Consider the following 1,153,433-nt stretch of genomic DNA (forward strand, 5'->3'; position numbering starts at 1 on the left):
TATTCAATCAGTAACAACTTCCTGGAATTCCAATCCTCTTGTCTAAAAACCTTAGTTTTAGGCTGTAAGACAAGAAAGACCCAAAGTCACATATTTCAAATCACACACAGGCATGTTTGGCATCACCAACGGTGTAATGATATGTAAGGTAAATGCAAGTAAATGCAAGTTTGTGGAGGAAATACAAGTGGAGCTCAAAATCAAACATTGGAAGGACTTCCCCAGGGAGATAACACCTAAGTTCAAACCCTAAAACTTATACACTTGTTGGTTTTGTGCCCCAGGCCAGTTCCTAGTTACTTTAAACTTTCCTCACCCATGAAATGGGAATAATATCTACCTTACCTGGTTGTAATAAGACTAAGGAGACAGCCATGTACCCAGTGTCGAGGCCCTGGAATTAGTCAGTCTAGATTTGAACGCCAACTCTACTACTGTATGTCCTCAGGCAGTTTACTTTACAACTGTTTATTGGATTCCTCACCATTTTACATTCGTAAAATGTAAATAAGTAATAATATCAATCTAATAGGATTGATATGAGGGATGCCTGGGTGGCTCAGTCAGTTAAGCATCTGCCTTTGGCTCAGGTCATGATCCTGGGGTCTTAGGATCGAGCCCCGAATCAGGCTCCCTGCTCCTCGGGGGACCTGCTTCTCCCTCTCCCCCTGCCTGTCGCTCCCCCTGCTTGTGCTCGCTCTCTCTCTCTCTCTGTCAAATAAATAAATAAAATATTTAAAAATAAATAAATAAATAATGGGGTTGATATGAGAGTTAAATGTGATAATCCATGGAAATCATTACATTCCATTGTAAGCATTCAATATATGTTAGCTGCTATTATTAAAAGGTTTTTTTCAGTCTATGTATTGAAATCCTGCTAAGTAATCTGTGTATAAATCCTGCTAAGTAAATAGTAAAATTATAAGCAGAATCCTTGTCATTTACAATCCTTTATTTTATTATTCATAATTTACAGTAAATTCCATCTAGTAAGTGAATTAAGCAGGAAAGATGAAGGTAAAACTCCAAAGGTACCAAACTGTCAAAGCAGAACAAAGTCTACCATCTTTCCATCCATTATGGGTTGAATTGAGCCCACTCCAAAATTTACATGTTGAAGTCCTAATCCCCGTTACCTCAGAATGTGACCTTATTTGGAAACAGGGTCATTGCAGATACAATTAATTAAGTGAAGAATGAGGTCATACTGGATTAGGGTGGGGCCAGAATCCAATAAGACTGGCATCTATAAAACACTAGGACCTTTGGTGACAGACGCACACAGGGAGAGAGATGTGAAGATGAGGGCAGAAATGGGGTGATACTTCTACAAGTTGAGGAATGGCAAAGATTGCCAGCAAACCACCAGCAGCCAGTGGGGAGGTCTTAAACAGATTCTTCCTCACAGCCCTCAGAAGGAAACAACCCTTCCGACATCTTATTTCAGACGCCCAGCCTCTCAAACTGTGAGATAATAAATTTCACTTAGACCACTCAATTTGCGGTACTGTGTTATGACAGCCCTAGCAACTAATATACCATCTGACTGATAGAAAGCACAAGCGGGGGCAGGAGCAGAGGGTGAGGGAGAAGCAGATTCTCCGCTGAGCAGGGAGCTGACGTAGGGCTCAATCCCAGAACCCCAAGATCATGACCTGAACCAAAGGAAGCCTAACTGACTGAGCCATCCAGGTGCCCCAGATTTTGTTTCTTTCAAGTCAGAACATAGATCTTAACAATAAATATAACAATTCATAGCAACACATGTAACTATTCTTGAGATATATACTTAAATTTTAGTCTAAATCACATAATCGGTCATATACCAAATTTTCTTTTCTACTTCTTTTGTATAAATCACCTTTTGATCCATATTATAGGTTCCCTGAGGAAATCATATATTCATTTTATTCATTCCACAGGTATTTATTGAAAGCCCAAATAAATTAAAAAGGAAAACAAAAACACAGATTCCTGACCTCTAAGAATTCACAACCTATGAGTCAAGTCATAAGCACGTAAATAACTGATGAAAAGTTTGCTGGGACACGTATTCCCCAGGTACAAGACCAAACCACACCTTAATCCCATAGCAGTCGATGGCAAAGTGTTCTCTCAGAAAAATTATGTGTTTTCCCATGGGCCAGCTGCCTCCTTCTTTGGTCCTGATATTTAGTTCACTTCTCCCAACTTCAGCACAAGCTGACATTGGAAGTTGGTCCACTGCCATGATGATGAACCTTTCCCCCCAGAAAAACAGATGGAAGGCACTCCCACAGGCAGGAATATGAAGCTATGTAGTTGAGTCCTGTTTGGAGAAGCCTCCCTAAGGCCCATGATTCTGATATTTTCTGACTTTGCCCACAAAACAGGAATGCCTCAGCCAGGGAAGACTGCAAACCTGTCCTTTTGGGTTCCAGGATCGCAGCAGAAGCTTAGCCAAAACAGAATGACATCAAGAAGGCTTAAGATGGATGGATGAATGGATAGATAGAGAGATAGATAGATAGATAGATAGATAGATAGATAGACAGATTAAAAAAAAAAGGCTTACGAATGCAGAATTCCATGGTGGTTTGGAGAGAGTGGTAAAAGAGGCACACGAGTTGAGGGTCATAATCCAAAGGGACTTTAGCCTTATTGAAAAATTCAGTTTTTAAAAACAGATTTTCCTGGGACTCTCAGCCCATTCTAGCATTAATTCAAGACACAGGAGGTGAGCCATTTGCAACCAGTCTTCTCATTTTTGTAGATTTTCTGTCACACTCACCATTGATGTTATTAGGAAAAGGAGGCCTGGTGAATCTAAATCCCTAGGCTAGGATTACATCACTGGATCGTCTGACTCCAAGGCCCATCTCACTTCTCACAGGGCTTGAGAGTGAGCTTACACACAAAGGCACTACTACCTAACTGATGGTTTACAGTTTATGGCTTCTGTTTACAGACAAACCAGTCCTCCTATTTTTTAAAGACAAAACAAAACAAAAACAATTTAGGTTCAACCACAGGTGTGGTTAAGGGGCCAAATCACTCTTTAATCTGAAGGTAAATACATGAGTAGATTTTTCTCTGCTCAACCTGCAAAACCTATTCATTACATGTGTGGGAGTGCATGTACTGGCAAGCATGTTTTCTAAGCATGAGGACTTAATACAAAAACAAACAAAATAAAAACCCATTGTAACCCAGGTATCATGGGAAAGGACTCTTAGGATACAGTGAGATTGCCATACAGCAATGATTTCAATGTAGTCTATGTCACCAGAGGTAGCTGAGGGAGACAGGCAAGGGCTAGACTGGGCCTCCATGCAGCTCATGGCACTTTCCAACATATCCTGGCTTCTGCTTACTCTAAAAAAAAAATCCTTGGCAAGGGGGATTCCTCTCATGGTCTTTGCTTTGCTGGGTTTTTACTGACCAAAGAAGTCACTGTCCAGTGGCATCAAGAAATTCTGTTTCTAGGCCATAAATAAATGCCCAACTCCTATAGTTCATGGGTGTATGAGAGCCCAAGAAGCCTGGAATCGATCCAACCCATTTTAACTAGCAAGAAACTACCTAGTAATACCTTGTTTGTATTTCTTGGAGGAGGGACACCAGAAACACTTATTTCATTCTACACAATAATTCACCACAATCAGAGGGAGCACAGCAAGGGCAACACCATCTCCCAGCTGCTGATTACATCAAAGGCTTGCAGCACAAATTCAATTTTATGATGTTAATCTCAGCCTGCCACTCAGAAATTTTCTCTGAGGGATATGATTTTTCTCTGGATTTCATTTTAAGAATGATTTTTTTTTCATCCGCAATCAATAAAGATATGTTTTCATCAAAAGACTCTATCTTGGTAGAATTCAATTGGCTATTTCAATCCCTTTTGGTGACACGATATTAATTAAAATAGTTTATGTTGCACTTCAACTAGAAAAAGAGGCAGTGAAAATAGCAGCTACTCAGAACACATGTTCTATACACATCAACATAGAGGGCAGAAAATAATTTTCTCTTTCTCCAGGCGACACACATTAGCTATTCAAGAGATTTGCACTAACTTGGTTTATCTCTGTGATCTCACTGAAAAAAAAAATTAAAGCTCTTCCTGTTTGCATTTTTTGTTCAAAAGGAAACCAAAATGACATGAAAATGTTTCTTCACATGCTCACCTTTCATTACCTCAAGAAGTAGAAAAATAAGTGTCTGTGTGCTCATGTGGCATGATGGGTTATTAGGAATCAAAGTCACTGTTTCTCCTAACTAAAAACAAATACATAAATAAAAATATAAATAAATACAATGCTATGAACACTTATTTTTATTTCCAATTTCTAAATAATGATCACAACTGAGTATATGGTATTTCTCAAAGACCAACATACAGAATTAGCATCAAGGTTTTCACATTTAAAAAAGAGGAGAAAATTATGAAGTGGGTTATAGAAAATAAATGAATTGTTTTGACAGTAGTTTTGCAAGTGGCAGTTAGTTCACTTAACAAATATTTATGAAACACCTATTGGTCGCCACTTGAGACTGGGAGGAAAGCTTTTACTTCTGGCCCGCCATGTGGACAGACCATGGAACCTCTATCACCACAGAGTGAGTAGGGCTGAGGCCTGGTTCCCACCAAGCATATGGAGTGCAGAGGGGAGGCTAAAAGTTAACCCCGTCTGGGGAAGGAATCCAGGAAGGCTTTTCAAAGGGAAGTTCAATTACTGAAATATTCAGCTAGTAATTTACATCCATAGTTTAAAAAAAATGTTTAAAAAGGTAACTTAGTATCTAACCAGCTGTCTATAAACCAAATCTTCTCACCTTCATACTCTTGAAATCACCAACCCTTTATATTTCTTAACGTAAGAAGATGGTACTAAAGAAAGTGGGGTACTGATACTCCAAGGCGTCTACGGATTTCATAGGACTTTGGGTAGATCTCACCCAGTAGTCCATTTCTTCAAAGATCTTTATCTGTGATGCTCCTAATCTGGATGTTCAAAAGAGAGAATCCAGACAGAAAAGCATCAAATTGAGGAAGAGAGTGAAATTTATAGAAATCCAAGTCCCTATTTTACGAATTAAAAACAACAAAAAGGTAAGCTGACTTGGTTAAAAGCAGGGAGTAGACTAGAGTTCGGATTTGTTTAGACACTTGAACACTAATGATAAGGCCTAGACAAATTACATTGTTCACCAAAGAGTGTATATAAATGTGTATGTATACAAATGCTGGAAAAACATTGGTTAAAAAAAAGAAAAAGCACCCATCAGCATCAGCAGCACTATGGGATTTATTAAAATGCACACTCCTGGGCCTTGCGATGAATGTAATACATCAGAATCTCTAAGGCATAGGATCCAGAAATTCGAATTTTTTTCTAAGATTTTATTTATTTATTTCAGAGAGAGAGCGCGAGAGCACACATGAGCAGGAGGAAGGGGTGGGGGAGAGGAAGAGGCAGACTCTCCGCTGAGCAGAGAGCCCCATGTGGGGCTGGATCCCAGAACACTGGGATCATGACCTAAGCCAAAGGCTGACCTTAACCAACTAAGCCACCCAGAAATTCAAATTTTAACTAGCTCTCCAACATGTTCTTATTATACTTGAGGTTAGGGATCTTGAATCAAACTCAGCATTCCACATGCACAGCACAGATAATGAAATACTGAAATTAACGATGAAATTAAAGTAGTATTTGCTAAATGAATGACCGAAACAATTCCCTCAAAAAATTCTTACTCAGGGCCTAGTCTGCTTGGCCTAATGAGAATGCCAATCCCTGGCCTGATGTAGGCCTTCCATAGTAAACAGGCCTGGTCTGTGCCTGGCAACTGTTTTTCCCAAAATGACTGAAACTTGAAAGTAGTTAAATTCTTTTGTTGTCTAAATGGCTTGTGGAAATTTTCCTTGCTTTGCATGGCTTTGCAACAAAAGAGCCTGAGGTCTAAATGGGTTCACTCTAGATATTCAATTGTTCAGCAAATTTGTACAACGTTTGCAAGAGGGATAACTCATGCATGATCAAGTTGAATTCTGAGGCAAAGTCTACCAAATTTAAAAGGATTTTAAAGCTAACAATACCAAGGAAAAGTCACAAGAGGATAAAATCCTATAAAGAATTCCTCTCAAAATGTTCAGTTTGCATTTTGGTACTCCTAAATAAATAACCAATTTTCAATATCCCCTCCCCATATAAATTTTTGTTAAGATGCATTGGAATAGCTCAGACAGAAACAATGAGCCTCAAGGAAGGCCTAAATAAAATGCAGGGTCAGAGATCCTATCCTGCGAATGTAGGAATGCTAACCTTTGCCAGCAAAGAACTCTCAATGTGGGCAGAACTCCTTCTACAGAGTCTGACCCTAAAACTAGGCTAGCAACCCAGCCTTGGTGTGATGAAGTAAAGCCTTCAGTGGCTGGGGAATGAGGTAGTTAGTGGTAGTGGAAATACATAGAACTTCATACTTTATTCTGAACAGTAAGCACAGTTAGGACATGCGTGAAAGTCATAAATCCCATCCACACTCAAGGCTAGATTAGTGTTTTCTGTACTCATGGGAAGGAGATGGTAGACAGAACCACAGTGATTGATTGTCACCTGTACATCAGACAGCCTGTGTTTTATATGCAACTAAGTCTTCCAACAAAGTTGTAAGGTAGACACCCCGTAGGAGAGACTTGAAGATTAAATCAGTGTCCAGTAGTGTAAAATAATATATGATCCTCATTTTTCATTTGAGGAAACTAAAGCTCAGAGAGGAAAAATAATTTACCAATGTCCTGTAGCCAGGAAAGGATGGGGCAACACGGGAACAGTGTGCCATGATTTGTGTTTGTCACGCTCTCTCACCCTGTCCTACTTTCAAACACAATTTTCCCTTGCTCCAGAAAGCTCTTTCTCAGCATTTCTACCTGGCAAACTTGTACAAAACTGGAATCTTCTGAACTGGAACTAAATTTTAACTCCTTTGAGCATCCCCTGGCTGATATTTAGCACCCCTCTTCCCCCAGCATTCCCTTTTCTACCTTTATCAGACCAGTTATTACTCTCCTATAATTATTGCTGTTTGTTACCCTAAACTGTATTATGAATACTTGGAAGGCAGAAACCTATCTTTTTTTCCCCACTCATTCTGCTTGGTCAAAAAATGTCAAAGGGGAAGTCAAAGAATTAATGTATTAGTTATGAATGAATGTGATAAGGCTTTAAGAGTTGTCTCTCTTTTCTCCCTTTGTTCCCCCAGACAAGTCAGTGTGTAAATGATCATCTTGTACAACTCTTGAGGTCTGTACAAAAAGCAAAAGGCAGATGTACAAAATATCCTTGACTATAGATGTTCATTCTAATTTCTATCAAAGCAGCCTAAAATCTAATCAGTTTTCTGGGCCCTCACAGCTCACCACTGACTCAGAGGAAACATACAGTCAATTAACCATGAGGCTGACTGGTTCAATTAATTACAACTTCTTCACCCTATACTTCCTTACTTGTTAAACACCCATGTGTAGGACTTTATATTTTTCCAGGTTAAATTTCATCTCGTTAAAAGAAAAAGAGGAGGGGAAGTCAGTGTTGAAAGAAAAAAGAGTTCCTATCATTTATTGACTTTTAAATTGTAGACACTTTGCTACTTCTATGATATGCATCACTTAATTTGCTCTTCATAAGGACCCAGGCCTTATTATTATCTTTATTCTAAACATGAAGAAAATGAGGCTTGGAGAACAGAAATAGCTTGCTCAAGACCAGAGCTAGGAAATAAAGACAGATCCATCAGTGTCCAAAACCCATGCCCTTAACCACTATACCACATGCTCAAGTGCAGCGGGCAGGGATGGTGCCTAGTAGGTTAGGACACTTTCTGGAAATGTAAGCAAACTCTAGAAGAGATACTCCTCTAGAGCAGTGATTCCTTGCTCTAGAAATGAGGATCTGCCTTATATAGAAGAGTTCAGAGACCTGAATGTCCTTTAAGACCAAAGACAATCTTATTTTGAAGATAACAATGATACACATAAGGGGTTTGATGAGACCCCAGAGTTAATTTGGGGGTCTGCCAGGACTTAAGAGATGATCTGGTACTAGAACTCAGTGCACAGGTTCTTTTATTCCTGATCCCCATCTCATTTCCCAGCCTCCAATTTAGTCTAGGGCAGAACTGAATCTAAAAATGTTAACAACTGGGAAATGACAACTATACATTCAAAACAGGGCTCCAGAGATGTCCTTTATAATGCACTGATGAAATCATTAACCAGAGATGCCATATATTTGAGTAACATTATTAAATAACAGAAAGAAGAGTGAGTTGTCAAGCCATGAAGATAGCTGAATGCAGCAATCTCAAAACCTTGAAATGTTTGTAATACCATTATTTTCAAGGTTTCATGAAGTTGTTTCATAACCTAAATACACTTCTATTCCAGTCGGCCTCTGTAAACTGGAACTTCAAATTTCTAAAGTATTCACACCATTGGATAGATTGTTTAATGTAAGATTTTACACGCAGGGAGAGACAGCTGCTTTTTATTGATAAAATAATTATAATTTAAAAATATCTTTCCCAAAAGGAGGTAAAAATATTGGAACTCAACACAGAGTCCCAATTTTTGTGGTTTGAAAAAATAATCATCACTTTACTACATCTCTTCAGGCACAGTTTCCTTTTCTCCTCCAGCCGTTTGTATTCTTTACAGAAAACACTACTGGTGCATTTTAATACTGAAGGAACTAGAGGGCAAAGAAACAAGGAGTCACAAGACCAAATTAACCACAAGTCCTTGCATGACAAAGGTGGCTGCTTTCTTCTCCCCTGGTCTTTAAGTGGAAAGAATTAAGGATTGAGTAGAGTTAGTGAGTTGTGTTTTGGGGGCACAGGCTAAAGGGTGGGGAGGCTGGGAATGGTACGTGGGGATGAGGAGGGAAAGAGGATGAAAGAACAAGTTTCTAACCCGTTCTTCAGGTAAAAATATTCCTAACAGGTGACCTAGTCCCCAAAAGGTGACCTTGAACTCATTTAGAATAAAACGGGGAGGGGAAGGCCACGCTGCTGTACAACAGTGTTCTGTTTGCATTTAGGTAACTTTAGAAATGCACACAAAAATGCTGTAATGAACGAGGAGGACGGAATGAGGAAGCACCCGTCCCTAAAGGGAGTATTCCTACTACTTCAAATTTTCCAGATTTTTGTCAGGGCAGATATCTCCCCCCAGCCCCCCAGCCCCGTGCCCCTTTATTTTCCTGCCCCTTGTTCAACTCTACAAGTGGCAATCTTGCACCTGCAGTCTTTCTTACTGGCTCAGCCTTAGGTGCACCGCAAGGAAGTTTTCGCCAGATCCCCCGCTCCCCACAGCGTCCAAGGGGTCTTTCCGGCGCTGGCCCGCGTCCACAGGCTTTTCCCAGACACTAGGCTAGTTTTCTTAAATTGCTCCAACCAACTCCTGTTCCATAGAAGTCCGACTTCCGAGTCGCAAGAAACTCTTCTCAGTGATGAATGGTGGGCCCCTACAGGTCTCTGGGAGCAGACGTCTCTCTCCCAGGACCACTTGTAAGAAGCCCTCACCAACCTTCCCCTCCCGCTCCCCTACACACACACACACACACACACACACACACACACACACACACACACACACATCCGAAAGGACCAATTTGACAGATGCGTGGCTTCGGTCACTACTGATGCGCCATCTGGACAAAAGTTTGAACAGAAAATTTTCCACGTGCAAGAACTTGGAGCAAAAGAAGAGGTTTCAGTAACTACTACGCGCGCTCACCTTTTTTCCCAGCCCCTCAGGATCCAAGCTCAGGTCGCGCGTACTCTTAGGGCGGGAAGCCTAGCGGCAGCACAACCCCACAACAATCACAGACCCACCGCCTAGGACAGGGGAGCCTGAGCCGAGCCCAGGGGACGCCCAACCTACCCGAACCGCCGGGTGACGAAGCCGCAGGTGTCACGACAGCCAGGGTGCCCAGACGCGAAACAGCGGGGCGGCCCTTGGGGACTGCCCGGCCCCGCCCCGGCCCCGCCCCGACCCCGCCCCGGCCCGGCCCCCAGCCCGGGCCCTCGGCCCCGCTCCCGCCGAGCCCCGGCTCCCTCCGGCCGCAGCTGCCCCGCCAGCTCCCCGCTCCCGCCTAGTTAGTCCCGCCGCCTCTCCCCAAATCGCTGGTGGCGGCGGCTGGAACAGGCCCGTCCGCAGCCTCCGACGTGCCCTGTCCTTCCAGGGCTGGAGGGAGTTCAGTTGAAGTGAAGTGAGGAAAATCAAGGTAGGTCACGTGGCGTGGACCCTGGGCCCCTGCCCTGGCCGGGACTGGGAGCCGCAAGACCTTTGAGGAGGTTGAGGAAGTCCGCTCCAGATCTCATCCTCCCAGCCCGGGAGAGTGACAGTCCAGGTGTAGAGAATAGATGAAAAATTCACTTTTTCATTGAAAACCAGCAGTCAAACATGAAACCAGCGTTCAAACCTGCTGTGAGTGGACCAAGGACCACAACTGACTAGCTGGTTTAGAAAAATGGGAGGGACGTTTTGTTTTTCTGAGGTTTCGTGTTAATTCTGAGGTTTCTTAGATTTTACTTACGAAATCCTGTGGGCAACTTAGCCTTGGATTCTAAGACTCCTGGAAGCAGGTCCACACTCCCTTTTCACTGATACCTGGCTTCCCAAGAACTAAGACTATTTTGGTCAGGCCCCATGAGACCACAAGTTGTAGGGCTCCTCTGAGGGCCGACTGCACATATCCTGGATCTTCCTGTGTGAAGCCCCTGTGACTGGGACGGTCCTCTCCCACCTCCATCATCTTCTGCGCCTGGTTACTTCCTAGTCTTAGTTCATCCGGAGTGTCAGTTCCCGCAGGCAGGTTAGGTGTTCCTGCTTTTCCCTCCCAAGACGCCTCACTTCCTCTGTCATAACGCTTGTCACAACTTACTGGGATTGTTTGTTGCGTTGGCCTCCCCTGCTTGACTGTAAACCCAATAAAGGTGGGGACAGTGAAGGTGGTAGAGTTAATATATAATTAAGTAACGAAAGTCAGACAGAGAAATACTGTATGCTTTCACTTATATGTGGAATCTAACAAACAAACGAACAGACAAAACAAAACAGGCTCATAGATACAGGAAACTGTTGGTTACCAGAGCACGGAGGGATTAGGTGTTGAAAGAAATAGACGAAGGGGATTAAAAGGTACAAACTTGCAGTTGTAAAATAAATAAGCCCTGGATGAAATGTGCAGCACAGAGGATACAGTCAATAATATTGTAACAACGGGGTAAGGTGCAGTTGGTGATTACAGTTGCGGGCATCATTTTGTAATGTATAAAAATATCAAATCACTATGATGTACACCTGAAACTAATAAGATACTAATATGGCACTTCTACTTTAATTAGTTTTTTAAATTAAAATTGTTTAAAATAAATAAATATTGTGGGCTGATGACATGCATGTAGGAGTTGAATGTTAAGGTGCCCTCAGACCCCAGTTCTTTAATAAACTTCTCTTGCCTATCCTTACCTTCTAAGTCTACAGGATTTTACTTCAGAGTTAATATCCCCATCCCTGTCACTATCCACGAGTCTTTATTTTATCTCTTGAACAGAACCTCCTTCAGTCTTCATAGAGTGTGCAGGTGTGGTTCCTCTTATCAGCTCTGCTGTAACTAGCTCAAGATTTTAAAGGCCCTCAACCGTGCTAAGTCTCAAATCAGGGCCCTTGATATTTTTAGGACCTATAAAAATGAGGGAAAAAGGAAAAAATAACTTTAAAGTTGAAGAAAGTTTTAATAATATATAATATTACTTTATTGGTCTTTACGCCAATGTAGTCATTGACAGTGTTGAACTTTCCAAAACCTGTAATCCTGCGAAACAGTAAAAGTACCCTTCCCACTTCTTTATTTTCCAGAAAATGGGAAACGGTTTACTGCAAAGACTCTTCCTTTCCCAATGACTTTTAAGACAAGGCTGGACACAGGTCCTCCAAATTCCCATTCTTCGCATTGTAAGTGATTCACTAAACTGTTTGTGCTCACTAACCAATCTGGACAAACTACTTACTACCTTGACTCGATCAAGCTTTGGTTAGGCCTCTCTTTTTCTCCCAGGCCCTAAACTTTGACCTGCTCTCAGCCTGAACCAGCATAAAATCCTGCTTAACAGCTGAAAATATGCTGACTTCTGGATAAAACTCTCTTTTTCACTACAAGATCATGCCACTCTGGCTCATCCCACTTCCCTACTTTCTGTTCTTTCCAGCATTATTTATGCCTCCCTTAGGAGAACAAAAAAGACATTTTAAACCTAACTTTTGAAAGGCTTGCCAATCTAAGGATTAAAGCATTCTACCTATTGCAGTTGTCCCTTATAACATCATTTTGGATGAAGTCTCCTTACCTCAGTCTAATTTTTTATTTGATCTTGTAAAATATAATTTTTAATATTGTTTATGAAGAAAGGGGTCCTGAAAATAAAAGTACCCTTCCTCAGGTTTCTGTCTGTAGAATGGAGAAGTTGGATTAGATAGACCAAGATCTTTTTTGGCTCCAAAACTAATGAGTGCAAAAGCTGAATTTCCAAAAAAAAGTAAGTCAGACCTTATGGAATTGGCAGGAAGAGCAATCTGGCAGCTGAGAGCCAAACTGAGGACTTGAGGTGTTTTCTTTGGCTAGCCTGGTATTATTGCTGTTTCGTTTGTGTTTAACTGAATTTGAATGTCTCAGTCCTCGCCACTCCCTATAGTCTTCACATTTTTATTGCCTGTTTGACCACAAGAAATATTTAAATTTGTGTCCCTAGGAGATTTTTGTGCCCTCAGAAAAGTGAGAATTAACAAAATTCCCTTTCCTTCCACCACATCGATAAGGATAGCCAGGCACTGATGTCTGTTAATCTTTATACTATAGGATTCAGGTGTTTGAATGAAAGGATAAATATTTCATTTACAGTTGAAATGTGTTTCTTTGGTGATAAGATGCTATCCAGTGCAACACTCTCATTTTTAAGCGCTGAAAGATTTTTACTAGATAAAATGAATAACCCTGGTGGGTGTGTGGTAATTTAACTTCAGATCAGAATAGATTCTCTGACATATTAAAATACGAATATGAATAGAAGGAATGTGTAAAGAAATTGGTTTGGCTAATTCTGTGAAATAATAAAATATACCTTGTAATGGCTTTAATGCGTGTCCAAAACTTATATGACACTCCTCTCTTTGGGATCCTAATTACCTTCCCCTTGAGTTTTGGCTGTATTTAGTGACTGGCTTCTAGCAAATAGAATGTGGTAGGAATGATGGAGAGTAAATGTTAAATGCGCATCACAAAATGACATTGTGATTTTCACCTAACTCTCACTATCCCTTGGATCATTCTCTCTGGAAGAAGCCAGCTAACATGTTGTTAGGATATTCGCAACCCTATAGAAAGGTCCATGTGGTTAGGGACTAAGGTCTTCCACAAACAGCCATTGAAGAGCTGAAGCCATTTTTAGAGTTGGCATCTTTAGATCAGGCATTTTTAGAGTTGTGGGTTTTTTTTTTTTTTTTCATTATAATGTCTTATAGATCTTCCCAAACTCTTTTGATAGCCTATGTGGACATTTGTCTTTCTTCTTACCTGTCCAGTATTTGCTGCTGTTTCCTGTGTTTAGAGAATCCTACCCTCGTTATGAGGCAGAGCCTGTGTCTTTCTGAAGAAGCTGTAAAACAGGGCCATTGCATACCGTTTGGTTCTCCGTTATACACTGGCACGGACACATGCTGCCGGCTGGGCCAGGCAGATTCAGCGGCCCAGACAAGATACATCCTGATGTAGGAGGTGGCAACAGTGCGGGGGCTTCTTGTAGCAGCATCCAGTGACCAGCCATGGAGGTACCAAGGTCTGTGCCCGGTGCTGGTGGCAGTGATGCCTCCATAGGAAAGTGCTGCAGGATGATTTTGGATTTTGTCATGACTGCATAATATCTAACCTTAGTTTTTCATTTTCCGAGAGAGAGCTAATATCCTTTTACAAAATCCTTTCCTGCGTGGATTACCAGTTATTGCTTTCTTTTACACACAGTGAAAAACCCGGACTGATGCAGGCAGATACTATCTCTATTTTATAGATGAGAACGTTGAGGAGCAAAGTTGTTAAATGGTATGTCATTAGATATAAGAAGTTGTATAAAAAGGGGTGCCTGGGTGGCTCAGTCATTAGGCATCTGCCTTCGGCTCAGGTCATGATCCCAGGGTCCTGGGATCGAGCCCCACATCGGGCTCCCTGCTCTGCGGGGAGTCTGCTTCTCCCTCTCCTACTCCCCCCTGCTTGTGTTCCCTCTCTCGCTGTGTCTCTCTCTGTCAAATAAATAAATAAAACCTTTATTTATCAATGAAATAAATTGATTAGTACAGATTGAGTTAAGGGAACAAACATTTAAATTTAGCATTTAAAAGATAAAGGGCTTAGATGCTAAAAAAAAATGTTTTTCTTTAAACCACATGAAAAGCTGGCTCTCTGCCCTCACTCAACATTATAGCGTTGAACCCCTAATTGCTACAAAATGGACCATGTTCTTCCAAATTTCCTTGATATTGTACAGATACTTCTTGTAAATACTTTTCTCTGTCCATCCCTGCCTTCCACAAATTTCAATCAATTTGCCTCTTGTTACTTCAAAACCCAAATTTAGTGATGATTCATCTTTGCAGCCTCATCTGAGCACTCAGGAAGAGGTAATTCTTCCCACCCACTTTTAATGCTGTCCCAGGGTTCTGTTTCTGTCCATGATAAAATTCTTATTAAGCTTGTTTACCTGTCTGAACAATCCAACCCCATCCAAACAAAAGAAAAAGAATGACTCCAGACTCTGCCCAAATAATAGAAGAGTCCTGAAAAATAAGGGGTTTAGGACAAAATCTACTTATTGAACAGGATCCCAGTGCTTTAATGTCATCAGGGGTAACAATGGTGACAGCTAGGGGTATAACATCATGCAGGACACTAGAGACATTTTCTCAAAATAAAATTGAATGATTCTAGAAAAAGACTGCAAGAAAATGACGTGTGCAAGTTTCTCAGGTAAATCAGTGAGTACCCATCTGACTGTGAATGTCACTACTTCACAAATCCAACTCTGATGCAGAGTGTCCACTTAGATTTAGTATCCTTCACTTTTTAATGAAAAACAAAGGATCGTCAGAGTTTTATAGAAAGCCTCTAACATGAAAGAGATTAAAACATACCAATTGGAAAAGGGAAAAGGAAGAAAGAGACAATTCAGGGAACAGAATGAAATTTCAAATAAAATATTCTCAGGGAGAGGAGGAATTGAATCCATTAAGGAAGACTGAGATATTATATTTATTTATTTAATTAATTTATTTTTAAAGATTTATTTATTTGAGAGAGAGAAAGAACACAAGTGGAGGGAGGGGCAGAGGGAGCGGGAGAGAGAGAATCCTTAGGCAGACTCCCCACTGAGTGTGGACTCTGACATGCCCAGGACCCTGGGATCATGACCTGAGCTGAAGGCAGACACTTAACCGACTGAGCCACCCAGGTACCCCCGTTGCTTTTTAAATTCTCTCTTTATCACTACTTTTTGCCATTTTAATTACTGTGTGGCTTGGTGTGGATCTCCTTCGGTTGATTTTGTTGGGGGCTGTCTGTGCCTCCTGGATCTAGATCTCTGTTTCCTTCCCCAGATTCAGGAAGTTTTCAGCTATTATTTCTTCGGATAAGTTTTCTTCTACCTTTTCTCTCTCTTCTCCTTCTGGGAACACTATAATGCAAATATGTTATGCTTGATGGTGTCACTGATTTCTCTAGGTCTATTTTCATTTTTTTTTAAATTTTTTTCTTCCTTCTGTTCAGCTTGTTGGTTTTCCATGACTTTGTCCTCCAGGACCTGTCTGTTCTTCTGCTTCCTCTAGTCTACTATTTATTCCATGTCTAATTTTTTTTCCAAATTTTTATTTAAATTCTAGTTAGTTAACATATAGTATTATACTGGTTTCAGGAGTAGAATTTAATGGTTCATCACTTACATATAACACACAGTGCTCATCATAACAAGTGCCCTCCTTAATACCCATCACCTATTTAGCCCATCCCCTATCCACCCTCCTCCATCAACCCTCAGTTTGTTCTCTATCATCATAACAACTACCATTTTAATAATATTTTCACATTTCAAAAGGCTTAACCTCATATGTAGATTAAGTTATATTTATTTATCTGGCTTAAGCTATCAGAAAAAGAAAATAAGATTGTCCTGTTCCTTTGTGTGTTCTATTAACAACCCTGCAAATTGTGGTAATGATCTGATTTTTAATTTGAGTTCTTTATCTCTGATTGGTTCTTTTTATGTTTTCTCTCTCTTTTTGAGGGTCTCAGTGAAGTCCTCCACTCTTTTCTCCAGCCCGGTGAGTATCTTTATGACCATTACTTATCAGACATATTACACTTCTTCATTTCATTTAGCTGTCTTGCTGTGATTTTTGTCCTCTTCTTTGATTTGGGACATATTTGTCTGTCTCCTCATTTTGTCTAACTCTGGGGGTCTGTTTCTATGTACTAGAAAAGTCAGCTATGTCTCCTGCTCTTGAAAGTGGTGGCCTTATGAAGAAGAGATCCTATAGTGCCCTACAGTGCAATGTCCCCTGTTCACCAGACCCTGGTACTTCAGGGGTGTCCTGTATGTGTGATGTGTGCACCTTGCTGTTGTCGCTGACCTGTTTTTGCCTTCAGTCCAGTTATCTGCAGTAGCTCTCTATATATGTTGTGATCAGGGTTTGGTGCCTGTGTTGTTAGTTGGCTAGTCTGAGGATACGTTGGGCAGGAGTTGAGTCAGACCAGGTGTTTATCAAAGGTCCCATGGTATTGGAGTATAGGGTGCTCTCCCTGTATTGTCCCTTGAGAAGCTTTTGTTGGTGGGCAGAGCCTATAGTCAGACCAGATGTCTTCCCCCTGCTGGGGCCTCAGTTGGACTGGTATGTGTGGTTATCTTTCTCTCTTTCTGGGGCAGGAGTCACTTTGGAGTGGTGCTGGCCCCTTCAGGGCTACTTGCACACTGCCAGGCTTGTGACACCAATTTGGATGGGCTTTGGCTAAGGACATATTGGAGGCGCAGGTCCACTGGAGAGTGCAGGGATGGGACATGTGTTAGCAGATTTGTGCAGGTCTGTTGTGGGAGGAGATCTGGAGCTGCTTTAGAAAACTCCCGCTACAGGGATGAAGAGGGTGAGTTTGCTGTAGAGCAGGGGGATTAGGATCCTGTTGCAGGATGCCTGCAAGGTCCATGCTGGTCTGCTGTGTTAGGGGACCTACAGTCCCCCTGACTGAGGCTTGCTGTGTTGGATGCGGAGGGACATGCCGTTAGCAATTTCGGTGGATGGTATTGGTGTTGAGCTTGTCCCTGTGTCTAGGCTCAGAGGTGGGGGAGGGAAATGGAATTGACCAGCTCCTTTGTTCCAAGAGAAGTATCCTAAAGATCCTTGCCCCTCCAAAACATGTTCTGAGATTAGAAAACAAATCTCTCTATACATCTATACGACATTTGTCAAACTGTTGCTTCAGCGCTTTATCTCAGTAGGGCTATTTATTGTGCTGTCTCTTTAAGAGCAAGGACTCAGATTCCTATCAGTTTCTAGCCTCTGGACTGCCAAGCCAACTGATTTTTAAAGTTCTAGTTGTTAAGCTTTGCTGATTGTAAGAACTTGCAAAATTAGGCCCCTCTGGTTTCAAAGCCAAATGTTATGGGGCTTCGTCTTCCCCGTGCAGGTTCCCCATGCCTGGGGTGCTTGCTGTGAGTATCTCTCTCCTTTCTTCATGTCTGCAGTGTCCTTACCTCCTGTGGATAGTCCCACAGCTCCATTTAGTTCCTGAAAGCACACCTCTGTACTTCCTATCCTCTTTGATGTGGCCTCTTCTCTACATTTTGTTGTAGAAAGTCTGTTCTGCCAGTCTTCAGGTTGTTTAATGGGTTATTTGCAGTGATGTGGGTGTTATCTAGTTGTATCCATAAGATAGGTGAGCTTAGGATCTTCCTAGTTTGTCATCTTCTCCAGAAGTCCTAAAATGTATACATTTTAATAGAAAGGTTGAAAAACAAAGTTAAGTCAGTATTTCTGAAAGTAAATGAAAAAGGTAAAGGAATTGACAGTGGGAAAGAAAAAAAAAAAACAACTAGAAGTTAATCCAGGAGTTCCAACACATTACCAATCATTCTGAGAAGAAAGAATAGTGAAAAACATAAAATGAGACTGAGAGATCCAAGAAATAACAGAAGAAAATCTAACAGAAACAAAGGACATACATCTTAGATGGAAAAGCCTCCTGTGTGCCCAGGAAAATAAAAATAAAATCCTGTATGCAAATATTTGTTGCAGTTTTAGTCATAAGTAGAAATAACTCAGATGTCCTTCAAATAGTATATACAAACTCTGGTATAGCCATATGTACATACCTCTGGGGAAAGACTTAGTATTGTAAAAATTCTCCCAAATTACAGTATTGATGTAATCCCAATCAAATTTGCATGAATATTTCCATACAAATTGGCAAACTGGTTCTAAAAATTATATGAAAAGACAAAGGAACTAGGATTCAACAATTTTGAAAAAGAACAAATTTAGAAGACTCAGATTCTCTGATTTCAAAACTTATCAAACTACAGTAGCACACTATACTGTAGTAGTAGTGGTGAAAAGAAAGAGACATCAGTGAAATGAAGTAGAGGGTACAGAAACGGAACTGCACATACACGGTCAATTGATTTTTTTTTTTTTAAGGTACAAGGCAACTAAATGGAGAAAGTGTAGTCTTTTCATCAAATGGTCCTGGAAGTATTGTCATCCCTATGTTAAATGAATAAATGAATGAATGAGGAGCGAATAGATAAATAGGTAAGTGAGTGAACCTTAACCATGCCTTGCACTTCATACAAAAATTAAGTCAGAAATTATATCTAAACTTAAAACACAAAACTATAAATCTTGAAGAAAATATAGGGGAGAAATCTTTGCAGTCTTGGATTAGCAAAGGTTTCTAGATATGACACCAAAAGCATGATCCCTAAAAGAAAAAAAAAAAAAAGATGGAACAATTGGATATCATCAAAATTAAGAACTTCTGGTCTATGATGAACACTACTAAGAGAAAATAAACAAAAGTCACAGATTGGGAACAATTATCTTCAAATTATATATCTGATGGAGGACTTGTATCTAGAATATAAAATGAACTCTCCAAATAGTAATAAGTAAACTAACAACTGAAAAAAATGCCAAAAGATCTGGCCACATTGCCAAAAGAAAAGAAATTACAGATGGCAAATGAATACATGAAACATATACCTGACAGCAGTGTTATTAAGAAAATGAAAATTAAGCCACGATGGGATATCACTAAAACCCTATCAAAATAATAAAATTAAAAAAAAGGAAATTGACATTGCTAAATGCTGGTGAAGGTACAGAGAATGTGCGATTCTCCTCTGAAATTCTCTGTGTTGCTGGTGGGATTGTCAAATGGTGCAGAGCTTTGGAAAATCAGTGTCTTACAAAGTTAAACACTTACTTTCTTTATGATGTAACAGTCCTACTCCCTGACATTCAGCAGGGGTGAGAGTTCTGCTGCCCAACAGCTTTGACCTTCACATCTCCACACTGCAGTTCTAAACTGTTAGCGGCTGTACTTGGCAGTGTCCACAATATACTTTTAATAAATTAATTTTCAGCAGAAATTTCTAGAATGTGTTTCTGTCATTCACAGCTAAACCCAGCAATGGATAATAAGAATATAGCATTTACTATTGACATTTCACATGCATTCTTTTACTAGATTATAATCCCCCATACCCAGACTTCGTGTTCTGAGAACCGTGGTAACACCTGCAATGGCAAAAATTTGTAGGGACTGAAACATTGGGAAGGGAAGTCTGGGACTTACAATTTTTATGCTATTCAGCTAAGACTCTAACTATAAGAATTACAGAATTTTAACCATTATCAGGTCCAATATATTTTAACTAGGAAAATGAAAACTTTAAAAAGTTAAGGGACTCCCTCAAGGTTGTCCATTTGTTATGTTAGAGCTGGGCTCACATATCGACATTAGTTCAGTGGTCTTTCCACCACCTCACATCATTTCTCCAAAGATTTAGATCATGCCAGTAACTTCTTGCTCATTCCTCATATCAAGCACTTAATGTTTGGGGAAAAAATGTGTTAAAAAAAGAACATCGAATAGATAGCCTACTTATTGACTGTGGTGTGTGTGTGTGTGTGTGTGTGTGTGTGTGTGTGCGCGCGCGCGCACGCGCGCGCATGTGCATGCTTTTCTGAACTGGAAATGAGACTGAAGATCCTTGGGTGACTTTTAAAGAAGTTACAAACCTATGAAACTAGAAGCTTAAAAAAATGATGGCAGCTTCTTGATTATAGTAATGACATGAGAAACCTTTAATATCATATTTTAGATGAAAAGGTAATGTTTAGACAGGTTATTTTTCTAACACTTGATTTCAAGGTCAAATATATTTCTTCTTCCTGTTTTAGAAGTGCCTACATTGAAAGCAAAATGAGAAAAGACAAGTAAATATATTTTTATGATAGAATTCTTGATGTTAAAAAAGATAGATATTGAAGCAATTTGAAGTTCTTACTATAGCAGTGACCAAACCTAGTTATTTTCCATGGTGTAAATGCTTCATGCAAAAGCAGAATAATTACCTGAGACAGTATTATAAAATGAATGACCCAGATGCGGTTTGGATTTTGCAGTTTTCTTGTGTATTCTCAGCTGTCTATATAAATGATTGCAACATTTTGTACTTAATCATCAGCAAATGGAAGTTTCCAGAAGAAAAACAGTCCCATAGATTTTAGCACACTCTGACATGAAGGAAAGGTTAATTCACAGAACTTAATTATGTTAACATCCCAGAAAGGGTCAAGGAACAGAGTAATCTATGGTTGGTATCCTAGTACTTTGTATGTTATTCTGAGAAAATTCATAAACTAGAACTGAACTCCAGTTTATAACAACAATACCTTATGTTTGGATAGTGCTTCTTTAACAAACTTTCACATATATATATTTTTTAATGTTCCATTTTGTTATGTAATGCTTTTATTTTTTTGTTCATCTTTAGTTATTTTATATGAGTATAGTTGGTGTACAATGTTACATTAGTTTCAGGTGTACAACCTCGTGATTCCACAACTCTGTATGTTAATGCTTTGCTCATCACAATTGTAGCTACCATCTGTCACCATACAATGCTATTATAATATCATTGACTATATTCCCTATGTTGTGCCTTTTATTCCCATGACTTTTTCATTCCATAGCTGGAAGCCTGTATCTCCCACTCCCCTTCACCCATTTTGCCCATCCCTCCACCCTTTTCCTTCTGGCAACTATCAGGACTGATTCTGCTTTTTGTTTGTTTATGCATTTGTTTTGCTCTTTAGATTCCACATATGAGTGAAAACATACAGTATTTGTCTTTCTCAGTCTGATTTGTTTCACTTAGCATAATACCCCCTGGGTCCATCCATGTTGTCACAGATAGCAAGATCTCATTCTTTTCTAACACCATGCACAAAAACTCAAAATGGATTAAAGACCTAAATGTGAGCTCTGAAACCATAAAAATCCTAGAAGAGAACACAGGCAGTAATTTTTTTGACATCGGCTGTAGTAACATTTTTCTAGATATTTCCAAAGGCAAGAGAAACAAAAGCAAAAAATAAACTGTTGGGACTACATCAGAATAAAAAGCTTTTGCACATAAAAGAAACCATCAACAAAACAAAAAGGCAACTTACTGAACTGGAGAAGGTATTTGTAAATGATATATCACATGTCTATTTTAACTGATACGATGTAAGGAGACATACAAATAACAGAGAAAGAAAATCATTTACTTTTCACTTTGCACTTGGAAATTCTGCATAATGTCATTTTGAAGTGAATCCTAGTTGTCATCCTAAGCATTTGTTTCCTTTAGATTATCTTTCATGTCTTGCTCCCTTTAATTGAATCCAGCTCAATCCGTGGATGATACGAACTTCCCTCAGTTCTTAACTTTCCATCCTCAGAAATAATCCAGACCACTTCCCATTTGCCTGCTTTTATCTGTTGACCCATCCTTTCACTCTCTGGTTCTTCAGTCTTCTCTACTTCCACCATGATGCTCTGTTTGGTTCTAAGTGTCTCCTCCACTCTACTGTTTACCTCCTTGTCCCCTTTATTTCTCCTTCCAGTGGAATGCATCTGCTCCTGAAGGGTGCAGGGGAGGAGGGATGGATTTAAAATGGGGGAAAGAAACATGGTGATGTATACTCCTTCTGTGGGATTTAATACCTCATCTTCCTAACTCTAAAGTTAATGCTTAGTCCATTGATTTATAGGCTTTCTCTTCTGTTAAAATGCATTGCTGTCATCAATTTAGAACTCCCAAAATAACATTAATGAACATCTCAAATCTCCTTGGTTACACAAAGGGACACTGCCCCAAATGGTTAACTAACAGGTCTGGCTGCTGACAAACTTGTCAAGTGGGAAAAGTTGGAGAGCCTGACCCTTTGGGAGCTTTCAGTCAGTTTATTTGTTCAGCTGTCATTTCAACTTGTTACCTCCAGAGAGCAAATTATTCCTAATTTCCCCCCTCCTAAATCTCATTTTATCGGAAAGGGCATTGTGACCCAGTTTATCAAATTAACCTCTGCTGATGGGTCAGTGGTGCTGATGGGTTATCCCATGTCGTTGTGCATTCAAGTACACAATCAGGAAATGTTTAGGCTCTTATTATTCACTCAATAAATATGTAGTTAACATCTATTATATTTTAGGTTCTGGGGTGGGGGAAGCAATGAATAATCCGTAAGACCTTGGTGCTGTGTTGTAGACTTCAATACATTTTTTCAAACGGACAGTGTGAACACCTAGGAAGAATATCTTCCCAGTCAACTTCTTGATTCTAGTGCTTCTTTTTTCTTTCTCCCCTAGTAGTTGCTCTCTCTCTATTTTTATTAATTCCCCATTATGTGTCGTAGGAAAGGCCAGAGGTATTGAAGTTTTTTGTATCCCTTAGCATGGATTAAGGTATTTTTAGCTTGTACACTAATTGATCACTGTGCTTACTACCTTTATCTCTCTTCCTTAGAGGGAAATATTTTAATTCCCAAAACCTTATCAAGATCTTCCCAATTTAGGCTATATTCATTGCTGATTAGTCCTTTCTTCTCCACTCATTTCCAGATAACAGCTAAGCCTCACTTAAGACAATGTGTGTCTCTCAGGGATCTCATGTATGTGCAAGAGTTCTAAAATGTCATTTAATAACCCAGATTAAGAATGTATTGATGAAATTTCAGATATCCTAACAGGGCCAAATAATGAGAAAGATTCACATTCAGAAAAGGAATCCAGTTGGCTGAACCTCCTAAGACCTTTCCTGGAAACAAATAAAAGTAATGGCTGTAAAAGACTAGCGAAGTTAAGAAGTCTGTGCTTCTTTTGTAGGATGATAGCACAGCAAAGGACCTGGAAAGATCCTAAAGCAGCAGTAGTTCTCTGCTGGGGGCAGTACTGCCACTTGGGGGCATTTTTGGTTGTGACCCCCAATGCCTGGGGTTGCTTCTGGCATTTAGTGCCAGGAGCCCAGAATGCCCACAGCACATTGCTTACCACAGAAGTATAAGCAATGCTGTTAGTTCATTTCTTTGTCTATGGGAAGGAAACACATGGTGGAATAGTTTCCCCAAGGTCATATGCCCAGTTAGTGTCACAGCTCGAGACAGCTTGGAACTCCATTCCAGGATTTTTCTTACTAGACCAACTTGTGTACATGACTGCTCCTTATCCAGCCAAAGGAAAATTTTCCCGTTCAGAAGAGTGTAATCTCATTCTCCTCAGATGTATTCCTCACATTCTAAATCCTTTGGGATGATTTTCAGTGACGTTTCAAAAACTACATAAGAAAACCAGTCTCATTCTGTAGTAGTAACTTTTTAAAATATATTTTTGGAGAGGGGGAGGGAAGTTATATTGTTTATTCTCTCAAAAATGCTTTTATTAAAACTTGATCATTTGCTTTTTTCTCTGCTTAGTCCAAGTAACTTTTGACCACTTTAGGAAATCAAACTTATCTTCAAATGTATATATGATGTGTTGTTTTTAAGCATTGAAAGGAATGAACATGCAGTTCTCATTCAACATATGGCATTCATTGCAAGTGTAGCATGTCCCAGATGTTGTGTTAGGTGCAGGAGATACACTGTGAGAAGAAAAGAAAAGCATGACTCCTCCCTTAGACATGTGAGAAGGTGAATCCAATAGAGTGGTTATAGTGACATTATGGGATGCTATATGAATGTTGAGAAAGGGCACTTAAATCCCAATGTTGGCAGTCAGATAGGCCTTTTGGAGGGTTGATGTCCCAGTTGAGAATTGAGGGGTAGCAGGTGATAATCAGATAGGTGGTAGTTAAGAAGGAGGTGGGGGTAAGAAGAATAGGAGATGGAAATCTAGACAAAGAATAGCATCTGAAAGCTTGGGTTAAACAGGGAAATGTGTTGCAACTGTAGAAAAGCAAATAGCTTACTTTGGCAGAAACATAGATAAGCTTGTCTGTCAGTTGAGAAATGGAATGGAAGGGATAAAGAGGCAAAGATGAGACTGGATGAGACAGATAAGCCAGGCCAAGGAATTTGGGTTCTATTTTGAGGGAAATCAGTAACCATTGAATAGTTTTAAGAAGAGAATCGGTAATTACAAAAATAGAATTTTCAATACATCATTAGCTTCTAAAAGGCAGAGCTTCATAGGATACACTCTTAGATGCAGTATATTCTTGTTGACATTCTTGTTGAAATCATCTCCGCTACTCCCATCGATGTTGTAAAACATGTTTCTGGTCCTGGAGTGAGTTTCGCACAGATCCTATCCTGCTCTCAGTGACAAGCCCCTGTGCCCAACTAATAACTCCTAGTTAGTGCTCATCATTGCTGGGGACAGATGTTGTTGTAGTATAGAATGAGGAGATGTTAGTTCAGAGTGTACAAGGACAGTGTCAAAGAGGGAGGATGGCATTATCATACACACAACACAATTAAATGTTAATGAAAAAATGGCACTCTTCCTGTCATTACCAGGCTTTTGTTTTGCAAAGATAATCTATTAGACCAAATGGTGGAAGATATATAACATTACTTCTATCTGAATGAATGTTGGAGATGTAATTAACAATGTTTTTTTTAAACAATGTGTTTTCACAAACTGCTAAGGGACAGGTAGGCAAAAAGAGTCCACTGTATATAAATGCAGTAATTACAGAGGTATTTTGATTGTTAACCAAAGAATGTTTTTTTATATGTAACAATAGTAGCACTTTATTGACTTTTTTCTACATTAAATTAAAGCCCCAACCTTACTCACATGTTTACTCTGTAGAAGTTGTTGAATTTCGTGTGCTGATATACAAGCGAAAATTCAGTTTGAGCCTCAATAAAATAGAAGTAAAACATTCTTCAGAAGATTGACTATGAAAAAAAGTAATAAACGTGCTAGGAGTGAAAGAATAAAGGTTTTCTCAAGATAGAAGACCTTTGTACTCACTTAAAATCAGATGGCAAGAAGACAGGTGGCAAGAGATTAAAGATACTGGAGAAGGGAAAAGAAATGGGACATTTGTTTTTTTCTGAGACAACATGAAGGAATGAAAGGAAATAAATTGAGATACGAGAACATAGAGGCAAATGGGTGAGTAACAGAAAATCATTGTTTATTCATACCTCTGTTTTCTTAAAGAATTTGATTTTGAGGCGGCTTATAAAAAAGGACACAGGAATAATAAGTTAACAAACAGGAAAAAAAACTGAGGACTCAGAAAGGAGGAAGAAGCAAATATGATATCATGAGGTCTAATATAGTTTGAGTGATGGAGTATCAAATTTGGCTCCGAAGTTTTTGGCAGTTGAGGAAAAGGGGAAAAGTGATATGTTTCCAGTTATCTCTTGCTGTGTAACAAGCCACCTTACACCAGTGACTTATAACATTAACAGTTATTTATGATTAACTCTTATAGTTCTGTGAGTTGCTTGTAGTTCAGCAGGGACTTTCTGGCTCTTGGTCTTTCATGCAGTTGTAGTCAGTGGCTAGGGTTTGAATCATCTGAAGACTTGTTCATTCACATATCTGGTGCCTGGGCTGGGAAGACTCAAACAGATGGGCTAGAATGGCTAAGGCTCCTCAGGTGTCTTCATCTCCACATGGTCTCTCTAGCATGGCAGCTTCAGGGTACTTCCAAAGGTACATGGTCCAAAAAGAGGCAGGCAGAAGCTGTATTCCCTTTATGACCTAGCTTTGGAAGTCACTCAGCATTACTTTCTCTGCAGTTCTTTAGAAGCAAGCATCTAAAGTTGATCCATGCTCAAGTAGAGGGGAATTAGACTTACCTTTGTGAAGAGAAGAAATGCCAAATAATTTTTAGCATGTTTTAAAATTACCACATGACGCAACAGATTTCTCATTGTCAAAAAGGCAGCAGTATGTCAATTATCCAAGTTCACACCTGACGTTGTCAGTCTGTTTTAGACATAGTAAGGGGGAAGATCACCAATGGTAAGAGTAGAGATCAACAAAGTAACATTAAGGAGAAGGGTGTGTGTTTGGAATTTCTCTACATAGAAGCATGTGACCCTAGCACAGTACAGTCTTGCTTCTCAAACATGGTCTAGGACCCGTAGCATCTGCACACCTAGAGCTTGTTTGAAATGCAGAATCTTGGCCCCTACCTCAGACCTACTGAATCAGAATTGCATCATAACAAGACCACAGGGGATTCCTATGTAGAATAAAGTTTGAAAAGCACTGCTCAAGAGGTTGAGTAGAATTGTTGGGTCATGGGGAGGAACAGATTATTCCTGTATACACACTTAGAGTTGTCTATGCGTCCTCCTTAATGGGACAGTAACAGCATATGAGCGGGATAAAAAAATACTAAATAGAAATCATACGAGTTTGAGAATTCCACACATTCATTGACCAGTATGTCTAGGATGGATGTTAGGTATCTGGGTGGAACTGAAATGGGAATAAGGGGAATAAGGGAAGAGGGGTGTAGTTATGGAGGAGGAAAGCTGAAATAAGGCTAGGGAGCTGATGTTGCAGAATTATAAATAATGGTATTTAAATAAATGGCAGCCAGAAAGGGAAAATACCGTTAGTTTTCAGAGTGCACTGAAATTGTGTTAGGTGGAATGTTAGTTGAAACAAAGTAGGTTATTGACTGAGACATAACCGTTGTTTTACAGAAACATCTTAAGTAATGACATTTATTATTCTGATAAACATCCTATATATAGTTAAGGGCAGACAACCAGCAGAATGGTATAAAATATTAGCAAATTTCAGTCCATCATCACCGATATTTCAAACTGTGTTTTGTATTAAGAGTGTAGAGCTTGCAGAATGTAGAGATCCTTGGAAAAATGGCTGATACCAATTCTGGGCCAGGAAATGCATAAAATGTGTCTGGAATATCTTGGCATATTGAAGGACAAGAGGTTATTAAAGACAAGTGGGTTCATGTCTAATGGACACCAGAGCCAATTTGTAGAGCGTTGCACTTGCCAAAGATGGGATAATATTAGCAACAAAAAGAATAATAATGATAATGGATTGAGACACATCAAATATATTAAAATCCATTAGTTCTTAATGATACTTGCACACAAAAACTCTCATTTGTCACCTTTGAATATGCTATGGAACCAACACTTTATTCTGAAAACTGGTAAATGAAGTGAAACAATGAAGCATTTATATCACATTTCTTGTACAAATAGTATTTAAAGGTGCCAAATAGTTAATTAGGGAAAGACTTTCCTAAAAGAATTTCAGCGAATAAATATGGAAGCGATGGCAGAATTAGAATATCACCATTGAACTCCTAATGAAATAATGGATTTAGGCCATGATCATCAGTGGCTATTAAAACTATTCAGTGAATTGCTTATGGGGAGCTTTGTAATGGTGGAGCTGGCTGATACTGCAAACCCACTGCCCAGTCTTAATGTCCCAAAATGAGAAACAACTAGGTATGATGTCTCCTAATGGACTACACAACACTGCTATAAAATGGTCATGCCATAGATCTGGGCTGAATCTGATCAAGCCTTTAGCTTCCCAGAAAATATAAGAGCCAGAAGAATGTATGAAAAGTCCCCAGAGGGAGACAATCAGCAAAGTTTAGAAGGTGGAAATCTACTTTCTTCAACAAATAAATTATGAGGGAAGAAAAACTGTGAGGGAAAACTTACAGATTAGAATATATGTAAGAGAGACTTTTGGGGTTTCCGTTCTGACAAGCAGAGAGCTGGAAAATCATCACTTCCATTCTTACAACAAGACAAAAATGCTGAAAAAAGACCCATTAGAGAACTGAGGTTACAGGGCAACTGCCACCCCCAAATCTGGAGAAAGAGGTGGATACAGAGATTCTTAGCCAGGATCAGCTTACATGGAGCAGAAACCACTGGAGCCATAAAAAGGTAAAAGCACTTAAATGGTAATTTTGATGAATTCCTGGAGGCTTATTGTGGACAAGGTCAAGAGTGAGAAACTACCATTGTCCCAATTTCCTTAAAATTGTCCCCAAACTTTGGGGGTTTTACTTCCAGAAATCTACCAGGTTTTCTAGGTATAGATCTGAGAAAAAAAAAAAAATTTAGATAGGAAGAGGGAAAATTAATGATTCTGAATTATGCCCATGGGAAAAGTAACCATTTGAAATACTCCCAGAGTAGACTCCATGACAAACAGCTGTCCTTAATATAAGTGAAAATACTTTATCAGACCCGCATTTGACCCAGGGACCAGGCAATAAGCCAATGTTAGCTCCTCTGGCTTTCTTTTCTCACCTAAAAGGAGAAAAAAGAGACTAAGAAACATTTATGAAGGTCACAGCCCAGGGACATGTATTCTAAAAAGATCCTAAAAGGACTAAAAACCTGAGATATAATCATAGGATTATAGAACACTGTCCCTTCCCATACCTTACCATCACATCAACAGGGCATCAGTATAGGAACAGTGGATTACAGATGAGAAAGCTGGAAGACACAGACTCAATTTAAGAAATTGCATTTAAAGAACCACTGCCCCCCACAAAAAAAAGAGAAGAGGGGAACTTAGAAGACATGAGAAGAAACCAAAGCCTTTGTCACTTATAGCAAACTTTCAGCACAATCCCCTCCTTGCTAGATCAACATAAAATCTCACACTACAGGGGTGCCTGGGTGGCTCAGTCGTTGAGCATCTGCCTTCGGCTCAGATCCTGATCCCAGGGTCCTGGGATCGAGCCCTGCATCGTCTCCCTGCTCTGCAGGAGGCCTGATTCTCCCTCTCCCACTCCCCCTGCTTGTGTTCCCCTCTCACTGTGTATCTCTCTGTCAAATAAATAAAATCTTTAAAAAACAAAACAAAACAAAAAAACCCTCACACTACAGGCCTGTTAATTTCAATTCCCATTTCTCAGTATATCATGACCTGCTTTCAACCAGAAATTGCAAGGTATTCTAAAAGGCAAGAAAAAGCACAGTCTGAGGAAACAAAGCAAGCATCAGAACCAGGCTCCAATATGGCACAGATTTTAGAAATATCAGGGAATTCAAAATAACTATGGTTCATTGATTAATATATGAAGTGGTCCAGTGGAAGCAGAAGATAGGATGAAAGAAAAGTAATGTAAGTAGAGAGGTAGAAACTCTAAGTAAAAATTGAAAGGGAATGTTAGAAATCAAAAACACTGAGAGAAATGAAGAATACCCTTCATGGGCTCATCAGACTGGACATGGCCAAGGAAAGAATCAGTGAGCTTGAAGATAAATCAGTAAAATTTCCCAAATTGAAATGCAAAGAAGAAAAGAATAATAAAAGAACAAAATTTCCAAGAACTATGGGACAATTACAAGTGATATAACACAGGCGTAATTGGAATACTAAAACAAGAGATAAAAGAGCAGAAGAAATATTTGAAGTAATGGCTGAGGTTTTTTTGAAATTAATGACAAAACAAACCACTGCAGATCCAAGGAAACGTAGAGAACACTAAGCAGGATACACACACATACACACACACACACACACACACACACACACACATGACCTATCATATCAAGTGGCATAAAATCAAAGATGAGAAAAATTTGAAAGAGGAAAACAAAACACCTTACCACTAAATAAATGATAAGAATTACAGTGGCATAAACCAGAAACCATACAAGCAAAAAGAGATTGGAGTAAAATATTTAACATGTTGAATACTTAAATAATTTAAGTGTGTTTTATGGTCTAGAACATGACCTATATACTTAAATACTTAAAATACTATATTCAACAAATTTTTCCTTCAAAAATGAAAGAGAAATAAGTACTTTCTTAGAAAACTAAAAACTGGGGAAATTTATCAACAACACACCTGCCCTGCAAGAATTGTTAAAGAAGTCCTTCAGAGGAAAGAAAAATGATATAGATCAGAAACTCGGATCTACATGAAGAGCTGGTACAACGGAGAAAGAATAATTGAAAATAAAGTAATAATTTTTTTCTTATTCTTAATTGATATAACAATTAATTGTTCAACATAATAATTGTAACATTAGATGATTATGGCAAATGGATTAGTAAAATGAATAACAGCAATGTTATAAGGCATGGGACGGAGGACTCAGGAATACTCTTATATGGTACCTGCACAACCTGTGAAGTGGCATGGTGTTATCTGAAAAGTAAACTTAGATGAGCTGCAAATATTGTACACTGTAGGGGAACCACAAAAAAGGGGAAAAAGTAGTGTAATTTATTTGTTAACAAAGAGCAAAATGAAATCATGTGAAATGCTCAATTAAAAACAGAGAAGGCAGAAAAATATTTTTAAAAAAGGAGCATAGAACAAATGTAATATATAGAAAACGGTTAAAAACATGACATATATTAATTCACCTATATCAATAGTCACTTAAATTTGAATGTTTTTAATACACCAATTAAATGACAGAGATTTATGGTGGATAAAAGCACAAGGCCCATGTTGTCTCCAAGAAACTCACTTCAATTAAAGAGACACAGATAAGTTAAAGATAAAGAACATGAAAGGACATACTTGATAACACTAATCAAAAGAAAGATGGAGTAGTTATTGTTAATTTCAGACAATCCAGACTTAAGAACAAGGAAAATTACCAGGAATAAAGAGGACATTACATAATGATAAATCATTCAGTTCTCTAAGAAGACATAATAATACTTAACATGTTTGCTTCTTATAACAGAACATCAAAATATGTAAAGCAAAACTGATGTAATTACAAGGAAATATAGATGTCCATAATTATGTTTGGAAACTTCAACATCCCATTTTCAGCAATTGATAGATCCAATAGGCAGAAAATCAATAAGGATATAATTGAACTAAACAGCGCCCTCAATCAACTGCATCCAATTGATATTTATAGAATGTTTACTCCCATAACAGCATTATACATGTTCTCAAGCTGTTAGAACATCCACTGAAATAGGTCATGTTCTAGACCATGTGTCTAAAACACACCTTAAATTTTTAAACAATAGAAATAATCCAAGTTATGTTCTCAGACCAAATGGAATCAAACTGGAAATTAATCAAAGCAATACAAATATAGGTTAAACAACACATTTCTAAATAAATAACATATTGAAGACGTGTCTTAGAGATATTAAAATGTTTTAAACTAAATGAAAATGAAAATATATCTTATCAAAATTTGTGGAAAAGCAATGCCTAGAAAGAAATTTATAGCACTGAATGCAAATATTTTTGAAAATAAGATACATCTAAAATCAATTTAAACTTCCACATTAGGAAGATACAGAAAGAAGAATAATATAAGCCTAATGCAAGTAGAAGACAAGAAATAATAAAAGTTAAAGGAGATATCAAGTTGAAATTGAAAACAGTGCCTTAATAAAGAAAATTCTTGTAAACAAAATAAAAGCTGATTCTTTGAAAAGAGCAATAAAATTGATAAACCTCTATCCAGACAGAGTAACCAAGAAAAGAGAGATGATGCAAATTACTAATATCAGAATGAAAGAGGGGTATCACTACCGATATCATGGACATTACATGGATAATAAACAAATATTATGAACAGCTCTATGCCCACAATTTTGATAACATAGATGAAATTGACCAATTACTTGAAAGGTACTGTAGGGGAGGAAAAAGATTTACTCATTTTAGGTTCTCAACTATAACAAAACACAGATTAAGAAGAGAAAAGGCAGTAAGTTTTTTCACACATATGCCTCATATTTACAGGGGAAAAACTCAGAGATGAGTAACTTAAAGAAGTGGTTTATATAGCTTTGACTTAAATAACATCTTAACCAAATAACAATACATCTTCAGAGGAGTGATAAGACAAAGGAAAATAGTTTTAGGTTTCCAATGGTGGCAAACTGTGGGAAGGTAAAAATATAAGGGGAAACTAATGGAGTAGGAGTTTTCTTCTGACTCCTATGGTACCATTTGCTTTACATATTTTGATGTTCTGTTATAAGAAGAGTCTAGGTTCATCTTCAAAAAAAGCAAATATATACCCTGCCTTTAGGGAGGAAAAAAAAGAACATAGAGCTTTTCCTATGTTTACTGCTTCTTACTTGCCTTCAGCTCAAAATAATGTTTATGTCAAAGAGGCATGTTTTAGGGTGAAATATTCTGATTTTCTTCAATATAAACTACCAAAATGCTTACAAAGACAAATAGATAATCTACAGAGGCCTATATTAAAAAAATTGTATCAAGAATTTATAACCTTCAAAAAAGAAAGCTCCAGGCCCAGTTGGTTTCACTGAATTCTGCCAACTGTTTAAGGGAGAAATGATAACAAGTCTCTACATTCTCTTTTAGAAATAAGCAGCGGAAGGTTTATTTAGTTTATTCTAAATTTACTTAGTTTATTCTAAAGGACAGCATTATCCTGATATCAAAACCATATAATGGCATTACAAAAAGAAGATTGCAGACCAATATCTCTCATAAACATAGATGCAAAAATTCTCAACAAAGTATTAGCAAATTGGATCTAACGATGTTTAAAAAGAATTGTATACCATAACTAAGCAGGATGTATTCTAGTTATTTAAGGCCAACTCAACATTCAAATTTCAGTTAATGCAGTCCACCACATCAGTAGGCAAAGGAGGAGAAATGTTATGGTTCAGAAGACATATTTGACAAAATCTTATACCCATTCATGATAAAACTCCTTCAACAGAGGTTGTTGGTAAAGAACATCTAAAAAACCTACAATTAACATCACACTTATTGGTGAGAAACTGAATACTTTCCCCTAAAATTAGTAATAAGGCAAGCATGTCTCTTCTCACCAGTCCTGTTCAACTTTGTGCTGGAAGTCATAACAAGTACAATAAGAAAAAAAAAAAAAGGAAATAAGCACTATACAGATTGGAAGGAAGGAATAAAACAGTTTTGGTTTGCAGATGATATAATTGTCTGCCTAAAAAGTCACAATGCATCAACAACAACAACAAAGAAAATCCTGGAACTAAGTGATTATAGCAAGGTCATGGGACATAAGGCTAATCATAAAAGTCAGTTGCTGTCCTATATACCAGCAACAAATAGGTGGAATTTGAAATTAAAAACAGAGTGCTGTTTCCATTAGCACCAAAATAAATAAATAAAATGAAGTACTTGACATACAAATAATAAAATATGTATAAGATCTAAATGAGAAAAACTACAAAACTCTTAAGAAAGAAATCAGGGCTGCCTGGGTGGCTCAGTCAGTTAAGTGTCTGCCTTCAACTCAGGTCATGATCTTAGGGTCCTGGGATGGAGTCCTGCATCGGGCTCTTCCTGCTCAGTGGGAAGCCTGCTTCTCCCTCGGCCTGCTCTGCCTGCCACTCCCCCTGTTTGTGCTCCTGCGCTTTCTGTCTCTCTGACAATTAAAAAAAAATAAAAAATAATCAAAGATCGAAATAAATGGAGAGATATTTCATGTTTATGAATAAGAAGACTTAATATTATTAAGATGTCAGTTCTCAACTTGATCTATAGATTCAATTTAATCCCAACTAAAGTATTAGTACATTATTTTGTGGACATTGGCAAAATGGTTCTAAAGTTTATATTGAAGAGACAAAGACCCAGAATAGCCAATACAATACTAAAGAAGAACAAAATTGGAGAATTGACATTATCCAACTTCAGGACTTATTATAAACCTGCAATAATCAAGACTATGTGTAGTATTAGTGAAGCATAAATAAATATACCAATGGATGAGTATAGAGAGCCAAGAAGTAGACCCACACGAATGTTGTCAGCTGATCTTTTACAAAGGGGCAAAGACAGTTCAAGGGATAAAGGGTAATCTTTTCAACAAATAGTACTGGGACAAGTGGACGTTCACATGCAAAATAATCTGGACACAGACCTTGCGTGTTTCAACAAAATGGATCATAGACCTAAATGTAAAACATAAAACTAGAAAATGTCTGGATAATTTTTCTCCTCAAATCCCATAAACCTTGCCTAATCATGATTAAAACTTAATTTCGAATAGAGGGTCATCCTGCAATATCTGACCAGTACTCCTCAAAATTGGCAAAATTGTAAAAACAAGAATTGTAAAAACAAGCTGAGAAACTCACAGCTAAGAGGAGCAATTTTTGTTAAGTGTTGCCTTTTATTTATATGTGTTACTGCAAAAAACCAATTATTTCTCCTAATGGAACTGTTTCTGTGATTTCAATTTGGACTTGACTTTTATTCTTAAGTATAGGTCACGTGTTTCTGTTTCTTTGTATGTCTACCAAGTTTTTTTTTAATTTGTTTAATTTATTTTTTATTTTATTATGTTACGTTAATCACCATACTTTACATCATTAGTTTTGGATGTAGTGTTCCATGATTCATTGTTTGTGCATAACACCCAGTGCTCCACGCAGAACGTGCCCTCTTTAATACCCATCACCAGGCTAACCCATCCCCCACCCCCCTCCCCTCTAGAACCCTCAGTTTGTTTCTCAGAGTCCATCGTCTCTCATGGTTCGTCTCCCCCTCCGATTTCCCCCCCTTCATTTTTCCCTTCCTACTATCTTCTTCTTTTTTTTTTTTTATCATATAATGTATTATTTGTTTCAGACGTACAGGTCTGTGATTCATCAGTCTCACACAATTCACAGTGCTCACCATAGCACATACCCTCCCCAATGTCCATCACCCAGCCACCCCATCCCTCCCACCCCCACCACTCCAGCAACCTTCAATTTGTTTCCTGAGATTAAGAATTCCTCGTATCAGTGAGGTCATATGATACATGTCTTTCTCTGGTATGTCTACCAAGTTTTGACTGGATACCTTCTATAGTAGACATGTGGAAGAGTGACTTTTATTCTAGTCAACACTTACCTTGGCTCCATACTCAAACTCATATTCTTTCCCCTCTGTAGTCAGTAGCTGACATTTCCCTCAGATCAGTGATTTTCAGACTCTGGGGTTTTGTTTTGTTTTAGGGGAGTTTTTTGTTTTTAACTAGTTCCATTGTGGTCTCCCTGTGAATGTTAGTTTAGTGGTTGGCCAACACTTCAGGTCAATATTGGATGCATATTTGGGGACTCATTCCCAATGTGGTTCTTCCCTTCCAACCTCTCTTCTGTAGTTTTCTGTTTGCTCCTCAGGCCCTGAACTCTGACCTCCTACCCTTCAGAGCAGTAAGGCTTTGGCATTCTGCTGCCTTAAACTGCTGTGCAGGTTGGGAATTGTCCTCAGGCAAGAAGCTACAAATTCCCCATTGTCACCAGGTGCAATTCCTGTTTTACCAGAGTAGATTTTCTTCCAGTTTCTACCTGATTTTGGTTGTTCTCCAGTGTCTCCAAATGGATTTTCTTCTTAAATAATTTTGTTCAAATTTTAGAACTTTAATTTGTGGACCATTTGGTCTATCCAAGCTACTCTACCATTATCAGATCGAAGAGCCAGTCCATGAACTCCTTTTGGAGGTTCAGCAAAGTTTAGCTAACTTTAAAATGAGAACTCTGCCCTATTTCTTGCTCATTTTTATTCCATAAGCATTTATTTAGTGCTAAGTACCAGGAACTTTTCTGAGTTCTTTGCAAATACTAACTTATTTGTTTCTTACAGACAAGCCCTATGGAAACTGCTATTATTATTATTCCCATTTGCCAACAGAAAAACTGAAGTAAAGAGAGATTGTTTCTTGCCAATGTTTGCACATCTGGTAAATGGGCTAATTGCTGAACCCAGTCTACTATTTAGCCAGAGCTCATTCTTCTTCTCTATTAAAAAAACCAAAGGTTGATGCAGGGATTCTGAATGCCCCTCAAATCATGCCATCATGCTGCCCTTTATAATTTGTGGGAGTAAATAAAATAGAAGCCTATATCAAGATATCCTCATTGTAGGGCTGGCTCTCGCATTAATTTTACACATGACTTTGATATATCATGTCTTTTTTCTCTCAGCCCCAGGTTTCTTATCTATAAAGTGGAGTGGTAGTAAATTTAACTCTAGCAGTGTATTCCAAAAGATCAGAAGACAGTGTCATCCACCTGACACCAGAACCTGCACGTTATACTACTCTGGAGTACACCATAGATGGAGAACTTCTGTGGCATGAAGGTGAAGGTCATTGGTTTTGAGAATTCTGAAGCATTGTAATGTCACGATGATAAAAGGCATATTGACCTGGATTTTTTTTTTTTAAATATTTTATTTAATCCATTTGACACGCAGAGAGAGAGCACAAGCAGGGGGAGTGGCAGGCAGAGGGAGAGGGAGAAGCAGGCTCCCCACTAACTAGGGAGCCTGACATGGGCTTGATCCCAGGACTCTGGGATCCTGACCTGAGCCAAAGGCAGACGCTTAACTGACTGAGCCACCCAGGTGTCTCTTGACCTGGATTTTGTAATTGCCTATTAATTGTCTACATTCCCCCACTAGAAGGAAAATGCCATTGGAGAGAAGAACCTGTCTCTTACGTGTCATACTGAATGCCTAGAAAGTGCCTGGAAAGCATATATCAATAATAGGTGCTCCATAAGTATTTATGGAAAGAAGTAAGGAAGAAAGGAACTACAAAGGGTCTATCAGAATTAGAAAAGATCTGTTTTAGGCATTACCCTCATTTTATCAAATGTATTTTAAGATCCTTAAGTGTATGTGACTTTCTTTTCTTTTCCCCTCAGTTGTTCTGGCATTGTTTGTAATTGGTGTTTAATAAATAATTATTGATTGTTTGAAGAGTGTCAGAAAAATTAATGAAAGACTTTGAAATGGCACTCATTCCAGTTGTCTCTGCCTTTCAATATATTTGGCTGTTTTACAACTCAATGAATTATATAAAATTAATAGTAGTACAAATGATTTTGTCCATAGAAATGAAAATTAGTTGTGTCTGGTGGAATGTAATTAACTGTTGATCCATTTTATTTTGGCATTCCTTATCTGACTATACACATATGTTTTTTGAATTCTTCTTTGAACAGGTTTTAAGAACTTACTGGTTTTCTCATTAATTAATGAATTAAGTAAGATCTTTGACACAGGATCATTTTACATCTGTATGAGTCATAATTATACCCTCTTTTAGCAACTATCCTTTAACAAGACAAAACACACAATTTCCTTTTTTTTTTTTTTTTATTCATAGCCACATTTCTTCTTAGAAATGAGCACTAATAGTTTGTGGTATCTCTAGATTCAATCATTCAGTTATGAGGACCCACCTTGAATAGTTTGTGTTTGGGGTTAAGCATTGTGTTTCTGCCTAGTTGAGGTACAACTTCCTTTTTAAATTTCAACCCTTCCACAACTTTTAAAGAAGTGGGGAGACAGGTAGAAATTTGCGCTACCTTGCTAAACATGTTAGGACTCTGTCCACCAGATGTCACCCTTACATCTTAGGAGCCATAGAAAACAAAAGAGCTAACTTTCCTTTTGTAAGTAGGTTATTTTGATAGTGCATATATAAACTGGTGGTATTTAATTTCTTAATATACTGAGGACTGAGATGGGCAGGATTGGAGGCAAAACTCAGGTCTTCATGTTTCTCCACATTCCTGCTTACCTGACAGACACTTTTCCATATAACGTTGCAAATTTTTCTATCACTACTTAGTTATGATACACCCTTTTATAAAAGTACTCTCCTAATAATTAAAATATGGTTATTTACAAATAAGCCTAAAAAGCATGGTTATTTTCTGGATCATGTAATAGTCCTCTTAATTCTAGAGTGGTATCTATCCATTAGACGTCATCCATAGTGACAGTCTTTGAGGATTATGACAAAGACTGTCTTCTGGAGCAAATGTTAGTCAAACTTCTCTGAGCCATCTTTTCAACTAGGCTTGTCCTGGGGCCTTGTATTTGCCCCATCTAGCCCATTTGTATTAAGAATCCTGCAAACTCGGGGCACCTGGGTGGCTCAGTCGGTTAAGTATCTGCCTTCGGCACAGGTCATGACCCAGGGTCCTGGGATTGAGTCCCCCATCGGGCTCCTTGCTCAGCAGGGAGCCTACTTCTCCCTCTGCCTGCTGCTCCCCCTGCTTGTGCTCTCTCTTTCTCTTTCTCTCTCTCTCTGACAAATAAATAAAATCCTTAAAAAAAAAGAAAAGAATCCTGCAAACTCAGTAAACTATCGAGAATCCCCCAAATCTGATCACCTTGACTTGCCTTCAGCAAGAATCCTGTTGGTTGGTTTAGCAAAAATCCCTCTACCCGTGATGCCTCCTCTTAGTAATTTTTTATCCACTGACACCTCACTCTGTTCCCTTGCTATAAATTTCCAGTTTTCTTTGCTATATTTGGAATTGAGCCCAGTCTCTCTCTCATTTTGTTATAGTCTTGACACCTATTACAGTAGTGCTGAATAAAGTCTTGTTAAAATGTATATTTTAACAAGTATGTGTGCTCTGTAGTGGGAAACTAAGATGGACCTTCCTCATCAGATGTTTTCCATCATTTTCCAAAAGTTGCATTTCAGTATTTTAATTTTTTACATTAATTTTCTGGCTTTTCAAGGCAAATGATACCAAAGATAAACTAATCCATTTATTTATTAGAATTCATTTATTAGGAAAAAAGGAAGTACACATGGACAGAGAACCAAAACTTTTTTTTTTTTAAAGATTTATTTATTTGACAGAGAGTGACACAGCGAGAGAGGGAACACAAGCAGGGGGAGTGGGAGAGGGAGAAGCAGGCTTCCCGCCGAGCAGGGAGCCCGATGCGGGGCTTGATCCCAGGACCCTGGGATCATGACCTGAGCCGAAGGCAGACGCTTAACGACTGAGCCACCCAGGCCCCCCAAGAACCAAAACTTCTATAGCATTTACTCTATGTCAGGAACTTTACGTGTGTAAGTTATATGTTAGTTAAATTCTCTTGAGTTTTTTGAGATTTGCTTAAGATGTTAGAAAACCCCGTGCCATGCACAGTAAGGAATACCACCTGTCTGAGGATTCTTGATGGGGGAGGGTCCAGGGTGTCTCACATTTCTTTTCTCACCTCTGGCTCTACCCCCCTCAGTTCTTTTTTTTTTTTTAAGTTTTTATTTAAGTTACACTTAGTTAACATGCAGTATAATATTAGTTTCAGGTGTACAGTTTAATGATTCAACACTTACATACAAAACCCGGTGCTCCTGAATTCTCGATCTTACTTGTATTTTTCTTTCTGTGATTATTCTTCTCTATGCTTTCTGAAGACCCAGTATGGAACACAAAACGTTTTCTTTTATTTCCCTTCAAATGCTAGTCATACAGAGATTCAGAAAGTTTAATAATTTGCTTAAAATACATTGATGGCACAGAGACATATCTTCAAGGTTGTCTGCCTTCAAAACCAGAGCGATTTCTATTTACTTTTCTTTCTGAAATATCTGCCAACTACATATGGTGGGCAGGGAAACCAATAACATAAAATGGATTTGACTTACTGTGAGATAGGAAGCCACATGAAATGATGAAAATTTACGTGTGTGTGTGTGTGTGTGTGTGTGTGTGTGTGTGTGTGTGTGTGTGTTTATTTTAAGTAGGCTCCATGCTCAGCTTGTAGCCCCACATGGGGCTTGAACTCACGACTCTGAGATCAGGACCTGAGCTGAGATCAAGAGTCAGATGCTTAACCTACTGAGCCACCCAAGCACCCCATATAAATTTTTGTTTCAAAGGGAAACTTCTATTGTTTAAAGCAGTGATTCTTATATAAGTATCCATTAATTGATGTGGTTATTCTTACCATAGGTTTTGTAATAGTTAATTGTATATGAAATAATCTAACCTTGAAACATGTGCAAAAAAATTCTGTAGTCCCTAATTCTCTTAAGAATTGGTCACCTCTCGGGGTGCCTGGGTGGCTCGGTCGTTAAGCGTCTGCCTTTGGCTCAGGTCATGATCCCAGGGTCCTGGGATCGAGCCCCTTATCAGGCTGCCTGCTCGGCGGGAAGCCTGCTTCTCCCTCCCCCACTCCCCCTGCTTGTGTTCCTGCTCTCGCTGTCTCTCTCTCTCTGTCAAATAAATAAATAAAAATCTTAAAAAAAAAAAAAAGAATTTGTCACCTCTCTACCAATGACTATACCAGAGTGGGCCACTAGGTGTCATTCTGGCACAGAAATGATCTAAAAATGCCCTGGAAACAAGTGAGCTCACTTTCAAGGTAGGAAGATGCTCTATTTTGCCTTTTCAAGTACATGAATTTTGTGTCCACTCAGCCCTGGATATCCATCTGCACTAGGGAAAGATTAAAATTATTTCACTGAAGTAAAATTATTTTACTGCCAAAAGAAATGTAATAAATAGCTTTTGATATCCAAAGTAGGGTTAGTCCTAACAGACTTAATAATAAAGAAAAATCTCTTTTAGAGTAAGTAACAAAAAGACAATATAATAGGGAGTAAACCTAACAAGAATGTGCAGAACCCATGTGAGAAAAACTTCATGGCAGTCTTGAAAGACAGAACAATAGACTTGAGCAAATTAAAAGTCTTCCCTTCTTTATGGATAGGATGTGTCAATGACATGTAGATGTCAGTTCTCCTCAAGTTAGCACTTACATTTAGTGCTATCCCCATTGAAATACCACAAGTATTTCTGGAGAAAGAGAAATTGATTCTAAGGTTCATATAAGAAAATAAGCTTGCAAGAATAGTTGTGAAAGTCCTGTTTAAACAAAATGAGGGAAAAAAAAATGGGTCTAGCCCCACCAGATATTAAAACATACCACAAAGTCTCTGTAATTAAAACAGCATGGTATTGGTGGATAGTAGAGACTAGTGAAGAGAATGTCAAGTCTAGAAATATACCAAAGTGTATGTAGAAGTATATTGTATATTACATGTGGCTGCTCAAATCCCTGGGGGGAAAGATGGGCTTTTAATAAATGACAGTGTGGCAACTTGAAAGTCATTGGATCACCCTATGTCATACAAAGAACGAACTCCAAATGGATCAAAGGTATCAATGTAAAAATATCATATAGGTTAGAAGGAAAGTATCAGTTAGAATAAAATATGAGAAGAAAACTACCCTGAAGTGCTCATCTATTAATATGAAACAAAACATACACATGGTTGTTACTTATTCCAGCCTTACTTCTAAGCACAAAAGATTGGAAAGAACCTTAATGCCCATCCACAGGAGAGTGACTAAATAAAGTACGGCACATCCACACAATGGAGTTATTTGTGGCCAAAAAATAAAATGAGGAAGGTATCTAGAAATGGAAGATCTCTGATATGGAGTGTTTCCAGACATATTTTTAGTTGGAAAAAGAAGTATAAAAGAGTATTTATAGCATACTAACTGTTGTATAAGCAAGGAAGGGATATAAAAATAAATACACCTATTTTTTGTTGGAGGAGGAGGAGGAGGAATAATAATACAGGAATTATAAACTAGAAACTCATGAAAAATGGTTACCTAAATGGGAAGAGGGGAACAGGATGAAACTTCTCTTTGTTTCCCCCCCTTTTTAAAAATATAGTTTTGGACTGACCAAAGTTTTACAAAACAATTGCTCTGGCCTCTGAAAATATTAATGTCATAAAAGACAAAAACAGTTGGGGAACTATTCTAGCTTAAAGAAAACTAAAGAACTTTTTTTTTTTAAAAAGCGCACGAATTATAAAGAAAAGCTGTTCACTTTTGATGTTTGCACTTCAATGAAACTTTAACCTTAAAAGTTGTAAGTCGTCTATGATGCTTTCAGAGAACACTATGAAAGAGCATCCGTAACCTTTCTCTGTCCCACCTCATTTTGCGGATATCATCAGTACTGTATTATTATTAGAAGGCAGGGAAAATGATCCTCCAATATGCAAAAGAAGGGGAAAAAAGCTTGCTATTGCTGTGAGATGCATCGTGTCCTCTTTTCAAATTTGATCTCAAATCTTTGAAATTCAGTAGATTAACCTAGTTTTTAGAAGGCGGTTTGCTTCCTTTAAACATAAAAATCATGTTGGAATTGTTGCTTAAATTCAGAAAGGAGGTGTCCGGGTTGTAGGAAACAACACGTTAGTTACTTCAACGAAAGTGCCTGCGGAAATTTTTGACTTTCCTCAAGTGAAAAAAAATGTATTTCTGTGTAAAGTTGGAAGTTAAAATCCATTACTGGAAAATAATTTGAGCGTATATTATTTGTTTGTTAAACTGCAGATGGTATTACCTGATATTTTTGCCTCTGACTTGAGGTAAGGACAAACTTATTAGATGATATTTGTGGAAGAATATTGCTCTTTTAGGAGAGCATGAGAAATCAATGTCTTAAATACTCCTGTATAATCCCTCACCATCATAAGATAGATCATTTTTAGTTTCTAATCCATCAAATTAAATTTAAGAAAAATTTGGTTCTTAATTAATCATATTAGGATCCAGAAAGGAAAACCATTAAGTCCACTGAAGAGTTCAAATTATATATTAATATTTATTGTGGTAAATTTCAAACATGTACACAAGTAAGGGGAATAATATGATGAATAATAATTTTCCACCCATGTCTAATGTTTTATCTATACTGACCTCCATGTCCCCTCCTCTGAATTTTTTGAAGCAAATCACAGACATCATTTAAGATTAGATTATATATTATTAGGATCTTTATAGCTATTCCTATTATTATAAAATGGATACATCTAAGATACTAGCATTAGTAGACGTCAACACATAAAGTAATACATTATGTTTCTACAGGTCTTTAGTTTATCAAACTCTACTAGAACCTTGTGGCATATGTCACATGAACTTGACAGCTTCCCATAACCTAGTTTTTTTTTTAACAAAAATTTTTTTTTTAAGATTTTATTTATTTACTTAATTGACAGAGAGAGAGAGAGAGAGAGACAGTGAGAGAGGGAACACAAGCAGGGGGAGTGGGAGAGGGAGAAGCAGGCTTCCCGCTGAGCAGGGAGCCCGATGCGGGGCTCGATCCCAAGACCCTGAGATCATGACCTGACCTGAAGGCAGTCGCTTAACCAACTGAGCCACCCAGGTGCCCAGTTTTTTTTTTTTTTAATGAGATCTTTTTCTGTAACAACAAATAGGATTTGTTTTATTGTATAATAAAATGTGAATTTTGGAATGTCTGCAATAGTTTTATGAACAAATATTTTACAAATGATCAATGTGTGATATTTCAAAGTCATGCATGAGGGGCACCTCTCATGCTCTCTCTCTCTCTCTCTCTCATTCTCTCTCTCAAATAAATAAATAAAGTCTTGAAAAAAAAAGTCATGCATGATTAAAGGATCTGTTCAAAATATAAGATAGACGAATGGATTTTAACACAATAGAGTATGAGAAGTTCAGTGATATGGCTTCATATTCTACATTGTAACTAGCCTAAAAAACTGCCATCTATTGAGTTTTGATATAGTGTCAAAGAAGAATATTTATAATCATCTAAAAGACTATTAAAATACTACTCCCTCTTCCAACTCCATATCTGTGTGAGGCCGGATTTTCTTTATATACTTCAGCCAAACAGCATATTAAAATAGATTGAATGCAGAAGCAGATGTGACAATTGAATTGTCTTCTGCTAAGCCTGATATTAAAGGGTTTTCAAAATTGTAAAACAATGTCACAGTTTTTTACCATTTTTTGAAAATATAATTTTTAAAAAACGTTTTTCACTGTTAAGATGTATTGATTTATTATTATTTTAAAGTAAATAACAAATATTTTTTAAACTCTTAGGTTATTTCCTTATTAAGGTAAGTGTTGATAGTGATAACCCATATCCACAAAAGTTCTTTGTGGTCCTCAATTGTTTTTAGTTGTAGAGGATTCTTGAGACCAAAAAGATTTAGAATCGCTTATCTAGCTTATCTCATTCAAGAGAATGGAAGGAAATGGGTACAGGCATACTTGGTTTTATTTTGCTTTGCTTTATTGTATTTTGCAGATATTGCGTTTTTTACAAATTGAAGGTTTGTGGAAACTCTGCATTGAACAAGTCTGTCGGTGCCATTTTTCCAACAGCTTTTGCTCATGTTGTGTCTCTATGTCACATTTCAGTAGGTTTCCTAATATTTCACACTTTTTCATTATTATTATTGTATTTGTTATGGTAATCTGTAATCAGAAATCTATTTTAATTGATTTAAAGCACAATGAACCATGCCCGTATAAGATGGCAAGCTTGATCGATAAGTGTTTTTTGTGTTCTGACTGCTCTACCAACTGGCTATTCCCGTTTCTCTCCCTCTCCATGGGCATCCCTCTTCCCTGAGACACAATATTGAAACTGGGCCAGTTGATAACCCTACAGTGGCCTCTAAGTGTTCAAGTGGAAGAAGAGCTACATGTCTCTCACTTTAAATTACACGCTAGAAATGATTAAGCTTAGCGAGGAAGGAATGTTGAAAGCTGAGATAGGGCAAAAGCTGGGCCTTTGCATCAAACGGTTTGCCAAGTTGTGAATGCAAAGGAAGAGTTCTTGAAGGAAATTACAAGTGCTACTCAGTGAACACATAAATGATAAGAAAGCCAACGTTGCTGATAGAAAGTTTTAGCGGTCTGGATAGAAGATCAAACAAGTCATATATCCTCTCAAGCCAAAGCTTAATTCAGAGCAAAGCCCTAACTGTCCTCAATTTTATGAAGGCTGAGAGAGGTGAGAAAGCTGCAGGAGAAAAATTTGAAGCTAGAAGAGGTTGGTTTATGAGGTTTAAGAAAAGAAGCCATCTCCATAACATAAAAGTGCAAGATGAAGCAGCATGTGCTGATGTAGAAGCTACAGCAAGTTATCCAGGAGAGCTAGCTAAGATAACTAATGAAGGTGGCTACACTAAACAACAGATTTTCATTGTAGATGAAACAGCTTTATGTTGGATGAAGATGCCATCTGGGACTTCTGTAGCTGGAGAGAAGTCAATGCCTGGCTTCAAGGCTTCAGAGGACAGGCTGACTCTCTTGTTAGGGGCTAATGCAGCTGGTGACTTCAGTTGAAGCCAGTGCTCACTTACCATTCTGAAAATCCTAGGGCCCTTATGAATCATGCTAAATCTCCTCTGCCTGTGCTCTGTCAGTGGAACAACCAAACCTGGATGACTACACATCTGTTTACATGGTTTACTGAATATTTTAAGCTCACTGTTGTCACTGACTGCACTGAAATTTATATATATAAATATATATATTCAAATATATCTCAAATATATATATTTCAATATATATTTCAAATACATACATATATATATGTATATATTTCAAAATAATACAGCTCACTGACAGTGCATCTGGTCACCCAAGAACTCTGATGAACTGTACAATGTGGTTAATGTTTTCATGCCTGCTAACACAACATCCATCCTGCAGCCCATGGATCATGTAAAAATTTTGACTTGTAAGTCTCATTATTTAAGAAATACATTTCAAAAAGCTATAGCTGCCATAAATGGTGCTTCCTTTGGTGGATCTTGGCAAAGTAAACTGAAAACTCTCTAGAAAGTATTCACCATTCTAGATGTCATTGGGAACATCTATGACTCATGGGAAGAGGTAAAAATATCAACATGAACAGGACTTTGAAGGAAGTTGATTGTAACCCTCATGAGTGACTTTGAAGTGGTCAAGACTTAAGTGGAGGAAGTAATGACGGATTTGGAGGAAACAGCAAGAGAACTAGAATTACAAATGGAGCCAGAAGATGTGACCAAATTGCTGCAAGCTTATGATAAAACTTTAATGGATAAGGAGCTCTTACTTATGGCTGAACAAAGAAAGTGGTTTCTTGAGATGGCACCTACTCCTGGTAAAGGTGCTGTGAAGATTGTTGAAATGACAGCAAAGGATTTAGAATATTACATAAACTTAGTTGATAAGACAGCAGCAGGGTTTGATGGAATTGATTCCAATTTTGAAAGAAGTTCTACTGTGTGTAAAATGTTATCAAACAGCGCCATGTGCTACAGAGAAATTGTTCATGAAAGGAAAAGTCAATCCACATAGAGAAGTTCATTTTTGTCTTACTTTAAGAAATTGCTATAGCCATCCTGATCTTCAGCAACCACGCCCTAATCAGTCAGCAACCATCAGCATTGAGGCAGGACCTTCGAGCAGCCAAAAGATTATGACTCTCTGAAAGCTCACGTATTTTCAAATATGGCTCTATTTTTTTCTTTTTCCAGTTTTTATTTAGACTCCAGTTAGTTAAAAAAATAATAAATAAATAAATGCCAGTTAGTTAACATACAGTGTAATATTAGTTTCAGGTATAGAATTTAGTGATTCATCATTTACATACAATACCCAGTGCCCATCAGAACAAGCGCCCTCCTTAATACCCATCACACATTTAACCCATCCCCCCCATCCTCCTCTCCTCCAGCAGCTCTCAGTTTGTTCTCTGTTGTTAAGAGTCTGCTTTCTGGTTTGCCTCTCTTTTTTTTTTTCCTCCCCTATGTTCACTTATTTTATTTCTTAAATTCCACATATCAGGGAAATCATATGGTATTTGTCTTTCTCTGACTTATTTCACTTAGCATAGTACTCTCTAGCTCCACCCATGCCATTGCAAATAGCAAGATTTCATTCTCTTTTATGGCTGAATAATATTCAAATGTGTATATATACTATATCTTCTTATTCCAGTGAATGGACATCTGGGCTCTTTCCATAATTTGGCTATTGTAGATAATGCTGCTGTACACATTGGGATGCATGTATCCCTTCAAATTAATATTTTTGTATCCTTTGGTTAATTACCTAGTAGTGTAATTGTTGGATTGTGGGGTAGTTCTATTTTTTATCTTTCTGAGGGACCTCCATACTGTTTTCCAGAGTGGCTGCACCAGTTTGCATTCTTGATTTAAAAAAAAAAAATCCTGTTTGGGCAGCACGTGGGTGGGTCAGTCGGTTAATCATCCAACTCTTGGTTTCGGCTCAGGTCATGATCTCAGGGTCGTGAGACTGAGTCCCACCTGGGGCTCTGTGCTGGATGTGGAGCCTGCTTAAGATTCCCTCCCTCCCTTTCCCTCTTCCCCTCCCCTCCCTAAAAAAAAAAAGCCTGTTTGGAATAGGAATTCAACTTGGTTGGTTGCATTTCGGGGCCAGGAAGACAAATAAAAGACCCAGATAGTACTTTTATTTCCTTCCATTTCTCACCATAATTTATGGGCTACAGATTGAATTTGACCTGCCTTGGAATTAATTTTTTTTTTCATTCTTCCCATTAGGAAAACCTTGCTGACTCTTATCCAAGGTTGTCACTTAACTAAAAAATATTCTCCTCCATAACTTAGACACAAAGAAACTTTTATATTTTAAAATTTTTTTATATTTTAAATTCAGACACAGCTTGGTGTTTTGGCCTCCTTTCTCATCATAATTGGAAAAATACATAGAATATGAAAGGAAAACAATATGACTGAAACAACCATAGATAGAATTAGAAATTACCTATTTAGAAATTAAGACATTTCTACTTGGAATTAAGACATTTCTACTTGTTACTATTTATGTATACAAAATTAATTAAAGATGAAAGAGTCTCTTCCCAGCTAGACTCTGAGCACCTTTGAAACAGTAGCTCTTATTCTGTTTGGTTAGCCCATTGCCTACTCAGCAAGTGAAACACAGAAAGTACTTAATTCCTATTTGTTTAATTGTAGAATAAAATTGACTTTCTTTAAAATGTACTTTTCCTCTAATTTAAAAACCTTTATTCTGCTCTATAATTTATCTCATTATATAGCAGAGATACTAATTACCATTTTACATAATGTATTAATTGGGGAAAAAAATAAGGATCGCTATCTCATCAGGATTGATGCATTGCAAATCCACAGAATTTCCTTGTAGATAATCCACCTTTTCTAACAGTTTTTAATTGTTTTCCCTTTATCATTTGGTAAGAACAGGAGGATTTTTGTTATTAATTTTAATTAAGGAAGATGGTTACTTTAAATGGTAAACAGGTATTGTTGGGGAAATATAAACACAATCTCCTCCAACCCAGAAATCCTCTTCACAAAGTTAGTTGAAAAAGAAGATACTTTACCATTGAATAAGCATTAAAACAGAATGTGATTGCACACCTTAGGTGATCAACTAAGAGATTGCAAAGATGGGAAACCTGCCCCCACACCCCGCTTTTATATAGCCAAGCAGACACAACCCATTACATACATGTTCTTAGAATAAACAATAATCCTCAAGTAGGAGAACTTGACAACGCAGTTTGTCACACACAGTTCATCCTAACCTTACTTGGAAATTGGGGTGACCATCTGTGATATCTACTTAACCTTATCCAGAGGAAAACCAAACTTTTCATGTCTTTATGACAAGAGGTAGTTTTGCAAGGTGAAGCAAGGTGCATAGGGAAGTTACCCTCCTACAGAAACTGGGAGATAGTGGTGCTATCTTCCTTGATTTTTACATTTCAAACAGATGGCTCCCAAGTCCTGGAGAAATTAATTTCTCTTTTTTTCCCTCCCTTTACAAAATCATTCTTTATATTTATTTAAAATTTTTTCGCATTGCTGGTATGAGCCACCAAAAGGCATGGTTCAGATAGTCATGTTAGTAAATGGGTTGGAAAAAGCTTTCTTCTCTTCTTCTTGTGATGTTGCACTCTTGTGGTTTTCCTCTTGTGTCACTGGCTACCACTTCTTGGTCTCCTTACAGGCTACGTTTCCTCCACTTGACCCCTGAATGAAGGAGAGTCTGAATAGAGTCAAACATTCTCTCTCTTTGTTCACTATCACTCCATAGGTGGTTTCTTCTCATCCCATGGATTTAATACCATCTGATATTGATGAATCTAAGTTTATATCTCCAGCTCTTATACCTCCTATTAGTTCCAAAGTTTTATACCTAATAGCTTACTTGAAAGCTTGACTAAATAGCTGAAAAGCAGCCCAGACTTTACATATAGAAGTGGAATCTTGATGTCTCCCTTCCTTCAGCCTTAATTCAATAAATGACACCATTATTCATTCAACTGGTCAAGCAAAACACAAAACAAAACAAAGACCTAAGAGTCATTCCACTGACTTACATGGTTTATCCTAAGTTTTGTTAATTCTGCTTCTAAAATGCATTTCATATCCACTTCCTCTCTCAATTCTTATTGCCACCAACCCCAGTCCATGTATCACCCTTTCTCAGGAAAGAATGAGAAACTGGTTTAACCTCTTCTCCCATGTATCAGCCACCGTGATCTTTTGAATCTGAATCTTAATACTTTGGTAATTTTATGATAAACCTTTAAGAGCTTTCCATTGCACTTAAGTTAATTCTTTTTTTTTTTTTTTAGTTTTTATTTAAATTCCAGTTAGCATACAATGTAATATTAGTTGTGGGTGTACAATATAGTGATTCAACATTTCCATACTACACTTGCTGCTCACCACAAGTGCACTCCTTAATCCCCATTACCTATTTAACCCATAGCCCCAACCAGTTCCCCTCTGGTAACCATCAGTTTATTCTCAATAGTTATGTATCTGTTTCTTGGTTTGCCTCTCTTTTCCTTTTTTTCACCTTTATCCTTTGTCAGAGAAAGATAAATACCATATGATTTCACACATATGTGGAATTTAAGAAACAAAACAAATTAAAATTCTTTATTGGGATGTTCTTCATACTTTTTATTCAAGTGCCCTTGGGTATTTAAAAGTGGACAGCTAAGAATAAATATTGGAGAAAATTTCCTTGCATTATTAAAAACAATAAACATTTTAAAATAAAAAGTTACAAGTTCTAAGTATATTTAACTACTTAGTTATTAAATATAACAAGCAAAATTATTTTGTAAAATCATCCCTTAGTGAGATAACACATGGGAATTCTCTTCAATTAGATCATATTTCTGTGGATTGTAACATTTTTTTACAGCTAGAATAAGATAGGGTTCAAGATCCAGCATTACTTCCATTCTTATTGTATACTTTAGGATTTTTTTGCATAGCCAAATTTCAATTGTATAGGTCATCCTGATACACGTTAATAAGTGTGACTGAGAGATGTACCCTTAAGCCATTATATATGGCTACATTTGTAATTTCATTTCATGGTTAAAACTATTAATTTATAATTATGCATTTGATGGAACAAGCACATCCTATCAACATCTGAGAGGGAGGAATCCATCCTAATTGACCAAAGCTGGTTTTCTATATTCAGAACATGTAATTTGGGAACATTTTGTTCTATGCCCATACTTAAGTGGATATTAAGAGAGCAATTTAATCAACTCTGCACAAATTAACAGCAAAGAGACAGTATTAGTCATTATTAAGTGTGTGCTTATAAAATGTATACTATTTACAGGAGAGTCTATAACATATTCCTGTTAATTTAACCTAATATATGAATTGCAAGAATATATAAAATACTGGATAAGTGGCTGAGTGACAGCAAGTGGGAGGCTTTCAACCAAGTGAAGTAAATATGGCTTTGTAGTAATCAGTGATCTTTTGGCAAAAGTTAGTGAGATGTCTTTTCCAACTCTGAATAAATATTAAGAAAATATTTTTAAACCTCTATCTTATTTCCAATATATGTATATTTTTCTTTATAATGTAATGTTGATTGAAGTAAACTTTTAAAAAAAAATCTTTGACCTTGGGGTGCCTGGGTGACTCAGTCAGTTAAGTGTCCCACTCTTAGTTTCGGCTCAGGTTATGATCTCAGGGCTGTGGGATCAGTCCCCCGTCAGCCTTGGTATGCTTGGGTTTCTCTCTCTTCCTCTGTCCCTTCCCTCACTTGCACCCTCGCTATCTCTGTCTCTCTCTGTATCTCTAAAATAAATAGCTAAATCTTAAAAAAAATCTTTGACCTCTTCCTTAAGATCATGCAAAACATGCAGCTGAGACACTGGATGGTAGCAGATATCGCTTCGGCTATACTAGCAGATTCACCCCAGATTATGGCCTTCCTTAGATCTGGATCTAAACTACATCAAAAACTAATGATGTAATGTATGGTGATTAACATAACATAAAAAAAAAAAAAGGCGGGGGGAAGCCAAAGGAATAAAATACCATATCTTTGACAGTATGTGTATAGTAGGAACACAGATTTTAGTGTTTAATTGACTAGGTTCAAATCTCAAGTGTGCTGCCAACTAACTATATGATTCTGGGAGTGTTACTTTACTTGTCTGTGCCTCAGTTTCTTTATTTGTAAAATAGAGGTGATGTTAACAGTAACTATGCTCTAGGTTTGCTATGAAATAAAATGAACAGTTCAGAAAAACCTGATTCCAGGAAGTATTCATTAAGTATTAGCTGATATCATCCAAGACAACCACTTTTGATGATTTGCTATTATGCTTTTTTCTCATGTATTTTCAATGTTTTTTATAATAATAATAAATGTATGTGTGTATGTGTATCCTGCTTTTCTTTTGAAATTAATTTTTAATAATTTTTTATGACTACAAAATTGTTACACACTCTTTGTAACAAAAAATAAAAACCCTGCAGATAACTCATTGACTCAAATATTGCTCTGATCATGAGAGCCATTAAAAATGCTTTTTCTAGAGTATCTTAGAACACTGATATAAACAGCTGAGGACAGCCCTCCTCATCTGTGAGAAAGCATAATATAACTGAAAATTGGATGCTTATCCTAAGGGAAATTAGACATCCTTCCCCACAATGTGTCTTCAGAGGGTACTTATAATGGGATCCTTATGCTGGCTGCCTCAGTGATGGATATGTGACCTAAAACCACTGTCTCCAAGGGAAACAGTCCCATTTACCACTCATCACCAGTTGCTATCTTGTTTCTCTCAGGATAGCGTTCCCAGAAGACTTCTTCAGCGGGAAAGAAGCTCTAACATATTAGGGAACAGAAATATCAGAAGATTCCTACCTTAGTCAGCTCAGGTGCTGTAACAAAATACCACAGGCTGGGTGGCTTCAACAGCAGAAATTTACTTTTCACAGTTCTGGGGGCTGGAAGTCCAAGATCAGGGTTGTTGACAGATTAGGTTTGTGGTGAGAGTTCTCTTCCTGGCTGGCAGATGGCCACCTTTTTGCTGTGTCTTCACATGGTAAAGAAATAGAGAGAAACAGAGAGACAGAGGGACACAGAGAGATATCTCTTCAAAGGCTATATTCCTATCTGATTAGGGCTATACCATTATGATCTTGTTTAACCTTATCTCCAAATATAGTTATATTGGGGGTTAGGGCTTCAACATATGAATTTTGGGAGGATAGGAGTTCAATTCATAGTAGCTCCCATGTACTGTGCAGGTGAAGAGGAATTCAGGGAATGTCAATCCTGCATTCTGAATGTGCATTTTCTTTGCACTATCATGTGACAGAAAAGGACTTCTCTGTTTTGTTTAATATCTATCATCATCATGAAAACATTTAATGAACATCTTCCTGTGTGCTAGGAAGCACACAGTATGCTGTGTCCTGGGGCTTGAACTGTTCTTCAGAAAATCCATTGCCTCCATTTGTAAACTCATGCTGTGTTTCAGGTCTCTTGATGGCTTTTACCTCATTCATTTGGCCAAACTTACCTCTCACATAATATTCCAGTATGAAAAACACACTGTACTTCATTTCTTCATTCTACAAATGCTTCTGAGTGCTAATCACATGCTGGGTATGTTGTAGGGATTGTGGAAACAGAAGCAATGTAACCTAAGTTTCTGCTTTCATGGATTTTAAAGCCAATATGGAGTTCAAACAATGAACAAACAAAATAACATGCTATCAGTTAGTAACCCTTATTGTGAAGAAATAATAATAATGATAGGAGGCAAGAGAGCAATTTAGATGAATATATGTGCTATTTTGGATAAGGTGGTTAAAGAAGCTTTCTTGGATCATGTGGGCATTTGAATAGGGACTTGAATAATTGAAGGAGGAAGTTGTGTGACTATTTAGGGAAAGGGCATTTCAGGCAGAGGGTGGAGCAAGTGCAAAGTTGTTGAAGTGGGAACATGCTTGAGGTATTTGCGAAATAGTAAGCTGACCAAAGGGGATGAGTAAAGTAAACTAGGGAAAAGAAAAATTGAGGAATTTAATTGAAGAGATAACCAGGGGCCAGAGCATGTGAGATTGGGAGCGGAGCATGGTAAGCATTTGATTTTCAAGTAGATAGAAAACCCTTGGAGTAGGGGAGGGAGATTGGTGGCTGTGTTGAGAATAAGAGGTGGCAGGCCAAGTGTGGAGAGAAGAGGTACTCTTGCTTTAGCGGTTGTCCAGTCTAGAAGACCCATCTCTGCCTCACTGGTATGCATCACTGCGTTCCTGCTTCCTCATCTCTACTCTCAACTCATTCAGCATCATTCCACTTCTCTCCACCTAATCATTCGTTTGTGATGCTCAGTTCATCTCACTGACTAATTTCATTCATGTTCAGCATGTTTTACATTTTATTTAATATTGCAGGTGACTTCTTTTCACATCTTTCAAGTACTTTAATGTTCCTGGTTTCTGCCAACTAAATCCACTAATTTTGAGAATGATTTCCTAAATTTGTATTATTCTATCTTACTGAAATAATGTTATTCTTACTTGGAGATTTCTGACTACAAAGTCTTATCTAAATGGAATGCACAAGAGAATCCAGAAAAATAAGCCTCTGGTCTGCCAGAAAAGTTGCCCCAAATCCATGCCCTAAGGTTTGCATGTTTTCCTCCTACAGTTTCATGTCCACAAATGACCGTTAGAAGAGATATATAATAAATGTCCCTGGCATACTGTGGCAGGAAGTGTCCCTCCTTTGTTTCTGGGGATCCCGCTTATTATCTCACTGAGTGTGAAGGAGAATTTGTTTTTCCCCAGCTGACAGGATAGACTACTTAGCTCCCTCAACATGATGTAGGGTAAAGTCAGTGCCATATATCTAAACCACTCCATCAGTAGGAAGTCGTTGGGATACCCAAAGGAACTGAATAGGACATTTTGACCAGAAGGAGGAAGGATGTACCTGACATTTTTTTAAAGTTTAGAAGTGAGAGGTCCTAGGAGGGCTATAGTTGACAGATTAAGAAGAATTTCTAGCTTTTAAGTGTTCTTTTCTTTTCCTCCACTTCCATTTCTTTCCACTGTCCACCTTCCACTTTGTCTAACTCATTTCTATCTCTCTACCTGGGGGAAAAGAGGGTAGATTTTGTATATCAGTCTATCTAATCAGTTTATTATTTAAGAACTAGAGAGAAATTTCTGGAAATAATGAAAAAATAAGACAAAATGCATAGAAGTGTCTCAGGAATGCCTGCTAACTCATTAGTCTTTGTAATGGTGACTGCATAATACATTTATTTAACTTTAGCATCTATTTTTTATGTTGAAGAGTTGGTACCTGAATTAATCAAGAATAATGAGCTGGCCCTGAAAATAATGAGAGGTGTCTAAACAACTATGGCATAGGTTTTCAATGAATGCCTCCTGAAATGAATTCAATTTCAATACTAATCTGTCCCATTGAATGAATTATATAAATGATGAGAAAGACAACTTGTAAATCCAGCTCATAATTATGACAGCTGTGAAAACATAGGAAGGCCCTTGGTAGACTACTTAAAGAGAGTGAAATGGATGTTTTACTCAGTTTTCCAAGAGGCTGTTCAAAACAAAAGATTCATGGCAGCCATACTCTCAGTTTCGAAGGTGAAAAAAACACTTTACTTATATAAAAATCCAGTAGAAACAGAAAGAAGAAAAGGAAATCTGCATGTAGATGAGGGCAACAGTAAACAGTGAAGGAGAGTAAGTCAGAGTTACATCAAATTGGGTACCTACAACATCCAGCCTCATTAGCTGGGGAAGCCCCACGAAGACAGCTAGGTTGGAGTCCTTATTGGGAGACCTGGGCAGTGTCCTCCCTTCGAGTGAGACTTCCAACTGACCATTCCCATAAGGGCCATATTTATAGGGCAAATGATGGGGGTCTGAACTTAAACATTTGTTTGCCTATCTGCAGTTTGGAGCAAGCTGCATTCCTATATTATTATGTCTTTTTACATATTAAAGCCTGGGCTGGGTATGCTTGCATCTCCCCCCAGATTCTGGCTGGGGGCCAGCCCAACCTGGAGCAAGAGGAGATGCAAGGCAAAATTTACTGCTCTTAGCATCCAGACCAGAAGGGCCACTTCTGACCCGGAGGCCAGCTGTCAACTAACCAGGCTCCCAAGGTCACTTATGTTGCAGAAGTCTCACAAACAACATTCTTTAGCCTGCCTGCATATGTGCAGGTCTATATGGGCAGTTATGCAGGACGAATCACAGAAACCTCCATCCATACAATACAGAGGCCCCTAAACTTGGAGACATCTGGCTTGAAACTTGCTACTACCAGTTACCAGTTTTACATGAGGCATAATTTTCCTAAGTATTTTCTTATCTATAAAATGGTAATAATGATTGATACCCCTCTTAGACTTTGACAAGAAAGTTCCCTGGCCTAGGCCCCACCCAGTTCCTTTTCTGACTGTGCCCCTCCACAAGGTGTGAAGAGTTAGCAGGGCCAAGGAGAAATGAGTCTGTAGTGCCCCAACTCTGTCCCACAGCCCAGCCCGGAGCATTGAGGCCTCTAGATTTTCAGGCTTGTGGGGCTCTGAGCCTCCCTAAGATGACCAAGGAGGGGCTGCTTTAGAGGTGGAAGGGGTATGTTCTACTGGGGATCCACAATGTGCATTTCAGATGTCTTGTGCAGGGTAAGTGGAGTCTGAGGTAAGAAAAGTGGGGTGCACCTGAGATGGGTACCCTAGTTGGTAAAAAAAAAAAAACCCCAAGGAGTAAGAATATGAAAATGGAACCTGGAATTTTAGTTATGAAGCATGTTTTTTAAGGTAGGGGATAGACTGTATTGTATTTAGTGTGTTGTTAGCTTGATTCAGTATTATTTTTAAAGATTATTTATAATTTGAGAGTTGCAGATTCACGTGAAGATGTAAGAAATAATACAGAGGGGTCTCTTGTACACCTTGCCTAGTTTCCCCCAAAGGTAACATTTTGCAAAACATAGCATAATATCACAACCAAGATATTGACATTTATATGATCCAAAGATTATATTCTGATTTCCCCAGTTTTACTTGTACTCATTGTTATGTATGTGTGTATTAGGTTCTATACATTTTATCACCTACCTAGGTCCATGTATTTGCTACCACAGTCAAGACACTTTTCATACCACAAGGACTCCTTGTGGATTTATTACTTTTAAAATATATAGACAGAATGTCCTACCAAATGAGGGGAAGTAGTGTTGAAATTAAATGTTTGGTCTAGGCTAAATTAAGAATAAAGTAATAGAACACTTCTGAAAGGGAGAATGCTTCCTGAGACAAAATGCTATTAACCCCATCATTCCATTAGGACAGGTTTTTCTCCCACCTACACTTAGAGATGGGATTGTGGGAGGGTTGTACTTGAAACCGCTGCCTCTGATTCTTAGGACAGGCTGTTTCTCTGTTCCTTATTGCTTAACACTCCACATCTACATATTGTTTGCTCAACACTCCTTTTGTTCTTTATTGCTCAATACTCTGTGTCCATGAACACAGGAAAGCTGACATGTATAAGCCCCATGTAAATATGAGTATTTACAGCAAAGCTCTTGGGCTTCCTGGGAGCTATGATTTCTATAGAGTTTATAGAAGGGTTGAGGGCCATCTTGCTAATCTTATTAGGACCTGTAAACTTCTCAGGCTTACATTTTACCCTGGATATAGACTTCTTGGACAACTCATAAGGCATAACTAATAAGGCTAACTCATGTTCTACCGGGGCCATTAAACAAGGCAGAAAGGAAGTTTATTACCTGTTAATAGTGGGAGTTACTGTTGAAAGTGTAGAAAAGGAGAAAACACTAGGAGAGGAAGAGATAAAAGTAAGACTCTTATGGGACATAATCAAGTGGAGTTAGGTTATGTCAGGACTCAGGTTTGGAACAGTTCCACCCTGAACTCCCTGTAGCTTGTCCCAGAGGTTCTGTGGTCTACCCTGGAATCCCTGTAATGGTTGGCAGGAGCCCCCCTCCGTCAGATACAGCCTGTTGGATAGCTGACAGGCTGACTCATTCTTCAAGCTCTTCTTTTCCAGTCCTTTGGCTTCTAAGTCTTTGCATTTTCGGCAGTTGGTTGACTCCTAGCAGGAGCCAAGACCTAATCTGGGAATGAAGCCAGGACCCAGGGCATCCAAAAGGCAAAAATTGGCTGTGAAAATAAACCTAGCACTTCCTTGGGGACTCTGGTATGTTAACAGTGTTATAGAAGCAAACCTGTTATTTATTTTGGGGTCTGAATTTATGCACACACACACACACACACACACACACAAATTTATATATATATATATGAAATCAAAAGTTTAAGAAAGATAATTTCTGATCTTCTAGGGAAGGAGCTCAATAGATAATGACTTAAATTATGAAATCAAGAAGTAGCAGCACTGTGAGTTATAAATAGGGCCTCCTCTAAGGTATGTAGGATACAGGATAATACTTTCAAGTGCCTTTTTTTACACAAATAATTCATTTTAAAATGTGTGATAAAGTTCGTGCGCCCATGGAAAATATCCGGATTTGATTAATTACAGATGTAGAGAAGAGATATTTACATTTAGCATTGTGTTCTTTATTGTCAACCGTGACATCCTTGCCTGATCTTATATCTCCCCAACCCCCTGAGAAAAAAGATAGCAAGGCTATTGCTACTCACAATGCAATATTTCCTCAGAATCTGTTTGTATTGAAATAATATAGATCTTGCTCTACAGTTCCCTAATTCCACTTATTTAATGGTGGTTAAACCGTTACTTTCTGTGAACACTGGTTTCCAACGACTCTGAAAAGCTGCCGGTGTGTTGCACTGATAATGATCACAAATGCAAATCTTACCTAAAGTACCCAGGAGTATGTGAATGAAAAGTAGTTTTCTGGTTTTGTTAAATTTACAGTTCAGAATTTCATAATATAAATGTGTAACAACATCCTTCCAACTGTCTTTTCTGAAATGCTTTAAACTATAATGCCCCTGTTCCTAGGATGTGCTCTATTTTGATGTTGGCCACATCTCTACTTTCTATCCACCATCACCAGCAAAAGGTAAATAAGGGGAGTTGCATGGAGGACAAAGAATAGTCCCATTCATAAAAGGACTGTCTGTCTCTTGTCTAGCACAGCTGAAGCCTGACCCTGGAGCTTGATATCTCTTCATCCACTGGAGACAATTAGAGAAAATGGATGAGAGGGGCCTATTGGTAGTATGGAGTGATAGTGTCAGGAAGTCTGGAGGAGATGGCACGGCAGTCCTGCCGTGCCTGACAGTGGACAGCACCAGTGGCGAGGGTATCCAGGCTAAAGAATCCCTCCCATCACCACCAACACCACACATCCCATATTTGGGTGCTATCTTCCTGAAGTGGTAGGATAATTGGAACATGGATGGCTGAGATCCCTGGCACAGACCTATATATGCGGCTCTAGGCTGATGGTCAACAGTGGAAAGTTGGTAGTCCAGGGTCTGAACTCATCCTGTGTCTGAGATAAATGAAAGAGTCACCCCAAATCAGCAAGTAAGCACCATCCCGATGGTTCAGTCTTCTAAGATCCCAAGAAAGAAATACTTGTGTTGTCCAGCAGGAGTGATCTGATGTCAGGTCACTGTCCTGGAACTTGACCCATGCCTGGTCTAATGGTGCTAGTGGTCAGAAACTTGAAGAAGAAACAGTTAAAAAATGCAAATATTCTTTATTTCTCATTTATACTTAGAGAAGAGCTAGGGAGGAAGAAAGGTAGGGTCAAGGGATCACTGTTTTTCATAACAAATCTTGTATCAGTATATTACTTTTTAAGTTCTATACATGGATTACTTCAAAAATAAAAATTAGGAAGAATATATAAAAACAAAATAAAATTGAGTTATAGTATGTTGGCTTTTTTATAGTCTTCCTTTTCTATCTAATGATGTATCTCGAACATTTCCCCATATTCTTATAAAATATGACTTGATGATTTAATTGTATTCTACCATACAGATGTGCCATAACTGACTTAACAGTCTTCTTATTTTGGATATTTAAGTGATTTCCAGTTTGTCTTTGTGGAATGGAAATCAGCAGGAATTTAGCACTTCCACATTCGGTGTCAGATGGACTTGCTAAAAATGACTTCATTCTGTCTGTTGCTTCCAGCCCTTGCTGTGTCTGGAAACTTGCTGTATCAACCCTCTCCCCTTTTTCCATTAAGGGCACAGACCTTACTATACGGCAGTGTAGCTAAGAGTGTGACTGCAGCAAGGCCAGGTGGACCTGGATTCAAATCATAAACCTCCCATTTTTCAGCTCTCAAAGACTCAGTTATCTTGTATTTAAAATAGGGTTACTATAAGGATTACATGAGACATTGTATCTAAAATTGTGGAGCCTACTTAGTTGATAATAGTATTATCTTTTACTGACTCCTCTCTGACACCTCTTTATTGAGTGTTTTAATGTGTTAGACATTGTGATAGGTGCTGAAGATGCAAAGATGGGAGAAATGAGGGAGCCCTGGCCTGTAGCTTTTACAGTGTTGCATTATAGAAAATCATCAAACGATCATGTTTTAAAAAATTCAAATTGCTGTCATGCCAGATGCCGAGAGAGAGAGAGGGACCTGGTGCAATGGGTACCTGTCAGAGGGGATATGATGTAGTCAGAAAGAGGCCTTGTGTTCTCACGGGGGTATCAGCCTTTGCCCTGTGATTCTGGACAAGAAGAGGGAGATTGGCATCCACCAGAAGACACAATAGTTGGTTTAAGATTTTTTTTTTTTTTTTTTTTTTGGTCTTCACTCTCACCTGAACAGAAACTCTATGAATGTGACTCTGCAATGAAACACTGCAGCCTGGGATCTGCAGGACATGTCTCACTCTTTCCTGCCCATTGTGCATGGCCTTTGGTCATCTTTCCAGTTAGCCTTTGCACATGCCTCCAGGATGGACCATTGTTAATGTGCTTCTTTGACGAAGGCCTGTCGTCCTCCAACTTCTTCACTGTGCCACCCTGGCAGTCTTTGTATCGCCAGGGCTTAGCTGGGTACCTGACACACAGTAGTTTCTCACAACATGCAGAGCAGATGGACTTAAATCTAATATAATATTTCAGGGCAGGAAAGACGACACCTGCCCAGGAAGATGTAGGGAGGAAGGAAGAGACTTTCTGGTCCCTGAATATACTAGAGCCCTAAGACAGTTCAGTGTGAAAAGGAGTGGGAGGAAAATATAAAGAGGCAGTGCTAGAAAGGTTCAGTGAAAAGGTGGGGGGGGTTCCCCAGATAGGAAGATGTGAGGTACCTAGGGAAGAAAGGATGCGCAATATTTTCTGCAATAGGAGTATCCGTTTATGGCTGTGCCAGGAGCAGGGAGAGGCTGGGGTGAGGCTGTTAGGTAGATCAGAAGACGGTAACACTGGGAAAGTAGTTGGAGCTGAGTTCTGAAATGCCTTCTGTCATTAATATTAGAAACAAATTTTTTTAAAAAAATGACACAGGCTGGAAAAAAGCAGAGAGCTTTAAAAAGATAGAATTTAAGTACTGCTAATTACCTGACAGCACAGAAAAATAACACAGAGCAAAACAAATCCTCCCAACGGTGACTAGCATGCTTAAGGATCTTGAACTTCACAAGCCCCTCAGGAACTAAAACTCCCAGGATCTGATATCCTTGTTCCTGACCTTGTAATCCCGAAGTTAATATCATCTTCAGTGTGTGAAGGTAAAGGGATCTTTAGACCTGAGAAATATTGCATCTTATTATTTATTTAAATTCGTGGTTAGTTTTTGCATCTTTATTTTTAAAAATATGTAAACAATAAGGTTTTGTAACTTCATGAATAAATTCCTCATATTAACACATTTCTTCATACACCAAGAGCTTCGAAAGTTTATTTGTATAAACTTTAAAGTTTATGCAAGAAAGTAAGAAATCTATTACTGGAATAAATAGGGGCTTAATATGCTTGCTTCCATTCCCTGGTCTATGGATTGCATGTGTTATGTGTACATATTCCTGTGTGTAGAATTGTGGTTCCCAGGAACTCATTTCATTACCTGTCATCCTAATTTCTAGAAACACACATTTGGGTTTATATTGGCTGGGCTGTGAGGCTGCTCGCTATCTAATTCTGCTCCCTTCTCTGAGGATTCAGAATTTAAGACCTTGGCCAGAACAGGTTTTTACCAACCAGTGGACAGTTATAGAGATTTTGCCGTCAAACATTCTGGTTTGGTGTCAAGCCTGAAAAAAAAAAGGTGTATGAATCAGAGTCCTAGAAAACAGAAGACACAATTCAAATTAGGATTATTTGACAAGGGTTTATTTACAAGGGCCTAATTACAAAAATTCAAAGGACTGAAAGTCATATAAGAATTTCTGAGAGCTGAGTAAGTCCTTTCATGCCCAGCTTTGCATATCATTGTCTATTTGGAACGTAAAATGCAATGAACCTGTGTGCATATATCAATTATCTTACCTACAATTAAAATGAATCAAGGAGTGGAAAATAAAAGACTAAAGAAAACCTATCATAGCAGTCAGAATGTGTTGAAACCAAATCGTGGTTCTTTAGAATACTTTGCCTTACGTGGGAGGGAGCACAGTTCTGGAGAAAAGTAGCAAGTTCTTTCTGCTTACATGCACATTTGTCTGCTGCTGGAATGTACCAATGGCATCTTCATTCTCTGTTTCCAGCTCAGCTCTGTCTGCCTTATTGATTGGCTGCCCACCAAACCAGGAGCTGATATGCCTTATTGAAAAACCCAGTTGTTCACAATAAGTTTTTAGTAGTTTACTAAGTGGTATAAACATTTAATCTTAAACAGCACTATAGTGCCTGCCCTGCCACTTCAAATTAACCTCATTCTTGTTCTCAGTCCTGAGTCTGGGCTTTTCCTTGGCTGAAGTGAATGCTATCGTTTTAGCTGCCCTGTTTTACAAAAAAGGTGCCAGGCAGCACCAACTAGCACACAGCATTAGGAGACCGTGGGAGAGGGAGGTGACAGTCTCTCCTGAAAGTTTTAACGTTTTGCTTTTATAAAAGCAAATTTATTTGTTTAATGTTACTGGGTTTTGTGTAAAATGTGAGGTAGGGATCTGATTTCACTTTTTTTTTTTACCTATATGAAAATTTCCCCCAGCACCGTTTGTCGAAGAGCCCACCCTTTCCCCACTGATTTGCAATGCCACTTTGTTAGAGATCCCTTTTCTTTATATGTGCTGGTAAGATTCTGAGCTCTGGATTCTGTTCTACTGGTCGTTTTGTTTTATTTCTAAATCAATGCATTCCTATCAACTCTCTAAAGTAACTTGGCTTAATAAACCTTGCTATTTTATTTTGTTAGCTAATGTTTCCTCCTTTAATCATCAGGTTTTTGTAATATTCTTTCATTTTTTGTTGTTCTGAGAAAATTATTAAATTGGGTTATATTTTTTCCAGAAAAAAATGGTTTTAGGATTTTCAGTGGAATTACATAAATTTATAGCTCAATTTGGAAAGATCAATATCTTTAAATAGTATCTTCTTATTATAAGCATGATATATTTATCCATCATTTATCTTCTTCAATACTTTCAAAAGTTTTATGATTTTCTTCATAAAATTGTCCACATATGTCAATCATTCATTTACTTACTATTTTTTTTAGAAGGCTTACTTTTCAAGCCAACAAATTTGCTAGCATACTTGTATCATTCTTGATTTTAAAGAAATATGGGCTTTTTTTTTTTAATCATTACTAGTGATGTTTGCTGTAGGTTTTTTTAGGTATGTTTTTGTTAGGTTAAGTAAAGTTCCCTTTTAGACTTAATTTTTACTATGAATAGATGTTAAATGTTATTGAATGCTTTAACTCATCTGTTGAGATGGCTATACGGTTTTCTTCATCATTTGGAAAATTATGCTAACAACTGATTTTCTAATATTAAACCATTCTAACATCTCTAATTGCATCTAAGTTGATTGTGATGAACTTTTATATATATTTATGTTTGTCTTGATATTTTATTTCAGATTATATGCATTATTTTGTGAGAGGGATTAGCCTATACTTTTTCATTCTCATGCTGTTCTTGTCTGATTTAGGTCAAGATTTTGCTATCCCCATAAAATAATTTAATAAAGATTTGCTCGTTCTTTGTTCTTTGGAAAAGTTTATAAAAACATTTGAACGTTTGGTATAAATTACTAGTAAGTAATTTTATAGGAACTTTAAAGTTTGTCTAGGTTTTCAGATTCATTGGCATAGTAATTAACAACATCCTCTTGTTATCTTTGAAATGTGATTATATCTCTGCTATGACTTTTTTTATTTTAAATTTTTTATTGTTATGTTAATCACCATACATTACATCATTAGTTCTTGATGTAGTGTTCCATGATTCATTGTTTGTGCATAACACCCAGTGCTCCACGCAGAACGTGCCCTCTTTAATACCCATCACCAGGCTAACCCATCCCCCCACCCCCTCCCCTCTAGAACCCTCAGTTTGTTTTTCAGAGTCCATCGTCTCTCATGGTTCGTCTCCCCCTCCGACTTACTCCCCTTCATTTTTCCTCTCCTGCTATCTTCTTCTTTTTCTTTTTTCTTAACATATGTTGCATTATTTGTTTCAGAAGTACAGATCTGTGATTCAAAAGTCTTGCACAATTCACAGTGCTCACCATAGCACATACCCTCCCCAATGTCTATCACCCAGCCACACCATCCCTCCCACCCCCCACCACTCCAGCAACACTCAGTTTGTTTCCTGAGATTAAGAATTCCTCATATCAGTGAGGTCATATGATACATGTCTTTCTCTGATTGACTTATTTCACTCAGCATAACACCCTCCAGTTCCATCCATGTTGTTGCGAATGGCAAGATCTCATTCCTTTTTATGGCTGCATAATATTCCATTGTGTATATATACCACATCTTCTTTATCCATTCATCTGTCAATGGACATCTTGGCTCTTTCCACAGTTTGGCTATTGTGGACATTGCTGCTATAAACATTGGGGTGCACGTACCCCTTATGACGTTTTTTGATTCCAAGTATTTTATATGTGTCCTCTTTTTTTCCATGATTCTTAAAATATGTATGATATGTATATGCATGTCTCTATGGGCATGTATATATGTGTACATGTGTGTGTACGTGTGTGTGTGTGTGTGTGTGTGTGTGTGTGTGGTTTCTGTGTGGGGGGGTATGTGTTCTTTTACTGTGAAAAACCTGGCTCCCAACAATACCACATTTACCTATTTGTTCAATTCTATAATACAACTAAAGTAATATTAGAACTGCTTCCCTATACTCTCTAGTGACAATTTTTATTAGTAAGAATGCTTTTGTTCCTAAAGATGGTTTTGTCTGGGGGCACCTGTGTGGCTCTGTCGGTTAAGCATCTGCCTTCGGCTCAAGTCATGATCCCAGGGTCCTGGGATCGAGTCCCGCATTGGGCTCCCTGCTCAGCGGGGAGTCTGCTTCTCCCTCTCCCTTTGCCCCTTCACCCCCGCTCATGCTCTTTCCCTCTCTCTCAAATAAATAAATGAAATCTTAAAAAAAGATGGTTTTGTCTGACAAAATATAGCTTTACCAGCTTTTATCCTTTTTTTCCTCCCCTTTCAATATCTTTATGTTTTAGCTTTGACTCCCGTAAACAGCTTGTGAATTTTATCTACTGTGACAGTCTCTGTTTTGAACCTGTTATTTTAGCTCATTTACATTAATTATGATTATTGTGGGTATTTGGGCTTATTTCTAATATCTTATATGGTGCTTATCGTGGTTCCTATTTGTTCTCTTTTTTTCCCCTTCACTTCCCCCACTCCTATCTCGCCTTCATTGAATTGATATACTTTTTGCTCTTCTTGTTTGGAAGTTATATATATTATGTTTGTTTTATATTGTTTTTTTAAAGGTTGCTAGTCAAATTTTGATATACATATATAGTTTAATAATGTCTAATATTAATTAATAATTCTATATGAGAACTTTAGAACACTCTAATCAACAGCTTCTCATTCTAAAATGTTATTGCTAGCAAGTATTTTATTTCTGCCTTGTCTTTTACTGTTTCCTCCCATCCATCAAGACTCATATCTCTATGTTTATGAAAATTTCAAGTGCTTCCTGTGATTTGTTACTTGCAACCATATGAGCTTTTAAAGGATGAAAGAGCCACTTGTCCAACTTCACAATTGGGTATCTCTGCTAAGATCCCACTCCCTCAACACTATGTAAAAAACAGTAATTGATATTATTTTTATTATTAGGCATACATAATTGTTTTTGCATAATGAGATTATATATATTTGAATGCATGTTCAATATTTTAGCTATAAGGATACCAACTATATGCCTGAGAACTTTTCCTCTTATTCTAAATTTCAGAGAATTCTCTCATTAGAATTTCAGTTCCCCCAAAGAAAGATAATGTGCTGAACTAAGTAGTTTATTGATAGCTTGATGTGAAGGAGTTTATCAGTATTCTATGGAAAGACACAAAGTGAGATCTGCTTCTAGCCAAGTGAACTCTAGATCTAGAGTCACACTGGGACAGAGCATGGAGAAAAGAAAGCCTGGCATAGAAACCCGTGAGACTTGAACAGCCACAACCCAAGGTACTAGACACCAGAGGTGGAACCTGAAGACAGGGTTCAAAATGGTGATGAGCAGCAAATGGTTAACATAACCTCATTCTGCCCTGTTGTCTAGGTCTATGACACTTCTGTGATTCTTCCATCAGCTTTATGGGTCCCCTTTTGGCTATGAATCAAGGCACTGAGGAAGTGTCAGTGTGAGCCCTTGAGGCTGGGATGGGAGGGCAAAGAGGAACAGATTTGAATGAGCAGGATCCATAATCTGTGAGCAGAGTAGAGTAGGGAGCATAGCCTGGCCCAGCAAAACATATTTCTAGATGCCAGTATTCCAGTGTGATAATCTTTTTTTTTTAAAGATTTTATTTATTTATTCATGAGAGACAGAGAGAGAGAAAGAGAGAGAGAGAGAGAAGCAGAGGGAGAAGCAGACTCCCTGCTGAGTAGGGAGCCCGATGTGGGACTCGATCCCAGGACCCTGGGATCATGACCTGAGCCGAAGGCAGACGCTTAACCATCTGAGCCACCCAGGCACCCACCAGTGTGATAATCTTAAGTGTCAGATTCAGAGGGTCGGTCCAGGCTCAAGCCATCAGAAGTGTGCAAGAAGTCCAGGAGCTCAGGTGTTGGTGAAAACAAAGTACAGGTGGTCTCTTAAACAGCGATGGTTTGCTTTCCTTTGGCTTTTTTGGAACACCTAGTGCATGCCAAGTAATTCATATATATTATCTCTAATGTTCTCAAGAATCTTGGAAAATTAGGGTATTCCAATCCCTATTCTACATGAAGAAACTGAGATTAAAAGCTTATTTAGAGTTGATCATTTTACATCTATCCATCAGCAGAACTAGGGTTTAAATACTAGTTTTCACTTTAGCATCTGCTTTTTCCACTACAGCCTCCCTGCCACCATCCCTCAATGAAATGAAGTCCTGTTCTTTTCAACTGGGTCTTGACTCCAACCATGGTTATACTGAAAAATACACATTTTTCTTTCTTTAAAATATATTGTGGATGGATTTTCTTATTCTGCACTCATTTCACATCCTATTTCTCAAGACATTTTTATTATGCATAAATCTGGAGGCAACTAATAAACATTTAAAAAGTCAGGTGAAAAAATAAGATAGCTGAGAACCAATATGTGGAAAGATTACCTACTGTATTCAATTAAAAAAAGTTTATAGTACATGTGACATGGGTACTCTCCACAAGATGCCCTAGGAATAGATTCGTGATTTTGGTTTGGGGAAAATTATTTTCTTAATAAGATCTGTGGTCTTCTTTAATAGGAATGAGCACTGGAAGATTGTCACAGGTCTTATGTAGATTTGCACCACTTGCCAGAGACAGTAAATAAGATTGTCACTGCAGCTGATTAATTTTCAGGACAAAATTTGCATCTCCTCTCTTCAGGGATATTGTTGCCATGGTGACGTTATGACATCAAGCTTTGCACAGAGGGTTGCTGTTTCTTACTTGTAGACTTTGGCTTGTGCTATGTAGGAAGAATTTCTGGCCATTTGGGGAAATTTTTTATATATGTCAAAGCCAGGGTAAGGGTAGAGAAATGTCCATTAGGTTGTGGACTCAGTGACTGTCATAATACCTCTTTCTATTTTGATGTCCATTGTAATATTCTGAATGAACATAAGTGAGAACATCAAATCATATACTTGTATTTGCATAAATTTAAGCTTCCAGTAAGGTGTTTTTCTTTTACACTCTGGAAAATGTAGTCTCATTTGTAGGTGGATTAGAATCACTGCACACTGGAAAGAATATTGACTTTAGGGTGGGAAATAGAAATTGAAGTCCAGTATTACTTTTTACTATGTGACTTTTAATTTAATCCCCCTGAATTTTGTTTTGTTCATTTATAAAGTGTGAATAATTTCTGTTGTTGAGAAGATAAAAAACCACTTTCCAGGTACAAAGTATCATCATAGGTGAATTTTCTGACAACAAGCACCCTGATTTACTGTGGGGAAAACTATTCTATGCTATTCTCAATCCATGATGTTCAGATGAGACTGACAATTTCCTCAGCCCTTGATGAGACTGTGACTCAGAACTGGCCAATTATAGTACTCTATCTACTTGGTCATAGTAAACGATTCAGGATGGACTCATGACAGAAGCCAAGCCATTGAGAATCCTTCTTGAAACTTCTGTTTATCAAGAGAACTATGCTCTGTTTCAGGCATAGTTGCTTAGCTGGTAGGATATAAGCCTGAGCTGATAGACATCTCTGTTACCAGTTGGGGATATTCAGTCTAAAAATGAAGTTGACATAGAAAAATAGCTGAGAGAGAAGATGGCACATTTTGACCACTTGAACTCAGTAACATCTACTCCTTAACTTTTCAAAAATTAATATGAAGTGACTTATTGCTTAAGCCAATTTGAGTTGGGTTTCTCTTGCTTGAAACTGAAGAAATTCCGAATACCAGAATCATCAATCTACTCATACCTATATACAGGTTATTTTTAATTTAAAATTTTGCTAAATACCTAGAATTTTGCTCATAACTAGCATGGTCAGAGATCAGCCATCTCTGACTCTTATGTCCTATCCCTTTAGATGTTTCTCAGTTGAATTTTTATTTTATTTTTGCTATTTTAATATTTCTAATTTAGAGAAATGAATTGGGTCAGTTATTTGGTAAATATAACCTTTTTTTTTTGCTGTGTTTGTATTTTACTGATTTTTTTTTTTTACAATAAGTAATGAAACAATGGGACTAGTGATATTGTTCATGGAGAGACCAGTGGGCGAGAAGAGGAAACCTGATGTCAAGGTTATACATATTTGGAGAAAGAAGAGACCATAATGGAGAATGAAAATGAAGGCAAAGTGTATAGTCTCAGAGTCAAGAGAGGAAATGAAAGAGTTCAGGAATGAGTTAAAAGTCTGCATATTTAAATATAACACAGCAATCTTTGCATTTGAGAAAGTTACTTAATTTTCACATTTATAAAAAGAGAGTTTTAGTATTTACCTTATAGAATTGTGTGGAAATTAAATGAGATAGTATTCTAGATTGCTCACAAAGCCAGGCATATTCATATATTAGTATGTTGATAGTTATTTGCTTTTAGATGCTTTTAGGAAGTTTTAAAGAATGGCATTTTTTTGTAAATGTACAGAGTGTACTGTATAGGATGGGTAACTTATATTGTTTACATCCTAATCCAGTTCATTTTCAGAAATAATGTTTCCAGGAATTCTAAATTCTTTTAGGAAGAGCCTTTAGTTATGCCTTGATGATATATAATATCCAGACTGAAAGAGAGTCAGGAACATCTCAGAACATCTTATCAAGAGAACAAGGCTCCGCGACTGTGAATACATGAACTAACTCCAGAGAAGTCCAATCTCATAGGGTAGGGCCCAACTATAGAGCTGAGGGTTGAGAATAGTAGTACTGGAAAGACCCAGGCAGAGCCATTGTCCTAGCCTACGGGGACTTGAGTGCCATAATGTTAGGACCAAAGTAAATGCCTAAGGAAGGCGTACCTGAACCCAAAGTAAAAAAAGAATACTCAGCTGAAGAGACCTCATATTAAAACTTTTGAACTGCTTAATTTTCCAGTGACCAAGCTCAAGACTGGTCTTAGAATTTGGAGCAGAGTTGGATTTGCAGGATTTTAACTTTTCAGCAGTTATCAATTTGTGTCGAGAACTATGGAAGATGTCAAATGAACCTGGCTAGCAAAAAGAGAAAGATCATAGTGCAGGAAGTAGGCAAGGGATTTCATTGGCTAATTTTCTACTTTTTCTCTGGAGGAAGGCATCGAGAAATTGACTTAAAGACAGTGACTACCCAATGGTACAAATGGCAAGGATGAAATAATAAGGTTAAACATGGACCACATGGTAAGGTAGACATGTGTTTTCTTTGCCTGCTCCGTATCTCTTGCTTTCCTAATCCATGTGGTTTGAGTGAGTCTGAACCTCCAGTGAAAGAAGTAAACATAATTAAAGTTGGGCCAATCAAAGCACTTCATAACCTTAAACTAATTGATTGAGTATGGGCACGTGACAGTTTATCTAAGTTGTCGTATTAATGGTCATAAATTTGTTTATAATTTATCTCTCTTTCAGTGTCTGTAGGATCTCTAGTGATGTTTTCTCATTTCATCCCTGATGATAATTTGTGTTCTCTCCCCCAATCTCTCTCTGTCTCTCTCTGTTTCTCTCTGTCTCTCTCCCTCCCTCCCTCTTTCCTTCATCCCTCTCTCTCTCCCTCCTTATCCCCTCACCCCATTCCTTTTTATTGATCAGTCTAGTTAGAGGTTTTTAACCATCTTTGGACTGATTTTCTCTATTATGTTTCTTGTTTCTGTTCCACTGGTTTCTGTTCTTATGTTTACTTTTTTTCCTTCTTTTTACCTTGAGTTTATTTTGTTCTTCTTTTACTATCTTCTTCAAGTGGAAGCTTTAGTTATTCTTTTCAGTTCATGACTTTGCCCCCCAAATTATATTATGTTGGGCTTTCATTTTCATTTGTTTAAAATATTTTCTTCTGGTACTCATTTGTGATTGAAAGTGGAAACCAAGTTAGCTGCTTTATGGGCAGTTAAGGGTGAAATAGAGAAAAGAGTATTATATATCTGAGTAAATTTTTGGAAAACTCATTAGAACTTTAAAGGAGTCTTTTAGAGAGAGGAAAGCAAACCATAATTCTCTTAAGAATAGAGAACAAACTGAGGGTTGATGGAGGGAAGAGTGGGGGATGGGCTAAATGGGTGATGTATATTAAGGAGGGCACTTATGATGAACACTGGGTGTTGTATGTAAGTGATGAATCACTAAATTCTATCCTGAAACCAATATTACACTGTATGTTAACTAACTAGAATTTAATAAAGATTTAAAAAAATAAATAAGGGGCAATCTTTTAATACCTGATTTGCCCTACAACCCAGTGGTTTAGCATATAAGGGAAAGGTAAGAATATTTGACTCAGATGAACACACATATCAAGCACATCCAGGCTCATGAACCTTGATTTCTGCTTATATGCTGTAATTTGGCTTATGCCTCCAGCTCCCTCAGATATGTGTATTTGGTAGGAGCTACTTGCCTGGAGTCATTTCCAGAAAATTAATTCCCCATCATGGTCATGCAGCAAGGGATATTTGAGTTACAGCAACTTAAAGTTTTATTAGACCAAGCAATTTTGAATTTTAGATGGGAGGCTTTAAACTGAGGAACACCTTTAAATCCTAAATGATTTACTTTGATGTTGCTTTTACAGTTACTGTCATAGCAGTGTTGTTAGGAGGAATTTGAACTAATCTGCATTAAAAGATGAGCTATTTTCTATTTTACTTGCTTGAGGGTCAAAGAAGACCGGAAATAACATAGAAGAGGGAAAAAGGAAGCTAGAATAGAGGATGAAATAGCATGGTGGGAGTCTGGAGTCCAGGTTGTAGATTTTTAAAAATCAGGAGCAGTGATAAGAAGGAAGGAAGAGGGAAGGAATAAGGAGGGAGGAGGTATTTGAGAAAGAAAGCTCCCAGATACTGAGTATTAAGTTATTTGTGTTTCTGTGATGTAAATACTTCCAATATCTCAAATCCTTAGTAGAGATTGCTAGACAGGAAAGTAAATGAATGAGTAAATTTTGCAGAAATTAAGGAAGCGTATTGGTTTCCACATCTGCATTGGCACCAGGCAGAACAGAAGTAGCATACATTGAGATGGAAACCGAGCTAAAATTAGGAGTAGAAACCCGGAGTCAGATTTGGGAATGTAAACTCCTGGGAATTTTCAGAAATCTGAGAGAAGACATTAAACTTTTCAAACTCCATGGAAGAGAGATCCAGCAGAATACTATTGTAGATTTATTGAGCAGAATGACCCTAAGTGACCTCTGTGTTAACCTCGGGGCCCTGTGCTGCCAAACACCAGTAATACTCTCACTGAGCAGCAATTATTAACCTACTGCTGCTGGCAATGGCTGTCTGCTGGGGAAAACTATGCCAAGAAAAGGTTCCATTTCTTCCTCAGCTTTTGGTAGAGGACTAGGAGGAAGATTAGGTGGAAAAATGGAACAATTTCATTTAAATGTTATATGATAAACCAGCTTTTTGGGGTGACATGTTATCAGGCTGAAAGTACATGGCATGAAGGTTTTATTGAACTTATTTAAAATAATGAATGCAGTTATTTTTTAAAACAACTTAATCACCCAGAATTTATTTCATTCCCAAAGGCAGTTCATAAATTAAGATTTACACTTAACATGCTGCTTTCTTAATTTGGAACATGTTAGTATAAGAAAATGACACACATTATTTTGGGGCTTCTAACTTAGCTCTTAAAGAAATGCTATTTTTATGCTTTATATGAATGTTATATATCATATTTTCATGTTTAATTTCTTCATTTTTTGATACGCACATCTGACATATTGGTGGTTATATGGAAATAAGATGAGGCAATATATTATCTAGTATCCTGTCAATCAGAACTCTCTTTTATAGCATGATTACATAGTGAAAATTAAAGATAACAATGTAAATAAAACACTATAAGATTTTGATATGTGATTTGAATCATCTTCTTAAGGATATTATTAAATTAAATTATGCTTGGGGGCGCCTGGGTGGCTCAGTCGTTAAGCGTCTGCCTTCAGCTCAGGTCATGATCCCAGGGTCCTGGGATCAAGCCCTGCATCGGGCTCCCTGCTCTGCGGGAAGCCTGCTTTCTCCCTCTCCCACTCCCCCCTGCTTGTGTTCCCTCTCTCGCTGTGTCTCTCTCTGTCAAATAAATAAATAAAATCTTTAAAAAAATAAATAAATTATGTTTGATTTCATCTTAGTATTTTGATACGACTGATAAAATTTTCAATGATAAAAACAACACAGTTGTATATTATCCGTTGTCTCATTTTTTCCTCATGAGATTTGGAAACACGTTCAGAAAAATAATGCTTGTCTGTGGCATAAGGGCTGATGCACTACCTCTTGAATTCTACAAGTGTAAGTATGCATAGAGCTGACATTCATGATTTATTTTAATCCTCAAAAGAATTGATATATTGGTTTGAATAAGTACCCAGCACAGCTCAGTCAGAGTTTATGATTCAAACTGTAATTTTATGCCATAGATATATTTTATTTAAGATTGAAATATTGTAAGAAGTTCTTATATGCATTTAGAAGTATCTGTTGGTACTGTTGTTTAATATTTGAAGTCTGCTAAATTTAAATATTGAAAATTATTAACTTTGATTTTTTCTTTTTCTTTGTCTTTTGTAAATGAGTATATACTACTCATAGAACAATAAAGCTAGTTAACATGCATTCACCAAAGCAGTTAATAAGCACAGAAAAACAATAACAATGACAACAAAAAGAACTCTAGGTACTCTTTATAATATTTTAATGTTATTTTAAAAATTTGCATATTTAGGGGTGGTTCAGTCCGTTAAATGTTGGACTCTTAGTTTCAGCTCAGGTCATGATCTCAGGGTCCTGAGTTCAAGCCCCGAGTTGGGCTCCACAGTGGGAGTGGAGCCTACTTAAAAAAAATGAATATTTAAACATTAATATGGGTGTATGGTATGAAGGAATTAATTTGTACAGTTATTGATTTCATTTGCCAAATAATTATTTTCTTTTTTCAGTTCAAACTTAACATATCACCCTGACTGCCTCACAAAATCAGATTGCAAACACAAATAGATGTTCTGAGTGGTTGTTTCCATATTTTTAAATTTCACAGACTGGTGAAATTAAAAGGAAAACAAATGAAAAGATTGGCTCAGGTTTGTTAGTATTTTCTATTGCCAATGACAGTGTTAAACAAAAGAAAACAAAATTATTTATAATTACCATTATTTCATAAAAGAGAGGATATAATAAACAACTCCTCCCCTAAAAAAGGAAAGAAAAAGAATGGTTATAACCTCATACAGAAGAAGTCTTTGAGAAGAACAGTTTATAAAACAAATTCTCTCATATTTATTTTTCATTTTTCATGCGATGAACTTCTAACCTCATATTCGGAAAAGTTTATCTAAATGGTATCAAGGGAACATATTTCTCGGCTGTTACCCAAACCCTTTTTTTATCTCCCTGGCCAGATTCTTGGCTCCATGCCTCATTCCTGATACCTGTTTGTGTTGTCTTTCCATTGCATAATCCTTTTAATTCCACTTCTGGCTTTGCAGACCTAAGTCTTCTGTAAATGTTTCGGGCCATGCACACTCCCTAGGTTTTATCATTCTCTCTTGCTTTAGGGTAAGAAATCCCTGTGCTACCCTCCTGCCCTTTGGAATTCCCATCCTAGCTGTGCTAGTCTCAGCTTTGATAAAAAAATTCAGATGTATTTTCCCCAACCTAAATCAAATTTCAGTTCTGCTAGTTATAGCAGCACAATGCATCTCCTCTTCCTGGATATTAATTGTTCCTTGTTCCAGTGACATTTAAAATAAGAACATATTTTGTTCAGTTGTATAATATAGTTGTCTTAAACTTTGCAAATGTTTTTTTTTAATAATTATTATTTTTTTTTCTTTTTAGAGAGGAGAGGAGGTGGGGAGGGGTAGAAAGAGAGTGAGAGAAAGAATGGAGTAGCCCCACAATGTGGGGCTCGATCTCATGAAACTGACACCATGACCTGAGCTGAAAGTAAGAATTGGTGCTTAACCGATGAAGTCGCCCAGGCGCCCCTATAATGTTGTTTTTTTTTTTAAAGACAATTTACTGGGGTGAGATTCACATGTTGATATGTTTTAAATGATAGATTTTTAAAGATTTTATTTATTTATTTATTTATTTGGCAGAGAGCGCAAGAGAACACAGCAGGGGAAATGGCAGAGGGAGAGGGAGAAGCAGGCTCCCCGCTGAGCAGGGAGCCTGATGCAGGACTCGATCCCGGGACCCCAGGATCATGACCTGAGCCGAAGCAGACACTTAACTGACTGAGCCCCCAGGCGCCCCTTAAGTGATATTTTAAAGGTTGTTTGTACGACCTGAAATTTTCAAAATTTCAAAATAAAGAAGGGTGTTTTGAGGATCCTCCAGCAGGTAGCTTAGAGGTGAAGGGAACCATAGCAGTCATGTTCCACCCATAATGCAGAGTAACGATGTTTGAATTAAATGGTCATCCAACCTGTATTTGGACACTTCAAGTCAGGAAGAGGTCATTGCCATATAAGTTATCTCATTCCATTGTTGAGCACCATCATTGGAAATTTCTCTCTGAAAATGACCTGAAATCTGCAACTCTGTGTCTTTTTTCTAATAATAGCCCTTTAGCTATTTGGAGATAGCTATCAATTCCCTTTAGGAGTCTTTGCTTCGCTAGGTTAAATATTCTTAGTCCTTTCAACCATTCACTTTTTATACATGTTTTTTGGACCTTAATCTTTTAGACTGAATTTTCCTAAATAAATTCACCATTTTCAAAGTGTTTGGAGTCATGTCAGCTCCTAGAGCTGGTCACCATGTTCCTGAAAAAATCAGAAAACAGCATTGTTGACTATTTCTTTTGGATCAGTTGGACGAAAGTATTCCTATTAATACAGCGTAAGACTGGGTTAGATCTTCAAAAGTGTTCACATGAATTTTGTCATAAAAAAAAAAATCCCAAGATTTCATCTTTGCTGCTGAAATAGGTTCTTTCTATCCAGTTTTTGTTTGAATTTCTGAGCCAAAATGTAGGGCTTCAGACTTTGTTAAAATTAACATTGCCAATATATTTTAGCACACACTGTAAGATGGAAATGCTTTACATTATTTAAAGAAAGATCACATTAAATCTTATTTTATTATTTATAATATATGTATTTCTCCATTTCCTCTTATTTTCACATTCAGCTCAGCTTTTTTAAAAAATAAATCTGTGTCAGTGATAAACAACAAGGTGAATCTGCTCAAGGACTATATTTTTGAGACTTCTCATCAAGTTTATACTGTCATTAATTCACATTAATTTGGATATAACTTTCTAAAAGCCCACGAATCCAATTAAATATATTTTATTATTCAGTCCACGTTTTATTCAAGGACATAATTGGAAATTAATTGGAAACTTTATTGCTTACTTTCTAAAAGATAATAGTATCTGAATAGCTGTCTCAAACATAAAATGACTCAGTTTAATAGTTTTGTACGTACTAGTTTTGTTCTCTTGGAGTTTATTGCACTTTTTTTTCCGTTAAAGTAAAAATATAGGGGCACCTGGGTGTGGTAGTCGGTTAAGCGGCTGACCCTTGGTTTTGGCTCAGGTTGTGATTTCAGGGTCATGAGATCGAGCCCCACATAGGGCTCCATGCTCAGTGGGGAGTCTGCTTAAGATTCTCTCCCCCTCTACCATCCCACCCCCTGCACTCTCTCTCGTCCTCTCTGTAAATAAATAAATCTTTAAAAAAATAAAAATACAGAGTCTTTCTAAGAAATGTGTTTGTGAGCATTGATCCTTCAGAAAGGAGAGCCCGAGGTAGGAATTAAAGTGTGGCACAGGCATATGTGTGGTAGGATAAAGGAAATAAAAGAAGTGAGGCAAGGAAATATTGGAACAGAGTGAGTGGAACAGAGACAGTAGGTTGCTCAGTGGGCATGTTTGCTTAACATTCAGCACTTCCCAGAAGATTGTAAAGAGGAATCCCACCTCAGATTAGTCCATGGAAGAGAGTTAAAAAGGGGGAAATATATCTGCTTCGCTCTGTGCTGTGTCCTGCTTTGCATCAGTCAAGGTTCACCCACACTAACTCCCCACATTCCCCCAGCTCAGTTGTCTTGTCCTTCCAGCTTCGTTCTTGCCTGGTATATCTGTGCCTGCCCATACGTGGTTAGGGGGCATCAAATCTCAAACCTGAAATTAAGCTGGATGTATTAGTCTGCTCAGGTTGCCATAACAAAATACCATAGTCTAGGTGGCCTAAACAACTGATTTCTCATAGTTTTGGAGTCTGGGAAGTCCAAGATCAGAGTGCCAACGTGGTCAAGTTCTGGTGCAAGATCTCTTGCTGGCATACAGATAGCTAGCTACCTTCTTGCTGTGTCCTCACATGGCAGAGGGAGAGAGACAGACAGAAAGCTCTTTGATAGATCCCACCCTCAGGGTTTCAATATATGGATTTTGATGGGACACAATTCAGTCTATAGCATCCACCCCCTAAAATTCATGTCCTTCTCACATGAAAAATACGTTCAGTCCATCTCAACAGCCCCAATACATTTTTAAATTTTATTTTATTAAGATTTTTTATTTGTTTATTTGAGAGAGAGAGCACAGTGAGCGAGAGAAAACACGAATTGGGGGAGGGGCAAAGGGAGAGGGAGAAGCAGACTCTCCACTGAGCAGGGAGCCCTATGTGGGGCTCAGTCCCAGGACCCCAGGATCATGACCTGAGCCGAAGGCCGATGCTTAACTGACTGAGCCACCCAGGCACCCCAGCCCCAGTACTTACCCCCACCTTCATTTTTCCCTTCCTGCAATTTTCTTCTTCTTTTTTTTAAACAATTAATGTATTATTTGTTTCAGAGGTACAGGTCTGTGATTCAACAGTCTTACACAATTCACAGCGCTCACCATAGCACATACCCTCCCCAGTGTCTATCACCCAGCCACCCCGTCCTATCATCAAGTCTAAAGTCTGGAGTCCAGAGTCTTATCTAAACATCATTTAAAGCAGATATGGGTGAAATTCAAGATTCATCCTGAGGCAATATTCTTCTCTGTGAACCTGTGAAACCAGACCAGTGATGTGCTTTCAAAATACAATGGTATTCCCATTCTAAAAGGTAGAAATAGGAAGGAAGAAAGGGGTGACAGGCCCCAAGCAAGTCTAAAACCTAGCGAGGCAGGGGCACCTGTGTGGCTCAGTTAGTTAAACATCTGCCTTTGGCTCAGGTCATGATCCCAGGATCCTGGGATTGAGCCCTGCATTGGGCTCCCTGCTCCGGGAGGAGCCTGCTTCTCCTTCTCCCTCTGCCACTCCCCCACTTGTGCTCTCTTGTGCCCTCTCTCTGTCAAATAAATAAATTAAACAAACAAACAAACTTAGCAAGGCAAATTACATTAGATCTTCAGGTAGGGGAAAATCCTCTGGTTTGATGCTCTGCCTTTTACATCCATGAGGGTGGCTGCATACCTACCGCACCATCACCCCCATGACCCTTTGGGGCAGCCCTGTCCCTTTTGGTCAATATTGGGCAGGAAACAATAGAAATAAAATACATTGTAATCATGTAAGTTAATATAATCTTTCTAGAGAGCAACTTTGTGATGCAAATCAAAAGCCATAAAATTTGGCATGTCTTTGGAGCAGTGATTCCAAGTTTAGCTATTTATTTATTACTTATTTGTAAAGATTTTATTTACTTATTTGACAGAGAGAGACACAGCGAGAGAGGGAACACAAGCAGGGGAAGTGGGAGAGGGAAAAGCAGGCTTCCCGTGGAGCAGGGAGCCCGATGCAGGGCTCGATCCCAGGACCCTGGGATCATGACTTGAGCCGAAGACAGACGCTTAACGATTGAGCCACCCAGGCACCCCCCGAAAAAAGCTTAGCTATTTATAATAATAATATTTCTATACTTGCACAAAATATTTCAATACAAGAATGTTTATCACAATTCATATATTATTTTTAAAAATATTTTATTATTTATTTATTTGAGAGAGCGAGTGCGTGCATACATGCGAGCTGTTGGGGGGTGCAGGGAGAAAGAGAGAGAATCTCAAGCAGAGTCCCTGCTGAGCATGGAACCGAATGAGGAGCTCTATCCCATGACCATGAAATCATGACCTGAGCCGAAACCAAGAGTTCGTTGCTCAACTGAGCCACCTAGAGGCCCTCACAATTTGCATATTATAATGAAACATGTAGAAACCCCAAATGTCAACATACAGTGTCTCAATAGCCTAATATGCAAAGAAATGACAACATCATATTCAGACCATTTCATGTCACATTAGAAATCCAAGGTATAATAAATAAATGAAGCAGGTTACCAAACAACATGTGAATTGTAGATGCTGTGTGTGCCATAGCCATGTACCTTCACCCTCACTATTTCAATGTATGCTTGCCATACTTCCAGTTGGCAGCATCTACTTCTGTGTGCCTGAGTTTTTTTTGTTGTTGTTGTTGTTCATGTGCTTAGCAGGCCAGGAGTGCTAAAGAATAATGTTTCTGAATGAGCAGTAATTGATAGAGTTCGTGTCTGAACAGCCCAGGTCATTCACTCTTTTGTTGAGATGACTTAACAGTGCTGCATGCTGCAGAGTTCCTCATTGGGATCACCTCCAGGGATCCACAGAGTTGCCTTCCCAGGTAATGTACCCTCTATTGGCTGCTTTCTCTTCCCTCACTTTTCTACTCCTACCCATGTTTCCTGATATCATCTCTCAAGTGAACAATTAACACTTAAATCCTTGTCTCAAGGTCTTCTAGGGACATCAACCTAAAACACCGATTCAAACAATTTCAATTAAAAATAATATGTATATGTATATATGTATATATATTATATATAAAACTGACTGGAAATATGTACATTGAATTAGCAATATTGGTTATGAGTGGGGTTGGTGAGATTATAGATGGACATTTTCTTCCTTTTTACCTAGTTACGTTATCTTTAATGAACCTGGAAGGAGTAAAAAGTAATAAGAGTTATTTTAAACAGGAAAAAACAACAAATGCTTTTTCTCTTGTTCAGTCTTTCTGAATCCCATTCTCATTTCAGTCCCTTCAAAGGAAAGCTACTTAATATGAGTTCCATTGATTTATAGTGCAAGGGCTTATTGTGTAATTATATAATGGCTTTTAGTCAAAAGAATATTAAACTAACAGGCCTCAAGCAGTTCCTGTAGCAAGTGAATTTCAGTTTTAAACTTCCAGTATTCTCTCTGCCTTGGCCACATATTTAAATATTTCAGAGCTAAGAAATTCTGTTTTTCACCAGAAGAAGATTGACCTGGATAAGTGAATAGTATTTTCAGAATTGCAGGTATAGATATGCCTGAAAAATACCCTCTCCCTAGATTATGTTATTTTAAAATAATCCTGATTCCTTTTAGATGAAAAGATATCAGACCTCAAGATTTCAGACGTGTTCATTTTCAAAAAAGCTTAAAGGACAGTTATGCTTATCATACAATTCTATTTGTAGAGTTAGAGAGAAAAATAAATTCTTTAGACAAATCTTTAAGTCTTTGAAATGAGTAGTGTAGTGAGTGGTAATGGACATTGAACCAAGAGTTAAGAGACCTGAATTCATAGACTTAGACCAGCTAGTAACCTGTTTGTTCAGCTGTGGATTTGATAAACTTCAAGCAGAGAGAAAACAATGAGCAAATTGAAGGAATGAATTCATTAATTTCTACTGGGAACAGACAAGTTACATAAGTAAAGTGATCTAATTTGGACCATTTTTTTTTTTTTTTAATGTTTGATGAAGACATGAGTACTAAGAAATATTTCTTTACCCTAAGAAAAGCAATGGTTGCAGGTGTGACTGATGAATAGTAAATGCACTTGGCCTCAGCTATAAAGGGCATATGGGAAGTGTGGTCTGTGGGTAATTGTATTAGTTTGCTAGGGCTACCAAAAATATCACAGAATGGGTGGCTTAAACAACAGAAACTCTTTTCTTCCAATATTGCAGACTGGAAGTCCAAGATCAAGGCTTCTGCAGGTGTGGTTTCTCCTGAGGCTGCTCTCCTGGTCTTACAGATGACCACCTTCTCACTGTGTCCTCTCATGGCCTTTTCTTTGTACATACACTCCTGGTTTCTCTTCTTCTTATAAGGCTACCAGTCCTATTGGATTAGGGCCCTACTCTAAGAGGCTCATTTTAACTTAATCATCTCTCCAAAGGCCTTATCTGCAAGTAGGGCTACATTCTGAGGTACTAACAGTTGGGACTTCAACTCATGAATTTTGGGGGGCACTATTAGGTCTGTAACAGTCATGTAGGTAGGAAGGTGGAAGAATGATGAAAGCTCAGATTTGGGGACCACTGAACTCCATAAATCTATTTTGAATCTCAAGCTATATTTTTCTTGATATAGCTTTGAAAATCTGTTTCTAAAATTATATTTCTATTTATATATTTATTTTATTTTGATAAATACAGAAAATTGCTAAAAATTGGCTCCACGTAAGTTGATTATGAAACATTCACATACAAAAAAATTGATTACATATTAAGGCAAAAGAAAATTATCAACAAATCCCCCAAAGTGGAAATCCTGAAACTACAGCAATAGAACAAGAAATCAGTGACTAAAATATGGTAAAAACAAAACCAACAAAGTAAAGGAAGACAGTAAAGTAACAGCAAAGAAATCTTTTTTTTTCTTTTTAAGATTTTATTTATTTGTTTATTCGAGAGAGAGAGTGGGGGAGAGGGACAAACAGACTCACTGAGTGCAGAGTCTAATGGTGGGTTCCATCCCACGACCCTAGATCATAACCTGAGCTGGAATCAAGAGTTGGATGCTTAACCAATTGAGTCACCCAGGTGCCCTGAAATCATTTTTAAAAAGAAACTCTTCTAAAAACTCGGGTTAAAGAGGCAAGTAAAAAAACTATGTGGTAGACAGGGGTACTAATGAAAACTTTTCAATTATTCTTCTTGAGTACTCTGAAATGATGTTGGTAAATGTTATGTTATTAAATAAATTAATGTTTATAAATAAATAGCAGTAAAAAATAAAACATATTAAAACTTTATATTTTTTGAAAACAAAAAAATTTCTTCAAGATGTATGTGTTATACCTTCCACTTCAGAAGGCAGATAAGTTGCAATACTAAAGAAATAAGAATAAAAGAATTAATGACTGTAAGAACATAAATTAATCAAATGGAAAGGAAAATATTTGTCTTCAGAGCTATTTTTTCTTTTTTTTAGAACTATTTCTGAAACTATTTCTTTTAAAAGACCATCTAGACAACCCAAATATAAAACAATTATGAAGAGGTATTTTCTCAGCTAATGAAGAAATTTAACCATTTTAAATGAATACTAACTATACATTTATATCAACAAATTTAAAAATATAGATCAAATGAATAACTCTCCTGAAAAAAAATTAGCAATTCGGACTCAAGAATAGTTGGGAACTATAACTAAAGGGACTATAAAGAATAGTTAGAAACTATAAATCAGAGCTCTCTCCCCTCTTCATCCCCAGCCCATAGGTATCAGATCCAAATGTTTGGGCAAAGTCCAATTCAACTTTTAAGGCACAAAAAATTGGGATACTAAAGCTATTGCAAAACATAAAGGTATACAAATTAGTAATTCATACTATGAAAATGGTATGTTACTAGTTCCAAAAATGTTGGAGGATAACACCAAAAAATAAATTTGCAGACTTATCCCATATGTGAACATAGAAAAAAAATATTAAAAATAGCCATCTAATATAGTCTAGCACACTATTAGAACAACACTTTGCCATATTTCAGAAGTACAAAGATGGCTCAGCATTTGGAAATCTATTTGATTCACAAGATCAATAATTAAGGAGAGAAAGTATATGATTTTTTTTTAAAGATTTTTATTTATTAGAGAGAGAATGAGAATGAGAGGGGGGAGGATCAGAGGGAGAAGCAGACTCCCTGCTGAGCAGGGAGCCCGGTGCGGGACTCGATCCCAGGACCCTGAGATCATGACCTGAACTGAAGGCAGATGCTTAACCGACTGAGCCACCCAGGTGCCCAAGAGTATATGATTGATGCTAGAAAGGTCATTTGATGAAGTTTAACATCCATTTCTGAGCAACTTCTTTAGTAACTAATAAATCAAAGAAAATATGCTTAATTTTAAGTTTTTTTTTTTTAATCAGTAAACAGCAGAAATCATACTCATTGAGAAACAGAGGAATTTCTATAAACTTAGGAAAAAGACAAAGATGCCCACTCATTACTATTATTTAACATCAAGCTGGAGATCAAAGGATATGAACAAAGGGGCAGTTACAGAAGGACATACCAATGAACAATAAACATGAGAAGACACGCTCATCTGTAGTAATAATAGGAATGAAAACTAAAACTACAATAAAATATGATTTTTACTTATCGGATAAAACAATGCTTGATTTTGATACAACTGCCCTCATTACATAAGCCCTTATGTGCCTTCCTTAATGCCCCCACTTCTCTGTGGATTAATGAAAATCACTTTACAACTATTCTTCACTAATTCCAAAACCTCAAGGCATCCACTGAAAGTCAATGACTTTTCTCTTCTGAAAAAAACTGCAGACAGGAGAGATCTGAGTAGTTGAGGGAGGTGTGGGATGTAGTAGAGGGAGAGCTTTGGTCCTGTGGATGGTGGTGGTTTTTTTCTAAACTGTCTAAGAATAAATACACCTTGCTATTGTAAGGATTGATTTCCTTCCTGCCCATTAACATGACTTGAATCCTATTTCCTGTAAAATAATAACCCTTACATTATTTTGCTAAGGTGCAGTCTTTTCTTCCTTGTTCAAGGTTATATTACAAACCTTTATCACATTAATCTATCTATGAATAGAAAATGGCCAACTTGCTGCTCTCTAATCCCCAGAAATCTCCATTGATCACCTGACTGGATTTGCAGCAGGCAGGGAAGGGTGGAGGATATTTTAATGCATTCTCACCTCACTAGCAATTGAGAAAAAAATTGTATTACATGATTGCCTTGATCAACAAAAAAATGCAGCCAGAGGCCATTTGGACTGCTGGTCTACAGTTCTTAATAACAAAAGGACTAATTTAAATGAAAAGAGGTTGGGATGCCTGAGTGGCTCAGTCAGTTAGTGGCTTCCTCCCGCTCATGACCCCAGGGTCCTGGGATTGAGCCCCACCTAGGGCTCCCTGCTCTGCGGTGAGTCGGCTTCTCCCTCTGCCTTCCACTCCCCCTACAAGTGCTCACTCTTTCTCTCTGTCAAAATAAATAAATAAAATCTTAAAAAAAAATAAATGAAGAGAGGAGGTGTAGTGATTCATCTAAGACTCTGAGTTATCTTTCCTGGATCTGGAGGCTGAATGCTGGGCTTATTTTGTTAATTGTGCTGCAGGGGTCAGAAGAAGGATGCTCAGGGAGACGTTATAGCTTGTGCAGCCTGCCCCAGCAGGGTCCTTCCCTCTGCCTAATGTATAAGTTATTCTTGCTTGGGAAAGTGCTCTGTCCACAAAAAGTCATATACCCTTTGTTGTTAAAACCACAGGCAGTTAGGATTGTTGATTTTTTCTTTTGGCCAAACCATAAAGAGCTAAAAATGACCCATATAGTCCGGAGGGATGAAAATAAGATAAATTCTAAGTTATAGACTCAATTCCATTACTCAGGGATGTAGAAAAAGTGATGTTTTCTATAGAGACTTTACTGAGACCCAGATTTAACAACAAGAATAATAATAAGGAGAGAAAGCTAACTGATAGCCCAACAAAATGGATCAGAGCTAGAGATCTTGGCTCAGAGTTTGGGGTTTGAAAAGTATAAATATTTAGGGCAGTGGTTGACCAACGGTTTCTGCAGTCACAGAGAACCACCACACGGGGGCAGCAAGCCTTTGCAATCATGAAGTGGCCAGCTCCACTTCTTTCTAGGTTGTGAGTCTCAGGTGAGTTACCACATAAGTCATGAGCTACCAAAAAGCAATTGTTCATACACTGGTATAAACATGCATGATTTTGTTTTCTTGTGAGGATATTTCATGAGTAGAAGAAAATCATTAATATTTTCTTCCATGTCATGCATTGCTTTATAAAAAGTCGAATCCAAAAAGACTGTTGTAAGCTTACTCATTTTTATCTCAGTATTAGGATATATTTCCCCTCCCCCCTGAAAACAGTTCATTAAGCATATTTGGGGGTTCCTGTAGCTTTGTTCCAAATATGTTAACTAATTCCCTCAGTATCCTTGTTACATGGAGATCAAATCTTTTGGGTTCCTCATTATCCTTACATAATACAGTTTTATCCAAATCCTTCTCTTTCAGTAAAACATTGGAGATATTTTATGTCTTAAGTTCACCAAGTCTCACCCACTAGAAATTATTTTTTCCTACTTTCCTCCTCATTCAAGCAGCTATTTTCTATCTTTACAACATTGACATACATTGAATATTGTTGGCTGCTAACTGTCCCCTGATGTTCATTCTCCCTTTTCTATCATGACACAACTCTTGCATTTTCGCTGTACTGTACATACTGTTCCTTTTCACCCTTCTTTCTTCTTTTTTTCCGACTAGCTGGAATGGAAAGGTCATGGGCCACGTGCATAAGCACATCATCTCACTGATGGCAGAGCAACGAGATTGAAGAACCTTGACCATCCAGCTTGCTTTCCTAGGACTGCTTATACCTGGATCTAAGAAAATACACTCTATCTTATTTAAGCCACTGTGGTTTGGGGGCTTCTCTTATACCATGTGAGCCTATATCCTAACTAATACAAGCATCTAATATGTGCCAGGTGATAGTGGAGCACATTGTGTGCATTGTCATATTTAATCCTCATAACCACTCTGTAAGGCAGGTCTTATCATTATTGCCATTTTACAAATGAGTACCTCAAGGGATAGGGACTTAAGAGGTTTGGCCAAAGTCATACAGCTAATAGGTGGGAAAACTAAAGCCTTTGCTCTGAACCACCATGCCATACATCTACTCAAGGATGACTCCATCCCTTCCCTCATTTCTCACATCTAATTAAGACCAAGTCCCGCTAGTCACTCTTGACACTAGTGTTGAAGTCTATTCATTTCTTCCCAGCTCTACTACTACAAGCCATTCCTGTTCTTCCCAGGTGGTTTCCCAGTTGCCAGTCATTTTCTCCTTAATTCGTTCTCATTTAACGTCCAAAGTTATCTGCCCCCAAGATAGATTTGATTGCTTGAATTCTTTGTCAAATCCTTTTACAAAGGCCTTCATTTATGTTATGGCTCCTGGAATGTCTTTTTTTTTTCTTTCTTTCTTTTTTTCTTTTTTATTACTATGTCTTTTTAAAATTTTTATTTAAATTTTAGTTAACATACAGCACAATATTGGTGTCAGGAGTAGAATTCAGTGATTCATCACTTGCATATAACAATCCAGTGCTCATCAAAACAAGTGTCCTCCTTAATACCCATCACACATTTAACCCATCCCCCACCCACCTCCCTCCATCAACCCTCAGCTTGTTCTCTATTGTTGATTCTCTTGTGGTTTGTTTGCCTCTCTCCATCCGCCTCCCCCCACTTCCAATACGTTCATCTATTTTGTTTCTTAAATTCCACATATGAGTGAAATCATATGTTATTTGTTTTTCTCTGATTGACTTCTTTCACTTAGCATAATACATTCTAGCTCCAGCCACATCGTTACAAGTGGCAAGATTTCATTCTTTTTGGTGGCTGAGTAATATTCCTGGAATGTCTTTTTGACCTCCTTATTTTTGCCCCACTTCCTCTGCCAACCCCCACCCCTTCCTTTCTCTAATCCCTACTAATACTAATTTACTTAACATGCTCATGCCATGTTCAGCCATGTTTATTCTTGCCTTGGAGTTTTTGCATGTGCCTGGGATATTAATTCTTGATTTCCCCTGACTGACTCCTTCTTCTCCCTCAGGTTCAGCTTATGTTTGAATTTTGGAAAACATTCTCTAAGTCTTCCATAACTAATCGCTAATCACTTCCATAACAACCCCTGGTCCTTTGTATCAGATGTAACATTCTGCTTTATGTCTTTTTTTTTTTAAAGATTTTATTTATTTGAGAGAGAGAATGAGAGAGAGAGAGAGCATGAGAGGGGGGAGGGTCAGAGGGAGAAGCAGACTCCCTGCTGAGCAGGGAGCCCGATGCGGGACTCGATCCCAGGACTCCAGGATCATGACCTGAGCCGAAGGCAGTCGCTTAACCAACTGAGCCACGCAGGCGCCCAGAGCTTTATGTCTTTGATATATTCCTGACAGGTCTATGATCTCCTTGACGGCAAATCGATTTTGTTTATTGCTATATCCAGTTGAGATCACAGGACCTCACACAAAGTGGGCCTTTAATAAATATATTCTGAATGACTGAATAAATGGATGAAATTGGGAGGTGGCAGCAGATGTCCATGAGTCTCCCTAGGTCTGAGCCTGTGGCCTTGGTTTAGGTTTGAAATTATGAATTCTGGAAATTGAAAACATTGATTTTGTGTGGTTCCCTCTTCACCTAGCATCTTGATTAAACCCAGCACTTAAAATGGCCTATCCCAACATCAACCTATTAGGAGAGTGATTATTATGAAGGTGAGTACTTATGCTTTAACTCTTCAACTTGTAATTATGCATCCCGTTACCCCCCAAGAAATATATGAAGGGAAATATTCCTCTGCTACTGGTTTCTAGAGCTGGAGGTGTTGGAAATGTCCACACAGTGGGTGTGTGAAGTGGATGAAGCCAAAAATCTTCAAGAGAACCCACAGAGCAACTATTATGATGTTTACAATGACCTCTGATCTAAGCTTCAGGAAATCTGGCTCACTGTTCATGTTTCTGGACTCACAGTCAGATGTCCTAGAGAGGCATGTGTCTTCTATATTTCTGCACCAATATTCGGTACGTTCCACCATACTACACCAGCTTCATTCTCAGAGCAGGGAGAACTAGTGGTGATGATAACAGCATCTTTGGATCTTTGGGAGGAAGTTGTGGGGTAGGGCGTGAAGATTTTATGAGTTGGAAAGGAGAAATAACTCTAGACCACATTGATCTCTTCATATTTTCTCTTAAAATGACTACCATTCAGTTTTCTCTCTTTCTTTTCTTTCTTTCTTTCTTTCTTTCTTTCTTTCTTTCTTTCTTTCTTTCTTTCTTTCTTTCTTTCTTTCTTTCTTTCTTTCCTTCCTTCCTTCCTTCCTTCCTTCCTTCCTTCCTTCCTTCCTTCCTCCTCCCTCCTCCCTCCCTCCCTCCCTCCCTCCCTCCCTTCCTCCCTCCTTCCCTCCCTTCCTTCCTTCTTTCCTCCTTCCTTCCTTCTTCCTTCTTTCCTTCCTTCCTTCCTTCCTTCCTTCCTTCCTTCCTTCCTTCCTTCCAATACAAGATGGGGGGGTGGTAGTAATGGACAATGGTAATCATGATCTAAGTTCAAGAACTTCAAATCAAGTTAGTTATGCTTTATTGTTACTCCCTAGAGATGATTGCCAACATCTTTAAATTCTGCCTGTCAAATACCATTGCTGTCAATCCCTTATATTTCCATTTCGGTAATCATCACACAGGTGTAAGTCCCAGTGACTGTGAGTCATCAGAATTATTTTAACAGCTTTTTCTCTAGGCTCCATGTCTCTAAGCTCTGCATCTTTAATCTATCATATGCACTACAGCTCAATTAATCCTCATGAAGGTGTGTACTGACTGGTCCCAAATCTTGAATGTTCTCTATGACCAGTTTATCTTCAGGATAAATTTCAAGTGCTAGTAATTCAAGATTCTCACAATCTGGCCTCAATTTACATTTGCAATATAACATCTCATTGTTCCTCTAGGCTGATTGTACCTATAACTGACCTTGTTGGGGGCACACACACCTTGTGGAGGAGAAATCATATTATTTTCTCTAGTCACTTTCTTCAGCAAGCTAAAGCTCTTTAAATGACAAGTTCATCAGGTTCCATGGCTTTTTGGTCAGTCTAGTTCTTTAAAAGCCTCCTCTAGTACAATTTTTAAATTCTAGTTTTATCTCCTCCCTTCCATTTAATAGGCTTCATCTGTGTCCCAGAGATCTTCAGGATGGTAGGCTTGCTATTGCCCTCCTCTTTCTCTTCCTTGCCTGGTTCTAGATCCTTTGGTGTGTTAAGGAGGAGGAAGAAAGACACGGGAAGTCCCTTTTATCTTTGTGGTCATTGTAATCTTCTTTCTGGGCTTGTCCCCGTTTCTCTACTGTCAACTTGTGATCAGAGCTTTTTGTGTTTTCCTTACCAAATTGTGGGCTTCTGAGCTGCTCTACAACCACATCCCTTTCTTATCCCCACACCCACTTTGTCCTTTTCCCAGTTCAAAGAGGTTCAGAAGGCAAATCATTTAGTAGTATGTACCAATATACTTCTAATAACAAGATAAAAGATCAGTTACCCTTATGTGCTAAGTAAATCTCTTGGAGGCCACCTCACTTGGCTTTGGGGAAGGACTGAGCTCCCCCTCCCCCTTTCATGAAAAGGAGAGGGGATGATAATATGAAACTCTTGCCCTGGCAGATGACTTACATTTTTGACATTTCCTCCACTCCCCTTACCCCCAATATTGTACATTCCTCTGCTTGTGTAGATTGGATAGGAGAGTTGTCATGGGGTGATCGTTTTAGGGTAGATAAGGTAGCTTAGTTGCCACTAAAAAGCCTTAAAGGGATGTCTGACCTTTCAGGGGTTTTCAGAATGTGCTTGTTGTCAACTGTTGGTCCTTAGCTTTAAGTTCTGGGAAACTAGGAAAAGTGTGACTGACTGTTCTTATAGATTCCTAAATAGGTGTATTTCTTACAATTAAAATAGTAGCTAGATTTTACTGTGCATTTAAAAGGCTAGGCATTGTACAAAATACTTTGCTATGTTATCTCACTTAATCCTCTGACAGCCTAATGAAGAATGCATTATTAGTATTGTTCTCATTTTATAGATGAAGCACTTGAGGTCTAAATAAGTTATACAACTTTTCTAAGGTCATACATGCAAGAAGTGGCAGTACCAGGACAAGCCCAGGTCTGTCTGATTTCTGTGCCCACACTCTTAACCTCTGTGACATATTGTCTCCAAATATACCATGCACTATGCCTTTATCCATATTGTTGAAATTAGACTTTAGAGATTATCCAATTAGATATTTCCATCATGCAGATAAGAACCTTCACCTAGAGAGGATAGATGACTTTGTCAAGGTCACACATCAGAACTTTCTCTTCTGAAATACTTCCTTTACTATCCTATATATCCAAACCTTGTATAGCCTTCAATACCTAGCTCAAATCCCACTGCACCCCCCCTCGCAAAGCCTTTTCTGTCCAGCCCAGCCCTCAGTGTTCTCATGTTCCTCTGAAACTTATACCATGTTCTGCTGGTACCACTTATTTGGTACTTCCACATAGACTGTCTTGGTGTTTCTTTAATTCTGATGTGACTAATTTTAAAAATCATTTCATGTGCACATGACTTTCTCCCTCATATAGATTTTAAATACTGTGAGCAGTACTTTAGAAAATATTCTCTCAGATTGCATTTTCCATTCAGTTTGTTGAAAATGTGTTGAGCGCCTAACAAGGTTAACATCATGTACCTGGAGATGAGTAAGAAATTCTCTAATCTTAAAGAACTTTCTGCTTTGTAAGGAACATAATTTAAATGCACACGTTATTATTTTTAAAAGAACAAGTAATATAAATGCCAAAGCTATGAAACTTGAAAGGACAGATTATATCTGGTTTGAGAGGATTTGGGAGGCTTCGTAGAGGAAGCAGATTAAAGATCAGCCTTAAAGGTGAAGATGGGTTTATGAGCATTGAAGGCCAAGGAAAAGCAAAGGGAAAGAAATGGTGCTTAGGGAAAAGTCTCACTTTGGCCTCCCTTGCTCTGTGGAGACCCAGCAGGTTGACTATGGACTACAGACTTACTTTGTTTGGACAGTACAATATTTCTTTTCCAATTATAATCTGAATGTCTTTAGGTGGGTCATGCCTACTCTTATTCTCTGTGGTTTTCGAACAGGCCTGCCTAGCCCCTGAAGGCTTTTGAGTGAGAAGGTGGCAGGAGGTTGCTGGTAAGATGGCCGGAGGGCCAATGTTATGTCAGGGTAGAGATTTTCAAACAAGTCATTGGGAGAGACTAGAGTTTTGGGAAGAGAGAGTAATGTGATTGAAGCTGCATTTGAAATGGTGGATCTGGCAGTGGTATGTATGATTGAGCAGAAAGAAATGGGGTTCAAAAAAAATCAACATTCACTGTGTTCCCTTGCAACCTGTGGCACAAGGAGTTCTACCTCTCCAACAGTTCTTGTGGTCTGTGTCACAGTTTGGCCCTGTCCTGTGTTCCCTAGTGTTTTCTGTTGCAGCATTCTTTACTCAAGCACTGGAGATCTGGGGTTGTATCTTGTATTTTTGTGTGTCACACCATGCTGACCCAGGACAGGCAGTCCATGGACAGTTGTTTGGAGATTCAGTATTACTTCTCTGGAGACAACAGTAATGAGGGAGGGACATTAATTGATATGTTGTATCAATTTAAATTATTAAAGAAGTTCTCTCAAATACCTGAGCACAGAGTGTGTGTTCTAAAATGTTTTTGTTTGTTCCAGTCCCACATAATGACCTTTTATACTAAATAATCTTTCCTGTTCAAGATAAAATATCTTTCTTTTTTGAGTCTGACATACATGATATGATCTGAATTATTCATGATTGTTTTGGCTCATGTTGCATTTTGAAGTGTCATACGCAGAGACATTTTGACATAATGTGGTGCTAAACTCACTCATTAATACACTGGAGTCTTTCCCTAATTCAGTGGAAAATTAAAACCTATAACCTCAAGTCCAAAAACTTCTGTTGAGTCTTAGGCAGGCACCTTCTCACTTGAGTCCTTCTCAAAATCAAACCTTCCTATTTCAGTATTGTAATTAAGAGTAAAAGCTCAAAGTACTAACTCAGTGGTATGTTGATCTCTGTTGGAAAACTGGAAGGACTCACAGTACAGTTGTCCCATATTATCTACCACACCATAAAACTAGAATGTGACGTTATTAAGAAAATGCAATAGACATGGATTGGTTTCTTCCATAAAAAGCCTCAAGTTTCATAGTGCTCACCCAGCACCTGGTCTTGGAAACCAAATAAGAAGGGCAGGAATTGCTGTTGGGGCCAGAAGTTTTTGTTCCAATTTTTATAACACTACTTTGGACAAGTATCTCCAAGTTTATGTTTTTCACAAAATAATGGGCAACAAGTTATAACTTCCTGTTCCCCTCTGTTTCATCCTAGAAGTATTTTTATTGTATCTGTAGACGTTTTTGTGATTATAGAAACAATATGCTAATTGTAAAAACAAAACCACAGGCGTGAATGGGATAGAGTAGGCTTTCTATGATTCCTGTTCCCAGAGACAAACACTGCCAACTGTTTCGCTTTTTGATGTCAAATAAGATAGGCAGCTAGATAAGTGGGATTCTTGGTGCTTAAAGCAAAAGAGTAAATAATGGTGTTTCTGTAAGTCCAACTTTGCCATATTCTTTAGGAATCACTGAGGCAATTTATTTCATATTTGTATTTTATCTTGCTCTAAGGTCCAACAAATTCCATGGTGGATGTTTCTTAACTCCATGACTGGGCGGGGGTGGGGCAGGTGATTGCACCTGGGTGGCTCAGTTGGTTGTGTCTGCCTTCAGCTCAGGTCATGTTCCCAGGGTCCTGGGATCGAGTCCCACATTGGGCTCCCTGCTCAGCGGGGAGTTGGCTTCACCGTCTTCCTCTGCCCCTTCCACTCCTTCTCCGCTCTTGCGTGTGAGCTCTCATTCTCTCTCTCATGCAAAAAAACAAAAAACCAAAAAAACTTGCATCTGTTAAACTCTTCTATGCTACAATTTAAATCAGTGGCTGAGTTAACCTGGTGGATAACTTACTGGATCCTAGAGATTCTGGAAGTGGTTTCCCTGGGTAATTTAGGAAGTTGTCAAGGTAAGATCCCTCTGGGATCATATAGTAACATGCCAAAAGTCCAGCTTAGAAAAGTCATTTTAAGATAATTATCCAACTTGATTAGATGAATCATGCAAATGTTTCAGTGGTCCACAGGTAGTTTGTAGCAGAGCTAGAAGAGGCTTCCATTCTCCTTTTACCTTACTCTTACCATTGTGTCCTGTGCCATCAATCCATTCCATCCAGTGTAGTTCTGAAATCAGTTAAGTAAAAAATGTAAGTGCCCTGTTGCATTGCTGAAAAACTACTATTTTATTCACGGAATCAGCCAATAAATAATGAATCTATGGAGCAATTAATGTACTTATGCAAACCATTTGATATCTGGAGCAGTGATATTCTTTTGAAAATTTGTAATATTATGTGCTCTTTGACTTTCATTTTAAAATAATTTTTGCTTTTTTTTTTAAAGATTTATTTATTTGACAGAGAGAGACACAGTGAGAGAGGGAACACAAGCAGGGGGAGTGGGAGAGGGAGAAGCAGGCTTCCCGCTGAGCAGGGAGCCCGATGAGCTGAAGGCAGACGCTTAACGACTGAGCCAACCACGCACCCCCCCCCCTTTGGTATTTTGTATTTTTGTAATTTTTGCTTTTGAACAATTAAATCAAACCTGGAGATGGTTCTCATTGAAAAATGTCACCTCCAAACTCTATAAAGAAGACATGCCTTGTACATTTTGATTGCCTTATAAAAGTATATTGAAAAGTAAAAAAAGAAAAGAAAAATAGCAAAGAAAATATTCCTCCATGATTTTAAATAGGTTTCATTTTTCTCATTTTTTAAAAAATTTATTTATTTTTTAATTCTAGTATAATTAACACACAGTGTTAGTTTCAGGTGTACAGTATAGTAATTCAACAATTCTGTACATTACTCAGGGCTTATCACGAGGAGTGTGCTCTTAATCCCCTTCACCTATTTCACCCATCCCCCCACCCACCTCCCGTCTAATAACCATGTTTGTTCTCATATTTAAGAATGTGTTTTTTTGTTTGTCTCTTTTTTCTTTGTTTTTTTTCCTTAAATTCCACATATGAGTGAAATCCTATGGTATTTGCCTTTCTCTGAGTTATTGCACTTAGCATCAGATCCATCCATGTTGTTGCAAATGGCAAGATTTCATTCTTTTTTATGGCTGAGTAATATTCTTTTGTATAAATCTATACCACATCTTCTTTATCCATTCATCTATGGATGGACACTTGAGTTGCTTCCATGTCTTGGCTATTGCAAATAATGCTGCAATACATATAGGGGTGCATATATCTTTTTGAATTAGAGTTTTCACTTTCTTTGGGTAAATACCCAGTAACGGAATTACTGGGTTATAGGGTAGCTTTATTTTTAATGTTTTGAGGAAACTTCATACTGTTTTCCACAGTGGCTGCACCAGTTTGCATTCCCACCAAGAGTGCACAAGGGTTCCTTTTTTCCCACATCCTTGCCAACACTTGTTGTTTCTTCTGTTTTTGATCATAGTTTTTCTGACACGGGTGAGATGATACCTCATTGCTGTTTTGACTTGCATTTCCCTGATGATGAGTGATGTTGAGCGTCTTTTCATGTGTCTATTAGCCATTTGTATTTCTTCTTTGGAGAAATGTCTGTTCCATGTCCTTTGCCCATTTTTAATTGTATTAATTTTTATTAAAAGAATGTGTGGAAATAGCATTGATGTTAATGGTAATTTATAGACTCTGAGTAAATCAGGAACTTTGTTCTTGTAGCTCTTTTAAGTATACCTGTGACTTTTTTGAAGTAAATCCTGATTTTTTTTTTAAATAAAAAAGATACATTCAGGTCATCTAACCTAATGTATAAAGTATGACAAAAATTTTAAATTTCTTATGCTGTGTGTGCATGTGTAATTTTTCTTCTACATTTGCTTTTAGACAACACATTTTATCAAAGATGACTGGTATTTTTGCTCAAACCATGCAGTTACTCTACAAAACTCTGTGATGTAAACAAGTACTGTGCCCATTTTACAGATGGGAAGGTAACCTTTCAATATTGAATTGCTAGAAAGAGGTGAGGCTGGAATGAAAATTCAGTCTCCTTTGAGAGATTTTCCAGTGTTTTCCCTGCTACACTTTCTTTTCTTTCTTTCTTTCTTTCTTTTTTTTTTTTTTTTTTTGCTTGTCTTTTTCAGTTTTGGTACAGCCACCCAAGGAAATAACCAGGAGCAAAGCCAAGAACAAAAAGAGTTTGCAAATGTCATAATGAGAGCTCTGGATGAACAGTGATTTTACTCAGATCTGAGAATTAGAAAGCTGGCTGAAAAACTCTATTATAAAGATTGAAGAAACTAGATGGCAAATCATTATTCATTCAGAGTGAACTTTATTGACCAATTAAATTTCAAAGAAGTTAATTTGTGTTGCAGCAGCACCTTTGCAACTGTTTTCTGAAGAACTGAAGAAATAGCCTAATAAAGTTGAAGCTGCATGTTTGGTTTCCAGAGAGAATTGTGGGCAGTGCCCTAGAGGACACCTGCAGGTCAGCATTTTGGTGACAGCATGAGCTTCCATGAGGTCAGCTGGGGGCTCTCCTGGGACCAAATCCTGATCTATGATTAGGATAACCCACTCTACTCCTGAAATGAGATTTCTAACGGGAATTAACCACAGCTGCTGCTTCCTCTCTTTAAAAGCAAGCTGCTTTGTCATCCTTCCTTTACTGAAATGATCACAAAAAAGGGGGGGCGGGGTTGAGAATTTTCTGCTTATGACATTGCAGCAGACAATAGACAAAATAAGATGTAGGCAATTGCTCACTGTCCCCTCCCAACACCAATGCTTCTTACTCCCCTTAGAGATTACTCCAGTGTGTTTTAGGATAACAATGGCTTAGGTTTAATGTTCATGAATAAAACAAGGAGCCTGTGAGTGAGAGTCTGAATTTGGAAGGTAATAAAGAAACATATCAAGAGAGAAAAGAAACCTGGGGCTGAATTGGAAGCGGAATATGAAAGAAGCAATCTTTCTTCTGTTATAGCCCCAAGTAATGTTGGCCCTGTCAGATACATCACAGCTCTTAAGTCACACTTTCGCAGAGTCTGAGGCAAAGCGAGGAATAAGCCCATCCTTTAAGGGCTGCGTTAACTTCTCTTAGCCAGTTGGAGACGTTGTGTGTGTATGTGTTTGTGTGTATGTGCGTGCAAATTCACAACTAATTGGTTTTGTTTGTTTTGCTCTGTGAAGGGGGAGAAGTGATACTTATTAAGTACTTCCGTTCTTTTGAGCCTCAAAGTAGTCAGGCCAGTTGGAGAGATTGCTGCTTACCCAAGTTTGTATGGTTAGGGAATGTTAGAATTGAAAATCGTGTCCAAGTCTGTGCCAATATGTCCCATCCCTACCCCATTGTCAAAGTGGTCATTTTAAATATCTGAAAATTAAAAAGTTTCCTCTTATACGGGGATCATAATTTCTGATTTGAAACATTTGAAATGAAATCTTTGTAAATTATGAAGAAGTTTTGCTCAGTCATCCATCACTTTCAGCCACTTTAAGCCAGATTAGCACGAAGGGGAAATAATGTAGCGGATCGAGGGGCTGCCAACTTCTTCGACCTCTTCTCTGTTCCCAGTTTAATTATACGGCAGTGGGCATCTGACTCAAACCGCCAAATGGAGCTTTTAACCACCTGACTAGAACTTCTGTAGTCAGCTTTTTCTGGTCATGGAAATCGTGAGGTTTGAAAGTTGATTTTGTCACTTGTATTCGGAGTTCTGATCAGTACATTCATTTGTTTAAAGAGTATTCAGAAGGCGTATGTTCCCAAAAATCTTTCAGTAGCTTCCAACAAGTAGATTATTATTCCTATATTCATTACATAAAATCATAAAGGACCCTGTTAAGATATGAATATTATTGAGAAGGACTGTATATCAAGCCTCTAACCTCTGTGATCTCTTTAACACGTATGATCTTTCTGATATCTACTCAGCAACCTCATCGAGTCTTGATAGAAGAATTAGCACAGGTCAATTTCAAAGGGAAAGAAAGGCCAGAAACAAACATCATAGGAGGTGGGGGTAAGACACCTTCGGTGTGGGCCGTGCGCTGCGGCAGCCGAGGGACACTGGCCATGGTAGCCTTGCGGCCCTCGAGGAGGGCTTTTCTCCCTCCACTCTGCCGTGCCTTCGCTGGCCCCGGCTGTCAGCTCGCCCCTGAGCGCGGCGCGGAGCGGAGCGGCGCGGAGCGGAGCGCAGGGATGCGGCGTCCAGCCGGGTCTCAGGATTCTGCACTCCAAGAAAATCTTGCCATGATTGGATAGGACTCCCAGATAAACATTCAAACCTTCGACCCGTTTACTTTTACGTCCCCGAAAACGAATCACCGTTGGAACAAAAGCTAAGACAATTAAGAAACACAAGAATGGAACCAACAGTTCTGGGCAAACCAGAATTTGACATTTCGTAAGGAAAAAGAAGAATTTATTCACTCAAGGCTAAAAGCTAAAGGCCTGGAACTGAGAGCCGGATCAGGTCAAAAAGCAACATTAGATGCAGAAGAAATGGCTGACTTTTACAAGGAATTTTTACGTAAAAATTTTCTGAAGCACATGTATTATAAGAGAGACTGGTACAAGTGTAATTTTGCCATCACCTTCTTCATGGGAAAAGTGGCCCTGGAGAGAGTTTGGAACAAGCTTAGACCAAAACCAAAGAGCCCACCCTGACCCGCCCACCCTGACCCTCCCACCACTGCTGTCGGAGTTTTCTGAGAGAAGCGGCTGCTCTGGGAATCCATTTTACAAGGGCTCTAAAAACCTGTGAGTGAACTGAGTCCCACACCTACTTTATGGGGGCCCCTCGGCTTATGTCAGCACAGGGTGGACCGGGAGAATGGGAATCCTGGTGAGCTGTGGGCCATGTGACTCTGTCCTGACTGTGGATTCCGAGCTGGCCCTGGGTCATGGACATGATGTTAAATAAAACACAAGCACTGTGAGAAAAAAAAAAAAAAAAAGACACCTTTGGTGTGAAGATACCCAGAATGTGCATAATGGTGGGAAGTTAACCTCTAGAAAAGGGTATAAATAGTTCTTAGCGCTAAGGGTTATATGAAGATAAATTGGGATAATGCATTTTAAGGTACTGAATATGGTGCCTAGTTATTATTTTATGGTCAGCGAATGTCAGCTGTTACTATTACAATAAAATACTAAAATATTTAACATAATCGAATATGTTTTTAACTTATGAACTACAAAATCTTCCATTGTCACATAGCTATTTTATCTTTATTATGCAGTTCTATGTAAAAATATGGTATTATATTTCAGATTTGCAAGTCTGGAAATTATTTTTTTCTATGGTACTTTTGTTTATAATAGTTTTGTATATACCTAAGGTTATCATATTATAATTCATTATTCCTGTGACCCAGAGTCATTACTTCTGCCTGTGTTCATGTGTTTATGTACAATAAATTTTATATGTCAGACCTATTATATGTCTCATGACAGGGAATCAGAATTATTCATATTGACAAGACTTGATGATTTGTATTGCCCTTTGAGAAAAGACACATCAACACTTTTTTTCACATTTCTACACTTTTCCACCATTTGCTAATATAACAGAGTTAATTGGGGCATAATTTATATTTGTTGAAAGTGGATTTGGTGATGGTGGGCCATTCTTTTCCTAAAATTTTGTCTAATCAGTATGTCCAAGAAACAGTTTTGGTGGAGAGGTGAGTGTAACATTCCTAAGGTCCTGATTTGTGTATTGGTATGATCTTTACAAAGGCTATTAAGCATTGAATAGTTTGGACAACCTATTCTCTATTCTCTACTGATGATGATATGACCTTTTTTTTTTTTTTTTTTTAGTATACAGCTCTGGGCTCTGGTTCTCTTTTTTCATTACCCAGAGAATCTGTGAAGAGCTATGTATCTATAGTATCTTAGAAAACCTGTATTATAGGAAGAGATGTAATGGAGAACTAGCAATTGACTTGTTTTAAACTTAAAATGATGCAAGTTTATTATCTTACCGTAGGTGAATGCCGGCCTTAGGAAAGAGCAAGGCAGATGCTGGTGGATCTGGGTTGCAGACTTTAACTTTGGGAGACTCAAAAATGAGGAATTTGTTTCTTTTCACTTCTAACATCAAATATTGTCACTGTTTGCTTTGAAATACTTCCCCATGGTATCAGTCATAGTCTGCAAGGGCTGACAAGTAGAGCATATTTCTCAGTTTTTGGGGTGGAGTCAAGCAAAACTCTTAAAAGATAACTGTCTTTTTTTCCCATGAGATTCAAGAGTTTAATTTTCTTAAACCAAAAAGAGAGAGCCAACTGCCAGTTCGACTCTATCATATGCCCTTTCATAGAGCTGTTGGTAAAGCAATTAAATGCATAAATGACAGAAATGATAGATATTGGTTCTGTTATTGCTATTTCATGCAGACAGAGTATATTTCCCCAAGATTAGATTTTTATGACAACTTTTTTTTTTTAGTCATAATACAGAACTGTTATTTGTCAAAGAAGTTGTATTTGTTTTTGGCTGTTGGTGAAATCTCAGAGGAAAAATTTCCAGCTCCATTTTACTTTTAAGAAGTACATAAACCTGAAGAGTAAAGTTTTTTTTCTTTCAAAATAGGTTTTGTTTTGGCTTTGAAAACCTCAGACTTCCACAGAGCATTATAGTGTTTGAAATAAGCATATAAAATATTTCAGGGTATTGGTATTTATCTTTTTTCATAATTCTGGGCAAAAATTCCTAGGGAAAGTCTGAGGATAGGCTTTTTTTATCTTCTCTCTGCTGTTTTCAGTTTTCCAAGTTGCCTCGATGCTGAGGTCTGGGGGAAATGCTTCAGGTCCTGTGCACAGCCGAGTCTATCTAGGTGTGCACAAGACCAGCTGGGATCCTCATTGTTGTTACAGTGGTTAACACAAGAGATGCGCAGAGTGCTTCAGACTGGAAAGGATTGTCCAAATCAGCTATATAATCCTGTCATTTTTCAAATGGGAAACTGAGGCACAGGGAGATGAAGGGACCTGTCAACATCATCTGATCAGCTAGGGATCCAGACAGACTGACTCTTCATTTAGCGATTTTTCTCAGTAATTTCCCAGGATCCTTTTTGACTTCACTCTTGATTTGTTCTGCTCCAGTCCGTTCCAACTGGCCCCTGATCTTGACCTGACTGCTATTTTAGCTTCAATCCTGCCCTCTGGCTGTATTGATTGGCTAAGATTTCCCCACGAGGAATCTTGGCATTCTCTCAGTGGTTGGGACTTGGACTTACTTGTCCAGAGGCTTTAGTTCCTGGAGACCTTGGGAAGGACTCCTTCTCCACCTGCTGGCCTTTACTGCCCCTGCTGCTGCTGCCCCATATCACACAGCTTATTCAGGTACTGCTTTCTGCCAGGCATTGTGCTTGGCACGTCACAAAACAAGTTCATGTCCTCCACACAACGGCTCTTTAAGGTGGGTATTTGATCACCTTGCAGTTGAGGAATCAAAGCTCAGGAATCAAATCACATCCCCATGATCTTAACAGCAGTAAGTGCAGACAGAGATTAAAACCCAGGAGTGTCCAAATCCCATTCTCTTTTCATGACACCCCTCAGTTCCAGTCTGAAATGCTTAAAGCTCAGATTTTGAGTAACAAATTGTTGTAAAGTGGCCCTGCTTGGGGGACTCTGGCTCCCATTAATCTGCTCTGTAAAACATCTTTAACTGTGTACTGACTCAGGAGCCTTCTCTGTGCAGGCTTGTCTGATGGTAGGACTTCCCAGCTTTCTGCTCTTAGAGCTGTTTTCCATATTCTGCCTTGTTTTATGTTCTGGATGTGGGAATGGGAATGGTTTAATGTCACTCTGGGCTGAAACAGTAACTTCCCGATTGAAACTTCAGCTGAAAACAGACCTTCCAAATGGCAAGATCATAGAATGCCCTGATATGTTTGATGTAACACTATTGAACATTTCCACCTGCTTTCCGACCTCTCACTTCTGCCGTTTAAGGGACAAATTCCTTTTTTTAACCATTTCACATTCACTATCACGAAGGCATCGTGGCCAGAAAGGGTCTGTAGCAGGATTGATTCCAACAGCTGCCAAAGGACATCAGCTGCCTTAGCAAGTTGAATTTACCTAGTTTGCCCTGCCTTGTTGCAGCTGCTTGGATTTAAAGAGAAGACCCTCGTGACAGCCTTACATTCAGTATTTCCTGGCAGGATATATCACTGCAGGAATGGAAAGGAGGGGAAAATATTCATTGAGTGCTTATTATGTGCATAAAAATATGTTAGAAATTTTCATATGTGTTACCTCAATTGATCCCCACAATAAGTATATGAAGTATGGAATTTATTCTCATTTTAAAGAGACATTAAATGGCTTACTTGAGATCACACTATTAGAAATGGATACTATTGGCATTTGAATCTAGGTGAGACTGACTTTATGTATATTGCCAGGCTACCTCTAATACTCCAGAAGCCTGGGGGCCCAGGCCCCCATCATCCCGTCTACTATTACTCTCACTCTATGTGGGTTAGACAGGGACCCTGGCTTCAGAAATGCTAACAAGAATCTTCACTAATCTTTGAAATTTTTATCTCCATTTATCAAAGAATGGTGATTTACATCCTTACACAGAGACTAAATTATAAATCTGTAGTTTTCATTTTCCCTACCCCACTCAGTGACTGAACAGTTTTCGGTAAAGAATAATACTCCTTGTTGCGGTGTGCCCCTGGTAGGTATGGGAGGGTGACATATTTTGGCCTTGGCAAAGATCCAGCACATCCTTCCACCTGGTGGTTTGATGAAAAACCAAGGTAATATTTGTTTTATCTATGCATTGACTCCCTAATGGAGAAAAATCCAGCTGACTTGAGCAGCTGACTAATTCTTTTTCTGGAATGATAACTGCAAACCTGAACTTGAAAAGAAAGTGAATCCATTCCTAACCATCGTACACTCATTTGCGTGCTCCTTCTTTCTCACCCCCTCCTTGTCTCTCCTGCTTTCATCTCCTCCGGCTAGCTCTACCCAACTCAACCACACCTTGGCCCCACACATGGCCAGTATGCACTGATTCTTCTTTTTAAAAGACATTCCTTACTGTGAAGCTGAAGATAGATTATTTATTTTTATTTTATTTTTGTAATTCAGGTCACCTTTCTAAACTTGAATTTCTTTTTTTCTGAAAAACGAGACTAATCTGGAAATATTTTAGGATTCAATATGTTTGCCAATCTGTTAAAATGAATGAATCTTAATGAGCATTTTTTTATTTATCCTGCATAAGGTTTTAGCAATGGGCCTCCCCAGCTACAGGTGACTTCCTCTGTCCAGCACTGTGAGGCAGAGATTTGTTGCCATTTCTCTCAGGTTCTATCAGCAGAGAGCCTCCTTCTTTCCACCTCCTCCCCATGACATCCCGTTCTCTCTACAGTTTTCTTATTTGTTTCTCAGTCACCACTAGTTCTCTCTGCCTCTGCCTTAAGGGGCTTACCAAAGGCAGGGGTTTCTGTCCCCGAATTTCCTCTGACTCCCCAACTAAGACAGGTCCTGTCCATACTTGTTACAGATTTCATCAGACCATATTCAATTCAACAAATGTTTGTCTAGTGTCAATCATGTGCAAGCCTATGATGGTTGCTATGTTTCCATTCTAAGGATACAACCTCACCAGGGAACACGTTTCATAGAAAGAAAAACCTGGAGTCCCTTTTCGAAAGACCTCTGTATTTTTCTCAATATTCAAATAAAAAAAGATTTTAAAAAATAAGCTTTTTTCTGTATTTATAAGAATCTTGATAAGAAAAAATATATATGACACGTTACTTAAAAGCTTCCAAAAGGGAGAAATAATATACTTATCTACTGGGTTCTGTATCTTATACATTGTTTTCAAGAGTATCCATGTCTTACTCATGAGGATTAGAATTTTAAAACCTTCACTTTTGTTTAAGGAATTTGATAAGTTATGGAAAAAAATGGGATTAGATAATTGAGGTTACTTATGAATTATGAAAGTATTTATTAATATATTTTATGCTCATTAAAATAACACAGTAAAGGCAGCCTATTAAATAAAGAGAAAGTCAATAATAGTTTATATATCTTAAATTAGTAGTAATGGGTAATATATCATTCCTTGCTCAAAGAAACTCATTTTAGGATTTTACTCCTCCAAGTTTTAATGAGATACCTATTAATTTATTTAGTGTTTTTGTGTATTATGTGGGCTTATCCTCCCAAATTGGTATTTGTTCCAAAAGAAATTAGAGTGGAAATGTTGATTTGTGCCTTTTAGGTCCCCACAGTGATTGCAAAAACACAAAATAATTAATGGATGAGATGAAACAAATAAATAAAGCATCAGGGATTCTTTAGCGTAGCTAAGGAAACATTTCTCATCCCTGATAGGTTATTCCTCTTAGTTCTTTTTATGACCACTTTAGGTCAAAGCACTTCCTAGAGTCTCCTCTTCCATAAGACCTTTCTTTTTCTACTAAAAGACCCTTAAATACAGCTTTAAGGCTCAGTGTTATTTTCTCTCAGATTTCTTTATGTCTCATTGGAATTATTACAGCTCCCTCACCCTTCCAGCTGGATGTCACTTCTTGCATGAAAACATTCTTGAACTTGGAAATTTGGAAATTTCCTTTTTGGAATTCCACTCATTCTAACTTCTGGTACAATTACTTTCGTAGTTACCTTATTCATCTTCATTATATTGTAAGCTTGTCAAGCTCTATATTCCCTCATCTTTATTTACCCAGCAGCATCTATCAGGGATCCTGCTGAGAATGGCTACTTAACAAACATTACCTGAAATGAATTATTGAGTTACTGTTTGGTACCATTGTGTGAGCAGTGCAAAGTTAATATTTATTGTTCAGAAAAGAATGACCAAGGCATGCCCTTTGTCTAATGTGTGATTGTTTCTTTTCAACTTCATAATGTGTTAGATTGAACCATATTAAATTGCTATTTTGTAGTTCAAACTTGACAAAAGTTGAAAATATTGACAATTTCATATACTTCAGTTTACATTATTAATATATTTTCAAATGTTTCACAGGCATTGGTATAACTCTTGGGCACTCAGATAGCAACCATTAATTTTTCAGATTCCAAGGAGGTTTTTATCGTATGGAATCTAATTTGTGAGGATTCAAACTACTCTCTCTGAATACTCTTCCTTTTTTTCATTTAGCTTTTTTTTTTCAAACAAGCTCTCTCTCTTTATAGTGATTAAGATAATTCTCAAAATTTCAGAAGCATTTGGAATTTTATGTGACTAGAATGGAATTTTATGTGAACTCCTATTTTTATTGTTTAGAAAATGTATTTGAGAAGAATGGATTTGTTGTCATTCAGTTATGGGTTCCCCCCCTTTTTTTTTTTTCCTACAATAGAGACTTATTTGGGAAAAATTATATGAGTATCCAATTCAACATGCAATCCATGTTAACAATCTTAAGATTCATATATCAAAAACTGAACTGGTAACCTGCTCCTCCCCAAAACCTTCCTCGTGTCAACTAATGGCAACTTCATCATTCTAGCTGAACAGGCCAAAAAGCATGGGATCACCACTAGGTCCCATTGTTTTCATACTCCACATCCGATTAATCAGAAATTCCTTTCTGAGTCTACCTTCACTTCCACTTCTCCCACCGTGACTCAGACACTGTTACTTCTTATCTGCACTACTACAGTGACCTCCAAAAACCTCTCCTTGCTTCTATTCTTTTTCTTTCATTTTCTATTCTCAAAAATTAGTCAAAGTAACACTTCTAAAACATAAGTCAGATCATCTTACTCATCTGCTCAAAACCTTACTATGGTTCTCCATTTCACTCAGAGAGAAAGCTAGAGTCCTTGTGATGATCTACGAGGCTCTACATGATCTGCCTCCTCCCCCTAACACCACCCCATCACCTCTCTGACTCAGCCACTTAACCTTCTTGCTGTCACTTGAACATGCTAGGCATTCTTGCATTAAGAGCAAAAATCCAAACAAGTGCAATGCTCATAATGCTCAATAAATATTTATTGAATTAAATTGAACTGAAGTTAGCTCACAATTGGTAGCTATTATGATAAGATTTAGAATTTGGGATTATCATTCTTTTTTTTTTTTAAAGATTTTATTTATTTGACAGAGAGAGAGACAGCGAGAGAGGGAACACAAGCAGGGGGAGTGGGAGAGGGAGAAGCAGGCTTCCCACGGAGCAGGGAGCCCGATGTGGGGCTGGATCCCAGGACCCTGGGATTATGACCTGAGCTGAAGGCAGATGCTTAACAACTGAGCCACCCAGGCGCCCCTACCATTCTTCTTTTGCTTGAGTTATATCTCATAGCATCCACCAATACACAAGTTCCTTTCCTCTTTCAGGTATCTTTTTTTCTTTCTTTCTTTTTTTTTCTATTTGGTAATGTGGGCTTGGGAGAATTTCCATGGTATATTTTGGAGATAAATACGATTTGGAACAGCATAAGTATCTTCATTATTCGAATTATGGACAAGCATAGATTTTCTAATTCTATGAAATGATTTGGCATAGTTGCCCATGATCAAAGCAGAGATTTATAAGGATGGATTTATTTACAGTTGTCTCCAGGATACCATCTGCCTAATTTAAATTTAGTGGTGAGTGAAAAAGATATATTATTAGATAAGTGCATAGTTACAGGCTTTGATTTTTGTAATTCATTCATAAACATGATAGTATTGGCAAATTGCCTGAATGGTAAGACCTTTATTTTGATGATAAATTATAACACCACTTAGAAAAATTTGTGAAAGGTTTTCTAAGTTTTTTGAGATGACTTTTCATAGCAATAAGTAATTTTGTTTTTTAAAAGGAACTGTAGAGCATCTTGGCTTCTCTGCTGGCCAGTGTAAAACTATACATTTATTTTTGCCTATGCTTGCAGTAATTCACCTGGAACATTGGGTTTCTTAATTTATGAAGTTAGTGTTCCCTAAGGACAATGTGAGTAATATGCAGAAATGCATTGCTTAAAAAGTTTTTATAGTATTGACCAATAATTTGTTCATAATAACTATGTTTTAATTATTAGTATATCTTCCAATTAAGGTAAACAAATTAATTTTTTTATTAAAAATTTTCATTTACAGCCTAAAAGGTTTTGTTTGTTTGTTATAAAACAATTTCTATAAGGTTTGAGCAAGATTTCTATACTTAAGAATATCACCAGTGACTAAAATACTTGGTAAACAAATTTTGAACTTATAAAAAAATTTGTCAGTAAACACATCTAATTCTACATTTTCTTATTTTTAGAAGATTTGATATTTTGCAGGCTTTAAGAAACTGTGAGGATCTAATGATTTTTGAGAAAAGTGAAAATATAGGCACTAATCTTATTTAAGTGTATGCATACATGCCAAGATTTTAAAATTACAACAACAACAAAAAAGTTGGCATGTTGATTTAAATGTATTCCAAATGAGCTTTAAGAACCCCCTTTAGGAATTGTGTTGAAAAAAAAAATAACGAAAATTGATAATGCTCAGATGGAACAATGCCCTCTATTGTAAGTGAATGATCAACTTCTGGTTGTAACTTTGACATATAAAAAGCTTGGAAGTCATCACTCCTATGGTCACAAGAGAAAAACTAGAACACAGTGAAAATAAATGACTATTTTTGGATCCATCAGATAATTTGGTTTACAGGGCAAACCACACTCAAATCTGTAGGTACAGCTGAAAACAGAAAATCACAGAAGCAACCAGCTTATCTGGAGCAGAAGACGCTAGAACCATAAACTTGTATCTTTCCAGTTTCTCCTGGTGAAGATCCCAGAAAAATGCTCCCTTGTTTCCGGCAGAATGAAGGGGAAAAGTAACCATTTTGAAATATTCCCAGAAGTAAGAAACACTTGTGAAGGTCACAGCCCAAGGACACAGGGCCATTAAAAGTCTGAGATTGAATTATAAGATTATAGAAAACCTTTCCTCCCCAGCACCTTACCACTGCATCAGTAGGGCTCCAATATAATAGCAGTGAATTACAACTGAGAGCTGCAAGGTGCAGATGCTGTTTAAAAAGGAGTTCTTAGGGAAACAAAATCAACAGAAGAGACAAAAAGCCACCGGAGGAAACAGAAGCCTCTGGCACCTAAACCCAGACCAACTCCTATCCAGATTAACATGAAACATCACTGTCTTAGTCTTCTTGGGCTACCATAACAAAATACCTTAGACTGAGTGACTTAAACAACAAAAAATTGATTTCCTCACAGTTCTGGAGGCTGGGAAGTTAAGATCAGAGTGCCCGCATGGTCCATGGTTAGTTTCTGGTGAGAGTTCTTTTCTTGGCCTGTAGAGCGCTGCCTTATTGCTATACTCTCATATGACCTTTCCTCTGTGTGCGTAGAGGTGGGGATAGGGGGAGAGAGAGAGAAGGAGGGCAAGAGGGAGAGGGACAGAGAGAGAGCGAGATCTCATCTTGCAAGGACACCAGTCCTCATTCCTATCAGATTAAGACCTTACCCTATGACCTCATTTAACACTAATTACCTCCCGAAAGCCCCTGTTCCCAAATACAGTCAGATTGGAGGTTAGAGTTTCAACATCTAAATTTCAGGGGTCACAATTTAGTATATAGCAGTCATGATAAAAGCATATTTATATTATATTCTGTTACCCAATGCATTATATTCAACAAAAAACGTCAAGGCATGCTAAAAGGCAAGAAACCTCACAGACTGAAGAGACAAAGCAAGTATCAAAACCAAACTCAGATATGACACAGATTTTGGAATTATCAAATAGGGAATTTGAAATAATTATTATTAGTATGTCAAAGCTTCTAATGGAAAAAATAAACAATACACAAGAACAATTAAGTAATGTAAGCAGAGAATTGGGAACTCTCAGAAAGAACCAAAAGGAAATGCTAGAAATTAAAAGCTGTAAAGGAAATTCAAATGTCTTTGATGAGCTCATAGGTAGACTGGACAAGGTCAAGGAAAAAATCAGTGAACTTGAAGGTATGTGAATAGAAACCTACAGAACTAAAATGTAAAGAGAAAAGAAAAGTCCAGAACAGAACATCCAAGAACTGAGGACAAGAGACCAAATATAACAAATGATATTCCCATTGCTCTTATGGCTTAGGAAATTCTGAAGGTTTTGGAAGTTGTGAGCCATAAAAAGTGGATGAAGAGCAAAACAAATAAATCACAATATCATGAAAAATACACAGATTGAGGAGGAAGAAATAAAACTGTTTTTGTTTGCAGATGACAAGATTGTCTATGAAGAACCTCACACAACTAACAAAAACAAAGCTTTCTTGAACCAAATAGCAAATATCACAGTATCACAGGATATAAGGTTGATATACAAAAGCCAATTGCTTTTCTATATGCCAGCAATGTTAAAAATATACCATTTATCTAAGCACCAAAAAAAAATCGACATAGTTAGCTATAAATCTAATAAAATATGTAAAAGGATCCATATGTGGAAAAAACTCAAAGTTCTGATGAAAGAAATCAAAGAAAATCCAAGTAAATGGATAGATTTTTCATTTTCAGGTATTGGAAGACTCAATGTTGTTCAGATGTCAGTTCTTCCCAACTTGATCTATAGATTCAGCACGATCCCAATCAAAATCCTCGAAAAGCTGTTTTGTGGATATTGACAAACTGATATTAAATTTTTATGAAAAGATGAAAGGCCCAAAATAGCCAACAAATGACTGAGGAAGAATGAAGTGGGAAGACTGATCAATTACCTGGTTTCAAGACTTACTATAGAGGCACAGTAATCAAGACAGTATAGTATTGAGAAAACAGTGGACACAAAGATCAATAGGAGACAATATATGAGAAAATTTAGTTGACCTTGAGTTCGGTCACTCAAACTGATGAGTTTTTAGATACAACACCGAAAGCACAATCCATGAAAGAAAAATATTAATAAGTTGAACATTATTAAAATTAAAAACTTAATTAAAGACACTATTAACAAACTGAAATAATGTTACAGACTAGGATAAAATATGTGTAATACATACATCTTATGAAGAAGTTGTGTCCAAAATATATAAAGAATTTCTAAAACTCAAAATAATAATTAAAAAAAAACAACCCACACACTTAAAGAAAGATCTAAAAAGATCTCAATAGACACCTCACCAAGGAAGATACACAGATAAGAAATAAGCATACAAAAAGACTTATCAACATCATTTGTCATTCAAGAATGTAAATTAAAACAACGAGGTATCGCTAAGCGCCATTAGAATGGCTAAATTCCCAAAACTTATGCTAGCAATGATGGAGACCAACAGGAACTCTCATTCATTGCCAGTAGGAATGTAAAAATGGTACAGCTTCTTTAGAAGACAAGCGGTTTCTTACAAAGCTAAACATAGTCATGCCATATGACCCAGTAACTGTGCTCCTAAGTACTTATCCAACTGAGTTGAAAACTTATATACACACAAAAACCTACAGGCAAATGTTTATAGCAGCTTTATTAATAATTACCAAAAATTGGAAATAATAAAGATATCCTTCAATTAAGTGAATGGATAAAGAAATTCTGCTATATCTGTACAATAAAATTTTATTTAGCAATAACAACTGATAAGCTATCAAGTCATGGAAAGATGTGTATAAACCTTTAATGCAATTCTAAGTGAAATAAGCTAATTTTAAAAGGCTATATACTCTAAGATTCCAAGTATATGACATTCTGAAAAGGAAAAAATCTATAGAGAAAAAGATCGGTGGCCACCAAGAGTTCAGGAAGAGAGAGAGAGAGGGATGAATAGGTGAAGTTAGATTTTTTTTTTAAACCATAAAACTATTTATATGTGATGCTGTAATAGTGGAGTCATGAGATTATGCATCTGTCAAAACCCATAGACCTTTATAACACAAAGAGTGCACCTTAATATATAGGCAAATTATTTTTATTAAAAAATAATTTAGAAGGTTATGGGATTTCAAGAAGCAATATAGACAGTGACAAAAGAATAGATATGTACCATAAACATATGAAATCATATCTCTAATGGGGATCAGGGGAAAGGTGCTGATACACGTAAATTGGGTAATTAGTGGAGTCTAACACCAAAGACACAAGGAAAAACACGTAAGAACTGTAGTCTCATCAATAAGGTTTTTCCCATCAATGCAGGTTAACAAATATGATACTGTTCTACCTGTATATTGGAATTGAATGATTATGTGAATGAATGATGGGTGGGGGGAGGCAAATTTCTCACTGTTGGGTTGGCAATTTATAGATAATTAAAGAGAGGAGGCTAGAATGATCCATATGGCAATGGATAAGAGTTGGAGACATTAGTAAGAATTCATGTTTAGATGGTTATGTGTGGAAGTAGTTCTAGATCTGTGTATATACATCTATCTCCTTGCTGTCAGCAGAGAGGGTCTAAAAACAGAAATGACACCCTAGTACTAATTAGTACATCTAACACCCAATCTTGATTTCTAATACCATTCAGATAGAAATACTTGATATTTTCTAATATCAAAACTCCTTAGAGAAAGAGCTATTTCTAGGGGAAAGACATATTCAAGATGAGCTTGGAGCTCATCTTTGTAGTTTTAGAAAGTTAGGGAGTGCTGAAACACACACAAACAGAAAATAACAAACCCAAACCCACAATGATAAGGGTATGGCAAAGGGGCACAGGAACCAACTGAAAGGGCTTCTAATCGCCAAAGCTAGAAAAAATTGACAACAAAATAAAGTAATATTTGATTATAACCTGAAGTATAACGCAAGTATCTATGAGTTTATACTGATATAAGTAAATAAATGGGAGGGAGGAGACAAATCTCTCATGTAGAAATTTTATAAATAATTTATGAAGATACTCCATTCTAAAGGAGAGGCAGTGTAATTCTCTATTCCTTAGTATGGCTGTGCAAAGTAGTCACATTCTCTCAAAAAATACAGTATCTTAAAGACATTGGGGAGGGTATGTGCTATGGTGAGCGCTGTGAATTGTGTAAGACTGTTGAATCACAGACCTGTACCTCTGGAACAAATAATACATTCTATGTTAAAAAAAAAAAAAGAAGAAGATCATAGGAAGGGAAAAATGAAGGGGGGGGAATCAGAGGGGGAGATGAACCATGAGAGACTATGGACTCTGAGAAACAAACTGAGGGTTCTAGAGGGGAGAGGTGGGGGGATAGGTTAGCCTGGTGATGGGTATTAAAGAGGGCATGTTCTGTGTGGAGCACTGGATGTTATACGCAAACAATGAATCATGGAACACTACATCAAAAACTAATGATGTAATGTATGGTGATTAACATAACATAATAAACAAACAAACAAAAAAACAAAAGAAAACAAAAAGTGAAGGGGAGTGACCTTACAGTGGAGAAAACTAATAAACACTGTTTGAGCCAGATGATCAAGGTCAACATCACCAGTCATAAATCAGGTTGAGAGTATGTACCCTTGCTATGATGTGATGAAATTGACACTGTACCTCAGATTTTCCTCCTTAAACCCATAACTCTAGTCTAATCATGAGAAAAACATGAGACAAATTGCAGTATGGGAACTCTGTTCTATCTTCTTAATTTTCTAAATTCTAAAACTGTTCTAAAAAAGTTTAACACTTGACTACATTAAAAAATATCCAATATTATCTACATCCTTATAATTCTTTATTATTTATTATGTTTATTTTTCACTCTCTTCCGCACAGCATTATATTAATAATGATAATGCTTCCAAATTAAATATATATAATTATCCAGTGAGCTTTTTCATGAACAAAGCTTTTTTTTCTCTCTCTTTTTGTTTTTTGTTTTGTTTTGTTTTGTTTTAGAGAGAGAAAGAGAAGGGGGGAGGGAGAGAGAGAATCTTAAGCAGGCTCCACACCCAACATGGGCTGTCGCAGGGCTCAATCTCATGACCCTGAGATCGTGACCTGAGCTGAAACCAAGAGTTGGATGCTTAACTGACTGAGCCACCCAGGCACCCCAAAGCTTTATTCTGTTATTAGGATTATTTCTTTAAGATATTTTCTTAGAAATGAAATGATCAAGTCAATAGGTAATAGTCTTTGTCTTTTGAAAGACAGGTTGTAGAAGGTTTAGGCTTGATATGATACCATTTAAATCTTGGATGAAGTAATTGGATATTCATAAATTGACAAAATAAAAACATTTTCTGTAAAATATATTTTAGAATGCTTCTGTAAACATAATCAAAATAATCCCAGCCTAAGTAAACTGAATATCTAACTAGTAATACATATAATCCCTAGTAGATGAGTTTGAATTCTCCAGCTGTCCATGAGATTAGAATGTGTACAAATAGTTGAAGAGTGAATACTGCTCTTTGTGTTTTTTTAGGAGTTTCTTAGGAGTTACAGATGAGAAGGATTTACTTATCTCTGGATTCATTTTATTATTAATATTTCCACTAGTTTTATTATGTCTACTCCAAAATCCTAAAAGGTTTGAGAAATCAATGTTCTTTGATGAGCATTGAAAGCATAAACTAAAACTAATGTTATTCTATTGTTTAATCTTAATGCCTTTAACAAAGATAGGTTCTTGTAAGATGCAAAGACATTAAGAACATCTGAGTCTGAAGGTGAGGTTGAGGCCATTTAGTTCAGTGTTATTCAACTTTTAGCATTTCTCAGAGGTTCTTGCAGATATCTTCTGCAAAAATTTGATTTTTACTTAAAAATACATCTGAAGAGGCACCTGGGTGGCTCAGTTGTTAGGCGTCTGCCTTCGGCTCAGGTCATGATCCCAGGGTTCTGGGATCAAGCCCTGCATTGGGCTCCCTGTTCTGCGGGAAGCCTGCTTTCTCCTCCCACTCCCCCTGCTTGTGTTCCTTCCCTCACTGTGTCTCTCTACTGTCAAAAAATAAATAAAATCGTAAAAAAAAAAAAACTGAAACAAATTAAAATGATAATAAGTAAATAAAAGCACCACATGAATCTAAATGTGTTAATGTCACATGTGACACATTAGTGATCATCATCAAGTTAATTTGAGCTGCCAATGTAATATACTTTTGTGGAGTTCCAAGAACAACACCCCATTCATCTACAGGAATATATTGGAATATCTTATAAAGTTGTAGATTGAAGAACACGTTATCATTGTTTCATTTTGTGTTTGATTTTTAACTTGTGATAAAAGTGAGAAATATACCACTAGAACCTGTATGTGCCAAACCTAATTAAGTGACAGTCTCGATCTACTAGTGAATTGTGTTTTAATCTTTCATTGTAGTTTTAACACTTACTCTTAGGTTGGTTGCTACTTTGCTCTTCTGGTTCAGTTTAGTAGATTTCTCTGATCTTTCACGGATTGTTTGTTTTTCAAAGGTATCATTTATATGAATCAGTATTTTACTCTTAATGCTGGATACCAGTATGAATATTGTTTTGCAATATTCAATATTATTATTATTACAATAGTACTTTGGATCCTGAAGTAGACATACATTTGTCCTCAAAGCAATCCTCTCATGAGATCATGACCCAAGCCAAAACCAAGAGTAGGATGCTCAACTGACTGAGCCACCAGTTGCCCCAAGATAACAAAAGGCAACTGACATTTAATCTCATTGTCAGGAAAACAAGGGAAAATGGTGGTGAGGATTATGGATAACTGCAGTCACATAATTCACCTGAGGAGGGCAGCCATACTGCATGTCCAGGGGCCTATTACTGTATTAAAATGGAGTCCCAGTGTTCATTGAACTTCTGTTTTACATTTTTTTCAAGAAGAACCAGAAATGCTTATCTTTTATGTTAAATCATGCAATTTTTAAATGTTCAACATATCTGAGGCCCAAATCTGCAATCTTTATTTTGTACTTTTGCAATGCCAACTCAGAAAATGTCCAATGTTGTTAATTAACTGAGTTCCAGGAGTCTGTACTTTTATTTTACCCACTTTGTCTTCATTTTTATTTTCACTTAGAAACTATTCTTTTTTTCCTCCTCTCCAATACTAGTCTTAACAATTTACCAAAGATTTTAACAAAATATTTGATATGTACTTTCTGATGATGAAAATAATATATACATCTCTGTAGAAAACTTGGAAAATACTGAAAAATATTTACAAAAATATAAGAATAATTCTGTATATTGCTATCATTTTATTCATTTTCTCTTTATAGTCTATGACATATTTAATTAACATAATAACGTCATTGGATTTATTTTTCATAAAAGAAATTCTCCATGAAATTAAAAATTCTTGGTAAACATTATTTAAATGTCTACATAGATTTGTATTGCTTGGACATACCATGATTAATTAATTTAATTAATAATTTAATATATTTATAATTAGTTAATTATAACTAATTGGTTTACTTGTAGAGCCACATTTCTATCATTAGACAATTAGGTTGTTTCCAGTTTTGCAGTGAACACTTTGGTACATAAACTATCTATATTTTGAATTATTTTATTGGAAATAAAGTCAATAGATTCAAATATATGAATATTTTTAGGTCAAATAGATTTCCAAAAACATTTTGCCAATGCTGCCAGCAATTTGAGAGTGTATATTTTACTGTATCCAGAACATTTGGATAATCTCATTAAAAAAAATCTTAAGGTAATTGATGATTCTATGTCTTTACCCTCTCCTCAGGTCTTCTCTTTTGCAACTGACTTATTTCAGGGGATAACCTTTATTCCTATTTAAAAAGAAAATTGAATGTTCTTATCCCTCTACTAAAGTTACCCATACTCATTTTTATTCCTTTCCACTTGCCTCAATGAAAGAAATTCTTTTTGTTTTGGCTAATACTTCCACTTGTGCCTTATCACTCATTTCTTCCTCTGTCCTCCAAGACCAGACTTTCACAGCCATACCTCTACCTTCAGTGTTTTCAGTATCTTCCTCTCTTGGGTTCTTTCCTCATAACTTATAACAATACTTGAATTTGTTTTATTTAAAAAGTCTTTCTTCATCCTTGTTTCTACTTCCAGTTGCACTCTTATTTCTCTTCTTTCCTTTACAGCCAAGTTTCTTTGCATGGTCTTAACTCCCTACCTTTAATTTCTCCACTTCTAAGATTTTCCTGAGCACCAACGTCCTTACTTTTCTGGAACAAGTCTTGCTCAGATCACCAGTGATCTACTATATGTAAATTCCATCTAGGTGTACTTTTCTAGAGCTAAGAGACAGATTGAAGGAAGTTGGAGCTGAATTTTGACCTCAACAGGATGACCAGTTGTGTCCAAGGATTAGCAGAAATGGGGGAGAAAGAAGACTGATATGGTTAGAAAGTGCACTGAAGAAAGTAATAATGTTATCAGGTAGTGACTAAAACACAAGGACCTAACATGAGTAGTTTTGGGGCAGCAGAAACCTAACATAGTAGCAGAAAGACTAATTAGGGTGAGGAGACCACTGCAGTGACAGGGGACAAGGAGATAGCTGAGATTAACAAGTCTGATTTATCTATTCATTTATTTAATTAACTCATATTAAACACTTAATACATGCTAAGCACAGGGAATATAGTGTTTCAAGGGGTAGATAATTCATTTTCAATATCAGCAGAAGCAAGAAATTTGTAGTTATAGAAGCCAATGCAGAAACAGTTTGGTCAAGGGTCTTCAGGGGACTTAGTCACTGCATAGTGACTGGGGCATAAATGAATCCCAGTATCATCAACAACAGAGAAGGGAACTGAAACCCATTTTGGAATAATATAAGGTATGGAGGAAGGAAAGAATGATGTTAAAGGAAGTAAGGGATTATAGGAAAGATAGAGGGAAAAACAGAGGCAGTGGACATTTCAAAGGTGGTAGTGATAGGCTGGAATGCTGAGACATTTATTCCAATAAAAGTTCCTTTGGAAAATGTCAGTGGAAATCAACAGTCAATCTGAAGTTTTATTCTGTTAGAAATAAAAACAAGATAATGCAGGTACAATCATTTGTTTGCTTTAAAAGTATTCTCTTAATACAGGGGATAAAGTCTTCATAAAATAATCAAATAAGTTATGTTGATAGATATTAGTTTCCATTTTGGAGCTGTAAAGCTAATGCAGACTGCATGACATGAGATCATCTCAGATTTCAAGATTTCTTTGACCCCAACAGATGTAACACATTAGAATATTATAGTGTAAATAAGAGTCCAACATATTGTTCTACATCACAAGGTTTCTTTTTTTTTTTTAAAGATTTTATTTATTTATTTGAGAGAGAGAATAAGATAGAGAGAGAGCATGAGACAGGTGAGGGTCAGAGGGAGAAGCAGACTCCCTGCTGAGCAGGGAGCCTGATGCGGGACTTGATCCCAGGACTCCAGGATCATGACCTGAGCCGAAGGCAGTCACTTAACCAACTGAGCCACCCAGGTGCCCCATCATCACAAGGTTTCTTGATAGAGCCTATCGAAATAAATCAAAAGCATATTCATCAAATGTCACTTGAAATATTTCAGAGTATAATCTCTCAAGAGAAAATAATTTCCATTCTAATTAAGTTTCCTGAATTTGAAATCCAGCCAGAGCAAGACAAATCCAATCAGAGTCTTCATTAATATGAGATTGTAATGATATCTCCATATGGAAGTGGATGGCTGCAAGGCTGACCAGATACTCTGCCTTCTTCAATCCCATCGCCCCCAGCTATATCAATAGGGTGGAAGTTCCCACCAATCTCCAGGCTATCCACAATGATCAGACCAGGTACACTGCTGTCTGGTGACTTTGTTCTGTAGCCTGAGAGCAGGCTTAGGGAAGCAGGCAGTAGGCATGATCTGGTATTGGGAAACTGGAAGTTGAGGGGCTATGTTGAAGTCTAGGGCAGGCAGGAAGTCATATGAGCATCCTAATTATCTGTGAATGAGAAGGGATTTAGTGACTGAAGACCTCTCTGAGAGCTGCTTTGGTGGTTGTGGGTAGTGAAAAAAGATAATGAAGTTTCAATGTGATATAGGGAATGGTTAGTATTTAGACCTTGGAAGCACATAAGAAAGGAAGGATAATGTGAAGTAGAGATGACCTTGTACAGTGATATAAAAGGTCAGAAAAACCCTTGAAACTCAGTGGGTCTTTAACATGAATATCCACATACCTAATAACTTTTAATTGATTGGCTAACTGATTGATTGGTTTGCTTGGCCAAATTCAAGCCTTAGAATTATTTTAAATCTTGAAGGTTCAATAGGAAGACCTTTGTCTGGGGCAAACTGAACTTTTCCTGCTGAAATGGTAGACCATGCTTGCTTCTGTTTCCAGTTTGAAATAGTGCCATATTTATCAAATAACACTTTTAGGCATCATTTAAGGAATTTTGGGATCTTTTCTTCTTTATAAATGAAGAAACATTTAATATATCCAAAAGAACTTATACAAATAAATGCACATTGTAAAGCATAATAAATTGGAATACAAATATAATGAAAAATCTCGTTTTAATTTTTATCCATATGAATTGTCATCTTACAAAATATAAATGCAAGTGCAAGACTATATCTTCATGTAAATATTTTCAATAAAAATGAATAAAACATCCTTTCAGCATTTGCTGGATTAACTCTAATAACCCTAAATTATTTTATTTGCTTTCAGGTCATTAGGGACATTGCCTCATTACTTTCACAAGATAACATTCTATTTTGCAGAATTGAAAATGTATTCAGACAATAGGTTACTCTGAACTTTATAGGAGAATCTTAAAATTTTTGAAATCTCAGGTTCTTATTTCTTATTATTTTTTATTTTTTTACTTATTTTATTTAAATTCAATTATTTAACACATAGTACATCATTAGTTTCAGATGTAGAGTTCAGTAGTTCATCAGTTGCATATAATACCCAGTGCTCATTACATCATGTGGCCTCTTTAATGCCCATCACTAAGTTACCACATCCGCCTCCACCACCCCTCCAACAATCCTGTTTGTTTTCTGTAGTTAAGAGTCTTTTATGGTTTGTCTCCCTCCCTGATTTCGACTTATTTTATTTTTCCCTCCCTTCCCTGTGATCCTGTTTTGTTCCTTAAATTCTTTTTTTTTAAAGATTTTATTTATTTTTTTATTTATTCATGAGAGACAGAGAGAGAGAGAGAGGCAGAGGGAGAAGCAGGCTCCCAAGGAGCAGGGAGCCCGATGTGGGACTTGATCCCAGGACCCTGAGATCAGGACCTGAGCCGAAGGCAGACACTTAACCATCTGAACCACCCAGGCGCCCCTGTTCCTTAAATTCTACATATGAGTGATCAGATGATAATTGTCCTTCTATGATTGATTTATTTCACTCAACATAATTCCCTCCAGTTCCATCCATGTTGATGTAAATTATAAGATTTCATCCTTTTTTTGTTGGCTGAGTAATATTCCATTGTACATATGAACCACATCTTCTTTATCCATTCATCTGTTGATGGACATCTGGGCTCTTTCCATAGTTTGGCTATTGTGGACATTGCTGCTCTAAACATTGGGTTGCAGGTGACCCTTTGGGTCACTACATTTGTATCTTTGGGGTAAATATCCAGTAGTGCAATTGCTGCATTGTAGGGTAGCTCTATTTTCAACTTTTTGAGGATTCTCCGTACTGTTTTCCAGAGTGGCTGTACCAGCTTGCATTCCCACCAACAGTGTAAAAGGGTTCCCCTTACTCTACATCCTTGCCAACACTTGTTGTTTCCTGACTTGTTCATTTTAGCCATTCTGACTTGTGTGAGGCAGTGTCTCACTGTGGTTTCGATTTGTATTTCCCTAATGCCAGGTGATGTGGAGCCTTTTTTCATGTGTCTGTGGCCAATTGTATGTCTTCTTTGGAGAAATGTCTGTTCATGTCTTCTGCTCATTTCTTGACTAGATTTTTTGTTTTTTTTTGGGGGGGGGTGTTGAGTTTGATAAGTTCATTATAGATCTTGGATACCAGCCAAGTATCTGACATATCTGATATGTCATTTGCAAATATCTTTGCCCATTCCGTAGGTTGCCTTTTATTTTTGTTGACTGTTTCCTTTGCTGTGAAGATGCTTTTTATCTTGATGAAGCCCCAAAAGTTCATTTTTGCTTTTGTTTTTCTTGCCTTTGGAGACATGTCTAGCAAGAAGTTTCTGTGTCCGAGGTGAAAGTGGTTGTTGTCTGCATTCTCCTCTAAGGTTTTGATGGATTCCTATCTCACATTTAGGTCTTTCATCCATTTTGAGTTTATTTTTGTGTATGGTGTAAGAGAATGGTCCAGTCCCATTCTTCTGCATGTAGCTGTCCAATTTTCCTAGCACCATTCATTGAAGAGACTGTCTTTTTTCCATTGGATATTCTTTCCTGCTTTGTCGAAAATTAGTTGACCATAGAGTTGAGGGTCCATTTCTGGGCTCTCGATTCTGTTCATTGATTTATGTGTCTGGTTTTATACCAGTACCATGCTGTCTTGATGGTCACAGCTTTGTAATATAACTTGAAGTGAGGCATTGTGATTCTCCCAGCTTTGGTTTTCTTTCTCAGCATTCCTCCAGCTATTTGGGATCTTTTCCGGTTCCATACATATTTTAGGATTGTTTGTTCCAGCTCTGTGAAAAATGTTGATGGTATTTTGATAGGGATTGCATTAAATGTGTAGATTGCTGTGGGTAGCATAGACATTTTAACAATTTTATTCTTCTAATCCATGAGCATGGGATGTTTTTCTCTTTGTGTCTTCCTCAATTTCTTTCATAAGTGTTCTGTAGCTTTTAGGGTACAGATCCTTTACCTCTTTGGTTAGGTGTATTCCTAGGTATCCTATGGTTTTGGGTGCAATTGTAAATGGGGTCAATTCCTTAATTTCTCTTTCTTCTGTCTGATTGTTAGTGTATAGAAATGCAACTGATTTCTGTGCATTGATTTTGTATCCTGCCATATTGCTGAATTGCTGTATGAGTTCTAGCAAGTTCGGAGTGGAGTCTTTTGGGTTTTCCATATAGAGTATCATGTCATCTGCCAGGAGTGAGACTTTGACTTCTTTGTTGCCAATTTGAATGCCTTTTATTTCTTTTTGCTCTCTGATTGCTGAGGCTATTTTTGCTCTCTGATTGCTGAGGCTAGGACTTCTAGTACTGTGTTGAACAACAGCAGTGAGAATGGGCATCCCTGTTGTGTTCCTGACTTTAAAGGTAAAGCTCTCAGTTTTTCCCCGTTGAGAATGATATTCACTGTGGCCTTTTTGTAGATGGCTTTTATGGTATTGAGGTATGTTCCCTCTATCCCCATACTGTGGAGAGTTTTAATCAAGAAAGGATGCTATATTTTGTCAAATGCTTTTTCTGCATCAATTGAGAGGATCATATGGTTCTTGTCCTTTCTTTTATTAATGTGATCTATCACGTTGATTGATTTGTGAATGTTGAACCACCATTGCATCCCAGGAATAAATCCCACTTGGTCATGGTGAATAATCCTTTTAATGTACTGTTGGATTCTATTGGCTAGTATCTGGGTATTTTGACATCCATGTTCATCAGGGATACTGGTCTGTAATTCTCCTTTTTGATGGGGTCTTTGGTTTTGGGATCAAGGTAATGCTGGCCTCATAGAACGAGTTTGGAAGTTTTCCTTCCATTTCTATTTTTTGAAATAGCTTTAGTAGAATAGGTATTATTTCTTCTTTAAATGTTTGGTAGGATTCCCCTGGGAAGCCATTTGGCCCAGGACTCTTATTTTTTGGAAGGTTTTTTTTTTTTTTTTTGGTTTTGTTTTGTTCTGTTTTTTGATTACTGCTTTAATTTCCTTGCTGTTTATTGATCTCTTCAGGTTTTCTGTTTCTTCCTGTTTTAATTTTGGTAGTTTCTAACTTTCCAGGCATGCATCTATTTCTTCCAGATTGCCTAATTTGTTGGCATATAGTTGCTCATAATAAGTTCTTAAAATTGTATTTCCTGGGTGTTGGTCATGATCTCTCCCCTTTCATTTATGATTTTATTAATTTGGGCCCTTTCTCTTTTCTTTTGGATAAATCTGGCTAGAGTTTTATCTATCTTACTAATTCTTTCAAAGAACCAGCTTCTAGTTTCATTGAACTGTCCTACTGTTTTTTTTGTTTCAATTTCACTGATTTCTGCCCTAATCTTTATTATTTCTCTTCTACTGCTTGGCTTAGGCTTTATTTGTTGTTCTTTCTCCAGCTCTTGTGTATTTGAGATTTTTCTAATTTTTTGAGAGAGGCTTATATTGCAATGTACTTCCCTCTTAGGACTGCCTTTGTTGTATCCCAAAGGTTTTGAACAGATGTGTTTTCATTTTCATTAGTTTCCATGTAGTTTTTAAACTCTTCTTTAATTTTCTGGTTGACCCCTTCATTCTTTAGTAGGATGCTCTTTAACTTCCAATTGTTTGCATTCTTTCCAAATTTCCTCTCATGATTGAATTCAAGTTTCAAAGCATTGTGATCTGAAAATATGTAGGGAATGATCCCAATCTTTTGGAATCTGTTGAGACCTGATTTATGACTCAGTATGTGATCTATTCTGGAGAATATTCCATGTGCATTCTGTTGCTTTAGGATGGAATGCTCTAGTATATCTGTGAAGTCCATCTAGTCCAGTGCGTCATTCAAATTTCTTGTTTCCTTTTTGGTCTTCTGCTTAGATGATCTGTCCATTGTTGTGAGTGGGGTGTTAAAGTCCCCTACTATTATTGTATTATTGTCAATGTATTTCTTTAATTTTGTTAGTAATTGGTTTATATAATTGGCTGCTCCCAAGGTAGGGGCATAAACATTTATGATTGTTAGATCTTCTTGTTGGACAGACCCTTTAAGTATGATATAGTGTCCCTCTTCATCTCTTATTACAATCTTTGGTTTAAAATCTGTCTGATTTAAGGATTGCTACCTCTGCTTTCTTTTGATGTCCACTCACCACAGCTTATTGAGGGGTCTGCAGTCTTTCTGACTTTCTCCCTCTTTCTGACTTTGCTCCCTGAACTGGGCTTCCCCCACTTCCCAGCCCTGTGCCCCCCGACCCCAGTCCCCCAGTTCAGGGCTCTGAACCTTGCTTCTGCCAAATTCACTCACTCCAAATGTGCGGATTGTTTCTATACTCCTCTGATCCTTTTCCTACTTGTTCAAAATAGTTGAAGGTTGATCTAATTGTACTCAAAGGACAAGGCAAGTCCAGGGTCTCTCTACTACTCTGCCAGCTTGGAACCTCCTCAAAGTGTTTTCTCAGGTTCTTATTCTTAAAGCAAATGTCCTTCTCACCTACTTTAGATCAGATCATTGAGAAAAGATCCTATGTTTTCATGGTTATGAACATCAACTTTGGAGTCAGTTTATAATCAGGTTTATACCCTAGTTCTACTATTTATTAGTCATGATACCTTGGGCACATTACTTAACCTTTACGATGTCTCATTTTGTTCAGGTAGTTTTATAATAATGCTTCCAACCTATAAGTGTTGCTGTGAGGATTAATGAAATCAGGAAAACATTAGAACAGTAACTTACATAGTAAGAGTTAAATATTCTTATAAAAAATCTCTGTAAGGGAAATAGATATCCCAAGAACTGAGGTATGCCCAGAGTGGAAATCATAAGAGAAATAATTCATATTTGTTGGACAATGAATGTATGGCACATGGAACTCCCTGCTTCAGGGTAGAGATTTTAAAAACAGAGGGCATGCTGCTACCCTTGACACACATTAAGCAGATTGAAACTGCAAATATTCTAACACATGTAAGTATCCACTGTCCTAAGCTCTTACTAGAATGAAATGTTTAGAGGCTGGGAGAGTCCTGGGAGACCACTGAAAATCTCTATAATGGATTTATATAAATAGTCCTATTACTGTTCCAGGGCTGTCAGTCTCAGGAACAGTATGAGACAACACCATCTACCTTGCTGCATCTGAATTTCCCACAAAATTCTGATTTCAATATTCACTTTAACAACATCTGTTTAGGTGGCATCTGATGATTCTTCTGGCAAGTATTCTCCATTCTTCTAGTAATGACCTCCTCCCTTCTGCTTGGCATGTAGATGAACTAGTCAGTCAAGACGTCCCATTCTTCTCTTGCCAAGGGTTCAACCAGGACCCCCTGGATCAGCATGTATTTCTGACTTAGTTACGAATAAAAACCTAGAGCATAAATTTAGAGCCCTCTGGAATTTTGCCATGGTCCTCAGACCTGAGTAAAATGAGTTGCTGCTGCAATTACTAGCATTCTGCTGTCCAGTACAAAGGGGAGGGATTTCTTCTCCCTCCTCTCTAGCCCCACTTCGTGGTTGTTCCCCCATGTGCCAGCCTCAGACTGGGGTGGGTCCAAGGGAGCAGCATTAGAGACTGCAGAGAGTCCAGGCCAACTCCTCTAAAGGTTGTTCAGGTCTGGGCCTGAGTCCTAGGGCCCGGGTCAGCTCACTTCACCAATCAGTGCTCCCAGGGCACTTTTCACACAAACACTACCTAATTAGATAAGATATTTTACAAGCTGAAAAGTCTGTGGGGATATTGCTTTTTCAGACACACTGGGGAGAAAATCAGTGTGTGTGTGTGTGTGTGTGTGTGTTTTAATACCTTGCTTTCCTCCTAGGCCAAATCAACTCACCCATGACCCACGTCATAAGTTCTGTCTGAAAGCCCCATCTATCTGCTTCCCACAAAACAGGCGCCCTTTTTGATGGGGACTTTTCTGAGTATCTTTAGCAAAACAGCATTTAAATTTACATACAACTGTGAATTTAAGAGTTATACCATCTTTCCGTTAGAACTACACCACTAGTACTATAGTTTATCAGAGTTAGAATTTAAAACATTGAAAATATTTAATAAAGCCAAAGGATACTGGGGGGCGGAGCAAGATGGTGGAGGAGTAGGAGACCTAGATTTCGTCTGGTCTCAGGAATTCAGCTGAATGGGGATCAAACCATTCTGAACACCTATGAACTCAACAGGAGATCGAAGAGGAGAGTAGCAACAACTATCTGAACAGAGAAGCGACCACTTACTGGAAGGTAGGACGTGCGGAGAAGTGAATCCGAGGCGATATTCGGGAGGATAGACGGCGGGGGAGGGGCCTCCGCCGGCCGCTTCTGGCAAGTGCTAGAGCCGCGGAGCACAAAATCGGACCTTTTAGAAGTCGGCTCCGCTGAGGGACGTCGCTCCAGTGGCTAAGCGGGGGTGGAACCCTCGCGGGACAGTGGGGTCTCAGGACCCTTGGGGTCACAGAAAGACCGGGGGAGCCTGAGTGCACCAGAGCTCCCAGGTATCGGAGCGGGGAAGCCGGCTGCAGAGACGGACTGGAGCCACGGGCTCTCAGCTCGGGGTTGCCATAAACTGTGATCCGCGGCCCAGTCGGGCCACTGCTCCTGCAGCAGGGACCCAACAACCGGCAAATCCGGGGAGACTCCCCTTCCTTCCCAGGGAGGAGCGGCGCGGGAACGCACCGCAGGGATCTGCTGGGTTTGGAGACTCCACACAGGATCGGGTGCCAGAGATACAAACGCTCGGTCACAGGCCGGGTGAGCACAGAGAGCAGCCGGAGACCAGGGACAAGGGAGTGACTGCTTTTCTCTGGGGGCGCACTGAGGAGCGGGGCCCCGAGTTCTCAGCTCCTCCGGGTGGAGATTGGGAGGCCACCATTTTTGCCCTGGTCCTCCAAGGCTGTACAGAGAGCTTGCAGGGAACAAAACCTCCTGAGATCAAACCTGAGCAGCTTGCTTAGCCCGGTCCGACAAGGGCAGGGCAATTCAGCCTCCGGCAAAGACATTTGGAAACCACAGCAACAGGCCCCTCCCCCAGAAGATCAGCAAGAACAGCCAGCAAGCCAAGACCAAGTTTACCGATCAAGGAGAACGGGAGAACTCCAGCGCTAGGGGAATACTGCACATAGAATTCATGGCTTTTTTTTACCATGATTCATTAGTTCATCAAAGTTAATTTTTGTTAACTGTTTTTTTTTCTTTTTCTTTTTCCCTTTTTCAACCAACATCTTATCAATCTCTTTTAAAAAAAAAAAAAAACATTTTTTATTTTTCATTTTTAGAGTCATATTTTATCCCTTCATAGTAGTTACCCTTATTTTTGGCATATATATATAAGTTGTTCTCTCTTTAAAATTTTGAGATACAGTTTCTTCTAACAGATAAAAATATACCCTAAATCACTAGTGTATGGTTCTGTTCTAGTCTCCTGCCTGATCACATTCTCTCCCTTTTTTCTTTTTTTTTTTTAAATCTTCTTTCTTTTTTCAAACAACTTCTTATCAAGTCCGTTTATAAAATCTTTTATAATTTTCATCTTTACAGTCATCTTCTATCCCTTCATTGTATCAACCCTTATTTTGTACATATATGTCTTTCTTCCTTTAAAATTTTAGGAGGCACTTTTTTCTAACAGACCAAAATACGCCCAAAATCTAGTGTGTGGCACTGATCTATGCACTAGCCTGATCATATTTGATCACATTCTGCTTTTTTTGTATTGTTCTGTTTTTGTTTTTATCTTTCTTTTCTTTTCTTTTTTTCTCTTTCTTTTTTCTTTCTTTCCCTTTCTTTTCCCCTGGTTTCAGGTCTTTTCTGATTTGTATACAGTATATTTGCTGGGGACGTTGTAAACCTGTTAGCATTTTGTTCTCTCATTCATCTATTCTCCTCTGGACAAAATGACAAGACGAAAAAAATCACCTCAGCAAAAAGAACAAGAGGTAGTACCGTCAGCCAGGGACCTACTCAATACGGACATTAGTACGATGTCGGACCTAGAGTTCAGAATCATGACTTTAAAGATACTAGCTGGGCTTGAAAAAAGCGTGGAAGTTATTAGAGAAACCCTTTCTGGAGAAATAAAAGAACTAAAATCTAACCAAGTCGAAATCAAAAAGGCTATTGATGAGGTGCAATCAAAAATGGGGGCACTAACTGCTAGGATAAATGAGGCAGAAGAGAGAATCAGTGATATAGAAGACCAAATGATGGAAAATAAAGAGGCTGAGAAAAAGAGGGAGAAACAACTACAGGATCACGAGGGCAGAATTCGAGAGATAAGTGATTCGATAAGACGAAACAACATTAGAATAATTGGGATCCCAGAAGAAGAAGAAAGAGAGAGAGGGGCAGAAGGTATATTGGAGCAAATAATAGCAGAGAACTTCCCTAGTGTGAGGAAGGAAACAGGCATCAAAATCCAGGAGGCACAGAGAACCCCTCTCAAAATCAATAAAAATAGGTCAACACCCCGACATCTAATAGTAAAACTTACAAGTCTCAGAGACAAAGAGAAAATCCTGAAAGCAGCTCGGGAGAAGAGATATGTAACCTATAATGCTAAAAATATTAGATTGGCAACAGACCTATCCACAGAGACCTGGCAGGCCAGAAAGGACTGGCAAGATATCTTCAGAGCACTAAATGAGAAAAATATGCAGCCAAGAATAGTATATCCAGCTAGGCTGTCATTGAAAATAGAAGGAGAGATAAAAAGCTTCCAGAACAAACAAAAACTAAAGGAATTTGCAAACATGAAACCAGCCCACCAAGAAATATTGAAAGGGGTCCTCTAAGCAAAGAGAGAGCCTAAAAGCACCAAAGATCAGAAAGGAACACAGACAACATACAGTAACAGTCACCTTACAGGCAATACAATGGCACTAAATTCATACCTTTCAATAGTTACCCTGAATGTAAATGGGCTCAATGCCCCAATCAAAAGACACAGGCTATCAGATTGGATTAAAAAACAAGACCCATCCCTATGCTGTCTGCAAGAGATTCAATTTAGACCCAAAGACACCCCCAGATTGAAAGTGAGGGGGTGGAATACCATTTACCATGCTAATGGACAACAAAAGAAAGCTGGGGTGGCAATCCTTATATCAGACAAACTAGATTTTAAAACAAAGACTGTAATAAGAGATGAGGAAGGACACTATATCCTACTTAAAGGGTCTATCGAACAAGAAGATCTAACAATTGTAAATATCTATGCCCCGAACATGGGAGCAGCCAATTATATAAGGCAATTAATAACAAAAGCAAAGAAACACATTGACAACAATACAATAATAGTGGGGGACTTTAACACCCCCCTGACTGAAATGGACAGATCATCTAAGCAAAAGATCAACAAGGAAATAAAGACTTTAAATGACACACTGGACCAAATGGACGTCACAGGCATATTCAGAACATTCCATCCCAAAGCAACGGAATACACATTCTTCTCTAGTGCCCATGGAACATTCTCCAGAATTGATCACATCCTAGGTCACAAATCAGGTCTCAACCAGTACCAAAAGATTGAGATGATTCCCTGCATATTTTCAGACCACAATGCTTTGAAACTAGAACTCAGTCACAAGAGGAAAGTCGGAAAGAACTCAAATACATGGAGGCTAAAGAGCATCCTACTAAAGAATGAATGGGTCAACCAGGAAATTAAAGAAGAATTTAGAAAATTCATGGAAACCAATGAAAATGAAAACACAACTGTCCAAAATCTTTGGGATACAGCAAAGGCAGTCCTGAGAGGAAAGTATATAGCAATACAAGCCTTTCTCAAGAAACAAGAAAGGTCTCAAATACACAATCTAACCCTACACCTAAAGGAGCTGGAGAAAGAACAGCAAATAAAGCCTAAACCCAGCAGGAGAAGAGAAATAATAAAGATCAGAGCAGAAATCAATGAAATAGAAACCAAAAGAACAGTAGAACAGATCCACGAAACTAGGAGCTGGTTCTTTGAAAGAATTAACAAGATTGATAAACCCCTGGCCAGACTTATCAAAAAGAAATGACCCAAATCAACAAAATCATGAATGAAAGAGGAGAGATCACAACAAACACCAAAGAAATACAAACAATTATAAGAACATATTATGAGGAACTATATGCCAGCAAATTAGATAACCTGGAAGAAATGGGTGCATTCCTAGAGATGTATCAACTACCAAAACTGAACCAGGAAGAAATAGAAAACTTGAACAGACCTATAACCACTAAGGAAATTGAAGCAGTCATCAAAAATCTCCCAGGAAACAAAAGCCCAGGGCCAGATGGCTTCCCAGGGGAATTCTATTAGACATTTAAAGAAGAATTAATACCTATTCTCCTGAAACTGTTCCAAAAAATAGAAATGGAAGGAAAACTTCCAAATTCATTTTGTGAGGCCACCATTACCTTGATCCCAAAACCAGACAAAGATCCCATCAAAAAGGAGAATTACAGACCAATATCCTTGATGAACATGGATGCAAAAATTCTCACCAAAATACTAGCCAATAGGATCCAACAGTACATTAAAAGGATTATTCACCACGACCAAGTGGGATTTATCCCTGGGCTGCAAGGATGGTTCAACATCCGCAAATCAATCAACGTGATACAATACATTAACAAAAGAAAGAACAAGAATCATATGATCCTCTCAATAGATGCAGAAAAAGCATTTGACAAAGTACAGCATCCTTTCTTGATCAAAACTCTTCAGAGTATAGGGATAGAGGGTACATACCTCAATATCATAAAAGCCATCTACGAAAAACCTACAGCGAATATCATTCTCAATGGGGAAAGGCTGAGAGCTTTTCCCCTAAGGTCAGGAACGTGGCAGGGATGTCCACTCTCACCACTGCTATTCAACATAGTATTAGAAGTCCTAGCCCCAGCAATCAGACAACAAAAAGAAATCAAAGGCATCCAAATCGGCAAAGAGGAAGTCAAACTCTCACTCTTTGCAGATGATATGACACTTTATGTGGAAAACCCAAAAGACTCCACCCCAAAACTGCTAGACCTCATACAGGAATTCAGTCAAGTAGCAGGCTATAAAATCAATGCACAGAAATCAGTGGCATTCCTATACACCAACAACAAGACAGAAGAGAGACAAATCAAGGAGTCGATCCCATTCACAATTGCACCCAAAACCATAAGGTACCTAGGAATAAATTTAACCAAAGAGGCAAAGGATCTGTACTCAGAAAACTATAAAATACTCAGGAAAGAAATTGAAGAAGACACAAAGAAATGGAAAAAAGTTCCATGCTCATGGATTGGAAGAACCAACATTGTGAAGATGTCAATGCTACCTAGAGCAATCTACACATTAAATGCAATCCCCATCAAAATACCATCCACTTTTTTCAAAGAAATGGAACAAATAATCCTAAAATTTGTATGGAACCAGAAGAGACCCCGAATAGCCAGAGGAATATTGAAAAAGAAAAGCAAAGCTGGCGGCATCACAATTCCGGACTTCCAGCTCTATTACAAAGCTGTCATCATCAAGACAGTATGGTTCTGGCACAAAAACAGACACAGAGATCAATGGAACAGAATCGAGAGCCCAGAAATGGACCCTCAACTCTATGGTCAACTTATCTTTGACAAAGCAGGAAAGAATGTCCAGTGGAAAAATGACAGTCTCTTCAACAAATGGTGTTGGGAAAATTGGACAGCCACATGCAGAAGAATGAAACTGGACCATTTCCTTACACCACACACAAAAATAGACTCCAAATGGTTGAAAGACCTAAACGTGAGACAGGAGTCCATCCAAATCCTAAAGGAGAACACAGGTAGCAACCTCTTCGACCTCCGCCGCAGCAACTTCTTCCTAGAAACATCACCAAAGGCACAGGAAGCCAGGGCAAAAATGAACTATTGGGACTTCATCAAGATAAAAAGCTTTTGCACAGCAAAAGAAACAGTCCACAAAACCAAAAGACAACCGACAGAATGGGAGAAAATATTTGCAAATGACATATCAGATAAAGGGCTAGTATCCAAAATGTATAAAGAACTTATCAAACTCCACACCCAAAGAACAAATAATCCAATCAAGAAATGGGCAGAAGACATGAACAGACATTTTTTCAAAGAAGACATCCAAATGGCCAACAGGCACATGAAAAAGTGCTCAACATCGCTCGGCATCAGGGAAATCCAAATCAAAACCTCAATGAGATACCACCGCACACCCATCAGAATGGCTAAAATTAACAAGTCAGGGAACGACAGATGTTGGCGGGGATGTGGAGAAAGGGGAACCCTCCTACACCGTTGGTGGGAATGCAAGCTGGTGCAACCCCTCTGGAAAACAGTATGGAGGTTCCTCAAACAGTTGAAATTAGAGCTACCATTCGATCCAGCAATTGCACTACTGGGTATTTACCCCAAAGATACAAATGTAGGGACCCGAAGGGGTACGTGCACCCCAATGTTTATAGCAGCAATGTCCACAAAAGCCAAACTGTGGAAAGAGCCAAGATGTCCATCGACAGATGAATGGATAAAGAAGAGGTGGTATATATACACAATGGAATATTATTCAGCCATCAAAAGGAATGAGATCTTGCCATTTGCAACGACGTGGATGGAACTGGAGGGTGTTATGCTGAGTGAAATAAGTCAATCAGAGAAAGACATGTATCATATGACCTCACTGATATGAGGAATTCTTAATCTCAGGAACAAACTGAGGGTTGCTGGAGTGGTCGGGGGTGGGAGGGATGTGGTGGCTGGGTGATAGACATTGGGGAAGATATGTGCTACGGTGAGCGCTGTGAATTGTGTAAGACTGTTGAATCACAGATCTGTACTTCTGAAACAAATAACGCAACATATTTTAAGAAAAAAGAAAAAGAAGAAGATAGCAGGAGAGGAAGAATGAAGGGGAGTAAGTCAGAGGGGAGACGAACCAGGAGAGATGATGGACTCTGAAAAACAAACTGAGGTTTCTAGAGGGGAGGCGGGTGGGGGGATGGGTTGGCCTGGTGATGGGTATTAAGGAGGGCACATTCTGCAAGGAGCACTGGGTGTTATGAACAAACAATGAATCATGGAACACTACACCAAAACAAATGATGTAATATATGGTGATTAACATAACAATAAAAAATTAAAAAAAAAAGCCAAAGGATACTGACTTTCAATTTATTCTGTAAATATAATTTTGAACACATTCTTGGCATCAGTCTCTGTGCTGAAATTAGGGCAGGCAGGGTGGCAGGGCAGAGTGAGTGATTAATATAATAGAGTTTCTACCCCAAGGAGCTCATACTCATGCAGGGAGTCCAATCCATGCATGATTAGCTATAATACAGAGGATCCCTTTAATGTTTGCTTCATCCTACTAGGTTTTATAAAAGGAATACAATAACCATGTGTAGAGAAGACAGTGTCTTGGATATTGTAAAGGCCTAAGGAGAAACTGTGAGACAAATGCAAATCCTATTCCGAATTCCAGTAGTATAAATGAAAATTAGGGGAAAACAACACTATATTTATCAAACATCTGGAGAGGAAATAATTTTTATGTCAAGTAAAAGAAAAAAGCAGATCATAAATGAAAACATTTACAAATGGAACTACTTAACATGATTTTTAAAATATTTCAAATATATGAAAAATTTTATTTTTTATTTTTTTATTAAGATTTTATTTATTTATTTGAGAGAGATAGAGAGAGAGCATGCCTGAGCAGGGGTGAGGGGCAGAGGCAAAGGGAGAAGCAGGACTTCCCACTGAACAGGGAGCCCTGTTGTGGACTTAATCCCCGAAGGCAGACACCTAACTGACTAAGCCACCCAGGTGCCCTTTTTTAAGTTTTTTTTTTTTTTTAAGATTTTATTTATTTGTTTGAGAGAGAGGGAGAGAGAACAAACATGAAAAATTTTAAACCACCAAAATAAAAATACAGACTACAGACTGAGAAAATAATGTAGCAATTATGATCAACAAAGAATTAACAGTTTTTATTTTATTATTTTAAAGATTTTATTTATTTATTTGAGAGAAGAAAATGAGGGAGAGAGAAAGAGAAGGAGCAGGGGTGGGGGCAGAGGGAGAGGGAGACGTAGACTCCCCGCCGAGCAGGAAGCCTGATGCTGATACGGGGCTCAATCTCGGGACTCCAGGATCCTGACCTGAGCTGAAGGCAGACGCTTAATGACTGAGCCACCCGGGCACCCCAAGATACAAGTCGTTTTATTTTTTTAATTTATTTTTATTTTATTTTATTATGTTATGTTAATCACCATACATTACATCATTAGTTTTTTTTAAGATTTTATTTATTTATTTGAGAGAGAGAGAGAGAATGAGAGAGAGAGAGCACGAGAGGGAAGAGGGTGAGAGGGAGAAGCAGACTCCCTGCCGAGCAGGGAGCCCAATGTGGGACTCGATCCCGGGACTCCAGGATCATGACCTGAGCCGAAGGCAGTCGCTTAACCAACTGAGCCACCCAGGTGCCCCACATCATTAGTTTTTGATGTAGTGTTCCATGACTCATTGTTTGTGTATAACACCCAGTGCTCCATTCAATATGTGCCCTCTTTAATACCCATCACCAGGCTAACCCATCTATTCATGTGACTAAAGGTACATATATGAAAAAATACAGTTGGAATGCTGCTCATTGTTCTTTATCCCAGTTTTCTAATTTGTAAAATGGAGAAAAAGAAGTGTATTACTTTCAATATTCGTTCATTATTTAATTTATTTTTCCAAGTTTTCTCTTTTCCCCAAATTTCTGTTACGGTATTGCTTATGCTTTTGAAATGCAAATATGTAAAATAAGTCTTCAAAGTAAATAAAACAAAAGCCACTTATAGTAAACATAGATTATTATAAAAGAGGGGGAAGTGTAGCAGGAAAGTCTGAGATCAGGACTAGTCACAGTTCAGGGGATGGTAATAGAAGAGCTGGCAGTCCAGGGCAGGGACCACCAATACAACTTAAGGCATTAGCCATGCCTGGGTTTGAAGCATAGGCTAGGAGGAGCTAGCTGTAAGAATGTGACCCAAGTCAGGGCTGGTGGCAAGGTGTTCAGGTCAGTTGAGGGTGGTACAACATGATTTATCCGAGAAGGACATCCTGAACAATGAGATTCCTACTTGTGATTTATCTCTTCCATAGCTGCATTTTCCATGAAATATTCTGCATCCCCAGTGAAGTTTCTTTCTGCACTTGAATCTAAACAGTAGGCTGTACAGTAATGGAAGCATGGGGGTAAATTAGTACTGGGGAAGGCACCACAGAGAGAACAGGAAAGACCAAGACTTGTAAGATAAAACTGAGATCTATCAGTAGTCAAAGAGCTGGGTAGTAGAGCTGCCTGCATTGCACAATACTCAGAAACCATGCAGTGTTGTGAACAGTGTGCTCCTATTTCAGAATTACTGGAGTGGCTTTCTAAAAATGCAGGTTACTGTGGTCCCAATAGTTTATTTTTGCTTTTGTTTCCCTTGCCTCAGGAAACATATCTAGAAAAATGTTGCTATGGCTGATGTCAAAGAAATTACTGCCTGTGTTAACATTTCTTTAAATGAGGTTTTATGGTTTTAGGTCTCACACGTAGGTCTTAATCCATTTTGGGTTTATTTCTGTGTATGGTGTAAGAAAGTGGTCTAGTTTCATTCTTTTGCATGTTGCTGTCCAGTTTTCCCAGCACCATTTATTGAAGAGACTGTCTTTTCCCCATCGTATATTCTTGTCTCCTTTGTCATAGATTGATTGACCATATAAGTGTGGAGAAAAAGGAACCCTCATGCTCTGTTGGTATAGCCACTGAGGAAAACAGTATGGAGGTTCCTCAAAAAATTAAAATTGAAATGCCATATGATCTAGTCATTCCACTACTGGGTATTTACCCAAAGAAAACAAAAATGCTATTTAGAAAATATATATGCACCCCTGTTTATTGTAGCATTATTTACAATAGCCAAGACATGGAAGGAAACCAAATGTCCATCTATAGATGAATGGTTAAAGAAGAGGTGGTATATATGATAAAGAAGAGCTGGTAATCCGTGTCTAATATATATATATTTTTACTTTGAAGCCATATACATATATACATACATATAAATAATGAGATCTTGCCATTTGTGTCAACATGGGTAGACCTAGAGAGTGTTATGCTAAGTGAAATAAGTTAGACGAAAACCATGCTATATGATTTTGCTTATATGTGGATTCTAAAAAACAAAACAAATGAATAAACAAACAGAAAAGCAGAATCAGAACCTATAAATACACAGAGCAAACTGATGATTGCCAGAGGGGAGGAGGATGGGTGGTTGGGTATAGGTGAAGGGGAGCGGGCGATACAAGCTTGCAGTTATGGAATGAATAACTCACAGGAATAAAAGGTACAGCGCAGGGAATATAATCAATGGTATTGTAATGGCATTGTATGGTGACAGATGGTAGCTCCATTGTGGTGAGCATAGCATAAGGTATAGAGTTGTTGAATCACTATATTATGCACCTGAAACTAATGTAACTTTGTGTGTCAACTATACTCAAGAAACAGAAAAAAAAAAAAAGGAAAAAAGAATCTAAATAAGTTAAAAGAAATAAAAGCAGATTGGGAACCTCATCCAGAACCACTGAATCCCAGTCCAAAGATATGCATTTTATGCATATTTTCAACATGATTCTCATGCACTTTATAGTTTGAGAACCCTTCAAATATCAGCATATTTAAGAATCATCAAGAAACTGAGGCACTGTGCTTGGGGTACTGTCAAGTTATCTGCATTTTTAGCAAGCATCTTGGGGCTTTGAGGCAGGTGGTTCACATATTGGATTTAGGGAAACGGTGTTACAGGTTGTTTGAATAAAGTTAAAAATTGGCAGGAAAAAAAAGAAGCACATGACCTGACTCTGATAGATAGATCCTAAGCACAGCATCAGAATGGCATCTAATTCCTTGTTTGTTTGCTTGTTTGATACTCTAGTCCTGGTGAATTCAATATTTAAATAAACACAATATGAAAACTTTGTGAGAGAATCTTGTCCTTTCCTATTCCTGCACCATCCTTACTGGTTATCATGTAGGTTGTGAACATGCAAAGGAGTGACTTTTGTGAGCTCACTTCTTGAATGTGAGAAGTGATTTCACCCAATTGAGCCTCCCGGAACTCTCACTGGTGGCTGCAGCTAATGCCTGAGTTAGTCGAGGTGTCAAACACCCCCCTTCCATCTGGCTATGCCTGTAAGACTGGAAATTAGAGTAAAGTGGGAAGGTACTAGGCTCCCAGAGTTCAATAAATACAAAGAAGAAAGAAAAAAGAAAGTTGAGTTCTCTCACGTCTCTGGAGGGAACTTGTACAAGTGAGTATATCGGTTCTGAGCTATATGTGGACCTTGATTGTCATTTGTTTGAAGGCAGGCTTGCTGGTGATGGAGATTCAGGGCAACCTGCATCCCAAGACTCTCACAGGGAAAACTTTGGATTTAAAGAAATGTAACAAAGTGGTAATTCAGACTGTGGACAGAAATGTGACATGGGGGAGGGGAGGCGGTGGGGGTGGGTAGGCCTCTTTCCTACACTCCTCAACACACATGAACGTTCATACACATTTTAGTTGTTCTGTTATTCTTTCTCTAGAAGACAGGAAAGCAGATACAAAGTAGATACAAAGTGGAACCAGTCTTTTTGGCCTAGGACAATAGGATGTGGGGCTATATAAACTTTTTGGCTACTTTCACTGATTTTGTTTGAGAAATTTTATTTTTAAATTATTTGTTAGCTACTTTCATTGATTTTGCTTGAGAAGTAGTTTTGTTCTGTTTTAGTCTTTGATTACCATTTCCTATTTGGTCCTTCCTAAATTTTTAGTAACTTAAAATACGGTCATCTGTCTTAGAGGGAATAGAAGGAACGGCAGCGTTTTCCTAAAATATCGTTTAGCTTCACATGTTCCAGGGAAGTAAGACCTTCGAGGGGCTTGGGCGTGCTGGTTGCAGCAGGATCAAAAGAAGAGAACCCAGAAAGGGAAGTGAGATGAGAAGAAAAAGTTGCGGATGCTTTTTATAAGAAATGCTCCCTCCGCCTCCAGCAAGAGGCTCCTGCCAGAATTTTATTTGCTGAAAACTTGGATGGCTTTTAAATTCTGTTTTAATAAGGTTGATTGATTATCTACTTTTAATCCTAATTCATTGTTTTTATGCTTGTTTTTTGTTTGTTTTTGCTTAACAAAGCCACTCAATTGCAGAAGCAATAGGGACTCACATCCGTGGTGTACTGAGGCCCTGTGTGTGCTCCCCTCCCTCCTTGGCCCCCAGGCTGCAACTGCAAGGGAGGAGCAGGTATTTGGCCTCAGGCCCAGTTGCTTTCCTTCTGCTGTCAACAAGTGTTTTCTTCTCTCCTCAGATGATTTTATTTTCTTACCCTGTTGTCTCAAGTCGCACTAATTAACAGTCTTTTTGGTGAAGGCCGAGGTGAAAATAACCTCTCAACCTTCAACCTTTCATAGCTTGTAAATGATCTTCCCTCCCCCTCAGAGGAGCATCAGTCTGTGACATTGATATTTTTGTCCCTGTCTAGTGAGCCTTTTCAGTGTCGGTTCCCTGCTGTGACAGCCACGTCGATGCTGAGCCTAGGGACTGTCCCAGTCCTCACAGCTGATATTACAGGCTGTCTGGGCCTTCTGGAGACAGCACACTCCCATTGCCTGGTGACGGCTGGACCCACAAGGGACTCGAAAACTGGCTGTTTTCCAAACCAAAGACTAGTAGTAAAGTAAGGATCATCAGCCAGATGCTTCTTCCTGCAAGTGCCTGTCATCGGAGAGCCTCTAGCCCACATACCATGGAATTTATCTGGTAGTATAAATTATGCGCTTGTGAATTCGGGGCATTATGTAATGCTTTAGAGAACTTTTTAGAAAGATGGGGACACTAGGGACTTTTCTACAGTCACAATATATGTGCTTCCCTGACTCTGCAGGAGAGAGAGGTTAACAGTGGGATGTCTTTTCTTCTCCAAACTTGGTTCGTTTCTGATCATACGTGGAGGTATAAGCAGCTCTATGATTCATGTGAATTTAATAATATAGAATTGAAGCAGGCATTTTCTAACTTGATACTTTTTCCCTAAAGTTTTGCAATTCTCTCATTTTCATGGTAACATAGTGTAATGGTTAAACGTGTGGGCTCTGGGTTCAGTTCCTGGCTTGGACACTTACTGGCTCTGTGAACTTGCATAGGTTATGTAAGCTTTATGGTGTCTCAGTGCCTTTTGTTAAAAAGTGGGGGGCTAATAATTATGCCTGATCCACGGAGTTGTGAGGATAAAATGGAGTAGAACGGTTGGCATCCTCAGAGACCGGTCTGGCGCATCACAAACAAACATACTGGCATGCCTATCAGAAGAGCCTGTTTTCCTAGGAGACGGGTGCATGCCTCAGTGAATCAGTGCTCTTAGGGTACAGCTTCCCAGGTTGGATAATGAATTAACTCCCTGATTGGAATCAGAGAGTGATTCTCAAAGGATGGATCCTTGTAGCTGCTTGGGTGCTGATTTCTAAACAAAATGTAAATGTGCTCATTTACATTCCAGGCCAGCCCGTGTCCATCTCTAATACCATCATGTGATTGGAGGCACACTGTAATATTCCAAGAAGCTGACACGATCTTCTGTTGAAACAGTGTTAATTTCAGATTCTAGCCGAGTGTACTCAATAATTGTAAATCCCAGAGTTTCTAAGAGTAAGACTAGATGTCTGTGGGTACTCAATCTTTATTCAAAGGCATAACCCAGTTGTCCTTTATACTAGAAAAGATGCCACATATAACATGATACAGTGTTCTCAAGAATCTAAAATTTTGGTTAAAAATAGTCTACAGCCAGCCTCTGAGTAGTACTATATGTATACTTTTAAATGATTATCTTGATACAAATAATATTGCAAAAAATAAAATTATTCATTATAATCTTACCACCCTTATCTTATTATATGGTTATAGGATTATATGACACTCCCATATCACATTGCTTTTCTTTTCCATGTTCTTTTTTAATCTTTATACATATACATATGCTTTGTATATTAGAATATAATGTATAATTTTGTATTTCATTCTTACCCATTTAGCCCTGTTAAGCATTTTTTCCTTTTATAACAAAATCCTTATAATTATCCATTTTAATGTATAGATAGATAGCATTCTGCTGGATAAGTGTATTGTGTTTTACCATTATCTTCTTTTGGGGTACTAAGGTTATTTTTGTATTATTGTTAACATAACCCTCCAGCATATTTGTGCATAACCTCCTTCCTTTTCTCTGGGATTTTTTTTCTCTAGCCATCAATTTACAAAGTAATAACATATGCATGATTATTATCTAGATTGTCTTATTCTTATAAGCTATTAGCTTCTTCATGTATAAGGCCCTTTCAGAACAGACTCCAGACATTGAGTTGAAGGAGGATATGAAACATGGAGACTGAGTGTGGATGAGGTCTTCTCGGGGAGAGCCATTTGTTGTCTCTCAAAAAAAAAAAAAGTATTTTACGTGTTCCAGGCACTCTGTTAGGCCCTGAGGATATTATGAGCAAAAAGACATGGTCTTTGTCCCCTTAGAGATTGAATCTAGTGAGGGAGTCATCTTTAATTAAATAATTGCATAAATAGATAACAAATCACACTGCTAACAATAGCTGCAACAATAAAATGTGTGTATGCTTTGAGGGTTTTATTATGGCAAGAACTAAGGGTAATTTTCTGAAGAAGTAATATTTGAGCTTTGTTGTGAAAGATGAATAGAAATTAAATTAGGGGGCCAGGGTGTTTTCTGGGTAGTGGGTAGAGCATTTGACCACAGAACGCCGTGGCAGGAGGGAAAAGGATCACTGGAGATAGGAAATGCTATACCAGGGTAGCTGGAGCACAGATACTAAAGTGTCCTCTGTTTTCTGGAACAAGAAGCTGCATTGCTCTAGAATATTTACTCTGAGTGAGAATGGGGGAATGGATTGATTGCTTTTATTACTTCTTTATTCTGCAAACCTTTCATTGCTGCTGTAAAAACTGGTTCTAATATTGGTAAAAGCCTTCAAAATTGCTTGGTGGTCTCTATATGCTTATTAAAAATAATATCCCATTTATAATCTATAAGAAAAAAGTTGTCATATCATTTATATAGCTCCTTTTAAGAAAGGAAATTTACATCTGTGACTTTATGTTAATAAAAAGCATTTCATTTCAAGCTGACTTCTGAGCCAAGCAAAGCAAATATAAATATTCTGGTTGATATCAAAGTTAGACGAATCTCTGTAGAGATTATATATTGCATGTGAAAGGAAGTCAAATTGCTTAAATATCTATTTATTATTCTCATAGCTCTCCAATCTAATAACTTCTTCAGTGGTGTATCAACTTTCTAAATGTCAGGACGAATTATGGCTATTTATGACTTAAACTTTCTCTGAGCTATAAAAAACTCAAAATGCCTGCACTTTCACTCTGGCATGTAGGCAGTGATGGGTGGACTTTGTTGTGCTTTGGGTCCATACAGATGGATAGATATGCATAATGGTGCGCTATGACCACCTTCCATCTTCATGGCGCTTTACATTTTCTAAAGCATTTTAATATCTCTTACTATATTAAAAATCCAGTTTTAGAACTGGAATGGACTTTAAGCATTAGTTTAAAGGTGTTTTTAACAAAAAGCGATGGGCTTAGAGAACTGTGTTCAAATTGGAGCTCTGTGATCTACCAGCTAAGTAGCTTTGGGCAAGTCACGTAAACTCTGTCACACAGTTGCCTCATTTCTACACTGGGGTTAACTAGTACCAAATGTGCAAGACTGGCTTGAGCGATAATTGAGGTCATAAATGAGAAAGGTTCCCAGGAGATGTTTAACCTATATAAATACTTTTAGCAATACAGCACATGGTCACACACAAACTAATATAGGCAAACGTATTAGGATACAGTTCCCAGCCAAGTATTACTGGCTCAGTTTTACAGGTGATGAAATGGAATCAGATGGGGACAAGCCGCTTATTCAAGACGACTTATCAAGAATGAATCACAACGAAATGAATGTCTCCTGCCTGACTCTTGGCCTGTCATATTTACCTCCATTCTCCTTCACCTTTGGAATTTTTTCCCTGCCTTATGTTCTCTTCTTTGGGGATCTATTCCTTTTCATATTAGGCAGAAAATAAATAGCAACAGGGATGGGTTTTATTAACATGACCCTCTGACTTCAAACTAGCATTGTTACATCTTACAAAAGACATCTCAGACCATAAACTAATGACTTATAATGGTAGGGAATGCAAAATTGCAGAAAGAAATTAAGCTGGAGATTGTAGTGACTAGCTGTATGATTTTTAAATAAGACACTTAACCTTTCTATGCCTTATGAAAAAAATTATATTGGACTGGGATATAGCTATGAAATTTTCTGCCCTTAATATTTTGAGAGTCCATGCACAGAAGTAATAATTAAAATGCCCATTACTTATCAGAGCAGTTATCAGCTGTGAAATGCTTAAGGTGGATTCCTGTAGTATTTCCTAAGCCATTATATACATTGTACTAGAGGTTTCTTCTATTAAAATATTTCAACACTAAGTTGGTAAGGACTTCCCCTGGGACTTGATGTAGTCATTTTGTATTTATATGTTTGTGAACCACAGCAGGAATAAAACACTACCTTTTGCATTCCTTGTTTACTGAACTACAACTAAACTTACAAGAACCAGATCAAATGACATAATTTTTGTGATGCCTTCCCGTTCGCCCAAGTAGAAACAATCACACTCAAAGCACATAGTTATACCATCCATCAGGAAGCAGAGTGATCATTTGTTTGTATGTCTGTCTCCTATGTAAGACTCATGTATTTTCCGAATCTATAGTAGAGCCTGGCACATAATAGATGCTCGATAATTATTTACCAGATGATAGAAGATTCTGAAAAAAATTTAATAAGTCTCCATGTGTCCATCATTGAGTGTACTAAACAGAACAAGTTTCAGATTATTCTAGGATTCCCTTCCTTGCATATTTGATACTATGTGATGTTTATGGTAAAAACAACAATGAAGAGGGTTGTGACAAATCAAGTAACCAACAGCCCTGAGGACTTGCAGCAACTTCCCTTGTGACCCTTGATTGATACTCTGAGGTGACTGTGCAACCCTATGTGTCACATCTTCCTTCAGTATCAGCTGTCCTTACAGAGCTCACATTGTTTATTTGTTTTCTGGTACAAACTATTAAAAGGTGGAGCTGCAGAGAATAGGATGTGGTTGGAAAGAGATGAGCACACAAAAGGCCCGGGGCATACTGAAGGAGAGTGTGGTTCTTCCTTGGAGTGGAAATTTCACCCTGAAAGTCTTCTTTTAGTTTGTAAGTGCTCCACCAGCTACTTGTCAGGAACACTCCAGCCAAGGCTACCAGATTTGGGGAACTAGCGCTAGAGTTAATTTACAGCAGACTGGCAACCAATTGTAGTTTGGCTGCTGAATGGATTATTCCTGGTAACAGTAAAGTTTATTCGGGAGAGGTAGCAATGTGTAATTCAGTGCCAATAGACTGGATTTGTTTCCAAGTCTGCCATTTACCAGCTGGATGACCTTGCAGAAGCCATGTCATCTGAGACTCAGCTTCTCATTTGTCAAAGGGATTAATGACCCTTTTCCTGCTCTTTCATAGAAGTGTTGTGAGTCTCAATTTAGAAAATAAATGTTTAGGAAATGTAAGATGTTATTATTTACCTCTTTGGTTTATATTTTACTTTCATGAATTAAGAAAATAATGACAGACTGCACTATATTATTAGCTTGTGGTTAGGGGTAAATTTTAGCTTGGGATAATTTGGGCAATCACACTGGTTTATGATATTGTGCAAATTTAGAAGACTTGGTGCGCCATGCATACAGGTTTTTAGTCGGAAAATTAAAAAGCAGAAGATCTCCTTTCCTAATCCCAAAGAAATTCTTTGTTTCTTTTGACTAAATCATAGGCTTTTAAACACTGAATCATCTGAGTATACCACAATCTACATATGTTGTCCTTAAGCACAAATAAACTCTGTTGATTTCAAAAATTAATGTTTCCCCTTGAAGATGGAATGTTTATAAACCGTGTTGATGGTCTATGGCTATCTGTGTTTGCAAGCCTGCTTATCACCAAGAATCCCAAGGTGAGATGGGAATTAGCTATCAGGAGAAAATTGTGCTTTCACAGCTCTTCTAGGCCAAATATTGAATCAGAGTACTGTCAATGGTTTTTATAAAGAGAAAGTAGCACTTCGTCTCATGGAGAATGTCCCAGAACAAAGAGAATTTGTTTGCATTATTCTGCTTTTTTTCAATGGAGAGGATAAATGTCACTCAGTGATTCGACTGGGTATTCATGGACTTTTATAGCAATTACATTAGATTCTTATTTCAGATAGTCTCAAAGGGTAGATTTTTTTCCAAAAAAATAACATAAACTACATCATATTATATCTTTAATTTTTTTGTAACATAAAAACACTGTAAATTTATGAAGAGGAGACAAAAACAAGATACTTTCGTTTGGGGCCTGTCAAGATTTCAAACCCCAAAGGGTCTGTGTGTGGTAATACAGCCTCTCTTCTCCCCAGGGGAGAGGCTTGCTTTCCTGTGGCTAAATTGGAAGGACTTCTGAAGTAAGGAAAAAAGTCGTGTTAGAGCTTTAGTATAAAGCTCCTTAGTCAAGGCGGACAGAAGGGTTTTTGCATTTTAAATTCTGGTGTTTCTTAAACTCCTTGGAAAGGTAGGCTAGTCCTTTTGTTTAGATTTTAAACATACAGCTCTCCTGGTAAAATTGCACGCTCTGGGAGTCTGCCTGCCTCATTTAACTTGTAGTGTCAGGAGAAACAATCCCCAGTGAAAATGTAAACACCAGACTATTATTTACCAGTGACACTGTCTCTGAGCCTAATCTTCAGGTGTCTCCAAAGCTATTTTTTAAAGAAAGATCTTCCTTGTTTAGATCTGATGAAAAATTTCCATGCCTGACCAGATGCTTTGTTTCTGTGACCATTCTTGCCTGGGTCTGTAATATATGAAATGACAGTGCAGACCAGGCCTCCTTATCTGGCTTCAAGGACTTGGTGCCCTTGGATAAGAACCATGGATTTTGGTATCATCCTCATGTGAACACAAAGTATTTTAAATGAAACCCATCTGGGAATTTCTAAGACATATTTGTGAGAAATGAATGCATTTGACCAGGAACAATACTATTCTTGTTGATTAAAATAAGATAGTTTAGTTGTCTGTTTTTGATAGGAGTGTGTGAATCTCACATTAAAGCAGAGGTATTTTGTGAAGGAGGTAGAGGGGACGGTATCATTAATTTCCCAGTGTAACTAGGACAAAATGATCATCTGGAAGGTAGAGACTGATTGTAAGGGGTAGTGGGGGATGGGGTAACATAAGATTTGGAATTGCAAGCCCAGGGAATCCACGTAACTCCTGAGATGTCAGTTTTATCAGCATATCAGTAGTAAAGTAGGGATATAAAAATATATATATCTGCATATATTTTGTGTTTTATTCTCTGGATCAAAATAAAATGATATAATGTGTTTCAAAGTGTTCCATGAATATTAGAGTGGTAAGATATTATTATTATTATTATTAGTACTGCCACTACTATTAATACTGTTTAAACCCAAAATACAATTGAGTCAAGTTGAAGATCTAATTGGCTTTATTAAGTGATTGAGCAGCATCCCATCTAGCAAGTAGAGGGGAACTCCCAGGAATTGTACAAAATGGGAGGTTTTTATAGGAAGGAGGGTGGGGCAAAAACTTCATTAGGAAAAGAAAAGGCTGCTTTCCCTTAGGGGGTAAGGGAAAGGGTCTTATCATGCTGATTACTTCATTTTTCTTTGGGGGATGGAGAGGGCCTGTATGGCAGATTACTTCACTGGCTCTATTAAAACTACATTTCTGGGAGAGGTTGAAACCCCAGTTAGATTATATATTAAGCCCCTGTTTGCGAACTCTGCCTAAGTGGCTCTAAGTGGCTTTGGACCTGAGGTTTCTTCTTCTTCCTCCTCCCCTTTTGTTTTCTCTTGTCTAGATCAACCAAACTGACTCCACAGAATCACCCTTCAATATAGCAGTTGCTCACTAAACTCAGTACACGTGGATGACGCTCTACTGGGAAAGTATTCTCAGAAGCAATGAATCTATGTCTAGATTATCAACACACTGTGGGCAGGAGCCATCTATTCTTCCTCTATCTTAGACCTTATATATTTTTCTGAGCCTTGCACAAAGCAGGGATGCTACATTCTTTTGTTTTTTACATATTTTTTTTATATTTCGTTTTTATTTTTTGAGTTGAAATTAACATACAATGTTATATTAATTTCAGGTATACAACATATTGATTCAGCAATTCTGTACATTACTCAGTGTTCACGATAAGTATAGACATCTGTCACCATTTGTTATTAGAATATTATTGATTATATTCTCTATGGTGCACTTTTCATCTCTGACTTATTTATTTCATGACTGGAACTTTGTATCTCTTAATACCCTTTATCTAATTCACCCATCCTCCATCCAACTCCCCTTTGGCAACCATCAATTTGTTCTTCGTATTCAAGAATTTGTTTCTTTGTTTGTTTTGTTTTTTCTAGATTCCACATATAAATGAAGTCACCTGGTATTTGTCTTCGTCTATCTGACTTATTTTACTTCGTATAATACCCTCCAAATTGATCTATGTTGCAAATGGCAAGATCCCATTCTTTTTTATGGCTGAGTAATATTCCATTACATATGCATGCCATGTCTTCTTTATTTCATTCATCTATCAATGGACACATAGATTGTCTCCATATCTTGACTATTGTAAATAATACTGCAGTAAACAGGGATGCATGTAACTTTTCAAATTAGGGTTTTGATTTTATTTGGGTAAATATCTAGTAGTGGAATTACTGGATTGCATAGTATTTCTTTTTTTTTTAAATTTTTTATTGTCATGTTAATCACCATACATTATATCTTTAGTTTTTGATGTAGTGTTCCATGATTCATTGTTTGTGCATAACACCCAGTGCTCCACGCAGAATGTGCCCTCTTTAATACCCATCACCAGGCTAATCCATCCCCCCACCCTCCTCCCCTCTAGAACCCTCAGTTTGTTGTTCAGAGTCCATAGTCTCTCATGGTTCATCTCCACCTCCGATTTCCCCCCTTCATTCTTCCCCTCTTGCTATCTTCTTCTTCTTTTTTTTTTTAACATATATTATTTGTTTCAGAGGTACAGATCTATGATTCAACAGTCTTGCACAATTCACAGCACTCACCATAGCACATACCCTCCCCTATGTCTATCACCCAGCCACCCCAACCCTCCCAACCCCCACCACTCCAGTAACCCTCAGTTTGTTTCCTGAGATTAAGAATTCCTCATATCAGTGAGGTCATATGATACATGTCTTTCTCTGATTGACTTATTTCACTCAGCATAACACCCTCCAGTTCCATCTACGTCGTTGCAAATGGCAAGAGCTCATTCCTTTTGATGGCTGCATAATATTCCATCATATATATATACCACATCTTCTTTATCCATTCATCTGTTGATGGACATCTTGGCTGTTTCCACAGTTTGGCTTTTGTGGACATTGCTGCTATAAACATCAGGGTGCACGTACCCCTTCGGATCCCTACATTTGTATCTTTGGGGTAAATACCCAGTAGTGCAATTGCTGGGTTGTAGGGTAGCTCTATTTTCAACTTTTTGAGGAACCTCCGTACTGTTTTCCAGAGTGGCTGCACCAGCTTGCATTCCCACCAACAGTGTAGGAGGGTTCCCCTTTCTCTGCATCCCCGCCAACATCTGTCACTGTTAATTTTAGCCATTCTGACTGGTGTGAGGTGATATCTCACTGAGTTTTGATTTGGATTTCCCTGATGCCGAGCAATGTTGAGCACTTTTTCATGTGTCCATAGACCATTTGGATGTCTTCTTTGGAAAAATGTCTGTTCATGTCTTCCGTGCATTTCTTGATTGGATCATTTGTTTTTTGGGTGTTGAGTTTAAGAAGTTCTTTATAGATTTTAGATACTAGCCCCTAATCTGATATGTCATTTGCAAATATCTTCTCCCATTCTGTTGGTTGTCTTTTGATTTTGTGGACTGTTTCTTTTGCTGTGCAAAAGCTTCTTATCTTGATGAGGTCCCAATAGTTCATTTTTGCCCTTGCTTCCCTTGCCTTTGGCGATGTTTCTACGCAGAAGTTGCTGTGGCTGAGGTCGAAGAGGTTGCTGCCTGTGTTCTCCTTTAGGATGTTGAGGGACTCCTGTCTCATGTTTAGGTCTTTCAACCATTTGGAGTCTATTTTTGTGTATGGCATAAGGAAGTGGTCCAGTTTCATTCTTCTGCATGTGGCTGTCCCATTTTCCCACCATTTGTTGAAGAGACTGTCTTTTTTCCATTGGACATTCTTTCCTGCTTTGTTGAAGATTAGTTGACCATAGAGTGGAGGGTCCATTTCTGGGCTCTCTATTCTGTTCCACTGATCAATGTGTCTGTTTTTGTGTCAGTAATCTACTGTCTTGATGATGACAACTTTGTAATAGAGCTGGAAGTCTGGAATTGTGATGCCACCAGCTTTGCTTTTCTTTTTCAACATTCCTCTGGATATTCGGGGTCTTTTCTGGTTCCATACAAATTTTAGGATTATTTGTTCCATTTCTTTGAAAAAAGTGGATGGTATTCTGATAGGGATTGCATTGAATGTGTAGATTGCTCTAGGTAGGATTGACATCTTCACAATATTTGTTCTTCCAATCCATGAGCATGGAACGTTTTTCCATTTCTTCGTGTCTTCCTCAATTACTTTCATGAGTAGTTTATAGTTTTCTGAGTACAGATCCTTTGCCTTTTTGGTTAGATTTATTCCTAGGTATCTTATGGTTTTGGGTGCAATTGTAAATGGGATCGACTCCTTAATTTGTCTCTCTTCTGTCTTGTTGTTGGTGTATAGGAATGCCACTGACTTCTGTGCATTGATTTTATATTCTGCTACTTTACTGAATTCCTGTATGAGTTCTAGAAGTTTTGGGGTGGAGTCTTTTGGGTTTTCCACATAAAGTGACATATCATCTGCAAACAGTGAGACTTTGACTTCTTTGCTGATTTGGATGCCTTTGATGTCTTTTTGTTATCTGATTTCTGTGGCTAGGACTTCTAATACTCTGTTGAATAGCAGTGGTGATAGTGGACATCCCTGCCATGTTCCTGACCTTAGGGGGAAAGCTCTCAGCTTTTCCCCATTGAGAATGATGTTCGCTGTGGCTTTTTCATAGATAGCTTTTATGATATTGAGGTATGTTCCCTCTATCCCTATACTCTGAAGAGTTTTGATCAAGAAAGGATGCTGTATTTTGTCAAATGCTTTTTCTGCATCTATTGAGAGGATCGTATGATTCTTGTTCTTTCTTTTGTTAATGTATTGTATCATTGATTGATTTGCAGATGTTGAATCAACCTTGCAGCCCAGGGATAAATCCCACTTGGTCGTGGTGAATAATCCTTTTAATGTACTGTTGGATCCTATTGGCTAGTATTTTGGTGAGAATTTTTGCATCCATGTTCATCAAGGATATTGGTCTGTAATTCTCCTTTTTGATGGGGTCTTTGTCTGGATTGGGGATCAAGGTAATGGTGGCCTCATAAAACGAATTTGGAAGTTTTCCTTCCATTTCTATTTTTTGGAACAGTTTCAGAAGAATAGGTATTAAATCTTCTTTAAATGTTTGGTAGAATTCCCCTGGGAAGCCATCTGGCCTGGGCTTTTGTTTGTTGGGAGATTTTTGATGACTGCTTCAATTTCCGTAGCAGTTATAGGTCCGTTCAGGTTTTCTCTTTCTTCCTGGTTCAGTTTTGGTAGTTGGTACATCTCTAGGAATGCATCCATTTCTTCCAGGTTATCTAATTTGCTGGCTTATAGTTGCTCATAATATGTTCTTATAATTGTTTGTGTTTCTTTGGTGTTGGTTGTGATTTCTCCTCTTTCATTCATGATTTTGTTTATTTGGGTCATTTCTCTTTTCTTTTTGATAAGTCTGGCCAGGGCTTTATCAATCTTGTTAATTCTTTCATAGAACCAGCTCCTAATTTCATTGATCTGTTCTACTGTTCTTTTGGTTTCTATTTCATTGATTTCTGCTCTGATCTTTATTATTTTTCTTCTGCTGGGTTTAGGCTTTATTTACTGTTTCTCCAGCACCTTTAGGTGTAGGGTTAGGTTGTGTATTTGAGACCTTTCTTGTTTCTTGAGAAAGGCTTGTATTGCTCTATACTTTCCTCTCAGGACTGCCTTTGCTGTATCCCAAAGATTTTGAACAGTTGTGTTTTCATTTTCATTGGTTTCCATGAATTTTTTTTAATTCTTCTTTAATTTCCTGGTTGACACATTCATTCTTTAGTAGGATGCTCTTTAGCCTCCATGTATTTGAGTTCTTTCTGACTTTCCTCTTGTGATTGAGTTCTAGTTTCAAAGCATTGTGGTCTGAAAATATGCAGGGAATGATCCCAGTATTTTGGTACTGGTTGAGACCTGATTTGTGACCTAGGATGTGATCTATTCTGGAGAATGTTCCACGGGCACTAGAGAAGAATGTGTATTCCGTTGCTTTGGGATGGAATGTTCTGAATATGTCTGTGACGTCCATTTGGTCCAGTGTGTCATTTAAAGTCTTTATTTCCTTGTTGATCTTTTGCTTAGATGATCTGTCCATTTCAGTCAGGGGGATGTTAAAGTCCCCCACTATTATGTATTGTTGTTGATGTGTTTCTTTGCTTTTGTTATTAATTGGCTTATATAATTGGCTGCTCCCATGTTAGGGGCATAGATATTTACAATTGTTAGATCTTGTTGGATAGACCCTTTAAGTAGGATATAGCGTCCTTCCTCATCTCTTATTACAGTCTTTTTTGTCTGATATAAGGATTGCCACCCCAGCTTTCTTTTGGTGTCCATTAGCATGGTAAATGGTTTTCCACCCCCTCACTTTCAATCTGGAGGTGTCTTTGGGTCTAAAATGAGTCTCTTGTAGACAGCATATCGTTGGGTCTTGTGTTTTTTTTTTTTTTTTAATGCAATCTGATAGCCTGTGTCTTTTGATTGGGGCATTTAGCCCATTTACATTCAGGGTAAGTATTGAAAGATATGAATTTAGTGCCATTGTATTGCCTGTAAGGTGACTGTTACTCTGTATTGTCTGTGTTCCTTTCTGGTCTATGTTGCTTTTAGGCTCTCTCTTTGATTAGAGGACCTCTTTCAATATTTCTTGTAGGGCTGCTTTCATGTTTGCAAATTCCTTTAGTTTTTGTTTGTCCTGGAAGCTTTTTATCTCTCCTTCTATTTTCAGTGACAGCCTAGCTGGATATAGTATTCTTGGCTGCATATTTTTCTCATTTAGTGCTCTGAATATATCATGCCAGTCTTTTCTGGCCTGCCGGGGTCTCTGTGGATAGGTCTGTTGCCAATCTAATGTTTCTACCATTGTAGGTTACAGATCTCTTCTCCCCAGCTGCTTTCAGGATTTTCTCTTTGTCTCTGAGACTCGTAAGTTTTACTATTAGATGTCGGGGTGTTGACCTGTTTTTATTGATTTTGACAGGGGTTCTCTGTGCCTTCTGGATTTTGATGCCCGTTTCCTTCCCCAAATTAGGGAAGTTCTCTGCTATAATTTGCTCCAATATACCTTCTGCCCCTCCCTCTTTCTTCTGGGATCACAATTTTCTAATGTTTCATCTTATGGTATCGCTTGTCTTTCTAATTCTGCCCTCGTGATCCAGTAGTTGTTTATCTCTCTTTTCTCAGCTTCTTTATTTTCCATCATTTGGTATTCTCTATCACTAATTCTCTCTTCTTCCTCATTTATCCTAGCAGTTAGTGCCCCCATTTTTGATTGCACCTCATTAATAGCCTTTTTGATTTCGACTTGCTTAGATTTTAGTTCTTTTATTTCTCCAGAAAGTGTTTCTCTAATATCTTCCATGCTTTTTTCAAGCCCAGCTAGTATCTTTAAAATCATCACTCTGAACTCTAGTTCTGACATCGTACTAATGTCTGTATTGAGTAGGTCCCTGGCAGTCGGTACTGCCTCTTGTTCTTTTTGTTGAGGTGATTTTTTCTGTCTTGTCATTTTGTCCAGAGGAGAAGAGATGAATGAGAGAACAAAATGTTAACAGGGTAACAACATTCCCAGAAAATATACTCTGAACAAATCAGAAAAGACCTGAAACCAGGGAAAAAGAAAGGGAAAGAAAGAAAAAAGAACAAGAAAAAAAAAAAAGAAAAAGATAAAAACAAACAAAAACAGAACAAAACAAAACAAAACAAAAACAGAATATGATCAAATATGATCAGGCTGGGACATAGATCAGTGCCACACACTAGATTTTGGGTGTTCTGTTAGAAGAAAGTGCCTCCCAAAATTTTAAAGAAAGAAAAACTTATATATGTACAAAAATAAGGGTTAATATGTTCAAGGGATGGAATGTGGAATTTAACTTCTGGGGAATGTGAGGCATGAACAGGTTAGGTAACATTCCCGAGATTACACAGCTAGTATGTGATGGAATGAAGATTCCACCCAGCCTCTGGATTCCACATTCTTGACCACTCCACTGTGCTACCACTCAGGATTAATTGCATGTTTTAGAAAGATCACCCTGGCTACTGGGCAGGGAATGGGTTGGGGAGGAGGCAGGGCTATAGGTAGGGAGACCAGTTGGGTATAGGTGCAAAGTCCAGGCAAAAAACGGTGTATTAGTGAGGTAGGAGGGGGGAAATGGATGGGTTCAAAGGGTGTGTTTAAAAGTAGACTTGATAGTAATTAATGTGTGCTGACTGTGGAGTATAAAGAAGTTAAGGGTCTCCGCTTTTAGGGTAGGTGGTAATTAAGTTAACAAAACAGGAAGTACTGGATTAAGAATGGGAGGAAAGGGTAATTGTTCATATGCATTTTGAAGCAGCTGGAATATGTAGGTGGTCATGTACAGAAGGCAGATGGTTATATAGAGCTAGAATTCAAACAAAAGTTTTAAGTCTGAAATTGCGATTTAGAAGTCATCATTGGAAACTGTAGGTATATACATGATTGCCCAGGGATATTATAAACAGATTCTTTCTGATTTGATCTGGTTTGGAGATGCACATATTTAAGTTTGCCCTTTTTGGCATGAAGTGAGAAGAGCAAATGGTTGGAATAGAACTCTAGGGAGAGCCAGCCATCATGATCTCTTCAAGAATGATTGAATAAGCCAAATCATATTAGTGTATTCTGCCAGCTATTAGTTGAAATAGACTTTTATAAGTGCTCAACTAGAGTTTGACAACTACAAAAATAATAATTTATATAAAAAAAAAAGAAGGGATAAAACCTGTCTACATGTTGAGCATTTCAGCACAGAGGTATTCTGTCTACAGTGACTATTCAAAATCTGTTTAGATTCCCATGGAAAGACACTTGATTTTAACTGCTTTTAGCTTTGTTGGGAGAAAGTGTCATTGTAGGCTCTTGCAGTTGGGATCTATGGTAAGTAGTTTTCCAGAGGCTGGATAGGAAACAATCTCAGAGGCACTGCTGCTTCCACAGAGTACTGGGAGGTCTCATTTCCTATTTTACCCATCGTATAAGTAATCTTGATGTACAAGAGATAATTTATGGCAGTGGAAGAACCAATTTCAGGAAGGGGCCAAGCCTTTCATTTTCTCTTTGGGAAGATTTTATATTGACTTTCAGCCAAAAGAAAGGAATGAAGATTACATTATGGCAGGAGTCATTGAAGAAAAGGATCATATTTAGTGTTCACTAAGATGTTTTATAGAGAATTTACCTCCTTGTGCCACGTTATTTTGAAATGCCATTTAGTAAAAATGATGTTGCCAGAGACTTAATGAATGTATCTACCCTAAATAGTTTTAAAGCACTTAATACTGAAATTAAGAGTGAATAGAAAATATGTGATATTTAGATATGTATTTAACTGTATAAAGGATCAGCTTAGACCTAAAGGATTTTTTTAGGTGCATGTATTGGGGACCGGTTACATTAAATTTGGGCTTTGCTCTTGTGGTGACTACTTAAGAGTAAAACTTCTGAGCATTTGAATATTTCAAGTTTACCGAATTTGATTATAAACACTTTAGGGACAGACTGTCTCCATTATAATAAAAGTCATGTTATCTGGCACTGTACCCACTGGAAAGTTATAGAAACCAGCATTTTCCAAGTATAGCTCTTTATTCTAAAAAATGGTTTCAACAGTACAGTTAAAGGAAGCAGTGTAGAATTTCTATGAGAACAGTATCAAAAAGAAAAAAAAATGAGATGTTAATAGTGACAAAAGAGGAGGACTGTGATGTCATTGGTTTTAGTTATCTAATACTATGGAACAAGCCACCCAAAACAGGAAATTAAAACAATGGTTTCTTTAAGATTTGGTAAAATTCTTTTTTTTTAAAGATTTTTTTTATTTATTTTTCGGAGAGAGAGAGCAAGAGCATGCACAAGCAGGGGGAGTGGCAGAGGGAGAAGCATCCTCCTCACTGAGCAAGTCTGCCTGATGCAGGACTTGATCTCAGGAGACTGGAATCATGACCTGAACCGAAGGCAGACACTTAACCCACTGAGCCACCCAGGTGTCCCAAGGTTTGGTAAAATTCTCCAGGGAAACCATTTGGGTGGGCCTGGAGTGTTTTTCCAGGAATTGGTATATTTCATTAAAGTCGTCAAATTTAGGGTTAAGCCTCTGCCTTCAGCTAGGGTCATGATATCTAGGTCCTGAGATAGAGCCCTGCATGGAGCCTCACTTTGGGCTCCCTGCTCAATGGGGAAGACCGCTCCTCCCTCTCCTTCCTACTTGTGCTCTCTCTCACTATCTCTGTCTCTCTCTCAAATAAATCAAAATAAAATTAAATCTTTAAAAGAGTTGTCAAATTTATGGTGAAAAGTTGTTCATAGTATACTGTAATTACTTTTTTGTCTGTAGAGTCTATGATGATATCCCCTCTTTTGTTCCTAATGTTAGTAATTTGTGTCTTCTCTCTTAGTTTGTCAGTCTTGCTTGAAGTTTGTCAATTTTACTGATATTTTTAAAGGACACTTCATTGCACTGATTTTTCTCTGTTGTTTTCCTGTTTTCAATTTTTTTTTTTATTCTACTCTTCTATTTCCATCTTTTTGCTGGCTTCGGGTTTATTTTGCTCTTCATATTCTAGGTTCATGAAGTGAGAGCTTAAATTATTGATTTGAACCTTCTTTTTGATTGTATGTGTTTAGTGCTTTAAATTCCTTTGTCAACACTACTATAGTGTTTTTACTCAGCTCAGTGTACTTTTTAAATTTCCTTTGCGATTTCTTCTTTGACCCACTAACTATTTAGAAGCATGTGGTTTAGTCTCCAAGTGTTTGGAAATTTTCCTGTTATCTTTCTGTTATTGATTTCTAGCTTTGATTCGTTGTGGATAGAAAATACACAGAAATGATTTCAATTCTTTTAAATTTGTTGAGGTTTACTCTTCTGCCCGTAATATAGCCAATTTTGGTATATGTTTTGTGGATGCCTGAAAGAAAATGTGTTTTCTACTGTTATTGGAGGATTGTTCTACAAATGTCGACTAAGTTCTGTTGGTTGTTACTATTATTGAATTCCTCTGTATCTTTGCTAATATTTTACTTAGTTGCTCTATCCATTGTTGATAGAGGGTTGATGAAAGTTTTCAACTATAAATGTGAATTTGTCTACTTCTGCTTTCAATTTTATCAGTTGTGTGACATATTATACAGATCTGTATCTGGTGTAAGTACATTTAGTATTGGTATATCTTCCTGGTGGATTGACCCTTTTGCGTTTATGTAATGTCCCTTTTATTTTTTTATTTTTTATTTTTATTTTTACCTTTTTTAAAGATTTTATTTATTCATTTGAGACACAGAGATAGAGAGAGAGAGAGAGAGAGCATGAGCAGGGGGAGAGGCAGAGGGAGAAGGAGAAGCAGGCTCCCTGCTGAGCCAGGAGCCTGATGTGGGGCTCGATCCCAGGACCCTGGGATCATGACCTGAGCCGAAGGCAGACGCTTAACCATCTGAGCCACCCAGGCGCCCTGTAATGTCCCTTTTAGTGTCTGATAATTTTCACTGCTCTAAAGTCAATAGTCTTATCTGATATTAATATAGTCACTCCTGCTTTCTTTTAATTAGTGTGTATGCATTATCTTTGTTTATCCTTTTACTTTCAACATGCCTATATTGTTATATTTGAAGTGAATTTCTTATAGACAGCATATAATAGGATCGTGCTTTACATAGTCTGTCAATATCTGTCTTCTAATTGACATATTTAGATGATTCACATTTAATATAATTATTTGTATTTAAATATAATAAATATGAAATGGCTTATCCTAAGATGGTTCTAGGCTTCCTAATTGTTGTTGTTGTTGTTTCATACAGTTCAAAAAAGAAAAAGAATTATTTTATTATTTTCATAATTTAATTTATTTGGCTCAGTTTTTAAAAAGTCTTTAGCACAGAGCTTAGCAGGTTGTAATAAAAGTTCTAACTTAGTATATTTGGATTGTGGGCAAATAAATGGAATAGCAATCTTTTCTCTTGTTCTCTATATTTGCAAATGTAAATAGAAAAGTTGGCCCCAACCCTCCAGTGATGATTTATGTGCAGTCAGTCAACAACAATCCATATGCCCTGCTGTGGAAACTTTAATTTATGCTCTGATGACTTCTGGGATTGTATATCGCCTTAGACTTGCAAAAAAACCAAAATGCAGTAATGAGGTAGATAGAGGATTTTAAACTCTAAGCTCCATTAAGGTAGAGTTGTATCTTTTTTGTTCACCACTTTATACTTAAAGCAGAGTATAGTATGGTGCCGTAGAAAACATTTGGTTAATATTTGTCAAATGAATGAATTGATAAATGAAATAGAGAACTGATTTATTAATCCTCAGCTCAAGAACAGTCCTCATTTGTTAGAATATCCTTTCTTGAGTTTTATTTTATTTTTTAAATTTTATTTTAATTCCAGTATAGTTAACATACATGTTATATTAGTTTTAGGTATACAATATAGTGATCAACAATTTTATACATTATTCAGTGGTTATCATAAGTGAACTTTTATTCTATTTTTTATTTTTATTTTAAAGATTTTTTAAATTTATTTGACAGAGAGAGAGAGCGAGAGCAGGAACACAAGCAGGGGGAGTGGAAGAGGGAGAAGCAGGCTTCCCGTGGAGTAGGGAGTCCGATGTGGGGCTAGATCCCAGGACCCTGGGACATGACCTGAGCCAAAGGCAGACACTTAACTTCTGAGCCACCCAGGCACCCCAATAAGTGTACTTTAATACTCTTCACCTGTCTTCACCCATCTCCCCTCTGGTAACCATCAGTTTGTTCTCTATAGTTGAGTGTTTTTTGGTTTGTCTCATATTTCCTTTGTTCATTTGTTTTGTTTCTTAATTTCACATTTAAATGAAGTCATAGGGTATAGTCTTTCTCTGACTGGCTTATTTCAGTTCGCATTATACCCTTTAGATCCATCCATGTTGTTGCAAATAACAAGATTTCATTCTTTTTTTATGACTAATATTCCATTATATATATACTATACCTTCTTTATCCCTTCATCCATTGGCGACATTTGGGTTGCTCCCATAATTTGACTGTTGTATACAATGCTGCAATGAACATAAGGGTGCATCTATCTTTTCAAACTAGTGTTTTCCTATTCTTTAGGTAAATATCCAGTAGTGGAATTAGTGGATCATATGGTAATACTATTTTGGATATTCTGAGGATCCTCCATACTGTTTTCTACAATGACTGCACCAGCTTGCATTCCTACCAGCAGTGCATGGGGATTCCTTTTTCTCCGTGTTCTCACCAACACTTGTTCTTGTATTTTTTTATTTTAGCCATTCTGACAGGTGTGATATACCTTTTATTGGGTATATCATTTGCAAATATCTCCTTCCGTTCAGTAGATTGTCTTTTAGTTTTGTTGATTGTTTCCCTAACTGTGCAGATGCTTTTTATTTTGATGTAGTCCCAATAAATTATTTGTCCCAATAAATTATTTGCCTTTATTTCCGTTGCCTCAGGAGACATATCTAGAAAAATGTTGCTATAGCCAATATCAGAGAAATCACTGCCTATGCTTTCTTATGGGATGTTTATGGTTTCAGGTCTCACATTTAGGTCTTTAACCCCTTCTGAGTTTATTTTTGTGAATGGTATAAGAAAGTGGTATAGTTTCATTCTTTTGCATGTAGCTGTCCAGCTTTCCTAACACCGTTTGTTAAAGAGATGGTTTTTTTCCTATTGCATATTCTTGCCTCCTTTATTGAAGATTAATTGACCATATAATTATGGGTTAATTTCTGGGCTTTCTATTCTCTTCTATTGATTATGTGTCTATTTTTATGTCGGATCATACTGTTTTGATTACTATGCTTTCATAGTATATCTTGATATCTGGGATTGTGATGCCTCCAGTTTTTTTTAAATTTATTTTTATTTAAATTCAATTAATTAACATATATTGTATTATTGGTTTCAGAGGTAGAGTTCAGTGATTCGTTAGTCTTATATAGTACCCAGTGCTCATTTCATCATGTGCCTTCCTTAATGTCCATCACCCAGTTACCCCATTCCCCGCCCCACCTCCCCTCCAGCAACCCTCAGTTTGTTTCCTATGATTAAGAGTCTCTTATGGTTTGTCTCCCTCTCTGATTTTGCCTTGTTTTATTTTTTCCTCTCTTCCCCAATGTTCCTTTGTTTTGTTTCTTAAATTCTACATTATGAGTGGGTGGGATGCCTCCAGTTTTGTTCTTCTTTTTCAAGATTGCTTTGGCTATTTGGAGTCTTTAGTGGTTCCATATACAAATTTTAGGATTATTTGTTCTAGTTCTGTGAAAAACACTGTTTTTGATAGGGATTGCATTAAAATCTGTATATTGCTTTGGGTAGTATGGGCATTTTATTTTTTATTTTTTAAAGATTTTATTTATTTATTTATTTGACAGAGAGAGACACAGCAAGAGAGGGAACACAAGCAGGGGGAGGGGGAGAGGGGGAAGCAGGCTTCCCGCTGAGCAGGGAGCCTGATGTGGGGCTCGATCCCAGGACGCTGGGATCACGACCCGAGCTGAAGGCAGACGCCCAACAACTGAGCCACCCAGGCTCCCCAGTATGGGCATTTTAAAAATATTTGTTCTTTTGTTCCTTGAGCATGGACTATCTTTCAATTTGTTTGTGTTGTCTTCAATTTCTTTCGTCAGTGTTTTATTGTTTTCAGAGCATAGGTCTTTCACCTCCTTGGTTAAGTTTATTCCTAGGTATTGTATTATTTTTGGACTGTTTTCTTATTTTTATTTCTGCTACTTCATTATTAGTATATAGAAATAGAACAGATTTCTGTATATTGATTTTGTATCCTGCAACCTTACTGAATTCATTGATCTGTTCTAGATTTTTAAAATTGTTTTAAAATTTTATTTTATTTTATTTTAAAAAAGATTTTATTTATTTATTTGAGAGAGCGAGAGAGAGAGCATGCATGCAGAGAGAGCATAAGCAGGGGGGAGGGGCAGAGGGAGAGGGAGAAGCAGGCTCCACACTGAGCAGGGAGCCCTACATGGGACTTGATCCTAGGACCCTGGGATCATGACCTGAGCTGAAGGCAGATGCTTAACTGATTTAGCCACCCAGTCGCCCTTTTCTAGTAGTTTTTTGGTGGAGTCTTAGTATACTGTTATCTACAAATAGTGAAAGTTTTATTTCTTCCTTACCAATTTGGATGCCTTTTATTTCTTTTTCTTATCTGTATTGTAATGACTAGGACTTTCAAAACTGTGTTGAATAAAAGTGGTGAGGGTGGACATCCTTGTCTCGTTCCTAATCTTAGGGGAAAAGCTCTCAGTTTTTCACCATTGAGTATGATGTTAGCTGTGGGTTTTTCATATATGGGCTTTATTATGTTGAGTTATGTCCCCTTTAAGCCTACTTTGTTAATGGTTTTTATTGTGAAAGATGTTTTACTTTATCAACTGCTTTTTCTGCATCTGTTGAAATGATTGTATGGTTTTTATCCTTATTGATGTGATGTATTACACTGATTGAATTGCAAACTTTGAACCACATTGCATCCCAGAAATAAATCCCATTTGATTGTGGTGAATTTTTTTGTTTTAATATATTGTTGGATTCAGGTTGCTAATATTTTGTTGAGGATTTTTGCATCTATGTTCATCAGAGTTATTGGCCTATAGTTCTGTTGTTTGTAGAGTCCTTTATCTGGTATTTGTATTAAGATAATGCTGGCCTCATACAATTAATTTGGGAGCTTTTCTTCCTCTTCTATTTTTGTTATACTTTGGGAACATTAGGTATATACTCTTTTCTAACTGTTGGGTAAAATTCCCCTGCAAAGCTGTATGGTCCTGGACTTTTATTTGTTGGGAGTTTTTGATGACTGATTCAATTTCATTGCTGGTAATCAGTCTGTTCAAATTTTCTATTTCTTCCTGATTCAGTTTTGGAAGGTTGTATGTTTCTAGAAATTTAGCCATTTCTTCTAGGTTGTCCAGTTTGTTGGCATGTATCTTTTCATAATATTCTAATTCTTTGTATTTCTGTGGTGTTGGTTATTAATTTCTCTTCTTTCATTTCTGATTGTGTTTGAGTTCTCGCTCTCTCTTTTTATGATGAGTCTGGCTAAAGGTTTATCAATTTTGTTGAAATTTTCAAAGACCTAGTTCCTGGTTTCATTGATCTGTTCTATTTTGTTTTATTAATATTATTTAGTTTCCATTTCATTTATTTCTGCTCTAATCTTTATTATTTCTTTCCTTCTACTGATTTTGAGTTTTGTTTGTTCTTCTTTTCCTAGCTCCTTTAGATATAGGATAGGTTGTTTATTTGAGATTTTTCTTGCTTCTTCAGGTAGGCCTTTATTGCTATAACTTTTCCTCTTAGGACAGTTTTTGCTGCATCCCAAAGATTTTGGACTGTTGTGTTTTCATTTTCATTTGTCTCCATGTATTTTTTGATTTCCTCTTTCATTTCTTGGTTGACCCATTCATTCTTTAGTAGCATGTTATTTAACTTCCATGTATTTGTGTTTTTTCCAGATTTTTTCTTGTGGTTGATTTCTAGTTTCATAGTGTTGTGGTCAGAAGAGATGCATGCTATGACTTTGATCTTTTTTAATTTGTTGAGATTTATTTTGCAGCCTAACATATGATCTATTCTGGAGAATGCTCCATGTGCACTTGAAAAGAATGTGTATTCTGCTGTTTTATGATGGAATGTTCTGAATATATCTGTTATATCCATCTGGTCCAGTATGTCATTCAAAGCCATTGTTTCCTTGTTGATTTCCTATCTGAGTTATCTATCCATTGATATAATTGGGGTGTTAAAGTCTCCTACTATTACTGTATTACTATCAGTTACTTCCTTTATGTTTGCTAATAACTGCTTTATGTATTTGGATGCTCACTTATTGGGTGCAGACATATTTACAATTGTTATATCTTCTTTTTGGATTATTCCTTTATGATTTTAGAGTGTACTTCTTTGTCTCTTGTTACAGTCTTTGTTTTATTTTTTTTAATTTAATTATTTATTTTGGAGAGAGAGAGCACAAGAGACAGTGTGTGCAAGTGGGGAGAGGGGCAGAGGGAATCTCAAGCAGACTCCTCACTGAGTGTGGAGCCTGATGCGGGGCTTAAATCCCACACGAGATCATGACATGGGCTGAAATCATACGTCAGATGCTTAACTGACCAAACCTCCCAGGCACCCCTACAGTCTTTGTTTTAAAGTCTATTTTGTCCACTATAAGTATTGCTACCCCAGCTTTCTTTTCACTTCCATTTGCATGATAAATGTTTTTTTATCTCTTCACTTTCAATCTGGTTGTGTGTTTAGGTCTGAAACGCGTCTCTTGGAGCCAGCATATAGGTGGGTCTTGTCTTTTATCCATCCTGTCACCCTCTGTCTTTTGAGTAGAGGATTTGGTCCATTTATATCCAAAGTAATTATTGATAGGTATGTACTTATTGCCATTTTGTTACTTGTTTTATGATTGTTTTTGTAGTTCCCTCCTTCTCTCAACGTTTGGTGGCTTTCTTTAGTGATATACTTGGATTCCTTTTTTCTTTATTTTTTTGCATATCTATTACTGGTTTTTGATTTATTGTTGCCAATCACTTTATATATAACATCTTATGCATATAGCAGTCCATATTAATTTGATGGTCACTTAAGTTTGAACACATGCTTACTCCTCTCCCTCCTGCATTTTAGGTGTATGGAGTCATACTTTATATTCCTTTATTTTGTGAATCCCTTGACTGATTTTTATAGATACTACTTAATTTTATTGCTTTTGTGCTTCCTACTTACCTTACTCCTGCTTATGGTCCTTCCTTTCCACTCAAAGAATCCCCTTTAACATTTCTTATAGGGCTGGTTTAGCAGTCATGCATTCATTTAACTTATGTTTGTCTGGGAAAGTCTATGTATCCTTTTATTCTAAATAATATCCCTCCTGGATAGAGTATTCCTGGTTGCAGGGTAATTGTTTGTTTGTTTAATTTTAGCACTTTAAATATGTCATGACAGTCTCTTCTGGCATGTAAAATTTCTTCTAAAAAGTCAGCTTATAGCCTTATGAGGTTTCCCTCATATGTAACAGTTTTCTTTTCTTTTGTTGCTTTTAAACTCTGTCTTTATCACTACTTTTTGCCATTTTAATTACTACATGTCTTTGTGTGGAGTTCCTTGTGTTGATTTTGTGGGGGCTGTCTGTGCCTCCTGGATCTGGATTTCTGTTTCCTTCTCCAGATTTGAAAATTTTTCAGCTATTATTTCCTCTTTTTTTTTTTAAGATTTTATTTATTTATTTGAGAGAGAGAGTGAGAAAAAGAGCACATGAGCAGGGGCAGAGGGAGAGGCAGGCTCCCTTGCTGAGCAAGGAGCCCAATGTAGGGCTCGATCCCAGGACCCTAGGATCATGACCTGAGCCGAAGGCAGATGCTTAACAGACTGAGCCACCCAGGGGCCCTTATTTTCATTTTTATTACTATTTTTTTCTCTTTCCTTTTCAGGTTGTTTGCTTTCCACCACTCTGTCTTCCAGGTCAGTGATCTGTTCTTTTGCTTCCTCTAGCTTACTATTTATTTCACTTAGTAAATTTTTAATTTCAGTTACTGAGTTATTGTTGTTGTTTTTAATCTCTGGTTCTTTTTCATTTTTTTTTTTGAGACTCTCACTGAGTTCTTCCACTCTCTTCTCATATCCAGTGAGTATCTTTATGACCATTACTTTAAGATCTCTATCAGACATATTATTTATCTACATTTTGTTTAGCTCTCCTGTGATTTTCCTGTTCTTTCATTTGGGACATACTCTTCTGTCTCCTCATTTTATCTAATTCTATGTTTCTATGTGTTAGGAAACTCAGCTATGTCCCCTGTTCTTGAAAGTAGTGGCATTATGAAGAAAAGGTTCTGTAGGGCTTTGCAGTGCAATGTCCCATTTTACCAGACCCTGGTGCTTCAGGGGTGTCTTTTATGTGTTTTGTGTATGCCCTACTGTTGTGGCTGAGCCATTTTTGCCTTCAGTCATATGCAAAGTCTTTGCCAGTTGTGGGCAGGATTTTGTCCCTGTGTTGCCAGTGGGCCAGTCTGGGGCCACCGTGGGCTTGAATTAAGTCATACCAGACATTTTCCAGAGATGCAGTAGTTCTGAATTACAGGGTGCTTTCCCTGAGTTGCCGCCTGAGAAGCTTTCATCGGTGGATGGGGCCTAGAGTCAGATCAGATGTCAGCCCCTAGCTCACTGATAGAACTGCAGTTGTATTGGTATGTATGGTTATCTTCCCCTCTCCCCAGGGCAGGAGTCATTTTGGAGTGGTGCTGGCCCTTATAGGGGCTGCTTGCACTTTGACTGGCTTGTAGCACTGCTTTGGATGGGCTCTGGCCAAGGGCATATTAGAGAGTTTGTTTGTAGGAGACACCAGGAATGGATGCACAGTGCCAACAAAGTCCCTGCTGGTCTGCTTTGAGAGGGGACCTGTAGCCATCTGAGAAGACTCCTGCTGGCAGGGTTGGAGGGGTTAGATCTGCAGTACTGTATGGGTGTGGGGTGCACTGTTAACAAGCTGGTGGAGAGTGTTGATGTTGAGCTGGTTCCCACTCTTGTCTGTGTTTCTATGCTGGGGAGTGTGGGAGGGAAATGGTGCCATCCAGCTCTTTTGTTCTTAGAGGAGTCTCCTGAAGAATCTTGCCCCTCCAGCATGCACTCTGAGATTAGTAAATAAATCTCCTTTCCATATGCCCCAGGCATTTTTCAAACTGATGCTTCTATGTTGTATCTCAGTAGGGCTATTTATTGTGCTGTCCTCTTTAAGGGATGGGACTCCACTCTCCCAGTTCTCTCAGAGCTAAGCCCACTGATTTTTAAAGTTCCATGTGTTAAGCCTCACTGACTTTTAGGCTTCTTTGGTTTTCAAAGCCAAATGTTATGTGTATTTGTCTTCCCCATGTGGGTTTCCTGTGCCTGAGGTGGCTGGTGGGATTTGCTGCTCTCCTCTCTCTTCACTCCTAGGTTCCTTCCTCTCATGGACAGTCTCTTGGGTCTCTTTGGCTCTGGACTGCATCTTTGTCCTTTCTACCCTCTTTGATGTGGCCTCTTCTCTACATTTAGCTGTGGAGAGTCTCCTCTCCCAGTGTTCAGGTCATTTTCTGGGTTATTTACACTGATGTGGGGTGTTACCTCTTTGTATCCAAAGGACAGAGTGAGTTTAGGATCCTCCAATTCTTCCATCTTCCCAGGAAGTCTAGAATACCCCTTCTTGCATCTTCTCCTGTCCACACCAAATCCCTGTCCTCCAAGACATAACTTAAAGTTTAAGTCCTTCACGTTTCCTGAATCCTCTTTCCAACACGAGCAGTCTGTCCCTTTCTTTAAATTCAATAGTCCTTTATAATGACACTGATCATGTTCTGCCTCTTTTTAGAGATACTTACTCACATGTCTTAATATCTTTACAGTTCTCTTTATTTCCTGAAAGGGGCATCTATATCTTCTCGATCTTGTCAGCACAGCCCTTAATACAGTGTTTTGTACTCACCAGAGGCCCTTGTTGAATGTCTACTGCAGAAGACTGAGTACATGAGGTGGTTGTTGCTATTGTCTGGAAGTCCTTCCATGATGATGGTGAAGGATTGGCAAGGTTGGAAGATGACCCTTCAGGTTTCACTGCAGAGAAACAGATGGGCAGAAAAAACATCTAGAACCAAAACTCATGCATGGTATCAAAATGACTTTGTGTTTAGAACTATATTATGACATAAATTTTGGAAAGTGACCATATTTTCTGAATAAAAAGTTTAACTTTGTCAGGAGTATTGATTTGCTGTGTAATTCAGTAGTGAAACTAGGTAAATATATTCTAAAGGTAAATGAGTAAGAATTGAAATTAATAAAAAGTAGGCTAAGGATATAGCTCAAAACCAAGATCTTGATTTAAAACATTCCCCATCTCAAAAACTATCCAGATAAAAGAACTACTTAGACTTTCTAACAATAATTTTTGTTTGTTTAATCTTTTTATTTTTAATTTTTTAAAGTACCAGTTTACTGAATATTATTTTTTGAAGGTGGTTCTCATGGAGACTTTAAAGACAGAAGAAAAAAAAAGATACTGCTTTCAGAAGAAAATACTGTATTGAGAAAGCCTTACCACAGGGAAGAGCTTTTATAAGGGCCAAAGACCAACAGAAATTTACTTATTACATTCCAGCAGCCTAGGACCAGGGTCCTTATATTTTTTGAGCTCTTAAATTAGAAATAAAGGAGGGAAACTGGAAATGACTCTAGAAGGATGTGTAGAAATTAGCCAGATGAAAAAATAGACTTTCAAGTAGAGGAAATTGGGGGAGTGAAGCCATATAGTGGATTCAGAGTATGATGTATAGAGGGAGCTTAGGATGAAGTAAAAGGCAAGGAAATAGTAAGAAGACTAGACATAGTCAGAGCCTTAGATATTATGCTTAAAGAGCTTGGAATTTATTCTTTATATGGGATAAACTGCTAAAGGTATTTCCCGTTAATCCATTCACAACTGTTTGTCATACTAGGCACTATTTTAAGCATTGGGGTGATGGCATTGGGCAAGACACAGTGCCTTTCCTCAAGGGATTTATAGTTGAGGGGTACAGAGAAATGGATAGGCAATTGAAATATAATAAATGCTTTATCTTTGGCTGCAGTAGGGAGGCTTGGCACCTTTTAAGAAGTTAAGAATATTTTAGATTGCTTACTCTTGGTGCTGTTTGGAGATGGCTTTAGGCTGACAAAATGTGAGATTCTTACCTTATTTAGGTAAAGTACCCACTGCTATTAGCAAATACTTAGTTAATGCCCTAAATCCTAGGCCACTTCTTACTTACTGGAAGGGAGATTGGCTTGTGTTTTTTTTTTTTTAAATGCACTTGACAAAAATTATTCATTGAGGTACCAGAAAATCCATGCAACCTTTTTTCGTTTTATGTTGTGTTTGTCTGTTGTTTTAAGAGAGAAATAAGAAAAAGCTGCAGGTCATTTAAGGTAATTTGTGGAGAATAATTTCTCAAAGATGTGTCTAATTATGATCTGGAGCACATAGTCATTTTTATTTCTCTTTCCCCATAGCACTCTGTATAGCCCTTTATTAGTATTTGCTATGTACAGTACTATATTTACTGTACTCTTCTGATTACTTATCCCAGGATTGGAAGTTTGTGAGCACTCCAGGACTCTAAACTGAGTCCTAAGCAGATCACTTGGAATATCAAAGAGCTACTTTCCTCAAAGCATCATCCCAGGATCATTTGAGGGGCATGAAAAGATGCAGATTCTTGGAGCTCTGCTGCAGACTTACCTAATGAGATTTTTATTAGGAGGGTTTGGGAATTTGCATTTTAAATATAGTTCTCAGAAGATTTTTAGACAGATAATAAAATGTTGATGGTTGAGCTGATATTTAAGCACTTACTCTCTTTGAGGGAAGAAGTTATCTTATAATAAATTTGGGTTTAACTAAAATTATGTTTCACCTTAAAAATCTCCACTGTCTATTTTTGTTCTTTTTCATATTTTTGGAACTGGTATCCTCAATGTCAGAAACACATGCAGGAAGAAGATAAATGTTATTATACAGAAATTTTTCTAAAAAAAATCTCTGACACTCTTACCACTCATATCAGTACGTATTGGGGGAAAAAAATCACATTAACCCCAGTTAGGCAATTGTAAATCATCTCTATGGCAGCTTCTAAACTTAAAATATAAAGAAAGGGCTGATGATCAGATATTGAGAGACCACCATGTGGCACATACCTTATATTTATGAATTTGTTTTTCACATCAGCCATGTAAAGTAGACAATTTTATTTCCATCTTATAGACAAGAAATTGACACATTGAGAGGTCAAGTAATTTTCCCAGAGAATATCTTTGTTGTTGTTGTTGTTTTTACTTCATTGTATTAAATAAGTTGTAATTTTTCCATTTTGCTTTTTTTTCCTTTGCCTGTTTAAAAAGTATCACCAATGACAAAAAGAGAAGCTAACAAATATTTTTGCCTCTGTAGGATTTGATATTAAAGGGTTAATTTGATGCTAGCCTTTTCTGATATAAATCTGCAGTATCCTAATTTTGTAGTACTTTCTCATCTTTGGCAATAGAAGACAATAGTTGGGAAATCAAAGGTTTCAGCTGACACTCTCAGTTTTTATGTTTAAATCTGGATTACAGTCAGTAGATTTACTTCTAGCATCTGTCCATATTGGTCCTAATGGTTCTGTCAGATAGGAAACTGATTGGAGAAGGTCACAATCATTCTATACTTGGGACCTAACACAGCAACTGAATAACAGCCAGTGATTATGTATTTTTCTCTTAGCTGAGAGAGCAAGCTCAGGGTTAGCATTAGGCTACAACACTTTGTTATGCTTGGTGAGGCATGTTTGTGTTCAAAGGGGTTTTTAGGAAAACAGCAAAGGCAAGAATATTCCCTTCATAAACATATTCCCAAAAGTTTTAGATCTTTATGTTACAACATTTTTAATATATTGCAAAGAGAAGTATAATAATCTGATGGAAAGACCCCTGGGATTTACTCCATTTTCTAATACGCATTGTGAGAGGAATATGGGAAGAGTTTTCTCTGAATCTCTTTCCTAAACTATAAAATATGGGCAGTGGATTGGATAATTTCTAAAGTCTCTTTTGTGAAGCTCTATATAATGATGGTTTGTATATGTCTGTAACAATGTGAAAATTTATTACTTTTCTCTTAATGCCAGTTCAACTCAATGTAACTCAGTAAACTGACATTAATGGATGACTTGGCGCAAGAAATGTCCTGTCAAGGAGTCAACATACAAGCTGAATTGCGAGGACTGTATTCCAACTTGACTCAAGTCAAGGTTTTACCCTGATTTCACATCTGTCTTATCTATAGCAGCTTCCTATTGTATTTAACATAGTAATGTGAATAATCAAGCCATTTTTGTGATGCCCACTGAGTGGCTTGACCATATACCCAGGTTTGACAGGGACAGACCTTATTTAACTCTATTACAGATTCATTAAAACCCATTAACTATTGTAGTGACCCCTTCCCACTTCCAAATTATCCTGGTTTGAGTAATAAATTATGTGGTCACCCTTTTCCTCACAACATCTTTCTAAAGTCTGTATTGGTCTCCTAATTCCACAGATCAGGAATTTGTAGATGGCTTTGAGAGATTAAGCAATTTGCTTAAACTAGCAAGTAGTAAAGTCAGGATGAAAATTCAGTTCTGTCTGATGCCAAAACCAGTGTTCTTAACCACTGTCCTTCAAGGATTACTTTTCCTACCAAATGCTAGGGAAAATTACTTAAAACATAATGCTGAAAGGGGTATTACATCCCTTATTTTTATTTCTTTAAGTGTAAATAACCTTCACTCCTGGGACATTTGTCCTTATGTTAAATCCATCTTGTTGCAAGTTCAAGTGATTCCTTTGGCTCTGTCCCAGAAGAGCTGTAAATCAGCTGGACAAGAGGATTTTGTCTTTGTTCAAGGTGTATTTATCCCTTAAGCCTCAATAAATGGAAAACTTTGGCTGCAAAGAATAAAGGATAGAGGTCACACAGAATGATATGCCTCTTTGGGTCTCATATCTACTGTAGGACCATATGGGATCTTGGGCACTGTTGAGGCTTGTAGTGTTAGGCTAAGGTGATATTCTGAAGGCAAATGATAGAGTAGACCATTCCTTGAGCAGTCATTGTCCTGAGAAGAAAAGAATAATCTTTTCTAGAGAATATGGTTTCTGAAGACCTTGGACACATGGCCTGCAGAAGCATGGTCATTGCCCTTAAGTTATGCAGATTTGAACCAAAGCAGGAGCTTCATAAGGTAGTTAAAAAGTAAATTAGTTAGTGGTGGTTAAGATGATGATGATAGTGTTACTTGTTAGGACATATTATTTTGATTTTATGAAAAAGGAAATAAGTTGTATGAATTTATGACTTACTTGCCCAATGTCACACAAAAATAAATAAGCTATATCTAGAAGTCAGGACACTAAGTCATTCTCCCATTCATTCTCTCTTCCCTCATCAATCCACCTTCCCACTCATCAATTTGTTTATATCATCAGTTATTATCAAACACTTATTGAATATCAACTTTGTGCTAGGCTTGTGCTAAGCTTGTGCTAGGCTAGTGGTTCTAAATTCTGATGTCTACTTAACATCTTGGGATCTTTCAAAAATACTGATTTCTGCTTGGCTGCCAACCTAGACATTCTGATTTAATTGGTGGGCTGTAACCTGGGCATCAGGATTATTAAAAGCTTCCCAGGTAATTCTAATGTGTAACCAAATTAGAATCCACTGTGCAAGGCACTTGGTTAGGAGCTAGGAATAAAAGATGACCTAGGCAAACTGATACCCTTAAAAAAAAATGTGATGAAATAAGGGATTCAAAGCACATCCTTCTTATTCCACATTTACAGAGAAGCCATTAAAGCACAGGGACCAATGATGTTCATAATATTCAGGGCATATATAATAAAAATTATGAAATTTTACAATCTCTTAGAATGTCTGTTTTTGTTTTTGTTTTGATAGGTTTGGTGAAGAACATAGCAAAATGAAAATCAGAATGCTGAAGTGCCTTGTATTTATGTGAAGTGCAAAAGGTGAAATTTGTTACTTCTATGTTTAAAACATTAAGTAAAATAGATATGAATAGAGCAAATTGTTACTGAATTAACACCTCACAACAGCTGCTTTCAAGGGGTAATTTAGGCTTCTTTTTATATTGTACTTCAGACTTCCATGTGATGAGAGGATTTTGAAATGCATTTTAAGAATTCTTCTTTTCCTCATGTTCACATGGTTAAATGATCAGAGATTACATTTTATCTCTATGTGGAAAGCCTCTATTAATTTGATGCAAAGCAGGCACTCTTGAATCCTGAGGGAAATGAGAAATTGATGGCTTTCCTTCTAAGAGCATGATGGGTAGTCAGGAGCTAGGCTGTGCGTGCTCCAGGGGCTTCCCCTTAGGAGGACCCCAAAAGTCAAGGCACATTAGCAATGAATCTCCAGCTTCTGTCCAGCTCAACCCTGAGGAATCTTTAGACCCTGGCATATTTCTGGAATAGCAGTTATGGCATCACCCAGGAGTATCATAGGACAAGCAAAATAAAGATTCTCCTTTTTGGACTTGGCTAAAACTTAAAAAGTTTGCTCTAAAAATGGATGCATTACAAATTGGGGGCAGTTGCTCTGTGGCAGGGACTGGAAGCGATGACTCAGAGTCAGAACAGATACATAGATATAATCTACTTGCTAACACTTTAGTTATTGAGTTTGCCTGTGGAATCATAGGATTGAGAGGGCTATGGAAAGATCTTAGGGTTTTCTGGTTTCCTGCCAAATTGCCTTGAAGCCATTTAAGAATGATAGATTTCCCTACCACAAATCTCTCCTTGCTCTTGTATCTCCTGGAAGCAGTGTCACAGCAGAATCCAGAGCTTCTTGTTAACTAGCCAGCAGCTGCCATATGCAATTGGGTGTGAACAGATACGTGCTGTGACCCTAAAGCAATGCACACCAGCCAGGAAGGTACACATGACTCTGAGCTTCAAATAGAAGAGGCATAGGAAGGGGCAACTTTTCTTTTGTCCACCATTGTTTCCTTTCTTTCTCATTCATCATTTCTTACCAATTTTTAAAAGAGCCTAAATTTCTTGTAGCGATGGGTTGTAGGAAGAATAACTACTCTGTGCCTGTCATTTTATATATGCCATCTTATTTAACTCAAATAACCTGTCAGAAGCTGTCATCATTATCCCCTTAGCGAGTCTGGGTAAGATGTTTCTCTGCTGCATTCCCATACTATACTCTATGTCTAAATCTATTTTGACACAATGTTTTAATTGTCTATTTGTCTCAATAGACAGTGTGCTTCTTGAGGGTAGAGGCAGTGTTTCTCTTTGAACTATGGCTGCTTAGCATAATGATTTCAAATAATAAGTGTTTAGATAATTATAAATTTATTTTAAATTAGTGACTGATATGCACAAAGTTTTAATGGAATGAATAAAGAAAACTTAAGTCCACAAAGGTTCAAAAGTAGTTTGCACAATATTACACATAGTCACAAATTGATCAACCTGGGATTCAGACCCCAAAGCTCCAACTTCAGGGAAGGATTTTCCTGCTATCATAGGTCTTTTTAGATGAAGATATGAAATCCAAAACAGGTGTCACCATACATTTTCACAACTTGTTATTGATTGAGCTTTCTGGGTATTGTCTTCTAACTTCAGTGAAATGAAGTTATGCTTCAAATGGAAGTTATGAGTTACATTTGTTTATTACAGAAATATAACCTTATTTTATTTATTTTTTAAAATTTATGTTGGAGGGAGAGAGAGCGAGAGAGAGAAAGCGAGAGAAAGCATGAGCAGGAGGATGGGCAGAGGGAGAAACAGACTCTCTGCTGAGTGTGGAGCCCAACATGGGGCTTGATCTCAGGACCCTGAGATTTTGACTTGAGCCAAAAATCAAGAGTCAAGCCACTTAACCAACTGAGCCACACAGGTGGCCCCCAAAATATAACTTTAAATGGCTCCTAGGACAAGCTTACGAACGAATAGTCAGATTTCTCTCAATGTTTTGGTTTATGTTTATGGGATAAGGCATTCTCACTTTCTCAAACCTAAGGGAGAAAATTTCTAAAAATTACAAAATGCTATGGCTAAGTTTTTATTTTAAAAACTTATAATAAGTGACTTCTTCTAACCTTACATGGAGTGTCAGTGTACTATCATTTTGTTACTTTAAGGCTCATATAATTTATGGTTATACCAAAGTCAAGGTGAAAAGTCAATGCTATGGTCAAAAAGGTCAAGAAATCAGCATTTTTTCACAGTCCACTTATAATACTAAGATGCGCTGGCTAGGACATTTTGAAATTAAACTTCTTGATTCTACTTCTGACATTTTGGCAAATTCATGCAGAGAATTGGAGCATATATGTTCAGTCACAGAAGCAACAAAATATGGTACCATTAAGTGCAAGATAATTTCAGTTAGATATATATTTTGAGTGTTAATTATCTAGATAATATCTTCAAATATCTACAGTATTTCTCCTGTGTAGGCAGAGATTCTCAACTGCTCTCTGAAGACTTCTTTTTATACAATGGAATCAAAGTTACAATTTTTTTTTTAAGAGTCATATATATCAAACTTAGGGAAAAAGTCATTATGGGAAAAGAGAAAGCTAGAAATAATCTTTAATACTGAACATGCTGAATTAAGGAATACAAAATTATAAGAGACAAGGTTAGTAAGATACATGTTTTTTCAGTTGTTGTATTCCTGTTATTTCATTAGAATGAAAGGAACTAGGAAATGAGAAAAATTGAAACTGTTCCAGCTAAAATTATGTGGGTAATTAGAGCAATCTACATTTGGCTGAAATACAATCAAAGTGACAGGGCTGTTGAAATTCCATCTCCAAAACATTAAAATACAGTTAGAGTATTCTCTTCAGAAATTAGGGGCAGGCACGATGTGGTAGGGTATAAGTAGATGGTGGCAGAAACTCAAGAATACATGGAAGGTACAGTGAATGGAGAGAGAGAGAGAGAGAGAGAAAAGCAGTTGGTACTAAAAATCCTGAGGCTTCATACATGCACAGTCAGCTAGGTGGTCTGGCAATATACTAACCACCTACCTGCCCCATCCTGCTGCCTCTTGTGCTGGTCATTTTAATTAGCTTTCTTCCATTTAAGAATATTAAGGGATGGAGGGGCACCTGGGTGGCTCAGTTGGTTAAGCGACTGCCTTCGGCTCGGGTCATGATCCCAGAGTCCTGGGATCGAGTCCCACATTGGGCTCCTGGCTGAGCGGGGAGCCTGCTTCTCCGACCCTCTCCCCTCTCATGCTGTTTCTCTCTGTCTCTGTCTCATAAATAAATAAATAAAATCTTAAAAAGAAAGAATATTAAGGGATGGAGTGTTCACACAACAAATACGTATTTATTGCCTACAACGTGGACATTAGGCTAGGTGCTCAGAATGCTCACTGATCAAAAACAGAAATACACCATCTTGCTCCAGATTCCTATTCTTAGCTATCATGTGATCCTGTCTTAGATGGGGTTTGTCTACAAGACAAAACAAAACAGAGGGCAAAGAAGTTTAGGGTACTAGCAAGGATGTTATTGAAATGATAGGTCTTGGAATTTAAGCTGCATAAGTTGGCAATTGAAATAAAAGGGGGAAACTGTGGATTGGAATAAAATTGGGGGCTCAAAGGGTTGGGTAGTTCACTGAGTTTGCAGATTGGTCACACTGGGGAAAGTTGAATGAGAAAACTAAACAAAACTTTGAGCTGAGAATGATTGTGTAGTTAGAAGAAGTATGGGTGATGACAATGTCGTATGGTCCAGAGAATGAATGGTAGAAGTAAAATAGAGGAAAAGATTATCAGAGTTGAGCAGGTCATGGAATGAGAGGCAGCATCGTTGCCTGGGTTATTAATGGTACTGGTAAAGTTACATTGCATAGCATGCTTGTGTGCATGTGTGTATATGTGTGTGTGTAAAATATGGACACCCTTCATCTCTATAAAGTAGTTTAGGAGCTGCTAGGTACTACCCATAAGGCTCAAAACAATCTGCCTTCACAGGAGTATTTTATCACTAAAATAAGTGTCAAAATATATATACTATTAGTACATGTGTATTAATTATGACAACACATACTCTGAAATTCTCATATACGCAAGGTGGGAATTTACAGAAATGGGCATGTTCTCAAAGTTATGTTTTTAAAGGGAGAAGTTCCTTTGTTAGTTAATACTTTGTTTATTAAACTTTAATTATAATCTATTTATTTATTTATTTTAAAGATTTTATTTATTTATTTGACAGAGAGACAGCGAAAAAGGGAACACAAGTAAGGGGAGTGGGAGAGGGAGAAGCAGGCCTCCTGCTGAGCAGGGAGCCTGATGCGGGGCTCAATCCCAGGACCCTGGGACCATGACCTGAGCCGAAGGCAGCCACTTAACTGACTGAGCCACCCTGCACCCTAAACTTTAAGTATAATTTAAAAAATCCTCACAACACTGTGAATGTACTAAATGTAGTTAGTTGTAAATTTTGTTATGTGTATTGTACCACAATTTAAAAGAATCTTTCCCACTCCAAGGAAATCATTTTATTTTACAGCCCAGTGATTCTGACTAGCTTGATATAAATACCAATTCCTTTCTGTGGTTATTGTTCAACATTCAATTATAGCATATTAAATGAGTAATGGAAAAAGAAGAATTTGGCCTTATTTTAAATTTTGTTCAAGTCAGCCCACATTTATTGAACTTCCTAGTAGGTGCCAGAAACTGTGCTAAGGCCTGTGTGGAAAGCAGTAGCAAACATTCAATAGTCCCTGGAGCTCATAGTCTAATGGGAAAGAAAGAAGCATCAGTAAACAGATCTCATAGGAAAGAAACTATGGTCAAAGATTACAACACAGACTCAGTTTGTTTTGATGGGTGGAGAAGGAGACTGTGGGTGATCTTGTTCCTTATTTTCAGAGCATTTACAAAGCAGTAGTTGGACAGTGCTAAGTTAGGTTTCCCAAATAAATTAGTTGGAACGTGCAGATTTACAGAGCTGCTGCTTAAAGAGAGCTGATGTGCTGTGTGGAATTTTTGCATAAGGTTTGTCATTCAGTCCCCTTTCACCACCCTAGTAATAACAATGTTTAATGGATTGGGGTTAAATTTCTAGAATCAGAACCACCTCGAACTTGGACAGCTCTTAGAGACACATTGCAATGTCCTTTCTCCCCAAAAGTTCACTCTAAATTTCAAATGCATTCAGCCTCAGGGTTCCACGTGACTGCCTAATTTGGAGAATTTTTTTTGTCTCCTAATTTCCTTTGCTGCCAAGATCAGAGTGAAATGAATACCTATGTTCACTGTTCTCACCTGATCTTGAAGCCTTTGTGCTGCCTTACTTTCAGAGACTGAGTTCATAATCGGGGAAATCGGAATGCATCTAATGCAGATGCCTCAACTTACTGATGAGGAAACAGAGCTCTTGACTTGCTCAAACTTGTCCAGTCTTTTGATGAGTAATAAGACTGGCTTTTTGATCCCCATCACAGGCTCCTCCTGCTGCCCCTGCCTTGTGTCTTCTTTCTTACCCTGTTGGTGTTCATGCTGGTGACCATCTTCATTTCACTTGCCTATACCTTGCAGCTTCCCCACAGTTTTGTAAGGCTGAGGGTACACCTTTGGATTTCAGGGCTCAAACAAAGGCTTTCTAACCTAGTGTAATAAATGATCATATGCAGTGTTACTTGGGAGAGATTTCATGGCAATGCTTTGTGGGTTAAGTCTTAACAACAGAAAACAGACTAAGCTGCAGTATTAATGTAGAAACTCAGTATGGTGTACATGATCCATGTTGATCAGAATAAATCTTATAGCCAAGTTTTTCATGAAGTGACTTTCCATTTACATTTTCTATAGACTTTATTGCAACATCTGAACTGGTTATCACTGTATAAAATTAAATTGAAGAAGCCCATCTTTACATGGGCTTATTTTAGAAGAGAAAGAATTATGACATTTTAATAAATGTAGTGAAGTGGCTAGAAGGCAGATTTAAAACTCCCTGGATAAGCATTATCTACCTCCACCACTCACCTTTTTTATTTTTTTACATCTTATACTTACAAAGAACATTGGGATCCCTCCCTTACCCTGGGTAACTGCAGGTACTAAGGAGATGAACTATCCCTAAGTAGTTGTACCATTTTCACCCATTTCATAAAGTTATTAAAGGGCTATTTGCATTTGAGTAGAATTAGATCTGGGTTGAGATGCCCACTCTGCCATTTGCATCTTAGGCAGATAAATAACCTAAGCCTTAGTTTCCTTATCTTTGTAATGGGGTAAAAACTACCTTAGAGGGTGGTTGTGAGAACTGTATAAGATCCTATAGTACACTGCCATGTGTGGAGCCTACCACATTATATCTCTTCTCTCTAAATGGTGGCTTGGGTTTTACAGGATTGCAAGAATAGCACCAGAGTGTCCATATTCTTTTGTGTTCAAAGTTTGACTAACCTTCTTAGTCCACTAGCGTACCACTTAAGAAAAGCTTTTCTACATAAGAGGCCTTAGAGCTATACATTGGAAGTAAAAATAAACTGTGACAAAAATACAACTCTTATTTGAAATAACCACGAGCATGTATCCATTCAATGTGGAGTAAGGATGTGGTTTGGAAATGACTCCAATTGCTAGCTCAATAGTAATTAGCCACCTCTACAATTTAGATCCTAGAGTAGATTATTTTTGGATGGTGGTGCATAATTTGTCCAGTTTTATCATTTTCATGGTCAATCCTTTCATGTCCATTTTAACTAATCCTAATGGCAAATCAAGTTTGTCCAAATTCCATGTGATAGGTACTCTCACCCTTTGTGCAGCCAACTACTCACCCTCTTCCCAACTTTGCATATCCCCACACATCTCCCGAGTTTTCATTTGTTTTCAGTGTAATGAAAACCTTACTACCACAATAAGGTTAGTTAACACTTCCATCTTCTCACACAATTACCATTTCCATGTATGTGTGTGTGTGTGTGTGTGTGTGTGTGTGTGTGTGCGCACGCATGTGTGTGTTGATAGCATTTAAGGTCTACTCTCTTAACAACTTTCAATATATAATATGGTACTGTTAATTACAGTCACCAGAACTTAATTATCTTATAGTTGGAAGTTTGTACCCTTTGACCAATATCTCCCCATTTTCCTGACCTCTAGGCCCCAGCAATCACCATTCTCTCTATTTCTGAGGTCAGCTTTTTTAGTTTCCACATGTAAGTGGTATTTCCAAGTTTTATGCATTATATAACAGGCAAAGAAAACAATGCAGTTATTTTAAATTATCCTTCGTGATGGGTAAATTATAAAATTACAGAAAAAAGTTCAAAACTCTGTGTGTGTGTGTGTGTGTGTGTGTGTGTGTGTGTGTGTGTAGAACATATAGAACAAAATTCACCATGTGAGTGACTGCCTACTTTCTGACTGCCCTCGGGTCTTCTGCCTTCCCCTTTTCTTTATCCCTGAGGTTTTGTTGCAGCCAACGGTCACTGAACGATTCCCCGGAGCTCTCTGAGGCACTCCACACAAAGGAGCCTGGCTAAGCAGAGGGATACCTGTCCCTGCCAAATCCTGCCCACTCACTCAACACCTGGCCATGAATCCCCTGAGGCTTTGGTGCCATTCTTCCTCCCCCAGAGGAGTCTACTCCAGCAGGCTGTGCCTCTGAATCATTTGTCCTCAGTGAATTGACCTGTTTGCTGAGAGTTGCTACAATTCCAGTTCTTTTGTGTGAGAAACACGGCCCTGACTTCTTCATAATGAAGGGTGAATACATAAATGAACATGGGGATGCTTTTATCACTGGGGCCTCAGGGAAATAGCACACAGTTGTTAAGAGCAAGGTTAGAAACTGCATTTGAATCCTGATTTTGATACTGTGTGACATATCTAAGCCTTCATTTCCCTAATAGTAAAACAGAGAAGAAAATGAGGTTACTGGAAATATTAAATTGGTTAATGTATGTAAGTACCTCACACGAGAAACCATTTTTATAATTGGGTAATGTTACTGTTATAGCAAAACAGGTGTCCCTGAAAACCTTGTAACTAGCATCCTATTCACTGCAAACATATGAGGTAATGCTCGTTATACAAATATGTAGCATAGCAGAATAAACTGTATTTCCAATGATGCATCAGCAAGAGGAATCTACAAATCAACCTCAAAGTGTCAAGCATTTGGGGGTAAGTAAGAAAGCACAGAAATTACAAACTCCCCTCCTACTCTTCATTTATTCCTCTTTCTTATTTTCAATGCCTTTACTTATTTCTTCACTTCTGTTTCTATTATCATACTTGAGGAGTAATCTGTGATTCCTGCTTGTATTTTGTCTAAATTCTGGTATCTAGCTAATATCTCACAATGCTAAGCATTTTGCTGGATTAAGGAATATTATTTTCCATAGTAACAATTTTAATAAGGATCAGACAAATAAATGTATGGATCATTATATGAGAAATGAAACAGGAAGCACAGATTAAAAGCTACTAATTTGCTAATACTTTTAGATATTGCTCTTTAAAAATACTTATGATATTTGAGCAAATATTTTGATATATTCACCATTTCATTATAAATACATGATTTATTTCAAATATGTGATTTGATATTTTTAATTTTATTTTCCAGTGTATGTGTATGTTTGAGTGTGAGTTGATTACACTCTGAGCCCATTGCAATTTTTTGTAGAGCATGTGTCTGATGGATTCTTTGAGCGCCAATGGAGACCGTAGCAGGCTTAGTGACCATTATCTGCCTCAAGAAGCAGACAAACCTATAAGATGCTGACTGCTCCATTTCTGTGTTTCAGCATTCATCAGGTAACTGGCTGCAAAAAAGAATACTGCATTATGAAAGAGAGGAGAGGAATGGATTGGAGCAAGGTTTTTAGTGTCTTTTTTTTTTTTTTTTTTGTCCAGACATAAAATGGAATCACAGAGGTGAGCTTTTGCTCTAATTAATTCTTCCTTTGGTTAGAATATCAGCCTTCTCTTCTCCACCGCCCTCATCAGAACCGCCTGAAGAGAATAACTAATAAGCGTTCATCTGCCATCTTTTGTAAATGACAAAATTCTGACTGCCTAGAAATCACAGGTAGCAAGTTATCACCATCTGCAGAAAAAGGCATCATAAAGCCTTTTGTATAGTTCTTTCTGACACCTGATTTTTCACATTGGCCTATGGAGATCAGAAGGCTGATGTTGCTGTCCTAATTCTAAATAGACGGAGGGTAGGTTGTGTTTTAAATGACCTCACAGAAGGGTTCTAGCATTGCCGAGAATGCTTTTGAAACACAAATTAGATACGCCAGCAGAGGGCGAGCATTAGCCGTGAGAAAGGCTCAGATTAACCTCAGTTCATAGAGAAAAACACTCCCTACATGCACTCGCGCACGTGTAATTAATTATTTGGGGGATTTTAAAAATTTAAAAATTTAGTTTTATTCCCTCTGTTATATGAAGACCCTCAACTGCTGTCTTTATAGTTTACCAAAATTATACCCAGACTTTTGTTGTAAAAATGCTTCCTGTTTGGGGGAAGGCAGCCTGGCATAACAAAATGCACCGAGTTTTGAGTTAAATCAAACCTGTTTATGTTTGAACCTCTGGGAGCTGTGTGACCTGAAGCAAATTCTGTGACTTTCTGAACTTCAGTTTCCTCATTAGAGAAATGGGGATGATAAGGGTATTTACCTCTTCTGTTGTTGAGATACATATATGAAATAATACATGTAAAGGATTTAGCTCTATCAGCTATGTGGTAAAATCCTGGTCTTCTATATCACTAGCAATGGGCACAGATTCTGGGAAAGAGTAGACACACCAAAATAGGAATAATACCCTTTGAGAAGCCCTGCTAGCAGTAGATTTGGAAAGGCTTATTTTATGGAAAGGATGAGTCTGCAGAACTGAAGGATGGACCAAATGCTCAAGGAAGTCTGATGTATATTTCAGTTAGCAGAGGTGACTCTACACAAGAGTACTGAGCCAATGACTGAAGTTCATGGTTCACAAACCTAAAATGACTAAGAAACTGTCAGGGGAATTGAGTGCTGCACATGGAAATGGAAATAAAACAGGCTGGATGATTTTATATCCAGAAACATAATTTACAGTTAAGCAATTGTGTCGGGACAGAGGGATTTTCTGCATCTATTTTAGCACCCGAGCCCTTTCTGGCAGGATTCAGGGAAGAACATATCTTTTGGAGTTTGGCAAATCACAAACAGGCCCATCTGTTGTGGAAGGAAATAGTCTTTACCCATTGCTCTTTTATAGTTTGGAGTCTTGACAGATGAAAGATGTGAGCTTGGGAACCAAAAATGGGTTACAATTGCGGGAAATAAAATCAGAAAGGACCAACATGTTTATGGAGTCCAATGAACACCGAGACGTCTCCCGGGAAAGACTGTATCTACCTCTTCATCCTGAACTATGTATTCAGGGGACCACTAAATCCAACAGCTTGATAAAAAGAGTTTGGAAACAAATTGGCAGTTTTGCAGGGACGTTCATCTTCTCGCTGAAAAGAGAAATTGAAAAGGGTTGATCTGTCTCCCTAAATCCGGAATACTCTGTGGAAGTAGTATTTTAAGTCTAAGAATTATATTTAGTGCAAACACTATTTTTACAGCTATTTTACAGAGCTATCCCAACGGTATCTATGAAAAGTAGATAAAAATGATCTTTCTTCAAATAATTACTGAGTACCATTCCATATTTTTCTACACTCTGAGACATGTAATGCATCTCACTCAGGCAAAATAAATTCTGAAGTGATGCTTAGGTATTCTTCTGAGGTATTTAAATACACATCTAAATAAAACAGGCCTGAGGACTTACCTGAGCTAGAAATTACAGATGATATATATAGGAAATGTCATATTTTTCTAAAACTAACGTTTTAGAAATAGCATCTCATCTAGGGTCAGCACCTGGTGAAGATTTAACGAGCAACAAACAAATTTACCACCCTTTGGGTCCTCAGGGGCTCTGACAGCACAGCTTAAAGCCATGTTGTCAGCCACAATCACACATGTGTGTTATGTGCTAAGGTGACTTCTGAATTTCCATACTTTCTATGAAGGTAGCACCTTGGAAAAAGACATCCCCACCCCACCCCCAGTGGGGGTGGGGGCATTTGTCATTTACAAGTACTGTTGTCATAATATAAGTTGTCCTCAAGATTTTTTAAATAGTGCTTCAGGATCCTGAAAAGTCATGTTTTGTAGTGTTTAGAAATGGTCTGCGACATTTTTAAGGCAGACATAGTTTTGATTATGTTCAGCCTCCAGACACACATCTTTTAAGCAAGAAAATTCGATTGTGCAAAAAAGGAATGCTAATGATCTTATATATTTTCTCTCTGATTATGCTAATAAACCCCAAGTAATTGTGATTTATAAAAGGATAGGGATTTTTGGCCCATTATACTCACACAGGAAAAATGGCCCCAAATAAACTTGTTCCTTTGCAATCTGATCATTAGGCATAAGATGGCTTAAACAATGTTTTTTTTTTAATTTTTATATTTTATTTTTTTTAAAGATTTTATTTATGTGACAGAGACACAGCGAGAGAGGGAACACAAGCAGGGGGAGCGGGAGAGGGAGAAGCAGGCTTCCTGCTGAGCAGGGAGCCCGATGTGGGGCTCGATCCCAGGACCCCGGGATCATGACCTGAGCCGAAGGCAGACACTTAACGACTGAGCCACCCAGGTGCCCCTAAACAATGTTTTATTATGTAAAAATTTAAACATAATAAGTAGGCAGATCACAATGAACTCCCATGTGCCTATCAACTGGCTTCATTGATTATTAACCTAAGACCAATCTTTCATCTATACCCCATCCGTTCCTTCCCAGCCTAATTTGAAGCAAACTTCAGGTATTATATCATTTCACCCTTAAATATTTCAAGATACATCTTTAAAATATTTAAAATCTTTTTAGCATAGCCTTCCATACCGCTGCTTTATAAATTAGAAATAATTCTCTAACATTATTGAATATCCATTTGAATGTTTAAATTCTCAATTATCTCAAAGGTTTTGTCTTTCATTCTCTTTTTCCTCTTCTTCCCTCCTCCTTTTTCTCCCTATTAATTAGAATCCAACTAAAATCTAAATATTGAATGTATTTGTTGTCTTTTAAATGTGCTTTAATCAATATATAGGTTCTCCCCCTCTTTTTCTTCTTTTGAAATTTATTGGTTAAAGAAACTGTTGAAGCGTTACTTGTTTTATAGAGTTCTCACATTCCAGATTTTGTTGATCAGATCCCTGTGGCATAGTTGACACATTCTAAGATAAATATTTTCTATAAATCAGTAGTTGAATCTACTCGCTTGATTAGGCTCAGGTTCAACCATCTTTGCTAGGATTATTTCATAAGTGGTTGCGTATACCTTTCCATAAGAAGACCCATGATATCAGATTGTCTCTCTTTTGTGATGTTAACAATTGATGCTCAATACTACCAATTTTTTTATGCCATGTCTCCATTCATTTTGATTGTTTAAATTTCTTTTTATAGTGTATTTATCAGGGTAAGATCACAAGAATAATATTCCTTGAGTTTTTGTATGTTTAAATAACTTTGTACTTAAAAAATACAGTATTATATTAGTTTCAGGTGTATAATATAGTGATTCAACAGTTCTGTACATTACCCAGTGGTCATGATAATAAATGTACCTTTACTCCCCTTCACCTATTTCATCCATCCCCCCTACCCACCTCCCCTCTGGTAACCCCCAGTTTGTTTTCTGTATTTAAGAGTCTGTTTTTTTACTTGTCTCTTTTCTTTGTTTGTTTCTTAAATTCCACATATGAGTGAAATCATATGGTATTTGTCTTTCTCTGAACTATTGCACTTATAGCATTATGCCCTCTAGATCCATCCATGTTGATGCAAATGGAAAGATTGCATTTTTTATGGTTCAGTAATATTCCATTATATATATAGATATAGATAAATATATACACATATTCCATTATATTCTTTTTATGGTTCAGTAATATTCCATTACACACACACACACACACACACACCACCTCTTCTTTATCCATTCATCTATCAGTAGACACTTGGGTTGCTTCCATAATTTGGCTATTGTAAATAATGCTGTAATAAACACAGGGGTGCATATATCTTTTTGAAATAGTATTTTCATATTCTTTGGGTAAATACTCAGTAGTGGAATTATCATGCTCAGTATGATAATTATATTCTTAATTTTCTGAGGAACCTCCATCCTGTTTTCCACAGTGGCTGCGTCAGCTTGCATTCCCACCAAAAATTATGAGAGTTCCTTTTTCTCCACATCCTCACCAACACTTGTTGTTTCTTGTGTTTTTGATTTTAGCCATTCTGACAGGTGTGAGGTGTTATCTCATTGTGGTTTTGATTTGCATTTCCTTGATGATTGGTGATATTGAGCATCTTTTCATGAGCCTGTTGACCATCTGTATGTCTTCTTTGGAGAAATGTCTATTCATGACTTCTGTCCATTTTTAATTGGATTATTTGTTTTTGTGTATGTTGAGTTGTATAAATTCTTTATATATTTTGAATGTTAACCCTTATTTTCTCCCGTTTGGTAGGTTGTCCTTTTTGCTGTTTTTTTTTTTTTTTTTTCTGTGCAAAAGCTTTTTATTTTGGCGTAGTCCCAATAGTTTAATTTTGCTTTTGTTTCCCTTGGCAAAGAAGACATATCTAGGAAAATGATTCTATGGCTAATGTCAAAAAGACTACTACCTATGTTTTCTTCCAGGAATTTTATGATTTCAGTCTCACATTTAGATCTTTAATCAATTTTGAGTTTATTTTCTATATGGTGTAAGAAAGTGGTTCTGCTTCATTCTTTTGCATGTAACTGTTCAATTTTCCCAACATCATTTGTTGAAGAGACTGTCTTTTTCCAATTGTGTAAGCAAATTTCCAAGAATTTGCCTCCTTTATCATAGATTAACTGACTATCGAAGTGTGGGTGTATTGCTGGGCTCTCTATTCTATTCTGTTGATCTGTGTGTCTATTTTTGTGCCAGTACCCCACTGTTTTGATTACTACAGATTTGTGGTATATCTTGAAATCTGGGATCGTGATATCTCCAATTCTGTCTTTTTCAAGATAGCTTTGGCTATTCAGGGACTTATGTGGTTCCATACAAATTTTAGGATTATTTGTTTTAGTTCTGTGAAAAATGCTTTTGGTATTTGGATTGAGAGTGCATTAAATCTGTTGGTTGCTTTGGGTAGTATGACATTTTAACAGTATTTTTTCTCCCAACTCATGAGCATGGAATATCTCTCCATTTGTTTATGTTGTCTTTAATTTCTTTTATCAAGACCTTTGTACTCGTTATCCTTCAAAGTCATTTTATCTGAATATCAAATTCATGGCTTTTATTTTCTTTCCTTAAGTATTTTAATTTTGTTAGTCCATTGCTTTCTGACAAATGTATCAAAAATTTTAAAAACAATCTTTTTTTTCTTATAAGTAACTTGGTATTTTTGTCTGGATGTGCAAATTATTTGCTAGAATATCTGCTGGTATTGATTTTTATGGATTAATTTTTCCAGGTATGCAATATGCCCTCTCAAAACAACATATTTCAATTTTTTTGTTGTTTTAAATTTTAAGAAATTTTTCTTCATTTACATTTTTATTTTTTTTCTTCAGGTTCTCCTATTACATGTATATTAGATTTTCTTTGCCTAGCTTCTATAGTTTTAATTTTATCTTACATTATTTTTACTATTTTATATATTTTTTACTTAGAAAAAGTAAAAATTGTATTTCTCTTAAAGTAATATCAATTGTGTTTATGCACTTGTTCTTTAATTTCTGAAATAATTTTGCTTTATTTCTAATTTTTTCTGACTTCTATAACCTTATTTATGGTTTTTCTAATTAGAATATGTTACTCTTTCATATCTTATATCATTATCTTAAGGTTTTTTAGCTCCTTTGATATGTTAGCCTACTGCTTTTTTATTTTTTAATTTTTATTTATTTTTAGGTTACTTTTAAAAATCCGTTTTGTGGGTTTGTTTTTATGTTCTATTTTTACTTTCCGGAGGGATGTTATTCTGCTTCATATACACATTTTTTTATTTTGTTTTGTAACAACTTTGGGAGTTGTATTCCTTTTCTACTCATTTTTTCACAAAATTAGTTTTCAAGAACATAGATTTTTGCAGTCATTGTGAGTTGAAGAATGCAGTTGCTGTTCTCAAATGACCAACTGCTTTCAAGGGAGTGCCTTTGTTCTTTTTTGTTTCTCCTGTTCTCAAGTCTTTTATATTTCTTGTTGCTTCCTTCTCTTTCCTCTCATACAAAAGCTGATACCAGGAGCATCTTATAGCTGTTTATTTTGAGATGAATATATTTTGTCAACTGTTCCGTCTGTTGGTTGTTTGTGGGATTTTGGTCTTGCTATCTAGTTAGTGTTTTCAGTGCTATTCCCTTGAACTAGTCTTGAAGGACAGCTCATCATGAAGATTAAGGTGGAGGTAGGAGGGAAAGAAGAAACAAATTATATTAAATGCTTTTACTTTAATGAAGTATTTGCCTTTCTTGAAGATAAATAACTATTTTTGGCACAAGCCAGTATGTTGAAATTGGTTTTGTGGTTTCATGTATATAGTAATATATGGAAGAGTATTCATTGTGATGAGTTATTTAAAGACAATCTATTAGTAGATTAGTAGATTCTATAAAGTCTTTGTTCTTAAATAGGTAGTTTCATTTTTTTTTCCTGTGACCTCTATATCTCAAAATATTTTGCATATTTAACTTGGAGAAACTTCTGAGAACCAATAAACGTACCTGGATTTTGATTTGTACATGCATTCTGTGCACAATGGGGAATGTCTCTGATGGTAAATGGGATTGTTTTCATGCCTTTGGAAACTTGGCTTTGGATACTAAGAGGAAAAATATCCTTACACTCTGGACCAGAGAGGAATGTGACCAGCTCACTACAAAGCAGAGGGTTATTTAGAGAGGAGTTAAGAGACAGTATTAAACCATATTATAAAAGCTCATTTGTTTTTTTTTAATATTTTATTTATTTGACAGAGAGATAGAGAGAACAAGTAGGCAGAGTGGCAGGGAGAGGGAGAGGGAGAAACAGGCTCCCTGCTGAGCAAGGACCCTATGTGGGACTCGATCCCAGGGCCCTGGATCATGACCTGAGCCGAAGGCAGCAATTTAACCATCTGAGCCACACAGGTGTCCCTAAAAGCTCATTTCTCTAGGCAGCCCCAGTGGGTTCTGATTATTCCTGTATGAACTGGTTCCTCACCTAATTTTAAAATTTAGCTCATAGTTGCCTTTAGTGAATTAGGCAGGGGCCCTTGATACTGGAAGGCTTCTATCAATCCAAGAGTAAGACACTAGTAAGAACAGGAAACTTGGAAGATACCAAGCACTTATCAGGATAAGGAAGAGCCTAAGGAAAACGGTATGAGGAAGCAGAGACATTCAGGACATTGAGTAACAAAGGAAAGAAGGTTTCAGTACAATCACTGAAACTCTGTGGGAGGAGATTTTGGAATCAAAGCCTATCAACCAACAGTAGCTTGTGGAAGCCATTGATAGCAAGAAGAAGCACCAGAAAAAATGCTGGGCTAAGGAAAGATCTTAAGTCCCAAGGTCTCAGAAGATCCCATATTTGAATTTCTCTGTAAGAAAAGAAGTCAGTCTTGTTTTTCTATATAATCTGGAATTGGGAGAAGATCTGAATTTCTTATCTCTTTGAGCTTTCTAGCAAGAGTCAAAAACTGGTGGCCAGTAGGCAAAGAACCCATAGTTTTTTTTGTTTGTTTTGGGTTTTTTTGCACTTTGTTTTTACATGAAGATTATCTTAAAAATCTCAAGAATTTACACAAAGTTCCAGATTTCTGTCCTATTTTGAAAACTAAGCAGATTTCATTGTTTGGTGCTCCTGTCATTAGGCAGCTCTCCCTTTTATATAGGCCTTCTGCTCTGTGGTGTCTTATAGTCCCTATGTCTTTGAATTTTATCAGTCAACTGACTCAAACCATTGACATGACCTTCTTGACTGTTAGAAGTATTTGTGTTTGCAACCTATGTCTTGCAGGAGAAAGAGAATAATTATATTCCTTGGATTGAGTTTGCCATCCAGAAACCCTAGAATTGTAGAGATCTCACTCAGATCCACATATTATTATGGTAGAAGGTAGAGCCAAAGGAAAGTGCCTGCAAGCTGATAAAGAAGAAGTGAAGAGTCAGAGCAGAATAACTGATCATTGGAAACAAGCCTAAAAGAGACGACAGCAGGGAGGGAAACCACCTGAGAAATCTGAGGCACCCCAGTACAGCCCCTGTTCATGCTTATAAGGAGCTTGAGTTGGAGGCAGTTCCAGCATTCTGTTCTTTACTTTGAGCAAGACCTCGATAAACTATTTTCTGAATGTTAATACATAGTTTTACATAATACCCCCTTCACATAGCAGTATTTTTAAAAATTGTAAAAACCCATAACATAAAATTTATTATCTTAATCGTTTTGAATTATATAGTTCAGTAGTGTTAAGTATATTCATAATGTTATACAACAGATATTTAGAACTTTATCTCATAAAACTGAAACTCTATACAACTTCTCAGTTCTCTTCCTCCAGCCCCCAGTAATTACTGTTCTAATATTTTACAATTTTTCAAAGTGATTTGACTACTTTAGGTATCTCATATAAGTGGCATCTTAACAGTATTTGTCTTTTTATGACTGGCTTATTTCACTTAGCATAATGTCCACTAGGTTTATCCATGTTATAGCATGTGTCAGGATTTCCTTACTTTTTAAGGTTGAATAATAGTCTATTGTATGTGTATACTACATTACCTTTATCTGTTTATCCATTGATGAGCTTTTGGGTTGCTTCTACCTCTTGGCTATTACGAATATACTGCAATGAACATGGGTGCACAAGTATATCATTGAGATCTTGTTTTCAATACTTTTGGATTTATATCCAAACATTGGATTGCTGGGTTTTTGGTAATTCTATTTTAAATTTTTTGAGGAAACTCTCTACTGGTTTTGAGGAAACTGCATAGTGGCTGCATCGTTTTACATTCCCGCAGTGCAGAAGAGTTACAAGAGTTACAATTTCTCCATATCCTTGTTAACATTTGTTATTTTATTTTATTTATTTGTTTTTTGGATAGTGGCCATCCTAATAAATGTGAGGTGATGTCTTATTGTGTTTTGCTTTATGTTTCTCTAGTGATTAGTGACATTGAGTATATTTTTATATGTTTGCCATTTGTATGTTTCATATATTTGCCATTTTTATATGTTGGCCATTTGTGTATCTTTTTTTTATTTTATTATGTTATGTTAATCACCATACATTACATCATTAGTTTTTCATGTAGTGTTCCATGATTCATTGTTAGCGTGTAACACCCAGTGCTCCATTCAGTACATGCCCTCTTTAATACCCATCACCAGGCTACCCCATCCCCCCACCTGCCTCCCCTCTAGAACACTCAGTTTGTTTCCTAGAGCCCATAGTCTCTCATGGTTCAGAGAAAGACATGTATCATATGATCTCACTGATATGAGGAATTCTTAATCTCAGGAAACAAACTGAGAGTTGCTGGAGTGGTGGGGGGGTGGGAGGGATGCGGTGGCTGGATGATAGACATTGGGGAGGGTATGTGCTATGGTGAGTTCTGTGAATTGTGTAAGACTGTTGAATCACAGACCTGTACCTCTGAAACAAATAATACATTATATGTTAAAAAAAGATGAAGACATTTGTATATCCTCTTGGAGAAATATCTATTTAAGTCCTTTGCCCATTTTTAAATTGAGTTATTTATTTTTGGTTGCTGAGTTGTAGGAGTTCTTTATATATTCTGAATATTAACCCCTTATCAGATAAACACATATACCAATGGAATAGAATAGAGAGGTTAGAAGTAAACTCACGTATATGGTCAAATGATCTTTGACAACAGTGCCAAGACAACAAGAGAAACAACAGTCTCTTCAACAAATGGTGTTGGGAAAACTAGATATCCACATGTAAAAGAATGAAATTGGACTTTACCTTACACCATATACAAAAATTAATTAAAAGTGGATTAAAGGCCTTAAATATGAAACCTGAAATTATAAAACTCCTAGAAGAAAACATAGGGGAAAAAATTCAGGACATTGGATTTGGCAATGCTTTCTTGGATATGACATCTAAATCATAGGCAACAAAAGCAAAAATAGACCACTGAAACTACATCACACTTACAAATGTCTGCACATCAAAATAAACAAAAGTGAAAATGCAACATACAGAATGGGAGACAATATTTGCAGGTAGCCATATTTTTAATATAGGATGGTCTATTAGTGCAAAAAAGTCTCTACTAGCTGCTGGAATTATAAGGGTTTTTCAGAGGACAATGTTTTTAAGCTGAATACCTTTCTGGAATTCTTGAAAGATGCTTATTTTTCTTTCAAGGTATATATTTGGGAACTGGCAAAAAATTCATTTGCATGAAGAAAACTTTTATTATCTCCCTTTTAATTCTTATATGATGCTATCAGATAATGCTTTCTTCTACCCCTTCCAGAGGTATAGCATTTCCTCCTTCAAGCATCTATAAAAAATGAATAATGATAATGATGATAACTAGTAACAATAAGCTGATACTCTGTCAAGCCCTTTATAGTTTTCATGTGTTTAAAACAAACACATGAATGGGTAGGTGGTCTTTATTTCACCTCATTTTATAGATGCCCCATAAATCAAAATTACCAACTGCACCTAAGTGCTATGATGTCAGAATCATCCTAAAAAAACTATGGGTTCATTGCTTTCACTTTTTCTCCCTCCAAGTGACATAGTTGATTGATTTACAACATAGCCTTGGTTACTTACAGAGTCTTTTCTCAATAGAATAGCCAAAGTAACCAAAGAGTTGCAGAAGAAGAAATTTAAAAAGGGCAAAGACATGGAAAGTGAAGGGCTCTAAAGACAAACTTCGTGTAGTTCATGGTTGACCTAGAGCCAACGCTTCTGATGATAGTTACCAGAGGGTCTTTTTCCCTGGCTACAAACCAGAAAGCAGGGTTTTGTTTTTGCTTTTTCCCTTCCAGGCTCTGCAGAGTGTGTTTTTCTGGAGAAAAACAACTAGGAAAGTAAGCAGAATATGAAATGCCATGAAAAAGAAGGATATGATGTCCAATCATATTAAATAAAATGCTCTAAGTGAATCTATTTTTGATACAAGAATTTTGGACCATTTCAAAGAAATAAGGTGTTGACTTGCTTCATGGTTTGTAAATACCCTAGACAGTTACTAATTTAGGTGGAAAAGATTGTTAGTATGAATCATAAATCATTGCTTATAACCAGAAACTGGGTAATTAAAATTGTTTTAATATCAAATATGGTTTTAAGACTGTTAGACAAAGGGCATATCTTCATGAATTTTGAACTTGTGCAGTTTCTGGTCAATAATGATTCTTACCCAGTCATCATGGAGCTTCAAGTGAGGTCATTTTCATTGCTCTTGGAATCATCAGCACATATTGAATAACTCTTGAAATACTTGCAAGTAATATTGTGATTCATTATTATACTCCTTAATTTTCACAAGAGAGGAAAAGAAATCATTGCTGTTCTTGGAAGGAAGGGGAATCCAAAAATCATTTGTTTATCACTGTGTACATAAATCTTTTATCTGAGACATTTCTTCTAATATTGGGCAAGATAGTTCAATTTATATAAGACTATTGTCAAGCATATAAAATGTCTAGTGGGCATAAAACATTTAGCAAGCAAATATAAACCATTAAAATATTTTTTGCTTTTGTCAAACCAAGTTGAAATATGCATTTCAGAATCCAGAAAGAATAGAAAAGGAAAAATGGAGCATAATGTTTGAACACATAGTACATACAAACACAGGAAACTGAGGCTCAGGGAGTTTACATAACTCATATATGACCATACAGAGAGAAAGCAGCAGAGCTATGAATCAAAGATAGGGTCTTTGGCATTATTTGGTATTGATATATTTTTAAAAAATTCTTATTAAAAATAAGAATTTTCCTGAAAAGTTACCATGATGAATGGGGGTCAGGTTAGAAATAGTAGAAAATAATGACAAGGATATCTGGTAAGAAGTTTGGTAATATATTAATTATTACTAAATAATGATTATTGAATACCTACTACGTGTCAGGTATATACTAAATTGCTTTACGCAGACTTTGTCATTTGATTCACTAGCAAGAAGATAAATAAGAATTATTTTTATACCATTTTACAGATGAAGTAACTAAGGCTTAGAGCATAAAGAAACTTTACCAAAGATAGAAAGATAATTCATGCTAGGACAAAGCTTGGAAACTAGGCACCTGGTTTCCAGAGGATAGGCTTTTCAGTGCTGTGCTTATCATTAAATCATAGTTCCCTGAATGAACAAAAGTTGAAGGAATAAGGGAATGGAAATCATTTTACTTAATATTGTCCAAATGTTGTATCTTTCTAGCAGTTAGAATCCCCTTAAAAAAAAAAAAACCTTTATCTGATGATTTGCTTGAGTACAGTGCTGACATGAATTTTACAGAAGCAAAGAAGAGAATAACAGAATGGGGCTTTATAGATGCTTCACACCAAACAGCATTCAACATTACATGATGGTTACCCAAAGTCTACCCAAGTAGACATATTCTAAAACAGCATCTGCTTAAGTAATTCACTCTTTATTAGAATTTTTAAAAGATTACACATCTGGCCATTGATTATGGTATTTAAATAAATACCTGTCAACTATGTGGTGGAACCAGTTTTGAAGTAGAAGTTGAATGTCTGATTTCTTGTCTAGTCTCCACCCCTTACCAGTTCTGTAGTCAGGTAAGTCATGCAGCCTTTTGGAGTGTCTGTTTCATCGTTTTAGTATGGGGCAATCACAAGATCATTATAGTATCTTGCAGGTTTTTAAAGATAAGTATCAAATGAGAACATGTATATAAAAACACTGTGTAAGAGGGTTAAACTTTAGACATTATTGTGTTACTGGCTTACCACCATTGGAATATGTAGTTAGGTGGATTGTTCTGGCACACATTTGTGAGACAGCTGGTGAGAACCAAGGGTGCCATTTGGACCAGAAAAGGAACAAAGCTAATTGGCTACACAGGGATTCAACCCATGTCCTTAGCCTCATTAGCTGTGTGCTCTACTAACTAAACACACTGTTACTCACTCAACCTACCTTTCATGAGTCTGGCTTTCGACTGGGCATTGGTGATATAAAGACGAATGAACCATGGGCTCTGTCCTCAAGGACACCACAGTCTAGCACAGAAAGGCTTAGGTAAACGAGTAAATTAATAGTTAACGTACCTTATACTAAACTAACACTACCATAGAGATTTATAAAAGTGCTAAGATCACACAAAGAGAACTACCAGTACTGACTAGGGAAGTGTGACATTATCCTCTTGTTCCTGAATTTGTTGAACCTAAAACTTTTACATCTTTTTTTTTCTAAGTTTTATTTTAGTTCTGGTTAGTTAACGTACAGTGTTATATTAGTTTCAGTATACAATATACTGATTCAACAATTCCATACATCACCTAGTGCTCATCATGACAAGTGTGCTCCTTAATCCCCATCACCTATTTCACCCCTTCCCCCACCCACCTGCCCTCTGGTAACCATTATTTTCTCTGTAGTTAAGAGTCTGTTTCTTGGTTTGTCTTTCTCTTTTTTCTCCCTTTGCTAGTTTATTTGTTTCTTAAATTCCACAAGTGAAATCAAATGGTATTTGTCTTTCTCTGACTTTTCTCCCTTAGCATTATACTCTAGCTCCATCCATATCATTGCAAATGGCAAGATTTCATTCTTTTATTATGACTGAATAATATCCCAGTGTGTGTGTGTGTGTGTGTGTGTGTGTGTGTGTGTGTGTATGTGTATCTCACATCTTCTTTATCTGTTCATCAATCACCAGATACTTGGGCTGCTTCCATAGCCTGGCTATTGTAAATAATGCTGCTATAAACATAGGAGTGCATGTATCCCTTTGAATTAGTAAAACTTTACATCATAAGACACTTAAGTACCCTTTAATCCACAAGTTGAAGATTATTTCTCATTTGGAAATTCTAATGGTATATATATGTATTTTTTAACAACGAATATTTATTATTAGCTGGGTGTTGGTGCTCCAGGGTTTCTCAGGTGGTTTCATTCAGCAGGGGCTGTCGTCCTTTCAAACCTTGAATGTGGGTAGAAGGTCAGCTTCTAAAATGGCTTTTTCACATGACTGTTGGTAGGAAGTCTCAGTTCCTATCTGGCTATGGGGAGGGGAACTTAGTTACTTGCTCTGGGGGTTCCTTCTAGACTGCTTGAGTGTCCTCGTGACATGACAGCTAACTTTCCTCAGAGTGAGCAAACCAAAAGAGAGTGGGCAAAGAGGAAGCTGCAGTACTTTGCATGACGTAGTCTCCAGAGTTACATACTGTTACTTCCTTTCAAAGGTACACTTTTTACATGACTCATAATTTAATGGAAAACTTCAAGAACAGAGCTTAGTGTATGCTTTACTACCATGAAATCAACACTTTGCCAATCTTTTCAAATTCCATATGATAGTTTATTCCCAAATACTTGTTCCCCTATACCTTATTCAGTTATACAAAACTAGAAACAACAACTTGCTATTTTTGATGTAATCATGTTTTTGTCTTTGATTATCTTGACAATCATCCATTTCACCAATACATATAAACGGATACAGGGAGCCAATGACTCTTCAGTTTTTTGTTTTTTGTTTTTTTTAAATAGTGAGGTCCAGTGATTGGTTACCAGTTGCCTAAAATAAGGAGCAAAGTTTTCTAGAAAGCTGAAAATACAATTCAATACATATAAGGTTAATTTCTGCTTTTTCAAGAATTCTATTGCTAAAAGCCAAATGCACAAGCAGTAACAGTATTATACAAAAACAGTCCTTTTACTTGATCATTTTGGTTTAGTTAGGCTTTACTACCAATAAAAAATGGCCAGTGACCCAGACACTTGCTCTTCTCCCCCCTAAACCAATGAGACAAATGATCTGGCCCACCTTATGTCTTGGGATATGGGAGATGAATGGTATCCTAGAGGTTTATTCCTCCTGAAATTACTGCTGAAAGATTTAAAGGAGAAATTATCTTGTCATAATCAATCTGTGAGTAAGGTTTGGGGCATGTACATACCTCTAGAGGTGTAAGTATATAAATGGAAATCACTCATTTCCTATCCTGTTTTGTTTTATGTTGCTAATTCAAGAATTTGAAAAGTTCTTTGCAAAAATGGAATGTGTCTTATTAATAAGAATATGTAGAACTCTAACGTATTGCTGCATTCTTATGATTGTGATTATATATTATTCAAATCAGGAACATAGCAGGTGGAAATTCTGTTAGGGATTTTGGTGTCCTTGCAGGTCAATAAAGTCATAAAGCTCTGTCACTCTCTCCAGTAGTGACATATTTTATTAGCTGCCGGTGTCCCTCAGATCCATGATTCCTGCCACTTTCAGAGATGTAAATAGTTTCTATTTTGAAATATATAACCAGAATCCTGATGATTATAGCTAAGCAGTGCATTTATCAGAACACACACACTGACTTTGGAGCATTCATAAAACATTTGTTCTTAAAAACAGAGACTGATGATCACCACCCTGTTATTTCCTCAGTGAAAGTATTTGAATTAGAGCAATACATACACATCTCTTTTCATCACAGTACAAACACGTTCTGAGAATCACACAGGAATAGGATCGTCTTACCTGTATTTCCTTGTATAGGCTTTCACATTTAAACCACTGATATTATATCCTAATTTACTGAGGACTCACCTCCATTGCACTGTTCTGGGTGCTGGGGACTCTCTGCTGAGCATAGCTCCAGCACTTTGTCCTGTGCATTGCACACTAAAAAAAGAAGAACAAGCCTCTGTAAATAGGTGTTCTTCCCTCTGTGTATTAAAAGGCATTCTTCAAAACTGTGTACGGCCTAGGCTGAATTTTTTTGCATAAAAAATCCAGTTTTACCCTCTCATCTACTTTTAGGTCTGACAGTTTTCTTGTGCTGCTCTTGAGTGCTTACAGCCGGGGGCAGCAGAGCTTTGTCCTGCTTACCACTCGGGTGCTGTTGAAGGCAGGGATCACACTGCCCCAGTGTGAGCCCCTGATGCAGCTCATTAGACCTTGAGCAGCTGCTCAAGTCCATTAACAGTCACTTGAGCAGCAGGTTGAGGAAGTTGTGCTGGCTGTGAGCTAAAGGTGGGGCTGAGAGCTGGGAATGGATGGTGGTGGTGGTGGGGTGCTCAGCTATTGGCACCTGGCCCATGCATTGTGTTAAATTGGGGAGAATTATTTTTAATCATAGAGATAACTATTTATTGGTTGTCACAGATAGTGGGTGGAATGTGCTTTGCCACAAGTTTTTGCCAAAAATGCTCTATCAGGCTTAGCTGTTCATTTTGCTGTCAGCGTATATATTAAATGTTTAGGTAAGGTAGAGTCAATTCCAAAGTTGGTCAAGGCATATTCATCCCTACATGTACTGAAAAATGCCACACAAATCTATGTATGTGTTTCTTCCACTGTTTGATCTCAACTAATAATAGTTGACTCTTCTTCAGTCCTGGAAACATTCATCTATTTTCTAAAAGACGAGGAAAAGTAGATAGAAGAAAGCCAACAGACCAGATGCAGCCTAAAATCTATAAATTATTCCAGGACTTGAGCTTCTTTAAGCTCTATTTTAAGATCCAGTACTTTTTTTGTTTGTTTCAACAGGAGGGTTAGAGGATAGAAAATGCTTTATTGATGGAAAGTGGGAGCTGTTACTCCCTCCACCTCCTCGACTCAGCAAAACTAAAAAAGAAAGCAAGCCCATCCGACTCCTAGCCAGATATTTAGAACGTTAACATCAAATGGAAAGACAGTGATTTCTAAGTGAGAAGCAAAACCTTTGTATCACAATAAGTTTTCCAGCATTTCCCACTTTGATTTGTGTATGTTGTCTTTAATTCAATTTTTTTTTTCAAGAATCACCTTCAAATGGCTTTCCACACATTACAAAGAAGAAAACCATCTGGGATGAGATACCAGCATCTCCTCTCTCCAAATAAAAGGGGTCCTGTTAGCTGCCTCTCAGTGGCTATTTGGGAATTGTACTGTGTGCAGTGTACTTTTCATGATTCCACGCACAGCCAGCTACATTCAAACCAGTAATTATTAAATTATCTATGTTATCAAAGAGGTTGCACACACGGCTAGTGACACTGGCCGTACAATTGTCTCCCTGGTCATTACTCCGAGATAAAGAAAAAAAAATTAGGCTGAGGGGTTCGGGCATCCAGGCGTTTTCCCCAGCGATGAAGCTGCGTCCCACAGTTAGTTGTCAGTGCGGTGGTGACGCCGGCCACACCTGGCAGCCGGTGCATCTCCCGTGAGCAGGGGCTGTGTGGCTCAGCCTGGAAGAGCTGCGCTGTGCAGCAGCCGGGGTAGCAGCAGAGGGAGCCGAGGCGCTCTGGGCAGAGGAGGCTGGGGGATCGCAGTGTCTGTGCTGCATTCCCCAAAGCAGCCGCCGCGGTGGCCCGCGCTGTGTGAAGTTCCCTGCACGCACTCAGCCGCGACGCTCCTCGCCCTCAATTGAGGAACCTTGGCGCTCGTCAACGCACGGGAGACAACCGATTTTGCTTTCTTAGACAGGGATGAGAAATGAGCTGCCGAAGGAATTTGGCAATGAGGAGAGTGAAAGGCAGTCTCACGCCAGCAGCTAAGTTGTAAAATTGCTTTGGAGGCTGCTGCCTGGGGAGCACGATAGAATTGACAAGAACAGACACCGTTGTAGACCAAAGGCATGCCTGATTGCACTTGAGTCGGATCGCTGGGATGCAGCCTCCTCTCCTGCTATAACTATTTGTGGCTGAATAAAGGAAAGGAGACTGGAAACAGGATTCCAAGTGGTATTCCTGAAAGGAAAACACACACAGTCCAAAAGGAGGGGAGAAACAGCCCAGCTGGTGTGTACCTTTTTTTTTTTTTTTAAAGGCGAATCCCTCAGGTATGTTCTCTTTTCCCTGTATGCGCTGCCTCATCTGCATGTGATTTTGTGTCTGCATTTTCTTGTTTCTTTTTGTTTGCACTTTGAATCACAGCCATGGGGGTTCTCCTGGTGTAGTAGATGCCTTTGTAAATGTTCACCTCTTCGGTGTCTCTAACATGGGTGGCTCTATGTAGGATGAGGGACTTCTCAATCACTGCTTTATTTTAGATGCAGAATGATGAATGATTGCTTAGTTTCCACTCAACTTTCAGGGGGATATTGGCTCATGGACAACCAAGGCTGGGGTAAAAGCCTGGGATATTTCCTAATCCCTTGGGCTTTGGGGGCAAAATTAGAGCCAAACAGAAAAGTTGAGGGCTTCTAAGAAGGGGTTAAAAGCCAAAATGCCATAGACTAGCACTGTGTCACTCAAGTGTTTTTCCAGCTCAGCATCAGTCTGGAGCAAATTGAGCTTTACTAGTGGTTCTGCATTTCCAGCTCTTGATCAGTCCTTCAAGATGAAGATCCTGCAGATTCACGTTTAGGAGATGAATTGCTTAAACTGTGTACTTGGTTCTGTGTTACAATTGTTCTGTGGTGCTGAAGGAGGCAGTCTAAAGAAATCCTTTTGCTCCAACAGCTCGAGTAAACCCTAACTTCTGCAATTACATCATCGATATACTTGTATAATAAAGAGAAAGACAGATATGGCAACAATAGTAATGTTGGCTGCCTTTAGTACCTTAGGCTGAAATGACAAAGCTTAAAGTCAATTTTCCTTATTAGGCTTTAAAGAGAAAAAGGAAGGAGGTGGGTGTATAACACACATAAAAATGAGCTTTTGGAAATACTCTGCATTTCTTTAGAAAGCTAAGACTATAAGTTTATCTCATTTTTGAATTAATAGTAAATATGCTTTTAAAAATCTTGCTGTCTTTTACACTTCAATACATTATTTTCATAAAAGTGGGTACAACTGGCAATAAATAAAACATACATGTATTTAAATTCAATGAGCTTTACTGGAGGGGAGAAATAAGAGAACGAGAAAGTTTGCTACATTTCTGTATATATCAAAATATAGATTTTTAAGTGTTAATACAAAGAGTTAATGCTAAAGCTCTAGAACCTGACTTTAAATTATTGTTGGTACTATTTTCTTATGATTTAAAAGTCTAAATGGAGTAGAAGTAAATGAAATTTAAATTGTAACTTATGCATACTGTTAAGTAAATCACTATCCTGCTCTTTTAAAACCAAAACCTCATTTTTGCCAAATGTTAGCAATCCAGAGAACTAAATTGGGCCATACAAAAAAAAAAAAAAAAAGGAAAGTGGGTAAATCAGGTATTTCAAAATTCCACACATTACTATAATAACAACAATATCAAAATATGGTAAGTAGCTATAAGCAATTCCTGGGTAAGAAGTGATTTGGAAGGTGGGCAAAAAGTTGAGTTTACATTCATTAGTAGGGTGTGGAAAAAATTGTGCATTTCTTCTATGTTGACATCTTATATGAAAAGTGTTACAATATCATAGATGAAACACTGTAGCAATGATGCTACAGTTATTTTACTGAATCCATTAAATGGTCACTTTTCAAACTAATGAATAAACTGAGCTGAGATAGTTTAAAAGACCATTTGAAACTCTTATAATCAAAGTTGCCTGTTCAGACCACAATGGAATTCTGTGAAGAGTATAACTTCAGTAGAATTGTGAACTTGGATTTGAAGGTGAATAAGCAGGTATGGGCTTATTTCCTAGCATGATTGTTGTCAGGCTTCCATTATAGAGATCTTTGGAAAGTTCTTCCAGAAATTGTCATCACCACGTGCTACATAAAATGTGAGGTAAACATGTTGGATAAACCTAGAGAATTCACTTACCATGTGCTTATTGTTAACAAGGTAAACCGTTTCCCTTCCTTGGCCATCTAACACCTTTCTGTGGTTGCTAGTCTTTAAATATGAAGCAGTGAAGTATGTGGTACCCAGACCTACTTACTTAAGAGCCCACGGATCATTGTAAACAGATGACAACTGTGGTGATTCCCCTTTCAAAGACAAATTATTCAAAGTGTGTGTGTGTGTGTGTGTGTGTGTGTGTGTGTGTGTGTAAGAGTCACTTTAGAATGGAATGTTATTTGTGTCTTTGCTGATATAGGGCAAATCTATGATTTTGAATATCAGTAAATATGGTATGATAATATCTTTTTCCCAATGCTCCATGCACTTTCAGTTCTATTGACCTATTCAGCTAATGCAATGTGAAGTCCCTACCATAAGTTTTCTGAGCCATTATGCCACCTGTACATTTTCTTCCACTTTTAATACCATCAGCTTCTGTTCTTCATTCTTTCCATCCCACCCATAGTCTTTACTATAGAAGGACTTCCCCCAGATTTTTTGAAACATGGAGATTTTGTTCCCACCTGAGAAAAATATGCCTGCTTTTCACCTGGAAATTTTTGGAATTTTAAATACAAACCACATTTGTTTCTAACACACTCTTACAGATAAAAAGCCACTTTCTAACTGACTTACGGTTTATATGTAATATCAACTTATTTGAAAATACCTTTAAGATAATACCACTCAAGCAATAATTGCCAAGTCAAGAAATTAAATTTGCATCATTTGTTGTAATTTTTATCATTACAAATCCTTTCTGGATCTTAAGTGTTCTGTGCTTATGTGGCTAAGCTTCAGTTTCCTTCCAGCTTAAAAAAGGGGAGTATTTATTAATAGCCCTCTCAGTTTATAGCTTTTGAGCATGCAGAAGATGGAGGACTCAGTTCTATGATATCTGGAGAGATAACAGATGCCTCAGCAGTGTTTGTTCCACTTGTAGTATTTGAAGGCATAGTCAGGACAGATGGTCTTCTAACCTCTAGATTAAAAGTCCTCCAGAAGAGAAGTAGAAATGAAAACTCACTGAATCATTTCTCCTTCTCTTGTGAAAATGGTTGCGATCCAAGAGGCATAAATGTTTCCTATCTCTTGCATATCCTCATTCTATAGTTTAGCCTTAGCGTATAGAAAATATTATAATCTTGATGGGGGAAATATTTTATATTATTTTTCCTCTATACTGAGTTAAAATATTTTTCAGAATAAATACTGGTTATCAAGCTATAAACTCAAAATTATGAGTAATATTCAAGATTTTCAAAGTAGTTTTTTTTTAAAGATTTATTTATTTATTTTGAGAGAGTGAGAATGAGAGAGAGAGTACATGAGGGGGGGAGGGTTAGAGGGAGAAGCAGGCCCCTCGCTGAGCAGGGAGCCCGATGCGGGACTCGATCCCGGGACTCCAGGATCATGACCTGAGCCGAAGGCAGTCGCTTAACCGACTGAGCCACCCAGGTGCCCTCAAAGTAGTTTTAAAAGTGATCAGAGAAGATATGTTTTCCTCTAAAATATTTTCTTGTCTCCCTTAGACTTTTACAACTTCCCCTTCAGCCTGTCTCTATTCTCAACAGCCAGTCTCCCTCGGTCCAAGTCTCATGTTCAAGGTAAAATATACTCTTTTTCTGAGCATTCTGGCTTTTGAGAATCTCAGTGCAATATGTCTTCTTGATAGACAAAAAAAAAGTATTTTGAATGAAAATATGTTGCTTCATGTGTTTCATAAGTTGAAATAAGGTACTCCGGAAGTAGCTTTTCTAGGCACGTTAAAGCTAAGGGAAAAAAAAAGCAAAAGAGTAGCTTTCAGATAGAGATGGAAGAACTGATGACTTGGGCAAAATCACTGAGGTGTGTTTCTGAGCAGGGACGCTGTTGGTCTGATTCTAGAAACACTGGAGAAAGAACGTCCATGTTTTAAATCATGTCTTTGTTAAGTGGCACATAACTGAAACAGATTTAAAAAAAAAAACCTAAACAATTGCTTCATTAGAACCATTTAGTAAAAATTGCCAATCAGATAAAAATAAAGAATTAATGCATGCATTGCAACCAGAATCCCATGCTTTTGGCTTTCTAGTAGAAAATACTATAGTTAGTCGAATCCTGGTTCATTTTCCAACTGACTGGGTAAACTGGGGCTGTCGTTTTCTAAGCATTGGTTTTCTCATCTCTAAAAGACTTTTATGCTCATGAAGACTCAGTTCGCAGACTCAGAAATTCTATAAAATCTGCATAATGCAGACTCCATGGAGTTGCCTCTGTTTGAAAGGTAGCCACCGAATTAGTTGATTCTGGTTTGTTCTTCTGAGGCTAGAGGTTTATAAATCTCAGTTCCTGCCTGAGAAACTGAAGAAGCGGTGTTAATCCTTTTAGGACTCTTACAAAATTTGTCAGCTTGTTTTCCTTCACATAACAGGGCAATGATAAGTATTGGCTTAATCATTTCCATGAAACTGCATATTTTGTATACAGCCCTATAGTTAGTTGTGAGTCATAAAATATTTGCTGCAACTTCTAGTTACTTCTTGGAAAGTGATTGATAAGATTAGAAGATCATGCTAAATTACCGAATAAATCATCACAATGTTACTGGACAGTAGGTGAAGAACATCTTTTTTTTTATAGTAAATAAGACATAAATAAAGCTTGATAAATAAATACCAAAAATTACAATAAATGCATACCTCAGTTGCTGTTTTCCTCTATTTAGCTTTGAGTAGGGGCATTCTTTTAATCCTCTGTCTATTCTTTGTTCTGATGAACTGAATTTCTTTAGTGGCCTATAATACCTCATTAAGGGGATTTGCATTCTGTGTCTCACCAAAGTGAGGAGATTCAAACCTTCTTCTAGTTTCCCCAAAACTGCTTCTTTTCCTGATTTCCTGTCTCCTAGGCTCAAATCTTGTCATTTATTTGTACTGCCTTGTTCTTCCTCATGACCCATATTCAATTACCAAATCTTGTTTTCTCTTTGATACATCATTTCCAGCCATGCCTTCTTTCCTCCTCCTATTGTGTGCCACCTTAGTTCAAGTTCTTATCTCTTTATGAGTAAAATACTGCTTCGATCTTCCAATTGTTCTATCTTTATGAGCCTCTCCTCCAAGCATCTGTTCTGCATACTACTGCCACATTCATCGTCCAAAAAAATGCCTTGATCATGGCACATGTCACTCTGTCTTCAAGAACTTTAAAGGACACCACATTGTATATAAGATCTTAAACTACTTAGGGCGAAAAAGAAAAAAACAACTCTTTTACAACCAGATTCCAGACTGCCTTTCCAGCTTTACTTTCTTTCAGTTCCTTAACCAGTCTCTGACCTGATTAAACAGATTACTCAGTTTCCAAATACTGAAATTTTACACAATTCTATAGTACTGAATTATTTGCAGAATTCATTTGTTAAGGCATCATATACTTTCCTATGAGATTTCTCTTTTGGTCTCGACCTACAGTTTAGACATTTATTATTCCACATAATGTTAAAAAATGTTTTAGCAATACTATAAACCAATTAAGTACATGATCTGAGTAAACTTTGGCAAGTTACTCAAAATTTCTGTGTCTTAACTTCTCAATCAGAAAATAATGGTACCATGAAGAGCATTGCTTCAAAGAGTTTTTGTGAGAATTAAATAAAATAATATAAAGTGCCTAAAGAATACTAGCTATCATTAATTATAGTTATGTTCATATTCATCACTACTTTATGTATAGAAGGCAAGTGCTCAGTAAATCTGTTTATTTTTATATTTAATGTGAACTCTCTAATATTATTAGTTATTAGAGGAGAGACTAGTAAGGGAAGGAGAGAGACTAGTATACAAAGTAAGAAATAACAAAAAAAAAAATGTCAGAAGGAAAAACATAAGCCTCTACTGTGACCTAAGACAGCAATTACCTTAGCGACTACATTTAGAACAAATTGGAATAGCTTTGAACACCCTATTTTTGATGAAATCAAAGGCCCTGAAATTCCAATATTCTTATGTGTGTTTTTCATAGAATTATGAAGCAGCAAATCTTAATGACTTTCAGTATTACAGCTGATAGGGATTTTGTGCAGGGTCTGCCACTGCAGAATGCTTCTGGGAACAAGCAGAGAGATTACAGTATGCCCAGGGACCCCTGATTTATTCTCATTCTTCAGGAGGCCTTCAATAGCACTACAGCAATTGTCAGGATCTAGTGCCCATGTAGCTCATGAACAGAACCACTAAAAGGAAGAAGTGTAGCTTCAAGAGAGGTGAAAGATGAATAGTTAATAACAGGGGAGATGCCTGCCTGACTTTACCTAGGTCAGAACCATGTCACATTATAGATCCATGTCAATTTGGTCTGGTGTATGTCTTCCCGTTCTTTGGTGTTTCTAGTAACAATAGTTCCCTCATGAGCTCTGGGTCCCATATCCTCCCTCCCTTTGATCTAAATCTTCCCTGATAATCTAGAATGTGGTCTGTGACTTCCCTACTTACAACTGCAGCACATCCAACTTGTGTCCACTTTATTGGTTTTATCATCCTGGTTCCTGCTTTGTGGTTCTAGTTTCCAAAGGATTCAGCAATAGCCACGATTATGGAATGAAATCCAGGGAATTTCCAAAGGTGTTTTTTCAGTTTTCAAAAGGAATTCTTAGAGCATCTGTTAATTCTGACATAGGAGGCAATATGGTTAATTATAGACAGGTGCTTTCATTTGCAGTATTTCATTTTGGAGGAAAATTTCCCAGAAAACAGTGAATGAGGAGTCTGAGCAAAAATCTGCCTTCATTCCTTGATTGAACTTGAAATCTTTAAATTTCTCAGTAATGATGGTAAGGAAAGAGGCTGCCTATTAGAGGCAAAGTATGGTGAACTCTAGAACCAACTGAAAGAAAACTTGAGCCTAACTTTGTAAGTGTTCTTTGTGAGTTCCAGTGTTCCTTGTTAATTTTCTCTTAATGTACTTGACACTATAAGCCTTGATGAATTTCTCTTAGTTGATTCCATTTGCCTGCACTTCAGATACTATTTGCTGATTGTTCGAAAGATACTGAAAGATACTATTTGCTGATTGTTATGTTTGGAATATAGAGCTTCCTTCCCCGAGAATGAAGATATTTCTTAGAATGCGGAAAATTTGATAAAGTTCACAAGATGTGAAACAAATTTCAAATGTTAAATTAGAATTATAAAACTCTAGGTAGGGTTTTTTAAAAAAAATTATAGGAGCACCAAGAAGATACATATCATAGTAGTTACAGTTTCTGGATGTCTGTTTTTTCAACTATTTCTCAGTTAATCCACATATTGTCTCCATTTTTATTGTGAACTCAGTCTCTTAGTTTGGTTACCAGAAACTCGTAGAAGACAACTTACTGTACTACTTAATACTAGTTGGAAATGGACCAAAAAGTAAAGCCTGTTCATATTTTTATGCACATAAATTTGTTACTATATGTCTGTAAATATTAATGAATGAAAAAACCAAGCAATTTGAAATCTTATGGAGAGATACTATGAATTCTTATTTATGAAGAATTAAAACATCAGTGAACAATTAACTAATTTGTGACAGTAACTTTGCAACAAGAATAAATGTAATAGATATTTGTAGGTGATGATACTACTTAAAGATTAAGATGTCATCTTATGTCTGCAATACTGTACAATGATATATTTTCATTATGACGGCCTGGAAGATTCCAAGGCTTCCCCTTAGCACTTTTCATGTTATAAAATATTAAGTTATGCTTAGCATAATCGGTCTTTATTTAATATTTTCTAATTATTTGGCAAGTAGATATTTAGGATAAGTAGGCATTTCATATTTAAATAACACAATGTTAATGAGGAGAGGTGGCTGGGTAATTAGAATTCTAATTTGTTTTGAGACATAGTAGAAATAACCTTTGGAAAGTAAGTTAACTCTTATATGGATTGATTATTAGTGATAAGGGAAATATTCTGTACCAAGATCACAGACTGGCTCCTAACATATCATATTGTAAGAGGAAAACACTTGGTCTAAAGAGGAATGAAAAAGGAATTAATGTTATGCAAAATCCATCTCTCTACCCAGAAAAGCAATTCAAAGCCAGAACTCTACTGGAGGGAAACTTGAATATCAGCTCTATGCATGAAAGCAGTACATTTTTAATATTTCTGAATATTAGCAGGTTTATATTAATTATATTTTATTTAGATCACTACTGAAATTCATCTGAAGGTCCTGAGGCCTCAGCAAATGGCTACATAAGGTGGGGCCAAAGTGTCACAAACAATAGGAGAAAATCAATCTTGGATTTGAAACATGTCTGCAAAATTCATGTTTCAGAAATCCCAGCGTGCCAAAATGACTGTGTTTATATTTTCTGTTCTTGCTGTATGCCTTAGGCTGCCTGAGGAACATCTCCTGTACCATTCTGACTGGGAGGTGTATATCCTGCTTCTTGAGCTGCTGCCTTTGTCCTAATTAGACAAGCTATAAAACATTTGGAGTCTAGGGGACTCCTTCTGGGTTAATTACAGAGCTGTAAGCAGCTTTTGCAGGAGAAGTGAAGCAAGTTCAATTTTAGACAAGATGTGTCTGTGTGGCTTTAATGTGTGGTTGCCTGTGCAGAGGCCAAAAGGTTTGGCTTTCCTGATGCCTGTCTCCCTCACCGTCTCGTCTGGTGTTAACTGGTAGCGCCTGCACCCGTCTTCTTTGCTATTCTTCCCTAGATTGTGAGGTCTGTGAGAGCAAGAGATGTGCCATTGTTCTCACTGCCAAACTGGTGGAATGCTTACATATATTAGTTGAAGAGAAAAAAAAAAACCTGGTGAATTAAAATGATTCTGATAGATACAATACAACAAATTCCTATGTTTGGCATTATTAATAAAATATAATGCTTAAAAGAGTTTTTATTGATATTTTAAAGAAGACGGAATGGTAGAGACTATGATTATTGGTCAGAGAGTATTCCAGGCAGAGGGAATCCTTGTGGGGCAAAAGGAAATAAAGTTGTGAGTGGAGAGCAGGAAGCTGTTTTTGTTGACATTTAAGAAGCCTTTGGGGACTTCGCTAGGCTCTATAGGAAGAATGAGGGAAAGAATAAAAAAGGACACCTGCCATCAAAAGCTCTTGTATCTATTGGGAGAAGGAAACATGAACACAAATTATTATATAAGAGGATTAAGGGGGGGGTTGCCAAAGTAGTGAATGTGAATGTGGGCTGAATATGAACTATAAATGGAAGGAATGAATTATAATATTCCACATTGCAACAGTGATGGTCTGGGGAAGAGGAAATGAAAGTACATTCTCTTTAAGCAGCGAGGTAAAGACATGTCTTGGGAGAGCAGAGAATATATAGTGAGGCGGAGGGCTGTTGGTAGGTCTGAATTTTACAGGGTATGCATCAAGGAGTCATTTTTTGATGGAAATAATTGGAAGGAAAATACTATTATTTATTGAAATTGCTTGTTTAAATAACTTTCTCTGTTTCTATTGATCTTACAGAGGGCAGAAACTATTGCTGTTTGCTCACCATTGTATCCCCCAAACCTAGTATATAAGTCACACCTACCTGGTGCTCAATAAATATTGTTCGGCAAATGAATAAAATATTGATACATCCATACTGTCAGTATTTTTTAAAGTTTTTAAATTCAAATTCAAATGTATAGCTAGATAGATTCCTCCTGAATATAACTTTCATTTCATCTTCACTAGTAACCTAGTCTGCGTAGATCACTGTGGAGGAACCAGGGTTACACAGAACTGTCTTTCAAAGGTGGGGCTTAGGATGTGAGGGCAATCTGGCTGCGACATCTGTCACCCCATTGATCGCCAGGGTTGATTCTGCTGATCTGGAGGGCTAGGCGGGTGTCCTCTTCCTCCCTCACCGCTTCACGTGCGTCCCTCCCGAAGCTGCGCGCTCGGTCGAAGAGGACGACCTTCCCCGATAGAGGAGAGGACCGTTCTTCGGTCAAGGGTATACGAGTAGCTGCGCCCCCCTGCTAGAACCTCCAAACAAGCTCTCAAAGGTGGGGCTTACAGCCTTACTGGGGAGAGAAAACATAGAAACATAACAGGCTTGGTGTAAATGAGAACATTACAGAGTAAATTGAGCTGTTTCTCTAATGTCAGCATATGGTTCAATATTCTGGATGTTAAATAAATACATCCCTCCAAATTGTGATCAGATATTTCTCAGCTGAACACTATGGCTCAATTTGCATTTATCCAATAAGGCAAGGTTATATAAACTCAATTACAATCTTGGAAAACTGTCAACAAATTCTGATTAGTAAGTACTGCTTAATTGTTAAAAAAAATATTAAGCCATCTCTCTTGGTTTCTGCCTGAAATAACAGCCTCGTAGAAGATTCAGAGATAAAAATAGAAAAGACAAAGAAATGAAACATTAGTCCAAACAATTCCTAAAGACACCAAGGCAAGACAAAGGCCTTAAATTAAAACCGTAATTCCTTACGCCATTAAATCTATAGGTTTCTTCTTTGGCTAATATAGGATCTTGTGTTTTGCTTACTATGCCATGTAGAACCTGTTTTGTTTTGTTGTTTTTTTTTTCCTTTGCTATTACAAACACAGCCAAATACAAACCAGAGGGAAAATTCCTTCTGATTATGTGTTCAGGTATTTCTTAATTTATACATCATCTGTGTTTCCAAAATATCAGCAAGCTAATATCAATGTTAAATTCCTTAGAGGACTGGCTTTTTATTTTCTGGAAAACTTGCTAAATACTTTTGTAAAGCAAGTATCACTCCATTGAGTTACCTATTTTTTTGAATGTAAACTTGCTTATACTGATTCATAATTGAATTTTTTTTTTAAAAAACAATGGACAACATGATCATTCTGTCTTTCACAGTTAAAAAGCCCTCTCCTAGGTGCTGACATGTAACACTGCAATAGGCCTGCATCTCAGTTGTGGCACTGTCATTATATGGAAATCAGAGGAAGAATTGGGCTGAAAAGTCTGATTATATTCCCATTTCTTTCAGTGATCCTGTCTACTATCCCTAAGCAGGATAATGAGGTAAGGGTTACTTCCATGGGGGAGAGCTTGTAAAGGGAGAATAGGCCAGCTTGCCCAAAAGGTAAATAAACCATGAAAACTATGAGTATCTGTTTCCTCACTTTAACAGAATTTCCCATCCTGGAGTGTGTGTGTGTGTGTGTGTGTGTGTGTGTGTGTGTGTGTGTGTGTAGACTCTTCTCCCTATTAAAACACACGTTTTGTGTCTCATTCCCTACTTATTTGGAACTCTTTAAATTATTTCAAATATGCAGATAATTATCCCACGTAGCCACAAGGTCATCTATGAAAGAGAGACCATAAATAAAGAATAAACGATTACAACACTTTCAAGAGAATGCAGCAAATGATTAGGAAGATTGAATGCAGAACAGGAGTGTAGGGGACTGTCTTGCTCTCTGCTGGCCAAAAAACTGGTGACACAATTCTAGCTTCAATAGGCTTATTCATATCTGTGTATAAAGGACATAGTAGAATCATACCTAAGTGTTATATGATAAATTTTTTAAATCTTTTATTTTTTAAAAAGTTTGAGTAGCAGTAGATGTGAACATTCTTCCTACCTCATACTCCCTTCCAAACATTATACATTTTCTTTGCAGTTTCATTTATTGTGTAAGTGGATTTAATTTTTACTGCTAGTAAAGTTTGAACCTATAGAGAATGAAAAAAAATAGTTTAAAGAAAAATAAGCTAGGTGCGTTAGAAGTAGGAAAGAAGTTTTTGTTTATGTGGTAAGATTTCAGGGCCAAGAAGTTCTCACGTTTGGAAATAGCAAAAATAACTCTATTTTTCTCCCCCTCAGAATACTGATGCTTTAACATTCTTCCAAATATCCCAGAAAAGTAAATAAGTTAGGCTGCACTAGTTATTAACATCTACAGCCATCAGGTTCTTTCCTGAAAGTTGTGGTAGGTAAGGTAAGACCCGAGTAATTGGACACCTGAGGCAGAGAAAGGAATCCTTAGGTGGAACACAAAAGATGAACAGAGAACAGGCCAGGTTGTTGGGAACAAAATTTATTTACTTCACAAACTTTGTTTTATAAGGGTTAAGCGTTTCTGTGCCCCTCAGCTACAAGTCTCAGAGCAACTAGCTGAGAGCGTCATTAGATGCTAGGAAACCTTTGATTTATAACTGCTGTGCTCATCCTCCCAACCCCACTCCCTTCTGGGAACCACCAATTTGTCTTTTTTTGTATCTATGAGTTTGGTTTTGTTCGTTCATTTGTTTTGGTTTTTAGATTCCACATAAAAGTGAAATCATATAGTATTTGTCTTTGTCTGACCTATTTTCACTTAGAATAATCCCCCCAAGGTCCATCTGTGTCATTGCAAATGGCAAGATTTCATTTTTTTCTTATGGTTGAGTCATATTACATTGTGTGCTTACACACATCTTTAGCCACCATTCATCCATTGATGGACACTTAGCTTATTTCCACATCTTGGCTATTATAAATAATGTGATAAAGATAGGGGTACATATTTTTTTAATTAGTGTTTCTTTCTTTTCTTTTTTATTTTTGGATAAGTTCTCAGAAGTGAGTATGTTGGACCATTTGGTAGTTCTACTGTTAATTTTTTGAGTATCCTCCATACTGTTTTCCACAGTGGCTACACCAATTTACATTCCTACCAACAGTGTGCTAGGGTCCTCTTTTTTCCACATCCTCACCAGCATTTGTTTTTTGTTGTCTTTTTGATGATAGCCATTCTAACAAGTGTGAGGTAATTAAATTGGTATTTTTGCTATAGAGTTTTATGAGTTTTTTATATAGTTTGGATATTATTCTTTTATCAGATATGTTTGGCAAATATATTCTCCCATTCAGTAGGTTGTCTTTTCATTTTCTTGATTGTTTCCTTTGCTGTGCAGGAGCATTTTAATTTGATGTATTCGCACTTGTTTACAAGTTTTTGCTTTTGTTGCCTTTACTTTTGTTGTCAAATCCAAATATTCATCACCAAGACCAATGTCAAGTAAGTTACCACCCAGGTTTTCTTCTAGGGTGTTTTATGGCTTCAAGCCTTACATTCAAGTCTTTAATCATTTTGAATTAATTTTTGTGTATGGTATAAAATAGTGGTATAGTTTCAATCTTTTTAAAAAAATATTTTATTTATTTATTTGACAGGGAGAGAGAGACTGAGCAAGTGCACAAGCAGGGGGAGTTGGAGAGGGAGAGGCAGGCTCCCCCTGAGCAGGGAGCCTGATGCAGGACTCCATCCCAGGACGCTGGGATCATGACCTGAGCCAAAGGCAATTGCTTAACCAACTGAGCCACCCAGGTGCCCCTAGTTTCAATCTTTTATATGTGGCTGTCCAGTTTTCCCAGCACCATTTATTGAAGAGACCGTCCTTTTCCCACTGTATATTTTTGCCTTTTTTGTTGTAAACTAGTTGATCATATATGTGTGGGTTTATTTCTGGGCTCTCTGATCTGTTTTATTGATCTATGTGTCTGATTTTATATTGTCTTGATTACTCTTGCTTTGTAATATAGTTTAAATCAGAGATCATGATGCCTGCAGGTCTGTATTTTTGTCAAGATTTCTTTGACTATTTTGGTCTTTTGTGGTTCTATACAAATTTTAGGATAGCTCTATGAAAAATGCCATTGGAATTTTGATAGGGATTGCATTAAATCTGTATATTTCTTTGGATAATATAGGCATTTTAGTTACATTAATTATTCCAAGCCATGAACATGGAGTATCTTTCTATTTATTTGTGTCTTCTTCAATTTCTTCCATCAGTGACTTTCAGTTTTCAGGGTACATGTCTTTCACCTCTTTGGTTGTTTATTCCTAGGTAGTTTATTCTTTTTGATGCAATTATAAATGAGATTGTTTTCTTAATTTCTCTTTCTAATAGTTTGTTGCTAGTGTATAGATACACAAATGATTTCTGTATATTGATTTTTGTACCCTGCCACTTTACTGAATTTACTTATTCTAAGTTTTATGTGTGTGTATGTGTGTGTGTGTGGCATCCTTAGAGTTTTCTTTATGTAAAATAATGTCATTCACAAAGTGACAATTTTATTTCTTTGTTTTCAATTTGGATGCTTTTTTTCCCTTGCCTAATTGCTCTGGCAAGGACTTCCAATTCTATGTTGAATGAAAGTGGGGAAAGTGGGCATCCTTGTCTTGTTCCTGTTAGCATTGTTATTATGTTGAGGTATATTCCATCTACACTTTGTTGAGAATTGTTACCATGAATGGATGTGGAATTTTGTCAAATGCTTTTTATACATCTACTGAGATAATTATATAATTTTTATCCATCATTTTATTAATATGGTATGTCATGTTGATTGATTTGCAGATGTTGAATCATCCTTGCATCCCTAGAATAAATCTCACTTGGTCATAGTATGTGATGCTTTTAATGTATTGTTGAATTCAGTTTGCTAATATTTTGTTGAGATTTTTGCATCTATGTTCATCAGGGATGTTGTCCTGTAATTTTTTGTGAGTGTGTGGTGTCTTTGTCTGCTTTTGATATTAGAGTAATGCTGGCCTTGTAAAATGAGTTTGAACATGTTCCCTCCAATTTTTTGGAATTTTGAGAAGGATAGATATTAAAGTTTTTGGTAGAATTCACCAGTAAAGCCATTCAGTCTCCTTACTAGTATCAGTCTATTCAAACTTTTTATTTCTTCCTGATTGTCTTAGAATATGATTGTAAGAATTTATGTATTTCTTCTAGATTGTCCAATTTTTTGGCATAAAATTGTTGATCGTCTCTTAAATGATCCTTTGCATTTCTGTGGTATCACTTGTAACTTCTCTTTCATTTCTGATTTTATTTTTTTGAGCCCTTTCTTTTTTTTTTCTTGGTGAGACTAGCTAAAGGTTTGTCAATTTTGCTTATCTTTTCAAAGAACCATTTCTTAGTTTTATTGATCTTTTCTATTGTGTTTTATTTTATTTATTTCCACTCTGATCTTCATTATTTCCTTCTACTAACTATGGGCTTTTTTTTGTTCTTATTTTTCTAGTTCCCTTAGGTGTAAAGTTAGATTGTTTATTTGAGATTTTTCTTCTTCTTTTTTTGGGGGGGGGGTAGGCCTGTACTGTTATGACCTTACCTCTTAGACCATTTTTTTTTTGTTGCATTCCATAGATTTTGGTATGTTTTATTTCCATTTTAATTTGTCTCTAGGTATTTTTAAAATTTTTTTCCTTTGATTTCTTTATTGACTCAATGGGTTGTTAAATAGCATGCTGTTTAACATCCACATATTTTTGCTATTTTCAGTTTTCTTCCTGTAACTGATTTCAAACTTTATACCTTTATGGCCAGGAAAGATGCTTGATATGATTTCAGTCTTATTAAATTTATTGAAACTTGTTTTGTTTCTTAATATGTGATCTATCCTAGAGAATATTCCATGGGCACTTGAGAAGAACATGTATGTATTCTGCTGCTTTTGGAGGAAATCTTCTGTACATATCTATTATGTCTATCTCATCTAATGTGTTGTTTAAGGCCGATATTTCTTTATTGCTTTTTGTCTGCATTATCTATCCATTGATGTAAATGTGGTGTTAATGTCCCCTACTGTTACTGTATTGCTATCATTGTCTCTCTTTAGGTCTGTTGATATTTGCTTTATTTATTTAGGTGTTTTTATGTTGGTTTTTTTTTTAAAGATTTTTATTTTTATTTATTTGACAGAGAGAGAAAGAGAGAGCACAAGCAGGGGAAGTGGCAGGCAGAGGGAGTGAGAGAAGCAGGCTTCCTGCTGAGCAGGGAGCCCGATGATCAGGGGACCCTGGGAACATGACCTGAGCTGAAGGCAGGTGCTTAACGACTGAGTCACCCAGGCACCCCTATGTTGGGTGTTTTATGTTAGGTATTTTTATGCTGTATATATTTACAAATGTTGCATCTTCTTGTTGGTTTGACTTTTTTATAATTCTCTAATGCCTAATGCCCATCTGTGTCTCTTACTACAATCTTTGTTTTAAATACTATTTTGTCTAATACAAGTATAGCTACACCAAATTTCTTTTCATTTCTATTAGCATGGAATATCTTTTTCTATCTCTTCACTTTCAGTCTGTGTTTGTCCTTATATCTGAAGTGAGTCTCTGTAGGCAGCATATAAATGAACTTTTTAAAAAAAATCCATTCAGCCATTCTATGTCTTTTGATTGGAGAATTTAGTCCATTTACATTTAAAGTAATAATTGCTAAGTTTGTACTTACTGTCATTGTGTAATTGTTTTCTGGCTGTTTTTGTAGTTTCTCTCTGTTCCTTTCATCTTCTCTTGAAGTTTGATGATTTTCTTTAGTGTTATGTTAGATTCCTTTCTCATTTTCTGTTGTGAATCTACTATAGGTTTTTGCCTTGTGGTTACCTTGAGGCTCAAATATAACATCCTGTATGTATAATAGGTGATTTTAAGTTGACTGCAACTTGAGTTTGAACTCATTCCAAAACTCTTCATTTTTAATCCCCTTCCCATGACTTATGTTGATGTCACATTCAATCTTTTTTTAATGTATCCCCTAACTAATCACTGTAGATTTAGTTAATTTTATTACTTTTATCTTTTAACCTTCATCCTAGCTTTATGAATGATTAATTCACTACCTTTACCATAAATTTATCTTTACCAGTGAGATTTTTACTTTTGTATGTTTTCTTGTCATTTATTAGTGCCATTTCTTTAGCTTAAAGAAGTCCCTTTAACACTTCTATTAAGGCCAGTTTAATGTGATGAATTCCTTTAGCTTTTGTTTGTCTGGAACACTTTATTTCCCTTTTAATTCGGAATGATAATCTTGCTGAATAGAGTATTCATAGTTGTCAGGGCTTTTTTTTTTTTTCCTTCTTTCCCTTTCAGCCCTTCAAATATATTGTGCTTCTCTCTTCTAGCCTGCAAAATTTCTGCTGAAAATTCTGCTGATGGTCTTTTGGGACTTTCTTCATATATAACAAGATTTTTTTTCCCTCTTGCTGCTTTTAATAATCTCTCCCTGTCTTTAACTTTTGACATATTAATTATAATGTGTCATGTTGTGTGCCTCTGTTTTCTTTCATTTGCAACTCTCTGGGCTTTCTGGATCTCGGTGTCTATTTTCTTCCCCAGGTTAGGGAAGTTTTCAACCAATATTTCTTCAAATAAGATTTCTACCCTTTTTGCTCTCTCTTCCTCTGGGAGCCATATAATGAGAATGTTAGTCTATTTGATGTTTTATAAGTTTCTTAAACTATCTTCACTTTTTTTCATTCTTTTTTTTCTTTTTTCTGCTCTGATTATGTGAGTTCCACTGCACCATCTTTAAGCTGACTTATCCTTTCTTCTCTTTCATCTAATCTACTCCAGAACCCTTCTAGTGTGTTTTTAAGTACAGTCATTATTCTTCAGCTCTGTGAATTCTGTTTGGTACTTTCTTGTATTTTGTATGTCTTTGTTGAAGTTTTTACTGTGTTCATCCATTCTGCTCCCCAGTTTGGCAAGCATTTTTTATTACCAGTGCTTTGAATTCTTTATCAGGTAGATTACTTCTCTGTATTTACTTGGTTATTTATTGCTTCTTTCATGGCAGATGCTCTCTGGTGGGCATCAATGTGCAAAACAACAGTTTTCACATTTTGTGTCCTTTTCCTTAAATCTATCTGCATGCTTCTTTCCTGGCTCTTTTTGACTTTAATATTCCAATTTTTCTTTTTGCAGGCTCCTGAGAAATTATCCAAGTGATATTCACCATTGCTCATGAGTCCACATATATTCTTACCATTGGCCACTTCTCTTTCCACACAAAGTGGATGATCAGGTAACCTACCTCAAATTCTGCCCATTGGGAGGATTTTCCTTCACTGCTGTCACTCAGTGCCATATTAAGTGGGACTATGTAGCAGTAGTCCATTTTCATGGACTTCCTACATATTGAGACCCCCACATGCTGAGACAACTCATCCATACACTAAGCTCAGATTGTTTTCTTCTTCCCTTAGTTGTCCTTATGGGATATCTTCCAATAAGGATATGTGTGTATGTGTGCATGTGCATGTACATATGTGCACATGCATACACACACACAGCCCGCCACACACACACGTATTCTGAGGAAGAGGCATTGGTGCAATAGTAGTGGATGACAAAGATCTATACTGCATATTTGTGCAACTTACTTGTGCCCTGTGACACTGTTCATGCCTGATAATGCCAGGTATACCATTTCCATTTTATAGTGAATTGCTATTGGGTCCATCCAATCTTAGGATTTGGTGAGTCAAACAGAACTAAGCTCATGATAAATAGTTCTAGCAGCATGGTCAGTTGATGCCACATATTCAAGTACTCTGCATGTATTTGGGCCCAGTTGCAGATTGGGAAATATTTTTTTGAATAGTGCATAGGTCTCCACTGCAGATGGCATGAACTTTCTCCAGAATCAGGGAGTCAATATTGTGATTCTCCTATTGAGTCTGACTATAATTCCACGAAGTGACTTTTTTTCTTCTTCTTCTTTTTTTTTTTTTTTTTTTACCACAGATGTCTCTGTCCATAGTGTGTGAACCATGTCAACCTTTGATATAACCAGTATATGGGCTATAGGAATATTCCCAAGTATGGTTTATGTTACTTCCAGAACCCGCAGAAGCTACTACATTTTGAGACAATGACTTATTTTTTATTTTGGAGAGGATATCTGGGTATGCTCTAGACCACTTACTCTGAAAAACTACACTGTTGTGGAATTCTGAATCATAATAGGATTAATTTTACTCTAGAGCTCATATGTCTTATTAAGTTCTTCTTGTTCACCTTCTTGCCAACTTTTACTCACTGGATCCAATTAACAGGATATCAATGTAGTGGTCAAATGTTCTTCTGAATACTCAGATGGTCTAGGTCCCAGTGGGAGAATTAACGTAGTTCCTGGGCAAGATTGTATATTCTTGTCTGCCCCACTTGAATGTGATCGGCTTCTGAACTATTTTCCTGATAGTATAGAAAAGTGTAAATTTGCCAGTTCAGTGACCATATACCTTGTATCTGAGGCTATGTTAATCTGCTCTAGCAAAGATATCACATCTGTGAGCCAACTGCAATTGGGGTGACTACTTTGTTGAGTTTATGGTAGTTCACTTTCATCTTCTAGGATCTATGTGGCTTTTGTAGAGGCAAATCTGGTAAACTAAAGGAGATGAATTAATATGAATCTGATGGAGACCATGACCCTGCATCACTTAAATCTTTATGTGTAATACTGATCTCTTCATTCCCTAGAATGTGATAATGTTTTTTATTTACTTTCTTGGCCTTCTCCATTATATCTCTTATCCCACAGGCCAAGGAATCAATGTGGAGGTTCTGCCAACTACCACATATATTCATTCCAATTATACACTTAAAGACTGAAAAAACTATTGGTGGGTGAGTCCACAGACTCAGTGGATCATTGAGAGTCATAGCTGAGCTAAGACTACATTTAATATCTGTTCTTATATGCCCCTACTCTAAAAGAAGGTTATAATGGTGTTCAGGTCACTTAGTATCAGTGTCAACTCAGACTTATGTCTCACAGTTCTCAGAATATTTGGATAATCTCTTCCCTAGAATATGATTATACAAGTAGGTACCTTGGTGAAGGTCTGTGGGAATTATTACCATATTCATTTGTTATGGTGTACTGAGGTCCAAACCTCACTGAGACCTGGCCTCTCCTTCAGTCAATAGGTTCTGGATTTGAGTATTGGCTCAGGTCCAGAAAGTGGGTAGAAGTTTTATCTTTTTATTGGCAAGGCTGTCCTCAATCTGTTGATCATCTAGCCATGGTTTCTTTGGCTTTTCTAAATTAAACATTATCTGTGGAGGAGTGTGCATCTATTTTTACTTCTAGGAACTGCATTCTAACCATTTCTTTAGCTCTGAGTTGCCTCATGACTGCCATTCCAACATTGCAGCTTATTATGATGATTGTACATACTATGTTTTCTGATAGTTAAATGCTACTACCTAACTTCATTTGTTCTGTGAGCCTATCATTGCTATTGTTTTAAAAGCCTAGTTCTGTAACATTCCTAGCCTATAGAGGGTAGCTACCACTGAGATGTTCAGTGATGCCACTGAGAAACTTACTGTTAAATGATGTGTCCTGAGCCATGAGAGACGATGGACTCTGAAAAACAAACTGAGGGTTCTAGAGGGGAGGTAGGTGGGGAGATGAGTTAGCCTGGTGATGGGTATTAAAGAGGGCACGTTCTGCATGGAGCACTGGGTGTTATGCACAAACAATGAATCATGGAAGACTACATCAAAAACTAATGATGTAATGTATGGTGATTAACATATAAAAAAAATGATGTGTCCTCCCATGGAACATTTTTGGCTGATGAGTTTTTTTACTTTATGTAGTATAGCCACTCTAGAACATCCACTTCTCTGAGACTTATGATCCCTCCCTCTACTATTTGCCATATTATTTCTACTTAGTGCAGACTATAATTTTTTCCAAGTTTACAAGAACCACTATAGTTCTGTGTTATACTGTCTTCTGTGGTCCCTGCCAGGTGATAAATTCAGTATCATAGGAGAATGCTTCCATAGAAATACATTATTTCCTATTTAACTTCCTATACCTCTGCATTGATCCAGTACTGACAGATTCCAGTTAATAAGTACTCTCTCAATTCCTCTGAGTACATATAAGTGCATATATGTTGGTGAGGTCCTACAGTTTCTTCAACATGGAGTCTCTTTCCTCTCTTAACAGACCCCACATTTACTCAGCTGGATTATGTCATGACTTTACCCTAATTATTGATCTGAAAGCTCATGAAAGTGTTTGTGGTAGGTCTTTATGAAGAATGCACAGATTTTCCTGCAGGTTAGAGACCTCTGCATTGTCTTCAAACAAGGATAGAACACTAGCTGCTAATAGGGAGTGGGCCACCTTTGCAGTCTCAGAGAGTTCAGGGGAATATGAAGATTCAAGAGTTTAAGTGAATTAATCCAGATGTCCCCATCTCATGACTCACAGTCCCATTTTTTTTTTTCCAATTTAGGCCCTGACCTTGGAATAGCCAACCTGCCTAAGTTGACAATTAAAGCTTCTTTGGAGCTCTGCCACTCTTACGATTTATTCCTGGGCCTGGTGCTCAGCTTTTCCTGCATCTGCTGCAAGAGGTAAGAATTTATTTATCTGGTGACATGAACATCCGTTGTATTTACACTTAGCCTCAAATTGGTGATTAATCACGTTTAGCCTTTGATTATCTTTCTTCACTGCATCCGGAGGCCCCAACATCTGCTATTCTATTCCATAGTGGTAATTGCCTCCTCTTCTCAGCCTTTCAAATACTTTGAGATATTGCACACATGAATTCATTTCCTTCTACTGGTATCACACCTCAGTCTACCACTGGTAAATATTTTAACAATTGCATTGCTTCAGTACACCACAGGCTATCAGTTTTCCATATAGCATTAGAAATTAGTTCTCATTGCCAGTCCACCAAAGAAAAATCCAGATAAAATATGTCAGTTTAGAATCACTTCCTCAGTGCTTCCTTGGTACCAATTTTCATTCCCTGGGAATAACTATGGGAATGACCCTGGGAAATAAACTATGAAAGATACGTGTATATATATATATACATACATATATAATCTTTCAGATTTGGTAGAGGGAGAAGCTGAACTGCAATATCTTTGTGATAGAGGCTTTAGCTAATCTTACAGGAAGCTCTGATACTGGCATGGCCCCTGCAGTACAGCATAGGGACTAGGTATTTGAACACTCACATCAATTAGTCATTGGCTATGGGTTACCCTAGAAGAGAGGCAATAAACCCCTTGGCCATGGGCCATTTTTAGAGAGTGACTTAATCACATGCCTTTGGCAATGAACACAATACTCTTGGCAGTTGAAAGAATGAGTGATTCAGTCCTGAAGGGGGTATCTCTGTGGTACACCACAATTCTGCCACACTTATCTTTTCATTAGTTCTGAAAATAGAGTCAGATGGGAGGCTGGAGTACAAATATTATGATTGAGATTACATTGATTTTAATTTCAAAGGTATACAGAGAGTGTATGTTCTCTGGATACATTTTTTTTTTAAATGTCCTTCTTTTGCTGAAGGCATAGAAGTTTACTTGAAAGGTTTTCTCACTGATTATTTTTTAAGTTATTTTTTTCATTTATATTTCTAAAATGTTTTAAAAAAAATAGCACGTTGTGGTTCCTGGTTATCAAAGAGAGTCTCTCTAATTTAACAGCATTCTTCTAGGTCTTTGCTTTCTAGTTGTCATCAAAGCCTAAATGAAGGATATGGACTGAGTCAGGGGGAACAGACAAGCGCAGGTACAATCAGAGCCTGAATCTTAAGGTGGTTTTCTGGGAGGGTGGAAGGGCTTACCTTCCTTTGTGAGAGGGGTCTTTGGAAAATCTGAATTTGGATAGATAGACATTGTATATTTTAACTCCTGTTGTTATCAGATGTATTTTTGTATTGCCTTTTTAATTTCTTTCTATTTTCTTATTTCAATCTACACCAGCATCTAGACTTGCCAAAGATCAAGTTACCAACTGCTTTCATTGTGATTATTTATTCCCAGATGCTGTTTGAGGTAAGACCTGGCTGATGCTAAGCATGTTTTAGGTTTGACCTGAAGAGACTTTACTTGTATAATTTAGTAATCCATACTAAAAAAGTATAAGACATTTTTAAAGAACTGCCTTGATATTTTGAGTTCTTTATTGGTGGCATGTATTATCTATTATTATATGGGACATGCTCTATCTTTGCTGAAAAAGCTAAAACATGTCTTGCTGTTAGGAATTTTGAAATAATTTCTTTATGGCTTTTCTTAAAAGCACCTTGTGATACAGGAAAAGGAAATTACAGGTCTATTTAGTGAGAAACTAATTTTAATTTTACTTACAAGTGCCACACCCATTTTGCTTGCATGCTTTGAAGCATAAGTAATTGACTTTCACCCAAGAGTTAGAATCAAATGAAGTTCCATTGTGTGAAGAGAATTGCACTGCATCTAATACTCCAAAGGGGAAAGGAACAAGATACTAATTATGAAAGCATCTAAGTTTTGGTCTGTTGCCATGTTGTACAACATTTATTAAAATTTAAAATTCTCACTTTTGCTACAGAACAAGGATGCATCTAGAGTTATGCATAATTGGTGAGGTGAGAACAGCTAGGAAGTCCTATCAATAGCCAAGTGTAAAAGTCTCTGGTGAGGATTAAGTGAATTTGTGTTTTTTAATGTGTATAGTATAATGACTGGAATATATTAGGACCTACAAAAAATGCTTACATTTTTGTGAATTTTTGTTTTGTAAAAGAAGATATTGACCTAAAGTGAACACTGACAAGGGCCTGACCAGGATGCTGGCTCTGGAATGTGGAAAGGAGGTATGGGGAATGACAGAAATTATGAAGTTAAGGACCATAAGATTTAGAACTGGCTAGAAGTTTGGGACAATAAAAGAGAGGAATTAAAGGCCCTGAAGTTCCAGTCTGTATAACTAGGAGAATGTTTATTTTGTTAATTAGTACTGTATGAGAAATATAGATAATATAGTTTATGAATAAAAATGATTTGAAAAATATTGAATTTGAGTTGTTAATGGTCATTCAGACCAACTGACCAACACATAACTCGGAATTAATGCAAAGAGAAGAAGCTAGAAGCAGATATATTAATTTGGTAGTTAGAAGAAAAAGGAATAAAAATCTGAAAAGAGAAAGAAAAGCCAATGAGGGACCTTGTTAAGGTTTCTTTGTAAAGGAGAACACTTATTGAAACTGATATCTCATCATACCTTAGACAAAACTCATAATGGCCCCAGACCTAGGCTGAAGAGAACAGTCAGAAACAAAGACATTTCCTCCTTCTGTGGCCATATGTTCTCTCATTACTGGATTCTTTTGTTTTTCTGAAAACAAGTCTTCACTGCTCATTTTTTACAAAGTCAAAAGTTGACTGCTCAGGTCACAACTTTATGTCACTTCCTTGTTGAAATGACTGAAAAGATCTGACAAACTCCATGTTCAACTCCTGATTCCCAAGAGAGGCCCTGATTGGCCCAGTTTTTATCATGTGATGACTCTGGTCAAGATAACTGTGTCCAGAGAGAGACTCCAGTGGGCCATGGTGTCATGTAGGTATATAGAATGATTTAAAGAAAGGCCAAGTGGTTAATGGCTTCAGATGCAAAAGATAGTTGTAGAAGATTTACATTTTATACAAACATTATTCATGCCCAATAGAAGAGGAATTTTAGTAGAGTTCTGGGGCTGGAATCAGAAAGCAAGAAGTTGAAGATGAATGGACTCATGAGGAAGTAGAGACCACAGGTCTATTCTATGCTTTGGAAGACTTTGGTGGAAGATGCAGTAGTCTGAGGAGGTAAAAGCATTTATTCTGGTCTTTTTAAATTTGAGCCACTTTGTCTCTATAAAATGGCATCTCATTTTGTTTTTTAATTTGCATTTTTCTGATAATTAATGCTGTAGAACAAATTCCATATGCTTATTGGACAGATAGAAATCAGTCTGAAATGGTCACTAATTACTAATCAATTGTATTCCTTTTATTATTTTTTTTACCTATATATATATTTTTTATTATGTTATGTTAATGATCATACATCATTAGTTTTTGATATAGTGTTCCATGATTCATTGTTTGCATATAACACCCAGTGCTCCATTCAGTACGTGCCCACATTAATACCCATCACCAGGCCAATCCATCCACCCCCCTGAACCCTCAGTTTGTTTCTCAGAGTCCATAGTCTCTCATAGTTCATCTCCCCCTCTGATTTCCCCCCTTCATTTTTCCCTTCCTGCTATCTTCTTCTTTTTTTTTTTTTTTTAACATATAATGTATTATTTGTTCAGAGGTACAGGTCTGTAATTCAACAGTCTTACACAATTCACAGTGCTCAACATAGCACATACCCTCCCCAATGTCTATCACCCAGCCACCCCATATCTCCCACCCCTTACCACTCCAGTAACCCTCAGTTTGTTTTCTGAGATTAAGAATTCCTCATATCAGTAAGGTCATATGATACATGTCTTTCTCTGATTGACTTATTTCACTCAGCATAATACCCTCCAGTTCCAACCACGTCATTGCAAATGGGAAGATTTCATTCCTTTTGATGGCTGCATAATATTCCTGTGTGTGTGTGTGTGTGTGTGTGTGTGTGTGTGTGTGTGTGTGTGTGTAGCACATCTTCTTTATCCATTCATCTGTCAGTGGACATCTTGGTTCTTTCCATAGTTTGGCTATTGTGAACATTGCTGCTATAAACATCGGGGTGCATGTACCCCTTCAGATCCCTACATTTGTATCTTTGAGGTAAATACCTGGTAGTGCAATGGCTGGGTCATATGGTAGCTCTATTTTCAACTTTTTGAGGAACCTCCATACTGTTTTCCAGAGTGGCTGCACCAGCTTGCATTCACACCAACAGTGTAGAAGGGTTCCCCTTTCTCCACATCCTCACCAACATCTGTCATTTCTTGACTTCTTAGTTTTAGCCATTATGACTAGTGTGACGTGGTATCTCATTAAGGTTTTGATTTGGATTTCCCTGATGCCGAGCGATGTTGAGCACTTTTTCATGTGTCTGTTGGCCATTTGGTTATCTTCTTTGGAAAAATGTCTGTTCATGTCTTCTGCCCATTTCTTGATAGGATCATTTGTTCTTTGGGTGTTGAGTTTAAGGAATTCTTTATAGATTTTGGATACTAGCCCTTTATTTGATATGTCATTTGCAAATATCTTCTCCCATTCTGTTGGTTGTCTTTTGGTTTTGTTGACTGTTTCTTTTGCTGTGCAAAAGCTTCTTACCTTGATGAAGTCCCAATAGTTCATTTTTGCCCTTGCTTCCCTTGCCTTTGGTGATCTTTCTAGGAAGAAGTTGCTGCGGCTGAGGTCAAAGAGGTTGCTGCCTGTGTTCTCCTTTAGGATTTTGATGGACTCCTGTCTCACATTTAGGTCTTTCAACCATTTGGAGTCTCTTTTTGTGTGTGGTGTAAGGAAATGGTCCAGTTTCATTCTTCTGCATGTGGCTGTCCCATTTTCCCAACACCATTTGTTGAAGAGACTCTCTTTTTTCCACTGGACATTCTTTCCTGCTTTGTTGAAGATTATTTGACCATAGAGTTGAGGGTCAATTTCTGGGCTCTCTATTCTCTTCATTGATCTATATGTCTGTTTTTGTGCCAGTACCATACTCTCTTGATGATTAGAGCTCTGTAATAGAGTTTGAAGTCTGGATTTGTGATGCCACCAGCTTTGCTTTTCTTTCAACCTTCCTCTGGCTATTCGGGGTCTCTTCTGCTTCCATACAAATTTTAGGATTATTTGTTCCATTTCTTTGAAAAAATTGGATGGTATTTTGATGGAGATTGCATTGAATGTGTAGATTACTCTAAGTAGCATTGACATCTTCACAATATTTGTTCTTCCAATCCATGAGCATGGAACGTTTTTCTATTTCTTTGTGTCTTCCTCAATTTCTTTCATGAGTATTTTATAGTTTTCTGAGTACAGATTCTTTGCCTCCTTGGTTAGATGTATTCCTAGATATCTTATGGTTCTTGGTGCAATTGTAAATGGGATCAACTGCTTAATTTCTCTTTCTTCTGTCTTGTTGCTGGTGTATAGGAAAGCCTCTGATTTCTGTGCATTGATTTTATATCCTGCCGCTTTACTGAATTCCTGTATGAGGTGTAGCAGTTTTGGGGTGGAGTCTTTTGGGTTTTCCACATAAAGTATCATATCATTTGCAAAGAGTGAGAGTTTGACTTCTTTGCCAATTTGGATGCCTTTTATTTATTTTTGATGTCTGATTGCTATGGCTAGGACTTCTAACACTATGTTGAATAGCAGTGGTGATAGTAGGCATCCCTGCCGAGTTCCTGACCTTAGGGGGAAAGCTCTCAGTTTTTCCCCGTTGAGAATGATATTTATGTGGGTTTTTCATAGATGGCTTTTATGATATTGAGGTATGTACCCTCTATCCCTATACTCTGAAGAGTTTTGATCAAGAAAGGATGCTGTACTTTGTCAAATGCTTTTTCTGCATCTCTTGAGAGGATCATATGGATTTTGTTCTTTCTTTTATTAATGTATTGTATCATGTTGATTGATTTGTGGATGTTGAACCAAACTTGCAGCCCAGGAATAAATCCCACTTGGTCGTAGTGAATAATCCTTTTAGTGTACTGTTGGATCCTATTGGCTAGTATTTTGGTGAGAATTGTTGCATCCATGTTCATCAAGGATATTGTTCTGTAATTCTCCTTTTGATGGGGTCTTTGTCTGGTTTGGGGATCAAGGTAATGGTGGCCTCATAAAATGAGTTTGGAAGTTTTCCTTCCATTTCTATTTTTTGGAACAGTTTCAGAAGAATAGGTATTAATTCTTCTTTAAATGTTTGGTAGAATTCCCCTGGAAAGCCATCTGGCCTGGGCTTTTGTTTGTTGGGAGATTTTTGATGACTGCTTCAATTTCCTTAGTGGTTATGGGTCTGTTCAGGTTTTCTATTTCTTACGGGTTCAGTTTTGGTAGTTTATACACTTCTAGGAATGCATCCATTTCTTCCAGATTATCTAATTTGGTGGCATATAGTTGCTCGTAATATGTTCTTATAATTGTTTGTATTTCTTTGGTGTTAGTTGTGATCTCTCCTTTCATTCATGATTTTATTTATTTGGGTCATTTCTCTTTTCTTTTTGATAAGTCTGGCCAGGGGTTTATCAATCTTATTGATTCTTTCAAAGAACCAGCTCCAGGTTTTGTTGATCTGTTTTACTGTTCTTTTGGTTTCTATTTCATTGATTTCTGCTCTGTTCTTTCTTATTTCTCTTCTCCGGCTGGATTTAGGCTTTATTTGCTGCTCTTTCTCCAGCTCCTTTAGGTGTAGGGTTAGGTTGTGTATTTGAGACCTTTCTTGTTTCTTGAGAAAGGCTTGTATTACTATGTACTTTCCTCTTAGGACTGCCTTTGCTGCATCCCAAAGATTTTGAACAGTTGTGTTTTCATTTTCATTGGTTTCCATGAATTTTTTAAATTCTTCTTTAATTTCCTGCTTGACCCATTCATTCTTTAGTAGAATGCTGTTTAGCCTCCATATATTTAAGTTCTTTCCAACTTTCCTCTTGTGATTGAGTTCTAGTTTCAAAGCATTTTATTCCAAAAATATGCAGGGAATGATCTCAATCTTTTGGTACTGGTTAAGACCTGATTTGTGACCTAGGATGTGATCTATTCTGGAGAATGTTCCATGGGCACTAGAGAAGAATGTGTATTCTGTTGCTTTGGGATGGAATGTTCTGAATATATCTGTGAAGTCCATTTGGTCCAATGTGTTATTTAAAGTCTTTATTTCCTTGCTGCTCTTTTGTTTAGATGATCTGTCCATTTCAGTGATGGGAGGTGTTAAAGTCCCCACTATTATTGTATTGTTGTCAATGTGTTTCTTTGATTTTCTTATTAATTAGCTTATTAATTGGCTGCCTCCATGTTAGGGGCATAGATATTTACAATTGTTAGATCTTCTTGTTGGATAGACCCTTTAAGTAGGATATAGTGTCCTTCCTCATCTCTTATTATAGTCCTTGGTTTAAAATTTAAATTTCTGATATAAGGATTGCCACTCCAGCTTTTTTTGGTGTCCATTAGCATGGTAAATAATTTTCCACCCCGTCACTTTCAGTTTGGGGGTGTCTTCTTGCAGACAGCATATTGATAGGTCTTGTTTTTTTATGCAATCTGATACCCTGTGTCTTTTAATTGGGGCATTTAGCCCATTTACATTCAGGGTAACTTTGAAAGATATGAATTTAGTGCCACTGTATTGCCTGTAAGGTGACTGTTACTATATATTATCTGTTTTTCTTTCTGGTGTATGTGACTTTTACGCTCTCTCTTTACTTAGAGGACCCCTTTCAACATTTCTTGTAGGGCTGGTTTTGTGTTTGCAAATTCCTTTAGTTTTTGTTTGTCCTGGAAGCTTTTTATCTCTCCTTCTATTTTCAATGACAGCATAGCTGGATATAGTATTCTTGGCTGTATATTTTTCTCATTTAGCGCTCTGAAGATATCATGCCAGTCCTTTCTGGCCTGCCAGGTCTCTGTGGATAGGTCTGTTGCCAATCTAATGTTTCTACCATTGTAGGTTACAGATCTCTTCTCCCCAGCTGCTTTCAGGATTTTCTCTTTGTCTCTGAGACTCGTAAGTTTTACTATTAGATGTCGGGGTGTTGACCTATTTTTATTGATTTTGAGTGGGGTTCTCTTTGCCTCCTGGATTTTGATGCCTGTTTCCCTCCCCACATTAGGGAAGTTCTCTGCTATAATTTGCTCCAATATACCTTCTGCCCCTCTCTCTCTTTCTTCTTCTTCTGGGATCCCAATTATTCTAATATTGTTTCATCTTATGGTACCACTTATCTCTCGAATTCTGCCCTCGTGATCCAGTAGTTGTTTATCTCTCTTTTTCTCAGCTTCTTTATTTTCCATCATTTGGTCTTCTATATCACTAATTCTCTCTTCTGCCTCATTTATCCTAGCAGTTAGAGCCTCCATTTTTTATTGCACCTCATTAATAACCTTTTTGATTTTGACTTGGTTAGATTTTAGTTCTTTTATTTCTCCTGAAAGGGTTTCTCTAGTATCTTCCATGCTTTTTTCAAGCCCAGCTATTATTTTTATAATCATCACTGTGAACTCTATGTCCAGCATCTTACTAATGTCCGTATTGATTAGGTCCCTGGCATTTGGTACTGCCTCTTGTTCTTTTTTTGAGGTGAGTTTTTCCATCTTGTCATTTTGTCCAGAGGAGAATGGATAATTGAGAGAACAAAATGCTAACAAGGTAACAACGACCCCAGAAAAATATAGTCTAAACAAATCAGAACAGACCTGAAACCAGGGGAAAAGAAAGGGAAAGAAAGAAAAAAGAAGAAGAAAAAGAAAAAAAAGGATATCATCAGATATGATCATGCTGGTGAATAGATCAGTGCCACACACTGTATTTTCGGCATAGTTTGGTCTGTTAGAAGAAACTGCCTCCCAAAATTTTAAAGGAAGAAAAACTTATATATGTACAAAAATAAAGGTAAATAGGATGAGGGGATGGAATATGACTGTAAAGATGAAAATTATAAAAGATTTTATAAAAGGAATTGATAAGATCAAAAGTTGGTTGAAAAAAGAAGAGAAATTAAAAAAAAGGGGGGGGAGAATGTGATCAGGCAGGAGACTAGAATGAAGCCATACACTAGAGATTTAGGGTATATTTTGGTCTGTTAGAAGAAACTGTATCCCAAAATTTTAAAGAGAGAACAACCTATATATAGACCAAAAATAAGGTTAACTACAATGAAGAGATAGAATATGACTCAAAATGAAAAATAAAAAAGATTTTTTAAAAAGGGATCGATAAGATGTTGTTTGAAAAAGGGAAAAAGAAAAATTAAAAAAAAATAGAAAAAGAAAAAAAGAAAAAAAAATTAACTTTGAAAGACTAAAGAATCATGGAAGAAAAAGCCATGAATTCTATGTGCAGTATTCCCCTAGCCCTGGAGTTCTGCCGTTCTCATTGATCAGTAAACTTGTCTTGGTTGGCTGTTCTTGCTGATCTTCTTGGGGAGGGGCCTGTTGCCATGGTTCCCAAATGTCTTTGCCAGAGGCAGAATTGCCCCGCCCTTGCCTGTCCAGGCAATGTAATCTGCTCAGATTTGCTCTTGGGAGTTTTCATTCCCTGTAAGCTTTCCGTACAGCTTTGGAAGATGATAGTGAAAATGGCAGCCTCCCAATCTCTACCCTGGAGCTGCCAAGAACTTGGGGCCCCACTCCTCAGTGAGCCCCCAAAAGCAATCAATCACTCCTGTCTCTCCAGTCTCCGGCCGCACTCCGTGCTCACCTGACCTCACCTGGCCTGTCACCGAGCATTTCTATCTCTGGCACATGACACCATTTTGAGTCTTCAAACCCAGCAGATTCTTGAGGTGTGCTCCCGCGCCGCTTCTCCTAGGGGAGAAAGGCAAGTCTCCCTAGATCTGCTGTTTGTTGGGTACCTTCCAGAAAGTGGTCGCTTTTCTGTTCAGAGAGTTGCTGCTATTCTTTTCTTTGATCTCCTGTTGAGTTCGTAGGTGTTCAGAATGGTTTGATCCCTATCTAGCTGAATTCCTGGGACCAGATGAAATTTAAGTCTCCTACTCCTCTACCATCTTGCTCCTCCCAGTTTTCTTGTTTTTAAAATGAGAGTAATATTTTACCTTGTGAGGTTGTTTTGAGGACAAAATATTTTAACATATTGAAGACCAGGCAGACATTGCCCATTAGGATAGAGATACCAAAAAGTGTTTGGGAAGCACAGGTTTGTGTGTGTATGTGTGTGTGTGTGTGTGTGTGTGTGAGGTGGTTTATCTTACAGGAATCTGGGACCCTGCCTAGGCATAGGACACTAGGCTGGTAATGTGTCCTTACAACCTGGTGGGACGGAGATGTGAAAAACTTTGGAAGTAGCAGTGGCTCTTTTCCAGAATGGGTATTCTTCCTCAATGGCCTTACTTTATACAGCTAAATCTCTAGTAAAAATTCCAATCATGTCAAAATTACTCACAAGATTTTCTTTTAGAAATCACTTTTAACATTAAAGGATTTCCAGTTCCAGAAAATTGCAGACATTGCCTTTAGAAATCAAGGTAAATGTCAAATTATTTAGGATAGAGTTAGATTATCATATCAGAGAACACTGGGCACAGTAGAAAGGTGCCAAACTCTTGGATTAGATTGCTTTAGAGGAAGGCAGCACAGTGCAGGGAGAAAAGAAAACAAAACAGTGAAGTCAGGGCAGGAGACCTGCATTTTCATTCCAGCTCTGCTGTGTGAACTCAGGCTAGTGTTTTGACCTTTCTGGGTTTTCACTGCATGCTGTGCCCAGTTTGCAGATTAGTGCTTCCCAAGCTGGATTCCCCAAGCCCTAGGTCCCTGTAGAGAGGCTATATGGGCTGTTGCTCACGTGGAAGCAGCAGGTAATATGGGACTCTAGCTCCAACCCAAGGAGCTCTGCTTTATTAATTGTATCATTGCGTTTCCACATCTGACTTTGAAAAAACAAAAAAAGGTGGATTTTATGGATAAAACAAACAAAAAACACGTAACTCGGCTCTGGGATGATAGCGTTCCAAGTTGCTCATCTGTAAGCCAGGGCACCTGTGCTCCGTTCTGTGTGTGTGTAAGTGAGCAGAAGTTGCAAAGCCTGAAATAGACGGTTTTTATCCTTAAGCAGTGTAGCTGGGAATAAGACAAGGCCATGTGCATTAGGCCAAGCTTATTGTAGGTTTCTCAGTCTCTTCTTTCTGACCTACCCTCCTACTTATCTCCTTTGGTAGCGGATTCTTCCCATCATCAAGCTTCTTTGTGTTCTCTCTCTTTGTGATCTCCCTCCTATTCTTGAGGAATATTCTCATAAGCACTTTATACCCAGATACAGAATGGCTGATAAGCCTTAAAACATAGGGTCCCCTTGGTGAGATTTTCATTTCAACAAGAACCAAAATCTTAAATAAAGGGAGTAAAGCTCTAATAGTAGAAACTAGTATAGATTCTTCATGAGGGGGCAGTCCTTCTTCAACTGTAGTACATAGGAAACCCCCCTTTTTCTCTAAGGTTGGTCCTTATGGGCTTAACAGTACACGTGGTGTTTATTAATAAGGACTCTGAAGCCAGTCAGTTTGGTTTACAATTCTAGCTACGTAACTTCCTAGCTGTGTGACTTCATGCTAGCTACTCAGGTTCCCGGTTCTCAGTTCCTTGATATGTAAAATGGATTAATGACAGTACCTATTGCAGAGCTTACAATCAGACATTAATGTAGTAATCTATACAAAGCACTCAAGACAGAGTATGACATAAAATAAGCATTAAAAATGGAAAAGATGCCCTGGGTGTTATACACAACTGAAGAATCTTTGAACACTACATCAAAAACTAATGATGTACTATATGTTGGTTAATTGAACATAATAATAAAAAAATGGAAAACATGTAAAAGAGCTATGTGATGAATAGAAGGTAATTAAGGACTAAATGTCATGGTTCAGATTATAAAAATTATATGAAAAAGAGAAAATGAGAGAATAGGAAAAGAAACTTTTGTGGAAAAGATTAGTCTTGATCTATCAATTAAATGATTGAGATTGGTATACTGGAGGACACTCTAGGCAGTGTGAAGAGCAAGAAAAGAAGAAACAATGAAAGAATAAGCTTAGTGTATCCATGGAACCATAAAGCAGCCTCGTGTAGAGGGTATGCAATAGTCTGTAGTAGGAGACTAAGAAGAAAAAAATAATATTTAGGGAACTTTAGGTGAAAATCAGTTTATAACATGGTTTAGAATGGTAGGGAATATTACTTGAATAGGTCAGTGAGCTATTGAAATATTACTTGTCTAATGTAAGGAGAATGTATAGTGAAGGAACCAAGTTTTGGAGTCAGGATTCCCAGGCAATTACTTTAGCAAGTAGACTTACCATTGTTAACCATGAACTGCAGATAATAACTTTACTAGGTTACCATGCAGATCATATGAGTTGATATACACAAAATTACCTTGTAGGTTCCAAAACTCTTTTTTTTTTAATTTTTTAAAGATTTTATTTAGGGGTGCCTGGGTGGCTCAGTCGGTTAAGCTCTCTCTGAAAAATTAAATAAATAAAAGAGAGAATAAGCAGGGGGAGCAGCAGGCAGAGGGAGAAGCAGACTCCCCACTGAGCAAGGAGCCCTATGTGGGACTTGATCCCAGGACCCTGGGATCATGACCTGAGCTGAAGGTAGACGCTTAACTGACTGAGCCACCAAGGCATCCCAGATTCCAAAACTCTTATAGAAGTATCAGTACTAGACACCATTATTTACCCCTAAAGTAGCAAATGGGAGTGAGTAAAAAATGTAGATGGGTTATTGTTGGATGAAGAAATTCACATAATATCTATTTATGAAGAATAAAGAAGACAATTCATTTGACCTTCATTCTTGGGGAAATGGGTCTTTCTGTTTATTTTTATTTTATTTTATTTTTTTAAGATTTTATTTCTTTATTTGACAGAGAGAGAGAGAGAGAGCACAAGTAGGCAGAGCGGCAGGCAAAGGGAGAGGGAGAAACAAGGAGCCCTATGTGGGACTCGATCCCAGGACCCTGAGATCATGACCTGAGCTGAAAGCAGATGCTTAACTGACTGAGCCACTCAGGCGCCCCTTTCTGTTTATTTTTTAAAAACAATTTATTAGTTTAGGATAAACCTCTTAATCACTTTCTGGTTTGATCATTTTTGTTGAAAGAATTTTGATACATAAATGCCCAGTTCACCTATTTTAGTGCATTTGGTAAGAAACATAAAATTGTTTATTGATCTGAAAATGTTTTAACTTAATTCTGGTAAGGATTTAGCAATAAATTACTGTTTAAAGTTCATTAGCTCTTTTAGCCCAATAGTGCACCCAGCTTTATAGTCATATTAAATAGCTCTCTTACAAAATGAATTTAACATACCTGCAAAAAGTATTTTACTTCCTATTCAACCCTAGTATGCTTTTCAGAGTTAATACACTTGCAGTCTGAATCTGGGGTTGGAGTTGGGTTGTGTTTCTTGTTATTTACATGACCTAAGTCAAATTTCCTAAAAACTTGAAATTGCAGCTTTTTTAATCTGGAAAATAATAATACATATTTCATACAATTATGGGAATGAAATGAAATGAGGTAAATTTTAGAAACTTAGACACACATGGTGCTTGGCACATAGTAACAATGAAATACTATTACTAGCCTTTCCATAACAACATAGTCTAGTATTTTAATCTCTCTCAAAGTTCTTCTCAAATCCTTTCATCTTACCTCCAAACTTTATTACCAAAATTAATATGTGGCTATGTTAATAAAGGTAACGCAACTGGTGGGTAAATGTAAGATTTTGAATACAAGTAGTTGAGAATCATATGATGATATCCTGGTCTCTCCCCATCTCCTTAACCCCCCTTCCTCATAAATGGAGCTTCTCAACCTAAGTTTCAAAACTTGTCACATTCTGTTACCATTTTGCCAATCCAAGCTCCTCTCCCTCTAGTCCCTATCTTTCTCCAGAGTGGATGCTTCTCCCTCTTTGGACAGGACATGGATGTTTGTGATATATGCCTTCTGCTCAGACTGCATCTCTTTCTCTGGATTGTTTAAGTCCAGCAAAGCTATCTCAGGCTTCTTGGATCTCTATTGTTTATCTATTGACTCACGGACTTATTGTCTATTCATTCATTTGTTTATATACTTATTTATACAACAAATATCACGAGTCTACTATATAATATGCAATATGGATATTTAAAGTTAAAAAGAACACAGCCTTAGCTCTCTAAGAGTTCACAGTCCTATTTGAGAGATAGAGACATAGATAACATATTTTACATAAATAATTTTTGTAAGAGTTACCACAACAAGGGTACATTCAGGGCATTGTGGGGGCACACAGGAGGAAGTGCCGACTCAGAAGAGGTTAAACAAGTTGATGTTGATCCCTGCTGGGTCTAGGATATATAGATATTCTAGAGATGTTCATGAGAGAGACATGTGGAGATAGAGGAAAGAAGAAATGGTTGGAGGCAGAATAAACAGCATGAAAAAAGGCACACTGGTGAGGCAATAGTATGGTATTCAGGAACTGTTACTACCTCAGTGTGGCCGGGGCAGATGGGCTTGTGGGAGTGACAGAGAATGCATCTGCTAAAACTGGCAGAGTTTTAAGTAGGAGGATTTGTATCTTTTATTAATTTTAGAGAGGAGGATTTGAGAGAAGGGCCAGGTTAGAGTCGGGAAGACCATATAGAGTACAATGGTAATAGTTCAGATGAGAAATTGTGGAGTTCAGAACTAAGGCATTACTGGCAGGATGAGGTGACATATTCACATCAGTTTGAACAAGGGCTGGATCATATGGAAGCTAGAACGACTCCTGGGTATATGTCCTGTGGAAGTGGATAATTATGATAATAATAATTGAGATTAATAATTCAAGAAAATGACTAGATTTTATGGAGTTTAATTTTGGGCAACCAAAATTAAATTGGCTGAAGTGGAGGCCAATTCTTTTTTTCTTTAAAATTAGTTTAAAATAAGTATACGTCTGTGAAACCATCACCACAGTCCATGCCATAAACATATTTATCATCCCCAAAAGTTTCCACCCACCTTTTTTTTTTTACTACTATTTTGTGATAGGAACACTTAACATAAGATCTACCCTTTTGGCAAAAATTTTAAGTATATAATACAATTTTTTTAAAATTTTTTATTGTTATGTTAATCACCATACATTACATCATTAGTTTTTGATGCAGTGTTCCATGATTCATTGTTTGTTCATAACACCCAGTGCTCCATGCAGAACGTGCCCTCCTCAATACCCATCACCAGGCTAACCCATCCCCCCATCCTCCTCCCCTCTGGAACCCTCAGTTTATTTTTCAGAGTCCATTGTCTCTCATGGTTCATCTCCCCCTCTGACTTACTCCCCTTCATTCTTCCTCTCCTGTTATCTTCTTCTTTTTCTTTTTTCTTAAAATATGTTGCGTTATTTGTTTCCGAAGTACAGATCTGTGATTCAACAGTCTTGCACAATTCACAGCGCTCAGCGTAGCACATACCCTCCCCAATGTCTATCACCCAGCCACCCCAATACAATACATTAACTATTGGCACTATGCTATACAGCTGCTCTCTAGGATTTATTATCTTGTGTAACTGGAACTTTGTACGCTGAGGCCAATTCTTCAGCAAACATTTATTGAGAGCTTATCATGTATGCTGAGACAAGTTATAGTTTTTAACCTTAAAGAGGATATCATGAATGGAGAAAGAAATAAGATTGTAATATAGAAAAGTTCTAATTGTCTATGAACTGGGTTGTGGGAGAGTGTGGCAAAGAGAGAGAAAAGCTCAAGTGTGGGTGGTTGGTGAGGTGTTCACAGGACAAATGATTCTGGAGTTTAAATACAATTTTTACAGACAGGGTGGGCAAGATACAAATGATATTCTAGATAGAGAACAGAAAAGTTACTGAGGCGTGAAGGAACATAGAGCCCTTAGTGAATAACAAGTCACTCCGTGTGGCTGGAATGTAGAGCAAGTGAGTTTATAGGTGCAACAGTGTGGACACAGGCCCTTGGGTTCATGTTTTTTTGAGGCAGGACTTCAATTCAGTTTGAACTTTCCTGCTCAAAATTTTGCCAACAATTATTGCCTAGAACAATAGTTCTGAGCAAACAATGCAGGTCAGGAAATGTACAATTTCATGAAACATCAGAAGCATTGACAAAATTGTTGCTCTCATTTAAACAAGCAGTATTTGTTTTGAGTTTTGATAGACTCCGGATCTTGGGTTGAATGATTGTTAGAACAGTTTATTGTGTGAAAGTTGGTTTTAAAATAATTTCCTTCCTTCCTGTCACTTAACTTTCCAAAGTCTTCTCTCCACAAGGAGAGGTTGTCTGGGGGGCTTGTAATTACTAATGAATATCAAATTGTTTTAGATAAGAGGAATTAGACTTTAACAGTTGATGAAACCCCAAAGACAAGGACTTCTTTAGAATCTGTCTCTTTCTCTCCTCCATCTTTATGCTTCCCCTTCTCACTTACATTGCCCTGTTTCTTCTGAAGCTTGGCTCCTCCTGGCCAGGGCATGTTTCCGCCCCCCCCCCCCCCCCCAGCCCCTGAAGAATGTGAGTGAAGTAAAAATGGCAGATTTACAAGCAGAGGGAGCTTATAAATAGTCAGCCAGCTCCTAAAACCATAGCAGTTTATGATGTATTCTTTAAAGAATCACATTATTTACCTACCCAAATATGTAGTTCAATGTTAGCAAAGGCTTTGGCTGTTAACCACTACTCTGTGATATCTTTCAACTGTAAAATAGTTAAGTTCAGTTCCACAAAATTTTATTCAAATACCTACCACATACAAGGTGTGGTGCTGGTGAACCAGGAAAATGAATGTAAACTTTTTTCTCTTCCTTCTCCCTTTTCTTCTTCTTCTACTTCATGTAATTTGAGAAAATAACTGTCATAAAGATTAGTTACTGGTGTGGTCCCATTATAAAATACCAAATCATTGGATGAATTATGTCTGACCAGTTTTTGATTATCTGTAGGCATATCTTATTTGTGGCACAATTTCCTTTTGTAATTTGGTACTCGATCTCCAGTCATAGTTCTAGCCTGGGGATGGGTACCCTGCCATCTGCCACAGGGCTGTACCAGTTGATTGGGATGGCTCAACTCTTTCAAGTCATGTCCTTTCAAAACTTGGATATATTATCTGTATTTTCAAATATATTTCCTCTTGGTATTTATTTAATCATATGAAATATTTCTCACTTGGATGACTTTATTATTTAAGAAATTTCCAGTCATTGAATCCCTAGAAAAGGAAAATGTTATTTGACTAGAAAAGGTCTTACATACATGAATAATATTAATTTGATGAATTTTGAATGTCTAGGATAGGGAGAACATTTAGTTTTGAATGCTTATGCTTATGTTTGTGTCAGTAAATGACTTTTAGGAAAGGAAATAAAGTGGAAATGATAATGTCATGTAGTCATTGTAGCTTTTTAAATTTGCCTAATATCTTACATAGCCTTTCCTAAATAACCATTATTACCTTTTATTACTATTTCAGCTCATTTATTCAGTTCAGTTGTGTCCACCCATAAATGATTTAGGAAGAAAAATATAACTTAAACATAGTTATTGGTATGGATTTCCTTTATAGTTATTTTAAAAGTAACTATGTCCTGAAATTCAGATATCCCCCTGCCCCCTCTGCAATTTTTCATACACTGTGTATCTTGAATACTTCTGAAAAATGTTAGAAATGGGATAAATCTAGAATTGAATTCTGATATTCATTTTAACCTTCCTTTCTTTTAGACACTCTGCGAAGTTATGTGGAAATGAGAGAGATTCATGAAACCCCTTCGCCAGGAGAGAATGTCTTCCATAATTGGAGCTTTGCTTCTGGTTTTCACAGGACATTGACACAGCAGTGGAGCCCTGGCTGCCCTGCCTGCTATTTTCAATAATTCACAGAACATCTGAACAGAGATGCTTGCCTTGGATTTACAGATTTTCATCCCAATACCTTGTTTACTTCTCTGGGGCAGAAAAGCTTGCACTAATTGCTCTCCATGGTGGCTAATCTTTTCAAGAGCCTGATTTTACCTTACATACATAAGCTTTGCAAAGGAATGTTTACAAAGAAATTGGGAAATACAACCAAAAAAAAAGAGAGTCATCAGCAGAAAAAGGATCAAGACTTTACTACTGCTGGCCAGACCAAAACCCCCAAATTTTCTAATACCTTAAAAAGCACTGTAAAGAAGATTGCAAAGTGTTCATCTACTCGTAACTTATCCACTGAAGAAGAAGAGGCTAATAAAGAGTTTTCCCTCTCACCAACATTCAGTTACCGAGTAGCTATTGCCAATGGCCTACAAAAGAATATTAATGTAACCAACAGTGATAATGAGGATCGGCTTCAAGAGTTATCTTCAATTGAGAGTTCCTATTCAGAATCACTCAATGAACTAAGGAGTAGTACAGAAAACCAGGCACAATCAACACACACAATGCCAGTTAGACGCAATAGAAAGAGTTCAAGCAGCCTAGCTCCCTCTGAGGGCAGCTCTGATGGAGAACGCACTCTACATAGCTTGAAACTAGGAGCGTTACGCAAACTGAGAAAATGGAAAAAGAGTCAGGAGTGTGTCTCATCAGATTCAGAGTTGAGCACAATGAAGAAAACCTGGGGAATAAGAAGTAAATCTTTGGACAGAACTGCACGAAACCCAAAGACAAATGCCCTGGAGCCAGGATTCAGTTCCTCTGGGTGCATTAGCCAAACACATGATGTCATGGAAATGATCTTTAAGGAACTTCAGGGTATAAGTCAGATTGAAACAGAACTTTCTGAACTACGAGGGCATGTCAACGCTCTTAAGCATTCCATCGATGAAATCTCCAGCAGTGTGGAGGTTGTACAAAGTGAAATTGAACAGCTTCGTACAGGGTTTGTCCAGTCTCGAAGGGAAACCAGAGACATCCATGATTATATTAAACACTTAGGTCATATGGGTAGCAAAGCAAGCCTGAGATTTCTAAATGTCCCTGAAGAAAGATTTGAATATGTTGAAAGTGTGGTATACCAAATTCTAATCGATAAAATGGGTTTCTCAGATGCACCGAATGCTATTAAAATCGAATTTGCTCAAAGGATAGGCCACCAGAGGGACTGCCCAAATGCAAAGCCTCGACCCATACTTGTGTACTTTGAAACCCCTCAGCAAAGGGATTCTGTCTTAAAAAAATCCTACAAACTCAAAGGAACAGGAATTGGAATCTCAACAGATATTCTTACTCATGACGTAAGAGAAAGAAAAGAGAGAGGGATACCGTCCTCCCAGACATATGAGAGCATGGATATAAAGCTGTCTACTCCAGAGCCCAAAAGCAAGAAGAACAATTGGCAGTCACCTGATGACAGTGATGGAGAACTGGAATCTGACCTCAATAGAAACAGTTATGCTGTGCTTTCCAAGTCAGAGTTTCCAACAAAAGGAAGTACTTCCAAGTCAAGTTCAAAATCACACAATGCTAGAGCCAAGAATAAAACTGCTAGTAGCAGCAGAATTTCAAATAAATCTGATTATGATAAAATTTCCTCACAATTGCCAGAATCAGATAATTTGGAAAAACAAACTACAACCCATTATGCAGATGCTACACCCCTCTGGCATTCACAGAGTGATTTTTTCACTGCTAAACTTAGTCGTTCTGAATCAGATTTTTCCAAATTATGTCAGTCCTACTCAGAGGATTTTTCAGAAAATCAGTTTTTCCCTAGAACTAATGGAAGCTCCCTCCTGTCATCTTCAGACCGGGAACTTTGGCAGAGGAAACAGGAGGACACACCCACCTTGTATGACAGTCTGCAGGATCAACATTTGAATGTGGCCGTTCAGGGTGTCCAAGGGCCGAGTGAAATTGAGAACACAGAAACTGTGGATAGTGGAATGAGTAATGGCATGGTGTGTGCATCTGGAGACCAAAGTCATTATAGCGATTCTCAGCTCTCTTTACACGAGGATCTTTCTCCATGGAAGGAATGGAATCAGGTAGAGCAAGGAGCTGACTTAGGTTTAGATTCATCCACCCAGGAAGCTTTTGACTATGACACAAACAGTCTATCTGATCAGCAACTAGATGTTTACAATAAAGACCTAGAAGACTTGGGAAAGTGCCACAGTGACCTTCAAGATGATTCTGAGAGCTATGATTTCACCCAAGATGACAACTCATCTCCATGCCCTGGGTTGGATAATGAACCACAAGGCCAATGGGTTGGCCGATATGATTCTTATCAGGAATCTAATTCTAATGAGCTGTACCAAAATCAAAACCAATTGCCCATGATGTATCGAAGTCAAAGTGAATTGCAAAGTGATGACTCAGAGGATGCCCCACCCAAATCTTGGCATAGTCGATTAAGCATTGACCTTTCTGATAAGGCTTTCAGCTTCCCAAAATTTGGATCTACATTACAGAGGGCTAAATCAGCCTTGGAAGTGGTATGGAACAAAAGCACACAGAGTCTCAGTGGGTATGAAGACAGTGGCTCTTCCTTAATGGGGAGATTTCGGACATTATCCCAATCAACTGCAAATGAATCAAGTACCACCCTTGACTCTGATGTCTACACTGAGCCTTTTTACTACAAAGCAGAGGATGAGGAGGACTATAGTGAACCAGTGGCTGATAATGAAACAGATTATGTTGAAGTGATGGAACAAGTCCTTGCTAAGCTGGAAAACAGGACTAGTATGACTGAAACAGATGAACAAATGCAGGTATATGATCACCCTTCATATGAAACACCCTATGAAACCCCACAAGATGAGGGTTATGATGGGCAGGGAGATGATGTGGTTAGTGAAGGGGGATTGAAACCATTAAATGAAACATCAGCTGAAATGGAAATAAAAGAAGATGAAAACCAAAACATCTCGGAACAGCCAGTGGAAATCACAAAGCCAAGGAGAATCCGTCCCTCTTTCAAAGAAGCAGCTTTAAAAGCCTATAAGAAGCAAATGGCAGAATTGGAAGAGAAGATCCTGGCTGGAGGTACTCATGTTTACATGCTACATTTTGAGCTAGTTGTATTTAAACATTGGGTGGTGCTTCTTTAGAGCATGTTTTGTGTTTACTCTTGGGGAAAAGAAGGTATTTACAAGAAATTTGTGTGTTTATTTTGAGAAGGGTATTATTTTACTCTGCTCCCCCTACAAGTTGAGCTTGATGATTTAAAATCAAAGTGTTTTCAAGTAGGTCATACTGAAAGGAGACCTACAGTCTGTGGATCAAGATTTCTCTGCTAGCATTGGTACAAACCCCACTTCATATTAACCAACTTTGTGGCATCAGTCATGAATAAAAGGGTGAGTAAAGTCAAAGAGCAGCCTGAGATTATTCTTTGGTTCTATTAGGTTTATAGGGATGAGGAAAATGGTGTAGTTAATCTTAAAGAATTAGGAAAGATGGACCCCCAGACTTACCCCTCCCTTTCCCATCGAATCTATAGTTTGGAGCCTTCCGGTAGGAAGAGGTGAGTTTGCACAACCAACCCTAACTAGTCCCATGGAGGACGACTGCCTCCCTTACTGCTTATTGATACAGCTGAGGGAGTACAATAGAGCCAAAACCCTAGGCCATGCCTGAATGGTCATGAGTCACTCTTTGAGTCAATATTGAGTAGAGTTAAATTCCCCTTTAAAGAGTGGATTGGAAGTCTCTCTCCCCTTATGAAAATGAAAAGAGTACCTTATTCAACAATTTTACTTGATTTTCTGGGGGAACAATTTTGGATCACCCATGTGTGAAAATTAGCCACTTAAAAATGAAAACTTTTTTTTTTTACTTTTTATTTTCAATTAGACTTCACCCCACTTACCCTGATCCCTTACCATTTACTTTATTTGCATGCTTATAACTTCATATCTCTGGGATAGTTTGATATTATCTCAGTTGTAATGAATTATATATTTTAAAGTTTTCCTTATTTATGGCATTATAATCTTTAACTGAAGTATTTACATAATATTTCATAAAGGTATATATTTATGTGATCAACTGGTGCTTGCCATTATGAAATAATATAACAATTTCTGCAGCCAGTACCTGATTATAGCATCTTTGTCTTGAACAAAATTGTAATCAGACACTCTTCCAAACTGGTCATTTTCTCATTGGTATGGCTAGATTCTTGAATAATCAGAAAACTTTATTGTTAAACTGTTTCAGGCCCTAAGGTTATTGAAATAACAATTAAGATTATCTGCTCTAAAAAAAAATCTGTCTGTATAAAACAACACACCCTATGTAATTAAAGAATAACCTAAGTCAAAGGGATCTTGGGTGCACTGGCTGTGACTTTGTTGTTGTTTTCAGGAGGCAATTCTCAACTATATTTAGAACCAATGTGAAAGTGCAGAGTAGTCAAAATTTTATGGAAATAATAATTCATATTGGAATAATAGCTATCTTTAAGAGTGATGTTTAATAGTTAGATATCTTTATTACTGAAACTCAGTTAATAGGATAAAGGCCAGCAATTTGCCATTGTATTTTATTTGCTGTGGATTCAGAGAAGTCTACTCAAGAGCATATTAAGACTAACGAGTGTGTCTGTTGTGATGTAATAGATGTTTTAATGCCAAGTGGTTAAAGTATCTGAAATATTAGGCAGTATTATAAAAATTACAAAACTATACATTTCAGAAAAAAAGGGATCTTCATTAACTTTTAAAAATTCTAAAATAGCAAACATCTACAAAATAGATTGCTATTGGTAATGACCCTTCAAGTAGTTAACAGCCTTAGTCATCCAGTGGCACTTATCCTTAGAGAACAGAAATACACTTAGTTAACTACACATCACCAACTAAAATAGGTAAAACAACATTGTACAATATACCTGACATACTAGCCCTGGCTACTGAGGACCTAGACCCCCCTCCACCATCTTGGAGCTTGGCTTGTTATCCTTGAGCCAGCTTTGAATGGAATCTGTTGGGGATCATCTATCCTAGAGGAAATCAGACACACATCCTTAAGATGCTCTTTGGTTGCTTGAAAGGCACCAGATTGACTACCCAGGAGGCTGCAGTAGCCTAGATTTTAAAGGCCATCTTTTCTCCCTTTGGCAGGAGTCAGGCAGTTGTCTCCCTCCTGTGCCACCAATATGCCTCAGGAGTAAGGGCAGCCAAAGAAGGGCATTTTTCAGGCCCCTTCACTGCTCAGAGCATCCCAATGAGGTGCCAATCGTCATGATGGATTTTGTGCCCAAGGCCATCTGCTTACTGGGCTTTGGGCAGATGCCAACAGATTTTTCTCTCCATGACTACCTAGTCATCATTAGGTAGCAGTGTTATATTTTCTCCATTACTAATCTGGCAAGATTCGACTGTAGAGCTCTTGCTGTAAAACTCCATGGGATGCTGTTTCCCTGATAGAGATTTATGGAATTATAAACTCATAAATGTAAATTATTTCAACTTTTGTCTTCAGGGGTCTGGTAAAGAGGAATTCTAAAGACCCCAATATTTAAACATATGGATATTTGGTCATACTGTTTTTGAGAACCTTCACCTTGAATAGCATGCCAGTGGGAAAGAAATTTTGGAGCATGTGTAGCCAGAACGCCATGAGGTCATATTCTTCCCTTGTTGCTGAACCCTGCTGCGTGGTGCCTTTTGTGTAGCTGGCCTGAACCACACACCATGATAGTGACTCGGATCCCCCACCTCCAGCCCTGCACCACCCGTCAACTGGAATTAACTGTTGTCTCTTCTGAATTCCCAGGTACATGTCTCTTATGGCACTGGCTTCCACCTTACATAAGGACAGTTCATGCACATTTCTCATTTGCTCTTCTAAAGTAATCTAGAGATGAGAGGTTTGTCTTCTTTTTTCATTTGCACTGTGCCTAGATCAGTGCTTTATACAGAGTTGGCTTTGAGTTCATACGTGTTGGATTAAACCCTGAGTCAAGGGGAATAGGATACTAAATAAAAATAATAAAAAATACCACAGGCTTCAAAGTTAAGTCAAAATCTAAACTGTGGATTTAATTGCTAAGACTATGACTTTACCTTTTGAGAGTTCAGAAGTATGGTTAGAAATAAAATATTATTATTATTATATTATAGTACGTTCTAAAATTTGAGTATAGTGGACACATTAGTTTCAGGTGTACAACAGAATGATCTGACAAGTCTATCCATTATGCTACGTTCACCACAGCGTAGCTACCACCTGTCACCGTACAATGCGCTTACAGTACCATTGACTGTGTTCCCAATTTTGTTCAAGACAAAGATGCTGTGCCTTTTATTTCCATGACTTATTCATTCCATAACTGGAAACTGATATCTCCCACTCCCCTTCACTCATTTTGTCTATTCCTCCATCCCTCTCCCCTCTGGTGAACATCAGTTTGTTCTCTGTATTTGTAGGTCTGGTTCTGCTGTTTGTTTATTCATTTTTTTTTAGATTCCCTTAGGAGTGGAATCCTATGGTATTTGTCTTTCTCAGTCTGACTTATTTCACTAAGCATAGTACCCTCTAGGTCTATCCTCCTTGTCACAAATGGCAAGATCTCATCTTTTTTTTTTATGGCTGCATAATATTCGTGTGTGCATGCACCAACACACACCCCACATCTTCTTTATCCATTCATCAATCTATGGACCCTTAGCGTGCTTCCATTTATTGACTATTATAAATAACGTTGCAATAAGCAGAGAGGTGCATATATCTTTTTGAATTAGTTAAAGCCTATTATTGAGTACTACTATAGACTAGATATTGTCCAGGCAGTTTCTCTGTTTTTATTTTTACTTCTTACAATACCACTATGAATTTGATTCCATGATTATTCCATTTTAAAGGTGAGGAAACTGAGATGCTGGTAACTTGCATAGCTTAATGTCTTACAGGTAGGAAGGGGTGGATCTAGAGTTAAATAGATGGTTATTTTGGTTATTTAGAGCAGCCATATGCTTACTCACTTCAGAGATTGTTTATTCATGTTTTAAGGTGAAAAAACATGAAAAAGGGGCAGCATTAGCTACAGGCTTTTACAACTAAAGGGTTTTCTTTAAAAAACAGTAATAATACAAAAGGTACTAAGGTTTTGATATAAAATAGTTCATTCTCAGTTTTTCTGCTTTGAGTCCCTGGTACATCTTACAAATCAAGGCTTGTAGAGCCCAATAAATACCGTACAGTAGCAGCCCGAAGGATGATGTATTTGAAGTCTGAGTGTATTTGACCTGGAGTTAGAGTCTAACATCAGTTTGAAGTAAATTTTCTTTAGCAGAACAAAAATCTTGTTTTGTTTTGAAATGCCATTCCCAGGCTGTCTATGGATTCTGAAAGAGACGGTGACATCTGTAATTAGCATAATTAATGATATTTTTACCGTGGTGTGCATTTTGTTTTCTAGTAGTTGTAGAACTTTGTGGAAATACTTTGGCTTCCAACAGATATGACGTTGAATGTAAAATGTTTTCCTAAAGTTGAGACTTCATTACATTAGACCAGTGCTTCCTAGTCTGGCCAATTGTTGGAATCATCTGGGGAGCTTTTGTAGTACTTGTTGTTCCCAACAAGAGTTGTTGTAAAACTATTAATTATTAGGATCCTGTCACTAAATGTTTTGATTTTGTGGTTCTGTATTGGGGCCCATGGATCTTTATTCAAAACTGTATGTGTTATTGATGGGTTATATGTGCCTTTGTAGATAACACACACACACACACACATACACACACTCACACATGTAAAATCCAGAAAATTCCAAAGGAAAAAGTAAAATTAACAACTTCTATTCTTCAGAGAAGAATAGAAAGATAGAAGAATAGAAAGATAATTTGTTTCTGACACTCTGTAAACACACATACATTTCCTTTATTTTTAAATTTAACATAAATGGTCTTACATTTCATATATTCGTGTTGTTCTGCACCTTGCTTTTTTCACATAATATATATTTGAAAGATCTTATTATATGATTACCTGCTGTATTATTTTTAGTGACACAGAGATCTCCATCATAGTTATTGCATAATTTATTGACTCAGTGCCCTACCATTGAACAGCGAAGTTTCTTACAAACTCATAAACAATGCAGACTTATTAGCTGCCTTTGAGCAAATGAGATAACATGTATAAATTCCTAGTTGTGAAAATTACTCGGTCAGTGGATTTCCTCCAGCTTTGGAGAGTTAGGATCTCAGGAATTCTAGGTCAATTCATAGCACCTATCATAACTGTAAATTTATACTTATGTATATAATTATTTAGTTGTTGTAAATCTCTGCCACTAGACTAGCTGGTAGAGTCAATGAGTGAATTTTTCTTTCTGTTGCTATTGTAATGCTAGAGCTGAGATCAATGACATAAATACTCAATAAATTTTTTTGGCTAGATAAATATATGCCAGTCTATTCCCTATGTTGCTGGGCTACCTAGTTCCACATCTGGTGGAGAACTCATAAAATTCAAATACACTTCAATTGTTTATCTTTCAATCAAAAGGACATTTTAAAATTATACATATTTTAACATAATACAATAGGCAAAGCATGACTGAGAATGAAAGCATGACTTCCTTCTTTAGCTCATTCACATCTGGGAGAAGGCTAGATGATGATGTAACCTATACATCTACAAAAACTTAGTTGAATTTACTTAAATTCCAGACTTAATGTTTAAAAAGAATAAATATTTCAACTAAGTTTTGGGGCTTTGCTGGCCCAAATCTATCAAGAGGTGCCTCTCAAACTTTAGGGTCCAGGTCAGGAGGGATGAGGTCTGCCTTTTTAAATATGCTCCGTAGGTACTTCTGATGCAGGTGATCATTAGAACACATTTAAAGAGTGCTACTCAACACTGTGTAGCAAATACTCCACCTGCCCAAGTAGAGTTGTTTTAGCTCTTCTTTTCAAATTAGAAGAGACAGAATCAGTTGTAAGGAAACACAGGAATAATTTTCATAACTTAAAAACAAATACAGAATGATTTCCTAGTTCTCCGGAGCAGTACATTTATGAAAAGATTTTGGTGGTATCTATACATTAAAGCGCAGGAAAGCAATAGATGTATTCCTTGAAAGGTGTGTGTAAACTGAAAATTTTAGAAATTATCTATTTCAGAGACTCTAGGAGAATTTGTTTCATTATTATTGTTATTATTAGTATTAGTAGTACATCTTTACTCAAAGTAAGCATCACAGTACTGGTCAGAGTAGAAGACAACCCATTTGTCAAATGTTCCGTTAAAATGCAATGCATAGCAATAAACTTTCGACTTTAGAATTACCTATAATATAAAGTGATTGTTTCAGTTCTTGAAATAAACTATGATGTAGGAAGGAGACTTGTGAAGAGTGAAGTGGCCAAGGGCCCCTAGAGGCAGCAGAAACAGCTAGCATCTCTACTTCTTGCTAAACACAAAACCCAAATGAACAGGGGGTAATTCTTCTCTATCCTTTTAGGATGCAGGAGTGGAACTCAAAGAACATTTGAGAAGGGAGATGGATAATAATGATGGTGTGTATAAGGAGATTAGTTCCAAGTGGAGCCAAAAGTTTTCTTCTGTTTTTCTTTTCCTTGTTCCTTTTCTTTCCTTTTTTCTTCTTTCTTTCTTTCTTTCTTTTTTCTTTCTTTCTTTCTTTCTTTCTTTCTTTCTTTCTTTCTTTCTTTCTTTCTTTCTTTCTTTCTTTCTTTCTTTCTTTCTTTCTTTCTTTCTTTCTTTCTTTCTTTCTTTCTTTCTTTCTTTCTTTCTTTCTTTCTTTCTTTCTTTCTTTCTTTCTTTTTCTTTCTTTCTTTCTTTCCCTTTCCTTTCTTTTCTTTTCTTTTGTTTTATTTTTATTTTTATTTTTTTAAGTGAAGCCAAAGGTTTCAAAGTATATTCTGGTGTGAGAGAGAACTAAGAGAAAGAGTAGAAAACCAATACATATTTAATGCCTTTCTAACAGATTCAGTTCTAGAAATTTTAAGAACATACTTAATTCTCACTATAATCTTGGAAAGATATTATATATATTCACATATATTGTATATATACATATGTATATATATATATATAATCTCCACACTTTAAAAATGAGTTGACTGAGTCTCAGAGAAGCAAAAGCAGATCCATGTCATACAGCTAATAAACGTGTTGATGGAATTCAATGTACGTCTGACAGAATCCAAACTCTGATGCTATTTCTGTGACATCCCATTGCAAGTCTTATCATGAAAGGGCATGGCCCATATGCTTCATCGTCAGCCAGTTTTGTGTAATTGCTGTAGTAGTGATCTCTGTTAACACAAAATGAGTAATAATGATTTGGGCTAAGAGGTAGTATCTCATTTTTCGGAAGTTTAGAAATCTGGAAGGGTGACATTTGTCACCTTAAAAGACTTTATTAGGAGTAAAGAGGTGCTAATAACAGTAGTTTTTGAGGAATGAAACCATTTTATAGAAGGCAGGGGAGAAATTCACAGGGATACATAAAAGCCATCTATTAACCGTAACAATAAAAATGGAGAGTTCAAAGATTTTATTTATTTATAATTATTAATGGCTCCCAAACTGTGTACCTGGAACACTTATCTTTGTAGAAAAGTTAAAAACAGAACACATTTTTAAAGAAAATATTAACTGACAATGAAATGTGGTGACTTCCAGATTATATTAGGAGACTGCAGTGCAAATTTCCAAATTCCAGAGATTCAGAGTGTTATGTCAAAATCTCAGATAAATAGGTTTTTCTTTGTTTGTTTCTACTAATGGCATTGTCTGTGTTTTCCTGCAAGTTCAAAAAGAGAGTTATATTCTATAGAAATTATGACTCATTTGTGAACCTTCTGCATGGAATGAAATAGACTCTGAACCTGATGTAAGATACAGTAAAGTATAGCCTATCAGTTGTTATTGATTAGATCAAAATGGGAGATGCTAGGACCTGGAATAAATGTACCCATTGAGGTAATTCAGGATCTGAAGCTCAGGAGCAAGTGAGGGGAAGAAGTCCAATGTGGCAGAGAAGATCTGCCACTTGGAGATAATATTTTATCTGGTGATAATATTTTGGGTAATGGGTGACTACTAAACCATCTGAGAGTCTAACTGTGTGTGTCAGTTAAGGAGGAGAGAACCGCTGGGAGCCAAGAGTATTGAGGACTGAGGTGAGCAGGAATTTGCCTCTGGCTGAGAGGGCCTCGGTTAGAATTAGGTGTTTCTCTTCCAGATTCTATGTGCTTACCTACTGCCAGCCTAGTTTAGGATTTTGGAAATTAAATGTTGGAATTCAACTGTAGAAGATGGAGACCTGAGGTGGCAAAATGTTGATTTACCTGACAGCACTGATTTGTCAGCAGACCTATAATTACCAACTATTCTCTCAAATCATAGGCTAGCACTCAAGCTATTAGATCATTCTCCCATTTCACATAATATTACAGGCAACATGATTATCCAGGTGTCATGTCTATGTAACTTGTGATAAAAGAAATTGTTGACTACATGTAACAGTGGCAACAATAAATGACAGATTGAATATGATCTTATTTCTCAGAGATGTAGGTTAAGCTTCCCCTTTTCTTTTCTTTCTTTTTTTTTTTTTTGGCATAGCACAAATTTATTTACTGACCAAAGGGGTGATCTAAATTAAATCAACACTTTGAAATAGATGCATGTAAAATGTTTGTGATAAAGATAATTGAACACAGTAATGAAAAAAAAAGCAGTGTGGAGATTTGCTCATTGAACTGAGCTTGTTCGTCCTCACAGCTAATTCCTGTCCACAATGATGATGGAATTTTTACCCTACTTTTTCATAGACATGAGTACAGGTGACATTATTCATGATGCATTCCATCACTAATTTCCCATTTTCCAATTTTCTTGTGATTGTGCTTTCCTTCCCATTCCATTCCTGATGTTGAACCAACGCGACGTCTGTGAAGTTGCAGACAGTCTCAGTTTTTCTGCCATCAGCTGTAGTTTCTTCAAACTTCTCTCCCAGGTTACATGAAAACTGTATTGTTTTCAAAGTGCTCTCAGTTTTTATGGTGAGGTTTTTGCCGTCAGAAGAGATGACACAATCTGGTTTGGCCATTGCACCCGCTTTTTGCAGAGCCATTCCCACTCTTCCTTCATGTATTCGTCAAAGCCTTTGCTTTCCACTAAGTGCCATCTTCCTACCAGCTGCTGAATGGTGGCCATGGTGGGCGCAGGCCAAGCTTCCCCTTTTCTTAATGTCTTTTCTGATGCTTAGTGATGTCTTGTGGAAAGCCCATGGTTTAGTTGTCTATATCCGTTCTTTAGTGATTGTAGTTAAAGATACACACACTCATGGACAGCCACACACACAGAAAATATGAATTCACTGTTTGCTTGACATGGGTACTTCTGAGGGAAACCAACAGGAAATTCCCAAGTTGGTCATCATTCCTTTTGCATTTTCTAAACACATAAAGCAATTTTAATCATTTTAAAAGTTAACTATCACATATAGTTAATCCTTTTAAAACATCAATGAGATAGACTATAGCCTACCTCCTCAAGTCTCTCACCTCAAGGTAATTAGCCATAGTTATGTAGATTGTAAAACCAGCAAGTGATGGGACCAGGTATCAACGCAGGACTTCTGTATCCTACTCTGGTACTCTTTGCACAACAACACGTTCTTAGCTACTTGCACACATTTATGCTTCTTTCTCCTGGACATTAGAGCATCTGGTCTGTAAAAACTTCTGGGGCTATGTCAAGGTATTTCTCCCTGGTTCCTACAGTTAGTTGTTCTTAGATTTTAGAATGCATAAAAATCACCCGGAAGTACTTGGTTAAAAATGTAAGTTATTTGGTCCAATCTCCAGTTGGTCCCAATGCAGGATGATCCATGAATCACATTAAGAAATGCTTAATGGCTAATAGTTAATAGATCCTAAGTGCTCTTCTGCCTTCATTCTTTCTTGAGTGATTTCATTTGCTCCTTTGGCTTGAGTTCCCATCTGTGTGCTGATGGTTCTAAATCAGTATCTTTGGGCTAACTCTCCAAGCCTGTATGCATTTATATACATTTATTCTTCCTATCATGAATTCACCCACTAGTGAACTCATTCTTTAGTAAATACAGAATTGCCTGGCTGGGCATTGGGATAAAGTGGTGACTGATCTTTTTTGGTCTTTGTTAAGTGGGTGAGATGAATTTAAACTCAAAAAAATTACACAAATATATCATTTTGTTAAGAGAGCATATTCTAGTTTGGAGTTTAGAGAAGACTTCCTATAGTAAATGATATTTGATTTGAGATCTGAAGATTAAATATACTGAACTAAGCTAAGAGAAAGGAAAAAGAGCATTCCAGGCAGAGGAAATAGCATTGACAAGGGTCCTAAGGCAGAAGATGTCTTGACATATTTGAGGAACCTAAAGAAAGCCAGGTGTGGCTCACATACATCAAGCAAGGCAGACAATGGTGTGACACAAATCTGGTATAGTAAACAGAGGCCGGATTTTTCTGAGTCTTGTGGATCACTTGGGGAACTGGTTGTTTTTTCTCTTAGTAACCCATGGAACGCCATGAAAGGGATTACTATAATGAGTTGTAGGACTTCCATCAAATGGGGTATCTCTCAAGCCTCCTGCCTAGCACTGAACTCTTTTCTTCCTCTGTCTCCTGATCCTGCTTCTCCTCCTGTCTCAATAATGATACCACGATCCTCTTGTTTGCTCAGATCAGAAAGTCATCCTCTTTAGCTCCTTCCTTGTCACACTGTAGTGGACATTTGCTTCTTTTCTGGCCACCCACAATCTGAATTCCTTTCTTATTGGTGTTCCTGAGTGTGTGAGCCCTTTGGGGGGCAAGAGTGCCCTGTATCTCACTGCAGAAGCTGAGGGAGCTGGAACTTCCTTCTCCCCATGCCCAGGAGCCTTGGCTTGAGCACATGACTCAGAACTGGCTGATGGGAAGCTTCTGCCAAGGACTTTGAGTTTGAATCCATCAGTTCACAAATCCTGACACTTTTGCCACATAATTATCTCTCAAATACCGTTCTTTTGGTCTCCATTGTCTCCATCCTTGTTCTAGCAACTGCCATCTCTTGTGTGGACTATATTAGAGCTTCCTAATTAGTCTTTCCGTCTCTTTGTCCTGTTACCCCTGCCCCGTCCCCTGGTCTGTCATCTCTGTGCATCCAGAGACACATCCAAATCTACAAAACTACAAGAAGAAGTCATTGTGGTTACTTTTAGGATGAAGTCCAAACAACCAGTGAACCCATTGTGTTGAAGATGCCTGTTTGCTTACTGTCCTCCTCACACGAGTCTATAAGCTCACAGGAAGCAGGGGCTGTGCCATATACCCTGGCATCTCTTAGGATGCCCACTGTGACCAGCAATGAGACAGCAGAACATTGTGGTTAGGAGCATGGGCTCTGGAGTCAGCCTACAATTGTGCAATCTTAAAGCAAGTTGTTTAATCTCTCTGTGACTCACTTTCCTCACTGAGAAAATGAAGAGATCCTAAGAGTATCTCTGTGTGATAATAAAACAAAAATAAGATGGACTTTCCAGCTGAACCAGTAGGTAATCAGTAGAGAGCCAGTCTACCTAAGAAGCATAAAGACTTCTTCCTCTGATCTTAAATAATTTCTGAGAAACATGAGCCAGAAGCCAAAGGCTACAATTACCTTCCTATGTATTTTTTAACTGAACTAAAATTACCATCCAGAATGCATTTTGGGAAGTGATCAATTATGTGATTATTTTTGTGGTTTGAATCCTTGAAAGACTCTGGGCACAAGCTGCTCCACACAGTATTAATAGCTAGTTATTGATGTTTTCATGAAACACAAAAACATGCAACTGCTTGAACTCCCTGGCTTGTTAACTGCTTTGCCTTGGGGCAGCTTCAACAAAGAGAACCAAGTAAGTCCATCAACATTTATTGAGTGCTTAGAAGTGTGATGAGCTCAAGATTAGGGCCCTGGGAAGAGAGAAAACACAGGATGCAAAGACATAGATTCTTTCCTTGATGAGGTTACAGTCTCATTCAGGGCAATTCAACATTATTTCTTAAGCTAACTGTTGTGAGAAGCACTGTGGTTTATAACCAAATATTACTATTAAATTGTTTATTTAAAAAAATACTGATTAGCATGTACCTGAATGTATACTGTCTGGGGCATCATAGAAGAGTAGACACAGAAAAGATAATTTATAACTAAATGACTAATGACAATTACTTTTTAATTAGTAATTATTATTTACTTTATAGCTATTAGTTATTACTACTAATAAGCTTAGAATATATAAAGGAGTCATAACATTAAAAATAATAACTGACATTTATTCAACCCAAACTATATATTAGAGGTAAGCACTGTGTGTGTGCACTTATTCAGTTGAAATCTCCTCACACGCTTGAGAGGTATGGCAGACATCTTTGGAACTCCGGGTCACCCTCCTGAGCCTTCTTCTCATTTTAGCCTCATCCTTCACTGATAGCCTCCCACCTTATCAGGTGCCTTCAGTCTTTCGGATTTCTGAGTTGAAGTCATCCTCACGTTCAGGGATTCCCTCAGCAACCCTCAACAAGGGTGTTCAGTGGTTATTAGGTAAATGCCGCAGACATCCACTCTGTAGGAGACGACACCTCTGGAGGTCCTGACTGAGTCAAGTCCCAATTGTCTACAGTGGCAGCCTCAGTAAGGCACCCTTACGTTGTTGTCTCCTCCTCCTCTGTGTCATTCTCCCTGCTCCTCATTCCTGCTTTCAGATCACCTCCCAAAGAAACTTCCTATCCTCATGTCTTTGCCCCAACTTCTACTGGGGGAACCCAAACCAAGACCCGAGGTCAAGAGTATTTATATCTTCATTTTATCAATGGGATGACAGAGCCTTGGCCCATTGAGCTGAGTGTCACTTACCTAGCTGACTCACCTTAAGCAGAACCAGGGTTTGAACATCTGCTCTTCATTACTACCCAGCCTTTTGTGAACAATATAAAGGTACCTGTGAAAAAGGCCTAACTAATCACAGTAAGAATGCCTAGGTTTGAGGGGCCTTAAAACTGCTCTCAGGGCAGTGAGGTGAATTGGGTTAGAAATTATCGTTAGTGACAGTAATAAGTGATCAAAAACACTTCTGTATTCATTGAAAAACATCAGGGCTTGGGGCGCCTGGGTGGCTCAGTCGTTAAGCGTCTGCCTTCGGCTCAGGTCATGATCCCAGGGTCTTGGGATCGAGCCCCGCATCGGGCTCCCTGCTTGGCGGGAAGCCTTGCTTCTCCCTCTCCCTCTCCCACTCCCGCTGCTTGTGTTCCCTCTCTCTCTGTGTCTTTCTCTGTCAAATAAATGAATAAAATCTTTAAAAAAAAATAAAAACATCAGGGCAAAACTGTGTAGAAGTCAGCAGGGCTTCCATCATCCACACCCTCCCCTGGCTCCCCCAATCTCCCAATGTCCTGAGCTGGCAGTGCTGTATCTTCTGATGATTAAGGTGTCCTGTGGCCACCTGCTCTCTGCTTCATCCTCTCCTGCCCTTCTCAACATTCCTTTGTACAATGACTCTGATATTTATTGTTATTGATTTTCAGTTAATAAGCTGTATCTCCTGGGAGAGTTTGCATGTTTATGCCTTTTCTGTTACACAATAGCAGGTTTTTCTGCTGAGGAAGGCATTTTAGGCAGTGGCAAACAGGTTGGGTATAGTTTTTGGATAGCAGAGCTTGTCCAGATATCCTGAAATCATGCCCCTTTAGCAACTAAGCACACATAAGGCTGGGTTTGAATGAAATAATCTTTGAACAACTTGAAGGTTCTACATTTTGAGGTGGAAGGACTGATCAAAAGAAAGGGAAAGAAACAGCATTCTTTCTGGCCATGTCCTTGGGAGGGACACAAGTATGTGTGTTTACCTGTGTGAATGTGCATGTGTGCATAATGACCTAACTGTACAAGACTCTGGGCAAATGGTATTCATTGATGACTTTTATAGACAATATAGAAATAAGGATCAAATACAGTAAAGGATCAGAATCTGGCTGCATAAAATTAACCATGATCACAGTCAAATATGTTCTCTGCCTCCCATGGTCACATTATTTTTAAAACAAAAATTTAAACAAAACTAATTTTTGCATCTCATTCATGAACTTTGTCCTAAATTTTGCTTGTTACAACACCAAATTATTACACAAGTGCTTGATCCTTATGGCCTGCTGCATGGGTAACTCATTTTCTGCCCACAACTTAAACAATTAGTGAAGTATTAATTAGAAGGATTTCCTTTTCTTATGGAAAAGACTATGTCTTAAAGCCTGAGGAAGAGTTACATCAAATTTATGGTTCAGGGTCTGATGATTGCTTTGTGCTGACTAGTATTATTGAGTTATGAATGTATTCATTTATTTCTGTAATTTGATTCTGTTGGTGGCTTTGATTTCTCTGGCATTGTTCAATGTGAGTATACATGATTTAGAAAGAAAAGTAGTTTGTGGGGAAGGGAGTCATTTCGATGTCAAGGTAAATCAAATCACATTGATAAGAAAACAGTTTGATTACAAGACTGAATAAACATGAGGAATGCTTGGACAAGCCTAGAAGAGAACTCTTCAGAGAAACTTTGTCCACCCTGTTGTCCTTCCCCATTGCGTTGGGGGATGATTACTCAGGTTTGAAGTGTAAATAACTTTTAGGGAATTGTTTGTCATATTCCTGTGGCACAAGGTATCTAATGTTTTAGAAACTCAGACTCTTAAAGTTCAACAGCAGAAAACAAAGGAAAGCATTTGGATTTATGTGGCATTTCTTAGTCTCATGGGTTTCTAGGCTATCAGGAACCTTTTAAATCATTTAGGCCACTTCTGTCATTTAACAGTTGAGGGAAATGAGGGTCTAGAGGTCAACTGGCTTTTTTTTTTTTTTTGGTCCCAGATTGCACAGTAATTGTGCTCAAGAACTTAGAAACTGGTTCTCCTCATATAGTCGATTGTAAAACTACACACTGAATTGCAATAGAAGGATGCTGCTGGTCAAACGGCTGTTCCCTCAATGATAGCATAGATGCAATGAATGACTAATCCCCTCAGAGCCCACTACCTAATTTATAGAAATACAAATGCAAAAATGCTCAATGCACTTATATTTACCAATATTAGAATGAAAATCTGAATATACAAAAAATAAAAATAGAAGGAAATGTTAAAACATTTTTGAATGAGGTTAGAGAAACATCATTACTTTTGATATATCCTAATTCCTGATTTTCTCTATTAGGTGATAAGAAAAATGATTCTTTCGATCACCGTTCTAACTTTATGTCATTGTCATTGAATTTTGGGGCTGGAATGGCTGGACTGGGTCTTGCAGATTTTGAGTACAGATGTTCCCAAGCCCAGACGTGTGCCAGCATCACCTGGGTGTATTTTACAAAGGTTCTAGGCTCTCAGTCCTGAGGATTCTGATTTATGGGTCGGGAGAAGGACCTGGGGATTTGTATTGCCACTAGGATTCCCTAAGGTTCTGAAGACCACCCAACTTGGAAAAGTAATCCAATTCCCTTGTTTCACAGATGAGAAAAGCTTAAAACCCAGATATTATATGCCTGGGTCTTTTTTGGGGGATGGCAGCTCAGCACATTGAGTGATGGGAGAGGGAGAACCAGCATCTTTAGGAAGTTGATCCAAGCTTCAACTTCGTGAAAGCTCTCACACTGAGCTGCTTGAACACATGTAACCTATATGTCCCTTTATTGTTCATTTTTTTGGGCTAGAAAAAGCATGTAACAGGAATGAGCTCTCTAATAAAATCCCCCATTATATATAGTGCAGTGTCATGGTAGAATCATTGAATTAGTTCCACTCCATGGGGAGAGCCAGAGGGAGGAGAGAGGCAGGTAGGGGGAAAGAGAAATTTAAATAGTGCCAGTGATGCTTCTTGCCAATTCATTCAAAGAGCTTTTGCCCCTGAGTAGACTTCTCTGGCTTGCTCTCTGCCCCAGGAGGCTGACCTGTGTCTACTGCATCCAGTCTCCTTTGCCAGCAGGCTTCTGGTCAGGTTTGCAGGAGGTGAGATGGAGGAAGGGAAAGGAGGTCAGGGTATCTCTTCTCACTTTCTGTTTTGGAGCCTTAGCTCTGGCTTGCGGTGTCTGTCTGGTTCATGGCTGTGTCAGCCACCACAGCAGCTCTCCCCGAGCACTGGGCACACTGTTTCTTCCCCTTTGTCCTTAATTAATCCCCAGGCACAGTAACCATGTCCCACAATATCTAGACTCTAGGACCTTATCATCCCCTTTTTGTTCCCTTAACCCAGCTCTCATTCTGTAATTGGTCCTCTTCTTCTTCATTTGAGCCACTGGCATTAATTCTGCTTCCTGCAGGCACTTAGATTAATGCAAGAGGGGAACAGAATTATTTAGTCATTCTAAAGTTCCTGTATAGTGCCAGTATCTCCTTGAACCAACAGTGATTTACCTTTAAGAATACAATGATGGGAAATTCTCCTTTGCACAATTACTCAATTTGCATTGCACATTACATTTTATCATTTTGAGTACATATTTTTAAAAAGATTTTATTTATTTATTTGAGAGAGAGAGCATGAGTGGGGGGTAGGAGAGGCAGAGGGAGAGGGTGAGGGAGAAGCAGACTCCCCGCTGAGCAGAGAGCCTGACGTAGCTTGATCCTAGGACCCTGGGATCACAACCTGAGCCAAAGGCAGATGCTTTACTGACTGAGCCACACAGGTGCCCCTTGAATGTACAAATTTGTTGACACAAAAGTGTGCACACTATACTGTGTGAACTATTTAAGATGTTTTCAAAGGTGATTTGATTACAGAGGATTTCCTCCTTAGACATTGACTTCAGAACCTCCTTCCATGGTTAAGTACAACTTCAGTGTACATATCATAACAAAATTTAAGACTGGGAGGGAGATCATAGAGTGGGAGAACCAAAGTAGAAAAAAATTCAATTGATCTAACTCCATAACGTACACTTTACTGTGTTCCAGAAGTCTGAAACAAACCCTTCAAAGTACCTCACAGAAGAATATAAGTTGGTACAACCACTTTTAAGGACAATTCGGCAATATCTACCAAAGTTTTAAATAGATGTATCCTTCCATTTTTTTTCCTTTTTTGAATGATGCTTTGAATATACACATTTAAGACTTTGTCTCCACATTGTCCTATGTAACACAGTATACAACCTAAACATCCATTGCCACATGTAACTTAGTATATAACCTAAACATTCAGTGTCATATGAAACACAGTATATAGGTTAAAGATCCATCAAAGGAGACTTGTTAAAAATGTATAATGTATTCAGACAATGGGTTAGTCTCCTGACCTTGTAAAGAATGAGAACTATCTAGATGCTTGAGATATATTAAGGTGAAAAAACTCTAAGATGCATACAGCATGTTGTGTCAGCCTATTTGTGAAATATATCCCTACTTTTTTTTCTTTTTTTAAACATAAGTATGTATTTTTTATATAATAAAACAAACCATATGCCATGGTGGTGCTGGTGAGAACTTAGAGACATTTACTGCTAATTAACTGACTTCATAGGAACTCATTATCTCCAATTAAGAGTACCTCTGTGTGGGGAGCCCCCTTCAAATTCCACTCCCTGATTCCAAACACTTTAAATCTAAAACCCATTGCTGGGTGCCTGCCCCTTTGTCACTAGGGAGTGGACTCAAGCTCTGACTTCATTTACAGAGAAATTCCTGTGTGCCCTATCACTTGGGAATGTGGAAGCTGATTTCTGCAGGTGATAAAGTTTTCATCATCCAAAATGTCAGCGACACAAAGGAGAATGTAGGAGAGTATTATGCCAGGAAGTGGGGAGAGTTCAGAACAACAGGACAAAACTCCAAAAGCCCGAGCAACTCACAGAGAGGTTTCACACAGAGGAAAGGTGTTAAATCAAAGAGAGCAGGGTTTACATTTTTAGATGAAGCCATTGGCTGCCAGAAAGAGATTGAAAAGATGAATATATGGTCATAAATTCCTCTATCTTAAAAGGCAGTTTGGGTAGTAATACTTCAGCGATTTTGTAGGCTGGCCATCTGGGACTTGAGGTTGCAATGAATTATTGCCATGCTAGGGGCTTGCAAGCCAAGTTGAGAGGTTTGTTTCCAGACCACGACCCCTTTCCTTTCCAGGGACACTTGTCTCTATATACGTTCAGTCTTTTATTCATTCCCGAAGAAACTTTGAACCCTAACCATTTGTCTCTAAATGCTAAGTGAATAGTGTTAGAACACTTACAAGGGAAGTCATGGGAATGTCTTGTATAAATTGGACAGCTATCTTTTAAAGTGAACACTACATCCAAAAACAGTCCAAACTAATTTCTAATGTTAGAAGTCAGGTTAGTGGTTACTCTGTCATATAGACAATCTGGTACTATATTTCTAATGTATAGGGATGCTAGCATAATTAATAAATTATAAACTAATTTCAATGTATAATTGAATTAAAAGTTGCTATTGCTACAATCAATTGATGCTAAAATAGCAAAATAATTATTGACATTTTCTGATTGCTTACCCAATGGCAAGCATTGTCAATATCCTTTTGGATATATATATATATATATATTTGCACAATGATCAAATGAGGAAAATACAATTGTTACCTTCATTTTATAGCTGAGGAAGGCAGGGAATAGAGAGTTTAAACTACTTGCCTAGAGCACATTATGAAGAAACTCAGAGTGGAACACCGTGGTCTTTTTGGCTCTAAAACACTTTTATCCACTTCACTGCAGTGTCTAAAAACACAACTACTATTGAAAGGGAAACCTGAAAAATTATGGGAATGCTAAAAAGAGCCACCAGTACTCAAAATAGCTGGAAAAGGTGATGTTAAACTTGAGCCAGTGATTCGGCTTTTAAGAAGCATTCCAGGCTTAGAAAGCACAGAGAGTACTGGGACAGGTCTCTGCTGAATGCTAGCCCCTTTGGTTAGCCTGAGCAATATAAAATACATCACATTGAGTCTTCACACTGAGCTCAATTTCTTGGCAATTCTGCCTTTCATGGGGGTGGAGTGGTCTGTTTCTGGTGACCTAAGTAAAGTAAGGGCGGAAGGCTCATTAGCTTAGTGAGTCTCTTTCCTGTACCCAGGATCCTCTGATCTGAGTCATTGGAGTTTTTCCAAGTTTGTGTGGTCATAGAAATTCAGAAGTAAAAGAACTTTGAAGTTCTTCACTTTGTTCTGGTCTTCTCACATGTCACATCACCACTGGTACAAGTATATTTAGGGAGCACATCCAGCATTTGTTTCACTTGTGGTTTTTTTGTGTGTCCTATTAATATTTTTTCCAAAAAAACTGATATACGTTTATTGTATAAAATTTGACAAATGCAAGAAAATCTCAATTCTTTTACCAATAATGTGAAGTATAAAAATGAGCCAGTTTGTGTGTGTGTGTGTTTATGTTTGAGGACAACTTTTGAGCAAGAAAATTCTTTTTACATGTATTGTTTTAAAACTAATATTCAATTTATTAGTTACAAATTTTTTAAAACAGAGTTTTCTTGTACTTTTGTGTTAAACCTGTATATCTTATTCTATTTATAGATGTAGTAAAATTTTAAAAATCACTTGTTAAAATCAAGGGGGTTTTGAATTAATGTTATCTTCCATTTGCAAATGAGGTTAACTATATAATTGTAAATGTTTAAAATTTAATTTATACATTAAAATATTTAGTTTTCTCTTTGGGCATTTTAATTGACTGATAAACAGAACCTTCCCAAGTGGTTAAGTAGTTTTTTAAAAGAATAAGTTAAACTTATAAATAAGGTGAATATTAAGTTCTCTTACACATTCCAACGATGTTTAGAAACTTAACTAAATTCTTGGGGCACCTGGGTGGCTCAGTGGGTTAAGTGTCTGACGCTTGGTTTCTGCTGAGGTCATGATCTCAGGGTCCTGGAATCTAGCTCCTAGTCAGGCTCTGCGCTCAACGGGGAGTCCCTCTCTCTTATGCTCCTCCCCCCCCCACTCACACTCTCTCTCTCACTCTCTCTGTCTCTTTCTGAAGTAAATAAATAAAAATCTTAAAAAAAGGAAACTTAACTAAATTCTCTTTGAATAACTAAGATCACAAGTCCAAAATCAATTAATTATGTTTAAATTTAGAATCCTGAGGCTTATATGTTAGCTTAATAAATTAAATTGTTTTAAATATTTCTAATAGTTTACTAAATACAGTTTCCACTTTTACAAATGCATTTTCCTAAACTTAACACATTTTTTTCTAATTATGGATTTGATTTATCATCTCCATGCTAAATTTTAAACATTCCTGTTTAAGGCCAGTTAAGATTACAAATCAGTGGGCAATTTGGGGCGTGGATGCAGTATTTGATTCTCCCTGTGTCCCTTACCTACACACTGACCTGCTTGTTACAGTTGCTATAATAACAGAGACTCTGTGTCCTTTAGAGGACACTGGAATCTCCTGGGTTCAGACTACTGTTATGTAATATTTCTGTCTACCCCTGTTGAGCTCCTTTATAATTCTCTTCATGACTTGCCTCGTGTTTCACACTTGCTTGATTCTCTTAATACATTTTAATGTTTTCCCATCTAGCCCAAAACACTTTTTCTTTGTATGCCATCGAATATTTCACACACATATGTAATACATTTGTAATCTCATTTAACTCTATTGCTCTTTTGTATTGTTGAAATTCTGCATTCTTTCCAATATTGTTCCCGACTGGCAAAGCCACAATGAGCTAGAATGGCATGACATTGGATACTGTATGTCCCTCCGGTCTTTGGCTCCACAGGCATCACACTGAAGTCAAGCTAATGACAGTAAGAAAAAAATAATCACCACCTAGAATCCCTCCATAGACATTGCCACTGTTGACTTTGAGCACATTGCCTTCCAGGATTCCTGTGGTTAAAGTGTTTCAGGGCTCAGTTCTTGGACTCTTTTTTTTTTCTACTTACACTTGCTTTTTAAGCATCCCATTCAGTTCACCAATTTTAAATGCCACATATATGCTGATGACAGCCTTTTTTATATCTCCTACTACAGACCTCTTTCCCAAACTCTACACTGTTTTGATCCTACTGTTACTTGACTACTAGAATCTAAGTAGAATTTAGTCTAGAATCTAATTCCTTCTCACATATCCGCTGTCAGCTATGCTCATGCCTACTTGTGTGCCTCCATCATCTCTAGTTACTGCAGTGGCCTCCAAACTGACCTCCTTGCTTCTGCTTTGACCCTCACTAGTGGCCAGCAAGAGGCTCTTAATCTTAGAGTACATCACATCATCTTCTGCTAAAAACTTTGCAATGGCCCTTTGTTTTACTCTGGATCAGACCCAATACCCGTACAGTGGCCCTATGTCATCTTTTCCCATTACCTCTCCAAACTCTTTCCCTGCTGCTGAGCCCCTCACTTGCTCTGTTTTAGCCACACTGGATTCTTCCTCTAGTTCACCTGGGGCACTCCTGCCTCGGGGTATGATACAGGCTTGTCTTCTCACACCTTAAGACAAAGTGAATGCAATGAGTTTATTTTAAATGTCATGCCAGGTTAACACTGTGTGGAAGAGAGGAAATGAGTCAGAGATGGGAAGGAAGTCAATAAAGGGTATGCTACTGCTGGGGTCAAATGGATCCAACCCCTCTGAATAACTTCAGAACCTCACTACTTCATGCATGGGCTATAAACCAGCAGCATTGGCATCACCCAGGAGTTCGTTAAAATGAGAACCTCAGATTCTACTCTAGACCTACTGGATCAGAATCTGCATTTGAACAAGGACTCTCATGATGCATATGTCCTAATTGATGTCTGAGAAACATGGCTCTAGGAACTGATGCAGAACATGTCTCAGAGTTATCCCGCTGAAGAGCAGGGAAACCGGGGGTGTTTGTTCATCAGCTCCTTGGTTGTCATTGGTCGAGCCCTAATTTCAGAGCCATTCATTTCCAGATTGTCTCATGTGCTGACTGAGCATGCTACAGAACCTCTGTGCGAGCTGTGCTGTAGCCTGAAATGCTCTTCCGTCAGGTATTCCCTTGGCTAACTCTTCCACCTCCTCTTAGTCTTTGCTCAAATCTTACTCTCAGTGAGCTTTTCTCTATTTAATTTTGTGACCGGCATGCACCAACCTGGAATTCCCATTTTCCATTGTTCTATTCTTCCCTTTAAAAAATAATTCAAAAAACTCAATTGTACTTATCTTGCTAATTCACTGTATAATCCATTTCCGTCCTATGTTCAATGTTTGCCTGCACTACTAGAAAGTTAGCTTCATCACAGCAGGGAATTTTGTCTCTTTTGCTTGATTATTTCAATAAATACATTTCTGTATTTTTAAGTATAAAGAAGATAGTAGTAGACATAAAATTTTACATTCTGCATTTTGTTGGGCATTGTATCATAAATATTTCTCACATCATGAAAACTCTTAGTAAATGTCATTTTTATTGGCTGTCAAATATTCCATTGTTTCTATAAATTGTAATTAAACATTCTTTTTTGTTGTTTGTATTTCTTGTTTTGTTTTTATTTAAACGGTCTTATAATGTTTGGCATTTAGGTTGTTTACTATTTTCTTTGAATGATTATAAAGAATGCTGTCATGAGCTTCTCTGTGCATAATCTGTTTCATTAGAAATATTATTTCTTTAGAACAGATTCTTAGAGGTCAGAATATTGAGACAAAGGCTAAAAATAACTGTCAGGACTTTTGAAAAATACATACAAAGTTTCTTAACCTCTAACCAACAATGAATGAATATACACGAATTGCCATACCCTTTCCATCAACCTGAGGCAGCCTAGCATAGTGGAGCCCATGTCTGGAGATAAACTGGCTTGGCTTGAATGTCAGTCATAAGCCAGTTCCCTGACTTACTAGTTGTGTGACTTTGGACAAGTTACTTAACTTATCTGTGCCTCACTTTCTTCATTTGTTAAGTGGAAATGATGAAAACAGTATTACTTACCAAATAGGATTATTGTGAGGATGAAATGACTTAGTGTAGGTGACACACTTAGATGAGTAGCTGGTACAAGATAACCACTACGTAGCCATTAGCTAGTATTTTATCGAGCCCTTTGTAAACTGGGCAAGTGGATGAAGGGTACTTTGTTTTTGCCTTATGTGTGTTTTGAACTTGCATCCTGAAGAAGGTGAAAGTTTTTCTTTATATTTGGCATTTATATTTTCTCTTTTGAGAATTTTACGTTCTCCTACCATTTTCTTATTGTTTACATAGGAAAGATATTATTCGGGGCAAATATTTTCCTAACTAAATATTTGCTGTTCAGTTGTTTATGTTTGATATCTATACATTGTATATGTTATATGGTAATATATTAATATTTTCCTTTATCATATCTTCATTTTTAAGTGTAGAAGATTTTCCTTATTCAGAAATCAGAGAGATGATTGCCTACATTTTAGATTTTATTGGTATCATTATTGGTTTATTTTTTGATTCTTTTATCTTCCTAAAATGTATTTCAGTGTTTCTTAGGGACTAAATTCTAACTTGGCTTTTATTTCCAAATTAGTCTACTATTTCTGAGGAAATTTGAGTAAGAACAGAAAAAATCGGGCCAATTCTCTAATTCTGGCACCAGAAGCTGTGGTGACTTAAACTTTCATAGGAGGGCTCTTTTTCAGCATTTTCACAAGAGTCCTCCCATGCTCCCCAGAGTTGCTGTGCAAAATCTCCCGTAACATTGCTAACTAGCAGGGGGATTAACTCTGACTTTCTCATAGTTGAGAGTTTTAACTTGAGGCTGCATTCTGAAAGAGTCTATGGAACAAGCGTTCTCAAATGCACACAAAACATCTGGCTTCATATGAATAATTTGATGCCATCAGTCACAAGAGGCTGTTGCTGGGCACAATTCTGGGTAATAGAATGTTTCTAGCACTTCATCCCTATTGAAGCTTGTCTGTCCAGGAAGTGTAGTGCTGTCACTGGTGAAAGGGATTATTTGGTAAGATTTATGGAGACTTTAATGTTTCAAAACCTGGTTCTGTACTTTTCAATTTAGTATGACACAGTTGGAGCTTGCCATTATAAGAAATCACCATACTACAGATTCAGACTTTTGAGTCCTAGATCCAAATAATTGCTAGAAAAATGTTTCTTATTTTCTTAAAACTTTCACTACTGTTAGAAAAAGTTGAATGAAAAAACATTGGAACTTACTGATAAATCATGAACTTATCATTGAAAAGGCAAATCTATAGGTGAAGCCTTTTTTTTTTTTAAAGATTTTATTTATTTATTTGAGAGAGAGAGAATGAGAGATAGCACGAGAGGGAAGAGGGTCAGAGGGAGAAGCACACTCCCTGCCGAGCAGGGAGCCCGATGCGGGACTCGATCCTGGGACTCCAGGATCATGACCTGAGCCGAAGGCAGTCGCTTAACCAACTGAGTCACCCAGGCGCCCCTGTAGGTGAAGCCTTAACTATGATTTTTCACCGGTGACATATGAGGATGCCCATTTTGTCAGAGCCTCGTCATCAGGGTGTGCTGTCAGACATAGTTTTTGCCAATCCACAGGTATGACTTATTTCCTTGTCATTTTAATTTGCATTTTATCTTGCTGGCTCTTGATGAATGCTAGGCATAAACTCAATTAACTTTTGCACAGTTGACTTTTATTTTCCTTTAATGCTCATGATGTCTGCTGCCCAGTGATTTGGATCAACTATTGCAACATCTGAACCAACTGGCCTGTACTGTTTGATCAAAATCACTGGATTGTCTTATTTATTTTCTTGTTTTACAATTACAGTCTGCAGATAAATAGGTATTATTTTAGTGGTCAAACTTGGTTTTGCTATATGCTACATTACAAGAATCACTCTGCCTAACACGGCAAATTGACTTGATTAAGTTCATTAAAATAAGACAATTATTTATAACAAAATACTCATGCCTTGCTTCTAAGTTGGTTAGAACACATCATTGGTAATGTGTGAACAAAAGACGAAAAATCACATTTCTGTATATTTGGGTTTCCTTGAACACGAAATTAGTTTCTTAGGAGTTGGTCCTTACCAACTTAGTTATTATATTTTGTCTTTTTTTTCCTGTCATTTCTCTAGTAAAGTTATACCAAACTAACCATTCAATTATACTTTGGTAAATGTTTACTTTGGGGAAATATATTTCTTAAGATTTTATTTTTTGTGTGTACTTCTTTTGATATGTACTGCTACAAAACACACAAGTACTATTGTATTGATGACAGATTTATTTGGTGCTTCAAGCTGATCAACTGAGGTATTTTAGTCTGTAACCATGTCTAGGCAAAATGCAAATGTGAGTATTTGATTTTTTTTCCCCTACTGTCAGTAAACATTTGGAAAGTGCTAAGCATACTTCTCTGAGTTAATTGTTTTATAGAATTAATTTTCAAGGCTGTTAAGACATCTTTGTGTTAGGTGGTGTTTGATTTTTCAGGATGAACTTATTCCTACATAAATTTTATAGGGAAACATTGATAGAGTCAATCAAATAATAGGATGGAACAGAATTAAGATTAAGACTAATAGAAATTGAAAGGATATGAAACTGAAATATTTGCTTTGCCTCTAGTAATTACAATATATAACTGACACCAAGGAATTTTAGGACAACTAAATAATGACAGAGGTAAAATCTACAGAATAACTGGAGGAGAGCTGTGGGTGCTCTCCTCCCCTCCCACTGGACATCTTTCATCAGCTTCTGTGAACCTCTGTATGATTTCTGTGGTTGAAGGAGCATACATGGTCCATCTGAGGACAAGCTAGAAATGCCAGGGAGTTCACATCTTGGGAGCAGCCTTTAACTAACGACTAGAGGGAGTTGGCAAATACATCCCCCCACTTCTGTGCACTGCGGTGGGACAACTCTGTAGTGTGCTCCATACCATTCTTTCTACTTTCCCTGAAGCTCAATCTCCAGAGAAAGGAAAATGCCACTATTTCAAACGATCCATGCTCTTTCACACCTCTATGTTGTTGAATATGCCCTTCCTCCTTTTGGACTGTTCTTTCCCTTCCATGTGGAAGGGAAGTTTAGTATAAGGTGGTGGCTCTTAACATGTTCTCCTTGAACAATCGGCATCACCAGGGAGCCCATTAGAAATGCAAAATTTTGGCCCCACCCAGACATACTGAATTAGAGATTCTGTCAATCTGTGTTTTTTGTTTTGTTTTGTTTTGTTTTGTTTCATTCTGTGTTTTCACCTTCAGGTGGTTCTGATCTGCCATAAAACTTGAGAACTACTTTTATAACTATTGACAACTATAAATATTGGGACCTGAGACAAGGAGATCCTGCTGTAGTTTGTTATAAGGTTAGACATCCCAATTGTTTTACCCCAACCCCCTTTAAAAGAGACAAAATTATAGTTAGAAAGCTCACTGCTCACTGGTCTTGATTCAGGAAGCTGATGAGAGGGAGAGAAGGAATACACACACACACACATTTATTCCTATCAGGGATAGGCATTGGAAATTGTGGTGGGGATGGATTAAGAGAAAATCTGAAGTTTTTGGTTTTCCCCTTCCTGGAAAAGAGAGGATGCCTTCCTATCCCAAAATATCTACTCCACAGTGACTGAAATTTCACCAATTAGAGTTAATAAGAAAACATTCCTGAGTAGGTTAAAGAATATATGGGGAAATGATTAGCCATAAATTTAATGTGAATTAGCTTAATTAGCTTTCATTCTAACCTGGCTGAGATGCCTAAAGAAAATGAGAGTTTTGAGTTTAGGGAAAGGTAATTTTAAAACAAGACATACATGAGGATGAGTAGGAGGTACAGGTCTTCATAAGGGGGAGGAAAGATGATCGGGGAAGGATTTAAGCAGTTAGAGGCCTTGCTGATTTTGCACAGGGCACCAGGGGGAGGAGGGAAGTGCTGAAGGTATATGGCAAAGCAAATACTTGCTGTCTCTCACTTTTATTTTAGATCCTCTTAGAAGCCATCGGCTCTCAGTCAAGGATGGGTGCTTTATTGTCTGTTCTTTGTTTGCTTTTTTAAAACATCCCTACTTAACTTTCCCATCACTTGTTTTCATTTTCCTGGATTCAGGAGATAGGAGTGTATGGAAGCAAACTCGTATTTTTTCTGGCAGGAGCATAGATGAAAAAAACATCTAAGGGGAATCTCCCACAAATGAATTCTAGGTACCTAGTAAATGCTATAAGAATAACTTGACCTTTACAAAATGACCACTCTTTGTATTAAGTATGTGGAAGAAATTCCTCGCTTCCGTTGAGTTCTACAAACATTTTGTGTGTGTGTGTGCAGAAAAATGCTAATGGGATCCACCACAGATAACAGGAATACCAAGACATAGGGCATCCTCTCTTTTCTCTGTCATCCAGGAAAAGGGGAAAGGGGCGGTAGACAAATAACTGTACTACAATCTGAAAATAAGGGATTTTGTGGGGAGCAAAGGGCAATAGAAGTTTAATAAAAAGTACAATCATTGTTACCTTCCATGAATTTCTGAGATCCAATCCAGAGCCAGGTGCAAAAGGAGCTGGATGGAGAGGACCTGATGACTTTTATGTCTAACTTCTCAACAGCTCCTTGCCTCAGTTTCCCTCCTTCCTTTAGATTCTTAAGATATGTGACTTTTTGTGTCTAATTTTTGGTGAAATTGCTCTCACAATAGATGCTTAGCCTGCAAAGGCAAGGGACAGAGAATTATTTAGGTATGCTCTCTCAGGGTCACAGGGCTATTTCATGGTGACACAGAGATCCATGGCTCCACGGTGTCGCCATAATTTCATTTCTGTTATTTCCACCTAGAAGTAGACCTACTGGCTGTACATAAATGTGGTCAATTTGTTGCTAACAAGATTTTAAAGAAATGATCACATCTTTGAAGCTTCAATAAAATGTCCATAGTTCATTTAAGGAGACCATGGTGAGTCTTCTCCTTGCTTTAGAGTTTAGTGCAGGGGGCTGGCAGGTCAATGCCTCAAATTTCCATTGTGCTCTGCTCAGTTAGGATCAGGAGAGAATGGATTAATATTGAGACTGCATAGTATCATTCAATATGCAGGTGGGAACAGTGAAACAAATTCAGTGTGGCTGATTTCCCAAGAGATGATGCTCACATGAACCAGAAGCTCATTCAGAGGAATTAAATGGAAATCTTCCAAATACATATTTACTCACATCCTTCACTTCCCTCTCTTATTTCCTGTACTTCTCGCTCCTCTGCACTCAGTCTATCAGCAGGAACCACCACCTAAAAATCTTGTTAGGAGCAGTTAAATAGGAACAACCAGAGGTACCGTTTAATTTACCTTCAGGAAACAGGCTATAAATGAAGAGTCCCCATCTCTTTGGATGTGCTTGCCAGAACTTTAGAGGTTTTAATTTGCCATTGTAGACCATCACCAGGCCAAAAAGCTTTCATAGAAGAAAGTCTTGTATTTAGTTCTCAAAATTGGAGAGGGGTGAGAATGTTTGAGAAGTGAAATATGTAAATAAATAAATTCATTCTGCAGGGATGTCTAGCTGACTAATCCTACTTTTATTATAGAAATCGGCCAGGTTTATGATTCATTCACTCCAATTTCATAGTACCTTTGGAATTCTGAGCTAATATTTAGGCCTCCAAATTAGATGTGCAAGCCACTGTGTCTTTCTCTAAGCTCTGGACTGACTGCAGTATGCATGTTGATTGGCCTGGCTATATAGGAGCTCACCTTCTAGTCTGGATCAGAGAGCTCAACACCAGGTAGAGTGAGGAAAATCCTTATGAGCTCTCCTCCCCATGGGTGGCCTACCTAACAAGGAAGCCAGCTCCAAGATATGTTCTCCAGCTCTCCCTAGTCCTCTACTGTTTCTGCCTTTGATTTTTTAACAGTCTTGGTTCCGTAGGTTCCCAGCACCACTCTCTGTTTTGTTTTTTCTGCATGACATGATTTATGCTGCCAACTCTCACTGTTCACCATTTCTTCACTGCTCCCTTTTATTCTAAGACTGTTTTTCTGTAAGGATGAGCCGTGCTAGGCTGACTCAGAATATCGGGTTTGAGTGAGCCCCTTCCTCCGTGTCCAGGTAATGCTGGTAAGCTGCTGTAACAAACAATGCCAACATTTCAGTGGCTTTACATAAAGGTTTTTTTTTGTTCACATGACGGCTCAATACAGATTAGGAGGCTATCTTCCAAGTTGGACACAGGCATCTGGGCATTTTCTTTAGCATTTACCATCTTGGAGTCCTTTGCTTCCAATTAGTGAGAGAAAGTCAACGGCTTTTAGGAGGAACTTTTAGGAGCCAGTCCGTTCATTGGCCAGAGCTAATCCCAAGGCCCTAGTCTAATTGCAAATGAGACTAGGAAATGTACTCTTCCTATGTGCCTAGGAAGAGAAAATCAATCAACATCAACTACTCTCTACCACACCTGTCACTGAATGATCTCTTGACTTCCAATAAGGGAAGTCATATTAAGTGACTATAATGCAAGGGGAAACAAGCAAACACAGTTTGAAATTATTTTCTCTTGAATGATTAATTAATCATGTCCACAAATTTTACTCTCTATTTGCATGAACACCCATGTAAAGTTCTGAAGATCTGAATTTCCTTATCTCTAATTATAACTTTAATACTACTTAAATCCATCTCAAGCACATATAAAAAAGGCCAAAAACAAAAACAAAAACAAAAAACCCTTAACCCAGCCAGCAAAGTTAACCCCAGAATAGCTTTGGGAATAGTTTACTCCACTTTCATGGTTAGTGTCAATAAAAGATACTCATGGGTCATCTAATTTAATAAGAAAGTAGCTGTAGATTTATTAAGGTTCTGTGTAAGGATTTCCTGTCTCCTGTCACAATGGACAACAGTCTAGTACATAATAGGTACTAGATAAAAGTTAATTTCTTTCCCTTCCTCTGATGACTTAATGAATCTGAATGTCTTTTGTAATCCTTTCCTAGTAGTGTTGAGACTTGTATTTGTTTAGAAGCTCATCTTGTCCCAAGTGTTCAAATATTTTTTCTAGGCTTGGAAGTTCCTGTTCAAATGCCATGTTATCTGCACACTTATTATATTAAGGAGCCACAGAGAGAGTTGCTCTGAGCCAGGGATCTCATTCAGCCTCCTGACCAGACCCACCCCAGAGCACTCAGCAGAAAGACACCCACTGCACAATCTAGATTTGAGATGTTGAGGGGATGTCACTCTCTATACCTTCATTTCCAGGAAGTTAATGATCAAATCAACAGGTCATTTCTTTCCTCTCAGAAGTGGAAACCAGAAGTGAGCCCAATGGGGGTATTTGAAGGGTCAAAATTAAGGAATGGGAAAAGAAGCCCTAGACCTGTTAGGATCTGGACATCCAACAAGTTTTGTCCATCACAGTATTCCAGAAGGCAGAGCCTCTCCCACAGAAATATATAAATTTAATCTCTGGAATCTAGGCATTAATGTTGAAGGGGAATATAGAACTTTGCATTCAGTTTTTTTTTAAATCTAGGAAGAATAGATTTTGCTATGCTAATTCAAGGTGTTACCATACTCGCTCCATCTAATGCTTGCTTGTTTTGACAGTCTTTTTTTATTATTAGTTTCAGAGATAGAATTTAGTGACTCATCAGTTTCATATAACACCCAGTGCTCATTACTTCAAGTGCCCTTCTTAATGCCCATCACCCAATTATCCCTTCGCCCCACCCACTTCCCCTCCAGCAACTGTCAGTTTGTTTCCCAGAGTTCAGCATCTCCTATGATTTGCCTCCCTCTCAATTTTCATCTTATATTAGTTTTCCTTCCCTTCCCTATGCTCATCTGTTTTGTTTCTTAAATTCCATATATGAATGAAATCATATGGTATTTGTCTTTCTCTGCCTGACTTATTTTGCTTAGCATAATACCTTCTAGTTCTATCCATGTCATTGTGAATGGCAAGATTTCATTCTTTTTAATGACTGAATAATATTCTATTATATATATATATGTATATATATATACTACATCTTCTTTATCTATTCATCTGTCGATGGACATCTGGGCTCTTTCCATAGTTTAGCTATTGTGAATAGTGTTGCTATAAACATTGGGGTGCTGGTGACCCTTCGAATCACTATGTTTGTATACTTTGAATAAATACCTAGTTGTACAATTGCTGGGTTGGAGGGTAGCTCTATTTTTAACTTTTTGAGGAACCTCCATTCTGTTTTCCAGAGTGGCTGTACCAGTTTGCATTCCCACCAGTGGTATAAGAGGGTTCTTCTTTCTCCATATCCTTGCCAACATCTGTCATTTCCTGACTTACTCATTATAGCCTCTGACTGGTGCGAGGTGTATCTTATGGTGATTTTGATTTATATTTCCCTGATGTCGAGTGATGTTGAGCATTTTTTCATGTGTCTGTTGGCCATTTGGATGTCTTCTTTGGAGAAATGTCTGTTCATGTCTTCTGCTCATTTCTTGACTAGATTTTTTGTTTTTTTGGGTGTTGAGTTTGATAAGTTCTTTATAGATCTTGGATACTAGACCTTTATCTGATAAGACATTTGCAAATATCTTCTCCCATTCTGTCGGTTGTCTTTTAGTTTTGTTGACTGTTTCTTTTGCTGTGAAAAAGCTTTTTATCTTGGGCACCTGGGTGGCTCAGTTGGTTAAGCGACTGCCTTCAGCTCAGGTCATGATCCTGGAGTCCCTGGATCGAGTCCCGCGTCGGGCTCCCTGCTTGGCAGGGAGTCTGCTTCTCCCTCTGACCCTCCCCCCATCTCATGTGCTCTCTCTCTCTCTCATTCTCTCTCTCTCAAATAAATAAATAAAAATCTTAAAAAAAAGCTTTTTATCTTGATGAAGTACCAATAGTTTATTTTTACTTCTGTTTCCCTTGAGTTTGGAGACGTGTCTAGCAGGAAGTTGTTGCGGCTGAGGTGAAAGAGGTTGCTGTCTGCATTCTCTAGGATTTTGTTGGATTCCTATCTTGCACTTAGGTCTTTCATCCATTTTGAGTTTATTTTTATGTATGGTGTAAGAAAGTGGTCCAGTTTCATTCTTCTGCATGTGCCTGTCCAATTTTCCCGACACCATTTATTGAAGAGACAGTCTTTTTTCCATTGGATATTCTTTCATGCTTTGTCAAAGATTAGTTACCATAGAGTTGAAGGTCCATTTTTGGGTTCTCTATTCTGTTTCATTGATCTATGTGTCTCTTATTATGTCAGTACCATACTGTCTTGAGTATTACAGCTTTGTAATACAGCTTGAAGTCTTGCGATGCTTTGGTTTTCAGGCTTTGGTTTTCTTTTTCAACATTACTTCAGCTATTTGGGGTATTTTCTGGTTCCATACAGATTTTAGGATTGTTTGTTTCAGCTCTGTGAAAAAAGTTTATGGTATTTTGATAGGGTTTGCATTGAATGTGTAGATTGATTTGGGTAGCATAGACATTTTAACAATATTTGTTCTTTTAATCCATGAGTATGGAATATTTTTACATTTCTTTGTGTATTTCTCAGTTTCTTTCCTAAGTATTCTATATTCTATAGTTTTCAGAGTACAGATCCTTTACCTCTTTGGTTAGGTTTATTCCTAGTTATCTTAGGTTTTTGGTACAATAGTGAATAGGACTGATTCCTTGATTTCTCTTTCTTCTGCCTCATTGTTAGTCTATAGAAATGCAACTGATTTCTGTGCATTGATTTTATATCCTGCCACTTTGCTGAATTCCTCTATCATTTCTAGCAATTTTTGGTTGGAGTCTTTTGGGTTTTCTTTACAGAGTATCATGTCATCTGCAAAGATGGAAGTTTGACTTCTTCTTTGCTAATTTGGATGCCTTTTATTTCTTTCTGTTGTCTGATTGCTGAGGCTAGGAATTCCAGTTCTGGGTTAAACAACAGTGGTGAGAGTGAACATCCCTGTTGTATTCCTGACCTTAGCAGAATAGCTCTCAGTTTTTCCCAGTTGAGGATGATATTTGCTGTGGGTTTTTTTTTGTATATAGCTTTTATGAAACTGAGGTATGTTCCTTCTATCCCTACAGTGTGTAGAGTTTTATGAAGAAAGGATGCTGTATTTTGTCAAAGGCATTTTCCTACATCTATTGAGAGTATCATATGATTCTTGTCCTTTCTTTTATTAATGTGATATATCACATTGACTGATTTGTGGATATTGAACCACCCTTGTAGCCCAGGAATAAATTCCACTTGGTCGTGGTGAATAATCCTCTTAATGTACTGTTGTATCCTATTAGCTTGTATCTTGGTGAGAATTTTTACATACATGTTCATCAAGGATATTGGTTTATAATTCTCCTTTTTGGTGGGGTCTTTGGTTTTGGGATCAAGGTTAAATGCTGGCCTCATAGAATGAATTTGGAAGTTTTCCTTCCATTTCTATTTTTTGAAACAGTTTCAAGAGAACAGGTATCAATTCTTCTTTAAATGTTTGGTAGAATTCCACTGGGAGGCCATTCATCCCTGGACTCTTGTTTTTGGGGAGATTTTTGAGTATTGATTCAGTTTCATTGCTGGTTATGTGTCTGTTCAAGTTTTCTATTTCTTCCTGTTTCATTTTTGGTAGTTTATATGTTTCTAGGAATTTATCCATTTCTTCCAGATTGCCTAATTTGTTGACATATAATTGCTCATAATATTCTCTTATAATTGTTTGTATTTCTTTGGTGTTGTTGTGATCTCTCCTCTTTCATTTGTGATTTTATTGGGTCCTTTCTCTTTTTCCTTTTTTTTTAAGTCTGCCTAAGGGTTTATCATTAGATCTTTCAAAGAAATAGCTCCTAGTTTCATTGATCTTTTCTGTTTTTTTTTATTTCTGTATCATTGATTTCTGTTCTAATATTTAATATTTTTCTTCTCCTGCTGGATTTAGGCTTTATTTGCTGTTCTTTCTTCCAGCTCCTTTGGACACAAGGTTAGCTTGTGTTTTTGAGGCTTTTCTTATTTTTTGAGAAAGGCCTATATTGCTATGTACTTCCCTCTTAGGATCACCTTTGCTGTGTCTCAAAGGTTCTGAACTGTCATGTTTTCATTTTCATTTGCTTCCATGTATTTTTTTTTTAAATTCGTCTTTAATTTCCTGGTTGACCCACTCATTCTTTAATAGAATGCTCTTTAACCTCCATGTATTTGTGTTCCTTCCAATTTTTTTCTTGTGATTGAGTTCAAGTTTTAAAGCATTGTGGTCTGAAAATATGTATGGTATAATCTCAGTCTTTTTGTACCAGTTGAAAACTGATTGGTGACCCAATATGTGATCTATTCTGGGGAACGTTCCATGTTTACTCAAGAAGAATGTGTATTCTGTTGCTATGGATGAAGTGCTCTGAATATATCTGTTAAGTCCCTCTGGTCCAGTGTGTCATTCAAAGCCCTTGTTTCCTTGTTGATCTTCTGCTTAGATGACCAGTCCTTTGCTGTGAGTGGGGTGTTAAAGTCCCCTGCTATTATTGTATTATTATCAATATGTTTACTTTTGTTATTAATTGGTTTATGTATTTGGCTGCTCCCAAGTTAGGGGCATAAGTATTTACAATTGTTAGATCCTCTTATTGGATAGACCTTTTTATTATGATATAGTGTCCTTCTTCATCTCTTAATTCAGTCTTTGGTTTACAGTCTAGTTTGTCTGATATAAGGATTTCTACTCCAGCTTTCTTTTGATGTCCTTTGGAATGATAAATTGTTCTCCACCCCCTCACGTTCAATAGGAGGGGTCTTTGGGTTTAAAATGAGTCTCTTGTAGACAGCATATAGATGGGTCTTGGTTTTTTTTTTTATCCAATCTGATACCCAGTGTCTTGATTGGAGCATTTAGTACATTTACATTCAGAGTAATTATTGAAAGATATGAATTTAATGCCATTGTATTACCTGTAAAGTCACTGTTTCTGTAGATTGTCTCTGTTCCTTTGTGGTGTTTTTACTTCTGGGCTCTCTCTTCATGCAAAGATCCCCTTTAATATCTCTGGCTTAGTGTTCACAAATTCCTTTATTTTTTGTTTGTCTTGGAAACTCTATCTCTCCTTCTATTTGAATGGCATCCTTGCTGGATAAAGTATTCTTGGCTGCATATTTTTCCCATTTAGCACATTGAATATATCATGCCAGTCCTTTCTGGCCTGCCAGGTCTCTGTGGACTTGTCTGCTGCCAACCCTATGTTTCTACCCTTGTAGATTAAGGATCTCTTGTCCTGAGCTTCTTTCAGGATTTTCTCTTTATCTCTGAAATTTGCAAGCTTCACTATTATATGTCAGGTGTTGACCTATTTTTATTGATTTTGTGGGGGGTTCTCTGTGCCTCTTGGACTTGAACACTTGTTTCCTTCCCCAGGTTTGGGAAGCTCTCAGCTATAACTTGTTCAAATAAACCTTCTGCCCTCCCTATTCTTCTGGGATCCCTATTACTGGGTTATTATTTTGCTTTATGGAATTGCTGAGCTCTCAAAATGTCCCTTTGTAATCTAGTAGTTGTATTTCCTCTCTTCTTTTGAGCTTCCTTATTTTCCATCGTTTTGTCTTCTCTATCACTGACTCTATCTTCTGCTCACTTAATCTCACTGTTAGAGCCTCCATTTGTGACTGCATCTCAGTAATAGAATTTTTAATTTGGCCTGATTAGATTTTAGTTCTTTTATTTCTATAGTAAGGGATTCTCTACTGTCTTCTATGGTTTTCTCAAACCCAACTAGTATCTTTATGTATTTTGTTTTAAATTCTAGTTCAGACATCTTACCATATCCATATTTATTAAATCCCTGGCAGTGAGCACTACCTCTTGTTCTTTATTATGGGGTGAATTTCTCTGTCTCATCATTATGTCCAGAAAAGAATAGAGGAGAGAAAAAAGACAATAACAACAACAGAATATAATAGTATTCCATGAAAGGAAACCAAGTACATATGTATAAAAAGTAAAATAGAATTTAAAAAATTGAAAAAATAAGAAAATGGCTGAAAAAAAATAAAACTGAGAGACTGAAGAATTAAAAATAAAAATCTAATGAATGCTACATACTGTTTTCCCCAAGAGCTGAAGTTTTGCAGTTCTATGATTGCTAAACTTGGTGCTAGCCGGTTGTTCCTGCTAGTTTTCTGGGTGAGGAGCCTGTTATGCTGATTCTCATGTGCCCTTGCACTTGTGGAAATGTGCCTCCCTTGCCAGGGGGCCGGGCTCAGGGTAAGTGGCTCAGGTTGCACTGGCGCTGTTTCGCTCCCTGAAGGCTTTCAGCACTGAACAGTGGGATGAAAATGGTGCCCGATCTTTAGCCCTGGAGCTGAAAGTTCACACCCCCTACTCTTCAGTGAGCCCTCACAGAAAAGCAGTCAATCACTCTTGTCTCCTTGGATTTGGTATGAACTCTGTATTCACCCAGCCTGTGACCAAGCATTTTTATCTCAGGCATGTGACTGAGTTTCAAGTCTCCAAATTTTATGAACTCCTGCAGTGTGGACCCATGCTCTTCCTCCTAGAGGTGGAAGGGGGTCTCCCAGTTCTTCTGCCTTTTGCTGGGCCCCTGCTCAGAGAGTGGTTGGGTTTGCGGTTTATGGCAACACCAAACACAAAGCCAATGCCTAGACTCACTGTTTTCAGCCGGCTTCCCTGCTCCAGTGCCTGGGAACTCTGCTGTACTCAGACACCCCCATTTCTTGTGACCCTGGGGATCCTGAGACCACACTGTCCCACCTGGAATTCCACCTTGTTTTGCCACCTGAGCACCTTTAAGTCAGGGATGTCCCCCACTGTAGCAGACTTCTAAAAGTTCTGTTTTTGCACTCCACTGCTTATAATACTTTGAGGTAGTCTCCTTAAGCCAGCTCCCTCCCCGCTGCCCTATCCTCTGATATATTGCCCCAGATTTAAGTTTCTGCACCTTCTCCCTTCCAAGAAGTGGTCACTTTTCTATTTGTAGAATTGCAGCATTTCTTTTCTCAGATCTCCAATTGATTTTGCAGGTGTTCAGAATGATTTGATAACTATCTAGCTGAATTCCAGGGACCAGACGAACTTAGAACCCCCAATCTTCCATCTCTTATTTTTTTTAAGATTTATTTATTTATATGAGAGAGAGAGAGAATGGGGGAGGGGCAGAGGGAGAGAGAGAGAATCTCAAGAAGACTCCCTGCTGAGCGTGGAGCTGCACATAGGGTTTGATTCCACAACTCATGAGATCATGGCCTGAGCCGAAATCAAGAGTCAGACACTTCATTGCCTGAGCCACCCAGGCTTCCCTCTTTTGACAGTCTTTTTAAGTTTATAATCCAGGGTGATGCTGATATTTCTCAAGGTAAATGAGTTTCTAAGATTATTAAGACAGTAATTTTTCCCCATTCCCCTGTTTAATTCAATTTGATGACTATTCTCTTAATCGTGGCTGAGTATTCCTAAAAGTGATACTGTATCAAGTAATTACTTTTACCTCAAGGAAAATTGGATTGTCTTCACATGAACATTATTGAATATATCAATGGCATATTTAAAATGCCTTTCCATCATTTACTTTATCTTCTGAGAGAACAAGTATATGTTAGGTTGTCTTTTAGGGCAACACACTCCACACCTAATTTTGGATTCTCTATTCTCAGATTTAATTAATGTGTTATAAAATTGTTAAATATTTGACTTTCTTCAATTGATTAAAAAATTGTCCTTTCTCCCAGAGAAGGAGAATTCATTATTTCGGTCAATAAGTCATGCTGTGACAAGTGAAGTTTGGCCCAATGAGGACTCGTTTGAATATTGTATTAGGAAATAGCCATAAATCTTGTACACACAGCGAGACAAAAGAGAAACTGAAGTTTTATCTTTTGACAGGTATGTCTTTATAAAAGTGGATAGTAATTTCACAATGAATTCAATGTTTGTGTACGTCTGGAGTTACTAGGGGATAGTCAGACTTATCTGTTGCTAACCCTCTGTCCTTGGGTAGTTCATAAGTCCTTGCACCTCTGCCTTTTCTTGATGAGAATGATGATAATGTTCCCTGTGCCCAACAGGTGGAGTGCTGTGAGACATAATAAAATCAATACACGTAAAAGTACATCTGTCCAAGTACCTACAGTCTGACTCCTTTCTCAAATTAAGGGAATTGGAGTTATGTTGCCACGTGAAATACAGGATGTTCAGTTAAATTGCACATAAAGAACACATAACCGATGCTTGCTAAATCTGCTATCCCTAGATTGAGGTTCTTATGAAGCTGCAAGAAGCAGTCTCTGTTACTTTCCAAGGGGAAGAGAAATTTCCTATCCCCTCCTGTTACTTACATCGGTGACTGATACTCTGGGGGAGGGCCTTCAGGAGCTCATTTAGTCAGTCTTAAGGAAAGCCTTGATAAACCATTCTGAATGTAGTTGCTGTGCAACCTGAATAATTCAGTAGCCACGACAGTTTGAGAGATTTTGACAAATGGCTCATAGATATTTTGAAATTGAAGCTCAACTAAAAATCATCTAATATGCTCCATTTAGAAATGAAGTCTCAAGCCCAAAGTGGTGAAGTGATAACTTGCCTTCATCTGGTAGCCAAAGGAAGGACCACAGCTAAAACTCCCTTCTCCTGACTCCTGGGCCAGTGTTCTTCCCACTCCAAAATGCTGTACCTAGGGGCTAAATGCAGGCACCTACCTGTTTTTGTGAATAAAGCTTTATTTGGAACACAGCCACAACCAGTTGTTTCCATATTGTTTGTGGCTTGTTTCACTCTGCGATGGCAGAATTGAGTCATTGTGACAGAGACCATATGGCTAGCAAAGCCTGTAATATTTATTATCTGGCTCTTGACAAGAAATCTGTTGAAAGTCGCTGGAGAAAGTGTTGTCTTCATCTCATGGTTGTAAGGATATAACTGGGTTTGCTCTTCTAATTATTACAGGCTGACCATACCGAATGTATAATTTTCTTTTCAGAAATGACAAAGCATAAGCTGCACATAGCCGTGAATGAATACATGAATTACTATGTTCTGGACTAGTCACTGAATTTCAGTAGGGTGCTCCAGAATTATCAGAACTGAAAATTTTTTCCCCTACAGTTTTGAACCCATAATTTATGGGCAAATGGTTAGTGAATGATAACATGGAGAGGGCATTGTGCACAAGGCATTAGGTCTGTTTTAGGCCTTCTAAAGTAAAGCACACCACATGGGTTTTGCCATCAAGATGACAGTGTGTAAAAAATGGTACTAGACTTACTCTGTATTATCCATCACATCTTAAATAATTCCTCGAACACACTGAGATACGCAGTGTATATGCATGCAAAGGGGGGTGCTTCCACATTAAAGTACACTGTATATCTGTAAGAGCAGACAGGGGGACAAGAGGAAGAAGCTCTAAGGAAGCTGACCTTGTCTCAGCTTTATTCCTCTTGATATGACAAAGGTTATCATAGGAAGAGCAAGCTCCCCATCAGGTTGTAAGCATGTCAGCAGCTCCAGGATGACCCTCAAGAAGTTGTAGAGATAAGAGCTGGAACAGGTGGCTAGTAAAGTCCCTTTCTGTGTTGAGATTCTGTGGTTAACAGCCTATGACATTTTAGGAGACCTGTTTACAGTCTCCTTTTTATCAGTTACTGCAATCTTCTGTTCATGCAGCCCATGTGGATAGACATTAATAACATCACAAGTGTGTCTATGAATATTGAACCACGGCACATGTTTTCCTAATGGACTGTTTATTTTATGAATTTATTGCTTACTACAAAAATAAGGCCAGGGACCACAGCCTTGATTAAACTATCTGATGCAGATATTGAAAATCACATGCGGCTTTATGCTTTGCCAATTTTGCCTCAAACTTTTTTTTTTTTTTTTTTACACTGTGAATATCTTCTTGTCACAGGCCTGGCACTTGCAGAGGTATTTTTATTGTTTTGATAGGAAAGAATGATTTTTCAAGGCAACTCAGAAAAGCATCGCTGATTTGAAATCACATAGATAACACTGTGAAGTTAGATCTCACCTTGAGCTACCATGAAGTGTACCTAACTCTTGGCGATCCCACAGCAATTGTTGGACCTGATTTTCTGTAGATGATGAAGAGCCATATGAGGAGTAGTCTTCAGTCTTCTGTAAGAATCTTTTCCTTTCCTTGGCCACATAAGCAAGTAAGAGAATTAATAGTTATAGACATCTGTTCCATGCTGTGTACTTTATACATTATTTCATTGAGCCCATAGAAGTGTCATTAACCTTCTAACTTACAAATGAGAAAATTGATTCTCAGAGAAATGATCTAATAAGCTCAAGGTCAGATAGCTTGAAGCAAAGATGCTGGCATTCTGGCTTAGGGTGGCTAGGTTCCAAAGCCCCTATTAGGTGATTTTACCAGTGTCTCCCACTAGTAGTGGGGAATCCAAGCAACTCAGACTTGGGGCTGTTCTGATTTAGCCTTAGCTATTTATAGCCTGTTTTAACATCAGTCCAAATGTTTTCATTAAGCCCTTGCTGTGTTCAAGGCCCTGTGCCAGTTGTTATGGAAATTCAGAGATACATTGCCACCCTCAAGGACCCTCAAGGATCTTATAATCTAGTTAAGGATAAAAGACACATTAGGAAACAATAACTGAAAATGGAAGGCAACCCATACCAACAGCTGACTAAGTGGAATATGTAAGTTGCTACAGGGTTAGAGACAGGCAGGTCACTTCCAGCTGCAGGTGAAAGCATGAGGGAAAGGACCTGGGAGCGTCAGTGGAGGAAAAGGCATTATTACAGCTCATCAATCATTTGAGGTTTGCAGCATGGACATCACATTTAGCTGACAGATCTGTTTGGTTGGCCTGCATATATTTTTTCACTTGAGGTCAGTTCACATAAAAATCTGGTTTTGGGGTCTTCTCAAAAGAAATGTTAAGAAGATTGTTCTCATAGCAAAGATCAGAGCCTGTATTTCCCAGTTTGCTGGAGCGCTGCCCTCCCAGGAACTACTGCAGCTCTGCTTTTGCCACAGCTTGTCTTGTCTGGCTTGATGAGCACGTGAGTTTGTAACTGCTGGTCAGGATGAGGAAAATGAGACCCAGGAAGGCTGAAGTAAATTTCCTAAGCTCCCAAGTAATTAGTAGTAACAGGATTGATTCGCCTCAAACACTCTGAACTCTGAGTCTAGTTTTCTGTTTGCTAGACCACACTATCCTGTAAGAGAATCAGTTCATGCTTTAACGGAGCATATCGCCTTAGAACAGGTGTACAATTCAGACATCTGTGGACCACATATGTTTGGAAAATCAGAATCTTTTGAATCTCCAGGAACAACTTCAGCTTGTGTCTGAGGCCACAGCCGAAATTGAACAAAGTAGTATTTCTGCTGTGAAAAGTGTAAATGTTAACCTTGAGTGGCACAAATAACGACTTTGCAGAACTATGTGTCAATTCAGGTCAGGTTTTGCTATCAAATCAGTTCAGGTCAGGTTTTACAATATTTTTTTTTTTTCTATTTCTAAACACTTAGGATTTTAGAATTACAGATAAAGGCTTATGGACAGCAATAGCTCTCTTAATACTCTAGTGTTTATTGTATCAGTTTTCTTGTCTATAAAGTGAGAATAATAGTTCCTACTTTACGATGGATTTAATATATGTAAAGAATAGTGCTTGGAACATAGTAAGATGTATATAAGTAATGGTTATTGCTACTATTTTTTTATCGATATTTCTGTTTAAAATGTTTTTTTTTCCATATATCAGATTCTTGATTTGTTTTTCTACAACCACCTGGTAACTGTGCACTTTTAAGCACACCAAGGCACTCTGTGCTGTCAGTTCTGAATGGTTTACTCTGAACAGGAAGCAATGACCCATGGACCAGATGTGGCCTGCTGCCTCTTTGTAGGGCCCATGGCCTAAGAATGTTTTTTGTTTTAAAATGGATGAAAACAGGGGCTCCTGGGGGGCTCATTTGGTTGAGCATCTGACTCTTGGTTTCGGCTCAGGTCTGATCTCAGGGTCATGAGATTGAGCCACACGTTGGGCTCCGTGCTCAACACAGAGTCGGCTTGTGTTTCTCTCTTCCTCTCCCTCTGCCCCTCCCCCACTGCATGCTCTCCCTCTCTCTCTCTCTCTTTATCTCTTTCTAAAATAAATAAAGTAAATCTTTTTTTGAAAAGTGGATAAAAACAGGGCCTCCTGGGTGGCTCAGTCGGGTAAGTGTCCAACTCTTGGTTTCAGCTCAGGTCATGATCTCAGAGTCGTGAGATCCAGCCCCATATTCGGGCTCCGTGCTCAGCACAGTCTTCTTGAGATTCTCGCTCTCCCTCCCTCCCTTCCCCCACTTGCATACTCTCTCTCTCTAGAAGAAACAAATAAATCTTAAATAAAATAAAATAAAATGGGTGGAAACAAAAATCAAAAGAAGAGCAATATTTTGTAACACGTGAAAATTATATAAAACTCAAGTTTCAGTGTACATGCATAAGATTTTAAAGAAACACAGCCAAACTCATTTATTTTCATGTTTTTTTTATAGCTGTTATAATGGCAGAGTTGAGTAGTTGCATCAGAGACCATATGTCCTGCAAAGCCTAAAATATTTATAATATTACAGATTACAGAAAAAGTTTGCCAACCTTTACTCTGACCTATTCCTGGTCACACATTCTCTGCAGCTTGCAGTTTCTCTGGCTCCTGACTCGGTTGCCCTTCTCCTCCCACATCTTGCCTTGCCAAGCAAACCCATCTCACTGTACCTGCTTACATAAGATGACCCGGGACCTGCTTTTATTATGATTTGAGGTACCTTTCTTCCCTTTTGCAGAATTTGACCCTCACCTTTCTTCCCTATCATTTCTATCATGGACTTTATATCCCCCTGCTTTCCCTGTTCTAGGAGTGGAAACCAGGAGCCCAATCTGACCAGGAGCTTGGCTGATTTCTGACTGATCTGTGGAAATAGAGGGTGGAGGTACATTTGTCCTGGGATACTGTAGTCTGCAATTTCAGTTGTTATTTCAAGCATGTCAAGACCTAAGCCCAGCAAAAGCCTGGTAGATCCCTTTTTGAATATCTGTATTCTCCACACTCTAGGTATTTTGCCCCCTAGTCTGTGTGTGAAAAAAAGTTGATGGTAAACACAAATCCAGGGCAAGCTGAAGTCTCCATCAGAACGTCTAGAAAAACCCTTGATAACACTTGAGGCGGTACTTTACACCCATCTCTTAAATGGAGTCAATAGAGCATGAGAAGGGGAAAATTGTGCCTGCCACCCAGTTTGGGTGTTTGCCATGTAACTATTACACGGGTCTTGATTTGCATAGACAACGCAAGGTCTGTTTATTCTCCCTGTCTTTCGAGCCAGTATATTTTCCTTTTTCATACTGCAGTGATTTTAATGAAAAGTTCAGCTTGGGCTAGGCAGAGGTAAATTGAGAAGGGAATTGAATTATCTAGTTACTCTTAACAAGAGAGCTTTGTCCTCATTTCTTTTGGGTAATGTGCACTTACAAGTCTTTCAGGCTGATCTGTATAGAAGAACATTCTACTCCTTGTAGGTGTAATTATATAATTGAATAATGAGTTTACTAACCAAAACTTAAGAGCTCACCAACAATTTAAACTGCAGTAGATCCACAGCTCTTCCTATTCACAGTTCTTTAAGAATCGATCATCTCAAAGGCCTGTCCTGTTGAGGATGTAGGTTTTTAGTATCATCAGTACTGTGTAGTTGGAGTCAGGCAGACCTCTGCTCCAACATTTATTAGTGGCTGGAGACTCAGTTTGCTCATCTGTCAATGTCTTTTTTTTTTAATTTTTTAATTTTTATTATGTTCAGTTAGCCACTGTATAAGTACATCATTAGTTTTTGATGCAGTGTTCAATGATTCATTAGTTATATATAACACCCAGTGCTCATTACCACACATGCCCTCCTTAATACCCATCACTGGGCTACCCCAGCCCCCAGCCCCCTTCCCTCTGAAACCCTCAGTTTGTTTCCCGGGGTCCACAGTCTCTCATGGTTCATCTCCCTCTTTGATTTCTCCCCCTTCAGTTTTCCCTCCCTTCCCCTATGGTCCTCCGGGCTATTCCTTATGTTCCACATATGAGTGAAACCATATGATAATTGTCTTTCTCTGCTTGACTTACTTCACTTAGCATAATCCCCTCCAGTTCCATCCATGCCAATGCAAATGGTGGGTATTCATCCTTTCTGATGGCTGAGTAATATTCCATTGTATATATGGACCACGTCTTCTTTATCCATTCATCTGCTGAAGGGCATCTCAGCTCCTTCCACAGTTTGGCTATTGTGGACATTGCTCCTATGAACATTGGGGTGCATATGGCCCTTCTTTTCACTCTATCTGTGTCTTTGGGGTAAATACCTAGTAGTGCAATTGCTGGGTTGTAGGGTAGCTCCATGTCAATGTCTTAATGCCACTCACAGAGCAATGAAAAGATTATGGTTATGCATAAACTGCTTTGCCCAGCATCTCAGATTTAGTCAGCTTTTCCTAAATGATGGGTAGTACTACTGGGAGTATTGAGCTGCCACTGTGGATGATCAGTCTAGCCAATTGTACAGTAATTTATTATTTCAAATAACTTGTGGGTAATGTAATCACTTAAAAGAAGCATCACTGTATATTTCATTCATGGTTTCATTTGTACCTGTATCTAAAACCATTCTCTGTATAACTATTGTCTCCAGATATAATATTGTCAGACAACAATTTCCAAATATTAGATATATGAACGTGCAAATTGTAATTATTTTTAAATCTAAAAACTGAAAAGGAACTTAGAAACCATCCAGTTAAGGCTTCATAATATAGATAAAGGTGCTTAGTAATTTTCTCAAAGTCACATGGCTAGTTCATGGCAGAGCCCAGTTTGAAGTACGGTCTTCTCAAGTTCCAAGGCACCTCTTTCAACTTCCTCACTCAGATTCTTGCACTTAATTTCATTTCCTTTTAAATGCTTCCTCTTCTTTCATTTATGAATGTGGAAAATATTTAGATGAATTATTTTTTCAATGTTTACACTTCCTGGAAAATACCACATTTACGAAGTCATAGAAATAGAAGTGGTTCAGTTTTCTATCAGGTGCCCAGGAGGCTGCCAGCAGTGGAGGGAAAGTCTCTATTTTTAATTCATAATGAGTTTGCTTCAATATAGGAAATTAGGAATTGAAATTGCTGTCATTACTTCCCACTCGAACACATACACAAATGCACACATACCTGTAATTTCACTACCATGTTCTGTTTTAGGTCAAATCTGTGTGAGGATATTTTTTGCTGTGAAGTAGGGATGGAGGGGAAAGAGATGGCTGTAGCTGAACAAGTATTTCTACTTGGTTTGTTTCTATGAACATTGAACTTATGATTAGAGCGATTTAGATAAGTGATTTTAAAAAAACTTTGCATCGTGATCTTTACAAATTATTTTATTTTTATTTTTTTATTTTTATTTTTTTAAAGATTTTATTTATTTATTTAACAGAGAGAGACACAGCGAGAGAGGGAACACAAGAAGGGGGAGTGGGAGAGGGAGAAGCAGGCTTTCCCGCGGAGCAGGGAGCCCGATGTGGGGCTCGACCCCAGGACCCCGGGATCATGACCTGAGCCCAAGGCAGACGCTTAACAACTGAGCCACCCAGGCGCACCTACAAATTATTTTAATACATGATTCTAATGTGTAGAATGGACATTTTATTCCTGTACGTATGCATAAGAAGACAACATCTGAGAGATGAATGATTTATCAAGGTCACGTGCCTAATCGGGGTTAAACTGGGTGTCAGATTTTGGTCTTTAGGCAATAAGTCCAAAGTCATTCTGAAAAGACCATGAGTCTTTTTCTTCCTATATTCATGCATCTTAGCCTTGGTGATAAAGGAAAAGAAAGAAGAGGAAAGATTGCCCAGCACGAAGAGGTTATTTCTCACTGGATACCTTGCTTAGAAGATGTGAAATATGCATTCTTAAGACAGATTATTAAACGTTTTCTTTCTTATGGTGTATTTTTAATGTATATTCTTATTTGAAAATTATATTTCTTCAGTAAGACTTAGTCTTAAAACATCCAGTTCAGTAATTGGCACAAATATTATTGCTTTATTGGTGCCATAGTATCTTATTAAATTTAACAATAATTACAAGTGAACTTGCTAAATAAATCATTACCTAAATTAGCCTTGTAATTTTTTTCCTCATCACTTTTTTTCTTTGTTTATGTACTCTGTGTATTCCATTATTCTATTCCATTTAGTCAGAATGATCTAAGTTCCTCATATGTAGTAGAATGACTGGGCTTTCCATCTCTCAAAGATCCCTTTTGCCATCACATTTTAAGGGTTCATGAAACATCCTTCTAACTCAGAAGTGATGAATGTGGTTGGAGGCACACCCATTTTCCTTTTTTCGTAAATTAACTATTTCATTTTAACTATTGATTTCTGGCTTTATAGATTCCCAGTCTCATGTCTAGATTATTTTCCACCTAATTTTCTACCTTCAGGGGTCCTGAGTCTGAACCTGTCCTCTCTACTGTCATTGTCATCTTTTAGGCATGTGACCTTGGGTGTGTTATTTGACTTCTCTGAACTCTAGTTTTCTCATTAGGAAAGGAGTGGTAATATTTACCCACTTCAGGGGCACCTGGGTGGCTCAATCAGTTAAGCATCCGGCTCAGGTCATGATCTCAGAGTCATGAGATAGAGCCCTGCCTCAGGGGCTTCCCTCAGCAAGGAGTCTGTCTCTCTCCTCCCTCTCCCTCTTCCCCCCATTCACATGCTCTCTCTCTAAAATAAATAAATAAATCTTTAAAAAAATCTACTTCAAATATATATATAATGTATATTTAATAAGATAGTACTTATAACAAGATGTAGCATATTCAGAGCATATACTAAGGAATCTATTATCTTATCTTCTGGAAGAAATCCTCTTCCCTCATATACATGAGATGCTCATACCATTTGATCACTCTTCTTTTTTTGTTACTTAAAATCAGGTCTTTGGGTTTCAGTATTACAATTTGCAAGAATTAAGGAAAGTTGATGCTTTATTTTGGATCTAAAAATAGTGGCATTTTTGAATAATAGCAGGACATGATTGTTATTTGGGGGTAATTTTGATATGTGGAAGGTATATTCCTTTTATAGATAAATGCATTAAAAGTTGATTTATTTCCTATAAAGCTAAACAGTTCAGTTTACCTAAATTATTATTACAAGTAGACTTTTGGGTGTCAGTTATGGAGATTTCTGCTACCATTATTGGTGGATTAGTAATTTGGATTAATTCTCCCTTTGAGCACAAATAGAAAATCTGGGCAAAATTGTTTAAAGACATTAGAGAACTAACCAGGAAGTGGAGATTTACAGGGCTAGGATTCCAGGGGAAACAAAAGTCCACAGAAATGTGCCCAGAATTTGGGGCCATTTTCTTATGGTACATTTGCTGATTTCAGAAGAATCAGCCTAAGGTGAAGTTTAACTGCACTTTTGCCAGGCTCCTAAAGCTAGAGATACAAAAATTGGAATTTAATATCTTACAAGGAGCGACCCCCATGTAGGTGCTCAACCTTTTAGGTTGGGATTCCTCAGAATTTGGCTTAGGACAGGCTTCCAAGGGACTCTATCTATGCTTCCAATCATCTCAATCACTGAATTTGGATTAAGAAGATTCTGGATTGCTAGTGCCCAGATGCGTAGCAAAAACAAAAATACTCTATAAAAGAAGATATACCATCCTTGTCCTCAAATTATTTTTACATTTTTTTAAATGCAGTGTTTACCACACAATAAAAATAACAAGGCACATGAGGGAACAAGACAATATGAACCAATAAGTGAAAAAAATCAGCAAAATAAAACATACTCATTGTAATTTTAGATATTGGAGTTATTAAACATAGATTTAGATATGTTTTTATGTTCAAGAAAATGAAAGGCAAGATTGAGAACTAGAGACTATAACAAAGTAACAAATAATATTAGAAAAGGGACCAAATGGAAAATCTAGAATTAAAAATATATGAAATTAGTTAGCTTTATCTATCAAAGTTAAAAGACTTATACCCTATAACCTCATAATTCTGCTCTTAGATATACCCAGTATATTTAAAGGCATAAACATGAATAAGAATATTCATAACAGTATTATTTGTAATAGCTTCAAACTGGAAACAACCCGATGCTCACCAACTGTAGAATGGATAAATTATGGTATAGTCATACAGTGAAACACTGTACAGCAGTGCTTCTCAACAGAGTGCAGTTTGGACCCCCAGAGGCCATCTGGCAATGTCCAGAGATATTTTTGGTTGTCACAATCAAGTGTGGGGGGAATGCCATTGGCATTCGGTGAATACAGGCCAGGGATGCTGCTAAATATCCTACAATGCATAGAATATCCCTCATAACAAATAATCATCTGGCCCAAGATGTCAGTAGTGCCAAGGTTAAGAAAACTTGTTCTATGGTAATGAAAATGAATGAAACAACAAGGATGAATTTCATAAATATAATTTTGAGAGGAAAAAATGCCAATCTCAAAAGAATACATAACTGTATGATTTCATTTATAAGAGTTCAGAAGATAATCTAAATTATAGGATTTAGGATTAATAGTTCATGTAGTAAAACTAAAAAGAAAAGGAAGTGATTAACATAGAAGTCTAGATGTTAGTTACCTTTGAGTTAGTAATTTAGATGAGGCACAAGATGAGTTTCAAGAGTTCCGGCAATATTCTATTTCTGACCTGTGTGAGGGATACATGGGTATTCACGCTATGATAATTTTTCAATTCCATATTTTATTTTGTGCAGTGCACTTTTCTGTCTGCATAATTAAAAATGCTTAAAAAGAAAATAAATATTGTAAAACTTGTTGGAGAACTCTGGAGAGTGGTTTATGTTTTTGTTTGTGCATCCCAAATGAAAAGTTTTTGCACAGAGAAGGAAACCATTAAGAAAACATAAAGTCAACCTACTGAATGGGAGAAATATTTGCAAATGATAAACCTGATAAGGGGTTAATATCCAAAATATATGAAGAACTTACGTAATTCAGAATCAGAAAGAACAAATAATCCAATTTAAAAATTGGGCAGAGGACCTGAATAGACATTTTTCCAAAAAGACATACAGATGGCCAACAGATACATGAAAAGATGCTCACCATCATTAATCATTAGGGAAATGCAAATCAAAACCACAATGAGATGTCACCTTACACTTGTCAGAATGGCTAGAATCAAAAAGAAAAGAAAGACGTTGGTGGAGACGTGGACAAAAAGGAACCTTCATGCACTGTTTGTCCAAATAAGATGATTTGTTTTAAGAGATCTACGTGGAGGAAGATGTGTAGATAGTATGGAACATAAAAAAAAGATTTTTTAAAAGAGATTCATGTCTAAGAGTCTCAGAAATGGCACTTCTTATCTCCTCAAGGGTCACATAGCATAACCAAAACTTTATTAGGAAAATGATAAAATCAAGGTTGCTAGACGTCTCAAAATGTTAATCAAAGGGCCTGGAGATGAGATGGGTTTGCTACACCTCTGTCCAAAGAACGTAAATCTCTTCTCAGCTGTTGTGATTGTTTTGTAACCTCCCTAAAATGAGAGTTCAAAGAAGAGAAAGTGAGGTTAAAAAGGTGCAAAAAGGAATCATAAATCTGTTTAAATGCAGCAGTGTGGTGCCATGGAAATTGTTTTCTTTGTTGTAGATTTGAAACATTATCATTGACTTCACATGTACCATAGGAGCTCTAATTTTCTAACTCGGTGCTTGTCAGTTGCTAGAAGCACTATTTCCTTGTCTCCTAGCAACGTAAATTGAACTTACCTGATTCAGACAAGTGTCATTCACCTCCTCTGATATAGTTTTCTTATCACTCCCGTCTCAAGCACTATTTTTATAAATTGTGCTCCAGACAGTAGAACAGGCTTAAAGTCTGGTTGTCTCTGTGCTAAATATTGTAATGTTAATTCTGACTTCTGGAGGTGGATCATTTGTCTTAGCATGTGCTATGCTTTGGGGAAAGAGGAAGAAATCATATTTTTTTTAATAGAATAAAAGAATCTTACAGTTTAGAGAGCCCATGGAAATCCTCTAGTTCATCTGATATGACAGATGGATTTCTAGCCTGTACTTGAACACTACTGGTGTCAGGGAGCTCGTTATCTTATGAAACTCTCTCTTTGCATTTTTGCAAAGCTCTATTTATGAGATAGTTATCTTCTGTATTAAGTTGCTTCTGTATTAAGTTGAAATATGCAACCATGAATTTTCCACGCCATTCTTGTCCCCTTTGTTCTACCTTATTATAATATTTGTGATAATTTTTATTTCCATTTTTCTCTGTAATGAGCATATGCTAACTAGTGTATACAGATTGTCAAAGATCCCCTCAAGTCTATTTAAATTCTTTTGATGACTGTTACCATTACAAGTGAATTTCCTGTGCACAACTACTTCACTTACCACTAAGAGATGCCTACACAGCAATTGCTTTAGGCAGAGCCCTGTCTAGGCACAAGGGAGAATTATAGTTTAGCACCAGCACCTAAGAAGCTGAATTAGAAAGAACTTTCTGGGGGCGCCTGGGTGGCTCAGATGATTAAACATCTGCCTTCGGCTCAGGTCATGATCCCAGGGTGCTGGGATCGAGCCCCCATTGGGCTCCTGGCTCAGCGGGAGGCCTTCTTCTCCCTCTCCCTCTGCCTCTCCCCCTGCTCATGCTCTCTCTCTCTCTGTATCTCTGTGTCTCAGATGAATAAATAAAATCTTTAAAAATAAATAAATAAAACTTAAAAAAAAAAGAAAGAACTTTCTGTTTCATATTCTTCAAGCTGTTTCTCAAGGGCCCAAATCCTTCATCTGTACCAGGGACTTTCCCAACTGAGGAAATTATCAAGTAATTTCTGACTATAATCAATTCTGGAACTTGGATATTGAGAGGGAAGGAGCTTAGAGATAATTTCCAGTGGTATTTATCACAAAACTAGTCAAAATGTAGACGAAATGGAAAGAATGTAATTTCGTTGACTTAAAATTGCATCCACTATTTAAGAATATGTCTATTGTTCTAAAGACACTAATGAAATGTATACAGATGAAACCCATGTAGCTTAGGAATCTAGAATATTACATCCCTTGATTTTAAAATGGGCTTCTACTGAATTGTCCTTCACACACGCGTGCGTGCACAACACACACACACACACACATACACACACGGCATCACCGTAGAAGCAAATGTAAGCTCTTTTTCTCTTGTTCACTTTATTCAATCGCTAAAACCCTCTACTCTCCCACCCCTAATTCTTAGAATCTAGGCCCAGGGCCCAGAGATCACTTCCCACCCCTATCCTTACCTGTTCAGTTTGAGGGAAGTCAGTCTTTCACTCTTTGGAAAAGTTGGGCAGAGAAAAAGTGGGACATGTGGTCCTGACTGTGGAGGGAGGGTAGCATTCTTAGATGGCCCTGGTCAAAATGTGACTGTGGATGTGGTTCCAAACAAGAAATGCTTTTAAATGGATAGGATGTTGTGCTGATTCATTGGAATTTGAATTTTTTCTCACAAAACCCTATTGTTGTTGTTTTGTGTTGTTGTTGGTATTGTTGTTAAGTCAGAGCTCAGCTACAAAGAGGTTTCACTACTCCTGGACTTTAGCTCATACTAGTTCATTCTACTTCCTTTCTCCAAAATATTCTTTTAAGGTTAAATTTGACAAGAGTGTTAGGATCGCGGGTTGAGAGTGAATAAATTTCCTCAGTTTCTCTTTTACTCTTTTTTTTTTTAAAGATTTATTTATTTTAGAAAGAGAGAGAAAGAGCATGCACAGATGGGGTTGCAGAGGGAGAGGAAGAGAGAGATAATCCTCAAACAGACTCCGCACTGAGTGCAGAGCCCAAATTATTCCGGGACCCATGCAATCATGACCTTAGCCGAAATTAAGAGTCAGAGGCTTAACTGACTGAGCTACCCAGGCGCCCCTCTCTTTTACTCTTTAATTTCTAAGCATATAGAGAGTGGGGACAATGTCATGTTTGACTCAGCACTCCTATTGCAAGTAATAAATGAGGATTTAAACATTCTCTGCTTTTTTCATGAGTAATTTACTTGTCCTTCCTCCAGTGCTGGGGAGAAGAGAAGAAGGAACAAATTTCATACCAATGAAAAAGAGAAAATTCAAGATTGACCCCACCTGGCTTTGGGGCATAGCTAAGGAGAGAAACATCATGGAAGTTTCAGAAAGCTGATGCTGGGGTTGGCAGTATGGTTGTATTGTGTACCACACCTCCATGTCCTGGAACATTCTCAGCGTTGCTCCACCCACCCTTCTACAATGCTTCATTAAAGTGCCTGCCTTTCCCACATCCTTTCTGCTCCTGTGGGAGTGGGGCTATCACAGGCAGTAGGACTCCTAAGTGCAGTGCTCCTGTCCTGAGTGGAACGCAGAAGAGCGAGCACGGAGCACAGCAGAGCTCTGACCCGTATTACTGGGAAGGGCTTTGGCCCAGACACAAACAGCCTGGGGCTCACATGTGTTTCTTTTGCTGATGTACAGGAGAAGTCTGACATTGGTTAAAGTTCTTTCTCTGAGGATATGTATCACCTGCAAATGTCAAGTGATAATTTTGTGCTAGCCAAAAGGAATCAGCTCACTGAAAATAGAACCAGTTCAGGATTGCAGGGCAAGAATACACTCTAGATGGACCTTCTCTTGGGGCTTGTAGGCCATTCTGAAAGATTTCTTTAGATACTGTTTTGAAAAAATGATTTGTCATTTGGTAGTTAGGATGCCACCATTTCTGTAGAAAAAGAACTGTTGTCAAAAAGGCTTATGGATGAAGGGACTAGAAGCTCCGTCTACCCAGTACTAAGTGCCCTATATAAAAAAACAAATGCTTTTACAGAACTTTATATAATAAGCATGATTCTAAATGTGTTTTATGTTTGCATATGATCCTTGTAGCATTTTTACAAGATGTTAACCCCAGTTTACCCAAGATAGGCTTAGAGAAACTGTGACTGTCCATGTTTAGAAAGTTGTAGGGTTGGGACTCAAACCCATACGCTCTGACTCACATTCATGATCTTCGCAAATCAGGCAATATTTGGCCAGTCATTGAGAAGTTTATTTTGCATGCTTCCAAATATCGAAATGTTTGAAAAAATCTGAAGGATAGGAGTTACAGCCTCCTTTTTTCCATCTGGACATTGATAGTCTGTAGAGATGGTGGGTGACCCAGCTTTTGGTGGCTCCTTGTGGAGAGGCTGTCAACCTGGAAGCCGCCATCATGGGGCTAAGCTGCCTGGGACTTAGGCGGGGGCACCAGCTCTGAGAAGCATCAAGGTGGTTCTGGCCCTCCATGATGGAGAGTATGTGATGTAACCGGCACATGTGGGAGGGGCCTGGTGCATACTGGTGGGTAGACTGGCAGATACTCAAAATTTGGAGCCTATGTACAGGGCTGTGTGAGCATGCTCCTGGTGCCCGCTTAGCCTCAGTTCTGTCAGCTCTAACAGTCATCCCCAAATACCCGAGAATCACACACAGCTTCCATGAAGGCCGGTAGGGCTTGCCCCAGAAGCCTCCCATAGCCCTTCTCACTTGGTTTCTTCTCACTTTCTCTGACTCACTTTGAACTCTTGCTTTGTGCTACTGGTTTAATCCCGCCTCTGTATTTCAGTTTAGAATGTGCACTTGGTCCTCTTGTACGTAGAATTTCCTTTTTCCCCTAAATGACTCTCCTGTGATGTGTCTCTCCAGCTCTTCTTAACTTAACTGTCTCAGGTAAAATCTCCCTGTAGTTCTGTCCTTGTACAGCCTCAATACCATTTTTTTTCCTTGACTATTTTTCCCATTTATTCTTCCAGATGAATTTTAGAGTCTTTTAATAGGTTCTAAATAATCCATTGAAATTTATACTGGAGCTGCTTAAACTTATGGATTAATTTGGGAAGAGATGATGTATTTATAATGGTTAATCCTCTCATCTCTACCATTCTGTATTTTTACATTTATTTGAGGTTTATTTTCTCTCTGTATAAATCTTTGTAGGTTTTAAATGTAGTTCCTCTATTGATGTTTATTTCTATAGGTTTTATATTTTTATTGCTCCTTTAAATGGGGATTTTTTCAGTATCTTTTCTAGTATCTTCAGTATTTTTTTCGGAATATTGCTATTATGTAGAGAAGTTATCAATGTTTGTATATTTGTAACTTGTCCCCTTTCTGAAACCTTTATTTATTTTAAACTTTTTCAGTGGATAGGCTTTTCAGGAGGCATAATTTTATTGTGTTTTTGATGCAAAGCACTTAAGATGTTCCCTTTGCCTTGATGTCTTCTACTAGCATTTTCCTGTTGAGATTATTCCTTAATTTTTAGTGTTCTCATCATTGGCAAGCCTTGCTTATTATACATCCAACCATGTTTCTTTCCTTAGCTATCAGAAATTTGATATCAATATTGGTGTGTATTGGATGCAAACTTACTGTACCTTTGAGATTTAGGAATTTGGATGTGGGGCCTCTCTCTTAGAAACTGGGGAAAGGAGAGGTTGCTTTGTCTTTTAAATTTTTCCTCCCACATTGCCACCCTTTGAGGCCTTGGCTGTGATTTGCTTGTCTCACTGGCAGAACCTGAGATCCCAGAAAGCCCTTCCCTGAGGCTGTACAGTTTAGAATGCTACCTGAACAAATGATCGAAAGATGACAGGGTATAATAACATGGATTCAAATATTTAACATCATTTATGCTTATTGTAAACCTCTATAATCTTTAAAATTAGGGGCTACTACTGGGCTGATGGGGTCACAAAACATTCATTCAAAAAATATTTATAGAGTGCCTCCTGCAATTAAAAAAATATAATAATGATAGTGATAAATTTCAACATATTAAAATAGCTGTATCTGGTACTATCTAAATCTTTACGTACATTATTCCATTTATGCTCACACCAACACAGTGAGGTAGTATTATAATCCCTCTTTTAAACTATATCTTGAAGAGGTTTACAAACTTGCTCAAGGAAACACATTTAGTGTTGAAGCCAAGATTTGAACCTAGAAAAATCCTTCCTCTTAATTACCAAGAAAACTGCTAGTTGCTAGTGATGTAAAGAAGTTGAAAGAAGTGCTGAATACCTTCAATATATTTAGAAGTCTATTGGGAAGGGGTGCCTGGGTGCCTCAGAAAGTTAAGCGTCCTCTTGATTTCAGCTCAGGTCATGATCTCAGTGTTGTGGGATCGGGCCCTAAGTCAGGCTCCACGCTCAGTGGGGAGTCTTCTTGAGAGTCTCTCTCTCCATTTCCCTCTACCCCTCCCCCTTGTGCTTTCTTTCACTCTAAAATAAATAAATAAATCTTCAAAAAAAAAGGCTATAAGGGATAGATATTTAAATAATATATAACATGTAAAATATAAATATATTGCAAACGGTAGTATATATATAAGATGTAATGTGATGCAATGAGCACTGGGTGTTCTATGCAACTGATGAATCATTGAACACCACATCAGAAACTAATGATGTACTATATGTTAGCTAATTGAATTTAAATGAAAAAGAAAGCTACAATGGGATTATAGGGGGCATATTTACCTATAATATCATCACAGATTTATTAATACAGATTTTGACGTTACTTCATTGGAAACCTCAATGAAAACTGTTTTTAAATTTCCAGTTTTTCTATGAGAAACATAGGAAAATATTTTCTTTGCTTAGAGAATAAATATCTGACAATGTCTTTGTCTCTGAGAAAGATGAAATGATCTTGGAAGAACCCTCTAGCTTCTGTGATTAAAGTGTCCCAGTTCCTTTTCCTCTCTACTCATTCATGCCGTGTGACACTAGGTTCCTTAGGATTCTGTTCTTATTTGGCATCTATTCTTGATTACCAGTTGTACTCCAACTTATATTTATGCTGCTATTACTCATCCCTAAAGCTATGTTTACAGGATACTAAAACCTGTGAGTAAAATGTTTTTAAAAGAAGATGTCAATCTTGGCTATTTTGACAATACAATCAAAGGCAGTTTTAAACAAATAGAGTCAGTAAAATATACTTAAATTATTTATTTCTTATTGCATGGATAATAAAATGAATTAATTTTTCACTTTCCCCAGAGCCTTTTAGTTTTATATCCATTCATATAGATATGACTAAAGGGTTGTACTAGTTGTGTTTGCTTTGCATCAGTTTTCTTGAATTGTTTTTTGCTTTTATGTGAAGGTGTAATTTGATGATTAGCAACTAATAAAAGCATGGGTCATAACCTTTGTCAAGCTGGATATTAATGATGCTCTCTCAAAATAAACAGTTTAATGAGAACATCTTTTGTTTTTAAATGAATTTTTATGTTGAGATATTGCTCATATCAGTAATGCTACAGAGGTTGCTGTGTTGACGTGACTCAGCATGATCTGAGAGTCCTTGGAAATCCATATTCAGATTATTCCTGATATACTTGAGATATACTCTAGACTCAATGTGACTGCCTGTTGAGTGTATGCCCATATTAATAGAATCTTTTCAATTCTGATGAAGAGAAGTGGTCACATTCAGCTTTATAAATACATTGTCCAAGAGTAGTTCAATAACGCCTTCTAAAAATATGACATTAGGAGCCATGGTTCATCTTCAGATTGCTATTTTTCTCAGTTCAAGTTCTCATGGCAAAAACAAGTAAATAAATTAAAAATCTGCATAACTACTCTAGAAGTTATAAGAATACACCTCCCAGATCTCTGACTGTGAGGAGCATGACTGACCTATAGCCCCAGCTGCTGTGCTCTGAAATTCATTACTGCATTTCTGCTGAGGCCATGCTTCCTGTTGTCTGTGCCAGCCAATGACAGGGCAGGTCAGAGATGCAAAGGTGGACCTTCTTGCTGGGTGACATAGGACTGCTCTGACAGGTGACTTTGACATAGTCTCTGCCAAGTTCTCAGAACTACACTGCTGTGTAAGACACTTCCACCTAAACTTCCTTTTCTCTCTCCTTCATCCAAGGTCAGGGTCAGTTCTGCGTCTCCATCTGACAGCTCTCCCAGCTTCTCCTGTTTCCCTCTTTATTTTCCCTAACAAATGTTGCTCCTAATAAATCTTTATGTGGCCAATCAATCTCATCTTGACATCTGTTTCTTGGAGGACCTGCTTAACACCATCACCTTTCAAGTGAAGGTAATATCACTGGCTTAATTTTAAAGCCAACGGAACTCATGAGTTTGCATTTTGTATCATGCTTTGAGGTGACTATGTAAGTATGTCCTCCAAATCCCACTCGTAACCACTCTAACCTTTCTTGCACCCTAAGTGGCATTTTCTGCTCCATGCTACTAAATTAGTGTTAAGCAACCTTCTCTGCTTTGGAGGTCCCACTTTGGAATGTGGGAATAGTTGACACCTATTCAGTAGACTGATATTCAAAGGGTAGGGCAGGTATCAATAGTATCCTCATGTGTGGGCTTGTATGAATGCTGAATCTCAAATCCCATCTTGGGCCTATTGAATCAGAATCTGCATTTTGATCTGGTCCCCAGGTGATTTATATTTACAGTAACTTTTGAGAAGCACTAGTCGAGACAACTCAGCTGAAACAGAGGGAAGAAGCTTCCTATTTTATTGTTCTGTTACAACTGCAGTTATTATTTACTCAACAAATATTTATTGACCTCTATTAGGTACAAGACATATTAAAGGCTTAATTAGAGTCCTGGAAGGAAGGTGGAACATGCTTATACATAAAATGCAAAGAATAAAATTAAAATGCTAAGAGAGTAATAAAATTCTGTACAATTTTAAAGGAGGACAGATTACATTTTGGTTGGAGATTCTGAAATGAAATCAGTTGAACTGAGCCTGGAAAGATACCTGGCACTTGGCCACGTGGAGTTGAGACATTGGTCCTTTTATGTGGAGAGATTAGAGTAAATAAAGACACAGAGGGGCAAATCCTAGGCAAATGCGTGGAGAGTAGCTGCATTTGATTGGAAGAGAGGGTATGGGAAAGCAATACTGGGACCACACTAAGGAAGATATATGGGAGCCTTGAATGCTGAGTTGGAGTTTATACTTCATTTAGAAATGAAGTGAAGGGGTTACTCTCGTGGTACCTGAAATGATTCTCCTTAGCTGCTACTCTCTTCAGCAGTTGCTAGTGTGTTAGAGGAATAGCTTAAAGCTTTAATTCAGTTCCACACATCAAGCAATCCTGTGCAACACCATCTGAGCATCCTATAATTCAATTAAGTTCTGCCACACCAGATACCTCAGGGTAAGGGCTCAATCCTACAAAATTGATTCCACTTCTGATACCGTTCACAAGTCCCAGGGTGTCACCTGTACTTCTAATAGGCCAGCTATAAATTGAGGAACCCACACCCCTTCCTTGGGTTCGATAATTTGCTAAAATGGCTCACAGAATTAGGGAAACATGTTTACTGGTTTACTATAAAGGGTATAATAAAGGATATGAATGAACACTCAGATGTCCCAAGCAGAGATAATTTGGACCCTTCTTCTTCTGTGTCCTCATACTAGTTTGGTTATAGCTCTAGTCTAACACTGCATTTATTCTACAAATGTTTATGAAAGACCCAGTATACATGTAGCTGGCTAAGATAGTCACTGCCCCTTCCCTGAAAAAGATCACTTTGCATAATTGTTTTTAGTGTCCATTTTTCTTTTAAAATGATCTATTTTACCAAGTATACTATTTGTTAGCTTGCTTTTTTTCATTTTAACAATATAGCTCAAAGTTCTTCCTGTTACAGGGGATATAGATCTACCTTATTTTTACCAATATGTAAGAAAATTTGTTGTTTTAATGGAGAACTTGGGAGAAATCTTTTTAAGAGATTTTGAGATGCTGACAAATTACTATGCTTGATGTTTTGTGTAGTTTGGTGACTTTCAGACACATTTTCATTTATTCCTTCTAATATTTATAAAGGAATCTTGGGCCCAAAGTAATGCATTGCTTTCTAGGCAGAAAATAGTAGAGGACCAGAAATTTAAATAGCTCACTTAGTCTCATAGCAAATTCTAGAGGTAGACCCAGTGAGAGCTGTGGCCTCGAGTCTATCTACAGCTCATCTAGTGATTGATCTACCTGTCCATCCTTCTTGGTCTGCAAAGGACTTGAAATAGTTAATTGTGTCTAGCAATGAGACTGATAGTCGTAGACGATTGATAAACCATCTCTAAGAACAATTCATCAAAATAACATTGAGATTATTGTTGGAATAACTTGCTTGCAAAATGAGTGTTGTGAAGGGACCAACACTTATTTGTATGTAGAGACACAGGAATTTTAAGAAAAAATGAGTCTCTCTCCTATAGAGCCACATTTCATATATGCTAAGTGGCTATGAAAGGTTTTTTTTGCCATATTGGTTTAAATTTGCACTAACTGTTATAGAACAATACAGTTGAGTGTGTTTTTACCAGTACAGAGGTCAGTAATGAGTCATGACAAAATCAGTGGTCTGTTGGGGCCTGGTGGAGCAGATTGGGAAGGTCCTTCTAGGGATAACTGGATCTGGTGACTCCTTCTACCTTTGTTTCTTTCTTCCCAACTTCTCAGAACTACAAGAAACACCAGATCCCCAGTCTTGCACATGCCTGCTTCTTTCTAAGGATAAAGATCTTAAATGTTATTTCACATGGATTTCTTTCAGTGTATTATATAGAAAAGAATGGTATACCAGCATACAATAGATACAAATGTCATAAAAATTATACTTTTCCAATTCATATCACAGCAGGCAAATAATGTACACCATTGAACCTTTCCATAGGCACATTGTAAAAAAGACAGTTCACCAGGCAACACCTTTAACCAAGAAATTCAGTGTTTTCTTTTCGATAATTTGCAAATAATGATCTTCATGATAGAAATTTCCATCTTCATCAAATGTCAGTGAATCTCTAAAGGACATTTTTATTTGTAATACACTGTTAAAAATGGGTCAGCAGAATTTTAAAAAAGTTGGGGATCTGGGTATGACCACAGCTGCCTCTTTAACTCAGGGCTGGAAATTGTATTTCATTTCTGTAACTTTGTAATTTGTGACTCCCTTAAATATTTTATTGACCTAAATAATTCGTCTGAGAGAATACTTACCAAACCTTGGCAGTCCCTTTGCTTTACCAATATGTCCAAAGATTTTGATAACCACCTAGTGAACTTCTAGAGATTTTTACTTGGAAAAGGACAGTTTTATCAGCGTAGAATCATGATAAGTGACAGCAAATTCAGCTTTCCCATCCATGGCTTCTTTGCACCATGGGTTACTGAACTTTCTTGGGTGTTCTAGTTTAAGAGGCTGCAGCATCTAAGAAGAATAAAATGCTCCCTTTTCTTTTATATGCGTCTTATGAAAAAATCTAAGCCATGGTTAACTCTAATATTCCTCCTGCTCCCATAGTGTGTTCCACACCTATATTACTGAATTTTGCTTGAGAAAAGAACAAAGCCTGATATATTGTGTAACTGTAAATATATGTTCATGCATCTCAAAGGAGCTCTTTCTAGCACCTTTGCTGCATTTCCTTGATAAATTTGGGTCCTCATTCCCTACGATGGCCATTTCATATCTTTTTTTCAGCTCTAACATTTATGCCCCCACAATGATGAAAATTCTCAATCAAATATCAGCCTGTATCTTACTAAGTTTCTCAGTATAATTCAATATGATTGATCACTCTTTCCTTATGAACACATTCTCCACTCTTGGCTTCTTTGACACCACATTTACCTGGCTTTTCTTCTGTCTCACTGGCCATTCCTTTTTAGTGTTATTTTTTAAATTAATTGATTTATTGTTTAGTTTTTAAAAATTAAGCCACTTTATTGAGGTATGATTGACATGTAAAATACTATACATTTAATATATACAACTCAGTGAATTTGCAGATAAGTATACACTTATGAAACCATCAAAGTACTCCTCCTTCATTATTATTAGATCTCCAGAAGTTATTTATTTTGCATAACTGAAACTTTGTACCTTTTGACCATTACCTCCCCATTTTTCCTTCCCTCCAACCCATGACAACTACCATTCTAATCTTTGTTTCTATGAGTTTGACTATTTTATATTTCCACGCTTAAATGATATTATACTGTATTTGTCTGTGTCTGGCTTATTTCACTTAGCATAATGTCCTCCTGGTACATCTGTGTCACTGTAAATGGCAGGATTTCCTTCTTTTCTAAGGCTGAATAATACTCCTTTATATATAGACATACTGCATTTTCTTTAGCCATTTCACCTGTAGACAGGCATTTAGATTGCTTCTCCCTCTTGGCTGTTATGAATAATGCTGCAATGTACATGGGCGTGCAGGTCCACTTTGAGATCCTGATTCCAAATTCCTTTGGATAAATACCAAGGGGTAGGACTACTGGATCACATAGTAGTTCCACTTTTAATTAAAGGATCTACTTCAGCATAGTAAAGGCCATATATGATTATCCCACAGTTAACATCATACTCAATGGTGAAAAGCTGAAAGCTTTTCCTCTCAGTTCAGGAATAAAACAAGGATGTCCATTCTCGATACTTATATTCAACATAGTACTGGAAGTCCTGGCCAGAGTAATTAGGCAGGGAAAAGAAATAAGAGGCTAAAAATTAGAAATGAAGAAGTAAAATTTGTTCATTTGCAGATGACATGATATTACATATAAAAAAACCCTAAAGACTCCACCAAAAATCTTTTTGAACTAATAAACTAATTCAGTAAAGTTTCAGGATACAAAATCAACATACAAAAATGAGTTGTATTTCAATATATCAACAACAAATTATCTAAAAGAATTAAGAAAAAAATCCTTTTACAATAGCATTAATAAGAATAAAATAGGAACAAATTTAGCCAAGGAAATGAAAGATCTGTACATTGAAACCTATAAAACATTGATGAAAAAAATTGAAAAAGACACAAATATATGGAAAGATATCCCATGTTGATGAAATAGCAGAATTCATATTATTAAAATGTCCAAACTACCTGAAGTCACTTACAGATTCGATGCAATCCCTATCACAATTTCGATGGCATTTTTCACAGAAAAAGAAAAAAACAACTCTTAAATTTACATAGAACCACAGAAGATACTGAATAGCCAAAGTAATCTTGATGAGAAGAATAATGCTGGAGGCATCACAGTTCCTGATTTAAATATTACAAAGCGATAGTGATCAAAACAGAACAGTACTGGCATAGTACACATAGTAAAGTGTGCAAATATTAAGTGTACACTCAAATAATTAGCATCCAGATTAAACATAGAACATTATCAGCACCCCAAATGCCAATATCTGTTGTTAAATTCACCTGTGTCAATTTTTTGTAATTTTTAGTTCTAGGATTTCATTTGATTTGTTTAATGTATCTTTATGTTTTATTATGAAAGTCTCCATCTCATCATGTATTTCTTTCAACATATTTATCATGTTTAAAAAAAAAGTCTGTCTTGAGAACTCCAATATCTGGATAACCTATTGATTTGTTCCCATTGTTTTTTTTTTTAATTTTTTATTGTTATGTTAATCACCATATATTACATAATTTGTTTTGGTGTAGTGTTCCATGATTCATTGTTTGTTCATAACACCCAGTGCTCCACGCAGAACGTGCCCTCTTTAATACCCATCACCAGGCTAACCCATCCCCCTACCCTCCTCCCCTCTAGAAACCTCAGTTTGTTTTTCAGAGTCCATCATCTCTCCTGGTTCGTCTCCCCCTCTGACTTTTTGTTCTTTTTTTCTTGATTTATAGTTATTTGGTCCTGTCTCCTGGCATGCTTGGTTGTGTTTGATTGAATCATTGTTACTCTGTATGAAAGATTGTACAGGTTTTAGATGATCTTATCTTTGTCCACAAATTATTCATTTTTCTTCCAGGATACAATTAAAGGTCATGTTGCTCTATTAGAAATTGGTCTATTTCCAATTTTACTCTGTTTCTAAGAGTAGATTTCTTCAGGGATTTCAGTAGAAATCCTAGGGTTCTTAGCAGTTGTCTCAGTAAGTTTGGGCTGTTATAACAAATTACCATGGACTGGGTGATTAAACAACAAACATTTATTTCTCACATTTTAGGAGGCTGGAAATCCAAGATCAAGGCACTAGGAGATTTGCTGTCTGGGAAGGGGGGCTGTTTCTTGGTTCATAGATGGCCATTTCTTTTTTCTATATCCCTACATGGTGGAGAGTAGAGAGCTGGAGCAAGCTGTTTCTTGACTCTTACAAGGACATCAGTCTCGTCCATAGGTCTCCATCCTTACAATCTCATCTAATCGTAACTGCTTTCCCAAAACTCCATTTTCTAATACCAGCATGTTGGGGAAAGGGTTTAACATATGGACTTTGAGGGGACACACACAACAATGTTCCCTTTCTTTGGAGGGTCCTGACTTTTAATTTTTATCTACCCCAAACCACAGAAATACTGAAATATCTGCTTGGCTTTTTAGTCTCTCTGCAGTTGCTTTCTGTTTGGTTTCTTGGTGTCTCACCCACAAATGTGCAACTTAGGAATTGGCAAATGCCTCTAGGGGAAATTGCATATAGAATTTGGGGCTTCCTATAATGTTCCTCCTTCTGTCTGGAATCTTGTCCCCTTGAATCCCAATATTTTGGTCATTTTCTAATGCCTTCAGTGGGAGGGTTAATCTGATATTAGCTACTCTGTCATTTCTGCATTTAAAACTCTCCTCTGTTTTAAATGCAGAAATCAAACCACATCACTCTTTTGCTTTAAACTTCCGAACAACTGCCCATTGCATTTAGTATAATCAGTATGGGTCCATACCATGACCTAAAATACTGTAAACAGTCTGCAAAAGGCAATGAGTAACAGAACTGGATAAAACACCATCGTCTTTTGATTCCCAGTTCAGGGCTGTAACAATTTTGTCTCTTGATGGGGCTTTGCCATTGTGAAAAGCCAAATTTTAATTTTGATGGATTGAATGGGATTCCTCCTGGTCCCTGGTTAATTTGTTGGAAACATATAGGACTTAATTGTGTACTATTTGTATTCCTAGTGCCTATCACACAGTACCTACACCATGGTAGGTCTTCAGTATTTATGAAACTGAGCTAAATAAAAAGCTTTTATATTACCTGCTCAGAATTTATATCAGTGCCAAAGTTACTGAAGGCTTCAGACTATCTGAATTTAATCATTATTTAAAGAGAAATATAGACTAAATTTAATAATTTTGAAACTAGAGAATACTTCCTTCATGTTACATGTATGGAAACTGAGGTTCCTACAGGTTGACTGACTTGCTTAAGGTCACATACTTGGCTGGTAGTATAAGGGGAAAGTAGAATCCCAGTTTCCTAATTCACAATTACTTATTATTTTTACTGCCTTTCTTTGCTATGTTGTTGTATTAGAATAGATGGTCTATGAGTGGGAGTCCCCCACTCCTTCCCCTCTTTTTATGGTTATAGTTTATAAATATTTTTAAAACAGAAAAACCTATTTTTTTTTACAAAATATAGTAAAACTAAACTAACATAACTAAAATCTTATTCATAATTCTAGTATATAGACAAGATAAAGGAGTTACTTCAGATTGAGGGCAGGTGCAACATGGATTCCTTGCCATCTGCCCTTCCTCATTCTCTTGCCCATGAGTCCACTTCTTCTCGGTAACCTAGAGAACCAAAGAACAGAATTTGAAAAATGATGGTAGAGTGAATCACTTAAAATATTAAACCACCTGACTTTGCTTAGTGTTTTTGCATTATAGAATTTTTGTGCATATTTATTTCATCTGAAGCCCATTGCATTCTGTGTGAGGTATCTAAGACATGGAATTTTAATATGTCCATTTAATAGGTGAGAAAACCAAGAATAAGGGTAAGCAAATTTCTGCAAATTATGACAATAAAGAAATGAATGAAGTAACATGAAAGTATCATGGCTTGGAGTCCAGTATCCTTCCTTCCATATGCAAGTGCAATCAATGCATATCAACTTTTACCAGACCCTTCCTAAATAATTACTTGGAAACTAGAGGCCCAGTCTAAAAGAGTTTGTGTTACAGTATTTTTATTAAAATTCAGTTTTCCAACTTTCAAAGAAGATGTAAAAGGGTGTCCAGAAGCACTTGAAAGCCTCATGTTCCGGCTGAAGGATTTTCAAGTTGAAAACTTTAGTGCTGTTGTGGAACTTGCTCTTGTACATCCCTCATGATGCACGGAGCCATTACTCACCTGCTTGCTTCCCCTTACCTCTTGAAGCATGTCTACACACCTGTGAATATACTGCTTAACAAAGAAAGACTAACCTCCTTTTGTGAGTGCAAGAGCAAAACAAATATTAAATTATAATAAATACCTTTTCATTTCTTTCTTTTTTTACTGGAAAGAATGAAGCAACATTGTCTTTATTGAAAGAAGACACAATAATGTATATGGGAAATCCCACAGAATCAATTAAAATAATTTAACAAACTGATAAGTAAATATAGCAAGGTCTCAGGATACAAGGCCAACATACAAAAATCAATTTTATTTCCATATACTAGAAACAAATAATTAGAAAATTAACCTTAAAAACATTTAAAATACTATTAAAATATAGTATTTAGGAATACATTTTTATTTTTTAATTTTTAAATTATTTTTTAGATACAGATTGGGTTGCTTTATTATATTTTATTTTATTTTACTTTACCTATTTGAGTATAGTTGACATACAATGTTATATAAAAGACATATAAAACTCAATACCAAGAAAACAAGTGATCTGAGTAGGGAGCCTGAATAGACATTTTTCCAAAAAAGACATACAGTTGGCCAACAGACACATGAAAAAATGCTCAACATCACTAAGTCATCAGGCAAATGTAAATCAAAACAACAATGAGATATCACCTTATACCTGTCAGAATGGCTATCATAAAAAATATAAGAGATAACAAGTGATGGCAAGGATGTGGAGAAAAAGAAACCCTTGTACACTCTTGGTGGGAATGTGAATTGGTACAGCCACAGTGGAAAACAGTATCGAGGTTCCTCAAAAAATTTAAAATGGAAATACCAAATGATCTAATAATTCTACTCCTGGGTATTTACCAAAAGAAAATGAATATACTAATTTGAAAAGGTAAATGTGTACTATGTGTTTATTGCTGCATTATTTATAATAGTCAGATATAGAAGCAACCCAAGTGTCCATTGATAATGAATGGATAAAAAATATGTGATGGGATATTATTCAGCCCTAAAAATGGATGAGAGCTTGCCATTTATGACAACATGAATGTACCTAGAGGGTATTAGGCTAAGTGAAATAAGTCAGACAGAGAAAGACAAATACATATGATTTCATTCATATGTGGAGTCTAAAATACAAATGAATAAATAAAAAGCAGAATCAGATCTATGAATACAGAGAACAAACTGATGGTTACCAAAAAGGTGAAGGGTTAGAGGGATGGGCAAAATGGATGAAGGGCAGCGGGAGATACAGGCTTCCAGTTATGGACTGAATAAGTCCTGGGAATAAAAGGTACAATATAGGACATATAGTGAGTGATATTGTAATAGTGCTGTAAGGTGACAGATGGTAGCTACACTATGGTGAGCATAGCATAACATATAGCGTTGTTGAGTCAGTCACTGTTATACACCTGTAACATTGTGTATCAACTATAATGAATACATTTTTTGTGTATCTTGGAGCATTAAATAAAAACACATCATTTTAAATGTTTAAATTAAATACTTCTGATTCTGCTGTTAAGAAAATGTCTTTCCTTCTTTACATCTCTCCATCCTACTCTCTTCATATGCTTCGAACAAGAATCACAGGAGTGTTCATTCAGTCCTGGTGATTCCTGCCTCATCGGGAGGGAAGAAAGAAAATCTGGTTGGTTCTCCTGAATAGCAGTATTCTCTGCTGCTGTTGTTACCATAGTACTTGTGTCACTATTGGAAATAAGCAATCCGTTGGCCAGATGCAGTACTAGTGTCTTGCTGGAAGCCTGTTGATGGCTTTATCAGATCAATCCTCCTTGTTATGACACCTGTTGTTCTGGAAGAAGGCAAATCCTGTGTTCTGTGACTGAAGTTCATGGTCTGGCAGCTTCTCAGGGTAGCAGTCTGAGAAAGACCTTCTTTCCACCAGTGTTTTGGTAGCAGTGGTTGCTTCATGCCCATTGCAGACCTGGGGTCCAACCACGATGGCTATTTGATGACTCACTCATATACACACTCATATAACACATTCACACAGAGACACACACGAGTTGTACAGTCACACACACACAGACACACAGACACACAGACACACACACACACACACACACATACCCTGACACACACACTTTTCCCTAGGGATGCACCAGGGTGACTGAGCACAGCCTACTTTCATCACCTTAATATTTAGGCCTCTCACAGCTGAAGTCTTAGCTTGTTGGACCAAAAGCACACTGTATTTCCTGACCAAAGTAAATAATATTTCTTCCAAGAAAAAGCTGTATCTGGTGCTTATGTATAGAACATTTTATAGTTTTGTGTGTATTTATTATTTTATTTGAAAACACAATAATATTTTTTATAGATTAAAAAAAACAAAGCTCAGGGACATTAAGGGACATTGCCCAAGGACATGCCACTTTTATAAGACAAACCTCTCCTTCTCTCTTATATTTCCTCCAATTTAGGGTGCTTTAATTAAAAAATATTACAAATTATTCTAATGTAAAAATTATTCAGACATAAAATGTAAAAGAATATTATGAGTATCCATGCACTCACCACCCAGTTTAAGCAATAAAATACTGCAGATAGAATTGAATCCTCTGTGTATCTCCCTCCAACCACTTTCATCTCTCTTCCTAGTAGGCAGCCATTATTCTGTATCTGATGCTTATCATTTTCTTACATTCTTTAACTTTTTACTACATATGTATGTATCCTATAAACATTCTTGTACATGTCTTGTACATGTCTCCCTAGAAGAGAGCCTCCAAGGAATATATAAGAAATAGCACAGAGGATCATAGGGGAAGGGAGGAAAACTGAATAGGAAGAAATCATAGAAAAAGACAAACCATGAGAGATCTTGACTCTGGGAAACAAACTGAGGGTTGCTGGAGGGGTGGTGGGTGGGTGATGGGGTAAACGGGTGATGGGCATTAAGGAAGGCCTGTGATGTGATGAGCATTGGATGTTATATGCAACTGATGAGTCATTGAACCCTACATCTGAAACTAATAATGTACTATATGTTGGCTAATTGAATTTAAATAATTAAAAAAAGGTATATATGGAAGAATGTGACTATCCAGTCATGGAAATTCACATCTTCAACATAACTTGATATTGTCAAATTGCACCCTAAAGTTGTACCCAGCTACACTTCCCTGGCAGCATTTCAAAATGCATAAGTAGATACCATATCTCTGACAACTTTTTGTATAATTCTGTTCTGCCAATCTGATGGAATTGTTAATTCATAATTTTGTCCTTTTCTAACAGACTATTTGTTCTTCTATCTTTGAGTTGAAGAAATTCTTCATATACCTTGGATTATAATCTTTCATCATTTAAATTGTCTAATGATATCTTCTCTCAATCTGTGACATTTTCTTCCACTCTTTTTGGGTGACTTTTGATAAGTTTTGTATTTACTGTAGTATAATTTAACATTTTCTTCCTTTATGAGATGTTTTTTGGGGGAGAGGGTTATTGAAGAACTCTGTCCCTACCCTAAGGCCATATAATCTCTTAAATTTTCTTCTAAAAATTTGAGAATTTTAATTTTTATAATTCTCTAATTTTTCTAAACTTTTAAAGGAATAACATGAAATGGAAATTCAATTTTCTTTTTCTTCACATATGTATATAGTTATCTCAACATAATTTATTCAATCTTCCATTCTTTCCCCACTGATTTGTGATGCTACATCTGGCTGTTTATGCAGGGTCTATTGGAGACTCCCCTATTCTGTTCCATTGGAGTATTTGTCTCTAAACCAAATCCACAATCTTAATTATTTTAACTATTACATGAAGTAATATTTATTATAGCTTTGTTTTTTGTTGGATATTTTTAGCCCTTTGCTCTTTTGTAGAAATGTAAGAATCTGCTCAAATTCAATGAAAAACACCATGGATATTTTGATTGTCATATTATTTCCATCACTCTATATTGCCCTTTTTGTACAATAAAACTCTTCATTCTCTTTATCTATTTTTTTCTCCAATTTATGACAATATGATTTTGGTCTCCTTGAGGAGGTCCATTTTGCAGCTAGATTTGTGTTTGTGTGTGTATGTGTGTGTGGGGGGGGCTAATGTATCCAGTAAATGATAGGGCTACTGGTATTTGCCTTAAGGAGCAGGGTGTGGGTTTCAGAATTTAGATAACTAAAAATGACTACTCCCATCAGCCCACTTTAGAATTAACTAAAAAGCCAAAGACATAATTACACCTCAGTGGGTAAATGTCAGAAGGTTAAGTTACATCCTAAGAACGATTATCCTCTTAGCATCATTCAGACTCTTTCTTTGGTGTGTGATAGCCCACAGCGGGATGCTGTTGAAAGAACACTGACTTTATAATTACTTGCATCTTCTTCAGACACAGAATTTGCAACTTATGGGTTGATGGGGAATCGCTTATTTGAGCTTGTGTTTCCTATCTGTAAATGAAGATAATAATATGCAGCTTACAAATGAGATAGTAAATGTGAAATGCTGTCTTCTGTGTCATAGATGTACAATAAAACATTAATTTCCTTCCTCTTTAGAAGAACTAAATTCAGGATATTGTACCCAAATCTTTGCTGAGAAGCAAGAAGAAGCATTATTTGCAGGTGATTTAACTCCTTGTTGAGCTAACGACAGTAGTGGCTCAATTAATTTTTAATGGCTAAGATGATTTCTTTTACATTATGTAAAAATGTTAAGTGAAATAAGAAAGGCTTTAGAATAATACATTTCTTTTTTAGAATCCTGACTTCACTCTTTACTGCTTATGTGATCTCAGGAGAAGTCAGGTTTCTTATTAAAGATATTGAGATAATTCCTTTAAGGTCTTTATAAAAATTAAAGACATTTTAAAAAGTAGATTCAATTTTGCACTGCACTGTCTGCTAGAGAGTAAGTGCTTAATAATTAGTAGCTTCTATTTTTACTATTTTATAAGACCGAGCTTTCAAATGCATTGGCATAGAGGAGGAACTTATAAATCTTCCTACCTTCTTTAGAACAATCTCATTGAGATATGTGCCAATAAACAATAACTCATTTTTTGCTTTGAAATAAATTGAGCCCTAACACCTGAAATTTTTCATTGTACCTTTCACAGAGTCATCATTCAATAAGCACACATAGGATAAATGGGATAATGGAAAATAGATATTTATTTATCTCAATTATTGCTGTCAGAGGTATGGTTGACAAACTATAATCTTATCAGACACCTGAAAAGATTAGCAAATAAATCATTAATAAAACACTTTCAACTCTAGGATTCTAATGGCATAGAACAAAGGGAAAAGTATCCTGGACCTCCTCAGGGTTAAGCTGGAAGAAAATTCTGATGGACAAAGCGCCATCAAAAGAAATTCAAGAAAGGACATGGACACATTTTCATAATCTCTTCCACAAAGAAGCAAAAGGATTTAAAAATTTAAAAATCCACCACAAATGTTCCCTTTTTGGCAAAGCACAAAAAACATGAAGAAAGCTACATCAAGGCACATCATAAGCAAATTGCTCCACACAAATGAGAAATTTTTATAAGTTAATTTTATTATATTTTGTATTTAATAGAGTACATGGTGATTGGGGGAAGACTATAAACAATATAATTGGTAGTGTTTTTCTAGCCCAAACCCAGCTTTTGGATCTTTTTTCCTTCTTTGTTAGGTATTGCAGGACCTGTAAATATTGCCACCAGCTTTCTCTCCTGGGTGCTGATGCGCGCTCCACCCCCTCCCCCACGCACAAGTGTGCACACACCTGCAGCCTGATGCTTGTTGATGACTGGGGCTCCCACTCCCAATTTTCCCTGTGCCGGCCCAGATCTCAGTTTGCTTCCTCCCACCTGAGACCCTGCCTCAATTGCCTTGCTCCCCCGCCCGGTCTGCTACACATTAGCATCCAGGTGCCGGCAGGCTGGAGCTATGGCCCTCCAGTCCCCGCTGGTTGCGTGGATGAGGAAAACTCTAGAAATCCACAGGAAGCGTAAGTGGGTGGAGAAACTAAAACAGGCCCTGGGGCGGGCCCTAAGGAGGGAGGTGAGAGCGGGCTCCAAGACCTTGGGGAAGTGTTGGGGAGAGGAAGTGGAGGCTCCAGGTGAGCTAAGGAGCCCAGGAGAGTACAGAGGAGGTGGGGAGCCCGCTGTCCAGCAGGGACAAGAACGGAACCTGTGTTGTCTCAAGAGCTAGGTGGACCAAGCCTTGGGCACTCTGGGAGGGGGAGCAGGTAAGGCAGCAAGCTCTGGAGGGGAGGCCTGAAAGCCCCTCCTCTCTACCCGTTTACCCCAAGTGACCCTCAAGTACCTAAATAACTAAATTTAGTTCCCTCTGGGGGCTGGCCTCCCCAGCAGGAGTGGTGAGGCTCAAGGGCAACCAGACAGCCCTCCACACCCATTTGCTCAAGTCTGAAATGATCTTAATAGCAAATAAGACCTTCCACTTCCATACTTAGAAGATTGAAATTATAACAGAAAGGACAAAAGATTCCTGACCCCAAATGAACTCATAGTAGCGTGTAAGTGACTGAAATATGACCTGTTCCAACACTGATAGAGGGAGGGAAAAGGGACACGTCCCCTAGTTTGGAAAAGCGCCCTGAAATGAGACGCTGTGGTTCTAAAAGACCCATATCCCCAGTCTCACCCATTTCTCCGGGGATAGTTTACCTGAAATCAATCTCAGACCGAGGGAAATGGCCCGGGCAGATTTACTGGTGTGAGCGATGGTGGTGGTGTTAGCTGCAGTGTGGACCACTCGATTACTTCATCTGCCTGAGATTTCACCTGAGACTTTTGTGTAGACATATTTCACAAATCTCTGTGTTGCAAAATACCCCCAAGTATTCAGTTCCTCAGAAGATAATATTCCTGGGCATGAACTCAGGCAAATATGTTCCAAAAGGGACAGACATAAACATGAAGTCTTTAATTATATTGGTTCTGTAGTTAAATATAACACTATTTTTCTGAGTCTGCAGAATCTTCTCCAGAATGTCATTTTTCCCCTTTGACTCAACTTCATTTTCTCAGCCTCCCCTGCCAGGACTGTGGGGATGGCCTCTTTCCAGAGTTTGGTTGCCAGGTTATGGAGACTTGGAAATCTCTTCAACTGGTGGAACACAGATTTTTTTTCAGCCCCTTTAAAATGTCTAACATAGGGGGTGGAGCAAGAGGGCGGAGGAGTAGGAGACCTAGATTTCATCTGGTCTCAGGAATTCAGCTGAATAGGGATCAAACCATTCTGAACACCTACGAACTCAACAGGAGATTGAAGATAAGAAGAGTAACAACTCTCTGAACAGAAAAATGACACTTTCTGGAAGGTAGGACGTGCGGAGAAGTGAATCCGAGGCAACATTCGGGAGGATAGATGGCGGGGGAGGGGACCTCCATCGGCCGCTTCTGGCAAGTGATAGAGCCGCGGAGCACAAAATTGGACCTTTTAGAAGTTGGCTCCGCTGAGGGACGTTGCTCCAGTGGCTAAGCAGGGGGTGGAACCCTCGCGGGACAGTGTGGTCTCAGGACCCTCAGGGTCACAGAAAAACCGGGGGTGCCTGAGTGCGGCAGAGCTCCCAGGTATTGGAGCGGGGAAGCCGGCTGCGGAGACGGAGCCAAGGCGCGGGCACTCAGCTCGGGGTTGCCATAAACTGTGATCCGCGGCCCAGTTGGGCCATTGCTCCTCCAGCAGGGACCCAACAAGCGGCAGAGCTGGGGAGACTCCCCTTCCTCCCCCGGGAGGAGCGGCGCGGGAGCGCACCGAGGGATCTGCTGGGTTTGGAGACTCCACACGGGGTCGGGAGCCAGAGATACAAATGCTCGGTGACAGGCCGGGTGAGCATGGAGTGCGGCCGGAGACCTGGGAGACAGGAGTGATTGCTTTTCTCTGGAGGCACACTGAGGAACAGGGCCCCGAGTTCTCGGCTCCTCCGGGCAGAGATTGGAAGGCAACCATTTTCGCCCTGGTCCTCCAAAGCTGTACCGAGAGCTTGCAGGGAACAAAAGCTCCTGAGAGCAAACCGGAGCAGCTTGCTTAGCCCGGACTCACAGGTCGGGGCAATTCCGCCTCCGGCAAAGACATTTGGGAACCATGGCAACAGGCCCCTCCCCCAGAAGATCAGCACGAACAGCCAGCAAGCCAAGACCAAATTTACCGATCAAGGAGAACGGGAGAACTCCAGCGCTAGGGGAATACTGCACATAGAATTCATGGCTTTTTTTTACCATAATTCATTAGTTTTTCAAAGTTCATTTTTTAACTGTTTTTTTGAATTTTTCTTTTTCCCTTTTTCAAACAACATCTTATCAATCCCTTTTTTAAAAAAACTTTTTATTTTTCATTTTTAGAGTCATTTTTATCCCTTCATAGTAGTTACCCTTATTTTTGGCATATATATATAAGTTGTTCTCTCTTTAAAATTTTGAGATACAATTTCGTCTAACAGATCAAAATATACCCTAAATCACTAGTGTATGGCTTTGTTCTATTCTCCTGCTTGATCACATTCTCTCCCTTTTTTTTCTTTTTTCTTTTTTTCTTTTTTTTTTAAATCTTTCTTTTTAAAAACAACTTCTTATCAATTCCTTTTATAAAATCTTTTATAATTTTCATCTATACAGTCATCTTCCATCCTTTCATTGTATCAACCCTTATTTTGTACATATATGTCTTTCTTCCTTTAAAATGTTAGCAGGCACTTTCTTCTAACAGACAAAAATATGCCCAAAACCTCGTGTGTGGCACTGATCTTTGCACTAGCCTGATCATATTTGATCATATTCTGATTTTTTTGTTTTTGTTTGTTTTTATCTTTTTCTTTTTCCTTTTATTTTCTCTTCTTTCTTTCCCTTTCTTGTCCCCTGGTTTCAGGTCTTTTCTGATTTGTATAGAGTATATTTGCTGGAGACGTTGTTAACCTGTTAGCATTCTGTTCTCTCATTCATCTGTTCTCCTCTGGACAAAATGACAAGATGAAAAAAATCACCTCAGCAAAAAGAACAAGAGGTAGTACCGTCTGCCAGGGACCTACTCAATACAGACATTAGTACGATGTCGGACCTAGAGTTCAGAATCATGACTTTAAAGATACTAGCTGGGCTTGAGAAAGTGTAGAAGTTATTAGAGAAATGCTTTCTGAAGAAATAAAAGAACTAAAATCTAACCAAGTCAAAATCAAAAAGGCTATTAATGAGGTGCAATCAAAAATGGGGGCACTAACTGCTAGGATAAATGAGGCAGAAGAAAGAATCAGCGATATAGAAGACCAAATGATGGAAAATAAAGAGGCTGAGAAAAAGAGAGAGAAACAACTACAGGATCACGAGGGCAGAATTCAAGAGATAAGCGATATGATAAGACAAAAAAACATTAGAATAATTGGGATCCCAGAAGAAGAAGAAAGAGAGAGAGGGGCAGAAGGTATATTGGAGCAAATTATAGCAGAGAACTTCCCTAATGTGGGGAAGGAAACAGGCATCAAAATCCAGGAGGCACAGAGAACCCTTCTCACAATCAATAAAAATAGGTCAACACCCCGACATCTAATAGTAAAACCTATGAGTCTCAGAGACAAAGAGAAAATCCTGAAAGCAGCTGGGGAGAAGAGATCTGTAACCTACAATGGTAGAAACATGAGATTGGCAAGAGACCTATCCACAGAGACCTGGCAGGCCAGAAAGGACTGGCATGATATCTTCAGAGCACTAGAGAAAAATATGCAGCCAAGAATACTATATCCAGCTAGGCTATCACTGAAAATAGGAGAGATAAAAAGCTTCCAGGAGAAACAAAAACTAAAGGAATTTGCAAACACAAAACCAGCCCTACAAGAAATATTGAAAGAGGTCCTCTAAGCAAAGAGAGAGCCTAAAAGCAGCATAGACCAGAAAGGAACACAGACACTATACAGTAACAGTCACCTTACAGGCAATACAATGGCACTAAATTCATACCTTTCAATAGTTACCCTGAATGTAAATGGGCTCAATGCCCCAATCAAAAGACACAGGCTATCAGATTGGATTAAAAAACAAGACCCATCGATATGCTATCTGCAAGAGACTCATTTTAGACCCAAAGACACCCCCAGATTGAAACTGAGGGGGTGGAAAACCATTTACCATGCTAATGGACACCAAAAGAAAGCTGGGGTGGCAATCCTTATATCAGACAAATTAGATTTTAAACCCAAGACTGTAATAAGAGATGAAGAAGGACACTATATCCTACTTAAAGGGTCTATCGAACAAGAAGATCTAACAATTGTAAATATCTATGCCCCTAATGTGGGAGCAGCCAATTATATAAGGCAATTAATAACAAAAGCAAAGAAACACATTGACAATACAATAATAGTGGGAAACTTTAACACCCCCCTCACTGAAATGGACAGATCGTCTAAGCAAAAGATCAACAAGGAAATAAAGACTTTAAATGAAACACTGGACCAAATGGACTTTACAGACATATTCAGAACATTCCATCCCAAAGCAACGGAATACACATTCTTCTCTAGTGCCCATGGAACATTCTCCAGAATTGATCACATCCTAGGTCACAAATCAGGTCTCAACCAGTACCAAAAGCCTGGGATTATTCCTTGCATATTTTGAGACCACAATGCTTTGAAACTAGAACTCAATCACAAGAGGAAAGTCGGAAAGAACTCAAATACATGGACGCTAAAGAGCATCCTACTAAAGAATGAATGGGTCAACCAGGAAATTAAAGAAGAATTAAAAAAATTCATGGAAACCAATGAAAATGAAAACACAACTGTTCAAAATCTTTGGGATACAGCAAAGGCAGTCCTGAGAGGAAAGCATATAGCAATACAAGCCTTTCTCAAGAAACAAGAAAGGTCTCAAATACACAACCGAACCCTATACCTAAAGGAGCTGGAGAAAGAACAGCAAATAAAGCCTAAACCCAGCAGGAGAAGAGAAATAATAAAGATCAGAGCAAAAATCAATGAAATAGAAACCAAAAGAACAGTAGAACAGATCAATGAAATTAGGAGCTGGTTCTATGAAAGAATTAACAAGATTGATAAAGCCCTGGCCAGACTTATCAAAAAGAAAAGAGAAATGACCCAAATCAACAAAATCATGAATGAAAGAGGAGAGATCACAACCAACACCAAAGAAATACAAACAATTATAAGATATTATGAGCAACTCTATGCCAGCAAATTAGATAACCTGGAAGAAATGGGTGCATTCCTAGAGATGTATCAACTACCAAAACTGAACCAGGAAGAAAGAGAAAACCTGAACAGACCTATAACCACTAAGGAAATTGAAGCAGTCATCAAAAATCTCCCAACAAACAAAAGCCCAGGGCCAGATGGCTTCCCAGGGGAATTCTACCAAACATTTCAAGAAGAATTAATACCTATTCTCCTGAAACTATTCCAAAAAATAGAAATGGAAGGAAAACTTCCAAACTCATTTTATGAGGCCACCATTACCTTGATCCCCAAACCAGACAAAGACCCCATCAAAAAGGAGAATTACCAATATCCATGATGAACATGGATGCAAAAATTCTCACCAAAATACTAGCCAATAGGATCCAACAGTACATTAAAAGGATTATTCACCACGACCAAGTGGGATTTATCCCTGGGCTGCAAGGATGGTTCAACATCCGCAAATCAATCAATGTGATACAATATATTAACAAAAGAAAGAACAAGAATCATATGATCCTCTCAATAGGTGCAGAAAAAGCATTTGACAAAGTACAGCATCCTTTCTTGATCAAAACTCTTCAGAGTATAGGCATAGAGGGTACATACCTCAATATCATAAAAGCCATCTATGACAAACCTACAGCAAATATCATTCTCAATGGGGAAATGCTGAGAGCTTTTCCCCTAAGATCAGGAACGTGGCAGGGATGTCTACTCTCACCACTGCTATTCAACATAGTATTAGAAGTCCTAGCCACAGCAATCGGACAACAAAAAGAAATCAAAGGCATCCAAATCGGCAAAGAGGAAGTCAAACTCTCACTCTTCGCAGATGATATGATACTTTATGTGGAAAACCCAAAAGACTCCACCCCAAAACTGCTAGAACTCATACAGGAATTCAGTCAAGTAGCAGAATATAAAATCAATGCACAGAAATCAGTGGCATTCCTATACACAAACAACAAGACAGAAGAGAGACAAATCAAGGGGTCGATCCCATTTACAATTACACCCAAAACCATAAGATACCTAGGAATAAATTTAACCAAAGAGGCAAAGGATCTGTACTCAGAAAACTATAAAATACTCATGAAAGAAATTGAAGAAGACACAAAGAAATGGAAAAACGTTCCATGCTCATGGATTGGAAGAACAAACATTGTGAAGATGTCAATGCTACCTAGAGCAATCTGCACATTCCATGCAATTCCCATCAAAATACCATCCACTTTTTTCAAAGAAATGGAACAAATAATCCTAAAATTTGTATGGAACCAGAAGAGACCCCGAATAGCCAGAGGAATATTGAAAAAGAAAAGCAAAGCTGGCAGCATCACAATTCCGGACTTCCAGCTCTATTACAAAGCTGTCATCATCAAGACAGTATGGTACTGGCACAAAAACAGACACATAGATCAGTGGAACAGAAGAGAGAGCCCAGAAATGGACCCTCAACTCTATGGTCAAGTCATCTTTGACAAAGCAGGAAAGAATGCCCAATGGAAAAAAGACAGTCTCTTCAACAAATGGTGTTGGGAAAATTGGACAGCCACGTGCAGAAGAATGAAACTGGACCATTTCCTTACACCACACACAAAAATAGACTCCAAATGGTTGAAAGACCTAAACGTGAGACAGGAGTCCATCAACATCCTAAAGGAGAACACAGGCAGCAACCTCTTCGACCTCAGCTGCAGCAACTTCTTCCTAGAAAGATCACCAAAGGCAAGGGAAGCCAGGGCAAAAATGAACTCTTGGTATTTCATCAAGATAAAAAGCTTTTGCACAGCAAAAGAAACAGTCAACAAAACCAAAAGACAACCGACAGAATGGGAGAAAATATTTGCAAATGACATATCAAATAAAGGGCTAGTATCCAAAATCTATAAAGAACTTATCCAACTCAACACCCAAAAACAAATAATCCAATCAAGAAATGGGCAGAAGACATGAACAGACATTTTTCCAAAGAAGACATCCAAATGGCCAACAGACACATGAAAAAGTGCTCCACATCACTTGGCATCAGGGAAATACAAATCAAAACCTCAATGAGATACCACCCCACACCAGTCAGAATGGCTAAAATTAACAAGTCAGGAAACGACAGATGTTGGCAGGGATGTGGAGAAAGGGGAACCCTCCTACACTGTTGGTGGGAATGCAAGCTGGTGCAACCCCTCTGGAAAACAGTATGGAGGTTCCTCAAACAGTTGAAAAGAAAGCTACCCTACGATCCAGTAATTGCACTACTGGGTATTTACCACAAAGATACAAATATAGGGATACGAAGGGGTATGTGCACCCCAATGTTTATAGCAGCAATGTCCACAATAGCCAAACTGTGGAAAGAACCAAGATGTCCATCAACGGATGAATGGATAAAGAAGATGTGGCATATATACACAATGGAATATTATGCAGCCATCAAAAGGAATGAGATCTTGCCATTTGCAATGACGTGGATGGAACTTCGGGGTGTTATGCTGAGTGAAATAAGTCAACCAGAGAAAGACATGTATCATATGACCTCACTGATATGAGGAATTCTTAATATCAGGAAACAAACTGAGGGTTGCTGGAGTGATGGGGGTGGGAGGGATGGGTGGCTGGGTGATAGACATTGGGGAGGGTATGTGCTATGGTGAGCGCTGTGAATTGTACAAGACTGATGAATCATGGATCTGTACCTCTGAAACAAATAATGCAATATATGTTACGAAAAAAAAAGAAGATAGCAGGAGGGGAAGAATGAAGGGGAGTAAGTCAGAGGGGGAGACGAACCATTAGAGACAATGGACTCTGAAAAACAAACGAGGGTTCTAGAGGGGAGGGGGTGGGGGGATGGGTTAGCCTGGTGATGGGTATTAAAGAGGGCACATTCTGCGTGGAGCACTGGGTGTTATGCACAAACAATGAGTCATGGAGCACTACATCAAAAACTAATGTATGGTGATTAACATAACAATAAAAAATATTAAAAAATAAATAAAATGTCTAACATAATACAACCGTGGTCAGCACAGTGACTCAGCCACTGAAAATATTTTTGATCCATGACATATGTGTTCGAAAGCTGTCTAGTTCTTCCCTCTCTTCCTAATTAGGACACTGGCAAGTGCTGGAAAACAGTGCACCAACCCACTCTCGAGTCCCTCATCTTTTTAGTGCTTTTAATTCTTTTTAATGTATTTTTATGTTAATAATCTCACTTTATGCAGTGCTAGTAGAGTAGGCAGCACAGGTGTCATCTTCATTTGACAGATCAAAAAGGTAAAACAAGGCACAGCAAGGGTTTGTCTTTGGTCACAGAGTAAGTTGGGAGTCAACTTGGATCTAGAAGTGAGGTCAGATTCTTGGGATGGTCCCCTGACCCAAGAGTTATACAATTTCAGATCTTTGTAGCTAGACCTGCCGAGCTCCCCTGAATCTCACTATGCCTGACCTACAGGTGAGGTTTGGAGGCACCCCGCCCCCATCCATTAGGAGTATCACTCAGCCAGTAGAATGGGTGTAGATGGACTAGCTGCAGTCTGTCCGTCTCTGAACCAGGGGCTAATGGGAAGTAGGAAGTAACCAGACTTGCATTTTTTTTTTCATATAACCATTTTAGGTTCTCAGTCTGGTACTTGCAGTAAACAATATTTTCAAAATAACAAGTATCAGCAATGGACAGAATTTTCTAAATAAACATTACAGTTAGAAGTCTAACGTATCCAGGTACTTTGGCTTTACTTACACCAGGGGCTTGCTAAAGATCCTCTATCGAGGGTGGCTGTGCTTTCTCCCTCAAACCTTGTTCTGGGTCTTGATCAGTTTTTCTTCTGTCATCCTCTGTACTCTGTGTATGTGTGTGAGAGCAAAGAGGGTGCGTGTATATGTGTAAATTTTTTTCAGTCTATCCAGTGTCTGGTTATTCCATTACAATGGCTACAAAACTTAATCTTTTTTTTCTCCTCCACTCTATCCTGAAAGATTTTTATCTCAGATCATTTACTCTGCTGCTTATATCAGCCTCCCACTCCCCCTCTTCAAGAAGAGGGAAGCTATTTCTCTTTCAAGAAATTTTATGGTTTAGGTGGGAAAGATCTGGCTCCCTGCAGAGCCCTGAGAGGAAGAGCCAAGAAAGAAATAATTCTGTATTTCTGGCATTTTCTGGCTGCCCAAAGCATCCTTCTACAGCTGACATTGTTAAAATTTCATCAAAGGCATTGGTCAATCAGGCTACAGGGTTTTTTTTTTTTAAAAACTATAGGAGTCATATTAGCATTTAAGATATTTGTCTTTTTTCTGCATAGAATATGGTGTATATTATCTCTTTTGCATGTTATATTACTGAAAACTCATATAGTCCCTAAGATAATTGAAAATAAATTTTAAAATGTAGTTTGACACTCCTGACAGACTCAAAAGCATTTTTCAACAAAAATGCATTTTGAATAAAAAGACACCTCCCATTCTTGCATAGGGTGACTCAAAATTATAAAGATTTCATTTTCCCTAAGTTAATGTATTTTTATTTTTAACTTCAAAAAGTTTTGATATAATTGACATACAACACTGTATAAGTGGGATAGCATAATCACTTGGCTTTTATATAGTGTGAAAAAACCATAATTAGTTAACATCCAGTATTTCATATATGTATATAAAAAGAACTCAGGATTTCCTCTTAAAGACTTCATATATGCCATACAGTGGTGTTAACTATAGTCATCATATTATATATTACATCCCTTGTACTTATTAAAACAAAGTTTGTATCTTTTGACCACCTTCATCCCATTGCCCTTCTGGTGACCACAAATCTGATCTTTTTCTAGGAGTTTGGGTTTGTTTTTTAGGTTCCATGTATAAGGACATCGTAGAGTATTTGTCATCTTCTGAATTATACAACTTAGCACAAGGTCCATCTGTGTTGTCACAACTGACAGGATTTCCTTTTTTATGGCTAAATAATATTCTATTGTATGTATATAAGCACACAACTTCTTTATCTGTTCATCTTTCGGCAGACACTTAGGTGGTTTCCATATCTTGGCTATTGGTGGTAATGCTGCTATGAACATGGGGGTGCAGATAGCTTTCAACATAGTGTTTCAATTTCCTTTGGATATATTCCCAGAAGTGGAATTGCTAGGTCATATGGTAGTTCTATTTTTATTTTTTGAGTAACCTCGATATGTTTTCCATAGTGGCTGTACCAATTTACATTCTACCCACAGTGCATAGGTTTCTTTTTCCTCCCCGTCCTCACCAGTGTTGGCTGTCTTCTTATCTTTTTGATAACCATTCTAACAGATGTGAGCTGATACTTTGTTATGATTTTGATTTGCATTTCCCTGAAGACTAGCGATATTGAACACCTCTTCGTGTTTCTTGTTAGCCATTTGTATATCTTCTTTGGAAAAATGTTCAGATCTTTTACTGTTTATTTTTTTTTTTTTGAAGTGTAGTTGACATACAATACTATATTTCAGGTGTACAACATAGAGATTCAACATTTATATACATTATGATCAGGGTAAACATAACATCCGTCAACATACAAAGTTGTTACATGTTGACTAAATTCCGTATGCTGTATCTTGTATCACGTGTCGAATTTATTTTATAACTGGAAGTTTGTACCTTATAATTCCTTTGTCCTATTTTGCCCATACTTCCACCGCTCTCCCCCTTGGCAACCACCAGATTATTCTTTGTATTTATGAGTCCACTTCTGATGAGTATGAGTACACATTTTAGGATTATTCTAGTTCTGTGAAAAATGCCATTGGTATTTTGATAGGTAATGTATGAATCTGTAGATTGCTTTGGATAGTATGGCATCTTAATGATAGTTAATCAATGAACATGGTATATCCTTTTGTTTGTGTTGTTTTCAATGTCTTTCATCAGTGTTTCATAGTTTTCAGACCACAGGTCTTTCACCTCCTCAGTTAAATTTATTTCTAGGTATTTTGATACAATTGTAAACAGGATTTTTCTCTTAATTTCTCTTCTACTTCATTATTGATGGAAATGTAACAGGTCTCTGTGTATCAATTTTGTATCCTTCAATTTCACTGAGTTCATTTATTCTAATATTTTTTTGATGGAATCTTTAGGGTTTTCTGTATCTAGTATAATGCCATCTGCAAATAGATAGTTTTACTCCCCCCCCCACCCCCCAATTTGGATGCCTTTTCCTTTTCTTGCCTGATTGCTGTGACTAGGACTTCCATTATTATGTTGAATAACAGTGGTAAGGGTGGACATCCTTATCTTGTTCCTGGTCTTAGAGAAAAAGCTTTCAGCTTTTCACTGTCAGTTATGAATACGGGTTTGTCGTATATGTCCTTTATTGTGTTGAAGTGTGTTTTCTCTATGCCCTTTTGTTGAGAGGTTTTATCATAAGTGGATGTTAAATTTTATCGAGTTCTTTTTTTGCCTCTGTTGATGTGCTTGATTTTAATCTTCCTCTTTTTTAATGTGGTATATTATCATAATGTGTATTATATCATATCAATTGACTTGCAGATAGTGAACTATCCTTGCATCCCTGGAATAAATCCCACTTGATTGTGGTGTATGACCTTTCTAATGTATTTTTCAATTTGGTTTGCTAATATCTTGCTGAGGATTTTTACGTCTGTGTTCATCAGGGATATTGGCCTGTAATTTTATTTTATTTTTTTGTTTTCTTTTTTTTTTTTCCTCCTTTTTTTCTTTTCTCTTCTTCCTCTTTGTCTGGTTTTGGTATCAGGGTAATGCTGATCTCATAGAATGAGTTTAGAAGCATTACTTCCTCTTGAGCTTTTTGAAATAGTTTAAGAAGTTATATGTATTAACTCTTTCAATGTTTAAAATTTATCTGTGAAGCCATCTGGTCCTGGACTTTTGGGAGTTTTTGGATTACTGATTGAATTTCATTACTAATCATTCTGTTCAGATTTTCTATTCTTGATTCAGTCTTGGAAGATTGTATGTTTGTAGGAATTTATTCACTTCTAGGTTGTCCCATTGGTTGACATATAATTATTTGTAGTAGTATCTTACTACCCTTTGTATTTCTGTGGTATCAGTTTTAACTTTTTTTTTTTCATTTTTGATTTTATTTATTTGGGCCCTCTCTCATTTTGATGAGTCTGGCTAAAAGTTTGTCAGTTTTGTTTGTTTTCAGAAAAAAGCAGCTTTTATCTTTTTACTTATTTTTTTAGTCATTCATTTCTGCTCTCATCTTTATTTTCTTCTAACTTTGGATTTTGTTCTTTTTGTAGTTTCTTTAGGTATAATGATAGATTGAGATTTTTCTTGTTTCTTGAAGTACTCCTGTATAACACTGTAAACTCTCTTAGAATTGCTTTTGCTGTGTCCCACAGATTTTGGACTGTTGTGTTTTTATTTTCATTTGTCTCAAAGTATTTTTGATTTCGTGGTCTTACTAGTTGTTTTAGTAGTATGTTTATCCTTGTTTTTTGTTGTTGTTGTTGTTGTTTTGTTTCCTAGTTTCTTTTCTCTTGTAAGAGACTCCTAGTTTCATACCATTGTAGTCAGAAAAGATGCTTGATATGATTTCAGTCTTCTCCAATTTATTGAGAACTGTTTTGTGGCCTAACATGTGATCTGTCCTGGAGAATGCCCCATGTGCATTTGAAAGAATGTATTCTGTTTTCAGATGGAACGTTATGTATATAAGTCCATCTAGTCTACTGTGTCATTTAAGGCCACTGTTTTCTTACTGATTTTCTGTCTGGGTGAATTATCTATTGATGGAAGTGGGGTGTTAAAGCCCCCTACTATTTTATACTGTCCATTTCTCTTTATGTCAATATTTTCTTTATGTATTTAGATACCCCTATGTTGTGTACATAGGTAATTATAAGTATTAAATCTTCTTGGATTGATTTATAACTAGGTAATACCCTTCTTTTTTTCTTGTCAATCTTTATTTTAAAGTCTGTTCTGTCATGTATATAACTGCCTCAGCTTTCTTTTGGTTTTCATGTCTTTTTCTATTTATTTTCTTTATGTGTCTTTAGATCTGAAGTGAGTCTCTTGTAAGCAGCATATAAATGAGTCTTTTTAAAATTCAGCCACCCTATGTTTCTTGATGGGAGCATTTCATCCCTTTCCATTTTAAGTAGTTATTAGTAGATACATACTCCCTGCCATTTTGTTCTGATTGTTTTTGTAGTTATGTTTCTTTCTTGCTCTCTTCCCTTATTATTTGGTGAGTTAGTGTTATATCTGTATTCCTTTCTCTTTATTTTTTGTGTATCTATTTCCAGTATTTGGTTTGTGGTCATCATGAGGTTTATATATAATATCCTCCATATAGCAGTCTATTTTAAGTTGATGGTTGCTTAAGTCCAAGTGCATTCTAAAAGCACTACGTTTTTACTCCCCCAACATGCTTTATATTTTTGATGTCATATTTTAGATGTTATTTTGTGTATTCCTTAACTAATTATTATACGTCTAGATGATTTTTACTATTTTTGTCTTCTAACTTTTGTAGTAGCTGTGTAGGTGATAGGTCTACTACATTTACTATATGTTTATCTTTACTAGTGAGACTTTCTTCCTCATAATTTTCTAATATCTAATTATGGCCTTTTCTTTCCTGTTTAAAGGAGTACATTTAACATTTTTTAAGGCTCATTTGGTGTTGATGAACTTGTAGCCTTTGAGAAACTCTTTCATCCCTCCTTTAATTCTGAATGATAACCTTGCCAGATTTAGTACTTTTGGTTGGAAGTTTTTTTTTCTTGCACTTGTGCTCTTGTTCTCTAGTACCTTGCACTTTTAAAAAAATATATATTTTGTTATTTGAGAGAGCAAGAGAGTGAGCAGGGGGAGGGACAGAGGAATAAGCAGACTCCTCACTAAGTAGGGAGCCTGTTGCTGGGCTCAATCCCAGCACCCTGAGATCATGACCTGGGCTGATGTCAGACACTTAACTGACTGAGCCATCCAGTTGCCCCAGTACTTTGCACTTTTAATATGTCATGCCAGTCCTTTCTGGCCTGTGAAGTTTCTGCTAAAATATCAGCTGATAATGTTGTGGGAGCTCCCTTGTATATTATAACTAGTTTTTTTTTTTCTGGCTGCTTTTAATATTTTCTCTTTAACTGTTGGCACATTGATTATAATGTGCCTTGCTGCAGGTCCTTTTGGGATTCATCTTATTTTGGATTCTGTGCTTCCTAGGCTTGGGTATCTCTTTCCTTCATCAGGTTAGGGAATTTGTCAGCTATTTTTTCAGATAGGTTTTTGACCCCTTTCTCTTTATCTTCCCCTTTTGAAGCCTCTGTAATGTTGATACTACTATATTTGATGTTACCCAGAGTTCCCTTAAAATATCCTCATAACAGCTTTTAGCTGTTTTTAGTGGTTAATTTCTACTATGTTATTTTGTAGATTGCTAATCTGATCTGCTATTGATTCCCTCTAGGGTATTTTTCAATTATTGTATTTTACAGCTATTATTAGTTCTTTTTATATTTTCTATCTTTGTTGAAGTTCTCATTATGTTCATACATTCTTGAGTTCATTGATCATCTTTATAACCAGTACTTTGAACTGTTTATCTGGTATTGCTCATCTCCATTTCATTTAGTTCTTTTCCTGAGATTTTGTCTTTTTCTTTTATTTGGGCATATTCCTCATCTTGCCTAATTCTGTTTCTGTGATTTAGGTAGATCAGTTAGCTCTCCCAGTCTTGAAGGACTGGCTTTATGCAGAAGGTGTCCTGTGGGGCCCAATAGCACAAATCCACCTGGGGACCTAAGCCAGGTACCCCAGGATTATCCCCTGTGTGGCCTGTGTACACTCTTCTATTGTGGCTCGTTCACAACTGGTGTGGAATCTGGTGTGCAGAGCTGTTCTCTGGCATGGCTGTCTGCAAGGTCTGGCTACAAGTGCTATGGACCAGCTGGTGAGCAGAACTGACCTCTGTTCCATCTAGCTGAGAGGCCTGGCTGCAGCTGTCTTAGGCATGCTGCATGGCTTGCCATAAGGTTCAGCTGTGACTATTATAGGTGTTCTAGAGTGTGGTGCTGGACCCCCAGGATGATGGTGCTTGGGATGGGCTCTGGTGGCAGCCAAGGCTATCTGCCAGGAGCACTAGGGTGGGAAGCCACTTAGGAGGGTCTCTGGTGCTTTTTGATGGTGCCTGCCAAAAGCGCTGGGGCAGGGAGCTGCTTGGGAGGATCTCTGGTGCTTGGGTGGAGTCTCCATTTCCTACTGCCCTCTATCTAGCTCTCCTGAAGAAAAACCCCACTGGTTTTCAAGGCCGACTTTACAGGTGTTTGTCTTCCGAGTGCCTGTCCCTAGGGCTTTGAAGACCAGTTTGGAACTTGCGACTCCTCTTCCTCAGCCTTCCTGCTTGTGTGTTGTCACACCAGAGATGTGGTTATTGGCAAAACTGTCTCTGCCCCTTCTACCCATCTCAATGTGCTTTTTCTTTATTTCCTTAATTGGTTTTAATCTGTTCCTCTATAGTTTGTTCTCAGAGATAGTTCTATATGTAATTGTAGGTTTTGGTATGTCCGTGTGAGCTCAGGATCCTTCCACTCCACCATTTTGATTCCATTTGCCCATTTTTAAATTGGATTGGTTTTTGCTATTGAGTTGTATGAGTTCTTTATGTATTTTTGGTATTAATGCCTTATCAGATAAATTGTTTGCAATTTTTTTTCACATTCCTTAGGTTGATAGTTTTGTTGATAGTTTTGTTGATAGTTTCTTTTGCTATGCAAAAGCTTTTTAGTTTGATGTACTTGCCCTTGTTATATTTTTTTACTTGTGCTTTGGGTGTCATATCCAAAAGCCTTTCCAATACCCATGTCAAGGAGCTCTCTTCTTCACTTTTCTTCTAGAAGTTTTATGGTTTCTGGTCTCACATTTAAGTCTTTAACCCATTTTGAGTTAATTTTTGTGGGTGGTGTAAGATAAGGGTCTAGTTTCATTGTTCCAGATGTGAATATCCCATTTTTCCAGAACTATTTATTGAGGAGACTGTCTTTTCTCCATTAAGTATTCTTGGCTTTCTTCTCATATATGGTAAACTAATATTGACCATATATGTATGGGTTTATTTCTGGGCTTTTGAATCTGTTCTATTAGTCTATTTGTCTGTTTTTATGCTAGCACCACACTATTTTGATTACCCCAGCTTTATAATGATAGCTTGAAATCTTCTTTCTCAGGATTGTGTTAGTTATTTGGGGTCTTTTATAGTTACGTATAAGTTTGATTGTTTTTTTATACCTCTGCAAAAAAAAAAAAATCTTAAAAGCAGCTAGAGTGTAATAGACACTAGCAGACCCCAATCCAAGAAATGTTAAAGGAAGTCCCTCAGAAAGCAGCAAAATCCTATTACAAAGAAATAGAAATCCACACAAATGAATGAAGAGTGCTGGAAATATCAACTACTAGAAAAACATGTAAGTTGTTGTCTCTGCTTATAAAGGGTTTAAACCTATTAGGGAAGTAAAAGTCTTGGTTGGAGGAATTATAATTCAACAAAATTGGCCTAATTTATCATTAAAGTTTACATATTCAGAGAATGTATTTTATTTTTTTTCTGTAATAATTCAGTTTTATTACTCTGGCTAAGAGATCCGAAGGTAGCTTGAGGTTTACATTTTTTTTTCATAGTTCTTCCGTCAAGAGTTTAGGTGCTACGTTGCCATTATAAGATGGCTGCAAATTATTTGATTCTTACTTATAAAACTTTAATTTTGCATGTGTATGTGACATGTGTTCATGAAAAAATACATATAAGCAAAATGAACTCACATCACACAGAAATAAGCACTTAAGTTTTTGATATATGTGTGTATACATATATGCATGTGCACACAGTACTTGGGATTTAATTCTACATATGTGAACTGGCACCAAATATACTGCTATGAAACCCGTTATGTTTTACTTTACAATATAGAATGAATATATTTTCATGCATATGTGTATGAAACTTTCCAATTGAAAAACAGACCTGGAGAGTGGGTCAAAATACAAAATCTGATGAGATTCTAGTACCAAGCAAACTCCCTAAAACAAAATTTCACCAGATGATTAAAAGTAAAATGAAGATCAAAGATATATCAGAAAATGCTAACAGAAAGAAAGCAAGGGCCAGATTTTAATATCCGACCCCCCCCCCCAAATCAAAGCCTAAAGCACAGAGGATAAGGATGACTGCATGAATGCCTTTGCTTCCAGTGCATCATCACAACCTTGTTTCTTACTCTTATCTCTCCTTTAAGTCTTTCCAACTCATCTGTGCCTCTTATCAATTCAAGGTCCAAATGGCTCCTGGGAATGTCCTCTTTAAACCCCCAGTCAGGTCGGGTCAGTCCTCCTCTAAGATTTCCTTCTGCTTCCTTGCTTACACCTTCTTTGGAAGGTTGAGGATTTCCTTCTGCTCCTTTGGTACATCTTCCAAAGAGCAGTCTGCCTCGGCCTTTAGCATATTCTGTGGTTTTCCTTCATTTTCTTCAGAAGACTTTTGCATGTTGAGTAGTTTTCTGTTATTTCTTTTGAACAAATTAATCCTGCAGAGATCCAGGGGATTTTCCTCCTTCATCCCTCACTTGATTTGTGTTGTGCACAAAAGAGCAAGAGTCCTGAAAGCATCCAGGGCACTTTTCTTTCTCCAAAAATATGGAGCTCAAGAATGTATTGTTTTAACCCATGATCTAAAAGACATTTAATGGAATTAGAATAGACCTTACTTTTAAGAACTTTATTTCACAGCAACCTCTCAAAAGTATCTTGGCTTCCGTATATCAGAATAATGGCTTAAAATGCTGTCCCTTCGTTCTCAATATTAGTAACTACCTAGTGGATTTTATGGTTGATATGCGTTAAACTCTTCAACATATTTCTCCTCTACTCACCCTCCCATTGCTGTATATTTCACATTTTTATTAAAATGGTTCTCATTTATGTTTACCATGATATGAATATAGTTTACTATAAACCCAAGAGAATCCTTCTATTAAATGTATTTACTTGAACATCTTTTATTTTATCTAGAATTATCAATTGCTTTGTTCATTCATTTGCTTAAATTTCCATGCCCCAATCATTTCTTCCCTACATGATGCACCATTATACCTATCAGAAAACTATCAGTATTATTGCTCCTGGGTTCATTGCTTGGGATTCCTGCTTCATCACTCTTCCTGGGATTTCCATTGGCAACCATCCTGGGAATTCCCTTTATTGTTTTTATATGCTGCCTGGATTCTCTCTCTCTCTTTGGAATAGCTCTTTGTAATTGTGGAGGTCAATAACTTTCTGAGAAGAATCCATACAACAGTCACTTTTTTTTAAACTTTTTTTTGGTGGGGGGAGGGAGCATATTCATATTTGGAGATGTTTTTGTCTGTAGTAACTTTTTTTCCCCCTAAAGTTCTTGAGTTTATTAATTTTCCACAGATTTCTTTGTTCTTCTCTGTGGAATTGTTTTAACTTGAGAGTGGACGTCCAGGACTGGTCTCTAAATTTATCTTTGCATTGCCCTTTTCTTCATGTTCTGATTCCTAAGAAAATTTTCTCACCTATATTTCTCAACACTTAAATTAAATAGTTTTGAGGAGGCATTTGCCTGCTTTTGTGGCTCTAGAAGTAAATTGAGCAAGGGGTCTGATAGTTCAATAGTTCATATATAGGATTTTATTTAACTTTGCTATTTTTATCTCATTCTCACCATTTTTCTGGAGTTTTGGGGTCCATACCTCTCAGATTTCTCATGAGAACAAACCTTGGGTCTCCTTCCTGAGGCAGTGACAGCTTGACTGTGCATGGTGGTGAATATGATCTAGGGGTCCAAATACTGTATTCAGATAGTAAATCATTCTCTCTCTTTCAGCTCCTTTCTCAGCTCCTTATATTCCTTGCTGCCTCCCCACCCCTGCCCCCATCACTTTATCATCTGGAATTTGTGAAGTGTTCTTCGGAATAAATTGACACTTCAGGTTGTTTCGTGTAGCTTCCTCGATTCTGAAGTTTTTATATGTTTTAATCTTTGTCACTTAAGTGACAAAAGGGAGAAGAGATACATGTTTTGGCCAATTCATTTTTAAACAGAAGTTTAATGTTGTATCATAAAGCCCTCACATGGATAAGGAATGGAAAGCTTGAAATCAAACAACACCCTCTACGACACTTCTACTGGTTTGTGATGAAAATCCAGAGGCAGGAAAATCATACTGTTTCAGAAATCATGAAAATCTGAACTATGGCAGTGATAGAACTGGGTTGGAAGACTGTGAGTGTGAGAGGGGTTTAGGAGATGGTTCAACCAAATTTAGTGACTAGCTGAATTTGGGGGTGAATGGAATGAATGGAATAGAAAGTTGAGGATGACTTCAAGGCTTTGACTTCATGACTGGATGGAAGCCATTACCATCCTTTACACAAAGAGATTGTGGGAGTAAGATTAGCAGAACAATAGGTTAGTTCTGTTTTTAAACTTACTGAATTGGAGATGCCTGGATCTCACCCAAGTATAGATGGTCACCAGGTAGATACTTTGTTTTGAAATGCAATGACTGCAGTAGGTACTAGAGTCATCCTTCATGGTGTAGTTGTAATGAGCTATAATAATTCTATTTGTTGATATAGCAGTATTTTCAGATACCTTGACTCAGCAGATATAAGTAATGTAGTGAATCCATTTCAGAAGCATTTGACTTCACTTGAAATGAGAAAGAATTATAAGACCTCTGAGATTCATGTTTATAGTATTAGGCGATGATATATAGAGAGCAGGATCTGAAGCCTAGAATTTGGATTTGTCAGAGTTGATAATTTCCTTTCTTATAAAAATGAATTATTGGTCTTCCAGTCATCTGGAAGTGAATAAATATTAAAACAAGAACTTGAAGTACCCCTAAGGACCACCTAAATTCTTCTAACCCTTAAAAAATACATCAAGTACAAATATTTTCAGATTTGCTGCAGAAGTATTGTAGATTTGAAAGCTTAACAGAATGGCTTGTGATGGACTTGCTTAGAATAAAAGTAGCATGTAAACATCGTGTCACACACATTCTTTTTCTCTTATTTTCTTTAATTTTAGCAGAGAAGTCATCCTTTAGCCTTTCAAATAAAGCTAATCCTTTCTGTCTTATAGGCTTCATATTTTTTTACCCAACAAATTTCTTTTTTTCAGTCATTCCTTTCTTCCATCCATCCTCTGAATAGACATTTTATAGATGACTTCTATATGACTCAGTGTTAGGCTGGCCAGAATGTCAAATTAGCCTGCGTATTGGTGGTTTGCATCCCTCTTGGGAGCTTTCCCAATCTGTAATTGGCCCCTGTCCTCAGGGCAGGTAGAGACTAAAGAAACAGGCAGGCCATTCCAGGTTGGTAGGTGGGAGTTTGAATAAGCAAAGGGAACTTCCATATGAGGCTTGTCTTGTGTGGCAGCAAGGCAAATGGATCCCCACATCCACCCTCCTATTCTTAAAAGTTTATAAAGAGACCCTAAAACTTTGCTCCATCATGTATACTGTGCAGGTGTTTTTAACACCACATCACCATCTCAAGGTTATGACCTTGGAGCAGCCTCTGGGAGCAGGAAAGGTAAGTGGAACCCACATTCTAAGGACAGGGAAGAGGGTGAGGAGCCTCCAAATGCCCTGGTCCAGCTCCCAGGTCAGGCTCATTCATGTCTTTTTGATGATATTCCCCAACATGTGTTTAATAGCCATTAGACAGCAGTGCAAGTTGAATCAAGGGTGGTCCTAACGGTAGCAGTTAGGCAAGACAGAAGAGACAGAAAAAGCACTCTCCTTGATTTTTTTTTTCGCTCATATATGTTCCTATACTATATAATGAAAGATACTTTTAGAAGGATGTTGCATTCCTGGAAAAATTCTCCAAAGTAGCTCACAGGTTAGTATACAGTAGACATCAATTGACCATGTTGAAATTAAATATATTTTTTGAAAAATATCAGAAAATTAGCCAATATATCACTAAAATACCTATTTTCATTGACATAAAAAGAAAAGTGTGACTAATATTTTTGATTGTTTTATTTTAAATATTTCCCATATCACAATTAAATGCCTAAGTCATGGTCTGATTTTTCTGATTTTTTTTCAAAGATTTATTTGTTTTATAGAGAGAAGGAGGGGGGAGAGAGAGAGAGAGAGAGAGAGAGAGAGAGAATGAGTGGGGGTAGGGGCAGAATCTCAAGCAGAATTCCCGCTTAAGCACGGAGCCCAATGCGGGTCACCATCCCACAACCCTGAGATCATGATCTGAGCTAAAATCAAGAGTTGGACGCTTAACCTACTGAGCCACCCAGGTGCCCCTGATTTTTTTATTTTTATTTTTAAATATACCAGTAATTGAACAGAATAAGACTGAAAATAAGGACTACCTGTTACAAGGGTAGGGGAAAGGTTATAACAAAAGAGAACTTGTATTTTAAATGATAATCATTCAACTATCAGTATAAACCTTTCCAAGCCAGTTTAACCTAGTGTCTGACAAAGTTGTATTGTTTGATATATATAAGTATGTACCAGACATGGAGTTAAAAATGTAGAATTGGTTATAAAGATGATCACCTGTTTCCCATTTTTTGAAGGAGCTCACAATCTGCAGAGAGGCAGTAAAATAAGGCAGTCTTTAAAATTTATGGTATTAATCCAACTTTGGAACCCAACTGAGAACTGGAGGAGAATTGGCTTTCAATGACGCTGCTTTCCTACAGAATGAGAACGAAGCTATTAGTTTAAAAGGTATTCGAGTGATATACAACACGTACGGGAAGTAATTTTCTCTCAAACTTTTATATTAAATAGCATTATGCCCATTACTTTCAGATGGTTTTGCTGTCTACTTTTAAGGAAACATGAGACTATATTAGATCATATCTTAAGCCCTCTTTATTTTCATTCTAGGATTATATAAAAAGAGCAAAGCATCATTTAAAATGAGACTTCTCATTAGAAGATTTGAGTCTTGAGGGAATTTTTAATACAAAGTTACTGAGAACTGGTACAAGCAAAAGAAAAAAATGATGGTTTCTGTCACTGTTTGTGTGGTACCACACCTTGTAAAACAGTAAAACACGCTTCAGAGAGAGTTTTTCAGGCATGTTTTGTTTTTGGTTCTGTAGCAAATTTTTGAAGATAACGGTTTGACAATAGTTTTTCTGTTATTTCTACCATAAATGTATTTGAGTAAACCCTTTAACTTAAAATCTCAATGTAGGTGAAGAAAAAATTATCCAGTATGTAGTAGATTTGATATCAAGTCTCAAATTATACCACATTTCCTCCCCCACCTCACCACAGAATGTAGATTTACCTCCAAAACTAGGTAAGAATTATCGTAATCAAAGGAAAGGGACTTGTCTTTCACTTAGTTGTAACTTGATGTTTTCTCTCCATTTCTATTATTTTGACTGAAAACTAGCAGCAGTAGGTTAAAGAGGTAAAAATACACAGTCAGCTGGATTTTTCTCCAGAGGTTAACTTAGTGATTACAGGAGAATGAGTCTGCTATGGGGAACACTACAGATTCAAGCAACTCTGTAGACAGAGGCACTCCTCAGCAAATTCAGAAGAGGGAGCATTCCATGTGGCTGTTCGATACTGGGGTGGTTTGCTTTTATACATTCGGCTGGGAGGAAATCTGATATACGGAATAAGAGAACCTGGAATATGGGTGCAGGCTTCCAGTTCATTTACCTAGAGTGTGATTCCTGTCCTCTCCACCTGTTTGTGGGGATACCCCACCCACTTTTTCTATCTTTTGCACCCCTGGGTTGACAGATGTTTCCTAAGATTAGAAATCTTTTCCATGTGTGGCTGTCTCAGCCTCCAGTAAAGGTTTACAGAACTGATAGAGAAAAATATCAAGTTCCTTGTTAGTGGAGGCAAAATTTTTACAAACTATATTTTCTGACTAATAGAAATAATTTTGTTTTTAATCTTCAGAATAATCCATACACCATTAGCTCTGTGTGTACAGGCACTCCTTGATAAGAGGTAGAATCATGAAAGAGTGTGGATTGTAAGTTGCAGGGGTGTGGATGGAGATATTATGGGTGAATAATCCTTCTCCTCCTGCCAAATCTGTTCAGACAGATTGTGAAAAACATTCGCTATCAGAGTCCCTCTGCTTTGTGGCTGCACCATCTTCCTTAGGCATTAGCAGTCAAGAAGAGGTCTATTCTAAACATCCTCTGTAAGTATGGTTGCAGGTCTTCTGTTTGAAGTAGAAATATTAATAGATAATTCTGAATCTGGGAAATTCTGCAAGAGACAAACAGTACTTTACAAAATTCTATACCAGGAGGGGTAGGAGAAAATGTCATTATTCTGTTTGTTAGGTCGAATGAAATCTGAATGCAAAATCAGCCTCTGTGTTTTCAGTGTATTTCCTGAGAAGTGAAATTGCTGTCCATGTTTTGAAGACTCACAGTGAAGAGATTACAAGAATAAAATAATGCATTTCATGGTAACTGGTTTCAAAGTGATTAAAAGAGGCTTTCACTCATTAGAAAAAAATGTAATTGAATATTATTTGAATATTATAGCTCTAGCCATATGACATCTTTTGTGAAAATTAATGAATATTAGTTTTCTGGACCATTAAGCAGAGCCTGGAGCAAAGATCAGAGTTGTTTTGTTGTGAATTTTCTTCCTCATGAACTTTGGTGCCTAATATAATTCCCTTTTTTTAGTGATTTACTTGAAGAGAACTTATTAGCTTCATGAATGACTTCCATTAGAGATTACCTAGCTAATGAAATGGGCAGGGATGGAAAGCTTGATGATCTAGTTCTTCCTTTGGCAACATCATGTTAGAGTCAACAGTTGCTTTCCAGAAGCTCACACCCCATTGTACTTTCTTTAACACATAATAACTTATTTAGAGGGCTATCACTAGGTTAAATGAATCAAAGAATTCTGCTTATACAAGTTGATGATGACTCTGATTTTCCTTGGTGAAAGAGCAGGGTGTGATGCACACTGCAAAATTTGATGGAGCATACTCTACCCTCTCCTTTTTCCCTGAATTTATACCAGAATTGCTGTATTAGTAAATGAAATATAATTATCATTTCATTTTGACTTGACACTTGAAAAAGCATCCTCCTGTTTATATGATATGATGAGGTAGATGTTAGTAACCAAAGTCTCCCACATACCTTCCTTAACCGAGAATTCCGTAAACATCAAACCATTTAAACATAGAAAAGGTATGTGATCTTGCTAGAAAATGACTTTATTATGTTCTTATAAAAAAATAAAGTTGTTGCCTAAACTCAGTGGTTTTTGTTCTCCTTTTTAAGAGCACTGACCCAGTTATAAAGCAGATAAAGTCGGAACTGCTGTGCTTGAATCTGAGGTGGTGGGTGCTAAGTCCTAGCTGCCAAGCGTTTCCTTGCCCAGTGAAGCTTCTCTCAGGAACTCCAGGGCTTCTCAGAACACAATCTGAAGCACACTAGGCAACATGATCTCTACGATCTCAGAAGAGGATTCCAACAAGTGATTTTTGTTTGCATGTTATTTGCTCTGTACTCTGCTTTACCTCACGTGTAATTGGTGGGGTACCATCCAAGTATGGTAAGATTTGGAAAATGGAAAAGCCAAAGAATACTTGAGGGCACAAGGAGCCAGTCATGTGAGGCAGAGAGGAATGGAATGGGTTGTTTGGTAGTAAATAGGGAGATAGGAAAGGAGCCATTGCTCTTTAAAGGTTATTTCACTCTCTAGTCTTTCCTTCCTTTCCTAGGGACAATCACTATAAAAAAATCTCATGTGTATTCTTTCAGGATGTATTATAATTTCACTATCCATAAATATAGAAATGATGCCATGCTAGATAATTCTGTCATCCTTTCACAGGGTCCATGCTAATCTTCTCTGTATCATTCCAATTTTAGTATATGTGCTGCTGAAATTGCTTTCTAGACTAGATAATTTCTGCAACTTGCTTTTTAAATTCAGTATTCTTTTAAAAACTACACTGATGCCTATTGGTCTGATTAATTCATCCAAATGTATTTTACCATATATCAAAATTCCCTATTAATGGGAAAAATATGGTACAGTATACCCTATGACAAATAATGTTGTAGTAAACATCTTTTTATTTGTAATCTGCTACATAAGTGTAAGATTCTCTTCATGTTACATACCTAACAGATTTTTTTGGCAATTGGGTGAGCAAATTTCAACCTTACTAGAAACTGTGATTTCATTTTCAAAAGTGGTCATAGACATTTTTAACAGTACCTCATGGAGGTTTCCATCCATAACAACTTGACAGTCTCAGATATTTCATTTTCTTTTCCATTCCAGTGGTTGTGAAATAAGATATCAGTGCTTAATGTTAACTTGCACAATCCTTATACCTTAACAGTTTGAACACCTTTTCCTATACTAATTTCCTCTTAGGAAACGCATTTCAACATGCAATTTATTTTTCTACCTGTTTTTCAAATTCTTTTATGGAGGCAAAGCTAATCCTCTGTTGTATGTTGCAAATACATTTTCCTGCTCTGTTGCTTCTTTACTTCTGATGTGATACATTTGTCATGCCTATTCGTGATAATTTATGCTTTCGGTGTCTTGTGGCAATTTACACATAGAACATATATCTATATATGTATATAGATATAATCCATATTCTATATATATTTAAAGTTTGTCCACATTTAGATTTTAATGTACCGTGTTTAAATTTTTTTTCAGGGTGGCTTTTATTTTTAACTTTTTATTTAAATACAATTTAATTAACATATATTGTATTATTAGTTCCAGAGGTAGAATTTAGTGACTCATCAGTTACATACAACACCCAGCGCTCATTACTTCAAGTGCCGTCCTTAATGCCCATCACCCTGTTACCCCATTCCCCCCACCTCCTCTCCAGCAACCCTCAGGTTATTTCCTATAGTTAAGAGTCTCTTATGTTTTGCCTCCCTCTGTTTTTGTCTTATTTTACTTCCCCTCCCCTATGTTCATCTGTTTTGTTTCTTAAATTTCCACATATGAGTGAAATCATATGGTATTTGTCTTTCCCTGATGGACTTACTTTGCTTAGCATAATACCCTCTAGTTCCAGCCACATAGTTGCAAACGGCAAGATTTCATTTTTTGATGACTGAGTGATATTCCATTGTGTGTGTGTGTGTGTGTGTGTGTGTGTGTGTGTGTGTGTGTGTGTGTGTAAAATCACATCTTCTTTATCCATTCATCTGTCAGTGGACATCTGGGCTCTTTCCATATTTTGGTACCATGTTTAAATTTTTTCCAATGTGATTGTAGCATTTTACGTTCTCAGGGTAAGCAAGTTTGAGTTGCTTCACATACTTACCAACATTTATTGTCAGTCTTTAATTTCAACCATTCCACAGTATATATTGTAGTATCTAATTGTGGTTTTAAATTTTATTTCCCCAGTGACTAATGATGAAAAGTATCATCTTTGTGCTTTTTGGCCGCTCATGTATTTTCTTTTGTGAAGCATCTGTTCAAATTTTTTGTCCAAGTTTAAATTGGGTTGTAGTTTTGATTAAATACAACTCATTTTTTAACACAGATTTTTTAAACTGCTTAATTAAAAAAAGATAGGCTTAACAGCCTATTGAAAATAGTATAGGTATCACATATACCCTTCACTGAGTTTCCCCCGATAGTTACATGTTATATAATTGGAGCACAATATAAAGACCAGGAATTTGACACTGATACAATGTGTACATATTTTTCATTTTATCGTATGTGTAGATTGTATAACCATCACTGCAGTCCAGATACAGAACTATTCCATCATGCCTTGTGCTATCCCTGTCTAGTCTCTTTCATCCATCGCTCCCATGTTTAACCTTGCATAACCCTGGCAAACACTAATCTGTTTTCCGTCTGTGTAATTTTTTATAAATGGAGTCATATAATATCTGTCATCTGGATATTTTTTTTCTCCTAACATAATGCCCTTGAGATCTAAGTTGCTGTATCAGTTTATTTTTATCGCTGATTAGTATTTAAGGAATACTAATGTATTCCTGGGATGTATCTATTCACCTATTGAGGGATATTTTGGTTGTTTCCAGTTTGAGGCTATTAAAATAAAGCTGTTATGAATAGTCATTTGTAAGATTTGTGTGGATGTTTCATTTTTTCCAGGATAAATGCCCCAGGAGTTCAATTGCTGGCTGTATTGTAGAGGTATATTTAATTTTATAAGAAATTGTCAAACTATTTGAGAGTTATTATATTTTACATTCGCACTGACAATGTATGAGAGACCCAGTTTCACTGCATCCTTTCTAGTATTTGGTATTGTCATTGTTTTTGTTTAACTGTCCTAATAGGTACAAAGAAACATTTCATCACATCTCCAATTTGCATTTTCTGAATACCCAGTGAGACTGATCATCTTTTCATGTGCTTGTTGGTCGTTCATATGTCCTCTTCAGTGAAATGTCTCTACATATTTTGCCCATTTCCTAATTGTGTGTGTATGGTGGTTGTTTGCTGTTGAGGTTTGAGAGTTCTTTATATATTGTAGGTACTAGTTCTTTTTTCAGTATATGGTTTGCAAATATTTTATTCCAGTTTATACCTTTCTTTTTTTAAATGCTTTTTACATGGACTTTCCAACAGAAAGTTTTTAAGACCAAATTATTGACTTCTTTTGTACCATGCTTTTGATGTCATGATTAAGAACTCTTCAAGTTTCGTCTTAGAGACTTTTTCCTGAGTTAAGGTTTTTTTATAATTTTTATTTCATATTTAAATATTCATTTTGAGAATTTTTGCATTAAGGTATGAGCTTTAGGTTGAGGGTGTGTTTTTGCTTATAAATATCCAGTTGCTCAAGCACCAGTTATTTAAAAATCTATCCTCCACTGAGTTGCTTTTTGCATCCTTATAGAAAAATGAGTTCTGTGGATCTTTATCTGGGTTCTCTATTCTGTTGCTTTGATCAATGTTTAATTCTTTCTATTGATATCACAGTCTTGGTTACTATGACTATAAAATGAGTTGTGAAAAAAATTTATATACACACATATATGTATATATACATATATATAATGTATATGTATATATATAAAATTTGGAGACAGTTGGCATTTTGTATCTCAAGGGTTTCAATTCATAAACATGGAATACCTTTGCATGTATTAATACTTTCTTTGATTATTCTCATCACTGTAGGGTGGGTATTTAAATGACCGACAATAATTGTGGATTTGTCTACTTTTCAGTTACATCCCATTTTGGATTGTTATGTCTTCCTGGTCAATTTACCTTTATGTCATTATACAGTATGCCTCTCTCTTTTGCTCTGAAGTCTACATTATCAGATACTAGTTTAGCTACTACTGTATTCTTCTGATTGTATAGTATATCTTTTTCCATTTGTTTACTTTTAGCCTGCCTATATCATTATATTTGAATTGAGTTCCTGAGCATATAGTAAAGTCATGATGTTTTTTATCCATCCCATTAAGGCTTTTTATTTGATATATTTAGACCATTTACATTTAATGCAATTATTGATAAGGATTAAATCTGCCATTTTATTCTTTGTCTTCTGTTTGTTTTCTCTCGTTTTCATTGCCTATCTTTTCTGTATTTCTATAGATTATGCTTCAAGTTTTTCAATGTATCTCTTTGTATAACATTTTTAGTGACAACTCTTGGTATTCCATTATGTATAAGTTTTTTTTATTGCTTCCTTAAAAAATTTCCACAAACTAAAACACAAATTTTTATCTTAGAATCCTGAAGATGAAAGGTCTGTTACAGGTTCACTGGACTAAAGTCAAGGTATCAGCACACCACAGCTATTCCCTTCTGGAGGCTTAGGGAAGAATCTGTTTCAATGATTTTTTCCAGGTTTTAGATGCACCCAGATTTTTTGGCTCATAAACATTTTCCTCTACCTTCAAAACCAACTATGTGTTGAGCATTTTTTAAAAGATTTATTTATTACTGGGGGGGGGAGGGACAGAGTGAGATGGAAAGAATTCCCATCAGACTCCCTGCTGAGCACAGAGTCTGACATGGGACTCAGTCCCATGACCCTGAAATCATGACCTGAGCTGAAACCAAGAGTTGGATGCTCAACTGACTGAGCCACCCAGGCACCACTGTGTGTTGAGCTTTTTAATATTACATCACTCTGACCTCACTCTTCTACCTTCCTCTTCCACTTTGAGTGTCCTGATTACATTGGACCTACCTGATAACCCTGGATAATATTACAATATTAAGATGAGTTGATGAGCAAACTTAGTTCTATCTGCAACTTTAATTTCCCTTTTCTGTATGAAATAAATTATTCTGGTTCCAAGAATTATAACATGGTTTTCTCTGGGGGCCATTAATTTGCCTAGTACACATTATACATACATAATTTGTCAAAGTTGGTTGGTGAATCCATTTTACCAGTTCTAATGAAGTGCAAAAACCTTATTATCTACCACTATATTCCTTTATTCTCTCACATTTAAAGTAAAATCGTCTTAAATATTTTCTCTGTATACACTGAGAATCACATTAGATAGTGTTAAACTTTTTGTTTCAACCATCAAACATAATATAGAAAACTCAAGGGGAGAAGGAAAGCATACTGTGTTACCCATAGTTCTGCTTTTACCATTCACTATCCTTTCTGGATGTTTCAAGACTCCTTTTTTCATTTGCTTTCTGTTCAGAAAATTTTCTTTAGCCATTCATTAAAAGTAAGTTGGCTGGTTATAAAGTCTCATAGTTTTCCTTCATCTGAGAATGTTTTGATTGCCTCTTCATTCCTGAGGATATGTTTGCACTGAATATGGAATCTTGGGTTGATTATTTTCTTCTTCAGCACTCAAAGTGTTATGCCATTTCTTTCTGCCTCTGTGGTTTCTGATAGAAAATCCATTCTCATTCAAACTGTTTCTCCCCTATAGATAATGTGCCATTTCTCTTATTACTGTCAACATTTTTTCTTTGCTTTCAGTTTTTAGGAGTTTGTGATGTGTCTTGACATGAATTTTTCAGTTTGTCCTGTGTATGGTTTATCAGCTTGTTCTGTAGATTTGTGTTTTGTTTATTTTTTGCAAAACTTGAAGACTTTTTTAGGCATTTTTTATTGAATACGTTTCCAACTCTGTTATGAACTGAATGTTTGTGCCCTCCCAAAATTCAGATGTTGAAGTCCTAACTTCTAATGTGATTGTATTTGAACATAGGGTCTTTGAGAGTCAATGAGGTTTAGATGAGGTCATTAGGGTAGAGCACAATGGTGGGATCAGTGTTCTTTTTTCTTTTTTTTTTTTTTACTATTTTTTTTATTATGTTATGTTAATCACCATACCTTACATCATTAGTTTTTGATGTAGTGTTCCATGATTCATTGTTTGTGTATAACACCCAGTGCTCCAAGCAGAACGTGCCCTCTTTAATACCCATTACCAGGCTAACCCATCCCCCCACCCGCCACCCCTCTAGAACCCTCAGTTTGTTTTTCAGAGTCCATAGTCTCCCATGGTTTGTCTCCCGCACCGATTCCCCCCCTTCATTCTTCCCCTCCTGCTATCTTCTTCTTCTTCTTCTTTTTTTTTCTTAACATATCAGAATAGGAAGAGAGGCCAGAGTTCACTCTGTCATGTGAGGATACAGTGAGAAGGTGGACCACTGCAAGCCAGGAAGAGAGCCCTAACCAAGAATCAAATCTGATAGCACTTTGATCTTGGACTTACATTCTCCAGGACTGTGAGAAGTAAATGTCTCTTGCTAAAGCTACTCAATCTACGATATTTTGTTAGAGCAGTTTGAGAAGACTCAGAATTCTGTTCCCTTTTTGTCTGTCTTTCTGGGACTCCAATGAGATGAGTATTATATTTTTAAAATTTTTATCATACTCTCACATGTCCCTAACACTTACTTTCAGGCTCTGTAGTTCAGACTGTGTAATTTCTACTGTTTTATATTCAAATTCACTGATTTCTTTTTTTTTTTCTTTCAAGTGGCTGTTGAGTCCATCGTCTTAGTAATATTTTAGTGGCTGTATTTTTTTTATTTCTAAAATTTCCATTTGTTTTTCATATCTTCAATTTCTTTGAAACTGTCTACTCCTTCCATAAAACTTTTTCTTCATTGGTTCTAGACATATTTTAAATTGTTGAAACATTTTTTTTATTGACTGCTTTAAAATCCTTGTTCAGATACTTCTAACACCTGTATTATCACATTGGCATCTGTTGTCTTTCCTCATTCAGTTTGAGGTCCCTGGTATGACAAGTGATTTTAATATGGACATTTTGGGTATTATAAGACTTCGGGTCTTACTTAAATCTTGTATTTTATCTTGTCTGGCAGTGCTCTGGTACTTGAATGAGAATTCTGACTCATTTCTTCTGATGGAGATGGAAATTTAGGTTTTTTTTTTCCCCTCAGTTTCCATAGATACCCAGGAGGAGAAACTTTTTGTTACTGCAGTGGGAATGACTTGGAGTTGAGGCTTCCTCCTGGGTCTCTGCTTATACTGCCCTAGCTTAGAGGGGAATAGGTGCCTAATTGCTGCTTCCTGTGTAGCCACCACCGACATTGAAGGGTGATTTTGTTATGGCTGAGCAATGATGAAAGTCCTGACTTTCCACTAGGTCTCTTTTAATAAAACTCCATTGAGGAGGGAAAGGGTGTCTCATTACTACTTTCACAGGGGAGAAGTTCAGGCTGTCTGTGTGATTTCCAACTCCCTACTTGGCCTTCTCTGACAGCACTCCAGCCAGTAGAGGGGGTTTGGAGTACCTCATTACAGTCCAGCAAGGGTAGAAGTCTAGGCACTGCTTTTGACCTTCATTGACAGGACTGGAAATGCGGGCCACAGGATTTTGTGTGTAGTCTTTTTTTTTCCCTTTAAATTTTTTATTGTTATGTTAATCACCATATGTTACATCATTAGTTTTTGATGTAGTGTTCCATGATTCATTGTTTGTGCATAACACCCAGAGCTCCATGCAGAACATGCCCTCTTTAATACCCATCACCAGGCTAACCCATCCCCCCATGCCCCTCCCCTCTAGAACCCTCAGTTTGTTTTTCAGAGTCCCATTGTCTCTCATGGTTCGTCTCCCCCTCCGATTTACCCCCCTTCATTCTTCCCTTCCTGCTATCTTCTTTTTTTTTCTTAACATATATTGCATTATTTGTTTCAGAGGTACAGATCTGTGATTCAACAGTCTTGCACAATTCACAGCGCTCACCATAGCACATACCCTCCCCAATGTCTATCACCCAGCCACCCCATCCCTCCCACCCCCCCACCACTCCAGCAACCCTCAGTTTGTTTCCTGAGATTAAGAATTCCTCATATCAGTGAGGCCATATGATACATGTCTTTCTCTGACTTATTTCACTCAGCATAACACCCCCCAATTCCATCCACGTCATTGCAAATGGCAAGATCTCATTCCCTTTGATGACTGCATAATATTCCATTGTGTATATATGCCACATCTTCTTTATCCATTCATCTGTCAATGGACATCTTGGCTCTTTCCACAGTTTGGCTATTGTGGACATTGCTGCTATAAACACTGGGGTGCACGCACCCCTTCGGATCCCTACATTTGTATCTTTGGGGTAAACACCCAGTAGTGCAATTGCTGGATCGTATGGTAGCTCTATTTTCAACTTTTTGAGGAACCTTCATACTGTTTTCCAGAGTGCTTGCATTCCCACCAACAGTGTAGGAGGGTTTCCCTTTCTCTGCATCACTGCCAACATCCGTTGTTTCCTGACTTGTTAATTTTAGCCATTCTGACTGGTGTGAGGTGGTTTCTCACTGAGGTTTTGATTTGGATTTCCCTGATGCCGAGCGATGTTGAGCACTTTTTCATGTGTCTGTTGGCCATTTGGATGTCTTCTTTGGAAAAATGCCTGTTCATATCTTTTGCCCATTTCCTGATTGGATCATTTGTTCTTTGGGTGTTGAGTTTGATAAGTTCTTTATAGATTTTGGATCCTAGCCCTTTATCTGATATGTCATTTGCAAATATTTTCTCCCATTCTATTAGTTGCCTTTTGGTTTTGTGGACTGTTTCTTTTGCTGTGCAAAAGCTTTTTATCTTGATGAAATCCCAATAGTTCATTTTTGCCCTGGCTTCCCGTGCCTTTGGCGATGTTTCTAGGAAGAAGTTGCTGCGGCTAAGGTCGAAAAGGTTGCTACCTGTGTTTTCCTTTAGGATGTTGATGGACTCCTGTCTCACGTTTAGGTCTTTCAACCATTTGGAGTCTATTTTTGTGTGTGGTGTAAGGAAATGGTCCAGTTTCATTCTTCTGCATGTGGCTGTCCAATTTTCCCAACAGCATTTGTTGAAGAGACTGTCTTTTTGCCATTGGACATTCTTTCCTGCTTTGTCAAAGATGAGTTGACCATAGAGTTGAGGGTCCATTTCTGGGCTCTCTATTCTGTTCCATGGATCTATGTGTCTGTTTTTGTGTCAGTACCATACTGTCTTGATGATGATAGCTTTGTAATAGAGCTGGAAGTCCGGAATTGTGATGCCGCCAGCTTTGCTTTTCTTTTTCAATATTCCTCTGGCTATTCAGGGTCTTTTCTGGTTCCATAGAAATTTTAGGATTATTTACTCCATTTCTTTGAAAAAAGTGGATGGTATTTTGATGGGCATTGCATTGAATGTGTAGATTGCTCTAGGTAGCATTGATGTCTTCACAATGTTTGTTCTTCCAATCCATGAGCATGGAACGTTTTTCCATTTCTTTCTGTCTTCCTCAATTTCTTTCATGAGTATTTTATAGTTTTCTGAGTACAGATCCTTTGCCTCTTTGGTTAGATTTATTCCTAGGTATCTTATGGTTTTGGGTGCAATTGTAAATGGGATCGACTCCTTAATTTGTCTCTCTTCTGTCTTGTTGTTGGTGTATAGGAATGCCACTGATTTCGGGGCATTGATTTTATATCCTGCCACTTTACTGAATTCCTGTTTGAGTTCTAGCAGTTTTGGGGTGGAGTCTTTTGGGTTTTCCACATAAAGTATCATATCTGCAAAGAGTGGGAGTTTGACTTCCTCTTTGCCGATTTGGATGCTTTGATTTGTTTTTGTTGTCTGATTGCTGTGGCTAGGACTTCTAACACTATGTTGAATAGCAGTGGTGATAATGGACATCCCTGCTGCGTTCCTGACCTTAGGGGGAAAGCTCTCAGCTTTTCCCCATTGAGAATGATATTTGCTGTAGGTTTTTCATAGATGGCTTTTATGATATTGAGGTATGTACCCTCTATCCCTATACTCTGAAGAGTTTTGATCAAGAAAGGATGCTGTACTTTGTCAAATGCTTTTTCTGCATCTATTGAGAGGATCATATGATTCTTGTTCTTTCTTTTGTTAATGTATTGTATCACGTTGATTGATTTGCGGATGTCGGACCAACCTTTCAGCCCACGGTAAATCCTACTTGGTCATGGTGAATAAATCCTTTTAATGTACTGTTGGATCCTACTGGTTAGTATTTTGGTGAGAATTTTTGCATCCATGTTCATCAAGGATATTGGTGTGTAATTCTCCTTTTTGATGGGGTCTTTGTCTGGTTTGGGGATCAAGGTAATGGTGGCCTCATAAAATGAGTTTGGAAGTTTTCCTTCCATTTCTATTTTTTGGAATAGTTTCAGGAGAATAGGTATTAATTCTTCTTGAAATGTTTGGTAGAATTCCCCTGGGAAGCCATCTGGCCCTGGGCTTTTGTTTGTTGGGAGATTTTTGATGACTGTTCAGTTTCCTTAGTGGTTATAGGTCTGTTCAAGTTTTCTATTTCTTCCTGGTTCAGTTTTGGTAGTTGATACATCTCTAGGAATGCATCCATTTCTTCCAGGTTATCTAATTTGCTGGCATATAGTTCCTCATAATATGTTCTTATAATTTTGTAATTTCTTTGTATTTGTATTTCTTTGGTGTTTGTTGTGATCTCTCCTCTTTCATTCATGATTTTGTTGATTTGGGTCATTTCTTTTTGATAAGTCTGGCCAGGGGTTTATCAATCTTGTTAATTCTTTCAAAGAACCAGCTCCTAGTTTCGTTGATCTGTTCTACTGTTCTTTTGGTTTCTATTTCATTTATTTCTGCTCTGATCTTTATTATTTCTCTTCTCCTGCTGGGTTTAGGCTTTATTTGCGGTTTTTTCTCTAGCTCCTTTAGGTGTAGGGTTTGGTTGTGTATTTGAGACCTTTCTTGTTTCTTGAGAAAGGCTTGTATTGCTATATACTTTCCTCTCAGGACTGCCTTTGCTGTATCCCAAAGATTTTGAACAGTTGTGTTTTCATTTTCATTGGTTTCCATGAATTTTTTTAATTCTTCTTTAATTTCCTGGTTGACCCATTCATTCTTTAGTAGGATGCTCTTTAGCGTCCATGTATTTGAGTTCTTTCCGACTTTCCTCTTGTGATTGAGTTCTAGTTTCAAAGCATTGTGGTCTCAAAATATGCAGGGAATAATCCCGGGCTTTTGGTACTGGTTGAGACCTGATTTGTGACCTAGGATGTGATCAATTCTGGAGAATGTTCCATGGGCACTAGAGAAGAATGTGTATTCCGTTGCTTTGGGATGGAATGTTCTGAATATATCTGTGAAGTCCATTTGGTCCAGTGTGTCCTTTAAAGTCTTTATTTCCTTGTTGACTTTGCTTAGATGATCTGTCCATTTCAGTCAGGGGGGTGTTAAAGTCCCCCACTATTATTGTATTGTTGTCAATGTGTTTCTTTGCTTTTGTTATTAATTTCCTTATATAATTGGCTGCTCCCATGTTAAGGGCATAGATATTTACAATTGTTAGATCTTCTTGTTTGATAGACCCTTTAAGTAGGATATAGTGTCCTTCCTCATCTCTTATTACAGTTTTTGTTTTAAAATCTAATTTGTCTAAGGATTGCCACCCCAGCTTTCTTTTGGTGTCCATTAGCATGGTAAATGGTTTTCCACCCCCTCACTTTCAATCTGGGGGTGTCTTTGGGTCTAAAATGAGTCTCTTGCAGACAGCATATCGATGGGTCTTGTTTTTTAATCCAATCTGATAGCCTATGTCTTTTGATTGGGGCATTTAGCCCATTTACATTCAGGGTAACTATTGAAAGATTTGAATTTAGTGCCATTGTATTGCCTGTAAGGTGACTGTAACTGTATAGTGTCTGTGTTCCTTTCTGGTCTCTGCTGCTTTTAGGCTCTCTCTTTGCTTAGAGGGCCTCTTTCAATATTTCTTTTAGGGCTGCTTTCGTGTTTGCAAACTCCTTTAGTTTTTGTTTGTCCTGGAAGCTTTTTATCTCTCTATTTTCAGTGACAGCCTAGCTGGATATAGTATTCTTGGCTGCATACTTTTCTCATTTAGTGCTCTGAAGATATCATGCCAGTCCTTTCTGGCCTGCCAGGTCTCTGTGGATAGGTCTCTTGCCAATCTCATGTTTCTACCATTATAGGTTACATAGCTCTTCTCCTGAGCTGCTTTCAAGATTTTCTCTTTGTCTTTGAGTCTCGTTAGTTTTACTATTAGATGTCGGGGTGTTGACCTATTTTTATTGATTTTGAGAAGGGTTCTCTGTGCCTCCTGGATTTTGATGCCTGTTTCCTTCTCCACATTAGGGAAGTTCTCTGCTACAACTTGCTCCAATATACCTTCTGCCCCTCTCTCTCTTTCTTCTTCTTCTGGGATCCCAATTATTCTAATGTTGTTTTGTCTTATCGTATCACTTATCTCTCGAATTCTGCCCTCGTGATCCAGTAGTTGTTTATCTCTCTTTTTCTCAGCTTCTTTTTTTCCATCATTTGGTCTTCTTTATCACTGGTTCTCTCTTCTGCCTCATTTATCCTAGCAGTTAGTGCCCCCATTTTTGATTGCACCTCATTAATAGCCTTTTTGATTTCAACTTAGTTATATTTTAGTTTTTATTTCTCCAGAAAGGGTTTCTCTAATAACTTCCATGCTTTTTTCAAGCCTAGCTAGTATCTTTAAAATCATGATTCTGAACTCTCGGTCTGACATCACACTAATGTCCATATTGAGTAGGTCCCTGGCAGATGGTACTACCTCTTGTTCTTTTTGTTGAGGTGATTTTTTTTTCGTCTTGTCACTTTGTCCAGAAGAGAATAGATGAGTGAGAGAACAAAATGCTAATAGGTTAACAACGTCCGCAGAAAATATACTCTAAACAAATCAGAAAAGGCCTGAAACCAAGGGAAAAGAAAGGGAAAGAAAAACGAAAGAGAAAAAAGAAAAAGAAAGAGATAAAAACAAACAACAACAAAACAAAACAAAAAAACCAGAATATGGTCAAATATGATCAGGCTGGTGTATAGATCAGTGCCACACACTAGATTTTGGGTGTATTTTGGTCTGTTAGAAGAAAGTGCCTTGTAAAAATTTAATGAAAGAAAGACATATATGTACAAAATAAGGGTTGATATGATGAAGGGTGGAATATGAGTATAAAGATGAAAATTATAAAATATTTTAAAAAAGGAATTGATAAGATGTTTGAAAAAATAAAGAAGAGGATTAAAAAAAAGGAAAGAAAGAAAAAAAAGGGAGAGAATGTGATCAGGCAGGAGATTGGAACAAAGCCATACACTAGAGATTAGGGTGTACTTTGATATGTTAGAAGAAACTGTATCTCAAAATTTTAAAGAGAGAACAACTTATATATATATGCCAAAAATAAGGGTAACTACTATGAAGGGATAGAATATGACTCTAAAAATGAAAAATAAAATTTTTTTTTAAAAAAGGGATTGATAAGATATTGGTTGAAAAAGGGAAAAAGAAAAATTAAAAAAAAATAGTTAAAAAAATTAACTGTGAAAGACTAATGAATCATGGTAAAAAAGCCATGAATTCCATGTGCAGTATTCCCCTAGCGCTGGAGTTCTCCCGTTCTCCTTGATCAGTAAACTTGGTCTTGGCTGGTTGTTCTTGCTGATCTTCTGGGGGAGGGGCCTGTTGCCGTGGTCCCCAAATGTCTTTGCCAGAGGTGGAATTGCTCCGCCCTTGCCAGTCTGGGCTAAGCAATCTGCTTGGGTTTGCTCTCAGAAGCTTTTGTTCCCTGCAAGCTCTTGGTACAGCTTTGGAGGATGAGAGTGAAAATGGTGGCCTCCCAATCTCCGCCCGGAGGAGCCGAGAACTCGGGGCCCCGCTCCTCAGTGCACCCCCAGAGAAAAACAGTCAGTCACTCCCGTCTCCCCAGTCTCCGGCCGCACTCCATGCTCACCCGGCCTGTGACCAAGTGTTTCTATCTCTGGCACCCAACCCCGTGTGGAGTCTCCAAGCCCAGCAGATCCCTGCGGTGCGCTCCCGCGCTGCTCCTCCTGGGGGAGGAAGGGGAGTCTCCCCAGATTTGCTGCTTGTTGGGTCCCTGCTGGAAGAGCAGTGGCCCGACTGGGCCACGGATCACAGTTTATGGCACACCCTGAGCTGAGAGCCCACGCCTCGGCCCCGTCTCTGCAGCCGGCTTCCGCGCTCCCATCCCTGGGAGCTCAGGCGCACTCAGGCACCCCTGGTCCTTCTGCGACCCCAAGGGTCCCGAGACCACACTGCCCCGGGAGGATTCCACCCCCCGCTTAGCCACTGCAGCGATGTCCCTCAGCGGAGCCGACTTCTAACAGTTCCGATTTTGTGCTCTGCGGCTCTAGCACTTGCCAGAAGCGGCTGGCGGGGGCCCCTCCCCCGCCGTCTATCCTCCCGAATATCACCTCGGATTCACTTCTCCGCACGTCCTACCTTCCAGAAAGTGTTCGCTTTTCTGTTCAGAGAGTTGTTGTTATTCTTTTCTTCGATTTCCTTTTGAGTTCGTAGGTGTTCAGAATGGGTTGATCCCTATCCAGCTGAATTCCTGAGACCAGACAAAATCCAGGTCTCCTACTCCTTCGCCATCTTTCTCCATCCTTGTCTGTGGTCTTTGGCTATAGAGGGTTAATTATCATCTAAAGGTTTTTGTCTGAGTGGTCTGTCCCTTTCTTGGTTCCTCTGTTACGGATAGTAGGTTTTCCTTGGAGCCTTTCTTGTCTGCACCATTGATACCTCTGGGTTACAGTGTTCAGTTTGGGATATTTGAGGCAAACAGAAAACCCAGAAAACTCATCACTGTATTATACTTTGTGTCTAAAGTCACTAGTCACTATGCCATCTCTCCAAATTTCAGAGCTTTATATGTGCTTATTTTACATATTATGTCCAAAGTTCTTAGTTGTATTTAGTGGGAGTAATAGGGAAAATAAATCTTTTTTTTTTTTTTCCTGGAAGCAGAAGTCTGATTTTTTATATTGTTAAAGCACTATTTTATTTTGGCGATAAATCCAGCTTGGATAAATGTATACACCCATGCTGGATCAAATTCAAAAAATGTATTTAGGATTTTGTTTATGAGTTCTCCTATATGATATTGGTATATAATCTTAGTTTGTACTGTCCTTTTCTGATTTTAATAGCAAGCTTATACTAGCCTTAGAAAATGTACATTTCTCTCTATTTCCATTCTATGTGTTCACTTTACTTCTATAGTAAAATTTGTATTACATTGGTATTATCTACTTAATATGGACTTCATAAAACTTTAAAAAAACCATCTGGTGTTATTTCTTGGGGAGATTTTCCTACTGAATAAAAGTTCCTTAATAATGGTTTTAGTTTTCCATATTTTTTCATAAATGTTAGTAATTTCTTTTAGAAAGTATATTTTTGTTAATGTTTTTAGAAAATTACCTTCAAGTCTTAGCATTAATTGACATAAAGATGTTTATAGCATACTTTTAATTTTTTAAGAATTTCCACTGCATCTTCAGTTACATCCTTTTTACATAATGATATTGTTCATGTGTACATTCCTTCTTTGTAACCAGTCTTGATAAAGAATTGTACTTTTATTTATGCTTTAAAGAAGAAATTTTTCTTTCATAACTTTGAGTATGGTTCACAATTTTACATCAGTTTCAGGTATACAACATAGCGATTCAACAACTCTGTTATGCTATGCTCACCACAAAAATAGCTACCATCTGTCACCATAAAACACTATTACAATATCATAGAATATATTCCCTATGCCATGCCTTTTATTCCCATAATTATTCATTCCATAACTGGAAGCCTGTATCTCCTCCCCTTCAGCCATTTTGCCCATCCCCTCACCCTCCTTCCCTCTGGCCACCATCAGTTTGTTCTCTGTGTTTATAGGTTTGGTTCAGGTTTTGTTCATTTGTTCTGTTTTATAGATTCTACATATGAGTGAAATCGTATGGTATTTGTCTTTCTCAATCTGAGTTATTTCACTTAGCATTACGCCCTCTAGATCCATCTATGTTGTCACAAATGGCAAGATCTCATCCTTTTTATGACTAATATTCCATTTTATACATATATATGTGTGTGTGTATGTATAAACATTCTCTTTGTCCATTCATGTAGCTATGGACACTACAGTTGTTTCCATACCTTGGCTGTTGTAAGTAATGCTGCAATAAAAACATAAGGGTACATATATCTTTTAAATTGGTATTTTCATTTTTGGGGGTAAATACCCAGAGGTAGAATTATTGAATCACATGGTACTTCTACTTTTAATTTTTTGAGGAACTTCTCTGCTGTTTGTCCCAGTGGCTGTACCAATTTACATTCCCATGAACAGTATGGAAGGGTTCCTTTTTCTTCACATCTTCACCAACACTTGTCATTTCTTGTCTCTTTGATTCTAGCATAATAATAATAAAAAAAATTCTAGCATAGATCAGTGGGACAGAAAGAGAGTCCAGAAGTCAACCGTGCTTATGTGGTCAACCTATGGCAAAGGAAGCAAGAACACACAATGGGAAAAAAGATAATCTCTTCAACAAATGGTGTTGGGAAAACTGGAAAGCTACATGCAAATTAATGAAACTGGACCACTTTCTTACACCATACACAAAAATGAACTCAATGGATTAAAGGCCTAAATGTGAGACTTGAAACCATAAAACTCCTAGAAGGGAACACAGACAGTAATTCTTTGACATCAGCCATAGCAGCATTTTTCTAGAGAGGTCTTAAGGCAAATAAAAGCAAAAGTAAACTATTGGAACTACATAAAAATAAAAAGCTTTTGCCCAGCAAAGGAAACCATCAATAAAACAAAAAGGCAATCTACTTAATGGGAGAAGATATTTGCAAATGATAGACCAAATAAGGGGTTAATATCCAAACTATATAAATAACTGCTACAGCTCAACACCAAAAAAGTCCCAGACAATCTGTTTAAAAAATGGGCAGAGGACCTGAATAGACACTTCTCCAAAGAAGACATACAGATGGCCAACAGATACATGAAGAGCTGCTCACCATCACTCATTACCAGAAAAATACCAATCAAACCCACAATGAGATATCACCTCACACTTCACACATTTTTTTCAGAAAAGTTTACATAATTACTTTGCATCTTTACTATCCTGATTTTACTATTAATTTATTCTGTGATTCTTGAGTTGAATATTTACCTTGTCTATTTTAATTAAGTTATATTTAAAATATACTTTTAAGGCTGTCAGCCTCCTATTACAACTGATTTATCCCAGAAGTACATGTATGTACATGTGTGTTGATGTATGTTTAATATTAGATTAGTTATTAATATTTCATAATTTCCACTGTTTCTGTTTTTCCTCCCCAAATCATTAGGGAATGTTTATAACTTTCCAAACATAGTTTTTTGTTTGGTGGTGGTAGCTTTAAATTGCCAACCCACTGTTAATTTCTTGTTTAATTGTTTAATTCCACTTTTACGGAATATGCTGAGGTTTCTTTTGTGGCCAGGAGCATCATCAATTTCTAATAGTATTTAATGTGAAAAGAATAAATGTATTTCAGTTTTCAATTTGATGTGGATTCTGAACCTACACTTCAGATAGGCTTGAGGTTTCCTTTATCCTGGGTAAATTTTTTCCATTTATGTTTCCAGGTAGATGGAAAGTTTCCTTATTGTTTCTCCACGCTCATAGTTTTTATCTCCTGCATTTATATTGTATGTGTTGACATTGGATTAATTCACTGTTTTATCCTGGTAGAAAAAGTTTTAGCTGTTACTGTTGCACAGATTCTGTGGTGTGGGCTTACCACTGAAATTCTAAGAGGAATAGTGACATTTATCTTTATTTTCAATTGTTGTATCTCTAGCCCCTAGCACAATGCTTAGCACTTAGGGGTCACTTGATCAATGCTTGCTGAGTAAAAAATTGTTCCAGTGACCCTGAGAGCAATTTTGGTTTTTATCTCACTATTAATTTTGGATTGCTACTTCATTTGTAGTGATTGGGGAGATTGTTTGTCTTCCTTTTAAGCTTACTTTTTTTTAAGATTTATTTATTTTAGAGCATGCTAGAGTGCATGAGTGAGCACGGGGGTGGGGGAGTTGGGGGCAGAGGGAGAGAGAGAATCTTAGGCAGACTCCCTGCTGAGTACAGAGTCCATCCTGTCTCAGGGCTTGATCTCAGCAAAATAAAGCTGGGATTATGACCTGAGCAAAATCCAGAGTCGGTCGCTTAACTGACTGAGCCACCCAGGCACCCCTAAGCTTGGATATGTTTTAAAGTTTTGTAAATAATTTGAGTATAGCTGACACAAAATGTTAGATTATTTTCAGGTATACAACATATTAAAAATTGTTATCTAGTTGTGGTGCCTGGCTGGTTCAGTTGATGGAGCATGGGACTCTTGATCTCAGGTTCATAAGTTCAAGGCCCATGTTGGGCCTAGAGCTTATTAAAAAAAAAAAAAAGAAAGAAAGAAAGAAAATTGTTACCTAGCAATTGTGCATGTGTGTAGAATTGTGATATAAGTGGGCCAGAGAGCAGAGTCTTTCTATATCATCTTATTCTGCCTTATTGTCCAGAGGACTGGCCTAGATTTTTAAAAACAAAATAAAACCCTGATCATGTTACATGTCACGGTCTTGCTTGAAAACAGTCTGTGGTTCTACATTATAATTAGAGTGTAATTTATGGAATCTATCAAGATTTTTAATCAAGAAACCCTATTCATCTACATATTATTATTTCTTATAATTCTTTACTATCACACTCCCATGTTTCAGTTCCTAATACTCTCTACTCTTTCAAGCTTCAGTGCCTTTGCAATTTTTTTCCTCTAAGAATGGCTTCATTGAACTGACAAATGCCCATTCATAAATCATTGCCCCCATGAATTGTTTACAAACCCAGTGTCCTCTCTGACTGCAGAGTTAAGAGATCTTTTCTCTATGCTCCCATATCAACTTGTTCATATCTTTCATATACCCTTACCATAGTGTATTTTTTTCTCTCAATTTTTTAAGTTAACCCCCCAGTCCATAACTGAACAAAAAAGTATATGAGCTATCATTAATCTCTCACTCAGCACCCACCCCATTATATCCTGAATTACAATGGAAATGTGAGACAGGCCAAAGGATTTCCTCTGCCTTGGCAAGAGCTAATGAATATTGATAGCCTCACAAGACAATTGATAGGATTCTGTAAAAGAGCAGGTAAGGTGCTATGCAAAATATCCAACACATAGTAGGTACTCTGTAAAGGTTAATGGAAATTCAACAATCTTTTGATTACAATATAGGCTTTTCTCTGGATTATTTTCAGCTCCCATCTCATGATTTTCAGGCATAGTATACATATCTTAAAAGTCATATGTATTTTGATATGCTGGAAAATTAAGCAAACCTATTTCCAAAGTGATAGTGAACAATATCACTTAGTGGGAGATTTGTTTTATCCTTGAAGGACTAGAGAGAAAAGAAGGACATTAGAGCAAAAAAGTTTAAGGAATTCTTAAGCTAGATAGGCCTCCAGATCTCAAAATCTTTATAAACTTTCAGATTTCTTCCATCTAAATTTTCTTCAAAAAGTGTTATAGCAAGGATAAAATACCAAGAAAGGAAATACAACAACACAATTTTTACTTTTATCTTACTTTTTTATTATTATTATGTTAATCACCATACATTACATCATTAGTTTTTGATGTAGTGTTCCATGATTCATTGTTTGTGCATAACACCCAGTGCTCCACGCAGAACGTGCCTTCTTTAAAAGTCATCACCACGCTAACCCATCCTGCCACCCCCCTCCCCTCTAGAACCCTCTGTTTTTTAGAGTCCATCGTCTCTCATGGTTCGTCTCCCCCTCCGATTTTCCCCCCTTCATTCTTCCCCTCCTGCTATCTTCTTTTTTTTTTTCCTTAACATATATTGCATTATTTGTTTCAGAAGTACAGATCTGTGATTCAACAGTCTTACACAATTCACAGCGCTCACCATAGCACATACCCTCCCCAATGTCTATCACCCAGCCACCCCATCCCTCCCACCCCCTGCCACTCCAGCAACCCTCAGTTTGTTTCCTGAGATTAAGAATTCCTCATATCAGTGAGGTCATATGATACATGTCTTTCTTTGATTGACTTACTTCGCTTAGCATAATACCCTCCAGTTCCATCCATGTCGTTGCAAATGGCAAGATTTCATTCCTTTTGATGGCTGCATAATATTCCATTGTGTATATATACCACATCTTCTTTATCCATTCATCTGTCAATGGACATCTTGGCTCTTTCCACAGTTTGGCTATTGTGGACCTTGCTGCTATTTTTACTTTTATCTTAAATTGTGAAATAATATATCTCAAATTTAGGTAGTAGGTATTAATATTTTGAGTGGTCACTGGTGAGTAAATATTTCTTGTTACACTGAAAATTATATCTAGAGAGACAAAATCATAGAATTTAGAGCTAGAGGCTTTAGATGTATGCTGGCCAAACTCTCTTATTTCACTTACATGTGAAGGAAAATTGAGTGCTCAGGAGGTCACATGTTGCCTTAAATCACATTCAAAGTTCCTTCTTGAGTATGTTCACACTGGAAACATTGATGAGTTTAATATTCAGGAGACACACTTATATTACATATATTCTTATAAGCTTAATAGTTTAAAGTTCCTATGCAGTGTGATTGAATAGATAGTGATATTCACCTAGTAAATATTTTGTAAGCTTAAAAAAATTAAATAACTACTTTATGAAATTTTGAGATATTAAAAAAATGTACAGTCCCTGGAACTTCACTTTAATCCAATTATAAAGGAGATTGCACTATAAAGTAGATGGATGCATTGTGATCTTATATTAACAGCATTAAGTCACTGAACTGCAAGATGACCTTGTGCAATGATAGGACTTTTGAGACAAGGAGCATTGGGAACAGTCTTATAAGGAGCATCCAGCATGTAATTACAGAGGGTTTTTTTTTGTTTGTTTGTTTTTTGGTAATTACGGAGGTTTAATCAGAATTTGACTAAGCAAAAGAACTACATGTAGAATGAAAGGCAATTTGTCAGGGAACAAAGCCATTGTGAGCGTGTGTGTGTGTGTGTACTGATTATCTATATGTAGTAGGTACATGTATAATGTATATTAAACCTGTATTATATATGTAAATATGTATATACACATAAACATTTCTTACATTTTTATATAGTGTATTAAATATGTTTACTTTAATGGTCACAAATTATTGAATCAAGGTCATAGAACATAATTTTCTTGTTTTTTATTTTTATTTTTTTTTAAGATTTTATTTATCTGTCAGAAGAGCACAAGCAGGGGTAGCGGCAGGCAGAGGGAGAAGCCAGCTCCCCACTAAGCAAGGAACCCAATGTAGGACTGGATCCCAGGACCCTGGGTTCATGACCTGAGCCGAAGGCAGATGCTTAACTGGCTGAGCCACCCAGGCGTCCCTACAACATAATTTTCAACCCATATTTCTATACTTGATTATGCACGTTTTTCCAGGTTTCTTTTTGTGAATAATGAAAGTGCAGATCTTTACACGTTAATTTTTTTTTCAGGACTTAAAATTATGTTAGTTTGCCATGGCTGATAAACAAAGTACCATAAACTGAGTGACTTAGGACAACGGAAATCTGTTGTCTCACAGTTCTGGAGGCTAGATGTCTGAGATGAAGGTATGCTAAAAGGGCAGTGCACCCTCTGAGAATGTTAGGGAAAGATCTGTCCAAGCCTCTCTTCTAGCATCTGGTCAATATCCTTGGCCTGTGGCCGCAGAGCTGCAATCTTTCAGATGGTGTTTTTCTTGTGTATGCATCTGTTTCCAAATATCTCCTTTTTATAAAGACACTGGTCATATTGGATTGGGAACCACCGTATTCAAGTAGGACCTTATCTTAACGATATCTGCAACAGCCCTATTCCCAAAGAAGCCTATATTCTGAGGTGCTGTGAGGACCTCAGCATGTGACTTTTGGGAGACATAATTCAATCTGTAACAAAAAATAATTTCCTTAGCATCAACTTCAAAAAATTTTCTCAACAAAACAGTCTGCTGCTAGATATCACTAAAAATTTTCTAAAAATTTTATTACTGTTTTCACTGTCATCAACCATGCATCAGAGTGTCCGATTAAGGACCTCTTTAACAGCCTTCAGTATTATTTTTAGTATCATTAAAATAGGATTTTTGCTAATTTTATAATCTGAAGGCATAGTTTTAATAAATTATATCATTTTCCATGCTTATTTACCATTGTTGCATTCTAATTTGCGAATTATCTGGTCACATTCTTAACCAATTTTGGAGGCTATTACGGTCATTTTTTTAGAGACCTATAAGAGTTCTTTATATACTGGACATACCAACATATGTGGTTTTAGCAAATATGTTTCATTTTCTTTGTTTTTATATACAAAAGTACTAAGTGGGCATAACAGACTTAATGAACTTTACCTCTAAACTGGAAATGTATCTTCCTCCATAGAGTTAATAAATATTCCTCCTTTCTATTTTTACTCATTTTCTCTCACTTTATATTTAATTAATACATCTGCAACTTCATGGGCTATGCGTGAGATGAGGATATAAATAAGTATTACAGATACTTGACCTATGTTCTAAGCATCATTTGTTGACCAGTGTGTCTCTTTGTCTTTAATAACAATCCATCCTTCCTTATTTCTTCAATTCTTAAGTACAAGGGTTTGTTACTTGGCTAATTTTGTTGAGTTTATCTTTCAATCTATTTTGCTGGGACAGTAATATTTGGTTACTATAGATTTTTAAAATCCTCACAGACTTTCCTCATAATTCTTCTTTTAAAAGGTCATAGATGTTTTGACTTATTAATCCAGTTATACTTGAAATATTCTTAACCCTACAACAACTTGCGATTAGGATTTTAACTACTAAATCTATAAATGTGTTATAAAATAATTTATCTTCCCTACACAGGAAGATGAAATAAATTTTATTTGGATTTTTAGATAGTTCCAAAGAATGTAGCTTATTTAAGGTTGTTCACTCAATGTTGAATAAACATTTACTGGCCATCTACTATATTTCGGAAATGGAGTAGAAATTAGAAAGAGGAGGTTAAAGGCACTTTTATCTAGGAGGACGGCAGATTAAGAAACTGACAAAAGATGAAGATTAGCCAGGAGGAATGCAGTGTGCAGTACTCATGCACACAAGCCATGAATCCCTGAGATGTTACAAGTTTCCAGGAGAGAGAAGGGTATGCTTTCACTGAGTTTTAGAGGCTGACAGACAGCTAGATGAAGAAGGGGAGCACTTGTTTTAAGAAAAGGAAACTGAAAATGTAAAAGCACACTGATTTCAAAGAGCATGCCATGAAGATGAAATGGCAAGAACTTAATTTGACCAAAGTGTAGGGTGTGAATGAGGGCTCATGAGCCTGCAGTAGACATAGATCTGTTTTCTCTCACGTGGGCACGGGGTAGCATTGGTGGGTTTTAAACAGGGAAGTGGTGTGATCTTAACTGTATTTAGAAAGGTTTCAAGGAGGACAGGATAGCAGGTTGACAAGAAAGGAGTAGGAATGAAAAAAGACTTGTTGGTAATTGATAAAAATATGTGTCAGTGGAGGAATGAATGAAACTTGAATAATGAATTAAAAAGTTGAAGTGTCTTCGATTTAGCAGTTGAAAAATAATTGACTTTGTTAAGATTACATTTACTTACTGGAATGGTTGATATAGAATCCAGTTATTAATAGGAGACAATGTCAAAGTAATGGATATTTGAAATCAGATCTCATGTCATTGTTTTTCAAGCTAGTTATTGCGAGGTTGTAGGAAATAACTGTTCTTATTTTTTTGTTTATGTTCACTTTACTACTTATTAACCCTAACAGTTTTCCAGGTGACTTGTCTTTTGGGTTAAAGATGAAAATACAACTTTGTGTTCTGCCTTCTAACATTTATGTTGTTTATTTTTTCTTTAATTGGTCTGCTTTGCCGTATTGATCAGAATTTCAAGAAATACGTTAAAATGATGATTGTGGACATTTTTGTTTTGCTTGGAATAATGGGAATGCCCTAATACTTCACGCTTAGATTTAGGTCTCTGGAAGCGACATGTTTTTTAACATAATAAGCTCAAGATTCATTCCAGTTGATTTTAAATGTTTAAAAAGTGATTTAGAGGGTTTTGTTTTGAAATTTTATTGAACAGCTTTTTGGTACCTATTGAAACACAGATGCGTATTGTCTGATCAGTTGATATCTCATATTAAATTAGTTATTATAGGATTTTAAATTGTGCTTGTGACAGTTTTCATGGATATATTATTCTTATTTAATGCTTAATATTCTGTATTGTATGCAGTATCTTAAAATTTTCTATGGCCGTAAATAAGATCTTTTTTTATTATTTGTGCTTTTTTCTAGTTTTATATTCAAAGACTTAACTCTGAGATACTGTGAAATATCTTAGAGTCGAAAATATTGCCAAGTAATTAATAAAGCCATACTTAATGAGTCGAGAAAACAAATACATTTCACATTTTTATCAATACAAGTTGTCACTGAGCTACATGACCTAGATAAACCTTTATATTGCCGGGGCTCATCCATAAAAATGAAAGGTTTTGACTCTCTGAACCCCAAGGTCATTTTAGCTCTAGCTTTCTGCCACCTTGTATTCAGAGAAGTTCCTCCAGCTTTCTACTAATAAGCAAAACTGAACTAATAAGTTTAAAAGCAATACTGCTATGTCAGGTAGAAATGGACCATGCCATGAGGACCATGGCAGATTCAGACTTGAGTTTAAAAACAAAAATTAGTCCATCGTTCACCGTTGTTCATCTTGGGTCCAAGAGCAGTTGCAACTGAGAAATGTTTACTCTGTGATGTATCTTAAATTGGGCTGGAGAACTGTGGACCCCGCTCTGTTTTGTTCAATTTACCTGGAACATGGGACTTAAAGGGCAGCAGGTGAGGTTCGGGGGCCCTAGATTCGTGCCCCACTTCTGCCATTCCTTAGCTTTGTGATCTTAAGTCACTGAAGTGCTTTCAGGTATCAGTGTTCTTGTTTGTTTGTTTATTTTTTATTTGCCAAGTGGAGTATATTTGATTAATCTTTTAGCTCTTGAGTTTCCATGGCAAGCCATAAATAATCCATGCTTAATAAACCTGCGTAATTTATGTAGTCACCTGGGGTTTACTTGGACATATATTCATCTCAGTTGAGTCTCTGAAAAATGTTTGGAGGCCAATAAGCAAAATGTCCATGACCTTTTTGCAGAGTTGGGTCTAGATTCCAGACTCCAGAGAATTTGGTAGTTTGCCCCATGTGCTTAGTAAGTGGCAGAGCCCCGGCTGGGGCTTAGGACTTCAGATTCTTCAACTGTGTTCTTTTCTTTATATGACATATTGCCTTTCATTAAACCCTACAATCACCCTTGGATACTTTTCAAGCATTCTGGCACATTTTCCAGCTCTTTAAATGATGAGGACCCTCTTCCCTTGGGGTTCAGCCTTGAAATTCTGTTTACTTATGATTTTAAGCAACGTAAAATAGTAATGCTTTGTTCATGTATACGTTTAAGTGATTTCGTAAAGTACCCCTTCTAACATTTATTCCTTCTTTTCCTGATTCTCTTTCAGATAGCAGTTCTGTGGATGAAAAGGTTTTAAATCATACTTTTTCTTCTCTCCTGAGGGACCTTGTCTTTTGTACATGTTTGTTTGTGACATATTAGACCTGTTTTGGTTCCTCTGTTTTAGTTGTGAAATGTGCATGTTATCCCAGCTTCCCATTCTTCGGTTGTCCTTTAAGTGTGCCCCCGATATGCTGCATTTAAGAAGAGGGTACACCTTGCCAGCTGCGCTTACTTTAGCTTACACTTGCCAACCTAGGGGTCTGCTGCGGTCAAACTCAGCATCTGTTCTGAGGTCTGGCTAATCATGATCTCCCTGACTCATTCATGGTGTTCACTGCACCTAGCAACTTTTAAGGGCAAATCATATTGGGGAATAGGATATATTTTCCTGGACTGTGCCAGTGCTTTTATTTAAATGCTGACAGCTAATTTCAAACCGCCCCCTCCCCACAAAAACATAGTAGCTTTGACTTGGAGCTGACCCTGCTTAGCATCTGTCATACTAGGTGTTACATGTCTAGTGCAGTTGACTTGTGTCCCAAATTCATATATATGCAGCTATGGTATGCTAAAGGCCTGTTTGTTTTTCTTTTGTTTTTTTCTTGTTTCTGATTTAAGGCTCGAATAATAAGTGGCCATGATTTGGACGCTTCCAAATTCTCTGGACTCCAGGCGATTGGTGGGTGAGTACATTCATAATCTTTTTAATTCATTCCATTCATCAGTGGTACTTGGCTGTGCTCTCACCATATGCAGCTTGAACGCAGGATGCTGCATGATGGTATAAGTAACTAGCCTTACTGTTGCTTTTTTTTTTCACAAAGTAGCTTTTAGAGGTTTTTTTTGTAATAATGTCTAGTTGTGTGTGCATATATATATAATTATGCTTACATGTGTCTATATACAAAGAACAAAGGCAAAATCACCTAAATGGATTGGTTATTAACATTATCATTCTATGCACAAATCACATAATTTTACATAAATGAGTTAAATTAACACAATACCATCTTTTGATCTGCTTGTTTGTGGTTAATGAAATGTGCATGAATGTCTTCCTATGTCAATAAGTCAATGAATGTAAACTTCATTGTTATTTAATGGTTGGATGAAAGTATTTAAAATTTAATCATGAAATAACGTATGAAGTATATTTTGCATGTAAAATACTCAAAAAGCAAAGGATTTCATTTAATGCCCACAGTTACACATTGGTATCAATTTGTAGCCTTTTTTTGTCACTTGAATACATGTCTATGTTCCTATAGAATAAGTAGTTTTCTATTGTGTCTCTTTGCCATAAACTAGGCCATTCTAGAAACAAACAAGCACTGATTTAGTAATGACATTGTAGCAAGTATTGTTAAAATTGTTTCTTATATAATGACTGATCTGTGAGGTAAGTACTAATTTGACCTTCATTTTACAAATTAGGGAGCTGTTGTATGAAACAGTTTTAAAAAACCTTTCTCTCCATACAGCTCGTAAGTGGCCAAATCAGTATCCAAACCCAGCTAGTCTGGTTCTAGAGTCTGTGACCTTATTCAGTAGGCTATCCTGCATCTCCAACTTTGGGTTTTTTCCGTTTCTCTTTGTCATTTAATAACATGGCTTGGAAAACTTTCCACTTCATTATTTCTAAGTGATGCAAATATTTCAAGACATTTATAGAATATTTATTCATCTTCTGTTATTGGATTTTCAAGAATATTTCTAGGTGCCTGTACTGCAAATGATACTATAACAAATGTAATAGATTTTTAAAGTGAAATTGTCAACCAAAGCTTATGCACAGCATAGACATGTAGAAAGATAGATTAGTTTTATAAGTGTTGACATTTGAACACGTGTGTACAATATAAAGAGAAGCAACATTTAAATTTGTGTATTAGGGTTTTTTAGGCAAAGACATAGTTTTACATTTATGTTTATAGTACTCTCACTCTTCAAAAACCTTCTGTTAGATACATTCACATGTTACTTGCTTTAAGTTAAATGCATAAAATTTCACATTTTAAATATGGAGCTCCTGGAAAATAACATAGACCATCTTTAGTTTGATATTTTTCAAATAAAAGTTTGATTTTTGTCAAATAAGTCACATCTTCATTACATTTATGTCTATAAACTCTTCAAAGTTCTTAAATATGTGAAGAACTACTCACATCACTATTACAATGTCACAATGGTTTAAATGTATTAGGAAAACTAGCTGTGATAAAAGACCACTATGGATTATTCATAGAAAATTTAAAGGATTACTCTCTCTCCACTACTCCCTACATACTGTGTCTTTAAGTTTACTAGAAAATGAAACTTGACAAAATGGAAGTTTCTTAGAAAATAATTAGGTTGAATTCCAATTTGATTATGAAAACATGTATGTCATGATCTTGAGGACTTATCTGTGTTTATGGTCTCAGAGTTCCTGCAAATCCTCCCTGTGGCATCCAGTACTTAATAACATCTTGCTTTCCTAACTCATATCTAAACGTGAAGTTTTATCAATGTCAAAGCAGCAGAGTTAATCTGTACCCCTGTTTTAAGTGCAAGCTGTGTAAATGGTTAGCTAAAACAGATTATCTATCTTTGCATTTTGAACAGATCCCTTCCATTTCACTTTTCCAGAAACTTCTTTTTCGAAGATTTGCCAAGAGATTTTAACATTATGATGGTAAGGGAAAGGGTGATAATTTTCAGTCATCAAGAGAATTTGCCATTATCTGAATGCTAACTTCCTCTTGAAGAACCTGAAGGGTACATTTATATTTAGCCTTCAATCCCAACCTCTTTCAGCAAGATATACTTCTTTTACTTTTTCTATAAATATTTTAAAGTATGTTTTTATAGAATGAAACATTACTATAAATCTTCTAAATATTACAACTTCTATTGTCCTGGAAAACAGACTGGAGCAGACTTTCAGAATGGAAGCACCGCTTTATGATGATTCTCCATCCCTCTCTCTCTCCTCTACTTTCAACATTCCTAACCAGTTTAGAGCCAGACCACATCGACCCTTTCCTCCCCCTTCTCAAGTGTCAATGAAGGAATAATCTATACACACTGAAACCAGATAATGGAGTTAACAGTGCTGCTCTGATTCATCTCTTGGCACATCTCTTGTAAATGTTGCTAGAAAAGACGTGGCAAACTTTTCTTTTTCCCATATATCAAAATAAAAAAAAAATCAGGTAGGCTCTGGAAAAGGAATTGGGTGAGAGAAAAAGATCAGAAGAGAGGAAGAGAAAAAGCTGGAAAAATGCATGTTTCAGTGATAGCATTAGTATTTAACATTGTACTTCTCCCAGTTGTTTTACAGGAATTTGGTAACTTCTATCATATTTGTAAGCTAAGGGTCCTACCAGAAGCACACAGCAAGATATTAGAAGTACAAGAGCTTTTTGGGGGGAAACATCTGAGATAAGTGGAGAGACAGCAGAAGTAGATGAGAGAAACCTCTGGACCATAATATGGGTCTGACATCTGTGAGAGGAGAGGGGGAAGGAAGGGGAATTGAGCATAAAAAGCCTTAAACTGACACCAATGAGGCTACAGGAAAGTGCCAGACCAATAGGAAGTCCTAGATAAAAGGTTAACTGTAGAAGGGTCCCACATTGTGCATATGTGGCCAGCTGTATTACCTCCACCATTTGAGGAATGGTAAACCATTCAGTCATTGGTTTGGATCAACTTGATGAGTATGGCCTTTGGATGAATGCTGCAGTGGATTCTGGAAGTGTGGTGGCTGAAGGCTGTCATCCAACTACACTTTTCTCAGAAGATTTACTCTGAGGGGTTTTGAATGACACATGCCCGTGGCTACCCAGCCTCTGATAAGTCAATTTGATGAAACTACTTTAATAAATGATAGTGAATGAAGTCACACAAGTACCTTCTCCAAATATGAATCACTTTTTAAAATTAGAATGGCATTCCTTTGGTTCTTTGATTGTATGTAACTTAAGTTCACCCTTCACTGGACATTTATAGTCAGAGTTCCACTGGCTGCATGATGAGGAACATTACAAGGCTTTTATATAGTATCTTTCTAGTTTTAAGGTACTAGCCTTGTCTGCACTAGAATTCAGGGAAGTCCACAAAACCATGGTGAGAATAAGGAGAAGATGGTTGGGGAGAGGAGATTCTGATCATCTTTGTTCCATTTCTTCTCTAGTTTTCCAAGTTCTCTTCAGGATAACTCTCTTGGAACTAAGTTCCTCAAGCCTATGTGTTTATTTCCTGTTGTGGTTCTCAACCAGGCTATAGCTGCTTTCCTAATCCAAGGAATCTGGGGGTGACTTTGCAACCACTACTAGGATTATTGAACTTTGGCAGGAAATGGGTGATGTTGAGAGAGGTGAGAAAAAGAAGATTGTTGAAGGGCAGGACACTAAGAGATTGCCAAATAGAAAAAGAGAAGCTTCCATTTTGACCTCACTCTCAAATAGGTACAATTGTGAGCACACACACACAAAAGTGTGTGTATTTGTATATGCATATGTGTATATATACATATATAAAAAACTTTGCTGACATTTTCAAGGTGGTTTGATTATTTCCATGAATGACTAATATGATGAACATGAACAAGCAATTATCAGCCAAAGTTCTGAATAATTCCTTTGCTTTTAAATTTACCTTGGTTAAAATAGTAATTTTTTTTTGTTACTGTTATAAAACCTGAGTTAGGTTATACAATATGTGGATATAGGTGGTTTAATATACTTCTGATACTTGTCATGCTTCTGACATTGCTTTTGTATTTCTCTAAAGTTGAAAAGGTTATATACTGTCCTCATGCCCTATGTCCTCCTCCTGGTTTTGACCTTCATGTTTGGTCAATGCCTTAAATCATTTAAGATGGCAGCTAATGTTGTTCTTACTCTCCAGAAGCTCTTAACTCCTCTTTTCTCATAGCAGCCTCCTCTTGGGTAGCCGAAAATTTTTGTTTCATTTTTTCCTACCTAGTCTATAAATGAGATTCTCCCTTATGCCCTCATTTAACTTCCCTACTTTCAAGAAAAGGCGCAGAAATTCTCCTAAGTCTAAACAGTGGCTGTTTCCACCTCTATAATCCCATCCTTGGGTCAGTGGTTCATGCTACACAAATATATCAGCATGCTCTGAACCAAGGGTGCCAAGTATTAAGAAAATGACAGCCCCTATGTAAGTTTGCTTTAGTCACAGTGGCAGGTTACTCTTCAGAGAGAAATGGAAACCTTTGTCTTTCTTGTACTTTTCAGTTAGTTTTTTATGTACGAGTTCCTTTCCCTTCAAGGGATTCAGTATAGTAGTTCACTATAGATTTAGGTAAAAATGAATTCAAATTAGAGCTTATTAATATAAGAACTAACAGATGCAGACAGCTCTGCATTCCTAATTCATTATTGGATTGCAATTCAAATCACCATGCCCATAATTTTTCAACTTATTTTTATTCATATTGCCATTAATCTAGTTTTAATCCTCAATACCTTTTACCTAGGTGAATGCAAAATGATCTGCCTTCGTTAATTTCTCCGCATTAAGCTCAATCTATACACTGTTAAAGATTAATCTCCTTAACGCACAGCCATTTCTACTTAAATGTGTTTAATGGTTCCTCATTTCTGCAATGTAATCTTTCTATATGGCTTTGAATATCTTGATTTCTATTTCTTCTTGATTTCTATTTCTCTTTAAAAGGAATTATCTCCCTTTTCTGTTCCCATTTGTGTCAATCCTATGGTACATATGAATTTAAGTTGCTTAAACTAACAAAAATTTAATCTTCCAACCTGATTTTAAACTCTTTAAAGGCCTAGAGTTGGCTTTTTCACTTAGATTTTCCTCCATAAAGCTTATGAGAGTGCCTTGCCCATATGAGGACCTCACTTATAAATTAATCTTGCTTTGGATTTGGCAGTCTCTTAGATGAGTTAGAATTATTTCTTAAAAGATTCAGGTCCATTGCATTTTAGGAAAAAAATAAACCTGAAGCAATCATGGATTCATGATAAGACATATATGAGAAGTACTGGGAGTATTAAAAACAGCTGGTCCCACCCCTTCCCCCAAATTCAGTGTTGCTAAATCCCTAAAAGAAAAAAAAAAAATCAAGGGACTTTTCTCCCACTAGATTTAACCCCAGTTGATCAGAAGGCCACTTTGCTTTTGATCTTGAATCCCTGTTTCTCTACTTGGGAGAAACTTGTGAAGTTTGGGTAGAATGAATCCATAAAAATATTACTCTAATTATGCTCAGATATAAATTTTGCCCTTTTATTCTCCCATCTGAAAACCTTAGCACCTTAGAACACCCTAGATATAAATTCACACTGTATTAAAGATTTTCTTTAATCAGTTCCATTATTACTCCAAGAAGGAGACCTTTTATAATTAATAATTGGATGACCCTTGTCACCTTGCTCTTTGTAAAAGTAATAAAGGGAGTTGTCTTGCTTAATCCATTAAAGGTTGAATAAAACCTGGCCTCTCTTAGCGAATGTCAGATGCAGTCATGCCGCAGGGTAGTTAGATCAGCAAGGAAAAGAATCTCAGGCGAAGCTAGGGGAAGTCCCAACCCTACTGTAGACTCTCCATAGTACCAGGCCCACTAGTCCCCAGCACTCTGCCTGTAGTCCTACTGGGCAGACACATTATATCCTATAGACCAAGGTTTGGCCTAGACAAAGAACCTCTTAACTGGGAAAGCTGACAGCAAAAAGGTCACCAACTTTCTAAAACCCATGCATTAAGAACTGGTTGCTAAGCTGCCATTAGCTTCCAATGCATCCTCTCCCCTCACTACCTGCCCCCCAAAATGCTTATCTAATTCTGGCTTGCTACTGGCAATCAGTTCTCTAATTCAGGATCAGCTGAATGCTCCAAGGCTTTCTTGGAAATTACTCAGGAAGCACTTGATAACTTCTTTATTTAGAAAATCATGGGGTCATTAGAGTGTATCTTGATACTAGCCACAGGGGCATGCTGAATTCCTTCAATGTGTGGACCTACAAGACTCCAGGACCACAACCATGACCTCTTCGGGAACCATGGAAAATATATCTTTGGCATGGGATCTATGGAAGTAAGATCAAAGTCACTAACATCTAAATCAGCCTTATAAACTATTTGTGGAGTGGATTATAAACCATTTCCTTTAGACATATTGTTTTTCAACACAGACAGTGGCAAAAAACTTATAGTACTCAGTAAGTAATCAAAGGACTAAGAAAATGAAGCTGTTAAGCTCAAGCAACTAATAGCTTACAGGTGACAATGTTAAAGATTGACACCTTTTCAATATCTCCTATTCAGGCCTGAGATTGTAGCTTAACATTCTTTCTTACTCAGTAATAGACAATAAACACAGAAGAGACATGTGAGTATTACCCACTGTCAACCCAGGGATATTGTATAAGACCATCCCCCAGCTCCAATCCCCAGTGATACTGTTGAACAGGTTCTTCCAGCTTTACACATCCATAAGAAACCTAATTTCTACCATCATAGAAGCCTTTTTCTGTGCTTAGATGGCCGGCCATAGAAAATTCTTCCAAATCCATTTTTTTTAAATTTCATTACTTAATACTTAAGGATAAAATCTTTAGGATCATCCTGGGTTGCAGGCAAGGGCAAGCCGAAATTTTACTCATTGTATAAAGGCCACTCTTTTATTCTTAGAGATAGGTTTATGTTTTAGATTCAGAGAATGTACAAGACCCCTCTTCTGTATCAACCCAAGATTCAAATAATGTCTTCATTTCAGGGAAGGAAACCACAGCCACCATCAACTCTGACAACTTCCCTTTAGCTAGTTCCTTGCACTGGAGCCTTCCTTAATTGTGCACAGCACTGGTTGGCTCTTCAGAAAGGGCTTGCTTTTCCTTTAATTTTCAGGTGACAGCCAGTTGAAACTACACCCAGCAAGGAGTCTGCCTTCCCTTAGTTTCTGAAATCACTACCTCCACTTCAGAGTACTTGAGACATACTTTAAAGGAATCCCAAATCATGTTTTCCAAAGATTAGTATTTGAGGTCACCTCAGTTTTAGTGATAGAAGTTGTGTCCTACACGCAGCCCCTGAAGCCACATGTTTTCTTAATTGGAAAAGTAAGGCAACCAGCATAAGCTTAAGTGTGGTGCTACTTCTACCTTCTCACCTTCGCGACGCTTACTCAAGTTTTCTTTCACTGCTCTGGGACCCATCTGAAAAGAAAAACAAAACAAAACAAAACAAAACAAAACAAAAAAACCCATCTCTCAAGCTAGTGCTTATCATAATTTCTTTAGGTTCTGAACATCATGGGAGGACCCATGTAATGAATCGAGCAGCTACTGAGGACAATCCAGTCTCAGAAAAATAAACTTCCTAGTTAAGATACTTGAGGAGAGCATATTTGTTGGGGAGGGGGGAGGGGAAAGGGTTTTAAAGAAGCACGTTTTTCTAAAGCCTTCTCTGTGTTCAGTTTGCTTACTGAACATATGCGTGTTATTTCCTGTTTTTTAAAACATCTTTAATTATGACATCTAAATCTGACTTGGCTTAAATTTATTAGGAAATCAAAGAATCTTTTGGGATACCATATAGAATCACCACACAGAATCGAGTTTAATCCTCTAAGGCTTTCCAGGTAGTTGATATGTTTGAGGAGTAGCAAATTAAAATCACTTTATAAGGAAAATATTTAAGTAGTCAGTCTTTTAAAATAATGCCAGTTCAGTAACTATGGAAAATATGTTACGCTGAGCAGAATAATCACTTATGTTTGAAAAGTCAGATTACTTGTGTCATCACCAGTTTTAGTCAAAAAATATTGAAAATAACCCTATTAAATAAGATGGCAATTATGAGTATCATGGTTCCTAAGCCTGCTGGTTCTTTCCAAAATGCAATTGATATGGCTATTGAGTACACCTAACATACATAAAACATCTTAGGAAAAGAGGAGCACTGAACTTGATTATTGTTTTTACCAATAAAGCATATATCAAGTCTGTTTTTAAGTATCTTTTGATAAATGAATACCATATTCCATAAAGGTAAATAATGTTTCCTCTTATAGGCAGACTATAGTACAATAGAACAATAAAATAATCCCTGCCGGGCGCCTGGGTGGCTCAGTTGGTTAAGCGACTGCCTTCAGCTCAGGTCATGATCCTGGAGTCCCGGGATCGGGTCCCGCATTGGGCTCCCTGCTCAGCGGGGGGTCTGCTTCTCCCTCTGACCTTCCTCTCTCTCATGCTCTCTACCATTCTCTCTCTCTCTCTCTCAATAAATAAATAAAATCTTTTAAAAAAATAATCACTGCCAGCAAAATAGTATTTTTCCATAACCTTGTAATTTTACTGAAAGTAATAGGTTTTAACGGGGCACCTGGGTGGCTCAGTTGGTTAAGCATCTGACTCTTGATTTTAGCTCAGGTCATGATCTTACAGTAATGAGATCGAGGCTTGTGACGGGCTTGCACTGGGTGTGAAGCCTGCATAAGATTCTCTCTCCTCCCTCCCTCTGCTCCAACCTCCCCTCAACCCCACCCACTTGTGTGGCGCCTCTAAAAAAAAGAAAGTAATAGGTTTGTTTAATCCGTAATTCTTAATTAAACACAGAACAGCTTCCTGTCAGAACCGTGCCACAATTCTGTTATAGACTTTCAGTCTTCCTTAGCATTTAGGTACAGTATGAAGTATAGAATAAAAAGAAACATTTTCAATGTCATTTTTTTAGTAATAATTATTTTATTATAACAGAGCAATTATGCCATATATAGCAACAATTACAGTACCTGCATTAAAATAGTCATCATATTGTCTGAAATTTCTGACAGAAAGACAAGATATTCTCCCACTTAAGTTTTAGTTATTCCACTATTTGTCACATTAACTATTTTTTTTAATTTTTATTGTTATGTTAATCACCATATATTACATCATTTGTTTTGGTGTAGTGTTCCATGATTCATTGTTTGTTCATAACACCCAGTGCTCCATGCAGAATGTGCCCTCTTTAATACCCATCACCAGGCTAACCCATCCCCCTACGCTCCTCCCCTCTAGAACCCTCAGTTTGTTTTTCAGAGTCCATCATCTCTCCTGGTTCGTCTCCCCCTCTGACTTACTCCCGTTCATTCTTCCTCTCCTGCTATCTTCTTCTTTTTCTTTTTTCTTAAAATATGTTGCGTTATTTGTTTCAGAAGTACAGATCTGTGATTCAACAGTCTTGCACAATTCACAGCACTCACCGTAGCACATACCCTCCCCAATGTCTATCACCCAGCCGCCCCATTCCTCCCACCCCCAACCACTCCAGTAACACTCAGTTTGTTCCTGAGATTAAGAATTCCTCATATCAGTGAGGTCATATGATACATGTCTTTCTCTGATTGACTTATTGCACTAAGTATAACACCCTCCAGTTCAATGTCATTTTAAAAATGGGATACTATCTCAAATTTATAATTATAAAGACATAAAAACTAATACCTTTTGAAAGTTAGAATATGACAGGCCCACATCCAAGCATTATTTGTGCATTACCTCCTTTGATTCTCATCACAGTGTTTTGAGGTAAATGTTACAACCATTCCATTGTTCAGGTAACAAAAATGTGACTTAGAGACATTAAATATGGTCACAGTCAAACAGTGGCTAAGTGTCAGAGCCGAGGTCTGAACTGGGTCTACCTGATTCCAGAGTTTGGCTGCTTCACTATTAGGCCAAATCAATTAATTTGCAAATGTATTATGCTTATTTCTGGTTTAGTTTTTTCTTTTAATATTGTATTTTCAACTTAATGTTTCATTATGCATTGGTCTTATAAGATTTCTAAGTAGGTATATCAATTAAATATTGTATATGTATTCCTACCTAAATTCCAGAAAGGCATTTGCTAAGCATTTTCATAATAACCCCGAAAAAAGAAAAAAACCACCTACATGAATTAATAATGGATTGAATGATTAGACCCAAAGTATAATTTGTGAATAATTTTGCACTGGGGAGGCTCTTATGGAATGCTTCAGGAATCGCCTGTAGGCAGATTATTTTTAATTGAATGAGATGGAAATATAAAGGATCTGATTGTAGCCTTTGGGGGTAACATAAGGCTGGGCAAAATAACTTGTGTGTTAGATGATGTTAGATAATTTATCTTTTGGATAAATTAATATCCAAAAGATCTTAGCATACTACAATAATCTGAATCTAACAAGAAGTATAAATGGTATACCAGTCAGGATGAGCTAGGTTACAATACAGTAACATCTACCGAATTTCTGCATATTAATCAAGTAAAGGTTTATTTGTCACTCATGCTACGGTTTTGATGTGTATAAATTACAGAGGAGGAGGCGGCACTTTCTTCTTCATGGTTGTTTGGGGTACCGGGCTGGCAGAGCTTTTCTCCAACACATGCTTTCATGATTGCACTGCAGAGAAATGAGAATTTGGCAAACAGGGCTCAAACCCTTAAAACTTAACACATAGATGTGATGTACCTCCCTTCCACTTATATTGCAATGGAAAAAGCAAATAACAGGGCAGTAACTAGGCTTAAAGGGAAGGTTGAAGTGCAATAATTACACCATGTGTCTGAGAGGAGAAAAGAGCTGGAATGTTCTTCGAGTCTGTAGAAGAGAGGAAAATGTTTAATGTCAACACATGGAAAGATTGAAATATTCATCGCATCTGGTGACGGATCAAGTAAGATTGTGGCGATAGTGGGTGGTCTGGCAAGGGAAACCGGCCTTAAGGTGCACCGAGTGCCGGGCCTGGAGTAGGGGCAAGAAGCTCTCCTGCTGATAGAGCCCTGCTGCTTCTCATGGCCTCTGTACTTGGTTCAGGGAATAACAGTTGAACAGATGTAGACAGATCAGACAGGCAGACCAAAAAGGGATCTCAAATCAGAGCATAGGAAAAGTCACCAGAGAATGGGGGATGCTGAATCTAGAAAAGAGAAGGTGCACATGAGAGTAGGTTAGAGGTCTTCAAATATTGAAGAGAGTAGGTGTGGAAAAGGGATTAAATTGTCCTGAGCTTCCCACAGGGCGAAATATAGTAGGCAAACTTCTGCTTAGTATGAGGAGAAGTTTCCAAAGTGAGAGCTGCCTTTGTGAAAACTAGGTTCCCCATTTCTAGAGCTATTTAAATAGCTTGTGTGATGACTTGTTAGAAATGTTGCAAAGGGAAATTTAAATATCAGATGCTTGAGTGTTTAAAGCTTCTTCCAATCTGAAGATTCTATTACATCTTATACTAATATTATATCCTAATATGATCACTGTAACCACCCTGAAACTCAGTGGCTTAAAACAATGACTCTACAGATCTTGTCTGCATTCACTTACACATGTATGGTCAGCTGGATAGGGGCTACTTCTCACATGTCTGTGGGTATCTGGCTATTGTATGGGAAACAGGAGTTTGGACTATGTGCTGCTCGTTGTCTGGCTGACCAGGCCAAGTTTGTTTGTATGGCAGTGACAAGAATCTAAGGAAACAAGTAGAAGCATGCAAGGCCACTTGAAGCCAAGGTTGAAACTGACAACCATCATTTTAGCTACATTTTATTGTCCAAAGCAAGTCATAAATCTATATTCAGGGAACATGGACATAGACCCTGACTCTTCATGGGAGGAGTAAAGAACCAAGGCCATTTTTTTATGATCAACTATAAGCTTGTGTGCCTACAATTATATGTTCTTCAAAATTACCTGTTTCTCATAATTTGAATATAGAACGTTAGTTCATATCTTTACCTCCATTTATAATATGGCATCCTCTGTATATGGAATAATAAAAAAATAGCAGTTGCTATAAAAGCATCAGAATCTCATTTTGGGTATTTACCCAATTAGCTACAGTACAGGGCGATTTACTTGCTAAAGTGGATAAAGTGCTCTGAAAATTTAAGAAAGGAAGATATTCCTGATTTGGAGTTACCAAGGCAGACCTTATGGAGAAAAGGACATTGAATTTAATTTTGAAGTTTGGATAGAATTTTGATATTTGCATATGGAAAAGAAAAGGCAGAGCAAGAAGCAGTATAAAAACTTGAATAGTTTCACAGGCAAGAAAATATATCGGAGAATAATGTGTCAGAGTATATCAAGGAGAGCAATGGAAGGTATATTTGGACAAGTAAGCTGAAACTTTGAATTCCTGAAGGTATTAAATATATTAATCTTTTGAATGATATATCTATAATTTTGAATACCTATATCTTGTGAAAATGATTCAGGTGTTCTGGGAACATAGTGGTTGAACAATAACCACTGGAAAATGACAGTGAGAAGAAAGAAGCTGTGAATTTCTCTTCAAAAGACAGTATACTTTTCGTTAACTAGAGCAGAGTCATCTGCCAAAAGTACAAGAAACTTAATTTTTAGGTAGACATTAGTCTCCATAAGCAAGTGCACTCAGGCATAACAGACATCTCTTTCGCTTTGACTACTTCTCCATAACTCTGTCAACGATGATAAACGTCACTGTAACTCTTGCTCATTATCTTGATGTTCAGACTCTAAAGTCACAGGTAGGAAAGGCCAAAGCAGAAGACTGGTAGAAGCCATCATTGCCAAGAACAATCTGAATATAAATTTTCTCATTTAAGAGGACACCATCTGCCTCATAATCTTTACATATAAAGATCCCTTCAGGAAGCAATACTTGAAGTAGTTGTTCCAGAGTCAAAGTGACAACTACAGAAATTCATGTTTTCGAAGATTCCCCAAGTTTTGCAATAAGATACATTTATTTTTTATCAAGTATGGGAAGTATCAAAGCTATAAAGTAAATGAAACCATGGGTTGGCATACAACAGAGTACCCTATCTGGATCTGAGCTGAGATTCAGATTTGTCCAATGTGGTGAGATCTGTGAAAACTCTTTTGCAGTGTATATATTTATGTGCCTCCAGTTTATGCAGAATCTGAAGAGAGTACTTGGACAATATCACAATTGGGGTTTAGATTAAGACCCATTTTATGAAAGACTGGGTTAGCACTCATGAAACTGATGGACCAGAGAATTCAGGAAGGACAGTGGAGCTCCTGTGAGAAGTCTTATCATAAGGGAACAAAGAACCTGGTATGGCAATTCAGACTCAGCGGGAAGACCTTGAACATCAGGGGAAATAAATTCCGGTTACTGTGTGTGTATTTGTATTGTGTTGTATAGTTAACTTTTAAGGAGAAACAAAAAGCTATGTGATGTTGAGCTGTTTCTTTGGGAAATAGTTCTGAAATCCCCCCCTTGCCAACTGGGTGCAAACAATTCAAAGGGTACAAATTAGAAATAAAACACTAAGTGAGGGCAGATAATATCTTCACTTCTTCCATTTGGTCAGGGGGACCTAAAGAGGGGACTATTCTGCATCATCTCTGAGGAAAAGACAGACCGACAATGTGTTATAATGACAAATATACAGAATTTGGAATTAGAAGGCCTAGTTTTAAGTCAGCTCCATCATTTATTAGCTGGCAGAGCTTGGGCAAGTCATTTAACCTCATTTGAAATATGGATTATAATCATAATTAGCTCACAGGATCATTTAGAGCATCTCATCTTTTGTACTTAGCACACATAAATATAACAGTCTTATGATACATTATAGAAAAAGTAAAAGCTTTGCTCATGGTGGCCAGTGGTAGGTTTTCCTGTGATTGAGGGGTTTTACAGGACACAGGACCTTCCATACTAAACCTAGGAAAATCCTTAGCAAACCAGGATTAGTTGGCCACCTGAGAGGATCTAGGGGACTCTAACTGCTCCAGATGGCCACTGAGAAGGTTTCTCTGGGATGATTAGTACTCTTGTAACACGTGTAGCTCATATATGCTCTTGTTTAGAGATTTAAATTAGGCAATATACATCCATCTAGGAAGCTCTACTTTCGGCTTCTGCCTGAGAAAATGCATAGTTTCAAGCTTGAAAAAGTAATCACCTATACCAGTTTCCTGCTTGGCATATTTCATTAGACTTGATTATTTGCCTCTTGAAAGCCTATCTGAAAGAAAGCAAAGTAGAACCCATCTCCAGAAAGACAAAGGAACCTGGAAGAGAGAGGCCTTAAGAGATAGAGTGAAGAGTCCATTTCTGAGTTGAACAGTGAGGAGAAACTTGAGTAGAACAGAAATCTGTTCTATTGACTCTTGGAGGAAGCCACAGTAAATACAACTAGCAGGACTGTCTCATTTAAAAAAAAAAAATGACGTTTGAAGACAGCAGATATTGACAAACTTCTCCCCTTTCATTGTGTCTCGAAGTGTAGTTTTCTGCTTTTGTTAGCTAGATATTTATCTCAACTGAGGTAACACTTTTCCTTGCTATAATTGCAAGCTGGGGCATGGGTAGGGTTTATTTCACTTTTGGCAGGAAAGGCCAAATTCTTGGAGTCAAAGCTGAAAACCGATCTTACCACTGCTTAGAAACTTGTCACTTCCTGCATCACACCATTAAACATCTCCCTAATGGCAGTGTGTCTTCTGCTTCATCCATTTCATGTTCACTGTTGAGCGGGCTCCAGTACAACTGTCTGGTAGACATGCTGATATAATAATTGCCAAGTTTCTCTAGCATCCCAATTCTATTGAGACCACTGGACCAGGCAGAATGAACACAGTAAAAATCTGACACACAAACCATATATATATATGTATATATACATATACATATATATACATATACATATATATATATATATATATATATATACACATATGTCAATGTATTTGAAGAGAGAGGGAAAACTAAAGGAACAGAACTGTAAAATTATTTCAAAGTCAGGTCAACACATTTACTGAGGCACACCAAGTGCAAAGGCACTGTTTATTCCATGGCTCTTTCTGATTAGAGGATGCAGAAGCATGAGGCCATCTCTCTCTTTGTGCATGTTGTATTGTGTTGAGAAGATCTTTGAGGGGACAAAACAGGCAGGTGAATTAAAAGAGATCATAGGAAACAAGAAAAACCAGGTGGTCTTGAGGCCAAAATATATATTAATGATTTCTTGTTACTTAAGGCTCTGCTGGTATGGACAATGATTTGGACATGGCAATTAGTGATCTAGTGTGGTAGACGAATAATGTTCACAAGGGGTTTTGTTAGGACATGAAGAGTTTTGAAGATAGGCTAGTGCCAGATTGGGAAGGGCCTTAAATATTGGCTAAGAAGTATGGGTTTTTGGTTTTTTGTTTTTTGTTTTTCCTAACCTGCTTTTATAACTCCAAATGCCTGAAAAATATGTTGGCTCACCATTGTGACAGTGGCACGCTGGAGAAAGCATCTGAATCTTGTGGATGAAGAAGAGCCATATGTGCCTCCCTCTTCCTTGGGATATTATATCATGTGCATAATTTGTCCTTTCTTGAGTAAAACACCAGTTTTAGGGAATCAGGAGTCAGGGGAGGCATCTGAATAGCAAGTTAAAAATAAATGTTTTTACATAATGAAGTTATATGTAATATAAAGGTGAAAGTTATTTATAACATATACTAGAAACCAGACCATTGAAAGACTTCTGGAGTATTATTTAAAAAAAAGAGCATAGGGACTACTTCATCAGAATAACTGATGTCTTTAGCTTTAAGTGTCTTCAACTTGGAGAAAATATAAAATGGATGGTCAAACCGAAATACTGGGTGGACCACTAGGAGTGAGGGGCTAGACCCTGTGTGACGGTTTCACACTGGCATAGAGTTTTGAGATTTAATTCCATGGAAGTGCTAGCTAGATGGAAATGGCACAGAAAGAGAGACTATAGAAACCTAGGTTAAATGCCAAGAAGAAAGGATATTGCTAAACCATCATGACAATGCATACACCTTCTTTCTTCTCTATATCAAGGAGCAAAAACTTGTGGCACCTGTTTGTGTCTTAAAAACAATGGTAAGCTATTGATCACTCCAGGATATCCTTAACTTATTTACACATACTTGTGTTCCAAGATTAACTTAAAAAGATCTAAGTCATTCATCCTCTTTTTTGATTTAGAAATGGAATTCCTGAGCTTTAAATCTGGCATAAGATTCTGAGGTCTAGAATTAATCCTAGCTAAATAGCTGTCCAGCACTATAACCACAGGTAAGCTACCTAATTTCTGTAAAACCATTCTTCACCAATATCAGAGAATAAGTCCAATTTCTGCCTCATTCTGTTGTATTAAATGAATCAACATAGGTAGACATTTCACACAAGGTATAGCTCACAATGTTCATTACAAGCTGGTCAGTAATAATTTCATGTTTTCAAATATGCTTCCATGTCTATATCTCTGATAGTTTTTTTAATAGCTTAGGTTTTAAAGACCAAACTATAATGAGAATTTAAGTACTCATATCACTGAAAACCCTTTGTAATGTGAAAAATACCCACACCTGCACATTCAGATTAGACTAGGATGCGTCAGTCTAAGATGGGCTAAGAAAAGCCCATGGGGTAACAGGACAGCTCCACAATTAAAAGAGCTTAGTCAGAGGGGGAGACGAACCAGGAGAGATGATGGACTCTGAAAAACAAACTGAGGGTTCTAGAGGGGAGGAGGGTAGGGGGATGGGTTAGCCTGGTGATGGGTATTAAAGAGGGCACATTCTGCATGGAGCACTGGGTGTTATGAACAAACAATGAATCATGGAACACTACACCAAAACAAATTATGTAATATATGGTGATTAACATAATAATAAAAAAGTTAAAAAAAAAAAAGCTTAGCTGGTCCACACTCAGTGGGTTGTTATAAATAGTTTTTTGGTCTTTATTTAATCTCCATGTCATTCTATAAATTGAATAATAAACAGGAATGAATAAGCTGGCCAATTTGGGCCCAGGATGGAGGTCTAGACTAACATTACTCATAAAGCCATAATATGCTACCTGGAAATTGTGCCTAGTTGGACAGTGGTAGAAGGCTTTCTGGGGTCACTGGTTTTGTCCAGGGAAACTGCAACTGGTTGATTTAACTATTTATGAATATTTCAGTGAACCGGGAGAATTAATAACACTGCTACAATTTCTCGTACAAAGAGAATAAACATCTCAATATTTTTATAAGCTCGGAGTTTTCCTTTGTTTTGGTATTTTTTATGTTTTGTTTTATATTAGATACAGTAGGGCTTTTGTAAATTAGCAGGCAAATTGCTTTTTCTAAGCAACTCTGTGTCCTTGCCATAGATGGATTTGTGATTTTGCTAACGCACAGATTTTATGTTGGTCATCTAAAATTCTCATTTCCATTCTGCCTTGCCCTCAGGTTATTAGGAAATTACATATGATAGTCATTTTGTTATATGTAAATCTCTATATGTGAGTGTGTGTGAGAGAATGACAGGTGTCTACTGCTCAAGAGGTGGTGTTTTTTTGTTGTTGTTGTTTTGTTTTATTCTCTCACATAGCAGATTACAACCTATAACTCCAAAAAGGCTGAGGTGATCCCAGACAAATGGCTTGCATATAATCCTTGTTAATTTCATTAGGAAGGTAGAGACACATCCACTTCCCTGTTTGGCTCATTCTAGGCCTCATCCTCTGTATTGGCATAATTTAGGAACCCAACTCCCTTGGCTTGTGCCATTATGAAATAATAGATGAACAAACCAAGAGACATTTGGAGATATTACCTGGGCCAGCCTTTGCAATCAGAGATATTTGAATAATTGTGGCTCCATGCTGTAAGATACCCTAGCAGGGATATTTCAAAACCTCTCTCCCTTTAAAACATATTCGCATTGTACCACCTTCACTATCTGATTAAGGGTCTTTTTGTCAAAATAAAATGCTTTTAAATCAATTTATTTCATTATGTTCTCTACCTTTTATTTTTTAATTTTATTTAAAGATTTTATTAACATGGAGAGCTGGGGGGTAGGAGGGATGAGGGAGAAGCAGACTCCCTGTGAGCAAGGAGCCCAATGTGGTGCTCCATCCCTGGATCTGGGATCATGACCTGAGCCAAAGACAGACACTTAACTGATTGAGCCACCAGGCGCCCCTCCTCTGACCTTTTAGACCAGTTCCAGAAAACTGATGGTTTCCCTGGCTATTAGTGAGAAAGGTCTCTTGGGGTCTCTGGAATCAAGAATCTTCCCCCATGTCTTTCCATCACATCTAAAGCAAACAAATGGAGTGGGAGGGATGGGGTGGCTGGGTGATAGACATTGGGGAGGGTATGTGCTATGGTGAGTGCAGTGAATTGTGTAAGACTGTTGAATCACAGACCTGTACCTCTGAAACAAATAATACATTATATTTAAAAAAAAATATAGGAAGGGAAAAATGAAGGGGGAAAATCAGAGGGGGAGACGAACCATGAGAGACTATGGAGTCAGAGAAACAAACTGAGGGTTCTAGAGGGGAGAGGGGTGGGGGGATGGGTTAGCCTGGTGATGGGTATTAAAGAGGGCACGTACTGATTGGAGCACTGGGTGTTATACGCAAACAATGACTCATGGAACACTGCATCAAAAACTAATGATGTAGTGTATGGTGATTAACATAATAAAAAATGAAAAAAATAAAGCAAACAACTTTACATTCTGTTTAACATGTTTTTTTAGTTTCCCTTTAATTTATCAGCTCTCTAATATTTTATAGAGCTATGTTTTAAAAAAAATTCTGAGTTGAAAATAAGCCCCGAAATAATCCCTTTTCAAATCCTACCAGATAAAGCATGAGGGGGAAATCTAGAGAAAACATATGTTGAGCACTCCAAATCACTGAGTTTAGTTTTAACTTTCCAACCTATGTTCCCCAGAAAGGTGAGAGAAGAGACCTCTAGATAGAGTAAAATTATGCCATATTTTGGGATTTTCTTGTCTGTCTCCCTATGCAAATATAATATATATATTTTATATATGTATATACACACACATGATGTGATATGGTATAATGTAATATAATTACAATATATAATAACAGCCCTGCAAATATCCCCACATCTTAATCCCTGAAACGTGTGAATATATTACTTCACTTGGGCAGAAGGAACACTGTGGATGTGATTAAATTCACGATCTTGAAATGGGGAGATTATTTTGGGTTATCTATAATTATGTAATTATAAGGGTTTTTATAAGAGAAGCAGAAGGGTTAGAGGAAGAGATGTGACAACAGACTGGAAGCAGAGGTCTTAGTGATGCAGCAAAGGGGGTGACAAGCCAAGGAATGCAGGCAGCTTCAGCCCCTAGAAGCTGGAAAAGGCGAGGAAATGGATCTTCCCCTACAGTCACCAGTAGGAACACAGCTGCTGACACCTTGATTTTAGGACTTCTTACCAGAATGGTAAGATAATAAACTTGTGTTATTTTAAGCCACTAAATTTGTGATACTTTGTTATAGCAGCCAATAGGTAACTCTCTCTCTCTCTCTCTCTCTATATATATATATCCCCCCCCGGGTCTTTAATGGGTCTTTATTTTTTTTCTTTAATTTTTTTATTGTTATGTTAATCACCATACATTACATCATTAGTTTTTGATGTAGTGTTCCATGATTCATTGTTTGTGCATAACACCCAGTGCTCCACGCAGAACGTGCCCTCTTTAATACCCATCACCAGGCTAACCCATCCCATCCCCCGCCCCTCTAGAACCCTCAGTTTGTTTTTCAGAGTCCATCGTCTCTCATGGTTCGTCTCCCCCTCCGACTTACTCCCCTTCATTCTTCCCCTCCTGCTATCTTCTTCTTCTTTTTTCTTAACATATATTGCATTATTTTTTTCAGAGGTACAGATCTGTGATTCAACAGTCTTGCATAATTCACAGTGCTCACCATAGCACATACCCTCCCTTTAATGGGTCTTTAAACCTTGCCACCAGAGCACTTTGCATCTTTTGGAACACCTATTCTTTTCAGTCTGTCATTTACTCTGTGACCTTGGACTTAATGTCTATCCCTCGATTTCCTCATCTGTAAGATGGTAATCACCTGATAACAGTGAGAATTAAGTGAGACAGTGGGATTAAAAAAATAGCAATATCTGGCACATAGTGCTTGTTACAGTTTAGTTTTTAATACTTTTCCAGAAATACTCTAAATATATATATATAGTTATTACACATTTAAGTACAAATTTTTATGACACTAAATATGATCACATTCTTGTTAATCTTAACACAGATGCTTCCCTATTTAAAAGTTTTCAACTTCTAACTTTCATATGCTCTGTAGCAAAAGTGTGTCGCTGCCCATACTAACATCAGATAGAGAGAATTTTTGTTCATAGTCCTTTTGTTCTTGGACGGCTCAGGCTATTGCTGGCTTTCTGTGCTTCGTCATTTTTGAGGTAGTTTATGAATATTATAACCCAACATGTCTGTTAAATTCAACAGCAGTAAGTGTGCCAAACATGAAGAACTTCAGAAAGTAGAGTTCTAGGATTAAATTGGAAATGAAAGAGAAAGTAAAAGAAAATTATATGGGCACATGAAATAAATTGGCAAGTCAAACATTTGAAGGATGTGAATAAATCTTGCAACACACAGCAAGTGCCTATGCAATCAATGTTGATTGAGAATCAATAAAAGTGATTAGTGAAATGGGGAAATACTAAAGATGTGGCTGGAACATATATATCAATTTGGTTACCCATTAACCGAATATTAATTCAGAACGAGGTTAAGCAGAGTAGAGTCCTGCTGATGAAATAGATGTTGGCCACAGGTTGGATAGGCTAACGGCCCATCCAGAGAGGCACAACATCAAAACGAAAGGTGACAAGGAAGCTGTTGCGGGTAATTTAGCCATTGGAGTGGACCCTGGCAGAGACCATCAAAGGGGGTGGGTATTTGCTTAAAGCTTTTCAACATAGATGAAAATTGTCCCTTTAAAAAGGCCTGAGAAAAAGTTTAGAAGATTGTGTCTGGTTAGACACCTTTTTTCATTTTTAAATTCCAGTCTAGTTTGCATACAGTGTTATATTAGTTTCAGGTGTACAACACAGCTATTCAGCAGTTGTGTACGCTGCCCAGTGCTCATCAAGGTAAGTGTACTCTTAATCCCCATCACCTTGTTTCACCCATCCCCCACCCACCTCCCTCTTCTGGCAACCACCAGTTTGTTCTCTAGAGTTGTATTTTTTTGTTTTTGTCTTTTTTCTTTGTTCTTAGGTTTTGCTTCTTAAATTCCACATATGATGACCTCACTGATATGAGGAATTCTTAATCTCAGGAAACAAACTGAGGGTTGCTGGAGTGGTGGGGGTTGGGAGGGATGGGGTGGCTGGTGATAGACATTGGGGAGGGTACGTGCTATGGTGAGCACTGTGAATTGTACAAGACTGATGAATCACAGATCTGTACTTCTGAACCAAATAATGCAATATATGTTAAGAAAAAAAAAAAAGAAGAAGAAGATAGCAGGAGGGGAAGAATGAAGCGGGGGAAATCGGAGGGGGAGACTAACCATGAGAGATGATGGACCCTGAGAAACGGACTGGGGGTTCTAGAGGGGAAGGGGGTGGGGGGATGGGTTAGCCTGGTGATGGGTATTAAGGAGGGCACATTCTGTGTGCAGCACTGGGTGTTATGCACAACAATGAATTATGGAACACTACATCAAAAACTGTTGTATGGTGATGAACATAACAATAAAAAAATTAAAAAAATTCTCCCAAAAGAAAAAAAAATCAAACTATTTGGATGCAAAATTAAAATTCTGTTTTAACTTGGTTAAAAAAAATTCCACATATGAGTGAAATCCTATGGTATTTGTCTTTCTCTGACTTACTGCCCTTAACATTAAACAGCTTTGATGGACTAATTCACAAGCCCATTTGGTGAAACACATGGCATTGGCACAAGCTTAAATTTCTCTTAGTCATTTTGCATTTACACTAATAGAATTATGAACAACTTTTCAGAATCCAGCCTCTTCCTGAGTATAGGATTTTCTCTGTGTAGAAAAGCTATTGATTTTTTTAGCATTTTGCATCTTACTGGCCACCTTACTAACTCTCTTGTCAATTTTGATGGTTGGCTCAACTGACTCCTGGTGTTTCCAGGGTCTTTCTCTGTACATAATGGTGTTCCATTCCACTTAGAATTAAAATTCAATATGCTGAATGTGAATTGGAAGGCCCAGACTGCCTCCTCAGCCTATCTAATACCCCTCTTCTTTCCTTTCACTCCACTGCCCACCATTCTGGCCTGTTTTGTTTCCTTGAATGCGATGATTCTCCTTTCCAGTGTTGGGGCTTTAAGTTTGCTGTTCTCATTACCTGGAGTGCTCTTTGACACGCCTACACCTCTCCTCACCAACTCCTGTCCATACCTTAGATCTCTGCTTATGGGGCCATTCTTCCAAGAAGCATTCCCCTGTCCTATAGTTTATATTAGGTCATCCTGTTCTCTTTCATAGTGGCACTGCTTTTCCTCCAAGGAACATTTCACCATTTATGAATCTCTGTCTTTTATGTGATGTTTTTGATACCTATCTCCTCTCCCACAAGGCTGTAAGCTTCATATCAGCAAGGACGTATCCTTTTTTTAAAAAATTTTTTAATCACTACACTCCTATGCCTAGCAGAGTACATGTTATATAGTAGGAGCTCTATAAATACTGTTTAAAAATTGAATGTTAACAAAATGGGCTCCTGTCTCCTTCAGATAAGACCTTGCTCTCACCTGTTTAGAAAGAAAGAAGAAAAGCTTGTCACTAACATAATACACATGTCTGATAGTGACTTAATAGATTTGCACTTGAGAAGCATTTGTATTTGAGAAGTATACAACATGTTAATGGAGAGTTTTTCTAATGATAGAATTCTCAGACATAAAACTACAGGATGCTAAAAGAAGAAAAATGGGAAAAATACAATCATTTAGCTCATAGCCACAAAGGTGACTGTTAATTCCAAGTTCACATTTGGCAAAAGATAAGATCTCCTAATATATAAATAGTATAGAGGGAGTATAAATATATGAGAGAATATGATCTGTATACTTTGGAGGATTTCAAAAAAATGCTGTTGTCATCATATATGGTACCGAGAGACTGTTTTTAGATTAAATACATAGGTAAGGATTTTTTTAAATTGCCTTTTTCCTTACAATGTCCTATTTTTCTGAGAAAGAGCCATTTCATTTGAAGAAGTTACAGAATTTTATGTGTTGTAATATACATCCTGTACATTAAGTTCTTTGGACTTTAGAGCTGATGCTTGGAAGGCTCAGTACTTTGCTAGAGGGAGCTCCACAAACAGTACTCCACAGGTGAGCCCTGATTTTCACTAGGCACTTTTTTTTTTTTTTTCACAAGACACTTCAGGAATCCCCCTTCTTTCACAAATACCTAGTGACTAAACTGGCCTAAAGGTATAAGCCACTATTTCAGTCAGGGACTGGGCAGGAAACAGATAGCATTACAAAACAGGAGAATTGAAGAGGTTTGTTTACACAAAAGGGACTGCTTAGAAAGTGTGGATATAGGAGAACCACAAGGCTGGGCATATACACTATATACAGCAGGACAAACCCATTTGAAGTGTACAATTTGTTTTGTCAAATGGACACATATTTGTGTAACCAACTCAATAAAAATGTAGAATATTTCCATCATTGCAAAACATTCCCTCTTGTCCCTTTATAATCAATCCCTAACCCTATGCTGTGGGCAATCACTGAGGAACTTTCAATCACTATGGATGAATCGTACCTGTTCTTGATTTTCTTATATATCAAAAAAGTTGATGGTTTTTTGATAGGGATTGCATTAAATGTGTAGATTGTTCTAGGTAGCATTGATATCTTCACAAACTCTTGGACTCCAGCTTCTCTGACTCACCATAATGTTGTTGACTCTATCAGTGGTTATTTCATTTTATTGCTGAGGTCCTTTGAATTTCCATATAAATTTCTACAAATTCTAAAAATGTCTGCTGGAATTATGCTTGTTAACACATTAAATCTCTTGATCAATTGCTGGTTGGTTGTCATCTTAAAAATAATGAGCATTCTCAGCAAAGAACATGAAATATCTTTCCATTTAAGTTTTCTTTGATTTCTCTTTGCATTTATTTTTGTTGTAGTTTGTAGTGTATAGTTTTTGCCAAGTATTTGTTAAATTCATTTCTAAATGTTTCATGGTTTTGAATGCTGTTGTAAATTGTACTTGAGAAAATTTTACTTTCCAGACGCCTGGGTGGCTCAATCAGTTAATTGTCTGCCTTAGGCACAGGTCATGGGATTGAGTCCCCCATCGGGCTCCTTGCTCAGCAGAAAGCCTGATTCTCCCTCTGCCTGCCACTTCTCCTGCTTGGGCTCTCTCTCTCTCTCTGACAAATAAAAAATCTTAAAATAAATTAAAAAGAAAATTTTACTTTCCAAGTTTTTGTTTCTCAGAATTAGAGATGGAATTTATTTTTGAAATACTGATCTTATATTCTCCAACCTTGCCAAAATCACTAGTTTTTATAACTGCAGCTTGCTTAGAATTTTCTATGTATACAACCCTGATGTTTACACAGATAGTTTTATCCTTGCTTTCCATATATGGCTGTTGCATAGAGGGTGAAGAAGTGCTATTTCTATTTCTGTGATGTTATTTTAGATATTTGGGTTATTATGTTTAAAAAATAATAAAAAATTTGCAAATACCTTCTCCCATTCTGTCGGTTGTCTTTTGGTTTTGTTGACTGTTTCTTTTGCTGTGCAAAAGCTTTTTATCTTGATGAAGTCCCAGTAGTTCATTTTTGCCCTTGCTTCCCTTGCCTTTGGCAATGTTTCTAGGAAGAAGTTGCTGCGGCTGAGGTCGAAGAGGTTGCTGCCTATGTTCTGCTTTAGGATTTTGATGGACTCCTGTTTCACATTTAGGTCTTTCAACAATTTGGAGTCTATTTTTGTGTGTGGTGTAAGGAAATGGTCCAGTTTCATTCTTCTGCATGTGGCTGTCCAATTTTCCCAACACCATTTGTTGAAGAGATTGTCTTTTTCCATTGGACATTCTTTCCTGCTTTGTCAAAGATGAGTTGACCATAGAGTTGAGGGCCCATATCTGGGCTCTCTATTCTGTTCCATGGATCTATGTGTCTGTTTTGTGCCACTACCGTACTGTCTTGCTGATGACAGCTTTGTAATAGAGCTTGAAGTCCGGAATTGTGATGCTGCCAGCTTTGCTTTTCTTTTCAACATTCCTCTGGCTGTTTGGGGTCTTTTCTGGTTCCAAACAAATTTTAGGATTATTTGCTCCATTTCTTTGAAAAAGAATTTTGATAGGGTATTTTGATAGGGATTGCATTAAATGTGTAGATTGCTCTAGGTAGCATTGACATCTTCACAATATTTGTCCTTCCAGTCCATAAGCATGGAACGTTTTTCCATTTCTTTGTGTCTTCCTCAATTTCTTTCATGAGTATTTTATAGTATTCTGAGTACAGATCCTTTGCCTCTTTGGTTAGATTTATTCCTAGGTATCTTATGGTTTTGAGTGCAATTGGAAATGGGATCAACTCCTTAATTTCTCTTTCTTCTGTCTTGTTGTTGGTGTATAGGAATGTCACTGATTTCTGTGCATTGATTTTATATCCTGCCATGTTACTGAATTCTTGTTTGAGTTCTAGCAGTTTTGGGGTGGAGTCTTTTGGGTTTTCCACATAAATATCATATCATCTGCAAAGAGTGAGAGTTTGACTTCTTCTTTGCCGATTCGGATGCCTTTGATTTCTTTTTGTTGTCTGATTGCTGTGGCTAGGACTTCTAGTACTATGTTAAATAGAGGTAGTGATAGTGGACATCCCTGCCGTGTTCCTGACCTTAGGGGAAAAGCTCTCAGTTTTTCCCCATTGAGAAAGATATTCGCTGTAGGTTTTTCATAGATGGCTTTTATGGTATTGAGGTATGTACCCTCTATCCCTATACTCTGAAGAGTTTTGATCAAGAAAAGATGCTGTGAAGATCATATGGTTCTTGTTCTAACTTTTATTAATGTATTGTATCGCATTGATTGATTTGCGGATGTTGAACCAAACTTGCAGTCCAGGGGTAAATCCCACTTGGTTGTGGTGAATAATCCCTTTACTGCACTGGTGGATCCTATTGGCTACTATTTTGGTGGGAATTTTTGCATCCATGTTCATCAGGGATATTGGTCTGTAATTCTCCTTTTTGATGGGGTCTTTGTCTGGTTTGGGGATCAGGGTAATGGTCCTCATAAAATGAGTTTGGAAGTTTTCCTTCCATTTCTCTTTTTTGGAAAAGTTTCAGAAGAATAGGTATTCTTCTTTAAATTTTGGTAGTATTCCCCTGGGAAACCATCTGGCCCTGGGCTCTTGTTTGTTGGGAGATTTTTGATATGACTTCTTCAATTTCCTTAGTGGTTATAGGTCTGTTCAGGTTTTCTATTTCTTCCTGGTTCAGTTTTGGTAGCTTATACATTTTAGGAATGCATCCATTTCTTCCAGATTACCTAATTTGCTGGCATATAGTTGCTCATAATATGTTCTTATGATTATTTGTATTTCTTTGGTGTTGGTTGTGATCTCTCCTCTTTCATTCATGATTTTATTAATTTGGGTCATTTCTCTTTTCTTTTTGATAAGTCTGGCCAGGGGTTTATCAATCTTAGTAATTCTTTCAAAGACCCAGCTCCTAGTTTCATTGATCTGTTCTACTGTTCTTTTGGTTTCTATTTCATAGATATTTGCAAATGACATATCAGATAAAGAGCTAGTACCCAAAATCTATAAAGAACTTATCAAACTCAACACCCAAAGAACAAATAATCCAATCACGAAATGGGCAGAAGACATGAACAGACACATTTCCAAAGAAGACATCCAAATGGCCAACAGACACATGAAAAAGTGCTCAACGTCACTCGGCATCAGGGAAATCAAACCAAAACCTCAATGAGATACCACCTCACACCAGTCAGAATGGCTAAAATTAACAAGTCAGGAAATGACAGATGTTGGCGGGGTTGCGGAGAAAGGGGAACCCTCCTACACTGTTGGTGAGAATGCAAGCTGGTGCAGCCACTCTGGAAAACAGTATAGAGTTTCCTCAAAAAGTTGAAAATAGAGCTACCGTATGACCCAGCAATTGCACCCCTGGGTATTTACCCCAAAGATACAAATGTAGTGATCTGAAGGGGTACATGCACCCCGATGTTTATAGCAGCAATGTCCACAATAGCCAAACTATGGAAAGAGCCAAGATGTCCATCAACAGATGAATGGATAAAGAAGATGTGGTGTGTGTGTGTGTGTGTGTGTGTGTGTGTACACACACACACACATACAATGGAATATTATACAGCCATCAAAAGGAATGAAATCTTGCCATTTGCAATGATGTGGATGGAACTGGAGGGTATTATGCTGAGCAAAATAAGTCAATCAGAGAAAGACATGTATCATATGATCTCACTGATATGAGGAATTCTTAATCTCAGGAAACAAACAGTTGCTGGAGTGGTTGGGAGGTGGGAGGGATGGGGTAGCTGGGTGATAGACATTGGGGAGGGTATGTGCTATGTTGAGCACTGTGAATTGTGTAAGACTGTTGAATCACAGACCTGTACCTCTGAAATAATACATTATATGTTAAAAAAAGAAGGTAGTAGGAAGGGAAAAATGAAGGGGGGAAATTGGTGATTTCTCAGAGTCCATGAAAGATCATGGACTCTGAGAAATAAACTGAGTGTTTGAGAGGTGAGGAAGGTGGGGGGATGGGTTAGCCTGGTGGTGGGTATTAAAGAAGGCATGTATTGAATGGAGCACTGGGTGTTATACGCAAACAATGAATCATGGAACACTACATCAAAAACTAATGTAATGTATGGTGATTAACATAATAAATAAGTAATCAGGGAAATTCAAAATAAAACCTCAGTATATATTTTCAAAAAAAAAAAAAACTAGCACTTACAACAAACTAACTTCTTAAATAAACTATTATCTTACCTTAGTCTCAAATTCTTAAAGTGAAGCTTGAATCATACATTAATTCCATAATTATTTTTGGACCTTGGTCTCAGGGAGCTTATAGACTGTTAGGGGAGATGGACTCACAAACAACTAATGAAAATAAGGCTTCAATAAAAGAGTGGACCTAAGGAGGGGGGAGGGGGAGAGGGCTACATTCAGAAAGTGGTAATAAAGATGTGTTCCTGTGAATTGGGTCTAGAGAAATGAATAGAGATTTCCACACAGACTAGAAGGAAGATTTTTCAATGCCAGGAACACAGGATTTTTAAGAGATGAGGTATAAATGGACACAGTGAATCTGGGAAACTAGAGGAATTTCAACGTGGAGATAATAAAGCTAATGTTTACATGCACAAAGACAGGGTGGGGGTGTAGGCAAGGTCTCCACCGTGAAGGGTATACTATGCTGAGGAGCATGGGTTTATACAGAAAGCTTTTTGAAACTATTATCAGATTTTAATACATAGAATTGACCCAGTAGATTGAATTGTTAGCTTGTAAGCATGAAGTGAGGGAAACAAGTTAGAACACTATTATAAAGAAACTGGATGGAAGAAAACCCAAAATGAGGATCTGAAAAAAAAAATAGAATAAAGAGAAGAAAGGCTAAATTCTGTACTTATTTAGGCAGTAGAATTTAAAGGACTTGTGATGAACTCAATATGTTGGAGAGACATGGCAGAGAGAGGGGCAAAGCTAGGTCTAGATTCCATGTGGCAGTGGATGAGGAATGGAAGAGAACAATTAATATATGTTTGGAAGGGTATCAGCCACTAATGTCAAAATCATAGACCCTGGAACTCTGTGTTTACTCCAAGGAGAGTAGATCAAATTCAGGATTTAAATACAGAGATCTTTACAACAGCAGGAAAGAGCTAGGGATCTGCAGGGGTCCATGTATAGCACATAATACAGTGCCTGTAGGACATCCTAATACATCAGTCCTGTGAGACCCGTATCATCACCCACATCTAAAAGGAGTTTCTCAGAGACATTAGTTATCTACCCAAAGTCCCTCAGCTAGTAAACAGCAGAACCCCAATGTGAACCCCAGTCTGCTGAAATCCATGTAATTCACGGGATTCAAAAAGAGAGAAAAGGATATGAGAATTGAGTGCAGGGAAGAAATAACAACTCTGCTGGGCTTATAATGTTAGAGATAAAATGATGCCTTGAAGATCATCTGATTTTTGGTTCTGTCCTCTGATATTTTTCATGGGTAGAATCCATCACCTCAGACTGGATCTAGAATCTTGTTATGAAGTCAGTAGTATAATCCTTTATTCCTAAAGGCTATCTCTAAACAGAAAAATTTGTGCAAGGTTTATAAGGTGGCCACATGTAACACTTATGAGGGAAATTATTAACTAGTATGACTTATCCATTACTGATAGTATATCCCATTCAGTCTCAGAAGAATTTCCAGTTTAGATGCTATATTTTATAGTTATCCTAAAAGATTTATTTCTAAGCCTTAGAAATTTGGTTGCCCATCATTGTTCAATAATGTGACGTGCAGTAAGAGGTTTAACCTAGATTTCCTTGAGGTGGTCTGAATTTTAAGTGAAGTCTGGCTGTTTCCCCAAATTTAAGATTTAATGTAATTTTCCAGAATCTTATACCTCACAGCTAATAAACTTCCTGCTGTGGTACAACTAAATGATTGAATGAATGCAAAATTGGTAAATCTCCTTAGACTTCAGGGTGCAGTTTAAATTGCATTTACTTTTAATAACTTAATTCCAACAAGTGTTCATTTAGGAATTTGGCTGTATGGGGCTGACATCAGATATTGCTGTAATTTTGAAGGATTTCAATTATGCAGAATTGTTCTTGCCACTTTGTAAGTTTGTAAAGGTAAAGTGAGCTTATTCAGGGAAGCTTAGTTCCTATGATAACTGGACCATGGTATACAAATTTATTTGAAACTGATTTATCCTAGAAAATTGGGAGTATATACTTTTAATTAAACTACTTAGGTCATTATGTTCTCACATCATGGGATACAGAATACTGAGTCAATAGATTATAATCAATGGATTATAAAACATGAAATGAGTATAAGGAGGTGTATGGTCTGGATCCTATTGTCAAATACAGTAGTCACTAGCCACAAATGAATATCAAGCACTTGAAATGTTGCTAGTTCAAATAGAGATGTGCTGTAAGTATAAATACATGCTGAATTTCAAATAATTAGTAAGATAAAAATGCAAAATATCTTATTTCTGTATTGATTATTTGTTAAATATTTTATTTTTTTAATTTTATTTTATTATGTTAGTCACCATACATTACATCATTAGTTTTTGGTGTAGTGTTCCATGATTCATTGTTTGCGTATAACACCCAGTGCTCCATGCAGAACGTGCCCTCTTTAATACCCATCACCAGGCTAACCCATCCCCCACCCCCCTCCCCTCTAGAACCCTCAGTTTGTTTCTCAGAGTCCATCGTCTCTCATGGTTCGTCTCCCCCTCTGATTTCCACCCCCTTCATATTTTAAATACCTTGGGTTAACTAAAATACATTTTACCTTATTAATACAGCTACTACCTTGTATTTCTGTTGGATAACGCTGAGGTCACATTAGCTTTTGTTAATGCCTGGTTAATTATCTCTGCTAAGTGAGGGGTAGAGGTGAGATTTTAATGACTTCTGAGGATGAAGGAATGTTGTAATCCTTCCTTGCTAGCCATCCCTCTTTGCTCCCTCCTCTATTTACAATGTTAAAACAATAAATAATAATTAAATTTTAGTGTAGAAAAAACTGCCTGATACCCAGTAAACCCCAATGCAGACCTTTTAGTGAAAAGCTCAGTTAGGGAATATTGCTTAGGCCTCGATCCCAGAGTGAGACTATATAACAACAATGTTGATTAACATTTATAGGAGGATTGTCCTAAGAGCTTGAAGTGTATCAAATCATTTTTTTCATCCTCACAATAACCTTACAAGAGAAATACTATGAGTATCCCCATTTTACAGTTGTGTAAAATGAGACCACAGGAAGGTTAAGTAAATTGCCCAGGCTTAGCAAGTAGGGTCAGAGTTAGGGATACGAATCTAGGAAGTCTGACTCCAGAATCTGGTCTCTTAACCTCTCTACTGTATTTCCTTTAATGGCCAAATGTGAAATTTTTGGGCTATCCTAAGGCCAGACTTCAAGGAATACAATGAGAAAAACAGGAGGAATTGTACCATTTGTTCCAGGAGGCTGGACCTGGCTGAATTAATCCAGCAAGCTGTGTGACAGAGAATTGGAAAGTTATTAGAATATGGATTCTTGGCTTTTTAGTACATGTTGAGTATGCCACTGGTACACATGACCAAATAAATGTCTTAAACTTTCACCAGTCTAATGAGATTAGCAACAGCTTCTCCCAAAGTGAAACGGTGGGCATGGCCTTGGGGAGGTGTATAACAGAAGAAATACCCTGATGTTCTAATGGGGGAAAACGGTCTCCTTTCCCTACATTCTTCCACTCTTTTTTCTCTTAGTCCCATGGACTGAAGTCTAAATTTATATTTAGGATGTTCAGCTCTCACATTTATAAGGCTATTTTCCCAATATATAGTCTGGCTCTACTACATCCTAATAAACCAGTGTGATTAGTTATCCTGAGTTAACTTCATAGCCATTCTGTATTGTAAGACCAACAGTTCATTCATATTAATAATTCCTAACTGTGTTATCTGACTCTGTTATTAACCAGAGTATAACATAATAAAGACTGAATGATAACCCAACTCCAAATTCTAAAAGTGCAGCAATATAAAAAATATCCCACATTTGAACAGTATAAACCATTGTTATTCATTCTATCAGATTAAAATCAAAACTGTTTAATTTTCTTCACAAAAACTGAATTCTCCAAATTATTAAAATTTAAAATTCTTAGATTTTCTTTTTCATATTTTTCACTGTTTTGGTCACCTGATGCTCAGTCTCAGAGACTTTAGTACAGTCTTGATTCCTTGTTTCAGGATCAGTAGCCCAGGACCTTGTTCCTGGGAATAGGTTAGCTCCTTCAGCATCCCTGGCATTCAGTTAATCCAGGACTCAGTCCATGCAGAATCCCACTTGTCCAAAGCACTAATGAGTCAACAGGACAAATAAGAAAATCACACCACCAGTTCCAAGCCCACACAAGTCAGAACCCATTATTTTCTCTGAAGTAACAACATTTCTTAACCAAATGTATATTCCTCTATTTTTTTCCAGTCATAAGCAATTTGGGTGTACACACGGATAAAGCAGGTGATAAAAGTGATAGGGGTCTTGATTTCAGTTTTGTTAAGATACCAGTCATCCAAGGTTCACACACTTTGAATTTAAATGCATTCAGAATAAATCTCTCATGAGATTAAATTTGCCTATTATTGAAAAACCCTTTGGCCAAGCTCAAGCCTCATGACCACACATGCTTCTATGCGTACTTCCCAAGCTGTGAGTCTAGTGGTAGTGAGAAGCAGGCTTGTCTGTGCCTTTACCTTTGCTTACTTCTTCAACCCAGGCCGTGGCTGACTTTCATTATTTTAATGGGGCCAAAGTATTTCCTTTCTACAACTTGTTTTCTTGCAGCAGAAACTAACTTACCATGGAAAAGCAAGCTATTGATCATCTGTGAATGAGAAATCAGGCTAAAGGAGGAAAAAAGTTTCAAAACAAGCACAAGAGAAACAGAATCCATAGTGGTCAATCTAACATCAATAGCTACATCTTATTTACCCTACTAGTACCCATAAAGACAGAAAACCAAAAATCTGCGGTTTTCAGGTGAATCTCCCCTGGTGGGTCTCTCCTGTGCATCTATTAGCAGCTGTAGTCTTAAGTTGATTAACTTAGAGCCCGGTTGTCTCAATGAGACAGACACTTTGTTCTCAAGTGCTGGTTCATCAACTGAACTATCAAAATTCCTTTATTATTTTATTTTAAAATTATATTTGATGGCATAATGGCCAGTAATTTTTTTTTCTGGGGGGGGGGGCGGAGGGAGAGGGAGAGAGAAAATCTTAAGGCTCCCTGCCCAGCATGGAGCCTGACGCGGGGCTTGATCCCATAACCCTGAGATCATGACCTAAGCCAAAATCGAGAGGTGGAAGCTTAACTGAGCCAACTTGGCACCCCATGACCAGTAATCTTTGAAGTTTATAAACCCCATCTCTCTACAGCTTCTCTTTATGTAGAATTCCAAATTGCCAATACAAACAAAATAGTCCTTAATATCTAGATTAGTGTTTGATACCTTAACGTAGGATTCTCCTGCAAATCTGATACAGAGCATGTAGGTTAGGCTAGAGACCTAAGTGCATTTCATCCTCCTTGTAAAGTCTGAATGTGAATATCGAAATCCTACTATTATTGGCTTCAGCAGACAGGTTGGGCATTCATGTGAAGAAAGGGTGGTAGCACCACCTGGGTAGCACTCAAGTTTACCAACTGACCAACTTCCATGAAGTGGAAATTTGGGGGAGGGCAGAGGCAGCATGAGAAGGGACTGGAGAATAAGATCATTACCTAAGTGTATAACCACTACATGAAAGCCATGTTTGAGTATGAAATGATCCTAGGCTGTTATATCGAGTGCCAACCTGACATCTGAAACTTGACCAAATAGGATGAGATTCTTTCCTCTTGTGAAGAAATGAGGATAGAGTTGAACAGAGAGGAGGTCAGAGGAAAATAGCTTGTTCCCCAAACCCTTTTGTGATCCAAGCACACTTACCATTCCACAAGATGTACAGAGGCTGAGAGTAAGGGTTTAGAAAATGCTATAGTGATTTGACATGACTCTAACAGTCAAATCCATCATCAGTGGACTCATCTAATTAAATAGAAGTAGGAATCGTGTGGTGTGAACTGCATACTAGTTATGAGAAATAAGACCACATAGTGGTCTACTGTGGATAGCAAATTTTTGAAGTGAAATCTTGCCCTTCATCATAGTTTGTTTGAGAAGCACTACTACAGAACATATTTTTATTGCCTAAAACAATGTGTCTGCCATGTGGAGGGTTTCTCTTCTCCCACCCCTTAGACAAACAGTCTGTGCAAACAATCTACAATCAGTGTAGATGTCCAATCTGTACTTAATCCTTTTTCATTTTAGCCTCACAGAATCATAGATCAATCCTGTCATAAATCAATGCTAGATCATCCTGAAGAGAATCTGAAAGGATAGGCATTCCAGCATTCTTTTTCAGCCACAATCTTCAAAGTTGTAGATTTTTTTCCTCTATTAAATTTTATGATGGCTGTTTCCAATGATGTATAAGAGTTCCCCACTTTTTAGTGGATTTCTAAATCATACAGTGGAACAGTGGCTTCTGGAAGATACGAGCCAATTCCAGTGAAGGTGTTGGGGTTATTATCTTTCATTAAAGAAACTATGTGCCATTTCACTTGAGTTGTCTGTTCTGGCTTTCTGTCTCAATCTCTTTACGTTTTGAGATCTGGCTTACTTTGGCCTATAACCTACAATTACTTTTTCATAATATCTCCTATAACACCTGTTTAGCTTCTATGATATTTCTATAAATACTGTATATCAAAAAACACAGTTGGATCAATTGTTGAAAGGCTTAAGCCCTTCAGAAAGTTCTTAAGGATAAAATTAAAAGTATAATAATTCATATCCATAAGAAGACCAGAGAGAATTATAGAAAGTTAAGCCTATAGAACTATCTTTCATAAGAGTTTAACATTGAATGATAGATTTAATTTAAATAGATTTAATATTTAATATTCAAATAGTACCTTAAAAGCACAAATAGGGGTTTAATATTTGAGGACAAGATATCCGATCTAAAATTAAATTTTTGATTCGCCATGCACTCATGATTTCCACCTTGCTCTATAGAGCAAAAAGATAGATGGTTTATAGATGTCCTACAGTGCTATAAAAGAATAAATGCTACTGATAACAAAATAATCAAATTAAGGTGAAGAGAGGTTAATATTCTTTATCAAGTGAACACCAGCAGCATGGAGACTGATATTACTAAACTATCTTTAAGCTGGCAGGTTGGATATGTGATTGAGTTGCTTAACCCTCACCTCCCATATGAATGCTTTTCTCTGGTTGTAGCCTAGAAATCTGAAAATCTAAAATGTCTCAAAGGCATTCTGAAGGATGATCTTAAAAATCATCTAGATCTAGCCATATGGACACATATTTTAGGATCATGCTACTCACATGTCTAAGGATTAACACAGAGAATTGATTCTATAAAGTTACTATTCTATAACATACTGCCACTACTAGCCCAACCACCAACAGTAATAAAAAATGATAGCGATGGTATTCGTTACCAGAGGTACTGTATGTGTAGACTGGGATAATGACTTACATCAATCTATTGGGTTCTCCTTTAATACACGAAGAGGCTCTTTACCATTCAGGGTTTCATAAGTGTGTTCTCCCTGCCACATACACATGCAAATGGGCTAAGGCAACTTCCCATACTCTGGGAAAGGACTGTATGCTGCTACTTGCATGAATATAAATAGATATGTAGTAATGAAATAAATACAGATAAAACTAGATTTCACTTAGGGCATGGATCAACAATCTGTCCTCACTAAGAGGCCAGAGAAAGATCATACATGAATTCGGAGGAAAAGCAGAACAGACAAATACCAAAGAACAGACAAGCAGAACCTTATTTTCCCACTTTTGTTCCAGTACGTACTATCTTCTGTGGATTTGTTTCCTGACAAATTAACTTAGAAGCTTTTATTTAAGTATAAAAGCTCTGAAATGGTACATTATTAAATAAATCTTGGAAATATAGGGGTGGACAACCCCACACCACACAGTCGCCTGGAGTTATGGGGTATTTTATTGGCCAGAGATCCTGGGTAGAGTTCACTTGGTGGGTCTTAAACTTCGATTTTTTAGGCTTCTTGACATAAAGGTAGACAAAGTGGTGGTTTCACCTTTAGGAAGACTTAAAGACCATTTACATATCTCATGAGCCTGTGAAGGTACAAATGCGGTGTTTCTTTGAAAACACTTCTCTTTTACCTTGCAAAGTTCAGACACGCAGAAGCATTTTTATAGACAGGATAAATTCATATTTTAAACTTTATAATATAGAGTTGATTATATGATAAAGATGATGCAAACAATGTCCATTTTTTATTAGAATCTCTCATAGGAAATTCAATTACTGTATATTCATCCTCTTCTTGAGTTAGTAAAATATAATAGCTGTTATTTCATTCTCAAGAAAATAATTTATTATAACAGATAAAATCCTGTTTCATTCGTTACTTGTAGGTAGTGTTATTAAACATACTTTCTTTTTTTTACCATTTTTTAAAACTAGTTGGTGGCCTGTGATCCTACAGAAATTTATTCTGAAATTTTTGCCTATGCCATTTTTCTTTTTGCAGACTGTTTTGGCAAAATATATATACTTTTCTCCATCTTTCCTGTTAACTCCTACCATATTGTTTTAAAGATTTATTTATTTTAGAGGGAAAGAGAGAGTGCGGGGGGTGGGGGTGCAGAGGGAGAGGCAAAGAGAATCCCAAGCAGACTCCATGTTGAGTGTGGAGCCCTATGCAGAGCTCGATCTCACAACCCTGAGATCATGACCTGAGCTGAAATCAAGAGTTGGACGCTCAACTGACTGAGCCATCTAGGTGCCCCTACCATATATTTTTTTTAAGCAGAAAAAGTTATATTGATTTTCAGGTATGGCAAACCAATTATTTGGTCATTGGCATGGTTTTCAAGCTATAGAATATGCTGTATTAAATGGGGCTCATTGGATATAAATTGAATTAGTAAAGCCATTTAAAACAGATCTATTTTGTTTGACGTGAGATTTAGAAACTCCCTTTAGGGAGATAGGGGCTTCTTTCTCACCACGGTTTTTCCCTGCCCAAGTCAGGATAGCCTTGACAAGCATCTAAAGCAACTCAGGAATAGGTCATAAGTTGCTGGATTTGAGGTATCCCCAAATTTCAAAACAAAAGGTATCTGCAAGTACAGAGAGGATAACTCTTTAGAGACTTAAATCACCTGTGTTTAATAAGTAGTTCCTAAAAATAGAGATTTGTGGAAACAAAGAGGATTAGATGAACAAAAAATCCAAGAGGGATGGACAAGCTTTTTCAAGGTGGAAAGTTGAACACCTGTTGTTTTCTTCCCTGGGCATAATTACCAATTCTCAGTATGAGTTAAAGGTCAGGCTATGCTCACACAAAGAGGAAAGTGAAATGAGCAAATTCTACGTAGAACTTGAACAACATGTTAGAAACTCTAGAGACCCTAAAATTCTACTTGTTTTTCTTATGGCCTATTTGCTGAATTTAGGGCCATCCTGAAGGGTAGGAAGCTTTATAGGGGTGTCTGACATTTTCCCGTAGTTTCACAAAATTGAGGAAACCAAGTCCCACTTGAAGAATAGGTCTTCCTCAAACATACAGTTTGTCTTCTTAGGATGTTTATCAAATTTGAAGGCCAAACAGCAAAACTCAAAACCTACAAAGGCTAACCGAAACTTCCTTAGTCTTTTAGAGATAAGGTTGTAGAGACCTGTTTGTCTCTTGGGCAGTAGTCTGGGCTGTGCCTGAAAAAAAAAAAGAATCAGAAATAAACATTCTTATGAAAACATCAACCTAGCCAATAACCGATCTCAATGCATGATTGAGTGGAAGTGATTAACCACCCCCAACCCTATCTCCCTTGCAGAAGAAAAGGGGAACTCTGTCCAGGACAAAAAACACACACAACAACAACAATAACCAGAGCCTTTATGCTTCCTTTATATGTAATATACACATATAATAAAGAATTATTAAACATGTGAATAGACAGGAAAATGTGACCAATAACAAGAAACAAAAAATAAGTAGACAAACAATCCAATATCAGATTGAGTAAATACAGATTTTAAAATAACTATTTTTAATATATTAAAGAACAGAAGAAAAGGTACACTAAATATGTGACTAGATGGTAAATTTCACTAGAGAATTGAAATATGTAAAAATGAAACAAGTTGAGATTTTAGAGATACATAGCTTAATATTAAGAAATCATTGGTTGGGTCTAACAAATGGAGAGGCATGGAGAAGATGCTATTATAAATGTAGTCAAAGATAAGCCAATTGAAAAGGTCTAAATGAAACTGAGAAAAAAAATAAAACGATAAGAAAAATGTAAGCTACAGTGAGAAGTTCAAGTATATTTGCAATTGGAATCCCAGAAGGAGAGAGATGTTCAACCAGTGGAAAGTCAATATTGAAAAAGAAAATAACCACAATAGTTCCAAAAAAATGATAAATGACATCAGATCACAAGATCCAAAAGCACCAAGGTAGGTTAAATAGAAAGTCTCACCAAGGTACATTGTAGTCCAGTTGTTTAATGCCAAAGAAAAAGATAATTTTTTAAAGCAGTCAGATACATTTCTTTAAAAAGAGAATAAGCTTTACAGTTGATTTTTCAACAAAAACCCATGGACATTACAGGTAATTAAAATGACATCTTTAAGTGCTACGGTTGTTTTAAATGTCAACCTAGAATTCTATTCTGCATAACTGTGTAACCAAAGAAAATATCCTGTAACAAAAACTAAAAGAATTCAGCAGCATAGCTTTATTTCAACAAATACAAAGTCTAAAAAACTTCTTTAGAAGGAAGGAAAATAATTCTAAATCAAAGCATGAAAACTTAGGAAAGACTAGAAAGCACCAGAAAGAGAAAAATATGTACATAGATATAAAAGATAAATAAAATAATAGTGTGTTTGGTCTACAACATATGTAATAATAAATGCCATATATACTGTATCAAGAGGGTTAAAATATTATCTTTCCCTTATTGTCCAAGATATGAAATTACTAATCTGAAGTTGACTTTAAAAAAGACACAACAAAAAGGAGCTCATAGGGGAGAAAAATGGAGTAATAAAAACACTATACCCAAAAGAAGGTAAAGAAGGTGGAATAAAGGAACAAAAGAGATATGGCAATGAATATCACATATTAATACATATTATAAAAATATTTATATCAATATAAAGTTTATTTTACCAAAACACTTAAACGGAAAAGTAAGTTTGATTTAAAGAAAAATATTAAATAAAAGTGGTACAGGGATGCCTGGGGGGGGCGCTCAGTCATTTAAGTGTCTGACTTCGGCTCAGGTCATGGTCTTGGGGTCCTGGGATTGAGCCCCGTATTGGGCTTCCCGCTCAGCAAGGCATCTGCTTCTCTCTCTGCCCCCTCCCCCCACTCGTTTTCTCTCTCTCTCTCTCTCTCTCTAATAAATAAAAAAAATCTTTAAAAAAAAGTACTGATTGTATGTAGAGGATAGAAATCTGGACAAACACTAGCATTAAACATTGTAGAGAGCTAGGGAGAATACTTTCTGAATTTAGGCAAACTGGCTCCAGTACTATGCTATTAACTATTTGTATAGCCAGGGGATAGCAAGTTGTCTTTACAAAACAAAACATGACTTTTATTTTTTTTATTTTTTTTATTTTATTATGTTATGTTAATCACCATACATTACATCATTAGTTTTGGATGTAGTGTTCCATGATTCATTGTTTGTGCATAACACCCAGTGCTCCATGCAGAACGTGCCCTCTTTAATACCCATCACCAGGCTAACCCATCCCCCCAACCCCCTCCCCTCTAGAACCCTCAGTTTGTTTCTCAGAGTCCATAGTCTCTCATGGTTCGTCTCCCCCTCCGATTTCCCCCCCTTCATTCTTCCCTTCCTGCTATCTTCTTCTTCTTTTTTAAACATATAATGTATTATTTAAAATATAACTTTTAAAAAACTTTCCTTTAATACTTGTGATTCTTAAATCATCTTTTTCCTAAGGAAATAAGTATTACTATTTTACTTGTGTACATATTTACATATGAAATGACAAGGTTATTGAGGGCCAATATATGTGCTAAAAATCAGAAAGAGGGCTTCTGGGTGGCTCAGTTGGTTAAGCGACTGCCTTCGGCTCAGGTCGTGATCCTGGAGTCCTGGGATCGAGTCCCACATCGGGCTCCCTGCTTAGCAGGGGGTCTGCTTCTCCCTCTGACCCTCTTCCCTCTCATGCTCTCTATCTCTCATTCTCTCTCTCAAATAAATAAATAAAATCTTTAAAAAAAATAAAAATCAGAAAGAAATTTATCTACAGAGAAGATTTATGAAATTGAGGGAAGGAATTATTGAAATGACATTCTGAAGAATATAAGTAATGAACCATGACATGAAATTCAGTCATTTGTGCAATGAGTATTTATCGAGCACATACTATATGCTAGTTTTTGTCATAGGCACAAGACATAGTAAGATGGAAAAGCATTTCAGTCTTTCTCTAGTGGAGACCCATCACGGCAGACAGTAGTAAGTACGAGAACATTGAGCAGGGACACAAAGAGAAGAACTGTCTTTGTTAGATCAAGACATGGAAGTCACAAAGGACCAGGCACATTAACTCTTTCTTTAATTAACTGAGTTCAGTTGAGGAAGGGGTATTTAACTAGTTTTGGCAAAAAAAAAAAAAAAAAAAAAAATTGCAAGTAAGCACATAACTTTTAAAAAGTATAAAAATAATCTTAAAAAGTATAACAGTTTTTCAGCCTCACAGTCTATGAAATACTGTGCTTTTCCATCACAAAGTACAACATCTGACTTAGTTGGCTTCTTTTGTTTCTTAAGTAAAAGATGCTCATAAGAACGTTAACAAGAAAGCGAGTCAAGGTGTTTTCCTATCGTGAATTTTTAACCAATTTCTGTATTTGATTCAGTATGCATTTGTTTTGTGTTTTAAATTTCTTTCACTGGAAGTAGATGGAGAAAATAAAATAAATTCTGGTATATACTTGACACTTAAAAAATGATGTCTTAAGCTGCAAAATAATTGTGTAGGATCAGTCAAGTAGAGCAATACTAAAATAGTCTCTCCTCAATTATACCCTGTATTTTAGGATTCTAAAAACAAATTTATCCCTTAACTTTATATTATACAATATAACTTTCCTCAAGGTAGATAACTTACATTATGATTTTTATGTTATAACAGAACAAGTCCACACCCACTGTGGGGAAAATTTTTTATTATGAGTTGGTAGTAAGGATGGATCAATACCATCTCAGTATAAGAACAACTTACAACCTTTGGGCTTTTGGAGAAAATCTTTATTACATAGTTGAGAAAAGAGAGTGTGTCTTTGACTTAAAAATTACTTAATGCACATTGCCCCTAATCACTAAACTATTATAATCTATAGCACACACACAAAACATAGCTGGTATGGTATTTATGCATTTAAAGTATATATGTAAGAGGAGACATATATTTCTGAGGATAGTTTCAAATTAAAGCAAAATTCTAATTAACTTCTAAATCTGTTCCTCGCCATCACCACTCCCCTACTCTGACCTAGACTTCTGTCAGTGTCCTCTGTGTGGCATCCCTGCCTCCACTCTGACCCCACACTCAGCTCTGTCCCTTACCATGGCTCGAGGGGACTCTTTCAAAAATGCCATTGTGAACGGTCATCCTACTCTTTAAAATTCCTTACAGACTCTCCGTTGCTCTTAAAGAGCAAAACCATCTATAAAATGGCCTTACACTTGATCATAAGTCTAGAGTCCTGCTCTTTGCATTCCAATCACACTGAATTTTCAGTTTCTAAAACATGTCTAGCTCCCTCTACCACTGGTCCTTTGTGTCTGACGCCCCCTCTGGTTAGAGTAGTCAGTCTGTTTTTCTCTTTGCACAGTTAATTCCTATTCATCCCTCAAATCTCAGTCAGCATGTCCTCAAGGAGAGCCTTTCTGGCCTCTGGGATAAGATTTTCTTCAATAATAATTTCCAACAGCACCATGTATGTCTCTTCTACATCCTTCAGCCAGCTGTATCTGTCCCTTTATCAGTATAGTGGTTTGATAAATCTCTCCACTACACAGTGAGGGCCACGGGGGATGCAGACTGTGTGTTTTCATCTTCCACGGGTTCCTTAGGTCCTAGTCAGAGTGCTTGGTACATACTAGGACTCAACAAACAATTGTTTAATGTTCTTAACATTATTTAAACCAAGTGGAAAGTCATTATAATTGAAGTTAATTCCAGTAGCATAAAAAGGCATAAACTGACCTCGTTTTGGATAAACCCCAAATTTAAGTAATTTTCCAGTTGTCATGTATGTTAAAATACTTATGGAGCTTTTATCTCATTCATATACTGGAAAAGGGAAAATAAGAATTATAGAAAAGGGATTTTATTTATCATTGCCAAAAGCTATACAGTTTTAATAGAAGACCTTAATAAAATGATTTTATGATGATGATGGAATACAGCAAACCACATTTATTTTGAATTTATGATGTGAGTGGAATCTGCTAAACAGTTTTTAGGAATTTGTTCACTTCTCACAAGTACAGCTGTGAATGAATCAGGTTGCCTGACTCCATAGCCTATGCTCTTAATTATACTCCTGCTTTGCTGTGGCAATTTTATATATATACTATTACCCATCTTTTGTTAAGCATCTGTTCTGTGCCAGGCACTCTGCTAAGGGCTTTATGTGATCTCACTTGAGCCTCATTGCTGGATAGGTGTGAATTATCATCCCTATTTATTAGAAGCCCTCTTTGTGTAATTTCATGTATTGGAAATTTAAAAATGACTATCCCAAATAGGGGAAATCACTAATGCCTAACTATTACTGCCTTTTCCAAATAGGAGCTTTTGCTAGGAAGCAATGAAAGTTCACTCTTCCATTGTTACAGTTACAAATTTTCTAGCAGCAAGGCATATGCTTACATAATACTACTTTGATAAAACTGCATTAAACATCAGGAGTGTTGTTGATTTGGAAGTTGGTTTTGGCTAAATGATATCCCAAAAAAGTCAGTCATTCCTAGAAAAGTTAGAGATTTCTACATATATATGTATCAGGGACATCCCACTTGCTAGTATGAGTACTGGTCATCTGTTCTTTACATATGAAAAGCTCATTTTCCTTGGCCTGCAGGTCAGTGTGTAGAATCAGGGTAGGATGTATAAAAGTGACTCAGGAAAATTTCTTTTCTCCTCACCCAGAACATAAACATTTCCTCAGCACACAAGGGAGAAAGGAGTTGGAAGATGTGGGTGTTCAGCTTGCCTGTTCATATTCTATTTAGAATTTCTTTTTTTATAAAGTGAGCTCTTTGATGTTACCATTTTTAAAAATTCAATTTATTTTAATAGCAATTTCAAGAAAAACACCTTCATAGCACCAGTTGCCTACTGAATCTTTTATAACTATTAGGAAAATGAGCTCCATAAGTAGTGACTACTTCAATAGAGGTTATTAGCAAATTTTAAGAGTATCTTAGGGTGTGGAGCTGTGTCAACAGAGGCAGAATAAAGAAGGCAATTGAAACAATATTCTAGATATTTTGAGCAAATAGCAAGATAATTAATAGAACACTGAATTATTGAACTCAAGGGGCTTCTTGGTCATGAGTCAATATTGCAGCAAAGTTTATAAGAACACATGCAGATGGAGTTTTCAGTGCTGCCTTCTTATGTCATCTTTATTCTTTGGTGCTGCTAGATACCCATTTCAGTAAAGAAAAATCCTATTTAGGAAAAAATGCTACTATAAAGAAAGAATTGATTTAGATAATTTGGGAAAAAAATAAATGTGATGTAATGCTTCAGATATATGTTATTTGCTGTCATTGTTAATGTTTTTTTTGTATTTGTAAGAAGGCTTTAGGGGACATAACTAATTCTACAGAATTCTATGAAAATGTCTAGTGTGGCAACACCTTTCCTCCTTAAGGTTGTAGAGTAATGTATAAGGTCAATAAGGTTAAAGTTTCTAGTATTCTGGTCCCTGCAGTTGCCTAAAACAACTACATTTATGAATGTATATTTATATAAACAGAGATACTTACATTAACCAACTGTATGCATTAATACCATGATGCTCTGCTATAGAATGAATGTTTGTGTCCCCCCATCCCTCCAAATTCATATGCTGAAAACTAATCCCCATTGTGAGGGTATTTGGAAGTGGGGATTCAGGGAGGGGATTAGATCATTAGATCATGAGGGCAGAGCCCTCATGAATGCCATTAGTGCCCTTAAAAAAGAGACCCCAAAGAGAGCCCCCACCATGTGGTTTACAGCAACAACATAGCTGCCTATGAATTCAGAATCTTCTGTTCCCTTGATCTTGGACTTGCCAACCTACAGAACTGTGAGAAATAAATTTCCGTTGTTTATAAGCCACCCAGTGTGTGTTACATTGTTATAGCAGCCCAAGCTCACTAAGACACCTCCATTGCAATGATAAACTATGGCACAACAAGTAAGTGCCTGAGCCAAGATTCCAACTCAAAACCTACCAACCTGAAAGCTTTTGCTTTAAAAAAACAAAAAAAAAGTCTTCTTAAAAAATAGCCAATATACATACACAAAAATTCAAATGGCACCAAAAACACATAGCAGTAAGTCTCTTAAACCCCTACTCCTGGCCACCTGTTCCTTTTCCTTAGAAAGACAAGCACATTACTCATTTACTAGTGATCTTCTGTGCACTCTAAGCATTTTTATGTATGCTATTATGTGTGTAAAAATTATGGTAGAATACCATATAAGTTATCCTGTATATTTTTTAACTTATAAGAATGAGATTCTTTCACACTAATAGATAAAGAGCTGCCTTATATTTTCTAGAAGCTATGTAGTATTCCATTCTATAATGTATAATATCTGTGAGGGATGTTTAGGTTCCTTCCAGTTTTGTTTTATTACAAATGCTAAAAATGCTAAAAAGACTTATTTTTATATATGCCATTTAGTAATTTTGTTTTAGGTGTATCTTTATGCATGCAGTAGAGTTGAATTCTACTTTTCTGACTGAATGTTACAATACTGAAACCATTTACGTTTATTGATAATAACTGGCTTAGTTTTATCTTTTATCATTTTATGTTTTCTCTCTTTGTAACCTATGATTTCTTTCTCTTGGCAGTCTGTTCATATGTTTCTTTAGTAATCTGTTAAGTTTATCTTTTTTTGAGTATAGTTGACACGTAATTTTACCTTAGTTTCAGGCATACAACTTAGTGATTTGACAAGTTTATACATGATGCTATCTGTGTTCACAAGTGTAGCTACCATCTGTCTCATTACATCATTATTACAATATCATTGACTGTATTCCTTATCCTCTTTTTGTGCCTGGGACTTACTCATTATATAACTGGAGGCCTGTAACTACCACTCCCCGTCACCCATTGGTTTGTTCTCTGTTTTTATAGTTCTGATTCTACTTTTTCCCTGTACATTTTTTTAGATTCCATTTATGAATGGAATCATATGGTATTTGTCTTTCTCAGTCCAACTTAATTTAGCGTACTATCCTCTAGATTCATCCGTGTTGTCTCAAGTGGCACAATATCATCCTTTCTATGGCTGTGTAATATTCCATTGTGTATATACACCACGTTTTCCCTATCCATTTGTCTATCGATGGACACAGGTTGGTTCCATGTCTTGGCTACTGCAAATAATGCTGCAATAATCAGAGGGGTGCATATATCTTTTCAAATTAGTATTTTCACTTTCTCTGGGTAAAGGCCTAGTAGTGGAATTACTGGCTTATATGGTGTTTCTATTTTTAATTTTTTGAGGAACCTCCGTACAACTTTCCACAGTGGCTGCACCAGTTTACATTCTTACCAGCAGTGCACGAGGTTTCCTTTTTCTCCACATCCTTGCTAATACTTGTTGTTTCTTGTGCGTTTATCCTTTTAATCTGTAATTGGTCCTCCCGTTTTTGAGACATCATTATCTATTTTCTTATGATAAGCAATGATAGAATAGTTTGGACTCCATTAGTTTAATCCTTCAGTTTTCTCTTCACTACCACCCAAATGTAATTTTGTTATTTCTTTCAAATATACTTCTGAACTTGTACTTTAAATGTTAGCCTTGCCCATGATTATAAAAATAATGAGTTCAGCTAACTTAAACCACTTCTCTCTTTCTGTTTCCCTTCCCGTTGCTGCGTCTGTCAGTTATATCCATTTTGCATCATCAGGGCTTATATTTACATTCTTTTTTGCAATTTCAATGTTTATACCTATTGTTGTTGACTTTGTATAACAGTTAAAATGACTCAATGTTCTTTCCTATTCCTTTTGCCATAGTGTCTCCATTCACCTCTTGGTTAGTTAAGATTCATCTTCTGTTTCCATGAAGAGCTCATGGTTTAACTGTATTCTTTGAATTCTCAACATTTAAAAAAAGTTGGCTTATTGTCTTTATAATTGAACAATAATTTAACTGGTTTATTAATCAGAACTCAGTGCATGAAACAAAAACCACCATGAGTATTGTAAATATCCTTCAGAAATGTCTTTTTAAATTTTTTTAAATTTATTTGAGAGAGAGAGACAGAGGGAAAGAAAGCACAATCAGGGGGACAGGCAGAGGGAGAAGCAGGCTCCCTGCTCCCTGCAGGGAGCCCGATGTGGGGCTCAATCCCAGGACCCTGGGATCATGACCTGAGCTGAGGGCAGATGCTTAAACCAGCTGAGCCACCCAAGGCGCCCCCCCCTTCAGAAATGTCTTGCAAACAATTCAGGATTCATTCAACAGCAGAGTTATCACTAACTCTGAGGCAACCACTGCAAATGCTGAATTCAATCCATAAACCTATAGCTGTCATTGAGGGTTTAGGAAGCCAGAATTAAGACGTTGCCACTGTCGGGGCATCTGGGTGCCTCAGTCAGTTAAGTGCCCGACTCTTGGTTTCAGCTCAGGTCATGATCTCAGGGTTGTGAGATCCAGTCCTGCCTTGGACTCTGCACTCAGTGGGGAGTCTGCTTGAGGATTCTCTTCCTCTCCCTCTGCCCTTCCCCTCTATTCATGCATTTCTCTCTCTCTAAAATAAATAAGTCTTTAAAAAAAAAAAGTTGCTACTGCTGCTGCTGTCATCACACCTCCCTTTGAAACTGGAAACCCGGAGAACAAAGAATGGAATGTTGCACGGAAAAATCTGTTACCATGCTTGATCAAAAGAGGCAGGGAATGAACCCTGCAGCACTTTTGCCTTCTGAATCTCACTTGAGTGCATATAATTGTTGGATCCTAATTTAATGGCCATCTCTGCTTGTGAATGGGAAAGGGAGTTTTTACCTCCCTCACTGACAATCCTGGAATACATACATAACAGAAGATGGTATGGAGATCAAATGAATCAACAATATCAAACAGTTCTGAGTAACTGGGTAATACAACATATTGGGGTCATATTTTCTTTTCTTGAGGAACTTATAAACAATTCTGTATTCTGCATGTTGCTGTGAAGGAATCTAAGGATAATTCCTTTTTCCCCTTTATTGGTAACAGTATCTGCCTGTATACTTGAAGTATTCTGTAAAGTTCAGTAATTTAAATAAGATATACCTTGATATTTATCATTCTGAGGTTTTTATTTTTTTAAAGATTTTATTTATTTGCCAGCGAGAGAGGGAGAGCGCAAGCAGGGGGAGCAGAAGGCAGAGGGAGAAGCAGGCTCCCTGCTGAGCAGGAAGCCCGATGCGGGACTCGATCCCAGGACCCTGGGATCATGACCTGAGCTGAAGGCAGACACTTAACTGACGGAGCCACCCAGGTGTTCCTATTCTGGGATTTTTTAAATTTGGAACATAATGTATTTTCAATATATTTTGAACCTTCACTTATTTTTGAAATATTTTCATTTATCTTAAAATGTATAATTAGTGTTATTATTTAATCCTTTACCTTTGGAGTATTGAATATGCATGGATGGGATCTCTTCTTATTGCTCCTCCTATCTATCTTTTTATAAGTTTTTTAAAGATTTTATTTATTTATTTGAGAAAGAGAGAGAAGAGTGAGCAGGAGGGAGAGAGAATCTAAAGCAGGCTCTGCACTGAGCACAGAACCCAGCCCGGGGCTTGATCCCACAACCCTGAGATCATGACCTGAGCCAAAACCAAGAGTCAGACGCTTAACTAACTGAGCCACCTATGTGCCCCTCGTTTTATAATTTTTTATGCTGAATTTATTTCCACCATAATTTGGTCACATCTTATCCTCCATGTCTCTCTCTGTCTTTTCAGCAGTGTCTGTTCTCCTTTTGCTCTAGTTCTTCATTTCCATGTTTTTTTCTTTACTTCCTTCCATTTTTAGTTCTATCTTCCAATGATTTGTCTCTAAATGCGGTCTAACTGTATATTCTCTGAGCTCTTGTGTATGTTTCTTGTGACCTCTCATTTTACAGAAGCAATTGTTTCATTCTATTTCTTAAATTATTTCTTACATGTAAGATAGTGCGCTTATCTCCAGTTTTCATTTCTTCAAGAGAAATCTTGTATATCTTGATAGTATTCTTTCCTGGCATTTTTGTTTTCCTGCTCCTTTTCACCTTTATTTTTATGGTATCTGTGGGTCAATCATCTATTTTCTATTGTCATTGTTACTCAGTTATTTTTATATTTTTAATTTAAATTCATTTAGCCAACATGTAGTCCATCATTAGTTTTTGATGTACTGTTCAATGATTCATTAGTTGTGTATAACACCCAGTTATTTTTAAAAAGAGCTGAGTTCTTCTTGAATGCTCTACCAGTGGACGAGTGTCCCAGGGGGAATAAAATGGATTCTGCATGATTTAGAGTGGTATCTGGTGACACAGAAATGTGTATGCATGAGTTCTTTTAGCTTTGACCTCTCTCCCAACAACTGAGATTAACAGCTTCCAGGCTGTTCACAGTGCAGCTGCCTTCTCCAACATTTTATTTCTCATTATTACATCTGGATAATTCCTCTTTTATTGGTTCTCCCTTGATTTACTTTACCACCACACAGCATCTAGGGCATATCTTTTTTTCACCGTTACGATGGATTATTTGCTTTATTGTTTGGAGTGGGATATCTGATTTTGCTCATTGTGGTCTGTTAGCTCCGTCTGAGAGCTTAGCCGTAGGACTATTTTCTCAGCTCCTTCCTGGACCTTATTTGACCGTCACTGCATTTGGCAACCCTTTCTCATATCTTGTGGTCTGGATTATAGGTATCATCTGGTTTTATCTAAGATCAAATTTGCTTCTCCTTCTTTCTCTCATTAATTTCAGAGGAAAGGAGAGAAGAGGTGGTGCCATTTATTTTTTATGTACTTTCAAAATAGAAACCTGTGCAACTCAAAGCTCATCCTCTCAATTACTTTGCTACACTACGTGCCCAACAACTATTTTACAAAATATTCTACCATTTTATATTCATGATCATTAAAACTGGGCCTCTGGGTACTTATACATTTTTTTCTTCTATTTTTTAAAGTACTAAATGAGGTGATACTTAATATGTGGCAAATGAGAAAGAAGTTAAGGTTTGAGGCTTTTAGGAAAAAATTCTTTCTAGAGAAGTTCTTATCAGAGTCTTCGCATACCTCCTTGGGAATCAGAAATTCAGCCTCAAACTCCCAGGTCACTAATGACCACATGATATGCTTGTCATGATAACCTACACTTTGTGACTCTCTTCTCTAAGAAGCCCAAGTGTATAAGGCACACATTTCCTACCGTTACCCAGTACATGTTGACAAGTCCTCATTGAGGAAATCACTGCTTTCTTTCAAAGATTTACCCTTTTTATTTTTTCCTGCAGCCCATCACTTCTCACTGCTTTTGTATCCTTTCTCCCTTTTCCCCAGCTACTTCTATCCTAGAAACTGCCATCTATGTTGAGGTGACTTTTTAATGTTTCCTCCTGTTCCAACCGCCAAAAATCCCCGTACTCACATGCTGTGGCCTTTATATCGGCACTGCCATTTCTGTTTTGCTCTTTACAAATAAACAGTTGAAAAGCTAGGCAACCTAGTAGTGTCTCCCTTTATCTCCATTTTAGTGATAAGGGAACTGAAGCAAAAAGCGGTAAAGTGACCTAGCCTTAACTCAATATAAGGCTTTATCTTTTTTTTAAGTGTTTATTTATTTGAGAGAGAGAGTGTACACGAGTGGGAGGAGGGGCAGAGAGAGAGGGAGAGGCAGAGAATCTCAGGCTGACTCCATGCTGAACACAGAGCCCAATGTGGGGCTCAATCCCATGACCCTGAGATCATGACCTGAAGAAACCAAGAGTTGGACACTTAACCGACAGCCACCCAGGCGCCCCTCAATATAAGGCTTTATCTTAAGGAAAATTCATCTTCCCATGAAGATTTCTCTATTACTTGTATAATATCAATTCCTAAATGTACATATTTAGATTTGATTTTTCCTTTCCACTTAGGTCTTTATTTTTAGTGAATTAAAAATGAGCGTTTTTTTGTTTGTTTGTTTGTTTTGTTTTTAAGATTTTATTTAGAGAGAGCACATGAGCAAGGGAGGGCAGAGGGGGAGAGGGAGAGAGAGAGAATCTCAAGCAGACTCTGCGCTGAGCACAGAACTGGTCATGGGGCTCAATCTCACAACCCTGAGATAAGGACCTGAGCCAAAATCAATAGTTAGATGCTTAACTGATTGAACCACCCAGGTGCCCCAAAAGTGAGTCTTTTTATACAAATGAAAATTAAGTATTTACAAATACATTAATTTTTCTTCTTCTTTATTTCCATATGGAAAATATTTTTTACAGTTTTTCTCTAGCAGTTATAATCCTGCTTACCTGTTTCCTAAGGGTTAAAACCCTGATAATACTGTTAAACTCTTCCATCTTTCTCTGAGTGGTCTGTCTTCATTTAAATCCAGTTTAATAATGTAATTCACAGATTTCTGCTAGCCATCATAATTTGAGTCTCTACTAAGTCTAAACACAGTTTTACACAAGTGCTCTGTATGTATGAATAATGTATCAGTTCCTTGCTCAGAAGTTGCAGTTCTCTACTAAACATTGGAGAATATTCTTTAATTCATTCAACAAATAGTTATTTACCTCCTACAGTGTTTCATGCATGGTTTTAGGCTCTGGTGTAACTGTCACAAGATAAGATCTCATGTTGATGGAACTTAAATTCTTTTTTTTAATTTTATTATGTTAATCACCATACAGTACATCATTAGTTTTTGATGTAGTGTTCCATGATTCATTGTTTGCGTATAACACCCAGTGCTCCATGCAGAGTGTGCCCTCTTTAATACCCATCACCAGGCTAACCCATCCCCCCACCCCCCTCCCCTCTAGAACCCTCAGTTTGTTTCTCAGAGTCCATAGTCTCTCATGGTTCATCTCCACCTCTGATTTCCCCCCCTTCATTTTTCCCTTCCTGCCACCTTCTTCTTTTTTTTTTTTTTTAACATATAATGTATTATTTGTTTCAGAGGTACAGGTCTGTGATTCAACAGCCTTACACAATTTGCAGCGGATGGAGCTTAAATTCTAATGTACAGGGAGAATTAAGTAAATAAACCAGGAATTATCAGATAATGCTAAATGCCATGGAGGAAATAAAGCAAGATAATGTGGTAAAGAGTGCCAGGTAATCTATTGCATTGCTTTTCAATATAACATATGAATTAATACCTGGATAGTGAAATCTAGAGCCAAAAAGGCCCTAGCAAAGGGAACAGAGGTGAGATGAGCCTAGGTAAATAGGGAAACAGAACAAGGACTAATGTGGTCCAAATACAGTAAACCAAATGGAAGAATGGTTGGAGATGAGTTTGGAAAGACAGACGAGAATACTGAGGGCTAGACTAGAACATATAGGGTATGGGCTTTATTCTAAGTTTAGTGTAAAGAATTAAGGGGATCTTAATTAGGGATTCTGATATGGATAGTGATCACTCTGGCAGCTCTATATAGAACAGTTAAGAGACTGTGCAATAATCCACACTAGAGGGAATGATGGTTTAGATTAGAGCCGTGATAGATGTAAATTATCATATTTTGAAGGTTCTTTAAGATTGTTAGTCAAATCCTGCTTTCAGGTAGAGGGTGTGGAGTTGGATACTGCCTAAGAAGAGAAGCCATCCACACACTCCCACATTTTGGATAAAGGACATTCCCGCTTAGTAAACCCCAAATTAGCCCCATGGGCATGCTTGTCCTCAGAGACACAGCTGAGGGCTTCTGAGTGGGTTTCTGTTCTTGAGATTAGGTAAAATAATAATAATAATAATAATAATAGATATTTTTAAAGTAACTTCAGACACTGGACACATTTATTGAGGGGAAAAAGATGAAAGAAGAAACCATCAAACAAAAATCATCAATGAAAGACAAACAGGAAATGATGAGAGAGTTCATAATTTAAAGTTCTTCTGCATGTAATCTGTTATCCTTAATCCAAAAATTACAATTTACTACTGGCATTCCATGTATAGAATATTGAGTTCAGTTAGCCTCTCGGGCTAAAAGAGAGTTTTGCGTGTATGTGTTTATGATTTTTTTGGTTCTTCCCTCAAAATCTCTGATACTGAACATATAAGGAAAGTAGAATTTCAATTTTGAGTATTCTCCAGTTTTTAACTACTCCATAAACAACCCTGCTGGAAAAGGAAAAAGTCTGTGCTCCCAGTAGGAGACAAGTTTATGCCCTACATTATTATTTAAGTAGAAGCCTGGCTGGCAGAAAAAAATATAGGTGCGGACAATAGTCATTTGATAATTTTAACAATGCAAATACCATCATTCCAGGCTACCATTCCACTGTAGCTTTGATACTGAATCAGTGTATAATAAATGACAATGATTTTGAAGAGAGCATGGGCATACTAATTCATTTGGTGAAAATTATTGAGTAGCCAACTTTGCACTTTTTGATCAAAGAATATTGGAAGGAGGACAGAAGTAGCCCCTTTGTACCACAGATCAATAGATACATCATTAATATCATGAAGATTCACAGGTACAAAGTGAGTCAAACTTTGTATGACCCAAACTCCTCTGATTACTCAAAATCCTCTACCACTTGCTCTTCAGTCTCCATACTCGCAAATCAATTTCATTATCATTGTATTTGTACTTTCAGGGATGTTTATCAATGTTGTTTTACGTGACAAAGTATGAGATGGTTTCAGGAAAGTAAAGCCAGAAGATATAGTGCTGATGATCACAGAGTGCAACTTGTTGCATTTGTTAAAATAGCTCAAATGAGCCTCTTGCTCTATAATAACGTGAAGTTGATTTTTTTCTTTTAAAGGAGATATCATTTAGCTATATTAAAATATATATGACATCCTCTATGATCCATTTCATACCACATTCTGCAATTTCTCCCCTACTCTTTACTCCCCCAAACATTCTAGAGGATTGTCCAGAATTCCCAGCCCATAAAAACTTTCATTTGAATATATAGACATTTTTTCCCTCAGGGGTCAAAGGATATATAATGGGGAAAACATGGTCTCTTCAATAAATAGTGCTGGAAAAACTGGACAGCCACCTGTAATGAAACTGGACCACCATCTTATACCATACATACAAATAAGCTCAATGGATTCAGGGCCTAAATGTGAGACCTGAAACCATAAAACTCCTGAAGAGACAGTAGGCAGTAATTTCTTGGAGCATCAGCTATAGCAATGTTTTTCTAAATATGTCTCCTAAGGCAAGAGAAACAAAAGCAAAAATAAACTATTGGGACTATATCAAAATAAAAAGCTTTTGCACCGCAAAGGAAACCATCAACAAAACACAAAGGCAACCTACTGAATAGAAGATATTTGCAAATGACATACCTGATAAAGGATTAATATCCAAAATATATAAACTCCTGCAATTCAACACCAAAAAAAAAAATCAATGAAAAAATAGGCAGAGTAACTGAATAGATATTTTTCCAAAGAAGACATACAGATGGCCAATCACATACATTAAAGGATACTCGACATCACTCATCATCAGGGAAGTGCAAATCAAAACCACAATGAAGTATCATCTCACACCTATCAGAATGGCTAGAATCAAAATACAAGAAATAGCAAGTGTTGACGAGGATGTAGAGAGAAAGGAGCCCTCGTGCACCGTTGCTGGGAATGTAAATTGGTACAGCCACTGTGGAAAACAGTATGGATGTTCCTCGAAAAATTACAAATAGAAGTGTCATATGATCCAGGAATTCCACAACTGGGTATTTACTCAAGGAAAATGAAAACAGTAATTCAAAAAGATGTATACAGTCCTATGTTTATTGCAGCATTATTTACAATAGCCAAGATGTGGAAGGCAGACTACCTGCCCATTGATAGATGGATTAAAAAGATGTGTATATATACACAATGAAATATTATTCAGCCATAAAAAAGAATGAGATTTTTGCCATTTACAACAACATGATGGCCCTCGAGTGTTATTATGCTAAGTGAAAATAAGTCAGAAGCTGAATTAATTTTAAATAAGCTATAGAGCTGGCTGTATCACAGCTGCATCTTATTTTATCTAATTACCACCACCTTGCAAATACACACGCTCTCCCTCTCTCACTCAGTACTGCATGGGCATGGCCATCTTTGTTTCATCCCAAATTCACCAATTCTATGAATATGTCCCTGTGGTTGTTCAAGCAAATTACGTTTCAGGGTTAGAAAGCTCTTCTATAAATGAGACAGGGTTTATCTTTCTCTCCGCTAAAGGTATGAAACACACTCATTTTCTAAATAAAACATAAAAGTCCACCTCTTAAATGCATGGCTGAGTTTATAAAAAAAGTAAGGAAAATCCTTATAATGATCTGGGAGTGCAAATCCAGACAGACAAGCAAAGTATCACCTGTCCTAGGGGCATCTGCTAATCTCAGACTAGATTTTTAACTTTAGCAGTATACAGGCCACAAGAGAAAAGGACCAGGGACCTCCAAAAATGAGTTTTTGTAGTGGAGTTTCCTACATAAAGTGGACCCTAGGAAGGTCCATCCTGAATTCATTTTTGCAGATAATAGAAAAAGAGGAAACACTCTCCAACTTATTTATGGAACTAGAATAACCTTGATAGCCAATTCAGACAAGTCAAATACGAAGCAAGAAAGTTATAGGTCATGCTCACTTATGTGTGTGGATTGAAATCACTAAAGACAGTATAAAATAGCATCCAGTAATGTGTACAAGGATGGTATATCATGACCGAGTTAGGTTTATCCCAGGAATGCAAGTCTGATTTAACAGCAGGTAATCTATTTTATCCAAGTTGATTAAAAGAGAAAAAGTATATGACCATTTCAGCACATTGTAAAAAATCATTCAGTAAGATTGAAAACCCATTAGTGGTTTTTGAAAAAAAACTCCTAGTGAATTAGAAAGAAAAATGTCTTAACCTGAGGAATTTATATAACAAAAGCCTAGAGGAAATGTCATGCTATAGTAAAAAAAAAAAAAAAAAAAAATTCACTTTAAGACCAGGAATGAGAAAACATCTGTTCTCACTACCTCTATCCAGCATTGTTTTGGAGGTTTTAAACAGCACCATGAGAAAATCAAAAGAAATAAAAGTTATAACGTTTGGACATAGAAAACCAAACTTTCATTATTTGAAGATTATACAGTGGTCTAAATAGAAAACTAAAATTTTAAACAAATTATTAGTTTTAATAAGCCTGTTTAGAGAGAATAGTGGATAAGCTTAGTATACAAAATTGCAACGTATATTGGCAACAAAGAGTTAGAAATACAATTTAGGAAGAATTCACCATGTTAATAAGAGTGTAAGTACTGTAGGAACACTCCAGTGGATATTTGTGCCAGTTTTGGAAAAATACAAAACTTGAGATATACCACATTTATGAATAGGATGGCCCAATGTAAAGATAATGAACTCTTAGTAAACTGATCTATAGGTTCAACATAGTTAAAATCTCAATAGGTTTTTAAATTTAATTGAAAAGGTGATCTAAAACATTTATGGAAGACAAAGGGAATAATCGCTAATGCAATTCTTTAAGAAAATAAACAAGGCAGAGGCACTTATCCTATCAGATAAGTAACTTATTTTTAAACTCTAGCAATTAAAACAGTAGTGTTGAGGAGAGCAAGGGAATTAATTTCTAAAAATTCAGGATAGTTGCCTCTGGAGAAGTAGAATAAAACTGAGGAGAGTTGAATAATACTGGAAATATTTTTTTTGAACTGAGTAATAAATATGAGTGTTTATATCATATATGTCACTTACATTATTATGTAGATAAATTATTTCATCCTAAAACAGCTTAAGTGACACATTAAAATAATTTTAATCCTAAAATAGACCTTATTTTACTATTTTCTCTCAGACTTCTTAAATCTTAGACCTGGAAGATATTAGAAGTGATGGTTCCTAATTCTGATTCATCAGAGTACTGAAAAATTTTTTAAAACATAGATGTCATTGTTCTCTATGGATCTCTCTCTCTCTCTCTCTCTCTCTCTCTCTGTCACTCTCTCTCTTTTGTTACAAAGGCATTCAGTTTATTCTCCTCAGTGCCCGTAGATCTCTTTAATCACAACCTTGCTAAATCAGATCTTGGGTCAGGAGAATATGATAAAAGGGGTGATGATTGGTAGTGTAATAGTCTTTTAAAAAACAAACACCTACTTCCGTTTTTTTTTAAACTCTGTAGATTATGATGATGATCAGCCATTTGAGAGAACTATTAGTTTTCTCATTCCTCCTCTCCCGCCAAAGTAAGATTTTTTTCTACGCTATCATACTAGACAGTCAGAATGTCTCAGCTTGTATATTTCCATTGATAAGGAACTCATTAAAGCAATTCTTCCAAGAACATTAGGTCCTCGTTTTTCAACAGCATTAATGAGGAAGGAGTGAGATGCCTTTTGTATAGCTCTTACCATCGTGCTTCATACCTGGCATACGGTGAAGGCTCTGTAAATATTGGCTTTTTCCATGTTTATTGTAGTTATAGTTATTGGTGATGATTCATTTTCTAATTGCCTGTTATTTCCACCAATTTGTCCTAGTTCTGATTTCTACAGTAATTGAAAACCAAGTCCCCTTTTGTCTGCCATGGAACTTGTTCTTTAAACATTTAAAATGTCTTGTCATGTCACCTTTGAATTTTCTCTATGCTTTGCAAATTATCTGTAGTTCTTACTGTCAGGAACTCAGCTGAGCTGGGAGAGAGAGCCCAGCTGTCAGGTGCTCAGAACAGCCGATTACAATAGCAAGCCAAAAATGGAAGAGTTAAGCCTTTAATCACCTACTGTTAGGGTATAAGCGAGAGTCTAAACCCAGAGGAAGTGCCAACTCCTGATCCATTTTCCCCGTGGATCAGGGTTAGAGGGCCAGGAGGATCAGTGCAGACATGTGAGTCCTTCTCACTGTTTAGGGAACCCAGAACAAAGGGCTCCAGCAGTTTTATTGACCCTGAGGTGGGTGTTTTAGGTGGGGAGGCAAGAGGGAGGGATTAGGAGTGGAAAAGTACTGGGTCAGAGGGGGGAGAGATGTCTTCCAGGGTTGCCTCTCCAGCCCCTATAGGGAGACCTAAAGAGTCACCTAAAGACCTCTGCCCAAGGTCTCAAATAAAGAGGCCTGGGAATGAAGGCACCAGAGCCAGGAATGAAAATACGTGAAAGAACATGTCCAGCCAGGTGGGTCTGTGCAGTCTGTGACTGCACCTCCCTCCAGAGCTACGCACCAAATCTGGTCGAGGAGGGCAGCTGATTTACCTCCATGAGGCCCTGCCATGTAGAGCCTTCATAATTGCTTACGGTCAAGCCTGAGAAATCACACACAGGTTTCTAATCAGAAGTCAAGCTCCTGACTTGCAGCCATGATCTGGCATACCTACCCTTCACCTTTCTGTGCACACTCCTCAGAGTATGTTGTGGGGTGCAGCAACACAGGGAGACAGTATAATGCAGTATCCCCAAAATTGGGTGACCGGTGAGGAGGCAAGGAAGTAATTAAATCAGTTGAAATTACAGCTGTGCTTCTGAGAATTTATGACTGGTGTAGGATTAAACTATGCATATCTAAGGATACACTTCTCTAGCAGAACTATTAAGTTCTTACTTTGGTGAATTATGGTATAATTTAATTTTAGGTCAAGAATTTACTATCATCTAAGATAACAAAATATAAAATCAAGGATACTGAAGTAGTAATGCATAACAAATTGGATTTGTAGTAAATGATCAATTTTTAAGAGTACCATTATTCCTGATGTTATACTCTTCACAAAATTTAAAAAAAATCACCTTTCTAAAAATATTTATAGATGGTGATTTTTCTGCTTTTTTTTTTTTTTGGTCTGTTTTGTTTTGTTTTTTTGTCTTGGTCCTGTAATAGTATCTCTCCTTCTCTTTGCACCATTCATTTACCACCTACTTGCCTTGCCTAAATCAGTCTTCATAAGGTCCCTACCCCTCATCCTCTAATCAACTTAAATGCTCATTTACATGAATAGAAGTTAGTTTCATAAGAGCAAAAAAGAGTTTTTTCATTGGAAAAAATTATTCTGAACTCAGCTTTATCTTCTTTAAACAGTTCAGTGCAGCCTAGCCTTCCTTCCCCACCCAAGTTTTTTTTTTTTTAATTCTAGTTAATTAATGTAGATGGTAAAATTGGTTTTAGGTGTAGAATTTAGTGATTCATCACTTTCGTATACCACCCAGTGCTTATCACAATAGGTGCCCTCCTTAATGCCCATCACCCATTTAGCCCATTCCCTGCCCACCTCCCTCCATCAGCAGTCCTAACAGAAAATGGTTAACAAATGAGAATATTGCCTCTGTTTAGACATTTAAATGGTTGACAGCTATTAAAGTATGGGCCATGAATCAATGCCCACAATATTTAAGGACTGTATCACTTTGCTGCTTCTTCCTAAGGTAAAGCGGATCATCCTCACAGTTGGGTAGAAATGAGGAGCAAGTGAAGGAAGTGCCTGTCAGATACGAACCTGTCTAGATCAGACAGTAAATTGTTAAAGGTATTTGTGGCACTTTTCAGCAAGTGTAATGTAAAAATGGGAACCTCATGGCGCTTCTAATAGATGAAGTGAATATAAGGAGTCAACTCTTAGTGTGGTCAAACGATCACAATCTGGAAAATTACAACAAAGTGAAACTGCAGGGCAAGGGCTGTTGGCTTACGAAATTGCTCTGGCAAGAATACAGTTCACGAATGTCAGAAGTCTAGAATGTGGTGACCTCCAGTTATGTTTATAACTCCCAATATATAAAGCATTGTGCTGGGGTTGTTAAAATACAACCCACTTCCAGTGGGAAATAAAATTAAGGTCTCTGAAGAAGCAAGAATAACGCGGGCCTTCAATAAAAGTTTTGACTAAAATTCTGCATTGCACAATCTCAGGAAGCATTCTCATACAATGCGGTGAGCCAATTTATGATAGCAGTGACACCTTGGGGGTGATGATGATGGTGATGATGATGATCAAGTATGAGAGAAGATGAAGGGCAGGAGTGGAGCAGGAAAGAGAAAAGGATTAGGGGAAGGAGAGAGGGGAAGAAATTATGGAAACAGAAATATGTCCCACTGAATTCTGTAATTAACCAAATATTTGAGGGAATGATATCCCATTAAATTAATTATCTAGATAAGTGAAGTGTCCATTAAAGATACTTAAGTAATATTTTATTACAATAATTTTGATTTAAGTTTCTTTCTACAAAGTAATACATACATTTCTGCCTTCTTAAAACATTCAGAACATATTTGTCTTTTCTTGAAATGGCTCAGGTCATTATAATGAGTATCAATCCCTGATGTGGTCATTAGAAGATTGGCTTTGAAACTAGACTCTCTGGGTTTAGACTCAGCTCTGTGATTGTTAGTGGTATGCTTTTGAAGCAGGATACTTAACATCCCTGTATTTCAGTATGCTGACTTCTAAAATAAGAATAATAGGAGTTGCATCTCACAGATTTATTGTATGGATTAAATGAGTTAATGTGTGGAAAGCAGCTATAACAGTGTCTGGCACGTAGTGAGAGCTCAAAAGATAACCTTGAACAGTTAATGGTTGTTTACTAATTTAGTCCCATAATATATATTGAGCAATTATGTACCAAGCATCATTCAAACCACATGGAAAAAAAAGAAAGATTTGTTCTCTTTGTGGAGTTTGAGTTCTAGTAGGGATGACAGATAATAATAAACACAACTAAACTATATAATGTATAAGATGGTCGTGAGAACTATGAAAATAGAATGAAGTAGAGCAGGATGAAGGAGATTGGGGGTTCTGAAGTGGGGTTGAGGTTTGGGGGGAGAGTAGGGGCAGTATGTAGGTTGCAGTCTGCATTAGTGCAGTAGAGTGGTAAGGTTAAGTAAGTCTCATTGAGAAGATGATATTTGAAAAATTATATACAATGGTTCTAAACTATACTATTTTTGAATTCTGGTATATATTTTTTCAAAGAAAAAGTAAAATCACTTCTTGATTCTTGTGTATTACTTTTGACCCCAATATATTTATGCTTACCAGTGTTTGTCTACACTGTCAACCCAAAATGGAGCAAGAACTCTTTGTGTGATTCAAGGTCTCTAAGAGAGAAGGAGATTCTTTATACAAGGTGAATCCATGATTAATTAGGCAAGTCCCTGGACCTTGAACACCTTGCCCTTGTCTTCCTCAGGGGTCCCATGCTGAAAGCAAGTGTCCCTGGGATGCTGGACACTGGTCTCCAACCTTTTTCCTCAGCCCCTCTGCCTTGTTCCATTCCATTCTGAATGTTAGATGTATGGAGAAATAAGTGCCTGAGGAGGAATTGGCTTCAGAGTTGAATTGGAGGTATAGTGGGGCAAATATCCCAGAAACAACTGGGAGCCCCAATTCTATGCTTCAATTATAAACTATCCTAAATGCTCCAGAGAGAGAGAGTGTAGAGTCTGGCATATGTTAATATGTTTTATTAAAAGTAGGTATAAGACATCGTGTTTCCTAACTACTTGACTAATATATGAAGCAATCTCCTGCTATTTAGTAGCTGTATTTATTCTGAATAAATTATTTAACTTCTCTAAACCACAATTTCCTCTTCTACAAAATAGAAAGAGTAATTTCTACTTGACAAGTTATTGTATTATAAAGAATACTTACAAAGAGTCTAGTGTACTACCTGACATATAGTTGATATTCAACAAATTGAATATTTAATATTGTTTATTTAATATGATGAAATATTTAATATCGTTTATTTTATTAAGCAAGAAAAACTAAACTATTTCTTTTTCATCTAGCAGAATAAGTGTTAATTTTTCAAATCAGTGATTTGTTGAAAGTCATTTATATCTTGGTTCTTTAAATTAGTTTTGTCACTAATTAGATGATTAATGCTCTTATCTAACAATATGATCATGAATAAGGATTATGTGGCATAAAATATGTTTTTATAATGAAAAGCAATGCTATATCATAAATTTCTTCATCATGAGAAATTCAAACATCTATGGGACAAATCTTTTCCTTTTTAAACTACTTGATATAGCTTTATATATTTTGGCTATATGCAGTTCAGTGCTTTATAATTACATGTGTTCATACATCATCACATATCTCAAGTTTTTATGTATCTTTAAGGCCAAGAATAAACTTATTATATGTCCTCCATTTTAGAAACTGTGAAGTGTCTAATATTTTACCCTACTTACTAGCTGACAAGATGGCCTACCACATTTTCATAGATGCTGGCAGAAGACTTGAGACCACACTAGGTCAGAGACAGGATGCTATTACTCAAGCACAGCAGGTAGTATGAGCTTTATGTCTGCATCCGTTTCCATTGTCTGTTAGGCCCCAGGTGGACGATGTAAAGGTGGACCTAGGAAGATGCAAGGTACACAGTGGATTTGCATCAGTCTTTGAGCTCAGGAAACACCAATCTCTAAAAAGCAAACCAACTCAAATTTTGCCCCAGAGGGGGAGACATTACATTTACTTTACTGGCCAGCACATGGATCTGTCCTTTATTCCGGAGGAGGACACTATCTCTGTGTGCATTCTGTGTACATCTGTGAAGAGTTAGTCTAGAACAAAAGTTAGTACCTCCACTCACAAGGTGTACAGAAAAGCAAGAGACCCATGAAGAATTATCTCTCAACACTGCATGGCGGTTAGGAGTCTAGAGATATATTAGGAGCTCAATAAATGTTAAAGTGAATTAATTTGGCTAGAGAATCATGAAGCCATTGCTGTAAATTACATGACTATTTATGTGTATTCTATACTGACTTCCTGTTCAATTGAGTTTCTGAGGAAGATATTAAGAACTGAATCATTTGTACAAAGATGATAAAGAAAAATACTAAGGGTCCATATCAACCAAATATAGAGATGAATGGGAACAAAGGAGTTCAGGTAGTGAAGTGACAAATTATAGGAGTTTCTTACTGGGAATATTAGCAAGAGTTGTGATTAGTTATATATTAGTAAATGTCTTACAACTGGCTCACCATTAAAAATAACAACAAAAAACCCTAAAGCTAATTTGTAGTGTTTGCCTATTTTCCTGGTCTAAGTTACTCTCTCATGGCCAATTTCAAGCTATGAATGTGACATCTCTGAATGTGGAATTCAGGGAAGATGTGCACAATCTGCTCTCCAGAATCATGAGACTATCTCCGGTGCACCACTACTTATATTGGACAAAATGGAAGTAATAGTACCAAATGCCCATTTCTCCAACTTCCACTGTTTGTATTAGTTTTCTCTCTACTATTTAGTAGAGAGAGAGGGTAATAAGTGCAATGATAGTGAGACTTCTTGGGATATGCCATATTTGACATAACTAGTCTTAGATGCTTTTACTAGAGAAAATAAAAGGGAATGAGTTTGCATGACAGCTGCCTAGCCTTTAAGCAAGCAGGACTCAGGTCCAGATGCAGCCTTAGCTCCCATCCCCTATAACACTGTTATGAACAGTGGCAAAATTCTGTTCTTCCCTCATACATTACCCCCAGGTTATAAGTTAAGAGCCAGTTGATTACTTCTCACTGGCTTACTCTTATGACCCATTTATTTTACATGGGGTCCTAAATGTCATTGGCTTAAATGCTTTAGCTTGCATAGGGAGCCAAAATGACCAACTTAGGATAACAGGAACTAATATATTCTGTGACTAGCACTTGGTAACTGGTAGAAGGTTGCTACCTTTGTTCTGTTATCATATGGCTTGCCTTTTATAAACAAACTTGACATGTATTCTCTTTTCCTCATTTCCCATGATGAAACAATCACAATCAGGTAAGTAGCTAAGCTATCACTGTGTCAAACAGCAGAGGAGAGCTCCACATGGTGGACAAATGCCTGGCAGGCATGCACCCAAAGGAAAAATTCAGGTAGATCTTTGTATCATTTTTGTATTAATGACCATATCAGAAACATGCCCGTTTTCAAGTAACTATACTTATACACCAATGGCCAGAAGATTCTTGCCCAAATCCAGAGAATCATGCAGTCATCAAAAGCCAGTTCTAATATCACCATGCATTGAGAGACTGCTGATTATCCACATAAGGTGCTCCTCATAGCAGTCGAGCAGAATATGCAAGGTCTTTCCTCTTTCTGCTTCCCAGTCAGCACAGTCAAATCCCCAAAATCTGCCTAGTTTGGTTCCTTCCCCCTCCCTTCCATTCTAATTAGATTTATGTTTGTTTGTTTTAAATACTGTGTTTAAAAAAAATGTTTCTAGAAAACTGGTTTGACAGTCTGCTAGCAGAGTTGATTACACATTAAGCTAAACATAGATGGCTTTGTCTTTTTTTTAATTATGTTATGCTAATCACCATCCATTACATCATTAGTTTTTGATGTAGTGTTCCATGATTCATTGTTTGCGTATAACACCCAGTGCTCCATGCAGTACGTGCCATCTTTAATACCCATCACCAGGCTAACCCATCCCCCCAACCCCCTCCCCTCTAGAACCCTCAGTTTGTTTGTCTTTGTCTAAACAACTGTAATTACCTTTTGGTTGGGTGTGTGTGTTTTTCAAGCTCCATTTCAATGCTAGTAACTCTACCTGAAATTGCAAGGCATGTTCATTAGGAACAAACAATATTTATTCTCTGTTTAACCCCTGATTGCATTGAGTCGGCAAAATGTTCCAATGTTAAGAACAGTAAGAACAACATTTTGGATTACACAAATGATGAATTGATTTGTTCTTCAATTTTCAGAGACGCATACCTGTTAGAATGATCATCTTTGTTCCAAATCCTGAGGCAGATGATAAATCTAGAACGATTTTAAAATTCCTAATTACTCAAAATTCTAATTGTGTATGTTTATTTGCCTTTGCCAGGAGTGCCTAAAAAATAACTGAAAGGAGTTCTTCCAATCATTAATTTTCCTTTTATTTACTAAGCAATATGTTTACCAATACTAATAAATGTCAAGTCCTACACTAAATACTGGAGATTAAAAATAAATTGTATATAGTTCCTACTTTGAGGATTCCATAATCTAGGGGAAAGTCAGATAGATGGGCAAGTAATTATAATTATATAAAATATTATATAAATTATAAATAAAATAAATTGAGTGTGATGGTAGCATGGTCAGATTGGTCCTAGGCTATTCAATAAAGTTATTTAAGATCATGAAGTTGAGTTAAAAACTTTGTAAGCTTCTGATCACTTGCACAACCCTGGGCAGTCACTCCTCTGAGTATCCTCATGGGTTGCAGAGAAATGATTTGCAGCAGATGGACAGATAAGAGAAGCCACTTCTTAACTTGCCCAGCATAACTGGTGGTTGTGCTTAAAATTTTCAGAGGTATGAAAATGTCCTCTAGTTCAATCGTACCAGAAGTCTGTGCCTGTCATAGGTCTTGAGTTCATACATCCAGGCAATCAGAGCACAGACGGGATTGCTGAGTGAAAGAAGTAATGGATGGGTTAGCCTGGTGATGGGTATTAAAGAGGGCACATTCTGCGTGGAGCACTGGGTGTTATGCACAAACAATGAATCATGGAACACTACATCAAAAACTAATGATGTAATGTATGGTGATTAACATAACAATAAAAATTATTTAAAAAAAGAAAGAAAGAAGTAATGGACTAGGAATCAGTGGTCAGAGAAACATTTCCTTAAAAAAATATAATTGCTATTCCAATATTATTATATTCTATCCCTGCTTGTTTGATTCAATTGGAATCCCTTCAACACTTACCCCCTTAGTTGGTGATTCATCAAAACAATACCTGGTACATATTTATTGTTTTTCTAAAATTAGATTTTAATTCTACTTTAAGAATTCTGCAAATTCCTGAAAATAACAGGACAACCATGGGATAACATACAACCAGGGTTTGACTCAGTTGTTCTATCTGTGACTGGGGTACTTCCCGAGATGCCCATAGCATGAGTTTTCTTCTTTCTCCTTCATTCTTTATCCTTTGAGGTGAGTGGGGTTTCAAGGTGTTTCTTGGTACTACCTATCAAAGCTCGACCCCTGGGTTGAATGTGTCTTTATTCTCAGCTAAAGTCTGGGTCATGCTTTGTGTTTCTGTTAGCATTGTAGAGGGAAACGGTAAAAAAAATACACAGAAAATATTGTCTAATAAGAGGGGTCTGGGCTATGAGGGGCAAACACCAAATAACATTAGTCTCTGTCATCAAGGACTACTAATTTTCATTAGTGATAGGAGAAGGATTGTGAAACATTTCAGGGGATTAACTATGCAGCCTATGTATAAAGAACAGTATAATTAAAAGGAATCTAAGATTTCAGCTTTGATAAATGTTAACTTATTTGCTATTGGATATTTGATTCTATGTAATGGCATTTAAGTAAAGCATATTAAGAAGCTGGTCTTTCATTAACTTATGAATCACTAGCTTGGAAACTATAAATGGGTGCAGAGAATTTAGAGAGAGAGATTACTAAGAAAATTAGCTTCAAAACAAGGAGCATTAATACACATGATGTCATATTTGCAACAGCTTTGAGCCACAGAAGCATGATTTAGGAGTTTAAAAACTAACACTCTAAATTGAGACCCTTAGTAGCATGAATTTTAATTAAATGGAAAATTTTTTCCAACAATAATGGGTGCTGAACTATGAGAAAGTTTGGGGCCGAATTTTGTATTTTCTGTCCGGTAGCCTGTCATAATGTCTGAGGTTAATTTAGCTGCAGACAATGTTATGGAAGAAGAAAGGTTTTTGTTACAGGGAATTGCAAGCCCCAGGAAAGGCTATATTGTCCACTTGATAAACAATCTGTTAAGGAAATGAGCCCTAGAAGGTACACACTGTAATTGCGTTGTTAGAGGTTAGTCCCCAACACCTGACATTGTTCCCTTAATCCTAACATTGAGAAAACCTTCAGGGGAATGTTTTAAGGGCTGCATTTTACATTTTCACTTCTGCAAGTCATTGGAATAAAACCTAGGACCATTTGGTTGTTTTTGCTATGAAAACAATATTTTTAATCACTGGAAGTACAAAATGTCACACCAGGATAGTAAACCCTTCACATCCCCTTTATCTCTTTAAAAAGTTAAAAATGGCATTCGCTTAAGAAAATGTAAAGAGAAATAATGAGGTAGTCAGCACTTCTGAAACCTTGTTTCAAAGGAACAAGGGTTTGAAAGAAAGAGCCTGTTTAAAGTGTTAAAAAGCATTATGGAGCATTAAGAGGTCAAATGCCTAGGAAAGGAGAAAGTAATTTAGTGGAATACAAAGGCTGTCCTTGATAATGTGACCATTTGCAGTTTAAAATATTGTAGTGGTTTGAATTGGGAATTCTACCAGAGTTCATAAAGCGGAATGAAGGGGTTGAAACCACTTCAGTCAAGACCCTCGTTAAGGAACCCATTAAAGAACCTAGGGTTACTTCAACAATCTTTTTAGACCATCTGTCTCCTTTACCTGTCTCTAATCCATCATGAGCAGCACTGCCAGACTGGTCTTCTTCCAGCATCCTTTGGTCAAGTTAGTCTCATGGGCACGAACTACAGGAAGGTGGAAGCAGCAGTTTTGTTCGAGATGAATGGAAGATGGGAAAGAATGGAGATGGGGAGATTGGTCATCACAAAGCCCATGAGAAGAATTCCTGGCCTAACAATAAGACTTATGACCAAATTGTGGTGATCCAAATATAAAGGAAGGTACAATTGAGAAGAGGGTGTGAGGATGACAGAAGAGAGAGAAACAGAAATGAGAAAGAAGATGGACAAATCTTGATGCCTCTTGGATATTAGAAGCAGAGAAGGAAGGATTGCAGTGATGATCTGGAGCTCCGAGTATTTCTGGCTTGCTGCCAGTCAGCTGTGTATCTCATACAAGCATTTACATTCTTTGCAGCTCAGTTTCAATATCCCTAAAATACAAGAATGTGGGAACATGTCATTTCTTAGGTTGCTTGAATCTTACAACTTGGATTAGCTGTTATTTAGGATTTTAAACCTCTGCGACTGGCCAAATGATAGTATTAAAAACACTGAAATCAGAAAGAGACGTCAAAAAAAATTTTGCAGAGAAAATAATTGTTCCTAAAATGGATGTCTTGGCTTAAAAATGCTGACAGGTTTGTGGAAATATTCGAGAACATTTAAAAACTATTTATTGATACCCACTGTGTTCCAGGCACTCAGTAGAATAAACATGCCTCTTGCCTACTTCAGTGGAATCACTTTGTATACAAATTTACTGCCTGAATTAGAGAAAGAGCAAAAGAGGGAAAGCAAGCCAGTGAAAGAAAAAGCACTTAAAAATGACGGGCAATTCAACATGCCAGTTCACTGCTTTATTAATACATGCCAGAGAGGGTGAGAGATGGAAGATATGAATATTCTGTACCCTGTTTAAGTCTCATTTTCCTCTTCTCAGATGTTAACAGTATTGTCCCAGGATACAAAATTGTATATATTTGTCATACAACCATGTCCTCTAAGCTCAAGCCAGTTATTTCCTCTCTTGCTCAACCAAAGAATTAGTGATCACTCCAAGGCAAGAGGAAATATGGCTGCAATGGTTTTATGGAGAGACAGCGTGTTGGTGTCTAACATAGTTTCAGTCAAAGAGTCCATCAAGGGTAGTTTAGAGGACTCTGTGATTTCCAATAAAGACAAACATTCTACTTTATGGCCACAGTTAAGAGAATCCAGGAGATAATGAAGAGAAGATGGAGGAGTCTGGAATGATTAGTACTGAGGAGGAGCTTTATGCTTTGAGTTTTATTTCCATTCTGAGGCAAGGCTTATAAAATTGAGAAGATAAAAGCAGTGTTTTTCAAAGATTAGAATTAACAGGAAAAAAACGAACTTGGGGCATCTGTGAGACCCTTGTCTGACAGGAAGCTAAATAGCTGGGACCAGGATTGTAGATAAGCGTGAAACGAGGAATAATCTCAGCCAACATGCATCATCATCAGAGCTGAGGTGCTAAGCAGAACGAGATTGGCAGAGGAAAGAAGTCTAGACCAAAACTGAGTCCAAAGAGAAAGTTAATAGAGCTCAGAGTAAAGCATAGAGTATAATCACAACTTTGGCTTCCTGCCCTTCTTTTTCTTTAATTCTTCAAGTAGATAGATACCTATAATTTCCTGTCTACAGAAACTGTGCTACAAATCTATTCTTTAGTTTGGAGGAATATAAATAGCCCCAGGGCAGCAGTTAGGCAGGATATATTTGATCAACTTCAATAATATCCCTGCCTACACAAGTCTACAATAAATCAATTACTACCAATAATATATAACCTACCTAAATATATTATCTCAAAGCTCCCAAAAATGTTACAGAGATAGTCATTCCATTTTCCATATAAGATAACTGAGATTCATAAAGGTTAAAAAGTATTTACTGGTCTAGTAACAAGGCTCTTATCTTCTTCTGGTGACAAAGCCCTTGCCTGCTAACTCACTTCAGTGTGAGGTCATTGACTTTCTCACTGGTCCTCAGGCTTTGGTCTTGCTCTTTCTAGGTACTGTTTCAAAGATAAGAATCTTAATTTTTTTTAACTTTTTATTTTTTTTAAAGATTTTATTTATTTGAGAGAGAGAGACAACGAGAGAGGGAACACAAGCAGGGGGAGTGGGAGAGGGAGAAGCAGACTTCCCGCGGAGCAGGGAGCCCGATGCGGGGCTCGATCCCAGGACCCTGGGATTATGACCTGAGCCGAAGGCAGACGCTTAACAACTGAGCCACTCAGGCACCCCAAGAATCTTAATTTTTAAGTCAAGATGATGGTTTATTTAATGGATAATCTCTCTGGTGTCAAGGCCTATTCACTTGAACCTCAACCTTTTATTTCTCCCTGCTACATGCCAGAGTTGGCCCTAGGGAGTTAGAAATGAGTAAGATTTGTCATTTTTTTGAAACATAAATTCTAGTGGGGACATCCACATAAACAAACAGAAGGTAGTTTTACAGAGGTTATAACAGAAGCCTTAGAACAATTGTTCTCAGAAGTTTTTCTGCTTCACCCCTATGTTTACAGTAGCATTATCTACAATACTGTTCTCAGAATTTTTTCTGCTTCACCCCTATGTTTACAGTAGCATTATCTACAATAGCCAAATTATGGAAGTAGCCAAAGTGTCCATCGATAGATGAATGGATAAAGAAGATGTGGTATATATACACACACACACACGCACACAAAATAGAATATCATCTAGGTCTAAAAAAGCATGAAATCTCACCATTTGCAACAATGTGGGTCGAGCTAGAGAGTACAATAAATGAAATCAGCCAAAGACAGATACCGTATGATCTCACTAATAGGTGGAATTTAAGAAACTAAACAAAAAAGGAAAAATAAAAGGGGCGGGGGGAGACAAGCCAAAAACAACCAGAGTCCTAGTTATAGAGAACAAACTGTGGTTACCAGAGAGGAGGTGGCTGGGAGGATGGGTGAAATAGGTGAAGGTAATTAAGAGTGCATTTATCATAATAAGCACTGAATAATGTATGGAACTCGAATTACTGTATTGTACACCTGAAACTACTATAACACTGTACATTAACTACACTGGAATTAAAATTGTAAATAAAAGCATTTCTGCTCCAGTTCAACTAAAAAGTGTGCTATCCTCTGTTAGTAACAAATATTTGCTTTGATTTCACACAGCTGCTGCTAAGCCCATCTAAGAGGCCAGGAGTTATGATTTCCCCTCCCCTCCTCTGCTCATTACCCAGCCCCTCCCACTGTGAATCCCTGAGGGTGAGCTCATAGAGAGGTGCAGTTAATTGAGATGGGGAGGAGGTACCTTAAAAGTTACATTCAAATTTTATTTAAGAGAGGTAAATGTGAGCCTGTGCCACCAAGGAGGCCAGTACCAGTAGAGGAAATAGTGGAGTGAAAACAGACAAGGGAGGGAATAGTCTGAGGTCTCTGGGGATCTACAAAGGCATTCCGGACAGCTGGAACAAAAAAGTAGAGGGAGAACTCAGAGGAGAGGAGATGGGAGGGGCAGTCGTATCTTGCTGGGATGGAAAGGGATTTGTTCTCTATCTTGGAAGCAATAAGGGATGTTGAATATGAAAAAAAAATATGTTTAGATTTGTATGCTGGAAGAGAACTGTTGGCAATTAAAAAAAATGAGCTGGCAAAAAAAAAAATCTAAGAGATGAGCTAAAAATAGTAAGGCCTGGAATAGAGCACTGTTTGTGTGGGGGTTCAGGAGGGAGATGACAAAAGTACTATATTTTATCAATTCTACAACATCCATTTTTATGCATTATAAAATATCAAGATGCATCCAATCGATGGTGTCTTAAAAACATTGGTAACCAAGCAGCAATTACAAGAGTTCCATTGTCTGTATATTTATAAACTTAGCTAAAATTGTCCTGGGAAAGTGTTGTAATTTTGTTGTTATTGCTGATGGTATGGGCTGGATAATTGCATTTTCTTAATGTTTTAGTCCAGAGAAAAATTAGGATGATTTGAGGAAGAATAAGAGACCTGTTTATCTCCTTTGAAGCTTTCGGTGAGATTGAGAGCCTACCAACATCAGTATCTGCAGCAGAGCTGCCCACTTCTTGGAGTAAAAGGAACGATAACGAAGTGCTATTTTATAAAATGCTAATTACCATTGCTCTTGATGGCTTAAAAGACCATAATTTGGACAAAGACCGAGACACTGACAATTCTTTGTTGAAGAGTAATTCTAAAAAGCTGGACTCTGAATGAGAAACTTAAGGAATAACAATTTATTTTGTTGATATTTTTATTTTTATGTATAGAAAAACGATTGAAAATATGACACATCTATGCTGTAGATGAAGTCATTTTAAGAGGGGGCCTTTGAATAAATACACAATTTAAATTCTACTTGCTAAGAAAGCACAGTGTCAGAGATTAATTTGATTTTCTCCCTAACATATAAATACATAATGCTATATCTTATGACAGATGGTGTGTTAATTGTGATGGAATATGGACTCAAAAAATCTTTAGGAATTGGTGATTAATTGGATGTGGGGAGTGAATTATCCAATTACACAGACACAAATAGCTCATTCAGTGTTGACAATAATAAAAATAAAAAGGTGAATAAAGAGAATATTCTGAATAAAATATCCTAATAAGGTGCAGGTGAATAATTAAAGTTTATAATGATCATCAGGAAAATTGTTAAAATGTATGTAAAATATATGACATTAAGCAAAAACAAAATAAATTACTGTATGTTTACCATTAAGTAACTAAGTACAAAGAATTGTTTTTTAAAAGTCTGAAAGAAGACAGCTGTATTACAGGAGAGGGACTTAGAATGATTCATTATTAATCTTTTACATTGCCTTAGTGTTCCATAATGCTAAAAAAGATTAATTACATAGCCCTGCTCAATAATTGTCTTGGAAACACAGAAATAAACAGAAGCACTGTGATCTGTTTTTTTTTTTTTAGGCTTATAGTCTTCAATGATTTAATAACTCTTTTGCCTATAAACAGAGTCTACTAATTTTCTGATTTCTAATGGATATTAGGTAGTCTGTGAATATTGCCAATTAACCATCAACCGTCCACGTATGGAAACAGCATACCTTTATCCCATAATCGGAAAGTACTACCTTTGGAAAATCTGTTTGATAGTTTCTACATGATACTCTTGGTGCCTTCTCAGAGTTCTTTTCCAATCAATATATATTCAGTATATTATCAGATAATTACTAATATATATTAAAATCAGCTCTTACCCCTTCTACCTTAGACATCAGATTCTTTAACAATTACAGAATATATATCTTTTAGATAATGTGTATTGTGTTCTGTAACAAGATGGTTAACTGAATCTGAGTCAAAGTATACCGCAATATACTCTCATATCTCCAATTTTACTAAACTCAGTAAACTCCTTTTAATTATGCAAAGAACTAAGAAATAAAACTGAAAAATATGAACTGTGTAATATAAAACAAATAATGAATTAGAAGACATCACAGTTTATGAAATTTTATCCATTTTGTCATTTTTAAAATTTTATCATTTATTTATTTATTTTAAATAGGTTCCATGCCCAGCATGGAGCCAAACATGGGACTTGAACTCACAGCCCTGAGATCAAGACCTGAGCTGAGATCAAGAGTCAGATGCTTAACTGACTGAGCCGCTGAGGCGCCCCCATTTTGTCAATTTTATGTGATGATTGACTTCCCAGATATTTCCATAGATCTGATATTTTCATCCCATTTGTAATGCCTGCAGTATAAAAGATTCCCTTTTCCTAGGGAGAACTCTTGAATAGTTGAAGAGGGGCTGTTTGGGGAGGATTGGGACTATTTTATCCAGTGATACAGCATTTCTGACATGAAGATAATACTGTCTTGGAATACAGTGAAAGCAGTTCCAAATAATGGTAACAACTCTAGACCAACTGGGATAGATATTTTATATCTTCCTAAAAAAGGAAAAATGTGTGTATGTATGTGTGTGTGTGTATATATATGTATAAGGAACATGGGGTTTCGGAGTTTCTTGTCTGCTATTGCCTGTCTTGATGACTCGTCCTGAGCTCTTCATCAATGAGCCTAGCTAGTTTCTTCTAGATTTTAACTGATCTCCCTGAACTTGCTCTTGCCTAGAAAGTCAATGATTTATTTATATATTGATACTTCTGGTCTTCACCATTTTTTATTTTTTTATTTTTTTAAAGATTGTATTATTTGAGAGAGAGAAAGTGAGAAGAGAGAGCATGAGAATGGGGAGAGTCAGAGGGAGAAGCACACTTCCTGCCGAGCAGGGAGCCTGACGCGGGACTTGATCCCAGGACCCGGGGACCATGACCTGAGCAGAAGGCAGTGGCTTAACCAGCTGAGCCACCCAGGCGCCCCTTCACCATTTTTAATTTAATCTCTCCCAGATGTCTCTTGGTTAGGAACACTTTCAATAAATATTACAAAATTTTTTTCATTTGTTAGAGAGCTTTATAGTATTTACCAAGTGCTTCTCCACTCTTGAGGTGAGGCCATTAGGGAAACCTTTCTTTTCTTTTTTAAGACTCAGATTTGCAATAAAAGTTTTACAAATGACAAAACATGGATTTGATGAAATTAATGACAAACTCGGGACAGATAAATTTTGGATCCATGTCTTCTAACTTGGGCTCATTATTCTATAATGCTCAGGTTTGGCCTGGGTCCTTGGCCTTCTCTGTTCTGATGAGACAAGCAAAGGAGTAAAGTGTAAGACCTAAGAAAATATGTGTGTGTAACTGATTCCTGAATTTGTGTGTATATGCTCAAAACTTTAGGTGTTCTTAAGAATTTGAATTAAGGGGCGCCTGGGTGGCTCAGTCGTTAAGCGTCTGCCTTCGGCTCAGGTCATGATCCCAGGGTCCTGGGATCGAGTCCCACATCAGGCTCCCTGCTCAGCAGGAGACCTGCTTCTCCCTCTCCCACTCCCCCTGCTTGTGTTCCTGCTCTCGCTGTGTCTCTCTATGTCAAATAAATAAATAAAATCTTTAAAAAAAAAAAGAATTTGAATTAAGTTCTGTCAGAAGGAAAACAAAGAAGTCATTAGTGAGAGAAAGAAAACACACCACCCATCTATATGTTACATTTTGTAGTTTATAAATCACTTTATCAACCATTATAACAATTGGATGTGTTTCTTTACCTAGTTATTAAAGTCATTATTTAATAATCAGAACATTTCAAAACACTTGAAGGCAGCTAGTTAGTATGATTGCCATGTAATGTGGTAGAAAGACATTTATTAATTATACTTTATGTCATTAAGTGTCTTCACAAGGGGTAGAAAATAAAAACCACTTGGAACCAGAGCCTTATATTGAAACAAATGTAACTCAAAAGATCCTTCTAGAAACCCACTTCCATAACCCTTTTCCCATGAATGTGATGTTTGGGATTTGGCAGAGGCAAGCATGAACTGGTAGGGAGAACGGAAGAATATGGAAAGAGAATAGGAGGGAAGCAAGAAGTTACACTGTTGGAGTAGTTGGTTCACTTTCTGAAGATGGGTGTTGAAAAGAAGAGTTCTTTACCCCTTTCCCCTACTTGATGTTGCCATTTCTTGCAGTTCATAAGAGAGTACTGCTAATGATTGTTTTTTGTGTTCTCAGTCTTGATATTTGACTGTCATTGTGACTACCACAGTCATTGGTCTAGAGAATGTCAGTTGGCATTATTCTGGGCAATGATGGAAACTGTATGAACTCTTGTAGAGTCAGTGGTGGACAGGATCTCAAGTGTCATCCGCCCACACATGTTGCCACCCATACTATCTTCCCTCCTGTTGTTTCTCCTTTTGCTCTTCTTTCTCTCATCTGTCTTGATTCCTGCCCCACTGTTACTCTTTTCCTGTGTTCTATGATCTAACCTAAAGATAACTTTTTGTTGAAATTCATGAACTTAAGTATAATTCGTTCAACATTGACATCCTTCTTACTCATGTGCCGTGGTTTTAATATTTCACATTTATTACTGGATTTGATCTTTACTTTCAAACATACAAGTTATAATGTTACTATTTGTTATCATTCTATCCTTATTAATATTTTACTTCTCTTATTTCACATGAGTTGTATGATAATTTAGTGAATTCAAAATCATCAAGCTAGTGATTAATGCAACTAGAAGTATTAGAGTTAAGACCATGGCTACCAAGAAAAATTCAATAAGGCAGAACTTTCCCTTTATTTTAAGCTAAGCAGCAGGAGCAAAGGGGCCATCTCTGTGTCAGAGAAAAACTGGACTGTGAGATGCTGATAACATATTCTCGGCCGTTGTGGCCTGTTCCAGTAGCAGAGGTGCCTACCTAATACCCCGACCTTTCAATTGTGTGTTCCTGGTGAAAAAAGTTGACTTTAAGCTAGAGTTAAGCAGGAGTTCTGTAGGTCAAGTGAGCATAGGCAAAGCTGTCATCAGGGACTCGAGCACATTTTTGGTTGTATAAAATTACGAGCTTAGATGCAACAAAAATCAAATTCAATGTATTAAATTCATTTTAATAAACAAAAATGACTGTTTTAAGATTATTTTAAATTGCAAAAATGGCAATGCTTAGTAGAAAAACATTGACTATTACCAAATTTATAACATAATGAGAATCTTCCCTTTTTCTTCCACACAGTATCACTCGGCAAAGGTATCTCTGGTTATCAATTTAATGAATATTTTTCCAGATATTTTCTGTACATGTATAAACACAAAACATGGTATAATATTAAACTTACTAGTATGCAGACTTGCTTTTTTCACTTAACATACTGTGAATATTTTTCATTTATACACATATATATTTAACTCATTCACTTTATTATGTTCTTCCCATTCAATAATATAATTCTTTCAATAAATACTTAGGTTACCCAACTTTTATTGCTATTACAAAAAGAAATGTCACAGTGAATATTCTTGTACAACAAATTAATTTAATCTCTTGTTGGCATTTTTCCATGGGATAAATTCAGGTAAGTGAAAATTCTGGTATAAGGGTTATCACAAATATTTTACATGCAGCTATGGCTCTTTGAGATACCACTTTGGGGTTTAATCTGTAAAGATGTAACACATTAAAAAAGAATGATAGTTTTACAAACACAGGTAATTATTTTACCATTGAGGACCAAACTTACACCTTATACTAACCATGGTTTGATTCTATTTCTTCCTGGAGATACAAAGTATCATATAACTAACAATTTTTTTTAATCTTCACTGTGATATTGACAGAAAAACTGTGTGTCAAATCAAGCCAGGCATTTTTTAAAGTTTCAATGTATATAGAACTATCCAAAAATACAGGTGATCACTTTGGTAGCTAGAGTCTTTCTCCCTCTCCCTGGGTGAAGTCTTAGAGGCTTGGATTGTTCTTATTTTGTGAACCAGTTGAAAAGCATGGTATACATTTCATCTTTTTTCATAGCCTTTTTACCATGAATGGGAATTTTTTTTCTTAAAGGAAGTCCGGTTCCCATTGAAATCATTCCTGTTTTTCCTTTCAGGGCTGGGCGAGGACTTTATGGCATTGACAGTATGCCAGATCTGCGCAGGAAAAAAACTTTGCCTATTGTACGAGATGTGGTAAGCCACTCCTGTTGCATTCTCTTTGACTGCATGTGTCCCTGTTTTCTTCATTAGCTGTCGTTTTGGCCTTCTCATTAAGTGCCTTGCCTGTATTTCATGGAATAAAATATATAAGGTGCTGGATTCTACCAAGTATTGCATTTATCATTTCTTTAAAATCTTCTAGGTGAATGAAATAACTCTAACCTTTTGACAGCTTTTTTTTTTTTTAAGCTTTGCTTCTCTCCCCCCCCCTCCCCAGTGTGGGGCTTGAACTTATGACCCCAAGATCAAGAGTTGCATGCTGTACCTACGGAGCCAGACAGACACCACTTGACAGATTTTTATATTGGTTGAAATTACAAACTGAGTTAAAATGGCACTATAATTGAGCAAAAGTCACACAGCATGCCAAGTGAGCTGCTGCAACTGGACTTTGATATGTACAACGTCTCAAATGACCACAAGTTTAAAGCACACTTTGAGTCTTGATTTGAACTTCCTCCCCTTAACCCAGTGAATTTTTCTACTTTAAAAAGCAGCAGGGGGCGCCTGGGTGGCTCAGTTGGTTAATCGACTGCCTTCGGCTCAGGTCATGATCCTGGAGTCCGAGGATCGAGTCCTGCATCAGGCTCCCTGCTCAGCAGGGAGTCTGCTTCTCCCTCTGACCCTCCCCCCTCTCATGTGCTCGCTCTCTCTCTCTCACTGTCTCTCAAATAAATAAATAAAATCTTAAAAAAAAAAGCAGCAGATAATATTAATCAATTCTTTATTAAGATCTAGTCACATTAATAAGTGATTCCACTATCTAAGGAAATCTATGGCTCCCAAGTTATTAAAACCTTTATGAAGCCTGAACATAACTTTCAATAACTCAAACTCTCTTATAACAAAATATGCTGGAGACCACCTGAAGATGCAAAGAGTTGATAATGGCATGCATTAGATTCTAAAAACAAGTAGCCTACCAGCATGTTTTCTATTATCTCAATTGTCTTCACATTTTTTTTATGGAAGCATAGTCTTAGTAGTTTATGACCTAAAAATATGTTTTATCCAAGGGAAATAGAAATTTCCCTTTTTGCAACAATGTACACAATTTCTCATAATCAGCAATTTTTAATTTTACTATGAAAACCATCATCTGAAAACCATCACTTTGGCTTTAAATTAGGAAAGATAAAACCTTGATTGGAAAGATCTTACACTGAAAAGCATGACGTGTGTACAGCTCATATTTCTGCCATTATAGTGTGGACATTATTTTAAAGTGTTAAGTTTATTTTAACATCATTATACTCTCTGCTCACATTTCTTATAATTATTTACGCTTTGTTTCCTCTGACACTTGGAATCTTCAGGCTATGGTAAGTGATTTTCAATTTAATATTTTCCATACTTCTTAATGTACACTGCACTTATTCTTGAGATAAAAGAGGGCAAGATGGGGAAATAAAAAGAGACACAGGAATAAGAAATTTAGGTTCTCCAAGAGAGCCTCTGGTTCAATTCTGAAAGATAAACCAAATTATATATACGACAGGTGTCAATATAGACTAAACTAGAATACAGACATAATTTTAAGGATAATAGTTGTCAGAGTTGGAAGATCATCTTGGGTAAGTCCTTGGAGGTAAGCCCTCTATAGGTTTATACAGTAGGAGTGGAGATGGGTGGACAGTGACTTCCTCACCCAGCATTGTGCTGAACTTTTATCTGAGTTTATGGCTTTGTAGCTCCAAGGAGATAGATTTAAGACCAGGTACAGAATTCTACTATGACTTACTTCCCTTGGCTCCTAATGGGATGACATACTGAAAATTCCCATGTAAAACTTCTGATTTCCAAAGTTCTTGACAGCACTGCTGAGTGCACTATATTGCACACATTTCAAGGAGGAGCAATATAATGGTTCTGTTTTACGGTGGGGAAACTAAAAGGACTTGACTTTTAACTAAAATCACTGAAGTTGGCAGCATTGCATTAAGAAAACCAATCTGGGTATAATGGTTTTCTGTTGATAAAATGAACACTTAGAAAAAATATCCTGGTTAGATATGAAAGAATATTCTGGGGGAACTGTGAACAATTCAAGGATCCTCTAACCTTAATTGTGCTTCCTGGCCATCACACAGATCATCTGGCTCTGTACCAGTGGCCATGTTTTATGAAGGAATGTGATCGTGATCCTGATCACCTTGGGGAAAAGCAAAGTTATAGAAGATCTTGCTAGCCTGGAAACCTAGGGCTCATCATCCTGCCTTGCTGGGCCTCAGTTTTGTCATCTGCAAAATGTAGGGGCTGAGTTCGATGATAGAAGGGGACTTTTTCAGCTTTGATGTTCCATGATTCCACATTCTGGATGAACTCGCTGACTACTGAAAATGGCAGGTCCTATTGACTAAAACATGAACAATGATAGTCTGTATTATTATATTTTCATGTGCTGCTGAGCCGCATGTTCATGGCAGCCACCTCATGTGCCAATAACTTCTAATTCTGTTTATTTTAGACTCTGGCTGCCCGGAAATCTGGACTCTCCCTGGCTATGGTGATTAGGACATCACTAAACAATGAGGAACTGGTAGGTGCAGAGTCAGTTACTATGTATTGATCATAGTCCAGGGGAGAGTGATTCTGATCAAGCCACTCAGTCGTAATGTTGATTCCAAAATTCCAGAAATAACTGGGAACATGGGGAAAGTCTGACCCTAAACAAATTTCCTCAGGACCTCAGCTTCACTCTCATACAGATGATCCTCTGCTGATCCAATATGCATGTGCCTATCAATCTTTACAAATGCTATTCCATTCTCACACATTTTATCTGTAATTCTCCCCTGAAAAAAAAACCCTCTACGTTTTTGTATGGTTCAAGTTTTGCCTCCTTTATGAGGCTGTCCCAAATATCTTCCTCCTCTTCTGACTGACTTTTTAGTTTCCTCCTCTGGGCTCTTAATCAAGCATTTAATCATGACCTCCATACCATAGTATGGCATGAGTGAAGGTTGCTCGGGGCGAGTCCCATCTGTAGTGCTAAACTAGCATTGTTCTACCTGGTAAATTACCTAACTTCTCTGAGTCTGATTTCTCTCATCTGTATAGTGAGGTAATAAGAATTTATGAAGGGAGGGGAAATGTGTTTAACACTTGGTATAGCTTAGAGTATAGTAAAAGAAAAAAATGCAGCTGCTGGTTTTATTATTTTTGTAAGCAATTTTATTATTTTGCATAAACCTTTCCTTTAGAAGCTGATATTCTTAAGGGTAGCACTGTATCTTGTTTGTTGTTCTTGTTAAATACTTTGATCCCTACTACCTAGTACACGGTATGGCATGAGGTAGATACTTTGTAAATTCTTGTTGAATGAAAGAACCAATATGATTAGAAAATACAAGTAGGCTGCAAATATCTAGGTCAGGGATTCTTAAATTTGGCTCATTAGAATCACCTGTGGGAGCTCTAAACCATGCAGATGCCTGGGTCTCGCTCCCAGTGATTCAGATTTAATTGGCTTCAGATGTAGTCTGGGTATAAGGGTGTTTTTTGTTTTTTGGGTTTTTTTGTTTTAAACTATCAGGCAATTCTAACGTGCAGTGAATTTTGTGCCCTGGTAACTCCTTCCTGCCCAGCCACTCCATTTTACTAGAGACAATTTATGTGTCCTCCCTTAGGAGAACTCATATACTCTACCTCTCCCAATTTTAGTGACTTTGTCATTCCTGTAGAATAAAAATTTGCCAGTAATAATACTTATTTTAAATTTCTATACGCTTGGCATTTAACACCATTATTTATATGTATATTTCATATATACATGGTATATGAGAAAGTACCATATTGCTTGCTGAATCTTGAAGTATCTAGTCTTTTGCTTTTGAGAGAGTAATCAAGGTTGAGGCTTTTATCATTAAACTCCTATACTATTCCTTTTTTTTTAATTTTAAAAATATGGTATTTGGTCTGAACCACAAATATTCATTCCTATGAAAAGTTAATAGGAAAGAGATAGAAATAAGAACACTACTCCATTTTCTGAGGCCCTGAACGGGGAGCATACCCTCACTTTATGGTTAATTTAGTTATTGATCTACTTTTCATCCACTTAAAAATACATTGTATTTCTTTAGTTTCAGAAGACCTATGTAAAAGACTTCTCTGTGTGGGTGTCGGGTGGATGAATGGAGTCCATCAGCTCCCTCTAAAATTCATAAAGCCCATTTCCCTGGGGCCCATGTCTCAAAAAGTAAATGAAAGATGACTTCTATACAACAAGCATATTAAATGTCACTCCTGACAGGCTGTCACATTAAGTTATTACATGGGCAGCTAACATAAAGGCTGGAGCAAATAATTTCCCCTTTTCCGAGCTGAAAGTCTTCCTAGGCACCCTCAATGTGAAAGCATGAAATATGTGTCTTTACATGAAGGAATATGGCTTGGCCATGTGGAAAATATCAAATGGTAGCACATCTGTTTTAATTAAAGAGATGTATGATAAAAAGTTCAGTCAGCTCTTCCACGGCAGGGAAGGGCTCTAAAGTCTGATGTAAGGTGACAGTGGGCTAGCCAGCACCGCCTCCAATGACCCTCTGTGAGCAGTGGGTGAAGCACGCCAGGTGCCCTCAGCCATCACCAATCCCACCTCACCCACAGGGCTATTGGGGCTGATTGGAAATCTCAGTCTAAAAAGCCCTTCAGGACCATAATTTCTGAACATTTCTGTCTGGCCTAATAACCCAAGAGGGGGTAACAATCTAGTATCCATCTAACAGTATTCTGCCTGACACTATGCTACCCAGCTTTGTGCTTGCTGTCATAGAGTTGTAGTTTCCTAGGTGTAGCCCCAAAAGGGGGGCAATCCGAGTAAAACCGTTCTATAAGTCAGATATTAACTGAGTGTCTACTATGTGTCAGGCAGTGTGTCAGATTCTGGAAATGAGACCATTCTGCCATCATGAGGCTTATAACATAGTGAGAGGGAGCTGAAATACTGTGTTTTGCATGCCATATTGTTATAGGGCATAATGAAAGCTTCTAACAGGTGGGTGTGTTTAAACTGACAGTGTCAGATGAGGGTTATGGGAAACTCAAGTAGAGTGCAGAACGCAAATCACCAAGCCTGAAAGGGATTCTAGAGCAGCGTTTATTCTATCTAGTTAATTCATTTCTAACTATGGCTAGGGGGCTGGTCTAATGGTTTACTTCCAGGAAGTGTCAATATTCAGTCAGGTTTGGTTTGTCGAGGAGAGTAGAGGTCCTCTTTCCAATAACAAGATCAAGATCGGGCCCGATGAAAGGGACTCATGAGAACTATGGATGGGAATCATTAGATCAGACCTGGGCCCTATTTCTAGCATAATCCTAGAAAGGTGATCTGGAAGCAGGAAGCAGGTCAGAACACCTATCTGGTGCCTGGGGTTCAGTCAGGAAGCTGCAGGCTCACCATATGCAGGTACTCTGGACTCCTCCTCAGGAACAGGAGCTATGTCAAACCAAGTAACTGAGAGGTGAAGTGATAAGGGCGTGAATTTGAATTTCAGCTCTACCTCTTATTACCTTTGAGAACTCATTTCTTTTCCATACTTTCTGCCTACCCGAGACTTGTTCATCTCATCTGTAAAATGAAAGTAATAATACTTATCTCACAGTTTGTGAGAATTAAAAAGTGTCTTGCCAGGCAGAGCAGGTGGTAGTCAGGGAGTCGCAGTGAGGTATCCAGATCTGTGTGGAATCCAGTGCCTCCCTGCCACCTTTGCAGCTGAGGGTCAGGTTCCAGAGTGTGCTGATAGGGGAACCGATCTAATTGCACATTTAAATATTGTTCTCTGGTTTACAAGTACTCTTCTTGGTCCTAATTCTATCCTTCTTCAGGAGCACAGTCTTTGGCTTGAGATAAATATAGATCCATTTCCACTATTGACTAGTTGTGGGAACTTGGGCAAGTGACTGAAACTCTTGGCCTTGATTTTCTTACATGTTTGTGAATTATATAAGATTTTTGCATTGATGGCCTATGGTTTCCAGTGTCTGTGAGCAATTTTGGCATTAATCAACTAGCTTTGTAAAGTAAGGTGGAAAGCTGTCCTTCTTATCATTTCTCTGGAATGGTTTGTGTAAGTTGTTGCTCTGCCTTGAAAGATGGGCAAACTTGCCTCCAAAACAGTCTTGTAATTTTTTGGGGGGTGGTTATTTGACTGCCCTTAATAATTTAATGTAATAATCCATTCATGTTCTTTAAACATTTGTTCTTGAGTCAGTTTTGATCATTTATATTATTTTTTTCCAGAACATTGTTCTTTTTTCCCTGAAATTTCAAATTCCATCAAATTGTTCATATAATTATATGATTTATAAAAGTTTGTGCTGTTTTCACCTTATTTGTATTTCTCTCTCTCTTTTTTTAAATGAGTACTACAAGAGATTTCCCTGGTGTTTGTTGACTCTGTATTGTTTGTTTTCTATTTTATTTTTCTTATTTAGATTCATCTTCTGCCCTCTTTGTATTCACTCTGAAGCTAACTACTTTTCTAACATACTGAGTTGAATACATAGTTTACTAATTTTGATTTTTTATTATTATTGCATATACAGAAAAGAATATTTACAACATAAGAAACAATGCATATACCTGTGTATCTATAACAGCTTTAGAAAGAGAAAAATATTTAATAAATGATGCAATGATTATTTTGACTCCTCAATTTAGGGTGTTTATTCTCCCAAAGACAAGCCATATGAACTTTATTGTTGTTACTACATTGTGTTCAGAGCACACAGAGTGTATATTCAGTCATTAGTATTTAACTATTTTATGACTTAGTTCATAATCAGTTTTGTAGATAAACCATATGAACTTTTTTTTTTGTTGGGTACATAAGTTTTGGGACTTTTATATTCCCAATAAATTGTTTCAACTTTGCTAATAATCTTATTAATTTCTTAAAAGCTTTTTCTTTAAAATATTTTCTTTCTGCTACTAATACTGCTCTACCAAATTGATAAGGTCAATATTTCCTTGATAGAACTTTCTCTAGCCCCTTCTTTAAGTCTTAATGTGTTTTATGTGTATCTCACATAGCTTTTTTTTTTTTTCCTTCCCAGAGAGGGAAAGGAGGTGAGAGGGGTAGAGGGAGAGGGAGAGAGCATTCCGAGCAGGCTCCATGCCCAGTACAGAGCCCAATGCGGGGCTAGATATCACAGCCCTGAGATCATGACCTGAGCCAAAATCAAGAGTCAGCCGCTTAACCAGCTGAGCCACCCAGGCACCCCATGTATCTCACATAACTTAATTTTATTTACTTTTTAAGATTTTATTTATTTGAGAGAGAGAGTGGGCGTGAAACAGACTCCCTGCTGAGCAGAACCCTGGGATCATGACCTGAGCCTAAGGCAGAGGCTTAAATGACTGAACCGCCCAGGTGCCCCTCTCATATAGCTTAATTTTAAATTCAGGCTGAGAAATTGCCTTTACAGGTGAATTCAATCAATATATACTTCCCATAATGTATTTGAGCTTAGTTCTACTTTTCTCTCCTTTCTACTTTCTTTTCCAAGGTTCATTTGTCCAGATTGAGTTTTATTTTCCCTCTTCTTTAACAAATGGATTAAAATGATCTATACTGTTTATTTTAATGTGGTGGAGTTTCCTAAATGTTTAATGAAAATACTTTACAACTTCTTTTATTGAAGTATATTTATTTTTTTTTTAAAGATTTTGTTTATTTATTTGACAGAGAGAGAGAGACAGTGAGAGAGGGAACACAAGCAGGGGGAGTGGGAGATGGAGAAGCAGGCTTCCTGCCACACAGGGAGCCCGATGCAGGACTCAATCCCAGAACCCTGGGATCATGACCTGAGCCGAAGGCAGCCGCTTAATGACTGAGCCACCCAGGTGCCCCTCTTTTATTGAAGTATAATTAGCTTACTACATTGTTATATTAGTTTCAGGGGTATAACATTGATTTGACAATTCTATACATTAGTCAGTGCTTACCATGGTAAGTGTAGTCACCATCTGTTTCCATGCAATGTTATTACAATATTATTGACTATATTCCCTATGCTGTATTTTCATCTCTGATTTATTTATTTTATAACTGGAAGTTTGTATTTCTTAATACCCTTTATCTGCTTCATCCATCTCCCCACTCACTTCCACTCTGGCAATCACCAGTTTATTCTCTTTGTTGAAGAGTCTTGTTTGTTTGTATGTTCATTTGTTTTTCATTGCTGTTGTTCTTTTTGTAAAGTTTTTATGAAAATTCCAGTTAACATAGTGTAATTTTAGTTTCAGGTGTACAATATAGTGATTCAACCCTCACAACACCCACTGCTCATCACAGCAAGTGCCCTCCTTCATCCCCATCACCTGTTTCATCCTTGCTCCTGCACCCCTCCCCTCTGGTAACTGTCAGTTTGTTCTCTGTAGTTAAGAGTCTGTTTCTTGGTTTGCCTCTCTTTCTTTTTTTGTTCCTTTGCTTTTTGTTTAGTATCTTAAATTCCACATATAAGTGAAATCATATGCTATTTGTCTTTCTTTGACTTATTTCACTTAGCATAATGCCATTTAAGTCCATTCTTTTGTCACTATTGGCTAGATCTCATTCTTTTTTATAGACAAGTAATTTTCCATTGTGTGTGTGTGTATACCACTCCTTTGTCTATTCGTCTATCGATGGACACATGGGTTGCTTTCATATCTTGACTATTTAAATAATGCTGCAATAAATATAAGGGTGAATATATCTTTTTCAAATTAGTGTTTTCATTTTCTTTGGGTAAATACCCAGTAGTGGAATTACTGGATTGTATGGTACTTCTATTTTTAATATTTTGAGTAAACTCCATAATGTTTCCCAGAGTGGCTACACCAGTTTGCCTTCCTACCACCAGTACATGACGAGTCCCTTACTCCATATCCTCACCACTTGTTATTTCTTGTTTTTGATACTAGCCATTCTGACTGGTGTGAAGTGATATCTCATTGTGGTTTAGATTAGTATTTCCCTGATGGATTGTGATGTTGGACATGTTTTCATGTGTCTGTTGGCCATCTGTTTGTCTTCTTTGGAAAAATGTCTATTTAGATCCTTGGCTCATTTTTTAATTGGATTGTTTTTGGTGTTGAATTATATAAGTTCTTTATATATTTTAGACATTAATCCCTTATCAGATATGTCATTTGCAATTATCTTCTCCCATTCAGTAGGTTGTTGTTGTGTTTCAGTATTGTGTTTTGTTGAAAGTTTTCTTTACTGTGCAGAAGTTTTTTATTTTGGTGTAGTCCCAGTGGTTTATTTTTGCTTTTCTTTCCCTTGTCTCTGGAGTCATATCCATAAACATGTTAAAATTGATGCCTATGTTTTCTTTCAAGAGGCTAATGGCTTCAAGTCTAACATTTAGGTCTTTAATCCATTTTGAGTTTGTGTGTATGTGTAAGAAAGTGGTCCAGTTTCATTCTTTTACATGTAGCTGTCCAGTTTTCCCATCATCACTTACTGAAGAGACTGTCTTTTCCGATCAGATATTTTTACCTCTGTGTCATAGATTAATTAACTATATGCGTGTGGGTTTATTTTAGGGCTCTCTGCCCTACTCCTTTGATCTCTGTGTCTAGTTTTGTGCCAGTACCATATGTTTTGATTACTACAGTTTTGTAGTATATCTTGAAATCTGGGATTGTGATACCTCCAACTTTGTTCTTCTTTCTCAGGATTGCTTTGGCTGTTTGAGGTCTTTTATAGTTCATACAAATTTTAGCATTATTTGTTCTAGTTCTGTGAAGAATGCTATTGCTATTTTGATAGAGATTACATTGAATCTGTAGTATGCTTGGGGTAGGGTGGACATTTTAACAATATTCTTCTAACACGAGCATGATTTCCACTTGTGCCATCTTCAGTTTCTTTCAACAACATTCTACAGTTTTCAGGGTATAGGCTTTTCACCTTCTTGGTTAAATTTATTTTTAGATATTTTATTATTTTTGGTGCAATTGTAAATGGGGTTGTTTTCTTAATTTCTCTTTTTGCTACTTTGTTATTAGTGTATAGAAACACAACAAACTTCTGTTTATTAATTTTGTTTCCTGTAACTTTTACCAAATTATCAGTGTTAATAGTTTTTTGGTGGAGACATTAGGGTTTTCTATGTGTGGTATCATGGTATCTATAAGTAGTGACAGTCTTACTTCTTCCTTACCAATCTGGATGCTTTATTTCTTTCTTTCTTTTGTCTGATTGCTGCAGCTAGAACTTCCAGTACTATGTTGAATAAAATTGGCGAGAATGGAATCCTTGTCTTGTTCCTGATCTTAGAGGAAAAGCTTTCAGTTTTCCACCATTGAGTATGATGTTAACTGTGGGTTTTTCATATATGGCCTTTATTATGTTGAGGTATGTTCCCTCTAAACCCACTTTGTTGAGAGTTTTTATCATGAATGGATTTTGTATTTCGTCAAATGCTTTTTCTGCATCTGTTGAGATGATTATATATATAAAATATACATGATGATTATATATATTATATATATTTTATTATTATTATATTATTCCTCTTGTTAATGTGATGTAGCACATTGATTGATTTGTGAATATTAAACCACCCTTGCATCCCTGCAATAAATCACACTTGACCACTTGGCCATGGGGCATGATTTTTAAAAAAATCTATTGTTGAATTCAGTTTGCTAAGATTTTATTGAGGATATTTGCATCTATGTTCATTGGAGTTACTGGCCTGCAATGTTTTTTTGTAGCATCTTTGTCTTCAAACTTTAAAGTTAATAATTCTGTCCTGAAAAAAAAAACCACATGATCTAAAAATGTTCAGCCTCTCATTACTACCCTCAATGCCCACATTAGGTAAAAGGCAAGTCTAAATGTCATGTCTGAAAATGGTCTGAAAAGCTCATGTTTGTAGCCCATGGAGTTTAACTGGATCCCAAACACAACCTTTGGGTTTCCATTGAATCAGCTCTCACAACTGGGCAGAAAATTCCTTTCTTCCCCCCAAACACCTGGAGAATCTGTTTCTTTTGGGCTCTTTTACATATTAAAATAATTTTTTCCAACACTTCTCTAGTAGGCTATATCAACTTAGTCTGCCATGTTGCCAGATCAGTTTTTCAACGTGTAAAATAAATAAATTAATACTGCTAGAATGCTCTTGGGGGCATCAGTGAGATAACAAATGGAAAGCACGTCAACCATTTTTGACACATAATTACATAGTAAATATTAGTTATTGTTTTTTATTATTAACTTCATTTACTGCAACTTTCCATGGCTCCATGCCTGGCTTTGCTTGGTTACACAAGAGAACAGTGAAACAGATTCCCTTTAAGAGGGATAGTCACCCCCTTCCCTCTCCTACATTTACATTAACTCTTCTTTCTAATCTTTCATGGCCTCTGTCAGAAGATTTGTAAGAACTCTTGACTTGACCCCAAGTGTTAAAAATAAACAAACAAACCTTTCACATTAAAATGACAAAAGTTTCCTTCCAGTGAAAGAATTCATATTATTTTTGATCTCTTATATTTAATAAGTTCCTCATCTCCTATTCCATTATTTATATATACCTTTTTTTACTGAGGTATAATTGACGTATAACATCTAAATTTCAGGTGTTCAATATAAAGATTCAATATTTGTATATGTGGTGACATAATCATCATAGTAAGTCTAGTTAACATCCATCACCATACATGGTTATGTGTTTTTTCTTTCTTGTGATGAGAAGTTTTATGATCAGCAGATTTCAAATGTATAATAAAGTATTATTAACTATAGTGACCATACTGTACATTATAATCCCATAACTTATTTGTTTTATGACTACAAATTTGTACCTCTTGACCCCCTTCACAAATTTTGCTCATGCACCATCCCCTGCCTCTGGCAACCACCAATCTGCTCTTTGGATCTATGAGCTTGACATTTTGTTTTTGCTTTTGTTTTTTTGTTTTTTTTTAGATTCTCCATATAAGTAAGATCACATAATATTTGTCTTCCTCTGACTTAGTTCACTTAGCATAATGCCCTCAAGATCCATCCATGTTATTGCATATGGCAAGATTGTACTCTTTTATAGCTGAATAATGTTACACACACACACACACATTTTCTTTATCCATTCAACAACACTTAGGTTGTTTCTGTGTCTTGACTGTTGTAAATAATGCTACTGTGAACATGGAAGTGTATGTCATTTTCTAAATTAATGCTTTTGTTTTCTTCAGATAAATACTCAGAAGTGGAATTTCTGGGTCATATGGCAATTAGGTTTTTAGTTTTTTGAAGTGACTCCATATTGTTTTCCATTTAGATTCCCACCAACACTGCAGAAATGTTCCCTTTTCTCAAAATCCTTGCCAACACTTATTATTGCTTATCGTTTTGATGATAGCCTTTCTAACAGATGTGAGGTGGTATCACTTGATTTTGATTTGCATTTCTCTGATGATTATGAACATCTTTTCATGTGCCTTGTAGCCATATCTATGTCTTTTTTGGGACAATGTCTGTGCAGATCCTCTGCCCATTTTTAAATCAGGTTTTTTGTTTCCAGCTATTGAGTTGTAGGAGTTCTTGATATATTTTTGGTATTAGTCTCTTACCAGATATATGATTTGCGGATATATTCTTCCATTCAGCAGGTTGGCTTTTCATTTTGTCAATGGTTTCCTTTAGTGTGCAAAATGGAAGCAGACATGCTTTGTTCCTGTTGTATTAACAGTTGGTTGATTGGAATATTGATGGTCTAAAAATACTCGTCATCACCTTTGGCAGGAAGCCTGATTGCTTTATTTCTCAGGCGCATTTTAATTTTCTCATATAGTTATGAATAAAAAAGGCAATTCATTTTTTTCCTGTGTCCTAATTGTTCAGAAAGTGACATATTAGAGCATTTCACCTTAGATTCCAGTTTCTTAGAGGAGGAATTTTTAACAAAATAATTGTTTAGGATATGAGCATCCTCCCTTTTGTAATCTATAAGCTGTACTTTGCTAAAGAGGCTTATCAGAGTCAAAGCATTCCTTAACCTCATTTCTACGGATAAAACAGTGTCTCCACAAAATAAAAATTGACTTCTTTCTTCTGCAGTCGCCTCAGTAATGTAAAACTGATGTTTATCAGTTTTATTTCAATTGTGTTGTCTTATATTCTGTCTATAAATAGAAAAAAATCCTGAAAGAACCTTTACAAACTTTGAAAAATTAAATTAACTTTATAAAAATTTTAGTGCTTTTTTTGTTTTATAAATTACTTTTACAGTGAGCATGCATTTTATTATAATTAGAAAATACATACTAGAGAGGAAAGTGACATATGAGATTTTTTGTTTGTTTGTTTGTTTTGTTTTGTCTTCATTTTGACTGGGGAAAAGAAAAGATTATTGTTAGCCAATGAGAATTATTTAATTTTGCAGGTCACTTCCATGAAGTGTTGAGCATGATTTCCAAAATCTTTGTGATTCTTAAAAGAGGGGGGAAAATGATAGAACATAAATACACATCTATAAATACCAGTATCATTTAGAAACAGGAGGCTCCTACACAATGTAAAATGCAACCTGATTTATAGTTATTGGAAGGATATTAAAAAAAGAAATGAAAATACATTTTAGAAAGTACTATATGTTTATTGTGGAAGACTGGGAAATTTTAGAAACCTTTAAAATAGATTAACAGTAATTCTTCCATATTGCTGAGTTCATTATGTCCTTGGGTCCTAATCCCAGTAGATGAAGGCTCTGCTTGTTCTTGGGACCACCTTCTCTACGTATCTGTCTTCTGCTTTACCTAGGCCAGAGACCCTCTCTGGAGAACATACCCAGTCTCATCCTTGCATGTCAGCTAGGATCCTATTAACTGTAACTAGTTATCTTTCTAGTAAAAAGTACTACATTAAAAAAAAATCTCTTTGCTTTCAATCCAACTCCTAATGGTGAGTTAGATTCCCATTTTCTATGGTCCATGGCTAATTTTGGAGTTTCCTCTTGATTTCTTCCACTTTGTTTTATTCAGTGCTCCTTACCCTATTTTTTTGACTTATTCCACAAAACTCTCACACTCTTGGTTCTTGATTATAATCTTTGATTTGGTCTTATTTTGCTGCTAAGGAAGTATGTCATTTTCCCAGGATAAAGTATTCTCCTGAGAGTAAGAATCCCCTCTTATGAGATAGATTTTTACATGCTTTCCTAACTATTCACTTACTGAGTTTCTAAACTGACCATCCTTGCATCTTATACTTTGCTTCAATTAAGAAATGTTGCCAGGGCGCCTGGGTGGCTCAGACGGTTAAGCATCTGCCTTCGGCTCAGGTCATGATCCCAGGGTCCTGGGATCGAGTCCCGCATTGGGCTCCCTGCTCCTTGGGAGCCTGCTTCTCCCTCTGCTTCTCTCTCTCTCTCTCTCTCCCCCTCTGTCTCTCATGAATAAATAAATAAAATCTTAAAAAAAAAAAAGAAATGTTGCCATATGTCATTTTTTAAAAGACTGATTTATTTGAGAAAGTGTGTGCCCGAGTGTGGGGAGGGGCATAGGAAGAGAATCTTCAAGCAAACTCCCCACACTGAGCCCAATGCTGGGCTCAGTCTCATGAGCCATGAGATCACGACCTGAGCTATAACCAAGAGTCAGACGCTTAAAGACTGAGCCACCCAGACGTCCCTCCATATGGCATTTATTTTAGAGTAATTTTCAGCTTTGATAGACAATGCTCATATCCCAAAAATCACAAATGGAAAAGATGCATATTATCATTTCCTGAAGACTAGAGATATATACCCTCTAGTGAGCTATCCAATGTTTTCTCCAGCTTCTATAGCTTTTGAATGTTAGATTTATTTTAACGCCCCATTCAACTGATTTTCAATGTGCTGTCTATTAAATTTCCCATATTTCTTTTTTTTAAAACGAGCTTCACTCTCTTTTTATGAAATGGATCATGCCTCTTTAATCCCAACCAAACAAAGCATTTCAATGAAAACTTCTCAGCTGTCTATTCAGCACTCTTTTGTTTTTCTCTAGCATGTTTAATTTTTTAGAATGTATTCCTTATATTTATTACTCCTGCTATAACCTAAGGATTTAGAGGCCAACTATGTCACTTGAATTCAATAAAAAGAAAATATACACATACGGAATTAGAGAAAATGTATGAATCATTTACTTAATTGTGAAATATGTAGATAAGTTCATGTTCAAAACAACCCTTTACCCAACCCTGCTTTCTTAGCTCATACATATTTTACTTTTCTTGGGTTCATTAGCAAACTATTCCCACCTAGTGTTCTATTGGGTTAGAATTACTACTCTCTACAACAAATTACCTGATGTGATTGCAAATATAACAAACTCCATACTTAATTTTTATCTAAACCAAAAATGCTACATTACACACACACAGATAACACACACACAAACCCCTCAGCCCAGTTAGAACAGGAAGCTGTCTATGGATGGCTGATTGAAAATCTATTAGGCCAAGAATTGTTCAGTTCACTTTAATGATATTGAAGATACCCACTCTGCTAAGCAGCACAATGAAAGCAAAGTTGAATAATGCATAGTGTTAATGCTAAAAGAACTCTTAACGGTTTTTTTGCAAGACAAGACGTCTTCATTATGAGATGAAGCCAAAAGATATACTTGGCTTAGGCTATATTTATTGAAGAGGATGGATCCATTTGTTTGTATAAACCTTAATATGGAGGTCTCCCACTTGAATAATTCCTGTATTTGATCATACTGCTGCTCTGTAGACTCACGTGAAGTATTAAAAGCTTTGACCAGACACTCATGTAATATAGCAAGGCTGGATCTTGCTGTTTAAAAGTTAGAAAAAATTTTAGTGAAGCTTAACTCCCTGCAGGGGATCTTCCAGTACCATTACCAAACATATTCTGGGAAAACACACAGTGAGGGGAATGTACTAATAAAGGGAAATATGCTGTTACCATACTGTAGAATTGAAAAATTGTGGGAAGTTGGCCATTTCAACACTGTGAAGATACTCTGAAATGAAATTTAAGATATTCTGAAATGAGATTTAAGGGTCATTGATGAAAAATATAATTGTTTCATTTAACAATTAGGCTCCTACAGGATTTATGTAAACATTCATTATGCATCAGGCAGTTGTGTGAAATTACCTGTAAACGTAACTTCAGAGAGTTATAGTCTTTCTTTCAAGAACTCATCTGCAGGTACGCCTGGGTCGCTCACTCGGTTCAACATCTGGCTTTGGCTCAAGTCATGATCTCAAGGTCCTGGGATTGAACCCCATGTAGGGTTCTGCCCTCAACAGGGAATCTGCTTTTCACACTCTCCCTCTCCCTTTACCCCTCCCCCAGCTCATGCACGCTCTCTCTCTCTCTCAAGTAAATAAATAAAATATTTAAAAAAGAAAAAAGAAGTTACCCACCTAATTAGATATGAAAAGCACAGAGAAGGACTCATCCAGACCAGTCTCTTTCCTATCAACCTATGGTGGTTTCTGGAAAATCTACTATGAGTACTAACATTTAGTATTTATTTAGTATTTTGAAGTTTCTAGTTGGTTGGTTACCATCCAACAATTTGATCTTCAAAATAATACAGCAGGTAGGTAGATATGTAGGGGAAGAAAGTAAGGCTTCGAGACCTAAGTCTCTCTGGATTATAAGACTTCTAAGTGGCAAAACATTCACTCCACAAAATATGTGTTGTACCCTTACTATGTGGCAGGGACAATGGTAGGCACTGTTAGACGCTAAGAAGAGAAATATGGAAGATTGACCGTAAATATGGCCTGAAGAAACCCATATTACATGTCATGTGATTGGCCCTATGCTAGGGAACTCAGGTCTCCTGGCTACTCATGCAGTGAATTTTTCTATCCCACCAGTGGCTTGTCATTGAAAGTCCTTCCGTGTGTTATAAAAAGGTATCTCCCTTTAAAATATTACCATTACCATGAGAGAGTGCCACATTTAGCCTTTACCTACTACTAGTGGTGTCATAAATTAGTTGATGAGCTCCTTCCTAAAGGATAGGCAATGAAAGCAGTCCCCTGCAGAAGGAATTCTAGAATGAACATACTTCAGGTCTGGGAAAGGTTGGAATGTCAGGAGAGTAGAGTTAGGAAAGAGAGGGCTTAGTAGAATACAAAAGACGGGTGGGGATGTTTCTGGATGGTTAGCATCAGCATTAAGAATGCTTCCCATCTAGTTCACAATTTTTACCAAGAACCAGCTTAGACCAAGGAGATCTATATCATTATCTGTGGCCTCATAGAGTCTGCAGTGTAGCCGGACATGGACATTATCAGGTAATTAGAGTTTCTTGCTGCTGTGAAAGAAGCTTGCACAACAGTGGAACCCAGTCCAGTCTGGGAGATTAGGGAGTTCTCTGTGTTCAGATGACTGAACTGGGCCCTAGAATGCTGAGAGAACAAGTGAGCAGAATTACTGTGCTTACTATCATGACTTGTCAATAATTAAGAGGTTCTTTCAAAATACTATTTTCAGGGAGAAGTGATAAAATAGTTTTATATTGAAATTCTCTGAATCCACTGACTTGGCTGGCATTGTAACTTATCTTTACAGAAAATACATGTCTTCAAGAAGACCTTGCAGGCACTGATCTACCCCATGTCCTCCACCACCCCCCACAATTTCGAAGTCTGGACGGCAACAACACCCACCTACTGTTATGAGTGTGAAGGGCTCCTGTGGGGTATTGCCCGGCAAGGCATGAAGTGTTTGGAGTGTGGAGTGAAGTGCCATGAAAAGTGTCAGGATCTCCTAAATGCTGACTGTTTGCAGAGTGAGTACCTGGTTAGGGTAGAGATGTATATGCAGACCCTGCCTTATCCTCCATGTTTTCAGGTTAGACCTCTTCAGCTTTTGCTGGTTTTCAGTAATTCCAACCCCCACCCCTCCTATCACACAAAGATTCATGTACAACCCATCAAGTCATATTGTTGATGATGTGTTCCCATAGTGCTGAGCACGGACTTAGGTGCCTCAGAGCAATGGCAGGCTCACCAAGTAGAAAACTTAAAAGCGACTTCTGATCTCTTTGGTCACTTCCATCTCATGATAGCCCTGCGTGGAAAGTGGGAATGTGTAAAGTCATGTTCCTCAGCCAAGGACTAAGGCACACCCTTGTGATTACAGCAGTCTGAATTCCTTCCCAAGCCTATTTGGTGTCTGCCAGGAGTCATATTCTTGGAATTGGGAGGTTTTGTGTTTGAATATCGAAGACACACATAACTTACCAGATATGTGACCTTGGGCAAGGTTTTTAACTTCTCAGGGCTTCATTTTTCTCCACCAAATGAACAGGAATAATAAAATTTACCTCAGAGGGTTATAGAGAAGACTAAATGAAAGTCTCTGCTAAGAGCCTGGCACATAGTAGATACTCAATGAATATTAATGGCTTCCCCATCCTTTTGCACTTTTGAAAAGGTACATGTCACTTTGACCTTTATGACGTTACCTTAAATTTTCCATTTCCAAAAAAAAAAATTCTTTATACTACTACTTTAGATTAGGCCCAGAAATGCCAAAACATCACAGTCTAAAATATGTATTACTGACTTTTCAGTGCTGCGTTGATTTGGTTGTGTCTGTGACACTGAAATTACTAAAAAAAGAACAAAAACAAAACAAAACACAAACAAAAACTTTGCCAAGGAAATTTATTTAAACACGGAATTTCATTTGCAAATCTTTTTTTCACATGTAAACATTGTCCCCTCTGTTATTGTTTATATGAATACAATGAATGTGTAACATCCATGGGTTGACTAAAATTGAGGGGGATCAGAGGAAAATGTCAAAATAAAGATTAAATCATAAATGCTGTCATAGCTGATTTTGTAGTAAGTCATACACATTCTACAGTATTCTTTACTTCATTAGTATTCTCCCTACACCATGAGATCAGATGGAGGTTGTTAATGGTAATGAATGTGTTTTTTTGTTTTTGTTTTTGTTTTTTCAAAACAGGTAGTGTCTTTGAAAAATAAAAAGTATATTTAGGAATAACTGCTTAAAAGGAAGGGAGATTGACTCAATACTACTGAGCTAACTTGCATAATCTCATCATCCAATTAGAATTCAGTCTACTTATTTAAAAACTGAATTATAAAGAGGCATTTTAAGAAATAAGCATATTAGGGCAGTGACATTTGAAAAAAACAGAAAAACATTGCCATCTAGAAACAAATGGCTTCCATTTGGAAATGGAAGGAAATTTTTTCCATTAAGGAAAAAAATGATGTAGATTATACTTCAGAAATGAACTGATTCTTTTCTCAGTGTTTGAGAGACTAAAGATGTCACACATTCATTAGACCTTGGAAACATTTTTATATTACATTTCTGTTTCTTAAGATACATTGATGGATATTGGCTAAATTAGGCAACTTTTTCTTTGAGGTTATTCATTAAAATGCCCACATAAATTGAAAGAAATCAAAAATAGTTGAGAAAAATGAGGGTGGGTATGAGTGCCCCAGGAAGGGGAGTATTTTCTTTAGTAATACCTCCTTACTGTTTTCCTAAAATCCACCCTTGCATTGAACAGAAAGAGACTTTGCAAGTATATGAATTCAACCTCAGCACTTTCCACAAAAACTACCAGGAAAATTTGAAATTGACCCTACAGAATCAGTGACACTTCCTTAAGGAATTTATCTTTTCATTGCTTTAGGCCAAATAAGAGTCGTCTTCAGGTTTTTAGAACACGTATTATTTTGCTAATCTTTTTCTGAAGACTTTGCAGTCTGTCAATATAGATGCACACACAAACACACACTCAGAATAAAAACAAAACTTGTTCTCTTTATTTCTCCAGAATTTAGCACACGTTGTGGCATCATAGTTAGATGTTTAATAAAGGTTGGTTAAAGCAACAAATGAGGGCATGAGAACTGCAGTTAGAAGTAGCATGCAATGGTTTAAAGATTGTTCTTTTGTAGAATCATAGTTTTTTTAAATTTTTTATTGTTATGTTAATCACCATACATTACATCATTAGTTTTGGATGTAGTGTTCCATGATTCATTGTTTGTGCATAACACCCAGTGCTCCACGCAGAACATGCCCTCTAATACCCATCACCAGGCTAACCCATCCCCCACCCCCCTCCCCTCTAGAACCCTCAGTTTGTTTTTCAGAGTCCATCGTCTCTCATGGTTGGTCTCCACCTCCGATTTCCCCCCCTTCATTCGTCCCCTCCTGCTATCTTCTTTTTTTTTTTCTTAACATATATTGCATTATTTGGTTCAGAGGTACAGATCTGTGATTCAACAGTCTTGCACAATTCACAGCACTCGTCATAGCACATACCCTCCCCAATGTCTATCCCCCAGCCACCCCATCCCTCCCACCCCCCACCACTCCAGCAACCCTCAGTTTGTTTCCTGAGATTAAGAATTCCTCATATCAGTGAGGTCATATGATACATGTCTTTCTCTGATTGACTTATTTCACTCAGCATAACACCCTCCAGTTCCATCCATGTCATTGCAAATGGCAAGATCTCATTCCTTTTGATGGCTGCATAATATTCCATTGTGTGTGTGTGTGTGTGTGTGTGTGTGTGTGTATATATATATATATATATATATATATATATATATATATATATATACCACATCTTCTTTATCCATTCATCTATCGATGGACATCTTGGCTCTTTCCACAGTTTGGCTATTGTGGACATTGCTGCTATAAACATTGAGGTGCACGTACCCCTTCGGATCCCTACATTTGTATCTTTGTGGTAAATACCTGGTAGTGCAATTGCTGGATCGTATGGTAGCTCTATTTTCAACTGTTTGAGGAACCTCCATACTGTTTTCCAGAGTGGCTGCACCAGCTTGCATTCCCACCAACAGTGTAGGAGGGTTCCCCCTTCTCCGCATCCCCGCCAACATCTGTCGTTTCCTGACTTGTTAATTTTAGCCATTCTGACTGGTGTGAGGTAGAATCATAGATTTTTAAGGGAGCCTTTGAGATCAGTGGATTGGAGGACCCAATCTACTGATTTTACTGAGGTCACACGATACAGTTTGTTTTTGTCAAAAAGAATCAAATAGATATTACACATAGGGTGAGAACCCAGGTCTCTGAACTCCCAGCCTAATGTTCTGTCCTAATTTATAAAGAAATATGCAAAGTTTGTTTAAGGGAAAAAATGGTAAGTTGATGAATTTTATTTATGGTGCTTTTCTACTCTCCCATGTAGTACCCCTGACTTTTAGGCAAATTATGCTGCCCAGATGTTGTCCTCACATCATGATGATGACTCAAGGCCTGTCCTCTGTGGCCAACCCACCGAGCTTGGAGTATATCCCTATTACAACATACCTACTGCATAGACTTTTCAACAACACTAAAGAGAATATCATCTAATAAATTAATTTGGGTAAAAGTGGAATCAATAGTTGAGTTACCATAATATAATGGTCATTTTCTTAACTTTAAGGAATAGACTAATAGTGGAGCATAGTTAGGTTTGGGGTAGGCTGCTGTAGGGGGACAAAAATGGTGAGTATGCTTTACACGATGCTATATAGGTATTCAACATCGATAAGCAACAGATATCTTTACATCCATATCTGTATCTAGATTTCATAGTCCTCAGTTACTTGAGAAAGATCTTGTTTCTAATCCTGCTGCTACTGGAATTTTTCAAAACATCTCTGAGCATCATTATGTAAAAAGAGTTAATAATACTTGTTAATGCCACTTAACTGAAGACCACCAAAACACATCTGTAGTTTATATTATTTTGAATGTAATTAATTAACATATAGTGTATTATTAGTTTCAGAGGTAGAGGTCAGTGATTCATTAGTTGTATGTAACACCCAGTGCTCATAACATGACAGGCCCTCCTTAATGCCCATCACCCAGTTTCCCCATCCCCCCACCCTCGCCTCCAGCAGCCCTCAGTTTGTTCCCTATGATTAAGAGTCTCTTATGGTTTGTCTCCCTCTCTGATTTCGTTTTATTTTTCCCTCCCTTCCCCTGTGATCCTCTGTTTTGTTTCTTAAATTCCACATATGAGTGAAATCATATGATAATTGGCTTTCTCTGATTGACTTAATTTCACTTAGCATAATACCCTCTAGTTCCATCCACATCATTGCAAATGGCAAGATTTCATTTTTTTTTGATGGCTGCATAATATTCCATTGTATATATACACACCACATCTTTATCCATTCATCTATCAATGGACATCTTGGCTCTTTCCACAGTTTGGCTATTGTGGACATTGCTGCTATAAACATTGGGGTGCAGGTGCCCCTTCAGATAAGTATGTTTGTATCTTTTGGGTAAATACCTGGTAGTGCAATTGCTGGACTGTACTTTAGCTCTACTTTTAACTTTTTGAGGAACCTCCATACTGTTTTCCAGAGTGGCTATACTAGCTTGCATTCCCACCAGCAGTGTAAGAGGGTTCCCCTTGCTCCGCATCCTTGCCAACATGTGTTGTTTCCTGTGTTGTTAATTTTAGGCATTCTGACTGGTGTGCGGTAACACATCTGCAGTTTTATAAGTTCAGTTTATTATCCATTGCTGCAAAGGAGAATATACCGCAGGATAAACCATGGGACATCTCAGTAAGAGGGTTTTAGAAAGCAGAGGTTGCTCTGGATCAGGTGTCTGAAAGGACAATTTATGATCGTGTAGGTTAAAAAAATCTTACCTACCAGGAGGACAGACGAGAGTGAGGCAAATAACTGTACCTAGCTAAGAAACAGTGGTCACTCATGAGTTAGGAGAGGGGATGTTTGTTATTTTGTGGTTTGTTTTCATTTGCGCTTAGATAAACTTGTGAGATGGCCTTGTTTGTCTCACGTCAGCATGGTCACGGTCACACAGCCCATGTGAACGTGGTGTCCTGTGAGTTTGCTCATGTCCAACAGGAGAACAGCATGGTCTAAGAATGTGAGTACCAGGCCAGCTTCGAATAACACTGTGAACTAGTTGTGTCAGCCAACTTCCATTCAGAGGCTAGTTAAAAAAAGAGAAATAGAAAAAAATCTTGGGTTTAAAATTTTCTGTTTTCTTTTGTTTTATCTTTTTTTTTTTGAAAAAGACTTGGAAAAAATCTGTTGCGAAAAGTGATAAGAACAAGAAAGATCTTTCCTCTCTCCATCTCTCCATTGATTTCTTTTTTCCTTACATAGTAAAAATACTTCTGAAATTGAGCACTTTTTTTCTTTTGTTGAAATTAGTTTTTCCCCTCATCTATACAATTTTTGACTCTGAAATAATCGAAAAATCTTAAGGAAGTTAGTATCTAAATAATGCTCAGGAAATGTAGTAGCTCTGACAATTTTGAGAGTGCATACCTGATTTTGTCTTCTTTTAATATGCAAATGTTTCTGAACTTGTTCTCAAAGTTTGCATTTACCAATGATAGGATGATTGAATATGGTGGAGGTGGGCAGCGAAGAAAGGTTGATTTTTGGTTTTGGACCCAAGCTCAACAAAAGTAAAATTACTTTATAGAAGGTGGCAATTCCTTGAAAGGGGGCTCCCTGCCCACATTCTCCTATTGTCAGTGATGGGGACACCTATGAGAATGGGAGGTGATGCTCTGCTAGGTCTGTGATCCTCCAATTATCCTTCTATTAAATGTCAGTTCTTTATTGTGTTCCAGAAATTGTGTGGAGTGTGTAACTTTGATTGTATAAGACAAAGGAGACCTGTGATTTGAAGACTGGGGGAGTTGTAGTTTTGCTCCTTGGAAAGATTGAAGGCGTGTTAGAAAAGGAGGATTAAGATGATCTTGGCTGTAAAGCAACTAAAGGGAAAAGGTAGAAAATGCCAGCTACATGCCCACCTACATGATTTCATGAGAAAGAAAAACAGAGGCACCAAGAGTAGGCCCACCTACAGGATTTTATGGGGAAAGGAAAGAAAAGCAATAAAGTTTCATAGGTTAGAGACTCCTAGAGAGAGAAATGCCTCAGTATCAGACCTTCTGCATGCTTTCTGTGCATATCAACCACCTATTTACTCTGGGTTCACCAGCCTCAAATGCAGGTAAAAATTTATGGATATGAAAAATAAAAATACTATAATTTCTTCTAGTTTCTCTGAACTTTTTTTTTTTAAGATTTTACTTATTTATTTGAGAGAGCGAGCACACAAGCAGGGGGAGCTGCAGAGGGAGCGGGAGAAGCAGGCTCCCCACTGAGCAGGGAGCCCGATGTGGGTGGGGCTCGATCCCGTGACCCTGGGCTGAAGGTAGATGCTTAACCAACTGAGCCACCCAGCCACCCCTGAATTTTATTTTCTTAAATCTTCAAGTACTTCATTGGCTCCCATCTAGCAAGTTCTTCTAGAGCATTAAGCATATGGCAGACATTGTTTGTGACACTGTCCATGGGGAGAGCTTTCAAGGAGTTGCTCTACAGGTCAAGTAATCTTAAAGCTAAAATCCCCAAATTCCATGTTAATGTAAAATTCTTTAATAAATGCTTGTGTCTTCACCTTGTGACATCTAGACCTTATACTTGCTCAATTATTAGTATTGAAACTTTTATACATTATCTCATTTAATCCTTACAGTGACCCTGTTAAGAAAGATGCTACTATTATTTCCTTTTGTTTTTCAGATGAAAAAACTAAAGTTTACAGAAGTAAAGTAGTGCAATTTCAGATGGTTAATAATTGGCAAGTCAGAATTCACACAGACTGTCACCTTTTAGTATATGCAAAGCATCATGAGCCGCTATGCTCCTTTGCTTTATCTAAAAGTGATTTTATTGATATATTTCTTCCATTTTACATTTGGACTTATGCCCTTGTTTTATGCTGACTATAAGTGCATGAGGCCAACCACTTTCTGCTTTCTAATGATGGGCACAGCCTTTGTTTTCTGAAAATTCTAAACCTGAAGCCAAATGCCCAATGTATTTTGTCTTTTCATAAGACTCCACAGCATGTATGTCATTTTACACTGAATTTATTTTTGTTTTTTCCAGGATCATGGCCTTAGGGTGAAAGCATACACAAAGTTCCTAAGACATAAAATTGAACCCAGAGCCAGATTAAATACTCAAATATGGCGATCATTTTATTTTAGGTTCCCCCCAGGAATATTTTATCTTCTCTATTTGTCGAATGTATCCTATTTTCTAAAGAGCATGCCTGATACTTGGAACACACATTTAGTTGAGGTTGGCCTTATAGGCTAGCATGTAAGCTAAATGGATATACAGGCAGCTGAGCCAGTGGTGATTGATAAATGTTTAAGAATTTCGTGAGGCAGTTGCTTGAAATAAGCCATATTAGGAATATTTACACCATAGACATCTGCTAATATTACAGGTCAGGTGTGGTTTTGTTGTTGTTCCTATTTGTTTTGTTTGTTTGTTTGTTTTCCATAAGGGAGAGAGAAAATGGGACCACTGGGTTAGGGAGCCTCTATTTCTGTTAAGGAAGAGATAAGATCATATGCTGAGAGTGGAGGTTAATGGGGTGAGGTAAGTGACTTGAAGAAAATAGAAATTTTTGGAATCACTCTTGAGAAAAATAGAAAAGAAAAGAGACTGAGACCAAGAGACACTGTTGCAGCTGTTAGATGTACATAAATTGCCATGCAAAGTTGGTAAAATTATGAATTTCACATGAAATTTATATGTTTTGGGTAATAAGTAAAAAGTATAGAGAAAAGTGAGAGTTCTGATTAAGTGGCTTTCCCATTAAATTATGTAGAAAGGAACCATTTGAGGTAAGTTGGCCTCTGTTTATGGATGAATTCTCTTATATCTCTTGCAAGGATGAATTTTGTTGTTCATAATTGTATCCTCTGATCTGTCAATTAAGTATTTTTAAAAGTAACAATGATGCATTCCATTTGGATAATGTATTACATTTTACAAAGTGCTTTCACTGTACATTATCTCTTTTGATCTCATTTATTGTTGATCCTTGGTTGACATATTACTACTCATTGTATTTCAGTGAAGCTACTACACCTTCTGTCATACACTTTGAAGGAAGAGTCATATAAATGCAAATTTAAGTTTATCTCTGATGACTTTGAGATAAACAGACCAAGCCTGAAGGAATATAATAAACCCAAAGGGTTGGAAATTTGTGGCAAATTGCAGCTATCTCAGAAATAGTTTCATTAGAAAAATCAGGTTTGATAAACAATAGGTGGTGGAAAGTGCTTGCAGATCGGTGACAAAAATGACAGATTTGTCTCTGTCTCCAAACTACATAGATTTAAGTTGAATCATTTCCCTCAGATCAAAACATGTAAAAGTAAAAGTAGAACTTTTAAAATGCCACATATCTTTTTCTAGAAATAACAGATAAAAGGTTTAAACATAAGCCTCTGTTAAACTGCTCTCCCCAGAATAGTGGTTTCACAGTTGATGGTTTGTCTGTTGTCCACAAATTAGAGTTCTCTGCTCCAACATCAAGAGCATTGGTGAAAGATTTCACAGCAAATCGTCACGCTTTCTTAATTAACTCTTTTAAAAAAAATTCAGGAGGCGGTTGTTAAGTACAGAGATTTGATTCCTTCTAACTTTGAATTTGGTAGTGATTACTTAAATGAGTGTTATTACATGGGTGGTCGTCCGCTGGCTCTTCCTGAATTTAGAAAAATAATCCAAAATATATTTAACTCTCAAGGACTTTAACACTCTTTTTCTGTAGCCTTTGGGAGCACTGAGAGCGAAAACAATAATAGTTACTTAGAAATTTGGGGGAGAGTTAAATTTTATGGCATTTCTCACCTGTTGAACACTCATTCTTAGGATGGCTGTCACATATCAAACTTTTGGGGCACTTTGAATCTTGCAGTAATTTTTTCAAGGCAGCACTGCCTTTTCTTTCTACTTAATGAATATTTCCGTACTTGAAGTACAATATGCCTATTGGGTACCTGGGAGTATTCAAGTAGCCTAAGCTAGTTTTACTGTATAAGAATTATGCATGCACAGTTAAACCATTGTTGATAAATTACAAACATGCTTAATTATTTAAGGATATGCAATTTACAAATGCGTAGCTTTGCTATGGCCTGTTTTAACAGATGACTAGGGCATTTAGAATGTCCTTTCAAATTACCTTAAATTTAATGCAGTCATTTTTAGTATTCTTTTTTTTTAATGTGATTTAATTCCTCAAAGTTTTTTTTCTTGTTTTTATTTTGTTGTTGTTGTTTTAAGATAAAGACAGGGAATCTGCTCTTTATACCATTAGAATATTCATCCCTTTAACTTTGTCTAATTATACCTTGGTTATTATGAATGTGTTTTTTCCACTTTAGGAAACAAATGTCATACTTTCAAATAAATCAAGATTTTCACCAAAGTACTGCTGTTGAATATGAATTTATTATAAGGAAAGCTAAGGGCTGACCTTTTCCTCTTCGTCTTAACTTCTGTGCTTCATTTGGGCTTAATGCTTAAAGACTTAGATTCAAAGAACATTAGTGAGGCTATCCCTTGTGGTAGAAATCATGCAGATAAATTATCTCATTTAACCTCTAAACATTCTACCAGATATTAACATGCCTATTTCAGAAATATATTTCAAAAAAATTGTAAGTTGGGTAATATAGTCATGTAGATGAAAATTGGAACTGTTACTAGCTGTGAACATGAGTTTTGCTTTTTATTCTTTTCACTACATCACCTTTGTTTGGCACCCCAAAATATTTGGTATCAGCAGTGGCAGCTCCTGCAACACTGGTCCATGTGGTTTTGCTTTCTCATTTAAAACTCAGTAAGGAGCCATGAGAGTTGGGATCATGGTTCACTGTTAACTTGTCATATAATATTGCACAACGCAGAGGCCACACAGAGCACTGAAAATATCTGGTGGGTAGTTGGAGAGGGTGAGGGATCCAGGAATGGACCTTTGGAAATCCTTCATTGCCAGAAGGATTAGTGTTATAAACAAAAATGCCCAGAAAGTTGAGACCAATCATAAAAAATAAAAAAATAAAAAAATCCTGGAAATCAAAAAGGGTTTTGAGTAGAAAGAATGTATCCTATTAAAAACTATGGCCATATCACAAAGTGAGAGTTGAGGCCTGTGATCCATCATGTATTTAGAGGTCATCTACCCGTTGGTTTCTAAATCCTTTTTAAACAGCAGAATCACTTTAATTCCAAGTAAAATCTTAACCTGTATTTCAGTATATAAGAGAGAACAGTGGTATTTATTTTACAAGAAGAATTTAAGCACTTAATTATGGTAAGTTCCATCATTAAAAATAATTAAGCACTTTGAATGCAAGTATTTGAAATACTGAATTTGGGGAGACATTTGCCATATATATCCTATCTGTTTCTCAGTTTTGTTTTGCAGGTGGTATATGCCATATTTGACTGTGTGCATTCTTTTTTGCTCTTTGAAAATTCAAACCACATATTTGCACAGCCCCTGATTTAATCAAATAATACAACTGTGGCAAAACTGGGAATCATGGAAGTCCATTTACTTGCCATTAACACAAAGGCTGGTTCTGAATCTCAGCCTAGATATTTTGTGCAGCAGCATTTATATCGTCCTGATGTTCTGTGAAGAAGGTACCCTGACTCCTCAGAATGAAACCACTTATTCATTCTCCTATTCCTTCTTTCTCTCCCTCTCTTGGGCCATCAAAAAGTAACTTTATGTGCATTTATGTCACCATTGATTTTTCCATTATAGGAGCAGCAGAAAAGAGTTCTAAGCATGGTGCCGAAGACAAGACTCAGACCATTATTACAGCTATGAAAGAAAGAATGAAGATTAGGGAGAAAAACAGGCCGGAGGTGTTTGAAGTAATTCAGGAAATGTTTCAGATTTCTAAAGAAGATTTTGTGCAGTACACAAAGGCAGCCAAGCAGAGTGTACTGGATGGGACATCTAAGTGGTCAGCAAAAATAACCATTACAGGTGAAAATAGTTGTCTTGAAAATTTTGATTCCACATTGAGAGTTTTATGTGTCTTAGAAATCACTGCTTAATAATAACTACAGGTAAAATAAGTAGAATGTTTTCAAACTTGTCAATATTGATAAGACATGTAGTTGGTACTTGAAATTTCTAAAAGATATATACTAGATAATCGAAGTAATTGCAGTTTGTTCTAATCAAAAGCTCTTCTAGAGGAAGAAGTTTCTCTTTTACAACATACTCATCAATATCCTGCAATTAGCTTTGTAGCTGCCAGCCACTGATAAATTACAAGAGTAGCCAAAAATCTCTTTAGTCAGTTTTTCTTAATGAGAAAACACACATCATTTTACTTAATCCTTGATCAGTACCCCTAATCATTTGATCCTTGAGTCAAGGCAGTTTGAGCTTAGTGATGTCTAGTAATTTGAACTTCTTAGGTTGCCTATAACAACAGCAAGTGCATATATGTTGTATTAATGTTTACCAAGCCTCTTAACTTACTCATATGGTACTTGCAAGATAAAATAAAGATGCTTTTTTTTTTTAAACTAGGTTGAGTTGTTCAGTAGTGACAGCAAACTCACAAATAGAAATACATTTTAAATCACAGACCTTTGAATTATGTTGGATACCTTTTGGCATATTGTATGTGCATCTTTATTTTTCTATACATTTATGTAGTAATGTGTATATAAGTATATAGCTGGTGTGAATATGAAAGTATATGTATATAGCTGATACTCATTGCAGACAAAAGCAAATATTTACTCAAGGAAGGTTTTAATATTCAGTGTTTTCATTCTTTCATTAAATATTTTTAAGTCCTAATGTTCATTTCCTCAATAAAGGAGATAGGTTTGGAAAATCAGTTGGGACCAAATAATGGGATGCCATAGAATGAGTTTGGATAGTTCCTCCCTATTTTAGCATCCCTTTGCACAAACCCAGAGTGCAAAGTGTTAGAAAAACTGCCCTTCGTTATCATTTTTTTTTCGAGGAAAGCTTTATATTAAAATTTCTATTTCTATTTTGGTTTATTTCAGTGGTCTCGGCACAAGGCTTACAGGCAAAAGACAAAACAGGGTCGAGTGACCCATATGTTACTGTTCAAGTGGGAAAGAACAAAAGAAGAACAAAAACCATTTTTGGAAACTTGAATCCGGTATGGGATGAGAAGTTTTATTTGTAAGTATATCATGTGAAACTATTATAAATATTGATATATGTGGGGATAAATTTAAGCAGGCATGCAAAATGTAGAAACAATAATTATCTCATATTTAATACTATCTAAGCAGAAATTATCAAAAGTGAAATTAATGTTATGAAGTCACTTAATACATTTATTATTCTTTATCTTTGGAAGAAAGTGAATAAAAAGAATATTTCAAACAAAAGGTGGCATGGTTGGGGTGACTGTACAGGAGAAAAAAAAGATTAAAATATGATCTTTAACTTCGGTTGAACCAACATAATTTGGAATTTACTGGCTTGATTCAGCAGTATACTGACATCGAAGATTTAGGACTAAGGACAGTGGAAAGATTTTGGGCATCACTTGGCCCATCACACCTACACCATGATGAAATGGTTGATGATAACTTTTACAACCTCTCATTGTCAGAGAGGTCATTTATTTTTAAGCCTCTTATATTTTGTACCAAATGGTAAGAAATTATTTTTCTGGCATAGGTCTGTTTCTTTCTAGAGACATAAGATGACTTTCCAATTAGCATTTGATAGAAATGAAAAATCTGAACCCCGAGTCCTTTCTTTTTCTTCCTTCCTTTCTATGCTGATGGTGTAAACAGGGATCTTGTTAACATACCAAGTGAGCAAACCCAACACATACAGCTTGTTTGGAAATGTAGGCAATAGTGAGTAAGAAATAGAGAGCTTTTGTATGTATGAGCTGACGGAGAGAGTGTTCAGAAATAGTTTTGGAAAATCAGTTGGGACCGAATAACAGGATGCCATAAAATGAATTTGGATAGTTCCTCCCTTTATGCTGATGGAAGAATCTATTTTAGCATCCCTTTGTTAACAGAAGACAAATCAATTGATAGGGGCACCTGGGTGGCTTGGTCATTTAAGCGTCTGCCTTCGGCTCAGGTCATGATCCCAGGGTCCTGGGTTCCAGCCCCGCATCGGGCTCCCTGCTCCGCGGGAAGCCTGCTTCTCCCTCTCCCGCTCCCCCTGCTTGTGTTCCCTCTCTCGCTGTGTCTCTCTCTGTCAAATAAATAAATAAAATCTTTCAAAAAAAATCAGTTGATAGTCATAAATTCAAATCTCTAAAGCAGTCAAATAAATGAATCAAACAGAATAAGGGCAACAGAAAAGGGCAGGACTATGGCAAACTTAGAGCAAGTGACTTGGAAAAATACAGCTTCCACGGCCACATAATCATGCAGATGCAGTGCAGCTGGAGCCCCCAGTTTCTCAAGAGAAGCTGGAAGTTTGAAAATTTAAAATCAGGTTTATTGAAGTAAAATTGACGAAATGTAAGTTTACATATTTAAAGTGTACTATTTGTTAAATTTGATCTGCGTTATACCTCTCTGGAGCCATCACCACTGACAATACAATCAACATATCCCTAACCCTGTATTCATGCCTCAGTGAAGCCATCCCTCTTAACTCCCTCCATGACAGGGCAATCACTGATCTCCTTTATGATGCTATAGAATACTTTTAATTTGGCATCTTGTAGATTTTTATATAAATAGAGCATGCACTATGCATTCTTCTTTTGTGTGGTTTGATTGAGTTAGTGTAATTATTATTATTTTTAAAGATTTTATTTATTTGAGACAGAGAGAATGCGAGAGAGAGAGAGAGAGAGAGAGCGAGCACATGAGAGGGGGGAGGGTCAGAGGGAGAAGCAGACTCCCCACTGAGCAGGGAGTCCGATGCGGGACTCAATCCAGGGACTCCAGGATCATGACCTGAGCCGAAGGCAGTCGCTGAACCCACTGAGCCACCCAGGCGCCCAGTGTAATTATTTTGAAACCCATCCATGTTGTAGGATTCAGCAATAGATCATTTCCTTGTATTGCTGCATAGCATTTCATTGTAATAAAATATCAAAGTTTGTTTATGCATTCACCTTTTGAGGGACAGTTGGTTTGTTTCTAGTTTTTAGCTACTAAAAATAAAGCCGTTTGGAAACTTGTAAACATATGTCCATACAAATATTTATACACATTTCTCTTGAATAAATACCTAAGAGTAAAATAGCTGGAACATCTATTATGAATAGATTTAATTTTTAAGATAATTTTTCCAAGTGGTTGTACCATTTTAAATTTCCATCACCAATGTATGGGAGTTCCAGGTCATTACACACTTCTAACACTTTGTAAGCCCAGTCTTTTAGATTTTTGCAATTCTTATATATGTGTAGTGTAGTATTATCTTATAGTGGTTTTATTTTGCATTTCTCTGACGACTGATGGTTTCAAGCATCTGTCATTTGCTGTCCATGTATCTTTTTTAGTTAAGTGTTTATTTTGCCCATTTTTACTGTTTTTGTATTTTGTATTTGTGTAAGGTTTTTATAGTTTTATATTTTACATATAGGCTCATCATACATTTTTGAGGTAATTTTCTAATGTGGTAGAAGTTATAGACCTAAAGTTCATTATTTTGCATATTGATATCCAGTGCTCCCGGAACCATTTTTTGAAAGCACTATCCTTTCTTTACTGAATTGCTTTTGCACCTTTAATAAAATTCAGCTCTCCATATATGTGTTGATCTATTTCTAGATTGTTCTGTTCCATTTATCTATTCATCCATATGTATGCCAATACCACACAGTATGGATTACTGCAGTTTTACTTTATAATCAGTCTTAAAATCATTGTTAGTCCTCCAACTTTTATTTTTTTCAGTTACTTATCTATTTTAGAACCTTTGAATTATTTCAAAATGAATTTTAGAATCCACTATCATTTTTCACACAAAAAGAAACCTGATACAATTTTGATTGCCTTATTGCTCTGGCTAAGATTCCCAATATGATACCAAGTAGAAGTGACAAAAGCACATATCCTGGCCTTATTCGCAGTCTTAGATGGAACACATTGCTTTCTTTGTTAACTATATTAGCTGGAGGCTTTTTGTAGATGCCATTTACCCAGTTGAGACAGTCATCTTCTATTCCCAGTATGTGGAGAGTTTTGATCAGAAACAGATGTTGTAGTTTGTCTAATGCTTTTACTGCATTTTTGAGATACTCATATAATTCTGAATGCCATTTAAAAAAAAACTTGGAAGATATTTTTCCATTGTCTTTGTGTTTACATGCTCTTCTGGTTCTCAGTGAGAAATCCATTGTTGCCCTCATCTTTGTTCCTCTGGGCATGTCTTCTTTTCTCCCTAGTTGCTATTAAGACAATGTTTTCTTTACTCAGTTGCACAATATGATAATGTTGTACGATGGTGTGGTTTTCTTTGTGTTTCTGGTATGTGGGGTTTATTGAATCAATTGGAACTGTGAGTCTGCAGTTTTCTTCAAATTTGGAAACATTTTGGCTATTTCTCTAAATATTCTTTCTGTCTCTACCTTTTGGAGATTCCCCTTATAAATATATCAGATCTTTTGAAGTTGTCCCATAACCCACTGATGGAATGTTTATTTATCTTTTCTCTTTCTCTCTCTCTTTCCTTTTTTTCTGTGTTTCACTTTAGATTATTTCTATTGCGATGTGTTTAAGTTCACTCACCTTTTCTTCAGTCATATTTAATCTGTTATTAATCCAAGCCACTGTATTTTTCATCCCAAATATTTCAGTTTCCATCTAAGGAAGTTCAAGTTTGTTCCTTGTATCTTCCATGTCTGTACTTCACTTTTTTTTTTTTATTGAGACTTAATTTTCTTAGAGAAGTTTTAAGTTCACAGAGGAATTGAGGGGTGGGTATAGTGATTTCCCATGTACCTTTTACCCCCACATATCCATAGCCTGCCCTTATTACTAACACTCCATTGTCCTTCAAAGTGGTATATTTTCTTTTACCATTGATAAACCTACACTGACACATCATTATCACCCAAAGACCATGTTTACATTATGGTTCATGGCCAGTGGTTTATATTTTATGGGTTTGGACAAATATATAATGATGTGTGTCTGTCATCCTGGTATCACACAGAGTACTTTACCTTAAAAATCCTGTGTTCCACCTATTCATCACCCCCTATCCCTGAATCCCTGACAACCACTGATCTTTTTACTATCTCCATAGTTTTTTTTTTTTTTAAGAATGTCATACTGTTGGAATCATACAGTGCATTTAAGTTTACTCCACGTCTTTTATGTGTCTTGATAGTTGATTTCTTTTTAGCACTGAATAATATTCCATTGTCTAGATGTGTCACAGTTTGTTTATCCATTGACCTACCGAAGAACATCTTGGTTGCTTCCAAGTTTTGGCAATTAAGAATAAAGCTGCTATAAAACATCCATATGCAAATTTTTGTGTGAACATAAGTTATCAATTTCTTTGGGTAAATGCCAAAAAGCGTTATTGCTGAATTGTATGGTAAGAGTATATTTTGTTTTGTCAAAAGTCAAACTGACTTTTAGTGGCTGTACCAGTTTGCATTCCCACTAGCAAAGAAGGAGAGTTCCTGTCACTTTGGATCCTCTTTAACATTTGGTGTTGTCTATGTTCCAGCGTTTGGCCATTCTAATAGGTGTATAGTGGTATATTGTTGTTTTAATTGGCATTTCCCTGATGACATCTGATATGTAGCATCTTTTCAAATGCTTACACCATCTGCATATCTTCTTTGGCAATGTTTTTAAGAAGGACTTTTTAAGTTTTTTTTTTTATCTTGAGTTTTAAAACTCTTTTGACTATTTTGGACAATAGTCCTTTATCACCTGTGCCTTTTGAAAATATTTTCTCCCTGTCTGTGACTTCTCTTCTTATTCCCTTGACACTGTCTTTCTCTACTTCACTTTTTGAACACATGCAAAATTTATCACTCTTTTGATGTCCTTGACAGCCAATTCTAACATCTGTGTCCATTTTGACTGATCAGTTTTTCTCCTCGTTATGTGTCACATTTTTCTGCTACTTCACATGCCTGGTAATTTTATACTGGACGCCAGACATTACAAATATTACCTCACTGGTTGGTGGATATTATTGGCATCCTATAAATATTACTGAACTTTGCTCTGAGATATAGTTAAGTCACATGGAAACAGTTTGGTTTTTTGGATGTTGCTTTTAGAATTTGTTAAGTGGAAATGAAATAGTGCTCAGCTTTGGGCTAATTATTCCTCAACACTGAAGCAAGACTCTGCTGTGTACTCTGTCTACTGACTCATGAATGATAAATTTTTCAAGGCTTCCAGGTAGAAACAAGCACTATTTCTGGTCTTGGTGAGTGCTGTGCACTGTTCGAGCTAATCCTTTTGATGTGTCTTAACCAGGCCTTGGGTAGTTTCAATGTGTGCACTTATCATGACTCACTTGATTGCTCAAGAGGAACCCTCTGCAGATTGTCAAAGTTTTCTTTCTGTTGAGTTCTCTTCTTTTTGACATTATGCCTGTGACCTTTAGCTGCCTTTGTCTGCCCAGATTTTTAGCTCTGTCTTTTCCGTTCAAAGAGTCTAATAGACTCCACCTGAGTTCCCTCTCCTTGTGCAGTGACCTGAAAACTACATCCAGGCAGTTAGCTGAAGTAATCACAAGGCTCACCTTGTTTGTTTTTTGTTTCCTTGGGGGCACTGTCCTTCCTTGACAGAGCTCCAGTATATTGAAAACCATATACTTTGTTCCCTTTTTGATTGTTCATGTGGAAGGGTATTTCCAGTCCATTATTCCCTCTTGATTACAATTAGAAAGTCTGAAAATCTCATTTAATTGATAAGCAAAATGAAATGAAACAGTATGAGAAGCAACACAAGGCATGTCAAACAACGTCTAAATTCTGGAGATATTTGATTCATAGGTTGCCAGTTACATGTGTGAAATAAAGCATCCAGGGGTGCCTGGGTGGCTCAGTTGTTAAGCGTCCACTTTCGGCTCAGGTCGTGATCCCAGGGTCCTGGGATCCAGCCCCGCATCGGGCTCCCTGCTCCGCGGGAAGCCTGCTCCTCCCTCTCCCACTCCCCCTGCTTGTGTTCCCTCTCTCGCTGTGTCTCTCTCTGTCCAATAAATAAATAAAATCTTAAAAAAAGAAAAGCATCCATCCAAAGGAACACAGTAGTGGGAATACTCACTCTAATATTTTAATCCTGCGGAGGGTTCCCTTGAGAAATCAGCTGAATAATGATAAGTGCAGGCATGTGAGGAAACTACCCAGGAATCAGGTAAGGGCCACCAAAAGGTCTCGGTACGACAGGGCCCAGTGCTCATCTACGTCAGGAATAGTGTTTGTTCCCACCTAACAAAATAGAAGGCCTCATAATTGATGGGACAATTACACAGAAGCGTACACTGGGATGGATAGTTAAGATATGAATTATCTGTATTTGGGGGCAGTTTTCCGATAATTTACTGTATGCCTCTCTTTTTCTTTTGAGAGAAGGCATTATCTACAATGGCAGTAACAATATATCTATTTTTTAAGCAACACTGTTTTCAAGGAAGAAGACATTCAAATTCAAACCCTTTGTGCCCTGCTGTTCATGTAATATATATATAATTTGCATAATTTTTTCACAATATTTTTTTAGTTTATTGACAAAATATGTGAGTGTTAAGTTACACTCACACATATTTTCTATTTGTCCTGTCTAGAATACCAAAAACAAATGCCTAAATTTTCAACAGCTCTTTTTGTTGCCAGTTTCTAGAACTCTAGGATTCCATTCTTAATACTGAGGTTCTACATCACTGGTTTCAGAAATACTCTTTTGGATCTACCTGTGCATGCTTTCATTTTACCATGAAATGGCATGAGAATTGCAAATTTTTCTGCTTTTGTAAGGGTTTGTTTGTTTTTGGCAGGAGAAAATGAGTTCATAGTGAATTTATGAGCAGATTTTGAAAAATACATACATTTCCTAGATGAGCTCATCCATGCCTCCCACTACCTTGACAATTCTGCCCTGTGAGTTGGAGTGTAAAATGGTATCCTGACAGGTTGAAAATAAGATATCTTATTAATAGTATGACTATAGCTTGCATTTGGGGAATTAAATTCTGAGCTTTAGTTTTTTTTCAATATGAAAAATTGGGATCACAATGCATCCTTCACAGGATTGTTATATTGAGATAATGTATATGGATTTCATGGCAGTTGGTAAGCATTAAATATGGCAGTATTATCATTATTAATTATTATCATTATTAGCGTTAGTAACATGACATTCTTGTGGTAAGATTCAGGACTTATGTTTGCATGTAAAAAAAAAAAGTTCTAATCTGAATAGTGAGGCCGAGAAAAGACTAATGAACAAGGTGCTGTAAAAGGAAAGTATTACTGAAATAAGAATTACAGAACCAAAACTGGCACAGGATCTGAGAGATTCTTGTTTTCAACTCCCTCATTTTATTGGCAAAACCTGAATCTCAGGTTATAGTAGAGCTGAGACTACAAAGCAGTCCCCTGTTGTGAAGCCACAAAGAAGATGCAAATAAAAATAATGAAGAATGGTTTTTCCAACACCTAAAGTATTGTCTTAGGAAAAGTGCTTCGACCAGAACAAAGCAGGCAGTCACAAAGCTGGTAAAATGAAAATGCAAATGAAGAAATTTTTAAAAATTTTTTGAAAGCTTAGTTATCCCCCCCATTAATGGCAGTTTGATACACTACAGAGATTAATGCTAAGTCATTTCACTTTTAATTTTGCCTCTTACCATGAGTTGAAAAAAGAAGCTTGAAATTTTCATCTTCAAAAGACCAAGATGTGTGATTTTAAGGATGAGGCACTCTGGAGAGTGTTTGCGAGAACAGAGGCATGACCGTTTGCGCTCTGGCAGAAATATGGGTTAGGAGGGGTTGTAAAAATACAATATTTTTAAAGCATCATATGGGTATGTATTAAGATAAGGTATATGAAAGTGCTTTGTAATGATAAGGTATCAAATAAATCTAAGGTGCTTGTTATCTTTGTTCTTTAATCCTAGTAAGTTGTATATTTGGTCATTTCATAATTAATTATGACATTTGATTTTATTTACCTATGCTATAGTTAATGAAATGTTTTATGCTTATCATAAATCATTGCCTCCGGAGGAAAAGGAGTAAGTTTCTTCCAGTGAGTTTTAGAGAGTAAATGGCAGTATAGTCTGTCTATTTGAATAAGAAATTTTGGAGTTACAAAGCTTACATTTATGTTACATAGTTACTGTTCTTTCTAAAAGACTCTATAGTTGATAGTTGGTGGTTTGTTTTTGCTAACTTATGAAATAAAACTTCATGCTGATTCCTTCCTAGAGGGAAGCTAGCAGGCATGCATTATTTTTTTATTTCTATTTTTTATTTTTTTTGTTTTTACTTAAATTCCAGTTAGTTAACGTACAGTATTAGTTTCAGGTGTGCAATGTAGTGATTCAGCATTTCCATAGGACACCTAGTGCTCATCCCAACAAGTGCCCTCCTTCATCCCCATCACCTATTTCACCCATCCCCCCACACCCTCCCCTCTGGTAACCATCAGTGTGTTATAGTTAAGAGGCTGTTTTCTTGGATTGCCCCCACCCCTCTCTTTCCCTTTGTTCATTTGTTTTGTTTCTTAATTCTACCTATGAGTGAAATCATACGGTTTTTGTCTTTCTCTGGCTGACTTATTTTGCTTAGTGTAATACTTTTGAGCTCAATCCACATCATTGCAAATGGCAAGATTTCATTCTTTCTTATGGGTGAATAATATTCCAGTATGTGTGTGTGTGTGTGTGTGTGTGTGTGTGTGTGTGTGTGTGTGTGTGTATACATCTTCTTTATCCATTCACCAGTCAATGGACACTTGGGCTAGTTCCATAATTTGGAGATTGTAGATAATGCTGTTATAAACATTGGGGAATATGTACCCCTTTGAATTAGTGTTTTTGTAGTCTTTTGGTAAATACCTAGTAGTGCAATTGCTGGATCATAGGATAATTCTATTTTTAACTTTTTGAGGAAACTCCATACTACTTTCCAGAGTGGACGCACCAGTTTGCATTCCCACCAACAGTGCAAGATGGTTTCCCTTTGTTAGTTATATTTTTAATTGTATTAAAGAATTATTTTAATAACAAAGTCTAGTCAACACAATTCCTGTGGTAGGAATATTTATGGTGGTATTGAATAGGCACAGAAGTGATGTTTAAACACCTTACTTGGGCGCCTAGGTGGCTTAGACGGTTAAGCGTCTGCCTTCAGCTCAGGTCATAATCCTAGGGTCCTGGGATCGAGCCCCGCATCGGGCTCCCTGCTCCGCGGGAGGCCTGCTTCTCCCTCTCCCACTCCCCCTCCCCCTGCTTGTGTTCCCTATCGCTGTCTCTCTCTCTGTCAAATAAATAAATAAAATCTTAAAAACAAAACAAAAAAAAAAACACCTTACTTATGTGATTGACTGGACAATCACCTCCACTTGTTTAGTGGGTATCAATTAAATCCTAACCATATTTCCTGAGTGCCCATTTTATGCAAATCTCTGTACTTACAAGGTCCATAGAAAGTACTGACTTGAAGAGTCACTTCACGTTATACCAAAAAGCTGTCTGGCTTACTAGTTTATAAACTTGAGTTCCAGAAGTTTTCTGGATTAACATGCTTCTTGACCTCTGGAAAACCCATTAGCCCCCGTGAATCTGTCTCACAGTGGGCAGTGTGGAAAAAAAAATTACTCCCCACCTTGACACAATAAATTTTTTTGTTAAGAGGCAATGAACATGCAAACTCTTAACATGTGAGCATCAGAAACTCGTAAAGCTGTTGTTTATAGAAGCATAATCTCCTTGGCCATTTGGAAGAATGTCAGCCATGTTGAATTCACAGCTAACCACATGCGTGGTACACACAGTGCCTCAGGCCCATGGGTCTCCACCCTGCCACGGGCCGCTCAGCTGAGGACTGAGCAGGAATTAAGCATACACAAAGCTCTAGAGGAGGAGATAGCTTCTTTAAATACTGCAGTTAAATACAAATAGCTCCATAGCACAGTAGATTAATATTTTAGAATGACAGCCTGAATGTAACCAGTGATTTGATTTATTGCCTAGATCAATAGCACAGGCCTCGTCTGGGCTATGTGGGAAGGGAGTGTTTCCTCAGTTGTCTGAGCTAGCTTACAACGATGGTAGTAGCATCAGGAAGTCATTTATCAGGAAGATTGTTCCACAGTTGTCGAAAGCAAGGAGTTTAGTCGCACTTTATGGGATTAGAGATTTGTTTACTAATTGTTGTCTACATTGTGAATATGCCTGGCAATGGGGAGACACTATAACTGATACTGCTTTTCACTTAGTCAGTGAGATTGAGCCATTACCCATCCACACAAAACAGAGCCAGTAGAATACATTATCACTGCTTCATTCCAGAAAATTCCAGCGGGTTTTGTAATAAGGAGAGGAAGGGTCTGTGGAAAGAGATCTGGGCTGAATTCACTAAGCTTAGGGTTCTCAAAAAGAATTGATTGCCAGTCAACAAACCCTAAAATTTCAGATCAGGACAGACTCTTGGAGATGGCATTGTGGTGTTCCATAGACCAAGGTACAGAAGACCTTGTACTTAGTTTCAAACTGAGGATTAAATAGAATTCAAACAGAATCCCCCAAATCTTGAGGGAGCCGTTGGATTACAAACAGCAAACCCTTGGGTCAATGAGGACTGTTTTGTAAGGATGCCTCTGGGTGAGAAGAAAAAGAATCCCCTCACACTTAAACTGGACCATGGAAAAGGGATTTTTACATGGACACGGAAAGCCCTTGAGGGAATCCAGGAAAAAGCAAATAAGAACTCCAAAATGGCAGAAATTATCATGCCCTTTGATTCCTCTCTCTTTTTCTCTGACAATTTGTTCATCTGTATCTTTTTTCTCTATCTCTACTTCTTTCTTCTCCCGCTCTCTTCCTATCACTTGGTCCCTCCTGCCGTCCCTCCCACTGCTCTTTCTTCTTCCCTCTCTCCTCTGTACTCTGGTTTGATTCCTGGTCGCTGCTCAGTAGCTGTTCAGATATCATCAGCTTCCATGTTGTCCACAATAGCCTCGGTCCTGTGACCATATGTCTTTCAACTCTAGCGCTCAGAGATTTTTGCCAGGGAAGGTTTTTTGCATTTTAACCAATTAGTCAGTTCATCTTTATGAAATACCAGGCTGTGGTAAGAACACCTTACACCCATCAGTTGTGCTTTGTGTGAGGAAGGGAGAGGAGGGATATCCTGGTGATCTGCTGGTGACTGATTTGACCCTGTAGGTTGAAGCAATTGCCCCTGAGTGGAATATATCTAGTCAAGACACTCTAACAGTCTGGATCTGTCCAGGGTTTTTAAGACCCCAATACTACAATTCTAATCAACCTCTGTTTGGTAAATCCTCCCACCTTCTGGGTATACCCCATGTGTGGACCGACCATTTTGAAGGCAGGAAAAGGAGAGCGACATGCTAGTCCAAACTGGAAGTTTACAGATGTCCATTGGCCCAGAAAAATAAAGTGTAAAATCTAATTTTCTAGGCTTTTTTTTTTTTTTTTTTTTTAGTACCAGCTCTAACAATCTTTAGAGAACTAATTAATTCATGAGGCACTCTTCTAGGTGCTACTAACACTGAGGTAAATATGGAAAGATGATTACTCCCCTTTACAGAGCTTTTTTTTTTTTTTCCTCCTAATTGGAATAGTGCTGAGACTTCTATCATCAGCTAGGGAGGGAGAGCCAATCCCCAGAAGTTAGGGGAAATGGGCAATTCTGCCTGGTGCTGCCATCTTGGCTGGGCTTGACCATAGGATAGTTAGTTATTTCTAACTAAAGGGTGTTTATTTTTTTTAAATTTTATTTATTTATTTGAAAGAGAGAGAGATTACAAGCAGGGGGAGTGCAGAGGGAGAGGGAGAAGCAGGCTCCCTGCTGAGCAAGGAGCCCGAAGTGGGACTTGATCCCAGAACCCTGGGATCATGACCTGAGCCAAAGGCAGGTGCTTAACCGACTGAGTCACCCAGGCATCCCACAAATAAAGGGTGTTTAAAGCATGATAATATTTGAAGGCTGAGCAAAAGAAGTTCTAGATAAGCAAGTGACTTGTTGAAGAAATATAAATGTCTAGGAAGGAAAGTCTAAAACCCAAATCATTGCAAATCTCATAATTATAGGCACTGATGTTTGTGTAGCTATTTACAGTACCTCAATTCCTGTCAGAGGTATTATACTTCATAGTGCTTTACAAAGCATTGTTGTTGTCATTTACAGATGAGAAAGCTAAAGCTCAGGAGGTCAATAGAATGTTTCTAAAGAATTCTTCCAACAAGTGCAGTAAAAGAAGCAGGACTCATTTTCTTCCATTACCACAGTAAAGGCCCTTTCCACACTATTTCATTCACTCACTAGTGCCATTTGTTCAAACCAGCCACCCAAAGAGAACCATGGAAAAGTCAGTACAAAATAACCCCACATGAGTAAAAGGTTAAATGGAGATATGGAAGCTATTGGAAAAACAAAACAAAACAAAACACCTGAAACTGAACTTCTAGAAATGAAACATACAATATGTAAAATGAAACACACATTGATTAGGAATGACAGAAGATTAGATATTGCAGAAGAAAAGATTAATAAAGACATAATAATAGAGAAAAATATGAAACATAATTTTTTTAAAATAGAGCAATGAGACCACTTCAAGCACCCAAAACCATGTTGGAGTCTTCTAAAGGACAAAAGAGAAAAACGGGTACAGAAAAAATATAAAATATTTGAGTAGATAATAGCCAATTTTTTCAAGTTTGATCAAAATAGAAACCCACAGACACAAGAAGCCTAACTTCAAGCATAAGAAAATGGAAAAAATTATACCAAGGTACATCATCATCACATTGTTCAAAACCAGGAAAGAAAAGAAAATCTTGAAAGCTTCCAGAGAAAAAAGACATACTACATACAGAGTAAGAAAATAAAGATGGCAGCAGACGTCTCACAAGAAATGATATTAGCAGTAATACAGTAGGACAACATCTTTAAATTATTGAAGCAAAAACTGTCAAACTAGAATTCTATACTCAGGGAAAATGCCTTTCAAAATCAAAGGCAACAAAATAATTTTTAAGGCAAAATCAAGGCTTTTTTCAGACATAAGAAGCTGAAAGAATTCCTTTCCTTCCAACCTGCAATATTAGAAATGTTAACAAAAGTCCTTTAAACAAAAGAAAAGTGATACCAGATGAAAATGTAGATTTATATAAATGCATAAAAAGAAATGAAGAACATTGGCAATACTAACTACATTGACAAATATAATAAACTATTATGTTATTTTGATTTATTTAAAAGATAACTCAATATTTAAACACAATAACAACTAGTCCTTATGTAATAATTAAAATATGATAATGATTGCAGAAAGGTGTGGAGGATACAACTGGAAATAGGCTATTGTAAGGTTCTTATACTGTACATAAAAGGATATGATATTGTTCATAGATTGTGGTAATTTAAAGATGTTTACTATAAAAGATGTGTACTATAAACTCTAACCACTAAAAAGAGAACAAAAATATGATAGCTAATACATCACCAAAATAGATAAATTTTAATTATAGAAAATAATCTAAACCAGAAAAAGGAAAGGAGTGTTAAAAAATGGGGAAATTAAAAAATAGCAAGATGATAGACTAAAACCTAAATATGTCAGTGGTCATATGCAATGTCAGTGATCATATTCAATGTAAAAAGTCTAAACACCAGGTTTAAAAGGCAGAGATTATCATATTGAACAAAAAAACCCCAAAGTCCAACAATATCCAGCCTATAAGAAATACCTTTTAAATATAAGACATAAATAGGTCTGTTACTTGTAGGTCTGCTACTTAGAACACTTCACCCAAGAACAACAGAGTACACATTAATTTGAAATGCACACAGAACATTTTCATGGATAGCTAAGTATGTTCATATGAAAAATAGTCAATGTCATTAATCATTCAGGAATGCAAAACTACAATGAAACACCACTCCATAATTAGTAGAAGAGTGAGTTCTTTGTCTCTTTTTTTATTCTCTGCATTTTTTTCTTGGACCTGTCAACTATTAAAATTACATCTGACTTACTTTGAGTTATATCTCATTTTGTTATTTTAGTAGTAGCTTTAGGGTATATAGTATATATCTTTAAATTATCACAGTCAACTTATAGTGATATTGTACTTCACACACAGTATAAAACTTTATAATAGTATACCTCCAGTTGTCTCCCTTAGACCTTTATGCTTTTGTTGGCAGCCATTGGCAAGGAACTCTTAGTAGGTGACTAGATAGGCAAGTTGTGACATAGGCAGAGTACTGCCCAGTACTAGAAGGAAATGAACTGTTGGTGTACATAACATGAACAGATCTCAAGCTAAGTGAAGGAATTAAAGTGTACAGTTTGATTCCATTTATATAAAATTATAGAAAAACTAAGAGTAAACTAATCATGTAAGACATCAGATCAGTGATTGCCTGGGGAGTGGGAAAGGGAAAGGATAAGAGAAAGTGATTGCAAGAAGTCCATGAAAGCTTCTGGAGGTGATGGATATGTTAATTATACTGATTGTGGTGGTGGTTACATGGGTGAATACGTGTGCTCAGACCTAGTAAATTACACATTTTAAATATATGCAGTTAATTTTATGCCAGTTATACCTCAATTAACTAAGTAAAAAGTCATTGACAAACATTAATTTCCTCACTCTATTAACAGTACTACATTAATGATGTGTTTACACTCTACAAATTCATGATACAAAATTTTTCTTCTAGGATGATGATGATGGTGGTGGTGATGAGGACCACAACAGTGATCATGTCCGTGACCTCCATCACTACCACCCTTGTGTTCTGGCAGTTTATTGTTTACAGTGTTCTACACATTTAGTAGCATTTAAATTCTAGAAGAAACTCAGTGTCATAGGCATTTGTATCTTTACATTTACAGCTGAAAAAAAGGAGTCTCAGACTTTGCTGAAGTTACGGGTTGTACAGCCAAAGCCCCAGCCTCTGCTGCCTTCTCTAAGCACTTGACTCTCTCACTAGAGGTTTCTGGAGGGGCCAATTAGTACATAATACTATTGTAAATTTTTCATAGCTTATTGATTTCTGTATAATAAGTCATTACTCAAAAGAATGTGACATCTTAGGCACAGCTACTTGCACTGATGGTTTTTTTCCCGCAGTAGTTATACAGCATTTTAGATCACTTTTGTTTTAGTCCATAATGATTTTCATGTCTTTTATGTACATTAGTGTTGTCTTCCCACCTAAGATTTGAGCTTTTTTAGGGAGAGGACCTCCTAAAATAAAGTTGGGTACAAAATAACCCTAAAAATAGACAATAATTATTTTCAAATGATAATTTCTAAGGTTAATTTCTTACCAATGAAAGTGTCTTTTATAAACCTTATTTTTCATTTCCACTATTGCTTAACCCTGATTTTTCCCTTCTTACTAGTCCTTCAATGCCATTTTTTTTTTCCTGAAGACATTACAAAAATAGATCTTTCTTCTCTGTGTATGATACTTGAGAATCATTTGGTGAGCTCAAACATTTACTTTTTTTTTTTTAAGATTTTTAAAATTTATTTATTTGACAGAGACAGCGAGAGAGGGAACACAAGCAGGGGGAGTGGGAGAGGGAGAAGCAGGCTTCCCGCGGAGCAGGGAGCCCGATGTGGTGCTTGATCCCAGGACCCCAGGATCATGATGTGAGCTGAAGGCAGACGCTTAACAACTGAGCCACGCAGGTGCCCCTTAAACATTTACTTTTTTAATCAGCATCTGTGGTATCTGTTTTCCTGCCTGATGAAAATTCTACAAATGCCTTTAGTCTTCATGATAGGCTTGTTTTTTATTTTCAGTTATGTCTCCACCTGACAAACTTTGCTGCTTTTGGTTAGAATTGGACCTGAAGGGCCAAAAAGGACAAAATGTATTTTGATTTGCTTAAAGCACTGAAAGAAGCAGTGAAAGTAACCTCTTGTGCTTTTACTATGACTAGATTGCGTCATCCTTTGTCACTCTGTCCACACAGAATGAAGGATAAAACACAGGTCAGATCAATCAAATTTAGTAAATCTTGAAGATCTCCATGGCTTTCTTGACTTCACTGTTAAATTATGTTGTACTTAATATACTTTTTTAATATTTTATTTATTTGAGAGAGAGAGAGATAGAGATAGCGACAAAGATAGTGAGAGAGAGAGCACAGGCAGGGAGGAAAGGGAGAAACAGGCTCCCAGCTGAGCAAGGAGCCTGATGTGGGGCTCGAACCCAGGACCCTGAGATCATGACCTAAGCCAAGGCAGACGCTTAACTGACTGAGCCACCCAGGTGCCCCTCTAATGGAATTTCTTGTACATGTCAAGTACAAACTAGGACACAAACAAAACTTAATTATGTAAAACTGGTTACTACTAGGTTGAGTCATATGAAATTGCTGACACTCTGATGACCTGTGGAAATGGCAACTTCATATGATTCAATTTAAAGTAATATCTTCTATTAAACTTTTACCTGAATAATCAGTCTTAACTTTTTATCTGGTTGATAGTGGTTTTATGTCCTTTTTCTGTTAACTTAAATTATGTGCACAGTTGATCAAATTGGGTTGTTTTATATTTATTACTGAAACCTTTGGAAGTTTGAAAACATGTTTGGCTAGATTTTTCTTCTAGCTGTTCATAAGTACATAGATTCAACTTAAAGTTTCAAGGCACCTGCATTTTCATTTTAGTGATAAAGGTTAGCTAATGTAGATGCCAAAATATCACAGATGCTGTCAGGTGTTTTGTTGTGTTTGTGCAGTGGCTTGGTTTTTTCTTTTTTCCTTTTGGATTCCATCTCTTGGCATTTTCTATATTATCCAGCTCAAAAGGGTTCTGGAGAGGACTAAAGTGTAAACCATGTTACTATGTATGAATTCTTAAACAAAATTACTCCATTCTAAATCATTGATTGAAGCTTAGATTTAAGTGGAAAAGCTAATTGGCGTGTAAGATTTCCTAACATTTCTTCTCTTCTTTAGCAATTCATTGGTGATCACTGCAGAAGTCTCCCATAAGCTGTGCTGTGTTGCTGATATTTGGAATGAGAGGGCTGTTAGCCAATAGCATTTACCTTTATGATTGTTGCTCCTGCCAAGTGTGGTGTTCAGATAAAGTCTGATCAGGCACTTATTACAACTGCAACTTGTTACTGACATTTCCATCATTGCTTTAGAGTCTCTTAGAAGAATAGCAGCTCTTCTTTTCTAACAAAGACTGAGGGCAAATTAGGTGCCATAGAAACTAATGGTGACTAATTCTGTTCTCTTCCCAGAGATAAATTCTGGCTATTTAGTTGAACCCTTTTTCTCTGGCCAGAAGTAGTCAGAAGCTCTTGAAATGTCTCTTTGAGATGGAGGGGGCAGGGGAAGGGGGGTGGAAAAAGGTACTTTTTATTAGTTTTTTTTTCCTTTCTTTTTTTCCTCCTTTTCTCCTTTTCAGGTGGACTAGTCTGGGAAGGAGGAATGTGTTGCACAAATATTGTATATATACATTTCATTTAATGTATAAGTATGCTCCCTAAAGTCAACATAATATGAAAAGTAGGTCTCACCTACCTGATTAGCAAAGATTTAAAAGTGATAATACTCAGTATTTGTGAGATTATAGAGAAAGAGTTATTAGGGTAAGCACATACATGCTTTCTGGAGGATATTTTAGTAATGCAGGTGTGATTTTGTGTGTATCTATATGCAGATGTGTATGTGATTACATGCCTTCCAACCTAGAAAATCCACTTTTAGTAATTTGTCAAACTGAAATAGTTTTACAAATTCATAAAAATACACATACAAGGTATTCTTTGTAGTGCTGTAGCAGTAAACTGGAAACTACCTAAATGCCCAACTACTGTCTATGGGGGAGGCGGGCATAAACTGAATAAATTAGGGCACATCCATATAATGCAGTATATCATGTCACTAAAAAGAATGTAATCATGTGTGTGTCTGGATGTACATGATATATTAAGTTTAAAAAGTCAAGATGCCAAATGGTATGTATAGTATAATCCCACACTGGTAAAAATTCAAATTAGATACACTTATATAGAGAAAATAATGTGTCTATCTTTTAAAGGTAAATACTAATAGTAAACAGTTTTGAGTTAAAATATTGACAATGACGTTTAATAAGTAATGCACTGAATACAAATATATAATAACAGGAATTGTGTTCATTGCAGTGAAAACTGGTAAAGGGATGCTCAACCTTTTCTTTTTTTTTTTTAAAGATTTTGTTTATTTATTTGAGAGAGAGAGAGAGAGAGAGAGAGAGAGACAGCATGAGAGGGGAGAAGGTCAGAGCGAGAAGCAGGCTCCCCGCTGAGCAGGGAGCCCAATGGGGCACTCGATCCCAGGACTCCGGGATCATGACCTGAGCCGAAGGCAGTCGCTTAACCAACTGAGCCACCCAGGCACCCATGCTCAACCTTTTCTTAAGTCTGTAAAGCATCTATCTACTTATAAAGAATGACTACAGAACATTAGTGATAATAAAATGGTTCATCTTTATAAAGCACTATTATTTTTTTCCAAAGCATTTTTATACCATAATTTTCTTTGCAAATCTCTCATTGTGCTACCTAATACAAAAATGTTTATTATTTATCAGTTATTTTCCTGAAGTAAGATTTAGAAAAACACTTAGCAATAGGAGTTTTATCTCTCAAGATGCAAATGCTAAGGCCTCTCAGGGAATGTCAAAGAAATGCTGCAAGGAATAAGAATGAGAACCACAAAAGTACTTCTCGCTAAGTGTATAGTTTTACATATCTCTCTAGGGCACTTTCTGCGTAAGTTTAGCCTAAATGCTGGCCTGTTTGCTCTTCCATTTAGTCCCTGAAGTTTCTGCAGTGTGTTCTGTATAATCTCAGGGGACTAAACTCCAAAGGTTACATTTTCCAGATTTTCTTGCTCAGTAGGTTTAGGTGTGAGGAGGCCCTTGGATAAGATCAGAGGTGGGAGGGCAGGGGAAGCCATAGTGTTTCTTTACTTCTCTCTCTGCCTTGCACAGCACCACCATTACCTGAGTCTCCTCCATGATTCAAGCTCCTGTTGGATGGGACCCCCTCGCTGTGGTCCAAGTTCCTATCTACCATTTCCCACCACCATTATCTGAGTCTCCTCCATGATTCAAGCTCCTGTTGGATGGGACCTCCTCGCTGTGGTCCAAGTTCCTATCTACCATTTCCCACCACCATTACCTGAGTCTCCTCCATGATTCAAGCTCCTGTTGGATGGGACCCCCTCGCTGGGGTCCCACTTCCTATCTACCATTTCCCATTGTGTAGTCTTGGCACCCTTGTCAGCGAACCTTTGTACGCAACTGGTGGCAATGCAAAATAGTATAGCTATTATGGAAAACAGTATGGATTTTTCTTAACAAATTGAGAATAAAACTACCATAGGATCAAACAATCCATTTCTGGGTATTTACCTAAAAAGAAAAAAATGAAATCAGAATCTCAAAGACATAATAGTACTCCCATGTTCACTGCAGCATTATTGGTAGTAGCCAAGATGTGGAAACTACCTAAATGTCATCAATAGGTGAATGAATAAAGAAGATGTGATATGTACATACGATGCAATATCATTTAGCAATTGCTGCATTCTGCGATATGCACCAACAGGGATGAACTTTGGAGACTTTATGCAAAGTGAAATAAGTCAGTCACAGAAGACAAACATTGCATGATTCCACTTAAATGAGGTAACAAAAAGAATATATTCGTAGAATCACACCCTAGAATGGTAATTTCCAGGAGCTGGGGAGAGGGGGAATTGGCAAGTTACTAATCAACAGACACAAAGTTTCAATTAAGCAAGAGAAATAAGTTCTATACATCTGCTCCACATTACATCTGTAGTCAACAATACTATACCATATGCTAAAACATTTGTTAAGGGTGTAAAAAAAAAAAAAATACAAAGCTACAGAAATGAAGACTATGGCATTGTCATAAAGGCAGACATATAGATTAATGGAAGAGAATAGAGAGCCCCCAAATAAACCCTCACCTAAAATAGTATTTTTAATATCTGAGTGAGATTTTATTGCATGGGTATTCATCAATTATTTAATCAATTTCCTGTTTTGATAACTAGACTAATTAAAAGTTTTCCTGTTTCCTATATCTGCAGTAACTTGTTCTTCGCTATTAAAGGCAAATGATATTTATATGTTTGAGTAATAGAATTAGCTGCATTAGTTAGATATAATTAAAAACCTACTAAGTGCCCAGTCCCTTCTAAGTGTTACATATATAATCATCTTTAAATGATAATTATTGATATTCTAATTTTATAGGTTAGACATGGAGACTCAATGTAACTGCATTACTTGCCCAAAGTCATACTGCTAGTAAGGGGCTAAAATGAAATTTGAATCAGGCAGATATTTTTCCAAGCCTGCTCTATTATTCCATCATACCTAATACACCTTGCTTTTGTAAGTAAAATGAAAATGGTGTAACTTAGGGGTGCCTGGGTGGCTCAGTGGGTTAAGCATCTGCCTTCAGCTCAGGTCATGATCTCAGGGTCCTGGGATTGAGCCCTGCATCTGGCTCCCTGCTCAGCAGAGAGTCATCTTCTCCCTCTTCCTGTGCCCCCCACCCCATTTGTACTTTCCTACTCTCAAATAAATAAAATATTTTTAAAAAGAAAAGAAAATGGTATAACTTCTATAAATCACAGATCTTGGAATATTTGAGCTACAATAGGACAACCACGAAACATGGCAACATGCACCGCTCCTGGCTCTTTACAGTTAAATTTAGAGGTCATTGGCATACATCTTTATTTCACTGACAAGTAAGTTTAAGAAAAAAAATGCATGTTGCCACTGAAAGTCAGACTTGGGAAGATAATGTCTTTATTCAAATGTCAAATAAATGTCAAATACATATCCAAAGTAGACTTTATTTCTGACTTCAAACCAATGGTTTAATTTCAGCTACCTAATTATGCCACTAATTGGAATATGCATATTTGTAATATTTAATGAGTAACAAAAAAGAGTGTGATTACTCTTACTATAATACTTATTTATTTTTTTATTTAAGTATAGTTGACACACAATGTTACATTAATTTCTGGTATACATCATTGTGATTCAACAACTCTATATGTCATGCTTGCTCACCAGAAGTGTGGCCACTATCTTTCACCATACAGTGCTATTACAATAATATTGACTCTATTTCCTGTCCTGTACATTTTATTCCTATGGCTTATTCATTCCATAACTGGAAGCCTTTAACTTCCATGCCTCCTCATCATTTGCCCATCTTCCTACACTCCTTTCCTCTAGCAGCCATCAGTTCTCTGTATTTATATATCTGATTCTTGTTGTTTATTCATTTGTTTTTTAGAATCCACATATGAGTAAATCCATATGGTATTTGTCTTTCTCAGTCTTATTTATTTCACTTAGCATAATACCCTCTACATTCATCTGTGTTGTCTCAAATGGCATAATCTCATCCTTTTTAATGACTAAGTAAATTTCCTGTGTGTGTGTACACATGTGTATCTTCTTTATCCATTCATCCAGCAGTGGACACTTAGGTTGCTTCCATATCTTGGCTATAATAAATAATCCTTCAGTGAACACAGGGGTGCACATATCTTTTTGAATACTACTCAGTAGTAGAACTAGTGGATCATATGGTATTTCTATTTTTGATTTTTTGAGGAACCTCCATGCTCTTTTCCAAAGTGGCTGTACCAACATTCCCACCAACAGTACACAAGGGTTCCTTTTTCCTCCACATCCTTGCCAACACAAAATAGAAAGCTTTTGCATAGCAAAGGGAACTATCAACAAAAGCAACCTACTGAATGAGAGAAGATACTTGCAAATGATATATCTGATAAGGGGTTGATCCAAAATATGTAAAGAATTTATAAAACTCAACACCAAAAAACCCCCACAAACAATTATGTTAAAAAAAAATGGGCAGAGTCCTTGAATGGACATTTTTCCAAAGAAGATATGCAAATAGCCAACAGACACACAAAAAAGGTGCTCAACATCACTAATCACCAGGGAGATGTAAATCAAAACCACAATACGCAACTGATAAATTATTGAACACTACATCTGAAACTAATGATGTACCATATGTTGGCTAATTGAACTTAAAAAATGGGGCGAGTAACCCTGAAATTTGTATGGAACCAGAAAAGACCCTGAATAGCCAGAGGAATGTTGAAAAAGAAAAGCAAAGCTGGTAGCATCACAATTCCGGACTTCCAGCTCTATTACAAAGCTATAATCAGCAAGACAGTATGGTACTGGCACAAAAACAGACACATAGATCAATGGAACAGAATAGAGAGCCCAGAAATGGACCCTCAACTCTATGGTCAACTCATCTTCGACAAAGCAGGAAAGAATGTCCAATGGAAAAAACAGTGTCTTCAACAAATGGTGTTGGGAAAATTGGACAGCCACATGCCAAGAATGAAACTGGACCATTTCCAAAATAGACTCCAAATGGTTGAAAGACCTAAATGTGAGACAGGAGTCCATCAAAATCCTAGAGAACACAGGCAGCAACCTCTTCGACCTCAGCCACAGCAACTTCTTCCTAGAAAGATGGCCAAAGGCAAGGGAAGCAAGGGCAAAAATGAACTATTGGGACTTCATCAAGATAAAAAGCTTTTATGGTGATTAACATAACAATAGAAAAATTTTAAAAAAAGATAAAAAGCTTTTGCACAGCAAAGGAAACAGTCAACAAAACCAAAAGGCAACCGTCAAAATGGGAGAAGATATTTGCAAATGACGTGTCAGATAAAGGGCTAGTATCCAAAATCTATAAAGAACTTAAACAAACTCAACACCCAAAGAACAAATAGTCCAATCAAGAAATGGGCAGAAGACATGAACAGACATTTCTTTTTTTTTTTTTTAAAGATTTATTTATTTGAGAGAGTGAGAATGAGAGAGAGAGAGCACATGAGAGGGGGGGAGGGTCAGAGGGAGAAGCAGGCTCCCCGCCGAGCAGGGAGCCCGATGCGGGACTTGATCCTGGGACTCCGGGATCATGACCTGAGCCGAAGGCAGTCGCTTAACCAACTGAGCCACCCAGGCGCCCATGAACAGACATTTCTGCAAAGAAGACATCCAAATGGCCAACAGACACATGGAAAAGTGCTCAACATCGCTCGGCATCAGGGAAATCCAAATCAAAACCTCACTGAGATACCTCCTCACACCAGTCGGAATGGCTAAAATTAACAAGTCAGGAAACGACAGATGTTGGCGGGGATGCAGAGAATGGGGAACCCTCGTACACTGTTGGTGGGAATGCAAAATGGGGCAGCCACCCTGGAAAATAGTACGGAGGTTCCTCAAAAAGTTGAAAATAGAGCTACTGTACGACCCAGCAATTGCACTACTGGATATTTACCCCAAAGATACAAATGTAGTCACCCGAAGGGGTACGTGCACCCCAGTGTTTATAGCAGCAATGTCCACAATAGCCAAACTGTGGAAAGAGCCCAGGTGTCCATCAACAGATGAATGGATAAAGAAGACGTGGTATATATATATATATATATATATATATATATATATATATGCAATGGAATATTATGCAGCCATCAAAAAACCCCGAAATCTTGCCATTTGCAACGACGTGGATGGAACTAGAGGGTATTATGCTAAACGAAATAAGTCAATCAGAGAAAGACAAGTATCATATTATCTCACTGATATGAGGAATTCTTAATCTCAGGAAACAAACTGAGGGTTACTGGAGGGTAGGGGGGTGGGAGGGATGGGGTGGCTGGGTGACGGACATTGGGGAAGGTGTGTGCCATGGTGAGCGCTGTGAATTGTGTAAGACTGATGAATCACAGAGCTGTACCTCTGAAACAAATAATACATTATATGTTATTTAAAAAAAAGTAGGAAGGGAAAAATGAACAGGGGGAAATCAGAGGGGGAGGTGAACCATGAGAGACTATGGACTCTGAGAAACAAACTGAGGGTTCTAGAGGGGAGGAGGTGGGTGGATGGGTTAGCCTGGTGATGGGTATTAAAGAGGGCACATGTTGCATGGAGCACTGGGTGTTATACGCAAACAGTGAATCATGGAACACTACATCAAAAACTAATGATATAATGTATGGTGATTAACATAACATAATAAAATAAGATTTAAAAAGCAAAAAAATAAAATAATAAAATATATATGCCTTCAAAAGGAAAAAAAACACAATGAGATATACCTTGTACCTGTCAGAATGGCAAATCAAAAAGATAGGAAATAACAAGTGGTGGTGAGAATGTGGAGAAAAAGGAACCCTGTGATATTTTTTTAGTAAGCAATTTTGAATATCCACTTGCTACAGTTACTAGGGATTGAAACATAAAAAAGAATAAAAACAAAAAACTGCCAGGGAAGTTTCACTCAGAGGTGATATTTTCTCTGGGTCTTGAAAGACAGGTAAATGTTCATCAGGTAGAGGGATAGGGAAAAGAAATCCTTGTCCTAAGAAACACAATGAACAATGTGTCTGCAGTGGAAAAATACATGGTGAATCAACGAAATGGTGATTAGAAACCACACCCATCTTGCATAATGCATACTCTTACAGAGCTATTCATTTCTCCTGTTGTTGAGAAAGCTATTTGGTCCTCCAGTTTTCTACCTGCTATTTTTACTTGAAATCTATTTGAGATATAGTATTATATGAATTTAAGGTGTACAAAACCTTAATTTGACACATTTATGTATTTTTACATTACTGTTGTAGCAATAGTGCCTCTCTCATGTCACATAATTATTTTTTTGTGGTGGGAATAAAGATTTTAGTCTCTCAGCGTATTAGATGATTATAATGTTATCTGTATTCACTGTGCTATGCATTAGCTCTCCAGGACTTACATGTCTACTAATTGCAAGTTTGTACCCTTAAATAAAACGTCTCCTATTCTACCAACCCCAGCTTCTGATAGTCACCATTTTACTCTTTTTACTAGTTTGTTTTTTTAGACTCCATATATAAATGATACCATATAGATCTTCTAATCTCTGTCTTTGTAAGTGGTCTCTCTCTTCACAGCAAAATGGACACTGAAGTATTTGTCTAAAGGTTTTTTACCTTTATTATTTTAACATTATTAATTTTTATTAATGGTAATATTTTAATAGCATTTAATAATTCTTAAGACAGCTATTAAAATTTTATTCTGCAACAGTAGTATCTGTGAAGAAAATACTGGATATAAAGAGAATATAAGACTTTGAGATATTCATGATCTAATTGTGGGGCTCGAAGGTGGGGCAGACAGATGGGTCTATCTTATAAGGTGTTACTTTGCCCTTTTGTTCTCGGATCTGTTAACGGTATAAGGGCTTCTTTCAGCCAACCCTTAAATGCTAGTGAATGAATTCCTCTTCACCTCCTGTCCTTTTTCAAAATAATAATATAATTTCTTGTTCTTATTTTTATCATCTTGGTCATTAATTTATAGAATGGATCTACAATGCCCAATTACTATAAAGAAAAACCTCAGGAAAACTTAAAAATGAAATGTTGGGGACTGTTTTTTGATCCTGATACCCATAACTCAGTTGTCCTTAAAAATGCAGGTGGGAATAGCTGGTGTGCACTGTCCCTGGGTTTTGAACGTAGAGTCTGTTCATCTACTGTAATAGAATTCAGAGGTAATAGGGTTGGGATCTTAATTCAGGCACAAATGAGACATCAATATGGCAATGGAAGTGGATTACATAATTCATAATAAATCACTAAAAGGAAATGTGAACACCGTCTCACAGTATTTCCATTTGGTGGGTCAGAGTTTAAAGAATTAAGCTATAACTAGAGAATTTAATTACTGTTCAAAAGGCTGCTGCTTTGCCTCAGGATGGCTCTTGCCGGTTTCTGGCTGCTGATTTTCTCAATGTTCTGCCTGGAAGCCTTAGTTAAAATGGGATTATTTACAATTACTAGATATTTTAAAATACACTTTTGTTGATTGCATCAGATAAATATGAAGAATAAAATAAAAATGTTTACTAATTCTGCCACCTATATTTCGATACATACCCTTACAGCTTCTTTCAGTGCAAACACACACACACACATTTATTCATATGTATTTAATATCTCTTATTAATGTTTCTGTTAACCAAACCCGGTATAATACCATTTAAAATATAGAATTCTCATTTGCTACACTTAAAATGTGTGGCTATAATTTTACATAATTTTAATAGACACGATTTTTAATGTAACATCACTTCCTATTGGCTTTTTTCCTGACAAAGTTGCCACGTGAGATCTATTTTACTTGCTTCATTAGATCTAGTGCCATTCTAGGTGCAGTTTTCATTCTTCAGACAACTGTTTGTTAATATACTACATTAGTAATGACTTCCCAGTGCAGTACAATTACTTGGGCAAGGGCTTCTTTCTTCCCATCGAATTCAGACTTTATGGACTTTATGAAATTCATGGACATCTCTCAATGTAAAGCAACTTTTCTCAGAATGTGTTAAACTCTGATAACTTGGCTAAGGCCTGGGTTTTATTTTTGTTTTGTTACTTTGTTTTTTTGTTTTGTTTTTTGCTTTAATCATTGGAGATATATTGGACTTTCCCCAGGAAACTCTAAATCTAAAAATATTTGCATTGAGACCATTTGCAAAGTTGGAATAAATAATTACAAAGAAATTAGTCGTTTGAATGGCTTCCAAAAAAAAAAAAAATTGGCCCAGTAGCGATTGGCTCTATAGAGATACGGTGCCTGTGATTTAAAAACAAAACATAGACACACACAAAAATCCTGAGTCAGAGGGGGAAATGTTTTCCTTCAATTTAGGAAGAAATAAAATATATTCTTATGGAAACAAAACCAGTCTTTAACAATTAAAAAAACATAAAATTAGACATATGAACCATCCTTTAAGAAGGGAATTTTTTTAAAAGGAAAACTACAAAGCAATGGCTCTAACAATATTTATTTTATTTATCAAGAGTTTGTGTAGTAAAATATCTTTTTCTCTACTGATTAAAAAAAAAAAAAAGCCAAATTCACAAACTGGTAAACTAAACCAGAAGTCTTGGTTAGCTAATTAACCAGGTTGGATATGGTCTAGTAGAGGAGGATTTAATGGGGCTACATTTTTTTTTCTATTATATGTGACGGATTTTTTTTTTATATGTAAGGATATTTCTCTTGCTGTCAAGTTTTGTTTCCTATGTGAGCCTATCATTTCCCACCTGAAATGCAAAACTTTGTGTTTTCATAAAAGTCAGAGTTTATGAAACACATGTTAAATAGTTAAGAAGTGACCTAAAACACATCGGGTGTAAAAAATAGTAACAGCTCATAAATTAAATGTTTTAAATTATTTTGTATATAATCAAGCAAAATGAACTTTGAGGTTTATTTACCTATTTGATTTTATTAGAATTTCATTCACTTTCACATTAAGCCACAGATCTAGATTAATAAAAAGCAGTTGATTTCATTCAACAAGAATTCCAGGTATAGGCATTTGAGGGCCAGTAAAGTAACTAAATTATTCCATCAAAGAACAAAGCTTATTCCACTTACCTGTTCTAACATCTTTAGTGAAAGCTGTTCTGTATCCATATTCCAGAATAATAAAAGAGGAAAACGTAACAGAGAAGACCAGAAGACTTTGGCTTATATCTAATTGGCAGAACTATGTTAAGTGGTCCTCTCCAATTACAAGGAAGGCTGAGATACTGCATAAAAGTAGAAAAGGAAAAGGAGGGGTTGAAAGGTTGTCGAGTAAATACATTTATAGTGTCGGCTACCTTCCACCTCGCTGACTATTCAACGTTTATATACAACCTTTCTATCTCTATATTTAATTTAAATAAAATGAATTCATCCTATCCCTTCCGAGGTAGGTAATACCAAAATTTTATACAGTTAGTGCATTTAGCTTGAAGTCTGTGATCTTTGGGTAGTCTCTGCATCTGCTCTAGGTTTGGTTCCTTGTGATCCTGGGATTTATTAATTAAAGGCATGTCATCTTCCTCCAAAATTCCCAATGTAGTATTGTGATGAGAGAAGAAGATGGGGTAACAACAATTTAAAAGCCTCATTCAATAACAGGGAAGTGGGAAAGACATGACCATTGTTGGTACCTTAGCAAATATAGAATCCTACTGGACACCTGTAGATACCTACTAGACACTCTGGGCTTTCTGATCCTAGCAGCAGGAGTAGTTACTTGGCTAACCAATCTGGCAGGCCCTTGTGCTTTCCAGATGAATTTCTTTTATCCATTTTCCTCCAAGTTATTGGTTCTACATCTGGGGAGACCTTCCTCACTCAATATGTCCATGTCCACACTCTAAGCAGGTACTCTGGAAAGTGCAAGCAAATGAAAGAGGGCTCTAAAAATAATTAAAAGGTACTCACTTCGCAGGACCTATACTAAAATCAGAAAAATACAGAGGAGATTAGCATGGCCCCTGCATGAGGATGACATACAAATTAGCGAAGCATTCCTTATTTGATGATGATGAGGATAGGAAGCAGCATAGGACTAAGGCATTTACAGGGCGCCTGGGTGGTTCAGTTGGTTAAGCGTCCAACTCTTGATTTTGGCTCAGGTCATGATCTCAGGGTTGTGAGATCGAGGCCCACACTGGGCTCACACACTGGGCCTGAAGCCTGCTTGGGATTCTCTCCCTCTCTCTCTCATTAAAAAAAAAAAAAGAAGAAGAAGAAGCATTTACTTTAAGTATAGCTGTAGCCCGCCTGAGGCACATTTGATAATACTCTTCCCTGGAAAATTTACCAAGATTCCAGGAGATGGGCTTCAAGACAATTTTATGAGTAACCACATGAACCTGCAAACTTCAACTCTTCACTGCCGGCTCCTCTGCTCTAATTTCTTTCTCTTGACCTAATGGTTGCTGCCTCAACCTCTGCAAAATAGTAAGCATGCCAAGGCGAGCATGAATGCAACACTGCTGATTTCATCTTTGCTACTAAATTCCCTTCATTGTCACTCAGAGACTTCCTGAAGGAAAGTGTTTGAAAAGCCCAGGGGCAACAATTTTATCTCTTTTTGAAGTTGCATTTAGAAACCCTTGCTTGTTACCTGTACATTACATTTTTTATATACAGAAGCAGCTGGCTTTTCTCAACCTTGTAGGGTTCCAAATTTATGATATCCTCAGTCAATTTATATTGCGGGACACAAGCAGAGTGAGCCTCTTTGGGCATAGCTGGGCCCCCTTGCATCTCTGCTTTCAAACTGTCTGGATTTAGTTTGAGTGCATCTCCGCTGTAGTGCATTTTTGATAGCAGCTGGACTTAATAAACATGTGGCAACATTCTAAATTTTATCCCAACCATTCACATCATAGAAAAGCTTTGCTTGGCATGTGCTCAGAGTCGCAAGGTATAGCAAGCAACAGTTTGACCTGTTGTTCTGCTATTGCACTTGGCAATGACTTGGCTTTCCAGGCTGAGGTCATGAAATCTTCGCTGGCTGCCCCCATCATGTCCTCCACAGTCAGTTCCACATAAGTCCTGGTATTGAAGTTCCCTCCATTTTTTCAAAGTTACTGCATCCGTCAATATTCTTAGTTGCAAACGAACTAGAGTTTGCTCTAATTAGTTTTAGGCAGAAACAGATTATTTCCTACACTGTTAGGTTGCTCAAGACTTTGAAAGGCAGAGGACCTGCCTTTGAAGACACTGTAGAGAAACTGTCCAATTCCATCACAAGGTTTCCCTGGAGAAAACAACATTGCCATCATTAATCAATATTTTTGCTCTGCAAGACTAAATACCAGAAACTTTACATCAAAATACTAAAGGCTCTGCCACGACTGTTGCCAAATGAGCAAATTCTCAGAATAGAACCACTGCTTCACTTTAATTTTGAGTTCAGATCTTACTTGAATGGAGGTCAAAATATCTGGGCCATTACTACAAAGGAAGCTAGGAATGTGAGTTATCTACCTTCAGTCTTGGGAAGAAGAGGAACATAAAGAGGAATGTAGCCAAAATGGAAGGAGAATGTTCAGAGAGTCTGAACACCCACATGTGATGATTCTTCACCACACTATCCTGAACTAAATCTCTGGTTTTATATGCATTGTAAAATCCACGTGGAATTTCCAGTATTTGCAATAGCAGTCCCACAATTGTCTTTACTCTGTGGAGATAAAAAATATAAGTTTCTGACAGCTTAAACTTGAAACATAATAGCAAACATTGTTTAAGTATTATTTACAAAAAGCTCTTTGGGAGAGAGAGAGTAGGAACTGGCATCTCTTTATTAGAAAAAAAACAGAACAAATGTTAGTAATAGAAGATGTTAATAATAGAGGAATCTGGCTGGGGGACATGCAGGGACTCTCTGTATTCTCTTTACACTTTTCTCTAAATCTGTAATCTAAATTTAAAGATTTACTTAATTAAGAAATGAAAAAAAATAGAATCAGTGAGAAATACAGAGATATTCAAATTCCCTTACCCAAAATCACAAGAATCAGGGCACATTGTTGATTATGTTTGTTCTGAATCCATTACTATCACATGCACTTTATTTTGACATTAAAGAAGGAAGAGTATGGTTGGTTGAATTATCTAACCTCACTAAGTCTCGTTCATGTCTGTACATTAATAAGGGCTCTGAAAATTACTGCTATGTGGGTGAATGAGTAGCTGGGTGTATGGGTGAGGGAATGGTAAACTCTTGATGGTACAATAACAAAAAATACAAACCAAATTAATGAAGAAAATAATGGAAATGTGAGCAGTCATTTGGAAGGTGTACTTCCATCTGGTACAGAGAAGTTATTTCTAACAGGAATTTGAAAAGAGATATTACAGTATTGTCTCTCTCTCCATTTGATAAATACACATACAGAAACACACAATGTGTATGTGTGCATATACAGTTATGAATTATGTACAAGGAAAAGTTATAATACATGTATACATATATCGTTATACTGTTTTATATGGATTACTATTTGTGTGTGTATATGCGTGTGTGTGTGTGTCTGTGTATCAAGCTAAAAATCTTTAAATTTATAACAAAAACTGGAGCCTCAAATACTTATTCTTACAAATGAGACAGTATATTTTGATTTTGTTAAATAATGGATTCTAGAAATATTTACCAATCTTTATGATCCAGAGTTTGCTGTTTATTGCACTTGTTATTTGCAGGTAAAAAAATTTTTACGTGTCTGTCTTCTAGGACCTACATGAACTCTGGTGGTTTATTTTATCAAAAGGTGACAAAAAAGGATTTATTTCTGTTTTTGTAATATTTTGCATTTTAAGTTTATGGCAATGATAATTTTGATTGATATTCTAAGTTTTCTTTCATTTTTCTAAGAATGACACAAATGAGCTGAGCACTGGGTTTTTTGTTTCTACATTGATTTTTTTATTTTTAATAGCAAAGAAATTAAAATCTGAGCTATTTTTAAAATAAATTTTGGGTTAAATGCTAAAAATTTCTCTCAGTATCCTCACTACTATACTTTCAGGTGTGTTATCTTTGGAATTCTGAATTAGATAGGAGACAGCTGTCCTGTCATCTATCCCAACCGCTCTCCTTGGTTTGAAAGTGGTTTTGTTTGCTGCAATGGATACAGCATAATTGATTAGTTATTTTTCCTTCCCCACTATTTCCACCATCGGAAATAGCTATCAAGATTGGAGAATTTCTTTGATATACATGATATTTCTAAGAATGACATTATTTTTCCTTCAAATATAATAAAGGGAATTTTTTTGGCAAAACTTTGTGGATTTTTTTAAAGATTTTATTTATTTATTTGACAGAGAGAGAGAGAGACAGTGAGATAGGGAACACAAGCAGGGAGAGCGGGAGAGGGAGAAGCAGGCTTCCCGCTGAGCAGGGAGCCCGATGCGGGGCTCGATCCCAGGACCCTGGGATCATGACCTGAGCCGAAGGCAGACGCTTAATGACTGAGCCACCCAGGTGCCCCAACTTTGTAGATTTTTTAATGAACATTTTGTGAATGCTAGATGCATGCCAGAAATTGTAAGAATAGAAATATTAATAAACCTATCTTACCTTCAAAAATAACTTATGAAATGACATTATATTAATGACTACTATAGATCAAACAAATGTCTGTCACTGTACTAACTGCTGTAAGATATTTCACTTAATTTCTATAAATATCTTCTAAGATAGGTATCCTTAACCCCATTTTATAGATAAACAGATTCATAGAGGCTAAGTCAGGTAGAAGTAGTGGTTCTTAAACCCTATCAGACCTAATGACCCCCTTTGTATAAAGTAATTTACAATGACTTTTTTATGCTGAAACAAAATAATATGTAATTTAATGTATCAATATAATTTAAAAAAATGAGCCTCATGTTCCAAAAGAAAAATAAATGTCTAATGTAATGTGTTCTAATACGTATTTTAACATATAAGAGTAAAATACAGCTGTCCTCAAATACGTAAGTAAGTAGTTACATGCTTACATGTTGGTAGAATTAGCATATATGTGACCATCTCCACTACAGACTGATACAAATACTTTGATTCAGATACTCTGAGCGATTTTGACATTGGTAGTATAATTTCTCAAAGTGAAAAACAGCTCTTGGTAAAGTTCTGAACAGCAACAACAACAATTTTCCTTTGGTTAGTGATTTAGACACTAGCTGTTTTCTAAAAAATTTCTATGTCTTAAAATACACAAAAGAGTTGGTGTTTATATGTATATGTAAAAAAAAATAAGTCTCAAACTGAGGTGATCTTCAATGCGTTTGGCATCTTTATTAATGCCTTTGCATCATTTCAAATCATACAGGCTGTCCAGTAGATGGTAAGGTGTCTAAATCCCAGGCCTACCCCACCTAATGCCACTAGTGCCCCTAAATGTTTATAGCAACCAGAAAAAAAAAAAAAGTCCCAGAAATTGCCAAAGTGCTCTATGTAGAAAGCTCTAGCATTACATAAAAATAGTGGGGCTTATTTCTCACATTGCCATGTTATACTGCAAGTTTTATTATTAAATGCACTGTATTATCTTGCCTCATAGGTTAATGGGAGAGAGAGAACTCTGTCAATTGTCCTTACGTATTTTTTATAAAAAAGATTTTATTTATTTGACAGAGAGAGAGAGTGAGAGAGGGAACACAAGCAGGGGGCGTGGGAGAGGGAGAAGTCCTCCCGCGGAGCAGAGAGCCAGATGCGCTGCTCCATCCCAGGACCCTGGGATCATAACCTGAGCCCAAGGCAGATGCCCAACGACTGAGCCACCCAGGCGCCCATGTCCTTAAGTATTTTTTATGCCGTGAGTCCATTTGGCAATCTGGTGAAAACCATGGACGCTTTTCAAAATCATTTATTTGTAAATTCCTAAGATAAAATATATAGAATTGAAAAAATCAATTATTTTGAAGAGTACTTTTAGTACAGTAAATGATAGTTACAGATAACATTACAAGTTTCATAACAATAGTAATGTTACATATAAATATCTTGGTTTTATTGGTGACAAAATCTTCCAGGTACTCATAATACAGCTGTGGTTTGTTGTTTATGTTCATAATTGAAGGAAAATAAAGGTGAAAGTATTTTATTATTTATTTTTTCAAGTTGTTTAAATTCTAGTTAACATACAATGTAATTTTAGTTTCAGGTGTAGAAGTTAGTGATTCATCAGTTGCATATAACACCCAGTGCTCATTGCATCACGAGCCCTCCTTAATGCCTATCACCCAGTTACCCCGTTCCCCCACCTACCTCCCCTCCAGCAAACCTTAGTTTGTTCTCTATAGTTGAGTCCATTTTCTGATTTGCCTCTCTTTTCTCCCCATGTGCATCTGTTTTTTTCCTTAAATTCCACATATGAATGAAATCATATATTGTCTTTCTCTGACTTATTTTGCTTGGGATAATACACTCTAGCTCAATCCCCATTGTTGCAGATGGAAAAACTTCATTCTTTTTTATGACTGAGTAATATTCCATTGTATATGTGCCACATCTCCTTTATCCATTCATCAGCCAATGGACATGTGGGCTCTTTTCATAATTTGGCTATTGTTGCTAATGCTGCTATGAGCATTAGGGTGCTGTGCCCCTTTGAATCAGCATTTTTTTTATCCTTTGGGTAAATACTTAGTAGTGCAATTGCTGGATCATAGGGTAGTTCTATCTTTTTTGTTTTTTGTTTTTTTCATTTTTTAATTTAAATTCAATTTAATTAACATATAGTGTATTATTAGCTTCAGGGGTAGAATTTAGTGATTCATCAGTTGCATATACCACCTAGTGCTCATTACTTCAAGTGCCCTCCTTAATGCCCACCACCCAATTACCCCATCCCCCCACCCATCTCCCCTCCAGCAACCCTCACTTTGTTCTCTGTAGTTAAGAGTGTCTTATGGTTTGCCTCCCTCACTTTTTTTTATCTTATTTTTCATTCTCTTCCCCTATGTTCATGTGTTTTGTTTCTTAAATTCCACATATGAGTGAAATTACATGGTATTTGTCTTTTTCTGACTGACTTATTTTGCTTAGCATAATACCCTTTAGTTCCAGCCATATCATTGCAAATAGCAAGATTTCATTCTTATTGATAGCTAAGTAATACTCCAGTGTGTGTGTGTGTGTGTGTGTGTGTGTGTGTGTGTATTAGATATATATACACACACCACATCTTTATCCATTCATCTGATGATGGACATCTGGGTTTTTCCATATTTTGGCTATTGTGGACATCGCTGCTATAAACATTGGGGTGTATGTGCCCCTTCAAATCACTTTGTTTGTATTCTTTGGATAAATACCTAGTAGTGCAATTGCTAGGTCATAAGATAGTTCTATTTTTAACTTTTTGAGGAACCTCCATATGTTTTCCAGAGTGGCTGCACCAGTTTGCATTCCCTCCAACATTGTAAGAAGGTTCCCTTATCTCTGCATCCTCGCTAACATCTGTTGTTTCCTGAGTTATTAATTTTAGCCATTCTGACTGGTGTGAGGTGGTATCTCATTGTGGTTTTGATTTGTATTTCCCTGATGTCAGATGATGTTGAGCATTTTTTCATGTGTCTGTTGCCCATTTGAATGTCTTCTTTAGAGAAATGTCTGTCTATGTCTTCTGCCCATTTCTTTTTTTTTTAGGCTTCAGGAAGTTTTTTTTAATTTTTTTATTGTTATGTTAATCACCATATATTACATCATTAGTTTTTGATGTAGTGTTCCATGATTCATTGTTTGTGCATAACACCCAGTGCTCCACGCAGAATGAGCCCTCTTTAATACCCATCACCAGGCTAACCCATCCCCCCACCCTCCTCCCCTCTAGAACCCTCAGTTTGTTTTTCAGAGTCTATCGTCTCTCATGGTTTGTCTCCCCGTCCGACTTACTCCCCTTCATTCTTCCCCTCCTGCTATCTTCTTCTTTCTCTTTTTTCTTAACATATGTTTCAGAAGTACAGATCTGTGATTCAACAGTCTTGCACAATTCACAGCGCTCACCATAGCACATACCCTCCCCAATGTCTATCACCCAGCCACCCCATCCCTCCCACCCCCCACCACTCCAGCAACACTCAGTTTGTTTCCTGAGATTAAGAATTCCTCATATCAGTGAGGTCATATGATACATGTCTTTCTCTGATTGACTTATTTCACTCAGCATAACACCCTCCAGTTCCATCCACGTCGTTGCAAATGGCAAGATCTCATTCCTTTTGATGTCTTCTGCCCATTTCTTAACTGGATTTTTTTTGGAGGGGTGAGTTTGGTAAATTCTTTATAGATTTTGGATACTAGCCCTTTATCTGATATGTCATTTGTGAATATCTTCTCCCATTCTGTAGGTTGCCTTTTAGTTTTGTGGATTGTTTCCTTTGCTGTGCAAAAGCTTTTCAGCTTGATGAAGTCCCAATAGTTCAGTTTTGCTTTTGTATCCCTTGCCTCTGGAGACCTTTCTAGCAAGAGGTTGCTGTGGCTGAGGTCAAAGAGGTTGCTGTCTGTGTTCTCCTCTAGGGTTTTGATGGATTCCTGTCTCCCATTTAGGTCTTTCATCCATTTTGAATTTTTTTGTGTATGGTTTAAGAAAGTATCCAGTTTCATTCTTCTGCATGTGCAATTGCTGAATCATAGGGTAGTTCTATTTTTAACTTTTTGAGGAACCTCCATACTGTTTTCCAGAGTGGCTACATGAGTTTGTATTCCCACCAACAGTGTAGAGGGTTCCCCTTTCTCCACTTCCTTGCTAATATCTGTTGTTTTCTGTGTTGTTAATTTTAGCCATTCTGACTGATGTGAAGTGATATCTCATGGTAGTTTTTATTTGTATTTCCTTGATGATGAGTGATGTCAAACATCTTTTCATGTGTCTGTTAGCCATCTGTATGTCTTCTTTGGAAAAATGTCTATTCATGTCTTCTGCCCATTGTTTAACTGGATTATTTGTTTTTGGGGTGTTGAGTTTTATAAGTTCTTTATGTATTTTTGATGTTTGGAATTTATCCACTGACCCCATGTTGAAGATCCTTATGCTAGAGTGAATGCATATGTAGAGCAAACTGGAGCTCATCATTGATCATCCTAACTGGCTCAATAGATACCAAAAAAAGTTAGAAAGAGCAGGTGATGACCCGATGCTTAAAGGATGATTGGTTGGCAGGCAGAGAAGCATAGGGAAGAGTGTATACAAAAGCCACAGGGTCAGGAAACACCATAATATGTGTCGGCAATGCTAACATTGTATGCGTGGGCTTCAACAAGAGTAAGTGGAGGAAACCTTGAAGTGAGAAATGGATTAAAGTGTGCAGTTTATTCCTAAAAACAGAGCGTTTTGCTCTAATTCTAATTGATTTAACAGTATCTTACATACTTACTGGGATCTTTAGTATTAAGTAGTGGCACATAACTGTGTTGTCATTTATACTCTGTGACATCCATAGCAGTAAAATTAGCTTTATATTGATGGTGCAGTATTTTCTGAGCATGGCTGTGTTTTTCTAGAAAACCACTGCAAATAGGAAATATATCAAAGAGAAAATACACTAAATATTTTTGACCCATATTTGATTATATTTAGTTCAGTTAAAGGAATTATGTTGGAATAGAATATGATTACCCCTTATTAACATTGCTTAACTAATGCAACATTTTTCAATATCCCTGACACCTGTAACATCCTGTAGATGGAATGGGTCAGTGGGAAATCTCATTTATTAGGTAACATACTATGCCTTTCTGGATTATATAGATTTAAAATGAGTTGCTAACATCAAATGCCATTTAGAGCATTACCAGTGGTTGTTAACTTATCCACATTTATTTTCAGTGAATGCCATAACTCCACAGATCGAATCAAAGTCAGAGTGTGGGATGAAGATGATGACATTAAATCCAGAGTCAAGCAACATTTCAAAAAGGAGTCAGATGATTTTTTGGGACAGACAATTGTAGAAGTGAGGACCCTGAGTGGAGAGATGGATGTCTGGTACAACTTAGGTGACTATTTTTTAAATTTACTTGAAAAACAGTTAAATAAACTTCAGAATATCTGTGGCCTGCATTATTCTCGTATAACTAAAAATAATCAGTGTGTTTCTACAACATTCTGCTGAAACATTTATTCAAATTCAGTATTATTGAAAGATGTTGGTAAATTTGAGATGAAAAGAGAAAGTCTTTCAAAAAATCTACTGGGTGTCTTTTAGGAGAAAAATATCCCATTCTTGATTTTTAATTCATAAATATAGCTTCAAAAACTTTGCTGAATGGATAGAAAAAAAAATAACCTATGACTTTATGCTGTTTGACTTACTTCCTTTTGGTTCCTTAGTGAAATTTTAGCAATAAAGGAAAAGTGTATTTTGGATATCTTTCGAATGATGATATAAAAGTAACGTTTCATTGGCAAAGCCATACATATGTGGACTTAGGTTTACTCTGCTGATAAAGATACTGAGAATATGTTTAGTTGGCATGACTTTTTAAATGAAACTTTATTATGGAACCAAGAATTAAATAAAGTTTTATTTTGACTTTTACACTAATTGGATAATAACCCAGAATCTTCAGTGCTGATTTAATAATAGCAAAAAATATATGGATCGGCTCAGTTTCTATTAAGGACATGATCCAAAATATCTTAAAAAAACAACAACATGTTTGCCTATAGCTGATACACAATGTTCCATTAGGTTAAGGTGTACACCATAGTGATTCAGCTTTGTATGTTATGCTGTGCTCATACAAGTGTAGCTACATTCCATCACCATGCGACACTGTTACAATATTATTGACTATATTCCCTGTGCTGTACATTTTATTCCCATCAATGATTTACTCATTCCATAACTGGAAGCCTGTTTCTCCCACTCCCCTTTACCTATTTTGCCCATTCCCCCACCCCCATTCACTCATGGGGAATCTAAAAGACAAAACAATGAATAAACAAAAAACAGAATCAGATCTATCAATAAAGAGAACAAACTGATGATTACCAAATGCAAAATTTTTTAGTCCTATCATCTAAAATGTTTTAATTAAAATTTTAAGGGCTGGTTAAGTCAAAGAAGTGTTTATACAGTCCCAGGATTACAAAGAGTTTCCATTCAGGTTATCAATATATTGTAGTAAATTAAAGAGAGCTTTTGGCTTTTTGAAAAACCCACATACTTCAAATAATGAAATATTTGACAAAGCAAAGGGATAAAGTTGTAGAATTAATGAAACTCTAAATAATACAATAATTTTAAAGAATGAAAGATATGTAACTTATCTGGATACAAATGATTCAAGCTAGACTAAGAACCCAATATCAAAATATATTTGAAAGAAATCTTCCTTAAAGAAAATTGGTGCTTTTACATTATTGATGCAATTTTTCAGTTATAGTGATCATCCTCCTGTGTCTTGTTTATACTATAAGACAGTTTTCTATATGAAAACGGAGATGTTAGGTAAAAGTAAACTTCAGGCCATTAGCTCTGTGCAATACTCACAAATTGTGTTGTAAAGTGGTTTGCTTATACATAGACTTTTTTTCTGTAGTAAGTTAGCATGTCCTTGAATTGAGGCAGTTAGAATCCAAAACAGAAATTCCTTAAGTCGTTCTTTTGAGAAAAGAACGATTCTTTTGATGTTCTTTGCCTCCTGTCACATGTTTTTTGATGTGGGTAAATTCAGTTTGCCAAGGAGCTTGAATGAGCTATTAGTAAAATCAGTAAAAATCGGCTATTCAGCTCTTATGCTGAAATGGTCCTTCCATGTATGGTGAGGAAAATATGCAACATAACAGGGAAATCTTTGCCTGTTCACCGTCAGTTTTTATATTTGTGCCCTCATTTACTGATATTGGGAGTTTTAGAGGAGAGAGAAGGAGGGAGGCTGGGAAGGACAGGTTTTAGATTTGTGTAAAATCCCTTAGTAGGTTCAATCCCCGTAAGTACCATATTTGTACTCTCTGGATAGTGATCATCCTTCATCACATAGGATTCATTCCACCATGTAGAGGAGGACTTGGCCAAAAGCCCTGGGCATCTAAGCAGAGCCTGTGTCCCATATGTCTCTGGGGATGATGATGGTTAAAATCAAAGAACCAGTAATGCTCCCTGGGACTTTGGACAGAAGTCTGTGACAGAAGGATTCCAGAATTTGCATTTCTTTTGGCCCCAGCAGAGAACTTTAACATTTGTTGAAAATCAACTATCTTCCAGCCAGTACGGAGAAACTCTCATGATTCTGGCACTCCTCAGGGAAGAATCTTCATAACATAATCACTCAAATATTAACAATGAAAAGTCAGCAGACATTCCACAGACCTCATGATTTAAATGTATCTTTTATGACTGTAAATACAGTCATGCTTAGGAAGAGAGTAAGTCTTTGCCACTTTCTCTGTCACTCTACCTCCTTGTGTTTTATTTGTGAAATGGGTCAGCTTGCCTCTTTTTATTTCATCTGTGAAGTAGATATCAAATGTAGGTCCCCTATGTACATTCAAACCCTAGGAATTTTGTGATTATGCTTTTTTTTTTCTCTTAAAGTTACTGATCAGGTCATATTGAACACACATACACATTATTTGACTGAATTGATTACACACTGATTCTGTCCCAATAAACAGTTAATCCAACACATTAGTAAACACAGGCCATAGACTGTATGTCTTTAGGAATCACTGATAAAACTATGAACAAATTTTTGTTAGAGCTTTGACTCATCCTTTCAAGCATAGAAAGAGAAATGAAAGCTTTTACATGGAATAGTTTTCTGGTTAATTGTATTTTTAAGTTATCTTGCTTTTAATTGCCCAAACAATGAATTTCATTGTAGAAACTGATCAAGTACACAGAAGTTTGTATCAGAATGGCAGAGTCTTCTGATTAAGCTTTTTGGTTTGAAGTATCTGTAATGTGGTTTGACACTTAGTGACATGATAGGCACATTATTTTAAATCATGTTTACCAGAATCATGATGGCTAGTTAATAATTAAACCTGATCTAGAAAAGTGGCTTTTAGCCATGTAAGCCTTTTTAAAGCTTTTGAGAATTTCTTTGAGCAATATGGTATTTTCAAAAATGACCAATTACTGTTTCACTTTATCAGAGAAACGGACAGATAAGTCAGCTGTGTCTGGGGCCATTCGATTGAAAATCAATGTGGAAATAAAAGGAGAGGAGAAGGTTGCCCCATACCATATACAATATACATGTTTACATGAGGTAAGTGAATTGAATTGTATTAATAATAAAACCTAGAAAAGAAATAGGTCTTTGTGGATCATATAACAAGATATTTGGCTTAAAAGTATAATTGAATTAGGTTTGTGCAAATTGAATTTGTTCCTGGAGTTTTGACCCTGTACTATGTACTATAGCATGTGAGGTGCTAGGGAATCATACAGCCTACGTCTTGCTCTCTGAAGAGTGGGCAGATGTCCTCAACTGAGAGTCAGAACAAACACATGAGGCAGGTATTAACAAACAAGGCAATAAGATGATAATAAGTAGACCAAAGAGGAAGAAAAATATCAAAAGCATTCATTAAAAAAAAAGTTATGACAAATATTTTGGAAGCATTAAACCTGCAGTATTTTAGTAATACAGGAGAGGGTCCAAATATGATTATTTTTGAGAACTCTGAGTTAGTGTTCAGATTTTATTAAAGATTGAGTTGGGAGTATTAGAAATACAAAAATGCTGATATTGCATCAGTGGTTTTTGGTAGTCATTGTAATAAGCAATGATTTTTTTTCTTTTTCTAGAATAACAAAGGGCTTCATACATATTGAACTATCCTCCATTTTAATTACTGATCCCACAAACATGTTGGGAATGGAAAGGATCAAAATTTCCTTACCACCCAGGGATAGTAGAGAATATACCTGCCCCAAAAGTAGGGCTTGGTGGGCTTAGAGGTTAGACTACCCAATCTGAATCCAAAGGGCAGAATCACCTCAGTGTAGAATACAGACACATAGTCTTTTTTTAAAAAAAATATTTTATTTATTTGACAGAGAGAGACACAGCGAGAGAGGGAACACAAGCAGAGGGAGTGGGAGAGGGAGAAGCAGACTTCCCGCCGAGCAGGGAGCCCGATGCGGGGCTCGATCCCAGAACCCTGGGATCATGACCTGAGCCGAAGACAGACGCTTAACGACTGAACCACCCAGGCGCCCCAGACACATAGTCTTTTGTTTCTGTTGGATGTTTTGCATCTAAGAGCTTAGAGCTGTCCCCAGAGCCTTTCTCTGATATAAATGACTCTTGTTCCGTGTATCAGAAAATAAGAGGTGAAGCTGAGGAAGGTACCTTTCCCCATGTTCAGAGAGGTGGAGAAGATAATACCTTCCTAAGGTAGAAAAAGATAACAGAATATTTGCTCTTTGCATATAATCTTTCCTAAATGTATCTATGAAAATTTATGTGTGGAATTATTTGCACTTCCATTTTACTAAAGAATGAATGGGGAACAGTATTTAAATCATTTACACTTACACATAATTAGATATGGGACCCAAGCTTAAGTTCCTGACTCCAATCTGGCCAGTGATATTACTCCTTTAAGAAAGGTGGTTCAGTTTTCAAATCAATAAATAGAAATCCCGAACTGGCAGGATGGAGAGCCAACTCTGGCCTTATAGTTTGGACAGAGAATATTTGGGATCAGAGGAACAACAGTATACTTTGCTTTTCAGAGTCCTTTTCTGCTAGTCCAAGAACCAAAAAGAATTAAATTCAAGAAAGGGTCCTCTAGTGACCCAGGCTGCATCCATGTAGCAGTTCCCAAACATGTTAAAAGCAAAAAGAAATTGTATATAGTGATTTTTACTTCATTACAGAATTCTCAAACATTCATTTTAACTTCAGTTCATAGCTTCTGACTCCTACCATTTCACAGTCAAAGCCCTTTATATACTAGAATTCTGTATTAACATAGCCAAAATCACAGTATTCATCCAGGGCCCTATAGTTTATTCAGAGCCCATGAGTGCAAAATATGTTCTAGCATGTAGAAATATTAACATACAAAAATTTATACTTCCTTCTACAATGAATTTTTACGTATGAAACATCTGAATCTTTGATTCTGTGTAGACATAGGCAGAAATAAAACCAATTTGCATAAATATGAGATGAGTTAGGATAAAAATCCAATATATTCCTATTGCTTCTATATGCTGATGAAACATTAGATGCAATCACAATGCAAATATAAATTACTGAGAGTTACAGTTACATATTTCTGGCCTATTCTGAGGAATTACTGAACAATTGAAAACCACTTACTTTTAGAATCTCTTCCATTACTTGACTGAAGTGAAGTCTAATGGTGGAGTGAAAATCCCAGAGGTCAAAGGGGTGGAAGCCTGGAAGGTTTTCTTTGATGATGCTTCCCAAGAAATAGTCGATGAATTTGCCATGCGTTATGGGATTGAATCCATTTATCAAGCTATGACGTAAGTACTCTAAAACTCGTACAGTGCTTGAAAATCTCTGTTGAAATCTAAAGAAAAAGAAAAGCATTCATCTCCTTTCTTCTAATTCAAATGAAATTTTGATTACAAAGTCAATTACATTTGAATGTGCCCATTTGGTGCTGGCCACTCTCTCTCACAGCTATAAAGTGTTAAGGATTTGGTAATTTGCTACAACCATTTCTTCCCAAACCTTATTTTGTTCTCAGAGAGTGCTCCGTTGAGAAACAGCATTTGCAACACCTGGGAACTTGGAAAATGCAAATTCCCCACCCTACTCCAAACCTACTGAATCAGAAACTCTCAGAGTGGGGCCCAGTGATGTGTGTTTTAATAAGCCCTCTGGATGCTTCTTATAAGCTCTGAAGTTTGAGAACCAATGCCTTATTTGGTATCTGAGGAAACAAGCCTGATGATGGAAGTGCATCGTCCAACTTTACAGAGTCTGTTAGTGTCAGAGACACACATCCAGAGCCATGACACTGTCTTGACCCAAACAATAGGCTGCATATTCTTCCTTCCTGTATTTATAGTGGTGCTACTAGTTCAGCAAAACCAAGATTTATTGAGAACACATGTACTGCAGTAAATGTGGTTCTGCAGAAGTGACCTTTACTGAGGAGTTTTGGTAAGGGTTTAGAATTGTGTTATTCCTTGCCTACAGTTTACCTTTGAAACCTGGTCTAAGGATATAAATGCATCTTGTTCAGATATATACCATATATAATATGTAAACTATTTATGTACGTATATTAGAAAACTGTACTTTTATATTAAGGACCAGATCATATTTTCATGTCAACCAAATAGAAGCTGGCCCAGATAATCAGTCATTTTCAACCATCAGAATGATGGATGTGGATTGGACCAAAATCAATGCTCTTTTTCAAAGTTTACTATTCTTAGCATTTAATCACCAGTCATAAATCTAGAACATTCTATGTAAGACTACATTTAAAATTTTTTTTATCAATTGTATGTTTTTTTAGTCAACAGAATGTCCTAAATCTAAAAAATAAAGACTTACAGATTATGGAGGTGAAAAGGAACTTAGAGGTCATGCAATTGAACCTCTCTCCAGATCAGAAACCCTGTTGCTGCATCCATTACTGATGGTCATCATCCCTCCACTTGTGCACATACAGCAACACACTCCTTTTGAGGCAACCTATTTTGTAACTGGGCAGCCATAATGGAATCCTGTGACTGTCATCTGCTCTGTCCCATGTCATTGGCTATAATTCAGAATACCTCACACCAAATGGAGCACAATAAAAATGCAACTATGATTAATAGTCTAAAATAAACTATGTTAAAAAAGACAACAGTGAAGCAACAGCAATGAAAAGCCTGCTTCTGGAAAAAATATCAATAAAAGAAAGGATCAAGTTAAATTTATTCCAAAATATCTCTGTGAGCTGATGTCACATTACTTCTTTGCCATGTTTCCTATATTCTGAGAAGCATAATCATGTTAATATAGAAAAAGGGGAACTATGACAGTTTAAAAGAGGAAGATCATCCTTTATTCATTTTATCACTTGTATTTTTCTCTTACCTTTGACTTAAATAAATAGTAACAAGAAGGTATTTTTGGATACTTCTTTGGTATCAAGTGATCTGCATGTGAGCCCATAATTATGAAGGGTCACATAGTAAGTATTTTTAGCTTTGTGGGTCCTATAGTCTGTGTCACAACTGCTCCACTCTGCACTCCAGGTGCAAAAGCAGCCATAAATATTAAGTAAACAGTGGGCATGGCCATGTACTGATAAAACTTTATTTTAAAAACAAAAACTATGGGCTGGTTTTGGCAGTGGCCTTAGATTGCCAACTGCTGGTCTAAAGAGTGAAAGCAAGGCAGATAGGCATAAGGGAAAACATGTCTTCTTTTTTGGTAATAAATTGAGAAATGCACTTTGATGATAACAAAATACAGTAGATTATGTAGTTGACCCTTGAACACCAAGGGTTTGAACTGTTGTGGGTCTACTTACAGATTACAGATTTTTTTACAGTACTGTAAATGTATTTTTCTCTTCCTTATGATTTTCTTAATGCTTTCTCTTCTCTAGCTTATTCTAAGAATACATATAATATAACCCACAAAATATGTGTTTATGACTATTTATGTAAATAATATGTATGTCACAGTCAGTAGTATGCTCCTAGTTAAGTTTTTGGGGAGTCAAAAGTTATATGTGGATTTTTGACTGTGCAGAGGTCAGTGACCCTAACTAACCCCTGTATTGTTCAAGGATCAACTGTATCTACTTTTGGTTATACATTTGATTTGATACTGATGTTTTCATTTATTTATTTTTTATTTATTCATTTGAGAGAGAGCACACAACAGGGGGAGAGGCAGAGGGAGAGGTCTCAGGACCTGGAGATCATGACCTGAGGCTAAGGCAGACCCTTAACCACCTGAGCCACCCAGGTGCCCCCTGATATTGATATTTTTATCTATTAAATGTTTCTTTTAGCTTTGAGTACTGACCAAGATGGCCTTAACATTTCCCTCAACTTGATAAAATGTTAGACTTCTTATTTACCTCTAGGCCCCTGACCTCCCTCTCACCTTGGCCCTTACAAAATCCAGAAGTCTTAAACCCAGAGGTCCCTGACTTCCCTTTTCTTACAGCATTTACTTTAGAAAAATTATAATGGTAAATTCTTTGAGTTATAATTTTTTGAAAGCCTCTTACCAGTTTTACAACCCAGGACTAGCTTTCTCAAGGACCTGGCAGGCATCCCTTTCAAATGCAATCACCAAGGAGTTTAGACCCCTGTCTCCCAGTCTCTGTTGTGGGGTAGGAGCCTAATTTGGACAGGTACCTTGCTCCACATTGTAATACTATCTTGGGTCATGATTATAAGAGAAAGTTTATCTTTTTTGGGGGGGTAATGCCAATTAGCAAGCACAGGTGACTAGGATTCCCCCAACTCTAGCTCTTAAAAACTCCCATTCATCCCCCTTCCAATTCAGCCCTTAAAAATGTCCCCATCTGTTATGTCAGTGGACTTGAGGTTGGACTGAGTTCTGATTTCTCTTTCCTATTGCACACCCTTGAATAAAATTTTCCTGGCCTATTTTATTATGTCCAGTGCGATTTTGCTTTAACAGTACAAATTTTACCATCTCACCAGAATAAAAAATATTCCTGTTGTTTGACAGTCTGTTAACTCCTAAAAAATTTGACTACCAACAGAAATATGACTCTTTTATTTACTATTCATTGATGATCACCAGTTGTTGAAATAGTTTTTATAGAAAAATACACCTGTACCCATTTTATATCAATATGTTAATATTATAATTACATGTGTAATCTAGTTTAAGAGAGATGGTAGAATGGTGTCACTTAGAGGAGCACTTGAATTCTGTTCAAAGATTCACAAATTGATATCTTGAATCCAACAGCTGTAGGTTTTATTACTACCTTATAAAATATTCTGAGTGCATGATAGAAACTCAGTACATATTTTTAACTGAATGAATCAGAGGTAGAAGTGTTTATTCTCAACTTCTCATGGCATATTTCTTTATGTCAGAAGTTCACAGTTGCCAGGGCTCCTGGGTGGCTCAGTCAGTTAAGTGTCCCACTCTTGGTTTCAGCTCAGGTCATGGTCTCTGGGTCTTGAGATCCAGCCCAGCGTAGGGCTCCACACTCAGTGGGGTGTCTGCTTGGGATTCTTTGTCTCCCTCTCCCCCTCCCCCAACTTGCACACAAACTCTCCGCCTCTCTCTTTCAAATAAATAAATCTTAAGAAACTAAGTTCACAGTGGACAAAAGCATGCAGAATGGAACTTGAAAGAGTAAGCTGGTGTATGTATCTATTTTACCTTATAAATGTTTTAGAGCATACCATATTGATTGATTATTTATAATAATTTAGATGAGTATCAGAGTACTGACATTCTTCTGTTAGGTGTTGAAATTTAACTTTCAGGGATTTTTTTTTTTTACCATATTTTCCAAGCGATACTCCTGTAACTGAATTGTAATTTGACTCCTAGCCGATTGTTGGCCAATGAGTAACACAATTTTTAAAAAAGAATTTATGAATAACCAGCTATATCTTCAAATTTAAATTGGTTGTCTTTTGGATCAGTAGTATTTTCCTGTTGTCTTGAAACTTTGCTTCAGGGGATCCAGAAAACCAACCAAGCAACAACAGCAAAACCTAGAACTACATATGCCAAACTTAAACCTCAGAAGTATTTCCCTTAATTTTAAAAATACAAAGTTGGGGAACTCAGCTTCAAGGAAGAAACAGATGTCCTGTCTACATAGTCCTTTGGGAAAGGACCAAACTGCTTAATTTTTGTGGGCTTTCCTAGATATGATTTGATCAGAAAAACAAAACTCAGTTTCTTTTGATATTTAAAGTCTATTTATGCTTAGCCAAATCCCCAAGTAACCTCATAATCTTCCTGTTTTTAGTGGAGATTGCTGGTTTCTTTTAAGCCTACTCCCATTTCTTTGAAGATGGATTTGGAGCAGAAATAAAGGGGAAATGGGTATTAAGCCAGAGAGTCTGGTTGTATGTTATTACATTTTCCTCATGGTATTTCTCATCATAAGAAGGAGGTTGAATCTATTTTGCTGGTAAATAATCTGAACAATAATACTGAACTTCCCAGTCCTCTAAGGTACCTCCTGCTTATTGTAAATCTCTCTCCTTTTACCACAAAACATTTTCTATAAGGGCACAATTTATTGGCCCAGTTTGTTGCATAAAAATATACTCTTTGTTTTGGAACATTCATGAGGAGGAGAAAAGGGATTATAATTTTCCCCTTTGGACAGCCCATTGATCAAGACCAGGAGGATTTGTTCCCACATGGTAAATCCATCTTTAAAAAAAAAAAAAAGGCAATTTTCCAATATATGATTGCAAGAATGAGAGTCTGTTTCCTTTCCAAAGGAGCACACCATTTTACATATTTTGCATCATGATGTTGGGCATAGAGTCTATTTTCATCATGAGAATTTTGGGAGTCCTTGATGCTTTTCATCTATCTATGCAAACATAAATGCTCTTAAAAACGTTCTGACAGACTTGCTGTTCACCCCTAAACACGTGCAGAGAATTCCATGTCAGCATCAGGGATTAAATTGTCCTCTGGAGGTGATTTCTGTCAATGAAATACATTTTAACTTAGTTAAAATGAGTTTAATGAGTCATTTATTGTAAAATGAAGCCCCAGGTGTCTCACAGAATCTGAGATTTCATTAGACTGTGGTCATGCATCTGTAATACCAAGTGAGAAATGCATTTAGTCAGTGTTTTTCACCTTGGTGTTCTTAACAAACAACCTTTACTTTGGTACTGACCCTCTTAACTGAATTTATATTTGAACTAGACCTATTGGGATATAGTTTATCTTAAAGGCACTAGTCTGTTTTAGCTGCTTGAGCCGTGGGCCTGCTTTCTAAAGAGAGTGCTGCATAATTGATGAACAAATCACTCATTCCTGTAAGAAATATGTACTGAGGGCCTACCATGTGCCAAGGCGTTTTTTAGGTGCTAAGAATACATCAGCAAACAAGAAGTCAAGATCTAGTCTCTCGTGGAGTCCACATTCCAGAAGATACAATTCATTTATCTGACAGACATTCTGAGTATTTAAGTATGAGGATTTATACAGGGCATTGGGATACAGCAGTACAAGATATCTCTTGCTTCAGTGAGCTCCTAATCTAGAGCAAAGAGGAAGAAGAAGTTAAATAACAACAAGACAGCGTAATTGAGGTGTACATGGGTCCTGTAAGAGCATAGACGTGAAGGGACCAAATCCAGGCACAGATGAGGAGAGGTGTCAGAGAAAGCTGATGGTCAGCCTGAGGGTCCCAGCCTTACTTGCTCTTCAGCTTCTACCATTCCTCCAAACACTATGCATTTCCTTACTTTCCTGTCTCCCACCACTGCCTCACACTCAAAATCTCTGTAGTTGAGTTCCAGCAATCCATAGCATTTATGAAAAGTTATGATGCTTTTCACCAAAAGAGAAGTGGTTCCTTAAGTGTTTGACCCCCTCCTTAGTGACAAGCATGTATGCAATCACTGAAATGCATGCTAATTTGGGTTTTAGGGAGCAAATGTGATAAATACTGTTGTAGTGTATTTCTGACCTTGGGACTACAGATAGTCTTTCCTTTCATCTTGTCTTGTTTCTTGAAATCTCTAAAGGATCTAAAAATTATTATTTTCTTTATGGTGCTTCCTTCCAATCACTTTGCTCTTATTTTTATCAAAAAGAAAATTGATCTTTAAATCTTTTGAATCCAGGCATTTCGATCCCTTGAAAACCACAAGATGATGTGATTAGGGACAATTGTCCCTGAAAAGGTAGGTGAGTTAGATGATTGCCCTCCTCCCACCCCCAGTGGTATCTATGAAACAGTAACAAGTGAACTGAACCCGGATTTATAATTTGAATTACACGTGACTTCCCAACATTTTGCCAATAATATTTGAGAATCAATGCTTGATAATGTTGTAGCAATTGCTTTAGCTGAAAACATACCAGTAACTGTCTCACTATTGGCAATTTAAGCATCATCTTTTTGAGTTTGTTACTCTAACTTTTCCCGTGAAGCTGAAATTCCATTTGTTAAATTGGTTTGACACTAACCCCATTTTCTTCAAAAAGCAAAGTCAGGGGATTTAAACATTATTAATTCATTGTTTTCAATCGTGTCTGTGTCGGGAAATGTTAGCATTTTCAGCGATTACAATCGTACTTTTCGACCTATTTTATTTGAAGGTGTACTTTTTGAAGGAGTGGTTTGCTGCAAGGATGTATTCAGTCGTTTTAAATTGCTAATTGTACTTTAAATCCTGCCTTCCCTCTCCCTCCTAGAACAATGTAAGTAGCATTGAAACTACAGCCTTTAAAAGGAATTGATTTTCAAGGAGATGCTTAGAAGCAAGAAACTTCACCTTGGCAATAACCACACATAAAGAAGAGGCACACAGAAAGTCAGAGGGAAGTGCTTTGCAAATTGACGACTATGTAGAAGCCTGTTAGCTGATAACTACCAACCAGCAAAGGATGCCTGCAAATGACTCCCTTGTCCCCTGTATTAAACATGGGCTCCAGTAGAATCAAATGTTGATAGTGGGAGGAAGTAATGTTTATGGCTGGACACAACCAATTATCTGTATTCAGAGATGCATAGCATGTAAAAGCTTGGAAGGATTAGATCTTTTCCCTTCAGAGATGGAGAAACTGAATCTAGGAGTGATAAAGTTACTTTTCTTAGGTCACAGAACAGAGCTAGGATTACAGTGAATCATGCCTATGCCGTGATACCTGTAATTCTCAACTGGCCACCGGGAATCCCTCTATCTACCCCACATACCAAAAAAGCAATTTGCTATTCTTTTCAAGGTTCCCAAGAAGTGTAGTCACTAACCTTGATTAATACTTATCCTTCTTTGAAATTTAAGTCTCTCTTTTTCTTTTTTTCTTTTTTTTTTTTAAAGATTTTATTTATTTATTTGAGAGAGAGAGAGAGAGAGAGAGAACATGAGAGGGGAGAGAGTCAGAGGGAGAAGCAGACTCCCCACTGAGCAGGGAGCCCAATGTGGGACTCAATCCTAGGACTCCAGGATCATGACCTGAGCTGAAGGCAGTTGCTCAACCAACTGAGCCACCCAGGCGCCCCTCTTTTTCTTTTCATCATCTAAGAAATGTGTACTTTGTTGCTTAATATTTTCTTGATTATATTGACTGCCTAATCATTTACCATTTAGGTTAAAAGTGAATGTGAAATGGCAAGTTCAATGTAGACTATTGTTTGGTACCATTTATAACTTACCATGATCCTAGTCACAGTTTCTAGGAAAGGACAGGTAGGGGCTCCTGAGTGGCTCAGTTGGTTAAGGATCAACTCTTGATTTCGGCTCAGGTCATGATCTCAGGGTTGTGAGAGTGAGCCCCTCATCTGGTTCTGCACTGGGTGTGAAGTCTGCTTAAGATTCTCTCTCTCTCTCTCTCTCCCCCTCTCAAAAAAAGAAAAAAGAAAACAGGTATTTTTTTTTTACCAATAGGGAAAAGATTATATTCATAGGAGTGACTTGGAAATTCTGAATTTTAATCCTTTATTTTTAAAATTAATATCAAGTGCATAAACTTTTTTCAAATGCTTACACCTTTATTCTTAGTATTCCAACTCCTGATTAACTCCAGAGTCACTAGTTTTAAGAAGAACATTTTAATGTAAGTTCTAAGAAGTGACAATTATTGTATCTTTAATTTTTAGATATATTGAGACACGTTCAATTTAATTCCGACCAAATTAAGGAGGACCATATTTATGACTTTATTTACGTTCTTCCTTTTACCAGACAATGAAAATTTTATTGCTTACAATTTTAATTAGCTCACAAGAAAAACACAATTGTAAGGCTAATTTGATATTAAAACTGATGTAAAGTTCTGATGAGATGAAAAGTAGCATTAAATGAAATACTGGGTTTTTCTTGTTCTCCTTTGACTTCCGCATTTTCACCATTCTTATCTCTGTACTTTGCCTTAGGAAGTTATGAGTGAAAAATCATTCCATTAATATCTTCAAAATTAACTCAATATATTTTATTTAGTGAAATCAAGGTGGTATCTATTTTATAGTAATTTTATAGTAATTCTTTTTCGCATCTACACATTAACCAGAAACTGGTAGGTCTATGATAAAACTTTGAAAGAAAAAACATTTTATGGATGATTTGTTGTTGACTTCTGTAAAAATCTTGTTTAATAGTATTTTAAAGAAAAATATAGGTTATATACTTTCATATGTTAAAATAATATGTAAAGATGTTTGCATCTTGCTTGTTTGGCAACTTACAGGGTTCCTTTGAATCAGTATTTGTTGACAACCTGGGTATTGTCAGTATTTGCCTAAAGACCTTAAACTGGAAGCCAAGCCTCTAAAAATGTTGCCCTCTTTCCCATGACTTTATTTAAATGCAGCTCTCCTTTAGATTAGGAAAATATATTTACCTGCTCCTATTGGTGGGTTCTCCACATATAAGAACTGGATACCCGCCCCCCGCCGGATAATCTAAACAAGCTGTGAACTCTTGCTGGAAGTAAAACATTAGAGATTATATATAATCCCCAGGATATACTGTTCCCAGTGTTGTTCCAGCCCTTTTTTTCTAACTAGCTTCAAAGCCCATTGCCTATTCTCTGTTACACAAGCTGTATTACAATCTTGGGAGCTGTATACTCTTTAATGGATATAGAGTGAGTAGGTGTGGGAAACAGGAGGCAGCTCTTTACTGCCTTGAGAAGCCATTAGCATGGAATAGGGAAGTGATTGACAGCCTTGCTGGCCAGCAGCCTACGCCCCAATCTTAGATACAGGGTATACAGTGTATGGTTGCTAGAAATATCTTCCCATTTCCTCTCTAGTCACGTTAATATTTTAGGAGTTTAGACACTAGTCAGCCACTGAACATCTCTCATTCTAGCCAGCTGCCCTAAAGTTAGGCAAAGTCCTCCCAGATACTGGGAAATCTGATTGGTACTCTAATGCCTAGTGCTTTTATGACTTGACTTTCTTTTTTGTTTTTCTCAGATATTTCCATTGGAAGTTCCAAGGGGTGAATCATATGCAGCTAGCTACCTCCCATCATACCCCAGAAATTATCTCAGTTAAATTTAAATCAGAAAGTAAAGTATTTTTTTCTATCCTCTAAGATGAATACATGCCTAATGCTCTGGAAAATTTTAAATATACAGCAGTTATAAGCAGAATGCTATTAACCTTCAAAGTTATTGTCATCATTACTGTTAACTGTTATGCACTTCAACAAATGTTTACAAAGCAATTATCCGTTTTGAGAACTGTCATACTCAAGGTAACCAACCACATGTCCTGTATACGCTAACTCTACATAAATAACTTTGGCTCATATTGTTTTTGTTTTCATTAATAAACATTGGTCAACTCCTGTGTATAAGAAAACACTATGCTAGAGGCAGGCTGAATTAAGATGATAACCAAGCATGAACTACACACATGCTGAAAGGAACAGATACATGTGCAAGTAATACACAACATTGAAGAGACAAGGAGGGGGAAGAATTAAGAGAAAGATATACTCCAGTGGTTAAGAGAGATGGTTTTAAACTTATATTGCCTGAACTCCAATAGTTTGGGTGTTATTACAGAGGGATCCTTTGGATAGAGGAAGTTAGGAGGCCCGGAGATGGAGGACACAGGTTCCAAAGGCTGATTGGAGCCCAGTAGTGGTGAGCCCACAGAGGAGAAATCAGAGGGGAATGTCTGAGCCAAGGTCTTGAGGATTAGAGTTCATGTAATGGCCATGCAAGAGTAAAGAGTTTAGTGTCCCTAGAATTTGGTCCAATAAATATTTATTCAACATGTCTAAATGTGAGATACTGTGTTAGGCATTGGATATATAGTAATGAATCCATTTATACACTAATGGAGAGAATTAGTCACACAAGAAATGTAATACAGTTATGCAGAAGTTATGAGAAAGAAAAGCCAAACAAGAGTGCTAAGGGAGAGTAAGTTTGAATGTGCATATTGTGTCCTGGTGGATCTCAAAGTGAGGCTGGGCTAAGAGTTAATGCATGACTCAGAGATAGCCAAACCAAGCATAGGGTTTGCTGTCACCGATAGGTAAAAGATATATTCCAGAGGAATGGAAGAGTAAAAATCAAGGCACAATGGGAAAAAAATATTGTGTACAGTGAACCCTAGCAATTTTAGGTTGGTAGAGCCCAAATTTCCCAGAGAATATCCTATATCCTATACCAAGCTTGCTTGTTTATATCCCCAGCCTTCCCATATTATGCTCATATTTCCTCTCACATGGCGTATAAGCAATGAACATTGTTCAATAATTGTGTCATCTTCATTATAAAACCTTCAGTTTCACCTACAGAATTCACACTAGAAGCATCTTCAGAATATTTGTGTTTCTCCATTATTTCTGCTTACAGTCCCTGCTAAACTGTTACCAATCTCATTGGGCACCAAAAATCAGAGGGTGGCAGCTAGCAGATTTAAATACTGTGTAACACTCGGCTGCATTAGGGAGACATGGATCCTTTTTTTAAAACCAAGAACAAGATTGTTCATCCTGGTGTCCTCCAGTATCCCTTTAAATATATAATGCATGTTCATGATAATAAACTTCTGGCCTTTGAGTTTCTTACCAATTTATTTTGACAACTGATGTTTCTATAACTCTTGTTCCCCCTAGGTATGTATAGTTTCCTTGTGCCTTCCCCTGTACCAGTACATTTAGTTCTTGCATATTCTACAACTCTTAACCTCTAACTTTGGGTCTAACAAATTTCATCATTTGTGAATTGCTCAAGAAAAAAAAAGATATATAGTATTAGTAGTTTTTTAATTTCTATGTTTAATATCTTTATATTATTTGTGATATTCTTAATAGATATAATTAATTTAGTGTATAATAAAGTCAAAATAGGTATCATTTACCTAAAAGAAGCAATCAGTGATAACGTATTTCTAGGGTTAAGTAGCAAAACATCATGCAACTCCCATGACATGCTTTGTTATTCATAATCCTCAAAGATCCATGTTTAAAACTTAGACCTACTTTTATCAGCTAGTATCATGACAAGCTGCATGAATGGTGTGGCTGAGATCTAAGAGAAACTACCATTTCCAGAACTATCCTCCATTACTTTTAAGGTGTCATTCAGGGCATTTATTTACGTTTGTACATTCTGTGTTTGAGTTCAGTAATACAGAATTCAGAGATGCCTAAGTGGAGGATAAATTACTGACGTATGAGAGCAAAATAGGATCAGATTATGTACTGAAGATTTCTTTAAGCTGTGCTTTCAATTTTCAAGTCTTTTGTGATAGTCAAATGAAACAGGTTTTCTTGGGAGAAGTAACAGAACTGAACGCTCTATGCCTCTTGATGTCTGTGCATGATACTATTATTCAAGGTTTAAAAGAAATGGTCTTTAAGCATTGAGCTTGCATAATTCAATCTGTCCTCACTATTCGTCTGTTTACCTTATTAAATTGTGGTTGCAGCAAAATGCTAGGAAAACAGAACTGCTTCTGGAAGGTATTCTAATGACAAAAGTCCAGAAACTGGACTCAAGTCAGATGTTAAGTTCACTCACTCAGTAGACGTGTGATGAAAGGAGAGCCTCTTGCTTCATCAATGTGATAGGAATACAAGAATAAAAGGGCATTCTGGTTGAAATAGAGCATTTCAGGTACTGAAGTAAGTGACAGCATAGTTGCTGGAGAAGGGGAGACTCCCGTGTAATTGTTTTCCAACAATGCTGGATTCCATTGGAAATTGCACTTTCGGTGTGTACACACAACACTCCCACACTTGAAAGGAATTCTGCACTCATCCCTTTGACAAATTACATTCTAATTAAGCCACTTCACATTTGTGAATGAGAAATTTTTAAAAGCTGAGATTGCTTTCTCTTTCATTTAGTAGAGACTGTGGGAGTTTTCTCTCTTTTTCAAAGATGTAGTTAAGGAATTAATCGCTGACATTAGAGGGCACACTGTTACATGGATTCATTGGTTTATGTTTTAAAAGTGCTCAATGTTTTTGTCTTGTAGGCACTTCTCATGTTTGTCTTCTAAATACATGTGCCCTGGTGTCCCTGCTGTCATGAGCACCTTGTTGGCGAATATAAATGCTTTCTATGCTCACACAACAGTTTCAACAAATGTACAGGTTTCTGCCTCAGATCGATTTGCCGCTACCAACTTTGGTGTAAGTATTTTTGGACTTTCAAATTCCTACTAACTTATGGGACTTACATTTTCTTTTTCTTTTTTTTTTTTTAAGATTTTATTGATTTATTTGACAGGGGAAGAAACAGCCAGAGAAGGAACACAAGCAGGGGGTAGTGGGAGAGGGAGAAGCAGGCTTCCCACTGAGCAGGGAGCCCAATGCGGGGCTCCATCCCAGGACCCTGGGACCATGACCTGAGCTGAAGGCAGATGCTTAATGACTGAGCCACCCAAGTGCCCCCTGGGAGTTACATTTTCAACATACTTTGGATTCCAGATATTCTTGGAATCTTACTGTAGGAGGCACATCTTTTAGGGAATATCTTTTAGTATAATGAGCAAAAGCTAAAAGTTCATTGGAAACATACCCGGTAAAATAACGTTGGCAGTCAGTAGGCATCTTCATGGAATTAAGTCTTCCTATCTGGAATGACCTTTTCCAATGAGGACACACATAAATTTTCTGAAAGAGTAGTGGGATTTTATAGGACTTTCTCCATGTATGCAGATTTAGGATTCACCATTTCAGATGCTGTTCCCTGGTAAAAGTGAGTTTGGTTGACTTCTCTGGAGTCTATTAGGCTCCATTTATGCCTCTGATTGGTTTTTACTGGTGTTGGTAGATATCGGCACATCTTCTAAGTAAAACATAGTAGGTGTATAAAGAGTCTTAAGAGCTATCTGTACCTAATTAAGACTGTCCATCTGAAGTATTCAAATGCACCAAGGATACAATGGAAAATAGAAATGCAGGTATCCCAAGGAAACTCAAGTATTTAGCTGTTGCACCTGTCACTGGAACTCATTCTCTATAAGCCTCATTAAGTTGGAATTGACAAGACTGGAAATCAGATATAAATGAATAGTAACTGCAGTATAATTGTGCAGATCAAAACTAAGACAAAATTAGTGAAGATGGAGAAGGAAGGACAAATTGTAGAGTTTTTCACGGCATAGAATCAACAGCACTTGGTGTCTTTGGTGATGTGGACAGGGAAGGAAAGGGAAATCTGTCTGGAGAGACTCCCAGTTTTGACTAGGGCAGGTACCTGGTTGCCAGTAGCTCTGTTCAATAACCCTATGAGACAGGTATTTTTATCCTCGTGTGTGTGTGTATACATGAAACTAAGATCCATTGTAGGAGAATGACATTTTCATGACAATATAGTTACTTTTTCCACTGTACTTCCAAATTGGTTCACTGAATAGATTTTTGTTGTTGATTATGTTGTTAGAAATTAAATTTTGGGATATGTGTCATAGAGTAGAAACAAATGAGAATCAGCAAATAAAAGCGTGTGAAGTCAGTAGGGGGAAAATATGCTGCTGTGTGTACTCTTTTTCTGTCCTTTTCATCTGAAAGAAAATGCATGTGAGGCATGTGAGATGAGTTGGAATGAATCAAAGGAAAAAGTAATTATTATTTAATGACAAATCAAATTAAGTGCTAGTAGAAGAAAACACTATCTAGGTTAGGAGTCATGGGATTTGAGTTTGTATTCAAATTTAGCAAGCCAGTCCAGTCATTCTAGCCTCAGTTTCTCAATCTGCTCAATGAAGATAACAAATGCCTCTCTAATGTGTTTCTCAAATTGAAGATGAAAAGCAAATGAGGTAAAATATAATAAGCCAGTTTGTAAAAGTTGAAAATGCTCTATAAATATTAGGTGTGAGGATTTCATCTCTCCTGCCCTACCCGCAGTATAAACAGCATACCATCAGATACTTCTGTTAGACACATTGAGTCTTGTAAGAGCCAGGACCAAAGAACATTCACTGGCCAACTCAACAAAATACTATTGTAACCGATAACAGAACATCAGAATAGTTTTCTTATAAAAACCTCATCTTGATGATAAGATTGTCTTGAGATTTTACCTGTAACATAAAGCACTCAGTGTTATGTAATTGTTTTGCTTTTAATATTCTTCCTGGGCACCTTGTAGAGAATAAGCCAACCTTGTGGAACAGAGCCTTTGTAGCTCTGAAAAAGAAGACGTGTCTAGATGATTAATATCCGTCATAAAAGCTACTTGGAGGAAAATGAGATAGAACTTCCTGCTGACCCAAAGAAGAAAAACCAAATTGATTTCACTATTTTTCAGTGACAACATGATTATAAAAAACTTTATTTTGTAAATCAAATAACTTACTGTAGAAGAGGGCCAAAAAAAAAAAAAAAGAATTTTTTTCCTCAAACTACATTTTGATAAACTGATGATTTGGTATATAAATGTGACTGTATTTTTCTCTACCTACTGAAAATAATGCTATTTGCTCAGTCAGATATACCTAAGTATAATGTCTCCCACTTCCAATTTAGGGCCTAAGGTTCTTATTTACCTGAATTCTGAATCTGATCTGTTGCTCCTGACTTAAGAACACTATTATATGGGTCCAGACATTTTGAGTATTCAAATAATAAGCCAGTGGAAAAAGCTTTTCTTACTTATGAGGATTGTAAACAAACATATAGGAAAAGAAAACCATTACTGTTACAATTCAGACATTTTTGTGTACAATTGTTATTTTTAGTCATGGTTTGGATGAAAAATGTTCACAAATGAAATGAAAAGGACAAGAATACTTGAGTGTGAAGAAGAGGAACAAGCAAACTTTGTTGAGGAAAATGGTTAAATTGGATGAAAATGATAAACAATGTCATAATATGAAAGACAAGGGAAAACTATTTTGAGAAAAGGAATCTATATAAAGACTGTCAACTGTTGCAAAAAGTTCAAGTAAGATGGGGAAAGAAATGACCCCTTTAAATTTGGGAAATAGGAGGTAATTATTTAGTGAAGCAGTTGACATTGCAGCCTAATTTCATTGGGTCCTTCAGTGAAAGGCATAGATGAATAGTTGTGTAAATTAGGTTCATTTATTCACTAAAATATAATGCAATCACTACCAATCATGTTTTTAAAGAAGTTCATGAAATTGAGCACTGTCCATGATATAATGATAAATGAAAAAAATTAAAAATTCTATAAACAGTCTAATGCCAACATTGAAAACAACACACACAACTGGTTTAGAAATAAGACTGGAAGGAAATGTGCCAAAATGCCAATGATACAGCCACCTGGTGGGATGATAGCTAATATTTTGTTTTGCTTTATGTTCAGCTTTATACTGACATTATAAAACTTATATTAATTTTGTAATAAACATATGAATGAAAGGGTGACTATGGTTCAGGAAACTATTTTGTTAAGGAACTGGACTGAAAAGGGAAAGACTGGTCAAGGGAAGATATTGTCATGAAAAAGATTTTATTTTTACTGGCTGGTTGGGTAGGGATTTTTTTATTTAATAAGGTAAATTGAAACATGTTTATAGATTATCAGGAAAGGGACTAGTTGTGACAGTGAAGTTGCAGATTTATCAGAGGGAGAACATGTGATGCTGTGACATCGCAGAGGAGAAAGAAGAAATGTAGTCAAGAAGACAAAATAAGGGACATTCTTTGGAATAAGAAAGGACAATTCCCTTCTGAAATTTCAGGAATAGTATAAGTGTCCTTGCAGAGAACTCTGACCTTTTGATACTGGAATGAAAAGCTGGGATGTCATACCCCATTTCCCTAATCTTCTCTGTGGTTGTCTACAAGAACAGGGTATGCTCATCTACAAGACAGGGGCTATGATACAGATGCAGGAGGTGAAGGAGGTTGTAACAGGTTTGGATACGTTACCAAAGGGAATAGAAAAAGAAATGCTTCAGGTCCATGTCAGAGGAATTCCTAGTAAAGCTGAAGGTCTCATTTGATGTTGAGAAGCATAAATCACATTGTCACAACAATGCATGTGACTGTGAGATTTTCTCAGAATTTTGCAGCATTCTGATGCTCATATAACAGATATGGCAGAAAATTGGATTGACTTCAGGTTGAAATTTTGTAGAAAAGAGGCAATGAAGGGTGAGTGAATTAGTACATAGATGAGGTTGTCGAGAGAAAAGTTGAAGTGCTTCACCATGGGGTCTAGGTTTGAGAAGTGGCACCAGGAGAGACAGAGACAAAAAATTTAGGTAGGAACATAATATGTTTCAGTTAAAATTTCAAAGGGGAAGTCTTGGGTCCAACATGTAGCTCTGGAAGTAGACTATTGAAAATTGAGTGTAATGGAAGTAGACTATTGAAAATTGAGTGTAAAACAGTTATAGTTTACTTAAACCTGCTCACAGGCAGTGACTGTTGAATTTTCAGGAATACTGCAAGCTAGTTGTTGAACATAGCAGTCCTTGAAACCAAAAGTATTGAGAATACTAATATCATGGAAATTGGCAAATGCTAAAAATCAAGGCATTTTTCTTTTGAAGAGATGATTTAGCAGCACACCACTGAGTGTAAAGGTTGTTTGGAGTCAAGATTAAAGAACTTTTTTGGATAAAAATCCCCGCGGGTGTGGAAAACACCATGGGTAGATCGAGGGTTGGAAAGGAAGAAAACGTAAGTTGGGGTTCAATAGCTCAACTTTAAAGAAAAGTCTTTAGAAAATTTATTTAGTGAGTTATCTTAAAATGCAAATAATGAATTATTAGTAAAATTAATACTTATGTAGTTCATTTTTTTCCCTAACATATATACCCTCTTTGACCCAGCCAGTGTTCCGCAAAAATAAATAAGCTAATACTAATAAATATTTCTTTGTCAGTACATATGTTCTTTTCAATATGTATTCATGTGATACCTCACATAAGGCGCTACAGCAGGTAGTGGAGGGACTAAAAGATAAATGATGACTTCTACTCTCTGAAATTAATGGGATGGTCACATAACCTTATGTAGCGATAACCCTAAGTCACTCCCAAAATGTGATTAGTGTCAAAGGAGGTTATACTTACAAATTTGCTTTGAGAGTGAAGAGGGGCAAGTGATTGATTCTTTTCAGGGCCCATGAAAGTTTGACAAAAGGAACAGAGCTTTTAGGGATGAGTAGTATTTTCCAGGGTCCAAGAATTAGTAGGGAGCTACCTTAGGTCTGGAAAGACATTTGAGTAAAGTCAAGAGTAAAGATACAAAATAAGTTCAAAGTGTATGGAAGGTAGCCTGCCTACTGTGTAGGGCAAATAGAATAAAAGATGGTAGTATAAGAAGGAGCTGTGCTCATGGGCTCATAGTAGATTGTTGAGGGCCTTTAAAGCCTACTGAGATGTTTGAATGTCGTTCTTGAAGCTTAGGATAAAATCTGATAGAATTTTTTATTTAGGAAGTTAACTCTGTAGAAGAAATGTTGTAGAGGGAAGATAGAGAATGTGTATCAGACACAGTTCAGGTGGAGTAATAGAAACCATCCTAGAAACTTTAAGTAGAAAGGGATTTGACACAGGGGATTAGATGCTTATAATACCATGTGAAGGACTGGAGGAAGATTCTTTTGTAATAATTCTCAAAATATTGCAGTGAAACTGATTTGCAAGAGAAGTTGTGAGCTTGCTTAGAGTCAGGAAGGTGAGGAACAGAAAGCTGCTTCTGCTAATGAAGCTATCTTTTTGAAACCACAAAGCTAGTGACCAGAGACTGGGAAATGAATGTCTCCAGGACTTGACTTAGCAGCAGAAGTAAAACCGGAAGCAGGAAGTGGGCCTCCATCTCCTGTTTCCCAAACATAGCAGTACACATGCATCTAATGGGCAGGAACTAACATAATTGCATGAACTTGCAAAGGAGTTTGGCAAATATGGTGCTTAGTTTTCCAGTCTCAGAACTATAGGAAGCCACACTGAAGAAAGGAGGAATGAGTGAACCAGTTCTGGTATTGCACACAGGAGGACTAGATGGAAATTAGTGATAGGGCTGATGTGTTAGTCCTGACAGGGCAAAGTGATGGTGCATGAGGACCATGGCTTATAGAAAATGAAGTAATGTGGCAAAGGAGAAAATGGATGTGGGAAACATGTTAGAAGAAATGGTTTCTTCTACGACTTGACAAATGATTAGTTCTGGGCAGAGGTGGATCTAGGTTTTGTGCTGCCTCAACCTTATACAATTTGATGGGACTCTTTTTCCGAAGAATACAAATTGTGAAAAGAAAAGTAATATTCATTTCTAAAAAAAAATGAATCCCGGGGCACCTGGGTGGCTCAGTTGTTAAGCGTCTGCCTTCGGCTCAGGTCATGATCCCAGGGTCCTGGGATCGAGCCCCACATCGGGCTCCCTGCTCGGCGGGAGGCCTGCTTCTCCCTCTCCCACTCCCCCTACTTGTGTTCCCTCTCTCACTGTGTCTCTCTCTGTCAAATAAATAAAATCTTTAAAAAAAAATGAATCCCAATGAATTATAAGTTACTATAATATGACACCACAAACATTACAAATTCCAGAAAAACAAGATAGTATTTTCATTAATTAACTTCCTGATACATCTCTTTAAAAGTTTTTCTAGAATTTTTTATTGCAGATTCTTTGATTACTTCTTCATACGATGAAAATCTTGAAATATAATTTTTTATTGAAAAAATAATGCAGTCTTTAGCAGAGTTGATCAAACTTTTTTGAGTTGATCGGACTTTTTAATTTGGTGTTTTAGAAAAGTTTCTATTAACTTCACAATTCACTGATAATGCCACATTTTAATGACCTCCATCAAGTTTGGGAAAACATTTATTATGTTTCTTTCATATGTGATGTCAAAGCAAAAATTGCACCAGAGAGTTAAACAGGCAATGAAAACAATTTGAGGCTGTTACCGTAGTGAGAGAAGCTATGGCTCACTGTGAGCTTAGATGTACTAAAACAGTTTTTTTGTTGTTTTTTTTTTTTTTTTAAACAGAGTTTTTAAGAGCTGGAATAAGCTGGTGAAAAAAATACCTGAGGATATTAAGGGGAAGGTTGATCAGTGGCATGTGTCCAGCGCATTAACTTATTCTTGGGTGTGCAAATATCTTTTTCTGTAATGAGGCTATCTGTGCTTGCTACTTTACATCCACCAAAATTAGTCTCCTACCCTCTCCAGAGAGGCTGGGAGATGCAGATACTATCCCTTTGAGAGCTCCCAAGTACTTGAGGAAGACATTCCTGGGTTGTAAAGCAACCTGACAAGAGGCTTTTAAAGAGATTTACATTTCAAAAAACGGTTTACATTTCAAAGGAGCAGAGAAAGAATTTACAAGTATAAGTGTTTTTTTAAAGAGAATGCTCTAAAAAAAAAGAGGGAGGGAGAGAGAAATCAGGGCCTAGAGTCAGGAAGAAACCTGTTTCTAAAGTTCAGTCAAACTGAGGGAGATGTTGAGGCTCTCTAGGTCAGCAAAGAGTACCATCTCAGGGCTTTTCCAGCTTGCCTACGAAGTAACTGCTTAAGTACTCCTTGAATTGATTACATTTATTAGTTTGTCACTGATACCATCATTGTAGTGACATTTTATAATTTTATGATATCTGTTGATATCAGTATTAATCTCAAATCAACAAGAAATGTAGACCAATTTCCAGTATGTTCCCATGATTAAATTATCAAAAAATATCAAAATAGGTTATGTATAATTTCTGTTTGAAATGTTCTGTTCTTCTTAATGAATTACTGCTTTTGATATGTTCCGGAAAACAAAGTACTTACAGTTAGCTGGTCCAAGTCAGAATAATTTTTATCCTATTTTTACAACGTTTACGAAACCCTGAGATCATGTGAACACATAGCTAGAGTTCTTCCTGGGGAAGCTGAAGTAAGTGAGGGCCCCCAGGGCTGAAGTGTCCTCAGCTTCAACTTAAATCGGCCCCTGCTTCTGGCCTGAGATACTGAGAAACAAAGAAACGGAAGAGAGAAGCAGAGGCTGATGCAGAGGCTTTCACACCCCTTCAGTTCCCAGGATCCCAGGGCAATACACTGACATTTCTTGTTGATTTGAATGCACTTGTGGGGTAACAACTGCCTCTCCCTCCTCAAAATCTCCCCTGTGCTCTTGGGCCACAACGAGCCCCCCAGCTGATTTTGTATGGGTCCCAGAGATAAGAATGGTTTCCACATTTTAAACGGTTAAAAAATATCAAAAGAAGACTATCGTTTTACTGACGGGGCTTTGGAATATAGGTGAGGTTCAGTGGGGTGGAGTCCGGAGCAACGACCAAGAAAGAATTCTTGAAATGGCTTTGGTGCAAAATGGTGGTTTATTAAAGTACAGAGACAGGACCTGTGGGCAGAAAGAGCTGTGCCCAGGGCTGTGGGCAGTGGCGATTATATACGATGGGGTTGGGGGCCGTAAGGAAAAAGGGAGGTTTCTGAAAAACCTTTCATATGCTAAAGAAGACTCATAGGATACCAGAGGCCTTAACCATTGTCAAGTTAAGGTTGTTTACCCTCTCTAGTAAGGCATTACCATTAAGATAGTTGGGAACTTCCTGGAGGAACACTCCACTCTGCCCACCTCAAGTATCTGTCGATGATGGGCTGCAGGTTATAAAGACATGTAATTATATCTACATTTCCTTCTGGAAGCTAGGTTATTGATGATAGGAATGCTTTGTTCTTGTAGATTGCTAAGACATTTGTAAACTGAGGGAGACCCCTGTCTTGTAGGATTGTGATCTCTAAGTTAACTATCTGTTTTTCCTTTAGGGCAGCCAGAAGTGCCTGAGGAATATCACATATATCCCATGGCAGGGGTGGTGGTGGTGGTGTGGGGTGTCAGCTTCTGCGTTGTCCTCAGCTTGCCTTCTGTTCCCTCATGATTATGACACATGAAAATTATATGACATTCAAATTTCACTGTCCAAGAAACAAAACTTGCTTGGAGACCAGCCATGCCCTTGGTTTCTATATCGTCTCTGGGAGCTACTGTGCTGCAGTGGAAGAGTTTAATAGTTGTGACAGGTGACAAAGCTGAAAATATTTACTGCCTGGCTCTTTCCAATTTTCTGACCCCTGGTCTAGAGTTATCTTATCAACTAATCAAACCTAAGTTTTTGATAACTGACAGCCTCTTTATGATTGATGTGGCTGCTACCAAATCCCAGGCATGTGTAGACCTTACCTGACACGAAGAACTGAGTGACAGGGCGGGTTCAGATGTTGTGGGCACACCCCTGCAGGAGAATCACTTTTTAATCAGCCAGTCTTCTGTTATTCCTCAAGTCACACGGTGCAGGAAATAGGCCTCGCCACTCTTGCAAAGGCAATCTCACTCTACGTAAATAGAAATATGATAAATAAAATTAAATTTCAAGCTGTCCTGTTTAAAGAATCTCTATGAAAATTCAGTCAGCACACTTTTAATTTCATGTCATCTGATGTTGTCTGGGATTTAGCAACAACAAGCCTGGCAGTTTTCTCCACTTTTTTCTGTGTTCCTTGAATGTAAATTTTCCAGCTGGGCACTGAAGATTTAGGTAGGAAGACCACATGTCTCATCGGTATCAGTCAGAATTCTTTTCGGCTGCATGAAACAAACTTAACAAACTTAAGTAAATTTTTTTTTTCCTATGTAACCCAAGTCCAAAGGTAATAAGGAATTCAGGGCTAGTGTGGCTGCTCAGGATTGTTAAGTTTTTGAAAGGGTGGACAGACAGGGCTAAAGGGAGGCGTGGGGGCTCTCAGCTTTCTGCCCCACCCCAGGCATCATCGCTTGTTTAGCTTTTCATCTGATGGTCCCACGGCTGTTTTCCCTTCTTGTGTCTAGTCTGAGTTTCAGGTGGGAGAAAGGAGAGAAACCCGGAGAAAAGCCTGGCAAAGAATTACATAGCAAACACTAACACAGCGGTGTTTGCCAAACTCTCCTTTAGAATCTTTTCAAATAATAACTTGTTGACAATATGCTAGCTGAGTCCATCCCCTCTAATAAACTATATATATCTCATTAGCCAAAGTCCTACTGCATGGCCATTGCTAAAAGAAAAGAGGTCTGGGAAGGTCGGTATTTCATAATGGACACTTATGACTCATGAGGCTCTCTTAGTAAGGAAGAAAGGAAAAATGGATATCAAGCAGACAACCAGAACAGTCAGTCCCCGTGGATATAAGAGGCCCAGTGATTTGGGCATTAGCATGGAGGACTAGGGTCATGTCAGCTGTCTTGATGATTTGTACCAGTCACAGAGGTCAGATAAAGCATTCCAAGACATGACATGAACGTGTTAACTTTTACAATTCACTTTGCTGTGGCCTAAACTGATGATGGTAGTGGCTCTTAAATTTTTCTATTTTGATTGAGAGCTACTTATCCAGGTGGTTGCGGGATGGGGGTTAATAAAAGGACGGCATAGTTCACCTCTTCCCCTGGGAAGGTATGATGAAGAGTGAGAAAAATCTAAGACCTTCAACTCATCTGTATTTCTCAATAGCTTTACCAAAGAGTCTTCTCTGCCTAAAAAGGTGGCAAGCATGTTGAAGGCAAGATTCATTTCTTAAGCTCCTTCATTGGCTCCGCAGGGGATTAACACAGAGGTAATATCAAGCTTTATTGTCTGATGTATGAAACTAATAAGGGCAGTTTATTCAGAAAATTGGAGTTTCAACTTAGGAACAATTCATCAACTTCTGTTAATATTCAGCTCACTTCATCAAAATCAGGGACTTCAAGGGATGAGTTATAACCCCATAAATCCACCTTATACGTGAAAGTATTAGGAAAGTTTCTGTTTTGCCCACTATCTTCTGAAGTGCAATTTGTTATTTACAGAATAGTAATGTAGGCTGAGATCTTTAATGTTACTTACTTACACTCCCATATTTTTTTTTCATTTTTGATTACAAATCTGAGACTCAGAATGAGGGATTGTCTGTCCTATAAAATTTGTGATTTTGATGTTTTTATCTTATCTAACTTAATCAACACAACTCATCCTTCCACTTATAAGCAAACTCCTTATTCTTATCTTCACAGCCTATGAAGGGGTCAGTCCACCCTTGATACTGCCTCAGAGGGAAGCATCAATAACTTTTTTGGCTTGATATTTTATACTTTTTTTAAAGCACTAAATCATAAACATACTTTAAAGGTGATTGATAGTTTCAGATTATGAAGTCTGTGCTTGTCACCAAAAGGAAAATGCTTTTTGAAATTGTTCTTGATGAGAACAATAGCTATTCCCACTTCCATAGGTAGGAGAAATTTAAAAAAAACACAGTCATTTCTTTCTGGGGAGGTGCTGTGGTGTGTGGGGCTAGGAAGAGGGGGTGGGTCATGTTTTTTCTTGCTGACTCATAGTGTTGTGAATTAGTACAGTGGCATTTCAGTTGTCTGCACTCTTCCTGAAGTACACAACTTTCTGGATACTTTCTTATTCATCACAGAGAGGCCTTGTGGCTTATTGGCAAGAGCCTGGATTTGGCGTCAAAGAGATCTGCATTTGAAGCACTGTTATGTCATATACCAGCTCTGTCATCTTAGATAATCATTGACATCTTTGAACCTTCCTTTCTATAGAATGAGAACAATAACTCAGAGTTGTTGGGAGGACTACATTTAGAATGACCATTTATTTCCATTCTCCTATTTTGTGTTTGCTTTGTACAGAGGGAAAAATTCATAAAACTACTGGACCAATTGCATAACTCTTTAAGGATTGACCTGTCAAAGTATAGGGTATGTACAAAATTATCTGCCTGAGGGTAAAATGTCATGTTTGACTGAGATGCTTTCTTGTCGTACTGTAAAAAATCATCCACTATGTAATGGGAAAGTAAAAATACTGGTGTTGGTATCTCAGGTTCTGTCACACTGGAAAAAAAGTCCCCTAAGTAAGCAAGCTGCAGTCCTTTGTTCAGGGACCTTGCCCCACATAAGCCTACATTAGTAACATGTGCTATGTGTAGCTTTAATTTTATAATTTTTATAATAGCAGTCAGATTGAGGGGCAGCTAATTCATGAGGTAGACACGTGGCAGAGTCCTCATCCTGAAAGCTCACCCCTTGTTGCTGAGATATCCTGCTAATATTTCCCCAGCTTTTAAGATGCCTACTTGGACTCACTGCTTAATTCACTCTTTCTAGATCAGTACAATGTACTCTTTTGAAGCTGTCCAGAGTTCTTGTCAGCTCTTCTATACTTCACCTCCAGGTGAAACACACAAAATACACACACACACACACACACACACACAATTATATTCATGTATGTGTGTATGTAAATACACATATTTACAAAACATTTAGTTATAAATTTTATTTACAAAAAAATCTGTAGTAATAACTGTTGCATTCTTTATTTAATAATTCAAACATTTCATATCTGCACATATGTAGATCTTCTGCATTCATGTTTAAGTTCATGATTGATGGATATCTTAATGGCATATTTCTGGAAATTATAAAACCACATTTTGTCAAATTCACCCTTCCTGTTGGAACTGGGGCCAACACTGGTAGAAGACAACTGCTATGCAGGCAATGAAAAAGGTGTTTGGAGGCCAAAAGGGCCTGGCGGCCACCTCATTTGTCATTGTTTGGGCACTGTAACTCTGTGTGAGTTTGTGAATATTTAAAAATTACCTGTGGTTTTTCTGATTGCTCTTTAAAAAGCCAATCTGAAAGCAAGTTAAAATGAGAAATTTCTCAATGTGAAAATTTGTTCCTTAGATCAAACATTTTCATAATTATACCTTCCCTCTACAAAGTTCTGAACATTTTTATTTTTATATCACATTTCCACCAAATCACACTAACAAACTTGTTGAAATCCACAGTACTTCCAGGAGAGACGCTGCCATGGAGTCTGATTTTTCTTTTAACTTTTAAGAGTTTCTTTGTGACTCTAAATGTAGCACATGTAAAAGTTCCCAAAGTTTTTTTGGGAAAAATTACCTATCTTGAGAAAATTACAAAAAATATTTCCAAGTATGTGCTGTCCCCTCCACTTTTAGTAGCAAAACTATTATATGAACAAAGATGAATGATAACACTACATGTATGATACTATTTTGTATATTTTTATTGCACTGTGGAAATAAATAGAAGGATGTGGCTTTCCAAGACTAAGAAGAGAATATTTCCAAATTGTTTACTTTTTATAATGTTTTATGATAAAATGTTGTAAGAATACTATCGGGATATTTTTATAGTTTTACACAGTTCACTTCCCATTTTCCTTCCCAGAAAGCTAGTTTTAGTTTATTTTCCCATCACAAGCTTAAGGCTGATAATTTACGCATTTTCTATTTCTTAATTAACAAGGAAAACTTTCCTGCCAGCAACGCTGAACGGTTGCAAGACCTGAAATCAACTGTTGACCTGCTAACAAGTATCACCTTTTTTAGGATGAAGGTACCTTATTTTATTTGTCGCTATCCTGGTGTGACATAACACATTCGTTCCCCATGAAAGTCTGGGTTTTACTCATCTCTTGATCGCTGCCGTTCAACCCCAGCAATGATTCTGTGATGACTTTTCCAGTGCTAAGTGAATCCTCCAGTCTAAGGTGTTTGAAAGGGATTATCCTAAACACCTAAAATATTTTGATACATTTGGCTCAAATGTAGTTTTAAATTAAATCCATCTTAAATAAACATGGCACTTACTAAAAAAAAAAAAATCCGTAAGAATGCTAAATGGAAATGAGTTGACTTCTTATTTTAGTTTCATCTCCGATGGCTTACTGACTTTTTTCATCCCAAGAGAGTAGCTGATTCTTTTAAGCTTGCCCCAGTTGTGGCAACTCTTGTTTTCAGCCCCGGAAATGACTATATAGGAATAGATTTGATTGCTTAAATCATTAGTATAACTAACTGCCATCTACCAAACTATGCAGACGTTTCTTTTTAGATCTATCTCTTCTGCTTTAACAGCAAATTCTCTGCAATCATAATTTGGCTAGCAGGACAATTCATGTAAAGTGTTTCCTAAAACTACTTGTCAGGCTATGGGCTAAAAAAGTTTTGATCTTTTATGATGTTTATTCAGAAAATTCCTGTACAGAAAAAAATATATAATTTTCAGTTGCCCATGATTGTTTTCACTAGAAGCACTAAAAATGGTACTGTGTAATATGAGAGACAGAAAACAAAGTCATACTCTATCAGCAATCATTTAGATTTTTTAAAGTTCAGGTAAAATTCATTTGGCTTAAAATCTGAGTTAAATTGGGTGACTGGGATAAATAGAATTTCTATCCATTCTGATCTCTTGGCAGCAGCTGCCGGAACAGTGTGTAGAGAATGAGAGTGAGCCTCCAACCAGGCTCAGAGGGAGATGCTCCTTTATTGACAGGCGATGCCTGTCATCAGCACTGTGGCAAAACAGAAACGAAGGCTGGAGAGCTTCCTCCAACTCAGACCACATGGTCCTCCCACCCACCCCATCTATCTACATACCTGCATCTGTGTCCATATACTCTTCCTTCCTTTCTAATTACTATTGATTAGCTGTCTGTTCTCCTAGAAAAGGCCATCTCTTCCACCTGTGCAATTGATTTCATCCGCTCTTGAGTACGAAAACCTTGGTGCATCAGTCCTCCCCTCTCGCTTCAATGATCCACTCCCCTTCCTTCTCCAACTGCGATACCCTAATTCCTCTTTTCCTTTAATACCGAAACTCCTCAAAATCATCCTCTTCATGTTTTCTTCCCAATTTCTAATCTCCTAGTATCTTTTGAACAAATTTCATCCTCCCATTTTCTTCTCTCATTACAGACAGTAAAATTCATTCCTTTGTTGTACTGATCAATGAGTTTTGGTGTAGAGTGTAATCACCACTCCAGTCAACATATAAAACAGTTCCATAGTCCTCCAGAATCCACTTGGGTTGCTCCTTTATACTCAACCTGTCTCCCAGCCCTTGGTGACCACCGATCTGTTGCTGTCCGCCTATAGTTTTGCCTTTTCCAGAACATCATGTAAATGAAATAATACACTATATAGCATGACACATGGAAATTCATCCATCTTGTTGAGTGTATCAGCTGTCTGTTCCCTTTTTTTTGATGAGTAGTAATCCTTGTTATGTATACACTGCAGGCATTTGAGTTGTTCCTGGTTTGGGTTATAAATAAAACTGTTAAAAATACTTATGTACATATTAGTATAAATGGAAGCTTTCACTTGTCTTGAAGCAAGGTTCCTGAGTCATTTGATAAATGTATGATTAACTTTACAAGAAATGACAAATTGTGTTTTTTTTTTAAGTTTGTTTTTTTTTTTTTTTTTTTAATTTGACAGAGAGCGAGAGCAGGAACACAAGTAGGGGGAGTGGGAGAGGGAGAAGCAGGCTTCCCACTGAGCAGGGAGCCCGAGGCGGGACTCGATCCCAGGACCCCGGGATCATGACCCGAGCCGAAGGCAGACGCTTAACAACTGAGCCACCCAGGCGCCCCTAAGCTAATAATTTCTAAATTTGTATCTCGAGCCCCAGACAGCTTCATGAGTGTAAACTCATATATCCAAATATCTACTTGAAATCTGTTTTTGTGCATAATAACCTGTTCATTCTTCACTTGTCTGAAACCGAGTTCCTGATTTCCTGTGCACAGCTTTGCTCCTCCATTGTACCAGTTACTCAGGCTAAAACCGTGGGATCCCAACGGCTCTCTTCCTCTCACACCAATCATCCAGTCCGTCAGCAGATCCTATTAGTTCTTCCTTCCCAAACTAACCAGAATATGGTTTCTTCTAAACAGCTCCTAGCTTAACACCATAGTGCAAGCACTATGTTGACTGAATTCTTGCACTGTTCTCATCACGTGTCTTTCTACTTTTTCTACAGACCATCTTAGGCAGCCTAAGGGAAACTTTTAAAAGATAGTTCAGGGACGCCTGGGTGGCTCACTTGGTTAAGCATCTGCCTTTGGCTCAGGTCATGGTCCCAGGATCCTGGGATCGAGTCCCGTAACGGTCTCCCCGTTCTGCAGGGAGCCTGCCTCTCCCTCTGCCTCTGCCTCTTTCTCTATCATGAATAAATAAATAAAATCTTGAAGAAAAAAAAAAAGATCATTCAGTTAGGTCACTTCGCTCTTCTGCTGAAACAGTCCATTTCCTTCCCACCTTACTCAAAGCTAAGGTTTGTAAAAATAGTCTAGATATAAATGTTCCCCCTGGGCCCATCCTCTTCTTTAAATTCACCTACTATTGTCTCCTTTCTGTTAATACAATTCCACTAAAACACTTTCTGTCCCCTCTGTTTTATTTTTCTTTCCAGTGTGCATCATCATGTAATATATTTTACTGTTTAGCTCCATGAGGAAAGGGATTTTTATTTCTTTTGTTCATTGCAATATAACCATTGTCAGGCATATAGTAGGTGATAAATAATTGTTGAATTATTGAAAAGTATAGGTGGGTAAATAATGTGATCGGTTGCTCTAAGAGTTTCTAGTTGAATATTTACAGCTATGATCATTTTCACAACTATGATCCATTATCAAGAAGCTAAAGTAAATATTTACACATTTAAAACATTGCTAAGACCACATTTTTTTCCTGAACATAGAAAAATCAAATAAAAACATTTATTGAAGTTGTTTATACTGGATTGCAATCTTCTATTTTTGAATTTAAGAAAATAATTTGTCTCTCAGGTTCTGGAGCTGCAAAGCCCCCCAAAGGCCAGCATGGTGGTGAAGGACTGTGTTAGAGCCTGCCTGGATTCTACGTACAAGTATATTTTTGACAATTGCCATGAACTCTATTCTCAGCTAATAGACCTGGTAAGAAAAGATACATGTCTCCTTTTTGTTTCTAATGTCTGTTTCTATAAGTTTAGAATGACACTAAATGGGAAAATATGTTCAATTAATTTCACATTAACTGTGGGTTTTGAGAATTCCCAATATCTTTTCTTCACATATGAATATCATATCACTTTCATTTACATGAAATAATTCACTCCTTAAAATAACTTTATGTAGTAAAGGTAGATACTGGGTTTTTGTTTTTGTTTTAAGTTTTTCAGATGAGGAGTCAGTTTCAGAACAATTAAGTGATTTGCTCAGAGTCACACAGTGGTCAAGTGGCAGATTTGGGACTAGAATTTAGGATTCCAACTTGACTCATGTTCTTCCCCTAACTCATAACTGCCCTCCTTATCATTTTACCTCATAAAAGTGATAGATGGGGAAATATTTATATAAAGGATGGTAAAATCATCATATATGTAAATTTATTATTAAAGAATATTTCAAAAATACAAAAGAAAATACAGAAAGCAAACCAAACATACATATGATTGCCACCCAGATCACCAAATGTTAGCATTTAGTAATAACTTGCTCTGCTCTTTATTGTCTAAAGGCATTAAATGTTACACATAGAGCAGCATTTCCCTTTGTGCTTTTTCCAAATGGAATTTTCCTCCCTCCTCTTCCTTCAGAGATAAACACTCATAGTGGTCCATTTGAACGTATTTTCACATATGCTCAATAAACACTTCAGTTTTATTTTCTGTGAATTGCCTATTAACCCTCTGCTGATTTTTCTATGGGCTTGTCCTTTACTTATGAATTTGTAAACAAATTCTAAAATAGATTCTGGATACTAATCCTTTGTTGGTTATGGGATTTCATAAATACTACTTCCCTCTTTATATGTGATATGTCGTTTATGTTTGCATTGAAGTTTTCTAATGCCCACGATTTATGCATTGCTATCACTTCTGTAACACTGATGGTTGGGGATGCCTTTTTAATATGTCTTTATTGCCTATCCACTTTCCTGAAGAAAGCAGTCACTCCACTTGATATTGAAAACTTCACAATTGCCTCTGGAACTTCTTGGTTACTGGAGTGGGGCAGATTCTAGACTGTATACATTGGTTGAAAGCAAGTGGGACTCTTTTAAGCTAGGTTTCAAGCTGGGATTCTTACAGTATTAAAACTTTCTGACTTCCTAGGCCTAGTAGGAGAAAAAAATTAAATGGAGTTTATCATTTTATAAGAAAACAATGTATAACTACATAATTGTTCATAACTTTAGCTTATTATTCCTGCTAGATGTACTGTAGTTCATAAACTTAGGTCTCTTGGATTTCTAATGATTAAACTGTCTCTCAACTATGCTTTTCCATTGGGTGGATGTCTAATGGCTTCCCTTTGTCTATTCTCTACTATCTTCCTCCTATAAGGCTCTTCAGTTCTTTTACATTTTCAACATCATTGTCTTTATTTTAACTAAAAGGTAAAATTGAAACTTGTTATAGCATGTATGTTTTCCATATATAACTTCATAATCAATCTTATCAAACCTTACCAGCCTCAATTTCTTACTCCTTGTAACTCCAAACCCACTGTCCCCTCGCATGAGCCCTAAATTCTGTTATTTTCATGAATTGGCCATCCTCTTCTATATCCATGCATTCATTTGTCCTATATGTCTAAAATATTCCCCCATTCTCTGCCTTCATCAAAATTCAACTTAAATATGATCTGCTGTTCTACTAATTCATACCCAGTGGATGAACCAAATCACTAACATGGTGTACCTTATTTGGTGTCTTTCTACTGTACTACTATTATTAATAAATAGCATGAAGAGTTTTATTTTTATAAAAGATATAGAAATATGGGCAGGTCCCAAAAGCAAACATGCCCCTAACAGAAAGTAAATGAGGTGTCACATCAAAATGAATCTAGCATAGCTTAATATTTGCTGGCTTTATTTGTTTTTCTTATGTGTTTTTAAAGCTGGCTTTATTTGTTTTTTTATTTGTTTTTAAAGCTGGCTTTATTTTTTTATTTTTTTTAAAGCAAATTAAAAACAAAGACTTAAAAACAAAGACTTTTTTTTTTAAGATTTTATTTATTTATTTGACAGAGAGAGACACAGTGAGAGGGGGAACACAAGCAGAGAGAGTGGGAGAGGGAGAAGCAGGCTCCCCACTGAGCAGAGAGCCTCATGCGGAGCTCGAGCCCAGGACCCTGGAATCATGACCTGAGCCGAAGGCAGTCGCTTAATGACTGAGCCCGCCAGGCGCCCCAAAACAAAGACATTTTTATAGTTTGCCAACCAGTTTTCTTTTTAGGTAGAGAGATCTATACAGATTTTATAAGAAATCTTGTGAGTGTGGGAAAATGGAGTATTTGGAGCTAAACTTTCCATCTAAGAAAAAGACTTTTCTATAAACGTTATCATTCGAAATTCTAAAGGAAGCACCTATTGGATCTGAATAATTTAGGAAACTAATACTCTCTAGAGCCCTTCTGAAACCATCTCAGAAAACTTTTAGTGATAAATGTTCATCTCACCTCAGTGGACTGCAGTGCTCTTCTCCTGGGAGCTCAAGACCTTTTTTCCTCACACCGCATATCTAAATTATCCTCAAATCCTGATGACTTCATTTTCAAAACTAAATACCTTATCTTCACAATATATCCAGAATCTGACCACTTTTCACCATCTGCATGCTTCCTTCCTGATCTGAGCCATCACCATTGCTCATTTGGATTACTATGTAACTTCTTAATAGAGATCAATGCTTACACCCTACCGTCCTACATCTATTCTCAGTAGAGCAGCAAGAATGATCCTTTTAAAAAGTTTAAGTCATGTTTCTCTGTTGCACAGAATGTTCGAAAGTCCCTTCTTTTCAGTCAAACTCAGAGTCCTCACAATTGCCTATAAGATGCAGGATCTGGCCCATATTACACTTTCTACTCCACTTACTCTGTCACTCTGTCTTTTGCACATACCATCATGGAAATGGAGAGTCAAATAAGAGTTTCCCCACCAGAACAATGTTGGACCCCTTGATACTTATGTGAATGCCTGGATCATAGTAGGTGCTCAAGAAAGCATTTGTTGAATGAATTGAATAAATGAATAAACAATAATTTTTCTCAAACAATAATAATTTATAGGTATATTTGGTCTATTATAAACAAGAGAGAAAGGAGTGCTCTATTCTGTGATAGACACTCAAGTGCTTGCCTAAAGCCTGTTGGAGTTGTCCTGAGTCATACCACAGGGTCCTTGATGATGAGATATGGGAGAAATTGATCCAGTCCCAGTGCGAAAACATTCCAGTGCTTTTCTCCAGCCCCCTCTCCTCTGCTGCAGTAACCTGGAGTACACACATTCTAGATGGTATAGCTACCAGCTGGAGGAGGGCTATTCAGCTAGCTTCAGACTTTGGATATTTAAGAAATAATCCATTATTGCATTAACTCATTGAAATTTGGAGATTTACTTGTCACCACAGCACAACTTAGCTTATTTTGACTAATTGACCTTCAAATCAGTTTCCAACCTGCCACCCAAACTATTTAAAATATATCCATGTTTTTGTGACTCTCTTATTTTTAACTCTGTAATCCCATTCACTTATGGGATTAAATCCAAACAGTTTGCCATTATCCAAAGGCCCTCCTAGATCTGAGCTCTGTCTTTCCTTATTTCAACCTCATTTCCACCTTGCATTCTATGATTCAATGCACTAAACTCCATGACGCCTTTGTCTGCATTGTCTTTACCTTTCTGGAGTTGTTTTACCTCCCCTAACTCCCTTCATGGCTAATTCTAGCTCATTTGGCTATTTCTTCAGAAAGCTTTTAGGGCCTCTCCCAGCCAAATTAGGTGTTCCTATTCTCATAATACCCTGACATGTTCTCACCAGTGCACTCATCATGCTGAAATTGAGTAGGCACAAAATAATATAATAGCTGTTTGGCCTGTCTTCTCCACTAGGTTGTGAGTTTCATCTTTGTAGCTCCAGTGTTCAACACTGTGCCTGACAAAGAGTAGGTTGATAAAGTAATTAATTAATAAAAAACAAATTTTATAAAAAACAGCACTAAGTTAGCGATTTATAGCCTCTTTTAATGACTCCACTTCAAAGTCTATGGTCAAGAACATGGTCTCTGATGTCAAAACCCTTGAGTTCAAATCCTGGCTCTCCTGATTATTATTTTTGTAGCTTTGGATACACTACTGAGCCTCTTCATGTCATAGTTTCTTCATCAAGATATATTTTTAATATTCATGCTATGTCTCTTTTATCTGAGTTCTCTTTAGATGAAGTAATGCTTGAAACTAAAAAACCAAGAATTTCAGGGTTGTGAGACACAGTATAATTCTGATTATTTAAATGTGGAAGCATACTTTCTCTCTCCAAAGGGGTTTTTGAAGAATCATATAAAAATAGTGCTTGGAATAAAAATGAAAAATAGATTTAAGAGAAAAGTCAAAGTAGCTGCAGTTAGAAGAACAAAACAGAAATGTGCTCACCAGAGGCTGGCTGCACACTCAAGGAATAACCTTCATCTTGGCTGAATCACCCAGTTATATGTTTGTCCTTCAATTTAACATAACTAAGAACTCAAATGTGGTAGTGTGGACATAGGTGATTGATCTCTTGCATAAAGACACATGGGATAATCTATAAACTCACCCAATATTCTAATTATATTTCTTTAATTAATAATGAGTTTAAGAATCCTCTCATAACTTCATTAGCTTTTTGAATGACCATTTTTATAAATTACCTGTTTATATCTTGTGCCTATTTTTAAAAAATAGAATTTTTGTATTTTTCTGGTTAATATTCTTGAGTCTCTTTGTCCTTTGTCAGCTTCTGACATTGCAAAGATTTTTCACAATCTGTAATCTTTATCTTTGTCACAGTGTACACACAAGAAATTCTCAATTTAATATATTCAAGTGGATATTTTTCTATTTAAATTTGAGATTTGGAGTTTTAAAGAGCCTGTTCTACCCATCCCACAAATAGAGGGCCTCCTTATGTGGACTTTAATAAGATGGATATTTTCTTCCTCAGTAATATGATTATGATCATTAAGTTAATTTCCCTTGCTGTTGTTCCATGCTCCTAAGGCAGCCTTCAGATTTACAGATTGTCTTTTAATATAGCTGCTCCTCCAGGAAAGGACAGGCCAAAAATTCTCAAGTCTGAAAAAAATATTTGTCAAGTCTCTTTGAAATGTTTGTATTTTATTTAAAAAAAATATCATTTTTCCTTGAAGTGAGCTTAGACTTACATTAGTGCCTAATATATAATAGTGCTGAATGAATAGCTAGCTACCTGCCTGCCTGCCTACCTACATACCTATCTACCACCTATTACCTACCTACCTATTTATGGAAAATCACATACAGATGGGCTCCAACTTCGGATGGTTCACCTTACGATTTCTTGACTTTACAGTGATGTGAAAGTGATAGGCATTCAGGAGAAAGCATACTTGAAATTTTGAGTTTTGATCTTTTCCTGAACTACCGATAGGTGGTATCATCCTCTCCCATGATGCTGGGCAGTGAGAGTGAGGCACAGCAACTTCACCCACACGATCACAAGGGTAAACGACGGATTCAACTGTTCTGTACCCATACAACCATTCTGTTTTTCACTTTCAGTACATTATTCAATAAATTTCATGAGACATTCAATACTTTATTATGAAATAGTCTTTGTGTTAGTTGCTTTTGCCTAACTGTAGGCTAATGTGAGTGTTCTGAGCATATTTAAGGTAGGCTAGGACAAGGTGAGACATATGGCTGGTTGGGTATATTAAATGCGTTTTTTACTTACAGCATTTTCAATTTATGGTGGGTTCATTGGGACATAATCCCATCACAAATTGATGAAAAAAAATATATATATATATTTGTTTCCATCCCCAGATTACCCTGCCTCTTGCTTCTGAGGCAATCTGCGTTATGATTAGCTTTCTGATTGATTTTGTGTACAATTAATATACACGTCTATTATCCATTTGTGGTACCATCCTTATCTCCACCAATCTCTCATGTACTACATTGTATGATACGATTTTATGGTTACATGTGCTAACTCCAGAACCAGATTGCGTAAATGTTATTTGGTAGGAATTGTGCATTTTTTGAAGTTCACTATTACTTTCTGAGAATAATCTATGCTGATATGTTTAGGAAATTTTTTTGATTTTTTTTATAGCTGCCTATCATATAAATGTACCACAGTGTACATACCAATTTTAATATTTCACTTTTACAAATAATAGCACAATGAATATTTCTGTGGTGGAAATTATGTTTGTAAGTTCCAGTCTGTGGTCTTAATAGCAGCATGCCCTGCTTTCCTCTAGTTTTAAAGTTTTACTAGAAATAATGTAAACTTCATTGTAAGCCATCCTGTTCCATGTGATCAAAAGCAGTCTCTTTTTTTCCCACATGTGTTAAAATGTCCTTTTCCTTGTCTAATTCCCATAGTACACATTGAGTTTAATGAGAACAAAAAAAAAAATCTGTCTTATTTAGTATTGAATTTACAGCACATAATACTATGCATCACATAGAGTAGTGGAAATCAGCAAATACTTATTTAATGGAACTTCTATATAAAAATATCTGTTTGTATGTATGCAGCATGTGATAAGTATCCTGCTATTTATTTAAAAGTTTTGACCAAGATATCTTCTGAAAACTTCCTGGGACAGAAAATACCTTCCAAGAATATTTTAAACTGGCAACTTACATGAACTTAAAGGTATCAAACTTCAAAAAGTCTAGCGTTGAGCTATAGATGTGTACTTTTCCAATTAGTTTGGCCAAAGAAGTTGCTTTAGTTATCTTTCTTTAGTTTTATTCTTTTGCTTTTGCCCTAGCCAATTCTAAATAACTCAGTAATAAAAGGAAAATTAAAAATAAAATATGACTTTGAAAATTACAAATAGAAAAATGCTAATTTTTTAACTTTTAATTTGAGATGTTATTTAAATAGTGATTATTAAGGAACTGGCTAGAAAGTATCCGTGACTTTTCTTAAGTTTTATTATTGTTGTTTTGTTTTGTTTTTTTAAAGCAATGGGCTTTCTTATGCAATCAGTAGCATTAGTTTAGGGAATGGTGTTCATTCTGCACATAAATTGCTTCTTCACTACCTCCTGGGATTATTGTATTAGCACTAGATCTAAGTACTGACACATTTAAAATTTAATTTTCTTTTAAAGTTTGCTGTAAAGTGTGTAGGAGAAAGGTTATGAATATGAAATTTCTTCTTAAATGCCAGCTTCATAAGTGATATATAAATTCTTATAAAAAGGAATTGCTCAAAATGAGTGGTATATTGACATATTTTATGTATTGGTGATGAAGAAACGTGAAAATCCAAAGCCTAAAACTTTATTAGACCATTGTTTTAATCAATGTGTATTTCAGTTTTTCTAACAAAGTAAAATAAAGTCACAAATGAAAACTTAATGAATTCTAAAATAACAAGAGAGTATGTTGTGTCAGTGAAACTAGTAAACTCTTGATTCTGAAAATGCATTATGACAATGCATGCAAAGAAAGTGATAAATCCATTGTGTTTAATAAACACTGATGAAACGTTTTCAAAATAAAATGTCAAATGACATATTTAAAATATAAGTGGACCAAGTAATTTTACTCCAGGAATGCAAGGATGGTTCAACATTAGAAAAATCTATCAATATAACTCACTATAGTACTTAACTAAAAGAAAAATATCATATATGTATTCAACATAAGTAGAAAAAGCATATGTTGAAATTTGATGCCTCCTTATGATTAAAAAAGAAACTCAGAAAACTAGGATGGAACACAATTTTTTTTTTTAATTTGGTTAAGGTTACATTAAAAAAATATCTATGGCTAACAAAGTTAAACAGATGATGTTTAGGAGCATGCATTTCAGAAATATAGATAATTATCCTATTAATAATGCTCTATAACATAATATTTGAAGAAATAAAAGAATAAGTATTAGAAAGGAAAAGAAAAAAACTGTTGTAATTTATGGATGATACGACTATATATGTACAAACACTAACAGAATCTACCTGAGCTATTGGTTCACATAAGAAAAAAATCTCATTAAACAAATACAAAAATAATTTTTTTACACCAGAAATTGTGCACATATTATTAGGGAAAGGAACAATAGCTTACTGTAGAGTGTTAAGAAAATCATATGGAGTCTCATCATATGGAGATAAGGGAAAAAAAGAATTGGATTCTTGCCTAACACCATATACAATGTGAACTCAAAAGGATGAAAGAGGTGAGTGTAAATGGTAAAAATGATGATAGTATAGGAGAATACCTTTCTAGTGCAGGATAAGAAAGCCTTTTTAAAACTCCAAAGCACAAATTATATGTATGTATATATGTATAATTAACATACAGTCTTGCTGCACCTGGGTGGCTCAGTTGTTAAGCGTCTGCCTTCAACTCAAGTCATGATCCCACGGTCCTGGGATCGAGCCCTGCATCGAGCTCCCTGCTCCGTGGGAAGCCTGCTTCTCCCTCTCCCACTCCCCCTGCTTGTGTTCCCTCTCTCGCTGTGTCTCTCTCTCTCTGTCAAATAAATAAATAAAATCTTAAAAAAAAAATTAACATACAGTCTTATGTTAGTTTCAGGTATACAACATTTGATCCAACAATTCTGTATATTATTCAGTGCTCAGAGCAATATGTGTAGTCGCCATCTACCACCATAAAATGTTATTACAATATTATTGACTATATTCCCCATCCTATATTTTTCATTTCTGTGAGTTATTTTTATAACTGAAAATTTGTGCTTCTTAAGAACCTTTATTTTGCCTATCCCCCCACCCACCTCCCCTCTGGCCTATCCTCCCACACACCATTTTGTTCCATGCATTTGAGTCTGTCTTTTTGTTGGCTTTGTTTTGTTTAGCTTTGACATATAAGTAAAATCATATGATATTTGTCTTTCTCTGCTGGCTTATCATACTTAGCATAATGCCCTCTAGGAACATCCATGTCAAAAATGACAAGACCTCATTCATTTTTCATGACTATTTCACCAAATATATGTACCATGTCTTCTTTATCCATTCTTTTATCAGTGGACACTTGGATTGCTTTCATATCTTACCTGTTGTAAATAAATCTACAATAAACATAGGAATACATGTATCTTTTCAAAGTAGTTTTTTTAATTTGTGGGGTATAAATATGCATTAGTGGAATTACTGATCATATAGAATATCTATTTTTAATTTTTTGAGGAACCTCCATACTGTTTTCCACAGTGGTTGCACCAACTTCTATTCCTACAAAGGCAAACCAAGTGCACAAGGGTTCCCTTTTCTCCACATCCTTGTCAACACTTGTTATTTCTTGTCTTTTTGATGCTAGCCATTGTCACTCGTGTGAGGTGTTATCTCATTGTGCTTTTGATTTGCATTTCCCTGATGATCAGTGATGTCATGTGTCTGTTAGCCACCTGTGTATCTTCTTTGGAAAAATGACTACTCAGCTCCTCTGCCCATTTTTTAATCGGATTTTCTGTTCTTTTGGTGTTAGGTTTATAAGTTCTTCATATATTTTGGATATTAATCCCTTATCAGATATATCATTTACAAATATCTTCTCCCATTCAATAGGTCAAATTTCTGTTTTATAGATCGTTTCCTTATTGTGCAAAAGCTTTTTATTTTGGTGTAGTCTCAATAGTTTATTTTTTGCTTTTGTTTCCCTCAGGAGACATATCCATAAATAGGTTGCTAAGGCTGATGTTCATGAGATTATTACCTATGTTTTCTCTAAGGAGTTTTATGGTTTCCCATCTCAAATTTAAATCTTTAATCCATTTTGAGTTTAATTTTGTGAACAGTGTAAGAAAGTGGTCCAGTTTCTTCAGTTTTTCCATCACCATTTACTGAAGAGACTGTCTTTTTCCCATTGTGTATTCTTGCCTCTTGTTTCATAAATTAATTAAACTGTAAAGGTGTGTGTTTACTTTGGGGCTCTCTATCCATTTCCATTGATCTATATGTCTGGGTGTTTGTGCCAAGTCTATATTATGTTAATTACTATCGCTTTCTTGTATATCCTGAACTCTGGAATTGTGGTGCTTCCAGCTTTATTCTTCATTCTCAAGATGCTTTACTATTTCAGGCTTTTGTGGTTCTACACAAATTTTAGTATTAATTGTTCTAGTTCTGTGAAAAATGTTTTGGTATTTAGGTAGGGATTGCATTGAATTTAAAGATTGCTTTGATTATGGAAATTTTAACAATAGTCTCCCAATCCATGAACATGGACTATCTTTAAATTTGTGTCATCTTTAATTTCTTTCACTGTCTTATGCTTTATAGAGTACAGGTCTTTCACTTCCATGGTTAAATTTATCCCTAGTATTTTATTTTTGGGGGACAATTGTAAATGAGATTGTTTTCTTAATTTCTATTTTTGCTACTTTATTATTAGTGTATAGAAATGCAGCAGATTTCTGTATATTAATTTTGTATCCTGAAACTCTACTGAATTCATTTACCATTTCTAATAGTTTTTGGTGGAGTCTTTAGGTCTCTCTCTATATAGTATCACGTCATCTGAAAATAATGAAAATTTTATATTTACTACCAATTTTGATGCCTTTCATTTCTTTTTCTTGTCTGATTGCTGCAGCTAGGACTTCCAGTACTGTGTTGAATAAAAGTGGTAAGAGTGGACATACTTGTCTTATTCCTGATTTTAAAGGAAAAGGTTTCATTTTTTTCACTATTGAGTATGATACTGGCTGTGGGTTTTTCATATATGGCCTTTATTATCTTGATATATGTTACTCCTAAATCTACTTTGTTGAAAGTTTTTTCATGAATGAATGTTATATCTTGTCAAATGTTTTTCCTGCATCTATTGAGATGATTATACCTTTTTTTAAATTATTTGTCTTGTTAATGTGATGTATCACATTAATTTGCAAATATTGAACCACCTTTGCATCCTGGAATAAATCCCACTTGATTTGGGGGAATGATTTTTTAAATATATTGTTGGATTTCGTTTGCTCATATGTTATTGAGGATTTTTGCATCTGTGTTCATCAGAGAAATTGGACTGTGGTTTTCTTTTTCTTTTTTTGTAGTGTCTTTGTTTGGCTTTAGTATCAGGGTAATGCTGGCCTCATATGAATTTGGACGTTTTCCTTCTATTTTTTGGAATAGTTTGAGAAGAGTAATTTGAGAAGAAATAATATTAACTCCTCTTTAGATGTTTGATATAAATCTGTGAAGCCATGTGATCCTGAACTTTGTTTTTCGGGAGTTTTTTGATTACTGATTGAATTTCATTGCTGGTCTGTTTAAATTTTCTATTTCTTCCTGATTCGGTTTTGGGAAGTTATATGATTCTAGGAATTTACCTTTCATGTGTCTGTTGACCATCTGTATGTCTTCTTTGGAGAAACATCTGTTCATGTTTTCTGTTCTTTTTAATTGGATTATTTGGTTTTTTTTTTTTGGTGTGGAGTTGTATTAATTCTTTATATATTTTGGATAATAACCTTTTATCAGATATGTCATCTGCAAATATCTTCTCCCATTCAGTAGGTTGTCTTTTAGTTTTATTGATGGTTTCCTTTGCTGTGCAGAAGCCTTTATTTTTGATACAATCCCAATTGTTTATTTATTTTTTTTTTTTGCTTTTATTTCTTTTACCTCAGGAGACATATCTAGAAAAATGTTGCTACTGCTGATGTCAGAGAAATTACTGCCTGTGCTCTCTTCTAGGATTTTTATAATTTCAAGTCTCATATTTAGGTCTTTAATCCATTTGGAGTTTATTTTTGTGTATGGTGTAAGAAAGTAGTCCACTTTCATTCTTTTGCATGTAGCTTGCTCAGTTCCCCCAACACCATTTGTTGAAGAGACTGTCCTTTTCCCATTGGATATTCTTTCCTGCTTTGTCAAAGATTCATTGACCATATAATTATGGGTTTGTTTCTGGGCTTTTTATCATGTTCTATTGATCTTTTTATCTATTTTTGTGTCAGTACTGTACTGTTCTGATTACTACAGCTTTGTAATATAACTTGAAATCTGGAAATATGATGCCTCCAGCTTTGTTTTTTCTATATCAAGATTGTTTTAACTATTCAGGGTCTTTTGTGGTTCCATACAAATTTGAGAATTATTTGTTCTAGTTCTGTGAAAAATGCTGCTGGTATTTTGATAAGGATTGCATTGAATCTGTAGTTTGCTCTAGGTAGTATGGACATTTTTGTCCAAGAACAATATTTGTTCTTCCAATACATGAACATAGACTATCTTTACATTTATTTGTATATTCTTCAATTTCTTTTGTCAGTGTTTTAGAATGTTCAGAGTACAGTTCCTTCACTCTTGGTTAAGTGTATTCCTTGGTATTTTATTATTTTTGGTGTAATTGTAAATGGGATTGCTTAATTTCTCTTTCTCTTGTTTCATCATTAGTGTATAGAAATGCAATGGACTTCTGTACATTGATTTTGTATTCTGTGACCTTAGTGAATGCATTGACCAATTCTAGTACTTTTTGGTGGAATCTTTAGGGTTTTCTATATATAGTATCATGTCATCTATTAGTGAAAGTTTCACTTCTTCCTTACCAATTTGGATGCCTTTTATTCCTTTTTATTTTCTGATTGCTGTGGCTAGGACTTCCAGTACTGTGTTGAATAAAAGTTGTAAGAGTGGACACCTTGTCTTGTTCTTGAACTTAGGGGGAAAGCTTTCAGTTTTTTACCATTAAGTGTTATGTTAGCTGTGGGTTTTTCACATATGGTTTTTATTATGTTGAGGTATATTCCCTCTAAAGCTACTTTGTTAAGGGTTTTTATCACAAATGGATGTTGTATTTTTGTCACATGCTTTGTATCTATGAAATGATCATATGGTTTTATCCTTTCTCTTACTGATGTGATGTATCAGATTGATTTACAAATATTGAACCACTTTTGCATCCCGGGAATAAATTCCATTTGATCGTGGTGAATGATTTTTTAATGTATTGTTGGATTCAGTTTGCTAATATTTTGTTGAAGAGTTTTGCATCTGTGTTCATCAGAGATATTAGTCTGTAGTTCTCTTTTCTGCAGTTTCTTTATCTGGTTTTGGTATCAGGGTAATGTGCGCCTCATAGAATGAATTTGGAAGCTTTCCTTCCTCTTCTGTTTTTGGAATAATTTGAGAAGAGTTAGTATTAACTGTTCTTTAAATGTTTGGTAGAATTCTCCTGTGAAGCCGTCTGGTCCTGAACTTTTATTTGTTGGGAATTTTTGATGACTGACTCAATATCATTGCTGGTAATTTGTTCAAATTTCTATTTCTCCCTGATTCAGTTTTGGTAGACTATACGTTTCTGGGAATTTGTCTTTTTCTTCTAGTTTGTTCAATTTGTTGGCATGTAAATTTTCATAATATTCTCTTATAATCCTTTCTATTTCTATAGCTTTGGTTTTTATTTCTCCTCTTTCATTTCTGATTTTGTTTATTTGAGCTCTCTTTTTTTTAAGTATGGCTAAAGATTCACAATTTTGTTGATCTTTTCTAAGAAGCTGCTCCTGGTTTCATTGATCTGTTCTATTGTTTTTTAGTGTCTATTTCATTTACTTCTGCTCTAATCTTTGTTATTTCCATCCTCCTACTGGTTTGGATTTTGTTTGCCTTTCTTTTTCTAGCTCCTTTAGGTGTAAGGTGAGGTTGTTTGAGATTTTTCTTGCTTCTTGAGGCAGGCCTATATTGCTATGAAGTGCTTTCTTCAAACTATTTTTGCTTCATCCCACAGATTTGGACCAATATGTTTCCATTTTCCTTTGTCCCCATGTATTTTTTGATTTCTTCTTTGGTTTCTTGGTTTACCCATTGGTTGTTTAGTAGCATGTTGTTTAGCCTCCATGGGTTGGTGTTTTTTCTAGCTTTTTCTTAAAATTTATTTCTAGTTTCATACTTTGGTAGTTAGAAAAGATTCTTGTTATGATGTCAATCTTATTAACTTTGAGACTTTTTTTGCAGCTATAGTGGAGAATGTTCCCTGTGCACGTGAAAAGAATGTGTATTCTATTTTCTAATGGAATGTTTAGTATATATCTGTTAGTTCTATCTTGTCTAATATGTCACACAAAGCCACTGTTTCCTTGTTGATTTCCTGTCTGGATGATCTATCTATTGATATAAATTGGGTGTTAAAGTCCCCTACTATTATTGTATTACTTTCAATTTCTCCCTTTAATATTGCCTTGTTTAGGTGCTCTGTTGGGTGCATAGATATTTACAATTGTTATATCCTCTTGTTGGATTGTTCCCTTTATCATTATGTTATGCTCTCCTTTGTCTCTTACTATATAGTCTTTGTTTTAAAGTATTTTGTCTAAGTTTATAACCCCAGCCTTTTTCTTTTTGTTTTTTTGTTTTTTTTTTTTCCCCATTTCCATGTTCAGGGTATATCTTTATTCAAAATCCCTTCACTTTCAGTCCATATATGCCTTGGGTCTGAGGTCAGTGTGTTGTAGGCAGAATATATAGGTCTTTTTTTTTTTAATCCATTCAGTCATCCTTTGTTTTTTGATTGAAGCATTTAGTCCATTTATATTTAAAGCAATTATTGACAGATACATACTTTGTCATTTGTTTTCTGATTGTTTTTGTTGTTCTTCCCTATTCCTTTCTTCTTCTCTTGCTCTCTTCCCTTATGATTTGATGCCTTTTTTAGTAATAAGCTTGGATTACTCTTTTTTTTTTTTTCTTTGTATCTATCATAGGTTTTTCATATGTGGTTACCATTAGGTTCATATATAGCATCTTATGTGTATAGCAGTCTCTATTAAGTTGTTGGTTGTTTAAATTCTAACTCATTCTGAAAGTACTATATTTTTACTCCCCCTCTATGTTTTATGTATATGATGTCATACTTTACATATTTTATTTATTCGTTGACTAATTTTTATTGATATAAGTGATTTTACTAGTTTTGTGTTTTAACCTCCATACTGGCTTTATTTTATTTTATTTATTTTTAAGATTTATTCATTTATTTGAGAAAGAGTGCACAAATGGGGAGAGGGCCCGAGGAAGAAGGAGAAAGATTCTCAAGCAGACTCCCTGCTGAATGTGGAGCTGATGCCAGGCTCGATCTCACAAACCTGAGATCATGACCTGAGCCAAAATCAAGAGTTGGATGATTAACTCACTGAGCCACCCAGGTGCCCCTGTACTGGCTTTATAAGTGATTAATCTACTACTTTTATTATAGGTTTGATTTTACCTGTGTAATTTTTTTTTCATAATTTTATTTCTAGTTATGGCCTTTTTTCCCCCCTCTTAAGTAATTCCCTTTAACATTTCTTGTAAAGCTAGTTTAGCAGTAAAGAACTCCTTTAACTTTTATTTTTTTCAGGAAACTCTTCATCTCTTCTGTTCTGAGTAATAACCTTGCTGGGTATTCTAGATTGTAGATTTTTTCCTTTCAGCACTTTGAAAATATCATGCCATTCCCTTTAGGCCTGTAGAATTTATTCCGAAAAAAATGAGCTGATCATCTTATGGGCTTTCCCTTGTGTGTTACTGTTTTTTACTTGCTGCTTTTAAAATTCTCTCTTTATCATTACATTTTGCTACTTTAATTCTTGTATGTCTTGGCAAGGATCTCCTTGGGTAAATCTTATTAGAACCTCTCTGTGCTTTCTGGACCTAGATATCTGTTTCCTTTCCCTCATTAGGGAAGTTTTCAGCTATTATTTCTTCAAATAAGTTTTCTGACCCCTTCTCTCTCTCTCTCCTCCTTCTAGGATCCCTATAATGCAATATTATTGCACTTGATGATGTCCCTGAGTCCCCTTAACCTATTCTCATTTATTATTATTTTTATTAGTCACTGTTCAGCTTGGTTGCTTTCCATTGCTCTGTCTTCCAGATCACTGATTCTTTCTTCTGTATCTGCTAATCTGTTGATTCCCTCTAAAGTATGTTTTATTTTAGCTGTTGAATTCTTCAGTTCTGATTAGTTCTTTTTTTATTTTCAATCTCTTCTTTGAATTTCTCCAAGAGTTCATTCATTGTTTTCTCAAGTCCAGTGAATATCTTTATGACAATTACTTTGAATTCTTTTCAGGCATATTGCTTATTTCTGTTTCATTTAGCTCTTTACTGTGATTTTGTCTTGTTTCATTTAGGACATATCTCTTTGTCTCTTCTTTGGTCTAATACTCTGTGTTTCTGTGTATTAGGGTATGACAGCTACCTCTCCTGGTCTTGAAAGTAGTGGCCTGCCTTGTTTAGAAAAGGTACTGTGGTGCTCTTTAGCACAATCCCCCAATTTTAAAATCTCCTTTAGTTAACTTCCCACTGGTTTTCAATGGTAGAAGTAATGTGGACTCATTTTCTCAGTGTGGGTTCCCAGTGCCAGGGGTGCCTCTTTGTGGTCTGATCCCCTTACTTCTCCTTGCTTATGGTGTGTCTCCCATTTGTGATTAGTCATGCTGAGGTTTGGTTCCCAACTTAGTCTCTGCCCCTCTTCTTTCAGTGTGGTTTTCTCACTGTTAGTAGCTGTAGAACATCTGTTCTGCCTGTCTTCAGGTCATTTTCAGAGTTAGTGACATAAATGTAGCTGTTACCTTGTTGTGTTTGGGTCACAGTGAGCTTAGGATGCTCCTACTCTGCCATCTTCCCTGAGTCGCTCCTGTTTTCTAAATATATATATTTTTTTCTTTTTTGAGAAGTATCTAGACAAAATGTGAAAGAGCTATATAGTAGGTAAGAAATCTGCTTAAAGGCTATACTTACCTAATAGTCTGTATTATATTTCATGGCTTAGGCTTTCCAGCTTCCCAGAATTTACAGAAGTCTTACAGAAGTAGATGTTAGTGATATTACTGAATCATTAGTAAAATAATAAAAATAATTTAGATCATAGAGGAGACAATATAGTGGAACAAATTGTAAACCCATTAGAGTAGAAATTTTGTCTCTCTTGCTCACCAGTGAATTCTTCATATGTGGTATAGCATTCAAACACAATAGGCATTCCAAAATTACTGGGTGATTATCTCAGCAAAAGAGGTAAAGTAAATCTAACCTCAGTTTTGCTTCAGTGACCCACCTTTATGTAACTATCTTAACTAGATTGTGAGTTTCTTAGATTTTGCCAAAACCAATTATCAGTTATCTGGCCTCATTTTACTCAACCTCTCAGTAGCATTTGTAACAGTTGACCATTTCCTTTTTCCTAAAGCAACTTTATTTTCTAAGTGTTTGCCATCTTTATTTGGTGTTCTCCAACCTTGCTGGCTGCTTCCTTTTGGCCTTTTTTCAACCCCTCTCCTCTACCAGACTTTTAAATGTTGGAGTTCCCAGGGCTCTATTCTTGGTTGTTTTCCTAGCTACACTTAGTGATTCAGTCCAGTACTTCAAACAGAAGGCAGTCTCATAAAAATCCTGGGAGGATAACAACCTATTGGAAAACAGGGGTGGTACCTGGGCCTGGATGAAGGAGCTAGATCTTTTTTTTTTTTTCATTTCTGGAAACAGCCCCCATAAGTTCTAAAGAATTAGTCCTGCCTGCTTCATGTCAACAAAGAAATATGTTCCATTTGGCAAGCAGTGGACATGTCTTAAGAAAATATTAAGTTTTAAAGTCAGATGCACCTGGGGGGCAGAGCAAGATGGCGGAGGAGTAGGAGACCTGGATTTCGTCTGGTCTCAGGAATTCAGCTGAATAGGGATCAAACCATTCTGAACACCTACAAACTCAACAGGAGACCGAAGAAGAGAGTAACAACAACTCTCTGAACAGAGAAGCGACCACTTACTGGAAGGTAGGACGTGCGGAGAAGTGAATCAGAGGCGATATTCAGGAGGATAGACGGCGGGGGAGGGGGCCTCCGTCGGCCACTTGTGGCAAGTGATAGAGCCGCGGAGCACAAAATTGGAACTTTTAGAAGTCGGCTCCGCTGAGGGACGTGGCTCCAGTGGCTAAGCGGGGGGTGGAAACCTCGCAGGACTGTGTGGTCTCAGGACCCTCGGGGTCACAGAAAGACTGGGGGTGCCTGAGTGCGGCAGAGCTCCCAGGTATCGGAGCGGGGAAGCTGGCTGCAGAGACGGAGCCGAGGCGTGGGCTTTCAGCTCAGGGTTGCCACAAACTGTGATCCATGGCCCAGTCGGGCGACTGCTCCTCCAGCAGGGACCCAATAAGTGGCAGAGCTGGGGAGACTCCCCTTCCTCCCTGGGGAGGAGCAGCACGGGACCGCACTGCAGGGATCTGCTGGGTTTGGAGACTCCACACGGGGTCGGGTGCCAGAGATACAAACGCTCAGTCACAGGCCAGGTGAGCACGGAGTACGGCCAGAGACCGGGGAGACAGGAGTGACTGCTTTTCTCTGGGGGCACAGTGAGGAGCGGGGCCCCGAGTTCTCGGCTCCTCTGGCTGGAGATTGGGAAGGCACCATTTTCACCCTGGTCCTCCAAAGCTGTACCAAGAGCTTGCAGGGAACAAAAGCTCCTGAGAGCAAACCCGAGCAGCTTGCTTAGTCCAGACCGACAAGCGCGGGGCAATTCCGCCTCCGACAAAGACATTTCGGAACCACGGCAACAGGCCCCTCCCCCAGAAGATCAGCACAAACAGCCAGCAAGCCAAGACCAAGTTTACCAATCAAGGAGAATGGGAGAACTCCAGCGCTAGGGGAATACTGCACATAGAATTCATGGCTTTTTTTTTACCATGATTCATCAGTTTTTCAAAGTTAAATTTTTTAACTGTGTTTTTTTTAATTTTTCTTTTTCCCTTTTTCAACCAACATCTTATCAATACCTTTTAAAAAAACATTTTTTATTTTTCATTTTTAGAGTCATATTTTATCCCTTCATAGTAGTTACCCTTATTTTTGGCATATATATATATAAAATGTTCTCTCTTTAAAATTTTGAGTTACAGTTTCTTCTAACAGATCAAAATACACCCTAAAACACTAGTGTATGGCTTTGTTCTATTCTCCTGCCTGATCACATTCTCTCCCTTTTTTTTTCTTTTTTTTTTATCTTCTTCTTTCTTTTTTCAAACAACTTCTTATCTTATCAATTCCTTTTATAAAATCTTTTATAATTTTCATCTTTACAGTCATCTGCCATCCCTTCATTGTATCAACCCTTATTTTGTACATATATAAGTCTTTCTTCCTTTAAAATTTTAGGAGGCACTTTTTTCTAACAGACCAAAATCTAGTGTGTGGCACTGATCTATGCACTAGCCTGATCATATTTGATCATAATCTGTTTTTTTTTGTATTGTTCTGTTTTTGTTTTTATCTTTTTCTTTCTTTTTTCTTTCTTTTCTCTTTCTTTTTTCTTTCTTTCCCTTTCTTTTCCCCTGGTTTCAGGTCTTTTCTGATTTGTATAGAGTATATTTGCTGGGGACGTTGTTAAACTGTTAGTATTTTGTTCTCTCATTCATCTGTTCTCCTCTGGAAAAAATGACAAGATGAAAAAAATCACCTCAGCAAAAAGAACAAGAGGTAGTACTGTCTGCCAGGGACCTACTCAATACGGACATTAGTACGATGTCGGACCTAGAGTTCATAATCATGACTTTAAAGATACTAGTTGGGCTTGAAAAAAGTGTGGAAGTTATTAGAGAAACTGTTTCTGGAGAAATAAAATAACTAAAATCTAACCAACTCGAAATCAAAAAGTCTATTAATGAGGTGCATTCAAATGGGGGCACTAACTGCTAGGATAAATGAGGCAGAAGAGAGAATCAGCAATATAGAAGACCAAATGATAGAAAATAAAGAGGCTGAGAAAAAGAGAGATAAACAAGTAAAGGATCACGAGGGCAGAATTCGAGAGATAAGCGATACAATAAGATGAAACAACATTAGAATAATTGGGATCCCAGAAGAAGAAGAAAGAGAGAGAGGGGCAGAAGGTATATTGGAGCAAATGATAGCAGAGAACTTCCATAATGTGAGGAAGGAAACAGGCATCAAAATCCAGGAGGCACAGAGAACCCCTCTCAAAATCAATAAAAATACGTCAACACCTTGACATCTAATAGTAAAACTTACAAGTCTCAGAGACAAAGAGAAAATCCTGAAAGCAGCTCAGGAGAAGAGATATGTAACCTACAATGGTAGAAACATTAGACTGGCAACAGACCTATCCACAGAGACCTGGCAGGCCAGAAAGGACTGGCATGATATCTTCAGAGCACTAAATGAGAAAAATATGCAGCCAAGAATACTATATCCAGCTAGGCTGTCATTGAAAATTGAAGGAGAGATAAAAAGCTTCCAGGACAAACAAAAACTAAAGGAATTTGCAAACACAAAACCAGCCCTACAAGAAAGATTGAAAGGGGTCCTCTAAGCAAAGAGAGAGCCTAAAAGCAGCATAGATCAGAAAGGAACACAGACAATATAGAGTCACAGTCACCTTACAGACAATACAATGGCACTAAATTCATACCTTTCAGCAGTTACCCTGAATGTAAGTGGGCTAAATGCCCCAATCAAAAGACACAGGCTATCAGATTGGATTAAAAAACAAGACCCATCGATATGCTGTCTGCAAGAGACTCATTTTAGACCCAAAGACACCCACAGATTGAAAGTGAGGGGGTGGAAAACAATTTACCATGCTAATGGACACCAAAAGAAAGCTGGGGTGACAATCCATATATCAGACAAATTAGATTTTAAAACAAAGACTCTAATAAGAGATGAGGAAGGACACTATATCTTACTTAAAGGGTCTATCCAACAAGAATATCTAACAATTGTAAATATCTATGCCCCTAACGTGAGAGCAGCCAATTATATAAGGCAATTAATAACAAAAGCAAAGAAACACATTGACAACAATACAACAATAGTGGGGGACTTTAACACCCCCCTCACTGAAATGGACAGATCATCTAAGCAAAAGATCAACAAGGAAATAAAGACTTTAAATGATACACTGGACCAAATGGACTTCACAGATATATTCAGAACATTCCATCCCAAAGCAACGGAATACACATTCTTCTCTAGTGCCCATGGAACATTCTCCAGAATTGATCACATCCTAGGTCACAAATCAGGTCTCAACCAGTACGAAAAGATTGGGATCATTCCCTGCATATTTTGAGACCACAATGCTTTGAAACTAGAACTCAATCACAAGAGGAAAGTCAGAAAGAACTCAAATACATGGAGGCTAAAGAGCATCCTACTAAAGAATGAATGGATCAACCAGGAAATTAAAGAAGAATTAAAAAAATTCAAACCAATGAAAATGAAAACACAACTGTTCAAAATCTTTGGGATACAGCAAAGGCAGTCCTGAGAGGAAAGTATATAGCAATACAAGCCTTTCTCAAAAAACAAGAAAGGTCTCAAATACACAACCTAACCCTACACCTAAAGGAGCTGGAGAAAGAACAGCAAATATAGCCTAAACCCAGCAGGAGAAGAGAAATAATAAAGATCAGAGCAGAAATCAATGAAATAGAAACCAGAAGAACAGTAGAACAGATCCACGAAACTAGGAACTGGTTCTTTGAAAGAATTAACAAGATTGATAAACCCCTGGCCAGACTTATCAAAAAGAAAAGAGAAATGACCCAAATCTACAAAATCATGAATGAAAGAGGAGAGATCACAACCAACACTGAAGAAATACAAACAATTATAAGAACATATTATGAGCAACTCTATGCCAGCAAATTAGATAACCTGGAAGAAATGGGTGCATTCCTAGAGATGTATCAACTACCAAAATTGAACCAGGAAGAAAGAGAAAACGTGAACAGACCTATAACCACTAAGGAAATTGAAGCAGTCATCCAAAATCTCCCAACAAACAAAAGCATGGGCTTCCTAGGGGAATTCTATCAGACATTTGAAGAAGAATTAATACCTATTCTCCTGAAACTGTTCCAGAAAATAGAAATGGAAGGAAGACTTCCAAACTCATTTTATGAGGCCACCATTACTGTGATCCCAAAACCAGACAAAGACCCCATCAAAAAGGAGAATTACAGACCAATATCCTTGATGAACATGGATGCAAAAATTCTCACCAAAATACTAGCCAATAGGATCCAACAGTACATTAAAAGGATTATTCACCACGACCAAGTGGGATTTATTCCTGGGCTGCAAGGCTGGTTCAACATCCGCAGATCAATCAACATGATACAATACATTAACAAAAGAAAGAACAAGAATCATATGATCCTCTCAAGAGATGCAGAAAAAGCATTTGACAAAGTACAGCATCTTTTCTTGATCAAAACTCTTCAGAGTATAGGTATAGAGAGTACACACCTCAATATCATAAAAGCCATCTATGAAAAACCTACAGTGAATATCATTCTCAATGGGGAAAAGCTGAGAGCTTTTCCCCTAAGGTCAGGAGCGGCAGGGATGTCCACTCTCACCACTGCTATTCAAAATAATATTAGAAGTCCTAGCCACAGCAATCAGACAACAAAAAGAAATCAAAGGCATCCAAATCGGCAAAGAAGAAGTCAAACTCTCACTCTTTGCAGATGATATGATACTGTATGTGGAAAACCCAAAAGACTCCACCCCAAAACTGCTAGAACTCATACAGGAATTCAGTAAAGGAGCAGGATATAAAATCAATGCACAGAAATCAGTGGCATTCCTATACACCAATAACAAGACAGGAGACAAATCAAGTCGATCCCATTTACAATTGCACCCAAAACCATAAGATACCTAGGAATAAATTTAACCGAAGAGGCAAAGAATCTGTACTCAGAAAACTATAAAATAGTTGAGTACTATAAAATAGTTGAGTACATGAAAGAAATTGAAGAAGACATGAAGAAATGGAAAAACGTTCCATGCTCATGGATTGGAAGAACAAACATTGTGAAGATGTCAATGCTACCTATAGCAATCTACACATTCAATGCAATGCCCATCAAAATACCATCCACTTTTTTCAAAGAAATGGAACAAATAATCCTAAAATTTGTATGGAACCAGAAGAGACTCCGAATAGCCAGAGGCATGTTGAAAAAGAAAAGCAAAGCTGGCGGCATCCCAATTCCGGACTTCCAGCTCTATTACAAAGCTGTCATCATCAAGACAGTATGGTACTGGCACAAAAACAGACACATAGATCCATGGAACAGAAGAGAGAGCCCAGAAATGGACCCTCAACTCTATGGTCAACTCATCTTTGACAAAGCAGGAAACAATGTCCAATGGAAAAAAGGTAGTCTCTTCAACAAATGGTGTTGGGAAAATTGGACAGCCACATGCAGAAGAATGAAACTGGACCATTTCCTTACACCACACACAAAAATAGACTCCAAATGGTTGAAAGACCTAAACGTGAGACCGGAGTCCATCAAAATCCTAAAGGAGAACACAGGTAGCAAACTCTTCGACCTCAGCCGCAGCAACTTCTTCCTAGAAACACCGCCGAAGGCAAGGGAAGCAAGGGCAAAAATGAACTATTGGTATTTCATCAAGATAAAAAACTTTTGCACAGCAAAAGAAACATTCCACAAAACCAAAGGACAACCGACAGAATGGGAGAAAATATTTGCAAATGACATATCAGATAAAGGGCTAGTATCCAAAATCTCTAAAGAACTTATCAAACTCAACACCCAAGGAACAAATAATCCAATCAAGAAATGGGCAGAAGACATGAACAGACATTTTTCCAAAGAAGACATCCAAATGGCCAACAGACACATGGAAAAGTGCTCAACATCGCTCGGCATCAGGGAAATCCAAATGAAAACCTCAATGAGATACCACCTCACACCAGTCAGAATGGCTAAAATTAACAAGTCAGGAAACGACAGATGTTGGCGGGGATGCGGAGAACGGGGAACCCTCCTACACCGTTGGTGGGAATGCAAGCTGGTGCAGCCCCTCTGGAAAACAGTATGGAGGTTCATCAAACAGTTGAAAATCGAGCTACCATATGATCCATCAATTGCACTACTGGGTATTTACCACAAAGATACAAATGTAGGGATCCGAAGGGGTACGTGCACCCTGATGTTTATAGCAGCAATGTCCACAATAGCCAAATTGTGGAAAAAGCCAAGATGTCCATCGATAGATGAATGGATAAAGAAGATGGTGTATATATACAGAATGGAATATTATGTAGCCATCAAAAGCAATGAGATCTTGCCATTTGCAATGACATGGATGGAACTGGGGGGTGTTATGCTGAGTGAAATAAGTCAATCAGAGAAAGACATATATCATATGACCTCACTGATATGAGGAATTCTTAATCTCAGGAAACAAACTGAGGGTTGCTGCAGTGGTAGGGGTGGGAGGGAAGGGGTGGCTGGGTGATAGACATTGGGTAGTGTATGTGCTATGATGCGTGCTGTGAATTGTGCAAGACTGTTGAATCACAGATCTGTACTTCTGAAACAAATAATGCAACATATGTTAAGAAAAAAGAAGAAGATAGCAGGAGGGGAAGAATGAAGGTGAGTAAGTTGGAGGGGGGATCAACCATGAGAGACGATGGACTCTGAAAAACAAACTGAGGGTTCTAGAGGGGAGGAGGGTGGGGGGATGGGTTAGCCTGGTGATGGGTATTAAAGAGGGCACATTCTGCGTGGAGCACTGGGTGTTATGCACAAACAATGAATCATGGAACACTACATCAAAAACTAATGATGTAATGTATGGTGATTCACATAACAATAATAAAAAAATTTAAAAAAAGCATAAAAAAAGTCAAATGCACCTGAATTCGAATAGCCCCCCCCCCCCACCAAACACTGCCCCAATATACCACCAATCAAGTAGAAAGGTGTTGAGTTGAGTCTTGGGCAAATTATTACTTTCTCTAAACCTCAATTTCTTCATTTGATAAAAAGGGGTAACAAGAATTACCTCATAGGATTGCTGTGCAAATTGAATTAGTTCATATTTTTTAATCAACTTCTAGATATTCAGAAGATCCTCCTTTTCTTTAACATTTAGTTTGTCTAGTGCTAAATTCACTGTTGGGACAGAGTTTGTGCTATAGGACCAGGCACTAAAATACATTATTTTGGTTCTTACAGTAATACTGACTGTTAGCCCAATAAGTTAGGAAGAGATTATAATACACAAAATACACAGTTTTTTGGACCCACTAGGCTTACTCTGAAATGTATATACTGTTTCTCTCTCTCTGCTCACAAAGCATCTTTCAGGTATTTGGAAGCACTGGAATATGCTCTGCAATTAAACTTGGCATGGAAACCCCATCAAAATTGCTACTGCTGGAAATGTACTTTACTGTCTTTTCCTTCTTTTGGTGGCATAGCTGCTGATGTAGGTTTGTCTCAGATCTGGTTATAGGATCAAAGTTATACAAGTCAAAGAATTATTCTCAACCCAAGGAAAATTCCAACTCTGCTGTTATTCAGGGAAAACAACTAAAAGTTCAATAACCAAAAATTCTGTATAAGTTGTAACCTAGAATAAAAAGTATATGGGAATTGTTACTCAGGTATCAAAGGGAGGCAACAACTGAAATTATTTTAGGGGCACCTCGGTGGCTCAGTCGGTTAAGCGTTTGAGTATTGGTTTCGGCTCAGATCATGATCTCAGGGTCTTGGGATTCAGCCCCAGGTGGGGCTCCACGCTCAGCAGGGAATCTGATTGAGAGTCTCTCTCTCCATCTTCCTCTGCCTCTCTACCCACCTATCTCTCTCTAAAAATAAATAAATCTTTACAAAATTATTTTCATCATCATGCAACCAAGGAATCATGTTTGATTATCTCTGAATTGATGTTGATTTCTGATTTCATTTTACTTTTCATCCAAATCGTATTTATTTTTATTTGGCAATAATACATTCATTGGCTATATAATTGAAAAGGTGTTTTAAAAAAGTATATAGAAAAATTCTCTCGTTCACCCTGTCCCCAAGTACTCAGTTCCCCACTTCACCTCCCTAGAAGTAAATAATATTATCACTTTGTTATGTATCCTTTCAAGGATACTATATTCACATACAAGCATATATGCTTTCCAGATAAACATATAGTTATCAATGTATATATATACAGATACACACATACACATATATATACACATCGTCCACTTTTTTACACATATACTAGCATGCCCTACTATTCTGTACTTTGTTTCACTGAACAGTATTGTCTTTGAGATGGCTTTATATCAATGCATAAAATACATTCTTTATGTTTGCACAGAATTCCACTGAATGGATATTTCCTAGTTTGTTTACTCTGCCCCAGTGATGGAAATTTAGGGTTTTTTCTAATGTTATATTATTACAAACAATGCTGGAAAAGAAGCTTACACATACCATTTTGTAATTTGTGAAAGTATATCTGTTGGCTAAAAGTTCAAGATGTGTAATTGACAAAACAAGAGACATACAGATTTGTAATTTTAATAGATACTGGAAGATTATCCTCCAAAGAGATTTTATTAATTTTCACTTTCCTAGCAATATATAAAAGTACCTTTTCCCACCACATCTCAGTAATACACTGTTCTACTAAAGTTGTTTTTTTCCTTTCTTTCTTGATTTGATAAATATAAAAAATTATTACTAAAGAGTTTCCATTTAAATTTCTCTTATTAGTGATGAGTTTAAACACTTTTCGTATGTTAAGAAACCAATTCACTCCCTGATCAAAGGTTTGTTCATTTCTTTTATTGGTTTGTGGAATTTTGATCAGTAGGATATCTATTCTATCTTAAGGAAATTGGATTTTTGTCCTCATAAGGGTTGCAAACTTAATTTTTGTCCTATCATCTTTTTTGATTTTGTTTATAGCAGTTTTTTTCTGCATGTGTTTTTTTTAAATTACATTGTCAATTGTTTCAGTTTGTATCATATTTATGTCATATTGAGAAATACCTTCTCTACTTTGAAATTACTTTAAAAATCCTAGCCAGTGTTTTTATCTAGAATTTTTATAGTTTCTTCATAAACCTGTGCCTCACTGGAATTTGTTTTGATGTTAGGTGTCATGGAAGCATTGTTTTAAAGTAATGTTTTACAGCAACTTGGAAATAAAAGCTGAGTATAAATTATAACACAGAATCAAATCAACCTATTAATAAGGTTTTGCTTTGTATTCCATTTCTTTCTAAAATACAGCCTGGAGTACTGTGAAAAAAAAAAAACTTGTTTTATTATAGTGTCTAACAGGTCTTTCTGTCAATTGTTTTTATGAAATAGTGAATATGAAAAAAGTTGTTAAACTCAGCTTTAGGAATAAAATTATTTGCAATTTCATGTTAACCTCAGTATGATATTCTAAAAAGAAAAAAAAAACAACAACCCACCCAAAACCCTAATGTTAACTAATTTTTAATTATTACATAATTCTTCATAGCTTTTTTATACTAAATAGCTTAAAAGACAAAACAAATTAAAAGAGGTTTCATCCAATTCATATGGCTTTAAAAAATTTGAAACCTCCAAAGTTATGTTAAAAATAGATAAATTAGCAAATGTAACTTTTAAAAAAAATATTTATTTAGAGAGAGCAGGAGAGAACATGAGCCAGGAGAGAGGTGGGGAGAGGGCCTGAGAGAGGGGTAGGGGCAGAAACAGCCTCCCAAGGAGTCCCAGAGGACTCAGTCCCAGGACCCTGGCATCATGACCTGAGCCAAGGGCAGATGCTTAATGGCCTGAGCCACCCTGCAGATGTAAACTTTCTGGGAGAAAATGACTTAAGGAGTAACAGAAATCTGCGTGGGAGTGGGATGGAAGGAGGAATACAAACAAACACAAACGCATACTTTAATCCTTTCAGGAAACTATTCTGTGATTTTTCCATACAAACTAGCCTTATTCTTAGAATAGTCCTTGCTTAAGAAACACATTTTGTCTTTTAAAAATTTTAGTCTTTTCTCAGCTATTATCAAAAGCCATGTAGGCTTGACTATGCTAATTATGGTTTTGCTCAAAGATATCTCTTTTAGTTAAAAAAATTAAAGGGATTTTGTATTTAATTAACATGCATTCTAGGTTATTCTCATAATCAATTTAGATGTTGAAATTTTGACCATGTGAAACCGTAGTGGTAAATGTTGAAATACTAGGAACTCTGGTGATTGTTGAGCTAGGGAAGCCCCAAAGATAAATTTTTTCTTACTTTACCATTATCTCTACGTGTAAGGCGATTTGAGCCCTCTCTAAATTTTTCAATCCATGCAATAAAAACTTCTGTATAAGGCATTAGAATAGACACTAGTTATGCCAAGATAAATAACTCAAAGCCTTGCTTTCAAAGCTTTCCTTTCTTTTTCTTTTTCTTTCTTTCTTTCTTTCTTTTTCTTTCTTTCTTTCTTTCTTTCTTTCTTTCTTTCTTTCTTTCTTTCTTTCTTTCTTTCTTTCTTTCTTTCTTTCTTTTTCTTTCTTTCTTTCTTCTTTCTTTCTTTTTCTTTCTTTCTTTCTTTCTTTCTTTCTTTCTTTCTTTCTTTCTTTCTTTCTTTCTTTCTTTCCTTCTTTCTTTCTTTCTTTCTTTTTCTTTTTCTTTTTCTTTCTTGATTGAGAGAGGTGAGAGTGTGCGGGGGTGGAGGGAAAGAGGGAGAGAGAATTTTAAAACATGAGGCTCAATCTCACAACCCTGAGATCATGACCTGAGCTGAAATCAAAAGTAGACACTTAACCTACGGAGCCACCCAGGCGCCCCTTAAAGTTTATTTTCTACTGCACAGTTAACGAAGTATAGTCATAGACCTGTAGTATCAACATTACCTGGGAATTTAGAAAGGCACATCAGAGCCCTCCCCCACTCACACACACAAAGGAGCTACTGAATCAGAAGCTCTGAGGGTGGGGTCTAACAATCTGTAATTTAATCTGCAGGTGATTCTGTTGCATACTCAGGTTTGAGAATCACTGATCTACCTCAGAACTCAAAGTAAAGTGTAATTGCCATACAGTGTGGAAAGTACTCTGAGAAAGAAAAGATGGAGTGTTTTGTGAACACAAAGGAAGCTCAAATAGTGCCCGGCAGGGGGTAAGAGGGGGCCAAGGGAGGCTTTTTAGGAAACAGTGACTTTGAAGAAGACATATAAGGAGTAAGAAAGAATATAAAAAGTAAGAGTCAAGCAGGGTGTATTAGAGAAAGAAGGACGGGGTCTGGTGAGGGACAAAAGCAAGAGAGATCATTGCCAAATGAAGGAGGGCCCCACATATGCAAAACCTCAGAGGCTTATGAGGGGGTTTGATCCCTCCCAAAACCGAAGGTTGGAACAACTCTGAGGAGTCAGAGTGCCAAGCTGGTCATGAGGCTTAATCACAAATCTTTTAATACTAATAATAGTGAAAGCAGTACTGGTGAAATCAGCTAAGACTGAAGAGGAAAGCAGATGCTTTCTAAGCTAAGTTAAGGAGTTTGGATTTTTTCTGAAGGAAATGTAGTGCTTCTACGAGTACTAAGTAGAAACGTGGCATGTCAGATTTGTGTTTTATAAAGATGGGTCTGGCTACAGAATAGAGAATTGATTGGAGGGGTGAGCCTAGAAGCAAGGAGAGCAGCTAATGGGCTATTTGGGTAATCGAGCTAAATCCCTAATAGAACTGGACTTGTTCTTGAGAAAATAATTTATTTTCAAAAATACACCCTAGGTCTTCAGTGTATGTTGATTAAGAATGCATATGGAAAGATTAAAGTCTTATCTTTTAAATAAGGGTTTCCAATTTGGGGATTCCAGATAATTATAAAAAGTAAGGGGAATCAAGCATATTTTCAGCGTATTAAAAGTCCAGCAGGAATCACACATTTGTGTAATGGCAAATGAAAAATTTATGTTTCTTCCACTTTGGCTGTAGTTACGTCAACTCAGTATAGGTACCCTGGTCCCTAAATGCTGATTAGAAACTCCAGCTTGATCTTTACATATCACTGGAGAACAAAAACATGAGAAAAAGCTTTTTGCTTAACTGATGCGGTGTGAAAGAAGTGATAGGATCCATGGGAGAAAACAAGATACATGTATCTTGATATTTAAAGATTATAAACCGTGACGTTATCCATTTGATACAGCTCGACCCAAGTGAATTAGGTGGCTCCTCGAGTGTTAAGACAGAAAACTGACCTGAAATAAAAAGAAAATAAAAATTAAGTTGCATGAAAATGGTTCAGTTTTTGAGATAAAAATCATCTTTTATTTGTAAGTAATTACATTCAGAGATGCTGTGAGAGCGAAAGGCATCAGCCTCCATGAAAGCCCTGTGCTCCCGGTATTTGAGCAGGGTCCAGGTTCAGTGTTCATGTCACTCAAGCACCAAGAGCCTGCTGCAGTTTAATGCCATTTTGTTTGCCCTCAGATTCAGTTCCTCTCATCTCTTGAGTGGCAAGTGCTTTTGTAATCTGATGGAGCTGATGACAGTTTGGTTTTTTCATGAGGGACAATATAAACTGAATTTAGTAACTTCCTTTATGGGTACAAACTGATACGAATCTAAAAAAAAGTCTAAAACTTTTATGGAAACTAGAGGTCCCAGATCCAAGGTTCACCTCAAGGCGTTAGAAATGTAATGTGGTACTGATTGTACTTCGTGTGTTCCTCATTAAATGACCTAATGGACCTTATGTCTTGTAATTTGTGTCCAGAAAGTGCTGGTAGCACACTTATCTAGTGATTGATTCTCACTGATCAGTAGTTGTGTGCACTAAGAAACCATAAATGAGTCTAAGAGTAGTGTATTAGAACCGCTTTGGGCCGGCCGTAAGAACTATCTGATGGGATCATAACCGCTGTGCAGACGAGGACATTTCCACGCACTCTTGCTGACAGTAGTTCTGATTGAATTGCCACGAATCTAGCCACTGAGATGGTGCAGCCCCTTCATTTCATTTTTTTGTTGCCCAGCAGAGGAGATCCCATCCAGAGAGTTAAATGATAGGCTGTCGGAGCTGCAGAACCAGCTTGCAGCCCTGGGCTGTTTTCATGACCCTCCCAGTCCTTCCCTGTGCCTGCTCTGCTCCTGACTTCACTGAATGCGGTGACCTCACTGAGCTCCTTCCCTCTGCACCTTTTTTTCCCTTTTGGGTGGTTCACCTCCAGGGGTTAAGCTCACTGTGCCCACCAGAAGTCTCTGCCTCAGCTTCACAATACCTTGGGGGGAAGGGCACTTCTCTGGGCACTGCTCATGGGCCCTGCACTGAAGTAATTCTTCATTTTTTAACTCCCCGAATTTGTTTCTTACATTTATAAAATACCTTTTGCATTACGAATTTGGGATAACGTAGTAGTCCAGATTGATTTACAATTCTACATGCGTCAGCTATGAGTGCTGGGAGACTCAGGCTTTAGGATTGAAGAGTGTCTTTGTGCTCAGGACTCATGTGACAAATTTCTTAGGCTCCCATCTATCCTGTAGCTTACACTTGACTCCCAGAAGCTGCCCCATCGTTGCAAACACTGTGAAATATTCTTTAGAACTTCTTCAGTTACACCATGTTTTCTGAAGGCTTAGGACCTGGACTACTCATCTTATTCAGGTGTAAAAATATCATAGATTTTTATAAAGAAAAAATGTACCAGTTTTAGTTCTGCATTTTGAAGACATTTAAGATTTTTTTTTTTTTAAAGATTTTATTTATTTATTTGACAGAGAGAGACAAAGCGAGAGAAGGAACACAAGCGGGCGGGGGGTGGGGGGAAGGAGAAGCAGGCTTTCCGCTGAGCAGGGAGCCCGATGCGGGGCTCGATCCCAGGACCCTGAGATCATGACTTGAGCTGAAGGCAGATGCTTAACGACTGAGCCACCCAGGTGCCCCAGAAGACATTTAGGATTATGTTAACTTTTCTGAACTTTGAAGCACTATAGGTAAAAGTGTTCTAGGAGAATTTGATTAGTTGTTCCATAGAAGAAAAGCAGTTAAGACATTGCCTGTGTGTATTATTTATTTCCTGTTTTTATCAATGGCTCCCTTTAACATCAAGCATTTCTCCCTCAGACACAAAGACCTTATTTTATGTTTTTTAATTTTTTTTTTATTATGTCCAGTTAGCCACTGTATAGTACATCATTAGTTTTTGATGTAGTGTTCAATGATTCATTAGTTGCATATAACACCCAGTGCTCATCACAACACGTGCCCTCCTTAATACCCATCACCCTGTTACCCCCTTCCCCAACCCCCCCTTCCCTCTGAAACCCTCAGTTTGTTTCCCGGGGTCCTTAGTCTCTCATGGTTCATCTCCCCCTCTGATTTCTCCCCCTTCAGATTTCCCTCCCTTCCCCTATGGTCCTCCGGGCTATTGCTTATGTTCCACATATGAATGAAACTATATGATAATTGTCTTTCTCTGCTTGACTTACTTCACTTAGCATGATCCCCTCCAGTTCCATCCATGTCAGTGCAAATGGTGATTATTCATCCTTTCTGATGGCTGAGTAATATTCCATTGTATATATGGGCCACATCTTCTTTATCCATTCGTCTGTTGAAGGATATCTTGGCTCCTTCCACAGTTTGGCTATTGTGGACATTGCTATGAACACTGGTGTGCATGTGCCCCTTCTTTTCACTACATCTGTATCTTTGGGGTAAATACCTAGTAGTACAATTGCTGGGTCATAGGATAGCTCTATTTTTAGCATCTTGAGGAACCTCCCTACTGTTTTCCAGAGTGACTGTACTAGCTTGCATTCCCACCAACAGTGTAAGAGGGTTCCCCTTTCTCCACATCCTTGCCAACATTTGTTGTTTCCTGTTCTGTTAATTTTTGCCATTCTAACTGGTATAAGGTGGTATCTCACTGTGGTTTTGATTTGTATTTCCCTGATGGCTAGTGATATTGAGCATTTTTTCATGTGAAAGACCTTGTTTTTATTTTAAAGCATCTTTTAATTATGATTTATCCTGTTATTGAGAATTAATTACTAATGTTTCATCTACATATAATTGTGTTAACGTGTTTTCTGCCTGCTATCCAACAGATTTTGTTCCATAACATGGCAGAATGTTATAAAGAAGCTGGAAGCTTAGGGTACTTATATTTAGCCCTTCCAGATTTCCCTTATGGCTTTACAGATGTTGATTTTAATCCAGCTTTGTATTTTCCCTGAGATTTATTCCCCAGCCCAAAGTTAGATCCCTGGGATAAAAAACATTCTTGTCTGAAAACATTTCATTATATTTTACTTATGTGCACATGGACACACATCTCTCCTTGGTACTTGTAGTTTTTTGTTGTTCTTTTTGATATCTTGACTCTACATGGTTTGTGTGCTAGAATTATAAATATTATCTGTTAATTGGTTTGAAAATGATTAACTGTTTGACCCAGGGTACTGGCAATAATTCTGTTTCCAGTTTGCTGGAAGAAACAATGATAAGAAGAGGAAGTCTCTCCACTCTGTCTCTGTAAACATCGTCCTGAACACAGATGGTGTTTTATTGCGGCATTGTGCCTGAGCACTCACAAGTATTTTACAGGAAATCCGTAAAAGATATTTATCTTTATTTTTCTGAAAAAATGGCTACCCTGTCTTTAAGGCATATTCGGACAGCCCTCTACGTATATAATACACTCAGTTATCCAAGGGCTGCAAGGCACTGAAGCTACCATAAAACAGAGCAGGATGCTATTCTCTAAGACCCACTTAGATCGAGAATTCCTTCACTCCAGCACTGCTATTTTCTCATGGGAATGGAACCTCAGGAGCTAAAAGTGACCTTACAATTCATGGAATTTAATGATGTATGAGATCAGCTATTAATAACATAAAAATTACTTATTAATTTAAAGCTATTGATAGTGAATATTTAAACTATTTCTTAGAAGTTACCAACAAACATAAAAAATACCGACTCCCTAACACCTTACGTTCAAAGCAAACCAAACAGATCCTCTCATATATGTTTCACATTTTCTTCTGGCTTGCCTTTTGAAAATAGCGCTTTCCTGCTGCTATATTCACATTTTTAGCTCTACCTATCCCTATAGTCTCATTTTAAATACTACCTTTTCTATAAAGATTTCTGATAGATCTCACAGGAAATAATTTCACCCCAGTCTGAATTCCTACTTGAGAATTTATTCCACTTCATATGATTGCTATTTTATTTTATTTTATTTTATTTTATTTTATTTTATTGCAAGTCTTAGCTCACCTGTTATACCATAGGCCATTTGGAGGAAGGATTTATATCTGATTCACCTCTGAGAATCCCTTTCTTCCCCTTCCCCTGCCTATACACAGTGCCCTGTAGTTGTTATCTGCTCAATAAATACTGGTAGAATGAATGAATTCAAAATAAATATTTAAAAGTTTGTAGAGGGAAAAACAAATGATTCAACAAATTATAGTTGCTGTGGCTAGAGCAATTGAGGAACCGAATTTTGATTTTATTTAAATTGAAATAGCCAAATTTGATATGGCTTCCATGTTGAAAAACACAGCCCTGAAACTTAGAGCAGGCAGTGAAATTCACACTGTTTACAACACTTCAGTTGGGCTGGGACCGGGGTTCACTGGGATAAGATCCCCTGGATTGTGCAAGTGTAGGGCCGACTCTTAATTTTGCACTCAAGGCTTGTCTCACCTTGGTTCCAGACATGCATCTCAATGACTATTAACAAGTTTCTTACGACTGACACATTGCCTTATTTTGTTGAATCCACATTAAGCCACAGATGGCACTGGGACACCATTACTTGAAACTTTGATTACTTGAAACTCATTATTCGAGAATAGTATCATCTATAAAATGGATTGTTCACAGATCTGAGAAATGTCCTTTCTGCTGTTGTGGGAATCAAGACATGTTTGCTCCTACCCTGCCACTGTCCCTTGGTAGCTTCTTCATTATCAGATTGTCTTTATATAATCAAATCAAATGTAATCTCTTCTGTGAACTGATACTTGGTGCTTTTGTATTTACTTCTCCTGACAAAATTAGATTTGAACAGTGTTTAAGCAGTGTTACCTAAACAAGTTATTTAACTTTCCTAAGCCTCAATTCCTCTCCCAACACCTCCCCTCAAAACATAATAATGCTAATAACTAATTCATATTATTTTCTTAAAAACTCTTTAATGAGTGCCTGCTGTATGTCTGGTATTTGCATTCAATGCAGATAATTCTTGCAGCAAGGGAGGTTTGGCTTTTCGTTATTAGGTCAATAATTACATAAGCAATTGCAATAAATGTCTGTCATGACTGCAAAACTCCTGTTTTAGAATCTGAAACAGAGCAGGCATTTATTAAACAGTACTTTTTAATATTATTCTATTATTATTAAGGCTGAGAGTCCAGAGAACGAATGAGTTAGTATGGCATTACTGTGCTAAACAACTGTAGATTTATTTCACTATAGTTTGTTGATTAAAAAAAACAACGAAACTAGAATCGTCTCCTCCATTTGCCGTTAGAATCATCTCCTTCATGAAACAATGATTTGCTCAAATATACCTCATAAGGCTGTCCCAGAGCTACAAATGAAGAAAAAACAAGTTTTGTCTAATCACCACAAGTGATAAAGTTGTACACCATTGTGTTTTGACATCCACAAGTAAATTACATAAGTAGACTGTGTGGGTTAAAGGTTTGTTAACCAAAGAAAAGTTGAATTTTGAATGTTGGTGTCCACCAGCTGAACGGTAGGATATTGCCTTTTTTTTGTTTTCATTTTAATGTTGGTAGTTTTGAACTGCGATAATTTGGGGCAAGGTTGATGTGGTGATTTTTCTCCCTTGACAGAAATAATGGCTTTGCTGAATCCCTTTCCTTTCTTTACTTGCTTCTTGCAATCCAGCATAACAACCACATTTACAACTAAATTGGTAATTGACTATTTGGATCACTGTTCCCTATGCAACACTAAATTCGTAAGTAATGATTCAGGAATTAATAAGAAGCCATATAATTTAAAAAATGCACCATCAATTTTATGTTTACCCAATGAATTAATAAATCCAGAAGGAAATACTAGATGGGTGCTATCAGCTGTAAAATTAAAGATAGGATATGAAGAAAGTGTAGCATCCTTTTGGTTGTTTGCAGATGAGTTACCTAGTTTGAAAGATTCTTAGACTTCCCTTTTCTTTTTTTTTTATGGAAATTTCACTGATTGATTTTTCCACTATTGGGTGGATAAACAATGAAGAAAAGTGACCCTCAGTTCAGTCAACTTGCATGCCTAAAAGAGGAGTACCAAAATGATATGGGGCCTTCTGTTCTTTTCTAGTTATCCATCTTAACATTTTCTGCTGTTTCTAAGAAAAATGAGCATTGGCTCTGTTGGAATCTGTGGTTAGTCAGAGATCCTCAGTGTTGACTATATACTCTCCTTGTGTTTTTAAGGGTGATAAGAAATAACAGACAACATTTGTTTCTTACAAACTCATTGGTTGTACCAAATATCATTGTTGAGTTTTTCTGTGCCATTATCACTGGTGTATTCTGGCACTGCTATAGAGCCAACACTTGACATTTCTATAAACTTAGTATTTATTTAGTGCTTTCCTTAACTACTCTCATCTCCTTCCATGCACAGATAAAAAAAAAACAAAACAGTAGGAGATGGAAGTCAACTGATATCCAATCTTTTTACTGACCCCATTTAGCATGGCTATTAAACATTGAGAAATAATCAACTTTAGAAAAGCAACACTCTAGTGACTGTTTTTGCTAAGTCTGACATAAATTTTGGAAACTTGACTTACCCTGAAGCAATTTAGTTCACGACATATAATCAATAAATTTCTTTTAAGGAAATACAGGCATTTAGGCCTACAGATAAAGTTTGCTTATTTGCATTAAGCCCAGAGAAAAAATATCACTTGAAATCTTTAAAGCTCCTTTCAACTCTACAACTCTGATTATGAGCAGTCTGACAGTTACATTATATCATGACAACATCTTCAGGTACCTCAGCGCTAATTCTCCTCAAATTACCCCTGCCTGCATCTTGACTTTCAGTCTTCGTTTAACAAAACAGGAATTTGGTATTTTCTAGTTGATCATTCTGATATCTAAACTGACATCTTGTCATCTTTTTATTTATAAATTTCAGTTTACAAGCCAGCACTTCAAAGACTATTTACAGCTTCCTGGCTTTTGGTCTATAGTCATTCTTTTGCCTTAGTAACTGGCTAAGGTATAAGCATCTCAATTTCTCCTAAGTAGTGTAAGAAATCTAAAAAAAAATTTGAATCCCACTGATAGAAGCATAAAAAACAAAATATCAGTCTTCATTAAAATGTAAATTTTCACTAATCATTAGTTTTTTTATTTGGAGTGATGTCAAGCATTTGTAGGAAATGTATAGAATAGATGCTCTTAGGTCCAGTGAGACCCACACACTACTCACCCTCCATTCTTGTCATCAGCATGGCACCTTGTTAAGCTCCCAAGTTGCATAAACATATCCAACTCCTCTTAAAACTTTTTGGATGGTCTGAGGCTTATCAATAGTTCTTAGTTAAGCTAGTCTGTTATAGATAAAACATCTTATAGAAAGTTTTAATGCGATGCAATTAAATTATAGGTCTTACAATTCTGTGTGATGTCTCTAATCTTATTGTCAATTATTGGATTCTCAGGGTTTACCTATGGTTTTTACTACAGCTTTATTTAAAATAAAAGACTCCTTAATAATGGTAATATGTCATATTAGTGGATTTTATCTTATTTATACCTTTTCTCTATTAATAATAACCTCATTTTAGGGCCCAGATTTTTTATTTTGTTTTAAACTTTTTAAGATTTATTTATTTATTTGAGAGAGAGAGTGCGTGTGCGCATGAGTGAGTACAAGTTGGGGGAGGGGCAGAGGGACAAGCAGACTCCCAGCTGAGCAGGGAACCTGATGCAGGGCTGGATCCCAGGACCTGAGATCATGACCTGAGCCAAAGGCAGGCACTTAACTGACTGAGCCACCCAGGCACCCCCCACCCCGATTACTTTTTAAGTTCTTAGTTTGAAAAATGTCCTAAGTAAAAAATAGTAAACGCTTATGTTTTAAAAAAATGAACACCTAAGTATTTGTAATCCAGATTTAGAAAGGCAGTATCTGTTTCCTCAGAAATAACCACTCTAATGAAGCTGATTCTAATGATCCTTTTGCTTTTTATTATAGTTTTACCATATATAAACTTTTATTTAAATTACTATTTAATTTTATTTGTTTTTAAATTGATATAAGTGGAATCATACTGAATATATTCTTCTGTGTCATGATCTTTTTTCCTTGGCATTGTGTGTTTGAGAGTCATATGTGCTGCTGTATGTAATGGTGTGTTTTAGGTTGAGTTCCCTGGAAACAGATTCTGAGCTGGAGAATTGCATGCAGATGTGTCACCTATGAGTGCTCTAAAGCAGTGCTGTCCAGTAGAACTTTATGTAATGGTGAAAGTGTTCTGTATCTACACTACCTTATATAGTGGCTATTGCCAATAGCCACATATTACTGTTGAATACTTGAATTAATTTAAACATAAATTTAAATATTCAGTAGCTACTGGGCTAGTGGATTTGACATCTCAGCTCTAGAGAGATGTATCAGTAAAGAAGTGGGAAAGGCAAGATCAGGCAGACAGAGAAGCTGACTTGCAATATGATTATATCAGAGAGCGCCGCTGATCCTACAGGAAGGAGGTGGGATTGCTCTTCAGAGCTGTCCCCAGCTGAGGCAAAGCAACTAAGCTTTGGTATCACAGCATAAGCTGTGCTTTATGTCATTAGTGGTTTATCTTAGAAGAGGGAGAAACTTGTGTGAGTCACTTTCTTGCCTCTGAGTGCAACTCCCAGTGAAGAACACAACTATAATCCTTTAGCAACCATTATTACCAGTGGCAAGGGGATTGTGCTTGGCCCTAAAGAGGGAATCTGAGCAGAGCACCACAGTATCTACTATACAGCTGGACATTCGCTTTCAGAATGCTATGGAAATTCCCTTATATAAATCAATCACAACTTATATATTCTACAGATAATAGGGAGTTGGTCTAGTTCCACTTTGGGGAACTGTGGCTCTAGTAAACAATGTGTCTCTAAGCATTTCTGTATATGTCTCCTGGTGAATGAATGGAAAAGTGTCTCCAGGAGATATACCTATAAGTGGAATTACTGGGAGTTAGAATATGTATATAATTGACTTCACATAATAATATCAGTCTGTGTTCGAAAATGGTTGTATATTTTGCAAATTACAACTCTTCATTCAATGTCTCAGTTGTGTCACCTGTGACAGGCTTACTCAGAATATCTGTTCAACCAGTCAGCAAGACAAACTTGGGGTTTTTAACATCATCTCCCTCCCCATCCCCTGAGTAAAGTGTTAAAATAACTTTTACCCTGCAGTGGTTAGCAGAATTCTATGACAGCTCTCAATGAGTCATGCTCCTATATAGTGCTTTTCCCTGAAGTGTGGGGGGAAACTTTGACTTGCTTCTAGCCAACAGAATATGGCAAAAAAACAAACAACAACAACAAAAAACCCAAACATAAACCTAAAACAAAAATTTAAACCCATGATTAGATTATGTTATAGAGTAAAGGCAAAGGACTTTTACAGATTGATTAAGGTCCCTAATCAGTTTGATTATGAATTAATGAAAAGAGAATAAACTGGATAGACCTGACTTAATCAGGTGACCCCTTTAAAAGGAAACTTGAACCTTTTCTGGGGCCTGAGAGATTGTCCTGCTTGCCTCGAAAAATCAAGTTTCAATGGGTGCTCTAGATACAAGGAAATTAATTCTGCCAACAGTCACATAGACCTGCCTTAGAAGAGATCCCATCTCTGGCTAACACCTTGATTACAGCCTGGTGGGACACTGAGCAGAGTACCTAGTGATGCCAAGCCTGGATGCCTGACCCATAGTAACTGTGAGACAATACATGTCTGCTATTTAAAGCTACTAAAATTGTGGTAATTTGTCACAAAGCAACAGAAAGTAAATACACCTGCTTAGCAGCAAAATTTCTATTTATTACAATTACAGAATCTTCTTTCCTCCATCAATTTCATTTCCTTGAGTCTTTCATATTTGGAGTGAAAGATTTTATTATTTCTCTAAGGGAATTTTTAATCCTTTGAAAAGGCACTGAGTATACTTCAAATTGTTGTACTATAGTAGCCAATAGTAACTGCTTCCTTTAAAAAATTACATTCCTTTTTTTGAGAGAAATTGTTTATTAATTTTAAGGATAAAATATCTAAAAATCACTTTCCTGAAACATCTAAGAATAGCTGAGCTTAAGAAGATAAAGTGTACAGATTTTCACACTTTTTCAAGATTCCTTTAAGGACAAAAATGGTTTTGGAAGATAATGACAGAAACAAAAGGAAAATGCAGATGACACCTAAAACATAGCCAGAAAAAGCCTACAGAGAGTTCACATTTTATAGAGAACAATGGGATTTATATTAATTCAGATCAAACCATCTGCTTAGACAAATTCAAATATGAGTCATGTTTTATTCTTACTCATGTAACATCTGTAAAAATGGATGCTCCTGATACTGGTTCTTCCTGTCATACTTGGGGTTCTTTGAAAGCAGAGCCTAAAAAAGGAACTTGCCAGTAGTTTGAGACATGACCCCAGAAAGAGAAGTATAGTAGGTAGAGAAATGAGATACGGAAGTCAGAAAAGCAAGAAAGGGTACTAGAATGAGCGGCTTGTCTCTCTTATCAACTGAGGCTCCGTTCCTTTGGGAGCCAACTGGGAAACCACATAGAGCACACCTCAGAATTGTTCCAATGAAGGATGGGGAGTGTAATGGGTTGAATAGTATCTCCCCAAAAGATATGTCCACCCAGAACCTCAGAATGTGACCTTATATGGAGTAAGACCTTTGCAGATGTAATTAAGGTAAGCATCTAGCAATTAAGTAAGGTCCTCAATCCAAATAGAGATTTTTTTATAAGAGAGAGAAAAGAAGACACAGACACACAGAGAAATAAATGAACACGTAACTGTAGAGGCAGAGATTGGAGTTCTCCATTTGTAGACCAAGGACTATCAAGGGTTGCGCAGTCATCAAAAGCGAGGAGAGAGATGTGGAAGGAATTCAGAGTCTCTAGAAAGAAGCAACCCAGCCAACACTTTGATTTTGGACTTCTCACCTCCAGAACTGTGAGAGAATGTATTTCTGTTTTTAGCTACCAAGTTTGTGGTAATTTGTTACGGTAGCCCTGGGAAGCTAATACAGCAAGGCTGAGCTGTTGAGCCTTTCACACTTATGGGCTACACTTGAATGGGACAGAATGGCTGCCTCTGACTTTATAAGTAGCCCCAAGCAGCAAAGCAGAGAGAGGTTGCAAGCAAGTGCTTGATGTGAGACTCTGCCGGCATACACAGAATTATTCACCAGAGATGCATTGATACCAGCAGGTGGGCTGAAGGGATGTGACAGTGTATCCACAAGCAACTGCTTCCTCTTCCAGCAGTGATTTAGAGAGCCAAGTCCCTTCCTTCTAAGTCTGCCATCTTAAACATGGTACTAAGGTGCTTGTGCTTTTGCATAGCAAACTAGAAGAAGAGAAAAGAGCATAGTGGATTAGATATGGAAGGTTAGTAGGCTATAGCACTTCTGTTCACATTCTACTGGCTAGAACTCAGTTATATTTCCACAACTAACTGCAAAGGAAGCTAGGAAATAGAATTGTTCTGCTTATCTATCGCTATGTAACAAATGATACCAAATCTCAATGACTAAAAAAAAAAATTATCTTGCTCATTAATCTATGTCTGCAATTTGGACAGGGCTGGTTGGGATGGCTTCTCTCTACTCCGGGCAGCACTAACTGATGTGGCTCAATTAGGGCTGAGGGATCCACTTCCATGATGGCTTGCACACATGGCTAGAAAGTTGGTAACAGCTGTCATCTGATAGCTCAGCTGAAGGTGGTTATCTGGAACTTGAGTTTATTTCCATGTGGGGCTCTCCAAAGATTCATTATGTTTGTCTCAAGTCATATTGCACTCACTCCCAACACCTTACAAAATTCTTGTGCTATTACAGTTTCAGGCTCATGCTTGAGGTTCAGGATTACTCTAATTCATGTCCAGATGGAGATGAAGCTCTTTGGGTCTCGTTTCTGAAGTGTGGTTCCTCTTGATCTAAGTATCTGGAAACTACAGAGCCGAGTTGTCAGCTCCTCCCACGTGCCCAATATATAATGGTGAGATAGAAATAGTATAACTGAAACAGATATTTCTGTTCAAAAATAGGAGACACGTGACAGTCACTTGTCCATAAAAATCCTGAAATCTAGCTGGGAACATGTTGTCAGTTCTTAATTGGAGCTCAGTCCTGCTGTCTGGGAGTTATTCTCGGTGACTCTTGGCTCCATTTGCTGGGCCTGTAGCCTTGCCCTTGGGTCATTTATCCTGTTCCATAATGGACAGCTCATTGTTAAAACTGAGTAGTCTTCTAGTATTCTTCCTGCCCATAGAAGTTTGGAGATTCAAAGTCATCTTTTCATTTTATACTGACTTAATTATTTTCTGTCCAAGCTGATATAATTTATTTCAATATCTGTGGGCATTCCATTAGACAAAAACGGCACTCATGTTTCTTACTGAGATAGATGTTCTTTGCCATGGGTTCCACCCATGGGCTAAAGGACAATGCACTTAAGATTCTTAGAAGTCTTCCTGTCTAATTGAAAGAAACTACAAGGAGCAAGAAACTACGAGATTCTTACGAGCCATTTTTTTTTTAATAGCAGAAAAATTCAAAGAGGAACTTCCTCAAGATTCTTAGAAACTCTACTAGCTATAATCTTAAATATTCATAAAGCTCTCAGAAAACTTGTTTTGGACCTAGACATCTTGCATGATCTTAGAGTCATACCAGTACAGCGCCCTGGATTTGATATGTTCCCTGAAACTATTTTGCACATTGAAAGCCTTACCTTCTGGAATTAAGGATGAGAAAGTTTTACTTTTGAACCCAGGAAGTCCTGGTTTCTCTATATTTCCTATAAATTCTGCCTGGAATTTGTTGATTCCAGGCAGAATTTGTTGACAAATTTTCCCCACTAAGTAACAGGAGTCATCTTTTACCTAGCCTAAGATAATTTCTTCACTTTCCTTCAAGTTCTCCCTGACAAGTCCTCTGATTTCATTAATTACCTTCTTGAAACCCTTCCAGCTTCTGCCTACCACCACTTAGTCCCAAATCATTGCCACATGTTTTAAGTTTGTACTACATTAATGCTCCACTTCCAGTATCAAATTCTGTTTTAGTTATCTGTTGTTGAATACCGAACTACCCTAAAACCTAATGGTTTAAGATAGTAACAAGAGCTTACTGTGCTCATATATATGCGATTTGAACAGGGCTGAGTGGTAAAGTCTTATCTCTGTTCTATGTGGCTTCAGCTGATGTGGTTTGACCAGAGCGGAAGTTCTACTTCTGACATCCTTACTCATATGGCTAGCAAGGTGGTGCCTGTTGTCAGCTGGGAACTGTACCAGATGTGTTGGTTGGTTCTTTTCCACATGGACCTTTCCACAGGACTACTTCAGCATTTTCAGTTTAGTGGCTGGATTTTAAGAGCAGATGGTTCAAGAGACAGGACTTGGGCATTGCCAGTTTCTTAACACCTCAGCCTGAAAACTGACATAGGTCACTTCTGTCATATCCTGTTGGTCAAAGTCACCCATATTCAAGGAAGGAAATATAAACATACTTTTTAATGGAAAGATTATCAAAGAATTTAAAGTCTTATTTAATCTTCCGCAGTAATGTAGCTGTGTACTCAAGAAAAAGGGAAAACTGGAACAGCTATCCAGTTTCTGCCACAATTTATCCTAAGCATTTAAAATAATATCCATATAGGGCGCCTGGGTGACTCAGTTGGTTAAGCGACTGCCTTCGGCTCAGGTCATGATCCTGGAGTCCCGGGACCGAGTCCCACATCGGGCTCCCTGCTCAGCAGGGAGTCTGCTTCTCCCTCTGACCCTCCCCCCTCTCACGTGCTCTCTCTCTCTCATTCTCTCTCTCAAATAAATAAATAAAATCTTTAAAAAAATATAATATCCATATAGTGCCTGGGTGGCTTAGTTGGTTAAACGTCCGGCTCTTGATTTCAGCTCAGGTCATGATCTCAGGGTTGTGAGATCGAGCCCTGTATCAGGCCCCACGCTCAGCAGGGAATCTGCTTGAGGATTTCTCTCCCTCTCCCTCTGCCCTTCCCCCCAACTCCCACATGCGCATGCTTTCTCTCTCAAATCTTTTAAAAAATAATAAAAAATTTAAAAATTACAAAATTAAAATAAGAAATAAAATCAAACAGTACCCATACGTTCAGGAGTATGAAGTTACAGTTATGCAAGATGAATTAAGTTCTAGATATCTGCTGTACAACATAGTGCCTATAATAAACAACACAGTCTGCATTTAAAAATTCGTTAAGAGGGTAGATCTCACATTAAGTGTCTTATCATAAGTGAGGCAAGGGGAAAAGGCAAAGAGACATAAGGAAATTTGGGGGGTGATGGATAGGTTATTGCCTTGTTTTTGGTGATGGTATCATGGATGTGTGCATATGTCCAAACTTATCAAGGTGTATACATTAAATCTATGCAGTTTTTATTAATTATACCTAGATAAAATTATTAAAAATAGTAACCATATATTTTTAAATCAACATCATATCAAGTGCTTAAAGCTTATGGGTTATGTTTTCTTCTCTGTAAATTTAATTACAGGCATATAATCATAGAAAACATACTAAAAAGAGACTCAGCATGTGGTGAGTTTTTAGGTACAATGTAGACAAGGGATTTCCTTTATGCCTCTTAACACCTTACATCTGGTAGTTTATAACATTTGGAGATATCTGATATTTAGAAAGTTTTTCCTTACCCTGTACCAAAATCTTCTGTATTGAAAATTTTACTCATAAGTACCAGTTTTTTTCTTGACTGCACAAGACAAATCTAATTTATCTTTTAATCTCTTCCTATATGACAGCCCATCATGTATTTGAAGTCCACTGTCATGGTACTCCTGTGTTTGGTCTAAACACTGATAGTTCTCTTGAAGGTGTAGTATCTTAAATGGAAAATAAATGCCAGCTACATGTGACCTATTGCATTTTTCCTTTTTGATGTAAGTTTAATTTATATAAATAGGAAAGAGCAAAACTATTAGTTTACCCACTGGAATAGTTTTATATTTAAGGAACTTTCTTATGCATCTCTCTTGGGATTCTCAAAAGAGTGTTATCAATTAGGTAGACTATATAACGTATGCCATCAAATTTAATTAAGGCAAGTATTTACCTGTTACAGTAATAAATGTCCTCTTATTGAAGATATTCTACCTATATACTTGCTAGAATTATCAGAAACAGAGGATTGGGTATATATAATCCTATTTCAATATTAGATATCTGAAATTGAAAAAATTAAATCCTTTTCCAAATTGTACACATTAACGTTAAGCTGAGAAACAAAATGTAAGTTTCTGATTCTGTGTTCAATGATTGCTTTTTCAATTATACCCTGCTGTTAAGTAATTTGTATATTTAAATCTACATTCAGAGTTATGACAATTTATAGTTGTGTATAGATCACTTAACCATGTACAGTCTATTCAAATTCAAGGAACCGTTTAGTGCTGTTAAAAGGCACTGAGAATGTCCAAACACTTTGAAATGCAGTTTTGGCAATTTAAATGGCAAGATATCTTGGACTTACTGAAGCTGAAAGGACCTAGTAAAGATTCTTTAAATATTTTGGCTATAAAGTGAATTATTCTAATACATGCAATTTTTTCTAATTAGATTAGCATATTTTTAATTTTCAGTAATTACTCTTATTTAAGGCCACTAGTTGCTCAATTTTTATTCTCATTAGCAACATCTATTAAGTTATTTGACTAGAACAGTAATTTCCCAAAGACTATTAATTTAAAAAGTAATGTTTTACGAAGGGATCTAGCAAAGGAGTTATCAACACTTGGAAGAGGCACCACATAAATATCCAGAAAGATATTCTATCCCCTCTTAAAATTTGGGAGCTGCATGTAGTTGGAAATTTCTCAGATGTAAGGTGAAACAAAAGTCTTTTGTTATACTGACAAAATGCAAAATCTAGCAAATCCATGACTGATACTAGTTTTTAGGAGGAACTATATATATATCACTCTTCTTCCTAAAATAAAAAAAAATAAGGCCTATTTTTCCCTGCCTTAATTACAAATCAGAACTCTTGTCCTGACTCTTCCTGTGAACATGAGGATTTCAGAAGAGCAGAGCTGAATGTGTAAGTCCACATTCCCAAGCCATACCTCCGTTTACCCTGATTTTGTAAGTCTGCAACAGAGGCTTTAAAGTCAAATGTATTTCTCATAAGCAACGCAGGTGATTCTGATGTACGTGATCTATGGACCAGACTTAAAAAATTAACACTGGTCATTGGCTGCTTTGAATATAGTCTCAAATTTCACTCCTTACTGTGTTTCTTTTAGATTCTCAGTGTTGCAATTCACGTTGTCCTAGGCACTTTTGCTATGGATTTAAAAAGCCAATTATATAATAAATCATGGATTCAGTATATGGACTGTGCCCCCGCTGTCCCAGAAAGAGAAAGGGGGACAACTTTATTTGCACTGAAACATTAGAGTTTCCTGATCCATGGTATGGCCAGAATACTAAGGGCTGTTCATTAAATGGATGATCAAAATCCAGCTCATTCGTCCTAACTTCCTGGAATCTCTCCCATTCATATGCAAATTTAAGTGACTTACTATATGCCAGTAAAATTCAGTGAGAGAAGAAGGCATCTCTGACAGTGGCATTAAAGAACAACAGTGGAAAAAGACTTGAAGCAGGTAAATGAAAGGTGATGAAATTGTAAATCCTCTAAGTAAGTGGTGAACTGAACTTTGCCAGAAGGAAAAAGAAAAAATAGTAATGGGAATTGTTGACACCACCTTCAAAAGGATGCTCCATTTACACACACACACACACACACACACACACACATATGGAGACTTAGATCACCAATTAAAATTATTAATGTTTCCATTGAGTAGTGGCTCTCAAACTTTTTAATTAGGGGAGGTGTCATAAACCCTGTTAATCAGTAACTTAATTTGCTTCTTTATGACTTAGCAAACAAAATCCAACTGTTTTTTTTTTTTTAACTTGAATAATTTTTAACGTGAGGAGAAGGGAGGGTAGAGCAAAGAAGGCTCCCTTGAGAACATGACATTTTCAAGGTCTGGGTGTTCTGACTTTTAGAACCTATGTGACCTTGGATGGACCGCTTTAAACCATGTCAGCCTTCATTTTCTCCTCTGTAGAACACAGGAATTATAATAATTGCTGCCTTTTCAGTGCTGTAATGTGATCACAGAACAAAGAAAAGAGGTATAGTGATGTGAGGGGCAGGGTGTCTATGAGCTCTTGGCAAAAGTTGAAAAGAAGTGAGACAAAAAAGATTTGCATTTTCTTATGCCTTTCTGTTTCCCTTCTTCCTTCCTCTGGACCAAAATAAATATTTGTTCCAGCACTTCAACCGCTCTTGTCAAACATTTAATCTCTTTCTCTTTTCCTACTCTTACTATACCTCAGTAGCAAATCCTTGACTTCTAAGTCCAGTGCTGCAGAAAACCCCTGATTATCCCGAGTAGTGATATTATAAGTTCAGGGACCCACTCTCCACAAAGCTCCCAGGCTACCTGGCAGTGCCGCCGTGGGTCCAATTTAGACTCTCTGTCATTCCTTGTGGGGGCTGTTTCAAATCTTTACTATTTACTCCTTCTCTCAGGATAGAAATTCCTAGCTATTCTTTCTCACCATCAGGACTTACCTGCAAGATTATCTCCTGACTCAGAAGAAGCCGTGTTCTTCATTTGTTTGAGGCCAATTCTCCCACATACACTCTGGATCCATTCTTTCCCATTTCAATTCACTCCCCCATCTTGGTCTCTCTTTCATAAAATTATACTATTTTCCTTGTTCATATTTTTTTCTAAGGTCTTGCCTCTGGCTTAATATTCTCTCTCTCTTTGAGTAATCTTATTTACTTCATAATTTCAGCTACCACATATATCCTGGAATTCTTCTAGCTACATCAGCAGTCCAGGATGTTGCTTTAAACTCCAGACTTAATTACCTAATTACCTTCTGGATAGTTCCATTTGATTTCTCCCTCTCTCTCTCTCTCTCCTTTCTCACCACTTAGGCAATGAGTTCTGTCAACTTCACTTATTAACCATTTCATAAATATTTTCATGAGTCTATCAGTTTTCCTCATTAACGATTACATTAGTTTAACATCAATTAAACTTCCTGCTACTGCCAAATCATTTAAAACAAAAATGTAATTAAGTAGTCCCATGTTTGGAATCTTCTAATGGTCCTCATGAAATATGGTTTAAATGTTAATTCCTTGATGTGACACACAGGTCCTAAAGGATTTGACCACTGTATCTATCTCTGTAGCCTTTTGTTTCCCAAAGTAAGTTCAGAGGAAGATTATTCTTCAGAAAGTTGTGCAAGAATGGGATAAGGGAATAGGAGAGGAGTGGAGGGCTTTGTCAAGTTCAAATACATTTGAAGAACTAATGCTCCATTTTTAGCTCTCAGAGTAGTGTTTTTCTTTTTATTTTTTTTTTTTAAGATTTTATTTATTTATTTGACAGAGAGAGACACAGTGAGAGAGGGAACACAAGCAGGGGGAGTGGGAGAGGGAGAAGCAGGCTTCCCGCTGAGCAGGGAGCCCGATGCGGGGCTCGATCCCAGGACCCTGGGACCATGACCTGAGCCGAAGGCAGACGCTTACCGACTGAGCCACCCAGGCGCCCCCAGAGTAGTGTTTTTCAAACTCGTCTCTGAGCTAGTAGCACCAGCATTAGTAGGAATTTCATTATATATGCAGATTTTCAGGCCTCATCTTTGACCTGGTGAATTAGCCACTCTGCCGAAAGGACTGCCAGTCTGTGATTTAGCAAGCTTTCCTAACAATGCTGCTGAACGCTAAAGTTTGAGAACCACCATCTTAGAGAATCATAGTGCATATTAGCATGTTACTCCAGGAATCTAGAAATAATTTATTTAACTTTGTTTTAAGCAAGCATTTTCTCACTTGATTTGAACATGGATTGTGTGTGTGTATGTATGTGTGTGTGTGTGTGTGTGTGTGTGTGTGTATAAATAATGCTACTGTCCACTAGAACCAATGATAGAGAAACACACTCTATCAAAAGGCTACATACTTGCAGCCTCACATTGCTGGTAATTCCCCAGTTATGTATCTGTCATGTACTTTTGCATTTCAGTATCCCCTTACTTTACTGAATATCTGCCCCCGACCCTTTTCTAGCCAACTCCTTAGAGGAGGTGTTTCAAAATTATATACTTATTAAACAAACACATGGAATGCCATACATTTTATAACAGACTTAGAAGTGTCGTATAAGTCCCACATTAACATGAAGATGGCATCTGTTATTTTAATACTTTTGTTTTTTTGTATGTAATGATTCTCTCTGTATGGAATATCTTCATATTTTCTCACTTGATATTATAAAAGTATAGTGTATATCTTGTCAGCTTGTCTGGTAGAGCTTTTCTGTATTGAAATATCCTTTGTAAACATGACCATTGGAAACTTTCTTCGGATGATCCTACGCCCTGGCAACTTTTCCACGTTCGCTCCTGTTATACTCTCACAGCTTTTCTCATCCCTTTCCTCAATAATCTATTAAGAAAATAGTGTTTAGTCACTATAATTCTAATGATCGTAATCAAAATCGATCTGCTAAGTTATAGTTTTATGAACTGACTATATTCCCATTTGTTCCTTGTCATTAATGGGTTTATCATTATATATTATATAGAGTATAAATACATGAGATATATTTTTCCTATGATAAATATTAATTTATAAAGGTTTCAGTAAATATTAGTATACTTATTACTAGCTTCCTAAGTTTCTTTTTTTTTAATATTTTATTTATTTGACAGAGAGAGACACAGCGAGGGAGGGAACACAAGCAGGGGGAGTGGGAGAGGGAGAAGCAGGCTTCCTGAGGAGCAGGGAGCTTGATGCGGGCTCGATACCAGGACCCTGGGATTATGACCTGAGCCAAAGGCAGACGCTTAACGACTGAGCCACCCAGGCACCCAGCTTCGTAAATTTCTACTACCATTGTCTTAATTTTTTCTGACCATAAGATCAAATGCCCTATAGACTTCTAGGATATTAATAAAGTGTTGCTTAGAAAAAAATTAATCTTTAAGAAATCTGGTAAATATTTCAATATACATGATTGTGTACCCCATCCTTTTATAAACATGTAGGCCATTAAAAGTGCACTATTAAATTAGAGGTACCTTGATTTATTATGATGTTATGTGATACGTAAAAACTTAATGATTCAACATCCAGTTTGGTTTATTCTGGGGAAACATACAGAATTTGATGAAAAAATGGTACCATCTATAATCCTTTAATGTCATAAAAAGGAATAATGAAAGTAGAATTTGGGACAGTTAAGGAATTTTGGAATTAATACATGTTCAACTACTTTATTCTCTCCTTCTGTATTACTCTTTGCAGAATGACAATAAGTGACTTCACATGTCATCTAGAGTATTTGCTTTCATTTAATCACATTACTCGAAATAAGCTAGACATACAGTTTGGCTGTATACACATCATGATGATTAATGACAGTATTAAGTTCAGATACATTTGAGAAACAAATGCTGTGGCCATCAGAACTAATTTTATTTACAACCTTTATAATCTACCAGGTTCTCTCGATTTCTAAATACATCATAGAGGAAGAAATCTATTGAACTTAATGTAATGAGTAATCACATTATTGTGACAATAAAAATCTTGTTCACCAAAGAAAGATAAATTTAAATAGAAGATGTAACTTGAAAGTAGGCAAATCTGTTTATTTGTAAGCCTGTATTGCTGCCCGAGTTTCTTCTTGAAGATCTTCTGATGTGCCTTGATGTACCTCAGGAACTGAAAGAGGAAGCCTGCCAAGAAGTTTCAAGTGGTTCTTTTTTTTTTTTAAGATTTTATTTATTTGGAGAGTGAGAATGAGATAGAGCATGAGAGGGGGGAGGGTCAGAGGGAGAAGCAGATTCCCCGCTGAGCAAGGAGCCCGATGCGGGACTCGATTCCGGGACTCTGGAATCATGACCTGAGCCGAAGGCAGCCGCTTAACCAACTGAGCCACCCAGGCGCCCACAAGTGGTTCTCCAGGACCACATACACAAGGTTCTTAAGAACCTTTGGAGAATGCTTATAGTTCATTCTAGCAATTTGAAGTAATTTGTGCCAGCCACTGATTTTTGGACTAATTTTGCTCTCCAACATTTAATATCTGTTGTATTTTGAGCATAAAGGTAAATTTTTCAGATATCCTGGACCTATAAGCTTGTAAATCATTTGGCAGAAATAATTAGGGGAGCCATATGCTTCCTACTTATTTGTATACTTGAGTGAAAATTGTCTCTGCCTTTATCTTTTTTGCCTAATTATGTAAAGTAAATAGAAAATAAGTGCTCTAAGATTATCCACCAAATAAAAGAATTGTATTTGTTGAGTATGACATTGATATGTGAAATATACAAGATTGTTACTGTACTCTGTTCATCTCATTGTAAACTTAGATCATCCTGGACAACACTCTCAGAGGTGAGAGCTGAAGAATTCATGAAGCATGATAAATCAAGGATTCAAATATGATTTAAACATACATGCACATGAGAAAGATATATAACTATTAGTTAACTAGATGCATTTGGGAGTGGAATGAGAGTGGTCCATGCCATTCATAGAATATTTGTATACTATAGAATTTAACAGTACTGGCTTTGTAACCAGCCTTGAGTTCTGCCCACTTACCACCTATGTGACTATGTGACAAAATATTTAGGCAGGATAAATTATACCTGGACATACACACACACACCTTTGTACACACAGAATTCAACATCTCTCCTTGGAAGAAGCCACATTAAAGGGATAATTTTTATAATAATTCCTAAGATCATGAACTGCAATTAAGAAAGAGAAACCTCCAATTGAAAACCAAAGGATGTAGAAATGCAAGCCTGGTCTGGCCATTGTGACTTTATCCTATGGGATGTTATTCTGTGAAGAATGGAAACCTGAATTTAATAGCTTTGGCTCACATGACCTAAGAATTTTTCTATAACCGCTTTTCTCTAATCCTTCCATTTGACAATGACAAACTAAGTCATATCATTTAACCTTTTCTCTTGCATGTTGCGTGACCTTGTGAGCAGAGTAAGAAACAGGATATTCCTCGGGAAGATCAGGGACCGACCACCAAGAATTTGGATTTTTGGCCCCAACTTATTACACTGATGGTCACTATTATTGATGAGGATAAAACTGCCTATACACCTGTCCTGAATCAGTAAGTACATTGTCTTGGGAATGAATGGGTTTTATTCCACTAAAGTTATAAAAACATAAAATACTTGAAGCATGGTTTATACTCTCATTGGAAAAGTGTTGTTTTCCAAAATTAAGTTTTCCAAAATTAAGTTATATAAAGTAGGACTTTTGTACTTTTAGCAGTAATATCAATTTGGTGATATTATGAATTTTTAGTTCAAGCCCCATAGAGTGATTCTTTGGGTATAGAGACAAATATTTCCCCAAATTTATTTTGTTTGATGTAGAAAAGTTTCTTTGGTTCCTTTCATAATTATCTCCTTGTCTCAAAAAGAACAACAACAACAACAAAACCCCACAAAACTATCCCATTGCACTTCCCCAAAAACTAAAAAGAATGTTGAAAAGTTAGTATTAAACATATTTCATGGTGACTTTGTAATAAAGATTTGTCAAAAGAAAACCTGCTTTCAAAATAGTTCTATACCATGGATTTATTGCAATATGTAATAGAATAAGTCCATTTTCTCAAGTAACAATGTTAAGCCTATGCCCCCATGCATAGAATTTGAAATTATTAGCAGATAGGTGAACAGATGAATTGAAATTCATGGCTATTCTAGGATAACAGATTCTAGAGGAGTCTAAAATTATTTATCAAAATGCCACTTGCTGTGAGAACTTGGGCAAATTATCTAAGTACTCTGGGTCTCAGTTTCCTCATATATTACTAGATAATATCCAAGATCCAGTCCAGCTTTAGTGTTGCATGTTTAGGATTTATTTTATGCCTACATATTGACGGCTATATAGCAAAAGGAAAATAAGAGCTGAGTCTGTGAACCAGGCACTTGTAATGTGATTAATGGAGAGGGTATCCTGACATATTGGTAATACCTGAAATGCTCTGGGCAGCAGGGATAGCAGAAATAGACAAACTATGAAGTAGAGCATGAAGTAGATTCAGAGTTACTATAGAGAACTGGTTTTATTATTTCTCTCTAATGGCCAAGACAGGGTCAAAAAGCTTTTGTTGAATCCAATTGAAATTTTACTTACAGAAGGAATAAGTTTTTAAGTGCCCCAATTTTCATCCTTTCCTTGTTTTTTAACCACTGATTTTCACCTGCCCTCAGTTCCTAATTGTGGAGAAATTGGTCCTCTTTGATATGCAACCGTGATAGTGTCATTAGGTTTGCCTTTATACTTTCTTCTCACTTTCCCTGTTATACTCACCTTTTCTGCCTGAGGACCAGAGTACCTCTTGATGACTCTCTATACAGACTCTGCTGTTTTACTGTCTTCTGATAGCTTAGGACCATATCTTCTCTTCAAATTTTTTTTATTATTTTTAAAGTATTTATGTATGTATGTATGTATGTAGAGGGAGAGAGAGAGAGAGCATGAGCAGGAAGAGGGGCAGTAGGAGAGGGAGAGAGAATCTCAAGCCGAGTCCATGCTGAGCATGCAAAGCCCCACATGAGGCTCAATCCCATGACCCTGAAATCACAGCCTGAGCTGAAATCAAGACTGACTGAGCCCCCCAGGTGCCTTTCTCTTTTAATATATCACACATCCTCCGCTCATCCTGGGCAGACTTTATGGAACAGATCTGTTTTCTCCTTCATTCTTTGGACCTGCTTTGAGACAGAGTAGATTTCCTGAAGATAGGGAAATCAATACTTGTTTTGTGTCCTTGAGCTGGTGTAGGCCCTTTGGTAAATGACTGTTGAATGAAAACAGACATCTCTTCAGAAATGCTAATTAAAAGTTATATGAGAAGATTTTACTTCTAATCAAAGAAATTCTTTACATTTACCAAATACTAGAAATCTGGATATGACTAGTAAAACTATATCATAAAGTCATGAATTACTTTTAATCATATACACTGTGAAACATATACAAATATTTTTTTTTCAGTTTTTTATTGTTATGTTAATCACCATACATTACATCATTAAATATTTTATTTGACTTTTTGGAACTATATTAAAAGAAATGGAGGAAATACATTTAGATATGGCAAAAATAAAATTTAAATTATGACCTAAATTAAGTCTACTAAATATAAAAAGGAGCAATGAGACAAAGAAAAGGATGTCTTTGTTTTGCTTTTTCTGTTGTTAATGTCAGAGTTTAGAGTCACTTTTTTTTTCTATGAGAACCTAGCCCTAAAAAAAACTTGAATGCCTTCCTGGTATTTGGAACCTATGTTTTATGATTGTATTTGCTCAGATTTTGAGGATGTTTTAAAGACTTACTCAAATTTTATGACAATTTATAATAATTATAGAATGAAAACTTCAGAAGAGTTTTTTTTTATATTAGTATATATCCAGGCATATATTTTGGTTGAATGAATGAAGAAATTAAACATTTATATGTAGTTGACATCTGTTCTTTCTGTTCCTACTTCATTATTAATTGATGCACTAGAGTATTTGAGCAATATTTATTCACATTTAAAAACTTTTATGAAGTAGCTTTCTAGATGCTTATAGAAATTTCACTATTTTATTGAAATTGAAAACCACTGGGGCGCCTGGGTGGCTCAGTCATTCAGCGTCTGCCTTCGGCTCAGGTCATGATCCCAGGGTCCTGGGATCGAGCCCCGCATCGGGCTCCCTACTCCAAAGGAAGCCTGCTCCCTCTCCCACTCCCCCTGCTTGTGTTCTCTCTCTCGCTTTGTTTCTCTCTCTCAAATAAATAAATAAAATCTTAAAAAAAAAAAGAAATTGAAAACCATTAAAGTATTTTCAGATCTTTAGGTGTAGTTCTCTCTTTCCCTCTTTAACATTTATTGAAGTATAATTGAATACAATGAAACTGCACGTTTGAATTATATAATTTGATTAGTTTTGGCATATATATCTAGCTACAAAACCCTCACCAAAATCAAGATAGTGAATATATCTATCGTCCTGATAAGTTTCCATATGCCTTTTGTAACCTGCCCCAGGCAACCACTGGTTTGCCTTCTGATACTATAAATTAGTTTGGAAATTATACCCTTTTATGTAAAAGAATCATATGTACATTTTTCTGGTCTGACTTCTTTCACTCATTACAACTATTTTGAGAGTCAAACAAGTTGTTGTGCGTAGCGATACTTTGTCTCTTTTTATTTCTGAGTAACATTCCACTATAAGATATACCCCAAGATGTTCATCCATTCCTCTTTCAGGGTTAGGGTCAAAATATTTTTTTCTAGATTAGGTTGCTATGAATATTTGTTTACAAGTTTCTGCATACACATAGTCTTTCCTTTCCTTTGGGTCATGTGGTAGGTACATTATTTGTATTCTTAAAATTGCCAAACTACTTTCCAAAGTGGTTGTACACTGCCAAAACTTCATATGGTTAGGATTTGTTTTAGCCATTCGGATAGGTGTATAGTGGCCTCTAATTGTGGTTTTAATTTGCATTTTCTTAAATACTGATGTCGACTGTCATTTCATGTACTTAATTACACTCTCTATAACTTTGATGAAGTATCTGTTCTTTTTGCCATTTCCAAATTGGGATGTTTATCATTTTATTATTGAGTTATAATGGTCTGTTATATATAATAAATAAGGGTCTGTTGTCAGATATAAATGTTGAAATATTTTCTCCTAGTTTGTGACTTTCTTTCCATTTTCTCACTAGTATCTTTTGGAGAACATTTTAAAAATTTTGATGGAGTAGTCTAATTTATTGATTTATAATTTGAGCTTTTTGTGTCCTATTTAAGAAATCTTTGCAACACCGACAAGCCAACATTTTTCTTTTATTATTATGTTACGTTAATCACCATACATCACATCATTAGTTTTTGATGTAGTGTTCCATGATTCATTATTTGCGTATAACACCCAGTGCTCCACGCAGAACGTGCCCTCTTCAATACCCATCACCAGACTAACCCATCCCCCCACCGCCTCCCCTCTAGAACCCTCAGTTTGTTTTTCAGAGTCCAATGTCTCTCATGGTTCGTCTCCCCCTCTGATTTCCCCCCCTTCATTCTTCCCTTCCTATTATCTTCTTCTTCTTCTTTTTTTTTTTAACATATATTATTTGTTTCAGAGGTACAGATCTGTGATTCAACAGTCTTGCACAATTCACAGTGCTCACCATAGCACATACCCTCCCCAATGTCTATCACCCAGCCACCCCATCCCTCCCACCCCCCACCACTCCAGCAACCCTCAGCTTGTTTCCTGAGAATAAGAATTTCTCATGTCTTTCTCTGATTGACTTATGTGGCTCAGCATAACACTCTCCAGTTCCATCCACGTCGTTGAAAAATACAAGATTTCATTCCATTTGAAGGCTGCATAATATTCCATTGTATAGATATACCAAATCTTCTTTATCCCTTCATCTGTCGATGGACATCTTGGCTCTTTCCACAGTTTGGCTATTGTGGACATTGCTGCTATAAACATTGGGGTGCACGTACCCCTTCGGATCCCTACACTTGTATCTTTGGGGTAAATACCCAGTAGTGCGATTGCTGGATTGTATGGTAGCTCTATTTTCAACTTTTTGAAGAACCTCCATACTGTTTTCCAGAGTGGTTGCACCAGCTTGCATTCCCACCAACGGTGTAGGAGGGTTCCCCTTTCTCCACATCCCCGCCAACATCTGTCATTTCCTGACTTGTTAATTTTAGCCATTCTGACTGGTGTGAGGTGATATCTCACTGAAGTTTTGATTTAGATTTCCCTGATACCGAGCAATGTTGAGCACTATTTCATGTGTCTGTTGGCCATTTGGATGTCTTCTTCAGAAAAATGTCTGTTCATGTCTTCTGCGCATTTCTTGATTGGATCATTTGTTTTTTGGGTGTTGAGTTTAAGAAGTTCTTTATAAATTTTGGATACTAGCCCTTTATCTGATATGTCATTTGCAAATATCTTCTCCCATTCTGTCGGTTGTCTTTTGGTTTTGTGGACTGTTTCTTTTGCTGTGCAAAAGCTTTTTATCTTGATGAGGTCCCAGTAGTTCATTTTTGCCCTTGCTTCCCTTGCCTTTGGCGATGTTTCTAGGAAGAAGTTGCTGCAGCTGAGGTCGAAGAGGTTGCTACCTGTGTTCTCCTTCAGGATTTTGATGGACTCCTATCTCACATTTAAGTCTTTCAACCATTTGGAGTCTATTTTTGTGTGTGGTGTAAGGAAATGGTCCAGTTTCATTCTTCTGCATGTGGCTGTCCCATTTTCCCAACACCATTTGTTGAAGAGACTGACTTTTTTTCCATTGGACATTCTTTCCTGCTTTGTCAAAGATAAGTTGACCATAGAGTTGAGGGTCCATTTCTGGGCTCTCTCTTCTGTTCCATGGATCTATGTGTCTGTTTTTGTGCCAGTACCATACTGTCTTGATGATCACAGCTTTGTAGTAGAGCTGGAAGTCCGGAATTGTGATGCGGCCAGCTTTGCTTTTCTTTTTCAACATTCCTCTGGCTATTCGAGGTCTTTTCTGGTTCCATACAAATTTTAGGATTATTTGTTCCATTTCTTTGAAAAAAGTGGATAGTATTTTGATGGGGATTGCATTGAATGTGTAGATTGCTCTAGGTAGCATTGACATCTTCACAATATTTGTTCTTCCAATCCATGTGCATGGAACTTTTTTCCATTTCTTTGTGTCTTCCTCAATTTCTTTCATGAGTATTTTCTAGTTTTCTGAGTACAGATCCTTTGCCTCTTTGGTTAGATTTATTCCTAGGTATCTTATGGTTTTGGGTGCAGTTGTAAATGGGATCGACTCATTAATTTCTCTTTCTTCTGTCTTGTTGTTGGTATATAGGAATGCCCCTGATTTCTGTGCATTGATTTTATAGCCTGCTACTTGACTGAATTCCTGTATGAGTTCTAGCAGTTTTGGGGTGGAGTCTTTTGGGTTTTCCACATAAAGTGTTATATCATCTGCAAAGAGTGAGAGTTTGACTTCTTCTTTGCCGATTTGGATGCCTTTGATTTCTTTTTGTTGTCTGCTGTGGCTAGGACTTCTAATACTATGTTGAATAGCAGTGGTGAAAGTGGACATCCCTGCTGCGTTCCTGACCTTAGGGGGAAAGCTCTCAGCTTTTCCCCATTGAGAATGATATTTGCTGTAGGTTTTTCATAGATGGCTTTTATGATATAGAGGTATGTACCCTCTATCCCTATACTCTGAAGAGTTTTGATCAAGAAAGGATGCTGTACTTTGTCAAATGCTTTTTCTGCATCTATTGAGAGGATCATATGATTCTTGTTCTTTCTTTTATGAATGTAGTTTATCACATTGATTGATTTGCGGATGTTGAACCAGCCTTGCAGCCCAGACATATATCCTACTTGGTCGTGGTGAATAATCCTTTTAATGTACTGCTGGATCCTATTGGCTCGTATTTTGGTGAGAATTTTCGCATCCATGTTCATCAAGGATATTGGTCTATAATTCTCCTTTTTGATGGGGTCTTTGTCTGGTTTTGGGATCAAGGTAATGGTGACTTCATAAAACGAATTTGGAAGTTTTCCTGCCATTTGTAGTTTTTGGAACAGTTTGAGAAGGATAGGTATTAATTCTTCTTTAAATGTTTGGTAGAATTCCCCTGGGAAACCATCTGGCCCTGGGCTTTGGTTTGTTGGGAGATTTTTGATGACTGCTTCGATTTCCTTAGTGTTATAGGTCTGTTCAGGTTTTCTCTTTCTTCCTGGTTCAGTATTGGTAGTTGATACATCTCTAAGAATGCATCCATTTCTTCCAGGTTATCTAATTTGCTGGCATATAGTTGCTCATAATATGTTCTTATAATTGTTTGTATTTCTTCAGTGTTGGTTGTGATCTCTCCTCTTTCATTCATGATTTTGTAGATTTGGGTCATTTCTCTTTTCTTTTTGATAAGTCTGGCCAGGGGTTTATCAAGCTTGTTAATTCTTTCAAAGAAGCAGCTCCTAGTTTCATTGATCTGTTCTGTTCTTTTGGTTTCTGTTTCATTGATTTCTGCTCTATCTTTATTATTTCTCTTCTCCTGTTGGGTTTACGCTCTATTTGCTGTTCTTTCTCCAGCTCCTTTAGGTGTAGGGTTAGGTTGTGTATTTGAGACCTTTCTTGTTTCTTGAGAAAGGCTTGTATTGCTATAAACTTTCCTCTCAGGACTGCCTTTGCTGCATCCCAAAGATTTTGAACAGTTGTGTTTTCATTTTCATTGGTTTCCATGAATATTTTTAATTCTACTTTAATTTCCTGGCTGACCCATTCATTCTTTAGTAGGATGCTCTTTAGCCTCCATGTATTTGAGTTCTTTCTGACTTTCCTCTTGTGATTGAGTTCTAGTTTCAAAGCATTGTGGTCTGAAAATATGCAGGGAATGATCCCAATCTTTTCGTACTGGTTGAAACCTGATTTGTGACTTAGGATGTGATCTATTCTGGAGAAAGTTCCATGGGCATTAGAGAAGAATGTGTATTCCGTTGCTTTGGGATGGAATGTTCTGAATATGTTTGTGAAGTCCATTTGGTCCAGTGTTTCATTTTAAGTCTTTATTTCCTTGTTGATCTTTTGCTTAGATGATCTGTCCATTTCAGTGAGGGGGGTGTTAAAGTCCCCCACTATTATTGTATTGTTGTCGATGTGTTTCTTTGCTTTTGTTATTAATTGGTTTATGTAATTGGCTGCTCCCGTGTTAGGGGCATAGATATTACAATTGTTAGATCTTCTTGTTGGATAGACACTTTAAGTAGCATATAGTGTCCTTCCTCATCTCTTATTACAGTCTTTGTTTTAAAATCTAATTTGTCTGATATAAGGATTGTCACCCCAGCTTTCTTTTGGTGTCCATTAGCATGGTAAATGGTTTTCTACCCCTTCACTTTCAGTCTGGGGGTGTCTTTGGGTCTAAAATGAGTCTCTTGCAGACAGCATATCGATGGGTCTTGTTTTTTTATCCAGTCTGATAGCCTGTATCTCTTGATTGGGACATTTAGCCCATTTACATTCAGGGTAACTATTGAAAGATATGAATTTGGTGCCATTGTATTGCCGGTAAGGTGACTATTACTGTATATTGTCTGTGTTCCTTTCTGGTCTATGTTACTTTTAGGTTCTCTCTTTGCTTAGAGGACCCCCTTCAATATTTATTGTAGGCTGGTTTCATGTTTGCAAATTCCTTTAGTTTTTGTTTGTCCTGGACGCTTTTTACCTCTCCTTCTATTTTCAGTGACAGCCTAGCTGGATATAGTATTCTTGGCTGCATATTTTTCTCGTTTAGTGCTCTGCATATATCATGCCAGTCCTTTCTGGCCTGCCAGGTCTCTGTGGATAGGTCTGTTATCAGTCTAATGTTTCTACCATTGTAGGTTACATATCTCTTCTGAGCTGCTTTCAGGATTTTCTCTTTGTCTCTGAGACTTGTAAGTTTTACTATTAGATATTGGGGTGTTGGCCTATTTTTATTGATTTTGAGGGGCGTTCTCTGTGCTTCCTGGATTTTGATGCCTTTTTCCTTTCCCAGGCTATGGAAGTTCTCTGCTATAATTTGCTCCAATATATCTTTTGTCCCTCTTTCTCTTTCTTCTTCTGGGATCCCAATTATTCTAATATTGTGTCATCTTATGGTACCAGTTATCTCTCGAATTCTCCCCTTGTGATCCAGTACTTGTTTATCTCTCTTTTTCTCAGCTTCTCTATTTTCCATCATTTGGTCTTCTATGTCACTAATTCTCTCTTCTGCCTCATTTATCCTAGCTGTTCGAGCCTCCATTTTTGATTGCTCCTCATTAATAGCCTTTTTGATTTCGACTTGGTTAGATTTTAGTTCTTTTATTTCTCCAGGAAGCGTTTCTCTAATAACTTCCATGCTTTTTTCAAGCCCAGCTAGTATCTTCAAAATCTTCATTCTGAACTCTAGGTCCAACATCGTACTAATGTCCATATTGATTAGGTCCCTGGCAGTCGGTACTTCTTCTTGTTCTTTTTGTTGAGGTGATTTTTTCCATCTTGTCATTTTTTCCAGAGGAGAATAGATGAATGAGAGAACAAAATGCCAGCAGGGTAACAACGTCCCCAGAAAATATACACTAAACAAATCAGAAAAGACCTGAAACTGGCAGAAAAGAAAGGGAAAGAAAGCAAAAAGAAAAAGAAGAAAATGAGAAAGAGATAAAAACAAATAAAAACAAAAGAAAACAAGAAAAAAATATGATCAAATATGATCAGGCTGGTGCATAGATCTGTGCCACACACTAGATTTTGGGCATATTTTGGTCTCTTTGTAGAAAGTACCTCTCAAAATTTTAAAGAATGAAAAACTTATAGATGTTCAAAAATCAGGGTTAATATGATGAAGAGATGGAATATGACTGTAAAGATGAAAAATAAAAGATTTTATAAAAGGAATTGATAAGAATTTGGTTGAAAAAAGAAAGAAGTGGATTTAAAAAAAAGGAGGGGGAGAGAATGTGATCAGGCAGGAGACTAGAACAACGCCATACACTATAGAGTTTTAGGGTATATTTTGATCTGTTAGAAGAAACTGTATCTCAAAATTTTAAGGAGAGAACAACTTATGTATATATATATATATATATATATATATATAGAACAACTTATGTGTATACATATATATATATATATATATATATATATATATATATATATATATATATATACCAAAAATAAGGATAACTATGAAGGGATAGAACATGACTCTTAAAATGAAAAATAAAAAAATATTTTTCATAAAAGGGATTGATAAGATGTTGGTTGAAAAAGGGAAAAAGAAAAATTAAAGAAATAAAGAAAAGACCATTAAAAAAATTAACTTTGAAAGACTAAAGAATCATGGTAAAAAAGCCATGAATTTTATGTGCAGTACTCCCCTAGCACTGGAGTTCTGCCATTCTCATTGATTGGTAAACTTGGTCTTGGCTGCCTGTTCTTGCTGATCTTCTGGGGGAGGGGACTTGTGCTGTGGTTCCCAAATGTCTTTGCCATAGGTGGAATTGCCCCACCCTTGACTGTCCGTGCTAAGTAATATGCTCAGGTTTGCTCTCTGAAGCTTTTGTTCCCTGGAAGCCTTCTGTACAGCTTTGGAGGATGAGAGTGAAAATGGCAGCCTCCCAGTCTCTGACCCAGAGAAGCCGAGAACTCGGGGCCCACCCCTCAGTGAGCCCCCAAAGAAAATCAGTCAGTCACTCCCGTCTCCACGGTCTCTGGCCACACTCCATGCTCACCCAGCCTGTGACTGAGCGTTTCTATATCTGGCACATGACCCTGTGTGGAGTTTCCAAACCCAGCAGATTCCTGCAGTGCACTCCCATGCCGCTCATCCTGGGGAAGGAGGGGGAGTCTCCTCGTATCTGCTGCTTGTTGGGTCCCTGCTGGAGGAGCAGTGGCCCAACTGTGCATTGGATGATGGTTTATGGCAACTCCGAGCTGAGAGCCCACTCCTCGGCTCTGTCTCTGCAGCTGGCTTCACTGCTCAGATACCCGGGAGTTCTGGTGCACTCAGGCACCCCCAGTCTTTCTGTGACCCCGAGGGTCCTGAGACTGTCCCAGCGAGGGTTCCACCCCCGGCTTAGCCTCTAGAGCAACCTCCCTCAGTGGAGCAGACTTCTAAAAGTTCCAATTTTGTGCTCTGCTGCTCTCTCACTTCCAGTAGCGGCTGACGGAGGCCCCCTCCCCCGCCATCTGTCTTCCTGAATATCACCTCGATTCACTTCTCCACAAGTCCTACCTTCCAGAAAGCGGTTGCTTTTCTGTTCAGAGAGTTGTTGCTATTCTTTTCTTCGATCTCCTGTTGAGTTCGTAGGTGTTCAGAATGGTTTGATCCCTATCCAGCAGCTGAATTCCTGGGACCAGACGAAATCCAGGTCTCCTACACCTCTGCCATCTTGCTCCGCCCCAAGCTAACTTTTAATACCAGTTTTCTCCTAGATGTCTCACATTGGGATCTATGATTCATTTCAAGTTATTTTTTGTAAGTGGTGTGATATAGAGTTTAAGATTCTTTGGGATTTTCTTTTGCAGGCTTATCTTTCTAATTCCACTTGTTAGAAAAATTATCCTTTCTCCATTGAATTAATTTGGCAACTTTGTCAAAAATCAATTGACTATACTTGTGAGAGTCTAATTCTGTACTCTGTGTTCCATTGGTTTATTGATCCATATATCTATCAGTTTAGTGATGATGAACTTCTTCAGCTTTTGTTTATCTGGAAAACTCTTTATCTTTTTCAATTCTGAAGGACAGTTTTGCCAACTAGAGTGTTCTTCATTGGCAGTTATTTTTTTTTTTCCTTTCAGCATTTTGAATATATCATCTCAATCCCTTCTGGGCTGCAGAGTTTCCTCTGAAAATCCACTGATAGTCTTATGGGGATCCCCTGTGAATAGCAAGTTGTTTTTCTCTTCCTGTTTCTATGATTCTCTTTTTGTCTTTTATTTTTCTCTTTGTTGAAGTTCTCACTTTATTCATGCACTGATCTCCAGACCTCGGTGAGCATCTTTACAACCGTTATTTTGAGCTGTCTATAGGGTAAATCACTTACCTCCATTTCATTAAAATCAGTTTCTGGTGATTTAACTTGTTTTTTGTTTGTTTGTTATGTATTCCCCTGTTGCTTCATTTTCCTTGAGTGTTTTGGTTTCTGCACATTAGATAAAACAGCCACCTCTCCCAGTCTTGACAGACTATGTCTCATCAGTCACCCCAGCCTGAGCTCCAGGTTGTCTCCAAACATTTGTGATAATCCAAGCCACCATCTTTGGTTTTTGTTTCTCCCATAGTTGAGAGTTTGTCAAGACTTGTCAGTGTCCCCAGAGGGGGTGAGGATAGCATTCAGCACCTAGATGCAGGCTAATTAGAAGCCAGACTCTCAGACAAATGCTGGGAAAATATGTAGTTAAGCCCCTTCCAGGGAGAAAGTGGAAAAATGGACATTTTTGCCTATTCCCTCTGCACTGAGCCCAGATGTACAGCCGTGGGGTAGGGGGAGGGGTGCTCTTTCACCTGTTGAAAAGCTGCTGTTTTGTTTGCTATAGTCCTGTGGGTGAATGCAAGCCCCATTGGCTATCAGATGTAGGTGATTTGGGGACCCATCCCTCAGCAGCCATAAATTGGGGCCCCAAATGTGCAGAACAACTCCTTTCAGGGACGTACTTATAATTTGGTTTTGTTGTTGGAGCAATCCAGAGGGATAACATGTGAGAAGTGCCCACCAGTTCCACCAAACTCTGGGAAGGATCTCAGCCAGCTCCTAGATGCATTCTAAATTAGAAGCCAGACCCTCAGTCACACCCTTTTCAGGAGAAGACAGGAAGACAGGCATTTGTGCCTGTTCTTTCTGGGCTGAGCCTTGAGGAGATACCCATAGGGAGTGCTCACAAGCCTATTAACAACTTCTTTATTTGCTATAATCCTGTGAGTCTTGAGGATAAAGCCCCATTGGCTTTCAGAACTAGGTGTTTTAAGGGCCCATCCCTCAGATGGGAGTCTTAAAAGTTGGAGAGTTAGGTGTAGAGTCCAAACTCTTTGCTCCTCAGGGAGAAGGTGGGAGTTGGGGGTTTCTTCTTGATTGTATGGTGTTGTATCATGGGTGGAGTTTATGGCAAGACTGTGTCTCAGCCTTTCCTACCCATTTTGATATAGATTTTTTTCTCATTCACCTGATGTGTAGGAGTCACGAAGATACTTACAGGTTTCTCTCAGAGGGTGTTGCTCCATGTGTAGTTGTACATTCATTCCATTCATGGGTGAAGGGAAGTTCAGGAGCCTCCTCTGCTACCATCTTGGTCCCTCCCAAACATACTTGTTCTTGGTTGAGCATTGGAGTTTGTGTCCTTCAGGGAATTTTTACTTATTTAAGTGGTGAGATTTGCAATCATATGCTTGCTCATGAAGTTTCCTTATCTTTTTAGTGTCTACAAAATCAAAAGTCATTTCCGCCTCTCATTCTTAATATTGCTATTTTGTTTTTTTGTTTTTTTTAAAGACTTTATTTATTTGACAGAGAGAGACAGTGAGAGCAGGAACACAAGCAGGGGGAGTAGGAGAGGGAGAAGCAGGCTTCCCGCTGAGCAGGGAGCCCAATGTGGGACTCGATCCTAGGACCCTGGGATCATGACCTGAGCCGAAGGCAGACGCTTAACGACTGAGCCACCCAGGCGCCCAATGTTGCTATTTTGTATCTTCTGTCTTTTTAACTAGACAGTTATGAATTTTATTAGTCTCTGAAAAAAATAGTTTGGTTTTATTAAATTCTTGTTTTTGGTTTTAAGGTAAATTTGCTTCTTTTCTTTATTATATTCTTTCTTTTGTGAGGGAAGACAACTGCTAAGTAGCTACAGCAGTAAACCAGTGAGGAGATATGAAGACTTTATATAAGATAATGGAAAGGTATGATCAGATTTGGGAAATTAAGGAAATAAATCTGTTTGACTAACTGCCATGAAGGGAGTGTTAAGAAAGAATGTAGAGACCATGAACATGCTGTATTTATAGGGGTACCATTAATTGAGATAATAAATTCAGGAGAAAGTATCAATCTAAGGAAGTACATAGGAAAAAAAATAAGTACATAGTGAATTATATTTGGGTATGTACAGATTTGGCTATCTGTGACTTCCATGAATTATGAGCATTAGACAATTATGTACTTAGATGTGAAAGCCCTTTTGATTGGCATCCAGTAGGTGTACAATGTGGAGGGGGGAGGTTTACTATATATACTTGAAAGTAAGAAATATTATGTATTTTTAAATATTCATAAAATTTGACTCTTGGTTTATTAAATTATTGTGACTCTACATCACTTTGTTTTTGTAATGCTCACCAAAATATAAGCCAAAATATGTTTCATCTATTCTCTGATCCTTTGTGTTTGTATTTTATTATTTGTCTGTAATTTCTTTTAGCTTTCTTCAAAAGTATACATGTAGTGAAGGTTCAGTTTTTCTCTGTATTAAGAGTATATATCAGGACCCAATGTGCTGAGTAGAAAATGGACTGGTTTTCAAAGATCTACTAGATTTACAGAGATGAAGTATGCTGGTTTTATTTTCTCAAGGCTGTGGGGTGAACCAGAACATTATTTCCAAATCATTTTAAAAAATAGAATATTTTAGTTGCTGCAGTGAGGAGATTGGGTTTAAGCTACTTTAAGCAGGGACTTGCATCTTGTTCTTTCTGTTTTGGAACTAATGCTGTTGAAAGTATTAAAGCTGTTGATTTATTTGTTTGCACTGTGGCTTCCATTTGCAACAACATGGATGAACCTTGTGGGTATTATGCTAGATGAAATACGGCAGACGAAGGAAAACAAATACCACTCAATTCCATTCATAAGTAGAATCTAAAAAAAAAAGAAACAAAAAGCAGAATCAGATTTATAAATACAGAGAACAAACTGATGTTTGCTGAAGAGGAGGGGGCTGGGGGGACTAGGCAAAATGGCTGAAGGGAGTGGTAGTACAAGGTTCTAGTTTCAGAATGAGTAAGTCATGGGAATAAAAGGCACAGTACAGAGAATAGAGTCAATAATATTGTAATAGCATTGTATGGTGACAGATGGTAGCTACACTTGTGGTGAGCAGAGTGTAACCTATAGAGATATTGAATCACTGTGTTGTACACTTGAAACTATTGTAACATTGTGTGTCAACTATTTTCAAAAAATTTTAATTTTTTTAATTTTTTTTTAATGAGGTGACTTTTTTATTTAAGATTTTATTTATTTATTTGAGAGAGAGAGAGAGAGAAACAGTATGAGAGGGGAGAAGGTCAGAGGGAGAAGCAGGCTCCCCGCTGAGCCGGGAGCCTGATGTGGGACTCGATCCCAGGACTCCGGGATCATGACCTGAGCCGAAGGCAGTTGCTTAACCAACTGAGCCACCCAGGAGCCCGTGACTCTTTTTTTTTTTTAAGATTTTATTTATTTATTGGTCAGAGAGAGAGCACAAGCAAGGGGAACTGCAGGCAGAGGGAGAAGCAGGCTCCCTGCCAAGCAGAGAGCCCTGGTGTGGGACTTGATCCCAGGACCCTGGGACCATGGCCTGAGCCAAAGGCAGCCACTTAAGCAACTGAGTCACCCAGGTACCCCTCAAAAAGATTTTTAAACAATAAATTTAAAAAATCTTACAAAAGTGTTCATCATTCTAAAAAGTAGAGAGATTGTATAATGCAGTCTTATGTCCATCACTCACATTCAACAATTACCAAAATTTTGTCATATTTTCTTCATATATACCTTGAGCTTTTTTTTCTTTGCTGAGTTATCTTGAGCAAATCTCAGACGTTATATCATTTCATCCCTACCTACTTCAGTATTCATCTCTAAAATTGTTGGCTATTTTCTTGCATATCACAATGTCATTGTCACAACTAATAACATTGCCGGTAATACCATGGTATTGTGTTCTCTCGTCCAAAGTTAAATACTACTGTTTTTCCTTAAAAATGCCTTTTTACATTTGTTTTAATCAGGATCCAAATAAGGCTCACATACTACATTTGGTAATTATGTCGCCTAACTCTCTTTTATTCTAGCTCAGCTCCCTTCATTTTTCTTTGATCCATGCCACTGACTTTGTTTTTTCTTTAAATTTTTTATTGTTATGTTAATCACTATACATTACGTCATTAGTTTGTGATGTAGTGATCCATGATTCATTGTTTGCACATAACACCCAGTGCTCCATGCAGAACATGCCCTCTTTAATACCCATCACCAAGGCTAACACATCCCCCCACCCCCTCCCCTCTAAAACCCTCAGTTTGTTTTTCAGAGTCCATCGTCTCTCATGGTTCGTCTCCCCCTCCAATTTACTCCCTTCATTCTTCCCCTCCTGCTATCCTCCTCTTCTTGTTTTTTTCTTAACATATATTGCATTCTTTGTTTCAGAGGTACAGATCTGTGATTCAACAGTCTTGCACAATTCACAGTGCTCACCATAGCACATACCCTCCCCAATGTCTATCACCCAGCCACCCCATCCCTCCCACCCCACCCCCACTCCAGCAACCCTCAGCTTGTTTCCTGAGATTAAGAATTTCTCATATCAGTGAGGTCATATGATACATGTCTTTCTCTGATTGACTTATTTCACTCAGCATAACACCCTCCAGTTCCATCCACGTCATTGCAAATGGCAAGATCTCATTCCTTTTGATGGCTGCATAATATTCCATTGTATATATATACCACATCTTCTTTATCCATTCATCTGTCGATGGACATCTTGGCTCTTTCCACAGTTTGGCTATTGTGGACATTGTTGCTATAAACATCGGGGTGCACATACCCCTTCGGATCCCTACATTTGTATCTTTGTGGTAAATACCCAGTAGAGCAATTGCTGGATCATATGGTAGCTCTATTTTCAACTGTTTGAGGAACCTCCATACTGTTTTCCAGAGTGGTTGCACCAGCTTGCATTCCCACCAACGGTGTAGGAGGATTCCCCTTTCTCCGCATCCCCGCCAACATCTGTCTTTTCCTGACTTGTTAATTTTAGCCATTCTGACTGGTGTGAGGTGGTACCTAAATGTGAGACAGGGGTCCATCAAAATCCTAAAGGAGAACACAGGCAGCAACCTCTTTGACCTCAGCTGCAGCAACTTCTTCCTAGAAACATCGCCAAAGGCAAGGGAAGCAATGGCAAAAATGAACTACTGGGATTTCATCAAGATAAAAAGCTTTTGCACAGCAAAAGAAACAGTCAACAAGACCAAAAGACAACCGACAGAATGGGAGAAGATATTTGCAAATGACATATCAGATAAAGGGCTAGTATCCAAAATCTATAAAGAACTTATCAAACTCAACACCCAAAGAACAAATGATCCAATCAAGAAATGGGCAGAAGACATGAACAGACATTTTTCCAAAGAAGACATCCAAATGGCCAACAGACACATGAAAAAGTGCTCAACATCGCTTGGCATCAGGGAAATCCGAATCAAAACCTCAGTGACATGCCACTGTCTTCTTACAGAAGCCATGTTCATTGTCCTTTAGAATGTTGTGCTTTCTGGACCATTTTCCCCCTCTTTCTTATATTTAACTTGTTCCTCCATTTATGATACTCCCTTTAATTATCTTTTTCAAGATACCAGGCAGGTGACTGTGTACTTCATACTCCATCATGTCAAGGGTCGCTTTAAATCTGGTTGTTTCCCCTGCGGTGATGCTAAGAATAGTCCGTGCTTGCAATCTGATCCCTCCACTCCAGAGTTCTCTATTGACTTCTCCTCGAATACTTTATTTATTATCATTTCAAAATCAGTTATTCCAATAGGGACTGCAAAATTGTGGTTTTATAATATTATTCCTTCAATATTTATTAGTTAGAATCTTTTCTGTAAAGAAGAGCTTCCCTTCATCAACTAGAACTACTTACTTGATTACCCTGAAATAGAATATGGACAGGAAAAATAGGGCAAATGCTTAATTTTTTCTTTTAGCTGAAAGACTTCTATTGCATTTTTTATTTCCTACTCTATTTACTTTTATCATTTTCATTAATATTCTCATTTATATTTAACAAATACATATTGAATACTTGATATATGTCAGGCACTAGGAAAAGTTGGAGCCCCGAAGATCTAGTTGGAAAAGAGATATGTACAAAATTAAATATTGGTTTTCAATTGGTTAATCACTGTGCCTGCTACATCACAAGTCATTCTGGAATTAAATTCTTTCCCTTATAGTCCCTTGTTGAGATAGCCTAATGAGAAAACTTGATTTGCTCTCTGGAACTAGACTGAGAAATCTGCAGAATGAGACAGTTGACAAGGAGTATAGACATTGAAGGTTACAGGTTTGGAGATAGGTATAGTAAATGATCTAAAATTAAGAATAAATCAGGGATGCCTGGGTGGTTCAGTCAGTTAAGCGTCTGCCTTCAGCTCAGGTCATGATCCCAGGGTTGTTGGGATCGAGCCCCACATCGGGCTCCTTGCTCGGTGAGGAGCCTGCTTCTCCCTTTGCCTGCCACTCCCCCTGCTTGTGCTTTCTCTCTCTGTCTCTCTCTCACTCTCGCTCTTGCTCACTCTCTCTGACAAATAAATAAAATCTTAAAAAAAAATTAAGAATAAATGAAAATGAGGTATAAACAGAAGCCAGGAGATAAACAGCATGGAAGGGGTTTAAGGCAGTTGTCAGTGAAAGAAGAGAAAGGATACTGGAAGGAAAAGCAGAGATGGTGAGCGTAGCCGAGTCATGGTATTGGTGGATTTCTTGAGTGAGGATCCCATCTGTGGTCGCGTACTGCACTCCCCTGACTGCCTTCAACTCTGCAAGAGCTTCTTGTCCACGGTTCTGTGAGGCCTGACTCTACTGGTCATTGCTCCAGCTGTTAAATGGAGTTCAGCTTTCCATGGGTTTGTATATCATATGGCAATGCAGATTAGTCTTATTTCTCTATTATGCAGATTATGCTTACAGAAATTTACCTGTTAATTATCTGTAAGTTAACTTGAGCCTGTGATTCTCATCATCAAAGTAGCATAACTCACCGGGTGTGATATTCTATGGAATGACATGTCTTACACTGGAGGCGCAGTTAGGTTGCTGGTTGAAGTTAAAGGAATGCTTCAATTTGACTTGTCAGAATAGGAGCAAACTATTTATTTCCTACAAGCAATCAGTTCTACAGAGCTGGGGTTTACAGTGGGGAGAATGTATGTCAGAAAATTGAAAAATCTGAGCTAAAACTATCTGACTAAAGGTATAAAAGAAAAGAGGCTATTTTGAAAGTTTTTACTCATGTCAATTACAGCCAGTTTGAATTTTTAAAACAGATCAGGTGTTTCTCTGCAAATTCCCGAAACAGTAAGTTATTTGGAAAGATTAAGGATAGTTTTCTAAAAGCACTGTTACAAAAATGCTTACTAAGAGTTGTATTAGTTCAATCACTTGAGAAGATTTTAATTTTCTCCCTTTCTGTGTGCATATATCATAGAGGAAAGAAAAGGTTCATCTTGGATTTTCGAGGTTTATTATGCTTTCCAGATAATTTAGGCACAACTAGATATCTATATGTTCTAAATATTATCATTATCATGTAGGGAACTATAGGGAATTAATTGCAGCCAGGCGCTGTACTAAGCACTTTTTCAGTTTAATGATTGAATTAACCCTAAACTTAAATCTAATGACATCAGTACTGTTATCATCCCCAAATTGTGGATGATGAAACTGAAGCTACAGAGGCTAAGTAACTTTCTAGATCACACACCTAGCAAGTGGCAGAACCAGAATCTCAGCAATCTTTAAATTAACAGGAGGATGAATTGTAAGGTAAAAATCTCATGAGTAAAATGATGGGTGTTAATCCTTCAGTCCAACCCAAACATTTCTGATGTTTTCATTAGTCTGGATCTGGTCACGATAACCCTATAACAATAATGACTCACAAAAAGTTTAAGGTGCAAGATATGCCATATGGTACCAATTGCAGTTGTATATAAACCGATAAAAATATATGCAATTTGTTACTTATCAGAAGAAAAATGTTAATAAATAGTAAGTACTTAACTGGAACCCTCAGGAGAAACCATGATTTTTTCCCCCCTCAGTTCACTCCTTAAAAAAACTCTGCTTCCTGAACAATTGACGTAGATAAAAAAATGATCAATTTTTCACTGTGGATTAGGTGCCAGGAATGTTGGACCTGAGGTCCATATTTAATAACTCTATAGACTCTAACAGCATACATTTCTATGTCTAATCTCATTTTATTTTTATAGCCTCCTTTTTCCTTTAGTTTTTCTACTTTCAAGGCAAATCTCACTTTATTATAGTAATTTTGTAAACCATTTTTAATATTCTTGAATGAGATGAATACATAAGTAATGAGTAAAAATAAAGAAAAAGGACTGTGTTTTAAGTATTCAGAGAAAAATGTGGCTTGAGTGGTTTAGTGATCTAATATTTTTGAGTGAGACAGATTGAGCCATGAGAACTTAGAAAAGTTTTGCAGCGTCTCTCAGACTGATTTCCACATTTAAAAATTTGGGAGGTAAAACTTAAGACATAGGACCATTATCAGGATTTGAGGAGATAGTGCATATAAAGTGGTTAGCCCAGAGTTTGGCTTTGGCTAGTGGCTCTTCAGATGTGAATCCCCATCTCTTTTCTACTGCCTCAGGCTTCCTGCCCCACATCGTGAATACGAGGACTTGCTTCCCTCCAGGTCTCTAACCTGGAAGTGCTTGGGGAGCTTGGGAAACGATTGTCTGAAATCAATAAATTCCATTTATTATTTCCCCCATGCACATAGCCCAAGGTTGAAGGCCACTTCTGGCCATCTTCTTCTCCTCTCTGCTGCTGGGGTGGTATTTCACGGCCTTATAAAATGTTAAGTTTAATAGTTCACCTAGATCCATCTCTAATTTTATGTTTCATGTTTAAGTTAAATATGTATTTAAAGATCTGAGTTCATTAAAATAATACTGTAGGTTGTAAATGTAAGTAAAGAGAAAACAAAAAGATAAAAGGGTAATTGGGTTTAAATGGCATTGGTGATCTACTTAGTTTAGGTGCAGGAGAATTTCAGTACAAAAGGAAAAATTGTCACCAAAGGAAATGTTCAGTTAGAGGAGTTTGCAGTCTGAATACTTAAGCTAACTTTGATCCTTAACTGCAATGTTATGGTATGTTTTAGTTTCCCTTTAATACAGCTTTAACTTGTAAGGCTAGTTTATGATTTACTAGTAGAGTCTTGCTCAATTAAGTTCATTCTTCTTGGCTGTTCCTTCTCTTCATGATGATGGCAGTAAATTGCACTAATGTATGTCAAGTATTCTTAAATGGAGAACATATTAACAAAAGCTGATTTTTTTTAACAATGTGAAAAGCACAACAAACTAAAAGTCTCTTGAATTCTGATGGTGATAATGAAGTTTTAGTTGCAGGCAAGACATGCAGTAACAAGACCATTGCTTACTCATTTGTAACAAAGAATACTTTCTTCAAAGACAAACTTTGCATATCAAAATAATATTTCACATTTAATCTTATCTGTTGTGACTAATGAATCAGTATTATCAAATTTGGCAGTAGTAGATTATTTTTCTTATTTCATGAAGAGATTTGCAGATAATAAATTGGGTTATTAAATTGTGTCTCATGAGATTCAAGATTTAAAACATTTATGCTTTGTATTAATTACTACAAATTAAAAACAGACATTCTAATGTTGGAATAGATTGGTTATTTCATTAAACCTCCTTTCATAAATGGTAGACTAAGTTAAGCTATAACTGCATTGAAATGAAAAGGTAGAGCTGTACATTAGAGAATTTAATTTATGTACAGTAAAACCTCACAAATTCAGATCAGGAGGAGAGCCAATGATGTTTTTAAAACATGAATAATGAAATATGAAAATTTAATGTGTCATATGTGGGTCCAATATTAACTTGTAAGTACATATAATACTTACGAGGTTAGGGAATAGTCGTGGAGGTCAAAACCTCTTCCAAGCTGCTTGTCTCATAGTTTGGAATTTGTGATTAGGATATACATTATCAGAGAGTACTTGTGATTTCTGAAGTTTCTGAAACCAGTTTAGTCCTGTGAGTGCTAAGAATTTCCCTCTGCAATCAAGTTTATTGCTATTAATCTTATTAGCAACTTATTTCGTTCTGGAGAACTAAAAACTAGCCAGTTCAAATGTAAACTTCCGTTTGGTTTCTATGATAATTTTGTTCACATTAGAAATCAATGGATCTTCAATAATATTTTCATCTATGTCTTATAGTTAAAATTTCATTATCATCAGTAAACCCTTATTGAGTGCTCACGATGTGCCAGTGGCTGTACAAAGTATTTACATGTAAACTATCACTTAATCTTTACAACAGCCCTGGAAAAAGCCCCAAGTGTACATTTATTATCGTTCCTGTTTGACAGATGAGGACATTGAGTTTTAGGAGGTCATGCACTACTCCACTGGGTGAATTAGTTAAGCCACAGAGGAGAAATCAAATATCTATCTTTTGGATTACATTGAGGTTTAACCACTCCATTATACTTCTGCAGATTGTGCAGACAGAATAGCAAGAATGGTGTTAAACTGTGGAAGAGAAGCCTCTAGCAAATATGCAGATTGCATGGACTTACTAGCCAGTCCCAACAAAAGGCAGGAATATTCAACTGTGAAGTGTGTTGGAAGAAAACAGCTCTGCCTTCTGTATCATAATTTGGTACTGGGGATACAGCACAGATAAAGCATATAAAATTTGCCGATGTGAAATTATGTATTTGCAAATCTATAAGGGAAATTTGGACACAGTGCCAGAAACAAAACCACTGTGGGGGAGTATTATTTTGTGCCCCCTTAAAAACTGGAAACAAAATTTAACCAGCAGTTACTTGGAACTTGATAAAAATCTATTAGGACACATACTAGATGTCTCTCTTCTCACTCCAATGACAGATTTGGTTTTTTCATCTTTTGTATTTTGCTCATAGTTGTGAATTTTTTCTCCCCCTTTTTCTCTAGGTAGGTAGGAGTAAAAAATTGTTGTGGAAACTATTAGCTTTGCAGATATTGTCACCAGGTTATATCTTGGCTTCTGGAATTGTTTAAATCATGTGGAGAGGAAATACATGTATGCATTTAGAAGATTGTTTGTTTTTTTTGTTTGTTTGTTTGTTTGTTTTAGTTTTAAATTTATTTTATTATATTATGTTAGTCACCATACAGTACATCATTAGTTTTTGATGTAGTGATCCACGATTCATTGTTTGTGCATAACACCCAGTGCTCCACACAATACGTGCCCTCCTTAATACCCATCACCAGGCTAACCCATCTCCCCACTCCCCCTCCCCTCTAGAACCCTCAGTTTGTTTCCTGGAGTCCATAGTCTCTCATGGTTCGTCTCTCCCTCCGATTCCCCCCCTCATTGTTCCCTTCCTTCTCCTAATGTCCTCTATGCTCTTCCTTATGTTCCACAAGTAAGTGAAACCATATGATAATGGACTTTCTCTGCTTGACTTATTTCACTGAGCATACTCTCCTCCAGTCCCATCCATGTTGATGTAAAAGTTGGGTATTCATCCTTTCTGATGGCTGAGTAATATTCCATTGTATATATGGACCACGTCTTCTTTATCCATTCATCTGTTGAAGGACATGTTGGCTCTTTCCACAGTTTGGCTATTGTGGACATTGCTGCTATGAACGTTGAGGTGCATATGGCCCTTCTTTTTACTACATCTGTGTCTTTAGGCTAAATACCCAGTAGAAGATTGTGTAAACATAATTAATATTATTTGGTAGTGAAGAGATTCTAAGAGGAGAGGAGTTTTTTAATGCTAAACAAATTAGTCAAAGAAAAAATAGATAATTTTTATCAGTTTTGAAGTATAAAGCAAATGTCAATGAAATTATACTGTTAAATCTTATGTCCACATTAAAATTATGGGATTTACATAGTAAAAAAGCACCAGTACAATCACTAACTCTTAATATTAAGTTAGCTATGATGCAGTTTATAGTCATGGTATCCTTTGCCCTTATCCTTCACAGCTAATTAATCACTGCTGATTCTGCCTTGAGTACAACAGAGGACTTAGAGACAGGTGTTACTCGAGCTGTGCTTTGAAGGAAGGGGCAATTAGGATCAAATGGAAATTCAGGAGGAAAGAGAATAGATGGGGAAAATGATGGGAAGATATGGGACATCAGATATGTTGAGAAATTATAAGCTCGGTGGGTAGAGCATGAAAATGTTGGAGGGTAGAGATAGAAGTTAAAGTCAGGATGAGATCTTCACTGGCCAAGAAAGTAACATTAATGAGTTGATACTTTTCTATGCTAATGAATGTGTAATAAGCAGTTGATGGTTTTAAAGCAGTAGTTTGAAATATTGTGGCCTAAAAATATTTTTTAAAAATAATAAAAATTTAAAAATAAATAAAATAAAAATTAAAAAAATTAAATGTTGAAATAGTATGGCCTGTGTTTTTAAAAGGTAACTTACATGATAATATAGAGGTGTACTGGAAGAGAGAGAAATGGAGGCAAATAGATAAACTAGTGCAATTCTTGAGGCAAATGAGGGTTAAGACTTGAATAAGGGATGTGACAGTAGGAAGAGGCAAGGGACAGCAGATTTCAGTCTTGTCAAAGGAAGAATCCACAGAATTGTGGGAAGGAGAAGATGCTACGGATTGTGGCAGAGGTTGATGACTCCATTTGCCATCTAGATTCAGGGCTAAATAGTGATATTTTTTATTTTGTTGGATTATATGTAAGAAAGAGCCAGAGAAATATTTTGAAATGCACCAAAAATACCATAGAGAAGTAGCAAAGTAAAATAAAAATATAGACTTCAGAAGAACCTGTGTAACTATTAAATAAATAAATATGCTTTGAGTTGTTTTTTTCTAGCGTAGGATATCCATTATCTCCATAGGTAATGGTAAGTGCAACCGAATTTGGAACCAGCATACAATACACTATCAGCAAAATTTCTAAAACAGATCTCAGAAAATATCTCAAGCTCCAAAGATTGTTTCCTGCATAGTAGTAGAGCTTAGCAAGAAGTAGATCTTGAGATTTAAAGAGGGACTATTGTATAAAATATGAAGCTAATAATTTGAACTGTAAATAATTTAAGGCAAAATTAATAAGCTAATACAAAAAAAGACAAAATTAGCTATGAAGACATTTTCAATGCTAAGGAATTTTTGTTACTGTCAAAAAAAAAGAATGAAAAATATGGTTGAGAAGCATAAACTCTATTTCTGATTCTTCCATTGATTTGTTTGGTGTAGGACACATTTCTTAATCTCTAATGTTCCTGAGTCTAAAATGAATGTAATCAAAGTAAAGTTTATGTCTCTTCTAAGTATCAAAAAAAAAATCATTGAATATCTTCTGCTTTATTGGAGAGATCATGAACTCTGGGAAAATAGCTCAGTGCTTAAATTCTGATCACCAATTGCTCACTTGTAAAATGAGAATATTAATAGCCAAATACAGATTTTGTGAGAAATAAAATTTTAAAGAATTACATATTTGGTAGAATTCCCATTGATTTTATTGCAAAAGAGAAATGATTTTTAAAATTTTTGTGGTTACAAAATAATCTTAGCTACACAGAGCTGTGTAAAGAAGAAAATGAAAGTTCTCATGTTTATGCATCATTTTTGTGAAGAAAATAAAAAACCTAAGAACCCCCCCCAAGCCTTACAAATTTTCAATAGTGGGGTGTATTTTTTTCTAGCTCATATTTTCTGCACGTATAAGCATAGGTATTCATTTAGTAAAGTTTATTTTACACATATTAAATATACATACATTGATATATATATTTTTATAAAATATGTAATCGTATTATGTATACTGATTTGTAATTTGCGTTTTTCATGTAACACTTCCTGATAGGCATCTTTTTGTGTCAATACAAGCAAATTGATCTTGTTCTTTTTGATAGTTGCATATTATTCTGTGGCTTCGTATAACATCAGGATGATGCAGCCCAGAGAAGGGACTCCTGGGATACAGGATAGAGGGAGTGGGAGTAACACAGGTGTTGGAATTGCATAAGCATTGGAAGCCCATAGAGAGTCATTAGATGACTTTTGAAAAACAGGCTTAAACAAGTCCGAATATTTTTTACCATTTTTTAATGTTTTCTAATCTGAACTTTTTTCAGTAAAAATTTTTAACTATTTTTTTAAAGATTTTATTTATTTATTTGAGAGACAGAGAGCACGAGAGGGGGGAGGGTCAGAGGGAGAAGCAGACTCCCTGCCAAGCAGGGAGCCCGATGCGGGACTCGATCCCGGGACTCCAGGATCATGACCTGAGCCGAAGGCAGTCGCTTAACCAACTGAGCCACCCAGGCGCCCTAAATTTTAACTATTTTAATGACAATTTCATTATTAGAAAAGTTAAACATCTCTTTTCCTATGTTTTTAAGCTTTTGTGTTTTTCTTTTTAAATTGACTGTTCAGGGGCGCCTGGGTGGCTCAGTCGTTAAGCGTCTGCCTTCGGCTCAGGTCATGATCCCAGGGTCCTGGGATGGAGCCCTGCATCAGGCTCCTTGCTCAGTGGGGAGTCTGCTTCTGTCTCTGCCTGCCGCTGCCCCTGCTTGAGATCTCTCTTTCTCTCTCTGACAAATAAATAAGTAAATAAATCTTTAAAAAAAATAAAATAAAATAAATTGACCATTCCATTAGCCATTTTTTCTAATCATTTTTTTCCTATAGATATATAACAGTTCCTTTTATATTAATATTATTCATTTCACATATTTACTGTGTGTGTTTTTCTACTGTGTTGTTTTAATTTAAATGGTGGCTTGATTGGGTTTAGGTTTTGCCATGTTGAGGATTTAATACTAGCGATGGGACCCCTTAACCCACAGTTGCTCAAGAATGAAAATCACACTTGTCATTGATTGGTTATGCAATTGAGAAAATCCTGAGATAAACATCTAATTTTTAGATTCCTTGTTTTTAAGTTATCTCATTAAAGCTTCCATATTAAAGGAAAAAAAATATTTTAGAAGTCACTTTTAGAGTCTTATGATAATTACAACTATTAATTGGGGTGCACAGCTTATCTCTTCCATCAGTTGATATTTTCTTTTAAAGATTTTATTTATTTATTTGTCAGGAAGAGAGAGCACACAAACAAGGGGAGTGGCAGGCAGAGGGAGAAGCAGGCTCCCCGCTGAGCAAGGAGACCGATGCAGGACTCGATCCCAGGACCCTGGGATCATGACCTGAGCCGAAGGCAGAGGCTTAACCGACTGAGCCACCCAGGTGTCCCAGTCTATATATATATATATATATATATATATATATATATACATGTATATATATATATATATATATATATATTAGCTCCTTTAATTTCTTATGGAACACATGTGTTTACCAGGAAACTGTGTTGGATATGTGTTGATCACTCCCCTAGAAGCATTAACTGATTTACCTAGAGACAAAGACTGAGAGCCTGAGAAGCTAGACAGAAAGTAGCAGCTGAAAAACTGAGAAAGCTGAACACAGGAACAGGAGAACAATTGAAATTCAGGCCATGTGAAGTGGTGGGTCCAGATGAACATCTCAAGCATACAACTGGGCCTATGAAGGGTTACATGCTAGGAGTGAGTATGAGTAAAATAAAGACTTGCTTTGAATGAACTCAGTCCCTAAATGGATAAAGGTCATCTCTCTCAAACCCTAGAACACTTCTGCCAGAAGAAAAGTAAATCCTTTCTGAAGAATACTAACATCATAGGGATACTTAAATTGTATATACATTTTTCACAAACAAAAAGTCTTTAATTCAATCAAAAATAAGCAGACATTATAAGAGATTAATACAATGGAATTTAGAGACTCAAATGTTATAATTGTGATGAATATATTTAAGAAATTAACAAAAAGGCAAAATTCAGCTATGAACTTGAAACTACTGAAAGGATCAAATAGAAATTCTAGAACTGAAAACTACAACAAATGAAATTAATAATATTGGATTGAACAGCATGTTATCCACAAATGAAGAGAAAATTAGTTAACATGAAGATAGTACAGAAAAAAATAGCCAGAATGACGTTCGAGGACACAAAAGATGTTATAATAAAGATTATTTATCAAAATTAACTATATAGTGGGGTATAAAGAAAATCTCCGCAAATTTCAAAAGATCAAAATCATTCAAAATGTGTTCTTTGACCATAGGCTAAGGAGAAAACAGCAACAAGAAGATATTAGGAAATCCAAACAGCTGAAGTTAAGAATCAAGATTAGACAAATAACATATGATTTCACTTACATATGGGATCTAAAAAACAAAATGAATGAATAAACAAAAAGCAGAAACAGACCTATAAATAGAACAAACTGATGGTTCCCAGAAGGGAGGGCGTTGGGGGGGGGTAGGCAAAATGGGTTAAGGGAATTGGGAGATACAGTCTTCCAGTTATGGAATAAATCATCACGGGGATGAAAGGTACAGCATAGGGAATGTAGTCAATGATCCATAATAGCTGGGCGCCTGGGTGGCTCAGATGGTTAGGCATCTGCCTTCGGCTCAGGTCATGATCCCAGAGTCCAGGGATGAAGTCCCGCATCGGGCTCCTTGCTCCTTGGGAGCCTGCTTCTCCCTCTGCCTCTCTCTCTTTCTCTCTCTCTCATGAATAAATAAAAAACCTTTAAAAAAATCATATGTAATAGCATTGTCTGGTGAAAGATAATAGCTCCAGTTGTAGTGAGCAAAGCATAGCATAACTTATAGAGATACTGAATTGTTATGTTTACACCTGAAACTAATGTAACATTATGTGTCAACTATACTTTCATTAAAAAAGAAAAGATGTTAGGACATTAAAATTGCAGACTTCCCGAAACAGAAAAATACGAAAATTAAAATTTTGAAACAGTTTGATTGTATTAATACGAATATACAATAAAATGTTTTTTAGGATATGGCTAAGTGCAGTTCCTGAAAGAAATTTATACTTTAAATACACATAAGAATGGAAGAAATCCCCCAAATTAATTACCTAAGTATCGTAAGAATTTAGAAAAGAAACAACATATTAACCTCAAAGAAAATGAAGAAATAACGAAGAGCAAAAATTGTTGAAATAAAAAACAAACACATAGTCATGTAACTACCAACATTAAGATATAAAGTATGTTTATCATGCCAAAAGTTTCTCCACACTCCTTTATAGTCAGCGCACACAAGCCACTGGCAGCTACTGATATATTTTCTCTTTCTGTCTTTTCAGTAGTGTATTGGAATCATGGTATGTAGGCTTTGGAACCCAACTTCTTTCATTCAGCATAACTCATTTGGTACTCCTCTGCATTGTTACATGTGTTAGTATTTTATTCCTTTTTATTGCTTAGTAAATTCCAATCTGTGAATCTATCACTGCTGATTTATCCATTCGTCAGTTGAAGGACATTGATGTTTGCAGTATTTGGTGATTAAGAATTAAGCAACATGTACAGTGTTTCCTATAAATATAGTGTCATTTCTCTTGGATAAATACTTAGAGAGGGACTGCTGGTTAAATGTATATTTAACTTTATAAGAAATTGCCAAATTGCTTTCCAATCTGAATCGAACATTTTGTTTTCTCAGCCAAAATACATCAGTTTTCCAGCTTCTCTGCAACCATGCTAGCCTGTGGTATTGTCAGATTTTGTTTTGTTATGTTTCATTTTGTTTTTAAGTTGTTCTAGTAGACATATAGTGGTATCACATTATAGTTTTACTTTGAAAGTACCTAATGGTAATGTTGAACACATTTTCATGTGCTTAGTTTCCATCTAATTATCTTCCTTTCTGAAGTGTCATTCAAATCCATTGCCCATTTTTTTATTAGGTAATTATTTTTTATTGAGATTGGAGGGTAATTTATATATTTTGGATAAAATTCCTTTATCAGATATGTGTTTTGCAAACTGTTTTCTCCTATACTGTTGCTTATGTTTTCATTTTCACAACAGTACTTTTTGAAGAACAGACTTTAATTTTCATAGTCCAAGTTTATCAATATTTTATGATTTGCACTTTTTGCATCAAATCTAAGTAACCATTGCCTAATACAAAGTCGTAAAGATTTTCTACTATATTTTGTTTTAGAAGTTTTATAGTTTAAGGTTTTATATTTAGGTGTGTGATCCATTTTGAGTTAATTTTTCATATGTTGTAGAGTATGGGTTGAGGTCTATTTTTTTGGCATATGGACATCTAGGACAACGTGTTGAAGACTACCATTTCCCCATTGAATCACTGGAACATCTTATTGAAAAATAATTAACCTTGTATTTGAAGATGCATTGTCTTAATTACTGTATTTCATAGTAAGCTATGAAGACACGTGATGTAAATGCTTCAGCTTTTTTTAACATTACTTTTTGTTCTTCTTGGTCTTTTGCCTTTACCATGTAAATTTTAGAATCACTTTGTCGGTTTCCACAAAAATATCCTGCTGGAATTCTCATTGAGATTCATCGAATCTATAAATCAATTTGGGAAAATTTGACATTCTAACAATATTGAATATATCCATCCACAAGTACAATATATTTCTCCATTTATTTAGGTTTTATTTGGTGTCTCTCCTCAGTACTTTGTAGTTTTCTTCCTATAAGTCTTGTACATATTTTCTTAGATTTATATCTAAGTATTTCATAACTTTCAGTGATATGATGAATAATACTGTTATTTAAGTTTCAGTCTCCAATGGTTCATTGCTAGTGTATAGAAATACAATGATTTGGATACTGAATGTTTATTCCTTGATGCTGCTGGACCAAGTTAGTGGCTTTTTCTCTAGTGTTTTTTTTTTTTTTTTTTTTTTGGCAGGGGGGAGGACTTCTCTGCATAGATAATCATGTCTGAAAATAGAATTTTATTTCTTCCTTTCCTATCTATATGCCCCTTTCTTTTCTTTTCTTTTTTTAAGATTTTATTTATTTATTTGAGAAAGAGCAAACACAAGCAGTGGGGAGGAGCAGAGGGAGTGGGAGAAGCAGACTCCCTGCTGAGCAGGGAGCCAGACATAAGACTCAATCCCAGAGCCCTGAGATCATGACCTGAGCTGAAGGCAGACGCCCAATCGACTGAGCCACCCAGGCGCCCCTATATGCCCCTTTTCTTATTTCTTTTTCTTGTCTTCTTTCAGTCTTTAGGAATGCCAGTATAATGTTTAATAGGAGTAGCGATGTAAATATCACTGCTTTGATTTCAATCTTAGTATGAGACCATTAAGTATAATGTTTGTTGTAGGTTTTTGTATATTCTCTTTATAAGGTTGAGTTCCCTCTAATTCCTAGTTTTCAGAATTTTATTTATCATGAATGAATGTTAAGCTTTGTCACATATTTTTTCTGTCTATTGAGATAAGTTTTTCTATATACTCTGTTAATACAGTAAATTACATTGATTCGTTTTTGAATGTTAAACCAACATTGCATTTTTAGGATAAACCTTTCTTGATCATGATGTATTATCTTTTTTATATTGCAGGATCACATTTGCCATTTTTTACCAAGGAGTTTTGCAACTATTCTTATGAGGGATATTGTTCCTTAGTTTTCTTTTTGTATAATGTGCTTTTTTTTAATATCAGAGAATTATAAAGTGAATTAATATGTTCTTCATTCTTGATTCAAAAAATTAAAATAATCAGTTTCTTTCTTTTATGAGCTTAAAGCACTCTCATTATGTTCTATCACTTATACTTTTGGTGCTACATAATTATTACATAAAAAATAATATGCTACAAATTGTGTGATGTTAGTGGCTATCCATAAATGAAAACTTTTGAAATAAATTACTTGCCTATGCTTATTTTTATATCCATAGAAAAAAATTTAATGTTGAAAACTAAATTGTGTATATTCAGGTTATATTAATTTTTTCGATCAGAGAAAGTGTTCTGAGTTTAAATACTTGATAAATGTACAGATTCTGCATGTAAGTTTTAAAATATCAATTAACATTATTAGACAAATTGATGGCAGGTGGTAAGGGATATCTGATGAAACACACCTGCTTTTGGTGGAAAGTTGGGCTAGAATAGTTTTATGTAGTGTCAGTGTTTTGTTTTTCTTATTTGTGGTCATATTGAGGTCATATTAACTTAGGTAACCCTTTCTATCCCATTCAGGATTGGTATTACTCTTTTTTATTTAAACTCAAAAATATAAATGAATGTGAGTGCTGTTTTTATTCCTTAACATATATTTTTTTGTTTCTTAGTATATATTATTTTTTTGTAAGTATGTATAAAATATTTGTTAGAACAGAAAACACTTTAAGTCTTAACATATTGGCGTGTGGTGTTTTCAATATAATGAAAAGACTTAGTCATTGTATTCATTGGGCTTATATTACTAGGAGCCTTATCATAAGATTGAAAACGCATACGAGTAGAATGTGGCAATAGGAATCTTAATACTAAAGTTTATTTGATCTAAAACACAGACATGCTTGGGAATTCTGAAGTCTTGATGAATGGGTCACCAGTGGGCCATTTTACCAGAGAAGTGAGGAGTCTTTCTGAAATAATTTATTTTAAGCAAATAAAGAATGGAAGCACTCAAGCATGCTTTAAGGAAAATGGCTAACAGATGAATGTGAGGTGTTGTTTTGGGTGTTACGTGGTGTCTGGTACTCAGAATCATATGCCCTATCTTCAAAATTGAGCTATATGAAAACAGAGTGATAAAACTAAAAGGGCTCTTTAGAGCAAACAAACACATAGCGTGAGACATCCATCAGGAACTCGAGGCACTGCTACTTTGTACAATGTTACGGAGTCTGTTTTCCCAGCACCCAATAATTGTGTTTATTTCCACACTCTGGTATGTAGCGTTGTCCCTACCTGTGAAAGCTTATAAAGGAAAATCTCATAAATAAAAGTATTAAGAGCTATATAACAATTACTGTGGCATATATGTCAAATGTGGTATTTCATTTTTTAGACAGATTTCTCTTTTTGATGTACTCACATATGTGTTTGGTTTTAGGTTTCCTCAAGAAATGAACATGGGAAAAATAAGTGCTGAAATTATGTGGACCCTTTTTGCTCAAGATATGAAATATGCACTAGAAGGTAATTACAAATATTTATACTTCTTAGAACACATGTTTTAGGCAAATTGTGATTTTGTGTTCTTGACTTTAAATGTAAAAATTGATGCATTAAAATGTTGTGATTAGTTCTAAAACTTATTTCCACATTGTAGGAAAATAAAGGTCTCCAAGTTTTTTAAAAGCCCTCAAAAACATACATTTTTAATCAAGTCATCTAAGCTGCAGGATCATAATAAGTATTTCACTCATAGGCTAATGCTCAGATGCAGGGATACCTTATGGCAGTTCACTTACCAAAGCAGACCATATTGAAGGCATGAGTAGGTAGAATTTGTCTAGACAGACTTGAAAATTGTATCCATGGCTATGAAAGTTAAAATCTGACCAGAGTTTTCAAAAAGACAATGGCAGGGCTCTTTGCCAGAAACACCATTCTCAATAAGTCCAAATCTTACAAGGGAAATAGAGCTCTTTAAAATAGAACTCTAGGGGCACCTGGGTGGCTCAGTACGTTAACCTTCTGACTCTTGGTTTTGGCTGGGGTCATGATCTCAGGGCCATAAGATCCAGCCCCTGATCTAGTGAGGTAAACTGCACTCAGCATGGGTCTGCTTGGGATTCTTTTCCCCTCCCTCTCCCTGCCTCTCGGTTCTTCTCCCTAGCTCTCTCTCTCTCTCTCTCTCTCTCTCTATGTGTGTGTACATATATATATATCATAATAAACAAACAAACAAACAAACAAACTTAAAAACCAAACCAGACCTCTAAGTTAAAAATTCTATCAATATTCTTTGAGCCATCACACAATGCTTAGAGTTAAAAAACCAGAAACCAGTGTAGGTTTCCTGTCCTCTAGTAACTTATAGTCTAGAAGAAAATTTTCTTTGCATTTGTTCAACAATATATTTTCAGCCCGTAGATGCTAAATGTCCATCACTATACTCAGTGTGGGGGTTAGAGCAGTGAACATGACAGCCATGGTCCCTGTCCTCAACAAAATTATGGAGGGTAGCCACAAGTAATATGAGGTGATTAAGGTTAACGATGATAGACTGGAGGAAAAGCATCTAAATCAGATTTGGGAAAGGGAATAAGGCAGACTTTCTAGAGGAACTTCTCTGAGGAAGTGTTACCTGACAAAGACCTGAGGGATAAGTAGGAGTTAGTTCTGGGGAGAGATGAGCAAGAAGCATATCTGTCTTGTCCTGGCAGAGGACAGAACATTGGCAATGAGAGTGAGCACAAGGTACATTGGAGAAAAGCACACTCAACAGGTCCTATGAGCAAGAGGTAGCAAGAAGAGAGGCTGGAGACATTGGCAGGGACCAGCATGCAGGAGCTGGTGGGCCATGGTGAGGAGTTTGACAGGAGACAGTATAGGGATTTCAGAGGTACATGTCTTGTTCAGATTTGCAACTTAGAAAAAGCATTTTGACTGTAACATGAAAATTAGATTAATAGGGTAAGACTGGTTCAGAGTTCATGATACTCTGTATCAGAGGTAAGACTGATACAGAGTTCACTGTATCACTGGGGTTTTTTTGTTTATTTTGTTTTCTGGCATGGCTAAAATGTAAACATGATGCTGGGGGACATGGAGGGAACATACAGACATTTTCATTATTTGAAAGAGGCACACAGTAGATTTTAATATCTGGTTTTCTGGTAAAGTCTGGGTCTCCCACCCACAAATACAGAGGTTTTCTCTCTTTAAACATTAAACCAGACTGTTGAGAGGTGCAAATTCCTCATTTTGCAATGAGATATTTGTTCTCCATTGTATCAGCCCACCCTGTTCTCTCTACCTCTACCTCGGCCTCCCACCAACCACATCCTTTCATACCACTCTGCTACAATTGTTTCTCTGAAATACAGGAGTCTCCTTAAGTCGAACGGGAGGCACCAATACATTAGGCCAATAATTTTCAACTAGCATGTGCCCCCTTAGTCCTACCCTTTATCTTCCCCCACCCACCTCAAATGTCTCTCAGACATCTGGAACTTTATAAGATCAACAAAGAATTCCTGATCTCCCCTATCAAAGCCTCCTTCTTCCTCCTGCACATATTGCAATACTGGCATGACCATTCATCCAGTTACTCACGTCAGACACGTAGGGTTTTTGTGGATTCATTTCTTTTCCTCAGCACATTCTAAGTTCTTTGAGCTATTCCAATGCTGCTCTATTTCCTTGACTTCTCTTCCCACCAGTCTTCATAAGCAGCCACATGGGGCTGAGTTTAATGTCATCCTCTCAGGATCCAAAGTCACTGCCAGGAACAACCTTATTTTAATTGGCTGTGTAGCACCAAATTGCTATTTTTTATTTGTGTGTTTATGCATGTGCATTTGATTGCTTCTTAACAGTCTGTCTTCCTCACCACAATGTAAGGTTTTTGCCTAGAATGATGCCTACAAAATAGAAGCTACTTAGTAACTACTTGTTGAATAAATGAAGACTTTCCTGGGTAATCCCAACTCAGTGGAGTGGTGAGCAGAGGAGGAGACTTCTGCTTGTGATCATCTTGGAACATTCCAAGAGGTCAGCACCTTTGTGCATCATCATTGTCACCTGTAACGTGAAAGGTTCACATTAGATCAGAGGGTTGGGCCACGGGCAGGGAGGCTCCTGCCCATGTTTTGGAAGAATCTGATTATTTAGAACCATCCCAAGGCAGCACTGTCTGCCGGTACACATTTTGTTTAGGTCAGTCCTCTCTTTGCTTCTTATGTAGTAACATTTGTGTAACTATTGGATGTTTTATGTTACATTTACTTTTAAAAATAAGTAGTTATTTTAGAGAACTAAGCACACTATTTCTGTTAAGGAATTTAATCTCAAAAATTTAATATTTGTTGGAAACAGCAATGAGGATAGGAATGCTACGGGTGTCTGTACTTTGCTTAGATGTTTACTGATTATAGAGTAATAATTTTGTATAAGAAGAGTATCCCAAAATGCTGAGATTGTATCATCAAAAATCAGATCTAAGATCAAGAGTAAATAATTTGCAATTATCTGAGCTTTTTTTGAGATAAGACTCTCCTTTTTCAAAAGAATTTTTTATTTGACTTTTTAAAATAGTTTTAGTGAGAGGTATTTCACATACCATACAATTCAACCAACTTAAAGTGTACAATTCAGTAGTTATTACATTTGCACATTCACACACATTTTCAAGAAGGCATGAGAAATATATTGAGGGAGTAACTTGGATTGCAGTTTACGATTCATGCATCTTCCACCAGAAGAGAAGACTTTTGAGTGCAAAGATTGTTTTTTCCATCTTTGTATTTATTGAACCATAATAGAAACTCACCATGTGTTTGTTTACTTGAAGTGAATTGCAAATGGGACAATCCTATGCAAAGCATCTTGGAGACAAGGTAGAATACCTACCATGTTCAAACTAAACATTCGTGGTTATTGCAAGTCAGGAGGCAGCAAGAGATCTGAGTCTGGGAAACGAACTTCGAAAGCTTTATCACACATGGGCTGTGCAACCTTGGGCAATTAATGCTTCTTCAAACCTTGATTTTCTTTTCTATAAAAAAGAAGGGCATACCTGAACTGATGAATCATTGAACATTATATTAAAAACCATACTATACCTTGGCTAATTGAATTTAAATAAAAAAAAAAAAGAAGGCCATAGAGAGTCCCCAGCTTTGTGTGAGGATTGCATGACATGTTAAATGCGCTTTGCAAACTGGAAAGCACTATGCTAATGGGACGGGACTATGATTATTTTTATATAAGCAGGGAAAGATCTGTCAAAGTCTCAAAGCAGTCTCCTTCCGGGGTCATTCAAGGTTTAAACCCTTAGGAAAGTGTTCACAAATGCATGTGAATCTGTTCACTTTCTCTCCCTTCTTCCTTTTCACTATTTCAATCTAATAGGTGGTTTCAAGAAATGTACCGCCCCCTTTTTTAAAATGTGGCATGAATAATTACTAGAGAAAATGAGGACTCACAGAGCAGAGGGCATATACTTAAAAACACTCATCTGGCAGGTTCTTGTTCACATTGATAGTAATGTTCTGACTCTCCCTCTTTGCCTTCTAGACTGTTGTTAAAATTGATTGACTATGGAGTAGTGCTTTGAACCGTTGACCTAGAAAGACTCTGTGTTGTTACATAATTTGGGCTCCATAGTTCATCTTGTGACTAAAGCAGCTGAGTCCAACTTGTGAGCAACCTGTGATAAAGTCAGGTCGACAGAGAGGAGCCAGCTAGAACTTCCAGACTTGTAGCTGTTGGCAGATTTTTGCTTTACTTCATGAACTCATCAACTCTGTAAAAGAAATAATCTAATTTAAAATGAAACAACTTTCCCCCAATTTTACTCAATCTGTATGAGCCAACTTGTTTTTTTAATATTTGACATTGCCCACCTTGCAAGTCTGATAGACAGTAATTCATTTGATTACTGTGGTGATAACTTATTGAATAAAACCAGGACAAATTATTTTACCAATTAAAAAAAAAGATGTACTTTCTGTGCAAAAGGAAGCACAGGAAGGGGGAGAGAAATTGTGAAACAAAATTGGTTTTATGGAATTTTTTCTAAATAATTTATTTTAAAAACTGTTGTAGTCTTTACCCTGGCAGGTGCAAATGTAGGTTTTGCAATAATTTAGACCTAGGTCTGAGGTCAGGCTCTGCTACTTTCCATTAACTTCTTAGCTCTGATTTTGTATAATTTATTAAACTCAGCAAGCCTTACTTTCCACATGTGTAAACAATGGTTTCCTAGCACATAATAAATACTCCACAAATACTAGCCATTATGACAACCTTGAGGATTACAATTTAGTAAAAAAGAAGTTGGAAATGATTTATAATACCACTAAAATATCTAGATGCCTATAAGTGACTGAAATGTTTAATTGGTAATTCCAGTTGACTACAGACATTGTGTTTGTCATCTTGATATCCACAGAATTTGGTTGCCTGCCAATTATTAAATCAGGACAGTCCTGTTCAGGGCACTGATTGTGTAACATATGTCTTTGTCTTCAAAGTCTTCGTTAAGAACAAACCCTGCTAGGCCCCAAGATAGCAGCCAGATGGTAGATGCGGTCCACAAGGATTCAGGTGGTTTCTAATTAATAGTTCTGTAAAAAGAGTGTTCGGGATTCTTTTAAACACTGATTCTTAAATTGGGATTTGTGGCTGGTTTTCAAGTCATATCCTCAAATTGCATCCACATTTAGGAAGGGGTCGTATGGAAGAGAGGTGTCTAAGGCATTTGTCACATTCTCAGATGAATCTTTGAATAGAAAAACAGAGTCACTGAAAATAAATTGGTTAAAAATTACTGTTTTACTTTAATAACTTAGGCCAAGATAAAATTATTTATAATATGGAACACCCAATCGTCTTTCACCTGGCATTAGTAAAGTCTCCCATATCAGTGCTCCTCAAACTTTTAGTTTCCCAGTGGTCTCTTGGGAATCTTGTTAAAGCACAGATTTTGATTGAGTTGATCTTTGGGGGAGGTGGGATTCTCTTAATTTCTAGCAAAATCTGAGATGATGCCAGCCAACTGGTGGGTGTACCACACACTGAAGATAGCAAGGCTTCAGTGCTGTTAACATAACGTGATAGTTCTGGATGTTCTGCCTTTTTATTACTGATCTTTGTTGTCTGCCACTTAGTTACCATGTTGGACCTCATCAATAGTGGAAGATTCTCAGATTGCTTTTGTAGTTTTTCAGCATATCATCATCCTAGTAAGCACAACTAGTACCATTAATTTTTCTTCACACTTTCCCTGCACTATCTTCTTTTATCTTATAAATTCAAATATTTTCATATTGAACACATTCTGAGAGTTTTTTACTCTCTTTATATTTATTGTGAAGGCCTTCTCTCAAAGAAGTACGATCTCTTTCTATTGCCCTTTGCCCAAATATGGGTGTCAGACCACCCTGACATTTAAGAACATTGTCCTTGACATTGTAGCCACAAAGATAATGAGAACACAAAGGCATGGTTACATCTCTAATGGTCTTGTTGACTACCTTGACTATACCAGAACTGACTTGTTGCCCCATGAATTTCTTTAGCCTCATTTAAAGTATTCTCCTATATAACATCTTTCTGGTCTACTTCCTACTTGGTCTACCTCAAACTATTATTTCATACTTGTCATCTTTCTGGTCTATTTGTCAGCAATTTTATGCTGATTTTCAAATCTACCCTCACAAATCACTGGTTGTCAATTTATGTCAGTCCTCATTTTTTAGTAGATAAGAATGGTTTCTTACTAATTTCTACAGTGAATAAAATCTCCCTAGAAACAACGTATTTATTTTTTCTCCTATTTCCTACTTTCAATCTTCCTTCACGTTATTTGAATGACAAGAGATTAAAGCTATACCTATGTACACTTCAAAGACTCTGGATGGAGGAGCAGAGATTGAAAGCACTTTGTAAAGGATCTCTCTGGCCTCCCTTTCTTACAGCAATAATAGTCAACCTATTTGGTGTCTTTTTTTTTTCTCCATTTTTCAACATTCCTCAGAGGTACAGAAACTCCCATGAGTAACAGGAATCTTGGTGTCTCTTAACAAGGAGAGATGGCAGGTGGCTTTCCTTCATCCTCTTGAGAATTATCAATATTACTCCTGTCCAGAAACAGTTTTTCAGTTATTCAAAGAAATAGCACAGTATGTTTTTGTGAAAATATTAGCTTTTAATGGATAATATCTTGTACCTGAAAATAAAATTTCTATCCTGTATTTCATATGACTTATAAGTCATTTTCCTATTCTAAAAGCTATTTGTTAAGATTTAGGCACTTTGGCAATGACTACCAGAATGCCACAGAGACAGTTAAACATGACTTGAGGACACTTCCATGTTCCTGATATTATAAAATAGCATAATAATCATTCCAGGCACCTAAGTTAAAAATTGGGAAGTCATGGTTGACTTCTTTCTTTCCTCAGCATCTGATTACCAAATATATAGTATAAGCTCTATATCTAAATTCTCCTCCATAATTTTCTTTTCTGTGCTTCTTACCATTGTCCTTGTTTAGACACACATCTTTCCTGCTTCCGTTTTCATTGATAGGGTTCTTCCTTTGTAGATGCCTCCCTGGCCTTTGGATAAAGTCCAAATTCTATAGCCTAGCCTGGACCGGTACCTTCCTGTCTGTACCTGATTTTAGCCCTAGTGTTTAAGGCCTCCCCCATACATAGACTATATGCCCTAGCTGCATCCAAATATTTGACATTTCTCTGAAATCCTCTTATAAGTTTCCACTTCAAGACAGTGTGCATAATGCACATCCCCTCCTGCCCACACTTTTCCCTACTTGCCATCCCTAGCAAAGACCCATGTATTCTTCAAAGTTCAATTCAAAAGTTACTTCTTATATTAAGTCTTCCCTGAGATTCTCAGAGAGAAATAAGTACTTCCTCCCTCTTCTCCTATAATACTTCCTATTATAACATTTGTTCTTGTGTTACACTTCACAAACACATGACTCACTGTACCCTGGGCTCTTATTCTTCTTTGTTCAAATCTCCCTCCTCTCCCCATTCTCTGACATTTAATAGAAATGCTCATTCTGAACTAATGAATGCACAAATGAATATACACCCATGTTTACAAACAGGCAAAAGCAGAGCGATATGTTTCATTCCCAAATGCTCATCTCCAGCCACAATTCCATATAATCACCCAAGCCTGATGCAGTCCACTCATACAAAGGAAAACATTTCCCAACAATTATTTTTACCACACATTGTGGTTGCAGCAGTTCTAGGAAGTGCTCAATAATCATAGATGTGAAAAAAAAAAAACCCTAAATCTTTCATTTACCCACAGAAACTCTGTGTGTGTGTGTGTGTGTGTGTGTGTGTGTGTGTTGCTCATGTGTGTGTGGTAAGAGAAGATGGTATGTTTACAATGATGTTCAAGCTATACTTCCTTGATAAATTGTAATATATTCCTTCCAGTCATACCCTGTTTACCAGGACCACCTTCATTTTTGTGACGTGTTACTAATTTGTATTAACCTATCTTCACATGGAATTCCAAATCTAGATTAATGGACAACAAATGAAAACAAAACTACAACAAATGATCACTAATTCTTGGTGCTCATTACTGGAAAGAGATAGCTCTATTCATTTAAATTTTCAGTGGCAGTTCACATGAGTCATCCAAAAACTGAGATAGGATTTCTGGATTAATATACCAGTTTAAATGGCACAGTTTATTTGAGAGATCTTGTGTTATATTTGCCCCTCAATCCCCCCCAAATAAAGGCAAGAACAAAATATATTATGTGTTACATTTGCCCCCACACCCCAAAATAAGGGCAAGAGGAAAGTGTATTTATTGGTATTTAAGTTTTCCGGATTCACTGGGCCAGTGGTTCTCAAAATATGGAGCCTAGCAGTCTGTTTTTTAAACAAGACCTCTAGGTGATTCTGGTGCATGCTACAGTTTGAGACTATCATTTTTTTTTTTAATTTATAAGAGAAAGAAGGATAGAAGAAAAATAATAATTAAAAGGAGAAGAGAATTAAAAAATAATTCTCAAGGAAATGAAAGGAGAAAGTCCAAGTCAAGTCCATTAGCCTGAAACTCAATAGGAGAAAAATGACAAGGAAGATATTGATAACTCAGCCAAGAAGGCCTACAACTTTTATGTCAAGAAAAGTCCATGGAGTATTCAGTAATATAAAGGAACATGCACCTCTGTTATAAATGAATGAAAAACTTGCTTATTTTATCTATTCAAAAGAAAAGTAGAAACATATTGCGTTCATGTCAAGCCATTTTCCATTTTTTTTTTTGCCTTGGAGTCATATTCCAATGAGAGCAAATAAATTTCCTCTAATATTTACATCTTTAACTATTTATTACTTTGAATAGAACAAAACCCAATGCATTTTGAAACAGTTAATGCTTTTTTGTACCATAATGCTGCAAAGCCAAATGTTATAGAAGGTGGATGACTAGCTTTACCATTTACTTATGTTTTATTGATCTTACCAGTGTGACTTTAACTGGTGATTTCGGTAAAACTTTGCCTAACAGTATTTTACATATTTAACTGTCCAGTGTGCTTCAGTGTATGTTTAACAGAGTAAACCTTTTCATGGTTTTTAAGTAGAAAGCATGGTCTTACTAATGGCATTCTCAATTGTATGACATTATGAGCTCTGGAGCAAAGGACCATATTGACCATGTTCAGTCTTTAACATAAGCCTAGCAGCTATAGGTGCTTGATAAATAATCATTAAATGAAAATCTAAGAGGGCGCCTGGGTGGCTCAGATGGTTAAGTGTCTGCCTTCGGCTCAGGTCATGATCCCAGGGTCCTGGGATCGAGTCCCGCATCGGGCTCCCTGCTCCTTGGGAGCCTGCTTCTCCCTCTGCCTCTCTCTCTCTCTCTCTGTCTGTGTCTCATGAATAAATAAATAAAATCTTTAAAAAAAAAAAAAGAAAATCTAAGATAGACAAAAACTGTGTATATATATGCATGTGTGTGTAGGTTAACTACATAATTCAGAATGATTTTCATCTTGATTAGAACCAGGGATTGCACTTTGCTAAAACTTTATGGTTTCAGGAACATTCTATATTAAAGTATATTCCTCATCAGTTTAATTGTTCATATTGGTATTTGGAAAATAGCATAGTAAAGCTTCAGTTCATCAGGATGCCCTTCGTCTGATACGCCTTTGAGATTCAATTGTTAACCAAATAACATAGACAATAATCTAATATATAATGATCTGTTTTACATTAGCAAGCATAGCACACAAAACACGGTAAAACTCTGAGATAGAGTCAAATTTTAGCCATCAAACAGATTTTCACAGGCTAGTTAATAAAAATCAACTGTCAAGCTATATAATCTAAAGTCTAAAAACATTCCATTAAACCTCCCATGGCATTTAATGGGGAAATAGAGATCAGTGAGAGTAACTGTTGAAAACCAGGGCAAGACCAAGGTAGACAAATGTATTTCAGCCCCACCTTCCTGTGCTTGTCCTGCTCCCTCTGCTCTTTCCTCCCTAACTCCTACCTGTCCCTCCCCCTTCTTTATCATCTTCTGGAAGATACTGATACAAGATATGTATCAATATCTTGAAGATATTGATACACCCCCCTTCTTTATCATCTTCTGGAAGATACTGATACATCTTCTTGAAGATATTGATACACACTTAGGGCTTTCCAGCAGATTGAATTTACTAAGGTGTTTGGGATATCTTAGATAACCCTTCCAAAAGATCTGAAATCAAAATAAGAAACACATTAAAATTAAAAAATGGGAGGGGTGGGGATGGTAAATAAATCCTGCTTACAAGGTGAGCTGGGAATGGCCATAAAATGGAAACTGGAAATGAAGCTTATAAACCCTTTGCTTTTCACCTTCTAAATGTAGTATTTCTCAGACATTTGGGGGATTCTCGCCTATCAGTGTTAGTTCAAATGACCTAAACTGGGAAGCAAGGAGCCCCTTTCACACTTACAGTAAATGTATTTCACAGTTTCCTCCTCTCTCGTAGTACCTCCCCCCCCCCCCCCCCCCGCCGCAACACCACCACCAATTAAGTTGAAACTGCATGTTTTGTATTTCTGGAGAAGACCAAGAGTGTAAAGTGTGTATGTAATTAATCTAGAACATGCTGACTAAAATACTTAGCTTCCAAATAACAAGGAAAGAGAAAGAGGCATTTAGGAGTGTTTGTAATGCTATTATTCATCTTAACCTTTAACCGTCTACTAACTCCCCTTATAATCTATTTCGGTAAAAAATAATTAAAATATATTGACCTGAGTAATATACTGTGTTCCTTTGATAGAAATGAGTGTATTAGAGTAAAACCTAATTAAATGGTCCACCACTATCTCTGGGTTCACAAATCTCCAACTCAAAAAGTAATCACATAGCAAAAACAGGTCTACACTAACTTGGACTGTGGATGTGGCCTCTCTAGCCACACAAGCAGATCCATTTGTCAGACATACCCCATGTGTGTCCTGAAATTAAGTTCAGTAATTTTTAAGCCTGTCTTTTAGCAAAATCCCAGGTAAATGGAAATGAGTCCCCCAGAGCTCACTGACTGGTTTTTAGAATGAAGATATGGAGCATCACCTGTTCGGGTATTTAAATTGTTACATAGCCATATGTAAATAGCAATAAAACCCTTTCTCTCTACCCAGATCGAGGCTCGAACAAGAAAATTCCAGTAGTATTTCACAATATCCTGTTATTTATTTGGTATTGAAATAAAGAACAGTCATGCACATCAACAATCCAAGGGTTCAGATAGGCAACCTCGTCATCTGAGCTCCTAAGAAACTCTGAGCTTTGTCGCATTTTTCTTATACCATAGCATTGAATTTAAATTTTTTGTTGATTCAGTTCAGGATCCCTGTTTTCATGAGCATAGCTGGCCTCTAACTGTTGAGATTGATACAGGTCAAGAGTCTTGTGATTTTGCTTTTTTCTGTCTGAATGTAAGTCCTCAGGAAAATATAAGGCAAGAGCCTGGGTTCTCTTTCTCTCCCTCATAAGACATGCTGACTCCACTAGCTAATCATTTCTTTATGTCTTAGGTGGGCATAAAGAATAAAGCGATCAGATCACCAGCAGTAGCACCAAAATAACAAAAGGGAAACTCTCAAGCAGTTATCTAAAAAAAATGTAAGTTTAGGATTAGTGCACGAGTTATCTATTGCTGTGTAACAAATTGTCCACAAACTTTGTGTGTTAAACCAAAAATAAATACAGAGTGTCTCTCATGGTTTCTGTGGGAGAGGAGGTTCTAGGTTGGGTTTCCTATGAGGTCATGGTTAGGATGCTGGCTGGGGCTGCAGTTGTTGAAGGCTTGCTAGGCTGAAGAATGTTTCCTCAGGGGCTCACTCACATGGCTACCAAGTCCTTGTAGGCTCTTGGTGGGAGGGTTCAGTTACTCTCAGTGTGGACCTCTTCACAAACTGCTTGACTGACCTCACGGGTGGCAGCCAGCTTCGCCCAGAGTGAGCACCGTAAGAGAAGGGGTAGAACCTGCGGTGTCTTTTCTGATCGAGACTGTGAACTTAGGCTCTGTTACTTGCACAACATCTTACTGGTCACATAATTCAGCTTATTCAGTGAGGGAGGGAGTAGACAAGGACGTAAACTCTAAGAAGCAGGGATTACTGGTATCCTCTTGAAGCCTGGCAAACACAATTAGTGTGTGCTTCTCTGATCACTTCTTTATATTAATATGGTCTTCTCTTAGGACACATTTTTATTTGTTGTGTTTTAAACAAAACTGACAGTCAACATGGATAAAACCAATGTTCTTCCTTCTTCTTTCCCTCAGCCCCTTTCACTACCACAAGAAAGGAGGATAGCATGAACCAACTCTTAAAATTTTATGAAGATAAATTCATTTCCAAGATGCTAGGGCTCTTGTTAGCCCTCTCTAGTTTCCTAGCTAACTCCTTTGGGAAGGGGAGTCGGGTTCACAGAGAGAAAATCAACCCCACACTCTGAAGAAAGACATTTGTTTATCTCCTGTTTCTCTTCATTGCACAGCAGCGGTTCTCAACTCTAGCTGTACATTAGAACGACTTGTTAGAACCTACTTTTTAAAAACAATTCCAAACTTTTAATCTTATTTAGCAACCACCCATTTAGCACTTATTAGGTACATTTCTAAATCATAGGCAAATATTAATTTACTTGAACTTCAAAAAAAATCCTATGTGGTAGGTACTATTATTGTCCCCATTTTTAAAAAAAATATTTTATTATGTTATGTTAGTCACCATACAATACATCATTAGTTTTTGATGTAGTGATCCACGATTCATTGTTTTCATAGAACACCCAGTGCACCATGCAGTACATACCCTCCTTAATACCCATCACTGGGCTAACCCCCCCCCAAACCCTCAGATTCTTTCTCAGAGTCCATAGTCTCTCATGGTTCATCTCTCCCTCCGATTTCCCCCCTTTCATTTTTCCCTTCCTTCTCCTAATGTCCTCCATGCTCTTCCTTATGTTCCACAAGTAAGTGAAACCATATGATAATTGACTTTCTCTGCTTGACTTATTTCGCTTAGCATAATCTCCTCCAGTCCCATCCAGGTTGATGTAGAAGTTGGGTATTCATCCTTTCTGATGGCCGAGTAATATTCCATTGTATATATGGACCACATCTTCTTTATCCATTCATCTGTTGAGGGGCATCTTGGCACTTTCCACAGTTTGGCTATTGCAGGCATTGCTGCTATGAATATTGGGGTACATATGCCCCTTCTTTTCACTACATCTGTGTCTCTGGGGTAAATACCCAGGAGTGCAATTGCTGGGTCATAGGGTAGCTCTATTTTTAAATTTTTGAGGAACCTCCACACTGTTTTCCAAAGTGGCTGTACCAACTTGCATTCCCACCAACAGTGTAAGAGGGTTCCCCTTTCTCCACAACCTCTCCAACATTTGTTGTTTCTTACCTTGTCAATTTTTTTGCCATTCTAACTGGTGTAAAGTGGTATCTCAATGTGGTTTTGATTTGAATTTCCCTGATGGCTAATGATGATGAACATTTTTTCATTGGTCTGTTAGCCATTTTTAAGTCTTCTTCAGAGAAATGTCTCTTCATATCTTCTGCCCATTTTTTGACTTGATTATTTGTTTTTTGGGTGTTGAGTTTGAGAAGTTCTTTATAGATCTTGGATACCAGCCCTTTGTCTGTAGTGTCATTTGCAAATATCCTCTCCCATTCTGTGGGTTGCCTCTTTGTTTTGTTGACTGTTTCCTTTGCTGTGCAGAGCTTTTTATCTTGATGAAGTCCCAAAAGTTCATTTTTGCTTTTGTTTCACTAGCTTTTGGAGCTGTATCTTGAAAGAAGTTGCTGTGGACGATGTCAAAGAGGTTATTGCCTATGTTCTCCTCTAGGATTTTGATGGATTCCTGTCTCACATTGAGGTCTTTGATCCTTTTTGAGTTTATCTTTGTGTATGGTGTTAGAGAATGGTTGAGTTTCATTCTTCTGCATGTGGCTGTCCAATTTTCCCAGCACCATTTGTTGAAGAGACTGTCTTTTTTCCATTGGACATTCTTTCCTGCTTTGTCGAAGATTATTTGACCATAGAGTTGAGGGTCCATATCTGGGCTCTCTGTTCTGTTCCATTGGTCTATATGTCTGTTTTTGTGCCAGTACCATGCTGTCTTGGTGATCTGATTGTAATATAGCTTGAAATCGGGCAACGTGATGCCCCCAGCTTTGTTTTTCTTTTTCAACATTTCCTTGGCAATTCAGGGTCTTTTCTGATTCCATATAAATTATAGGATTGCTTGTTCCAGCACTTTGAAAAATGTCATTGGAATTTTGATCAGGATGGCACTGAAGGTATAGACTGCTCTGGGTAGCATAGACATTTTAACAATGTTTATTCTTCTGATCCACGAGCATGCAATGTTTTTCCATCTTTTTGTGTCTTCTTCAATTTCTTTCATGAGTGTTCTGTAGTTCCTAGAATATAGATCCTTTACCTCTTTGGTTAGCTTTGTTCCGAGGTATCTTATGGTTTCTGGTGCTATAGTAAATGGAATCGTTTCTCTAATTTCTCTTTCTATAGTTGCATTGTTAGTGTATAAAAAAGCAACTGATTTCTGTGCATTGATTTTGTATCCCTCCACATTACTGAATTGCTGTATGAGTTCTAGCAATTTGGGGGTGGAGTCTTTTGGGTTTTCCACATAAAGTATCCTGTCATCTGCAAAGAGAGAGAGTTTGACTTCTTCTTTGCCAATTTGGACACCTCATTTCTTTTTGTTGTCTGATTGCTGTTGGTAGGACTTCTAGTATTATGTTGAACAATAGTGGCGAGAGTGGGCATCCTTGACGTGTTCCTGATCTTAAGGGAAAGGCTCTCAGCTTTTCCCCATTGAGGATGATATTCGCTGTGGGTTTTTCATAGATGGATTTTATGAACTTGAGGAATGTTCCCTCCATCCCTATACTCTGAAGAGTTTTAATCAGGAAAGGATGTTGTATTTTGTCAAATGCTCTTTCTGCATCAGTTGAGAGGACCGTATGATTCTTCTCCCTCCTCTTATTAATGTGTTCTGTCACATTGGTTGATTTGCAAGTGTCGAACCACCCTTGCATCCCGGGGATAAATCCCAGTTGGTCGTGGTGGATGATCCTTTTAATGGATTGTTGGATCCTATTAGCTAGGATTTTGGAATCCATATTCATCAGGGATATCGGTCTGAAATTCTCCTTTTTGATGGGGTCTTTGCCTGGTTTGGGGATTAAGGTAATGTTGGCCTCATAGAATGAGTCTGGAGGCTTTCCTTCTGTTTCTATTTTTTGAAACGGCTTCAGGAGAATAGGTATTATTTCTTTGAATGTTTGGTAGAATTCTCCAGGGAATCCATCAGGCCCTGGACTCTTATTTTTTGGGAGTTTTGTTTTTTTTTTTATCACTGCTTCAATCTCATTACTTGTTATTAGCCTTCAGGTTGTCATTATCTTCCTGTTTCAGTCTTGGCAGCTTATAGGTTTCCAGGAAGGCCTCCATTTCATCCAGATTGCTCAGTTCATTGGCATATAGTTGTTGATAATATTTTCTCATAATTGTTTCTATTTCTTTGGTGTTAGTCCTGATCTCTCCCCTTTCATTCATAATTTTATTAATTTGGGTCCTTCTCTTTTCTTTTGGATAAGTCTGGCCAGTGGTTTTTTGATCTTATTAATTCTTTCAAAGAACCAGCTTCTAGTTTCATTGATCTGATCTGCTGTGTTTCTGGTTTCTAATTCATTGATCTCTGCTCTAATCTTAATTATTTCTCTTCTAATTCATTTCTTAGGAATCGTTTGTTGCTTTTTTTCTAGTTCTTTAAGGTGTAAAGTTAGTTGGTGAATTCGGGATTTTTCTATTTTTTTGAGTGAGGCTTGGATGGCTGTGTATTTCCCCCTTAGGACCGCCTTTGCAGTATCCCATAGGTTTTGGACCAATGTGTTTTTGTTCTCATTGGTGTCCATGAATTGTTTAAGTTCTTCTTTGATTTCCTGGTTGACCCAAACATTCTTGAGCAGAGTGGTCTTTAGCTTCCAAGTGTTTGAATTTCTACCAAATTTTTTCGTGTGATTGAGTTCCAGTTTTAAAGCATTGTGGTCTGAGAATATGCAGGGAATAATCTCAGTCTTTTGGTATCGGTTGAGACCTGATTTGTGACCCAGTATGTGGTCTGTTCTGGAGAAAGTTCCATGTGCACTTAAGAAGAAGGAGAATTCTGTTGTTTTAGGGTGGAATGTTCTGTAAATATCTATGAGGTCCATCTGGTCCAGTGTGTCATTCAAAGCTCTTGTTTCTTTGTTGATTTTCTGCTTAGATGATCTGTCTATGGCTGATAGTGGAGTATTGAGTTCTCCTACAATTAACGTATTGTTATCAATCTGACTCTTTATTTTGGTTAACAGTTGGCTCATGTGGATGGCTGCTCCCATGTTGGGGGCATAGATATTTACAATTGTTAGATTTTCTTGTTGGATAGACCTTTTAAGAATGATGTAGTGTCCTTCTCTGTCTCTACCTACAGTCTTTAGTTTAAAATCTAATTTGTCTGATATAAGAATTGCTACCCTGGCTTTCTTTTGAGGCCTGTTGGCTTGGAAGATGGATCTCCATCCCCTCACTTTCAGTCTGGCTGTGTCTTTAGATTTAAAATGAGTCTCTTGTAGACAGAATATGGATGGGTCATGTCTTTTTGTGTAATCTTCAACCCTGTACCATTTTATGGGAGCATTTAGGCCATTCACGTTGAGAGTGATTGTTGAAAGATATGAATTTATTGTCATCCCCATGTTGCCTGTGAAGACCTTGTTTTTATAGATTGTCCCTGTAAATTTCTTTATCACTCTTGGGGTCTTTCTCCTTTTATAGAACCCCCCTCAATATTTCTTGCTGGGTCAGCTTAGTGGTCACATATTCTTTCAATTTCTGCCAGTCTTGGAAGCTCTGCATCTTTCCATCTGTTCTAAATGGCTGCCTTGCCAGATAAAGTATTCTTGGCTGCATGTTCTTCTCATTTAGTACGCTGAATATGTCTTGCCAGGCCTTTCTGGCTTGCCACGTCTCTGTGGATAGGTCTGACGTTATTCTGATGTTCCTCCCTCAGTACATAAGGGATCTCTTCCCCCTAACTGCCCTTAAGATGCTTTCCTTGGTTCTAAGATTTGCGAGTTTTACTCTTACATGCCAGGGTGTTGGCCTGTTTTCCTTGATCTTGGGAACAGTCCTCTCTGCCTCTAGGACATGAATGTTTCATTCCCCAGATTAGGGAAGTTCTCAGCTATGATTTGCTCAGATATACCTTCTAGTCCTCTCTCTCTCTCCAACCCCTCAGGGATTCCAATAATTCTGACATTGGAACGTTTCACAGTGTCACTTATTTCTCTGATTCTATTTTCATGGATTCTGAGTTATTTTTCCTGGCCTCTTTTCCCTTTATATTTATTAAATGGTCTTTCAGGTCACTAATTCCTTTTTCTGCCTCATTTACCCTAGCTGTTAGATTATCTAGATTAGATTGGATCTCACTGATAGCATTTTTAACTTCTGCCAATTCAGCTTTCATTTCTGCCCTTAGAGACTCTATGTTTCCATTAATTGATTTCTCCATTCTAGCTATTGTCTTCATAATTTTCTACGTCTGAATTCCATCCCCAACATCTTGGTTATATCCGAATCCATTTGTAAATCTGTGGCATAAGTCATAATCTCTGAGTCTTTCCCATTTTGGGGGCTCCTCCTCCTAGTCATTCTGTTGATGGGTGGTTGAAGGAATGTATAGAGTCCAAATTATTGACCACAACCCAGGTAAGATGCACCTGTTTTCTAGGGACCTTAGGGTTGCTGGCCTCTTGTTTGCCCAGCCTGTCTTCTTGGGAAGGGGCCAGCCATGCTGTTACTTAGGCAACCCTGTTTGGGCAGAGTTGCCCTGCCCCTTGTGACAGGGGATGAGCTTAGTGAAAACCAGTTTTTTGGGGGCTTTTGTTCTCTTGTGGCTTTCCCTGGTGGCTTTCTGCATCTCTTCCACAAGTCAGAGCAGAAGAGACCATTTGGAGAGCAGAGAAATTGCTGTCTATTCTTCAGTGAGCTCTCCAGGCCACACTATCTCTGTTTCTGTCTGTGCTGCTATAAACTGCAGCGTTCTGGGTTGTGCGCCCCTCAGCAGTGCTCCCAGTCCTCGCCTCCAGGTCAGGGCACATCTCTGCCCTTTGTGCTTCTAAAACCGCCAGCTGCCCCCAGTTCGGACATGTGGCCCCACCACTCCGGGTTTCTGTCTGGAGGGCTGTCCTAAAGTCCTTTCCCCGCCGCTACCGGTCTGCGAGTCTCTGCCCTGTCCCCAGCGCAGGAGTCTATCAGTCACTGGTGGTATAGGATCCCCACAGCCAGGCTCCCTCCCACTGCTGTTTATCCTCTGATATCTGCCTGCGGAATCACGACTCCCTCCTTTAGACCTCAAAACCAACCGCCTGTGATATTCTGTTTGTAGAGATCCAGATCTATCTTCTTACATCTCAGGCTGATTTTGTGGGTGTTCAGAGTGGCCTTGTAGATATCCATTTCAATTCTGGGACCAGTTGGAATAGGGCCCCCTACTCCTCTGCCATCTTTTCCCATACTCTATTGTCCCCATTTTATAGATGAAAAAATTGAGGCACAGAGAGGTTAAGTATTTTGCCCAAAGTCACACCTCAATTGAATGGAAGAGCCAAGACTTCAGGAAGTTTTAATATATATCCATGATTGAATTTCACTACTCTTTTTTTTTTTCTTAAGATTTTTATTTATTTGTCAGAGAGATAGAGCACAAGCAGGGGGTGCAGCAGGCAGAGCAGGCAGAGGAAGAAGCAGGCTCCTCTCTGAGCAAGGAGCCTGATGCAGGACTCGATCCCAGAACTCTGGGATCATGACCTGAGCTGAAAGCAGATGCTTAACCGACTGAGTCACCCAGGTGTCTCTGAATACCACTACTCTTAATGTTAATTAAATTTTGAAGGCCTTTGAGAATCTCATGAAATAGGCAGGCTCTATTACCAAAAAATGCACGTAGCATATACTGCAAAAATATGCATACTTCCTTCCAGGAAAATGTAGATGAGTACCTCACAGCCCATTTGTAGACTTCTTCCAGCAACCTATGAATCTTTGCTTTGCTAGAGCCACTGGTTTTCCTTGGATCAGCATCACTGCCATCACCAGGAAGTTGTTAAAAATGCAAACTCTCAGGCCCCACCCTAGACCCACTAAATCAGAAACTCTTCAGAATAGGGTTCAGCAATCCCAGCTTTAACAAGACTTCAAAATGAAACCAATATGTGCTAAAGTTTGAGAACCACTACTCTAGAAGGCTGTAGAAGCATGTGATCAACTAATGAGTGACCCTGGCGTCATGGTTCTGGATAGATATCTCATTGTTCTTGTTTCACCATTATGTGAGTAGAAATTCTCTTCTGTTAAAACTTAATTTCTTTGGGGAAAAAAATGATCACCAAAAGAAACTCGATCACTGGTATTCATTCAGGGATTCATTAATACTAAAACATATATCATTTATGCAATAGATATACCCTGAATGCTTGCTCTGTGCCAGGCATGTAAGGCTTGATACAATACACAAGATAAGCAAGAGTCCTGACCACTGCCTCAAGGAACTTCTTGCAGTAAGCAAATTATTACCCAAATAAACATATAATTAGAAAATACAACCAATGCTATGAATAAGAAGTGTGTCTATGAGACATCTTGAACATACATGTTAAAAATAAATGTCTAGAACTAAAACCTTCTTACCCAAATCCTTTTCCTATCCTGGCCTTTCCCATTTCAGCAGAAGGTACCACCACTGGGTAGTATTTGGACATTATCTTGCATTCCTTTATTTCTCTTAGTCTCCCACCATCTCCAGACACACAACGCACACAAATCCATTAATAAATGGTAGCTGTTCTACCTCCAAAACCTATCTACCTCTGTACCCTTTTCTCCATCTCTACCACCTCCAACTAGCTGTAGCCACACAGATCTGTTTCGCTTTGATAACCATAATAGCCCCCTAAATGATTTGTATTCTTTCATTAGGCTCATAGCTTCCAGACTGACCTGCACAGGCTTAAATTAGATCAAGGCTTCCAAAATCTGCCCCTTTCAATAGACCAAAATCCATTTTTTTTTTTTACCATGGATTCTAATGCACTATGTAGTCTACCCACCCCTTCAACTTCATTTATTCACATTCCTCTCACTTATCTCTATCCACACTGTTCTTATGCTTGTATTTCAACTGGGCCAAATTTCTTCCCACATTGGGACATTCATCTTGTTCCTCCACCTATAAAGCTCTTCTCTACTCTCTATATGGCAGGCTCGTTCCCATCCTACAGATCTCATTTCCCATATAATCTCTTCTCATTACCTGTCCTGACCATCCCATCTCTCACTACGCTTCTACAAACCACCCGCATTTTCCCCTCCAACACTTACTGTATCTGAATCATTTAGCCTGTTATTTATTCACATGTTTACTAATTTTCTTCTGTTTTATAGCACTGTTTGTAAGTGTTATAGCACTGTTTGTAAGTGTTTGGGTCACAATCCAAAGTAAAAACTACATTTTTGCAATGACACAGCACACACACACAGTACACACAGATACACACAAAACCAAAAGTTTCATGAAACATGGATTCTTGATAAGAATAGAGGTGATAAACTCTGAAAATTTCTTATTCTATTTTTTCAATTCCATATATATATTTCATATATATTTTTATATATTTCATTCATATATATTTTATATATTTAATTCATATATATATTATATAAGTATATATATAAGTATTTATATTCTATATATATTATATAAGTATATATGTATATATAAGTATATATATTATATATATATATAATATATATATATTTGAATTCTAGTTCTAATTCTCTAAACTGATTTCATGACCCACTGAGGAGTTGGGGCCAACAGTTTAAAAACACTGCTCTTAGACTTAAAAATAAACTTCAAGGAATCCAACTTTTTAATCCCATTTACAAGTGAACCCTCATTCTTAGGCCATGGTGGATAGTCAAATAATAATAATCTTTCAGTCATTTAATAATCCCCTGTGCAGTCAGCCTTAAGTCCCACAAAAGAACATCAGGTATATTTCCTAATTCATGAATTTTCAATTACCAATAAAGCATACATGTATTTTCCCCCTATTTGGGACCTTGATACAACTTAGGGCTGACTTTTGTGTACTGAGTTCTCTTAAATATCTATAATGAGAATGATACATGAATAAATTTTTTTTCCCCTTAAGACTAAGATATTCCTGGCCAGTTATCACCTTTTGGGTAAAATATTTGAATGGAGCATTTGAATATGGAAATCTGTAGTAGGTTATAATTACCAGGAGGAAAATATAGTAAAAGTACAATCAAGAAAATGAAGTTGGCATTTGCTGAAAGCAAAGGAAAGGGTTTGTATATGTCCATATCATAACATAGTAAATTATCTACTTATATGAAAAAAATCTATATTTAGCTCTTAATTTTTGTCTTCCTACTATAAATCTTTCAGTCATATCTCTTCTGGGAGAGGGGGAAAAAAGAAAAGCAAAGAAGTGATAAAATCTTGATTAGATTTTTTCTTCCTTCTTAGTAGCATTTGAGAAAAAGTTTAGAGAAATAAAAGTGGTAGTTAAAATTAGATTAGAAAAATTCAATTAAAGCAGGAAATGTATTTTTTTATAAAGATTTGATAGAGAGAGAGACACGGTGAGAGAGGGAACACAAGCAGGGGGAGCAGGAGAGGGAGAAGCAGGCTCCCCGCTGAGCAGAGAGCCCGATGCAGGGCTCGATCCCAGGACCCTGGGATCATGACCTGAGCCAAAGGCAGATGCTTAATGATTGAGCCACCAAGGCACCCCAGGAAATATAAATATTTAAATATCAGGGCCTTAGATACTGATTTCTGCCTTGCTGCCCCTGGTAGGTATTAAAGAAGATAAAATTATTTAAGAGTGAATGAACATTACCTAAACTGCTTGACTTTAACAGTAGACATTATAAATTTAATCTTCTAATTAAGTCAAATCAAATCAATCAGAAGTGCAGCCATGCATGCACATATACAGATGGAACCAAAGAATGCAAATATCTGTGACTTTTTTGGTAATATTTTGGCCAGGGATCTGTCTTGTTTGGAGACTGCCAGTACTCAGTAAGTGAAAATGTTTTGGCAGCAAAGAAAATCTGGAAAGTAGATGACAATTGGTATAGAATCAGGTTTTTAGAAACTTTCCTATTAAGGGGCCCCGAAAACCCTGCTTTTGCCATGTTTTTATTTGGAGACCTTCCAGAGAAATCTCTGAAGACCTGACCTCCTGTGGGCTTTTTTGGGGTGACTGCAAATCATATAGACTATAAATGATATGTACAGATGTAACCTGGTTATAACTCTAAGAAAGGGGAAAAGGCTCTGGCTAAAACCTCTTCTTGTTCTTCTTCTTCTTTTTTTAAGGTTTATTTATTTTGAGAGAGAGAGCATGCACGCACATGTGTGAGTGAGGGGAGGGGCAGAGGGAGAGGAAGAGAAATCCTCAAGCAGGTTCCCCACTGAGCACAGAGCCCTACGCGGGGCTCCATCCCATGACCCATGAGATCATGACCTGAGCCGGAACCGAGTTGGATGTTCAACTGACTGAGCCACTCAGGTGCCCCAAACCCCTTAGTCTTTAAACCAGAGCTTTGCAAGCATGCCAGACAACATCTACATATATTTTACTGTATTGATAAACTATCTGTGAGTGGCTTGATGGCGGTGTGACCTCAGACTCATTTCAGTCCCATAACAACATTCAGGATGGAAAAAAGATGAATTAAGAGGCAAGAAGCGGGCATTTTTAAAAACAGTGGGAGAGGAAGACAGAGGCTATGCCTGGTGACAGTCTGATGCTGGAGAAACAAAGCAGGTTGGAGCACGTGGGCAATTTGGAGAGAGAACAGAAATACCTAATGGGGAATGCTGTGTTGTATGGGAACACTGTGCTGTGCCATAGGGTAATCCTCGCCTCCATCTCCCCAGAAGACTTCAGTGCACTGTAAGCTACTTGTCATTGGAAGGGTTCTTGAGGAATTCTCCAAAATGCTAATCCTCCCTTCAGAGTAGGTGTGACTAGAGCTGAGTCTGACAAGCTACACATAAATGCCATGTGCTATAGGTACCTGCAGCCTTTTCTGTCCCGTCATGGACCACTTTATCATATAACAGAGTGAGTGGCATTATTTTATTATATATTAACATTTTTTTAAAGATTTTATTTATTTGACAGAGAGAGACACAGCAAGAGAGGGAACACAAGCAGGGGGACTGGGAGAGGGAGAAGCAGGCTTCCCATGGAGCAGGGAGCCTGATGTGGGGCTCGATCCCAGGACTCTGGGATCATGACCTGAGCCAAAGGCAGATGCTTAACGACTGAGCCACCCAGGTGCCCCATTAAATAAGTTTATTTTTTATAAAAACAATAAATTACCTATAAGCTTCAGTACCATCACTACAATGAACAAAAACTCCATTGTGGCACATCTGACTGGTCACTGTGTAGATGGCAGGACACCTCAACATGGCCATGCCCCAAATCCGCTGCTCTGGCTTAGAGGAATATGAAGGCAGGAAGTTAAAAGAAAAAAAAAAGGAAAAGAAAGCTGAGAACATGACCTTTTCTACATCAAAGTGTGGAAGCCAAGAAAGCAATAGGAGAGTCTGTTAGCAGTTGGAATTCATAATCGCTTTTAACCCAGTCACAAAAGTGATATCTCATAAGTTTCATTATATTCTTCTTATTAACTAAGTCACTAGGTCCAGTCTAGAGTCAAGGGGAAGGGATTACCCAGTCGAATGAATACCAGAAGTTGGGGATAATTTGGGGTTGTTTTAGAAGATGTCTTCTTAGAATACTTAATAACATGGCTTTATTCAGACAGGCTGAGTACAGAAACTGTCACTGCTACTTACCGTCCATTTGACATTGAACAATTGTCATGTCACCTCTATACTTCACCTTCTTTATCTGAGAAATTATATTATGTGAGGATTAAATGAGATATTATAAGCAAACTGGGTAGACAATTGCTTGGCACCTATGAATAAGTACTTGATGAATATTAGCTTTTGTGATGATCATTTAAGTGAAGGATTCAGTGTGAAAACATGAGTGATTTAGATGTATTTTAAAGCCTTATGTAAATTAAGAATCTATGTATTTCACTAATGACCTAAAAACTCAATTTTTTCTCCTATTAAAATATATAGAAAATATGGAACCTAACATTTTATTTAACACCAGAGGATATTACAGGATGATTTATTCTTTCTCTGTTGAAAAAGTATAGTATTATTTTTTGATTGAAAAAAGCAATTATGGGAAATGTGGAAGATATAAAGAAACACAAAAAAAGAGCATTAAAATCACCCAGTCTTATTATTCAGAAACTATGTATGTATAAAATACATATTTACACATTTGCATATGTGTTCACAAATTTGTCATATAAATACTTTTATATCTTTAATTTTTGTAATACAACTAACCAAAATACTTTTTATGTGAAAATATCCTATCGCTTTATTTTTTACCTTTTTTTTTTTACATCCTTGATTTTAATTTAGTTATTTGTCCAGCATATATCTGCAAGTCTTAGTAGAAAGTGTACATGGGGGGTGCCTGGGTGGCTCAGTCGTTGAGCATCTGCCTTCCACTCAGGTCATGATCCCAGGGCCCTGGGATCGAGCCCCGCATCGGGCTCCCTGCTCCGTGGGAAGCCTGCTTCTCCCTCTCCCACTCCCCTGCTTGTGTTCCCTCTCTCGCTCTCTCTGTCAAATAAGTAAATAAAATCTTTAAAAAAAAAGAAAGTGTACATGGTTATATATTCTAAGCCCCTGCATGTCTGAAAATAACTCTATGTTGAACTTGAATGACAGTTTTGCTAAGTGTGTAATTGTTGGGTCATACTTGTTTTCTTTCAGAACTCTGTAGACATTTCTCTATTAGCTCATGGTGTTCAGGGTTAGAGTAAAGGAATATAAGACCAGAATAATTTTTTTCTTTGCAAATGATCTGTTGTGTTTTGTTTTAGCCTAGATGCTTATTGGATTTTAAACATTTATTTCAAAGTTTGGAAAAAATGTTGAAGGGTTGCTTTCCTTGTTAATTTTGCCTGGTATTCAATGGGATATTAAAATTTTCTTAGTTATTGCTTCAATTCTGAAAATATCTTTCTACTCTTTCTTTGCTTTGAACTGACAAAAATCAAATCACATCACTCTTAGACTCATAACCGTCATCACACTCAGAAGTCCTTACCCTGGACCATAAGGCTCTACAGAGTTGCTGGTGGTTTCTCTCTGAACTCTTCTCCTTCCACACTCAGCTGGTCCCTTCTCCTCAGCCACACTGACCACCTTGCCCTTCCCCATCATATCAAACATCTCTCCCTCAGGTTCTCTGCACATACTGTTCCCCCTGCCTGCAGTGCTTTTATCCTAGATACCCACTTCAGGTTTCTGGAAAGGAAGTCTTTGCCACCTTATAAAACAGGAAAACAGAACCGCCTCTAATGTATCACCACTTCCCTGGTGGAATATAAGCTCCATGAGAGCAGGGCTTTTCTGTTTTGCTCGATGCTATACATCCAGCATCTACAAAATACCTTGACGTCTGGATGCTGGGTACTTAACAAATGTATGTTGTATGAGTGACTTCCTCAGTTTAGTTCCCTGGCATTCTGTCTATGGCAGATCTAAAGTGGACATAAGCAAGCATAGTTGCAGGATCCCCAGGCAGTGTATTCTTTAGCCCCTTGTGTGGTTCCCAAAAGGTTGATGGATTCCAAGTACACCCTTACTACTCCATGGGGCTCTTGCCTCCTGCCCCACCTCTTCTGGGATGTGTGGGTTGTTGCCTCTTCATTAACAGTTGCTTCTTCGTATGCTTTCTTCCTTTCACTTGGTCCCATATTCCTCAAATCTTGTATAATTTCTTGAGCTTTCTGGCATATGAATATCATCCTTTGCTGGAGTCTTGGCTCTTAGAGGCTTTCAAAAGCATGGAATGAAATAATGCTCAAAATGCTTTAGTATATTTACAGTGTTGTGCAAACATCCTCATAATCTAAATTTAGAACATTTTCATCATTGCAAGAAGAAAGTTCATGCCCTTGGCAGTGATTTACTTTTCCCCCACCCCCTTTGAATTGTACACATTAACACTTTGTGCTATGTAAATTATATCTCAATAAAGTTGCATTAAAAAGTGATTTATAAACAAGAGTGTTAGGTAACCATTTTCAGTTATGATGATGGAAACAGGCATAGGGAAGCCTCTGAGGGTAACTGGCTAAAGCATTATTCTTTTATAAACTTCCTATATGTTCCATCCTTTCCCTTTAAAAAAAAAATGCACTTGTTTATAATTTTAACACATTGTCTATTATTTCTCTCAAATCATAACGTTTATTTCTTATTCACCATAATAGGTGGTTCCATGTAAGTAAATATGGAAACATACAGTAATTATTAGGCTTAACGTATTAACTATAACTAGTAATTTTTCCATTATTTTTCTCAAATTCATTCACATAGAAATATAAATTTTCTTTACTGTTAGGTATCAATTTTATTTATGAACATTTATTCACTTGTAATTTCATTAGTTTTTTTCCTGAGTTGAATTTTACCCAAGTTCATTAATTTCAGATTTTATCATCTAAGTATTATACTTTATCTCTATGGAAAATTGATATTGAAACTTTGAAGTCAATACACTGACAATGTTGCCATTTGGCTATTCCTTTAATTTATTTCTATTTGCCTAAGGAGAACTATGTCATGTGACTTTAAAAGTAAGGATCAGAAAATGAAGAGTAATAAAGTTCTGGATAAAATGTATGAGATTTGATTTAGATAGTAAACATTGAATTTTAATGGCATTTTATCTTTTATAGTTAAAGGCAAAGATATACTGAGATGTAAACTTGTTGCTAAAATACTTTATTATAATAAGGCAATTTGAGAGTATGAACCTATGAACAAATGTATAATTGACTACCACTTTACTTTTTAGAGTATACTTCATATTCTGGCATATCTTTAATGATAAAACAGTCTCTAACAGTATTTTGAAATATTTGATAAGTGAAAGTCTCAGATTCTGTACTCATTTTTCTTGTGAACAAGGAAAAATAAACTATCTGTTTACTCTCTTAAGTTATGATTTCTCAACTCATATTCCACTTAACTTAGGGTAAGAAAGCATTATTCCATTTAGTTTTAGACTCTTCAAATTATGATAATATCTTATACATTTTGGTTGCTACTTGATAACCAAATCCAACTGGCATCAGCTACTCTTTGTGGTAATCCTAAAATTATATTTAGCAATCCTAAAATTATATTATTACTAGTCTTTGCATGCTTCTTTCATATTGAATTCTGCTTTTCATTTATAAATTTCAACATTTTTTAAATGTGCTTTTAAAATAGTTATCTTGCTTAAATTTGTACTAACTGAGTGGGAACTTGAATCACATTTTCTCTCCAGTACATGGAAGAGGGACCTCATGAAATTGATAACTACACTAAATACTATCTCAGGAAATTTCAAGAAGCAGAATGAGCTTACTGGGTAATGGAGGTCTTTCATTCATTTATTCCTCTGAGAGGTTCTGGAATTTGGCAACTATGTTCAATAGCTGATGTAACCAAGGGAACAGTTGGTACGTGGGTTTGGGCAGATTTTGCCTATTTTGTGAACCATCTTCCCCTGGGAAATTTCAGAGATCAGGAACCATGTTGCAAATTCTCTTTAGAGAAAATCTGGACAGGAGATGATAACACCCAAAGCAGTAACATTAACATTTTTGTTTTCCATTGCCCTTGCAAACAAAGTAATCTGTTAACTCACTGCTCAGGAAAGAACGTGCAGAATAATTATTGCTAAAAGAGTACTGGATTTGAGGATTTATGTTGGTGAATGTTTGGTTTTGCTAAATTACTTACTCAAGAAAAGTAATGTAGAAAGCTGATTACATTCAGCTCTACAACATGAGAATTTCCTGGGATAATTAAAATTTTAAAATCTGAAATCTCCTCAAATGTTGTGTCTTCATATTGAGGAGCCACCTCTGTCAGTTTTACTTCTCTGAACCACAAGACTTTGTCCTACCTAGGGATTCAATACTTTTCCTCTGTCTTTATAGCGGTCTCGGAACTTATCGCCTCTTTTGATCATGTCTATTTCAAATGTGTAATAGAGCATCAAATATGCAGTGTCACATCTTGTAGGCACATGCCACTATATTAAAATGTACATCCATCTGGCTTTATTTATTTTAAACTTGAAAGTTTGAGGAAATGAATTTTGATTGTTTCACCATTCTTATAAGATTGACATTCTGTAAAACACATTTACTTAAACATGTGCTGTAATCTTATGTAATATGAATTGATTGCAACTGAGCAAGTACTTGCTGAAGACCGTTGGCTTTATGCAAATTTCTTTCTTAGCATTTTCTGGAATTCAGAATACCCTAGAGTTATGTTGATTATTTCCTCTAACCAAAATAATGAGACACATGGTCTGACAAGTAAGAGTATTTTCATATAATATAGAACAACATATTTGAACTGGAACAACCTCAGAGAACCCAAATTATTTGATCTCCATAGCTGTAATACTGGGAAGTATCAAGTAGTCATTCTGTAAGATCGTTTAAAAAAGTCTACTACAAAAATATTCTTAAGATGTGAATTGATCTATCATTTGTATTTAAATCCATTCCATAACCCACAAAAAAAATGTTACTCATTTATTTGACCACTTTATAAGCTAATATTTAAATGTCTCTTTCTCTTCTATGTCAGGCACTGTGTTAGGTATTTGGGACCGAAGAGAGACAGTCTCTGCCCTTATGGAGCTCATAATTTTGTCAGAAAGATAGGTATTTATCAAATATTCATGCTTATTTAAGTAAAAGTAACTGTGATATCTTCTCTAAAGGATGAGTATGTTGTGCTATAAGAACATTTGAGAAGGGCATTTTATTTTATGAGGTGATTTAGGAAAGTGGTCCCTAAGGAAGCGATTTTCACATAGAATTCTCAAGAACAAGCAGGAGTTAACCAGTTGAAAAGGGATGGGAAGATCTGTTGTAATGAAAAACTTTTAAGCCAGGAAATATATAGCAAAATATTTTCCTTTAAAATACTGTTTATAAATACCATCAGTGACCCTGTAAGTGGATAGCTTCTGAAATGTAAAATTTACATTTCTCTTTGACGGCCTGCAGTGGGAGTACTTGGTTTATGTGCATAAACATTCACCAGTTTGTCATGTCTGGTAACAAATCTCCTTCTTCCCATTGTAAAATTAGCCTCCCCTTGGGTAATTGCTCTCATTGGTTACCACTTAGCCTCAGCTATTTTTTTTTTTGTGCTGGCAAGTCCCCAGAAATTTCCAAAAGAGGAAATATATGTCCATCTTTAGCTATTTGATTATGTGTATGGTATTTTAGTCATGAAATAATTTCCAGCTGGCAAGCCCGACATACATATTCAACAGCAAGCATCTAAATATTGTTGTTACATCTATTACATAAGCTGCAAAGAAACTCAACAGATGCTCCAAAATTTATAAAACTTGTAATTCTCAAAATATTTGGTGTTTCTATCATAAAGTCTGAGTCTTATCTATGATTGATCTGATTGTTCACATTACAACCCTTCCCTTCCCGAATCTATATAGTTTGTTTATTTTCTGGGCCCTCATGTGTTCTCTTTCTTCAGAATTAGGCCATCTTCCCAGAAGTCAGACCAAAGGTGAAGTTTCCCCAAGGGGGAAAGCCCACGTTACTGGCTCAGCCCAAGTCAGTTTTTCAGGTCAAATCACCCAGCCAGCATCTAGGTGAATTCGATGTTGAATTCTAAGTTACAAAGAGTTTGTGACTAAATCATTACAAATTCAAATGATTCTCCAAAGTGTGTCTTTTTTTTAAAGATTTTATTTATTTGAGAGATAGAGACATAGCGAGAGAGGGAACACAAGCAGGGGGAAAGGGAGAGGGAGAAGCGGGCTTCCCGTGGAGCAGAGAGCCCGATGTGGGGCTTGAGTCCACATTGACCATATAAGAGTGGGTTTATTTCCGAACTCTCTGCTCTGTTACATTGATCTTTGTGTCTATTTTTGTGCCAGTACCATACTGTTTTGGTTACTATAGCTTTGTGTAGTATATCTTAAAATCTGGGATTGTGATATCTCCAGTTTTGCTCTTCTTGATTCTCAAGACTGCTTTTACTATTCAAGGTTTTAGTGGTTCCTTAAAAATTTTAGTATTTGTTCTAGTTCTGTGAAAAATGCTGTTGGTGTTTTAATAGGAATTGCACTGAATATTTAGATTGCTTTGGGGAGTATAGACATCTTAGTAATATTAATTATCCCAATCTATGAACACAGTATATTTTTCCATTTGTGTTGTCTTCAATTTCATTCATCAGTGTTTTATATTTTTGAGAGGTCTTTCACCTTCTTGGTTAAATTTATTCTTAGGCATTTTATTCTTTTTTGGTGCAATTGTAAATGGTATTGTTTTCTTAAATTCTCTTTCTGTTACTTTGTTATTAGTGCAAAGAAATGCAACAAGTTTTTTTATATTAATGTGTGTCCTGAAATTTACTGAAATCATTTACTAGTTATAATAGTTATAATAGGTTTTTTTGGGTGTTTGTGGAGTCTTTAGGGTTTTTTTATAGTATCATGTCATCTGCAAATAGTGACAGTTACACTTCTTCCTCACCAATTTAGATGCCTTTTATTTCTTATTCTTACCTGATTGCAACAGCTAGGTCTTCCAGTACTGTGTTGAATAAGAGTAGTGAGAGTGGACATCCTTGTCTTGTTCCTGATCTTAGAAAAGTTTTTAGTTTTTTTAACACCGGTTATTATATAAGCTATGGGTTTTAATATATGGTCTTTTTTATGTGATGTATGTAAACAAGCTTTGTTGAAATTTTTATCATAAACAGATGTTATATCTTGTGAAATGTGTTTTCTACATCTATTGAAATGATCATATGGTTTTTATCCTTTTTGTTAATGTGATGTATCACATTGATTAATTTGTGAATATCGAACCATCCTTGTATCCCTGGAATAAATCTCACTTGATCATGGTGAATAATCCTTCTAATATATTGTTGGATTCAGTTTGATAATATTTTGTTGAGGATTTTTGCATCTACCCTCATCCAAGATATTGGAGCACAGTTCTTTTTTTGTAGTGTCTTTTATCTGGTTTTGGTATCAGGGTAATGCTGTCCTCATAGAATGAATTTTCATTTTCATTTTCTATTTTTGGAATAGTTTGTGCAGAAGAGGTGTTAACTCTTCTTTAAATGTAGAATTCACCTGTGAAGCCATCTGGTCCTGGACTTTTGTTTGTTGGAAGTTTTGATTATTGATTAAATTTTGTTACACTATAGTGGGGCACCTGGGTGGCTCAGTCATTGAGCGTCTGCCTTCGGCTCGGGTCGTGATCCCGGGATCCTGGGATTGAGCCCCACATTGGGCTCCCTGCTCTGCAGGGAGCCTGCTTCTCCCTCTCCCACTTCCCCTGCTTGTGTTCCCGCTCTCACTGTGTCTTTCTCTGTCAAATAAATAAATAAAAAATCTTAAAAAAAAAAACAAAACAAATTTTGTTACTGGTAACCAGTCTATTCAAATTATCATAATTTGATTTAGTTGGCAGATTGTATGTTTGTAGAAATTTATCCATTTTCTCTAGGTTGTCCAACTTGTTGGCAAATAATTTTTCATAATATTCTCATAATTCTTTATATTCACATGGTGTCAGTTGTTATTTCTCCTCTTTTATTTCTGATTTTATTTGAATCCTTTCTCTTTTTTCCTGATGAACCTTGGCTAGGGTTTTATTAATTTTGTTTATATTTTTAAGGAACCAGTTCCTGATTTCATCAATCATTTCTCTTGTTTTTTAGTCTCTATTCAATCTCTATTTTATTTATTTCTGCTTTCATGTTTATTATCCCCTTCCTTCTACTAGCTTTGGGCTTTGTTTGTTCTTCTTTTCTCTAGTTCCTCTAGGTGAAAGTTAGGCAGTTTATTTGCAATTTTTCTTGTTTCATGACATAGGCCTGTATTACTATAAATTTCCCTCTTAGAACTGCTTTTGCCATGTCCCAGAGATTTTGGACTGTTGTGTTTTCATTTTCATTTGTCTCCATGTATTTTTTGATTTCCTCCTTGATTTTTTTGTTGACCCACTTGTCTACGACTCCATATTCTATAGCTACATATGCATACAGGATTTTTTATAATTGTAATACAGCATAGATGCAGTTCTGTATTTTTCATATCTTTTTGGCATATTCACACAGTTTTAGCATTGTTTTAATTGTTACATAATATTCCACGAAATCCACTAGCCTCAGCTTTTAAACCAGCCCTCTATTTTTGGATAATCAGGTTCTTAGCATTCTTTAAAATATTATGAATAATGCTACAATGAAAATATTCTTATATGATGCTTTTTCCTCATTTTGTTTATGTCCTTAGGGCACATTTGCAGTAAAATTACTGAGTCAAAACTGATTATATCTCTAAATTATATTGCCAAATTATGTCACAAAATTTTTAACAGTGAACACTGTCACCAGTGGAGGGTGGGTGTTCTTGTTTTAGTATGCCTTTGACAGAATAGAATATTGTTATGATTTTAAGTTTGTTATTATACTACTTGTATAGTGGTGTCTCATTGTTTACACTTTCAATTTCTTTCATAACTAAGGAGTTGAACTTTTAAAAATATGTTTGTTGACTAATTTTACTGATGTTTGTCCCTGCCCTCTAAATATTGGTCTTTAATTCATTGAATACTGTTTGAATTTTTTACCTAAATGGCTTCTTTATAAAATATAACTTAATTTTTAAAACAATAACACATATATTTTTTCTCAGGGTGTTTCCCATATAAGTTACATTATTTTCGTGTACGAGTTTATTACATAATCTTTGTAGTTTCTTTATACTTCGGTGTTATCTAACAAAATATTTCGCTAGTCTTTTTTTTTTAATTCCTTAATCTCTTTTTTCTTTATTTTAGTAGCAAAAATCCATTTAAAAATAGGAAATGTTAGAGCGCCTGGGTGGCTCAGCCGTTAAGCGTCTGCCTTTGGCTCAGGGATCGAGCCCCACGTTGGGCTCCCTGCTCAGCGGGAAGCCTGCTTCTTCCTCTCCCACTCCCCCTGCTTGTATTCCCTCTCTCACTATGTCTCTCTCGGTCAAATAAATAAAGAAAATCTTTTAAAAAAATAAAAGTAAATAAAAATAGGAAATGTCATATGTTTTTATGATTATGGAAATATTTCAGTTGGACAGAGAAAAAAATGATAAAGCAGAAGAGATAATGCACAGTTACAATAGCCAAAGTCTATGAATGGGAGAAATCAAGTGTAATTCAGTTTCCTGTGGACTGGCTAGCTTAAATAGTAGTATGGCTGGTTTAGCAGTGAGAGGGTGAGGCAAGGTATATGGCTTTAGAAGAAGGCAGGTTGATAACTGTAGCAGAGGGGAATGTGGAATCTAAGTGATCAGTTGAGAGTGAGGAGAGAAGAGGGGTTTTGGGATGTTTGTGAAAAGAGAAGAACACTATTATGAAAAAATTTCAGAGCATAGGAGGCAAAGCACTTAGGAAAATGTAGAGATCACTCTCAGTATTAAGGGCCCGTCTGAACTTTGTGGCAATCACTTCAGATAACAATAATCAGCATGGTTGTATTTTTTTCCAGTCAAAATGAGTCACTGGGATAAAGGCACAAAATAGGTAGGTAATTGGATTTACCCCAGTAAGGCCTTTGCCAGGTGAGCATGACAAAGACAAGGAGAGGCCAAGTAGTTGAGGGTGTGTGTAAATGAGAGATTACAATCATGGACCATTGACTCTCAATTAGATAAGGAGAAAGTAAAGTTATGAAGGAAGTCATTTATAGAGGAAATGTGGGGCTCAATGGATACAAGAGGGAGTGAGATGAGGTAGTAGTGAAAGAGTAGCATGCTTTTGAAAGAGAGGAGTGCTTGAAATTGAGATTTTGGAGGGAATGTCCTTGCTGGTAATGACATGACCTAAGGGAAGGCCATGGAAAGAGATGGCTGTGGTATAGGGAGGACAAGCCAAGTAGAGAAGTGGAGCTCAGAGGCTGAGAACCGGGGCACTCACCAGGTCATCTAAATTGTTATTAAGATCACGAAAAATGATGCCAGGAGTGATGGTGAGGGGAAAGAAGTAGTGGGCTAAGGTATGTAAGTCCAGTGTTGATAGTAATTTTCAATAACTTTGTATCATTAAAGATTCCCGTTAATGGTATTTAAAAGTGCTTGTCAACACCAGTAATAGCAATGTCCTTAATCTTTATCAATCTCCTAGGTGAAAAACAATGTCTTGAAATTGGATTGTCCTTGTCTAATGATGAATACAATTGCTCATCTTTTTCCATATAGTCACTTGTATTTCCTTTTCCATTCATGACCTTTGCCCATTTTTCTGAGCTATTATATTTTTGTTAGCTGTTTGAAAGAGATCTTCCTGTAATAGAGAAATCCCTCTGAGCTATCAACTGCCTTGCAAGTGTTTTCCAGTTATTTTTATATTAATATTTTAGTAAGTATTAATTTTTCCATTCTCAAAAATAAATATTATAATTAACGTCTTTACTAATTAACTTATTGTAGATAAAGCATCAGGTTGAGGTATTTGTTTATTTGGATTTCATAGTTTTTTTTTCTCCTAAAGGATGAAAACTCATTGTATATGAGTAAAACAATTTTGAAAACTCTATAGTGTCTGTATTCAGCACAAGGGAATGGTCATATCTTAAGTTTAAAGCCTGTTAATCAAAATTTGATCTGACTCTCTTAGGTTCTCAATAGCAAATATACACATATTATAAGGTAGTATTGCTTCAGATAAACTTGTTGGATTTTTCAGTATAAAATAAAAGTAAATCAGCATAGTGCTAAGAGTAATACAATTTTATTGACTGTTTTCCTGACTGATGAAAAGATATTAAGGACTCACAAATGGAGCTCTGTTTTTATTTTTTTTTAAAGATTTTATTTATTTATTTGACAGAGATAGCGAGAGCAGGAACACAAGCAGGGGGAGTGGGAGAGGGAGAAGCAGTCTTCCCACTGAGCAGGGAGCCCGATTTGGGGCTTAATCCCAAGACCCTGGGATCATGACCTGAGCTGAAGGCAGACGCTTAATGACTGAGCCACCCAGGTGCCTCTGGAGCTCTTTTTAAAAATAAATAATTTCAGAGGTATTTGCACATTGATTTTCTCATATTTTGGAACATCTGCAATAGCGTGCTTTCGTAAAATTTTCATTTATTGTCTCAGTATCATGTAATTTCAATATGCATTGATGCTGTTTTTATCTGCTTTTGTGATTTGTCTGTGAAGTACTTCAACTTGAAATAAGTAATACATGAACCAAAAGGAGACAATTAATGAGATAATAAAGACAATAGGGTAAATTCTCACATTTCAAAGGAATTGTACTATTTTATGACTCCATTTATCTTTGAATTATCCTATGTATTCTGTCACCAAAATTACATTAGAAGATAACTCATTCTATATAGTTTATTTATAAATAAATAAGTATCTATATAGTTTATTTATAAAATTTATAGTTTATTTATGTGTATCTGTATAGTTTAGCCAATCCTTTGGCCCTTGAATGATGAATCTGATTCATTTATTCAAAGTTGTTTGAGCTCCTACTCTTTGCAAACACTGACGTACACATGTTGACATGATCAAAATAAGGCTTTCAGCATTATAACTTGTTTAGGGTAAGAGTTAATGAGAAAATACAGGGAGCCATTATTATGATTCCCCAGATGAGTAAGAGGTCAGTATGGAACAATACTAGCAAGTGATAACTTCTAATATGCATTATTTGCATCCCTGAAAAAGAGACAGTAAACCAAAGAAATAGAACTTACATCTAAAACTAAAATAAAACTTTATGGAAACAAAAAAAGACTTCCGGGTATACATTGACAAGGCCTACTTGATGCTAGAAAAATCAACCTGGAGCTGTCAACTCTGAAACAGATCCTGGTAAAATGATTAGATTTTAAAGATAAAGAAAATATCCAGAGGGTGTCTAGGCACAAAGAACAAATGAAAGGGAAAAAAATATTTGGTTGCCATCAGACATCTAAAGAAATATATAAATATGGCAACTTTAATAAAGCAGTATTTTGAAGACTCTCAAGGGAAGAAATTGTAAACCAAAGATTTTATATCCAGAAGCCCTTAATGAGTAATCTAGTAAAAGAGCTCTATCCATCAAGAGATGACAGAAGACACTCCAGCTAAAAAATTTATGGTAAGCACTTAATTGATTTAATTGTAGAGCTAAGACTAAAACAAAGATGACTAAGATAGAGCCAAGGGCAAAAACAATATATAAATGTTATATGTTCTGACAAATAAAAATATACAACTGATATATATGTGATCACATATTAGATCACAAAAAATTAGAAATTCCATATGGTAGAAATATGAAAAAAATACTCTGATCAGAACACAATGAACTGGAAATTAATAATGAAAAAGGGTCCTAACTGAAAATTAAAAAAAATTCTCTATCCTTGGATGAAAGAAGAAATAAAAAATCAAATTACAGAATTTAGAAAAAATATAATAAAAAAATACATGGATTTATAGGCTATATTTTCAACACTGATCATAGGAAAATACCTAGTTCTAATCAGTTAGATCAATAAAAGTTTAAAATTGGAAAAAAGGAGTTATATTCTCAACTTAAAAATCTAGAAGGAAAAGCAACAAAGTAAACCAGAAGAATTAATAAGGAAGAAGATAATGAGGATAAAAACAGAAGTAAATGAGGTAGAGAGTAAAAAGACCATAAATAAAAATTCTAGTTTTTGAAAAATTAAAATAGCTTTTAGCTAATTTAATCAGGAAAAGAAAAAAGCACAAATATATCAAATAAGAAATTGTAAGTGAAAAATAGCCACTGAAAATTTCTGTAAAAATAATTTTTTTAAAGGATTTTATTTATTTGACAGAGAGAGACACGGCAAGAGAGGGAACACAAGCAGGGGGAGTGGGAGAGGGAGAAGCAGGCTTCCTGCTGAGCAGGGAGCCCGATGCAGGGCTTGATCCTGGGACCCTGGGATCATGACCTGAGCCAAAGTCAGATGCTTAATGACTGAGCCACCCAGGCGCCCCATCTGTAAAAATAAATTTTAAAAATTCAGAAGAGACTATTGTACAAAATTACACACAGGTAAATTTGAAAAACTAAATGAAATTGATAATTTCCTAGAATAATGCAATATGTCAACTTTCTTCTGTGGAAACAGATCTATTTAGCTTTTTCTTTTCTTAGGGGTCAGATTCAACATATTGATGCAAAAGCATTAAATTAAATGCTAGTTGACAGAATCCAAAGCCATATCGCAAAAATAGTTCATCATGGTCAGGTGGAATTCAGTCCAAGGATGAAAGGTGCTATGGTCTGAATGTTTGTGCCCTTCAAATTTCATACGGTGAAATCTCATGCCCAATGTGATGGTATTTGGGGGTGGGGCTTTGGCATGGTAATTAGGTCATGAGGGTGGAGTCCTAGTGAATGTGATCATTACCCTTATAAAAAACAAAAACAACAACAACTAGAAAACCCCCTTCCTCCTTCAACCCTTCAAGGATACAAAAAAATCAGCAGTCTGCAAATTGGAAAGGCCCTCACCAGAACATGACCATGTTGGTGCCTTGATCTTGGATTTCCTAGACTCCAGAACTGTGAGAAATGTTTCTTGTTCATAAGCCACCCAATCTATGATATTTTGTTCTAGCAGCCTAAATAGACTGAGACAAAAGCTAGTTTAGTATTAGGAAACCTATTAATATCATATAACATATTAATAGTCATAGGAAGAAAAAGCATATGATAATCTCCACAGATGCTAAAAAAGAATATGACAAAATTCAGTATACGCTGTTGAGAAAACATTCAAGAAAATAGAAATTGATGGATATTTTCTGAACATATTTCAAAAAGAATTATATATGTGTGTATGTCTGTATATGTGTGCATATATGAAATATATGGAACATATAATATAAATGTGAAATAGAGACATAATGTGAATTTGGCCAAGTATTTAGATTTGCCTCATTTTTTTGTTTCAATTTTATTGTTTTCATTAGAATAAATATATGAAACATACTTATTTCTTCCTATATCAATAAATATTTAGATTATTTTAATATTTTGCTAAGATAGATACCTATAAATCTATGCTTTTTGTTTACATATGCATATATATTTGTAAGTAGAATTCTAAGAAATGGAATTGCCAGAAAAGCTCATGCATTTAAAATTTCAACATATGTTGCCAATTTTTCCCTAAAAAGCAAAATTTCATATATTTTGTATATTTTTATGTATATGAATATGTATATTTTGTATTTTTTGCAAACTGATAAATACCATCTCATTAAATTTTTATATCCTTAAGAATGAATGAAATAATGCATTTTTCACATGTTTAAAGACTATTATCTTTTTTTCAGAATTACCAAAGAAATTATTAATAAAATTTAAAAAATCACCACCAATAATACAATTTAAATTAATCAAATATTTAGGATGCTTTAACCACTTTCAGCTAAAATATAAATTAACTGAAGCATTTTTCCACCTGTGTTCATGAATTATCAATTAGTTACATTTCCTTTATAAGTAATAAGGAGGTCATGGCAACTCAGAAAGCTAAGGAAAAAAATATCTTATTCGAAATCTACCAAAAAGAGAAATCCCTACTTTTTATTTTTGTATATTGATAGAAATTGATAGAAATCAATTTTATCCTAAAAAAGAATCTCAACTACAAGTTACATTTAAATAAGAAATAAGAAAATGTACAGGGAGCTGTAAGAAGAAAATCCATAAATATTTGAGTCTTTTTTTTTATTGTTTGTCACCATACAGTACTTCATTAGTGTTTTTTTTCCTTTTTCTTAAATAGACTATTTTTTGAGCACTTTTAAGTTCATAGCAAAATTGAACAGAAAGTACAGAGCCATCCCATAAACCTCTTGCCCAAAACAGGCACAGCCTCCCCCACTACCAATATCCTGCACCAGACTGGCATACTTCTTACAATCAATGAATCTATATCCACACATCATTATCATCCAAAGTCCACAATTTACATCAGTGTTTACTGTTGGTTTTGTGCATTCTATAGGTTTGGACAAATATATAATGACATGTATCCACCATTAAAGTATCATACAGAATTGTTTCACTGCCCGCCCCCCCAAATCCTCTGTGCTCCACATACAAACTCTTCTCTCTCTCTCCTGACCACAGGTGACTGCTGAATTTTTTTTTTCTTGGTACCGTTTCCATAGTTTTGCCTTTTCCACTACGTCGTGTAGTTGGAATCATGCAGTATGTAGCTGTTTCAGATAGGCTTCTTTTGGCAAGTCATATGCATTTAAGTAAGGTTCCTACATGTCTTTTCATGGCTTGATAGCTCATTTCTTTTTCATGCTGAATACTATTCCATTGTCTGGATATGTCACAGTTTATTTATTCATTCAACTACTGAAGGACATCTTGGTTGTTTCCAAGTTTTAGCAATTATGAATGAAGCTGCTATAAACATACATGTGAGATTTTTGTGTTGACATACATTTTCAGCTCATTTGGGTAAATACAGAAGAATGATCCATATAGCTGGATTGTATGGTCAGGGTAGTTTTAGTTTTGTAAGAAACTGTCAAACTGTCTTCCAAAGTGGTTCTACAATTTTGCTTTCCCACCAGCAGTGAAGGAGAGTTCCTGTTGCTCCACATCCCTGTCAGCATTTGGTATTGCCACCATTCTGGATTGGGGCCATTTTCGTAGGTGTGCAGGGGCATCTCACTGTCTTAGTTTTCATTTTCCCAATGACATATGACATGGATTTTATTTTAATTTTTTTTGAGCTGAATCTACTTCCTGCAGCTTCCTTTTTTTTTTTTAATTTTATTATGTTAGTCACCATACAATACATCATTAGTTTTTGATGTGGTGATCCATGATCCATTGTTTTCATATAACACCCAGTGCTCCATGCAGTATGTGCCCTCCTTAATACCCATCACCAGGCTAACCCAGCCCCCCTTCCTCCTTCCCTCTAAAACCCTGTTTGTCTTTCAGAGTCCATAGTCTCTCACAGTTCATCTCTCCCTCCAATTCCCCCGCCTCATTTTTCCCTTCCTTCTCCTGATGTCCTCCATGCTATTCCTTATGTGCCACAAATAAGTGAAACCATATGATAATTGACTTTCTCTGCTTGACTTATTTCACTTAGCATAATCTCCTCCAGTCCCATCCATGTTGATGTAAAAGTTGGGTATTCATCCTTTCTGATGGCTGAGTAATATTCCATGGTATACATGGACCACATCTTCTTTATCCATTCATCTGTTGAGGGGCATCTCGGCACTTTCCACAGTTTGGCTATTGTGGACATGGCTGCTATGAACATTGGGGTGCATATGGCCCTTCTCTTCCCTACATCTGTGTCTCTGGGGTAAATACCCAGGAGTGCAATTGCTGGGTCATAGGGTAGCTCTGTTTTTAATTTTTTGAGGAACCTCCACACTGTTTTCCAAAGTGGCTGTACCAACTTGCATTCCCACCAACAGTGTAAGAGGGTTCCCCTTTCTCCACAACCTCTCCAACATTTGTTGTTTCTTACCTTGTCAATTTTTGCCATTCTAACTGGTGTAAAGTGGTATCTCAATGTGGTTTTGATTTGAATTTCCCTGATGGCTAATGATGATGAACATTTTTTCATTGGTCTGTTAGCCATTTTTAAGTCTTCTTCAGAGAAATGTCTCTTCATATCTTCTGCCCATTTTTTGACTTGATTATTTGTTTTTTGGGTGTTGAGTTTGAGAAGTTCTTTATAGATCTTGGATACCAGCCCTTTGTCTGTAGTGTCATTTGCAAATATCCTCTCCCATTCTGTGGGTTGCCTCTTTGTTTTGTTGACTGTTTCCTTTGCTGTGCAGAGCTTTTTATCTTGATGAAGTCCCAAAAGTTCATTTTTGCTTTTGTTTCACTAGCTTTTGGAGCTGTATCTTGAAAGAAGTTGCTGTGGACGATGTCAAAGAGGTTATTGCCTATGTTCTCCTCTAGGATTTTGATGGATTCCTGTCTCACATTGAGGTCTTTGATCCTTTTTGAGTTTATCTTTGTGTATGGTGTTAGAGAATGGTTGAGTTTCATTCTTCTGCATGTGGCTGTCCAATTTTCCCAGCACCATTTGTTGAAGAGACTGTCTTTTTTCCATTGGACATTCTTTCCTGCTTTGTCGAAGATTATTTGACCATAGAGTTGAGGGTCCATATCTGGGCTCTCTGTTCTGTTCCATTGGTCTATATGTCTGTTTTTGTGCCAGTACCATGCTGTCTTGGTGATCTGATTGTAATATAGCTTGAAATCGGGCAACGTGATGCCCCCAGCTTTGTTTTTCTTTTTCAACATTTCCTTGGCAATTCAGGGTCTTTTCTGATTCCATATAAATTATAGGATTGCTTGTTCCAGCACTTTGAAAAATGTCATTGGAATTTTGATCAGGATGGCACTGAAGGTATAGACTGCTCTGGGTAGCATAGACATTTTAACAATGTTTATTCTTCTGATCCACGAGCATGCAATGTTTTTCCATCTTTTTGTGTCTTCTTCAATTTCTTTCATGAGTGTTCTGTAGTTCCTAGAATATAGATCCTTTACCTCTTTGGTTAGCTTTGTTCCGAGGTATCTTATGGTTTCTGGTGCTATAGTAAATGGAATCGTTTCTCTAATTTCTCTTTCTATAGTTGCATTGTTAGTGTATAAAAAAGCAACTGATTTCTGTGCATTGATTTTGTATCCCTCCACATTACTGAATTGCTGTATGAGTTCTAGCAATTTGGGGGTGGAGTCTTTTGGGTTTTCCACATAAAGTATCCTGTCATCTGCAAAGAGAGAGAGTTTGACTTCTTCTTTGCCAATTTGGACACCTCATTTCTTTTTGTTGTCTGATTGCTGTTGGTAGGACTTCTAGTATTATGTTGAACAATAGTGGCGAGAGTGGGCATCCTTGACGTGTTCCTGATCTTAAGGGAAAGGCTCTCAGCTTTTCCCCATTGAGGATGATATTCGCTGTGGGTTTTTCATAGATGGATTTTATGAACTTGAGGAATGTTCCCTCCATCCCTATACTCTGAAGAGTTTTAATCAGGAAAGGATGTTGTATTTTGTCAAATGCTCTTTCTGCATCAGTTGAGAGGACCGTATGATTCTTCTCCCTCCTCTTATTAATGTGTTCTGTCACATTGGTTGATTTGCAAGTGTCGAACCACCCTTGCATCCCGGGGATAAATCCCAGTTGGTCGTGGTGGATGATCCTTTTAATGGATTGTTGGATCCTATTAGCTAGGATTTTGGAATCCATATTCATCAGGGATATCGGTCTGAAATTCTCCTTTTTGATGGGGTCTTTGCCTGGTTTGGGGATTAAGGTAATGTTGGCCTCATAGAATGAGTCTGGAGGCTTTCCTTCTGTTTCTATTTTTTGAAACAGCTTCAGGAGAATAGGTATTATTTCTTTGAATGTTTGGTAGAATTCTCCAGGGAATCCATCAGGCCCTGGACTCATTTTTTGGGAGTTTTTTTTATCACTGCTTCAATCTCATTACTTGTTATTGGCCTTCAGGTTGTCAATATCTTCCTGTTTCAGTCTTGACAGCTTATAGGTTTCCAGGAAGGCCTCCATTTCATCCAGATTGCTCAGTTCTTTGGCATATAGTTGTTGATAATATTTTCTAATAATTGTTTGTATTTCCTTGGTGTTAGTCCTGATCTCTCCCCTTTCATTCATAATTTTATTAATTTGGGTTCTTTTCTTTTGGATAAGTCTGGACAGTGGTTTATTGATTTTATTAATTCTTTCAAAGAACCAACTTCTAGTTTCATTGATCTGATCTACTGTGTTTCTGGTTTCTAATTCATTGATTTCTGCTCTAATTTTAATTATTTCTCTTCTAATGCGTGGCTTGGGCATCATTTGTTGCTTTTTCTCTAGCTCTTTAAGGTGTAGGGTTAGTTGGTGAATTCAGGATTTTTCTATTTTTTTGAGTGAGGCTTGGATGGCTATGTATTTCCCCCTTAGGACCGCCTTTGCAGTATCCCATAGGTTTTGGACCGATGTGTTTTCATTCTCATTGATTTCCATGAATTGTTTAAGTTCTTCTTTGATTTCCTGGTTGACCCAAACATTCTTGAGCAGAGTGGTCTTTAGCTTCCACGTGTTTGAATTTCTACCAAATTTTTTCGTGTGATTGAGTTCCAGTTTTAAAGCATTGTGGTCTGAGAATATGCGGGGAATAATCTCAGTCTTTTGGTATCGGTTGAGACCTGATTTGTGACCCAGTATGTGGTCTATTCTGGAGAGAGTTCCATGTGCACTTGAGAAGAATGAGTATTCTATTGTTTTAGGGTAGAATGTTCTGTAAATATCTATGAGGTCCATCTGGTCCAGTGTATCATTCAAAGCTCTTGTTTCCTTGTTGATTTTCTGCTTATATGATCTGTCCATTGCTGAGAGTGGAGTATTGAGGTCTCCTACGATTAATGTATTGTTGTCAATATGACTGTTTATTTTGGTTAAGAGTTGGCTTATGTAGATGCCTGCTCCCATGTTGGGGACATAGATATTTACAGTTGTTAGATTTTCTTGTTGGTTAGAACCTTTAAGAATGATACAGTGTCCTTCTGTGTCTGTAATTACAGACTTTAGTTTAAAATCTAATTTGTTTGATATAAGAATTGCTACCCCAGCTTTCTTTTGAGGTCCGCTAGCATGGAAGATGGATCTCCATCCCTTCACTTTCAGTCTGCATGTATCTTTAGGTTCAAAATGAGTCTCTTGTAGGCAGCATATGGATGGGTCTGGTCTTTTTATCCAATCTGCAAACCGGTGCCATTTTATGGGAGCATTTAGGCCATTCATATTGAGAGTGATTATTGAAAGATATGAATTAATTGTCATCACGTTGCCTGTGAAGACGTTGTTTTTATAGATTGTCCCTGTAACTTTTTGTTGTATATGACTCTTGGGGGTCTTTCTCCTTTTATAGAACCCCCTTAATATTTCTTGAAGGGCCAGCTTAGTGGTCACATATTCTTTCAGATTATGCTGATTGTGGAAGCTCTGCATCTCTCCATTCATTCTAAATGACAGCCTTGTTGGATAAAGTAGTCTTGGCTGCATGTTCTTCTCATTTAGTACCCTGAATATGTCTTGCCAAGCCTTTCTGGCTTGTCAGGTCTCTGTGGATAGGTCTCACGTTATTCTGATGTTCCTCCCTCTGTATGTAAGGAATCTCTTTGCCCTAACTGCCCTTAAGATCGTTTCCTTGATTCTACAATTTGCAGGTTTTACTATTACATGCCGGGGTGTTGGCCTGTTTTCCTTGATCTTGGGAGGGGTCTTCTCTGCCTCTAGGACGCGAATGTTTGTTTCATTCCCCAGATTAGGGAAGTTCTCAGCTACGATTTGCTCAAATACATCTTCTAGTCCTCTCTCTCTCTCCACCACCTCCGGGATTCCAATTATCCTGACATTGGAACGCTTCATGGTGTCACTTATTTCTCTGATTCTATTTTCATGGATTCTGAGTTGTTTTTCCCTGGCCACCTCTTTTCCCTTTTTATTTATTATATTGTCTTCCAGGTCGCTTATTCGTTCTTCTGCCTCACTTAGCCTAGGTGTTAGATTATCTAGATTGGATTGGATCTCATTGATAGCATTTTTAAGTTCTGCAAATTCAGCTTTCATTTCTGCCCTTAGAGACTCTATGTTGCCATTAATTGATTTCTCCATTCTAGCCATTGTCTTCACAATGGCTAGCCTGAATTCCATCTCCGACATCTTGGTTATATCTGCATCCATTTGTAAATCTGCGGCATAAGTCAGCATAAGCATAAATGATCTCTGAGTCTTTTCTATTTTGGGGGTTCCTCCTCCTAGTCGTTCTGTTGATGGGTGTTTGAGGGAATGCATAGAGTCCAAATTATTGACCAGAACCCAAGCAAGATGCACCTGTTTTCTTGGGACCTTAGGGTTGCTGGCCTCTTGTTTTCCCAGCCTGTCTTCTGGGGGAGAGGCCTGCCACGCTGTTACTCAGGGAACCCTGTTTGGGCGGAGTTGCCCTGCCCCCCTGTGGCAAGGGATGGGCTCAGCAGGAATCAGTTTTTGGGGCTTTTGTTCTCTGGCAGCTTTCCCTGGCGGCTTTCTGCGTCTCTTCCATGAGTCAGAGCAGAAGAGACTGTTTCCAACCCTCTGCCTCAGAGCAGAGAGAACGCAGTCTGGTCTTTGGTGAGCTCTCCAGGCCACATTGTCTCCGTTTCTGTCCGTGCTGCTATAAACTACAGTGGCCTGGGTTGTGCACCCCTCTGCAGCGACCCCAGCCCTGCCTCCAGGTTAGAATATGTCTCTTCCCTTTGTGCTTCTAAAACCGCCAGCTGCTCCCAGTTCGCACGCGCAACCCCGACACTCTGGGTTTCTGCCCCGGGGGCTGCTCTAAAGTCCTTTCCCCACTGCTACCAGTCTGTGAGTCTGTGTCCCATCCCCAGTGTGTGAGGCTGTCGCTCACAGGTGGTATAGGATCCCAAAGGCCAGGCACCCTCCTGCTGCCATTTATCCTCCGATATCTGCCCACGGAAACAGGGCTCCCCACTTTGTACCTCAAAACCAAAGGCCTGCGATAACCTGTTTGTAGAGATCCAGATCTTCTTACATCTCAGGCTGGTTTTGTGGGTGCTCAGAGTGGACTGATAGATACTCAGCTCATTTCCAGGAACCAGTTGAAATAGGGTCCCCTACTCCTCTGCCATCTTTCCTTCTTCCACTTCATTAGTTTTGATGTAGTGTTCCATGATCCATTATTTGCATATAACACTCAGTGCTCATTGCAACATGTGCCCTCCTAAAAGCCATAACCAGGCTAACCCATCCCCCCACCGCCCTCCCCTCTGAAACCCTCAGTTTGTTTCCTGGAGTCTATAGTCATTCATGGTTTGTTCCCCCTCTCATTGCCCCCCCCTTCATTTTTCCCTTCCTTCTCCTTTTTTAAAAAAATTTTTTATTGTTATGTTAATCACCACACATAACTTCATTAGTTTTTGATGTAGTGTTCCATGATTCATTGTTTGTGCATAACACCCAGTGCTCCACGCAGAACATGCCCTCTTTAATACCCATCACCAGGCTAACACGTCCCCAAACCCACTCCCCTCTAGAACCCTCAGTTTGTTTTTCAGAGTCCATTGTCTCTCATGGTTCCTCTCCCCTTCCGATTTCCCACCCTTCATTCTTCCCCTTCTGCTATCTTTTTTTTTTTCTTAAAATATATTGCATTATTTGTTTCAGCGGTACAGATCTGTGATTCAACAGTCTTGCATAATTCACAGCGCTTACCACAGCACATACCCTCCCCAATGTCTATCAACCTGCCACCACATCCCTCCCACCCCCCCACTCCAGCAACCCTCAGTTTGTTTCCTGAGATTAAGAATTCCTCATATCAGTGAGGTCATATGATACATGTCTTTCTCTGATTGACTTATTTCGCTCAGCGTAACACACTCCAGTTCCATCCACGTCGTTGCAAATGGCAGGATCTCATTCCTTTTGATGGCTGCATAATATTCCATTGTGTATATATACCACATCTTCTTTATCCATTCATCTGTCAATGGAAATCTTGGCCTGTTCCACAGTTTGGCTATTGTGGACATTGCTGCTATAAACATTTGGGTGCACATACCCCTTTGGATGCCTACATTTGTATCTTTGGTGTAAATACCCGGTAGTGCGATTGCTGGATCATATGGTAGCTCTATTTTTAACATTTTGAGGAACCTCCATACTGTTTTCCAGAGTGGTTGCACCAGCTTGCATTCCCACCAACAGTGTAGGAGGGTTCCCCTTTCTCCGCATCCCCGCCAAAATCAGTCGTTTCCTGACTTGTTAATTTTAGCCATTCTGACTGGTGTGAGGCAGTATCTCATTGAGGTTTTCATTTGGATTTCCCTGATGCCGAGCGATGTTGAGCACTTTTTGATGTGTCTGTTGGCCATTTGGATGTTTTCTGTGGAAAAATATCTGTTCATGTCTTCTGCCCATTTCTTGATTGGATTATTTGTTCTTTGTGTGTTGAGTTTGATAAGTTCTTTATAGATTTTGGATACTAGCCCCTTATCTGATATGTCATTTTCAAATATCTTCTCCCATACTGTTGGTTGTCTTTTCGTTTTGTTGACTGTTTACTTTGCTATGCAAAGTTTTTTATCTTGATGAAGTCCCAATAGTTCATTTTTGCCCTTGCTTCCCTTGCCTTTGGCGATGTTTCTAGGAAGAAGTTGCTGCAGCTGAGGTCCAAGAGGTTGCTGCCTGTGTTCTTTAGGATTTTGATGGACTCCTGTCTCACGTTTAGGTCTTTCAACCATTTTGAATCTGTTTTTGTGTGTGGTGTAAGGAAGTGGTCCAGTTTCACTCTTCTGCATGTGGCTGTCCAATTTTCCCAACATCATTTGTTGAAGAGACTGTCTTTTTTCCATTGGACATTCTTTCCTGCTTTGTCAAATATGAGTTGACTATAGAGTTGAGGGTCCATTTCTGGGCTCTCTATTCTGTTCCATGGATCTATGTGTCTGTTTTTGTGCCAGTACCATATGTCTTGATGATGACAGCTTTGTAATAGAGCTGGAAGTCCGGAATTGTGATGCTGCCAGCTTTGCTTTTCTTTCTCAACATTCCTCTGGCTATTCGGGGTCTTTTCTCATTCCATATAAATTTTAGGATTATTTGTTCCCTTTCTTTGTAAAAAGTGGATGGTATTTTGATGGGGATTGCATTGAATGTGTAGACTGCTCTAGATAGCATTGACATCTTCAAAATATTTGTTCTTCCAATCCATGAGCATGGAACGTTTTTCCATTTCTTTGTGTCTTCCTCAATTACTTTCATGAGTAGTTTATAGTATTCTGAGTACAGATCCTTTGCCTCTTTGGTTAGATTTATTCCTAGGTATCTTATGGTTTTGGGTGCATTTGGAAATGGGATCAACTCTTTAATTTCTCCTCCTTCTGTCTTGTTGTTGGTATATAGAAACGCAACTGATTTCTATGCATTGATTTTATATCCTGTCACTTTACTGAATTCCTCTATGAGTTCTAACAGTTTTGGGGTGCAGTCTATTGGGTTTTCCTCATAAGGTATCATATAATCTGCAAACAGGGTGAGTTTGACTTCTTCTTTCCCGATTTGGATGCCTTTTATTTCTTTTTGTTGTCTGATTGCTTTGGCTAGGACTTCCAATACTATGTTGAATAGCAATGATGATAGTGGACATCCCTGCCACATTCCTGACCTTAGGGGGAAAGCTCTCAGCTTTTCCCCATTGAGAATGATATTCGCTGTAAGTTTTTCATAGATGGCTTTTATGATATTGAGGTATGTACCCTCTATCCCTATACTCTGAAGAGTTTTAATCAAGAAACGATGCTGTACTTTGTCAAATGCTTTTTCTGCATCTATTGAGAGGGTCTTGTGATTCTTGTTCTTCCTTTTGTTAATGTATTGTATCACGTTGATTGATTTGCAGATGTTGAACCAATCTTGCAGCCCAGTGATAAATCCCACTTGGTCGCGGTGAATAATCCTTTTAATGTACTGTTGGATTCTATTGCCTAGTATTTTGGTGGGAATTTTTGCATCCATGTTCATCAAGGATATTGGTCTGTAATTCTTTTTGATGGGGTCTTTCTCTGGTTTTGGGATCAAGGTAATGGTGGCCTCATAAAATGAGTTTGGATGTTTTCCTTCCATTTCTATTTTTTGGAACAGTTTCAGAACAGGTATTAATTCCTCTTTAAATGTTTGGTAGAATTACCCTGGGAAGCCATCTGGCCCTGGGCTTTTGTTTGTTGGGAGATTTTTGATGATTGCTTCAATTTCCTTAGTGGTTATAGGTCTGTTCAGGTTTTCTATTTCTTCCTGGTTCAGTTTTGGTAGTTAATACATCTCTAGGAATGCATCCATTTCTTCCAGGTTATCTAATTTGCTGACATAGAGTTCCTCATAATATTCTTATAATTGTTTGTATTTCTTTGGTGTTGGTTGTGATCTCTCCTCTTTCATTCATGATTTTGTTGATTTGGGTCATTTCTCTTTTCTTTTTGATAAGTCTGGCCAGGGGTTTATCAATCTTGTTAATTCTTTCAAAGAACCAGCTCCTAGTTTCGTTGATCTGTTCTCCTGTTCTTTTGGTTTCTAGTTCATTGATTTCTGCTCTGACCTTTATTATTTCTCTTCTCCTGCTGGGTTTAGGCTTTATTTGCTGTTTTTTCTCTAGCTTCTTTAGGTGCAGGGTTAGGTTGTGTATTTGAGAATGTTCTTGTTTCTTGAGAAATGCTTGTATTGCTCTATACTTTCCTCTTAGGACTACCTTTGCTGTATCCCAAAGATTTTGAACAGTTGTGTTTTCATTTTTTGGTTTCCTTGAATTTTTTAAATTCTACTTTAATTTCCTGGTTGACCCATTCATTCTTTAGTAGGATGCTCTTTAGCCTCCATGTACTTAAGTTCTTTCCAACTTTCCTCTTGTGATTGAATTCTAGTTTCAAAGCATTGTGGTCTGAAAATATGCAGGGAATGATCCCAATCTTTTGGTACCAGTTGAGACCTGATTTGTGACCTAGAATGTGATCTATTCTGGAGAATGTTCCATGGGCACTAGAGAAGAATGTGTATTTTGTTGCTTTGGGATGGAATGTTCTGAATAGATCTGTGAAGTCCATTTGGTCCAGCGTGTCATTTAAAGTCTTTATTTCGTTTTGCTTAGATGATCTGTCCATTTCAGTGAGGTGGGTGTTAAATTTCCCCACTGTTATTGTATTGTTGTCAATGTGTTTCTTTGCTTTTGTTATTAATTTCCTTATATTATTGGCTGCTCCCATGTTAGGGGCATACATATTTAAAATTGTTAGAAATTCTTGTTGGATAGACCTTTTAAGTAGATTGTAGTGTCCTTCCTCATCTCTTATTAGAGTCTTTGTTTTAACATCTAATTTTTCTCATATAAGGATTGCCACCCCAGCTTTCTTTTGGTGTCCATTAGCATGGTAAATGGTTTTCCACCACCTCACTCTTAATCTGGAGGTGTCGTTGGGTCTAAAATGAGTCTCTTGCAGACAGCATATCAATGGGTCTTGTTTTTTAATCCAATCTGATAGCCTGTGTCTCTTGATTAGGGCATTTAGCCCATTTACATTCAGGGTAACTATTGAAAAGTATGAATATAGTGCCATTGTATTGCCTGTAAGGTGACTGTGACTGTATATTGTCTCTGTTCCTTTCTGGTCTATGTTTCTTTTAGGCTCTCTCTTTGCTTAGAGGACCCCTTTCAATATTTCTTGTAGGGCTGGTTTTGTGTTTGTAAATTCCTTTAGTTTTTGTTTGTCCTGGAAGGTTTTTATCTCTCCTTCTATTTTCAATGACAGCCTAGCTGGATATAGTATTCTTGGCTGCATATTTTTCTCATTTAGCGCTCTGAAGATATCATGCCAGTCCTTTCTGGCCTGCCAGGTCTCTGTGGATAGGTCTGTTGCCAATCTAATGTTTCTACCATTGTAGGTTACATATCTCTTCTCCCGAGCTGCTTTTAGGATTTTCTCTTTGTCTCTGAGACTCGTAAGTTTTACTATTAAATGTTGGGGTGTTGGCCTATTTTTATTTATTTTGAGAGGGGGTTCTCTGTGCCTCTTGGATTTTGATGCCTGTTTCCTTCCCCTGATTAGGGAAGTTCTCTGCTATAATTTGCTCCAGTATACCTTCTGCGCCTCTCTCTCTCTCTTCCTCTTCTGGGATCCCAATTATTCTAATGTTGTTTCATCTTATGATATCGCTTATCTCTCGAATTCTGCCCTCGTTATCCAGTCGTTATCTCTCATTTTCTCAGCTTCTTTATTTTCCATCATTTGGTCTTCTATATTGCTGATTCTCTCTTCTGCCTCATTTATCCTAGCAAAAATAGCGCCTCCATTTTTTATTTCACCTCATTAATAGCCTTTTTGATTTCAACTTGGTTAGATTTTAGTTCTTTTATTTCTCCAGAAAGGGTTTCTCTAATAACTTCCATGCTTTTTTCAAGCCCAGCTAGTATCTTTAAAATCATGATTCTGAACTCTAGGACTGACATCGTATTAATGTCCGTATTGAGTAGGTCCCTGGCAGTCGGTACTACCTCTTGTTCTTTTTTTTGATGTGATTTTTTCCATCTTGTCATTTTGTCCAGAGGAGAATAGATGAATGAGAGAACAAAATGCTAACAGGGTAACAACGTCCCCAGAAAATATACTCTAAACAAATCAGAAAAGACCTGAAGCCAGGGGAAAAGAAAGGGAAAGAAAGAAAAAAGAAAAAGATAAAAACAGGCAAAAACGGAACAAAACAAAAAAAAAACAGAACATGATCAAATATGATCAGGCTGGTGCATAGAGCAGTGCTACACAGTAGATTTTGGGTGTATTTTGGTCTGTTAGAAGAAAGTGCCTCTCAAAAGAAAGAAAAGCATATATGTACAAAAACAAGGGTTGATACGATGATGGGATGGAATATGAGTGTAAAGATGAAAATTATAAATAATTTTATAAAAGGAATTGATAGGAAGTTGTTTGAGAAAGGGCACCTGGGTGGCTCAGTTGTTAAGCATCTGCCTTCAGTTCAGGTCATTATCCCAGGGTCCTGGAATCGAGCCCTGCTTTGGTTCTCTGGTCAGCGGGAAGCCTGCTTCTTCCTCTCCCACTCCCCCTGCTTGTGTTCCCTCTCTCACTGTGTCTCTGTCAAATAAATAAATAAAAATCTTTAAAAGAAAAAAGTTGTTTTTCAAGAGAAAGAAGAGGATGTATAAAAAATTTAAAAAAGGGAGAGAATGTGATTAGGCAGGAGACTGGAACAAAACCATACACTAGAGATTTAGGGTATATTTTGATCTGTTAGAAGAACTGTATCTCAAAATTTTAAAGAGAGAACAACATATATATATATATGCCAAAAATAAGGGTAACTATTATGAAGGGATAGAATATGACTCTAAAAATGAAAAATAAAAATGTTTTTTAAAAGAAGAGATTGACACCAGTTTCTGGCCGCACTCTGTGCTCACACGGCCCAATTCACTGTGCTCACCATAGCACATACCCTCCCCAATGTCTATCACCCAGCCACCCCATCCCTCCCACCCCACCCCCACTCCAGCCTCAGTTTGTTTCCTGAGATTAAGAATTCCTCATATCACTGAGGTCATATGATACATGTCTTTCTCTGATTGACTTATTTCACTCAGCATAACACCCTCCAGTTCCATCCACGTCGTTGCAAATGGCAAGATCTCATTCCTTTTCATGGCTGCATAATATACCACATCTTTATCCATTCATCTGTCAATGGACATCTTGGCTCTTTCCACAGCAGGCAAGACTGTTGAATCACAGATCTGTACCTCTGAAACAAATAATGCAATATATGTTAAGAGAAACAAAAAGAAGAAGATAGCAGGAGGGGAAGAAAGAAGGGGGGGTAAATAGGAGAGGGAGACAAACCATGAGAGATGATGGACTCTGAAAAACAAACTGAGGGTCTAGAGGTCTAGGGTGGGGGAATGGGTTAGCCTGGTAATTGGTATTAAAGAGGGCACATTCTGTTTGGAGCACTGGGTGTTATGCACAAACAATGAATCATGGAACACTACATCAAAAACTAATGATGTAATGTATGGTGATTAACATAACAATAAAAAAGTTTAAAGAAAAAAATTAAAAAAGGGATTGGTAAGATGTTTGTTGAAAAAGGGAAATAGAAAAATTTAAAAAAAAGTTTAAAAAAAATTAACTTTCAAAGACTAAAGAATCATGGTAAAAAAGCCATGGATTCTACGTGCAGTATTCCCCTAGTTCTGGAGATCTGCCATTCTCATTGATTGGTAAACTTGGTCTTGGCTGCCTGTTCTTGCTGATCTTCTTGGGGAGGGGCCTGTTTCTGTGGTTCCCAAATGTCTTTGCCGGAGGCGGAATTGCCCTGCCCTTGCCGGGGCCGGGCTATGTAATCTGCTCGGGTTTGCTCTCCGGAGCTTTTGTTCCCTCCAAGCTTTTGGTTCAGCTTTGGAGGACAAGAGTGAAAATGGCGGCCTCCCAATCTCCACCTGGGAGGAGCCAAGAACTCGGGCCCCCGCTCCTCAGTGAGCCCCCAGAGAAAAGCAATCACTCCCATCTCCCCGGTCTCCAGCCGCACTCCGTGCTCACCCGGGCTGTGACCGAGTGTTTCTATCTCTGGCACAGGACCCTGTGCAGAGTTTCCAAACCCAGCAGATCCCTATGTTGCGCTTCCGCGCTGCTCCTCCCAGGGGAGGAAGGGGAGTCTCCCCGGATCTGCCGCTTGTTGGGTCCCTGCTGGAAGAGCAGTGGCCCGATTGTGCTGTGGATCACAGTTTATGGCAACCCCGAGCTGAGAGCCTGTGCCTCGGCTCCGTCTCTGTAGCCGGCTTCCCCGCTCCAATACCTGGGAGCTCTGCTGCACTCAGGCACCCCCGGTCTTCCTGTGACCCTGCGGGTTCTGAGACCACACTGTCCTGCGAGGGTTCCACCCCCCGCTTAGCCACTGGAGCAACGTCCCTCGGCGGAGCACTTCTAGAAGTTCCGATTTTGTGCTCTGCTGCTCTATCACTTGCCAGAAGCAGCCGCTGGAGGCCCCCTCCCCCACCATCTATCCTCCCAAATATCACCTCGGAGTCACTTCTCTGCACATCCTACCTTTCAGAAAGTGGTCTCTTTTCTATTCAGAGAGTTGTTATTCTTTTCTTTGATCTCCTGTTGAGTTCGTAGGTGTTCAGAATGATTTGATCCCTATCCAGCTGAATTCCTTGGAACAGACGAAATCCAGGTCTTCTACTCCTCCGCCATCTTGCTCTGCCCTTCCCCTTCCTTCTCCTAATGTCCTCCATGCTATTCCTTATGTTCCACATATAAATGAAACCATATGGTAATTGTCTTTCTCTGCTTGACTTATTTCACTTAAAATAATCTCCTCCAGTTCCATCCATGTCGATGGAAATGGTGGGTATTAATCCTTTCTGATGGTTGAGTAATACTCCATTGTATATATGGACCACATCTTCTTTATCCATTCATCTGTTGTAGGGCATCTCAGCTTCTTCCACAGTTTGGCTGTTATGGACATTGCTGCTATGAATGGGCAGAAGACATGAACAGACACTTCTCCAAAGAAGGCATACAAATGGCTAACAGACACATGAAAAAATTTTCAACATCATTAGCCATCAGGGAAATTCAAATCAAAACCACATTGAGATACCACCTCACACCAGTAAGAATGGCAAAAATTAACAAGGCAGGAAAGAACAAATGTTGGAGACGTTGTGGGAAAGGGGAACCCTCTTACACTGTTGGTGAGAATGCAAGTTTGTACAGCCTCTTTAGAAAACAATGTGGAGGTTCCTCAAAAAGATAAAAATAGAGCTACCTTATGACCCAGCAATTGCACTACTGGGTATGTACTCCAAAGATACAGATGTAGTGAAAAGAAGGGGCATATGCATCCCAATGTTCATATTTGAACCTTTTAGGAAAAAGGTACTAGCAATGATATTGCAATAAATGGTGTAAACTTCTGAGAACTACATGAAACTGATTATTTGTGGGTGGCTTATATGAACTTTTTATGTGGGAGGAAAATTATATTTCATTGGCAATGTTTATTTTAAAAACTATTAACATAAATAAACAGGGCCTTTTAATACAGAAATTGGACCTTTTAAAACATATAAGTGACTTTTCCCGCATGAGAAGCTATAAACTAGCAAACTGTAGACCAAGTCCAGTGCTGAGCAGATCCTCTACCAGTCTGATTGATGACCTATTCTGTTCTCATCAAGACTGAGGAGAAAATGAGGGAATAGACATGGCAAAAGAGCCAGATACAGTCTTCACATTGTTTTATCCATTAGTCTATCCATCCTTCCATCCATCTGTGGTTCTAAGCAGACAAGGTAGTATGGGGAAATCAAAATTTCAATAAGTTGTCATATCTGTTCCTAGACAGTTTATCTAGGAAGGGATGAGGTCACAGACATGGTTACGTGATGGAAAGACAGACAACCAAGATTAAACCCCATGTCTCACAATTTCTACCAGAATCATCACTGTTACTGCCCACATCTAAGATGTCTCATCCATTCATTTCTTTTTCTACTGCAGTAGCCTCCTCTATACCCTCCTGCTGTCTACAGACAGCAACCAAAATGGTACTTTACAAATGTAAATTAGACCGGAATCCTCCAGTGTTATTGCATAACTGTTAGGAGAAGAGGTCCTTATCATAGGCTACAAGATCCTGTGTGACTTGACCTTGGCTTTTCTCTGAAATCAGTTCTCACTGTTCTCCCTCACTCACTTTGCTGTAGCCACACTAGCTTCCTTGCATCTCTTTGATCTTGTCAACCACACTTTTTGGCTTAAAAGCCACTTCAGTTGTGGTGTTTCTACTGAAATGTTCTTCCAGAAGATAGATTCCTGGTTTGCTCTCTCACTTCATTCAGTTCTCCTGTCATGTCACCTCATGAAAGGTCTTCCCTGAATACCTTATTGAAAGAGGCACTCTCAGCTCATGTGTTCCCTTGCCTTGCTTTTTTTTCCCCCAGAACACTATCCTTATTATATTGATTTTTTTCTGTCTCTCCTCACTATATTATTAAATCTAAGATGGCAGAAACACTCTGTTTCCTCTTTGCTATACTCAGTATATGGAATAGTACCTGCTTCATAGTAGATAATCAATAAATATATGTTGCATAAATGAATGAAATCCACATTTCAGATCTCAGCTCTAACTCTCATGGAAACACTCTATGCTAAATCTTTTGCTGGGACTCTGGGTAAAAATATGATATAAATAAAGCTTTTTGTTTGTTTCTTTTTTATGCCCTTGCTCCATGACTTGTAACTCCAGTAGCTTTTCGGGGTCCCCAAAATTTTATCATTATGCTTCAGCCTTTTGGCCATCTCTGATTTTGAATACCTTTTCTCATCTCATCCCATTTTCTTTCTTACAACTATCCATTTCTAGTTCCCTACCATCAGATTATGTGGTCTTGCCTTCACACTGTTTCCTGATTTTCCAAAATCATGAAATGGTACATTCTTCCTTCTGGGTGTTATGAAAGAGTAGCTCCACGTTCTGAGTTGGCTGCAAAATACTTGACAGATGTAGAAATTGGTGTCATGGACGGAGATTATAGAGGAAATGTTGGTGTTGTGCTATTTAAATTTGGCAAAGAAATTTTAAAGTAAAAAAGGTAATTGAATTGCACAGCTTATTTGTGAATGAATTTTTTATCCTGAAATAGAGGAACTTCAAGTTTGGATGACACTGACAGGGGTTCAGGAGGTTTGGGTCCCACTTCTTATTCTAGGTATTCTAGATCTTATTTAGATCTACGTCTAAATTCTAAATAGATGTGTCAGAGAGTGTGTCTATGACGTATGTCTGATTCTACCTCATTCCTGGTTTAATGAACCCAGAGAGCCTAGATTCATTCTGGGATTCTGCTGAGAGATTGGTTGCATTTATGAGTAGGACTGTCACCTACTGCTCTCAAAGGTAAAATTGCTCCTAGTATCAGTTGTAGTGGTCGTGGAGTAAGGCAACATTTTACCAGTTTTAGTTGACTTTTCTTTTTCCTAGTGTTTTGCTAAGGCTGGTTTATCAGAAATGTGTCTTGACACATTTCTGATAACCCTACAAAATTTTCTCTTACCCTACAAAAATTAGTGATATTTGTTTTTGTATAGTCATTGAATATAAGAAAGTCGATGACAGTAATTTATTATTGTGCATAATCTTTTCTCTTGTTGGCTGATTTTCCTCCTTGGAAGCTTCACATTTGTCCAAATTACTTTTTGCTAACATGTTACATATATTTTTTCATTTTTATTTTATTAGTCCAAGCTTTATAGCTTCTTAATACCATAGCTTACTTTGATAGCCAGAGTTGTCGATGATTTCTCACCCCAAAGATGTGCTGATATTACAAGACCTTTATAGAGCTGCTTTAAAATGGAAAACTACAACTTGTATTTTCTTCTTGTTTTTTTTATTTCTAATTACATTGTTTGGCATTCTCAGTGCATAAAAAGGAGGACATTATCCCCACCTATACATTGTTAATATGAATTTATGGTTATCTTTGATAGATGTTTATATGTGTCTATACTATATAAAGGTTTGATACATATTTATTTTTAGAACCAAAAGTTCTGAGTGATGTGGCTTTAGATTTGTGAGCACACAATATCTCACAAAACATCGTGTCATTGGACCCCTAATGCTGGTTTATTATTTGATATTCCTTCCAGAGCTTCTATATCATCACTTCTTAAAGCAGAATGTGATGAGATATTATCAGAGGGATATTTAGATAGTTCTAAAAAAATGTACACTACCAACTATAGGACAACACAACTTTATGCAATAAAATTATGCCACAAATTAACTAGAAAATAACACTGTGATGAGGTTGATGGCAGCACATTTGCTTTTGGCATGAGAATGGGTTGAGCATATACTACTCCATCCTATAAACTAATACATAATTGTACATTTCTGCCTTATACATAAAACCCCATGCTTAAACACTAACTTTCAGGGGAAAAAAATATTCAAGTAAATGCTGGTAAATACCATCTAAAGAACAGGTATATACTTCCAAATTGAATTGCCAAGGTTTTTTTTTTTAATAAAGATTTTATTTATTTATTTGGGAGAGAGAGATCATGAGTAGGAGGGACGGGTAGAGGGAGAAGCAGGCTCCCCACTGAGCAGGGGTCCCAATGTGGGGCTTGATCCCAGGACCCTGGGATCATGACCTGAGCCAAAGGCAGACACTTAACCAACTGAGCCACCCAGGAACCCCTTGTTTTTGTTTTTTTTTTTTAAGTAGCCTCCATGCTGGGCCCTGAGATCAAGACCTGAGCTGAGATCAAGAATCGGATTCTTCACCGACTGAGGCCCAGGCACCCCGGCAAGATTTTTCTTTGTATAATTTAACAAAGCATTTTTATACTGGTAGTAAAATATTCATATTTATCATTGAAATTCAAAGATTAAATTTTGTACAAAATTATTGTACTGCAGTTTGGGAAACTAAATGTTTACTTTGTAAATGTAATGAGCTAGTTAAATCTTTGTTGCCAAAATTAAAAATGTAGGAGGATTGATGGCTAAATAAATTCTAAAACTCATTTACATTGTATGAGATAAATGCACCTTTGTCAATGTGGTCTACCACTAAGCAGAGGATAATTTGAGTAGAATTAAAGATAATTTGAAGAATATTCTTGAATTTGATATAATCTCTTAACATTGATATTTGGTAGGTGGTAGTTAAGATGTAATTGTAGTTTATTTGAAATGTCTCCTTATAATATATAATTACATATTATGGGAGGAATATATAAAGACACAAGAAAAACAGGCATATGGATTTTGGAACAATAACAGCTCACTTTTTATAGAATCATTTAAGTGGTAATAATAACTACTCAAAATATAGCTGAGAGCCCACAAGTATGAAAAAAGGCTGACAAAAAAATAAAAAGTGGTATTAGTCTATCCACAAAGCCTGTGTATTTTACTTCTATGATCTTTCTTCTCTCAGAGCCTATTTATTGTTTTCTTAACATAACAGGGGGATAGCCTGAATATATATATCTGAATATATAGATATATGCATATACATACATAAAAGGAGGAATTTAGAAAGCAGAGTAGTTTGGAGGTTAATTAGCAAGTGAGTCTCAATCTTTGAAAACCTTTTAGTGAAGCAACAGAATATAATCCCATGTAGCCTAACTCCATAACAAACAATTTAACAAGGTATCAGTTTGTTTATTTCTTACTTGCATAAATTAAGGTATTTCTGATTGGGCGATTCTCTCCTGAGAATTGGCTCAGGGACCCAGACTTCTACCCTCTAGTGGCTCCGTGATTCCCTAGAGCCTTAAAATCCTCAGCTGGATCTTTTGCATCTGGCCAGCAAATGAGGGAAAAGAGGATTATTTCACAGTCGGTGTTTCAGGGCGAGACTGGAAATGGCATACATTGCTTTAGCCCAAAATTTAGTCATAGAGCAAGACTACTGCAATAAAGGTTGGGAAATGTGGTCTGGTTGTGTGCCTGGGAGGAAAAGGGCATGGCTTGGTAACCAGTTAGATAAATCCACCAGAAATACTGAGGTTTATGGTGATTAAAAGTCACTGCTAAAAATAGTTTAAATTATAATTAGTACTTGCTACTTAAAGACAAACATCACAGATGGGCCTTATTATACAGTCGCATACCCTTTCCAATTTTGTTTGGATTTTCCTCAAGATCAAACCTGCATCACCAAGTAACTCAAAAAACTGGAAACCTCTTCCTGTATCAGCTGAAGTGAATAATGCATGTAAAGATGTCAATTATTCTTGTTGAATTGGCAGAATATGAAAACAGATGGTACTGGTCTCCTGTTTCTGTCCACAGACAGCAGTAAATACCAGTTGATAGTGCATGAGAAATATGTGACTTCAAGGGATGGAAACAAATTCGTATGGGTGTAAAAGCAGTTCTATAAGGATGAAACTAATAGTAATCTTCTAAGTTTATTTTCTGCAAACAGGCTGGTAAAACCCTGATAGTTTGAGCTATCCTATCAGATATATTCTTAGGAACGAGAATTGGTGGTCTCTGGACTAGAGCAATACCAGATTTCATTTTGCAAAAGGATAATTGGCATCCTTCCTGTCTCCTCTCACATACTGATCCACAATGGAAAGACTTGGGAGGTGGGGAAGAAGGGAGAGGAGTCTGGCTACTGTGTGACCACAGATAATTAGACATAGAGGTGATTATTTTCTGGAACTGTGGGAACAGCAGGAATGAGGGGAGTGTGGGAATGCAGGGAGCTTGCAGAGTCGAAGAGAATGAGTTTGGGATGATCTGTGTGTTCTGAGCAAAGCTTCCAAATAGGGAGGGAGGGAAGATTTTTGTAATCATGGAGAAGTGAAGTATACAGGGATTATGCAAATAAACTGAAGGTTTTACCTGAAAAACTGACTGGGACACTGCCCACAACTGGCTTTTACTTGCTTTCTGAAGTAAAGAGATGACTTCATTGTAAGGAGCAAAGATTGGTAAACTTTTTCTCTTTATGGTACAACATAAATATAAGGTTCACTCAAACTCACTAAAACATGTAAAAACGTGAGTAGAGAGAAGGGGAAAAAAGCCGAAAGTCTTTTTTTTTTTTTTAATTCAATTAGCCAACACATAGTACATCATTAGTTTCAGATGTAGTGTTCAACAACTCATCAGTTGCGTATAACACCCAGTGCTCATCACATCACGTGCCCTCCTTAATACCCATCACCCGATTACCCCATCCCCCCACTCACCTCCCCTCCAGCAGCCCTCAGTTTGTTTCAGATAGTTAAGAGTCTCTCATGGTTTGTCTCCATCTCTGATTTCTTCCCATTCAGTTTTCATTCCCTTCTCTATGGCCCTCTGCACTGTTTCTTATATTCCACATATGAGTGAGATCATATCATAATTGTTTTTCTCTGATTATTTCACTTAGCATAATATCCTCCAGTTCCATCCACGTCATTGTAAATGGTATTCATCATTTTTGATGGCTGAGTAATATTCCATTTTATCCATTCATCTGTCGAAGGACATCTTGGCTCCTTCCACATTTTGGCTATTGTGGACTTTGCTGCTCTGAACACTGGGGTGCAGGTACCTCTTCATTTCACTACATCTGTAAACACCTAGTAGTGCAGTTGTTGGGTCATAGGGTAGCTCTATTTTTAACTTCTTGAGGAACCTCCATACTGTTTTCCAGAGTGGCTGTACCATCTTGCATTCCCATCAACAGTGTAAGAGGGCTCCCTTTCTCTGTATCCTCGCCGACATTCATTTTTTCCTGTCTTGTTAATTTTACCCATTCTAACTGATGTAAGGTGTTATCTCATTGTGGTTTTGATTTATATTTCCCTGATGCTGAGTGATATTGGCCATTTTTTCATGTGTCTTTTGGCCATCTGGATGTCTTCTTTGGAGAAATATCTGTTCATGTCTTCTGCCCATTTCTTGACTGGATTATTTGGTTTTTGGATGTTGAGTTTGATAAGTTCTTTATATATCTTGGATACTAGCCCTTTATTGTTTGTCATTTGTAAATATCTTCTCCTATTCCATAGGTTGCCTTTTTAGTTATGTTGACTGTTTCCTTTGCTGTGAAGATTTTTATCTTGATGAAGTCCCAAAAGTTCATTTTTGCTTTTGTTCCCCTGGCCTTTGGAGACATGTCTAGCAAGAAGTTGCTGTGTCCGAGGTGAAAGTGGTTGTTGTCTGCATTCTCCTCTAAGGTTTTGATGGATTCCTATCTCACATTTAGGTCTTTCATCCATTTTAAGTTTATCTTTGAGTATGGTGTAAGAGAATGGTCCAATTCCATTCTTCTGCATGTGGCTGTCCAATTTTCCCAGCACCAATTATTGAAGAGACTGTTCTTTTCCATTGGATATTCTTTCCTGCTTTGTTGAGGATTAGTTGACCATAGTGTTGAGGGTCCATTTCTGGTTCTCTATCCTGTTCCATTGATCTATGTGTCTGTTTTTGTGCTAGTACCATGCTGTCTTAATGATTACAGCTTTTTAGTATTGCTTGAAGCCAGACATTGTGATGCTGCCAGCATTAGCTTTCTCTTGTAACATTCCTCTGGCTATTCGGGGTCTTTTCTGGTTCCATACAAATTTTAGGATTATTTGTTCCAGTTCTGTGAAAAATGTCGGTATTATTTTGGTAGGGATTACATTGAATGTATAGATTGCTCTGGGTAGCGTGGACATTTTAATAACATTTATTCTTCCAATCCATGAGCATGGAATGTTTTTCTATCTCTTTGTGTCTTCCTCAATTTCTTTCATAAGTAGTTTTTAGAGTACAGATCCTTTATCCTCTTTGGTTAGGTTTATCCCTTGGTATCTTATGGTTTTTTGGTGCAATTGTAAATGGGATCAATTCCTTAATTTCTCTTTCTTCTGTCTCATTATTAGTGCATAGAAATGCAACTGATTTCTGTGCATTGATTTTATATCCTGTCACTTTGCTGAATTCCTGTATGAGTTCTAGCAGTTTTGGAGTGGACTCTTTTGGAGTTTTCCATATAAAACATCATGTCATCTGTGAAGAGTGAGAGTTTGACTTCTTTTTTGCCAATCTGATTGCCATTTATTTTTTTGTTGTTGTCTGATTGCTAAGGCTAGGACTTCTTGCACTATGTTGAACAACAGCGGTGAGAGTGGGCATCCATGTTGTGTTCCTGACCTTAGGGGAAAAGATCTCAATTTTCCCCCATTGAGACTGATATTCACTGTGGGCTTTTCATATATGGTTTTTATGATATTGAGAAATGTTCCTTCTATCCCTACACTTTGGAGAGTTTTAATCAAGAAAAGATGCTGTATTTTGTCAAATGCTTTTTCTGCATCAATTGAGAGGATCATATGGTTCTTGTCTTTTATTAATGTGATCTATCATGTTGATTGATTTGAAAATGCTGAACCACTCTTGCATCCCAGGAATAAATCCCACTTGGTCGTGGTGAATAATCCTTTTAATGTACTTTTGGATCCTATTGGCTAATATCTTGGTGAGTATTTTGACATCCATGGTCAAGGATATTGGTCTGTAATTCTCCTTTTTGATGGGGTCTGGTTTTGTGATCAAGGTAATGCTGGCCTCATAAGAAGAGTTTGGAAGTTTTCCTTCCATTTCTATTTTTTGAAACAGCTTCAGTAGAATAAGTATTAATTCTTCTTTAAATGTTTGGTGGAATTCCCCTGGGAAGCCATCTGGCCCTGGAATCTTGGTTTTTGGGGAGGTTTTTGACTACTGTTTCCTTGCTGGTTATGGGTCTGTTCAGATTTACTATTTCTTCCTGTTTCAGTTTTGGTAGTTTATAAGTTTCCAGGAATGCATTCATTTCCTCCAGATTGCCTAATTTGTTGGCATATAGTTGCTCATAATATGTTCTTAAAACTGTTTGTATTTCCTTCTTGGTCATGATCTCTCCTCTTTCATTCATGATTTTTTTAATTTGTGTCCTCTCTCTTTTCTTTTTGATAACTCTGGCAGGGATTTATCAATCTTATTAATTCTTTCAAAGAACCAGCATCTAGTTCCATTGGTCTGTTCTACTGTTTTTCTGGTTTCTATTTCATTGATTTTTTGCTCTGATCTTTATTATTTCTCTTATCCTGCTGGGTTTAGGTTTTATTTGTTGTTCTTTCTCTAGGTCCTTTAGGTGTAAGGTTAGCTTGTGTATTTGAGATAAGCTTGTATTGCAATATACTTCCCTCTTAGGACTGCCTTTGCTGTATCCCAAAGGTTTTGAACAGTTGTGTTTTCATTTTCATTTGTTTCCATGAATTTTTTAAATTCTTCTTTAATTTCCTGATTGACCCATTCATTTTTTAGTAGGATGCTCTTTAACCTCCAAGTGTTTGAGTTCCTTCCAAATTACCTCTTGTGAATGAGTTCCTGTTTCAAAGCATTGTGGTCTGAAAGTATGTAGGGAATGATCCCAGTCTTTTTGAATTGGTTGAGCCCTAATTAGTGACATGGTATGTGATCTGTTCTGGAGAAAGTTTCATGTACACTCAAGAAGAATGTGTATTCTGTTGAAAAGCCCAAAGTCTTAATTGGAGAAATAGTTACACAGTTTCATGAAAGAGACACATATATATTAAATAGTATTTCTTAAAGTAAAAAGTTGTACTTTATATGATATGTGTCCTTTGATTCAAATTCTTCTTGTGCACTGAACCGCTACTCATAAATCATTTCTTGGTTGTTCACCTAAAGCACAAAGTTGGGGCTAAATTCATCTCCTCCAAGAAACAGCATCTTCCTGTGCATATCAAATCATTACACTTGCCATGTTATATTAAATGTATTATTATATGTCACCCATCCTGAGCTCTGTGCACTTAATCTTTATATCCACAGTGCCTCCCATATAACCTAGCACAAGATAAATGCTCAGTAAACAGTTTTGATATTAGCTGGAACTGGGTTGCCCTTACCTTCAGGATTCTGTTAATGTGGAAACATCTTGGAAGAGGTAACACATCACATCAGACTCACCCCTAACATTTTTCAAAGTCAAGAGCACAAATGGAGGCCCACATATCATAGACCTAAATATTTATAATTTCTAAATCAAGCTAACAAACTGTGAAATAAAATGTAGCTCTATCTTCCTATCTCAACAAATAAATGTGCTTTTATATTGATGAGATTAAAAATGTGCAACAGTTCTTTTTTAATATGCTGAAAGTTGGCAAAATATCAAAGATAATACAACTTGATTATCAATATGTATATATAGGTGTTCTGGGTGGCAGTGTTTAGGTTTCAAAGTAAATATATAAATTTCATAAATTATTGTATTTTTCTTTAAGAAAATGTGTATTTTCATCTTTATTTTAGTATGGTTACAGATTATGCAGTTATAATAAAACATTTTAAAAGTTTTGCATTCTATCTACAGTTATGCCAAATAATACAACCTTCCCCAAGTCACATGATGTCTGCTCTCTTTAATCTTTTCCTGGTTTAAAAAATTTAAATATACCTTGTCATTGAACTCTTTTCTATTTCTTTTCAACCTTATTTTTCCCCCCCTGAGGTCCACTTATAGTTTACACATATTCTTAATATTTAAAGGATTAAAAAATGTTATTCAAAATTGACATGATTTGAATAAAGATGTAATTTAAATTATAAATACAAAAAATTTAAAATTATTTCCATGTGTGCTTTCAGATATAGTTCATATATGGTTTGCAGAAAGTTACTTTCTTCTGAGACATTTAAAAATATTCATTAAAATGAGGACAAAATGCAATTATCATCTCATATAAATTTTTATGTAAATCATTTGAATAAACAAAAATTTAATGAGTTAGAACTCATAAATCTAAATTTCAAAAATAAAACTATTGAGAATTCTAGAATTCGGTAGATATCCAGTTGGCAAGGAATATGAGGCTTCATGTATATTACATCTAGAATTACCCATATACAAACTTTGAGAGTAATATGAATCAGTCAGTAGTCAGAATATTCCCCAGGCAGCAAGTGCACCTATTTTGCATGCTGTATTGATTCGTAAGTGCCTTCCAATGCATGCACTGAAACCAAAGAAAATGGGTGCTTATTAAAGCTTGAAAATAATACTTTGTTAGGAAATAACCTGTTGCATTTATGCCATCCAGAGAAAGAACCTGGTGAGTTATTTCACCCTTTCTCTTACTTAAATGCTTCCATAGCTCAAATTTCTTCCTATACTCCAAAGCAGTATCTATTTCTGTTGTTAACAATGGCAGTCTGCAAACCTTAGTAGCATTTGGACATAGTCACCTTTTGTTTTTAGGATATAAAATAAAAGATGGTCCAAAGTGTTTCTGTGGGGCTTACAGGCTGTTAATTATAAGAGCAGGTGGTGTTAGTCACAAGTGCAGATGTTTTGGGTTCTGGCTTACTCAGCCAGCACCGAGTGTGAGATCCCAAGTGACAGAGGAATCCACAGTCTATTTAATTTTTGAGTTTTTATTTGTGATGGGTAGAGCCCTCTTAGTGTGTGAGTTCTAGGGCAAGGATCTTCTGTCTGGATTTCAGGGTAGGATTGAATTAAATCCCTACCTATGAGTATATCAAATAATTGTCTTCCCTTAAGGTGTGGAGGGATACTAGACATCTGAGGAGAGAGGTAGGGGAGAACAAACATTAAAAGATAGAATGAATGGAATAAATTTGGAGGGAGTTGAAACAAAACATCACCTAGTTCATAATTTTGTTTGGGAATTTAATCTAGAAGTACTATTTATTCTTGATTCTATGTATATATGTGTGTTCTTTCTCTCACTGCTCTACAAATTGTCTTGAATTAGTCATTGTTTAGATACTTGGAAAATGTTCGATTTGGGGTTGTGTTTATCATTGGGATTTAAGTCCCTCTAGAGTTGGGTTTTGGAAAGCAAAGATGCCCTCAATTTGTATAACAATTTAATGGCTTCAATTAGTATTTTCAGTCTGGCATATAAAGTATAGGATGTTTCTACTATAAATCAAAGCCCTTGGCTTAAAAAAAAGATCTATAGACCTCAACCAGAACTTCTTAGAGGATGCTTCAACATAAATATAGTCTGGCATATTTGGGGTTTGCTTATGTCTATACTTAGGGACAGAATTGGCAAAGATATTAATATTGGGGCAGGGGAGGAACAGAGATAAACATGTTCAGTAATATTATTACTTGTCTCTCTTCCCCACTACTATATATCCAGATTAAAGAAAAAAAAAAAAAAAGAGAGAAACAGTTTTAAGCTACACATTCTAAGCTAGAGAGAAAAAAATGTCACATATTAGGAAATCCTGCTAAAGAAATGTCAAAAAAAAGCCACAGGGTGCAAAATAATTTTAGATGAACTTAAAATGGGAAGAAGAAATCATCTGGCATAGAAGTTAGATATATTTCCTCTCCTTTTCAACTCTTAATTCTTTAAGTGTTCAATATCCAGGCCAGAAATGTGATCTACTAATTCACATTTCCAGTATTTATCAAGGATTATGTCTCCTAGTTTGATTCATGTTTTATTCATGCTTAGAGTTTTAATTCTCTCTGAAACTTTGTTTGCAATAGGCTAAAAGTAGTCAAAATATGAAAGCTTGCAAATAAACAGAAAATTTTTGCCATGTTAACATGCCAAAACACTTTCTCTTACTTAAATGCTTCACTTAACATCAGAATTCTCACCTTTTTTAGGAAGGCACATTAGAACATGCAAGTTACTGGTCATTACTACTTGATCTGTTCTACATAGGATCTATGGTACTTTGGGGATTTTGTAAAATTTCAGGTCTGTCTTTAAAAATTCCCTTTGCTTTTACCTCAAATACACTATTCTCTTCCTTTTTAAAATACTACTAATAAAAGTAGTTTGGAATACAGCAGCATTGTTGGCAAACCACACTTTATTAAATGTTTGATTTTATCTGTTACAGAACATGAGAAGCAGCGGTTATGCAAGAGCACCGATTATATGAATTTGCATTTCAAAGTGAAATGGTTTTATAATGAATATGTGCGAGAACTTCCTGCCTTCAAGGATGCCGTTCCTGAATACTCCTTGTAAGTAGTGATTTTCACCCCCAACTTCTCAGTTCATAGTCCTATAAAAATTATACCTGAATTATGCAGCCTGAAAATCTCTTCTCATAGTCTTTGCTTGAATGCAGACATTTCTCTTATAAAATTAATATTAAATGACTTGCATTTCTTTGGGCCCATATTTAATTGAATTGTGTTACATTTTTCAACTATGCCTTCACTCAGATATTCAACTCAAAGAAAAAGAAATACAAAACAGGATATGGCTCACATGATGAGGTTATCTTCTGTGAAAGTGCTCAAGCTCAGATTTTATTGGGAAAATGAGGGTATTTGTATACTGAGCTTTAGAATCAGATTTTCCCTTTAATTCAACCAAAAAATATCTTAGAAATTAATATTTCTAAAATAGAAGTTATAATTAAACAGGTAACATTTTTCATAAACATGCCTGTATCAAATACATTTCTAAGCACACAAACTTGTAATACTCTGCATCTGGTATTTTTCAGAATTCTATTTAATTTTGTTGAGGAGGGTCTTCCATATACCAGGCACTGTATATGTGCTATAGGACAGTAGTGAATAAGATAAAGACCTCACCCTGAAAGAAGCTTGTACTTGATAAGATACTGATAAGTATAAAAATCATGATAAAGCAAGGCAAAATTAAATAATTACTAATTCAAGGAGCACAAACAAACTGCAGTGGGTTCTTACAGAAGAGAGGCATTACCCCTATTTGGAGGACTCTACATAATCTTTATGGATGGAGTAGCACTGATGCAGACTTTGAAAATTAGGTCAGTTGGTGACAGGAAAAGCATTTAGATTGAAAGGAAAGTTATGGGCATTATTATGGAAGTAGGAATATATGGGCTATGGTCCATGGGAAATGTCATTATAGTGGGGTATAGAGTATGTTTCCAAAAGGAGTAGGTAGCAAAAGTAGTTTTGAACTAGATTATTATAAATAAACGCTATGAAGCTTGCCCCACATTCATGAGGCATTGTGGGCAGTGGAAGAGGCAAAGATTGGGCAACAGGAAAGAGATTTAGAAGATAGTAATGTAATGATGAGATTAAGAATTTCCCTTTAATGTGACCTTTCTCATAGAAGTTTATAAGATACAGTGGGATACTGGGACAAGTTAAAATCTGTACACATTAGAGAGTGATTGTAGTAAGAATAGGATGAGTATGTGTGGGAGAAAGATTTCTGAGGTAGAATTTACATAATTTGTCAACTAATACATATGAGGATAAAAGAAATAGGAAAGAATTAAAGATGAAGTATAAGTGCCTAAGCAGCTGGTAATACTGACTTGGAATAGGGAAGTAAAAAAGAGATGCTATTAGCCAGAGACTTCTGCTTTGACTCTGTCTAGACTAACTAAACTACACTAACTAAAATCAGAATGACATGCCCACTGAACACCAATATAAAAGCTGAATAAAATTAAACAGCATCAGAGAGCAATCAAGGCAACCAGGAATTGAGAAACTACGATCCCTGAGAGAAGAGAAATGCATTAAGGTGAATCCTGTATTTGCTGCAGTTTTTTTTTCTCTATCCTGCTTGCTCCCATGCATTTGCCAATTTGCAATGCAGGTCATTGTGACCAAAGAGAGAACAGTAGCCTAGCTTATAGCAATGTCCGGGGGGTGGGGGTAGAGAAATAAACGTTGTGCTCAGTACTATGAAGGTTGCTTGGACCTGTAGGACCAAAGTCCTAGAGAAATGCAAACCACAGAAAAGTAAGCATGGCACCTTGCATACAGTTTTCTCCCTGAAGTATTTTCTGATTCTTAATCTGCCCATGTATGGAGACTGAGGCAGAAATAAGCAGGTGTAGAAAGAAGACACTGAGAGATTAAAACTTAAGTAGACACTTCAGCATCCTCACAATGCCGGGCAGACAAAAATTAGAGGTGAAGACTTCCTAAGGAACAAGACTTACCAGACTTTCAGGTGAGATCCCTGAGGGCTGTGCCCTAGAAATAAGAGCTAGAAATGGCGCAGCCTTGTCTACTTTATAACTATCTCCCTGCAAATACAAGGAAAAAATTAGATTTTCTGTAGAGGAAATAACCAATCAAAGGTTCCATATCTTTTCATAGACAATGTATAATATTCAACAAAAAAATTAAAGACTGTCAGGCAACAGGACCAATTGAATAAAATCCAAGAGAAAAATAGATATTAGACTTATCAGACATAGACTTTGATCTAAACTTCAAAATGTAAGAGAATTTCCACAGAATAATAGGACCTATAAGAAGAATAAAATAAAAACTACAGTACTGAAAAATGATGAAATTAGGAATGTAATAAATGGGCTTAATGGAAGATTGTACCTAGCAGAAGAGGGGATAAAAGAAATGGAAGACAAATTTGGAGAAAATATCCATATAAAAAGAGGAAGAAACCAAAAAAAATATACAAAATATAGAAGAAAGAGTCAAACAAGGGATATATGGGACAAATTGTAAAGGTCTACTATGCAAAGAATTGAGTCCCAGAAAAGGATAAGAGAGAAGGAACAGTATCAGAGCAATGTTTGATAAGCTACTAGGTGTGGATTTTGCAAATTGGATGAAAAACATGAAGCCACAGTTCAAGAATTTCTATAAATCCTAGGCAGGATATTTAAAGCAAGGAAAACTACCTGTCATTACATCATATAAAATTGCTTAAAACCAGAAAAGAATTAAAAAAAATCTTCCCATTTATTGGAGTCAAGGAAGATAAGACACTTTACCTTCAAAGGAGCTGCAGTAACACTCTTGGATGATTGTTCAATAGGAGGGACTGAAAACCAGAATACACTGCAATGATATCTTTTAAGTGCTGAAAGAAAACAACTAACAACTTAGAATTCTATAAACATCAAAAATATCCTTTCAAAACAAGATGAAATAAGTATATTTATATAACTGAGAAGCTGAAAGAACCCATTTCCAGCAGCCCTTCACCAAAAATATATAAGGCATGCTTCAGATAGAAAGAAAATGACTGAAGATAAAAATGCAGTAATGTAGTAAATGATAAAATACATTAGAAAAGGTAAGCAAAGAAGGGCACTTAAAAATACATTAACTATTTAAAGTAAAAAAAATCTGTAGAAGAAAAGGTACATAGAATTAAGATACAAGACAACAGTAGCATAAAAGGGTAGAAAAGCAATAAATGGAGTTAATATGTTATAAGATCCTTGAATTGTTTTGCAAGTGTAAAATACTCAATTTAAAAATCCTCTAATGTGTCATGGATGGGTGTTATAATTTATAGTGTAACCCCATAAGTACTATGCATCCATAAAACAATAGGGTGAAGGGAGAGTAAAACAAACATACCTAAGGGCAGGAAAGGAGAATGCGAAAAATAAAGAGCAGGCAGGAAATTTAGGGGGCGGTGGGGGAAGCAAGATGATGTCTTTAAAATTAAATTTATCAGAAGATTAAGTGTAATCATTAAACATAAATGGATTAATACTCTATTCAACAAATATTGTCCTACAGATGAAATAGTGAATCCAGACTATCTTGCTTATAATTTATTCACCTAAAACGTAAGTATCTAGAAAGGTTAAGTAAAAGATGAAAACAATAATTGGTATAAAATTTTCACAGCTATACTAATATTAAACAAAATAGACTTCAAAATAAGAAATATAACAATAAAACAATTTTGAGAGAGAGAAATATTTCATGATTAAAGGAGCAATTCAAAAAGATATATCAGTTGTAAATGTATCTCATAACATGTCAACAAAATACATAAAGTAAAAATTGTCAGAAGTGAAAGGAAAAACCAACAACTCAGCAATTCTACTTGGAGATTATACTTCTTTCAGCAACTGAAGAATCAGACAGTCAGTTAAAATACAGAAGTTTCAACAACATGAATAACACACTTAAAGATATTTATCTATCTGTATCTGGTCACCTAGAGGTTCCACAATTTTTTGTGGCAATTGTTTACACACACACACACACACACACACACACACACACACCCATCTACAATTTATGACCAACAATGACAAAACACACATTGTTATCACACGCACGTGGTGCATTTACCTAAATAGACTATTCTCTGAACCATAAAGTAGGTCTAATGGATTTTAAAAGATTGAAATATATACTGTATGGTCTTGTTCCACTGTGGAATTAAGCCAGATATCAACTCCAAGAAGATAAGTAGAAAATGACCAGATACCCATCACCAGGTATTAAAGAGGGCACGTTCTGCGTGGAGCACTGGGTGTTATGCACAAACAATGAATCATGGAACACTACATCAAAAACTAATGATGTAATGTATGGGGATTAACATAACAATAAAAAACTTAAAGAGAGAGAGAAAAAAAAGAAAATAACCAGATAGGCAAATTAAGCAGAACTCTCTAAAACCTGAGTAAAAAAGAAATCAGTGTAAATTACAAAATATTTTGAACTAAGTGATAATAAAATATCGCATGTTGAAACTTGTGGATTGCAGCTAAAACAGGAAATAGAAGAAAGTGTGTAGCTTCTAATTCTATAGAGAGAAGGGGGAGAAAGGTATAAAATCAGTAGTATAAGACTAGTTTAAAAAACAAATTAAGTCAAAAGAAAGTAGAAGGAGAAAATGATCAACAGGACCTAGAGCAAAAATAAATTTTAAAATAGAAGAAATTGCAAAGCGAAAAGTTTGTTCTTGAAGAACATGATAAGGGTGCCTGGGTGGCTCAGTTGGTTAAGCGACTGCCTTCGGCTCAGGTCACGATCCTGGAGTCCCGGAATCGAGTCCCACATGGGGCTCCCTGCTCAGCAGGAAGTCTGCTTCTCCCTCTGACCCTCTTCCCTCTCGTGCTCTCTATCTCTCATTCTTTCTCTCTCGAATAAATAAATAAAATCTTTAAGAAAAAAAAAGAAAAACATAAAAATAAAAAAAAGACTTAAAAGGCCAATGGGAAAAAAAAAGGAAAAACAGATGTCACAAATTATTGTTACTAGAAAACATCACTAAAGATCCAGAAAGATAAAATATATTAAGACGTTGTTTATGCCAGTACATTTAAAAGTTAGACAAAAATGTACCAATTCCTTTATATAACTTATTAAGCTAAAATTTAAAAAAAGATAAAATCTGAATGGACCCATAACTTTTAAAATTTGAATACATCGTTAAAAATCATGTCACAACAAAAACTCCAGGCTCAGATGGATCCAAACAGAATTTTTCCAACTGTTTAAAGAAGAATATCACTAATATTACACAAATTGTTCCAAAAAGACAGGAACACTTTCAAATCATTTTTTGAGGCCAGCATATCCTCAACTACTGAAACCTATTGAGATATGACATATAATTAAAGAATTTCTCTCTGAAAATATATTTAAAAAGTAAAATATTAGCCAATAGAATCCAGTAGTTTATAAAAAGACTAATATGACCAATGGGTATTTATTCCTGAGATATAAAATTAGTTTAACATTTTAAAAGCAATGAATACAATTCACCACATTTAAGGAATGAAAGAGAAAATCCCTAGAGTCATTACACTAGGCACAGAACAATAATTTAATAAAATACAGTATCAATTTATTATAATAATCTCTTAGAAGTTAAGAATAGAAGGGAACTATCTTAATCTAATAAAAGACTCACTTTCAAAAAAGAAACAACGATATAACCATTGTGTCTATTTTTTAATTGAAATGTAGTTGGCATAAGATATTATTTTAGTTTTAGGGGTACAACATAATTGCTCAACATTTACAAACATTATAAATTGATCACCACCATACATCTAGCTACTATCTGTCACCATGCAAAATTGTTATATTATTATAGTTCCTATACTATACATTGTATCTCCATGTCTTATTTATTTTATAGCTGGAAGTTTGTATCTTTCAATCCCCTTGCTCTGTTTCACCCATCCCTTCCGTCTCCTCACCTCTGGCAACCACCAGTTTTTTCTCTGTATCAATGAATCTGTTTCTGTTTTGCATGGTTTTTTGTGGGTTTTTTTGTTTTGTTTTTCTTAGATTCCATATGTAAGTGAAATCATATGGCATCTGTCTTTCTCTGTCTGACTTATTTCACTGAGCATAATATCCTCTTGATCTACTCAGGCTGTCACAAATAGCAAGATTGCATTCTTTTTTTATGGCTAACATTCCATGGTATATCTATATTACATCTTCATCCATTCATCTATTATAAGATGGACACTTAAGATTGCTTCCTATCTTGGCTACTGTAAATAATGGTGTAGTGAACATGTAATGGTAAATAAGTCTTTTTGAATGACTGTTTTCATTTTCTTCAGGTAAATTCCCAGAAGTGGGATTGCTGGATCATATAATATTTCTGTTTTTAATTTTTGAGGAACCACCATAAATTTTTCCATAGTGGCTGCACAATTTTGATTTTCCACCAACAGTGCATGAGGATTCCCTTTTCTTTGCATCCTCAACAATACTTATTTCTTGTTTGCTTTTTTTTAAATATATATAGTCATTCTTTCAAATGTGAGACAATATCTTGTGCTTTTGATTTGCATTTCCCTGATCATAAGTGATCTTGAGCATCTTTTGGTGTCTGTTGGCCATCTGTATTTCTTCTTTAGAGTAATGTCTGTTAAGGTCCTCTGCTTATTTTTTAAATGGATGTTTTTATATTGAGTTTGGTGAGTTTTTTTTAATATATTTTGGACATTGACAGCTCATGGGTCATATCATTTGCAAATATTATTTCCATTCAGTAGGTTCCCTTTTTGTTTTGTTGATGGTTTTCTTTGCTGTACAAAATCTTTTTAGTATGATGTAGTCCCAGTTATTTATTTTTGCTTTTGTTGCCCTTACTTGAGGAAATGGATAAAAAAAAAATATTGCTAAGATGTCCAAGAGCTCGTTCATATGTGTTCTTCTAGGAATTTTATGGTTTCAAGCCTTACATTTAAGTCTTTAATACATTTTTCTGTTTATTTTTGTATGTGGTGTAAGAAAGTGGTCCAATTTTATTCTTTTGCATGTAGCTGTCCAGTTTTCCCAACACCATTTATTGAAGAGATGGCCTTTTCTCCATTGTATATTCTTCATCATGTATAAACATGGGTTTATTTCTAGACTTTCTTTTCTGTTCTGTTGATCTGTGTGTCTTTTTGTGTGTGTGCTTGATTACTATAGCTGTATAGTATAATTAGCAATCAGGAAGAGTGACCTAAAGCTTTGTTCTTATTTCTCAAGATGCTTTGGCTATTTGGGGTCTTTTGTGATTCCATACAATTTTCAGGATTATTTGCTCTAGTCTGTAAAAAATACCATTGGAATTTTGATAAGGATTGAACTGAATCTGTAGATTGCTTTGGGTAGTATAGACATTTTAACAATATTAATTCTTCAAATCACAAATATGGTATATATTTCCACTTCTTTGTGTCATCTTCAATTTCTTTTATCAATGTATTATTTTCAGAGTACAGTTCTTTAAACTTCTTGGCTAACTTTATTCCTAGGTGTTTTTTGATGCAATTATAAATAGGTTTTTTCCTTTAATTTCTCTTTCTGATAGTTCGTTATTAGTGTATAGAAGTGAAATAGGTTTATGTATATTACTTTCATATCTGGCAACCTTACTGAATTCATTAGTTTTAATAGTTTTTCAATGGAGTCCATAATGTTTTCTAGATATGGTATATCAACTGCAAATAATGACAGTTTTGCTTCTTTTCCAATTTGGATATCTTTTTTTAATTATTATTATGTTATGTTAGTCACCATATGTTACATCTTTAGTTTTTGATGTAGTGTTCCATGATTCATTGTTTGCGTGTAATACCCAGTGCTCCATTCAATATGTGCCCTCCTCAATACCCATCACTGGGCTAACCAATCCCCCCACCCCCCTCCCCTCTAAAACCCTCAGTTTGTTTCTTAGAGTCCATAGTCTCTCATGGTTCGTCTCCCACTCCGATTTCCCCACCTTCATTTTTCCCTTCTTACTATCTTCTTTTTTTTTTTTAAACATATAATATATTATTTGTTTCAGAGGTACGGGTCTGTGATTCATCAGTTGCATACAATTCACAGCACTCACCATAGCACATACCCTCCCCAGTGTCCATCACCCAGCCACCCCATCCCTCCCACCCCCCACCACTCCAGCAACCCTCAGTTTGTTTCCTGAGATTAAGCATTCCTCATATCAGTGAGATAATATGATATTTGTCTTTCTCTGATTGACTTATTTCACTTAGCATAATACCCTCTAGTTCCATCCACATTGTTGCAAATGGCAAGATTTCAGGGTTTTTTGATGGCTGCATAATATTCCATTGTATATATATACACCACATCTTCTTTATCCATTCATCTGTTGATGGACGTCTGGGCTCTTTCCATAGTTTGGCTATTGTGGACATTGCTGCTGTAAACATTGGGGTGCACGTACCTCTTTGGATCCCTACATTTGTATCTTTGGGGTAAATATCCAGTAGTGCAATTGCTGGGTCGTAAGATAGCTCTATTTTCAACTCTTTTTTCTTAACCTTTAAAATGAACCATTTATTAAATCAGACTGTTAATTTTTAACAGTTAATGTAAGTTACATGTATGTTTATGTCAGAGTATTTCACATGGAAACTTTTTAAACTCTTATAGGCAAGCAAAATCGTACCACACAGTATATAAGTGGGAAGGGGGTACTGCTAAACATTCAAATAAGGCAAGTATTTAAAAATGGTAAAACAGTAATTAAAAAAATATTCAAGCATTCCTTTAAGAGAATTCAATACTACTAGCTAAATGTACTTTCTGAGTATTTTCAACTTTTTGAGGAACCTCCATACTGTTTTCCAGAGTGGCTGCACCAGCTTGCATTCCCACCAACAGTGTAGGAGGGTTCCCCTTTCTCTGCGTCCCTGCCAACATCTGTCATTTCCTGACTTGTTAATTTTAGCCATTCTGACTGGTGTGAGGTGGTATCTCACTGAGGTTTTGATTTGGATTTCCCTGATACTGAACGATGTTGAGCACTTTTTCATGTGTCTGTTGGCCATTTGGATGTCTTCTTTGGAAAAATGTCTGTTCGTGTCTTCTGCCCATTTCTTGACTGGATTAGTTGTTCTTTGGATGTTCAGTTTGATAAGTTCTTTATAGATTTTGGATACTAGCCCCTTATCTGATATGTCATTTGCAAATATCTTCTCCCATTCTGTCGGTTGTCTTTTGGTTTTGTTGACTGTTTCCTTTGCTGTGCAAAGTTTTTTATCTTGATGAAGTCCCAATAGTTCATTTTTGCCCTTGCTTCTCTTGCCTTTAGCAAAGTTTCTAAGAAGAAGTTGCTGCGGCTAAGGTCGAAGAGGTTGCTGCCTGTGTTCTCCTTTAGGATTTTGTTGGACTCCTGTCTCACATTTAGGTCTTTCATCCATTTTGAGGTTATCTTTGAGTATACTGTAAGAGAACGGTCCAGTTTCATTCCTCTGCATGTGGCTGTCCAATTTTCCCAACACCATTTGTTGAAGAGACTGTCTTTTTTCCATTGGACATTCTTTCCTGCTTTGTCAAAGATTAGTTGACCATAGAGTTGAGGGTCCATTTCTGGGCTCTCTGTTCTGTTCTGTTGATCTATGTGTCTGTTTCTGTGCCAGTACCATACTGTCTTGTGATGACAGCTTTGTAATAGTGCTTGAAGTCCAGAATTGTGATGCCACCAGCTTTGCTTTTCTTTTTCAGCATTCCTCTGGCTATTCAGGGTCTTTACTGGTTCCATACAAATTTTAGGGTTATTCCATTTCTTTGAAAAAAGTTGATAGTATTTTGATAGGGATTGCATTAAATATGCAGATTGCTCTAGGTAGCATAGACATTTTCACAATATTTGTTCTTCCAATATATGAGCATGGAATGTTTTCCCATTTCTTTGTGTTTTCCTCAATTTGTTTCATGAGTATTCTATAGTTTTCTGAGTACAGATCCTTTGCCTCTTTGGTTAGATTTATTCCTAGGTATCTTATGGTTTTGGGTGCAATTGTAAATGGGATCGACTCCTTAATTTCTCCTCCTTCTGTCTTGTTGTTGGTATATAGAAATGCAACTGATTTCTCTGCATTGATTTTATATCCTGCCATTTTACTGAATTCCTCTATGAGTTCTAGCAGTTTTGGGGTGGAGGCTTTTGGGTTTCCACATAAGGTATCATATCATCTGCAAAGAGTGAGAGTTTGACTTCTTCTTTGCCAATTCAGATGCTTTTTATTTCTTTTTGTTATCTGATTTCTGTGGCTAGGACTTCTAATAATCTGTTGAATTGCAGTGGTGATGGTGGACATCACTGCCGTATTCCTGACCTTAGGGGGAAAGCTCTCAGTTTGTCCCCATTGAGGATGATATTCGCTGTGGGTTTTTCATAGATGCCTTTTATGATATTGAGGTATGTACCCTCTATCCCTATACTCTGAAGAGTTTTGATCAAGAAAGGATGCTGTACTTTGTCAAATGCTTTTTCTGCATCTAGTGAGAGGATCATATGGTTCTTTTTCTTTCTTTTATGAATGTAGTTTATCACATTGATTGATTTGTGGATGTTGAACCAACCTTGGAGCCCAGACATAAATCCCACTTGGTCGTGGTGAATAATCCTTTTAATGTACTGTTGGATCCTGTTGGCTAGTATTTTGGTGGGAATTTTTGCATCCATATTCATCAGGGATATTGGTTTGTAATTCTCCTTTTTGATGGGGTCTTTGGTATTGGGATCAAGGTAATGGTGACCTCATATAATGAGTTTGGAAGTTTTCCTTCCATTTCTATTTTTTTGGACCAGTTTCAGAAGAATAGTTGTTAATTCTTCCTTAAACGCTTGGTAGAATTCCCCTGGGAAGCTCTCTGGCCCTGGGCTCTTGCTTGTTGGGAGATTTTTGAAGACTGCTTCAATTTCCTTAGTGGTTATAGGTCTGTTCAGGTTTCTATTTCTTCCTGGTTCAGTTTTGGTAGTTGATACATCTCTAGGAATGCATCCATTTCTTCCAGGTTATCTAATTTGCTGGCGTATAGTTGCTCATATGTTCTTGTAATTGTTTGTATTTCTTTGGAGTTGGTTGTGATCTCTCCTCTTTCATTCATGATTTTATTTATTTGGGTCATTTCTCTTTTCTTTTTTGATAAGTCTGGTCAGGGGTTTATCAATCTTGTTAATTCTTTCAAAGAACCAGCTCCTGGTTTTGTTGATTTGTTCTACTGTTCTTTTGGTTTCTATTTCATTGATTTCTGCTCTGATCATTGTTATTTCTCTTCTTCTGCAGGGTTTAGGCTTTATTTGCTGTTCTTTCTCCAGCACCATTAAGTGTAGGTATGGTTGTGTATTTGAGACCTTTCTTGTTTCTTGAGAAAGGCTTGTATTGCTATAAACTTTCCTCTTAGGACTGCCTTTGCTGCATCCCAAAGATTTTGAACAGTTGTGTTCTCATTTTCATTTGTTTCCATGAATTTTTTTAACTCTTCCCTAATTTCCTGGCTGAACCATTCTTTCTTGAGTAGGATGCTCTTTAGCTTCCATGTATTTGAGTTCTTTCCGACTTTCCTCTTGTGAATGAGTTCCAGTTTCAAAGCACTGTGGTCTGAAAATATGCAGAGAATGATCCCAATCTTTTGGTACCGGTTGAGACCTGATTTGTGACCTAGGATGTGATCTATTCTGGAGAATGTTCCATGGGCACTAGAGAAGAATGTGTATTCTGTTGCTTTGGGTTGGAATGTTTTGAATATATCTTTGAAGTCCATTTGGTCTAGTGTGTCATTTAAAGTCTTTATTTCCTTGTTGATCTTTTGCTTAGATGATCTGTCCATTTCAGTGAGGTGGGTGTTAAAGTCCCCTACTATTATTGTATTGTTGTCAGTGTGTTTCTTTGCTTTTGTTATTAATTGGCTTATATAATTGGCTGCTCCCACATTAGGGGCATAGATATTTAAAATTGTTAGATCTTGTTGGATAGACCCTTTAGGTATGATATAGTGTCCTTCCTCATCTCTTATTATAGTCTTGGTTTAAAGTCTAATTTGTCTGATATAAGGATTGCCACCCCAGCTTTCTTTTGGTGTCCATTAGCATGGTAAATGTTTTTCCACCACCTCACTTTTAATCTGGAGGTGTCTTTGGCTCTAAAATGAGTCTCTTGCAGGCAGCATATCGGTGGGTCTTGTTTTTTTATCCATTCTGATGCCCTGTGTCTTTTGATTGGGGCATTTAGCCCATTTATATTCAGGGTAACTATTGAATGATATGAATTTAGTGCCATTGTATTGCCTGTAAGGTGGCTGTAACTGTATATTGTCGCTATTCCTTTCTGGTCTATGTTACTTTTAGGCTCTCTCTTTCCTTAGAGGACCCCTTTCAATATTTCTTGTAGGGCTGGTTTTGTGTTTGCAAATTCTTTTAGTGTTTGTCCTGGAAGGTTTTTATCTCTCCTATTTTCAATGACAGCCTAGCTGTCATATTTTTGGCTGCATATTTTTCGCATTTGGTGCTCTGAATATATCATGCCAGTCCTTTCTGGCCTGCCAGGTCTCTGTGGATAGGTCTGCTGCCAGTCTACCATTGTAGATTACATATCTCTTCTCCTGAGCTGCTTTCAGGATTTTCTCTTTGTCTCTGAGACTCATAAGTTTTACTATTAGATGTCAGGGTGTTGACCTATTTTTATTGATTTTTGAGAGGGGTTCTCTGTGCCTCCTGGATTTTGATGCCTGTTTCCTTCCCCAAATTAGGGAGTTCTCTGCTATAATTTGCTCCAATATACCTTCTGCCCCTCTCTCTCTTTCTTCTTCTTCTGGGACCTAAATTATTCTAATGTTGTTTCATCTTATGGTATCTCTTATCTCTCGCATTCTGGCCTCATGGTCTAGTAGTAGTTGTTTATCTCCGTTTTTCTCAGATTCTTTATTCTCCATCCTTTGGTCTTCTATATCACTAATTCTCTCTTCTGCTTCATTTCTTCTAGTGGTTAAAGCCTCCATTTTTTATTGCATTTCATTTATATCTTTTTTTATTTCAACTTGGTTAGATTTTAGTTCTTTTATTTCTCCAGGAAGGGATTCTCTAGTATCTTCCATGGTTTTTTCAAGCCCAGCTAATATCTTTACAATCATCATTCTTAACTCTAGTTCTGACATCTTATTAATGTCCTTATTGATTAGGTCCCTGGCAGTTGGTACTGCCTCTTGTTTTTTTTTTTTTTTTTTTAGGTGATTTTTTTCCATCTTGTCATTTTGTCCAGAGGAGAATAAATGAATGAGAGAATAAAATGCTAATAGGGTAACAACAAACCGTGAAAAATATACACTAAACAAATCAGAAGAGACCCAAAACCGGGGCGGGGGGGGAAGGGAAAGAAAGAAAAAGAATATGATTAAATATGATCAGGCTGGTGAATAGAGCAGTGCCGCACACTAGATTTTGTGCATATTTTGGTCTGTTAGAAGAAACTGCCTCCCAAAGTTTTAAAGAAAGAAAAATTTATATATATACAAAAACAAGGGTAAATATGATGAAGGGATGGAATACGAGTGTAAAGATGAAAATTATAAAAGATTTTATAAAAGGAATTGATAAGATATGTTGGTTGAAAAAAGAAAGAAGAGAAATAAAAAAAAAAAGGGGGAGAGAATGTGATCAGGCAGGAGACTAGAACAAAGCCATACACCAGAGATTTAGGGTATATTTTGCTCTGTTAGAAGAAACTATATGCCAAAATTTTAAAGGGAGAACCATATATATATATATATATATATATATATATATATATATATATATATAAACACACACACACACACACAAAGTAAGGTTAACTACAATGAGGGGATAGAATATGACTCTAAAAATGAAAAATAAAAAAGATTTTAAAAAAAAGGGATAAGATATTGGTTGAAAAGGGGAAAAAGAAAAATTCAAAAAAAATAGAAAAAGAGAAAAATAAAAAATATTTAAAAAATTAACTTTGAAAGACTAAAGAATCGTAGGGAAAAAAGCCTTGAAGTCTATGTGCTGTATTTCCCTAGTGCTGGAGTTCTGCTGTTCTCATTGATCGGTAAGCTTGGTCTTGGCTAGCTGTTCTTGCTGATCTTCTGGGGGAGGAGCCTGTTGTGGTGATTCTCAAATGTCTTTGCCTGAGGTGGAATTGCACCACCCTTGTTAGGGGCTAGGCTAGATAATCTGCTTGGGTTTGCTCTTGGTAGCTTTTGTTCCCTGAAAGCTTTCCATCTAGCTTTGGAGGACAAGAAAGAAAATGACAGCCTCCCAATCTCCACTCCAGAGGAACCAAGAACTGGTTCCCCACTCCTCAGTGAGCCCCCAGAGAAAAGCAGTCAATCAGTCCTGTCTCCCTGGTCTCCAGCTGCACTCTGTGCTCACCCGGCCTGTGACCAAGCCTTTCTCTTTGGCACACGATCCCATTTTGGAGTCTCCAAACCCAGCAGATCCTGCAGTACACTCCTGTGCCTCTTCTCCCAGGGGAGGAAGGGGAGTCTCCCAGGATCTGCCGCTTATTGGGCCCCTGCTTGAAGAGTAGTGGCCTGACTATGCCAGGGATCACAGTTTATGGCAAACCCGAGCTGAGAGCCCACTCCTAGGCTCTGTCTTTGCAGCTCGCTTCCCCGCTCCATATCTGGGAGCTCTGCCACACTCAGGCACCCCCAGTCTTTCTGTGACCCCGAGGGTCCTGATACCACACTGTCCCAATGAGGGTTCCACCCCCTGCTTAGCCACTGGAGCAGTGTCCCTCAGTGGAGCAGACTTCTAAAAGTTCTAGTTTTGTGCTCTGCTCCTCTAGCACTTGCTGGTAGCCGGCTCCCTTCCCCCTGCAGTCTGTCTTTCCAAATATCACCTTGGATTCACTTCTCCACATGTCCTACTGTCCAGAAAGTGGTCACTTTTCTGTTCAGAGAGTTGCTGCTATTTTTTTCTTCGATCTCCTGTTGAGTTTTTAGGTGTTCAGAGTGTTTTGATACCTATCTAGCTGAATTCCTCGGATCAGATGAAATTTAGGTCTCCTACTCCTCCACTTTGCTCCTCCTCCCCAATTTGGATATCTTTGATTTCTTTTTCTCATCTGATTGCTGTGGCTAGGATTTCCAATACTGTGTAGAAAAAAAGTGGCAAGACTGGGCATTCTTGTCTTGTTCCTGATCTGAAAGGAAAAGCCTTCAGGGTGCCTGGGTGGCTCAGTTGTTAAGTGGCTGCCTTCACCTCAGGTCATGATCCTAGGGTCCTGGGATCAAGCCCCATGTCAGGCTTCCTGCTCAGTGGGAAGCCTGCTTCTCCCTCTCCCAACTCCCCCTGCTTGTGTTTCTGCTCTTGCTATCTCTCTCTCTCTGTCAAATAAATAAATTAAATCTTTTAAAAAAATGAAAGGAGAGGCCTTCAAGTGTTCACCATTAAGTATGATGTTAGCCATGGGTTTGTTATATATGGGCTTTATTATGTTGTTGCATGTTCCCTGTATACTCTCTTTTTGAGAGTTGTTATCAGATCGGGAATTTTATCAAATGGTTTTTATGCATCTATTGGTATGGTTATATGATTTTTATTCTTTCGTTGTTGTTGCTAACGTGGTATTACATTGATTGATTTGCAGATAGAGAACCATTTTTTCATCCCTGGAATAAATCCTACTTGATCACAGTGTATAATCCTTTTAATGTATTTTTAAATTTAGCTTCCTAATATTTTGTTGAAGATTTTTGCCTCTGTGTTCATCAGGGATATTGACCTGTAATTGTATTGTTTTCTGGTGTCTTTGTCTAACTCTGGCATCAGAGTAACACTGAGAATGTAGAATGAATTTGGAGCATTCCTTCTTCCTTAATTTTTGGTATAGTTTGAGAAGGATAGGTATTAACTCTTCTTTATTTTTTATTTATTTTTATTTTTTTTTTTTAAAGATTTTATTTATTTATTCACGAGAGACAGGGAGAGAGAGAGAGAGAAGCAGAGGGAGAAGCAGGCTCCCAAGGAGCAGGGAGCCCGATGCGGGACTCGATCCCAGGACCCCGGGATCATGACCTGAGCCGAAGGCAGACGCTTAACCATCTGAGTCACCCAGGCGCCCTAACTCTTCTTTAAATATTTGCTAGAATTTGGCAGTGAAGCCATCTGGTCCTGGGCTTTTCTTCTTTTGGGAGTTCTTTTTTTCTTACTGATTCATTTTTATTACTTGTAATTGGTCTATTCATATTTCCTTATTTTTTTGAGTCAGTCTTAGAAGATCATATGTTTCTGGGAATTTATCCATTTCTTCCCATTTGTTGGCACATAATTATAGTTTTTTATGATTCTTTGTATTTCTCTGGCATAAGTTGTAACTTCTCTTTTATTTCTGATTTTATTTATTTGGGCCTCTTTTTTTTTCTTCATAGCTAAAGGTTTATCAGTTTTGTTTATGTTTGCAAAGAACCACTCTTAGTTTCATTATTTCTATTGTTTTCATAGTCTTTATTTTTGCTCTGATCTTTAATAATTTCCTTTCTTCTTTTAACTCTGGTCTTTGTTCTTTTTTTCTATTCTTTCAGGTGTAAGATTAGATTGTTTATTGAGATTTTTCTTGTTTCTTGAGGTAGGCCTGTATCACTATTTATCTCTCTTTTAAAACTGCATTTTCTGCATCCCATAGATTTTGGGCTGTTTGTTTCCATTTTCATTTGTCTCAAGGGTTTTTCTTTTCTTCTTTGATTTCTTCATTGACTTACTGGTTGATAATGTTTGGATTCCACATGTTTGTGTTTTGTCCACTCTTCTTTTTGTAATTGATTTCTAGTTTCATGCCATTGTGGTCGGAAAAGATACTTGATATGATTTTAGTCTTCTTTAATTTACTGAGACTTGTTTTGTGGTCCAACATGTGATCTATCCTGAAAAATATTCTATGTGCACTTAAAAAGAATGTGTATTCTGCTTTTGGATGGAGTGTTGTGTATATATTAAGTCTATTTGGTCTACTGTGTTGTTCAAGGCCAATGTTTCCTTACTGATTTTCTCCCTAGATGATCATTCCATTGTTGTAAGTGGAGTGTTAAAGTCCCCTACTATTATTATATTACCATGAATTTCTCCCTTGTCTAGTAACATTTGCTTTATGTATTTAGGTGCTCCTATCTTGGGTACATAGATATTTACAAGTGTCATATCCTCTTGTTGGATTGAACCCCTGTTCTGTCTCTTGTTACACCCTTTCTTTTAAAGTCTGTTTTATCTGATATAAGTATTTCTACCACAGCTGTCTTTTTGTTTCTATTTGCAAGGAATAGATTTTTCTGTCCCTTCACTTTCAGTTTGTTTGTGTCTTTAGATCTGAAGTGAATCTATCATAGGCAGCATGTATATAATCTAGCTTGTGTTTGTTTGTTTTTTTTTTATCTGTTTAGCCCCCTCTATCTTTTGATTTAATCTATTTACATTTAAGGTAACCCTTGAAAGATATGTACGTCTTGCCATTTTATGATTGTTTTCTTTTTCAACCATTTTCTGGTTATTTTTGTAGTTTTTCTCCTGTTTCTTTTTCTCTTACTCTCTTCTCATGTGATTTAGTGACATTCCTTAGTGTTATGTTTGTATTTCTTTCTCTTTAATTTTTGTGTATCTGTTATAGGTATTTGTGGTTACCACAAAGTTCATAGATAATATCCTATATATAGCAGTCTATTTTAAGTTGATAGTTGTTTAGGTTCCAGCATGTTCTAAAAGCACTACATTTATACTCTTCCCCGATTTTTTTTTGTTTTTGATGTCATATTTTACGTGTCATTATTTTGTGTATCCTTTGACTAATTATTGTAGGTCTAGATGATTTTACTATTGTCTTTTAACCTTCATACTACCTGTGTAGATGATTGAAACAATACCTTTACTATGTATTTACCTCTACCACTGAGATTTTTTCTTTTATTATTATTATTTTTTTTTTTAGTTATGGCCTTTTCTTTTATGTTTAAAGAAGTTCTTTTCACATTTCTTGGAAGGCCAGTTTATTGTTAATGAACTCCTTTCACTTTTGCTTGTCTGGGAAACTCCTTATGCTTCCTTCAGTTCTGAGTGATAATCTTGCCAGGTAGAGTATTCTTGGTTGTAATTGTTTTTCCTTTCAGCACTTTGAATATATTGTGCTACTATTTCTGGCCTGTAAATTTTCTGCTGAAAAATCAGCTGATAGTCATATTGGGGTTCACTTATACATAAATAATTGTTTTCTCTTGCTGCTTTAAGAATCTCTCTTTATCTTTAACTGTGGACACTTGGATTATAATGTGTCTTGGTGTAGGTCTCTTTAGATTCATCTTTTTGGAGATTCTCTGTGATTCCTGGACTTGGATATCTGTTTTCTTCACTAGGTTAGGGATATTTTTAGCGATTATTTCTTCAAATAGGTTTTCTGTCCCTTTTTCTATCTTTTCTTCTTCTGGGACCACTATAATATGAATGTTAGTATGCTTGAGGTCCTAGAGGGCCCTTAAACTTATTTTTTATTTATTTTTATTTTATTTATATTTATTTTATTATCCTTATTTTTTATTTTTAAAGATTGATTTTAGAGAGAGAGAGAGCATGAGCATGGGGAGGGGCAGAGGGAGAGGGAGAGAGATCCTCAAGCAGACTCCAAACTGAGCACAGAGCCTGATGTGGGGCTCGATCTCACAACCCCGAGATCATGACCTGAGCTGAAACCAAGAGTTGGATGCTTAACCAAATGAGCCACCCAGGTGCCCCAATGATCTTCATTTTTAAATTCCTTTTTCTTTTTGATGTTCAGTTTGGATGATTTCCACTACCCTGTCTTCCAGATCACTGATCCATTCTTCTGCATAATCTAATGTTCTGTTGATTTTCTGTAGTACAGTTTTCATTTCAGTTATTGTAGGCTTCAGTTCTGATTGGTTCTTTTTAACATTTTCTATCCTTGTTGAAGTTCTCAGGGTATTTATTCGTTCTTCTCCTGAGTTCAGTAGACATTTTTATGACCATTACTTTGAACTGTTTATCTGGTAAGTCACTTACCTTCATTTCATTTTGTTCTTTTTGGGGGGTTTTGTCTTGTTCTTTCTGTCATATTTTTTGACATATTGTTCTGTCTCCTCATTATGCCTCTTTGTGTTTCTTTCTGTGTATTAAGTAGATTAGCTAATTCTCCTGGTCTTGAAGGAGGAGCTTTATGCAGAAGGTGTGCTGTAGGGCCCAGTATCATAAACTCCCCTGGTCACCTGCTGGGTGCCCCAGGGGTGTCTTCTGTGTGGGCCATATGCACCCTCCTGTTATGGCTAGAGGTTGTTGTTGTTGGGTTTTTTCATGCACAATTGCTTGTGTGGGGAGCTGTCCCTTCGCACATCTGTCTGCTAGGCCCTGCTACAACTGCTGTGGGCATTCTGGTGAATGGGGCTTGACCCTGACCTGTGTGGCTGAGGGACCAGTCTGTGACTGCTTCAGGGGTGCTAGTTTACAGTGTTGGCTCTGGCATGACTAGTTGCAAGGCCCAAGGTGGGCCAGGCTTTTGGTGTGGCTGACTGTGACTGAGAGTGGAGTTTCCATTTTCTGCTGCTCTCTGGCTCTCCTGGATATGGGTGCTCATCTTCCTGGTGCAGGTTCTCTGGGCTTTGGAGCCCGGTGTGGATCTCAGACCCCTTATTCTTCAGGGAAGGCTTCTACACCTGTGGGTCGCAATGGGGGTAGTGGTCCTGACCAGACCATCTCTCTACCTGTCTTAACTGTTTCCATGTGACTTTTTATTTATATCTTTAGTTGTACAAGATCTGTTCTATTAATTTTCACTTCATTCTCTGAGATATGAGTTCTATATGTAATTGTAGATTTTGGTGTGTTGGTGGGAGAACAGAAGCTCAAGATCTTCCTACTCTGCTGTCTTGATCTCCTCTCTAAACATTATGCTTATGGATAAAATTTTGAAAGCTTCCCCCTGAAATCAAGAATGAGAATCATAGCTGATAACATCACCTTTATTTAACATTTTACTAAAAGTCCTATGCAATATAATAAGATAAGAAAGAGATAGAAAAGTATAATGATTATAAAAGCATATGTTGATGCTGTCAACATTTGTCTATGATATAATAGTACATCTAGAAAATCCAAAAAAAACTATAGGATAACTAATAAAATTTAAAAAGCAGCTTCTGGGTGGCTCAGTAGGTTAAATGTCTGACTCTTGATTTTGGCTCAGGTCATGATCTCAGGGTCGTGAGATGGAGCCCTGGGTAGGGCTCCATGCTGAGCTTCCCCTCTCCTCATGCTGGCACACTCTTTCTCTCTCTCAAAAAAGTGACTATAATAAGTCTATATAAAAGTTAATTAAATTCCTATATAGTAGCCACAATCAATTAGAAAATTACATATAAACCTTACCATTTGAATAGCATTAAAACCATGAGAAACGAATAGTGATAAAGATGTGCAAGCCCTCTACTCAGACAACTATAAGTGTTACTAATAGAAATTTAAGATGAACTAAAATAAAGTAGTCAGTGTTCCTAAAAAGATGCATTATTGTAAAGATAGTAATTCTCCCCCCATTGACTTAGAGATCTAATGCAATCCCATAAAAATTCCAGCAGCTGTTTTTGTGCAAATTGGCAGATTCACTAAAAAAATGTAATATAGAAATGCAAAGGGCTAGGAATAGCCAAGGCAGTCTTGAAGAGAAAGAAAAAAACCCTAGAGACCTGCATTATCAGTTCTCAAGACTAATTAAAAGAGTGTGGTGTTAGTACATGACAGAGAAACCGGTACGACAAACTAGTCTGGAGACAAACCCATATATGCCATTGCCTGATTTATACCAAAGATGCCAATTCAAGGCAGTGGGGAAAGGATGATCTTCTAACTAAAGGGTGCTATACAATTGTACCACCACATGGAGAAAAGGGCTTTGAAACTTAGACCATTCACAAAACACAACTGCAGGTAGATTGTAGATCATAACAAGCCAGAGGTGAGCACCCAGGATCAGTTACAGGAGACGAGTAGGTATGGATGAAAGGAAGCCCATCAGTAAAGTACTAAAAAGTGAAAGATTGGCATGATAGAGGACAGGACATAAGATCTACATTTTACGGGATTTTGAATTGTGAAGGAAATTGTAGTGTGGGAATTGGGAACTAAGCATATTTAAAGTAGCATGGGAGGAGCCAAGAAAGAGATAGACATTGAAAGTAAATAAGCAGGGATGTGTTTGACGAAGTAAGGCTCAAGTTCTCTGAGGAAACAGAACTGCGAAAAGGGGAATGAAAAGAAATTTTTGGTCCTGAATTAGTCTCATATAAGAAAAGAGCAGCATTCACTGTTAATTATGTGTAAATGATATCTTTTATAGTATGTAACATTATTAATTTTTTTTAGGTGGTTTGAGCCTTTTGTCATGCAGTGGCTGGATGAAAATGAAGATGTATCAATGGAGTTCCTTCATGGAGCACTAGGAAGAGACAAAAAAGATGGAGTGAGTTTAAATTACTTTAAGACTGCTTATTGGCAAGGTTCATTCACAGTACTCACTTTTAAGATAATGGGAATACTTAGGCTCATTGTTATTAATTAAGGTTTATTTTAATCCTCTAATGACCAAAATAAATGTAAAACACAACTTTGAAGGGCTGACAGGAACCTTAGGGAATTGTTTAAATTAAAAAAAAAAAAAATTAGTTACCCTTTTGCTCCAGGATTCCTTTACCTCTTGAATTGGTCAGAGTCTACAAGTTCAATAGGGTTATACAAAACTTCCTCGTCCTGAAACCTTCCCAGGATTTCAAGATTGGGAACAGACACCCTCAAGATCCCTCTGGAACAACTTAAAAGTGTTGAGCTATAGTATCTTTCTAAACCATCCTCATATCTATGGGGAATGAGAAATAAAAAGAACCAGTCCGTCAATGTAGCAATGGAGATACCAATTAATAGCAGGCTGCCCCCTGATATGAGTTCTAATACATTTTCCAGAAAAGGACATGAATGATTTTGAAACAGGTAAACATTTTATTAAATGGGAAAAGAAGGCATGTGAAATAAAGGTACATGATATAGGAGACTGAGTTATTTATGTGGAATGACTCTCCTCTCTCCACACTCCCTCCAATGTGCTTATTGGGATGGTTTCGCCTTCTCTCCCTTCAGTTCCAGCAGACATCTGATCATGCCCTCTTCTCTTGTTCCGTGGTTGATGTCTTCACTCAGCTTAATCAGAGCTTTGAGATTATTAAGAAACTGGAATGCCCTAATCCTGAAGCATTATCTCACTTAATGAGAAGATTTGCGAAGGTAGGTTAGAGGGAATGAGTGTTTTCTTTTCTGGGATTGTGGCATGTTATTATTTTCTTGCACAGAACCTGACGGATGTTGCTGTTTGTCTGCTCTGACACCAGTACCCCGATTTCATTTCTGATTCTAGTACCAGTAGATTTGGTTTCCAGGTTTGTCATCTTTCTTCCTGCCCTTCTTGTTTCTTAAAATGGATTTATCATTCTTTACAAATCTATTTGTCATCCACATTAGTGACTCAGTCATTGGTAGCTGAAGAGACTTGCTAAGAGTGGCAAAATCATTTCAGATATTGTGCTTTTTAGCTGAAAGTAAGCCTCGGCATTTCATTTTTAAATTGCAAATATTCTTAACACACATTGTACTACAATGAAAGTATATTAGGCTTGGACAAACAATGAATCATGGAACAGTACACCAAAACAAATTATGTAATATATGGTGATTAACATAACAATAAAAAATTAAAAAAAAAAGAAAGTATATTAGGCTTGGAGTCATGAAAACAGAGTTCTGATTTCAAATCATCCAATAACTACAGTATGAATCTGAACAGTTCATTTCATTTTTTAAAAAGATTTTATTTGTTATTTATTTGTCAGAGAGAGAGAGCACACAAGCACAAGCAGGGGGAGTGGCAGGCAGAGGGAGAAGCAGGCTTCCCACTGAGAAGGGAGCCCGATGTGGGACTCGGACCATGACCTGAGCCAAAGGCAGATGTCCACCCAACTGAGCCACCCAGGCATCCCCAGTTCATTTCGTTTTTATAAAATGTAGTTTAGTTGACAGACTGTGATTAACTGGATTACATAAGCTTAAGATCTCTTCCTCCTGTAAGAGTTTAAGAAGGCTTGCAAAGTACTTACTAGTTTACCAAAAGTTTCAAGGGAAATAGAAGAAATGAAAGATATAGCCCCTGCCCACCAGATCTTAAAAAAAGTTCCCCATAATAATCAAGGCCACGTGATATGAACTAGTGTATTAATTTTCTAGGGCTGCCATGGTTAAATAACACAGGATGGTGGCTTAAAAAGTAGAAATTTTTTTTTTTTTTTTTTTCTTTTTTGCAGTTCTGGAGGCTAGAGGTCTGAGATCCAGGTATCAGCAGATTTGGTTTCTCCTTAGGCTTGTCTCCTTGGCTTAGGGATAGCAGCCTTCTTACTGGATTTTCACATAGTTCTTCCTCTGTACATGTACATGTTCCCCTGGTATTGCTCTGCATGCCCAAATTGGCTTTTCTTATAAAGACAGTAGTTAGTTTCCTCAGGTAGGCATTTCAAGGGGATCTGAGATCTTTCCAGGGTGGAAGCCTGTTAGAAGCTGTTAGAAGCTGTTACTATTTTGTTCAAGTCTTTTTAACTTTTTTAAAGATTTATTTATTTATTTGGGAGAGAGAGCGAGAACACAAGCAGGGGAGAGGGAGAGAGAGAAGCAGACCCCCTGCTGAGCAGGGAGCCTGATGTGGGGTTCAGTCCCAGGACCCTGGGATCATGACCTGAGCCGAAGGCAGAGGTTTAACCAACTGAGCCACCCCAGTTTTGTTCAAGTCTTGATAGGTCAAGGTTGAGGCCTGGTTGAGAAGAGGCCTGGGAGTAGCCTGGCCAGAGTTTGGTCACGGAGAGAGTCTTTGTCACCTTCCACCATTCTGTGACTCGGGTTCTCTCCTGAGAGATTCCAAAGAAGAGAGAGCATAGGATTAGTAGAGAGTGATGGAATTATAGTGGGACAGTTAGGTCCTCCTTGTAAGGAGTCTTGAAGAACAGGCAAAGTGGCCGAGCATCTTTAGTAGAAAATGAGGAGGCATAATTTAAAAAAAATCAAAAGGATGAAAAAGAAAATGAGGAGCCAATGAAGGCTTTTAGGTACATAAACCATCAGCCTAAACCATATTACATTATTTGTTTACCGTCAAGTAACCATCAAGTATTGTTAACCTTTGAACTCTAGTCTTTATATGTTAATTAGGAAGATAAAAGTAACCTCCCACTTTTAAAGATAATAGCTAAAATCATTTATTTTGATCATCTCCAGAGGGGACTTTCTTGGTAGCAGCTGATTTCAACTTCCCCAATGTGGTGAAACCTGCAAGTAAGCTCTGCAGGAGAATTATTCTAAAAAAAAAAATCTCAAAGTTAAGTCTTTTCTTGACAAGCAGCTGCATTTTAGGTGACTGCCAAGAGAAGAATGAAATGGAGTCATTAGGGATACTGTTGAAAAAAGTGTGTCACATGCTATTCTTGGAACTCTGTGGGACTCGTGGAAGGGGAGGGGTCCTATGGAGAATTTAATAACCTCAGAGTTAATATATTTAGTAACATACTATTATAATGGTGCACGATATTAGAAAGGTAACTAGAATTCACCCTCAGAGTAGTCAGGGAGCAGGTTATGTAAGGTAGAGGCATGGAAGCGCAGAGAGCAGGAGGAAAGGGGCACCGGGGCTCAAGACAAAGCTGGGCTCCAGACCACCCTCCCCTCCTTGGTACTTTTGACCTTTCTGCATCTGTGAAGCCACACCCAGCCACGTTCAGACTGCAAGTGGGCTGGAGGAAAGTGTAATATGTTAGAATCTGCACAGGAAAATGCATTCTTTGAAGCGAGGAGAAAAGAATTAGGCTCCATGTGCCACTGAGGAAATGTGAGCTTTTATTGGCACAATAAAAAAAAATTTTAAATACCTAAAATATTCTTAATCCATGTAAATTCAAAATTACCCAATTATTATTGCAAGGAAATAATGTAAGAAAAAAACCTCATTTTCTGGGAAAGCAGAAATTGGTAATTTTCATTGAAAGATAATTCTATTTTGTTGGAATGATTTTAAGAAATCAAATAGGACTTTGTGGTTGATAGAATTAGCTATTTCACAGTAATGTCAGACTGTTAGAATTTGTTTTGTTTCATCAGATGGGACTACTGGTCTTGAAAACCATATCCTTCTTGGAATAGGGATCCTTGTATCAGAATATTGAAATCATATTCTCTTCCTGGGACTTATATTGATTTAAACCATCTCTCAGAGAAAAGACATAATTAATGATATCCGAAAACACTTGGGAAGATTTGGCATTGTAAAGTGGGACTTGAAGGGATGATTTGTTCTTACTAAAGCATACATAAGACTCAGTATACTAAACAAATATTTCATATTTCATAGCTGTGATGAGAGGTGAAGTGTACACATAGGTCATGGATAGTTCTATGGCTTTACTGCTGCTCTTGACAAGAATGGGTAGTTTAATGAAAGAAGAGCGATATGAAGTAATGATATCTTCATTATTAAAAACAAGCCAACAAGTATTAATTGAGTCCTGGCCACAAATCTGGCTGTTTTTTTATTGAGTGTCCAGGGACTGGAGATACAATGGTGAATGAGACACGCGTATTTCTTGTTCTTTGGGAACATAATCCTATTTTTCAAAAGTACTGATCATAATTGAACATTGCTATGTGCTAATCACTTTACATATACTGTCTCACTTATCCTTCACTATAACCCCATGACATAGGTATTATTATTTCTCCTAATTATTCAAATGATGAAACAAGCTTAGAAAGTTTCAATAACTCAACCAAGCACCCAACTAGAAATGGCATGGGTGAAATGCTTCTAAGACATCCTACCTTCACAGTCTGGTGTCATCACAAATCAACTGGTAAGTCAGAGAGCAAAACCTCAACATTTATTTTTACCCTCTGGGCCAAACCTAGGCAGCTCGGGGCGGGGGGGTTTCTTTCTTATGCTGCATATGTTAAAATACAGTGCTAGAAAGCACCGAAGTGACTTTTTAACGTCACTTAACAGATACTACTCTTCTTGTCTTCCATGCATCGCTCTAATACTAAATGTCCCATGAATAGAGTGGGGTTAAAAAGATGGATTTTGAACCAGGTTTCTTATCTTACTGATTGCAAGAGTCATATCCTAGACGGACCTACTGGTGGTGTTGACAAGATTCTAATTCTAATAGCACAGCATTAGCTCAGGAGATCATACTGAGTAACTGATAGCTGTCCCATTCAGTAACACTAGTAGCCGCAGTCTAATGAGAGCAGATTGAGGATGGGAGATATTTTAGTCATCCTGCTTGATCTTTTAAATGCAGAGAATCTCTGGCTTCACCACCATAATCCTATTTGAATTTCATTGTATTTAATCTGGAGCTGTTTGAATGGCAGTTCCTTTGCTGCATCCAAAAAATAATCATCTATACTTCATGATTCTCTCTTCATATAAACTATACTTTATTATAGAACATGATGCAAACAACTTCTGTTAGGCTCTTGCCTCTCTCTCGGTGCTGTCCCCATTTCTGAAGCCCAAGAGTCCCACAGAGAGAAATCATTAGTAAGTCCACACACTCAGAAGTTCTATCTTCCAGGCTTTGCTAGGTACCCCTTCCATCAACAGGTTCTCTCTGAAGAGTTAACCTCCACCCTGCTATGCATTCGTTAGGACTGTGGTTTTCAAACTTTAACTTGCATCAGATTTACTTTGGAGGCTTCTTAACACACACCAGAATTGTGGACTCAGTAGACCCGGGTACAACCAGAGAACTTGAACTTCCACAAGTTCTTAGGTGATGCTTATGAGGCAGCAGGAGATGTGTCTTAGGTCGGTATGTCTCAAGTAACTGCTTACTGGTATTAAAGAAATAATGTCTGATATGGTTTTACTTTGTTGAATAAATCAGAGTGAAATTGAAGTTGCCCCTAAAATGTACATGAGCACTGTCATTCAAGCATCCTTTGTACATTAGTAAAGAAATGGATGTTCTCATAGCCAGTGTATCCACAACTCTTATGGGCACAAGGCCTTAAACCAGATCCTATGTGGCTGCGCTCTTTGCCTTACCCACAGCTCATCCTAACTTGCTAACCATCAGCATTTGTAGGTTAGTGGATGTGAGATGGTAGTATCAGTTATTTGTCCCCACGTGGGCATTCAGCAGACTAGGGTTTTCTTGTAAAGTAGAGTCAAGTGTTGGGCTGTGGGGGGATACCTTGAGAATAATCAGAAATGAATGTCTGGATTCTCCTCTCCAACCTTTCTCTGGAGCAAGTTAGAATCTCTGAGTGACAACAGGCTCCTCAAGTCAGACTTTTCTTCATTTTTGTTTTTACCACATAGTGAAAGGATTTTTCAGAGTTTACACTGTCATTAGAACCTGTAAGTTGAAAGCCGTGCTCATATGTACAAATGAATTAGTATTTTCAGGTAAGTCCCACAGTAATTTTCAGCATCATATCTAAAGCCAGATTTGAACAACTGCATTTGGACAATACTTCAGTCTGATCAGCCATCTGTTTTCCTAGATTTATTGGTCTTCTGCTTGATAAGATTTTATATTTTCCAAGGCCAACTTTCTATCTAAACTGATGCATATTACCACAATACTTTGCACTTCCACAAAATATCAATTCTCTTTCTGCATTTTATCCCTGCTTCTAGGTTTTCACTGTGATCTTAAATGTCTATAAAACAAGTTCATAGTTATATTTGGTGAATTCAGGTTTGTCGCTTAAGAGGTTAAGCTAAAGGAGAGATGTTTAGAGTGTCTCCTGAATTGATTTGAGGCACAAAGAAAATTCAGACGAATATGTTACACAAAAAAGGAAATAGAAGGTTTTTTGTCTTTGCTTTTCTGTGAAAAAGAGATAATCTTATCTACAGTTATTATTGCTTTCTCTCTTCTAAGAAAATCATGTTCACATTTGGCTTGTGATAATTCAAGCTACGTAAGTAAAACTAGTAGGATACAAATACATCAATATATTTTTAAGTAGTTGAAATAAAATTTAACTAACAAATGTGTTTGTTTTTCCTTATTTTGCGTAATTAGTGGAACAGAGGGCATCCTTCGTGTCAGAAATAGTTATTAAATGGAGAAGGAAGATGTGGAATTAGGATGAAGAGGACAGAAGAAAGGCAAAAATTAGACAATGTTTTTAGAAAATAATGCACCAATAACTAATTTAGTAAATTAAAGGTAAATGTATTAGTGCAATGCAACAAAAGTCTTCAGAGGTGGTCTTTGATATTAGTAAGGCTCCTTATCATAGAGAATTACTGAAAATATTCATTACTAAGGGACATGTACAGGAATGCTCTGACACCACTTATAATTGCATAAGGTATTTAAGAACATTGTAGAAGGTTGAGAAAATAACCACCACAGAGAATGTGGGCATGGTATATGTATGTGTGGTAAGGAGGAGAGGGGTGTAGGAACTGGAAACCGAGAGGAAGGAGTCAAAGAAAAGTTTGATTGTTCGGGGGTGGGAAGGGAGGGCAAGAGCATTAGGGTCATTAGGTAGTAAGTATCCAAGCATAGAGGAGGTTGCCACAAATCATGTATCTTCTGAGTATTTAGTAAAGTTAGAAATAAAGAATTTTATGATGGAGCAGATTATGTTAAAATGGAATGAATTAATGAATTCATGTGGAACGTCTTTCACATGTACTCAGAAATATTACAAATTGTCATCTAAGCAGAATAGTTTGAGATCCTTCTTTTGGCAAGGGTATAGATCTAATCACTGCATCTGGCCCTCTCTTACTGAAAAAGACATGAAGAGTTTGCCTGATTAGCATTAAGGTGGCTAATATGTGTATAACTGGATACATTTAACTGGATACATTTCATGCTTTTCCCCTAGACTATCAATAAAGTACTGCTTCAGTATGCTGCAATTGTATCAAGTGACTTCAGTTCATATTGCAATAAGGAAAATGTGGTAAGTAAAACCGTATCTGCTTTCAAGTATTCCTCAATTGAGATCCATTTTTTTTTTTTTAACAAATGAGTAAGCAAGAGAATTTTTTTTTCTTTCTGTTTTCAAGGGGAATAGGGAATAGGGATCTCAAAAAAATTGTTTGAATACTTCTCTAGGAATCCTGATCTGGCTACAGTACAGAATTCAGAGGAAGGTTGAGAGCATCTCAGTGCCAGCCAACTTGTGGTTTTTGACGATAAGGAACAAGACTCACATAAACAATTAAAAACCCACATACTCATAAAACATTGAAGCTGAGAACTAGGAATTAAAAACTTGTTTATGTTGATACCTATAGCATAGTTTGGACACTGGTAGCAAAGTGAGTACAATTTATCTTTCAGTTTTCAAATTGAGAAAGATAGTTAATGTAAGAAATAATGCTGGTTTCTACTCCAAATCATTAACTTAGCCTTTTATTTTTTGGATGATTAAAAAAATCTTTATAAAATTCAAACCAGCATTGCAACTTAATAAAAGACACAAAGAGAAGCAAGATAAACTAAAGTGATTTGGAGTATAATTAGTCGTAGTCTATGGTGGAAGGTGAAATCTTTCCTATTCGCCAAATGTCATTTTAGGAGAAATATATTGGTAACATTATAGGAATTTTTTTTAAACACTGAAAAAATATATTCAAAAGTTAGTACTAGATTTTTAAAGAGGAAAATCAGTTTTTTCCTTCTCAAAAAATTAGTTCCCACTATCAGGCAAAAGAGAATTCTCGCTGAAACCTCATTGACCTCTTGCTGACAGCTCATTAATATAAGTCAGTCTTAATGGTTCTTGAGGGTCCCAGAAGATACTTCTTTCCCTTAAATTAATATGCTGCCCAGAAATTTTATTAAAATTCCCAGATATCTCAGCAGTGATTTCTAACTGCCATTGATTATACTCTAATAGGCAAGATAGAATATTTATTTACTCAGAGCATATATTTACAATTAAATTTATAATACATGTGAAAAGTAATATGTTGAAAATCAAAACAGTGCCAGATAATTTCAGGAAAAATTCTGATATATCAAGATAGCCAACTTGAAAGTTTTAAAAAGGTAGCTATGAATTACCAGGGATAGTTCTTGTCATTCAGAAAAGAAAATCAAACTTAAAGACCCCCACAGACTTTTTGCTATATTATGAGTTAACATTCTATAGTTTATTTTTGAAAACATTGGAGAAACAAATCATAAATCAGTGTTTATTATATTATTATTTGTATTTTTCCATATATTTTATACTTTTAAAATCAAGTATTTATAAAGAAAGAAAACACCGTTGCAAATGTTACAGCACAGAATTTTTCCTCAATGCTTTTCTTTCCTAGGTCCTGATATCTTAATGATATCATTCAAATGCCAAGCCTCATTTCAGCTTTTCCATGAAAGAATAACAATTAACTGCTTAGTTTATGCTTTCAGCTGAGATAAGTTGAAGAAATTCTTTTGTACATTCGCCTTTGTACATATAACTATTTCAGTATCAAGAACATTAAAAGTTTTTTTTTTCTCAGCATATTTATGGCCATATACCTATTATATCTGCAGATTGATCTATAAACTTTTGAAGAGAGATATCCTTCCAGAGATGACCATAACATTTGCTTTCCCACGGGTCAGAATTAAAGATGACAGTTAAAATGTCTGTGACAGAATGATTTTTTTTCTAGCTGTGATGTTTTACATTGAAAATGGATCACAAGTTTTTAAATCCATTTTCTCATACTCCAAAATATAGCAATGAAACACAAATCAGAATTACTCGATTTTGAATATTTTTAAAAATCTTTTTCAACTCAGAAACACACTTTGGTCATTTAGAAATGGCCCTAGTCCCAAAAGAACTTTCATATTCATTGTAGTTTAGGTTCCTAACTTTGTTCCAGATTTAGATCAGATGAAATGCATTATGATATTTTTAGGGGAAAAGCCAAATTACATATAAATAAAAAGATGACAACTTCAACATAGATTACTTTATCTAACTAAACTCATCAACAAATGATACTTCTCAATTAGGTTAATGTTCTCTTTACAGGGTGTGTTTTCTGTTTTGTTTTCAGTAACTAAAAAACAAAGAAAGAAAGAAAGAAAAGCTGTTTCCAGATTAGGTTTAAGGTAGATTTGTGTAATTCAGTCCTCAAAATGATTTGATAAATTCATTCAATAAAATTGATATTTCAACATTTCAAAGTCAGAGAAAGCTCAATGAAAGAGAAGAGTCTCATATTTTATTTTTCTCTCTCTCTGGATAACTGCATCTTTTTTTTTTTTTTTTAATATGTAGCCTTACCTGGGGTCAATAGCAATCCATGCCAAGTGAGCCTATAGTTCATTCTGTTTCTTGGTTGTTCTTTTCCATTGGAAATGGTCATATAAAAAAGGCTTGGAGGTTGGTTTTTGTTTATACGGCTGGTACTAAAGTACTGTTATATGTGCCAAAAAAGATAAGCTTAATATCTAATAATCATAGAAGAGTCTACCTAGCTAACTTAGACCCTTGGGGAGCAGAGTGATACAAACTTTTACCCATGTGTTCTTCCTGCTTCTCATTAAGAGTCATGGTCTTTCTTTGACCTTCATTTTCTCCCTGGTAAGACTGTCAAATTCAAGCCAAATCTTTCCCCTCTGCAATGAAAAAAAAGAAGAAAGAAAGAAAGAGATAAAGAGAAAGAAAAAAGAAAATCCCAATGACCCTACCCCCTAGTGAGGGTTCACTTTGCCTTTGGGTCAAGATGCTAAATCCCTGACCACACACACTGTGGAAAGACTAAGTCCAGATCCAAGTGGCTCTCAGTCACAGCTGGGGAATCATTGGTGGAATATTGTGGTTCAGCTTGCTGAACAGAATCTATGGCATATAAATCTCAGATATCGGTGTTAGAGAAATAAAATATTTATGTGACCGGAATCAAAGTTTAAAATTGTTTTCATAAATCGAAGTTAGGATGTGGTCACTTTAAGAATCAAGTAGAAAGTTTTTCAAAGGTCAGTAATGTGGTTGAAACAATAATAAAATCTTTCCACTGATGAGTGCTAACACCTCTCTGATGTCCTGTGAGTCCTTTCTATGCCTAATTCATTATTGGCTCATTTCCCAGAAATTTGGAAGATATATCCATTTTCTTTTCTTTCACTGTTTTCCTCCCCCAAATCAACTGGCTTTTTGGATCAGAAGGCAAGAAATATTAAATTATTCTATAACTATTTTCAATTCTATTTTCCAGTTATAAACTAGTTCCTATTACTCTAAGTCCACATGTAGTCCTGTCACAAAGCTTTCCATCTTTGTGTTATTGTTCTATTTCTGCCTCCTTGGAAACACTGAGTCAAAAAACATTTTTAAGCATGTATTCTATGGAAGGCTCTGTGCAGGACTCCGGGAATAAGAAAGAGCAGAAGACATAGCAGCATGTACGGTGTATTTAAGGTCAGTGGGTGAGACAGTGAATAGCAATATAAATGTAAAGTTAAATAAAACAACTGTCAAGTGAGTGACAAGGATATAGTCTGGGAAAGAGAAAGCTCAAACCTGGAATGATGGATATGATTCAAATAGGCAACGAGGTTCACGTGACGAGGCCACATGCCAAGCCAAGTCAGAGTTTAGAAAGTACAGATGTTTTGGGAGGAATAAGCTGCTTAAAGGGGGAAGTTACTCATAGTGCAGTAGACAGAGATGGGAAGGAAAAACTAGTTTGGAGCCAGAGAACTAAGGGCCTTGAGTACCAATGTGCAGACTTTATCTATAGCCAAAGAGAATCTATTAAAGGCACCTTTTTTCCCCCCTTGGATTTTTAAAATTCAGATGGTGTTTGGTTTTATAAATGGTGGAATAATGGAAAAGTTAAACTATTAACTTTTTCTTAAAGTAAATCTTTAAAAACAGAATTTGGCTCAATGTTAATAGTAAAAGAAATATTAGTAGTAAGTCCCCAGTCGTTTATTGTCTGGGTATATTATTGAATTGCATTCCCCAAAGTGGTAATATTTCCCCCTTCCATTCTTAACTTTTAAAAAGTATAATGAAAATAGCAGAATTATTCTGTTTGCCAAATATAATAGGACTTCGGTGATAGTTGTATACTTATCACATTTAAGGTTAAACTCATTCAATAATTTGTCGTATGAAGGATTCTCACACCACCTTTTCTTTTTGTTTTTTTGCTTTATTTGTAGCCCTGTATATTGATGAACAATATTCAGCAACTGCGGGTCCAGCTGGAAAAAATGTTTGAATCCATGGGAGGGAAAGAGGTGGGTATATTTTTATGCCTGCATTTGCCAAATATCTACTTAGAGATCATTAGCAGCATATCTCTTTGCTATGCAAAGTGTCAGTCAAGTTTTTTTACATGGGTTAACTAAAGAACAGGAAATAATAATTTAAAATTGCATTAATAACTAAAGTGGTCATTAACCACAACAGAAAAGTGTGAATGGGAGGAGGGAGGTGGTCAGTAGCCTTTTGTAGTGTGTATATATAGATATATTCATATATACACAAATATATACATATATGCTAATGATCTGTTAAGTTCTACAAACTCCAGATTTTTTTTCACCATATTGTGCAATGTCAACTTGATATAAAAGTTTTTGTTCTGAAATGTGCTTTGTGGTGCTAGCAATTTTTGGTGTATTGGTGGTTTATTGTTCACATCTAAAAATCTCTTGTCACAATGTGTTGCGTGCTGTGTCTGTAATGTGTCGTGTCTTTGTCCAACATCTTTGACTTGCAATTCCCGAGCAGAAGAAGGAAGGAGAAAGATTCTTTTATGAGGTTTGTGATAGTAAGCATCTTATCCTTTACCTGGCTGTTTCCCCCAAACCTAAAGACCATTGCACTTCTTACTTGTTCTCATTTGCTTGTTTGGATCAGGCAGACAGTGAAATATTAGCTGTGCACATGCCTCCTGCTGTTGCCACAGTCTTTCACGAACCACCATGAGCGTCCAGGGACTTCGGGACTGGAGTTGGTGCCAAGAGGGAAGGTCATGGAGCTGGCATTCTCCCAGCCCCACCCCTCCCTAAAACAAACACAAGGGCAGCTAGAATGTAGAAATATTTCTGTTTAAGATTTCAGTTACAGTGTTCCTTATTGTGGTAAGTGTACCAGATGTACGTGAAGTGAGGTTGGATTTCAAAGCAAAGATCCCTTTTATTTCTAAATGTACAAGGCTGAAAATGCTTCTTTTAAGACTGGGCTTCTTCACACCTGGTGTTGCTGTTAACCCCAAGGAGACATTTGTACGTTTCCCTCTCTTAAGAGAGCATCAGTCCTTTGAAACTGAACTTGCTATTTAGTATCCTACAAATGAGAAGCACTAGGAGATGTGTGTGAAGGTACAGAACTTCAAAAATGAACCTTCATGAGCTCTGCTGCTGCTGCAGTATCCGTTTATGTTGTATACAATAAGGCTGCATTCCCTATGGTGTGTTAATGGTTTTTGCAGTGCGAGGGCATGAGTCTCATTTTTGAATTCTTTCCTAAATTAGGTGAGCACAAACAATTGGGGATCATAGTTGGATGATCTCCTTTTTAATTTTAGTGATGTTTTATATTCAGACTTTAAGTCCACTTACAGTTTGAAGAGCCATGAAGAGATCACCGATTTCTTACGGGAAATTCTGCCTCCTTTTACTGAATTCTAAAGATTACAAATCATGGAAAGATAAAGTTATATTTAAAATGCCACATTTCCAGAAATTTCTCCTAATGCTACTTCTATTTCCTCACTATTCCATGGTTGGACTCAAATGTGAGTAATATCCTGCTGAGCTGAATATTAACAAGACAAATCAGACCTGTCCTTAAAGGAAGGTATGTGGGCCAAGCCACTCACCAACCAAAAATGTTGTGGGGCAGCTTGTTCACCAAACAAGAATGGATTCTTTATCTCACATAAAATTGCTGGTTTGCAATGTGTGGGTTTCACATTACAAATTTGGCTACAACTGTATAGCTAAATCATAGAACTCTTCTCACTGGAGAAAGTAATGAAGAAAGAAATACTGGTGTTGGTGCCTTCTGCCCTCGTGACTCTTGTAAGGTCAGTTGCTAAATTCCCCATACATAATTTAAAGGGAGAATGCAATTCAATGAATGAAATGAATGTCCAGTTTCTAACAGTGTAATTTGTTAGGGGGACAGCATGGACCCTAACTCCTTTGTTTTCCTGCCTTTAAATCTGATACACCCCTTGGCCCTCCCTCTCTGGATCATCTTTTGATGTTCTGTCTCCTTTCTATGCACAGTTTCTTTGATCTTATTACTTTCAACTTTCACCTCATCCTCTGTTACCAGAAAAAGCTTTCGGCAGGCCCAGTCAACACTGGCATGGGAATCGATGAACTATCAGGAGAGAGCAAGACCTAAACTCAAGTCTGGGTGTCACATTGAGCCTCCAAAGAGAAAGAACCGTGATTAACACAGACTTATGTTAGAGTTGCTAGTTGCTACCCTCGACCTCCTCTGGGCACCAGAATCTCAAAATAATAGGCTGAACTCCTTCCAGTCCAGTTACCTGTATATGGCAGTATCTACATGGGTTCCTTAACTTGGGGATTTTATAAAGATGGAAAAGGATTTTATTGAGAATGACAGAATTTACCCTTTGATATGAGAAGTTTATCCAGCACTTAACACGGGCATGCTCGGTGGCCTTGAGAGGGAACTCAGTATGTTCTGATGCCAGTTCTTCTCTCACTGTGGAACTCGTTATAAAACCTTGACTGTGTTGCAGGAAGCTTCCCTGTCTAGTTCTTCTCCTTTAAGGAGTTTCTTAAATTTTGTCCCCTATCACCTGTTCTAGGATGTGCACTTCTTGCTACAGAAATCTAATTAGCAAATGATTAATTGCTTGTGTACTTGCTCAAAATAGTTTTGGATGCCATGTGTTTATTAGTTGGCTCCTAATAGCAGCATGGCTTGCCTCTCCTACCATCTGCCAAGTGCTGACCACTTGCAGGCCCGGTTGCATGATGCTGTAGCTCTCTGCCACTTGAACCGACCGCTGTTGGGGCAGCTCTTCTCTCCTGATAGGATCAGCCTCTTTTCCTTTTGGAAACAGAAATAATGTTGAAAACCTTTTTTTTTTTTTTTTTTTTTTTTTAAGGTGGGAAAAAAAAACACACTCTCTTTCTGGAGTCCAAGTTGGTCTAACACTCTGATAGTCTAGGGGTGATGCTGTTTTTTGTCAGTGGCTCCATAAGCAGTCCCAACCAGACACTGTTACCACCTGCATGCACAATATCCTGGAGACCATGTGGGCACATTTTTCTTTTTTTACCTAGTGCCCTATTTAGAAAGAAAAGGGAAAGCAAACCACTAAATTTCTCCTATATCGTGACTTTCCCACACACTTCCTTGCGTAAAAACGAAGAGCATGTGTTTGGCATAACAACTCTGATTACTGTAAAGAATGTAAAAAATACAATAACTCACATGAGCCAGGAAACAAACATAACCTTCGAAATGAGGCCCAGAGTCTGTTTTTTTTTTAAATATATATAAAGCATCTCACATGATTTTTCGTGTGCATATTTTGGGACACACTACGCTAAACCAGATAAAGTAGCCAACCCATGGTATGGACTGACTTGTTCTAGAAGTTAAATTATGTACACCACAATCACCCTACTGCATTATCGGTCCCTTTATGACACAGTAATGGCAAAATGATTGTCTGGATGCCAGGTAATCATTTTCATTATTGGTGAATGATAATTTTATCATTCTCAGATAGCTCAAATACCTCAAAAGTAAAACAGATATATTTTCGTTTACATTATTTTAATAGCTTATTAAACTCAGTATAACTTAGTATAATTCAGTGCAGAGCAATTGCAAATAAACATACACCCTGTATTCATTTTTTCATAAAAATGCTACAGCCTATGAAAAGGACTCCATTGCATTTCCTTGATCTGCAATCTAATTTGTATAAGTACATGAAAAAGAAAATCAGATAATCCAAAATTTAATTTCATTTCAGGAAGTCATAAGATATTGGTTATGAAGCTCTGGAGAACTTGTAGTAATTGATTTAGAAGAATTATGACCATGCTGTGTAAGCAGAAGAGGCATTACTCCTTCACAATATTGCATTGGTATAATTGTCCTGAATGGTCGAATCCATAATTATCCATAACCCTGCTAACTTCCTGACAGTACTTCAGATGCTAGAAGTTAGCCATCATTAAGACATTTAGGGGAAATAGGGGCATTCGTTTGCTTAGCTAAATTCTCTTATTCTGCTGGCCACAAAGCAAACTCATTAGATACAGTGGTAATATTATTTTCATTGCTATGTCTCAAAAATAATTGAATCTCTTGACACATTTCACTGTGATAAACTTTCCTGAACAGGGCCATGGAATCTGGAACATAACCCCACCTATCCTAAACATGTGTATATTTTCATAAGCAATTTAACTATTCTTTTGTTTCAGAAAAGCATCGTCTCTATCCTGTTTCATTTTTTTAATGTTGAATTCGAAAAGGTAGAAACTGCATCTGACCCAAAAGTGTATGCATGTTGCTGACTGAAAGTCCTTGTAAAACCTATTAGCTATAAGGACTTAGTCTTCAGCTAAGCAAATCCCCACCAGAGAGGACAGAAATTAACCCCTATCATATTTTTCTTAGCATTATCCTTTTAACTTTATACTTGCTGGCAACAGGGGATTGAAGAGCACCGCTTTAAAGGAAATAATACTTTATGCTGGTAGTTCTTGAACTTCAGTATGCATCAGAACTGCCTGGGTAGCTGATTAAAACACACATTGCTGAATTCCATCCCTAGACTTTTTGATTCCGTAGGTTGGGTGGGGCCTGATGATTTGCATTACTAACAAATTCCCAGCTGATGTGATCTGCTCAGGGGACCGCATTTTGAGAATTACCATTCTTTGCTTTTAGAACAGCAACCAGGTAATTAGGAAATGGCTCCAAATGCCCCTTTGTCTTATCTGTGCAACACATTTGACTGATCTACTAAATGTTTTGAATCATGATGACACAAAGGATTCCATGTGTTTGAATGGGCCTTGAGACAGCATTCAGTCCTGCAAGCAAATGTACTATTTTTTTAATAATTTTTTATTGTTATGTTAATCACCATACATTACATCATTAGTTTTTGCTGTAGTGTTCCATGATTCATTGTTTGTGCATAACACCCCATGCTCCACGCAGAATGTGCCCTCTTTAATACCCATCACCAGGCTAACCCATCCCCCTACCCACCTCCCCACTAGAACCCTCAGTTTGTTTTTCAGAGTCCATCATCTCTAATGGTTCGTCTCCCCCTCTGACTTACTCCCCTTCATTTTTCCCCTCCTGCTATCTTCTTCTTCTTTTTTTTCTTAACATATATTGCATTATTTGTTTCAGAAGTACAGATCCGTGATTCATCAGTCTTGTACAATTCACAGCGCTCACCATAGCACATACCCTCCCCAATGTCTATCTCCCAGCCACCCCAACCCTCCCACCCCCCACCACTCCAGCAACCCTCAGTTTGTTTCCTGAGATTAAGAATTCCTCATATCAGTGAGGTCATATGATACATGTCTTTCTCTGATTGACTTATTTCACTCAGCATAACACCCTCCAGTTCCATCCACGTCATTTCAAATGGCAAGATCTCATTCCTTTTGATGGCTGAATAATATTCCATTGTGTGTATATACCACTTCTTCCTTATCCATTCATCTGTCGATGGACATCTTGGCTATTTCCACAGTTGGCTATTGTGGACATTGATGCTATAAACATTGGGGTGCACGTACCCCTTCAGATCTCTACATTTGTATCTTTGTGGTAAATACCCAGTAGTGCAGTTGCTGGATCGTATGGTAGCTCTATTTTGAACTGTTTGAGGAACCTCCATATTGTTTTCCAGAGTGGTTGCACCAGCTTGCATTCCCACCAACAGTGTAGGAGGGTTCCCCTTTCTCCGCATCCCCGCCAACATTTGTCGTTTCCTGACTTGTTAATTTTAGCCATTCTGACTGGTGTGAGGTGGTATCTCATTGAGGTTTTGATTCGGATTTCCCTGATGCAGAGCGATGTTGAGCACTTTTCCAGGTGTCTGTTGGCCATTTGGATGTCTTCTTTGGAAAAAATGTCTGTTCATGTCTTCTGCCCATCTCTTGATTGGATCATTTGTTCTTTGGGTGTTGAGTTGGATAAGTTCTTTATAGATTTTGGATACTAGCCCTTTATCTGATATGTCATTTGCAAATATTTTCTCCCATTCTGTCGGTTGTCTTTTGGTCTTGTGGACTGTTTCTTTTGCTGTGCAAAAGCTTTTTATCTTGATGAAATCCCAGTTCATTTTTGCCCTTGCTTCCCTTGCCTTTGGCGATGTTTCTAGGAAAAAGTTGCTGTGGCTGAGGTCGAAGAGTTTGCTGCCTGTGTTCTCCTTTAGGATTTTGATGGACTCCTGTCTCATGTTTAGGTCTTTCAACCATTTGGAGTCTATTTTTGTGTGTGCTGTAAGGAAATGGTCCAGTTTCATTCTTCTGCACGTGGCTGTCCAATTTTCCCAACACCATTTGTTGAAGAGACTCTTTTTTCCATTGGACATTCTTTCCTGCTTTGTCAAAGATGAGTTGACCATAGAGTTGAGGGTCCATTTCTGGGTTCTCTATTCTGTTCCATTGATCTATGTGTCTGTTTTTATGCCAGTACCATACTGTCTTGATGATGACAGCTTTGTAATAGAGCTGGATGTCTGGAATTGTGATGCCGCCAGCTTTGCTTTTCTTTTTCAATATTCCTCTGGCTATTAGGGGTCTCTTCTGGTTCCATACAAATTTTAGGATTATTTGTCCCATTTCTTTGAAAAAGGTGGATGGTATTTTGGTGGGCATTGCATTGAATGTGTAGATTGCTCTAGGTAGCACTGACATCTTCACAATGTTTGTTCTTCCAATCCATGAGCATGGAACGTTTTTCCATTTCTTCATGTCTTCTTCAATTTCTTTCATGAGTATTTTATAGTTTTCTGAGTACAGATCCTTTGCCTCTTTGGTTAAATTTATTCCTAGGTATCTTATGGTTTTGGGTGCAATTGTAAATGGGATCGACTCCTTGATTTGTCTCTCTTCTGTCTTGTTGTTGGTGTATAGGAATGCCACTGATTTCTGTGCATTGATTTTCTATCCTGCTCCTTTACTGAATTCCTGTATGAGTTCTAGCAGTTTTGGGGTGGAGTCTTTTGGGTTTTCCACATACAGATTCATATCATCTGCAAAGAGTGAGAGTTTGACTTCCTCTTTGTCGATTTGGATGCCTTTGATTTCTTTTTGTTGTCTGATTGCTGTGGCTAGGACTTCTAATACTATGTTGAATAGCAGTGGTGAGAGTGGACATCCCTGCCACGTTCCTGACCTTAGGGGAAAAGCCCTCAGCTTTTCCCCGTTGAGAATGATATTCGCTGTAGGTTTTTCATAGATGGCTTTTATGATATTGAGGTATGTACCCTCTATCCCTATACTCTGAAAAGTTTTGATCAAGAAAGGATGCTGTACTTTGTCAAATGCTTTTTCTGCATCTCTTGAGAGGATCATATGATTCTTTTGTTAATGTATTGTATCACATTGATTGATTTGCGGATGTTGAACCAGCCTTGCAGGCCAGGGATAAATCCCACTTGGTCGTGGTGAATAATCCTTTTAATGTACTGTTGGATCCTATTGGCTAGTATTTTGGTGAGAATTTTTGCATCCATGTTCATCAAGGATATTGGTCTGTAATTCTCCTTTTGGATGGGGTCTTTGTCTGGTTTGGGGATCAAGGTAATGGTGGCCTCATAAAATGAGTTTGGAAGTTTTCCTTCCATTTCTATTTTTTGGAACAGTTTCAGGAGAATAGGTATTAATTCTTCTTTAAATGTCTGATAGAATTCCCCTGGGAAGCCGTCTGGCCCTGGGCTTTTGTTTGTTCGGAGATTTTTGATGACTGCTTCAATTTCCTTAGTGTTTATAGGTCTGTTCAGGTTTTCTATTTCTTCCTGGTTCAGTTTTGGTAGTTGATACATCTCTAGGAATGCACCCATTTCTTCCAGGTTATCTAATTTGCTGGCATAGAGTTGCTCATAATATGTTCTTATAATTGTTTGTATTTCTTTGGTGTTGGTTGTGATCTCTCCTCTTTCATTCATGATTTTGTTGATTTGGGTCATTTCTCTTTTCTTTTTGATAAGTCTGGCCAGGGGTTTATCAAGCTTGTTAATTCTTTCAAAGAACCAGCTCCTAGTTTCGTTGATCTGTTCTACTGTTCTTTTCGTTTCTAGTTCATTGATTTCTGCTCTGATCTTTATTATTTCTCTTCTCCTGCTGGGTTTAGGCTTTATTTGCTGTTCTTTCTCCAGCTCCTTTAGGTGTAGGGTTAGGTTGTGTATTTGAGACCTTTCTTGTTGCTTGAGAAAAGCTTATATTGCTATATACTTTCCTCTCAGGACTGCCTTTGCTGTATCCCAAAGATTTTGAACAGTTGTGTTTTCATTTTCATTGGTTTCCATGAATTTTTTTAATTCTTCTTTAATTTCCTGGTTGACCCATTCATTCTTTAGTAGGATGCTCTTTAGCCTCCATGTATTTGAGTTCTTTCTGACTTTCCTCTTGTGATTGAGTTCTAGTTTCAAAGCATTGTGGTCTGAAAATATGCAGGGAATAATCCCAATCTTTTGGTACTGGTTGAGACCTGATTTTTGACCTAGAATGTGATCTATTCTGGAGAATGTACCATGGGCACTAGAGAAGAATGTGTATTCTGTTGCTTTGGGATGGAATGTTCTGAATATGTCTGTAAAGTCCTTTGGTCCAGTGTTTCATTTAAAGTCTTTATTTCCTTGTTGATCTTTTGCTTAGATGATCTGTCCATTTCAGTGAGGGGGGGTGTTCAAGTCCCCCACTATTATTGTATTGTTGTCAATGTGTTTCTTTGCTTTTGTTATTAATTGCCTTATATAATTGGCTGCTCCCATGTTCGGGGCATAGATATTTACAATTGTTAGATCTTCTTGTTGGATAGACCCTTTAAGTAGGATATAGTGTCCTTCTTCATCTCTTATTACAGTCTTGGGTTTAAAATCTAATTTGTCTGATACAAGGATTGCCACCCCAGCTTTCTTTTGGTGTCCATTAGCATGGTAAATGGTTTTCCACCCCCTCACTTTCAATCTGGAGGTGTCTTTGGGTCTAAAATGAGTCTCTTGCAGACATCATATTGATGGGTCTTGTTTTTTAATCTGATCTGATAGCCTGTGTCTTTTGATTGGGGCATTTAGCCCATTTACATTCAGGTTAACTATTGAAAGGTATGAATATAGTGCCATTGTATTGCCTGTAAGGTGACTGTGACTCTATAGTGTCTGTGTTCCTTTCTGATCTACGCTGCTTTTAGGCTCTCTTTTTGCTTAGAGGACCCCTTTCATTATTTCTTGGAGGGCTGGTTTTGTGTTTGCAAATTCCCTTAGTTTTTGTTTGTCCTGGAAGCTTTTTATCTCTCCTTCTATTTTCAATGATAGCCTAGCTGGATATAGTATTCTTGGCTGCATATTTTTCTCGTTTAGTGCTCTGAAGATATCATGCCAGTCCTTTCTGGCCTGCCAGTTCTCTGTGGATAGGTCTGTTGCCAATCTAATATTTCTACCATTGTAGGTGACATATCTCTTCTCCCGAGCTGCTTTCAGGATTTTCTCTTTGTCTCTGAGACTCATAAGTTTTACTATTAGATGTTGGGGTGTTGACCTATTTTTATTGATTTTGAGAGGGGTTCTCTGTGCCTCCTGGATTTTGATGCCTGTTTCCTTCCCCACATTAGGGAAGTTCTCTGCTATTATTTGCTCCAATATACCTTCTGCCCCTCTCTTTCTTTCTTCTTCTTCTGGGATCCCAATTATTCTAATGTTGTTTCGTCTTATCGTATCGCTTATCTCTCGAATTCTGCCCTCGTGATCCTGTAGTTGTTTCTCTCTCTTTTTCTCAGTCTCTTTATTTTCCATCATTTGGTCTTCTATATCGCTGATTCTCTCTTCTGCCTCATTTATCCTAGCAGTTAGTGCCCCCATTTTTGATTGCAGCTCATTAATAGACTTTTTGATTTCGACTTGGTTAGATTTTAGTTCTTTTATTTCTCCAGAAACGGTTTCTCTAATAACTTCCACACTTTTTTCAAGCCCAGCTAGTATCTTTAAAGTCATGATTCTGAACTCTAGTTCCGACATCGTACTAATGTCAGTATTGAGTAGGTCCCTGGCAGACGGTACTACCTCTTGTTCTTTTTGCTGAGGTGATATTTTTCATCTTGCCATTTTGTCCAGAGGAGAACAGATGAATGAGAGAACAGAATGCTAACAGGTTAACAATGTCTCCAGCAAATATACTCTATACAAATCAGAAAAGACCTGAAACCAGGGGACAAGAAAGGGAAAGAAAGAAGAGAAAAAAAGAAAAAAGGAAAAAGAAAAAGATAAAAACAAACAAAAACAGAACAAAACAAAACAAAAACAGAATATGATCAAATATGATCAGGCTAGTGCATAGGTCAGTGCCACATACTAGCTTTTGGGCATATTTTGGTCTGTTAGAAGAAAGTGCCTGCTAAAATTTTAAAGGAAGAAAGACTTATATATGTACAAAATAAGGGTTGATACAATGAAGGGATGGCAGATGACTGTAAAGATGAAAATTATAAACGATTTCATAAAAGGAGTTGATAAGAAGTTGTTTTTAAAAAGAAAGAACAAGATTTAAAAAGAAAAAGAAAAAAGAAAAAAAAGGGAGAGATTGTGATCAGGCAGGAGACTAGAACAAAGCCATACACTAGTGATTTAGGGTATATTTTGATCTGTTAGAAGAAATTGTATCTCAAAATTTTAAAGAGAGAACAACTTATATATATATGCCAAAAATAAGGGTAACTACTATGAAGGGATAAAAATATGACTCTAAAAGTGAAAAATAAAAAATGTTTTTTTTAAAAAGGGATAAGATGTTGTTTGAAAAAGGGAAAAAGAAAAATTAAAAAAAAACAGTTAAAAAATCAACTTTGAAAAACTAATGAATTATGGTAAAAAAGCCATGAATTCTATGTGCAGTATTCCCCTAGTGCTGGAGTTCTCCCGTTCTCCTTGATCGGTAAACTTGGTCTTGGCTTGCTGGCTGTTCGTGCTGATCTTCTGGGGGAGGGGCCTGTTGCCGTGGTTCCCAAATGTCTTTGCCGGAGGCGGAATTGCTCCGCCCTTATGAGACCAGGCTAAGCAAGCTGCTCGGGTTTGCTCTCAGGAGCTTTTGTTCCCTGCAAGCTCTCTGTACAGCTCTGGAGGACCAGGGTGAAAATGGTGGCCTCCCAATCTCCGCCCGGAGGAGCTGAGAACTCAGGGCCCCGCTCCTCAGTGCACCCCCAGAGAAAAGCAGTCACTCCCGTCTCCCCGGTCTCCAGCCGCACTCCGTGCTCACCCGGCCTGTGACCGCACGTTTCTATGTCTGGCACCCGACCCCGTGTGGAGTCTCCAAACCCAGCAGATCCCTGCTGTGCGCTTCCGCGCCGCTCCTCCCAGGGGAGGAAGGGGAGTCTCCCTGGATCTGCCGCTTGTTGGGTCCCCGCTGGAGGAGCAGTGGCCCGACTGGGCCGCGGATCACAGTTTATGGCAACCCCGAGCTGAGAGCCCGCGCCTCGGCTCCGTCTCTGCAGCCGGCTTCCCTGCTCTGATACCTGGGAGCTCTGGCGCACTCAGGCTCCCCCGGTCTTTCTGTGACCCCGAGGGTCCTGAGTCCACACTGTCCCGGGAGGATTCCACCCCCCGCTTAGCCACTGCAGCGACGTCCCTCAGCGGAGCCGACTTCTAAAAGTTCCGATTTTGTGCTCCGCGGCTCTATCACTTGCCAGAAGCGGCCGACGGAGGCCCCCTCCCCCGCCATCTATCCTCCCGAATATCGCCTCGGATTCACTTCTCCGCACGTCCTACCTTCCAGTAAGTGGTCGCTTTTCTGTTCAGAGTGTTGTTACTATTCTTATCTTCGATCTCCTGTTGAGTTCATAGGTGTTCAGAATGGTTTGATCCCTATTCAGCTGAATTCCCGAGACCAGACGAAATCCAGGTCTCCTCTCCTCCGCCATCTTGTTCTGCTCCACCGGCAAATGTACTATTTTTTTTTAAAGATTTTATTTATTTGACAGAGAGAGACACAGTGAGAGAGGGAACACAAGCAGGGGGAGTGGGAGAAGGAGAAGCAGGCTTCCCGCCGAGCAGGGAGCTGTATGCGGGGCTCGATCCCAGAACCCTGGGATCATGACCTGAGCCGAAGGCAGACGCTTAACGACTGAGCCACCCAGGTGCCCCAAGCAAATGTACTATTGTATTAAGGAATGCAGTAATCCATAAACGTAGGTGACCAATTTGTAGTGTTAAACGAACATTCAGAATTTTCTTTAACATTTAGACTTTATGTTTACATTTTATATATAATCTTATCAAAAGGTGATGATGTTGTATGGAGGGTAAGCTTTATGTTCAAGTTTCTGATCTGTCTCACCTTTTCTCTTTATTGTAAATAGAGATATAACTCACTAGTTAATACATTAGTGAGAATCAATCTACTGTTTTCATCTCTTTCCCAGCAATTACAAAGCAAATTATAAAGTATAAAGTATCAAATGTCTTAGATAATAAAATGGACAATGTAAGCTAGTCATAGCTTCCTTTTAGTTCTAAAATTGTTTCCTAAAGCAATTTGCAAAGTTTTTTTTCTATTTAATAGAAGGATCTGCTGCTGCCAGTTATATTTACTGAATCTGTAGGGCAGCGGGAATTTAGATAGGAAGTTTATTAATGGAGTCAGAACAATTAAAGTAATAAGGTTTGGGAGTGGAGCCCCCCACCTACCAGCTCAATACTTTCTAAATTTGAAAATATCTTTTAAATGAAAGTTGTAATTGTTATATCTCATCCTGCAACAATTTGAAAAATAAAGCGAAACCTCTAGCCTCTTAATGTGTAAACAGAGCTCAAAGGTGGGATGTCCTCTGGCTGAATTCAGTAAAAGCAAGCAGCTATTTTTAGTTTTATGGCAGCAGATAACAAGGAGAACTGAATGTTTCAGGCAGTGGCCTTTCATTTTGGCAGCATGCGGCTCTTGCGGGGTTTCTTTCTCCTTGGAGCCATCTCTACGATTATAGTTAACAAATCGGACTTAATAGAAAATTAAAAGAATAATGAGGGCCAGAAGGGCAAATTGCATCGAGGTGACTTAACAAATATGATTAAGAATTTAGCGCCACTACCACAGAAAGTTCAGCTAAGTGCTACGCTTTGTGAAATTAAGGAAAGATGCTACCTAGGAGGTTGAGAAGTTTCTGGTGACCCAGATCAGGATGAAATACAGACTGAAGCAGGTGCTGCTGGTCAACCTCATTCCCCAGAGCATTCCCAGGAGATCACAGGGTCACTTTTGTGCCATCAAGTCTCTTTTTAAACTCACCTGTCTCTGACCTTAAGAAAACTTTCGAGAGAATGCAAGCTGTAGCCAGGAGGGAGGAAAAAAAATAGAATGTCACTGACATTTTCTATAATAGACCAATTTTATTGTCTTGTGATCCTCTTCTATGAGGTATGGCTGCCTTCACAAACCATAAATCAATGCAGACGAGGCAAACTTACTTCTCTAACCCAGCCAGTCCCCATCTTCTCTTCTTGTACTTGATTGAGGGGGCCTCCAGCACCTCATGCAGATGGCTCCCTGAGGGAATTCTGTCCCCATTGATTAATGTTCAATAGGTACTCAGTCCCTCAGATTGAACAGACGATATTCACATCACCTAACAGTGGATGGATGCAGTAACGGGAACAGCAGAATGGGGAAGAGAGGGTGAGACAGGGTATAAAGGCAGCTTTTACAGAATAAATCCTGAACATAAATTCTGTGTCTTGTTTCTTCTGCTCTTGACTGAATCCTACTCTGTCCGGTTTCATGGTTAGTCAGCCAATAGATGGAGCTAATAAGCCCAAAGTTCCTTCTCAGTCAAGTTATTGTACTTGTTTGTTTTATTTTTTTACTGAGGGTTTTCAGAAGAGAATGTCTTTTAAAAAAATAGAGCTTCTTCGACTGCTGCTTCTCAATCCTCATGTGTCCCCCAAATATGTCAGGGAGCATGGCACATTGTCTAGGCCTCGGTTTTCCCACTTGTAAAAAAGAGGGACTGGTACTGTATGATTTCTGAAATTCATTCTAATTCTAAAGTTCTGTGGTTATAAGGACAACAACCTTGTTAGCAATCCATAGAGTAGAGGTACAGTCTATGTGTTGTAGTTGAGAAAGAAAAAAAACGGTTTTAACTAAGAGAAAAGAATGTCATGTCACTCATACGGTTTGAAGGTATCATTTTTTTCAAAGTACAGAGAAAAATGAAAGGCATTTTTCCTTTTCAGTTGTCTAAGCTGAAGAACCTAACGTACCATATCTCAAGGCATTTAGTTGATTTGAAGCACAATGACAGTTGGATTTACTGCATACTCTCTTTAATTAGGATGAGAGACAGCTACTGGTGTTCAGCTTTTGAAACCAGAAGTTAGAAACATGAATCTATATAACTGATACTCCAACATAACAGTTCATGCAAACCTGATGGCATAAAGAAAATGTCATAGTCTGTCTCTTAAAATGGTCTTGTAAGTTCTTGGGGAGGGTATCTCCTAAGAGGAATAAAAAAGGAAACAAAAGACAGGGTAGCATTGGTGCAGCGAGGACACAATTTTTTTTTTAATTTTTTGTTTTTAAATTTCAGACAACATACTACAGTACCCATGCTGAATGCCATACCTCTGCAAAGTGATTTAGGGCATTTCAAGGAGAGCAATTTCCTGCTGGATTCACTAGGGAATGTTCAGTGATTTCTCAAATATATATTTTAAGTTGAGCTGGCCATTTTAGGATGGATAAATTCTGGTCAAATAGAAGGGCTGGAGAGAAGTAATAATTAAAAAAAAAAAAGCATAGCCCAGATAAGATTATAATAAATTGCTTGAAGCACTTCCCTTGTTGAAGACCAACTGGTGGGGTAGCAGGTTTAGCCTTGATTAAAACAACTCTAGGAATAGTTAGGAAGATGGAATGAAAAAGGAAACAAGTACACAACTTTGTGATGATTGCATTATAATCTAGATGAGAAAAATTCTGCATCAGAAGTTGAAGAGGACAGGACAGATGGAGAAAATATCTCAGAGATATTATCATATTTGGTATCCAAGTGAATGTAGAAGGTAGAAGGCAAAGAGGAGTCAAAGATGATTTTCACATTTCTGCCTTAAACAACTGTATGCTATCAATCAAGTCAGAGACATAAGTTAAGGATGGGCAGGTAATAAGTTCACTTTTTGATATGTTGACATTTAGGTCATCCAAGTAGAAAAGGTCAATAGGCACGTGAGAATATAGACATGGTTCTCAGATATCCTGTTAAAGCTGTATATATAGATTCAGGGGTTTGTTAGCATAGGGGTGGGAGTTAAAGACATAGGCATGGATGTGATTGCTCAAGAAGAGAGAATAGATTGAAAAAAAAGTAGATGAAGAAGGGAAAAAATATTGATGTCTCAGGATTATATAAAGGAAGGGAAGTCAGAGATAGACAAATGATAGGCAGAAAAATAGAGCTAGGAGAAGGTAGTTTCCAGAGAAGCAAGGAGTAAAGAGCTTGAGAAACCAAAAGTGAACACAGCATGAGTGCGTTGAATAAAAGTCACTGGAGATCACAATTAAGAGATCACTGGTGATCTATATGTGACCATTTCAGTGTTGTACCCAGAGCAGAAACTACACTAGTGTTGCTAAATATTTAAGAAATGAGACTGAACAGTTTGATGGTCAAGAGAAGAAAAAAAATTATTAGAAAGATGTCAATGAGAAGATAGTATAAAATAATTCAGGGTTTTATTCTTTAATTTGTTCTATTTTTTTTTAACAAAATGTTTGAGCACATTTATAGGATGTGGTAATAAAGATAATGATGGAGGGTTGGAAGATAGAAGGGGATCTTTGGTGGAACAAAATCCAAAAGGAGCAACCAAGAGCTCAAGTTGAACAGTGATTTCTTAGAAATGAGACTTTCTTTTTCATAGAAAGAGTTATGAAATTTGCATTTATTGAAGGATTTTTCTGCAAAAATCTTCAGGGTGTGAAATCCATCAGTCTAATGATCAAATTTTAGACCCTGTGTAGATGAGGGTCAGGGAGTGATCATCTTCCCTGCTTTGTACTTCTTTTTTTTTTTTAGATTTTTTGTTTATTTGAGAGAGAGAGAGAGCAGGAGGATGGGCAGAGGGAGAGGAAGAAGCAGACTCCCTGCTGTGTAGGGAGCCCGACGTGGGGCTCAGTCCCAGGACCCTGAGATCATGACCTGAGCCAAAGGCAGTGGCTTAACGGACTGAGCCACCCAGGCACCCCTGCTCTGTACTTCTTTAGCTAAGCAAATAATGAAACTCTAACATTGAGGTGCTGAACAGGAGGAAAAATAGTCTAGTAAACCATAAACAACAGAAAGGAAATGAGATAGTAATGAGCAATGGAGAAGAGGAATCAAATTCACACAACATTTCTTCCAACAAAGCCTTTATTTTTCAAGTTTGTATTGAGCTGTTGAGTTTAAATGCTTCTCTCCAACTGACTCGTTATATCTCCAGCAAGAGCTTGATGGTTGGATTAATAATTGCTGTTTTAAGAGGGTGAAATAACATGTACTCCCTTCACATAGGGAAAGAATTCGTGCTGGTAAAAAATGAACAAACAAATGAAACATGCAGAGTGGGTATGGTAACCGTATTTTTGGAACCAGATGAATATCAGGACATAATCTGACTAGGTCTGACAATGAGACAAAAATTTGAAATCAGGACTGAGTTTGTAACTCCAGAAAATATGGTTGCTAAGTAATGAAAGATTTCAAATGCAAAAGTATTCTATTCATAGTCAATGCAAATTATCACTCCAAGAAGGAGCACTCTGTATATCAGGATTTCCTTTGAGGGAAAATTTTCTTGCTTCTTTCTGCCCTCACCTCCTTCCTCAAATATTTGGTAAATGCCTAGGCATGTGGGGACAGACACCCAGGATGGACAGCTAAGGAAAATAGATTTCAGTGGAAGAGATAGATTAATAAGAGAACAATTAAAAGAGAGAGTTGTATAGATCATTGTAGTAAACAGCAGTTAGTGCAGAAGTTAGAGCTCCTAACTGTGTGGAGCCAGAAACATGGGGAGGGGGGAGAATTGAGGTGATAGGTAAATTGTCTTTTAAAGGAAAAGGAAAAGTAGGCCTTAAGGAAAAATAACTTAAAAGATAACTTGCATGCTAGCTATGTCTTCCAGACAACCCATTTATATTATCACAGCTCAGTGGTGTAAAATCTCTCAGTGGTGTAAAAACTCAAGATAGTACCTATGTATGACTATGGTTCATTCTGATCATTAGAACCACACTTTACCAGCCTTGATTTTAGAATTCTAAAACCCTTCATGGAGTGTGAATAAAATCTGTTTTGAAAGCTTTCCCATAAATTCAGCTTTGACTCCATATTCTTAAATTTTCCTCTTTATGTGGAGCCATTTATTGTTTATTTTTTGCCAGCCACGTTTAGGTACACATGGTAATTCAGTTTCTAATTAGAATAAATTTATTAACTGTGACTTTTGAATGTTTGATTTGTTTCTTTTCTTTCTTTTTTTTTAAGATTTATTTATTTATTTTGAGAGAGTGAGAATGAGAGAGAGAGAGTACATGAGAGGGGGGAGGGTTAGAGGGAGAAGCAGGCTTCTCGCTGAGCAGGGAGCCCAATGCGGGACTCGATCCTTGGGACTCCAGGATCATGACCTGAGCCGAAGGCAGTCACTTAACCAACTGAGCCACCCAGGTGCCTGATTTGTTTCGTTTTCTTTTTTTGTTTTTAATAACTAAATAACAATACAAATATGCAAGTTAATTTTGATGTTTGATAACATATTACAGTTAGAACCAGCCTAAGTTTTAAATCTTGGGGGGAAAAATCAGGTAATCTTTTACCTTTTCAAAGTAGCCAATAATTTGTAAAACGTGCTGTTGGTAATTTAGGCAATAAAGCCTGAAAGCCCAAGTTATTATTTTTTACAAACTTTAGGAAGTTTGTAGTAGTAAGGAAAACTTCTTCAATATGGGCACATAAAGAAATGCAGAACTTAAAAATTGGTTAATTTGCTGCCTAAAGAGATTGTTTTATAACTAGATGATTATGATATTTATGACAATTATTATTACAAAAGACCTGTAATTTAGCCTCATAATTACTGTTTCAGTGGTTTAATGGTATGATATGGATCAGATAAACATTAAGTACTTAACTGAAACTAAAATTTTCCTTTTTTTTTTTTTTTTTTGGCCTGGTTACATGACCTAGGTGTTTGTCTATACCTACTTAGAAACTTAAGCTTCTATCAGGAAGTGAAAAACTGTCATCAAATATTTAAGTTGCTATAGATTTGATAGTTTCAGATTTTCAAGCAACAGCCAATTATTTGATAAGAAATTTCCATTCACAAAATACCAAAGGTGGACTAAAATAATTTATGGGAAAATAGCATAATCTCATCCAACTGACCTATCTAACCATTGTATATGACTTTAGAGTCATTATCTTATAAGTGAAAAAACCATCAATATGTATATCAAACTAATATGAAAACAAAATGCACATTTTAAATAAGAAGCAACCCCATTTCCTGAAGAAAACTGTACTTTTATAGCCATTTCCTTGGAGGTAGCAGGTGTGTGGGTGGGGAACTACCATCTGTCACCCCAAGTGGCTTACCAAAGAGTGGGGAGAAAATGATGGAAGGGCTTCTCTCTCATTGCTATTCTCCAACAATTTTATCCAAATGAAATCAGGTTAAAATTGGTATTAGGTCAGTGGCAAGAAAATATAATAAACATTCAGCCTGCATGGTTCCCTAGGATTGGACAGGCAATCCACAAATGTTTTCTTGGTTGAAGTTTGAGGAGTTATGGTTTATTAGGCTATTTGTGTTTAAATGCCTGTAAGTGTCTTTTTAAAGTACATACTATCTAATTGTCTTTCTGAATCACTGCCTTACAACCAGTTATAGCTTAATGGAACTCTCAGAAAGTATGAGACTCAAGGATATTCCAATTTTTCAACTCCTAGAGAAATTTATATTTGTTATAGTGGCTTGTGTGTCTGTGGGTAAGAGCTGTGAGCCTGTCTGTTGATAGGGACAGAAAAAAGATAAAGTCCAGAAGAATCACATTAGCTCTATAGAAGGGCGGCAGAAACTAACCAATGCGGAAACCACCTGAATTTGAGTCTAAATTGACATAAAGGATTGGTCTGATATATTCAATAGTCAGATGCCAAATGCAGTTTTTTATTTCCATTCAAGTGTTTTTAGTCCAGTTAATACAAGCTAGAGCTATCCAGCTTGCTGAGATATATAAATAATACTTCTTCCTAAGAGTTTCTTAGTACTAGGAAACACTCTTGGAGGATTACAGTACTTAATGACCAGTGTGTACTGTGACATTATTTGGTCCTGGGCTGGCTCTCAGGAGTTTAAATTGCTATTGGGTCCTGTATTTTTAGTGACCTTCTTAGGTTCTCCTGTTTACACTAAGTCCTCCTTTAATTTGTTCTACTCCCAAAAGTTGGCTTAATCCTATTCCTACTTTTCAATAGTAGATCAGCTTGTGTAAGAATTATAGGTATTAATGGCAGGAAAATAATTTCTAAAGATTCAAAGGAAGGATGACTTAAATTTCAGAGAATATTCTAGATTGTTTTATATGAATTCCTATCAACTTGAGACAATACATCTATTACAAGTCATTCGTTTTTGACAATTAGTTTGCAAAAAACATACTTAATGAACAGAATAAGTTTCTAAAGTGCTAGTAAAGTTTGTGTTGGTCCTGAACTTTAATTACAAAAAAAATTTTGTCAGTTAATAGAGTGATATATTTGTTTATGTTTATGTATAGTATAGGTTTTCTGTAATAGTTATTATTTTAAGAACTAAAACCAAGTAAAAAGAATAGTTGACTTTTAAAGTTTGCATTGGAAAAGTAAGCTTCAAATATAAGTTATCTTGATTTATTTTTTCTTTTGACCCTAAATTTGCTCAATAGCTTAGCTTCAAACTATAAATATTTGAATACTTAAAGAAAAATGAAAATAAAATGAGAAACATTGGCTCTTGAACTCTGAGCTGCAAAGTGGCATCGAGGAAGAGAAGTCAGACCTATCACCTCAGGGAAACATTGGAGTACTCAGATAATTTATTTTTCCTATTCTTTTAATGCCATAGTTAGACAAATATAAAAATATCTTCAAATAAGCTACAATGGAACACTCAAAAATTAATTTTTCTTACTGTTTTTTTAATTTTTTAATGGACCTAGGTATTTACAGGGATATTAAAGATTGAAATACATTTTGAAGCAACATGTATATTCACTAATGTATAACATGATATATTTTCAAAGTTATGAAGTGACCGTGTTTCGGAGGTTATCTTGTCATGCCTTGCATCCCATTGCTGTGACCAACAAAGGCTTTGCTGTGTAGCTCTTATTTGTATGCATGCCATGCATTTCAATCAGTATATATATATATATTTCATATATATTTAGGATTTCCTAAATTTTGCACTTGAATTCAAAGATTTAAAAAAAAGGAAAGGAAAGAGGGTATGTATGTTCTGTTGTTTGAAGTTTGCCTTGTAACAAGCAAAATGCTTGTAAGAGAAACAAAAACATGTTTTCTTAGAACTCCAGAGTAATACTGTTTATGGTCTCTCTGCAGCTAGATCCTGAAGCTAGTACTATTCTAAAAGAACTTCAAGTTAAACTCAACAGGGTTCTGGATGAGCTCAGCATCACTTATGGTGAAAGGTAAGTGACCTAAGTAGTTATTAGCCAACTGGGTTAGGTTTCAGCTAATAGTAATCATGTCTTCAATGCTGTTTCTCTCCTCTGACTGGCTAAACCCATTTGACTTCAGGAATCAATCCAAGCATTATCTCATCTGAACAATCTTTCATGACCCCTCAATTTAACCGTGATGCCTTGCTACATGTTCCCCAGAACTCTGTGTAATCCTTTGGTTGGGTAGCATGTACAACACTATGCTTTAAGTTCTGGTTTACTTGCCTGTCTCCCTGACTTTCCTGGTATACTTCTTAAGGGCAGAAACCACATATCTCATTCCTATTTGAAATTCTAGTGTTTAGAGCTTAGCAGTTGGCTGTTGAAGGAAGGGAGGGAGGGAGAAAGGCAGGGAGAAAACCTTTACGTACAAAAGAAGACTGAGCTGCATTTATGCCACTTATATCAATGTAGTTGCACTTCTAAACAACTGAATCCAACCCCATAACCTAATTAAGTCAGGATTTTAGGTTTTAGGGCTTAGGAATCATAATGTAATTACTCCATGGGAGAGTACTGGCCAACTTTTTTTCTTACTTTTAAAAAATTAACTTTGTCTATAGTGTGGCTCTAAAGAAAGAACAATTCATCCTGGATAAATTTCACTTTGGTCCTATAGGAAAAGGCCATTATATCATCGTAAAAAATGGTAAAATAGAAAAGCAAACACATTTTCGAAGAGGTTCATTAACGACATACAGAATTTGCTTTAAATATTGGTTCAATAAATGTTGACTTATTGTGTTCAGTTCCCAAATGACACTATAAAAATTGCTCTAATGGTGAAGGCTAGCTATCTCTTTGAACCCCACTCATCACTTATTATTGGGTTTTGGAAAGATACATGCTTAATTAACATTTATTGATTAGATATGCTACTTTTTATATCAGAAAGACTGAAAAGAAAAAGACACTAAAAGCCTCATATAATTTTTTTAAATAGAGCAATGATGCAAAGTAAAGAAAAATCCCATATTGGCCTTCTCTTTATTATCAGGGGTATGTTCATCGTCTTTATACAGCCCACCTTCACAGGCGCTGAGCAAGAGACAGCCTTGCTGTATTGAGCGCAGGGTGAGATTGCCCTGCGTCTGCTGCCTGTTGTTAGCTGACCTGGATGATTCTGCTTATTTGGCCTAGATATTAATAAGCAATTTGAAGGTTCTGTTTACCTGGAGTTGGAAATGTAGACATTGTCCCAGAGACTTTGGAGCTCATTGGCCCTGACTTACTTGAGTGACACTTAGTTGACGGGGGCCTTTGGTCAGCCAGTTTAGGCTTACCTCTCTTCACTGGAGTTTTTAATTAATATGTGGTTAGCAAAAGACTGTTGCCTTCAGCTGAGAAGGCAAAAATAGAGGTTATTTAGCCAAGTCAAGGAAAATAAAAAGGTGTCGGGGAGAGCAAGGGGTGTTCAGAACCTCACGGGAAATAAGATGACTAAACAGAATAGTGATCAGAAGAGAAATAAAAAAGTATATTCAAATTACTTTCTGTAAATAGCCAAGTCATCCTTATGAATAAATACTTTTTAAAAATTTTGTTCTGTTTTGTTTGATGGAGGTGGAATTCGGGTTACAAAGACTGAAATATGAATTATGATTTAAAAAATTTGAGCAAACTTCAGTTATGAAATATGGAGTAGTGCTCTTAGAAGGGCGCTGGAAGTATTTTGTTCATTTGAAGCCAGCTATTTTAACCGAGATACTGAAACTCCTGGTTACCCAGTACTATTACTTCATTATTTTTTTAAATATAGGAAAGAATTTAATATTTTGTGCAATTAGGGCTAGGATTATTGGGATAAACAACCCACATGTCATGCTTTCCTTATAAAAAGAATGATTATTATATATCTGTTGGTATGAATTTATTTCTCACACGACCAACCAGATCTACATCACACACACACAGGGTGTGGGTGGGAAGTCTATAATGATCAGGGTGACCGTGCTGTGAAGTCAAACTGGATCATTTTAGTCTGAATCTACCCTCTTTAGAGTCTTAATTAGCAGTTTAGAGCTTTAAAATTAAGTGTGTATTTAATTGTCCCAAATCTATTTTATCTGGTGTTCTTAAAACGCACAATTAAATAATTCTAGTATATGGAGCTGGGAGGATGATTTCACATCACAGTAGAGCCCGTGCAGAGCCAAACCACACAACTGAAGCCTGGGTTTGTGGGTTCTTGATGCGCTCTCAGGGAACCCACTTGTGACTGAAACTAAGTGATGTCATTTCAGTGATATCTTTTTTATTATTATTATTTTTTAAAGATTTTATTTATTTGAGAGAGAGAGAATGAGAGATAGAGAGCACGAGAGGGGGGAGGGTCAGAGGGAGATGCAGACGCCCTGCCAAGCAGGGAGCCTGATGTGGGACTCGATCCCGGGACTCCAGGACCATGACCTGAGCCAAAGGCAGTCACTTAACCAACTGAGCCACCCAAGCTCCCCCATTTCAGTGATATCTTAAAGATGTTCTTTTATTTTTCAAAACTTGTGCCACTTCGGTTTGTGCTTACACTGTGGACTTTGGCTTTTGGTTTACTACATTTCTTTTAATGATGCCTTTGGTACCAGCGGCTAGCTGGGTTAAGTAAAGAATTCAGCAACTTTTCCTAGGAATTCTCCTGTTAGTATTTGGCTTCATGAGTGCTCAGAAAATCCATCATCATTAACCGGTACCACTTTTATTCAAGCTGATTACTAAAGACTTTTCCAACCAAAAAATGGATAGAGAAAAAAATATTTGAGGCAAATTTACCAAAAATTAATAGAGACAAAAATATTTTAGGTGAAATGAAGGTGTTGGTTCACTCTGGATTAATGCTAAGATAAAAATGTCATTATCTCTGATACACTGATAACCCTTCTTCCATATGCCTGATCTCACACAGAACTGGCTTCTGGTGGGAGTTCACCATATGGGTCTATTGTAGGAGAACACGTTTGAACATTTTAGTAACATGACTGTCATACCTTCTGCTCAGTCTATCCTCCACCCTAATACAATGATTTGAGAATCAGTGCAAAAGAAAGTAGCTATTTTGAAGGTATTATTATAGTCAGCAGGATCACTGATGACCCAGTGGTAATCAACTAGTGCAAATTTTCCAACATTATGTACCTTTCTTTTCTATTGCCCCAAGTATTTACCACCTCTACCCTCACTAAATACACACACCACCACCTTCATCACTTAACTTTCTCACCTTCTCCACCATGTCCACTACTACTTTCCTCCATAACCACTACCTGACAAAAGTCCAAAGGCAGGTCTAGCCAGATAAAAGCCAAATGTTCAGACATCTGGGTTCCTTTGGACCTGAGTCTGAAAGAGGCACATAGTATTTTTTAAATATTTATAGAATGCATGCATGCATTGATAAATATTTATATTCTTTCTACTTAATTAATAATGGAAGCACTATATAGTGAAAATTCCTAAACCTCTATATAAAATTTTAGGAGTTAGTACAGTTGGATACTTCTCAAATAATATGAACCCCATAACGTTTGTGTGTGGAGAAAGAAGAAGAAAGACACAGACTTGATTGCAATACTTTTTAAGATGGACTCTTTTCTTCTGATCATCACCATTCTAGTGACAGGACCATTTTCCAACCTTTCGCTTATCCCCATTCCAAAAAAAAATGTTTTTTTTCTTGCCTGCCTGCATATCTGTTATAATTACTCTTCTTGTTGAAAACATGAAATTGACAGACAAAATAGAGGAATGGTGGTGATGATGAGTCTCCATTATTTAAATGTCTTACTTTGTGCCAGTTACTTTCGTAAGGGATATAGAGGATGAAAAATAATACTAACAATTACTCCTCACAGAGTTATTTAAATTCTTAGAGTGGTGAGGTAATAAAAGTGGGTGGAAGGAGGAGAGTCTTTGATACATTCCACCACTTTTTTCTTGAGCAACCTCTTTGTGCATCTTGTTCCATGGTGTGAATATATATCACTAAAAAAAAAAAAAAAATCCCTGCTCTCATAAAACTTACATTCTAGTTGGGGCAATAGGAAATAAACAAAGAGTATGCAGTGTGTCAATAATAATAATAATAATAAATAGAATAATTTTTATCTATATAGAATAATAGTGCAATTAAGGAAAAAAACTGCAAGGGAATGGAGAGTGATAGAAATGTCATTTCAGGTTGAGTGTTCAAAAAGACTTCTCTAAGGACCTCACATTTGGCATATGCCTGAAATAAGTGAAGTCAAGAGACCCATGAGAAATTTCATGGAGGAGGGCACCTGGGTGGCTCAGTTGGTTAAGCGACTGCCTTCAGCTCAGTTCATGATCCTGGAGTCCCGGGATCGAGTCCCACATCGGGCTTCCTACTCAGCAGGGAGTCTGCTTCTCCCTCTGACCCTCTTCCCTCTCGTGCTCTCTATCTTTCATTCTCTCTCTCTCAAATAAATAAATAAAATCTTTTTAAAAAAAAAGAAATTTCATGGAGGAGGGAACATAATAGTGGCCAAGAAATAAGAGTGTCCTCAGAGAATTCTAAGAACACTAAGATTTAGGATACTTTATAAAGATTTGCTAATGGATATTGGGTATGAGAGAAACTCATTAGACTTCTAAGTGGAAAGTTTTCGGAGGCATGGACCTCACATTAGAAGTCAGGTCTGCTGATGTGTATTGGAATTACCAGTATATTGATGGTGTGAAAGCCATGAAACTAGATAACGATTGCCAAAAAAGCTCTATTTGATGGAGAAATGGAGTGATCCAGTGATCAAGCATAGAAGATTACAATGTAGAGTTGCCAGGTAAAATATAGGATATACACAATTAAATTTGAGTATCAATAAACAATGGATATATTTAGTATACATATGTCCAAAATATTGCATGGGGCATACTTGTACTAAAAATTAATTCGCTATCTGAAATTTAAATTACCTGGGTATCCTGTCTTTTTATTTGCTAAGTCTGTCCCCCCTACTCCAATTATTAGAGGGCAGGTACTTGAGAAAGGAGCATAGTCAATGAGATTAAAGGAAAGCCAAGAGGGTATGGAGTCCCAGATGCCAAGTGAAGAAGGTGTACCTACATGCCAAGAGTCTTTCAGGAACAGTCATTTTTCCAAACAATGCTCAGAGGAACATCTGAGCTGTTACTCTGAGAGATGGAGCCAAATGAACCCCCACTCAAATTAATTCAACCTGAAGAGCATTACTTTTATCTGCTTTACATATATGGGTCCTGGGTAAGCTTTCATCGCAACAAAATTTTTTTGCAGCTGAACAAGAAGTTTGAAGACTAATGAGCAAGGGAATTCACACCATTTGAAACAAACCAAACTCCTCAGAGTTGAATTAAACAGATACAGACAAAGGAGTCATAACTGCTTGCTTTTATTTCAGAATTTATATTCCTTATTTTTAGTTTCCAGCTTATCATTGAAGAATGTATAAAACAGATGAGTTTTGAATTAAACCAAATGAGAACAAATGGAAATACTGCATCTAATAAGAACAGCACAGCAATGGATGCAGAGATTGTATTAAGACCCCTCATGGAATTCTTGGACAAAATGTAAGTTTTCTACCCAGTGTCTCTTTAACCATTACCCTAAATTTGATTGATAATGGGTTTAAGGAAAAAGACAGCTTTAAAAAGGTTTCTACAGAAATATATTAATTCATTAAAAAGGAAAAGACTTTTAGTTCATTACCAGATGGGAAAAAGGCAGGAATGACTTTGTGCAGGAAAGGAAAAATGGAGAGGGAATAAATATTGGTAACTAAGGAGTTTGGTGTTCTGAAGGGAAAGCAGTAGGATTTGATGCTCCTCAGATAAGATGCCGTTTTGCATCAAAACATCAGAAAGGCTGGGTTGAATCCAGAATGTCTGATTCCATGTCAGAAACCCAAAGAAGAGAATAGCACAAATATGACTAGAATTACTTCAGCTCAGAGGCAAGTAGACTGCCTGACTCAACCTTCAGTAATTTACTGAGCACCTGTCTTTATCAAACTTTATTCTAGGCCCACAGTAGTGATGACAAAGTGAGTCAAAGTCCCTGAATCCATGGTGATGATGGTCTCATAGTGGTGGGAATGGAGGCCTTTGTGACCAACTAAGACAGGGTTCTTAACCAAAAAGTCTTGTTTTTTTAAGGCTTCTGCTAAGTCCCTACTCTTAGTAGTTCTAATTTTGTAAGTTTGCAGTAGAATCAAGGCACCTATATTTTAAGATGTGTCCACAATTGGGAACCATTGATGTAAAACAACCAGAGACATGATTTTTTAAATAGTGATACCTAGGACCAAACTGAACGTAGAAAAGTAAAAAATAATTCTGAAAGCCTACCAAGGGACCAGTGTTACACCTGGTAGTTTGCATATGTTACCTCATTCAGTATTGTTGCAGCAAATTAATTAATACCAAAGGGACCAAGATAAATAAGGACACAATAGCTTTCTTTAAAGATAAAGACAAAGAAAGAATTAGTAGGGAGGACCTATTCTATAACTTACATTTTAATTCCATTTGCCTTTCCTTGTAGTCTTACTGCATAAGCAAGACTAATGTTCTTATCACTTTAATTTTAATATTTGGTAGACAAATTAGGTCTTATTTTCTGTTCTTTATGGGGAAATATCTAGGAGATAGCTTAGCAGGAGGGAGGGAGGCAAGTGATGTAGAAGAAAGGGAAGAAAGTCAGAAAGCCTTCTTCATTTCTTCTTTAGTTTCTTATTGTAGACTTTTACCATCTAATTTCCTACACAAGCCCTTGATGTTTTTATCATATTAGATGGCTCTTTTCTCTGGCCAATATGGAATCAAATCACATAAACATACCACCATTTTGTCATGAGTGTGATAGTGAATGGAGAGCAGGACAAAGCAGTCCCGATTCTCTTAAAACTCCTACTGGAAGAATGCCTTCTGGTTTTTGACCTCCAGCCAGCAGTTTGGAGACATGTCATTTATCATTAGCAAAACTATTTATTTTTGTATATACTGTAGCCAAACATTGTAGAACATACAGAAAGTTCTAAGTTATCCTAATACTGTCAACTACTAGCTGAGAGACCTTGAATCCATTTCACCATCTGTAAAGTGGGGCAAATGCATAAAGTCAGCGGACGCTTTTTTCAGCATATTTAAATTATTTTAATTTCTATTTTTATTTCTATTTTTATTTAATTTTCTGCTTATAATTATACATCATTATATCATCTTCTATATAATTTTTTCTAATTCTTGGTAGAAAGGGACAGTATATAATGATACAAAAAAATCTATGAGCTTTAAAATTTTGTGAAAGACTTAAAATTTTTAGAAAGAGACATGAGGCATGAAGAGTTGCAGAAATTCTCAGGGTTAATAAAAAATGTGTAACCATAAAGCCATTAAAAGTCAGATATTAATTCTGTTCTCAGGGAGGCAAAAAGTTAGGAAAAATAAGGTATACCAGTGAACACAATAAGGTGTTAAGTTATTAATTCCTTGTTCAGACCATCAGATATTCCATTTGGGTTAGATCTTTCCAGGTGGATAGGACTGAGAGGTATAGAAATGAGGGACAGACATTCTGGGGGGTGGGGATTGAACAGCTGGATATGGTTTTCATGAAAATCTGATCAACTGTATGACAGCTATACCTTGAAGACTCCCAGTCCTCTGTTGTCCATTTTAAATGAACAAACAGGGATTTGTCAGAGTTAGCCAACTGTATAAGGCAAGCTGAAAAGCCTATATTTTGGAAATGGAATTATCTAGGTTGGTTGACCACAGACCAATTAACCAATTTTCAAATGCCATGTATTTAAAATGAATAGTAGAGGGCTGGGAGTCTTCAAGGTAGCTTTGAGAAAAATCCCCTTAGAAATCGTGTTATGTTATAAATGTATAGGCTCTCTAAATAAAACATCTTATTTCCTTATGTTTCAATTTCTTCACCAAGATCTCCCCACTCTATAAAACAAACTATAAACTCTTTTTCCAGCTGGCAAAAATCCCATGCAGAGCTGCAAACATGTCAAGGATTTTATACCTATTCATTCATTTCCAGGCTCAGCTGAGTTTGTTGGCATGCCAAGTATATGAGCGGACCATAAAAACAAGGTCAATTCTTCAACTCAGACCTTTTGAAAACAGAAATGACACATCCACTACAAAACTGGCAGATTTGTTTTGTCTCAAATTACCCTAGGAATGTCTGTCAAATATGTGTTGAAACATATCTTTAATATTATGTATTTTGTTCAATAAATGAAATTTAGCATTTGAAAATTATAAAGGCCTATTCATATATTTAAATCTCAGTATTAAAAAACATTAATTTCTGATCAATAAAATGAGCTGATACCCTGATATGGGCTTATAAGTGATTATATGTCTTATTTTATTTCAGATTAAGTCTCTCAGCAAAAATCTGTGAGAAAACAGTCCTGAAGCGAGTTTTGAAGGAGTTATGGAAGCTAGTTCTTAACAAAATAGAAAAACAAATTGTTCTCCCTCCTCTGACAGATCAAACAGTAAGTATTTAAAACGAAGGTTTGATTAAACTTTTTGTTTTAATTTTAATTTTTTTGTTTTTGAAGTGTAGTTGACATACAATGTTAAATTAGTTTCAGGTGAACAACAGTGATTTGACAATTCTATACTTTATTTAATGCTCACCACAATAAATGTAGTCACCATCTACTAACATATAAATAGGTTATTAAAATATTATTGACTGTTAGCTATGCTGTACTTTTCATCTCCATGATTTATTTATTTCATAACTGGAAGTTTGTACCTCTTAATCGCCTTCACATATTTTGCCCATTCTCCCACCCACATCCTCTCTGGCAAACACCAATTTGTTTTCTGTATTTATGAGTCTGTTTCTGGTTTTTTGTTTATTTGATTTGGTTTTTAGATTCCCAGTATAAGTGAAATCATATGGTATTTGTCCTTTTCTGTCTGACTTATTTCACTTGGCTTAATACCCAGAAGGTCCATCCATGTTGTCACAAATAGCAAAATCTCATTCTTTTTATGACTGAATAATATCCCATTATGTGTATGTGTACACACACACACACACACACACACACACACCACGTCTTCTTTATCCATTCATCTATTGGTGGACACAGGCTGCTTCCATATCTCGGCTATTGTAAATAATGCTACAATAAATACAGAGGTGCATATATCTTCTTGAATTAGTGCTTTCATATTCTTTGGGTAAATATTCAGTAGTAAAATTACTGAATCATATGGTATATCTATTTTTAATTTTTTGAGGAAACGCCATACTGTTTTCCACAGCGGTTCCACCAATTTACATTCCTACCAAGGAAAATCAAGTGCATGAGGATTCCCTTTTCTCCACATCCTCATCAATACTTCTTACTTCTTGTCTTTTTGATTCTAGTCGTTGTGACTAGAGTGAGGTGATATTTCATTCTGGTTGTAATATGCATTTCCCTGATGATTAGTGATGTAGAACATCTTTTCATGTGTCTCTTGGCCATCTGTAGGTCTTCTTTGGAAAAATGTCTATTCAAGTCCTCTGACCATTTTTTTAAATTTTTATTTTATTTTATTATGTTATGTTAATCACCATACAGTACATCATTAGTTTTTGATGTAGTGTTCCATGATTCATTGTTTGCGTATAACACCCAGGGCTCCATTCAGTACATGCTGACCATTTTTTAATCAGGTTATATGGGGTTATTTTGTTGTTGTTTTGAGGTTGTTTGGTGTAAGCTGTATAAGTTCTTCATATGTTTTGGGTATTACCCCCTTAACAGATATATCATTTGCAAATAGCTTCTCCCATTCAGTAGGTTGCCTTTGCATTTTGTTGATTTGCATTGGTGTTCACAGCATTTTATTATAGTATAGTCCCAGTAGTTTATTTTTGTTGTTTCCCTTGCCTAAGGAGAAAGATCTGTAAATATGTTGCTAAGGCCAATATCCAAGAGATTACTGCCTATTCTCTTTTAGGAGTTTTATGGATGCAGGTCTTACATTTACGTCTTTAATCCATTATGAATTTATTTTTGTTTATGGTGTAAGAAAGTGGCCCAATTTTATTCCTTTGCATGTAGCTGTCCAGTTTTCCCAAGACCATTTATTGAAGAGACTGTCTTTTTGCCATTGTACACTCTTGCCTCTTTCGATGTAAATTAATTGACCTTATAAGCATGGATTTATTTCTGGGATTGCCATTCTGTTCTATTTATCTATGTGTCTGTTTTTATGCCAGTGCTATACTGCTTTGATTACTATGACTTGGTAGTATATCTTAAAATCTGGGATTGCAATACCTCAAACTTTGTTCTTTCTCAAGATTGCTTTGGCCATTTGAGTCTTCCATACAAATTTCGGGATTATTTGTTCTAGTTTTGTGAAAAATGCTATTAGTATTTTGATAGGGATTTCACTGAATCTAGAGACTTCCTTGGGTAGTATGGACAATTTAATGATATTGTTCAAATCCATGAGTATGGTGTATTTTTTCATTTGTTTATGCCATCTTCAGAATGTAAGTCTTTCACCTCTTTGGTTAAATTTATGCCTAGGTATTCTGTTCCTTTGGTGCAATTGTAAATGGAATTGTTTTCTTGATTTCTCTTTTTGTTACTTCATTATTAGTGTATAGAAATGTAACAGATTTCTGCATATTAATTTTGTATTCTGTAACTTTACTGCAATCATTTATCAGTTCTAATAGTTTTTTGGTGGAGTCCTTAGGTTTTTCCATATATAGTATCATGTCATCTGCAAAAAAGTGACAGTTTTACTTCTTCCTCACCAATTTGGGTGTCTTTTCTTTCTTTTTCTTATCCAGTTGTGAAGCCAGGTCTTCCAGTGCTGTATTGAATAAAAGTGGTGAGAATAGACCTTCTCATCTTGTTCCTGATCATAAGGGAAAAGCTTTTATTTTTTCCCCACTGAGAATGCTGTTAGCTGTGGGTTTTCATATATGGCCTTTATTATGTTGTATTTTGTCAAATGCTTTTTCTCCATCTATTGAGATGACTACATGGTTTTTATCCTTCCCCCTGTTAATGAGATGTATCAATCGATTGATTTGCAAATATTAAACACTTCCTTGGATCTCTGGAATAAACACTTGATTTGGGTGATTTTTTAAAAAGATTTATTTATTTATTTGAGACAGAGAGGGAGAGAATCTCAAGCAGACTCTCCACTGAGCGTGGAGCCTGATGTGGGGCTTGATATCATGACCCTGAGATCATGACCTGAGCCAAAACCAAGGGTCCAACATTTAACAAACTGAGTCAACCAGGCACCCCTGATTGTGGTGATTACCTAATGTATTGTTGAATTCAGTTTGCTAACATTTAGCTGAGGATTTTTACATCCATGTTTGTCAGGGATATTGGCTTATGGTTCTCTCTCTCTCTCTCTTTTTTTTTTTTTTTTTGGAGTGTCTTTATCTGGTTTTGGTATCAGGGTAATGCTGGCTTCATAGAATCAATTTGGAAGTTTTCTTTCCTCTTCTATTTTTTGGAATACTTTGAGAAGAATAGGTATTAACTCTTCTTTAAATATTTGTTGAAATCATCTGTAAAGACATCTAATCCTGGACTTTTGATTGTTGGGAGTTTTTTGATTACTGATTCAATTTCATTACTAGTAATTAGTCTGTTCAAATTTTCTATTTCCTCCTGACTCAGTTTTGGAAGATTGGATGTTTCTAGGAATTTATCCATTTTTTTCTAGGTTGTTCAATTTGTGGGCATATAACTTTTCCCACTGTTCTCATAATCCTTTGTATTTCTGTAGTGTTTGTTATGTCTCTTCCTTAATTTCTGATTTTATTTGAGCCCTCTCTTTTTTTCTTGATGAGTCTGGCTAAAAATTTATCAATTTTGTTTATCCTTCTAAAGAATTAGATCTTGGTTTTAATGATTATTTCTAATTTTTAGTCTCTATTTCATTTATTTCTACTCTGATATTTATTATTTCATTCCTACTTAACTTTGGGCTTTGTTCTTTTTCTAGTTCCTTCAGGTGTAATGTTAGATCATTTACTTAAGATTATCCTTGTTTCTTGATGTAGCCCTATATTGCTATAAGCTTAGAACTGCTATTGTTGTATCTCAAAGATTTTAGACTGTTACATTTCCATTTTCATTTGTTGCCATGTATTGTTTTACTTCTTTGATTTCTCTGTTGACAAATTGGTTAAGTAGCATGTTTTTAGCATTCATGGTTTTTTTTTTCCATTTTTGTCAATTGTAATTAATTTCTAGTTTCATACTATTTTGGTTTGAAAAGATACTTAATAATGATATCAATCTTAAATTTATTGATACTTGTTTTGTGGCCTACCGTGTTATCTATCTGTCCTGGAAAATATTCCATGTGCACTTAAAAAAAAAAGTGTATTCTGCTGTTTTGAGATGGAATGTTGGGCATATATCTGTTAAATTCATCTGGGTCTAATGGGTTCTTCAAAGCCACTCTGTCCTTTGATTTGCTATCTGGATGATTTATTTATTGATGTAAGTGGGCTGTTGAAGTCCCCTTCTATTATTGAATTACTGTTAATTTCATGACTGTTAATGTTTGCTTTCTGTATTTCCATGCTCCTGTGTTGGGTGCATGGATATTTACAAGTGTTATATCTTCTTGTTGGATTGATCCTTTTGTCTTTATGTAATGCCCTCCTTTGACTCTTGCTGTGTAGTCTTTGTTTAAAAGTACATTCCATCTGATATAAGTATTGCTACTCTAGCTTTCTTTTTACTTCCAATTGCATAGAATATCTTTTCCATCCCTTCTCTTTCAGTCTTTATGTGTCTTTAGGTCTGAAGTGAGTTTCTTGCAGGCAGCATATAGATGGGTTTTTATTTTTCAATCCATTGAGTCATCTTGTATCATTTGATTGGAGCATTTAGTCCATTTACTTTTAACCAACTGAGCCACCCAGGCGCCCTAGTCCATTTACTTTTAAAGTACTTATTGATAGGTATGTATTTACTGCCAATTTGTTGTTTTCTGATTGTTTTTGTAGTTCTTCTTTGTTCCTTTCTTCTTTTGCTCTCTGTGGTTCAATGGCTTTCTTTAGTGTTATGCTTGAATTTCTTTTTTTTTATGTATATCTTATAGGTTTTGATTTGTGGTTACCATTGGGTTCATATATATATATATATATATATATATATATGTATAGACAAAGTGCAAATGTTAAGTTGGTGGTCACTCAAGTTTGAACACATTCTAAAAGCACTTTTACTTCCACCTCCACATTTTTGTTAATGATATCATATTTTAAATCTTTTCATTTTGTGTATCCCTTGACCTATTTTGGTAGATATAATTTTGCTATTTTTATGTTTTAACCTCCATACTGGTTTTATAGGTGATTAATCTACTACCTTTACTATAGTTTTGCTTTTACCTGTGAAATTTTTTCCTTTCATAATTTTCTTCTACTTATGCCTTTTATTTCCACTTAAATACTTTTTCTTAAGATTTTATTTATTTATTTGTCAGAGAGAGAGAGACAGAGCAACAAGCAGGGGGAGCGGCAGGCAGAGGGAGAAGCAGGCTCCCCGCTGAGCAGGGAGCCCGATGTGGGACTCGATCCCAGGACCCTGGGATCATGACCTGAGCCGAAGGCAGACGCTTAACCGACTGAGCAACCCAGGCATCCCTCCACTTAAATAATTTAACATTTCTTCAAACCTTCAGCATTTCTTGTAAGGCTGGTTTTGTGGTGATAAACTCTTTTAATTTTTGTTTGCTGGGAAACTATCTCTTTTTCATTCTGAATGATAACCTTATCAGGTATAATATTTTTCACTGTAGATTTTTTCCTTTCAGCACTCTGACTTGCAGTTTCTGTTGAAAATTCAGCTGATAGCCTTACAGTGTTCCTCTTGTATGTAACTATTTTCTTTTCTCATAATGCCTTTAAGATTCTCTCCTTATCATTACATTTTGCCATTTTAATTATTGTGTGTCTTGTGTACTTCCTTGGTTTCATCTTGTTAGGTAGGGGCTTTCTGTGATTCCTGGACCTGGATGTCTGTTGTCTTTCCCAGATTAGGAAATTTTTGAACCTCCTTCCCTCTCTGGGATGCCTAAAATTCACATGTTATTACTCTTTTTTTTATTAACATATAATGTATTATTTGTTTCAGGGGTACAGGTCTGTGATTTATCAGTCTTACACACATTACTCTTGTTGGTGTTATTCTCAGGTTTCACTTTATGCTGTTCAGTTTGGATGCTTTCCATGACCTTGTCTTCCAGATTGCTAATCCATTCTTCTAGTATATTTTTCATCTCAGTTATTTTCTATTTCCTTTTTGAAATCCTCATTGAGTTCATCCATTCTTTTCTCAAATATCGTGAGAATCTTTATGACCATTACTTTGAACGCTTTATTAGGCACATTGAATAATTATGTTTAGTTTAGCTCTTTTTCTGTTATTCTGTCTTATTCTTTCATTGGGGACATATTTTTCTGTCTCCTCATTTTGTCTAACTCTGTATTTGTTTTTCTGTATTAAGTAGGTCAAGTCCATTTCCTGGTCTTGACAGTAGTGGCCTCATATAGAAGAGGTCCTGTGGTCCCCTGTAGCATAGTCTCTTCTGGTCACTAGAGCCAGGTGCTCCAGGGTTGTGCCCTATGTGGACTGTGTGTACCCTTCTGTTGTGGCAGAGCTGTGACTGCTGTGAGCTCACTGTTGGGTGGGGCCAGCATTCATCCTGGCTGTCTACTTTTGGACTCTGACCGCTGCTTGCATACCAAAGGGCAGTGCTTGCTCCTTGTATGGCCATTTAGAGGTCCAGCTGCAGGAACTATGGACATGCTGGTGTGTGGGGTTATCTCCCATTCTGAGGGCAAGAGCCAATCTAGAGGGGCACTGGGCTGGGACATGCATTGCTGGCAAGGTAGATAGTGTTAACATTGACTCCCCCAAGTGTCTGGCTATTCAGGCTGGGGAGGGCAAGAAAAATTGCACCTGCCACTTTTGTTTCTAGAGAAATCTCCTGCAGATTGCTGAATCTCTGGTATATATCCTAAAATTAGCCAATCAATCTTCATGGCACTTTTCAAACTGCTGCCTCTGTAAGAGCAAGGACTTGGTTTCCTATTACCCTCCAGCGCTCCCAGAGTTAAGCCTGGCTAATTTTCAAAGCCAGATGTTATGGGGACTTCTCTTCCCAGTATGGGGTCTGATATCCTCACTTCTCTGACCTGTGATATCCCTTCCATTTGTAGTGAATCACGCCAGGTGTTTGGTTCCTGATTGCGTCTCTGCCCCTCCTACCCTTTTCGATAGGGACTTCTCTCTACAACTAGCTATGGAAGATACGTTCTGCCAGTCCTCAGGTTGTTTACAGAGTTAGTTGTGTAGACGTAGTTGTTTCCTTGTTGTGTCCACGGAATGAAGTGAGCTCAGGATCCTCCTGTTTCATCCTATTCTTCTCTCCCTTGATTATACCTTTAGTAACCCGTCTAATTGTACTTTAAGTGAATGGCTTCCATCCAGCTAAGATAATGATTAAATTCATTTTGGGAAAAAGTCTTCGGTAAACAGCAACTAAACAATGATCATTCAAGTGACATTTTCCTATACAAATCAATTTTAAATAGTGTCAGTAGCAGGCAAACTTCACACTTCCTTGACATTCAGAACTTCATTTTTTGAAAAAAAAAAGTATGAAAGTTTAATTTACAGCATTATCTGGTTTATGCACATAATTTTTAAATTTAATTTTACTGTGAAACACCAGGGAAATAAATTTAGGATAGAACACCCCCACTTTTTTTTTTTCTAAAACACTATAGTTTAAGAAGATAAATCCAACACTGCTATATGGAATATTTTTCTCCTTTCCATTTTACTTTCATCTATTACCTTTCCACTTGGAGGTAAATAGAGGAGACAACTTTTAGTGGATTCAAAGAACATGATTGTATCATACATAGTGAAATAAAAAGGAGCCAGAAAGATAATTTGGCAGCAAAGTTAGACAGTGGTCAAGTGGATACACAGTACCAGGTATCTCAGTTCACATATCCTGAGTCAAACAAAAAAGAAATAGCTCTAGCATGCACCTGTTATGGAGCAACTATTTTTTCTGTGACTGGGAAGACAAGTTGATACAAATAATGAGTAATTATAAACTAAACTCAAATGTTCTGACACCATTAATCATGCACACTCAGTCCATATTCAGCTAATGAAATTATATAGAAAATATTTTTATAGTGTTCAACGATGCAAAGATTCATGTTTTTCTTGATTTCCTGCCAGCAAGTGATAAAATCTTTTATAGCCTATATACATATGGAAAGCCAAATTACATATATAAACATACATGCACACTTGATTCTGCTACAATACATAATGCATTTCTATAACCCCAGTTAGCTGTCATGTAATTGGTAAACAGGGGAATGACGTCAGTATAATCTGGAAGTTGAGTTGGTTTATGTATAAATTTTCGTAGGTGGGAGTCTCTGAAATATAATAGAAGATCTATAAATTCGGCATAAAAGTAAAGAACACTCAGCTTGGCTACTACGTGGGGTGGAAGGCACACTTATACATGGTTCTTCTATCCAAACAGATGAAGCTTGAATGGCTCTCACACATGACAGGCTACCCTCCCTGTGCTGAGGGTTCCACTTGTATGGGTATTGCCCCAGCCTACATTTGTACTCTATTGTTTTGTTGTTATTTGTTTGGATTATTTATTATTTTGCATTTTTAATACCCCCTGTGGCAGCCATCGGCCTCACTGAGCTCCCTGTGTGCCATACAAGGTATATCCCAAAGTAGCACTGTTTTTGACCGTCCGTTGCTAATGAAATTGCATGAGCTTTGACTATGCCTCCCACTGCTAATTTCCCCATGAGCCCTATTATTTATAGAGCACAATTTTATGGAATGAGGTTTTTCAAAAATACATCATGCTATAGGAGAAACTATATATGACATATCATTTTTTCTATAAGGTCCTCCCTGGGAAAGCTTACCATCACCTCAATTTTCTCTAGCATTGAGTTCTCAAAGGATGAAGCAATATCTGACATTCATTCATTCATTCATTCAATATGTGTTCTTTGAGTTTCTGGTATGTGCTGGCACCATGGTGGGGATAAAAATAGGAGCAAAATTAGATGTGGTTGCTTTTCTCATCAACTTTGTAGTCCTTCATTTCCTAATAAATTCATAGGACCCACTAAAAAATGAAGAATATTATCCCAGAATAGTTGATTTTCCCTCCTGAGAAAATATTCTAGGATATAATGAACTTAGTACCAAATTTAGTTCTTTCTTGTCACTTTTACCAACAGACATGCCTCTAGCTTTTCATTCTAGTAGTGCTATGGATGGTTTATTCCTCTGTTTTACAAACTCTTCCCAGGCCTCGGAGTTCTAGGAAGAGCCTCTGGCTAAGGGAAGAGTAAGAAGGCAGGTCTCTGATAGACTGGATAGCATTTGAGCAGCAGCTACCTGCCTCAGCTCTGTATCTTGAAAGTTTGCCTAGATCTATTTAGGCCAAGTAGAATAAGGGAGCTGACTCTACTAAAAATAAATAAACATTGGGACACCTGGGTGGCTCAGTCGGTTAAGCGTCTGCCTTCGGCTCAGGTCATGATCCCAGGGTCCTGAGATCGAGTCCCTCATCGGGCTCCCTGCTCAGCGGGGAGCCTGCTTCTCCCTCTTGTCCCCTGCTTGTGCATACTCTCTCTCCGAAAAAAATAAATAAGTAAATAAATAAATATTAAAGATCATTGATTTAATCCATATGCTACATTAAACCAGCTATATTAGTAGTAACCCATGCATTAACTCAGACTTAAAACTCTCAGGAAGGGGACATGTATAAGGACAATTATATTGCCAGCAGTACCAGATATCTTTGACCCAATCTGTAAAACAGACCAATTAAGTGCGTATGGCATAAAAGTCATAAATATAAGAAGGGAAATAAATCAAATTTTCTATTGACTAAATTTTTACTCTTACTGAGGATCTTAAGACTGAGTATTCTCTCTCCTTTTCTATGTGTGTCTCTAGGGACCTCAGATGATTTTCATCGCAGCTAAAGATCTTGGACAATTATCCAAACTGAAGGTAATAAGAATAAAGGGGTTATTGGTTGTCTGTGAAACATAATGAGCTAACTACACCTCTCCAAGAAACTATCCTTCTACTAGTAATGGTATCTAGCATGGCAGGACTGAGATGTATGTCTGTGATAACAGTCTGCTTTAAGGATGAATCAGGTCAAAATTTAGGGACTGAATTTTACAGGTTTTTCCCACATATTTCTAATATTTTCCAATTGGTAGGGCAACTGGGAAGTTTTGACTCTGTGTGATAGCTTTCAGCATTACTGCTTTTGGAGTAAATTAGATAACATTTTCTTTCATATATGAAACAGGCTTTGTATGAATAAAGGCAAAATGGAGTGCTTCATAGAAATCTAGTAAAGTCTAGAAAAATCTTAAAGGTGAGAAAGCTAGTGTGGGCAAATGAAACTCATCAAAGCAGACCTTGAATTTGTCAGTATATTCAAGCACATTATAAATGAGGATTTGAGGACTAAATAACCCTACCCTTTATTATTGCTGAGATTCACAGGACTGTGCAATTGTGTAGGAAGCATCAGCTTCTGTTCTTCTAGAATAGGAACTTGACTGGTTAAAATATATATTGTGCTTCTTTGACTTTTTCACTTAGAATAATGTCCTCCAGGTTCTTCCATTTTGTTGCATATGGGTAGATTTCCTTCTTCTTAAGGGCCAAATAAGATTACCACATTTTCTTCATCCATTCATTCTTCAATGGATGACATATAGGCCAACAATGTGCCTATAGTAGAAATATGTGTTGTTTTAGTTCCATTTCTTTATCTTATAATATAGTTCCAGACACAGACCACCTTAGTTCAAATTCTACCTCAATTGCTTCCAACTGTGTGACATTGGCCAAAGTATTGAAAAATTTTTAATCTTCAGATTTGGCATTTATATAGTGCAGAACATTTTAACACTTAGTTTATAGTATTGTTGTGAGCATAAATGAGATAATGCATACATTATCTCTGCATGGTAATTGCAAAATGTATGCCAGCACCACTCACAGAGGCTGGCAGCTCAGAGTTAGGGCTCACTGGGATTGTTTTGTGGGTATAACTCAGGGGAAGAATAATCCATTTGACTGCATCATTACTTACTGAGACAAAATAGGTGTCCTATAATTGCAGTACCCTATATTATCCTCTTGCTCAGAAAAAAAAAATTAAAAACCAATAATCCATTTAAAGACCTCACTTAAAATTGCTTCTCACAGGTATTCAGTTATGTTGAGGGTTTGGAGGAAGTGTAAAAGGTAGTCGTTACTCCCACACTATTGCTTTGGATCTTAGATCTTGATCCCTTCCTTTATCTCTCTTATTATCTTCCTGGGATTTATATTCCCTACTTTGAAAAATGGATTTATACAGGTTGAAATTTCTCATATAAAACCAGGAAGGTGAAACAGCATAGTATCTCATTATAAAAGAAAAGAACATGCTTCTAGCATCTGTGTGATGTTAGGAAACACTCCATTTCCCACAGCTTCAGTTTTCCTGAGTTGGAAGTTTTATCAGCCAGAACGGTTTTCAGTTCCAAGTGATGGAAAGGCAGAGTAACATAAGCAAGGAAGGAATTTATTGCTACATGAAATTTTATAGTCCTAGATAACTGCTTTCCATCACTGCTTGATTAGGAACTCAAAGAATGTTATGGAACCCAGTTAGTATCTCTCAACTCTGTTCTTTCCTTATGTGATTTATGGCTGTAACAAATCTACCTTCCTATTTGTAAGACGGTTGTCTCTGCTCTTTATCTAACATCTTTTGAACTTGAATGTTGTAGAAAAGAACACCCAACTTGATGTGAGGAATCCCAACAAATCCCACCAGCACTTCCTGGTCTCTGATAGTGTTATTGCCGCGCCAAAGCCAACCATTGTGATACAGGCTTAACTCACATAACAACCACTAGCAAGGGGGTGCAGTCAGCTCTGCCTGAATCTTAAGAACTCTGAGTGGGATAGAGATAGCTCCCCAGAGGGCATATATATGCTAGGTAGGAAAAATCAGAGTTCATAACACCTTAGGTCCCTCTGCAACTTCCAAACTTCTTGAAGACTGTAATAAACTAAAAAATTATTAGTAAAATGTCCTAAAAGGGTTATTATTCAAATTACAGAACAATAAGACCCCTACAATATTATGCAAAATTAAAACTCTGGCCATAATAAAGAATTTCAAATTTTACACAGCCATTTTCCCTTATTTTACTAAAATGTCACTTCCATTTTTATTCTCATTTTAAGCAATATTTTGCAGTATTTATATATTAGTTTGAAAAAAGATTTGGATAAATTCAGAAATCCTATATGGAAATATTAACAATTAACTAACTTAAAAGAACACAGAGTCAAGGAAAATAAAATAGAACAATGAGGGAAATTGTTTTTCTGCATTTGACTATGATTTAGGATTAACCCATTAAAGAAGTGTTTATTCAGCCATTTGACACATTACTTCATGCTCTGGAACTTCATAATGTGGATATATTATGTATGCACAACTTATTACTATTTAATGGAATCAGGTTTATTTGGCATAATTTTTTGAAAAAAATGGACAGATGATACAATATCAAAGCCAATTAATACATCAGAGACTGTAAATTTATTGCAAGCAAGCAGTAACTGTTTGCCAGAGTAACTCTTTTAGAGACTCCTGTATTTTAATGAGCTATTTTTAAATCTCAAAATTATTTCTTGCAAAAATTATATTTTTCTATAACACAGAGTTGAAGCCAGAGAGGTTTATATTTACTTACCCTAAAACATTTCCACCTATAATTTAGTAAACATTTCCCATTACTGTTTGAGTGCTAAGGGGTAGTTAATATTCCTATTTTTAAAACATTAAATGGACAGATATGCTTGTGTTAAAAATCCTGTATCAGACAAAGATGTAGTGAGATGCATGGATCCATGGAGCATTGTATACCATTTTTTCAAAAATCTTCAAAGGAGTATGATTTCATTCAAGTGTATTGAACCCTACAACATTGTATTTGAAAGAAATACAATTATTTACCAAAAATATATTGAATTCTTAGCAGGTTATAGTACTGAAAGACTGCAAACTTGAGTAAGAAATAGATCAAGATTATCTTCAGAAAGTCATGGCATCTACCAAATAATAGAATAAGAAAAGGGCTAGAATAGGGTGAGCCTCTGGGGATTGTACCACCTGAGCATTACACAAAAGTGCCTAAGGGACTTACTGACCACTGAAATAGAGTCCATGCTCCACCTCCCAAGCTGTATGTGTTGATGTGGAGCTGCACCCTGTAGAAAAAGAGGCACCTCTTATGACCAAGGAAAGGCACTGATTAATCCATTAGTCAAGCCATGCATTCTCAGAGTGGTGTCCATCCATATGGGCTTTCCTCTAATTCACATAAAGGCAACTGTATTAGTTAGAAGTTAAACTTCAGGAGGTCAAAAGTCTTTCTTTTACTGAACAACATATCACAATTACCTAGGATAGCACAGGCGTATAATAAGCACTGAATAAATATCTGTTGAATCTTATTCACTAGAATAATGGCACCTCTGGGGAGACTGTCAATTTGGGGGGTCAGGAATTTTTAAAATTTTCTCTTAAATTTCTTTTCCGTTATGGTTGTATTCAACTTTCTACCATCATTTCCCTAAAGAAGTTTTGAATGATGGCTTGAGACAGTCCATAGTGAACAATGAGGAAAATCCACTGTAAATATGGAAATTGGCTCTAAAATATTGAAAATCTGCAGAGCCAAATTCAGTTAACTCTTGCGGGCTTTTCTTAGTAATGACTAAGCATTAAGGGGATCAAGAAAGAGAATAAATTGGGGGCATTATACTTCAAGTAGACTTTATCATAATAATTGAAAGAGGCTAAAATTCACCTCCTAAATCCCTGTCATGATTGATCTTCCTCAAAGTGACAGAACATAAGGTGAAAAAGCTTTGACACATATTTCCAGGTTCTTCTCTTTTTTCCCTAACATTAACTTGCAAGTGAAAAGTAAAGCCACATATGAATCAAAGTCCAGCATTTCTTCTTTTGGAAAAGAGGATATTTATTGAGTATATGAATAATCATCTCAAGTGTGTCCATGTGAGGATTATGCAGATTCTGTTTGAAAACAGTTGTTAAATGAATGAACTGGTTAATTTATAAGTAACTGTTAACCTGTCTTCTAGGAGCACATGATTCGGGAGGATGCCAAGGGTCTGACCCCAAGACAGTGTGCTGTAATGGAGATGGTCTTGGCTACCATCAAGGTAAGGTTACAGTACTGCTGAATTATGCATCCAGAGTCCTCTGTTTGCCCTCAGAGAAAATGCCCCACCTGCATATCTGTAGAGCTGCACCATCCATAGACACAGAAGATAGCTGTATGGGTATCTTCCCAGAGTGTGTCTGATTGAGCCTGTACTCTCTCCATATTATCCGTGTTACTCTGCCCTTATCCTTGCTTCCTTTGTCTGTCTCTAGAAAATGTGTGTGAAACCTATGTTGTGACGTCTGTTTTCAAGAAAGACATATACCTACCCTCCCCAAAGTTAAACTAAATAGATGCTTCAGGAGGTTTTGGGTTAACAGAATTTCTTTTTATGTTGTCTATGCTTGTTGAAATGGCTTTTAAAAGATCAATCTTCTCCTCTCTCTTAGTAGGTGCAATAATTTAATTTTCTCCTGGAAACCCAAAGGCATTGTATTGTGTGCATCAATTTTTCATAGCCAAAGGTTGGCCAAAAGTTATTGTGGTATTGGCTAAAGATGGACAGACCTCCAAATGTAACTTAGAATTCTTGTTTCCATATAATTCCTTTTATATTTACATATGCGTCATATTTATATACATGCATTTTAATTTATATGTGAAAGCTTATTCAAGAGTGAAAAATTAATTTATCATCTAAATCTAAATCCTGTCCATTGTCTCCACGCTTTGCTGGAGGAAGCATCTCTTATCCAATATGTGTGAACAGTGTAGCAAAAACTGCTAGCTACCATGAGCCCTTTTCAGAGCACAGAATTGTCTTACAGGGTACAAACACATTACAATGTTATTCATTAAAATGGACTTGTATAAAAATTGGGTACCTTCACAAAACCGTTACCTCACAGCTTTTGTAGTTTCAGCATTTACAATGTCAAAAACTGCAAAATGAAAGTTGTGAGGTAGGAATTTTGTGGCATATGCTGGAAACTGGAGAGTGTGGATTTAGGCAGTGAGACTATAGCAATGAAGTTTCTAAAGCTGCTGCTAGAGTGTTATCTGAAGTATGGAAATTTTGCACAATCATGTTGAAGGAAATATGAAAAAGAAAAAAATGCAAAACCAGCTCTTTTTAAAAAATTGCAAGAAATGGGTAAGAAATGACTGACCTTTGGAGTTATAGCTGAACTAGTGGCTACAAATCAGGAAATGCTAGGAGAAAAAACAAGAACTTTGAAGTGCACCGTGAAGAGAAAAAGAAGTAAAATTTTTAGAATCTGAATTCAGCCCTTTATGAATTTTATCAAGTCAATGCATGACTTTAAGAGAGGAAGGAAAATGTGTTCCATGAAAAGAGAATGGCATTCAGACCTGGCTCCTGTCCCCAACACCAATATTTCTTACAATTCTTCTTGGTTGGGACACATGATCACCATCTAGTTATACCCAAAGTCTGGGACATTCCTGATCTCCAAGCAAGTTCCCCTCTTCTATATCCTGACAGCTCAACTATTCCATCTTCCTGTCCGGGTCATCTGGGATGATCTTTTAAATTCAGTCTTAGATACTTCTACCAGCTGGTGTCTAAGATCCAGTAAATGGGTTCATGTCATTATCTTGTTCCTTCAGGGCTCAGACCTGACCCTGGTCCTCCTGAACCTCAGAGCCTCAGGTCAGGTCTCCACCTGCTAGGCCTATTATAAGACTCTCTTATCCCTGTGGTCTGCCCATCATGCCGAGGCATACACCTGGGCATTCATTTCTATGGCTCTGTCATCAGTTTGCCAAAACTGGAACTCCCTTTATCTTGTCTGATTCTGAGATTTGCCCCAACTGAATGTCCTACCAAGCACTAATGCTGTTGTTGACTACAAAGGAATTCAGGAAAAAGAATACTACTTAAAAGAATTATAGCCCCAACCGCTAGTGATTCAAGGTCTGCTTGGAGTCCAGCAGAGGGAACCCTATAATGTAAGCAGACACCTCAAGAGAGAGATGTTCTTATGCAAAAGCAGCAGATGCTACCCAGGCTAACTCACAAAGACTGCCAAGGACATAATCCTGGTTCCTCTTTAACTCAGTTTAGGCAAGCAGGCTGGAACTAAAAAGTGAAGGAGGAGAATGCTATGGAGTTTGTAGACTATAGACTGAAATAGTATTTTACATTTTTTCCAAATATCTTCCATGTATGTACATTGTCTCACCTGATCCTTATAAACATTTGGCTGTTAGGTGTGTCAAGAGTGATCATTCACATTTTATAAATTAAACAATGGAGGCTGAGCAGGTTTAAGTTACTGTCAAAGGGCAGAGAGCTATTGGTAATTGGCAGAGCAGAGAAAGGACTCCAAAACCTAAAATAACTGTCCTTGTTTCTACATCATGTTATTTCACTAACTGTTAAAGTGTTGATGAAATACAGCAGGCCAAAATGGATAATATTTCTTCAGAGAGATCAGTTATTTCTAGATTAAAATACCAGATTTCAATTATTTAGATAATTTTCTAAAGATGCTTTAAAATCTTTCAACCCCTACAAAAGTATTGATGAAAATACTCTTAAATACTAAAATTTGAATTGGACTAGACTATTTTGTCATACCGGTCTCATGTGGTTTCAGTTATAAGTCAAAAGGGGGGACTATGGCACAAGCGTCAGAAATTACAGTGATCTGCTACAGCTAGTGTGAGTGGGCTGTGACACATTTCATTCATTCACCTGTCAGCAAGCAACCAAATGAGTAGTATTTGAAAATGAAAATATAATGGTGACAGCCATGAGGCAGATAGCCAAAAAATTAACCAGTATATGAAAGCTAAGAGGCCAGTAGGGAAATCCTAGTTTGAAGGAGTCCTCATTGAGCTTTTGAGTCTCAGACCCATATCCCAGGAAGACTGAGGACTGCTATGGGATTCCTTGAAATGTGGATTTCTTTCAAAGAAAAGCAGGAGATCTTTTTCTGACAACAGCTACTCTTGACCTGAGCATGAATCCCAAGAGCTTAAGGAAATTCTTAAGGCTTTAAACAATCCTCAGGTTACTTTCTGATGAAGTTGGAAATTTGAAAAACCTAGAAAAAAAAGCTGGCCGGTTTTATTTTTGCCCAACCTTCCAAATTGCCCCAGAACATTTGTTCTTTGGACCCAAACATGACACTCCACAATGTATGTTGCAGATGTCTGACATCATGTAGGGACAATACAGAGATTTCCCTAAAAACAATAACCATTGGGAATTAGGGCCTTCTAGAAATTTGGATTTCTTGGTATAAATTTGGACTAAGTATGAATATCTATTCAAATATAGCTTTGGAATTTACTTATTACTTATTTAATCCTAGATAGCACCATTTTTGATCATTTGGATTCTAGACAAATAGCAAGATATGTGATGTTATACCTCTGAGGCTCTTATTTACCCCTGACTGAGGTCCTACCCCATCCTGCTATCCATTATTCATGAGGCGATTTTGGTGGCTGCTTCTTAGCATCTTTTTTATCATTATAAGTATAGTTTTTGCATTATTTAAAATTCAGCTGCTCATGAGAAGAGCAAAGTAATTTACCTAGTTTGGATTATTGCATTTCAAAAACCATTACTTGCGAGCTTACTTGTACGTAGAAAATATGGTGGGCAATGAGGACATGGCTGAAGAGAAGAGAGATCTTGCTGTAGACTTAGGAACCTAGACCACTACAACTGATAAAACAAGAGGTGTGGACAAAGTGCTGAAGAGTGCAGAGAGGGTAATGTATTCTCTGTGAGTGTCTAGGGAAAAGCTTCGTGAAGAGGGAAGTTTGGGGATTTATAAAGAGGCTGAAACAGGGAAAAGCAAGGGGGAAGTCATTGTAGGCTTAGAGAAAAGCTTGAGTGAAATGTGAGGAGGGGTAGGTCAGTCCGAAAGCTTCAAGTCATCTAGTGCAGAGGAACAGATCACGACTAGTTGAGTATTGTAGGGAATAAGAGAGGAACATTGGATTGGAGCCAAAATGCTGACACTTGCACAAGGTCAAAGGGAGAGAGTAGCATATTCTGATCTGATATATATAAAAAGAGGACTCCAGCTGTGGTAGAAAATAATTTCTAATATATTTATCAAGTAATTCCTAAAAAAAAAGAAGTAAACCTTAGTTGTTAAGGGCAGATTATAATTATATCTAAATTTGCAAAATAAATTGTCTGCATGGATTTTCCAAAAATATGATATCGATATTGGAAGGAAGAAAAAATATGTGATGATGGGAAATTGCTACCAAAATAGTGTATGAAACCAAGAAGAAAATTCTTCCTGCAAACTTGTAAAGAAACATTAGCATGTTCCCATCAGTCAGTAAAAATAGATTGTAAAAGTTCTTCAAATATATGACAAATTTAAAGAATTAGAGGAATTTAGAATTTTTATTGGGATTATAAAAAGAATGGCTTGCTAAGCATGCAGACAGTATTTATACTGATTTTTAATTTGGCAGTACTCTTTTTTTTCCTCACAAATCACAACCACGTCTGAAGTACTTTAATTTTTGTAGTTTTATGAAGAACATAATAAATAGAACAAAATCTCTGATTATTCTTTAAGATAAAGAAAATGATACTTATAAATGGGTCTTTCAACCTCCATTCAGATGTAATAATAACATTCCTTACAACTCACCCTTACATGACTAAATCCAATGTATCTATCTCTGTACTGGGGCGGAAACCCTTGCAAATTTCAGAATATGGATATAAATAAAATATTTGGAACCACATGGGGAATGATACCACTGGCAAGGACTGGAGTATCAGGATAGTAAGTGATTAAGAGAGAACAAAACTAGAGTGTGTAAATCACTGTCCACTCCTATGGGAATAACACGGCTTAAGGAATTATTGTCAGAAAATTAAATGAGTTATCACATGTAAAACAACTAAAACAGTCCCTGTCTTACAGAAAGCTCTTTACAAATGCAACTATCAAATCACCTGAAAACTAGTTTATTTTGGATGAGCCTCTTTCTACCGTTAAACCCAAGATCCTACATATTCAACTGCAGTCAGGGTTTTTTGGGGTTTTTTTGTTTGTTTTTTTCCCCCACCTTTCCTAATCCCTTCATTCTCTCCAAGTGAGGCTATTAAATCTGACTCTGCTCCAAGCAATAGTCCAAAATCCTCATGGCTTTGCCCTCTGGCCTTTTGGTTTTCGGTGCTCAGCATCCTTTCTCTATAAGGACATAAACTCCATAGGATTCTGGAGTGCTCCCTGAGACTCTCCTCTGGGTAGCAGTACTGTTTTGTTTTTGGTTTTGTTTTTCCACGGAGTTTCTAATCCAGATTAAAAGATGAAAAAGGCACATTAAAAATTAAATAATGATACATGTTAACTTATAAGAAAACAGTGTAAGCTATGTAACAGGTGATACAGATGCCAATTAAGGGGCACAGATAAAAAGTGGTCAGGATTCAGAAGAGGGAGCAACCAGTGTGAGCTCAGGGAATCAGGAAAAGCTCGAGGAGTGGTCTTCAAGGACAGACGGGAGTTCACAGGCTGGAGAGGAAACACAAGTTTTTCTTGGAGGAAGATGAATGACTTGAACCTAATCAGGGGAAAAAGATTTCATCATGGAAAGGCACAAGACCAGAGGCCTGGGAGTCAGTGACGAAACTACTCAACGGACTGGTCTGGATCTAACTGGAGGTTTGGATAGTAAAGCCATGTAAAATGAGGTTTCAGGAAATGTTTGGGGTGAAAGTACAAAGATCCTTTTGCACCCTCAGTGTATTCCATAAAAGAAGAGCCATTGATGATTTTGCAAATATGTGGCATACTCAAAGTGACATTTTAGCAATGGAAATCTTACAGAAATGTGCAAAATGCATGGGATAGTTGAAGATTTAGTCACAGAGATCAGTTACAGTTATTTAATGCCTAAGATGAGGAGGGCGATCACTAGGGGGCTGGCTTGAGGAATAGAAGTGAAAGATGGTATGAATGACAGAAGGAGGGGAGCATCACTGGGGAGCAACCCGAATTGGGGCAAGGGTGAGGTGACTGAGAAGTTTCAACCGAGAGGATAGAAAAGCATGGTTCCACTGAGAAGAAATGGCAAATCAGTTAAAAGGCTGTTTTTCTACAGCTATGTTGAAGTTAGATATGGTGGCAGGAACGTAGAAATAAATAGCTAGTACATTGCTGGAGACAGGGGCCGGTGCTTAGGAAACAAAGCAAGGTTCGAGTTTGGGCAGATAGTCTGCCAATTAAGCATATCTTCTCACAAGTAGAAAGAACGCCACGGTTCACAGAGCTCTTCCAGATGGAGTAATAATTCATCTCATCATTACAGTACCAGAGTCAGGCAGGGTAGATGTCTCTGCTCCCGTTCTCCAAATGAATGGACTGATAGTCTCTGGGGTTACATAACCTATGGCACAGATCACATTGCATAGAGGAAAGAGTGTGAATTTACATTTCCTCACACATTTTAAAGTAAAAAGCAGAGAGTCAAAGAGGTGAAAAAGATTCTAAAATCTCAGAATTGGAAACATAACCCAATAGCTCCCCTTTCCTGCTCATCTACAATGTTGTTGGCCTATAGTCAAATGGCCACCACTTAATAATGGCCAATGATGGGACTTCACTAACTCACAAGTAGCAGCTTCAATTTTTAAGATGCACTTTATCACTGGAAAGGTTATCTTTGTATCAAATCAGGATCTGTTTCCCTGGTAGTTTTAGTGCTGCCTTGGTCCTTCTGTCCTTTGAAAAATAATTCTACTTCCTTTCTGTATGATAGCCTTTCATACACTGAAGAAAGCTATCATGCCTCCCCAATTTATCTGCAGCCATTTATTGAATGACATGCCTTCTAGACCTTACAAAATCCTGGCCCTCTGCCTTTGGATGCCCTCCACTTTTTCACATTTCTTATAAATGATGAAGCCTGGGAGTAAATCTGTAATGATCCTAATATTTCGGATGTGTTCTGATCAGCAGAGAATGTTGTTGCTCTGTCACACCCTTCATCTTGACCTATCTATGTATCTTAATGCATGATCAGAATTCATTATCTTTGATAGCTGCCCCATCACTTTATTAAATCATGTGAAACCTGAGGGAAAAAATGAAGCATTATGGCTTTTAAAATTTTACTGATATTAAGCCAGGTCACCCCCATTCCATACTCTACAGAAAACTTTTTATCATGAATATAGGCCTTTTCCTTTTTTTTTTTTTTTTTTGTCATCCCATCCTGTAAATCTTGACCCATGATTTCAGGCTGCCAAGACTTTTTCTGAAGCCACATTTTGTCATTCAAAGTAATAACGTCAAGCTTTGGCTCAACTCTACATTTTGGAAACCTCCTTTCTGCCTTTGTCCAAGTCTGGTGAAAATATCAGCCAGGACAGGGCCAAGGGTAGAGAGAATGACATCCAGCTGACATCCTTATCCTTCACAGCGGTCAACAGCCAACTTGCTCACAGTTCTCTGATTAAAAATCCCTTTCTTGGAAGAAAATGGCTAGTGCTAATTTATTTTGCCAATTGTTTTCTGCTAATTTGTATTAATCTAAACATCAGAATAGATTAAACTGGAGGTTCTTGGTTTACGCTGCTGGTTGCAGAGAAACAACGTGAAACTGAGTCCTGTTTTTGTTTGTTTGTTTGCTTAGAACCAATGGGGAAACATCCACTTTTTACATGCATGAGGGAAACATCTAGAAGGCTTTAAAACCCCACATACACAAATTCTCCTCTAGCGTATAATCCCCCTCCCAATGCTTATTATAATGAAGGGAGATCAACTAAGCTGTACTGCTGTCGCTAGTGGGGCTTATTTAATAGCCAAGACATTCACTCCCACACAACAGCCTCCTATTTATATCCTTCAGACCTAAGCCTCAGCAAAATACAAATTCTACTCTCCTGCTTCTTCAGAGGCTCTTGCAGAATCAAAACTGAATGTGAAATCTCCGACTGCCAGGGTGTATGCCATCATTGCAGCCCCCTTTCTTATTATCTGTGCCAGTGAGATAAACAGACCCAAGTTCTCCTGATAGGGTTCCGTAAAGTAGCATTTTCATCGAGTTTGCATTTGCATAACCATAGAAATCATCTCCTCTGCTCTCTGAGTTAGGAGCCTGGGGCATGTGCTATTTATCTGTGCTCACTGAATGGGAGCTTTCATCCTTAGGATCTTGCAACTTGTTTTCTCTCCGAAAATTGCTACCTCCTGTCCAGGGTTCATCTTGCAACATCTCCTATTATACAGTGCACTTAAGAGACAAAAAGCATCATTTCTGCCCTCAGGCGTCACATCTTCTGCTGTTCACTTACGATCCTGCTAGAGCCTTTAGAGGAATGACTCGTAATACCCTATGGCTACAAAGGAGGAAGTCAAGTCAGTTCAGTATCATAACCAGAAACTCTAGGGGGTCCTTTAGGCTTTACCTGGGAACAAACTCATTCCTTGTTTTATGTTTTCACTTCATGGTTGTTTCTCATGTCCCAGAGGCCTACAAAATAATGTCTTGGTAGTAAAAACATGTTCTCCTATACAATTGTGAGGGTTCAAGAATAAATACACAGTCTAGGCCTTCAGAGCCTGACTCTCTCTTCTTCCATCTTAGAAATATCTCCATTCTATAAAGTCCATTCCCCTTATTCTCTCCTAGGATTTCCTAAATCATATCCCATGGAACACTTTAGTCCCCAGACTATTAATAGATGTGGTATGTGATAGGTGTCCTGAAGCCAAATATTTTAAGAAGCAGGTATGTTAATGAAAGGTTTAAGCAGATTTCTTTACCACAATGGGTCTCAGAGCCTTTCACCTGTTAACGAGCCTTGTGAATCTTTAGGGGTACTAAGTCATCTCAACTTCTCTAGGGCCTCTACTGCTGAGAGGCAACTCATGGCTCCCAAGGCCCCAAGTTTCGTGATAAGAACAGAGTAACAGCACGAAGGAACTATATTATGAGAACCACCACTTCAAGTCTTCTTAAGTAGAGCTGGGACTCCCACAGTTTCCCTTGGTTACATATGTGGGATTGTCGCCTTTCTCTCTTCTACTGTTAGCAGATGATCTAGTGGCTGCTGATTTTAAAAAATGGCAGGGCTAAAAAACTGATAAACACCAAAGACGATACCTCTTTGGAAGCCTTTACAGACTCCTTCCCCAATAGAAATGTTTGCCGCCCCCAGTATCTGTGTTTTCCAATTATTTTTCTTAGACTTGCAACATTATTGGAGTCCTTCATTGACATTTTGGTGACATTTCCTACTAGATCATAATCCCTTTGAGAACAACCTCTGCACCTCTTTGGCTTCATATCCTTGGCATTCAGCACAAGGTCTGGTTTACAATACAAGTTTAATAAACATTTGTTAAGGGACAGAGGCAGAGAGAACAGGCAGGAAGGTAGAACCCACCACTGATGCTGCTGTCAGTGTGATCCCATAGGTCTAGCCTCACAAACCACACAGTAAAAACAGTGCCCGTCCTTGTGAATGCTGTCACCATGCTGCTTTATATACACCATTAAAGAACAGTTTTTAAAGTAGAGTAGGATTGTGACATTCCCGCAGTTATAAAACTTGTCAAAAATGTTATTTAACTCATCAATTAATGAGGGCACCAGTAATATCTTACAACTAGCTTATCAGAGAACTCCAAGAACCACACAGAAGGATACGCAATAAGGAAAGCTGAAATCAACTTACAAATAGAAGCAAAAAGGATCTATCCACAGAATAATCAGTTGCATCCCACCAGAAATAATTAATTTGCATTTCTATGGACAAGAGTCATTTACATGATTATCCGTTTTCTATCATTTGCAGAGTTTTAAATAGCTCAAAGACAATGAAAAACAAAGATAACCCAGACAGGCACACTAGGCAGAACACCCACTAATCTTTTTGGTCCATTTCAAAGTCTGTCACAATTTTTCCTGACAACTCTCCATAGTCCCGAAAGATGGCAAAACATCATTTTAGGTGCTGCTTCTAGTTTTTCTTGTATTTCTTTTTATCATAATCTTCTAGCACTTGTGCTCAGGTTTGATAAGAATGGGGCTTGTCTAGGGCGCCTGGGTGGCTCAGATGGTTAAGCGTCTGCCTTCGGCTCAGGTCATGATCCCAGGGTCCTGGGATCGAATCCCGCATCAGGCTCCCTGCTCCCTAGGAGCCTGCTTCTCCCTCTGCCCCTCTCTCTCTCTGTCTCTCATGTTTAAATAAATAAAATTAAAAAAAAAAAAGAATGGGGCTTGTCTGAAAAAATTTGAGAAGCAGAATGTGTTCCTACACATTCCCAGAGATCATGCCCATTCCTGGTACAGTTTATCTCACTGCTACACGATATAATGAGGGTGAGTTATTTCACCTGATGCCTCCTTGGTTCATTATATAAACAAGACCTCCAGAGAGCACCCTTCCATTCCTCTAGGGAAACAGTCAAATCCAAGCTGAACCTTCCCCTCTCAATACATCCATTTAATATTTTCCACCTTAATTATCATATCATGTTTCCTGAATAAGGAGCTATCACATTTTTTGATCCACCATGGCACCTGAAACAATTCTGGACTTATAGTCCTCAATAACTACTTTCTGCATGTGAAAGTACTTTAATTTTTTTTTTTTTTTTGGAAGATCAAGGTGTAGGGACAATTTTAAGCATTTTATCTCATCATCTTTCAAAAGGACCAGGCTTTTGCCATTTTTCTATGCCTCCTTTTCATAAACATAGATTGCTTTTGGCACAGCTTATGTTTTCACAATGCACCCAGCTAGAATCAGTAAAGGCACTTTTAAGTGACTAGAGGTTTTTCTCCTTGCGGAGGGTGTCTGGCATGGTAGCAGTCTTTTTGCAGATTCTATGCCCATTGTCTACTTTCTTTGGCTTATGCCCTGAATTTTCTCTACTTTACACTCTTTGAAAGCGCACTCAGCTGCCTACAAATGCCCAGAATATTTTTCTGCATCTCCCCTTGAATAAGGGAGAAAAGTAAGATAATTATGAGTTTTCAATTCGTTGAATTCTTTTACCTCGGAAATTTTTAATGAGTGGGATAAAGGGATGACACATACCCAGTTAGGAGAGTGTATCAGAATCATTTGTCGAGCTTTCTCAAAATACATCATTCTGTGAGAATCCTAGATCAAAGCAACTCAGGTTGCAGTGGGTGTATAGTTTAGTATTGTCAGTACCGGGAGAGACGGAAAACCATTTACCTAAACTTAACAGTACACTGTAAGAGATTTATAGATGTTACCATCTATAAAGGGGGTTAGGGAAAAAAATATCCTTAGTTCTGTCACATCTTTGTACATATTCTGCTTTCCAAGTGATGTCTGAACATAATACTTGCAGCATGAAAAATGCTAACATCCCTCAATGACTATATTTATTATTAAATAGCATGTATCTTCTCTAGTATCTTAGCTGTAGATATTGTAATGTTTTGAGTTTACTGGGTAATAATATAAAAAAAAAAATCCCTATGTTTTATTACATTCATCAGACACAAGGTTCAGGGGATGTCGGATTTCCAAAGACCACTCTGCATCCTCAGGTTGGTCTGTGTCTGCACTGTTGTGTGTTCAGAGCAGGGGGAAATGGAGCAGCAAGCAGGCACCTGGCCTGGAATTGCAAACTAGTATCTGGACAATATGTGACCCAGGTACTACCTTCTTTGTGAAATTTTGACAACCCTGGATATATTTTATGTTCTAGAAACAAGCCAATAACCAAGTTGACAATTGTTATCTACACCTGTCATTCTATAAGCCTTTTGACCGCTGCATCTTCATGATCCCATATGCTTAACTGAAGCTTTGAATGAGAGGAAAAACCTAAAGCTTCAAGGATCTGGGGTCTGTGATGTAAAGCATCAGTTCAGAGACAGGGGACCTGAATGACAGGGTTATGATTTAGTAATGGGAAAGCGTCAGGACTATCCTTTTGTCACTATTTCACATTGATCATATTGTATCATTCCATTTGAGTGTCACTATTATGGCAATAAAATCCTCCTTTGATACTTCCTTCTAAATCCTTCTGCTTATTTTATTTTTTTCTTTTTAGCAATACTTTCATGCAGGAGGAAATGGCCTGAAAAAGAATTTCTTGGAGAAAAGCCCAGATCTTCAGTCTCTGAGATATGCTCTCAGTCTTTATACCCAAACTACTGATGCCTTGATAAAGAAATTCATAGACACTCAGACCTCACAGAGTAAGTAACACACTGGATGTGAGAATAGAGTAAGCTGAACACAACTAAAATTCAACATAAGAATTATTATAAATACTATTAATAATTTTTACTACAATAAATTAAACCATCAATAAGAATTGTGGATTATTTAAACCTTAATAGAAAATTATCAGAATGTTTTAGCCCTCATGAATTCCAATTTTATGAATAATTTCAATAACACTAGGATATGCCTAATACTAAAACTGTATGAAGTGGTTGACTCTTGGTGATTCTAACTTCATAAAATTTAGTAAAACCTAGTTTTGAATATCCACAGCTGTGATAGTCTGTTCAATTTGGTGTATGGATGCAGTGTTTGCTGCTCTTGGTAACTTCCAAAGGATGATAATAATTCCCCAAATCTTGACCTTAAATGTAAAATCTCCTGCTCTGGGGTTTTCAGAAGAGAAATCTCATTTTACTATAATTTTACATGAAAGACTTTTTTAACTGTTACTTTGAAATGGACCAAGAGGAAAGCATTTTATTGGAAAGTTGGATTTGTTTCATGTGGCAAACTTCTCACCTCATAAGCTTTTAGGAGATTACTGGTAAGCAGCCTATCTTTCAGTACACTGTAAGAGATTTATAGATGTTACCATCTATAAATGGTTGGGGAAAAAAATATCCTTAGTTCTGTCACATCTTTGTACATATTCTGCTTTCCAAGTGATGTCTGAACATAATACTTGCAGCATGAAAAATGCTATCTTTCAAGTTGCTTTATGATTTATCATATTTTGGTAATTATATGCATTTAATTCAGGCATTTCTGAGAGATTATTGAAACTGTCAGTATGAGTCACAAAGAGCCAAATTCAGGCTCAAACTCTAGAACATAATAAATTGCATCACGGAAGTAATAAAAATGAATATGAGGACACTGTCTCCATTCATGAAGAAGCCTCAGAAAAGAAAGCATACAGATTTTTCTGTTCATGTGATGAAAATGCTCCAAACTTGTCTGTGTTTCTTCATGGATATTTGAACTTTTCTACCTACATCAAAGGTAGATGCTTTGCCTGTAATACCAAGGTATGTGCTAGGTAGGTCCTTCGCCTGTCTTTAACACTGTGGTTTCTGAGAGTGCCCAGTTAAATGCTGCAAATATTCCTTTCCATGTGCTATGCTAACCCAGGTTACCTCTTGGGATATTTTGAGAAAGGAAAAAAAGAGTTGAACTCAAGAGGGGTTGAATGTAATTCTAATGCATCATAGAGAGTTGCAGTTTTATTCCCAGAAAATTTGAGTGTATGAAACCTTTGTTTTGCTTTTATAGGTGTACGTGTGTGTACACACACACACAGCCCATTTGCTAGCATAGATTGTCACAGCATACAAAACTACGTTATGTGTATCAGTTTTGGTGTGAGCATAAATGGGAAACAGTTTGGTATTATTTACTAAAGTTGGAAGATTTGCCTTCCCTATGACCTAGCAATTCAACTCCTAGGTGTGAATCCAAAAGAAACGTGTGTATGTGCACCAGAAGACACACATAAGAAAATTTACTAGGAAAAAAAATGTCCATTATACAGTTGAATAGTAAAATAAATTGTGGCATAGTCATACAATGAGATCCTATAGAACTCTAAACCTACACAAGCTACAGTTACACACAACATAGATGAATCAGAACAAACACAACGTTCAATAAAAGGAACCAGATACTAAAGAATACATACTGAATGATTAAATGTATAAAAATCCCAAAACCTAAACTGCAGTGTTCAGGGATACACAGTAAAATGACAACACATAGCAAGGAAAGGATTTCTACGAAGTAAAAAGAGCAGCCTTCTCTGGGAAGTAGGGACTAAGGACCTCAGAGGGGTTGGCAGTTTGCTGTATCTTGACCTGGTTGGTGGTGGTTACCCAGATGGTCTTTTTGTGACGTGACTAACAACATTTCGCTTTGTTTATGCTTTAAAATTGTTACAGAAATAGAAGGGTTTTAAAAAAAGCAAATGATGTCAAAATCAAAACCAAAATTGTTTAATTCAACTTTGTTCTAAATGGGTCTTATAAGTATAGAATAACCTACTGTATCTTGCTCACTTCTTTTCCTCCTCTCTTTTCCCTTTGCTCCTTTCTTTCCCATTTTCACCTTGATTTCCTTCTTCTTTGTTTTGGAACAAATTTTGATATCATCTTTCTGTCGTAATAAAAAAAGGGGGGAAAAAAAACTCCTAGGGATTGAGTCCCATTAGAAATTTATGAACCACAGAGTTCAAGTGAGAACTATCAATTTGGAAAAAAACTGTCTTCTCTTTCTCTTTCTCTTCCAAATATTGGGAGATAAGCCAATCCAAAATGGGTATAGAAGTATTAAGTCCTCAAGGAAACTGATGGTTCATTTTATAAGAATAAGATGTTTATTATCCTAGCAATGAACTGCAGTAATAAAGCACCATCTTATTCTGCATTCACTTTATAAATATTTACTAAGTATCACCTCTGAATGAAATTTCATACATTGAGGCATATATTCAAAACTGAACATGTTGTTACAGATACCAGTTGCTCTTATATGGCGGTTCTCCTGCGGGGGTAATTTGGTTCCTTAAGGACATTTGGCAGTATCTGGAGAGTTTTGGTTGTTGTATCTGGGAGTGGTGGTCATGTTACCGGTATCTAGTGAGTGGAGGCCAGGGAAGTTGCTAAATATCTATGGTGCACAAAAAAGCTTCCTACAACAAAAATTTATCTGGCTTGAAATGGCAGTAATGCCCAGATCAGGCCACCCTGCTTTTATTACTAGACTGAAAAGTGAGAAGTGTTGTTACGTAGGTCACGTCAGAAGAGGGAAAATTTTAACTTGAGAAGATAGGAAAGGCAGAAAGGCCAGTGGGTAAACTGAGTCATGAGGTGGTTAAAAAGAGGAAGGTATTCTGTATATAGAAACTGTCCAGAAAAGTATATCTACTTGTGCTCTTAATTTTAAAATCCCATTATGTCAAGAACATACACAGCTTAGTTTTATTAGGAAAAAATATTTTGCTTTTAAAACAAAATTCACATCACCACCAATTTTTGATCAATAGATATAGTTGAAAGTGCCATAGATTACTCTGCACCATTAAAATATACAGAAATACTGTAGTAGGTTTTGTGTAATATTAGAAATTATTTTATTTTATTTTTTTTAGGATTTTATTTATTTATTTGACAGAGAGAGAGACAGTGAGAGCAGGAACACAAGCAGGGGGAATGGGAGATGGAGAAGCAGGCTTCCCGCTGAGCAGGGAGCCTGATGTGGGACTCGATCCCAGGACCCTGGGATCATGACCTGAGCTGAAGGCAGACGCTTAATGACTGAGCCACCCAGAAATTATTTTAATATTTGTAATAATTATCACCTATTCTTCCTCTTACAGTTGATCCAATGGTTTAGTGTATATACTTGGGTAGTGTATATACTTCTGTTGTTGTTGTTTTTCAGGGATACATTACTTATGGTTTTAGAAGCTGGTACAAAATTCTTTTCTTGCATCTTGATTATAATATTCATTATAAAAAACTCTTCTAACAGCTATTTCATTATATCAAGGGCTCTTTGAATATTTCATGCAGTAGCAAACAGTGAAAAATGTATAAAAGTTTAACATGTTAAGTGGAATTTTTTTTCAATGGGTAACACAATTTGGAATGAGGCACAGAATGATTAATTGCTGAGCTACTCTGTGTTTCCTTATCTAAGTTTTTATAAGAGCTTGAGGAACCTGAATCTCAAAAGCTTTACAGACAAAGGGATATTTATGTCTAAGTTACAACTGGCTCATAAAGAAAAAAATTATATTTAATGACTATATGAATTAAAATATGAGATAAAATGTTTTAGTCTATGATCTGTCCTCCTATTAACTTTTTATGAGCAACATCTTTGAGTCCCTGCTTATTTAAAAAATCAGATCCTTTTGGTCATTTTAATGACCTGTTTCCTGCTAAGGTAGAGTATAATGTATTTAAATTTGAAACGGAAATCAGATCACTACTGATTCACATTTGGAATCTGTGAATATGCTTCAATATATACATTATGTATAAGACATTAATTATCTCTAATTAGGTTCCTCCAACTATGGGAGTTATATCCATAAGTAGAAAAGAAACCCCTCTGAAATGGCTCACTGTAGAAAGGATCTCTTCTTATCAGAAATGTAGGAGAGCTTAACATTGATAATATTTACTTCACAAAAGAACTGGCTTCAGAATAAAGAAATGACTTACTGGATGTCACCTATGGGTGAAAACATCAAGGAATATCCTCAGCTTATGTGGGGAAGTAATATTAAAATCTACTTGGCCATCTTCAGTTTAATACTGACTGGACAGCACAGTCAGAAATGGTTTCTCATTTTAGCTGATAAGCCTTTCAGAGGTAACCAGAGATCCAGAATCCCATCCAAAAGATTTTATGCCACCGTTTTATCCCCAGGCCAGCTAGCACTGCCTTCCAAGAGGGGATGTTAGTATGTTTTAGTAACACAGGGGGAGAATTGAGAATTTATGACATTTGGCTCTTCAAATGTTGCAGTTGGTCTGATAGCATTCAAAACTGGATGAGGCTTTTCAGTCCAGTCAAAAAGCTTTACACAAATAACTTTAATAGGAGTGGTGATGTGATATGGTTCGGAGTATGCTGAATCCTTTCCCAAAGTAGAAATGGCAAGTGTCAGATAAGGTTACTAAACTGCTGAGCAATACTATTTAGCAAGTAAGTTGTCTATCACTATGCAGTTCATTTCAACAATCCTCTGAGGCCAGTAACATTATCCATACTTCTCAGATTAAGAACCGGAGTCACAAACAGATTAAGAAACATGCTGAAGTCATGTGGAGAAGTGGCAGAAACAATATGCTTCCCACCAACTCATACTTATTTTATTTTAAGATTTTATTTATTTATTTGAGAGAGAGAGAATGAGAGATAGAGAGCACGAGAGGGAAGAGGGTCAGAGGGAGAAGCAAACTCCCTGCTGAGCAGGGAGCCCGATGCGGGACTCGATCCCAGGACTCCAGGATCATGACCTGGGCCGAAGGCAGTCGCTTAACCAACTGAGCCACCCAGGTGCCCATCTCATACTTATTTTAATCAGAAATCAGAATATATATTATTTTCTACAGCCCATGTTTTCTTCTCTTGTTTTGAATAACCGAGTTTACTTCAGGCTCCTTACTTTTCATTTTAGTATGACTAAATCTCCCTTCTCTTCAGGAGATAATCTTTTACTTTTTTTTTCATGTCAGCAACAAACTATATCCCCAAACTTCTTCTTCCTTTGCTTTCCAGTTTCTCCTTATTCTGGTTGCAGTTACTGGGCATGCTCAGTGTCCAGGACACCTTTTAAATATTAATTGGAAGTAATTACATTGGAAAAATTCAAGTCGAATATAAGAAAAAGTATACTGCTTTCAGAAAGCCCTTTCTTTTCTTTTTTTTTAAGATTTTATTTATTTAAGAGAGAGAGAGAATGAGAGAGAAAGAGCACGAGAGGGGAGAGGGTCAGAGGGAGAAGCAGACCCCCTGCTGAGCAGGGAGCCCGATGCGGGACTCGATCCCGGGACTCCAGGATCATGACCTGAGCCGAAGGCAGTTGCTTAACCAACTGAGCCACCCAGGCGGCCAAAAGCCCTTTGTAACATAGCTTGATTTTATTCCTCTAGAATCTGTTGTGTCTGTGTGTAGGATATCGCAGTTTTGGATTACCTTCCCTATTCTAATCTTCACCGCCCTTGTCCTCCATCAGCAGAAGTATCATTTTGTAACACTCCCTAGCACATTGAATCATATCATGATTGCTAAGTTTATATTTCTCTCCTATCTCAATGTAAGCCATGAGGACAGAGCCCTTGCTTACTCATCCTTGAAATCTATGTGCTTCAAATAATGCTAGATACAAAATAGGTGCTCAGTGAATTTTAGAACTAATGAATGGTAGGAAATTAAAAATTACATAATATGACACAGTCCTCATATTTGAATTGATAAAATTACAAACCTTTCAACAAACCTCACAGCCCTAGACACTGCAGAGCACCCAAAGTGTGTGTGTGTGTGTGTGTGTGTGTGTGTGTGTGTGTGTGTGTCCCCACTTAGGAAAAAAGCTTACAGTTTGATGGCTGGTACTGTTCAGTAGTTCTCATACAAGGTAAAAGGTACGAAGTGCCACTGGAGATATACTGGAGATATACAAAGGGTTGGGTAAAGTTAGATGGAGAGAATAGGATTACAAATTTTTATTAAACTATTGAAATCATGTTTATTCAATCTGTTACATAAAACTCAAAAGCAACCAAGAAAAAAAAAATACATGACTATTTTCAGTTTAGGCCACTGATAGATTCATATATGCTTTCATTTGACTCATATTTAGGAGGATGTACCATGTGTCAGCCTTTGTGCTAGATAAACTGCAGTGAACGAATGGGCAAAATGTTTTCCATCTCCCCATCCAAATACACCCTTATTCTCTCCAGAAGGCTGGGTTCTATGTTTCTTACAGCTGTGGACTCTCTTACTACTTGTTTCCCATTGGGTCAGCCAGTAGGGGGCTCCTCTGAAGCTCCATGGGAGGAAAGAATTGGTCAAAAGTATTCATTCTCCAGGTTCTCTCTGGGCATGGTCCATTCAGGCTGACTGTGTCCTTTCAAAGTACCTTTCCCTAGAGAACTCTCTCCTTCTAGATTCCAGGAGCTACTTCTGTCCCTCATATTTTATGGACTATGGGTGTTAACAGCTCCACTACTCCTCTGTTTTCCCTAAATCCATACCTAAACCTTCATAAACAGTCACTTTCTTAAACCATCCAAAATTACTGTTTGCTATTGATACCCTGACTGATACAAAGGCAGATCTTCATGGCTTTGCTAGGTTTTTCTTTCATGCTAACTCTCCTTTGGGTCATCAAAGATTAATACATTAAAATAAGCAAGTCAAGTGCCAGAGTAATTCTTTTTGGACTGAAATAAAACATCACATTTTGATGACTGAGCTGTCCAGAATGAAAAAAAAATAGTGTATTAGTTTTTCATCCACAGGAATATTTCCATTACATTCTGGCCAGGGCATCAAAATCTCAGATCTCCATTTCTCATAATGCAATTTATCTTGCCCAGCATCTCAACTTCTCTGGAAACCTGATGTCAAATTGAGACAACTGAGAGTCATTGGTAAAATGATTTGCAAAATAAGACAGTCTCACAGCACGGAATAAGCAGGTATTTGTTGTAGGCCATGCATACTCTTATTGCACTGATCTAAGTATATATATTTGTAGATCAGAACAGATGTACTTTCATTTTTTTTCTTCTTTATTTTTAAACATGAATAGTTGAAAGACTTCGTCCTAATACTACCCATATAAAATCAACAATTGTGTGTGTGTGTGTGTGTGTGTGTGTGTTCCATCTTTTCATTTCTTAGTTGGGTGAGGACCAGATCTCATTCCAAGGCCATGAAGAATATCAGTGGTATTAGAACCTTGTTTTCTAACATTAAGTGTGCAATGTTACTTGCCTCTCAAAGGCTAATATTGTTGAAAATAAATCTGGAAGTAACGTATATTTTTCTAAAATTAAAATTAACTTTTTGTCATTAGAAACAAAACACTTGACATTTGGCATTGCATCCAAAGGTCTAAATAATAAGTACTCGCACTTGGCATTTACTGCAGATTTTAGGAATCTTCAAATACCTTTTTCTCACTTGATTCTCAGAACAACCCTGCAAAGTCAGACAGAGGTCTTCAAATTATTGGTCTGATATTCCACACTGCCTCTGGGTGTTCTTTTGAGACAGTCTTTTCACCCAAGAGCGATAGATGTCATGGAAGTGATTTGAGCAAGGGGGGGCAGTGTGAAAAAGTAGAATGTTTTTCTGACATCTCAAAAAAAGACTGAAGGGAGATAAGAAGGAAGCAGGCAGACAGTGTGGAAGCTGGGCTGGCAACAGTGATGGAGAGATATGGGGAGATTCACGACGTAGTTCAGCAGTACAATAAACATGGGCTAGTGAAATAAATCTTGTTAAATTAGTAAAGATTTAGGATAATAAATTTCTTTTATAAGATTCCAAAATAAAGCAACATTTACTTATGTGTTGTAAAATTATGGTGGGTTTTTTTTTTTCTGTTATAATTTTCTGCACTTTCAAATTATCCAAAAATGTCCCAGTATTTCTTTTTCAACCATATAAAAAAACATAATCCAGTTCAAAAATGGGCAGAAAACATGAATAGACATTTTCCTAAAGAAGACATACAGATGGCTAACATACATGAAAAGATGCTCAACATCACTCATCAACAGGGAAATGCAAATCAAAACTCCAATGAGATACCACCTCACACCTATCAGAATGGCTAAAATCAACCACACAAGAAACAACAGATGTTGGCGAGGATGCAGAGAAAGGGGATCCCTCTTACACTACTGGTGGGAATGCAAACTGGTGCAGCCACTCTGAAAAACAGTGTGGAGGTTCCTCAAAAAGTTAAAAATAGAACTACCCTTTGACCCAGCAGTCACACTACTAGGTATTTGCCCAAACAAAAAATACTAATTCAAAGGGATACATGCACCCCAATTTTTATAGCAGTATTATCCACAATAGCCAAATTATGGAAACAGCCCAAGTGCCCACCAACTGATAAACAGATGAAGAAGATATGGTATATATATACAATGGAATGTTACTCAACCACCAAAAAGAATGAAATCTTTCTACTTGCAATGACATGGATGGACCTAGAGAGTTTTATGCTATGGGAAATGTCAGAGGAAGACAAATACCATATGTTTTCATTCATTTAAGATACAAAACAAACAAGCAAAGGGTAAAAACAGAGGGAGGCAAACCAAGAAACAGACTCTTAACTCTAGAGAACAAATTGATGGCTACCCCAGGGGAGGTGGGTGGGGGATGGGTGAAATAGGTGATGGGGATGAAGGAGGGCATTTTTTTGGGGGGGGGGAGGGCACTTGTGATGAGCACCAGGTGTTGTATGGAAGTGTTGAATCACTATACTGTACACTCAAAACTAATGTTAACGGGAATTTAAATAAAAACTTTAAAAGAAAGAAATATGAAGGACACACTTTTCTGTGCAAAGTAAATTAGTTTAATTGAATCCCAAAGTGGTAGATTTTGAAGGCTTTCAGGTCTTAGATTTAAATCTGTGGGCTAGAATAAACAACCCAATTAAACTTCCCCCTCAGGATTCAAAAGATCTGAAAATTGCTCCAGGGGAAGGAGAATTATCTGGACTGGGAACTATACACACAGGCAGGCACCTTATATTTACATACGTACATACATTATATGTGTGTATATAACTGAATAATTTATAAATCTTACTTAATGAAGAAATTTACCAGCGTAATTATGTAATACATTGATTAAAATTAAGCAAATGCTGTCAATGATAAAACAGGTATTTTCAAAATCATATAACACTTTATTATAGGTAACTATGATATTTTTTAATGTTTTTGTTTTTGCTGTTATTTTTGTGTTAGGTCTGACTGGAAAGTAAAACAGAGGTTAGAATCAGTTGTTTGGGAAGTTTATGGAAATGCTGACAAACTGAGATGTCAGAAAAAATTTTACAAATCACTGAGTCAAGAAAGCAAAATGCAATACCGTATCTCTGTACCTACCGAGCCATAAACGTCTGTTTTTTATTCACTGAGAACAGGTTTTGTAACCAATGGGGTCAGTGGCATTAATTGAAAAACCAGACTATTGCCTCACAAGTCCATATGCCCTTTATAACTAACTTCTGAGAAAAGACATGGGATTTTTTCTTCTTTAGTCACCCCTTGGCACTAAAAATTAAGCCTGTTATTAAGAGTTCGATTAGCTTAGAAAAAGAAATATGAACTGTGTTACATGGCATGGAAATAGTTACTCTAAATCTCTAAAGGTTGGAAGTCTAGCTTGTGTAAACCTCTGGCATAAAGTGCTCTCAGTTATGGAGAAAAGGGACAAGGGACTGATAGGTTGGTTAAGACAGGGGAATCGGTAACCATGCAGTCATGTCCCAAGCATCTCTTCTCCTGCTTCCTGGATATAAGGCCTTGGGATCAATCACTTAACCTCTCTAAGCCTCAGTTTTCCCATCTAGAAAATGGTAATAGTAATTCCCAAGTCCATTGGGTTACTGGGAGGATCACAAGTGGTAATACATGTGAAACACTTAGTGCACAGCAGACTCTCAATAAATGTCAATTCTTATTGCATCATCAACATCATCATTAGATGTACTGTCTAGAAAGTACCCCCTTTCTTCTACAAACATGAACAAAGAACTCTTCAAATGCAGTTAAGCAAGGAAATCAACAAGCACATTTCCCTGAAGGAATCACACCTGCATTTCCTATGAACTTCTCCATACATGCCATGGTTGTCAAAGAATAACATATCACACTCTGGCCATTGCAAAGCACTACGCTGGGTGTGAGACATGGGAAAAAGTATCTACTCTGAGGAGCTTACACTGAAAGCTCTAACAACTACATAAGGGGAAAAATAATCATACAAGGTAGATTATACTAAATATTAGATGGATCTAAAGACAGTACTAGGGGCTTTCAGAGGAGGGAGAAATTACTGTGGGCAGGAGGGCTGGGAGGCTTCAAAGGATGTGTGAGGTTTGAGTAAGGGAAGGAGAGGAAAGCATGTCAACAAGGCACAGAGGCCAGGTTGGTAAGGAGACCATCAGGAGGACTGGAGAAGTGCTTCTCAAAGTCTAGTCCCTGGAGCAGCAACATCAGGATCTCCTGGTGTGTTAGTAAGTTCAGACCAGTGTAACAGAATACCATAGACTAGGTGGCATAAACAACAGAAATTTACTTTCTTAAGTTCTGGAGGCTGGAGGTACTGATTGATTTCAGTTTCTGGTGAAAGCCTTCTTCCTACCTTACAGATGGCAGCCATCTCATGGTGTCATCGCATGGTAGAGAGAAAGGGAAGTCTATGGTGGCTGTTCTTATAAGGACACATCCTATTGGGTCAGGACTCCACTCTTCTGACCTCATTTGACTTTAATTACTTCCTCAGAGACCCTGTCTCCAAAGAGAGTCACATTGGAAGTTAGGGCTTCAATAAATGAATATTGGAGGAGGGAGGGGCATAAGCAGTTTATCCATTAATACTTGAGAACTTATTAGTAATGCAAAATCTTGGACCTCACCCCAAGACCTACTGAGTTAGAAACTCCAGAAATAGTGTCCAAAAATCTGTATTTTAACCAGCCCTCTAGGTGATGTAAGAACAACCAGAGTAAAGAGTCCGTAGGGAGGAGTGAATGAACAAGAGATGAAAGAAGTTGGTTGTGGTCAGAACTTGGAGAGCTAGCTTTGAATGTCAGGCCCAGGGATGTGGAGATTGATCTGCAGTCAGTGGGAGGTACAAAAGGAGGGGAGGTCAAACAAGTTAATTTAAAACACTCATGCTATGCTATCTGGTTTTATATAGAAAAGAAGGAAGAAGGGAAGGAAGGAAGCAAGGAAGGAAGGAAGAAAATCTTTAGAAAAACAGTTCTGCATTTTAAACACAGTCTAAATATAGCAATAGCAGAAATAGATGAAGGATGGATATGAGAAATATGAAGGAAGAATCTGTAGGTCATTACAGATAAAGCAAGCGAAGGACAAAGAGTGGTAAACTTAGATAATGCAGATCTATACCACTTACCATTGACCAAAATGTCAAAGTGTAGATGGACAGCTGAGGCATATGATAAATTCAGTTGTATTTATTTCTATAAGTACTAATAATAGGACATAACGTGACTATATTCAGTGGGAAGATGGTAGATATGGTGAAGAGAGCAGTCAGTTCTGAAACTACATTCAGGAGGTAATTATTGAATCCTGGGGAGTGGGTGCAAGCTCTGAGAAAAGACACACAGCAAGGGCGAATGAGCAAACTCATGGGGTAAGCCACCAATCAAAAGAAGGGAAGGGCCTGGAAATACAGGGTGACTATCAGAGCAGGGTAAATATCAGTACCATTTAAACGCTTTGGCTACTAGCTCCCCAAAAGGTCTCTGAGTCTGAGCACTTCTGAAGGGATATGTTTGTAACTCATTGTGAGTCCTCTGGGTAAATCATCATGCTTGTGAATGGGGCCAACTAGGAAAAATGTCAGTTATAGCTGTCACTGCTATTAGCCTGACTCATTGTTAAACAGGATAATGGCCATCAGCACCCTCTGAATGACCTAAGGATGTTAGCCATTTATATGTACTTAAGAAACTCACTCTGAAAGCTGTAAGACAATGATGAAAGAAATTGAAGATGACACATAAATGGAAGGATATCTCATGTTCATGGATTGGAAGACTATTGTTAAAATGCCAATACTACCAAAAGCTATCTTAAGATTCAATGCAATCTCGACCAAGATTCCAGTAGCATTTGTTATGGAAGTAGGAAAAATATACCTAAAATTTATATGGAACCACAAAAGACTCTGAATAGCCAAAGGAATCCTGAGCAAGAACAAAACAGAAGGTATCACAGTCCCTGATTTCAAGCTTATACTATAGAGCTATATGAATCAAAACAGTATGGCACTGGCATAAAACCAGACATATAGACTAATGCAATAGAATCAAGAGCCCAGAAATGAATCCAAGCATATAGAGTCAATTAGTATTTGACAAGAGAGCCAAAAATACTCAATAGAGAAAAGATAGTCTCTTCAATAAATGATGCTAGGATAATTGGATATTCACATGTAAAAAACGTAGCCCACTGATGGGTATTAAGGAGGGCACATATTGCATGGAGCACTGAGTGTTATACGAAAACAATGAATCATGGAACACTACATCAAAAACTGATGTACTGTATGGTGACTAACATAAAATAAAATTAAAAAAAATGAAAATAGAAAACTTTCATACAAAAAATCAAAAATTAACTCAAAATGTATTAAAGACTTAAATGTAAAACCTAAAACCATGAAACACCTAGAAGAACATATAGGAATAAAACTTGATGTGGGCCTTGAAAATAAATATGATACCTAAGGCACAAGCAACAAAATAAAAAATAAATGGGACTACATCAAACTAGACAGCGTTTGTACATCAAAAGAAACCATCAACAAAATGAAAAGATAACATATAGAATGGGCAAAAAGATTTGCAAACCATATATCTGATAAGAGGTTCATATCCAGAATATATAAAGAACTCATACAATTCAAAACCACAATGAGATACAATCTCACCCAAGTCAGAATGGCTAAAATTAACAAGTCAGGAAATGACAGATGTTGGTGAGGATGCGGAGAAAGGGGAACCCTCTTACACTGTTGATGGGAACGCAAGCTGGTGCAGCCACTCTGGAAGACAGTATGGAGGTTCCTCAAAAAGTTGAAAATAGAGCTACCCTACGACTGACCCAGCAATTGCACTACTAGGGATTTACCCCAAAGATACAAATGTAGTGCTCCAAAGGGGCACCTGCTCCTCAATGTTTATAGCAGCATTGTCCACAATAGCCAAGCTATGGAAAGAGCCAAGCTGTCCATCAACAGATGAATGGATAAAGAAGCTGTGGTATATATATACACACACACAATGGAATATTATGCAGCCATCAAAAAAACCCCCAAAACCTTGCCATTTGCAACGACGTGGGTGGAACTAGAGGGTATTAGACTAAGCAAAACAAGTCAATCAGAGAAAGACAATTATCATATGATCTCACTCGTATGTGGAATTTAAGAAACAAAACAGGATCATAGGGGAAGGGAGGGAAAAATAAAACAAGATGAAATCAGAGAGGGAGACAAACCATAAGAGACTCTTAAGCATAGGAAATAAATTGAGGGTTGCTGGAGGGGAGTGGAGTGGGAGGATCGGGTAACTGGGTGCTGGACATTAAGGAGGGCATGTGATGTAATGATCACTGGGTATTATATAAGACTGATGAGTCACTGAACTCTACCTCTGATGCTAATAATATATGTTAATTGAATTTAAATAAAATAATTTTAAAAAGAAAAAAATGATTAAAAATATTTAGGTAGGAGATAATGGCCTACCTTGTTGGCAGTAAGTGTGGAGAACATAGAAAGTTTTGAGAAGTATATAGAAAGGAGCATTGGCAGTCTTGGTTAACTATACATGGATTGCTTGGCAGTAATTTCAGAAAAGAAGAGTATCATTCTCATCATGCCTGAGAGGTAGCAAGTTAAAAATGGGAAAAGCCTGGGTTGTGGAAGGAAAAGTATATTCAATTTTTAGCTCTGCTGCTTATTAGCTATGTGGGCTTGGACTAGTTATTTAACCTCTTGAGTTTGAATTTGTTTCTAAGTAACCCATATTAATGTCACTCTATAATCTAAAGTGTGTGGAAAAAAAAAACTCATACAATTAAATAGAAAAACAAAACAAAAACTAGGCAAACTAAATGAAAAAAACAATCAAAACTAAGACTTGAATAAACATTTGATTAATCAATAAACATTAATTAATTAAAATGAACAAGCATGTAATTAATAAACATTTAATCTGATAATTATTAAATATAAATTAAATATAAATAATTACATATTGAATATAAAATTAAATATAAATAATTAAATATTAAATATTTACTAATTAAACTAAAAAACAATTAAAACTAGAACTTGAATAAACATTAAATTAAATTAATTAAAAACAATTAAAAAACTAGGACTTGAATAAACATTTTTCTGAAGACAATAAGGCCAACAGATATATGAAAAGATACTCAACATCATTAGGGAAATGCAAATTCAAACCACAATGAGTATTAGAATGGCCGTCCTCAAAAAGACAAAAGGTAACAAATGCTAGTGTAGATGTGGAGAAATGAGAACCTTTGTGTGCTCTTGGTGGGATGGTAAGGTGCTATAGCCACCATGGAAAACAGCGGGGAGGATCCTCAAAAAATTAAAAATAGAAATACCATGTGATCCAGCGATCCACTTCTGGGAATATATCCAAAGAAAACAAAACCACTAAGTTGAAAAGATATAACCCCTTACCATGTTCATAGTCCCATTATTTAGAATAGGCAAGGCATGTAAACAACATGTCTGTCCATGGGTACAGAACTTGTGAACACAATGGAATGTTATTCAGTCATAAACAAGATGAGGAAATACTACCATTTAAAACAATATGGATGGAACTTGAAGGTATTATGCTAAATGAAAGAAGTCAGAAAAAGACAAATACTGAATGATCTACTTATATGCGGAATTTAAAACAATAAAAACTCATAGAAAAAGAGATCAGACTTGTGGTTATCAGAGGCTGGTGGGGGAAACCAAGGAAGGGTGTCAAAGGCACAGACTTCTAGTTATAAGATAAATACTAGGGATGTAATGAACAGTATGATGGCTGTAGCTAAAACTGCTATAGGATATATAGGAAAGGTGTTAAGAGAGTAGATCCTAAGAGTTCTCATCACAAAGAGAAACTTTCATTTTTTTCTTCTTTATATTGTATCTGTATGAGATGAATGTTAGCTGAACCTATTATAGTATCATTTCACAATATATATAAATCAAACCGTCATGCTGTACACCTTAAACTTACACAGTGTTATGTGTTAATTATCTCTCAATTAAAAGGGGGAAATGTGTCACCTCACTTAGGGTTTCTATAACCACAAACTTGTGGCTCTTAAACTTTAATGCACATCAGAATCACCTACGGACCCGCTTAAAGTTGCTCATGCCTTAGGTTTGGGGTGTACGGAGTCTCAGAATTTACACTGCGCATTCCTAGGAGCTGCCAATGCTGCTGGTCCAGGAGCCACACTTTGAGAACCACAGTGAAGCCTTACCCAGGGACACTCCCTATAATAAGAGCTATGTGTAGCTAATTCATGGTGTTGACTATAATTTCAGGCATTTTTTTTTTTTTGTAGTAATGTGTTTCCAGGCTGAAACCTCTAGATAAAAGGAATACTTGAAAAGCATTAGAGCTAAGTACAGAGTCAATAAAAATGTTCTTTTCCAAATGAAACCATGTGTTTTACAGCCTTATAGGAAGATCTTTGTGTAGATGGCAAACCAAACAAAACTGAAAGCTAAAATAAAGGAAGCCCTTTTGGAGAGAAAAACAAGAGCACTTCATGCTTGCCAAAGCTGATGTTCGGGTCTATGTATTTTCCTCAGTTTTTTCCCATATTTTAGCTTTCAGTTAAAATGATATTTGCCTTTTTACATATAAAAGGAGGACCTAAAAATTTGATTCCTGCCTGCTATTCCAAACAAAAGGGGTTATTTTCAATTACTTTAGTTTTTGTTCACAAATAATATTATATAAATGATTTAAAGCCAGTTTCTGTGGAAAGGCTTGGCTGTTTACATGTATGTTTACAATGTAAAATTTTATGAACACATTAGGTCCATTTTAGCTCTAAACTGCATTGCTGTCTTGTAGTATGCAGTTATGCCTCATTTCATTTTATTTCCCACTTGAAGTCATTACTTCTCTTGGTTTATAAACACCTTAAAATCTCTTTAATGGAAAAGGCAAAGTAACTTGATAGAGCATCCCCCTCAGCAATAATAACCCCCAAGGTAGAACCAAATTAAACAGAGCAAAACTATAAGCAACATGTCCTACATCATCAAAGAAAGGAAAGAAAATGGTGTTGTGGAAAGGCAAGAAAGGCACTGTGAAGAAATTCAGGAGAGGGGAAGAATAGCCAGATGCTCTGGGGATGGAAAAGAAAGTCAATTTTTCTTTTCTTTTGGAGTAAGCCAATTTGGAAATTAGCAGGTAAAGGTTACAGCTATTTAGATGACAAGGTTAGTGAATTCTAGGCAAACATGGTCTAAATGTCCATTATATAAAGCACACCTGTGTATTCCACTTGATCTTGGTCTGTAGGAGGAATACAAGACTATACCCATTTTCAAATGAGGAGAGAAGTTTCAGGATGATATTGGTGACTTAAAGAGTCACATCGATAAGGTTGGAACTGGGCTCAAATCTAAAGTCTTCCAAGTACAAACACAGGAGGACATTTTCCACTAACCAACGCTTAGACAAAGCTAATTTTCTAAACACTTAGAGCAATTCTATGGACATGTGAGTAAAACCAATTTTGGTCTACAGTCATTATTCTTTGTCATCAGCCTGCCACTGGTTATCCGGTATGAGTAGCCGAATTAAGATATAATAAATTCTAATAGAACCACTTATTCTTCATGTGGATACAATAGTGACAGAGACAGCGAAGTAAGGATATTAATTCAACAGATGTTTGTGTATTACTTAGTATTTGCCCTGGCATTGGGGAATATTTGGGAAATATAGCTGAAAACAGCATTTCCTCCCAATCTTTGGGAAGAGAGGAACTGTAAAAGTGAATGTATAAAAGTAGAATTACATAGATAACTCAGAGATATAACTAGGTTGAACAGACTATTCAAGACATGGATCAGTAATAATTTACCAGGAGCCATTCATTCCTTAATTCGCTTATTCATTCACTCAACACTTAGTCATTCATAGATTCATTTTCACACCAGCATAGCTAGAAACTACCCAGATAATGTGTTTCCTTCCAGAAATCATTTACTACCATTAGAGATTTTATAAGACTACTGATTACGACTCAAACTTAGATTTCAATTTCAGACTGCTGTGTCATGTTGATTTGACACAAATATCTATGAAGTAACATGACAGAATATCAGATGGCAGACTTCGCCTACCAGTACAATTCAAAATCCCATGAAACATTTATATGGCCTGAAGCTTCCTCCATGCTCAGAGTCTACTATGGGAAACAAGGTTTTCTACATCCTTTCCTAATTCCTAAAAACCACCACCAAGCAATTAATACAACTTACTTAAAATGGTATAAAAGGCAATCTGGACAGAGTATAAATTTACAATAATTTTGAAGATTATGTAGTTTTACAACTTCCACATTTAAATAGTAACTTGACAACTAAGGAATTGGGCATCAGTCCTCAAGCCCTCTGTACCACCCCTTTTCTCAGTTTATAGGCATTTCTGTTAGGGTGGGATTCATCCTTGGAGGTAATGATACCCTGCCCCTCCCCTCAGACAATCAAACTTGGAGAGAGGAGGGAAAATAAAGACAAGATGATACTAAGCCTCCTCCATAAAGCTTCCCATTTTCTACTTCTCTACTCTGTACAACCCCTGTAAATACAATGGAAAGCATCTTTTTTTTTTTTATTTTAGGTAAAAATGTAGACCACTTCATGTAAAATATTAATATATTTAATAATAAAATCTTAGAAGGAGAGTCCAATTGGACATATTCTCATGACTGAGTTACCATTTTTTAAGGAAAAGAAGATAATTCATTGTGTATTTGTTATTCTAAGTTTCAGAAGACAATAAAATTGGTCCTGGCACTGACTGTGGATGACACACTTTAGTCTCAGGAAGATGGATTTTGTACCAATTCCTGGATCAGGCAGAATCAAAGGGTAGAAAGTAGAGATCCCTAGGTGTGATGGTTTATCCAACAGCCCTGGAATCCAAAGAGTTATCTGCTCAAATACAAATGAAATGCTAATATATTTTAAATTTGTTTATTTTCTCAAACAAATTGAACTTTCATTTGTAAATATGGTCATATTATTGATTTCCTCAAATCTTGACTTGGCTATTTATTAACTATGTAACAATGGGTAAGTTATTTACTTCTCTATGCCCCAATTCCCTCATCTGTAAAATGAAGATAAGAGTACTCCCAAGTATGCATGGGGAGAAGATTAAATAAATATATGTAAAGCTCTTAAAACAATGCCTAGTACCTAGTAAGTACTTTATAACCAGATTCTTAATTATTAAATTAGTGATATTTTATTGTTTTTGTTTAAATTCACTATGGTAACTCCTTTTCACCACTTACTTTGCTATGAAAACTACATGGAAATGCATTTCCAATCATTCAAGCTATGAGTGGTTTTAGTGATGTAAGCATATAACATTTTTCTCCAGAAATAATTTAAAATTCTTGGACAGCTTCTATTTGATTCATCCTTTGGCTTACTTGAACAGCCTCACTTTTTTGAATGACTTACTTGGTATCGTACAGAAATGTAGCCAAATAATTGAAAAATAATCTCTTACTCATTTTATTAATCACCCGATCTCTTGAAAAATAAAGCTACATGAAGTAGCTGATTTCCACACAGGGTAATGAGTGTTAAATATGAAAATGACTAAAAACTTTCAATGAAAAGAATTCCTTCACTAGCAGTTATAACTGTCTGTTTAGGGTTTGGTTTGAATGTTTTGACTGAACTAACAAGTAATTTTGGTCAACCATCCAACAGGACTAAGTCTAGCTGAATTGGACAGGATTTGAGCTGCGTAGTCTAAAAGTTAAAATTTAAAAATACATGTAAATTCTATTTCACAGATTATATTTACCAAAAAGTTGTGTTTTTAATGCATATGAGATCCTGGCTGGAGAACAAACCCTCCCCCACCTACAGGACCCAGATACTCCACAGTATACCTTCAGGCTACAGTTATTGGGTCTGGCTCTCCACACTAACAGGGTTTGTCTTAGCCCAGGGCTTGGAGTTCTCTGTTTATGAGTCCCACAGATGAATCTGGGGGAAGACATATGGAAGGGGAGGGAAAATTATTAAACCTGGAGAATCAGCTCATCCCTGGGACATTGTAGAAGGGGGTAAGAGAGCCCCACCTGTACGAAATGTAATAATTACAACAAAAATTGGACTTTGGTCTTCTCAGCACTGATAATCTATCGCCTAACACATAACTCAGAATATTGATTGAATACATTAGTGTATAAAGTATTAAGACACTATATCAGAGATATCAAGGGGGATACTAACATTAATGATGATTTCAAGTGTTAGAAAAGCAAATACACTATGTAATTTTTTTATCCTGACTATATAAAAATACTGTTAAGTCTAGCTAATAATATAAGTCATTTTCCACTAGATCTAATTTTCATGGAGCACAATGACTTAAAAAAAATGAGGTATTAGATGTATTCCAGAGAGATAGAGTTTGGCTTAATAGTAGGAACGAGTACTAATCACTGGAGCTATCCAGTAAAGGAATGAGATGCCTTTTTAGGTAGTGATGTCTACCTGGTAGAAAGTAGTTAAGCTAAGACTGGTCAAAACTTTCCAGGTTTATTGTAGAAAGGACTCCTGCAATGAGTGGAAGATTTCAACCTTTACGGTCCTTTTCAATTCTGAGATTCTATGACATTGCTTTGGGATTTTAGAAATTCAGAGTAAAAAACCATGCAGGTCCTGAGTATAGTCCTACAGTTTTATTCCATCTGGAGGTACGTCCATGTACAGGATGTATGATTTGAATAGATTCAAGTACCACTGAATCAAGGGGAAGAAAGCGGCATTAGGAAAGGTTTATTAAAGTTTTCTTAGAAGTCTTTAATTTATGCTGATTTAGCCCAAGAACTGCAAAGTTCAAATTCTAAAAATTGAGTCCATTTCTGTTGATAGGATTTTTACTAAATTTCCTAAATTTTCCCCTCTATTTTTAGAAAGATTTGGCTGCTCCCATGTCAGACACCACTTTAAACATCAACATTCAGCTCCTAAAGCTTATGTCAGAACATTCATACATACAGCATTTGTCATGAAGCAGGCACTCAGTAAATGTTTTCTTTATGGTAGTGAGGCCACCCTTTGAGAGGATGCACATATATGCTTAGGTTATTAGGCTGCTAGGCTAAATAGAATGGCAGAGTCATTCTACTTAAGACCTACCAGGTAAAGAAGGGCTCATCGTTTCCCAGTTGTTCTTGTGGGTGATACAGAGGATATAAGGGGAAAAAATACAGAACCAAAATATAGCCTATGTGGTCAAATTCATTTAGGGACCTGGGCTTAAAATTGGAAGTTAAGCAGTTTCTTCTAATTTTTAATTTTCTAATGTGCCTTGTGGGGTGGACATAGTGTATGATATTTCCACATATATTTGTTTATGGAAGTCTCTTATTTATAAAACCCTTTTGGTATAGATGATTCATAATGCCATTTGTAAGTATTGATTAGTCTAAAACATATGCATGTATGCATGAATTTGAAGTAAGAGTTTGTTTTCCTTCAAAAATGACAGTAGGGGTATTTGCCTGTTTTGTTCATTTCTATACTCCTGGTGTCTGGTGCTCAATAAATATTTAATGAATGAAAAAAAACAGTAATTGTGCTACTGCAAAAACAAAACAAAAAAACAAAATAGTCTATTCTATTGTTCTTCTCACCTTCCCACTTCTTCCCAATTAACCCCCTCATATAATATTCATCAGACCTTACAGGAATAGCAGATTTTAGAGTTTATCAAATATATCTGTATTCTTGATCTTACTTTATCCTCACAGAAACACGGGTAGAGAAATATTATCATTCCTATCTTATCAGAGAGGTTAAAGTCTCACTCAAAGTCACGTCATTATTAACGAGGACATAAAACCCTGTTTCAAATTCCATATCGAGGACTTTCTCTACTAAACATGAGCATTTATGCCAGTGTCAGAGGTACAAGCAAGAAAAGATAAAGCCTTGGGGCGCCTGGGTGGCTCAGTCGTTAAGCGTCTGCCTTCGGCTCAGGTCATGATCCCAGGGTCCTGGGATCGGGCCCCGCGTCGGGCCCCGCATTGGGCTCCCTGCTCAGCGGGAAGCATGCCTCTCCCTCTCCCACTCCCCCTGCTCATGTTCCTGCTCTCGCTATCTCTGCCTCTGTGAAATAAATAAATAAATAATCTTTAAAAAAAAAAAAGAAAAGATAAAGCCTCAGCTGTTTCCTCTGCATTTGACTTCTTTTGCTTTGACTTAGTATCTTTTATAAATCTGTGATGTAATTTATATTTCCTCAGTATCTCCTTGTAAGTGTTGTTACTATTTTTATCTGTAGTAGTATAAAAGGTAAGAATCTTTTCTCTAATTCTGGTAACTGTCCAAGTTTTGAAAAAATAAGTTTCTCCAGTGATACTTGACCACTGTGGATCCAGGATCCTGGAAGAACCTCAAGAGAGCAATTGTTCCTACAGTCAAATATTTAAACTACCCAAAACACATGGTTGTCTCCTTTTAAAAATCTCCTTTAGGTAGTCAAGTTCTGGTCAAGTTCTCTAGGCATGTGTTAACTCTTTTTTATGTATGTTTCTGCCCTCTATGGAAATGAAGGGCATCTGGTCTTTTCTTCCTCAGTATTACCTGTAACTAAAGAAAAATATGGTCTTCCTCTCATTCTTTCTTTCCTGCCTCTCCCCAACCATTGCAAGTATACCTGGAGAGAACAATAATTATCTCTACTATTTAAGTTAGACACCTTGAAAAGATTAACTTCCTCTCCCGCCTTTAACATGATTGTTTTTAGAAAGAGATTTCATAGATGTAATTTAGCAAGCATAGGATCATTTACTAACCCCTTATTCTACTAAGTGCTTTAGCCGAAAAGAATAACGGGTACCATTCCTACTCCAAAGTAGTCTTGATCTAATTTGCCAGAGCATAATAGGTAAACATGGGACTATAAGAGTGTCATTTCAAAGCAGCACACATTAGTGTGGGAACAGCAAGCCCTGGCCTGTTCCTCGATCTCCTTAGAGTGAGACCTCTATGAATTCCAGAAGAATAGAGTTGTTATCCATGGAACACTGTGTGATAAAGCAAAGTCTAGGGAGGGATATTCATGGAGGCCTATGATTTAGAGAAGAAAAAGGGATCTTCTGTGAACACAAAATGGTATCACCAAACTCAAAGAGGTAGAAACAAGCAGGCTATGTTCAGGGCAAGAGGCAGTAGGTCAGACTGGAACAGAAGGATTACTTTGAGGGTAAGATGAGCTCAGGTAGATGAGATTAGATTACAGGAGGCCTTTTAGATTTCTTTGTCCATATAGTACTTTCATATTGCTGAATGCATAGTAATTGTAACATCTGAATACTCGACTACAATTCACTTTTTTGGTGCCGACTTTTTCAGGTGTTTATTGATAAAACAACATTTCTGAGTTATGAAACATCCATCTCACCTAATCGGGTTTTTATTTCCTTACTATACAAAAGAAGCATTTGTTACTCTTAAAAAATTATCTATTTTATACCTTAAGAGATTCAGTAGTTTTATCATTTATTCATTCTTGGGACTAATGTAAGCTAAGTGTTTATCATGAACCGTGTTTATCATGAACCAAGCATTGCACTAGATATTGGTGACACAGCATTAAAGACTTCAGCCCCTACTCTCAGTAATCCACAGTCTAATGGCTTAGGTTAGATTAGAATGAACTACTGCTTTCTTCCTACTAATTAATTCTTCAATTCCAAAGAACACTTGGCATGTCACGCAGTGGATAGGAGTAAAATCAGTCAAATAAGTAACAAACATATTTTGATGATTTCTGTGTGAGGAACCCTGCTAGATGCTACAGGGAATCTAAAGTACAGTATAGCAGGGTTTCTAACATCAAGGAGAAGAAAACCTCCTAGGTGAACTGGCCACAAACATAGACAGTCTGCAGGAGGCCTATCAAAGCATCATAGGACAGGAAGAAAAGAAAGACAAAAAGCAGGCAAAGTGGTGTAGCAACTGTCTGATTTACATCAGTGTCTTCTACAGGCAGCTCATAAGAAGTAACTTTGACTTTTATTGACTAGGTCAACAGGAAAAGGCATTGAAGTTTTGGTGATCACAGAGAGAATGAGGCTACCTCATTCTGATCATTACCAGTATGCTCCTTCATTCTGGGGGCATGGTTGAACAATCCAGACATTTATCTCACTTCCCTCCAACCTCCACACCCTAAAGGAGTTTTGTCAGTGCTGCTGAATCTAACAATAGGAAAGAGGAAATAAAATCATCAGGTATCAGCCTTGGGCCTCCAGTATTCATCAAAACCCTGATCCCCCTCAGCATGGAGAAGTGGAAGTAGAAAAAGGCAAGCAAAGAGCAAGGGTGAGAATGGCCTGTTATTTACAAACTATTGCAGTGATTTCTAGTCCTCCCCTCCCACTGCCCCATCTGAGAAGAACGAGGGGACTGACGTGCACAGTCCCCCCACCTCACTTCTCCTGGGATCCTATAGCCAGCCCCCAGTCTTCTCTTTCTGCCTTCCTCACTAGCATCTTCCTTCACTGGTTCACCCTGCCTACAGTCAACAGGAAACCCTTTTTCTATCAATTAACAGCTATGGAGAAGAGATCAGCTTCTTACTGCCCTCAGAGGACCAAGAAAGCATCCAAAGGAAGCAAAGCTCTAAATGATTTCCATGGAGCTTTGCAACCTGATGGTATAGGTGATAACTTTACTTCTGAAACACCTCAATTATCATAATAGCTCTTTAACACACTACTCAGAGTAATAAAAACAAATTGTTTCTAGTTTTTGATGAAAATAGATTAATTTCACTGGGCTGACAGGGAAAAGGTTAAAAAGCAAGTTAAGAGTAGGAAGAAAATCCTACCACCCCTAGCCAATCTCATAGGAATGAGACAGCACCATACTAACTTCAAATAGGTATTTTAGTATTTTATTTTTAGATTTATTATCAATAGATGCTAATGTTTTTTAGGTATTTTTTACCTTCTTACTGTAAAATAGATACAGAGAACAGCATTAAAAAATGTAAAGACAAAATTAAGGTCAACAAAGAGAATTTGCCAGCCCCTGCAGAAGTTTCCCCATGTGCCCTGTCTCAGTTACACCTCCATCCTCCTTCCAGAGGTAACCACTGTTCCTACTTTTATAATCACTCCCTTGCATGTCTTTATAGTTTTATACCCAAGAGTATCTTTAAACACCAGAGTTTCATCTTGTCATTCTTTTTAAGTTGACGGCTTTTAAGTCCCTTTAATTTATAGGTTCCTCCTCCATCTCTTTGTTGTCTTCACAATTTGTCTTTTGAAGAACATATATTGCTAGATTGTAGAATCTCCCAGTCTGGATTTACCTGATTGAGGATGTAGACTGTGATTCAGCATACCCTTCTATGTTCCTGCAAATTGGCCACTGGGTCCAGAGGCTTCACTGAACTTGAGTTCCATTCCTTAGGCCAAAGACAGGTGGAATCAGGGTGGAGAGTGCATAGGGGCTAGGTTGCTCCTGCCCTTTGGTCCTTACTCTGTTCCTCATGCACTCACCTGTTCTTGGATTTAGCAAATCCCCTCCAAATTTCAACTGCTATCTCAAATTGTCCCTCAGGACCTTCCCATAAGAATCTGTTGGCTGTGTTGGGGTTCTCTGGTTCTCAAGTCTGTCAGATGTTCCCATGCTTCTCCAGTTACACAGAGGCCTCACGGCTGTTGGTGGTGCCTCCTGCATCCATCTTTATGTATAGGGGTTCATAGGGCTACCTTAGCACCTGTTTCATGGTAGATGTTTTACTTAGGTTTTCGTTTCAGCCCTTGGGCATTTGTGGATTTAGGAAGACCCCAAAACTAGGCTGCCACTTTCTCAGCCACCTTTCCAGAATTCTGTTACTGATTTTTTTCATCATATTGAATACATTTTTGAAGGAATAGATTCTTGAATTTTTAATGAGAAAAATATTTCATATTCCAAAAGTCACTTTACTGGCCACTTTGAAAGAACATGCTTGTTCTGTATATTGAGAAATGCTTTTCTGGTTATCATTCCATAGTTAAATTGATGCCAGAACCCTGTTTGTAGCATTGTACTCTTTCTTAGCCATAAACAGAAAATCACACATCCTGGCCCAGATCTATAGTCATTGCCACTCCAAACCCCTTCCTACGTGGATGGTAAAAATACAAAATACTTTCTGTTTAAATAGACCCTGTTGAAAGTTCACTCCTGAACATGACTTTTCTCTACCTGACGTCCTGAACACAGCATTTCCACTGTCATTATTACCAAATCTAAGTGCTGATCCCCACTTATTCTAAACTTTGATCTCTTCTCACCACAGAGCTTCATATCCAGGTTTCCAGACCTTTGAACTACTTCTGATGCTTCAACCCTCAGCTTATTGATCTGAGACGTGGAGCCCTGCCCATCTCTTTATTGAGTTGGCTTTTTCTTAATTCTACACTAGACTGGCTGGCCCCCATTGTTATCAATATCCTGGCATTATATACATCATATTGTATATTATAGTGTCTGATTTTTTTCTAATAACATTATATAACAGCTTTATGCATCAATAAACATCTCTAAGAGTGAAAGTCTTAAAGAAATGCAGTTTCCCATCATATAGATGGGCTACACCATATTTAACCATGGGTCTAATTCTTATAGTAGGATATTTTCAATTATTTTTCAAGAAAGGCAACTACAAGTTTAAAATTGCAGTAATTCTTAAAAAAAAAAAAGTCATGGCTAAAATACCTCCAAGTTTAGGTGCAGATTTGCTGATACACGCTTTATTTTGACTGTGGCTGTATAAGTCTTTGGGATCACTACTATCTCTATCCTGAAGGTGTTCCCCTGACTCTCCAATTCTGTGGAAGCTCTAGTTCTAAATCTTGATTCCAGAAAATAAGTGAGAGCAGGCTTCTCTTTGATCTTTCATCTCTAAAGTCCTCCTTAGACCATGTTATTTCTGGTGAGATAATATTCTCATTCAACACCTCCTTCCATTGCCAGCAAAGGGCAAGTCCTATGGCAGCAGTGTCCTGGAGGACATTGAGTTGATGCATACAGATGCTATTATTTTGAGAGGTCACTGAAGAGAAATGTCATAAGAGCATGAGAAATATCAAACAAAATGGAGCCTTCCCTATGCCTTAAGAAAAAGTAGAGGCTAAAGCCTAATAAATGATCCAAACCTAAGGCCTACCTAAATCTGAAACAGCTTTGTTCTCTATGTTGATGGGTTATGTCCTCATCTCCAAAAGAGGCTGCATCCGTAGGGAAACTTGTCAGGGGTTTGTTCCCAGCTGGGGTTAGGACTCACTGCCTGAGACACAGGCACAGAAGGCTGCTGGGTAGTGAAGCTGGAGGGAGATGCCATCAGTGGGAAACTCAGAGACACGAGTCAACAGTGGTTCCCAAGGAAGGGTCAAACAATCTGCATCCAGTGCCTGTCAGCAAAGCATCATCTTCCATCCCTAGTTTGGATCAGATGACTGACATCTAATAGGGGCCACTATTAGGGAAAGGGCAGCTAAATGGTGCAGAATAAGATCACTGAAATTGGACTTCGATGTTCAGCTTCTGAACCAGGCACTAGATGAAGCTTTCCTCTTTGAGCCAGTTCACCCCAAGTCTCAGTTAAGTGTCCTCTTGTGTGCTCCCCATCTTTCCTCTCATTGCCCAAATCTCACTAGCTTGTGAGTGCCTATCTACTTTAACACCTCTCCTTGACCCTGTGAGCTCCTACAAAGGTTTGTGTTTCTCACTTGGGAGCCGCTCTATCTGTAGTTCCCAACCTTGGCAGAACCAAAACCACCTACACAACTTTTAAAATGTATAAATGCTGGAGCTCCACCCCAGAGATTCTATTGGCTTGGAATAGAGTCCATATCTATGCTTTTAAAGGTTCTCAGATGTTTCTGATGTACAGCACAGTAGGTGGGAATCATGGACTTAAACCACTTTTAGTGCCTGAGATATATGTCTGATGGGTGCCTGAATGAATGAATAAATGACTCAATGCTAGTTTCAATCAATTAGGATGCAGCTAGAACAGGGTAGGAACTGGTCAGTCCCATGTAACTCCAAGGCTTAAATACTTTGCAAGCAACATGCTTCTTCTCTTTCTCCTGATTAAGGGGCAAAATTCAGGAACATTTCTCCTGAGTGTAAACATTATTCATGGACACTGGGTCAGTACTGCCTGAAACTGCTGATAACAAGTTTTTGCAGATAGGGAGAATAAAACAGAGCTGGTTGCTGTGCCCTGGGCAGAGTGTGGTCTCTCTCTTCTTTGGAAAGCATAGGTCATCTGCCTGCAAGACAACTGTGTGTCATTGCTGGGCTGTTTCCCCTCTTGTGAAAAGACTTTTTTTTTTTTTTAATTTTACTATAAAAGATAAGTACATTTATTAAGCAAATATATTCTATTGTTATTTAGTATTATTACAGAAATTGTGGTCTTCCAGACCACAGATTACATTTCTCTGATTGACCACATGGTTGAGTCATCTTGCTTTCAACACAAATTTGAGCAAGGACCTAAGGCTTAGAGTTTTATTCAGAATGAGAATAGGATACGATGAACCTTGTAAAGTTTTGCAAGTGTTCACAAGAGACATTATAATTTTAAAGAGTTTGTTTACAAATTTAAGAATGTATGTGTTCCATGTTCAGTCAGTAGATCATATCAAAGGTTGTATGTCACTCAAATACTACCATAGGAATTACCATAGGATATACTATAGAATCTTATGAACCATTTGTGAATTCCTCAGGGGAACCCACTTTGTCATTTTGTCAGCTTTAATTAAAAAAAAAAAAAAAAGGTAAACTTTAGCTACTCAAATGCCTTACCTAGACCCAGAATTCTGAATGCATATGCTTTTGAGGAGACTATACTGTAGAGAAAATGTTAGCCACCAGCATTTACTGAGCATTTATTATGTGCTAGGCATTCCACAAAGTATTTTATATTGTTCAGTCTTCACAGTAACACTATGAAGTAAATACTGTTATTATCCCATTTTTTCAGATGAAGAACCAAGGATAGAGAGATTGAGGAACTTCTCAAAATCACACCCTAAGTTAGGAGCTGGATTGTTCTAGCATCTGACTCCAGAGCCTGTGTTCTTGTACTTTCTCTGTATTCCATTACTGAGCCCCTACCATGTTCATGGCACTGGGGTAGGCATTGCAGTTAATATAGAGGAATGTATTAAAGTCCCTTGTCCTTAGGAAGTTTATAGTTTACTAAATTGGAAATATCAGCAGTTTGTATTCAAGTAACTATAATCAAAGTAAAAACTATTAAGAGCTTTAAAAGAATTATAAATGAAGTTGTATCAGAGGAGAAACTTTCCTGGTAGAGTGGTCAAGGAGGGCTTCATGCAGAAGATGGCATTTGACTTCAGCCTCAGATGATGGATGGATGGATTTTTAGGGCAGTGGTGTCCAGTTTTATGGCAAATTCTGCATTATGAAGGCAACCAGTGGTTGGCTATGATAGAGGTCTAATCCTAAATAGTTTAAACAAGAATGGGAATGAATTATAAGAATGCTAGCAAGTCTCAAGTTAGAACCAAGCCACAGGACACAGGGATGTACTATGGGCCATGGGCCATGGAAATTACTAGAATCCAGTATTTAAACTCCTTCAGGACATAGTCTCTTATCTGTGTTTCTCCATGCATGCTTGCCCTTTATCAGAGTCAGATTTAATGTTTTCTTTGTAAAGAAAAATAATTTTTAATGTACCCAACCTGGGAGTTCCTTAACATTGTTTGAACTTACCAAGTTTTTACAGTGATATAGTTGTAAAGAATACAGTTTGGGGGAATTATTTCTGAAGCTCCTTGCTTTGTTCCTGATGGCTTCAGACAAACAGTTGATTTTGTATTTTTATGTGTGTTTACTTCAAAACTTAAAGTCCCCTCAAAAATATGTATTCTACCTTCATTCTTTAGAAAAAAAAAAAATCTCTTCACTTGTCAGATGAAGTTCAAGGTTTGGGAAGAAAATAAGCATTACCAAAGAGTAGATGTTTAAATAATTGTGCTAAAATCAAATCAATGTATTCCAGATATTTGCCTTTACAACAACTCATTTTTGCTCTAAATAAATATTAAGAACACATAGAATACCCCTTAAATAAAGCTTCATGAAAATTAAAAAATATACTGTTTAGGCATGCATACGTAAGTGATAACACCACAAACAAAAAGTCAAACACATACTGCATGACATTGCCACCCAGGGGCTGGGGACAGAGCTAGAGTGAATAACAACACAGAGGGAGGAATAAGTTGTTAGAGATGTTCTATTTCTTGGGGATGATTGTTCGGTGTGTAGGTGATTGTTGTATTACCCAAGTAAGTAAAAGATTTAAAACAGAAAAAATAAAAATAAATGAGTTTTTAAAACAAAAAATAGATCATTTTACCCAAATTAAAATGAAAGAATGTAAAGGAATTAACATTTATAAGCACCTAATATGTGTTAGACAGTGAGTTCAGTTCCAGAGATAAAGAAACTGAGTCTCAAAGATGGTAAAATGATTGCCAAGGCCACAGCTAGAAAATGCCAGAGGTAGGATTCAAACCCAAATCTTTCAGATTACAAAAATAGTATCTTCAAATACAGTTAGTTATTATTTTGAAGATTTTGTTTGACAGAGAGTGAGAGAAGTAGTGAGAGAGAGAAAGAGAGCACAAGCAGAGGGAGTGGCAGGCAGAGGGAGAGGGAGAAGCAGACTCCTCACTGAGCAGGGAGCCTGATGTGGGCTCAATCCCAGGACCCCGGGATCATGATCTGAGCTGAAGGCAGACGCTTAACTGACTGAGCCACCCAGATGACCTTCAAATACAGTTATTTAAGTATATATTTTATTCCACTTATCTGAAGGTAAGGGATGTAATGCACTCATCTCATGGACTGTTCCCCTCACAACATCTAGCAGAGTGGCAGATTTTATAAATTAATTACCAAATGAAAAAATTATTTTATTTATTTTTAAAATGTGTAAGGTAACTCAGTTTTTACACATTCCAGATTTTGATGTTTAAAGTCTTATTCAGTACTGTATAATGATTAATAAGCCAAAAAAAAAAAAAAAAAGCAAGAAGAAGAAGAAAAGGAATTGCGGTGGGGGGGGGGGTTCTTTCATTAAGTTCCTTATGTTCACTCTATCTGTTGGGAAGTGGAACCGTAAGTATTCTCTTATTTCTGTTTGACAAATGTTATTTATTCTGTCCATTACAGTTCCTTCTATCTTGTTATGTTATCCTTGCTGCATTACATTAGATTAGACCAGTTCCTGATGAAAAGGTCAGAGCCACGCATAACCAAGGCCTGTTGCCTTTTCTGCAAAGGACTTAATTTGTGTACACCTGCCTCCTTCAGAGTAACTGCTCCAAAGTGATAGTGATGTTACATTTTACTATTTCAACACCAGTCTCTATTTCTTCAGTCTTTTGGCCTGCAATAAAGTCTTCTTTATTAAATGAACCCTCAGGCTGTGACCTACTATTGGTAACTATGGTCATATCTTGGATCTCTCCATTATCCCTAGCAAAACTGAATTTTAATGGTTTTTACTGCAGCTTTAGAATATTCTGCTGGGTGAGCATTCTTGACTGATTACCCTAAGGAAGTGAGCACTGTCTTCTGCTGTCATCCAGGTATCTATTACCAGATCACTGCGGACACGGATCCATCTACCCATCAAAGCGTATTACTAATTTTCCTCTCAACACTGTTCAGTTACTTGCTCACATGCTGCATTCAGCAATTTGTTCATGATATCTGCTTGGCAGGGTGGATAACATCCTGGTCAAAATGACAGCCACATCAGTAAAGCGTGTACTCTCTTTGTTAGGGAAAGCCCAGGATTCTAAGTCAGTGAACTGAACTCATCATCTTCATTTTCCTACTCTGTTTCTTTTTATATATGGAAACATTTTAATTAACAAGGGGTAGATGCTCACTAAAATCAAATCAGGTAATTTGAAAGTGTATGATGTAAGAGCTAATACACTTTGCTGATTCTATCCATTTATTCTCCCATTCAGTCATACACATATAAAACTTATATTCTTTCTTCCTGCCACCATGTAACTGGATAATGTGTATACTTTTAGGCTATTTGATTTTTCATCCATATCTTTTCATAACTTATATACAGATTTTACTCTTTTAGTGCAGATTCATATTTCATAATAAAATATGATTATATTCCCTGTTTACTACTTATAAACTATATAGGTTGTATCTAATTTTTTGACCATTATAAAAATATTTCCATTAGTATCTTTAGTCATACATGTCTTTGTATATTTATGCAAGTATTTCTGTAAGACAGATTCATAGAAGAAAAGAAATTGAAGATTTCTTCAATAGAAAAAAGGAAATTGCTAGGTCAAAGGAGATGACTGGTGTAATATTTTAAGAAACAACCACAGTAATAGGAAAGACTTTCTATATGCCACGTACTTTTGTTAAGTCCCTTACAGGTGATAATGCATTTAAGCTTTGTAACATTTGAATGGGGCAAGTACTACTATCATTTCTGTTTTAAAAATGAGGTAATTAAAGCACAGAGAGACTAAGTAACTTGCCCAAGGTCACCCAGCTAATATGTGGTGGAGCCTGCATTCAAATCCAGGTAACATGGCCCAGAGACTGAGCTCTTACCTTCTATGCACACTGCCTCATAACAACTTTGCATCTCTAAAACTTACTTTCCAATTGATGTTTTTTTACATCAAAAATCCTACCTGCTTTGTCAATAGCAGATATTATCAAACATTTTAGACAATTATAGTTTTTTTTAATTTAACATTGAAACTATTTTAATATTGGTGTAACTTCATGGTGCAGTAAAGTTTGGTAGGAGAGAAAACAGGAATACACGATAAGGCAGACTATTTTCAATTGCCAAAATGGGTGGTATGAATAAGAATGCAGAAGTGGCTCCATGTGACAGTAAATAACATACTGGAGTGACGGGGAAAGCCATGGAGGGATGGCAAAGCTTGAGCGGGGCAGGGTTTGAATACACGCTTGTGAAAAGGGATATTGCTGAGTGTAGTGATAGAGAAATTTGATTATAATTAATGGGGGCAGAATTTCTAAAGCCAAGAGTTACTTAGGGAATTTAGAATTTCCTGTCAAAGCAACAGGATCCCTTGGTTTTCAGAGGAGAAGAGTCACAGGATGGAATTTGTAACTTGGGAAGCTTAGTCCTGCTAAGTTATATAAAATGCAATAGAAATACATGAAAGCAAGGTGACTTCTTGGAAGGTGACATAGCTATCTAGATGTGGTGAGAAGGTCCAAAACTAACAGAGTAGCATGTTGAAGCAGAGATTGAATCAAATAAACTATATAAAGAGTAACAGACAAGATTTAGTTATTAGGATCAGTGAACAAAGCAGAGGGAAAGTCCCATGTTTTTTTTGTTGTTGTTGTTGTTTTGTTTTTATTATGTCATGGGGTTTTAAATGATTTGAGCTTGGATGGCAGGAAGAGTGGTGTTATCAAGGTTGGAAAAGGAGAAGTTGCCAACTGGAGGAGGTGTAAGAACACTGTAAGTTAACTCTGGAGGAACTTGTAGGAATCCTGAGAGATTCAGCTATTTATAATCTCTATCAAACTCTTCTGTAAAAATATATGGATGTATTATTTCAAACCTCTATAACCAGGAGTTTAAAATCCCTATTTATTGACAAATTTTGTGTTTTAACCAACATTAAATCAAACTTCCTTGATATGAGTTTTAAAACCTTGTTTTAACTAGCTTTATTTTATTTTGATTATGAAGGTAACATATGCATATCAGAAAATAATAGAAAATACAGAACAGTATAAAGAAAGGAAAAGATTACTTAGAAACTATTAACCTTTTGATATTCATCTTATATTTGTTAGAAATACCTCAGGAGCTTTATATGCACTTACGTATCCTTTCCATATAGTATTTCAAGCTAAGTATTTTACATGGTATTATCAGCTCTTTACCACTATGTCATACTTATATCCAATCACATAGATGATATTCGTAATTTGTGTCTTCCCCAATTACAAAATACTTACATTTATTTCTCAATATTCAATAAATATTTTAAACATTTAACATTCCCATGTAAATTATCTTATGTATTTAGAATTACATTTTGAATAGAATTCCATTATGAAAATATTAAACCCAAAGTTATGAATATCTAGAAAGCATGTAATACCTAAGTATTTTTCCAATGCAAGTTTGTTCCAACTTCCACTCCCATCAAAGCAGATTATAATTTTAGAATTTTTACTAAATCTCTAGCATTTGAATTTCTCTTTGTGAATTGTCTGGTTATGACCTATATTCAGTTACTTACTGGCATCTTAGGGTTTATCAATTTGTATGATTGCTTTATAAATTAAGGAGAGTAAATTTCTGTAAATTGTTGTAAACATTTTCTCAGGTGATTACTTGCCTCTGATGTCTTTTGACCTACAGATGTTTTCAATGTGTTTTCATCTGTGATTTATTTCTTTAAGTCCAAGGCATCTTTCCACATGCAAATATCAAACAAAAATTTATATATATTGTATTCTTATTTTAGTTTGATTTTTCAATTTTAACTTTTTTAATATATCAGAATTTGTCTTTGGTATATGACATATGGTGAGGATGTAAATTAAACTTTTTCCCCCCAGTAGTAGCCAATTCTTCCACCAATTATTGAGTCATCTTCCCCTTTCCCACCAATGATCCCTTTGCCATTGATATCTTAATTAAATTGGAATTCTGTTTCCAGACCTCTTACCCTATTCTGTCTACTTACAGTCCAGATTTAGACCAATTTAATTACTGTGACTTAATAAAATGCTTTATTTTTCTCTTTAAATATGTTCTTAGTTACTTCATTTAATAAGTTGTGATCAGATCTTAGTTCCTTTTAATAAGTTCTGCTTTTAATAAGTTCTTAGTTTCTATTAGAAATGCATTTCCAAATGGGCTTTGGTTTCTGTAAAAAATATATATATATTTTAAAAGCTTTGGGATTCTGATTAGAATTGCAGTAAATCTATAACTAAATATGCAAAAAAGTGACATCCTTAATGTATTTTATCTTAATGTTAGAGAGATATTTTTCTCTTATTTATAATTATCCTTTTATGCTTGAATCAAATTTCATGGTTTTATCACATTTTAATTAGGTTTATTTCAGGATACACACACACACACACACACACACACACACATTTATTTTGCTGCTTTGAGAATGTTATATATTGTCATCCAAAATCATGTAACTATTTGTTTATGATTTTTATCTCTTATCAAGTTAATTCAAGAGACTCTCTTAAAATAATTTTTGAATTACATTTTTTTTTACAAGTGTAGTATTGCAAAAAAAAAAAAAATGTTGCCATTTCTAAGAGCCAAACTATATTTTCTATTTTTTAAATCATTGCCTTCAGGGGAGCCTGGGTGGCTCAGTTGGTTAAGTGTCTGCCTTTGGCTCAGGTCATGATCCTGGGGTCCTGGGACTGAGCCCCTCATTGGTCTCTCTGCTCAGCAGGAGCCTGCTTCTCCCTCTCACTCTGCCTGCCACTCTGCCTACTTGTGCTCTCTCTCTAATAAATAAATAAAATCTTTAAAAAAAAATCATTGCCTTCTTATGAATTTTCAGATCACTGTATTTATTCTCATTTTGTTCCCAATTTTAAAAGGAGGTTTCTAATAATTAATATATGGGTATGATATTGGTTATTGTTTTAAAAGGAATATTCTTTATCACATTTAGAAACCATGCCTAAAATCTGAATTATGTAAGTTTTTATCATGATTGGGCCCTAAAATTTATCAAATGTTTTTTCAGAATTTACAAGGTAATTTTTTAGTTATATTTATTATGATTATAGTTTAAACAAACCTTTCTAGTTAAAATAAACTGTGCTTGGTGAAAGGGTTGTATTTTATCAGTATTTCATTTAGCTTTTATAGTTATATGTACAAATTAGTTTCATGGGGTTCTCTTTACATACTGTCCCTGTTAAGTTTTTATCTCAAGGTTATAGACACGTAAAATTAATTAGGGAGATTATGTTCTTCTCTACTCAAAAACAGAATGGAAAAAGAAAAAAAAACTTATAAGCAGATATTATTTACATATAAGGCATAAGCAAATCTATAAACTATTAGAATAAGAAGTTTTAACAAGATCGCTCCTTACAAAATCAACATACAGCCTCAACAGCATTCCTTTGCACATGAATAGCCAATTAGAATATGAAATTTAAAAAATCATTTAAAATCACAACAAAACAATTAAAATACCTACAAGTAAATTTGGTAAAAAATGTATAAAACCTCTAGGAAAAAAAAATTGAAATTTTATTCAAGGTAAGACATAAATAAATGAGTAAATGGAGAGAAGTACCGTGCTCATGTACTGTACAATGGTATCGTCAAGTTCCCAATAAATCTACAAGTTCAGTGCAATGCTGATCAAAATCTCAACAGGAGACATAAAAAAAATGGCTATTGAAACTGTGTTGCTATTTTGTTGCTTCATTTGCTATAGCAAAATATTGGAAACAGCCTAAATAATCATTAATAGGGGAGTACATGAATAAATAATGGTCTATTCATAAAATGATACAGAGGTTATAAATGAATGAACTATAGTAACATTTACTAAACCTCTAAAACCATATTGAGTGAAATAAAGCAAGATATAAAATCATACTCAGATCCATTTATAAATATTTTTAAATGTACTAAATAATATATATAATTATAAATGCATAGTATTTATGGATTGATCAATAAAAGTATAAAACATTTAAGGAATAAGCTCTGAATCCATGGTAATGGAGAATAGGGACGGGAAGAAATATTCTTGGGCTCTCAACTGTTTCTATAATACTTTCTCTCTTTAAAAGCTGCAAATCAAAATAGAGATGTAGATCACGATAAAACTCCAAGGTTATAAAACCAGTTTATCATTTATAGTTATTCTTTAGAACCTAAAACTTGCACTTTAAGCATTATTCTTAACCTTTCTTTAAAATTTTGTAACTATGTGTATTTGGCAAAAATGTATTGAGTACCTCCTATGTATTGGGCATGGTGTTAGGCACTAAAGATCTGTGACCAGGGCAAAGGTAATTTCCTCACAGAGCTTATATTTTGGTGGGCAAGACAGACTAGAAGCACATAAATAAAGTAATGCAACATTAAAGAAGTGCTGTAAAAAAAAAAAAAAGGTAAAAACTCTGTCACAATTTCCTAGTGTTTCATCTGTTTTAAGAATGACGGCAGTTCCCCAGAGAGACTTGGTGGGGAGTGGTTGTTGACTAGTTACCATGTTGCTCTCTTTGTTTGTTATATTTGATAATTTTCATGTTTTTCTTTCTATGAATCTTCACATAGTGTAAAAACGTCAGGGAACTTCAGATGTGGTTTTGTAGACTTTCTCTATAAGTTTAAATGTTTCTCCCCAGGATTTGTCTTTTTATTCTTCTTTCACTATTGCTTGTGTCTTGTCATTTTATTTTAATACAATATTGAATAGAACTTGGGCTACTGCTAATACCCACAACCCCAAACTCCCAAAATCCCTATAATTAAGAAACTGCCATGATCATCTTTAAGCAACTACAAAGCAAATTTTACACTCCATAATCAATTAACAGAATTTAAGTACTTAAATTCACGATTTTCCTGCAAAGATGGCAATTTGTCTCTGTTACTATTATATTACAAGAAGAGAATATTTCTGTAGATTAGAAGCCAGGCATAGATCAATATCCATTTAGTTTGATAAGGAAAATCTCCGTTGAGTATGCTCATAATTTCATTATTTCACCACTGATTCACTAACCCAACATTCCAACATTAGAACAAGAGAACAAACCTTTCAAAGTTACATTCCCATTACAGAGTTCATCCCTTCCTAATATCTGCCCTCCTGTTCAATCCACACATCATCCAAACTTATGTTCCTCCACCGCTTTATGGAGCTTCTTTGTTGTGTCAGGCACAGAGATAGGCACTGGGAATATAAAACTAAGAAGGCTATGCCTGCCTTCATAAATTCGTATCTAATAAGGGGTATATATCCATTTGATACTCACCTGATAGTTACAATAAAATATATTCTCATATTTAAATGACACCAATGCTCATTGCCATGCTTTATGCAACACAACTTCTCCAGTCTTCTCTGAAAAAAATATATATAATATAAAAATTTTCTTAGCCCTTGAACTTTTGGAAATTACTTTCTGTTTCTTTCACAGATGAGAAACAACTTGGCTAGATTTAAAATTCCAGAATCATAGACTCTGTCCCTCATAACTGTATAGGCATTGTTCCATTTCCTTCCGAATTTTATTTTGTGAGAAAAAATATAGACCAGCTGATGTTCTCTTTTGTCACTTTTCTTCTTGGATATATTTCTTCTTCCTCTTCTTCCTCCTTTCTTCCTTTTCTTCATCCTCTTTACCCCTCCTTTTCCTTTCTTCTCTTCTTTACCTACATATACATGGATATATCTTGTGCCTTATTAATTTTTCTGAAAAAAACTGAATTCTTTACAAATTCAGAATTTTTTAACTCAAAAAATTTGCTTGTATTATGCCTTTTATTACGGATCCGTTTTTTATTCTGTCTGCTTCGGGAACATCATTTCTAGCAATAGGCTTTCTCCTTTGAGTCCTTGAGATATTGTTATCCTTTTCTTGTGCTATAGATTTTGTTTTGCAGAAGCCCCTTATTTACTCATACTCAAAGATGATGATCTATTCAGATAATACACTGAGGTAAATTGGTAAGATAAACAGTTACTTCTCAACAATCTTTGGTGACTGATAGATCCAACCATTTGAAGCGAGGGGTGCGCAGCCCCCTGGCCTGGCTTTGCTCAACTGAACTAGCTAGGCTCCTACTACTATGTGTATTGACTTCAATGACTAACAAAAAGAAAAGACGTGTTCTGAAACGCTCATGCCTCAAAATGCATCATACCCTAGTCTCTTCCTACCAATAATGAGTTGCCTGGTGTGACTACACACTGCAATATGGAAGTAATCCATCTCTTCCTTCTCTCTCGTAGGTGCTTGTGTTTGTTAGTAATCATGGTGCATGAAGAGACTTTGGAAGAGAGATGACTGATCAAGTGAAACAGTTAATGACTGATTACCTTAGAAATAGGTCTCGGGTACTAGTTAGCATTCAAAGTCAGGGTTGAAGTTGAAAATTTTCTGATCTTTTTAACTACTGATTTTCCAAGTAGGAAAAAACGATAGTGACTGGTCATATTCACATCCTACCAACTCCCCCCCCCCTTTTTTTTTTTGATGGTCTGTCCCATCAGGTGGATTTCAAAAGACCTTTTCAGAGGCAAGCTAGCTTGTCAGTTGAAAGAGACCTTAACTAAAATAAGGAGACCTACCACTGATACTGCCCAGCTAGCTCTTAAGACATTTAGCTTCCAATCCTTTATCTCTAAAAAGAGACTAGTCAAATAGTTTCCAAGGCTCTGTTTAGTTCTAACATCCTTTCATTCTAAACACTATTTATGTTTTTCAATTCTAAAATATTTCAAGTTAAGATAACTAAACTTTCCAAAAGAATTCTAAAAGGATACCCAACTGGCACAGTGACTTATTCAAAGATTTGACACATCTCAAATCTTATTAATCACTGATTAATTTCGCAGCAACATACTTCAGCATGCTATAGCCATGAAAACTCACGATGTAAAGTAGCACTATAAGATATTTTGATCAGTAATGTGGTGTATATATACAATGGACTATTACTCAGCCATTAAAAATAATGAAATCTTGCCATTTGCAACACTGTGGATGGAACTAGGATGTATTATGCTAAGCAAATAAGCCAGAGAAAGACAAATATCATATGATTTCTCTCATATTTGGAATTTAAAATAAGATAAAAACAGGGAGGCAAACCATAAGAGACTCTTAGTTCTAGAGAACAAACTGAGGGTTGCTGGAGGGGAGGTGGGAGGTGGGGAATGGGCTAAATGTAAGATGGGCATTAAGGAAGGCACTTGTTGAGATGAGCGCTGGGTATCATATGTAAATGACGAATCCTGTATTCTACTCCTGAAACCAATTCTACACTATATGTTAAATAATTTGAATTTTAAAAAATTTCAGGGAAAAAAAAAGATTTCAGTTAGTAGTAACTAAGGATAAAGCACAGAAATCTAAGAAACCGTATTGTTCCAGGAAGCAAAATTAATTTAAATATATATTTGAATGATCACTGTGGAATTTAATAGGTAAAATACTGTGGAGTTTAATAAAAAAGTTACAAATGCAAGCTAAATGTTATCACATAAAAACACATAATCTTAAGATATCCAGATGCTATCTGTCTATATAGTATGGTGTTTATCTTTGATTTCACATCTTTTCTACATTTTAGCTCAGCAAGATTTTAAGTGCCATAAAACAAAATACCAAGACAGAGTTTGCTTTTTCCTCTTTGATGTGTAAAAGGGTTGGCGCTGGGAGATAAGTAGTATTTAATGAACATCACAGCACTGTATATACTGTACCCTCTAAACCAGAGATCTGAGACCAAACCCCAGCTTTTTCATTTAGTGACTTGGACAGGTAACATCTAGGCCCCAGTTTCACCATCTGTAAAATGTATGCATTAGCTTTAATATCAAAGCAAGATCTTATAACTAAAGCACTTAGCACAATGCCTCCCGCACAGAAGTGGTCAAAACTTGTAGCTATTCATGATTACCATGAATTCCTTCAAACATATATTAAATACTGTGGAGATAGCGAGCAAAGAACAGGGAGGAAACAGGGGAAAGCACAAGAAGGGATAAGAGAAGGAAAAGAGTTCAAGTCAATAAAGCCACTTCCTGGTTCATTCGACCTTACCATCTTTGATGTTGTCTAACAACTTAGAGAACTTAATGGAGGTAGGTTACTCCTACCTGGAGTTGTAGACCTATCAGCTCTGATATTCAACTGTGGAATTGCGAGAATGGCTGTCCCTTATGAAGTCCCCATGCCTTCCCTTTGAGGGTCCCAGCAAAGAGCTATGAGAATAGATTCAAACCCCCTTCTCAGACGCTTGGGCAGTTTGGCTAAAATGGAGGGGTCACTTGAGAAGCTGTAATATTTTTCATCTAATATTTTACAGAATGCTTATTGAGGACTTGGAGTTAATTGTCACTGAATAATCATTACTAAATGTTTATAATGTTATTTATTCCCTCACAGTGTGTGCTAAAATTATGGAGGATGAGAGACTAACTCTATTAGCGTGCTTATATAATGGTATATCATAATCTGATAGTAATCAGGATCTTTTATCCTCAAAAGCTGTTCTTCTAAAAAGAACTTCAAATAAAGCAATCCTATACCATTTGCCAATGTTTTTTCACATAAGCAGTTTTCATTCCTGAGGGGGAAAGTTTGAGCTACTAATATTGGTGACAAAAGACACATTCCAGAGGCCCAGGTGTTGATTTGAGACACAACTGTCTAATTCCTATGGATTTTGAATAGACAAGATTATGTAACAGGCATAGCCTTTGATTACATTTTCATTCAGTTCTCATAAAAATTGGTAATAAAAAGCACCAAATATATTAGGTGGTTTTCATATTCCATTCCACGGGAAATGGAATCTCTTATATGTTGCTTTTCTCTTTTGAGGAAATAATTGCCTGATCTATATATATTTTCTTCAAATGCTTTTGTCCAATTCCTTTTTTTTTTTTATCCTGGGATAGACAATCAACAGATTTCACCATGTACAATTGCTGGATAATCAGATTCAAGGCTATAGCGAACCTGCCATATGGGAGGAAAAATGTCTTGCACTGTATAATACACCTGTAACTCACATCTGACTTAAGTAAGCAGCTTCCAGTTTCAGCACCTGCAAAAGTAGAAATAAGTCAGCTCAGATATATGTACATTGTGCTCACTTTGCACGGTGATGAGCGACTGTAAAAATAATTGTGCAAACTGCATCTGTGCAAAGCACTTTTGCTAATTAATAGGAAAAATTAGCATTCTGCTGTGACTCTTGGAAACATTGTCAAAAGAAACAAGACTTTTACTGTCAGTTATAAATATATAGGCAAATGAAAAAATAGTACAAAATTTAACACATTGTAATTGAAAATACTAGAAACACTGAGAAAGTGTTTCATTTCTTTTTAAAATCTTATCAAGAGTAGTTTGACTAGTACTTGCATTTTACATCTCATTGTGTAACTATAAAGAGCAAGCATCTTTTCTACACCTTGATGGAATGTCATATTCTTTCCAAAGTTTGGGTCAGTTATTGACAATGTAGCCTTTCTACTTTCAACGTCATAACATATCTCAGAGATCCTTATGTGTAAAGATTTTCCTCCAGTGTCACTTCCACTAGGACATCTTCATCTTCTTCCTCATCTATTGCCAAGAAGTTCACTTTCACTGAGTTCCCCGTCTGCTTCTCTAGTCTCTCTATTGGCAGTAGTGTCAACACTCCCACGTTCAGTAATCCTGTCAATTAACTCATTTATATTATATGCAAATTTCACTCCAGCCTTATCACTTTTTGTTTCTTTGCTGCACTTTCGTCTTTGCTGGTCAGTTCCCTCTTTTGATTGTCCATGTTTGTAAAATGTCACATGGGTTCATCACGGGGAAGCAAGGCAGCAACACAACTACACACTTTGCTGTGTGTGTAAACTGAACAGGTGAACACCAGCAGACTTGGAAAGAAGCAATGTAATTGATCACTGATGACATATCTGTTATTTATGTAGTGATTTGTGGACTAAAAAACTAGCAGCAAAGTTTGTACTTTATGCAATGATACACATTTACTACACCATGATAAGTGAAATCTGAACCTGTTTGTTGGGACACAGGTGTTATTTTACTAAACTATGGGAGTTGAAATCTGGGCATGTCACACCATGTAAAGTGAGTACTGCCTGCACATTTAATCAATGAATTGGTCCTTTAGTATCTATCAAAATAACATCATAAGTTTATTATATAATTGGAGATAAAGTGTGTGAATTATTAATATTAATATTTCCTGCCATTATGGAATATAGTTAGGAAGACAGAAAAGTATCTGTTTAATTAACTATAATACCAGGCACAGCATGACTGCTAGAGGGGTGATATAAACAGCCGGCCGTGAAAGCAGGACCTGGAGTCCTAAAGTGATGATTGTGAATAGCATGACTATTAAAGCAATAATGGCAATGATAAACGCTTTTAAACTACTTCCTAACTCCACTTGTTTAGGGTTGTGACACATTAAGAAGTCAGTTCTCAAGCCTATGTTTGACTTGATTGAGCAGTAAATTTCACATTTTGTGTTAGAAAGGGAAATGTGTATTTTTAGAGTCTAGTAAATGTTTCTACCTAGGCAGTTTCACAAAATGTTCATTCACTGCTGAATACATAAGTGTGATTTTAATGTTTTTCTCTTCCCAATGGAACTGTCCGTATCTCTCTAGGGAACACACATACACACACGCACACACACACACACACAGCAGGTACATGTAGAAGACTGCAGAAAGCAATTTGTAAAAGGGGAAAACATATCTCTGCGTTTAAACAGTACCTTTTAAAAGGTTTTAGGCAAGTCTTGTAAACTGTTACTTGTTTTAAAACAGTATTAAATTTTTCCTCCAAAATAAAGGCAGCAAACAGAAACCCAACTTTCCTAACTAGGACTTTAATATTTCCTGCCATAAAAATCTCTCAAAATCTTCAACAACACAATTAAAGACTTTAAATTAACTTGGTGATTAGAAACTCAAATGAAGAAATGACACCTCCTGGTGAGTGTCCTGACGGAAGGCTTTTCTCAATTATAAACATATTCAATCAATAACTTTCCTGGCCATCATCTCATGATGTTTACTCTGGGCAGAAACCGTCATTTCATGATGTCTACTCTGGGCTGTATCACTGCTCATAGAATACATACAAGACAAGCCATACAAGTTTTAACCTCAAACCCAAACACTGAGCAGGCTCTGATCCTTAGTAAAACAATGACAAATACGCAAACTGGATGCATGCATTTTCACTGTCCCGTAGAGGCCTTTTCCCATCAACTGTGATTTCAACAGTAGTTACAAAAACAAACAAAAAATGTTTGTTAATCAAGAAAGCTCATTTCACCAGATTCTTGGTTAATAAATGATTTTACATTATAAAGAAGGAGTTTTCCCTATTAGACATTTGAGGGCTCTAAAAATCTGCCATCTGTATTCTACTCAACCCAGAAAGTCTTAGTGAAGGAAGTAGAATTCCAAGGTTGTTGGGCAGAGCGTCCATCATTCTGGATTTATCTTCTTACAGTCTTAGATCTAGATAACCAACCATAATGTCCGTATTTTTTTCATAATTTTTATATGTGGGCATTATGCATGAATCCTCAAGGAATTTAATAACTTTGAAATATTCCCTTATTAAGAATTGAATTATCATAATAAACTTGGAAGCATTTCCTAGCAGCTGTTAAATGCAAGGCTCAAAATAGTCTATGTATTCTTTAATTATCTCTTTTTAGCCTCACCACAGTGTTACCAGATAGGTGGTTTTATCCCCACTTTAAAAATAAGAAAATGAAAGTTCATGGAGTTTTAATTATCTGTTAATGAGTGAGACCATCTGCATAATCAAAGCAGTATGATTCCATTGCCCAGGATTTTTAGTATTTGAAGAAATCAAGAATATAATTGCAGATTATTTATAGGATAAAAAAATGAACATAGTTTCATAGTAGAGGTGTTTGGACAGGGCTTCATAGGATAACAGAGAAAGGATGTCCCCAACATGTGGTTTGTCTTGGTGAAAACATGAAGAAAGTTTTCAAGAATTAGGCTAATGTGAACAGCATGGACCCACAACATGGATGAAGTAAAAGGTCATCAGAAGCATCCTAAGAAAGTGCTGGGTTTTAGGACTTGATTCATGGTACAGTGAGATGCAAGTGTCTTTCCAGAAGAGAATGGAGTGATGAGAATGATCCATCTTTTACTCAAATGAGAGGAATTATTTCCAGAAATAAATCTGACTATGCTACTTATAGCCAAAAACTTAAGAGACTTCCCAGCAGCTCTGGGATAATATCTCAACACTTCTATGGCATTCAAGGTACCAAGATTTTCATAAACGTTTCCTCTTGCTACTCTCTCATCTGTGTTCCATCCATACTAAACTACTTGCAGTTTCCAGGATGCACCATTCTGTCTGATGCATGTGATTTCGTGCTATTTCTTTGACTTCCTTTGTCTAAGAGATGAACTCCAACTCAGCCTGTAGGAAGCTCCTTAACGATTTTCTCCTCTGTGAAATCCGTAACAATAATAGTTGCTAAGAAATTAGTGTCTATATTTTGAGCCCTGTTCCTTGCCTCAAAGACTGTCTCATTGTTCCACAAAAGAGTATTGGGAAAATACTAGAAGCATTTTCATTAAAGTTATGAGCAAATCAAAAACACTAACTCTGTTAACCAAAGTCCCAACAGGTATCAGAGGGCACACCCCGATTAAGATTATTTGGAAAGGATTTAATAAAGAAACTATGTAGAAAGGTACAGGCAGGGGATATAAAGAAACCAGAAGACAGAGTGAACTATTGAACTATTACTTGCATTAACAGTAACAAAGGAAGAGGAAGCAACTAGAACCTGGAAAAATATTGTCACCTCGTGAGGGCTGCTTGAAGGAAATAATGTTTGGTTGCAGGATTCAGTTAGCACAAGGTGAGCCCACAGGAAGGAGACTAAAGAAATAAATACCTGATGTGACTCTCTTCCCTCCTTCTAATCTCTTGCCAGGGCTTCCCTGTCTCCAGACCAAATAGACACTAGACATAGAAGACACCACTGAAACTGTCAGAGAGCCTCTGAGGGCAGAAGGCAGAGTGAAAAAGGGTGGAAAATTAATTTGCAGAGCCAAATGGACGATAACAAGCATATCTACTTTAAATACTATCATGTAATATAGAAGTACAAGCCAATAAAATTAAGGAAGGCAAACAAGAGGTATAAAAACTAGAAAGGAAAAATGAAATGTTTCATTGATTAAAGATAATTTATTATATATGTGCAACACTCAAAAGAATTAAGGGCAATCTTTCATTAAAAAATTCAGTTGGGGGAGCACCTGGATGGCTCAGTTGGTTAAGCATCATTCTCTTGATTTCAGCTCAGGGTTGTGGGATCAAGCCCCACTTTGGGCTCTGCCCTGGGCGTGGAGCCTGCTTAAGATTCTCTCTCTCCTTTTCCTCTGCCCCTCTCCCCTTTCTCTCTCTCTCAAAAAAAAAAAAAAATCAGTTCGATGGATTAAAAAATTAACATACAATCATTACTAGCCTTCCTATTATCAACATAATGGAAGAAGTGGTCACATTTAAAATAGGATAAGACAAAATACCTAGGAATAAGCTTTCAAAAATATGCAACATCCTGGGGCACCTGAGTGGTGGACTCATTTAAGTGTCTGACTCATGGTCGTGAGATCAAGCCCCATGTCAGGCTCTGCACCCAGCAAGGAGTCTACTTGAGATTCTCTCCCTCTACCCCTGCCATTCATGTTTGTGTGCTCTCTCTCTCTCTCTCAAATAAATAAATCATTTAAAAAAAGCCTTTAAAAAATATGTAACATTCACACAAAGAAAAATGTAAAACATAATTGAAGTACACAAAAGACTTGAATAACAGGAAGTTATATTCTATTCTTGAATAGGAAGACTTCATAAGGATATCACCAACTTAGGTATAATATAAAACTATCTTATTTTCCCAAAAAAGTTCTCACCTTTGCTTGTGAGCCCCACTTTCTACTGCATGGATGCCTCCTTTACTGATATCACAATCCAGGTCTGTACCCTATTAGTTACTTGGACCATTAGCAAGTTATTCAGATTTTTAAGACCTATTCCTGCTCACATTAAATTCTAATCACTTATTAGATTCAAATCTCTCCTTATCTCCCCACAAGCAGGTGAAAATTGTGATGCTAGCAGTAAGGAAGGTGTGGACTTCTCTTAACTGTACCTTTCTTCTTCCCTTTGGTGATAGTTTGTGTGTTGTGGAGGAAAAAGGAAGGAGAGGGAAAAGACAGCTGACTACTTAACTTCAGTAGTGATCATTTGTAGTCACTGTCTGCTTAAGGGTCATTGTCTATTTGGCTAATGCTAAGGGCTGTTCCAGTTCATTGTCTTTGGGGAAGCAGAAGTTCTCTAGAGATGGCTGGTGTGAGACTCATTTCCAAATAGATCCTTGGGGCATTAATGGACTTTTCCAAGGGTCCAGACTTGCCCTCTTATTCCTGATGCACCTCACCTGTTTCATCTTGCCACATTCTTCTGAGGTGCATGCATCTTTGCCCCATCTGTGACAATCCCTGACAAGGCTATAGCCCACGACCGCATCTTCCTTCCCTTTCTTGTGCCCAACTCTGGCACTTTGAGCACATTCAGGAACCATTTCTCATACTTCCTAGCAGCCATGGATTTAAGGAGGTAGTCCTGGCACACACTGTGGCTGGTTGTCCCCTATTTGGCTCAGGTCATATTGTCTGCTAAGTAAGCAACCAATTCAAAGCTGAAATAACCATCTCGCTTCCAAGGATTAGGAGTATTTCTCTGGGAGTTTTCTTCCCTTTACCTGAGGTAAAACAAACAAAACAAAACAAAATGAACAACCATTTCCTATCCTCCCCTCACTTTCTATCCTTTAAACCTTTTATTATCAAATGACTGGGATGGGCGGGGTTGTTGGGCGGGGTCCTTTTGGTGAACTGGCTCTCATCAGGTCTTGTTGAAAGGTTCTGGCCCAAATCAGTGATCCTCTGAAGGTATAAACTGGGTCTCTCAGAGCCTTTTATTTTCAGCTTTGGTTATTAGCCATTCATTTATATGTTTTTAAAAAATAAGATTCTTGTTAGTCTCATATATTGCATAAAAATTATTAAGATCTCTGTGGGACAACTCATGGATTGGAAGAAAAAATATTGTTAAAATATGCATACTACCAAAAGTAATCTACAGATTTAATGCAATGCCTATCAAAATGCTGATAGCATTTTTTACAGAACTAGGACAAATAATCCTAAAATTTGTATGGAACCACAAAAGACCCCCAAATAGCCAAAGCAATCTTGAAAAAGAACAAAACTGGAGGTATCACAATCCCAGATTTCAAGACATACTACAAAGCAGTAGTAATCAAAACAATATGGTACTGGCATAAAAATAGACACACAGATCAATGAAACAGAAAAGAAAACCCAAAAATAAACCCGCAATTATATGGTCAAAGCAGGAAAGAATATCCAACTGGAAAAAGACAGTCTCTTCAACAAATGATGTTGGGAAAACTGGACAGCAACATGCCAAAGAATGAAATTGGACCACTTTCTTATACCATACACAAAAATGAACTCAAAATGGATTAAAGGCCTAAATATGAGACCTGAAACCATAAAAATCCTAGAAAAGAGCACAAGTAGTAATTTCTCTGATACTGACCATAGCAACATTTTTTTCCCCAAATATGTCTCCTGAGGCAAGGGAAACAAAGAAAAAATAAACTGTTGGGACTACATCATAATAAAAACTTCTTCACAGCAAAGGAAACAACAAAATGCAAAAGTGACCTACTGAATGGAAGAAGATCTTTGCAAATGACATATCTGATAAAGGGTTAGTATCCAGAAGATATAAAGAACTTAACTCCACACCAAAAACAAACAAACAAAAAAACCCAGAAATAATCCAATTAAAAAATGGACAAAAGACATGAACAGACATTTCTCCAAAAAAATACATACCGATGCCCAACAGACACATGGAAATATGATCAACATCACTCATCATCAGGGAAATGCACATCAAAACCACAATAAGATATTACCATTCTTGTCAGAATGGCTAAAATTTAAAAAATAAGAAGCAACAAGTGTAGGCAAGGATGTGGAGAAAAAGGAACCCTCTTACACTGTTGGTGGGAATGCAGACTGCTGTAGTCACTCTGGAAAACAGTATGGAGGTTCCTCAAGAAGTTAAAAATAGAACTACCTTATGATACAGCAATCACACTACTTGGTATTTACCCAAAAAATATGAAAACAGTAATTCAAAGGGATAGATGCACCCTGATGTTTACAGCAGCATTATTTACAATAGCCAAGTTATGAAAGAAGCCCAAGTGTCTGTTGACTGATGAGCGGATAAAGATGTGGTATGTGTGTGTGTGTGTGTGTGTGTGTGTGTGTGTGTATGTGTTTGTGTGTATGTATGTATGTATATATGTGTGTGTGTATATATGTATGTGTACTATATATATAGTGTATGTGTATATATATAATATTCCATATATACATATGGAATATTATTCAGCCATAAGAAAGAATGAGATCTTGCCATTTGCAACAACATGGATGGATCTAGAGGGCATAATGTAAAGTGAAATAAGTCAATCAGAGTCAATCAGAGAAAGGCAAACACCATATGATTTTACTCATATGTGGAATTTAGAAAACAAAACAAATGAACAACAACAAAAAAGAAACTGAAAAACCAACTTTTAACTACAGAGAACAAAGTGATGGATGGCAGAGGGGAGGAGGGGGTTGGGTGAAGTAGGTGATGGGGATGAAGAGTACAGTGAGTAGTGTCGTAGTTTTGTTGAAGCACTGTATTATATACCTCAAACTAATATAATGTTAAATGTTAATTACACTGGAACTTAAAATTTTTTTAAATAAATAAGAATCTGCTTTAGGGGCACCTGGGTGGCTCAGATTGTTAAGCATCTGCCTTCGGCTCAGGTCATGATCCCAGGGTCCTGGGATGGAGCCCCACATCGGGCTTCCTGCTCAGCGGGGAGTCTGCTTCTCCCCCTCCCCCTGCTTCTCTCCCTGCTCATGCTCTCTCTCTCTCTCTCTCTGTATCTCTGTGTCTCAAATGAATAAATAAAAATATCTTTAAAAAAAAAAGAATCTGCTTTAAAAAATCTCTATGGGACAAAATTAAAGTTCCACCTACTTTGACAAGTAAATTTAACTTATGGAAATTACACTATAAACTTGTAAATATGAATAAGTATTTATTATAGTTTGTTTATAATAGCAAAAGATCAGAAACCAAAACATGGTTAAATAAATTATGGTATATTCACATAATGGAATAAAGGCCAAACATTATAAAATATGTTTTAAATATTTCCGTGTTTCAATTATCTGTAAACGTTTCAGTGATTCACTTTCGTGCAACTACTCATTGAACATTTACTTTGTAGTTAGTGCTGTGCTATTCCAGGCTATCTTAAAGAACAAGGGAGAGCTTTATACATATTGAAATGGAATGATCTATGCAGTTTTAGGTGAAAAGATAAAGGTGAGTTTAAGGATAGTTAGAACGTATGCCCCTATATGTGGAAAAAATATGTATGTTCATAGATGTTAATACATGGGTATATATTAAGACGTTGGTGTTATTATCCCTATTTTACAAATAAGAAACCAGACTTGAGAATATGGCAAAATCTGATCAGAAAACGAGTAGGGGTATAACTATGATTTGAATTTGAAATTATCTGACCCCAAATCACAGGGACTTTCCAATACAGCATGTTAACCCTAGACTAACCTTTACCAGGAGAGAATGGACTACACCTTTTTACACCATCAGTAGACCTTGCAAATATACATTATAGATATTGCAGCATATAGATATAGGTATTGCAGCACTGTGTTCATATGTTGGTCTCTCCTGGCCTACTTGGGGCTTCATGAAAGCAGATGTTCTACAGACCCATCTTTGTGGCCCCAGTGCTTTGGCAGGGCACATTGTAGAAAAGCTCTTTTAGGCATGAAAGACAATAACACACCTTTGTACATAAGCAATGAATAGAGCTCAATTGGGCCTAATAAGGCAACGGCAAGTTCTTCTAACCATACTACTACTAACAGGGTGTCTTATTATATGTGAGCACCATATGAAATTTTAGCTCAGTGGGCTAAATATGATTATACCAAAGCCTCAAACCTGCAGAGCAAATTTAATTTAATGAACATTTATCAATACCTATTATGTGCTATTAACGAAAAGAACCATTCGTTTCCATGAACTCACTTTCAAGTCCCTTATGCAGAAAATGTACATGTCTATTATTAAAGTAGCCTGGAAGTTTGAGCCAGTAAATGTCTACTTATTTGCAGGTCGCCCCTCCAAAGATTCAGTGGGTCAGATATCTGTTCATGTGGACATCACCGCTACCCCAGGAACTGGAGAGCATAAAGTCACTGTAAAAGGTATATATCGAGTCCAGATAGACCAAACAAGCCTAGTGGACTTTAACCTTTGCAATAACATAAACAAATGTAATTTTTTCTTAGCTCTGTTTTTAAAAATATTTAATGATTTTAGCGCATGCTCATAATTTTTTCATGAAACCAGAACTTTTGATCTAAAGCTGAAAAAAATCAATGGTACAGGTATTTAGCCTACATTATCTGAAGTATCTAAATGGTTTAAAAACATTGGAGATTACATTTCAAACCAGTATACATTGAACATTTTCTCTTGTTGATGCTAGGATATACATTGAACATTAGGGCTATGGTTGGCTCCATAACTAGTCAAATTTTATATGTTAGGTCAGTATGTTCTTAGTATTCACATTATCTACCTATTTACTTCTTTTTCGATGTGATTTGCAACAACGGGCTTGATTTTTTTAATGATTAGTTCAATCTATTGGTTTTAGATTGCAAAAATATAATCTGAATGCTGGGGTCATTTCAAAGGTGAAATTTAATGGTTAATTTTGCTCAATAGAACCATATTCTAGGTGCGCCTGGGTGGCTCAGTCAGTTAAGAGGCTGCCTTCGGCTCAGGTCATGATCCCAGGGTCCTGGGATTGAGCCCCGCATCGGGCTCCCTGCTCAGCGGAGAGCCTGCTTCTCCCTCTCCCTCTGTCTGCCATTCTGCCTACTTGTGCTATCTCTGTTAAATAAATAAATAAAAATCTTTTTGTTTTAAAAAAAGAACCATATTCTACTTTATATTATTATAGACTTAGTCACAATATCCACCTCATTAAAAACCATGGCCTTCTGAAACATTTTAAAATTGCATTACCTGATGTATGTTTGCATTATAAAAGTAACACAGTTTATAGTCTATAATAGATTATGTACAGTGTTGGTAAGTGGGCATGCCTACACTTGCCAGTGTCTTTAAATATTTTTCAAAAATATTTTGACACTACAGATCAAATGCCCAAAGTTCTGTGAACTTTTACAATAACTACTTTAATTATAATATATATATTTTAACATTTTCAAAGGATGACAAAAGTAGACATATAAGAATGCACATTTAAGAATTATTTATGATGCCTGAAGTTAGGAAACAGCCATACCATTTAAGAATAAGTTATTGGTTAAACATAGGATATAATATCCATATAGTAGAATATTTGCAATTGGAAAACATATAATGAATTAGAAAGATATCCATGATAGACTTTAAAAAATATAACTTGTAAGGCGACGAACCATGAGAGACTGTGGACTCTGAGAAACAAACTGAGGGGTCTAGAGGGGAGGGGGGTGGGGGGATGGGTTAGCCTGGTGATGGGTATTAAAGAGGGCACGTTCTGCATGGAGCACTGGGTGTTATACGCCAACAATGAATCATGGAGCACTACATCCAAAACTAATGATGTAATGTATGGTGATTAACCTAACATAATAAAAAAGAAAGGAGATCTCATACATAAAAAAATAAATAAATTAAATAACTCTAAGGACCAAAGGGGAAGATAAGATTCCATACATTTGTTTGCTAACATTTTTCATTCCTTTCCCTCTGTGGTTTTTAGTGATTGCTATTAATGACCTAAACTGGCAGACCACTGCAATGTTCCGGCCCTTTGTGGAAGTTTGTATACTGGGACCTAACCTTGGAGACAAGAAGAGAAAACAAGGCACCAAGACAAAAAGCAACACATGGTCACCAAAGTACAATGAAACATTTCAATTGTAAGTCAGGACCCGACTCACCTATTCAACCAGGCAATAGTCATTATACAGCTTAAACTTACTGAGAGGTTCAGGGTGGGAATGGCACTGGGCTTTGCGAAAGAAAGCAAAGCCTATAGGCTGATGTATTCCTGTTCACCCCTGATCCCAGCAAATTAAGACAGCTATGTTTTTAGTTCCCTTCCATTGCTCAATAGATGTTCAGTGCCTACCATGCATCAAGCACTGTTGTAGGAATTTGGTATGAATAACAGAAGGTCTGCTGTCATAGAAGTTACTTTCTAGAAATGAATAACATCATTGATGAGAAACATCAAAATCACAAATAAGCAAAAATTAATCATAGGGTAGTACTATACAGAGAATTAAAACAGGCTGATGTAATAGATTGGTTGATTGGCTGTTCAGAAAAGCCTCTCTGAGCACATGACTTTTAAATCGAAACCTGAGGGGAAAAAGAAGAACCAGGCATGCAAGCACGACGGTGGAGAGCATCTCAGGCCAAGCAAAATGGCTAGCGCAGAGACTAAGGCAGGAGCACACTTGGCATATTTAAGAAACAGTATACAGTGGGCAAGGGAGTTTGAAGAAGTGGCCAGAGTACGGTACAGAGTAAAGGTGCACAGGACTTTGCTGTCAGGGTAAAGGAGACTAGGTAACATTCTAAGTTCAATCGGAGGCCTTGAAGAATTTTCAGATAAGAACATGAATGATCTGATTTATATCTTTAAATGATTATTCTGTTTGCTATATTAAAAAAAATGATGGGAAAACAAGAGCAAACATGTGGCGCCTGGGTGGCTCAGTTGTTAAGCGTCTGCCTTCGGCTCGGGTCATGATCCCAGGGTCCTGGGATCGAGCCCCTCATCGGGCTCCCTGCTCCGCGGGAAGCCTGCTTCTCCCTCTCCCACTCCCCCTGCTTGTGTTCCCTCTCTCGCTGTGTCTCCCTCTCTCTGTCAAATAAATAAAATCTTAAAAAAAAAAAAGAGCAAACATGTAAAGATGAGTTAGAAGGCTATTGCAGTTAGTCCAGGCAAGAGAGAATACTGACTCGCAGATGGTAGTAGCGAAATGGAGGTAAGCAGTAGAGAGATGGAAAGAAGTGGAAAGATTCTGGTTATGTACTGGAAGTAGCTTCTCTAGAACTTGCAGTCGACAGGAGGTAGCACATGAAAGAGTATATAAGTTAGGTTTCTGAAAATAATTTAGGATATTTCATCAAGACAGCCTTATTTACAAAGGAATTTACTAGGATGTGAGAATCGAAGGACTATAAGCAATAGTGACGTAAACTGGGGCTACTAGTGGTCAAGCTTTTACCCCTACTATGCATGTAGGAGAGGAAGATTAGTTACTAAAACTGGGGGAAAAACAACTTCATGTGTCATCAGCCACCTCAAAAAGAGCAGTGGCCTTGCCATGGAGGCAAACAGTACCCTAGAGGAAGCATCACACACAAGGGGCCAGGGAAATAGACTCTGACCTCATCCTCATCATTACTTCTGATTTCCTGAAGGGGCTCCCTCTTGGCCCAAACCACCTGGAAGCCACAGTATGAAGAAACTCTACTGATCCAGTCCTTACAGGTCAGCATTCTATTGCAAAGTACAAGGAAAAGGATGCAAAGTATATCCAGTTGAGGCAAATGAAAGTTATCTGGCACCGAATGAAATCAAAGATGACCTCTAGGTTTTGGGCTAAGCAATTGGGTAGATAGTGATTTCCTGAGATGGGAGAGTTGGGACAAGAGATGAGGAGATCAAAGATTGTTTTAAACATAATAATTTGGAGATGCCTAAGGTACATTCCAGAAGGGATATCCAATGTATAGTTGGATCTAACTTGAGAATTATCTGCATATAGATATAATTGCATAAATCTAGATGAGCTGACTCAGGGATGAAGACAGGAGGACCCAGGACCAAGCCTTTGGGGTTTACACATGCACACACACTTAGCTTACCAAAACAGTTTCTCACTGGCTTGGTTCTTTGCTTGTCTCACATTCTTAGTTTCCCGCAGACTTTTCAGCACACTAAGTTCTGAATATTAAACTCTATCACCACTCATTAAAACTTAACCATCCTACCACAGCTCTTAAAATGGCTGTAATAGATTAATCATATTCATAATCCCTGCTAATAAACCAGCTCACAAGATTCCATGTATCTACTCCTCTAAATGACACACAAAAAATGTGATCCAGTTAAAATGTCTTCTAAAAGTTTCTAGGAATTACTTGACTCATGCAAAATTGAGATATAACACTGTGAGGTACTAAAACCATGCACGATTCTGGGAAAAGGCAGCATTTTGATGCATCTTAATTCACGAGAAGATCTGGCTCCTATCAAATTTTGCTCTCCTGTTCTTACCCATCAGGCTTCCATTTTCTCTCACTTTATTTCAGGTTGTCTCTAAAATAAGTGCACACTTCAGTTATTGGTGTTGCTCGGAAACAAAAGTTTGACTCTGCAAAATGATCTAAAAAAGTCACTTAGAAAAGGAAGGGATTTGGAAGCTCGTACTGCTGAGGAACAGATGTGCATTCATTAGAAAGTCAAGGAGATCTGAGGATGAAGTAAAATAAGGGGCAGGGGAGGATTATTCTCAGTGTATTACCTCTCAGCCTTCTTCATTAGTAAGCTCAGTTCTGCACTGCCAAGTTGGTATTAGTCGAGACCATCCTCAGACCCACACTTGACAGGTGTCTAACTGTCGCCATCGGAAAGAACTGGCATTGAAGCACCACGCTCTGCTAGAACTGATTTACTCTGGAGATTTGTATCTAATTTGGCATCTTGTGAATAGTCTTGTTGTCTTTGTTAGCTTGATAGTCTGTATTGTGTATTCCCCCGAGAAAAGGCTCCTAGATATAAGAGCTTATCCAGGATTCTGAGATAAGGAAAAGAGAATGTAATAATTGATATTGAAATGGCATAGAAATTCTGGCAAGAACTACTACCCCTTTTCCTTGGTCTAGCGCCCACGATCCCTACCAACCCCATCCTACTCCTATATCAGTAGGAAGACCACACCTCCAAGAATTAAGTATAAGGTATTTTAATTAATGTTTCTGTTAATATGCTTAATATCAGGAGAGTAAAGCATACTCAGATTGATGTCCTTTTTTTTTTTAAGATTTTATTATTTATTTGACAGAGACACAGCGAGAGAGGGAACACAAGCAGGGGGGGCGGGAGAGGGAGCAGCAGGCTCCCCGCGGAGCTGGGAGCCCAATGCGGGGCTCGATCCCAGGACCCTGGGATCATGACCTGAGCCGAAAGCAGACGCTTAACCATCTGAGCCACCCAGGCGCCCCGGATGTCCTATTTCTATATAGGCAAAGAAGTTTTTAACTTAGATTGCTAAGCAATATCTATGTAAAAACAATCTAAAATGGAAATGATATTTGCATCAGAGTTAAAATACATGATACTCCATTTTGCCAAATTATATGCTGAGGAAGGGAGAAAACTTTTAACAGTATTTTAGAACCACATCGATCCCTAGGTGAAGTCAAGGTTTTGCTCAAAATTCTTATTTTTAATCCACACAGCATTCTGGGTAATGAAAACCGGCCCGGGGCCTATGAACTTCATCTCTCAGTTAAAGATTACTGCTTTGCCAGAGAAGATCGAATTATCGGAATGACGGTAATTCAGCTACAGAACATAGCAGAAAAGGGAAGCTATGGGGCATGGTATCCCCTTCTGAAAAATGTCTCTATGGATGAAACTGGTTTGACTATCCTTAGAATACTCTCTCAGAGGACCAGTGATGACGTGGCTAAAGAATTTGTAAGACTGAAATCTGAAACGAGATCTGCTGAAGAGAGTGCTTGAAACAAATACTGCAAGATATCATCTTTGAGAATTCATAAACTCTGACTACTGCATGCATGTGCAAATACATGGGAATGTTTAGTTCACTACGTTTCAGTGTTTGCCAGTACTCAAGTACAATGTCTACAAAGTATGTGGAAAACCAATTCTGGTCTTTGGGAAATAAATGTTCCATGAAGTGCCAAAATTATGATGTAAAGTGAAATATCCAGAGTATCTTTTAAAATGTTTCATTTCATTACCAATTTCTCATCCTTTAAACATACTAAAAAAACAAGTCATTTTTTCAGTTTGTCCATTGTCTTTGTTCAATTCACTTGTATTGCCCATAGATCAAAAAGCATTTGTTACCAAATTCTGTTTTATTTAGACTTACCTCATTGTAGATGTCATACAAGTAACTTTTTCTATCATAACTAGAAATATAGTCACTTCTAGAAAGTGTTTGTAATTTTATAGTTGCAGATCTATTGTGATGATTTTTGCATACAAATTAAAATAGAAAAGGTGGGAAATATTTTATGCCGACCAGTTTCCAACCTTTCTGAAATATCACTGTGAAGAAATGCTATTAAAGCAAACTTATACAAAGCAATGCTAAATAGAGTTTGTTAACAATGTTTGATATATTGACAAAACTTTGTTCTTTAAAACTGCCAAGGTCACATCACATTTGTAAAAAAAAAAAAAGGTAATACATTTACCATCTAGCATTATGTCTTGGCTTTACCAAATGTCATTCTTTAGAAAGTCATAGGATTAAGGGTCTAGAGATGCAATGGAGGGTTTGTTTCTTCAAATTACCTATAATAAATAACTATACTGTTAGTGTTTCACCTCTGACAGTTATGACTATCTCCTTATTTACTTAGCACTTTACTCAGTTAAATGCTTTTTTCTTTTAAAAAAATATTCGACGATTTATACTGAATGCAGCATTACTATATATTGCACTGGAGCAAAAAGACATGTCTTCATTTATTTAGTGAAAAATATAAACTAAGATCTGAAGAAACTGCTTATAATTTTGTAACATGTTATTTACAAGCCCAAAATGCATCAGATACAATAGGAAAACAACTTAATACAGCTTGGTACATTAAAATAGAACTAGATCGGATTTTGAATATGAAATAGTTTATGAATATTTGCATTTTCTGTATTTTTATGGTTTGGCTTTTTAGAGTCTGTATCTAAATACTTGGCTGTAGAACAGTACCTTGTAATTGTAACTTCTGGTCATAACTGTTAGTGGACAACATACACATGTAGAAACAAGAACCTGTTACAGTGATTATGTTTTGTGAACAAGCTGGTCTGCTATGTTAAGGACAGAAATGACTGGTATCATGACTCTCAGAACCATTTTGCTACTGGGTGTGAAAACAGACCAGTGAGATCCACTAATTCATGTTAAATTGTTAGGCAATTGCTTTGTTAATGACTTCTCCAAATGCATAGTACAATGCTATCCTCCGGCATATGCATTAATAAATGGATGTATATTGAACACACACAACACTATTCTCTGCCTTTTTATTTCATTTATGCAGCATAAATTCATCCCTTAGGAATAAAAACCCCAGACTCTTTTTACTGGAGAGAACACTTTTCACATTATTTGGTTCTAATGTCTCATTAAAATTTGAGAAAATTTTCCCAGGTGTTGTGTTCATGGAAACAGCTACCTATTAAAAATAATGACACCGAACATAAGGAAGAACTAAGGTATCCACCTGTATATCTCTGAATATTGTTAAGCCCCCCAAGGAAAATGAACATTTAACATATGAACAAGCAACATTCTTAAATAAAAACTTATGTTACAAAAGGTTTTATTATTTGATTGAATGATTAATTCTAGAATCATCTTACAATGATTTTACAGAACATCGACTTGAGCTCTTTAGGAGCACACTGTCATAAAGCATGATACACTTGAAGAAATGGCAGTGTGGATTCACATTGATCACTTATGAGCTAAGTATTTTTTTCCAGTATTTAATTGAATCTATTCATTCTATCTCTTTTTTTATACAACAGTATACAATATATATATCAAATGCTAATGGTGGCATTGTGAATTGAGTCTATTTATTAATATCACAAAGTACAGGTAATAATTTCTAAATTCTGCAGGCTCTGTTGTTTCTCCCAAGACACAAGCATTTCTGTTATCTCCAAAACAAAGCTTGTTGTGTTTACATACCCAAATTAGTAATCACAGCATCACTGTCAACTGTAGGATCCATTACAATGTGTGATAACTTATTTATCTTATTCTAGATAAGATGCACAAAGTTGAAGCTCTGTTATTCATCTACAGATAAACCTCACATTAGAAGTTCTTAAAGAAACACATGAAGATCAAATTTGGCCAAAATGAAGTACTTAAAACCATAGTGGAGCCCTTACTAATTTAAAAGAACTCTGATGAATGATCATTTAAGTAATCAGATGTCCCCATCACAACCCGCTCTAATGCATCTATTTCTAGGATAATTTATATATTGAATTTCCCTTAAATGAGGCACATTTATAAATGACAATTCTAGCCTCGTGTTTTTCATTTGGCTTTTTTGGGAAAAAAGAATGTTTGAAGCGAGCTTTACTGTCAAAGGTACGACTGCACTACCTTTTTTGTGAATAGAATAGCTTCAATCTTTATACTTCAATAAAAATAATCCTTTATACAGGAGTCAGAAACTATCCGTGGGTGGATGTCTGATTTGTCTGATTCCCCCATTACCACTTGCAGAATTCTTGGACACACAGGGAGGGGACGGCTTTCCCTGGCACTACCTGTGCTTATATTCACTCCAGTCCTTTGTTTGAAACAGTGGGCTCTTACTCCCTGATTTCCACTCAACTTGTCTCTCCGGTTGAGTCTTCTGGTGTTTGTTTGTTTTTTTAATCCAAACCTAGGATATATCACTTAAGGGAGGATAAATTCCAATTTATGAATATCACATTAGATAGATTTTAAATTATCCTTTTTTTCCACATCATGACAGCTATGAAATCAGGATACATTTTATAAACATTGGCGCATTATAGGTTGACGTTTCTCTCAATAATATATAAAAAATAGGTCATATTGCAATGAATAACTTCTTAGAAATAGTATATTTACAAAGGTTTATATACGTAGGAAAAGAAAGTGATGATTATTTAACACATCATATATTTTTTAAATTGCATATACTCTGTGGCTATACATTTGTGTTTTGACAGATTCATAGAATCGTGTTTGTTGAATATTTTTGCACTTACATTCAGGAGCTATAATAGCTCCTAGTTATCTTTTCTTGCTATGTTTATGTCTTGTTTTGGTATCAGGATATTTATAGCCTCCTAAAATGAACTAGGAATGGTTTCCTCCATTTCTACTTTCTGGAAGAGATTATATAGAAATGATCTAAATGCTCCCTTAAAATTTGGTACAGTTCAACACTGAAAACACGTTGGACCTAGATTTCTTCTTTATTGAGAGGTTTGAAACACCAAATTCAACTACCTTAATGAATATAAAACTATTAAAGGTGTCTATTTCTCCTTGAGTTTAAATTTATTTGTGTCTTTTAAGGAACTGCTCCCTTTCACTTACTTGATCAAATTTATGAACATAAAGTTTCTGTAGTATTCTTTAATTATCCTTTAATACCTATAGGATCTATACTGATTTTCCCTTAATTTTTATATTGGTATTTTAGATCTTGTCTTTTTATTTTGTTCAATCTAAGGACTTCACCTATTTCATTCATCTTTTAAAAGAACAAGCTTTGATTTCATTTTTTTTTCTGCTTTGAATTTCAATGTCTTCTGTTTATTATTTTCTTACATCTGCTTGATGAGGTCTTTTCTACTTCTAATTCGTTAAAGTGGGACCTTAGATTATTGATTTGATAGCCTTTGTCTTTTAAAATTTAAGCACTGATACAAATTTTCTTCTAGGCACTGTTTTAGCTTTATTTCACAAATTTTCATATGTTGTATTTTATTTTTATTAAGTTAAAAATATTTTCTAATTTCCCCTATGGCTTCTTCTTTGATCCATGGGTTACATAATGTCTTATTAAATTCCCAAATACTTGGGAAATTTTTCAATTATTCTTCTGTTACTCATTCTAGTTTGATTCCATTTAGTAAAAAAATATATACTTTTATGATTTCACTTTTTTAAAATTTAGTATGATTTATTTCATGACCCAAGATATGCATGGTGAGTGTTCCATACACACTAGGAAAAAATGTATTTTGCTGCTGTTGGTAGGAAGTTCTACAATCAAGTCAAGTTTATTGGTAGTGTTCTTCAAATCTTCAATGTTTTACGGATTTTCTGCCTCTTTGTTCTACCAGTTACTGTGAGAAAGATGAAGTCTTCAAATATAATTATGAGTCTTTCTATTTATGTTTTCATTTCTGTTTTGCTTTGCATATTTTGAAATTCTGTTGTTAGGTATATACTCGTTGAGGAATATGCTATCTTCTTGGTGAATTAAAATCTGTTATCATTATGTGATGTTGTCAATCTTTTCTACTGGTTATTTTCGTTGATCTAAAGTCTACAATAACTTATATTAGCATAGCTTTCTTTTAACTAGGGTTTAAGTGGTATATCTTTTCCCCATTTTTTTTTCTTTTAAGCTATCTATATCATTATATTTAAAGTGTGACACTTGTCGACAGCACATAAGTCCATCATTTGTGCAATCCAATTTGACAATCTCTACTTAATTGGTGTACTTAGCATTTTACAAAGCTAATTAAATGGATTTTTCCTTGCCAAAAACCTGAGCTAAGAAATCTGAAAAGACTCATGATGCATTGGTCTTTTGCCTCCTTTACAGAAAGTCAGTTAAGCTACAAGTTTGAAAAATTACTATATATTCAAGCTGTAAGCCTCTTACTGTTAACATCTGGAAAAAGATATGACAGATCATAAAGTTTAAGAACTGAGAGGAATCGTGCAGATCATTTTATCAAAATTCTTCACTTAAGATTAAGCAACTGAGACTAGGAGAGATGTAATGACTAGCCTAATATCAGCCAGCTCATAGCCTAATAGGAACCTGGAATCCAGATGAGTTAATTTTGCTAAAGCTATTTTCTCTACTCCACTCCAGTACATTGTCTGGGGCACTTCTTATGACTCAGACCAGTCCTCAAGGATGGCCTCCAGAAAGCAAAGGGATAAATAAATAAATAAATAAATAAATAAATAAATAAATAAACTTGGGCCAAATTATGTTTATATACCAAAGTGGTATCTAAATTAGTCAGTTAATTCTCCCATTTTTTATAGCTATAATATTAGATGGTTGAGTAGTCTATCTTTAAAATGGAGTATTATAGGATCATATGGTATTTCTAGGTTTAATTTTTTGAGGACCCTCCTGTTTTCTTTTTTTAAAGATTTACTTTATTTGAGAGAGAGAGAGATGGAGCACGCACACATGGGGGGAGAGGCAGAGGGAAAGGGAGAAGGAGAGAAGCAGACACCCAACTGAGCTTGAGCCATACGTGGGGGTCAATCTCACGATCCTGATATCATGACCTGAGCCAAAATCCAGAGTTGGACGCTTCACCAACTGAGCCACCCAGGCGCCCCAGGCACCTCCTGTTATTCACAGTGGCTGCACCAACTTACGTTCCCACCGAGGGTTACTTTTACTTCACAATCTCATCAGCGCTTGTCATTTGTTTGTTTGTTTGTTTGTTTGTTTATGTTAGCCATTGTAACAGGTGTGAAGTGATATCTATTGTTATTTTGATTTGTATTTCCCTGATGATTACTGATGTTGAGCACCTTTTCATGTGTCTATTTGCCATCAATATGCCTTCTTTGGAAAAATGTCTCTTAAGATCCTCTGCCTATTTTTAATTGGATTATTTGTTTCTTTGGTGTTGAGCTGTATAAGTTCTTTATGTATTTTTTATATTAATCCCAAATTAGATATAACATTTGCAAATATCTTCTTCCATTCAGAACACTATCTTTTTGTTTTGTTGATGGTTTTCTCTGCTGTGTAAAAGCTTTTTATTTTGGTATAGTCTCAACAGTTTATTTTTGCTTTTGTTTCCCTTACCTCAGGAGCTATAGCTAGAAAAAATGTTGCTATGGCCAATGTCAGAAAAATTACTACATATGGTCTAAGAGTTTTATGGTTTCGGGTCTCACATTTAGGTCTTTAATCCATTTTTATTTTTGTGTATGGTATACAAAAGTGGTCCAGTTTCATTCTTTTACATGCATCTATCCAGTTTTCCCAGCACCATTTGAAGAGACTGTCTTTTACCTATTTTATCTTCTTGCCTGCTTTGTCATAGATTAATTGACCATATAAGCATGGGTTTATTTCTGGGCCCTCTACTTTTTTTTTCCACTGATCTATGTATCTATTTTTATGCCAGTACCATATTGTTTTGATTACTACAGCTTTGTAATATATCTTGAAATCTGGAATTGTGAAACCTCTGTCTTTGTTCTTCTACCGGGTATTTACCCAAAGAAAATGAAAACACTAATTTGAAAAGATATATACACCCCTATGTTTTTTGTAGCATTATTTACAATAGCCAAGATGTCAAAGCAGCCCAAGTGTCCATTGATAGATGAGTGGATAAAGAAGATGTGTTACACACATACACACACACACACACACACACACACACGAATATTACTCAACCATAAAAAAGAATGATTCTTGCCATTTGTGACAACATGGATAGACCTAGAGTGTATTGTGCTAAGTGAAATATGTCAGATAGATGAAATCATATGGTCTTGTCTATCTCAATGTGTGGAATCTAAAAAACAAACGAATAAACAAAAAGTAGAATCAGACTTATAAATACAGAGAACAAACGGATGGTTGTCAGAGGGAAGAGGGAGTGAGGGAATGGGGAAAATGGGTGAAGGGGAGTTGGAGACACAGACTGTGAAAGCACTGTTAAACCAGGTATAAACAGGCTGGCTGCATGACAATCTTCTCTCTTCCCCCACCCTTCTAAATTCCCAGGGCTTAAAAATTGCAACTTAAGCAAACTGTGTCCCTCCAGTGTTACTTCTGAGAGTTCAGAGATAAACCTCTGACAACCAGATGTTTTCTAGTGAGGCAGTGACCTGTAGAACTTGGTGACAGTGTCTCTTTAGTGCCAAAGACTCTGTCCTGGTCATCTCCCCCTTCTTTAACACACAGGGAGGCCTTGACTATGTTTTGTTAGAGTTTATCTTCTACAATAATTTGTGAGAAAAATATCCCATTTAAAGTTCTACTAGTGGTTAATTTATAGTTTTTTCACAAATATTCATTTGTAGTCATTATTTTTATATACCCACAAAAGAATTTTTATCTAACACGTACCAGTCAAAAAAATTTAACACATTTATTTCTTGGGGATTTTGTTTTGTTCGTTGATTAGTTTGATTTGTTTTTTTCAGTTTACTGAGCTTTCTTAGACTGCCATTTTTTTTTTTTTCTGGAGTAATTAACCCTGTTATTTAAAATATGAAAATTGTCAATGTCAAAATATTTTCATACTTATCATTATAATCCTATTTAATCAAATACTCATATTTGCTATGTCAACATTTCTCCCACAAGTGGTTCGTTATTTTATTCAATTTTCCTTTGTGCTTTATTGGCCTCAATACTTAACAACTAATCACTGCCATTAGTTGAGTGCTAGGATATGCCAGCCACTATTCTAAATGCTTTAAATGCATCAACTTATTTAATCTTCACAATATCATTATGAGATGGTATTATAATAACCATTGTAAAGATAAGAAAATTGTGGCTTAGAAAGATTAAGTAAATTGCTCTATGTCATGAAGATTTAAACTCAGTCCAATTCCAATTTTAAATTCTAGGCAAAAGAAAAATCTCTAACAAAGAGGGATAATGATACAACTATCATGGACATTCACTTAACAGTACAAATATATATCAAAATGTATTTAAGCAACAACCTACAAATCAAGAAAAAAGGAGAAATGAGAAAATACAATTTGAAAATTTAGTATGATACCACCTCAGAAATTCATAAGGCCCTCCAAAATAGTCTTAGACATCAATGATCTCAACAATATAATTAATGAGTCTATGCTATTAAGTACACATAAGGAATTCTATATCCTACAAGTGGGAAATATCAATTGCTCTTCAGCAGAAGCAGAACATTTGGGAAAATAGCTAATAGGATACAAAGGCAGACTCAATATATTCCAAAGGATCAATAACACACTGTGTTTATTAACCATAAAAAGAAAGGTATAAATTAATAACAGAAAGAGAGCTAACTATTATGTTTGCAAATCAGTGTATTATCAAATAACCTGTGTCTTATGGAAGAAAGAATAATAATAAATATTTGAAGCTGAATTATAATAAAAACACATCAGAGTGTGTGTGAAAGCAATATGTAGGAGTATTCCTATAGCCTTAAATGCATTTATTTTAAAAACAAGAAATGATTTAAAATATAAATATCCAACTCAAGAAGTTGGAATATGAGTAGGAGAGAAGTCCAAAGACACAACAAAGGACTAAAATTATGGTTAAAATAAATGAGACCTCGGAGGTCTCCTGCAAAAGAAAATCCATAGAGTGTAACAAAATCAAACCTATTTTCCTGAGAAGATTTATAAGATAGATAAACCTTTGACAAGACTAACAAAGAAAAACAAGAGAGAAGGTATTACTGTGTGAAATACAGAATGAGAAGGGGAACTCTGGACACAATAGAAATATAGTAATAATAAAGGGAATAATAAAAATAATCTAATGCATAGCTGATATGGACAACTTCCTAGAAAAAATATAAAATGCCAAAACTGGCTGAAACATATATAAAACCTCAAAGTCTTAAGCCTTTAAAATTATTGAACAATTTATCAAGAAATTCACCTCCCCAAAATGCCAGTGAATGTGTAAACTGGTACAGCCACTTGGGAAAGCAATATGGCAGCAGCCAGTGGTCCCACTCCATGGGCTTTATATCCCAAAGAAGCTCTCACACAGGTCTAAACTAATTATATGAACATGTGGCACAGAGATAGAGCTTAAAACACATTATGGTCTTTTGAAAGTATGAAACAACAAAGTCTAGAGCTTGTTATTTATATTAAAAAAACACATGCGGTTCACAAAAAATACAATTTTAAAATAGCACATGTGAAAAAAATAAAACAAGTATCTTGAGATGGTTGCAGTCCAGGGGATTGAGATCCATAATGGGAATGGGGACTAGGGATTAAGAAAACTTTTAAAAATCTTTTAGAAGGGAAAATTTTTGGGAAAATTTGGGAAAATTTTTAAAAGATCCTTCTTTCTAACCACCTTATTGACTCACAATACATACCCTAGATATGACATCTCCACTAAAAGAAAAATCAAATTATGTAAGTGTTTCAATTTTAGGATTAATGTTCTTGAAAAATGCTTTAATTTTGGTAAAATGTTATTAGTCTTATATCTGCCAATAGTTTTGCTCTCAAACGTTAATCAATTCTAAGCAACATAAATGTTAATGGCTTCCTTAACCATGTTTTCATTATTTTGGAAAATTTTCAAATATCATGAAAGTGTATTACTGGAGTTCATAATTTCTTCACATATTTCTACTGTTCCTCTCCCCTGGACGCCTTCTTTACAATGTGGAAAAGTCTAGGCACATAGTTAGATCATTCTTATTACAGCAGTTCTTATTGTTAGCATAGCTAGCATGTCAGAGATCAATATTATTAATTTATATTACTTTTAAATTTATTTTTGAATCAAATGTCACTAAAGAAATTGGATATTTTTTATTTTTGTTTGTTCATGAAAGAATAATACATTTAGTTTGAGTAAACTATTGTTCTTCTGGCCTCTATTTCATTTATTTCCACTCTGATCTTTAGTTCTTTCCTTCTGCTAACTTTGGATTTAGCTAAAGCAATTATGAGAGAGAAGAACAAGCCCAAAGCATCACATTTTATGATTTCAAACTATACTACCAGGGGATAGCAATTAAAACAGTATGGTAGTTAAAAATCGTCACATAGATCAAAGGAACAGAAGAGTTAAAGTCATGCATATATGGTCAACTAGTAATTGGCAAGAAAGCCAAGAGCATCCAACATAGAAAAAAAGTTGTCTCTTCAACCGATGGTTGCTGAAAAAACTGGAGAAACACATACAGAAAAATGACATTGGACCCATATCTTATACCACTTACAAAAATTAACTTGAAATGGATCAAAGACCTAAGCATAAACCTGATACCATAAAATTCCTAGGAGAAAATATAAGAAGAAGCTCCTTGAAATTGGTCTCAAGACTGATTTTTTGGATATGAAACCAAAACACAAATCAACAAAAGTAAAAATCAACAAATAGGACTGTATCATATATAAAATTTTCTGCACTGCAAAATAATAACAATAATAATAGAAATAATAATAATCAAGAAAATGAAAAGCCAACCTACTGAATGGGAGAAAGTATTTGCAAATCATAGATAAGGGGTTAACATCCAAAATATATAAAGTATTCGTACAACTCAATAAAAAAGAAAAAAAATCCAATTAAAAAATATGCAGAGAAACTAAACAGACATTTTTCCAAATGAGACATCCAAATAGCCAACAAATACATAAAAAGCTGCTCAGTATTACTAATCATCAGTGAAGTGTAAATCAAAACCACAATGAGATAACAACCTCACACTGCTTAGAATGGCTATCCTCAAAAAGACAAGAGATAACAAGTGTTGACAAGGATGTAGAGAAAAGGGAATCCTTGTGAATTATTGGTGGGAATGTAATTAGTACAGGCACTATGGAAAACAATGAGCAAGTTCTTCAAATGTTAAAAATGGGAATACCCTATGACCCCCCCCACACACACACGATGGAGTATTATTCAACCAGGAGCAAGAAGGATTTCCTGCCATTTGCAATAATATGAATGGACCTTGAGGACATTATACTGAGGTAAGTCAGAGAAAAACAAATACTATCACTTATATTTGATGTGGAATCTAAAACATGCTAAACTCATAAAAATATAGAGTAAAATGGTGGTTAACAAGAGCTGGAGAATGGGGGAATAGGAGAAGTGTTGTTTAAGGATACAAACTTACAACTAGTAGGTAAATAAATCCTGGAGATTTAATGCACAGTATAATGATTATAGACAACAATATTATATTATAAACATCAAACTTATTGAGAGACTAGATCTTAATTATTCCCACCACAAGAAAGAAATGATAATTATGTGAGAAGTACCTATTAATGCTACAATGACAATCATACTGCAATATATGGATGTATCAAACCAACATGTTGTACACTTTAAACTTGCACAGTGTTATCTGTCAAATATATCTCAATTACAAATATTATTTGAGGAAATCCAAGATACAAGAGTAAGGACTAAAAGCAAACACTAGTTGAAATTTAAGAAGACATTGACACACCAAATAGAATGAAAAATACATAACCAATGAATAATGTCCTTAACTAGAAAAAATTGATGTCACTCTTGAAATCTGCAAATATTATAAACAGTGTGCATATTTTCTCAAACCTATGTAGAACATTTAAAAATATTAGTCAGCTATTCTGCCACGAAGAAAATATCATTAAATAGGCAGGAAGGAAGGGAGGGAGAAGAAAGTACAGGTCATACTAGACCCACACTAAAATGTAGTAAAATAAATAATAAAGTTAACTCAACTTTGGCAAAGTTAAAGATGAAAATATAGGCAAAATTGGGAATGAAAAGGTACAAAAAAAAAGGAAAACACCACAAAGACAAAATTTTAAGAGATGTATAACCCCATGCTAATAAGATTAAAGTGTGAATAAAATGCCCACTTCTCTGGCAAACTCATTTACTAAATATATTAGTCGGTAATAATGTTAGCTTCTATAGCAAGCAATGTCAGTGGTTCAAAACAATAAAGGTTTATTTCTTACTCACCGCAAACCCAATGTGGGTTGCTTGACTCCTGGGCAGTTTTTCTTTAAGCAGTGACTGTCATTCTTCCTCTACTTCAACCATCTAGACAAAGAGAAGATAAACATGAGAGGAACCATGAGAGACAATGGACTCTGAAAAACAAACTGAGGGTTCTAGGGGGGAGGGGGATGGGTTAGCCTGGTGATGGGTATTAAAGAGGGCACGTACTGCATGGAGCACTGGGTGTTATGCACAAACAATGAATCATGGAACACTACATCAAAAACTAATGATGTAATGTATGGTGATGAACATAACAATAAAAAATTTTTTAAAAAATAAAAATAAAAAAAGAGAAGATAACCATGGCAGTCATATGGGCCATTTTAAGGCAGTCATAGAGATTGCGTACATCATTTCCACAAACACATTCCACTGGCCTTATTGCGAGGCTACCTAACTGCAAGGGAGGATGAGCAAGGGAGGCTAAGGCATCCTGTGTTGCCTGAAAAAAAAAAAAACAACATTACGAAGTATGTAGCCAATTTCTGCCATATCGATACTGACTCCTAATGAAGCAGCAAAGACGGTTGAACTGTAACTACGAATGACATTGAAATTATTATGAGAGAATCTTCTCCCCAAAAGTTCTGGAGCAACTTGGTTTTATTGGTGAGTTCATTGAAATGTTCAAGAAGCAGTTCATCTCTGTACCCTACAAAATGTTACAAAGTATTTGAAAAGGAAACTACTTGAAAAAAGTTTTTCGGAAACCACATAATTTAGCCTATGAAGCTAATTTAACACTGATTTCCACTGTGATAGAATTACTGTCTCATCTATCTCATCTGCAAAGTAGGGATAATAACATTCCCAATGTTGAAGTTATTGAGAGTATTCAATGAATTATGTAAAATGGCCCAGGGTAAACAAATATATGTTCCTGGGGCACCTGGGTGACTCAGTCGTTAAGCGTCTGCCTTCGGCTCAGGTCATGATCCCAGGGTCCTGGGTTCGAGCCCCACATCGGGCTCCCTGCTCAGCAGGAAGCCTGCTTCTCCCTCTCTCACTCTCCGAGCTTGTGTTCCCTCTCTCGCTGTGTCCCTCTCTGTCAAATAAATAAAATCTTTAAAAATATATAGATATGTTCCTATTAATTTGCTACAAGTAAATAATATATCAATCTCCATTTTAAATAAAATTTCAATTGTAAGTAAAATTATTTCAAGCTGCATTCAATAGCATTGTAAGAAAATTATCAGAGTAAATTTATTCTAGGAATACAAATATCCAACATTAGGAAATCCATGAATAAGTTGTTTCATTGATACATAAAATTAAAATCATCTCATTAGATGCTACCAACTGTGAAATTTAACAAATATGCCAGATAAAAGTTTAGAGACAATAAGGAGTAAATCAATAGCCCTCATTACAAGAAACTACCCTTTTAAAATGAGGAAAAGGACAAATTTTCTTTACAGAATTATTTAACGTTTTTCTAGAATTTTAAGGTAATTCAATAATGCATGAATCAAAGAAAAAAGCAAGCTCTCTGCTTCACTCATAAAAATTACTGAAAGGGCAGATTTACAAAACAATGATTTTGTTGTTTTATACAGCCACTAAAATTGATGGCTAGGAGTATTATGTGAAAACATGGGACAATTTCTAGAATGTAATGTTAATAGGAAAGCAAGATACAAAATTATATTTCAGTAGAGCTTTAGAAAAGGAATACTCATACATTTAAAAGAATAACTTTTATTTCTAGAGCCATAATTTTGAAATCCAAGTAGTTTTTCAATATTTATAGCAAAAGCTGAACTACTTTTCAAGTACCCACAGAGCTAATCACTTTGGAATTAATAATTGTATAATAATTGTATAACATTTACAAAACACCTCTTTTACTTAAGTATACCATTTATTCTTCAGGGTTTTTTTTCAAGTTTTCATTTAAATTCCAGCTCGTTAACATACACTGTAATATTAGTTTCAGCTGCAGAATTTAGTGATTCTTTACTCATTCCTCACGGAGGGGTTTTTAAAGGTAACAAAGCCCATTAACATCAAGCCTTGGGATTAGACCCCATCTCCACATGTTCTGTGGCAGAGAGATCTAGTTGCCTGCCCATATTCTTTCTCCCCTTCTTCCTCACTAACAGAGGAGAAAAGACATTATTTCAGGTGGTAAAGCGCCCTGTTAAAACAGGATATTTCTTAGTTTCTCTTGTAGCTGTAGGTAAACAATGCCCTTCTATTCTGCTTTGTATTTGCTTCAGGAATACAGGTTTAATGATTAGAGATGTAGCAGCCATCTTGGATCATGAGGCAACCCTTAGGTCCTAACTCATGTTCTAAGCCTGGAAACCTCATGACTGTGGAGACAATACACTGGTCCCCCAGATAGCAATCTTAGACTTCCTTGACATGAAGAAAAATAGCCCCTTGCGTGTTTAAGTCACTGTTCATACAGAGTAGAATCTAATTCTAACTGATATGTGCTATTTCCTCTACACCACAAGGGAGGTAATGAAATTTTAGCATAGGACCTAAGTATTTTAAAACATTTAAAGCAACCTTAATCACCTGAGTCCTGTACCCAACCTTCAGTGTTTGAGGAAGAGTTTTATCTCTTCAAAACACCTATGAGAAAAAATTAAACCACATCTGATCATAGCTGATGAGACATTCTTCTTTTGGCACACATCACTTTAAGTGAGGAATTAACTTTTTTTCTTTATTATGTTATGTTAATCACCATACATTACATCATTAGCTTTTTTTTTAAGATTTTATTTATTTATTTGACAAAGAGATACACAGTGAGAGAGGGAACACAAGCAGGGGGAGTGGGAGAGGGAGAAGCAGGCTTCCCGCGGAGCAGGGAGCCCGATGTGGGGCTCGATCCCAGGACCCTGGGATCATGACCTGAGTTGAAGGCAGATGCTTAAGGACTGAACCACCCAGGCGCCCCTCATTAGTTTTTGATGTAGTGTTCCATGATTCATTGTTTATGTATAACACCCAGTGCTCCATTCAGTACGTGCCCTCTTTAATACCCATCACCAGGCTAACCCATCCCCCTACCCCTCTCCCCTCTAGAACCCTCAGTTTGTTTCTCAGGTTCCATAGTCTCTCATGGTTCATCTCCCCTTCAGATTCCCCCCCCGCCTTCATTTTTCCCTTCCTACTATCTTTTTTTTTTTTAACATATAATGTATTATTTGTTTCAGAGGTACAGGTCTGTGATTCAACAGTCTTACACAATTCACAGCGCTCACCATAGCACATACCCTCCCCAGTGTCTATCACCCAGCCACCCCATCCCTCCCACACCCCACCACTCTAGCAACCCAAGTGAGGAATTAACTTTATAAAATAAAGAAGAAAATCCCAGTGATGCACATTCAACCATATGCATACCTTCAGTTACCATTTGGCCCTAAGTTACCAAACACATTTTATCAGCATAGACCATGCCTGTGGACCTTGAACATCCTACCTAACTGCTTACTGATATTTCAACATAAATATCTGAAGCACTAAACTCAACATTACCAAAGCTGATTTCAGAAGCATCCCGTCAAACCTGCTACCTTAACTCTTTCCTATCACAGTGATTATCTTCTGTTGAGTTATGCCAGCCATGACTTAGGGGTCAACTTAAGGGGATCTCCCTAACTTCCCACACCAAATTTATGACCAAGTACTATCTGTTTAAGCTCCTGGGTATCTCTCAAATTTGCCTACCTTTTTCTTCACTGCACCCAGGTCTATGCATCTGTTATAGTTCTTATGTTCTACCACCACAACCTGCAAAACTTTCTACCTGAATCCATTTTGGCTTCTTTTTGAATCTCTTTGGCATCCTGCAGATTCGTCTGAGATCCTCCCTCCGCATTAACTGTGTGACCTTGAACTACTGCTTTACCTCTGGATTTCAACTTCCCCTTTTGTAAATATAGAATAATACTTGCCTCATGAGTTTGTTTTGAGACTTGGTTAGAAAAATACACCTCATGCCCCAGCACAAAAGAGGCAATCAATAAATATTAGCTTCCTTCCGCCTTTTTCAGAAACTATATTACACTTTGATTAGCATTTAAATAAAGGATTTTATGAGGTGTTTAAATAGAGATTTCAACAAGTTTCTGGTTTTTGTTTTATGAAAAAATGTTTGGGTTAAACTCTAACAGAAGATGGCAAAATAGAACTGTGAGAATAGGAGCACTGTTGAAAGAACATTCTCTGACTGGAGACATGCTACCGATAGCAGAGAGCTTGATGTGGATGATGTCTGAAGTATGTAACCAGAGCTACAACTTCTAAAGAACACTTGCTAAAGGTCATCTCAAAGAAAAATATCACACAACACTTTGACGATGGCTTTTCATTTAGTATCAAGTAGACAGTTGCTGTCAAAGTTTTGCTGCGTTTCTACTGCTGAACAAACATGGGCAAGGTCTAACAAAACTTTAAACAGCTGATAAAGTTATTAATTAGTTATTAGCTCATCAGCTAATAACTTACTCATTGAACAAATACAAACATACCTATATCCTCATATTGGGAATATTAAGTCCTCTTTTGTTGATTTTTTTTTAATGGTTCCTAATGCCAATCAGTGTGTGGCCCTGGTGTATTTTTCACAATTATTACTTAGAGGAGAAGTTACACTGAAATTTGACACTACACAAGGAAGAGAACATAAAGTCCTAAGATAAATGTCTTTTTTTTTTGTCAAAGATTACTTTTTCTGGACTCTATGATTGCTGAGTGAAGACACTTTGTTTAGAAGATAGAATCACGTATATTTCTCACTGGGCAGCCAACTGTCTATAAGCATTTGTGAGGAATTCCACATCTCACCAAATCGACACTGCCTCCTGCCTTCTTTGCAACAGATAAAACCGGGGTAATTTAGGAGATCCACAGAAAGCACTCTGTAAGCCCTTCCTCCCACTTCAAGAAAGTCCTCCATCACTATTAAGGAACCTAATGATGCTTCAGATTCACCAATTCCTCCAATTTCCTGGAGGGCATAGTCACACTAAGTGTTTCAAGGAGCTCTTCTCCTTCAGGAAGTTTCTGGCACTGTCAGCTATCACCTAAAGCCACAACACACATATTTTTGAATGAAAGCAAAAGAAAGCTTTCAGGGAACAAAATTCCTTTCAAATACACTGATGATAATGTAAACATTTCTCTGAACCGATAAAACAAAATGTCCAAGTAGGAATTGACGTCAAGCTCGGTCCTCTGCCTAGAATACCCTTGCCTTCATCCTTTCTCATCGGGCTAGCTCCTCAGAGCCTTCCTTTAAGTCCAGAAGTCACATTTAAATGAGAATGTATCCCTCTTTGCATCCCCCCTTCCCACCTGACACAAAAATTCCCCCTTCTTATCCTATGCACCTGTTTACTTATCTCTTTTCACAATAAAACCTTTATGTCTACATCCTCAAGTCTTGAAAGCCCAAAGCTTCTTAAATGTAACAGCAAACAAATTATCAAATGAACAAACCAGAAATTCTGCTTACCTACATCTGCACAGAGGACAGGACTCAGAAAGCCCCAGGCATTCACACTTGCCCTTGTCTAAGTACAGCATCCAGAGGTGACCTGACAAATGTCCTCTCCCTGAAGAACTTCCTGACTATTTGGCAGCCAGTTACACAAAACGCTAATGAGAGTCTTATGTTTCAAGTTTTATCTCTTTATTACATCCGTGGTTCTTTAGCCAAGTCTAGTTCATTCAAATCCCCCCCGCTGCCAATTTAGTAACATTTTGATTCCAAGTGTGTGACCTATAGTCCTTCTCACTCATCAGAGTGAGAAGTCTGAGAGCTAAGGAGATCTTTGGCATCTGAAGTCCAGCTGAAGTGAAGGAGTAAGCGGGGAGATAAAGAAAAACTTGCTTTCCTTCCTTCCTTCCTCAAAGCTGCATGTAGGCTGTCCCATCTGTGGTATGGATGGGGTATAAAAATGCATCATCCATGGACTAATCACTTCCCTAATAACACTTATTTATCATATTGGTGTTTAATCTCCAAATCACAATAACTATCTTATTGATAAACAAATCTATCCAATAAATACAATAGGGTACACGGTACATATTATGACTTTGGTAATATATGAACTATTGTTTTTCTTTTTATTAATGGCTTTGGAGTTTGCTTTTTCTTCTCAAGTCACATTCTCATTACTTCTAGCTTAGAATATGATAAAAGTACTATATTCATCTCTATATATTATGATTTCCATTCCATTCTGAGAGACCACCTACAACTCCATATCGAAACTCTTTGTCTGTAGTTCAATGATGGAAGAAATCTGGCACTACCATGGTTTGTAAGTCCATTTTTTTATACATTTATTGTTTGCTTTCACCAGGCTGATCTCATTGTTCTCCCCACTATCTAAGAGTCATGACACATAGGTCTACCTCTGAGCCTTTGATCAAAGTGTTGTCTCAGGTGGTAGCATCATCTTTATCTGGATCAAGTTCCCACCTACTTGGCTTAACCTGATCCAGCTATGTTCAAGCTAAGTGTACAAATTCCATAGCGGTAGTAACTAGGATAAAGTTAGAACATTAGGAGAAGCTGCAACAGAGCTCAGAAGACATTCTGTGTTCACAAAAGACATTGGTAGGCTTGCCTGTCATGAGTTTGGAAACTCATTTTGGAATTCAAAGGAAGAAGTCAAACTGATTCCCTCACACAACAGTTTAAATCCATACACTGCATTCTCATCTAACATGCACAATTCCTGCCAAAGGGCCAAATACTCCATGTCTAAAACAAATGCAGAACAGATACTACAAATCTGGATAGTCTGATAGGAATGGGTTTGAGAGGAGGCAGTGTTGTTAGAACAGGTGGGGACCACAAATGTATGAGGTGGCCCTGCTTCTGTGAACCGGCAGCTGCCATCTGTGGAGTCAGATCAAACCCAAGGGAGCCCACCTTTCCCATGGAAGAGTGTCCAGAAAACCACATTCAGTTGATTACTGTAATGTTCTCAACCCAAGAAATAATACATTATTTGGCAGCCAGTTTCATTTATAAATCTAATAGGAGTCAGAAATCTCAAGGATCTTATTTCTTTCCTATGTTAATGACATTTTTGTTCCCACTGTGCTTCTTAGAAGCTATATACCTTGGACAAAGAAAGTAAATACTTTCTCTCTGCATCAATTTTACTTTCACCTCTAAATTGAAACATGTGGTAATATATAGTCCCCTCAGCGGATATAGTCAGATATAGTCCCCTCAGGGGCAAGATGCTATTCCTTCTCTCTTAGGTCGTTACATTAACCAACATTAATTCTATGAAATCACATTCAATCACAAATCATGATGGAAGCTCCTTACATGTCATACCTTTCCAGAAGACTCCCTCAATCACCTGGAATGACTGACAAAGTTAACTAGTCCACCTAGTAAAGATGCTCCATAATATTCCTCTTTAACTTACTGTAAAGACATGATCTTAACATTATGTTCATACATAAAATACATCACCTTAGTCTTATTTTTAAATGAGAAATAGCTAACATATTAAAGGTACTATCTTTTATTTTTTATGGTAAACCATTCTAGCTACCTTGACCTCCCCATAAGACAAAAACAAAAAACAAAACCAAAAAATTGCCTGATGAGTTTTTTACTCTTTCCAATATAATAGTTGGTGTACTGAAATTTTAAGTTTATCTTGTCTCTAAAGCTCTTAAGCCTACATCTTAATTTTCTATTTTTGAAACTTACCATTCCAGTAATTTTCCAGCAATATAATTGTATTCACAACTTCTTGAATGACTATACTGTTTCACAGAAAATTCAGGTATATGAAATTAAATGCCCAATTAAAAAGTTAACCCTAATGAGAAATGGAATTCTGCATCATAACCTAGTAAGCCCAAAATTTTGCAAAGTTTTGTCTGCATCTTAAACTAATGTATTTCCATGGCAAACAATGGTAAGGGAAGTCCTGATAGCCTGGACCAAAATAATGTAAATTAGAAACTATTTTATCTACAAGAATCAGTCCTTAAATTTTGACTAGTGAATTCTAAAAACTAAATGCATTGCCCATCATCTTCAGAAATATCCCTCAGCTTCAACAAATGCACACTTAGAGTTCAGTTTATGATAGGAAGCAACATTAGTATAGTCCTCTATAACACATTTTTCACATTTTCACACAGCTACTGAAATAAGTTAATGTTCCCATCTTGATGGATTCTTTTTTAGAGATAGGGCACAATGTGGATTGATTTACATAACCCTTCCATTAAAAAATAAAGCATATCATGTTTGTGCCATTGAAATGGCAAGTTCATTTTCCTTCTTGTTTTATTATAAACACTGTTGTTTTAAATAACACTCACAATCCATTGAATTGTAGCTGATATTTTGTGTCATGGTGACTAAAAATTCAAAGGGAAAAGGAGTTCATTTTCACTGAGTGCATACAGTATACAATAATGTACACTGAGGTGGGTGGAGCCTGTTTAAGATTCTCTCTCTCTCTCCCTTTGTCCCCCCTCAAAAAAAAAAAAATTGTGGATCCATGAACATCTGTTTTAAAGTCATGGAATATGCTTGTTTAAAGATGGAAAATACTGGGTTCATTTCTGAATCATGAGAGGAGGGTAAGTCCCAGGAATTTGCATTTTTTAAAAAGAACCTTTGTTTCCTTACCCACAGAGATTTTTCAAAGCCATGAGCAAACAATGGAAGGTGTTTAGGGTCATGCTCAAGTCTGTCTAGATTTCTATCTCAAAAAAACAAAGGCATACGTATATAAAATACATGTAGAAAGATGGTTAGTGCAGCATAGTTTGTGATAGAAAAGACCAAAACAAATCAAATACTCATTCATGGGCAAATGGTTAAATTGTGGTTCATGCATACTGTAAAATATTCTGTAGCCATGAGAAACAATTATACATACACACATACACACATTAGGAATATGTTCACTTTATACTGTTAAATAAAAAAAGTTGCATACATAAAGTATGATTACCTATTAACCTACCATATGGACAACTTATGTGTTTATGTTTCTATAGGCATAGGAAAGAATACATAGTAAACTGTTAATGGTGTTTACAACATCAAGGAAAAGAGAAAGGGGAAAACTATCATTTTTTTAATTTGCATACTTTTTATTTCATAGTTATAAAATCACACACCATTTTTATAGTAAAAACAGATAAAGAATGATTCTGCAAACAAAAATATTTAAAATATGGATGCAAAAAACAATTACATCACAGGAAAATAAGGATTTTAGGAGGGCGATTTTGAGTGACATAGATAGATACGGAAAGAGTCTTGAATCATAGGTGAGAGGCACAAATGCTAACCAAAAGATTTCAGACATCAGGAACATAAGAGCAAGGAATACTAGAAAACTGGTCTGTAAGGCCCATAGAAATCTTATGGAGGAACTCCACCTAGTTATTTAAAGTTATTTGCATCTCTTCACATCATGAAAATATGCCTGGCTTTTTTACTATTCAGTAGCCCCTTAAAAAAAAAAAAAGCTACACTACAAATAAATTTTAAGGTAAACTTAGTTAATTAGCAAAATCCATAATGGCTGCAAAAAGTTTATTTTCTTGGAAGGGTAAAGCGTTTCTTAGTTTAAGAAAAATGTGTGTTTCACCATAGTGTGGCTTGTTCCCTAGACATTTTAATGGTACAGTATGATGAGTTTTAACAAATGTATACAGTCATGTAGCCAAGACCACAATAAAGATATCAAACACATCCATACACCCAAAATTTACCTTTTACCCCTTACCTTTTGTCAATCCTGTCATTCCTGCCTCTGGTCCCAAGTTCATTTATGTGTTCTATTTCCCTATCAGTTAGTTTTTGTCTTTGCATATAGAGTATGCAATTTTTGTGTTGACTGTTTTCATTCAACTCCATATTTTTGACATTAATCCACATTTTTTAACGTATCAATATTTAGCTCATTTTCATTACTGAATAGTAATTCCACTAAATGGAACTTATTTGCCCTTACACTTGCTGATAACACTTAAATTGCCTCCAGTTTTTGGCCAATGTAAGTTATGCTGCTGTGAATAAGAAGGTTCACATTTTGTATAGTTATATATTTTCCTCTCTCTTGAATAAATTCCCTAAAAGTGGAATTCCTAGAATTTATGGTAAATGTACACTTATTTAATTGTATTTAAAATTTCCAGAATCTTTTCCAAAGTGGGTGCTTCATTTGGCATTGTTAAACACAGTGCATGAGCATTCCAGTTGCTCCATATCCCTTCCAACACTTATTTAGTATCAGTATTTCTAATTTTAATCATTTTAAAGGGTGTGAAGTCATATGGTGTTGAAGATTTAATTTGCCTTTCCCTAATGGTAAGGGATAGTGAACATACTCCCATGTGTGTATTAGCCATTTGTATACCCCAATATGTGAAAGATCTGTTCAAATATGTTGACCATTTTTAATTGGGTTCTTACACATGGGTTGAACATACACACACATACACATTCAGATATACACACATACCCAATTTCATCCCAGTCTTCTGTGTCATGCCTATCCATTTTCTTAAGGTTACTTTTTGAGAAGTTTTAAATTTCAAACTAGTCCAATTATCACCTTTTTCTTTCATAATTCATGACAGATCTTCTATGCTAAGGTTAAAAAGATTTTATTGTTTTTATCCTATGCTTTCTTTGAGAAGTTTTATAATTTTAACTTTTATGTTTAAGTCTTTGATACATTTTGGATTAATTTTTGTGTACAGTTTAAGAATTGAGTCCTTTTTAAATGTGTGTATCTGCTTCTGGACTTTGTACTCTGTTTCTGATAAAGTAAGGAGTTAGCCAGATATAAGCAGGGAGCAGGTGTTTTCCGACTGCTAAGAAGGGCAGAAACCACGTTTCAAAAAGCCAGGAGAAACCCTGGAGAACAAGCCTGTGTTCTGCCCTATCATCGCTGCCCACCATAAGCTATAGCTTCATGATAAGACAATTACATTTGCGGTTTTGACTCCCCTTGCAGGGGATGGCTGCCATGCCAGTTCTGATAAGGACCATACAGGGCCAAAGAGACCCTTAGATGATGGGAGGCACTCCCAGTCAGAGACAGCTCTGGCTATGACCCACAATCCTTGCATGCAGAAAAAGGAAAGACAACCCTGACCCTCTGTGCAGTTGCCACCTCTGGGCCTGTCCACTCTCCCACCTCAAGAGTGTACTTTCACTTTAACTGCTGTTCAAGTCTTGCTTACTTAAGAGTTTGGCTCTGACATCTTCCTCCATCAAACTCAAAAACAGAGGCAGAGGAGGGACAGAAGAGATATTGTTGACATTTCTATTTTGTTTTCTTTGTTTCTTCTTATGCTAACTCTACACTATCTTGACGACTATATTAATCCTTAAAATTGGGTATATGTCTTCCAACTTTGTTTTTCTTTTTAGAAATGATTTAGAATATTCTAATACCCTTGTATTTTCTCCTTATATTTTCATGTAAGTTTCAGAAGCAGCTCCATTTCTAAAAAAAAAAAAAAAAAAAGAGGCTACAAGCATTCTAATTGGCATTGTGAATCTGTATTTTAAGGAGGAGAACTAACATTTTAACAGCACTGATTCTTCTGATTTATGAACATTTATATCAGTCTTTAATTTCTCTCAACAATGTTTTGTAGCTTTCAGGATATAGGTCAAACACATATTGTATTAAATGTATCCCTAATTATTTCTTGGTTTTTGTTGACACTTTAAATGGTAATTTTTAAAATTTTATTTTCCAATTGTTCTTTGCTAAAATATAGAAATATGATTGATTTTTATATATAAAATTTGCATCCTGCATTAAACTTGCATAATAAATTTTATGTTTTGTTTTCATTTTAATTCAGTTCAAAATGTTTTCAATTTCCATCATGTTTTCTTTCTTGCCCCCATGGGTCAGAAAGAAATATATTAATTTCCAAACATGTATCATCTTTCTCAAGTCTACACTTTGCACACTGCCACACATTTGAGGGCTCACTTCTCTCAGGCTGCAAGCCAATAGTTAGGGATATATAGAGGCTGAGGTTACTAAATTCTAATTTCTAACAGCATTTACTGAAAGCTGCTAGAAATCCAGGGTTTCACAGAGCCACCCTTTCTTCCATCTTCAGCTCCTTCAGAAACTATGTCACAGCAGGAAATAGCCCACTCAAAAGGGATGATTGCAGAGAATTGAATAAAGGGACTGTTCATATAGGTAGACACAGGTAAGGGAAACCACAAAGGATAGGGAGGCCTCTTGGGGCAAGCAACAGCGGAAAGCAGAGGGAATGGTTACTGGAAACCACAGAAAGTTCCAAGAAAGAGGCATCCCACAGGAACTGTGGTGTCAAGCAGAGAGATACAGAAAGGGGACCAAAGAAACAAACACTCCAACCTCTTTTTCTCCCCATACTCCAGTCTCCTTTTGATTCCTCCCATTGGCCATTCTAACTGAAAGCGGAAAGACAAGAGAGCCTGGTTTAGACAATACTTGGAGGTCAACGTCCTGGCACACAGAGCAAGATACAGCTGGAGAGTGAAACCTGAGGAAGAGTAAGAATATTCAGAAAAGAAAGCATACTACGACTTCCCATACACCAAGTTCCAATTCTTATCAGTAAAGTCACCAGCTTTGAAAGGACAAAATAAGATCACTTCCACAGATACGTCTTTTTCACTATGACAGAACCCACTAACAAAAGATACTGTGTTTTGCCCAGCACTAAAAACATCTATTTCTCCTGTCCAGCTTTGTTCGCAGGACCGTATTAAAGCTGGCTGATTGACGCATAGATTTGAAATGTAATCCTAAATGACATTTATTCTTCTTTTCAAAGCTGCCTAGCTCTGGTCTGCTGGGCTATTAGCTCACTCCTGTTCACTACAGAAACAAATCCCAGATGATAGCCAAACTTCTAAAAACAGTTGCATGACTCTATCCAGATGTTTTTCAGGACATTAGGAAGCCATGATTAAATAGGTCAGTGGACATTTGGCCTTTAGTAACAGCTTTCTGAATGTGCCAAATGGAGAATTTCCAGGCAGCTGTAAGCACATACTCTGCAGGTACTGGTCTGTGGTCGCGGCACCTCCTTTAGGGTCATCTGACCATCAAACTAGTCTAGTATTCTGTCTAATCCATCTGACTACTGACAGTTAAAAATGTTTCTGGGAGCCACTGAGCAACTGTGAAGTGAGAAGAGGTATATTTACTATAAATCAAGTTTGTTTGTTTTTTCCAGTAATGGGTGTTGATCAACCCTCTCTTTTCTTTAAGATGGATGGGTATTAATTAACTACCAGAAGTCAAGCTAGCTATACCCTGGGGGCAGGCCCTTTTCCAATATTTTACTTCTCTTACTGACTATAGCAATTTTTGAAAAAATAAATATTTGGGATTTAGGAGATATTTTCCTTATAGCCATCAACATCATTGACTGGGATGGAAGACTGCATGTGATTATTTTACAAGCTACTATAAACACAGAGCCTGGGGAATCTTTTAGAAGACTGAGATATTTTCTTTCCCTAACAATAATTGGCTCCTGTTTAAGGAGCACCTACCATATGCCAGAAACTGTGCTCAGTTTTTAGGTACTTTACATTATAAATTTTCTTGACAGATGCATGAAACAAACAGCATTATCATCTTTCATCAGATGAGACGGGGAAATTTGTAACTTGTCCATGGTCACACATCCAATAAGTGGGAGAACCTGAAGGGATGAAGACGCAGGTCAGCCTGATTCTGACACCCATATTCCTTCCTGCCCTGATATTTGTTTACCTAACAAAACATCTGAGAGAGCACCAACTCCTTAGCCTCACAGGGCTGGATTAGCTGTGCATATGGAATGTAACTGTGTACGTAGGTGGTATACACCAGCCATAATGTGAGCTATGGTTATTCTCTCTTTATGGCAAAGCTTTAATTAGCTTTTCATGATTCTTAGAACTCAGCAAGCATCATGAGCTCATAAGAGGAACTGAATTTTTTACATCTCTCTTTGAGGTATTCCTGTGTTTTCTTTGGCCAGTCTGGGAACATCCTCACCATGAATGTCCCAAACAGCTGTCAGCCACCTAGCTAGGAGACAAGAGGGGGGTTTGCTCATGGTGCAGAGAGATGATACGATAGCAGGTCTCTCTAAATACATTTCCTTTTATTAAGAAATACTAAAGTGCAAGGAAAGTCAGTTTCTAGGTGACTGACTAAACCTTCGCAGAGGAAGCATGGAGTTCAGAATGAAGTTAAATTGAAATGATAATTTAAGAGCAGGGTTATTTACAATGAGAGTAAGAAACTGTACTGGTATCAGATGCTATTAATTAGTACTGGGATCCTCAGGGATCTCAGGACCTAATGTGTGAGAAAACAAAGCAGTCATTGACAACAATGGTGCTGTAAATTTAGAGACTAAATGTGCTGGTATAATTCTACATGCCTCAAAGAATGTAGTATTAAATCAATTTCTGAATATCATTTTAAAATTAATTTAAAAAATCCTCCGTACTTCATGTGACATTTCAATGTTAAAGAATTTTCATCCTAGAAGCCTGTAGCTTTCCAGAAATCTCTGAGTTAGGGGCACCTGGGTGACTCAGTCAGTTAAGCAACCGCCTTCAGCTCAGGTGATGATCCCAGGGTCCTGGGATTGAGCCCCCATTAGGCTCCCTGCTCAGCGGGGAGTCTGCTTCTCTCTCTCCCTCTGCCACTCTCATGCTTGCTCTCTCCCAAATAAATAAATACTTAAAAAAAAAAAAAATCTCTGAGTTAGAATGTTCCAGAGTTCTTATCAGATACAGTGTTTACTAGATCAAAAGGTAGCAGGGAGAAGAGAATGGTAAATCCATCATTTCAGCTAAAATACACAAAAAGCATATTCAAAAAGATGGACTAATTTCCACTATTTCCAAAACTCCTGTAGGAAAGCATCTTTCATGTCAGAGCTAGTTTCCCTGCCCTGACAAACTTGGATAAGTTAGAATCCCCCCAAAGAATGTTCTATGGCTAGCTCACAGATGCCAGTAAATGTTCCAGGAATAGTAAAAGTCTCCTTGAAAACCAACATTAGGGAAATACACCTCATATGGGCCATGACATCCCACAATGCTATCTGAGAAACAAAGATGAGAAGGGGCCCAGGGTGGAGATCAACAGTGTCAGATTACCAGGACTGGACTATTATAATGCTTAAAATGTCTTCACAATATTCTGTCATTAACATTTAATGTAACACATGGGTAAATACATTACTTTTTAAAGTCTGGAGTTGGGGGGGTTGCAGACTACTCAGCTCCTCTCCGCCACTATCAATAACGGCAAAGAGAACTTAACCTTTTTCAGTCTGTTTCACACATACTGGATTTTGTCCCTCATCCCAAACAAATAAGTAAACCTTCAAATGGTAAAGCTATAATTCACATACAACTCTGACTCTAAAATCTAAGATATTAAGTATCATGCTCTGCTGCTTCTACTAAGTCATAGCAAACCGTTATTGAGTTTATTGGAAATGCATGTGTTTGGTATAAATTTGAGTTTTCTGTTCCTATTCAGAATTCCCCTAAAAAAGACAATTTATAGAAATGAATAGGAATTTAATATTCAATTATATTTGGGAGCCATTCCTGCAAATAAACAGAAGTGTTCTGAGTCATTTAAACAGTAAAATGAATGATACAAACCTGTTCACTAACCCTTAGTCATACAACTGTAAGTGTTGTTAATTGTTAATAAAAAGCAATAGTTACTTTCAGTACAAAATAAAATAGGAAAATCTCAAGGAATCTGGTAGAGGGAAACAGTATGTCACTTAGGTATCCCAAGGTCACTTAAATATTAAATTACAGAAATGGAATTCAAATATAGGTTTGTCCTATTTCCAAGTCTGTTCGATAATTCTTAATAAGCCATTAATCTGACTTGTTTCTAAATAGTTTAATTGACATGTCAGTATATGAATACAAATTATTGTTTAATGCCTAATTTATATTCTAAAGAAGTATAAAAACTCAATTTTACCTAAATGTGTATGTATATTTCATAGCAGAATAAAGGAATTTTAGGTCTAGAAGTCACATCTCTAGAAGACAGAGATGTATCAACAATTTTTAAAATTTCAAGGGCCTCTGACTACAATGTCCAAATATTAACTATGAATTCAAGTATTATAATAAAACTGGAGTACACTCAGAGAAATTTTGAGTATGGCCCTTAGCCTATTGTATACTTGGTATTTGATTTTATATTCTCTAAGCATTATAGAGTTGACAGGGCATATATTTGCTGACAGCTTTTCAATAGTGCCTGTTAATTGATATAGAACACCATGGCAACCCAACCTTTCCTGGGCCTGTGGCAGCCCTTTGCGCACAGAGGTGCAGCCAGAACAATGTCCTATATGACATGTTAAGCCTAAGTTGGGACTTTTTTTTTTCCAAAAAAAGATTTTTATTAATTCACTTAAGAGAGACAGACAGCACGAGCCAGGGAGAATGGGAAGGGGGAGATGCAGGGAGAGTCAGAGGGAGAGGCAAACTCCCTGCTACACAGGGATCCTAACATGGGGCTCTATTCCAGGACCCCAAGACCATGACCTGAGCCAAAGGCAGACTCTTAACCAACTGAGCCACCCAGACGCCCCCTAAGTTGGGATTTTTGATGCTTGGCATAAATGCATAGTAGTCTCTCTGTGATCTATCTGGTTAAGTCATAAATCATGCAATACCAAAGAAGATCAAGCTCTAAAGAAAAATGGGCATCAGAATTTTCTTCTCTTGCCCTTTGCTATATGGGTTAAAATGAAAATTGGAAAGGGATCCACTTGAGAAACAAGAAATACTATATTGTACTTTTAGGATCATCATGCAATTTCTTCTTTCTCAGATAAACTGACATAGTGTGGTTCCCACTTCATGGTAAGGGTTATATATGAAAAAACAAACAAACAATATACTTTAACTTTTCTTCTTCTATTATGGTACCCCAAAATCCTAAGGGCAGCTGGTTAACGGAAGAATGATCCTAATACATGGAGAACCCAAGCCTGTTATTTACAGATGAAGTTGGGAATCAGAGATGAAGTGTTATACTGCTGATGATAGAAACAGAATGGAAATTTTTAACTTTGAATTCTGCATCAAATTTACAAGTTGTATCTTTCCAAAGAGAGATTTAATATTTAGAGGAATTACTTTTATAGCTGAAATTATTAATTTAAGAAATATTTATTAAGCATTTACTATGTGTGAGGCACGATCCTAAATACTGGGAATACAAGAGTTAGCAAAACACACAATCCCTGCCCTCATGGTTCTATGACTCTAATGAGGAGACAATTTAAAATAATTTTTTAAGGGGTGCCTGGGTGGCTCAGTTGGTTAAGCATCTGCCTTTGGCTCAGGTCAAAGGGTCCTGGGATCGAGTCCCGTGTCAGGCTCTCTACTCAGCAGGGAGCCTGCTTCTCCCTCTCCCTCTGCTGCTCCCCCTGCTTGTGCTCTCTTGCTCTCTGTCAAATAAATAAAATCTTAATTTTTTTTTAAATTAAAAAACAAACCTCCCAAAAATATACATAACCTTAGAATATGAGAAGTGCTATAAAGAGAAACAATAGGAGTTAATGCAAATGAATAGAAAGGCCAGAGGGAGAATTCTATATATAATTTAGATAAAGTGGTCAGAGAAAAAAAATCTCTGTAATTAGGCCATTTAAAGAGAAATGCAAAGAATATATAGTCTTCTTAGCACATCTGCTTTAAGTATTTTTCTCTAATACAAAGAGTTGGTAGTAAAGCACTCAAAACTGCATAGGGGGAAAGTCCATTTTGCCAGTTTGTGGGAAAATACAGGATCCTGATAACATAGGGCTATGTAGGATATAAGAGAGAAATTAGATTTGGGGGCATCTGGGTGGCTCAGTTGGCTAATCATCTGCCTTCAGCTCAGGTCATGATCTCAGGGTCATGGAATCAAGCCCCGTGTCTGGCTCCCTGATCAGTGGGGAGTCTGCTTCTCTCCTTCTCCCTCTTCTCTCTCAAATAAATGAATAAATAAGTCTTTTTTAAAAAAGTTTGTGTAAAATATAGAAATTAGATTTTATTCTAAGTTATGATAAATCATCAGAGAGGAATAACATGAATAGGAAAATTATTTAAGATATATTAACAAATTTGATAAGCTTTTTCATAAGATCGATATAGAAAATCTATTTCTAGACAGTAATAAAGAGTAATTAGAAAAAAACATGATTTTGGGGGGGAAGATACTGAGTTTCAATTCTGGAAATGGCAGTCTCAGTTAGTAGATGAAACATCTTGCTGAAAACAATTAGAAACCTGGGGATATGTGTTGTAAGAATGATGTTTAACAGCATTAGAAAGCTTCCAAGTTAGTGAGGAATCCTGGGGCCAAGACCTGGGAGACTAGGTAATCAGGGAAGTGAGCCAGCATTTGCAGCAATTTTTCTTAAGGCCATTGTTGATTTGAGAAACATCAGCTTTGAGGCTAGGGACAGAGCTTACAGATTTCCTTGACTGTGTGGATAAAGACTGAGTATGAGGGTGCCATAAGGGTAAGCTCCAGCAAGTCCCCCAGGGCTACACTTTAGTGTAATGAGGGTAAATTGCCCTCATACCAGAATCATTTTATCCCCTGACTGTATTATGATACTTAATCTCTAGTGGCCTCCAAGAAACAAGTGACTCCATATTATAAGAAGATTAACCAGGGCTTCAAATTAGTTTGATAATTTTTCCTAAACAATGTTCAGCACACAATAAAAAGTAACTAGGCCTATGAAATATATGAGGTAATCTAAAACAAAGCAAAAACAATAAGCAGACTAAAGGGGAATTAAGGCAATGGTATTAAGATTCAAATTTTAAATAACAAGGATTATTATTTTCAAGGAATTATATGACCAAATTGAGATTTTCTCACAGAAATGCAAACTATAAAAAAGAAATCATTGGGGTAAATACCCAGTAGTGCAATTGCTGGAAATGTAGGGATCCGAAGGGGTACGTGCACCCCAATGTTTATAGCCGCAATGTCCACAATAGCCAAACTGTGGAAAGAGCCAAGATGTCCATCGACAGAGGAATGGATAAAGAAGATGAGGTATATATACACAATAGAATATTATGCAGCCATCAAAAGGAATGAGATCTTGCCATTTGCAACGACGTGGATGGAACTGGAGGGTGTTATGCTGAGTGAAATAAGTCAATCAGAGAAAGACATGTATCATATGACCTCACTGATATGAGGAATTCTTAATCTCAGGAAACAAACTGAGGGTTGCTGGAGTGGTGGGGGGTGGGAGGGATGGGGTGGCTGGGTGATAGACATTGGGGAGGGTATGTGCTATGGTGAGCACTGAATTGTGCAAGACTGTTGAATCACAGATCTGTACCTCTGAAACAAATAATGCAATATATGTTAAGAAAAAAAAAAGAAGAAGATAGCAAGAGGGAAAGAATGAAGGGGGGGAATCGGAGGGGGAGATGAACCATGAGAGTTGATGGACTCTGAAAAACAAACAGGGTTCTGGGGGGGGATGGGTTAGCCTGGTGATGGGTATTAAAGAGGGCACGTTCTGTGTGGAGCACTGGGTATTATGCACAAACAATGAATCATGGAACACTACATTAAGAACTAATGATGTAATGTATGGTGATTAACATAACAATAAAAAAATTTAAAAGAAAAAAAAAGAAATCAAATACAAATTCTGGAAATGAAAGATACAACTAATAAAAGAAAAAGAACTGAATGAATGAGACATTGCTAGAGAGAAATGAATGGAATACAAAATTGAAGATAATTAGACTAAAGAGGCAACAGAATGAGAAATATAGAAAATAAGATACATATTAGATATGATTTAAAAAAACCCAGTTCTATCATTTTAAATTGGGTCACAGAAGGAAAGAAGAAAGAGACTGAGGAAAGTAATATTTGGAGAAATATTGCCTGAGAACTTTTCAAAATTGATGAATGGCACCAAGCCACAGATTCAAGAAGTACTATGAACCTCAATAAGGATAAAGAGAAAGAAATCCACATCTTAGTAAACCTGCAGAAAATAAAGGACAAAGATTTTTTTAATTTTAAATAGGCTCCATACCCAACATGGAGCTTGAACTCACAACCCTAAGATAAAGAGTTGCATGCCCTACCAACTGAGACAACCAGGCGCCCCAAGATTTCTTAAGAACAGTAAGATAAAAGAGAGATAATCTTACAAAAACAAACAAAACAAAAACAGAAAGAAAAAAATAGAAGTGACTTACTGACTTCCAGTAGAAACAATGGAAGCCAGAAAGCAATCTATTGATTTAAGAAGATGTTGAAAAAAATAACTGCCAAACTAGACTTCTATATTCAGTAAAAATTCCATTCAACAATGAAGGGAAAATTAAAGATGTTTTCCAAAAAATAAAAGAATATCTCAACAGTAGATCTGAACTAAAAGGAGTGACACTGAGTATAAAGGAAATCAACTAAATGAAAGGCCCTCCAGAGATGCAGGATAGAAAAATAATGAACAGAATAGTTACTGATTGTAAGAAAACAAAAACAATTATGATATTAATGTCCAGTGTGGATCATATTTAATGAAAATTAAAATGAATAACATTGATAATAACAGAAGAGATATAAATGAAGTATTCTAAATTATTTGCATTGTCTGCATAAAAAAATTTCATCTATGTTAGATTTTAATGAAATAATAATGCAAGGTGATTACTGAAAAAATAGAAAACAAACAATAAGCTAACAGATAAGGGGAAGTATATTTTTGTAAAGGAATAAAGAAAACAAGAAAGTAATGAGAACTTTATATGGCCATTATGATATTAAATGTAAATGAAGTAAAGGTTCCAGTGAAATTTTTTCTAAAACTTATCTCCAGATTTCTAATTATTGCCTGAGGCTGAGGATGAAGGAAAGGGGCACAGGGGTACATTTTCGATGTGATGGAACTTGTTCTATATCTTGATAGTGATTTTGGTTATACAGATGTATACATTTGTCAAAACTTTTTTTAAATGTATACTTAAAATGCACACTATTGTTACAATAACATGTTTATATTAAAAAATAAGTAAAAGGATAGTGAAGTCAAGCTTGAATGGATTTCCATTGGCCAAATATGCAATAATTTGAGCACCAAAATAATAAATAATAATAATAATGGATTACAGCATACTGTTAAAATGGAAATCTCTAAGTTCATATTATATGAATAAGTGAATAAAGAAATAAACAGAATGAAGGAGATCTTTTCCTTAGGGCAAAATATTAAGTAAAGTGAGGAAGGAATAATACAAATAGAAAATCACTATTCAGAGCCAATATAGTGGTTGCGAATTTAGTCAGGAATCATCTATAAATGCTATGGCTAATGGATTGATGTTTGATAAGGAACCAGATACTGATGCAGTCCCAGAGTATTTACCCACCAAATACTGGTCAATATCAAAGGCAAAACAGTGACATCATTGTGAAGATTCCTGCAGACACCAATATGGCCGGACCATCAAGGTTAACACTAGAGTGTTGAGACATGTCTCTGGACCCAATATACTTGAAAAGAGCCCAGCATGATTTTTATCATAATTCTGCTAATAACATATGACCTAAGAATGGTCGTGAAGAAACCTACCTTCCTTCTTTGAGTGATATTTTACAGACTGAGAGACCAGTGTTCTATAAAATTCTCAAGTCATGAAAAACAGCAAGGAACCGTTCAAAGGAAATTTAAGTAACATGACAACTAAAATCTATGCAGGATACTGGATTGGATCAAACATTAGACAGAAAAAAGGAAATACCATTGGGAGAGTTGGTGTGATTTAAATGGGGTTTGTGAGTTGGAGGCTGGTCGTGTATTAATGCTGATTTCCTATCTGGATAACTGTATCATGCTTATGAGAAAACATAGGGAGAATCAATGACCCAGAGTGTGTGCATACCTACTGGGATTCTTCTACATAGGGGAAACAGAAAATGGAGTATTCTGGGGTGGACATCATGCCTGCAATTTGCTTTTAAGTGGGTCAGAAAATAACTGATTATGAGCATAAAATATTATATGTATGTACAGATATATACTGTATGGAGAGAGAGAGAGAGAGAGACAGGGATTATGGGTGATAAAGCATAAGTGGTCAAATAATCAACAATGAGGGCGCCTGTATGAAGGAAATATGGTAGTTATAAGAGGTTTTTTGTTTGTTTGTTTTTATCATTATTGCAACTATAATCTAAGGTTGAAGATATTTCAAGATAAATTATGAAAAATGTAGTGAGGATTTTCTCTATATACTGATAAGGAGTTATCTTCAGGATATAGTTAAGTGAAAAATAATGTGCATTATTATTAGTAAATATATTGTTATTTTGCAATTATATGTACAATGTGGAATAAGAGAAATCATTATGCTAATGTTATTAGGAACTAAGATTATCAATTTAAAAGAAAAGAAGATAAACTTATTTTTTAAATTAAGTAAAAAAAAACCTGCATTTTTGTTCCTTAATTTTTATATCAATATTAACTCATAATTTATTTCTTAAAAAATATATTTTCTAGTACTGCCCACTGAAATAGCCTAGAAATAATGACAACCCAGTAGCAATGAACATCAGAATTGCCCAGATTATAGTCTCTAAAAAACAATCCACTAGAGCCAAAGATCCTTGGAAAAACTGCTAATTCCAGATCTTAGGCAGGGAATGAATATATAAAATAAATGTGGTGCCTATTTTTATGCAAGAAAGAAAGAAAAATCTCAAAGAGTACTTACTGGGCTAGAGTCAAAAGGACACCAAACCATCTTGAAAAAAACACAGTGGCTAAAAGAAAAATTAAGCATCAGAAAGAATAAGGCCTACAATTGATTGAAACAGCAAATATATTTGTTAAAATCCATGATTTTATAATGATACTTTAAAAAAATGAAACTATTAGTCCCCCTTGGAGGTTGCCAGGATGCCAACAAATTCTGAAAGCTGGAAAGTTCAAGGACAAAATTAAACATTGATTCTACCTTTATGTATGAACTGTATTTTAGGTTAAACAAATAGTTCTCCCATTACTACACTGTGTAACCTGTGTAAGTTTCCTCCTCTCTGAGCCTTGTTATGCATCTATAAATGAGGATCATAATGCCTATCTCACAGTGATATTAAGAGCATTAATTAACAGGTAATATATGCAAAGCATTAGTCCAGAGGATTACGTTCTCTCTGCAAAGGGATTTTTAAAACAATTAACCTTTTATGAACTCCTTTTGTATTTGCTAGTTCATTAGTTTATCATTAAACTTTATCTGCTTAAGGGCCTACTATAAATCAAGGACTGTGTCAGAGTTGAAATATGAAGATCAAGACATGCTCCCTGACCTCAGAGAACTTTTAATCTAGTAAAACAACGACCAAGAAGATAGTCAAGACTCAACATAAATGTGCAGACTGGTTTAGATTTTAGGAGCCTGCAGGTGGTTCCATGCTTACTGTACAATAAAAATAAAATAGGAGGACACCAGAAATCTCAGTACTAAATTACCAAAAAGATAATAACAAATATTAACAACACTACAAAAATAAGAGATTTAACATTACTTAGATTTATAGATAACAGTGTTTAGAGGGAATGTCTGTTATTTATGTTTTAGCTGGCTGGACAACACACAGACACCATTAAGCTATTCAGGTCACGTTAACTGTATAGGACAAATGGGGCAAGAGTGAAGACTAATGAAGACAAATAGCATTTGAAATGGCAGGATCTAATTCTGGGTAAGCTGCCCTAGAGATGACAGCTGAAATTCACTCACACCCCAAAACTACACTCAACAACAATTCATTATATGCAAGAAATGAGATGAGAATCAATGACCCAGAGTGTGTGCATGCCTATGGGAAATCTTCTACAAGCAGGTGACAAGCTGCATGCAAAATCCTATTCCACCCTGGGTAGAAAGATTTTATTGTTAAAAAAAAAAAAAAGAAAGAAAGAAAACCACACACACACACACACACACACACACTAAGGTAATATCCACTGAGAAATCCTGTGTAATGGCGATAGGAAATGATTCCTTGGTCTAGTGGTACCTGTTATAACCAATTGTGGATTAATTTTTAATTACAGAACTTTTCTGAAAGTATTACCAATAAACATTGGAAAGAAAGCAAAACAAAAGAAAGCAAAAACAGTGAATGTATGAACTTGCAAAAAAACCTTTAAAGGTGCTAAAATATGTTCATCAAATTATTAATTGTTGTAGTGTTTGTGCAGCAAAATCTGAGGCCACATCTATAGTGACAAAACTGATTTAAAAATAATTTCTTAGACCAGGGCTTCCCCATATTAGGGAAAGACACATTACAAGACACCCAGGAAATGGGAATGTTTGTACAGAACTACACTACTGGAGGCAATTAAACAGGAAGCCATGTTGTCCACATCCTGCCCAGCTGACCCAAGAGCTACTGGGATAAATGCCCAGGTGCCCCTTAATGTATTCACTAAACACCTTGTGCCTAGGCTAAGGGTTTTCAAACATTACTGCAGGCAGTCTTATGGGTTCTGAGATTAAGACTGAGGGATCCCGTTGAGGTAGATCTCCACATTCAAACCCCACAGCAGCTCCCTTTTTACCTGCTTTGTTGAAGAAAAAATTCCATGGGGAAAAATAAATCATTTGGAAAATTACTTCTTTGGTTCTAGAGCCACTGAAATTGAATTGAAAAATACAAGTGAGCTTGGAGACTAGATAGCTCCTTATAGCAATGTATTTTTTAACCATGTCTATACATGAGAATCACCAGCAGAGGTTTTAAAAAACACAGAGGCCTGGTCCCTACCCTCAATAATTCTAAATCATTCTTGGTGTGTCTCAGGCATTTAGAAGTGTTTAAAACCTCCCCCAGGGGTTCTCACATTTAGCCATATTTGCAAAACACTGAATTAGACAGACCTAATGGCCAAGCAGAAAAGATCCTGTAATATGATTCAGTTGAAACCCAGATATGCTTGTCAGATGTAAGAACCTTGTGTGGGTCCTAATTTTCTTATTCAGAAGAAAAGAACGGTCATACTTGCAGGTTGTTGTTAGTTTTGCAAACCGAGTTTTACCTGGAAAAAAGCCAAAGTGGGCAGTGATAAGATCTGGAGGCAACAGTGGGGGAAAAGAGCCTTGACTTTTCTTTTTTAAGGAGACAGAAAAACTGAATGTAACAAGAAAAAAAAATTGTTGAGAATTGGGTTTTCTGAGACTCACTATCTGTTCCTTCTTCCCATTCTCTCAGACACCCATTAGTGAAAGTCAAGGAATCAGGGTCAGTCAAAAATGGAAACTAAGAGAAAAGACTGTACAAAGCTGGAGACCTTAAAAAAGAAAAAGAGAAAACAGAAGTCAAAGAGAGTCATGGAAGAGAAAATCTGCAACAAAGATGTGGTTTGATGGTCTTGTTTCCTAGAAACCTAGGATTTCTGGCAAAAAAAATAAAAAATAATAATACAAGTAACAAAGAGAAAGAAAATCTGTAGAACTTCTGGAAGAAGAGAAAAACTAGCTGTGACACTAGGTACAAAAGATACAAGCTCACGGCGAGTTTTTACCTGGAGAGAATCTGAAGCATGCATTGGCTGAAATCATAATACCAACCATTTAATGAACACCTTCTATGGACCAAGATGTTGTATTAGGTGTTTCACATACATTATCTGCACTGCATGTATGTGTTTATCGTCCTTTACATTTACTATCTTAGAGTTTTATTATTTCGGTATCCTGAAAAGTATAATTTGCATTATACAAAATAAGAAATTGAAGGCTGAGGAAACTAGATATCAAGGCCACATAATCAGAACACAAAATGGAAGTTATTTGAATTGCATTCTGTCTGCTTCCAACATCTGATGTCTTTCCACAACACCCAAGAATGGTTAGGAGTTAAAGCTTTTCTCAAAGCTTCTGGATCAGTGGTAAACACATCTATCATTTTGGGAATTGTAGCAATAGGAAGAGAAAGCCCAAAGAGTTTTATTTTTTTTTTATTCTTTGAAATAGTTTATTGTAAAAGCATTTAAAAAATGATGTAAGAAAACTCTTGAGTAAAGGCTGTCAGGCTTGAATCTAGGAAAACAAGGAAAGAATAAAATTGTGGCAATCACAGAAAGGATAAGGCCCTACCAGTTATTTTCACTTAGGGTCAGATAAAGATAAAAAGTCACATTTTATGAATCCAGAAATTAAGTGAATATAATATGTAGTAAATAAAAACATCACAGATCTTTTTTAAAACAAGCTCACTACTATTCCTATTGTAGGGGGAAAAAGCAGGGATAAATTTGTATGATTTGTGTTTTAGAAAAGTACTAACCTGTTCAAGTTGCCAAAGACTATGCAATGAAAGAGACTGGGAGGAAGGTACACATGTTCAGGGCTAAGAACACAGGATAGGAAAGAACAAACAGAGCAGGTGAAATGGGCCCCAATAAATTCTGTGAGAAAGGACAATCTCAAGAGGAGACTTCAGAAAGAGATGGGAAATATTAAAAACGGTGGTTGGTTCATGGTATCAGATTGGAGAGAAGGAGAAGGAAGACAGGTAATGTCAGCAGGAAAATGAAGATCATCTGGTGCAGAAAAAGAGAAGATTTAGTTTCAGAGGGAAAGAGGGACCAATACTTCCTTTAGAAAAAACAAAACAAAACTGGTCGACCAATTGGCAGTACAATGGAACTTTCTGAGAGCAATGGAAATGTTTTCCTTTTAATCATATATGTTGTGGTGACTATATGACTGTATACATGCCAAGTTTATGAAACTGTCCACTTACAAATAGAAAATTTTAATATATGGAAATTATACCTCTAGAAAGCAGACTGTCAAATCAAATAGGAATGAAAGTGGATGGAAAGTATTCAGAGGAAAATCCTGAAAGCATGAGAAAAACAGACCATTGCATCTGTGCTGCAAAATTCGTAGGGACAATGTCCAGCATAAAATCAAGAAACAGAAGATGAGGTAGCGCAGGTGGAATGAGAGGAGAAGATTTATAGAAAACCGTGAAGGACTAAAATCATCACAAAGGGGGAAAATAGGCAGAGTGATTTTTCTCTTTTCTACCAAGAAGTCCTGTTATCATAATACATGGGCTGTGATACATATCACCTGGCAAACACAGCAGGCCATCTGGGGCACTTCACACTGGGCCCCACAGAAAGATGATGGTGAAGCCTAATTTTTCACACACTGTCGATTTTCAGTGAATAAACAACAAATAAAGAATACCTAGGTTAGAAGGTTATTATTTGTCTAATTCTTCCAAAAGAGGAAAAAAAAACATGATTTGAAGATATAATATTTCCTACCTAGTACAAGAAATATTGTAGTTGGAGCAAGGGGAGAGCTCAAAAAAGGAGAAAAGACAGAAGTAACCATGTGGGAATCAAAATATTACAAATATTTATATAAATTCAAAGAAATGGAACATATTTACTCAAAAACAAAGTGACCCAATAATTCTGAGAATATGAGAATAAGCATGGGCAGGGAAAAAAATAGATGAGAAAAAAATACACTACTTTTCTAAACATGCAATGGCAATGACTTCTTTTTCCCCAGAGAGTTGAGAAATTTTACTGAGAGGTATAGAATACGCACTGAACAAATTTCCATGCCTGGAGAAAAATTTAAACCATGAAGAATAAAAAGCTAAGAAAAACTAAATTAGAAGAGAAAACCCAGAGCCTTTATGGAACCAAATAGATATTACAAAACTCTGCCCATTTAACAGGTTACACACACAGAATTTAAAAAGTGGGAAATTAGAGAAGATAGAACATTCTTAATGAACAGAGTCGTGGCAAGTAAAGGAATGCAATTGGGCAAAACTATATGCTGTACTTAGCAAAACTTTACAATGACAAAGAGTTAGGTGCTATGAAGGGATAGAAAATAGCTGCTTGAGCTTTAGGAAAAAGAATCCTAGAACACAAAGGAGGGAAGTGTAAAGAACATATTTAGGGGAGTCTGGGTGGCTCAGTTGGTTAAGCTGCTGCCTTTGGCTCAGGTCATGATCCCAGGGTCCTGGGATCGAGCCCCACATCAGGCTCCCTGCTTAGCAGGGAACCTGCTTCTCCCTCTCCCTCTGCCTTCCCCTCTCCTTGCTTGTGTTCTCTGTGTGTCCAATACATAAATAAAATCTTTTTTTAAAAAAAAAGATTTTATTTATCTATTCATGAGAGACAGAGGGAGAGAGAGAGGGAGAGAGAGAGAAAGAGAGAAGCAGAGGGAGAAGCAGGCCCCCAAGGAGCAGGGAGCCCAAGGCGGGACTCGATCCCAGGACCCTGGGATCATGACCTGAGACACTTAACCATCTGAGCCACCCAGGCGCCCCCATAAATAAAATCTTTAAAAAAAAAAAGAACATATTTAAAAGTTATCAATCTAATAGATGATTTCCTATTGAGGATTTTGCAAAATAACGTTCACCTAAAAGGCTGTGGATGTAGTGATATAACAGCATCCCTATGTGCCCCTAAGTTGGATATGGAAAAAAACAAAACAAAACTTAAGTGAGAGTAAACAGGTCACTCCACTAGTCCCCTGAAGTCCATTGAAATTCATGGAATTTCAAGATCACTTCTTAGGAAACACTTAGCAAAACTGAGAACAGTATAAATATGCATAATAAATGGGGATATCCACATGCAGCCAATCCAGTCATGGCTTGTGCAGTGGATGTTTCTCTAGAAATAACCGAAAGATGTAAAGAGCCTGTTAGAGAGATTGGCCAAGAAATTTAAGGGTAAAACTCAAAACTATAAAAATGGGCAAAAAGTGAATACAACTGAATTGAAGAAACAAAACCAGTGGAGGAACCAAAAAACATTATTTATTGTCCTATGTGGCAGGACAGAAATGGAAATAAGTATTAAGGGGAGTATATTCATGGGTAATTTACTAGCTGACAGAAAATGACAATATGGTCCTGGTAAACATTATTCTTCTCTACCAGTTGTTGACAGTGCCTGCCAATAGGGTCCCTAATAACCCTGTGAAAAAACAAGGTCCACCTGACCAGAGGTGCTTGTGTATCTGTTAAGTAGAGAAAGGCAAGCTGAGCAAAATCAGTACAGAGAATTTCAGTGTTTCTGCATGAAAAAAAAAAAAAAAAAAAAGCAGAGGATGCTATCAATTGTAGATCTTGCTCCAGATCCAGATTCTACTTACCAGTTTTGAAATACTAGTAGACGATTTTTCACACAAGAGGAAACATCTTAACATAAAAACAGTGTAACACACAAAGGTGAAAAAGATGACATGGTTGAGGCTACAGCCTGAGGATTTAGAGACAGCAAAGATTATACAAAGAAATCTCAAAGAGTGACATTACCAAGATGGTAACAGCAGTCATTCCTGATTTCATTTCTCCTCAAAAGAGGAACAACTACTACTCATGAGCAAGACCCCATTGATAGAATCCTAGAATATGGGGGTGATGTGAAAGCACCCCTGCACCTCAAAGACCAAAACAGACTGCATTAGAAGGGTAATTGCTGCAGCCACACAGTGACTTCATTGTCCCTCACCCATGCCAGTGCAGAGAGGTCTTCCCTGAGCCTCTGATTCCTCCAGTGGGAAAAGAGAATGTAGGAGAAACAACCAGCTCCTCCCCTCCCCAGCACTGTGAGTCACTTTGAAGTAACCTCCACTTGGATTGCACCCCACAGAGACTTCAGAGGAATTTGCAGGGCCCAGCCACTCGGAATCTATGACAGAGAAGGGAGGAGGGGCTTGCAACAACCAGCACATTGATCTTGGCAGACTGAGTTCACACCTGCAGTGTCCAAGTAGAAATCCCAACCAGTAGTTTTGCTCAGCTACAGAACCAACTTGGGCATGTACTCTGACCAGGGAACCTGGCAGATGGCAGATCTGCCTGATTTAGATCCCCAAATAAAGAATTTTGATGGCCCTAGAGCCTAGCTAGCCCACACCCAGCTGAGGAGTTGAGCCACAGCCCCACCTGCTAGTGGGTGGCAGGACACTGGAGAGTGTCTCCTGGTCATATCTGACTAGTGGGCTGGCAAGAACACCTGGAAGCTATGAAGCCCAGCAGTACTCAGAGAAGCAGGTGAGTGGAGTTGATCACTCCCAGAGCAAAGCCAGTACAAGGCATGGAGGGCCCCTATGCTAAGCACACACAAGGGGATTAATTCATAGCCAAGGATAAGGGTAGCTCCCAAACTCTTCCAACTAGAAAGCCTGCTGGGGAAGTTGCGAGTTACCTGTAATGGCCCCTCCCCTTGCCACCAAGGGACTGAGATACAGCCCTATGCATTGTGGTTCCTGCACCCATCTGACCAGAAGGGCTGGCAAGAACACTGGGAAGCTGTGCAGCCCACTAGTATGTGGGCCAATAGAAGGGCAGGCAGAGATGATAGTTTGCAGAACAAAGTCAGAGGCCTGTTTGGCCAGAGAACTTGGGGGTGTGAGTCAGCTTGAGACAACAGTGAGACAACAGAGCTTTACTGGCTTTATTTAGCTGCTTCTCCCACAGTGCCCAGGCAGAGAAACTAATTCATAGCCCCACTTATTGCTGAATACAGCTTCCAGTTTGTCCAACCAGAGGACCCAACCAGATCACATGGAAAGCTACACAGCCCATCTAACAGCACTTCTTATAGTGACAACTAAACAGAGAACACAACCTGTGATTTTCCCCATCTGCAAAGCAAAACTGATGGCCTCACCTGACCAAGGAATTCAGGGCACAGATTTGCCTGATTTGGGTTCCCAAACAACAATCTGTACAGGGTTCTGTCCTGCTGCCCTGCCAGGGCAGGTAGGCTAATTCATAGGCCCATCTGCTACTGAATATAGTACCTAGTCCTGACCATCTAGAGAATCCAGGCAGTTGTGAAGTCATCTTATAGCCTCACTTGGGTAGGGAATCAAGCCAGCAGTTATATTCAACTCTTCTCAGCCAGTGGAAAAACCACCTATCCCCAACTCAGGGCTTGAACAGTTACCTCACTCCAAAATAGACCCCAATAGTAGGCAACACCTGCCTAAGACTATTACCAGAAGACATAGCCAGAAACCCAAACTGAGCTGATTGGTGAAGATCTTTCTCTGCCAAAGGAAACCTGTGAAGTCTGGGAGAGAAATTATATTACCTAAATGTGCAGATACCAACATAAGAAATCAGGAATCACATAAAAACAAGAAAATATGACATCACCAAAGAAAACTAAAAAAGCTCCAATAACCGACCTCAAGACATGTCAATCCATGCGCTGTCAAAGAATTCAGAATAATTGTCTTAAGGAAGTTTAGTGAAATACAAGAAAACACAGACAACTAAACAAAATTAGGAAAAGTTCAAGGAAATAGCAACCATCAAAAAAATACATGCATACATAAATACATAAATGAATAAATAAATCCTAGAGGTGGAAAGTATAATAACTGAACTGAAGAATTCAACAGTGCTTCAAAAGTAGACAGGAAAAATCTCAAATAAACAATGTAACCTTACACTTAAAGGAATAGAAAAAGAAACAAAACCCAAAGCAAGTAGAAGGAAGCAAATAATAAAAATTAGAGCAGAAATAAATGAAATAGAGACTAGGCAATAAAATAGATCAATGAAGCCAGGAGTAGCTGTTTATTTGAAAAAAACTGACAAAATTGATAAAATTTTAAGGCAGATTCATCAAAATGAGAGAGAGAGGGGACTCAAAAACGAAATGAAAGGGGATAATTAACAACTGCCACCACAGAAACACAAAGGATTGTAAGAGAATACTATGAAAAATTTTATGCCAACAAATTGGACAACCTAGAAGAAATGGATAACTCCTAGAAACATATAACCTCCCAAGATTGAGTCAGAAAAAAACAGAACACTTGTAAAGACCAATTACTAGTAATGCAATCAATAATTGAAATATTTCCAACAAATGAAAGTCCAGTATCAGGTGGCTTCACAGGTGATACTGCGAAACATTTAAAGAAGGGTTAAGGGGCACCTGGGTGGCTCAGGCGGTTGGGCGGTTGCCTTCGGCTCGGATCATGATCCCAGGGTCCTGGGATCTAGCCCCGCGTCGGGCTCCCTGCTGAGCGGGAGGCCTGCTTCTCTCTCCCACTCCCCCTGCTTGTGTTCGCTCTCTCTGTGTCTAATAAATAAACGGGATCTTTAAAAAAAAAGTTAACACCTATTCCTCCCAAACTACTCCAAAAAATAGAAGAGAAAGGAAAGCTTCCAAATTCATTCTATGAAGCCAGCATTTTCCGGATATGAAAACCAGTTAATGACACTACAAAAAAAGAAAACCACAGGCCAATATCTGATGATCATAGTTGCAGAAGTCCTCAACAAAACAGCAAACCAAATCTAAAAATACATAAAAAAAATCATTCACCATGATCAAGTGGGATTTATTCCTAAGATGCAAGAGTGGTTCAATATTTGCAAATCAATCAATGTGATACATCACATCAACAAGAGAAAGAATAAAAACTATATGATTTTTTCAATAGATGTAGAAAAAGCATTTGACAAAATACATCATTCATGATAAAAATCCTCAACAAAGTAGTTTTAAAGACAACATGCCTCAACATAACAAAGGCTATATGTGAAAAACCCACATCCTAAATGTGGAAAAACTGAGATTTTCTCTACTGTCAGGAACAGGACAGGGACATCCACTCTCAGCATTTTTATTTAATGTAGTACTGGAGTTCCTAGCCACAGCAATCAGACAACAAAAAGATTAAAAGTCATCCAAATCATCAAGGAAGAAGTCAAACCTTCACTACTCACAGATGACAATGATACTATATGTAGAAAACCCTGGAGACTCCACCAAAAAACTATTAGAATGCATAAACGAATTCAGTAAAGCCACAGGATACAAAATCAATGTACAGAAATCTGTTGCATTTCTGTACGCTAATAATGAAGCAGCAGAAGAATTAAGAAAATAATCCCATTTACACCCAAAACAATAAGATACCTAGGAATAAATCTAACCGAAGAGGTAAAAGACCTCTACTGCAAAAACTGTAAAACATTAATAAAATTAAAGATGACACAAAGAAACGGAAAGACATTTCATGCTCATGTGTTGGAAGAACAAATATTGTGAAAATGTCTATGCTACCCAAAGCAATCTACACATTTCATGTAATCCCTATCCAAATTCCAACAGCATTTTTCACAGAACTAGAACAAACAATCCTAATATTTATATGGAACCAAAAAAGACCCCAAATAGTTAAAGCAAACCTTGAAAAAGAAAAGGAAAGCAGGAGGCATCACAATTCCAGACTTCAAGTTATCATGGCACTGGCACAAAAATAGACACATAGATCAATGGAACAGAATAGAAAACTCAGAAATGAGCCCACAACTATATGGTCAATTAATCATCAACAAAGCAGGAAAGAGTATCCAGTGGGTAAAAGACAGTCTCTTCAACGAATGGTGTTGGGAAAACTGGACAGCCACATGCAAAAGAATGAAACTGGATGACTTTCTTACACCATACATAAAAATAAACTCAAAATTGGTTAAAGACCTAAAAGTGAGACCTAAAGCCATAAAAATCCTAGAAGACAACATAGGCAGTAACTTCGTTGACATCAGCCATAGCAACATTTTTCTAGATATGTCTCCTGAGGCAAGGGAAGCAAAAGCAAAAATAAATTATTGGGATTACATCAAAATAAAAAGGCTTCTGCACAGTGAAGGAAATAATCAATAAAACCAAAAGGTGACCTATGGAATGGGAGAAGATACTTGCACATGACCTGTCTGATACAGGGTTCGTATCCAAAATATATAGAGAACTTACAAAATTCAACACCCCCAAAACAAATAATCCAAATAAAAAATGGTTGGAGGACCTAAATAGACTTTTTCCCAAAGAAGATGGCTAACAGAAACGTGAAAAGAGGCTCAATGTTACTGGTCATCAGGGAAATGCAAATCAAAATTATGTGTTATCACCTCACATCTGTTGGAATGGCTAAAATCAACAACACAAGGAACAACAGATGTTGGCAAGGATGTGAAGAAAAGGGAACTCTCTTGCACTGTTGGTGGGAATGCAAACTAGTGTAGCCAGTATGGAAAACAGTATGGAGTTTTCTCAAAAAGTTAAAAATAGAACTACCTTACAGTCCAGCAATCATACTACTGGGTATTTACTCAAAGAATACAAGAATACTAATTGCATCCTGATGTTTATAGCAGCATTATCTACAATAGCCAAATTATGGAAAAAGCCCAAGTGTCCATCGACGGATGAATGGATAAAGATGTGATATATACATATATGTGTGTGTGTTTACAATGAATTATTATTCAGCCATAAAAAAGAATGAAATCTTGCCATTTACATCAACATGGATGGAGCTAGAGAGTATTATGCTAAGGGAAATAAATCAGTAGGAGAAAGACAAATACCAGATGATTTCACTCATACATAGAATTTAAAATTCTAAATTTTAAAACTTTTAAAACTCTAAATTCTTGAAAAGTGAGAAAAGGGACAAAAAGAGAGAGAGAAAGAGACAAACCAAGAAACAGGCTCTTTAAACTATATAGAACAAATTGATGGTTACCAGAAGGGAAGTGGGTGTGGGTGGGGACAGGTTAAATAGCTAATGGGGATTAAGGAGACACTTGTGATGAGCACCAGGTGTTGTACAGAAGTGTTGAATCACTATATTGTACACCAGAAACTAATATTACACTGTTTATTAACTAATTGGAATTTAAATAAAAACAAAAAAAAATAGGAATACACTACACCAAGGAGGTGAAAGTTCTCTACTTTGTATAAACTGCAAGACATTGATGAAAGAAATCAAAGAAGACATACATAAATGGAAAGGTCTCTGTCTTCATTTCATTGGAAGAATACCATTAAAATATCACTACTACCAAAAGCCATCTACAGATTCAATGTAATCCCTATAAAGGTTTCAATGGCATTTTTCACAGTAGAAAAAACACTTGTAAAATTTATATGGAACAACAAAAGACCCCAAATAGCAAAAGAATTCCTGAGGAAAAAAAGGAAAAAAAGTAGAAGGCATCACACTTCCTAATTTTGAGCTACTATAAAGCTATAATAATCAAAACAGTATGGTACTGGCAAAAACAAAACAAAAAACAGATGGAAAAATGGAACAGAATCAAGAACCCAGAAATAAATATAAGTATATATGGTCAACTAATATTTGACAAGGGAGTCAAAAATACTCAATGGAGAAAAGACGGTCTTCGAAAATTGTGCTGGTATCACTGGATATTTCATGTAGAAGAACAAACTTGGATTCCTATCTTACACTGCTCACAGAAATTAAAATGGATTGAAATTTTAAATATAAGACCTGAAACCAAAGAAGTCCTGGAAGAAAACATAGGAATAAAGTACATGACATGTGTCTTAGTAAAAATTTTTTTCTATATGACACCTAAACCACAATCAAAAAAATCAGAAATAAACAAGTGGGACTACATCAAACTGAAAAACTTCTGTACAGCAAAAGAAATAATCAACAAAGTAAAAAAACAACCTATGGAATGGAAAAAATGTTTGCAAGTGATGTATCTGATAAGGGAAAAATATCCAAAATATATAAAGAACTCATACAACTTAATAGCAAAAGAACAAATAACCCACCTAAAAACTGGGAAGATACCTGAATAACCGTTTTTCCAAAGAAGATACATAAAAGTCCAACAGGTCCATGAAAAGATGTTCAACATCACTAGTCATTAGGAAAATGCAAATTAAAACTACAATGAGCTGTTACCTCACACCTTTGGAATGCCAATTATCAAAAAGACAAAAGATAACAAATGATGGAATGAATGTAGAGAAAAGGTAACTTTTGTGCACTGTTGATGGGATTGTAATTAATACAGCCACTATGAAAAACAGTATGAAGAATCCTCAAGAAATTAAAAATAGAAATAGCATATGATCAGCAATTTTATTTCTGGGAATATATTCAAAGCAAACAAAATTACTAAAAGCAAACAAAATTGTGACAAAAAGATCTGTACCATCACATTCATAGCAGCATTATTTCCAATAGCCAAGACATGGAAACAACTTAAGTGTCCATTAATGGATGAAGGTGTGATACACACACACACACAACCACACACAGAGGAATATAATTCAGACATAAAAAATGAGGAAATCTACAATTTGCAACAACATAGTCAGATCCTGAATGCATTATACTAAGTCAATAAAGTCAGGCTGAGAAAGACAAATGCTGTATGTTATCATTTATATGTGGAATCGAAAAAAACAGAAACAAAAACCAACTCATAGAAAAAGAGATCAGACTTGTGATTAACAAAGGCTGTTGGTGGAGGGAGGGAAAATTGAGGAAGGTGGTCAAAGGTACAAACTTCCAGTTAGAAAATAAGCACTCAAGATTTCATGTACAACATGATATCTATAGCTAATGCTTTTTTTTTAAGATTTTATTTATTTGTTTGACAGAGAGAGACACAGTGAGAGAGGGAACACAAGCAGGCGGAGTGGGAGAGGGAGAAGCAGGCTTCCTGCTGAGCAGGGAGCCCGATGTGGGGCTCGAACCCAGGACCCTGGGATCATGACCTGAGCTGAAGGCAGATGCTTAAAGACTGTGCCACCCAGACGCCCCAGTTAATGCTTCTGACAAGGACAAAATTTGGCAAGAACAGATGTCCCTCTAAGATTTATATGAATAATGCCCAGGATAGATGACTTTTTTTAGGATAGATGATTTTTATACAACGGTAAATCTGTTCTATTTTTTTAAATGCACTTTCCTCTACTATGCAAATTTAATAGTGAAAATATATGAACATAATACAGTCTCCTAAAAATTATTATTCTTAGACTGAAATATGCATTGTTCAAGGAAACATGCTATCCAGCATATTAGAAAGAGGTAATATCTAAAATTATGAATAATTAAAAGTACATTTCTGTGACATTAGATGTTTTCTTTATGTCTAGTATTACTTTACTTTTGTTAAGATATAGAATTTTAAAACTGATGCCCTTTAAAAAAACCTCCAAATTAGAGTTATATGGAAAAGTTAAGAGAATAAATCCTAAGAGTTCTCATCACAAGGAGAAAAGTTTTTTTTCCTTTCTTTTTATTTGATTTCTATGATAATGGATGTCGGCTGAACATACTGTGGTAATCATTTGACAAGATATGTAAATCAAACCATCATGCTGTACATCTTAAATTTATACAGTGATAAAATGTTTCTCAATAAAACTGGAAAAAACAATCTCATAAGAGGTTTTCACCACCCCTAAAATAGATATTGATTTCTTTGACATTGGCCATAGAAACATTTTTCTACTTATGTCTTCTCTGGCAAAGGAGACAAAAGCAAAATTAAACTATTGGGACTACACCAAATAAAAAGCTTCTGCACAGTGAAGGAAACTGTCAACAAAATAAAATGACAACAAACTAGATGGGAGAAGATACTTGCAAATGGTATATCTAATAAGGGGTTAATATCCAAAATATATGAAGTACTTCTACAACTTAACAAAAACAAATATTCCAATTACAAAGTGGGCAGAGGACATGAATACACATTTTTTAAAAATTTTTTTATTGTTATGTTAATCACCATACATTACATCATTAGTTTTTGATGTAGTGTTCCATGATTCATTGTTTGTACATAAAACCCAGTGCTCCACGCAGAACGTGCCCTCTTTAATACCCATCACCAGGCTAACCCATCCCCCCCACCCCCTCCCCTCTAGAAACCTCAGTTTGTTTTTCAGAGTGCATCATCTCTCATGGTTCTTCTCCCCCTCCGACTTACTCCCCTTCATTCTGCCCCTCCTGCTATCTTCTTCTTCTTCTTTTTTTTTCTTTACATATATTGCATTGTTTGTTTCAGAAGTACAGATCTGTGATTCAACAATCTTGCACAATTCACAGCACTCACCATAGCACATACCCTCCCCAATGTCTATCACCCAGCCATCCCATCGCTCTCACCCCCCACCACTCCAGCAACCCTCAGTTTGTTTCCCGAGGTTAAAAATTCCTCATATCAGTGAGGTCATATGATACATGTCTTTTTCTGATTGACTTATTTCACTCAGCATAACACCCTCCAGTTCCATCCATGTCGTTGCAAATGGCAAGATCTCATTCCTTTTGATGGCTGCATAATATTCCATCGTGTATATTACCTCATCTTCTTTATCCATTCCTCTTTCGATGGACATCTTGGCTCTTTCCACAGTTTGGCTATTGTGGACATTGCTGCTATGAACATTGAGGTGCATGTACCCCTTCGGATCCCTACATTTTTATCTTTGGGGTAAATACCCAGTAGTGCAATTGCTGGATCGTTTGTTAGCTCTATTTTCAATTGTTTGAGGAACCTCCATACTGTTTTCCAGAGGGGTTGCCCCAGCTTCCATTCCCACCAACAGTGTAGGAGGGTTCCCCTTTCTCCACATCCCAGCCAACATCTGTCGTTTCCTGACTTGTTAATTCTAGCCATTCTGACTGGTGTGAGGTGGTATCTCATGGAGGTTTTCATTTGGATTTCCCTGATGCCGAGCGATGTTGAGCACTTTTTCATGTGTCTGTTGGCCATTTCAATGTCTTCTTTGGAAAAATGTCTGTTCATGTCTTCTGCCCATTTCTTGATTGGATTATTTGTTCTTTGGGTGTTGAGTTTGATAAGTTCTTTAGAGATTTTGGATACTAGCCCTTTATCTGATATGTCATTTGCAAATATCTTCCCCATTCTGTCCGTTGTCTTTTGGTTTTGTGGACTATTTCTTTTGCTGTGCAAAAGCTTTTTCTCTTGATGAAATCCCAATAGTTCATTTTTGCCCTTGCTTTCCTTGCCTTTGGCCATGTTTCTAGGAAGAAGTTGCTGTGGCTGAGGTTGAAGAGGTTGCTATCTGTGTTCTCCTTTAGGATGTTGATGGACTCCTGTCTCATGTTTAGGTCTTTCAACCATTTGGAGTCTATTTTTGTGTGTGGTGTAAGGAAATGGTCCAGTTTTATTCTTCTGCATGTGACTGTCCAATTTTCCCAACACCATTTGTGGAAGAGACTGTCTTTATCCACTGGACATTCTTTCCTGCTTTGTCAAAGACGAGGTGACCATAGAGTTGAGGGTCCATTTCTGGGCTCTCTATTCTGTTCCATTGATCTATGTGTCTGTTTTTGTGCCAGTACCATACTGTCTTGATGATGACAGCTTTGTAATAGAGCTGGAAGTCCGGAATTGGGATGCCGCCAGCTTTGCTTTTCTTTTTCAAGATTCCTCTGGCTATTCGGGGTCTCTTCTGGTTCCATACAAATTTTAGGATGATTTGTTCCATTTCTTTGAAAAAAGTGGATGGTATTTTGATGGGGATTGTATTGAATGTGTAGATTGCTCTAGGTAGCATTGACATCTTCACACTGTTTGTTCTTCCAATCCATGAGTATGGAACGTTTTTCCATTTCTTTGTGTCTTCTTCAATTTTTTTCATGAGTATTTTATAGTTTTCTGAGTACACATCCTTTGCCTCTTTGGTTAGATTTATTCCTAGGTATCTTATGGTTTTGGGTGCAATTTTAAATGGGATCAACTCCTTGATTTGTCTCTCTTCTGTCTTGGTGTGTAGGAATGCCACTGATTTCGGTGCATTGATTTTATATCCTGCTACTTTACTGAATTCCTGTATGAGTTCTAGCAGTTTTGGGGTGGAGTCTTTTGGGTTTTCCACATACAGTATCATATCATCTGCAAAGAGTGAGAGTTTGACTTCCTCTTTGCCGATTTGGATGCCTTTGATTTCTTTTTGTTGTCTGATTGCTGTAGCTAGGACTTCTAATACTCTGTTGAAGAGCAGTGGTGATAGTGGACATCCCTGCCGCGTTCCTGACCTTAGGGGAAAAGCTCTCAGCTTTTCCCCATTGAGAATGATATTCGCTGTAGGTTTTTCATAGATGGTTTTTATGATATTGAGGTATGTACCCTCTATCCCTATACTCTGAAGAGTTTTGATCAAGAAAGGATGCTGTACTTTGTCAAATGCTTTTTGTGCATCTATTGAGAGGATCATATGATTCTTGTTCTTTCTTTTGTTAATGAGAAGATCATATGATTCTTGTTCTTTCTTTTGTTAATGTACTGTATCACATTGATTGATTTGCGGATGTTGAACCAACCTTGCAGCCCAGGGATAAATCCCACTTGGTCATGGTGAATAATCCTTTTAATATACTGTTGGATCCTATTGGCTAGTATTTTGGTGAGAATTTTTGCATCCATGTTCATCAAGGCTATTGGTGTGTAATTCTCCTTTTTGATGGGGTCTTTGTCTGGTTTGGGGATCAAGGTAATGGTGGCCTCATAAAATGAGTTTGGAAGTTTTCCTTCCATTTCTATTTTTTGGAATAGTTTCAGGAGAATAGGTATTAATTCTCTTGAAATGTTTGATCGAATTCCCCTGGGAAGCCATCTGGCCCTGGGCTTTTGTTTGTTGGGAGACTTTGGATGACTGCTTCAATTTCCTTAGTGGTTATAGGTCTGTTCAGGTTTTCTATTTCTTCCTGGTTCAATTTTGGTAGTTGATACACCTCTACGAATGCATCCATTTCTTCCAGGTTATCTAATTTGCTGGCATAGAGTTGCTCATAATATGTTCTTATAATTGTTTGTATTTCTTTGGTGTTGGTTGTGGTCTCTCCGCTTTCATTCATGATTTTGTTGATTTGGGTCATTTCTCTTTTCTTTGTGATAAGTCTGGCCAGGGGTTTATCAATCTTGTTAATTCTTTCAAAGAACCAGCTCCTAGTTTCGTTGATCTGTTCTACTGTTCTTTTGGTTTCTAGTTCATTGATTTCTGCTCTGATCTTTATTATTTCTCTTCTCCTGCTGGGTTTAGGCTTTATTTGCTGTTTTTTCTCTAGCTCCTTTAGGTGTAGGGTTAGGTTGTGTATTTGAGACCTTTCTTGTTTCTTGAGAAAGGCTTGTATTGCTATATACTTTCCTCTCAGGACTGCCTTGGCTGCATCCCAAAGATTTTGAACAGCTGTTTTCATTTTCATTGGTTTCCATGAATTTTTTAAATTCTTCTTTAATTTCCTGGTTGACCCATTCATTCTTTAGTAGGATGCTCTTTAGCCTCCATGTATTTGAGTTCTTTCTGACTTTCCTCTTGTGATTGAGTTCTAGTTTCAAAGCATTGTGGTCTGAAAATATGCAGGGAATAATCTCAATCTTTTGGTATCAGTTGAGACCTGATTTGTGACCTAGGATGTGATCAATTCTGGAGAATGTTCCATGGGCACTAGAGAAGAATGTGTATTCCGATGCTTTGGGATGGAATGTTCTGAATATGTCTGTGAAGTCCATTTGGTCCAGTGTTTCATTTAAAGTCTTTATTTCCTTGTTGTTCTTTTGCTTAGATGATCTGTCCATTTCAGTCAGGGGGTTGTTAAAGTCCCCCACTATTATTGTATTGTTGTCAATGTGTTTCTTTGCTTTTGTTATTAATTGCCTTATGTAATTGGCTGCTCCCATGTTAGGGGCATACATATTTACAATTGTTAGATCTTCTTGTTGGATAGACCCTTTAAGTAAGATATAGTGTCCTTCTTCATATCTTATTACAGTCTTTGTGTTAAAATCTAAAATGTCTGATATAAGAATTGCCACCCCAGCTTTCTTTTGGTGTCCATTAGCATGGTAAATGGTTTTCCACCCCCTCACTTTCAATCTGGGGGTGTCTTTGGGTCTAAAATGAGTCTCTTGCAGACAGCATATTGATGGGTCTTGTTTTTTAATCCAATCTGATAGCCTGTGTCTTTTGATTGGGGCATTTAGCCCATTTACATTCAGGGTAACTATTGAAAGATATGAATTTAGTGCCACTGTATTGCCTGTAAGGTGACTGTGACTGTATATTGTCTGTTTTCCTTTCTGATCTTTGCTGCTTTTAGTCTCTTTGCTTAGGGACCCCTTTCAATATTTCTCGTAGGGCTGGTTTTGTGTTTGCAAATTCCTTTAGTTTTTGTTTGTCCTGGAAGCTTTTTACCTCTCCTTCTATTTTCAATGACAGCCTAGCTGGATATAGTATTCTTGGCTGCATATTTTTCTCGTTTAGTGCTCTGAAGATATGCCAGTCCTTTCTGGCCTATGAGGTCTCTGTGGATAGGTCTGTTGCCAATCTAATGTTTCTACCATTGTAGGTTACGTATCTCTTCTCCCAAGCTGCTCTCAGGATTTTCTCTTTGTCTCTGAGACTCGTAAGTTTTACTATTAGATATCGGGGTGTTGACCTATTTTTATTGATTTTGAGACGGGTTCTCTCTGCCTCCTGGATTTTGATGCCTGTTTCCTTCCCCACATTAGGGAAGTCCTCTGCTATAATTTCCTCCAATATACCTCTGCCCCTCTCTCTTTTTCTTCTTATTCTGGGATCCCAATTATTCTAATGTTGTTTCATCTTATCATATCGCTTATCTCTCGAATTCTGCCCTCGTGATCCTGTCGTTGTTTCTCTCTTTTTCTCAGCCTCTTTATTTTCCATCATTTGGTCTTCTATATTGCTGATTCTCTCTTCTGCCTCATTTATCCTAGCAGTTAGTGTCCCCATTTTTTTTTAAGATTTTATTTATTTTATTTGAGAGAGAGAATGAGAGAGAGAGAGAGCACATGAGAAGGGGGAGGGTCAGAGGGAGAAGCAGACTCCCCGCTGAGCAGGGAGCCTGATGCAGGACTCGATCCTGGAACTCCAGGATCATGACCTGAGCAGAAGGCAGTCGCTTAACCAACTGAGTCACCCAGGCGTCCAGTGCCCCCATTTTTGATTGCACCTCATTAATAGCCTTTTTGATTTCAACTTGATTAGATTTTAGTTCTTTTATTTCTCCAGAAAGGGTTTCTCTAATAACTTCCACGCTTTTTTCAAGCCCAGCTAGTATCTTTAAAGTCACGATTCTGAACTCTAGGTCCGACATCGTACTAATGTCCATATTGAGTAGGTCCCTGGCAGACGGTACTACCTCTTGTTCCTTTTGTTGAGGTGATTTTTTTGTCTTGTCATTTTGTCCAGAGGAGAATAGATGAATGAGAGAACAAAATGCTAACAGGTTAACAACGTCCCTAGCAAATATACTCTATACAAATCAGAAAAGACCTGAAACCAGGGGAAAAGAAAGGGAAAGAAGGAAAAAAGAAAGAGAAAAAAAAGGAAAAGATAAAAACAAACAAAAACAGAACAAAACAAAAAAAACAGAATATGATCAAATATGATCAGGCTAATGCATAGACCAGTGCCACACACTAGATTTTGGGTGTATTTTGGTCTGTTAGAAGAAAGTGCCTCCTAAAATTTTAAAGGAAGAAAGACATATATGTACAAAATAAGGGTTGATACAATGAAAGGATGGAAGATGACTGTAAAGATGAAAATTATAAAAGGTTTTCTAAACGAAATTGATAAGTTGTTTGAAAGAAGAAAGAAGAAGATTTAAAAAAAAGAAGGAAAAGAAAAAAAAAGGGAGAGACTGTGATCAGGCAGGAGATTAGAACAAAGCCATACACTAGTGATTTAGGGTATATTTTGATCTGTTAGAATAAACTGTATCTAAAAATTTTAAAGAGAGAAGTACTTATATATATATGCCAAAAATAAGGGTAACTACTATGAAAGGATAAAATATGACTCTAAAAATGAAAAATAAAAAATGTTTTTTTAAAAAAGGGATTGATAAGATGTTGGTTGAAAAGGGGAAAAAGAAAAATTCAAAAAAAAAAAACCACAAAAAAACAGTTAAAAAAATTAACTTTGAAAAACTAATGAATCATGGTAAAAAAGCCATGAATTCTATGTGCAGTATTCCCCTAGCGCTGGAGCTCTCCCGTTCTCCTTGATCGGTAAACTTGGTCTTGGCTTGCTTGCTGTTCATGCTAATCTTCTGGGGGAGGGGCCTGTTGCCGTGGTTTCCAAATGTCTTTGCGGAGGCGGAATTGCCCCGCCCTTGTCGGTCTGGGCTAAGCAAGCTGCTCGGGTTTGATCTCAGGAGCTTTTGTTCCCTGCAAGCTCTCTGTACAGTTTTGGAGGACCAGGGTGAAAATGGTGGCCTCCCACTCTCTGCCCAGAGGAGCTGAGAACTCGGGGCCCCGCTCCTCAGTGCGCCCCCAGAGAAAAGCAGTCAATCACTCCTGTCTCCCTGATCTCCAGCCCCACTCCATGCTCACCCGGCCTGTGACTGAGCATTTCTATGTCTGGCACCCGACCCCATGTGGAGTCTCCAAACCCAGCAGACCCCTGCAGTGTGTTCCCGTGCTGCTCCTCCTGGGGGAGGAAGGGGAGTCTCCCTGGCTCTGCTGCTTGTTGGGTCCCTGCTGGAGGCTCAGTGGCCCAACTGGGCCATGGATCACAGTTTATGGCCACCCCGAGGTGAGAGCCCGTGCCTCGGCTCCATCTCTGCAGCCGGCTTCCCCACTCCGATCCCTGGGAGCCCTGCCGCATTGAGGCATCCCCGGTCTTTCTGTGACTCCGAGGGTCCTGAGACCACACTGTCCTGCAAGGGTTCCACCCCCCGCTTAGCCACTGGAGTGACGTCCCTCAGCGGAACCGACTTCCAAAAGTTCCAATTTTGTGCTCCGCGGCTCTAGCACTTGCCAGAAGTGGCAGACGGAGGCCCCCTCCCCCGCTGTCTATCCTCCCGAATATCGCCTTGGATTCACTTCTCCGCACGTCCTACCTTCCAGTAAGTGGTCGCTTCTCTCTTCAGAGAGTTGTTGCTACTCTCTTCTTCGGTCTCCTGTTGAGTTCGTAGGTGTTCAGAATGGTTTGATCCCTATTCAGCTGAATTCCTGAGACCAGATGAAATCCAGGTCTCCTACTCCTCCGCCATCTTGCTCTCCCTCCTCCCTGAATAGACATTTTTCCAAAGAAGACATACAGATGGCCAATAGACACATGGAAAGATGCTCAACATCATCAATTACCAGGGAAATACAAATCAAAACCCCAGTGAAGCTATCACCTCACACGGGTCAGAAAGGCTAAAATCTAAAATATAAGAGGTAACAACAAGTGTTTGTGAGGATGTGGAGAATAAGGAACCCTGTGCACTGCTGGTAAGAATGCAAGCTGGTTCAGCCACTGTGGAAAACAGTATGGAAGTTCCTCAAAAAACTAAAAATTGAATTACCATATGATCCAGTAATTCCTCTACTGGCTATTTACTCCAAGAATATGAAAACTCTAATTCAGAAGGATATATGCATTCCTGTGTTTATTGCAGCATTATTTACAATCGCCAAGCTATGGAACAACCCAAGTGTCCATCCATAGCTGAATGGATAAAAGAAGATGTGGTGTGTATGCATATATATATATATGTATGTATGTATGTATATGTATGTTATGTATATACAGAGTATAATAGACTATTACTCAGCCATAAGAATGAAATCTTGCCATTTGCCACAACATAGATGGACCTTGATGGTATAATCCCAGTGAAATAAGTGAGAGAAAGACAAATACCTTCTGATTTCACTCATAGGTGGAATTTAAGAAATAAAACAAATGAACAAAGAAAAAAAAAGCAACAAATGAAAAAATAGACTTTTTTTTTTAATTTTGTTTATTCATTTGACAGAGACAGAGACAGCAAGAGCAGGAACACAAGCAGGGGAGTGGGAGAGGGAGAAGCAGGCTTCCGGCTGAGCAGGGAGCCTGATGTGGGGCTCGATCCCAGGACCCTGGAATTATGACCTGAGCCGAAGGCAGACGCTTAACGACTGAGCCACACAGGTGCCCCGAGAAAATAGACTCTTAAATACAGAGAACAAACTGGTGGTTGCCAGAGGGGAGGTGGGTAGGGGGGATGGGTGAAATATGTGGAGGGGATTAAAAGCACACTGATCTTGATGAACACTGAGAAATTTACACAATTGTTTAATTATAAAAATAGATATTATATAAAATTAGATATTGATTACAGTGTTCTTAGGAACTAAAGGAAATTTAAGAGATAGTTCAGAGCAGATATGTCACATGGAGTACATTGCTTTGAAAATTCTAGTTAAAACAAGAACAAAGTTCTGAGTTTCTAAACAAGAAGAGAGAGCACATAGAAGAGCACACAGTAGAAGAGATGGAGTATCAAAGCACTAAGACCCTGAAGACATCAGACTTAAAGATGAATCTGCTGACACTCTAGTAAGGAAAAAAGGTACCCAATTCTTAGCAATGATAAAAAGCATATGGGAGGTTCTAACTTTAGTGTGGTTGATATTTATGATATAACAATAATTAAAATCCCATAAATTGGAGAATCTTCAGAATTTCTCACTCTTAACATTCAAGGGAATTACATTTAGGGCTTGTATAAAGTTTGGGGTCATAAACAAGTCAATAGATCAACTCATGGGGTCAGGTGTCAGAACATCTAGCTTACAAAAATTTGTTTTGTTCACTGTTGTACCTTTAGAGTCTAGATAAACACCTCACTCTGAAAAACTACTTATTTAATGAATGAATAAATGAACTTAACTTCTCTGGTGACAGTGTTAGTAATAAAAGAGGTTATGTTCTTTAACAATGACAACAAATCAACGTGTTGACAAGTTAGCAATAGAAATGCAGAAAAATAGAAATATGAAAAAGTCACCAGAGAAGAAACCATGAGGGTAAGAAACATTACCCAAAAGAAGATAAAGTACTATACACTGGCTAAATGAACATAATTTAAAAAAGAAAGAAAATAGTAAAATTATATAAATAAAAAAAGAAGATAAAGTAACTGAAAGAAAAACATCAGCATTTTGAGAGCACTGAGTTGATTAGAATCCAACAGTTGGCAATATATATGAATACTTTAAGAGAATTATAAGGAGTGTGTGCATGTGTAGAACTGTAAAATAATCAACCCAAGATGCAATGGACCACCTCTTGAAACACTGGATTCTCTGGAATGACCAGAGAAGTTTGTCCAGCAAATGATATGCTGGTGAGATGTTGTTGCAGGACTACAGAGGAGAAGTTTTGGAAGACAGTAGATTGTTAGGTGACTCTATGTTCCAGCCTTGATTCTAAGTTTCTATTCTTAAATGTAAATATACTCTTTTTTACTGAAACAGAAAACAAAAAGATTATATGAGAAAATGGTTTTGAGACCCCTCCCTGTGATGTGCTGAGTCAATCTCTATGGAAAAGAAAGTTGATGTTTACTTGTTGTTTTAGTGCTAAGACTTTTTAAAGAGAACAAAAAAAGAGAAGACTGTGGTTCATTAAATCCAAGTACAACAACAAAACTCAAACCCAGCTCATCAACAGGCTAGATATACTGAACTCCTTACATTAATGATCTGATGGAAGAAGAGGTGGGCCCATTTTCAGGCATAAATACTATTTATCTCAGTCTTTACCATTCTTTTACACCATGTTTGGCATTCAAGTGAAAAGTATGAGACCCCAAAAAAGGCTAAAATAAGAACAACCCAAAGACCAGTGAAAGTGTCGAAAATGGAACTAGATCCAGAGAGGACTGATGTTGGAACTTTCAGATAAAAATTAAAAATATCTATGATGAATACGTTAAACAAACTAGAAAGGGTGGACAGTACACATGAACAAATGGGAAATCTCATCAAAAAGACAAAACCTATGGGAAAAAAACCAGTCAAATAAAATGCTGAAATGTGAATAGACTTTAATTTTACTAACCTGTTTCTCATTCTTTTCATGAAGCAGGGATCTTTTTAAACTTTGTCAAATTTATGAATTTTAAGAATATTCTACTTAATTGCCAAAATAACAGGAATTAGAGGAGTGGTTTGGTTGACTTTTACTAACCTGTTTCTCATCCTTTTCATGAAATCTGAATAGATTCTATAGCTATAGTTGCATTACTTTTCAATTTTCTTTGGCAAACAAAATTATAAGGCTATATATGTATACTTCAGTTTTTAACATATCTTTAAATGTACAGACCATCATGTCCTAAATTTAGACTCAACAAACATTTTAAAAAACAATGCATTAATGTCTGATATTGCTATTTATCTCAGCCACCACCAGAACTCCAAGCCCTTCCAACTCTTCCATTATGTGGATTCTAACCCTGTCAATATTTTACACATTATGGAAAGACTCGTATCTCTTCCATACTCCTTCTCCTGAGACCGAAACAGACCAGGCCTTGGCTCAGCTATTTACTCTGTATGTAGATTTGAACAAGGTCACATGCCTTTATGAGCTTAAATTTGTAAAATGAAAAATGTAATTACCAGTTCACAAGTTTTTAGAATTATAAATACTATATGACATCTAGGTAGTGTACAGAAGATACCCAATGAATGGTGGCTATCATTACTATAATCGAGCACGTGTGTTTGTAGTTCTCATACACCTGAAGGTGGGGGGGGTTACTTGACCTGGTGTCTGTAGAGCAGTTGGTCACCTGTCAGTGAAACAAAGCAGGTTCGTCATGAAAATCAGAGCCAGATTCTTCTTGTCCATGTTAACATAATCAGAAAAGCCACATCAGGCTTCTGGGCCCAAGTTTCCTCAAATATAAAATGGCCAAGCCAGATCATCTCCAAGGTCTCGTGACATCCTAAAATTTTATGATTCTAAGACAAGGCAAGTCCTGAAATGGTGATTTTTGGATAAGGTTAAGGAGTTTTATTTTCCTTTGTAAATAAAATGTTATCTCTACCATGATTTAATCTATACTGTGATCAGGAGATAGGCTAAAATTTGCCATCAGTCTGTGGAATAAGTGAATAAGTGGTACAATTATGTAAATATGTGGGATTCAGGTACACCTACTTTATCTAATAGTAGGCAACCATATTTTCTTCTGTCTTTTCTGCTCAAATTTCTATTTCTGTGTATTTAATTTTCTTATTAAGTGAATTTGTATTTTGTTCTTTATAAAAGCATATAAAGAACTGTGGTCATTGACCAATCATCACCTAATATACCCCTGAATTTCCACTAAGTTTCTCAGCCATAAAACTAATTTCTAGATTAAACAAAATAATTCTGTAGCATCTGGCTTTATTCTTGAATTGCATGTGGCAAGATTAATGAAACTGAAGCAAATCACACATTGGATTAACATGAAACATTTGGTGTAGCCATCAAGAAGATTTGCTGATTGTTATAAATTTGCATATTACTGTAAGCAAAATATTCCAAAGAGGATTGGTGTCAGAACATTCAGCTTTTATATATATATATATATATACATATATATATATATATATGTATATATATATATAGCTGCAGCATTATGGCTACCAAAAACTCTAACATTCCTCAGGATTTCATGATAATTGTAGAAAAAATAACATAGGAAAGGTTAAAAATTATTTTTGCCACAAAGACTTTCTTTTCAGTTAACAAACACAAAGTTATTTGGAAATAATTGGATTTTAGGCTAAAATTTTTATATTTTATTCAAATGTCATATAAGCACAGTTTCACCAAGGAAAACAATTTGATATTAAAATAAGACAGTAGGGGCGTCTGAATGGCTCAGTCGGTGAGCGTCAGCCTTTGGCTCAGGTCATGATCCCAGGGTCCTGGAATGGAGCCCCACGTCGGCGGGCTCCTGGCTCAGCAGGGAGCCTGCTTCTCCCTCTCCCTCTGCCTACTTGTGCTCTGTCAAATAAATAAATAAAATCTTAAAAAAAAATTTTAAAAAGGTGTGGAAGTATGACAATTAGAATCTTATAGGGCTGGGGGCGCCTAGGTGGCTCAGTCGTTAAGCATCTGCCTTCGGCTCAGGTCATGATCCCAGGGTCCTGGGATTGAGCCCTGCATCGGGCTCCCTGCTCCGCGGGAAGCCTGCTTCTCCCTCTCCCACTCCCCCGCTTGTGTTCCCTCTCTCGCTATCTCTTTCTGTCAAATAAATAAAATCTTTAAAAAAACAAAATAAAAATAAAGACAGCAAAACTTGCTCCTACTCAAAGAAGTTCTAAGCCCTAGTGTTTTTTAAAATTCAGCAAACTATTTTGTAATATGGAAAAGAAGGTCAAAGAACATTTATTTGAAAGTCAAATAACTTGAAAGTGAGAGGAGGGTCCGGGGTTTTTCAAAAGAAAGCATTTCAGACCATTTTCCTTTTAGTTTAGGGGAACTAATATACAATGCAGTAGCATCCAATTTATACCTCACAGGATATTATGATCAATATGCTAAATAATTTCATAGATGCAATGAGAGATCACATAAAAGATGTCATGTTTTTCACAGACTACTAAATTTTAGAATGTAGTTTGAAGAGCCAAATATCCATTTTCCTCTCATGGTTTACCAAAAATAATTGCTTAAAATATAATATAATAATATGTGGACCTATTTTTAGATAGTATGATTCCTACTTTCGTAAGTAGAAAATGTATAGTTAGGCTCTTAGGGAACCAAAGGGTGGACACAAGGACTGCTGTCTCAGACCTCCCTGTATAAAGGGACTAGAAGGGTCCTGACACAAGACGAATCAGTAAATGCACATGAGCAACAACCTCAAGTGGTGCCCAAAGCCAATAGTACATTCTAGCAGATCCAGAGGACTCTGAACAGTCCTATATTCCACATATGGTTCTACAGTTAACAGAATTAACTTCCCTAAATTAACAGAGAAGTTATAAGTAATGGTCCACAATCTAAAATTTCTGAGAATAGAAATGGTAGTTGCTAATCTTTTGAAACGTTCAATATTTCAAGAAAGCCTAACAGAAATAGTTTCATACAAATTGTAATGTGTACTCGGTAGACAAAAAAACTTCTTAGCATAGATTCCTATTATGAGAAACACTAAAATCTGTCATCGATGGTAAAAAACAAATTAATATTTTGAGATATCTAGAAAATATCTAGACAGGGAAATGAGGGTCAAATAAAATACGATTTTTTTCCTTTCCCCACCCTTTCCTTTAATTTTCATGTTTTCTGTAGTCTTTTCCTTCCCTCCTTTCTTTTTTCCTTCCTTCTTTATTCTCCTTTCCTTTCTTCTTTCTCTCTAGCTCTACTAGCTAAAAAAATAACCATTCATTTTGGATCACTTGCAGACCCTGAATGAAAACTGTTCCCTTGAATCTCTTACTACTAGTACACCAATAGCCAATTGCTCTGCTTCTTATAGCCCATAGGGACACATAGCAGACCCAAAGCAAAAAATGGTGCTTTCACTTGCAAGTTCATCTTTCTATTAGAGATTTTATGGCCTAAACAATTAAGTGAGTCTTCCCCAAAAACAAAACAAAAAACAAAACAAAACAAAATAAAACCATACCTCTATTGGCTTGATCCATTTCTACACAGCCTAGTAGCCTGAAAGTCCTTCACTTAGACTTTGCAAGAATGCAGCCCTACATTTACCTAAAAGCAACTAGATTAACCCAATAGGCTAATAGGAAACAAAGGAACAAGAAAAGCTCAGAGCTCCTCAATTACTATATTCTTTTATGATTAGCTTCTGGTCCTATCCATGGTTAAGTTCAGGTCGTGGGTATCACCACATGGTCCTGCTATGTGTCCACATTTCACTTAACTTAGAGCTTATTAAAATGCACCAGTCATGGCATGAGGCTATGGCATCCCTGAAGACACTACATAGTATTTACCAGTCAGAGGAGCTCCCTTCTAGATCTAGGAAGTGATTAGTGATACTGTGGCAAAACGAAGCTCTTACAATAAGAGTATAGCTCAATTCCTTCAGATTATTCTCAAACAGGCTTATGCCTGCTAAGAAAATGGCTCAGACCTTTTCTCCTGGGCCTGAAAAGGATACTCTAGTACTGTGCTATGAGATTGGCCATCCCTCCCAAAGAGTTCAAAGGTTTCCCCATCTGTTGACTGCATATTCAAAGCACGCATGAAAACTGATACATTGAAAGACAGTGGTCTTATTTTGGGTAATTCTGAGGCATTGTGGAAATTCACTGTTTTAAAGTACCCAGTCTTATTAAATGAGGCTACCTTAATTTTTAGGTAGTGAGTGACAAGCCATTTTTTGCAAGCTAGTTCTTCATCTTATCTAAATTCCCAGTTTCTTTTGACCATGTTTTTCTGTGCTGCTTCTTGACTAAGTTCCTCGCTCTCCCAATCCAACTAGAATTTATTACATCACTTTTTTTAAAATAAGTTTTCATTGTTCAAATTCAATTTATGTGACTTCAGCAGATAATTCTAATAGGCCAATACGAGTCAGTAATCAATATAAATTAGAAAGCTTTCCCACACAATTCTAATTTCAGAGAACAAAATTATCAGCATGAATCCTGAGTACTCTGTATTTTTCCCTCTTACTAACTTTGCCCTTGGCTCTCCCATATATTCTCATTTTGACCACTAATGTTTTGTCACTTAGTTGCTCACAAAGCACATTTGTCTTACCCTGTTCTTCTTACAAAACCGCCTATGTCTACTCAAAGCAATAAATGTGAAAATGCAAAAGGTAACAAAAAGTACATTATCTTTGCTATTAATAATTTATGGAAACGTTTAAACCCATGATTTTTTAAACCTTCCAATTCTAATATGTCATCCAGCACTTAGCATAGAGCCTTGCTCATCTTGCTCTTCTATCTTCACATGTTACAAGATAAATTGTGTATCTTCTTTCACTGTCTCATAGGCATCACTGAAGATTGTGCTTTGACATGTATAGTCCTAGCACATATCCAGACCATGGATGTAGGATGCCTAAGCAAGTATGGAATAATTGGGAACGAGCACTTCTAGAATTCATACGCACAAAGGACCAAGGAGTCTTCTGGGGGAAAAAAAATCAATCCAAAGAAAGCTGATGTATACACATTTAATCAAGTACAGTGAGCCAGACTGAGGAAATTCTGATTTGAACCACAAGCTTCCAAAAACCAAATACAATGATGCCATCAAACATGCTTTGGTCTCTAGGCTCCTGAAGCTTATGTGGTAGGTGGTTAGAGAACTAGAGGGTAAACAATTGTATACCAATCCAATTAATTATAATCTTATCAAGTTCTGCAAATGGAGGCATGGGATCCTTAAAACCTGTAATTTCTTTTCATAAGATTCATTTATTTCCTCAATAAATATTTTGTGAGCACCTACTTGAGTTCAGATGTTGTACTGCTATAGTCCTCAAGCAAAGAGAAATATACAATTGCTTGATGCAAAAACATAACCACCTTCTCTTCATTTATCTTTTGCTGTCTCAGTGATGATACCAGCATGTAGAATCAGCTGTAATAGCAGTGCCCTTTGCAGTGAGAATATGCATCCTCGGTGTCCTCATTTTAGACACCAGCTCTCTGGATACTGGGCACAGACAACCTTGGCTGACAGAAAACAGAATTAACTACTTTAGGCTTTGATAACAGTGCTTTGGAAGGGCATCAGTGTCATAGAGGAATAGTCACTGTGAAAGCTAAGAAACCAGGGAATAAGGAAAATGGCTATGACTAGGAAGTAGCCATGAAGCTTCATTTTCTAGAGGCTATTCATTTTTTTTTTTTTTTTTAAGAGAAGAGCCAATCTTATGCTAAGTACGTGGGCCCAAGTAGAAAATACACAGCTTTATATATGGCCTCATTTTTATACCCTGTCTGGCCTGAAAGAGGCAATATAAGATATAGAAAATATCCACACATGTATATAAAAATAGAGTTAGTAAAATAAGCTTGATTTTGTTTAGGGGATGATTTCTATGCACTGAGAGAAATATGCCTCCTGCTGATGCAACGATCTACAATAACATCACAGCCAAAATGACAGATCTTGGCATAATGGATTTCCTACAAATTACACATTCTCCTCTTCTTAGAGAATACTTTTAACTGGCAACAAATATATAGTTATTTGTCTTCTGAGGGTTCTGTGCCTTGAGAACCATGTAGATACATTATCAAATGTATGATCTCCTATGTGGAATAGTAAAAAAAAAATGAATTCATAGAAAACAGAAATCAGATAGGTGTTTACCTAGGCAGGAGGTGGGGATGAGCAAATGGTTAAAGGTAGTCCAAAGATACCAACTTCTAGTTATTAGATAAATAAATTTGGGGGATGGAACATACAGCATGGTGACTATAGTTAACAATATTGTACTGTATATTTGAAAGTTGCTAAGTGAATAGATTCTGAAAGTTTTCATCTCATCTCATCTCAAGAAAAAAATTTAACCATATGAGCTGATGGTTATTAACATTGTGGTAATCATTTCACAATATACACATATATCATTATGTTGTACAACTTATACAATGTTATGTCAATTTTACCTCAGTAAAACTGGGGGGAAAGAGGAGTTTATTAACAAAATTAAATAAAATGAAGACCAAACCAAATGGCCTCCGGAACCTCAAGATTCAGAACCAGACTCCCTGGAGTTCAATGCATTTGCTGCTGGTTTTTCCCACACCAAGTTGTCAAGACCAGGCACGTACAAATTGGGTTATTTCATATACTACAGGATGGAAAAGATGATCTACTGGAGCATAAGAAAATATCAGAATTTTCATTTTTTATAGTTATAGTTACATTTGTATAAAAATGAACACAAATTTCATTTGATGTATGAACCAATACCACATCTGTGTGTCAGATAGCATATTCCCAGCATTGTGCCACCCTGAAGTAGAAAGGGAATTTCCTTCACACAGAGTAGAAGAGAATATACCTTTACTCATGTGCTTGCTTTCAATATATTGCAATGTATTACATTATATGCAAAGTTGGTTAAATGGATTTTCAGTATATATTGTCTTTATTTGTCCAAACTAACCCTGACAAAAAGAAAAGCAACTTTAAAAATTTCTGAAAAAAAAATCATTTGAGCAACAAACAAAAGTAGAGCCAACACTTTTCCTACTCTAAATATGAGATCTTTGTCATCTTTGAGATTAAAAATATAAAATATGAAAATATGAAATCACATCCTCCCAGAAGTAGGCTCCAGAAACTTTGATTAATCAAGATTTTAAATATTTATCTACATATACATCCACCATTGATACGAGAGAACCTCATCTTAAGTATACATTGTGCCTTGAGATAGTACCTAATGATGGATGAAGCCAAAACTACACTGGAAAATAAATCATCTTGACTCTGAAAACAAATATATACATGTTACAGCAAGTCATGTGGTTCTTAATCCATGATATGACGAATTTCATGAAATATAACAATAAGATTTTAAAAGCTTCTTTTGAAATTTCTTATTTCACGTTACAAGCCAAAAAAAGAAAAAGAAAAAAAATGAAGGGGGCATGGCTTTGGGGCAGCATTTGATCTACCATAAGCAGTAAAAGTGGCCAAAATAACATACTGAATATAATATAGTAACTGAAATGCATTTCTAACCAATAACACTTTCAGAGAATGCAAAGATACATTGCTGAAATTTTGAAGACACAAGCATTTAGAGGAAATTACTTATTATGGGAGGTTTGTTACACAGTTGGATGAAAGAACAGATGTTTCTAACATCTCAGCATATGATATTTGCTGGGTTCCATTTCAATAATGCATCAAAAACTATTTTTTCATGAAACACTAAATGAAAGAATACACACACATTCTCTCAATAGTATATATATATTTTTTAATAAAAAAAATACAAGTCTCTAAGAAGAAAACACACAAGTAGAGCTTCTGTTGGAGTTGTACTTTGACCAAAATCTTTAAATGATAGATAGATAATTCAGATTCATTCTATTATTAATCTATTCATTTATTCCAAGGCAATATTATATTCTTTTACTGTATACACAAGCAATTATACCAAAAAGGTAAGAGCCAAAAAATGTACAAATTACTAAAGGATGTCATGATGTTGCTAATTGTAAAAATTAGAATTTTAAAATACAGTTGAATCTTGAAAATACCTGATGAGATGAAAACATTTTAGTTTTATACACACAGAATTTTCCCCATGACAAAGCACTTAGAAGATCTACAAAACTTAGAAATGAGTTACACATTCTTCTTTCAGAGAGAATTAGTAGTCCTTAATCCTTTTTATTGATCAGTGCTCCCAAGCATGTTTTTAAAAGTACAAACACATTTAATTTAGTCCTTCAAAATAAAGATAATACTGTAATGAGTGAGAAAAGTAGTAACTTTCATTTTTGCTTTTTAAAGAAGGTCATATTTCAGCAAGAATATTTTAGGAAATGATATTTGGAAAATGTTCCAGGATCATGTCATTTTGATGCCAACCCTAATCTAAGTGTGTTAACTATTTTGAAATTTGTCATATCTACTCACTTCAAAAATTCAGAAACAAGATACTCTAACCTGATTTCAAAATCGTTCAAAAAACTTCAGTGGATTCTAGGCTACCTTGTTAAAAATATAAAAAGGAAGCACCTTCTGATTACTTTGTGATAGTAACTGATTGGCAGAGGAGAAGATGGAAACTTTATACGTAAGTTGAAAAAAATTGCATAAATTATACTCAAAGTTGAAATATGGAGGTTCATGGTTAAAAGGTCTTTCCTGCAGGGATGCGGAGAAAGGGGAACCCTCCTACACTGTTGGTGGGAATGCAAGCTGGTGTAGCCACTCTGGAAAACAGCATGGTGATTCCTCAAAAAGTTGAAAATAGAGCTACCATACAACCCAGCAATTGCACTACTGGGTATTTACCCCAAAGACACAAATGTAGGGATCTGAAGGGGTATGTGTACCCCGATGTTTATAGCAGCAATGTCCACAATAGCCAAACTATGGAAAGAGCCAAGATGTCCCTCGACAGATGAATGGATAAAGAAGATGTGGTATATATATATACAATGGAATATTATGCAGCCAACAAAAGGAATGAAATCTTGCCATTTGCAATGACCTGGATGGAACTGGAGGGTATTATGTTGAGCAAAATAAGTCAATCAGAGAAAGACATGTATCATATGACCTCACTGATATGAGGAATTCTTAATCTCAGGAAACAAACTGAGGGTTGCTGGAGTGGTGGGGGGTGGGAGGGATGGGGTCGCTGGGTGATAGACATTGGGGAGGGTATGGGCTATGGTGAACGCTGTGAAGTGTGTAAGACTGTTGAACCACAGACCTGTACCTCTGAAACAAATAATACATTAGGTGTTAAAAAAAAAAAAAACAAGAAGATAGCAGGAAGGGAATAATGAAGGGGGGGGAATTGGAGAGGGAGACAAACCATGAGAGACTATGGACTCTGAGAAACAAACTGAGGGTTCTAGAGGGGAGGTGGATGGGGGATGGGTTAGCCTGGTGATGGGTATTAAAGAGGGCACGTACTGAATGGAGCACTGGGTGTTATATGCAAACAATGAATCATGGAACACTACATCAAAAACTAATGATATAATGTATAGTGATTAACATGATAAAAAATTAAAAAAAAATAAAATATCTTTCCCATCAGTGTGTGATGAGAATTTTGAAGACTGTTGACCTATAGAAACAAATGGTAAAATATCTTTTCTTACCTCTTTCTCAGGTATGATCACCTGTCATTGCATTTAGTTTGCTTTCCTGCTCTGTCCTTCCATTTCATTAAATGCTACTACTATTTATTTTATCTAAGTAGTACTACTGATATAATAACAATATCTGTACCTCATTCTTACCACACAAAAAGGAATGATTTCCACCATACTTTAGTCTTAGAATTCTTCCAAGAATCAAATAATATTATGAATAAGAAATGTCTGTGTACATGGTAAAGTCTGATATACATACGAGATATTCATAGATTGCCCCTGTCTAAATTGGGTTAACTGTGTCTCCCTATACCATGAGGCACCCTGAGATTTTATATCTACTTGTTTTTTTGTTTTTCCTTAAAGGTTGGCAAACAAGTATTTACTCCTAGGAAGTAGGCTCTTACTTATTTCCCTTGATCACAAAAGTTAGTACAAGAAGTAAGGATGCTGGAAGTTTTTAGGTCCTCAGAAAATCAGGAATCCCACATTACTCACAGGCTAAGGACAAGAAAGGGAGGAAAACCCTCACTACACATTGGCCATTCTGATGTCACTTTCTCCAGGTCTCCCTTCAAAATCTTCACCAGTGTAATGCAAATAATATTGCTTATCCAATAGGATTTAACAAGACAAACACTCAATTTACACTCAAATACAAACTTGAATGTGCTTGGATAAATTTTTCTAACAAATAATCAAACATAATGAGTATAAATCCCAAATCCACAATGGCATAGTGGAAAACAAGTAAGATTTGTCCTGTAATATCCTGTTACACATCCACTCATCACAACCAGATGACTACATGACTGTTGGCAAATCATCTAACCATACTACAATGCCCAATACTTGATAAACACTTTAAAGAGAGGTTACCTATAAGTGTTATTGCTACAATAGTGATAAAAACCTCTCAACTTCAGTTTCTCCATATTGAAAAAAGGGGGGGAAGGAATAATTCCCGCTACACTCAGTTCCCAGAACTTTTCCAAGAACCAAATAAAATTGTGCATATGAAAGTTCCTTGAGACATTAATAGATTACATAAAACTGAACATTCCTGGTTGATTTTTTTTTTTTTTTGCACTGCAATCTAAACAAAACAATTATAATTTTAACAACTTGGCTACAAGGAACTTTATACAAGTTAATGTACTTACACATCCACTAACTATATACAGTCTCAAAATGCTGGATGACATAGGCAGGAGAATTTTAAAAGAGTTTTTATTCCCAAATGTATTGATGGATAAACTGAAGCTGTGAACTGATGGCAGATGCACAAAAAGAAGCCAGTTCTCTGATCCTAGTGCGAAGTGTGCCCCCCTCCCACATCAGACTAACTTCCACAAAGTTTCTACAGCTACTTATCTGCAGATTTATAACCACCCATTAAGACTCTGTAAGTGTGCATAATTCAAGAAATACATCTGCTTAATTCTCTACCCATAATTACAGTAGATGAAATTTCTTCCCCCAGCTCATTTAAGTTGTAGGCTGACCATTTAGTCAGAAAATGTTGTAGGCTGACCATTTAGGTAGGCTTTTGTAGGCTGACCATCTAGGTAGAAAATATTTTAAAACACACCATTAGCAATAAGAAATTCCCATCAATAGTGAAGCCATAGGAAAATTTCAAGTGACTGGGGAATATGTGCATTTTATATTCCATATTGTTACATAATATAATGAGTTCATGTATATATTTTATTCACTTTGAAATGTAAAATTTATATGGCTATGTTTGCTTATCTGCTCATTTTTTTTTCTCATCTGTAAGTTGAATGGATCAAATAAAATTATGTCTAGTATTTTTTTCCAATAATCATCCATGAATAAAGCTGAAAGTATATTTACATGTAGTTAGATTATCTGAATAAATTTAAAAATCAAAATGTATTGCTTCTGATATATGTGATTCAATAAATTTAGACAATAGTGAGAAAAATAAATCCTGTTATAGTCCTATACACATAAAAAAAAGCTATAAAAGTTGTTATAACATAGGGGAAGGGAAGGAAAATAAAATAAGATGAAAAATGAGAGGGAGGCAAACCATAAGAGACACTGAACTCTAGGAAACAGCTGAGGGTTCCTGGAGGGGAGGTGGGGGTGGGGAAGGGATAATTGGGTGATGGGTACTAAGGAGGGCACTTGGTGTAATGATCACTGGTATATGCAACCGATGAATCACTAAATTCTACCACTGAAACTAATAAAAAGAAAAGTTGTTATATATTTCCCATTACTTTACACGATTTCACTTTTTTATTCTAAATCAAACTATTAATAGAAGAATATTGAAAGCTATATTAACATAGTTTTTACAAGTTTGGAAGAGAAAGCAAAAATTCAAACACAAAGCAAAAATCTTATACCATTAAAAATAACACTATTTTGAGCTGTCCTAAGAAAATAAAGGGGGGTTATTTGTAACACTAATACTCTCATTTGACTCAAGTGTAGCAAATATAGCTCGTCCTCAAAAAAGACCGAATCAGCACTTAGAAAGTATTAAGAACCCAGGTGATCTTCACCTTCCATCTTTTGTCTCTGTATATTTGCTTCATTATTCTCTTACAACACCAGCTTTCTCTCTTTATAAGTTCATTTACATAGTGTAAGGTGATTCCATAACAACAATTAAATTCTCACATAACCTATATTTAAGACATCAAATCTGGGACCAAGGCTTGAAACTTAGTTCTAATTCCAAATGAATAGAGAAACAATCTGTATCAGTCAGTGTCCCAACAGAAAACAGAAGGCCAGAGGCTTACTCAGCTGTTATTTTTCAGAAGAATTTAATTAAGGGCATATTCACAGTGGTGAGGGGGGGGAAGAATAAAGCAGGAGGAGGCACCCAAGATTGGACAATAGGAGGAGATATTTATCACACTGAGGCTTGAGGGAGCAAGGAGAGGGAGATTGCAGGGTTGGGATTTCCCAAAAGGAGCCATAAAGACAGATACAACCACTGTAAGAACCTAGTGATGAGGCAGAAAGAGAGTAAGGGAAGGAATATTCAGACCTCTGTCCTCCATACTCCAAACCCAACTGGAAGCCAGAAAGCAAGGGACCCCCACTAATACAGTGTGTAGGGGCTAGCCACATGGGCACAGAGCAGGGCAGAGAAGGATGAAGAAGGAAAGAATTGTGGGGTGGGGTGGGGAATAGAAGATGGGAGAAAGGCAAAACAAAAAAGGTTAACATACCCTCCAAGTGATCCACCTGACTTGGATTCCTTACTTTCTCATGAAATCAGTTATGACCAAGAGGTTAAATCATTGAAGAGTGACTTAAGAGTATCTTTATAACATCCTGCACTTACTCTTTGTATGTATACAGTTCTTAGTGTTATTACTTTTTAATGTCTGCATCTCACTATGCAATTTCCCATAGGGCAGTTACCATATTCTTTCTTTTCATTACAGTATCTCCCCTAAGTTTAGTCAGCCAACCTCTAGCAAGCCTTCAACAAATATTTGGAAATGGATGCATGAATACATGCATCCACCAAAAGGTAACACCCTCAGAATTCATTGATTCAATTATTTTTGTAAGTTTTTAACTTTATTTGGAAATAATTTCAAAATACAGAAAAGTTACAAGAATAAGACAAATGATTCCTGTATACCCTTTATGCAGATTTACATAATGATAACATTTTTGCTCCATTTGTTTTACTATTTGTGCATTTGTCCTCTGGGTATATCTATATGTTTTTTACTGAACCATTTGAAATTAAGTTACATGTATTGGGGTCCCTTACCTCTAATTAATTAAGCATGCATTTCCTAAGAACATGGATTTTAAATGGCCACAACACAGTCCAATTTAATGTTCTTAGGATAATTTATCATCCAGATTCTAATTGTCTTTTGACACATTTTCCCCCTCCAGTGGAGGATGCAGTGTAGGGTCAGGCATTGCCTTCAGTTTTCATGCCTCAGCCTCCATTAGTCTGAAACATTTCCACAGCCACCTTTTTTTTTTTTTTTTTTTTGTCTTTCACAATGTTGACATTTTAATAGACTATATTTTAATGGGGAAAGTTCCTAATTATGGGTTTGGCTGATGTTTCTCTAGGAATGTATTCAGATTAGGTATTCTAACTCAGAACACTATATAGGTGATATTTTGTCCTTCTCAAGCTACTACAAACTTGAGGTTCAGAGTTTCCATTGGCCCTTTATTAATGAGATTTTTTTGCTTATCAGTTTTGTAAATAAGCTTCCAGAGATTTTTATTTTGTCCCTGCACACACTACTGCCCTATTCTTTACCTTTCTGATACTTTAATTTTACATATAATTTTTAATTATATTATGTGTGTCTTTTTTTGCATTTTGCATGGATGGATAAAAACATTTATAGTTTTTTTTCTTTTGATTTAACTTCCATTTCACTACTTCTCTCTTCAGTTGCATCTTTTTTATTATGTTTAATTAGCCAACATCTAGTACATCATTAGCTTTTGATGTAGTGTTCAATGATTCATTAGTTGCGTATAACACCCAGTGCTCATCACCACACATGCTCTCCTTAATACCCATCACTCGGTTACCCCATTCCCCAAACCCCTCCCTTCTGTAACCCTCAGTTTGGTTCCCAGAGTCCAAAGCCTCTCACGATTTGTCTCCCTCTCTGATTTCTTCCCATTCAGTTTTCGCTCCCTTCCCCTATGGTCCTCTGCACTATTCCTTAAGTTCCACATATGAGTGAAACCATACGATAATTGTTTTTCTCTGCTTGATTTATTTCAGTTGCATCTAATCTACAGTTAAACCCATTAAGTTATTACCTTCAGCGATATTTTCAGTCCTAGAATTTTTATTTGTTCATCATCTTTGATTTTATACAAACTGTCCACCTAAACTCTTCACTTAAGCTTTTAGTTTCTTGAAAATATTAGTCAAAATAATTTTCAAGTTTGTGTCTAAAAATTCCATTATCCACAATCTTTTTTAATTACCAATTTTGACTCATAGATTTCAATAATATCCTGTCTTCTGTCTTATCTGATTATTTAAAAGATTTTATTTGAGAGACAGAATTAGCAAGAGAGAGAGAGAGAAAGTATGCATGGAGGTGTGAGGGGGCAAAGGGAGAGGGAGAAGCAGATTCCCTGCTGAGCAGGGAACCCAACGTGGGGCTTGATCCCATGACCCTGGGGATCATGACCAGAGCCAAAGCATACGTTTAACTGACTGAGCCACCCAGGTGCCCCTTATCTGGTTATTCTTGAGTTCTGTATATTGTAATGAAAATTGGTAAAGATAATTAAGACTCTATATTATGTTATTTTCTTGCAGAGAGAATTTACCTTTGTTAGAGATCCCATAATCCCAAATAATGTTACTTCAGTTAGGAATTGAAAGGATTTGAAACTGGGCTACCATCCCATGAGGGGTGAACAATTACTAGTTTATCATTAGCCCTATTATATAGCATTTCAAAATTTCAAAAGTCTGAGATATTTGCCAGAGACCAATCTTTTTCAAGCCCTAAACTCTAATTTTTGCTCCACTATGGGCCTATCTTTACCATGTCTTTTATTTTCATCTGAATTTTTCTCAGCAAAACAATAATTTACTTCTGCTACCTACTAGGGCCACATTTATTGAACAACCTCTATGCCTGATCAATGTCCAATCTCCACTCCTTAAAGCAAATATCCACAGTAATAGTTTATATGAAAACTGAGTAATTTTTTTAAGATTTATTTATTTGAGAAAGAGAGGAAGCAGGCACGTGGGGAAGGAGCAGATGGAGAGAGAGACTCAAGCAGACTCCACACTGAGTGCATAGCCCAATGCAGGGCTCAATCTCATCACCCTGAGGTCAGACCTGAGCTAAAACCAAAAGTCAGATGCTTAACTGACTGCACCACCCAGGTGGCCTGGAAATTGAATAATTCTTAATATTTACTTTGCATGCTGCAGAAAAAAGCAAATTATGAATCTACTATTCATAACATAAGAGGTGTCAGAGGTGGTATTTAGAAACTTTTACTACAATATAATAGGTGAGAATAAGGACCAGTTAGCGATATGTAAATGTTCTTTTCAATATCTAACTGATAAAGTGCAATTTCATAACTGAAAAGTGTTTTTTTTTTTTTTAATCTTTCACTTGAACAGAGAAAACAATCATCAGGGACACAGAAAAGTTTTGCTTAATTTTCTCTGGCTGTTGTTTTTTCCATACTTAATTGAACTAAAAATCCTTAAAATTGGGAAGGGAGTTGTTGTTATTATTGCTTTAATTATCATAATTACATTCTTCATCATCATGAATCCAGAGAATTTTAAATACACAACACAATCTGGCCATTAGATTATTGTTCACAAGATCCATTTTTTAAAAATCAGACACAAAAAAATCTAATTGCAGCTTACATGATTCATTTAACTTAGCACCCAAATCACTGTCTTAAGTGCTAATATGAAGTTAATTCATGGCATTCAATTCTTCAACAAATAGTTATTAGGCACTTACTATGTTCCAAGAACAGTTCCATGTTATTGAGTATATAGTGGGGGACCCAAAGGTGTAGTCCTTATAGAATCTACATTCTAGGTAAGAGAGCCAGACTAGAATAAATACAAAGGTAAATACAAAATACATTTTATCAGATGATAAAATGACAAAGGCAATGGAGAAAAATAAGGTAAAGGGGATTCAGAAGAATGGGCAAGGAGGGATTCTGTCTTATTGTCAGGATGACAGAATGACATTTGAAAAAGACCTGAAAGAATTAAGAGAGCTATGCAGATATCTGGAGGAAGAGCATTCAAAGCAGAGAAAAGGCAAGTGCAAAGGTCCTGAGATAGAAACATGCCTGGTATGATCAGGGAACAGAATGGAAGCCAGAATACATGTGATCTAAATAAGATTAGAATGGAAAAAGAGCACAGCCATAATGTTGAGGGTCTTAGGGGCTATTATAAAGACCTGGACTTTTACTCTGAAGTATGGAAGCCACTGAGGAATTTTAAGCAGAGAAGTGACATGATTTGACTAATATTGTTAAAGAATCACTCAGATTTACATGTCGGAAATAAATAGTAGGGCAGGGAGAAGGAAACCAGGAAACCAGTTATGAGACTACTGCAATAGTCCAGCTAAGAAATGATGGTTCTTGAATTGGGGTGTTGGCCTCATAATGGTAAGATTTGGTCAGATTCAAAATGTTTTTCAAAGATACAGGAACAGCTTTTGCTGACAAATGGAACATGGGGAAGATGGATAGCTTCACAGTTTTTGCCTTAGGCAAGTGGAAGGATGAAAATGTTATCAACTGAGATGTGAAAAACAGGGCAGAATAAAACTAGATACGGTATGGCTGAGTTCATATTTAGACATGATAAATTTTAATAGCACTTAGACATCTGCAGAGAGATGTTGAGGATATCATAAAATATATGAATCTGTATTCTGGGAAAAGGGAGAGATATAAATCTAGAACTCATCAGCTGACTGATAGTAATTAAAGTCTTAATACTGGATAAGTGTACCTAGTTAATGAGTATGAAAACACAAGAGTAGATGTTTGAAGATTGAACGCTGGAATATTCCAATATCCAGAGGTCTTATAAATGAGAAAAAAGCAAACTGAAAATTAACTGCCAGTGACATAGGAAAATCAGAGTTTGGTCTCCAGAAAGCCAAGTGATAGAAGATTTTTAAAAGAGAATGAAGTGATCAAATCATGCTGACAAATTAGTTAAGACAAGGACTAGAAATTGACCTTTTGGTTTAACAACATAGTTATAACTTAAGACTTTATAGAGTGGTAGCAATGAGGCCTGATTAAAGTGAATTCAAACAAGAAGACTACACATACTGAGACATCAAGTACAGTCAATGCTATTGAGGAGTTTTGCTGAAAGAAGCTCAGAGAAATAGAACAAGAACTGGGGAGGAATGTGACATTGAGCAAATTTTATGTTTAATTGAGAATATTACTGCTTATCAGAACAAACCCGTGAAGGGGAAACTGATGATGAAAGACAGAGAGGTAGGACAATTACTGGAGTCATGTCCTTGAAAGGGGATGGGATCCAGTGTAAAAAAGGTGTTGGCCTTCAACAGAGGCAGACATTTCACTAGTAACAAGAACAAAAGAAGTGTATGTGGACATAGAAGCAGTCAACATTGTTTCAGTTATGTGGAGTAGAAAGAATTGAACTTAGCCAGGCTTCAGAATATTCTGGAAATATACAATGTAGGAAGAAAGAGGCCATGAAGATATGTACTAGGGGTGATTAGAATGATGGACCATGAACTCTATGTGAAAGTCAGAGACATGAGGACATGTGGCATGTAGAAATATTGTAGAAGTAGTAAAATAAATGTCTTATAGGTCCTGGTAGGGTTAAAGATTTCTTATCCTCAGGGCACTAGAAGGAGTGAGATGGAAAAGAGGAGAGGTGGTTAGCAAGTATAATATTTAAAGTGAAGATTATGGGGGCGCCTGGGTGGCTCAGTCGTTAAGCGTCTGCCTTCGGCTCAGGTCATGATCTCAGGGTCCTGGGATCGAGCCCTGCATCGGGCTCCCTGCTCAGCGGGAAGCCTGCTTTCCCCTCTTCCACTCCCCCTGCTTGTGTTCCCTCTCTCGCTGTGTCTCTCTCTGTCAAATAAATAAATAAAATCTTAAAAAAAAAAGTGAAGATTATGGGCGGGGGAGTGAACTAGGTTATGACCATAGAAATGAGTACTTGAGTCAGGGTAAAGGACAAAATCAGTGGAGGACAGGAGGTCAAGGAACTGAGACAGTAGGAAAGTGGATTATAAAATTGTTAAAATTGTATTTATATGGAAAATTCATTCTAGCTCTCTGTATACAAATTATATAATTATATATTTTATATATATCTAGAAAATTCATTCATATATATTTTTATATATACAAGAAGGGGGGAAGGGGAGGGAAAGAGGGAGAAAGAATGAATTTGCTAGATAATGAGAGTTTGAAGAAATGTGTATGAGAGAACTGGGGTCAATAGATGCTCGCAACAAAGTGCAGTAATGAATGGCATAATCTACTAATTTGAACTTGAGACTAGGTATTTTTAAGGAGTAATGGGAGTGGACTGAAAGGTACCAAGGGAATCTACCTATCTCTAGGTCCGGGGGGAGAAGAGTGCAGAAGGGAAAACATCTCCCCCTTCATAGGGGTCACAGGAAGCTGATTCTTTAGGGAGAATCAAGTTTCAGAGAGCAAGGAGGTAAAAAAAAAAAAAAAAAAAAAAGTTGGTGAAGAGGTTAAGAATTCAGAGGCTTTTGCTCATAATCGACATTGGGTTCCAGAATACTCAATGGAAGATTTGGGGAATTAATAAGGGAGAAAAGTTTTACAAGTAAAGAGAATTACTGGGATAATGGTTGAATACAGATGATGGGAGAGGATTTGGTAATGTGGCTCACAGGGCTAGTGATAGAGACAAGAGGGAAGGGCACAGTCTGGTTAGTCCTGGGTCCTTAAGCAGGATGTGGTGGGGAGGAAGTCAGTGCTATTGAGCAGGGAACAGGAGGTCTTACCAAGAATATATAAAGCCCCAGTATCCACTCTTCACTCCCACTGATGACAATGTGAAGGCCTGAAGAGACTCCACATTTGGTGAGATCATCAAAAATATATACAGAAAAAAAACTTGATTTATCTTATAACTGCTAAGGCACTTACGCAATTCAGTTCAAGCCAAAATACTGTAGGGTCTGTGGAAAAGCTAGTATTAAAATTTAATTAAAAATAAGAAAGATACAATAGGTAGTTTGCTCTCTCTGGCATGTAAAAAATAAATCAGCTTCAATTTTCATTGCATTGCGAGACTCTTCACCTGTCAAATCTTACAGACTTATTTTCAGTAATCAACATAAAATATCCAAACTGCAGACACACACACACAAACTGAATTGAAGAGAATTCTTTAAAACATTAACAACTATAGATCACTCACCAGCCCAGGCACCATGCTTAAACCCCTTCTCTCAAGTGATACTTGCAAATAGCCTTGTGATGGGTTATTCCCATTTTTTCAGAGGTAGAAACAGAGGCATAGAGAAAGAAATCTGTCCTAGGTGATACAGTGAGTAAATGTCTGATGTGTGGTATATCTGAGTTGAGATCACTATCTGAAAACACAGTATCTATCAGGATCCTGTAGTAAGTATTTCTCAAGTACAGTCCCTGGACCTGTGAATTTATAGGAAATACTAATTTTAGGACCCCATCCCAAACCTACTGAATCAGAAACTCTGGGGTTAGTGTCCAGAAATCTGTGTTTTAATAAGCCCTCCAGGTGATTGCATTGTAAGTTCAAGTCTGAGAACCCCTGTTCTAAAATAAGTAGGGATGGAGTATCAGATTATTGAGAGCATGATAAAGGACAGGGTAACTACCTATCACTACAGATTCTTTAAATTCTGACTCATAGTGTGTGTGTGTGTGTGTGTGTGTGTAGGTAGGTGAGTAGCTGGTAAGTTTGAGTATGGGGGTGTAGGGATGTAGTACTAGCTAATCTCCCTCCCTCATTCAAATACTTTCAGAATTATTAACTTCGGGATTTACTGAAGACTACTGGGATTTAGATATTAGCACAACTGTCGTCCTTAAGTTGTAGCCTATTAAATACATAAAGAAACAACAACTCTTACTATCTGAAACATTAAAGTTTTCATTTGCATGACAAAATATATAACTTATAGGTGTTTTGCACATTATAAGCCTCTCAATTTTACTAGAAGCCAGACTTTGCTGAACATGACAGTCATGTTGTAGGGCTGTAAGACAAGAAAATTGTCATGACATTAATCTCTGATTCTATGTAGGGAACACCTTGTTATAAAAGACATTCTTACTGCCACAGAGCTGTTGCTAGGGGCAGTTAAATTGCTGGCACAGCCACTTAATCTCTTCTTCAGTGAATAAAGACTATGAAATAGAGTGCAAGTGAATTTTTTATATTACATAAATAATTGAACTTCAGGAAAAACAGTTTCCAAAAATTATAGCTAATTTCTTTCACCTATCTTCGTAATTTGCAATAAAAATAGAGACCATTACAAAACCCTTCATCTGTCCAATACTTTTCCTCTAGCCTTAAGGGCATAATGAAAAACTAAATTTACTAGGAAAGAGGATGTTTGAAGAGAAAATTTCGCATCCATTACTTATTTGGTGAGGCAGAGATGGCAATGGTGGTGAGAAGCAATTAAACTCTTATATTTCTACAACTGTGATAGCATACGTATTATCATCACAAAGAAATTTGGAGAAGTATGGTATCTCCATTTTATAAAGGAAGAAACTAAGGCCCCTAAAAGTTTAACAAATAGGGATGGATAATGCTATATGTTGGGTTTAAAACTTAGATTATAACTCAATCTAGTGATTGTTATGTCTCTGATACCACTCCAATGACACTTCCACTCAACAAACAGGTGGTGATCTAGACCAGACATCTCAAACAGTTCAGGGATGTAAGGATGGTTCAGGAGCTCCACATCAAACAACATGCCATACTGTATTAACAAAATAAGGGATAAAAATCAGAAAATCACTTCAATAGATGCAGAAAAAGCATTTGACAAAATTCAACATCCATTTATGATAAAAATTCTCAACAAAGTGGGTATACAGGAAACATACCTCAACATAATAGAGGATATTTATGACAAACCCACAGCTAACATTATACTTCAATAGTGAAAAGCTGTAAGCTTTTCCTCTCAGATCAGGAATCAGAAAAGGATACCCACTCCTGCCACTTTTATTTAACATAGTATTGGAAGTCCTAGCCACAACCATTAGGCCAGAAAAAGAAAAGGCATCCAAATTGGAAAGCAAGAATTAAAACTGTCACTATTTGTAGATGGCATGATACTATATATAAAAAACTCTCAAAATGCCCCCCCCACACAACAGAACTAATAAATTCAATAAAGTACAAGATACAAAACTAACATACAGAAATTAGTTGCATTTTTATATACTAATAATGAGCTGTAAGAAATTAAGAAAACAATTCCATTTATAATTGCACCAAAAAGAATAAAATGCTTAGTAATAAATTTAACCAAGGAGGTAAAATACTTGGGAGGCTCAGTCATTGGGTGTCTGCCTTCGGCTCGGGTCATGGTCCCGGGGTCCTGGGATCGAGCCCCGCATCGGGCTCCCTACTCTGCGGGAAGCCTGCTTCTCCTTCTCCCACTCCCCCTGCTTGTGTTCCCTCTCCCGCTGTCTCTCTCTCTCTGTCAAATAAATAAATAAAAACCTTTACCAAAAAAATCTTAAAAAAAATACTTGTACTCTGAAAACTGTAAGACACTGATGAAAGAAACTGAAAATGGCAAAAAAATAAGGATACACCATACTTATAAAAGAATTAATATTCTTAAAATATCCACACTTCTTAAAGCAATCTATAAATCTAAATGTAATCCCTATCAAAAAAGCAATGGCATCTTTCATGGAACTCAAACAAAAAATCCTAAAATTTATATTGAACCACAAAAGATACTAAATAGCCAAAGCAATTTTAAGAAAGAACAAAGCTAGAGGTATCATGCTCTGATTGCAAATTATACTACAAAGCTAAAGTAATTAAAACTGCATTGTATTGGCACAGAAACACATAATGTAGACCAATGGAATAGAATAGGGAGCCCAGATATAAACCCACACATATATGGTCAATTAACCGATGGCAAAGGAAGCAAGAATATACAAAGGGGAAAGACAGTTTCTTCAAAAGAAAGGACTGGAAAAACCGGACAGTGACATGCAAAAGAATGAAACTAGACTACTATCTTACATGGTACACAAAAATAAATGTGAAGACCTGAAATCATCAAACTTCTTAAAGAAAACATAGGTATAAGCTCTTTGACATTGACCTTAGCAATCTATCTTTGGTCCAGTCTCCTCAGGTAAGGACAAAAAAAGGCTAAAATAAACAAGTGGGATTAGATCAAAGTGAAAAGCTTTTGCATAGCAAAAGAAACTATAACAGAACAAAAGGTAACCTATTGGATGGGAGAAGATATTTGCAAATCATATAGCCAATACGAGGTTAATATCCAAAATATATGAAAAATTTTCACACCCTAATATCAATAAAACAAACATTTCAATTAAAAAATGCGTAGAAGACATGAATAAACTTTTTTTTTTCCAAAGAAGATACACAGCTGTACATTAAAAGATGCTGAGCATAACTGGTCATCAGAGAATTGGAAAATCACAATGCGATATCACCTTAAACCTGTCAGATTGGCTATCATCAAAATGACAAACAATAAAATGTATTGGTGAGGATGTGAAGAAAAGAGAACACTTGTACACTGTTGGTAAGAATGTAAATTGCTGCAGGCACCATGAAGAACGGGATGGAGTTTCCCAAAAAAATTAAAAATAGAACTACCATACCATCCAGCAATTCTGCTTCTGGGTATACATCTGCAGAAGATGAAAAACCAATTTGAAAGGATATATGCACCAATATGTTCACTGCAGCATTATTTACAATAGCCAAACATACAAAAGTAAACTTAAGTGCCCATCAATAGGTGAATGGGTAAAGATGTGGTATATACATACAATGAAATATTACTCAGCCATAAAAAATAAAATTTTGGCATTTACTACAACATGGATGGACCTAGAGGGCATTATGCTAATTGAAATAAGCCAGAGAAAGACAAATACTGTATTGTTTCACTTACATGTGAAGTCTAAAAAATAAAACAAATGAACAATCAAGACAAAGCAGAAACAGACTCATAAATATAGGAAACCAACTGTTGGTTCGCCAAGTGGAGAGGGATTGGGACGAGGGAGAAATAGGTAAAGGGGATTAGGAGGTACAATCTTCCAGTTATAAGATAACTAAGTCATGTGATGTATGGGAAATATAGTCAATAGTATTGTAATAACTTTGACAAGTGGTAACTGGACTTATCAGGATTATTTCATAATGTATAATAATATCAAATCACTAGGATGTACACCTGAAACTAAGAGGATACTGGGCGTTAATTATACTTCAATAAAAGAGTGGTAGAGAAGGAAATTAAGACTTTGGGACATGTTAGGTTTAACTTGTTTATGAGACATCTCTGGCAAATGTCATGGACGCAGTTGGGTAAAAAAAAATATGGAGCACATAGGCAAGGTTTAGAATGAAATACAGAGTTAGGAATAATTGGTATGTATATTATAACACTTACATTTTTTTAAAGTAGACTCCACACCCAGCATGGAGCCCAACATGTGGCTTGAACTCATGACCCTGAGATCAAGGCCTGAACTGAAATTGAGTCAGACGCCCAACTGACAGAGCCACCCAGGTGCCCCATAACACTTAAATTTTAAGTGCTCCCTTAATATCTTTGAGCCTTATAGCCTCCAAAGACCTAACCATGAGTTTTCCTGCTCTCACCAGTTATGATCCCTGCCCAGCAGTAGTGGCTTTTCAAACAGCTAGTTCCCCCATCACCTGCATGAGCTGCACCTCACCTGACATTCAACACTAGAATTTTTACTTCTCTGACAGCCTGCAGAATTATTCAAACAAGTCAATCACATCGACCCATGGGAAGCCTGGGGTACACAACCTTCCTCCTATCACAGAGTCTGCCTCCCACAGCCCCTGCTAGTTCACTTCATTCCCTTGTGCAGCATCCATGTGGCCCTTCAGGATCTCTGGGGTCTTTGTTCACCAAAGTGTAAATATACTTGACTAATAAACAGTTGCCAATCTCTTCTGTCCAGTGCTGGGTGTCATGTGTTCAACCACCACAGTACTTAGGGCAAGGGATCCCTTCTTCATTACGGAGTGAATAGAGGGTGATGAGAGCACTATATAAATGCAATTTAAAGCTACTGAGATAGATTATGTCATGCAGGCAGAAAGTCTAAAGACAAAAGGGTGCCTTGCAATGAGATGCAGTGATGATCCAGCAAGAGAAGCAGAGAAGTAGGTTGAGAGACGAGAAGAAAACCAGTAAAATGTAGAGTCCTGGAAGCCCAAGAAAGAATATTTCTAGAAGAGGACAAAACATTACTTTTAACCCTTATATAAAAGTTAGAAGATAAAAATACACTAATGGATATACAATATAAGAATAAGCAAACTCTACAAGAACACAAAGTGTTAGCGCACTAAGTGGAATAAAAGTGGAGAGGTTTTGTGTGTGACTAAAGTTGACATCTACTTAAAATATATGACTGTAACTCCAAGATATTTTATGCAAACCTCAAGCTAACTGCAAAGAAAAAAACCTGTAATAGGCACAGAAAAGAAGAGAAAAGAATCAAAGCAAGTCACTAAGAAGTTCTAAAATAATGAAGGGTTCTAGGAAGAGAGAAAAATAAGGACAGCACAACAGACCAAATGATTAACAAAATGGCAATAGTCAGTCCTCACCTATCAATAATTATTTTAGTGTAAATGGACTAAACGTCCCAATCAGAAGTCAAAGAGTGACTGATTTCTTTTTTTTTAATTCAGCAGTATGCTATCTATAAAAGACTCATTTTAGTTTTAAGCAACAGGCTGAAAGCAAAGGGATGGAAAAGATACTTCATGCAAATGGTATTAAAATGAAACCTGGAATGGCTGTAATTCTACAAAATAGACTTAATGTCAAAAACTATCTCTAGGAACAAATAAAGTCATTATATAATGGTACAAGGCTCAATTCAACAGAAAGATATAACAATTAATAAATATATATGCACCTAATATCAGAACACCTGAACATATAAAGTAATCATTCAAAATTAATAATCTGAAAGGAGAAACTGACAAAACAACAATAAGCAAGGACTTCAATACCAACTCTCAATAATGAATACAAATTTAGACAGAAAATCATAAAGAAACAGCTGATTTGAGTGACACTGTAGCTCAATGGATCTCAACAGACGTAGGCAGAACTTTCCATCCAAGGGAATATACATTCTTCCTAAGAGGTCAAAAAACATCTCCAAAACAAATGACATGATAGTTTATAACAAGTCATAACAAATTTAAGAATATCAAAGTTATTGCTAGCATCTTTTCCAGCCATAATGGAATGAACCAAAACATCAGTAACACTAAGCAAATGGGGAAATTCACATTTATGTGGGAACTAAACAACACTTGAAACATTGGATAAAAGAAATAAAAATGAAATTTTAAAAGTATCTTGAGACAAAAATTAAATCACAACATAAAACTTGAGATGCAGCAAAGAGTACTCATAATTTTATAATAATAAATGCCTATAAAAAAATGAAGAGGGGTGCCTGGGTGGCTCAGATGGTTGGGCGTCTGCCTTAGGCTCAGGTCATGACCCCGGGGTCCTGGGATTGAGCCCCGCATTGGGCTCCTGGCTCAGCACGAAGCCTGCTTCGCCCTCTCCCTCTGCCTCTCCCCCTGCTCATGCTCTCTCTATCTCTGCGTCTCAAATGAATAAATAAAATCTTAAAAAAATGAATATCTCCAATAACAATGTCACTATGCATATCAAGAAATGAGAAAAAGAACAGTGAGAGTTGGTTTTGTGAAAAAATAAACAATACTAACAAATCTTTAGCTAGCCTAAGTAAAAAAAAAAAAAAGTCTCAAATAAGATCATAAATTAAATAGAAGACACCACAACAGTTGTCTCTTAAAGACTATTATGAACAATTATGTGCCAATAAATTAAATAACCTAGAAAAAATGGACAATTTCCTAAAAAGATACAACCTACCAAAACTGAATCAAGAGGAAATAAAAAACCTGAACAGACTAATAGCAAATAAGGAGATTGACTCAGTAATCAAAAACCTTTCAAGAAAGACAAGCTCAGGGCCAAATGGCTTCATGGGTAAATTCTACCAAACATTTAAAGAATACTTATTTTTTGTAAACACTTCTAAAAAATCATTCCACTCATTTTATGAGGCCCAAACCAACCTGATATGAAAGCCAGAAAAAGACACCATAATAAAACTACAGGATATTAACTCTGATAAACACAGATGTCAAAATGCTCATTTAAATACTAGCAAACAAAATTCACTACCAAATTAAAAGGATCAACTATCACAACCAAGTGAGATTTATTCTAGGGATAGAAGGATGATTCAACATACATAAATCAATGTGATACACCACATGAACAAAATGAAAGAAAAGAAATCACATATATCTCAATAGATGCTAAGAAAGCATTTGACAAATTTCACCATCTATTCAGTATAAAAACCATAAACAAAACAGGCATGGGAGGAATTTAACACAATGAAGGCATTTATGAAAAGCCCACAGCCAACATCATAATCAATAGCAAACAACTGTAAGCTTTCCCTCTGGTACAGATCTTGCTATTGTGTTCTACATAGTACTGGAAGTATTACCCAGAGTAATTAGGAAAAAAAAGAAAAGACACCCAGATCAGAAAGAAAGAAGTAAAATTATATTTTTGCCAAAGACCTCACCATATATGTAGAAAACCCTAAAGACTCAACAACAAACTGTTAAAATAGATTAATTCAGTAAGATTGAAGGAGGCAAAATCAACATCCAGAAGTTAATCACATTTCTATACACAAACAACTATCCAGAAAGAAAATTAAGAAAATAATTCCATTCACAATAGCCACAAAAATAATAAAATATCTAGGAATAAACTTAACCAAAGAAATAAAGACTTATACCTCACCCGCTATAAACATTTGATGAAGGAAATTAAAGACACAGATACATGGAACATTACATATTCATAAACTGGAAGAATATTAAAATGTCCATTCTATTCAGAACTATCTACAGACTCAATGCAATTCATATCAAAACTCCAATGGCATTCCTTACAGAAATAGTAAAAGTAATCCTAAAATTCATATGTAACTACATGGACCCCAAAAAGCCAAAGCCATATTAAGAAAGAACAAACCTAGGGGCATCATACTTCCTAATTACCAATTACATTACAAAGCTACTGCAACCAAAACAGTATAATACTAGCATAAGACAGATATATAGACCAAAGAACAGAATAAAGAGCCCAGAAATAAATCCAGGCATATACAAGCAACTCATCTTTGACAAGGTGTCAATACAAAATGGGGAAAGGAGAATTTCTTCAATAAATGGTGCCAGGCAAACTGGATATTCACATGAAGAATGAAACTGGACCCTTATCTCACACCATATACAAAAACTAATGAAAAATAAAATCAAGTACATAAATATAAGACTTAAAACTGTAAAACTACAAAAGAGAAAAACAAGAGAAAAAACTACAAAAGAGAAGCTTCTTGACAGTGGTCTGGGCAACAATTTTTTTTTTTTGGCAAATCACTTTTAATGTGCATTATTGTTTTTTACTACAGTGTAATTAACATATATTATTAGTTTCAGGTGCACAACATGCTGATCCAAAGATTCTATACATTACTCAATACTACTGCATTAAGTAAAGTCATCTCTCACCATACAACATTATTACAATATATTGACTATGTTCCCTCTGCTGTACTTTTCATCTCCATGACTTATTTATTTTACAACTGAAATTTGTACTTCTTAATCCCCTTCATCTATTTTACCCATCTCCCAGTCTATCCCCTCTCTGGCAACTACCAGTTTCTCCTCTGTATTTAAGAGTCAGGTTTGTTTATTTGCATTGTTTTTTAGATTCCTCATATAAGAGAAATCATATAGTATTTGTCTTTCTCTGATTTATTTCATTTAGCATAATGCTCTCTGTCCTATGTTGTCACAAATGGCAAAATCTCAATCTTTCTCATGGCTGAGTAATATTCCACATTGTGTGTGTGCATGTGTGTGTACCCATCTTCTTTATCTGGAGATAGTACCTCACACCAGTCAGAATGGCTAGTATCAAAAAGACAAGAAATAACAAGTTTTGGTGAGGATGTGGAGGGACCAAAAAACACTCATGCACCGCTGGTGTGAATGTACGTTAGTGTAACCACTTTGGAAAACAGTATGGAAGCTCAGCAAAAAAAAAAATAAAAGTACCATATGGTCCAGCAATTCCACTACCCCCCAAAACCCACAAAAACATGGGACGCCTGGGTGGCTCAGTTGGTTAAGCGGCAGCCTTCGGCTCGGGTCATGATTCCAGGGTCCTGGGATAGAGTCCCACATCAGGGAGCCTGTTTCTTCCTCTGCCTGCTGCTCCCTGTGCTTGTACTCTCACTCTCTCTCTCTAGCAAAAAAATAAATGAAATCTTTAAAAAAAAAACCCCACAAAAACACTAATTCAAAAAAATATATGCACTCCTATGTTTATTGCAGCATCGTTTACAATAATCAAGATATGGAAGCAGCCCAAGTGTCCATCAATGGATGGGCAATAATTTTTTGAACACAACACCAAGAACACAAACAGTAAAAGCAAAAATAGGCCAGTGGGATTGTATCAAACTAAAAATCTTCACAACAACAACAACAACAAAACAATCAACAAAATAAAAAGGAAATCTATGTGGGGCATCTGGATGGCTCAGTTGGTTAAGTGTTCAATTTTTCATTTCAGCTCAGGTCATGATCTCAGGGTTGTGAGATGCAGCCCTTTTTCAGGCTCTGTACTGAGCAGGGAGTCTGCTTCTCTCCTTCTCCCTCTCCTCATATTCTCTCTCTCCCTCTCTCTTTCAAATAAATAAATAAATCTTTTTTTTAAAAAAAAGGTAATCTATGCAATGAGAAAGCCGATTTACAAACGTTTTTCTGTTAAGTGGTTAATATCCAAAATACATAAGGAACTCATAGAATCAATAGCAAAAAAGGAAAAAAAAGTTTACTTTAAAAATGGGTAAAGGAACTGCATAGACATTTCTTAAAGACACACAAAAGAATACATACAAACAAGTGTATGAAAAGGTGCTCAACATCACTAATCATTAGGGAAATGCAAATGAATATCAAAGACGTTATCACCCTTGTTTCTATTAGTATGGCTATTATCAAAAAGTTAAAAGTATTGGCAAGGATGTAGAGTAAAGGAAACCTCTGTACAGTATTGGTGGGCTATAAATTTGTACAGCCTTTGTGAAAAACAATATGGATGTTCCTCTATAAATTAAAAACAGAACTACCTTATAATATAGAAATGCCATTCCCGGGTATATATTCAAAGGAAATGAAACCACTATCTTAAAGAAATATCTGCACCAAGCATGTTCATTGCAGCATTATTCACAATAGCCAAGACATAGAAACAGCTTAAATGTCCATCAATGAATAAATGGATAAAGAAGATGTGACACACACACAACACACACACACACAGGAATATTATTCAATCGTCACAAAGAAATAAATCCTGCCACAAATGAACCTGGAGGACATTATGCTAAGTGAAGTAAGCTAGACACAGAAAGATAATGCAGCATGACTTCACTTACATATAGAATCTAAAATAGTCAAATAATCATAGAAGCAGAGAGTCGAACAGTGATTGCCAGGGGCTAAGGTAGAGATAATTGGGAGATATTGGGGAAGGCATACAAAGTATTAGCTATCCAAAAAGAATAAATTCTCAAGATCTAATGTACAGCAAAGGCACCATAATTAACAATAATTAACAATACCATACAATATACTTGAAATTTGCTAAGAGGGTAGAATTTAAGTGTTCTCACCAGAAACTAAAAAAGTAACTATGTGAGGTAATGTATACATTAATTAGCATGATTATGGTGATGATTTCACAAGGTATACATGCATCAAAACATCGTTGTCCACCTTAAGTACATACAGTTTTGTGAAAAAAAACCAAAAACATTGACTCAGCTATATTTGGTAATATGGAAGTCATTGCTGAATGAGAAATCCGGAATAAAAGAAAAGAGCTTATTTGAATTCCAGTAGGAATAACTCAATAAGGAAAAATTTTGATGATTCTAGAGAAAGAAGGGATAGTTAAAGAGAGGTCCTTAAAAGCCAGGGTGGAGTAGAGTGAGAGAGAATGATCTTTGGAAAGAACAAGAACTCATCATCCTTGTGATTGTAAGGAATAAAAATTGAGTGTAGATCCTGATATTTTCAAAATTTGGTATTAGAAGAGTTCTTTTCTAGTGCTTCTATTTTCCCAATGAAGTATGGGGCAAGTATAGTTGCAACTGAGAATAGGAGTTTGAGGGGAGAGACAGTATCGTTGATGTGGAGAGGAGAGACAGATCGCACCTGAAAATCATAGAATTTTGATAGTTTGTGATTCTCAATTCAGTTCTTCACTGTATGTAAATCAGAAACATGACAGAAATTGCTACAATTTTATAAACACCAATCATTTCATATGCATCATCTTTTTAATTTAAACTGTAGGACAACCTTATGATGTTGAAATCATTTTCCCCACTTTATATTGAAGCTCAGAAAGCTGCTGTAATTCATCAGTCTAGTAAGTGACAGGGTGCTAAAGTGAATTAAATTCTATTCAAAGTTATATCCAATGTACTGCATCAGTTTTTCTCAAACTTGGGTAATGCAGACACACTTTACAGGGAAACAATTCTCATGGACTCCTAGCATTAATGGCAATTAGTTTTTTTTTTTAAATATGTACAAACATAAAAATGAGAATAAACTCTCTACTTATGGCTGCTATACAACTAGAAAACCATATAAAATTTACAAATTGGCAACAAAACTATAAGACCAGTAAAATCCCAAAACCAACATTCTTTTAAAATACTTGTTAAAAAAGATTATTTATAATAGATTAAAAATAAAAGTGGTATTTTTGTGTAATATGTTTCACTTTTGTTAATATCTTTATTTTGACCATAATAAGCTATCATTTGAGTTGCCATCATTATTTTTTCTAACAATGGACTCATTTCTAACTACCAATCATTATTTTTACAGCGCACTTAAAATACAACACTGAAAAATATTAAGGAAAATGTCTTCATTGTGCATTTACTATGCTTACAGCTAATGCACATTTTAAGATGATACTTATAAAGGTGATGTGTTTTTACAGTTTTAGGCATGGTTCTGACTACCTGAGTAGAGCTGTACCTGAGGTACAGGAACTAATTATCCAGTTCAAATGATACAGTGATTCCAACTACTGTGCTATGAAGTCACTTGGTCTACTCTTCACACCAGAAGATCTGTAGACTAAATACAAATAAATGCAGGCATTAAAATTGTGTGAAAATATCATTTATAAGGTAGTTATTCAAATGATCTAAAATCTGAGATATTAACCCATTTCTCTCACCCCTGCTCAACTCTGTAATCTTCCCCCCTACCAACATAATCATCACACTCTTTTTAAGTAGGTGGTAAGCTCTGTGCTTGTTACTGTTTAAAAAAAAAAAAAGCAATGAACATACTCAACTGAAAGAATACAGGTTTTCTATGGAATAACAGCAACTTTTTAAATGGAACTTCTTTATCCATCATGCCACCACCATGGAAAGAAAGAGCAAATTAAACTACCACAAACCATGTCAAGTGTAAGCTGGGAGAGATAAAGAATACAATTCAATATACACATAAGTAAGGCAAATATATGAAAGTAGTAGCGACAGCTTTACTCCCAAGAGGAGTAGTCAGGTAGACACTGCACAGAATGGGGGATAGAGTAGTAGGCACCTAACGGTGGGGGAATACAGATAAAACCAGCACCTGGGAGTCACACATTGAATGGAAAAAATCATTAATAGCAAGTCTGAGACTGGATTAGAGCACTAGCTCCCAGGAAATCAAAAGGACAGGGATTCAACCTGTGGGACTGATGGTAGAAATCTTAGGGAGGAGTGTTTAAGACTTGTGAAGAGGAAATAAGCAGTGGAAATATGGGACATATAGGAATAAAAGAGAATCATAAAATCAGAAGATATATCACTCCCTTTTTCCTCACCACCCCCCGCAAAACAATCTACTAAAAATTGTTCAGCCTGAACAGATGCCTTTTAACTAAGGCAACAAGAAAACCACCAAAATTTCAGAGTAATAGAATCATCTGTTACTGCTAACCCAGGAAAATACAGACATTTAAAATAAATGACAAATGGTAGATGCCATCCTACAAAGCAATTATAAGAAAAAAGATTACAATAAAAACATTTTAGCTGATGAAAACCCCCATCAAATTAAGTAAATACAAGGTAGAGAAAGGTTGAAATGCAATATCCAAAGCTGAATTAAGTATCTTTGGATAAGAATTTGCAAATACTAAAAAAATGTTCATACCAAATATTTAAATCTCTGAATGTAAATGGACAAAAAAGCTATGAAATGAGAACCCCAAAAAGAAATTGGAAACACAAAACATCTCAAAAATGAAGACTACATTTAAATAATGTGCTTAGGAGAGCAAGTGTAACAGTGTAACTTAAAATATAATGAGAATTGTGAAAAGAAATAAAAATATCCAAGAAAGTGGTAAAAAAAAAAGATTATTGAAATACTGATACAGTAGATAAGTGAAGCGCCAACAAATCATTAGAGTTCTTGAAGGAAAGAAAGTAAAACAGAATACTTAAAAACATAATCTAAAGACTTTGCAGATATAATAGAAAATCCAAATCTACATATTAAAATCATCTTTAAAATTGAATTTTTCCCAGGACATAATTAAGACATAATTGACATAATTAAGACATAATTGACAAATAACACTGTGCAAGTTTAAGGTGTACAATGTGTTGATTTGATACCCTTCTATATTGCAATATGATTACCACAATGTTAACTAACACTTCCATCAATGTCACATAATTACCACTTCTTTTTTGTGGTGAAAACATTTAAGATCTTCTATCTGAGCAGCCTTCAACTATATAATATAGTATTCTTGTCTATAATTACAATGATGTGCATTAGAGCCCCAGAACATATTCATCTTCTGTTAAGTGTGTATGTTTTGATCTACAGCTCCCCATTTCCCTCACCCACCAGTCCTGGGTAACCACCATTCTACTTTGTTTCTATGAGTTCACTTTTTTAGATTCCACACATAATTGGTCTCATACAACGTTTGTCTTTCTGTGTCTGACTTACTTCACTTATTTTCTAGTACCATCTATGTTGTTGCAAATGGCAGGATTTCCTTCTTTCTTGTGGCTGAAAAATATTCCATTGTATGTATATGGAGTGCATCATCTTTATCCATTCATTCATCCACCCATTGAAAGACACTTAGATGGTTCCCATACCTTGACTATTGTGAATAATGCATGGAGTACAGATCTCTAAGATTCAGTTTTAACTTCATCAGATATACATACCCAGAAGTGGGATAGATTACTAAGTCATATGATATTTCTCTTTTTAATTTTTTGAGGAACCTCCATACCAACTTCCATAGTGGTTGCAGCAATTTACACTCCCACCAACAATGCAAAACAGTTCCCTTTTCTCCACATCCTTGCCAACACTTGTTCTCTCATTTTGATGACAGCCATTGTAACAGTTGTGAGGCGATATCTCATTGTGGTATTGATTTGCATTTCTCAGATGATTAATGATGTCAAGCACTGTTTAACATACCTGTTGGCCATTTGGGTATCTTCCTTGGAAAAATGTCTATGCAGGTCCTCTGTCCATTCTTTTAATCAAATTGTTTGTTTGTTACTAATTTGTATGAGGTCTTAATATATTTTGAATATTAATCCCTTATCCAATAAATGGTTTGCAAATATTTTCTCTGATTTGGTAGGATTTTTATGTTGTTGGTTTCTTTTGCTGTGCAAAAGCTTTTTAGTTTGATGTTGTCCCACTTATTTTTGTCTTTATTACTTATGCTTTTGAGGTCATATCCAAAAAAATTGTTGCCAAGAGCTTTTCCCCTATATTTTCTTCTAGGAGTTTTACATTTTCAGGTCTTTAATTCATTTCTAATAAATTTTTGTAATTGGTGTAAGATAAGAGGCCCAATTTAATTCTGCATGTGGAAACCCAGTTTTCCAATTACCGTTAATTGAAGAGATTACCTTTACCCCATTATGAGTATTCTTGGATCCCTTGTCAAATATGGTGTTTATTTCTGGGTTCTCAGTTCTGTTTCATTGGCCAAGGTGTTATTTTTATTCTAGTGCCATACCATTTTTTTTTACATTCAATTTAATTAACATATAGTATATTATTTGTTTCAGAGGTAGGATTTAGTGATTCATCAGTTGCATATAACACCCAGTTCTCATTACATCAAGTGTCCTCCTTAATGGCCATCACACAGTTACCCCATCCCCCATCCACCTCCCCTCTAGCAACTCTCAGTTTCCTGTAGTTAAGGAGGGCATGTATTGCATGGAGCACTGGGTGTTATACATAAACAATACAGCATGGAACACTACATCAAAAACTAATGACGTGGGGTAAAGCAAGATGTCAGAGGAGTAGGAGACCTGGATTTTGTCTGGTCTCAGGTATTCAGCTGGATAGGGATCAAACCATTCTGAACACCTACAAACTCAACAGGAGATCGAAGAAAAGAATAGCAACAACTCTCTGAACAGAGAAGCGACCACTTTCTGGAAGGTAGGACATGCAGAGAAGTGAATCTGAGGTGATATTCGGGAGGATAGACAGCGGGGTAAAGGGCCTCCGTCAGCCTCTCTGGCAAGTGATAGAGCAGTGGAGCACGAAATTGGAACTTTTAGAAGTCGTCTCCGCTGAGGGACGTTGCACCAGTAGCTAAGCAGAGGGTGGAACCCTTGCGGGACAGTGTGGTCTCAGGACCCTTGGGGTCACAGAAAGACCGTGGGTTCCTGAGTGTGGCAGAGCTCCCAGGTATCAGAGCTGGGAAGCCGATGCAGAGACGGAGCCGAGGCGTGGGCTCTCAGCTCGGGGTTGCCATAAACTGTGATCTGCGGCACAGTCGGGCCACTGCTCCTCCAGCAGGGACCCAACAAGAGGCAGATCCAGGGAGATTCCCCTTCCTCCCCTGGGAGGCGCGGCACAGGAGTGCACTGCAAGGATCTGCTGGGTTTGGAGACTCCACACGGGGTCGGGTGCCAGAGATAGAAACGCTCAGTCACAGGCTAGGTGAGCATGGAGTGTGGCCGGAGAGCAGGGAGATGGTAGTGATTGACTGCTTTTCTCTGGGGGCTCACTGAGGAGCAGCGCCCTGAGTTCTCGGCTCCTGGGGGGCTGCCATTTTCATTATCGTCCTCCAAAGCTCTATGGAAATCTTGGAGGGATCAAAAGCTCCCGAGAACAAACCCGAGCAGATTACTTCGCCTGGACCGGGCAAGGGCGGGGCAATTCTGCCTCCGGCAAAGACATTTGGGAACCACGGCAAAAGGCCCCTGCCCCAGAAGATCAGCAAGAACAGCCAGCCAAGACCAAGTTTACCGATCAAGGAGAACGGGAGAACTCCAGCGCTAGGGGAATACCGCACGTAGAATTCATGGCTTTTTTTACCATGATTCTATAGTCTTTCAAAGTTAATTTTTTTAAACTTTTTTTTTTGAATTTTTCCTTTTCCCTTTTTCAACCAACATCTTATCAATCCCATTTCTCAAAAGCATTTTTATTTTTCATTTTTAGAGTCATATTCTATCCCTTCATAGTAGTTACCCTTATTTTTGGCATATATATATATATATGTATATATATATATATATATAAGTTGTTCTCTCTTTAAAATTTTGAAATACAGTTTCTTCTAACAGATCAAAATATACCCTAAATCTCTAGTCTATGGCTTTCTTCTAGTCTACTGCCTGATAATATTCCCTCTTTTTTTTTTAATCCTCTTCTTCATTTTTTCAAACATCAATTCCTTTTATAAAATTTTTTATAATTTTCATCTTTACAGTCATATTCCATCCCTTCATCATATCAACCCTTATCTTTGTACATATATAAGATTTTCTTTAAAATTTTGGGAGGCACTTTCTTCTAACAGACCAAAATACACCCAAAATCTAGTGTTTGGCACTGATCTATGCACCAGCCTGATCATATTTGATCACATACTGTTTGTTTTGTTTTGTTCTGTTTTTGTTTGTTTTTATCCTTTTCTTTTTCTTTTTTCTTTCTTTCCCTTTCTTTTCCCCCAGGTCAGGGCTTTTCTGATTTGTTTAGAGTATATTTTCTAGGGACATTGTTTCCCTGTTAGCATTTTGTTCTCACATTCATCTATTCTCCTCTGGACAAAATGAAAAGACAGAAAAAATCACCTTCACAAAAAGAACAAGAGGTAGTACCAACTGCCAGGGACCTACTCAAATCGGACATTAGTACGATGTCAGACCTAGAGTTCAGAATCATGATTTTGAAGATCCTAGCTGGGCTTGAAAAAGCATGGAAGTTATTAGAGAAACCCTTTCTGGAGAAATAAAAGAACTAATATCTAACCAAGTCAAAATGAAAAAGGCTATTAATGAGGTGCAATAAAAAATGGGGGCTCTAACTGCTAGGATAAATGAGGCAGAAGAGAGAATCAGCGATATAGAAGATCAAAGGATGGAAAATAAAGAAGCTGAGAAAAAGAGAGATAAACTACTACTGGATCATGAGGACAGAATTTGAGAGATAAGCGATACCATAAGATGAAACAACATGAGAATAATTGGGATCCCAGAAGTAGAAGAAAGAGACAGAGGGGCAGAAGGTATATTGGAGCAAATTATAGCAGAGAACTTCCCTAATGTGGGGAAGGAAACAGGCATCAAAATCCAGGAGGCACAGAGAACCGCTCTCAAAATCAATAAAAATAGGTCAACACCCTGACATCTAATAGTAAAACTTACTAGTCTCAGAGACAAAGAGAAAATCCTGAAAGCAGCTAGGGGAAGAGACCTGTAACCTACAATGGTAGAAACATTAGATTGGCGACAGACCTATCCACAGAGACCTGGCAGGCCAGAAAGGACTGGCATGATATCTTCAGAGCACTAAATGAGAAAAATATGCAGCCAAGAATACTATATCCAGCTAGGCTCTCATTGAAAATAGAAGGAGAGATAAAAAGCTTCCAGGACAAACAAAAACTAAAGGAATTTGCAAACACAAAACGAACCCTCCAAGAAATATTGAAAGGGGTCCTCTAAGCAAAGAGAGAGCCTAAAAGCAGCATAGACCAAAAAGGAACACAGACAATATACAGTAACAGTCACCTTACAGGCAATACAATGGCACTAAATTCATATTTTTCAATAGTTACCCTGAACTTAAATGGGCTAAATGCCCCATTCAGAAGACACAAGCTATCAGATTGGATTAAAAAACAAGACCCATCACTACGCTGTCTGCAAGAGACTCATGTTAGACCCAAAGACACCCCCAGATTGAAAGTGAGGAGGTGGAAAAACATTTACCATGCTAATGAACACCAAAAGAAAGCTGGGGTGACAATCCTTATATCAGACAAATTAATTTTAAAACAAAGACTGTAATAGATGAAGAAGGACACTATATCCTACTGAAAGGGTCTATCCAACAAGAAGATCTAACAATTTTAAATATCTATGCCCCGAACATGGGAGCAGCCAATTATACAAGGCAATTAATAACAAAAGCAAAGAAAACATTGACAACAATACAATAATAGTGGGGAACTTTAACACACCCCTCACTGAAATGGACAGATCATCTAAGCAAAAGATCAACAAGGAAATAAAGGGTTCAAATGACATGCTGGACCAAATGGACTTCAGAGACATGTTCAGAACATTCCATCCTGAAACAACAGAATACACATTCTTCTCTAGTGCCCATGGAACATTCTCCAGAATAGATCACATCCTAGGTCACAAATCAGATCTCAACCAGTACCAAAACATTGGGATCATTCCCTGCATATTTTCAGACGACAATGCTTTGAAACTAGAACTCAATCACAAGAGGAAAGTCGGAAAGAACTCAAATACATGGAGGCTAAAGAACATCCTACTAAAGAATGAATGGGTCAACCAGGAAATTAAAGAATTAAAAAAATTCATGAAAACCAATGAAAATGAAAACACAGCTGTTCAAAATCTTTGGGATGCAGCAAAGGTCGTCCTAAGAGGAAAGTATATAGCAATACAAGCCTTTCTCAAGAAACAAGAAAGGTCTCAAGTACACAACCTAACCCTACACCTAAAGGAGCTAGAGAAAAAAACAGCAAATAAAGCCTAAATCCAGCAGGAGAAGAGAAATAATAAAGATCAGAGCAGAAATCAATGAAATAGAAACCAGAAGAACAGTAGAACAGATCCACAAAACTAGGAGCTGGTTCTTTGAAAGAATTAACAAGACTGATAAACCCCTGGCCAGACTTATCACAAAGAAAAGACAAATGACCCAAATCAACAAAATCATGAATGAAAGAGGAGAGATCACAACCAACACCAAAGAAATACAAACAATTATAAGAACATATTATGAGCAACTATATGCCAACAAATTAGGCTATCTGGAAAAAACGGATGCATTCCTAGAGATGTATCAACTACCAAAACTGAACCAGAAAGAAATAGAAAACCTGAACGGACCTATAACCACTAAGGAAACTGAACAGTCATCAGAAATCTCCCAACAAAAGCGCTGGGCCAGATGGCTTCCCAGGGGAATTCTACCAAACATTTCAAGAAGAATTAATACCTGTTCTTCTGAAACTGTTCCAAAAATAGAAATGGCAGGAAAACTTCCAAACACACTTTATGAGGCCACCATCACCTTGATCCCAAAACCAGACAAAGACCCCATCAAAAAGGAGAATTATAGACCAATATCCTTGATGAATATGGATGCAAAGTTTCTCACCAAAATACTAGCCAATAGGATCCAACAGTACATTAAAGGAGTATTCACCACGACCAAGTGGGATTTATCCCTGGGCTGCAAGGTTGGTTCAACATCCGCAAATCAATCAACGTGATACAATACATTAACAAAAGGAAGAACAGGAATCACATGATCCTCTCAATAGATGCAGAAAAAGCATTTGACAAAGTACAGCATCCTTTCATGATCAAAACTCTTCAGAGTATAGGGATAGAGGGTACCTACCTCAATATCATAAAAGCCATCTATGAAAAACCTACAGCGAATATCATTCTCAATGGGGGAAAAACTGAGAGCTTTTCCCCTAAGTTCAGGAACGTGGCAGTATGTCCACTGTCACTACTGCTATTCAACAGAGTTTTAGAATTCCTAGCCACAGCAATCAGACAACAAAAAGAAATCAAAGGCATCCAAATTGGCAAAGAAGACAAACTCTCACTCTTTGCAGATGATATGATACTGTATGTGGAAAACCCAAAAGACTCCATCCCAAAACTGGTAGAACTCATACAGGAATTCAGTCAATTGGCAGGATAGAAAATCAATGCACAGAAATCAGTGGCATTCCTATTCACCAACAACAAGACAGAAGAAAGAGAAATTAAGGAGTCGATCCCATTTACAATTGCACCCAAAACCATAAGATACCTAGGAATAAATCTAACCAAAGAGGCAAAGTGTCTGTACTCAGAAAACTATAAAATACTCATGAAAGAAATTGAGGAAGACACAAAGAAATGGAAAAACGTTCCATGCTCATGGATTGGAAGAACAAACATTGTGAAGATGTCAATGCTACCTAGAGCAATCTACACATTCAATGCAATCCCCATCAAAATACCATCCACTTTTTTCAAAGAAATGGAACAAATAATCCTAAAATTTGTATGGAACCAGAAGAGACCCCGAATAGCCAGAGGAATGTTGAAAAAGAAAAGCAAAGCTGGCGGCATCACAATTCTGGACTTCCAGCTCTATTACAAAGCTGTCATCATCAAGACAGTATGGTACTGGCACAAAAACAGACACCTAGATCAATGGAACAGAAGAGAGAGCCCAGAAATGGACCCTCAACTCTATGGTCAACTCATCTTTGACAAAGCAGGAAAGAATGTCCAATGGATAAAAGACAATCTCTCCAACAAATGGTGTGGGAAAATTGAACAGCCACATGCAGAAGAATGAAACTGGACCATTTCCTTATGCCACACACAAAAAATAGACTCCAAATGGTTGAAAGACCTAAATGTGAGACAGGAGTCCATCAACATCCTAAAGGAGAACACAGGTAGAACCTCTTCGACGTCAGCCGCAGCAACTTCTTCCTAGAAACATCGCCAAAGGCAAGGGAAGCAAGGGCATAAATGAGCTATTGGGACCTCATCAAGATAAAAAGCTTTTGCACAGCAAAAGAAGCAGTCCACAAAACCAAAAGAGAACCGACAGAATGGGAGAAGATATTTGCAAATGACATATCAGATAAGGGGCTAGTATCCAAAATCTATAAAGAACTTATCGAACTCAACCACCAAAGAACAAATAATCCAATCAAGAAATGGGCAGAAGACATGAACAGATATTTTTCTGAAGAAGACATCCAAATGGCCAACAGACACAAGAAAAAGTGCTCAACATCGCTTGGCATCAGGGAAATCCAAATCAAAACCTCAATGAGATACCACCTCACACCAGTCAGAATGGCTAAAATTAACAAGTCAGGAAATGACAGATGTTGGCGGGGATGCGGAGAACGGGGAACCCTCCTACACTGTTGGTGAGAATGTAAGCTGGTGCAACCACTCTGGAAAAAAAGTTGAAAATAGAGTTACCCTATGACCCAGCAATTGTACTCCTGGGTATTTACCCCAAAGATACAAATGTAGGGATCCGAAGGGGTACATGCACCCCGATGTTTATAGCAGCAATGTCCACAATAGCCAAACTGTGGAAAGAGCCACGATGTCCATCGACAGATGAATGGATAAAGAAGAGGTGGTATATATATACAATGGAATATTATGCAGCCATCAAAAGGAATGAGATCTTGCCATTTGCAATGACGTGGATGGAACTGGAGGGTGTTATGCTGAGCAAAATAAGTCAATCAGAGAAAGACATGTATCATATGACCTCACTGATATGAGGAATTCTTAATCTCAGGAAACAAACTGAGGGTTGCAGAAGTGGGGTGGGTGGGAGGGATGGGGTGGCTGGGTGATAGACATTGGGGAGGGTATACGTAATGGTGAGCGCTGTGAATTGTGCAAGACTGTTGAATCAGAGATCTGTGCCTCTGAAACAAATAATGCAATCTACGTTAAGAAAAAAAAAAAGAAGATAGCAAGCAGGAGGGGAAGAATGAAGGGGGGGAAATCAGAAGGGGAGACGAACCATGAGAGATGATGGACTCTGAAAACAAACTGAGGGTTCTAGAGGGTAGGGGGGTGGGGGGATGGGATAGCCTGGTGATGGGTATTAAAGACGGCACGTTCTGCATGGAGCACTGGGTGTTATGCACAAACAATGAATCATGGAACACTACATCAAAAACTAATGATATAATGTATGGTGATTAACATAACAATAAAAAATTTTAAAAAATTGAGCAATCTCATCATAGGTCATATAAATGTGTTCTGGGCAACAAAATGCGCCAGATACTGTGGCCAAGTATTTAAGCAGATCCATTTTAATTCTAATTACTTTAAAGCTTAAAATTACTGACAAAATAGAATTTAAAAGGGCATATGACACACTACAGACATATATCACCATTAAAGACCATGTTGTTAAGATCAAATACTATTAAGTCATAGTTTTCTGAATAATTCCTTTCTAAATTCCACCCATCAGAGAATTTATTTTCTTCGTAAATTTTAACCAACATTTCCAATTGATGACTTTCCTGTGATGTGTGAATAAATAAATTTGCATGTTTCTTCTATAAAGAAAAGAATTGGAAAGGAAGAAATAAACCTTATCTATTTCCATATGATATAATAGTATTCCAGTTAAACAAAGCAAATTCATATCCAAAAAATAATACAGTAAAAAATTCAGCATTATAACAGGATATAAAATTAAGATATAAAAGTTAATAATCTATACATATACACAATAAATAGAATAAAAGAAAAAAATCCATTTACAATGCATCAGAAATGGTTATAATACTTAGAAACAGACCTAAGAAGTAATATGCAAACCTATGTGAGGAAAACTTCAAAACCTTTATGAATAGAAAACCCTTTCTTGTTCTTCAGAAGGATTGCTGAATACCACAGTGTAGCATTTTTTATAACATTTCTGCTTAAGCTAGTATATAAATGTAAGGCAACTTCCCCCAAAAAGAGTATTTTTATCTAGAATTAGATAAATTAATTCCAAAGTTATAAGGATAAACATGTAATAATAGGTAGGAAAACACTTAGGAAAAAAGGACCAATTGGAGAGACTGATCATAGAAGGTTAAACACACAAAAACCCTCTATAATTAATACAGATGAGTGGATAAGGAAAATGTGGTGTATACAACAAATAGAATATTATGCATCCATAAAGATGCAATTGTGCCATTTTAGACAACATGGATGGACCTGGAGGGTATTATGCTAAGTGAAAGAAGTCAGACTGAGAAAGACAAATACCATATGATTCCACTCATAAGTGGAAACTACCAAAAAAAAAAAAAAGACAGACTCAGACCTTTAAATACAGAGAACAAACTGATGGTTGCTAGAGGGAAGGAAGATGGGTGGTGGGCAAAATAGATGAAGGAGAGAGGGAAATAACAGTCTTCCAGTTATGGAATGAGTAAGTCATGGAAATATGAGGAATATAGTCAATGATATTATAACGGTGATATAATGGGACAGATGGTAGCTACAGTTGTGGTGAATGCATCATGTATAGACTTGTCGTATCACTAAGGTGTACACCTGAAACTACTGTAACATTGTGTGTCAATTATACTCTTTAAAAAACTGAGATTTAGGGCGCCTGGGTGGCTCAGTCGGTTAAGCCACTGCCTTCAGCTCAGGTCATGATCCTGGAGTCCCAGCATTGAGTCCCGCATTGGGCTCCCTGCTCAACAGAGAGTCTGCTTTTCCCTCTGACCCTCCCCCCTCTCATGTTCTCTCTCTCTCTCATTCTCTCTCTCAAATAAATAATCTTTAAAAAAAATAAAAATAAATAAAAAACTGAGATTTATATATGAATATATGGAAAGACTAAAACAAAACAGTCCTATTTATGTATGGTTAATACATAAAAAAATGTAGTAGATGACATGAATGCATTCTCAAATCATCAAGGAAAAGATAAATCACGTTGGGGGTAACTGGATAACCATTTGCAAAAAGATAAAATTGGATCCATAGTCCATATCATAAACAAGAGTCAACTATAAATAGGTCAGAGATCTAAATGTTAAAAAAATGAAACCTTACTAGGAGAAAATGTAGTTGGTTTCTTTTTATCTTGAGATACAAAGAATCCAGTTGCAATAAGAGAATAAATACTAATAAGTATAACCTATTTAGTGGGGAAAATATTGGCAAATTATATATCTGAAAAATGGTTAACATCCAAAATATATATTTAAAAAAATTCTTACAACTCAATAACAAAAAAATCTAAAAATTTGAGGATCTGAACACACTTTTTTCCAAAGAAAACCAACAGATAGCCAACAGGTACATGAAAAGATGTTCAACATACAAATCATCAAGGAAATGCAAATTAAAGCAATGATTATTACCTCATAATTGTTCGAATGGCTATTATCAAAAACACAAGGTAAGTGTTGGTGAGAATACCTATAGATACATATGTGTAATGCTATTATGCATGGAAAATGAAAATAAAAATTAAAATGTGTATGTATGCATGCATTCATACACATATGCATGCACTTTAGCTATTTTTGCAAAAAAAAAAAAAAGAACTAGGAATGATAGACCAAAGCATAATGAAAATGGTTACCTACAGAATGAATAAAAAGTAAAAGGGACAGTGTTAAGAATAAGACTTCTCCGAGTATACTATTTTTATTGTTTTGATTTTGAACTATGTGAATACTTTACATATCTAAAAGTGAAGTTTAAAAAGAATGAAGACAAACACTAAAATTGAACAGAGACAAAAGTTTACAATCACACAAAAATAATTCAAATAACATAGTATTCTGATGGTAGACCTTAAGGTATTTTATAAGAAGAAAAGAGCTGTAAAGAAATCTTGAAATTTATTTGGTAGGTTTGTTGTTACTAAATACAGTAATTCTGAAACTGTATATAGTTTAGGATACAGCAAATGTGTTGATGTTGAGAATCAAAATTTTTAATATAGAAGAAAAACTTTGGAATGAGCAAAGATGAGAAATGACACACACGCACGTGCACACACATGCACGCACACACACATATGCCACAAAGGAAGGGAAAGCTCTTCTTTAAAACCTGAAATAAAAAATAAGTAGTAAATAAAATCTGCAACAGAGGTCATTAAATTACTGTCCATGGCCTAAATCCTGTTACATTTTTTTTTTGCACAGTCCATGAGCTAAGAATATTTTTTATATTTTTAGAGAAGAGAATAAACTATGCAACAGAGACCATATGTGGCCCACAAAGCCTATTATACCTACTATCTGGCTCTTTACGGAAAAAACTGTGGACCTCTGATCTAGAAGAATGATTGAATTAAATAATCAACATTTCCAACCACCAATGTAATGCAAGATTCAGGCAAAAAATTGAACCTAAAACCATAAGCTAAAAAATTGCTGAAAAAAAAGAAAGGATATTCGTAGATTTTTCCAGTTATTATTCACCAGATTTTTATTAATTACAAAGGTGGAAGGCTATGTTTAAAATGAAGACATCACATGTAGCTTCACCAATATTGGAACAAACTTACATTATGAACTTCCTGATGTGATACAATGGGAAATATGTTCTATTTGGCCCAGACATTTTAACCATAATCTAATCCTGAGGAAACAATCAGACAAATCCAGTTTGAGGAATGTCCCATAAGACAATTGGTCTGAACTCTTCAAAAACATCACTGCTTTGGAAGACGGAAGGATGGAGGAAGGAAGGAAGGAAGGAAGGAAGGAAGGGAGGGAGGGAGGGAGGGAGGGAGAGAGGGAAGGATGGAGGGAGGGAGGGAGGGAAAGGAAAGGAGAGAGGGAGGGTGGGAAGGAGGGAGGGAAGAGGAAAGAAAAAAAATGCAGGGGGTGAGCTATATTTTAAAGGGATTAAAAACATAGTAAGAAAATCCAATATAGGATAACTGATATGAAGGATATTTGGGGACAATTGGAGTCATTTAAATTTAGACTGTTTATTAAAAAATATTAATTATCAGTTGAAAATGTCTTTTCTGTGATTATTGTTGTAATATATAGAAGAATATCCTTGTTCTCAGGAAAAACATCTCAAGTACTTTGGGGCATATTGTCCTGATGTTTGCAACTTATTTTCAAATAGCACAGCCCACGAAGGGTTTGTGTGTGCTTGTGCGCACATGTGAAAAAAGAGAGAGAAATGAAATACCAAAATATGTTAGCCATTAGTGAACATAGGTAAGGGGGTCTATGTATCCTTACCATACTACATTTTCAGCTTTTCTGCAGGTTCAAACTTTTATTAAAAGTTGGGAAATTATAAAAGGCATTTGTTTCTTTAAACATGGAACACTACATCAAGAACTAATGATGTACTGTATGGCGACTAACATAATAAAAAAATAAAAAATAAAAATTAACTAATTAATTAATTAAACATATCTTCAAATCTATCTGCTGGAATTTGTTTTTCTGCAGTTCCTTAATTCTCTCATACCATCTGACTGCCTTATGAATTAAATAAACCCAGACACACACACACACACAAAATATCCATGTAAACACAAAAGCTGAACAATTTTTTTCTATTCAACAGAAGAAACCCCGCCATCACTAAACTTAAGGTGATTTTCTTTTAAATTGTTTTTCTCCTAATGTGATGTAACCAATTATTGCCTTGTGTCAGCATCTACTCACAGGGAGAGAAACAAGAAGAATTTATGGCCAATTACACTACAGAAAATTTTTGTACTCTAAGAATAATAATACATCAAACATTAATAAGTATAGGAGGTATTTTTTGATGATTTGCAGGACAAGAAATCACATTATCTCCTTCTATTACATGATTAAATATTGCAGGAAACATACATTCAGGTTTATAGTTCTAACAGACAAGTACAGAAGGTATATAAACAGTCCTGTGATCTCTCATCATTACAATCAACCCAAGCTGAAAAGGAGCAAAAAATGACACATACAGAAAGGGGTTCTGGCCTAACAGACACAAGAACAACGTTATAGTGTTAGCTCTGCTTCTAAATTGCTCTATATTTTTTGGTAAATCACTTCTCTGAGTTTTAATTTTATCCATAAAATGAGGCACCTGAACGGAATTAAGATTGTTGGAACTCTACAACCAAGAGCTGTTTATTCTTTAAGGACCAGGGGAAGAAGAGGCAATTTAAAATCATTTTATAGGAAATAAAAACTCAGTCTGATATAGATATTATCCATTAGGACCCCATGGGACAGAGAAGGGAGGAGGCCAGTATATATGTAAAACTGATGAGCCTGCAGTCACTCCCTTCTCAGACTATGCGACAGCACTCCGTGGAGAAGGTCCCTTGGTCTGAAGGCCAGCCTATAGAAGTTCTGGATGGGGGATGGCCCTAGAAGAAGGGCGATCATCAGACGGGGACAGCAAGGCAGTCATTAACTGCTTATTGTCTGATGTGACCTTTCTACCCAGAGCCACAGCAGTCCTTCTATATTTGGTGTGGTTAGATTTTTTTATCATGAATTGTAGAAAAAAAATTACCTGTTACAACCAGGTAGCAACAGAAATTATCAAGTCCCCCCAAAAGGAAAGATGAGTAAATCCTGAAGAAATCAAGTCAGAAATGCGCAAATACTGTGAGATCGGAGTTTTAAGGAAAATTTTCCTAAACTTCTGAGGACATGGATGCTCCCAGCTAAGGCATGGATTAATTCTAACACAATAAGACCATGAGTGAGTAGAATGCTTGAAAAATGGATTATCTGATTACCTGTAAGTTAATTTGGAAAACTGTCAGTCTCTTACCTCTGCACTATTGTTTTGTTTTAAGTACACTGGCAAGTTTTCTTTCCCAAATAGAAACAGTCTCTGAACATTACTGAATCTTCCTTGGATGACTGTGGGCCCTGTGGTAACTCCAAGTCATTATTTTAAACACCATTACCACTGCATAGGATTGAGGATATGGGATGTGCTCCCATTGGACTGAAACAGTGTGTAGGACTCACGCGTCCCTGAAGATGTTTTAGAGGGAGATAATTCTTAAATAAGAACCATTTCTTACTCTATGCCTCTTCTTCATGAAATCCATGTGTCGGAAAAAAAAAGTTAACTGAGGATTCTGATTAGTTTAGGTTCACAGGTTTATCTAATCACACTCTTACTGGATTTTCCTTTAAATCAAAGTGAATCAAATTAAGATTCACATCCCCTGTAGTAAGACTTCATTCTTTCAACAAGTGATTAGAGCAACGTATCTTTGCCCATACATTTTCAAGGAAGTTCCTGAGGCTTGTAACTGACAGGTCATTTTTTAAAGCACAAGAATTTGGAAACAAATTCTACTCACAACTTAACTTCCTTGAGTTGGCAGACAGAGTGTTTTCAATTCTAATTCTATGAGGCAAACCTAGATTGAAAAGTTTAGGACCAATAACGTGTATTATTTGCACTGGGAAATTGTATCCATCAGCGGAGTTTTTCATACACAATGGTAGGTTCCAATTAAGATAGTTATGCTTCTGGAAACTATTTCTAGCATTCTTCTATTTTATTATTTGTACACCAAGCAGTGTCCACAAACTTGGAAAGACACTGATGTCAATTCGAGTAATGAAAAAAATATTTAAACATAAAAACGTTAACAGAGGATAAAATTGTTTCTAAATTAGTATCTGACTTTTAATCTTTTACTGAAAGATGCCTACTTACTCAAATTCTTTGTTAAAAAAAAATGGAAACAGCATATGAGTGGGTGACTGCAAAAAGCAGACCCCATGCCCCTGAGATGGTTTATAGAAACACTAGCCATGGGTATTCTGGACCAGCATTCTTAAAGCAGGAAACCGGTTCAAAATTCTTAAGGTTATGCTTTGATTCAATTAACAAAAGAAGTTTAAGCCTTTGACTTTCTTAAAAAAAAATTCCCATGTGCTCAAGACAGACCTGTTGGTATTATGGCAGAAATGGAGACATGCATGAACCGACTGCATATAATTTCATTCAACAAGGAATATCTAGATACTATCACTGCCAAATTATGTCCTAGAGACCGATAAGGAGCCCTGATACAGCACTATCCCACAGACACCAATTGACCACTTGGTGGTCAGCTAACTAAACAGGACTCTCTCTGCCCCAGAAGGCACTGTAATTAATTTTAACAAGAGTTACTACACATTCCAGATAAAGCTTCAGAAGCACCACTACCAAAGGGCTTACAGAGCATTTGATCCACTGGCAGTGTACCCCACACACCCTCACCTCAGACCAAGAAACTCACTTTACACCAAAGGAAGTAAGGCAGTGGGTACATGGCCACTGGTCCGTCCTTACTTCACCTCCCAGAAGCTGTTGGCCTAACAGTGTGGCAAAGCTGTAGGTGCTGCTGAGGCCTCAGATTAGAGACAGTGTCCTGCCAGCGTGGGGCACCAACCTACAGTATGCTAAATTAGTGATTATAAGATGTATTGTTCCCCCAAAGGAAGAATATATGTGTTTCAGAATAAAGGCACAGAAACAATTCCCTTTACCATCACCACCAGTGACCCTTCTTGGGTAATACGTGCCTTCCATTCCCAAAACTCTGCGCTTTGCAGATTTAGAGAGAATCCTTCCACCAGCAGATATAGCAAACGTCTCGTTGGATATTTGATATAGCTGTCACTTGGGCACCCGGTGTCCAGGACTAGCAAAAAAAAAAGAAAGAAAGAAAAAAAAAAAAAACCCAGAAGGATCACCACCCTGACCAGGTTAAGTGACCTCATCATCAGGAGGAGGTAGAGCTGCTTTTATACCCTGGGGGGAGGGAGGAACATGTTGGCACTCAAGTGACTGACATACCTTACTACTCACTCCACCCCACAATTTTGATAAGAAATCCATAATTGGCACAGCCACAGTCTGAGCAAGGTATGGTAAACAGGGACTGGACCCCTCAAGAATAGAAGTCTGGGTCACCCAGAAGAAAGCCTCCTCAACCAGCGGAAGAAATAACCCAGGTTAAGGGATATAGACTAGATCATAGAGGAATCTAGTCTCAAGCCTAGCTACAGCAGCAGGGGCTACATTTCCCCAGTAACCTTTCTCTTACAAGTTTTCCCTCAGAACAAGGCCCACCAGAGTCCTGAAAGAGATGCTCCCCAGACTTATATGACAAGTAGATCTGAGGACAAGAGACACACTGCCCAAATCTCCTTTCCCCTGCGTTCCCTTCAGGACTAAAGAACTTATTTTCCCAGCTGAATAGGGCTTCAGTGAAGGAGAGTCCCCCCTTCCCCAGGGAGCCTCTACCCAAGGATGGATTGACACGGGGGCACAAAGCCCAGCCCCATTCCCCAGAAGAAATAACTCTGAAGGGTCTAAACCAGCTTCACAGCTGAGTCTTGCCTTGAAAGCCTAACAGCCCAATTTCTTCCTATGCCCTAATCCTGCTTCCTTTCCTTCTCTCTACAGGTGTAGATCCGAGACTACTCCCCAACAAACTTCCTGCACACTCATTTCCTTCTGAGAGTCTGTGTTCTTGGGTAAACAGTCTGCAACAATAACCTTTCCTAGGAAAACTCTTCTGTACCCCTGCCAAACTAAAAGAGGAAAGTTAATCTAGTTTACCTAGACCATATGTATTTTTCTGTATCCTTGCAGTATTGTTTTCTTTCTCTTCTGAAGGGGCTTTCAAAAAGCAAAGCAAAATATCCCCTCAAATGTATTTATTTTCTAGCCAAAGCTACATTATCCAAGATTATTTTTAAAATAATTCTTGATTCCACCAATAGAGGAACATATTTAAGATATCTAAAGAAAGATGATGACTAGGACAAAAGAATATGATTATTATGGCATAGAATATTTGGGTTTCTGTGGCAAAGAAATTCCTGGCATATTTATTGCGCATAATTGGCACGTAACCTTAAATTGATCCAATATATCAGAAACCAAGTGACTTTTTATACTAGTAGCAGATTGTAATACCATTTGCTAGCCCTACTCTTCTGCTTTTCCTGTCTTTGCTCATCTCTTCATCTCTGAAATGTTTCAAGCCTGAAATCCCAGTAATGTGTACTTCCACTTGTCATTGTTTATCTCTGAAACCTGTTTATCACCCAGGACCTGCCAGACCCCTCCTATTAGTTATCTACTGACAGGAAGCGCCCACTGCCTAGCCCTGCGCTATTCAGCAGAGTCCAGTGTCTACCTTAGCACCTTGTCCTGGCCAAATAGATTTCTTAACTATAACACAGCTTACTCCTGGGTTAGGTTCTAACATGAGTCTATAAGACAAAAATATATCATCAATATTACCCTTGAAAATCCAATAACAATAAAACAACCTATCTCAAATTCATCACTGCTGTTTTTAATTCTAGCCTTTGAACCAGTCACTTTGAACGGTTTGGCTTTCGTCTAAAAGGAGACATTGTCCCTTTAATATAGTCACGATCCTTTGGTCCTGGGATTGTGTCAAATAAATAAAATCTTAAAAAAAATCTTTAAAAAATTTAACCACACTACTATTTTATCTATTAGTCTTAGATAAAATAGTAATGTGTTTAAATACTAAAGTTCCACTCAGCTTAGAAAGATGTTAACACTTTTTCTTTTAAGATTTTAGTTACTTCACACTGAGAGAGAAAACATGGGGAACTGCAAGCAGAGGGAAAAGCAGGCTTCCTGCTGAGCAGGGAGCCCAATGTGGGGTCGATCTCAGGACCCTGGGATCATGACCTGAGCAGAAGGCAGACACTTAACCAACTGAGCCACCCAGGTGTCCTGAAAGATGCTAACACTTTAACAGACATAGACTTGAGACCCACTGAAGGAAAGGCCATTCTGGCTCATGGAGGGAAGTCTCTGGTGTATTCATTTGCGAAAAGTAAATGAATATTTTTCTTTGCTCTTTTTTCCTTTGTTGGTTCATTTGTTTCTGTCATTATATACACTTCTATTCTTGTAAATTAAAGGCATGCATACAATGTGATTCAACGGATTTGACAAGGATAGGATCACCATGAAATCAACTCACCCCAGCAGCTGTCAGGCTCTCCTGTGCAAATGCACTATATTGCTGAAACTCTGTCTCTGACCCTGTTTCACATGACTTTCAACTCTTCCAGATTGTTTCAATTTACATATGTCTACCCACTAATTTCTACCCATGTATGTAGTTTCAATCTTTCAGTCCATAGCTCATGTTCAATTTTGCTATTGTGCATGAACAATTAACCCTCCCAAAGGAGCCTCAAACCCATTTAACTACTGGATTATTACACAGAAGAGAAAAATGAACACTGAATTCACAAGCATATTAGCTTTTTACAAATCAGATCAACCCTGGCAGTGAAGTCTCACCATCTACCTCTTGGTTCCTTAATGTTACAAGCCAATCTGTCCCTGTGGACAGACCCTAAACATGAAAGAAATCAACACAGTTGCACTAATATGATCACAATGTCAATAATTTATAACATGAGGAAAAGGATTGGCAAACTACAATTTAATGGGTTCCTCTAAAATTACTTATGTGATACCTTAAAAATTTTTCACTAATGAGGGGCACCTGGGTGGCTCAGTCCTTAAGCATCTGCCTTCAGCTCAGGTCATGATCCCAGAGTCCTGGGATTGAGCCCCGAATCGGGCTCCCTGCTCAGCAGGAACCCCGCTTCTCCCTCTCGCGCTCCCCTTGCTTGTGTTCCCTCTCTCCTTGTCTGTCAAATAAATAAAATCTTTAAAAAATTTTTTTTCACTAATCTGGGCAAGATGGTTTTAATAAATTATAATCAAATACATTATGGTATAATCCTTTCCTCTCAGCAATATTTTTTCCTATCCCATTGGACATTTATAAAAATACCCCTGGGGTTAGATATATTCATGCATTCCAAATTTACCAAGCTATGTAAGTGTCTTTAAGTCATAATGGTTCAATATGTTCCCAAATGAAACAAGTTACACAGTAAACAACCGGGTATCTGAAAACAATACTGTGTTTGTAAATTTCATGTATGCTTTGAAATTTCAACAAATGGAGAGGTAGAGAGTAGTTTATTAACTCAAAGCATATTAAATTCTGGAGCACTGTTGGATAATTTCAGGAGCTATATAGTTCTAAAGATGCAAAATCATGTTACATTTCTGGAAAATTAAAAGTAAAGGTCCTAATAGCATTAAAGATTCAAAAGGAAGGGTTTTTTTCCCCCCCTATCATTTGTTTTAGGGCAGGCCTCAATTCAGTTTTGTCTGGCTTTTTTTTAAAGCAACAGTTCTAATGATAAATCTAACTTTAAAAGACATAAGACAGATTCAATCCTTTGGCATTCTGAAGTCATCCTGGTTCTCTAACAAACTGGATGTTTGGGGAGGAAGGCTTGTAAGTCTTAGAGACCACCAAGCTGCTATGTTTAAAAAATAAAAAAATCTTACCCTGATATTGCCCATTACAAAGTACTCCCACATGTGACAGCCTATCTGATCACTTAAAGTCAATCAGGATTGACATTACCCCAATTTTATAGTTGAGAAAATAAATTCTAGAGAGGCTTGGACTTGCTGTTGCTGGAAAGCTTCCAATGTTATCTTCAGTTTTTATAACATCACACTTTTGCAACAATTGGAGTAAACAGAGCATGTTCTGTTTCTGTTAGCATCCGCCGGGGCACAGAGCAGACTGCCAGCAGTTTAATGTATGTTTGTTAAATAAATAATGGGTGACACGGCCCAGTGCCCAAGTTATCCTTGGGCTGTATGGGTAAAGGATGACGTGGCTACAGGGAATGGATGCTTTCAGCTCACTGAAGTGGCACTCAAGCTCCCGAGGTCTGATCAACTTTGAGTCCTAAAACATGAACACCTAAGGGACCAGTTGCAAGCCATTTAAAAAACGTCTGTCCAATTCTACTGAGAAATATATAAGGAATGTATCCTAGAGGTCCAGGTAAAATTAAGAGAAAAACAACCCCTATAATTTGGGTGGACATACCTACCAAGTCAAAAAATAATCTGCCTATGAATCAACAACTTCAGTGTCTAGCGTTTCTAAAAAAAAAAAAAAAAAAGCCCCTGGATGTCAGTTATATTTAAAACCAATTTTTGAAGAATAAAATAAAAAGAAGCCACTAAACAACCCAAACCTGGAATTGAAATTTGATCCATTCAGATGTGTTGTTTTTGTTCATTAGTAACTGCAGAAATATTTAGATCTCAGGATAATTTCTATTTTCTCATAAGGTGAATTCAATAGTATGGGTCTCATTAAAATGTCTCTCAATTTTTCTACACATATATTCACTAAAACATAATATGATGCAAATACTTAATAATTCAGTAGAAATACTTTTCTCTAATAACTGTGAATTTGAGTGAAATTTAAATGCCATCTAAGAAGGCACAGTGGGCTGCCTGCCAATCACATGCCTTGTGACATGCATCACAACTCATGCTCGTAGATCAGAAGGACATCTAATTTTTCCTGCTCACTTCTGTAACATGCACTCTAGTTTACTTATTGTGAACCAGGAACGAGTAGAGAGAAGGTGTAACAGGGTAAAAACTCAGAAAACAAAACACAGCTAAGGCAAATGGCCAGAAGAGTTGAGGCTATGAAATTGCCTGCTTTCTATCAGAGGCTAGGAGACTTTTCTTTCTCATCAATATCAGCCTGTTTTCCTCACAGGTGGAGGAAGGCATTTGGGGGTAAGATCACACACAGGTTACTATAGGAAGAATAAGCTATCATTCCAGAGAAGAAAATGTAAGGAAGATCCATCATGGCAAAGACCACATATACAATAATGATAATGAATACCTATCAATGTCCTCATCATCACCTATTCAACTTGTTACCATGTACAACAATAGGTTCAAGTACTTTGGACTCACCCTCACAAGATCTCTATGAGCCAGATACGCTTACAAACTTTAGTTCACAGATGAGAAAATCAGGACCTGAAGAAGTTTTAAGTGGCCCAAGGTTACTACGCTAGTAACATCAGAGATTCCTCTTAGTCCCCAGCCCCAATCTTCCCAAATGGAAAGAGTAGAAATGTGAGTGGCCTTGAAATGAGGACATGAGTAGCATTTGGATAAGGGGATAGAATGGTATAGGAGAAAGGAAAAAGAACATAGTAATGAAAAGAGGAGAAAACAAGCCAGATTTGTAGTATAATTAGGAGACCAACAGGGTCAATGGAGCATTTGTATTGAGGAATGCTGGGAGGAGAGCTGAACATAGATTGGGGACAAATTAGTCAAAGGTATTTGAATACTAGGCTAAACCTGAGTCAGCTGGAAGCCATTGACCATTTTTGATCAGAGTCCAATGCTTGATTAAATAATCCTGTGTTCTAGGAAAAGCAATCACGCAGGCTCACCAAAATTTAGACCTACAATGAATCTTAGATATCATTTGGTTAAACACCTTTAATTTAGCGATTAGACTCTGAGATGTGAGCTGAGGATCCCTGCTATCTGCTTCCAGAATTAATTAAAAAAAATCAAGACAAGTGGGGGCACCTGGGTGGCTCAGTCGTTATCTGATCTGCCTTCGGCTCAGGTCATGATCCCAGGGTCCTGGGATCGAGCCCCACATCGGGCTCCCTGTTCAGCGAGGAGCCTGCTTCTCCCTCTCCTACTCCCCCCTGCTTGTGTTCCCTCTCTAGTTGTCTCTCTCTCTCTGTCAAATAAAATATTTTAAAAAATAAATAAAAATTAAAATTAAAAAATCAAGTGAACACTTTATATGTAGCTGAGTAAAGAAAGAAACAATAGATACATTTTGAACATTATCCTTTTGATCAATGTTAAGACATTTTGTTCCCTGTGAATCTGTGATCTTCTAAAATTAGGTCCTTAACCTTTTGGTAGGAAGTTTCTTATTACCTACATTTAGTGAAAAGCAATTATTTTAAGTGATACCAGCCAAAGAAAACATGAAAGGGAAAGGAAAAGGGAAAGTCATGCCCCTCCCCACCCACACACACACCATGACCCTCCTTTGCCCCATGACGCTGAGAAGGCCCCTTTTCTATATCTGCTTGCTGACATTCTGTGGCTTTCAGGCTAATACCATAAAGCTTTTTGGGCAAGGAGCACAGAGAATACAGACAAGAACATGACTTGAGTCACCTTCCACAGGGACCTACTTCCCCTCACGGACTTTCTCTCTCTGTTTTCTCAGTAATCAGTTACAACCTATCACCATTCCCCTTCTAGTTTCCGACCACTGACTTCTGGAATTTCCAGGGACGTGATACTGCAACAGGCACTTATATTTGTGGAGGCTGTCAGAAACAGTCCCCACAGTGCTGTGCTCCATGTCTGAGAACTGAATTTTGCTTTTTTTTTTTAAAGATTTTATTTATTTGACAGAGAGAGACAGCGAGAGCAGGAACACAAGCAGGGGGAGTGGGAGAGGAAGAAGCAGGCTTCCCGCGGAGTAGGGAGCCCCACATGGGGCTCCATCCCAGGGCTCTGGGATTATGACCTGAGCCGAAGGCAGATGTTTAACGACTGAGCCACCCAGGCGCCCCATCTTTTTTTTTTTTTTAAGATTTATTTATTTACTTGAGGGGGAGAGGGGCAGGGCAGAGGGAGAGGGAGGAACAGTCTTTTTTTTTTTCCCCAGATTTTATTTATTTGAGAGAGACAGATAGCAAGAGAGAGTATAAGCGGGGGTTTGATGGGGAAGCAGGCCCCCCACGGAGCAGGGAGCCCAACGTGGGGCTCAATTCCAGGACCCTGGGCTCACGACCCAAGTGGAAAGCAGATACTCAACTGACCGAGCCACCCCGGTGTCCCTGAATTTTGGTTTCATGTACTGTTTGATACATATGCTGGGAAGCAAATGCATCCTTGAGGGACCTGCTACATGCTCCCATCTTCCAGAAAGACTTCTCCTCCTGCAGTCTCCTTCAAACAGAAATTTTATTTCTAAAGTGCAAAAATGGGAAAACCATGATTGCCAAGTTCAAGTTTTCCTACACAGTTCAGAAAAGAGTAATCGATAAAAAAGGTGTTGAATACATGAATCACACATGCGAGACTAATAGATAATAGAGATATATAAATAAAAATTCTGAAGGCTATTCAATTTCAAAACAAAATAGACTGGTTTTACTATGTTTCCCTTGGCTATATTCCTCTTCCTGAATCACCTTCAGACCTTTAAGAAATATTCCAAAAACTGTTTCTGTCTCCTAAAGGTATGTTCTCCAGACTAACTTTGGTTCTTTTGAGAGGCGTTTGAACCAATTGCTTAGTGGTTTTTATTTAATATAACTGTATTGCATATTTGAAAGTTAATAGGAGTATATCCTCAAAGTTCTCATCGCAAGAAAAAAAATACGTAATTATATGGCAATGGATTTAAAGACTAGACTTACTATGGTGATCATTTCATAATATACACAAATGTCAAATCATTATTTGGTATACACTTGCAACTAATGTAATATATCCATTATCTTTCAAATAGTCTTTAGCATGAGCATTTTCTCTTGTTTCACATATAATCACCAAAAACATTTTGTTGTTGTTGTCACTATTTGATTTCTTCATCAGTTAACTCGGTGCTTCGGGTTATGTTTTGCTGATCTGCATCCATATATGGAATGGGCAGACATTTCTCTGTGGACCACTCCACAGAGTGAGCGTCCAGGGCCAAAGGATGGTTGTTACATGTTGTGCTCACACACACTCCATTAAAGACAGCTTCTGTAAAACAGCACAGATGTTTTATTAAAAGAACCAAGATGAGAGAAGTATTACAGCCAATTCCACCCTCATCTCTCACTTACTCTCCTACCTTCCTTCTAGTCCAAGTCTATCAGTGTTGAACATGTATTTGTGTCTCATGGTTTACCATTTATTTTCAGTTCTTCATATAAACTAATTTTTTCTTTTATTTTTTAATATTTTATTTGTTTGAGAGAGAGCAAGAGGGAGACAGAGAACAAGCATGAAGTGGGGAGGGGCAGAGGGAGAGGGAGAAGCAGACTCCCAGCTGAGCAGGAGCCTATCCCAGGACCATGGGATCATGACCTGAGCCAAAGGCAGGTGCTTAACTGTCTGAGCCACCCAGTTGCCCCCACTAATTTCTCCTTATCTGAGAATCACTCTCTCCCCACAAGTGAAATTTCTCACAGCATTACATAAGGGCTACCTTGACTTAATGACTTTTTGCACATGGTTTCTTATTTAATTCTTAAAAGAACTTTTAAAAAGAACTTAAAGTCATATAATTCAATCTGGGAACATGCAACAATATGTTCACAACTTTGATCAATTCCACTCTTGGAAATTTATCCCAAGAATCAAAAGGTATGTGGCATCTTTAGGCAGTATTAATAACACCAACTTTTAAAAGGACCGCAATGTCCAGTTACCAAGAGGTTATATAAGTTCTAATATATCTGTATGATGTAGTACTGCATGCAATGCTCATTACAATGTCAAAGATCAAAGGAAAGACATAAAATTATGTGCATTATTATGTAAACTTGGATATATTTATATGTGGATATGTACACCAAATGGCTAAAATGTGTATCACTAAATGAGGGGCTTATACATGCTTTTTATTTTTATCTTTATCATTTTACCCTTTAAGTGAGATATACATGCACATATGTGTATCATATATACACACGCTTATGTAGATACATATACATGTGCATATGTGTATACACACACATATATATAATTTGTACCAGAGTACTCACCCAAATTTTACTTTTAAATCAAGAAAAATAGAACTTACATTACTATTTGCATATAACCCAGCAATTCCACTCCTAGTTGTGTGTCTGAGAAATAAAAAACACATCTACATGAAAACTTATACACAAATAGTTGTAGCAGTATTATTCATAATGGCCAAAAGGGGGAAATAACCCACATGTCCATCTGACAAATGAATCAACAAAATGTGGTATCCATACAATGGAATATTTTTTGGCCATAAAAAGGGATGTAGTGCTGATACATGCCACAACATGGATGGACCTTGAAAACATTATGCCAAGCCAAAGGAACCACCAGTCATAAACACCTTGTATTATTCTCTTTATATTAAATATCAAGATTATGCTCATCTATAGAGACAGAAAGCATATTAGTGGCTGCTCAGGGCTGGGAGGGACAGAGACTGAGGGGCAGAGATAAAAATGGGTTCTTTTTGAAGTGACAAAAACTAAAACTGATGGTAGTGACAGATGCCTATATCCAGGAATACACTAAAAATCATTGTATTGTACATTTTAAATGAGTGGATTATATGGTATGTGATTTAGCTCTCAAATGGTTTTAAAAAAGAAAGGAAAATAGCACTTGCATGGTTAACAGTTTTGTTTCCTTTGATAACTTTTGTCTACCTTCAGAACAGTATTTTAGAAAAAAAAGAATCACAGGACTAAGCACTTAATTGACACAAAACAAGTACACACCCCTTGATTTATGGAAACTATGGAATCCTAACAAATCTCAATGCAGAGGCTACAGGCTGATATATTACGTATTCTGTATGTGAATATAAAATTAGTATGTTTATTTTAGCAGCATTTGCCTATGGAAATTTAGATCCCCTTTTCCCCTAACAAATTCATATTTAGTCTGAGCTGTTGGTATTCCACACTAAGTCATTTAAAGCTAAATAGTCCAAACTTTGAGCACTAGGTTGGCAACATGATGAGTGTTTCCTGGGCCAGGAAGGCCTAATCACACCATTATATGTGGAGTGTGAGTTTCGAAGAAGAAATGGATATTATTATTGTCAAACATCCAGCATCGTGAAATGAGTAAATCTTCCTTAGACAAAAGAAGAGGAGACCCGCTTTCCTCTCTAGCATCCAGGAAGTATGCTTCTGAGTATCCATGTTTTAAGATGGTAGATATTACTCACTGATGAAGCTGAGATGTTCCTGACCACAGAGGAGCCTGCCAGGAGCTAATTAGGAACTCTGGGGTTTGGGTTCATATCTGAGTGCCAAGAGAAACCAGTGCTAACAGCAATGAAATACACTTCCCCTACTTCGCTCTCGGTATCAACAATCATTCACTAAAATTTTATGACATGCCACAGGCTTGGCAAAACATAGGATTTGGAGAAATTGAAGGACTTGTGTTCATCCTGTGAGTGAATTGATAGTAATATAACCCAGAAAAGCCCTTGGAGATAGTAAAAGGTGACCAGAAAATTCTAGAGATTTAGAATAAAAAAGGACACAAAACTATAAAATAATCTCCAAATATAATGAAAAAGTAGATTTGCAGTACATATTCTGTACATGTTTTGGGAATTTCCAGAGATATTTTTGGATAGAGGAATGGACTTCCTCCTGTGACCCAAACGGAAAGGTCTGAAATCACTGTAACATAGGTACTTAAAAAGAAGTGATCAAATACTGAATCTCTAACACAGAAACAAATCTCCTTTGCTTAGAAAAAACCTACACAGAAATAACAAAATATTATATGTGAGTTGTAAGATTTTTCTCTTACGCTCGCCAAGTTTTTCAGTATGAATTTTCATAAGTCTATGTTGTTCTTATAGTTATGAAACAGTTTTATATTTTAAAAACATATTTTTAAAGTACACAACATGATATTTTGATATACATATACATAGTAAAATGATTACTACAATCAAGCTAATTAACATTTTCATCACTTCATAGAATTGCAATTCTTGGGGAGCTAAGTGTGATAAGGGGCCCCTGAGATCTACTTTCTCAGCAAGCTTCCAGTATGCAATCCATTTTTATTAACTATACTCACCATGCCATACATTAGATTTCTAGACTTATTAATTCTACGTAATTGCAACTTCATACCCTTTGAACATCTCTGCATTTCTCCTACCTCCTTGTCCCTGGTAACCACTATTGCACTCTCTGCCTTTATGTATTTAACTATTTTAAATTTCACCAATAAGTGAGATTATGCTGTATTTTTCTTTCTATGCCTGGATTATTTCACTGAGCACAATGTCTCCAGTTTCATTCATATTGTTACAAATGGCAGGAACTTCTTTTTTAAGGCTGAATAATATTCCTGTGTGTGTGTGCACACCCACATATTTCTTTATCCATTCATCCATCAATAGACACCTAGATTGTTTTCCCATCTTGGTTATTGTGAATAATACAGTAAATATAGAAGTGCAAATATCTATTTGAGCCTCTGATTTTATTTCCTGTCAGCATATACCCAGAAGAGAGACTGCTAGATCATATGGTAGTTCTGTTTTTAATTTTTTGAGAAACCTCCAGACTGTTTTCCATAACGGCTGTACCAGTTTACATTCCTACTGACAGGGCACAGGGTGGGTTCCCTTTCTCCACACCCTGACCAACACTTTATTTTTTTGATAATAACAATCCTAACAAGTATAATGTTATATTTAAAAATCATATACTTTTGTTATATACAACATACTATAGATATTAAATTTGAATATATAATTATCCCCCAGGTTAGATAATAAAGTACCCCATTTAAATTTTGGTAAGGTGTAACATTTAGAAGATTCATGTTTATACTGAGAATAAATCTGTCCTAGGTCTAAATCTGTCATCTATAGTTTATCTCAAACCAGGCAATAAACCCTACTGCATTTGAAAACAAAATATTCTTCCTGAACATGCTCTACTTCAAAATAATCCTTCATTTCTTTCAGATACTCCTCAGATGATATGCGTTAGAATTCCTTTATTCAAAGGTGATATTAAAATTATTTAACATAGTATATCACAGATACTGACCAATCAAAACCAGAAGCCAGTTAATGAGAAAACATGCAGATCCATCAGAACACATGCCAAGCAATCAGAATGAACAGAGGTGAGGCTGTAACAGGGTCCTGGAAGTCTCCCTACTATGCCAGGCATAACCTCATCAGCTGTTAAATCCAGAGATTCACAGAATGGGCAGGATGCTTGAGGTAGCAACTAATAATCAATGTGTGTGAAAGGATCTGAGTATTTTAACTCTGATAGCCATAACAATGTGCATGGCTGATTATCAGTCCTGCCTTCACTTTACTTTTTTCTAATGTCTTCTAAGGTGTTCTAGGTTCTTTTTTAAATATTGTGACAAACAAGCAAACAATGAATACTGTAACAACAGAGTTATGATTAAAGTGATTGCTAAAGTTGCAGAAAGGATAAAGGTGGGGTCTAAGTGGCTTTTATAAGATGTCAATCAGAAACATGCTGACTAACCTCTACAACCTTGGAAAATTTCGGACTTTGGAGACATCCAGGGTCTCTGAAAGTGGGAGGTGGGGGAGGCACGACTGTGAAGATGAGGAATTATTTGGCAGTCTGTACCAGAGCAATTGGGCACCGTGTCTCCTTCCCTGACCCCATGCAACCAAACAATCTATTCTTTGTTCAATCCTTCCCTGAAGAGAACATAGTTGTTCTCCGGGGAAAGAGAGTCCAAGAATTTCAGAATCCAGGGTCAGTGAGACACAGTAAACATTGGGGTGAGGTACCATACTAGAAACAGGAAGATTTAGTTAAAGTACTAGGTCTAATACTCCCACACATACCCAAGTTCTGAAATAGTCAGAGATAGGCCTTTGGAAGGTTAGTCTCTAGAGAAAATGTTGTCAGGAATATAAAATGCTACAACTACTTTATGAAATCATTTGGAAATTTCTTAAAAGAATCAAATATACATTTATTTGATCCAGCCATTCTATTCCTGGGTCCCAAAAGAGATATTCCTGGGTCCCAAAAGAGAAGCAGCATGTGTTCATACAAAGACTCATATGTGAACGTTCATAGCAATTTTATCTGTAGTAGCCAAAAACTGGTCTAAATCCGTCATCTACAGTTTATCTCAAACCAGGCAATAAGCCCTACTGCATTTGAAAACAAAATATCCTTCCTGAACCTGCTCTACTTCAAAATAATCCTTCATTTCTTTCAGATACTCCTCAGATGATATGCGTTAGAACACCCTGAGTGTCCATGAAGAAGTGAACGGAGCAACTGTAATATACAAGGGACTCAGGAACAGTAAGAAATGAACTATGGGTACATGCAACAACATAGATGACTATCAATAATTATGCTGGGTGGGAAAAAAAGCTACACAAAAAAGGATTATGTTCTGTGCTCCCTTTGGCAGCACATAATACTAAAACTGGAACAAAAAAGGAATACATTCTGTACGTATGTGGGCGGGGAACAAGGGAGAACAGAAGCTAAGGATTACAGAGGGGCATGAATAAACTTTGGAAGGTGACAGGTATGTTCACTATCTTTGTTATGCCAACATCACAAGTATGTATATATCTAAAACATTAAATTGTGCACTTTAAATACACACATTTATCATACATCTTAAGTACACACAGTATTGTATATCAGCTATAGCTGATAATAATATAGCTCAAATAAATAAGAATGAAAAGACAGGGGTCCCTCTAGACCTTTACATCTTTAAAATTTGGATGCTTCTTTTTAATCATCATAGACCTAGAATGTCCTCTTTAAATTACAAGTGATTAAAAGATGATGATCTTGAGGTCACTGGCATTGTTATTTTTCAAATTTTTATCACAGAAATCATTTTTAGTTATATTATTTATGCTTTGGCTTTAAAGTAAAACTTTCTCAACAATGGACACCAGTAGCCAATAACAAACTACAAGTTTTTAATATAATTAAAAAAATAAACTTTGAAACATCAAAATATAAAATTTTCAAGTGCAGAAATGATAGTTTTGCCTTTGTTATGTAGATAATTTGAGCACGATAATGATTACGTCCAAAACTGTTTACCTTCATTTAAACGCTTTGATTCCTTTAATGAAGAGGGAACCTAAATTTGATGTATTTGTTTTGTGTCTGATTTAAAGTAAACACAGGTGTATTGTATTTGATATACTAATCATTTCTGCTGAGGATGCGAAGATAACTTTTATATATTTGGAGAAGGTTGAAAACATCCCTGTCGATGCAGCATAATTCAGTTCCTTTACCACTTTATCAATTTCATTTTTCATTTTTAATAATTTATCATTGAGTTTGTATATCATCTTTACCATGTGCCTAGTATGCTTCTATTTTTACATTACCCCAAGCTTCTTTTTTTTTAATTTTTTTATTGTTATGTTCATCACCATATATTACATCATTTGTTTTTGATGTAGTGTTCCATGATTCATTGTTTGTTCATAACACCCAGTGCTCCATGCAGAACGTGCCCTCTTTAATACCCATCACCAGGCTAACCCATCCCCCTACCCTCCTCCCCTCTAGAACCCTCAGTTTGTTTTTCAGAGTCCATCATCTCTCATGGTTTGTCTCCCCCTCTGACTTACTCCCCTTCATTCTTCCTCTCCTGCTATCTTCTTCTTTTTCTTTTTTCTTAAAATATGTTGCGTTATTTGTTTCAGAAGTACAGATCTGTGATTCAACAGTCTTGCACAATTCACAGCGCTCACCGTAGCACACACCCTCCCCAATGTCTATCACCCAGCCACCCCATCCCTCCCACCCCCAACCACTCCAGTAACACTCAGTTTGTTCCTGAGATTAAGAATTCCTCATATCAGTGAGGTAATATGATACATGTCTTTCTCTGATTGACTTATTTCACTAAGCATAACACCCCCCAGTTCCAACCACGTCGCTGCAAATGGCAAGATCTCATTCCTTTTGATGGCTGCATAATATTCCATTGTGTATATATACCACTTCTTCTTTATCCATTCATCTGTCGATGGACATCTTGGCTCTTTCCACAGTTTGGCTATTGTGGACATTGCTGTTATAAACATTGGGGTGCACGTACCCCTTCGGGTCCCTACATTTGTATCTTAGGGGTAAATACCCAGTAGTGCAATTGCTGGATCGAATGGTAGCTCTAATTTCAACTGTTTAAGGAACCTCCATACTGTTTTCCAGAGTGGTTGCACCAGCTTGCATTCCCACCAACAGTGTAGGAGGGTTCCCCTTTCTCCACATCCCTGCCAACATCTGTCATTCCCTGACTTGTTAATTCTAGCCATTCTGACTGGTGTGAGGTGGTATCTCATGGAGGTTTTCATTTGGATTTCCCTGATGCCGAGCGATGTTGAGCACTTTTTCATGTGCCTGTTGGCCATTTGGATGTCTTCTTTGGAAAAATGTCTGTTCATGTCTTCTGCCCATTTCTTGATTGGATTATTTGTTCTTTGGGTGTTGAGTTTGATAAGTTCTTCATAGATTTTGGATACTAGCCCTTTATCTGATATGTCATTTGCAAATATTTTCTCCCATTCTGTTGGTTGTCTTTTGGTTTTGTGGACTGCTTCTTTTGCTGTGCAAAAGCTTTTTATCTTGATGAAATCCCAAGAGTTAATTTTTGCCCTGGCTTCTCGTGCCTTTGGCGATGTTTCTAGGAAGAAGTTGCTGCAGCTGAGGTCAAAGAGGTTGCTACCTGTGTTCTCCTTTAGGATTTTGATGGACTCCTGTCTCACGTTTAGGTCTTTCAACCATTTGGAGTCTATTTTTGTGTGTGGTGTAAGGAAATGGTCCAGTTTCATTCTTCTGCATGTGGCTGTCCAATTTTCCCAACATCATTTGTTGAAGAGACTGTCTTTTTTCCATTGGACATTCTTTGCTGCTTTGTCAAAGATAAGTTGACCATAGAGTTGAGGGTCCATTTCTGGGCTCTCTCTTCTGTTCCATTGATCTAGGTGTCTGTTTTTGTGCCAGTACCATACTGTCTTGATGATGACAGCTTTGTAATAGAGCTGGAAGTCCGGAATTGTGATGCCGCCAGCTTTGCTTTTCTTTTTCAAGATTCCTCTGGCTATTCGGGGTCTCTTCTGGTTCCATACAAATTTTAGGATTATTTGTTCCATTTCTTTGAAAAAAGTGGATGGTATTTTGATGGGGATTGTATTGAATGTGTAGATTGCTCTAGGTAGCATTGACATCTTCACAATGTTGGTTCTCCCAATCCATGAGCATGGAACGTTTTTCCATTTCTTTGTGTCTTCTTCAATTTCTTTCCTGAGTATTTTATACTTTTCTGAGTACAGATCCATTGCCTCTTTGGTTAAATTTATTCCTAAATTTATTCCTAAACCACAAGATAATTTATCTTGTGGTTTTGGGTGCAATTGTGAATGGGATCGACTCCTTGATTTGTCTCTCTTCTGTCTTGTTGTTGGTGTATAGGAATGCCACTGATTTCTGTGCATTGATTTTATAGCCTGCTACTTGACTGAATTCCTGTATGAGTTCTAGCAGTTTTGGGGTGGAGTCTTTTGGGTTTTCCACATACAGTATCATATCATCTACACACAGTGAGAGTTTGACTTCCTCTTTGCCGATTTGGATGCCTTTTTCTTTTTGTTGTCTGATTGCTGTGGCTAGGACTTCTAATACTATGTTGAATAGCAGTGGTGAGAGTGGACATCCCTGCCGCATTCCTGACCTTAGGGGAAAAGCTCTCAGTTTTTCCCCATTGAGAATGATATTCTCTGTAGGTTTTTCATAGATGGCTTTTATGATATTGAGGTATGTACCCTCTATCCCTATACTCTGAAGAGTTTTGATCAAGAAAGGATGCTGTACTTTGTCAAATGCTTTTTGTGCATCTATTGAGAGGATCATATGATTCTTGTTCTTTCTTTTGTTAATGTAATGTATCACATTGATTGATTTGCAGATGTTGAACCAGCCTTGCAGCTCAGGGATAAATCCCACTTGGTCGTGGTGAATAATCCTTTTAATGTACTGTTGGATCCTATTGGCTAGTATTTTGGTGAGAATTTTTGCATCCATGTTCATCAAGGATATTGGTCTGTAATTCTCCTTTTTGATGGGGTCTTTGTCTGGTTTTGGGATCAAGGTAATGGTGGCCTCATAAAATGAATTTGGAAGTTTTCCTTCCATTTCTATTTTTTGGAACAGTTTCAGGAGAATAGGTATTAATTCTTCTTTAAATGTCTGGTAGAATTCCCCTGGGAAGCCATCTGGCCCTGGGCTTTTGTTTCTTGGGAGATTTTTGATGACTGCTTCAATTTCCTTAGTGGTTATAGGTCCGTTCAGGTTTTCTATTTCTTTCTGGTTCAGTTTTGGTACTTGATACATCTCTAGGAATGCACCCATTTCTTCCAGGTTATCTAATTTGCTGGCATAGAGTTGCTCATAATATGTTCTTATAATTGTTTGTATTTCTTTGGTGTTGGTTGTGGTCTCTCCTCTTTCATTCATGATTTTGTTGATCTGGGTCATTTCTCTTTTCTTTTTGATAAGTCTGGCCAGGGGTTTATCAATCTTGTTGATTCTTTCAAAGAACCAGCTCCTAGTTTCGTTGATCTGTTCTCCTGTTCTTTTGGTTTCTAGTTCATTGATTTCTGCTCTGATCTTTATGATTTCTCTTCTCCTGCTGGGTTTAGGCTTTATTTGCTGTTCTTTCTCCAGCTCCTTTAGGTGTAGGGTTAGGTTGTGTATTTGAGACCTTTCTTGTTTCTTGAGAAAGGCTTGTATTGCTATATACTTTCCTCTCAGGACTGCCTTTGCTGTATCCCAAAGATTTTGGACAGTTGTGTTTTCATTTTCATTGGTTTCCATGAATTTTTTTAATTCTTCTTTAATTTCCTGGTTGACCCATTCATTTTTTAGTAGGATGCTCTTTAGCCTCCATGTATTTGAGTTCTTCCCGACTTTCCTCTTGTGATTGAGTTCTAGTTTCAAAGCATTGTGGTCTGAAAATATGCAGGGAATGATCCCAATCTTTTGGTACTCGCTGAGACCTGATTTGTGACCTAGGATGTGATCAATTCTGGAGAATGTTCCACGGACTAGAGAAGAATGTGTATTCCGTTGCTTTGGGATGGAATGTTCTGAATATGTCTGTGAAGTCCATTTGGTCCAGTGTGTCATTTAAAGTCTTTATTTCCTTGTTGATCTTTTGCTTAGATGATCTGTCCATTTCAGTCAGGGGTGTGTTAAAGTCCCCCACTATTATTGTATTGTTGTCAATGTGTTTCTTTGCTTTTGTTATTAATTGCCTTATGTAATTGGCTGCTCCCATGTTCGGGGCATAGATATTTACAATTGTTAGATCTTCTTGTTGGATAGACCCTTTAAGTAGGATATAGTGTCGTTCCTCATCTCTTATTACAGTCTTTGTTTTGAAATCTAGTTTGTCTGATATAAGGATTGCCACCCCAGCTTTCTTTTGGTGTCCATTAGCATGGTAAATGGTTTTCCACCCCCTCACTTTCAATCTGGGGGTGTCTTTGGGTCTAAAATGAGTCTCTTGCAGACAGCATATTGATGGGTCTTATTTTTTAATCCAATCTGATAGCCTGTGTCTTTTGATTAGGGCATTTAGCCCATTTATATTCAGGGTTACTATTGAAAGGTATGAATTTAGTGCCATTGTATTGCCTGTAAGGTGACTGTTACTGTATGTTGTCTGTGTTCCTTTCTGATCCTTGCTGCTTTTAGGCTCTCTCTTTGCTTAGAAGACCCTTTCAATATTTCTTGGAGGGCTGGTTTCGTGTTTGCAAATTCCTTTAGTTTTTGTTTGTTCTGGAAGCTTTTTATCTCTCCTTCTATTTTCAATGATAGCCTAGCTGGATATAGTATTCTTGGCTGCATATTTTTCTCGTTTAGTTCTCTGAAGATATCTTGCCAGTCCTTTCTGGCCTGCCAGGTGTCTGTGGATAGGTCTGTTGCCAATCTAATGTTTCTACCATTGTAGGTTACATATCTCTTCTCCCGAGCTGCTTTCAGGATTTTCTTTTTGTCTCTGAGACTCGTAAGTTTTACTATTAGATGTCGGGGTGTTGATCTATTATTATTGATTTTGAGAGGGGTTCTCTGTGCCTCCTGGATTTTGATGCCTGTTTCCTTCCTCACATTAGGGAAGTTCTCTGCTATTATTTGCTCCAATATACCTTCTGCCCCTCTCTCTTTTTCTTCTTCTTCTGGGATCCCAATTATTCTAATGTTGTTTCGTCTTATCGTATCACTTATCTCTCGAATTCTGCCCTCGTGATCCTGTAGTTGTTTCTCTCTTTTTCTCAGCCTCTTTATTTTCCATCATTTGGTCTTCTATATCACTGATTCTCTCTTCTGCCTCATTTATCCTAGCATTTAGTGCCCCCATTTTTGATTGCACCTCATCAATAGCCTTTTTGATTTCGACTTGGTTAGATTTTAGTTCTTTTATTTCTCCAGAAAGGGTTTCTCTAATAACTTCCACGCTTTCTCAAGCCCAGCTAGTATCTTTAAAGTCATGATTCTGAACTCTAGGTCCGACATCGTACTAATGTCCATATTGAGTAGGTCCCTGGCTGACGGTACTACCTCTTGTTCTTTTTGCTGAGGTGATTTTTTTTGTCTTGTCATTTTGTCCAGAGGAGAATAGATGAATGAGAGAACAAAATGCTAACAGGTTTACAACGTCCCCAGCAAATATACTGTATACCAATCAGAAAAGACCTGAAACCAGGGGAAAAGAAAGGGAAAGAAAGAAAAAAGAAAGAGAAAAAGAAAAGAAAAAAAAGATAAAAACAAAAGCAGAACAATACAAAAAAAGCAGAGTATGATCAAATATGATCAGGCTAGTGCATAGATCAGTGCCACACACTAGATTTTGGGCGTATTTTGGTCTGTTAGAAAAAAGTGCCTCCTAAAATTTTAAAGGAAGAAACACATATATGTACAAAATAAGGGTTGATACAATGAAGGGATGGAAGATGACTGTAAAGATGAAAATTATAAAAGATTTTATAAAATGACTTGATAAGATAAGAAGTTGTTTGAAAAAAGAAAGAAGAAGAAAAAAAAAGAAAAAAGGGAGAGAATGTGATCAGGCAGGAGACTAGAATAGAGCCATACACTAGTGATTTAGGGTATATTTTGATCTGCTAGAAGAAACTGTATCTCAAAATTTTAAAGAGAGAACAACTTATATATGTATGCCAAAAATAAGGGTAACTACTATGAAGGGATAAAATATGACTCTAAAAATGAAAAATAAAAAATGTTTTTTTTTTAAAAAGAGATTGATAAGATGTTGGTTGAAAAAGGGAAAAAGAAAAATAAAAAAAAACAGTTAACAAAAATTAACTTTGATGAACTAATGAATCATGGTAAAAAAAAAGCCATGAATTCTATGTGCAGTATTCCCCTAGTGCTGGAGTTCTCCCATTCTCCTTGATCGGTAAACTTGGTCTTGGCTTGCTGGCTCTTCCTGCTGATCTTCTAGGGGAGGCGCCTGTTGCTGTGGTTTCCAAATGTCTTTGCTGGAGGCTGAATTGCCCCACCCTTGTCGGTCAGGGCTAAGCAAGCTGCTCGGGTTTGATCTCAGGAGCTTTTGTTCCCTGCAAGCTCTTGGTACAGCTTTGGAGGACCAGGGCAAAAATGGTGGCCTCCCAATCTCCACCCGGAGGAGCTGAGAACTTGGGGCCCCGCTCCTCAGTGCGCCCCCAGAGAAAAGCAGTCACTCCCGTGTCCCCGGTCTCCGGCCGCACTCCGTGCTCACCCGGCCTGTGACCGCGCGTTTCTATCTCTGGCACCCGACCCCGTGTGGAGTCTCCAAACTCAGCAGATCCCTGCGGTGCGCTCCCGTGCCGCTCCTCCCGGGGGAGGAAGGGGAGTCTCCCCGGCTCTGCCGCTTGTTGGGTCCCTGCTGGAGGAGCAGTGGCCCGACTGGGCCGCGGATCACAGTTTATGGCAACCCCGAGCTGAGAGCCCACTCCTCGGCTCTGTCTCTGCAGCCGGCTTCCCCGCTCCGATACCTGGGAGCTCTGGCGCACTCAGGCACCCCCGGTATTTCTGTGACCCCAAGGGTCCTGAGACCACACTGTCCCGGGAGGATTCCACCCCCTGCTTAGCCACTGCAGCGACGTCCCTCAGCGGAGCCAACTTCTAAAAGGTCCGATTTTGTGCTCCGCGGCTCTAGCACTTGCTAGAAGCGGTGGGCGGAGGCCCCTCCCCCGCCGCCTATCCTCCCGAATATCGCCTCGGATTCACTTCTCCGCACGTCCTCCCTTCCAGTAAGTGGTCGCTTCTCTGTTCAGAGAGTTGTTGCTACTTTCTTCTTCGATCTCCTGTTGAGTTCGTAGGTGCTCAGAATGGTTTGATCCCTATTCAGCTGAATTCCTGAGACCAGACGAAATCTAGGTCTCCTACTCCTCCGCCATCTTGCTCCACCTCCCTTACCCCAAGCTTCTTTTTCTTTTTTTTAAAGATTTAATTTTTTTTGAAGATTTTATTTAGTTATTTGACAGAGAGATAGCGAGAGAGGGAACATAAGCAGGGAGAGTGGGAGAGGGAGAAGCAGGCTTCCTGCTGAGCAGGGAGCCCGATGCGGGGCTCGATCCCAGGACCCTGGGATCATGACCTGAGCCAAAGGCAGACGCTTAACGACTGAGCCACCAGGCGCCCCAGGCTTCTTTTTCATACACTCTCTAGAGTCATAATTTAACCTGGAGTTTAGTGCTGGTTGCATATTACAATCACCTATTAAAACCACGATGCCCAGACCTATTTGCAGAGATTCTGATTTAATTGTCTCAGGCAAGGCCCTGGTATAGCTTTTTTTTTAAACACCACAGGTGACTCTAATGTGCAGCCTGTGCCACGACCAACAGACTTAATACCCTTCTTCGATCACTGTTTCTTAAACTTGTTTGAATATAACAACATTCAAAGGACTTTTTTTTGTTTTTTTTAAAGACACTGCCGAAGAACTGTCTAGCCAGTGCGAGAACAAAAAGACTAGCCACAAGCTGGAGGAAAATTTTTGCAAAAGACACGTCTGAGAAAGAATTGTTATCCAAAATATGCAAAGGACTCTTTATCTTTAAATTCAATTAACATATTACATATTGGTTTAAGAGGTTGAAGTCAGTGATTTATTAGTCTTATATAATACCCAGTGCTTATTACATCATGTGCCCTCCTTAATGTCCATCACCCAGTTACCTCATCCCCCCAGCCCCTCCCCTCCAGCAACCCTCAGTTTGTTTCCTATGCTTAAGAGTCTTCCCCCAATTTCACCTTATTTTATTTTGTCCTCTTTTCCCCTATGATCCTGTTTTGTTTCTTAAATTCCATATATCAGTGAGATGATACCATAATTGTCTTTCTCTGACTTATTTTGCTTAGCATAATACCCTCTAGTTCAATCCAAGTCATTGCAAATGGCAAGATTTCACTTTTTTTTCTTTTTGGTGACTGAGTAGTATTCCATTGTGTATATATGTGTATATATATACCACATCTTCTTTATCCATTCATCTGTTGCTGGACTTCTGGGCTCTTTCCATAGTTTGGCTATTGTGGACATTGCTGCTATAAATATTGGGGTGCAGGTGCCCCTTCGGATCACTGCATTTGTATCTTTGGGGTAAATACCCAGTAGTGCAATTGCTGGGACATAGGGTAGCCCTATTTTCAACTTTTTGAGGAACCTCCATTCTGTTTTCCAGACTGGCTGCACCAGCTTGCATTCCCACCAACAGTGTAGGAGGGTTCCCCTTTCTCCACATCCTTGCCAACATCTGTCATTTCCCGACTTGTTCATTTTAGCCACTCTGCTGTGAGGTGGTATCTCACTGTGATTTTGATTTGTGTTTCCCTGATGCTGAGTGATGTTGAGTACTTTTTTTCATGTGTCTGTTGGCCATTTGTATATCTCCTTTACAGAAATGTGTCTTCATGTCTTCTGCCCATTTCTTGATTGGATTATTTGTTCTTTGGGTGTTGAGTTTGATAAGTTCTTTATAGATTTTGGATACTAGCCCTTTATCTGATATGTCATTTGCGAATATCTTCTCCCATTCTGTCAGTTGTCTTTTGGTTTGGTTGGCTGTTTCCTTTCCTGTGCAAAAGTTTTTAGCTTGATGAAGTCCCAATAGTTCATTTTTGCCTTTGATTCCCTTGCCTTTGGAGACATGTCTAGCAAGAAGTTGCTGCAGCTGAGGTTGAAAAGGTTGCTGCCTGTGTTCTCTAGGATTTTGATGGATTCCTGTCTCACATTGAGGTCTTTCATCCATTTGAGGTTATCTTTGAGTATGGTGTAAGAGAATGGTCCAGTTTTATTCTTCTGCATGTGGCTGTCCAATTTTCCCAGCACCATTTATTGAAGAGACTGTTCTTTTTCCATTGCATATTCTTTTCTGCTTTGTCGAAGATTAGTTGACCATAGAGTTGAGGGTCCATTTCTGGGTTCTCTATCCTGTTTCACTGATCTATGTGTCGGTTTTTGTGCCAGTATCATGTCGTCTTGATGATCACAGCTTTGTAATAGAGCTGGAAGTCAGGCATTATGATGCTGCCAGCACTAGCTTTCTTTTTCAACATTCCTCTGGCTATTCGGGGTCTTTTCTGGTTCCACTAGGATTATTTGTTCCAGCTCTGTGAAAAATGACGATGGCCTTTTGATAGGGATTGCATTGAATGTGTAGGTTGCTCTGGGTAGCATAGACATTTTAACAATATTTATTCTTCCAATCCATGAACATGGAATATTTTTCCATCTCTTTGTGTCTTCCTCAATTTCTTTCATAAGTGTTCTGTAGATGATGGAATCTTATTTAGTGCTAAAAATAAATGAATTATCAAGACATGAAAAGACATGGAGGAAACTTGAAAGCTTATTACTAAGTGAAAGAAGCCAATCTGAAAAGGCTGCATCCTGTGTGATTCCACTCATGACATTCCAGAGAAGGCAAAACTATGGAAACAGTAAGAAGTGCCGTCGTTGCCAAGAGTTATGGGGGTGGGAGAGATTAATAGGAAGAACATAGAGGATCATTAGGGCAATGAAATTACTATATTATAATAACAATAGATACGTGTCATCATACATTTTTTTTCAAACCCATAGAATGCACTACATCAAGAGTGAACTGTAATGTCAACTATGGGCTTTGAGTGGTAATGAAATATTAATGTAGGTTCCTCAGCTGTGACAAATGCACTACAGTAAGGACTGCTGATAATGAGAAGACTGTGTGTGTGCTGGGGCAGGGGGCATATGGGAAAACCCTGTACATTCCACTCAGTTTGCTGTGCATCTAAAACTGCTCTAAGAGTAATAATAATAATAATAATAATAATAAAAGTTTATTTTTTAAACAACTTAATTTCTGAATTTCAATGTCTCAACCCAGACCTCCAGAATCAAGAGCTCCAGGGAAGAAAGATCAAGAGGCCCAGAATGAGAAACACTGTTTCACAAGACTCCAAGTACATTGTAAGAAATCTCAAAAAGTATGAGAAAGAAAAAAAAATTAAATAAACATGTATTGGGGCCTTTGAATCTCCTAACTCATCATCCCCACTTCCAACGTATCACCCAGTTTCTAATTTTACTTGCTAAGTATCTTTGAAATACCTCTACTTATTTCCATCACTCCTCATTGCTACTTCAGTCCAAACTCTTAACATCAAGGGTCAGTGCTACTGTAACAGCCTCCCATGGGAGTTTTGGCTTCCACTCCTGCCTCCCTGCAACATTAGAGCCAAAGTTATTGCTTGGATCATCAATCTGATCATGTCCCTCGGGTCTTAAAATATTTCCCACAGCTTCTAGGATAAACACAAACCTTTAACACAGCCTCAAACCCTTTGTGGTCTGACTTCGACCTTCTTTTCCAGCCTCACCCTAGGCTTACCCTTCCCTTTACTCCATTGCTTCTGGCCATAAAGAGCATTCTTTCAAGTCTTTCTGTCCTGGGTAAGTCCCCGCTTGCCACAGGCCACTTCCAGAGGCTGAGCTCTCTGCCTGGAATGCTCTTCTACTCTGACTTTATCTAGTTAATTCCTATGCACTTGTGAGATTCCTGCCAACTGCCAAGTCCTATAGCATTCTGTAAGCTAAGGCCAATCTCTCAATTTCAATCTTACCATCATCTGCAGCTCCTTCCTGGAACTTACCATGATTGTAACATCACATTTATATGCTGACTTCGTTGTTGTTTTCCCCACCTCCCCAACACTCATTTGACAATGAACTCAATGGGGATGACACATTAGTTTTGCTCTCTGAAACCAGACTGCCTGAGTTCAAGCTTTAGCTCACTGAATTGGGGACTTTAGGCAAGTTATTTGTCCTCTCATGCCTCAGTTTATTCATCTGCCAAATAAGGCCCATACGAATACCTATCTTACCTGGTTGGTTTATTATTCAATTTATACTCAGAATGCTGAGTAACAGAGCTGACTTCTTTTACATTATTTTGCACGTCTCTTAGCACAATACCTAGACAGAACAGTGGCCCCTCATCCCAGGCACCTGTGAATATGTTACTTTACAGAAGGTAGAGCTGGCAGAGGGGACTTCTGATATGATTAAGTTCCAGACTTTCAGATAGAAAGATTACTTTGGATTATCCAGGTGGGCCCAATCCAATCACATGACTTATTAAAAGAAGAGGAATAAAATGAATAAAATAGTGAAGTCACATGGAGGAAAGAGGAAAGATTCAATGTGTGAGAGGAACTCAACCTGCCATTCCTGCCTTTGAAGATGGAAGAAAGGGGCCATCAACCAAGAAATACAGGTGGCTTCTAGAAGCTGGGGACAGACTCCAGATAATACCCAGCACAGAAAACTCAGTCCCATAACTGCAAATAAATGAATTCTGAAAACAACCTAAATCAGCTGAGAATGTAGTCTCTCCTAGAACTTGCAGAGAGGAACACAGACTGTTGACATCTTGATTTTAGCCCATGAGCCCCTCCCAGGCTTCTGACCTACAAAACTGTAAATAATGTTTCTTCTGTTGGAAGCCACTAAGTTTTCAATAATTTGTAATGATAGCAATAGGAAACTAACACACAGGCACACAGTAGATAGTAATAAGATTTAAAAAATTCCCACCTGTGCTGAAATACTGTAAATGCAAAATGTTTTACCTATTATTTCATGTAATTCTCACAGATACTTTGTCAATTTGGTGTTAATTTCTCCATTTTTCTAAAAGATGTATTTATTTAAAAGAGAACTCATGCAGGAGCAGAGAGGGGCAGAGGGCAAGGGAGAGAAAATCTCTAGCTGACTCCCCACTGAGCAAGGAGCCCAAAGTGAGGCTCAATCCCAGGACCCTGAGATCATGACCTGAGGTGAAACCAAGAGTTGAATGCCCAATAGACTAAGCCACCAGGCACCCCATTTTCTCCATTTTTGAGAAAACATAACTAAGGCTAAAAGTATTTTATCAGAAGTCACCCAGTTTTTGTCCTGACTTATCTGACTCCAAAGCTGAAATTTTCCTCTACCACACTGCATCTCTACTCACCAAAAATATCAACTTATACACTGCTTGTGAATTGGCAAATCACTTTGTATTTACGTTATCTCCTCAGTCCATCCCTTGTTAATCTAAAATCTTTGAGGTCTGCAGAATGAAAGAAAATTTATTTTATAAAATATGTGCTACAAAGCTAAAAATAGCTTATGTAACAGCAACAACTAAAATTCATTAAACACTTACAACTAAAATTCATTAAGCCTGGTACCATTCTGAACACCCTATGTTTGTGAACTCATTTAGCCCCAATACCAGTATGACAGCAATTACTCTGGTTTACTCCCCACTGTCATTTTTTTGCTCAAGAGCCATTAGTTCTTTCACATTTGTAGAGTCACGTTAAGCTAAACTTTTGATACCATTATGGCAGAATTAGTCAAATGTTTGTATTGTTATTAAGCTTTTCAGATCAGCAATGTAACATACCTAACAAAAAGTTAGCAGACTTTTTCATATCTTGTCTCTTTTCCTTTCTGAGAATTATGGTTTTAAAAACACAACTTATATTTGAATAATAAAGTGAGATATGTTTAAATGGCAACAGATGTCAATAGAAGAGATATGTCGTCCAGATGTAAGGCTCCCTGGGAAGACATTAAACTTGTAAATGTTTAATCACAACTCAAGGTGTTAATTGGTACAGCAAAGAATTCTTTCAAGCAAAAGTGTTTTTATTACTTTCCACTTGTATATTAAAATAGCAATTAGCGTAGAAAATGAACACATAGTTTTACTGGTATGCATTTAAACTATACCAAATTGTAAAAGTTCTTTTAATATTCTTATACTGCTGACCTTTGACTTTGTTATTTTTAACATACTATCTATGAACTTAGGGGCATTTTTATCATTAAATTTGAAATGCATTATTTCCATATGTATGCATACAGATAATCAGCCTAAAAATCTGCCCATCTCACTTAGAGTGGAGACCAGAGTTACCAACATTGACTGTAAAAAAAAAAAAAAAAAAAAAAAGCGCTATACCTCAAATATTTTCTGCCAATATTCTTTCTCCCAATTATTCTACCTTCAGTAACACTCATTTCCTCCTCTTTTTCACATACTTTTTGCTCCCAGTTTCCTTTCCCTAACCTGACTGTCCTTTTCTCTACTTGATAAATCAGAGCTCAGTGTTCTTGATCCAACTTGAATGCTGCATTGTAGGGGAAAATGTCTAGGCACTTACCACGTTTATCTGTTTATATGTCTCCACCAAGTGAACATCTACAAGTCAGGGACCAAGAATCAGTCACTCCTGAATCCCTAGAATCTGCAGTTTCTCGTGCATACATAGTATATACTTAACACAAATATTGGTCAAGTAAGTGATTTGTGGAAGAATTAAAGTGTATAAGTGTATTTATTCATTCATACTTTCATTCTTTCAGTAGATATGCACCAACTGCTTCTCAGATGCCAAGCAATTCATGGTTTACTAAAGATACCATGAAGATAATGGCGTGGCCTTGACCTTAGGAAGTGGCCAGTCTCGGGAAATCCTAAGAAATCATCACACAATGTGACAAGTTCCTTAATGGAGGCTTTCTGGCATTTACTGGAAAAAGGAATTTATTTAAATCAAATTGACTCTTTCCTATTAGGTAACCTGGGGTAGGTGCTTGTCTCCCCAATTTCAGGTCTTTATCTCTGTCAAAAAGGAATAAAATTGTATATATATATATATATGACTTAACTAAAACTAGAAACTTAAAAAGCTTTACTTTAGAGATTCGTGAAGCACAAAAGAGGACATTGTAGGATGAACAAGAGTGACCATTTCTACCATTGCTCACATCCAGTAGTCATCATGGAAATCAATACACCAAGTGGTGATACTGGCTGAATCTTCGACACTTCATAAGCAGTGTAAATGTTTTTCTCAAAAATTAGTCCTATGCCATTTGTTAAAGAAAATTAGTGGAATTTGCAGTGCAATTCTAATTCTGACATCAAAAAGAACAGCTGTATTTTCATAATTGATTTTGGGACTACAGTGGTGTGAGATTTATTCTTTTAGGTAAGAAAGATGAACCATAAACCTTATACTCCAAATATAACTACTATTTCCTAGTTCAACTTACAGTATATTAAAATCTAAGAGTTCTCAACTATACAGAAAATATGAGTGCATGTGTATGTATAATAAGAAGGAAGAAGATAATAGAGGGATTCCTTATGTTCTGGATTAATGCATTTCTATGTTTATCAAAAAACTATACCATATGTTTTATAAAAACACCTCTTTGTTAGCCCAGTAACCCAACATTATAAAATCCTACTTCTTACCTTCATCTACCACTTAAAGTCTGATACCTGATAAGAATAAGGCAAGAGCTTTTTGCTGTTTAATCGTTTGGTTCCTTCACCACACAGAAGGGCACCACAGAATTTGCCACACAAAATTAAAATACAACAAACCCTAGCAACTGAGCTTGTGTTTCTCTACCGATACACCCTTCACTCATTCTGTAGACAGGCAGAGGATTTGTGCTCCCCCCTCCCTTGTAAGTCTTGCACATATCTCCAAAAATGAGCTGAAAGACCAAAGTACCGAAATGACTAAATTGACACTTACACAAATAATATTTAAATAATGACCAGAATCACTTCTTATTGGGTGGGTACATCGATGCAGAGATTTTAGATTAAGCACGCTAAGTTGTCTTCTTTTAAAAAGTGTACTATTTTAGGGACACCTGGGTGGCTCAGTCAGTTAAGTGGCTGCCTTTGGCTCAGATCATGATCCCAGGGTCCTGGGATTGAGCCCCACATCAGGCTCTTAGCTGAGCTAGAAGCCTGCTTCCCCCTCTGCCTGCCACTTCCCCTGCTTGTGTGCTCACTCGCACTCTCTCTCTGACAAATAAATAAAATCGTTTAAAAAAATAAAAAGTGTACTATTTTACGCAATTTGGGAAAGATTTTGTTTTTCATTTACATAAAGTCTACCAAACTTGTTTGACAGGGAAACAACCTTCAACTCCTTTAGCTGCTTCTATTATTTAAATCTCTTTTAAATTTAACACTCATAGTGCTATTTCTATACCCTACAGATAATTTTTTGAATTACTGTTGGTTTTTTATTCTGGTATATAAGGATTTTGCCTCAAATTTTTCTTCTTTTAATCTCCCAATGTAATTATTTACCATTTTTCCATGTATTGTTTTGTGCCATAATATGTAAATATTGCTTACTGGTGTGCTAGGGTACAACTTTTGCTGACATTATCTTTCTCTTCTATTTGTTCATCTTTCTTTGAATACAGACTGAATCTCCCCCTACCCACTAACAGTTCTGTAAACATGCCTCCTGGTACAATTTTCCATCTAATCCAAACTGTTAGATGATAACAATAAAGATCATTAATAAGAATTATGGAATGTTTAACTACATGCCACACACTATTTTAAGTGCTTCATGTGTACTTCCCATTTAATCCTGACATCAACCCAGTGATGCACAAACTAGTATTTTCCCCATTTTATAGATGAAGAAACCACAGTGCTAGGAGATTAAGCAAGTTTTCCTAATTTGCACAGTAAGCACTATAGCTGGAACATGAACTCAAACTATGGTAAGGCACATTTTCCAGCAGTTTCTTGGGAAAGATATTTCAGAAGTATATTTTTCTGAGTGTTTACATGATTGAAAATGACTTTATTTCATTCTCATATGTGAAGGATGGATATAGAAATAGGTTGAAACTATCTTTATTGAAAATTCTGAAGATACTTAATCTGGTGTTGCTGTTGGCAAATTTGATGTCATTCTTACTTGCATATGTCCCAGTTTCTCTCTCTGAAATCTTTAATAACTGTCTCTTGGGGAGTGATGTCACTAAGATTGCAATACAGAACATTCTTGACTTTGTTCCCCTTATAAGAAGAAAATCTAACAACTATACATGGATAAGACACTCCCTCACCACTGAGAGAATCCCAGAACTTGAGGTTGAAATACCTGCCTACACCACAAAGATCAAGACAAACTGCATTAGAAAAGTAAAGAGAGTGACTGACTGATTTTCCCCTCCCCCACACCAGTGCAAAACCATGTAGGGAGGTCTCCTCTGAGCTCATAGTTTCTCCAGTAGGCAGAGTAGGGGGCATGAGCCATCCAGTTCCCCCAGCACTAAGGGTAGCTTCTTGGGAGCCACCAACTGGTTTTGCCCCATAGGGGTTGCAGAAGAAACTGTAGGGTTTGACCACTGGGCATCTGTGACAGAGAAGGGGAAGGGTCTTGCAACAACCAGCACTCTAATCTACAAAGGCCAATTTCCTACTTTCCAAACTCAAGTAGTAGCCTCAATCAGCAACTTTAGAACCAAGTCACTGGATCAGCCTAACCAGGAAACTACAGCCTGACCTACTACTGAGTGTAGCCTCTGACCACATCTGACCAAAAAGGCTGGTGAGAGCACCCAGAAGCTGTGTAGCCCAACAATCCTCAATATGACCAGCCAGCAGACAGAGATGATTGTCTATAGAGCAAAGCTTGTGCCAGGCATGAAAGGTTCCCCTGCTATGCCCAGGCAGAGGAGTTAATTCACAGACACACCTGCTGCTGAGGATAGCTCCCAAAGCCTACTAACCTGCAAGCCTGATGGAAAAATGTTGCAGGCTGTTGGAGTAGGCCTTCATATCCTGCATATGCAGGTGAGCTGAGTCATAGTCCTTCCTATTACTGAGTGGAGCAAAGGGCCCCTTCTGACCAGAAAGTCTGGCAAGAGCACCTGGAAGCTACATAGTCCAGCAACACCCAAGCAGAGAGGCTGGTAGGCAGAGTTGATCACCCTCAGAGCAAAGCCACTACCAATCAAGCAGAGTTCCACTGTTGTGCCATGCAGGGGTGTTGAGTCATGGCCCTGACAAATGCTAAGTAAAGCTCCAGGCCCCTTCCAACCAGAAAGGCTAACAAGACACCTAGAAGCTGCATAGCCCAGAAACACTAAAGCAGAGAGGCCAGCAGGCAGAGCTAATAGACTTTGCAGCAAACCCAGTGACCCCATTTAGTCGGGGAACTTGGGGCATGGGTAAATTTGAGTCAAGAACATAAAGAGCTTTATTGGATTTAGGGCTGGTTCTCCCACTGTGCCTGGGCAAGGGAATTCATACAGCCCCACTCATTGTTTAATAAAACCTTCAGGTGATCCAAGCAGGAAACCCAATCAGAACACAGGGAAACACATCCAACAGCCTCACTTACAGTGACTCTTGAATAGAGAGTATAGCCCTTGGCTTTCCCCATCTGCAGAGCAAAACCAGTGGTCTTGCCATACCAAAAAATTCAGTACGCACTTTTGCCTGATTTGAGTCCCTAGACAATAAGCCATGCAGGGGCTCCTGCCAGGGCAGGGAAGCCAATTTATAGCCACACTTAATTACACAGTAAAATACCCAGTCTCAACCATCTAGAAAGCCTGACAAGAAAATCCAGGCAATCTCAGAATCCAAGGAACCCAGCCAGTGGACCTGTCCAGCTGTTCTCAGGCAGCAGGAAACCCCCTCATCCTTAAAGCTTAGCAGCGGCCTTGTCCAAAAATACAGCCTGATAGCAAACTTCACCTGCCTGAAAGTTAACCTCCGACATGTGCAGAAACATTAACTGATGTGACTGGTGAAGAGCTGTCTTGGCCAAGGCAAATTTATAAAGCCTAGAAGAGAAGACCACTTACTCTAATGCAGAGATACTAACGTAAGGAATCATGGATCATGAAAAGTAAGGAAAATATGACACCACCAAAAGAAACTGCTAAAGCTCCCAAAACTAGTAAAATGGAGATCTTATGAAGTGTTGCAAAGAATTCAGAATAATCCTTTTTAAAAAGTTTAATGAACTACAAGAACTAAAAGACAACTAAATAAAATTAGAAAACAATGCATGAACAAATGAGAAGTTCAACAAAGAGATATAAACAATTAAAAACAAATCCAATAGCTGAAAAATACAATTATTAAAGAATTCAACAGAGAACTTCAACAGCAGAATTGACCATATAGAGGAAATAATGACCTAGAAGACATGACATTTGAAATTTCCTAGGGAGAAGCAAAAAGAAAAAAAAAAAGGTGAGGAAAGCTTACACAACTTATTGGACACAATCAAAGGAAACAGTATCAGCACTATGGAAATTCCAGAGGGAAAGAGGAAGAGAAAAGGACAGAAAATATTTTTAAGCAATATTGGCTGAAAACCTCCCAAACCTGGGCAAAGAAGTGGACATCTAGGTCCACCAGGCCTAGAGGACCCCAAATAGGTTGAACCTGAATAGGGCTACCATGACACACATTATAACTTAATTTTTAAAAATCAAAGACAAAGGAAGAATTTTAAAAGCAGCAAAAGAGAGAAGATGAATACAAGGGAACCCCAAATAAGACTATCAGCACATTTCTTGACAGAAATTTTTCAGTCCATGAGAGAATGTGATGGTATGTTGAAAATATGGAAAGAAAAAAACTCAACCAAAAAGTTTATTCCCAGCCAAGCTGTTCTTCAAAAATAAAGGAGGGATAAAGAGTTTCCCAAACAAAAGGTGAAGGAGTTCAGTACTATATCTGCTTTATAAGAAATGCTCAGAGAGTTAGTTGAGTAGAAGTAAAATGATGCTAATTAACATCACCAAAACATAAGAAAGTAGTATGAAAGTTAGTTACTGGTAATGGCAAATATATAGTCAAAGCTAGATTCTGTAATATTTTAATGGTGGTGCATAAATCACGTGCAACTCTAGGGAAAAAATGAAGCAGAAATAACCATAAATACAAAATTTGTTACTAGTTACACAGTATAAAAACATATATATCATAACAGCAATAACCTAAAGTGTGAGGAGGATAAGTCAAGTGTATAAATTCTATTGAAATTAAGTTGCTATCAGCTTCCAAGAGAGTGTTATAATTTTAACATCTTCTATGCAAACTCATGGTAAACAACAAGGAAAAAACCTCTAGCAACTACAAAAAGAACCTGACAAAGTAGTCAAAGTATGCGGATCCAGAAAGACAACAAAACATGAAAAAAAAAATACAGAAGGGTTAGTAAAAAAGAACAATGGAGCTACAGACAATGAAAAAATTATTAACAAAATGGCAATTGGGGCACCTGGGTGGCTCAGTCATTAAGTGTCTGCCTTCGGCTCAGGTCAGGATCCCAGGGTCCTGGGATCGAGCCCCGCATCGGGCTCCCTGCTCAGCAGGAAGCCTGCTTCTCCCTCTGCCCCTCCCCCTGCTTGTGTCCCCTCTCTTGCTCACTGTCACTCTCTGTCAAATAAAGTATTTTTAAAAAATGGCAATAGTAAGTCCTTAACTTTCAGTAATTACTTTAAACATAAACAGATTAAATTCTACAAACAGCACAGAATGGCTGAATGACTAGAAAAACAAGATCCAACAATATGTTATCTAAAAGAGATTCACATTGGCCTTAAAGATATACACACAGTGAGAGTGAATAGATGGAAAAAGTCATTTCAAGCATAAAAGGTAACAAAAATGACAAAAAACAGGGGTAGCTATACTTCTATCAAACAAAATAGATTTTAAAAATAGTAGAAAGAGATAAAGAAGGTCATTATGCAATGATCAAGGAGTCAATCCATCAAGAAGATATAACAATTGTTGATATTTATGCATGCAACACTGGAGGAACTAAATTATAATATAAAGCAAAAACAGAGCTAAAAGGAAAAATAAACAGCAGTAGCTATTAAAATCCCACTCTCAACAATGGATTTTAATACCCGACTCTCAACAATGGATAAATCATCCAGGCAGAGAATAAAGAAATAGCAGATTTGAACAACACTATAGACCAAATGGACCCAAGAGATATATATTAAAAATTCTATCCAAGAGCAGAATATACTTTTCTCAAGTGCACATGGAACATTTTCTAGGATAGACCACATATTAGGCCTTACATATTAGTCTTAGCAAATTCGAGAAGATTGAAATTTTATCAAGTATCTTCTCTGACCATAATGACATGAAACTAGAAATTACTAACAAGAGGAAAACTAGAAAATTTATGAACACATAGAAACTAAACATTCTCCTGAAGAACCAATGGATCAAAAAAGAAATTAAATAAATAAAGTTTCTTAATACAAATATGGAAATACATATACAAGAACTCACGGGATACAGCAAAAGTAGTTCTAAAAGGGAAGTTTATAGTCATGAGTGCCTACATTAAGAATCAAGAAAGAGGGCGCCTGGGTGGCTCAGTTTGTTAAGTGACTACCTTGGGCTCAGGCCATGATCCCAGGGTCCTGGGATCAAGTCACACATCAGGCTTTCCCTGCTCTGCAGGGAGCCTGCTTCTCCCTCTGCCTCTGCCTGCCACTCCCCCTGCTTGTGCGCTCTCTCTCTCTCTCTGTCAAATAAATAAATAAAATCTTTAAAAAGAAAAAAAAATGAATCAAGAAAGATCCCAAATGTTTAACTGCACACATTAAGAAACTAGAAAAAAGAATAAATCAGCTTAAAGTCAGAAGAAAGGAAATTATATAAAGAAACAGATGAAATAGGTACCAGAGAAACAATAGGAAAGATTAACCCAACTGAAAGTTGTTCTTTTGAAAAGGTAAAATTGACAAACCTTTAGCTAGACTAACCCAGGGGAAAAAAAAGAATAGACCCAAATCAACAAAATTATAAATGAAAAAAGAGACATTACAACTGATACCACAGAAATGCAAAGGATAAGAGGCTACTGTAAACAACTATATGCCAACAAACTGGATAAAATAGAAGAAATGGAAAAATTCTTAGAGACATGCAAACTACCAAGACAATCAGGAAGAAACAGAAACAGACCAATCACTAGTAATGAGATTGAATTAGTAATCAATTGAATTAACTGAATTAGTAATTTCCCAACAAAGACAAGCCCAGGAATAGATGATTTCATGGATGAATTTTATCAAATATTTTAAGAAGAATTAATGCCAATCCTTTTCAAAGTCTTCCAAAAGATCAAAGAGAAGGGAACAATCTCAAAATGATTTTACAGGGCCAGCATAACCCTGATACCAAAGCCAGAGAAGAAAAACTGCAGGTTAATAACCCTGATGAATACAGATGCCAAAATTCTCAATAAAATACTGGCAAATCAAGTTCAACAGCCCATTAAAGGTATTGTTTATCATGACCAAGTAGGATTTCTCCCTGGAATACAATGATGATGGCTCAATATTCACAAATCAATCAGTGTGATGCATCATATTAAGAGAATGAAAGAAGAAAATCATTATCTCAATAGATGCAGAAAGGCATTTGACATATTTCAACATTTTTTATTATTAAAAACTCTTAAATTAGATATAGAAGGAATGTATCTCAACATAATAAAGGCCATCTATGACAAGCCCACAGCTAACAGCAAACTTAATGGTGCAAGGTTAAAGACTTCTCCTTTAAGATCAGGAACAAGATAAGGGACCCACTCTCACAATTCCTTTCAACATAAAACAGTCACACCTCATTTTATTGGGCTTACTTTATTGTACTTTGCAGATGTTGCTTTTTTACGAATTGAAGGTTTGTGGTAACCCTATGTCAAGCAAGTATACCAAAGCCCTTTTTCCAACAGCATTTGCTCACATTCTGTCTCTGTCACATTTTGGTAATTCTAGCAATATTCAAACCTTTTTATTATATTATATTTGCTATGGTGATCCATGATCGGTGATTACAACCTGCTGAGAAAAATCAAATGGTGGTGAGCAAATTTTTAACAATAAGGTTTAATATATATGTGTACATTGTGTTTTAGACATAATGCTATTGCACACCTAATAGGCTACAGTACCATGCAAACTTATGTGTACTGGAGAACAACAACAAAAAAAATCATTTGACTCACTTTATTGCAATACTAGCTTTATTATTGTGGTCTGGAGCTAAACACACAATATCTCTGATATATGCCTGTAGTGGAAGTCCTTGGCAGAGCAATCAGGCAAGAAAAAGAAATAAAAGTTATCAGCATTGGAAAGGAAGAAGTAAAATTGTCTCTAGTTGATGATGACATGATTTTATATATAGACAATCCTGAAGATGTCACCAAAATATGTTAAATCTAATCAAATAATTCAGTAAAGTTACAAGATTGAAAATTACCATACAAAAATCAATCATGTTTCCACTCACTAACCATGAGTTATCTGAAAAAAAGATAAGAAAAACAATCCCATTTATAATTGAATCAAAAACAATACTTAGGAATAAATTTAACCAAGGAAGTCAAAGATCTCTCCCCTGAAAATTACAAGACACTGATGAAAGAAATTGAAGAGACACACACAACAAAAGGAAATAGATCCTGTATTCATGCACTGAAAAAATATTGTTAAAATGCCAATAGATGAGAAGCCAAGCACAGATTCAGTGAAATCCCTATCAAAATTCCAATAATGTTGTTTACAGAAGAAAAAAAATACCCTAAAATGTATATGGAACCACCTAAACCCCAATAGCCAAAGCAATCTTGAAGAGCAGGAGGCATTATCATTTCTGATGTCCATCTGTATTATGAAGTTATATTAATCAAAATCATATGGTATTGGTATAAAATAAACCAATGGAAAAGGATTGAAAGCCCAGAAATAAACCCAAGCATATACGTTGAACTAATGTTTGATAAGGGAACCAAGAATCCTCAATGGAGAAAAAATAATCTCTTCAATAAATGGTGCTGGACAAATTAGATATAGATATTCACATGTCAAAGAATAAAAATAGACCACTATCTTAAACCAATTACAAGAATTAACTTAAAATGGATTAAGGTCTTATATGTAACAAATGAAACCATGAAACTCCTAGGGAAAAAAAATGGGGAAAAATTTATCTGATATGGGTCTCAGTAATGATTTCTTGGGTGTGACACCAAAAGCACAAATGACAAAAAGAAAAATAAACTAGAGGAACTACAACTAAAAGCTTTCTGCACAGCAAAAGATAAATTCAACAAAATTAAGAAACCTAAAGAATGAGAGAAAAAACATTGCAAGCTATATATCTGATAAAGGGTTGATATAAGAAATATACAGGGAACTCATACAACTTAATAACAAAATTTTTTTAAAAAAGACATTTTTCCAAAGAAGATATACAAATGGCCAAAAAGCACCTAAAAAGATCCTCATCATCACCAATCATTAGGTAAATGTAAATCAAAAATACGTTATCTCCTCATACCTGTAAGAATAAAAAATACAAGAGATAGCAAAGGACGGAGAAGATGTAGAGAAGAGGGAAAACTTGCACATTGTTGGTGGGATTGTTAAATGGTACAGCCACTGGGGAAAACATTATGGAGGATTCTCAAAAAATTAAAGATAGAACTGCAACATGAGCCAGTAATTCTACTTCTGGCAACATATCTGAAGATAACAAAACATTATGTCAAAGAGATATCTGTACCCCTGTGTTCATAGCAGCATTATTCACAATAGCCAGGACATGGACTAAGTGTCCATCGAGAGATGAATAGATGCAGAAATTGTGTTTTATATATATACAATGGACTATTATTCAGCCATAAAACTTGATGAAATACTGCTACTTGCAACAACACGGATGGACCTTGAGGGTATTATGCTAAGTGAAATTAATCAGAGAAAGACAAATACTGGTCTCACTTACATATGCAATCCAGCAAAACAAAACAAAAAAACTCATTGAAAAAGAGATCAGACTTGTGCTTACCAAAAGGGGGGTCGGGGGAGGGGGAATTGGGTGAAAGTGGTCAAAAGGCACAAACTCCCAGTTTTTAAGATAAATGAGTACTAGGGATGTAATGTACAACATGATGACTACGGCTAACATTGCTGTATGATATATAGGAAAGTCATAGAGAATAGAACCTAGAGTTCTTATCATGAAGAAAAAAAATAATATAAAAATATGCATGCAAAGATGGATGTTAACTAATCATGATCATCATTTTTCCACGTATGTAAGACAAATCATTATACTGTACAACACAGTTATACAGTGTCGTATGTCAATTGTATCTCAATAAAACTGGTGGTAAAAAGAATGTCTTTTTATCCTTAGCAACTGAAATTTCACAAATAAGAGCAGTGATTGGGCTGGGAATTTGCTGGACCTTTGCAATGCGAGAACTCCTGGCCTTTTGTTCTGGAAGATATCTACCAGTATTTCTTTGATATTTTCATTCCCAACACCTCCTCTGATCCTCCTTTCTGAAACTCTCATGAGGTGGTATCCAGCTGCCTAAATTCATAAAAATATTTCTTATTTTTTATCTATTAACCACATCATTTTACATCTACCTAGCCAGTAGACACACTAAGTGTTTTCTCACGTTCCACGGAATTTTTATATTTTAAGAGCTTATATTTTTAATTTTCAAGAGCCCTTTCTGGTTCTCTTACTATTCCTTTTATATAGGATAGTGCTCATATCTCATTGAAGATAAGATGCTCTTTCAGTGGATATGTAATTATGATCTAAAGTTTTTCGCCTGAGCTTTTCTTTTTTCCTACAGTTCTTTCCCTACTACTATTTACTTGATTTGATTTCTTTCTTTCAGCTTAAAGGCTTGCCTAGTATGCCATGGACTAAAAAGCTGACTGGAAACTCTATATTGGGGTGGGTAGGACTTTTAGACTCATCTTAAATATGAGACAATGGTAATTCTTACTGGGAATATATACACAAATATCAATTTAAGTATTTTCTGTAGAAAAATCATCTCCGGAGAAGAATCCATTCAGCCCCCTGTAAGAGGAAGGGACAAAGAAGGGAGGTCGTCACTTAAAATACTTAAAAGCCACTACATCCTGGGAACCAACCAAAAAAGCCACCATCCAGGAGGACTGGAGCAGCTTCTGTAGCTGTGGCAGCTGTTACCCCTTTAGTTGCCCAGAACAGGAAAGGAGCCACATCAGTTAAGATGGGGGAAGTAAGATCATACCAGGGTCTCTCAGCTGAATAATTAGGGAAGAGACAGTAAACAAACATGACTGCTGGAATTCTGGAGCTGGGAAGAAGAAATGGCCCCAGGGTTTCCCAATCAGTATTCAGACCCAATCCTATTTTCAGCATGTCATCTAACTGCATCTCCTCTGCCTCCACTATTTCAAGGCTTTGTAGCTCTGCTTCTCAGAAAATCAATCTTTAGTCTCCCATGGGAGTTGGAGCAGGGATAGGTAACTATGTGGGTTGGAGGGTAGGGTAATAACCTTCTATCTCCTTATACAGATTTTCTTATGATCCCCATAGCTTATCTCCACATTCCTGAGCGTAAACTATCCTACTTCTGGTCTACATGTTCACTGACATCAACCCTACAGGAATTTATAATTGGCTTTCCTCATCTCTGTCTTCACTTACCATGGTACAAGCTTATAGGTATCAGCCTATTTTCATCAGAGCAGGTATTTTTGCTTCTGTTTCTTATTCTGTGTTATTGTTTGGAATGATTTTTAAGCAAACAGAAGGGCAGAAACTACTTTACTCCACTCTTTCAAAGCCAGTACACCCCCATCTGAGCACCCTAAATAAACCCTAAATAGCACTCTCCCCTCTTTACCTGGCACTAGAGTTTATGCACATGGCTTGTTTCTATTACTAGACCTCGTGGTTCTAAGAGGCTATCTGCATTTCCTTCAGCACCTAACATGGCAACTTATATACCAGGTTCTCAGTGTTTGCGGACTACATGAACATAATTAGGGAATCAAGAGAGGGTTTTTTTTCCCCCTTAATTTCCTTTTTTTCTGTAAATTCTTCTTCTGTAAGGTATACAGGCTTAACTGTTTCAAATTTTTCTGGAGTTTAGAAAATATTTGACTAATACTTGCTTGATTCTAGCATGAGAATCCAAAAAGAGAGAGACAGAACCGATCAAAAGCACAATCAGTGCCCTCAAGGAAATAACGATCCTTTGGGAGTGATAAGGTTCACAATAATATAACTAGAGAAGACTAGAAAACAGTATTTGGTGAAACATTACATATTTTACAATAATGTAAAAGCAAAGATACAGGGGTCAGACTTAGGATTCTGTAAGAGATTCATAATTTCACTTGTCTGTCTCTTTATCAATAAAGACCCACCTCCTTTACAAAGTAATTCAAACATTTTCCAGAACTGGCTGTCCACTTATAATTTTCCAGTAAAGAGATTTAGGAGTTAAGTCTTCTGAAGAAACCAAAATACCTTTTCACTCTTCACTCTTCGGGACAATCATCATCATCTTCATTAGATTGCATTATTTATGACTTTTTAAATGCTTCCTCCTATTCTAAATGGTTCTAAATTACCATCATCAATATGTCAATAAATCATGTCTATAACTCAAATTCTCCACAGGTATTTATTAATGGCAAGTGATTTGCGAAAGAGCCAGAAATTCAGATAGTCTTGAAAGATTTTTCTAAAGCTTTGAGAAAGTTACTAGGTTGGTTTCTAAGATTCAAATTCTTGTGATTAGATAGATATATAAACACACATATGCATTACATATATGTACTGCATACAGTACATGTATGTATTACACGTGACATGTGTGTATTGTTACACGTGTGTATGTATCACATAGATGAATGGTTATTCATCTACTTTTGAAATATGTATATTCCTTGTAATAATTTCAGTGTCAGTAGCACTATCAATATTGAATGTGTCTGATATTCAAATAAATGATCCCCTTTTATAGAAAAGTGATAATTTATAGATAAATGACAGATGGACATAGATGGACCAATTGATTAAATTCTAATGCGTAAGATCTTGGCCTCTGGAAGCAGATAGACCTCAAGTTGAATCTCAGCCCAATTACTTGCTAAGTATGTAATGTTGGAAAAATTACTTTTTGTTTCTAGGCTTTAATATTCCCATCTGTAAACTGAGCATGGTAACATTTGCCATCAAAAGGTGCTGTATTAAATAAGATAATGCATATCAAGTACATAATTCTGGCACTTCGTAAGTGCTCAGTAAATGTTAACTCCTTACTTTAATCAAAACTGTCAAATGTTTCTAAATCTTTATGCAAGTATAAGATGCTCAGGGCACAGATACCCTTTTTTCCTCTATGGATCACTAATGTAGAGGGCTAAGAATATGACAAATATTTCTATCAGATATAAAATGGTCTGGACTATCTGTAACATAATCTCCTATATTTCTCTCCCACTAACTCTAAATTCTACCAGTCTTCGCTGAATATGTCATTCTGTGCTGTGCCTTCAGCTCTTTATAAATTTTTTTTTAAGATTTTATTTATTTGAGAGAGAGAGGATGCGCTAGAGAGCACAACTGGGGGAGAAGGAGAAGCAGGAGCCCTGCAGAGCAGGGAGCCCAACTGCAGGACCCTGGGATCATGACCTGAGCGGAAGGCAGAAGCTTAATCGACTGAGCCACCCAGGCACCCCTTTATAAGAGTTTTGACAAAAAATGTATCCCTCCTTTCTCACCTGTAGAACTACAAATCTTTCAAGAGATGGCTCGGGTACTTCCGCCTCTCTTAACCTTCCATCTCACCTAAAAAGCAGAATTGATCACCTCTATGGTTCACCAAAGCACTTGTAAATGCCTTTACTCTCTATTTCAGAGTTCTGTGTTCACTTATTAGTATCCCTGGCTGGTCCACAAGCTTGCTGAAGGTAGGTACTATACTATGTCTCAGTTATCACTGCACTACTGGTACATGGCATAGAATCTGACATCAAGTAAGAAATGAGGAAATACTGAATTAATGACTGAACTGAATATAGCATATTATAAAATAATTCAACTTCATAGATCAAAATGGTGTTAGGGAAGCTATCTGATAATGTGATAACACTAGACAGATATACCACTTAAGAATATGTTCAATTTCATGTGACAGAAAACCCAAAATAACAGTGGTTTAAACAATTTGGAAGTGCTTCAGATACAAGTCTGGAGTTAGGCACTCTAGTGTCAATGTGACATCACTGGCATCCAAAGAGTTTCCTTTAAACTCTCAGCCATACCATCTCTAGGATGTGACTCTTGTGTTCTTGATTTAGAATGAAAGCTAGTGTACCAGTCATCACTTTGATGTTCTATCATATTCCAGCAGTGGAATAGAAAATAAAGATCAAGGGCATACTGCTCTTAAGACAACATCTTGGAAATACTGCACAACACTTTGGCTTATTGGTTAGAACTTAGTCACATGACCACATTTCCTAAGGTGTTTATCAATAGTAAAAGGTAATCAGGCATTTCCCATCTGGGTTTTGTCATCAAAGAAAATTCAGTGAATGCATATTAAGAGCATGCCGCAGTCTCTATCCCGAGTCATCAGAGAACAGCTCAGCCACTTCTCTGCATGTTAGTTTATTACAGCGTGAATAGTTTGGGCCAGGTGATCTCTAAGATGCCTTGCAATTCTCTCCTATTTGTCTATTTTTGTGAAAAAAAATTAGATTTACAGATGGTAAATACCAAGTGTAATACAATTAGCCTATGATTTTGTAATTATTTTAATACCGCAAATCTGTATCTAAAAGGGTTCTAGTATCAAAAGAACAAGAATATATGAACAGTGGAGGTAAACCTGCATTTTAGATGAAAAAAATATATTTGAAGGAAAGCCATTAAAAACATTTTTGTAATATTAAAGGTATGTCTAAGCCTGTATCAGCAATGGATATTTTGGGGATCAGCCCCCTCATTATCTCCAATCACCCCAAGACTACCAAATTAAATACATCATTGATAGAGACCATTAGGGTTTCCTCAATCATATACTAAACATAAATAAAAATAATTTTAGGTATTTATTTTTATTTATCCGTAGCATTAAAAGCAGTCTGCTTGGAGGTGCCTGGTTAGTTGGTTAAGCGTCTGCCTTTGGCTCATGATCCCAGGGTCCTGAGATGGAGCTCCTCATTAGGCTCCCTGCTCTGTCCCTCCCCTCTGCTCATGCTTTCTCTAATAAAATATTTAAAATAAATAAATAAAAGCGGTCTGCTTGCAAAACACACACGGGTTTAGAAAAAGCCCCCCAAACCTTCCTGCAACTCCATCAATGCCACTAACACGACTCTTGATGGCCAGAGCCCTCTCCTCATAGAAATTCTGGCAGCACCAGTTTTAAACTTGAGGAGCAGAAAACTCAAAGGCATTGCCAAAAATCAGGTCATTATATAACAGAATTTCTGTAGCTGTCATGTACTAAAGCCTTTATTAATTCTTTAATCATAGTCATTTTCAGCCACTTACAAACTGCTGCCAATCCAACAGGAAGGGACTCTTCCTATCTCCAAATGTAAACACTGGTCAAAACATCAATCTGAGGTGTCTCTGTGCAAACTCAGGTACATACCAGTATACTCTGAGCTAATATCTCATATCTCCTAATGCCAATTTACTGCCCCAAAAAAGTAAACCCATGTGAGACCATTATTTTTGTCTTGTTTTATCTACTTACATGTTATGGCCATTTCAGAGCAATCCAATTTGATTTCAAGTTTTGTCACATGAACACACATCAGAAAATTTTGAGCTGCTTTCATAATTAATGTGCTTTCCATATTACTGCGAGTCTAGAATTGTTTCTTTTTCCATTATTCATCTTTAACTGGTTATAAGAAATTTAAGTGTTATTCATTGATAAAAAATTTTTCTGGGTCAGCATTCAGATTGAAGACAATATATTGCTTTAGTACAGACAACCTCTTATTAATTTGCTAACTAGTTCAATCTCATGCCATGTCTCTGGGAACTGAAAAACCATTACTATTACTATGTCCCTGAGGGAAAGAGAGGTCACAAAGTGACCTATTCCACATCTCAGAAAGGCTTCCAGCCTGAAATGGGGTAAAATAGCACAGGGGCCTGGTGTTTTATTTTGACAATAGATAGACCATCAGAAAGATTGGGACAGTTTTGAGTATCGGTCTAATACCAACATAATGAAAAATAGATTATACTTGTGTCCCAAATGCCGAATCACAATGGAAACAACTGCCCCTGTTGTCCCTTGGAGGATGCCACCGATGCATTTTCCTGCCATACTGGAAACAAGTAGCTCACTCTACCTTCAACTAGTATGCTTTCTTTTCTAGTGAGGAAAGTGTAATCACAACAACTTCTATTACCCCTCAAATTCTCATTAAACCTCATTTCAGATTACAATCTTTTCTAAAATACTACATTATTCATAGAAAATTATTCACAAGATTGCTATAATCTATTGAATCAAATCCAAAATTTTTCATTATGCCCATTTTTTGTACTTTGAAATTTGTATTTAGCACCTACATAACAGATTAAATATACTTTAAATGCATTGCTGAGCCCTTCAAAAAGAAAAATTTCCAAAAGACAAAAATATAAAGAAAAACAGGGATCTAAAATAAGAATGGCAAGTAACCGTAGAAACAGGGTTATCTTGAAACAATGCTGATGCTGGAAACTAGAGCTCCAGGGATCACCTCAAACCTGTCACAATGTCTAAAATTAACAACAGGTGGAAACAACAGGTTTCCACCTGTTGTTAATTTAACAATAGGAAACAACAGGTGTTGGCGAGGATGCAGAGTAAGGGAAACCCTCTTACACTTTTGGTAGGAATGCAAATTAGCGCAGCCCCTGTGGAAACCAGTATGGAGTTTCCTCAAAAGTTTAGAAATAGAACTACCCCACAATCCAGCAACTGTATACTAGTTTATCCAAAGGATACAGAAATACTGATTCAAAAGTATACATGCACCCTGATGTTTATAGCAGCATTATCAACAATAGCCAACTTATGGAAAGAGCCCAAATGTCCATCAACTGATGAATAACTGATAAAGAAAATGTGGTATATATATGTGTATATATATATGCAATAGAATATCGCTTAACTATAAAAAAAGAATGAAATCCTTTCATTTGCAATGATATGGACGGAGCCATAGAGTATAATGCTAAGAGAATTAAGTCAGAGGAAGACAAATACCATATGATTTCACTTATATGTGGAATTTAAGAAACAAAACACATTATAACCCAGAGGGGAAAAAAGAGGCAAACCATAAAACAGACTCTTGACTATAGAGAACAAACTGAGGTTTGCTGGAGGGGAGGTGAGCAAGGAGACCCACCTCCTTAAATGGGTTATGGGTATTAAGAAGTGCACCTGTGATGAGCATTGAGTGATGAAATCACTATAAGTGATATAAGTGATGATGGGTATTAAGTTAAATGGGTGATGGGTATTAAGAAGTGCACCTGTGATGAGCATTGGGCGATGAAATCACTATAAGTGATATAAGTGATGAATCCCTAAATTCTACACCTGAAACTAATTACACTGTATGTTAACTAACTGAAATTTATAAATAAAAACTTGAGAAAGAATAAAATGTAGAGAACAGGAAACTAGGCATGATTTTGTCAAAGTATATGTATATGTAGGGAAAGGTACTAAAATCTGAGACCCTCACCTAGAGTCAAGACCCTAAAAGGGGCAACGTCATCAAGGAAGGATGGAACAAAATCTACCTGCCTGCAGTAATGGGAAACCTGTTATTCTCTAACATTTTGTGTGTAAAGTAACAGCAATAAAAGCAGTATTCCCTGGGGTTCCTGGGTGGCTCAGCCAGTTAAGCGGCCAACACTTGGTTTTAGCTCAGGTCATGATCTCAGGGTCTTGAGATCAAGCCCCACATAGGGCTCCCTACTCAGCAGGGAATCTACTTCCACTCTCCCTTTCCACTTTCCCCTCCTTCCCCCCCCATACACTCTCTCTAAAATAAATCTTTAAAAAAAAAATGGTATCCCCTGACAATTTGTAAACCTAGAACTTCCTTCACATTGATATGCAATCCGAATATATAATATCTATCCAGTAGGGAGAAGTTTTATTTAAAAAATTAAAGTGGTCCAAAGAAGGTCTTAGAGAGTGTCAGAGAAAAAAAAATCAGATAACCTACAAGGAACTATAATTAGACTGACTGCAAACTTCACAAAATTGAGCAAAAATTGTACTGCACACAATTAAATAAAGGAAGACTTTATTCAAGACAATTGAAATGGATAACACAGATCATCATTAGAATGCACTCCATACTCAACTCTGTTGAAACAAAGATGTGGGAGAGGTTTTGGAACTGGGGCAGGAGGCTTATAGGCCATCTGTGTTGCTAACTGGCTTTACCTAAAGGGAAATAAACTTTATATGTTATCTTTAATACAGGAGGCAGTTTTGTAGGTTGGAGCAGGGTACCTTAGAAATCAGATTCCTACCCTCCCAGAGGGCAGCTTTCGATTTCTTTTTTTAATTTGTTTATAGTTGACACATGACATTACATTAGTTTCAGGTATACAATATAGGGATTCAACTTCTCTACACATTATGTTATGCTCACAGGTGTAGCTACAATCTGTCACCGTATGATACTATTAGAGTATCATTCACTATATTCCCTATGTTGTGTCTTTTATTCTCAAAACTTTTTCATTCCATAACTGGAAGCCTGTATCTCCCACTTCCTCACACCTCTTCCTTCTGGCAATCATCAGTTTGTTCTCTGTATTTATAGGTCTGGTTTTGCTTTTTGTTTGTATACTCATTTCTATTTTTTTTCTTCCATGGGACTGAAATCAAACAGTATTTATCTTTCTCAGTCTGACTTATTTCACTTAGCATTATACTTTCTACGTTGATCTATGTTGTCATGAATGACAAGATCGCATTCTTTTTATGGCTGTGTAATATTCTGCTACATCTTTCTTAGCCATTCATCTATTGAGGGTTAAACTGCTTTCACATCTTGGTGATTATATTTCAAAGGAATGGCTCCCAGTTACTTAAGATACCCTGGTTTGTAAAACTGGCAAAAGGCTTTTAAAAGATTTACATCTCAAAAAGAGAAAGAATATAAAATTACCGTTGACCTTTGAACAACATGGGTTTGAACTGTATGGGTCCTCTTATAGGCAGATTTTTTCAATCAATACATAGGAAATTTTGTTTGGAGATTTCAGACAATTTGAAAAAAACCTGCATACAAACGGCATAGCCCTGAAATAGCCAAAAATTTCAGGAAAGTTAGATATGCCATGAATGCATAAAATGTATGTAGTCTATTTTATCATTAACTATCATAAATATACATAAATCTATTACACAAAGTTAAAATTTATCAAAACTTACACAAACACAAACCATACATGTCATTATTTGCAGTCGAAATGTTAACAAATGTAAAGATGCAGTATTAAATTAAAACTGCCTAAAACTAACTGTACCATTGACCATTGAACAATAGGGTTTGAACTGCATGGGTCCACTTATATGCAGATTTTTTATAGTACTGCAAATGTATTTCTGTCATGATTTTAATAACCTTTTCTCTAGGTTACTTTATGGTAGGATTAAGATATACAGTACACATAACATACAAAATATGTGTTAATTGACTTTATGTTAGCAGTAAGGCTTCTAGTCAGCAGTAGGCTATTGGTAATTAAGTCTGGGGTGGGGGAACTCAAAAGTTATATAGAGATTTTCAAGTGCATGGGAATTAATGTCCCAACCCCCATGTTGTTGATGGGTCAACAGCACAAGTTTTCTAAAATAAATGTTCTAAGGAAAAACTGGTCAGGAATTTAGAGTTAGGAAAAATCCTGTGTGAAGTTTAGTAAAACTGAAACCATCTTAGCCAAAGATTATAGATAAAACTGGTAAATCTACCTTCACTGTGTGAGATTTAACATCTCGCCCTGATAGATGAAAAAGGCAAATATTAAAAAATAATCTACTTATTGGCACAACAATTAGAGAAGGTACATTTTTATAAGGCTACATAGAATATTTATATAGATTACATAGACCATAAAGCAAGAAATTTCAAAGTCAGTATCATACAAATTGCTTTCACAAAGCCATTATATTAGAAAACCAAAGTACTTATTGTTTTGGATAACGATACATTTGAGAACCTCTTACTTCTCAATTTCTTATTATTTGTGAAGCCTCTTCTTGGGAAGAGAGGAAGAGGGAAGATTTGGTAATGATGCTAAGATTTCTATTAAGTAACTGGATGAATAGGGACCAATTAACCCAGACTCTCATTTAAGAAGTTTTATTTTACGGATGCTTGGGTGGCTCTGTCCATGAAGCATCTGCCTTCAGCTCAGAAAATGATCTCAGGGTCCTGTGGTCCAGCCCCACATCGAGCGCCCTGCACAGCAGGGTGTCTGCTTCTCTCTCTGTCCCTCCCCCAGCTTGTGCTCTCTCTCTCAAATAAATATTTTTTTTAAAAAAAGAAAGTTTTAATTTAGTCCTCCACTGCTCCTGGTTTATGACATTCAGAGTCTTTCTATTCTAAACTGTTATTTTAGCAATATTTTTCCAACTGAACCCTTGAAATAAAACCAACTCCTATCCTACACTACATAAGTAATTGGTTCTTTTTTATTATTATGTTAATCACCATACATTACATCATTAGTTTTTGATGTAGTGTTCCATGGTTCATTGTTTGCATATAACACCCAGTGCTCCATTCAGTACATGCCCTCTTTAATACCCATCACCAGGCTAACCCATCCCCCCAACCCCCTCCCCTCTAGAACCCTCAGCTTGTTTCTCAGAGTCCATAGTCTCTCATGGTTCGTCTCCCCCTCCAGTTTCCAACCCCCCCTTCATTTTTTCCCTTCTTGCTATCTTCTTCTAAGTAATTGGTTCTTAATGAAGGCACCCATCTCTTAACCTCCACCCCTCCATCCTCAGCTCACCATCAGAGATAAGTAGAATTGTTTTCCTTCACCAAGGAGTGCCCATCACGTTCCTCAATTTTCCAAAAAATACTCGACATCAAAATGATCTGGATCTTGCTTCAATTTACCAGCACACAATGTCTATACCTATCAGAAACCTTTCTCTTATGCTAACTACCTTTAAATCACTGTCAAATGCACAAATCCATCCCCTTATCCTCCTGGGCCACAGCTAGACTACCTTTCTGAACCTCCCTTCAAGTTACCAGAGGCCGGATGACTAAGTGCTACACAATGAAATGTATTGAGATGTGATGAAAACTTGATGTGGTCCACAACTCTGCTACAAATTCTCCTTCCCTTTCCACCCACTCCCTGGGTAAATGGAAAGAAATTCGAAGATCAGGAGAAAGCCAAGGCACATTTCTTCCTAATATTACTACCAGATTCATTGTGCATTATGCCCCACAATGGCTATTACATGCCAATTTAGAATTAAGGGGCAGACAACATTATGTCTCATCTAAAGAATTAGTATATCGGGCGCCTGCATGGCTCAGTTGGTTAAGCAACTGCCTTCGGCTCAGGTCATGACCCTGGAGTGCCGGGATCGAGTCCGGCATCGGGCTCCCTGCTCGGCGAGGAGCCTGCTTCTCTCTCCAACCCTCCCCCCTCTCATGTACTCTCTCTTTCTCATTCTCACTCTCTCAAAATAAATAAATAAATCTTTAAAAAAAAAAGAATTAGCATACTTCCATCCATCAGACCAACTCTCATGTTTACCTTTCTTTCTTTTATTTCCCGGATATTCAGAGATAAATGTAAGGCTGATTTTTCTATGTTACCTAACCTTTTAACATTATTTTAAGCTGTACTAATAGTTGTTTTCTTTTTAATCTGCCTCAATTCCTTTTGGAATTAGGTTAAGATAGAATATTATGAATGGCATGAATACTATTCAGTTTACGCCTTTGTTTATGTAGTTCCCCACAACCGAAATGTCTTTTTCCCTCTCTTTTTTGAGTCTTACTCAATCTTCTAGACTTAACAAATACCATTTCTTTTATAAAGCTATCCCCCATGACTACAGTTTGCTTAGTCCTTCTTCCTTTCTGATCTCTTAATGCATTTTCTGTCTGTAAAATATGTTACTGGCTATACTAATGTTTCCCTACAGCCCCATTTAAGATAAAAATAATCACAATCTCACCTTGCACAGTAACAGTTGTGCTTCCAGCATTCCATAAAAAATAAACAATCCTATGGGCACGTACATTGCACCATTTTATCCACCAGGCATCCATAGCCCACAAGAGGAACCACAAGTTCTTGCCACACAGTTTAGTCAGCTGACAGACCATTTTCCTTCCAACTGTTACATTCTAATTCTCAGATTCAAAAGAAAAACTTCTAGAGATCTGGTGCCAAGTGCTGTGCCATTGTTAGGTCTTTCCAAGTTCCTAGGTAAAATGCTGGGCATAGTAAGTTCTCAAATAGCTGACAGTAATTCACAGACTGAGACATAAACTGGCCTAGGTAGAGTAACTCAGGAGTGGCTAAAACCAAAGCCCCAGAAATTAAACTCCTATCCAGGAATCACTGTGCCCCAAGCCCTAAAACTGTAAAATCCTGGCTCAACTTTTTTCTCTTTCATCTCAGAAGCTCTTCATCACAGAAAGCAAGGCACAGTAAAAGAGAACGAGCTCTGGAGCCTTGGCAGAAAAGCTTTTGCATTTTGGCTCTATTTGGCTCTGTGATATGTTTATGTTCCCTAATCTCATGCAACCTTAGCTTCTCTTCTCTAAGATAGGAATGATAGTTATTAACCTAAAAACGTTTTATGAGGAACAAATAAGATATGGCCTGCAAAGCACATTGCACAATGCCTTGCACTAAAGTCATTCAATAATGTTTTCCCTTGTCCCTTCTAGAGAAATCTACTCCCCTTTAACTTCATCCCCCTGCTTTACCCTTCTATTCCCATGTTTATACATACTCAAATACAGTTTCAACACTTTGGGGCTATCTGTCCTATCATTATCCACTTGAAATTAGAATCTCGTAGACCAAGAACCCTTACAATTTGAAAACTTACAACATATCAAATCAGATTTTATCATCCCAGATTTTTAAGTGTGACAAAAATGAGGAAATAACAAGAAATCTTTCCTTGAGTGTAACCAAGATAGATCTATATCTATTCCTGTCTCAGACACAACTATCTGGAGAACAGGCAAAAATCAAGAGTCCTTTGTTAGACCTCAAAGCTCTCCAGTTCAGTGGAAATTTCTTACCTTCATTCTGAAACCTACAGCAAAACCAAAAGGAGAGGGTAAATAGCCATGGAAAAAAAATCTAATAAAACAATTATTAGGGGTGCTATGACTCATCAGTTGTCATCTGTTGAACAAGCCACCTATGGCATGGGATCACTAATTCCTAGCACACTCTCCCAGAATGATTTTTGAAGTTTCTTACCTCTTAAAACAATGTAATATACATCTTGAACATTTGCATTTAAAAATATTGATGTTCACTGTGGCTTCTATTGTTTGCTGTCCTCAAATTCAACATTTTACATATACATTTTCAAATAGGTAATTATTTTATTTTTTTAAAATTATTTTAAGTGCTGTCAGCCTGTATGAAATACTTCTGCATTAATTGAGCTGGATACAGACTCCAAAGGAGCTGATATAAGTTAAAAGCCAACGTTTAGTACTGTAAGTCCTAGCCAGAGCAATCAGGCAAAAGTGAAATAAAAGTCATCCACATTGGAAAGGAATAAGTAAAACTGTCATCTCTAATTGTAGATGGCATGATCTTATATAGGTCCATCAATAGATACATGGATAAAGATGTGGCATATACAATGGACAGTTACACAGCCATAAAAAAGGATGAGATCTTGCCTTTTGTGCCATCGTAGATGGACCCAGTCAGACTGAGAAAGATAAACACTGTATGATTTCACTCAATACATGGAATCTAAAAAATAAAACAAAATGAATAAATGAACAAGCAGGATCAGACCTATAAATACAGAGAATAAACTGACACTTGCCAGAGGGAAGGGGTTTAAGAGCTAGGTGAAGTGGGTGAAGGGGAGTGGGAGGTACAGGCTTGCAGTTACAGAATAAATAAGTCATGGCATAGAAGATACAGCAGAGGGAATATAGTCAATGATACTGTAATAGCATTATATAGTGACAGGGGGAAGCTACACTTGTGGTGAGCATAACATAGTGGAATCACTATGTTGTACACCTGAAATTAATGTAACATTGTGAATCAACAGTACTCAACTAAAAAATTTAAAAACTCTCAAGACTCCACCAGATAAATGTAATCAGTAAAGTTGCAGAATACAAAATCAAAATACAAAAATAAATTCTTTCTATACAGCAGTAATAAATTATTAGAAAGAAATTAAGAAAAAAATCCCACTTACAATAGCATCAGAAAGAATAAACTACCTTGGAATAAATTTAACCAAAAAAAAAAAAAATGGTAAAAACTCTCAACAAGTTAGGTGTAGATGGAATGTACCTCAACATACTGAATAAATTCTTTCACAATGTATACATATATCAAACCATTATGTTATATATTTTAAATATAATTTTGTAAATTACATCACAATAAATCTGGAGGGAAATCATATGCAGTAAACAGGGGGAAATTCTATTCCATCTTTGTTAAAACAAATGCCCTCTTACCCAATTCAGAATACCTGGGGGTGACTGACCTAAGAGCTCTTCCTTTTATACATGTGTAGAAACAAGAGTATTTTCCTATCCAGATCCATTAATTAATCATAAAGATTGAACAGTGCTCTAAGTATAAAGTCTATTACTAGTTGTAGGTCAATGAACAAGGTATGGTCTTTACCTCCAAAAGGCTCACCTACCAGGAGAAATATAAGACATTCACAAATAACCATAGAACAAGATGAAAAATGACAGGCACCATGAAAAAGGGGAGAAAATATTACAGGTGTCTTGAGAAGGGAAACTTTTGCTGAGAACTACTTCATGGATACAATGCACTTAAGAAAATACTTAAATGTTAGATCAGGGTATTGTTCACAATTACAGCGGTCTTCAATTTCCCACACTGGGGAAGAATCCTACATCCCCGCCCTTTTGAATTCAGGAAGGTCTGTGTGACTTGCTTTGCCACAAACCAAAGCAGAAATATGCTACTTGCCTTGAATATTTCCCGTTGGTGTTTGAGACACCTACAGATGTCCAAATGGAAGCTACTGTATCAGCCATCACATTTTAGAATGGTGTCCACTGAGGCTGCTCTTCTTCCCCTCTGGCTATTCCCTAAGCCACTGCCAAGGCCAATTCCCAAGGCCACAGATAGCAGGTTTCCCCCCCATTTTCACTATCTTACTAACAACCCATGTTTGCTAACTTCATTTTGCCAACATTTTCTTCCTGTCAGTACTGAGCTTGCCAAGTTCAGTTATTATGCAGACCCTAAACCCAACCTACAGCCGAGGTGGCTTCCTGCTCCCTAAGAACAATGTAGGACCAGTGGAGAAATAACCTTTCTTGTCATAAACCACTGAGATTTGGGGACTATTGATGACTGCAGCATAATTTATTCTATTCTAGTTGCAGCAGGATTTGAATATATGGCAGGAGAGAAACTGCAGATAAATGGGGAGAATTCTGAAACTCTGCAAACCTTTATGAAAAAGAGCAACAGTTCAAAACTTATCGGTTAAGGTGTATAAAGTGAAGCCTGCTGTCTTTGAACCTACATTTCAAGAAAAATTGCAAGTTCTTATACCCAGTGATATCTATTCTGAGCTCAAGTAATTTTTTTCCTCAAATTATCTTTGATTTCTCTACCTGCTTTTATTTAATCTAACACAAAAAAATTGACTCAATATTATTCCCTCATCTCCAGGTGACATTTAAAGATTGAATTAAATACAGCAAACTGTGATTTATGTGGCTCTGATAAGCTATGACATTTCCCAAATGAGTCTATAAAAAATGCATAGGTGATGGATTCTACTAATGCTCTATGGGTATGATAATTTCTGCACTAAAGAAATACATAAATTCTGCCTTTTAAATTGTCATTATATACCTATGTCTTCTTGATTTAGAGAGTAAAATGAATATATTATAAGCGAAGTGCTGCTCTTTGAAATTTACAAACTTTTCTCTGATCTGGTAAGAAGACTTTGGATAAGTAACCAGCCTCTCCTAGCCATTTTCTCATCTTGTAATGGAAATACATGAAATTTACAATTATTTTATGATAGTTTTATTGGAATGGAATGGCCACATACAGCCTAAAGCTATCATTCACCTTTACTTTATAATAAATAAAATGTATCTTTCATTCATATAGACTGTTACTGGCCACAAAGGGCTTTCACATACATAAGCTCATTTAATTCTATTAACAATTCAGCATGGCATCATTATACTTAGTTTACAAACAAGGATATTGAGTTTCAGAGAAGTTGAGACTTTCCTATGAATTGTATTTATGACACATTTAAGTCACAGAATTATACATATATGGACTTAAAATTTCAACCCCAAAATTCTGGCTTCAAGTTTTCCTGTTGGCTTAATACCCTTAATACTTGCCCTTGAACACTCTTCCACCACGGATAAAGTCACAGGTATCATACCATCTCTCCAGGTGTGTTTTCTGCTGGTGCATCAGCCTGTACTAGCTCCTTTTGGCCTTGCTCCAGTTGCAGAGCCTTCACTGTGCATCATCAGATCTGTGCTTTAAACATCTCAGATCTTCTCCTTGGCTCCTGAGCTCTTGTTTTTCATCCTTCTCAGGTTTCATCAAACCTGGCTTCTTCTCGCCTCACTCTTGGCCTTGGCTTCTCAGGTGACCTAAAGCCCCAAATGCTACTTTTTGCAAAGAATTCAGCATCCTTCTACTTTTACCATTTTATATATTCTTTTCATGCATGTATGTGCATTGTGGGCTCTTACACAAAACTATTCTATCATACATTTTTAATACTTCATCATGTTCTATGAAAATAATTCACACTTTAAATCCCAGCCAAGACTCATAAAATGTTTTTGATATATATTCTTCCCATCTAAATGCATTGAGATTTCTATCATTTCTAGGTCACATACACGTAATTGGTCACAGTGACACCCTGCAGCCAACAGCCACCTGTACTTACACACAAGTCCCAGCTCAACAGCAGGTGTCAATGGAAGTCAACAACTGTAAACATCCCCAGAGTCAAAAAATAAATCACAATTCAGGAACAACATGATTGAGGGGACATCAATACACTTTGCCTAACAAAAGTAATTCTTCATGACTAGATATATCCCAGGCAGCACAGAGGTCAAAAGATTTGCTACAATTTATGTGGTAAACTGAGAAAAACACATGGCAGTGTAGAAATTCACTTTTTTGCTAGTTAAGTTATAGTAGTCACTATCCCTGGTCCTAATCTAGGGATTTAATAAGAAAATGATTTTTAAGTGGTCACAATGTTCTGTGAATCTGGTGGGAAAATACAGACTGAGATGATCTGGCCAAAAAGGATCTAAAGGTTTCCCAACTTGAAATATTATAAGGGCCAGTGCCTTTGGCTGTATTAGAGAACTTTTTGTTGTTGCTGTTCAAATAAATAATTCTAAGAAGACCAAGATCATGACTGAACTTCTCTCATTCTCCATAGGGTCAAGCACAATGCCAAATGCTTAGATTATGGCATGGCGAAAGACTCCTTGATTAGAAATCAAGCCATACACTTTCTGCTCCAATCCCTGCCTTCCCCAGAGACTGTTTTGTTTTTGTTTTTGTTTCTTAATTTCTCCCAATCTCTGCTTACTCATCTGTGGCACGAACCTAGGTGACCTTTTCCCATTCTAACTTGTTGGGCTGTCTTGATTTCTTTCAACCCGTGACTGTTGATAGTAATACATTTATGCAAATAATGTTCTATTATCTTAAAACTATAGGATTGATAGAGCTCTGTTGGACAAATTTGGTACTAGGATTCTCAGCTGGACAAAGACACCTTACAAAAGTAAAATAACTGAAGACTGTGTTGAAAATGAGAGTCGTATCTTTGTTGGAGCCTACAGGTTAAGCTGGGGAATTGCTCCTTGCAACAAAAAAATGGGAAAAATGAAGGTGAAACAAATTGAAAAGAAAATTAGAATCGTTATTACTATGGGCCACTGGCTTTTTTTTTCTTCAAATCATGACAAGCCTCTTGACAATGATTCTCCCAATCTCAGAAACGTTTACTGTGATGAATTCAGCAACCTACCTAACAGTGAAAGCCTGGTTGGTTTTTTGAATGTCCACTAGACAGTATACACTTTTGAGCCAAGAATTAGTGACAGCAGATCATGTGGTTTTCTTGCCAATTTCTATTACATTCCTCATATCTATAAAGAAAAAAATCTGCCTGACACCTCATCCATAAGCATAGCTATACTCTCCTCAGGGAATTCCCATGAAGTTATTAATCCCAGCTCTCCATTTTTATAAGCTATCAAAGGAATGTTAAATTAAGAAGCCAGAACATGGGGCGCCTGGGTGGCTCAGGTCATGATCCCAAGGTCCTGGGATCGAGCCCCACTTTGAGCTCCCTGCTCAGAGGAGAGCCTTCTTCTCCCTCTCGCTCTGCCTGCTGCTCTGCCTACTTGTGCTCATTCTGTCAAAGGAATAAACTTAAAAATCTTTAAAAAAAGAAGCTAGAACATTTTTCTATTGATCAGATATGAGGTCCTACCAGCACCTACAAAGTCTGCTCTTCCTCCAATATTCCTGCTTCTTCCAATGCCACTGCCATCCTCTCAGTTACTAAGGTGTAAAGCCTTTGCATTATTACTGAATTTTCACTTCCCTAGCCCCCAAAATGTAGTCAGTTGACCCAATCTCTTAGTTGCATTCCAAAATGTTTTTCAAATTCACTCTGTCTTTCCCCACTTCTGCTATCGTTCTTCTACTTATCCTATACTTTATCTTGCCTACATCATTGAAATAAAGTCCTATTTTTTTCTCCCAACTTAGTCTCTCCTTTCTTCAATCCATCTTTCTTTGGAATAATCTTCTCCAGGTACAGGTCACAGCTCTTCTCGAAGCTTAGAATTCTTCTTTATTGCAGAATAAAGTCTAAATTCCTTTAGTCTAGCATTAGAGTGCCACTGGCATATATTTCTAAATTATGCTGTCCATAAAATACTATTTTGGGGGGTTAATTAACTATAATCATTTATTTTATTTGTTACTTTGGCTAGTCACTGTACCCAGATATTTGATCAAACATTATTCTAGAGGTTTCAGTGAAGTTATTTTTTAGATGACATTAACACTTAAATTAGCAGACTTCGAGTCAGGTACATTATCTTATTTTTATGAGATTTATTTATTTGAGAACAAAGGAGAGAGAGAGCAAGTGGGAGGGGCAGGGAGAGGGACAGAGAATGTCAAGCAGACTCCACACTCAGCGCAGAGCCCAATGTGGGGCTTGATCTCACAACCTCAAGATCATGACCTGTGCCAAGACTAAGACTTGGATGTTTAACTGACTGGGCCACGCAGGGGCCCCAAGTATGTTATTTATTATAGTGTGGGTGGGTCTCAATCAGGTAAAGGCCTTAAGAGAATAAAGGCTGACCTCCCCAGAGTAAGAAGGAATTCTGCCAGCAGACTGCCTCTGGACCTCAACTGCAGTACCAATTCCTGCTGGGTCCCCAGCCTGTCAGCATAGCCTGTATATTTTGAACTTGGCAGCCCCCACAATTATGTGAGCCAATTCCTTAAAATCTCTCTCTGCATCCCCCACTACCACCCCTAACACATCAGTTCTATTTCTCTGAGGAACCCTAATCAATATATTAGTTTAATGAAGAAACCAAAACAGAACAAAACAAAGATTCAGTGGACAAATGCCTTCAGAAATACTAGTTGAAACAAGATACATGTTTTTTCATAGTTTTCTAAAATCTAATATTTACATATGCATTCTGAAATACCAAGTCATGCTAGTTTTTGACCCCAAAATGTGTAGGGAGAAAAAATTGTCAACAATAATATGGTTGTAGTTTGAGCCAGCTGGGAAATAAGGATAGCAGAATACTCTAAGGGAGAAAACATCTACTTTATTTACTTAACCGCTTGGTTATAAATGGTGAGGCCACTACCTGTAAGCAGAGTTCAGATGTGAGAGGTTTAGACAATGAGTTAAATTGTTCTACATATTAATTGGAAGCCTGGAATTGTGTTTTGCTGTCTAAAGGAGGGACTTGAGAACCTTCGTACCTTGTTTGCCTAAATGAACGCAGCAATGGCAGACCTAGGATTAGACTATGACTCCTATGCCACACTGAACTCAAAGTTGAGGATCAGACTAAATATGGAAGATCAAAAATAAAGCTTGACAAGGCAGAGTCTTGGAGAAGGGAATTATCTGCAAAGTGAAGAAGTTCATTCTGGAAAAGAAGGGGAATTCAACACCTCTGAGATGAGAGAGAAGGAACTCAGAGGTGGAAGGGAAAGTAGCATGCTGAAACATTTTGAGGGAGAGAGAAGGGAAGTTGAAGCAGCATGTTAAACTGCTTCATCTCAGGATAGTTGAAGTCTTTGAGTGAAGAAGTAGGCTTCAGATTCAGAACGTTGATGTAAAACCCAGCTTTACCACTTGCTATTTGTGCAACTGAGACAACTTTCTTCACTGTACTGAAGCAAAATACGGCATGTAGAAATAAATCAATGAAGGTTTATTACTATTGGTGGTGTTGCAATGAAGCTCTAGTCTGATTAGTTTATTTAACAAACCATTTATGCACTACACACTATTCAACAAGCTTTACAAATATTATCCTACTGAACCATCATAGCAACTCTATCAAGTAGGTATGATTATTATATCCCATTTTACTAATGAGTTAATTGGGGTCAGAGAGGTTAAGAATCCTTCTGAAGGTAATAGGTGGTATACGAATTTCCTCCCCCTTGGTGCTGGTTGGCTTATAATATTGAGAAACTTTAAGTACTTCATGGCTAAGTTTTCTGAACTCCAATAATGAGGAAAAACAACTATACCAGATTCTGTACGATTATAATAATGTGTAAAAATTTCCAGCTCCATGCCTGGCTTGTTTTAGGGAAAAGAGTAAACCATGATCTACTGGGAGCTGAGTTCTCCTGGTCAACTTTACTTTGTGTCTAGAATTTTAAGGCATTAACTGACTCAATAAAAATGTGCCCAACAGAACACACAGTATAATAAAGCCATTCACATTGTTCTTGTTCTTGTGATAGAAATATTGTGATCTGATAGTTTTACGACTCATGAAAAAGTGTCCATTTCACATTGAATTTCTTATGTGTCATGTCTTGACATCTCTAAACATCTCTACTTCAGACTGAGACTAAAATTCAGTTTTATTCAGAACAAGAACTGGGGAAGATAGTGGAATAGAAGGATCCTGAGCTCACATCATCCCACAGACACACTGATGCAACAATTACTCCATCAATTCAACTGATTCTGAAAACAACCTGAAGACTGGCAGAACAGACCTTCCATAGTTAGTTGTAGAAAGAAGGCCCAATCAAAAAGTGTAGGAGAGGCAGAGATATGGTTGCAAAACAACCCCCCAGCATGACTCACCACAAACAAGAAGGACATCACAAGTACAGAGGAATGAGGGAATCAGACCCCACACTGAGCAACCTCAACTCTAGGGACCCATACAGGGAAGATGAGTCCCATAATGTCTGGTTTTGAAAATTAGTGGGACTTAACTCTGGGAGGTTTGAACTCTAGGAGAGCTTGGGGGCTACAGGAAACCAAGTTTCCACCTTTAAAGCTCCATCAAGCTCAATAATTCAGTCCAAGGCATAGCATAGAAACAGCAGTTTGAAAAGCACCTTGGGTATAAGTTAAGGAAAGGTACTGACTAATCTTAGAACATGTGCTGGCTGACCAAGGATGTGCAGGAGATTTCTCCAGGGACAAAGGGCTGAATGGTGTCATTTTGTTTGCCCTTCCCCAGCCTAGATTAAGGGATACTTGTAGGAGCCCTCCATCAACCTTGCTAGCACCACATCCCTAACCCCAGTATTCCCTTGCAGACTCAACCACACCCAACCTGCCTGTCTTAATAGGCATCCCTCCAGAGTGGCTTCCACTTTGCCACAGCTCTCATGCAGTGCTGGCTGGTATTGGCAGTACTCCAAAGTTACTCCTGTCCTGGGGAGGTGGAGGGAGTTAACACCGCATACCAGCACACCCACATTTCCTACAGCTGGACCTCTTAGGGAGACCAGCCTACCTAAAGAAATAAGAAAAATCTTAAACAATTTCACCTTATACCTAAAAACACTAGAAAAAGAATAAATAAAACCCAAAGTTAGAAGAAAGGAAATGATAAAGATTAGAGAAGAAATGAAATAGAAACTAAAAGAACAGTAGAAAAGATTGAGACCAAGAGCTAATTCTTTGAAAAGATCAACAAAACTGATGAACCTTTAGCCAGACTCAAAGAAAGCAAAAAAAAAAAAAAAAAAAAGAGAGAGAGAGAGAATTCAAATAAATAAAATCAGAAATGAAGGATAAATAACAATCAACATCGATTATGAGAGAATACCATAGAAAATTATAATGCCAACTTATTGGACAATGTAGAAGAAATGGATAAATCCTAGAAGCATATGGTCTTCCAAAACTAGATCAGGAAGAAATAAAAGTCTGAACAGAATGATCACTAGTAACAAAATTGAACTGGTAATTTAAACAAAACAAACCTCCCACTAAACAAAAAGTTCAGGACCAGATGGCTTCACAGATGAAGTCTAACAAATGCTTTAAGTATTAATACCTATTATTCTCAAACTATTACCATAAATAAAAAAACAGAAAAGAAAGCTTCCAAATTCATTCTATTAGGCCAGCATTACCCTGATGCCAAAACCAGATAGACACTACAAGAAAACTACAGGCCAGTATTTCTGATGAACCTAGACACAAAAATCCTCCACAAAATATAAGCAAATTAAATCCAACAACACTAAAAAGATTATTCACCATGATCAAGGGGGATTTATTCCAGGTATGTAGGGTGGTTCACTTTTTGAAAATCAATATGATATATCACATTAGCAAAAGAAAGGATAACAACCATATCATCTCAATATGTGCAGAGTACATTGGCAAAGTACAACAACCATTCATAATAAAAACTGTCAACAAAATAGGTTTTGATGAAACATACCTCAACATAATAAAGGCCATATATGAAAAACCCATAGCTAACATCATAATGATGACAAACTTGAGAACTTTTCCCCCTAAGATCAGGAACAAAACAAGGATGTCCACTCTTACCACTCTTATTCAACATAGTACTGGAAGTCCTAGCTACAGCAATCAGACAACAAAAAGAAAAGGCATCCAAATTGACAAGGAAGCTCTAAAAGTTTCACTATTTGTAGAGGACATGATATTATATAGAAGAATCCCTAAAGATTTCACCAGAAAACTACCAGAACTGATGAATGAATCCAGTAATATTGCAGGATATAAAGTCAATACCCAGAAATCTTTTGCATTTCTACATACTAATCATAAAGTAGCAGAAAGAGAAATTAAGAAAACAATCCTATTTATGCTTGCACCAAAAGTTAAATACCTAGTAATGAACGTAACCAAGCAAGTGAAAGACCTGTACTCTGAAAACTATAAAACATTGATGAAAAAAATTGAAACTGAAGATAACACAAATAGAAATATTCCATGCTCATGGATTGGGAGAACCAATATTGTTAAAATGTCCATACTACCCAAAGCAATCTACACATTTAAGGCGATCCCTATCAAAACACCAACAATGTTTTTCACAGAACTAAAACAAATAATCCCCAAATGTATATGGAACCATAAAAGACTCCAAATACCCAAAGCAATCCTGAAAAAGAAAAGCAAGGCTAGAGGCATCACAATCCCTGATTTTAAGATAAACCACAAAGCTGTAGTAATTAAAAGAGTATAATAGTGGCACAAAAATACACATAGATCAATGGAACAGAATAGAAAGCCCAGAAATAAACCCATGTTTATATGGTCAATTAATGCTCAACAAAGGAAATAAGAATATGCAATGAGGAAAAGATAGTCTCTTCAACAAATAGTTCTGGGAAAACTGGACAGCTACATGCAAACGAATGAACCTGTACCACCTTTCTTACACTATAAACAAAAATAAACTAAATGGATTAAAGACCTAAATTTGAGACCTAAAACCATAAAAATCCTAGAAAAGAACATAAGCAGGAATTTCTCTGACATCAGCCATAACATTTTTCCTATGTCTACTAAAGCAAGGGATACAAAAGCAAAAGTAAACTACTGGGACTACATCAAAATAAAAAGCATAGCAAAAGAAACAATCACCAAAACAAAAAGACAACCTAATGAATAGGAGAAGATATTTGCAAATGACATATCTGATAAAAGGTTAGTATCCAAAATATATAAAGAACTCATATATCTCAACACCAAAAAAAAAAAAACCCACACCAAATAACTCAATTAAAAAATGGGCCAAGAACATGAACAGATTTCTCCAAAGAAGAAATACAGATGACCAAAAGAAACATGAAAAGATGCTCAATCTCACTCATCAGGGAAATATAAATCAGAACCACAACGAGATATCACCTAACGCTTGTCAGAATGGCTAAAATAAAAAACACAAGGAACAAAAAGTGTTGGCAAGGATGCAGAAAAGAAAGAAACCTCATGTACTACTGGTGGGAATGCAAACTGGTGTAGCCACTGTGGAAAACAGTATGGAAATTCCTCAAACAATTAAAGATAGGGAGCATCGGGGTGGCTCAATTGGTTAAGCATCCAACTCTCAGCTTTGGCTCAGTTTGTGACCTCATGGCTGCGAGATCAAGCCCCAAGTCCACCTCCACACTCAGCATGGAGTCTGCTTGAACTTCTTTGCCCCTCTCTCTCTGCTCCTCCCTTTCAGGCTTTCATGCTCTCTCTCTCTCTGAAATAAATAAACTTTAAAAAATTGAAGATAGAATTATCCTATGATCCAGAAATTCCACTACTGGGTATTTACCCAAAGAATACAAAAACACTAATTACTAATTCAAAAAGATATATGCACCCTTATGTTTATTGCAGCATTATTTAAAATAGCCAAATTATGGAAGCAACCTAAGTGTCCATTGATAGATGAATGGATAAAGAAGTGATACACACACACACACACACACACACACACACACAGGAATATCACTCAGGAATGAAAATAATGAAATCTTGCCATTTGCAACAACATGGCTGGATCTAGAGGGTATAATGCTAAGTGAAATAAGTGAGAGAAAGACAAATACTATACGATTTCATTTATATGTGGAACTTAGCAAAACAAATATACAATGAAAAAAAGAAACAAAAAATAGACTTTAAGTACAAAAAACAGACTGGTGTTGCCAGAAGGGAGGCAGGTAGAGGGATGGGTGTTATAGATAAAGGGAATTAAGAGTATATTTATCTTGATGAGTACTGAGAAATGTATAGAATTATTGAATCACCACATTGTACACCTGAAACTAATATAACATTGTATGTTGATTGCAGTGGAATTAAAATAAAAATTTTAAAGATTTTTAAAATTAAAAAAGTAAAGGATTGGAATATTAAAATGCCCATACTACCAAAAGCAATGTACAGATTCAATGTAATCCCTACCAAAATATCAACAGTATTTTTCACAGAACAAGTATAAATCAGGCCCAAATTTGTATGGAACCACAGAAGACCTCTAATAGCCAAAGCAATCTTGGGTAAGAACAAAGTTAGAGGTATCACAACCCCAGATTGCATGATATACTATAAAACCATAGTAATCAAAGAATTATGGTACTGGAACAAAAACAGACACATAAATCAATGGCAAAGAATAGAAAGCCCACAAATAAACCCACACTTATATGGTTAATTAATCTACAACAAAGGAGGCAAGAATTAACAATGAAGAAAAGACTCTCTTTTCAATAAATGGTTTTTGGCATAACTGGATTGCTACCTGCAAAAGAATGAAACTAAACCACTTTCTTACACCAAACTCCTGAAAGAAAACATAGGCAGTAATCTCTCCCATTGGTCTTAGTGATGTCTTTGGGGATCTGACTCCAAAAGTATGGGAAGCGAAAGCAAAAATAAATATTACAACAAACAAAAAGCTTCTGCATAAAAAAGAAAAATTCAAAACCAAAAGGGATTCTACGATATATTTGCAAATCATACATCCATAAGGGTTAATATCCAAAATATATAAAGAATTCCTACAGCTCAACAAAACCAAAAATAATCCAATTAAAAATGGGCAAAGGGTCTGAATAGACATTTCTCCAAAAAAGACATACAGATGGAAATAGGCACATGAAAAGATGGTCATCATCACTAATTATTAGGGAAATGCAAATCAGAACCACAATGAGATATCATCTAATACCTGTTAGAATGGCTATTATAAAAAAGGCAAAAAGTAATAAGCATTGGAGAGGATGGGAAATGGAACACTCATACACTATTGGTGGGATTGTCAATGGGTACAGCCACTATGGAAAACAATACGGAGATTCCTCAAAAAATTGAAAATAGAACTACCTTAAGACCCAGCTATTCTACTTCTGGGTGTTTATCTGAAGAAAACAAAAACACTAATTTGAAAATATATATGCACCTCTTGTTCATTGCAGCATTATTTACAAAAGCCAAGATATGGAAATAACCTAACCATCCATCAGTAGATAAAGAAAATGTAGTATAATTTATAGAATGGAATACTTGTCAGTCATTAAAAAAAAAAAAAGAAGTCTTGCCATTTGTGATAACATGGATGGAGCTTAAAGGTATTATACTAGGTGAAATACATCATATGGAGAAAGACAAATACTGTATGATATCAATAATGTGTGGAATCTAAGAGAACAAAACAAAAAAATGAACTATAAATACAGAGAACAGACTAGTGGTTACCTGAGGGAAAAAGGGTTGGGAGATGTGTGAAATGGGGTTAACTTTATGGTGATGGATGATAGCTAGACTAGGAGTGGTGATAGCTTTCTAAGGTATACAGACGTCAAATTACAAATGTGTGTGCCTGAAATGTAATTTTAAAAAGGAGTCTCTAAATCTTGTTTTTATCTCAAACATGAAAAATGTTTTTTTTTTCCTGTGGTCAGGATGGGACTTGTATCAACAACTGCCACAAAATAAGTTCTTTGAATAATTAAAATAGACTACATTTTGAAAACACCTGAGTTGCATATTATTTGCAGCAATACTAAATGAGTTTACAAGTATCTTAATGAATCCCAAAAAAATTCTAGCAAGCAAGGACTAGCAAAAGGAACTTAATTGACATTAGCCATTATCACTAAATTGAGACAGGTAAACAAGCATTTTTTTGCTATTTTAATTGTTTTAATTTAGTAAACTCATAAAACCAGATTGACAGGGGTTTTCGAAAGTTTGTTGATCACTTGGACCTGACCTTACTTTTTGCCTAATTCCTGTAGTCTTTCTAACCAGTTCTTCTCCTACCAAAAAAGGAGTTTTCAATACAACTCTCAGGGGTGGGGACATGGTTGGACTTAAAGAGATGTTGAGGCCAAAGTTTCTGAATTGTAACTAATGCAATGTAGTTTTTAATCTTAATTTTTTTAAATTCTGTAGACAAATAACTTTCACCAGTGTCCCCTAGGAACATTATACATGCCACTCTTCTTGAAGAGCAAAGTTTAAAAAACTATACTAGAATTCCTTCCAATTTATAGTTGCCCACAATTCCAAATCCAGGGTTCTTTCACCAAAAAAGTGGCTCTGGCTTGATAAAAGGAAACCAGGACATGTAGTCTTATGATCTGGGCTCAAAACTTTTTTAGCTGTGTGAATCCAGGCACATTTTCTTCAATTTTTTTTTCTTTAGAATGTTTTTTGGTATCAAATATAAAGCATTAAAACCTACTACATGTGACAATTATACGATACAAATACATATATTACTGGAGATGTTAGATAAATGAAATATGTGCTCCCCCATTCTCTCCCCCCAAAATCTGAACAGGCTGAAGAAAGAATGAAAAAAGCAATGACTCTAGGAGAATTCAAGATGAAATAAAGTGTAATCATAGATAAAGGAGGCTACTCTCTTCTCCTTCCTTCCACTCATATTTAAATCACAAGCTTGAAGACAGGAGGTGTTTAAGGGGTTAAGAAATGTGGAGAGCTTAGGAGGGTTGGCTTTTATTCACTTCCCCTTCCACTCATGAGTCTCTCATTCCTATCTCTCACCACCCTCTGCCTCCTACCTAGGCTTCCTCTCATCCTTTCCTTTCCTTCTCTTTTCTTTGGACAGAGGCGGTCTTCTGTTTCAGACCATTTATCTTTGGAGAGTTAAAATTCAGGGCTGGGATCTGATGAAGGAAAAGAAGGAGCTTGCTGATTGGAGCCTTCTCCAGGCTGCAGGGAGAGGTAGAGAAGACCTCTGAATCAGTGAGGGCTCAGTTGTACTTCAAACAGGATTTAACACAGTGAAATCAGTCACTGATAAATTTTTACAAGTGCTGTAGAAACATAAGTTAGGGAAGTAAGGTCACTCTGACCAGAAATCAGGAAACTGAAAGAAGCTTCAGCTAAAGCACAGCTGTCCACAGCCCCAAAACTAGAGGCATACAGAAAGTCATGGAGCCTAAGGAAGACACTGCCACCACAACTGCAGGTACCCTCTCTGGTCTGCATCCACCACAGCCAGAGCAGAAATGTCTACCTCCTTTCTGTCTTCCAAAACTCATACCAGCCTCTCTCCTTATGAGGCTGGCAAATGAAGTTCTCAGGCTTGCCACACTGTGATAGAGGAGAAACCATAAAAGGAACAGCATGATACTAAGAGCCAAGAAACAACAGCTAACATGACCCCACATTTCACTATCATTCTAGTTACTTGGTTTTGTTTTGTTTTTTGTTTTTTTCCAGCTTACACAAAAAGGTAATGAAGAAGTCAGAAAATCAATGCAAAAAAATCTATAGCTCGGCTGGAGTGTCCCTCTGTATCATGTATCTCAGGAACCTGCTCACAGCAGAGTACAGGAAGACCTAAACCCTGCTGCATGCCACTGTTAAGAATTCAGCATCACATAACAGTTTAGTCCCATTCCTGTGTGGCTAATAAGAAAGCTCATTGTAAATGGCATTTCCTCTTGAGGAAACAAAAGGGTATACTCCACTTTTTCTTAATTAGCTTTGGATCCCTAATGCCTATCATAGTTCTTGTAACCTAGTAATTGTACAATGTTTCCTGATTAAGCCTCAGGACTATGGTCCACTGGAGCTTTTGAAGTAACAACTTATCACTGAATATAGTGCCTAGCATTTAATGAAGGAGCCCATCACCACATAGCCTCCAAGTTACATTATCTTGCTCACCTGCCTATTCCACTATTCAGTGCCAGAGTTATCCTTTTACAGCGTCAGTCATATCATCTTTCTCTGCTAACAGCTCTCCAGTGACTCCCCATCTCTCTCAGAGCAAGGTTCTAAGTCTTTAAGTGGTTCCCCTGTTACCTCTGGCACATCTTCTATTCTTCCGGGTGCTCACAACCCTCTAACCATATTGCTTATTGCTGGGTTTTTTTTTAAGATTTTATTTATGTAAGATAGAGAGAGGGAGCATGAGCAGGGGGGATGGGCAGGGAGAGAGGGAGAAGCAGGCTCCCCACTGCGCAGGGAGTGTGGGGTAGGACTGGATCCCAGGACCCTGGGATCATGACCTGAGCCAAAAGCAGACGCCCAACCGACTGAGTCACCAAGGTGCCCCTCTTGCTGGTCTTTGAATATGTGATGACTTTCTGGATGTATCAACTTGATGAGACTATAGTCCCCAGTTATCAATCAAACACCAATCTAGGTGCTGTTGTGAAAAGATTTTGCAGACAATTAAAATTTCCAATTGTTTGACCTTAAAAAAGAAAGATTATCCTGGATAATCTGGTTAGCCTGATTTAATCAGAAGGATTTAAGAGCAGGACTATGGCTTTCCTGAATGAAAAGAAATTCCACATATGCACAATAGCTTTGGCCAAATATCCTTAGTCTTCCATTATGTTCATAGTCTTCCCTTCCTCACTGCCTGCTCTATAGTTTTGTACTTGCTTTACCAGCCCCCAAATCACTTAAGCTAATTCCTTGTAATAAATCTGTGTGTGTGTGTGTGTCTGTGTATATTTGCCTCTTATTAGCTCTGCTTCTCTGGTTGAACCCTCACTGACAGATACCAACCACTCTCACCTAAAAAGCCTTTAATATTTCCCTCTGTCTGAAACCCTTTTACCCTAATGGACCCATGGCTCACTCCCTCTTCCTTCCAATCTTTCCTCAAGTGCTACTTTCTCAGAAAGACTCTCTCAGGTCACTCTTTAAAATTGGAACACCTATACCTTGATATACCCTATCCCCATCCCTAGCTCTATTTTTCTCCATAGAATCATGTGACATAGTCTTTATTTTACTTTTTATCTTCCCCTAGTAGAACCAAGCTCCACAGAGACAGATTCTTATTTTCACTGCTATTCCCAATACCTGAAATATAGTACTCAGCAAATATTTACTAAATGAACAGTGAATGAGCTTACAACTGTTTATTAGTCCAGTTAATAGAAATGATCCTTTGCCTTCATTTTCCAATTAGCTCTGTAATTCCTCTGGCAGAACTAAAGTCCAACCTGGACTCCAGCCTAATTGTTTGGGACTTCTCAATTCTGCCATTTGTGAATGCCCTACCCAAGAAATGTCTCCTACTTCTCACATCCCAAATACAGTTTTAGATCCTTTCACCAGTGGATAGATTTTCCACAACAATGTCACCACACATTTCCATCACTTCTGAGTTCATTTACCTATTGGGCCTTCCTTGTGACAATGTGTGCCCAAGCAATTCCTAAATTTTCTGATCACTGGATTGTTGTGGGCCAGAGAGATGCTGTGCTAGAGACAGATACTTTTATCTTCCCCATGTTATGCTAGTTATTATTTCTTTCTCACTGATCTGAGAGGTCAACATGCTTTAGTTTTAAGTCCACTACCAAATGACTGATATTTTTAGGATTTTACAATTGCCATACACACACACACAAACACACACACACACACATATACGTATACACATATGGGAACTTTTTTCTGTATGATAGTGTTTTAATTCACTTTTTAAAAAACTAGCTATAGGGGAACCCAGGTGGCTCAGTCATTAAGCATCTGCCTTCGGCTCAGGTCATGACCCCAGGGTCCTGGGATTGAGCCCCGCATCAGGCTCCCTGCTCCTTGGGAAACCTGCAGGTCCCTCTCCCACTCCCACTGCTTGTGTTCCCTCTCTCTCTGTCTCTCTCTGTCAAATAAATAAATAAAATCTTTAAAAAAATAGCTATAGTCTAGTTAGTTTCTTTTACTCAACAGTTGTTTAAAAGTAGGTCAAATCATCACTGAGATTCATCAATTCAACTCCTAATACAAAGACATTTAATTATTTCTTAGAGACAGATGGATAATATAGTTGATAATTCTCTTTAGGTCCTCTTCCCTCACATTCTATTTTATTTTTATATGTGGTAACAGAAAATCACAGGAATTCTACATATTTGAAAAGGGCTTAACTATCCATATTTGTTCCCAATTCCCTGTTGTAATAGTGAATATGGTATTAATAAATATGTATAAAGGAAGACAAAACAAATATCCCAGAACAAAAGAACCATAATGGAAGATATCGATGAATTGTATATCAAAATAGAAAATTTCAAAATCCACTATAAAGTTTTTAAAAATGAGAAATTGAGAGAAGACATTCACAACATGGATAATACACAAACTATTTCAATCATGAGTTTTAAAAACCCTGCAAATTAAAAAACAAGCACCGATGTTTTAAAATAAATGTAGAAAAAATACAGAGATTGAGGAGATGGGGTGGTAAAAAGGAATATTCATTTTATCTATTCTAGCTGAAATGTGCACAATGACATAATAATCATGCACCACTTTCCCAATTAAAAACTTTCTACAAGTCATTTAAGAAATAACAAAACATATGAACTATTTTCATACTAACCAGTTAGAAAAATTCATCTGATCCTCTTATTCTATTCCCTCAGTGCCCAGCCATCTCCTAATTAACAGCTCAGCTTATGGATAATTTCATTTACAAAGCCTTTTCTGAATGATTTTGTTCTCAAATCCATTTTCATTCCTGTAATATATCTTTTAACCCACTGAATTATATAAAAACTGACTTACTCCTTCATCTTTTCCAAAACAACAAAAATTTATTGCCTTCCAAGGGCAATAAATTTTTTTTTAAGATTTATTTATTTATTCAGAGAGAGAGTGCACATGCAAGCTGGGGAAGGGGCAGAGTGAGAGGAAGAGAGAGACTACCAAGCTGAGCAAGGAGCCTGACACAGGTTCAATCCCATGACCCTGAGACCACGATCTTGAGCTGAAATCAAGAGTCAGATGCTTAACTGGCTGAGCCATCCAGATACCCTTCCAAAGGCAAGAAATCTTAACCCACCATCTCTAACATGAGGTCTGATCCATAAATAAAATAAATAAAGTCACTGTTTAGATCTCATTTTCACTGAAATTTAAATAGAAGCCGCCCTCATCGTCATCCTTCTAGACTCCTAACAAGACTTTTGACTCAAGCCCTACTTCTCTTCCTGTTTGTCAAACTTACTCACCTTTTAAGCCTTTAGACTGCCAATCCTGAGTAAGTCTTATTTCCTATTCTTTCCTTTCTGCTTCACCACATCTTATCTTCTCTCCTCTACCTGATCTTGCTAGAGCCAAAGTATTGGTTAGAATAGAAAGAGAGTGAAGAGGTATTTAAGACAACAATTAAGTCACATGAATATTTGAATCTCCCAAATCTATTACAGTGTCTAACACATGGTAAATGCTTAATGAACGAATGAATGATAAATGTCAATAGTGAACCTGAAGTAATTATAGACCCAAAGTCACTACAGTTACCACACTCTCAAGAAAGTCCTCCCTGACCCTAAGCTCACACCAACACCCCAAAACTTAGCTTTCTGTAAATGAGCTAACAATTCTTCTTCAGGGATAATATAAATGTAACAAATTACATGGACTAAAATAAATGTATGTTATAGGGAAACCACCCAGACTCTCCCTGAAAAACCTACTTTCACTTTATGTACAATTTAAGCAGTACAGTGTAGTAGTTAAAACTGTGTTTCAGAGTCAGACACTTGACTGAATCTTGGCTTCTCCACTTAGTAATCATGTCAGCTTGCTTGAAGGGAGCTACTTGCTCACTATGCCTTCTTTTTATCATTTGGAAAAAAAAAATGAGAATAAGACCATTTATCTCAAGGGTTGTTGTGCAATAGTGCGGACAAAATGCCTACCACAGAACCTGACACCTGTTTGATTAAGACACTTACTACTTTTCTCATTCTTTCTGGATTTTCTGCCTTGCAGCATAACAAAAGCAGAACAGTAGAAGAAAAGGAGGATAAATATGTAAGATAAATCAGAGACTAAGAATAGAAAGAAGTTTCTAGAATTTATAAAACCTATTTATCTGTGATCCTTTTGTGTAGATTGATATACATCAATAGCCTAAGAAGTTTTGAGAGAATTACAACTAGGTCAAATACTACCAATCACATTAAAGTCCAGGAAAGAATAACTACGGTTCTGCCTACACTATTTAAAAAAGCAGGAAAGACGAGATCAGGCACGTTCAGGGTGGTATGGCCGAAGACTGGAGCATTGGGTGTTATATGAAAACAATGAATCATGGAACACTACATCAAAAACTAATGATGTACTGTATGGTGACTAACAACATAATAAAATTAAATTAAATTCAAAAAAATAAAAAGCAGGAAAATATGTGTGACAGATTTTCTAAATATGTATTTGAGTGACTTTCATAAAATCCCTCTTAGGAAGAGACTTTTGTTGAGGAAATGTTTAAATCATTCTAATAGGGGTAGGTTAGTTGCTATGGGTCATGGGTTTCAGCTGGTCCCTTGGCTACAGAATAATAGTATAAAAAAACAAAGCCTACTTTCTGTGACAGGAAGAGAAAGTTGGTCCTGGTTAGAAAAAGACATGACTGGGGCTCCTGGGTGGCTCAGTTGTTAAGTGTTTGGCTCATGTCATGATCCTGCGGTCTTGGGATTGAGCCCTGCATTAGGCACCTGGGTGGCTCAGTTGTTAAGTGTTCAGCTCATGTCATGATCCTGCAGTCCTGGGTATGAGCCCTGCATTAGGCTCCCTACTCCATGGGAAGCCTGTAGCTCCCTCTCCCACTCCCCCTGCTTGTGTTCCCTCTCTTGCTGTGTCTGTCTATTCAATCAATCAATCAATCAATCTTAAAAAAGAAAAAGACATGAGTGGGATGACAGTGAATGACAGGAGAGAAAAAAACAGAAAAGTGAGCAAGAAAGTGGGCCAAAAAGGAACTCTCCTGAGATTCTCCCAGTATTCAGTGAAGTCTACAAAAATCAGTTTTATAGCTGGATGTGTTCCATAAACTGGAAAAAGCTTTAGGTTCTGAAACTACAAAATGTAAAAGCTAGAATTTGCAGAAATTATGGCATGACCAGATCCTTGCCTGCTATATAAATTAGGGACTGAAATTTCAGCTATAAATCACTTCCCAAATACATAAACTGAGATACTCCACATAATATAGTAATTAAATGTCTCTATTCAAACAGAGGTCAAGCTTCAAAAAATGTTAGTACTTGGGTCACCCAGGTAGCTCAGTTAAGCATACAGCTCTTGGTTTCCTTTCAAGTCATGATCCCAGGGTCATGAGATCCAACCCAGGGGCTGGCTCTGCACCCCCTCTGACTGCCCCTTCCCCTCATCATTCATTGAAATAAGTCTTAAAAAAAAAGTGTTGGTACTTAAGACCTAGGTTACATTCATCAGAATAATTCCTGGGGTGTCAATACGAAGTAATTAATATTTTCTTCTGAGCAAGATCCCCACCTCATAAGAGCAGCATCACTGAATGTAATGTTCCTTTCAATCTTCACAACTTCATTCTACATCCTAGCTCACACTGGGCCCAGAGTCGTGCACATGGAAAGGATTCCTTAATTCCTGAGTTGGGTTAAAGTAAAGAACTCTGTATTCCCTTTCGTACCAACTGCTGAGTTGGGTAATATGTGTGGCCTAAAGGTCAGCGGTACTTAGAATAATGTACTCCAGTTAGGAAAGGGTACCTTTGCTTCTCCAGACTTCTTTAATTGTTTCTCTCCAGAAGAGGACTTCAAGCCATTCTGGACTACTTTGTTTTCAGCCTATTCTAGGGCTCATACAGCAGAAAATAAAAGTCAAAGGCCAATTCCCTGAATCACCATGCCCTGGCCACCTCTGGTCCCGTCCCCAAGGGTCAGGTTGCCATCATCCACCAATGATACTGAGACTCCAGCAGCCAAGCCACTTGCCTGGGCACAAGCAAACTAAAGCTCTTTAACAGGGGACACCTGAAAGGACCATGAACTGTTGCTGTTCAAATTGCACACCCCAACAGCCACTTCCTCCCAAAGCAGAAGTCCCACTCCTGAGCAGGCTCTAGTGCTGCATGAGCCTTATACTATGAGCAAGGGGAGATGGAGTTTTTTCCTGTCCGCATAACTTCACTTGGTCCCTGGATGGAAGGCAAATTGAGTATTTATTGAGCACTTACAGCATATAAGGCAATTTGCCAGGTATTTGGCCTATTATCTCATTAAATCCTCACAACAAATCTGAACAGTGTTCTTGCTCTCATATTAGAGAGAAGGGTGTCCATTAGGGTGCCTCCAGCCCTGCATAAAAATTGCCAACTGAGAATGGTTTAAGATATTTCTGGAGTGGTAAGAGCAGATGCTTTGAAGACATAATGTAGTTTTCAAATCCTTGCTCTACTGTTAAGTGTGTTCATAGCTTTGGGCAATTTACTTAAAACACTTTATGCTCCAGCTACCTCAGTTTTAAAATGAGGGAAAATAATGGTATTTTTACCCTAGAATTGATGCAAGGATAAAAAGGGTTAATGCATGCAAAGCCCTTAGAACCAAACCTGGCAAATCCAAGAAGTCTGGAGTAACCCAAGTCTAGGGTAGGTTCATGGTTTCTATGATGTCACCAAGAATTTCCTCTCCTTCTGTCCTTTCATCTTCTGTGTGTTGACTGTTAGTTTCATGTGACAAGATTATGGCCACAGTTTCATGCATTACATGTAGAAATAACATCTGACAAAAAAGGAAAGAAACTGTTTCCACCTGTGCTTCTCATTTTAAGAAAAAGAAACTCTTCCCCTGCAAAGTTTTCCCAATGTCCCTCAGACCATAAGGGAGACTGGGAAAACAATTATCAGGAATCTCAGACTCCAATATAATTTCTTCCAGTGAAGCCGCAGCAGAAGGGATATGAGGAAGACTGTTGAATAGGCCACTAACAATGAAGGGAAACTGATTTTCAAAGCTGTAAGTCTCTTGACAGCTCGTTTATGGCAGAGCTGAAAGATAAAAACAAGTCTGGACCTTCTGCTAAAGATGCTACCTCCGAGATCACTGTACAGAGTTTATATTCATTTGCTAGGGCTACTATAACCAAGTACCACGTACTAGGTAGAGCTTAAGCCACAGAAATTATAGTTTGGAAGGCTACAAGTCCAAGGCAAAGTGTCAAAAGAGTTGGTCTCTTCTGAAGGCTGTGAGGAAAAATATGTTCCATGACTCTCTTAGCTTCTGATGGTTTGCTGGAAATCCTTGAGAAGTATCACTCCTATCTCTGGCTTCATTTTCACACAGTGTTCTCTCAGTTTATGTCACTAAATTTCCGCTATATATAAGGACATTAGTATTATTAGATGAGAGTCTACCCCAAGGATATTTTAACCCCACAGTCCTTCATATTAACTGAGCTGAAGATTTTATTGTAATCCCTATAGGATACTTAAATTTAAGTTCTTCCCTGATGTTCTGTTTTGATTTTCCATTTATACTGATTTTTCATTGCTTTGAGATATAATTGACATACGATAAAACCCATATTTTATGTATATAATTTGATGAATTTAACATATGTATATACTTCTGATACCACCACCACAATCTAATGAACATATTCATCACTGCAAAAAAAAAAAAAAAGAAAAGACTATCTCCAGATAAGGTCACATTCTTATGTACTGGGTGTTAGGACCCCAGCACATAAATTGGTTGAGAGCAAGGGGACACAGTTCAACCCATAATCCTATAATATAGGTGAAAACCACCTTAAAGGGAGACCAACAACCCAGGGGTTTAATATATACACTTAGAAAAAAAGGATAGGGGTGACATCTATTTGTTTTAAGTCATAGAGAATCAATGCAAAAGGGCTGGTTCAGACAAAAACATTTATGAGCATAATATAGAAAAACACAGATTAATTGAGCTCAAAAATACATATTCCTTCAATGTAACTAGTAATTATCTTCAGGGGGAAAAATATGTTTTGGTCCTTTACATCTTTCTTGTCTCTGGAAAGGCACAATGCATTATTCATAATGTAATAATGCTTTGCTTGATGGAAGTACTTTTAATCGAAACCTTTAGGCAAAGAAAACATGGAATAGATTCTTACCTTCTCATTTTTAAAGAGGTACTTAATAAGGATTCTAAAATTTAGAATATTAAGGACAAGAGCTTTGTCCTTAATTGAACTGTTATTGTGGGTCTCCTCTCATTCACTTGCCATTGGTCACTAACAAACTAGGCAAGATCTCAGAGTCATACTTGGAAAAAAAATTTTTTTTCCTGTTTTCCAATATTGCAATCACTGTTTCTAACAGCTAATAAGAAATCATGTGCATTAAACAATTTATGTGTGCTAAGCATTCTATAAGCAAAGCAACACACTTTGCAGCCCCTTTTTACCTAACGCCAATCTTCTGCCTATTTTTTAGGTTTAATTTCCTTTTGTTTCTGATGATATGTTCACTATTGATTCTCTTTTGTTAAACCTCCAGGTTTAGAAGTAGTATTCATGATTCCCAATTCATGGCATACTTTCATCACTGACCTATGCACATTCTCCATTTATTTCTCTCCTCTCATCACATTACCATTTCCCATCCTTTGCCCCATGAGCAACCATTGCATTTTATTTTAATGTTACTCTTTGTAATTTTATGTTCTGTTAGTCAAGGTTCTTCAGGAAAACAAAAGAGATTTTAGAGGACTGGCTCACGCAACTGTGGAGGCTGACAAGGCTGAGATCAGTAAGCAAGCCATAAGCCTGGAAATTCAGGTAAGAGCTGATGTAGTTTTGAGTCCAAAATCTACAGACTGGAAACTTAGGCTTCTATGTTTCAGCTCTGGGGAAGAATTGCTTTTTCTTCAGGAAATCTGTCAACTAACTGGATGAGGCCCACACAACATTATGGAGGATAACCTGCTTTGTTTCCCGTTAACAGATTTTTAAGTATTAGTCGCTTCCACAAATACCTTCACAAAAACATTTAGACTAGTGTTTGACCTAACAACTGGGTACCATAGCCAAGTTAACACAAAGTTAACCATGACATATGAATTCCATAAAAAGGCTATCACTGCTGTCATGTGATTTTGTCATGCATGTCATGCATCAGCATCACTTGTGATTTTTAAACAAGCACACGATCTCACGTCCACCCTAGACCTACTGAGTCATAAGTATTAACAGTAAATTAACATTAAAACTGCATCTTAACAGTAAATATCTCCCTATTTCTCACTCGCCTCACAGAAATATTAAGATTATAAAAAAGACTATAAGCAAAAGAGTATGTACTGTATGATTCCATTTGCATGAAGTTCAAAAACAGTCAAAATTAATATGTAGTATTTAAGGTGGTACCTGTCTGGCATGATAATGAGTAATGGAATTAGAAAGGGATGAGAAACAATTACATTGAAGGTTTGGGGCAGGGAGAGCTGATACTCTAGACCCAAGCAGTGATAATATCAGTGTTTTTATTGTTTCATTAGCCTGTGCATTTAAGTTTTGTGCACTTTTCAGTATATGTTTTATTTCACAATGAGAGTTAAAAAGATTGAATGGAATAGTATGTACAATGCCAAGACACATGTTACACCCACAAATCTCCCAAATACACTCTACATGGTTTAGAGTAGTTGAGCTTTAAGCATTTCTTGAGTATGTTCAAATTTTAACATCCAAGTTTTATATTAAAAAGGGTAGGAAACTTCATTTGGTAAACAGAGCAGCTTAAGTAATTTTTGAATATAAAAAAGCAAGCCTGGGTGTGGTTTAGAGAGAAAGAGGTAAAGCACTAAATTTCTCTCAACAAAAGCAAAATTCAGAGGGGTGAGCTGGCAGCTTAGGAAGTCAGAAAGAAGGCTTCAAGGAAAAAATGAAATGTCTACAAGATGATTGATATCTCCAGGACCTAAGATGGGCAAAGGCTCCCTTCCTGTTAGAGGAGTGATGAATGAAGGTTTCAGACAGTGTAATATTCAATTTTAATTTGTTGTCTGTTAACCAGACAAGCTTATTATCTGATTATGCATTAATCAGTGATCCCATTACCCAACATTTCATTAAAATATAGCCATACATGATAGCCTATGATAATTGGTGCTGTAAGGAAATGAAGGAATAAACACAACGCTCAACACGACCAAGACAACAGAGAAAGGACAGCAGTTACAGAAGCAAGAAACAGAGATCAAGAATTTCCTGGATGGAGGAAACCAGAGAAAAAGATGGCTGGGTGAAAAAAAAAAAAAAAAACACACCTTGAAGCTACTTTAGGCTCTTGGGCAAGAATCTGGATTTTCTACAACATGAGGAATGGGGACCAGGGTCACTCTACTCAGATATTTTAAGAAACAGTAATCCCAGCAGTCTGATGACTTGAAAGTACCAGGAAATGGGCACTCTGCCACCTCTGCCTTATTAGCATTTGGCATAAGAATTCAAAGTTTTTACCAAAAGGCTTATATAGGCTTCCATTAAGTATTATAAATGAAGGTCATGTCAAAGAAAGACTGTGGGATTCTGAAACTAGCAACTCTTAACAAAGTGACTCAAAATTGAAGAGCTTCATAGTGTCCTATAGTCACTCAATAGTTCTATATATTCCCAAGGAAATATATAGAAATTCCCCATCATGACAGTTCACTCATAATAATCCATATTTGGTGTGGGAAAGTAAATAACTCAAAATTTAATAAAGAAAAAATACAGGTGACCCTGGTCCCTAAGAAAAAGTATCTAAAAAGCAGTTTAAGGGCCTTAAAACTCCAAGGTTAAGGGCTTTCTGTTTAAGAAAGAAAACAAAACTGTGTGTCATTAAAATACAAAAATTGAGAAATGTCATCCATAATGCCCATCAATGATACTCATATATGGAATCTAAGAAACAAAACAAAGAAAAAAGAGACAAATAATCCCCAAAACAAAACACAAAAAAAACCCTCTTAAATATAAGAGAACAAACTGGTCATTGCCAAAAGAAAGATGGGTGGGGGGTTGGGTGGAAATAGATCAAGGAGATTAAGAGTATACTTATGGAGGGTGGAGTAAGATGGCAGAAGAGTAGGAGACCTGGATTTCATCTGGTCTCAGGAATTCAGCTGGATAGGGATCAAACCATTCTGAACACCTACAAACTCAACAGGAGATCGAAGAGGAGAGTAGCAACAACTCTTTGAACAGAGAAGCGACCACTTTCTGGAAGGTAGGACGTGCGGAGAAGTGACTCTGAGGCGATAATCGGGAGGATAGACCGCGGGGAGGGGGACTCTGTCAGCTGCTTCTGGCAAGTGATAGAGCTGCGGAGCACAAAATCGGAACTTTTAGAAGTCGGCTCCGCTGAGGGACGTCACTCCAGTGGCTAAGCGGGGGGTGGAAACTTCATGGGACAGTGTGGTCTCAGGACCCTCAGGGTCACAAAAAGACCGGGGGTGCCTGAGTGCGCCAGAGCTCCCAGGTATCTGAGCGGGGAAGCCGGCTGCAGAGACGGAGCCGAGGCGTGGGCTCTCAGCTCAGGGTGTGCCATAAACTGTGATCGGCGACACAGTCGAGCCACCGCTCCTCCAGCGGGGACCCAACAAGCAGATCCAGGGAGACTCCCTTTCCTCCCCTGAGAGGAGTGGCGCAGGAGCGCACTGCAGGGATCTACTGGGTTTGGAGACTCCACACCGGGTCGGGTGCCAGAGATAGCAACGCTCGGTCACAGGCCGGGTGAGCACGGAGTGCGGCCGGAGACCGGGGACACGGGAGTGACTGCTTTTATCTGGGGGCGCACTGAGGAGTGGGGCCCCGAGTTCTCGGCCTCCCCGGGCAGAGATTGGGAGGACGTCATTTTCACTCTCCTCCTCCACACCCTAACGGAAAGCTTGGAGGGAACAAAAGCTCCTGAGAGCAAACCCGAGCAGATTACTTAGCCCGGACCGACCGCCAAGGGCAGGGCAATTCTGCCTCGGGCAAAGACATTTGGGAACCATGGCAACAGGCCCCTGCCCCAGAAGATCACCAAGAACAGCCAGCCAAGACCAAGTTACTGATCAATAAGAACAGCAGAACTCCAGCGCTAGGGGAATACTGCACATAGAATCCATGGCTTTTTTACCATGATTCTTTAGTCTTTCAAAGTTAATTTTTTAATTTTTTTTTGAATTTTTCTTTTTCCCTTTTTCAACCAACATCTTCTCAATCCCTCTATTACGAAATATTTTTATTTTTTACTTATAGAGTCATTCTATCCCTTCATAGTAGTTACCCTTATTTTTGGCATATATATATAAGTTGTTCTTTCTTTAAAATTTTGGATACAGTTTCTTCTAACAGATCAAAACATACCCTAAATCTCTAGTCTATGGCTTTGTTCTAGTCTCCTGCCTGATCACATTCTCTACCCTTTTTCTTATTTTTTTTAATCCTCTTCTTTCTTTTTTCAAACTTCTTATCAAATCCTATTATAAATTTTTTTTATAATTTTCATCTTTACAGTCATATTCCATCCCGTCATTGTATCAACCCTTATTTTTGTACATATATAAATTTTCTTTAAAATTTTGGGAGGCACTTTTTTTTGTAAAGATTTTATGTATTCATTTGAGATACAGAGAGAGAGAGAGTATGAGCAGAGGGAGAGGCAGAGGGAGAGGGAGAAGCAGGCTTCCCGGTGAGCCAGGAGCCTGATGTGGGGCTAGACCCCAGGACCCTCGGATCATGACCTGAGCCGAAGGCAGACACTTAACCATCTGAACCACCCAGGCACCCCTGGGAGGCACTTTCTTCTAACGGACCAAAATACACCCAAAATCTAGTGTGTGGCACTGATCTATGCACCAGCCTCATCATATTTGATCATATTGTTTTTTTGTTCTTTTTTTTTGTTATTATCTTTTTCTTTTTTTTCTTTTTCTTTTTTATCTTTTTTCTTTCTTTCTCTTTTTTTCCCCCTAGTTTCAGGTCTTTTCTGATTTGTATAGAGTATATTTTCTGGGGACATTGTTACTCTGTTAGCATTTTGTTCTCTCATTCATCTATTCTCCTCTGGACAAAATAACAAGATGGAAAAAAATCACCTCAACAAAAAGAACAAGAGGTAGTACCTACTGGAGGGACCTACTCAATACGGACATTAGTACGATGTTAGACCTAGAGTTCAGAATCATGATTTTAAAGACACTAGCTGGGCTTGAAAAAAGCATGGAAGATATTAGAGAAATCCTTTCTGGAGAAATAAAAACTAAAATCTAACCAAGTTGAAATCAAAAGGCTATTAATGAGGTGCAATCAAAAATGGGGGCACTAACTGCTAGGAAAAATGAGGCAGAAGAGAGAATCAGTGATATAGAAGACCAAATGATGGAAAATAAAGAAGCTGAGAGAAAGAGATAAACAACTAGTGAATCACGAGGGCAGAATTCGAGAGATAAGCAAAACCATAGGACAAAATAACATTAGAATAATTGGGTTCCCAGAAGAAGAAGAAAGAGAGAGAGGGACAGAAGGTATATTGCAGCAAATTATAGCAGAGAACTTCCTTAATGTGGGAAAGGAAACAGGCATCAAAATTCAGGAGGCACAGAGAACCCCTCTCAAAAATCAATAAAAATACGTCAACACCCCAACATCTAATAGTAAAACTTACGAGTCTCAGAGACAAAGAGAAAATCCTGAAAGCAGCTAGGGGAAGAGACCTGTAACCTACAATGGTAGAAACATTAGATTGGCAATGCTCTGTTGCCATCCACAGAGACCTGGCAGGCCAGAAAGGACTGGCATGATATATTCAGAGCACTAAATGAGAAAAATATCCAGCCAAGAATACCATATCAAGCTAGGCTGTCACTGAAAATAGGAGAGATAAAAAGCTTCCAGGACAAACAAACACTAAAGGAATTTGCAAACACAAAACCAACCCTACATGAAATATTGAAAGGGGTCCTCTAAGCAAAGAGAGAGCCTGAAAGCAGAATAGACCAGAAAGGAACACAGACAATATACAGTAACAGTCACCTTACAGGCAACACAATGGCACTAAATTCATATCTTTCAATAGTTACCCTGAATGTAAATGGGCTAAATGCCCCAATCAAAAGATACAGGCTATCAGATTGGATTAAAAAACAAGACCCATCTATATGCTATCTGCAAGAGACTCATTTTAGACCCAAAGATACCCCCAGACTGAAAGTGAGGGGGTGGAAAACCATTTACCATGCTAATGGACACCAAAAGAAAGCTGGGGTGGCAATCCTTATATCAGACAAATCACATTTTAAACCAAAGACTGTAATAAGAGATGAGGAAAGACACTATATCCTACTTAAAGGATCTAGCCAACAAGAAGATTTAACAATTGTAAATATCTATGCTCCGAACATGGGAGCAGCCAATTATATAAGTCAATTAATAACAAAAGCAAAAAAACACACTGACAACAATACAATAATAGTGGGGAACTTTAACACCCCCCCCGACTGAAATGGACAGATCATCTAAGCAAAAAATCAACAAGGAAATAAAGACTTTAAATGACACACTGGACCAAATGGACTTCACAGACATATTCAGAACATTCCATCCCAAAGCAACAGAAAACACATTCTTCTCTAGTGCCCATGGAACATTCTCCAGAATAGATCACATCCTAGGTCACAAATCAGGTCTCAACAGGTACCAAACTATTAGGATAATTCCTTGCATATTTTCAGACCACAATGCTTTGAAACTAGAACTCAATCACAAGAGGAAAGTCGGGAAGAACTCAAATACATGGAGGCTAAAGAGCATCCTCCTGAAGAATGAATGGGTCAACCAGGAAATTAAAGAAGAATTTAAAAAATTCATGGAAACCAATGAAAATGAAAATAAAACTGTTCAAAATCTTTGGGATACAGCAAAGGCAGTACCGAGAGGAAAGTATATAGCAATACAAGTCTTTCTCAAGAAACAAGAAAGGTCTCAAATACACAACCTAACCCTACACCTAAAGGAGCTAGAGAAAAAACAGCAAATAAAGCCTAAACCCAGCAGGAGAAGAGAAATAATCAAGATCAGAGCAGAAATCAATGAAATAGAAGCCAAAAAAATAGAACAGATCAACGAAACTAGGAGCTGGTTCTTTGAAAGAAATAACAAGATTGATAAACCCCTGGCCAGACTTATCAAAAAGAAATGACCCAAATCAACAAAATCATGAATGAAAGAGGAGAGATCACAACCAACACCAAAGAAATACAAACAATTATAAGAACATATTATGAGCAACTCTATGCCAGCAAATTAGATAACCTGGAAGAAATGGATACATTCCTGGAGATGTATCAACTACCAAAACTGAACCAGGAAGAAAGAGAAAACCTGAACAGACCTATAACCACTAAGGAAATTGAAGCAGTCATCAAAAATCTCCCAACAAACCAAATCCCAGGGCAAGAAAGCATCCCAGGGGAATTCTACCAAACATTCAAAGAAGAATTAATACCTATTCTTCTGAAACTGTTCCAAAAAACAGAAATGGAAGAAAAACTTCCAAACTTATTTTATAAGGCCACCATTACCTTGATCCCCAAACCAAAGACCCCATCAAAAAGGAGAATTACAGACCAATATCCTTGATGAACATGGATGCAAAAATTCTTACCAAAATACTAGCCAATAGGATCCAACAGTACATGAAAAGGATTATTCATCTTGACCAAATGGGATTTATCCCTGGGCTGCAAGGTTGGTTCAACATCCACAAATCAATCAACATGATACAATACATTAACAAAAGAAAGAACAAGAATCATATGATCCTCTCAATAGATGCAGAAAAGGCATTTGACAATGTACAGCATCCTTTCTTGATCAAAACTCTTCAGAGTATAGACATAGAGGGTACCTACCTCAATATCATAAAAGCCATCTATGAAAAACGTACAGTAAATATAATTCTTAATATGGAAAAACTGAGAGCTTTCCCCCTAAGGTCAGGAACGTGGCAGGGATGTCCACTATCACCACTGCTATTCAACATCACATTAGAAGTCCTAGCCACAGAAATCAGACAACAAAAAGAAATCAGACATCCAAATCAGCAAAGAAGAAGTCAAACTCTCACTGTTTGTAGATGATATGATACTTTATGTGGAAAACCCAAAAGACTCCACCCCAAAACTGCTAGAACTCATACACGAATTCGGTAAAGTGGCAGGATATAAAATCAATGCACAGAAATCAGTGGCATTCCTATACACCAACAACAAGACAGAAGAGAGACAAATCAAGGAGTCGATCCCATTTACAATTGCACCCAAAACCATAAGATACCTAGGAATAAATCTAACCAAAGAGGCAAGGGATCTGTACTCAGAAAACTATAAAATACTCAGGAAAGAAATTGAAGAAGACACAAAGGAAATGGAAAAACGTTCCATGCTCATGGATTGGAAGAACAAATTTTGTGAAGATGTCAATGCTACCTAGAGCAATCTACACATTCAATGCAATCCCCATCAAAATACCATCCAGTTTTTTCAAAGAAATGGAACAAATAATCCTAAAATTTCTATGGAACCAGGCGTGCCTGGGTGGCTCAGTCGTTAAGCGTCTGCCTTCAGCTCAGGTCATGATCCCAGGGTCCTGGGATCCAGCCTGGCATTGGGCTCCCTGCTCAGCGGGAAGCCTGCTTCTCCCTCTCCCACTCCCCCTGCTTGTGTTCCCTCTCTCGCTGTGTCTCTGTCAAATAAATAAAATCTTTAAAAATAAAATAAAATAATATTTGTATGGAACCAGAAAAGACCCTGAATAGCCAGAGGAATTTTGAAAATGAAAAAGCTGGCAGCATGATAATTCTGGACTTCCAGCTCTATTACAAAGCTGTCATCATCAAGACAGTATGGTACTGGCACAAAAACAGACACATAGATCAATGGAACAGGAGAGAGAGCCCAGAAATGGACCCTCAACTCTATGGTCAACTCATCTTCAACAAAGCAGGAAAGACTGTCCAATGGAAAAAAGACAATCTCTCCAACAAATGGTGTTGGGAAAATTGGGCAGCCACATGCAGAAGAATGAAACTGGACCATTTCCTTACACCACACACAAAAATAGGCTCCAAATGGTTGAAAGATCTAAATGAGAGACAGGAGTCCATCAAAATCCTAAAGGAGAACACAGGCAGCAACCTCTTCGACCTCAGCCACAGCAACTTCTTCCAAGAAACATCGCTAAAGGCAAGGGAAGCAAGGGCAAAAATGAACTATTGGGATTTCATCAAGATAAAAAGCTTTTGCACAGCAAAAGAAACAGTCCACAAAACCAAAAGACTACCGTCAGAATGAGAGAAATATTTGCAAATGACATATCAGATAAAGGGCTAGTAACCAAAATCTATAAAGAGCTTATCAAACTCAGCACCCAAAGAACAAATGATCCAATCAAGAAATGGGCAGACGACATGAACAGACATTTTTCCAAAGAAGACATCCAAATGGCCAACAGACATATGAAAAAGTATTCAACATCGCTCGGCATCAGGGAAATCCAAATCAAAACCTCAATGAGATACCACCTCACACCAGTCAGAATGGCTAAAATTAACAAGTCAGGAAACGACAGATGTTGGCGGGGATATGGAGAAAGGGGAACCCTCCTACATTGTTGGTGGGAATGCAAGCTGGTGCAACCACTCTGGAAAACAGTATGGAGGTTTCTCAAAAAGTTGAAAATAGAGCTATCATACAACCCACCAGTTGCACTACTGGGTATTTACGCCAAAGATACAAATGTAGGGACCCAAAGGGGTACATGCACCCTGATGTTTATAGCAGCAATGTCCACAATAGCCAAACTATGGAATAGGCAAGATGCCCATCGAGAGATGAATGGATAAAGAAGATGAGGTATACACACACACACACACACACACACACACACACACACACACACACACACACACACACAATGGAATATTATGCAGCCATCAAAAGGAATGAGATCTTGCCTTTTGCAACGACGTGGATGGAACTGGAGGGTATTATGCTGAGCGAAATAAGTCAATCAGAGAAAGACATGTATCATATGACCTCACTGATATGAGGAATTCTTACTCTCAGGAAACAAACTGAGGGTTGCTGGAGTGGTGGGGGTTGGGAAGGATGGGGTGGCTGGGTGATAGACATTGGGGCGGGTATGTGCTATGGTGAGCACTGTGAATTGTGCAAGACTGTTGAATCACAGATCTGTGCCTCTGAAACAAATAATGCAATATATGTTAAGGAAAAAAAAATGAGATAGCAGGAGGGGAAGAATGAAGGGGGGAAATCAGAGGGCGAGACAAACCATGAGAGACGATGGACTCTGAAAAACAAATTGAGGGTTCTAGAGGTGAGGGGGGTGGGGTGATGGGTTAGCCAGGTGATGTGTATTAAAGAGGGCATATTCTGCATGGAGGAGTGGGTATTATACCCAAACAATGAATCATGGAACACTACATCAAAAACTAATGAGGTAATGTATGGTGATTAACATAATAAAAAAATTTAAAGAAAAATATGTAGTATGCCAAAAATAAAAAAATTTTAAAAAAGAGTATACTTATTATAATGAAGCATTAAGTAATGTGTAGAATTGTTGAATCATTGTATTTTACAGTGAACCTAACATAACACTATATGTTAATTTACTTGAATTTAAAAGTTAATTAATGGAAAGTATTGCCATAGAGAAAATAAAATCAACAAAGATAGCAACTGAATTATAAGTATCAAAATAATTACCTATTAAAATAGTCCAATATATGCATAACAGCTGTGGAATAACTGATAAAGGTGACAGCAAGAGAATAACCATGTTCAGGTAAATATAAGGTGGGAGAGAAAACCAAAAACCACTATAGAGAGATGAATATCACATTAGAAAAAAGAAACAAAACATAAGGCAGAGAAGACTTTGACAACAGGACACGAGAAATGAGAAAAATAAAGTAACATACAAATATAATACCTCAATCTTTTCCCTAAGATAATTGCAATGATAGTTCAGGAAAAATGCACAAATATGTGTAGATGTATAAGCAACTGTACATTTCAAATTGTGATGAAGCAGCATTTTTTAAAATTGCAAACTATTTTAGACTGATACTTTTATTTAAAATAACAACAACATCATTACCATGTCAAATGACTGTAAAAATATCCAACTGCTTACTTTTGTTCTCTGTATCTCATGGACAAACAATTCATGAACCAGCACTAGTCCACAGACAACACTTTGATTATCTGGTTTATACATAGCTGAAGAAATTGCCTATAATGTAGCACAGAGAAAGATTGAAAACATTAAGAACAAAAAAGCTTAAATAATGGTGGACAGATGTAGAAATATTAGTACTATAGTTTGTGAAAGAGAATGCAGTGTACATGGGGAATATTGAAGAAATACTCCCTGAAAATATTTCAGTATTTTGAGACACAATGTAAATCTTCTGATAGGAATCACAAATCTAAAGCGAAATGAAAAATAAGAAATCTACTCCTAGCTACATCACAGTGAAAAGTCAGAATACCAAAGACAAAGAGAGTATCATAAAAGCAAGCAGAGATAAAGATAGCTGACCTATGGAAGATCCATAATTATATTGATAAAAATATAGAATACTGAGTATAACTTTAAATGACAAAGTGGTATCAAGACATTGAGAGAAAATTACTATTAACCACAAATTGTATAACTACCTGAAGTAGTAATGATAGCAAAATTAAGATTTTTCAGACAAAAGCTAAGAGTTTAACAATAGATTCTTACTACAGGAATCACTAAATATATATTTTAGAAAACACAAAATTATTCAACATCAAAGAAGAACTGAAATGAGAAAAGAAATGGTGACTAAACATGTTATAAACTTGTCAGTAAATACAAACATGGACTATACGCAATAGTAAAAATTTGGGAAATAAAAACAAACTACAACTTAGCCAAAAATAACACACACCAATCTTCTCTCATTTGACAGTATAAAGTTTGGAGTTATATTTTTGCACTGGATGGCACATGTACAAACAGGTGAAATGTTTTATTTAGAATTTTTCTAACAACCATTGGAAACTGATCAATAATGCAGGGGGTAGAGAGCAACACAGGTTATTCAAATAATATCTGTTATTCATGGACATGTTCTAGGCTTTTGAGATAATATATATAAAAAGTCCTAGAAAACAACATCAATTTAAATTATTTAAGGCCATTACAATTGAACAGTAAACACATACTGTAATTTGTAAGCATAAGTACTAGAGATATATGCATTGGATTTCTTGCTTTAGGTTGTTAACTTTTTTTATTTTTTAGTTTTATGTTGAAATAATTTTAAACTTGAAAAGTTTCAAAAATCATTTAAAGCATTTCCATTTACCTTTCACCAACATTCTCCACTTTAACATTTTACTACCTTTATCTCTCTCCCTCTGCACTTTTTTTCTGAACTGAGATTCAACTGGAGACATGAAGGCCTTTGTTCATAAATGCTACAGTGTGCATTTCCTAAGAATGAAGATATTATCTTACATAATTGCAGTGTAATAAACAAAATCAAGAATCTACATTAATGGTCTTATATAGTCTTGCCAGCCTTATTTAAATTTTGATAATATTCACAGTTAACATTCTTTATAAATCACTTAATGGAAAAGAAAAAACCTGGTGCAAAATCACACATAGCATTTAGTTGATATGTCTCTTTAGTGTCCTTAATCTTGAATAGTTAATCTTTTTCATTCATGCTCTTGATAGCCTTAAAAATAAATTTTGAAAATAAAGGACATTGGTGTTTGTAGGCCAGTTAGTTTAGAGAATGTCCCTCAATTTAGATTTGTCTAATGTTTGCTCATGATTATATTCAGGTTACATGTGTTTTGTAAGTTATACAACTAAAGTTACATTGTGTCCTTCTCAATGCCCATCAGGAGCTACATAACATCAGTTTGTCCCATTCCTGCTCAATAATAATTTTGATTGCTTGGTTACAGTGTTATCTGCCAGGTTTCACCTTTGCAGAGTTACCAATTTTTCCCTTTGTAATTAATATTTTAGAGATATAGTTTGTGAATATAATTTTTAAATCACTGATTTTTCTTTGAATCAAGTATTACCATGGTTATTATTACCTGTATTAGTTAATATTTTGCTAAAAGGAAGAACTTCTCCCTCATTTCCTTTTTTTTTTAAACTTCACCAATGTGGACTCACATATTTTTTTTTTACTTAATAGGATATGGTCCATTACAATCATGAATTATTTTGATGCCCAAGTTAATTCTCCTGAATTCATTTAGCAATCCTTGCTTTTGCTACAGCAAGATGTTTTAGGCTTATATTGTATTTTCCATGCCTCAGCTTTGAAATCAGCTATGTCTACAAGGAGAAATGGTTCATTTTACTGCAGAATGATATTTAGAAATCAACACCTGGTGATTTTATGTGTCCACTGCTACTGATGTGTCCTTGCTTCTAGGACATCTCAACAGGAAGAATTAGGAAATAAGTCTATGCATACATACACATATATTAACAAATACAAAAACCCACACTACAAGTTCATACTGAAAGCCCTACTTCAATACATCACTGTTTATCTAAATTCTCCTTTTTGAATTTATAACTTCCTTCTCCCAAAATGAGAAATCTGGTGTACAGTAACTTAAATATATTTATTTATTTGCCCATTCCTAAAATGCATAGGAAGTAGTTTTAGAATTTAACCTGTATGATGGCAAAAATAAAATTACTACCCAGAGTTTAGTATGTGATTATCATTTATTTTGTCATTAGCCTGAGAATATACAGTCAAAAGACTGTTCATAATTAGTCTTTCAGTTATTCATTTGGAATATAGTTAGTGGTGGATCATTTCTATTTATATCCATTAAGAAGAATCCTTCTCATATCCTTATGGAGGTTTTAGTTTTTTGGCTTTGGGTTTTTTGTCTTTGTTTTGTTTTTGATATGTGAGTCATTAACATGTTACAATCTTCTGTTTATACATCCTTGTTTCTTGAAAATTCTGCTCCATTATTCCCTAACTGTGTTGCTTCTGAGAAGTCTCACTCAGGTATAATTCTCTTGGTCTTGTAAGTTACTTGTTTAACATGATTTCAAAGTTAAAAATTATACAAAAAGATATTCTAAAAGAAATAATGCTCCTTTTCCCCCTCTTTTTCCACCCCATCCCATCCACCCAGTGCAGGTAACCAACTTCATTATTTTTTGTTTGTTTGTTTTTCCTTCCTTTGACTCTCTTTTTTTTTTTTTTTTGGCAAAAATAAGTAGATAAGACTTCCAGGGAAGATGGTGGAGTAGGAGGACCCTAGATTCACCTCAACCCACAGATATAACTAGGTAACACTCACAGTATTAATAATCCAGAAAATGACCCAAAGACTGATAGAATAAGCTCCACAACTACATGTGGAAAAGAAGCCACAACCACATGTAGATGGAAACCAAAGGGACTCATGGGACTGTCCCTGGGAGGGAGGGACACCACAGGCATGGAGAGGGGAGAGAAACAGAACACCATACCAGAGAGTCTGCACAGGAAAGACAAATCCCCATAACATTTTGCTTTGAAAACCAGAGTTCTTACAACCAGCAGGACTTAAAACCTGTAATTAAAAAAAAAAAAAAGTCAGTGGGCTGTGCTCTGGGAGAGCCTGGAGGGTGAGAGGAAAAGGACTCCTCACCCTTAAAGAGAGAGCACAACAAACAGCCCCTGGAAATACAGTGTAGAAGCAGCAGTTTAAAAGGTGCCTGGGGCATACAGGAGGGAGGGTTATTTACTAATATCATAGTATGCTCCACAAGGGACAAAAATCATTGGGAGATTCCTCCAGGAACAAAGGAGTTGGCAGATGGCTCCTCCCTCCCCCAGTCCCTAGCATAAATACACAGCCACCTGCTGGACTCACTACCTAACTTGCTAACACCACTACCCAGCAGCACCATGCCCTGAATGTGCTTCCACAGATCTATTCCTCCGGATATCACCTCAGTCCAGGCACTGCAGAGCCCCTCTACAGAGGGGGCGGGGTGCACAAAGCCTGCCAGCACCACTGCCCTGCTGTGCTGTGCTTGCAGGAATACCCCCACACACACACACACACACATACACACACAATGAGGATCACCTCAGCCCTGGTGCTGCAGGGCCCCTCCCATGGAGGACCAGGAGTGCACAAAGCTTGCTAACACCGCCCTACAGCCCCCACCCATTGCTGTGCTTCTGTGGAGATGGGGCTGCTTCAGTCCTAGTGCTACAGGCCCCTCCTGAGGAGGACTAGCTGCTTGCAAAGTATGCTAGCACTGCCACCATGCTGCACCACCCCTGCCACTCTGTTCCAGTGGGTCCACCCTCTTCCCTTGGCCAGTGCCCATACAGGGTGATACTGCAGGCCTGGCAGTGTGCAGAGCCCCTACAGTGGCCAGCACCACTCAAAAATAACTCCTGCCCTGGGGAGAGGGAAAGATTACCATACACACCAGTCAGAAGGAAACCCAGCAGTAGGCTGTAGGTGGACAACTGGTATGACTACATGCCCTGCCCACCAACAAAAGCTTCTCAGGGTCAACTCAGGGAAAGTACCCTGTGGTTTGGTGCTATGGCATCCCTGGCAAATACATGGTATAACTCAACTCAAGCCCAAGGCTTCCACAGACTGGTCCACTAAAAGCACAGGGATCATATACTGCCCACAACATGCGAAAGTCATTGCAGATGACTCAAGGATAAAAGTAGCTCAGCCACAACAGCAGGGCCTTGCATCACACATAGGAGAAACCCCAGAAGCACCAGATTCTAGTGAAAAGGGGACACTGCACTGCAGGGCACTATAAAACCTCTTCTTCCTAAGGCCTCTACTTTTGAGTGCAGGAAATGGAGCTGTCTTTCTTAACACACAGAAACAGACACAGCAAGTTAGACAAAATGAGAAGACAGAGGAATACATCCCAAATGAAAAGACAGGACAAAATCACAAGAGACCTAAGTGAAATGGAGGTAATATGCCAGATAGATAACTTAGAGTAATGATCATAATGATACTCACTGGACTATAGAAAACAGTGGAGGCCATCATTGAGACCCTCAACAATGAGCTTTAAAAAAAAAAAGAAGAACCCAGTGATAAAGAGCACAATAAATGAAATTTAAAATTACCCTAGATGGAATAAATGTAAGACTAGATGAAGCAAAAGAATGAATCAGTGACCTAGATTACAGAGTAATGGAAAGTAATCAAGCTGAGCAGGTGAGAAAAAATAATTAAGCAAAATGAGAATAGATTTAGGGAACTCAGTGATACCACTAAGCATAATAACATTCACATTATAGGAATCCTGGAATAAGAGAGTGAAAAGGGAGAATATTTACTTGAAGAAATAATAGCTGAAAACTTCCTCAAGATGGGGAAGGATACAGAAATCCAGATCCAGGATTCACAGAGATGCCACAACAAAATCAACACAAGGAGGTCCACACCAAAACATACAGTAATTAAGATGGCAAAAAGTACTGATAAGGAGAGAATTTTAAAAGTAGCAAAAGAAAAGTAGTTTCATACAATGGAAACCCCATAAGGTGAACAGTGGATTTTTCAGCAGAAACTTTGCAGGCTAGAAGAGAGTGGTGTGATATATTCAAAGTGCTGAAAGGCAAAAATCTGCAGTCAAAAATATTCTATCCAGCAAGGTTATCATTCAGAATAAGGGAGATAGAGTTTCCCAGAAAAACAAAAGCTAAAGATATTCATGACCACTAAACCAGCCCTCCAAGAAATGTTCAAGTACTCTTTAAGTGAAAGCAAAGACCATAAATAAGCAAGAATAAGTAAAGTAGGAAGCACAAAATCATATTAAATAAGTATATTTGTAAAAATCAGTCAAGAGATTCATAAAGTAAAAGGCTGAAAGTATGACACCATATACATGAATGAGACCAGGGGAGAAGAGGAGTAAAGAATGGATTCACTCAAGGAACCATCAACTTAATATAGACTTCTGTATACAGAAGATGTTATATACAAACTGAATAGTAACCACAATCTAAAACCAGTAACAGATACGCAAACAAGAGAGAAAGGAATACAAGTATATCACTAAAGAAAGCCAAATAATGAGAGCAAGAAAGAAATGGAGAAAACCTACAAAAAAATACCACAATGCAAGTAACAAAAAGACAATAAATATATACCTATCAATAATTACTTTGAATGTAAGTGGAATAAATGCTCCAATCAAAATGCATTGGGTCACAGAATGAATAAAAAACAAGACCCTTGTATATATACTGTCTATAAAAGACTTATTTCAGACAAAGACGTGTACATATTGAAAGTGAAGGGATGGAGAAGCATTTATCATGCAAATGGATGTGAAAAGTAAATAGCAGTGCCTATATCAGACAAAATAAACATTGAAACAAAAACTTTAACAAAAGACAAAGAAGGACACTATATAATCATTCAGGGGACAACTACAACAAGAAGATACAGCAATGTATTTATACACCCAATGTGGAAGCACCCAAATACCTAAAGGAGTTAATAGCAAACATAAAGGAAACAATTGATAGTAAGAAAATAGGGGACTTTAACACCTTACTGACATCAATGGACAGATCATCCAAACAGAAAATCAACAAGGAAACAGTGGCTTTGAAGGACACATTGGACCACATGGATTTAACAGATCTATTCAGAACATTCCATCCTAAAATGGCAGAATACACATTCTTTTCAAGTGCACATGGAACATTCTCCAGAATAGATCACATATGAAGCCACCAAACAAGTCTCAACAATTTCAAAAAGACTGAAGTCATACCATGCATCTTTTCTGACCACATTGCTATGAAATTGCAAATTAACCACAAGAAAAAATCTGCAAAGAGTGCAAATCCATGGAGGTTAAATCACATACTAGTCAACTACGAATGGGTAAACCAACAAATCAAAGAGGAAATGAATGACAAATGAGAAAGAAAAGACAATGGTCTAGAATCCCTGGGATCCAGTAAAAGCAGTTCTAAGAGGGACATTTATAATACAGGCCTGCCTCAAGAAGCATTAAAAACCTCAACCAACCAACCAAACCTTGTATCTAAAGGAGCTAGGAAAGGAAGACCAAAACCCCAAACCAGTAGAAGTAAATAATATTAGAGCAGAAATTTAGAAAATAAACAAAGTAAAATAGAACAGATCAAAGAAACCAGGAGCTGGTTCTTTGAAAAAGATCAACAAAGTTGAGCAACATATAGCCAGACTCATCAAGAAAGAGAGAGAACTCAAATATACACTATCAGAAATGAAAGAGGAGAAACAATCACCAACAGCACAGAAATACAAAGAATTATGAGACGATTATGAAAAATTCTATGCCAACATATTAAAGAATTGGAAGATTCCTAGAAACAATATAACCTCCCAAAGTTGAATAGGGAATAAAAAATTTGGACAGACTGATTACCAACAATGAAATTAAATAATTAAATCAGTAATCAAAAACTCCCAACAAACAAAATTCCAGGACCAGATGGCTTTACAGGCAAATTCTACGAACATTTAAAGAAGAGTTAATACTGATTTTCTCAGGCTATTCCAAAAACTAGAAAAGGAAAGAAAACTTCCAATTCATTTTATGAGGCATGCATTACTTTGATACCAAAACCAGATAAAGACACTACAAAAAAAGAAAGAAAAGAAAAAAGAAAAAGAGAAAGAAAAAGAAGAAAAAAGAACAAAAAAGAAAACTATAGGCCATTATCTCTGATGAAAATAGATGCAAAAATCTTCAACAAAATGTTGGCAAACCAATTCCAACAATACATGTAAAATATCATTCACAATGATCAAGTGGCATTTATTCCTGGGACTCAAGGGTGGCTCAATATTCACAAATCAATAAATCAACGTGATACATCACTGCAGTAAGAGAAAGGATAAAAGCCATATGATTATTTCAATAGATGCAGAAAAAGCATTTGACAAAGTACAACATCCATTCCTGATAAAAACCCTCAACATAATAAAGGCCTTATATGAAAACCCACAGCAAACATTATACTCAATGATGAAAATCTGAAAGCTTTCCCCCTAAGGTCAGGAGCAAGACAAAGAGGTCCACTCTCACCACTTTTATTCAACATAGTACTGGAAGTTCTAGTCACAGCAATCAGACAACAAAAAGGAATAAAAAGCATCCAAATTGGTCAAGACGGAAAACTTCCACTGTTTGCAGATGACATGACACTCTATTTAGAAAACCCAAAGATAAAAAAAACTATGAGAATTGATCAATGAATTCAGTAAGGTTGCAGGATACAAAATTAGTGTACAGAAATCCATTGCATTTCTATATACTAATAATGAAGCAATAAAAAGTTAAGCAATCCCATTTATAATTGCACCAAAAATAAAATACCTAAGAATAAAGTTAACCAAGGAGATGAAAGGCCTATAATGTATTAACTATCAAACACTGAAGAAAGAAATCAAAGATGACACAAGCAAATGGAAATACATTCCATGCTCATGGATTAGAAGAATATTGTTAAAATGTCCATACTATCCAAAGCTATCTACAGATGTAATGCAATCCCTATCAAAATACCAACAGCATTTTTGACAGAACTAGAACAATCTGAGAATTTGTATGCAACTACAAAAGACCTTAAATAGCCAAAACAATCTTGAAAAATAAAAGCAAAACCAAAAGTACCACAATTCCCATTTTCAAATTATAATACAAAGCTGTAGTAATCACAACAGTTTGATACTAGCACAAAAATAGACACACAGACCAATGCAATAAGATAAAAGCCAGAAACAAACCCATGATTATGTGCTCAATTAATCTTCCACAGAATAGGCAAGAATAAACAAGGGGGGAAAGACACTTTTCAACAAATGGGACTGGGAAAACTGGACAGCTACATGGAAAAGATAAACTTAGATGACTTTCTTACACCTTACAGAAAAGTAAACTCAAAACGGATTAAAGAACTAAATGTGAGACCTAAAACCATAAACATCCCAGAAGAGAACACAGGCAGTAATGTCTGTGACATCAGCCATAGTAACATTTTTTTAGGTAGGTCTCCTGAGGCAAGGTAAATAAAAGCAAAAATAAGCTATTGGGACTACATCAAAATAAAAAGCATCTACACAGCACTAGAAATAATCAACAAAACTAAAAAATGACCTACTGAGAGAAGGTATTTGCAAATGGCCTGATAAAGGGTTAGTATCCAAAATATAAAAACAGCTTATACAACTCAACACCAAAAACACAATCCCGATTAAAAGTGCACGGAAGATATTAATAGACATTTCTCCAAAGTCATACAGATGGCCATCAGACATGATGAACATGATGAAGATGTTCATCACTCATCAGGGAAATGTAAATCAAAACCACAATGAGATATTATTTCAAACCTGTCACAATGGCTAAAATAAAAAAACATAAGAAACAAGTACTGGCAAAGATGTAGAGAAAAAGGAACCCTCATGCACTATTGGTGTAAATGCAAAGTGGTGCAGCCACAATGGAAAACAGTGTGAAGGCTCCTTGAAAAATTAAAAATAGAACTACCCTACAATCCAGTAAACACACAACCCATATAGTACAAAAGCACTTAATTCAAAAGGGTATATGCCCTGGTATATTTACTGCAACACTTTATACAATAGCCGAGTTATGCAAGCAGCCCAAGTGTTGCTGATAGATGGATAAAGTGGTGTATACATATATATGTATATATAATGGAACATTATTTAGCCATAAAAAAACAATGAAATCTTGTCATTTGCAACAACATGGATAGAGCTAGAGTATAATGCTAAGCAAAATAAGTCAGACAGACAAATACCATATGATTTCTCTCATATGTGGAATTTAAGAACAAAACAAATGAACAAAGGGGGAAAAGGAGACACACAAACCAGGAAACATACTCTTAACTACAGAGAATAAACTGATGGTTTCCAGAGCAGAGGTGGGTAGGGGGATGAGTGAAAAAGGTGATTGGAATTAGAGTACATTTATCATAATGAGCACTGAGTAATATATTGAATTGTTGAACCACGACATTGTACACCTGGAACTACTATAACGCTGTATGTTAACTATACTGAAATTAAAATAAATTTTTTTAAGAAAGTGGATACATATATATTTTTCATTTCCTCTTCTGTCTTATACAAAAGTCAGCATTCTAGATATACTCTTTTTATATATATTTTTATTATGTTAATCACCATACATCACATCATTAGTTTTTGATGTAGTGTTCCATGATTCATTGTTTGCATATAACACCCAGTGCTCCATTCAGGCCCTCTTTAATACCCATCACCAGGCTAAGCCATCTCCCCACCCCCTTCCCCTCTAGAACCCTCAGTTTGTTTCTCAGAGTCCATAGTCTCCCATGGTTCGTCTCCCCCTCTGATTTCCCCTCCTTCATTCTTCCCCTCCTGCTATCTTTTTTTTTTAACATATAATGTATTATTTGTTTCAAAGGTACAGGTCTGTGATTCAACAGTCTTACACAATTCACAGCATTCAGCATGGACCAATGTCTATCACGCAGCCACCCCAACCCTCCCACCCCCCACCACTCCAGCAACCTTCAGTTTGTTTCCTGAGATTAAGAATTCCTCATATCAGTGAGGTCATATGATACTGTCTTTCTCTGATTGACTTATTTCGCTCAGCATAATACCCTACAGTTCCATCCATGTCGTTGCAAATGGCAAGATCTCATTCCTTTTTATGGCTGCATAATATTCCATTGTGTATATATACCACATCTTCTTTATCCATTCATCTGTCGATGGACATCTTGGCTCTTTCCATAGTTTGGCTATTGTGGACATTGCTGCTATAAACATCGGGGTGCACATACCCCCTTCGGATCCCTACATTTGTATCTTTGGGGTAAATACCCGGTAGTCCAAGTGCTGGGTCATATGGTAGCTCTATTTTCAACTTTTTGAGGAACCTCCATACTGTTTTCCAGAGTGGCTTCACCAGCTTGCATTCCCACCAACAGTGTAGGAGGATATACTTTTTCTCCACTCTGTTTCATCTAAAAACACATCTTGGAAATCTCTCTAAATAAGTTCATAGGAATTTTTCTCATTCTTTTCATACCCCTGCGATACTCCTGTTAATGTACTATTGATTATTAAACCATTCTCCTATGTGTAGGTATTTATGTTGTTATTAATATTTTCCAGTTACACATAATGCTGCAATTAACACACTTGTGCATGTGTTGTGAATTTATTGCTGTAGGAATATCTTCAGAAGAGTTTCATATAAGGAGGATTGCTATATCAATTGACACATACACAACTTTCTTAAGTATTGTCAAATTGTGCCTCAGAAGTATAAATTTTTATCTCCATCAGCAATGTATCAGCATGCTTGTTTTCCCAGCTGTTTTCTACAGTCTTGATACTTGAAAGATTGGCTAACTGTAAAATCTATATTAACACTTCTCTTTCTGGTCTCTTGAAAAGGCTGTTCCATTATCCCCTTGCTTTGCTTATTGCTTCTGAAAAGTCGAATACAAGTATAATTTTCTTGGTCTTGTAAGTTTATCATTTTTTCCTAGAGACCTTGAGCATTTTTCTCAGTCTTTAAAGTCTAATGGGTTTACTAGCATATGACTTAGAATTGATTTTTCATGATGAATTTTCCAAGGTTACCTTATAGATCCTTTCAGTACAGAGATTGTTCTTATATTTCTGAAAATGTTCTTTGATTTATACTTTTGTTTCATTGATTGATTTTTCTGCTTTACGGATTCCAATTATACATATGTTGGAACTCTTTTGCCTGTCTACCACTTCCAGCCCTTTCTTTGATACATTTTACTTCTTTACCACATTTATATTCTGTCGGCTTTTTGGGATGGCTTTATTTACTGTCCCTTATTAAATTTTCACTTATATCAGTTCTTAGGCACTTATAATTGATGAGACTGATTATGAGATAGGCACTTATAATTTAGTCATTTATGATTTTTTTCTTTTTACTATTACTCATATTTTATTTACTATCCATTTCTGTTCTTAATCTGAATTTCTGATGATGCGTTATTTCACATGTGTTCATTTGAGGATATTTAACTCACTTTGGAATATTATACTTCTGCTTCATGGTTGGTTTTGTGAGAATTTTATCATCAGCCCACAACTTTTGATTCTCTTTTTCCTTAGATAGTTTTGTATATTAAGACTGCTTGCATCTCTGCATTACATGGACAAAGCTAGTATTGGGGATGATTTACAAAGTGCCCAGTTCAAGAATGTCCTCCTCCACTTTCTTCAAGGTGTGGCTAATTTTGAGGGATCAGGGACAAAGATTTCTTTGTCCTTTGATTTTTTAGTTTTGTCAGTATTCTAAACTGTCCCTCTATCCACCCCCCCCCTTTTCTTTTTGCCTTTACCACTCAGTTTCCAAAGGATGACTTCTCCATTTTTAATTTCCCTCTTTTCCTAAAATATTTCCCATTTTAAAACTTGTTCCTAAAGTCCTACAGACACTTTTAAATCCCTTCCTTATGTCAATGCTCTAAACGCCCAGGACACTTCTTCATTATTGTCACCTCTAAGTAAAAAAGTCTGGGACTTTATCTTTTAGAAGTGACTCACAGAAATATCCTCTCTTCTTTTTTTCCCCCACAGAGGTTTTCCAGACACCCTAGCTTTTCACAAAGTCTTGGGACTAGGAACTTAGGACTCAGATCTACTGGATATTAGTGAGGGTTTTTTTTCTATTTACCGGTAACTTGAAGTTATAGTGCCCTCTATATTCCAGGTATTCTGAAGGCATAATATTTGTGTGATTTTACTTTATCTCTGTATTGATCTATATAACTGTGGGAACTTGAAAAGAGGTATATGTAATGAGATTCAAATTTCAAAAGATGCCATTACTTCAGCTACCACTATAATGACTTTTATAAAGTGTGGCCAGAAATTATTATAAATATATTACTTATAGTATTTGCTTTTATAAGATTTTATAGTATATACAAACTTAGATGTTGAAGGACAGCCTTATTTAAACAATAGGAGGCTTAAAAGAAAAAAATTACCCCTGGTATTAGCTTACAGTTGTAAACATTTTTCAAGTTAGGATTTTAAAATAAACACCATCTATCACATTTTTAATCCCAAAAGAGCAAGATAAAGTATCAAATTGAAGAACAGTCCTTAGAAGGACTTTTTTTTAATGTCCTTAATTTTTTCACTTTCTATCCAATAAAGATTTCATCATCAATTATCACTTAATCTGTGGACTGCATTTTGAATCTACTGGATTTGTTCTGACTTTTCTTCAGTGAGGTAACTCAACCCAGAAAGTTTAGATGACTTATCCATATTCATGTAAAAGCTGTAACCAGTACAGTGTTTTTCTTCTATATCATACAAACACTTATATATTGTAGTAATAAAAACCTTTCAGAAGGCTGCATTTTTTATTATTCAACTTGTTCCTGCTTAATATTTTCATTCCTCGTCTCAGTAGTACAGCTATATTGCCAAATTTTTGTTTGCTTGACCATGCACATTGTTTTACTGACAATCCTACTGTAATTCTATCAAAAAAAATTTTTTCCCACTTAATCGTGACTAATAAGCTGTAACCATAAATCTTCAAACTCTCAATGGGGAAAAGAAAAGACAACATGGCATTTTACCTTTCACAACACATTATAAAACTGTATTTGGTATAAAATATTTGAAGGTTTCTTATAGCAAAGAGTTAGAACTCAAGTAGTATTGTTAGTATTGACACTACATTAGTTTGTTTGTTGATGAGGAGTAAAAAGTTCCCTTTACCTCACATTTATTTTATGAAACATTTCTATTATCTTTATTTACACAGAGGGATAGAATTAATCATACACTGAAAGTTGTTTAATCTTTCACCATCACTCAAACTGTTCCAAAATGAGCCAGAAATTTATGCATTATAGACTAGGCAACCAATATATTAATTTAAATCTCTTGATGCCTTATATATTTCAATTCTTTCTAGTGAAAGAAATGCACACACACCTTTAAACAATAGATAATAGTTTTTCTGGAATATGATCTAAGGATTTAAGTCTCAGTCTCTGGCAAAGCTATTTTCCTAATAATTTGTATAGAATGGTTTGTATTTATTTTATTTTGCATGAATAAATCAATTCTTTTGAATAATAATTATTGCCAACAAGTGGAGCCCATTGGATGTTTTCTGTTTATATACAACCCCTCAAAATGATAGAGGTCTCCAAAAGATTGAAAACAATCTCTTTTTTGTTGTAATTAAAACTTGATGTTTGTAATACACTCTTGAGAGTGGTAATACAAACTGGGATGACTATGCATGCCTCAACACTGAGGCATCTTTAAGCAAGGAAGACATTTAGGGAACAAAGTAAATCTATTGTTGTGCCAATTGTTACAGAAAGTTAAGAATTTTAGACAAAGTCACTCTCGGTTAAAGCAGGGGCACTTAATAAAAGCATGTATGGTTAAGAGGTGAATGTCATTTCAGCACATTCACACTAGAGTGAGTATTTTGTAGGGAGCATGTTAATTGAAAAAAAATTCTTTCCTCTTGTGAACCGAACTTTGGAAAAACATTAATGCTCATTGTAGCAGGTTTAGCAAGGTGTATTAACCTTAGTTTATGAAAAAACCAAAAAACAAAAAGAAGAACATTTCGGGCCCTGGGTGGCTCAGTTGGTTAAGCGACTGCCTTCAGCTCAGGTCATGATCCTGGAGTCCCAGGATCGAGTCCCGCATCGGGCTCCCTGCTTGGCAGGGAGTCTGCTTCTCCCTCTGACCTTTCCCCCCTCTCATGTGCTCTCTCCCTCTCTCTCAAATAAGTAAATCTTAAAAAAAAAAAGAACATTTAGATAAAACCAAAGGTACTATAAGTGATAGAAAAGTGGACTCCATCTTCAAATGTGGAGAAGAAATATTTTAAAAATGAAAAAAAGGGGGAAATTAAGTCAGAAAGTTGAGAATATAAGTATGTTGTGGAAAGGTGAAAACAGAATGACGAAGTTAGAAAAAATTGAAATGTAAAAAGAATTAGAGGTATTATTGGAAATTAAACATCCACATGAGACATCTAAAAGCCTCAGCAATGTGTGAGCTAAGAGGCAGAGAGAACTGTAGTTCAGTAACAACTCTATACCCTGAGAAATTATGATGGATTTCCTGATCCCTCACTCCACAGGACATCAAGCCATGAGACCAGGTAGATGGGATTTTACACAGTTTCATCATAATCCATGAGCTATCTCCAGAGATGATGCTATCTTGGAAGTAGGAATGGTGCCTACCCCTTCCCCTCTACATTCCAAACCATTGTTTGGCGGGGGGCACTGGGGAAAGATTTTATATATACATGCCAGTTTCATGATTAAGCTAGCAATGTTCTGATCCATAATTATCTGCCAGGTAAATCACTGGAAAGACTTAATATCTGAATTTCAAAGAATTAAAAAAACAAAGCTGTGTGTTGGCCAGAATGAAAGGTTAACATGTAAAGCTTCAGCCATGTTTTTCTCTGATAGAGATACACAGCAACAGTGCTGTGCATGGCCAAGGCAGACAGGTGAGATGGGCTCTGTTAGGCTAGGAGCCATATTCCTCTGTCCTAAGGTGTCCATGTAGGTCTTCCTTTCTATATCCCACCCCTTAGCAAAAGGCAGCATTGGAAAGTACAATGCAGGCTGAGGAGATGGTAATAAACTAAGGTGCTTTGGACCTTACCATCTAGGTAGCAAGTACCACTGTATTGAGGAAATGGCCCATCTACTTTCTCTTTGTCCTTCAAGTACAGTGAGGCATAGTTCAAAGCTCTAGGAGGTTATACTCCTAACATTTACCCTTCCTCAAGACTGCACCCAAGGTCTAAATTTAGGGGTAAAAAAAAGTTGAACAAGATCCCACCTTAGCTTCAGGCCCAAAGCACATCTTCCACTAAACTCTACCAGAAATCCTGTGTTTTCTGAAATGACAAAGATTATCTTTTATTTCATCAAGTTCCTTCAGTCTCTAATCCATTGTTCATGACCCAAAAGGGTCAACAAGTAGTTAAATACCCATTCAGGACTGAGAGTTCCACTTCCAACTCCCAACATGAATAAAAGAAGAAAATTGAGAGACACAGCCAGATGTAAGAAAGGGGATTCAGTGAAAAATTAAGGGGACTGAATGATGGTGACAGATTAGTTCAATGTTTCTGTAGTCAGGGAAACCCGGGCTGTTTAAAGAACATGGACACAGCAAGGCAATGGTCAGGCTAGAGGCAGAGAAAGCAACTTCTAGAGCTAGAACATTAAGTGGAGGTGGCAGCCAGGGAAATGCAAGGGTAACACACTCTCCCCAAAACCATCTTTCATCTCCATCCTACCCTTACTCAAATTGGACATAAAACAAATAGAGGAGAGAATGTTAAGGGCTTTTTTCCGTACTATCTTCCTTGTACTGTGTTTTTTACAGGTATGCTTTATGTTTCATACTGAATCTGAGGGTATAAACTATATGTAATTCTTTTCTATATTCATCACAACTGCTTGCAGAGCCTGACATTTAGTAGCCTCCCTTGTAAGAACCCATTAATTAACAAATTATTGCAAATGAAATAATGCTGAGGTGAGAGTGAACAGGTTAAGAATAGTCAAAGTACCTGTAGGTATTAAAGCAAAGCTACAAGTGCACATTCACCTGAGGGCAAGAGGGGACTGTAGGGACTAAGATGGTGGCACTTGCCATCCTACAACTGCCACCAAGGCACATGGCAACATGTAGACAGATGGAGGATTCATTAAGGGAAGAGTGGTCCTTCCATGGAGATGGATAAAGGCCACAGGCAAAGATCTGGCAGGACTGTTGAATGAAGGTGGCTCTGAGTTAAGAGGCTTGGGAATCAGGGAAGAAAGCGACCCCAGACCAGACAGGAACACAGTTCTGGATGCTGAAGCCCAAGGAGGACAGCCAAAGGGCACAGCAAGTCAACACATTATCAAGGGGCACAAGTCAACACATTTTTTGGGGGGGTGAACGGAGCAGATTTGCTTTACTGCTTGTGTTGCATATTCAAACAAATACAATAAACCCTGTTTTAAAAATGTAAGGCACATAAAACCCTCTGTAAAAATTTTGTATTATTTTTCAATTCCTATTGGCTAATAAAAGTATTTCCACTACAGAAATGGAGCTACCTAGAAATGCACAGGATGAATTTTTTTGCATGTGGGATACCTGAAACATTATCCTATCTTACCTCATGGCACAATTCAACAGTCTCAAATCAAGTGTCTGTATGTGAATAATGATTATAACTATCATTACATTTGCAAAAACCTTATCAGCTTATCCACATACGTACAGTTGGGTCCCTAAATGTTGATTATATAAAATCTAAAGGAAGAACAGTGTCTGGCTGCAACTGTGTCCCATTTCTTTAAAGGGAAATTTGGCATTTTTAGTCTTCCTCCCCTAAGTCACATTGCTATTTGCAAAGGCCAGTGCTATACGATGCTGAAGACCATGGACAGATACTGTTCCTATGACACCTGAATCCAGCCATCGTGATGCCTGAATCAATCAGTCAACCTCCGCAAGATGATGCAGCCCTTCATACTTTACTCCTCTTCCCTATCAGTCTCATTTAGGCATTTTTCTCCTGCCCTGAACTTTTATTTTCAGACTCCTAATTTTCTGCAAACCTCTTATTTTTCCACATCTCTTCAGTCCCTTTTGTTCTCTGGGTCCAAATCTGAATTCTATTTATATTTTACTCTGCCTAAATAAAGGAAAGGAAACAAGGAAGGATAGACTTAGAAAAAGTACAAGTATAAATTACAATAAATCACAATCCTGCTACACCTAAGACTCAAAACTTGCTTTCTGCCTTTGTATTTGCTTATTCTTTTTGTTTTTGTTTTACCTGAGAGGTTTTTTATTGTTTAATCATTTTATTTTCATCATGGTAAGTGTACTCTTTAATCCCCATACCCTATACTCCCCCATCCCTCCACTCACCTTCCCTCTGGCAGCCATAAGTTTGTTTTCTATAGTTAAGAGTGTTTCTTGGTTTGTCTCTCTTTTTTCCTTTGCTTGTATGTTTTATTTCTTAAATTCCATATATCAATGAGATCATATGGTATTTGTCTTTCTCTGACTTATTTTGCTTAGCATTATACTTTCTAGCTCCATCTCTGTTGTTGCAAATGGCAAGATTTCATTCTTTTTAATGGAGTTATATTCCATTGTGTGTGTGTGTGTATATATACACACACACACCACATCTTCTTTATCCATTCATCTATCAATGAACACTTGGGTGGTTTCCATGGTTTGGCTATTGTAAATAACACTGCTATGAACATAGGAGTGCATGTATTCTTTCAAATTAATGTTTTTGTATTTGGGGGGTAAATACCCAGTAGTGTGATTATTAAATGACAGGGTAGTCCTTTTTTTAATTTTTTGAGCAACTGCCATACTGTTTTCCATAATGGCTGCACCAATTTTCATTCCCACCAACAGTGCAAGAGGGTTCCGTTTTCTCCACACATCTTTGCCAATATTTGTTTCTTGTGTTTATGCTATTAGTCATTCTGACAGGTACAAGATGCTATCTCATTGTAGTTTTTATTTACATTTCCTGATGATTAGTGATGTTGAGCAACTTTACATGTGTCTGTCAGCCATCTGTATGTCTTCATTAGAGAAATGTCTATTCATGTCTTCTGCCCATTTTTTTTCCTATTTTTTAATTGGACTATTTGTTTTTGGGGTATTGAATTGTATCAGCTCTTTATGTCTTTTGGATACTATTTATCAGATATGTCATTTACAAATATCTTCTCCCACTCAGTAGGTTGCCTTTTAGTTTGTTGATTGTTTCCTTTGTTGCGCAGCTTTTTATTTTGATGTAGTCCCAATGATTTATTTTTGCTTTTATTTCCCTTGCCTTAGGAGACCTATCAAGAAATATGTTGCTATGGAGGGGAAGAGTGAAGGGGAGTAAGTCGGAGGGGGAGACGAACCATGAGAGATGATGGACTCTGAAAAATAAACTGAGGTTTCTAGAGGGGAGGGGGGTGGGGGGATGGGTTAGCCTGGTGATGGGTATTAAAGAGGGCACGTTCTGCATGGAGCACTGGGTGTTATGCACAAACAATGAATCATGGAACACTACATCAAAAACTAATGATGTAATGTATGATGATTAACATAATAAAAAAATTAAAAAAAAAGAAATATGTTGCTATGGCTGATGTCAGAGATATTATTGCCCATGCCCTTCAAGGATTTTTATCTTTTCAGGTCTCACATTTAAGTCTTTAATCTATTTTGAGTTTATTTTTGGGTATGAAAAAAAAAAGTCGAGTTTAATTCTTTTGAATATTGCTATCCAGTTTTCCCAACACCATTTGTTGAAGAGACCATCTTTTTCCCCATTGTATATTCATTCCTCCTTTGTTGAGAATTAATTGACTACATAATTGTGGGTTTATTTCTAGGTTTTCTTTTCTATTCCACTGTTTGATCTATATGTCTATTTTTATGCCACTACCATACTGTTTAAATTGCTACCACTCTGTAATATAACTCGAAATCTGGAATTGTGATACCTCCAGTTTTGCTTTTCTTTTTCAAGGTTGCTTTGGCTGTTTGGGGTCTTTTATGATTCCATACAAATTTTAGAACTATTTTTTCTAGTTCTGTGAAAAATGCTATTGGTATCAAAACTTTTCAACAATCAGGATTTCAACATAGGACTTCCAGATAACTGAAGGTAATAACATCTACCTAGCTACCTATTTCTCAGTATTTCCTTTAAAAAATAAGGGGAAAATATATATATTAAAGGCCACACACAGTTTAAAGACAGACAACACTGATACATCAAAGTGACAGAAAAAAGAAAAATCACTAAAGCTAGTACGCAATTTCTAATGTTCCTGCCCCACTATTGCCTTATCTTGAGACTTTATGGCAAGCAAGCGCAGGTTGACAAAAACTGCTGGAAATGCAGAAGAAGGAAGTTAGGAAAGGGACCTCTGGGCAATCTAAAATCACCTCCAAAAGAATAAGGACATCTTAGCCTCATATAAATGGATGGTAAAGTTAGAAGACACAGTGGTAGAGAAAACTGTTTACAATAGAGACACAGATTATGTGCTTGGTAGATATACAAAATCTACATAAGGATAATTGTTAAACACCTACTAAATACACACCAAAAAAAGTTGAACAAATGGAAAGAAATTAACCTGTTAATAGAAATGATGACATTTAAGGATATTACAAAAATTTATAAATTTAATACCATCCCCCCAAAAAATATCAATAAGCTTCTTATGGATACAGAAATAAATATCGATATGTGTGTATGTCATTGTTCACATATATTTTATGTATGGTGCTGAAATGGATGAAAAACAATGACACTGTGAGAACAATGAGTAAATCTATAGCCAAGATCTTGGGTTCTAAATGCCATTTTCCAATAAAAATATTCAGGAATCCTTGGGGAAATGGTTGATTCCAGATCTGAGGCTGAGACAATACAAAATCAGCCTGAATTATCATGTGGTACCAGAAAATAAGTAAGTGCTCAAAAATTGATGAGCCACATTGATAGGAAATAGGAGCCAACATGGAGAGGCTTCTAATGGCAAATTAGATATAATTTGGGCAATTACAATAAAATGATGACAATATTGGATTACATCCCATAGAATATAATAAATGTGCATGTATCCATACTGATATAAATATATCATTGAAAAAGATAAATAATGGGGAGAAAATGCAGTGGTTCCTTACAAAGGGGCTCTGATCAATAAGTACAGAAGTAATGAGAAATAGAAAATCACCATTATGCAAATACTATAGTAGTAACTGTTGCAGGTGGGAACTATTAGTTGATCTTAAAATGAGTGGGCAAAAACGTGATGAGAAACAACAAATTTGCATAGTCTGAAAGAACTCCCCAACTTATATTATACTTATAATACTTATCATAGATTATCATATTTATACAGGAAAAGAAACAGTAACTTTACAGCAAAGAAACCTGGCAGACATCTCCTTAACCAACTGACAGAAGTTGACATTATAGTAATGTGAATCACTCAACATTATGTAGCTCCTAAAATAATGGAAGAGAAAACCACAACATCACTTCCATGGTATTTTTGCCAAAGATATTTAGCCTAAGATGTTAGGCAACCCAACTGGGGAGTCTTCTCTAAAATAACTTACCAGAACTCCTCAAATATATCAAGGTCATGAAAAACAAAGTCCTGAAGAACCGTCCCAGGGTGTAAACTAAGGAGACCTTATAAATAAAAGTAATATGAAATTCAAGATTGGTTCCTGGAGAAATTCAGGACAAAAACTTATGAGATTTCAATGAGGTAGGGAGGTTAGTTAGAACTGCCTTAATACACCTGCTATCAGTATTCCATCAGTGTTTCTGATGGGGAAAATGAGCTATAGTTCTATCAAAATGCTACAGAAGTTTTTCAACTTTCCTGAAATCAGTTCAAAATACAGTTTTTTTACAGAAAAAAATACAAGCTAACATGAAATTTTGTTCAAGTTTGCAATTAAAATATTACCAAAAGATATCAAGAGTATTGATTTTCTAAAAAATATTTTTGATTATCTACTAATTGCCAGGCATCATCATATGACAGGAAAACAGTGGTGAGAAAGAGAGTGAAGGTCCAGGTTTTTTATGACATATATTCTTATGGGGATCAGGAAGAGGAAAAACAAACAAATGAGCATACAAATAAGAAAATATTAGATAGGAACAACAAATTGCAATTCAGGCAAATGTGAAAGCCAATACAATGTTCCTGAGGATATTTGGGGACAGACCAAATATCTGTCTTTGTTACTTCACAATTTTCCCAAGGAAAAATAAGTACACACCAGCCCCAAATAACATCTTCTTACCAGGTAAATATTCTAGCATTTAGTAGCTTTATAAATCTTTGTCAAGCAATCCCCTGTCAGCAGTTACCATGTCAACCCTAACTACAAAACCCTGAATTAATCCCACAGCATCTTGTGATATCAGGATTGTGCCAACATGGCACTATCAAATGTTCACAAACCAAAGAATCTCCCAAGTGATTCTGGAAAATATACTGAAATCTTACCTAAGAGTGCAGTGCCTTAGTGCACCTGTGCAATTCAGGTAGTCTGATTTTCTACATGATGAGTCAAGGCAGCCTATCCCAACAATATAGAATAGGGAGTATCTGCTCTCTGCACCTAGAATGAGAAAAGTATACCACCCAGAAATTATGTAGTCTTTTATTATAAATATAAAAACTTCATGTATTGATACAGCAATGCTGCAAGCAAAAAGAAAATATACTCTAGAAATTTAATCTTAGGCCACATTTCATTTACTAGTACAAATGAAGTGATATTAACAACTACAAGGGAGGTTGTTCCATTCTCCCTGAGAAAGACTTGGAAACTAGATGCAGAGCTCCTCCACAAAAACAGGATAAGTAATCCACATAAAGATGGGATTACTTTATGCCTTAATACACCTGCTATCCGTATTCCATCAGTGTTGCTGGTGGGGAAGATGAGCTATATTTCTATCAGAATGTTATAGAATTTATTCAACTTTAATAAGTCTCATCAGAAATCACACTGTCACAGCAACCCACAATCAGAAAGGATCTCACAAATATGGAGCTTCTTCCTGAGGAGCAAGGGGTTCATACCCCACATCAGGTATCTCAACCCTTGGAATTTGCCCTGGAGAGAGAACTCCCAGAATGATTGGCTTTGAAATCCAGCAGACCCAAAGGGCTATAGGGAACTGAGACTCCGCTCTTAAAGGGCTCACACATAGGCTCACACTAGGACACAGTGCAAAAGCAGCAGTTTTAAAATAGCAAGACCATTTGTGAATAAGATTCATCAGCTCATCTTAAAGCATCTGCTGGAGGAGCAGAGAACTGTTGGGACTCTCTCCAGGGACAGGGCAGTGGTAGGCACCATTTCTATGCTCTTCCACTATCTTGCAACTGACAGTGGGTGCATCCCAGCCCTGCACTCTTCTGTGGCCCCACTTAAGCCAGCAGGCACATGCAGGACATACAGGGGATGCCCCTTGAAAACCTGGCTCTGATGGTCAGTGGGGTTTGCATTTCTAGGCCCCACAGGGTTTAAACAATCATATATAGTTCTTGGAGAATAACCCCCACCCCCCCCGACATGGCACAAACAGTAGACTGAACATACCCATGTCTTCCTGTGAAAAAGACCTATTTACTTGTCCTAGAGCTTCAGCCTGAGAGGCAGGCTTCAGGTTAACTACATGTCTAGAGGCTACAAAGTTGCTCCAAGGGAACATGGGTGCCACTTTTGCACTCTCTCTTAGCTTCACATTTTTCTTATACCTCCCAAAAAAGATGTTGCACACTTATCTGGAGCCCTAATTTTTGCAACTATTGCCAAGGTAACTTCTCCAGATTACCTGGCCTAGAGGCCAGAAGGGTTTACAGTTGCAGCCCTCCAACTGTATATATTTGAATACATTAAAGGCTACTGCCTGAGAGTATGGCTTCCCATCAGTCTCAAACTAGGTGCTGAATGAGACCCTTCCCTTTGAAACTCTGACACCTCAATAACCAGAACCTATCAAGAAATAAATCAGGCTGCTTAGACAATCACAAAGTTTCAAGAGATAAACACAAACTAGGGCAAGGATGGCTATAAAGTTTGTCTCCTACATAAGGACACTCCTTTAAGACTAGAGAGGGAAGGGGTGCCTGGGTGGCTCAGTCAGTTAAGTGTCTGCCTTCAGCTCAGGTCATGATCCCAGGGTCCTGGGATCAAGCCCCACATTGGGCTCCCTGCTCAGTGGGGAGTCTGCTTCTCCCACTCCCTCTGCCTCTCTCCCCTCACTCTCTAGCTTGTGCTCTCTCACTTGCTCACTCTCTCAAATAAAATATTTTTTAAAAAAAAGACTAGAAAGGGAAGTGTTTCACCTAATACATTGAAACAGAGAGTCCAGCAAAATGAGGCAACAGAAATATGTTCCAAGTGAAAGAATAAGATAAAGCCCCAGAAAAATTTTAATAAAATGAAGTTAAGTAATCTACCCAATAAAGAGTTCAAAGTAATGGTCATAAAAATGCTCACACAGGAAATGTGTGGAATGGAGGAACACAGTGAAAACTTCAAAAAATATTAAAAACAAAAGGAAGTTCCAAATAGAAGTCACACACAATAAATGAAGACAAACACAATAAATCAACTGAAAAATACACTAGAGGGGTTCAAGCAGACTGAATGAAGCAGAAGAAAGGATCAGTGATCAGGAAGACAGGTCAGTGGAACTCACCCAACCAGAACAGCAAAAAGAAGGAAATAAACTTTTTAAAATAGCTTAAGGTTCCTATGTATTAACAACAAATATAGCAAAAGTAACATTATAGGGATCCCAGGAGAGAGAGAAGGGTCCCCAGAAGGAGGAGAGAGAGAAGAGGCAGAAATCTTTCTTGAAGAAATTATGGCTGAAAACTTCGCTATCCTGGGGAAGGAAATAGATATCCAGATACAGGTAGCCTGGACCTCCAATTAAGATGAGCCCAAAGAGAACCACGTCAAGGCACATTATAATTAAAATATGAAAAGTTAAAGAAACAATCTCAAAAGCAAGAGAAAAACAACTTGTGACATACAAGAGAAAGCCATAAGCCTTTCAGCAGATTTCTCAGCAGAAATTTTACAGATCAAAAGGGAGGAGCATGATATATTCAAAGTGCTAAAAGGAAAAAACTTCTAACTAAGAATATTCTACCCATCAATTTGTCATTCAAAATTGGAGAGACAGAGTTTACCAAACAAGCAAAAGCTAGAGGAGCACATTGGTACTAAAAGAAAAATCACTAATTAGTAATAAGAAAACATAAGTTAAAAAAAAAAAATCTCACCAGTAAAAACCTATAGCAAATACACAAAAGATAATGAGAATGGAATCTAAGCATAATGATAAAGTAAACTGCAAGGGAAGAGAGCAAGAAAAGAAAAACAGAGGACTAAAAAACAGCCAGAAAACAATTAACATGGCAATAAGTACATAAGTATCAATAACTACTTTAAATGTACATGGACTAAATTCTCCCAAAGGCAGACTAGCTGAAAGGATTTAAAAGAAAAAGTTGGGTATTCATCCTTTCTGATGGCTGAGTAATATTCCATTGTATATATGAATACCCAGCTTTCACATCAAGATGGATGGGACTGGAGGAGATGATGCTAAGTGAAATAAGTCAAGCAGAGAAAGTCAATTATCATATAGTTTCACTTATTTGTGGAACAGAAGGAATAGCATGGAGGACATTAGGAGAAGGAAGGGGAAAATGAAAGGGGGGAAATCAGAGGGGGAGACAAACCATGAGAGACTATGGACTCTGAGAAACAAACTGAGGGTTTTAGAGGGGAGGGGGGTGGGGAGATGGGTTAGCCCGGTGATGGGTATTAAGGAGGGCACGTATTGCATGGAGCAGTGGGTGTTATACACAAACAATGAATCATGGAACACTACATCAAAAACTAATGATGTACTGTATGGTGACTAACATAACATAATAAAATAAAATAAAATAAAAAAACAAGACCCATATATATGCTATGTACAAGAGGATCACCTGAGCTATAAAGATACACACAGACAAGAAGCAAAGTGATAGAAAAGAGGTTTTGTGCAAATGGAAACCAAAAGCTGGGGAAGCTACATTCATATCAAACAAAAGAGACTTTAAAGGCTATACTAAAAGACAAAGATACGTATTACATAATGATAAAAGGGTTGATCCAACAAGAAGATATAACATTTGTAAATATTTATGTACCCAAAATAGAAGCACATAAATACATAAAGCAAATATTAATAGACATCCAGGGAGAAATTGACAGTAATACACTAAGAGGAGACTTTAACACTCCACTTATATCAATGGATAGATTATCCAGACAGAAAATCAATAAGTATTTTTATCAGTCTTAAACAATACATTAGGCCAGACGGACTTAAGAGATATACACAGAACATTCCATCTAAAAGCAGAATACACATGCTTCGCACGTGCACATGGAACATTTCTCCAGAATAAATTATATTAGGCCACAAAACAAATCTCAAATTTATTAAGACTGAAATCATATCAAGCAATTTTTCTAATCACAATGGCATGAAACTTGAAATAAATTGTAACAATAAGACTAGAAAATGCACCGATATGTTTAAATGGAACATGCTACTGATCAATGGATCAATGAAGAAATCAGAAAATACCTTGAGACAAATGAAAAATGGCAATCTGACAATCCACAAACTATGGCATGCACAAAAAGGAGTTCAAAGTGGGAAGTTCATAGCAATACAGGCCTACCTCAACAAACAAGGAAAACCCCTAAAAATGTAACCTTTACCTAAATGAACTAGAGAAAGAGAACAAAACCCAAAGTTAGTAAGGAAGGAAATAATAAAGATTAGAGCAGAAATATATGAAATAAAGACTAAAAAGTCAATAGAAAAGATGAAACTTAAGAGTTGGTTCTTTGAAAAGATAAAATTGATAAGCCTTTAGCTAGACTAAGAAAAAAGGAGAGGTCTCAAGTAGATAAAATCAGAAAGCAAAGTTACAACTGATACCACAAATACTAAGGCTAAGAGACCACAATAAACAGTTATATACAAACAACTTGGACAACCTATAAGAAATGGACAAATTGCTAGAAACATACAATCTTCCAAGACTGAGTCATGAAGAAATAAAAAAATTTGAATAGACTACTAGTTAGGACATTGAATCAGTAATCAAAAACCTCCCAACAAACCCAAGTCCAGGATGAGAAGACTTCACTACTAAATTCTACTAAACTTTCCAACATTTAATACATATCCTTCTCAAAATTCCAAAATATTGAATAGGAGACAATACTTCCAAATTTTATGAGGTTTGTATTATCCTAATACCAAAACAAGAGGATATCACAAAAAAGAAAATTATAGGCCACTATCCCCGATGAACACAGATGTAAAAATCCCCAGCAATATAATAAAACAATCCAACGATACATTAAAAGGATCATACCACAATCAAATGGGTTCATTCCAGGGATTCAAAGATGGTTCAACATCCACAAAATCGATGTGAGATACCACATTAACAAAATAAAGGATAAAAATCTTATCTCAGTAAATGCAGAAAAATAATGACAAATCAAACATCCTTTTATGACAAAAACTCAATAAAGTTGATATAGAGGGAACATTCCTCAACATAATCAAGCCCATCTATGAAAATCCCAGAGCTAATATCATACTGAAACGTGAAACGCTAAAATCAGGAACAAGACAAAGATATCCACTTGGCCACATTTATTCAAGATAGTAGTCAAAATCCTAGCCACAGCAATTAGGTAAGAAAAAGAAATATAAAATAAGATGAAAACAGATGAGGCAAACCATAAGAGACTCTTAACTCTAGGAACCAAACTGAGGGTTGCTGGAGGGGGAGTGGGTGGGAGTGAAGGGATAATTGGGTAATGGAGGCATTAAAAAGGGCACTTGATATAATGAGCAACTGGGTGAAATGCAACTGATGAATCACTAAATCCTACCTCTGAAACTGATAATACAGCACATGTTACCTAAATTGAATTTAAATTAAAAGTTTTTTAAAAAGAAAAAAATGCATCCAAACAGAAAAGTAGTAAAACTGTCACTATTTACAAACAACATGATTTTATAGATAGAAAACTCTAAAGACTCCACCACAAAATTAAGAATTCAGTAAAGTTGCACAGTACAAAATCAATATACAATAATCGGTTGCATTTTTATTTACAAAGAATGCACTACCAGAAAGAAATTAGGAAAACAATATCATTAACAAGAACATCAAAAGAATGAAAAACATAATAACCAAAGTGGTGATAGACCTAACACTAGTGAAAGAAATCAAAGCAGCCATAAACATGGAAAGATATTCCATGTTCATGGATTGGAAGAACTGTAGTTATGTACATTTCCATATTACCCAAAGAAATCTACAGAGTCAATGCAATCCCTATCAAAATTTTCATGGCATTTTTCACAATAGAAAAAATAATTCCTAAAATTTGTATGGAACGACAAAATATCCTAAAGTAACACCCCTATGTTCATTACATCATTATTTAAAATAGCCAAAATATGGAAACAGCTTAAATGTCCATCAATGGATGAATGGATAAAGAAAATATGGTGCATATATACAGTGGAATATTGATTATAATAAAAAGAAATCTTGCCATTTGTGACAACATGGATCAACCTTGGGGTATTAAGCTAAGTGAAGTAAGAGACAAAGACTAATACTGTGTGATTTCACTTACATGTGTGCAGAATAAAAACAAACATACACAACAAAACCCAGACTTACAGATACAGAGAACAGATTGTTCTTTGCCAAAGGGGAGGTGGGTTGAGGGTTGGGCAAAATGGGTGAAGGGAGTGAAGAGGTGCAGACTGTTTTTTCTTTGTGTTGTTTCTTAAATTCCACATATGAGTGAAATCATACAGCATCTGTCTTTCACTTTCTCACTTGGCATTATACCCTCTAGATCCATTCATGTAGTTTCAAATATCAAGACCTCATTTTTATGGCTGATATAATTGTATATGTGTGTGTGTTTGCATGTGTGTGTGTGTGTGTGTGTGTGTGTATATATATATATATATATATATATATACATATATAAATATATATAAACACACCCTATATTTTTATGCATTCATCCATTGATGGACACTTGGGTTGCTTTCATATCTTGGCTATTGTAAATAATGCTGCAATGAACATAGGAGTGCATGAATCTTTTCAAATTAGTGCTTTCTCTTTTGGTAGGGTAACTGCCCAGTAGTGGGATTACTGGATTACCTGGTAGTTGTTTTTTTGTCTGTTTTACTTTTGAGGAGGCTCCATACTGTTTTCTGCAGTGGTTGGACCAATTCGCATTTCTACCCACAAGGCACAATGTTCCTTTTTCTCTACATCCTTATCAACATGTTGTCTTTTTTAATCTAGCAATTCTGACAGTTGTAAGATGCTATTCTCATTGTATTTTTGATTTGCATTTCCCTTATGATTAGTGATGGTGAACATCTTTATATGTGTCTGTTGGCCATCTGTAGGTCTTCTTTAGATAAATGTCTATTTAGGTCCTCTGCCCATTCTTAAAATCAGATTGTTCTTGTGGTGTTGAGTTGTGCAAGTTTTTTATATATTTTGGATATTTTAATCCCCTATTAGATATATCATTTACAAATACATTCATTCATTCAGTAGTCTGTCTTTTCATTGTGTTGGTTTCCTTCACTGTACAAAAGCTTTTTATTTTGGTGTAGTCCCAGCAGTTGATTATGGCTTTTGTTTTTATTGCCTTATTTATTCTTTATAGCAACTATGCAGTCCCTAACTAGACAAGACAGTTTACAGTCAGGTAACATCACAGAAAAGCAAGAGACTAATGACCTACAGCTGGAAGGGACCTCAGAGATTACCTAGTTTTTGAAAACAGCAATCAGAGGCTCTGAGAGCCTCAAGTCAGCCCAAGGTAGTGGCATAGGGAAGAGGTCACTTTCATTATAACAAGGTGTTTACATAAAGTCAAAGGTTCTCCTTCCCAGTAGAGGGGATTAAATTTGCAGGATATGTTTACTGATTGGATTTTCTAACTACATGGGGGGCTGATGGATATAATCATACATTCCCATACCATGAAGAGATCTAATTTTCCTCAAAAATGAAAAACTAGAAAAATTCTTATTTATAAGTAAACATGTCAATCAGCCTGTCATAGAAGATATAGCCAGGCCTAATCAGAGAAAACTTCTCAGTTTTGGCAAGAAAATGGAGATGATAAACTTTAAATATTCATACTGTCTCTAGCCTCAAAGTTCTTCAGCACAGACAGGTGAGCTCTCAGAAATAAAATATCTTCCTGCCAAGGTGATGGATTTTTCATTAAGGTTTTTCTCCAATGGCATTTTTTTGAGGCTTGAGGATAAAATAACAGTTAATTTTTCTTTCAACAAATTCATATGAACACCTCCAGATTTCAGGAAATACACTGGTCGCCCCCCCTCCACAAAAAAACAAATGTGGTTGCATATCATTCATGTATCTGTCTCAACATGTTTGGGTTGTGTGGACCTCGGGGTATTAAAGTCGCAGTTTCTCAAATTTTCATCAAGTCAGGGGGTACTGCTATGAATAAGATCCAAAATGGCTTCACTGCTAACTGGCTATATGAACTTGGAAAAGTCTGTTTCTGTTTTCTTATTTGTGTAATGAATTTCAAGTACCTTAGAGTGCTACTATATGGATCCAACTTTACTAACCTCACCTGATTCTCATGCATTAGAAATACATTTGTATGGAGGTCAGGAGTCCCACACCAGTCCTGGTTCTGAGCCCCAAGGAACCTTCTGGACCCTGTTATGTATAAACTGAGTGAGGACAGAAGGGAGGGTGGATAGAGTGCTTTCTCTAGAGTTCATTACACTATGAGCTATATGAACAAATGGGTTGGACATTCTTAACAAAATAAAGCAACACTATGGAGAATAAAGAAAAGTGACATACTAGAGAACCAGCTACAGCTTCTTAGCAGGTTTTACCAAGGAGCAAAAGATACCAAGAACAATTCCAAAAGGTTTTGGAAGAGACTACTACAAACACTCCTCCCCTCCCTGGGAATCTACAGTGGAGAAGGCATGTACCCTTAGGGAATAACAGTTCTCAGTATCAAAATATATCCTACAGGATAAAACAGAAGTGGAAGAGTATGAATGGGTGGAAACATGTAGGGGTAGTGGTGGAGATGAAAAAAGGAAAATAAAATCTATCAGGGTGTCTCAGTGGAGCGATACACAATCTGATTTGGTGTAAAACTAATGGAGACTTAGACACTACTCTGGGATCTCTTCCCATGCAATGATATGCTTAAAGGCTCTTTCTTTGGGGCCGTTGTTTAATTCAGATAATCAGGGTAGACCAGAAAAGGGAGATGTTATTCCATCCAGCCCTTTAAAGTAGTTTGAAATATCAAGGAGAAGAGAGCTTAGGACCAGAGGCTGAGGGACTATCTAAGTCCCTAGCATTAGCTGGGTTACTGCTCTGGGACCAGATGACAAAGTAAGACAGAGCAGAGAACATAGCTATCTTCATGGAGACCCCAACTCCCTCTACCTACAAAATACAGTGGCTCTGAGGACACCAGGAAAAGGTACCCTGGACACAGACACTGGCACCCTTATGTTCCAAATCAGACAATACTGAAACCCCTTCAAGTGGATTTGAGAGTAGGAGACACAAAAATGTTGAAGCAAGAACATAAGGTCTCTGAGGTATTATAGCCAAAAGGCTGTTTTGAAGGGAGTTCCTTTAAGTCCCAAGATGACCTTGCAAGACTGAAGGTACTGAATGATCAGATGGGTTAATAACAGTAATAGGTCTTTATAGTATCAGTCTTTACAAAAGTTGATCCTTTCCTCCATTTTTACTTATACCAGTTTAACTTCTTTCAGGGCAAACTACACTGAGGATTCCTTTAAGGTACCAAGTATGGTGTCATGGAGACAACATAAAAATAATTATCAATTCCCAAATTCCTCCCATGACATCTCCTCTTGCACTGTGCCTTCCAGTTACACAGGACAGCTATGGTTCTGAGAATGCATCCTCCTCTCTTACAAGTACATATCTTTACACCTACAGCTACCTCTAATTGAATCCCTTTTTTCCATCCCTCCTTCTATATAGCTAATGCACACTCTATATTCAAACCTTACTCATGCATTACCCTGCCCAGGTAAACTTCTCTAACTCCATAGCCTGGGTGATGGGGCCTTCTTTAGGTTTCCCTAAATCCAGTTATGGCTTCTTCTGTACTGAATGGTGTTTTGTTGTTGTTGTTTTTAATCACATTGTCTATATTACCAGCAAAGAGTTATTGTGTTTAGGGTAGGTTCTATACCCTGCATTTCTTTTCTTTTCTTCTTTAAAGATTTGAGATAGAACGTGAGCAGGGGAGGGGCAGAGAGAGAACCTCAAGCAGACTCCCCACTGAGTGGGGAGCCCCACTAGGGGCTCAATCTCATGATCCTGAGATCATGACCTGAGCCAAAATCAAGAGTCAAATGCTTAACTGATTGAGCCACCCAGGTGCTCCTATACCCTGCATTTCTGAATTTTTAGTACCTAAAGCCATATCTGGCATATACTTAACACTTTTTAAGGAGTTTAAAAAATGAGTAAGATGAATGAGTGAATTTGATCTCCAAGTCCTCATCAGTCAACTAGGATTAATAACCTGCCTCACAATATCATTCTAACTATCAAATGAGATTCTACTTTTCAAAACTTTGTTGACAGTTAAAATGCTGAAGAATGTCAGTTACTGAAAAAAGAAAGATAATGCTCTATTTTTGGAACTTTCAATTCTCTTGGCCCTAGTCCTTGAACTGCACCTGCTTTTTCAATCTCCAATTTGGAGTATCTCCACTGTAATTTTACTCTCCTACTTCTGTTTCTTGATTATAGAGCTCTGCTGGACAGACCTTCATAAACAAGCTGATCATCTCCATTATAAATTTATGATCTCCAACCTCAGCTGGACCCTCAGTGCTTCTCAGTACTAATCTTTCATTGATTCCTTTTCCATCCCAAATAGCAGCTGTTAAAACATTTAACATCCTCCTAAAGTCCTCTGAACCCCATCCCTCATTTTCGGTGAATAACCAAATATCACAATTTACCAAGGAAATAATTTGATTGTCATACCCTCAGCATCCAGTCTTAACTCCAAGCATAAATTTTCTTTTATACTTCCATCTCATCCCTTTAATCTGTTCCAAGCTCAACACCTCTATTAATTTAGTAGAAATATTTTAGTTTTTGTTTCTACTCCTATGTCCATATGTTGACTACAAGCTGACTGATACCTAAATGGCAAAAACAAAATTGGAAAATCTTGGCCAGATTTTGTTATCCAAATCAGGATGCCTTTAGCCGAAATAAAAACTCAACTATCAGTACTTTACAGAATACAAAAAATTTTTTTCACTACAGAAGTAGAACAGGTTCAAGACCCGGTGATCTACCATTTTGACCACATTATCCAAGACCTGTATGCTTTCTATTTCACTGTCATGCACAGCTTCATCTTAATTCTGGTTCTCCTAGTAGTTGCAAATCAGTAACAGGATGAGGCTATAGCATCCTTATTTATTCATGAGGGAAAGAAAGACCAATTTCTCATGAGGCCCTCTGAAGAAGAAAACTGTCCCTGAACCCTTAGCATTGGTTTCTTGCATCTCATCAAGTTATATGTCATTTTCTGAACCAATCATTGACAAAAGGAATGGAAATACTTTTATGTCAATCGAGCCTTCCACTAGAGCTGAGGACAATTCTCCAAATCTCATTAGCAAGGGGTAGAAATGCTATGAGGGCATCAACCACAATGGCCACTACACCAGCCAAACTACCCTCTCACACACTTAATCATTCTGCCTGGAGCTGGCCCCTTGTAGCTTGGCAAACAAGATTTCTTCCAATCTCACTAGGTTTCTGCCCTTCTCCCTTGAAGCTCACTGCCCACAAACTTGTGAGATATAATATAGCAGCAAAGTAGCAACATCCTCCAGAAGAATGATATTCTGTTCAGGTAGGTATAAAGCCTGTATTCTCTTTTCATCTGCATTTTTCTGTACTCCACATATAGGTATAAAAGTAGGCCCACCTCCTTAATCATGAGGTGTGCTTTGTCAGCTGGGAACTCAAGTACCTTCATTCTCACAGTTGATCTCTCCCTGGGGATCCTACCTGGGCTAGACTTGAGAACAAACAACATTTTCCTTTGTAAGAATGTTTCCCAAGGAGTCCTGTTTGAACTCCTTCCTCCTTCAGACACAAAGCCTTTGTGTAGAATGTCTCATGCAAATATACCTCCTTTCCAGCCACCCATTAATCTTACATGGGTGCTCAGAGTTATCTCATAGCCTAACAAAACCGACAGATATTAGTGAGATAGGAAAAGCTTTAGAGTTCCAGAACTTCTGGCACAAATGCACATTCAAGACATCTTTGTTGAATGAGTATACAAATATGAATGTGTTTCACTTCTCTCAGCCTTAGTTTTCTCATCTGAAATTTGGGTTAATAGCTAACCTCACAGGGATGTCAGTTTGGTTAAGTTACTTTACTTCATTAGCCTCAAATTCTCTCCACTGTGAAATGTGGTTTATAGGGAATATAGCACAGGACTTATCCTAGTATCAAATAAGGGACACAAAGTGTCTAAAAGGATGCCTGACTCATTGTAGGTCCTGAGTAAGTGTTGTTCTCTACTCAGTCTTCTTTAATCCATCTATCAGGTAAGAAAGATATAATAACTATAAAATTGAGAGCTATGTGCTAGGCACAGTGCCAAGCTGTTTATACTCAGCATCTTGTCTAATCTTGACAAGAACAGCCAACATTAGTATTCATGTCCTCCATTTTGCAGATGAGGAAACAGCCTCAGAATTTGAATGGCTGGGACAAGATTGCACATCCCTAAGTGACAGAGCCAAGATTTACATCTAGGACTCTGTGGTTCTAGTGCCTGTACTCTCAGCCACCATCCCATCAGCCTAACCAAGATGGCTGCATCTGGGGCAAGGCAGGTGCAAATGAAATAATGGCAATCTTGGGAATTTTCTGTGCATGTATTTTAGAAGTAGAAAAATTAACTTGTCAGATTGTCCCCTTCAGTGGACCTTGCCTGAAAAAGAACTATGGTTTTGTATTGTGCTGTCTTTTTTCTATTATTTCAACCACCTGTCCTCCATCCACCTGCCAGGATACTTTCTACTAGCATCCTCTTATCAAGTTATGTAACCTTAAGTGACAATCTCCCTAAACACTCTCTCTTCATTACTAACATTGAATTTTTAACAGCATTTCCCTCATAGGGGCTTTAAAAGGATTACATACCATATTTGTAAAGTAAATCACCTGATCTGTAATACATTCCCAATTAATACTGACATATTTTTGACTCAAATGTTGCCTGAATTTATCATGTCTCTTAAAATCTAGTTAAGATTGTAGTAATATAAAAGTAGGAGTTTGTACTAAAGTCTCCTGATGTCCCAATATTTCTGCACATTCCTAGGAGAGCAAGAAGGACTTATATTCTTGTTACCTCTGGTCTAAACTCTCACTGAACTAGCTTAGTTTATGAGTTATCTTGCTGCCCCATGTATGCTATTCCTATTCCCAGTTAGACTTTCTAGACATGGGACTCTGTTTCCTCAATTGATTACAATTTTTCATATTCTCTTTTTCACACACACACAGAGCCTGTGCATACATCACTTAGACAAGTCTCTTCTGTGTGAATAGATGGGATTTATGGTGAAGCAAACTGAACTTTTAAAAATATGTATTAGCCATCTTTGTTCTTTAAAAATCTCTTGGCTTGTTTTCCAGTCAAACTTCAACCTAAATAAGTGCTACTTCTTTGTCTTCTCTCTTCCCTTTTTCTATGCTCCCACAACACTGAATTCCAGTTAATTTCTAAAAAGAAAAACTTGTCTCTCATTTGTAGCCCTATTCTCCAGCCAACTTGTCCCCCAACAGTAACAATTTTTACTCCAAGTGTTCAGAAAATTTCTTTTTCTAATCTTTTGGATGAATCATTTATTCATCCTTGGGTCTTATTTCTCAGACCTTCTGTCAGCCTTAAGCCATAGTTAAAGTTTCCATGTGACCAAGGGGTTAAGATTTGAGGAACAGAAAATAAGGTGTCTTTAAAGTCATTCATTCACTAATTCTTTCAATAAATATTTACTGAATTTAATCTGTGCTTGACACTGCTAAATTCTAAGAGTATCTGAATGAACAAGACAGATGTTGTCACTGTCCTCATGACCTTAACAATCTATCAATAAGGACAAGGTTTTTAAACAGAGTAGTTTAAGTAGTGCTGGACATTATAGAAAGGGAAGTATAAAGTACCATGAGAATATGTGACATAAAGATGATTGTGGATTTAGAAGAAAACAAATATGGTAAGAAAAGAAATGGAAAGGGGCACTTAGGTGGTTCAGTCGTTAAGCATCTGCCTTCAGCTCAGGTCATAATCCCAGGGTTCTGGGATCAAGCCCCGCATCGGGCTCCCTGCTCAGCGGGGAGCCTGCTTCTCCCTCTACTGCTTCCCCTGCTTGTGTTCCCTCACTGTCTCTGTCAAATAAATAAATAAAATCTTTAAAAAAAAAGAAATGGAAGATATGCAAAATACCCAAAATGAACTAGAGATGAAAATTACAATACTTGAAACAAACATTTTATTAGATTTGGATCAGATTGAAGATTACAGAAGAAAATATCAGTAAACTTGAAAATATAGTGATAGAAATTATCCAAAAGGAGCCACAGAGAAAAGTAAGTCTAGAAAAATGGAGCCTCAATGACCTATGAGAACATATAAAGCAAAGTATTATGTACATAATTGGAGCCACAAAAGGAAAGGAGGGGATTTTCAGTGGTCAAATTTTTCTAAATTTGATGAGAACTATAAACTCCCAGATCCAAGAAGCTCAGTAAAGCTATGGTAGAATTCAGAAGAAATGACACCAAAGAATATCATAATCAAATTGATGAAAACCAATGATAAATAAAAAACTATAAAAGCACATAGGGCTGAATACATAATGATAATAAAGAATATCACATTTCAAAACAAAAGGCATTCCAGCAAGAAAATAATCCAATATTGTAAAGGAAAAAAGAGCAACCATTACACTTAAATTTCCATATTCAACAAAAAATATTCTTTTTAAATGAAGGCAAAAAAAAACAAAACCCCAAGACTTTTAGACAAGTAGGATCTGAGAAAAGCTTTCATCAGTATGCATTCAGTACAGAAAATAGTAAAGGACTTCCTCCAGGACCAACAAAGAAATAAAGACAGACAACTAGAAATAATAAATGATGGTTACGGTGGTTAACTAAAAACTATGTTATCACACCTTAATTTCTTTAAGAGAGAATTGAGCATTTAAAGCAAAAATTATAATATAGTTTGGAGTTTATAAAACGTAGAAGTAAAATTCATGACAATACTACAAAAATTAGGATGGAGGAAAATATATTTTTGCAAGGTTGTGACACATGAAGTGATAGAATATTATTTTAACATTTTTGAGGGTGTATTATGAAAAGGTTAGAGTGATTCTAACTATTCTAAGCCTATGGCATCAACTGAAAAAAATATATAAAACAAGGAAACATTGTTAATAATCTAACAGTGGAGATAAAGTCGAATTCTGAAAAATACTCAGTTAAATACAGAAGACAATAGGAAAGAGGGAGAGGAGGACAAAGAACAAATGAAACAAGCAGAAAACAAACAGCATGTACAGTAGATTTATACCTAACCATATATAAGCATTTATTAACCATAAATATTCTGAACACTCCATTTAAAAGGCAGAGAATGTCAGACTTGATAAAAAAGCGAGACCCAATTATAAATGGCCTACAAGAAACCCACCTTAAATATGACATAGAAAGTTTAAAAGTAAAAGAACAAAAAAATAGGGCTCATGCAAAAATTAATCATATGAAGCCAGAGTAGCTATATGAGAAAAAGTAACAAAGAAATATGATGGATAAACTAGGACATTTCATCAAAAAGGCCTAATAATCCTAAAACATCATGCACTCACTAAAAGAATTTCAAAATAAATGAATCAAAATTGACAGAACTTCAAGGAGAAAGAGACCATCTATAATTAGTTGTAGATTCAACAATCCTCTTGGTAATCAATAGAACAACTGGACAGAAAATCAGCATAGAATAAAATATGAATATTATGAACCATGACCAAATGATGATTACAGGACACTCTACCAAAGGGAAAAAAAAGGAATGTACATAAAACATACATAAGATTACAAAATATTCTGGAACATGAAACAAGTTTCAAGAAATTTAAAGGGATTAAAATTGTGTGGAACTGGGCGCCTGGGTGCTCAGTCGTTAAGCGTCTGCCTTCAGCTCAGGTTATGATCCCAGGATTCTGGGATCGAGCCCCGCATCGGGCTCCCTGCTCAGCAGGAAGCCTGGTTCTCCCTTTCCCACTCCCCCTGCTTGTGTTCCTGCTCTTGCTGTCTCTCTGTCAAATAAATAAATAAAATCTTTAAAAAAAAATAAAAATAAAATTGTGTGGAACATATTCTGTTTATAATAAGACTGAATTAGAAATTATTACAATGGTATCTGGGAAATTCAAAAATATTTAGAAATTAAGTCTTATTGTGGACATTGCTGCTATAAACATTGGAGTGCATGTACCCCTTTGGATCCCTACGTTTGTATCTTTGGGGTAAATACCCAGTAGTGCAATTGCTGGATCGTATGGTAGCTCTAATTTTCAACTTTTTGAGGGACCTCCATACTGTTTTCCAGAGTGGCTGCACCAGTGTGCATTCCCACCAACAGTGTAGGAGGGTTCCCCTTTCTCCGCATCCCCACCAACAACTGTTGTTTCCTGACTTGTTAATTTTAGCCATTCTGACTGGTGTGTGGTGGTATCTCATTGAGGTTTTGATTTGGATTGCCCTGATGCCGAGCGATGTTGAGCACTTTTTCATGTGTCTGTTGGCCTTTTGGATGTTTTCTTTGGAAAAATGTCTGTTGATGTCTTCTGCCCGTTTCTTTTTTTTTTAAATTTTTATTGTTATGTTAATCACCATACATTACATCATTAGTTTTTGATGTAGTGTTCCATGATTCATTGTGCATAACACCCAGTGCTCCACACAGAATGTGCCCTCTTTAATACCCATCCCCAGGCTAACCCATCACCCCACCCTCCTCCCCTCTAGAACCCTCAGTTTGTTTTTCAGAGTCCATCGTCTCTCATGGTTTGTCTCCCCCTCTGACTTACTCCCCTTCATTCTTCCCCTCCTGCTATCTTCTTCTTTTTCTTTTTTCTTAACATATGTTGCATTATTTGTTTCAGAGGTACAGATCTGTGATTCAACAGTCTTGCACAATTCACAGCACTCACCATAGCACATATCCTACCCACTGTCTATCACCCAGCCACCCCATCCCTCCCACCCCCCCACCACTCCAGCAACCCTCAGTTTGTTTCCTGAGATTAAGAATTCCTCGTATCAGTGAGGTCATATGTTCTGCCCATTTCTTGATTGGATCATTTGTTCTTTGGGTGTTGAGTTTGATAAGTTCTTTATAGATTTTTGGATACTAGCCCTTTATCTGTCATTTGTAGCAGCAATGTCCACAATAGCCAAACTATGGAAAAAGCCCAGATGTCCATCAACAGAAGAATGGATAAAGAAGATATGGGGAATATTATGCAGCCATCAAAACGAATGAAATCTTGCCATTTGCAACGACATGGATGGAACTGGAGGGTATTATGCTGAGCGAAATAAGTCAATCAGAGAAAGACATGTATCATATGATCTCACTGATATGAGGAATTCTTAATCTCAGGAAACAAACTGAGGGTTGCTGGAGTGGTGGGGGGTGGGAGGGATGGGGTGGCTGGGTGATAGACAGTGGGTAGGGTATGTGCTATGGTGGGGATTTAAGGGGATTAAAATTGTGTGGAACTGGGCGCCTGGGTTATGATCACCATGCTATGGTGAGAGCTGTGAATTGTGCAAGACTGCTGAATCGCAGACCTGTACCTCTGAAACAAATACATTATATGTTTAAAAAAAAAAAAGGTAGCAGGGAGAAATGAAGGGGGGGAATTGGAGGAGGGGGGAAATCGGAGGGGGAGACTAACCATGAGAGACTATGGACTCTGAGAAACAAACTGAGGGTTCTAGAGGAGGGGAGCGGGGGGATGGGTTAGCCTGGTGATGGGTATTAAAGGGCACGTACTGAACCGAGTACTGGGTGTTATACGCAAACAATGAATCATGGAACACTACATCAAAAACTAATGATGTAATGTATGGTGATTAACATAATAAAATAAAATAAAGAAATTAAGTTTTAAATATCCTGTGAGTTGGGAAATAATTCAAAAGAAAAATAGAAAATAGTTTGAACTGAATCAAAATGAAAATATACATAACATACTAAAATAAATTTAAAAAATGAAAACATAACATTTCAAATTTATGGGACGCAGCTAAGGCAGTATTTATAAGGAAATTATGGTTTTAAATACTTACATTAGGAAAGGTCAAAAATCTAAACAAGCTCCCATCTTAATAAGATAGAGAAACAAGAGCAAATTGTATTCCAAGTTAGAATAAGTGATATTGAGCACAGAAATCAATAAACTATAAAATAGGAAAAATATAAATTAAATCAAAAGCTGGACTTCAGGAAAGATTGAACACAGTGTTAAATCTTTAGTCAACCTGAGAAAATAATAAGAGAACAAATTACCAATATTGCTAATTAAAGAGAGATCTTTACAGATCATCCAGATATTAAAAAGATATTAGGAGAATATCATTTAAAATATCATGCAAATAAATTCAACAATTTAGATAAAATGAACATTTTTAGACATAAATTAGTAACACTGACCCAGACATTGAAAACTTGAATCAAATTCCTAGTTAGAAAGCTTCCTCCCCTCCAAAAAAAAGAAAGAAAAAAAAAAGGCAAAAGAAAAGCTTAACACCAGATTCAGGTAGCTTCCCTGGTAAATTATACTGAAAATAGTATTAAAAAATACAGAGAATGAAGGCACATCACCCCCCCCAATTCATTTTGTATGACCAGCATTGCTCTACTACTAGTCAAAGATATTACAAAGAAAAATACATTTACATCTCTCATGAATGTAGATGAAAAATTCCTTAACAAATAAGCAAATAGAATCAACAGTATGTTAACAGATAGTAAATCATGACCAAGTAGGGGTTTTTAGATATGTGAGGTTGGTTTAACATTTAAAAAATCTCTTAATGTAATTTACCATCTTAATAATTTATTAACTTCCAACTTAATAATTTAATAACTGTGGAGGGGGAAAAAATCTTCAATCACTGTAAAAAAAGTTTGATAAGCTTTAATACTCATTCATGATAGAAAAAAACCTTTCAACAAACTAAGAATAGATAAAAACTTATTCTAAAAAAAAAGTTATCTACAAAAAAAGGAAAAAGAAAACTACAGCTAACATCATGACTGTCCAAAGACTGTTAAAATGTCCATACTACACAAAGCAATCTACAGATTCAATGCACTCCCTATCCAAAATACTGACAGCATTTTTCACAAAACTAGCATGTTAAAATTTGTATGGAACCACAAAAGACCTCCAATAGCCAAAGATATCTTGAGAAAGAACAACAAAGCTGGAGGCATCACAATTCCAGGTTTCAAGATATACTACAAAGCACTAGTAATCACAAAGTGTGGTACTGGCACAGAAATAGACACATACATCAATAGAATGGAACAGAGAGCCCAGAAATAAACCGACACTTATGTAGGCAATTAATCTTTAACAAAGAAGGCAAGAATATACAATGGGAAAAAGACGATCTCTTCCATAAATGGTCCTGGGAAAACTAGCTACATGTTAAAGAATCAAACTGGACCACTCTCACACCGTACACAAAAATAAATTCAAAATGGTTTAAGGACCTAAATGTGAGACCTGAAACCATAAAAATCCTAGAAGAGAACACAGGCAATAACTTTTCAGACATCAGCCATAGCAATATTTTTCTAGATTTGTCTCCAAAAGTGAGGGAAACAAAAGCAAAAATATACTGGGACTGCATCAAAATACAGAGCTTTTGCACAACAAAGGAAACCATGAAAGAAACAAAAAGGCAACCTACTGAATAGAGAAGCTATTTGCAAAAGATACATAATATAAGGGGTTAATATCCAAAATATATAAAGAACTTAACACCAAAAAAAAAAGACTTTTACAATTGAATCAAGGATGTCCACTCTATTTCTATTTAACATTGTATTGAAGGTCTAGCCAGTGTAATAAAGCATTAAGTAAATAAGTAAATAAGCAAATCAATAATTCAGATTGGAAAGGGAAAAAATTGTATTTTTTTGGCAGGTGACATGGTCATATACATAGAAAACCCTACAAAAAAAATCTGTGCAAAAACCTCACTAGAATTTAAAGAGTTTAGTAAGAATGAATTCAAGGTCAATAATCAAAAATCTACTGTGTTTCTGTATGGTAGCAATAAAAGGAATAATTTTTTAAAAATACCTTTTATAATAGTATCAATAAAGTGTGAAACAATTAGAAATACATTAAAATATGTGCAAGACCTCTACAATGAAAACTACACAATATTGTTGAAAGTTAATTAAGACCTAAATAAATCAGGAGATATATACCTGTAGTTATTGATTAGACGGCTCAGTTTTTTCAAGATACTGATTTTAAAAACCTTTATTAAAAACAAAACAGAAGTTGAAGTTCTATACTGACCTCAAAACTTACTACAAAGCTACAGCAATAAAGTCAGTATTGAATTGTTACAACAACACTTAGATCAATGAAATAAATAGTCCAGAAAGAGAACCACCCATTGGTTTTTGACAAAGGTATCCACAGCACTTTGGGAAAGGTATAGTTTTTCAGTGAATGATGCCATAACTAGAAAAACTGTGGGAGGCAGTGGGAGGGGAGAGGAAAAAAAAGTATCTCAACTCCAGCTTGTACTATTTTAAAAATAGAATCAACTATCTCAAAATGGATCACAACTTAAACATAGACATGAAGCTATAAAACTTCTAGAAGAAAATGTAGAAGGAAATTTTTATGGAGGGAAGACAAACATATAAGACACAAAGTCATGAAACCATAAACTGATAAATTTTACTTATTCAAAATTAAAATCTTCTGTCCTTTGAAAGACATAATTAGGAAAACGGAAAGACAAGCCAGGAACTGGGAGAAAATATTTGCCATAAATATATATCTGATATAGAGCTCATTTCCAGAATAAAGAACCTTCACATTTCATCAAATGAGTTGTAATAACAGCCAATAAACACATGAAAGATGCTTCAGTATCACTGGTCGCAGGGAAATGTAAGTTGAAATCATGAAGAGATAGTACTTACCTTCTGTAATGGCTAAAATACAACGGACTACCAGGTTGTAGGAATTCTCATATATTGTTGGTGAAAATGTACAATAGTACAACCAGTTTGTAAAATACTCTGACATTTTCTTAGAAAGTCAAACATACACTTAACATATAACCCAGGAATTTCACTGCTAGGTACTTACCCAAGAGAAATGAAACCTCTTTCCAAAGGCCTGTACGTGTATGTCCATGGCACTTTTATTCTTAATAGCCTAACACTTTGAACAATCAAGATACTTTCCAAATGATAACAGGATGAAGGCAAAGAAAGATTCAACAGCAGTCACGTGATTTCTCTTGCTAGGGAAAGAGAATATATGGAGATGGATGGTGGTCAACAACCTGACTGCATCTAATGCCACTGAGCTATATCCTCCAAGCAGTTAAAATGGTCAATTTTATGTTATGCTTATTTTACCACAATTGGTTTGCACTTCACCACAGACAATGGATGACCCAGAAGCATCGAGAAAAGGTAAAGACAACGTTGAGGAAACAGTTTTAGAAATTAAAAAAAATAATAATTTTATAGACCTAACCAAAACTATCTTGAACATGTGAAGTTTCTGGGGGGAAATGTTCCTTTTTCCTCTTCTACTTTAACCTGTTTACATTAAATAGTAATGTTATTGTTTATTATTTCAATCAAGGAAACTTCAGAATAGCATCCCTGAAGGATTATATAGGATGATCATTCTGTTCTAGGCCTTCCCAGAGCAGGTCTCCAAGCTGTGTCTGATGCTGGGATGCATGAAAGAGATGCTCTATAGTCCTCCCAGTGTCAATGGGTTCTGCCTAAATCGCTATTCAGAAAAGATCCTCCCCTGACTGATCCTCAAATATTCCTTCCCTGGGTTTTAGACCATTCTTCACTGACTTGGAATTTTCTCATTGCTTTGTCTTGGGGTTTCTGTGGCTTCCATATCCTTATAGCCCTCGTCTATCCCCATGGTCCATGTTTCTCTCCTTCATGAGTATATCTGAAACATTCACCAGCCATTTCTCAGTGTCTCATTCTTAGGTGACATTCTGAGGATGTTTTGTTCCAATTATTTTCAGAATAATCGGACTTAATTTCACCAGCAGCCAAGTGGTGGACTGTCAGTGGACCCTAGTGGAGTCTTTCTTTGTACCAATCATGGTTTTGTAAAAAAAAAAAGAAACAAAAACAAAGCAAACTCTCCCTGATGCAGTGTTTTTGTTTTTGTTTTTCCTGTAAAATTAGGATAATGGTGTCTACCTCAGAGTTATGAGGTTTAAGTTAGATAATTTGGGTAAAGCACTTAGAACACTACCTGGCACCTGTTTGGCACTATATACATGTTGATTATTATTCCTACTTGGGCTCCCCCTAACATGATGGGAAAGAGCAACACTTCTCTCACCAATGTTCAGTGTATGTCTACTCTATTATTTTGACTGATCTTCAGTTACTTTCTATCCTAGGGATACGTATGGTCCAGTCGACTATCCAAGGTTAACACCACCATGAAAAGTGACCCAAACAACAGGTTTGTTTTCTTACAGCAGTGTTGGCTTTTCTAAGAATATCTTGACTATCTTTAAGTTCTTTGCTTTAGCAATGTCTATCTGCATGACCTTGAGCAAATTACTCAGTTACTCAAAAAGCTTCAGATTTCTTCTCTAACAAGTGGAGATGAACATGATAAGCTTTGGATTAGGATTTGTTAGGTCAAAAATAGGGGATACATGAGCAAAGGGGAAAAAATAAATGATACAGGTGAGGTGTAACAACTGAATAGGCATACAACACTATTTATCTGTTGAAGAGCCATGCTCTGCATCTATTGGCCTTACTGCTATGTTCTACACAATTTTTTTTTAAACAATGTGCAGCCATGAGCTAGACTTTTCAGCAACACAAAAAATAACTCAGATGAGCAGCACAATGGAGGAATTCCAACAGAGGATGAATGTTCACATAACTGAGATAGAGAAGGGACTCAGTAGATCTCTTTTAATTCCATGCGAACAGAATTTAATCTAACTCATTCATGGAGGACTGGAATTAGCCAAATCATGTTTCAAGATCCCTATTATAAGAGGTTTAGAATTTGATGAGTCTTTGATGTATCAGATAATTTAAGGAACTCTTTAGAGTTTAGTTTAGAATATGGCATAACCCAATAGACTTACATCTGCCTCTGCCCTGAATGTTCTATTTGAGCTGGAGAGAATAAGCGAGAACATGAACCTCCAGTATCTCCTTATACTTCATGAGAAGAGGAATAAATTAAAAAAACTCAAGATAATCCATTTCAAGTCCTGCATTAATGAAGTAAATCAAGAGGTTCAGACTTACTTTAGAGGCAAACCAGTGTACAACCTGTTCTAATTACTTATGGATTCTCTACTACATCGATTTCCCAAAATTCTCATGGCAAGATTCAGTGTAACTGGATTCTTTTCTAAAATTGCACTTGTAAAAAAAATTTTTTAAATTGCTCTTGTAAAAGAATTTCACTGAGATCCTTTTATTATGACCCACTTCCTTACATTTTCTTCAGGTAATTAGTGATAATATACAGAGTCAGAAAGTTATATGGGCACACAATCATGTTCTAGAAATTGTAGACATCTATTTTATGGAAGTTGAAATATTTTGTGTTTTTTAACTAAAGCTTTCTAATTAATCACTCTATGAACTATATTTAAGTTTGTCCTTATGGCCTTCTATGTGAGAGATATTTAGCATGCAATGTTGTTAAGCTCCCTGGAACTATAAAAGTAGATAAAAGGCATCCTCCTTCCCCACAAAGTATTCTTTTTAAGGTGAGAAACCATGCTGGATTATTTTATGTGAGAAACAGAACAAGTTATCTATCACTTCCTTCATTGGTAAGAGCTTACCCCTAACATAACTCTCATTCAGTAATATATTGGGGGGGGGGGGAACCTTTAACTAGCATCTTTACTAAAGTTAAGCAAAGTCCATTGTTTAAACCAAAGCAGATGAAGACTGCTGATTAACGTATCAGTAAGTGAAGAGTTGCTAGGCTGGCTCTTCTTAGAGGAGGACATCCAAGTACCCAAATCATAAATTGAGTACAGACATTAGGCTTTTAGGGAAAATGAGTCCTCTGGTTTATTTCTTTTTACTGGAGCCAAAACTTTCTACCTCAGATCAGATGTTTATACACATCTATAAAGGAGATGGTCTATAATCAGACCAAGCAAGCCTCAGCTGCTCTAACAGGCAGTCTGGGACAAACCCAGGTCAAGTCCCACACAGGTGGCTCCTGCTATTCTGGCCAGGGATTTTTCCTTTAGATTTAATATATAAACGTTGAAAAATGTGTGTATTTATAATTTAAGGAAAAGTACTATAAACAAGCATGACTCAGGACATTAAATAAAGAGCCACCGAGAGGTTTTACAAGTCAACAGTTCCGTGGATTATGAAGTGAAGGCCCATAAAAGATGCTCGAGTTACATTTTTCCTAGGGTACCTCAAGGAAGAAAAAGAGCATCCTTTAATAGAAGGAGGAGAGGAGAGATAAAAGCAGAGTCAATGCATATCCTTTCCGTATTGCATGGACTTCATAAAATAAAAATTGGTTTGGAGCTAAGATTAGCCCATCTGTGTAAATGAACTAATTTTAAAAGAGAAAATACACACCCACAGAGATTGACCCTATCCCCAAATCCCTACCCCCCTCCACCACTTGAGTTTGTGCAAAGGCATAATTTTTGGAAAAGACATAGCCCAAATGCAAAACTCATGATATCACAAACCAGAAGATCAGCAATATTCAAAAGCTCAAGAATTAACCAATAGGGGAAATGGGTTCAGCTAGCTTTACATATCAGCCTCTGAACTACAGGGTCAAGATCATTAGAATTCTAATAAAATTCTATGCCTAGAACTCTTGAAAGATGTGACGCATTGGGAAGCACAACTTAAGTCATTCCAAGTCTACACACTCCAAAGTTAGACAATTATACCATTCTTATTCTAGGTTTTTACAATAGGAAGAATCAACATGAATAGTAATATGTATTACTTTAATAAAGAGTTCATTTCATTAAGAATGCATTTATTTTCCAGATTGAAGATTCTCAAACTACATAATTCTCAAACTATAAGATTTAGCTGTGGATATTAAGAAAAATTCCCACCTCAAATATGGCTGCCTCTTGATTGAAGCCCAGAAACATGTTTTAGAAACATATAGGTGAATCTAATGTAAGCAGTTGGAGACTCACACTTTGAGCGACACTGTGTTCTATGTATTCCCTGTGCCACATCAGTCATTCTCTGGCTGGAGTAGGTCTACCAGCTTCTTCTACACAGAACCTTTAAAGTTTTCATGGTTTCATTAAAGTTTTCAAGCTCCCAGAAAGCAGTTTCTTGCTAATACATTTTGGTCAGAAAATGTCACAAATTATGCCAGAAAAGTGAACAGTATTTGACCACGGGGACTGAAAACAATTTGAAAATTAAAAGATTTAAGAGGTTTACTTAATACTATCTATCCTATTGAATATGTCAAATACTAACATGTCAAAGGAAGGTTGGCAACGAAATCATTGAAGTACAGCCAGACAGTGTGAAAGTCTTCATTCATTACACTTCAAGCTACTGCTTTTAAATATTCAAGAGTTTAGTTGATAGGTCAAATGATCCTAACCACCCAAACAACCTACCTCTTTGTAACTTCCTGGTTTATACTAGCTGATTTCCTTCATGCTCTGCAGCAGCTGCTCAGTGGAACTCCAACTGTTACACATAACCAAACTTCATGGTCTAAATCCCTTTTTCTGTCAGCCAACACCCCTACTCTTAGTCTAGCCTCTACCCTACACAATTTCCCTGATGCTCAAAGCCACTGCCCACCAAACACCCCATCACGTTACCAAGGCTACTGAGAATTTCTAAATCCTACTCTGCTTCTCTGCCCATATGACAAACTCAATTCCCTCTAAGCAATTTCTGCCACTACTACCCACATAATCTGGCATCCTTAGGCCAGCAGCCTAGTAAGTGACATCCAGGAGAGAGCTCATCAAGGTAGCCTTCTAATGAAGGCAAGAAGAGCAGGATTTTTAAATTCATGTGAGTACAAAGCAGAAGGCAAGGAGTTCTTCAAGTTGATGTCAAGAGAATGAATTCAGGACAATTGGCTACTGTGGGTTGACAAATACAAACCTGTCCATCATTAACCCATAGGCATATAAAGAAGTCCAGACTGTACCTCTGAAACAAATAATACATTATATGTTTTAAAAAAAAAAGATAGCAGGAAGGGAAAAATGAAGGGGGGAAATCAGAGGGGGAGACGAACCATGAGAGACTATGGACTCAGAGAAACAAACTGAGGGTTCTAGAGGGGAGGGGCGTGGGGGGATGGGTTACCCTGGTGATGGGTATTAAAGAGGGCACATACTGAATGGAGCACTGGATGTTATATGCAAACAATGAATCATGGAACACTACATCAAAAACTAATGATGTAATGTACGGTGATTAATATAATAAAAAAAAGAAGTCCATCAGTGGGCAAGCCTGGGTGAATGGCTTTAAATGTAAAGATTAATAAAACATTTTATCAGATGAATTTATCTACTTCATTAACCCTATGAAAATCAGCATTCACAGAGAATGCTTTGGGCCATAAAAATATACTTTTTAACTCTGTGTAAAGATGTTTAGACTGCCTAAAAATTTCCTGGCCCAATCAAGTTAACCTAATAGGGAACAATGTGTCACTAAAGGTCATCTGGTTGTAATGAGTAAACTTTTCTCCAAACTCTTTATTATCTCTCCCTCATGTTCTACAGGTTGTTTGTTTTGTTTTGTTTTGTTTTTTATCAAACATACTGACTTTATTATATATTAGCCTTGGGACCTTTAAAATACTGAAAATACCTCTCAAGCATTAATAACTATTGTTGGAAAGTCTGCATTTTCTACCATGGATCTAATCTACCCCCTTCCTTTAAAGTTTTATCTGAGCATCAGCCTTACAGATTTTTTTTTTTTTAACAAAACGACAACGAGGTGAGGGGTGCTTGGATGTCTTAGTTAAGCCTCAGTCTCTCGGTTTTGGCTCAGGGCATGATCTCATGGGTTGTGAGATTGAAACTCAACTCAGATTCCAGGCTCAGTGGGGAGTCTGCTTGAAGATTCTCTCCCTCTTTCCCTCCCCTGACTCCCCTATTCATGTTCTTTCTCTCTCTCAAATAAATTTTTATTTTTTTATTTTTTTTTTATCTCAAATAAATCTTAAAAAAAATGAGGTGAAGTCAAGGAGGAGGTCCAACCTGTTCTTTAAGCCATTGACTAATAAAACAAATCAAGACCAAGTGGTTGAAAATAACTGGTCTATTTCCTTAAATAAACAGTTCTTATACACTTGAAAGCACATATTATCAGTCATTGCCCTTTGGATTCTTTGGCTAAGCCAGCAACTCACTTAAAATAGAACCCATTTATTGCATGGATTCAAATGTCCATTTGTCAAATCACATTTCCCAAAACCTGTCTATGTAGAACAAAGGGTTCACTGAGTAGGCCTGAAACAAGCACCTGTTCCCTCTTCCAAAACTGAAAGTTTCCATGCAAAATTATTTTTCCTCAAATTTTGCCATCAGCTTGTTCTAATTTAAAATTGGTATTTCTCCTCAACTGCTAGTTATGCAAATTGAATAAGTGATCACTGGGTATTAGTCAGAATTCTCTTTGCAGAGGACATAAAGATTCAAACTAGCTTAAGCATGATGGTTTATGTATTCAAGTCCCAAGGACAGAGGTAATGTTGGCTTCAAGATCAGTTGGATCCAGACTCAAAGACCAATAGGGCTCCCTATCTCCCCCTAGATTCTCTGTGTCCTAGTCTCCTTTTCTCAGAGAGCATTCTGGCTGACTACTCTGAGGTCACATTCTAAGAGCTCATGGTCTAAGGGGAAGGAAAGTACAGGTTTAGTATTCGAACAACTGGAACAGGGCTGACCAGTTCTTCAAAGGAAGGGAGGTGGCACTACCAGAAGGGTGGGATGTGGAGGAGAAACAAGCTGGGCGGAGTCAATGTCATTGTAACAATTACCTAAGATACGGTCTTGTGTCTTAATTTAGGTTTGATTAACTGACCAATTAGCATGAGTTTTCCTACAATCCTGCCAAAGGTGATAGACATGTAGAAAACATTAAAATATGTAATTCTGAATGTATTTTTATACCTTTATTACTTTTTTAAATAATTTTTTATTGTTATGTTAATCACCATACATTACATGATTAGTTTTTGATGTAGTGTTCCATGATTCATTGTTTGTGTATAACACCCAGTGCTCCACACAGAATGTGCCCTCTTTAATACCCATCACCAGGCTAACCCATCCCCCCACCCCCCTCCCCTCTAGAACCCTCAGTTTGTTTTTCAGAGTCCATCATCTTTACTACTTTTAATGAGCACAATCATTGCACACTTAAAATTATTTCTTTCTCCAAATGTAACTTTTTACATTCTGGAAATTTCTTTCTAGTATTTTTTTTTTTTTTAAGATTTTATTTATTTATTTGAAAGAGAGAGAATGAGAGATAGCACGAGAGGGAAGAGGGTCAGAGGGTCAGAGGGAGAAGCAGACTCCCTGCTGAGCAGGGAGACCGATGCGGGACTCGATCCCAGGACTCCAGGATCATGACCTGAGCCGAAGGCAGTCGCTTAACCAACTGAGCCACCCAGGCGCCCCTCTTTCTAGTACTTTTTTAATGGATATCTTGCATTCAGACTCCTTCATGGAAAAATGCAGAGCATGAAGACTTTGCTGCATTTAAAGAACAAAAAACATTCTCCTGAAAAATTTGTTCCAATTCTTAGCAGTTTTTTTTTCTTAGATGTTGTTAGAGAAAGCTATGGTTTGATATTCTGAACATTCTGAAGTTCTGTTTTGTTTTATTTCCTCGTTTCCTGAGTTCTAAGAAGCCCCCACATTTTTTCATCCATTGACTGGCAGGGAAAAAAACAAAGGTGATGGCCAGGTACAGAATGCAGATGTTTTTAAATATTGCTTATTAGCTGACTCATTCAGAGAACTCCTAAAGCCAACATCCACCTCTCTTAGCATTTGAATGTGGCTCCCAATATGCTCCCAGTACTTCACACTCTCAAATTGTTTCCTTCAGCTGATTGCTTTCTCCATAGTTACTTAATGATCAGTTATCATAGATTTTCATCAACCATCATTTTTAATTCATCAACAATTTTACATACAATGTATTGAAAATTCTTATAATCCCTTTTCACAATGCATAATTTAAAAAACTACATAATGAACACTGATACTTATTTTTTAAAACCACAATTATATGGAATAAAATACATTCATGTATCTCTGAAGAATTCAACTCCCTTCTGCACAAGAATCATGTTTGTATCAGGAAAATAAATACGAGAGTGGATTTATGTAACTAATTATTTGATAAAAGGTCTAACTTTTCTGTGAAAGTACTTCTCGTAAATTGATCCATGATTTTCTCTCTGCTAGGCCTGGAATACAGGGCAGGGGGAATCAATTTCTAGCTTCTGTCACAGAAAGTCCATTTATAGAGTTTCTGTTTCAGAGGAGCCCTTTGGGATATTAGTGCCTAGTCTCTAAAATATGCTCCAAGTATTTGAGGAACTGGAGTGAATTGTGTAGAGAGGATTGTCTTTTTAAACCTTTCCTTAACTCTACTTAACATATACATATTTAAAACTGTAGATTCTTTTCAAACCCATGTCACTTTGATTCTTTATACTGTATTTCTGTCCCTGGACAATTGCCAGAAGAAATGTTCCAAGTTTTAAAGGCACAAAACTAAGCTTGCTAATGACAGCCCAAAAACACTTAATGGAAAAACAGTATGTCAGCTTCATCATGCAAATACTAAAAGTGCTTCACAAAGAATTCATGAGAGTCAAACAAATCTGTGATATTTGTATTGTGCAATAGAAAACACTTTGATCTTGTGTGTGAAAATTCTCCAAGAAATAGGACTTGGTTGTCACATCTATAAAGCAAGAATCTGTAGGTACTTCATATGGCCCCTCAAATATTCTTTGGTTCATTATTTGTTTATTCACTATTCTTTATCCCTGATTTTTTTAAGTTGTTAAAAACTAGAAATTCAATTATGTTAGAGACAAAAAATAAAGATCAAGTTTCAGTTTTTGCTTTAATTTCATTAGAAAATGTCTTTGAAGTATATTACAGAAAAAAATTAACAGTAATACCTGTTTTGTTCTTTTTGGTTTATATTAACCAGACCTAAAATCATGATTTTTGGGGGGGCATAGAGTGGAGATAGGGTTGAAAGATGGTGAGAAAGGGAAGAAAATGAAAGAAAAACTCCTGCTGTGTTTGGGAATAGTTTTGATTTTGATAAATTTAAAAAACACACAGCAGTTTCTTAGTGGATCATTTGCTAAATTACTGAATTAATAAATTTTACCTGTATTTGCACACAACAGGTAGGCTTCCTAAATTAACAAAATTAATCTTGTAACCCCGAAAATTTAAGAAATTAGCCTAAAAGTTTATATTTAAAAAGACACACACACACACACTTTAAAAAAAAATCTCTGTATGGAACATTTCAATTACAAGGTGAGCTTTGTTGGCAAATTACCATGTACCAGTAGCTTGTCAAAACAGTGACCTATAAAAAAAAATCCTAATAAAATAATGCAGAAAAACACAATATATCAGTTGTGCCAAAAAAGATTCTCATGGATTTCTGCTAACTGCTTAGTATTGTACCAGATTTTATGCTTACTTAGGCATTTGCACCAAATAAATATAGCATAGAAGTGACACCAATTACCAATACTTGAATACACTGGGGAGCAAGTTATGAAATTTCACTCTCAAAAGCATCAGAATCAAGGTAGATGTGACAAATGCATAGCCCAAGTTTCACATCTAAAAACTAGCATCAAGGAGACACAAAAAAATGTATGTCCCATCAGCCCTGAGCCCTCGTAAGTCCACTAGCTAATTCTGCTGTTTCGGGTGTGAGTTCTCCTTTCCTTCCTAAAGGCTCAGCATGCCTCAGAGTAAGAAGGTGTTGATCTGAAGCCCAGTGAAAACTAGAACACAGCTGCCAAGGGGAACCTGGCTTCAGCCACACTTAAGCAGGAGTGCAAGGACAGACTGGTGCTGATCCAAACCCCGGGGTCTGGCCAGAGAGTGAGCAGCTTTAGGCATCCACAGCAGTGTGTCCCTGAACCCACAGCTTCCCATTTGCCAGATGTCCTCCAGAATAAGTTGGGTCCTGGCCAGGGGACATTCCATGAAGAGCCAGCCATTTATGTTTCCTCCCAGGGGCTGAAGCCACATCAGGGAGAAAAGGGACAATCAACTCATCAAGGTCATCTCTGCCTTCTTGGTCAAAGAACTTTCAACACTGATCTCATATTCATACAACCAGGTTATAAAACGTTAGTATCAGTGAAATAGGCTTTTTCATACACTGCTGTTGAGAGTATAATTTGGTCCAACCTTTTAATAGGATGAAAGAGATAAAAGCACTTTGCCATAGTAACTTCACATTAAGACATTTATCCTAGGGCAAACAGATTTGATCAAAGCCCTATGTAAGAGTATTAATTGGATTATCATTTATGAAAGCAAAGACTTATAAACAAAATAGTGAATTTATTAAATTGTACTAGATCAACAAAATTAAATATTACTCACCACACAAAAAATATACTTCTATACAATAGTCAATATCCTGGTGAAATTTTCAGGATAATTCAAGTAAAAAAAAAAAAACAGCATGCAGAAATACAATATACTGTACCGTTATAATTAAGAAATACATATATAAAATGTTTGCATAAGGAAAAGACTAGAATAATATATACTGTTTTTATTGGCTACTTCTGTGTAATGGGATTAATCAGTGATTTTCATTTTTTCAGTATTTTCCAGAATATTTTAAATAAACATGAGTAATGGCTAGCATATTGTATACTTTTTAAAATTTTTTCAAAGAATAAAAAGAATTCTCAGAAAGAAAAATCAGAGCACAAAATTTTATGCTTTCTAAGATTTTATATTAAGATCCTAGTGTCCTCAATTTGAAGGGGAAACACAGAACTGGGGGCAAAGGGAAGGTAATTCTTCAAGGACTACCCAAATCAAGGCTTCAACAACTCTGTGCAGGTGCTAGGTCTGTACCCAGGGGCTCCCACCCAGGGGCTCGATGCATCAGCTCCCTGCTGTTGGCACCCCGAGATTAATGAAATCCACTAATTCTCCAGGAGACTTCTGCTAAGGTTCCAGCATAAAACACTGCTATGCATTTATCTTTTGTAAGGATAATTCACGATTGTATACAGTAGAAGGGTTCAATGGTGATGATGCACAAACCTCCATGCACATAAACAATAAAGTGTAGAAAACAGTATTTATCTATCACAAGATATATTTCCTGTTCTAAACCATTTTCATTGGTAAATGAAAACTACTTTATAGCTATCCAGTTAGATTTCTGTATTCTTGGTCCAATCCAGGGCTGTAGAAAATAGAAAGCTGAGAAATCCTTTGGGATACGATTTTTTTTGAGCCAGGAAGTCTGCAGGAGGCCTAGACTGGTACTAAAGGCTCATAGTATGACCATGAAATCATAGCTTAGAGAAGCCCCTTTAGGTGCTCATGAAAACAGCACTCCCTTGATCCCCAGCTTCCAGCACGACCTCAGCAATTCTAGGTACAAAATGCATTTGACGATGCATGATGGACCTAATGAATCTGGGAACTATCCAGCTACTCAAGAGAAATTGGGAGAAAACACAACTCTTCCTTTCCACCAACCACACTCTAGGAGTGTTGTGCTGTAACTTTTATTGATTCCTAGGACTCACCTTAAAATGGTTGCTCCACAAAATAGTCACATCAGCCTCTGTAACAGGTGTTTGAACAGTTGTGTCAAAAGACCACCTGTCAAGGAAGAGACGTTTTACATGCCACAAAATAACAGGTGTTCCACCTGATCCTGCTTAAGGTTAGACACAAGCCTGGAGAGTCAGATAAGGGCTGACCTCTACCCTCCTAATGGACAATAAAACATACTGAGATGGATTTCAGTGAATCATCTTATTGTGTTTCCCACCTTGTTGCAAGGTTTCACTGTAACTGGTATCTGCTGCTGGAGTATCTGCCCAGGTGCAGAGCTAAACCCAGCTGTACCATTGCTTAACATGTGACCTCCAACTGACCCAGGTACTTGACATCAGCAGGTCTCCTAGACTGCTGGACCCTGACACACTGCCATACACGTTATTACCCCCTCTTCTTTTTCTAATAACTATTTTCTCTGTGTGTGAGCCTGCGTCTATGTGTGTAATAAACCACTTGAGTTCAGTAACATGAGTAATTACAATTGGCTTCTATGCTGTGCATAGAAAATTCTCCTCTGAATCATCACTTCCATAAATACAACAAAGATAGCACCACCCATTAGAGGGTGGCCATGGCACAAGGTGGTAACTGTGAGGACAGGACTGGTTTACCCAAGAGCTGGACACCAGATAATCATTCTCTCCTCACCCTTTCCCTTCCCCTTAAAACGTACATTGTACCAACCCTCCCCACCAGTAGAAGCTGTTTCAAGACATAGTCTGGAGAGAGTAAGGTATTGTTGAAACCATCTGGACTATAACCAACTGAACCCAGTTAAGTCCTCTATATCAACTTTTAAGATTCTGGTAGGTGGATGGGAAGATCTAGTCATCTTGCTGCTGCCCAAGACAATCTCTTAAGTAGGTTCCCTTGCTGACTGAATGTGCCACTTACCATTCTGGGGTAGTCTGCCTCTTTCTTTGTTCTCTCCCTGCCCTCTGTGTAAGGGGACCAGCTTGCAAACCAACACACACCAGACTTCCCCACATTTCCAAATACCCATACATGCCCTAACGTGTTGGTTCTAAGCTTTAAAGAAGTCTGCCCTGAATCAATCTAATCTTTGGGCATGGCAGTGTTCCTGGAAGCTCTAGAAAAAGTCATCATGAGACTGAGCATGGTTATAGTTCCTGTACTAAAATATGTGCTAAAAGGCACACACATTTCTCTGACGACCGAAGTGTCAAAGAGCTGGGCACATCATTTGGGGCCAGTCACTGATCAAGGCTAATCCTACACAAAATTCCACAAATGTACAATTTCTATTAACTCCTTTTCACCTTTCCTTTATTTTCTATTTTGTACTTTCTCTACCTTCCCCCTCCAGAGTCAAGCTGTGTTCAACACTCTCACAGAAATTCTCCCTGAAGCAGGATTTCTCAAAAGTCCCTTTCCCAGAGCATTTCTTGGCCAAGTGATTTGGCAAAACAACAACAAAATTTACATCATCCAGACATTGGCCTTAATATATTTATGGACATGTCTCCTCAGGCATGGGAAACCAAAGCAAAAAATTTTGGAACTACACCATAATAAAAGGCTTTTGCCCAGCAAAGGAAATCATCAAAATGAATAGGCAACCTACTGAACGAGAGGAGATAATTGCAAGTAATTTACCCAATAAGAGGTTAATATCCAAAATATGTAAAGAATTTATAGAACTCAACACCAAAAACAAAACCAATAATCCAATTAAAAATGAGCAGAGGAAATAGTAGATATTTTCCCAAACAACACATACAGATGGCCAACTGAAACATAAAAAAATATTCAACATCACTCACCATCAGAGACATGCAAATCAGAACCACACTGAGATAACACTCACACCTGTCAGAATGGTTAAAATCTAAAACTCCAGAAACAACTAGTGTCAGCAAGAATGTGGAGAAAAAAGAATCCCCCTGCACTGTTGTTAGGAATGCGAACTGGTGCAGCCACTGTGGAAGGCAGTATAGAGGTTCTTCAAAAAATTAAGAACACAACTACTCTATGATCCAGTAATCACACTCCTAGGTATTTACCAAAAAAATACAAAACCACTAAATTCAAGAGATACACGCACCCCTATGTTTATTGCAGCATTATTTAAAATAGCCAAATTATGGAAGCAGCCCAAGTGTCCATTGGTAGATGAGTGCATAAAGAAGATTTGAATATGTATATATATATATATATATATATACACACACACACAAATATATATATACACATACATACACATACATACACTGGAATATGTATGTATATGTGTATATATGTGTATATATATATATACACACAATGGAATATTTATATATACATATATGTATATACAATGGAATATTATACAACCATAACAAAGAATGAAATCTTGCCATTAGCAACATGGATGGATCTAGAGTATAATACAAAGCAAACTAAGCCAGTCCAAGAACTACCAATACCATAGGATTTCACTTATATGTGGAACTTAAGAAACAAAGGAAAAAGACAAACCAAAAAACAGACTTTATAAAGAACAAACTGATGGTTATCAGAAGGAAGGTGAATGGGGGAAGGTGTGGGGTAGATGGGTGAAATTGGTGAGGGGATTTAGAGTACATTTATCTTGATGAGCACGAGTAATATAAGGAAATGTTGAATCACTATATTGTACACCCAAAACTAATGTATCACACTATGTTAACTACACTTAAAATTAAAAAGTATAGCATAGATTTTTAATTTAATGAGAGAGCTGGTAAAATGTAACAAATTCAAAGGGGGGTGCAGAGCAGGATGGCAGAGGAGCAGGAGACCTGGATTTCGTCTGGTCCCAGGAATTTAGCTGGATAGGGATCAAACCATTCTGAACACCGACGAACTCAACAGGAAATCGAAGAAAAGAGCAGCAACAACTCTCTGAACAGAAAAGCGACCACTTTCTGGAAGGTAGGACATGCAGAGAAGTGAATCAGAAGTGATATTTGGGAGGACAAATGGCGGGGGAGGGGGCCTCCAACAGCCGATTCTGGCAAGTGCTAGAGCAGCGGAGCACAAAATCGGAACTTTTAGAAGTCTGCTCTGCTGAGGGACCTCGCTCCAGTGGCTAAGCTGGGGGTGGAACCCTCTCTGTGACAGTGTGGTCTCAGGACCCTCAGGGTCACAGAAAGACCAGGGCTACCTGAGTATGGCTGAGCTCCCAGGTATCGGAGCGGGGAAGCCGGCTGCAGAGACAGAGCCGAGGCACGGGCTCTCAGCTCGGGGTTGCCATAAACCGTGATCCGCAGCACAGTCAGGCCACTGCTCTTCCAGCAGGGGCCCAACAAGCAGCAGATCCGGGGAGACTCCCCTTCCTCCCCTGGGAGGAGCAGGCAGGAACGCACTGCAGGAATCTGCTGGGTTTGGAGGCTCCACACAGAGTCGGGTGCCAGAGATAGAAATGCTCAGTCACAGGCCAGGTGAGCACGGAGTGCAGCCAGAGACCGGGGACACGGGAGTGACTGACTGCTTTTCTCTGGGGGCGCACTGAGGAGCAGGGCCTGAGTTCTCAGCTCCTCCAGGAGGGAGATTGGGAGGCCGCCATTTTCACTCTCATCTGCCAAAGCCTAACGGAAAGTTTGCAGGGAACAAAAGCTCCTGAGAGCAAACCCAAGCAGATTATTTAGCCCGGACCAGCAGGGGCGGGGCAATTCCGCCTCCAGCAAAGACATTTGGGAACCATGGCAACAGGCCCCTCCCCCAGAAGATCAACAAGAACAGCCAGCCAAGACCAAGTTTACCAATCAATGAGAATGGCAGAATTCCAGAGCTAGGGGAATACTGCACATAGAATTCATGGCTTTTTTACCATGATTCTTTAGCCTTTCAAAGTTAATTTTTTGAACTTTTTTTTTGAATTATTCTTTTTCCCTTTTTCAACCATCTTATCAATCCTTTTAAAAAACATTTTTATTATTCATTTTTAGAGTCATATTCTATCTCTTCACAGTAGTTACACTTATTTTTGGCATATATATATAAGTTGTTCCTCTTTAAAATTTTGAGATACAGTTTCTTCTAACAGATGAAAATACACCCTAAATTTCTACTCTATGGCTTTGTTCTAGTCTTCTGCCTGATCACATTTTCTCCCTTTTTTATTCTTGTTTTTTTAAATCCTCTTCTTTCTTTTTTCAAACAACTTATCAATTCCTTTTATAAAATCTTTTATAATTTTCATCTTTACAGTCATATTCCACCCCATCATCGTATTAACTCTTATTTTTGTATATAAGTTTTTCTTCCTTTAAGATTTTGGGAGGCACTTTCTTCTAACAGACCAAAATACACCCAAAATCTAGTGTATGGCACTGATCTATGCACCAGCCTGATCATATTTGATCATATTCTGTTTTTTTTTGTTGTTGTTGTTTTGCTCTGTTTTTGTTTTTATCTTTTTCTTCACCTTTTTTTTTCTTTTTTCTTTCTTTCCCTTTCCTTTCCCCCTGTTTCAGTTCTTTTCTGATTTGTTTAGAGTATATCTTCTGAGGATGTTGCTACCCTATTAGCATTTTGTTCCCTCATGCATCTGTTCTCCTCTGGACAAAATGACAAGACGGAAAAAAAAAATCACCTCAACAAAAAGAACAAGAGGCAGTACTGAATGCCAGGGAGCTACTCAATATGGACATTAGTACGATGTCAGAATTAGAGTTCAGAATGACGATTTTAAAGATACTAGCTGGACTTGAAAAAGGCATGTAAGTTATTAGAGAAACCCTATAAGGAGAAATAAAAGAACTAAAATCTAAGCAAGTCGAAATTAAAAAGGCTATTAATGAGGTGCAGTCTAAAATGGGAGCTCTGATAGGATAAATGAGGCAGAAGAGAGAATCAGCGATATAGAAGACCAAATGATGGAAAATAAAAAAGCTGAGAAACAGAGATAAACAACTACTGGATCACAAGGGCAGAATTTGAGAGTTAAGTGATACCATAAGATGAAACAACATTAGAATAATTGGGATCCCAGAAGAAGAAGAAAGAGAGAGAGAGGGGCAGAAGATATATTGGAGCAAATTATAGCAGAGAACTTCCCTAATGTGGGGAAGGAAACAAGCATCAAAATCCAGGAGGCACAGAGAACCCCTCTCACAAACAATAAAAATAGGTCAACACCCCAACATCTAATAGTAAAACTTACGAGTCTCAGAGACAATGAGAAAATCCTGAAAGCAGCTCAGGAGAGAGATATGTAACCTACAATGGTAGAAACATTAGATTGGCGACAGACCTATCCACAGAGACCTGGCAGGCCACAAAGGACTGGCATGATATATTCAGAGCACTAAACGAGAAAAATATGCAGCCAAGAATACTATATCCAGCTAGGCCATCATTGAAAATAGGAGAGATAAAAAGCTTCCAGAACAAACAAAAACTAAAGGAATTTGCAAACATGAAGCCAGCCCCACAAGAAATATCAAAAGGGGTCCTCTAAGGAAAGAGAGAGCCTAAAAGCAACAGAGACCAGAAAGGAACACGACAATATACAGTAACAGTCACCTTACAGGCAATACAATGGCACTAAATTCATATCTTTCAATAGTTACCCTGAACGTAAATGGGCTAAATGCCCCAATCAAAAGACACAGATTGGATTAAAAAACAAGACCCATCGATATGCTGTGTGCAAGAGACTCATTTTAGACCCAAAGACACCCCCAGGTTGAAAGTGAAGGGGTGGAAAACCATTTACCATGCTAATGGACACCAAAAGAAAGCTGGGGTGGCAATCCTTGTATCAGACAAATTAGATTTTAAACCCAAGACTGTAATAAGAGATGAGGAAGGACACTATGTCCTACTTAAAGGGTCTATCCAACAAGAAGATCTAACAATGGTAAATATCTATGCCCCTACCATGGGAGCAGCCAATTATATAAGCCAATTAATAACAAAAGCAAAAAAACACATCGACAACAATACAGTAATAGTGGGGGACTTTAAAAGCCCCCTCACTGAAATGGACAGATCATCTAAGCAAAAAATCAACAAGGAAATAAAGGCTTCAAATGACACGTTGGACCAAATGGACTTCACAGACACATTCAGAACATTCCATCCCAAAGCAACGGAATACACATTCTTCTCTAGTGCCCATGGAACATTCTCCAGAATAGATCACATCCTAGGTCACAAATCAGGTCTCAACCAGTACCAAAAGACTGGGATCATTCCCTGCATATTTTTAGACCACAATGCTTTGAAACTAGAACTCAATCACAAGAGGAAAGTCGGAAAGAACTCAAATACATGGAGGCTAAAGAGCATCCTACTAAAGAATGAATGGGTCAACCAGGAAATTACAGAATTAAAAAATTTCTTGGAAATCAATGAAAATGAAAACAACTGTTCAAAATCTTTGGGATGCAGCAAAGGCAGTCCTGAGAGGAAAGTATAGAGCAATACAAGTCTTTCTCAAGAAACAAGAAAGGTCTCAAATACACAACCTAACCCTACACCTAAAGGAGCTAGAGAAAAAACAGCAAATAAAGCCTAAACCCAGCAGGAGAAGAGAAATAATAAAGATCAGAGCACAAATCAATGAAATAGAAACCAAAAGAACAGTAGAACAGATCAACGAAACTAGGAGCTGGTTCTTTGAAAGAATTAACAAGATCATAAACCCCTGGCCAGACTTATCAAAAAGAAGAGAAATGGCCCAAATCAACAAAATCATAAATGAAAGAAGAGAGATCACAACCAACACCAAAGAAACACAAACAATTATAAGAACATATTATGAGCAACTATATGCCAGCAATTAGATAACCTGGAGGAAATGGATGCATTCCTAGAGATGTATCAACCACCAAAACTGAACCAGGAAGAAAGAGAAAACCTGAACGGACGTATAACCATTAAGGAAATTGAAGCAGTCATCAAAAATCTCCCAACAAACAAAAGCCCAGGGCCAGATGGCTTCCCAGGGGAATTCTATCAAACATTTCAAGAAGTATTAATACCCATTCTTCTGAAACTGTTCCAAAAAACAGAAATGGAAGGAAAGCTTCCAAACTTGTTTTATGAGGCCACCATTACCTTGATCCCAAAACCAGACAAAGACCCTATCAAAAAGGAGAATTACAGACCACTATCCTTGATGAACATGGATGCAAAAATTCTCACCAAAATACTAGCCAACAGGATCCAACAATACATTAAAAGTATTATTCACCACGATCAAGTGGGATTTATCCCTGGGCTACAAGTTTGGTTCAATATCTGCAAATCAACGTGATAAATACATTAATAAAAGAAAGAACAAGAACCATATGATCCTCTCAATAGATGCAGAAAAAGCATTTGACAAAGTAGAGCATTCTTTCTTGATCAAAACTCTTCAGAGTATAGAAATAGAGGGTACATACCTCAATATCATAAAAGCCATCTACGAAAAACCCACAGCGAATATCATCCTCAATGGGGAAAAACTGAGAACTTTCCCCCTAAGGTCAGGAACACAGCAGGGATGTCCACTCTCACCACTGCTATTCAACAGAGTATTAGAAGTCCTAGCCATACAATCAGACAGCAAAAAGAAATCAAAGGCATCCAAATTGGCAAAGAACAAGTCAAACTCTCACTGTTTGCAGATGATATGATACTTTATGTGGAAAACCCAAAAGACTCCACCCCAAAACTCCTAGAACTCACACAGGAATTCAGTAAAGTAGCAGGATATAAAAATCAATGCACAGAAATCAGTGGCATTCCCATACACCAACAAGACAGAAGAGAAATTAAGGGGTCAATCCCATTTATAATTGCACCCAAAACCATAAGATACCTAGGAATAAATCTAACCAAAGAGGTAAAGAATCTGTACTCAGAAACTATAAAATACTCATGAAAGAAACTGAGGAAGACACAAAGAAATGGAAAAACATTCCATGCTCATGGATTGGAAGAAAAAATATTGTGAAGATGTCAATGCTACCTAGAGCAATCTGCACATTCAATGCAATCCCCATCAATATACCATCTACTTTTTTCAAAGAAATGGAACAAATAATCCTAAAATTTGTATGGAACCAGAAAAGACCCTGAATAGCCAGAGGAATCTTGAAAAAGAAAAGCAAAGCTGGCGGCATCCCAATTCCGGACTTCCAGCTCTATTACAAAGCTGTCATCATCAAGACAGTATGGTACTGGCACAAAAACGGACACATAGATCAATGGAACAGGAGAGAGAGCCCAGAAATGGACTCTCAACTCTATGGTCAACTAATCTTCGACAAAGCCAGAAAGAATGTCCAATGGAAAAAAGACAGTCTCTTCCACAAATGGTGCTGGGAAAATTGGACAGCCACATGCAGAAGAATGAAACTGGAACATCTCCTTATAACATACACAAAAATAGACTCCAAATGGTTGAAAGACCTAAATGTGAGACAGGAGTCCATCAACATCCTAAAGGAGAACACAGGCAGCAACCTCTTTGACCTCAGCTGCAGCAACTTCTTCCTAGAAACATCGCCAAAGGCAAGGGAAGCAAGGGCAAAAATGAACTATTGGGACCTCATTAAGATAAGAAGCTTTTGCACAGCAAAGGAAACAGTCCACAAAACCAAAAGACAACCAACAGAATGGGAGAAGATATTTGCAAATGACATATCAGATAAAGGGCTAGTATCCAAAATCTATAAAGAACTTATCAAACTCAACACCCAAAGAACAAATAATCCAATCAAGAAATGGGCAGAAGACATGAACAGACACTTTTCCAAAGAAGACATCCAAATGGCCAACAGACACATGGAAAAGTGCTCAACATCGGTCGGCATCAGGGAAATCCTAATCAAAACCTCAATGAGATACCACCTCACACCAGTCAGAATGGCTAAAATTAACAAGTCAGGAAATGACAGATGTTGGCGGGGATGTGGAGAAAGGGGAACCCTCCTACACTGTTGGTGGGAATGCAAGCTGGTGCAGCCACTCTGGAAAATATTTTGGAGGTTCCTCAAAAAGTTGAAAATAGAGCTACCATACGATCCAGCAATTGCACTACTGGGTATTTACCCCAAAGATACAAATGTAGGGATCTGAAGGGGTAGGTGCACCCTGATGTTTATAGCAGCAGTGTCCACGTAGCCAAAGTTGGAAAGAGCCAAGATGTCCATCAACAGATGAATGGATAAAGAAGGTGTGGTATATATATATATACAATGGAATGCAGCCATCAAAAGGAATGAAATCTTGCCATTTGCCACGATGTGGACGGAACTGGAGGGTGTTATGCTGAGTGAAATAAGTCAATCAGAGAAAGACATGTATCATATGACCTCACTGATATGAGGAATCCTTAATCTCAGCAAACAAACTGAGGGCTGCTGGAGTGGTGGGGGGTGGGAGGGATGGGGTGCCTGGGTGATAGACATTGGGGAGGTTATGTGCTATGACAAGCACTGTGAAGTGTTCAGGACTGTTGAATCACAGTTCTGTACTTCTGAAGCAAATAATACATTATATGTTAAAAAGAAAGAAGAAGATAGCAGGAAGGCAATAATGAAGGGGGGGAATCGGAGGGGGAGATGAACCATGAGAGACTATGGACTCTGAAAAACAAACTGGGGGTTCTGGAGGGGAGGGGGGTGGGAAGATGGGTTAGGCTGGTGATGAGTATTGTAGAGGGCATGTTCTGCATGGAGCACTGTGTGTTATATGCAAATAATGAATCATGGAACACTACATCAAATACTAATGATGTAATGTATGGTGATTAACATAACATAATTAAAAAAATTCAAAGGGAACTCTAAAGAACAAACATATATAGACAATAAGGACTCTGAAATAAATTTGCAAATAATACAAAATGAGCTATCCACAAGGCAATAAATAACTGCATTTCACTGGATACAATCCTCAATTCTATGGGCAAAAATTATTTGCATTATTATCACAGTTTGCTACAATTTGAGTTGTAAAATAACTCAAAACATCAAAAGACAACAATATCCCAGATGAATGAGCTAGGCAAGACACCCACTAATCTTTCTTTGCACATTTCAACATCTTTCACTGTTTTTGCTGACAGGTTTTTTCCTCTTCAATCCAGAACTTCTAGAGACCAAAAAAGAAACAAACAGGCAGTGGGAAAGATATAAATCAGGACTCTCATGATTTTCAAATCCTACTATCTGAGTAGCTAGCTTCCATACTTTCTGAATGGCTTACTTACACGAAGCAGATGGGATTCCCATCCTGCCTTCTTAAATGTACCACACAGTCCAACTTGCACTCGAACCTCTTTTCTCTGGGCTATAGTTTGCTTATTTCCCCAAATGACTATTTTTTCAAGTCCTCTGAGATAGTAGGGGAACTTCAGATACTTGAGATTAACATCTCTCCATGTTCCAAATTTGCATCCTATACCAGATTTCCCTCAAGTGTTCCTAGTAATTTGGAGATTACTATTATGTGTGGCCACAGGGACTTTTAATAGAAGCACTGAATGGAGAAAAAAATTATTTTAGGACTATAGACATCTGCTGAAGCAGAAGTTCTAACATGGTGCTGGAAGAAGTTCGTGCTATGCAATACATTTGAAACCAAGGGGGAGATTTTGTAAAGTAACTGTGACTTCCTTTGCAAGATCTGAGAATCTCAAAGAGACCACATAAGCTCTATTGCCTACTGCTCAGCTGAAGCAGAAACCCCATATGCATAGTTCATGATGCTTCAAGCTGCTATTAAGTGCTGAAGTTGACTAATGATGGTTGCCATTTATTGCCAATGATAGAATGCCTCATCTCACCAAACTAAACCCAAGGATAAACTCCTTGGTAGGACTGAGAGTGGGGCTTCTGCTTCATTATCAGTTAATATGAGGAAAGTTCTTAAGTTTGGACATACTGTTCTTTCTTAACATAAAGGCCTCTGCCAAATAACTGATTTTGTTTTATTTTCAGAACATCAAATTTGTTAGCCCACATTCCCTTTTAGACAGTAACTTGAATGTCTCTGCTTGAAACTACTCCTGTCCCTTCTGGGTACATCCATCAGAATGTAACTTCCATAAAGGCAGGAAGTAGGCCTATTGTACTCCCAGGCTTAGCAAACTATCTAGGATATAGAGTCACACAACTATTTGTAGAGTGGATTCTTGAATTTACACTATATACATACATACCCTAAGCAAGAGTCACACCTCAAACTTCACACTGGGGTTGTTTAAGAACCGCTAATCCCCATGCAACCAAGAGCTACCAAAGTTTGTTGAGCCCTGGTATAGAATGAAAAGATACAAGGAAAGAGCCAGAAGTATCCAAGGACAAAGAATAGAGAATGGAGGCAAACAATCTGTGAAGCAGAGTGCCAACAACTTTATATCCATTATATCACTTAACATTTGTGAGGCTTTTTCCTGTATAGTTCTCAGCAAATCAGTATTATAACCAGCGAAACATCAGAAGAACAAAATAAAATCCTATTCTCCCCTGACTCTAACCCACATTCTGAGGTAACCAACAGTAACAATCTAATGTGTGTCCTTCCACACTTTCTCCTTCCTCAAGTATTTACATACTGTTAAGATTAGATGTTCTCAGCTTTAAAAAAGAAAAAGAAAACCTGAAACAATCATATTCCCCATATTTTTCAGTACCTTGTCTTTTTCTCTTAGTTTTTCCTGAGTGTTTCTGGTCACACCAGACTCATTTTTCTAACTTATTTATGCTTACTCTCCTGACTGACTTCTATAAATCAGGTTACCACCACCCCCTCTTTTTGTTCATTTTCTAGAGCAGCTCACAGAACTCAACATTTTACTTACTAGATCACTACTTCATCATTAATGTTATGACTCAACAACAGCCAGATAGAATAGGTACATAGGGCAAGGCATGTGGGAAGTGGTGCAGAGCTTCCATGCCCTCTAGAAGCACACCACCCTCAAACCAACCTGGAAGCTCTAAAACTATCCTTTTGGGATTTCATGGCAGCTTCATCACATTGCCATGATTAATTAAATCATTGGTCATTGGTGATTAATTCAACCTCCATCCCTCTTCCCCCCCCAACCCCCAGTTTCCTAGAGGTCAGGAGATGAGAAGGACAGTTCCAACTTCCTAATCACACGATTGGTTCCCCAACAACCTGCCCCAATCCTGAGGTTTTGTTCAAAAGTTACTCCATTGACATCAGAAAATACCTTTACTGCTCTTAGAAAGTTCCAAAGCTTTGGGGAGCTCTGTGTCAGAAATTGGGTCAAGACCAAATACAGTTGACACTTGAACAACACAGGTTTGAAGTGTGCAGGCCCACTTACATGCAGATTTTTGATACAATAAATTTTCTTTTTCTTATGATCCCCTTAACATCTTTTCTGCAGCTTGTTTTTTAAAAGATTTTATTTGTCAGAGAGAGAGAACACAAGCAGGGGGAGCAGCAGGCAGAGGGAGAAGCAGACTCCCCGCCAAGCAAGGAGCCCAATGTGGGACTCCACCCCAGGACCCTGGGATCATGACCTGAGCCAAAGGCCAACGCTTAACCAACTGAGCCACCCAGGTGTCCCTCCAGTTTAAGAATACAGCATATATTATGCATAGCATACAAAATAGGTGTTCATCAACTGTTTACATTAGACTCTGGACAATAACAGACTATTAAGTTCTGGGGAGTCCAAAGCTATACTCATATTTGCAACTGCATGGAGGGGTGCCCCTAACCCCCGCATTTATCCAAGTACAACTGTATGTATTTGTTGTAAGTCACAATATCACATTACCATAATTTAAAGAACTTTAATAGTGGGGCACCTGGGTGGCTCAGTTGTTAGTGTCTGCCTTTGGCTCAGGTCATGATCCCAGGGTCCCGGGATCGAGTCCCGCATCGGGCTCCCTGCTCAGCAGGAAGCCTGCTTCTCCCTCTCCCACTCCCTCTCCCCCTGCTTGTCTTCCCTCTCTCACTGTCTGTCAAATAAATAAAATCCTTAACAAAAATAAGAAATTTATAGTAAAATTCATTGCCTCTTGTGTCTGGCTCTTTTCCTTTAGCATAATGCCTCTGATGTTCATCTATGTTGTTGCATGAATTCATACTCTTATTGCTGAATAGTGTATTTCATTGTATGAATTACAGTAATGTGATCACTAATTGGTCCCTTTTGTCCTTTTCAGTTTGGGGTAATAGCCCCAGGAAAGCTGCCATTAATACTTTCTTACATGTATTACATGTATTAGCATGGGTATACATTTTCAAATCTCCTGAGTAAATACCTAAGGTAGAATAGTAATTTTGACTAAAGCTGCTGAAAACATTCTCATGCAATTCTTAGTGTGCACATCTATTTTCAAACACTTTGGGAGTGAAATCACTGGGCCATTATTAAAGTATGTTTAACTTTGCAAACACCTACCCAATTTTTCTAAAGTAGCTGTACCACCTTGCCTTCCCACCAGCAACCTGAGAGTTTCAATTCTACTGCGTTCTAGCCAACACTAAGTGTTGTCACTTCAGTGAGTGAGAGGATCGTTTCCTGGAGAACGCACCTTAACTTGCCCAGATGATCTCTGTAAAATAAACCTATTTCTCTAACTACTCCTGTGACAATCATCTCAGGTGCTGTGCAGTAAGACCCATTATCATCCATACAACAGTGTTCTGCCATGGGACCACCCAGCCAACTACAGCAGGGGAATCAGCACCACTTCTACATTTGCCTACTACAGCCACAAAACTCTGTAAGATGGTGCTTGTCTCGTTTAAATTTAGTGCTCACCATTTTGCTCAGTCAAGTTGAAGGTTGTGAGTGGATGAGGGAGGACTTGGAAAAACCATTCTTTAATTTCTCTTGATAATCCAAAGCCACTTTGTAATACAGTTTTTAAAAGAACAAATGTAACACCAACTACAGAACACTCAGAAGATGTTGCTTCTTTATCCTTATAACTTATATGGCTGTCCTGAAGTAAGGATCCTCATATTAGCATCTTCTCACCTATTTGAAAGCATTTTCAGGTAGGCTTACCAAATAGGTAATGATACCATGCCTCACTCTTCATCCCAAATCCCTCTGCATGCTCTGCCTGCATTTTGTAGCAGTGAGTAGAAAACAGCAGTGACATATCCTGCCGCCTCCACTCAGGGGCTTTTCCTCAAGTGCCCCTTGTGGCCATGGACTTCAATACAAGTACTGCCAAAGTCCACCTGTGTTGCAAAAACTTCCAATTTGTAGGAAAAGTAGTTCCTCACCATGAAAACTGACCAGCATGAAGAGGAATAACGAAGGGAAGAAAGCTTACAAGGACACTATCTCCAACCCCAGGTCCCCATATATCTTATCTCAACCAAAGTTCCTTGGGATCTTCAGTGTGATGGTCTCTGACCATCCTGCCTTTGAGCTAAAAGAGGCCTAATGGGCTCACAGCATGCAAATGTTATTTCCAAGAACTGTGTGCCAAATACTGGCATTTCCCCCTCTCCCTGAAGGAAGTGTGTGTGTCTGGAAAGTACTTTGATGACTCAGAAATCACACTGTGTTCCAGAGGCAGGTGTGGGATTGGAGATACATCCAATCCCAGCTCAAACTTGGCTGAATCACATTGACAGGTCAAAGAGTTCTCTACCTCAAGGACACAGTAAAAAGTTAGGTGACACCTAGATGCTGACAAAGTACAAGCGCCAAACTTTCCCGAAATGACTTATTTTAAAACTTTAGACATTAAATATGTCTTATCTCCTCTGTTTCTATCTTTCAGCTCTGAGGGGGAAAAAAGAACCAATGTCAACTCGTGGAATTGCTTGTGTTCCTTCTAGATCAATCACCCTCCCCCCTTCCAATCCCTGTCTTTAGAGGTAACCACTCTTCTCAGAATTGCAAGTTTATCATGTATCCAAAAAAAAAAAAATGCATGAAGGTATTTCTTCATCCCTAGGCAATTTAAGATGTTATGTTTTTAAATTTTATATTCATGTGATTATGTATTCTCCAATTTCATTTCTCTCTTCAACTGTATATTTTTGACTATTCACTACTCTATAGTAGTCTATTTTACGATTATACATAACTTTGTATCCATTCTCCCACTTACAATTATGTTATCTTCAGGGTTTTTTCTATTATTATAAATGTAGCTGCTTTAAGGATAATTCTACCTATCTCCTTGTCAGCTAAAGCAGATTTTTTTCTTGAGTCTACATGTAGAAATGGGGTGGCTAGATGAGAGGAGGGACACAGCTCACTTTTCTTAAGATTGCCAAACTGTACCCAAAGAGGACTGTGCTAATTTATATTTACACCAGGTTTACCCAAGAGCTCCTATTGCTCTCCGTTCTCACTAATAGACATTCTGGTGGCTGTGAAATTGTTTGTGTATGTGTAGTTTTTAATTCTGTATTTTCCGGATTAGAATTATTAAAGCAAAAGTTGCACAAACTTAGAAAGCTAAGGAGACTTCATTCGAGGATATTGCAATGATAGAGAAAAAAGTGTTGTCTGAACTTCATCTGCTGAAATCAAACACGGGAGGATTTTTCAATGCTGGCATGAGCTAGTGGAAGAGTACTGGAGGACCTTAGGAGGTCAATCAGTGGGCTCTGTCCAGCACATCCCATTATTCCTCAGTTTGCAAATGTTTCGCTGACTAGGCCATCTGTGCTTCGCCTCCTATATAGAGGGGGATGGGGAGATGGTGCTATCTCCCTTGATGATTATATTTCCAAGGGATGGCACCCAGGTCCTTGAGAAAGATATTTTTAGTTTATAAACCTGACATAAAAGGTTTTTAAAAAGATTTACATCTTAAAGGCACACAGAAAGAATTTACAATTAAAAGTCTTCTTAAGTAAATGCTCTAAGAAAAGGATGTTAGGGGCCTAGAGTCAGGAAGAAGTCTGTCTAAAGTTTAGTCAAGCTGAGGGGAATGTCAGAGCCATCATGGTCAGAGGTTATTAGCCATTCACTTTTCTGATCAAGGATTACCTATTCTTATCTTCTGCCCACTTTTCCACTGAATTGTTAGTCTTTATGATTTCTAAGAGATCTCTATATACTCTGGATACTGATCTTTTTAAATTAAACACATCACCTACCTCTCAGTTGGTAGCTTATCTTTTGATTTTCCTCACAGTATCTTTGCATAAACAGATTTTAGTTTTAATGTAAAGTTATACAATATTTTCCCCTCTTAATTACATTTTTTTTAAGTTAAGAAACCCTTCCCTAAAGTCATCAAGTGGCTTATTTTAATCTAAATTCTGCTTTCCAAATTTAGATTGTGAAAGGTGAAATAAAATGGAGTCACTTATGTCAAAGGGTTTTAAGAGTCAGGAGGCCACTAAGGAGGAAGGCCTTAGCCACATCTTCACAGAATGGAACCATGAGTTTTTGAACTGAGCCAAACCATAAAATATTCTAATAACTCTGCACAAACACCTGCAACTTGCTACCATAACCACCTTTCACATAGTTGTAGCCTTAGCAACCAATTAAGTTTAGCCTAGTTTTCTTCCACCAATACCAATCAAAATTCTTTGTAAACAAGTGATTCCTTTTGCCTCTCAAAAAACCCTGACTCTTGCTCCATACCAGAACACTATTGGGGATGCTACCCAATCAGTGTACCCCAAATTGCAATTCTTTGATTCCAAATAAATTCTTTCACTTAATTATTGCCTCCTGACAATTTCAGGTAGATATGATCATCTATTGATTCTTATGTCTGGTATGTAACCTTTGGAATATCATTTGTTATATGTCAAATTTTCATATACATGCTGTTCAATTCACTGATTTACTCAATCCCATTGATCTATTTTTCTGTACCTACACTAATTCCGCATGGTCTTATAAAGCTACAGCAGACAAATCTTGACATCTAGCAGGCCAAGTCTAATTTTTTCCTCATAGTGTTTTTACCTTCAACTGCTTTGAATACTTTGTTCCCTGTGTTTAAAACATCCCAAGGCAAGAATATATTATTTTACCACTTAGGGGAATGTGATTCTATCAGAAATTATTTTACTAGACAATAGAATACCATATGTATGACTGCCAATGGAGGTGGAGGAGTTCACAAAAAGGGGAAAGAAAATATTTAGAATGCCCATGGTCCATTCCCTGTGCATCATTACTTTGCTAAGTCTGGCCCTGCAGAATATAGATTATCCCTTTCTTTCCAATTCCCCAAAACACCTAATTCTTCTCTTTATTCTTTTGTGCATACCTGGAAAGATTCTCTCAGAAAATAAAAACTTTGCTCAATACATAAATGCAACTCAGCAACTAAGAAAAACATTAGAGCTGGTGATGGTATTTTAGGTCATGAATGCTTCCTTGGAAATACACCTTCCTGGGTATCTTAACTTTCTCATTTTTTGAACACCAACCCTTTCAAATGGCTATTTTGTTGCCCAATATGTAAGGACTACTCCTCTCTCTCAGCCTTACTGATCTTCTGTTGCTACCAAGTCGCTGATAGCAAAGACATACAGCATTTTTTTTTAATTAATGCCACATTCTTCAAACTTTCAGAAGGTGATGGTACAATCTTTTGGCATGCAGCAGTCTGGCAGCAGAAACTAATAAGTAAAAGCTATTTTAAAACACCCATTCCTTTAAAAAAAAAAAAAAAGGCAAACTCAGCTGCTGTTCAGTTATAAACCTTCTTTGAATGACCACATCATCTCAGGATAAATGTCAAAAGAGTTGTTTTGACAGCCCTTTAGCTTTTATACATACTATCCCTTCCCCTGCCTTTGGTTCTACTTCCCTAAACACATGAGTTTTTAATAAAACCATATAAACTGAATTACACTTCTAAAGCAGCAGTGTACAAGTACGAGCTCCAGTGAGATCGTCCAAATACCACTTTCAACCTGGTGCAATTTCAAAGCCATAACTAACCTCTTTTTCTAATTATGCCTTTTCCACCCCACCTCCGTCTCTGAGGAATAGACAGGACAACAAACCTCCCTAGCAGGAAGAGGTAATAAAATCTACTTTTGCTAATGCAGAATGTAATTTTCCACTATAGCATTGTAAATGGATAGGATTCCTTCAGTTCTCAGAGGTAGGTCCTTTAGCACTGAGAATCTCTGAGCTACTCTTGGGCCAGTCTTTGGAGTTTATTAGGAAACTCAAAACCTCAGATTCTATCACCTCTAATGTTCTCCTTGTTGGCCCAGTAATTACCAGGAGTGATTTCCTCCTTAATTATGCCTTGTGACCCTTCAATTCCAATTCCAGGGATTTATGATAAAGAAGTAACAGCAGTGAGATTAAAGGCAGGGACTTAAGCAAAATGCTTGAGTCCATATCTTAATTCTGCCATTTTCAAACTATTTGACTTTAAGTCACTAAACCCTGTGTCCATTTCCTCATCTGTAAATGGGGATAACAGTAACTCCTTGGATTACTGTAGGAATAACTTAATGTGTGTAAAACACTTAGATATTACCATATAGTAACCATTATGTAACAATTTGCTGTTAAGAATAAACATGCTCTTTATTGCATTGTTTCTGATAGAAAAAGCTTTTAAAGAAACAGTTTAGAGGTCTATTCCTTATCACTTAAATAGTGGACTACCAAGAAGCTATCAAAGATAATGCTGCAGAGCTTTAAGTAAGGTTGGCAGCATAGTGTGCATACCTAGGCAAAAAAGGAAGATAGGCTCTTTCAAAGAAAGTATACTGATCAAATCGGCAAAATTAGAGTTTCAGCATGGGTCATCACACTCCAGAGTATAATTTTCCTTATTTTGGCATGGGAGTAGAAGTGTTAGAAATTCAGACATTTAGAGATTCACAGTCCTCTTCCACACACATTTCCTAACAAAGTTACTTGAAGATGTATTTCAGCAAACACAGTAAAAATTTTAGAATTAAAAAAAAAAGTGACCCAAAAAGCTATGGACATAAACAAAGGGAGGAAAAAGTTTGGAAACACCGCAAATCCCTGGAAAAACTCAACTGCCAACCTAGGAATTTAGACCCAGTTGGTCTAAGTTAGATTAAGAAAACACATTCCTAGAAGGAAGTCTGGGAAAATAGCTTTAAGAGCTCAATTAAAATTTAGTCATAAGCTTTCAACAACTACAAAAACTAAAATTAACAGTTCCAGGGGTAAAAGGTAGAATAAAAACATTATGGTCAAAATATGAAGCAAACTGAAACTTAGCATGATTTTGAACCAAGTAAAGTCATAACAGACAAGAATTTTTCAGCCTTCATGATTAGGACATTCTTCCACAATCAGAGTGTTACCCACATAGGCATCTACATTTCCCGAAGGATAACATCACACTTTAGTTCTAGAGTGAATATACAAAATTATATTTATTGGCTTTCAGGTTTTAGAATAGACATATGGATAAAAACTTCATTATAGTTTGGAGAATATAGTGCACCAAATTTATCAATCTTGTATATATTAACCAAATAGTGTATTTGTGTGAATTACAAATTAACCCCCTCAGCAAAACCTTTTACTGCAATAACTATACAAATATGAGGACCCTGAATGATTGGCACCCCCTGGAGTTGTTTGCAAAACCATCAACTATGGCCTTAGATAAATTAACACTTGAAAAGTGAAAAGGAACATTGCTAGAGTTAAATATATTTCCTAAAAGGGAGTCAAAATATAGATGTAAGTTTACTGGAACCGTAAGTTGTATTTATTATTTAAAATTAGAGTTATTTAAAGTATGTAAAATAGAAAATTATGGTTAATAAAATTATTAACCAAATAGCTTACACATTTATAGAGCTACATTTTTATACAATTTGTACATTAGAGGATAGTTGGGTCTTAGTATATTTAAGCTAAGTTTCCTTCATAGTGTGGGAATCCATTAATAAATCAATTACTGTGTTATAAGATTTGGTGTTATAAAAATAGCTATAAAATAAAAATGATCAAAAACTATATATAGAAAGAAGAATGAGGGGATAGCATTGGACAGAAAACTTTGATACTATTCAATATCATTCACCATGCATTTGTATTACTTTTATAATCATTTTAAATGGTGATGCATGTTTATTAACAAATGTACAGTGAATATACAATATTATAAAAGCTACACCATTCATTTGGATTATGTCTTGGCTGGAGCTTCTATTTTGGCGCTTGCCTATTTCTAACTTTTCCAAATACTCTTGTATAACTGGTCATTTTTTTTAAATAACCATTAAGTTGCCATTATCAAAAGTTGAGATGCTGATACTCCTACTTTAAGAAATAAACTCTCCCACTCCTTCCTTTGGCCTAGATTATCTCCCTGCATTTGTGGCCAGTGGAACTTTATCAACTATGTGAACTGAACCAATGCCCTGTGACCATTTTACTAGTACATTCTCCAGCCCATGTACCTACTAAGTGATGGCAGGGGAAGGCCGAAGGAGGTCACTGTTAAAGTATCTAGATATATACACACAATGTATCACTTCTTAGTGAGTAAGACTACATATTGTAAGCTTATTCCTTTTATGTGGAAACAGTACTCTGAAGAAAACATGTTAAGTTGTTGTGTTAGTTTTTGAAACAAATGCAGCAATCACCTGACTTTCAAAATCACATGCACACACTTGACATCTACAGTTGGTATTTTCCAAAGGACTTACAATGGGATTTTTCACATTCAAAGCACCAGGTAGTTGAATAACTAGAAAAAAAATTAATCTATGAAAGAATGAAAAACCAGCTAAGTGTTTCTCATGTTTGGGCCACGTGGTTTCACTCTGGCCAAGGAAACTCATTCAACAGCAACCATCTTTTTAACAATGAAAGATAAAGAAAAATCTGAGAATGTTGGTTAGGATGGAGCTTTTCATTTAGCCCCATCCTCTCATTTTGCAAACTGAACAGCCAGGTCTTGAACACAAATGACTTGCCCAATGTCAAACCATTGTAAAGCAGTAGCTCTAGGTCTCAAAATCAAGTATAGTGCTGAGAGATGAAGTGATTTTCTTTTCCATATTCCCAAGTTGTTGTTGTGGATGTATGACTCTTATCAAGAGGAAAATACCAAGAAGAGAGAATGCCTGACTCCTCGAACTATCCTAAATTTCGAGTGGATTCAACCCTGCTGGGTGACAGCGAGCAAATAAAGCAGTCAGTTTCATGTTGTGTGCGTATGTGTATGTACCCCCTCTTAGCAAATTTCAAGTGTTCAGTGTAGTATTCTTATGTATAGTCACCATGCTATACAATAAGTACCTAGATTGTATTTACTATGCTTAACTCAAACTTATCTCTTGACCAACATCTCCATTTCCCCCTCCCCCCAGCCCCTAATAACCACTATTCTACTTACTACTTCTAGGAGTTTGACTATTTGATTCCATATGTAAGTGATATCATGTAGTATTTTTCTGTGTTTGGCTTATTTCATTTAGCATAAGGTACTCCAGGTCCATCCATCTTGTTACAAATGGCAGGATTTGGATATGTTAACTAGGTTGTTGTAGTGATTATTTCACCATGTATACATGTATCAAATCATCATGTCGTACACCTTTGGTATATACACTTAAATCCATTGTCTTTTTGTACAGCTGCTCTTGAAATCGAAAGTGAAAGTGAGGGAGGGGAAAAAATGAAGTGAGGTGGGGGGCAGCATATGCTTCTTTTGCTGGTTTCCCAAGACAATCTACACAAGATTCAAAGTCCTTCCATTCCTCAACCCTTCCTTCCCTGTAGTGGTATGAACAGAATACCAGGTGAGGTGATATGGAGTCTTTAACACTTGCATTGTTTACACTGCCTGCAGCCACCACAGCTGGGGAGGTCTGCAGAACCCAAGAAATGTTTGTTTGCCCTGACTCAGAGTACCTCCTTTATCTTCAACTCTGATCTCATAACTTCTCCAAAAAGGAGCTAGTGTTCTTCTGGAATAATGTTTCAGAAGCATGTGGTTTGTCACATCATAAAATCACCAACAGAAGTGAAGGGCATCATAGTTGAGGACACTGAAAGTATTGCTCACCAAGTCCAGATAGGGGAAGCCCCCGCGCCACTTGATTGGATCCAGCTGTTTTCAAAGTTTACGTCTATGAACTACTCCTAGTCTTACTTAAGTCGAAGTATTTTTCTGGGACAGAAAACTTCCTGAATCCATTGATTCAGTACATTTTATTTCTTTCCTTCAATTCTTTGATTCCTGAGAGTGAATTTAAAGCCCTTCTCTCTATCCCCCACCCCATACAAACCACCACTGCACTGGGCTAGCTGTATTTGGGCTTCTGCCAGATTGCTTTCCACAATGGCTTCTCCAGGCATCACTACCACATCACTACTACACTTGGCATCACACACTCTAAAGTTTGCCTATTTAATGGATAGAAAGTAGCACTTCATTGTTTTCAGTTGCATATCCTGCTAATGATTGAGTCTTCAATTTGATCACTTTATAAACCCAGATCTACATTTCAATCCTACCATACATTTTTCCATCCGATCAACATTAACCAGCACTCATAAACCACACTTTCTGCCTCCATGTTGTATTCTGTACCAGGTAATTTGTTGTAGAATGATAGAGTAACTGAACAGATTATTTTCTTCCTTATGCAAGTCCTTCTCCATATGCACAGAAACCTATATTGCTGTGTTGGTGTGTTCTCACAGACCGGTGAGCTCCACCTAAAATCCACCTTAAAAACAGACCCAATCAGCATTGTTTTGACACTTTTGGAATCTTTATCAGGGACTGAAAAGATTTTGACTTCATTAGAAACAGGCAGCCTTAATAGCCTTGTCTCATGAGACATTTTATGTCTTATTATGCCAGAGATGCTCCTTTAGGTCCTAAAAGCCAAGATTCATTTCCTTTTAGAACATTTCTTAGATTTCTGAAAAGATCATTTCAGTAGAGTCAGTGACTAATCCTTCACTCTCTTTGTGCATTCTCTCAATTATCACTCACCTTACTTACCTCTTGATACTTCAAAAGTACCCTGATATCATGTGTCTTTCTCATCAGACCCTCTTTAAATGCTTTTGTAAAACCAAGGTCTCATTTGTCAGTTTGAACTAGTCCATGTGAAAATTTATGATTTACCTCCAGTAACTGCTAAAGGATAGTTTTTTTCTGAAATTCAAGGAACAGAAGCTTTAAATTCTGATGGTTCCATGTGCTTTCCCAAAGGTGTCTGTCACAGCTGGATACCATAAGTTCTACTCCATTAAAAAACAAAATGAAAAACAAAACAAAGAACAAGATGTTGGGGCCCAGAGAAGTTACACAACTTACCCAAGCTCTCAGAACACATAGCATTAAACTAGAACCATAGCATCCCAACTACTATCCTGCCTGATATTTTTTATTAATGGGCAGAAGGAAAGATGCTTATAAAAAGTTGCTACTTAAGAAAGCCTGCTCATATCCAAGCCAGTTGTCCCCGGGGCAGCCTGAACTTTTATAGGAGCTGCTGCCAAACCCCTGTTTGTGTTGAATCCTTTCCAAGTCCTGCAGTTCCAAGATCTTAAACTTGTCAGGCTGACCTAGAAAACCTCCAACAACACAGGGAGGCTGCTGCAATGTCACACCAAGTTTCAAATTGGATGACATCTTAAAGCAGAAATATTTATGAAACTTCCCAAACAAATCTGAAATCTGGTGTGTGAGCTCTGGTTTGCTCTATTTATGATCTGGTCACTCTGAAATACGGGCTTGTTTGGAAAAGACAAATGTTTTAATTTTTGAAGGAAGATTGCCATAGATAGGCAAAGATTTAACACCACAACTCCCAAGAGCAATGCTGAGCTCAAAGCCAAAGGAAAGCTTTCTGCAAGCTGTACATATAGTGTCAGATCTTCGTCCTTATGGAAAATTTTGCCTATGTAACATCCAAAAGTAGTATTTAAAGCACTGTCTCCAGGGATGCCTGGGTGGCTGAGTCGTTAAGCGTCTGCCTTCAGCTCAAGTCATGATCCCAAGGTCCTGGGATAGAGCCCCACGTTGGGCTCCCTGCTCAGCGGGAAGCCTGCTTCTTCCTCTCCCCCTCCCCCTCCCCTTGCTTGTGTTCCCTCTCTCGCTGTCTCTCTGTCAAATAAAATCTTTAAAATAAATAAATAAAGCACTGTCTCCAAAGAGAATCCTGTTGTTTCAAAAGCTTTAGTAAAAAGGGACTTGAAAAACGAGAAAATTACCTTAAGCAATACCACCCCTGAGTGCTACAAGACACAAATTGGGTGAAGATTAATCCTTGTCTCAGGATAAACCCCTGGCTATTGGCCCTTGAGAGAAACCTATGAATCCTGCCACTTTCAAAAGCTGCTTGAACAAGACAGACCTGAAATGCAGTGCTCTAACTACAACCAGCAGGGCAGAAACCATCCTACTGGATGCAAGGGAGGGTGAGCAAGTTACAACTTACATCAGGAGGATGACTGCAACATCTATTTCTCATGAGCTAGAAAATAAGCACAATGCTTCCACATAAAGGAAAAACTACAGTGTATTTCTAAGTCCAATGCTATGACTAAAATTTGAATTTCAACAAGATTTCTGTTGATGTTGGGGGATGGGGTGTGAAATAGCATTGTTAATCTTCTGTAACCCTTCAAGAAGACTGAGAGCCAGATGACTAGGAGAATTTGGATTCTACAAAGAAACTCCTGGAGCCACTTTTGAGTGTTGCTCTGGATCCATCACTGGTGAACCTTTAAAATATATATAATGAAGTTTCAGAGCTTCATAGATCTGTATCTGTCACAGCAACACAAGGAGAAAAGCCTGAACCGATTAGAGAGACTGGACAAAACCTGACCTTTGTCTTCTTTCACCATATGGGTGGTGGCCATCAGGATAACACCTAGTGATGCTGGAAAACAGATTATGATTGCTCCAAGGGGTTACAGAAACTTAAGATAGCAGATAGTCACCCCATAGTAGCAATGGAGAAGAGATTAAAGTACTCTCGGAGAAGATATTTCTTGCTGCCCTCTCAGGCCATCCAGTGAGGAGGGATAATGTTTATCTTAGGAGCCAGCACCTTGCTTTTAGTCTTCCTCAGACTGCAGTTCGTTTCAGGGGAAAAAAAAAAATATTTTTGAAGTTCTATTAGTAAGACATACGGTGATTCTGAAAAAGTAAAAAATTACCCAAAGGAAATTAACCATTGGAACAAATCAAACACTAATAACGGACTTGAAAGGAAACGGACACTTTTCACACACCAGCTTGGAGTTGCTGCAGTTCATGCATCATTAAAATGCTCAGGAATCACAGACCTACATGAAAGCTATAGATGAGGTGGAAGAGCTTAGTTCTACAGCTTGGTCCAACTGCGATGCCAAAATCCTGAAAGATCCAGAGGTAAGTTTTAAAGTATTTTAATTAAAAGTCCTGGCAGGGGGCGCCTGGGTGACTCACTCATTAAGCATCTGCCTTCAGCTCAGGTCATGATCCTGGAGTCCCAGGATTGAGCCCCGCATCAGGCTCTCTGCTCAGCGGGAAGCCTGCTTCTCCCTCTCCCACTGCCCCTGCTTGTGTTCCCTCTCTCGCTGTCAAATAAATAAAATGTTTAAAAAAATAATAAAAGGCATGGAAATAAACATTCAGAGAGGGTGCATCATGGACAGAGATGATGAAAGGTATTTTTGGAGATCATGAGTAAAAATGCACATTTTACAATGTGAAAGCTTACCAGCTGAAAGATTGAGGACTGTATGAATGATGGGCATTTGTTCTCAACTGCTGCCAGTAATGAAGACCCATTTTCTGCGGTCTATTTGTTTTTCAAACTAAACATCATGCAATGATGCTGGCTGGTCTGGTGGCCATTCACTTTTATCCCACTTCTATTGTCTGGTATCCCTCATGCCCTTCCTGTTTGAGATTTAAGTGACATGTAACATTGTATTTAAGTACACAATGTAATGGCTTGAAATGATTATTAAGATATCGTTACCATAATGTTAATATCCATAACCTCAGTTACATGTTTGTGATGAGAACTTTTAGTATCTACTCAACTTTAAAATACACAATATTGTTAGCTATAGTTACCATGCTGTGTATTACATCCTAAGGACTTTGTTACTGAAAATTCTTACTTTTTGACCACCTTCACCTATTTTGCCCAACCCACCAGCCTCTGCCTCTGGCAACCACCAATCTGTTCTGTTTATCTAGGAGGCTGTGTTTTTTGGTTTTTGGTTTTGTTTTGTTTCAAGATTCTATATGTGAAATAATACAGCATCTGTCTTTGACATTTTTCTCTTAGCACAATACTCTCAAGGTCCATCCATGTTATCACAGACGGCAAGATTTCTTTTTCTATAGCTGAGTATTATTCCTTTGTATATATACTACATTTTCTTTTACATTCATCCATCAATGGACCGGTTGTTGCCATATCTTGGCTATTGTAAATAATGCTTCAAAGAACCTAAGGGTGCAGATATCTCTTTGAGATAATGATTTCAGTTTGTTCAAATACATACCTAGAAGTAGGATTGCTGGATTATAGGGTAGTGCTATTTTTCCTGTTTGAGAAACTTCCATCTTGTTTTCCATAGCAGCTGTACCAATTCACATTCCCACCACCAGTGCACAAGTGTTCATTTTTTTTCCCATCCTTGGCAAAATCTCTTGTCAATAACCATCCTGAAAAGTGTAAGGTGCTATCTTGGTTTTTATTTTCATTTCCCTGATTAGTGATGTTGAGTACTTTTTCACATATCTGTTGGCCATTTGGATGTCTTTTTGGAAAACACATCCATTTGGGCCCTCAGCCCATTTTATAATCAGTTGTTTTCCATGGAGTTGTAGAATTTCTTTATATAGTTTGTATACTAACCCCTTATCAGATGTATGATTTGCAAGTATTTTCTTCCATCTGCAGGTTGCCTTTGCTGTGCAAAAGCTTTGTAGTTTGATGTAGTACCACTTGTTATATTTTCCTTTTGCTTGTCCTGTCAAGCCAGAAAAGTCATTACCAAAACCAATGTCAAAGTGCTTGGTTCCCTACATTTTCTGGTTATAGGCCTTATGTTCAAATTGTTAATCCACTTTCAGTTGCTTTTTGTGCATAGTATGATTTAGGGGTTCAGTTTTTTGTGGGTTTTTTTAACATTTTCCTCCCCCCTCCCCGCCTTTTTTTCCCCCCCATCTGGCTGTCCAGTTTTCCCAACATTATTTACCAGAGAGACTATTGTTTCCCGACTGAGTATTTTTGGCTCGTGTCTGTTTGGTTATTAATTGACCATATATGCTTAGATTTATTTCTGGGCTTTTGATATTGTTCCATTGATCTAAGTTTTTATGTCAATACCATACTGTTTTGATTTAGTTTTGTAATACAGTTTGCAATCATGAAGTATGATGCAGCCAGCTTTGTCTTTCTAAAGATTGCCTTGGCTATTTGGGTTTTTTGTGCTTCCATATAAATTTTACAATTTTATTTCTGTGAAAAATGCCATTTGAGTTTTAATAGGGATTGTACTGAATTTGTCGATCACTTTGGGTCATATGGACATTTTAACAATATTAATTGTTCCAATTAATGAGCATGGAGTATCTTTGCATTTATTTCTGTCTTCTTCAATTTCCTTTATCAGGTCTTTAGTTTTCAGTATTGAAGTCTCTTGGGTCTGATGTATACAATTTGTCATATGGAAATACAGGACTAAATACTGAACTAAAAATGGTGTGGATTGGTTTTAGAGAAGGCATTCTATGATGCCCATTTTAAAAATGAAAAAGGAGAATGGACAGTCCAGCAGATTATATAGATATTGAAAGGAAAATATAAAATATTTCATGTGAAAATATTTAACTGGTTGGCCTTAAAGCACATAAAATAGCTAATAAAAGCCAGCTTGACAATATACTATGACAGCCAATTGTGGGTTTTGAATTTGATTGTAGGTATGAAAGTGTTGAAACAATCATAATTTAAGTAATGATATAGTAGCTATAACTGTTAGTAACCCTAAATGGTAGGAGCAACATTGTAAAATGGTTAGATGTGTGATTCTGCATGATTTTAACCCATTTGAGTGGCTAAAATTCTATCTAATATATCAGTGAAAGCTGTAAAGTTTAACATGTACATAGAATTGGGGCACCTGGGTGGCTCAGTCAGTTAAGCATCCAATTCTTGATTTCAGCTCAGGTCATGATCTCAGGGTTTTGAGATCAAGCCCTGCATTGGGATCTGCACCAAGTGTGGAGCCTGCTTAGTATTCTCTGTCCCTCTCCTTTTGCTTCTCCTTCTGCCCCTCCCCCATCCCTAAATAAAGTACAAAAAATTAAGCAGTGTTTTACTTTTTAAAATTAAGATAAATTTACATACTGATTGCTACAGTCATTTTTCTCCAGCCAAGATGTACCTTAATTCTCATTCCTTCAGAAATGACATTTAGAAGAACCAGATAATTTTGAGTTAAATTAAGTGTATTTAATATTTATCTCAAGATAAGGGATTCATCTTCCTTGTCCTTTTATTTTTATATCACAACATTTATGGTCTTCCCATGATTTTAATGTATAGATTATATAGCAAGAACCTAGTAGTTATTCTATGCTACATTTTGAAACCCTGATCCTGTAGAGCTTACAGTTGAAGAAAATTATGATGTCATCTGGCCAAAATAAGACAATCCAGCACTGAAATCTAATCATGTAGCAATTTATCATGTATATTAACTATAGTTACATAATTTAGATGATTATGTGAACCAATTTCCCCCCAAAATTGTTCTTGGTCCCATCTTCCTGATTGTAATAAAAGATGCTTAAGGCTAAGAATCTGGGCTTGATTCTCTTTATCATTGCTTTATTAATTCCATTATTTTTTCAATCACCCTTACCTAGGAAGTGATGGTTTGCTAATGCCTGATGCATTCTGAAATAATTTCCATCTTGCCAGATTACCAATGCCCTTATAGAACTTCAGTTTAAAATATCCAGATACAAATAAGGCAGACCATAACTAACTCTGACAACCTATGTTTTAAGATGTTAACTTCCAGAAGCCTAGTTCTATTCATTTCCTGCTCCTGTAAGTTCCATGAGGTCAGGGATGGGAGTTGGGAGGGGTCTTGTTATTCCAATATTAATGCTGCATGCATTCCTTGACACACAGTAGGTACCAATGTAACCTATTTCTTGCATATACAATTAAACCTTTCACACAACCCAAGAGAATATAACTAAAGGATTCCTCAAGTTGAGTCTTCTCACGGGTTTATGATTCTAATCTTGATCAACTTCTCTTGGTATTTTTAGACCCTACAATTTGACTCTTAAAATTCAAGTTCATATAAAAATAAATTATTAACTTTCAATTTTTCAAGGCACCTTTACCAATCAATTATTACAATCCTTCTAGACACCAGCTATATTCAAACTTTGGCTTCTAACAGGTATATGCAAAGACAGACATCATTCATCAAGCAAATGCACATCAAAATCAGAATGAGACATCACCTTACACACACTAGAATATTATCAAAAAACAAGTGTTGACAAAAGGATGTGAAGAAATTGGAATCTTTATACACTGTTGGTATGAATAAGAAAAAAAAAATGGTTTGGCTGCTATAGGAAACAGTGAGGTTTCCCCAGAGAGTTAAAAATACAACTACCATATGATCTGGCAACCCCACTTCTGGATATATATCCAAAATAATTGAAATCAGGATCTCAAAGATGTTAGCACTCCTGTGTTCATTGTAGCGGTCAATACGTGGACACAACCCACACATCCTCTAAGGGATGAATGGGTAAAGAAGAGGGGATATATGCATACAATGGAGTATTATTCAGCCTTTAAAAGAGGGAAATTCTGTCATATGTCCCAAGGATGAACCTGGAAGACACTATGCTAAGTCAAAATAGTGCAAGAAGGATAAATACACTTCATGACTTCACTTGTATGTTCTATCTAGAATAGCTTAACTTACAGAAACAATAGAATGGTGATTGCCAGGGGTTGTAGGCTTGGAGAAATGAGGAGTTGCTACTCAATGGGTATGAAGTTTGTTATACATGATCAACAAGTTCTAGAGATCTGATGTACAACATTGTGCCTCTAGTTAATGTTGTATTGTGCATTTAAAAATTGCCAAGAGGGTAGATCTCATGTTAAGCCATCTTACAATTTTTTAAGGGCTTTGTGTGGCCTGTAACTACAATGAATAAGCTTTGATCACCGGGCAAGACATAGTCTTCCCAGGCTTGAAATGTATCAACAAACAGATAACTTATCATGTCCTTGGAAAAGACACCAGCGGAACAAAATTCATTAGATAGGATTAAAATGTGCTTCCTTCCATCAAGCAAGTGTAGCCTGGTGAATCACTCTTCCTCTCTGTAGAGATACTTGCCAAACTTGTAGACTATTTACACTCTCTAATGAAGGACATTGGCTTTTAGATGCTGTGGAGGAGACACTGACAAGTCTGTTTTCCATACTGTTATAGGTTAGATTGTGTTGCCTAAAAAGGTTTGACAAAAATCCTAGTTCCCAGTACCTCAGAACATGACCTTACATAGCAATAGTGTCTTTACAGAAATACTGAGTTAAAATCATGTGATTCAGTTGGAACGTAATACAATATAACCAGTGTCCTTTTAAGAAGCAGAAATTTGGGCGGAGCAAGATGGCGGAGGAGTAGGAGACCTAGATTTCATCTGGTCTCAGGAATTCAGCTGAATAGGGATCAAACCATTCTGAACACCTACGAACTCAACAGGATCGAACAGGAGAGTAGCAACAACTCTCTGAACAGAGAAGCGACCACTTCCTGGAAGGTAGGGCGTGCGGAGAAGTGAATCCGAGGCGATATTCGGGAGGATAGACGGCAGGGGAGGGGGCCTCCGTCGGCCGCTTCTGGCAAGTGCTAGAGCCGCGGAGCACAAAATCGGACCTTTTAGAAGTTGGCTCGGCGGAGGGAAGTCGCTGCAGTGACTAAGCGGGGGGTGGAATCCTCCCAGGACAGTGTGGTCTCAGGACCCTTGGGGTCACAGAGAGACCGGGGTGCCTGAGTGCAGCAGAGCTCCCAGGTATCAGAGCAGGGAAGCCGGCTGCAGATACGGAGCAGAGTCGAGGGCTCTCAGCTCGGGGTTGCCATAAACTGTGATCTGCGGCCCAGTCGGGGCACGGCTCCCCCAGCAGGGACCCAACAAGCAGCAGATCCGGGGAGACTCCCCTTCCTTCCTGGGGAGGAGCGGTGCGGGAACGCACCGCAGGGATCTGCTGGGTTTGGAGACTCCGTGCGGGGTCGGGTGCCAGAGATAGCAACGCTCGATCACAGGCCGGGTGAGCACGGAGTGCAGCCGGAGACCGGGGACACGGAAGTGACTGCTTTTCTCTGGGGGCACACTGAGGAGCGGGGCCCCGAGTTCTCAGCTCCTCTGGGTGGAGACTGGGAGGCCACCGTTTCTGCCCTGGTCCTCCAAAGCTGTACCGAGAGCTTGCAGGGAACAAAAGCTCCTGAGAGCAAACCGGAGCAGCTTCCTTAGCCCGGACCGACAAGGGCGGGGCAATTCCGCCTCCGGCAAAGACATTTGGAAACCACAGCAACAGGCCCCTCCCCCAGAATATCAGCACAAACAGCCAGCAAGCCAAGACCAAGTTGATCGACCAAGGAGAATGGGAGAACTCCAGCGCTAGGGGAATACTGCGCATAGATTCATGGCTTTTTTTTTTTTTTCACCATGATTCATTATTTCATCAAAGTTAATTTTTGTTGACTGTTTTATTTTATTTTTCTTTTTCCCTTTTTCAACCAACATCTTATCAATCCCTTTTTTAAAAAAAAAAAAAACATTTTTTATTTTTCATTTTTAGAGTCATATTTTATCCCTTCATAGTAGTTACCCTTATTTTTGGCATATATATATATAAGTTGTTCTCTCTTTAAAATTTTGAGGTACAGTTTCTTCTAACAGATCAAAATATACCCTAAATCACTAGTGTATGGCTTTGTTCTAGTCTCCTGCCTGATCACATTCTCTCCCTTTTTCCTTTTTTTCTTTTCTTAAATCTTCTTTCTTTTTTCAAACAACTTATCTTACCAAGTCCTTTTATAAAATCTTTTATAATTCTCATCTTTACAGTCATCTTACATCCCTTCATTGTATCAACCCTTATTTTGTACATATATGTCTTTCTTCCTTTAAAATTTTAGGAGGCACTTTTTTCTAACAGACCAAAATACGCCCAAAATCTAGTGTGTGGCACTGATCTATGCACTAGCCTGATCATATTTGATCATATTCTGCTTTTTTTGTATTGTTTTGTTTTTGTTTTTATCTTTTTTTATCTTTTTTTTTTTTCTTTTTCTCTTTCTTTTTTCTTTCTTTCCCTTTCTTTTCCCCCGGTTTCAGGTCTTTTCTGATTTGTATACAGTATATTTGCTGGGGACGTTGTAAACCTGTTAGCATTTTGTTCTCTCATTCATCTATTCTCCTCTGGACAAAATGACAAGACGAAAGAAATCACCTCAGCAAAAAGAACAAGAGGTAGTACCATCAGCCAGGGACCTACTCAATACGGACATTAGTACGATGTCGGACCTAGAGTTCAGAATCATGACTTTAAAGATACTAGCTGGGCTTGAAAAAAGCGTGGAAGTTATTAGAGAAACCCTTTCTGGAGAAATAAAAGAACTAAAATCTAACCAAATCGAAATCAAAAAGGCTATTGATGAGGTGCAATCAAAAATGGGGGCACTAAATGCTAGGATAAATGAGGCAGAAGAGAGAATCAGCGATATAGAAGACCAAATGATGGAAAATAAAGAGGCTAAGAAAAAGAGAGAGAAACAACTACAGGATCACGAGGGCAGAATTCGAGAGATAAGTGATACGATAAGACGAAACAACATTAGAATAATTTGGATCCCAGAAGAAGAAGAGAGAGAGAGAGGGGCAGAAGGTATATTGGAGCAAATTATAGCAGAGAACTTCCCTAATGTGAGGAAGGAAACAGGCATTAAAATCCAGGAGGCACAGAGAACCCCTCTCAAAATCAATAATAATAGGTCAACACCCCGACATCTAATAGTAAAACTTACGAGTCTCAGAGAAAGAGAAAATCCTGAAAGCAGCTCGGGAGAAGAGATATGTAACCTACAATGGTAGAAACATTAGATTGGCAACAGACCTATCCACAGAGACCTGGCAGGCCAGAAAGGACTGGCAAGATATCTTCAGAGCACTAAACGAGAAAAATATGCAGCCAAGAATATTATATCCAGCTAGGCTATCATTGAAATAGAAGGAGAGATAAAAAGCTTCCAGAACAAACAAAAACTAAAGGAATTTGTAAACATGAAACCAGCCCTCCAAGAAATATTGAGAGGGGTCCTCTAAGCAAAGAGAGAAGATAAAAGCAGCAAAGAGCAGAAACGAACACAGACAACAGACAGTTAACAGTCACCTTACAGGTAATACAATGGCACTAAATTCATACCTTTCAATAGTTACCCTGAATGTAAATGGGCTAAATGCCCCAATCAAAAGACACAGGCTATCAGATTGGATTAAAAAACAAGACCCATCAATATGCTGTCTGCAAGAGACTCATTTTAGACCCAAAGACACCGCCAGATTGAAAGTGAGGGGGTGGAAAACCATTTACCATGCTAATGGACACCAAAAGAAAGCTGGGGTGGCAATCCTTATATCAGACAAACTAGATTTTAAAACAAAGACTGTAATAAGAGATGAGGAAGGACACTATATCCTACTTAAAGGGTCTATCCAACAAGAAGACCTAACAATTGTAAATATCTATGCCCCGAACATGGGAGCAGCCAATTATATAAGGCAATTAATAACAAAAGCAAAGAAACACATTGACAACAATACAATAATAGTGGGGGACTTTAACACCCCCCTGACTGAAATGGACAGATCATCTAAGCAAAAGATCAACAAGGAAATAAAGACTTTAAATGACACACTGGACCAAATGGACTTCACAGACATATTCAGAACATTCCATCCCAAAGCAACGGAATACACATTCTTCTCTACTGCCCATGGAACATTCTCCAGAATTGATCACATCCTAGGTCACAAATCAGGTCTCAACCGGTACCAAAAGATTGGGATCATTCCCTGCATATTTTCAGACTACAATGCTTTGAAACTAGAACTCAACCACAAGAGGAAAGTCGGAAAGAACTCAAATACATGGAGGCTAAAGAGCATCCTACTAAAGAATGAATGGGTCAACCAAGAAATTAAAGAAGAATTAAAAAAATTCATGGAAACCAATGAAAATGAAAACACAACTGTTCAAAATCTTTGGGATACAGCAAAGGCAGTCCTGAGAGGAAAGTATATAGCAATACAAGCCTTTCTCAAGAAACAAGAAAGGTCTCAAATACACAACCTAACCCTACACCTAAAGGAGCTGGAGAAAGAACAGCAAATAAAGCCTAAACCCAGCAGGAGAAGAGAAATCATAAAGATCAGAGCAGAAATCAATGAACTAGAAACCAAAAGAACAGTAGAACAGATCAACGAAACTAGGAGCTGGTTCTTTGAAAGAATTAACAAGATTGATAAACCCCTGGCCAGACTGATCAAAAAGAAAAGAGAAATGACCCAAATCAACAAAATCATGAGTGAAAGAGGAGAGATCACAACCAACACCAAAGAAATACAAACAATTATAAGAACATATTATGAGCAACTCTATGCCAGCAAATTAGATAACCTGGAAGAAATGGGTGCATTCCTAGAGATGTATCAACTACCAAAATTGAACCAGGAAGAAATAGAAAACCTGAACAGACCTATAACCACTAAGGAAATTGAAGCAGTCATCAAAAATCTCCCAACAAACAAAAGCCCAGGGCCAGATGGCTTCCCAGGGGAATTCTATCAGACATTTCAAGAAGAATTAATACCTATTCTCCTGAAACTGTTCCAAAAAATAGAAATGGAAGGAAAACTTCCAAATTCATTTTATGAGGCCAGCATTACCTTGATCCCAAAACCAGACAAAGACCCCATCAAAAAGGAGAATTACAGACCAATATCCTTGATGAACATGGATGCAAAAATTCTCACCAAAATACTAGCCAATAGGATCCAACAGTACATTAAAAGGATTCTTCACCACGACCAAGTGGGATTTATTCCTGGGCTGCAAGGCTGGTTCAACATCCGCAAAACAATCAACGTGATACAATACATTAACAACAGAAAGAACAAGAATCATATGATCCTCTCAATAGATGCAGAAAAAGCATTTGACAAAGTACAACATCCTTTCTTGATCAAAACTCTTCAGAGTATAGGGATAGAGGGTACATACCTCAATATCATAAAAGCCATCTATGAAAAACCTACAGCGAATATCATTCTCAATGGGGAAAAGCTGAGAGCTTTTCCCCTAAGGTCAGGAACGCGGCAGGGATGTCCACTCTCACCACTGCTATTCAACATAGTATTAGAAGTCCTAGCCACAGCAATCAGACAACAAAAAGAAATCAAAGGCATCCAAATTGGCAAGGAGGAAGTCAAACTCTCACTCTTTGCAGATGATATGATACTGTATGTGGAAAACCCAAAAGACTCCACCCCAAAACTGCTAGAACTCATACAGGAATTCAGTAAAGTAGCAGGATATAAAATCAATGCACAGAAATCGGTGGCATTCCTATACACCAACAACAAGACAGAAGAGAGGCAAATCAAGGAGTCTATCCCATTTACAATTGCACCCAAAACCATTAGATACCTAGGAATAAATCTAACCAAAGAGGCAAAGGACCTGTACTCAGAAAACTATAAAATACTCATGAAAGAAATTGAAGAAGACACAAAGAAATGGAAAAATGTTCCATGCTCATGGATTGGAAGAACAAACATTGTGACGATGTCAATGCTACCTAGAGCAATCTACACATTCAATGCAATCCCCGTCAAAATACCATCCACTTTTTTCAAAGAAATGGAACAAATAATCCTAAAATTTGTATGGAACCAGAAGAGACCCAGAATAGCCAGAGGAATACTGAAAAAGAAAAGCAAAGCTGGCGGCATCACAATTCCGGACTTCCAGCTCTATTACAAAGCTGTCATCATCAAGAAAGTATGGTACTGGCACAAAAACAGACACATAGATCAATGGAACAGAATCAAGAGCTGAGAAATGGACCCTCAACTCTATGGTCAACTTATTTTTGACAAAGCAGGAAAGAATGTCCAATGGCAAAAAGACAGTCTCTTCAACAAATGCTGTTGGGAAAATTGGACAGCCACATGCAGAAGAATGAAACTGGACCATTTCCTTACACCACACACAAAAATAGACTCCAAATGGTTGAAAGACCTAAATGTGAGACAGGAGTCCATCCAAATCCTAAAGGAGAACACAGGTAGCAACCTTTTCGATCTTAGCCGCAGCAACTTCTTCCCTAGAAACATCGCCAAAGGCACAGGAAGCCAGGGCAAAAATGAACTATTGGGATTTCATCAAGATAAAAAGCTTTTGCACAGCAAAAGAAACAGTCCACAAAACCAAAAGACAACCGACAGAATGGGAGAAAATATTTGCAAATGACATATCAGATAAAGGGCTAGTATCCAAAATCTATGAAGAACTTATCAAACTCAACACCCAAAGAACAAATAATCCAATCAAGAAATGGGCAGAAGACATGAACAGACATTTTTCCAAAGAAGACATCCAAATGGCCAACAGGCACATGAAAAAGTGCTCAACATCGCTCAGCATCAGAGAAATCCAAATGAAAACCTCCATGAGATACCACCTCACACCAGTCAGAATGGCTAGAATTAACAAGTCAGGGAATGACAGATGTTGGCGGGGATGTGGAGAAAGGGGAACCCTCCTACACTGTTGGTGGGAATGCAAGCTGGTGCAACCACTCTGGAAAACAATATGGAGGTTCCTCAAACAGTTGAAATTAGAGCTACCGTTCGATCCAGCAATTGCACTACTGGGTATTTACCATAAAGATACAAATGTAGGGACCCGAAGGGGTACGTGTACCCCAATGTTTATAGCAGCAATGTCCACAATAGCCAAACTGTGGAAAGAGCCAAGATGCCCATCGACAGATGAATGGATAAAGAAGAAGTGGTATATATACACAATGGAATATTATGCAGCCATCAAAAGGAATGAGATCTTGCCATTTGCAACGACGTGGATGGAACTGGAGGGTGGTATGCTGAGTGAAATAAGTCAATCAGAGAAAGACATGTATCACATGACCTCACTGATATGAGGAATTCTTAATCTCAGGAAACAGAGTGTTACTGGAGTGGTTGGGGGTGGGAGGGATGGGGTGGCTGGGTGATAGACATTGGGGAGGGTATGTGCTACGGTGAACGCTGTGAATTGTGCAAGACTGTTGAATCACAGATCTGTACTTCTGAAACAAATAATGCAACATATTTTAAGAAAAAAGAAAAAGAAGAAGATAACAGGAGAGGAAGAAAAGGGGAGTATGTCAGAGGGGGAGACGAACCATGAGAGATGATGGACTCTGAAAAACAAACTGAGGGTTCTAGAGGGGAGGGGGGTAGGGGGATGGGGTAGCCTGGTGATGGGTATTGAGGAGGGCACGTTCTGCATAGAGCACTGGGTGTTATGAACAAACAATGAATCATGGAACACTGCACCAAAAACCAATGATGTAATATATGGTGATTAACATAACAATAAAAAATTAAAAAAAAAAGAAGCAGAAATTTGGGCACAGACCAGATACACAGAGGAAAAGAGTTACAACGGCACCAGGACAAGATGAACTCAGGATAGGAGTGAAGCATTTGCAATCCAAAGGGTAGTAAGGACTGCTGACATACACTGGAAGCTGGACAAAACAAGGAACAATTCACCACGGGAGCCTTCAGAAGCAACATGGTCCTACTTACAACTTGATTTCAAACTTAAAGCTCTCAGATTCATAAAAAAGTAAACTTCCATTGTGTTAAGCCACCCAGCGTTTAGTACTTTAAGATAGCCCTAGGAATCTGATATATCTGCAATTAACACTTCACAGCCTGTTTTATTTTACTACACTTTCATTACAGTATCATTTTATGGCTTATTGATCATATACATACAAATTTGCTCCTTTCTAAGAACAGAAAGGCATAGTCATCTGATCTTTATTACACCTCCCTCAGAACAGATTTTTCTGACAGCCATGTCCCTCATTCTCATTCTTTCAATTATTCTTTCCTATGTTTTTGAAGGATCTTTGCATGAGCACAGATGACTCTTCTTTAGGGTTCTATTATTGTTTGGTACAAAATAAAAATGAGATATATATCTAGCCACATGAGATAGGTCAGTCAAAATAGTTTTTCTAAAACCCTTTTACTCTCTATATAACCAGGACATTTCCTTGGCCCTCTACTAGTGGTATTTACTTCCTTTTTTTAAAGTCCAAGAGCTTTGGATACCTAATAAGAAAGTTCAGAACCAAGGATTTTCCCAAGGCCAACATTAGAGGGTTCGATTTAGAGACTACTTCAAAGGAGATAGAAATTAAGAGATCAGAGTAACTATTCTGGGATAGGTCATCATCTATAGAGGGGACATCTAGTTTTAAGGTTTGTTTTCTCATGCGAGGCATTTAAGAGGCAATTCCCCCCATTTTCTACTAGGAAACATTACTATATCAAGTTTGCATCATTTTTAAACAGAAAATCCCTTAAAAATATGGCAGAAAATATCTTTTGTTCATTTATAGGAATATATACATTTTCTTTTGGTCTGAAGTGTTTAAAGCATTACCATCTACACTTCAGTAACAGTAGTTCCAATTTTCCAAAGAGAAAGAAGAATTATCAAGGGCTAATTCTCAAAGACTCTCAGCCCAACACTAAGAATATATAAGGATCTTTTGGAACATCTGAACCAATTTCATGTCCTATATACTTTCAATATTGTACCAAACACCTAACACTGTTCATACCTACTTGCTTATGACACATTTATATTGAGAGGGATATATGTTTTATTCTTTTCAATAGCTCCAGTACCTGACACTCAGGGATCGCTTATTACTTGGGTGACTGAACAAGTTTTCTAATAAACCCATCTGTAAATCATAAAGAAAGAGTCCTAAGCAGGTTTCTGGTAAATAAACACCTTTACTCATGGCTCATGGATGGGATTTTCTTTGGCATCATGAGAGGGACGCTTTCTTTTTTTTTTTTAATTTCAGGTATACGATTGAGTGATTCAACACTTCCATACAACACCCAATGCTCATCTCAACAAGTGTGCTCCTTAATCCCCATCACCTATTTAACCCATTCCCCACCCATCTCCCCTCTGGTAATTATCAGTTTATTCTCTATAGTTAGGAGTCCCTTTCTCAGTGTGCCTCCCACCCCCACCAAGTCTTGTTCTTTCTTGGACTTTTTCTTCTCATTTTTGGCCTATGCCTTTTTACTACTGACACATCAAATTAAACTGGATCCTGGAAGACCATTCCTGTCACTTTTCTTCTAGGCAAACATTTCCTGTCTATAAGATTGGTCACTGAAAACTCTCCTATTCAGCCTTTCCCTAAAATCTGGGGTGGAAGCCTAAGTTACACCAACAAGAGATATCAAAGGACACCATAAGCACTACCAAACCTTTAAGATGAGGTCCTTGCATTCAAGGTGCTTATAATCCAGTTAATTTTTTGAAAACCTAAGAGACAGTAAGAGATTGTGATTGAACACTAAGACCATCTTTCTTTGGAACACAATTTCCGTCTCAAAAGCTGCCTCATCCCTTCTTCCCTACAGTCCTTTAAAGCAGCTAAGAACCTCCTATAGGAAACATTCCCAATGTGCAGATTCATCTGTCACACATATCCCAGACTATAGCACCTAAGAGACTCCTCCTGAGCAAATTTAGTTGAGTACAGAAGGCCAAAGCTTTGTACAAAGGAATCTGAATTAGAATCCTCATTCTGTCTGCACTAAGTCTGTCACTTTGACAAGTCATTTCTCAGTCTCAGCTTCCTAATCTGTGAAAATTGAAGAATAATGTTTACTATATAAAGTTATGAGACAAGTAAATATTTTCATGTAACCAGAAAAAAGGTTTTTTTAACTATTCATTTTCCCTCATTCTGTGATGTGTTTACTCTGTCACTAGAGAATCTGCATCTTAGTAATGTATGTGTTACACATTTTGGTTCTGTTCTCCCCTAGGTGTTACAATCTTTAAGAAAGGAAACAAAGTCTTAATCTCTGAAGGGCATATGGCCAACTCCATCCACATACACCCTTCTCCCTCATAAAAAAGTTCGAAAGGATGAAAGATTTCTTCTGGTGTTGCTACTGATAAACCTCTAACTTCAGAGAACAAAGTTCATATGCATCACTGTAGATAAAGCTGGAAAAAGAAAAAAAAAATCAGCCCTCACTGTGTCTTTACTTCTAGTAAACAACTTTTTCTCTGAAGAACTATTTTCATCCCACATTCATTTTTATTGCTAAGCAACACCCTGTACCCCCAGTTTTATTTCTGGTTCTGCATTTATTGTCACAGACACCTACAAAGTTACAGCCCACATGCTGGAGTATTTTTAGGTTTCATTTGTGAGCAGTCATATGTGCTATCAAGTATCTCAAGTCACAATAATGATGCTTTGTACTTGTACAGAAATTATGTTAACTAGCAAACATATCATGAACTTTCTCACAAATATTATGACTCCTGAACTACTCCAGGAGTCTTCCTCTGCTGATCTCACTATGAAAGGAATTGGCTCACCTAGGACCACACATTGTAGAAGGCAAGGACCCAAAGACCTATTCCATGATTTCTAGCCCTCATACAACTTTGACCTATTTGACATGTGATGGGCCTCAGTTTACTTATCTGTAAAATGCAGAAATTTGGCTTATTTATGCATCTACAATTTACATGGTGTCATAAGAGAGTGTAACATCAGGACAGGTTTGACCTCCTGTTTTCAGAGTCAATTAAGGAAGAAAACTAACATTGGGCTGATAAGTAACATCCATAACATGAAGAGTGACTATAACTTAGGAGTATTTATGTGCTAGGCGCTGTGCTAAGTACCGTGCTTCCTGTCATAATGAAGTTCAGTTTAGAATGTATTAATATGTGTTTCTGTGCAGTGCTAGAGACTTAGTTAAAACAATGCCTTCTTTATATTTCCTTTGCCTTTATTTTCCTTTTAAAAGTTTAAACTTGATATATTGTAAGACTTATGGTAAACTGCTTGAAGCTATTTTTTTTGTTGTTAAACAAGTCAACTTTAAAAAAAAAACACAACCTACATACAAACTAGGAAAGCTTTAGTTGCATGGATATCTCAGCTTCATGTTATTATTTTCATGCCCTTATCTTATGTTCCATAGAAATTTTGCCTCATGACTCATAGCTTTATTCTACCAACTAATTTTGAAAGTGGAAATAGAATGCTGTCTTTTGTTTTATCAAGACTAATGAATATAAAGATAAAGTCAGGGAGCTGAGAGTATTTAGAAGAATCATTGCAAAAGAAGGAGTAAAGAAGATAAAAAGCTTCTGCACAGCAAACGAAACAGTCAACAAAGAGGCAACCCACAGAATGGGTGAAGATATTTGCAAATGACACTACAGACAAAGCGCTCATTTCCAAGACCTATAAAGAACTTCTCAAACTCAACACCCAGAAAACAAATAATCAAGTCAAAAAATGGGCAGAAGACATGGACACTTCTCCAAAGAAGACATACAAATGGCTAACAGACACATGAAAAAAATGTTCATTAGCCATCAGGGAAATTCAAATCAAAACCACACTGAGATACCACCTTACACCAGTTAGAATGGCGAAAACTGACAAGGCAAGGAACAAATGTTGGAGAGGTTGTAGAGAAAGGGGAACCCTCTTACACTGTTGGTGGGAATGCAAGTTGGTACAGTCTCTTTGGAAAACAGTGTGGAGGTGCCTCATAAAATTAAAAATAGAGCTACCCTATGACCCAGCAATTGTGCTACTGGGTATTTATCCCAAAGACACAGATGTAGTGAAAAGAAGGGCCATATGCACCCCAATGTTCATAGCAGCAGTCTGCAATAGCCAAAGTGTGGAAAGAGCTGAGATGCCCTTCAGCAGATGAATGGATAAAGAAGATGTGGTCCATAAATACAATGGAATATTACTCAGCCATCAGAAAGGATGTATACCCAACTTTGACATCAACATGGATGGGACTGGAGGAGATTATGCTCAGTGAAATAAGTCAAGCAGAGAAAGTCAATTATCATATGGTTTCACTTACTTGTGGAACATAAGGAAGAGCATGGAGGACATTAGGAGAAGGAAGGGAGAAATGAAGGGGGGGGATCGGAGGGAGAGATGAACCATGAGAGACTATGGACTCTGAGAAACAAACTGAGGGTTTTGGTGGGGGGATGGGTCAGCCCAGTGATGGGTATTAAGGAGGGCACGTCCTGCATGGAGCACTGGGTGTTATATGAAAATAAATCGTGGATCACTACATCAAAAACTAATGATGCATTGTATGGTGACTAACATAACATAAAATAAAATAAAACTTAAAAAAATACACACACAAAAATCATAAAAATACCAATAAAACATACCCATTTGTAGTGAAATGGATAACGCAGGTAAAAATGGACTTTTTTTGTTAAAAAAAAAAGGAGTAGAGAATTAAAAGGTACTCTTGACTCAAAGTTTTTTATTTTACCCTTCATCCACATCTTCCTTGGTATCCTAGGATCCCTAAGTACCCAAGTTTTTAAAAGATGCTGCCTAACAAGAATCAATAGTTACTATACCAGAGGCTCAGAACATTATAGGATTTTTAAAAAACATTTATTTGACAGAAATAGAGTACAAGTAGGTAGAGTGGCAGGCAGAGTGAAAGAGAGAAGCAGGCTCTCTGCTGAGGAGGGTGCCTGACTGGGGGGTGGGGGGAGGCGCCTTGATCCCAGAACCCTGGGATCATGACCTGGGCTGAAGGCAGCTGCTTAACCAACTGCACCACTCAGGTGCCCCAAAGATTTCAAAGTCAAAGAGACCTTACAGACCAAGAAGTCATGAGTAATAACCAAAGGAATATTTAACAGGACAGCAGTTGGTGTTTCAGGATATGCCATAGAGTGAGGAATATGGCTTAGAGGGCACACGAGAAGACTACTTCTGGAGTAGCCAGAAAAACAATGAAGTAAAGTCCTGATGAGAGCCAGTCAAAGGAATTAGAAATAATAGCATGAAGCTGAGATATCCATGCAACTAAAGCTTTCCTAGTTTGTATGTAGGTTGTGTTTTTTTTTTTAAGTTGACTTGTTTAACAACAAAAAAAAAGCTTCAAGCAGTTTACCATAAGTCTTACAATATATCAAGTTTAAACTTTTAAAAGGAAAATAAAGGCAAAGGAAATATAAAGAAGGCATTGTTTTAACTAAGTCTCTAGCACTGCACAGAAACACATATTAATACATTCTAAACTGAACTTCATTATGACAGGAAGCACGGTACTTAGCACAGCGCCTAGCACATAAATACTCCTAAGTTATAGTCACTCTTCATGTTATGGATGTTACTTATCAGCCCAATGTTAGTTTTCTTAATTGACTCTGAAAACAGGAGGTCAAACCTGTCCTGATGTTACACTCTCTTCCTTTTTCTACCCATTCCTTCCCTTCCTGTCTCCTTTTTGTCCCTAAATTCTCTAACTTTATGACATAAGTGAAAATGTAATGAGCCTTCAGAGCCTTGGAGTCAGAATCTATACTGTTGGCAGTATAACCAGTTCTTAGCAAAGCTGTGAAATTAGGCACATTTCTCATACTTTTTCCTGGCTTCCCTTTTCTTTTTTTCCCCCAGTGTTATATAGCCCCATCTGTGTTTCTCTTAAACTTCATTCTACACCACAAGTATAATATATGTCCCATACCCTGAAGTGTAAGTACATCTGACTAGTGAGATACTAAAGCCCCTAAGGACGATATTTTTCAAATAGAACAAAGCTTTAAAATAAAGACATTAAGCTCTTAAAGTGGAAATCCAGTTGTCCATGAGTGAAGGTTACAAGAAGTTTGTTTTTCAGAGAAAGATAAGAAATTGTAAATCATTTCTTGTGTAATTATCAATAAAGGCAGAGTACCAATTGAAAGCATATCCCAAATGTAACAGGGACCCTCTGACTGATGGCCTATTGTTAAGAAAAATATCTCTCATTTTCAGAGAATGGAGTCTCCATCTGTGGTAGAAGGGTTAACTACCTACTTAATATACAGCAGCAGTCTTTAAAATGCTTTGGTCCATCTTGGCTATTCACTCTCCTCCTCCAAAATTCTCGAATCCTGCTCCCTGGCTGGGATGAACCAGTACAAATGGTCCCAATATATTTCCAATCCCAATCTAAATGTGCGCGCACGCGCGTGCGCACACACACATACACACACACACATACACACAGGCACTCTCTCACTGCATTCCAGAAGCCCACAAGTAAGTAAAGACATTTTTTCACTGCCTTTCTGAAGCCAATGAGCATGTCCCAACCCCTACACTCACCAACTGCCTAGCTAAAGCCAGCAGGCACACATAATGCACACAAGAAATGCCCCTTGATCACTTGGCCCCTGGTAGGGGGTGGAGGGTGGGAGCCTGGCATTCCTAAGATCCATGGAAAGGCAACTATCAGTTCTTGGCAGGCCACCACTCCAACTTACTGCACAGATAGCAGACTTAAACACAACTCCAGTCTTCCTGTGAAAAAGGCCTATACTTGGCCTGAAGCATCAGCCTGAGGACAGGCTTCAGGTTTCTCACATATCTAAAGGTTAAACAAGCACTCCCAGGGAACAAAGCAGGGAGGTGTCATCCTTGCATACCTCCATGGCCTCAATACAGCTTGACAATATCTCCCAGAAAGGAAGTCTTAAATATTCATCTGGAGCCCTGATTTTTCCAACTGTTGCCTAGGAGTAGCTCTAGATCTCCTGGTCTGAATGCTAGCAGGGATTACAGTTGTGGCCACACAGGAAAGTATGTATTTGTGTAAAGAATGCTGCCTGAGGATCTGGCCTCCTATTAGCCTAAAACTAGTGCTCAATGAGATTCCTCCCCTTGGAAGCAAAACACTGATAGGTCTTGGCACACCCTCAACAATGGGGACATATCAAGAATAAATCAATCTTTGCATTTAGACAGTCACAGTGGTTTTAAGGACAACCAAGACTGAGGACTAGGTTGAATAAGTTGTATCACCTACAGAAGGTTGCTCATTCAAGGCAGAGACATAACTGCTTCACCTAATACACAGATTCTAGCAAAAATGAAGCAACAGAAATATGTTCCAAATGAGAGAATGTGACAAAAACTCAGAAAAAGACCTTAATGGTACAGAGATAAGAAACCTACCTGATACAAGAATTAAACTAATGTTCACAAAGATTAACAAAGAAATCAGGAGAAGAATGGATGAACACACTGAGAACTTGAAAAGTGGCAGAAAATTTAAGTACCATACAGAAGTCACAGAGTTGAATAACTAAACTGGAAAAAAAAAAACAAAAAACATTGGAGGGGCTTAACAGCAGATTGGATCAAACAAAAGAACTGATCAGTGACCTGGAAGACAAAGCAATGAAACTCAGAGCAGCACAAAGAAATAATTTTTTAAAAGAAGGTAACTTAAGGGACCTATGACACAACATCAAGCAGACTAATACTCATGTTATACGGGTTCCAAAGGAGGAGAGAGAGAAGAGAGAAAGGGACAGAAAATTTGTTTGAAGAAAGACTGGCTAAAAAACTCCCCAATGTAGGAAGGAAACAGACATCCAGATCCAAAAAGCCTGGAGAGTTCCAAAAAAGATGAACAACAAGAGACCCACACCAACACACATTATATTTCAAATGTCAAAAGTTAAAATGTCAAAAGTTAAAGATAAAGAGAATCTTAAAAAGCACCAAGAGCACGACAATTTGTTATATGCAAGGGAAATTCCATAATACTATTGGATTTCCCAGAACTTTGCTGTTCAGAAGAGTGGCATGATATACTCAAAGTGCTGAAAGGAAAAAAACTTCCAACCAAGAATACTTTACCCATCAAAGTTGTTATTCAGAACTGAAGGGTTTTCCAAACAAGCAAAAGCTATAGGAGTTCATCACCATTAAACAGGTCTTACCAGAAAAGTTAGAGACTTCTTTAAGTGGGAAATGAAATGGTACTAATTAATGACAAATACCGGAAAGAATCTCTCACAGAGAAAGTTATATACTAAAAATAGTTGAATAATCACTTAAAACTACTATGAAAATTAAAAGACAATAGTAAAACTAAAACTGCATTAGTTAAAAAAAAATACATAAGATAAATAAATGTAAAATGTAGCAAAAACAAAATGTATTATAAGAGCATTGTATGGTAACAAATGATAGTTAAACTTGTGATAAGCATAGCATTATATAGACTTATTCAATCACTATGTTGTACACCTGAAACTAATAACATTGTGTGTCACCTATACTTCAAAAACCAAACAAAATAAAACATAAGGGGAATAGAAGTGTGGAATTTTCTAATGTACTCAAATTTAAGTTGCTATCAACTTAAAATAAGCTGTTATATACACAGGATGATAAATATGAACTTCACAGTAACCTTAAAGCAAAAACTTAAGTTTAGATTTCTTATTTGTGTAGTTACTATAACACTAAATAAAATCAAACCACTGATTAAGAGGGAAAAAAAAGTACAGAGGAAATAAAAACCAGCCAGAAAAAAATTAACAAATGGTAAGGACATACCTGTCAATAATAACTTTAAGTATAAATGGACTATATTCTCCAAAAGACAGATGAATGGATTAAAAAAAACAAAAACACATTTATATGCTGCCTACAGAGCCTCAATTCAGAAGCACATACAGACTGCAAAGTGAAGGGATGGAATATTATATTGCATGCAATTCAAAATCAAGTGCAATCTAGGGTGTCTACACTCCTATCAGACAAAGCAGACTTAAAAACAAAGACTAACAAAAGACAAAGGGGATACTATATAATGATAAAAGTTATCAAGTAAAATTTTTAAATATATAGGCATCCAACATAAGAGTACTAAGATACATAAAGCAAATATTAATCGACCTAAAGGGAGAAATTAACAGTGCAATAGTGGGGGAATTTAACACACCCTATGTCAACACCTTCCTCAAATAAAAGGTATGAGAATCTATGGGATGCAACGAAGGCTATTCTATGAGGGAAGTTTCTAGCAATACAGGCCTACCTCAAAAAATAAGAGGTATCTCAACCTAAATTTACACCTAAAGCAACTATAAAAATAAAGTCCAAAATTAGTAGAAGGAAATAAAAATCAGAGAGGTCAATGAAATAGAGAATAAAAAGGCAATAGAAAAGATCCATGAATAGGTTTTTGACATGGTAAAATTGACAAATTTACCTAGACTTTCCAAGAAAAAACAAGCGCTCAAATAAAATCAAGTGAAATGAGAAATTACAACTGATACCAACAAAAACAAAGGATCATAAGAGACTTCTATGAATAGTTAGGGTAACAAACTAGACAGCCTAGAATAAATGGATCAATTCTTACAAACTAACCATCTTCTAACACTGAATCATGAAAAAATACCAAGTCTGAATAACCTGTTTACTATTAAGGAGATTGAATCTAATCAAAAACCTCCCAAAACAAAAATCCAGGAGCAGACAGATCATTGGTAACTTCTATCAAACATTCAAGGATTTAATACCTATCCTTATCAAACTCTTCTAAATAATTCAAGAGGAGGGAATACCTCCAAACTTTTTATGAGGCCAGTATTACCCTGATACCACAACCATACAAAAACACCACAAAGACAATTACAGGCCAACATCTCTGATTAACATAGATGCAAACCTTCTCAAAATACTGGAAACCAAATTCAACAATACACTAGAAATATCATAAACCAAAATCAAGTGGGGTTTATTCCAGGGATGCAATTATAGTTCAATATCCACAAAAATAGGACATACCTCATTAACAACAAAAAAATTTCATCATCAACAGATGCAGAAAAAGCACCCAACAAAATTTAACATCCACTTACAATAAAAAAAAAAAAAACCTCCAAACAAAGTGAGTATATCAAGGGAGCATACCTCATAGAGGTTAAATTTGACAAACCCACAGTGAACACTATACTTAATGCTGAAAAGTTGAAAGCTTTTCCCCTAAAGTTAACAAGACAAGGATGCCCACTCTAACCACTTTTATTCAACATAGTATTGGAAATCCAAGCCACATCAGTTAACAAAAAAGGAATAAAAGCCACCCAGATTGGAAAGTAGTAATATTCACTTTTTGCAAACAACATACTATATATATATATATATAGATATATATATGGCGAGAGAGAGAGAGAAAGAGATAAGTCAATTATCATATGGTTTCACTTATTTGTGGAACATAAGGAATGGCAGGGAGGACATTAGGAGAAGGAAGGGAACAATGAAGGGGGGAAATCGGAGGGGGAGACGAACCATGAGAGACTATGGACTCTGAGAAACAAACTGAGGGTTCTAGAGGGGAGGAGGGTGGGGGGATGGGTAAGCCCAGTGATGGGTTTTAAGGAAGGCACATATTGCATGGAGCACTGGGTATTATATGAAAACAATGAATCGTGGGATCACTACATCAAAAACTAATGATGTATTGTATGGTGACTAAAAAATAAAATTAAAAAACACATGCAAAAACAAAAACACAAAAAACCAACCACCAAAAACAGTAAAACTCGACCCTTATCTTACACTACACACCACACACATCCACAACCCCCCCACCCACCCAAAGTGAAAAAGAACCACCATATGACCCAGAAATTCCAATACTGGGACATCAATCCAAAGAAAGCAAAAACATCTATTTAAAAGACATATGCACCCCTATGTTCATTGCAGCATTATTTAAAATAGGCAAGATACAGAAATATCCCAAGTGTCTTTTGATGAATAGGTCAAGATGTGGTATATATACAATGGAGTATTAGTCAGCCATTAAAAAGAAAGAAAAGAAAAGAAAAGAAAAGAAAAGAAAAGAAAAGAAAAGAAAGAAAGAAAGAAAGAAAGAAAGAAAGAAAGAAAGAAAGAAAGAAAGAAAGAAAGAAAGAAAGAAAGAAAGAAAGAAAGAAAAAGAAAGAAAGAAAGAAAGAAAGAAAGAAAGAAAGAAAGAAAGAAAGAAAGAAAGAAAGAAAGAAAGAAAGAAGAAAGAAAAAAAATCTTGTCATCTGAGACAATATGGACGGACCTTGATAGTATTATGGTGAGTGAAATAAGTCAAAGACAAGTACTGCATGATTGCATGATTTCACTTGTATGTGGAATCTAAAAAAGTAGACAAAAACAAAACAAAATCCAGACTTTATATAGAGAACAGAGTGTAGTAACCACTTCAGTGTACATAAATGTTGAATCACTATGTTGTATACCTGAATTCAATTAAACCTCAATTAAAAACATTTTAAAGAGTGGAAGAGAAAAGGAGTATCTGTCCCTGCTCTTAAGGTAATAATATTGCCACTGAAGAGAAGGAGGTGAAAGGGACCTAGAACAGGAATTTTCAGTATTAGAACCTTACGAGATATTCAACCCACAAGACAATATGTGTCAATATTTCTATGGCCTCAATTTCATGAATATAAAGTAGTGGCAAACAGTTGGAAGGTAAAAGCAGGACTGCTCTTCTGGGGAAAGCATATATAGCCATACTTGAGCCTATTTTTCCAGGTAGTGTATAGGCCAAAATTCTCTACCTTTTGTCAGTCTAAAGGTGAGCACTGAGTTCCTAAGACTGTGTCTGCACATTCTGGCAACATTTATTCCAGGCTGTTTTTCCAGCAGTGTTGTCACCTTGCCACACAGGTTTTGTCTGGTGTCTTCCTCTTCCAAAGGTGTTCTATGTTTTTGCATGTGCACTTTACCCCCACTGTCATGGATAATAATGAGACTCCTCAGCCCAGTTCTTTTGTTAGGTGTGGAAATAAAAATCTTACCTTTATTTCTTAGTAATAACATCTTCTAGAGTTACTTCCCACTGTTAAGGGCAACAACTTTGGTCTCAGAGTATATTAGGGACCATTGTACATTATTATAATACACAGCTGTGGCTCAATTTGTTTAGACCTATATGTCTGAAAATTTTATCCCCCGAAGTAATATTTAGTTATGCCACTTAACCATAAGTATTCATAATTTACTTTTTCCCTCCACATTTTAGTTTCTCACATTATCTTTTTGGTGCCCGTAGGCCACAAAAAATAATCTTTATTGCAGAAAAAAAAAAAACCTCCTTGCTAACTTAAACCAAATCTGCTACAGCAAACAACTGAATTAAGAGCAATTTAGTAATCACTAACATTGAAACTAGACAACCTCCAGTATATAGATCAATACCTGTTTAGTTCAGTAGCTATTTCTATTCAATGTCAAAATCATCCAGGATTGGTTTCATTTCCAGTTATGATAGAGAATAAGAAAGAATCTCACTCCTGGGCTAACAAGATGAATGCCGATTCAATTAAAATTTTTCTGTAGGGCTACAATGAGCAGTTAAATCAAGGAAGAAAAAAAAGGAAGACTGATTAAGTGAACTCCAGAGTGAAAATGTATCTTTGTAAGTGAGCTGAGAGCTGTGGCAGCTTCCCTACATTCAGGAAGGTATTTGAAAGCAGGCTGCTGTAGCCTGGCAGACACCATAGAGATCAATACAACATTGGATGGCAGTATGGATTTGAATCTGAGACCCCAGAATGTATTAAGGAATCACTTGATGTGGTAACTCTCCACCCCAGAAGCAGCAGTGGATGAAGAGCTATGGAGCAAATAGAACCCATAATCTTACACATTCTCATAGGGCTTTCATCCTAGGATCATGCCAAATTCAAATAAAAGGTAGGGCAACAAGAGCCGGTATTACAGCCCAATCCCTTCCCAGATGAACCACTGGGAAGCAGTGGTGGTGCAGGAAATTGGGGTTGGACTGAACAGAGATGAATTCAATCTAGTTGAAGCTGCTACCCTCCCAGTTCAGCTGGATCATAGGAAAAATCTAAATGATTAACCCCTTATTCAAACAATTTCATGGAATAAAGGCCCATCTAGAAACAAAACCAAAAAACTAATTCAAAGTCCTCATATTACACATAATATCTAGGATATAAGAAGTTGAGACATGGAAGGAAGTAGGCAAATGTGACCCATAATCAAAGAAAAACGGAGCCAGTAAAAAAACAATGACCTATGTCATTGAAATTAGCAGCAAATGAATCTAAAATCAACTACTATAAAAATGTTAAAGAACTTATAGGAAAAGATAGATATAATACGTGAAAAGAAGTTATTTCAGAAGGGAAAGGTAAACTAAATAGAAATTCTAGAGGTGAGAAAAACAGTATCTGAAATAAATCACTGAATGGTTTAGTAGATTGAACACTGCATGTAAAAAATGTTTTATGGCCAGAAATTACTCCCAATCCAGTAGGCATACACCCCTTTGTGATAGAACTTTGCCACTCTTCTCATACAGAGGTAGAGAAAATTTCTACACCCCTTAAATATAAGTTGGCTTAGCAACTTGCTTTGACTAAGAAAATGCAGCAGCAGTTCTATTAGTCTTTCTTTTAAGGTAGGCCTTAATCTGAGACCTGACCTAAAGAGACTTCAAGCATGTTCACATACTTCAAGAGTGCCATACCATGAAGAAGCCTGGGATGATGTGCCATGTGGACAGAGAGGTACAATGATCTCAGCTCTCCCAGCTGAGGTTAGCTTCTAGCCAACCCACCTGCTGAATTTAGCTGCATGTGTGAACTTAGTTGCATCTTAAAGAATGCACCATCAACTCATACACTTGTGACACATAATGTGCTATTGTTTTAAGCAACTAATTTTTAGGGTGATAGATTGTTTCTCCTTCAGTGTATAAATTATCAGTCAATTTGACTACAGGTCAATGCAGAGAACCCCAAGCTGTATAAGTACAAAAAAAAAAAAAAAAAAAAAAAACCACACCTGGGAACATTATTGTCAAATTGGAAAAAAAAAAAAATCTCACAAGTAACTATAGGATGGAAAAAGACACATTGCATAGAGGGATGCTATAGTGAGAACCAAAGTTAACTTTTCATCAGATAAAATGCAGGTCAGAAAGCAATGGAAAGATATCAAATGGGAAAGCATTCCAGGAAATAAAAATAAGTATGTGTAAATATGCACATACACATACAAATATATGTGTGTATGTGGTATATGTAAACCCACAGAGTATCTTTTAAATGTCAAGTTCATATAATTTCAGTAAAATTCATTCATGCATCCTTTTTATGTATAGAGTGTGATGACTAAGAAGCATATAGACTTGTGTTACCAAGTCCTTCATTCTCCTCTGTACTCACTACTCCTACCCAAGTCCAGCACTGATCTCATTTCTATCCTTATCGTTTGGCCTTTCCAGAAAGTCATATAAATGCAATCTTACAGTACGTAATCTTTTGTGTTCATGTTTTTAGCATAATTCATGCAATATTCATGATTGTTTTTGCATGTATCACTAATTTAACCCTCTCTGTTGTTGTAGAGTATTCATTGAATGGATGAACCACAATTGTTTATTCCCCAGCTGAAAAGAATTTGAGTTGCTTCTAGTTTTTGGCAATTGTGTATCAGGCTGCTATAAACACTTTTCTACCAAGTCCTTCTGGTGCAATGTTTTTGTTCCTCTTGAATACCCAGGAGTAAAATTATTTCCATACATAGTAAATTGATGTTTCATGTTTTAAGAAACTGACAGTTTTCCTAAGTGGTTTTACCATGCTGGATTTCCACCAAAGTCCAAGAGCTCTGAGAATTCCAGGTGCTCCATACCCTCTTGGCCCTTAGGTATGTCACCTTTATCCATTATAATAGAAATGTAGTGATGTCTCATTGTGGTTTTAATTTGCAAGTCCCTGATGACTAAAAGAAACACAAAAGAAACTCAAAAATCCTCTACCGACAGAAAACAAACCACAAACAATCTCTGGCTTGTTCTAGCCCTGATCTCCAATTTCCTAATATGTATCAAAGGATGTTCTTCAGTGCCTTTCAACAAAGAAAGTACTTCATTTTGATGAACCCCAATATTTTATGGTCTATCCTCCTCCCCCCCAAGAACTCTTTGCCTCACTCAGGACCATAAAGATTTTCTTCTGTTTAAGAGATTGTAGGCTTAGGCTTTACATTTAGGTTTGTGATAGATTACTAATTTTTGTACAGGTTTTTTTGTTTGTTTGTTTTTACACATAGCTGTCTAAGTGTTCTGGCACAGTTTATGGAAAAGACTACCCTTTCCTCATGGAGTTACCTTGTCATCTTTGTCAGATTTTTTTTAAAATACTATTTGTGTGCATATTTTTCTGAATTTTCTGTTTTGCCTCAATGAACTGCAAGTCTATCTTTCTCAATACCACACTATCTTGATATCTGCCAAAATAAATCCAACATATTGTGATTATAACACATGTAGAGTGGAATATTTGACAATAGTACTAGGATGGGAAGCTGGGATAAGTAGAATTCTACTTTTACAAAGTTCTCACATTGTGATTTTAGGGTAGACTATATGTTAATAAGTTACATTGTATTCTTTACAGTCACCACTTAGAGACATAGTATTATATTTTTTTTCAAGGCTAAAAAAACCCCCAAAACCCAGAATTGCCCAGGTGACAGAATGATCTCTAACTTGTTCTAAACCTGAATATCCAATTTCCTACTGTGTATCAAAGGCTGTTCTACACATAGAGATTATCCTTTCACCAAGTATTTACTGAGTATCTACTACATTCTAGACATTGTGATAAGCTCAATGGATAAACAAGTGAATAGTCATAGGCCTTGCACTCATGGAGTTCAAACATGAAGATTCTATTCGTGGGTGTTTTCAAATTCTGAGACATACAATTAGAAATCGAACAGAGTGCTATGAGACCTAATGAAGAACTAAGGTAGGGAGTGTCTACTGACAATCCCAGGGTTCACATCACCAACACTGCCCATTTTCCTCTGGGCCAATGAGAAAAATCATACTTCCCTGGTCCCTTAAAATTACTATGTCAGTGCCTTGACCAATGAAATGTAGGTAGAAATGATGCATCATTTCCAGGCAGATGCACTTAAGAACAGGATCACAATCCTCCACATGCTTTCCCCCTACCTCAGTAACAAGAGATCTCAGGTTCAAATTAGCATACTATTCAATGGTGAAGCCTCTTTCAAACTGAATCCTTGAGTGACCAGTAAGAGCCCCCGTGCCAGCTCACATTACACATTAAAAACAAACAAACAAACAAACAAAAACAAAAAAAACCTCTTTAACAAGTCCGTCATATTAGGGTTGTTAGAAAGAAAAAAGTCCAAGGGGCGGAGCAAAATGGTGGAGGAGTAGGAGACCTGGATTTCCTCTGGTCTCAGGAATTCAGCTGGATAGGGATCAAACCATTGATCCTACAAACTCAAGAGGGGATCGAACTCAAGAGGAGATCGAAGAAAAGAATAGCAACAACTCTCTGAACAGAAATCGACCACTTTCTGGAAGGTAGGACGTAGAGAGAAGTGAATCTGAGGTGATATTCGGGAGGATAGATGGCGGGGGAGGGGGCCTCCGTCGGCCGCTTCTGGCAAGTGATAGGGCCGCGGAGCACAAAATCGGAACTTTCAGAACTCGGCTCCACTGAGGGACATTGCTCCAGTGGCTAAGCGGGGGGTGGAACCCTCATGGGACAGTGTAGTCTCAGGACCCTCGGGGTCACAGAAAGACCGGGGGTGCCTGAGTGCGGCAGAGCTCCCAGGTATCGGAGCGGGGAAGCCGGCTGCAGAGACAGAGCTGAGGCTCAGGCTCTCAGCTCAGAGTTGCCATAAACTGTGATCCGTGGCACAGTGGAGCCACTGCTCCTCCAGCAGGGACCCAACAAGCGGCAGATCCGGGGAGACACCCCTTCCTCCCCCGGGAGGTGTGGTGCAGTACTGCACCGCTGGGTTTGGAGACTCCACACAGGGTCCTGTGCCAGAGAGAGAAACGCTCGATCACAGGCCGGGTGAGCAGGGAGTGGGGCTGGACATGGGAGTGATTGAATGCTTTTCTCTGGAGGCGCACTGAGGAGCCGGGCTGTGAGTTCTCGGCTCCTCTGGGCGGAGATTGAGAGGCCACCATTTTCACTCTCGTCCTCCAACGCTGTAAGGAAAGCTTGCAGGGAACAAAAGCTCCCTAGAACAAACCCGAGCAGATTACTTAGCCCGGACCTGGCAAGGGTGGGGCAATTCTGCCTCCAGTAAAGACATTTGGGAACCACGGCAACAGGCCCCTCCCCCAGAAGATCAGCAAGAACAGCCAGCCAAGACCAAGTTTACAGATCAATGAGAACGGGAGAACTCCAGCACTAGGGGAATACTGCACATAGAATTCATGGTTTTACCATGATTCATTAGTCTTTCAAAGTTAATTTTTTTAACTTTTTTTTTGAATTTTTCTTTTTCCCTTTTTCAACCAACATCTTATCAATCCCTTTTTTAAAAAAACATTTTTATTTTTCATTTTTAGAGTCTATTCTATCCCTTCATAGTAGTTACCCTTATTTTTGGCATATATATATATATATAAGTTGTTCCCTAAAATCTTGAGATACATTTTCTTCTAACATATCTAGTGTATGGCTAAATCTCTAAATCTCTAGTGTATGGCTTTGTTCCAATCTCCTGCCTGATCCCATTTTTTTTCCTTCTTTCCTTTTTTTCTAATCTTCTTTATTTTTTCAAACACTTCCTTATCAATTCTTTTTAAAATTTTTTATAATTTTCATCTTTATAGTCATATTCCATCCCTTCATATCAACCCATATTTTGTACATATATAAATCTTTCTTTCTTTAAAATTTTAGGAGGCACTTTCTTCTAATAGACCAAAATACACCCAAAATCTAGTGTGTGGTACTGATCTATACACCAGCCTGATCATATTTGATCATATTCTGGTTTTTTGTTTTGTTTTGTTCTATTTGTTTGTATTTATCTTTTTCTTTCTTTTTTTTCTCTTTTTTCTTTCCCCCTGGTTTCAGGTCTTTTCAGATTTGTTTAGAGTATATTTTCTGGGGACGTTGTTAACCTGTTAGCATTTTGTTCTCTCATCTACTCTCCTCTGGACAAAATGAGAAGATGAAAAAAATCACCTCAACAAAAAGAACAAGAAGTAGTACCATCTGCCAGGGACCTACTCAATACAGACATTAGTGCGATGTTGGACCTAGAGTTCAGAATCATGATTAAAGATACTACCTGGGTTTGAAAAAAGCATGGAAGTTAATAGAGAAACACTTTCTGGAGAAATAAAAGAACTAAAATCTAACCAAGTCGAAATCATAAAGGCTATTACTGAGGTGCAATCAAAAATGGGGGCACTAACTGCTAGGATAAATGAGGCAGAAGAGAGAATCAGTGATATAGAAGACCAAGTGATGGAAAATAAAGAAGCTGAGAAAAAGAGATAAACAACTACTGGATCACGAGGGCAGAATTCGAGAGATAAGCGATACGATAAGACGAAACAACATTAGAATAATTGGGATCCCAGAAGAAGAAGAGAGAGGGGCAGAAGGTATATTGGAGCAAATTATAGCAGAAAACTTCCCTAATTTGGGGAAGGAAACAGGCATCAAAATCCAGGAGGCACAGAGAACCCCTCTCAAAATCAATAAAATAGGTCAACACCCCGACATCTAATAGTAAAACTTACGAGTCTCAGAGACAAAGAGAAAATCTTGAAAGCAGCTCAGGAGAAGAGATATGTAACCTATAATGGTAGAAACATTAGATTGGCAAGACACATATCCACAGAGACCCGGCAGGCCAGAAAGGAATGGCATGATACATTCAGAGCACTAAATGAGGAAAATATGCAGCCAAGAATACTATATCCAGCAAGGCTGTCATTGAAAATAGAAGGAGAGAAATAAAACCAAAACTAAAGGAATTTGCAAACACAAAACTAGCCCTCCAAGAAATACTGAAAGGGGTCCTCTAGGCAAAGAGAGAGCCTGAAGGCAGCATAGACCAGAAAGGAACACAGACAATATACAGTAACAGTCACCTTACAGGCAATACAATGGCACTAAATTCATATCTTTCAATAGTTACCCTGAATGTAAATGGGCTAAATGCCCCAATCAAAAGACACAGACTGTCAGATTGGATTAAAAAAACAAGACCCATTGATATGCTGTCTACAAGAGACTCATGTTAGAAATAAGACACCCCCAGATTGAAAGTGAAGGGGTGGAAAACCATTTACCATGCTAATGGACACCAAAAGAAAGCTAGGGTGGCAATCCTTATATCAGAAAAATATTTTAAACCAAAGACTGTAATAAGAGAGGAAGGACACTATATCCTACTTAAAGGATCTATCCAACAAGAAGATCCAACAATGGTAAATATCTATGCCCCTAACATGGGAGCAGCCAATTATATAAGGCAATTAATAACAAAAGCAAAGAAACACATTGACAACAATACAATAATAGTGGGGGACTTTAACACCCCCCTGACTGAAATGGACAGATCATCTAAGCAAAAAATCAACAAGGAAATAAAGACTTTAAATGACACACTGGACCAAATGGACTTCACAGACATATTCGGAACATTCCATCCCAAAGCAACGGAATACACATTCTTCTCTAGTGCCCATGGAACATTCTCCAGAATAGATCACATCCTAGGTCACAAATCAGGTCTCAACCAGTACCAAAAGACTGGGATCATTCCCTGCATATTTTTAGACCACAATGCTTAGAAACTAGAACTCAATCACAAGAGGAAAGTCGGAAAGAACTCAAATACATGGAGGCTAAAGAGCATCCTACTAAAGAATGAATGGGTCAACCAGGAAACTGAAGAAGAATCAAAAAAATTCATAGAAACCAATGAAAATGAAAACAGAACTGTTCAAAATCTTTGGGATGCAGCAAAGGCAATCCTGAGAGGAAAGTATAGAGCAATACAAGTCTTTCTCAAGAAACAAGAAAGGTCTCAAATACACAACCTAACCCTACACCTAAAGGAGCTAGAGAAAAAACAGCAAATAAAGCCTAAACCCAGCAGGAGAAGAGAAATAATAAAGATCAGAGCAGAAATCAATGAACTAGAAACCAAAAGAACAGATCAACGAAACTAGGAGCTAGTTCTTTGAAAGAATTAACAAGATTGATAAACCCCTGGCCAGACTGATCAAAAAGAGAAATGACCCAAATCAACAAAATTATGAAAGAAAGAGGAGAGATCACAACAAACACCAAAGAAATACAAACAATTATAAGAACATATTATGAGCAACTATATGCTAGCAAATTAGATAACCTGGAAGAAATGGGTGCATTCCTAGAGATGTATCAACTACCAAAATTGAACCAGGAAGAAATAGAAAACCTGAACAGACCTATAACCACTAAGGAAATTGAAGCAGTCATCAAAAATCTCCCAACAAACAAAAGCCCAGGGCCAGATGGCTTCCCAGGGGAATTCTACCAAACATTTAAAGAAGAATACCTATTCTCCTGAAACTATTCCAAAAAATAGAAATGGAAGGAAAACTTCCAAACTCATTTTATGAGGCCACCATTACCTTGATCCCCAAACCAGACAAAGACCCCATCAAAAAGGAGAATTACAGACCAATATCCTTGATGAACATGGATGCAAAAATTCTCACCAAAATACTAGCCAATAGGATCCAACAGTACATTAAAAGGATTATTCACCAGGACCAAGTGGGAGTTATCCCTGGGCTGCAAGGCTGGTTCAACATCCGCAAATCAACGTGATACAATACATTAGCAAAAGAACAAGAATCATATGATCCTCTCAATAGATGCAGAAAAAGCATTTGACAAAGTACAGCATCCTTTCTTGATCAAAACTCTTCAGAGTATAGGGATAGAGGGTACATACCTCAATATCATAAAAACCATCTATGAAAAACCTACAGCGAATATCATTCTCAATGGAGAAAAACTGAGAGCTTTCCCCCTAAGGTCAGGAACATGGCAGGGATGTCCACTATCACCACTGCTATTCAACAGAGTATTAGAAGTCCTAGCCACATAATCAGACAACAAAAAGAAATCAAAGGCATCCAAATCGGCAAGGAGGAAGTCAAACTCTGTTTGCAGATGATATGATACTTTATGTGGAAAACCCAAAAGACTCCACCCCAAAACTGCTAGAACTCATACAGGAATTCAGTCAAGTGGCAGGATATAAAATCAATGCACAGAAATCAGTGTCATTCCTATACGCCAACAAGACAGAAGAGAGAGAAATTAAGGAGTCAATCCCATTTACAATTGCACCCAAAACCATAAGATACCTAGGAATAAATCTAACCAAAGAGGCAAAGGATCCGTACTCAGACAACTATAATACACTCCTGAAAGAAATTGAGGAAGACACAAAGAAATGGAAAAACGTTCCATGCTCATGGATTGGAAGAACAAACATTGTGAAGATGTCAATGCTACCTAGAGCAATCTACACATTCAATGCAATCCCCGTCAAAATACCATCCACTTTTTTCAAAGAAATGGAACAAATAATCCTAAAATTTGTATGGAACCAGAAAAGACCCTGAATAGCCAGAGGAATCTTGAAAAAGAAAAGCAAAGCTGGTGGCATCCCAATTCCGGACTTCCAGCTCTATTACAAAGCTGTCATCATCAAGACAGTATGGTACTGGCACAAAAACAGACACACAGATCAATGGAACAGAAGAGAGAGCCCAGAAATGGACCCTCAACTCTATCATCAACTAATCTTTGACAAAGCAGGAAAGAATGTCCAATGGAAAAAGGATAGTCTCTTCAACAAATGCTGTTGGGAAAATTGGATAGCCACATGCAGAAGAATGAAACTGGAACATTTCCTTATGCCACACACAAAAACAGACTCCAAATGGTTGAAAGACCTAAATGTGAGACAGGAGTCCATCAAAATTCTAAAGGAGAACACAGGCAGCAACCTCTTGGACCTCAGCTGCAGCAAACTCTTCCTAGAAACATCGCCAAAGGCAAGGGAAGCAAGGGCAAAAATGAACTCTTGGGATTTCATCAAGATAAAAAGCTTTTGCACAGCAAAAAGAAAGTCAACAAAACCAAAAGACAGCCGACCGAGTGGGAGAAGATATTTGCAAATGACATATCAGATAAAGGGCTAGTGTCCAAAATCTATAAAGAGCTTATCAAACTCAGCACCCAAAGAACAAATGATCCAATCAAGAAATGGGCAGAAGACATGAACAGACATTTTTCCAAAGAAGACATCCAAATGGCCAACAGACACATGAAAAAGTGCTCAACATCGCTCGGCATCAGGGAAATCCAAATCAAAACCTCCATGAGATGCCACCTCACACCAGTCAGAATGGCTAAAATTAACAAGTCAGGAAACGACAGATGTTGGCAGGGATGCGGAGAATGGGGAACCCTCCTACACTGTTGGTGGGAATGCAAGCTGGTGCAGCCACTCTGGAAAACAGTACAGAGGTTCCTCAAACAGTCGAAAATAGAGCTACCATACGATCCAGCAATCGCACTACTGGGTATTTACCCCAAAGATACAAATGTAGGGATCCAAAGGGGTACGTGCACCCCAATGTTTATAGCAACAATGTCCACAATAGCCAAACTGTGGAAAGAGCCAAGATGTCCATCGACAGATGAAGGGATAAAGAAGATGTGGTGTATATATACACAATGGAATATTATGCAGCCATCAAAAGGAATGAGATCTTGCCATTTGCAATGACGTGCATAGAACTGGAGGGTGTTATGCTGAGTGAAATAAGTGAATCAGACAAAGACATGTATCACATGACCATATCACTGGGTGATATGAGGAATTCTTAATCTCAGGAAACAAACTGAGGGATGCTGGATTGGGGGTGGGGTGGGAGGGATGGGGTTGCTGGGTGATAGACATTGCTGAGGGTATGTGCTATGGTGAGTGCTGTGAATTGTGCAAGACTGTTGAATCACAGACCTGTACCTCTGAAACAAATAATGCAATATATGTTAAGAAAAAAAAAAAAAGAAGAAGATAGCTGGAGGGGAAGAATGAAGGGGGGTAAATCGGAGGGGGAGATGAACCATGAGAGATGATGGACTCTGAAATACAAACAGCGTTCTAGAGGGGAGGGGGGTGGGTGAATGGGTTAGCCTGGTGATGGGTATTAAAGAGGGCACGTTCTGCACGGAGCACTGGGTGTTATGCACAAACAATGAATCATGGAACACTACATCAAAAACTAATGATGTAATGTATGGTGATTAACATAACAATAAAAAATTTAAAGAAAATAAAAGATCATAGTCCAATCTAACTGATACAGGGGGTATAGAAAGACTTAAGCTAAGACCCAGAAGATAAATAGGACATAGGAGCCAAGTCAGAAAGGGGGGGAATTGTTCCAGGAAAAGGAATAGCAAATCCAAAATATTTGTAGTAGTGAAGACAGATTCATTTGAGGAATGGAAAACACCGGGAGCATATGACATAGTGAGCAATGTAAGAAAGGAAGTACTGAGGGATGAGTGTGGAGAAGTCTTTGGGGGCCAGATTATTCAAGGTCTTAAGTGTCTGTCCCTTCTAAATACAGCAGAGTGTACTTGAGATTTTTCTTTAGAGCAGATGTGTTTATACTCTAATTGTATTCCTCTAGACATTGTGGGAAGAATGGATTCGGATTGGTGGACAAAGAGTCAAAGCAACAAGACCCACTCAGACCATTTTTGTAGTCAGCAAGACAGGCCCTGACCTGCAGGAGGTAATCATAGTGGAAATAGTAGGGTGGATTTTGGAGCTGGAATTGGCAAATATGTTAATGTTTACAAGGCAAAGAAGAATAGTGATGGAGAGCAGGGTATCAATAACGGCTACCAAATGACTAGCTCCTGTAGGAGGAGGGAAAGATAAGTTGGTGGGAAAGATGATCAACCAGGTGAAAGAGCTGGTGGGAAAAGTGATCTCTCTGGAACATGTTAGATTTGGGAGACCTACGGGATATCCAAGAAGACACTGTAACAGTATTGGAAATATGAATCTAAAGCTAAGCAGGATGATAAGGTATAAAAATAAATTTAGAAATTCGTATTTTAAGCCAAAAAAAAAAAAAAATCAACGGCTTTAACAGAAAGTGAGAAGAGGGAAACAACCAACAACAACAAAATGCTGATCAATACCAACATTTAGAGGTTTTTAGTGAAAAGGGGGCTGGCGTAGAAAAGATAAGTTAGGAAGAAAACCAGGAGAAGGAATTATCAAAATTCAAAAGACCAATGTTTAAGAAAAATTTCAAGGTCATCTAAGGACTCAAAATTCATGAAGTGTTAAGAAATTTCTTATAAAAAAATAAATTTCTGGTATTATCAAGAGTAGTTAGTGTTTGTAGTAAAATCCCGACCAGACTGACTTAAATGACTAAGAATTAAATAAAGATGGCAATATGGATGGCAATATTGACAACTCTATTAGAGAGGCTGAGTTACGAAGCATAGAGCCACAGACCAGTTTGTTGGGTGGGAGTTGATATGGCTTCAAGGGATGGTTTTTGTTGAGCTTTAACAGGAGATGCATGAGCTTATTCAAAGGCTCATTAGAAGTATTCTAAACAAAACCATTTTCCTCCTTCTCCTTTTCAGCCCAAGCCTTTTCCCCCCACATAAATCAACTAATCAAATTGTTTCCATCCCTAAAATTATCTTGAATCCTGTCATCTCCATTTCCATTTTCTTTGCATTAAAGTTTTCATATCTTTTAACAGAGTTTTTAATATAGCATCTACCCAGAGTTAACAAAATGCAAGGTTAAGTTTACAGTACTCCAGACTGACTAGTTAGCCCATGATTTCTGACCCTCAATTGCCAGAAGTTAAGGTACAACTATAAAGTTAGAAGCATGAGTCCACACAAGACAATAGTCACTTCTGACACCAACTACAAGTTTGGGCGTTTCCTATAATCTTCCTCAGTTTTATAATTCGTTAGAAAACTCCCAGAATTCACTGAAACCTGTTGTACTCATCGTTACATTTATTACAGGAAAAGGAAAACAAGAACCAGCCAAAGTAAGAGAAGGATGGGGCAGAGTCTAGGAGGATACCAAGCCTGGAGCTTTAATTGTCCTCAAGGCAACACCTCACAGCATCAATGTGTGGTAACACACACCAAGTATAACCCAGGAAGCTCACTTCAACTTCAGTGTTGAGAGTTTATATTAGGGCCTCATTACTTCAGTATGATGGTGTACCTGGTTGAACTCAGTCTCCAGCTCTTAAGATTGGCCTGGGATTCCAACTCCAGCCTAAGATCTCTAGTCTACACAGTCTACCCTACTAGGTGTTCCCTCCAAGGATCACATTTTTTCATGTTTCCATGCTTTTATACATGCTGGGCTCTGCCTTTCTGCGTCTTTCACTTACCAACTCATGTCTAAAACTTGAGTTCACTTACCAACTCGTCTAAAACTTATTCATCCTTTGAAACTCTTCTCACCTCCTCTGGAAAAGCTTTTCAGATTCCATTAGTTTTAACTTGCTTCTCTACATCTTCACATGCTACTCTGTTCATACTCCTTTCAACATCAGTAATGTGTTTCTTACACAAGATCTTTACTACAAAACAGTATCTATAGGACCAAGTTCTAACACAAGATTTGGCATATGTTAGGATTTTAATGTTTAAGTGTATGAATGGGTAACTGAGTAAATACATGGTCTAAGTCCAGGACTTTATGAATGGCATTCAAAACTCTTCAAACTTTGCCCCCACTAAAATACTTTTAGTGTCAACTTCTACTATCTTACAAATATACCCTGTGCTATACCCAAATGCATGTCTACCCAATATACTGCATCTCCATGATTCTATAAATTTATTCCAGTCTCACTGTGCATATTCTTTCACTACCCCCATTCCTACTCTTTTCTTCTAAGTTCTGTTTTTGGGACACCCAGGTGGCTCAGTTGGTTAGGCATCTGCCTTAGGCTCAGGTCATGATCCCAGGGTCCTGGGGATCGAGTCCCACAATGGGATCCTTATTTGGCAGGGAGCCTGCTTGTACCTCTGCCTGCCACTCTCCCTGCTTGTGCATGTGCTTGCTCCCTCAGAAATAAATATTTTAAAAAAATAAAAATTTTTCTAAAGCTCAGCCCAAATATCCCTTTATGTGTCCATAGTTCTGCCACTCCTCCAATCTTTACCCTATGAAGTTTGCATAAATTGATTCCAAAATATAAAGGAATGAAACCTCTAAATACAAAAGGCAGGCAATGCTAAAGGAGTTTGTCATAATTTCATTGGTTTTTCACTTGTCTAGAACCTCCTGAAGATAAACCTTATGTCACAGTTCAGAGAACAGAATAGCTCATCATTTCTTCAGCTACACATGGCAGTAAAAGAAAGGTCTGATTACAATAGATCAATAGTTCTCACTTAGTGAAGAGTCATTGGAGAAAAGAAAATTGGAGCCTGGCTCAGAGTTAGCCCCGGGATAGACTACTGGCTCCAGTATTGAGTATTTGACATGTGCAAATATCTCTGGGTCCCAAATTCTCCATCTGGAAGAAAACATCTACCTCATAGAATCAGTGTGAAGACAGAGTCCATGGACTACATAAGTACTCAATGATAGTTCCTCTGTTTCCTTACCTTCCTATTCTACCACTACAAGGCAAACCCAAATTTCTTAACTTCAGAACATGTTTACCCACAAAGTCAACCTCCCAGCCCTTCATGAAAGAAATTAGCACATATATTCTCCCTTAGCTTTGTTATATTTTTAACATTTGCTCAAGTCACAAATTTGCAGATCTTTCCTTTTCTGCCAAAATGAGAAATGCTCCCAATGACATGACTATTGCCCTAGCATTTTAACTTTGTTAACTAGACAAACTAGTGTTTCCATTGTCAACATTGTTTTCCTCCAATAGAAACAAGAGCCATGACAAGTTTTTCTATCAATACCACAATCATTTCTTTCATTCTTCCCACAACTTAGAGGTCTGTTGACACTGTCTGGACAACCAACCAGTCTAACCTCACCCCATGAATTAGGTGAAGTAGGAGATGACTTACAGCCTCCAAGGTGAAATGCCATTGGTCATTCAGAGACTTACTCAAAGAGGCATCTGGAGTCAACAGAAGCCATTTTGATCTCCTAAGTAAACAAAGACTCTAAAGGAAAGCAGTGACCACAGCACTGGTCACTTGATTAGTACCTAATAGTGTTCCTCCACTATCCTCGTTCTGCTTACTTCAAAACCTTTTTACATGAACTAGCCACATGCTATTCTCACAGCCACCATGAGGCAGGGCAAATAGTCTATTTTACATATAAGGAAAATGAAGCACAAGGAAGACATGTGGCTTATCTTAATATCACAAATGGTTATCAAATCCAACAGCATAGCTGAGGTCCCTGACTTCCAGAGTTTAAGTTCATAACATTTTTATAATATTTTTGTACCACCTTACTTCTTCATCCACCCTATCCTCAGATTCAGTTCTAAAACAAACAAACAAAAAAAAACAAACAAAAAAATACAGCTATATAGGTTTTAGCATTCAACCCCCTCACATTTGTAGGTCAAAGAATTAAGATTTGAATTTCCTTTAGGCCTATCAGTCAAATTAATCAGGTCCAGCTAGTGTCTGCTCTTCTCAGATATTGGACGTATTTTACCCAACCTCTGCTATTGTCAGCAGCAATTGTTTCCACCCCAAAACTATTCCTGTGTTTCTATTATTCTATTATTTTGATATTTTATATATTAAAGTAGTAACTTTTTAAATAGTATTTTATATATTATACTAAGTGCAGTATATATTGTACAGAAATAGTACAATAGTAAATAGAAATAGAATAGTACCAAGATACTCATACAGCCAATAAATTGATTAGCATGTGACCTCTAAGAAGTTTAAGATTTTTAACTTTACATTATTTTTCATCATATTGTTTTGAAACCTTGTTGCAGGAAAACAAGGAAAGAACTTTTATGTACAGCTGAGATGGGGGGAAAGGGGGTGTAACAGCACTCTTAAGCTCGGTTCCAGGAGGACAAAAGGTCCCAGGGTAATCTGAGC

The 1,153,433-nt window shown here is 37.1% G+C and overlaps 1 protein-coding gene, 2 non-coding genes and 3 pseudogenes across 5 annotated transcripts; 3 read left to right on the forward strand and 3 right to left on the reverse strand.

Moving 5' to 3' along the window:
- Positions 1-96,877: 96,877 nt before the first annotated feature.
- Positions 96,878-97,486, forward strand: LOC114206339 (cytochrome c oxidase assembly factor 8 pseudogene; annotated as a pseudogene).
- Positions 97,487-234,138: 136,652 nt separating this feature from the next.
- On the forward strand, positions 234,139-835,840 carry UNC13C (unc-13 homolog C). 3 transcript variants are annotated; one of them, XM_028100275.2, is made up of 32 exons: positions 234,139-237,133; positions 358,464-358,486; positions 359,078-359,142; positions 435,682-435,760; positions 437,104-437,109; positions 438,255-438,326; positions 453,341-453,560; positions 464,450-464,677; positions 465,724-465,865; positions 503,185-503,354; positions 506,461-506,576; positions 508,650-508,813; positions 521,455-521,611; positions 533,080-533,148; positions 534,736-534,825; positions 538,070-538,198; positions 590,471-590,604; positions 623,081-623,166; positions 690,598-690,724; positions 712,095-712,191; positions 712,863-713,006; positions 719,667-719,744; positions 723,962-724,039; positions 744,639-744,727; positions 750,173-750,322; positions 753,150-753,273; positions 762,817-762,873; positions 767,059-767,139; positions 779,144-779,291; positions 830,169-830,261; positions 831,836-831,995; positions 835,555-835,840. In XM_028100275.2, the coding sequence occupies exons 1-32, from the start codon at positions 234,142-234,144 to the stop codon at positions 835,838-835,840; spliced, it is 6,654 nt and encodes a 2,217-aa protein (XP_027956076.2). In that variant the 5' UTR covers positions 234,139-234,141. The 3 variants fall into 3 exon arrangements, with proteins under 3 accessions (XP_027956076.2, XP_087881253.1, XP_027956075.2); XM_088025127.1 differs by lacking the exon at positions 437,104-437,109 and having other exon boundaries at positions 234,142-237,133; positions 435,682-435,768; positions 438,257-438,326; XM_028100274.2 differs by lacking the exon at positions 437,104-437,109 and having other exon boundaries at positions 234,142-237,133.
- On the reverse strand, positions 245,886-246,206 carry LOC114206460 (fatty acid-binding protein 5 pseudogene; annotated as a pseudogene).
- LOC114206461 (transcription elongation factor A protein-like 8) lies at positions 325,653-325,999 on the reverse strand (annotated as a pseudogene).
- LOC114206600 (U6 spliceosomal RNA) lies at positions 333,328-333,430 on the reverse strand. The gene has a single exon (XR_003608685.1). It is a non-coding gene; the product is annotated as a U6 spliceosomal RNA (small nuclear RNA).
- On the forward strand, positions 494,268-494,373 carry LOC114206596 (U6 spliceosomal RNA). The gene has a single exon (XR_003608681.2). It is a non-coding gene; the product is annotated as a U6 spliceosomal RNA (small nuclear RNA).
- Positions 835,841-1,153,433: the final 317,593 nt, after the last annotated feature.

Source organism: Eumetopias jubatus, unplaced genomic scaffold (genome assembly GCF_037043125.1).
Source record: "Eumetopias jubatus isolate StellerSeaLion01/CBP00866 unplaced genomic scaffold, mEumJub1_p1.0 scaffold_7, whole genome shotgun sequence".
Lineage (NCBI taxonomy): Eukaryota > Metazoa > Chordata > Mammalia > Carnivora > Otariidae > Eumetopias > Eumetopias jubatus.

Bases quoted from the DNA above. Each gene is read 5' to 3' on its own strand.
- UNC13C (XM_028100275.2), top strand. From the start codon at position 234,142: ATGGTGGCTAATCTTTTCAAGAGCCTGATTTTACCTTACATACATAAG. The intron at 538,199-590,470 runs GTAAGAAAAGAT...CCTTGTGAGCAG, and splicing joins ATTCTCAGCTAATAGACCTG to AGTAAGAAACAGGATATTCC. The intron at 590,605-623,080 runs GTAAGTACATTG...GTTTGGTTTTAG, and splicing joins TATACACCTGTCCTGAATCA to GTTTCCTCAAGAAATGAACA.